General features: G+C 42.0%; 6 protein-coding genes and 1 pseudogene across 17 annotated transcripts; 4 read left to right on the top strand and 3 right to left on the bottom strand.

The window, feature by feature from the left end:
• Positions 1-63,262: 63,262 nt before the first annotated feature.
• WDR37 (WD repeat domain 37) lies at positions 63,263-129,073 on the bottom strand. The gene is given in 15 exon segments (XM_030550139.1): positions 63,263-67,121; positions 70,668-70,782; positions 71,141-71,275; positions 90,206-90,347; positions 90,920-91,022; positions 91,025-91,159; positions 96,074-96,150; positions 98,683-98,727; positions 100,824-100,895; positions 102,528-102,663; positions 107,727-107,791; positions 107,954-108,049; positions 111,687-111,783; positions 117,629-117,806; positions 128,781-129,073. Coding segments are annotated over 14 exon segments (1,488 nt in total). The 5' UTR covers positions 117,767-117,806; positions 128,781-129,073; the 3' UTR covers positions 63,263-66,989.
• A 30,245-nt stretch (positions 129,074-159,318) lies between these two features.
• On the top strand, positions 159,319-170,165 carry IDI1 (isopentenyl-diphosphate delta isomerase 1). 2 transcript variants are annotated; one of them, XM_030550137.1, is made up of 5 exons: positions 159,319-159,511; positions 163,616-163,779; positions 164,817-164,909; positions 166,397-166,527; positions 167,743-170,165. In XM_030550137.1, the coding sequence occupies exons 1-5, from the start codon at positions 159,429-159,431 to the stop codon at positions 168,058-168,060; spliced, it is 789 nt and encodes a 262-aa protein (XP_030405997.1). In that variant the 5' UTR covers positions 159,319-159,428; the 3' UTR covers positions 168,061-170,165. The 2 variants fall into 2 exon arrangements, with proteins under 2 accessions (XP_030405997.1, XP_030405998.1); XM_030550138.1 differs by having other exon boundaries at positions 159,332-159,401.
• A 1,899-nt stretch (positions 170,166-172,064) lies between these two features.
• GTPBP4 (GTP binding protein 4) lies at positions 172,065-193,781 on the bottom strand. The gene is made up of 17 exons (XM_030550135.1): positions 193,665-193,781; positions 190,110-190,280; positions 188,642-188,745; positions 188,426-188,562; positions 186,956-187,056; positions 186,435-186,527; positions 183,884-184,075; positions 183,732-183,797; positions 182,848-182,937; positions 181,120-181,230; positions 178,392-178,469; positions 178,216-178,267; positions 177,492-177,592; positions 176,799-176,996; positions 175,401-175,466; positions 173,580-173,723; positions 172,065-172,801 (listed from the first exon to the last, which is right to left on the bottom strand). The coding sequence occupies exons 1-17, from the start codon at positions 193,710-193,712 to the stop codon at positions 172,649-172,651; spliced, it is 1,905 nt and encodes a 634-aa protein (XP_030405995.1). The 5' UTR covers positions 193,713-193,781; the 3' UTR covers positions 172,065-172,648.
• Positions 193,782-303,328: 109,547 nt separating this feature from the next.
• Positions 303,329-408,265, top strand: LARP4B (La ribonucleoprotein domain family member 4B). The gene is given in 19 exon segments (XM_030550134.1): positions 303,329-303,677; positions 348,843-348,977; positions 369,314-369,461; positions 369,717-369,878; positions 372,443-372,524; positions 373,466-373,485; positions 373,488-373,601; positions 374,022-374,065; positions 374,067-374,126; positions 375,936-376,046; positions 376,607-376,660; positions 376,744-376,953; positions 379,527-379,633; positions 380,270-380,524; positions 382,807-382,852; positions 387,355-387,519; positions 390,590-390,714; positions 397,632-397,740; positions 404,363-408,265. Coding segments are annotated over 18 exon segments (2,175 nt in total). The 5' UTR covers positions 303,329-303,677; positions 348,843-348,896; the 3' UTR covers positions 404,645-408,265.
• Positions 408,266-509,367: 101,102 nt separating this feature from the next.
• On the top strand, positions 509,368-509,525 carry LOC115647347 (annotated as a pseudogene).
• A 2,251-nt stretch (positions 509,526-511,776) lies between these two features.
• DIP2C (disco interacting protein 2 homolog C) lies at positions 511,777-991,561 on the top strand. Of its 6 annotated transcripts, none has more exons than XM_030550129.1 (39): positions 511,777-512,129; positions 794,912-794,983; positions 797,710-797,877; positions 805,984-806,094; positions 835,424-835,549; positions 839,596-839,805; positions 853,078-853,188; positions 854,867-854,986; positions 856,695-856,892; positions 866,385-866,476; positions 871,148-871,258; positions 887,579-887,702; positions 888,048-888,157; positions 890,419-890,521; positions 890,834-890,898; positions 894,650-894,743; positions 894,893-895,012; positions 895,788-895,902; positions 900,633-900,772; positions 902,527-902,663; positions 904,706-904,914; positions 905,636-905,750; positions 908,930-909,131; positions 910,732-910,841; positions 911,642-911,722; positions 916,353-916,476; positions 917,580-917,701; positions 920,925-921,036; positions 921,168-921,277; positions 921,564-921,694; positions 930,284-930,452; positions 931,900-932,070; positions 939,744-939,773; positions 941,487-941,548; positions 972,197-972,254; positions 974,078-974,152; positions 975,772-975,946; positions 979,803-979,926; positions 988,188-991,561. In XM_030550129.1, the coding sequence occupies exons 1-39, from the start codon at positions 512,045-512,047 to the stop codon at positions 988,438-988,440; spliced, it is 4,845 nt and encodes a 1,614-aa protein (XP_030405989.1). In that variant the 5' UTR covers positions 511,777-512,044; the 3' UTR covers positions 988,441-991,561. The 6 variants fall into 6 exon arrangements, with proteins under 6 accessions (XP_030405989.1, XP_030405988.1, XP_030405991.1 ...); XM_030550128.1 differs by having other exon boundaries at positions 853,057-853,188; XM_030550133.1 differs by lacking the exon at positions 511,777-512,129 and adding an exon at positions 725,981-726,046 and having other exon boundaries at positions 853,057-853,188.
• A 22,987-nt stretch (positions 991,562-1,014,548) lies between these two features.
• Positions 1,014,549-1,110,943, bottom strand: ZMYND11 (zinc finger MYND-type containing 11). 6 transcript variants are annotated; one of them, XM_030550121.1, is made up of 17 exons: positions 1,110,844-1,110,943; positions 1,104,175-1,104,273; positions 1,093,703-1,093,843; positions 1,061,664-1,061,823; positions 1,050,543-1,050,587; positions 1,047,559-1,047,720; positions 1,038,776-1,038,853; positions 1,038,241-1,038,333; positions 1,036,523-1,036,610; positions 1,035,197-1,035,252; positions 1,034,277-1,034,354; positions 1,033,606-1,033,724; positions 1,031,274-1,031,481; positions 1,030,098-1,030,166; positions 1,021,538-1,021,810; positions 1,020,477-1,020,662; positions 1,014,549-1,016,902 (listed from the first exon to the last, which is right to left on the bottom strand). In XM_030550121.1, exons 3-17 carry the CDS (start codon positions 1,093,816-1,093,818, stop codon positions 1,016,780-1,016,782), a joined length of 1,854 nt encoding a protein of 617 aa, XP_030405981.1. In that variant the 5' UTR covers positions 1,093,819-1,093,843; positions 1,104,175-1,104,273; positions 1,110,844-1,110,943; the 3' UTR covers positions 1,014,549-1,016,779. The 6 variants fall into 6 exon arrangements, with proteins under 6 accessions (XP_030405981.1, XP_030405983.1, XP_030405986.1 ...); XM_030550123.1 differs by having other exon boundaries at positions 1,104,185-1,104,273; XM_030550126.1 differs by lacking the exon at positions 1,050,543-1,050,587 and having other exon boundaries at positions 1,110,844-1,110,942.
• Between the last annotated feature and the right edge of the window lie 9,785 nt (positions 1,110,944-1,120,728).

The following is a 1,120,728-nucleotide window of genomic DNA, read 5'->3' as shown; positions in this document are numbered from 1 at the left end:
TCATTTTGCCTTGAAGGTAACACTTGGTTCACCCCAGTTCTGGTGAACCCTGGAAGAGCATTTGCCTGGAACAGCCAGAGACTGTCACCAGTCACTCACAGGAATTACCAAGTTTGCTATCTCCAAAGAGAGAGTGCACACACCAGCTTGTTTGATTTAATTAAGAATTCACGTTTTGCTCAATATTACAGTTTTGAGCTCTACTTATGATAAAAGAAAGAGGCCTTTATTAACAAAGATTTAAGTGATATTAAACTAGGACAATGGAAGCAAAACAAAAATATAGCATGCTGCTAAGAGACTAAACATAACTTTAGCAGGCTAAAATCTTTGTCTTTCCTGCAGCAACCTCTCAGTGTCACCAGCTCCCAGGGCCAGGATCCAGCTTTCATTGATGAACAAGACAGAACAAGGAGTAATGGTCTTAAGTTGCAGTGGGGGAGGTTTAGTTGGAAATTAGAAAAAACTTTTTCACTAGGAGGGTGGTGAGGCACTGGAATGGGTTACCTAGGGAGGTGATGGAATCTCCTTCCATAGAGGTTTTTAAGGTCGGGCTTGACAAAGCCCTGGCTGGGATGATTTAGTTGGGGGGTTGGTCCTGTTTTGAGTAGGAGGGTTGGACTAGATGACCTCCTAAAGTCCCTTCCAACCCTGATATTTTATGATTCTATGAAAGTGCTGTCCTTTCTGCTCCCTCATTAACGGACCATCAAAGGGTTCTTTCCCCGCGCCCCCCCTTTACAGTCCAGTAAACCTTTGAAATGTATCCTTTTGAATACTGCATGCAGATCTGGTCACCCCAATCTCAAAAAAATTGGAAAATGTACAGAAAGGGCAATAAAAATTTTTAGGGGTAGGGAACAGGTTCTGTGTGAGGAGAGATTAATAAAACTGAGGCTTTTCATCTTGGAAAAGAGACAGATAAGGGGGGATAGGATAGAGGTCTATTAAAATCATGGCTGGTGTGGAGGAAGTAAATAAGGAAGTATTATTTACTCCTTCTCATAACACAAGAACTAGGGGTCACCAAATTAAATTAATAGGTAGCAGTTTAAAGCAAACAAAAGGAAGTATTTCTTCACACAACACTAAATCAACCTGTGGAACTCTTTGCCAGGGGCTGTTGTGAAGTCAAGACTATGATAGAGTTCTTAAAAGAACTAGATAGATTCATGGAGGATAGGTCCATCAATGGCTATTAGCCAGGATGGGCAGGGATGCAAAACCATGTTCTGAAATGTTCCTCTCCTCTGTTTGCCAGAAGCTGGGCATGGATGACAAGCGATGGATCACTTGATGATTATCTGTTCTGTTCATTCCCTCTGAAGCACCTGGCATTGGCCTCTGTTGGAAGGCAGGATACTGGGCTAGATGGACCATTAATCTGACCCAGTATGGCCGTTCTTTTGTATCCCTAGATAAAGATCTTCTCCCCTGCTGCTTGTTCTCCCATAAGCTGCTTTCTTATCTTCCTGTTAACTTGTTTGTCCTGCTTACCTCAGATGCATCTGTAATTCCCATCACAGGCACCGACTTTCCAAAGCACTGGGGGGTGTTCAACCCCTGGCTTTGTCCCAGGCCCTGCCCCCACTCCACTCCTTCCCTCAAGGCCCACCCTCGCCTCTTCCCACCCAGTTTGGCCCCCTGCCCAAGCACGCCACGTCGTCCCCCCCCTGCATGCTGCAAAACAGCTGTTAGCAGTGGGCAGGAGGTGCTGGGAGGCAGGGGGAGGCACTAATCTGCGGGGCCCACAGGCAGGAGGCACTGGGGAGGAGCGAGGGAGGAGCTGATAGGAGGTCTGCCGAGGGTGTTCAGTACCCACCATTTTTTCCCCATGGGTGCTCCAGACCCCAAGCACCCACGGAGTTGGCAGCTACGATTCCCGATTATTTTAGGGTTACGCTGCTTAACTTACCTCAGACGCCTAGGCAAATAGGTAAATCAACATTCATTTGTCTGAGATAAACTTGGTTATCAATCCTGCCTCGTTACCAAATTTAATCATACTTTCATCCATACACACTACTTCTCGCATGACACCCCTACATACATCTCACATTGCTTACGGTGCACAGTATGATGTAAACTTTTATTTGCTATATTGCACACAGAGGTGAAAGTAAGCCAGTGCTGTCCGGTACGGCGTACCAGCAAGAGCCAGTACACCGTGCTGGACTGCATCGACTTCCACGGCGGGAATTGAAAGGGCTCAGAGCTCCCCACCCCTACGGGCAGCCCAGAGCCCTTTGAATCCTAGCCGTGGCTCCGGCGGCAGGGCTGGGGCCGGGATTTAAAGGGCTCAGAGCTCCCCGACGCTGCGGGCAGCCCAGAGCTCTTTCAATCCTGGCCACGGCTCTGCAGCTGGGAGCCCCTGGTTGATTTAAAGGCTCTGGTTCTCCCAGCCACAGCTGGTTCCCCAGGGCCTTTAAATCTTGAGAGGCCAAGCCTCTTCTGGATATGGCCATGCCCCCCGCCCCCCAGACTCCAGCAGTACCAGTAAGTCCTGTAAGTTACTTTCACTCCTGATTACACAACAGTCTTTATAAATAAATAGTATAACAGCAATGTGTGAGGTGTAGTGAATGTGTCAGGCCTGATGAGAGTTGCTGTTATAGAACGGTGACCCCTTTGCCAGTTGGCACTGAAGGGCTTTTTAGGTCACAATTTAAAAAAAAACACCTTATACAAACCCTAAGCAAAATAGTTAAATTGGTGCCAAAAAAATCTGTGTAGACCAGGCCTTCTAAATAATAGCTCCACTCTAACCAGAACTGCAAGCTGCACACAGCAATTCATTGTAACAATCTACAGGGTCCATTATTCCTCTCTAAGCAGTTTTGCTCCAACCACGTTCATTTTAGGCAGGTTCCAACCTATTTTCCGTGCTAAAGTAGCTGTTCGGGCCATGCTTCATCCATGGCAGCTGCAGTGACATGATTTTGCTGCTGAAAACAACTGCAAAGCAATCACTGAGTCTGGGGTTAATCTCATTAAATTTAAAGGAGAAATACTAGAATGGCATCTAAAACATTACAGGCATGCAGCATAGCGTTATCAAGCACAGCTGATGTTTTTTCCAACTGTATCTTAAGGGAAAATAACAACATAAAACATGAGTAATTTGATATATTGTCTTAATAGAGGGCTTCAGTGAAGTGCCTGTTTCTCAAATAAAATAAATAAGTCCTTCTGCTGTAGTTAAGTCTTGGTAGGCATGATTGGGCATTGAAGAATAAAATGGCAGCATAAGAACTTTTTTAACCTTTTGATTCATTACTTCTGTGTCTACTTTGGAGCCCTTACTCCCGATTACTTTGGTTGGTTTCAACGTGAGCAGGATACACTAGTTCGGCTGGAAAGCCAGCTGAAGCTAAGGAAAAGTCAGCTCTCTTAAAGGGCCAACAGCATTTCTGCTGAAACCCCACAAAACACCTGCAATCCACACATGTGCACATAAAATTCCAAGGGTTATGAGCTAAATAATGTGGCCTTGGAGAAAGGATTAATAATCACTGGCTTTTCGTCAGTGAAATCATTCTGCTCAAATGCTCTGTTCAGTCTGGCTTTCCTGGTAATTTCATCCCTCGCTGGTATAGTTTATGTTCTATTTTATCAACTCAAGACTGAATTACTTCCACTAGGCCATTTAAAACTGGCCTATCCCCTATAAGAAAATGGCCACATTCTTTAGAGTTTTGCCTTTTCACCAGAACAAATGTTCTTTGAATCTGTAATAATCTAGCACCCCTCCCTGGCCCCTCCCGCAACCCAGAGAGGGTGCTCGGACACTGTGGTGAGGAGCCCCATGTAAGTAGACAGATACATTTATTATACCCAGGGTGGCCAAAACAGCCAGAGATACAAGCTTATAAATCATATGAATAGTGGTCAAAACTGAAGGGCTGGAGCCACAGGTGCCTACTTTCATTTTTCTGGGGGGGTGCTCTGCCTCGAGGTCCAGCCCCTCACTCCGCCTCTTCCTGCCCCTGCTCTGCCCCCTTCCCCAGTGCCCAACCCTTGCCCCGCCTCTTCCTGCCCCGGCTCTGTCCCCTTCCTGGGGTGACCAGATGTCCTGATTTTATAGGGACAGTCCCAATTTTGGGGCCTTTTTCTTATATAGGCTCCTGTTATCCCCCCTCCCTGTCCCGATTTTTCACATTTGCTCTCTGGTCACCCTACCTCTTCCCCAGTGCCCAACCCTCGCTCTGCCTCTTCCTGCCCCCACTCCGCCCCTTCCCCCAGTGCCTCCCACTCTCTGCTGACCAGCTCATTAGTAAGTGGCTGGGCTTTTTCCATAGGTGCTCCAGCCCCAGAGTGCCCACCAAGTCAGCACCTATGTCTGGAGCTGAGGCTCAGCCAGTGCTACCTGTTGTAATGGGTGCCAGGTCTATACTACAAACTTACACCAGTATAACTACATCACTCAAGCATGCAAATCCATACCCTTGAGTGACGCAGTTGTACCTACCTAGTCCTGGTGTAGACAAAGCTACATCGACAGGAGGGCTTCAAGGATTTTTTTTCTTACAATAACAGCAGCCTTAGTGACTCTACACTGCACAGCTGATCTGCTTTCAGCTGATGCACTTTCACCTTTATAACTGAGAGACACCATTTCACTTGAACCCATAGTCCATGCACAACAAGCAATGCTTGGCCCTGATGCAGCTGCACTGACTCAGGAAAATAGAGGTGGAGTCTGTGTTGCCAGAGGCAAAACAACTATCTACCACATTAGCCTTGGCATTTGAATGTGATTACTGTGGGTCAGCACTACTTTTTCCTTAGCTGAACCAACAACTCTTTAACTCTCTATTAACAGTGAATATATTTGAAGATCTCTTTACTGTTACTTCGGGTATATGCTGCAAAAATTCAGACACTTTTTAGTAAGGTATTTATTTAATTATTTTTGGGTTTCTAAATAGTCTACTTAGTGCTGACGCTGAAATTTTCATCCCTTACTTTACTCTGGTATAGACAAGGAGCGACTGAAGGGCCCCCCGCTGCCGAAATGCCACCAAAGACCCAGACCACCGCTGGGTGAGTACAAGTGCTGCAGCTCCCCCACTTTGCCCCAGGCCCCTGAATCCTCTGGGCGGCCCTGACAATAGCTCCTGAGCTCCTGCAGCACTGTTTAGCTTGGTATTAGTAGGTTTTTTCTCAATACCCATTGTTGGCTGTCATTTCCCAGAGGGAGACTTATCAGCTCCACACACGGAAGAGGGACACTTGGGCTGCTTATAAAAAACTCCAGGATCCCTTGTCCTGGTGGCTCCCTGGTCTTGCAAAGCTCAACAGCTCTGCAGCTGTCCTGGTTCCCACAGCTTTCCTTGTTTCTTCTATCAATGAAGCATCTAAACCCTGCTAGGGAGCTGTTCCAGTTTAGACACACCTCTAGGCTCATAGGGTTGTACAGCCTTCACTGCACAATCACTTTAGGTTCAAAGGTGTAACCTGAAAATACTGTAGTGAAACATCTTTGCAGTGAAAATCTCCAGTTCTTGTTCGGCTCCAAAACAGACCCATTCCCCAAGACTGGACTCCAGGCACAACATATTTCCTCACTAGCTTGTGAAGCAGACAGCACCCTCATAAAATCCTATCACATTAAGCTGCCTTTCAACCCCTACTGAGTATGAGGCGTTATGGGAACTGGCTGGAACTAGCTAACATAGAGTCTAGTCTATGCAACTGTCAGTCAGGGAGGTGGTGCTGGCTTGTAGCAAGAGCAGGGGAGCAGGCCTGAGAAGTCCTTGAGTTCAATACACCATGGCCCTGTGTTTGTTGCATGGTCATTTGCACCAGTGCAAAGTCATTGGTGTAAAATGCTACCAAATCAGAATGGCAGCTCTTTGCACACACATTGCCAGGAGCCAGTGAGTGCACAAGGTCCAGGACTATGATCAGTCGGACCCTTGGATACTATGACTGATTTGGCTGTTATCTGCTCACTATGTGACTATCGTCCCCAAAGCCTGACTAAGACAATATGGGGCCCTATATGTGCCATGACATGCCCCCTGACCCCTACCCTCAGATTCCTGGCTCCACCAGGACATGTGACAGAGGAGGTCCCATTCTGTCCCAGAAAGGCCAGCTGGGGAAGTGGCACCCTCTCCCTGTCAAGAGGGGCAGCATCAAGGGGTATATACAATGCAACAGGATATTCAACAGATCAAGACTTTTAAAGTGATACCTCACAAGGCATGTACTGTACAAACACATATTACAATCATAGCACAGTGGTGAATATGGGGGTTCCAGGGTGCTACTCTGAGAAAGAAAGTGTCATAATGATTCATTCCAGAAGCTCCTAATCAGAACACAAAAAGTAACACCCCACTGGGATACATGGAACAGTTCTTCTCCCTTGGGTCTATGGCTTCAGGCTCTCTGCACATTCGAGAAGACATCACTGCACAGGCTACATTCTGGGTGCTTTTTCAAACTTTTCTCCTTGCTCATGAGAACTACAAATTTTGTTTGTTTTTTAATGAAAAATATTTTGATGTATTCACATGACTCTAGGAACTAGGGCCCTAAGCATGGGCCTAGTAGCTGCAGCCTTAAGCCAGACCTTCAGAACATAAGAACGGCCGTACCGGGTCAGACCAAAGGTCCAGCTAGCCCAGTATCTGTCTACTGACAGTGGCCAATGCCAGGTGCCCCAGAGGAAGTGAACCTAACAGGCAATGATCAAGTGATCTCCCTCCTGCCACCCATCTCCATCCTCTGACAAACAGAGGCTAGGGACACCATTCTTACCCATCCTGGCTAATAGTCATTTATGGACTTAACCACCATGAATTTATCCAGTTCTCTTTTAAATGCTGTTATAGTCCTGGCCTTCACAACCTCGTCAGGTAAGGAGTGCCACAAGTTGACTGTGCGCTGCATGAAGAAGAACTTCCTTTTATTTGTTTTAAACCTGCTGCCTATTAATTTCATTTGGTGACCCCTAGTTCTTATATTATGGGAACGAATAAATAACTTTTCCTTATTCACTTTCTCCACATCACTCATGATTTTATATACCTCTATCATCTCCTTCCTTAGTCCCCTCTTTTCCAAGCTGAAGAGTTCTAGCCTCTTTAATCTTTCCTCATATGGGACCCTCTCCAAATCCCTACTCATTTTAGTTGCCCTTTTCTGAACCTTTTCTAGTGCCAGTATATCTTTTCTGAGGTGAGCATACCACATCTATACATAGTATTCGAGATGTGCGCATACCATGGATTTATATAAGGGCAATAATATAGTCTCAGTCTTATTCTCTATCCCCTTTTTAATGATTCCTAACATCCTGTTTGCTTTTTTAACTGTCTCTGCACACTGCGTGGTGTAGAGAACTGTCCAGGATGACTCCAAGATCTTTTTCCTGACTTGTCGTAGCTAAATTAGCCCCCCATCATATTGTATGTATAGTTGGGGTTATTTTTTCCAATGTGCATTACTTTACATTTATCCACATTAAATTTCATTTGCCATTTTCAAGTATCAGTATTTGCCATTTTGTTGCCCAGTCACTGTGTTTTGTGAGATCTTTTTGAAGTTCTTCACAGTCTGCTTTGGTCTTAACTATCTTGAGCAGTTTAGTATCGTCTGCAAACTTTGCCACCTCACTGTTTACCCCTTTCTCCAGATCATTTATGAATAAATTGAATAGGATTGGTCCTAGGACTGACCCTTGGGGAACACCACTAGTTACCCCTCTCCATTCTGAGAATTTACCATCAATTCCTACCCTTTGTTCCCTGTCTTTTAACCAGTTCTCAGTCCATGAAAGGACCTTCCCTTTTATCCCATGACAACTTAATTTATGTAAGAACCTTTGGTGAGGGACCTTGTCAAAGGCTTGTATACCTTCATGTATAATTGTACCTATCTGTAAAATTGCCATAATAAATACCCCCACAGAGATGTGATGAATCTTCGATTAACGTATGTAGAGCTCTTCGAGAGCCTCAGATGAAAGGTACTATGTCAGGGCAATGTATGGCTATTGTTCCTACAAGGGATAAAGCAGGTCAGACCTTTTGGTCTTTAAAATCTGCATGCCTTAGCCACCTCAGACCTTTAACATCTTCCCTAAAATTGGCAGCATCAGCCTGAGCCAGCAAAACAGCCACGACTGTAGCTGAAGCTGCCCTAGATAGCAGAAAGAAATTATAGGCTTACGGTTGTGGTCTTTTAAAACCCAATACAGCTGACAAGCAACACTCCTGATCTGTGACTAGAATACAAATGGGTGGTTGCAAATTGCTGCCTCTTTCTCTTTGGGCTGTTCAGTCTGAGCTGCGGCTACTTCAAAAGGCTTTGCATTCAAGAGACAATGAGTGGCAGGTGCTGGGATGAAGCTGCAGGTTTCAGGGCAAATTTCTGTCTGGAGAGCTGCAGGCATATCACATCTCTGATTTTCTGCTTTCCCTACACAACCATTGAGTCATCTGCACCTGAAGGGGACACAGACTAGCAGAGTCAAGCTCTGCATGCAGCTCTGAGAACAGAATTGTACCCTGGAGCAATAAAGACATCAAAGGCCTCGCAGCCATCGCTAGCCACTGTTTTGTTTACTTTAAATTAACTTAAATGAACTAATATTTTAAATGGAAGTTGTTTTACACTATAGATTTGTGGGTTTCTTTAGGCAGTGAGCTTCAGCAAAGAACTTAAGAACATGCTTAACTGAATCTGGGACTTAGCACTTTACCAGGATATTAACTAATTAATACTACCAACAACGATGTGCTTCACTGTCCCATTTTACAGCAACTCAGTGATGTGTCCGAGGCCACCATTGTCAAAGACAGGATAATAACCCAAGACTTCCTGAGAGTGACATCTGTGTTCAGACCATGTTGCTCTCTCAACCCTCCAAATTAATAAGAAAAGAAACTGCCTATAAAACTTGGGAAATGCATGACAGGGCCTGCAATTGTGAGCTTTCCTTATTTCTCACGCCTCACTACTTGGCTGAGGCATACAGATAGCTCCCAGTAACGGCACTATTCCCTGTTGCATGATCTCCCTTACTTGAAAAAGCTTCTTCATAAGTCTAAATACCTCCTGTGATGAGAGCGAGGACCATTTGCAGAATGAGAGATGCTAACACCTCAGGAGGAGCTGGAAATCGACACGTCACAGCCCATCAGCAGCCTGTAAAGTATTCATCTCAAGCACATTAACAGAGCGAGAAATTGTTTCCTTTATTCATGTATCAGAATGGGATTTCAGTCTGGCTATTTTAGCAGAATTATAGCTCAGTAATGTCTTCTGATATGTGCTGAGATATAAGCAGTTGCATCTAATACGTTCCTGTCAATAGGAGAATTGGGTTTATTTGTGAATATGGTTGTTTGAAATATTTCTGCTCGGTATGAGGCTTTGATCTTTTGGCATAGTTTGCTGCCTACTTCCTACATGCCATTTTTCATTATGCTGAACTAAATATAAATTGAGAGGAAGGATGGATAGTCTTGTAACCAAAGAAAGGGAGTCAGGAGTCCTGTGTTCTAATCCACACACTTCTTATATGACCGCAGGCAATTTGTATGAGCCTCTTTTTTACTCCATCTAAAGTTTACCATCTTTAAAATCAATGGATACAAACACTGTGTATTGTAAGTGCCAGATTAATTACAGATAGAAAACTTTTGGGCACTTAAATGTATTAGGTATTATCTGTTAATGGACACCATTAACTGTTAATAGACCCGCTTCTTGGAGCAGCTAGTCCTGGAACCCACCAGAGGAGAGACAATTCTTGATTTAGGCCTAAGTGGCGCACAGGATCTGATCCAAGAGGTGAATATAACATCCTTGTGGGAGGGAAAATTCCAAAGAAGCCCACCACGGCAGCATTTAACTTCAGAAAGAGGAACTACACAAAAATGAGGAAGCTAGTTAAAGGAAATTAAAAGGTACAGTCACAAGAGTGAAATGCCTTCAAGTTACATGGAAACTTTTTAAAAACATCATAAAAGGCTCAAATTAAATGTATACCCCAAATTAAAAAAAATAGTAAGAGGACCAAGAAAGTGCCTCCATGGCTAAACAGAGTAAAAGAAACAGTTGGAGGCAAAAAAGCATTTTTTAAAAACTGGAAGTCAAATCCTACTGAGGAAAATAGGATCATAAACTCTGACAAGTCAAGTGTAAAAGTATAATTAGGTAGGCCAAAAAAGACTTTGAAGAGCAGCTAAGACAGACACAAAAACTAACAGTAGAAAAAAATGTAAGTACATCAGAAGCAGGATGTACATCAGGAAGCCTACCAATCAGTGGGGTCACTGAACGATCAAGGTGTTAAAGAAGCACTCGAGGAAGATAAGGCCATTATGGAGAAGCTAAATGAATTCTTTGATTGGTCTTCACTGCAGAGGTTGTGAGGGAGGGTCCCAAACCTGAGCCATTTTTATAAGGTGACAAAACTGAGGAACTATCCAAGAGTGTGGTTTCAATAGACTAGATATTGGAACAAATTGATAAATTAAACAGTAATAAGTCACCAGGTCCGGCTAGTATTCACCCAAGCGTTCTGAAGGAACTCAAATATGAAATTGCAGGACTAGTTGTGATATATAACCTATCACTTAAAATCAGCTTCTGTGCAAGATGACTGGAGGATAACTAATGTGACACCAATTTTTAAAAAAGGCTCCAGAAGCCATCCTGGCAATTACAAGACAGTGAGCCTAACCTGAGAACCAGGAAAATAGGTTGAAACTATAGTAAAGTACAGAATTATCAGACGCATAGATGAATATGATTTGTTGGGGAAGAGTCAACATGGCTTCTGTAAAGGCTTTTGCCTCAACAATCTATTAGAATTCTTTGAGTGGAGTCAACAAACATGTGGACAAGGGTGATCTACTGGGTACTGTGTACTTGGACTTTCAGAAAGCCTTTGACAAGGGCCGTCACCAAAGACTCTGAAGCAAAGTAAGCAGTCATGGAATAAGAGCGCAGGTCATCTTATGGATCAGTAACAAGTCAAAAGACAGAAAACAAAGGGTAGGAATAAATGGTCAGTTTTCAGAATGAAGAGAGGTAAATAGTGGTGATCCTCCTCCCAGGTCTATGTACTGGGATCAGTGCTGTTCAACATATTCATAAATGATATAGAAAAGGGGTAAATAGTGAGGAGGCAACATTTGCAGAAGATATAAAACTACTCAAGATAGTTAAGTCCAAAGCTGACTGTGAAGAGTTACAAAAGGATCTCACAAAATTGGGTGACTGGGCAACAAAATGGCAGATGAAATTCAGTATTGGTAAGTGCAAAGTAATGCACACTGAAAAACATAATCCCAAGTATGCATACAAAATGATGGAGTTTAAATTAGCTGTTATCACTCATAAAAGAGATCTTGGAGTCCTTGTGGATAGTGCTCCTAAAACATCCAATCAATGTGCAGTAGCAGTCAAAAAAGGCTAACAGACTCATAATGCCACTATATAAATCCACAGTATGGCCACACTTTGAATACTGCATGGAGTTCTGGTCACCCCATTACAAAAAAGATATATCAGAATTGTAAACGGTATAGAGAAGTTCAACAAATACAATTAGCAGGTGGAACTGCTTCCATATGAGGAGAGATTAATAAGACTGGGATTAGGCAGCTTGGAAAAGAGACGACTAAGGAGGGATATAATAGAGATCTATAAAATCATGAATGGTGTGGAAAAAGTGAATAAGGAAGTGTTATTTACCCCTTCACATAACACAAAAACCAGGGGTCATCCAATGATATTAATAATCAGCAGGTTTAAAAAAGCAAAAGGAAGTACTTCATCACACAATCAAGAAGCTGTGGAACTTGTTGTCAGGGGATGTTGTGAAGGCCAAAAGTATAACTAGGTTCAAACAAGAATTAGATGAATTCATGGAGGATAGGTCCATCAATGGCTATTAGCCAAGCTGGTCAGGGATGCAACCCTATGCTCTGGGTGTCCTAAACTTCTAACTGCCAGAAGCTGGGTATGGACGACAGAAGACAGATCACTCAATAATTGCCCTGTTCTGTTCATTCCCTCTGAAGTATCTGTCATTGGTCATTGTCCGAAGAGAGGATACTGGGCCAGATGGACCATTGATCTGACCCAGTAAGACTGATCTTATGTTCTAGAAAAATCTAACAGGTCTTTTCCAGCTCTATTTGCACGATTCTGTGAATTTAGTTTACATCACTGAAGTTCACTCTGAAATTGCTAGCTTATCTGCTTCTATCTTCTAGGGCTACATACTTCTTTTCTAAGATCATCCTTCTGTATTAGTCTCTGAATAGTCATTTTTCACAGGAGAGCATTGAACGCTTTAGCATTTTAAGAAAACCATAATTTGTTACAAATGCTTGAGCTGCATACAGTTACACTGCCCTTTTTTATTATTATTTTTAAAGCACCACATTATCATGTCTCAAAATAAGGCAAAATGTCACATGGAATTTAACATACTTTAAAGCATCAATGCTGGGAATTCCAATCAGTGTGCAGAGACGAGACCAGACTTCAAGACGATGTGATCTGTGTATACATGCCAGTGTGTGAAAATCTCGATTGCTGAAATTAATTGCCAGCTGTTCCTGGAAGCTCATCATCACCTCCTTCACCTTCATGGTCCTCACCTTTTGTTCACTACAGTGTTATGTCTTGTGCTCTGTAAACCATTTCCTGGATAGAATCAAGAAAGTAGCCCTTTGAGCAAGTGGATTTTTATACTAGCAAGAAGCCTACCATACCTTTGACTTCAAGCAGTTGATCCAGATTCTGCTCCGCCTTTCTTTCTGACACTAAGAGTTCTCTAAATATCCGTAGTCCTTTGGGGAAGCATGCATAAGGGCCCTGATCCTTCAGTAAGTTATGCTCATGCAGTCCCCACTGGCTGCATGCACAATGACTGGCAGTTTGGGGACCATGATGTGTGTCAGTTTCTGCAAATCAGGTATTCTGACTATATTTGTACTAGGGAGGGATTAACATGTTAGAGGTGAGGCATACATTTCTCAGTCTTTCTCTCCTTCTATAGAATAAAATAAAAGTATTGGACCTTCAGTCATTAGATGGTGCTATCACAAATAATGTGGAGTACTGTTTATCTCAATGTATAAACCGTTACCTCTTGAAAAATGCCTTTTGTCAGCTGTGATTCAATTTTTTTAGTTGTTGGTCCTAACTTCAGTAATACTGACTCCCCATCTTAATCTCAAAAGTAAATATATCACCCCATTACTATCATATCTGAGCACTTCACAGTTTCTAATGTATTTATCATCAGAACATCCCCCATGAGGGCACTGAACTGAGGCACTGAAAGACTATGCTCAGTTCCTCAAAGGCATTTAGTCACCTAGATTTTATGAAATCCTTGGGAGTTCGTTACTTAAATATCTTTGTACTTTTGTGTTGTAGACCAGGACATAGATGGCTAGACCAAGTGGTCAGAGCAGTGGTGGTCAGGAGACAGGAACCAGAGTTGGGGGTCAGAGTTGGAGTCAAAGCTAGGAATCAAGCCAAGGGGTTGGAGTCAGAGAAGTAGCCGGGGTGGGGCACGGCAGCAGGGATCCAGAATAGGACAGGAGAGTAGGAATCATGGGTGGTGGATGGACCCCCCTTTGGGAAGGCTAGCTCCAGCTCTGCCTCTTCTGCCTGCGCCCCTACCCCACTCCACCCCCCCCACGGCCAGAGCCCCAAGACTGCCTCCACCCCCCACAGCTGGAGTCCCATGACCCCCCATGGCCAGAGCCCAGAGACTCACCCTCCTGCCCAGAGGAGCCCTGAGCACCTTCCAACACACCTGTCCGGAGGAGTCCTGCAGCCACTCCATGCCTCCCCTGCCTAGACCCGAAGCTGCCCATGGAAAAGCATCTCTCTGGTCCAGATAAAGCTTTTGCTATGCCCCATGCAGGTTCCTGGGTGGTTGAGGAGGTGCTACATGCTACTCAGGTTCCTGGGTTCCTCAGTAATCTCCCTGGACTCCAGACAGATAACTGGTGAACCCAGGAAGCTGAATAGCACATACTGCCTCTGCAGCCATGCTGGACCTTGCATGGAGCTAATAAATCGAAAACTTCCCCCCCCAAAACCCCACAAGTGGGAGTCTGGCCTCCCCAGGCCTATTATAGCCACTGCCCATGGTAGGAATCAGGAACAAGGCAGAGCTCAGGAGTCAGGTGAGAAGGCAGGGTCTGATATAGCAACCAGCCATGAATTCACTTAGTTACTCGGACAACATCCCTGCCTTTTTCTGGCTTAAATAGTGAGTTTGAGCCAACTGAAGAGGAAGATGTCTCCTCCAGTTGGGAGCTTTGTGGGCAGTGCCTATAGTTAGTTAGGGTCCACCAGCAACTTGCCCATTGGTCAGAGGACTGTCAGGAGACTTCCTGATCCAAATGGGCGTGCATGAGCCCCTCTACGGGGAGGCTAACCATGCAGCCCTGCCCCTTCTGCCCAAGGCCCCAGCCCTACTGGCCCCCGTCCGCTGGATCCCTGAGCGCCCTCCCCCCCCGAAGGCCAGAGGAGCCCCAGCCAAACCACCCCGGGACACCAGCTGCCCTCAGCACTAGTACCAGGTCGCCAGTCATCCCCAGCACCGGCCTCACTGCTGGGTCACTGCCCCCCGCATCAGCCCCTGTGCTGGGCCACTGGCCTCCAGCTGGAACTGGGCTCCCACTGGCTTGGGAGAGAGGGCAGAGCCATGGGCAGGGCCAGGGCTTGGCTTAATTGGGGTTGGTCCTGCTTTGAGCAGGGGGATTGGACTAGATGTCCTCCTGAGGTTTCTTCCAACCTAATCTTCTATGATTCTATGATTAGGGGAGGCTTAGCCTCCCCTGGCCTATTGTACCCACCACCCAGGCTGACCCAGGTTTGAGACCTGTGCTCCCTCACACTTAGTGACTTACCAAAGGTCAGACAGGAGGTATGTGTCAGAGCAGTTCATTGATCCCAAGTCTCCCAACTCTGTGTGTGCCAACAACTGGACCAACCTTCCTCTCTCACTCATTTACTTAGGTGAAGAGATGACACACAAGCAAGCAAGAACATTACAAGTAACAGCAACCAACAACTGTGATGGGCAAAACAATATTGAAGAACATCCATTTGTTATTCACCTAGACGCTCTTTCTTCCCTACAGAGTGCAATCGTTATGTAGAATTCTTCTTCCCCGGAGGTAGAGGCTGAAACGTATCAATCATATTACAGTTTTTAAAAAGCCATGGTTACCTGGACATCACCTGCACTGCAAGTAATAAATAGCATTAGATGCTTAACTAGGGTTGCTGTGTCTTGCTCACATGCACACAGTTGAACTGATCATTGCATTGGAGTTAGGAAAGTGTTTTCCCCATAGTGGTAGGGGTCTTGTGCATGGAGGAGAGGAATTAATCCTTCTTCTAATCTAGAGCATCAGTTTTCAACCTGGGCTTACGAGCAAGTTTCAGCAGGTTGTGACCACACTCCCTCTCTTTATGGCTAAGTGGGGGGAGGGACTTGAGGAGGAGGGACTCATTGTGCACCATATGCATGGCGTGAACCATGACCCCTCGCCCATAAGCTAAGTGGGGGGAGGGACTTGAAACTTGTTTCTGTTGTAACACAGGATCACAGTATGAAAGCAGGAGGAACTTTTCAACAGTAGCCATTTCTAATGCTGATCATCACAGGCCTGATTTTTAGGCTTTGTTACTTCTTGTCACATTACAACAGAACTCACTGAACAGACTGTTGGTGCCTTTGTGAAATCACGGCCATCAGGACAGGGTTAAACCAAAGGTATCATGTAGTCAGACTCATTGTGCACCATATGCATGGCGTGAACCATGACCCCTTGCCCATGGCTAAGTGGGGGCAGGGACTTGAAACTTGTTTCTGTTGTAACACAGGATCACAGTATGAAAGCAGTTGACAATAAAAGGGATCAGCTACAAATATCCTACATTTCAGCCACCTGTGACGAAAGGTGGCTCACACTAGTGGACCTTGTTCCTACTTATTTTCTTCTGCTGCATTAGATTGCGTCTACTCCTTTTACAGGATGGAATTTGTGAGAACAACTCCACAGGGTATCAAGAACTTGTCTTCCAGCACTGCAGGTCTGCCCAGAACTGCTGTGTTGGGAAGAAAAGAAATGGCAAACACCGATGACATCATCCACCAAGGTAACACCCAAGAGACTAATAAAAATAAGTTGATTAACAGAGATGGATAGCAATGATGGGACATTGTATGGAGGAACATTTCAACAGTAGCCATTTCTAATGCTGATCATCACAGGCCTGATTTTTAGGCTTTGTTACTTCTCGTCACATTACAGCAGAACTCACTGAACAGACTGTTGGTGCCTTTGTGAAATCATGGCCATCGATAGGACAGGGTTAAACCAAAGGTATCATGTAGTCAGACTCATTGTGCACCATATGCATGGCGTGAACCATGACCCCTCGCCCATAAGCTACAGCTCTCCCAGGTGAGCCAAGGAAAGGAACAACCAAGCTGATAGAACTTCTGGACTTAGCTCACCTGGATGCTGCTAATCTTACATGGCCAGTGTGCAGTCAAAATAAAGCCTCTAAATATATGTCCTCTCCCTGAATTCCAAGGGTAATCGTGATTTCACAGGATTGCAGACCAGTATCTCTAGTTGCAACCTGTTTTTTTGTCATCCACTATCCATCACCTATAATGTATAGATGAAGTGTTTGGCTGCAGTACATTTGCACTGTAATCAAATCATTAGCTTGGGGGAGGCATAAAACATTAATGACTTTAGGAATGTTGGTTAAACTCCAGTCCTGATCAAAGAGACCAAAATTTATTGTCATTCCACTAATAGCTGTGCAGTAACCAAAATGAAATCAATCTGATGAAGATAATTAGGTTCCCATCTCCAAATCACCAGGCATTTAGCTCAATTAGGTGGAATTAGCTTCCTCTGCTAGCAATATGATAGAATGAACACAGACGAAATTATCTTCTCAAATGGTTCCTCCTCCAGGTCTGAACTGTGGCTGTCCAGACCTTCTCTTCATCTACTCTTTGAATAAGCAGCAAATATCAGCAATAGAGCTACTCAGATCATGAGAAAACAAATTTGCTAACGTACTCATCAGTAAATGGGCAAACTTTACTCCTGTGGTATTTATGCCATTCTTATAGTCCTCCTATGTTCCATTTGTGAATGCTCAGATGATGATTTTTGGGGGCGGGGGGGGGCGGGGAGGCTTATGTTTGTAAATCCCTATAGTTTCCTGAATTTTAGCACAAGTGACCTGTATATTTTCAAAGCAGGAATTCAGCACTTGGAAGCAAAGACTAACAGTTTCAAAAGTCTCTAACTAAGTTAGGCTCCTAAGTCCCATTAAAAGTCAAAGCTTTTGAAAATTTTATCCTTAAGCTCATTGTGACTCTTAAAAATCAAGGGTGAATGGTCAAATGACAGCGTGTTCATCCTGTCCATCAAACATAGCACTGGTCAAATTTTGAAATTTCAACAAAAGGTCAATGTTTAAAATAAAATATTAAGAAAACTTTTAGCACATTTGTTTACCTTTCCTCCCTGTTTTTGACCATCAAGCTGCTCGCATTTTCAAAATATCTTTTTTAATTTGTGGAAATTTCCTTTTTTATTTTTTTGACACCCCCCCCCCCACATTTCTCCCCCTACCTGGTCTACTCAAACAGTGGTACTCAGAAGATATGCACACATTCCTGCAAAATGGCGGGATACTAATGATGCCTAGTTTGCATAGGTTTCGTCCACAGATTTCAAGGGCAAAGGAAATCACTATCAGTACTCCCATTTTATAAGTGGGGAAAAATGAGGCACAGAGACACGAAGTGAGCTACCCAGAATTTTCCAGATCAGTGCCAGAGGTGAGGATATACCCCAGATCTCATGCGTTATTCACCAGTCCTTCCACCACTTGGTCTCACTGATGAACAGACTTCTTAGACCTCAATCCTGCATAGTCCACAGTGCACAGGCAGACTGCTGCACCTATCTGCAGCCCAGTGGCCTACACTACCCACGCACTACACAATGCAGGATCAGGGTGACTGTAGCATATAGTCCATTGAGCCTACTATGGATTGTCCTGTGGATCCTATAACACAGTGCTACCCACCTAGATCATTAATGCTATTGCACTGATCATTCTGATTGGGGCTTGTTTGTGGAGCCAGCAGGGAATAACCACCAAGAGAAGTCAATGAGCAGGCATTCACATGCAAAGGGCTGTGCATATTTGCCACAAATACAACAGAAAGAGAGTGTCAAAAACAATTAGATTCCCCCTAAAAAAAAAAGGTGATGAAAACATCAATAGAAAAACTACATGAATTACTCCCATATTTAATCACAGCTTCTGGTATTCTCAGAGGAAATATTACGATGAATAAGCAGAGAAAACTATTGAAATTCTTGCATAATGAGCCCTATGTTAATTGCCCCACTGGCCATTTAAATACAAAAGACAGTAATAAAGCACACAATCTCATTGTCCTCAGGCAGACTTTTGTTAAGCCTCTATCTCTAAATGCTATGCATCCAAGGCAACTACATGATACAGTGAACTCCAGCAAAGGGCCTCATCTTGTCTCAGAATGAAGAATCCCTCAGAGTGGCCTGGCGTAGCCTGACCATATCAACAGCACTACTGGCATGTTGTTAGAGCTAATGGTGGGAACTGACGTATCACATAATCTTGGACCTTAATTCTTTACTGTGTAAAAGTGCTCTGTATACTGTCACCAGTCCATGATCACCTAGAACTTAATTCAGAGTGGTAGCCATGTTAGTCTGTATCAGCAAAAACAACAAGGAGTCCTTGTGGCACCTTAGAGACTAACAAATATATTTGGACAAAAGCTTTCTTGGGCTAAAACCCACTTCATTCGATGCATAAAGTGGAAAATACAGTAGGCAGGTTCAAAAACAGACTTCAGAGAGAAACCGCAGAACTGGAATTAATTTGCAAACTTGACACCATCAAATTAGGCCTGAATAAAGACTGGGAGTGGCTGGGTCACTACAAAAAGTAATTTTCCCTTTGTTGATATTGACCCCTTCTTGTCAACTGTTCGGAATAGGCTACATCCACCCTGTTTGAATTGGCCTCATTAGCACTGGCCCCCCCTTGGTAAGGTAACTCCCATCTTTTAATGTGCTGTAATATATATACCTGCCTACTGTATTTTTCACTCCATGCATCTGATGAAGTGGGTTTTAGCCCAAGAAAGCTTATGCCCAAATAAATTTGTTAGTCTCTAAGATGCCACAAGGACTCCTCGCTGTTTTTGCTGATACAGACTAACACGGCTGCCCTTCTGAATTAAGTTCTAGGTAATCATGGATTGGTGACAGTATACAGTGCTTCAGTAGCACAGGCCACGATGACTTTAGCTAATGGAGAATCTCTACTAGTTGTTAATAGTATAGGGCTTATGACACACAGGTGAGCAGTTCTACGAAGCAGAGGGGCTGTGGTATACATACACATAGTATTACGGCACCCACAAAAGGGTTAGTCTGAACTAAGTTACTAGGTGATAATGTCTCATTCTCAGGATCAGTGATTAGACCATGAGAGTTGTTCTGGTGATGTTACATTTGTTAAGCATTTTGTTATTGAATGTGCTGTGGGGGAAGAATTGGCATTTCTCAGAGCCAGTGTGAAATACAGCCTCAGGCTACTCTGAACTGAAACTCAGTTAAAATTAAGCATCTTAATAAAGTAGATATTTTCCTAGCTCACCTCTGGCTCTTTATTGCCTTTACTCCAAACTCAAGAAAAACATGGACACTAAGGTTCTGTTACTGTGGCTTTTACTAGGGCAGGTCTACACTAGAAGTGCTACATCAGGGATCAGCAACCTTTGGCACACGGCCCGTCAGGGTAAGCCCTCTTGCGGGCCGAGCCAGTTTGTTTACCTGTTGTGTCCACAGGTTTGGCCGATCGCAGCTCCCACTGGCCGCGGTTCACTGTTCCAGGCCAATGGGGGCTGCGGGAAGCGGTCGGGCCTAGGGATGTGCTGGTGCCCACAGCCCTTATTGGCTTGGGATGGCGAACTGCAGCCGGTGGGAGCTGCAATCAGCTGAACCTGCAGACACGGCAGGTAAACAAACTGGCCCAACCCACCAGGGGGCTTACCCTGGCGGGCCATGGGCCAAAGATTGCCGATCCCTGCGCTACATCATCTGGTGAAGACGCTCTGTGCTGATGGGAGAGCACTCTCCCATCAGCATAATCACTCCACCTCTGTGAGAGGCGGAAACTATGTCAGCAGGAGATGCTCTCCTGCTGACATAGCGCGGTGTGTACAGAGTTTAAGTCACCATAACTTGCGTCGCTCAAAGGGGTGTCTTTTTCACACCCCAAGCCACGTAAATCAGATCAGCGTAAGCAGTAGTGTAGACCTGCTCTAGGTTAATAGGAATGGGAGTTTTGCTTGATTAACATCATCAGACAGGCTCTCAGCAATATAAATGAGACAGGCAGTGTGGTCTGATGGAATGGTCACCAGGCTGAGAATCAAGTGTCCTGGATTCACTACGCGCCTCTGCCACTAACCTTGGGCAGGTCTTTAACTTTCTTTGTCTCTTAATTTCCTCATCTGTAAGTGAAGAGAATAATTTTGTTATGACAGCCATCACCGGGCAGCGCTGCTCCACATAGTCATTTAGGTTCTTTTTCTTTAGCATACAAGCAAATGTTCAACCTTAGGGACCTTTGCTGTGGGGTGTCATTAGTTTGGTTAAGCAAGGGACTAGTACAGTGAGCGGTGCAGGCAGCAGGAGAATTTGCTCTCTGTATTGGTCTCAGATTAGGCCCAGTCTTTGAGGCAGAGTTGTTCCCTGGGAATTGGGCTGAGATTCCAGAAAAAAAAACAAAAAACAATGAGGAGTCCAGTGGCATCTATAGTGAAGAAGTGGGTTTTTTACCCATGAAAGCTTATGCCCAAATAAATCTGTTAGTCTTTAAGGTGGCACCAGACTCCTCGTTGTTTTTGTGGATGCAGCCTGACACAGCTACCCCCGATATAGAAAAATACAGATTGCTGCATTCAGTCTGACCACTGCTGTGCCAGAACTGTTGTATACAGGTGAATAAAACAAGTTACGTCTGGACTATCTGCAGACTCCACATCACTGATATCTTTTCCACTGGGAAGCTGACCTGCAAGCCTCTGACATCTACTATCATTCAGCAGAAGGGCAACAATATTTACCCTTCCTGTTATCCTCAAAGTGCTTTGAGATCCCAAATTGAAATAGTACTTTAAGTGCAAAGTAGCATAGTTCATAAAGACTCAAGGCACATCAGCATCACAGTACAGAACTCATTCCAATCAAGATGAACTGGCAGCTCTCCAACATTTCAAAACCCTTTTTATAAACTATTTTACCTTCAACTCAGCTTTTTGGTTCTTAAACTTAGTCTTATGTCATGGTCTGATTATTCTCAGAAAGAATAAAACCAGAAGGAATAAAGATATTCCCTAGAAATCCTGTCATGTTATTAAAGCCCCTATTAGTGCTTGTGTTGTGTTTCTCGAAACCACTTGTCAAGATATCATCACCCCAATTTAAAACACCAGCACTATTGCTACATGTGGTTATGGCTGAAAGATCTTCTGCATTTTCCCCAGAGAGAGTAGCTCTTGTTGCTTCTCCAGGCTGAGCCTGCAGAGAGTAGGCTACTGCTAAACATACACAATCATTCTCTGATTCTATGATGAAGCGGTGGTGATGCACAAAAGGGATGAATGACTGCCCCAAATCATTAGCAATTCAAGCCCATGTTACCTATTTAGGCAGGAGTGACCAGCACTCACCAGGTATCAAATGTATTGTTTATGAAGCACAAAAGTATGTTTGATCCTGTACAGGAAAAAGAAGCTATAGCACCTCCCGCAAGGAAATTATAAACTAAATAGACTTGACAGCACAAATTAGATCCAGCATGCACTGGGAGACAAAGATGAAGGCCCTGTCTGAGAGCCTCAGTTTTATTTTATATTTTAAATGCATAGGGGCACCATATTTGTTTCAGTGGGTTACCATCTGAAGGCTTCATAGTGGCAATGATGCTCCATGATACTGCATGGCTTGAGCTCAGGGTGTCCAAAGGTTTCCTACACCACCGAGGAAAGACTGTGGCTGACAGGATCACTGCTATGACACAATGGAACTCTCTACCCTAACAGTAGAACTCATCTGCATAGGCGCCAACTTTCCCCAGTGTCGCTGAGTGCTTGCACCCCTCCGTGCCCCTTGCCCCGCCCCAATTCCACCTCTTCCCCGCCCCTGCCCCGCCCTTATTCAAACCTCTTCCCCAACGTCTCCACCCCAACTCCGCCCCGACCCTGCCTCTATTGGACCCCTTCCCCAAATCCTCACCCCGGCCCCACCTCTTCCCCAAGCGTGCCATGTTCCCCCTCCTCTCCACTCCCTCACAGAACTTGCCGCACAGATCAGCTGTTTCGCGGCACAAGCACTGGGAGCCAGGGGGCAAAAGCAGGCATGCGGTGCACCCAGCGGAGGTGGTGGAGGCAGAGCAGAGGCAGAGGTGAGCTGGGAGAGGGGAGGGGGGCGGGGAGCTTCCAGTGGGTGCTAAGCACCCACCAAATTTTCCCCAGGGGTGCTCCAGTCCCGGAGCACCCACAGAATCGGTGCCTATGCTCATCTGTGCAGAAGATGGAACTTTCTCAGGGGCTGGTACCAAAACGAAGGACCATCACATACTTCCCCACTATGTTACCTATCAGCTCTGTGTTCTTGGGGAACTAGGGAGCAGTACCCAGCCTGTCTGACTCACGAAAGATCTTTCCCCACCCCCCACCCCCAGCATGTGCTTGAACCAGGGATTTGGAGCAATCAAATTTTTGAATTGCTCCGCTCTGGCTCCAGTCATGCTCCGGGCAAAAACCTACTGGTCCACACTCCAGCTCTGGGCTCTGCTCCAAAGGCAGGCCCTGGCTTGAACCAAAGCCAATCAGAAGAAAGACTTACAAAAAGCAATGAAAAGGTAGAGGAAGACACACCTAAACCCCTCTGGACAAGGGTGACGGGATTAAGGAAACTCCCCTAGCCGGGATAGGGAGGCATCTCTATTAGCATACAGAATGGAGAACAGAGATTCCAAGGCAAGAACCGCACTGGTCTCTGGGACCTGGAAAGCACTGCACAATGTGGTGCAAGGCTCGACTGGCTACTATTGCCCCTCACAATGAAGTCAAAGGAAAATCATCACAGACAAGGGCAAACAATCAAAACCACTTGGAGGTATAAAAGACCATTGTAACAGACAGGGGATCACTCCCAGTCTATGAATAAAGACAAAAGACTGATTCAATGTAACACCGAGTGGGGAGAGTCACTGAGAAGACATCTTGTTGCGTGGGGGTGTTTTTCATGTAACAGTAGTTCCTGTGAAGCCAGCCAACTCTGCAACGCTGAACTTTGGGAGGGAAACCTACTTTACTAGCTAGAAAAGATAACATTAATAAAGTGTAGGCCCAAATGGGCATTTTATGATTTTGTCTTGTATTTTGTTTCCATCACGCTCTCTTGTCTCTAGTGGAATCCCCATTCTTTCTTAAATAAAGCTTCTTTTGCTTCATTACAAGTCCTGCATGTTATATAGAAGCAGTGGCTCAAGGTAAAATGGAGGCACACAGCTCCATCGGGGGCAGAGGATGTGGGATTTCTGAGAGTAGAGTGTGCCGGGGCTGGGTGTTACAGGGGAATGCTTCAAGAGGACTTGGGGACTGGAGAGCACCTCTTGTTATTCTGTAAGGCAAAGACAGGGCTGGCATAGCCTGGAGGAGAGTGCCTGAGAGGCTGAAAGGACAAGCAAGACTCGCTCATGCTGGAGGCAGTAACAAGGTGACTCACAGACCCGAGAACCATCACACATGGCCATAGATTATAAAGCCTCCTTGCAGTACTGGGTTTCCAGAGGGATGTAATTATGAAATAGGGGGCTAGGAAGGGGCTTCCTGGGTCTAGGAGACTGTGTAGAAGAAGGTGAAGATGCAAGTGTGGGAAGGTCAACGCCTATAGATCAAGGGTGAAGCCCACACTGTCACTGCCTGTACTGTATGCAAAAAGACTTGCCGGGGCTTTCAGCCAGCTCCTTTCAGCAGCCCTACATGTGCAGAAAAGCTGTATTTAATAAAAGGAAAGAGTCTTCAGAGATGCTTACGCAGCTCACCATTAAATGTCTTGGATTTCCAGCCTGATTAAAACCAGCAACGATAACAGCACAAGATCACTCCAGACAGACAAGCAAGGGGATAAGTGGTGAAATTACAGCTGTACCCCAGGCAGCTGGTTTTGAGACTCTGAAGCTGAGTAATGAGTGCTAAAGGCTATGGCAGTATTACAGTCCATAAGAAAACGACTAAAGAGATTCCTTGGTTTGAGAGAGAAACATGATTTCATCAGAGCACTTCTCGAGAGCTGGGTGTACCTCTAATTTCTCTTCCCCCCCTTGTCAAAAACTCTCAAATGCAGAAAAGCCACCACACTCAAGAAAATGGCAATTGCCTTTTGGAATCCGCCAGCATCATACAAGTGACCTGAAGGATTCACTACAGAAAAGACAATTACAACAAGCGGAAATAGGTTTAGGAGGAAGTATAAGCACAGAATATATCTAGCCCCAATGAGCCACAGTAAAATTCTATTCCCCAAAACTGTTCAAGTCTTATTTTGTTTTTTGCTTGCTTAAGCAATTCAGCACCTGAAAGCAAAGCTAATGAGCCCACAAAAGGATTTTAAAACATCCAAATACTGATGACTGAAACAAACAGAAGGCCTAGAAAGCCAAAAAACACAAAACCCCTGTAAAACCAGAAGAACCACCACAAACTGGAATATCATTTGTCCAGTACTTTGGCACAGAGTGCAGGAGGTGACAGCAGTCCTGTCTGCAGTGGGGAGATCTTACCAGTGTTCTAGCGCTGCGTTCCTGAGGCCTTAATGCAAGCTTTTATTGACACTTCAGTAAAATAACCTATTTGCTTGCACCTCTCTCAAGCCCATGAGGCCTAGAAGGGCTGATGATGCAGGAATGGATGTTCAGATCCTGAAGAGAAAAGAAACAGCAGCCAGTCTCTGGACTATTTAGGAGCAGAATTTGATAGGGCCCAGATGGATCTATGGCCAGCCCTCCTTGGCTGGGAACCAGGGCAGTTTGTCACATGGAGCTGTTGGGTAGTGTTCAATCTCTGAACCATGGCTCTTTAATGGTAGGCTACAGTACCATTTCTTGCCACCAGGAAGTCATCTAGGTACTAGCACAATAAAATGTTTATTAATAAAATAATAATAATAATGATGTGACTTGCTTATTACAAGTGTATATTTTCAACTGTCTGGTCATGCTGGCTGCCAAGTAGAATTGACCAAGCAGTTACAGCAGAACCTTGGCGTTACAAACACCTCAGGAATGGAGGTTGTTCACAACTCTGAAATGTTCACAACTCTGAACAAAACATTATGGTTGTTCTATCAAAAGTTTACAACTGAACGTTGACTTAATACAGCATCTGAAGAAGTGGATTTTTTACCCACGAAAGCTTATGCCCAAATAAATCTGTTAGTCTTTAAGGTGCCACCGGACTCCTTTTTGTTTTTGTGAATACAGACTAACACGGTTACCTGCTGATACTTAATACAGCTTTGAAACTTTACCATGCAGAAGAAAAATGCCGCTATTAACCAGGTTAATTTAAATTAAACAAGCACAGAAAGAGTTTCCTCACCTTGTCAAATCTTTTTTTTAAAAACTTTCCCTTTATTTTTTAGTAGTTTATGTTTAACACAGTATTATGTGTTTTTGTATTTGCCTCTATTTTTTTATTGGGGGCGGGGGGCTCTGCTGTTGCCTGATTGCATACTTCAAGTTCCAAATAACGTGTGCTGTTGACTAGTCAGTTCATAACTCTGGTGTTCGCAACTCTGAGATTCTACTGTAAAAGAAAATATTTGCAAAGAGGCTGGAGGGTGTGTGAGCTGGAGCCAGGAGTGGAACCACAAACAGGCTGCAGTCAGAGCCAGCAGACAGGGCCACAGCCGGATGCAGAGCCGCAGCTGGACTGGGAGCCGGGGCCACAGCTGGAGCAGAGCTGGGGGCAGAGCGTGCTGTGTGGCTTTCCCTTCCCGTCCCACCATGGGGACTGGCCCAGGTCCCGCTGCAGGTGTCCCCCTGCCAACGTTCCTTCACATCCCCCTAGGGGGGCACACCGCACAGTTTCAGGACCCCTGCTCTACAGAATACCATTATACCTATCATGTCTCTCCCTGGGACATCATATCAGAGACAGAGCTATATGGTTGAGACTTAAACAGTGAAAAAATAATGTTTTCAGATAATTGTACTGGCAAGTCCCATTAGTTTAGCTGTTTTGCAGCAATTCAGTTTGAAATAAATAAAATATATTGAAAAAAATACTGGAAATTCAGACTAGACCTTTACAGGTCATCTTTAATATTTTTATAATGTATATCAGGACTTTGCATTGACCTTAGCCTGATCTGTCACCAAAAAAAATAGAAAGGTTAAAACACTACCTGGAACACTGCATATTTCAATATTATTACTCATCTGCAATAACTGCATGTTCTTGCTATCAATCAAAAGTAAAAATCGTCAGTATAAACGTACTATGCCTATACATTTCTTCAAGTTTTACTTCCATTCCCCATAATTACTGAAAGTCTTATCATTGTTACTTTTTAGAAACATCTAATCTGTATTAACCAGTTACTAGAATTATATGTGTAATTATTCCAATTATTTGAAATACACCAAAAATATGCACCAGTACCAGTGTAACTATTGTGAAATACTGAAGAATACACAATTCTGAAGCTGCAGGCAGACATTTCATACACGTCTAGTGATTCATATGAAGTTGTATGCATATTTAGAAAGGGACTGATCTTGCACCATTGAATCAGTGGGAGTTTGGCGTTGACGTGAATGGGAGCAACACCAAACCCATAATTATCTGTGTTTGTCCTAGTCATCTTAATAGTTGAATCAAGTGATCATTTTGTTCCCAGTTCAGGAAGGCATCCATATTCCAGAACCTTGAGCACATGTTTAACGGTAAGCATGTGCTTAAGTCCCATTGAAGTCAATGAGACTTAACTGTGTGCTTAAGCCATTGTCATAATCTAGCCTGACTTCCATTATAACACAGGACATAGGACTTCTGCGAATTAATTCCTGTTTGAATTACAGCATCTCTGTTAGAAATACATCCAATATCGATTTTAAAATTGCCAGTGATGGAGAATCTGCCACAATCTCTGGAGTTATGAGGCATGTATGCAATAATGAAATGTATCACACCCACATGACCACAGCCCCTTGACTCATTTTAACATATTGCAAAGCTTGGACAGATGCAAACAGCCACCCATCTTTAAAATCAGCCTGACTGAGAAATGTTTCCTCCTCCCCTCTCAATATGGAATTTGCCTTTATCATTGCATGGCTGGCCCTTTGTAGGGAGATGGGGCTCAGCCACACCTGCGACAGCTCTACTCCCAAGGTTGGGGAAAACGAGGACAGTCCTATGCCTGATGGGTCATGTGACCTGGTCACGCCTCTGGGTTAGATAAGGAAGAGACCTGGGGAGAAACAGGAGGTGGTGGCAGATGGCTGTGCAGATCAAGAAAGCCCCTGCAGGAGACCCTGAGATAGCTGGGGAGACTCTCACAGGGGAAGGATGCTGCCTCATGATGTGACGTGGCCTCCAAGCTCTGAAGGAAGGATTAGTAAGAAAATATTGCCATGAATTCCATTTGTTTTGAAAGACTGTGTTGCCAGCCCAGGTGGAACTAGATGAGGGCAATTGGAGTGCCACTTGGACCAGTATAAGGACTATATAAATTGGGTCCCAGAAAGGAAATCTTGTTTTTGAATACTTTGGACTGCATGGAGATTTTAAGGAGACCTGAGCCACCCTATCAGAGCACCATCTCATGGCCTGGGATGGCTCTGCAGCCTCAAAGTGGTGGCTCTGTCACAGGTGGGGCTGGAACTCTTCTCCATTTAAAGAGCCACCCACCTTATGACAGCTCCCCCCACCTCATATTATCCTTGCCTGAGATCCAGAAAGAGTAAGATTCAGTCCTGTTCCAGTAACAGCTTTTCTGTACATAAACATGTCATGTCAGAGCTTAAGATCCATCATCTTGGCACCCAGCAGAGCCAGAAACAGAAGCTTCATCCCAGTGGGCAAGGAAGATTCATAGCTTCCCAGTGGGGACCAGCAAGGGCCCAAGCAATCAGACATTAAAGTTCTGACATTTTTAAGTACAGAAAGGCAATTTACAATAATTTGTTTCTCACTTATTAGCTTTAATTTTTCTCGCCCTTGGAGCTTTGCACAGTTGGACCCTGGCTTGCCAGGAGGTTGGATACAAAACATAGTCTCAATTATTTTATTTAAAACTTTCTCAAACATTCCTGAAACTGTGTTCTGTCATGTAAAAGGCACACCTACACTACATGCTGGCAAGGGGTGGGACACGGTTAATGCCTATTTATTGCTGGTAGTGTACAGAGGCTGCCATCCAGACTGGGGCTCAGCTGTGGTAAATGCTGCATAAACACAGAGAGAGATGTAATCCCTGTTTCCAAAGAGCTCACAGTCTAAAAAGAACAACAGGTTCTGAAGGGTGGGAAAAGGGAAATACATATACAGAGCCTGATACCCTACTTCCTTATGTGCTGAGAACACCAGTGTTACTTGATTGGTTTCCATGCCACCATTTTTATATCTGTGTATATTTTAATATATATATGGGGTTCACATGCCCCCACACACACATTCATTCATACACACAGCGAAAGTATCTCTATATTTAGCTTTGTAATTTCATAAATATCAGCTTTCCCTGGTTACCCCTTACCCACTTGAGTTAACTTGCGTAACTCACTCATAACTTTGTACATATATACACTGTGTATTGTAATCCCCTTGGGGTTCAGAGAACATGGCCTTTTAGATCTTGTGGATTGTTCAAGAAGGAAGAAATGCTGTTGGGGGGAGAGGGAGCAAATTGAGAGGGTGTGTGTCTGGAGCTCTAGACAGAAGGGCTGCAGCAAGCAGGCTCTCTCAGAGTGAAGCAGCCACAAACCTGCTTGAAGCCTGGGAAGGACAGAGCGGCCAATCGGGGACTCCTCAGGACAGGAGCCAGGAGGAGCACTGTGCCAGGGAGGAATTGCCTGAGAAGCACAAACCAGAGCTGGACCCAGTATCACTGCTGCCCAGCATTGTATGGGGCCATGAGTACTGGGGCTTGTGACTTTCCATTGGGAATAAGGAGGGAGGCTGTAGCTAGTTAAGTGAGGAGGTGGTCGCTCTATGTGGTTTGCAGAGAGCAGCAAAAGAGGACACAGGAGGAATTTGTTGAGGAAAGTTTACTGGCACCAAGGACGATCAGGAGCACCCAAGACCATAGGCGCCACCTTCTCCTCTACCCGTGGGTGCTCGACTTACCCTTCTGCCTAGACCCTTCCCCCACTCCACCCCTTCCCCAAAAACCCCATTCCTTCTCTGCCCCCAAGCACGCTGCATCCCCATTCCTCATCCACCCTCCCGGAGCTGACCTGCGTGCCGCAAAACAGCTGTTCGCGGTGGGCAGGAAGTGCTGGGAGGGATGGGGAGGAGTGATCAGTGGGGCCACTGGCAGGGGAGAGGCACTGGGCGGCACAGGGGAGAAGGAAGAGCTTGGCTGCTGTGGATGCTAAGCACCTACTAATTTTTCTCCATGGGTGCTCCAGCTCCTATGCCCAAGACTCACCACTGGACTGGAACTTTGCCCAGGACTCTCGAACTCTGGGTGCAGACACACTGGTTGGTGCCTGCCCCTCCAGATTGTGCTTCCACTGGGCCTGTGGGGCCTTGTGTTGAATGTTTTACTGCTCCTCCTATGTTTCCCTCTGCTTCTCCTATATTTCCCCCTGTTGTTTTTCCCCTCTCATCCTTCTGTGAATAAATATTTCCCTTTTCTATGGTCATTGTACTCTTCTGGTGTGTGTGTGTTCACCCCAGGAGGGTTGGAACCAGCGGCGTATTATCGCCTAGGCCTATAAGGCCTAAGCCCAGGGCAGCAAATTCGCAGGGGTGGCAAATTTGCTCACGCCCCCTCCCCAACTCTGCCCCTTCCCCAAATCCCCGGCCCACCTCTTCCCCCAGGTGCACCGCGCTTCCCTCCTTCCTCCCAGGCTTGCAGCGCAAAAGTGCTGGGAGGGAGGGAGGAAGAAGCAAGTATCGAGGTGCTTGGGGGATAGCGGAGGTGACCTCGGGCCGGCGGGCGCAGGGAGTAACTCTTCGGGGGGCAGGGGCAGGGAACCACTCCCTGCCCCAGCTCACCATCACCTCCTCCTCCACCATCCCCCGAGCGTGCCACAACTCCCCTTCTCCCCCCACCCCCAGGCTTACCACAGGGGAGCAGAGGTGAGCTGGCACGGGGGGGCAGCAATTTTTTGTGGGCCTAGGGGTGGCTAATTTGTTAATCCGCCACTGGTTGGAACAGGTGCCCCTGGGGTGGAAGGGACTTTCCCTGCTGCATTCCTGCATGTGCCTTCTCTTAGCCAGAGCTGCCTACAGACCAGACTCCATCTTGGCCATGAGGGTGCTAAAGTTACACTTGGTGACCCATAGGGGGACTTGCAGTACACACACACACCCCTATATCACACACCCTTCGCGCTCCTTCACAGAGCAAAGGAACACCTGAGTGACTTTCTTCTCAATTAAAAAAAAATAAAAGAGAGAGAGAGGGGATAAGTAGAAGGTCTGTGCCAAGGGGAAAGAATCTCAATAGCCAAGGGTGGCAGGGTTCCCAGCCGAGAGGGAACCAAATGAAATTGAGGAGAGCCTATATGCAGTGGAAATACTGAGGAAAGCGAAGGTCCACAACCATATTTACAGCTGTGAAGTGAAGGGCATAGTAGCACTATGTACTCATTCCAAGGAAACAGATCTTGATAAAGTGCCCAAAAAGGTGCAAGTAGGAGGTACCCCTGGACAATTCTGGGGCCAGATAAGTCCCCTACTAGTGTGCCCATGTCACTTGAGGTGGATTCATTAGAGCAGAAACTGCAAGCTCTGACTATGGATGAGAAGTGGACACGAAAGGAATTAATTTTGGCATTAGGAGGGATTCCAACACCTGCAGCACCCAGCCTATTGGAGTGGGCCAAAGAGCTGGGGAACACCCTCAAAGATGCATTGAAGATGGCATATGAAACTGCACTGAACAAGCAGCTGTGTTCTTTCTTGGGGGTGGCACCCGTGCCCTCAGGGGAGGATGATTATGAGACCTGGAGTGATTTTGCAGTGCCCCTTGTTCAAGAGTGGGAATGCTCTGATGCTGAGAAGCAGAAACTTGAGCCCGAGTGTCTGACGGGACCTGCCATGGAAATTGTCTGAGCCCTGAAAGACTCCCAACCAATTGCAATGGTACAAGACTATTTAGCCGCTCTTGAGAGTGTCTACGGTGCTACTGATAGTGGTAAAGACCTGTAATATTGTTTCCGCCATACCTATCAGGAGTGCCATGAATAGTTGTCATATTTCATCAGAGAACTAGAGGATTTGCAACAGCATATAGTGCGGAAGGAAGGAATCCCCACCAAGCATACGGACTCTGCTAGGTTGGACCAGGTCCTTTGGGGCACCCAACAAGATGGGTTGATGTTGTGGCCACTGCAGCTCAGGGAGTGGGCACCAAACCCACCCCAATTCCACAAGCTCATTTGAGAAATACGTGAAGAGGAGGAGCGATTGTTGCAAGTGGACCCAGTGATGCAGCCGAAGAAGGCAGTGAGTCACACCACTACAGCGCTCGGAGAGATGCAAGAGGCCCCATCAGTGGCAGTGGCGCTGAGAGATTTGACTTGAGAAGTGGCCGTGATGAAGGCTCAGGGACATACTGTGCCATCCTTAAGAGGGGAGAGTAACAGGAGAGGTGATAGCCAGTGAGAAGGTTTCTGTTACAAGTGTGGGAGAGATGGGCACTATGCCTTGGACTGCCAAAACAAGACAGACCATGCAAGGGTATCTCAGAGATTGCAACAAACCATTAGGGAGCTTCAGAAAAATGCCAGTGGGGCTTGGGGAAGGAGCAACTCAAGACCCTGAAGTTCCAAGGCTCCCCAGCAAAAACCACAAACGGGTTACCCAGATGGACTGGTAGGACCCCAGGAGGTAGTACCCATTTGTATAGAAGGATGATTGTGTGAGGCATTGCTGGACATCAGATCACCCTACTTTAATAATCTTACTCCCGAGAACACCTGCAGCATTTACCCTTGCGTCCCCTATCCGGCCTGGCAGTCTGGGGAATTGGCTGTGACTCCTGTCCTTATCAGGGATATATCCTGTTGAATGTTCAGTTTCCAAAGGACATTTCAGGGGTAACCCAGGAAATAGAAACACTGGTGCTGGTAGAAAGTATACACCTTTAATCCAAGGGACAAATGCAAACCTGTTCCAGAAATTGGTGCAGAAGTGCTGTGAGATGGCAGGGAACAACTATTTGCAGAAGCTGCCAATGCACACTTTATGTAAAGTTGCATACCAGCGAGTGAGGGGCCTCCCATCCCAAGAGGACACCAAGTCTAGATCTTTCGAGAGAGATAGTTTCCAGTTTGGGGATTCCCCCATTCTTGCAGAGTGGAAGGACCGCCTGTGTGAGAAGTTAGTCAAGAGGAAGGCTGTTTTCTCTATGCACAAGTGGGATGTTGGGTGTGTGCATAATGTGGAGCACCATATCCGAATGCAGGATGGTTGGCCTTTTCGAGAGAGGTCAAGATGATCAGCACCTGTTGATATCAAAGATGTCAGGCAACACCTACAGGAACCAGCTCCAGCAGGTATCATTGAGGAATCCAGGAGCCCCTACACATCACTGATCATTGTAGTATGAAAGAGAAGTGGAAAGGTGAACATGTATGTCAACTATTGCACTCTGAACCGCGGACGATCCCTGTCCAATACACAATGTCCCTGGTGGATGAAGCCTTGGATAGCCTGAATGGCAACCGCTGGTTCTCTGTCCTTGATCTCTGCAGTGGATACTATCAAGTACCTATAGTACCAGAGGACCAGGAGAAAACAGCATTCATCTGCCCCTTGGGGTTTTACCAATTTAATTCCATGTCCCAAGGAGTGTCTTGGGCTCTGGCCATGTTTCAGTGACTCACAGAGCGAATGGTAGGGGACATGCACCTGCTAGTGTGTCTGATGTACCTGGATGACATAGTGGTGTTCAGGCGCACTTTAGAAGAACATGAGACTAGGCTGTGCCAAGTCCTGGATCATTTAGACAAGTGCATCTTCTGTCAGCAGGGGTGGCTCCAAGCCCCAGCACGCCAAGCGCATGCTTCGGGCGGCATGCCGCGGGGGGCACTTTGCCGGTAGCCAGGAGGGCGGCAGATGGGTCCAGTTGACCTCCCGCAGGCGTGCCTGTGGAGGGTCCGCTGGTCCCGCCTGCGAGAGGTCCACCAAAGCCACGGGACCAGCAGAGCATCCGACGAAGTGTCATGCATCCAACGAAGTGGGCACTCACCCATGAAAGCTCATGCTCCAAAACATCTGTTAGTCTATAAGGTGCCACAGGATTCTTTGCTGCTTCTAGTCAAGTAATGAGCCTGTTAAAAAGGACCCACTAACCTGAGGGTATCTGAATGCTTAACCTCTGGAATGCCCTCAGGCATAGAGTAAATGTCCAACGAAAAAGCACTTATAAGGACATACACCATCCGTCATGCTGCTGCATTGATTTTAATGGATCAGTTTTAAAAATCAGGGTTTGGAGTATGCAAGAGTCATGGCAATGAGTTAAGTAGTGGAAACTCTGTTGGTTATGCTCAGTTGCTGCTACTGCTGCTGGCTGAATGCTTAGGAACTTATCCTGTTTGGGGAATTACAGAGTAAAAACTTGGCAGAGTAGACAGCATGAGACAAAATTGGTCCATAGGTTTACAGGGCAAGGTTTAATGAACTCTTAGAGTCAGCTGAGGATACCAGTGCCTTAGGTATCAAACATGTTTGTGTATTGTTACAGCAGCTTTCTTTTAGTTACAGGGTGTAGTCTTTAGCTAACCAAAACAAGTTGTTGAGGCGCCACTCTTTTCTCCTAATTCAGAAGGAGGTGCCTTATTGGGACACTGATAAGCTAAGAAATGTAATATTGTCTGTTAAAAGATATGTTTTCATCATAAAGTATGTGATGTTTCCCCACCTACCCATGGCTTTTACAAGTGCAGTTTTAGAAATCAGACTGACAATCACTTTTGTGAGTATCTCCATGTTCCAAAAGGAGAGAATGCCAGGGAGGTCCACGGTGGTTCAAAGCACTTTCTTCTGCATTTAAGTGAATCTCACCGTAGATGAACAGAACAAGACAGCTGCAAAAACAGGTGTAAGAGAGAAAACTGGAACTCTGACTGTGTATTCATGGGGTGAATTCACCCTCTGCAGAGGGCCCATGCAAGGATGAGGCATTGGTAAAGTGCTCCCTGTCATTAGGGTTGACATGGTATACTAGCAGTGCATAAACATTGGATGGGCCAGCTGCATGGGGTGAATGCTACAGAAGGGGAAGAGGCATAACCTTGGAACTGCTCTGACCCAGGGTACCCTGGCAGTTCTAGCCATAGCCCTGTGAATTTTGTGCATCATCTACACAGAGGGCCCAGACAGCTTCTGTGGCTGATCCACAAAGTTCACATTTGGATCCACACTTCCCCAGAGATCAAGGGTGTTTGATTTGGCATTTTGGTTCAAACCCATGTCTCTGATTAAACAGACTCCATGTATGGGCTTGCTAACAGTATACAATCTAGATCTGAGTTAGCTGAGACACTGTTTTCCTCAAAGCAGTTGACAGGTGAGTCTTTGCTGTCCATCTGTATGGGACCAGGACTAGGGCCTTCTTGGTCCAGGGAACTCAGCTGTGGAACTTCATGCTGAGCCTGTCCAGTCGCTTTACCCAAGGCCCTTCTATGCAGGTCAGGACATTTTTGTGCAGCTGGTTTTCATCAGGTACCCAGAAGTCAGGATGCACTTGGAAATACAGGGGTAGGGAACACGCTATTGTGTTTTTTATTTAGTAAAAGCTCATACCTATTCTGGAGCTACCTGGAAGAAGTGATTTAAAATGAATTTGAATTAGGATAGCCCTGTCTTCTATCTAGACAGAAAAATCAAGGTTAGTAGTGCTAAACATGACCCCGTTGGCAAACCCCACACAGTTTTTTGGAGATCAATTATTCCTACAGCAGAAAAGTGGCAGATCCAGCTTATTAAATACGGTTTGGAATGACAGAGTTCCACTGACCACCGGTTGCATATTTCAGCCCTAAATGTACTTCATTGTAGCTGGTTATCAAAGATTCACCTTACAGATCAGGAGGTAGAATTTAGCCTAAATCCACTGTATTCATGGACTGACACTGCCTACTTTTCAGCACCTCAAACTGCATTGATACACATTTTATTGTTACATTTTCAAACCAAACTAAACTGGAAAATAAAGCATTGGGTCCTTGAAGTACAGTACTTTATATTTAACTGGGTGAAAAACTAATAAACTGGCAAAGCCTTCTATGACGAAGCATGAGATTGAGTCAGGAGTTCTGAGTCAGGCTCTTTCTTTGTTTTGTTGTGTGACCTTGAGCAAGTCATTGACCTCTGTCTGTGCCAAAGTCGTCGTCTTTGTAAAATGGGAAAAAAGTACGATGGAACTAGCCCCCAGAAAACAACTTGCTAACAGTCCTGAGAAAAGAATTATCCCCAGTTCATTTGTGGCGAAATAAAGTAGGAGTGGAATTTTGATTAAATAACAAATCTAGCTGGGTGGAAATATAGCATTGACTTACAGTAATTGAAAATATTGTTTGCAGTGTTAGTATTGCAAAATATTGGTTGCAGAATTGTATCCATGCTGGTCCCAGGATATGACCCACTCATCCTTCTTTGTCCTGCGACTGCAGAGGTGTTAATTGCCCACTTTATTTTGCATGGTCTCTTGCAACATGTGTTAAGTCCTTATGCTTAACAATCTGTTCCATCTTGACTTTAGCAGTGATACTCAGATTACTTTTCCCAGGCCTGAAGATGACCTAGGTGGAGGAACTCAAAAGCTTGCCTTTCTCCCCCACAGAAGCTGATCCATTTAAAGATATTACCCAACCCACTTTGTCTCAATTTAAAATAATTTTAAAATTGTTTGCAGTGTTGTTGTAGCCCCACAACACACCTTTTGAGATCCATGAGTCCTACCCATGCCCATCACAATATCTCATCTGGTGTATCAAATGTCCCCACAACAACAGGGATAAAACCAATCGCTACACTCTTGAATGAGCTCCTACAGAAAAATGATAAAAGACAAACACCTTATCACCTAGGGGCAAACACTTTTCTTAAAGCAATCGCTTCATATCTGACCTCATAATCCTTGTTGTCAAAGGAAACCTGCACAACATCTTCAAAAGACGAGCCTGAGAACTTAAATTCAGAACTCTGTTAAATCCATGTTTTTAGTGTCCAGCAAGAGACTGCTTTTATGGCCCACTGCAACAACTTGTAACACCCTGCTGCTTAGGCGCACACTCCATGGGTGCTCAAACACCCACGGAAAAAAAATGGTGGCTGCTCAGCATCCACCAGCCACAGCTGTTCGGCAGCTGGGGGAGGTGCTTGGGGGAGGATGGAGAGCAGCGAGTGGCAGGCGGGGGCCTCGGTGGAGGGGTTGGAGTGGGGAGCAGGAAGAGGTGGAACGAGGCCAGGGCCTTGGAAGGGGGTGAAGCGGGGACAGGAAGAGGTGGAGTGAGGGCAGGGCCTCAGGGGAAGGGGTTTCAGGGTGGAGCGCACGCACACACATACAGTGAAAAAATAAAGTCAATGCCTATGCCCTGCTGCCTACCATTGTCCTACAACGGCAGAGGTGTTAACTGCCCACTTCATGTTAAGTTGTCTCGTACAACTCCTTATGCATAACAATCTGTCCCACCTTGTTTAGCTAGACCTGAAGGAGAGCCCTGTGAAGCTCAAAAGCTTGTCCCTTCCACCCACAGAAGTTGGTCCAATAAAAGATATTACCTCACCCACCTTGTCTCTCTAATAATTTATATAATTTAAAAAGGAAGCTTAGATCTTGTGTCTAGTCACAAGGACCCACATTAACACTCAAAAGAAGCAACAAGAAACAATGACCCTAAAATGCTATATGGGGGCTGATCCAAAACTCATTGAAGTCACTTGAAGTCTATTGACTTAAATGGACTTTGGATCAGGTTCTGTGTGTGTCTGGGTATCCAATATTCATTGTAGCAACTTAAAACCCACTGCTTGTTACTAAATGCACTAATTTATTGCTGCTGTTCACTTAACTGCGTATATTGACTGCTGAAAGGATATCTAGGAGACATTTTATTCTCCAGAAAGAGTCACATATGGGCATTCATTCAGGAACACATTTGCTGTGTACAATCCTGGCTAAACAAGCATGCTGAAGAAGAAAACAGCTCACAACAGAAACCTACAGGTTTTGACTCTAACAGACATGATATCTAATGTTTCTTCTTCCAATGTTGAGGCACTTTCTTAAAGGGTAGTAATTCTGTGAGACTGTTTTGCAAAGTGAAAAGTGCTTACCATGTCTTTAAAACAAGAAGTGACTGTTATTTTTAGAGTTTGTTTTTTTCCAAATATTGCATGGAAAAGGTTAATGAAAAAAGATCAGGATTATTTAAAAAAAACAAAACAAAACAGTGCATCAAAAAATATGGCACATTCATTCTTATTTTAAGATAGTTTGTTGGTAGGCATATTTCAAAGCAAACACCACCATTGCCTTGGCAGACCAATTATATTACCTTACAATGCCTTCCAGGCACATAAATTATAGATCAACATATTTTAGATTGCGCTTCAAATAAACCAAATGTACATAGTATTATAAAAACACTTTTCCATGTATCTTGGCTTGCCCTCTAGTGGTATTTGTAACTAACAACACATTGCTGTGTACTAAAATTCCCCCCAAAATGCACTATCACTCGCACAAGAGGTTTTGTGGAGACCAGAAAAAACCCATATGGACTCCAAGATCTGAGGAAGCATACCACAGAACAGCAGAGACCAACAAGTCTGTCTATATCAAAACTAAGGAGATTGTCATGTTGATCAATGTGACAGCTATTTTCAAGCACCTTCCAGAAACAGAAGGAGGTTTAAATATAAGCAGAAAAGCCAAGCCGTGGAATGCAGTTATTATGACACAGCTGTGGGATGGAGGCATGTATGACACACAGCTGATAAAAAGAATTTTCTAGACATGAAGTTAGGGTACATCTATGAAATGCCCCAGGACTTACGAGTGTTCTGAATTGGAGTTCCAATTTGGGCCAACTCTAGTATTTTCTAGTGAATCCATAATCTGACTCTTTAGGGGGTTGAGGCAAATTAGATTAATAGAAGCACACCCAGATGTGAGGGCCTGATGGTTCACTGGCTATACAGACAAGCACAGCACAGGGAGCAGATGATGTGTAAACTTCACAGTACAGGCCTGCCAGCAATCTTGCTATTCCAGAGAGGATACTATTAGTTGTGCCAAATCCTCTGTTGCTGTCTTGAGATAAGCACCCAGTAGCAGCAGACTGAGACCACCACATTATGATACAAGTCACCCTTAAACTTGAGTCCCACAAAGTCAAAATGCTTAATTTACTCTTCCTTAAGGCTCCCTGAAGCTTCCCTGAAGCCTGCTGCTGATTAATCTCTCAGACATTGGTTAGCTAAAAATAATGTATAGAAAAATATTCAAAATTAAAGTAATTAGTATCACTTATTGAATGGTGCAACTCCTTAGAGCTGTGTCATCAGGATTTGCACGTTTAATTTTTTTTTTAAAACAAACATATTCTATTCCTTAAGAAAACAAAAAGAGTGAATTCCTCCCCTCATCCCCTTTTTAAGGACTGGAGAGTATATGGACAAGAACTGAGATTGTTTCCCTGAAGGGAAATTCCTGATAAAGAAAACTTTTCCCACCTCCCCAATAAAATAGGAAAAGGATCTAACTTCACTCTCAAAAGTTGATGGAGTTACTCCAGAGTAAAACTGGTGGAATAAGAGGAGACTCAAGGCCTAAGTAGTGGGATCATTTCACTGATGAAAGGAAATGTTGAACCAGTATCTTGATAGCATTGTGCTAGGCATCCAATGCATTATCTGTGTGGCATCCATGTGCCAGGAAGCAGGACCACATTAGGAATTGCATATAAATCTCAACATATTCACATAGGCCCTGATCCCGCAATAAGTACAGTCTGATTACTAAGCCTCCCTGACTAGGGTTGCTAGACGTCCAATTTTTGACCAGAATGGCCAGTCAAAAAGGGACACTGGCGACTGGTCAGCACAGCTGACCAAGTCACTAAAAATCCGATTGGCCACAGCTCCCAGAAGCGGACAGCATGCCCCTCTGGCTCCTAGGCACAGAGGCAGCCAACCAGAGCTGTGGGGGCAGCACCTGCAGACAGGGGCAGTGCACCTAGAAGCCAGAGGGATGTGCCAGCTGCTTCCATTGGCCACCTGAGGTAAGCACTGCCCAGAGCCCACACCCTGAACCCCTTCCTCACCCAAAACCCTTGCCCCAGCCCTGAGCCCACTCCCACACCCAAATTCCCTCCCAGAGCCTGTATCCCTTCCCACAATCCAGCACCCTGCCCCAGCCCCTGCACCCCAAAGCCCTCAGCCAGAGCCTTCAACCTCTTGCTCCCCAACCCCTTGCACCAGCCTGGAGCCCCCTCCTGCACCCCAAACCCCTCATCCCCACCCCAAAGCCCGCACTCTCAGTTGGAGCTCTCACCCCCTCCCACACCTCAACTTTCTGCCCCATCCCGGATCCCCCTCCTGTACCCCAAACCCCTCATCCCTGGCCCCACCCCAGAGTCTGCACCCCCAGCTGGAGTCCTCACCCCAGCCCCCTTCCCCAGCCCAGTGAAAATGAGTGAGTGTGGGGGAGAGTGATTGACAGATGGAGGGGGAATGGAGTGAGCGGGGGTATGGCCTTGGAGAAGGGGTGGGGCATCGGGGAAAGGGAGGGGAAAAGGGTTTTCAGTTTTTTGCAATCAGAAAGTTGGGAATCCTACCCCTGATATCATTGGAGTCTGCCTGTGCAGAATTCATTGTAGGATCAGGGTCCTATTTTGTTAAAAGAGGAGATAAAGCGGATACCTTTTTCTGATAACAGCATGAGAACATAAAAGCCATAATCAACCTGAAATCCAGTCAATTTAAAAAATGACTAACACATTTTCATCTATTACACAAGCCAACAAGAATACAGGCACACACACAGCTGCCAAATGTTGTGGTTTTACAATCACATTTTCCTATTTTATAAAAAAAATTTCTCTTTTCTGTTGCTGAGTGGCAGGCCTCACAAGCACAAAGTATTGTGAAACAATAACCCACACAAACACAAACTACAGTGGAACTACATACATTCCCAATGTAAACCAAAAAAAAAACCCCAACAGAACATTTCCCCCCCTTCTAATCTCTTTCAGAGGAATCTTGGGTGTTATTTGTAACAATCACAGTTTAAAAAAAAATTAAAGAGAAAGGAGATTTTTAAGATGACATCCCTTTAAACTCTCTTCCTATTGCATCACAAATTATTAACACGGTTTCCTTCCATCATCACCTTCTTACTAAGGTTTGCTGTATTGCATTTATTTTAAATACATGATATAATCTCAAACTACAAATCTGTAACTTATCCAAGACAGAGAGAACATATTAGTGAACATTATGCATTAAAAGATCACACTTCTAACTGTTTACATTGAAGTCACACCTGAGGGCCCCAATCGGGTATCAGGGATTTTTTTGTGCTATGTTCTATTCATCTGAACAGTGCAAAGGCAGTCTGTGCTCCAGAGTGAGCATAATCTAGAATGATGACAAGATACAACAGTTAAATCTAGTGTCAAATGGGAGGGGATGGGGACTGAGCAATAGCAGGTGTGTTTGCATGTATTGCTAGCCTCAATGATCATAGTGAGAATGGTGTAAGATGTGAAAGATTTCTAGGACGCTTTTATATATGTATATAAATAACTACTATTGAGTGAGTTAATACCATTTCCTAGCTCCAAATTACTGAATAGCAAGCAAGTGAATCAAAGTGCTCTGAAGGCTGATTCAGTTCCAGGCACCGCTGGTCAAGCCGAGATTAAGTAAGTGATAGTAGCAAGTGCTCTGGGCATTAATAATGCACTGAGAGAACCAGCTATCCTCCACTGCGCCCCTCACTCTGCCCTGCCTCTGGCAGCAAAAATGTCATGTTGTCTGGGTTTAAAGTTCATATAAAACAAGGCCTCTCAGATAGAAGAATATAAGTAGCTAGATCTGAAAAGAGAAAATCCTGTGACTGAAAAATTAAGGCCTGATCTTGCATGGTTTTGGGGCTGCAGCTTTCATTGAATTAGGGAGCTGTTGTATTAATTCAGATGGAATAAATGAGCAGCCGGTGTTAACATAACCCAGACACTGTCCAAAATTAAATGGCATTAAACAAGGACCAGGGCTTGGACTACAGAGACCTTTGCCTGCATAGCACTGTGGCAAACACACCATAAAAGATCCTTTTAACTTTCTGTTAAAGACACAGAAAAGAGGGGGAAAGAGTTAAAGCATTTGAAATGCAAAGTATTACACTGGGTTTTTATTTTAACATCTCTTGTTCCTTCTTCCCCTTTAGCTGGAGCGAGTTTGTAGAAGGAAAATCCCGTTTGACAGTCTCTGGGGTGGTATCAAAAATTATAATAACTAACTATCATCCCAGGTGGTATTTGGGATTCAGCGAAAGCCAGTAGGGTTGACAATGTCATCGAAGCCCCTTTCTTTCTGGACCATTCTACTCGGGATCAGGATCCAGATGGTGAAGGCCCCGGTCCCAGGAAGCAGGGGGAGTGGCAGTCATGATGGTGAAGCTTGCTCCGGGAGCCTCTGACTGTTCTTTCCATCTATCATGCTTTTTTTTCTTTCATTTAAGGACCCACAAAGGGACTGATGAGTAGAACAGCCCAGTCCCTAGTTATTTTGTCCTCCAATTAGGCCTTATATTCACCATACCAATTTTGGCTCATTAACTTCCGGTTCCACATCTCCTGTTTTTAGCAAGCATAATTTCAAAATTTCAACACAATCCTTGACTCATATCAACTTGGCCTTTTTGTTTAGACTAATTCAGTTATTCTGTCTCCCTTTCATACCTTTTCCCATCAGCTTTTGTTGTTATAGGTCATTGTTACGTCTTACAAACTTTTACATATCTTTTACAGTTGAACTCACAATTCAGGTAAATTTGTAGGCCCAATTGTCACAACAGAGCTCAAGCGCTCTCAGACTCAGGCCCACTAATTATTTATTGCAATGATTGGTGCATCATTTGTCTAATAAGAAACTTCAAGTCTTTCTGTTGACAGGCACCAGTTAAGAAGCAGTCAATTAAAATACTGCAACTTGGAGTCACAAAAATCTGATTACTCGGCAATCTCTTTTCCCTGCTGTAAGAAGAAGAATCATATTCTACTGACATTTTAGAAAGACTTGGGCACACAAACAGAAAGTGAAAGAAAAAAATTCCTCTTGATGATCCTCAGAGACCAGGATGTGAACACAAGGAAGGGCGCTAGGGAGAAACACATCAGAATCACAGAGCAGCATCTAAGGTGCTTCTTTGCTGTTGCTCTAGCCTGTTGCTCAGGCTGGCATAGCCTCATAGCCTTTGTGCCTCCCTATTTCCCCTTTTACCCACCCGCACATGTGGGGCTCAATGGCCGATGGACTCACATTGTGGTATTAGAAACTGATTAGAAGTGGGGAGAGAGGCAGATGAGGGACAGGAAGAAAGTTGATGGCAGAAAGAGGAAGAAAAAGACAGGAGATGTTGTATGAGTTCCAGAGCCAGAGCCTACCCAAAGCACCCACTGAAGCCAATTGGAAATTCACAGGCAAATGGCTTGCAGAACATCCTGCCTTCTGAACGGGGTCAATTAATAACTCTTTTGCAACTAGAACAAGACCAGCGGTATGCCTGTTTCATGTGTGAGTTAGACATATTCATAGACCAGTGGTCCTCAAACTTTTTTTTTTGTGGACCACTTGAAAATTGCTGAGGGTCTCGGTGGACCACTTAATGATCTTTCCAGATGTTGTTTGTACCATTAGCTAACTATTGTAAAGCGCTTTGGATAAAAGTGCTATATAAAAAAAACAAACTTTTTTTTGTTCTAAAAATAAAAGCACACAACTCATTTTAATATCAGTAGTCTTACCTTTCTAATGTGATGGATGTGCCCTCTCCTCACCCCCTGCCCCCCCACTGCAGCAGCCCCCAAGCTGGGGCTGGGAAAGAGGGCTGTCTCTCCCCAGCAGCCACAGCCTTGGAGCTGGGGAAGTCACCTCTTTCTCTGGCTGCCGCAGCCCTGCACATCCCAAATTCCCCCCACCCCTCTTCTCACACCACTGTCCCCGCCCACCTACCTTCTATTCCCCCCCAAGGCCACCACCTCACTTTCTTCTCCAGGATCCAGGCACCTAATTAGTGGAGCCACACCTGCACAGCTCTACTAATTAGGTGGGTGGCCCTTCATTCTTGTGTGCGGCTGCCCAGGCACGCACCTTAGAGAGAACTATCCGCCAACCACCTGAATGGAACTCATGGACCACAGTTAGAGAACCTCTGTCATAGACTAAGACCTGAAGAGATCATTAAGATAATCTACTTTGACCTCCTACATAACATAGGCCACAGAATTTCCCCCAGTAATTCTTGCATCAAGCCCAGTAACTTATGGCTGAACTAGAGCACACCTGTTAGAAAGACATCCCATCTTGATTTAAAGGCTCCAGGTATTTACCAGCTCCCTTGTAAGCTGCTACCATGGTTGCATACCACACAGTTAACAATGTGTACCTGCTTTCACATTTGTTTTGCTCATTTCAACTCTCAGCCATTAGATCTTGTTATGTCCTGTCTGTCTGTCACAGGCATAATCGCACAGAAAGGCCCACCAATCAGAATGTGGACAATCAGAACCAATTTCCCAAAGCAGCTTTAGAAACTGTGCTTCCAAATTGACCATGTTTTTTTAGAAGTACTAAAGCTGAGCGATAATGAAAAACAGGTTTTCCATAATAACTATGTGCACAACCTCCGTCACATTCACTCTCCAAGAACATTCCAGCATTACTCATTGTCTAGAGAGAATAATCACAGAAAGTCCATTATTACACACAAACGCTTTAATGTTTGTTGAAAGCCCATTTAAAATGCTATGTTTAATTGTCAAATGGGTTGTTTATGGTGGGTGACTTAGTTAAATAACACATCCCGTCATGTAAGGACAGCAATACGTAACTTTTGTAGCTATCCAAACCATACAATTTTTGACCTGTGAATATTTGCAACGAGCGCTGATTGAACAATATTCAAATTTTGTTTCACAATATCTTTCACATACATTTGGCAATTTAAAAGACAAATATATTATTGATCCATTGTACTAGGCACTGTCTAGACACACAGTAAGAGACTCTCCTTGCCCCAAACAGCTTACACTATAAAGAGACAGAACAAAAGAGGAACCATGCATCAAGAGGGGAAGTGAAATGACCAAGGACACACAGCAAATCAGTGGCAGAGTCAGGACTAGAATTAAAGCATCCTTAGGGGTAGTCACTGCCCTAACCACTAAACCATGCTGCCTTTATCCTCTTAATTCTACAGCTGGTGTAACCTGCCAAATGTGCTCATGGAAAAATTATTCAATGGCTTTTATTAAATAGTTTGAATGCGAACATTACCCAATATATTTTGTCAACTGAAAAAGTGACTGTTTGATTGATCCTGCAAGCTGAACCACAGGACTAGACACTTCTTCCTACAGGATGCTCCATTTAAGTCACTTGGATTTTCACCTTGCAGGATGCAGGGCCTATGTTTGCACTTTGCCCTTGTTTATATCTAAAAGACATTGGTCAACAGGATGGGTTATTTTCGAAGCCCATTTATTCTGCAGTGCCTGCTGAAGAGGAGATAACTTTAAACACTTGATATCAGCTTAATACAAATTTAAAAAATGGATCAAAAGCTAGACACCATTCTCCTAAGATTCGAAAGTTGTAAATTTCAGGAGAACAGGTGGACAAAAAAATCAAAAGCATATTAATTGAGGATCAAGATCAAATTAAGCTGGATTTAAATAGCTCTAAATGTTTTTGAGTATATCAATACAACACAAAGCTTCAATGTGAGGCAGTCTGGAGGCCCTGGAAAAAAACGTCCCTGACCTCCAATATTTCAATAATAAGATTGAGGGAGGTTGCTAACAGAGATAATCCTCGTATTACATCACCACAGTTCTCTAAGGAATAGTAGGAAGGAAAGTTTGATCCTAGCTTGTTTTTGCAAATGGCTTTTCATTTGTCTCCCTCTCATGCTATTTTGAGGCAGGCAGATGTCACTGGGAGGATCTCTTCTGCGGGGATCTCACAGTAGTTATGATTTTTTTTAAAATGACTAAGCAGAAAAAAAGACCCCAATTAAATAAGATACTTAAGCACATGCATAACTTTAAGCGCGAGGCATACCATTCATGTACACTTACTCATTGTTTAATTGTGGTTCCCTGCCTGTCTGTATTCACCTGTCGACTCTTGTCTTATTCTTAGCTTGCAAGCTCTCTGGGGCAGAAACTATCTGTGTGTGTGTGTGTTTGTACAGTACCTAACACAGTGGGGTCCTGGTCCCTGGCGATGGCTCCTAGATGGCTGCTGCAATACAAAGAGAACATTATAACAACAGCACACTTAAGTAACTTGATGCATCAGGGCCTAACTCTCTTAAAAAGAGAATACTCAAAGAGGTGCTCAATAAGTTACATCCTATCCCGCAAAACTTATGAAGATACAATATAATAAAACATTCTCTAAACATCCTTCTCAAATTGCAATTGCACAACAAACTCTTAAAGAGATTAGTAATTTTTGAAGTTGCTCTAATTTATCTTCCTGGTATCTCACCCTAAAAAACCCAGATTCAGAATCTACTAGGCTTTCAAATATTAAGGTTATATTTCTGTTTCTGCTGTAGAATGAGCCACATTTATTTTTTCTTTCAAGCAGAGCAATGCATGGGGTTTTGATTAGCCTCACCTAGTGATATTTATTTATATTTCTTTTTCTCTTGTGCACTTGTCACAGATCTGTATGCAAGTACAGGGGGCCAGGCTTTGCGTGATTCTCAGTGTAGGATCAAGGCTTTGGTGCTTTCAGCATTGTATTCATCTAATGTACTAACTGTCTGGCCACGCTGGAAAGAAGATGGGGCAGTGGATGTGGTTTCATTAGGCCTCAATAGAATGAGGGGCAGTGCAGTGATTCCTGATCTGGCCCCAACTGTTTCCTGCCCTTTATGTCCATTCCTGTAAATTTCCCCCTCTGCTCCCTGTTGCAAGGGAGCCCTTAAAAATGCAACACCCCTTTTCCTCTTGCTAGCCAAAGACTCGCTTACATGAAGACAGGTTTCAGAGTGGTAGCTGTGTTAGTCTGTGTCAACAAAACCAACGAGGAGTCATTGTAGCACCTTAGAGACTAGCACATTTATTTGGACATAAGCTTTCATGGGCTAGAACCCACTTCAGCAGATGCATGAAGTGGAAAATACAGAAGCATGTATAAATACATGAAAGGATGGGGGTTGCCTTACCAAGTGTGAAGTCAGTCTAACGAGACAATTCACTTAACAGCAGGATACCAAGGGAGCAAAGATAACTTTTGTGGTGGTAGTGAGAGTGGTCCATTTCAGACAGTTGACAAGAAGGTATGAGTAACAGTAGGGGGAAATTAGTATTGGGGAAAATAGGTTTAGGTTTTGTAATGACCCAACTGCTCCCTGTCTTTATTCAGGCCTAATCTAATGGTGTCCAGTTTGCAAATTAATTCCAGTTATGCAGTTTCACATTGGAATCTGTTTTTGAAGGTTGTTTTTGTTTTTTGTTTTTTTAAAGATTTTCCACTTTTAGGTCTGTTATTGAGTGACCAGAGAGATTGAAGTGTTCTTCTACTGGTTTTTGAATGTTATAATTCCTGGTGTCAGATTTGTGTCCATTTATTCTTTTGTGTAGAGACTGTCCGGTTTGGCCAATGTGCATGGCAGAGGGGTATTGCTGGCATATGAACACTTCAGTCTCTCTGGTCACTCAGTAAGACCTAAAAGTGGAAATTCTTCAACAAAAAAACTTCAGAAACAGACTCCTCATTGTCCTCGCGCTGGGTACACTATAGATGGGGCTGGTTGGGGAATTTTTCAACAAACTGTTTTTTCAACAAAAAAATGCCAGTTTGTTGAAACAAAAACTGTTCACTACAGAGTCAGGTTTGATGAATCTCCCAACTTGAAATTTTTTTTAAAAAGTTTTGAAAAAGTCAAAAATGTTTCAACATTTGGAGCCAGAAATGTTTAGTTTTTTCATGTTGAAACAACTTTATTTCAAAATATTAGTAAATTTAGATATAAAAAAAATTACATAAAAGATGCACCTCAAAACAAAATATTTAAAAATCAATTAAAATCAATTTCTCACCTTTTCCATTGACTTTTTTTTTTTTTTTTTTTTTTACAGATTTAAATTATTTGTCCTGATTTGGGATAGGGAAAGTTTTCGATATCTCAAAAATGTTCATGGAATGGGAAAAAACATCCCCCCGCAAACTCTATTTATAGCCTAATTTTGTAAAATGGTGTAGTTTACATCTTTCAACATAACAAAGGTTTGTTTGTTTTTTTAATAGTTTGCCCAGATATTTTTCAATACCAAATTTGGTTCGACAGAATAAATCAATGTTAAAAATAAACCCTTACACATACACTACATACTTATATTCAAACATATTGATATGTGCACACATGCGCGTGTGCACGCACACACACACAGACCCTATATTTAGGAGATAAGGGATTTAGAAAATCTATAGTGCTTAGAAAAGAACAAAGGTGATCCTAGATCTAAAAGTGGTAATACGTGAAATAATGCACATGGTTAGAAGAAGATGAGACTGAAATGCTGTGCACAGGGATAAGAAATTTTAAATGGGGATAAATACCGTGTAGGTATCATGTTTGTAAAGCAGACTAGGGCTGATAGATATGAGAGTTAATGTGCATATATTCTTAACTATCCTCAAGTATTCTCTCTCTCTTAAAAGAGAAAAATGCTCAGTCAATAGAAGTTCTGGCATGAACATGCATCATCAACTCCATAGATGACTTCTCAGAGACTGTTTCTTCCCTCAGTCTGCCATAAAGAGAACCTCCTAGGGAGTTCAATCTTTCCTCTTGATTTCTTCCATCTGGCTTCTATTTGACCTAAGCAGCTGTCCAAGGTATATTCTTCTACATTATCACCATCTATGTGGCTCCATCGCTCTCTTTTGTACATATTGTGATTGCGTTTCAATTATAACCATTGGCATTCATGGTAGAGACCCTCTGTCTGCTCCATCGAAAACTAAGACTGCTCAGTTGCTCTCTGTGTTTCCAGGAAGGTATTTTCTGGACAAGACTTGAACAGCTTGGAGAGATGCTTGTAGTGTTTCTCACTATAGATGTCTATTTTTATACATACTTTCAGCAAGGAAGTTGTTCCTCGGCAACTGCATGAAAGTTTCATCTATACCCTGTTCCTGCAGAGCATATAGTACCAAATGCTTTCCACCCCATCAAAGCAGTTACCTCAAAGGCAGTTAATTCCTTAGAACAGGGGTTCTCAAACTTTTTCTGGGCCCCCCTTTGAAAATATTTCAGGCTGTGATGACATACCCTCCCCCCCCGGCCAAAAGTGATAGCAAATTACTGTACATACTCATAGGAGCATGCTCATGGTATTGCCACCCTTACCTCTGTGCTGCTCCAGCTTTCCCTCCCTCAGGCAATATTTTTTGTGATTTCGCAACCCCCTCCACACACACAATAGACTTGCAACCCCCCTTTTAAGTCAGGAGCCCCAGTTTGGAGAAATGCTGCTTTAGAATGTCACACCACAACTTATCTTTCAGCTATCTAGCAGCTGATATACGGAAACAGCCGATTATTATGTCCTACTCAAATGTACATCCACTTGCTCACTTGCTTGGTTAAAATCCATTATTGCAGCAAGGACGTTTTACATTCTTGAAAACATGGAAAATTGTAAAGGTGGCTGAAACCATTTCTGAACTCACCTTTATTTCAGGCATCCTGGACAATCTTTTTTGTCTGTAGTAAAATCTGTGAACAGTTCTGTTGTTGGCATTCCCAATGATAACATGACAGATAAAGAGTCTAATCTTCACTGGGTGCTTTCCTGCTCAGTGGTAGTCTTCAGTGATCATTCTACAGCTTGTCTTGTTCGTTGACTGGCCTTTCAGAATTCTCCTTAGTCATTCACATTTTGTGTCATGTAAGATAAATGATTTTACTTTTTCAAGCTGCAATCTTGTAGACATGCTCACTCAATAATACTCTCCTTCCAGCCACAGAATACAGTCCGTCTGAAACAATACATTTCCCTGATAGGCGTTAGGTAACAGGGAGCTCCTTAAATCAAGCCTGGAGACACATGAGACACATAACTATGAGCTTTTCTGACCATACTTGTACTAGCCCAGAAATCTGTTATTAAAGGGATCATGGCCTTGTATCACAGGAGTCAAAAATATCATTTAGATTTGGGTTATACCATTTCACCTGCAGGAAGAAGGAGGGGATACTCACTCTTTGCAGTAACTGTAGCACTTTGAGATGTGTATCCCTATGCTTCCCTTCACATGCATATGCACCTTCAATTAGTGAAATTCACTAGCAATGCCCATTTGGCCAGCGCAAGAGCCCTATGTATCCTCATGTCCTGAACCAAGGCTATATAGAGCTGTGCAGGTGAACCACCCTCATTTCCTTCTTTACCTCAAAACTCCATAGAAGAATCTCTGAAGTGGAGATGTGGGGCAGGTAGAGGAGCACCCAGAGTGACATACATATCGAAGAACTACAATTACTACATACAGTAAGTAACCATTCCTCCTTCTTCGAGTGGTATCCCTATTGGTACTCCAGATGACTTCCAAGCAGTATCCCTGGAAACAGTAGGGAGCACTGGAATAGAGTCCAGTACTGAAGACAGGGCTGCACTGCAAACTGCCACATCAGATTTGAAGCATGGACCAAGGCATAATGTTTGGAGAAAGTATGTACTGAAGACCACATAGCAGCTCTGAAAATCTCAGTTACTGCAATGTCCTTAAGTAGGGCCATAGACACTGAATATGATCTTGTAGAGCGGGCCAATACTCCAACAGAAGACTGGGCACTCACAATATCATAGCAAGTACCTCAAAATCCACCTCTATAGTCTCTGGATAGAAATAGTGGATCCCTTAGATCTGTCTACAATATAGAGGTAAATAGTCTAGGAGACTTCTATCTAGATAGGACCAAACCATTTCAGAAAGCCAATGCTCTTCTGATGTCTAAGACTTGGAAAGAAGCTTCCTGATGTGAGTTATATGATTTCAAGGAGGGCCAGTGCAACCATTTAGGCAAACTAGGCGGCTGCCTAGGGCTCCTAGTGATTGGGGGTGCCTAAAAGTCCCCTCAGGCTAGGAGATGGAGTGGAGGTGAGCTGGGTGGGGGGACAGGTGGGGAGGGCTGCCCGCGGTAACGGGAGGGGGAGGCACACAGGGGAACAGCTCCCTGCCACAGCTTACCTCCACTCTGCCTCCTCCGCTGAGCACACAGCCCAGCTCTAAGTCTCCTCCAATCGGCGCCGCACGCCTGGGCGGGGAGGACAATTAGAGCGGCGCCAGCATGCTCAGTGGAGGAGGCGGAGCCGAGGTGAGCTGGATGGGGGAAAACCCAGGCAGGGTTAGCTGCCGTGGTGGGGGCGGGAGAGGTCAGGTCTCCCCAGTCAGGGTTAGCTGCCACGGAGGGATGGGGGAGAGTCTCTCCAGGCGGGGTTAGTTGCCATGGGGGGACGAGGTGGAGAGGGGTTAGCTGTCGTGGGGGGAGGGGTAGCTGCTGCTGGGGTGGCTCCCCAGGTGGGGGGCTGAGTTAGCTGCCTTAGGGAGGTGGGGTTAGCTGGGTGGGGGGTGCAAGGTGGAAGTTTCACCTAGGGCGTGAAACTTCCTTGCACCAGCCCTGACTTCGGGGGGAAAACAGTAAGCGGATAGCCTGATTCATATGAAACTCAGATGACTCCTTAGGTAGGAATTTAAGGTGTGGGTTTAGGGAAACCTTGTCCTTGAAGAATACCGTAAAGGGAGTATCCACCATCAAAACTCCAGTTTCACCAATTCTTCAAGCCAATGTAATGGCTACTAAAAAGGCCACCTTCATAAACAAATTTGGTAAGGAACAGGACATCACTGGTTGAAATGGGGGATTTGTGACACCTGTGAGAACTAGATTAAGATCCTAAACTGGAGTGGGGTCTTTTCCTTGAAGAAAAAGTCCCCAGTTGTTTAACGAACCTAACAGTCATAGGGTGAGAAAATATTAAGATTTCTTGCACTGGAGAATGAAAGACAGTTATCGCAGCAAAAGGAACTTTGATTGAGCCATTTTCTGCTGTTAGAGCAAGTAATCCAGGATACATGAAAGTGAGGAAGATTCAGGTCTGAGTCCCTGGTGTTCAGATCAATAGCTAAATATTTTCCATTTCTGAAGATAAGTACTATGGGTGGATTCTTGCCTGTTGTTTAATAACAGCTGCTATACCTCTACAGAAGAGGTAGGCTCTATCCCAGAGAACTATCAAGGAACCACATCTTGAGGCAGAGAACTTCTAGGTTGGGATGAAGCACTCGGCCAACATCTTGGGATGAGGGTTGCATGGAAGATTGATCACTGAACAAGGAAAAAATCAAAAGAAGTAAGGGTACCATGCTTGTCTCAGTCACACTGGAAACTATTAGGATAATCCCGACTTTGTCCTTCCTCATCTCATTCATCACTCTTAGAATTAGAGACTTTGGGGAAAATGCATAATATAGATCCTTCGTCCAAAATAGGAGAAAGCTGTCCCCTAGGGAATGGAGGCCCAGACCTCTTCTTGAATGGATCAGATGACATTTCTTGTTTGAGGCAGTGATGAAGAGGTCCACTTCCAGATGTCCTTATTTTCAAAATATATAATCTAGTGTTTATGAGTCCAATTCTCATTTGTATTTCTGGAAGAAGTGCCTGCTGAGGACATTGGCCATGGTGCTTTGCACACTGGGAAAGTACATTGCTAGAATGTGAATGTGATGGACTATAGACCAATTTCATAATTTTATTATTTCAGCACACAGAGAGGGGGATTTCACTTCAACTTGCGGTTGATATAATCCAATCCAGATAATCAATCATAATCTTGATAGTCTTTCCTCTGAGGAGAAGTAGAAAAATTGAGGCAGACATTCCTGACAGCCCTTTCTGCCCATTCTTGACTGCCATTCGCCAGGGATGGTGGTGTTACCCGGGGTTCTTTCAACCCAAAGCTCTTGGTAACTTTACTCCGTGCAAGGTGGTGTCAGGAAATAAATCAGGAGAGACACAGCCATCCGACCAATAGATGGCTGGCACAAATAGGAAAACACAAGAATGCTCTCACTTAAAGGTATACTTTACTTAGTCTCAAGCACTTGCATGTGTCCACAACAGCTTAGCAAAACATCCCCAATCCTCAATAATTACTGAAGTTTGGTGTGGGTCTTGAGTGGTACAGCAGCAGCCACCTGATTGACCCATCTTTCAGCTGCCATTGGGGGACTCCAAACTGTGTGCATGAAGAGATCCCAAAGAGTCCACACCTCTCCCCCTCTTATTTATCCTTGTTAATAGACATAGCTTGTTCATGAAAAAAACTGCTGAACAGACGCTAAGTTAAAGGTGGAGATTTCCAGCCTGTCAGGTGGGCAATTTTCAATCAGTCAGGTGGGGGAACTTTCCATCAATTAACCAGCTGTGTAGCAATAGTAACTATTGCCAGACTTTCCATTTTGCAAAACAGCATGCTTCATAAAAACAACAAGTCAGGAGGGCAGAGGGCCATGATTACTCTTTGAGATCACTCACTTCACCCTCCCTTCCTGGTCTGCTAGTTGTGCTAGGGTTTCAGAAATGCCTCCTTTTAGCAGCTTTCATCTATAATCATAACAATTGGTATCCCAGATGCTGGCAGTGGTTTAAACGTGTTACAGGGCTCTGCTCCTACAGTCGGGGTGACATGACAGCCTCATCTGGGGTGGAGGAGGAGATTGTTTGGGGATCACCTCCTCCTTGACATTGCCCTCATACTCCTCCAAAATGCCTTCTGGGGGCCCCAAAGCCCGGGATGCTGTGGCCAAGGATGTGTTTCTCAGAGGCTCACAGGTGGGACTAGAAGTCTAAGATGCATGGGGGCGGTATGCAGTCCAGCAGCCTCAGTATGTACACTGGGATGGCAGTGGTATGGAGCCGAATGGTGGTGCCCATGGATGGCTATACCAGGACAGCGGTGGTGAGGCAATCGGAGGATATGCCCAGGGGCCCTGCTGGTATTGGGCAGTGTAAGGGGCTTGAGAGGAGTATTGAGATATACCCTCCTCCGGTTCATTGTCTGAGTCCACACTGGAGAGTGGGGGAGCGTGGCAAGGCAGAGGAGCAGACTCCCGTGTGGAGCGGAGACTCAATGTGGAGGTCCCGGTACTGAGGAGACGCTAGTATGTCAGTTATGCAGAGGTCCCTCGAGTGCCAGAATTCCAGTGGTGCTGACCAACTTGCTGCCACAAGCAGTGCAGGGGAAGGGGAAAACGGAGATCGGCATCAGGTACCAGATGGGACATCGTGCACCAATGATGCCTTAGACTGTTGCTCATTCTTCTCCGTAGGTGCCATGGAGTCAGTGCCCTTGCCCATTGGGTCTGTGGGCACATCAACAGTACCTGCTGCTATAGTCTTGCTTGAGCTATGGGTTGAGCTTGGCCTGTCTCAGTGCTGAAGGTACTGAAGATACCGAGCATGCTAGGGATCATTTGTGACTAGCCTGTGGTTCGCTATGGGGTCTTCCCACTCTTTTTTTCAGCTTGTGAAAGGGGCAGTGACTGAGTTCTTCACCTCATGGCCCTTGGATGTTGAGGGCTGTGGGAAGACTCCTGCCGCGGAGACTCTTGGCGTGAGTCCTGAGAAGGTCTGAGAGCCGCCTCCTTAGCTCTCTGTCCCTGCGAGACCAAGGTCTGAGCTGCTGGCAGAGCCTGCACTTCTGAGGAACGTGTTCTTCCCTGAGGCACTGAATGTGAGTGCACATCTATAATGGGGACAGCCTCACTGCAGGAGAGACACTTCTTGAAGCCCAGAGAACTGGGCATGCCCCATGGGGGGGGGGGAAGGAGCTCCAACGAGAAGGGCAAGAAGAAAGAAAATAAACTGTATCTGTCTATACACAGAAACACACACATATATTGGAGCATAAAGACAAAAAAAGACACTAGACTACTAAAAACTAGGCTCTAGGCTACAAAGAAAGCAGCACCAAAGGACTGCTAATAGCTCCATCTCTAGCCAGTGATAGTTGAGAAGGAACTGAGGGGGATTAGCCCAAGCAGGCTGACTAGCCTCGTGGCAGGGAGGGCACGCGGAGAGACATTTGTAAGTTGCACTTTCACAGTAAAGAAACTGTATTACAGTGCTTGTATGAGGTGAATTGAAAAATACTATTTCTTTTGTTTATCATTTTTACAGTGCAAATATTTGTAATAAAAATATAAAGTGAGCATTGTATACATTGTATTCTGTGTTGTAACTGAAATTGATATACTTGAAAATGTAGTGAAACCAAAAATATTTAATACATTTCAATCGATATTCTATTGTTTAACAGTGCAATTAAAACTGAGTTTAATCATGATTAATTTTCTGAGTTAATTGTGTGAGTTAACTGCCATTAATCAACAGCCCTAGTGCTTTGGTTTACTTTTGCATTTGCACGAGGCCGGTCTTCGTGGAATTGCTAAAGTTTAGATAAGCTTTAACAAAAAAAGTAACAGGAAAATTTAATCAGTTTTCTAGTTTTATCTCATTTTCATTCTTTTTAAAAGGAAAAAATACTAGCTGTTCAGAGGTGTTGGCACGGCATCTTAAAAACCTAACCTTTTAACGTCTATTTAATGAGGTTAATGGATTATTTGTTCCCCCTTCCACATCCAGGCTTGACAAAGCTCTGGCTGGGATGATTTAGTTGGGGATTAGTCCTGCTTTGAATGGAGGGGTTGGACTAGATGACCTCCTGAGGTCCCTTTCAACCCTGATATTCTATGATCTTATATACAGTACAGATGTTTCTTGAGAGAAAACAGACCACCACAAAAAGATGCATTCATATAAATGGAATGCTATCTGTTAGGGCTGTTGATTAATCGCAGTTAACTCACACGATTAACTCAAAAAATTAATCATGATTAAAAAAATTAATTGCAATTAATTGCACGGTTAAACAATACCTATTGAAATTTATTAAATACTTTGGATGTTTTTCTGTATGTTTTAAAATATATTGATTTCTATTACAACACAGAATACAGTGTACAGTGCTCACTTTACATTATTTTTATTACAAATATTTGCCCTGTAAAAATGGCAAACAAAAGAAATAGTATTTTTCTATTCACCTCACACAAGTACTGAGGTGCAATCTCTTTATGGTGAAAGTGCAACTCACAAATGTAGATTATTTTTTATTACATAACTGCGCTCAAAAACAAAACAGTATAACACTTTAGAGCCTACAAGTCCACTCAGTCCTACTTCTTGTTCAGCCAATTGCTCAGACAAATAAGTTTGTTTACATTTACGGGAGATACTGCTGACTGCTTCTTTTTTACAATGTCACCTGAAAGTGAGAACATCCATTCGCATGGCACTTTTGTACTGGCATTTCAAGGTATTTATGTGCCAGATAGGCTAAAAGTTCATATGCCCTTTCATTCTTTGGTCACCATTCCAGAGGACATGCTTCCATGCTGCTGCTGCTGATTGTTAAAAAAAAGTATTAACTAACTTGTGGCTGAATTACTTGGGGGAGAATTGTGTCTCCTATTTTGTTTTACCCATATTCTGCCATACATTTCAGGTTTTACAGTGGTCTCAGATGACGACCTAGCATATTGTTTCTCTTAAGAACACTTTCAGTGCAGATTTGACAAAATGCAAAGAAGGTAGCAATGTGAGATTTCTAAGGATAGTTACAGCACTCAACCCAAGGTTTAAGAATCTGAAGTGCCTTCCAAAATCTGAGATGGACGAGGTGTGTAGCATGCTTTCAGATGTCTTAAATGAGCAACACTCAGATGCAGAAACTAAAGAACCCAGGGCCATTCCTACCCATACGCAAAGTACTCAGCTGCACAGCTGTATGCTGCTCCAGCCCCTGCTCCACCCCACCCTCTCCCCCAAAGTCCCTGCCCCTGCTCTACCCCAGCCCTGTCTCTTCCCGGCCATGCTCCACCGCAGCCCTGCCCCCACTCCACCCCTTCCCCAAAGCCCATGCCCCGCCTCTTCCCACCCCTGCTCCACCCCAACCCTGCCCCCACTCCCATGAGGACTGAAGGAGTGTCAGGCCTGCACCCACTGGCAGCAGGAAGTGCAGTGACCTGGCCCCAGCCGTGCCGCTCGGGGGTGGTGAGTGCTGGGGGATGGTTCCCCCTAACCCCCAAGCCCCCCCCCGAGACCTGTCCCCCCCCACCCCTACAGGGGGCTGTATAGGGCCCCAGAATAGCTAGGGATGGCCCTGACAGAACCCAAACCACCAAAAAAATTAAAAATAAACCTTCTACTGGTGACATCTAACTCAGATGATGAAAATGAACATATGTCGGTCTGCTCTGCTTTGGATTGTTATCAAGCAGAACCCACTATCAGCATGGAGGCATGTCCTCTGGAAAGATGGTTGAAGCATGAAGGGACATATGAATCTTTAGTGCATCTGGCACATAAATATCTTGCGACACCTGCTACAAAAGTGCCATGAGAACGTCTGTTCTCACTTTCAAGTGACATTGCAAACAAGAAGTGGGCAGCATTATCTCCTGGAAATTGTAACTAAACTTGTTTGTCTGAGCGATTGGCTGAAGTAGGACTAAGTGGACTTGTATGCTGTAAAGTTTAACATTGTTTTATTTTGGAAGGCAGGTATTTTTGTACATAATTCCACATTTGTAAGTTCATCTTTCATGATAAAGAGATTGCACTACAGTAATTGTATTAGAGGAATTGAAATATACTATTTTTTGTTTTTTACAGTGCAAATATTTGTAATCAAAAATAAAGTGAGCACTGTACACTTTGTATTTGAAAATGTAGAAAACATCCACAAATATTTAAATACACCTCTACCTCGATATAACACAAATTCAGATATAATGCGGTAAAGCAGAGCTCCGGGGCGTAGAGGTGGGCCGGGCTGCGCACTCCGGTGGATCAAAGCAAATTCAATATAACATGGTTTCACCTATAATGTGGTAAAAATTTTTGGCTCCCGAGGACAGCGTTATAGACTCATAGACTCATAAACTCTAGGACTGGAAAGGACCTCGAGAGGTCATCGAGTCCAGTCCCCTGCCCTCATGGCAGGACCAAATACTGTCTAGACCATCCCTAACAGACATTTATCTAACCTACTCTTAAATATCCCCAGAGATGGAGATTCCACAACCTCCCTAGGCAATTTATTCCAGTGTTTAACTACCCTGACAGTTAGGAACTTTTTCCTAATGTCCAACCTAAATCTCCCTTGCTGCAGTCTAAGCCCATTGCTTCTTGTTCTGTCATTGGAGGCTAAGGTGAACAAGTTTTCTCCCTCCTCCTGATGACACCCTTTTAGATACCTGAAAACTGCTATCAGGTCCCCTCTGAGTCTTCTCTTTTCCAAACTAAACAAACCCAATTCCTTCAGCCTTCCTTCATAGTTCATGTTCTCAAGACCTTTAATCATTCTTGTTGCTCTTCTCTGGACCCTCTCCAATTTCTCCACATCTTTCTTGAAATGCGGTGCCCAGAACTGGACACAATACTCCAGTTGAGGCCTAACCAGCGCAGAGTAAAGCGGAAGAATGACTTCTCGTGTCTTGTTTACAACACACCTGTTAATGCATCCCAGAATCATGTTTGCTTTTTTTGCAACAGTATCACACTGTTGACTCATATTAAGCTTGTGGTCTACTATGACCCCTAGATCTCTTTCTGCCATACTCCTTCCTAGACAATCTCTTCCCATTCTGCATGTGTGAAACTGATTATTCCTTCCTAGGTGGAGCACTTTGCATTTATCTTTATTGAACTTCATCCTGTTTACCTCAGACCATTTCTCCAATTTGTCCAGATCATTTTGAATTTTGACCCTGTCCTCCAAAGCAGTTGCAATCCCTCCCAGTTTGGTATCGTCCGCAAACTTAATAAGCGTACTTTCTATGCCAACATCTAAATTGTTGATGAAGATACTGAACAGAGCAGGTCCCAAAACAGACCCCTGCGGAACCCCACTTGTTATACCTTTCCAGCAGGACTGAGAGCCATTAACAACTACTCTCTGAGTACGGTTATCCAGCCAGTTATGCACCCACCTTATAGTAGCCCCATCTAAACTGTACTTTCCTAGCTTATCTATAAGAATATCATGCGAGACTGTATCAAATGCCTTACTAAAGTCTAGGTATATATCATCCACCGCTTCTCCCTTATCCACAAGGCTTGTTATCCTATCAAAGAACACTATCAGATTAGTTTGACACGATTTGTTCTTTACAAATCCATGCTGGCTATTCCCTATCACCTTACCACCTTCCAAGTGTTTGCAGATGATTTCTTTAATTACCTGCTCCATTATCTTCCCTGGCACAGAAGTTAAACTAACTGGTCTGTAGTTTCCTGGGTTGTTTTTATTTCCCTTTTTATAGATGGGCACTATATTTGCCCCCTTCCAGTCTTCTGGAATCTCCCCCGTCTCCCATGATTTCCCAAAGATAATAGCTAGAGGCTCAGATACCTCTTCTATTAACTCCTTGAGTATTCTAGGATGCATTTCATCAGGCCCTGGTGACTTGCAGGCATCTAACTTTTCTAAGTGATTTTTTACTTGCTCTTTTTTTATTTTCTCTTCTAAACCTACCCTCTTCCCGTAAGCATTCACTATACTAGACATTCCTTCAGACTTCTCAGTGAAGACTGAAACAAAGAAGTTATTACGCATCTCTGCCATTTCCAAGTCTCCCGTTACTGTTTCCCCCTCCTCATTGAGCAGTGGGCCTACCCTGTCCTTAGTCTTCCTCTTGCTTCTAATGTATTGATAAAAAGTCTTCTTGTTTCCCTTTATTCCCATAGCTAGTTTGAGTTCATTTTGTGCCTTTGCCTTTCTAATCTTGCCTCTGAATTCCTGTGTTATTTGCCTATATTCATCCTTCGTGATCTGACCTAGTTTCCATTTTTTATATGACGCCTTTTTATTTTGTAGGTCACGCAAGATCTCAAGGGTAAGCCAAGGTGGTCTTTTGCCACATTTTCTCTCTTTCCTAACCATTGGAATAACTTGCTTTTTGGCCCTTAATAGCGTCCCTTTGAAAAACTGCCAACTTTCCTCAGTTGTTTTTCCCCTCAGTCTTAATTCCCATGGGACCTTACCTATCAGCTCTCTGAGCTTACCAAAATCCGCCTTCCGGAAATCCATTGTCTCTGTTCTGCTGTACTCCCTTCTACCCTTCCTTAGAATTACAAATTCTATGATTTCATGATCACTTTCATCCAAGCTTCCTTCTACTTTCAAATTCTCAACAAGTTCCTCTCTATTTGTTAAAATCAAGTCTAGAACAGCTTCCCCCCTAGGAGCTTTTTCAACTTTCTGAAACAAAAAGTTGTCTGCAATGCAGTCCAGGAACTTATTGGATAGTCTGTGCCCCGCGGTGTTATTTTCCCAACATATATCTGGATAGTTGAAGTCCCCTATCACCACCAAACCTTGGGCTTTGGATGATTTTGTTAATTGTTTGAAAAAAGCCTCATCCACCTCTTCCACCTGATTAGGTGGCCTGTAGTAGACTCCCAGCACGACATCACCTGTGTTTTTTACCCCTTTTAGCCTAACCCAGAGACTCTCCACACTTCCGTCTCCTATGTCCATCTCCACCTCAGTCCAAGTGTGTACATTTTTAATATATAAGGCAACACCTCCTCCCTTTTTCCCGTCTATCCCCTGTCAAGGTAGAGGTGTAAATGATATCCTATTGTTTAACAGCATGATTTTTTTAATCATGCGATTAATCACAATTAATTTTTTTAATCGTTGACACCCCTACTGTCTGTACATATGTATTCTAATCTGTAAAGAGACTTGTTAGGGTGCTATCAAAAGCCCACAGAAGTCAATGGGAGTCTTTTCATTGACTTTGGAGGGCTTTTGAACAGGGTGCTAAATTCTGCCAAGTAAAGAGCTGTAGCGAGGACTTTGTCCTTCCAAGAGCTGCACTGATTTAACTTAAATATGTGGACACTCTCAGAGCTGCTCTACACTAGAGTGTGGTAGTTTAACTACATTGCTTAGGGCTGTGAAAAACATCACACCCTGTTCAATGTATAACCAAACTAGGCCCCCGTGCAGACGCTGCTAGGTGGAAGGAATAATTCTTCCATCCACCTAGCTACCATCTCTCAGAGAGGTGGATTAACTACAGCAGTGGAAGAATCACTTCCAACGCTCTAGTCAGTGTCAACACTAGAGTGGTGCATTTGCAGCTAGGCAACTGTAGTGTTTCTAGTATAGACATATCCTTACTTCAGTTTAGTTTAAAGACTCTCTGATTAGTAAGCTAAACTTCAATAAGCATAATTTAAACCAAAGTAAGAGTGTTTGCATGGCCTTTTGCAGATTTAATTAAACTGGCTTAAAATCTCACTCATTTAAACTGCATAACTTTCATGTGCTAGCAAGCCCCATGCTTTCGGGTTGTGGAAAGGAGTGGGTGAAATGGCATCTCCTTCAACCAATTTAATTTGCTCCTGCCAGGAGAGTAAGAAGCAAAGATACCTAGTCTAAAAACTGCTAGCGTGTGCACCCTAATTGAAGACATTTCAATGGAACCATTGCTTGCGTCCTTAGGAAGGACACTGTTCCAAGAGAATTGCTGATTTTCACAGGATCTTTTATATCCAGAATCCTTACCTACTACTGCCATGCTGTCACTTCTGGTGGTGAATGCACCATCTGTTTGACTAGGCTTAGCAGCAGTACACAACACTTGAAGATAGAAATTGATTATACTCAAATGAAATTTTAGGGTTTTTTTTTTTAAAACAAAAAACAATTAAACCTGGAATTAAGGACACTGAATTTAAAGTCTACTCCGGCTCTAAGTGTAAATGAGATCATTACTGACTGTAGATGATTGCACAGCAATGTCAAGACCTAAGGAATACTACACACGACAACAACAAACTACATTAAAAGAACCTCAAAAGTTGCAAAATCCATCACTCAAACACTAGGAAATGGTAGAATTCTGGATGCCCACAGAATTAAAAAACGTTTTGGTGCAACTGAAATGTGTTGTTTAGATTTAGACCCTTGACAATGTTTATGTATTAATATAGAAAATATAAAGTTTGTAACATTTTGATTTTTCATTTTGAATGTGATCAGGAACATGGTTTTGACTTCATCAAAATGCTTCATTTTGATTTTTTTCTAAACAAAATTATTTGAAACCAGCAAGTTCTCACAGAATGTTTGGAAGGACTGGCATTTTCCAGCAGAAAAATATTCCATCAGAAACTTTTTGACCAACTCTACTCTAAATACATACAGAGGACCAAATTAAGGTTTCACATGCAGTCTTAATTCTAGCATTTCCCAGCTGTTAAGTTCTTGACTCTGCAACCTTAATGTTTTTTCAGCCTAGTTTTGTGTGCATAGCTGCCTGAGTTTTTTAAAAAAGCAACTGAAAACATAGAAATCCCATCATGTGACATCACAGACACCTACATGGTTCATGATTAAAAAGTTTAGATTCCAAGATTGGGTTCCATTCCAGGCTTGAGGAGCATGCTATAGCAGGTACCGACTTCCACTTGTTTTCTTCAAGCAAGACCCATTCTGCCCTCTTGCCTCCAACTTGTCCCAGTCCTGTTTCTTTCCCACCCTGGGCTCCACATCCAAGTCCCATTCTCCTCATCTAGCCACTCCATGTTTCCACTTCTCAGGCTTCTCATCCCAGTCCCCATCTTCTTGCCCAGAAAACCCTAGTCTCATCCCTCCAGACACCTCTTCCCAGTCTCCCTGCCACTCCCACTCTCCTTGCCCAATCATTCAATTTTCCCACAGCCCTAAGCTCTACATCCCTAGGCAGAGATCCCTCCCACAGCCCTAAGCTCTATATCCTCACCCAGAGATCCCTCCCTTCCCAGTTCCTCCAGCAAGCTGCCTCTCCAGTCCCCTCCTACAATGACATTTCTCCATGCCCAATTTGTTCCTAGTCCAAATTTTTCTCCCAGTGCTCCTCATCTGAATTCAGTACCCTCCCCCAAATACTCCATTATCTCACTACATCCTGGCTCTTCCCCGCCCCCATCTCATCACTGGTTTACTCCACTTTTCTTGACCAGCCAGGTCGAGTCTCACCACTTCGCCCACGCCAACTTCCAGTCAGTTTCCTTCCCCACTCCGCCCCACCCCCCAGGCTCCTTGTCCTAGTAACTCCCCTTCCCACAGGGTCTGTCTCCCAATCTACTCCCTCCCCTGGCTTGGGTCTGGCTCTTGCCTGCTCTGCATTCAAATCAGTCAAGATCCTCCTCCCAGTTGCCTGGGGTATCCAGCAACACCGATTAACAACACTAGTTCAGAAAGTCGGAATAGTGCCACCTATTGTATCCTAAGCTCCAAACGCACACGTATTCTAGGTTTTCCTCCTTGAAGGTTTTGCATCCTATTGCTTGCTAGACATGATCCTGCTTCACTTGTGAGAGCAGACAAGAACAACGTGGAATGGTTACATGATACTGACAACTCTACATGAACGTTTTAGGATGGATTTGAATTCTGCAAGAAGTTTCCATAGCAATTGTAATTCTTCATTTTTACATAGATGTTCTAATCTACAAGATCACAATCTTGATTTCAGTTTATTGTAGGTGATATCAGCGGTTTCTTTCCATCTCTAAAGTGATACTCAGAGGGGTGCTACACAGAAATTAAAATTGTACTGTATCCATTTTAACTGTCTTTAAGCACAAAAATCAATTTTATACGTTTTTTTAAAAAAGTCACAGAGGGTGTGTATAACCTGTGCAACAAAATGGAATTAAAGATTTGCTTATACGGAATTGGGGGAAAATGGAAATAAAAGACATTTGAACCCTTTTAAAATCCATATTGAACTGTGAGCATAGCAAATTACAACATAGAAGTCATATTTTCAGGGACAGCTTTAGCCCTTTTCCAGCAACAATCTGACTGCCATTGCCTTGGAAACTGAACCAGAGGCGAAGGAAGGGATCAGGGTTGAAAATTATGGTGGTGGTGGGGGCATCATTTGATTGCTTTCCCTTAGGGCTGAAATACTGAGGTAATAATAATACTAAGGTAATAATGACAGAGTTTATAAACAGCAAGTTACAAAACTCTGTTGAATGATTTAATGCATTTTCAAACTGTAATGAAGAAAACACTAAACGTGTAAAAACAATCAGCCGAATACAAGTAAATAAAAACAAGTAGTTTCACATATTTATAAATTCAGGATTTTTTTCCCAAAAGAAATTGGCTTTCATAGACTTAAACAAATAAGATGTTTCACACCAAATTATTTTGACTCTAAAGCATGTACAGAATTTAAGTCTGTGAAAACCGATGTGCACTCCTCATGGGGACCCCCCCACACACGCAAAAGATCTTTGAATTTGTCCAGTGATGCATCCAAGTGAAGTTCTGCATCAATAATGAAAATATGTAACAGCAACTTCCCTCCATTTTATGAAATGCTGGATATAATTAGTTCAGCATTGATTCTCTCTCTTTAGAACACTCCTGATTCCATGCATGGCCAAAACTGAAATGCTTGCACATGTTCAGTCAGTGTAACATTGTCCACCACCAATCTTTGCCCTACTGGAAGGGGAAATTTATGGCCTCGATATTACATCCAAGTAGTAGAATATATAAAAGTTAAAAGATGTTACAGTCATTCAACTGATTAAGAATTAGTCTGCTCCTGAGAACTTGTCTCAAGCACCTTGGCTGGTTCCTCCACTCCATCCCCCGAGAAAATAAGTTAGTGTGTACTCCTTTCTGATGTCAGAGGTTGATCCCTCTGGTGATATAAAGGCCAGCAGATACTGGAAGCAATGACAATTAAACTGCATACAATCCAATGGCCCTGTGTTACATATGTATATGTTAAATACAGTTTAGGATAGTAGGATCACACCATTAACCTTTCCTCCAACCTAAGTTTGTCAAGTCCATGTAAATTAAATGGTTAATCATTGCTCAGGATACTAGACATGGACCAGCCTGGAGTTGCTCTTATTCTATTAGCAGGAGGTACACATGGCAAAAGTATGGATTTCTTTTTTTTTTTTTTTTTTCTTTTTTTTAAGTATCCAGACTACATCCATGCTTATGTTTCTTTTCCTTCCTCTCTAACAAAAAGATTTTTAGTCTTGTTTGTAAAAAAAAAAAAAGTCTGCAGCCCAACACCAACCAAGTGTGTATGCCCCAGAGAGTAAAAAAAAAATCTGGTGAGTTTAAATTTTATCTTCCAAATTGTTAGAAACAAAAACTTTACAATTACTGTAGATACTGTGACAGTGTCCTTCAAATAAAAAGTCTTCTGATACCAGCAATTAAAGCCTACAGCTGATCACCTGAACCTTTCATCAGCAGGTATGGAAGTGTGGCAATTATGAAAGACTGAGGGTCTAATATATACTGTAATTCAGAAAAACAAGTGTTCTCAAAAAAATCAAGCTACTTTAAGACATTCTGCTCTATGAAGTCACCACATACATTCTGTTATAGTCTCTCCATTAAGTACCTCACCCCGTCTTATCCCTTCATAGTTTTATGCTTCAGCTTTCTGTTAGGACCTCAATTTTTTCATAATTACTTAATAGTGCACTTATTCTCCCCTTCTATTGCACCCCTTTGCCTTCATATACTAATGAATGAAAAATCTGGTTAACAAATCAGCCTCTCACCTTCCATCTAAACAGTGCTGTAGAGGACTCAAGCCCAGCTATTGTTTTATATAATCATAAGAATGTAATTAAAAGATCATAATAATTGCCATAAGATATTAATCAACTTTAAACATCCTACTATATAAGAAGACACCATCTAATTACTCTGATCTTTCATCTTATGCTGCGATATGTCAGACAGTTAGGGGCAGCTAAAAGGTCTCTCTGAAGCAGCCTTCCTCTTCCTTCTGAAAATGTCAGCTGCCACATGCATTTGCTTATTTGAGAAACAGCTGGCAATAACTCAACAGCCAGTACAACAAGGCTAAACACAGTGAGGAGCAAAGCCAGTGTAAGATCACTTGGGACTAAGGAGGGAAAAACTACAGAATTATTCCCTCTCGAATGGAGAAGGACTGCAGCAGTCCTAGTTAGAGCTGCAAGAACAAAGATGACGTGATGTTTATCTGTGGTATTGGCTCATTAGCCTTAAGTATTAATCATCTTAAAAATCACATTTGGCATAATTGTCTTTCTTCATCTTAAAGGCAGTATTTCAGACACAGACCAAATGCACTTTTTCGAGGTTATGGAAAGACTCAACCTATCCTGACCGAAATTCATTTTTTGAGGTAGCACTCATTTACTTCATATTGCTGGCTCAAAATAAAACTAGGGAAATGAACCCATTTAAAAATATGTTCACTGAAGATGTAAAAACAAAAACACAATTTCCTTTCTGGGTAGGTAACCAAAAAGGTGTCAAATCCTTCCTATACAAGTCAACTCACATTCAGTGGAACATCTGAAACTTTCATAAATGGTTTATAACAATAGCTATAAACTAAAGTGCTTTAAAACTTTGCTTGAACAGATTTCAGTGATTAGAATCACAATATTCTGGATTTTTGCTAGTGTGAGATGCTATAAGATTGGAATGAGCTTTATGCATGAAGGGCAGAATGAATATTTTCTTGTTCTTTTTCAAGAGAAATGTGTAAAAACAGCCTGAATGTTTTAACGCAGCATTCTATGCACATTACAAGAGGTTGCTTGCTTTTTCTCTCTCAAATCCGTGTTATTTCTCCAGAAACAAGAATAAAATTGGAGTTGAAGTTACATTACACTGCAGCACTAAAAATCATACTTCAGACAGATGCAAACAAGAAAATGTTTACCATGATACTACTATTACTGAAATTCACACTTCTTGAAGTTCAGCCCTGCAGATTCCTTTTAACATAAGGCAGATATGTAAAATTATGGAAAATGCAATAGACTACTATATATTCTTCACAATAAGTATATAAAATTCACATTAAAGTCACAAATGTAATGCCCTAATGTTCATCTAGCAAATGCTGAATAGCTTACGAACACATATGTGCTCTATATAACAGTGAACTCCTTTCTACTGACCAGTGGATGCTAAGATATAAAAGTTCATACACAAGACAAACTAATTTTTAAAAAAGTCACATTTTCTGTACATTACATGCAAATGGTGCACAATGTGGTAACAACAACATTTGCAAAGCGCTCCTTTTAAGGGAGAACTTTTACAATGAAGGCAGACTAATATTCAAAAGAGTCTGCAACAACAAAATAAGTTTACAAGTCCATGGCAACAAAAGCAAACATTCTTCCAGCATCTCATTTTTCCTGTAACAACGCAGGGATGTTGATGTTCCAGCCAATAGCCTGACGATCAAACCCACAGGTAAATAGGTTACATATTGGATGGTCTTCGCTCCAAGCTGAACAGCAAACCATTCTTCTATGGCCCTATTACAATTTAAATAAATAAATTAGTATTACATTAGACAAGAAAGATGTTTCAAATTAGCAACCTATTCACTATACTAACTCATGATAAACCGATACAAGTATCTGTTTGCATTTACCAAATGAAGCTATTCAAATAGATTTTTTTATATTATCTAATAAGTCACACCAGGATAAACTTTCCAGTATCTTGAGCTCCAGTGTTTAACAGAACACAAAACGTTTTTAATTTTTATTAAAAATTCTTAGTCACTCTCTTGCCATGCATACTTCCATCAGAAAAAAAAAAAGTTCTCAAATACAATGAAGTACATTTGGCATGTTATAGAGCACAAAAAAAAAATGTAAGTCAATGGTTCCTGTTCAAGAACAAGTTAGTTTGTAAAATGAAAATTTATATGTCATGAATGGTGTCAAGTATCAGGGAGTAGCCGTGTTAGTCTATAGCCACAAAACCAACAAGGAGTCCAGTGGCATCTGAAGAAGTGAGTTTTTTTAATCCACAAAAGCTTATGCCCAAATAATTTGTTAGTCTTTAAAGTGTCACCAGACTCCTTGCTGTTTATATGCCATGAATAAGGCTACGTTTTAGACACAAGTATTTTTAGTATAAGTCATGGACCGGTCACAGGCAGTAAACAAAAATTCAAGGCCCATGACCAGTCTATGACTTCTACTATATACCCCTGACTAAAACTTTACGGGACAGGAGGGCAGGTCTGGGAGCACTGCGAGTGCTGGAGGGGATGTTCCAGGGGCCGCCCAAAGAGTGCGGGGGGGGGCGTGGCCCAGTGGGGGCACCGTGGGTGCTGGGACAGGCTCCCTGTCCAGCTCCTGCGATGCAGCGACGTTCAACTCCTAGCTCCATATGCTGCCTCTCCTCCACAATAAACCCCAGTTCTGAAGCTCCCATTAGCTGAGAACCGCGGCCAATGGGAGCTGCGGAGGCAGCGCCTGCATGCAAAGACAGCATGTGGAGCTAGGAGCTGAAGAAGAGGAGTTCTTGTTGTCCTTCTGGGGAGCACTCCCATCAGGTAAGCACCACCCCATGCCCCAATCCCCAGCGTTGAGCCCCCCTATACCCAAACTCCTGCTGCTGGGGGGCCAGGGGCTGAGACTTCCCTAGCAGTGGTCTGTGCACCTGGCCTAGGGGCTGCCTGAGCTGCTCAGGCAGCTCCCAAGCCAGCCACATAGGCTGCTGCAAAATCTGTGACTTTCGTGACAAACACGGAACCTTAGCTATGAAGTCTTATGTGGATCTCTCGGAATATCATGAAAGAAAATAACTTTGTTTAGAAAAGCAGGCCTGGGACATAACAAATAACTTTCTATAGAAAGCTTCACAATAATTTTACTATGACTGTACAGATCTGTGCTGCTGATACTAAAGTATTACTAACCTAAAGGAGCATTTACAGTCTAGAAAAATCTATATCCTACCGAGAAATAATTTCAGAGATTTGTAAATATAGTTTCTCCAGAACAACAAGAGTTCTGAAGGACTTTGTTCCTTTTACTTATTCCCTGTAAAAATGTATCTACAAATTTAATAGCAAAGAGCATGAAACTATGAAAAATTCTCAATCCCTGCCCCATTTCTATCATCTTAAATATCTATCAAGTAGCATGCAAATTCTCAATTTAAGTATTATATTCTCTGTTGAACTGCTTTCTTGATACATTTTAGAATTAAAAACAAGATTAATGCCATATTGCAAAATGTTTTTTAGTTACACCAAATACAAGACAGAAACTGACCAACACCACTTCTCGCTCAAACACTGCTCCCTAAGAGTGTCTACACCCAACAACAAAACCCTGTGGCAGAGCATCTCAGAGCCTAGATTAACTGATTCAGGCTTGCTCTACAGTGCTCAAAATAGCAGTGGAGATGTTTGGGCTCAAGCTGGAGACCGTCCCACTCTTACTGGGTATCAAAGCCTGTGCTCCAGTCAAAGCCTGAATGTCTACACTTCTAAATTTAGTTCTGCAGCATGCGTTCAAGTCAGCTGACCCAGGCTGAGACACACTGCCTTAGTTGTTGGATTTTGGTTTTTTTTTTGGCTGTGTAGATGTACCCTAATATGGATCCTAAATATCATTTGTTGGTCTCACCTGAAAGGTAAGTTCTTCAGCAAGACTGTATCCCTTAAAACCATGCTGGGGCACTGGTAATACTGGCTTATATGAAAGAGTATCACCAACTGAATCACCATCACCCTGGGTCCTACCTAATTACTGATCTTGCTCAACCCAGAAGTCTTAATCTACTTTTTTTTTTTTTTTTTTTTTTAAGTATTAACAAAAGTTACTTTTTGCAAGAAAAATAATAGCAGCCTGTTCAGTGACATTCCAATGGCTCTGCATTCATAAGAGATATGGCTTTGGTTTCTGATCATTCATTCTCTTAACCAAGAAAGGCTAATACTATTGTGCAATCATGCTATTAGTCTCATTGTGGGAGAAAAATAAGGTCTCACAACAGCTACCCCTCAAGTCAATTAACAAGCAGTGCCAAACAGAATCCTTGCCATCCCTCAAATCATAAGGATCATTACTGTAGACTGAAGCATCAAAAAACCAAATCAAAATACTGACACTTCTACACTCCCTTCCCTGTTCCTTATGGTTAAGCTATTCTCAAAATCTCTCTTTTAAACTGTGTAGCACTGTTTTACAGATGCTGCATGCCACACCCAGAGTGGACTGCATTTCAGTAGCAAGCGATATGATTTCTATACATCTACCTTCCAGGAATGTTGTAAGATGCAGAGTTTGTAACACGCTTCAAGGTCCTATGGAATGCTTGAAAGATGCTATAGAGTTGCAGTATTAAGTAAGTTTACTCTCATTTTAAATGATAGTTATTGTTAGAACAAGTGACTATATAAAAGTGGCACCTTATTACTCAGATCTATTTTGTGGCTATTATGAGTCACACTAGCTAAATTTTTCATGACTATTTTTACTACATTATTCAGGTTAACATTACAGCCCCTAAACAAAAGGAGAGAAAAATGTTGGGTTGTTTGTTTTTTTTTTTAACCTACACATCAACTCTATTGCCAAGACACAAGTACAAAATGGATACTAGCACAAGCATGGGAAAAAAGCATCACTATCAAAAACTTCAGTTTGCAGGATGGACAGCAACATTTTTTTACTTGTAAACTAAACAAATTTAATAAGCAATCACTGAGAGACCTGGAACTTCAAGATGTTAGGTAGTCAGTCCTTTCTCAGAGCAAATCCATGTTCTAAGATAGGCTCTACATTTAGACTTCAAGTGGTATTTAAACATTCTTCACCTCATTTATAACATTGAAAAAAACTCAAATACTTCAGCACAGAGAAGTCAAGGTGAAACCAGCTGAACTGAAGATATACATCATACCTATTTTGTGGATTCAGAAAAAGAAATTACATTAATTTATCGGTTCCAAAGTTTGCAAGGAGATTTACCCAAATTTAGAAAACCCAAAATGTTTTGTATTAAATGCGAATTTTCAGTAACTGACAAAATTTTCACTCCAGAAATTCAGCTACCTGTCTGTTACTGCGAGGGAGCCGTGCTAATCGCACTCCTGACATGTCGAATAATCTAACCTGACGGTTGTCATGTGGAAGGGCAATGATTCTTTGGCCAACACATACATTAATCCTGCACAGAAAAGATAAAAGTAGGTTATGTACAAAACTGAGCCTGACAAATAGGACTTGACAGTACAAGTCTGAGTTCATTGACAGTGATGTGGCTGAATATTTACTATTAAATTTAACAGTATCGTGTGTGTATTACAGCTAAGATTTTTTTTATTGGAATAAGCTTGATCATCTGTGGCACACACACACGGATGCACAATTACCACCAGAAACTCCAGGAAAGCAAAATTATCTACTTTTTAAGAAGCTTTTTACAAATCCAACCCAAGCTTTGTTTTCACTCTTGATCATTGAATTTTAGTTCAGGTTCAATACACTTTAACTTTTAAGGTTAACTCAACTGATTATTTGTTTACCTGTTCACTGCAGAGTCTGTACGGATAGTAGCAATAGGAGATCTCATATTTTTCAAGTCCCAGACTTTCACAGTACGGTCATCACTACCCGAAACAACATTGTCGCCCACTGTGAAAACAGCTGATGTCACGGTACTAAACAATTGGGAGTAAAAAAGAATAATAAATCAAACCTTCAGGAAGAGTTAAGGAACCTTGATTTCAAGTTCTTCTGTTAACTATTCTTATGTTCCCTTAAATGTATAATTTGCAATAGATAATTTCAAACCAAAGTGACTAAAACTTAAAGTCTTCAAGTGAGAGACATTAGACTTTGAATAAACTGTCAGTGGAAATCAGGGAAGCCAAGTCACATAGGACATAAAGCTAAACTGGACAAAGCACTAGGAAAAACAACATTGTAGAGAAAAATGTTCCACTGGTACAGACAGACTAGAGAAACTAACTGGTCATAAGAACCGCCATACAGGTGAGACCTATGGTCCATCTAGTCCAGTATCCTGTCTTGAACAGTGGTCAGTACCAGAGCTTAAGTAGGAATTTTGGAGTGATCTACCTCATCCTCCCCTTGCAATCTCTGGCAGTCAGAGATTTGGGATCACTCAACTACAGGGATTGCATCCCTGACCCTGTTGGCTAATACCCATTGATGGACCTACCCTCCATGAACTTATCTAGCTCTTTTTTGAAAACAGTTATGTTTTTGGCCATCACAACAAGTTCCACAGGTTAATTGTACGTTGTATGAAAAAATATTTCCTCTTGTTTGTATTAAACCTGTTGCCTACTAGTTTCATCAGGTGACTCCTGGGTTTTGTATTGTGAGAGAGGGTAAACAACACTTCTCTATTCATTCTTTCCACACCATTCATGTTTCTATAGACCTTTAACATGTCCCTGTCCACCCTTGTCTCTTTTCTAAACTGAACAATCCTAATACTTTTAGTCTCTCCTTGTACTGAAGCCGCTCCATGCCCTTGATCAACTTGGCTGCCCTTCTCTGAACCTTTACCAATTCCACTATATCCTTTTGAGAATGGGTGACTAGAGGTATTCAAGGGTGGGGGGCACTGTGATATATATAGTGGTATTATGATATTTTCTCTCTTATCTATCCTTTTCCTAATGGTCCCTAACACAGTTAGCTTTTTTGACTGGTGCTGCAAACTGAGCTGAAGTTTTCAGAGAACTGTCAATGGCGAATCCAAGGTCTCTTTCTTCAGTGGTAAAAGCTAATTTAGAGCCCATATGTATATATGTGTAATTGAGATTATTTTCTTCAATGGGCATTACTTTGCATTTATCACTGTTGAATTTCATCTGCCATTTTGTTGCCCAGTCACGCACTTTTGTAATTCTTCAGTCAGGTTTGGACTTCACTGTCATAACTGTCCTACTCAGATCTGAACCTTAGAGTTCAGAACATGAGAAGCTAGCATGAAACCTCCAAAGCTTAATTACCAGCTTAGATCTGATAGCGCTGCCACCGATCAGGAATTTTAGGGCCTGATACCCTCTGGTCCCCCCAAACCTTCCCAGGGGACCCCAAGACCCAGATTCCTTGAGTCTCACAACAAAGGGGAAAAAACCATTTCCCTTCCCCCTCTTTACCTCCTCCCAGATTTCCCCGCCCTGGGGACCCTAGGATACTCCTGCTTCAAGTCCTTAAAACACAAGTACCGAGAGATCAAATCTCTCTCTCCCCTCACCCAGAGGGTATGCAAAGTCAGTCTTTGTAACTCTAACACAAAGAGATGTTCCCCCTCCCTTCGTTTCTTAGCCTTAACCAGTGAAAAACACTCAAACAGGTCTTAAAAAGAAAGCTTTATATAAAAAGAAAGAAAAAGGATATAAAATGGTCTCTCTGTATCAAGGTGACAATATACAGGGTCAATTGCTTAGAGGAAAAAAGGAATAAACAGCTTTATCCAAAAAGAATACAATTTAACACATTCCAGCAACTACACACATGTAAATACAAAAAAACAATATAAACCTGTTGTCTTACTATCCTTGTACTTACAACTTGGAAACAGAAGATTAGAAAGCCTGGAGATAGAAAGATCACTCTCAGAGCTGAGAGGGTCACCGAACCAAGACAAAGAACAAAGAACTCACACCCAAAATTTCCCTCCACCCAGATTTGAAAAAGTCTTGTTTCCTGATTGGTCCTCTGGTCAGGTGTTTGGTTCCCTTTGTTAACTCTTTACAGGTAAAAGAACATTAACCCTTAGCTATCTGTTTATTACATTCACGATCTTGAATAATTTTTTATTATTTGCAAACTTTGCCACTTCACTTGTCACTCCCCTTTCCAAATAATTTGTGAACATACTGAACAGCACAGGTCACAGTTATCATATCACAGATTTAAGTATAATGGGTCAGATATGTATACCTCAGCACTCTAAAGGAAGAATAATGTTGCCAGGAAAGGTAAATACAGAATATCTAATATATTGCTGAACGCTAACGAAGGATGAAAATGTTATGAGAAGTGACCATAAAGGAATAGCCATTTAGTTGTTAAACTTGAAATGACACATCTCAGGGGTTTTGGCCTATTTCTTCAATTTTATTTCATTAATATATACACAAATTCTCAACTAAAAATTTGTTGGCTAGTTTCCAACTACCCAAAGTTCTCAAGGCATTTGCTTCCCTCTCCTAAATCATTAAAGTACGCTTCTCAGCTCAGTTTCTGTGGATGTGATTTAATAACCTATCCCATAGCTGAGGTCAGGCACATCAATTCCTTGGAATTTAGTAATTTTAATTTAAGGTGTCAGCTGTTCCTGTCATTCCTGTTGTACTGTGAGAATTTGATTTCATGTCTATTCAGACTACTGATTGAGATTAGCACTATCCAGGTCACAACAGACCAGTTTACGCAAGCCCTCTTAATTTAAATTGACATCAAATTAAACTCTAATTAGGACTCAACTCCACTGTATTAATGACACAAAGTTTCTTAATGCACTATTAGAGTGCAACTAAGCTATCCAGGGAAATTTACACAGCATGAATCAAAGGCGTTCACAACCTAATCTTCAGAACTCCATGCTCCCCAGCACAAAAATAAAGGCACCTATGCACCTACACAATACTTTTGGGGTCACAAAAACCAAAGACACAATCTGGCTCCCACTGACAACAAGAGCAGGATGGAGCCCTTGGACAGCAAAATAACAGGAGCCCTAGATGATTGGGATGAATACCCTTTCATGGTAAAATTACTTCACTCTTGGGCTAGATAGTTTTATATGGTACATGTCTTTTCCATACCATGCAATAGAGTTAAACAAATAGAAAATCTTTCCTCCAAAGTATAACCTACAAATACATGGTTTCTGTATGATACTACACTAGCTCTTCATGCAACCAGGACACTCCTCAGTAGTAAGTTTCTCATAGGGTTTCCCCAAAAGCCACCAAATGAGATTTTCCCCCCTCTACCACATGAACTGTTCCTCTCCTGGATCTCTTCAATGGAGAGGTAAAGAGGGTATGTTTACATTGCAATTGAACACATGTAGTGGGTCCATACCACCTGACTTGGGCTTGTGAGGCTCAGGCTAAGCAGCTGTTTAAGTGAGGGTCCCAGAGTCCAGGCTCAAACCCAAGCCTGAACATCTAGACTGCAGTTAAACAGCATGGACCCCCCACAGGTTTTTAATTGCAACGTAGACATACCCAGAGAAGCTGCAGTTGCCACCACCTCTCTGCAGATGGACAACAAGCAGTAAATTATCAGAGCTTAAACTACTGCTAGATAAACAAGTTTACTACAAACCAAGCTTAAGTTTCTTTAAGGTGGAATGCATTCAGTGAAACATTTAAACTGCTTGTAAATTAAATTCAGAAATGGGTGCAAACAATACCATTGGCTTAAGAGTGTGGGCTAGTGCTACGCTGTTCTCATAGCTCATTTGAAACCCTCTACTATTCCAATCTGGGCTTTTCTTGATATGAGACTGGTAAAAATCACATCAAACTGTAAGGTTCTTTAATTTAAACAAAATAGGAACAACGAAGGCCAAAGTTTTTCAGTTACAAACTAAAACAGAACTTGAATTCAGGGGGTTTGCTGAAGCAGCCAGTTAATGTGTGAGCACCTAACATTTGGAGACCTAGAAGTTTAAAAAAAAAAAAATAAAAGATCAAAATTTAGCTGCACTGAATACAAAATATTAATGTAAGTAAAAAAGGAAGAGATTAAGTAACTTCTCACTTTTTCTGCTATTACTGGCCTTTAAGTGGTTCTAAACAAGTTAAAACTGTAGCTAACATCCCCTTGGCTAAATTAATAAAAAGCATCAACAAAAGATCATTAGACCCCGTGTTAATGGAATGCTAAAAGACATTAGGTTTTTAATAACTCAAAAGGATGACAGGCATTGTAGGACAAAAAAACTGGCAAAGAGGCAGTCGTCTTATGACACCTTAAACTGTGGGTCCCACAGGGAGTTTGGTGTGCTACTACTGTTCTCCAGGAAAGCTTCAGACTCTGCCAAACCCCAGCAAAACTCATTTATCTTGTCGTAGCGAGCAGCCGAGCATATACTTCCAGCTGACAGCATGGCACTTTCTCACCACACACCACTGCCTGATCTGGAACATTCTGCTCCCTCCGTGGGTCTCAATCAATGGAAATACTGTGATGCTAGCACTCCTCATTAGGACTAACAGCTGTCTCCCCAGTCACACAGAGACACAAAACTATTTTGCATAACAATCTGCTGAAATTTCACACACAGGGAAAAAAATGATGTTGAAAATGTTGGACCATGAAATGCTGATACAGTATGTTTTCTGGCACCATATCAAAAAAAATTAACACTAGAGTTTCCTTTATTTGCAGTACACACTATTTTAGAAAGTGTTAAACATATAACAATAATACAGTGCTTTTCGTATCGAGGAAGATGCCTGTATGCTCTTGAAGACTAAATATGCTGTGAGAAGTTATGACTAGGTACTAGGGTTTTGTTCAGGCCAGCCAGCTGAGATTCATTCTGAAATTGGACTTACAAAGACAGACAACCTGGACATCGTGAATAACTGATTTATTGTTATTTAATAAATAACTACTCAAAAGTGTTATTTTTATACAAATGCAGTATAGTTACAGTCGTGTCAGTCCCAGGATATTAGGCAGACAAGGCGGGTAAGGTAATATCTTTTATTGGACCATTTTATGCTGGTGAGAGACACAAGCTTTCGAGCTCACACAGAGCTCTTCTGATTACCTTCCCCAGAAGAAGAGCTCTGTGTGGCTTGAAAGCTTGTCTCTCTCACTAAAAGAAGTTTGTCCAATAAAAGGTATTACCATGTTTATATAAAGTACACGTTATAAAACCTAGAAACATGACAGTTGAAACAAACAAACATTTTCACTTAGATAAAAAGTAGTATTTCTCATTGCACTTATTCTCTAGATAAATTTAGATTAGAACCCTTCCAGCCAAATTGGAAGTAATTTTTTTCTAAGAATAGCTCCAGCAAAGGACAAACAAAAAACTACTTCAAAAGTAAAAAAGTCAGTGCAAATCTATCACTAACCATCAGCTGAGCTCTCCCTATCTGACCATCATAAATTAAAGGGCTAGGTGATGACAGTTTGAATACAACCCAATAGTTATACCCCCAACATATCCTAAACGTCCTCCGTCACTTATTTCCCCACTGTTTTGTCACCCCAGTAGTACATCCCTGATGTGTTACTGCCCCTGTACATGCCCTATTAGTAAACTGTAAGCTATTCAAGGCAAGGAACCCATCTCATTTTATTCTTGTCATGAACACATTTTAAAGTAACCACACAATTGCAATCCTTCAAGAAAAAAAAAAAAAAAAGAGAAGAAGAAGAACTAGGTAAGTTCATGGAGGATAGCCCCATCAGTGACTATTAGCCAGGATGGGCAGGGTTGGTGTCCCTAGCCTCTGTTTCCTAGAAGCTGGGATGGGTGACAGGGAAGGATCACTTGATTACCTGTTCTGTTCATTCCCTCTGGGGCAGCTAGCATTGGCCACTGACAGAAGACAGGATACTGGACTAGATGGACCCATTATGGCTGTTCTTATGTTATTAGAATTTCTTGGCTCATTTTCTAGATTCACAAAAAAGGCTCTCTTTCAATTCTAGCATAACTGATTCTTATTCTAATTCAGATAGTATGCATTACTGATTATTCCATAGTATAGCAATGAGATACAAAATAATTATTTAGAACATAAAGGAGATTTCCTGTAACAACTCCTCCATATACCTGATTTTAATGCAATTATAGCAAATGCTGTACACCACTATTACAGAAAATGACTATTAAAGCACTTTGAGATTATTTATTTGATTATGCTCTCTGGACAGACATAACGATGTAAGAAAATGTCTAGTTAAAAAATCAGTGCAATGCACCCAGTAAAAACCAACATCACATATTTCATTATTTAAAAAGTAGAGAAAGTACAGTTAGACAAATTTAAATTCTAATTATATATTTGTATATCTCAAATTATAAATTTGAAATAATTTGCTAAGTTTATATTTTAATATTTTCCCCATTAGTTTGGTGAAATAGTAATTTCCCACTGTAGGCATTAATTATTAATTTCAAATTAGTTTGGTTTACAAACCAAAATGTGTTGTACTATTACAGCGAAAGTGATGACAATTTTTTATTTTCCTTTACTGGAGTTATTCCAAGTCAGTTGAAACAAAATGAAAGGAAAGGAAAGGACAGAAATGTGTCCATTTACTGACAGGGGAGGAAATGTAGGATCTTTTCCACTCATGTGTACCTCAAATATCCTAAATCAATTTAAAATCATATCAAATGCCAAAAAGTTGGTCCACTTATAAATATTGTCAAAACTGATACAAATAGAGTCTTTAGCCCACCTGCTGGTGAGGCTTAATGGCCAGTAACTGCATCAACTGTCAGTTTTTTTTATACTGCAGTTGCAATGAAAAACTAAAGAAATTGTTATGCCCAACTCTACAGAGAAGGTGGGGAAGGGTGAGCACATAGAGAATATGTCAAATACTTGTAGTAATTCTTGTCAGAAAGCAGTAAGAAAATGATATTCCAGAGCATTTACTATATTAGATCCCAATATAAAGACTCAACATCTCCACAGAGGACTCTAAAAAGGCCATAAAAACTAGATAAACAAGCTTGAAAATTATTTTTACACAAGTGTGTGGGAAGAATGTGCAAGAATAAGTAAGATACCACAACTCACAACACTGGACTTGAGACATCCAAGACATGCTCATCATACTATCCAGAAATGTCAGGAAGCTATTGGGGAGACACCCTAATTTGGCAAGAGTCAAAACCATACTGCTAAATATACAGTGTACGCACAACTTGATACTGCTGTTTTGCAATCTGCATGGAACAGTTGTCTTAAGTCAGCATTGCTGCACGTTGTCATGTGCACATGCATGTGTCTAATCTGTGAATGAAAATCTAGTATTTAGATGTACAAGTTTAGGACCCTGAAAGTGTACACGGAAAAATCTGACTCTAAAAGATTCAAGATTCAGGGCTAAGAACTTATTTTCAGTGCTCAAAAGTGTGCCAAGTGCTTTACAGTACAGACAAAAATACATGGTCCCTGTCCAGGACAGTTAATTCATTTACAGATGAGTTGCGAGGCAGGGTAACAAAACCAAACAAAACGAAGGAGGAAAGACGAAAGGTTACAATAACAGAATCATACAGGTATTAATTAGGGGTTTGAACAGAACATGAAACTAAACTTTTTAAGAAAAGAAAAGTTACATATACGAACACTTGACCAATTTCTTATGGATATTGCATTAACAGAGAAGGTCTTAATGAGGTTATATGAGAAAGCAGTCTGGAAAACCAGTCCAGGAGGGCATTCCATGCACAGGGACAGTAAGTAACTACACAGTCATAGATGAAGGAGAAATGGAGAACAAAGCCTCAGTGCTAGCATCACTAGCAGAGTAGAAGAGTGGGAATAACCTTGAGAAGTAGACACACTTTAATCAGTTGTATTGGTGTTAACGTAAATCCGACTTTGCAATTTTTCGTTTGTGTGTAGTCTTGTCCGGGTCCTCTGCACAGAGGTGAACTTCATTCAGAAGCACATAACCAGCAGATGTTTCCAGCAAGGTTAGGAATTACATCTTAGACACATTCAGTTGGAAATTTTCATTGATCAAATACTGTCTGAAGTCTCCAATATCCAGGATGGGTGATACTGGACTTTTGGTATCAGAAAGTAGCTGGAAAAATACACAATACTTTGTAGGTAGCATGGATTAGACATTTTTTTCAAGAAGGGAATGGATTTTTCCATCATTTGATAGTCCAAATAGAACTGTACTCACAAGAGCTTGGTGGAAGAAAATTGGTGGGCCTTCCCAGATGCTGATTCAGTATCTCTCAAAAATATTTAGCACCCACAAGTCTCCAAAGATTAGGGCCAATGATGGTAGAAGGTAGAAACTGATTGCTTACCTGTACTATAACCTTTCATAAACAAAAGATTGGTACTGCTTGGGAGCATGGGGCTTGAACAAACCAGGGTTATTTGCAAGATATTCTGGGCACCCCTGAATTCCTACTACTGCAATTTTAACTCTAAATACTCAAAAAAAAAAAAAAAAAAGACGGGCTAGATGATTGCACCCAGTTGACAAAGGGTGGCTTTATTAACATGTGTTGCACTCTTTCACACCCAAAAGCAGGTCCTCTACAAGAAAGAGGAGGTTTTCTAGTTTCTGCTGAAATTTTTGAGACAGCCTCAAAACCTGTAGTCAATGTATGCTTAAAAGTATCACTCCAAGACAGCCACTCTCATTTTTGTACTACAGACATCAGAAGCTGCCCTCATTTGATATTTGTCTCCAGTCCCCTCATTAATAAGGGTTTTTTAAGTCCATTTCTCTTTAGGAAATGAAATTTAAAGGCTCTCTTTTACAGAAAGAGAGATTCCAAGTTTCACAATTTCTCTCTCCCAATAAAGCTTAGTATTTTTTGCCTAGAACCACCACAGAGAATTAATATACTGTCAAACAGGAGGAGGGATCACAGTTTTCTGATAGTTCCAAACTTTCACAGTTCTCTTCCTCACAAATGTTCCTCAGTTCCAGTCTGATTTTATTACCTAAATCTCTCCTGAAGAGCTAAATCCTGTAATGATACTTTGGGAATTGGAGATAGGAACTGAGTACAGATAGCTACATAATATTGCAGCTGGAGTGTGAAAATAGGTACGCTGGTAATGGGAATTACATGATTTCAAAGGTCTGACCTCTGACTGTAAAACAACCAAAGAGGAAAGATGGCATTTGTCTGAATGCACTGTCTTTGAGGTAGCTATACTGAATAATGGAAGAATTGGTAGGAGCAGGTTGGAAGAACTGTCACAGATATGAGGAGTTCACATGTACTTTGAGGGATCAAGTAGGCCTCATTACCGTCAGGAGTTCTGCAGTTTGCATCAGCAGCTGCACACGAAGGCAGTTTTGTTACGGGGATTGTCAGCAGTCTGGTCTCTGGTACACAGTGAGGTGTACGCAGAGGCAGTGTTTCTGCAGGAATCCTCAGGTCAAGAGTAAAGGCATGGTTTTTGTGGAGTAGGCAGGCTCACTGTGAGTCTGACAGCTCATGTTCACTATGCCTAACATAACCCCAAGTTTTGTCTTAGAGCTAAGGTGTTATACTTTGGCCAAGTGCTCATGTACTCTGTTCCCAGAGCAGTCCATAGCATCTGTGAGGGTGTGTGTGTGTTATTGGAATGTTGGGGCATCACTCGAAGAGGGCAGAGTGAGGTTATGTTGTAGAGTAGCATGTGCCTTAACTCTATTTCCTGGTTTTCAGAGGAGCGAGCATATCTGAATGTGACCTGTGAGGGCCTGACACACTACTGAGCAACCGTAACTCTATGTTAAAGTTGTTTAGCATTTAATTCCCTTTGTTTAAAAACAATGTTTTTTTCTCTTAACAGCCCCATGGGTCACAGCCCAGCTCTCCCTCTCCACCACTTCTGGCTCCTTAGCGATGATTATCCAGGTAACTGAATGCCACTGGCTGTATATTATTCCCTTCACTGTTCCTGCATTGTTTCCTATTTCTCCACTTGTCCCAAACAACCTAGTCCTCCCTTCTCAACTCTCCTCATCATGCAGAGGCTGGTGCTGGCATGAAAGTTGCAGGCTGAAGTGCTAGAGTGAGGAGGCAGGTACGGTGCACGGACAAGCACAGAGTCAGTGGGACATATTTTGAAAGAGGACAGAGCTTTCATGGCATGGGTTCAGTGGGGAGTTATGAAGGGTAGTGCTGAAGCTCCCAACATCCCCTAGTGAACCGGTCTATTCCCTTCCTTCCACCCCACTCTTCCCTGCACAGTTTCAGCATCTCCAACATTCTCCTTCTCCCCATTTCCCCTTCCAAATGCTCAGGCAGTGCTCCAACTCCAATATTCCCTCTATCATACCTCCACAATGTAAGTCACCATGTGGATTTTAGAGTACTCAGCAGCTCTCATTCAAGGCTTTTGACTTGATACCAAACTGTATTTTAATTAAGAAAAAGGAAATTACCTTTTCTGTAACTGTCTTTTCTTCAAGTGCTTAATCATGTCCATTCCATATTAGGTGACTCCCAAGCAGTACCCCTGGAGGTGGGTAGGAGTTCATGGACACACAGATTGTAACACAGCTCTGCCGAACCCAGTGTCATCCCTGGCTTCCTCAGTGATTGCACAATGAGCCATAAATGTGTGAACAGAGGACCACGTTGTGGCTCTACAGATGTTCTGGATCGGGATGTGCGCCAGGAAGGCCACCGAAAACACCTGCCCTCTCGTCGAGTGGGCTCTGACAGTGGCAGAACCCCCATCAGGTTGTAACAGGTCCTTATGCATGAGGTAATCCAATTGGAAATCCTCTGCGGGGACACTGGGTGACCCTTAATTCTATACACTGTAGCAATGAAGAGTTGAGTTCATTTACAGAAAGGCTTGGTACGGTCTAAGTAGAGAATGCCAGAATCTCCTGAGTTGCTTGAAAGGCCTCAGGCATCGTTATCTGGAGTTGCAGGCAAAGCATGGGATGGGCTGCACTGCTCGACCTGACCTGGGGCCTGACTTCCCGAGGGGGATGTTGAGCTGCCCGACACAGGTCTTGGCTCTCTCCCTGCCCTTTCCATTCCCTTGTGGGAGAGAGGAGATCTTCTCTTCAGTCTTTTTCAGCTTCTTAAGCAGAGCCACTGAGGGAGACCGGTGCCAGCTTGTGGACAGCACCAGGGGAACAATAGCACAGACTTCACGCTCGGTGTGGAGTTGAACCTCTGCTCCAGTGCTGGAATGAATGCAGACTCCATTAGGAGTGCTCTTGGATGGATGTCACACTCCATCTTCGTCCTAAGTTTGAAGGACTTGCAGATACGGCATTTGTCACTTATGTGTCCTTTGCCTAAGCACCTTAGGCATCTGGTATGTGGATCGTTGACGGGCATAGGCCGTTTGCAGAAAGTGCAGGGCTTAAAGCCTGGGGACCGGGGCATGTCCTGACGCCCGGCTCGGTCCTGTCCGGGATTAATGAAGAGTTCAAGAACTACTACTAAGAGTAACTAAGGAACTACTAACTATATATAACTATTTTACAGGGTTTCACAGTTCGCAAGAACAGAGAAAGAAACAACGCTAGCCAAAGTAACAGATGTACCAGCACCTTCACTTGCTGCAAGAGGGAACTGAGGGTAGGGGAAGCCAACAGCACCCCTTATATCACGCTATGCAGATGCCACTCCAAAGGACCAAGGGCCAGTCCCCCAGATACTGCTGAGGGAAAAATTCTAGCACCGGTGCATGTGGTGAGCACACACCCCTAATATGGAATGGACATGAGCCAGCACTTGAAGAAGAACTAGAACATACAAAATCAACATGGCACATATTAAAGGGATTAAAAACTGGTTAACCGCAAATAGAAACAAACCACTTGATGATTTCCTAACAAGGTACTCAAGGATTTGTTCTTTGCCCTAAGCTATTTAATATTTTTACCACTGACCTGGAAGAAAACAATAACACTAATAAAGTACACAGATGATCAAAATACTGGGGGCATAAGAAGTAAAGAAGAGGACAGATCACTGATACAGAGCAATCTGGATCGTCCGGTAAGCTGGCTGCAAGCAAACAATATGCATTTCAAAGCAGTCAGATGTAAAGCAGGTACGCCATACTTAACAGGATGGGATTCCTATCCTGGGAAGGAGGGACTCTGAAAAGGACTTGGGGGACCATAGTGCATTATCAGCTGAATACAAGCTCCCTGTGTGATGCTGTGGCCAAAAGGGCTAATAAGATCCTAGGAGCATAAACAGGGGAAGAAAGAGGAGTAGCAGTAGAGAGGTTATTTTACCTCCGTATTTGGCATTGATGTGACCACTGTTGAAATACTCCAGTACTGTCATCCACAGTTCAAGAAGGATATTGAAGAATTGGAGGTGAGGCTTTAGAGAAGAGCCATGAGACAGATTTAAGGACCGGAAAAAATGCCTTACAGTGAAAGACTCAGGAACCTCAATCTGTTTAGTTTAATAAAGAGAAGGTTAAGAGATGACTTGATCAGTCTGTAACTAACTACATAGAGAACAGAAATTTGATAGTAGAGGGCTATTCAATCTAACAGACAAAATACAACGGCTGGAAGCTGAAGCTAGACAAATTCAGACCAGAAATAAACTGCAAATTTTTAAACTGTGAAGGTAATTAACCACTGGAACTCCACACCAAAACAGATGCATTCTTTGGAAGTAAGACTAGCCTTTTGTCATGTGCCTAGGATATCAAGCCTGGAAGTCTGATTTAGTTACTTTTGTGAACTACACCTACTGATTTATCTTAATTACGTCTGGTATACATGCATCAAACAGATTCATAGACTCTAGGACTGGAAGGGACCTCGAGAGGTCATTGAATCCAGTCCCCTGCACTCATGGCAGGACCAAATACTGTCTAGACCATCCCGGATAGACATTTATCTAACCTACTCTTAAATATCTCCAGAGATGGAGATTCCACAATCTCCCTAGGCAATCTGTTCCAGTGTTTAACCACCCTGACAGTTTGGAACTTTTTCCTAATGTCCAACCTAAATCTCTCTTGCTGCAGTTTAAGCCCATTGCTTCTTGTTCTATCCTTAGAGGCTAATGTGAACAAGTTTTCTCCCTCCTCCTGACGACACCCTTTTAGATACCTGAAAACTGCTATCATGTCCCCTCTCAGCCTTCTCTTTTCCAAACTAAACAAATCCAATTCTTTCAGCCTTCCTTCGTAGGTCATGTTCTCATGACCTTTGATCATTCTTGTTGCTCTTCTCTTGACCCTCTCCAATTTCTCCACATCTTTCTTGAAATGTGGTGCCCAGAACTGGACAAAATACTCCAGCTGAGGCCTAACCAGCGCAGAGTACAGCGGAAGAATGACTTCTCATGTCTTGCTCACAACACACCTGTTAATGCATCGCAGAATCACGTTTGCTTTTTTTGCAACAGCATCACGTTGTTGACTCATATTTAGCTTGTGGTCCACTATAACCCCTAGATCCCTTTCTGCTGTACTCCTGCCTAGACAGTCTCTTCCCATTCTGTATGTGTGAAACTGACTGTTCCTTCCGAAGTGGAGCACTTTGCATTTGTCTTTATTAAACTTCATCCGGTTTACCTCAGACCATTTCTCCAATTTGTCCAGATCATTTTGAATTATGACCCTGTCCTCCAAAACAGGTGCAATCCCTCCCAGTTTGGTATCATCTGCAAACTTAATAAGTGTACTTTCTATGCCAATGTCTAAGTCATTAATGAAGATATTGACCAGAGCTGGTCCCAAAACAGACCCCTGCAGAACCCCACTTGTTGTACCTTTCCAGCATGATTAGGAACCATTAACAACTACTCTCCGAGTATGGTTATCCAGCCAGTTATGCACCCTCCTTATAGTAGCCCCATCTAAATTGTATTTGCCTAGTTTTTCGATAAGAATACCATGCGAGACCGTATTAAATGCCTTACTAAAATCTAGGTATACCACATCCACCGCTTCTTCCTTATCCACAAGACTCGTTATCCTATCAAAGAAGGCTATCAGATTGGTTTGACATGATTTGTTCTTTATAAATCCATGCTGGCTATTCCCTATCACCTTACCACCTTTCAAGTGTTTGCAGATGATTTCCTTAATTATTTGCTCCATTTATCTTCCCTGGCACAGAAGTTAAACTAACTGGTCTGTAGTTTCCTGGGTTGTTTTTATTTCCCTCTTTATAGATTAGCACTATATCTGCCCTTTTCCAGTCTTCTGGAATCTCTCCTGTCTCCCATGATTTTCCAAAGATAACTAGAGGCTCAGATACCTCCTCTATTAGCTCCTTGAGTATTCTAGGATGCATTTCATCAGGCCCTGGTGACTTGTAGGCATCTAACATTTCTAAGTGATTTTTAAATTGTTCTTTTTTTATTTTATCTTCTAAACCTATACCCGTCCCATCAGCATTCACTATGGTAGGCATTCCTTCAGACTTCTCAGTGAAGACCGAAACAAAGAAGCCATTAAGCATTTCTGTCATTTCCAAGTTTCCTGTTACTGTTTCTCCCTCCTCACTGAGTAGTGGGCCTACTCTGTCCTTGGTCCTCCTCTTGCTTCTAATGTATTGATGAAAAGTCTTCTTGTTTCCTTTTATTCCCATAGCTAGTTTGAGCTCATTCTGTGCCTTTGCCTTTCTAATCTTGCCCTTGCATTCCTGTGTTGTATGCCTATATTCAGCCTTTGTAATCTGACCTAGTTTCCATTTTTTATATGATTGCATTTTATTTTTTAAATCATGCAAGATCTCGTGGTTAAGCCAAGGTGGTCTTTTGCCACATTTTCTATCTTTCCTACCCAGCGGAATAGCTTGCTTTTGGGCCCTTGATAGTGTCCCTTTGAAAAACTGCCAACTCTCCTCAGTTGTTCCCAAGTAGGGACCTTACCAAATCCGCCTTCCTGAAATCCATTGTCTCTATTTTGCTGCACTCCCTTCTTCCCTTTCCTTAGAATTGCAAACTGTATGATTTCACGATCACTTTCACCCAAGCTACCTTCTACTTTCAAATTCTCAACGAGTTCCTCCCTATTTGTTAAAATCAAGACTACATGAATGGTAGTCTAATTTTTCATTATGTTACCTTTTTAAGAGAGAGCAAAAATTCAAGAAGTATATTTAATGTAGAGTGCTTTTATAAAAATGTAACATGCTTTATAATTAGCTTAGCACGTGTGCAGCATTATAATAATTCAATGTTCAACTTGAAAGACTTTGGATAGCTCTCAGAAAACATGTTAGCTGCAATTTATGATTTTTAAAGATGTTCGAACAAAAATCATGCGATATTACACTTTGAACACAAATGATTTTGAAGACTGTTTTCCTTCAATGTGGACAGAGAGACTGTACTTTTAAGCCATGTTACATTTTGAGTTTTAATATTGTGCTGAAAAAAAAGCTGTTTATGGTTAACACCTAGTTTAGACTCCCTCCCTCATGCATGTTTCCAATTTTTTTAAACAAGCAGCTGCTTGATGCATAAACCTATCTAAAACAGAGAAACTAGTGTCAGCTCTATGTGGCTAAGTCAATGGATGTTTGAGGAGAATGTCATTCTGGTTTGTCTTCTCTTTTCCTAAATTTGGGACTCTTCTGGAGGCTGAGTGCCCAAGTGTTGTCATGGAACATTTTCAGCATGTAATAAAGGGTTGTGGTGCCATCTGTTGGAAGATGATCTGAAAGCAGTTTGAACAAAATATTGCAAATATTTAACTGTAGGGCTCTGTGATGAACGCTCTACATGGCACAGGTAAGAAAGGTATTCAGAATACCTCTGAATTATAATCTTACAGAAATTCACATTTAGTCTCAGATTACTTACTAACTCCTGCTGATTAAGATGACCAAGCAGATGCTAGGCTCCACCTGAACATGAAGTGTAAAGTTTTACTCCCACTTTAAAAATAAAAATGACTGAAAAAACATTTCTTCTGATGGGGGAAGGAAAACGTATTTCTGATCCATGTACCAACAGGATCCAACAGTGGTTCTGAATCTCAACCAGAACAAGTGGCAATAATAATGTGTGACTTCAGGGAGAAAAAACACAAAAGTGGCAAGTTAAATCATTTACATGAATACTATCTATTCCTCACAATCTACATCACCCACACTACTTTTATATACATACACAGTCAATTTTTAAAAAAATACTTGTATGTTCCCTTGGATCTTTTAGATAAATATAAGTTACATATTCACAAACCGATCAGCCTATAAATAGCACGACAGTTCTTGAAGATGTTGTGTGAATAGTCTTGGGAAAAAAAATCTGGAATACACGCAGGGAAAACGTAGATTGCTCCAGTTACCCACCCATCAACTGACACTTAAAAAAGTGTTAAGGAACAATGCTAGAACTGCAAGCTTTGATGATTCTACTTCTGTCTTCAACCAGTTTACAAAATTGGTACCGACTAGGAACCACCAAGGACCAGGTCAAACAACAAAAAACTACCCACTCCCAGAATTTAAAGTGATAATCTCTCAAGAGAGCCTGTAGTTGTTCAGTGGAACCAGCTACAAAAAGGAAACTGTTGGGGATGAAGAAGAAGTTAGGCCTACCTAGGTTACCATCAAGGAGTACTAAGACTTCAGGTAAGACAGACATACAAGCAGACTGAAAATCCTTTTTCTCTAAAAGATTTGTTCCTACTGCTAAACAAACAGTACTTCTGATGTAAGAAAGCTTATGGTCACTATATACCACTGGTCAAGACTCCCAAGGGGAAGAATCAGAGGTGCCTAACTCCAACCTCTGGGTGATAACACAGAGGATACACAAGTACTCCAAGCCATGACATGGGCTATGAGTTGGAGAACTGCAAAATTGCAAATCTGGATAGGTAAAGACACAGAGGCCCAACACCTGTGGTCTACACTGAGAGATCACAAGTGGGACAGAGCTGCAGCTAGCCCTGTCACCATGACAAATGCACTATTCCTTTTAATGTGTGAGCCTAATAAAATTCTCAGTGCTACAATGGGGTTACCCTCTCTTATACCTCATTCCAGTAGACAAAAGAGCTGCTCTCACACTACGTAATGGGAGCAGAGCATACGCAGCTGTGCTAGCACATTGTGGGACTTATGTGCAACACATAAAAACAGACACATGGACCAGAAGTATGTCATCTATGAACTACAGAACTTTCCTCTTACAAGCAAGCTTAGGATATCTCTCAGGTATAATATCCTGCTTAGAACAAAGCATCATCTTGTCCACAAAGTATGAATTGTAAGCATCTCTAGGTTCTAAGGCTGTAAAAGCATTCTTCTGACATAAAGATACCAAAAATAAAGTAGATAAAAATATAATTGATATACATAAAGTAAGAGTTTTTTTAAATTAATTATTGGCAGGAGAGAAAGTGCTATATAAAATCAGTAAGATAATGCTGACCAAACTCTGATGCAGGACTCTAAAGGTGACAAACATGCAAAAGAATGACACACAAAAAAGAGAACGCAAATGGAGAAAGGAGTGGTGGTTGAAGCTGAAGGAAGAGTGACCAAAGAATGGACAAAATTTGTCTCTAGTGTTAAAAACATAGCCCCCATCACAATCTGCAAAATGGTAATTTTTCATCTGAAGTCTTCTATCCTGTTCAACTTTTTCAGCCTCTAAAGATCCATGCCATATGACATCATTGAGCATATAGTGAGGGATCTAATACACCAGTAAAGCATTAATTTTCAAATTACATTTTTTCCCCTCTGTGCTCTGTATGTATAACTGTGAGTATTAAAGCACAGGGGGAAGGAGTATGAGCAGCACAAAACCTAATTTCTCTTATGTATAGGCCACAATTAACGAGGTCACAGACCAGTTCCAGCCTTCAAGCCATGGTTCAGTCTATTCTACTGTAAGGGAAAAACAGATCAGTAAATGACTAATTGTGATACACTGGCACCCATCATAGTTTGAGATAGTGTATCTGAGTTTGGAACAGCAGGAGGTAGGCACTTACAAAAACTATTGATATAGCAAATTTCAAATTATTATTAAGCAACATGGAAATATCTAATTGAGAATAAAAGGAAACTCCTATTTAAGTCAGTGCTCACCTTTTGGGAAACGCCCCCTCCCACCCCACACACCCCTTCTGGTAGTCAAGCTTTGCTTTCAAACTTCACAAGCAGCAAGGGCTTTAAAATCTATACCACTTTTTAACTTGGGTAAGATATTTAGAATGTTTACCTTCTGCTTTCCTCACCTCCCTCATTACTGTTTTACTCCAAAAAGGGTATGCTTTGCCACCATATTTAGAGACTCATACAGCTACTTCTGCTTATCTTCAGTAGAAGCCAGCTGATCAGCATCAAATCTCAAAAAACTCATCACAAAAGGTGTTAAACAGATCAGTCATTTTGGATAGGTGAAACAGTGTCTGAAATATTTGCATGCTTTTAATTTTTAACTTCACAATTTATACTTACAAATGACTACAAAATGAAAAAGAAGAATAGAAACTTAAAATGTTGCCATTAATTTGTTTTCTTGGTCCTGTACAAGTCACCTTTATTTCACCATTAAGATAACATAAGGGCCAGGAAATTTCTCTTAATCAATATTTTACAGCAGCGCTCCTAAACTACACACACTGCACTGCTTAAACAAGAATTTACAATAAATTTAAATGTAAAAAGAGTATGAACTACTTACTAAAGATGCCTAATTAAAAACAGACCTATTGTGTAAGCAGCAACACAGCAAGTGCAATTATTGCTTTTTTAGTATTTAAATGCCACAGTATTACATTTGCAGGAGAGTATTAAAGGGTTTCTGTGAAAGGCAAAGTTTCCTAAACTAACACAGAGATGGTCTTAATGTCATAAAAAGTACAGGAACCTTTTGGTACAGTTTATCAACTCAAAACATTTAATCCCTTCTAAATATGTAAAAAACCTGTGAAGCAACTGTCACTTACTCTGTGTGGCCCTGAAAGACATTCACAGAATGGATAGAAGGATCTCTGAAATCCCACAGACGGAAGGTTGTATCACGTGATGATGTCACCACAAGACGTTGAGTGGGATGTGTACAACAATGGGTTAGCTCTTGGTCATGCCCTACAACCACAGATGAGAACACATAAGGTAACGAAAACGCAAGACTTTTCATTTCCACAAACATTTGGAATGAAATGCTGATCGGACACAATTTTTGCAAAAATGGTAAAAAATTGTCATTGGTCTGGTAACAGTAATTAGTAATGTTACTGTTGTGGCAGACAGAGTTGTATTTGGAAGTTACAATTTAATGAATAGTCGTTTCATCTGGCCATTAAGTAGCCATATATTACTGACATCTGAAGTAGCACAGGTATGAAAAACGAAACTGTTCAGAAGTATTGAGAAAAACTGCAGCACTAAGTTTCAAAAAAATTGCTCAATTTTACACGTTTTACCACATGCTCAAAGGAGAATAATTACATGTTCATGGCATTCAATTAATTAATATCATACATAAATAGCCATGTAATATTTATGCTCCTCCCTGTAGCTTAAGCTTTATGTTAAGTCCCTTCCTGCTTCCAAAAGACACATTACTCACCCAGAAGATTGTGATGTCTGGAAGGAGTGATCATTACCAAGACACAATCCAGCAATCTTAAAAAGCTTTCGTATAAGCAAAGAGATACCTGTTAGTGAATGGACAAGTTCAGATGTCTCCACATCATACAGATTTGCTGTCCTATCCCAGGAAGCTGTTACAGCTTGCTTCCCTCCAACCAGCCAGTCAGCTTGCTATGGACTACTCCTTGATGGCTTTTCAGGGAGGTTAAGGGAGCTCGGATAGTGGGACAGTCACTGGAACCATCTCCATCTCCATCAGGTTCATCTTTATCTGAAAACTCAACTTCATCTTCCCCAGACATTTGCTGTTAATCACAAGAGTATAAATATGAACATTTTTTCTATTTACTATGGGAAGTTGTACTTGAAAAAACCCACTCCCCTGACATAGCAATACCAGCAATAAAACCAACAATGATACACAGACAGCTACATGAGGGAGATGGTTACCCTCGAGTATTCCTTTTGCTGCCATAAGCTGCATCTCCACTAAGGGGCTCTGCTGGTATAACTATACCAGTACAGCTGTTCCAGCAAAGCCTTTGTAGTGTGCATTACCAAGGGGTAGCCTACTATATTTCACTAGAACATATGTATCTCTTAGATGACACTGAGCTATATATGATGATTAAGCACTAAATAATTAGGGTCAATAGCATTTACATATTACTGAGAGGAATGTAGGGGAAAGCAGAGGGGTTGAAGGCAAGTATGTGTAGAGTCACAGAGAGGTTAAGGGGCAAAAATCAGGAAAGGGGAGGATGTGTAGGCAAAAAAGGGGTCTAGGAGGAGGCATCAGGTCACAGTCACCAAAGACCTTGCTCCTCCCCATTCTTACTCCACATGGCCTGTCTGCAGCTGGTGTTTAGGATACCGGTGCCTCCCTGGACAGAAGCAACTGCTCTGCTTCCCATTCCACAGAAACTCCTGTGCCTTGTCCCAGCTACAAATCAGTTCCCCCCTGTATCCACCGCACCAGGCACTGCTGAGCCTCCTTTCCTGGGGGTCTGTGGTTGCAGAACGAAGACAAGGGTCAGCACTTACACCAGGGCTGGCTGGGTTCCTGAATAGGCCCAGTGGCCACATCCCCCAGGTCCACTCTGACTGGACTGCACATGGTGGTGGTGCCATCTCCTCAACTGCAGTTTCTCCTCAGGGGCTGAGCTTCTGGGGTCCCCTCGCTCCCCATCAAGTCTCTGCATCTCCCAGACTCCAAAGCACGCCAAGTAGCTTCCTGGGGACCAAGTCCAAGCCGCTCTCATTTTACTTTCACTTTTGCTGACAAACCCACCACATAACGGAACAGGACTTGATAGCACCCAGGGCCAAAGCACATTCCCAGGAAGCCCCCAATAGAGACCCCCAGTATCTTCCTGCCGAGTTACCAACACCCCAAAGATCTGGGAGGTCAGAGAGATTCAGAATCTTGAGCCTTATAATGAGCGGAGATTAAAGACCAGATCCAGACACACTTCTCCCCTCACACCCCACTCCTCCTCCACATGCTGGGTGAGTCAAATGTCATTCTATTAATTTTGGAACTTCCCCGTTCTCATCCGCTATTATATCGGGGTTCGGTTCCCCCATGCAGAGAAGGCTGGGGATGCAGGGAAGACAGGTGGGAGTAAGCAAAAGCATCCAATTTTAGTGTCAATCCATGACATACACACCAAGACATGAAATTAATGTGCACACACACACACACACACACACAAGGGAACAAGGTATGAGATCGAGGTTTTACAGAAAGAGAGAGAGAGCCACAAGACATGGGATCAATGCATGGATGGCGCACACACACCAGTTAGATGTAAATAACACCTATAATTTTTAAGTGAGAGTAATGAACCATTGAAATAATTTACGCAAGTGCTGATGGATTCTCCTTCACTGACAATTTTTAAATCAAGACTGGATGTTTTGGAGATCTGCTCTATGAACTGTTTTGGGGGAGTTTTATAACCTGTATTATACAGGACATCAGACCTTCTAGCCTTCGAATCTATGAATCTATTACCCCTTTAACTCTTCGACAGACCTTTACTTACCCTTAGTCATCCACTCCCATCCCCGCAATTCTTCCCTGCTATCTTGGTGATACCAAGAAAAATCCTGCAATATTGTAATCTTTAAATACACTGTTTAGTGGCCAATCTCTTGCGAACAGAGATTTTCTCATTGTAGTGGAAGTACAAATTAGTACTGTACCACAACTATTCTTACTCAGCAAGCATCTTACACAGAGGAAGACCTGTAAGAGGCTATCAAAACATCTAATTTTGCTTGTAGTTTACAGTTTACATTAATTACTATATCAGAAGGTCTTGCCAGGGTGCGTAAGTCTAAAAGTACAGTGTAGTGTAGTCAGTCCAGTGTATGCAGCAAGAGACTGGGAGCTAGAAACTCCAAAATTCTGTTCTTCATTCTGATAATAATTCCCTTTTTGGAAAATCAACCTCTGTGCCAGAGGCTTGGTCTACACTTAAAATTTAGGTCAACATAGCTACGTAGGCCAGGGATGTAAAAAATCCACATCCCTGAACGACATACCTATGCCAACCTAACTCTCAGTATAGACGCAAACAGGTAAATGGAAGAATACTTCCATTTAGTCTAGCTGCCATTGACTAGGGATGTGATGTTCCAAAACCAATGGAAAAAAATACTCTTCGTCAGTGTAGGCTGCGTCTACACTACAGGGTTATACAAGCATAGCTATAGCACTGTAGCTAATCCGGTATAGCCTTCACAGTGTAGACATCCCCTTAGTTTTTGCATCTGCAAAATGAAAACATTACTTTCCTAACAGATTTGGGTGCTAAGAGGAGCATTTGTATAGCTCTTTGAAAATGGAAAGTGCCAAAAAAAAGTAAACCACCATATATAATAAAAATGTTCACCATGAGTTTGGTAAAAATTTCCACCCAACTTTTTCCACTAGCTAAACTCACTGGGGAAAGAGGCTCTCTCTCTGAAAATCTACAATAGATCCTTGCAAACTTGAAAGGGACTTATATTTGCCATGACAAATCAGTGAGAAATACTCTGAAATGGTCGGCATTCAGACAGCTAAAAATTGAAGGTTACAACAGAAATACTGACAGTGTTAACTGCATATCCACTCATTACTTGACTGAGTCACATATTAGCTCACTATTATGTTTTGCCCCCAATTTCTGGAAGGAGGGTATATGAGTCTTTGCACAGAAATCCACTAGCAAAATATCCAGTTTAAACATACTTTTAACAGCTTTATTTTTTAAGTATGAGTATTTAGTTTGATAACAAGTTAGAGGGACTGATAAGGTTATGTGGTTAACAAAAAAAAAAAATCAACAACACATGCAATTTAGGTCCCAAATTTCAGCTATTAGAAAGGTTTTAAATACCTTTAGAAGCATTTACACTGAAATCTTAAACATATCAAAGAAACTGTTGGAATGAAACATTCCTTTACAGTGTTTGTAACCAAAACAGTGCAGCACAAGTGCATGAGAATCAGAGTTAAAACAGACTAGTCTCACACATCAGAAACCCTACTGTGGCATTATCACACTGACAATTCCTACATACCCTAGCCTCCAAGGACAGACTGCATATTAACCTGTACACCATCTAACCTACCCTGCACATAGGTTGCAGATATCAGAGTGGGCCTGAAATCCAGAAACACTAGTACCATAGACCAGGAAGGGTGAAGATACCGCATACAATGGAAGACAATACCTTAAGTTATACATGCAACAAAAAACTAGGGTTTCTTGTGTGGTAGCTGGTACCTTTCATCCTAAAAGAAAATGTCCACACCGCAAAGAAAAACCATGGCTGACCCAGGCTCACGGGCCTCAGGCTGCAGGGTTGTTTCATTGCTGTGTAGACTTCTGGGCTTGGCTGAAGCCTGAGCTCTGGGATCTCCCACCTTGCAGGGTCCCAGAGCCAAGGCTCCAGCCCAAGCCTGCAAGTCTGCACAGCAGTTAAACAGCCCCGCAGTCTGGGTCAGCTGGCATGGGTTTTCCTCGGCTGTGTAGACATACCCAAAATGTATAGCACATTCAAATACATTGATGGAGCTCAGTCTCATTAGATTAGATTAGATTGTCTATCTGGCAGTTCACGTAAAACACTGCACCAGTATCTATACAGTAGAACACAGCAGCTTTGTGGATGAGCAAAATTAAGTTAGCAGATGTCTGTTATATAACTATATAAATAACTGACAGACTCCCCCTAGTTCTTGGCAAAGATTTAATAGCAAAAGACTGAAGTGAGACCATAATTACTAATATTACACTACTTTTAGAAAATGTACTATAGTACATCTGTATAATGTTTTAAAATAAAAAAAACAGACTATTTTAGTAAGTATAGATCAGTTTTAATGAAATACATAGAGGCATTATCCTTATTATACTTGCTCTCTAAGGCCCCAATTCAGAAAAGAACTTAAGCACATGTTTAACTTTAAAAACACATGTTTAAGACTCTTTAAAGCCCATAAGTGCTTTGCTGAATTTGGGACTTATGTAAGCCCAGATACTATAAGAATCACGAAATGAGAGTAATTTTACATTTGTGAATAGTCCCATGGATGGATGTATTTAAGCATTTGCAGGATCAGGGACTAATTCAGAAAGTTTGGTAATCCATAATAGGCCTCGCTGTTATTAGTACAAATTAGTGAACTTCTACTGAGTTAAGTCTAAATATCGATGAAAGGATACAAGATTAAGCTAAATACCAGTTCATTATTCATGCTAGTTAAGCCTGATACATGTGACCCATGAACAACCTACTAATGTGCCTCAACAATTTTTTTTTTCCAAAGTGGTTAGAGATGCACTCAACTTTAATCTTATTTTCTACAACTTTATTAACAACTATATTTTGGATTACAATGCAAAATTTTACTTGTCACTATTCTGTTTAATTATGCACTTTTCTTCATTTGGAAAAAAAAATCAATGAAGTCAGTTGCACTTTCAGATTCAGTGCTGCAATATACTGCTTGGAAACACTAAAGAAAGGCCACAGAAATTAATTTACTGACCACAGAGTTTTATAAATGTCTTTTTATAAAAATGTAACATTTGGGCCAAAGTTAGTTGAAAATATCCCTTTAAATAAGAGAGTCTTTTACACTTTTACATGTAATCACACCACCTAAACTGGATGAAGTTGCCCTAGGATCAATTTTTAGTTTGTGTAAGTTTATTGCTTACATTGCAGTCTGCTGTTGGCTGAGGCATGGGCAACTGTACCATATATCTCCAAATGTGAGCTGTCTGGTCTCCAGATGCTGCACAGAAATAAACTGAATAAGTATATTTCCATAAACACAATAAAGAAAATGTTTTGTTTTCACATTTTGGCTATGCTGCATGAATAACACTTTTTTCTAACAAAGTTTGGTAAAACTCAGCATAAATGGTTGCTTCCCAGGCTTGACAGTTTGCTAAGAACATGATTCATTACACAGAAGGGGAGAAGTAATCCAACTTAATTACTCCTCGAAAACATTCACTTTCTTTTAGGGAAAACATACCATTGAAAATAGTGTATGCTTGAACATTTTATTAGTCTTCTGTTCCAAAACACTAAGATGTTACTAGCAAATTTAAATATGGATTTTATATTAGTAAAACAACTGATGTTGTATCTTTAATGCTTTAGGAAATAAAAAGGAATTATCTCCCCCTCTTCTTTCCCATTGTCATCCAAGGATTTTTATCATCAGACACAAAAATTTAGTCTGATTCTAAGTAGAATCCAAACCAACAAATATATTTCTACCTGAGGTAGCTCAGTGTAGCATCAAATTCTGAAAGGTTACAGACCTACTGGTTGCTGCATAAAGGAAACCTAAATCTGGATAGCATATGTGCATTAGAAACAATAGCCTCTCTTTGAATAAGGATAACTCTCACACACCCATGGCCTATACAATGTACATTGCATGAGGATTTCAAGTTCACGTGAAGGTGCACAGGATATTGTGGGATCTGCTGCCCATCTATGTAATAAGGAAAAAGGTACAGGCTGGTCTCTGTTACTGCCCCTACAAGAAAGTATGAAGTGAGATGGCTTCTGGCTCATAGTGGAATCTCCAGCACATGCGGTTGGTAGATCTAAATGAGTCTTCTCTGGCATGTTTTAGTGAGGATTTGTGGCCCTACACGGAAATGCTAGGAGGAGGACGAGGATTGGTAAAAACAAGGGCACAATCAAGATTGGTGTTAAAACTTGATCTGATAATTTCCTACCTTCAGCATTCTGGGTTTATTTTTTTCAATTATAAATTACTTCACACTAGAGGACAGTGTAGAACAGGGATTTTCAAACTGGGGATCAGGACCCCTCAGGCAGTCACGAGGTTATTAGATGGGAGGTCGCAAACTGTCAGCCTCCACCCTAAAACCCGCTTTGTCTCCAGCATTTTAATATATTTAACACCATTTTAAAAGTGTTTTTAATTTGTAAGGGGGGGGGAGCGTACTCAGAGGCTTGCTACGTGAAAGGGGTCACTAGTAGAAAAGTTTGAGAACCACTGGTGTAGAAACAGTTAGCTGTTAAGAACTTTGCCATTTTTCAGCATTCCATCTCTCAAAAGTGGCTTGCTTGAGCAACTTCAAATTAAACAGAGAAAACTCAGCTTTGGCTTTTGGAGGAAAGAAAGCGAGGTTTATAATTTCAACCTTACTGCTATTACTAGGGCTCTACTAAACTCATGGCCATGAGAAACATGTCACAGACCATGAAATCTTGTCTCTCCCATGAAATCTGGTGTACTTTTACCCTATACTATACAGATTTTCAGGGGGAGACCTGGGAGGGGGTTCCACTCCAAAAGGGGGCTACTGGGGGGGGAGGAGAGGGGAGAGAGGAATTGCAAGGTTATTGTAGGGGGGCCACACCACAGAACCCTGTTTGGGGTCAGAAATGCTACAGCTACAACACTGAAATTTACAATTTTTAAGATTCTATGGCCATGAAATTGACCAAAATGGACATGTGATTATGGTCCTCACTATTATGTAACTCTAAGCTTGAGCAGAGTCAACTATAAATGCTAGAGAAAAACCACCACACGATTGGCTGGAAAGAAATATTCACTTTCATAGATATGTATATGGTCCCCAGAACCCTTGTATGCCTCCCAATCTTGGAAATGTTTTTCCTCATCATCCTTGTTTAGTAGGAAGTTCCATTATGCCCATTTACCTATGGGGAAGTAAGGCACAGAGATATTAAGTAACTTGTCCCCAGAGGTCACACAGGCAGCCTGTAGCAAAACAGGCACTGAATCTCAGTCGCCTGAATCCTAAAGCTAACATCTATCGCTGAATCATATGAACCATAAGATTAAGCACATCCTACAGATTTGAACACAGCGCAATACTGATGATGTTATGGCCAACGAGAAAGTTGTCACACTCATAACATATACAGAGAATATCCTTCCATTATTGCCTTTTGAAGTCTATCATTGGTTCATTAATATTAAAAAGTATCATTAGTTTTTTCTTTATTTGAAGAAAATTAGAATAGAAAATAAAAATGTAAAATGTCAGTGTGATGTTTATTATTCCAATCTGCACACTAAGGACTACTAGATATTTCCCAAATCAGAAAATCCATGCTCTCTGCACCAAAAGCTTATTAAATTAGAATGAGTTAATAAAAAGTAGGGAATTGGAGAGGGAAAGATGGGGATAACATCAAAAATATCTGCTACTCAGCAAAAGCTAACACAGGGTGTTACAGTAAAAAGAGTGGTTTGTTTTTACTTTCTTATGACAAGCATAATGCATGAAACAAAAATTCTACATACCTGTAAGAGCTACTTGCTCCGTTGGATGGAACTTTATAGAATTTACTGCATAAAACAAAACCAAATTTTAGGCCAAAGTTACAGGAAAAAGAAAAGAAGTCAAATAGTAAAAACATTTGTAAAGTAGTGAAGAGTCAAATTTTATACTGAAGGCTTGTGATAAGATAAGGTGATAAGTAAAAGCAGCACAGATTTGTCAAGAACAAATCATGTCAAACCAACCTAGCAGCTTTCTTTGACACAGTTAACAAGCCTTGTGGACAGGGGAGAAACGGTAGATGTGTATAGCTTGACCTTCAAAAGGTTTTTAATATTGTCTCACATGACCTTCTTCTTAGAAATGAGGGAAATACAAGCTAGATGGAACTACTATAAGGTGGGTGCACAACTGGTTGGAAAACTGTTCCCTCAGAGTATTTATCACTGGTTCACAGTCAAGCTGGAAGGCATATCGAGTGGGGTCCGGTTTCGCTGAATAGCTTCATCAATTATTTAGATTATGGCACAGAGAGTACATTTACAAAGTTTGTGGAAGTTACCAAACTGGGAGGGATTGCAAGTGATTTGAAGGATAGGATTAACATTCAAAATGAACTAGACAAACTGGAGAAATGGTCTGAAGTAAATAGGATGAAATTCAATAAGGACAAACGCAAGGTACTCCACTGAGGAGAGAACAATCAATTGCACACAAACAAAATAGGAAATGATTGACTAGGAAGGAATACTGTGGAAAGGGATCTTGGGGGTCATAGATAATCACAAGCTAAATATGAGTCAACAGTGTAACACCTACAAAAAAGTGGGGGGGCCAAAACATTCTTGGATGCATTAGCAGAAGTGTTATAAGCAAGACACGAGGAGCAATTGTTCTGCTCTACTCTGTGCTGATTGGGCCTCAGCTATGAGTATTGTGTTCAGTTCTGGGTGCCACATTTCAGGAAAGATGTGGAAAGATTTGAGAAAGTCCAAAGAGAAACAAAAATGATTAAATGTCTAGAAAACATGACCTATGAGGGAAGAGGTTTGTTTAGTCTGGAGAAGACTGAGGGGAGCACATAACAGTTTGTTAACTGTCCGGGTGGTTAAACACTGGAATAAATTGCTTAGGGATGTTGTGGAATCTTTGTCATTGGAGATTTTTAAGAGCTAGTTAGACAGACACCTGTCAGGAATTATCTAGATAATACTTAGTCCTGCCTTGAGTGCAGGAGATTGGACTAGACCACCTCTTGAGGTCCCTTCCAGTTCTACAATTCTATGATTCTAAAACTATTAGTCACATAAACCTACATAGACTAGTTTATACACAAAGATAAAAGTCAATGAGAATTGTATTAACATGATAATTTTGGACCTTCATCATGTTTAAGTGTTCTGCATATAAACTAAATAAATGTAGTATGTATGTCAAACCCGATAGTCTCTATGCAAAAGAATAAATGGACACATATCTGACATCAGGAATCATAACACTGAAAAAACAGTAGGAGAACACTTCAATCTCTCTGGTCATTCAATAACAGACCTAAAAGTGGCAATTCTTCAACAACAAAAACTTAAAAATCAGACTCCAATGTGAAGCTGCAGAACTGGAATTAATTTGCAAATTGGATACCATGAGATTAGGCCTGAATAAAGATTGGGAGCGGCTGGGTCATTACAGAACCTAAACTTAATTTCCTCAATACTAATTTTTCCTTACTGTTACTCACACCTTCTTGTCAACTGTCTGTAATGAGCCACTCTTACCACTTCAAAAGAGATTTTTCCTCCCTTGGTATCCTGCTGTTAATTGATTTATCTAGTTAGCCTGACCTTACACTTGGTAAAGCAACCCCCATCCTTTCACATATTTATACCTGCTCCTGTATTTTTCACTTCATGCATCTGATGAAGTGGGTTCTAGCCCACGAAAGCTTATGTCCAAATAAATTTGTAAATCTTTAAGGTGCCACAAGGACTCCTCATTGTTTTTGCTGATACAGAACAACACAGCTACCACTCTGAAACCTTTAAAATGGAGTTTTCTAATAGAGTTGGGAACCTTTATAATGGAAGCCATTATAGAAAGATTAATGTGTATACAAATACATATACATACATACACACACCACTCCAAGCACCTCGTATATGCTTACCTGATCCGACATGCCCTACATATTTGACAAGGCACTTTCCTGTTTCTATACTCCACAGCAAAGCAGTATGGTCTACAAAGGTTAAAGCAGAAGCATTTGTAAGCATTTCAAGTATATGCAAAATTTTATTTTTCAACTACTATTATACAAGCCTTACAGTGAAAAGTGTAATTGCTAGAAGGACAAATGAAATAAGCTTCAATTGACTAAGTACTTAAAGGAAAGCCGCATTGTATTTTCAAAGTTTCCATTCACTGCAACTTGAAAAAAATTGTTAGTGTCAATTATAACAATTTATATATACATATAAAGCTGCTACTTTAAATCAAGTTACCTTGAGATGAGTTTTAACAGGCATGACCTACTTCTAGAAGTTGTATTCTATTACTTAGAAAAAGATGAATGAAACTATTTACCCATCAATTTTAGGATGTTTTTATGCCATTAAAAACACTGCACAACTGAAGTGATGGGGAAAAAATAAGTCAACTTAAACAGAACCCACAAGAGTGTTTGCTTCATTCACTCAAGAAGGCCTTTCAACAGATAGGAGTCCTCAGATTGCAAGTAAAGAGCATCCATGCTGATCTGTTGCAGAGATGCAACAAAAGGAGAAAGGAGGTTTCTAAGTTCAATGAGGACCTAAAACATACAGGGCTTAATTAAAATCATTTGTACCGAGAAGCAATAGCCCGTTCAGTCTGTGGCACACACAGGTTAAGTGCTCCATACACTGAAAACCACTAAGCATCTCCACATGCTGATCTACTCTCTAAGGTAGCACCAATTAGAACATATTATCCAGCCAAGAAGAAATTTTCTCAGTGCCCATCCAAGATAGGGGCTCATATGGAGGTGATGCTGGTTTTGCCAAAAAACATTTAAGTGTGAACTGAAGGCTGTAGTATCTGCCTCTCAACTAAAAGAGAATATATATTAATAAGGTCCTCAATCTGTGATCCTTACAGATCTTCATCTGTTTCTAGATGCTTAAGTAGCATCAAAAGCCAGGGTTTACTTTCAGCTGTACGGCTCAGACACCATACAATTAAATGTACGGAAGCAATCATTACTGCACTTCTGGATCCCACAGAAACAAAGAAGAGAACTGTCATCAGTATATTAACGATACTGCTTCCTAAAGGGCTCAGTAACACATACAAAACCAGACACAGGTTATATGTACACAGTTAACAATAAGTCATCTCCCTCAATTGTGGTACCCCATGTGAGTACCCTCAAAGTTAACAACAACCCAAAAACACCTTATAGAACTTCTGAATGGGTAAAAAAGGAGCTCCCTAAATGATACTACATCCATTCCTTTTCACACACTGAATAGCCATTAAATTGTAAGTGGATCACTGCTAACAGAGGGTTGAAGGAGAACACTCAACTAGGATGCTTGAACTTTCTCACATATGCCCAGCTAAACAGAATTTCAGATAAATCCATTTCATTTTGTTTAGAGAGCTTAAGCTGCTGAACCTCCTTAATAGAATTCTATTATCAGGGTAACTATATAAACTACGTGAAAGGACAGTTAGCCAAACAAATGCAACTTAATTCAGATCTAACATAAAAGACCCATGAAGACATTCTCATATATAGAATGCAACTAAACTTTCACTTATGCTTTAAATCTAATCACACTTACTGAATCTAACACAAACATTGTGAGAGATACCAGAGTTAAAACATTACCAGCAGATGCTGTCCCCAACACGACAGGCTGAGTTTTCGTGACACTGACATCCCAAATACCATCCCTGTGGCCAACATACTCCTTCACCAGTTGACAGATTGCCCTTGATGTTGTAGTTTTGAAACTGGATACAATCTATAACAGCAGAGACAACAATTTATTTTTCCTATCAATCTGCAGATAATTATTAATCACCCCCAAAAAGGCAGTATACACAGCCTTTGTTAACATAAATAGATAACATTTTTATAATCAGCTCTCACTTTTCTTATGGTTCATTATTTATCAAGAGAGTTTCTTGACCTTTAACTGAAGAAAAATAAATCTTTGAAGTTTTCTTATAAAGACAGTGGGACACATTTTGTCCGGGGTTAGAATAATGCAATACAATGAGATTGCACAGATACCACAGAGAAGAATTTGGCCCAATGTCTAAGCTTTCCATTCAGTTTGGTAAGAGGTCCTTGGCTATAAGAATTTCCCCTTCCTTTCCCACAAATGGTTATGCGCCTGAGGGTCTGAGGATAGCTTGTATTTTGCTGTCCGATGTGAACTGTATTGTATTATATAAGTCTGGGGAAATTTGTTTGCCTATAATATGTAGAACTGCCAAAAATGTGTAAAAAAAAATCCAAAAATGTTGATCCACTTTTCTTCAAAATTGCAAAAAAAAAAAAAAATCAATTAGCTTTAAGTCTAACATTTTGCAGTATGTACGAATTAGCATATGCAGGCAGTTCTTTTTGCATGACAATGAAGTATTTTTTCACAAAAGTGTCAAAAAAATCAGAGGCTAACAAAGTTATATCTGAGCCACTTGCGGGTCACATTCCCTTAGATTCAGTGCTGTTACGAAGAACTTTTTATTAAATCAAAATTAGTATTTAGGTAAGCATTAACAGAACAAGAAAGCAGATAACAGAACCAAGGGGAAATATACCCATCTTACAGAAAAATAAATGATTATATTAGTGCAGGAACACTGAAAACAAGTGTTGACCCATCCATATTACGGTATCTGAATTGGATAAACTCCATCAAAGGGAAGTGGAATATATAAAGAAGAGAAAGCAAGATAGAAATATGATTTGCCTTGTCAGAACATGACAGACTTCCAGAGATACGCTGAAATTAAGCTTGTATAAATAGAAAATCCCCCAATACAAAGGGGATAAAAAAAACAAGCTTTGCTCATCTATACTGTAGGGACTACTCCTTCATTTTCACAAGCTTTGGGGCTCATTTAACAAGTGTACTATGAGGAAGATGGTACCCCAAAGTTGGATACAAACTCTGTAAATGATTCATCCTGAAAAAATTCTTAACAGAAGTATAATTATGAACAGATATTTTAAGTTATGTAGTCAGACACTTGTTAATTCAAACCCTAAAATGTCTGGACTTAAAAGCAAATAGATCTTAAATAATTAATTCTACATTTCAGCTACAAAGAATTTCCTCTATCAGAGGTTTTACTCAGGAAAAATATTATTAAGAATGAAATTCTATTAAATCTGTGATGACTGAGCAAGGCAGACATGGCATTCAAATATCGCATGATTAAAACAAAGTGAAATTGTTTCAGGAAAGATAGACTTCAAAAAACAGAGAAAGCCTGGAAGAATATTGAGAATTAAAATATTTCAGGTTTTTTGCATGTCTGTCTTCTAATGATGAAATCCTCTATAAAGACAAAGTTAAATTGTTAACAAACAGAACAGCTTCAAATCAACAGAAGCAACAATCACTTAAGGATGCATTTAAAAGGAAACAGGTTAATCCTCACAAAACAAGGTAGAGATTAGTAGTTTAACCATACTGCAGAATTAATCATAAAACCTTCAAGACAAATCTTAAAAATGCAGCTTTCAGATTTAATATACTCCTTAAAACAAAATGGAGCCATGTATGCAAAGCAGAACAGTAGAAGTAAGTTACAGAAAGAGGACTAACATACCTCTCAACTGTTTATCAAATTTCAAAGTTACATATACACACACCTTTCAGCTCTTGAGCCCACACTTCCCCCTTGAAAATGCCATTACAAAGTAACCTAGACAACGTTATTTTATCTTCAGTTTTGGAAAAAGATTCTGTCAGTTTAAGTTCTGACGCATTTTCTTCCAATTGTCATTAAAGTCTCTCTGGAAAAGAGCTTCAACAAGGCAGGCTTGTTAAGCCATGTACTTAGACACACCATACTTTGAGCATCTGGCATTTGCCTTCATTTTGAAAGCCCTTTTTAGTAATCATTACTTCATGTTTCTGTTAGAAAAATCCTTAAATTACTTACTCTTCAAGAGTAAGAATTCTGTTAAAAATGGTGCCCATAGATTCTAGGACAAGAAGAGACCTTGAGAGGTCATCGAGTCCAGTCCCCTGCCCTTACGGCAGGACCAAATACTGTCCAGACCATCCCGGATAGACATTTATCTAAACTACTCTTAAATATCTCCAGAGATGGAGATTTCACAACCTCCCCAGGCAAAGGGAAAAGCTAGTTATTTACCTTATAATTCTGCTTCTCTGAAAACCATTTGGCATTTCGCACAAATTTGATGGGTTTGTTTCAGGTGGTGTTTATGTTAGAATTCTAAGTTTGTGGTTTCTGATTTTGAGCCATGATTTTTTTCTATGCATGAGTTCTTTGGGGATTGTCTTAGTTTTTGTGGAAGCAGCCTTCCCAGCGCCCCACCACCACCAATTAAGAATTAACTGTAATGTTCAAACACAGTAGTTGACTCTCCTCAGATTGGTGTATGGTCACCACTGATGGTTGATTCACAGCCAAGACCACTATTACTGACTTAGTGATAAAAATCTTTTAAAGCCTGGGCAGTTTTTAATGTGCCACACCGAGGAGCTAAAACTCAGGAATAAGAATTCTGTACCAGATATTATCTTTACAGGAGAGATAACAAACCGAATCTGTTTTCCTTTGCTTTCCCACTTCAAATACAGGTGATTTTATTTACTGGAATATTTTACTACTCCTTTACTACACCTCGAAAGGCGAATGTCAAAATTGCATTTAACTACAGTACAGCATCAGGTAGAAAGAAGAATGAAGAACCTGATCAGTGAAGCACAATACAGCAGTCTGACACTCAAAGTGGGAAACTGAGGCTCCATTCCCTCTGACTTAGCCATGCACTTGCTATCCTACAGCTTTTTGGCACATTTTCCTATGGCGTTTGAGTGCAAGAGAAGTTTTCTTTTCTTAACCAGATATTATTCTTTATATCTTTCTTGAACTTCTGTCTCTCAGCACATTATATTTTCTTTGTTTTACAAAGCCAAAGAAAGAGTGACTACCTTCCCACTCAGAAAAGTGACTGTTCAAAATGAGCTCACTCCCACCAACTGCAGAGGTTAAACTCTGCAGAACGCAGTGGGAAGAGATGCTACCTGCTCTGCAGTCTTTTTTACTCTCCTGATCATTGTTTTGTATCTACAAGCAAGAGCAGTAAATAAGTAACAATGAAGAGTGTAAAGTCTTCTGACATGGCACAGTTGACAGCTATGATACCCATGAAAAATTATGAGATTCTGCATGTTCCACCATTCGCCACTACTTAGCTGTACATGCATATTGGCACACTGGGAAGCAAAGCAGTTACCCATGAGTCTCCACCCCATATTTCCCAGCTTCCCACGCAGAAGTTGCGAGATCCATCTGCTTTCCCCGGGAAAGAATTTGAATGCTACATTGCAAGCAATTAAGAGAAGATAAGTATTCAACATCTGCTTTACAAACAGTACTTTCTGCATATTCATCAAAATGAGAAATACTATTCTGTGACTACAAAACAGCTGTACAACTAATCCTATGTTGCCCAGATTTTAACTAGCCTTGTTAAGGAATTTGCAACTTATGCATTACAAAAAATGAGAGTATATTCTCATCACATCAGTACATTCACACTGATCCATGACAATAGGAACTATATAAAATCGTCAGGGAGTAAGGGAACAAACTTGTTAGATTGGACTAAATGATAAAAAAACAACATCCCATTCTTATCTTTTTTCTCCTATATATGAATTTTGTCTAAAGAAATCCATGCACATTAAATACAGACTTTAAAGTCAGCCCAGTGCATCTACTTACTTTTTATTTATCTAGATTACATAAAAAATGTTAACTTTGACTCACCCAAAAAATTAGCAGTGTGTTAATTTTTAGCAGTTACTTTCTTATACTAATGTCTTCCCAGCTTATTGGCAGGCCTTTGAGACTGTCAGACTAATTCAAGGGGGAAAAGGGAGCAGTGAAGAGAGTGGGGCCTGAAAAAGGTGCATAAGCTTCACCATACTGTATCCATGTTCCCACACTTCCAAGTAGAATAGTAAACGGTTCCTGTAAAAACCTCCCACAATGCCTCTATACTCCCACAGTAGCACATAATGAAGCTAACCACGGGAACAGTTCATGTATTTTATCTACAAGGTCAGGCACCATTTTTCATTGCAAAGACCTCTGCTGCCCTTCCCCAGGAAGTTACCAATGAATAATCCTCATGCCAAGCAAAAAAAGAGCAGTGTGTAGACACCTAGTGGTTTGGGAATGAGAGGGACAAAACACGAGTAGATAAAACACACAAGATTGACAGAAAAATAAGATTACAAATGGAGAGAAATGTCAAAGTTGGGACATAAATGGGAAGACTGTGGCAACTGTGCAGAGAGATAGGCACCCCTTCTTGCACTATCTGCCAATTGGAAAGGAGAATGATGGAGACGTTGGGATCCTGTCCATTATCACATACTTGAAGATCAAGAATAGACAACCTGCGATAGGATAAAGCTCAAAACCACACTAAATTAATTCAACTCAAGGCCTTCTAAGGATAGTTTTAGAGGTCATTCCCAAAGAAGTCCTCACAGTCAAAACTTATTTAATTCTGTATTTTCAACATGAAAATACAATAACTCTTTTGTAGTTTACACTGCCATAAAATCCCCCCCACACTCCAATTTCTATTAGCCTTCTTAAAAATCATATCTTACAGAAGTTTAGTATAGCACTTCTGAAGGGATAACTGCTGAATCCAAGATAGATACTATTCTTTACTAGGCATGTTTATTTAGAAAGGGAACTATACTGCTTAACACACAACATGTTATAATGTAAAAACAACCACATTAGTCTCATAAGTACACATGAACATTAAGGAGAGGTTTAGTTTGTCTCATACCTTGCTGGTAGATGCCTTGTAAGTCGTCTTCAATTTCTGTGAAAGCTGACTGGTACTATGACTGGCTGTTGAGACAAATAAGTTCAAAGGAAAATATTTCGGGTAACAGGTTTGTTAACTTCTTTGTGCAATGGTATTAATTCCCTTTAACTAAACTGTAAATTTTGTAAAGCTAAGTATGAAAGGCAAGCTACAGAAAACCTAATATTTATTAATATTTATCTTACCTTTTGTTTTCAGTTGTCCTTTGCTCAGTTCAGCTCCATCAATTGTCTGTCCTTCAACTGCTAAGCGCTCATTAAGTGTATCGATCTCTCGACGTACTAACAGTAGCAAAAAAAGTTAATATAAATAAGCAATTAAAAGCAGATAATTAAAATACTGTACTCTAAGGAATTTTGTGGTATTAAGTCATCTATTTTATGAGTCACAAGCGTAGATTCTTATGAGCTTATAAAAGCAGTCTGCATGTTTTAAACAAAGACAAAATGTCATGCTGAACTTCCCAACCAAAGATAAACCTTAACCCAGGTTCCAAGGAAACACTGCCAAATAATCTTGTCACTTCTCATTATGGTTTGCTAGCAGATGTGACTGAACATTAACAGGACAATACCTGTAATGTGTGTAGAACCCATGGGGAGCAGGGATAGCTTAGTGGTTTGAGCATTGGCCTGCTAAACCCAGGGTTGTGAGCTCAATCCTTGAGGGGGCCACTTGGGGATCTGGGGCAAAAATCTGTCTGGGGATTGGTCCTGCTTTGAGCCAGGGGTTGGACTAGATGACCTCCTGAGGTCCCTTCCAATCCTGATAGTCTGTGATTCTATGATCAAACTAACTCCACTCAAAAAATGGAAATTCAGGAAGTAAATGGAAGTCTGTGGCCTCACAGCAGTTATTTCATCCACAAATAGCAAGTCATTTCTAGGTTCTATTAAGTTATAAAGCAGAGTTTTTCCTTCTGTATGCTATTCATCTGAAATTAGTGCATTGCTGAAAATCAAAAAGATCCAGCAGGGCAACAGCATATTGAAGCTAATAAGATTAAACAAGAACACTCATTTCTCCTGGGGAAATTCTGCACTACTGTGTATACACATCATTAATGAGCCATATTTTAAATTGTTTGCTCAAAAAAAGCTTCTATGAAAATCTTGCTGCAGTTCCACCTTTTGCCACCATAGGGCGCTGTGGTGCTAGAATACAGCAGCTCCCAGCCAGCTAGGGAAGAGAAAGAGCCTCTAGAGCCTTCTACACAGGTCAGGAGACAGGGGCTATGGAGAGACAGACAGCATGGGAGTGCTGGTGGAGGGGTCAGACGGGGATCATAAGGGCTAGTGGGGGAGGACAGACTGGGGCAGGGGCTGAATGGGAGTGGAGGTGCAGGTCAACATGGTGGCGGGGGGGGATGGTTCAGGGACATGTAGGGAAAAGGGAGTGGCTGTGTGGGGGCACAGAGACACATGGGAAGGGGGTACAGAGCCATATGGGGACAGGGGTGCAGGGCCACATGGGGATGGAGGAAGTGGGTGTCTGACTGGGGTGGAGAGACATGTGGACAGGGGGTGCAAGGACATATGGGGATGCAGGAACACATGGGGACAGGGGCAGATCTGCCTGACAGAATGGGAGAGGCTAGGGGTCACCCAGGATCTGCATGAGGGAAGCTCCCTAACAATCCCTCCCTTTCTTCACAAAACACCTATTCCATACTTTTCCCCACCCATACCAAACAACCTTCCAAGTTCACACCCAGGGTCCTTCCCAGCAATTTACTTCCCTCTCCCTCAGCTCCTCTGTAACCCCTGACTCCTCCCAGCCTTTGCACTGCTTTGTGGAGTACAGGAAATACAATACAGAACAGTAGTTTAAATGAATTACTACTCAGTTCTGTATTAATATGCCTAGTAAGGAATTTGTCAAAAACATTTCCTGAACCTTGTCGTCTGTATTTGTTACAGACACACTCACTGATAGGTATTTGAAAATAAATGACCAAAAATAATTGAAACTGGTGTGATTGTACTGTGTTATTTTGACAAATAAAATATGCAGAATTTTAAAATATTGTGCGCAGAATTTTTAATTTTTGGCGCAGAATTCTCCCAGTAGTAATGCATTTTATTCCTAGAAGTATCTTAATTAAGATTAACTTAATTAAAATTAACTTATTTTAAAGAAGGATTGGATGTTTGTACTATATATTTAATATGTTTACATTGAAGTGTTCCGATACTGTGTGCATTACAGTCTTGCGCAATGTACTTTTACCATTACTTCTCTAAACTACCACACTCACCATTTATACTATACAGTTTTTATAAGCAGGGCTGGTAGCAACCACTAACTAAGGTTACCCAATGCTTCCTATGATAAACACGTGTTTCAATTGTTTATAACTTTGTCAAACTTAATTGCCCGACTGAAGTTTCCATGCCTGGTGTCTGCTTCAGGCTAAAGTTTATTAGAAAATTTCAGCCAAAATGATTCAGCCACTTCAGAGAACAAGGCCAGGGAAAAATATGTTTTGCCCAAGTTCAAGTTCTGAGAACCTTTTTCTCTTAAAGCTCTTAACGCTTCCATATTTTAGAGCAGAGGACCTCAATTTGGTGGAGTGGCCTTTGTGCCAGGGATGTACAGTTTTGCTGTTTCTTGTGAAAATCCATCAATATTTGGCCCAAATTACAGGCATTTGGAAAAAAAATAGCAAGTTTGCACATACCCAGTAGAAACCTAGATTTGAGCAGCTAAATTCCCTGAAGATTCCGTCCACAATGGGCAGTCTCCAGCCTAGAACTGAGCAGGACTTTCCCTGAAACTACAGCTCTGAGTTGCTGGAGGGACACTCTCCCCTCCCCCACCCTGCATGCTCTCAATGACACTCTTCTGGCTCAGGAGCATGGAGGAGAAAGCTGGTTGATTTGAATGTAGAGGGAGACACAAGCAGACCTGTTGGTTTCAGTAGAATTGGCACAAGGAGCCCGGGGGGGAAAGGGAGGAGGGACTGGCTGGACATGGAGAGTAGGACGGGAGCCAGTGGGTGGAAGAGGAGACGTATCAAATGAGTAACTGGGGAAGAAAGCCCCAGCAAGGAGACTGTGACAGTGAGTGCAGGAGTGTGTGTATGTGTGTGTGTGTGTGGGGGGGGGACACTGAAATTAGAGACGTTTGGGATGGGGAACATGCATGGGACATAATGGTAGGCCAGGGCAGGGACAGAGATCGGATGAAGAGCTGGGAAGGGAAACTGCAAATGGCTGGGCACAATGGCTGGAAACAAGGAGCTGTGTATATGCATTATGATGCAGTCTTAAATTACATGATCACATACTTTTTTTTCCAACAAGACCCTAGGCATTTCCCAACTTTTGCATGCTTGACTTTGCAACAATGTTCTTTTAATTTTTTGTGTGTATAATACACTAACTAATCAGGAAACCCCAGGTATTACATAATGCTAATATACGTACTGTGAATCCTCTTTACTAAAGTAGCCCACACTAACAACAAATAAGAGCCTGTAGACATTCTAGAACTATAATCCTATCTGATCTCACAACCTAATCAGGGTTAGGTCCAATTAATACCTTGATTGGAGACCTCTAAAAACACCTGTGTCATGCAGGAAGCTGTACTGCTGGTATGGGAGACAGTAGGTTTCCCTTCTGAATCAATACTGAAACAATTCCCTAGTATGGTGCTAAGGAGCACAATGCTGCCAGAGTTCTGTCTTTCAGGTAAGACAACAGGAGTCCTAACTCCTTGGGGAAAAGATCCCAAGGCACTTTTTCAGAAAAGGGGCAGACTCCAATTTAGGGATATGATTTTGGGCTGTTTGAAACATCCAAAATAAGAGTACATTACTTTCTAGCATATAGAATATTTTATGACCACAATGAATCCCCTACTATAATCTAATTCCACATAGTTGTTTTCAGGTTACAAGAAAATCATACTCACATTCCAAATTTTCAATATAAAGATTTTCAAACTCTCGCTCTATTTGCCCAAAAAGCTCCAAGAGCGTATTCCGAACAGATGAAGGAAGTTTAGTATCCTAGAGGGGAAAAAATGTTAACACTGATACCAAGTTTTAAGTTTACTTTTTAAAAAACTATCAGCAGTTAATTCTGTAAATACTGATGTTATGATATAATATGAATGTTGCATTGCTGAGGACCAAAATCATTAATGTTCAGAAATTATTTTATTAAAACTAGTTTGTTAGCAGAGCACAAACTTGCAATGCGAAAAATCACAGTCTAACATGTAAATTATTTTGCTATTGTGTAGCATGCTTATGTTTTCACTTAGTCTGATGCTGAAGAGTAAGACAAAATATGGTGCTTCATTGTGGTGACCTGAGATTTTTAACTGGTATTTTGATTGAATAGCTTTATTTAAACAATACCTATGAAGTTCTGCAACATACACCACCACATATTTTAATTTCTTATTACATTTTTAATAGAGCAAGTCAGCAGATACACATGCAAAAGTAAAAAAACATTAACTTCAAGTAATTCTAACTGTAATAATTAAAAGCCTGAAACCCCAAGACTTCTTGGAATCACAAGTTCAACTATTGTCAACTCACACCCTTCTGGCTGCATGAGATTTTATCATCTAAATTCCAAAAGAAAGTTTGCTTTTAACAAAACATTCTCCAGCAGTGTTGGCACCCCCAAAATAATGCAGCATTATAACAACTGGAAAACTGGAAATTAAATTGAAGAGAAGGGAGTTTATTTTCTTTGTCCAAGATAAACTTTCCAGTTGAATTGAAAGAAAGGGAATAGGAATGGAGCCAATCTAGCATGTAATGTTTCTGCACCAGTCCAAACACACTGTAGCTGAAAACTGGACTCCATTTTCCTCGTCTACAACATTTGATAGCACCATCCTCCTAATTACCCAAGTTTTCAACTTGTGACTTGCTTACAGCCTCTACGTGGAGGGAGAGACCTGAACAGAATCACATCTGATTTCCTGACATCTCAAAAACTCAGTCATCCACACCTCCATGGCTAAAATTCTTGCTTCCTACACTGACTACTATAGCCCCTCTTGCTCTGCTCAAGTTTATGCAAAATGCCGTAGCTAAAAATCTTCTTTTCCATGACTAACACTACTCACTCAAGTCTTCTACTAGTCTCCTTCCAGCTTCTACATCAAAATTTCCTCATTCTCGGCTTCAAGATTTTGCACAGCTATCCCCTGCCTACCATGTCTCTGCTCATTTTTTCCTATTCCTCCGCATTACCGTCACTCTGTTCAAGCCTCCTGTCCCACTGCTCCTTTTGTATCATTCTATGCTATCTTAATACCTTCTAAATTTTCTTCATTCAAATCTCTATTTAAAAAGGGGAGAAAACCCACCAACTTTCCCCAAAACCTACCCATGTTAACCACCATAAGAAAATTATACTCCGAACTTTCAACAAAAACACAAGACTCACAAGTGTGGGTGGCACTGAAATCTAAGTGTAGCTTCCCAGACCTAACTTAAAAGGGAGAAGATGTTTAGTCTTTCAGAAAGAGCTTTCTCATCTAGTAATCCGGAGTCTTCAGTTAAACAGATTTCAACAAACAACTCAAAAAATATAAACAATTTGACTAAACCTCCTTTTGGAAAAGGGAAACTACAGCACCAATTTCAGATCTCTTAAATCAATCTCAGCAGTTCTCCCATTCTCCAGTACAGAGAAAAACTGGAATTCGCAATGTAAAACACATGCAAGAAAACTCTTGGGCTGTATTTTACACATACGTAATAATGGCTTAATTTTCATGCTGTTTTGCCTGTAAAGGACAAATATCTAACCTGCTGGGTTAAATGAATTTCTTATTTTCTGCTAGAGGGCAATTTATACCAAGATGTTGCTTGTTTTTTCCTGTATAAATGCTTTTATAAATTAAAAGTGTGTATGTTATATTATAGCTTAAGGTGTTTCCAGTTTATGAAGTAGTCATATCTTGAAAGTACAAAAAATGAATAAAAAAAAGTTGAAGTTTATCAACCTAAGTACTCTCCAACTGTAATAAACAAAAAGTATCAAATTTAATATATATAAAACAAAATGGGTTGCCAAATTTCAAAAAACATTCACTTTGAACAGTTAGCTATTCTGGCCACCCATCATCCATCTCTATCTCCTCTCTCCTTTCATCTCATTATTTCTAATAATCTCCTTCCCTCTCTACAGATCAAGGCTTTTCTCTCCATAGTAAATGCAACACATTTCTTTACTGTATTCAGAACTGAATTCAAATAGACGAGCTGGGATACTCCCCTGTATACACAAATACAACAGTTATTCAAGAGAGGAAGGGCGTTCTTGTAGTAAAAGCACTGGACGGGGACTTAAATGATCTAGGTTCAATTCTAAGTTCTGCCACAGAATTCCCGTATTGACCTTGGGCAAATCTCATTGTTTCATTGGCCCATCTGCAACATGGGGATACATAGTACTTTTTCTTCCACTCTATGTGTTATGTATTTAGATAGTAATGTCTTTGGGACAAGCAATTTTCTCACACTCTGTTTGAGCAGTAGAATTTCTATGTGCTGTTCTTAATACAAATAATTCTGCTACCAAGTCCTTTGGCTGCCTTGTTGAGAGGACGGTGAGTAAAACAGAAGGAAGTAGGTAATGAATCAAAAGGATTTAGCTTCTTTAAAAGATATCATTTCACTTTCATCAGTTTTACAGGACATTTTTTGTTTTCATCTTCTCTCATACATGGTAGAATCTCTTTAGATGGAGTGAAACTGAAGCAACTTCCTGTTGAAGACAAACTACTTAGAACTGCTAAATACAAAAAAGTGTACTAGAGAAGGAGGATTACAAATAGCCAGAACAGTGTAAAAAACAGCTATACACCATGATTATGCAAATCAGCTACCTAGCCTCAAATATACAGTTTTGCAATTCATTATGTGTCTAACTGTAAAACATCCTTGCACTATGGCAGAGACATTTCTCTTTCCTTTCTTCTGTTATTACACAATAACTGAAGGTGAGCTATTAATTGTGTTACATTTTCAGTTTGACAGCTGTATGTTTTATTTTAGAGAAGTTTTCACTAAAGTGAGAATTATTACACTCAAGATATAAAGGAGCAAATTTAGTAATACCTGTGGGTGTTTTAGGCAGATGGGAAATAATTTGCATAGCTCAAAACTCTGAGCCCTTAAACCACAATCGCCTGCCTGACCAGGTGTCCCGGTTGCCAGTAAAAAGTAAGCAAACTTAAGTTTCTCCAAAGATAGATTTATCAGACACTCCAAATAATGTTGTCTCTGGAAAAAATGCGAACCAGCAAGACATGTTATAAATAGGATAAAGACCACCAAGTGACAGCATCTCTTAAATCCACATAAACCTATGTTAATGCAATGTTAAGGCTGAAAACTGAAAATAATCCAACATTAACTCACCTACAGGTCCATGCTATGCACACCTGGATGAGTTTAGGTTAAGGTATGTAATATGTGCAACATAGCCACAATTACACTGAGAATATGAACTAACTTCCAGACTCAAGTTTCAATTTGCAAACTTCAGAATGGGATTCATCACAAAACATTTTATAAAAAGAAAAGTGAACAGGCAAAATCCAAATTTTTAATCATTTAAATTTCAAACCTCTACTTCTATTTCCTAGTTTAAGCAGCTACAAAGAGCACACTGAGTAGACTGAATCAGGTACAAGGAAAACAGAGCCAGGCAACAAAAGCAAGTGAATGTAGTCCCAACTTCTGCTGTGAAGCTGACAATAAAATAAGGGCACTGTAAAAAAAAATTTAGGTCAGAAGCTACCTAGCAGCAGGGAAAAGGACACTACCAACAGGCTACACCGTCAGCTGCTTCAAAGGCTATTAAGGAGAAAGCTTTTCATCTGAATGCTTAGGCTGAGGATAAAAGGCTTCTCCAGAGGCAACAACAGCTTACTTCACTTGGTGGGGAAGTGAACACAATCAGGAAGTGAAGTCACTACAGTCAGCAATCACTGAGGACGGAGCAAGTAATACTGGGGGGGGGGAGGATAAATTCCAGCAATGGAACAAGTTACAATATTTATTAATAAAATAATAACATTTCATCTAATCAGGATACCAAGGGGATTGACTAGATGACCCAATATGTGCGCCACTTTAATCAACCTCTAGCCTCAAAAACTACTTCGGTTTTGTACAAACAAAAAAATTAATGTCCCAACACAATCTACGACAAGACTGGGGATAGACAAGAACAACTGTTAAAGAAAGGAAACAAATCAAATTGGTCTACAAACAAACTTATACTGAAACAAAAGATGTGAATTTAAATCAGATTTAGTTACCTTTAGTGCAAGTTGGCTAAAAATGACTTGAACCACTTTTACTCTGAAATAAAAAAGCGTCTATACACAGACTTGATCTGAAATAATTTGTTTTATGAAACAGATTTCATTAAAAGTTTGTATGTAAACCAGCTATTAGACAATATCACACATGTGCTTGTCAGCAGAGTTTAGCAAGTTTACCAGGAGCCTACAACTAAAGGAAGAGCCCTAGTACAGGTCAGAAAATCCTTAAGCTAGGGTTAAAATGTAATGTAGATGTTCAAGCCACAGGTCAGCTAACTCAAGTCCCACTAACCCTAGGCTTACATTATTGTGTAGGCATACTCTTAGCTTAACAGCCTACTAACTGTTTGTATTCTTTGATATTAAACAAAACTACCCATCTTTAATTTATATTAATATTTTACCATATAAAAGTTAAATTGTCAGCAGCTCTTAACCCCTCAAGCTTTGCCTTTGTTGTCCTGGTTGCTTTTAGACCATGCCTGGAGCAATCCAAAATAACCCAATGTGCCCTCTCTGCTAGGCCAGTATCTCAACTGTGTCACTTATCACTGCTTGCTTACATCAGGAAGGAAGGAAGGTACAAAAATAGTCTCAGAAAGGACATTACTTACTCAGTACTTCGGAAAATATGACACACAAAAATGGATGTTTATATAATGAGCTGAAAAAATACAGACTAACTATAAAGTTAAACACAGTACAGGTCTCTTTAGAAATAAGTTACAAACTAACCCAAAATTTAGAAAAAGCTTGTTACCAACTCTAAATGAGTAACATTATGGGCTTGATTACAAGGATTTTTGCTTCTGTCTAGCAAAATGAAGCAATATACCTTCGTCTCCTCAGAGAGGATAACTTTTCAGAGAACCTCGCACAGTTAGACCTATTTTTCCTTTGAAGATTTGTGACTACAAATAAGTCCAGATTTTTTTCTGATATTTTGTTTTTAGTATTTCAAAAGTCATCTGTCCTGGACAATCCAGTTAGAAGTTTGATATTCTTTGCCAAGTCCATATTACCCAGTATATGAAGTAATGGCTGTTGGAACTTACTTACATTATGTTCTTCCCACCCCATTTCCTTACAAACTCTACATTTGTATTGAAAAAGTGCGTTACTAAAGCATTCAAAATTACTTCAGGTTAAAATGGAGTCAAGTTTGTATCTGTTATCAGGTAAATGAAGGTTACACAAGAATCCTGGATTGTCATTCCCTGCCCTAAAGGAAGTGCACAATGATCTCATTTATACTTGAGCATGATTTGTACCAACTGTTTTTAACATGGCTTCACTTTTAAAACCAATTTTCCAATAAATGTGGCTAGGCTATGTTCTTCCGGGCATTTATTTTATGGTAGGGTATTACAGCATAATTTGTAACGTTTTTCCATTAACATCTGTCCACTTAAAGTTCCAGTTTAACTAGATATTCTTCATGAGTTAAGTCTGTACTTATTTTTTGTACACAAAGAAATAAGACAGTTCCATTCTTTATTTGTAAAGAGTTTTAAGAAATTAGTTCTTGAATATCAATCTGTTAAGTTTACCTGCCCTTCCAACATCTCTCTTTGCAATCCCGTCCTTTCTTGCTCAGAACTGTTGGTTCTTCGTATAGAAAGACTGTGAGATTTGCGCTTCTGCTTTGCTTGCCGAGCAGTTGCAAAACTTCCACTTTCTGTGGGCATTACTTCAAGGAAATAACTTCACTGAGGTGCCTATGATAAACTAAGGACAAGCATTAAGCATTACAATTTGCTCTACATAACAGGCCACAGTAAAAATTATTTCTTGGAATGGAAACATTTAGGTCTATTGAATTCTAGTTTTATTTTAGATTTCATTAAGCCCTTCCAGGAGGGACTGATTTCTATTGAAGTTACAGCTGTAATTTAAGTAACTAATTTTTAAGAGTTTAAGTATATGCATCTGAATAATTAGAAGCAGAGAATGGAATCACATTACACTGCACTTTTTCATTCGTTACTAACCCTCCACAAAATGAAAAAAATAATTTCACTATCTTGTGATTACTAACCACTTCCCAAATTAAAATCTAGAGATAGCTCCAAAATGCTTCCAGGAAACAACCAATATTCATATTGTATTTCACTGAAATGCATGCAAAGTTAAAACCCAGCTGGAAAATGAAAGTACAGGGACTTGATAATTGAGGGACACTGTCAGGTTACAAATACATAAAACCACTGTTTGTTAGTCTACACAATTCCATAAGCATGCTTGCTTTTTACCTCTAATGCTAGTAATTTAAAATAAGGTTGAAAAATTTGAAAATCTAGTTTTTCCAACATTCACTCAGCTTGTACCGAGAAACTAGCCTTGTCAGTTTCACATTTGTTTATAGTCAATTTCATTTAATTTTTAGTTAGTCAAAACATTTCTATAAATATTAGGTTTCATAAGGCTGTTTAAACAAAAGCCAAGTTATATACCTGACAGTATCTCTTCAGCTAAATTTACTGTGCATGACCCATGGTGTTTCTCAATTTAAGAAAATCAAATTATTTATTGCATAAACTATTGGAGAAAATATACTTTGCTGTCAAAGATTTAGTTTAATTTTGAAAAAAATCCAGGAATTATAATAGTTGTTTTAAAACTGGTTTAAGTATCAGTTTCAAAACATTTAAGTTTGGGAAATCTCAGTTTTACTATAAAGCAATTCAAATATCTAAAGTTCTCACTGATTTAAAACTTTGTTGATAATGTAACATTGAGGTAATTGAAAACATTATTCATTCTCCAGCCTTAATGATTTCTGAAAAAGTAATCACAACCCAAAGAATAGCAAAAGGGGAGCAGAGTTGGCACAGCTATTAAGGCTGAGCTATTAACTGAACTTCCTAAAGAAGTTAATCAGTAGAAAAATTAAATCAAATCCATGGCCATCTCCAGTTTCAGATCTGCCAAAATACTAAAGCCTGAGCAAGCTAGGAATGAGCACCGTCACACTCTTTACAAGATTACATGTTAACTCATTTGGTTTTCAGCATTTTTAAATCCTACATTATCAGATAGTCAGCCAATGACAAAAGTAACTTACTGAAAAGTATTATGGGCTAAGTAAACAATGTCCTTCAATTTGCTTTGATTTTTTTTATATATATATTAAAAAAAAGAATAAAAAACGGGCTGTAGTTAAAAAAAAATCTGATGGACTCCAACTGTTAGTTAAGGCTTGAATGCTCTCTCTCTCATACACGCACTCACTCTTCTTATTTAAAATACAAAGATTATTTTTTAGAGGTTTCGGGCCCCTTGATGCATCATCTCAGTTCTATGAGTCCCATTAAATTGTCTTTCAGTACCAAACCCACGATGAATCTAAAATAAAACCCAGGCTACAACAGTATCTTCGCTTCACTAAAATACTTCCACTAAGTCTCACTGGGTACTTCACATTGCCCCCTCACTCTTTTTTGTCTGTGGTTTATTAGAAGGAACTAGTCACAACCAAGCTCACAAAATCATTGGGATGCATGGAGGAGGGAGAGAACTGTACTTTTGTGTAGGATGTTTCTCATTTCACCCAAGTTTCCTTTTTTATTTATCACATAAAAGGAAACTTAGTTACATATAAAAATAGGATTGATGTAGCAAACAACTCTAAGATACACCCAACAATTTATTTTCTTCAGTTTTAAATGTTTCACTTTGAGTCACTGTCCTTGATCAACAAGGATGCCTAGATTGTAGCACTGAGGTTACGCTATTCCCCTCAATGTGCACTATCTTGGCTTATTAATTTTTATCTGCCATTGTGTTGCCAAGGTATTTCATTTTGGTAGGTCTTTACAGACTGCCTCACAACAGTCCTTTCTAGACTTCTTTCCCCCACTAGTTCTGGCAGCTGCATAACAATACATTTCATATTGAAAAAAAAAACAGACTAATAACTTGATACAGTCAACTTGGAGAAAGAATTCTCTGAAGAATGTGTACCTACTGTTACAAATATTACGATAACTGAAAGATTAGAGGAAAACATGTCTCTACTATTTCAGTTTATTTTGTCCACTTGATAGCATTCTAACACTTTCACTGATGATCAGTTGCACACACTCTTTCTCATGCACCAGCACAACCACAAGACTCATGGACTACTCTGGAGACAGTTCACATGCACTCTTCCCAAGCCCTTGCATGAAGGTGTTTACCAGTACAGCAGGAGCAAAGGTGACATTGAAGAGGCAGCAGGCAAGCATGTGCATACAGAGGGAGGGGAGGGGAAACAGAAGGGATCGGCTTAAGTACATTCAGAGTTGCTGTTGCTCCCGTGTCCACCATAAACACCTTTACTAAAGGAGCAAAGCACAACAACAAAAACACCGATAATTAAGAATTTTTTTTAATTTTAAATAATATGTGTTGGTTTAAGATTTGTTTAAACAATTGACTGTTTGAATTAGTTAAGTTGACAGTATCCCTTTAAATGTTTTAAATATGAAAACATTTTAACTAAAAAATCATTTTTACAACTTTGTAAAAGGTAAACGTGATCACAATATAAGCTATATTTTCTTTGGTGTAGGCTTCACAAAAAAGATCTTTGGCAATATGATCCTACAGCATAAAACAATAAAGGTGCTCATTACTGGCAGTTACCTGGATGCCCCCTATTGGGTAATGCTTTCAAACAATTAAAGTTACCTGTCCAGAGTATCAGTGTCATGTTACATATCCTATGAAAACCATATTAAATATTGATTAGTAAAACAGCACATAAACTGAAGTCTTTCACATCTTTAGCTTGAACTCTTTAGTAACTAAAACATGCCAGACTTAAAAAAAAACAAAACACACACATCAATACTAAGCACCATATTTGACCCAAACAAGAAGAAAGACTTAAAATTGTCATGTTATGTAGTTAGTCTGATTAGTCAAGTATATTGGCTTTTTTTCCTATTGATTCAAGGAGTGTTATCAATGGTTTCTGAAAAAAAGAGCTACACCCATCTCTCCTCTGCTGATAGTGCTACCTGGCTGAAGAGCCAGCATGGGTCAATGATCCACTTGCCTCCTGAACCCTGGTCCCAAACCAAATGGAACTTCTCAAGCTAATTCTTAGTGTAAAAGGGGGGCAAGCTGATCAAGAACAAACAAACTCTGTATTGAAAACAGCAGCGGTATCTAATAATGCAATATTGTTTACAATGCAGCTAGAATGCTGTTTGAGTGCTAATACACATGTACTATAAAAATCAGCACAATGAGTATCTATACTCATTCTGCCAAGCAGCTTGGGACAGTTCACGTATTATAATAAATGCCTGGATAGTATTTTCTCCCACAGTGATTTGTCAAGCCTTGACATTATAAAGATGTGTATCAAACTCATTTGCTACCAATCAGCACAAGCAGGGACATATGATGTACTCTAGAGTACAGCCTATGTTGTGAATAATCACCTATTCTTACAATGCCATATTATTCATATATTTCAATTATCCTTTTTTGATACAACTAATAAACATTTTAAAATGTGAGAAAGTAAAGCTCTATCACCTACCTTGCTGTAATGAAAGTTACTATATATTGACTCAGTTACAGTATTTTGTTAGAGTCTGAATAAATTTGTGTGACAAATTACTGTTGTGCTTTATTGAACTATGGTGATGAAGCGGCAGTCACTAATTCAAATGAAGGTGCAAACTAAAATTAGACTTCCATTCTTTTCAGAAAGTAACTTACTGCAACAATCAGCTTATTCTGCTTGCATGTTTCTTCTCTGTTGTTCTTTGTTCAGGAGTTGAACAAGTTGTGTAATGCAAGGAAAGAATGCAAGGGGAAAGCTTGTTGCTACAAGCCAGAGAGGAAATTCGTTCTATGAAGCGTCAGAGTGCAGATGGAATGACTAAAGCACTGCATCTCCTTTTTTGTTCATTCAAAACAACGTAAGAGTTGGGGGAAAAAAACAGGGAGGAGGTCAGGGAGAATGTGAAGAGTTTACAGCAAGATCTCTTTTACCTAAGAACCAAGTTCATTTTCCTCATTCCCTGCTCAATTTTGTTAAGTTCGATCTATTTTGATATTGAATACTTTAGAGGAAGATTTTCAAAAGCAAATAAAGAACTTAATAGTCCCATTACCTTTTGCTCCTATATCCCTTAAGTACTTTTGAATATCTCCCTATCAAACATTAAGTTTCAGAATAATAACTAGCTATTTTAGTGTGCAGTGCATAATAAACTAGATCTGAAATTTCCTTATTATTGTTGAACAGGAGGATAATCGCTAAAATGAAGTCCCATGAAATATGTCGATGTCAAACACTTCAGTCATTGTTTTCCCACAGGTCACGTTTGAAAATAAGAGTGATTAATTATTTTTTGGCAAGCCTTTCAATATATGTGACTGATTTTGAAATTAAAAGTTTTTAATTTAATTCCTAGCTTATGCAGATATGTTCTCAGTGTGCATATAGCTCTAGGAATCAGAGGGAATACACCACTTTCATTTTGAGGTACTCTGTGAACACTTGATTTTCAGGGAAACTAAGCACTCGCAGCTCCCATGAATTCAGTGGGAGTTCCAAGCGTGCTGCAGATTGAAAGTCAGGCCAACTGGCTTTTTAGGATAAAAGAATAGTTGTTTCTTCTAAATCAATACACATTTAAAACATTATGCCATATCAGATATCATAGTAGCAATGCTAAAGCTAAGGATAAGCATTGTAAGAGTGATTAAATAATTAATCTACTTGACACTTATTACAAGACTAATTTAGTTTCAACATACATTGTAGCATATTATAATTTAGAAAACAAAACTGTAGACTGCAACACAGGCAATGTCAATTTCAACATTACATACACAAAACATACAGTTTATTATGGCATAACTAACATGCAGTTTTCTTTAAAACCCTGACAGTAATAGTGTAAACTCTCAGTAGCTATTGTGACAACATATTTACTTGCTATACCAAACTACTACATTTTTTCCAGTATTGGGTTACTTTTAGAAGGATAAGGAACTTCTCTAGGGATGGTAATTGTGAACTTCCCATTAGGCTCGCTGACAAATGACTTTTATGAATTTTATAAATGCCATGGCTTGAAAAGTTAACTAGGAAGCTACTAGCCATAAGATTCAGCCAACTAGACAAAGGCTAATGTGAAAGACAGGAAGAGAACCCACCCGTGAAGTGCAAGTGCAATGTACTGGGGAAAAGTCCATGTGCCGAAGAGACAGAAAATACTGCCCCAGACCCATCTCAGGGCTCCAACTTTCATTAGCCTAGCTGAAATCTGAAGTATATGTTTGTCACCCAATAACAACAATTATATGGATCCCATCAACATAGTATCCAAGTGCTTCATAATTATATGGGAGGCAGGGAATTATTATTCCTATTTCATAGATGGAGAACTGACACAAATGGTAGATTAAATTATTTGCCCAAGGTCACACACAGCAAGTCTATGACTGTGCTAGGAACTGAAGGCAGGTCTCTTGAGATTCAGTCTAATGCTCTACCTCATTTGATACCAACTCAGTGCCTCCCACGGTAAAGCAAAGTGACACCATCCTTTTAAATGTATGAATTTATTCTCTCTCAAGGGATTATTTTTCACCTGGAATAGTAATACAGAAATGTTGAAGGCTTTTTAAAAAAAAAAAAAGATCTCACAGCGCAGTATCTAGACTCTGACAACAGCTAGACCTAGAAATGTAAAATTTTGATATACTGACAGTGGACAAATCTCTAAATCTACCCTGTAGACAAATTTATAGCACATCTTTATTGCTTCAATTTAACTGACAGAAATAAAGCTCACCTCCCTAGGTACAACACGAGCTATTCAACAGCACACTAGTTCATATTAATGACATTTTCGCAGTGACCTGATAACTTTATACAAGAGTTTTGAAGGCACGTTTTTTCAGTGAATCGTTGCCTGATATTCCAATAAGATATGTTTAAGTGGCCTCCATGCTATTTCAACAGATTTTAATTTCTTAGAAAGATACAAACTACTTCCCCCCAAACAATTCTGGATGTCTCAAATTTATGCATCACAATGCAAATCTAACAGTAGGATGCAGTCTTCTTGTAAATCAAACAGAAAAGGGCTTTTTTTTTTTCTTTTTTTAAATGGCTACAGCTATTTGACCATCAAGAAGCAATGAGGAATCCAAGTGAATACAAAAGCTATGAGTATTTGAGGAGTTGTTATTCTTATTGGGTAGAATTTAGGCATCTCATTCATGGGCCAGGACCTCACTGTGTTAGGTACTGGATAAACAGTATCCAGGTGTTGAAAACCCTCAGTAGCTAAACTGCTATTATGCTCTTAAGATTTCATTTTTTAAAATAGACTAATCTCTAACAGTAATAAACCTCGTGTGTGTACATTACTTGGCTATTGGATTATTGTGTTTTCTTGGTTAAACAGTTGAAACACACACACACACCACGGACTTTCCAAGGGTAATACTTCTCAGTAAGCTCACTCAAGCACTAGCAAGAATAATCCAACATTTATACAACACCTTGTCTCAAAGCATTTGTAAGAGCTCTAACATATCCATTATACACCACAAAAACTCAAATGCTATTCAAGTGGCACACATAAGCACTGCAATGCCAATCCTCCAACTTCAAACGTTAAGTGAAACTCTAAAACTGGTCAAACATAATCCAGAGAACATCCAAACTGAGCACTGCTCTTTAAATTATGAAAAGACTGTAGACTCAACACCACATAATGTAACATCTATCAATGAATCAGGAATAGACAACAATGACCAATAGCACTGGTCTACAATTTTTGAGAAGTCGTCTGCTTCAGAGATAAAATGTGATATTTATTATGTATTTTGATGTGCTGAATTCAATTATGACAATTAAAACAACTGATTGGCTACTGTTTCTAAGATACTTAAGTTTTTACATTTTATGTCTATGTATATTGTGTAGATAGTTGAGTTTTAATCATAAATTGTAAACCTAGGTCTTTTCATGTGTTTATGGTTGCTTTACATGATAATATTTCACCTGTCCTCTTTATGTAACACTTCAAAAATCAGCAAAAGGGTTATATAAATAAAATTTATTATGAAACAAAAGGCAAAAAACTATTATGTACATAGTTTAGTCCTTTTCAGTGTCTACTCAGCGCTTCTTGTATTCATTAAATGGAGCATCTCTTGTCACTGTCCAGCAATAGTCTGCAAGCACTGATGGGCTCCATTTGCCCTGATAGCCTGCCAGGAGATTCCACTGCTGTAGTCTGGAGCCTAACACCTCTGCCTTACTCTTGGGTAGTTCCAAATCCCTGACAAGGTCATTCAGTTCACCTTGTGTTATGAGGTGTGGTTCAGAGGAGGAGGATGGGAGAAAATGTGGGTCCTGTGACATTGATGGTTCAGGACCAGAAGTTTCATCCTCTTCCTCTTCCTCGTCTGACTCAAGTGAGAAGATTCTGGTACATCAGGAACCGGCAGTCCTTCTCCGTGGGATGCTGGGCGTATAGCTGATGGAATGTTTGGATAATGCACAGTCCACTTTTTCTTCTTAGACACCCCTTTCCCAACTGGAGGCACCATGCAGAAGTAACAATTGCTGGTATAACCTGTTGGCTCTCTCCAAATCATTGGCACTGAAAAAGGCATAGATTTCCTTTTCCTGTTCAACCACTGGCCAAGATTTGTTGCACAAGTGTTGCAGCATATGTGTGGGGCCCACCTCTTGTCCTGATCTCCAATTTTGCAGCCAAAATAGTGATAGGCTTTCTTAACCATACTGGTTATACTGCACTTTTGTGATGGAAAAGTCACTTCACCACATACATAGCAGAAGTTATCTGCACTGTTCACACAAGTACGAGGCATCTCTGCTCTCTTTGGCTAAACAGAAATGTGTCCCTTTGCAAAATCAAACACTGACAAAGAAGAGAGCACGACACTGTATGATTTCTAGAGCTGATATAGGGCAATTTGTTCAGCAGAGTGATGTAAGCTTCGTTATGATTGCATCATCCATGACTTCTAGGAATAACATGATGCAATTCATATCATGTGTGACACAATACCAGCTTCAGATTGCATCATTCATTGTTTTGCCTAAAAAGCAACTACTGTCCAAACCCAGTCATAGATTTATTCATCGATCCAGTCAAAAATGTATTTTAGTCATTTCTGATTTAAATTGAGATCCCTTCCCTTTATAACTCATTTATCCTCCGCCATTCCCAAGTCAAGGGTCGTATATACTGACCCAATAGCATATCTTGAAAACTAGAGCCAATCAACAATTTTAAGCATCATTTTCGTTCTCAGTGACCCAGAATTAGTAAAGTTGGACTACATTTATTTCAGAAGCATTTTGGCTGTAGAGCAGTGTAGTTACTGGAAGAACCCCTAGCACACTGTGAGTCTCTCCTGACAAATGCTTGAGAAGGTGGCCTAGTAGATAGAGCATCTTACTGGGACTTAGAACACCAGGGTTCTATACCCAGCTCTGCCACTGACTTGCTGGGAGACCTTGGACAAGTCTATATATCCCTCTGTGCCTCAGTTTTCCCATCTGACACATACCTCCTTTACAAAGCACTTTAAGATCTACCGATGAAAAGAATATTTCTGTATTATTACAAAGATCCTAGGATTTAGTCATTTTTACACTTTGGTAAGCTATGCAAGTATTACGATGTGAATAAAGTATTCTGTTCCAAACTAACCACTTCATCTCATGTTCAACAAAACAGTTTCAGTACACACAATCTATTTAAGCAAACTCCGTTTTAAAATGAAGTGCAGCATTAGGCCACAGCTCCACTGGGAAGTATATTATATTAGACAGTACTAGTATGTTTTACTTAACATGATAAATAATTTATTAACTAGTGTAGACATGGACAAGTGATCTTTAAGAACACGTTAGCTGGTCATGGTTAACACTAATCTCTTGGATTAACTAAAACCAGCTACCATGCTTTCAAACAACTGTCCTCGTGCACATCAAGGACAAAGTTACATTTAACGTTTGTTAAGACACAAAGGGCTGGTCTATACTCAAACTGGAACCAGAGTAACTAAAACAGTTTTAATTCACAGTTTAAGTGCAAATCTACATATGGATACTTATTTCAGATTAAGAGTTTTCTATTTCAGTTTAATTTAAATTGTTCTTTTCCCAATTTAAATTAAATCAGAATAGGACACTATTTGAAACAAGACTTCACACAGACTTGCATTGAAACAACTTTAAAGTTGTTAATTAAAACTGATTTAGTTAATTTGGTTCCAGTTTGTAAATACGCCTTTCCTAGCATGATGCATTGACCTATACAAGCTGTAAAAGAGCACACAAAAAACAGAAAAGTGAGTGCAGTTTGGAAGCTTCCTAAAACTAAGTATGTTACTGATGAAACTAAGTTTTTATCATGCAAACATAGTAAAGGGTACTCTTTTTTAAACCTACTTGTTATATAGAAATGAAATGAGATTTTGCTGTAATGAAGGAATATTTTTAACATCACACATTTATGTTTCCCTGAAAGGTTTACTCAGTGGAGTTGAAATAAATTCAAAGGAGCTATGCCAGTTCATTAGATAAACCTTCCACGGATGTATTAAAATGATGACTACAATTAAGTGTCTACTTTTGAATTTGATAGCATTTCCAATTTGTCAAAGACAAGACATGTAAAAGTTTTTGCCACAAACACAACAATTAGGGATATAATACCTGCATTAATTCCTGAAATACAACACTTATTCTAGTCTTTGTATAAAGCTTTTCTATTTCCTAATTTTAGGAAGAAAATGAAACACCTAAACATGCTGATAACACCTGGAAATTCATTTCGAAAGGGACCACTCCAGAGAAGGAGGGAGAAACATGGCTGGTGAAGCTTTAAAAAGCTTAATTTATAAACACAGTTAAAAGATCTTTATGTCACCTTGGGAAGAGTGATAATTTGCCTGGGTCCATAAACATTTTCCTGATGACCCTGCTGTACTGTATGCTAACTGAGCAGTGGCAGCATGTGACTTGTGCTGTGCATGTGGAATCTGTAACAGTCATTTGACTCACAGATAAAATACAATAATGGAAATTCTTCAAATCAACTTATTCCTCACGCACTGGGCATGTGATCAGCACTCAGCCCTGATCATGGGGAAATGGGGAGGTTATTACTGCTGCAGCTCAGGGCAATAACTGTAAAATCAAATAGCCCCGCACAGTGAAGAGCTCACAGGGCACGGCCAGGGTCCATCCGCAACCTGTCTAAAACCCGTATCGTTACAGCACGTGGGGCGCTGGCAATGTCCCTCACCCGCGGCTCAGCGCACCTGTGCCGCCCTAGCAGTGCCCCCCAGCGACATCCCCTCCACCCCACTATGGAGCGATCTCGCGCCCCTCACCCACAGCCAGGGCCCGCTCAGACACCTCCCCACCATCACCCCGATCCGCGAGAGGAGAAAGGAAGCGGCTGTGCCCACAGCCCCGCCCCGCCCCGCCCCACCCCTGTGTCGCGGAGGAATGGGGAGGGCCTCACGCCGCAGGGAGAGAAGGGAACGTGTCCCGGGGAAAGGAGGCCGGGAGGGGGGGTACGAACTGCTCTGAGATCCTCCCCCACCAGCCGCCTCGCCCATCCCCACTCAGGGGCAGCCTCCGTGGGCGGGAAAATGGCGGAGGATGAGGGGGAACCGAGGCCCCGCACTCACCTGTCACCCGCGGCCGGGCCGACTCGCCAGTGAGCGCCGCGGAGGAAGTGGAGGAGACGGGAGAAGAGGACGGGCGGCGCCGGGGCCTAGCGCGGAAGCGGACAGGTCCCGCGGAAGGGGGTGACAGCTGGGCCGGGGGCCGAAGTGTCTCAGAGCTGAGAAGAACCAAGAAACCGCTCGCAAGAGAAACCCGCCAACATCCGGCTCCGAACGGAAGCGCCGCCTCCTCCCGCACCATAGAGAAGGGGGGGGCTGCGCAGAGCGTAGCTTGCAGACAGAGCGGGGCGGGCCGAAGGACAGACAGCAACGGGATAGATCACGTGAGTAGGAGCTCGGTGTCTGCAGTGCTCGGGCGGAAGGTTGTAGCAGACGCGGAGCGGCTCGCTGGGTGGAGGGGTTGTTGTCTGTGCAGCTCAGTGGGGCAGCGTGTGCGCGTGCGCGTGCGGAGCCAGAGGCTGTGCGTGCATTGAGCACATGAGAGAGTAATTCATGCTGCTTTTTTTTTGCTGCTATGGGGATGAGTTGGGGGGAAATATTTTGAACTCTCGTATAATTAGATATGAAAATGAGACTTCATTACACCATACATAGTGCTTTAACAGTTTCAGTACTTCCTAAATATATTTTTAAAGTTTTTTTTTTAATTTTTAGATTGTGTAACAATATCTTTTTTTATATTAAAAAAGAGAAATTAGAAGAAAAAAATCACAGGTGATACTAGCGGCCTGGGCAAATCCTGCATTAACTGAGAGTGGGGGGTCAGGCATTTTAGGGTAAAATGCATTATAGACTTTGTCAAGGCTGAATCCCCAGTCTGTCACTTCAAGTGCAGAAGGTGGGGGCCCACAAGGATTCTAAAAATTAATACTTGCCCTTCCAGGCTTGTATTAAACTCCCAAGATTACAGCTTTTCTTTGACTTTGGCTTGGTAAATGCTGCCAAACCCCAACTGCCAAAAAAAAAAAAAAAAAAAAAAAAAAAAAAACCCTAACCCTGGGACCCAAGAAGGAGCACTTGGGAATGTCTCCCTTTGGGGTACCCTCAAGCCCTTTTTACCCCCCCCAAACTCTGAGAAAGAACTCAAAAGAAAACAAAGGAAATTAGCTATTGCCACTAGCTAATCAAACAGCATATGCGCAAACCTTGTAGGACACCAACAATCCAGTCATGTTCTTAAAAAGTAAATGTTGTTATAATCAAAAAAGGAAGAAAATACATCTGGAACTTTGGCTTTTGCTAGATTTTTAAAAGTTATTCCAAAAATTGAGCACCCAAAATAGCTTTGTTGAGGGTTCAGCTTAAAGGTTACAAGCAAACAAAAGCATCTGGGATTAGCTAAGAGACGATCCACAAGCTGAAATAAAGCTGATCGCATTTAGCTACACATTTCCTAGCCAAATGATTCCTTCCAGGTATGGAAGATAATTTTTCATATGTGGTTCAACCTTACCCAGCATTGCTGTTCCATGTCCCTGCACCCTAGAGAGAACAACAGACCCAGGGAAAGTTTGGTAAGACCAAATTTGTTAAGTGAAGAAATTGTTGTTAAAATCACACACCAACAGGCTCTGGAAGCAAAGATATAGAAAGTTAGCCCACTCCCCAGATTGCACCTGGGATCTTTCAAAAGTGGGTTGCTTATCCATGCCTGTTGCTCCAAAGCCCTGTGGTAAAGGCATCTCACTAGGATCCTGTATGTGGGATAAAATTAATAATTAGACCAAAGTATTGTATAATGGGTAGCAACCCACCAGTAGGCAAATGTACATGTAATGTAAGTACTGTGTTTACCAATAATCACATTTACCATTTGCCACAACCAAAAAATCTCAGCTTGCTACCAATCATCTGTTAAAAGGTAACATAGTTCCTAGAAAAAAAACAATGTGGGAAACGGGACCATTCATAATATACATGCAAATGGGGACATGTTAAGAATTGCCGCTGCAGAAAGACATAACAGCTTACCATTGGTATAACATATTCTTTGGATGGTCTCCCACAACTACTGGCATACTAATGATACTACCTCTAATTGTTTTTGGTTTTAAATTGTATGTGTTTAATTGAAATGTTTAAAATGTGCTGGTGGATAAAATGAATGTATGCAAAGCTAAAGCCACAGGCCCAAATCACCTCCCAGTATTTTCTATTACATGGACTAAATAAGAAGTGACACTGGCGATTAATAATCTTAGTGTCAAAAGGGGGATATGTAGGAGCAGGATTTTATAATGTCCCATAAGAATTAATGTATAAGTTGATTTCATCCTGCTAGCCACCCTTTTTGAATAGCAGAAAGAAATGACCCTCTGGGTCATTCTGTTTTCCCATATGCATTACAAATTGGGCCCTCTCTAACGCTTTGTTTTAAGATTTAGTTACAATAGAGAATCCTGTTTCTTACTATCTATGTTAAGTAAATTAGAAAAACACTGAAGGCCTGGGTCTCAATGTAAATTGTCTTGATTATTGATTGTAAAACTTAGTAAGGTTTAATTTGCAATGCCATTTTGCTCGATATAAAATACTGCTGTTTGTATTCTCAGTCTGTTTGTGTGAATGAGGAATGTATGCATCAGGAAAAGGTAAGGTGTGAAGGCCATTGTTATAGCCAGAATCAAGGAAGAAGTAGTAAAGAAACTTAAAGAACATCAAGAATCATCGGGCACTGCTTACTAGCCAGACAGCTGTTAAACTGTCTGGCATCGCAGAGTGGATACATGCTTCGCAGTGTAAGAATGCACCAGCCCCGCGAACCAATCATCACCTCAGGACCATGCAGAGTCAATTTTGACTCCAGAAGAAGACGTAGAGGAACAGCCTGCAATACCTTAAAATCTACATTCTCTTAAGGGTTGCCAGAAGCAGACGACGACCTAAAGCAAGGCCCAGAAGAAGCAGTAGCAAACCTAGTGCCTGCTGCCTGGTGGACGTAAAACCGTGACTGCGGTTTCCTCAGTTGAGGTTGTCAGAACCAGAAGGGCCCTGCCTCCAACATGCGTCTCTGGTGGCGCCTGTTCCTCGGCTGCTGGTCTCTTAAGGTCTGGGGAGTCCACAATGACAATTCTTTTATCCAGCAGCAAGTGTGGATAGCCCAGACCCTTAATATTTCTAAATGCTGGGTCTGCAGCCACATCCCAGCCCACTCTCAAACTGGTGTTCTTGTCCTGGCTATCCCACTCAATTCCCCAGACCTCACTGGAGGACCTTGTCCATTGAACACAATATGGAACAGTAATGACATCTGGGAAGAGGCTATTGGTAGTTTCTTTATCCCACTTGGGGGAGAAATATACCATGCAAAAAGGCTCCTGAGGTTACAAGCAGTAGTTAAAATAATGGCAAATAAAACTGGAGAAAGTTTAAGAGCCCTGGCCAAAAAAACAGGGGTGATCCGACAGGTGACCCTCCAAAACCATCAGGCATTGGACATAGTGCTAGCGGCCAAAGGAGGAACTCGTGCTCTCATTGGAAAACAATGTTGTGTGTTTATACCTGACAATACCAATGAGGTAATAGATCGCGCTAGTCGCTTAGAACAAATCGCATATCTTCCCCATGAAGAGCTGAGTTCTTTATGGAAGTGGCTAAGTAACCTGTTCAATTTCTCTGGCACAGGAAACTGGTTGTTTCAGGGAGCCCTGACTATCCTGTTTGGAATCCTAATAATTTTTGTATGTTTTCAGTTAGTCTCCTGTTGTATCCAAAATTGTGTAAGGCATGCCACCCAGGTGACTGCCCCAAAACAGAGTGCTTAAAACAATGATTTTGAATATTGCTGATGAACAAAGAGATAAAGTATGGTTAATATGTGGAACCTAGTAAAATGTTGGTCATGGCGTAGTTTGACCAAAAGGAGGGATTGTGAAAGTAGAATGAATTATATTGTAAAAATAAGAATGGATTAAAGAAATGTTGTATGTACCTTTAAGCAGAAATAAGAAATGTTGAAATGCAGGTGCTAGGAAAAGAAACATTAGGCATAAACAATGGTGCTATTGGCGAAACATTAGCAGAAGATCGGTAATAGTAAGGAAATAAGATATACATGCCTAGCCCAGGTAAACGTATCAGATTCTGCTTCCTTTGTTATCTTGTTAAGTTCTCACCCTTTTATCTGTATAAATAAGATAGTTTGTGTCTTGCATGGTGCTCACATAATCTGGGTGTTACTATCAGAGCACTATGCTAATAAAACAGAGTGGTCTGACAAACTGAGTCCTGAGTCTAACTTTGACACATACTTGAATAGATTTTGATTAGTTTTAAATTTAATCTTAACTCTGATTTTCTTGGGTTTACAATGTTTTGGGAATAATCCTGGTAATATATTTGATCTAAAATACAGATATTACTTCCAACCCTGTTAACTCCATTTTAATTGCGCAGATCATAATGTGATTCCCTAACAATGTGTTATGATAGGCATTTCAAATGAGTGGAGCTTGGGATACTACCTCTACTTTTTTTTTTGCCCAATTCAGCCTCTCCTACCTCCTCTTCCGAATGCATGGTACAAAATATGTATAACTGGGTTTTCTACATGTATTTCAGTAAGGAAGTAATAAATGTAGATCATTTCGTGCATGGTTGGTGAAAAGACATTTATGACCAACTATGTTTGAAGCAACTAGGGAACGACCTTAAGTAAATCACATGACAAAGGGACACCCTCCCACCAAAGTATAAAATTCAAATATTTTATATCTGTATGTGATCTTTTGTATGGTTACCACTGAAATAAAGCATGTCATGCAAATGGAGACACTGATGTGCTCTGGTTGTGTAAAGTAAAGAATTGGTACTGATCTTAAAGTTGGCTTTTTGCTACACACCGTGGAGGTCTTAACTGCACATTTGATATTTAAAAAGTTAAAAGCTGTGCTACTTTTCACACTCATAATAGTCTGAATTGGCCATTGTGAGCCTGGAATCCAGGCCTCATCAGTTTCTGCAGAACTTACAAATTTTAAAGAAAGTTTCTAGTCTTTATGGTTATAAAGATACCAGCACTGTTTTAATGAGTCTGCAGACAGACTGAAATAATACATCAATGGAAATAACAATCACATTCCTCTAATTGGGTGTTAACTTTGAAGGTTAAATATAATATTTTCATTTTCAATGCTATTAACTCATTCACTGCTTATCATTTAGCAGAAGCATTCTGCTAAGGTTGCTTAACCACTGTGATTGGATAGTTTTTAGTAAGAAGAAACCTGTAAGGTCACCTTAGCCATGTCTACACTATCGGCACTATAGTGGCATAGTTATGGTGCCATAGCTAGGATGGCATAACCTTGTCATGTAGATACGGCCTACAGCAATGGAAGGGATTTTTCCATCTCGGTAGGTGCACTGCCTTCCAAGGGATGATAGCTTTCTTCTGTTGATCTAGCCATGTCTACAGTGGAGGTTAGGTTGGCCTAGCTGTGGCACTCAGGGTGTGGCTTTTTCATGCCCTTGAGCATTATAGTTATGTCAACCTAAATTTTAAGTGCTAACATGGCCCTTGGTCTTAAATAATGTAGGATTATTTTAAGAGCAAACCCAACAACTTGGTATCTGCACACCTCACAAAAAGTTCATAACCAAGAAAGGCCAGGGGTCTAATTCTCCTCCCTGCTTACGCTAAAGCAGTGAAGATTGTGCTTTTTTTTATTTTTAAATAAAAAATAAACACAAAAATCCCTCCCCCCATCTCTTCTACTTTTCTTCTAACACTCCTTTGTTTCTCTTCCTTTTTGCCTTCTGATTCTCCTCTTCCACCTTACCTCTTTGTTGCTGTTTCTTAAATTGCTGATGTAGAAGAACTCAGTCAAAGAAATATATTTTACCTACTCACTAGAAGTTTAATCAGTATTTATAAATGTCCCAGGCACTTGTGCTTCCATTGCTTCCCTTGAAAGCTTATTCCACAGGGTAACAATTTTTTCTAGCCCAAATTTCCCTTTTCTAATTTTATGCCATTTCTCCTACTTAGGAAGGGTGAAAAGGGGTGTTACCTACACACTCTAGGGCACCCCACTTTTACCATTCTGTGGGCTCAAGGTGCAACCTGGTTAATTTAGGCACCCCAACCCACAGGTGGATATCATAAGCCAGAGGAGGCTAAGCCCTGAGGCCCCACTACTACATCCTGCTCTTCCCCCATGGACCCATCTATGCTGCTTCTCTTCCTGACCTCTCTCAGCCTCTCCCCTGAAACCATCTCGGGCTAGGGTTGGCCAGGGCAGGGCAGGTGGGGCTCACACACCACCCATGCCCCCATCTTTACCCAGTTTCTAGAGCTCAAGGGCATAATCTTCTGCAGGTTTCACTGGTAAAAGGCCCCGCAAACAGCCTCACACAGTAATATCCTTAACCTCTATTTATTAACAGGTACCAAAACAGGATATACATGCTAAACATACAGTGCTGACCACTCCCAAAAAGGCAGATTAACTTTTCCTGGGGGCAGGACCGGTGCTAGGGTTTCTCGTGCCCTAGGCACATGGCCATTTCACTGCCCCCCGCGCTGATCCTGCAGCTCCGGTGGAGCTGTTGCAGTCATTCCTGCGGAGGGTCCGTTGGTCCGTGGTTCCGGTGGAGCTGCCGCAGGCATGCCTGCGGGCGGTCCACCAGAGCCGCGCGAGCAGCCGACCGTCCACAGGCATGCCTGCGGCAGCTCCACTGGAGCCGCAAACCAGCAGACCCTCCACAGGCATGTCTGCGGCAGGTCAACCGGAGCCTCCTGCCGCCCCCCCGGCAAAATGCCACCGCCCGAATAATCCTGGCACCCTAGGTGATTGCCTAGGCTGCCTAAATGGTAGCACCGGCCCTGCCTGGGGGTCAGTCAGGACCAGGTTGTTCAGGGCTCCTCGAGCTTCTGCATGATGTGATTGACGTGTTGAGATCTGGCAACTTTCTGATCTTATGCGGCATCCTTGAGTTAGGTTGCAAAGAACTTCCTTTTGGACCCCAGTTTATATAGTTAAATTTGAGTCCTGCTTAGCTATACCTTAACCAACCATTTTAAACTAAAGTTCTACAAAACAGCATTTTTAACCAATCCTCGCCATTACAAAATAATCTTTTAACCCATCAGACCTCACCACCTTAATTAATTTTAATCATGCAAAATTAGTTATGCAACAGAGAGAAACAATCAAATAATCAGATAGAAACCACACAGATAAACAATAGAGAAGTAAAAGCAGCAAAAAGTCCTGTGGCACCTTATAGACTAACAGACATTTTGGAGCATGAGCTTTCGTGGGTGAATACCCACTTCGTCGGATGCATGAATAGAGAAGTAGGGACCATAAAGGCAAAACAATAAAGTATATATTTCACAATTACAACTGTTGATAAGTGATTCCTTGCCAGACAGAATGCTATCAGATAAAGTTTTCCTTATATATTTTAAGATCTGTTTCTTTTTCTGATGAAGATGGGCACTATTAGGAGGGGCACTTTCTTAATAAGCCAACATTGCATTGTTCTGATGCACTTTAGATGTGACTTTCTGCTTCTTAACTCATGACTGCTGCTGTCCTAATGTGGCTGCTGCTTACTAAAGAAAACGGCCTCAGACCTTACAGGGAGAAATGGGGATACAGCCTTTCAAGAAGATAGGAAGAAAAATGGAGACTACATAGCCAACAGTGTTCCCCAGGAAAGGGAGCATGCAAAGTGAAGCAAGAATAGAATCCCATCACTTCATTTTTCAGTTTGCCTCCTGACCATAACTACAGCGCAGCCTGAATTATCTCAACTGTGATTTTCCCAATCTTCTGTTATTCAAGCACTGCTTATCCCATCTTCAATTATCTCTCAATTATCCTAATATCCCTGCTGTTTGATCCACAAGTTACCCCTACCCCAATTACCCCAGTCACCACCCTACTATAATTAGCCCTGTGATGCTGGCAGACCAAATGTCAGCTGAGGCCGAAGCCCCAGTTCAATTCACTTGTGTATTAGTTTAGATCAAAGTAACTATTAAACGTATAAGAGTGTATTTGTGTTTAAACTTAATGAAAACTATTGGAAAGCTGCTTGCATTGTTTTCACTTATCTGTATCCTATTATAATGTAATAGCAAACATTTACATTGGGAATATCCCTTCATGCGGCCCGCGACGGGGAATCAAAGGGCTCTGGGCTGCCCGCAGCCGCAGGGAGCCCAGAGCCCTTTAAATCCCAACCGTGGCCGGGATTCAAAAGGCTCTGAGCTGCCCACAGCGGCGGGGAGACCAGAGCTTTTTAAATCTCAGTCACAGCCGGGATTCAAAAGGCTCTGGGCTGCCCGCAGCGGCGGGGAGCCCAGAGCTCCTTAAATCTCAGCTGTGGCTGGGATTCATAGGGCTCTGGGCTGCCCGCAACCACGGGAAGCCCAGAGCCCTTTAAATCTCAGCCACAGCCGGGATTCAAAAGGGTCTGAGCTGCCTGCAGCGGCGGGGAGCCCAGAGCCCTATAAATCTCAGCTGTGGCCCAGATTCATAGAGCTCTGGGCTGCCTGCAGAGATTCCCAGCAGCAGCTGAGATTTAAATGGCTCGGGACTCCCGGCAGCTGCAGGCAGCCCAGAGCCCTTTGAATCCCGGCCGCAGCTCCAGCGGATGAGCTGGGGCTGGGATTTAAAGGGCTCGGACTCCCCTCAGTGGCAGGAGCTCTGGGCCCTTTAAATCCCTGCCCCAGCCCCGCAAAGCTCCGGTTTCCCGCAGCCGCCGGAGCCCCGGGCCCTTTAATTTGCCCCTGACAGCTCCCAGCCACCTCTTCAACTGGGAGCCCTTGATTGATTTAAAATCAAGTATCACCTGCCCACCCCCAACCTTCCTTTTTAGCCCACAGCTGTTTTGGTGGGGCGGCGCTGGGGAAGGAGGCTTTGTTTCTGCTGGGCTGGGTGGTGCAGGGGCTTGTTGTTTCCGTGGGCTGGGAGGTCCTGCGGGGGGGTGTTTCCGCGCGGCTGGGGGGTTTCGGCCCTCAGCTGTTTTCTTTGGAGTAATGTGGCCCTCACCACTTTACAAGTTGTGCAGGCCTGTAATAACCCATCAAATAAGAAAGAAGCCTTGTGAAACGCAACTGAAGAACTGTAACAGAAAATTGCTAATTTCAAAACAAGTGATCATTGTGTGTGATGATCGGAGGTCAAAGACTCAAAATGCATTCCTCACACTCCACCATCAAAGGAAAAGCCCACGTGAGTAGTGAAACAGCTGTTTTCTGTGAGAAGAAGCTATAAGTATGGATTCAAGGAAAGATCCTGCATCTCTGGACTGTTTGGATTCTGACAAGGCAGAACAACTGAACAAGAAGATGGAAATCTCTTGAATTATTCTAGGTGGCCCTGAGAGACTTTTGGAAAACTGGCAGATTACTACATCTCAGCAACCATTGGGAATTATAGACTGTGACTCACCTGTGCATATATTTTACCTGCTTTAACCTCGATAACTCTCACTTCTTAGCTAATAAACCTTTAGTTTGTTTACTATAGAATTGGCTAGCAGCATTGTCTTTGGTGTAAGATCCAGAGGACCAATTGATCTGGGGTTAGTGACTGTTTTCTTGGAACTGGGAGCAACCAGATGTGATGTGATTTTTGGTATAAGTGACCTTTTAATACAAAGTCCAGTTTGACTGGGTGATAAGAGACTGAAGAGTCTAATGGGACTGTCTGTGACTTAGTGGTAAGACTGGTATAGTGATCCAGGAATTTTAGGGGCTTGGGAAATGTAATTATAGACCACATCACCAGTTTGGGGTGTCTGACCTGTCTTCTGACAGTCTGCCCTGAGTTTGGTACTCTCAGTTGTAAGCCGCTCCACACACTGTGATAAACCCTTCACCCCAAGTACTTCCACCTGCATATGGATTCATCCAGGAATTAAAAAACAGACCATAAGATTCCATATTTGGTGGAGGCTTTGGAGACATGTGGTGCATCCCTCCCACACTGAGCCAATACTCTTAGTCCTGTGACAGGGGCCTCGAGAGTGTTCTATCTCTCCTATGGAACAACAGCAACAGGATGATGCAGAATTTGTAAATGGAAGCAGAATCAGGCCCTATAGCAATAAAAGGAGAACAAAGGATGTAACAACCATCCCTGTGGTACTTGGGGACCTGGGAGCCAGACAGGGAACATCCTGTAGAAGCTGCTAGGGAGCAAAACTGCAGCTATTACTGCTTCTCAGCCCTGGCCACCAGGTGGCAAAGCAGACACTCCCTCCTTTTGCTTTTCCTGAATGGCCACATGTAACACTGCAGAGTAGCTTGGGTTTGAACTTAGGAAGCTAAGAAGAAGATCTGTAGGGAGAGCTGCATCTCCTGGGCTCAAGTTCTTCAAACCTACTAAAGGAAGAAGACAAAACCCCCTCTGTTCAATGTCAAGCACTGGAAGAGAGAGGGCCAAGACAATGCAACTTTCGGGCTTTATTCCTTCCTCCACATCTACAGTCCTTTCTCGTCAAGCACTTTCTCAAACTATCAGACTACAGCTTCTCAACAATTGGTACTATCTATTGTAACATCCCTTTTACCACATTTGAGATAGCAAAATTAAACAAATATCATAACCTCCTTAAATAGTTAATAGTCTGTTGCTTTCCCTTAAAATCTATCTCATCATACAATTTAACATTAGTGGTGAGGTTTCTTTTGATTAACTCTTAACTTGCTTGGCAACTAAGATATTTTCCTCTGGGTTTGAGAGGTTTGTTCTTTTACACCTTAGTATCCTACAAGGTCTTATCTACATCTTACAGATGGTTGAATATAAGAAACAGCGCAAGTCTTTCTTGTGATGACAAGAGACTGCCTTGCATTTGGTTCTTTGGGTGGTGTGGTGTTTTGAGAGTCTGTCAGTCGCTTGTTAGCCTGTTTTCCTTCCGTATCCTGCTTATCAAGTGTCAGCAAAGTGCATATTTCACCATCCTCCAAGGACGTGTTTTTGTCTTATGTTTATAGTGAGTAAACGTATTCGTTTGACTTTGATGCCAATGCATAGCTACATTATCTGACTGAGGATTTATCTGATCAACAAGCACAGCTTGCTTCCAAAGGGCATGATTTGTTCTGAGGAAATAATGTGATCCTAAAAGGGTCTCCCAGCTGCAATTTTGGAAGGTCTTAGCTTAGCTTGGTAGGTTTTGGCCTTTGCATGTCTCTCTTCCTTTTTATCTGTTGCTCCTTCCACCACTACTGTTTGTAGTAATGCGGAGGTTATAAGAACCAGGATATATGTGCAGCTTGAAATCGAGCTTTGTACCAGATTGTTATTAAATCCTTCTGTGAGCATGTTACTCCATTCAAGAATGGCCTGCCATAAAATTTCTTTATTTTTTTTCAGCTTTCTTTAGTAGAGTCTTGGCAATTTAACTGCCCATTTAGCTTTGCCACTTGACAGGCTGTGTTATGGTGATGGTGTGATACGACAAATTTCCATTCCTAGGTAAATGGCACAAACATAGTTTGAGATGCCAGGTGTTAACAGTTCAAGCAAGGGGAAGCTAAAAAACAAACAAAACAAATATATTTCCTTTAAGAAGATCTCAGGGAAGGAACAGTCTTAAAGTTCATAAGGCCTCCTTACCTTAAGACTCTGGTTCACAGCTCCCAAACAAAGCCCCCAGGGTCCAGTCAGATGAGTCCCCTGGAACCTAAGACCATAACTTGCAAAGCTTCTAGTCACCTCTCTCTTGCCCAGTTTCCCTTTCCTGTTTAAATAGCTGTGATGCTTCAAAAGGGAACTCAGGGTTGTGAAGCACCTCACCACTACCTGTCCTTAGTGTGAAACAATATTGTCTGTGCCTGCTGTGCTTCAGTTCCCTGAAACCAGCAGCCTTTGGTGCCACAGCTACTGACTTCCTCACCCTCTCTGTGCAAGCTAGTCCTAAGTACACATGAACACCAGAGCACTCCTTGCAGTATCCAGCCCCTGTCACTGGACACTCCCAGTGATTACCAGGTAAACTGTCCCCAAAGAGACAGTGTGTACACAGCTTGATTAGTACAAATCAGAATCGGGTCTTTCACAATAGCACAACTCTGTAAACTAATTACAGTGAAAACAAATGTAAGTTTATTAACAGAGATTAAGATTTAAGAGATAGTGAGCAAGGATAAGAACAACTGGTTATTTGTTAAACAAAAAGGTGTAACATGATTCTTCAAGTCTAAATTTAATTTTTAACAGGCTAAAATCCTTGTTGAAAGCAATTTCTCACCTAAATCCTCCCAGTCCCACTAGCCCCCATGGCCAAGATCTGACTTTGGTAAATGCCGAAAGCACTGTCCTTTTTGCTTCCTGAGTGAAGGATGATAAAATATCTTTTTCCTTCATGTTATTTCCCAAAACTCATTATTTCTCCCCCAAAGACAGCTGACACCTGTGGTTCCCTTCCAGGGGTGCTGGCTTCAAGATGTCTTGTTTTTTCACATCTCCCAGTAGACCTGTTTTTCCTGTTGACTTTCACATGTAAATGGGACTTTCATTGTGTTGGCTTTACAATGCTAATTTACATCAGAGACAGGGATAGACATGCTTTGTCTGGCAGAAAACCCATTTGTCAATGATCTATTTGCAGTGTGTATACATAACTTTTTCAGTATATATATATTTCACAATTATCGTAATGACCAGCGTGATCCTAGCTTTCATTTAAGGTCACTCACAACAGTCTTAATAAATAAATACTGTGACAGCAAAGTGTTGGATGCAGTGAGTTTGTCAAGCTTGATAGAAGCTGCTGTTACAGAACAGTGAACCTTTTGCCAGTTGGCATCATGGGATTCTTGGGGTCACAACAGCCCCAGACTCAGGGAAGGGCAGGCAGCCTCCTTGATTACATCTAGGTTGTTCTGGTTGTAGGCTCCAGTCTGTTCCTTAAAAGGCTGATATATTCCTTCACACCATGCCTGCTGAAATGTTTCATTGCTTTGTCTAAGGGCTTGTCTACATCAGAAAGTTGCAGCGCTGGTGAGGGAGTTACAGCGCTGCAACTTAGGAGGTGTACACATCTGCAGGGCACCACCAGCGCTGCAACTCCCTGTTTGCAGCGCTGGCCGTACTCCCGTTTTGTCTTGGGTGTAGAGGATCCAGCGCTGGTGATCCAGCGCTGGTAATCAAGTATAGACACTTACCAGCGCTTTTCTTGACCTCCGTGGAATAAGCAGGTATCCCAGCATACCTGAGGAAGCCTGTGGTAATCAAGCTGGTCTCCTTCCCCGGTTTGCTCTCTCGTTCCCCGAACCCCCGAGCAAGCAGGTCTCCTTCCCTGCGGTTTGCAGGGTGGTTCGGGGAACGCGAGAGCAAACCGCGGCGAAGCTGGTCTCCTTTCCCGGTTTGCTTTCGCGTTCCCCGAACCCTCCTTGAAGCCGCCCAACAGCGCTGCAGTGTGGCCACATCTAACACCACTTGCAGCGCTGGTTGCTGTAAGTGTGGCCACTCTGCAGCGCTGGCCCTATACAGCTGTACTAATACAGCTGTAACAACCAGCGCTGCAAAATTTTAGATGTAGACATGGCCTAAGACAGTTGCTATGGTAGTGTTTGACTGTCTAGTTCCCAGAAGTCTGAGTAGTAATATACAATAATGAAATAGTTTGTATGGTGTGTGGTGAAAAGGTCCATTCCTACTTTGCTCCAAGTGTTTGGGGGATGCTGTGTATTTTCACACACGCCCCCTTTTTCTTTTTGTTTTGCTGCTTGGCCTGCATTTCCCACATGTATCACATCTTCTCATCTTAAGTCATGTTTGGCCAGTATATGGCATCTCTAGCTTTCCAGATACGGGCTTCTATTCCAGAATGGTTAGAATGGTTCAGATGTATTCTGGAGAGAATGTATGTTCTCAGTGGTCTGGGTATTATGATTTGACTGCCTTTATATATGATGCTATACTGTATATTGAGCTCATCTTGACAGTTCCAGTTCTTGAAAGGCAGGTGACGAGGTTTCCCCTTTGGTATCTGTCCGGCCTGACAGAATGACAGATATGAACACTTGAAAATCATTGTCTTGTATAATTTATTCGCTGATTCTTTTCAGCCTTGAAACTGGCACATAAATGACTTGGCTGATACCTTCATGATAGTGCTTGGTGCAAACACTACCATCTTTCCCTTTTGTGGGAGTGATGTCCCAAGCACTGGTTGCCTCTTCATTCACATCATAATATTTCAGGATGGGCTATTTGGTCACCAGCTCCTTGATACATGAAAGGACTGCATCATGTTGAGGTAACCATGTCCATACTAGCATCATACCTCAGGGATTCACACACATCTGAAAGACCTGATGAAACTGTGTCAGCTAGTTCACAAATCCTAATAGACTCTGAATTGATTTGATATTCCTAGCTGTGGGCATCTGTTGTACTACATGTATCTTTTTGGGGTCAATTTGTAGCTTGTGTGTGGTTGGTGAGTGTCCAATGTATGCTACTGCAGTCAATTTCAATTTCATGTTGTTTTTTAGCTTTACTTCCCTTTCCAGCAAGCAGATGAGGTTGTGGTCAAGATCTGCCTCAGCTTCCACCACATTATCTCCACATCCAGACATCAGAATGTCATCAGGCATGATGCTGCTCCTTGTGAGCCCTCTTAGTATGTCTTTCTGGGGGCACTGATGTTCTTCCACTTCAGGTTTCATTCAAACAGCATTCTCAGTCATATGTGTCTACCAACTAGTGTCCAAAACATGGCGAGTTAGCTGCTTATCTTATCCAGAAGCACTTTCCAACCTCTGGCATCAAGCACTGTACTGAGAATATTTTTGTTTTTGCCAAGTCAGATATTTCTTCAACAATAAACATTTGATAGCAAACTCCTTTTAGTACTTTGTTTAAATTGCTTAGGTCTGTGTAAATGTACAGCTTGCCTGGCCAGGGGCACCGGAACAAGGAGGGCCAGGGCCCCATCACTTTTAAAAGTGGGAAGGCTGTACCCTCTCATATTTTGCTGGCCCTAAGGACAAGGACGAAGGAGAAGCAGTGGAGAGGAGCGAGTGGGGGGCTGGGTTTTAGGGGGAAGAGGTGTCACGGGAGCGGGGCCTTAGGGGAAGGGGCAGTGCAAGGGCGGAGCCTCAGGAAGATGCGGTGGCATGAGAACAGGGCCTCGGGGGAATGGGTGGCATGAGGATGGGGGCTCAGGGAGAAGGGGCGGTGCGGGGGGACGGTGCTACGGTTCGAGCGCCAGTGGCCCCCTTACTTTTAGGGAGCTTCTGCCACTCCTGTGCCTGGCTTCTCATTGCTACCGTGCTGCTTATCCAACTTGTGGGCTGTGACTCCAGCAATGATGCCTTCTTTTTCCATTTGCTTTATTGGTCCCATTATTATTTTTTTTTAATACAATGCGTATTCTGCGAGGTAGGCATTGTACTGGTTGAGTCATTTTATCTGTTTCCAGGTGTTACATGCCTAGAGGACATCCCAGTCCTTCAAAGTTATCTTGGTATTCTTTCAGCAGCTTTGCTGATGCCAAAATGCATTGTCTGCCAGTGCCAGATATGGTTTTTTTCATTTTGCTTGTGTGTCTATTATAGTAATGGCTTGTCTCAGGTTTAGTGTCACAGGGTTCAAGCATTCACTTGCTTTAGCTGAGAGCTCTGTTTGAACTATGAGAAATTTCATCCTGTACTTTTCCTTGGTATTCTGTTTGTAATTTGCTCTGTCCTAGAGGTGTTATGATATATATAAATATGTATAAGATAATTTTAATATAACTTTCCTATTTAGCATTCAGTGTCCTGTTTGTTTGTGTGCTGGTGCCTTGTAGTTGCATCTGGTGTTAGTCTGAGCTTTACACATCTTGATTTTTTTTTTCTGTTTTGTACTTCATTAATGTCATATATGTAAAATTTCATCCTCAGCATCATTGCTCGCTTCCTTGATATGGTGCGTTTTTTTGTCTTGGTTTCTCTTGTCTGTGAACTTTGGCTTAATGATTTTATCTTGCCGCTATACGCAGGGCATTTTCCATTATCATATTTTCTCCAAAATACTCACGTCTTTCTTTCCATATTGTTTATTTCCTGTGCTTTGTATTTATGCAGTTATTTGTGCATAAATTTAGATGTATTCTTTTTAATTTCATGGTTTCCTTCTGCTACTCAGTGAATTATCTCTGCATCTGCACCACTTATTCTGTGCATTTGGATGTGAGCTTGTTCACTAGCTTTGCATATGTCTGTGGCTCTTGGCAGAGCTCATGTGGGTAGTCTAAGCATTCTGCTTCAAGTTCTTGCATCTTTTGTTCCTATTACTAATCTAGAATGAATTAGTTATTCTTTTAAGATCTGATAACCTCATGAGTCATCCATTTTGTGCAGTTTGGCAGTTACTTCTCCAGATTCCTGATTACACTTCTTGTAAAGACACGTTTCATATATTAGAGAGACTAGGTGGGTGAGGTAATAGCTTTTATTGGACCAACTTCTGTTGGTGAGAGATACAAGCTTTTGAGCCACACAGAGCTCACATATGATATTTTTTGTGGGTTGAAAATGCTTTTGCAGTGCTTCTAGGATTTGACATGGGTCCTCTCAGTCTGCTGCCCTTGCCATATCCACATGCTGTTGGACCATGTGGTAACTATTGGCCATTACTTCTAATAATACAGCTGCTCTTCTTTTGTTTTTCCCTTTATACTTAGCCCCATCACAATGTCATGGTTTTCCTGTTATCTAAAGAATGTTAGTTGCTAAGCACATCTGCTTTCACATCCATCTGTTCAGCAACAGGAAACTAGTATGCTGCCATGAATATCGTTTTCTCTTTGACTTTTATTTGTTGGGGTTTTTTTGCAATATTCTTAGTTTCTGATTTCGCATATCTGCAGGAGCCAATTCACTTCTCACACCATGAGCATGTCCAGACTAGGGTATTAAAATCGATTTTAGATACGCAACTTCAGCTACGGGAATAACGTAGCTGAAGTCGAATTTCTAAAATCGAGGTACTCACCTGTCTGGACGGCGAAGCATCGATGTCCGCGGCTCTCCGTGTCGATTCCGGAACTCCGTTCGGGTTGATGGAGTTCCGGAATCAATGTAAGCACGCTCGGGGATCGATACATCGCGTCCAGACTAGACGCGATATATCGATCCCCGAGCAATCGATTTTAACCCGCCGATGCCGCGGGTTAGTCTGGACGTGGGCCATGTTTAGTGTTCAGGCATAAAGAGAGCCAATGCAGTCCAGCATTCAGGCTTTCCCATTCCTCCACATATACTGGCCTCTCTCATCAAGCACTTCCTTAAAGTGGTGGTCTCTCAATTTCTAGAGGTTGCCCTATACATAAGCATCCTGTTATACTACAGAGCACCATATGGTGAAGCTATCTATCATAACACTCTCCCTTCCAAAGTTTAGGAGAAACAGGAGACCATCAGCACAACTATAGTTGTCAGAGGTTGTGGACAATTGGAAGTATGATTTTGTGAAGGTCAGGAAGGGAAGAGGGAGCTCAAAAAAGGCAGAAGTGGAAGCACGAATTTGGGGATAGTGGGAGTGGTTGTAGAAGGAGCATGAGGGGTTGAGAACAGGAATTGAGAGACTTGTGAGCAGAGAGCCCAAAGAAGATGAACTTGGGGTAGGGGTTGTGGAAATAGTTGAGGTGGTTTGGAGAGAGAGGAGTAACCCAGCTGAGGGGAAAGAAACTAGGAGTACGGGGCTGCGACTTTTGAAAAAGAGCATCATAGGGCAGCTGGGAACAGGTGACAAAAGAAGTAAGGGGCAACACTAAGAGCCCCTCACTGCCAACTGGCTGTGGGCTCCTATACCAAGGTGACCAAACTTACTGACTCTCTGAGCCACAAACAATAATCTTTAGAAGTTCGAGAGCCACAAGACATGCACAACCTTTAGATGTGTATTTTTTCTACTTACTGTATCATGACTAATTACTGCTGGAGCTAGAGGCCTCGTGGGTCTCTATCCTGGTTGTAACTCTTTGGAAATCTGGTTAATACATTGTCAAAGCGGTACAGAGGAGCTTGGTCAGATATTGATTTGTAAGGACTGTCTGAAGTTTCGATTGTACGAACTTCATCGTGAAGTACAGGATTCACAGCAGTATGTTGTGCCAAAAATTGAAATGAATTGCTCACTAGTCTTCTTGAGTTGAGGACACTTCATTCCTGGCACTTGCTTCCAGAACTCAATTCTAAACTGTGATTTATGCATCATCTTTAGAGCCTGGTCTTCCTGGAATTCCAATAGTTCAATTTCTACAGTAGATGGTTCTGTTAACCACGGTTTTGGGAATTGGACAGCCATTACTGATCACATCAATCATGAATGGGTTTGCAAGAAAGGCAAAGCAGGATATCAGCTTCTGCAAGTCTTCAAACCTGGCCTGATAGTCAACAAACAATCCTTGTAATTTACCTCTGTATTCCATGAGTTTGTGATCTTCTACTTTGATCTCAGGGAATGTGTTTACCCTACTCTTGAGATGGGAAAGTGGCTGCAGTCTCTTGACACTGTGGGCTTGTCTACATCAGAAAGTTGCAGCGCTGGTGAGGGAGTTACAGCGCTGCAACTTAGGAGGTGTACACATCTGCAGGGCACCACCAGCGCTGCAACTCCCTGTTTGCAGCGCTGGCCGTACTCCCGTTTTGTCTCAGGTGTAGAGGATCCAGCGCTGGTGATTCAGCGCTGGTAATCAAATATAGACACTTACCAGCGCTTTTCTTGACCTCCGTGGAATAAGCAGGTATCCCAGCATACCTGAGGAAGCCTCTGGTAATCAAGCTGGTCTCCTTCCCCGGCTTGCTTTCGCGTTCCCCGAACCCCGAGTAAGCAGGTCTCCTTCCCTGCGGTTTGCAGGGTGGTTCGGGGAACGCGAGAGCAAACCGCGGCAAAGCTGGTCTCCTTTCCCGGTTTGCTCTCTCGTTCCCCGAACTCCCGAGCAAGCAGGTCTCCTTCCCTGCGGTTTGCAGGGTGGTTCGGGGAACGCGAGAGCAAACCGCAGCGAAGCTGGTCTCCTTTCCCGGTTTGCTCTCTCGTTCCCCGAACCCCCGAGCAAGCAGGTCTCCTTCCCTGCAGTTTGCAGGGTGGTTCGGGGAACGCGAGAGCAAACCGCGGCGAAGCTGGTCTCCTTTCCCGGTTTGCTCTCGCGTTCCCCGAACCCCCCTTGAAGCCGCCCAACAGCGCTGCAGTGTGGCCACATCTAACACCACTTGCAGCGCTGGTTGCTGTAAGTGTGGCCACTCTGCAGCGCTGGCCCTATACAGCTGTACTAATACAGCTGTAGCAACCAGCGCTGCAAAATTTTAGATGTAGACATGGCCTATGTGTCTTTGCTTTAACTTGTTCTGAAAGCTGAAGACTGTCTGAGTAAGGTCAGAAATAATCTTATCCTTACCTTTGAGTGCCAAATTGAGAGTTTGCAGAAGCTGCATAATATCAGTGAATAATTATTAGATCCTGCATCCATTGCTCATCTTTCAGTTGTGGATAGGACTTTTCCTTTTCTTCAAGAAAAGCACGAATAGGCTCCAACAGTTCCACAAACCTATTTAAGATATTGCTGGTTAATAACCACCTCACAATACAGTAGAAAGAGATGTCGTTAGGTTTGTCTTTAAGATCCAGCTCTTAAATAAAATTTTTGAACTGTCGATGAGTCTTCCCATTCGAGCAGATTAAATTGACAATTTTAGGACTATTTTCATAACATTTTCATACTTGAAGTATCTGCCTGTGAGATGTTCATGATGGGTGATGCAATGAACAGAGAGAAATTCCAGAAATTTGGGATCGCTTTTCTAGAGTCCGATAAGGCCTACTTTTTTCCCCATAACTGCAGATGCTCCATCTGTTGCAACACTGACCAGTTTATCCAGTGGTACATCAGCATTTGTCAATGTTTTGTCCAGTGTGTTCTTTATGTCAATACCACAAGTTGTTTCTTTTAGCACCACTAAGTCCAACATTTCTTCTTTCACATTTACATCTGCAGAAACATAGCAAACAAATATTGCTGGTTGTGGTTTATCTTGAATGTCTGTGGATTCATCGACAGCTAGGCTGAATGCTAGAGAATTTTTTATATAATTTTGCATGTTCCTTGCAATATTGCCATTAATTTGGGAGATCTGCCTCTTTGTAGTGCGGCACGATATTGGAATTTGCTGTATTAGTCATTGAAGGTTTGTGTTACTTGGATCTAAAATTGCAACCACTACTTCAATATTCTTTTTAACAAATTCTCCATCACAGTATGAACATTTAGCATGAGCGATATTCAATCCCATAACAAAACTAGCTTCAGTTGTTGTGTCAGCTTCCTTACTGAATGCAGAAAGTAGTGTCTGTTGATTGTTGAGGTGTGTTTTAATGTGGCTAGCTTGTTTTTCCTTAATTCTGATCCAGGATGGTACTTAGACTAAAAGTTATTGTGATTCGTTTTGTAGTGAAGTTTCAAGTTGCTTTTTTTATAGTGAGAGAGCGGTGCATTGCAGATTAGGCACAGGGGTTTGCTACCTTTACTAGTGAATGCAAAATCTTTCTCTCATTCTGGCTGAAAACTTTGTTTTTTTTCTTCATACTTGCGTTTCTCACAGTTTGAGGATGTCATTGTCATCCACAAAATTAACTTGAGTCCCTGAGCCTCGGTGCCCCCACTGCAGGGCTGGAGCCGCAAGCATTGGCTCACCCTGCTGCAGCGGGAAGCCTGAGCCTCAGCACCCCCACACCTGCGGGGCTGAAGTCGCAGTGCCTTGGTTTGGAGGAAGCACCGAGCCTCAGCATCCCCCCCACACATATGGGGCTGGAGTCACGAATGCTGGCTCATCCCCCCATCACAGGGGGAAGCCTCAAGCCTTGGCACCCCCCGCCCACCCCAGGGCTGAAGCCATGAGCACCAGCTCATCCCACCCATGGGGTGAAACCCCGAGGTCCGTGAGCCACAGCTGACCTGTCAAAGAGCCACATGCGGCTCGTGAGCCACGGTTTGGTCATGCCTGCACTATACTGTTACTCATATCAAGCCTGTCACACTCACTACCCCAACATTGTTGTCATATATATATATAAAAGGAATTTTATAAGATATTATATGTAAACTGGTGATACACTGAAAATTATTGCGTGAGGTCTGTACAGATTGTGTACAGTTATATGTGTGCTGAAAATATGTTCTTATATGTGTTTGGGAGGCAATGCATACATTTAGCCTGCCCTAGACTGAGGAATGTGCATTTACCTGTCTGACTGGCTTGATTACAGGCAGAGGACAATGAAAGTACATTGAAGGTAAGCAAAGCCATCAAGCTAACATAGTAAGCACACAGGGGGACAGAGCCTGCGCCCCAGGAAGTCTTCTTGGTTATTGAGGCAGAGACAATGGACTTTGGGAAATATCACTTAAAGCACAAAAGAGGCTAGTGTTCTTGGAATCTGAGAGGTGGATACTTCAAACATGTGGTTTGAAGTCTCTGGGAACTGACTATAGGTGTGAAGTTGCCTGAGACAAACATTGCCCTCTGTTACGCTTTAGACACTAGAAAGCATATTGTATTTTGTGTAGTTTGGAACTATACCTGTCTTTTTCTCTTTTGGCAGCACTTAAATCTCTGTTCTTTATCAATCAACTTATTCTTGTTCTATTACAAGACCATTTGTCTTGCTGTGTATTAAAGTGAAATGTGAGTCTTCAGGTAACCTAACAGGCTATCCTAAGCAGAACACCACAGGCAGGACCGGTGCAACCATGTAGGTGGACTAGGCGGTTGCATAGGGCGCCGAGATTTGGGGATGCCAAAAAGCACCCCCCAATTTTTTTTTAAATGGTTGAGCAGCCGCTGCTGCTGGGACAGAGAGGGAGTCTGAGCTGCCGGCTGCAGCCGGCGGCCCAGGGTGTCCCCTGGGTCAGGGCGCCTCCGCGGCAGCCCGCAGTCCAGGGTGTCCCCTGGCCCAGGGAAACCCCGGGCTGCCAGCTGCCGTGGAGGCGCCCTGACCCTGGTGGACCGCCCGCAGACACCACTGCAGCAGCTCCACCAGAGCCGCGGGACCAGCGTGCAGGGCAGCGAAATTGCCGTCCGCCTAGGGCACTCAAAACCCTAGCACCGGTCCTGACCACAGGGTAGTGATAACACCAGGGAGTGTTAGGGCAGAAGAGGAGGGTGAACCACCATGATTTAATGTAATTGGGGTTAATTAGGAGAGAAAAGAGGTGCTGAGGCATGAGGAAAAGATGGTAGGGTTATGATGGCTAATTCAGGTGGGTAGGTGAAGGGAGTGGAGCACAGGCTTTGTTTGGGCAAGAGGAAGCAAACTGAATTTATGACTGGGGATTCAGTCATGTATTTCTGCAACCTTCAAGAGGACTAATTAAGTGGACACTGGTTAAATAAATGCTTATTAACAATTTTTGGTTTATAAGAACATTTTGTTGGGAACCAATCCCTTTCCATTGCCTGTATGTGATGGTTTATGCTCATGGGGAGCATTGCCTAGTGGTCAGGACTTAAGGGGTAGGGGTTTTGGTAGGGGAGCCCAAGCCCTTCCACTCCCCCACCCCCAGAGCCCTGTGAGATCTGTAAGGCTGCCCTCCCTGAGCACTTCCTACCACCCCACTATTGTCCAAAGTTCAGTCTGCACCAAGAAGGTGTGAAGCAGGTCAGCTCACTGCTGGGTGTCTCCTCATGTCCAGGCTTGGCATGGGAGCACTCCCTCTCAGGGTAGCAGCTGCCTTATCCTGTGACTTGGCCCTCTGGCCCAGTCTGTTCCAAGTCTTTCCCCTGTCAGGGTAGTCCATAAACAACACAAGTGGGAAGTAACACAAACAGAGTTCATATTGGGGGGCAGGGGGGAAGTGCCTCCCTCTCAGGGTGTGGCCATGGCTACACTAGAGAGTTGCAGCGCTGGTGAGGGGGTTACAGCGCTGCAACTTAGGATGTGGCCACACTTGCAAAGCACGGCCAGCGCTGCAACTCCCTGGTTGCAGCGCTGGCTGTACACCCAGTCGAGCCTCGGATGTAGGGATTCCAGCGCTGGTGATCCAGCGCTGGTCAGCAAGTGTGGACACCCACCAGCGCTTTTATTGACCTCCAGGGTATAAGGAGGTATCCCAGCATACCTTAGAAGCCTCTCTGGTAATCATGCACACTCCACTGCCCTGGGCTCAGCTGACCCCACCTTTAAATGCCCCGGGAATTTTAAAAATCCCCTTCCTGTTTGCTCAGCCAGGTGTGGAGTGCAATCAATCATTCAATCAATCAGCGACCATGCCTCCACGCCCCAGACGAGCCCCAGCATGGAACAGTTCCGAGCTGCAGGACCTCATCAGTGTTTGGGGTGAGGAAGCTGTGCAAGCACAGCTGCGCTCCAGCCGGAGAAATTATGATACCTATGGGCAGATATCAGAGTCCTTGCTGAGAAGGGGCCATGAACGGGACGCGTTGCAGTGCAGGGTCAAAATAAAAGAGCTGAGGAGTGCTTACTGCAAAGCCCGTGAGGGAAATAGCCGCTCAGGAGCTGCCCCCACAACCTGCCATTTTTACAAGGAGCTGGATGCCATACTTGGGTGTGACCCCACTGCCAATCCTAGGAGCACGATGGAGAGTTCAGAGCAGGGAGAAGTGGGGGAGGGTGTAGAGGAAGCCGAGAGTCAGGTTACTGGGGTGGACGAAGACACCCCGGAGTCCCAGGAGGCATGCAGCCAGGAGCTCTTCTCAAGCCAGGAGGAGACTAGCCAGTCGCAGCAGCTGGAAGTTGCTGGTGAGGAAGAAACTGAGGAGCGTGCTCGGGGTAAGCAGATTTTTTATGTTTTGGGAGAGGACGGTTTGGGTTATGGGTGCCTGCATGCATGCCTAAACGTGGAATAGCCCATTGATTTGCTCTATCACGTCTCTGTAATCTGCCTCGGTAATTTCTTGAAAAGTTGCAGCCAGAGCGTGGGCAATGTGCTTTCACAAGTTTATAGGGAGAGCCACTGTGGTCCTTGTCCCGGTCAGGCTAACTCGTCCGATCCACTGTGCAGCGAGGGGTGGGGGGACCATGGCTGCACACAGGCAAGCTGCATAGGGACCAGGGCGGAATCCACATTGCTGTAGAAGACCCTCCCTCTCTTCCCAGGTAACACGCAGCAGAGATATATCTGGCAGTAGGAAACCCTGTTGAGAATTTAGGGATACTTGAGTGCAGGGCGCCAGGTTCGCGGTCCCCCCCCCCAGCCCCGCGGTGCGTTCCGGTCTCCCCACCCCCTTCCAGCACGTAGCAAGCCCCGCAGTGCACTCCGGTCTCCCCCCGCTCCTTTCCAGCAGGCAGCCAGCCCCGCGGTGCACTCCGGTCTCCCCCCGCTCCTTTCCAGCAGGCAGCCAGCCCCGCGGCGTGCTCTGGTCTCCACCCCCCCTTTCCAGCAGGCAGCCAGCCCCGCGGTGCGGTCCGGTTTCCCCCTCCTCCTTTCCAGCACGCAGCCAGCCCCGCAGCGCGCTCCGGTCTCCACCCCCCCTTTCCAGCAGGCAGCCAGCCCCGCGGTGTGGTCCGGTTTCCCCCTCCTCCTTTCCAGCAGGCCGCCAGCCCCGCGGTCGCGTTTCCCCCACCCTCACCAACAGGCCGGCATTTACGCGGACCGCCCCCCGCCAGCAGCTCGCCACCTTCCTGTTCACTACTGTCCCCTGTGCAGGACACCAGCTACCTCCTGTACCCAGTGCAGATAAACCCCAGTGACCCATCGGTCAGTTCCCCCTCCCAGGTGCAGTCAGGGCAGAAACACTCACCCCATTGCTCGCCATGCCTTTGCTTCCCTGGCCTCTCTGTGTTATGTTAGGTATGTGGGAAGGATGCTACAAAAAGTCTAAAAACTCCTTCACTGTGTGATAATAAACAATGTAGCCTCTGTGTATTACATGTTTCTATCTATGTTTTTTTTAGTGACCTTGACTAATGCAGCCGGATCACCGGCCTCACGTCGCTTGCAGAACTTGAGAAAAAATCCGCGAAAATCAAAAGAAGAATTGATCAAAGCAGTTATGATTCACTACAACAGAGAAAGTAGGAAGACGCAGGAATGGAGAGAGAAAATGTATGAGTGGAGGCAAACAGAAAGCAGGAGAAAGGAATTGGCTACCAAAAAAACCTCAAAGCAGATGATAAGCCTCATGGCTCGCCAAACCGAGTCTTTCGAGTCTCTAGTAGCCATGCAGGCAGATCTGTACCGTGGTAATCCACACCCCTCCCAAAGCTCTTTCTTGTTCCCCAGTATTTGCACAAAACACCTTTCTCCAGCAGCCAGTTTCTTATTACCCCCGGCTGCCCCCAACACCTGTACGATCACCTACCAGCCCTGATAACTACAATTCTTACCCTGTGCACTCCACCCCCATTACCCTGCAGCATAGTAATCCTGAAGTGCAGCAGACATTGAACAGTAATCCAAACAGGTCATATTCAAACCTCTGAATGTACAGTCCACCACCCTAACCCCCCTAGCCTTTTGCGTACTGTACTTTGAATAAAGGATTTTATGGCTTTTACAATACGTTTTATTATTGCAGGAAGTGGTAAATATTGTACCCCAAGGTAGAAAGCAGCAAAGAATCCTGTGGCACCTTATAGACTAACAGACGTTTTGGAGCATGAGCTTTCGTGGGTGAATACCCACTTCCTCAGATGCATGTAATGGAAATATCCAGGGGCAGGTATATATATGTGTGCTAGCAAGCAAGCTAGAGATAACGAGGTCAGTTCAATCAGGGAGGATGAGGCCCTGTTCTAGCAGTTGAGGTGTGAAAACCAAGAGAGGAGAAACTGGTTCTGTAATTGGCAAGCCATTCACAGTCTTTGTTCAATCCTGAGCTGATGGTAGAAGGAGCAAGGTAGAAAGGAGCACAGCAAAGGCACCAAACATTACTGTTGGCTCTCAGCATCAAATTGCTCCCTTAAGGCATCCCTAATCCTTGAAGCCCTTTCCTGGGCCTCTCTAGTAGCCCTGCTCTCTGGCTGTGCAAATTCATCCTCTAGGCGTCGAACCTCGGAATTCCATTCCTCACTGAATCTTTCACCCTTCCCTTCACAAATATTATGGAGGGTACAGCACGCGGATATAATAGCGGAGATGCTGCTTTCCCCCAAATCTAGCTTCCCATAAAGACACCTCCAGCGGGCTTTCAAACGGCCAAAAGCACACTCCACAGTCATTCTGCACCGGCTCAGCCTGTAGTTGAACCACTCCTTGCTCCTGTCAAGCTTCCCTGTATACGGTTTCATGAGCCATGGCATTAAGGGGTAAGCGGGGTCTCCAAGGATCACAGTGGGCATTTCGACGTCCCCTACTGTGATCTTGTGGTCTGGGAAAAAAGTCCCGGCCCTCAGCCTCCTGAACAGGGCACTGTTCCAAAAGATGCATGCATCATGCACCTTTCCAGGCCATCCTGAGTAAATGTCAGTGAAACGCCCACGGTGATCCACAAGCACTTGCAGAACCACGGAGAAATACCCCTTGCGATTAATGTACTCTGATGCCAGGTGGGGTGGGGACAGAATAGGAATATGCGTCCCATCTATTGCCCCTCCACAGTTAGGGAAACCCATTTGTGCAAAGCCATCCACAATGTCCTGCACGTTCCCCAGAGTCACAGTTCTTCTTAGCAGGGTGCGATTAATGGCTGTGCAAACTTGCATCAGCACCATTCCAACGGTGGACTTTTCCACTCCAAACTGGTTTGCCACTGATCGGTAGCTGTCTGGAGTTGCCAGCTTCCAGATTGCAATAGCCACCTGCTTCTCCACTGGCAGGGCAGCTCTTAATCTCGTTTCCCTGCGCCGCAGGGTAGGGGCGAGCTCAGCACACAGTCCCATGAAAGTGGCTTTTCTCATCCGAAAGTTCTGCAGCCACTGCTCGTCATCCCATGCTTGCAGGACGATGTGATCCCACCACTGAGTGCTGGTTTCCCCAGCCCAAAGGCGCCGTTCCACGGTGCTAAGCACGTCTGTTACTGCCACAAGCAATTGAGTGTCTTGAGCGTCAGGCGTTTCGATATCATCGTCTGACTTCTCACTGTCACTTTGCAGCTGAAGGAATAGCTCCACCGCCATGCGTGATGTGCTGGGAACATTCATCAGCAAGGTCCTCAGCAGCTCCGGCTCCATTTGTAACAGAAATCTCAGAAATCGCGCTGCAGACTCACAATGCCGCCAAACTGCTAGGAATGTGCAGCAAAGCACCCCGGGGCGTTGGAACAGGAAACGGAAAGACCTGCACACTTCCTTCCCCTTCCCACAAGCCACAGCGACAAAATGGGACGAGGTGCTCTGTGGGATAGCTGTCCACAATGCACCACTCCCAACAGCGCTGCAAGTGCTGCAAATGTGGCCACACTGCAGCGCTAGTAGCTGTCAGTGTGGCCACACTGCAGCGCTGGCCCTACACAGCTGTATGAACACAGCTGTAACTACCAGCACTGCAAAACTGTAAGTGTAGACATGGCCTGTACCTGAAACAGATCCTCCCTTCTCTCAGGGAGGGACCTTTAAGCAGCTGCTGATGAGAGAGTCTCCCTTCCCTTAGCAATTAAAGGTCTACTCTCTGCCATGGTCTATCATCAAGTGAACTGTTCTGCTCCCTTTTAACTCCTCCCACAATCTGTGCATCTCTTGCAGGTGTGGCTGGGCAGGGCTGGCTACGTCCAGAGCAGTTCCTTAACCCATTGTTGCCACTGTGGGGTTTGTATACCCCATCACACTGTCATGTTAATGGCATTCAGTTACTAGCACTAGGCATGCTGCTTATTGACAACTTTTTGGAAAAAGGGCCCTGGCCACAGACAGGTTTGCGGAGCTGCAGCTAGGGAAGGAAGTGCTGGGATGTGCACTATACCTCTCCCTGTGTTCTTAAGCTGAATCCTGCTCTCAGGCTCAGCACATTCCACAGCTTACTTCCCTGCTGCAGTCCCACTAACCGGTCTGTTTTTGGGGACCCACCACCCTCAGAGGAGACAATGTGCTGAGGCATCTGCATCCCCACCCAGTGGGAGAGCCCTTCTGGAGTCCTGGTGCTAAGGGCTAGAAAGGGAAGCTGGGAGGTGTGAGGGGTTTGGTCACAGAGATCCCCTTGGGTCTGGCACCTGATGTGCTGAGATTACATCTGAGCCTGTTTTCCCTGCCAGCTTGGGACTCCAGAACTGTGCCTTGTTGAGCCAGGCACGCTAGCCTGCTGCAAATACAAATCCAGGTCTGGTCCACACCCCCAAAGCTGCAGACTTAACTGAAAGCAGCTTAGCAGGTTACTGGCCTCCAGAATCCAGACCGTCAGCTCCCAATGAGATCCAAACTCCAAATAAATCCATTTTACTCTGTACAAAGTTTATACAGAGTAAACTCATAAATTGTCCGCCCTCTATAACACTGATACAGAGATATGCACAGCGGTTGGCTCCCCCAGGTATTAATCACTTACTCTGGGTTCATTAATAAAGTGATTTTATTAAGTATAAAAAGTAGGATTTAAGTGGTTTCAAGTAATAACAGACAGAACAAAGTAAGTCACCAGTAAGTGGCCAGATTTTCAAAATGAAAAAACTAGGACACTTCTTGTACCACAGAGATGTGGGTTGGGGTCTCAAGCGCCTTAAGGTATTAGGGCTCATGCAGTGCAGGAGTCCATCTCTGAAGAGTTTATGGGAGGATCAGGGCATTAGCTGTGAGACACTCCAACCTACAGAATTAGGGGAGAGGCCCACAGGTGGTGGTGAACTCTGTCCACACTGTGCTCTTTGGAATGTCAGCAGTTATGTGAATTTGTTGGTGAGTGTGCACTGAATGAGACAATGGTACTCAGGAGCCATTAGAGGTTTGTGCATCACCTTTAGTTTAATTTGGTGAACAGCTCATTTAATTGTTTTACATTTTATTTAATTAATAAACCCCCTGGGAAACCTACCCAAAAAACCCCAGTTTCAAAATTATTTAACATCGCTAAGCAGCAGTAAACTTAGTTAGCATGTCATTTACAAATCCAAGCATTTAAAAGCAAGGGCATGAGCAAGTAAGAACATCATATTTTACATTATTCACATAATTAAACATGTTAAACCCTAATTCTGATAAGCAAAGGCCTATATGTGCTTTAATTTCATAGCTTTATAGTACTCCATATGATGATTGTATTGCTTAGTCTAACCAACAACTCACATATGTTTCCACAAAATCAAACTAAATTCCGCAGGAAGCCCCATTGTTTCAGTATTTCTTTATGCACCCCCTTATGTCTGTATCTCCTTGGTGTCTCTTGTCTGAGACTGTAAATTCTTTGGGGGTAGGAACAATCTTTTTGTTTTGTGTTTGTACAGTACTTAACACAATCAGGTCCTAGTCCACAACAGCGGTGCCTACATGCTAATACAATGCAAATAAGAACCTCCCCAGTTCCCATGGCATTTTTTTAGGGCGACACCTAAAGCATGGCCACAGATCGGGATTATGGGGAATAAATACATTCACTGTATGTTTTTGCTAAAATGGTCATTAGTGGCATGATGGTTCCTAGTGCTGAGGTTTGCTGTACCCTCTGTAGGTTTCAGAGTTAATGCTGCATTGTGAAGAAAGACTCAGGCCACACAGCCCAGGCCATGCCAGGCCAGCACCGCACTGCTCATAGTTCAGTCTCATTCTAGCTCAGTGGTTCCCAAACTGGGGTTCAGAAACCCCTGGGGGTTCACAAAATGTTACAGGGGGTTCTCAGGAAAAAATTCCCTAATGGTGGACAGAGCTGTCCCTAGGGACCCTGGGGCCAGAAGCCCAGAGCCCCTGGACTTCCAAGAGCTAAGTAGATCAAAGCAAGCATATCTGTTACGCTGAGGAGATTTCAACTTCAAGACTCCTGATAAGAAATGGAAAGGGAGGTGGATATTTTTTGCTGTTGTAAAAATTAAATAGGCAGTTAGTATTGTTTTAAAAATGATGAACAAGTTTAAGCTTTGTTCTAACATATGTTGTTTGCCTGAATTGCTCAAGACCTGAATGCTTATGTAGGAGGAATGCTTTGAGTTGGCTTCTTAAGTACCTTTATGCTGTTTCACATCTGACACTCCTCGATGAAAAATAGGAGCCGTCTTGTAACAGGCTTATTCAACGTGATACAAGCAATGAAAGTGAGCTCTAGGAAGTGTTGCCATTTTCATAATGTAATAAAAATGTTGTCATGATAAGTAATAATAAATAGTGTGTAATAAGCATGTCATAAAAACAAACTTTATATTTCCAAGGTCACTGCTTTTATAATTTATGCTCAGGTAAAGGAGAAAATCACCTGGAAATATTCATTTACAGGGGGGGATTCGCAGGACTTTACATTTTACTGAAAGGGGTTCACACGGGTTGTTAAAGTTTGGGAACCACTGCTCCAGCTCATCCTCACCGCAAAGGGTTAATGATTAACTCCGCAGATTCCGCAGCTACTGCCGCGGCAAAGACACAGGATCAAACTTCTCCACGGTCAGCCTAATCCTCGCTTCTCCATTGGTCAGTCGCTGCCTGACCCTCGCTCGCCATTGGCTGTTCCCGTTCCCTCTACTCGCCCTCGAGTTAGTCAGTACCTGGCTGTGATTGGCTAGGAGCACAGCCCAGCCCGGAAGCCGAGGCGCGGTGGTACGATCGGGCGATGCGGTGACGTGCTGGTTTCGGGACTCAGGTATTGGCGGGAGCCGGCTGAGGGGCGATGTGGCGTACGCTGTGCGCGAGTCGGGGCGCTGCGGTTGCCGGATTGGTGCTGCGCGCTCCCAGGCCGCTACTGCCCTTCAGGTAAGTGCAGCGGCGGCGGCTGCCGCACCGTCTCTGGCGGGGGCGCTGGGAGTAATGGGAACGGAGCGGCGGGGCGGGGGGCGCCAAAGGCCGCAGAGCATGGGCGTGGTATGGGCGGGGGTAGTGATGTAGGGTATGCGGGGGAGCGCCACGGGATAGGAGGCTGTGAGGGGATGTTGCGGGGACAGGAGTGGGGGAGTCAGGGAATAGGAGGATGGGGGTGGGGATTTCGGGGGACTGGAGTGGGGGCGTCAGGGAATAGGGGGTGAGGATCTTGAGGGGACAGGAGTTGGGGTGTTAGGATAGGAGGGTGGGGATGTTGTGGGGACAGGAGTGGGGGTGTCAGGGAATAGGAGGATGGGGGTGGGGATGTTGAGGGGACTGGAGTGGGGGTGTCAGGGAATAGGAGGATGGGGGTGAGGATGTTGTGGGGACAGGAGTGGGGGTGTCAGGATAGGAGGATGGGGATGTTGGGGGGACAGGAAGCTGTGGGGTGGGGATGTCAGGGAGACAGGAGTAGGGGTATCGGGGATGGGAGTGGGGGTGTCAGGGGATAGGAGGACAGGGTTGGATTTGGGGAGACTGGAGTGGGGGTGTTAGGATAGGAGGATGAGGGTGGGGATGTTGGGGGGACAGGAATGAAGAGTGTCAGGAGTTAGGAGAATGGGAGTGTTGGGAGAGGATTAGGGGTGTCAAAGGATTGGGAGACCTTGGTGTATCTGACGTCCTATAGGGTCTTCTACTGGGCTCTCTGAGATGGGGTGTCGGGGAAGGGAGGATGGGTAGTAATCGGGACTGGGGTGTGTTGGGCATGTCAGGGGAACAGGGGGTTAGCGGGTGTCATAGGATTGGGGGATATAGGTGGGGTTGAGGGGATTTTGCATGGAAGGACTTTTTACACCCCTGGTTCTTTCTAGTGTGGGGGAATCTCCTCCTTAGCTATAACTCCTCATCCAGTTCATCCAAGGGCCCAGATGTATCTTTCTGTGCTGGATGTTTTCATGCCCTTGCGTAGGTTGGTGTGTGAGGCTGGCACTGCTGCAGTGGAACTAACCTCGTAGAGAATCCGGATCCTCTCTCTGAAGGGTTGTTGCCACCATCATCTTAACTCATACCTCAGTCAGAGACCTGCTTCTCAGTATTGCCGGCAATACTGAAGAGTCCCTGTAACTGAGAGAAATTAAAGGAAAATGTTTCCTTGATGTGTTTGATGGTACTCGTTGTCTAGTCGTCATCACTGTTTCCACTGGGTAGTGTGGGTTTGTCACAAAGCAAAAATGAAACAATTTTTAAAAATAGCAAAAGGTGAGGGCAGAACCCTCTGTCAGTTATAGGAGCCATAGGGGCAGACAAATCACCTATAACTAACTTTAATTCCTTTTAAAAGAAGTATAAATTTATTTGTATCGAGAATAAAGTCTCTGTGTAAACTTGTCACATCTTGGGCAGATCTTGCAGCACTTTGGGCATAGGGAAGAAACAGGATGAAAAAGGTATTTGTTTAATTAGAAAATTGTTTAGAATACACTGCTCCATTTTACAGTTTATGGGCATACTACACCTCAGACTCCTGCTTTCTCTCTCATTATTGCTATACTGCGATAAAAGACATCTCAGAGCCCTGGCTCCAGCCCAAGCCTTATCATCTACACTGGAATTTTTAGCCCCACAGCTCAAGTCCCATTACCCCAACTCAGCTGATCCTGGTTCGGAGACCCAGTGTTGTGAGTTATTTTTATCGCAGTGTAGATGTACACTCTGAGCACGCACCCTCTTGGTTTCAGGCCTGTAGTTGTCATGTGTCTCTCAGGATGGAATCATGCAATTCTCCCACTCTGACAGGACCCTAGGTTGCATTTTTCTATGTATCAACTTTGATTATCTCAGAAAATCTGATTTATGTCCAGACTTTGCAATTCTGTTCCCTCTCTGGGGCAATGACAGTGGTAAATCAGTGACCAAACAACCTCCTTAAAGCAAGCATGTCAGAAAAAACAATCTTAAAAAATAATAAAACAGATCGTACATGTGTAGCTTATCAGATTTTTAACCATCTTTCACATGTAGATATGACTTCCTATAGGGTCTCCCACTGAGCCTCTTTCCCTCTCAACTTGTCTCCCTAGTGGAGCTTACTGACAACACCCTAAGCAGTCTGGCAACTCCACCCTCCTTTGCATGAATCATGTAACTTTTTAGCTGTTTATAGTCCTTTGATCTGGTAACCTCTAGCTTTGGCAAAACAATCAGGGTGGATAAAAATCAATGATTTAAAAAAAAAATTAAAAATCGGATTTTTTTATTTAAATCAGATTTTTTGGCAATGCTTTTAGAGGAAAAAAATCTATCTGAAGATAGTTTTAATTAAAATTCATTATAGTTCAAAAATCTCATCATGGAATAGAGATTATAAATTGTAATTCTATAGTATGAGACAATATATTCATGGCATGTTTAAAAAAAGTTTTGTGAATGAGTTCCAGTAGTTCAGGGATTAGGAACCCAATCTTATGGGACTCCAGGGGCTTCTATATAGATTATTTAGGTTAATCTTTCGATCTACCCAATGGGACTCAGTGCTCAGTCTAGAAGAAATACCTCTACCCCGATATAACGTGGTCCTCAGGAGACAGAAAATCTCACCGTCTTATAGGTGAGAATGCGTTATATCAAACTTGCTTTGCCCCTCCTTGTTCCCTGACCACCTTCTCCAGAGTCCCCCATCCCTAATAACCCCCAGGACCCCAACCAACCCACCATCTCCTGACTGCTCCGACTCCTACCTATCCTCCCCTCCCCCTGACAAGCAGTCACCGGCAGCAGCAGGATGCTGTTCGCGCTCACCTGCAGCGGGAAGCGAAGCGATGCAAGCCCGGCATGCTCCACTCTGCCAGCTCCTAGCTGCGGCGCTCCGCTCCGCTTCCCGCCACAGGTGAGTGCAGGGAGGTTGGGGAAAGGATGCCCTTCCCCCCCCCCCCCCAAACTCACCTGCAGCGGGAAGTGGAGCGCTGCGGCTGGGAGCTGGCAGAGTGGAGCGGACTGGGGCCGGGCTGCTCCGCTTCTGCTGCTGCTGGTGAGTGTGGGGGGGGGGGAGGGGATCCCTTCCCCCAAGCCTCCTTCCCCGGAGCAACACGGCTAGGCCCAGGGCGAGGGAAGCAGAGCAGGCTGTTCCCGCTCCCCCGCTAATCTCCTGGGCCACTCCGGGACTGTGGAGCCCCCAAAAGTGCCCTCCTACAGCTCTTGCCCCCGCCCCCGAGACCCTCTGCCCCTTATCGAACCCCTTGGCCCCAGCGTGGCCCGGCACCCTTAACACTGCTCAGAGCAGCGTGTCAGAGCTTTACCGCCTTATATGCGAACCCACCTTACATTGGGTCGCATTATATCGGGATAGAGGTGTACCATCAGAGATGCTTAGTTTTGCAGTTCTCAAACTGGATTTGTGTCTCCACAGATAACTTGCTTGTTAACAGCAAAAATGTCTTTAAATAAATAATATATAGAGGTGAGAAATTTAAATCAAATCCACTCTGAAAATAATCTTTGCAGCTTGTTGGAGACTGGGTCTTTGAAGCTAACAGATTGCCTCATTGTCTTTCAAGTATGTCCTTGGGTGTTTTTATCTGGGAAGCAACTGTGTCCCCTTCACATACATATATGTACATCTGGTCCAGGCCGTATGATTAGTTCATTGAATCTGGTTTGGGTGAGCTGATCTGTAGCATGTGATGCAGGACTTCCTATATCAGATCAGATATCCAGCCTCCTTCTAGGGCTAATACCTGCTCTTTCAGAGGAGAGTGACAAAAATCCATAAAGCATCTAGCTAATATTGCAATATAGTACATACTGTGGGATAGCCAATACCTTCATCTCTGAGCCAATTCATTTACATTTAGTGGAATAAGGTTTGCTTATCCTTCTCTAAACAAAATAATGATAAATATAACTTCTTGTAAAACTGTCCACAGTATTAGAGTCTACCACCTATGGCAGCAAATTCTGAAAGCTAAACATGTGATGTGTGAAGTATCATTTCTAACTTGTTCTAAATTTGCTGGCTCTCGGTCTCACCAAGTGACTGTCTCTTTTGATCACTGTTTACAGTGGGAAGAGAAGTACCACAGCTATGCCTGAAGTAAACACAGATAATCTTGATAAACAGCAGGTGCAGCTTCTGGCAGAGATGTGTATCCTTATTGATGAAAATGACAAGAAGATTGGTGCAGATACCAAGAAAAACTGCCATCTGAATGAAAACATTGATAAAGGTACAGTTTAAATTGATAGGAAATCATGTTAACAATAATTGTGGGCAATATATATATATAAAAACCACAAACCAAGCCTTGAAGGGCTTACAATCTAATTTTAAAGCAAGATGCTACAGTGGGAATAACAAACAATTGGAGGCAATAAAGAAGGGAGAAAGACAATAGTACTAGGAACATGTGGCCATGAACATAGCCAAGGTGCTGTATTAGATGTTTTTGACTCCCTTCGATTTTAACTTATAAAATGTAAGCAAATAGATATATTATAACAAAATAAAAGTCTTAGAAGACAGTAATTAACTCTTATTTTAGTAGAGTTTTTTTTCAAATGACAAAAATATAACCACTTCCTAGAGAGGTGTTAAAAGGGAATTTGTCTCATCTTATATGCTGGTTTGTGTCTACTGGAAACATACTTCTTGAATGCTTATCTTTATATTTTTTGGTGGCCCAATAAATGGTATTTCATGTGAGGGTTTGCAGATTGCTCTTGTGTACTCACAGTACAAAGTAAGGAGCTTGTCCTGCAGAAGGACGGAGAGCTAACATTTTTGGGGAAGTTCTGTTTTTAAATTCTACTTCTTATTCCATGCCCATTATTGTGAGAGCTGGATGCTTTCCAAAGTTAAGTTTGGGATTTTAACAGCCTGTTGTACATTCTCTCTCTCTCTCATATAAAATCTCAGGTAAGGACTAAGCCCTGGTAGTGACTTGCCCAAACATGCTATAAATAAACTTGCCTCAGAGACACTGAGCTTAATTGCAATAATATATTGGAAGCAGATACTTTGAGACTTGTGCATGTTTGGGAATAGGAAAAGCTAACATTTAACATAAGTCAAAAAACAAAATCAAAAGTGTTTCTTTTTTTCCACTTCTTACTTAAGAAAAGTTTCTAGCACATATGATTGAGGGGAAAAAACCTTTAAAAGATGAACCTATTCCGGTTCCGTGATCTTTACTATTCTACTTGCAGTTCTTTTTTAATCTTTTATTTCAGAGACTTATACTCATGGTTCTTATGTCTGTTTTAGGATTATTGCACCGAGCTTTCAGTGTTTTTTTATTCAATACAGAAGATAAGTTGCTATTGCAGCAGAGATCAGATGCTAAAATTACTTTTCCAGGTTAGTATGTAAACATTTCTTGCTAAGGTAAAAAGCTGTGTGTGTGTTCCTCTCTCATTTCCCACCATTACTTTCTCTACAGACTTTAACATCAGTTTCCTCGGGGAGAGGAGAGAGAGTTAATTAGTTTTGGGCTTTTCCAGGAGATGAAATCAATCTATAGGCACATCAGTTTCTTGCATTAGAGGATAATTATAGCATGGATTAGAGGCTTGTAGGGAGCAATTGTCCTAGGACATGTACAGACATGTTTATGCAGGTGCAGAGAGTGTTTGTAACTAACTATTCTCAGGGTACGTCTACACTACAGGATAAATTCAAATTAGCTTAAACCGATTTTATAAAACAGATATTATAAAGTCGATTGTGCGCGTCCACACTAGGCACATTAATTCGGTGGTGTGCGTCCGTGGTCCGAGGCTAGCGTCGATTTCTGGAGCGGTGCACTGTGGGTAGCTACTGTAAAAGAATGAGGCCAATAACGTCAATTTGCATCCACACTAATCCTAAATCAATATAGTAATATCGATTTTAGCGTTACTCCTCTCGTTTTGTAGGAGTACAGAAATCGATTTAAAGAGCCCTTTAAATCGATATAAAGAGCAGTGTAGTGTGGACGGGTGCAGGGTTAAATCGATTTAACCCTGTTAAAATCAGTTTAACAGCGTAGTGTGGACCAGGCCTCAGTAGAGAAGAGCTGGAAAACTAAGTGGGAAAGCCTTGCAACTACCTGTACAAATGGAATTTGATCCTTTTGATTCCACTTGGAAAGAAGTGCAACTGAAGTCTCTCAGGAAAAAAATATTTAGCTGTTGGAAGGTGATCCTGAGTTAAATCTAAAAACTGACTCCTTTTACCTGACCCTGCTGTTTTAGTGGTTCTTCTTCCACCTCCACCCCACAAAGTACCAAAAATACTGCTTTTGATCAAAAGGTAGAGTGCCCCATCACACTGTCTAGAGTGTCTCACAACTGAGAGTGCGTATCTCAGGGCAGATTGTCAAAAATAGAACGGACATCCCAGACTGTTGATATGTACTATAATTAGATTTCACCAAGCCTGTAACAAAAGTGAACTCCTGGATCACTATATAAGTGTTTCCATGGAGTCACAGTCCCCTTAGACTGTTCAGTCTATCTTGCCATCCAGGCAAGCTGGCAAGCCTGCTGATCTTGCAACACTGGATGAGATCCTTTGGTGGGACAACATTGGTTATCCAAGGTGATACTGCAGCACAAATAAGGCACTAACATGCAAAGTCAAGTTAATTTTAACTTCTGTTAGAAATATTTGATTAGTGGGAATCTGTTTCTCTTTTTTGTCAAATACAAACAAAGGGAGCAGGAATAGATGCTCGAGGTTTAGGGTAGAGGGTGCTGCAGACCTCTTTTTCAAAACATGCTGACTGGTGATACATTAGTTCTGTACAGGATTTCTGCAACATATATTACTGTTCTAAACATTGACTGTACACAAACTTTTTACAGATTGTTTTACCAACACTTGTTGCAGCCATCCACTGAGCACCCCACTAGAACTGGAAGAAAATAATGCCCATGGTGTTCGGCGAGCAGCACAGAGGCGATTAAGAGCAGAGTTAGGCATTCCCCTGGAACAGGTAACAGAAGTGTTGCTACAGATTATAACAGGGTTTGGCAACCTTTCAGCAGTGGTGTGCCAAGTTTTCATTTATTCACTCTAATTTAAGGCTTCGCGTGCCAGTAATACACTTTAACATTTTTAGAAGGTCTCTAAGTCTATAATATATAACGAAACTATTGTTGTATGTACAGTAAATAAGGTATTTAAAATGTTTAAGAAGTGTCATTGAAAATTAAATTAAAATGCAGAACTCCCTGGACCAGTGGCCAGGACCTGGGAAGTGTGAGTGCCATTGAAAATTAGCTCGCGTGCCACCTTCGGCAGGTGTGCCATAGGCTGCCTACCCCTGGATTATAATTTACCTGAAGAAAAATTGTTGAACAGTAAATAGACTTTTGAATTTGGCACAAAATAACTACCAACTAGGACTTGTGTGCAAAAGCTTACACTGAAGAGGAATTAGATTTTTTAACCTTGTAGGTCCAGTTGGTTAGGGATATATGTAAATATTGGTGAGTCAATTGGCACAAGTGTGTTCCAGATTCTAAAAATCTTGTCTAACTGCCTACTAAAGGATCCCTCATGAGTACTTGAGTTGTACATGAGTACAACCTAAATGTAAGGCAAAATGTAAATAACATGGTGCAAAGTAGGACTTCATCATTTCAGTTTAAATCCTCTGTTTACTAACATGAGAGAGGACATTTAATCACCAACCTTAGTCACCCAACAATATTTCATTGATTTTAAAAATACAAATTGGCAATGAGGGGTAGGGCTTCTGTACCTAGTCAATTATGAAAGTTAAAAGGAGTAACAAGTAGGAGGAACCTGCCCCGAGTCCCCTGGCAGTGCTGGATTTTTTTAATTACTTAACTATTTAAAAATATTTATTCTGTTTCCATGTAGAAAAACCTCCACAAAATGAAAAAGCATACTGTTGTATAGAGAAACAGTGAAGCCAACTCAGCACGAGTGCTGTCACGTGCACCAAGTTGCTTAATTTTTTTTCTCCATTTTTCTCTCTATTTGTATATTAGAAATAAGCTTCAAACTTTTTTCCAGACCAAAAATGTATGTAGGAGTGTTTTTTAAACTGACCGTGTCCCTTCAGAAAGGTGATTCATAACTGTTTTGTTTTCTCCACTTCCAAAATATATTCATTACAATATCTCGGCTGTATCTCCCTCTCTCTTACTGCTGATTAGTTAATTAAGGATTTTGGTTATAGGTAACTCCAGAAGAAATCTTCTATATAACGCGAATTCACTACAAGGCCTGCTCTGATGGGATCTGGGGAGAACACGAAATTGATTACATCTTGTTTGTGCGGAAGAATGTAACACTGAATCCTGATCCAAATGAGATCAAAAGTTACTGTTACGTGACACAGGAAGAACTAAAACTCCTCTTGGAAAAAGCATCAAAAAATGAAATCAAGATTACTCCATGGTTCAAATTAATTGCAGAGACATTTCTTTTTAAATGGTGGGATAACCTCCATAATTTAAATAGATTTGTGGATCATGAAAAAATACACAGAATGTAAAAAGCTTCAAGTGAATGTAGTAGTGAGGGATAACAGTAGGATGCTGTCTTAATAGCAGTAAGGTAACTTTTAATCCTTAAGGTTTTGAATACTTACAGAAATGGTACCTCAGCAGTACCTGTTGTAGGAATTTCTGTACCTATGTAGAGTGATGGTGTGGCAGTTGGGTTGGGGGTTTTTTTTAGTTAATTTACAGCTGATGAATGCTGCTGGCCTGACAGCATGGCAAAGTTAAGTCATCTTTTCAGAGCAGGCAAGCTGTGGTGTTACTCAAGTGCTGAAAAAAGTTTCAAATGTAAAGCCAGCCTTGATGACTATAAGTAAATAACAGTAGGTATAGTATGAATTTGTTTGGGGCTTAATGAAAATTAAGATAGAAAGCCATGTAGAAAAGAAGTTGTAAACCTTTATTTTGAGGGGCACTGAAATACATTTAATGAGGCTTTTTAGCAGACATGAGTTTTGTACAAGGAGACAGACACAAATAGGCAACAGCAAAGTAAGCTTCCCTGCATTGCCTTCCAGTACAGTGCCTATAATGTGACTGGGAGTGATTCTCTCCAATGAATGGAGGATAATCCACTCTTTAACTCTATTTAGTTGTCTCCATTGTGACTGTAAATAAGTGCCACTTCTGATGTAAACACCCCCACCCACTGGCAATTAATCTGAGACTTCTCCTTCCAAACTCAGTTAATGGAGGCTTTTGGTAGTTAGGTTAATTAGAGGAATTTTGTCAACTTGTATTTATACTAGTTCCAGAACACACTATAACTAGCATATCTTCATCTTTCATCGAGGGGGAAAAAAACTGATTTACTAAGTAAATGTCATCAAATGCACAAAATAAACAACTCACAAACTTCACAACTGTGCCAGTCTCAGTAATATTTAGAAGTTGTAATGAAAATTTTGAAGTACGTGTTCCTTTGAAGACGTAAGTTACATAAACTCATAATTAAGTTATATGAAAATCACCTGCAGTGACTGGTTCCTGTGCTCTTTTGTATAAGTTTGACGTCAAATACTCATATCACTAAAGACTTCCACTAAGTTTAATAACTTAACATTTTATTGGTATTATAAAGCAGGAAATGGAATTTCAACTTAGATGTTTTCGTACAAGGCAACTACAACTAAAATGGAAATCTGTTTATTCTTGCCTAAAAAAAGTGACCGACAAGGCTGTTAACTGCAGTCCTTAAAAGGACATTTAGGAGCATAGAAAGAAGTGCACATAACCATTGTTAGAATGCAAATATAAGAACCTTAGTAATTCACTAAGTTCTTTGAACTTAAATGCACGTAATTACTGGTGGTCATGTGATAGAAGTCTGATACAGTGGAAGAAAGTAAAAATTGGTTGAGGGTTCTCCTTTAGAATCAGAAAGTAAGGAAAGGTGTATTACCTTTTTCTTAAAAGGTTTAGTTAAAGGTAACACCTTGTGATCACGTGACATCTTTTCCCTTATCATTAATGGAGCACCCTGGAAGTGTTGTAGAGGATTAAGTAGCTTCATTTCTAAAATTCTTTTGATGACAAAAATAAACATTGTCCTTTACGTGAACCTTTGAGGGTGGTTGTGTTTTGGGTCAAGCCACAATTGACACTGTTCTTCACTTCTAATTTTAGACAACTGTTTTCCTGGTTCTTTAGTTTCCTCCTCTTCCCCCCTTCAGTTTACATTGTGGACACCAAAGTGGAACTGCTCCCCCCTAAACTGAGCCTACTGTGGTTACGCAACTCTCACGCTTTGTACAAGTGGATCATGGTGGACTATCAAAACACTTATGATTTGAATTATTGAGAGGTTCTAAGGACAGCTGTTTTGGCTGATACTGTACACTAAAATAGAGCCATGCTGCTATAAAGATGTGTATATTAAAAGCCTTTGAACCAAAATATCTTTATTCAGGTACTAGTTTTTTCAAACTAAAACTAGACAACAAGAAGCTTTTTTGCTCAGTGTGATCTGAATTAAGACAATAAGTGTAAGAGCTCTAAAGGCCTTGAAAACTGAATGCTAAATTCTGTCTTCTGTAAAATCCATTCTGCTTCAATGAAGTCAGTGTAGGAGCATAAGAAAATAAAATTGCACACGTTATCACTCTGTCTTTTCTCTGTCCGACCCTGATGGTCACATTGGGTAAAACTCTTGGCAACCACTCTGGGATAAAGGTGACAGTTTATGCAATTGCCAGTTGCGTTACCCATTCTGAAGTTTTGCCAGAGCATTGGCAAGAAGATAAATTCTCAAGAAGACCATTAATCTTAACATTGGCCAGGGCTTTTGTTACAAAACCAGCTTCAACACTTTTTAAAAACAAAAGTGAACTCAATTTACAATTACCTGCACTTCTAGAAAAAGCACTTAAGTGCTGTACTAGCATAGCTGCCAAAACAAAATCTATTGCTTTTCATAAGTGAAAGGAATACGTTTATGTATAATGCACAACGTGTCTCACTAACATTAAAAAACAGAAGAAATTCAACAGTACAATCACAACTAGTGCTTCACTACTGTATTGTCAGTGAAAGCTAATCATGTTCTTACACATTAAAACAGGAACTGAAGTATCTGTGTGAAGGACATCTGCTGAAATTGTATTTGTGTACATCTAGAGACATTTCAATGTCTCCATTAAACTAAAGAAATATTTCACTAAAAGGGTCCCATTAGCTGCTTTTAAAGATTTTACCCAGTCTGATTATCAGAATGAAATCAGACCATTCTACTCCATAACAGAGGTATGTTACAATAAACTGACTATAAAAACAGTTCAATAATGGAAAGTGCATGCTGCTTATCTGATTCATTAAATAGATTAAAAAAAATACACCCCACTCACACAACAGAGTTCCCATCCCAATTCAAATGAAGGGATGAAAGGCACTGTCAACTGCTTACAGACAAGATTATCTCTTTGGCATAAAAAAATGGCAGATTCAGCAGTTGGGGAAGGACACCTTGCCTGCAACAAATACTGAAAGCCAAAGAGCAAAGTTTCAACATGTTGAAACAAAAGAGCTCAGCTTGCCCTGATTTTGGCCGGAGTACAAAAGGCAAAGTTCTAGTCTCCCCTTTCTAAACATTATACTCCTGCAAGTTTTCAATTATTATATACATTTTAATCAAATTCTTATACCAAAATATGTCCTTACATTAGTGCTGGAGGTTTTAACATCTGCTTTTTTCTTACTTTATACTATACATAATGAGGCTGCGGGGGGGGGGGGGTGGACGTGGCAGGGAAGAGGGGCTTGCTTGTCAGAGATGGCCAGTATCACTCAGCCCTTCTGACCATCACCAGTTTTCCCAGTGCCAGCAGAAAATATACTTGCTATTTTATTTTAGGATTGTAGAGAATTAGCGCTGAGCTCCTCTATAGTTTGGAAAGTCTAAGTAAGCTCTCCAACATGAAGTCTTAAATAGTTTGTTTTACGTCTATTACTGCAAAAAGTATCTCATGTTAAAAAAACACTTCTGTGTTACAGTGTAAATTAAATTAAGTGCCCTAGCACAATGGATGAAACAACCTCCTTCTGAGCTGAGAACAAAGATAACAGATCCTGTTGACAGGAGCGGCACCAGGGTTTTTGGCGCCCTAGGCAGGAGTCCTTCCGCGCTCCCGCTCGTTGGCAGCAATTCTGCGGGGGGGGAGGAGGTGGAAGAGGGTCCTTCCGCAGCTCCCGGTCTTCAGGGCACTTTGGCAGCGGGTCACAGAGCGAGTGAAGGACCCGCCGCAGAATTGCAGCCTAAGACTCGGAAGGACCCGCCGCCGCCGAACTGCCGCCAAGAGTGGCAAAATGCCGCCCCCCCAAATCCTAGCGCCCTTGGCGACTGCCTAGGTCGCCTAAATGGAAGCGCTGGCCCTGCCTGTTGATTTACTAAAGAACATGTATTTCTGCCTATTTTTCATTTATAACAAGTCATATGCAAATTAGGTATAGAAACAAGCAAATGTTTCAATCCCAACCATTAAAAAAAACCTAAGTGCTCGACAGCATTGGATTTTTTTTTAATTTAAGATAGTATTCAAATCTCCAGCTTTGCATGTGCTGAATAAGTATGTCATCTTATATAACAATCTATTTGTAATATTGTGCATATGGCATAATGCTCAGTATTACTGTTATTTTGTTATTTTTAATCATGTATTTTTTAAAACCACTGAGGTAAAATATCCTTAAGACCATTTTAACTGGCCAAGCTAATGTGAAGTTTCTCGTTACAGTTATTTTCTTATGACAACATGCCAAGTCCATTTGGGTTTAATACCCTCAACTTCTGTAGTTATTCAGACGGTTCATCTGGATTGATGCCAATCTGACATCCATTCAAAACTCTGGTTCGAGTGGTGAGATAGTCATATCCATTTCCCATGGCCTTACTAACCCACTTTGGACTATGGAACCAAAACGTCAAACTCTCCCTCTGCACATTTACATCTAAATAGTTACCAAGGAAAGATTTTTGCATTTCTTTAATAATTATTTTTGTTTCTAGATTATACGATCTCGTTTTTATTGGGGGGTGGGGGGAAGAGAGAACAGGACAGAAAAGTAGTTTTAATTCAGAAAAATGTTTTATCTTCTCTGCGTTGTACCAGATTTCCTTTTGCCAGACAGTAAATGTTTGGGTTTAAGGTCAAACACATGCCTATCTGCCTCTCCTTTCTTGCCCAAGCGATTCATTTTCTTTTGAGAATTCTTCATGATAGTCTTAACCTTCTTCACCATCTATTTGAAACAGAAACAAAAAAAGAATTTCTCTTTAATGTTTCTTTCTTTCTTCTCCTCAGCAAGAAACTTGAAACAAAATTCTATTTAAAAGTCTAGCAAACCCAAACTGCAGAATGTCAGGAAGAAGATATCAAAACAACAGGTCAAGCACAAACCCATCACCTCTGCAGTTAGAGCGGGTTTTCAAGGCCACGTGTAAGAAAAAGTGACAAAGGGGAAATGAATCTCCTTTCCAAACAAAGTTAGTTCAGTCAGAAATTCCTTCTGTGATAAAAACTCAAGCTAGCATCCTATTTCTAAATATATTAAGAGCGACCTTATGATATCTTTGGGAATCTAAACATTTAGACACAAGATTTAAGTGTCAGATTATGAGATGTGTCAAGTTAATAATGAATTCTATTTCAATTTAGATTGCCTTTCCTTCTCAGGTGTCTAAAAATAAATTTATTAAAATCTGAGTGTTACCAAGTGTTTTGTGAAAAACATTTTTAAACCATTTTGTATCACCACATTTTATCTTTACATGTTGTCATTTTTCAGTGTGCATAAGGAATCAGAGCAATAACTGACTTTAAATCATGAAGAGAAGACATATCCCCTCCACAAAATATATACTGAAAAGAGACCAGAGCAAAGTTTCACTGAAGATCATTTGAAACTTTGTACAAATAGTAAATCCTAATCTACATTCTATTAAAAGTATTTGTAAATGTGACCACATATTGTAGCAGTTACCATAAAGTTTAGATAACGTTAATGAACTAAAACAAACCTTTGCGTCTCGCAGACCGGAAATGTCACGTGGTGTGCGAGAGGAACTGCGACTGCGTGCTGCAGACTTAGGGGGTTCAGATTCTTCACGTTTACGTTTCCTAGTTACACTCCTGGATCTTCTTGCTTGGACCACATAATGTGCCTGAAATACACAAAGTAAGCATTAGAAATTCTATTGTCTATTTCAAATAGAATAATTTAAAAATCATTAAAAGCAGCAAAGAATCCTGTGGCACCTTATAGACTAACAGACGTTTTGGAGCATGAGCTTTCGTGGGTGAATACCCACTTCCTCAGATGCATCTGAGGAAGTGGGTATTCACCCACGAAAGCTCATGCTCCAAAACGTCTGTTAGTCTATAAGGTGCCACAGGATTCTTTGCTGCTTTTACAGATCCAGACTAACACGGCTACCCTCTGATACTTAAAAATCATTGTAAAAAGACATCCTGTGGCTTCCTTTGATACAGCACTCTTGGCTCTTCCTCGTTAAGCTAAAGACCATTGGATAAAGTCCTTAAGTCAACTGTTGATCAAAGTTCTCTGCTGTATTTCCAACAATTCTTATGCAAAAGATCACTAACATGCACTTAGTATCACTCATTCAACATTCTCATACTGATTCCCCTAAAATACCACAGTGTCTAGCTTTCTGCACCAGAATTTTGAGGTAGATGACTTTAAAATATATCATTCAAAAAAGTGAACAGATGATAAAGATTGCAGCAGCTCAGCACAAACAAAACAAAAATAAACTTTGCACAGTGGGGAAACCCAGACTAAGGTAGCTACCAGTAGCTTTATATGATAAAGCACGAAAAGGCTTCAAAGTCACGACAACTAGCATCACTCCACACAAGTCTCAGGCTCCTTCCCCTATAGGGTCTGGCTGAGATAGCAAGCCTTTGGAAAGTATGGCTCCTAAATAAACTTGGATTCCAAGCTCTGCAGACAATAAGTATTTGCTTCAAATGTATAATGGCACCACTTATTATTCCTAACATCCCAACCCCTCATTATCTGAAGGCTTCGGGTCTCACGTGAGATCTCTGTATATGGTTGTGCTACATTAGGAGTATAAAAAGGGGTGCTGGGATCTTGCACTACAATAAAGTGGATGCCAAAATCCAGGACAGACAATTTACTCCATGACTGCATTACCTGCTAAGTGCTAGTCAGGCACTTAACGTCAAACCTGAAGAAGAGCTCTGTGTATGCTTGAAAGCTTATCTTTCCCCAGCACACACTGATCCAAAAAAAGATATTACCTCACCCACCTTATCTCACTTAAAAACCAGTAATTTAGGGTGCTGATGTGTGATGAGCCTGTTTAATTTGTCAGTGTCTTTAAGCCACATTTTTAATGAGCATTTATCCTAATAAATATTATGTCCTCAAAAAGTAAACATACTAAAAACTGTTGCTCTTTAATTCTGTATCCCCAAAGTTGACTCTTGTACATTAAGCTTATTCTGGAGAGCTGGAATCCCACTCAAACCAACATGAAATATTCTAGTATAAGACAGCGGTGCCAATACAAGTATATCATTCTGAAAAATGATGGCAAAGAAATCTTTTCTAGGTAACTAGCATGGCATACCTGCATAGCTCACTCAAGCCAGATAAAGGAACAACAGGAGATCTGCATGTCCACACATGAATTAATGGTCCCTTCACTCAGTTTATCAACTGTAGATGTAACTGACATTTTAGCGGGATTTTCAAAGGCATCCAAAAGGAGTTCAGCACACAACTCCAATGGGATTTTGAAACCCTCACTCTTCAGACATGTGTAATACTTAATTAGCAAAAGTCTTACTTCATCTTTACCAGCCATGTCAAGACCAAGACTGCTCATCTCCTTCTCTAGTGTCTTCCGTTGGACCTTAAAAAAAAAAAAAGAAAAGAAAAGATAATAAAGAGAATGTCTATATATTATTAATACACACACCAGGATGTGGACATATACGTACAACAAATTGAAGAGCCATGTGATTTATCCTGAGCCATGAATTTATCATGCACTTTTGATCACTTTACTGGCTCTCTGCCCACTAATGCATCTTCATGGGATTATTTTAATACTCCAAACTCTACAGTAACTTCAAATAGCTGCCAGGCTTTGCTGTTTGTTTTTTAAATCAACTTGTTACATAAATATTTCCTTCTCTTCCCAAAGTGTGCAAAATGCCCCTCTTTTACCAAAATTACAAACCCACTTATTGGCAACATTGTAACGTAGGACAGTAAAAGTTTTCTAAAACCGTCACAGCTTTACAACAGGACTTCTTGCTACCCTGTTGGGCTAGACACAGCTGCTTTATATAATTAGAAAGAGAGTTTCCCGAACTTCCTAAAGGGAACTAACAATCACTTCCAGCCCAGGAATGGTCTAAAATAATAGACTTTAAGTTAGTGACATTTTTATGTATACATTGCTATTCTATATAATTGCAAGAGGTGTTCACAGCTCTCTCCAAGCCACATACAGTTAGACTCATGACAACTAAAGAACACTGGGTTTGCAGCTGAAGAGGGAAAACCAAACCCTCTTCTAAAATTTTAAATAAATTCCTATGAGTTTTTCTATAACATATATATCATAATGTGACATAATGTGACGGTACTACTGGCATTTGTTTGGCATGACCTACATAACTCACTAAGTAGGGTTTTCAACACAACAGGCCCAGAGGTAATATAGAGGAGAGAAGGCAGGGAGTGAGTAGCAGGAAAGAAGCGAGAGGGGGCAGAACAACAGGGAAGAAGCCATGGGGGAGATCAGTTCCACTTGTTATAAAACAGCCAAACGTAGGTTTATGCTGCCATAATTCTGTTTCAGCTTTTCAGTGTTTTTATGACATCACCAGATCCCCTTAATGGAATTACAGCTCAATTATATAGTATGCCAATATCTGTTTAATAAGCTAAAAGATTCAAAATGCCAGATCCATGTTTTATGGAGGCTCCCACCCTTTCCCTCATATTTCCACATCTCTTTACCTATCACCACAGTAGCTATTCCTCGAGCTCCAGTGGCATTCTCTGAACCTGTTTTTGGCAAGGAAAAGGGGGGTGGGGTAGAGTAGGGTACAGAAGAAAGTGCTACATTGATTGGTAGAATCTTGTAACTGAAATCACACCTAATAATGAATCATTTGCTATTTGCATATTATCCATGAAGACAACTATATTACTGACGGTATTTTATACTTACCCTTCTAGCTGTCCTAGGCATTTTTGGACCATGAGTATCTTTTTCCTTGGATTCCAGAATTTTTAGTTTCTTTTTTTCTCGAATCTGTTGTGCCAGTTGTCTGATTTCCATCATTTCCTCATCTTCACTTTCTAGTTCACTCTCATATTCCCCAGCAGCTTGCCTCAGCTCTTCCTCTTTCTCTAACTCTTCCAGTTTCTTAAAATGTAAAGAGATCAAATGAAAAACAAGTAGTTAGTGTCACAGTTCAAGGTAACTGCACGTGTATTTGCCTGCAGGGACCCATTGCTGGAGGCCTGTGTCTCATTCCCGTCTGATCAGAATATTTCCAGGCTGCATAATTCGACAATATCGTGTTATCTCAGCCGAGACAGGCTGTCCAAACAGACCTGCTTGTTTTCTCTTCAGAGATGGCTAAAAGTGGGACTGTCACAGTTAGTTAGTTACCACACAGCTCTTTTAATCCAAGTCTATTTTATTCTTAAAGTAACAAGCACTACAAAGAAAACATTAAAAATAAAAGAACTTGCATTTCTGCTAATAAGCTAATCAGAGATCACTGCAACCTAATATTGGCTCCAGCAGAAGCAGCCCTTCCAGACCCCACCCAAGGGGTTTCCTTGTGGTTTCAAGTTCATCACCATTCACCACCAGAATATCTTCAAAAATGTAAAAAAATCGCATAAAGCTCACCCTCATGATATCTGGATCAATATAATCAGCTATATTATGTCCTTCCCAGATCTCAGGTATCTTATCATATTTTTCAGATGAATTCATTAGATCCCAGTATTCTAAAAAAAGAAATTAAGCAAAAATTAACCAATACTTTAACTCGTTGAAACATTTTATAAAAAAATCCGTGATGAGAGAAAACATTTGTACTTTATATTAGGATGCAAATCTCTCTCTAAAATGTAAGCATTTGATAACATACAGGATCTGTGTCACACAGAACTTTACACTGGAAGTCTTCTCAAACAGTGATGATGCATGTAACACACAAATAATGAGCAACAGTAATATCAGTGAAAAAGAACACACCAAATTATTCTCTCCACAAATCAATTATTTCCTTTAAGACAAGGATCATGCAAGAATATGTATCAGATAGGTCCAAGCAGGACAAAAGAAACAGAGCTGAGTCATCAAGCCATTCATTGTTTCAGTAGTTCTACAAACCGGAAGACACTCCAAATTACATCACAACACAGGTGAGAGCAGAAAGCCCATTTTTACAAATTTGGAATTAGAGAAAAAGTCTGGTAGTGTTCACTAAAATATCAGCAAGGACACTTAAGGTGGAAATAGTTAGGATAAGATTTTCCTGCTTGAAACTTTCTGCTACAAACACCGAAAGACGTCAGCCCAATTTCTCTTCTTAAAATAACTATACTGAGACTTGAGTAACACTTACTCTGAAGATCCAAAACATAATCATCTCCCATTTCCACTTCAAGATCTCTCTCCTGAAAAGACATACGTAGCATAAATATTGTACTTTTCAATGATCACTCTTTTGTTTTGATTTTTTTAATTTCACTACTAATTCCTCAATTCAGGGGTGTCAAATCTGTTCTGTAAACCACTTACCCTCTTCTTTTTAGGTACATCTACTTCCATGCGTTTCTTACGTGTTATTGCTCCCTCAGGAATGAAAGGTGGCCTTTCCTGAAATTAATGCAATAAACATGATCACAAAAACATGCAATTCTTTTCTTTTTTTAATATAATGTGGAAATCCCAAATTTTCTGTAATGCAAATAAAATATTGTCACTATACATTTCTCTGTAAGAAAAATTTTCAATAATCTTAACTGATTGTGACAGTCTATATCCCTACGTTCACGCTTTTTACAAAAACTATATTGGATTTTGTCCAAAATATGCCTTGTGAGATATCATTTGAAAACTCAGCGTGCCGATCATTTTGTCCTGGTAAAATGTGTGTGGCAATATTATATGTAAAGTTATAAGATTCTATTGTATAACACTGAGACACATTCCAAGTTTAGAAAAGCAGGCACAAACTGCTTTCTCGAAGTCAAAAGGCAAAGTGATGCCTCAGCCAGGTTTCAACAAAATTAAATGGACTATCCCTGGTGAAGCCGCCACTCTCTGGCAGGAAAAAGGGGGTGAGCAAGAAATTTACATCTTGGCAACAAACAAACAAACAGCTGGAAGTTCCTGTCCCACAGACTTTGTCTCTTGAATCCCAGCTGGAGAGGATTCTCAAAGAGGATGAAAAGATAGAAAAAAAGGTGAACAGATGCCCCAAATTATCTCTTCCTTCATCTCTACTCACAGGATCAACACCACCTGAAGGAAAAGGAAATTAACACTGAACTGGGGGAGAGGTTCTGCCTGAAAGGATTCCAGACAATAAGACTTAGAAAGCATGTGGTAAAGCAAAGGTTTCTCTTGAATTCATTTATCTTAAGTTAGGAGTTAATTATGTTCTACCTTTTATTTCTTTGCAACCAACACTGACTTTTATGCCTCATTACTTGTAATCACTTAAAATCTATCTTTCTGTAGTTAATAAACTTTTTTTTTATTGTTTTATCTGAACCAGTATGTGTCTGGATTGAAGTGTTTGGGAAACTTCATTTGGGATAACAAGATTTGTGCATATTATTTTCTATTAACAAAAATGACGGACTTTACATTAATTTGTATTGTCCAGGAGGGTGCTGGGCAGTACATTATGCACATTTCTGGGGGGGGAAGTCTGGCACTGGGAGTTTGCTGGTATTGCCCTGCAGTGTAAATCATCAGTGGCTTGCTATAGCACTCATACAATATAGCTGGGAATGATCTACATGCTGGAGGCTATGTGGGGGAAGACCAGGGCCATGTCTACATCTAAAATTTTGCAGCGCTGGTTGTTACAGCTGTATTAGTACAGCTGTATAGGGCCAGCGCTGCAGAGTGGCCACACTTACAGCAACCAGCGCTGCAAGTGGAGTTAGATGTGGCCACACTGCAGCGCTGTTGGGCGGCTTCAAGGGGGGTTCCGGGAACGCGAGAGCAAACCGGGGAAGGAGACCAGCTTCGCCGCGGTTTGCTCTCGCGTTCCCGGAGCCACCCTGCAAACCGCAGGGAAGGAGACCTGCTTGCTCGGGGTTCCGGGAACGAGAGAGCAAACCGGGAAAGGAGACCAGCTTCGCCGCGGTTTGCTCTCGCGTTCCCGGAGCCACCCTGCAAACCGCAGGGAAGGAGACCTGCTTGCTCGGGGTTCCGGGAACGAGAGAGCAAACCGCGGCGAAGCTGGTCTCCTTCCCCGGCTTGCTCTCTCGTTCCCGGAACCCCGAGCAAGCAGGTCTCCTTCCCTGCGGTTTGCTGGGTGGCTCCGGGAACGCGAGAGCAAACCGCGGCGAAGCTGGTCTCCTTCCCCGGTTTGCTCTCTCGTTCCCGGAACCCCGAGCAAGCAGGTAAGGAGAACCGCTTGCTCGGCGGTTCGGGGAACGAGAGAGCAAACCGGGAAAGGAGACCAGCTTCGCCGCGGTTTGCTCTCGCGTTCCCGGAGCCACCCTGCAAACCGCAGGGAAGGAGACCTGCTTGCTCGGGGTTCCGGGAACGAGAGAGCAAACCGCGGCGAAGCTGGTCTCCTTCCCCGGTTTGCTCTCTCGTTCCCTGAACCGCCGAGCAAGCGGTTCTCCTTCCCTGCGGTTTGCAGGGTGGCTCTGGGAACGAGAGAGCAAACCGCGGCAAAGCTGGTCTCCTTTCCCGGTTTGCTCTCTCGTTCCCCGAACCGCCGAGCAAGCGGTTCTCCTTACCTGCTTGCTCGGGGTTCCGGGAACGAGAGAGCAAACCGGGAAAGGAGATCAGCTTGATTACCAGAGGCTTCCTCCTTCCACGGAGGTCAAGAAAAGCGCTGGTAAGTGTTTACATTGGATTACCAGCGCTGGATCACCAGCGCTGGATCCTCTACACCCGAGACAAAACGGGAGTACGGCCAGCGCTGCAAACAGGGAGTTGCAGCGCTGGTGATGCCCTGCAGATGTGTACACCTTCAAAGTTGCAGCGCTGTAACTCCCTCACCAGCGCTGCAACTTTCTGATGTAGACAAGCCCCAGGAGTGGTTGCTCTTACAGCAAAGCAGCATAAAAGACACCCCAGGTTGGAGAACTGAGGGGACACAGCTATCTATCAGTCCAGGCTGTACCCTGGGTACTGTCACACTAATTCACTATGCCAATACATTAAGTGAAATCCTGAAATTCACACGATTCCGACAAAATGAATCCCCACATTAAGTCAGCAAAAAAAGGATTTTCAAAGACTACTGAAAAAATATATCAAAATTTTAATAACCTACCTTATTATCTCTTTTGCCTGGTACAGCTAAATGTAGTCGGTTCAGCACTTCATTCACTTTATTTCCTTTCATTTTGGTATCAACACGATGGGACAACAGTCTGTCACAGGCCTAAAAATGTACAAAGTGTCATTAATTATTATCTGGGACAGAGAGAAGGCTGTTTGATTTAATGCACTAGCTTTTCACCTATGGAGACCCGTTCAAATCCTATTTTAAGTCACTGTTTCCCCTCCCCCCAAAATACTTGATTTTTTTTATTTTAAAACTCAATACAAGAACAGTTATGTAACAATATTCATATTTAAACCATGACTAAATGGGAACGGAATCTCCTACAGTGAGAATCTACAAGCAATACAGAAAGAAAAATCAGAGCAACAAAGGCTCACAGAAGAAAAAAATCTCAGTCAAGTTTTTTTTGTTTTCTAATTAAAGAAATCTGGAAAATCATGCCAAGGAAGTGTGATGAATTATAGTTAAGGATTTGGTTGTAATATTTGTTCAATCTTGGATATGAAGTTTGAAAATAGTTTCCAACGTAAGGCCTGAGTAATGTCTGGAAAATGGTTCCCAAAAAACAAACTGTCTTCAGATTTATTTCTAGAGATACACAGGACTTTTTCAAAATGGAGCTTTTACTGTTCTGTAATATCTAGTGGGAGTGTTTTATTTTTAGCTGAGAACAATTCCCTGCTTGCCCAGACCAAAAGCAGGGCCAAATTAATGACTATCTTGTTTTATCCCTGCTAACAAAAAGTCTGATGGGACAAGAGTTCAAAGTAGATGGAATTTCCTCATGTGTTATTTCTGAGTAGCAAGAGAGACACTGGTCTAAGAAATGATCAAACAGCCTCTGAACAAATAGTCAATTTAAGATTAATATCTGAAAGACAGTGGAGAAGTTCGCAGTACATAGAAATTCCACCAGGATTAAAGACACTGCATAGAATTTATATAAATCTAACCGGTGATTCACACGGGTTCTCAAACTTCATTGCACCGCAACCCCCTACTGACAACAAAATTACTACATGACCCCAGAAGTGGAAGGAAGGAGACCGAACCGCACCGCCCTGGGTGGCAGTGGAGCTCAGGCTTCAGCCCTAGGCCCCAGCAAGTCTAATGCTGGCCCTGGTGACCCCATTAAAATGGGGTGACGGCCCACTGTGAGGTCCCAACCCACAGTCTGTGAACTGCTGGATTAGAGTTAACAATTTTCAAACAGTAACTCTTCAGTCCAAATTAAGATCTAGGGTTTTCATTGTAATGTGTATAGTTTTTTCTGCCATTTCAGATTTTGTGACGTACAATCTATTTTACTTCTACTGCTTTGTTATACGCTGGGATAAAAGAGGGTGGCTATCATCCCCCTGGGATCCTCAAAAAATGCACTAATTTTCATAAAGCCATTTCAGTAAGCAAAACTGTACAATAAATATGTCAGAAGTAATAATCATGCTTGCTTGTCTCATCCTAATCTCCACTTATTCACATCATAGAAAGCAAAAACAATTTTGCTCATCTGGCAGTATCTGTCCCAGGTGAGACCCAAATCTTGAACATTTGAGTGTCATAGTTCCTCAGACGCACAGGAAAACTTGCTTTATTTGTCTCAAGCCAGAGCACCAGTCCACTACTTTAATAAAGAGTAGATTCACAAGCAGTAAAACAAAAGTTAGATATCTATTTGGAACAAAATGTATGTAAGTGAAAGAAGAAACTCACCTCTGTTTTAACTTTAATCACACCTTCTTCTGTTAGAGTACTTGTCTCTATGACAGGAAATCCTTCTGCTTGTAAATTTTCAAACATTTTCTAAAAAACAAACAGAACACACAAAAATAAAGTACGTTCTCATTATTTCTTAACGATTACTGTTTCCATCTCATTAAACTAAGTCAAACTTCTAATCTCATTTCAAAATAAAAATTTCTTCTGACATTATTGAACAACTGTATTATTAATGGATGTCTTCCTAAAGAGGAACTACAGAAACTTTGCATAGACTAACTTTTACACATAAATACTTTATGGATATCAGATGTAAACAGTAAGTTAAGTAACAAATAGAAAAAATATATATACATTAGATAGGTGATCAGGACTTGTGAAAATCAGGGTAACCTGTATGCATATGAAAATCAAGCCTGTGTGTGCAGATACTACTTCATCCATAACTTCCATTCAGACAGTTCAAGACAGTGTGCCTCACACTAGTACTCAGTTGTCTCTACCCAGAAACTGTTGGGTGAGGTTCACTGGCCTGTGTTACGCAAGAGTTCAGATCAGACGACCCTTTCTGGCCTTAGTATCTATGAAATCAACAGGAGCTATGGGTGCTTTGCACTTATGCTAATCTCTCTCACACATGTACCCCCCATACATGGAAATACACAAACACACACCTTAGTAGGTATTCATGATTAAAAAAATAAAAATAAAAAAAAATCAAGACTTAAAGACCTACTTACTCTTCATCAGATTATTAAATTGTCCAATTAACAAGTTACACAACGAAGTTCACCTGTGCACATTATAACTTATATTATTCCACAATAGAGGCATACAATGCTTTTGTAAATTATGAAAAGAAGAAAAGGCCTTCTAACCTGATTTTCTTCAGGAAGTTCAGAAATCCTCTTCACATCACACTTGTTCGCTACAATTATAAGAGGCTAATAGAAAGAAAGTAAACATTATTCAGCTTATTGTTTCACATTGTGAATAATTAGATTTGACTCGTGTTGTAAATCAGATCTACCTTATTAGCAAATAGTGGTTTAATATTTCTGAAGAGTTCTAGCTGATCCTCCAGACCATGCCCGCACTGCTCAGACACATCCATTACAAAGAGCACAGCAGCACGAAGGTGTGCAAGCGCTGTTATAGCCTGCATCTCAATGGTATTCCTCTCTTCCAAAGGATGGTCCAAAATACCAGGGGTATCTACCACCTAAAATTTAGATTAACATAATTAACTCACACCTTAACATAAATTACCCATAGAAGTAATAAGATTGTGGGGGTTAGAGATGAGGGGAGAAAAGTGATATGGATCAATCAATCTTTCACAGTATGTTTGTGCTTATTGGTTAGGAAAGAAGCAAAGCAGGAACATATCAAACCTGCCCTCTGCAGCCTACACTGGCTTCCCATAGAATATCATATTAAGTGCAAGGTCTCAGTCCTTATCTTCATAGCCCCCCACGACAGGGCCCCAGGATATCTAAACAATCATCTAAAGCTACAAGACAAAGACCGTGATCAACAACTATTACTCCTGAGAGAATTCTCCACCAAAAAAATAAAAATTCTGCACACAGTATGTTAGAATCCTGCATATTTTATGTGTCAAATAAATGTGGACGCCCCAAGCATGGCAGTGGGGAGCACAGGCCACTGGCTGCACAGAGCTGGAGGATCACCCTTGCAGCCCTTCCTTCCGCCCAGGACATGGACTTGGCGGTGAGGCTGCATCCAACCCTGACACAGCACAAGGGCTGGGCCTGCCCCAAAAACACTCTGGGGCCCTACCCCTCCACAACTGCTGCACCAAGATAGTATGCAAGAGGAACAGAGTCCTTCACGCACACCAGCCCTGGCGCCCAATCCAAATGTGTTGCAAGCAGGCTCAGCCCAGCAAGATCCAAGTGTGGAGGGGCTTCATGTCGGGTGATCGGGTCCTGTGTGGGGCAATCTGTGTGCAGGAAGCTAGGTGGGGAGTCCAGGACTCTACAGGGGGTCCAGGTGCAGATAGCTGGGGCTCAGCAGAAGGGTCTGGGTGTGGGGAGATGGGGCTCAGCAGGAGGGTTCCAGGTGCTGGGGAAGTGAAGCTCAGTGGGATGGGGCTTCAAGTGTGGGCAGGCTGGCTGAGTGCAAGGGTGGAGGTATGGATGCAGGAGGGTGGCGCTTGGCAGGATCTGGATATAGGGGGCCCAGATGTGTGGGGTTAGGTGGATGGGAGAGCAGCTCCCCACACACTGACCCCTTCCCCTAAGCCTGGGGAGTGATGGGGTCATGAAGTGGTGGAACGGGGGGGTATGGAGCTTCCTGCATGGGAAGGGTCTAGGGGTGGGTCTGGCACAGCCCCAGCTGTTCCTTGCAGGGGAAGAGACAGTCCCATCCTCCTCTGTCCCCAGCCAGGACTAGCAATTGAGCCCGGAGCAGGGTAGGAGCCACTGGCTGAGGCGTCTCCAGTCCCACAGTGATTTACCTCTCCACCCGCTGCTCTGGGCACCCAAAATGATGTACCAGCACTGCTGGGGTGGGAGGCGTGACTGCTCTTACAGCTTACCTATGCTTCCCCATCATTTTCTGCAGGGAAGCAAAGAAATCTGCAGGGGACATGAATTCTACATGTGAGTAGTGGCACAGAATTCCCCCAGGAGTAAACTATGCTCTTCTGGCACAATGGAACTCTCAACAATAAGAGTAAAGCTTATATGTGCATGAGAGCGCACCTTCTCTGGGGGCAGTCTGAGACTGTGGAATGAACAGCCCCAGGAACTTAGGAACCTCACCATTTTCTGCTTTAAGTGCAAAGCATATTTCTTTGACCTGCCTTCTCTAACAGAAACACATAGCAACAAATATATTTATATTAAAGAGAGAGAGAGAGAGAGAGAGCGCTCTAAAATAGGACATTCTCTCATTCTTTCCCCAGAGAAAGAAGCATGTGCAGTAGAACAAACAACATAAGACAGATGTGTAGTTATGTGGCTTAATATACTACTGGAAGGTGCTCAGATACTATAGTGATACGCATGGTATAAAAACCTAAAAGAACAGACGCTGACAATCGCAACTATATATATAGTTTCCTTTCAGCCAGGAGTTTGTAATTTCATTCAAAGTAAGACCATGAAAAATGAATAAGAAAATAATAGTATTCGTGTTAAAATAAATGAGACTGAGTACTTCAAATTATAGTCAGAGAAGAGTACCACAGTAATACAAGGAAAGACTACCAGTAGTTTGTGTGCATTTTCACTTTGACTGAATCAGAGGGAGGGAGACCTGCCCTGACCTGATCCAGTCTGGAGATGAATCACTTTCTCTTACTACTCAGGAGTTATTCAAGTGCCCTGTCCCTCCCAGCAACTGAAAAACCCCAGGATCTACATTTTTAGAATAGCTTCTGATAGCTGACCTTACTCAGCACATTATGTAAAGAGAGATCTTACACAGCAGTTCTCTAGGCACAGTACTTTAGAAACAGCCACCAGCAAGCAAAATGGTATTCTCAACAGCAACAAGATCCTAACCAATTCATTCCTGTGGAAACAGAGCGGTAAGTTAGAAATAGCTCTTACCTGCCAACGCAGATACCTATAATCCATGTGTCCCACAAAGAGGGATTTTGTGGTAAAGGCATAAGGCTGCACTTCCACATCTGCTCTTGTCACCTTAAAATACAAAAAATCCCCAACTAAAGATTTTTTCATTTACTGAGATAATTATTTTCCTGACAGCAGCAGGTCAGACTAGATGATCATAATGGTCCCTTCTGACCTTAAAGTCTATGAGTCTATATCAATTATCATGCACTTCCTTTGCTACACCAAAGTGGTTATTCTCAGTGGTTTTCTACAGAAGGTTAATACACTTTTTGATCTATCCGGGAGAAAGATTTTACCACGCTGGGGAAGCTTATGATACAATAAATTGATTTAAAAATAAATCTTGTTTTTCATTTCCTTCTACAGCACTGAGATTCATACTAAATCCCTAACCTTGTACAGAGACCTGCTAACTAAGATCCTTGGGTAGAGTCCCAATAGTTCAAATTATTTACACTTTGAAGTAATATTTTTTTTACAACAAACTCACAAACCTTATTTATAAAGCTCGATTTTCCAACATTTGGGTAGCCACACAACAGAAGAGTTCGCGTATTGGGATCAATAGTTGGCAAACGGGACAAATGTTGTCGCACTGAAAAGTTTTAAAAGCTTTAATTAATTACATAGGTGATAAAATAAAGTTTAAATGTACTAAAATAGAAGGGAGGTGTCTTTCTTTGTAGATGGGAAAGCTTCTGATTTTATTCAGAAACAACATTATTCAGAAACTACATTTAATTTGGACATATTTTTGCATTAAGTTTCCGTAAGTGGTTCATAAAGTGTTAATAAAGTATTAATAAAGCATGTTACAAGAATGAGTTGAATATGTTATAGTTATAGGCACATCAGTAGAAGGTGTTCTAGATGGTTATAAACAACCAATTGGACCTTTAACAATTAACCATTTATGAAAATATTTATTAACCTGGATAATCTATTTACAAATGGACCTTAATATAAAGTTGTATTATATTTTAATTAACACATCACCCCCCTCAATTAGCTATAATGTGAACAAGAGGCAAAAAGGGCCACAGTGAAGAACGTATAAAGAATATTTGGCCTCTATTAAATCAGACACAGGGAACTGATACAGATAAATAATGACAGCCTACATCATTTAGTCAAAGTAAATCAAATACTAGGAAAAATGCACTGTATAAATGTACTTAACTGTGAAGGCAATATTTAAGACACGGTCAACAAGGTGGGTGAGATAATATCTTTTATTGGACCATCATCTGTTGCAGACAAGCTTTTGAGTTTACACAGAGCTCTCTTTCAGGTTTGGGAAATGTATTCAGAGTGTCTCGGCTAAATAAAAGGTAGAACAGACTGTTTAGCAAATGTAGTTAACACATTTCAAGGGATTATTATGCTAAACAATCTGTTCCACCTTGCATTTAGCTATGACACTCTGAGTACCTTTCCTAGACCTGAAGAGCTCTAGGTAAGCTCAAAAGCTTGTCTCTCTCACCAACAAAAGATGGCCAAATAAAAGGCATTACCTCACCTCCCTTGTTTCTCTAATATTCTGGGACCCACAGGGCTACAACACCACTGCAAATAACAAGAAATCTAGTCAGTTTTAGAAACAAGTTAAGAATACTTCAAAGTATTTAATCTTCCGAAGGCTCCTGTGCCAATTATTTGTGCCAATTATATTTTCCTGGGGTTTTTTTAAATGCTTTTCCCTCTCCTCTTGCCATGCAAAAAATCTCAGAAAAAGCAGGTATATTTGACTGACTAGTCAGGAGAAATACTGAAACTAACCACAAAATGTTGATAATTCTCAAAGTAAATAAATTGAAAAAAGAAAAAAAATGTTTTTCCTCAAACCTTTCAGTTAAAGTAAGGTTAGATGCTATTTATAAAAACAATTGGTAAAAGTTTTTATGCGCAAGTCTGTATTTCAAATTCTCTCTTCAAAATTCTTTATTTTACCATATTTGCCATACCTTGTTCCAAATATTCTAAACTTTGCTTCTGCCTTTTGATAATTGTGCACATACGTCCCAGAGCTGCCCGTTTCAACTGTTTGCATCGATAAAGAGAATCACCGTATTTCATCAGGCGCACATAATCTTTAGAAACACTATTGCAGGAGGAAAGAAAAGGTTAATCTGTTGTTATGACAAAAACAAGCCACGGAAAAATAAGTTAAGATATCTTACTTGTCAATCAGATTCTTGGCAATATTAATCTGTCCTAAGGCCAACTTGTAATGATCTTTGTCATAGAGAACATTCATCAAATCTGCATAAAAAGGATGGATATCCTAAAAAAGCATAAAATAAATTAATCAAAACCTTTTCTGGATGTTTTCTTTCACGAACGTAGACTTCTTACTACTAATTTGAACTTTTTCATAGATACAAACCAGTGGTACAGCTGACAAGTACAAACTGAAGACCATTTTCCATATCTAAAAATCTCTAAAGAAAATAATCTGCTTATCCATACATTTGAATGTTTTTTCCATAACTTTGATTTCCTGCTTTATATTTCATTAGACTGAAGCTAAATTTCTGCTTGTGCCTTTTTCTTTGTAAGAATATTTTTTGTTAAAAAGGAAAAAAATGCAAGATTATATTGGATAGAGGGAAACTGCAAGCATACTGTATAGTGGTAGCCTTTCTTCTAACATACTTCTGCTATTGTGGGAACACAGCAAAGTAATTCCTCTCTTTCACTGAGCCCTAAATTCTGTAAGATTCATCTCTTTTTAGGAAGACAATTTTTCATGCCTGAATAAACTCATCAGCATATGAAGAGTGCACCCTCTTCACATCAATTTTTTTTGAAGAGAGTTTACAACACATCCCTTCATCTCTGTGTAAAAGAATCAGAGAGAATATTTTACCCATCTACGTGCTTTATTTTTAGAAACTTAACTACATGACATAGATACCAAACTAGTTTAGCAAATACAGAAGCTGTACTTCAGAACTTTGTAATGGAGATCAGCCATTAGAAAAAAACCCACGCAAACTAAGGTCTCAATTCTGCATCGGATTAAGTACAGGCAGATTCACGTGCACACACAAAGCCCCAGTTACTGAAGACTGCACATCTGCAACTGCAAGATCAGTGCATTAGACTGTAAACTACTGATCAGACCTATATTTGGATGCTCATTCTTTCCTACAAAACATCTGGATGGCAATAACTGTGAAAATGATATCTTATGCTTCTTTAGCACCTTTCACTAGAAATAGGAGGTCAAAGTGCTTTAACAGTCTATATTTCTTTACCCATCATTCAACTGAAGTTTCTATCAAATTTAAATGTATCTAGAAGTTTGTGCTAAAACTCCCACTTCTGGAAAAAGTGCTGTGAGATCTTTAATCACCACTGATGGTTAAGACTTCGATTTTTTACCTCTCTTCTACAAGACGTGAGCTCTTGGAAAAAGTTGCCCTGATTCAGAACTTTACTCAAAAGAAAAAGAGCCACCTGAGTTACCAATACCTCTTCCAGCAGATATAATTTTTCTTCCAAAGTCTCCTATCCAAGTAATAAGTCAGCCTGATTTTGCTTAGCCAACAAAACCTCACAAGACTGCAATTTACAGTCACAGCATTAGATCTGACAAATTTAAGGTACACTTTCTTTTACTTATCAGTTGCCAAAGTCACTTACATCTAATTTTGGGAAATCTGTTAAAATCTGGGTGAGTCTGTCATGGTAATTTTGCTGGGTGTATTTAACTTTTCTCATGTAAAACTGTCGAATGCGGTGGATTTGATAATGCTTATGAATGACTGTCGGAGTCTTTCGCTGGGTCTTCGACAATGTCAGATCTATGAAGTCCTGAAAGAAAAGTACAATTATCAGCAAAGACTGTATTACTTATTCCTAAGAACCCATATTCCCATATGAAAATTATTTAGAAAAGGAAAACAGAGCAGTCGAGTGTTTTAAAAAGACACCTAAGCAGTTATTGAAAGAATCAGTACACACTTCACACCACGCCTTTAGGTTGATAGAATACAATGCATCCACTTTCTATCATTGTTGTGGAAGTTAAGAATTTTGCACATTGTGTGGGATAACCAAGTTTTTCGAAAGAAAAAAGCTGTTGTGCAGCTTCAAAGGCATCAGTAAAAAACATAAATAGCATGTCACTCCCATTTTAAGATATCTAAACAAGTCCTTCCATTAAATTAAGTTCAGACCACTCAATCCCATGCACCACCCACAAGTTTGTAAGCAGAACCTTTCATTCTTTTATCCAGTGTTCATTTCAGCTATGTAAGAGACAGCCTCCTTTTCCTACATTCTTTCAGGGAACTGCCAGGTATCCACTATCAGTGCTAGATCTCAACTGATTAGGGTGGGCAGTAAGGTGTTCAATTGAAGGCCCAAATCTCTACAGCTTCCTCCCTCTCTGCTGGCCTTTCAGAGTCCATGTTTGGTGAGGCACAGATCATAATGAAAGGCTTCATTTCCTTCCCTCCATCCCCACATCCGACTTTTGACAATGTTAAATAGGGGCAGAAGAGTTGTTTGGGTTTTGTCCAGGTATTTTATTGACCCACTCTGAGTTGTGTATTGAGTTATGTGTGTGCAGTCCTTGCACTCGCTCACAATAGATACTATATGAAACAATAAGTTATTGTGCATAAAAACATTTCTCTATATTTTCCTGTTGGAGCAATTCCTTATAATATGCACATTACTGTCCTTTCTCCAATAATCTGACCACCCAGCTCAGGCTTTGAACCCTGATGAAACTCCAAAGCCAATTTAAAACATTTTCGCAGATTTTAAGCAACTGTCTCTGAAGAGGGGTAATGAAGGGTTGGGAGAAGAAGAGTCAGGAGAAGTCTGAAGGACACAGGCACTTATTAGAATTGTCGTTGGTATTTACATATGTCTCTGAAAATGGCACAGAACTTCTGAAGCTCAAAATAATGATTGAAATCAGGTCTGTTCTGCATTTAGAAAAGAAAAACAAAAGGTGACTGTCTCGAGAAAACAAAAAACTTTATAAGCTCTCTTGGATGTAATCACTTTATATAGACAGACTTTAGGGAGAGACTTGCTATGTTTAGTCACAAGAATTTACCTCTTTTAATCTTAAATTTGTTGAAGTCTTTTTTAACAAGGACAATTTTATTCACATTTCAGACAAGAGTAACAGATCCCATTGAAGGAGTTCTGCACATTCAGGATTACACACACAGCAGTGACGATAACTCAGATTATTATAAAACAATGAATTTCTTACAACAACCACTACTTGTGATAGTACCTTATGTCCAGCCATTTACCCTTTGTGTGGTAGATTTTCACTGTTTAATTTCTCTCCCTGTAAAAGTTAATACTGCACACTTACACACTAAACAGTATATAAATATTAAAAAGAGTAATTAATCTGTGTCAGCTAACTAAATATACTACAGAAAGGGAAACTGAGGTTGTCATAAACAGAGTTAAGGGTTAATAGAACAGCAGTACTTCATGTCTCTTTTGACTGTAAGGGGTTAACAAGTTCAGTGAGCCTGGCTGTCACCTGACCAGAGGACCAATAAGGGGACAGGATACTTTCAAATCTTGAGGGAGGGAAGTTTTTGTGTGTGCTGTTAGTGTTTGGTTGTTGTTCACCCTGGGGGCTCAGAGGGACCAGATATGCAACCAGGTTTCTCTCCACTCTCTTTGATACAGTCTCTTATATGTCCAGAATAGTGAGTACTAGGTAGATAAGGCGAGTTAGGCTTATGTTTGTTTTCTTTATTTGCAAATGTGTATTTGGCTGGAAGGAGTTCAAATTTGTATTTTGCTGAAAGGATTTTAATTTGTACTTGTATACTTAGGCTGGGAGGGTATTCCCAGTATCTATAGCTGATAGACCCTGTAACATATTCCATCTTAAATTTACAAAGAGAATTTTTACTGTTTTTCTTTCTTTAATTAAAAGCTTTTCTTGTTTAAGAACCTGATTGTTTTTTTATTCTGGTGAAAGCCCAGGGGATGGGATCTGGATCCACCAGGGAATTGGTGGGGAGAAAGGAGGGAAGGGGGAGAGAGAGGTTAATTTTCTCTCTGTGTCAGGATTACTTTCTCTCTCAGGGAGAGCCTGGGAGAGGGAAGAGAGAAGGGGGGGAAGGTGAATTTTCCTCTCTGTTTTAAGATTCAAGGAATTTGAATCACAGTAATTTTCCAGGGTAACCCAGGGAGGGGAAGCATGAGAGAGGCAACAGTGAGGGAAAGGGTTTACTTTCCTTGTGTTAAGATCCAGAAGGTCTGGGTCTTGGGGGTCCCTGGGCAAGGTTTTGGGGGGACCAGAGTGTACCAGGCACTGGAATTCCTGGTTGGTGGCAGCGCTACAAGTATTAAGCTGGTAATTGAGCTTAGAGAAATTCATGCTGGTACCCCATCTTTTGGGCTAAGGTTCAGAGTGGCGAATTTATACCATGACAGAAGTACAGACAATAATTTGTTTAAGGCCAGACACTAAATCAGTAACAGTCAGGATTGCAATTTAGAAAATTCCTGCCTGTCAAACCATAGTTTGGTTTAAAGACTAACAAGCTCCAAGTTTCTGCGATGTAGGAGGGACTGTTACAGAAAATGTGTGCTTATGTTTAAATTTGACGAAGACTTTGGCAGCTCCCTGGAAAAGCACAAGCCAGTGATATTTGATAACCATCACCTTTCCCCAGTACATTTCACACGTGTTCAGTGGAAACACTGCTTCAGTGAAACCAGCCTGAAGCCATCACGTCAAGGCCTAGATCTGCTGTTGGGCTGAGGTGGTTTTCACCAGAGCGGCACCGCGCTCCTGTGTTAGTTTCACAGGGCAGAGGTGCCTGCGACATGCACGCAGCCCAATACTCCACTTCTCCTCCTCCACCCCACTTCTCTGCTGGGCCGCCGCCCCGCCCCCGCTCCTCTGCTAGCCCGCTGCCCCCACAGCTTCCACTCCTCTGTTGGGCCCGGAGCCGGTCTCCTCAACTCCTCCCCCGCTCCCGTATCCATCCCGCTCCCCCGTCCCGGCTGTCTACACGGCCGGAGGCTGCCCGGGGCAGTGAAGGTCCCGCGGGCGGGGCACGGGGCGGGGCAGCGCCGCCGGCACACATGGCTCCAGCTCAGCACGAGCTGCCGGCCAGCGGCCAGTAGGAGAAAAGGGGCGCGCGCCCCCCGCCACTACCACTGCGATGGCGCTGACGGGGGATGGGAGAAGAGCTTCACCTTGGCGGAAGGAACCACCATAATCTTCTTAAAGTTGTAAAGCGCCATGGCCGCAACCTCCGCGCGTGTCTGCCGGCCTGACTGGCCGGGTCCGGAACCAGCGGGTGCAGTCTCGCGAGACTTCCGCCGAGACACTCAGCCCGGGACAAGAGTTAAAATATCGGCCCTTTGTCAGCGGCACGCCTTGGGCACAGTGCCCCCTGCCTTGGCGGTCTGAACTGCAGCGCCGCCCTGCGGCCAGACTGTGCGGCCGGGAACGGAGCCCGAGCGAAAGGGTCCGGGGCCGGTGAAGCAGAAAGAAGCTGCAGGAGCATCTAGTCTGACCTGCTGCCTAGAGCTGCTGGCCGCAGCTGCCTCCTCTCAGCGCCTGGCTCGACTGAGGCGGTCAGCTGGCTCGAACCCTTGGGAAGGATGGAGCCCCCCATCCCTGTATGAAACACCCCCGGGACCCAGCACCCTGCGGTTAACTGTGCGCCTGGGCGCCACGTAGGGTGACCAGATAGCAAGTGTGAAAACTCGGGATGGGGGTGTGGGGTAATAGGAGGCTATATAACAAAAAGACCCAAAAATCGGGACTGTCCCTATAAAATTGGGACATCTGATCACCCTAGTGCCACGCCGCCTGGGTCCAGCTTCAGCCCCCATGCATGTCCCACCATTCTCTGCCAGGCTGGTGAACTCTTTGGCCAGCGCGGGTCCGGTCACGCATGGACCCTCGCTTGGGTGAACCATCGAGCTCCTGCCCGAAGATGTTTTCTAACCCTTTAGTCACACCCTGCTGGTTCTTCTCTGCTCCCTCTCCCCTGGATCACCTCCATCTGCAGCACCTGACCCCAGCATTCTAGCAGTGGGCACACCAGGTGAAATAACCTCTCTACTCCTACCCCAGATCCAGCTGCTTATACAGTTGAGGATCGCCTTCACTGCATTTTTAGTCATAGACATGGTCAGCTGATTATCTACTATGACAGCTTCCCAAGATCAAGTCCCGTATCCTGTATGTAGGGCTCACATTCTTTGTTCCCTAGATGAATGACTTTACTGTTAACCATATAAAAAGGTATATTTTGGTTGCTTTGTGCCTGGTTTACCAAGCAATGCAGATTGCCCTGTATCAGTGACCTATCTTCACTACTTACCCTTCTCTCATTGTTTGGATCCTCTGCAAACTTGATCAGTGATGATTTTATGTTTACTTCCTGGTCATTGATAAAATTGTTAATTAGTGTAGAGCCAAGAACTAAGACCTATAGGATGTCACTAAACGCACACCTGCTCCTTGATAATTCCCCATTTACAATTATATTTAGAGACCAGTCATTTTTTAAACCATAATATGTGCCATGTAATATTGGCTCATTTTAGGTTTTGGTAAATGTTACATGGCACTAAGTCAAATGCCTTACAGAAATCTGAATATAATTACATCAGCACTAATATCTTTATCAGTCAAACCTGTAATCTCATCAAAAATAAAGTTAGTCTAACATGATCTATTTTCCATAAACTCAGGTTGACTGGCATTATATTACTCTCCTTTCATATCAGCAGTTCCATTATTTTGCCCTGGATCAGTGTCAGGCTTATAATTATGCAGATCATCCTGTTTACCCTTTTTTAATATTGGCTCAACATTAGCTTTCTTCCAGTCTTCTGGAACTTCTGCAGTAGTCCAAGATTTATTGAAAATTAACATTAGTTGTCCAGCAAGCTGCTGCTCATTTAAAACTCTTGGATGTAAGTTAGTGGGATGCAATGTTTTCCCCATGAATTGAAATTAGTGCAGGTGTTCGAATTTACGGGGGAGGGCAGAGCCAATGAGGAGTGAGACCGTAAGGGTGAAGATGGGCTGTATGGCACCATAGTAAAAATTGAAAAATTTCTAATTACTATTTTATTAGATTTAACTCATGTTTTTAAATCATCACATAAATTAAAGTTGGCTACTCAAGCCTTCTATAGAAGCACTACATCTACATCCATTTTGGTTTCTTGTTATAATTTTGCACAACTCTGTTAATGAACTTCTTGAATGCAATGCGCTCATCTTTGGTGGCTTCTCGTGTGTCTGGTACTTCCATTCCTTCAATTGATATGCTCTGTAGTTCACTCACATGATCAGGCAGAAGGCGACTTCTTGCAGAGCACAAAATTCTATTCAGTGATGAAAAAGAACGCTCAACTATAGCTGTTGTTACTGGAGTAGGAAGAGATGAATTCCTACTTCTTTCATCCTAGGAAACATAGCATGAAGATTGGGTCGAACCATTAATGATAAATAAAAAGAAGTTGAAGTCAAATCTTCATTCATTTGTCATATGATATTCCACTCTGTGTTCAAATTCTGTATTCTGTCCTGAGCACATGGCAGTCCCATTGCTGGTAGTGCCTCACTCCACTCAACTGTTGGTGTTTTGTAGAACAGGGATCTATAAAAGCTACGAAGAGGTTGAGTAGAATCTAGATGTCGCTGTTGTAGATTTTTAAAAATCAAGTCTGTGTCCTTTTTCAGTTGTCTTAACAAACACTTCTTGGCCTCTTCACTTAAGGATTCAATATAAATGCCTTCATTAGTCAACTTCTTGACTGAAGTCTTTGCTTCTTCTAGTACTTTTTCAATGGATAGCTCTCTGATTGATCCAAATGTAGCTTCTATTGCTGGACAAAGACCTACTACTGTTGTAGCAGATGCCAGGATGGCATTGTTTAATGACTCAAGTGGTTTCAAGAGAGAGAATGGCAATAGTCTTCTCTGAACGTAGTCGCAAAAGTAATCCACCAGCCTCACTACTTAGATCCATCCCATCTTGGTAGATACTTTCCAAAGCCAGTAATAACGGGTAGAGTAATTTTAAGACAACAGCCAAGGATTGCTCATGACAAAGCCAGAGAGTTTTCCCAGGTTGGACTAATTTGAACTTCAGTCGCAGTGTATGTTCTATATTTTCCAAGGTGTTCAGTCTTTTTGGACTCTTGCTGAAAAAAGAATATAATGAAGACATTAAATTTATAGCTTTTTTACTGTCTTTTGAAGAGTCTGCAGCTCATACTAGTGCTAGTTGAAGTAGATGGCCTCTGCAGTGTGTATTGGAGAGATTAGAGTTACACTTTTCCTCTGAGAAAAGCTTGTACTCCACCATGTCTTCCAGAGAAGTTTGCAGCTCCATCAAATGCATCAAATGCATCTGTTTGGGGTCCAATTGACAAGCATTTAACTCTTCTAAGATGTGGGCTGTCACAGATGTAGCCGATGTGTCTTCTATAACTTGAACAGCTAGAAATGCATCTGCTGGCCTACCACTGACATCAAGATAATGTATACAATGATTTAATACTTGATGCCCATTTGCATTGGTGCATTCATCAACCATTTATGCAAATTTTTTGAATGTGGTGAGAGAGTTCTTCACTTTTTCAACTGTTGAGTCTTCCACTATTGCACAACATACTTCTAGCCAGTCAGTTGATTTCTTGCTGATCTTGTTCAGAACCAGTGTTCAACTTCAGGATGAACAAGTGACAATGCACTTAACATTGACCTCCAGTTTGTAGTGTGTGGTATCTCTTGCTTAAATAAAAAATATAATGCCACAGCCATGTTTGTTCACATGAACTGTGTTGTATCTCTAGCATTCTTAACTGCCTCATTAACACTCACCGGTGTTGTCCTTGGTCAGTGGAGACTCAGAGTTCATAGGTGCTTTCACATGAGTTCACCTCCCAGGTGTGGGGGCAAGAAGGCACCTTGCTCATTCCTCTCCAGCTGCTCACTGTTTGCTCTGGCCACTGTTGTTCATTGTGCCACTGTTCACTCCATCGCTTTGTCGCCAGTGGCCCTGCGCCATCACCTTCTGTTGCCACCTGCCACTGTAACCTCTGTGAGTTGGTCTCTTGAGGTTCCACCCAGCTCTCAGTGATTTCAGCTCTCAGTGGGGGAACCCTGCTGCTAGAGCAGACTGGGCCATCTCTTCCACAGAAACACTGTCCCACTGCAGTTCTAAGTACTTAGACCTGATTATCAGTGATTTCAGCTGTAGTGGTCACTAAACAAAACAAAAGACTATCTATGAAACCTAATCAGCTCTATCTTTAAACAATGGAGAGGGGCAGGTTAAACGGTACTTGTGACTCAGGCAGACCATCAAGGAAAACACCTGCCCCCAGCTTTTCTCTTGATGCCCTCAATCAGCACCAGTCTAAGTACAGTTCTACTGCCCTTTACTCATACAATAAGAATAACAACATTTCATGCATTCAAATGATTTGTAACCCAACCCCAGCCAAAATCTACCACTTGGGCAACACAGCTTTGTTTGCTGGATACCTAGGTAGATTGGGTGTAAATGTAAATACAATCTGGTCCTGAAGTCTTTCCCCTCAGCCCCCAGCTCATCACTAGCTGTTAGGGAGAGCTCATTTAGACTTTGCTTACAAATAATAATTTGAAATTATTAGGTTGGCCAACATCACCAAAATGAATACACTGACATTGTCATAAAAAACAACAGCTGTATAAGGAAGTTAGTCTATGTTCATACTTTTCAAATCTATTATACTTTTTCAGATACACATTTTATCATACACTCTATATGCTTTTAAAGTGTGTATTAATGTTTCAATTTCAATTCAAATTTCCAAACAATCACTAAACTGGCAACACTGCATGTAACTAGTTCACAAAACTGAGGGGGGGGGGAGGAGATGTTGGGGAAATTCAGGGAGTGTGTGGGGAAATCCCTGGTGGGATGTGCTGATTTAACGTGTTCCTTTAGCAGCTGCAGTTTAAAAATCCTCCTGATTTATGATGGGAAATGGGAATGGAAAGTGTATCAACAGCCCATGATATGCCATCAGTTTCTTTCCTGAATGCAGAACAGAAATATCTATGGTACACGTTTGCTTTTTCTGCAGTAATAATACTGTTTCTATATAGTAATAGACAATGCTGTTAGGATTCTTTTTGTTCCTAATATAAATAACTCATTGTCCTTAACAATGCTGGTCATAGGTTTCTTCTTGTCATTGTTTTCATTATCAATTTTCTACAGTTCCCAGCTTCTGTTCCATATTCATTACCTTCAGCTTCCCCTTTCTTCCATTTGCTATATACTGTTTTTATAGCCACCTTCACTTCCCCTCTAAACCAAATTGGGTTTTTTAACCAGTGTGGCCTTCCCTTAGTTGTGGGATTATGGCTTTCTCGGCATTTCGTAAAGTGTTCTTAAACACTGGCCAATTGTCATTCACATTTTTCGGTTTAAGTTTTTCCTTTCAGCTGATTTGGCTTGTAGTTGTTTTCAGCTTTGTGAACCAAGTAAATATAGATTGCTGTGATGCTTTCTCGAGGTGTCCAGGACTGGGAGAGTCATCTAGTAACACCTCTGCCTCCACAAGAGAGATTTGTTGCTGCTAAACTATGTCAGCTCCCTGAGAGACTGCAGTCTGCTAGCCAGCCCACTGTCACACCCCAATGGGAGGGGCTGAATGCTATAGAGAGAAGTCTCTGGGGGAACTCAGGAACTAATTCACTAACTGTTATCTGCAAGGCAAGGGTAAGACTGTGGTGGACAGATTGGTGTGCAAAGAGCTGACACATGGTTTTGTCAAAGTTAGAATCAGGACTCACAATTTGTCAGACCACTCTGTTTATTAGCGCAGCGCTTCGCCAATAACATTCAGAATATGTGAGTGGCCATGCAAGGCCCAAACAGTCTTATTTATACAGATAAAAGAGCGGGAATTAGGGTATGTCTACATCTACAATTTTGCAGCGCTGGTTGTTACAGCTGTATTAGTACAGCTGTATAGGGCCAGCGCTGCAGAGTGGCCACACTTACAGCAACCAGCGCTGCAAGTGGTGTTAGATGTGGCCACACTGCAGCGCTGTTGGGCGGCTTCAAGGGGGGTTCGGGGAACGCGAGAGCAAACCGCGGGGAAGCAGGTCTCCTTCCCCGGTTTGCTCCAGTGTTCCCCGAGCCCCCCTGCAAGCAGGTCTCCTTCCCCGCGGTGTGCTCTCGCGTTCCCCGAACCCTGAGCAAGCAGGTCTCCTTCCCCGCGGTTTGCTCTCGCGTTCCCTGAACCCCCTCCGTGCAAGCAGGTCTCCTTCCCCGCAGTGTGCTCTCGCATTCCCCGAACCCCCGTGCAAGCAGGTCTCCTTCCCCGCGGTTTGCTCTCGCGTTCCCCGAACCCCCCTGCAAACCACGGGGAAGGAGACCTGCTTGCTTGGGGGTTCGGGGAACGCGAGAGCAAACCGCGGGGAAGGAGACCTGCTTGCACGGGGGTTCGGGAAACGCGAGAGCAAATCGCAGGGAAGGAGACCTGCTTCCCCGCGGTTTGCTCTCGCGTTCCCCGAACCCCCTTGCAAACCGCGGGGAAGGAGACCCACTTGGGGGGGGATTCGGAGAACACCGGAACAAACCGCGGGGAAGGAGACCTGCTTGATTACCAGAGAGGTATCCTCAGGTATGCTGGGATACCTGCTTATTCCACGGAGGTCAAGAAAAACGCCGGTAAGTGTCTACACTTGATTACCAGCGCTGGATCACCAGCGCTGGATCCTCTACACCCGAGACAAAACAGGAGTACGGCCAGCGCTGCAAACAGGGAGTTGCAGCGCTGGTGATGCCCTGCAGATGTGTACACCTCCTAAGTTGCAGCGCTGTAACCCCCTCACCAGCGCTGCAACTTTGTGATGTAGACAAGCCCTTAGACAAAGGGACAAAGAAATCAAAACAGTAAAATTCACCTGGGGCACAGCATGCATATCCTATTTCCTTACTAACTGTTATCGATCTAAGGCTAATGCTTCACCAATTGCCCTTAAACGGTGCAATTGTTCTATGTTAATGTCTGTATTCCTGACACCTGGTTGCAACATTCCAACAACTTTGCTTAAAGGTACAGACAACATTTCTTTAATCCTTTCTATTCTTACTATATAACTCATTCTACTTTCACAGTTTAAAGCCCAGCATAGCTCTCTCTCTCTCACACATGGTTCTGTATTCCCAGAGGAGACCATCATACAGGCCACTAAAATACATTTGTTTTAAATAAATTAAAATTTTTCTGGGATATTTGGATAATGAAAACTAGACTAAGGGTATGTCTACATCTACAATTTTGCAGCGCTGGTTGTTACAGCTGTATTAGTACAGCTGTATAGGGCCAGCACTGCAGAGTGGTCACACTTACAGCAACCAGCGCTGCAAGTGGTGTTAGATGTGGCCACACTGCAGCGCTGTTGGGCGGCTTCAAGGGGGGTTCGGGGAACGCGAGAGCAAACCGCGGGGAAGCAGGTCTCCTTCCCCGCGGTTTGTTCTCGCGTTCCCTGAACCCCCGTGCAAGCAGGTCTCCTTCCCAGCGGTTTGCTCCAGTGTTCCCCGAACCCCCGTGCAAGCAGGTCTCCTTCCCAGCGGTTTGCTCCGGTGTTTTTTGAACCCCCGTGCAAGCAGATCTCCTTCCCCGTGGTGTGCTGTCGCGTTCCCCGAACCCCCCTGCAAACCGCGGGGAAGGAGATCTGCTTGCACGGGGGTTCGGGGAACGCGACAGCACACTGCGGGGAAGGAGATCTGCTTGCACGGGGGTTCAAAAAACACCGGAGCAAACCGCTGGGAAGGAGACCTGCTTGCATGGGGGTTCAGGGAACGCGACAGCACACCGCGGGGAAGGAGATCTGCTTGCACGGGGGTTCAAAAAACACCGGAGCAAACCACTAGGAAGGAGACCTGCTTGCACGGGGGTTCGGGGAACACCGGAGCAAACCGCTGGGAAGGAGACCTGCTTGCACGGGGGTTCGGGGAACGCGAGAACAAACTGCGGGGAAGGAGACCTGCTTCCCCGCGGTTTGCTCTCGCGTTCCCCGAACCCCCCTGCAAACCGCGGGGAAGGAGACCTGCTTGATTACCAGAGAGGCTTCCTCTGGTTTGCTGGGATACCTGTTTATTCCACGGAGGTCAAGAAAAACGCTGGTGAGTGTTTACACCTGGTGACCAGCGCTGGATCACCAGCGCTGGATCCTCTACACCCGAGTTTCAACGGGTGTACGGCCAGCGCTGCAAACAGGGAGTTGCAGCGCTGGTGATGCCCTGCAGATGTGTACACCTCCTAAGTTGCAGCGCTATAACTCCCTCACCAGCGCTGCAACTTTGTGGTGTAGACAAGGCCTGAGATGACAAATATTGTTTGGTTTTGTTCCTTGTATCATACAGAAAGTGAAACCTTCTACCTGGGTGTATAGCCATGGTGTGTAATATTCTGTCAGAATGCACTATTTTCTACAATACTAGGGGTTTGTTTTTAAATAAATTATTCCTTCTGCATTTTCCTCACCTTGTTTGTCTTACTGGTTTTGCTAGGATGCTCCAAGTAGATGTCAATGCATTGGGAATTTCAAGGTATTTCAGCAATAATAATCCATCGAATCTGTCGAGTCATCAGTTAATCTTTTCCACAAGTTAACTTCAGTAATGAATATATGAACACCACTTATTGCAAACATGCTAATAAAACCACTCAAGACTATTTTACAGTTGCACTATTTTCTTGAGGCATCATCATCAGCATCATCACTCATTGGTCATTGGGGCACCATCACTGACGAGCAATCAACCAATTGTCTCCACCTCTGACGATTGTGTGTCAGTGCTTGAGTCTCCATGAAGTCCATTCCTGTCCACTCTTATGTTGTCAATCCATCTCTTCTTCTGCCTACCTCTTCTGCTCTTCCTCTGAACTGTCCCTTGGAAGATGATCTTGGATAGGCCAGATGATCTTGTTAAATGGCTGTACCACTTCAGCTTGCACTTTTTCACGGTCATCGGGAGGTCTTCATATGACCCAGCGCATTGGGTGATGATGTTGCAGACCTCTTCATTAGTGACGTGGTTGAAGTAGGAGATGCTCAGGATTTTATGGAAGTATCACATCTCTACTACCTTTATTTTCTGCTCAAGTTCTTCCATAAGGGTCCATGTCTTGCACACATACAGAAAAATGGAGATGACCAATGCATGCAACAGTTTCAGTTTGGATTCTAGGGAAATGTTCTTATTCCTCCAAACTGGCTTTAGCTTTGCCACTGTTGTGGTTGTTTGCGCAGTTCTTGCCCAAATTTCTGCCTTGAATCCTTCATCAGTGATGACTGTCCCTAAATACTTGAAAACTATTTCACTGTCTCCAGCTCTTGACCACTGACAGTGGTATGTGAGCTGATCCCATCATGTTTATTTGTCATCAGCTTTGGTTTTCTCTGCACCAATTTTCATGACATATTTTGCGGAGGTTTCATCCAATCATTTCATAAGGTTGGCAAGTTCATCTTTGCTGCTTGCCAGGCCATCAATGTCATCAGCGAACCAAAGATTTGAGATTGTTCGCCCCCCAGTGCTGACTGTGCATATGTGATCTTCGAGGGCATCAGTCATTATGCGCTCCAAGTAGATGTTGAACAGTGTGGGCAAAAGAAAGCAGCTTTGCCGGACTTCAACAGTGGGGTGAAACCACTCTCCTATTGTGCCATTGACGAGAACTGCACTGCTGGCCTTGGCATAAAGTTGCTTAATGGTTAGAATAAGCTTACGACCAACATTGTACTTCTTCATGGTTGCCCAGAGAGCTTCATGCCATATTCTGTCAAATGCCTTCCTGAAGTCAACAAAGACATAGTAGATGTCCTGCTGGTGTTGTAACTACTTCTCACATAGAACATGAAGGTTGAAAATCTGTTCTGTGGTACTTCTTCCAGCACGAAAGTCAGACTGTTCTTCAGCAATGATATTCTCTGCTTGGGGCTTCAATCTGTTCAATATGACTTTCAGTATCGCTTTGCTCGGATGGCTAATTAAGCTTATGGTCTGGTAATTTTGACACAATTGCAGGTTACCTTTCTTTGGCAGAGTGATGATTAGTGATGGGTCCATGTGGAGAGCCACTCACCAGTCTGCCAGATCTTGTTGCAGATCTTGGTGAGTACATCTATTACTATTTCTCCTCCGAATTTCATCAGTTGGGATGTTGTCAATACCTGTAGCCTTTCCATTCTTGAGTGATTTCCCAGCTGTCTCCACTTCTTCACGTAGTATTGGAAAGTCATCCTTCTCTGTTGAGTCTGGATTGTCTAAGACACTAAGATGTCCATTTGTCTGGTAGTTGTATAGATCAGAGCAGTAGTTTGATCTATTGACATATTGATGATGTCCCTTTCTTCTGTAAGACTGTTCCCTTCTTTGTCTTGAATTGCGTTAACTTTGGTCCATCTTTTCTTCATCAGATCTTTTACTACCTGGAAGGCTCATTTGCTATTTCTATTATGGATACATTCTTTAATTTTAGAGCATTGTTGTTCAGTCCTTATCTCCTTGGCCACCTTCATTCCTTTCTTGATCTCTCTGCCAACCCACTCTGTATTTATCAGCTCCCTCAGTTCTGTTCTTGTCTCTCTCAAGTTCTCTTCTAATGTCACACATTTGTAGTATTTCATTTGTGACCCATGGTTTTGTCTTTTTATGATGTTTCCCAAGGATGTCCATTGCTTCTTCATTCATTACAGCGTTGAAATTGCTGGTCATTGTTTCTATGTCTTCCTCTAGAGCAAGCAGTGGGGCAAATTTTCAGCTGATCATTGCATGGAATGACTCTGCCATGTTTCAGTCTCAGTCCTTCTAAGTCAAACTTGGTTCTGGTGAATTTTGGGCTGACAATTTTCCTTGGCTGCAGCCAAAAATTTAGCATCACAAGGCCATGATCACTTCCAATATCAGCACCAGGAAAGCTCCTTGTTTTAGCTCTTTTAATCCCAGAACGAAATTGGTTTTGCACCATGATGTAGTCAATCTGGCTGTGATGTAGACCATGAGGTGCACACCATGTTGATCAACTGGATGCTTTATGTGCTCCTAATGTGTTTTCAAGAACCAGATTGTTATAGCTGGCAAGCTCCAGAAGTCTCAATCCTCTCTCATTGGTTACTGCGTTACAGAAAGGGCCACGATAATCTCACTAATCTGCCTGTGCGTCAGTACCCACTTTAGCATTCCAATCTCCTTGTACAATCAGGATATCTGCTTCATACACATTTTAATGCAAGTACTTCATGTGTTCTTGAAGTGGTGAGAAGGTTCAAGTGGCCATTTTTATTTATATGTAGTTCTGGTTGCAAGAACATTTTTAATTATCTTGATGGAATGCATATAAATTGTTCTCTATATCATGCATACAAAGTGAACAAGATAGTGGGTAAATAGGTAAATAAAGATAAGTCTCAAGATCTGTCACTTACAGTGATGTAATGCCACTGAACATTAGCAGATTTATGTACAGGTTACATCACTGTGAGGTGAAGCAGCTCCACTGTTACGAACAAATCACATTGCCTTTCAGGAGAAAGATATATTTGCTTGAAAAGAGAGAGGACAATGGTAGCAGGGTCTTCTCACTGGAGAACCTTAGCTCTGGAATTCACTTTCTGACAAAGCCTGTGTTTGTAGAATTTCTATCTTGGTTTATCAAGATCTTTTCTCAGAATCCCAGAGGCTGGCAGCTGGAAAGAGTCTTTTCTGCTTGTAATAATTAAAAGCAGAGTTACATATACATGCACTTTAAGATTAATCAGTTACATTTTATAAATGAAGATACGTTTGCAGATGACCACTAACTAGCAAAGTTTAAACAAAATAGAAGTGTTTGTGTATGAAGAGTGAGGGCTTGTCTACATCAGAAAGTTGCAGCGCTGGTGAGGGAGTTACAGCGCTGCAACTTTGAAGTTGTACACATCTGCAGGGCACCACCAGCGCTGCAACTCCCTGTTTGCAGCGCTGGCCGTACTCCCGTTTTGTCTCGGGTGTAGAGGATCCAGCGCTGGTGATCCAGCGCTGGTAATCCAATGTAGACAGTTACCAGCGCTTTTCTTGACCTCCGTGGAAGGAGGAAGCCTCTGGTAATCAAGCTGGTTTCCTTTCCCGGTTTGCTCTCTCGGTCCCGGAGCCACCCAGCAAACCGCAGGGAAGGAGACCTGCTTGCTCGGGGTTCCGGGACCGAGAGAGCAAACCGGGAACGCCGCGGTTTGCTCTCTCGGTCCCGGAGCCACCCAGCAAACCGCAGGGAAGGAGACCTGCTTGCTCGGGGTTCCGGGACCGAGAGAGCAAACCGGGAAAAGAAACCAGCTTCGCCGCGGTTTGCTCTCTCGGTCCCGGAACCCCGAGCAAGCAGGTCTCCTTCCCTGCGGTTTGCTGGGTGGCTCCGGGAACGCGAGAGCAAACCGCGGCGTTCCCGGTTTGCTCTCTCGGTCCCGGAACCCCGAGCAAGCAGGTCTCCTTCCCTGCGGTTTGCTGGGTGGCTCCGGGACCGAGAGAGCAAACCGCGGCGTTCCCGGTTTGCTCTCTCGGTCCCGGAACCCCGAGCAAGCAGGTCTCCTTCCCTGCGGTTTGCTGGGTGGCTCCGGGACCGAGAGAGCAAACCGCGGCGTTCCCGGTTTGCTCTCTCGGTCCCGGAACCCCGAGCAAGCAGGTCTCCTTCCCTGCGGTTTGCTGGGTGGCTCCGGGACCGAGAGAGCAAACCGCGGCGTTCCCGGTTTGCTCTCTCGGTCCCGGAACCCCGAGCAAGCAGGTCTCCTTCCCTGCGGTTTGCTGGGTGGCTCCGGGACCGAGAGAGCAAACCGCGGCGTTCCCGGTTTGCTCTCTCGGTCCCGGAACCCCGAGCAAGCAGGTCTCCTTCCCTGCGGTTTGCTGGGTGGCTCCGGGACCGAGAGAGCAAACCGCGGCGAAGCTGGTTTCCTTTCCCGGTTTGCTCTCTCGTCCCGGAACCCCCCTTGAAGCCGCCCAACAGCGCTGCAGTGTGGCCACATCTAACACCACTTGCAGCGCTGGTTGCTGTAAGTGTGGCCACTCTGCAGCGCTGGCCCTATACAGCTGTACTAATACAGCTGTAACAACCAGCGCTGCAAAATTTTAGATGTAGACATGGCCTCAGTCATCTTCTCCCATCCACAGCAGCCATCCAAAGAAGAGGTTTTAGTGAGTTTTAGTTTTCTTAGTGGATACAGTCTTTACAATTTTATGTTACAAATTCATCTCTGATGCCATGATATCCCAGCTTTTCAGTGCTTCCCTCATAAGGAGCCATTACATTAAGGGACCTCCAAGGTTGTCTCAGATATAGTTTTACTGTCTTTCTTAGAATGACCAAATGATTGCCCTAAATTCTGGAAACTGTAGTTCAGGCATTTTCCTATCTACCCAACAAATAGACCCAGAATAGCTCCATTATTATGCATGTCATAATAATAATAATAGAAAGAAGTCTTGCATAATATTTTAAAGCAGTGGAATGACCTGTGTGTGCCTGGCAGAATTCAATACCCCCTAACCCCCAAATTAGCATACAGCATTACAATTTTAAAAAGTTTTAAAATAATCAATTTAAAGTTATGGAGGGGATCAGACAATTGTTTAAAAGTAGATACTGAGATTCAAAAAGTTAAAATGATAACCACTAAATCACAAGTTGTCAACATCACATGTCAAAATATACAAAGTAAATATCTTTAAATCAAACTCTCGTAAGTTCTCACACAGCATTTTTCTTACTTTGCTTATCTGTAAATTTCAGTCATCAATGGAATTTTGTTTGTTTGTTTGTGTTTGCACAGTGAAGTCATTTACCGACAAAAAACTAAGCCTTCCTAAATGCAATAGACAGTGAACTATCCATGGTTTTACCAGATAAATCTAGTACAGGAAACCTGAAGTACTGGTATATATATTGTTTTGTAAATGTGGCCCCTTATAAAATTGTTGCAAGCACTGAGGATATGACGGATAACTCTTGAGACTGCAGCATCTGTGAAATGTAGCTTCTCAAAAGAAACTCGTAACAGCCCAACATCTTTGTGCATTCCTGTCAAATGAACACCTGTCAGTGGTGCTGCTTTATTTTGAGACTGATGCTGCCATTTCCTGGGAACTTTTCATGGCTTCAAGTATCAGAGGGGTAGCCATGTTAGTCTGGATCTGTAAAAGCAACAAAGAGTCCTGTGGCACCTTATAGACTAACACACGTTTTGGAGCATGAGCTTTCATGGGTGAATACCCACTTCGTCAGATGCATGTAGTGGAAATTGGCTTATTCATGGCTTATTAATGGTTTTAGCTCCAGAAAGACTTGCAGGCATGTGTGTTATTTCCACAAGAGCAGTTGTTTTGTCTGTGTTTATGAAGAGAATGGATCTACTGAGATTTCATTTTCTGAGCCGTTGGACTAAATTGGAGGTGGCTTCGATTTAATACCCAATACAGTCTCTAAGATGTCAGCTGAAGATTTCAAAAGCAGTCACTGGAAATGCCTTAGGTTACAGGTGCCCAATTTGGAACATCTTTGCTGGATCTACAAAAGGGATTTAAGTGTCAGCGGGGTAGCCGTGTTAATCTGGATCTGTAAAAGCAGCAAAGAATCCTGTGGCACCTTATAGACTAACAGACGTTTTGGAGCATGAGCTTTCGTGGGTGAATACCCACTTCCTCAGATGCATGTAGTGGAAATTTCCAGGGGCAGGTATATATAGGCAGGCAAGCTGGAGATAATGAGGTTAGTTCAATCAGGGAGGATGAGGCCGTGTTCTAGCAGTTGAGGTGTGAAAACCAAGGGAGGAGAAACTGGTTTTGTAGTTGGCAAGCCGTTCACAGTCTTTGTTTAATCCTGAGCTGATGATGTCAAATTTGCAGATGAACTGAAGCTCAGCAGTTTCTCTTCGAAGTCTGGTCCTGAAGTTTTTTTGCTGCAGGATGGCCACCTTAAGGTCTGCTATAGTGTGGCCAGGGAGGTTGAAGTGTTCTCCTACAGCCATACTACCACCGGTTCATTCACCTGCACGTCCACCAATGTAATATATGCCATCATATGCCAGCAATGCCCCTCTGCTATGTACATCGGCCAAACTGGACAGTCACTATGGAAAAGGATAAACGGACACAAATCAGATATTAGGAATGGCAATATACAAAAACCTGTAGGAGAACACGTCAACCTCCCTGGCCACACTATAGCAGACCTTAAGGTGGCCATCCTGCAGCAAAAAAACTTCAGGACCAGACTTCAAAGAGAAACTGCTGAGTTTCAGTTCATCTGCAAATTTGACACTATCAGCTCAGGATTAAACAAAGACTGTGAATGGCTTGCCAACTACAAAACCAGTTTCTCCTCTCTTGGTTTTCACACCTCAACTGCTAGAACAGGGCCTCATCCTCCCTGACTGAACTAACCTCATTATCTCCAGCTTGCCTGCATATATATACCTGCCCCTGGAAATTTCCACTACATGCATCTGAGGAAGTGGGTATTCACCCACGAAAGCTCATGCTCCAAAACGTCTGTTAGTCTATAAGGTGCCACAGGATTCTTTGCTGCTTTTACAAAAGGGACTTAAGAATTGCAATACTGAGCTTTGCAATGCCTAATTTTAGGCACCTAAAAAAAGAATATCACAGGAACAACACTGCAATCTACACAGCCTGAGTTAGGTGCCCAACCCCCCTATACAGAGCATGGAAAGAGACAGCTGCCTCTGACCGTGATCCACAAAAGTCAGCATGCTAGGCATGGAGCCACCTAAGCTGGGTGATGGGATAGACCAATGATATGTATGTGCCCCCTCCCTCTGATGGAGCCAGGCACCTAAGTTTGGGCTGCAGAGAGGTGCCTATTTCTGCTTGTGATCCATAACCTAGGGGGAGATGAGCGCATCACCACCTAACTTGGATGTGGGGCCTGATCCAATAAGCATGCTTAGAGGCTACCTAACTCTACACAAGATAGCAGGGGGGAGGAGAAGAGGCTGAGCTGCCTTATAACATTTAGCCCCGTGGTTCAGGTATTTACCTGAGAAGTGAGAGATGACCAGTTCAAGTTTCCCTTCTGCCTGATGTGAACAGATGAGTACAGGATTCAGCACCTCTCAGCTGAGTGCTCTAACCACTAGGCAAGAGAATAGCCTGACGTGGGGCTCCATCAAATCTCCCCTATTCAAGTTGTTCCACTTTAACTGAATAATTAAAATCTTAATTGAGCCAAAACAATGTAAGATTCCGTCTATAGCCTAATGGTTAGAGCACTCACCTGAGACTTACAGATCCTTGTTGAAATCCCTTCTGTTCATCCGGTAGAAGGGGGACTTGAACCAGTACCTGGGACTTGGCAGACTACCCTCTCCACTAGGTTAAAGGTTATACAGGAGGGCTGCCTCCTCCTCCCTCCCCAATGGCTGTTCTGAATTAAGTAGCCTCCAAACAGGTTTACAAGATAAGAGCCCAACATCTATCTTTCCACCCCAACTTGTGGATTGCTTTGGCATTTAGGCAGGAGATAGGCATCTGGGCACCTAGAGTGAGGCAGCAGTGCACATGACCAGGGGCAGTAATATAGGCACCTAAGGAACTTTTTACTGCAAAAACGTAGGCAGTGAATGACTTTAGGCACCTACAGGGTTAGGCAGCAGCCAACTGGGAGTTTTGTGGATCATGGTAGTGCATAAAAATGGGATTTAGGCCCTTAAGTATCTTTATGGATCCATGCCCTTGAGTCTGATTGTCTGAGGTGCTTAGCACCTGTCTGTCCCATTGATGGGAATAGAAATTGTAGGTGCTCAGCAAGTATGAAGGAAGAAGCCCAAAGTGTCTCAGTAGGAAATCCAAAATCATCACCACTTCAGAAAATGTTGGCCATCCTGCCCCAGCAGATGGAAAAGACTTAATGGCCTTATAGATCTCTTCCATTTGATATTAGGAGGCCTGATCTAAATTCAGATACCTCAGTCTAATGAGGAGTGGCTCCAACTTCACCAGAATAAAAATGGCTTAGCAGGTGTCAGAATCAGTCCCTATGCATGTAAGCAAGACATTCATTTCATTTCATTAATCTATGTCAAAATATGTAAGCTAACCTATAAACACTGACTGCAATGAGCTTTGCCTACATGAAAGTCCTAGTCCTGCATTTCTCTATCAGAAAAGGGCACTTGAACCCCATTTAACTGATGAAATAAGGAGACTCGGAAGACTGGCAATGTCAAGTGTGAAAGGCTCCCTAAGGTGTCACCAGTATGACTCAAACCCAGAATTAATGACCAGAAGAGACAAAAAGAGATTTATGGTGCTGGTCAGATTATTAATGATCAGATCACAGAAGCCATAACACAAGTTGGCAGTGTTGTTTCAGTCTTACTCCCGAGGCCCCTGCAGTGTCAGAGACCAGGACTTGAGTGGTCAGGCCCAGTGGTTAGACAAAGAGTCAGTAGCCAAGAATAGGAACCCAGGGTTAGAGCCTAAGTCAGAGCCAAAGTCAGGAATAGGAAACAGCTGGTTACCTGTCCTAGGGCTAGGTCCTAGGCAGAGGGCAAACAGGAACTATCATAGCCCTGGGCAAATACTTTGAGCAGTTGAAGGGCTTAAGAGCCCATCTGCTGATTCTTCCCACCAGTCAGTCGGGTTGCCAGGTGTCCGGTTTTCGACCAGTAAGTCTGGTCGAAAACAGCACCAGACAGTGTCCGGTCAGAAACACTGACCAGACACCAAAAGTCCGGTTGCTGCCTGCAGGAGCAGGAGTGATGCATAGGGGGAACATGCAGGGGCAAGTGCCCCCCTCCCCAGATTGGCCTACCAGGGCAGGGAGAGGGGCTCTGTCCTTCTCCCACTGCTGCAGCCACCACCTGCAGCTAGGGTCTCTCTCTCGCAGGCAGCCGTCGCACTGGCTAGGCAGCTGAATTCTCACAATGACCCGGAGCAGAGTGTCTGGAGGGAAAAGTAGGTGGTCTCACCCCTTCCACTCCCCACTTGCACCCAGCTGCCAGAGTCAGAGGCTGACTGAGCCAGAAACGTGCTGGAGAGCAAAAGGGCAGGGGGATCACACACTTCTCCCACGAGCCGCTCTGGGTTGACGTGAGAGCCCAGCCACCCAGTGTGGTGGCTGCACTGCCTGAGAGAGGGAGCCTGGCTGTGGGACATGGCAGCAGGCCACCCCTCACCTGGGCCCGGCTGAGGCAGGTGCAGCGGGGATGAGAGAGCCTCCCCTGCCCCGCAAGTAGGTGGGATTGGGAGAGTGCAGCAATCCCCAGGTTGGGCGCAGGGGTAGGGTTGCCAGGCATCCGGTTTAGACCAGAACGCCCAGTCAAAAAGGGACCCTGGCAGCTCCACTCAGCACTGCTGACCAGGCCGTTAAAAGTCCAGTCAGTGGTGCAGTGGGGCTAAGGCAGACTCCCTACCTACCCTGGCTCTGCGTGGCTGCCGGAAGCCGCCGGAATGTCTCTGTAGCCTCTAGGTGCAGGGGCGATCAGGGAAGCTCCACACGCTGCCCCCAGCCTGCCGGCTCCACAGCTCCCATTGGCTAGGAAACGCAGCCAATGGGAGCTGCAGGGGTGGCACCTGCGGCATGCACAGTACAGAGCTGCCTGGCCACCCCTGCACTTAGGAGTTGAGGAACATGTTGCCACTTCCAGGGAGCCCCCCAAAGTTAGCACCGCCCAGAGCCTGCTCCCCACACCTCCTCCCACATCCCAACCCCTGTCCCAGCCCTGAACACCCTCCTTCATCCAAACTCCCTCCTGGAACCCACACCACCTCCTGCACCCCAATCCCAGCCCTAAGCCCCATCTCACACCCAAACTTCTCATCCCCGGCCTGACCCCAGAGCCTGCACCCCCAGCTTGAGCCCCTCACCACCTTCCTCACTCCAACCCACTACCCCAGTCTGCAGCCCCCTCCCACACCCTGAACCCCTCATTTCCGGCCCTCTGCCGTAGGCTTCACCCCCTTCCGCACCTCAACACCTTGGACCCAGCCCAGTGAAAGTGAGTGAGGGTGGGGGAGAGCAAGTGATGGAGGGAGGAGGGATGGAGTGAGGGGGGTAGGACCTTGGGGAAGAGGCAGGGGGCGAGTCAAGGGTGTTCAGTTTTGTGCGATTAGAAAGTTGGCAACCCTACGCAGGGGGTGGCGGGGAAGAGGAGTGAGCAAAGAGCAGTATCTTGGGGGACAGAATGGAGCAGGGGTAGGACCTCGGGGGGAAAGGGTGAAACAAGGCTGTCCAGTTTCCAGAAATTGGAAAGCTGGCAACCTTACCAGTCATGCAGTGTAGCCTGGCAGCCTATTACAGTCCTGCTGTACTCGTTACTTGCCCAGAGGCTGGCTCTGCTGCAGGCCCTGGGTCCTGATGGCACAAGCTTCCCAAACTGCCTATTGCTTTCTCTATTGTAACTGTTCTGTGGTCAGGACCAGCGCCAGGGTTTCTCGCGCCCTAGGCGCACGGCCATTTCACTGCCCCCCACACTGATCCTGTGGCTCCGGTGGAGCTGCCACAGGCATGCCTGCGGGAGGTCCACCAGAGCCGCGGAAGCAGCTGACCATCCGCAGGCATGACTGCGGCAGCTCCACTGGAGACGCGGACCAACGGACCTTCCGCAGGCACGCCTGCGGCAGGTCAACCGGAGCCGCCTGCCGCCCCCCCCAGCAAAATGCTGCCCCCTCAATAATCCTGGCACCCTAGGCGATTGCCTAGGCTGCCTAAATGGTAGTGCCGGCCCTGTCTGTGGTTAACTAGGTAACATCAGTCTAAAGGCTGCCAGTCCAGCACTGTTTCATTAATTCCTTAAGCAAAATAAAGCCATAGCCAGGCATTAGTACATGGGTTGCATTCATGTGGTATCTGAAATGTTTTTATGCTCGTGATATTATTTCAAAGTAGTGTCAAATGCCAGTTCACATAAGTACACACAGAGGGCAGGAAGAAGGTGTCAAGATAGAGTTTGATTCTCAATATCTTAGTGATTAAACCATTACAAAGGGCAGGCAGCATAATGGATCATAAAGTTATGAAGAATGCCAGTAAATAGGTAATGCATTCTAATCTCTTTGATGGTAACATGTCTGAGATACCTTTAGGATCACTCTCACTAATGCAGTATATCACGTTAACATGAGTTTATTGCAGTTACACCCTAGTTCTGGGAAAACTTTTCAGTTTGTTCAAGCAATGTAATAAAGATATATTGTGCCCTGTGCAGTCTCCCTACTAGTTATTTCACTGTAAGAGCACTGGAGAAAACAAATGGGCTGAACAAAAGTGGTGAAAGGCTGGATTCTCCAGTCTGCTACATGATTCTCCTATGCAGCACAAAGTGTCCTTATCCCAGTCAAAAATGCATTAGAGGTCAGGTCAGGACAGAGATGAGAAGTAGCATGGTAGAGCCAAGCTCTCCTATACCCAGTCCTTTGCTGGCAGAAGGCCTTTGAGGGACATTACACAACTGGCAGGGCCATCCTTAGGCATATGCAGCTGTGTAGGGCACGATGAAATTTGGGGCACCAAATTGCCCCAAATTTCATGGTGCCCTAGGCAACTGCGTGCTGCATACGCAGCAGCACCAGCCCTGGTGACCAGTCCTATCCCTCAGCCAGCCCCCACTGCAAGGGACAGGGCTATTCCTAGGCGGTGTGGGGCCCTGGACAACTCCCTCCACCCTGCCTCTTACCCTTCCCCCCTGCTCTGCCCCCAGCCCACCCCCATTCCACCTCTTCCCCCATTGCCCCCTGCACTCACTGGCGGCAGGAAATCCACTCTGCTTCCCTTGCCCCAGCCATGTTGCTCAGGTTGGGGAAAGGACCGTCCCCGGCTCTCACCTGCAGTGGGAAGCGGAGCGCTGTGGCTGGGAGTTGGCAGAGTAGAGTGGGCTGGGGCTGGGCTGCTCCACTTCCTGCCACTGCCCCTCTCTCAAGCCAGGAGCTCCTGCTTCATCTTTGTGTCTCAGCCCTCCAACCAGGTCACTCATGTTTTCTCCTTCCAGGGTATTAACATCTTTCAGGACAAACTGTCCCAAGGTGTCCCCTCTTCACTGTGCCTGTGGCACAGTGCTTGTGGCACTTCCCCAGTAGCTGGTAGAAGAACGCAGTCCACCCTCTGCTCCAGATTCCCACTCATCAGCACCCAAGTTCTGCCTTGCCACATGCCTTGCTACTTTTTCTGCAAGACTTGCCTACTTTTCTAGTTCTCTCCCTCCTACCTGGGTTTGTCAGCCCAAACTCCCTCTTCCCAGGGAGTAACTGTAATCCCAAATACATCTGCTAGGGAGTAATTGCAGACTACTTTCTGCAGCCCCTATTCTGCACCCAGCTCCTGGGCTTTTTACAGGCACCTCCTATTCCTGTCACCCTGAGCTTCATTTAATCAATCCCTGCTCCCTGGCTCCTCCAGGTGTAGCCTGGGGAGTTAACTGGACCACCACCACCTTAAGCCCTTCAAGTCTTGTGTGGGGTGGACACCTGTGATGGGGCACCTGCCCCACACTCGGTTCTAAGGAGCCTTAGGGAGGCGGCACAGGAGGCAGCCAATCAGAGAAGGGCTGAAGGGAGCAGCCAAGCAGGCCCATATGAAAACGGGAGCTGCAGGGCAGAGGAAGGCAGTTCTCTGCTGGGAGGAAGGACTGTGTCTCTATAGGGCTGAGAGAGCTACTAGCACCCTGGACAGAGCAATGCTCCTAGCAGGGAGCAAGAGATAGTGCTGGCTGCTGGGGTTTGTAGGCTGAGGTCCTGAAGCAATGAGGATTCTGGGGCCATGAGGAAGTGGCCACTAAGGGCAGTGGCTGAACAGTGGACTACAAGTCCCCTGGAAAGGGGGAGCACAGTGTGAGACACAGCCCTCTGCACTGAAAGGATGTGGTGGTCCTTGAAGAGATGTGGGTCCTAAGAGCAGGAGTGATGGTGATGAGGCACCACCTGAAGAGGGTGTACTAACATGCAGAGCTAATTCCCATGATAACCCACAGGTGGTGCTAGAGTGATGAGTGAACCCCATTCCAACACCCCATCGCATAGGAAACTCCAACAAGAGCACATCACCTTGGTGCTCTGTGTGCTCCAATAGCTGACTCTTCATTTGTGACCTCTGTAATCCAGCAAGGCAACTTTGCTCCCTCAGAAAACTGTGTGACAGAGGCCCAGGATCAGGGGTACAATGTTCTTGGCAGATTCCCTATTCCCCCCGAGACGTGGAATTCCTTATAATCAGATTAGACTAACCCAAGACTAAGCCATTTTTAGTCCATGAGACAAAGCCTGGTTTGTCTGAATGCCTTTCCTGAATGATGATGGTAGATATCAGCCAGGTAATGTTTTTTTTAGTGGGAGAAGGGGAAACAGAGAAAAGAAGAACAAAAGAACAAACTCTTGGTAACTAACAGTAAAGTTAGCAGGTGATATCTAGGAAAGCTACTTTGGTTTAATTATTTGATCTTATGCAAGACAACTGAATACCACAGAGATGGGTGCATTAAGGTACATAGACTGGATTGTGCCTTTAAGAGATGTGTGTGTAAACAATGGGGAAGAATGGAGAATCCTGCATTGACGGCCCTTGGAATATTAAAAGAGTTATTTGTACATAATAAGGATGAGGTTGTACCTCTTATCTCATACTTAACACACTTAGAACCTGATGCAAAGTTTCCTTAGATTTTCCACTTGGGAAATTGTGCGTGTGTAATTTTGCTGGCAAAAATAATTGCAAGCATATTTTACAGTGTACTTTAGTTTGTTCAGAAGTCAAGTACTTTGACATCAAAAAGCATCTTTAATTAGCTGTGCCACAAATCTGTACCTACAGTTACATTCTATACACATCATTGAAAAATGAGGAGTTGTCCTTTTCAAAAAAGGAATAGGTGTCTTGATCTTCAAGTTTCTAGATGGTAGGTTTGGGATTTTATTAAAGTTGTTTAAATCCCTATTAGGCTATACATAAGAGGTAGTGGTAGTGATATTAATTAAAGGAAGTATGCTATTGATATTATTATTTGCATTGTTCTTGTAGCTGTGTTGGTTTGAGGTTATTTGAAGAACAAGGTGAATGAGGTATTATCTCTACTGGACCACCTTCTGTTGGTGAAAGACAAGCTTTCAAGCTACACAGAGCTCTTCTTCTTCAGGTCTTGAAGTTGGTCCAATAAAAGATATTACATCACCCACTTTGTCTCATTGCTATTATTAGATGTATTGAAATAGCCAGAGAGTTACAGCTATAGCAATCAGCATTCTAAGAAGAAAGCTGGAGTTTGGAAAGTTGTTGTTATGTTAAGAATCAGCAGGTGGTGCTTTTGAGTCACCGGCTTAAGTTTCCCATTGCCAAATACAGCAACATTAAACCTTTAGTAATATATCAGAAGCTTTGATATTCTACAGTATTTTTCAATAAAGGCACAAGGCACAGTAGTAACACTCTTGCTTGCTACTTTGTGAGCTATTACTGTTGTCACAGTCCGGTCCAGTCCCCTTCTCTGGATGGATACCAGTCTGTGGCAAGTAGCACCAACTGCTGGCTTCCAAGCCCCTCTGGATTGGGGTAGAGACTGGTCACTCTTTGTAGCTCTCAGTCTCTTGAGTGCATTCCCCAGTGCTGACCCCATGTCTGACACCCTTCTAGCGCAATGGAACCCTGCAGTCTGGCCACTTAGACCCCAGAACCAGTCCCACAGCCCTCCCAGTTGCTTAGACATGTTCCCACAGAGTTCACCTGTGGAGCTCTGGTTTCTCTAGTAACACTTTCAGGGATGATGTGGCAGGAAAGCAAAGAACAGAGCTTTAGCAAAGGAATTTCTTAACCACAGTGACTTCACTCTTAACAAAGGATACTTGAGAGTTACAAAATCTTTGGAAAAGAAGCACGTGTTCTGTGTCCTTAGCCTACGTGGCCCCTCCTTCTCCTCTAGCCCTTTTCTTCTGGCACGTGGCAGTAGACTCCCCTTCACAGAGAATATTCTCTCTTATAGTCTCTGAGCCCTTTGGTCAGTGACGGGGTAGACTAGACACAGAGATCCCCTGCTGGAGTTCTTAGGGTCCTGCCACACTCATCTCAGGAAAGGAGCAGGGGAGAGGTCCTCCAAGCAGCCTAGAGTGGCTGCAGGGGAAGCAGCCAATTGGGGGCTGCAGAGTGTCCAGTCAGGGCCCAGAAGGGACCTAGAAAAAGGAGCTGCAGAACCAGAGAGAGGCTGTTCCTTGCTGGAACCAGAGCAGTGCAGATGGTGCTCCTGGGTGATCACAGGGAATCGCTGGACAATACACAGCTCAGTGCTAATAGGCCCTAGGGGAGTGATGAAGAGCTCCTGGCTGGCTGCTGGGCCTGAGCTTAGACGAGCCCTGAGCTAAGGGTAAAACCTCAGGGAAGGTTGGGGTTGTGGGGACGTGGCCCAGGGGACTGAAGGCAGTTTTTCTAAGGCGACATGGTGGTGCATAGCTGCTATTCTTAGGGTCGCTGGGCTGGAATGTGAAGTAGTGGGTGGGCCTGGGTCCCCTGCCATAGGCCAGTGGGAAAGGGTCTACAGTTGGACAGCAATAAACTCCAGAAGGAGACTGAACTGTCAGGAGGCCCAGCTAGGTCCAGAATAGACTAATAGGGTGAAATCATTGTCTTCAGGGAGGAAGTCCCGGGGGTATGGCCTGATACCATGGCTGGGTCTGATTTAAAGACTATAGACACATCTGACCAGAAGGGGGTGCTTGCAAAAGGTGGGTACCAGCCTGTTAGAACTAGCAAGAGAAACTCCAGATCTCTCAGCCATGTGCTTCTGTTGAGGGACTTCCAGATCCAGGTCCTCCAACATCCCCACCACCAACCTTGTCAACTTGTGCCTCCTAGATAGTCGTTCTTGCAGATAAGCTGGTTGTTGAAACATAAAACTGATGGCCCTAGGTTGCTCTGTGCTAGTGTCTCAGACCATTGATTAAAGTAGATGTCTTGTCCCTGACACAAAATGGATGCTCTTATCTACAATAGAGGTTGCAATATAGCATGAAGGTAACACTCAAACATAAAAGTTACAATACAAAGTGGAACCCCTGAGACCAAATAAGGTCACAATTTGGCACAGACATATACCTAACCTTCTTTAGAAGGTGCTACTTGTTGTGGCATATAAACTAATCTGTTACAACTGTAGTCCTAGGAGCAGATGAAATTATCTTTTTCCTACTCCAGTGACTATGTGAATGAAGGCTGGATGAGAGAGGGGTATGTGTATGTTGCTTTGTGTTCAGTTTAATCAGAGCCTCTCCCAGCCCCAGATCTCTGCAGCTCTGAAGAGACTGATTGAGGGACAAGCTAAAGTTACAACTATTAATTAACTGGAGCCAGTGCTTTAAAGGCAGGGACATAAACAGCTTACTTTGGGAGGAGCTAACGTTAAAAACAACAGCTGTTGAATATCACTTTATGAGTAGTTTTATAGTATTATGAGCTGGGTTAATCCTCATTATAGGTTGAGTTAAAACTCTTCACTTCAGATAATCTGTAAGAAATATCTCAGGGGCCACACCTTCAACAAGGCCTAATGGAGTCTGCACAGAAACTAGCACCTGGAGGGTGTTGTGTACAGGGAGTGAGTGTGAGACAAACTAAGACAGACAAAAAGCAAGAAAGCCAAGGAACAGCCTATGAGCACAGTACCTAACCCTGGAAAATAAGAGGTTTTATATGTTCCTTGTAAATAAACAAGATAAATCAAGGAAAATACTAGACTATCAATTTCTATCCCCAGCTGGAAGATTCCCCAGCAATGGCAGAGCAGGTAATAATGACAGAGTAAGTCTACCCTGCACTCACCCAGCAGCATCTGTTCTCATCCCAAAGGGCTGGGCCCAACTCACCACTCCAGGCATCGTGACCTGACTCTTCAGATCACAGCACCATTCAGGTTTGGCCCAACTGCCTCTCCATGATGGAGGGGCAGTCTGGCCAAATTTGAGTGAGTGGCATTGTAACATGGTGTACAAGCTCACAGCACCATGTGACCCTGTGCACCATGTCACAATGCCCAGAAGAGAGCCAGGCCCAGCCTCGCAAGACAGGAGCCACTGCTGCCAGCTGAGTGTGCAACAAGCTCACTCTCCAGTCCTGTGTGAAAGTGTGTCATGCACCTCCTTTTGTCAACTGCATAATATGCTTGAAGAGTAACCACACACACTTAAAGAGTGAAATTGGGCTTAAAAAAAGTCAACTAAAAGCTCACAAAATGAAGGGTGGGTGGAGCAAAAAATGCTTTCTTCCCTTTTTGTCTTACACATTTGCAACCATAAAATGGAAAAGGCTTATAACAGTGCGTGACCTAACGTAAAGGGCATAAAGTTGATCCCAAGGTTGAAAAACAATTCAACTGTTAATTTCCTGGTCCCCAAACCACCACAAAAGTACTAAAACTAAAGAAAACCAATCTACCTTTCTAAAATATTTATGGTTTTTAAACACTGGGGTAGTAGTGCTGGTGGTTAAAAAAACTACGAAGTTGAATTTAAATAGTATCTGTGGGTCAAAATGAAAAACTACAAAAGAAACTGCATGGTTTAAAAGTTTATGGGTCTATAATATATTCCCAAAAAACACCTTTAGAAGGTGCTACTTGTTGTGGCATATAAACAAGTCCAAGGTTTTTCTAATGCAAAATATTTGTATTTTAGTAGGCCCAAAATAATTGATAAATGTGTATGTAAATAAACCTCAGCTGTTTTGATGGCAAATAATAACATGCCACTCCCCATGCTAGTCCAAAGTAGGCACCTCTACAATAAAATCTTTTTTTAAAAGGTGCTTGTCGCAGGGCAGAGGTATAAAACCTTTGGGTGCCCTTTTAAAGGGCTGGCTTCCCCGTTTCCCTGTACAGTGGCCGGGTGTATGGGCCAAGACCCTTAGCAGGGAACCAAGCTGCAGGCTGTAATGAGGGCAGGTTCAGGGTGATCTGCTGAGCCTAGTAGAACCAGCTGGGTTGAAGACTAGGAAGGTGTATAAAGCCAAGGAAAAGCTCAGGGGGGAAGCCAGATAAGAGGCTTGGGGCTCAGCTTCTGCTGGCTGACACAAACCTTGAAGGTCAGAAGACACAGTAAGGGGTTGGAGCAGGGAAGGTGTTTGGGGAATTGGGACTGTACAGCCACTGTAAATAAAAGAACACAGGTGAAGTACCTGCAAGAATCATCAGAGACCCTTTCTTTAGCCAGCCCAAGCACAGGGTGCAGGGACAAGGAGAAGGAAGCTGCCCTGTAACATGAGGGGGCTCATCTGGGATTTCCTCCTAACCACCGATACCAGTGGCTGCACTCCTGGCCCCTCTGCCTGGGGGGTCCTTCATTACCACAAAACCAACATTTGTTGGTTTCTTTCCTCTATCTAAGAGTTCTTGCTACTTTGGGGGGTTCTATCCACCTCCATGGTCAGGTTGAAAACAGAAGATAAGTACATAGGTCGGTAGACTAAGATGATGAAATTTCTGAGCCAACTAAGATAAGAGGGAGAACACCCAGAGAACTATTTACTATGATAACAAGGGACAAAATAAGTTAGAAATGAGATAAAGAGGAAGTTGAACCATGTACAGTGCATGTTGCACAGGGATTGGTTCCTGCAAATAACCAAGCCAAGCATGTATGATACACTGCACAGTAAATGTGATAAGATGTGTAATGTATATAAAAGGAGGGGGTGTCTGTAACTTTGGAGTTGTGATGTACCCTGCATCCATCCCCCCTGCATTTGAGTCTAATCAACTCCACAGAGCACTGCTGTATGCCAAATAAAAATACCTAGTAACGAAGACTGAAGTTGAACTGAGTTCTTGGGAAGCTGAGTGAAAACAGGTCTCAGAGGAAATCTCAACAATCATTAGGCTGGGGACAAAATTTAAACTACCAGAATCAGGAACACAAAATGAAGAGGGGCAGGAGCAAAGAGGACTGTTGTTCAAGGGGCCACTAAATGTCCCTGGTAGCTCCCCACTCTTGAAGTCACATGGGGTGGAGGAAGAGCAATACACATCTCCTGACTGACCCACACCCTCAAGAAACACTTTCCCAGGCAGCAGGAGCTGCTGCGCAACTTCCTTTTTCTCAACCACAGTGACATCAACAGAGCCTATATTCCATGCCTGGAACTTTGCATATTCTTTATGTAACCTTTCTGCCAGGTGAAGTTGACAGCGACAAGGGCTGGGTTCAATATCTAGGGGTTCCTTTCTAACAATATACCACAGAACCAGCTCAAGCCTCTACTCAGTAACCTGGGAAAATAACCCCACCTCTTCGCATCTCTAAGAGGCAATTCTTCTCGTGCAAGTACTGAGTCTGTGTGTAGAAAAGAAACCCTTAATAAAAAGGAGAAAGTAACCTGGCATTAAGTTGGGAAAATGCTGCAAGCATGATTCAGAAGTATATGACCATGAACAGAACACCCACCTCAGACTTTGCTGAGCAGTGTCCTTTGCCTCAGGTTTTCACCTTGAAATGAGAAACTCCAACAAACAAGTTCCTTCAACATGCCTCTCTTCTCTCCCTCCACTGCACTCCACTCACCATTGTTGTCCTTGGTCAGTGAAGACCCAGAGTTCAGAGGTGTATTTGCATAAGTCCCACCCTGGCAGAGGTGGGGGGAATGAAGCACCTAGCTCATTCCACTGGTCAGCCACTCACCATGCTAGCTGCTCGACCGTTGACTGCTCACTCTGCTAGCCATTTGCTTCACCATTCACTGCACTGGCCACTCACTCTACCATCCACCACTCCCCTGCCCACTCACTACACCATTGGCTATTCCCCTGCAACTTCTAGGATGTCTTGAGGTCCTACCACTTAACACAACTTTCAGTAATTTCATTTCTTACTGATTTCAGCTGTTAGTGGGGGAAGCTTCACTGCTCATGCAGGCTGGGTAGTCTTTCACCAGAAACACTGTACTATAGCAGATCTAATGCTTAAACCAATCAATCCACAATAAAAGACTCCTGACTGAGTCTTAGCTCCATCACTACGCAGTAGCAAGGCTCAAATGATGTCTAGAGCCCACTCAAGTACATACACTTATCCCTACCCTTTCCCATCTCCACTGGACATCTTCTCCTGCTTAGTGAATGCAGTTCTGTTGAGGGTGAACCCCTTTAATTAGGGCATGCCAAACACAGTTCTGCTTCCCTTGATCAATACAAGGATAACAACACTTTATTACCCTTGCACCCAATAACAAAGTGACTTGCAATTCAATACCCACCTAAAGTGGGTCATTTGAGCAAAGCAGCTCCATCATGCTGCACACCTAGGCAGAGTGGGTATGCCTATGCAAACAAGGTCAGTTCCTGAAGGCTTCTTCCTCAGTTCATCACTAGATGTCAGGGGAGAGCTCATTCAGACTCTGCTTACATGTACATTCTGCTGTTTGGTTGTTTGCTCTGACCTCCTGCCACAGTCTCGCTATCGCCAGCTCACCACAATCCTCTCCATCCTTTCCTTTCACATGGCTTCTTCCCACACATGCATGGCCACATACAACCCAAATTTCATTCTAGAGCAATAATGTTGTCCTTGTCAATAACCTGAATGTGGCTTGGCATTATTTCTGCAGAAGAAAGAACTCTGTCCACTAATTCTATGGCTTCAGAACGAACCTCCTGATTTAAAGTGTCAGCTCACTTTTATGCAGCAGTGAAGTGAAAAACTCCAACACACAAGTTCCTTCAACATGCCCCTATCCTCTCCCTCCACTGCACTCCACTCACCGTTGTTGTCCTTGGTCAGTGAAGACCCAGAGTTCAGAGGTGTATTTGCATAAGTCCCACCCTGGCAGAGGTGGGGGGAATGAAGCACCTAGCCAGAAGATGTGAGAACAACAGTGAATGTGCCTCAGATAGAATGTTTAGTTTAATGCTACAGAATGGAGAGCATTATGGTAGCATATTTTTCCCATCCTTTTGCTGCTTCATGGCCAAATCCTGAGTTCCTTACTCTGTTTGTATTTAATTCAGGCAAAATTCCCAGAGACATCAATGGCAGTTTACTAGAGTAAGAAGTGAAACAAAGTGAGTAAGGAGAAAGACTCTGGATCTGACCCTTAGTAGATCAAACACCACTTTGTATTTACCATTTTTAGCTGCTGTTTGTGGTATCCTTTTACCCCCTCCTTTGTGCCTATGCTGTACAAGTGCACACCAATGTGAAAAGGCGAGATGTATTTCATGGGAGGATGAAGGAAGGGAAGCAAACCCCCTCCATCCCAGTTTCTAGCTAGCTAGTCATTTATAAGGTCACCTGTCACTGTAGTATCTGAGATCCTTTTAGAGGTACCTGAAAACCTTCACACCCCCACTGAGGCATAGATGACTAAATCCAGTAGGATGTTTGGTAGATAAATATGACAGCAAATGATTTCATGGTTTTATGTGTTGTTTTGACTGAATTTTTGCTGCCAAAGGTTCATCAGAAATTCAGGAGCTATGAACTTAAAGTTACCAGTATATTTTTCCTTTTGGAAATGTATTACCAATGAGGAATTCTTGAAGAATGACAAACTTCCCTGCATTACACTGATCCACTATATATTTTTATAACACTGTGATACGCAGCACTTACCAGTGGTGCTGCATAATGATTAGGTACCTGAAATCTTCACTCTCTCATCTCTAGCATCCCCTGCCAGAGGTCACTCCATTACAGTGGTGATCTCCTTTCCAGCAGATAGCAACTCTACCCTCCAGCCAGGTCACCAGATGAATTCATCTCCTTCCAGAGGAAGTTAACAGAGTCCAAGAAGATATAGAAGTCCAATGACACCCATGAAAGGAGTCAAACTTTAAAAAGAATGTTGACAAATTAAGAAGTGTTCAGAAAAGAGCAACAAGAATGATTTGATATCTGGAATACCTGCCTTACAGTGAGAGACTAAAGAAGCTCATTTCTATTCAATTTAACAAAGAGATGGTTAAGGGGTGACCTGATCATTGTCAATAAGAATCTACAATGGAAGAAGATTTATGATAATAGAGGACTCTTTAATCTAGCATAAGAAGGCTTGAGATTCAGTAGTTGAAAGCAGAAACCAGTCAAATTCAGACTAGAAATACAGTGCACATTTTTTAGAGTGCGAGTAACTACTAGAACAATTTACCTAGAGATGGTGGTGGATTCTCCATTACTTCAGGTCTTAGAATCAAGACTGGATATCTTTGTAAAAAGCCATCCTGTATCTCAACCAGATGTTTTAGGTTGATGAAGAAACTACTTAGTGAAATTGTATGGCCCGCGTTACACAAGGTGTTCTGGCCTCAGAATCAATTAACCTATTCTGTTACATTAAATAACATTTAATGTAACAGAAAAAACAGCAGACGTCTAAGAATACAGATCTGCTTGACTGAGAAGGTGCAATTTTTTTTTACACAGTCACTTTTGTTACTAACTGCACTTTAACTTTAAGAATCCAAAGTTAACTAAAACTCTAAATAGAAGTACCAGCAGCTTCAGTAGGTGGGTTATTTAGCGTAATGTAATGAAGTTGCTAGCTCATTACCAGGATCCTAGTTTTCAGAGATAAAGAAGCCAAAATTCTTTGATTAAAAGAAAAAAATCCATGATTTTCAACAACTAAGATGAATCACTGAACTTTAGTTTCCCTAGCCACAATACATATAGGTATCAGTAGAACACAATATTTTATTGATAAATTTACAATTTTTAAGCAAGTTCAAAGCCTTTTGTTTTCATTTCTTTTCATTCAGTTTATGTTTAGCACTTTCCATGTGTTCTACAATTGTCTGCCTTTGAAAGTAATCTGCAGCCTTGCTGCATACAGAACAGCACAACACATTACTGTCAATGTGAAATTTGTCCTTGCCAAAGTCAGTGACACGGTATTTGGGGTCAGGTTTCAGAGTGGTAGCCATGCTATTCTGTATCAGCAAAAAGAATGAGGGGTGATTTTTAAAGTTTTCAGCATCTTTTCACAACTTTAATTACTCACATCTAAAGGCGAAAGTGAAATTTGAGATGCTTTAAAACACGAACCTTTATTCACCACTGAGTAACCTCTATACATTGGAAGCAGTTTATCAGAGTATGTTTAGCCAGTAAATTTAAAGTGCATTCAAAAATCATCCACAAGAGGGGGAGGTTGCACACATTGAATAAGTGCCACTGGTACTTTCAGTTACTTTAGTTAATAGTTAATACACCTCTACCCTGATATAACGCAACCCGATATAACATGAATTCGAATATAACATGGTAAAGCAGTGCTCTGGGTGGGGCTGCGCACTCCGGCGGATCAAAGCACGTTCGATATAATGCGGTTTCACCTACAACACGGTAAGATTTTTTGGCTCCCGAGGACAGCTTTATATTGAGGTTGTGGTGTATATGTTTTTATTTTTTCACAAACTGCAAAAACTATAGATTCTCTGTAAAAACGCAAGTTATGCACTTTTTCATGGCAAATGGAGTTCTAGGATCCCTGCTCATTACAGGGCCTTGTGTTAATCCTTGGTGCAGTATCCACCCAGCAGAGGGCTCCATAATCCCTCCAATACAGGAAAGGGATGTACTGTCATAGGGGAGCCAACTGGCTGACGAGAGTGAGGCAGAGGCTGCATGTTAGCAGGAAGGAACAGCAGACGGGAGGCTGCAGTCTGGGACCAGGCTGCAGAGGAAAGGGCTGAGATGCACCCTGTTGCTGGCAGCAGCCAATGGTAGCCAGAGCAGGAAGATACAAGGCAAGAGGACCTGAGAGGTTACATCTAGACCAGTGGTCCCCAAACTTTTTACCTCGTGCCCCCTTACCCCGCTCCGAGCCTCCTAGAGCTGGTGCGGGGGACATGGACGAGGTAAGAGGGCTGAAGCTGGTGTGGGTGGGGGCGGAGCCTTGGCTGGGGTACAAGATCAGCAGCTGGGGCCCCAGGCCTAGGGCCAGCAGCCGGGGCTTTGGGCACGAAGCCCTGTGCAAGTGCCCGGCAGCTGGGGCACCCGGCTTGGGCCAGGAGCAGAGCCCCAGGTGTGGGACCAGTAGCCGGAGCAAGGACTGAGGCCAGGAGCGGAGCTGGGTGGCGCTCCCTCCACAGCCCCTGTGGGGGCTGGCTCAGGCGCTAGTCACACTCCTCGTAACATTCCTTGGTGCCCCCTTAAGGGGGCATGCCCTACAGTTTGGGGACCTCTGACCTAGACCTTACTGCTGGAGGTAGGCAGAAACCAGATATTTAATTTAGCAGGAAATTCCATTATTTTGATTTTTTTTCTATTCCAAAACAAAACCAAAAAATTGATTTTCTGACTAAGTGAAATGTCCTCTTCCCAAAATTGTTTTATTTCAATTAAAATGTTTTATTCCAATTTGCATTTTAAAAATTTTTTATATTATATAATATTGTAGTAGGGTGCTGATACTGTTTTCACATTTGTAAAGGAATATACCTGTTTTCATATACATTTCCAGTTAGAATACAGAGTATTCAAGAGTTTTAAACCAGCAATTCTCGACCAGCAGTTCTGTACATTGACCCATGATAAAACAGAAAAGCTTTCAGGACCCCCTTCTTTCTAGCGATAAAGAAAGAAATGGGGGTTGTGATGGGGTTTGCTCCCCATAGGCTGAGAACCAATATTTGTTAAAACACTAGTTTAAACAAAAGATGGATGTGGTGTTGTCAGTCCATGCCATTACTGTGAAATCTAGGCCAGGACTCAGGCTTAGGTAGTCTATTTGAGAGGGATAGCTCAGTGGTTTAAACATTAGCCTGTTAAACTCAGAGTTATGAGCTCAAACCTTGAGGGGGCCATTTAGGGATCCGGGACAAAATCAGTACTTGGTCCTGCTAGTGAAGGCAGAGAGCTGGACTTAATGACTTTTCAGGGTCCCTTCCAGTTCTATAAGATAGGTATATATCTCCATTTATTATTTAAAGAGCCCAGGAAAGCTGCAGGGTCAGCAGCCTCTTAAAAAATCCCCTCTATAGTCAGTCCTGCAGAGTTTTGTCTCTTCTATCCAGAGCCAACATAATTAAAAACACAACACAGTGTGACGCCTGAGATAGGAATGTTACTGGAAAGTCCTAAGTAAAAGCAGTTAACTGAACTCATCATGGTACTGTGATAGACTGTATTTCAGCTGTATTCCTTATTCCCTGATATAAACCTGGAGAAGCAGAATGAACTCAACTGCATGGACCTTGACATTTTGGTTAGACTTGTCAGTGAGTATACTAATAACAATCAGGAATCCTTGAATTAACGTATGTTTTTATTAGACTGATTTTGATGTGCCAAAAAAAGATATTGGACAATAAAAAGTTTTTAAAAAAATTGCACTGTTAACTAGACTGACCTAATTGTAAATACTGTGATTCTAGACTTCTTCATGAGAGACAAAGTTGCAGAGATTAACGTTAATTATTGACTCTGTTGTATGCACAGTGTTATAGATTTGGTGAGGATTTTGCCTTCGACTAATAAAAAAGCAGCAGCTGCTGATACAGATCCAAACAAGGTGCACGGCTCTACAAGCTCACCTGTTTGTTGGATTTGACATCATATTTTCCTTCCACTTGTGATAGCTCTTGCTGGACTCATAGTCATAACAGTAATAGAAAATGCTTTTTAATTGGTATTGCGATCAGAGAATTTAGGATGTTGTTGGTGCATATAACTGGCATTAGATGAATAACTGTTGGTGGTGAACAATTAAACAATTTCCTAGAACTCTTTCCACACAGATGGAAAGATCTTTGTCAAGGTTTGATGTTGCCTGAAAGTTTCAATCAGTCTTACATTATCATCCAAATATGGATGTCTGAATGAAACATACAGGAAAATGGAACACCTGAACTAACAACATTTTTCTCAAATCAATAGACTCAGGCCCGGCTCTGGCTTTTTTGCCACCCCAAGCGAAAAAAAAAAAAAAGGGGGCAAGGCCACCAAAGCATCAAAGCAGGGGGGGGGAAAAACGGTGTAGCTGGAGTGGCAAAGCCGGGGGGGGGAAACACGGCGCAGCTGGAATGGCAAAGCGGGAGAGGGAACATGGTGCGACTGGAGCGGCAAAGCGGGGGGGAACAACACAAAAATGGTGCAGCTGGAGCAGCAAAGTGAGGGGGCAAGGGGAGAAACAACGGCACGGCTGGCAAAGCAGGGGAAAAACAAAACAAAAAACCCCACAGGGCAGCCAGAGCCAGGGGATTCCCTGTGCTGCAGAGTGCGTGCCCGGTCTAATGGGGGGAAGGGGAGGGAGCGGGGAGAAGAGAGAGAAGGGGGGCGGCCAGCGCTTCAGCGGGGCACTTGCCACGTGGCCCCGACCGCCGTGCCGCCTGCTGGGAGGGCTCCACTCCGCTCCGATCAGCAGGGATGGAAGGATGCGGGCTGCCCTGCCGAGTTTGCTGCAGGGACTCCCCTCCTCCACACTGCCGCCCCCTACAGGGCGGCTGGAGCAGCGAACAAAAAAAAATAAATAAGGCCGTGCCACCCTAGGTTTGGGTGGAATGCCGCCCCATAGAATCTGCCACCCCAAGCACGAGCTTGCTCAGCTGGTGCTTGGAGCCTGCCCTGTATAGACAACACGCATGTGGAGGAACTCATGCTGTACAAGGGACCCAGGGTGGAAATCCTGGTCCCGTTGAAGTTAATGGCAAAACTGGTATTGACTTCAACTGAGGCAGGATTCCACCCCATATTTTTAGCTCCTATATCTGCCAAGATATAGTGAAATTTGCACCAAAATGTCAAGGCAACTTTTCTAGGAGTTGCCTTGATGAAATACAATTTGGATAATGGAGCTTGACCACATCCAAGGAGTCCACTTTCTAGGCAAGGAAGCGAAGAACAGTTTTAAAATCATATGTTAGAGATGGAAGAGATATTTCTGGTTAACTAGTCCAGCTCCTTCAAACTCAAGATTATTCCCCATTGCACAAGTATTGGTGCTTTGTCCTGGCTAAGAGTCCCGAGCTATAGGTCTTCCACCACTTCACCAGGGATACCATTCCCCAGCCATATTGATCTCACTATTAGGAAACTTTTCCTGATATTCCACTGCGGCAGTCTGTACTTTGGGGGAACACTCTACACCATCATGTTCATCCTTATGATATGATTGTGTGGTATCCAATGCAAAGTTTGTCATGTCAGGTGTCTTTGGGAGGCTTATGAAGCACTGAGCATTGTTGTTATAGTAATGTTATAGGTTGTAATTTCATGTATATAGTTATGAGGCTGAAAATGTGTCCTTGTGGCTTAAAACAAGCCTAGGCAAAAACTCTCCAGGAGCAGAGGGGCAGTTCACACCTCATCAGGGCATATATAGAACAAACCCAGCCCAGCCTCACAGGAACAAAGGACACTGGCCTAGGCAGCAACAAAGGATCTGTTGGACTCTCGAGTGAGTCATCCCCCTTCCTTTGGTCAGTTTGGGACTACGATGAGGTAATGCTCACCTGACTCTGAAGAGGGAGCGGGGGAGCAAAGCCAAGAGGCAAGAAGAACATAATAAAAGGGAGAGACATTTGCCATGCTCTTCCTCTCTCACTTCCACCTCCATCTACAGGCACCACACTAAGCGACTGAAGCACTGATCAAAGAGGACAGCCTGGCTGAAGGGCAGCCAGCCAGTCTGTGGTGAGAAGCATTTAAGTTTATAAGGACACTGAAAGTGTTAAGATCAGCTTAGAATGTGTTTTGCTTTTATTTCATTTGACCAAATCTGACTTCTTGTGCTTTGACTTATAATCACTTAAAATCTATCTTTTGTAGTTAATAAATTTGTTTGTTTATTCTACCTGAAGCAGTGTGTTTGGTTTGAAGCGTGTCAGAGTCTCTCCTTGAGATAACAAGCGTGGTACATATCCATTTTTTTGTTAAATTGACAAACTCATATAAGCTTGCAGCATCCAGCGGGCATAACTAGACACCGCAAGATGGAGGTTCCTAGGGTTGTGTCTGGGACTGGAGATATTGGCTAGTGTCATTCAGTTGAACAATCCAAGCAGCGGCTGGCCAAAAGTGCTCACTCACGTAGCTGGGAGCAGCTTACATGCTAGAAGCTGTGCGTGAACAGCCTGGGATTGGTGGTTCTCACTGCAGAGCAGGGTAAGCTGGCTCCCAGATTCAAGGATTGGAGTGACTTAGCAGATCATCAGTCCAGATAACATCAGAGGAATGTCGCATCCACCTCTTAATTTCCTCTAATTAGTCCTAGTTTCTACAGAACTTGCTGGAGTAGCCTAATAATTTCTCCCTCTGGTAACGTTGATTGTTAGATCATCAGAGATTCATCTGTACCAAACAAGGGGCCAGATGAACTGAGCTTCAGTAGTCCTCAAGGCACAGAACTGAAGAATGGGAGCTTAGGTGACTCTGTGGCATCACCTTCCCAGGCCCCTTTGTGAGGTGCAGGATCTGCTTTAGGGAGGAAATGGAGAGGAGCCAGGTAGGCTGGGGGAGATAAGAGTGAGCCTTATGTGTGCAACTTGTACAAAAGAAGTAAACACACAGAGAGCTGTGTGAGCTTTTCTGCAGAGCCCTATATCTCAGGGGCATGTCCCTGACTGTTTGATTAGCGGTAGAAGTATCAAGGGAAGACCAGAGGTTCTGGCCACGGTCACTTATTTGTTTTCAAGATTGTTACTGTTTTATCACTGTTTTTCCCCAGTGGTACCTCCTCCATTTCAGACATCACAGCTAGTTGGTACAGTTTTAAAAGGTCTGCTAGAGACTCCTTTCAGGTTTTAGCATATATTATTGTACGACAAACATGGTTCTTAAGTGTAGATTCCTATCCATGTGGTAAATGGGGTTGTTGCTAGCACAGTTGAAAATCCTACCATCTGCTGTGGAAATGCTAGATGGGGAAGTGAGGGTAGCAATATTGCCAAACTCAGGTGTTCAGAAATCATGAGTCAGGCTCACCAAAAATCATGAGATTGGCTTTAAAATCACAAGACTATGTAAAAATAATAGATGTGGCATTCTTTTTATTTGCCTTCTGCTTTTTGAGCCTTTAGGGTGCACTGGGGTCATATTCTGAAGCTTTCTTCACAGGCATGAGGGCTAGAAACTTACTTTTTCTTTAAGAATGAAGGCTGAAATCATCACATATCCACTTGACTCCAGGAGCTGGGGCTTTAAGGAAAACACTAGTTATCATGAGTCTCATGACAAAATCATGAGCAACACTGCAGTTGTTGGAACCTCACACATCAACACTGCAGTAAGGAACCTCACACATCAACAGAACAGGAGGCCCATCCTCCAACATAGCACTAACATGCCAATCTGGTATGTGGTCAGGCTGTCACCCACTGTACCTATATTGTCATTCCCTGAGTTCATCCATAGCTACTTTAAGGAGTGTGTGCTGTTCTTTTTGGAGAAAAAGTCAGGAGTGCCTTCCCAGACACAATGAACCATCCTTCTGTGCACTGACAGATGAACTCTTGGAACAGAAGCTGGCACTCTCCACTCCCCAAACCTGTGTGGCTAACCAGAATTAAGGGTAGGACTATGCTGGAGTGTGTTTGGTTTATTTCAAACTGCCAGACAAGGCAGCAAAGAGAGCGACTGTTGGGCCTGGACTGGGTTGGAACTCAGCTGGCAGTACTAAGGGTTGACTTGAATTCATACCAGCCTCACCTCAGGAGAGATGCTGGCAGTGGTGAGCTCCGGCCAGTTCGCACCTGTTCGCAGGAACCGGTTGTTAAATTTAGAAGCCTTTTTATTACCAGTTGTTCCAGGACAACCGGTTCTAAAAAAATTTTTTAATTTAACAAAGGCTCGGGCAGCTGTCCACCCGGCCCCAGCCCTAGCTCACCTCCTGCTCTCCCCTGAACTTTCTGCCCTGCTTCTCCTCCCCCTCCCCTGCTTCCCGCGAATCAAATGTTTGCGGGAAGCCTGAAACAAGCAGCAGGCAGGTAAGCCGGGCGGAGGAGGAACGGCGCGTGCGGCCCAGTCTGGCTCCACCTGAGCGGCTCCCCCTGGCCCCGGCCGAGTGCCCCAGCCTGGTCCTGGCCAAGCACCCGCGGCTCCAGCCCAGCCGGGCCCGGCCCGGGGAGTCGGGCCTCACGGAGCCGGTTGCAGTCCCAGCGGAGCGGACCTGGTCCCAGCCCCGGCCCCGGCCCAAGGCAGTGTGGTAAGGGGGCAGGGAGCAGGGAGGGGTTGTTCGGTGGGTTGTGGGGGGGTGGATGAGGTCGGGGCAGTCAGAGGGCAGGGAATAGGGGGATTGAATGGGGGCAAGGGTCCCGGGGGGAAGTCATGAAGGAGCAGAGGTTGGATGAGGTGGTGGGGGGCAGTCAGGGACAGAGAGAAGGGGGTTGGGTGGGGCAAGGGTCCCAGGGGGCCATCAAGAATGAGAGGAGGGGTTGGATGGGGCGGCAGGGGACAGGGAAGGGAGGGGATGAGTCAGGGGTCCCCGGGGAGGGGGTGTCAAGGAACATGTGGGGTTGGATGAGGCATGACCTCCCAGGGATGGGTGAGGTGAGGAGGAGGGAACCTGTTGTTAATATTTTGGCAGCTCATCACTGGATACTGGCAATACCTACTGAACTGCTGGAGCTCTCTAAGACGCATTCCCTTTCATTGCTCTTTTTCTGCTGTTCCCAGCTGCCACTTCAGTTAATGGGCCAGGTCAGATGCTTAGTTCTGTGGGCTAGAAATCTGTCTCCAGATTTAAGATTTTCAGCTTTAAAAGAGCCCTAAAAAACCACTTAGTTTGATGCTGCAATTAGTAGCACTGCTAATAACTTGTAAAGTGTCACTTCTCCAGTCCTTGTCTTATTAATGGGAAACCTATCTAACATCTAGCGTACACCATCCAGCAGCAGGCCTAATTATTCATTGGAAAGACAAATCTGATTCTCTGTTTAGAAAAGATTTGCAAAGCAATAAAGATAATTAGTGGGTGAGAAAGTGCACAAACCCCGCAATGAGTTCAGGGCTTTCTGTCACACAGCCCCAGCTACACTTCCAAGCCTGGAGAAAGGAATCAGGAGAGGAACAAGAAATAGAAGCAGCTTTCAGACTGCAGGTAGCCCTGGTAAACAATTTCTGTCTCTTGTAAGCCTGGAATGAACTAGTGCTGAGTTGCTACCCACGTGGAGGAGAGAGAAGGGGCAATGGTGCTGCTCTGCCAGGGAAAAATCTCTTTTGAGGATTAGAGGAAGCTGTCTGGGTTCATGAGGTCTGCAGATAGCTGGTGAGACAAGGGGCTACCTTGGGAAAGGGATCCCATTTCTATAGACTGTTTTCCCACTTAGGGAGTGGCAAAGACTGTCCATGTTTCCCTCACTTGAGGGGAAGCCTTGGAACCAGCACAAAATAGGGTTTTCTTCAAAGTAGGGTTCAAAAGCCTCATCTGGTCCCCTGAGAGGTAGATAAGGCTACTGAATGGACTAGAGGAGCAAGGGTTTTGTTTGTTCCTCTGTGGTGCCCAGCTTAGAGCACAGACCTTTTGTTGACTGCTTGCATGGTCATTCTGCTGGAAGAGGTTGTTTCCCCTAACCCTGCTCTGCAGCCTGTCTTCCTTCTTCCAGCCAGGGGCGGCTCTATTTCTTTTGCCGCCCCAAGAATGGCAGTCAGGTGGCTTTCGGCGGCGTGCCTGCGGGCAGTCCTCAGTCATGCGGATTCGGCATCTTGCCTGCAGGAGGTCTGCTGGTGCCACGCCTTTGGCGTACCCGCCACTGAATTGCTGCTGAAGCTGCAGGACCAGCCGACCTCCCGCAGGCACGCTTCCAAAAACCACCTGCCTGTCGCCCTAACAGCAACCGGCAGGCCACCCCCCATGCCTTGCCACCCCAGGCACGCGCTTGCTGCGCTGATGCCTGGAGCCACCCCTGCTTCCAGCTTCCTGCATGTAAGAATACTTAATACAGTTTTGAAACTTTACTATGCAGAAGAAAAGAGCTGCCTTTCCTTTTATCTTTTAATAGTTTACGTTTAGCAAAGTACTGTTCTGTATTTGCTGCTGCTGCTTTTTTTTTTTTTTTGTCTCTGCTGCTGCCTGATTATGTACTTCTGGTTCCAAATGAGGTGTGTGTGGTTGACTGGTCAGTTTGTAACTCTGGTGCTCATAACTCTGAAGTTCTGTTGTATTTTGTGTCATGTGTTCCATGTTATAGACTACATACATGCACTGCTGTAACAGCATCATGGGCTGAGTTCAGCCCTGGTGCAAGTGGGTGCAACTCCATTGATTTAGTGTCATCTGACAATTAGAATGCAAATCATATCGGTGATTGTGCCTCTCCACGCTATTCTAGAATGTCACCTTCAATATTTCTGGGGTGTTTTTCTTCACTCGTCTCTGAAGGATGAGATGACAGACTAGAAGGAGCTATTGATGCTGATCAGTCTGGGCAACAGGGAGGATTGAAGAGTGATGCTGTCAGCATCAGTGACTACTAAGCAACATGGCTTTCAGTGTGCTGAGGAGCTGGATTCCCATCATAGCTTTCAAAACCACTCCTGTATAATGCTGCAGACAACTGACTGTGCATCCTCTCTGCCTTATTTTACATTCCTTTTTCCTCACTCATTGCCTTGCTAATGCTGGGTCACACAGATGTCTGTCAGGTAGTCCTCAGTATAAGAATCAAATGTTAGGAGTGCAGTGCAGTGAATGTCCTCTCAGCAGCCCTGCGAGCCAGACCCACTCTAAAACTAATTTCTCTCCCTTGAAAACTAATTTCTCTCCCTTGACAGTGTAATTCACTGCCTCGGTTCTTCTCAGCTAACTCTACATTTTACTGTACCAAGGGCTACGGCTGAAACTTCACTGTGTGTGAAATGTTCCCACTTTGAAGTTTTATATTTAAGACTTGTTCCTTCTGTCTCAGTTTGACACCTTAGAAATGATAAATTAAGAGACATTTCTGGGAATGCAGCCAATAGTACTAGAGCCCAAGAAAATCAATCTTCAACAAAAAAATAATTTAGATATGGTCACTCCTATCAATATTTGTCTCTGACTTCAGATAGCAAGTCTGAGAAAATGGACTGCTCCCATTAAATAAAGGGGAAAGTGGGAACTGTACTTAGATGTGTGTTGGTAAAGGGCATCTAGTGCGGAAGAGAGCTAATCATAAAGTCCTATAGAATACCATATTGATGGGCACTGTAGAAACATGGAATAAGTCCTACAGAAACACAGTATATTCACCCCCAGATAGAAATAAATTTCTCTGCTTTACAAAGTTACAATTTGTATACACTGTGTACCCCACTTTATAGTACCAATACTTATAAAAGTACAGGGTACTCCACTTAACTGGGGTGGCTGTTTTACTGAGAGATCTCTTAGAGAATTGACGGAGCCAACTTTTAGTGATTAGCAATGACTGCTTCTTGATCAGAACAGTATTAGCAAAGTTTCCATTTAATGACAAGACATTTAAGCCAATGATTTCTTGTTGCAGCTGTCTTCTCCCTCTGACCCCATGAGATGGATTGACAGAGGGGTCCTCCCATGTCCCTGGCACAACAGCTTTGCCCAGATGCAACCATCTCACTCTTTTTTTTCTGTCCACTTTCTCTCATGCTTCTCCTTTTTTTCATTTTTTTTTGATCTCATATATATTTGGCTGATCCTTCTCTCCCATCCTTTCTGATCTTCTTCCCCAGCTCCCTACTCACCAGAAGATGATATGCTGGGAGTTGGGTGGGGATGTCCTGAGGGGTGTACCAAGACTAAGCAGGGAAGAGACTCTTGGGCCAAGGACCTGCTATCTGAGCCTACAGCCCTGTGCATGTGAGCTGCTTCCATAGCAGCTCCATGGAGGCCATAAGGGGAGAACACAGATGTTAAAGGGGAAGAGATATGATTAGAAGACAGCACTAACATGGTCCTATCTCCAAAACAAACCCTCCACCCGCCATTCTCAGTCACACCTCTCTGCCCCGATAGGGTTAATTTGCTAACTGCTAGCCTGATGGGGGAATTGATGGAAGTTTAGTGTCTCACTCCTGACAGACATTCTGGCTTTGGTGGCTGACTCCTTTTCCTGCAGGTCGTCTCTTCTTCCTGCTCCTTGTCATGGAACCCCCTCCGGAGAGACAGTAATAGGGGAGTCCTCTTTCCCTTGCTGTCTGTCTGAGAGTTTTCTATAGTGTCATTCACCACAGTAGGGAAGCATTGCTTCTCCTCCTCATGTTACATACTATGAGACGCAGTGCAGGGCCAATTCTCTTGTTTCTGTTCCTCCTCATCAGACCCAGTCCTCAGTTCACTTTATTGTCATTGTGAATTGGGAAATGTACATAGTTCCCTAGCTGTCCCAAAATAGGACACGAAAACTATGGGAACGGGATTAGAGGGATCCCACGCCACTAAAAAGAGACCCAGCCTTAAAGCATTGACTAAAACTGATGAAGGTTTGAAGTCATGTGGCTGTAATTCTTGATGCAACCAGTAGTGACAGTAATTATATTTACAGTCCTTCAAGAACAGTCAAATCTCCAGGCTAGCCTGCGAGCTTGTTCCATCACTGTGCCTGGTCTAGTGCAGGATATTTATTTAAATGTTGCCAATGAAAATTCATATTATCCTTTGACTTTTTTTTCTTGAATTCAGCCTTCTCCAGAGGAAGCAACACGGGAACTTGGTGCTGCATCAAGATTGCAAAATGGAGTCATTCCATAAAAAGATTGAAATCCAGAAGGATTTACAAGATACCAGTTGGCTCTGATAATAATCCACTGCTTTACTTTACTGTTTTACTCTGTTTTACTCCCCAATAAAGGTTGGGCGGTTGTTCAGCTGTGTTATTACAATTGTACCTGTGATACATCAGCAGTTGAGTTTACATAGCAGACCTCCACACTGGATTTTAATTATACTTATAAAGTAATACTACTGTATTCTACAATCATCACCTCCAGTTCTGTAGTGATGCTACTATTACAATCGTCTTTTGGACCATTGCTGTCAAATGCTGTGGGTTTCTGTTGTTGTTTTTTCAAATAAGGGTTAGCCTGGAAGCAGACCTCTCAGAAATCGTAGAATGCATAGTTTAGATGGTTGGGGCCCATAGATGCTATTGCAATAGAAATAATAAAACTAGAATGAGCATTAACCACTGAAGACACCATAGTCTAGAGTAAATGTGCTGTAATGATCCACTAGGGAAAGCCAGAGTGTAACTTGTTTCCAGGCTGATTACGGTATAAGATTTCAGGGCGCATGTGAAAAGTGAAGGGGGGAGTAGCTCTCTTTTATAGATACCCAACTAGCCAGTTAGCTATAAAATCCCTGTTACTATCTGTTCTCTACTTGCTTTACCTGTAAAGGGTTACAAAAGCCCATAAGTAAAAGGAAGGGAGTGGGCACCAGATCAAAAGAGCCAATGGGAGAGTTAGAACTTTTTAAAATTGAGGGGAAAAATACTTTCCCTTTGTTTGTCTGTCCGTTGTTCTCCAGAAGGAGGAGACACAGAGCAGCAATGAAGCTAAACCAGCTATGAAAAATCATCAAATCATACCTAGGAATTGCTTATCTAAAACCTCATATATGTAAGTAAATCAGGGAATGTCTAGGAAGACGCGATTAGGGTCATTTCTTTTATTTCTTGTTGGCTTGTGGACTCCTATGTACTAACCCCCATATGGTTTTGTTTTGCTGGTAACCATTAAGCTGGACCCCAAGAAAACCATTCTTGATGCTTAATTTTTATATTTGCCCTTTTAAAATCTAGCAATAGCCTAAGTTCCAGATGTATTCTCTTTCTTTTTGTTTTTAATAAAATATACCTTTTTTTTTTTTTAAGAACAGGATTGGGTTTTTTGGGTCCTAAGAGGTATGTGCATATGTTGTTTAATTAGCTGGTTGCAACAGCTGATTTCATTTGTTTTTTTTCTCAGCTCTTCCCTGGAGGGTAGGAGGGGTGAAAGGGCTTGAGGGTGCCCCACAGGGAGGAATTCCAAGTGCACCTGCCTGGGTCCCAACCGGTTTTTGCACTTGAGTGGTGGCAGCATCTACCCATCCAAGGTCAGAGAAAAGCTGTGACCTTGGGAGTTTAATACAAGCCTGGAGGGGCCAGTATTAATTTTTAGAATTCTTGCGGGCCCCCACTTCCTGCACTCGGAGTGCCAGAGTGGGGAATCAGCCTTGACAGTGTGTAATTAGCTATGAGGCGGTAGTGGCTGAGGGCTGCACTAGGAGGCTCCTACCTCATGGAGCTGAGTGTGCTGGAACTTTCTCTCATAAGCTTCTCATTGCAATAAAGCTTATTATTACCATCTTATACAAAGTTTCAGAGTCACTTTATTTGGGGGACCCTGCCTCAGGGCCTCACATAGAAGCTGCCAGAAACCAGCCACAGCAGCACCAGCAGGATGTACGTAGCTAGGTGTTGAACGTTTGTGTATAATCAATCAAAAATTATTTGAGACAGCAGTGGCTATCTGGTTCCTTCATTTTCTTTTTGTCATACAAAGAGCAAAAGACAAAACATCATGAAGACAATTTTACCCCTCAATATTATTTGTTGCCTGTTATAGCGAAAGTTTCTTTATGCATGTCCTTAAAAATACAGCTGAGGGAGGGCAAGACAAAAATATTTAGTAATGTCATATTTATGGACATACTGTGGTGAAAATGATGGAGGTGATGTTAGAACACCATCCTATGGTAGAACGTTTCTGGGGCACACTATGGCTTTTAGATTTTGCAGGAAGAAGTGATACACCAGGGACGACTTTGATCCACTAGCATTATCATTTTTGTTATTTGGGTTCCGTTTTGAATAGGGTCTTGTTCCCAGTGAAGTAGATGGAAATTTTGCCATCAATTTGAGTTGGAGAAGGATCAGGCTTTTCTTATTAATTCTTTATGCTTAAGACTCTTACAATAAAAGCAAACATGAGTAAGAACTTTTTACTTGCAAAATTATTGCATTCTTGTGTATCTCTCCAGAATGTCCCATCCCTCTTCTGTACAGTACATTCTTGAATTAGATGCTTCCTGGCATTAGTAAACAGTTCTGGCTCAATCCACATTTTGCTTTAAGGGATTGGAAGTGACCGGTAATTCCCTGTGCTTCTGCTCAAAACCTTTCTGAAAGGAGAGGACATAGAGGAGTATTTTTAAAATAAAGACTCGCTTTTTTTTGTCCGTTAAGTGCTCACCCCAAACATGTAACTATTTTGGGGTGGGAGGGGGTGAGGGGAGCAAGAAAGAGTTCGTATTCTTACTCCAAAAATGAAAAGTGTTTTATGATGCTTTAACTTAACTAGAATGACCAAAATGCTGAACACTGAGAGAATGCTTGTTCTTATGGAATATTGATTAAATGTTGTTTTATATGAATTGCATTCATAGTGATTTCCCACTTCGGCCACAGTGTTGCAGCAGCTGCCTGCAGCATTCGGGAGCCTCTGTCAGCTCCAGGGTTGCCAGGCCATTAAAGGTCCGGTTGGTGACGCAGTGGGGCTAAGGCAAGCTCCCTGCCTGCCCTAGCTTCACGTGGCTCCTGGAGGCAGCTGGCATGTCCTGTGGCCCCTAAGCGCATGTGCGGCCAGGGAGGCTCCACATGCTGCCCCCGTCCCGAGTGCTGGCTCTTCAGCTCCCATTGGCCGGGAACCATGGCCAATGGGAGCTGCAGGGGCAGAGCCTGTGGGTGAGGGCAGCACATGGAGCCCTTTGGCCACCCCTATGCCTAGGAGCCGCAGGGAGATACCGTCCACTTCCAGGAGCCGCCTGAGGTAAGTACCGTCCGGAGCCCACACCCCAAACTCCTTCCTGCACCCCAACTCCCTGCCCCAGCCCTGATCCCCCTCCCACATCTCAAACCCCTCATCTCTGGCCCCACATCAGAGCCCACACCTCAGCCGGTGCCCTTACCCCCTCTCACACCGCAATCCCCTGCCCCCTGAAAGTGAGTGAGGGTGAGGGAGAGAAAGTGATAGAGGGAAGGAAGATGGATTGAGCAGAGAGTGGGGCCTTGGAGAAGGGGCAGAGCAGGGGCAGGACCTCAGGGCAGGGGCGGGGCCTCAGGGCAGTGGGCAGAGCAAGGGTGTTTGGTTTTCTGCAATTAGAAACTTGGCAACCCTAGCTCGGCTGCTTGTGGAACAAAGCCCAGCACACCAAAGCCATGCAGGGTTATCACCTTCTCATGCTTTTAACAATATTGCTAATATGTCCAGTTTAGTTTCTTTTATATTTTACATAAGTGAATAACGCATAAGTACCATTATGCAGCTAAAGACACAGGGAAGCAGCACCCAAAAGGAGATTTGAACAGTAATGTTATATATGTTATAAGCACAATGGCCCAGATCCATAATGGTATTTAGGATCCTAACTTGCATTGTGGACTATCTTTGTGGATCTGGGCCTATATCACTAAAGTAAATATTATTGCTGTACAGGTAGATAGCATAATTCTGTACAATATACAATGCATTCTTAGGATCCACTGCAGCTGATTTTGCAGGGGTGTGCTAGTGTGCTAAAAAAGCACAAGCAAGTAACTCTTTGAAATCTACCCATGTTACAGACAGCATCTTGATACTTGAGGCCCTCCCTACATGCCCTGGTGGTCCAGAACCAACATGGGGGGAATGTGCACTGCACCTCTTCAAAGAGAATAGCACAGTATTCTTTTAACGGAGTGCTGAGCCTGCTTGTCTGTTCCCCACAGATTGTTTCTGGCCACTGATGCTGTCGTGCCCCACACACTCCCCGTAATGCAGCAGTGGCTTTAAAAGTCCTTGGGCTGATTCAGCTGAAGAGCAAATCTGCTGCTTGTTCTTTGATTCTAGCAGTTATTTATGTGAATCCTGCTTTTACTGGTTAGTGTTATGAGACGTATTGGCCAAAAGCTTCACACAAGAAAGGGGGCCAAACAATTCATTAGAGGAAACACCCTGGTTGCCATGGGGTGGGTGCAGTATGGCATGTTGCATTGGAAACAGAAAAAACAGAGCACTTTCCAAGCCTTGAATGTGTTCCAGGCATTAGGTAATTAGCATGTGATCCCCTGATCACTTACCTACCTGAAAAGCAAATGTATGATGCACTCAGAACTACAAGGGAAAATCTTGACCTCCTGGAGGGAAAGGAAGAGACAATGCCTATATTGTTCCACTTTTGAGAGGACTCTGGCTAGCCAGAGTGGGATTACTCAGAGGATCAGGAAGAAGTGCTATAGGATACTTCACTGTTCTACTGAGTGGGAGCAACATGTGCCCTGTACTAAGACTTGTTGATGGCTGCGTCCTGTGGATTAGGAGGGCTGGAAAAGCCCTCTTATTATGGGCTAGTTCTGTTACTTAGCACAAAGGTAACAGCTGACTCAAAGGGCACACCTATTGCACTCACTGAGACTACCCAACAATTGCTATTTACAAGAGAAAGGGGCAGGTGCTGATTCCCTAACTTGTTCTGATTTATCCATGTACAGTTGTGGCCTCTTAACCAATAGGATGCACCCCTTGGGGTTATGATGTGCTAGCCAGTGCATAGTTGGTTTCCCAGCCTATCATACTCAAATACTGCAGGGGGATCTTGCTGTGCTGTTTGGAGGGGATGGGAAAGGAGGCAAGAAGAATTTCCACACCAGTATGTCAAAGGAAGGATTTAGTCTGTATTCTTCATTTGTCATTTATTTCTGTTGAGAAGTCCTGCAAAAGAGGTGTTTGAGTGATTTGTTCTGCTTGTAATGACACCTGTCAAGACACAGTGGAAGCCTTTTTCAGCATGAAGAAGTTCTAGAAAAATACAGAGAACGTGAGTTGCCTAGAAATGACTTGCAAAAGAGTTTACTTCCTGGTTTTGGTTTACTTATTTTTGACTTTTAAAAAAGCACCAGATTTCTTTATGTGATGAAGGGCTGTGAATTGACAAAAGCAGGAGGCATCATGCCTAAGGCAGGAATGTCACCTCCAGGAGCCCACACAACAGTGGCATCTGCTGCACCTTTTATTAGGATGCCATATCTGAAACCACTCAGCATCACTGTTTGTTTTGGATGGCAGGATGATGGTTCTACTCTAATTCATCTCACCTCTATAGAACTTGTAGCATCACTGCTGGTGCTAGAATCACTTGATTGTTATGAATACAAGGATCAAGACTGTGTCTGACTCTTGGCACAATCGGGGTTGTGGAGTGGGCAGGGAGGCTCCTTGCACTCATGCAAGACTAGGGACGGCATAGCCTTAAATGCACTAGAGATACCTTGCTTGTAATGTTTCTGCCATTTTAAATTGCTAAACTGTTGCAAATTTCTGTTAAAGTTGCCACCCATCTGGACTCTTAAATGATAACTATCAAATGTAGGATAGTGGGAAAGAAAGCGCAATACTGTTTGATGGAAAATAGGTAAGTTAAGAAGGAAGGATTCCCTTTGCTAGCACTGCTGGTATATCCAGCTACTTCTTGCTTCCCATAGTTTGGGCAGAAAGACACACAGCTTTGAGAATTATGGCAGAGAAACTTCAGACATTCTTTAAAATAGAATGACAAGGATATAACTAATATTATCATTTTCAACAAATGAGCATTCTTCTGTGGCTGGAAGACCGTCATTTTAAGTAATTATCCTGTTAACCTAGTGACAGATTGACGATGACCTTTAATCTGCAAGTGAATTATGCAAATCAGTATTTTCATTAAACATTAAATAATTCCCTTGGGAGGAAAAAATAACATTACTAACTCTTAGTTGCTGTTAATGTCTAACAAGATGATTAACCCACAAATTTGTGCTCTGCATTTTAGAGCTTTGAAGGAAAGATAATTAAAGCTTGGTTTGGAAATTGGGGCTTAGGCAGTCAACAACAAGAGAATTTAAAAAATCCACACAACACACATCCACACCAGTCGCTTTATCTTCTCTACAAAAATGTATGTTCTTTCTGGTAGTACATGAGGCATGCCAATAAAATGCCCAGATTGCTCCATGACATGTTGGTTTTGCAGGCAGGGCTAATTGTACAGGGCTGGCCAGCTCCAGGCCTCCAGCCCTTAAAAGAACAATTACAGCAAGCAAAAATCCATTTAATATATTCATACATTTTAAGGCTACATTCCACTATTCTGACCTCCTGTTAACCAAGGCCATAGAAATTAATCTATTTACTCTTCTATTGAGCCCCTAACTCGTGTTTGAATAAAGCATCTTCCAGAAAGGCATCCAGTCCTGATTTCAAATGATGGAGACCTCATCAGTTCCCTGGGGACTTTGTTCCAATGCTTAATCACTCTGTTAAAAAGAACAGAAGTACTTGTGGCACCTTAGAGACTAACAAATTTATTTGAGAATAAGCTTTCGTGGGCTACAGCCCACTTCATCGGACGCATGCAGTGGAAAATACAGTAGGAAGATATATATATATATATATACAGAGAACATGAAACAATGGGTGTTACCGTATACACTATAAGGAGAGTGATCAGTTAAGGTGAGCTATTATCAGCAGGAGATAATAATAAGGTGAGCTGATAATAGCTTATTATAGTTAAGCTTATGCTGAAATAAATTTGTTAGCCTCTCAGGTGCCACAAGTACTCCTGTTCTTTTTGCAGATACGGACTAACACAGCTGCTGCTCTGAAACCTGTTAAAAATGTATGCCTTCTTTCAAATATAAATTTGTCTGGCTTTAACTTCCAGCTTTTGGCTCTGGTTATGCCTGTCTCTGCTAGGTTAAAGAAGCCTTTGGTATCCAATATGTTCTCCCTGTGTGGGTACTTTTACAACACAATCAAGTCACCTCTCAATCATCTTTTTGATAACCTAACCAGATTGAGCTCCTTAAGTCTCAATACATCCTAATATAATTCAATTTGTAAAACAAAATATACAGATAATAATTCAAATGATTTTCTGTATCACAAAACCAAAAAAACCTCTCTCCTATTGTTGTTTGCCAAAAAAAAAAAAATGACAGAATGTGAACCTGATTTGTCCCCACATTTTTCAATAGTGCAGTGTGGATTAAAGAAATGTTAGTTTCTAAGTGAATATTTAGTCTACTGTAGTTATGGATTTATTATGACTATTTCCTTATTGAAACAATCACCAACGACTACAATATATTATTTTTGTCATGAATTCATTCAATAAAATACTATTTCTAAGGTAAAAAAACCATGCACTCGGATTAGAAATTTACATTTTAAAAAAATGGAACTTTATTTTGACTACATGGCATTAGGTTGTACTTAAAAACAATCGAACTCCCCTGACTACTAGTTTTAAGCAAAGCTTTCTTAACCCTTTATTGTTATTAAATGCCAAAAAACTAGATTAACACAGAATTAGAGTTGCACAATGGTGCCTGGTACCCTTTCAGAATATGGGATAATAGCACTTCCCTAGTACACAGGGATGTTGTGAGGATAGACACATTAAAGATTGTGAGGCTACAATAACGGGGGCCACATAAGTACCTATGACTGATAGATTGATGTGGGACTTTTGGGAAGAAAAAGCTGAAGCCTCCCACCAACTCCTTGACTGTACAGTTCTGACTCCTTCCTTTCCAGCCTACTCTTCCCAATACTCCAATACTCCCCCTCACTGCTGCAACAGCCCATGCTCTCCCCAACTATTGAGACTGCCCTACCACTGGTCCAATTTCAAGACAATCCAAGTAAGCATGTGATTGCAGAGCACTTAGAATAGTCCACCTTTAAACAGAATGTAATGATCAACCTTAACTATAGCAGAGGTGGCACTCTACTATAATACAAAATTGTTCAGTCTAAAATGATTTGATTACTGCATTTGGAAAATACTGCGGTATTTTAGTGGCTGATATCATCTGAGGTCACCTAGCAACATAATCTTCATGACAATGGCCTTGTAAATTACAGAATGATATTTTAAACTATTTATTTATTTTACTTTTTAGGTTTCTGCTGTTTTTAATCACACTAAGTATTTAATTGTATGGATGAAGGGAAAAAGGCATAAAAGTGTATGTAAGTCATAGCAGTGAATATTATTATAATGGCAATGTCACTGTGACTCCAAGAAAGTAATGATTCTTCTTGCCTTTCTTCTTTCTCATTCACAGACAGAAATGAGCATAACTACAGTCCTGCACTCAGCTCAATGCTGCATGCAACTTTCATTGCTTTGATGACTTACACTATTTAAAATCTATTGATCACCAGATTTTTCTAGCTAAGAAGTCCATAGTAAATACATTAAACCTGGGATTCCCAAACTTTTTTCCCTGAGGCCCACCTGTGCAGCTGCAATAGGCACTGCAACCCACTATTAACATTTCTTGAGGAAAATTATTAGTTTTAATTATTGCATACATATAAACTATAACACTGTAAATAAACAATGTACATGCTTCCTTTACATTTTTAATGTAATCACTGTAAAGACAGAAACCCTTAGCAATATGCATTCACAAAAATACTTCAAGATCTTTGAAACCAGTTTTAGTCATAGGTGCTGGAACTAGAGATGCTGGGGGTGTTGCTATACCCCCTGGGTTGAAGTGGTTTCCATCGTATACGGGGTTTACAGTTTGGTTCAAAGGCTCTCAGTACCCCCATTACACAAATTGTTCTAGCATTCCTGGTTTTAGCAAACGTTTAAAAAAAAATTCAAGAGTAAAATGTGGTATTCAAACAGGGAAAACACAATTTTCTATCAAACTGAACAAGATTAGAGGAGTCACTCGTAGAGTTAAAGATTTACTAAGGGCTTGTTTAGACTTACCAGGGGATTGTCAAGCAGTAATTGATGCATTGGTGGTCGATTTAGAGGGTCTAGTGAAGATCTGCTAAATCAACCGCAGATCACTCTCCCGTCGATTCTTGTACTTCACCAGATAGAAAAGAGTAGTGGGAGTCGACAGGACAGCATCTCCTGTTGACATCACATAGTGTGGACCCTGCGGTAAGTAGATCTAAGCTACGTCGATTTGAGTTATGCTATTCGTATAACTCAAATTGTGTAGCTTAGATCGAATTTCCCCTACAGTGTAGGAAATGCCTAAGAATTTAACTGGAGAATGCGCCGGCAGACCATCAGGGACTGTGTCACGGCCAACTGTCTGTATTAAAACATGGAGTTTCTAATTTTGCATAAATATTTTTCTGGGTTTATAGAAATATTTTTGCTGCTTTACATTGCAAACACTTTAGCTGAATAATATTTATGCAAATCAAAAATATTGTTAACACAGTTCTATGGATCTTTTTGCAAAGCTTTTCTTGTGTCAGTTTTATCCTGCATATTAAATATTGAATAAATTAACAGAGGTACTCAACTCAGGAACAGACATACTAAATTTCACAAAGGATTATGACATGAAAAGCATAGGTATAAAAAATCTGAGAGGTTTATCTTAAAGCTAGGGAAAATGACCCTTCAGTTATATATATATATATATTTAACATGACTTTCAACTCCTGATTGTCTAGGAGTTTGCATCTAAGTTTTCTGACTATAATAAATTCAGCAAAGCAGGGATAAAGCTCATCTTCTCACTCCAAAAGCACAGAGTTTTCTTTAACTGCTTACAGTATACAGCATATGACAAACAGTTGACAGGAATAACACAAGAGTTGTGCATACCTCCACTGACTGGAGTTACGCAAAGTTTCTTTCCTTATTTTCTTCCATATGACTCACCTTCTATGCATGGGAAGAGCTCCCTGTAAGAATCAACAAATCTCTCCTTTAAATCTCTCCTTAAAACCCACCTGGGCCTTGATATGTACAAAACACTTGACAGTGACTAGATAGTTAGAATCCTGTAACCACAGCTTGGTATACTAATTATAAGTGTCTCATTACTATCCTTGTGCTCCTCCTCATCTGTTTGTTGTATCTACCTGTATCTCTTGTCTTGTATTTAGATTGTAAGCTATTTGGGGCAGGGATAGGCTTTTGGAAAAATACGTGTACAATGCTTAGCACAATGGAGCACTGATTAAGGTCACCCTAATTCAAATCCTTCAGAGAAGCCTTCTAGGCTCTCCACAATACAATTAATAATAATACACAGGGTGAGTGAGACCTGGATTAGGCCCAAAGTTACCCCAGAAAGCATAAAATAGTTCCTCCAATGTTTATGAAGTGACACATTGCAAGAATGAACCAAAAAGAATCCAAACAGATAAGACTTGCACTGTAAACATCCACATAGAAACATTCAGCTGAAATTATCAAAGCAGAGGAAATCATTAGCTGTGAAGGTTTAAAAAAAAATTACCTAGAGGAGAGCTTTATTGCTACTTTCCAAAATAAATAAATTAATGACTGGTGTTAAGGAAATTCTGGTCAGATCCTTTTAAACTGCCACTTCATTTCAATACTTGGTTGAATACTTTGATCTTCTTATTGTGGTATTAGCTTTTGATCTCTTTATGTCTCCTCTGCCTGTAACCTGACTTTTTCAGCTGCCAAACCTCCCACTTGTGCATTCTACTCTTCATCGCCTTCATTCAACATTCCCTATACACACTATATATAACATATAGTGCTCACAGAGTACCCAGCTATTACTTCTAGGGATGCTCTTATTTACAGACAGAGCAATGTTAAGGCACTTAACATTTCCCTTTCCATAGCAGTTTTTGAGCATACCGTTTTTTATTTTATTTAATATCTGTGTACCATTCCTAATCAGATGTATTGTTCTATTGTCATCATCATCAGAAACTAGTTTTATTCTGTTTAGATACTTACACATCAACATAGAAAGGCAGCTAAAAAACCTGGATCTGAACATTCCCAAGCTTTGAGAAGTTCGGATGAACTTTGTGCCCTGCCCAAAAATCCAGGATCCAAATTTTTTTGAAACTTGGATCTGGATCTGAAGTCAGAGTTGAGCTTGGTGGCTCGGCTCCATTGCTGATATATAGAGAAAAAAGGATATATCAGTCAGCCCTTGCAGCAATTCTCGCTGCCTTGCACAATTGCCTTTCTGATTTCAGTGTTTCAATGATGACTAAAGACAGGGTTGTTACTGACTGACCTCTCCTAGCAGAGGAATCTTCTCTCGTAGTTGTTTCTTTAGAAAGCAATTCTCTTCTGCCTGTTTCTGACGTTTGCAATTTTGGAACCTGTGCTTTCTCTAAAGCTCCTACAGCACTCGTAGAAACCTCTCCAGGTAAGAGCACGTTATCTCAAAGGGGTACTGAGGCTTTTCTTACATCTTGACTTCACTTCTGTAATTCATTATTTTCAGTCATATCTGTCTGCTACTTCCCTGAGGCATTTGCACTATTAAAACTTGGATTTCTGAGCATATTGCTTCTGTCCTGAGAGAACTTTTCTGGCTTCATTCTGGTGAAGTGGTGGTTTCATTCTGAAATTAGTTTTCTTACACAGAAGCCTTCACTATCTTATCTCCACTTCTCTTCCTTTTTTCTTTTTATTCCTTTCTTCTTCTTCCTCCCCTTTTTCTGTGCTACCTTTTCTGCTCCCCTTCACAGCCATCTCATTCTGAAGTAGTTTTTCACTTCCTCCCTCTTTTAGGCACCTTTCCACCCACCTTCTCTGCTTTTCTCTTTCTCCTTTTATTTGTTCCTACTGAAGGAATTTCTCACCTGGGCAGATGCCCAGCACAAGGCCTATTTGCCACTTGAGCCTATTTTAAGGATTTAGGTGATTCACAGTGAAATTCACCCCTGTAAAGAGAGTCAAAGCAAAAACTGTGCCAGACATTAACACTACCATCACCACACTGGCTCCTTAATGACTGGGAAATTCCAGAAACATTGCTAGAAGATGAATAATGCTGCAGGTCTCTCTGTAGAACAGTTACACACGACAAGATCCTAGCCCCACTCCATTCTCTCTGAGAGGCTGTTGTGGTGCAAAGGAAATGGAGAACTGACATAAATATCTAGCTGGGGATGTCCCTTGCCTAGGGCAAGCCCCAGGTGGCATAAACAGTTCTAGCCACAGGCCCTGGCCCCAGGGTTGGGGTCAGGAGAGAGGGTGGCTAGAGTTCAAGGCATGCTGGTTATCCTGGGCCAGAAGAACAAGTCAGTAACAGTTAGAGGCTGCTCTAGCTTGCACCGTACCAGCTCCTGGCTACTACCAGGATCTGGAGTTGGAAAGATGGTAGAAAGCCATCTATGCTCACACCTTGGGCATGCCAAGCAAGGGATTGGCCTGTGGATGATTTAATTTTTGTAAGGAGCACAGATACTATAGTGATGAGAGCGGTATAAAAACCAAGAAAAGAAAGAAAGAAAGAAAGCAAAAATCACAGGACACAAAACCTGAAAACACATACCCCAAAAGCCTGGCCTGAAGTACAGCCAGGAGCTGCCCTCATCTTTGTTTCAGAAGTGGGGCCAATGAAGACTCACTATCCAATCAAACCCACTCTAGTTTTAATTTGCTTAAATATGCAGGTATTTGGAAACACAGTTTGTTTAATTTCTAACCTCCACAACAATTCTGCCTCTCCTGGGCACACCAATTATTTCTATTTCCCCCAACAAAAACATACAAACCATTTGATTCTACCCCCCAAAACTGATCAATATCTCCCCACCCACCCACACACACTTGTTCTGCCTTCACACATGTAGACATCCATGCCCACATAAACTGTCATCCACATTTTATTCTTCCTCTAAGCACAGCCAAACCACCTCCTCCCCACAGATACATAAGCCATATATTTTAATGAGGGTTAGCCTACCTGGATCTGAACAGACAGAGCATTTAAGGACAGGTCTAGTTTCATTATCCAAACTGAGTGGAATACAAAAACTAAACAAACTTATGATGAAAGTTACATTCACTTTTAACAATTCTTTCTATGTCTAGCAGGGTTAATTATCGAGGATGAGGAGTGGATATTTTGTGGCCCCCGAATGCTGCTATTTAAGAAACAGACAGAGGCTAGTTAGACCTCTGAAAATCTTGGAATTTGGCTCCTATGTCAGTGTTTTGCTGTTATTTATAATTTATATAAAGGATGGAGACTCTCCAATCTGCTGCTGCTGTTTTAAGTATAATTTTCCCTGCCAGACTAGAAAGAAAAAGATTCCAAAATGAAAATAGAATCAAGTGACATAGTAAGAATGTTGCAACACTGTTTTCTATTAGCTCCATTACACTAAAAGGCAAGGGAGATATAGATTATACACTGCACGTATTTTTTTTTATTTATTTCTGCTGACAACCCCAAGTGCAAACGAGTGGTTTAAAGCACATTAACAAGATATGCTAAATTTTACTGTTCTTACTGTGAAGATTGTCCATATGGAATCTGCTTATGCAGCAAACAAAACACTGGTATTTTAAATTTTCAGCAGGTGCTATAGAAAAACTTGAAACTGTAAAACTCTGGTAAGAATTACTTAGCATTTAGGAACACATACATTCACAAAATAGCGGATCAGTAAAATAACATAGTTCAAAAAAACAACTGTGGATTGACAAGGTACAAAGTTCCATACAGTTTCCACTGTTCAGCTGGCATGTGATGGGCGCACCTGGCCTTTGTAGCTCCCTGCAGGAGATCCCACAGTTCTCAATGTGGGATGAATGGAGCAGTGACACTAGGTCGTCCAGGCCTGCCTAGAGAGGCTTTTCCAGAGCAGCCATCTTGCAAACTCCAGAGAGCTTGTCATCCAAGGGCTAGTGACAGCAAATCATAGCCCAGCAGGCTTAAATAAAAGGAGCTTCAGGGCCCCTCAGGGCAGTCCTTCGCTGGGACCAGAGAAGTGGAGAAAGGTCTCCCTATTTGGCCACATGGGCATGAGGACTAGTCAATGTTTGTCTCTGGCTTTACAGGCATAGCTGGGTCTGCAGGGAGAGAGAGACCTGAGAATTTTGTCCCTGGGCTAAGGGTGAAGTTAAAGGACCCAGGAGGGAAGAGGCCTATGGAAGAAGCAGCAATGAACTCAGCTGAGCAATACACAAGTGCAGTTTACAAAGTCCCTGGGTTGGAACCCAGAATAGTGGTCAAGCCTGGGTTCCCCCACTAATCACCAGCAAAGTGTGTAAACCCTAAAAAACAGAGACAAGCCTAACCTAAGCTCAAGAAAGGGATAGGTTTCATTAGGAAGCATGAGCGAAAGGCTAATTCTAAAGAGCCCAGAGCTGGTGTTGAAGAGGCTGGAGAGAGCAGATAGACTATTTATTTATTGGACTCATTGCTGCCCTGGAAGGTATTAATTTTGACTGTGTGACCCTGCTGGAGGGCTGAGCCAGAGAAGATTGGCAGTGATAGGCAGACAGCCGGTAGGGGGTTCTGGGAGCAGGAAAAGGATTGCAATACTGTACATAGCTGCAAGGAGACACTCAAGAAGTGAATGCCCCCCCACCCCCCACAACACACATCACCACAAATAGTTTTAATAATAAGTATAAGGAAAGGAAACTGTATTTAAATTGATACCCCTCCCAATACAATACTCATAAAAAGAAATGAAACAGTCGGTTAGATTATTACCCTATGTTTTTGAAATCCTGACTGATGAGAGTAGCTGCTGAAATTATATGTCTATAGGAGCAAGACACTTAATTAAATAATGCAGAATCCAGTGCAGCTTACCTGTCGCATAACTGATGAGTTAAATCAGATGTAATGGGTTGGACCCCTTGGGAAGCCACCTGATGTGCTGAGATATCACTGAGTCTACCTGTTCTGCCAGCATGGGCCCCCTTTAACCTGTCTTACTGATCCAGGCTCTTAAAACCTCCTCTAACACACACAAAGGGCCACACCTGGCTGCAGATCATCTCTGGGAAGACTCAGTTTAAGGGACTTGCCCCAGCACTCAGATGTCCACCTCCCTTGAGTGCAGACCCAAAGATATATTATGAAGTTCGCTCCCTCCTTCAGTGTAGAGCGCGGTGTGCACACTTCTTGCCCCCCCATTAGAAATTACAGAAACTGGGTTTAAGAATAAACACAACAAATTTTATTAACTATAAAAGGCAGATTTTAAGTAGTAAAAGAGGGAACAAACAGAACAAAGTAGATTACTAAGAAAATGAAATCAAACACACAAACTAAGCTAGTTTCACTACAAACATTGGTTACAAATATCAGCAAAAATGAGGAGTCCTTTTGGCACCTTAGAGACTAACAAATTTATTTTGGCATAAGCTTTTGTGGGTAGAAAACTTCACTTCTTCAGATGCTTGGAGTGAAAGTTACAGATGCAGGCATTATATAATGACACGTGAAGAGAAGGGAGTGTCTCACAAGTGGAAAACCAGTGTTAACAGGGCCAATTCAATCTGGGTGGATGTAATCCACACCCAATAATATATGAGGAGACGTCAATTCCAGGAGGGGCAAAGTTGCTTTTGTAATGAGCCAGCCACTCCCAGTCCCTATCCCTTTTGCAGTCTTTTCTCTTGAGCAGACAGACCATGGAGAGGAGGAGTCCAGTTTGCCTTCCTCCTCACCCTTAAATAGGATTTACATGAGGCAGGAATCCTTTGTTTCCCAAACTTGACTCCCCCCTTCTCTTACAGTGGAAAGCTACAAGAAGTCCCAGGTAATGTTTTGGTATCAGCTGACAAAACCACCGCTCTCTGTAGGATCACAGGGTCCATAAGTCAGTGGCAGTATGGAGTGTCTACAGGAAGGCCAAGCTTTTCACCGTCCATTGTCCTCGCTGATGGGCCATCCCCTCCTCTTTTCAATTGTTGTACCTGAAGTGTTAGCAGCAGGCGTCACCCAAAGTAGCATAGTTGAAATACAGATGTATAGTCAACATTTCTAACTTTGGATGCAGAAATGATACAGGCATACAAATTGGATAATTGCATTCAGTAAATCATAACCTTTCCAATGATATCTCACTTGAGTCATCTGGCATATAGTATATATCAGTTATGTCATATTCATATCATAAACATATTTCATAAGGAATATGGAATGCAATGTCACACTAGACAATCCCTTGCCTGAAATAGGCAAAGTAATCACTTCATCTTAAATTAATAAAATCATATGAAAAAAAGTTCATCCTGTATTGAGGTAGAATCATTACAACACAATCTTTCTTGCCTTTGTGGATGCAAAAGTATTGATCATTTCCAACTTGACTTCCAATAAACAATAGGGCTAAAACACTCACACTCTCCTGTGATATTTGAGACCATAAATATGTCTTTATAATCTTTAATTTGGAGAAAGAGCATTCAGCTGAAGCCACAATAATAGGAATGGTTAAATGCATGTGCTATGCTATGTAAACACCGGGAAATGTGTTCTTAATTAAAAGTTCAGAATCTCATGCTGAGTTTTTATTTTGTCTATGTTCAGAATACAATTTAATGTCACAAATTCATCCAGTAGGTCAGCTGATAAGTCCACTTTAGATGCAGCCAATTCTTTACATGCTTTTCCACAGAGTCACCATCTAGTTTGGGGAAAACATGTAAGAAGCCATACATAGCTAAAAATTCCTTTAAACATGCTGTAAGTTTCTGCAATAACAGTGTTCAGGAATATCAGAAATCAATCCTGAACTTGTCTTTTATATCCATTTCACTGTCAGCTGCTCCATCCTCAAATAACCTTTTCTGTCATCTTCTCCAGTGACTAACTGGAAATATTGGTTCTACATCCAACTCATGAGCCATTTCTTTGGCTTTCTCAAGAGCTATATCAAAACCTGCCTCACAATAATCCTGGAAGGTTGCTGCTGCTGTTTCTATTAATCGGCATGCCATACTAAAACCCATATCATTTCCCTGAAACTGGGTGCGCTGATTTATTTTAGCACCTTGTACTACATAGTGAGGTGTAAAAGGATTACGTCTATCTTATAGCATCCTCCTCCTAGCAGACCAAGCTTTGTTTTTGCTGGCAGCTCACATCCTGGGATCAGTTCTATCTGGGCTTTCTTAAGGAATCCAGGAAAGTTGTTTTCAGCAGGGGATAGTTGTTTTTATTTAAGCCTTCTTGTAACAGAGTCCTATATGGGTAGATGGCCTAGTGGTTATAACACCTAGTGCCACCTCCCAGTGAGTAGGTCTTGCATCCCAGGCCCTCTTTTAATCAGAGGTGCAGTGAGGTGGGCAGTGGTAGGGGAGCTTGGGCCCACCCACTCCACCAGGGTTCCAGCCCAGGGCCTTAGGAGGGTCAACAGTGTCTGGCCCCCAAAGATGTCTTCCAAGGTACCTCCCTAGGTCACTTCCTACCATCTGCTATTCTCCCCCAGCTTCCAGTCTAAATCAGGTGAAAGGCAAAAGAAAAGACAATCAGACCATCAGTCCCAATTGGGCTCCACTTACAGAGTTAGTTCCTCCAGGGAGGCTTTTCCAACACCCTTATCAGGAGCCTTCAGGGTAGGTCTGTTCTCCTCCCCTTTTCAACCCTGTCTCCAGTTGGAGCAAGCTCTGCTGGCCAAACATGTGGTCAGCCGGCAGGCCCGGCACACACAATGTCATCAGCCAACTCATTGCATATCACAGCAACTTGCAGACTGCAGTGCACACGTGGATGGAGTTACACTTGTGGCATTAAAGCCAGGCTGCAATGTACATTTGTGTGTGTGCACCCTGGACTGGGCAATGCTACCATGTGATGCCACCTGCCATTGCTGCTGTGAGTCTATCCCCATCACCCCGCCCCTGCCCGCCTGCGCATATGCACCTGGCCACATTGCTGTGACTCATTCCCCCATGCAAAATGCATACATGTATGTCAGGAATTTGAAAATGATGCACCAGCGCCAGGGAGAACTAACTTTGTTTGGACTTCTGTTCCAAATGGGTGCTGTAAGAAGCCCCCAAACAAGTTGCCATTTTGAAAAGAAGCCCTAAAACCTTCAACTCACGATTTAGGGGGCGAAACACCTGGTTGGAGAAAACAAAAAAGCACAAATCTTCTTATAATTTGAGGGCCCTTAAAGATCTTGGGGAGGGAAAGGTACATTTCCTCTTTGCACATCCCTGGCCCACTCAGTAGTACCAGCCTTGGTTTCTAGAAACCTATATATGAAATTAAAAAAAAAAAAGGGTATATGGGGCAGTTCTTAGTCCCATTGTATTCAACAAGAGTTTTGCTATTGACTTCACTAAGGGTACGTCTACAGTATGAAATTAATTCAAACTTATTTTATTCAAATTTTTGGAAGCGATTTTACACATTCGGTGTTCTGTGTCCCCGCTAAAGCACGTGAATTCAGCGGAGTGCGTCCACAGTACCGAGGCTAGCATTGTCGGAGTGGTGCACTGTAGTAGCTATCCCGCAGTCTCTGCCGCCCACGGGAATTGTGGGTTAAGCTCCTAGTGCATGATAGGGCAAAAACATTCTCACGGGTGTTTCTGGGTGTGTGTCGTCACTCGCTCCTCCCTCTGTGAAAGCTACAGCAGATGCCATACTACTAGCAGACGGTGCAGCATGGTGCATCACCTGTCTCCTGGTACTATGAATCCACCTCGCATGTCCTCTTGTCTTTCTATCTACTCTTTCATCTAACCATTTCCCACCTTTTTTCTGCCATCGTGAACAGAGCTGCACAGCTTCTGCCTCTTTTTCCATGTTGTCTGTCCTGGGCTCCCATGGAAGCTACAGAAGGCAACAATTCCCTGCTAGTTTTCGGCCATTATGAACAGAGCCGCGCAGCTTCCACTGCAAACTCTGCTCATGTTTCCACCACAAACTCTGCTCTCCTGCTCTTGCAGCTCTAATGAACTTCCCGACTCTGTGAAAGCTACAGAAGACAACCATTTACCACTTTTATCAGCATCTTGAACCAAACAGCTTGTTTCGTGCCCTTTTTCCAGGATTACCCATACAGGCGCCATAGCGTGGCAAGCATGGAGCCCGCTCAGATCTCTGCTGCAGTTTTGACCATTGTAAATACTTCATGCATTATCCAGCAGTATGTGCAGTACCTGCAAAACCGGACGAGGAAGCGGCAACAACACAATTACTATACTGATGAGCACATGGACACAGATATTCCTAGAAGCCCAGCATGTGGCCACTGGGAGATCATGGGCCTGGGAAACAAGCACAGACTGGTGGGACCGCATAGTGCTGCAGGTCTGGGATGATTCCCAGTGGCTGCAAAACTTTCAATTGCTTAGGTCCACTTTCATGGAACTTTGTGACTTGCTGTCCCCTGCCCTGAAGTGCAAAGACTCCAAAATGAAAGCAGCCCTCACAGTTGAGAAGCGAGTGGTCATAGCACTGTGGAAGCTTGCAATGCCTGACAGGTACCAGTCAGTCAGGAATCAGTTTAGAGTGGGCAAATCTATTGTGGAGGCTGCAGTGCTGCAAGTAGCCAATGCAATCATTGACCAGCTGCTGTCAAGGGCAGTAACTCTGGGAAATGTGCAGACCATTGTGGATGGCTTTAATGTGCTGGGGTTCCCTAACTGCGGCGGGGTGATAGACAGAATGCTTATCCCTATCTTGGCCCCGGCACACCGGGGCGGCCAGTACATAAACTGCAAGGAGTACTTTTCCATGGTGCTGCAAGCACTGGCAGATCACAAGGGACGTTTCACCAACATCAACGTGGGATGGCCAGGAAAGGTGCATGACACTCGCATCTTCAGGACCTCTGGTCTGTTTGAATAGCTGCAGGAAGGAACTTACTTACCAGACCAGAAAATTCCTTTTGGGGATGCTGAAATGCCTATAGTTATCCTTGGGGACCCAGCCTATCCCTTAATGCCATGGCTCATGAAGCTGTACACAGGCACCCTGGACAGTAGTAAGGAGCAGTTCAACTATAGACTGAGCAAGTGCAGAATGGTGGTAGAATGTGCTTTTGGATGTTTGAAAGCGCGCTGGCGCAGTTTACTGACTTGGTTAGATTTCAGCACAACCAATATTCCAATTGTAATTGCTGCTTGTTGTGTGCTCCACAATCTCTGTGAGAGTAAGGGGGAGACCTTTATGGCGGGGTGGGAGGTTGAGGCAACTCACCTGGTGGCCAATTTCGCACAGCCAGACAACAAGGCAATTAGAAGAGTGCAGCAGGGCACGCTGCACATCAGAAAAGCTTTGAAAGCCAGTTTAATGACTGGCCAGGGTATGGTGTGACAGTTGTGTTTGTTTCTCTGGAAGTTATCCACCTCCTATATATATGAAAGGAAATCAAGTCTAAATTGTTTAAAAACTGTTCTTTATTATTTGTTGCACAACACATTGAGAAAAATCAGAAGGCAGACTGAGGGAGAAGGGAGGTTGGGTTAGGGGGGTGAAGGAGGAGGGAAGGACAAGTCGAGAAACCAAATCAAAAGTTCGCATATGCCAGCTTTCTGCTGCTTGGGCGAGCCTCTGGAGATGAGTGTGTGGTCCCCATAGCCTCCCCCATCATGTTCTTGGGCATCTGGGTGAGGAGGCTATGGAACTTGGGGAGGAAGGAGGGCGTTTATACAGTGGCTGCAGTGCATTCTGTGGTCTTGCTGCCTTTCCCGCATTAGATCCACTATGTCAGTTTGCTCCCCCATGAGCTTAACCATAGCGTCCTGCCTGCTCTCATCACGCACGTCCCTCCTCTCTTCGTGTTCCTGTAATGCTTTACAGGACTCCGCAATTGTTTGCTTCCATGCATTCAGCTGGGCCCTATCAGTATAGGAGGACTGCATGAGCTCGGCAAACACGTCTTCCCAAATTCGTTTTTTCTGCCTTCTAATCTGGACCAGCCTCTGGGATGGAGTAAATAGGGGCTGCGTTGAAACATTTGCACCTGTGGTAGGAGAAAAAAGGGAGGGTAGTATTTTAAAAGATATATTTCAGAGAACAAAGAGGACACTTTGGTGTGAGTAAGCCATCACACACAGCCGGGCAACAGAATTCAGCTTGCAGGCAGCCTAGGGGCACACGGGGTTCTGCTTCTTGTACATTCATTTCAATGCTTTCAAACTGCTGGGACCCCTTTCCCATAGCAAGCAATGACTGGTGGGTTTGCCATAAAGCAAGGCCTGCGGGCTTTCTGGGATGATTACTTCACACAACACTCAACTCCCACCCCCACCCCCAAAACCTACCACGTGGCTCTGATGATGCTCTGAGCAGGGATGAGCCCTTTAAACTATATGTGAACAGCCCAGCGCGGCTGGGTTTCCCCCGTGCCTCCCACCATGTGGCTCCAATCAGGCTCTCACTCACCAGAAGTACCTTCTCCAGGGTCATGGTCCGGGAGCCCATCTTGGGAATGGGGGAGGCTATTGGCTCCATTGTTAAGCATAGTTCCTGGCTGAGGGGAAAACAGATTCCCCACTTGCTGCCTGTGCACTGTCCTCCTCCTCTTCATTCTCCAATTACTCTTCCTCCTTGCTGCATGCTACTCTCCCCTTGCAGGTGTTCACGGACAGTGGTGGGGTAGTGGTGGCGTCACCCCCTGTAATTGCATGGAGCTCATGGTAGAAGCAGAATGTATGGGGCTGTGACCCAGAGCACCATTTGCCTCCCCGGCTTTTTGGTACGCTTGCCTGAGCTCCTTGATTTTTGTATGACACTGCTCTGTGTCCCTGGAGTAGCCTCTTTCCGTCATCGCCCTGGAGATTTTAGCATACGTATTTGCGTTCCTTTTTTTGGAACGTAGTTCTGCCATAACAGACTTATCTCCCCAACATGCAATGTGATCCATTACCTCCCATTCGAACTATGCTGGAGCTCATCTGCGAATCCAGGACTGTGTGAGCTCTTGTGATGGTGGAATCTGCATGGTTGCCTGTGATGGTGGACTTTGCTGATGGTCACCTGTGCTGATGGTGACCAAACAGGAAACGAAATTCAAAAGTTCCTGGCCTTTTCCTGCCCACCTGATTAGTGCATCGGAGTTGAGAGTGTTGTCCAGAATGGTTATAAGGGAGCATTCTGGGATAGCTCACGGAGGCCAATAACGTTGAATTGCATCCACAATACCTTTAACCTGGGATTGCGATCTCAATTTAAGCGTTACTCCACTTGCCAAGGTGGAATACAGAAATAGATTTAAAGATCCCTTTAAATTGAAAAAGCCGGTTTGGTCATGTGGAAGGAATTTTTTTTTTTAATTCACTCGGCTAATTCCGAAATAACAGACTAGTGTAGACCAGGACTAGGGTGACCAGATGTCCCGATTTTATTGGGACATTCCTGATATTTGGGGCTTTTTTTTATATGGGCCCCTATTACCTCCTACCCCCTGCCCCGATTTTTCACACTTGCTATCTGGTCACCCCAACCAGGCCTAAGACTAGGGTTTGGCTCAGAATTGTTAACTTGATTGTGTTCCTTTGCTGATGTTATGGCTGGATTTCTCTTCTAGGATTTTGTCGGGAAATATATGATCCAAGTTTGGCAAATAAGACAGAACTCAAATGTCAGGCAGACTGCAGAGTGTATCAGGTTTTGCCAAATCTCATGACTTTATCATGAGTTTCATGATATTTAGGGGGTTTCTTAAAGCCCCAGCTTCTGGATTCAGGTTATTACATGAGAACTCAGCTTTTATTTAAAAAATAAGTTTCTAGCCCTCGTGTTTGTTAGAGGAAAGCTTGAAAACAGGAACTCTATTTGCCCCAACAGTAGAAGATAAATAAAAAGAACCTCAGATGTTATTTTTCAAATCTCATGCTTTTTAAGTTAATTTCATGACATTTGGGGGCCTGACTAGTGATTTTTGAAATCTGAAGTTGGCAGTACTGCCAATAGATATCCTTTGGCGTGAAAATTTAAAGGCCCCATGATACACACCATTTCATTACTAATTCTGTCAGTCTCCCGCATCTGGTTCTCCTCTTTATTTCCCTACCTCCTGGTATGCCAAGTATCCAGTGCAGCCAACACCCACAGTATTATTGTGAGTGCTGGGATTTCAGGTCAATTGTGTGGAGCTCATGCGTTCTCACAAGAAAACAGACACTTGAGGAGGTTTGCCTGAGCTGCCTGCAGTTTCCTCCTTCAGGCATTAGAGGCCACTTGTGCTGCGGGTATTCATAGCTACTGCCTATAGTCCTGAGATGACTCTTTGCCCTCTGAGCAGTGCAGAGCCCTGGAGCAGTGCAGACTAGAAGCCAGCAGCAAATTGCTATTCTCTGCCCCGCTAAAGCAAGGGGAAAGGAAGCAAGGCACTGTGCCAGGAGTGGTGCAATTTATGTGCCACCCCTTGCTCAGGGCTGTGCCTAAAGCCACAATCTAGCTCTTAATTTGAATGGTTTTGGACAAGCAGGATGAATAGAAATACACTAACAGAGCAAGGGGCACAGCCTTCTGCAGTACGATGTAATGAAATTTCTGTCTTATTTCATTATTTAATTGTAAATGGCATTTTCAGCCTTTCTTCCCTGCTATATCTACAATACAAACTGCCACGCAGTGCTGAAGCCATCTAACAAAAACGATGTGGATCTCACCATGGATACCCATTTAAACAGAGAGGTCACAGGACAGTTGCTGTTTGTGTTGCTGAATGGTACTCTATTGTATTATTATTTTGCTCCAGTGAAGCAGAACAAACCCTTCTTTTTCTTTGTTTATATGAGGTGAAAAAACATACTGGTACCAAGTTTCAGATAAAAACACATGTTGGTATTCAGTTTCTGCTCACTTTGAGCACAGCTGGGAGTAGATAGAGAAAAAGTCATCCTGCCCTTCTCCTACATATTGGCAACACATCTATGCTGTTTATATTTTTGCTTGTATGTTGTATGGGCAATATACCAGCATAGGCTATATTTTGCTTATATGTGGTATTCCCTTTCCACCCCCATCTTTAGACTGGCTGCTCTTCAGAACAGAGACTGTCTCTTTTCTTTGTTTGCACAGCACCCTCCTAATTGGGACCTTTGGCCATTACCATAATATAAATGTAAAATAAATAATATATATTATCACATACTAGGAGAGTAAGGATGGCCTTGTGGTGAAGGTACTAGACTGGACGATCTGGCTTCAATTCCTGGCTTCACTACAGAATTCTCATGTGACCTTTGGCAAGTCAGTTAATCTCCCTATACTTCAGTTCCCTATCTGTAAAATGGGGATACTACTACTGTCTTGTCTATTTAGTTTTAAGCTCTTTGGTGCAGGAACCGTTTCTATGTGCTTTTATACTGCCTAAGACAATGGATCTGAGTTGAGGCATTTAGATGCTACCAAAACATATGTTCGTGTCACCTGTCCACTAATCTATCACCCCCAGGCCTCATTTTAAACCCCCTAAGGAGCTTCAAATAATCACCATATTTTTAAAGTCTACCTGCCAGAGAAATGCCTACTCCTCCCTCAAATATAGAATTTCTCTCACAAAACTGTCCTTAACTGAAAGCTGGGATGGTGCAAGATTCACTCCTGCGCCAGTAACAGGTTCTCTGTACATAAAAACCTCAGTTTCAAAATCTGATCTCTCAGGACACCACAGGACTAGAAATGGCACCTTTATCTTACTGGGATTGGGAGGTTCTCCACTTTCCAGTGGGGTCCAGCACTCACTAGCAGATATGTCCCAAATAACATACTTGAATGTTATGAGATTTTAAAGTATAAAAATGCAATTTTTAATGAGATGAGCCAGGCACAGTTGGTTTTCTAGGCACTCATTTTTATGTCTGGCCAAGCTGCAATCAACACAGGACCGGAGTGAAGTCTGGGGCAAAGGTGTTTTTATGCCGGTTTCTGGGGCTGGCCAGGAACCAGTTTGGCTCCAGTGTAAATTAAAGCAGCCTCAGAGCTGCTGCCCTAACTTACAGATGGTTGTCTGTGGTTCTAAGGGCTGTGCTGGTGATTGGAAATAGCTGGAAAACTGCTGCACGCCAGCCACATCACCTTATCTTCACCACACACTCTACTTTCAGAGGCTCTGTGCACAGGAGAGAAAGAAAGAAGCAGACTTTGTGAGGAAAGGGAGGGAGATGAAGTCAATGCAGGCTGCTTTTCAAAGCTATTTCAAGTCTCGCTAGTTCTATGTTAGAGGGAGAGAGAAAGCAGTGAGGAGTTGGGCCCATATCCTCAAAAGGTATTTAGGTACCTAACTTCCATTGATTCCACCTACCTAAATACCTTTGAGGATGTGGGCTTTGTTGCCTAGACTAGTGATTGACACCTTGTAAATGCACAGAGACAGAGAGTGACTTGGTGGGATAGAACCAAGTGAAGGGTGACTAGATTAGTGGGGAAGTAGGAGGAAAAGACTGGGTGGATGTTTTAAAAAAGAGCTATTGGGTGGAGTGACAGTTTAATGAGTTTTTGGAAGGAGGGAGAGACTGCACGAGGGAGAGAATGCGGGACTGAAAGGAGCAATTGAAAATGAGGGAGGAGAGAACACAACACAGGGGAAAGAAGAAGGGGGGAGTGAGAAGGAAGGAAAAAGGTAAATATATCCAAGAGAAACAAAAGAGAAAAAGGTTGACTACGGCCTCGTGTCGACCTAGCTGTGGAAGTGTTTTCACTTAAATTTGGCTCCCACTGACGTAAATGCCTCTCTATGCCCATTTAGTACCACCACCTCCAGAGGTGATGAAGTTTTAATGTGCCAGAGGGTGCTCCCGCTAGCTCTGCCCAGCTCTTCCCCAGGCCCCACCCCCACTCCACCCCTGCCAACGCCCCACCTCTGCCCTGTCTCTGCCCACTCCTACTCTGCCTCTTCCCACCCCATTCTGTCCCTTCCCCCAAGTGCACCCCACCCTCGCACCTCCCCCGCAGTGTCTCCTGCACGCTGTGGAACAGCTGATTGGGGGGCTGCCTGTGGGTACTCAGCACCCGCCTTTTTTTTCTGTGGGTGAGCACCCATGTAGTCAGCACCTATGACCATCTCCCCGAGTGGCATAGAGTCACAGTTGATATAATTAGGTTGACACAATGTCAGTGTCACATTGCTTACTTCTACTGTTACTGGCTTTCGGGAGCTGTCCTACAATGCCCCACACTGACAATACAATCTATACAAGCGCTCCTGGTGAGGTCACGTACCACCGACACAAGGAGCCAAGTGTGCACACATACAAGCAATTTTATAACTGCAGTGGCTGTATGCCATTGTAAGTCAGATTGACATAATTTTGTAGTGTAGACATGGCTTTTAGGATAGGGAAAAGAGAGAACAAGGGAGACATAGGGGTAAAATTTTCAAGAGCCACCTACATGATTTACAAGTCTTGATCTCATTTTCAAATTTGATTTAAGCTTTTATAAACCTAAATCCTCTTCATGAGGCTTAGAGTCTTAAGAGCCTGAATCACTTTTAAAAATGGAGCTTAAGTGTTTCTGAAAATTTTATTCACAACAAATTATATTTTTGAAGATTACTGTACTTAGCAGAATGCTGAACGTCACATGCCATAAAAGCTGGTTTGTGTGTTAGCCTTCTGGATTGCTCTTAAGGGCGGGAAATAAACCCACTTCCCACACAATCCTGAATAGTCCCAGCTCTCCTATGGGGTTCCCTCACCCCTGCTCTTACTTGTATCTTGCTCAATATTTTCTGAGCTGCTCCAAGATGTTGTCTGGGCTGCCTGGGCCTTATACTCTGACTCTGATATAGTTGATAGTATTGTAAACCTACAGGGGTTAATACTGTTCAGTAGGAGCTCAGAACCTCTCAAGATTTATTATTATTGTCTATTATTTGCATTGCATCTGTATTGTCCAGAGGACCTAGCCCAGTTCAGGCCTCCACTGTACTAAACTCTGACTATAAGCCAAGATGCTACAAACTTACACAAGAAACAGCAGGGAGGCAGGATTGGGTAAGGACACATATACTAGCTAGGGCACAAGTTGCTGACTCTGACAGAACAAGGTTTTTTCCATCCTCTGCCTTTTGCTTATTTTTCAAACTTCTATTTCCATTTATTAACCTCCGGCTTTTTCAATGTTTTAAAAATTTAATGTCTTCCCATTTTCTTCTCCTCCCCCTGTCATAAACAGATAGCTAAGGGTTAATGTCTCTTTCACCTGAAACACCTGACCAGAGAACCAATCAGGAAACCGGATTTTTTTTCAACTTTGGGTGGAGGGAATTGTGTGTCTGAGTCTTTTGTCTGTCTGCCTGCTGTCTCTGAGCTTTGGAGAAGTAGCTCTGTTTTCTAATCTTCTGTTTCTAAGTGTAAGGACAAAGAGATCAGATAGTAAGTTATATGGTTTCTTTTCTTTGGTATTTGCATGAATATAAGTGCTGGAGTGCTTTGATTTGTATTCTTTTTGAATAAGGCTGTTTATTCAATATTCTTTTAAGCAATTGACCCTGTGTTGTATCATCTTAATACAGAGAGAACATTGGTATTTTTTCTTTCTTTTTTATATAAAGCTTTCTTTTAAGACCTGTTGGAGTTTTTCTTTACTTCAGGGAAATTGAGTCTGTACTCACCAGGGAATTGGTGGGAGGAAGAAATCAGGGGAGGTCTGTGTGTGTTGAATTGGCTAACCTGATTTTGCATTCCCTCTGGGGAATAGGAAAGTCCTTTTTGTTCCCAGGACTGGGGAACGGAGAGGGGGAATCACTCTGTGTAGTTTCACAGAGCTTGTGTCTGTGTATCTCTCCAGGAGCACCTGGAGGGGGGAAGGGAAACAGGATTATTTCCCTTTGTTGTGAGACTCAAGGGATTTGGGTCTTGGGGTCCCCAGGGAAGGTTTTTCAGGGGGACCAGAGTGCCCCAAAACACTCTAATTTTTTGGGTGGTGGCAGCAAGTACCAGGTCCAAGCTGGTAACTAAGCTTGGAGGCTTTCATGCTAACCCCCATATTTTGGACGCTAAGGTCCAAATCTGGGAATAAGGTTATAACATGAGTGGCAGCGGTTGGGAGATAGACAGAATCCAGAAGCCAGTAGGAATATTATATTTTTCTTTTCTCTGCTAAGGGCTTTTTAGCAGAGAGAAACAATTGGTTTTAAAAGGGAACCAGAGAGAATTTTTTTTTCTGCTCTATCTGGCAGTTTGTGGCTTGCATAATAAGCAAGAAGCCATTACCAAACTGTTAAGGGTCTTTTGTCATGCAATAGCCCTCCCATTAGGAGGCAAGTACCAGCACTTATATGCATGCAAATAAAGTGGTTTTTCTGGTTTCCCTTCATTGAACATTAGCTAGAGAGAGAAAAGGAAAAAAGCACTGTTGCTAGGCAAACTTCAGGAGGCAACAGAGAGCCTGCAGTTCAGAAGAGAAACACCGGAGGGCACCCCAACACAAGAAAACAGGAATCATGACTTCTAAGGCAAAAATTGAGGCCGAAGAGCAATTCAAAGACGCTGAACACAGGCGACAAATGGAAATGAAAGAAAGAGAAGAACAGATCAGAGAGGCCGCCTACCAAAGAGAACAGGCAGCCTTCCAAAGAGAACAGGCAGCCCAAGAGGCAGCACACAAAAGAAAACTAGAAGAAGAAGAGGTAGCCTACCGAAGGAAACAAGCAGAAGATGAGTTGGCCCACAGAAGAAAGCAAGAAGAAGAAGAGGCGGCCCACCGCCGAGACATGGAAAAACAACAAAAACAAATGGAAAAAGAAAATGAAGAGAAGGAAAAACAGAGAAAACATGAACTGGATTTGGCAAAAGCTGGGCTGCATGTGCCAGCCAACCCTAACAACCCGGCGCCAATTATTGCTCCACAGCACAGGAAATTTCCCACCTACAAGGCAGGTGATGACACCGAGGCCTTCTTGGAAAATTTTGAAAGAGCTTGTCTTGGGTACAGCATCCCCGAAGACCAGTACATGGTAGAATTAAGGCCACAACTCAGTGGACCTTTAGCAGAGGTGGCAGCTGAAATGCCTAAGCTGCAAATGAACGACTATAAACTTTTTCAAACCAAGGCCAGATACAGGATGGGGATAACCCCAGATCATGCCCGTCGGCGCTTCAGAACCCAAAAATGGAAACCAGAGGTGTCATTTCCCAAACACGCCTACTACATTGCAAAAAACTATGAGGCCTGGCTAACAGGAAACAACATTCAAACCTTGGAAGAACTGAACCTCCTCATACAAATGGAGCAGTTCTTGGATGGTGTTCCTGAAGACATCACACGGTACATACAAGATAGAAATCCCAAAGATATCGCTGAGGCGGGGGAGATTGGAGCCAAATGGATGGAACTGGCAGAAAGCAAGAAAGCTACTGTCAAGGGGAACGATTACCCCAGGGGGCACACAGACCATAAACCCTACAACCGAGGACAGCCAAAGACCCCACATACCACCCAAGTAAAGCCACAGATACCCTACCCTTCAACCTCACCAGTCTCCAGTAACTCACCTCGGCCCAGTGACCCATCAGATGGAAGATGCTTTAAGTGTAATGAACTGGGACATATCAAGGCCAACTGTCCAAAGAACACCATGCGAGTGCAATTCATTACACCACCATCACACCAAAGATCCCCAGGCCCGGATGCCTCTCAAATACCCTTGGAGCGAAGGGAAAATTTGAGAGTGGGCGGAAAGAAGGTTACTGCGTGGAGAGACACGGGGGCACAAGTGTCAGCTATCCACCAATCCTTCGTTGACCCCAAATTCATCAACCCAAAGGCCAAAGTTACAATTTACCCCTTCATGTCACAAGCTGTAGACTTGCCTACAGCTCAACTGCCTGTCCAGTACAAAGGCTGGTCAGGAATGTGGACTTTTGCAGTCTATGACAATTATCCTATCCCCATGCTACTGGGGGAAGACTTGGCCAACCAGGTGAGGCGGGCCAAGAGAGTGGGAATGGTTACCCGTAGCCAAACCAGGCAAGCTTCCAGACCCATTCCTGTTCCTGAGCCGTCCACAGAGGCCCCGTCTGTGTTACCAGAGACCCAGACAGAGGTAGTGGATCCGGATTCCATGCCTACCACTGAAACAGCCACAGCATCTCCAGTCCCAGGCCCGGAACTGGAACAGCAACCAGCACCAGCAAGTGCAACCACATCTTCAAACTCAACGCCAGAGGGCGCCAGCGAGCCAAAACTGGCAGAAGCAACAGACAGCCATACCCAAAAGGCTCAGCCAGAGCCTGAAATACCCTCAGGTGCACCAGCGGAGAGCGGTTCACCAGCAACGGAAACAACCCCATCACCTACATCGCTTCCAGAGGGACCAAGCCCAAGTCCACAGTCTGAGGAAGAACTGGTGACCCCAGCCTCAAGGGAACAGTTCCAGGCTGAGCAGGAAGCAGATGACAGCCTTCAGAAAGCTTGGGCGGCGGCACGGAGCACCCCACTGCCTCTCAGCTCTTCTAATCGATCCCGGTTTGTTATAGACCAAGGACTTTTATACAAGGAAATTCTTTCTGGTGGACACCGGAAAGAATGGCAGCCGCAAAAACAGTTGGTGGTTCCAACTAAGTACCGGGGGAAGCTCTTAAGCTTAGCCCATGATCATCCCAGTGGCCATGCTGGGGTGAACAGAACCAAGGACCGGTTGGGGAAGTCCTTCCACTGGGAGGGGATGGGCAAGGATGTTGCCAAGTATGTCCGGTCTTGTGAGGTATGCCAAAGAGTGGGTAAGCCTCAAGACCAGGTCAAGGCCCCTCTCCAGCCACTCCCCATAATTGAGGTCCCATTTCAGCGAGTAGCTGTGGATATTCTGGGCCCTTTCCCAAAAAAGACGCCCAGAGGAAAGCAGTATGTACTAACTTTAGTAGACTTTGCTACCCGATGGCCAGAAGCAGTAGCTCTAGGCAACACCAGGGCTAACACTGTGTGCCTGGCCCTAACAAACATCTTTGCCAGGGTAGGTTGGCCCTCTGACATCCTTACAGATTCAGGGTCTAATTTCCTGGCAGGGACCATGGAAAAACTGTGGGAAACTCATGGGGTGAATCACTTGGTTGCCACCCCGTACCACCATCAAACCAATGGCCTGGTGGAAAGGTTCAATGGAACTTTGGGAGCCATGATACGAAAATTCATCAACGAATTCTCCAATAATTGGGACCTAGTGTTGCAGCAGTTGCTGTTTGCCTACAGGGCTGTACCACATCCCAGTTTAGGGTTTTCACCATTTGAACTTGTGTATGGTCACGAGGTTAAGGGGCCATTACAGTTGGTGAAGCAGCAATGGGAGGGGTTTACGCCTTCTCCAGGAACTAACATTCTGGACTTTGTAAGCAACCTACAAAGCACCCTCCGACACTCTTTAGCCCTTGCTAGAGAGAACCTAAAGGATGCTCAGAAAGAGCAAAAGGCCTGGTATGACAGACATGCCAGAGAACGTTCCTTCAAGGTAGGAGACCAGGTTATGGTCTTGAAGGCGCAACAGGCCCATAAGATGGAAGCATCATGGGAAGGGCCATTCACGGTCCAAGAGCGCCTGGGAACTGTAAACTATCTCATAGCATTTCCCAATTCCTCACTAAAGCCTAAAGTGTACCATGTTAATTCTCTCAAGCCTTTCTATTCCAGAGACTTACAGGTTTGTCAGTTTACAGTCCAGGGAGATGATGCTGAGTGGCCTGACGGTGTCTACTACGACGGGAAAAAAGACGGTGGCGTGGAAGAGGTGAACCTCTCAACCACCCTGGAACGTCTGCAGCGGCAACAAATCAAGGAGCTGTGCACTAGCTTCGCCCCATTGTTCTCAGCCACCCCAGGACGGACTGAACGGGCATACCACTCCATTGATACAGGTAATGCTCACCCAATCAGAACCCCACCCTACCGAGTGTCTCCTCATGCCCAAGCTGCTATAGAACGGGAGATCCAGAACATGATACAGATGGGTATAATCCGCTCATCTACCAGTGCATGGGCATCTCCAGTGGTTCTAGTACCCAAACCAGATGGGGAAATACGCTTTTGCGTGGACTACCGTAAGCTAAATGCGGTAACTCGTCCGGACAACTATCCAATGCCACGCACTGATGAGCTATTGGAGAAGTTGGGACGTGCCCAGTTCATCTCTACAATAGACTTAACCAAGGGGTACTGGCAAGTACCGCTAGATGAACCTGCCAAGGAGAGGTCAGCATTCGTCACCCATGCGGGGGTGTATGAATTCAATGTCCTTCCTTTCGGCCTTCGAAATGCACCCGCCACCTTCCAGAGGCTGGTAGATGGTCTACTAGCTGGACTGGGAGAATTTGCAGTTGCCTACCTCGATGATGTGGCCATTTTTTCCGACTCCTGGCCCGAACACCTACTCCACCTGGAAAAGGTCTTTGAGCGCATCAGGCAGGCAGGACTAACTGTTAAGGCCAAAAAGTGTCAAATAGGCCAAAACAGAGTGACTTACCTGGGGCACCAGGTGGGTCGAGGAACCATAAACCCTCTACAGGCCAAGGTGGATGCTATCCAAAAGTGGCCTGTCCCACGGTCCAAAAAGCAAGTCCAATCCTTCTTAGGCTTGGCCGGATACTACAGGCGATTTGTACCACACTACAGCCAAATCGCTGCCCCATTGACCGACCTGACCAAAAAGACCCAGCCAAATGCAGTTAAGTGGACTGATGAGTGTCAAAAGGCCTTTACCCAACTTAAGGCGATGCTCATGTCTGACTCTGTGCTCAGGGCCCCGGACTTTGACAAGCCATTCCTAGTAACCACAGATGCATCTGAGCGTGGTATAGGAGCAGTGCTCATGCAGGAAGCAACAGATCACAACTTCCATCCTGTCGTGTTTCTCAGCAAGAAACTGTCTGAGAGGGAAAGTCACTGGTCAGTCAGTGAAAAGGAATGCTATGCCATTGTGTACGCCCTGGAAAAGCTACGCCCATATGTTTGGGGACGGTGGTTCAAACTACAAACTGACCATGCTGCACTAAAGTGGCTTCATACTGCCAAGGGGAACAACAAGAAACTTCTTCGTTGGAGTTTAGCTCTCCAAGATTTTGATTTTGACATTCAACACATCACAGGAGCTTCTAACAAAGTTGCTGATGCACTCTCCCGTGAGAGTTTCCCAGAATCCAGTAGTTAAAAAGTGTTCTTAACATGTAAAAGTCTGTTAGTTATATACTTAGTAGTATATGTAAAGGTGCATGTGTTGTATTGATCTGTTTATTTTCAAGTTCTAGAAGGAAATTGCCGCCAGTGAGCTTCCCCACTGTCTGCAATTTGGGGGGCGTGTCATAAACAGATAGCTAAGGGTTAATGTCTCTTTCACCTGAAACACCTGACCAGAGAACCAATCAGGAAACCGGATTTTTTTTCAACTTTGGGTGGAGGGAATTGTGTGTCTGAGTCTTTTGTCTGTCTGCCTGCTGTCTCTGAGCTTTGGAGAAGTAGCTCTGTTTTCTAATCTTCTGTTTCTAAGTGTAAGGACAAAGAGATCAGATAGTAAGTTATATGGTTTCTTTTCTTTGGTATTTGCATGAATATAAGTGCTGGAGTGCTTTGATTTGTATTCTTTTTGAATAAGGCTGTTTATTCAATATTCTTTTAAGCAATTGACCCTGTGTTGTATCATCTTAATACAGAGAGAACATTGGTATTTTTTCTTTCTATTTTAAATAAAGCTTTCTTTTAAGACCTGTTGGAGTTTTTCTTTACTTCAGGGAAATTGAGTCTGTACTCACCAGGGAATTGGTGGGAGGAAGAAATCAGGGGAGGTCTGTGTGTGTTGAATTGGCTAACCTGATTTTGCATTCCCTCTGGGGAATAGGAAAGTCCTTTTTGTTCCCAGGACTGGGGAACGGAGAGGGGGAATCACTCTGTGTAGTTTCACAGAGCTTGTGTCTGTGTATCTCTCCAGGAGCACCTGGAGGGGGGAAGGGAAACAGGATTATTTCCCTTTGTTGTGAGACTCAAGGGATTTGGGTCTTGGGGTCCCCAGGGAAGGTTTTTCAGGGGGACCAGAGTGCCCCAAAACACTCTAATTTTTTGGGTGGTGGCAGCAAGTACCAGGTCCAAGCTGGTAACTAAGCTTGGAGGCTTTCATGCTAACCCCCATATTTTGGACGCTAAGGTCCAAATCTGGGAATAAGGTTATAACACCCCCTCTCCAGATTTCTGGCTATCAATAGGATTTTTATATTCTCCTACTAAATATGTGGATATTTTTATTCTCATTAAAAAGTTCCAGTTTTATCATATGTAAAAAAACATTTAAATGTTTATAACATAATCTTACATATTACTGGAAATAAATGAGAGAGGTAGCTTTCTGTTTGTGGGTCAAGTCTACCATGTGTGGTCGTGGGCTATCTCTGTGGCCATATAGAGGATTTCTTTACATGGTATTCTGAGCAGATGGGAGTTTCACATTTTCTCTTTCTTCCTTGGTTCCTCTTGGTTTGGCTGCCTGCTGTCATAAGTACCATGTTAAGTGCAGTAGTTATCTCTGCAAGCTCTGCCAAGGAAAGTTCATAGATTCATAGAGTCTAAGACTGGAAGGGACCTCAAAATGTCATTGAGTCCAGTCCCCTGCCCTCATGGCAGGACCAAATACTGTCTAGACCATCCCTGATAGACATTTATCTAACCTACTCTTAAATATCTCCAGAGATGGAGATTCCACAACCTCCCTAGGCAGTTTATTCCAGTGTTTAACCACCCTGACAGTTAGGAAGATTTTCCTAATGTCCAACCTAAACCTCCCTTGCTGCAGTTTAAGCCCATTGCTTGTTGTTCTATCCTTACAGGCTAAGATGAACAAGTTTTCTCCCTCTTCCTTATGACATCCTTTTAGATACCTGAAAACTGCTATCATGTCCCCTCTTAGTCTTCTCTTTTCCAAACTAAACAAACCCAATTATTTCAGCCTTCGTTCATAGGTCATGTTCTCTAGACATTTAATCACTCTTGTTGCTCTTCTCTGGACCCTCTCCAATTTTTCCACATCTTTCTTGAATGCAGTGCCCAGAACTGGACACAATACTCCAGTTGAGGCCTAACCAGCGCAGAGTAGAGCAGAAGAATGACTTCTCATGTCTTGCTCACAACACACCTGTTAATACATCCCAGAATCATGTTTGCTTTTTTTGCAACAACATCACACTGTTGACTCATATTTAGCTTGTGGTCCACTATAACCCCTGGATCCCTTTCTGCCGTACTCCTTCCTAGAGAGTCTCTTCCCATTCTGTATGTATGAAACTGATTGTTCCTTCCTAAGTGGAGCACTTTGCATTTGTCTTTATTAAACTTCATCCTGTTTATCTCAGACCATTTCTCCAATTTGTCCAGATCATTTTGAATTTTGACCCTATCCTCCAAAGCAGTTGCAATCCCTCCCAATTTGGTATCATCTGCAAACTTAATAAGTGTACTTTCTATGCCAATATCTATGTCATTAATGAAGATATTGAACAGAACTGGTCCCAAAACAGACCCCTGCGGAACACCACTCGTTATACCTTTCCAGCAGGCTTGGGAATCATTAATAACTACTCTCTGAGTACGGTTATTCAGCCAGTTATGCACCCACCTTATAGTAGCCCCATCTAAGTTGTATTTGCCTAGTTTATTGATAAGAATATCATGCAAGACCATATCAAATGCCTCACTAAAGTCTAGATATCCCCAAGACTCATTATCCTAGCAAAGAAAGCTATCAGATTAGTTTGACACGATTTATTCATTTATTCTTTACAAATCCATGCTAGCTATTCCCTATCACCTTACCACCTTCCAAGTGTTTGCAGATGATTTCCTTAATTACTTTTTCCATTATCTTCCTTGGCACAGAAGTTAAACTAACTGGTCTGTAGTTTCCTGGGTTGTTTTTATTTCCCTTTTTATAGATTAGCACTATATTTGCCCTTTTCCAGTCTTCTGAAATCTTTCCTGTCTCCCATGATTTTCCAAAGATAATAGCTAGAGGCTCAGATACCTCTTCTATTAGCTTCTTGAGTATTCTAGGATGCATTTCATCAGGCCCTGATGACTTGCAGGAATCTAACTTTCCTAAGTGATTTTTAACTTGTTCTTTTTTAATTTTATCTTCTAAACCTACCCCCTTCCCATTAGCATTCACTATATTAGACATTCCTTCAGACTTCTCGGTGAAGACTGAAACAAAGAAGTCATTAGGCATCTCTGCCATTTCCAAGTTTCCTATTACTATTTCTCCCTCCTCACTGACCAGAGGGCCTACCCTGTCCTTGGTCTTCCTCTTGCATCTAATGTATTGATAAAAAGTCTTCTTGTTGCCCTTTATTCCTGTAGCTACTTTGACCTCATTTTATGCCTTTGCCTTTTTAATCTTGTCCCTGCATTCCTGAGTTGTTTGTCTATATTCGTCCTTTGTAATTTGTCCTAGTTTCCATTTTTTATATGACTCCTTTTTTTTTTTAGATCATGCAAGATCTCGTGGTTAAGCCAAGGTGATTACACAACTTTCAGTCCCATTGTTCCACCCCACCAATGTACTTGGAATGAAACCGCTCTTATTTTTCATGTTCCACCCACACACACCCCCACCGAATCCCATCTTGGATTATACCCCTGAAAATGTCTAACTCACATGTTGTGTAACTTACAAACACCAGTTTTGCATCTCTAGTGCCACATTTGCACAATGCTCTAGGAATCATTTTGGGGAAGTTCTAGGGCCTGTGTTATACAGGCGGTCAGAATACATGATTACAATGGTCCCTTCTGGTCTTGGAATCTATTAATCCATTTACTAGATTAGTTAACACTACAATTATCTTCCTGATTAATATATGACACTTGGAAAGAAAATTTAATGTATTTATGCAAGACACTTCTCAAATATCCCTCTGATTTTTTATCAGTACTTGTTCATCTTCTGTAAATATTATTTATATTACGGTAGAGCCCAAAAGGTTCTAGGCACTGTATAAAAAAATAGTGTTGGAAATACAAAAATAATGTCAGGGTTTAAAGCAACAGTTGAGATTTATTTTAATAATTGTTCTGTATTGAAAATCAATGTAAACATGCACAGTGCATTTTATCTGATAAGTGAATTTTTACTGTTCCTATACGGTCTCAGAGTGTCAGCCCTGATGATAGAATCATAGGACTGGAAGGGACCTCAAAGTGTCTTGTAGTCTAGATAATACTTAGTCCTACTATGAGAGCAGGATGACTAGATGACCTCCCAAGTCCCTTCCAGTCCTATGATTCTACGATTCTAGTCCAGTCCCCTGCACTCATGGCAGGACTGACAGGTGTTTGTCTAACCTGCTCTTAAAAATTTCCAGTGATGGAGAGTCCATAACTTCCCTAGGCAATTTAATCCAGTGCTTAAGCACCCTGACGGTAAGTTTTTCTAATCATAGAATATCAGGTTTGGAAGGGACCTCAGGAGGTCATCTAGTCCAAGCCTCTGCTCAAAGCAGGACCAATCCCCAACTAAATCATCCGAGCCAGGGCTTTGTCAAGCCAGGCCTTAAAAACCTCTAAGGAAGGAGATTCCCTCCCTCCCTAGGTAACACATTCCAGTTAAAAAGTTTTCCTCCCTAGATAACCCATTCCAGTTAAAAAGTTTTTCCTAATATCCAACCTAAACTTCCCCCACTGCAACTTGAGACCATTACTCCTTGTAATGTCCAACCTAAACTGCCCTTGCTGCAATTTAAGCCCTTGGCTTCTTGTCTTATGCTCATAGGTTAACAAGAACAATATTTCTCCCTCCTCCTTGTAAAAACCTTTTTATGTACTTGAAAACTAATGATCATTGTTGTTGCTCTTCTCTGGACTTTCTCCAATTTGCCCACATCTTTCCTGAAATGTGGTACTCAGAACTGGACACAATACTCCAGTTGAGGCCTTTCCAGTGTAACCCTTCTGCCCCTCTGAGTTGGCAGCAACAAGGGCAGGTTCAGTATCCAGGGGTTCCATTTCAATAACACAATGCATAACCGGCTCGAGCCCCCACCCAGCGACCTGGGACACTTACATACCACACCACCCTGGGCGCCTCTAGGAGCCAATACTTCCCCTCTCGCAAGCACGGAGTCTGAGTCTAGCAAAATCCTTTCAATAAAGGAAGGAAACAATGCGGCATCCCATTGGAGAACACCACAAACAGGATTATAACACAAACCATAAGCAAAAACCCACTTCCAAGTACTTTTGGCAATGTCCTTTCCCCCTTAGAGTCTTAAGACCAATCATCCCAAAGTCCAACAACCCGAAAGTCTCTGGTCAATGCCACCCCAGGTTTCAAAAGTTTATCTGCAGAGTTTTACCCCCCCCCAGCCTGGGTGGAAATGGGGGGGGGAGTCCACACAAGGTGTTAAGGGGCACCTTACGTGGGCCAGGGCCAACTTCTCCACCTCTCCGTGGAGTTCTGCTGCAGCCTTCACCACAACCAGCTCCACTACACCAGCTGTGCCGCTCCTCCAGCCGTCCCTGCAAACTGCTTCACTCTGCTCACTGTTCCAAGGGCTGCTCCAACATGCTGCAAATTGCTCCACTCTGCCAGCCACTTAGCGATAGGTCTTCAGGCTCCCCCACTAGTTAACATAACACTCAGTGATCTCAGCTGAGCTCTTTCAGTGATTTTAGCTCTTAGTAAGGGAGCCCTGGTGTTGGTGCACCATTAGCCCAACATGAATTCAGCTCAGCAGTCTCTAGATGGACTCCTAATGGAATCAAAATTAGCTTTACTCTTTTACAGTGGAGAGAGAAGGATGTGTAGTTGGTGTTGCAGACCCTCAAAAGGGGCCCATACCATCAGGTACAGACACCAGTCCCCAACCTCTCTCAATTCACTGGGTTTTGGAACCCATGTGAATTGTCTAGCAAGTGTCACTTAAGTTATATTGAGATATCTCTTTCTCATAGCAGTCTCATAGTTCCTCATTCACATAATCAGGTGCCAACACTTTATTTATCCTGCCCCAATAACAAAGAAATTGGGGATCCCAGAGCTGTCAAAATAACCATCCCAGGCTGCCTTGGGCTATGCTGGGCGTGCCCATGCAAATATCTGAGATTTCACACTTCCTGAAATTCTTTCCACACTTCCCATAATTCACCACCAGATATCAGGGTAGAGCTCATTCTGACTTTGCTTACACCAGCATAGGGTAGAGCGGAAGAATTATTTTTCATGTCTGGCTTACAACACTCCTGCTAATACATCGCAGAATGATGTTTGTTTTTTTACGACAGTGTTATACTGTTGACTCATACTTAGCTTGTGATCCACTAAGAACCCCAGATCCCTTTCTGAAATATTCCTTCCTAAGCAGTCATCTCCCATTTTGTATGTGTGCAACTGACTGTTCCTTGTCAAAGTACTTTGGATTTGTTCTTATTGAATTTCATCCTATTTCAGACCATTTATCCAGTTTGTCTAGATCATTTTGAATTTTAATCCGATCCTCCAAAGCACTTGCAACCCTTCCAGCTTGGTATCATCCGCAAACTTTATAAGTGTACTCTCTACCCCATTATCTAAATCGTTGATGAAGATTTTGAACAGAACCAGACTCAAAACTGATCCCTGGGGGACCCTACTTGATATGCCCTTCCAGCTTGACTGTGAATCATTGATAACTACTCTCTGGGAATGGTTTTCCAACCAGTTACGCACCCACCTAATAGTAGTTCCATAGGGTGTATTTCCCTAGTTTGTTTCTGAGGAAGTCATGCAAGACAGTATCAAAAGCCTTACTAAAGTCAAGGTATACGACATCTGCCACTTCCCCCCATACATAAGACTTGTTATCCTGTCAAAGGAAGCTATTAGGTGATTTGACATAATTTGTTCTTGACAAATCCACACTGACTGTTACTTATCACCTTATTATCTTCTAAGTGTTTGCAAATTGATTGCTTAATTATGTGCTCCATTATCTTTCCATATACTGAAGTTAAGCTGATTGGTCTCTAATTCCCCTGGTTGTCCTTATTGCCCTATTTATAGATGGGCACTGTATTTGTCCTTTTCCAGTCCGCTGGAATCTCTCCTGTCTTCCATGACTTCTCAAAGGTAATCACTAATGACTCTGTCAGCTTCTTGAGTATTCTAGAATATATTTCATCAGGCCCTGGTGACTTGAAGACATCTAACTTGTCTAAGTAACTTTTAACTTATTCTTTCCCTATTTTAACAGCCAGATTGGTTAAGCACTAGAATAAATTGCCCAGTGAAGCAATCTCATTATCTCACATCCAATTTTTCTTCTGCATAGTAACATTTCAGAGCTGTATTAAGTCAATGTTCAGTTGTAAACTTTTAAAACAACCACAATGTTTTGTTCAGAGTTACGAACTTTTCAGAGTTACAAACAACCTCTATTCCCAGGGTGTTTGTAGCTCAGAGGTTCTACTGTAATACTATGTTTAAGCAGCATCTGAAAGAGCCCTCCCTTGGCAACTAGTGATGAACTGGGGGAAAAGACTTCAGGAGCAGAGAGTATTTGCATAGACACACCTAGGGCTTTTCTTCATATACAAATGCTACAGCAGCACAGCTGCACCACCTGTGTGAGTGCTCCTTTTGTTGGCGTAGTTAATTCATCTCCATGAGAGGCGGAAGCTATGTCAATGGGCGAAGCTCTCAACATAGCTAAGGATGCTGCCCAGTGTACTGTGGGTGGGTGTTTGTTTATGGTCACATGCTTTTGAATGTGATTGTGGTGTTTTTCCAAATCATTCCTGGATTCCCTTTTACTAAAAGTTTTCTTTTGCTATACGCAGACTCAGTGCTCGTGAGTGAGGAAGTATTGCCTCTTAGAGGGGCCCAGAGGTGGTGGTTGTTGCTGCCAACTCCACCTGGCAGAAGGGTTACATATGCCTACATCTAAAGACAGTGATCTTGATCCCTGATCATGGCATTGTTGGGATTCCCTCCCTTTTCCAGCTTATCCAGAACAACTTGTCCAGTTCTGGGACAACACTTCCTCTAGTTCTCTGGGATCCAAAAACTCAGTTCAGCTCCAGCTTGTCTCTCATATTACTTTATTAGGCAGCTCTATGACCATGCTGGCCAGGCCCAGACACAAGGAGTTTAGATACAGGGTGATACCTTCATTGCAAACCATGTCACACACTACATTTTTCCTAGTTAAATCTTGAATTTAATTGGTTTGGACATCATACAGATCATGTAAGGATCAATCACTTTGTAGATCCTGGAAGGACCAATCACTTATATCCTTACCTCATCTACGTTTCAAGTTTATCAAGTCAGGGTGTTCCCACTGTATCAACTAGCCTGAACACACTATCTGTAGCACAAAGCCTGTTACACCCTTAGGCCTGGTCTACAATACGCGTTTAAACCGATTTTAGCAGTGTTAAACTGATTTAACGCCGCACTCGTCCACACTACGACACCCTTTATATCGATATAAAGGGCTCTTTACATCGGTTTCTGTACTCCTCCCCGACGAGAGGAGTAGCACTAAAATCGGTATTACCATATCAGATTAGGGTTAGTGTGGCCGCAAATCGACGGTATTGGCCTCCAGGCGGTATCCCACAGTGCACCACTGTGACCGCTGTGGACAGCAATCTGAACTCGGATGCACTGGCCAGGTATACAGGAAAAGCCCCGTGAACTTTTGAATTCCATTTCCTGTTTGGCCAGCGTGGAGCTCTGATCAGCATAGGTGACCACACAGACCTCATCAGCACAGGTAGCAATGCAGTCTCCTGAGAATCGAAAAAGAGCTCCAGCATGGACCGCACGGGAGGTACTGGATCTGATCGCTATATGGGGAGAGGATTCCATGCTAACAGAACTCCGTTCCAAAAGATGAAATGAAAAAATATTTGAAAAAATTTCCAAGGCTATGATGGAAAAAGGCCACACCAGGGACTCAATGCAGCGCAGAGTGAAAGTTAAGGAGCTCAGACAAGCCCAGCAGAAAATCAAAGCAGCAAACGGAAGGTCCGGATCAGGGCCGAAAACATGCCGCTTCTACGCTGAGCTGCATGCAATTTTAGGGGGCTGCGCCACCACTACTCCACCCCTGTCCGTGGATTCCGAGGTGGGGGTTGTAATCTCAACCATGGCTGAGGATTCTGTGGAGGGGGAAGATGAGGAGGAAGAGGAGGAAGAGTACGACGACCTTGAAGCGAGCACACAGCACTCCGTTAGCCCCAACAGCCGGGAGCTTTTTGTGACCCAGACGGAATTACCCTCCCAGCCCTCCCAAGCCACTAGCCCAGACAGTGAAGCCATGGAAGCGACCTCTGGTGAGTGTACCTTTGTAAATATAAAACATGGTTTAAAAGTAAGCATTTTTTAATGATTGATTTGCCATGAGGGCTTGGGATGCATTTGCTGCCAGTAAAGTTACTGGAAAAGTTTGTTAACATGTCTGGGGATGGAGTGGAAATCCTCCAGGGACATCTCCATGAAGCACTCCTGGAAGTGCTCCAAAAGCCTTTGCAGAAGGTTTCTGGTCAAAGCAGCCTTGTTCCGTCCACCCTGGTAGGACACTTTACCACGCCATGCATGTAGCAAGTAACCGGGTATCACTGCATGACAAAGCATAGCTGCGTATGGTCCCGGTGATTGCTGGCATTCAAGAAACATCCGTTCTTTATTTCTCTCTGTTATCCTCAGCAGACTGATACCATTCATGGTAACCTGGTTGAAATTCAGGAATTTAATTAAGGGAACAGAGATGGCCATTTTCCTACTGGGCTGTTGCTTAAAAGAAATCCCTCCTTGCACGTAGCCAGGCAGGGAGGGGGAGGAACAATAGCGCTGAGCTTTTTTGCGTTTGGCTAGCAGGAATCTTCCCAGCTACCAGCCACGCGGTGGGGAGGGAAAGGGGGGTGATCTTCCATGATACCAGCCATGCAGTGGGTGGAGGGGTAAAGCAATCATCCTAGAGAATTGGATGGTGGGGGGTTGGCTTCTGCTGCCGCATGTTAACAGGAAAGAAGCATCAGAGGGCACTGTGTATATGAAGGCTGGAGAAGCCGAAAGACAATGGCTTACCATGGACGCATGCAAGCTGAATTCTGATGCCCGGACCTGTGTCTGTGAGATCTGTAACACCAGAGCCGCAGGCACTCAATATTAAGATGCAAAAATGTGACCTTGTAGTGAAATCACATGTGCTATGTAAGGTGAATAGTGTCGTTCACTGTGAAAGAGTATAACCATTGTTCTGTAAAATGTATCTTTTTAAATACTTCTCTCCCTTTTTTCCCTCCCTCATGCAGCTGCACATTTTTCAAGCTTCCCTACTCGATCCCGAAGGCTATCTCAGATAAGGTGGAGGAAAAAGAAGACATGAGACAAAATGTTCTCGGAAATCATGGAAGTAACCCGCAATGAAAGAGCTCATCTGAATGAGTGGAAGGACGTGGTAGCAAAGTACAGGAAAGATGCCAGTGAACATGAGGATAGGAGGAACCAACGTGAGGATAGGAGAGACGAATGTGAGGATAGGAGAGATGTTCGAGATGAGAGGTGGCGGCAGGAAGATCAGAGATGTAGGCAGGAAGACCAGCGGTAGCGGGATGCAATGCTGGAGCTGCTGCGTGATCAGACTGATATCCTCCGACGTCTGGTGGATCTTCAGGAAGAGCAGCGGGGTCACAGAGTGCCGCTGCAGCCCCTGTGTAACCACCCTCACCACTCACCATGTTCCATATCTTCCTCACCCAGATGTGTAAGAACGCGTGGGGGAAGGCTTTGTGCACCCGCCCACTCCACCCCAGTGGACAGTCCAACCAAAAGGCTGTCATTACATTGAAATGTGTTTAATGGCCTTTTCCTTCCCTCCTATCCTCCTACCAAACCACACCTGGGATACCTTGTCAGTTCTCTGCCTCTTTTTATAATTACTTTTTAATAAAGAATACATGATTTTTAAACGATAGTGACTTTAATTCCTTAAGCAAGCTGTAATCGAAGGGGGAGGGTGGGTTGCTTGCAGGGAATGACTTTTAATAATGAATACATGATTTTTAAACGATAGTGACTTTATTTCCTTAAGCAAGCTGTAATCGAAGGGGGAGGGTGGGTTGCTTACAGGGAAGGAGTCAATAAAGGGGGTGGGTTCATGAAGGGGAAACAAACACTGCAGTCACACCATACCCTGGCCCATGATGAAACTCGTTTTCAAAGCTTCTCTGATGTGCACCGCTTCGTGGTTTGCTCTTCTAATCGCCCTGGTGTCTGGCTGCGCGTAATCAGCGGCCAGGTGATTTGTCTCAGCCTCCCACCCCACCATAAAGGTCTCCCCCTTACTCTCACAGAGATTGTGGAGCACACAGCAAGCAGCAATAACAAAGGGGACATTGGTTTGACTGAGGTCTGAGCGAGTGAGTAATGTGCCCCAGCGCGCCTTTAAACGGCCAAATGCACATTCTACCACCATCCTGCACTTGCTCATCCTGTAGTTGAACAGCTCCTGACCACTGTCCAGGCTGCCTGTGTATGGCTTCATGAGCCATGGCATCAAGGGGTAGGCTGGGTCCCCCAGGACAACTATAGGCATTTCAACATCCCCAACTGTTATTTTCTGGTCTGGGAAGTAATTCCCTTGCTGCAGCAGTTTAAACAGAGCAGTGCTTCTGAAGACGCGAGTGTCATGAACCCTTCCTGGCCATGCCACGTTGATGTTGGTGAAACATCCCTTGTGATCCACCAGTGCTTGCAGCACCATTGAAAAGTACCCCTTGCAGTTTATGTACTGGGTGCCCTGGTGCTCCAGTGCCAAGATAGGGATATGGGTTCCATCTATCGCCCCACCACAGTTAGGGAATCCCATTGCAGCAAAGACATCCACTATGACCTGCACATTTCCCAGAGTCACAACCTTTCATAGCAACAGCTTAATGATTGCTTTGGCTACTTGCATCACAGCAGCCCCCACAGTAGATTTTCCCACTCCAAATTGATTCCTGACTGACCGGTAGCTGTCTGGCATTGCAAGCTTCCAGAGGGCTATTGCCACTCGCTTCTCCACTGTGAGGGCTGCTCTCATCTTGGTATTATGGCGTTTCAGGGCAGGGGAAAGCAAATCACAAAGTTCCATGAAAGTGCCCTTACGCATGCGAAAGTTTCGCAGCCACTGTGAATCATCCCACACCTGCAAAACTATGCGGTCCCACCAGTCTGTGCTTGTTTCCCGGGCCCAAAATCAGCGTTCAATGGCTAGAACCTGTCCCATTACTAGCAGGATCTCCAAAGCGCAGGGGCCCGCGGTTTGAGATAATTCTGTGTCCATGTCCTCATCACTCTCATCACCATGCTGCCTTAACCGCCACCTCCTCCTCGCCTGGCTTTGCAGGTCCTGGTTCAGCATAGACGGCACAAGAATGCGCAAGGTGTTTACAACGCCCACGATTGCAGTATTAATCCAAGCAGGGTCCATGTTTGCTGTGCTATGGAGTTTGCACAGTTCACCCAGGAAAAAAGGAGCGAAATGGTTGTCTGCTGCTTTCACGGAGGGAGGGGTGAGGCTGTACCCAGAACCACCCGTGACAATGATTTTTGCCCCATCAGGCACTGGGCTCTCAACCCAGAATTCCAAGGGGCGGGGGAGACTGCGGGAACTGTGGGATAGCTACCCACAGTGCAACGCTCCAGAAATCAACACTAGCCTCAGACCATGGACGCACACCTGTCGAATGAATGTGCTTAGTGTGGCTGCGTGCACTTGACTCTATACAATCTGTTTTACAAAACCGGTTTATGTAAAATCGCAATAATCCCGTAGTGTAGATGTACCCCGAGTTACAGTTTAACCTAGTACTCAAATCAAACTATATGCAAGCTTACTCATGCCCAGCAAGATCTCTGCTTACAGGCATAACCCCCATTGTCAGTCACTCATTTGTTTTGTTCTCCGCGATGAAGAGCTGTCCTTTTTCACTGACACATTGAAGTTTCCATGTTTGCTCTTAGTTAATGGTCATCTTTGTTTAGGGAATGGGGCAATACAAATGCATTGGGGTTTGATATCTATGTTGCCTATACTTACTCTAGTGAGACATGGAACTGGTGTTTATAAGATTGCAACACTTTTCTACTTCTGTTACTCTAAAGGGGAAGCAGGCACTGAACCTCTGCATAGAAGTACCAGCCTTATGAGCATGTCTTGAGAATCACAGGATTTACCCCCAGATCTTAGGACAAATGCAAGTTAGAAGGTCATGCCCCTGCCCAACCTATGGATGATTTATAGGAAATGCTGAGAATCAACACCACAAACAGAACGGTTACTTACCCTGCACTGTTGTCCGGATATAGTCCACTCTTGATGTGCATACTCCGGAGATCAAAATCATTTGACCAATCGTGCTTGTTGGGGCTGTACTTGTGCCCTTCAAAGGGCATAAAGGGCAAAGTGTTCCCAACCGTCCATTGGTTTCTTCACCAAAAGAGAATCTACAAGACTCCACACTTGTGGGGAAGGAGGACAGGGCACCAAATACACATGGGGAACACAATAACTGTGGTTCCTTGAGATGTAAGGTAAGTAGTCATTCTTTCTTCTTCAAGTGATTGTGAATCACCAAGAGTTGAACACATATGGACAAACAATAATGTAATGTACAAGCAGCGGGTGCCCAGAGTCTACTTAAATAATGATTGTAAGACTGCTCTGCCAAGAGAGATCTGATTTAACTGCCTCTGTGAGGAACCAGTGTCTTGTACATATATGTATTGATCTCAGTTACCTGCCTCATACATTTCAGTGATGGGAATTCATCTCAAAGAAGCCACAGATGCTGAATTTGCTCTGATTGAATGAGCTCTTATTTTTGCTTGACTGAGGTAGGGGTGAGGCTCTAAATTAGCTAACTAGTAACTCAGCTTAATGGAATCAGAGACCCATTTCAAAATTCTTTGGGATGAAATAGCTTGGCTTTCAGCCCTCTCCACAAAAGCAATGAATAGTCTAGGTGAGACCCTAAACATTGTGGGTTTATCAGGGTAAAAGGAAAGAGCCCTAAGTGTCACTAAAGTATGGTGATTAGCTTCCCCTTGTCATCAGACTAGGGCAAGAAACCAGATAGGTAGATCATCTGGTTCAGATGCAAGTCACAGATCACTTCAGATAAAAAATTTGTCCAGGCCCCAGAAAAACCTTTTTCTTTGCTGGAGACAATGTGCAATGGACTGCCATGAGTGCCTGCAACTCCCTGGCCCTTTGAACTAATATGATTGCCACTAAAAAGGCATTTTTCACTGAAATTTAGTGTAGAGAGCATGATATCAAGGGCTCAAAGGGGAGATCCATCAATCTAGTTAAAACCACATTAAGATCCCAGGAAGGAGAGGGAGGGCTCCCAGACAGAAAGAAACGTGAACTATGCCTTTAAGGAGGTGTAAGAATAACATGTAACTCTAAATCAGAGGATGATGGGTTGATATTCCTGCCAGGTGCACTCTAATAGAACTAATAGATAGTCCATAGTTCTTGAGAGATAAACAATCCAAAATAAAGGGAATTAGTGTCTCCAAGAAAGAAAGATGATGCTGTTCTGTCCAAATTGTGAATCTTTTATATTGAGCTGCATATGGAGTCTTTTCTGTTCCAAGTTAGAATGTGGAGAATATCAGAGGAATAGTCTCTCTCCACCTCAGTTAGCCAGCCAGAATCCATGCTGTGAGATGCAGTGGGGTTGGTTCCAAAAGAAGAATCTGTCCATTGTTTTGGGAAAATTATATTTTAGGCAGGTGGATGGATAATTTCTTTAGATTTGGATACCAAAACCATCTAGACCAGGCAGATGCTACCAGGGTCATTACCTCCATGCCCTGCACTGAGTATTCTCAAGACCCTCAGGGCTTGTCTATATTACCTGCTGGATTGACAGGCGGTGATTGATCCAGCAGGGGTCAATTTATCGCATCTAGTCTGGTCCCACAGATTCGGCGGCACTCCTGCGGGAGGTCCACCGAAGCCGCGGGACCAGCGGACCCTCCACAAGCATGACGCTGAAGGCAGAGTGCCCCCCATGGCTTGCCACCCCAGGCATGCGCTTGGCGTGCTGGTGCCTGGAGCTGCCCCTGACTCTGGTACTCCACAAGGGCGAGAGGCACAGGTGGAGTCAATGGGAGAGCGTCAGCCATCTACTTACCGCAGTGAAGACACCACGGTAAGTAGATCTAAGTCGACTTCAGCCATGTTATTCATATAAATGAAGTTGCATAACTTAGATTGATTCCCCCACCCCTCCAGTGTAGACCAGGCTTCAGTATTAGAGGTACACATACATTATCCCCTGAGTTATATATAAGGAAAGCATCTGACTGGAAGCCAGGGCTTGCAGGCCCCCTGGAGCCAAAATTCTGACACTTTGTGTTAATTTCAGTGGCAAACAAGTCCTTGACTAGTTGACCCCATTTGTAACAAATATTTTTGATGACAGAATCTTTGATGGACCATTTGTGACTGCAAAGAAACTGCCTGCTCAATTTGTCTGCTGGTGTGTTTTGTAACTGTGACAGAGTGCTAGACTACAACAGCTAATCCAGCATCACCGCAACCTCTGTCGGTTGCCCCATGTGCACTTGAATATGGGAACAGTGTCAAACTAATAGATTGAGGATAGGCTGGAGAGAGTTAACAGCTAGTTCCCTCCTAAAGGTATAAAGGCACAGGAAGGTAATGTGAGAGGTGAGAGAGAAAGTGAAAGAGCGGTAGGCTGGCAGAAGCCAAGGCCATAGGAGGTCTTTCCCCTGCTGGGCTCAGGAACCTTAGAGCCCCAGGATACTGTTGAAGGTTCTGGGAATGAACTCTGTAAATAAATCACTGTGTGTTTTACCTAAAGAAAGTCACTGAATAGTTTGTTTGTTTGTTTGTTTGTTTGTTTGGAAAGAGGCAAGAGCAGACCACACACCCTACCACAGTAACTCTGGAAGATATAGAGCTATTAGGGTAATCTGATGACTGATGTACCAATTCCACGGGCAAATTGCTCCTTTGCCCAGGGTGAAAGATCAGGCTTCTTGTCTGTTCACACCATGATGTTGTCTGTCATAACCTGACTAGGCATTCCTTGGATCAGAGGTAGAAATGCTAGACAGACTAATTGGGTTGCTTTTAGCTTCAAGACACTTATGGGTAGGTGCTTGTTTTCTTGAGACCAAAATCCTTGGGTTTGATGGTGATCCAAGTGTGCTCCCCAGTCAAGGATGGAAACATCTGTAACAAGTGTTTTTGTGGGCAGAGGAGGCATAGTACTCCCTTGCATACCAAGGAGGGTCCTTCCATCAATTTAATGCTGGAAGGTTTTCTTGGAAAATTTGAATTGTCATATGTCTGCCTGTGATGTCTGCCTGGGAGGTAGACAGAGTTCAGCCATCCTTGCATGCCATGAAGACTAAGTCTGGCCTGCTGAATTACATTTGTGCAAGAGGCCATGTGTCTGAGTGATCTGAGATATGTTGTTGCTGACATTTGCAGATAGTTCTGTAGATAATTTGAGGTCCATCATGATTTCAAATCTGCTTTGAAGGAGGTAAACTCTTGCTGTTGCTCAGTCTAAGATTGATCCTATAAATTCTATCCTCTCGGATGGCATTAGGGAACACTTTTTGTTGTTGTTCTTCAATGATCAAACCTGTGACCATTTGGCTCCAAATATCCAGATCCTTCTGCCTATACCCAGTGTCTCTATTAAAGCCATAAGTCAACAACTTTTTTGTGCATCGAACACAACTGCCTCCTCCTGCAGTGCAGGTCCAGGGTCATGACAGATATGAGATCCACAAAATATTGGATTAAAAAATGAAACATGGCTCCCGCTGATATCTCATTGACTGATACTGGCTCCAACTCTGGCTTCTGTTGTGGAAACCCAACCTTCTGCCACAAGTCCTGCCCACCTTCACCCAGGATCCTGACCCAGTACTGGAGTTGATGGTGTCAAAGATGTTGGTACCTAAAGGATTGGTGCTAGTACTGGGAACCTCAGAGTCAGTGTCAAAGCAAAGAGCATTGTTGATGGCCACCACAGCTCCTGAAATGGATACAGATTGAAGTTGCTCCTTAGCCATTACTGGAGCTTGCTGACTAAAGTCTGTCAAGGTGCCAAAGAGCCCCATCTCAGACCATTTGCTATCCTTTCAGGATGTTGAGCGAGGGGATTTTTAACCCCACTTTTTATCCAGTCCCTTAGAAAGTGATCAATGCCTGTACTGTTGAGCAATGCAATACTCTGTCCTACCCCTCGCAGTAGCCAATGGTGCAGACTTAAGGGCAGGAATAGAAGAGGCCTTTTTCAAAGAATGTGTTTGACAACTAACATCAGACTCAGAGCTCACTGGAGCACTTTAGAAGAAGACTGCTCCGTAGCAAGAGGGACTTGTCTGCTGGAACCAAAGCAGGTTTCATCAATCTGTCTAACAAGAAAAACTTCAGGTGAGTTTCCCTTGCCTTCTGAATTTGTTTTGAAAATAATCAGAAGATCAAACACTTCTCGATGGTATGCCCATCTCCTACACAAAATAAACCTGTGGTATGCCCATCATTGAGGGCCATGGCCACCTCACAGGAGGGGCAATATTTAGAACTAGGAGATTTGTTTCAGACATAATGGCTGAAGCCCCATTACCAAAAGAAGCCTATCAACTAACTAACACTAAACAACTATTATGTACCCTATGATAAAACTGTTTACAAACAAAGCTAACCAAGTGCAAGAGATAAGGTCACCATCTGCCGTTTTTTCTGGCAGTCATGGGCCATCACTGCCCTTTATGTCCTCAGGTGGGGGTGATGCAAGGGCTCTCAGGGTGCAGGTATGGCCAGCAGGCACTGCTGACCAAAGGATTCTACTCATAAGTGCATGAGGTACATTTGCACCAAGAGTGGAATTCATCTGGACAATCACTGAAAGAAGAACCTACAGATTTTTCTATGGGAAGATCTGATCTATTCTTTATGCTGTAGTGTCTCCACTGACTTTGGATCAAGCCCCATCCAAGTGTTTCACTTGTGATTCAGAAGCTAGCCCACGCTAAGGCATTTATACTTGTATAGCGGAGTGGGTGCTCTATGGTAAGATTAGCTTTTATATGTTATTTCTGCACGAAAATGATACCCCTTTTAAACTTATGTAATAATCACCTTGAGCAGCTACAGGAGTATTTAATCTAGAATTCATTAATATATATGAAAACAAATAAATCCCACCATGATTGATGGATGCTATATCACTAAGTTTTTTTCTGGCACACTTGCTGCTCAGCTCCCTAATCACCTCCTTTAGCAAATATACCTTTCTTATCACTAGGAAAATTGTAACGTTTTAATAAAGCCCCAAGGTGTAAAACTCTCTGCAATCATCCCCTTTGTGTCGTTTGTACAGGGGAACCACTTACTGAAGCTCTGAAAACTGGCCAGACCAGGTGTTGTTAACCTGGGAGATTTATATGAAGGACCAGGCACTGTTTGTAATTCTATTGTTTTGAAAGCAGATATGTGGCCAGATCCTAAGACTGACAAGTGTTTGGTGCTGCTGGAGAAGGTGGTACTATGGTTGCTTTGAACCAACTTTTTGATCCTCCTATCCTGGGGCCGCTTTGTGCCAGTCTGGTCCCACTTCCACAGACTGTCAAGGGACCACTGCTGCAACTGGAGATCACCAGTACCATAGAGCCATAGCACTTTTTCTCCCCCAAATCACATTCCCTGCAGTGACCACAGGGAGGATGGTGTGTAGGAGCCATTACAGTGATTTTATGTTACCTGAGGATTCCACTACACAAAGGGAATTCTCCAGCAGCTGCACATGATGCTGGCATCAGGGGCCAGTTTTGAGCTTACAGAACTGACCCATAATATTTCAGGGCACTTCCATTCTCACTAATTAATGCCCAGTATTTTATGGCATTTGGAGAACTAAATCTTCACCAAATTAATAAATTAGGGCTGTCAAGCGATTAAAGAAATGAATTGTGATTAATCACACAATTACAGAAATTAATAGCAATAAATCATGCAATTAATCACGCTGTTAAACAATAATAGAATACTATTTATATAAATATTTTTGGATGTTTTCCACATTTTCAAATATATTGATTTCAATGACAACACAGAATACAAAGTGTACAGTGCTCACTTTATATTTATTTTTATTATAAATATTTGCACTATAAAAATAAAAGAAATAGTATTTTTCAATTCACTTAATACAAGTACTGTAGTGCAATCTCTTTATCATGAAAGTTGAACTTACAAATGTAGAATTACGTACAAAAAATAACTGCATTCAAAATCAAACAATGTAAAACTTTAGAGCCTACCCGTACACTCAGTCCCACTTCTTGTTCAGCCAATTGTTCAGACAAACAAGTTTGTTTACATTTGCAGGAGATAATGCTGCCCGTTTCTTGTTTACAATGTCACCTGAAAGTAAGAACAGATGTTCACATGGGCACCGTTGTAGCCGGCAATGCAAGATATTTATGTGTCAGATGTGCTAAAGATTCATGTGTCTCTTCATGCTTCAACCACCATTCCAGAGGAAATGCTGATGGGTTCTCCTCGACAACAATCCAAAGCAGTGCGGACCGAAGCATGGTCATTTTCATCATCTGAGTCAGATGTCCAGCAAAAGGTTGACTTTCTTTTTTGGTGGTTTGGATTCTGTAGTTTCCGCATCAAAGTATTGCACTAAGACTTCTGAAAGCATGCTTCAGACCTCATCCCTCTCAGATTTTGGAAGGCACTTCAAATTCTTAAATCTTGGGTCGAGTGCTATAGCTATCTTTAGAAATCTCACATTGGTATCCCTTTTGCGTTTTGTCAAATCTGCAGTGAAAGCGTGTGTGATGTTGCACCCCATAATGCTTTATGGGAATATGCTTATGAATGTATATATGACATAACCGGAATATTTTTTATATTACACATGACGTGTAAAATATCTCTGTAAAGATTAAGATCTACTGAATATATTCCTCCTATTTGTATGCATGTATCATTTTTGTAAATGAAGTTATGAATATTGGTTGTATACTTGTTTGATTTTAAGTAGGTTTTAGTGAGGCATTTGGTCAGCTTCTTTAGAGAGGAATGTGCAAGTTAAGTGCCCAATCAAGAAACACTTAACGGACAATGGATCTTGGAAGGCTCCAATCCATATAAGAAGTCTACCTGAGGATGTTCAAGGTAACATGTGAACAATGGTTGCTGCCTGTCATGCATGGACATGTGACTTGCCCATGTGACTCCAAAACTCCATGGACTTGGAGCTGGACTTTGCATAGAAGAGAGGAGGGGGTCTCCACGCACAAGAGGAAGTCTATTTAAGCCCCTGGGAGACCCCTTCATTTTGTCTTCAGCTAGGCTGAAGAAAGAGCCTCTCCACCCCCGAGGATATCTGAAAGAAACTGGAACAAAAGACTAACTACAGGGGGTGTGAGCGATTGCTGGACCCAGACTAGAAGGAGACTCGTCTGTGAAAGTAAGCTTACTGGAACACCTCTGAGGGTGAGGTTTTTATCTGTATTGTTTTCTTACTGTATTAGGCATAGACTTGCATGTTTTATTTTATTTTGCTTGGTAATTCACTTTGTTCTGTCTGTTACTACTTGGAACCACTTAAATCCTACTTTATGTTTTTAATAAAATCACTGTTTACTTATTATTAACCCAGAGTATGTATTACTACTGGTGGGGGGGGAAACAGCTGTGCATATCTCTTGATCAGTGTTATAGAGGACAAAAAAAATTATGAGTTTACACTGAATAAGCTTTATATGGATAAATAAAATGGATTTATTTGTGATTTGGATCTCATTGGGAGTTAGGCATCTGAGTGTTAAAGACAGGAACACTTCTTAAGATGCTTTCAGTTAAGCTTGCAGTGTGTGGGACGTGGTCCAGACCTGAGTCTGTGTTTGTGGCCGGCAAGTGTGTCTGACACAACCAGGCAGGGCTCTGGAGTCCCAAGCTGTCAGGGAAAGCAGAGGCAAAAGTTGTCTTGGCACATCAGTTGGCAACCCCAAGGGGGTTTCTGTGATCCAACCCATCACAGTGTTCTTAAAACGAACAACATGGGTCTCATTGGAGACTGCTATAACATGAAATATATGGCAGAATGCGGGTAAAACATAGCATAGAAGACATACAATTCTCCCCCAAGGACTTTCAGTCACAAATTTAATTAACAAATTATTTTTCTAACGAGCATCATTAGCATGGAAGCATGTCCTCTGGAATGGTGACCGAAGCATGAAGGGGCATACGAATGTTTAGCATATCTGGCATGTAAGTACCTTGCAATGCTGGCTACAGAAGTGCTATGCAAACGTCTGTTCTCACTTTCAGGTGACATTGTAAATAAGAAGCGGACAGCATTATCTCTCATAAATGTAAACAAACTTGTTTCTCTTAGTGATTGGCTGAACAAGAAATAGGACTTAGAGGATTTTTAGGCTCTAAAGTTTTACATTGTTTTGTTTTTGAGTGCGGTTATGTAACAAAAAAAAACTACATTTGTAAGTTGTGCTTTCATGATGAAGAGATTGCACTATGGTACTTGTGTGAGGTGAACTGAAAAATACTTTTTCTTTTATCATTTTTATACTGCAAATATTTGTAATAAAAATAATATAAAGTGACAATTGTACACTTTATATTCTGTGTTGTAGTTGAAAACAATATATTCGGAGATGTAGAAAAACACCCAAAATATTTAATAAATTTCAATTGGTATTCTATTGTTTAACAGCACGATTAAAACTGGGATTAATTTTTTAAGTTAATCACATGAGTTAATGGCAATTAATCAACAACCCTAATATACATAACATATTTATTATGTTACATCAAGTTTTTTTTATAATATGTATAAATATGATTTTTTTTTGTGATCCCAATACAGTGTGATCGGCTTTGGTCCCTGAACAGATGGAGGCCAGAACCATAGGGGTGCTGAAACTATTTTTATAGGGAGGGTGCTGAGATGCCATTGAACTAAACTGCAAATCCTGTATATGATGGAAATCACTTTAAACCAGCGGGTGCTGTTGCAGCCCCAGTTCCAGCACCTATGCAGAACAATGTGAAAAATAGTTGTTACTTTGCTAGTAGAGTTCTAGTACTCTCCTGAGCAGTGTTAGGGAGCATCTACACAGCTGCATTTTCCTAGTCAGGTGACTGTATTGAAATGATACTAATCCAATCATGGTTAGGTCTTGCCTGTGTAGATGGGACCAGACCATGTTATAACACAGATAGAGCATTATCATGTTACAGATTTGATCTTCCCAATATAGCCAATTTGTACCCTTAGGACTGTGTTATACAACCACACCAAAGGCCTTCTAGGGGAGATAATCTCTAGCATGACTCTTGGAAAAATCTCTTTTTCCCTGCTGTGCTAGAACAGAAACCTGATAGCAACAGCCTATGTTCAAATACAGCTGTTTGTATGTACAATGATTCTGCTACCTATATGGACAGGGCATAACTATTCACCAGCCAAAATCCTGGATTTGCAAATCTCCTATTCCTATAAGAAAAAAAATCCAGAGAGGACCCAATTCTCCACTACCTAACACTTGGTGTAGTCATTTATACCTAGGCAGTATGAATGGTAGCATTTTCCATGCAACTTGCATTTCCCGTGCAAGGTGTAAATGACCACACAAGGTGCAAGGCAGTTGAAAATGGGCTAATTCTTCATTCTTCATATGTGCTATTTTGGTGGTGAAGAGCACGTGTAGATGAATAAGAAAAAATAAAGACAATTCATTATTTCTATCATTGAATGGATACTCTTTTTATGCATTGGTTGATGTCTGAAAATTCTTCAGCTTTTCTGTCACAGAAGGGCATTCAATAGAAGGTTAGAACAATGAAGCATACATTTCTATGATTAGATTGCAAAGGTTAAAATGGTTCTGCAATTTCTTTATGAATAACATGTAGGCCATGATATACAGGGATTATGTAATTAGCGCTGGAGGCAGATAAAAGTGTTGGTGTCTTTCTGACATGTTAGAACCATATTTCTCTGATTTAAAATTCGTTACTCAGTCCCACTGAACTTTGAGAGAGAAACATGTTTTGGGTTTACTTCTCATATGGACAATGTTGTTCTTGCACTCTGTCATACTAGGCTAGACACATTAAAATTATATCTGCTATTAACTGAAGATAAGCAAAGAGCAGTGAAAAAAGCAAACTGTTCTTTTAGGTTTATGGTCACATTTTTGCTGCATAATTGTCAATAAACCTATTACAAATGATCTCTCTCTTTTTAAAAAGTGATTTTCTTAAGTTCTCTACATTTGATTTAGCCAGGCTTTTTTGTTCATAAACTCATAGACTTTAAGGTCAGAAGGGACCATTATGATCACCTAGTCTGACTTCCTGCACAATGCAGGCCACAGAATCTCACCCACCCACTCTTGGAACAAACCCCTAACTTATGTCTTGAGTTACTGAAGTCCTCAAATCGTGGTTTAAAGACCTCAAGGTGCAGAGAATCCTCCAGCAAGTGACCTATGTCCCACGCTGCAGAGAAAGGCGAAAAACCTCCAAGGCCTCTGCCCATCTGCCCTGGAAGAAAATTCCTTCCCAACCCCAACTATGGTGATCAGCTAAACCCTGAGCATGTGGGCAAGACTCACCAGCCAGCACCCAGGAAAGAATTCTCTGTAGTAACTCAGATCCCATCCCATCACAGACCATTGAGCATATTTACCTGCTAATAATCAAAGATCAATTAATTGCCAAACTTAGGCTGTCCCATCATACCATCCCCTCCATAAACTTATCAAGCTTAGTCTTGAAGCCAGATATGTCTTTTGCCCCTGCTACTCCCCTTGGAAGGCTGTTCCAGAACTTCACTCCTCTAATGGTTAGAAACCTTCATCTAATTTCAAGTCTAAACTTCCTAGTGCCCACTTTATATCCATTTGTTCTTGTGTCCACACTGGTGCTAAGCTTAAAGGCATTAGAGTAGATTTCTGTTATGGCTAAAACCATTTTACTCTACATCCTGTTTTATAACAGTGTAACTTCATTGTGAGGTGTGAAAGGAGAATTGAACTCACTGCCTGCCCCAAAAGTGATTTTTTTTTCTGTTTTTTTTTTTTATTTTTTAAATGCAAAATGCTTCCAGCTGTTTTTTAGTTATGGGCAAGTAGGTCAAAATAACCAATACTAGAAACTTGTCATGGATATAGTCCTCACTGAGCACTAGTGTCTATGTCTTGGTATGAGGAAATGGAAGTACAAAATTATAATCATGTTTCAGGAAAACATCACTGTTCAGGACACCACAATTGATTTAAACAGGGCTCCATTTGGTGCAGGAGCTTTCTGGCATAGAGTCGTTGCAAGATTGAGCCTTAATGTCTCTGAGTTTCAGTTCTCCATCTGTAACATGGGGATAATAGTACTCAACGGATGATAAATTCATGAATTTTGTGAAAAGCTCAGCTACCACAAAAATGGGAACCATGAAGGCAAGTACAAAGCTAAGGAGGTGTTAAAATGCAAGCCCAGCTCTGAGAAGAATTAGAAAAAGTTTCAGATCATTTAGGAAAATTCTGAGTCACTTACAAAATATGAAAAATTATGAGTCCTTATTAAAGTTTCATTAACATTTTCAGAGACTAATTCAGTGGCTAAAATAATAATTAAAAAAAGCTGTCAGAAACAGATGATTATTGCATTGAGGAATTTGACTGTATTACAACAGACATACATAAGACCGGGAAGCTAGTTGATCTGATGAGCTGCCAGGATGATAATTTTCAGACCTGTGTTTATGTGAGATATATTTAAACACTAATTACAAACTTACATGAGAGGGGTTAATAGTAATGTGACTGAACCACATTGGGATGAGGTAAGAGGGTAGGGTCTGTTTAAAATAGTTTTATTTAATCTAGTTCAACAAAATGCATAGAGCTTCTGGCTTGTCTCCCCTGAGCCTACAGAAGACTAACATTACACTCCATGTCTCTTTCAAGCCCTTTCTTCCGGATACGGTTTATTCATTCAAACAATCAAACAAAAATCTAGCAAAGAAACACAAAATAAAGCTATTCCCTGACCTACTTGGGCCCAGAAACCTTTCACTACTCCCCGACCACTCACAGGAACCAAACTCCCCTGAAAGCAGCACTCCAGCTGAGCTCTCTGACCCTATTATAGAAAACACCTGATCCAGTTCCACCAGGGTCTGATAGTGAACTAGGGCTTCCAGGCCCTTACAGGGCAGCCATCCTCTTAAGCAGTGTTTTGCTACCAAATCGTGTTAGTTAATCCTGCCAGGAAAATCCACACTACACAACATGTTATCAGTTGCTTTTCTGGGTTCTTAGAGCTACAGTGTGTATATGGGGTTTGAACATGCTCCTCTAGAGTCCAACTGAATTTTGCCATTGGGAGCAAAATCAGTCCCCTGATTTCAGATATTTAAATTTGAAATTTCACAGTGTTGTAACTGCAGGTGTCCTGACCCAAAAGGGGATTGTGGGGGGGTCACAATGTTATTGTGAGGTGACCACGGTATTGCCACCCTTACTTCTGTGCTGCTGCTGGTGTGGCTCTGCCTTCTGACTAACAGCCGCCATTCTCTGGGCACCTGACTAACACCGCAGAAGTAAAGGTGGCAATACTGTGACCCCCCAACAATAACATTCTGACCCTCCCCCCCACAACTCCCTTTTGGGTCAGGACCCCCAGTTTGAGAAACACTGACCCTGTGAAATATGTATTGTACAGGGTAAAAGCACACAAAAGACCACATTTCACGAATGAGATCAGATTTCACAGTCCGTGACACATTTTTCACAGCCGTGAATTTGGTAGGGCCCTAATGATAACCTAACAATTGGTCTGCAGCAGAATGGTTACTTCCAAACCAGGACAGATGTTGGTGTGATCACACATTCAGATTAACATCCTTGCTTGTATCCAGCTATGGATATTCCAGATTTATGCACCTGCATTTGTTTGAAAGAATGAAAGACAACTCAATGTTTAAAAAGCTGCTCCATGTCAGAATGGAGGATAATGCTTTGTGGCTTTTGTTATCTGAACTGAAAGTGGAGAATCCTGTCAAATGTAGGTGTGCACATATAGTCGTCTGAGCAATAATACATGTATATCAGCCTTTTTGAAGTTAATGCCTCATCATTCCAATATAGGAGAGTATGGACATCTAAGAGTAAGGATGGTCTGGTGTTTAGGGCTGGAACTCAGGAGCTTTGGGTCTATTCCTGACTCTGTCACAAAATTTCTCTGTGACCTTGGGTAAATCATTTAATCTCTCAAGGCAGGACCCACAAAAGGATTTAAGTTCTGCAGTGCTGAGTGCTGCAGCCCCTTTTAGGTGCCTACAAAAATCATATGGACAACAGTGATGCTCAAAACCTAAGTTAGGTGCCTAGGGTCCAATAGAATGAATGGGGAGAGGCATAGAAACCTTAGAGTCTGACTATGATCCACAAAGCCAGTGCACTGGGCGGCTCCCTGCCTAAACCAGCCAATGGGAGATGCAGGAGACAGGCAGTATCCTAAGCCCCACCCCTCCCTCAGAGATCAGTGTCTATGTCCTGGCTGCAGGGAGGTGTCTATCTCTGCTAGCTATCCAGAAATCAGAAGATAGGCATTTGGCTGTCTAAGTTTCAGGGGCCTGAAATAAAACAAGCAGGGGAATACATATCAGCCACACCATCACCAGTCCACCAATGTAATATACGCCATTATATGCCAGCAATGCTCCTCTGCTATGTATGTCGGCCAAACTGGACAGTCTCTACGGAAAAGGATGAATGGACACAAATCAGATATTAGGAATGGCAATATACAAAAACCTGTAGGAGAACACTTCAGTCTCCCTGGATACACAATAGCATATTTAAAGGTAGCCATCCTGCACCAAAAAAACTTCAGGACCAGACTCCAAAGAGAAACTGCTGAGCTTCAGTTCATCTGCAAATTTGACACTATCAGCTCAGGATTAAACAAAGACTGTGAATGGCTAGCCAACTACAAAAGCAGTTTCTCCTCTCTCGGTTTTCAAACCTGAACTGCTAGAACAGGGCCTCATCCTCCCTGATTGAACTAACCTCGTTATCTCTAGCCTGTTTCTTGCTTGCATATGTATACCTGCCCCTGGAAATTTCCACTACATGCATCCGACAAAGTGAGTATTCATCCACGAAAGTTCATGCTCCAATACATCTGTTAATCTATAAGGTGCCACAGGACTCTGCTGCTTTTACAGATCCAGACTAACACAGCTACCCCTCTGATACTTAATAACTTTGTGAGTAGGTTACTCACCTAGAATGTGAACATACCCCCAATTCAAGTCCTGCCCCTCCACTACCCCAAGGGGAGAAGGAATTCCACAGACTGCAAGATCCTGAGTGGATCTGGGGATATTGATGTGGGTGCATCAACACAATGGTTCTTGAACCATCGTGGTCCATGGAGCCCTGTCCCAGTGACCTGTGGAGTGAAATACTTTGAGAACACAGCAATAGGAAATTGGCCCGGTGCAAGAGAAGTGATCTCTCTTGTGAAGTGAGCAGCAGAATGAAAATGCTGGAAAGCCTCTGCATCTAACATGATCATGTTGTGATAAAGTATATTAATTTAATTTATTGTTATTTCTATGAAGCTCATTACCATGCTATCTAAGAGCCTCACAAACATTGATGAATTAAGCCTCACAACACCCATGTGAGGTAGGGAATTATTATCATCTGCATTATACAGATAGGAAAACAGAATCATATAGAGGTTAAGACCCAAGTTTTCAAAAATGATCATTGATTTTAAGCACCTCAGTTTTTGGGTGCTCAACTGGAGATTCTCTGGGTGTGATTTTCAAGGGGTGCTGTGCTATCATTTAAAAATCTTGTGCATCTCTTCTTCACGAGGAGCTATAATCTCCATATATAAGTAACATCTCATTCTTCCTTGTTGAACAAGAAAGTTTGTCTTTAAAAATTCTTAGGAAATATCATTTTAACAGTCCATTATTAATGTAATGTACTAGTGATAACTCTGGGTAACTTATACTATTCCAGATCTGCCTAGCTGCACATAAATAAAGCTTGCTTAATTTTTATGGACTGATTATCACATTGCTTGCACACACATTGTTTCCTTTGGTATGCAGCCCTTTCCTAGTTCTAAATCTGTGTGGAAGCTGGGATTAGTTTGTGTTAGTCAACAGCACCCATTGCTAATTTATCCATACCTTTATGTACACTCCACAGCTGTCGGCACACGAGATAAAGAAAAATGTCAAATGAACTACACATTACCTACTGAAATTGTAGTATACTGTGTAAAAATGGATGTACTCTACATATAGGCATGGAAACCTGGTTAATACTTCAGCCATGATACTATGGAAGGCATAGGTGTTGACTTTATGGTTGCTGGGGGACTGGAGTACCAATTTTTTTTTATTACATTGATCTTTTAGAGAAACTCACATAAGATTTTTTTTTCCTTGATAGATCACATGGTCAGGCTATTGAAAAAGAGAAGAAAGAAAAACATAATACGACAAGGCTTCATTTATCAGATTTGCTTCCATTTGCCATGTGTCAGACTTTTATAGGGATTGACCTCTCCCTTTTTCTCCCAATACCAACCATTGTTTCAGTTACAGAGAGGAAAAAACCATACTTACATTAATTAAACCTGAGGCAGTAGAGGTTATGGTTGTTTTGCAGAGCCCTTGTTATAAATCAGACACATCCAGCTGTAGCTTGTCTTTTCTTGTGCGCAAGCACTCTATTGCAATAGCATGTGGGACAGAAATGAACCAGTAAGTATCTAGGGGTTTTTTTTTTAACATTTTTAAAATTAGTATATAGAGTCTTTACCTCACTGTGTTTGTCCCATTGCTCAGACTGAAAGGCTTAGAAACTTGCTTCCTCCTCCTAATCTTAAGAAGAGCTAAAGTTTAGTTGAGAGAACAATCTGGTAATAAATATAAAGATAAGCAGATACGGGTAGGCTTAAAGAGACACTAGGAAAGTCGGGTGTTCCTCATTCCTGTATGATCTAATTAGCTGTTGCTTTAGTTGGGAGTCTTATTGCAGCCACACAATCCCTTGACCACAATCCCATTCCCTGTATTTTTAAGGGAGATTTCCTTTCTTCTTCTTCTTCTTCTCAAAACTCTATTGTCAAAAGCAAGAAGGAACCGTTCCTGTTTCTACACACATATATATTTCCTTATTCTTTAAAAACAAAAGGTCTCTTGTCTAACTTAAATACTCATTTCCCCAAGAATGAATACTGAACCACTTTTTCTAAGGGGAAGAATAAAGTCCCCCATATCTGATAAGGCCTGAACCCATTACTGGCACCATGATATTCTTTGTTGCCTTTACAAGCTGGAATAGTCAAGTGCAGCAATCTGAACAGAATTTCTATGGGTACCTGTCAAGCATTAGTAGAGCCCTGCATGGATACAAAATTTATATCTGCATCCGATCTGCAATCTGCAAAAATGATCTGTAGGTATAATGTGAAGTATTGTATGTATTACTCCTGGGGAAATTCTGCACCAAAACATTAAAAATTCTGTGCACAATATTTTAAAATTCTACAAAATTCTGCATATTCTTTGTCAAAATAACACAATATAATCCAGCTAGTTTCAATTATTCTGGTAATTTATTTAAACTACAGTACAATGGATGGAGAATGGGAGTGGGGAGCATTGAAGGAAATCATCAAACCCCCTCTGTCTAATAGTAATGTAGCTAGTACTGACCCTTTATTTCTAATTATTAGTAGGGCTGTCAAGCAATTAAAAAATTAATCATGATTAATCGTGCTGTTAAACAACAGAATACCATTTATTCCTGTCAATGTAAACAAACTTGTTTGTCTTAGCGATTGGCAGAATAAGAAGTAGGACTGAGTGGACTTGTAGGCTTTGAAGTTTTACACCCTTTTGTTTTTGAGTGCAGTTATGTAACCAAAAAAAAATCTGCATTTGTAAGTTACACTTTCACGATAAAGAGATTGCACTTCAGTACTTATATGAGGTGAACTGAAAAATACTATTTCTTTTGTTTATCATTTTTACAGAGCATATATTTGTAATAAAAATAATAATATAAAGTGAGCATTGTGCACTTTGTATTCTGTGTTGTAATTGAAATCAATATTGAAAATGTAGAAAAACATCGAAAAATATTTAATACATTTCAATTGGTATTCTATTGTTGTAAGTGCAATTAATCACAAATAATTTTTTTAATCGTGATTAATGTTTTTGTGTTAATCGTGTGAGTTAACTGTGATTGACAGCCCTAATTATTAGTCAGCAAATATATACAGGCATGTGCTCAGTGTTACATCATAGGCAACTGAAGAGCAAGTGAGGGCTGGGGACTCAAACTCACAATTTATACTGGCTACAGACCATCTCCAAAAAGGTCAGTAGCAAAGAGTTCATGGAGCACATTTTGATAGGAAGTTTTTTCAGTCCAAAAATCTAGACCAGTTCTTATCACTAATCATAAGCATTTATAAGGCCATAGCGTCCTTTGTAATAAGGCTCCTTTACACCACTCTGGCAATGTAAAAGAACCTTAACATTTTTACACCTGTTTTATACTCCTGGGAGAATTCACTAAGAACAATGGAAACAATTCACTAAGCAGGCAGGCTGCTATATTCTCCTCTACCAGAGAGAACAGAGCCTGCCCTACCTCCTCAGAAATACCCCAAAGCCCTGTCCCTCCATGCCAAGAGTGCTGCAATAGAATATCAGCATTGGAAGGGACCTCAGGAGATCATCTAGTCCAGGGATCTCAAACATGCGGCCCTATTTCCTGGGGCCTGCCAAGCAGCCCACACTCACCCCCCTGGCCTACCTCCAGGCTAGGGGTGGGCAAACTACACCCAGGGGATTGCCCCCCTCGAGCGCCGCTCCCTTAAGCAGCTGGCATCATGTTCCTGCAGCCCAGGGGTGGTGGGGGAGGAGGAGGAGAAGCAGAGGGCTCCATCTCTGTGTTGTCCTGGCTTCTAGGCACTGCCCCCTTGCAGCTCCCATTGACCGGGATCGGGGAACTGCGGCCAATGGGAGCTTCGGAGGAGGTACCTGGAGGCATGGCAAGCAGCATGCGGAGTCCTGCAGCCCCTGGGGAAGGGGGGACGCAGGGACATGGTTCCAGCTACTTCGAGGAGCGGGGCCGGAGCCAGCAGCCTGCCCTGGCCCCGGCCCTGGTGTGCGCCGCTGCCACCCAGGAACCCAAAGCCCTCCTGCACCCCACCCCCCAACTCCCTGTCCTGAGCCCCCTGCTGCACCCCATGCCCCTTCCACACCCCAACTCCCTGCCCTGAGCCCCCTGCTGCACCCCATGCCCCTTCCGCACCCCAACCCCCTGCCGCATCCCACATCCCTACTCCCAGCCCCGAGCCCACAGTTGCACCCTGCCCCCAACTCCCTGCCCTCCCTGCACCTCAACCCCCTGCCACACCCCGCACCCCAACCCTGTGCCCCGAGCCCCCTGCTGCAGCCCACACCCCAACCCTGTGCCCCGTCCAAGCTGCTGCCCTGAGCCCCCTGCTGCACCCTGTCCAACCTCCTGTCCTGAGCCCCTTGCTGCACCCCAACCCCCTAACTCCCTGCCCTGAGCCCCCTGCCTGCACCTCAACCCCCTGCCGCACCCTTGGAGAATCTGGTCCTATATATAAAAGTCAGGTAAAAAGATAGGTGGCAATGTAAAATACAGACAATTGCTGCCAGCTGGCTTTGAGGAGGGTTTGGCCTGTCTCACTTTGAAGGCAGATCACAAACTCAGGAATGGGAGTAAGAAAGAGTACAGGCACGGAAAGTTGTCGTTGAAAGGTTTGTCTAGCAGTTTTTCATGACTTAGTGGAAAAGTTGCATGTTAGGTCTCTACAGAATTAATAATAGCTAACAAGAAATGTACATGAATCTATACTAAATCAGTCAAAGTAAAGGTGTTAGACAACTTGTTTTTCTTTATTGGTATTTGGCCCAAACTGTTTATTGTTTTTGCAAGGTTAAGAGTTAAGTTCAATTCATATTCATATTAGAGCAGTGGTTTTTAATCTGCGGCCCAATCAGCACACAACTGCAGCCCATGTGACATCCTCAAGGCTACACAGGTAGTATTTGACGTGGCTCACATAACACAATGTGGGCCATATATGTGGCTTACAGTGGTAAATAGGTTGAGAACCACTGTATTAGAGGTTACTTCCATCATGTGCAATTTAACTAAGTTATGGCTAACAGAAGAGAAATTCTATTTCCTTAATCAGTAAATTTAAGTCCAGAAGAAAGGGTCTTCTTCCGCAAAAGGAATCTTATCAAGAAGCGATGAGTTTCCTGCTTTCCACACTAGGTCTAAACACAAGTAATGTGAAGAGGTGGTGGGGCTTTTGGTTGAGTGGGGGTGCCCCCCCATTAAAGGGAAGGTGCTGTAGGAGCTTTAGGTTGAGGGGGTGCCCCCCCTTAAAGGGGAGGTGGTGGGGGGCTCTAGGTTGAGTGGTGAGTGCCCCCTCATTACAGGGGAGGTGGTGGGGGGCTCTAGGTTGAGTGGGGAGTGCCCCCTCGTTACAGGGGAGGTGGTGGGGGGCTCTAGGTTGAGCGGGGAGTGCCCCCTCGTTACAGGGGAGGTGGTGGGCGCTCTAGGTTGAGTAGGGGTGCCCCCCATTAAAGGGGAGGTGGTGAGAGGGTTCTAGGTTGAGTGGGGGTGCCCCCCCGTTAAAGGGGAGGGGCTCTAGGTTTAGTTAATGGCGGGTGGTTCCAGATTAAGAGAACGTGGAGGCGTGGTTTAGAGCTCCCCTCTCCCACAGCAGGCCATGCCACTGAAGGAGAGGTTACGCGTGCCGCGCTCTGGAAAGGAGATGGGGCTGGCAGCCGTTACCTCCCATGGACGCTCTCCCCAATTAAAGGGAGGTAGCGCGCCCCAGTGGGGAACACTATGACTAGTTCTCTGTCCAGCCCGGTCCCTTTAATTTTTCGGGAGGCACCAGCAGCGAATGAGGGTGAGGGAGCGCTCACATTCCTCCGGTGGGCGTGCTCGGGGGGGGGGGGGGGGGAAGGGAGAAGAATGAGAACTGGCCTCCCCGCTCCGCGCGCTCATTTACGGCCGATGACGGCACCTCGTCACGTGCAGAAATGCGTCATCCCGCGCGCGGGGTCCGTTCCGCCAATCATAGGCGGCTGCTGCGGGCTGGGGAACCTTTAGCGACGGCCAATATCTTCCGCTGGCGAAGGCGGGACTTCCGCCGGGAGCGGGTCTCTCATGCGAGCGGGGTGTTGCTGCTTCTGGAATCAGAGACGTTTTGGGCCCCAAGTCCCGCCGCCGCCTCCTTCTCCACGCCCCCCCTTCCCCGCCGCTGCCGCCGCCTCCTCCCCCGGGCCCCGCTCTCCATTCTCCTCCTCCTGGGATCCGGCAGCAGCGAGGCCCTGGTGGTGGCGGCGGCGGAGACAGGCCCCGGCCCCCGCGGAGACCCCGGCAGGAGTGAGAGGCCCCGCACACCCCAATAGCGGCCCCGACCTCAGCGGAGACGCGAGCGGCGAGAGGCCCGGGCGGCAGTGGCTGTTGGTGACAGGTGAGTTCAAGTGGCCTCCCCGGGCCCCCTCCCTCCTCTTGGCCGGCCTCGCTCCCGCTCCTCCCCGGGATGCGACCCGCCACCTCCTCTCACCGGGGAGGCGGCCAGGGCCGCCATCTTCCTACCCGGAGATTCCGCTCCTGGGGGAGTTGGATCCCGGCACCGGGCACTGCTGGTTGCGGCGAGTACGAGCTCCTCGGTGTGGGGCCGGGCCGGAGCCCCGAGCTGTGTCGGCTGCTCAGACCCCCGCACTGCAGCTGCCCGGCCTCGCAGAAGAGCGCCCTGCGCACTCCCCTACCCGCGGGCTGGATCTCCGCGCCTGGAGCAGCAGCCAGTCACTGCCTAAAGCGGCTCTGCCTCCCCGCCGTAGTCTGGCCTCCCTGACCGGGAGTCTCAGCGGAGATCTGGCCCCGCGGCAGAGTCGCTCCCTTCGAGGCCAGGATGGGGTTGGGGGTGTTGTGTAAAGACACGAATAGCTCCATAGAGCTTTTGCAAAGCGTCACAGCCCTGCACTGCCCTTGGCGGGCGGGCGGAGAGGTGCGGTCCTTGCCCCGCTTAGCCGGCAGCCTGAGTGGGACCAGGTACAGAAACAGCACTCCCCTACTCAGCTAGGCGCTGCTACCTGGATTCCTGTAGGCATATCTCCCCCTGGACACAAGGAGTTAACGTGCCTAGGAGCTTCAAAGACATGTATATGAACAGGTCAAAAGAAGGACCAGCAAAAAGTATTGCTTTCCATCAAGTATGTTTGTTCCTCCATTTGCTGCTCCAGCAAAGTTTTTCCTTCTTTATTTTAATTTGTACAGATACTCGAAATTACTATTCAGTGTTACAATGCACATTAAGTGTTCAGTGCTTTCAATCATCGTGTTGCACATAAGTCCTATGAGGCAGAAGAGTATCATTATTTCTACTTTGCGGGTGTGGAAATTGAGGCAAAGTGAAGTTGAGATTTGCCTGTGGTCACAGGGAGAGATGGTTTCAGAGCCAGTTTGAGTCACAGGTGGGGTTAAAAATCAGGAATTCTGACTTCCAGTTCATTACTTGCTCTTCTAGATCATGTCTATGGTCTAATTTTGCTGGCCTTCATCTGAAAGCTCCGAAACATTTAGCTGAGAATCTAACTTAAGAGAAGGGGATTCCACATTAGATCCCTTCATGCAACTTTTTCCAAACTTCACTTTGTGCTGTGAATCTGATTGGGCCTTTTAGAACTACTGTTATTTCCCAAATAATAATTTTTTTTTCCAAACTTACCTGTGGAGTTCTATCTCCAAGGCTGTAAATCTGACATGTCAGCTACTGTACACCTTATCAAATCAACTTTCTAAGAAAATGTGTTCTGAAATGTAAAGTTAATCAACTTACATTCATCAGTAGTTTCACATCTTCGCTATTAGAATAAGACTTTAGCTTTCTAAATGTTGAAAGAACCTGAGAGGTGTACAATGTAAAAGGTGCTTTATTTTCCTATATAGTGTATATAGAAGTGGATATTTTTCTCCCCCGGAAATGCTGCAACTTGTATTGTGGTCTCGATTTCAATAATACAGTAAAATTTTGAACATTTTAATTGGTTTAATATATCTGGAATAAATGATTACCCATATGGAAACTTAAGTAAAAAAGCTAGGTTAGTGTCTTTAAATCCATATTCGAACAAGAAAATGTTTGTGTTCCCACTTGTGCTAAAGTTTGTGTTTTCTTAACTATTAGTGATATATTTTCAAGGTATATCATAAGTGCATTACCACCTTAAAACTTCTAGTATCTTTGCCTTGGTTATTCTTGTCTTCAAATTCCCACACTTATATATTGAAAAAGAAGGCTTGCATAGGAATGTTCTGTAACTCGTTAAAAGCAAGCGATACTTCATATTGCATGCCTTTATACAAGAATACATGTAGAAAGGTATGGTTGGATCTAAATATCAGGGTCATGCATCAGTTGAAATAAATTTGCTTCCATGGTTTCACAATTGAGAAATTATTTCTAACATGGAGGTGTGTTAGAGCAGGACCCCTATCTTCCTTTGAGACGCTGATTATTTAGGTCATTCTCAGAAGGTATCTTTAAACTTAGGAGAATAGAGTTAAATATTAACTACTTGCCTTATTTTACAGAAATGAAAAGTAAATAATTTTGCCTAAATTAAATGTTTTGTGAACTGCAGTTCTTTGTCATCATTTTAAATCTCACAACTGATTTAAAGCCAAGCCCTATCCCCAGTTATGAGCTTAATGGGCATGGTAATTTAATGATAAAATTTATAACTGTTATATTAAATATTGAATATTTAGCTGGTAGTAACTCTGAAAATGTGATATGCTGAAAACATGGAGGGAAGGCATATTCACATAATCCACATAAAGTATTTATAATCCAAGCCAATGACAATGAAAGGTGGCAGGAAAAGGGGTATAAAGTACAAGTAAGGTGATCGGATTTTGATGATACATGTCTTATCCAGTTAAAAATAACCAAGGGACCTTTAAACTGAATAGATTTCTCTCCTATTATCCCTCCACCATTCATCATCTTTATCTCCCCAATTTGATTCCAGTGTCCTTGTACCACTTTCCCTACCTTAGACCTTTCCATTTTTCATAAATTAGCAGATAGCTTACAAGAAAGAAGTCAGTCACATGATCAACTTGTTTCTTGTATTTGTCCTGGAAGAAACAGGTCTTGAGGAAGGATTTAAATGGAGAGGGTAGTGGCCTTGCTGACCAGCTCAGGTAGGATATTCTATGCTGTGGGAGAGGACTCGCAAATCAAAGCAGCAAGACGGTTTATAAGAAAAGCTAACAAATGAAGTATCAGTGCTTGGCATCACTGGCAGAAAGAAGATGGTGTAAGAGACAAGGTTGAATAAGCAAAGGAAACATATTCAAGCTTGGGAAATATAAAACCATACTTTTCAGGCGTGATGCATCATTAGGGGAGATGTGCTGTCAAAAATGATAGACTCTAAAGGGGATGTTACAGTATTTTGGTTTTTTAAAATATATCTTTAGGTGTTTGGTACTAGTCAAACGTGAACAGATACAAATGGTCCTTGTTTTTTTTGTTGTTGTTTTTGGTTTTTTTAAATTCCTATATATGCAGACAGTAATGTTAAACTAACAAGTCTTGTAGCTGTCTTACTCCCTGTACAGAGTCAGAACATAGGCACAGCTTGGAAACTAAGGATATTACAAAATGGCTAGAATTCTAAGGAAGAAAATTCCCTGTCCTCCCCTACAGTTTTATAAGAGGTGATGATAAAATGGGTTGACTGGGAGAATTGTGTAGAACAGCAATAAAAGAAACACTTGAAGTGAAAGCCTAAGAGGACATCTAAGCAGAAGAGTTTCCCAATGCAGGCCATGCTCATGCTCACATTAATGTCATTGTTTGTTTAGTTAATATGAACTAAACAAGGCATCACATTTCATAAAACAGGCAAAGTCAACAAAGGTGATAGAATAAATGGAGGAAACTGACTTAAAAACTTAAGCTCTCAAGTAACACAAAATTAATTAGCTGTTGAAAATAAATTAGCTGGTGTATTACTAACTTCACTTTGTCAGATTTAGCAGTTACAAAGTTCATGAAGATACCTGTTCCTCTTCAGTTGAAACACTGAGGTCCTGTTGGAAATGCTCCCTTTTCCTCTCTCCCACTCCATATCTCCCTAAAAGATAGTTGAGAGAGTTCTGACATAAAAACTAAGTTCCAGACAAGATGAAGTCCCATAACTTTCAAGCAGCAAAAAAAATTGAAGGATTTTAACATACTTACCATTGGAAAAAGTAATTGACCCCAAATATAAAATTGGATGGCATTTCAACTGGCTGGGTGATAAATTAATTGTTGGATAGTTGATGGAAACCCAAATAATTCAGTACTTGGCATGTCTTGCAATGAAAAGAAGAATCTTTATATGATTCGTGATTAAAATTTTATCTGAGCCCCAACAGTTAACAGGAATTGCTGGAAGGGGCTTATTTCTTCTTTTACTGTAAGTTTCTAAATTTTCTGCTTCCCCAGTAACCCATCACTTCCAATGAGAGGATACTAATACGCTGATAATTTACCTTAAACTTTGACTTGTACAGTTCTTAGTGGAAAGCCGTAGAATACTTCAGGGCAGTGCTATTATCTTCACCTCTTTTGTATCCCTACTTCCTCTTTCACTGTTTTTCTTCCCCTCATCTCCTCTACACTTGTCAATGTTGTCATCTTTCCTGTTTGATTTCTCATTTTTAGGGGGTCTCACACTTGGTGTAGAAGTGCTCTGACTAATGAAACCGTGTGATCCTAAAACAGTTTAAGTCTGAAGTTAAAGTGCTCATGATTACAGTTACTTTGTGATGTGTGCTGCTGCATGTTCTTCCATGTTGATCTGTGTGTGTTCAGGATGGCAATTTACTACTAGTTTGGATGCCAGACAGAACAGTTATTATATGGTAAGCTTCTTGGCCTTACACTATTTAAGTGTACTTGCATTGAGGAGGCAGTGTTTTGGCACTCTGATTGATCAGTTTCTCCCTTATCTTTGAGCCTGTCTTTTCCACTATTCATCTGATTGTGGAAGGCTGGATTGTTCATGTTCTGGAGCCTGTCAATACAACTCCTTAATGAATAGTTGAATAATTTAATATATAAGGAATCATATGTTCATAAGATGAAGGGATTGCCATCTCAGCATTTCCAGACCCTGTTGGTGCGCAAGGACCTCTAGTCTGTGGAAATACATTTTTTTCTAGATTTCAACCCGGATTGCTCTCATGGCAAGCCTGGAAGCCAGAAGTCAGGTACATTCATATCTGTAACTATTACTGTTCTAAATGTCACTTTTGGGTTCTAGCCTGCTGCAGATAACTTTTATGCTCAGAGTTGCTTATCCATTTTGAGCTGTGTTAAGGAGTGCTTCCTCTGTTGATTTTTCTCAGAGGAAAATAGTACATATAAAAATGGTGGTAAATATAGGCTTTCTGTCTGGGGGAAGGGGTTAATGGAGGCGCTTGAGTGCCAGGGGGCTTAAGCTGTTTCATATACAGCTTGTTCAAGAACTGACTAACTTTGATAGTAGTTGTAGACCTCATAACCAAATTGTGTCTAGAGCATGTTTGTTTGTTTGCTTTGGGGATTTTCCCCTTGTCAAATGCTTAGTAGGTGCTAGGCTCCTCAGGGTTTTGTCTACTATATTTAGTTGTTGGCTGTGTTGTGCTTTGTTTGTTCAGTGAATAACACTATACTTGGATATGTTCAAAACTGTTGTCAAAGAAATGACAAGGTATTGCTTTTAAGAACATCAGCCATTAAAAGTGTTAATGGAACAAACTGGCTGAAACTGTATCCCTGACCAAATAGGGGCAAAGCTACTAACTCATTTTTAAAGTAGGATTCAAAATGTAATTATTTATAATTGTAATTATAATTGTTTTATCATGAATGTTATAGGTCTTTAAAAGCCATTAATTTCTTCTCTCCGTGCCCAATCCATAACTAACATTTTAAACTAATTTTTCCCTTTTCTCTAGAGTCAAATTGTGCCCTCAGACACTCACTCATAACTTTCATGGCAGTGGAAGATCTGCACACGTATCACAGGGTGGAATTTGTTCCTTACTGCTTTTCTTTCTCTCTCTCTCTCTCTCTCTCTCTCTCAATAATTCATCATGGTGTTCCCCCTAGCTGCTACTAATACATCTTTATCAATCCATTTTCTATGTCTTCTCAAAGTGAAGTGCTGCCATAAGGAAACAGTGATGAAAAGTAAATATTTTACCGAGTCAGCACATAATTGTATCTATCCAGCTGTGCTGGGTGTGAACTCCTGCTGCTGGAAAAAAAATTACTTGTGGATTTTATCGTTCTAGGAAAGAGAGAGAGAGATAGAGATAGATATAAGACTTTTATGCAACAGTGGTGTTTCACTGGCGGTTCTAGTGATGTAAGATATTTCCAAGCACTTCGTAAGCTTAGGATGTTGCTAGTCTAGCGATAAGTCTTGAGAAACAAGATATTAATTAGTTATTTGTGGTGAGTGACCTTTTTTTAACTAATTGCTTCATCAGACACTTCTGTTACAAAGCTTATTCTAAAAATTGTCTCAGGAGACCTTATACGGAAGTTGCAGTAAAACTAAAATCTTTGTTTAGTATTGGTACTCCATAATGATACTTTTACAGGTTAGGTGCTGTCTCAGGTTGCCCCACAACGGAGCTTTGCTAGTGCTGACCATTGTTCAAACAAGGAACAGATGAATCAACAGACCAATGTCCAAAAGCAGTTTGCTTACTCATACCCAGTGGCTGGAGGGTTTTATGCTTAAATGAGTCAATAGTGCCTTCTTATTTCAAAATGTCTCACTCAAGAAATCAAAAGAACAGAGTAAAATTAAACAGACAGTTAAAATGAATGTATCGAACTTCCTGAAACAAATTAATTATGGCTGTTAAACTGAGTTATGAGAGATACACCTCTACCCCAATATAACGCAACCCCAACGGATCAAAGTAAGTTTGATATAATGCGGTTTCACCTATAACATGGTAAGATTTTTTTATTTTTTTTGGCTCCTGAGAACAGCGTTATCAGAGTAGAGGTATATTGTGTTTTGCCATCCTCAGGTGCTTTTTGAGAATTACAAGCACTGTGCCTACACAGTGGCAATATTTTCTCCATCATCACCAACAAAACTTAGCCATTAATTGATAGTCCTACACACCAGTTCATAGACAGGAAGTGAACGGTAACTTTTCCAGTTAACACAGCAATAAAAGTGGGCAGAACATAATTCCCCGCAATAGAATTTGACCAGGACTCTGGGATTGGTGTCCTTAATCCTGCTTACATTGCCATCCAGTTTCTGATAATTAGTCATGTTATGCCTGAAGGATGGCACAGTGAAGTGTACTGTTCTTCCTACTCTTATTCTAGGTAGCAGAGAATAGCACTTCATATTTTTGTTTCATCTAAGTATTCACCTGATACACTTTGGCTTGTGACATTTAACAAGATTATCCAAAGTGTTATGGTTAGAGCTGGGTAAATAATTGATTTATTTTTCTTCAGTGGCTGAACTGAAAAATCCCTGAAAAGGTTCGTTTTGGTCAGGCAAAAACTGATATTTTGGTTTTTTTTTCCCCTCACTGAAACGAGAAACAAAATTAAATTGTTTTTTCATTTGTTTTAATTTTGTTAGTGTTGTGAACTGTACATTTTTAAACAAGTCCATCTAAATTTCAAAACATTTTGAAACTAAGTTTCGTTAAATTGTAATGAACAGCTGAAACTTTTTCAATTTCTTTTTTCATTTGTTTGTTGGGTTGAAAACTGTTTGTGAATTTGACAAAGTTTTGGGCAAATCAAAAATGCAGTGAGGAATTGGGGGGGTGGGGAGTGGTAGGAAATTGAAAACATTGAAGTGGTTCACTTAGTTGCCCCAGAACCACATTTGTGGATGAAAACTATTTGACCAAAAATTTGAGTTCTCATGCTCATTTTATCTTGCTCCATAGTACCAAGTTATTGACAAGGTTTCAGAGCAGAATGGTAATGTGTGTTGTGCCAAAGTATTTTGACTTGTGGGGAACGTTAAGGGGGTATTAGATTTGAATCCAGGCCGAAATTTTGGAACGAGTCCATCCTTTAACAATGAGCAAAAGAAACTCAATTACCAGTAGCACTGATTCCAACAATGCACCACAAGTATGACTGTAAGACTAACTGTAAATAAAAGTGCACTACAGTAGGTGTGTTTCATGTACCAGTTGGCTTATTTTTAAAAGGTGGTGCATTATTGTTATGTTTTGGGCTGGCGCATGGATTAGTCACCAAAAAATAATGTTGACGTGATCAACCTCTGAGCTATTTAATTTATTTTTTGTCAAATATAAAATCTTATCTAATCATGCTCAATAATTCAAGGTAGAATGTCCTAAAAGTGAGGAAAATGGGAAGTTTAATGAACGGACATTTGTGACCACTTGAAATTAGTATGGTTTATGAAGACTTGGATCTTGCCTTTAGGACATTGACAAGCATAAGCTAAAAGATTCTTGAGTTGCATTGGAAAAGTTTTTAAAGCAACCTCCAGGGAAACTGAGAAGGAAACTAACTTCAGATTCTCCTGTATAAGAAATGTAACCTTTTTTAATTAAAACACTCTTGAGCCACATTTTCATTGAAAGAAACTGGTTCTTAAGAGGTTTGCCTTTCATTACCTTCACTATCAATTATATTTGATCTGGCTCATAGTATAACTCCCACTTGGGTTTTGATTGTGTCAGCGCTTCCATTTTGCTGTCATGCTCCAAAGATCTGCTCTGGTTGAGGAAAACATGTTGTGCCAGTACTGCCGTAGTTGCCCTGCTATATGCTCTGCTCAGTCTTAAGTCTAGCAAATATCCCAGTGACACTATCTTTTTTGATTGCCTGTTTTAAAAACATTAAATATATATTGGGTATTAAACAAAGCAGGCCTTCAAATTGGATGGCTAACATCACTTTTTTAGAAAACATGATGAAAATTGCAAACTACATGTGAAGGTTAGAAACTATTTCTCAAAGCACTAAAAATCAAATGACCTAACGTCTCAAACTTCAGTGAAATGTTTTTACTTAGATAAGGAAACTGCTTGTTGTGGGCTCAAAACATGCAGCTTTCGGATATATATTTCTGGTTTTTTAGACTATAAGCCCATTAGGATCAGTTGAATTAGACCAGACTTTTAACCTAAACCTTGGTAGTGCCCATTAAATTAACTTTATAGCTTCAAGATTAAACTTTCTGTCTTGTCTAAAGCAAGAGGCAGTGTTCCAATCAAAACCTTGGTGTAGTATCTGGTTCATCAAGGGAAGATACTATAGGCAAAATGTCAGCCCAGACTTAGACTTCTTTCTCTTTTGTTGTTGGGTTAAGTCATGCCTTTGTTTTAGTGGTTTATAGTTGTATTGCAATATGAAACTACAGTATCATAAACCAGAGGTTTTCAAACTGGAGGGGCAGATCCCTGTGGGGGGTATGGAATATACTGGGGGGGGGGCATGAGAAGCTTTGGGGGATGGGGGGAACTTACTGCGCACATTTTACCCATAGCAAGGAATAAGCTGATGCCTCAGGACCTCTCAGGTCCTCAGATAGTGCTGTGAATTTGACTTTAGATGGCACTGTGCATTTTGACAGTTCTCTGTTAAGCTTGCATAGCATTTTACAAAGTCATTGCTATCTGTAGTTAATCCATTTGCTACAAGGCAGTGTGCCCATTTAATTGTAAGCATGGACCACAATCACAGTTTTGCTTTTGCTCTTATTACAATGGATTGTTGGCTCATTTGTGCAATAGTGTGGGGGTGGGGAGGAGACAAGTGAATCAGAAACTGAAACTGATTTGAGAGAAGCACTGCCACAGCCATTGGTATATGTATTTGTGTTGCTGAGGGATGGTAGGTTACTGTAAACTACTACAGACATGAAGATGGGGGGCATGCTCATATAAGTTTTGAGAACCACTGTCATAGACTCAACTAGTAGACTTGCATTCTGAGAAGCTAAAGCAGGGGTAGGCAACCTATGGCACGGGCACCGAAGGCGGCATGCAAATTGATTTTCAGTGGCATTCATACTGCCTGGGTCCTGGCAACTGGTCCAAGGGGCTCTGTTTAATTTAATTTTAAATGAAGCTTCTTAAACATTCTGAAACCTTATTTACTTTACATACAAAAATAGTTTAGTTATATATTATAGACTTACAGAAAGAGACCTTCTAAAAAGGTTAAAATGTATTATTGGCACGCAAAACCTTAATTTAAAGTGAATAAATGAAGACTCGGCACACTACTTCTGAAAGGTTGCCGACCCCTGAGCTAAAATACACTTCCAGTGTACTCTCATTTCCATTTAAACTTAAAGCAAGTTAGGGTTTTTTTGTGCTAATCACAGTTCTCAAGTGGATTTACCTTCTTAAAAAACTAAGATTGCAAAAAGTAACATTAATTCCAGTATATGTCTCCTTCACAGTATTTCTAAGCTCTGGAGCTTTAGAAAGTTAATGGTGTATTCTGTGGTTAATTTGGATCTGTTGGGTTCTTGTGGATACTTGTGATTCTGCTGCAGTCTCTGATGTGCCCTGGAAGCTTTGGTGTCAAGTATCAGAGGGGTAGCCGTGTTAGTCTGGATCTGTAAAAGCAGCAAAGAATCCTGTGGCACCTTATAGACTAACAGACGTTTTGGAGCATGAGCTTTCGTGGGTGAATACCCACTTCTTCAGATGCATGTGGTGGAAATATCCAGGGGCAGGTATATATATGCTGGCAAGCAAGCTAGAGATAACGAGGTCAGTTCAATCAGGGAGGATGAGGCCCTGTTCTAGCAGTTGAGGTGTGAAAACCAAGAGAGGAGAAACTGGTTCTGTAGTTGGCAAGCCATTCACAGTTTTTGTTCAATCCTGAGCTGATGGTGTCAAATTTGCAGATGAACTGAAGCTCAGCAGTTTCTCTTTGAAGTCTGGTCCTGAAGGTTTTTTGCTGCCACCTTAAGCTTGCTTGCTAGCATATATATACCTGCCCCTGGAAATTTCCACCACATGCATCTGAGGAAGTGGGTATTCACCCACGAAAGCTCATGCTCCAAAACGTCTGTTAGTCTATAAGGTGCCACAGGATTCTTTGCTGCTGGAAGCTTTGGGTCACTCTCAGAGGTAGTACTGGCATTCTTGTCCTTGGGGCCCATGTCTTGGTGGAGAGAGCACCAGAGGGTCGTCTTGCATCAAACTGGCATGTTTTAATTCTATGGGGCAATGAGTACCTTAAACTTCAAGTTGAAAACTATTCTCTTCTTAGAGTTTCTAGTAGAGTTCTCAGTATTGCAATGAGTACATTACCAGTCATCTTGGTGGCAGGAAACGGGAATAGTGAGGAAAACTTTAATGTCATCTTTGTAAATAAGGAAAAGGAAGTCAGATATAGTAGTTACAGAACAGGGAATCATTGAGTTCACGGTTCTAGTCCCAGCTCTGCTAAATTGGCTGTGGCTCTGGGAAAGTCACTCTATTCTATATAAAATGGATAAACCTTCTTGCCTCCTTCAAGGGTGTTGTAGTGAATCACTGCATCTGTTAAAGGCTTTGAGTCCCTTCCAAGGAGCTCTAGAAGTGTAAATGAAATATTGGGTGATATTGGCACTGTCTGTAAACATTGCAGCTCCGCCATTTATTTTGAGGACTGCAGTGTAATTTTTAAAGTGACCCTATGTCAAAACCCTGTTTGCAATGATATTAGTAAATTAAGATGTACTGTATTGCTTAGCCCACAAACATTCACATTTCATATGTTTTTCAGTTTCAAAAAACTTTGTGTTACTCAGAAATAGGAATAAAGCCTTGTGTTACAAGTCAGCAAAAGTTTCAATATTAACATGAAAGCTGACTCCCATGACTGAGTTGGTAAGAAACATAAGCTGCTTGCGTTGGCTATCTTTACTTCTGTAAAGTGGAGAGGTTTTCTTGTAGGCTTATTGATGCAGCAGCAGTCTAGATGAGCTACTTTAAGAAATAGTTGGGTTCTAGATGGGGTCATAGATAATTGCTTCTTGTGACAGTAGAAATATAGAATAGCATTAATTTTCTGGACTTCATCTGCATATTTGAAAGAGAGAAGTATGCAAACAGTTGCAGAGGTGAGGTGAAAGACAAACTCTGTGTAATCAGACAGGCCAATGAAAAAAGCAGCCCCCTCCCCCTTTTTTTTTGTATCTGGGTCATCGGTAAACACCTTCAGTTGTCAATTATAGTTTTCCACTGCAGGTAGAAAAAGTTACTCAGCTCTAATGCGCAAATTTTCAGACTGTGGACACTTACTGCTGAAGGCAAATTTCAGTCTTAAGATTCAGTAGCTTTCTAGAAACTACAACTCTTATCATACCTTATAAAATCTTTGTCCTATATGCACTTAGATGAATTTCCCTTTCATGAGGCTTTTCTTAGTCATGTGAATCTCTCATCACCTTCACCTGACCACTAGGAATAATAGCCATGTGAAAAAAATGTAGAGAAACTTGTCAATTCCTCCCCCCACCCCCCCAATTCACTCTTAGCACCTGGAATTTTTAAAATACTATTTGGTATTTCATGCTATGATTTTATAGTTTTGCATATACAGTGACTGAGAAATAGAAGAACAAAACTACCAATCCTGCTGCAAGTGTAGAATCTTTGAAATGCCCAAGTGTAGATTTCTGTGTGCGGTGGAGTTTTTGGCCTTAAGTGGTGAGTTTTGTTAAGCCTCTCATTGAACCTTTTTGTTAGGTCATAGGATCATGTGTGAACATGACTGTTACTTAAAACGGCTGACTAGCTTGGAGGGCAATACCGCAAAGCTGTGAGATTACTTAACTGCTGTCTCCTTAAACTGTATTGTTTGGAGCACCATGTGCATGTGTGTATAAATAAATCCAGTTCATATTTCACTTAAATCATTAGTAAACCTATAAACTTTTGATGTGACTAGGAGGCTCTTGTTAGCTGTTTTCTGAACCACTTCTGCCTAGGAATTTAAATCTTGTGAGGAGCCAGTATAGACAGTGTTTACATGGATGTAACGCAACCATAGCCCTCCATCAAGTCCAAGACAAACTTCATTTTTTCTGTTCCTAGAACACATTTATTTCTTCTAGTCAATGTGCATTGATAACTTGTAATGCCTTTCTGTGTGCATACTTAAAGGGGCAGGGATGGAAATGTTATGCAGTTTGTAATCCAAATGGCCTTCATGGAGACTACGAAGGCCAGAATGTTGTAGCAATTGGGTGTTGGGGAATTAATTGATTCTCTTTAATGTGGTCTTGAATTTTTAGTAGAGCTGTAAAACCATTTTCTTTCCTCCTGTATAAATGTGCTCTCCTTAGCTCTGCTTTAAAAGCAGGACTTGTTCATTGGTGTAGGAAGAGCTAGCATAGCCATTTGTGACAGTTGTAGGCTTCAAGTGCTGGAGACTATCATCTCTCTGCCTGTTCTTTCTAGGCATATGGCTGGCTAAAACTTGTTGAGGAGCTTTGTTTTAGATTTGAAATTTACAAAATGGCACTTTGGCAAAGGATATTGAAATGTGTAGACATTACAGTGAAACTAGACAGTCTTTCAGGGCTCTTATCAAAGTGTTTATCGTTTTCTTCTTTGGAGTAGGTGAAACAATTAAAAAAAAAAGTTAATACTTATCTAGAGAATTTTAATAAATGCAGAAAAATCAATTGATTCCGCTCACCTGATTCTGGCTTTGTAGCCCTTGATCACTGAATGTGTAGGCATTAATAAACTATGGCTTCATCTTCAGCAGGAGACACCTGTTTTCCACCCATCTCCAAACTTGTTGTCAACAGGCAGTTATGCAGAGCTCTACTTCAGGATGCTATTCAAACACTAACTACCCCCCTTAGCCTGCGAGGGCACCCGAAGGGGGGAGGAGATTTTCACACTCCCCCGTTGGACTCTATCCCCTGAGCCCTGAACCCACCAAACCAAACTCCACTATGTGAGGGTCGCCCTATCCTCATCACTCAGCTCGCTCCTTTATTCCCAGGACTGTCTGTAACCTGTTTGTATGAGCGATGTACCCTCACTGCCTCCCGACTGTATCTTGATCTCACCCACCGTTCACCCTGCATTGGGGACATGACAGACTGTATATGGTATATGCTGCCCAATACCAGAGTACTGACCCCTCCCCCGTAGTCTGTATGCTATCCCCGATGAAACAATAACTGATGCTTTAAACTCTCTGTATCGTTTATTTTCAAATATTCACTAATAAACATTAAAATCTCTGTTTGTACAGAATGAAAACTAATGCAGAGATTAACTGATTACTTAAGCAGACCTGGGGTTAGAACTCTAAAACACGTAACTCCCAACCAGAGGTTGGCACCACCATGTTGCATGACAGACACTTGACAAAATTACCGTACTTAATGATGGACATTGGGGGAGAGGGGAGGGTTTATGTCATTCAGTCATTCAATGTTCCTTGAAAAATTACCACAGATCTCAAAATTTTTACCACAGACACTTGTGTCCATGAACGGATATGTTGTTGACCCCTGCTCCCAACCTTATGGTTGTTCCTAGACTATGGTGCCTTTTATTCAGACACATTTTGAATCAGAAACAGAAGAACAGTTAAGTGATCGCTGACCAACTAGGTCACTTCCTTAATCTCAAGTGAACTCCTGCATTGAAACCGTTGTGGGAATTCTGCACCCCCCTGAGATGACTTTGATGTTGTCTGACAGGGAGGCTTGGCATCTGCCCTGCTGCACATAGCCCTTCAGAAAACAGCAGAGCAGTAGCAGAGTGAAATGGACTTCACTTGTGTCAGTTTCACTCTAGAAGTACTATCACCCAAAGCAATGTGTACAGTGCTCTGCTGCTGCTGAGGATGCTCCTTTTGGAGAGGAGGAAGGATGAAACAAATCCATATATCTTCTTCCCATCTCTTTTTCTCCACCCTCACAAATGATGTTAATTTTGTTTGATTTCTTCATTGTGCGCCTAATAACAGAAGAAAACACTTGTGCTTGTAACGCCTGCACAGTTGCCCAGCTGACAGGAATTGCGTCAATTAACTCACTGCTGTTCTCATTGGTGAACTGCTATTGGCAGGGGCAGCAGTAAAATTAGGGAAGTAGACAGTATGGGAGGATATATTGTCACAAACTGTGTTCAAAGGAAAGTGACAGCGTAGTGGTGTTGTGACTATTTGGGATGCTCTGCCCTTTTGTCTGGGGCAGCAGAGGCTGTGAACTCTTCTTCAGAGAGAGGGAATTCTTGGCCTAGCTTTAGCTAGTTGTTGACCTAAAATGAAGACACTTGCCTAGGGTGTGAGAAGTCTAGATGTGAAACTTGAGCAACCCTCTGTCCTCAATTAGAGGATTATTTAATAGTAATAAAAAAGTTAGTCTTCAGGTGAAAGGGATATTCCTTCTTTATGGAGGGACTCTGGGTGTGAGGGTTGTATAGGGGACACTGACAGACACTCCCTTAATGTAGTATTTCAGATTCTAATATCTAAACCATATTCTTACATTTATTCACCTAAATTTACGTTATTGCTGATTACGTACGCTGTCATATGACTTTTTTTAAAAACAAACTTGGTATTTGTAGATAATCTAGGTGCTATACCGAGATGTACAGACACTTTTTTCTCAACTTGTGTACTATTTAATTTTAACGTTCACTCTAATGAAAATTTTAAATCTGTTCTCTCAAGCAAAAAGGCAAGAAAGGGACCAGTTCATACAGACCACAATTCACTCTGCCAGTGTGATGTCCGGTAGTACTAAGGAGTGTACCCGTGGCTGGCAAGAGTTACAGCGCGTGTGTTAAATTGGCTTAAACTTACATTGCCTTGCGGTTTTATGTCAAGTATATTATGTATAGTAAACTTAATTGTTTAGCAACTTTTTGTGAATCATTATGTACACGATCTTCTGTGTTTTGTCAGGCTTGAAAACAGACTTAGCTGAAATAGCATTGGAAGCAAACCTAAAACTGCTTATTGCACTTGTGTGTTTTCCTTATGGACTTCCAGGCACAGAGTGTTCTTCTCAGACACCTTACACAACTATGTGTATAGTCTCATCCAGGCAGTTCTTTCTTTGACATAATCTTCTGGGTCTCTGCACCCAAAGGACCTAAGTATGGCAGTGTTTCTTGGATCATAGACTTGGAAATCTTGAGTGCATTGCCTCCAGAGAAGGATGGGGTGCACAGCCTTGCAATATGATTGAAATTAACATATAATTCAATGCACTAACACCTTTCTCCTGCTTCTTTTTGTTTTTAAATGTGGCCTGCAACAGAGAACCTAAAATTGAGCTAACTGCAGACATGCTGAATACGGCTTCAGGTGAGGATGGGTTTCCAAACATAATTAACTTACTAGTATATTTTATACTTCTTGGTCTTGTAAAGACTCCAGCTCCGCCTATGTTTGCTGTTGGTACTTTAGAATGTATCCATTTGAGAAGTCAGGCACACAACTTGCTGCATCTCTGAGCTTAAAGGAGCAGGACAAGGTGCATTTTTTTTTTTACTCATTTTTCCAAGTACTACAAATCTACCAAAATACCAGATTCTTCATAATACACATAATAAATAAAGGAGGTTGGGATAAAGGGAGAAGAGAGGAAGCAACATATCTATCTTCAGCGTCTGCTTTGATCATAAACATCTGAAGAGTCAGCCTGAATTGCTCTGAGTTTTTCTGGCATTTCCTTTCTGTGGAATGCCAGTTTATTAGCTGTGCGGTCAGCCATGTCGCTGAGCCAGTCATCAGTGTTTGGGGACAGACTTCTCCATTTTTTGCAGGATTAATCTTTTTAGTGACCAAAGCTGTGCAATTGAAACCAAGATGTCTTGTTACTGGGTAGCTTCCAGGTATCAGGAATGTATCCAAGAATGAAATTTAGCATCTAATATAAAATTTGGTATGAGGTAAGTCAAAGGACAGACCTTCTTGATACAGGGGCACTCACAAAACATGTGACAATGTAACACTAAGAGTTACATTTCTAACAGCAGTCCTCATTTGAGGCCCATAACCATTAGCCTATGTGTGTGGGGACCAGTATGTTCAAAAAGCCATTTATGCTGAATAAGATTTCCTCTCAGGTCTATAGTATTTCAACATTAGATACAATTGTATTCCATTGAGTTGGAGATAGTTCTGTATCCAAATATCTGTTCCAATCAAATCTCTAACTGTCAATCTTTAGCAGAGTTTTTCAGGCCAGAAAATGATAAAAGGATGCAGCTGGCTGAATAAATCCAAGAAGTTTCCTCCAAAATAATAAGGTTCTGGGACTCCTGGTGCATACAGGCCAAACACATCTGTCATTAAATGCTTTAGCTGGAGAGATTTCCATGCTCCAGGGCATGGCAAGCCTAATTGTTGCTGAAGATCTACAAGTGGCTTAAATTGATCATTGTTAAGGCTACATTTTAGTCACAGGTACTGTTAGTAAAAGTCCAGGACAGCTCAGGGACAGTAAACAAAAATTCATGGCCTGTGACCTGTCCATGACTTGTACTATATATCCCCTACCTAAAACTTGGGCTGGGCAGCCTCGGGGGGCGGGGGGGAAGCGGTCTTGGGGGTGCCACTGGTGCAGGGGTGTGTGTAGTGGGGCTGCCAGTCCCACTATCTGGCTGCGTGTAGCAGCTGGCATGTTCCTGCAACTCCTGGGAGGGGTAGGTTGGGGGGAGGGGGGGCTCTGCACGCTGACCCCACCATTAGTACTGGCTCCACAGCTCCCATTGGCCAGGAACTGCAGGAATGGTGCCTGCAGGCAGGGGCAGCTCGCAGAGCCTCTTGGCCCCTCTGCCTAGGAGCTGCAGGGACATCCAGCTGCTTCCCGGGAGGCCCCCTGAGGTAAGTGCCCCCCACACCCCAGCCATGAACCCTTCTCCCACACCAAACTGCTGCTGGCCCAGGGGCTGACTGAGCTGGTCGGACAGCCATGGAGCCAGCTGCACCAGCTGCTGCAGAAGTCACAAAGTCAAGGAGTCTGTGACAGACATGCAGTCTTAATCGTTGTCAGTTATCTACGACACAGTCATCATTCCCCTCTCTCCAATCACTCTGTATCAAGGTTTTGCAGTTGACTTTAAGGCTAGGATTGCTCCATAAGACTGCCTCTACAAAGAAGAATGGATGGAAAAAGAACTTTGTCTCCAAATTTGACCAATCTTGCCTTGCAGCTATTATTGTGTGAGCTCCGGAGCTGGCAAATCAGTAATAATTCGATCCTACAATGCCTGAGGCAGGGGAGATAGTATACCAATAATTTAGTCAATCTGAACCCAAGATAGGGTCTGTGAGGTGCTATCTAATGGCCATAAAGATGCCTGGCTTAAAAAAAGGAGAGAATTTGCCAGGTTGGAAAACAAAATCCTTTGAGATGGGGGAGCTATAATTTATTCAGTCTAGATTTCTTCCCTGCACCCCAAAGGAACTTTCTTAAAATAAATTTGAGGAATAGAAATAGGGAGACTGCTCAGGACATTCAGAATCTGGGAAGGACATTGAATTCAGCGGATACACGGCTGGGGCGCCAAAAAAAAAAAGGGGGCTCCAGCGGCGCAATCGATTAGCACACAGTACTTATGGGGGGAGGGATAGCTCAGTGGTTTGAGCACTGGCCTGCTAAACCCAGGGTTGTGAGTTCAACCCTTGAGGGGGCCATTTAAGGATTTGGGGATTCTTCTTGCTTTGAGGAGGGGGTTGGACTAGATCTCCTGAGGTCCCTTCCAACCCTAATAATCTATGATTCTATGACATAAACCCTCAGTTTGTAGGGCAAAATTAATATACTGAAAACCAGTCTCCCTAAAGTGGGCAACACTTGGGGTTCTATATTTAACTTAGAGATTTCTTGAATATTACTGGGAATCAATATTCCTAAATATTTAATGCAAGAGGATTACCATTGAAAGTCTAAATTTGATGAAAACCCTTTGGGCATATATGTTAATGCCTAAGATTTCTCATTTACCCCCAATTAATTGTGTGTCCTGATTGATGTCCGAACATATTAATAGTGGTTAGATTAGGAGTAGCAGTATCAGACTTAGACAAATACAGCAGCATCACCCACATAGAGCATGAACGTGGTCTCTCTTTGACCCATTGTATTGGGATGGGCATGTTGATTTGCCTGGATGGAAATGGCTAAACATTGTAAAGCTAAACAAACAGAAGAGGAGAAAGGGGGCAGCTATGCCTTAGACCTCTCTTGAATGGGAATAAGGCAGAAATAATACCATCGGTATTGCCTGTAAGTCAGGCTAGAGCAGTAAAGCTCCAAGCAATAAATTGGTTATCAAATCAAAATTTTGATATTACATGAATAAAATAGTCCCAGGTTATGCAGTGAAAGGCCTTATAATCAACTAAAGAAATGACAGATAAGGATTCTTTAGAATCTCTCAAAGCAGCAATAATATCAATTGACACACATTATCTGAGCCATGTCTATTACAAAGGAGGCCTACCTGATTTGTGTATAACATGAGAACTTTGTCCAACTGCGTAACAAGCTTTTGCTTAAAGTCTTAGTATCAGAGTTGATTAAAGAAATTGACCCATAATTACTGTATATTCCAGGGTCTTTTCCAGGTCTAGAAATAATTGAAATTACAGCTTCTCTAGGGTTTGGTTACACTTGCAGCTGTACGGCGCTGGAAGTTAAAGCTGTCTTCGTACAGCTGCGTAAGGAAAGCTCTGCAGTGTGGCCACACTGACAGCTACCAGTGCTGCAGTGTGGCCGCATTTGCAGCAGTGTTGGGAGTGGTGCATTATGGGCGCTATCCCAGCATTCAAGTGCCTGCAACGTGCTTTTCAAAAGAGTAGGGTGAGGGGGGAAAGATTATGGATTTTTGGACCTGACACTGTCAGCTCCCTGCCTTGCAAGTTCTGACCTCTTCCCCCACCCCTCTCTCATTCACTAAATGCAAATAGCCGCCTTTGTTTTTTTCCTCACAGCCCAGATAAGCAGCTGCTCTGAAAGGGACCTCCTCCCCGCCACCCACCGTGCTGCTTCTCTCCTCAAGCAAACACTAGCTGTGGACATTCCAAAGGGGTCCCCCTGCCTGCTTCTGCTCGAGCAAACAGTAGCTGTGTTTGTTTTTCTGATAAGCAGCTCTGGGAGCCTCGAGTTCACAACAAAACAAAGTGTTATCTTTACTTAAAAGCATTATGGGAAGGTTCCGGAGGTCAGTTACAGCTTAGTAAAATTAATCACTGTTTACACTGGCTCCCCAGCACTGCAACAGCAGCACTGTTCTCTTTATTCCTCTCGTCGAGGTGGAGTACATGCAGCGCTGTAGCCAGGGAGATACACTGCTGTATTAGCCTTGCCAGTGTGGACGAGGAATAAGTTGCAGCGCTGTAAAGCCGCCACCAGCACTGTAACTCTCAAGTGTAGCCAAGCCCCTGGAGTGGTGGGAAAGTTTTTTGCTCATTCGTGGCCTCCTTGACCATATTCATTAATCTAGGAGTCAAAGTTTCAGAGAACTTTCAGTAAAATTCAGTAGGGAACCAGTGTGTGCCAGTCGTCTTTCCAACCCTTTATTTCTTTTTAGCCTTGACCAGTTCTGTGATTTCTAGTGGGATGTCTAGAAGTCCATTCTGAGAGTTATAGATGAGTAGCATGGACAATCCGCTAAAATAGTTACTAAGTCATCTTTACCAATACCCTCTTCAGCTAAACATAGTTGTATTTAAAACTGTTTAATTGTTTAATACCTGACTGTTGTATATAATTTGTTAGCCTTTTGTTCACGTTTATGTGCCAATAGCTTGCCAGCTCTCTCACCAGATTCCCAGTAAACTTGCTTCAAACAAAATAATGTAAACTCAGCCTTTTGGGGCAGAAGTTTGTTGATTTCATACTTTTTTAATGAGGGTTCTGAGTTTCTTTAGGGAGAAGGCAGAAGCATAGTTTTCATCCAAGATCTTAATTCCCTTTTCTAAGGATATCAATTGTGTGTTCTCTCCATTCTTTTTTATAAATGTCACATAATAGTTGATAGGATCTCTGATGAAGGCTTTAATGGTTTCCCAAAATGTGGCAGTGGTGAAGTAATGGCAACATTTGTTTAAAGGAAGAAGAAAAATTTTTGCTCACTGGAGTTACCAAATGATATATCAAATTTCAGAGGTATTCAATCTCCACATCTTAGTTGGAGGGTACATACCTTGTAGGCCTAAAAGACATGCATAGGAGCGTGGTCAACTATAACAACGTAATAGTCCACCACAATAAGTGATGGAATTTATCAAGTCATAATAGTAAGAAATAGTCCAATCTCGAATGTGTTGAATGAGCTGCTGTGGGGAAAAAAAAACCAACAAAAAAACCCAACCAAAACAAAACTGGGCAATCCTAAGGACAAAAACTATAATTATCATATATCTTGTAAGCCTGAATCAGCCATGTTATATATGAAGGACTTGACAGGTATTAGTGGTGTTATATAGAGATGGAGAAATTTATCAGACTGGATCTAGTTTCATTGAAGTCTCTAGCTATAATAATTGGATCTGACTCATGTCATTTATATTCATAAAAAAAGTATCAAATTTTGGGTTCTCTCTGTTTGGCCCATAGATTGGCAAAGATGATTACAGAATTCCCAATTTTAGCCTTGAGGACAGTGCGTCTGCCCTCATTGTCAGACCTTGTGCTCATTGAACTTTTTATGTATTAATGTAGCAATTTTAGAATGAAAGCAACTAAAAAATTAGGCCTACCCAATCTCTGTTCAGTTTGCAATCTTCAAGTTCTGTCAGGTGTCTCCTGAAGCATAGCGATGTCAGCATTCACAATGAGTACATTTTGTGATAGGGTTATTAAAACCCTTTATATTCCAGGAGACACGTTTAATTATGGGTGCCTTCACTGTTAAAATGTACCAGATACAGTATAAAATCAGTTTGTGAATAAATGAGAAAATGCAAATTTTCTTGAGCAGTGTATGGTTCTTGCACAGCTAAACAGCAAAAGTTATATAATCCAGGGATAGGGTGTTGCTTTCTGGTATATATTCAGCAGGAGTGGGAAGGGAATTCCTAGCATGGGAGGATAAAGGGAAGGGGGGAGAAAGAAGAATTACATAAGTTTGAAAAAACAAAATGGAGAAGATAGTGGATAGAGAAATAGACATTAGTACCATACAATCAAAAAAAAAAAATCTGTTTAAACATCCAAAATACACATTTGTCACCTGTGGGGTGAGGAGGATGGCTGCATGAGGTGAAACTTGGAGACCCTCAGAGCCCCTTGGGCCCGAACATTACAACTATAGTAATCATCTTTTACCAACAGAGCCTTGATACATTAATCTAAAAAGAAGCACCATCTAATAAAGCAATGAGATTTGCTTTATTAGATGGTGCGTCCTTATGGACGACTACTTTACACAATGCGCAGTCAACCTGTGGAACTTGAGGGATATTGTGAGGGCCAAAAGCATAACTGAATTCCAAAAAGAACTGGATAAGTTCATGAAGGATGGGTCCATCAGTGGCTATTAGCCAAGATGGTCAGGGATGCTGTCCCTAAATGTCTGACTGTCTGAAGCTGGGCCTGCATGATGAGGGATGGAACACTTGAAATTGGCCTGTTCTGTTCATTCCCCTCCCTTCTGACCATTGTCAGAAGATGAGATCCTGGGCTAGATGGACCATTGATCTAATTCGATATGACTGTTATGTTCCTAACAGCTCCTTTTTTTCCCCTTCTGGATTTCTGCAGTATAAGCTCTTTAGTGATAAATTTCAGGAACTTCAGTCAGTGCCCTAGGCTGACCTTCTGGAACTTGTTTGGGGGCAAGGAACTGGTGTGCCTGAGGTATATCAAAACAAAAATCTTAGGGCATGTTAGCAGTTTAGGAACAGATTCAGAAGGTTTACCTTTCTGTATTCCCACAATCCTGATGTTATATTGCCATGAATGACTTTCTTGATCAGTTAGCTTGGTCTTAATAATCCTGATATCATCCAGTTCTTCATAGTCTGTAGTAGTTTAGTTTGAAAACATCATCCACTTCAGAAATTTTTCTGCTTCACTCCTCCATCTGAATAGAGCTTGTAGTGCACTATGAATCTCAGTCATGGTGTTCTGTAGGGTAGATGCAATTACAACAGTATCTGTGGCTACTGCTTGCAGGATCGCCATCCACTTACATTCCATCAGGCTCAGGCAACAGTTTGTAGAAGGTGAGAAGGCTGATCTCCTTGGGGAATGGAAGAGGGTTGAAGCACGGTAGAGAGGTGGTATGCTTTCAGATTTTGGAGAGGAAAATGCTGAACTAAAGGACATTTTGGGAGTTTCAGTAGTTGGATGATGAGGGAGACAGTGTTCGAGGATTTTCTGTGGACTGCTTCAGAAATCAAGCAACCTGTATCCACTTTGGTCATAGTGCCCTCTGGTGTCTAATTTGTTATAAAAACTAAAACTTCCATATGCAAAATCTAGTCCCCATATGCAAAATCTAGTCCCCTGGGCTGGGCATCTTAATGTATTAATGTTTTTTTTGTTCTTCCTGGAAATGGTGCAGTCCACAGTGATTCTGGAACTGGCCAGCAGTTCTGAAAGATCTAAAACTAAAGAAAATCAGTCTAAAATTATTTGTGTGCTGAATCCTGAGTCTGGTTAGTTCCAGGGTGTAAATCAGCTTAAATGCAGAACCTGTTTTAAAAAGAACATTAAAGGCACACTGTCAACTTAAGTCGTAGATTCCAAGGCCAGTGATCATCTAGTCTGACCTCCTGTATAACACAGGCCATAGAATAATTCCTCAAAATAATTCCTTAGAAAAACATCCAATCTTGATTTAAAAATTGCCAGTGATGGTGAATCCACCATAACCCTTGGTAAGTTGTTCCAATGGTTAAAAAAAATTTAACAGCGAGGGTAATGAACACCTTCCAGTCTGAATTTGTCTTCCTTCAACTTCCAGACATTGGATCATGTTATACCTTTCTCTGCTAGATTGAAGAGCCTATATTAAATATTTGTTCCTCATGTAGATGTTTGACTGTAATCAGCTCATCTCCCTTAACGTTCTCTTTGTTCAGCTAAATACTCAAGGAGCTCAGTCACAATAAAGCATATTTCCTAATTGCTTAATCTTTCTCGTAGTTCTTCTCTGAACTCTCTCCAGTTTATCAACATCCTTCTTGAATTGTACACACCAGAACTGGACACAGTATTCTAGCAGTGGTCACATCAGTGCCAAAAACAGGGGTAAAATAATCTCTCTACTCCTGCTTGAGATTCCCCTGTATTGGCATCCAAGAATTGCATTAGCCCTTTTGGGTACAGTGTTGATTTGGGAGTTCATGTTCAGCTGGTTATCTACCAGAACCCACAGATCTTTCTACAAGTCAGTGCTTCCTAGGGTAGAGTCCCCAATCTTGTAAGTATGGCTGACATTCTTTCTTCCTAGATGTATATATTTACATTAAAACTGTATTGTTTATTTGCACCCAGCTTTACCAAGCAAATCAGTTTACTCTGAAGCAGTGACCTGTTCTCATTATTGACGACTCCTCCAATTTGTGTGTCATCTGCAAACTTGATCAGTGATGATCTTATCTTTTCTTCCAGATTGCTGGTAAAAATATTAAATAGCAAAAGGACCACCAACGGTTGCCTCGGGGTCCTCACTAGAAACACTGCTGCTCATTGATTCCCTGGTCACAATTACATTTTGAGACCTGTCTGTTTAAGGCATGCCATGTTAATCTTATATTCAATTTTTTAAAATAAAAATTGTGAAGTACCAAGTTAAACATTCCCTCCTTTAATTCTTTATTAACAAAGTCCTGTGTCAGCTGCTCCAGGATCAATGTCAGGCTGACGGGCATATGATTACTAAGGTCATCCACTTTACCCTTTTTAAATATTGACACACCATTAGCTTTCTCCTAATCTTTTGGAATTGCCTCACTGTTCCAAGACTTAGTGAAAACCAATATTAATGATCCAACAAGCTCTTCAGGCAATTCTTTTGAAACTCTTGGATGCATATTATCTGGACCTGCTGATTTTAAAATGTTTAACTTTAGTAGTTTAAATCCTACTCAACTTTATCAGCAAGTAACATGCAAAGACTATTATCAATGAAGAAGGGAAGTATGTATCTTCCCTTTATTTTGTGCATTTAAGACTTGCATATAGCATTCCTGTCTTTCCCTATATAGTTTGGTTTTCCTTTGTGTGGATCTTTTTTACAGCTCAGAAGGTGGTATAGTACCTGAACCACTTAAAAACAAAAAAAGAAACGAGTACACTGGAGCTGATGGCACCCCTTCAGATTCATTTCTGGCTAATATGGTAGATGCACAAGTCACTACTATTGATTCCTTCAGTAACTAAGCTTTCGTATATTAAGTGAAGTGTGCAAGTCAGTTTAACCTGAAACCAGAACTTGAACCTGAATTCATTCATTTATTTTTAAAAAACCACAACACTGTACTAAAAACTTCAAAAAAATTAAGATTGCTCCAAAGTTAGAATTGAGGCTACCTTTGCAAACTTCATTTGTCCCTTTTGTGTATGTGCATTATGATGTATTCTTGAATTACATGATCAGACTATTTTTTTCCATGAGCCCTGTCTTCATCAATGCACAGGACGGCCGCTGCTTACTTATTAAATAGCTGTTCAATATTTTTTTTTCTCTCCTTATGCAGGATGCGTCCTTGTACCTTATCTATTGCATGCTCTTCAGACTCTGCTCTTAAGGTAGAAATATTTTTCTCATGGGCTCTTCTATAGTGCGTATCATTATAGCATCTACCTACTTCAGAGGAAGACAATTATTCATTAAGGTGTGTGAACTAGCTCTAAAGAGGATGTGACACAAATTTTGCTGGCGTGTTTCACAGATATTTGCTGACAGCAGAAGAATAGTGAAACTTCCAGGCTCTTGGAGGATGGGTACTCTAGTGGGCACACTGTTCTGCCCATTTTCCTTAAGCATGACTCCTTTTTGCCCTTTTGCCTTACAACCTGTAGCTGTCCCATTTCTTTTCCTCACCCCTAGCTCTTTTTCTCCCAGTCCCATTCTCACTTCACCAGTCCTAGTCTTCACTCTTTTGGATTCTCATCCCAGTCTCCCTCTCCAGCCAACCCCATTTTCCAGCACTCCTAGTTTCCATCTTGCCTCTCACCCAGGTCCTGCTCTTGTCCCTATGCTGTTGTCAGGCAGCATCCTGCTTCATGTTGCCTGGGGGAGAGGAGTGAGTGGTGGAGGTAGTCATCAGAAGCATAGGAGATAATTTCTGCCTGGTTCCCCTCTAGCACAGCATGTGGCACCCCAGAGCTGCAGGGAAAGTTGTGTTGAACCCCAGCCTAAATCGTGCACAGAATGTTTGGGAGAAATTTAGCTGCTGAAACTTGTCTCCACTCAGCACATGCAAACTATTTCTCCCCCTCCCCCCAAAAAAAACCAAAACTTTTTGTATTTTGGCAGATTTTTTCACAGGGATGGCAAGAAACACATCCCTGATAGGGCCTTTGCAAGATTGTCGCCTGCTCCAAAGCATGGTGACTCTAGATGCTTTCAAGGTAAAGATCTCAATCACTAGCATAGGAGAAAAAATGCGTTGTTTTGCTTAACTTTGTTCTTGGAAATGGTTGAACAGCTTTGGCTCAGATTTTCTAAAATTCTTCAGCCTAATGCTGTCTGCACTAGCACTTACATTGGCAAATCTTTTGTCGCTCATTGATGTCCTCCTGTGGTAGAAGAAATAAGGCAGCCCTCCCCAGATACCTGCAACAGATTACAGAGTACCTCCACAAAAGTTTCCTGGAGATTTCTATAGTGGATTCCTGGGCCATCTCTGTGTATAAAAGTTTTTTTCGTTGGGCACCGTCTGCCTAGCTGGTGTGCCCACTGGGAGGATACGCGCTGTACCTCACTTCGTTAAATTTAATCAAAAATAAAATGTAAGAACATGTCATCCCAGAATAGAACTTGAAATTGCATACTCACCAGGTGTTCTTTCCCCAGCATCACACTTAGCCACAATGCTGTTCTGCGACTGGCTGGACAGCTTTGGAGTTACGAACAGCACCTGGCTCTTGGAAAGAGTGGATCCTCTGCTTACCTGTCTCCCATTCTTTTTCTCCTCTTTCCTTTCAAAGACACCGTGTTGCCGTGTTGGTCTGGGACTCTGACTCTCAGAGGTATCCAAGCTGCGCTTGGGGGTCATGGTGGGGTTGCTGCTGAGAATCGTATGCAGCTACTTGTAGAAGTGGCATGTCTGCGGTGCTGCACCAAAGCAACTGTTGACCTCCTTTGCCTTCTGGTACGCCTGCCACAGTTCCTTTATTTTTCACCCCCTTCCTTCACCCAGCATTGCTGTGTGTCCCTGGTGTAGCCCTTTGCCCCCATGCCCTGCACAATCTGCTCTTGGATGTCTGTTTCTGTGGCTGAATCAGCTGTGACTGAACAGCCTCTTCTCATAGACCAATAAGATCCATCACCTCCTATGCACCCGGTTTTGGAGATTGGAGCTCCAGTGATTAGCTGTGCAGTTGAGCGCTCCACACCCAAAAAACAGGAAGTGGAAATTCAAAAGGTCCTGGTCCTTTAACCAGGAGGGGCTTTTTCCTGTGTACCTGGCTACTGTGCAACAGAGTTAAACGTGTTTACCAGAGCAGTCACAGTGGTGCATTGTGGGACACCTTCTGGAGGCCAATTAGGTCAACATAAGCAATGCTGTGTCTACACTGCCTCTGTTGACTTAACAACATCAAATTAAGTTCTAAGACTCTTGTGGAGGTGGAATAATTAAGGCTATGTCTACACTAGCACTTTTGTCAGTCAATGGGGTGTGTGTGTGTGTGTGGCGGGGGGGAAACCCTGACCAACAAAAGCACCAGAGTTGACAGGAGATGCTATCCTGCTGACATAGCTACCGCCAGTCGTTAGCAGTGGAAACTAACATTAAAGCTAGATATAAGAATTCTGGACAAAAGCTTTCTTAGTGGAGAGAATGACATGCATTTGAAAATAATATTTTGAGATGACGCATAATTAATCATTTCTTTTTATTCCCAAAATAGTTTTCCCAAGCATGTATAACTCTCTGCTGTTTTTAAATGCAAGATACTTAAGTCCCACGCAGAGTATTGTGAACCAGACCCCAACAAATCAGTAGATTGACCCCCAAAACATGGTTATTTCCTCTTTTTTTTTTTTTTTTTTTTTTTTTTTTAATTCTAACAATTGGTTAACTGCCCCAGCCTATCCTTGGTATGTTAGTGCTGCCTATGCTATCAAATCTATGAGTGTGAGGATTTTGGCCCCTGCTGCAGGAGTTCTCACCACTACATCTGCATCCCCTCCCCCCCCCCCAGCCTAACAGTGAATTCTGCCCCACAATCTCCAGGTCAGTTCTGCTCTCTGGCCCCCACATCAGTTCTGTCCCCACCCAGACGGGTTATGCCTCCCTAATTTCTCCATCTCGCACCCAGTTCAGCCCCTCCACCTAGCCTCTGCTCCTCCTTGGGTTCTTCCCCTGGCCCCCCCCACCCCGCAGCCCTGGCGGGGGCTACAGCAGGATCTCTGCTCCCCTTCCAGGCTGGGGTCTAGGGCCTCTTCCCCGCTGCTGGTGACTACAGGAAGGAGAGGGGAGGGGCAGAGGACAGGACCTGTTCATCACAGAAGGGGAGGGGAGAAAGAGATTGAGCTCTGATTGGTTGCTCTTCCCCTAGGGGAGGCAGGGCAGTGAGGTAAATAGCCAATCAGAAGGCAGCTTCTCCCTCTCCTGCCTCCACTCCACAGGACTCAGATTTGCTATCTTACTCTGTTCCCCAAAGGGAGGTTGCCTCATGCATAATAATGAAAGCGGTGTTGTCCCAGAGAGCAAAAGTACAGAATGTGATCCAGCTCCAACACTAATTAAAATACAAGGGAAGGCTTTTTGGTTCTTGCATGTAGCTTTTTCAGAAAATTCCATGGCACACCTGTTTGGTTCTGACAGCACATCAGTGTGCCACAGCACACCGGTTGGGAAACACTGCTATAGACACTGCACTATGACTAACTTCCTAGAGTGCAGTAGAGTGTGCTCTCATGGGAGATGGAGAAGCTCCTGCAGCCGTGGTCCCCAAACTTTTCATGGTGTGCTTCTTGCCCCGCCCTGGGAGTTGGCCTGCAGCTCCTGGGTACGGGGACTGAGGTTGGGGATGGAGCCACAGCTAGGGGTAGGTCTGGGATGACAAGTGGATTTGGGGCTGTGAGCACATCTGTAGCCAGGGCTGGGTGGCACTCCCTCCCCAATTTGGGGGGCTGACCCAGGAGCAGAGCTGCAGCTGGAGGCAGAGTGGCACTCCCTGCCTGCTGTGGGGGCTGGCCTGGGCCTTTCCCCTCCCCCCTGAATGATCTTCTGTAACCACCTGGGTTATACACCCCACAGTTTGAGGACCACTGACCTAGCTGCTAATACAATGGTCTAGTGCAGATGCAAAGGCATGTGAGAGTGAACATAGTGTCAGTGATACATACTGTAGTGGAAATGTAGTAAGGGCTTTCTCACTTGCAGGTGGGAAGATAGGTGGAAATCTGGGGACAGAGTTTTCTGGTGTTAAAAATTAACACATGCACCTCTTGAAAGTCTGACTAGAGCATTCTTATGTTAACGTAACTAATGGAAGTGTGCTTCTATGCTGAAGGCTTCTTTTGAAAAACTTCCCTTAACCTTATTTCAGACTAGTTTGTGAAGAAAGGGATTAATGCAAAGAGCTAAATTCAAATATATATTTGTTTACATTTGCTGGAAGAGCAATGAAAAGATCTTTTATTCTAATGAGCTTTTTTGTTGCAGTTTGCGATGCTAAAGTTAGTTGTCCGCATTTGCATTAAATTCTTTTTAAGTGCTGATTACTCTGGTCTGAAAACTGCAAGATTTCAGCCCAGGAGCATTGTTTTCTGGTTTGTATGTTTTTAAATAACAAATCTGAGTGAACTGATTGTGCTTATGTTAAACACTTGCACATCCATGCTCATGTTCACTCCAGATAGTAAAACTGACTGCATACAAGTAAACTTTACAACAAAGATTAGAGAAAAAAGTAGGTTCAAGTGTTCAAGTTAATGGTAGTTCAATGTCAAGGGTCATATTCTGAAATCTGTAAGTAGGTCATTCCTTGTTCAGTATTATTTTCAGTATTATTCAGTCCTTTCCTTCCTGCAAAGACTGCTGATAATGTAGCTGACTTTTTGCATGTGTTATACTGACTCGCCATTCTTGGGTAGTAAAACCTATAGATGGTTGTAACTCAAGTTTTATTATAACCCATGTTTTCAGCTGAAATGCCCTGCTTGGGTTCATCCCAAAGGTGAATTGTTGTTAAACTTAAGCAAAATCCATTTAGCTGTTCTTGGGTTAGGATAGTGGAGATTAATTTTGTATTTTAAAATAAGCTCGCTCTTTATGTAATAATGTCTCAATTTAATTTTAGCATTTAACTGTGTAGTTTCTGCTAAAATAGGCCCTTGATAAATCTGAAGAAAAAGTTATCAATCTTGTAAGTACTTATGTAACGGTCTAACATTTTCTAATTCGACCTTCAATTATTAAAATTAAGGCATTAAACTAGTTAGGGACATCAAGAATAACAAAAAACATTTTACACATACATTAGAAGCAGGAGGAAGACCGAGGACAAGGTAGACCTGTTAATCAAATGAGGAGCGATAGCCAATATCGGAAGATACAGCAATGGCCAAATGATTGGGGGTGTTCTGGTTTTCACTGAAAACAGTGAAAAACATCAGCATAAATAGGGTAGGCTCAGAGACTGAAATAGTGAAGGAACAAGCTAAGAATTACGTAGGGCTTGTCTACACTTGAAATGCTGCAACGGTGCTGCTGTTGCGCCACAGTATAGACACTAACTACAGCAACGAGAGAGGCTTTCTCATTGGTGTAGGTATTCCACCTTCCAGAGAGGTGGAAGCTAGGTCAATAGAATTTTTCCATTGACCTAGCACTGTCTACATGGAGACTTAGGGCAGCTTATCTATATCACTCAAGAGGTGTGGCTTTTTCACACTAGAGACAGTAGCTGGGTTGATGTAACTTTCTAGAGTAGACCAGCCCTTAGTAGACACCTTCCAGTCAGCAGGGCTTGACTACATACATCCTACAATACTTAAGGAGCTGGCTGAGAAGATCTGAGCCATTAGCAATTATCTTTGAGAATCTGAGGATGGGAGAGATTCCAGAGGACTTGCAAAGGGCAAATACAATAGTCATCTACTAAAAGAGGAATAAGCTCAACCCAGGGACTTACAGACAAGTCAACTTAACTTGAGTACCTGGAAAGATAATGGAGCAAATCAAGCAATCAGTTTGTAACCACGTAGAAGATGATGTGATATGGGACCATCAGCATGGATTTATGAAGAACAAATCATATCAAACCAACCTAAAATCATTCTTTGATAGGGTAACAAGCCTTGTCGATAAGGGGAAGCAGTCGATATGATATATCTTTGACTTTAGTAAAGCTTTTAGCACCATCTCCTATGACCTTCTCAAACAAACTAGGGAAATAGAGCTTAGATGTACCCACTGTAAGATGGGTACACATCTTATCAGTGGTTCACAGTCAAAGTGAAAGGGCATATCAAGTTGGGTCCAACAGGTATTCATCCTGCGTCCATTTCTGTTCAATATCATCCTAAGTGATTTGGATAATAACATAGAGAATACACTTAGAAAGTTTGTGAACAATACCAAGCTGGAAGGTGGTTCAAGTGCTTTGGAGGACAGGATTAGAATTTGAAATGGCCTGAAATAAATAGGATGAATTTCAGTAAGGACAAATGGAAAGTACTGCACTTAAGAAGGAATAATCAATTGCACAAACACAAAATGAGAAATTACTACCTAGAGAGTATTGCAGAAAAGGATCTGGGCATTATAGTGGACCACAAACTCAATAAGAGTCAGCAACTTAATACTATTGCAAAAAAGGTGAACGTCACTTTGTGATGCATTAGCAGGAGTGCTGTAAGTAAGACATAAGTAATTCTTCCACTGTACTCAATACTGATAAGGCCTCACCTGAAGTACAGTGCTGTGTCCAGTTCCAGGCAACACACTTCAGGAAAGATGTAGACAAATTGGAGAAAGTCCAAAGGAGAGCAACAAAAGTGATTTAAAGATCTAGAAAACATGAATTATGAAGGAAGATTGGGGAAAAGAACTGGGTTTGTTCAGTCTAGAAGAGGGAACACTGAGGGGGGGATGTAACCCTTCTAGTATGTAAATGGTGGTTAAGAAGAGGTAGGTGATAAATTCTTCTCCCTAACCACTGAGTAATGGCCTTAAATTGCAGCAAGGGAGATTTAGGTTTGACATGAGGAAAAACTTCCTAACTGTAAGTGTACTTATGCACTCGGTATAACTACGTTGTTCAGGGGTGTGTAAAATCTACACCACGAAGTGACACAGGTATACTGACCTAACCCCCTGTTGTAAGCAGCGCTATTTTGACAGAAGGGCTGCCCTCTCAACATAGCTACTGCTTCTCAGGGTACGTCCAGACTATCAGCCGCGTCAGCGGGTAGCAATCGATCTATCGGGAGTCAATTATATTGCTTCTAGATGAGATGCAATATATCGATCCCCGAACGTGCTCCTGTCGACTCTGGAACTCCACCAGGGCGAGCGGCAGAAGCGGAGTCGATGGGGGAGCCGCGGCCATTGATCCCGCGCCGTGAGGATAGGAGGTAAGTCTAAATAAGATGCATTGACTTCAGCTACAGGAATAGCATAGCTGAAGTTGCATATCTTACATTGACACACCCCTTCCTCCCCCACCCTGCCCAGTGTAGACCAGGCCTCAGGGCTGGTCTACACTACGGTGGGAAATAGATCTTCGATACGCAACTTCAGCTACGAGAATAACGTAGCTGAAGTCGAATATCTAAGATCGGATTACTCACCCGTCCTCACCGCACGGGATCGATATCCACGGCTCCCCCTGTCGATTCCACAACTCCTTTGGGGTTGGTGGAGTTCTGGAATCGATATAAGCGCACTCGGGGATTGATATATCATGTCTAGATGAGACGTGATATATTGATCCCCGAGCAATCGATTCTAGCCTGCCGATACGGCGGGTAGTCTAGACGTAGCCTCAGGAGATGAAATGCCTATGCCAATGGGAGAAGCTTTCCTGCTAATCGCTACAAAGGGACATCACCTCCAGTGCAGTTGTGCTGTTGCAGCATTGTAAGTGTAGACAAGCCCTGGTCAGGGATGATCTAGATAATTCTTAGTCCTGCCTGAATGCAGAGGATTGGACTAGATGATCTATCAAGGTCCATTACAGGACTACAGTTCTGTGATTCTATTGTCTAGTAGTACAAGAGTGAAAAACTGCATGGTGCATTAGCTAAGTATGTGCTTCTGAGTAGGGTGTCTGTGGAGTTGTGGAAAAATCATTCAGCTTTATAGTTTGTGGGATGGCATGGTTTTTGTATATCTTATTCCTGCAGTCTATGGAATTGAATTTTGTGACATCCTTGTGCTATGGCTAGGCTATCCTCTGTTTTAAATGCAAAAAAATGACATTAAATTTACAGGTTAATATTGTAAAGAGTAAAGGTCCAAATGCTGATGTGCCTTCAGGGCTTCTGTTGACTTGAGTAGAGCCCATAGGGACACTTGTATGTAGCAACAACTTGGCCACACTGTGTATTTATGCCATTGTTATGATCACTAGTCAGTTTTTAAGATGCACAATTAACCATGGATGTTCCAACATTGCTATGAAAATCTTAAATATTTAATTTAATGTTGTTAATGCTACATGAACATAGAAATTTGTACATTTACTATATTGAGCATTAATTATTTTGCCTGTTAAATTGATACTATAAGGTGATTAACATTGAGTAGTCAAATTGTCATCTAGAGCATTGTATGCAGTGGGGTTGCTGCTGTGTTGGTCCCAGGATATTAGAGAGTCAGCATGGGTGAGGTAATCTCTTTTGTTGGAACAACTTCTGTTGGTGATAGACAAGCTTTCAAGTTTACACAAACCTGAAGAAAGCTCTTTGTAAGGTCAAAACCTTGTCTCTCTCACCAACAGAAGTTGGTCCAATAAAGAGATCTCACCCATCTTGTCTGTCTATAGTATTGTCATTCTTAGCAAAGTTGTTGATACCAGGACACAGCATAATTAATAAGAAATCTTTAAATCTGCAAACATAGCAAATTTCACTTTGTCTTCCACAAAAGTACAAAGGGAGCATTTGATACTTAACTCACTTATAATTTTCATTTAGCTTGTCCTGAAGTACCTGTGTTCCACTAAGGTGTATCTAAATGCATGATTCTGTGACATGGCTAAATGGAATCCTACCAGAATATGGAGTTGGACTACAAGGTACTGGTAATGGTGTGGTTTTGAAAAGTTGATTATAAAGTAATTAACTTTCCAAAACAGTGCTTTATAATAATAAAGCCATTGATCCTGTAAGTTAGCTCTGTAATCAAGTTCAGTACTGTCTGTGATGTCATAACACCATTTGGGATGTTGCAGCAGAGCTCTCAGGAAACATGAAATGGCCTTCTAATTTTAAATCATGTCAAGTGGCTGTGGCATTCAGCACATGCAAATATGGTTTACTTAATTGTAAAATATTTACCCAAATGGGTGGCCAGTATGAGTTACTCGTAGTATGGATTCATGCAACAAATAATGCAAATGTCAAGAATATTTATGTGGCTGAGTAAGGAAGCTCCCTGACTTGCGCAAGCATTCCATTGCGGAATGCCTTATGTAAGTAGAATTTTGCAAAAGTCAGAAATGTCTCTCCGACAATTACGCACACCAAAAAAAAAAAAAGCTTATGGAACTTTTTCCATAAATCTGGATTTCCGTAAGTCAGGTTTACATAACCCGGGGAGTGTCTGTATTCCAAATGAAACTGTCACAGGTTAGTTCTTGACAAAAGTTTTACATGAGATCCAGCATGACACATCAACTAAGGGCATATTTAAACGACAGCCACTACAGTGGCACAGCTGTGGTGCTGCTGTAGCATCGTAGTGTAGACACTTCCTGCCTTGACAGAAGATGTTTTTCCTTTAGTGTATTTAATTTATTTTTTTGAGAGGCAGTAGCAAGGTCAACAATTATTCTGAAAACCTAGTCTTGTTTTCCCTAGGGGTGAGGTCCAGCTAACTATGGTACTCAGCACACACAATATTTTACAGCCCTGAATGACATAGCTAGGTCATGCTAACATCTACATGTAGACCAAGCCTTAGTGTTAGAGGTTGAATGCTATTAGTTATGCTATTTTTAATTGCTTGTATGGCCATCACATTTTATTATATTGTTCATGATGTTGTTAGCCATCTAAGAAGTTTACTACTAACTTGTCTAATGACATCCTAGAATAATCAATTAGCTAACTGCTGTGTGATTGATAGCCGGTAGTCAGGAAGTGCCAAAAGGGGACCTCAGTGCAGTGGAGCTTTACTCATGGTGATTAAAATCATGTAATCCTACTTGGTTTTTCCTCCACAGGCTTTACATGTATGAAGTACTAGTGCTAACCCTTCATATTCTAGAAAGAACAAGGTGGGGGAAGGGGAATAATAGAGAGATTAGAGGGAAGGGTGAAAAAGCGCTGAGGTAGAAGGAAAATAGACAAGAAGATGCATAGGCAGAATGGGGAGGTATTGCATACCTCGTGTGCAATACTTTAAAAAAAAAAAAACAAAAAAAAAACAAAAAAAAAAACCTAGCTGTCTGTGAATGATCATGTGCCCTCTGCCTCCTTGTGCTCCCATTTGAGTGCTTAAAGGGTAGGGCATCTTCAACTGTTCCCAAGTTCCCTCTAGCTGGTCCACCCCACTAGGTTTTACCTCAAGCCAAACTTCTCCAAATTCTTCTCAGAATCTTCAGAACAAAGTTAATTTTATTTTGGCACCTTAGTCTGTACTAGTGCTTGTCAGATTGAAAGCTGTTGATCTAGACCCCTTTATCCTATCCTAGACCACAGGAGACGTAACACATATATGGTGTCTCAGTTTTAGGATGGCAATGCTTGCCTCCATTGCTTCAAGCTCATGACTGGTTCATGGCTCTCAACTTGCAGTACTTCCATGTCACCAGCTGCCTGGCCCACAAGACAGTATCTCAGGTTCACAGTAGGACCCAACACTGTCAACACCGGGTTCTGCCCTTTGTAGTCTCTGTGGCACAGTCTCTTCATGAATCTGGCTTTGGAATCTCGGGGAGTAGGGGAAGTGCCTGGCTATAGCAGTGGCACATCTAAGAGGGAATCCACTTATACCTGTATCTAGATGACTGGCAAATAAGAGGCAGGTACTGGGGGAAGACGTAGTGCCTTAGATGACATCCTTTCTTTGTCTTTCACTGAAGACTCCTGGTGAACTACAAGAAAGTCCTCTTTCACACCATCACAGATGTTGAGCTCTACTTGACTCTAGTTCAGCAAAAGTTTTCTTGACAGAGGACAGGTTCAGGTCCCTTCAGTCTGCACCACCTGTTGACAAGACTGGCAACAATATGTACACTTGGGCTCTTCAGCCATGTCTTCATGCATATACATGCTGCTGCTTGCCAGGTGTCACATGTGGCAGGTCTAATGATCTCTCCTCATCCTAAACATCATATTAATAATAACACGTCATGGTCCTGACCAGAATCCTGCAGGAACCTGACTGGTGGCCACACCCAATGGATGTGAGAAAAGAGGTATTGTTTTTGGTCCTCCCTGACCAAGGCACAGGTCACAGATGATGTCAAGGATAGTCTGGTGCACTCACCTTAATCACTTTCAGATGGTGGACTCATGGTCTCAAGATGATCTCACGCTCTACATGTATATCTTGAAATCGAGAGCCATTACCTGTCCTCTGAAACCCTGCAGTGCAGATTCTGACGGATAATACATTAGCAATGCACAATTTAAAAAAGAAACAGTGAGGCGCTTGATCATCTTTTCTTTGTCTGGAAGCAGTTGAGTTTTCAGAATGGTGCCATCATCATGGAGTGACACGGTGCTAGCTCTGCACCTTCCAGGAATCAGCAGTGGCCTGACAGATTTGGTCCTGGAACAGCTGTGAGTATTCATTACAGAAGTCTATGCTAGACCTGATATTCTACCAGTGGGGGACTCCCACCATAGTTCTGTTTGCCATGACAATGTCAAGTGCAAAGACTTCTGCTTCAGTGAATGTGTGAGCACTGACTTCAGTTCAGATGCCTTTTGTTTGGTGATTTTCAAGGACTGCTACATGCCTTCCCCAGGATAATATCCAAGATCAAAACTGCCTCCGCCAGTGTAGTGTGCTGTCAGATCTCTGCAGATGTCTAGCCAGCCCTTCGTACAACTTTCTGTCTGTCTGAAAATGATGCTGCAAAACTAGCATCAAATATTGCTGTAGACCAACATGGTTGCACCTGATAGCATGGATGTCAGCTAGATAAGTAGAACTGATGGACTGGCACCCAGAGCAGGGGTGGGCAACTTTTTGTCGTGGGCTACTCTAGATATAGAAATTATGTGGCAGGGCCATGAATGCCCACGAACTTGGGATTGGGGTGCAGGATGGGATGAGGGCTCTGGCTGGGGATGCGAGCTCTTCGGTGGGGCCAGAAATGAGTTCAGGATGCAGGGAGGGGGCTCCAGGCTGGGGCAAGAGTTTGGGGTGTGGGATAGGTGAGGGGTCCGGATGGATGTGAGGGCTCTAGGGTGGGTCTGGAGATGAGGGGTTTGGGGTATAGGAGGATACTCCAGGCTGGGACTGAGGGGTTCAGAATGTGGGAGTGAGGCTCTGGGCTGGGGCAGGGGGTTGGGGTGCAGAAGTGGAAGCTCCTGGAAGCAGCAGCATATCCCCTCTCCAGCTCCTATGTGGAAGTGTGCCCAGGCGGTTCTGCACTCTGCCCTGTCCACAGGTGCTGCCCTGAAGCTGCCATTGGCCACAGTTCCTGGCCAATAGGACCTGCGAGGGTGGCGCTTGGGGCGGGGCAGAGCACAGATCCCCTTAGCTGCCCCTGCGTAGGAGCTGGGCTGGGGTCATGCTGCTGCTTCTGGTAGCTGCAGCATGCGGAGCAGCCCTTGATGCTGGAGCATGGGAACGGGGCAAGCCCCAGAGTGATGACTGTTGGAAATAGTTGGCTGGCATATTTTTACCTTCAAGGTCAAGGGACGCTCCACCAGGGTGGAGGCAACCTCTTCGGCCTGCTTCAGAAATGTGCTTGATCTGTATGGCGGCTATGGGGAGCAACCCACTGACCTTTTTGTTAAGGATTATTCATAAGGCTGCAAGTTTGTCACGGAAATCACTCCCTGACTTCTGCAACGGTCAGAGCATCTGGCCTGGGGGCTGCCTGTACAGCCCTTGGCTCTTAGGCAGGGCATGGCCATGGGCTCTGTGTGCTGTCTCCACCTACAGGCCCTGCCCCCTCAGGTCTTGTTGGCCACACTCATGGCCGAGGCAGCAGAACTGCCTGGCCAGGCATCTGTCTAGGATCTAGGGGGCGAGGGGGATGTCATTGTTTGTGGCAGCCCACCGAGGTAAGCACCAGCCAGAGCCCTCACCCCCTCTAGCAGCCAACCCACAGCCCTGAACCCCTCCCACACCCAACTTGTGTGCTGCTGGGAGGGGTGCCATCACAAAAACTGTAACCAGCTTTCCAGCCCTGCCACCCACCCACCCTCATACCCATGCACCCCTGCCAGTGCCTTTCCCCTGGCACCGCAGAACCCCTGGGCCGTGCCTTCCTGCCCTGAGATTTAGTCGGGGACATATAGTATGTCATGGACAGATCAGGCCATGCATTTTGTTTACTTCCCCGTGACACTGTCCATGACTTTTTATAAAAATACCTGTGACTAATACATAGCCTTACTTATTCAACTTGGTTATGCTGGGCATAGATGCCAAGTTCAGAAGATGGTACTCCACTGGTTGATATAGCCAAGACTCCTCACACACACAGTCCAAGGCAGATTCTGCTTTGCAGTCACCTAGAGTGGGATCCACACGGACAAATAATTGGGGAGAAAGAGTTACTGATCTACATTAACTGAGAGTCCTCAGATGATATAGGCAGTGTGGATCTCATGACCTGCCCTACATGCCTGCTTTTCAAAGTCCTCGTCTGACTGGGCTTTGAATTTGCAAAGGACTGAGGGATGGTTTGTAGCCTTCCAGTGTTACTGCCCTCGTACAGGATTACAAGGAACCACAGGATATATGTGTGGTCACAGTGGCTCTAATAAAACAAACAACAAAAAGCACTGTGCCTGAGGCATATGCACATTTAGTGGGATCTACCCCTGACTACAGCATCTCAAAGAACCCCCATTAACTATAGCATAACTTTCCTGTTCATGTTCTGTGAGATATCAAAATATATATAATCTGAATGTACTTTAGTAGCCTACATGCTACCTGTTTGTTTAAAAAAAAAAAAATCACTTAATTAGTGTGGGTGGGAGTTTTTAAATAAGACTTTCAGGAGTATTTCCCAGGTACCTAACTACCTTTGCTCTGTTCGTGTTTCGACAAATTCGTCCTACCCTTGAATTCTGGGAGAGAATGTAGAGATGGAGTAGTTAGAAATACCTAATATTCTCAAACTAGTTTTCATCTTGAAGTTACTGGTGGTGAAACTGTTTAATTAGAGTTCATGAAATACTAAATACAAATAACAATGTTTTCTGACAACCTCATGTGCCAACACTTTATTTGGCTCTTATGGTTCCTTAGTCCTTGATCACAAAGAAATTTATTTTCTCTACCCTTCTGCTTCCTCGTGTATATTTTTTTTAAAAGGGGGCTACTTGTTAAGAACTGGAGGGGTAAAAACAGTACCCTGGTTTTACAAAAGAATGTGCCCAAAATATTTTTCATGCTGGCTGGTCAAACCGCCACTTTTGCATACTTAGTACGATATGATAAACAAGGGTTCTTCTAAATGAAATGCTTAGTCTTGATGGGGACTTAAATTCTGTTTCCTTGAACAATGCCAGTAAAATGACAGATCTATTGAATGAGCTAATGAGTCAGATAATTGAACCTAGATCTTTCAAATCTACAAGTAATCAAAAAACTCAAAATTACAAGGATTAGTCTTTTTTTGTTGGTAAACATCAATTTCACCATATGTACACAAACTGATGATGAAAAATTTTCATTGATAGAAATTTACATGTAGATAAAGTAAGAAAAATGCTACTTGAGAACTTAAGGATATTTACTTTGTATATTTTGACATGTGATGTTGACAACTTGTGTTAATGGTTTACAATGCTTTAATTTTATGAATCTCAGTGTTTGTTGTCTGATTCCCATAAATTTGCAAATTATGATTGTAACAGATGATAAATTAGAGAAAAACTTTAAAAATAAACATTGATATTTATCGAAATTATTTTAAAATTATTCTCCCTAGCCTATTTACTTGGATTTGTCATAGCTATATATGAATATCTGGGATATACAGCGTCATTCCATATATAGAACACCTCACATTGTGGGCTCCAAATTACTTTCCGTATTTGCCATACCTTACTCTAGTAATGTTTTAAGTTTCACTTTCAGTTCTAACTGTAGTTTTTCTAGCTACCTGCAAACCTCTTGCGTGAGATCTTGAAACTTGTGTGGTCCCTTTATACTGAATAAAAGGGCCTGAAGTGGCATAAATGTGTCCTAAAAACCCCAGTCCCCCCCTGGGGAAAATCTTCTTCCCCACAGCAGGTACTGAGGTAATGGCAAGTAAAGGTGCCTCACTGGACCCCTTTGCCAAGCCCTAGTTCAATGGTGTACATGGCTCTGAACAGGTCTGCAGTGCTGTGGGATTTTCTGGCAGTCCTGGGACATGGCTTGTAACATACCAAGGCCACAGGGGCTCTGAGTTAGGCTGGCGACTCTGCTGCTCCATCCGCCAGAGCGGCCCAGGGTTTTGGAGAGTGCAAAGATGACTTGAAGAGGATTGCGGTCTGTGCTACGGTAGATTCATTTCCCTGGGGGGTGTGTCTGTGCTTCCTCTTACAGGCACAACACTACATCTCACCCCTTGGCTTTAGGGCTAAATCTGACATGTTCAAGGTGGTACCTCCCACACATTGCGCAATTCCTTTTGTGTGTGGTACTCTAAGGCTAACAATGGGATTAAAAAAACCTAATAATTAAAAGAACTCCATTTGTGCTCAGGGACTTTAAGACAGAAGGCACCATCATGATCATCTAGTCCAGGGGTTGGCAACCTTTCAGAAGTGGTGTGCCGAGTCTTTATTTATTCACTCTGATTTAAGGTTTCCCGTGCTTGGTAATACATTTTAATGTTTTTTTAGAAGGTCTCTATAACTAAACTAGTGTTGTAGTGTAAAATAAACATAGGTTTAAAAATGTTTAAGAAGCTTCATTTAAAATGAAATTAAAATGTTGATTTTATGCCGCCGGCCCACTCAGCCCACAGCTGGTCTGGGGTTCTGTTCACCGAGGCCGGCAGTGGGCTGAGTGGGGCCTGCGACCGGGACCGCTGGGAAGGGTCTGGCAGCCAGAACCCCAGACCGGCAGCAGGCTGTGTGGGGCCAGCAGCCGGGACCCCAGACCAGTGGGCTGAGTGGCTCAGCCCACTGCCGCTCAGGGGTTCCATCCGCTGGCTCCTGCCAACCGGGATCCCGGCTGCCGGACCCACTCAGCCTGCTGCCAGTCTGGGGTCCCGGCCCTGCCCACATACAGTGGGTACCTACCTTCTCCCTGGTTCTGGCCCATTCTCTTCCTTTCTCTGCACTGAGCTGAGGGTGGGAAGGGACTGAGCACAGGGCTGGGGGTGAAGTTCTGACCAGGAGCTAGAATGAGGGAGGGGGCTCAGGCGTGGGGCAGGACCTTTGGGTGTGGGGGCACTTACCTGGGCAGTTCCCGTTTGTGTGAGGGGTGCAGGTGGAATGAATGAGGGTGCAGGAGCTCCTGTTTGGTGTTCAGGGTGGGGGTGGAGATGTGCCAGGTGCATGGGATGTGGGGGGGCTGGGTATATGGGGGGGGTGCCAGAGTCAGGGCTGGGGTCATGGGGGGGCAGTGAAGGAGTCAGAGGGCTGGGTGGTACAAGGCTCAGGGCAGGGGCCTGGGGTGCGTGTGGGGGTGCAGGGCTCAGGGCAGAGGGCTGGGTGTGTGGGGAGGGGGGTCAGGGCAAAGGGCTGGGTAACTGCGCCCCCGCCCTTCTCCCCCGCCCGCTTCTTGTCCTGACTACCCCCTTCTGGGACCCCACCCCCTATCTAAGCCTCCTTGTCCCCTGACTGCCCCCCTAGGATCCTACCCCCTACCTGTCCTCTGACTGCCCAGCCCCCAGATAGAACCCCTGGGACTCCCATGCCTATGTAACTGCTTCCTGCCCTGACAGGACCCCCAGAACTCTGGACCCATACAACCTCTCCCTGCCTGCCCCAACTCCCCTCCACACCCCTACCTCCTGACAGCCCCCGCCCCGAACTCCCGACTCATCCAAACGCCCCAGCTCCTTGTCCCTTGACCACCCCCTTCAGAGACCCCCCACCCTAACTGCCTCCCCAGAAGGCTCCTTGTCCCCTGACTGCCCTGACCCCTGTCCACCCCCCAGCCCCTAATAGACCCTGAGACTCCCATGCCCGTCTACCTCCCCGCTCCCTGACTGCCCCCGCCAGAGACCCCCTGCACCAACCACCACCCCAGTATCCAACCCCCCCTGCTCCCTGTCCCCTGACTGCCCCCACCCATTATCCAACCCCCCCCCCCGGACCCTGTACCATGAAGCTCCCCGCTCATCCAGAGCCCTGCCGCCATGCGCACAGCCCCGCCCTGCCCCTGAGAGCGCGGCACATGCAGCAGCAGGGCTCCAGATGAGCGGGGAGCGTCTTTCCCTCCCCACGGAGCCCAACGTTGCCCCATGGGAGCGTGCAGCCTTGGCCCCCCAGAGCGCTGTGTACACAGCGGCAGGGCTTCAAAGGAAGAGGGGAAGGTGTGAGAGGGACCGGCAGCTTGCTGCGCTCGGCCAGATGCTCCGGCCTGAGAGCACAGACCCTGTGGCTTGCCGCGTCAGGAGCTGGGAGCCCCAGCTCCCAGCCGCATGCCATTAAAAATCTGTTTATGTGCCATCTTTGGCACGCATAACATAGGTTGCTGACCCCTGATCTAGTCTGACCACCTGCACATTGCAGGCCACAGAACCTTACCCACCCACTCCTGTAGTAGACCCATAACCTCTGTCTGAGTTTCTGAAGTCCTCAAATCATGATTTAAATACTCCAAGTTAGAGAAAATCCAACATTTACACTACTTTAAACCTTCAGGTGACCTGTACCCAATACTGTGGGGAAAAAAAGGCAAAAAACTCCAGTCTGTGCCAGTCTGACCCAGGGCTGCCTGGGGGGGGGAGGGGGAGGGAAGTGGGGCAATTTGCCCCGGGCCTCGCTGGGGCCCCCATGATGATATAGTATTGTCAAGGTTTCTTTCCCCACTTTGAACTTGAGTGCAAATGTGGGGACCTGCATGTACACTTCTAAGCTTAGATCTGGTACGCTGCCACCAGCCAGAAATTCAGTGTCTGGCACACACCCTGTTCCCCCCCCCACGACTTTCCCCTCCCTGGGTTGCTTTGAGAGGCTTCACTAATTTCCTGGTGAGCACAGATTTAAACTCTTTGGATCTTAAAACAAGGAGGAATTAACCATCCCCCCTCCTTTCCTCCCACCAATCCCTGGTGAGTTCAGACCCAATCCCCTTGGATCTTAAAACAAGGAAAATCAATCAGATTCTTAAAAAGAGAGCTTTTAATTAAAGAAAGAGAAAAGTAAAAATTATCTCTGTAAAATCAGAGTACTCAGATTCATATAGACCAGAGAGACCCCCTACCACCCAGCCTTAAATTCAAAGTTACAGGAAACAGGTAAAAATCCTTCCAGCAAAAAGAAACATGCACAAGTTGAGAAAAACAAACACTAATCCGCCTTGCCTGGCTATTACTTACAATTTTGAAACATGAGAGACTGATTCAGAAAGATTTGGAAAGCCTGGATGTACGTCTGGTCCCTCTTAGTCCCGAGAGCAAACAACGAACAAAACAAACAGCACAAACAAAGACTTCCCTCCACCAAGATTTGAAAGTATCTTGTCCCCCTGTTGGTCCTCTGGTCAGGTGTCAGCCATGTTCACTGGGCTTCTTAACCCTTTACAGGTAAGAGACATTAACCCTTAACTATCTGTTTGACAAGTATTCTATAGTATTGCAACTTTTTTTTTTATGGAAGAGGCCCCTGAAATTGCTTTGCTCCAGGCCCCCTGAATCCTCTGGGCAACCCTGGACTGGGGGAAAATTCCTTCCCAACTCCAAATACAGCAGTCATTTAGACCCTGGACATGTGCACAAGACCCACCAGCTAGGACCCATGGAAAGAATTCTCTGTAGTATCTGGGAGCCCTCCCCATATAGTGTTCTGTCTCTGGTCATTGAGAATATTTGCTACTAGCAGTCACAGACTGGCTACATGCCATTGTAGACAGTTTCATCATCCCATTCCATCCATAAATTTACCAAGCTCTGTCTTGAAGCTGATCAGATTTTTTGCCCCCACTGCTCTCCTTGGAAGGCTGATCCAGAGCTTCACGCCTCTAATGGTTAGGAACCTTTGTCTAATTTCAAACCTAAACTTGTTGATGGCCGTTTTATGTCCATTTGTTCTTGTGCCAACATTGGTGCTTCACTTAAATAACTCCTCTCCCTCCCTGGTATCTTTGGTGTTTTTATAGAGAACAATCATATCTCCTCTCAGCCTTCTTGGTTAGGCTAAACTAGTCAAGGTCTTTGAGCCTCCTCTCCAGAAGATAGATTTTTCCATTTTGGTGACCATCCTAAGTAGCCCTTCTCTGCGCTTCTTCCAGTTTCAATTCATCTTTCTTACACATGGGAGACCAAAATTGTACACCATATTCCAAATGAGGTTCTGCCCCTCCCCCAAAAAAATTCTCACCTGCATTCCAATCCTTTTTAAAAATGAAGGATGTGTGATGTATACAATGACTTTCTCTTTTTTTATGAAACACCAGACTGTTTACTAAGACAGAGGTATTTTAATAATAGCTGTAAAATGTGAAACCATCAGTGTCTTGCAGATTTTCACCCCTCACCCGCTTTCTACCCATCTGGTTAAATAAAGTAACTTTCAAGCATGATGGAATAGAGTGATTTATTAAACCCTGCTAACGTAGAAAAGCAATTGCGATGTAACATCTTTTAAAAATTAAGATGAAATGTTACACCAGTTGGGAACCTGAAAATCCATTTGTACTGAAACTTGAAATCTTTTTAATCAAATGAAAAAATAAGTAGCTGCAGCAGCAAAAACAGGTGCTGCATGGTTGGAAATCAACCTGAATGCGTCTCAAGGTGGACCAATGTAAACTGTGCTTATAGCTGTTTTCCACTGGAAAACCTACAGTATAAACAGTTGTAGCTGTTCCTTTTGCCATTGTTCTACAAAACAAAGTTGCTTATGAATTCTTGAACTATTTTAACAGTCACTTTTATAACATCTATATCTTTTTTTGTTTTCTCTGCAGCTTACCAAGGTGGCCAGTAAAGTTCTCTCTGAGGAGCCAAGAAGCAGACAGCTCATGACTTCTGATCAGGACACTAAAGTTGTGGCTGAACCGCAGGTGCAGCAAGTACAAGAAGTTAAAGACAGTTCTCATCTAGTAAGTATTATAGTTTAAAAAATCAAACATTTCACTTAGTTTGAGTTAACTATCTGATGTAGTCTTTGTTTTGTATATTAAACAAATACACACTTTTGTTTGGCAGTCTTTAATACAAATTGTATCCCAGAATATTCTAATACAGGGTGTGGGCAGTACGTGGCACCATCACCAAAAGTCCTGAGAAATAGCTGTCTAGGTGGCTTCATTTCCACAACTCGTGGAAATTCACCTTCATACTACAAAGTTGTTTCTCAGTCTTGAAGTGGTATGCACCTTTAGTTAATATGTTATGCGCTTACTAATATGCTAAGGCCAATTGGAGAGAGTTTTTTTTTTTAAAAAACAAAATGAAGTTACTAACCCTCAGCTTAGTCAATAGAGAGTGCTAGAACCTACACGTGAGGAGAAACTTTACAGGAATAAACCTTGGCATGGATATCTTTAGATTAAAAGTGTTGATAACTTGTGTGAAATGGGAATGTGCATCCCATGTAATGAATTTTGCATAGTCAAAACACTCAGGCAAAATACATGTTGCTGTGCAGGATCTATAAATTGCATCATGGGGTTCTTGTGGCTTTTGGCAAAATGCATGGTAAATGCAACTTGTGTACAGATTTACAGTGATAGTACCAAATGTTCCAAGTAACTTAAAACATTTGGGTTTGAAATTTTTTTATTAACCAAATGGAAAATTTTGACTTCTTGCATAATTGTACTTAAATGATTTGAGAGACTAAAACATAATAATGCTTTAAGGAAAATATTGCCTTTGGGACTGGGTGGGGGGTGAGTGGGGAAGGCAGGGGAGGGGGAACTGCACTTGGGGCAGGAGAAGGGAGCTGTCAATACCTTTCTTGACTGAGCTACCCCAGAGTGCTCCTCCAGGCTCCAGCAGCAGCTGCTCTTCCCCCTCCCCTTCTGTATAACAAATGGATCACTAGCCCACTTTAAACTAGTGCACTCTGCTTTTTTCACTTCACTAATTAAACATATGTATTCTCCAGCTTGCCCTAAACATGGGCATAAGTGGAGGTTAAGGACCCTGGTTTCTTTAGTTGAGTCACTTCCCTGCCTCAGTTCTATTCTGTCTCAAACGTGGATGTTTCTCTTCTCTTTAAAATTGCAGACAGGAATATGTTGAGCCAGATTGAGTGGCATTATTTCAGATGTGCAGAGTTTTTTGTTCCATGGTAAAGTTGCCTCCCTTCAGAATATCTGACTCTAGGGAACAGTCAACATATCAATAACTTTCAGTGCTATATCTGGACCTAACAGGTATATCAGTTTTTCTGTAGAAAAGGGTGTCAGCTTATTTGCATTAGCCTCCCACTCTCACAGAGAAGCCACTCACTATGCTTTTTGTCTAACGCTAGTTCTTCTAACATAAGTAAAATGTCCTTAATTAAAACACATAATGCTAGATGCAAATTTAGAGCCGAATCTCAAATGTCTGCTATTCCGTATCTGATTAGAAATGGGATTAACTATCTTCGGTAACTTTAGAGAAAACAGATTTCATCTAATATCTCAACTCTGGTAAAGGAGCCTCTGAAGGCAGACAGTTAACAGGAGTTTGGAAGATAGGTCCAATGCTATGAATAGCATTTCAAGAAGGATAAAGCATAGTCTCTTGTTTTCAGGAATGGCAAGCTTTTCTCCCTATAAAGTGTCATTATTTTTCAAGCTTTTCATGAACTACACCAGTATCATGGTTCTTAGGATACTGCTCGTGTAGAGCACCTGTCAGTGACTTAGTATATTGAACTATGCTTCCAAAGGGGTTTCTTTAAAAGCCATATGTTCCCTCTCCTACAAAATGTCTGAATATTTTATTAGTAATTATTTGGTGGTCCTGTACAAAATTTGAATGTGGCTGTAGATTCATGAGCAAAACTTGTCACTTTAGTACAGATCAAGAAACATACAAAGAAGAAGGTCATCTAATTTTTTAAATCTTTTTTTATGTAGACGCTTCAAAGAATAATTCCAGCTGCGGTCCTGGCTAAAGCATTCCAATTTATTTGAATTACTTTTTAAAGGTTATAAGACTCCATTTCTGTAATCTGCACATTTCTGCACCAGTTTACTTCTCTGGACCTATGTGCACTGGGGGTATTCAACACAATGTGTTGCTGCTTGTGAAGGCCCTACCAGAAACCCTCAGAGCACAAGAGCTCTTCTCCCAGGAGCTTATTGGAATGCACTGAATCGTATTCCCAAGCCATCCTGGCTTTGTGTCTCAAACGAAGGTTAGGCTGTCTTCTTTCTGCCAGTTCAGCCTCTCCTTCACAGAATGCCTGTTAGGAGACTTCTGGAATAGAAACAGACATTGGCAAACCTAACTGCTTGAGTACTGATCTGGAGCCTTGAATGAACCAATGAACCCACAGAAGTTGTGTAGTGGGTGTGTTGTGTTTTTTTTCCTTTGGGTAAGGATTAATCTTTTTCTCAGTAAAATGTAGTGTCAGTCTTCCTGTGCAAACATAGTAAGATCAAAACTTACAACACACATTTAACATTCCATAGTTTGAGCAGCTAGTGGTTGACCTAGTAGTAAGCATATTAAGACTAAATGTTTTTGTTAGGACTCCTTTGCCCCTACTGCCCCTGTGTCCCTACCTAGAAATCTGGCTGTGTAGACAATGGCTAAGGGTATGTCTACAAGAGGGATTTAATGCAACTTCTTACGTGCACATTTGGTAACTCATAGTATGCAAGTGCCACCAATAGCATACACCCGATATGCTTGTTCCGTGTTCAATTTCAACATGATGTGAACACACAGCGGTAGTTTGCTGCAAACTGATGGAGTATTGTTCTTGAGGGAAGGTGGGGGTGGAATATCCCGTGATCCTTTGCTGTGTGGCTGAGCAGTGTATATTATGGGATAGTTTTCACTATAAATTGTGGGATGTAAAGTGGAAGTTAGGAGGATTCAGATTTTAAAACCCCATGTTCTGAGTGTTTCATGTTATGCTTCCTTTTGGATGAGCGTTTTTGCTTTCTGCCAGCATGGACCCAGAAATGCACTATGGTAGGAGGCGAGAGTATGCAGAGGCTGACTGGGCTGTAGTACAGTGCACAGAGCCACATATTCGGCTTTGGACTTCACTAGGGTGACCAGATCACCCAGGTCAAATATCGGGACACGAGGGGGGAGGGGCGAGGCAGAGGAGGAAAAAAATGGTGGCAGAGCCAAAAAAAAAATCCTCCACCCCGATTCCTCCTCCCTCTGCAAGCGCTGGAGGGAGGCCCGGGAGACTCAGGGGAGCGCAGGGCCGGGGTGAGTGTGAGTCCGACCTGGCCCCGATCAGGCAGGACTAGGGAGCGGTACCTGGAGGGAGAGTAGGGGGTGGCCTGCGGGGCCAGGCGGCGGCTGTTCTCCCCACCTGGGCAGTGGGACTGGGGAGCAGCCTCTGCTGCAGCTCCCACTGCTGCGGGGGGAGGAAGCGGCCGCTGGCTAAGCTCGGCAGCTGCGGCTTTGGCGCCCACGAACCCCCGAGCCCAGCCTGCTGCGGGGACCCAGCGCGCATGCTGCGCGCACCCAGCCCCTGGCCAGTCGCGTCTGGGCTGGCTGCCCAGCTGGTGCAATCCCGCAGGCAGCCCTGGAGTGGGGACAGCAGGCCCCAGCCCTCCCCCCCCATCCTGCTCGGGTCCCGCAGGGGAACGAATGGGGCTGGGCTGCCGATGCCTCCGCCGCAGGATTGCACCAGCTGCGCAGCCAGCCCAGACACGACTGGCCAGGGGCTGGGCGCAGCGTGCACACTGCTGGGTCCCCGCAGCAGGCCTGGGTTTGGGGTGTTCGGGTCAGGGCGCCAAAGCCTCAGCTGCTGAGCGCCACATGCTTGGCCACTTCCTCCCCCCGCGGCAGTGGGAGCTGCAGCAGCGGCTGCTCCTGAGTCCCGCTGCCCAGGTGGGGAGAACAGCTGCCACCTGGCCCCGCGGGCCACCCCCCTACTCTCCCTCCAGGTACCTCACCTGAGTCCTGCCTGCTCGGGGCCAGGCCAGACTCTCTCTCACCCCGGCCCCATGCTCCCCTGCGTCTCCTGGGCATGGCCTGCTAGGCAAGAGGCGGGGATTTGGGGAGGGAGCCAATGAGGGAAGAGGGGAACAGAGTCGGGACGTGGGACAAACAAGCAAATATCGAGACAGTCCCGATAAAGTCGGGATGTCTGGTCACCCTAGACTTCACTCGCCTTACCACCAAGCAGAAGGAAAGAACATGGTAACTGAGTAGTTGCAGGAGGGTGATTGAGTGCATTTGGCTGTTGTGAAAGGAGATCGTGCTGCTTATGGAATCATTTGGATGCAGCTGAAAGAGTCTAACTATTAAGTTGCTCTCACAAATATTGTGCAGAACACAAGAGGGGAAAGCCTTATCAGTGGGTAGAACCGAGGTGCAGAGCCTTGCTTGGCAGTTGGAGCAGCCAGCAAGGCATCCTGTAGAGAATACTAACGCAGAGGAGAATACTTTTAGGGATGCCTGTTGCTCATCCCTGTTGAATCTCCTGGTTGAATATGTGTTTGTGTATCCTGCTGCTAATCCATGGGGGGCAAACTGGGATAGATTTTGAGCACTGCAGTACACTTAAGGCTGGTGGAGGTGGGATATTGCCTATATACATCTGTAAAACTTTGAATTATTTTAGCTTTATTTTAAAGAATTTTTTGTTGCATTAGTGATGAGTGAGAACGGACCAAAATGGATCTTAAACAATTATTATGAAAGAGTAATGAAGCCAAAAACTTTAATAATAAATACATAAATAATAAATACCTTTTTATTTGAAAATACATTTTCCAAAACACTGTTCTAATTAAAGGTTTGCTTTTTGTTGGTCATTGTGAAACAAACTAAAAGCGCAGCAGTGTAAACAGAGCAAAAATAACAAGTTTGCAGGGGGAAGGAGCTTAAAGTTAGTGTGTATAGGTCTTGCCTCTTGTACTCAGTTGTTCTGGTGCCATGGCTCCATAGTTCTGGACTTCTGGAGCTGGTGTTCTTGGCAGGCGGATGTTGGGCCTGGGAGGGGAGTGGCGTCTGCAAGTACTGCATGGATATGGCATGGAGGAATTGCTGCTGGTGCCAGTAGCCAGTATTGCAGCCTAGCAGGAGCATGTTTTGTAGGAGAGCATTCTGTCTTGGGATTGTGTTCGTGCTTTGCCTCTGTTTATTTCTATCTTTTCAGTGCTCTCCTTAGCCTGTGATGCTTTCCTTGCCACAGTCTCCTGGGAGAACTGGATTTCTTTCTTCCTCTGAGTCCTCATGTACAGCCTCCACCTCTTCGTTTGGGACTCTGCCATGAGTTCACCAAACATTTTGTCCTGAATCTTCCTGTTTTGCAGATTTCTTTGCTTCCCTGCAGAAAAATGACTTGGTACCCTCCCCAGCAGTATGTTTTGGCTGCTGAGGGCAACCGGCAAAGAGGCAAATCATTGTGGGGCAGGGGTCTGGACTGGGGAAGACTGGGCTGGTGTCTTCTGCCCTCCGTCGGGCTCAGCTGCTAGTACTGTCTGGGCTGGGGAGGATGGTACTTCCTCTTCCCCTGCACAGCATCCAGGGCAGAGTCAGACCCACCCCCAGATTTCTCCTGCAGCTGCAGGAAGCTCTGCAAACTTCTTCCTGCACCCATTGCTGCTCAGCTGCAGGGGGAGGGATCCCTGTACAGGGAGCCGCTCCCCCATCCTCCCAACCTGCATGTATTCAGACCCCTCATACCCAGACCCTCCTAGCAAGCCTCACCCCCCCTGAGCCCTGTGCACCTGGACCACCCCAATAAGCCATCTGGATCCCCACCCTACCAAGCCCCAGCCAGCTGCACTTGGATCTCCACCCCACTGAGCCCCACTCCCCTAGCATCTGGACCATCCACTGAGCCCCCCTAGACCCAACCGCCCCCCCCCCGCTGAGCTCAGTTCCATCTCTGCTGAGCCCCAACCACCTTCACCTGGACCCCCCTTCAGAGTCTCATAACCATTACACCCGGAATCCTTCAATAAGCCCGTGTGCATCCAGATTCCCCCTAGCACCAGGATCCCTCTCTGAGCTGCCTGCACCCAGATTGCCCCCACATAGAACCCTCTCCATCCATACCTCAATCCCCAAACTAAGCGCATCCACAGTTGGATCCTGCTTTGCTGAACCTGCCTGCCCACACCAGGTACACCTGGTATGGAGGGTCAAGGCCCAGGGATGTTTCTGGGGCAGGTCCGGTCCTCGTGCTTTGTTAGGGTTGGGTGCAGCCTCACCGCTGAGTCTGTGTCCCGGGGGAGCTATGCAGTGATCTCCCACCTCTGTGCAGCCAGTGGCCTGTGCTCCCCAATGTCATGCTGGAGCCTCCATATTTATTTAACAAAATTTGCAGAATTGTAAAACATGGTGTGCAGAACTTTTAACTTTTGGGCACAGAATGCTCTCAGTAGATTAGGAAAATCAGCAGTGAAATACTTGTGCTCAGCTAAGTCACTGGTGAGTAGCTTTTGTGGACAGTCTCTACAGAGCTCTTGGGCACTGTTTTGCCTGTACACCTGACATAGCTATCTACACTTTAACCTAGACATCAAGGAGCTCTTCAATCATGCCAACTTGGTTTGAGCTAAGACGATTGAAAGATGCATGCCTTCTGCCCATAAAAACGTAACTCCTCTTTATAAGCCCTCAAGGTTAGCAGAAGTCTAAACTATGGTGGCTAGTCAGATTTTGATGTTCAGAGTGTAGTGTAACATGACTTGGGTGAAGAAATTTTTGCTTTTGCTAGTTTATTACAGGATAATATTTGTACTGTGTATAGTGGCCAGTTTTAAACTTGTAGTTTTTCATGTGCCTGTAGCAGACAACCTTGAAAATAAAGCAATCAAGAACCTCCATGTGACTTCCAGAGCATTTACAGTGGGAACTTGAAAAGCTTTTGGAGAAAAGAAGCTATGGGAGGATGTTTTTGACTGGTTTCTCTAACCTTTGTTAGACTAACTTGCAAAAGAATTGTAAAATCCAAGAGTAGTCCTGAATGAAAATTGTTTAACTATAATAAAAATCTAAAGAACACTAGGAAAGCTTGGGGTCCACTGTATTTGTACACACTGGGGCTTCAGTCATGCTTAAGTTATTTAGACAATACCATGGTATAAGAGCCATTCTACATTTACCAACTGAGGTTTCAACCTTGGCCATGATGATACAAGAGTTTTGTTTGTTTTTCCAGTGATCCTCAGTAATTAATTGCGTAACTTGAAAACAGTACTCAGTAACCACATCTCTCTCTTCTAGTACCCAGGAGTGAGGTTTGTACAAGAGAAAAATGAGTAAATGGATTAGACTGGGAAATCGAACAACTCTGGTACCACTGCATGTTTCCTTAACAACTTTGTAGCTAAGGAAACAATGTTGATGAAATTTGCAGTTCAAAGTGACTGTGTTAATGCAGCTTTTTCAGTTTAATCTTTAAGAATGATTTTACACATTACACAGTCCAGTTAACTCCACATGTTAGGCCTGAGGAAGAATGTAAACAACATTGTCTCCGTTCACTTCTTTGGAACTTGTGGTAGGGACAAACATGCTATAGTCACTCCAGGCAGCATGATGGTGCCCATCCTTTCTTCCCCCACCACCTGCATGGTTGAGGTCACTAGCAAACTATTGCGATTGAAATAGTGAAGTCATTTTAAAGACTACAGTTTTTTTAAAATCATGGTTTAAATCACTCTTTAAAAATATCAATTACTTAAATCAGGTTGAGGCTTTGTAAACCTAATATTCTTGTGCTAATGCAACTTTAAATTTATAATGCACTAAATTTGTAAATGCTGTTTCTGTTTTGTTTTTGTTATCCTTCAAGTAGTGACATGATCTTATTTGTGTGGTGTAGGCAGAAAATAAACTCTCTATTCCTGCAAACACATAAATAGATATTTGAGTCTTCTCACATTGTTAATCCCATTCACTTCAGTGGGAATGCCCATGCTTAAGTGTTTGCAAGAACTAAAGCTGAATTTATTACATTTTTCTTAATGGTATTAAAAACTTTATCACTTTGAAACAAAATTACTTCACTGGCAATGCAGATGTACTTAGATTTTTCAAAACCATAGCACAGATATTGTGAACTCTCTTGTATACACAGACCAAAACTTTTAAAAATAGGAGGCTAAATTTAGGCTGCTCAGGCTTTAATAAAAGCACCTGAGTGACTTAAGAGCACAAATCCTATTGATTTCAAAGTGCAAGCCATGATGGAAGGGTATGACCTGGTCCAAAGTATGTCAGCTTTATTGGTTTGTGAAAATTCAGTGTATCAGAAGGTGGTGTTGGTTGCAAATATAGCATGCGTTATTTGCTTATTAGTATTGTCCACAGGGTGGATTTGATTTAAATACTAGTCAGGGAGACTTGATTTAATCATAGTTTTCTATATAAAAGTGCATTCTTGTTGGTTGCTATAACCTTAATACATATTCTTCACAACTCAGAGATAGATGTAGGTTTCATTTTTAGAAGGTACACATTATACGTTCTTAAACACTGATTTATTTTGAAAACTTTTCCAATTTAGTTTTGCAGCTATATCAGAAAATGATTGTTTGGTTATTTCATTTACTAAAGGTAATTGAAGCAGATAGTTCACCTCCCAATGACTTCATAACTATCTCCAATTCAACAAGTTAATTATTAATATTTGGAGGATTTTCTTGCCATGCTCTGTTAAGAGGAGAACATCCTCAGATAGATATGTTGTTTTATTTAACTACAACAATGTTATGTATTCTGGATTTTTTTCTTTAACAGCAAACACAAGGTCTTGACAAAACAAGCATATGTCCCTCCCTTCTCACATTTATCTCCAGACTTCTTCTCCTTGTCCAGATCTGTTCTGCCCCCAACCATCTTCTATTCATATGACTTTTTTGAAACTTTGCACTTTTAGGGAGAGTTAAGGAATTAACTCTGTATACACAAATTTGCAGAGACAGCAGACCTCAACTCTATTGTATTTGTCACCTCTATATATAATTTATTTAAAAATATTTTTGCTGTTAACCAACATGTTACCTCTGGAGACACAAATCCACAGTTTGAGAACTGCAAAACTAAGCGTCTCTGATGGTATCTTCTAGACTGAGCACTGAGTTCCTTTAGATAGAAAGATGAACCTAAATAATCTATACAGAAGCCTGTGGAATGCCATAAGATTGGGTCCCTAATCCATGAACTATTGGAACTCATTTACAAAACTTAAACATTACATGAATATATTGTCTCATACTATAGAATTATAATTTATAATCCCTATTCCATGGTGAGATATCTTTGAGCTATAATATATCTTTCTTTAGATAAAATGCTTTTTGAGGAAAAAATCAGAAATCAAAAAATAATTTTTAAATTAAAAATCAGGTTGTTTTATTTAAAAAAAAAAAAGATGGATTTTTGTCCACCTTGGTTCTCCCAGTAAGCATCTCAATGAGGTCTGAGATGTCTTTATTTCCTTCCAGTGTAGATGAGTGTTTTGAGTGAGATTTCTTAACATATATTTTTTCCTGTTAACTCTGAATTTTATTAAGTAGGAAATTAAAGAAACAAAGTACAAAATGTTCTGTTTAGCAACTTAAGACTAAACATGAGCGAGAACTAAACTAGCACCTTGTCAATAAAATTGTTTTCATATTTTCTCCATCCTTCCTTAGAATCACCAGAACATACATAAAGAAAATGGTATGGTAAAGCCACAGTAAGTTACTTCTTGGCCACAGAATTTCCCATTTTGTTTTCGTGTTAATGTAAATAGTAGAATTGCTTGCCTGTGAGAGCACTAAATGAAAACTTTCAGATCAGTAGGCAAGCTCTAGTTTTAATGTCACTTTGTTGCTCTATTGTAGCAAGCTTTCTCTTCATGTTTGGTTAACATGTCTGTGACATCATTCCATATTATTTATGAAAATATGCTTACGACATGAGTGATGTAACTGAGATATACTTTATGCGAGATGGCTCGTGAAATATACTTGGAAAGGTTACGACTTACTGAATGCAATTATCCAGTTTGTACGCCTCTATCATTTCTGTATCTGAAGTTAGGAATATTTGCTATGCGTCTGTACTTCAACTATGCTGCTTTGGGTGATGCCCAGGGCTAACACTTCAAGTACACCAGTGGAAAAGCCAGGCGGAGGGGTGGCCCATCCTGTGACACTCTATACTGCCACTGACTCATGGACACTGTGATGCTACAGAGTCAGGTGGTCTTGTCACCTGATATTAAACATTACCTGGGACTTCTTGTAACTTTCCACTGTAAAGAAAGGGGGGATCAAGTATGGGAAACAAAGGATTCCTGCCTTATGTAAATACTATTTAAGAGTGGGGAGGAAGGCAAACAGGACGACTCGTCTCCATGGCCTGTCTGCCCAAGAGGAAAGACTGCAAAAGGGAAGGCAAGGGAGGACTCTAGTCTGAAAAGGAATATAACTGGAACTCTGAACCACAGAAACTTTGCAAACTGCCTGCCACAATATCTAGAGTGAGAAATACTATTTGGCCTTGCACATTTTTGGATCATTCACACGTCATATTCAATTAAATGTATTCTAAATGAGGAGGAGAGACCACCAGTTCTCCTTTCCAGGAAATGTAGTGGAAAAACAACTCATAATTAAATCTGGTCAAGTCGACAGACACAAGCATGTTGAGAAATCCCATCCCAGGAGAAAATTTACAAGCGTGGTGGGGGGTGGGTGGGCAGCAGATGGTTCCAATGATGCATCAGACTTCGTATGCTTAAGAACAGTTCAGCTATAAGGACTTGAGACATTGTTCACAGATTTGGTAAGTTGGGCCAAGATAGTCTCCATCTTGTCTGTTGCTGTGGATCTCAAGGCAAATTTTTGGAGATTTATGCCGCCTTCTGCCAATTCAGCAATGGTGAGAGGCTTAGGGTTGAGTAGAGTTTCTTCTGAAAATTGGCCAACTTAACTCTTTAGTTAAATCTTTCCTATACAAGTGTTGTCAACTTAAGCAGCATGTTTTCTCTCTTTCTTTGTCATCTCTATGGTTGCACAGAGAATCTTCTAAACCTGAACTAAGTGTGAAATAATGTAGGGTCATCTTCCTGAGTCTGCAGGCATGGGACCATCAGCTGTCCTGCTGTTGAGAACTCGTTAGGCAGCAGCAGAATAAATGTTAATTGCAGGAATTTAATTGACAAGACTTGACTTACTATCTCCTAGGTGGCAGTGAAACTTCTGAATAGGTCAGTTTCATGCTGATGCTTCTTGCGAAAGGTCTGAGCAACAGCAGAATAAGATACTGTATTTTCCAAGTAAAACTGAAGAGATGCTGGGAGATGGGTATCTTGGTTAGACTCTCACTACCACTTATGGAGAACCTTGGAATTCATGAAGTGGATGAGAGGAATAGACACTGTTCCTTCCAGTATCCAGAGGAATTTTTGTGGTAACAGGGGAGGCACATATTTCACATTAGTCTCACATACTAGCCACGGGCTATAAAATATAGGAGTTCCCTATGCTGTGCCAAGAGTATTTTGGTTGTAAGCCAAGCCCAGATGATGGGAGGTTGGTTCTGTTCATTATTCCTGGATAATGGGACCTGGAACACTTAGTCCTGGTAAATGTGTCACGCCTTATGGAAAGGATGGATGAGAGAGTGGGCAGATGGAAGAACGCCTAGTTGTGGATGGGAAGTAAGGGAATTATTGTTGGGGTAAAAAAGAAAAGATAAGTAGAATGAGTGAGCAAGCAAAATTTTTGGCAAAAATGGTATAGACAAATGGAGGAAGAGGTAGAATTACCATATAGGTAAAGAGGAGGGTGGGGGGAAAGAACAGGAAATGAACAATGCAGGAAAGATTCTCTTGGAGGAAAGAAGAGTAAAGTGAAGTCCAAGAAGGGAAAGCAAGAGACTATTTAAACAAACCTACTCCTTTTAAATTACAGTGGTGTGGTGACAGATGCTTTATGATGAGGACAACTACGCTTGGTCAGAATTTGAAAGCCCTGAATAATGGAAGTAAAAATTATGTAGAGAAGACTAGAACAGATATCTAGATATGTTGCAGGGCTTTCTGTTTTAGAAAGTTAATGCATTTAGTAGGGTACTTAGAGTGAACTAAAATAACAATGAAGTACGTAAGCATGCTGTGGTATTGGTTCATTAAAGCTGTTTCCCTTTAAACCTGCAAGCGCGTCAGATATATTGGAGTTAGACAACTACTTATTACATCTACTTTTGGATAAGCGATTGTTTTGTATTGATATGTTAACTTGAAAACAAATTGATTGGAAGAGAGGAATTTGCATAGCTTATGGCTCTTGATTACAAGAGTTGTGACCTTTTTAATTTGCTTTTCTGAAAAGTAGTACCTTAGTATATATTGACTTTTATAGAAACATTTTTGGAATATAGTAATACTTTTTTCTCTCTTTTAAATTTGAATCAAACTTACATGTAGCTCTGCTTTAGTTACTCTTGTACAAATATTGATGGTCGTCATCTGCAACTTCAAGAAAAACAGGTTTAGGGCATGCTTGCACTTTGGTAAAGAAATAGTTAAAGTAGTTTTGTTTAAGGTAGGGTGACCAGATGTCCCAATTTTATAGGGACAGTCCTGATATTTGGAGGTGTTTTGTTTTGTTTTTAAATATGGGCTCCCACCCCCTGTCCCGATTTTTTCACCCTTGTTATCTGGTCACCCTAGTTTAAGGAAACCTGAGGAAATGTAACAATTAAATGCTCACAGGTCTTAAAATATTAGTTAAGTCTGGTATGTTTTGGTTAGGAAAACTGTTTGACTAGATATTACAGTACATATGACACATGAAAACATTGTTCTGTAACTGGGATTTGGCCTTTGAGTGGCAATGGCATATGAGCTCCCTGCACTGTTTTACATCTACTATTTTTGGCATCTGGGTGTTGGCTTGTCTTTTCAGAAGCAGTAGAAAGTTAGTTTAGATGTGCAAGAAGGCGATTTGCAATGTGAGCTTTCCTGTAGTACAACTTCTTTAAACATGGGTTGCTGCTTCAGTAAAGAACTAACTACCAGCAAAAATAATGAAAAAACTGGCCTGTTACAAAAATCTGGGGAAGAGGAGGCACCAGAAAACAGGATAAGTAAAACTTTACCTTCAATTTTAGAAACTGTGGAAAGTAAGGAGCTGCATGCAGCAAAAAAGACAGCTAATGGGACAGCTGCTTTAGTCAGCATTGAGTGCCTTCATACCGATAATTGCATGGAGTCAAATCCTAAATGTGGGTTCTGGGGTAGAAATACAAAGTATCCTTCATACAAAAGTGTGGAGAACGCTGACCCTGGGCCAGTCACTAAAACAAAGTACAACAGACCTTTTAACTTTTTTCTTTCATTTAGTCATATCCTAAAGGTCTTTAATAGATATGAAAATTTGGAAAAGAGTAAAGAAAAGGAAGACTGGGATGGCAGTGAAAGAATATTTGAAAATACCAGTAGGAATACTCAGTCTGTGAATAATACAGAAATCTCTCAATGTAGTAGTCATAATGGAAACAAATATATTCTAGCCAGAGAGCCATGTTGTTCATTGGACTGTGCTTCTCCTTCATGGGAACCGGTGTCTGTAGACCCAAACTCACAAGAAGAAACTTTGTTAAATATGAGTTATCTGGAATATTACCCAGTTAAATGTGAACATTCACAAACACAGAAGAAGAAACAGTGGAGAATGTTCAAGACAACAGTCGTGACAGCCATAGAAAGATTTCGGATGCATCACGCAGACAAACAGCAATTCCAGCTTTTACCTATATTGATATAGACCACAGACAACATGGAAGAGAGGAGTTTTATAGTATTTGTATTGTAGATGCTGAAGATCTGAGAATGGATGAAGAGATGCCAGCTACTGAGCGTGGAGTGATTGCAGCAGACATAGATAATTCAGCTGTTACAGTTGAAGGAATGTGCAATGTGGTATGCCCTCTAGACACTAGGAAAGAATTTCCAATCCTGCAGTCAGCACAAGTAGAAGCAGAGTTTAATACACAGAAAGAACCCTCTGTAGGTGAAGAGAAACATAGCTCAAACCTGCAAAAAAATGAAACAAAGGAGTATTGTCATATGGACGTCCAATCGTCTTATAACAACTTACTGGATAGCAACTGTCAAACATGTAAGCTAAATATGGACACTATAGCAACAGATGGTTTAAGAGCACTAGTATATGATGAGTTTCCTGAAAATAGAATTCAGGGATTGGATACACTAGATAGTAGTGTCAGTTTGAATGAATCAATGAATAGAAATGATGAGTCTGTAAAATTTGTGCATGCTCTCAGAGGAGAACAATATTGTTCTTATTCAAAAGGTGTGAAACACGTTGACAGTTTTACTTCTGACATCTTATTGGGTTTAAATGCTAAAGAACATAATTCAGGAAAGAGAAATTGTAACATTGAGACCACACCATTTCATTTAAGTGAACATTTACTGAAAACTGAAAAGGAAGCAAATACTAAACAAAAGTTAGATGATACTACAGATAATTCATGTTTTCATTTAGACAGTGATTCCTTTTCAGTGAAGCAAGATCTGGAAAACCTTAGCCAGGAAGATTCCCTACTAAAGCCAGAAAGTAAACTAAATTCTAATGAGAAAACAGACAAATTTCAGACAACGTGCAGTGAATTTAAAGAAGAGGCCCCTTTTACTACTTGTGAATGTGACAGTAAATTGGAACAGCTCCTGGAAGATGAAGAGAAATACACAGATGAAAATTTGTGTAGCTTGGAAAATGCTTTGGTTGCAAACATGATTAACATGCCCTCAAAATTGAAGAGTGTTTCAGATTTTCAAACTGATATGAAAGGCAGCGCTGAAACAAAGAGGGTTCCAAATATTTTAAGTCCTAATACTATGGAAGATGACAATCATGTGAGCATCATTGGGCAAACTCCCTCGTATCAAGCAGATAACATTCCTGTGGAAACTGGTTGTCTGAGGAGGACTTCATTAAGGGAAAGAAATCATACATTAGCATCTTGCGAACCACATAACGTAAGTACACATGAAATAATCGAAAAGGAAAACTATCTAGTATGTCAGCTTTCACCAGCACTGCCAGAAAATAAAAGTAAATTATATGACTATTCCAGTTCATTTAACAAAAACAGTATTTCCTCTGTATCTTTGCTGGCATATTCAAATGTGAATAAAATGGACTTGAATTATAAACAAGATGAACTATGGGATAGATGTTCATTCCATGCAGTGGAAAATGAATTGAGTGCTGGGACTGACCCTGCTAGATTAACAGGTGGTGGTGTAGAAATGGTAAAACAGCAAAAACTAGAAATGCATCAACGGGAGACCGTAAATAATGAAACTGAAAATAGTGAGCCAGATTCTGAAGTTACCATTTTTGATCATGACAGTAATACAGTAAGTCTCAGTAGGGACTTAATGCACAATCAGAATGTTTTCTCAGTTACGCATGATAGACCTGTAACTTTGGAAGACTGTACAGATAAATTAAAAATGAGAAACAGTTTCAGAAATCATGAAATGGTGAGTAATCCTCCAAGCCAAAGATCCTATTCAAATGTTCTTCAGAAAAAAGTGGGAAAGTGTGATGTGATAGATAAATGTGACGATAAAGAACTAGAATCCGTTTACATTAAAAGGTCTACTGAACCTTCAGCTGAAGAACTTTCAAAAACTTATGAAAAATGTGTTTCAGATCTACAGGAACTAGAATTTCAAAGGGATGAAGAAAACCTGTGTCATTATCAATCAAAGGAAGAAAATGTTTCTGATACATCAACTGGCTACACAGAAGCACAAACCAGTGAGCATAAAAAGTGGTTGGGAACAAAGAACACTGAATCTGAAAACAGCAGTTACACTCTAAATGCTGAGATGAGAAGTTTGAAAACTCTTTCCACCGCCAATCACAAACAGACTGAAACTTGTGATCTGAACACATCTGATGCACATTTTTGTGGGGTTTATACTGACCCAGAGCAGGTAGATAGATATGCTGCTACTCCTTCATATGAATTACCTAATGTCCAAGTTGGTGCCAGAGAACTGCAGCAAGGCAATGGGAGGTGTGTTCTACATCTGATGGAAGATATTTTGAATGAATCAGAAAATGCCTGTAAAGTAGCTACACCAAATTCCCATGATGAAATGAGTTCACAGTTCTTAACTCTGCAGACCGATGATGCTGATTTAACAAGTCAGATATTTTCTGACACCATTTTTAGTGGTAATAGTGAATATCTGATGGGCTATTTATGGAATACTGCTACTTCTAACACAGTTATGGAGAATAACAGACAAAACATACCTAATGAGAATGTCCAGAACCAGCCTCAAGATTTGACAGTTTCTTCATTTGCTATAGAAAGAGATCCTTATCAGTTACTAGTAGCAAAAAATGATGGTATTTGGGGATGGCAAGATGAAGAGTTTGTAAGTATTTTTATAAGCACGATTTATCATTTACAGTATATTAGACTTTAAAATATGGCTGAAATTGGGAGCTGGAGTAAATCTAAGTTCAATTTCTGATTCGACTAAACAGTGCAAGTTTCATATACTCTTTCAAAAAGCATATTGATCGGTTTTGGCTAGATAAAATTACTTTTTGTCATGCTGTTATAGTCCAGAAATGTTACTGACCGTTGTTAAATCTAGATCAATGCTGTATTTTTGCTGTTTAGAAGTTCAATCCTTACCAAAGTATGTGCATTTCCAGAATTGAGAATTGCTGTATAAATGACATCTTGTTACAGCTGTTCATCACAAGTAAGAAAGCTATCTGACGATTGTCAGTAGTCCCCTTCACTGTGGTATCTAAGAGCTATATTTATAAACACAAAATGAAATGTTGTATTCTAATGTATTCTACATCAAGTATATTAAAAACTGCTGAGAGCCTGCATCACTTACAGGGAGTTTTAAATCTTAAATCAAACTTTTTTTTCAGAGTAGTTCAGATCAGCCCTGCAAGGCGTTCATTTATTTCAGTGGGAATGCCTCATGTTATGTCAGGATTAATTAGATTTTTAGAACCAAGTAAACTTTGTGCCTGCACACTTCACACCAAGTACTCCTCATGAGGAAGGATGATACAGTGGGGTAGGGCACTCAGCTCAGACATGGGAAATTAGAGTTCAGTTTCCTGCTCTGCCAGTTTCCTGCTCTGCTATATGAACTTGGGGAGATCACTTCGACCCATACTTGAAAAGGTAGTTTAGGCATTGCGGTCCTGAGTGGAGCAACACCTAAATACATGTTAAAAGCTCTGTGCCTTAGTCTCTGTTTCCCATCTGCAAAATGTGATAGTAGCACTTCCCTTCCAGAGGTGTTGAGAATAAATACATGGAGAAATTGACACTGAGGGCTTGTCTACATCAGAAAGTTGCAGCGCTGGTGAGGGAGTTACAGCGCTGCAACTCTGAAGGTGTACACATCTGCAGGGCACCACCAGCGCTGCAACTCCCTGTTTGCAGCGCTGGCCGTACTCCGTTTGTCTCGGGGTGTAGAGGCTCCAGCGCTGGGGATCCAGCGCTGGTAATCCAATGTAGACACTTACCAGCGCTTTTCTTGACCTCCGTAGAAGGAGGAAGCCTCTGGTAATCAAGCTGGTCTCCTTTCCCGGTTTGCTCTCTCGTTCCCGGAACCCCGAGCAAGCAGGTCTCCTTCCCTGCGGTTTGCTGGGTGGCTCCGGGAACGCGAGAGCAAACCGCGGCGAAGCTGGTCTCCTTTCCCGGTTTGCTCTCGCGTTCCTGGAACCCCCCTTGAAGCCGCACCAACAGCGCTGCAGTGTGGCCACATCTAACACCACTTGCAGCGCTGGTTGCTGTAAGTGTGGCCACTCTGCAGCGCTGGCCCTATACAGCTGTACTAATACAGCTGTAACAACCAGCGCTGCAAAATTTTAGATGTAGACATGGCCTGAGGTACAACAGTGATGGGGATAGATACATGTGCTATACATCAATCTTGCTAATTTACCCCATCCTCCCCACCTCAGTCTCTTGCAGCATGAATTATTCCCACATTCCATCACTCACTTCAGCTCATCAGTTCCACACCCCTAATTTAATCACTTTTCTCTTCCCCTCCCCCCAACCCTAAAATTCATCACTTTCCTCTTCTACCAAATCTGTTACATTATAATGAGTTCCTTGGTGGCAATGGCAGCAACACCACACCCAAACTGGGTAGGCCACAAGTCCTTCCTGATGGCAAATGCCTCTCCCTTTCCTTCCTGCTCCATTTCTGCTGTTCTTGGGCCATGGGGCTTCTGCTTTGTCCCCTCCTTTATTTAGGGAGGAGGCATGTGGAGCTCCTGAAATCTTTAGTTCCTTCCTGGAAAGGGATTAGGAACTTGTATCTTCTGCTCACCTTTTGAGGAGGGCATCATGGAAGTGCGGGGGGGGAGAGGCTCCAGCGGAGCTAAATAAGAATGCTCAGCGTTAGGTCTTGGTCAACTGGGGGAGAGAAAAGAACAAACTTGACTTGCGGCTCCTTCTCCAACCCTGCCTTGGTTCACTTGCAAAGCAAGTGGAGTTACACTGGACCTGTAGGTGGATCAGTAGCAGCTGCTCTTACCTTGCACAGCAATTTCAGCACCTGCACCTGATTCACATTTTTAAGGTCCTTTGCAATCATTAGGGCTGGGAATTTACTTTGTTTTAAAATGGAAGCTGATGGCATTGGTCATAATCACTTGGGTAAGCTTCCTGTGCAAGCAGGCAAGTGGGATTTTGCAAATCTGTTTTATGTTAACTAAAAATACTTACACTCTACCACTTTCTTTGTCTTTTTAAATGTTGCAAGCCAGAGGAAAACAGTGGTCTAATTTCTTCACATCTGCTTACCGTGTGTGTGTGTGTACTAGCACAATGCTGCACTGCTTGGGTTACAAGCAGTTCATAATATAAACTGTTCACTGAATACAGGTCTGTCGCATCTTACGCGCATTTAACATGCGCGATTTCAGCTTTACGCGGTCAGCAAAAACAAAACAAAATAACAATTTTAATAATGTACCTGTAGTGCGGGCAATTCCACCTGCCATTCAACTCAGTGTAATTTTGACTATACGCAGTTTTCGCTTATGCACTAACCTCGGAACAGAACCCCACGTAAGATGAGACTTGCCTGTACCATCTGTAATACTTTTAACGAACCAATATTTGAAACTTTTGAACTGAATTTTGTGAACTCAAGTCTAGTAGTTGGTGTCAAATAGGAAGTAAATCAGTTGGAAAAATGTGAGTAGTCTTCAGAAAATTGAAAATTCATAACTTTTTTGTGCTTGAAAGATAAAATAAAACATGCCATAACCTATTGTGCTGGAAAATGCTTGAAATGCACTGGCTACATTGAAGTGCAGTGTGCTGGCTCTGTGATCATTCAGCAGTATAGTGCCATAATATTTGTTTTTTGGAAAAGCTGAGCAATAAATAACGCATGCCTGAATTCAGCAGCATTTAAAAGTGTATTACCTGCCACACACTCATTACCCTTTTAAAACTAGTATTGACCTGGTTGTAAAAATGTATGAATTGGTAGTGTAAGTGGAACAGAATTGTTTTCAGCACCATTTCCATTGTAGTGATTTTTATAATGATGCTGGAAACAGTGTTGACCTATCTTATTGATACTAATTGTTTCCAGTGCTGGTTAAGGGTGGGGGCATACAGTGTCAGCAGCATCAATTCAGTTTGCTTGTATAGGTGGTGCTAAATGAACATACCAGATTATCATGTTTTACTACCAACTTTTTGGCCGCCTTCTTGCCAAATGGCATTACCCAAGTTTTGTCATACATACTTCAGATGGTGCTATTTTTCTCCTCTGTTCTTTCACAGGAACAGAAACGAACAAATCTATTGAATCTCTATTAGGGGGCTGGAGCACATGACTTATGACGAGAGGCTGAAGGAACTGGGATTGTTTAATCTGCAGAAGAGAAGAATGAGGGGGGGATTTGATAGCTGCTTTCAACTACCTGAAAGGGGGTTCCAAAAGGATGGATCTAGACTGTTCTCAGTGGTACCCAATGACAGAACAAGGAGTAATGGTCTCAAGTTGCGTGGGGAAGGTTTAGGTTGGATATTAGGAAAAACATTAGTCTTTTAGCCTGCAGAAATGTTAAATTCTGCACAATGGTATTTTCCTTGCACCAGTAGTTATATTACTGTTTCTCTTTTTTCCCTCAATACGATCATGTGGTGAAGAAACTTGGGATGCTCTCTAGCATTGTATGTCACATATATAAATGGGAGTCATTTACAAAGTACATAATCCAAAATTTCTTTGTAGGAGTCAACCAAGGTTTCTGAGTTAAATCCTAATGCAAAAGTATGGGGGAATCATATGTTACATTTGGAAGCTAGTGGTGCCACTGATGGTAGCGTGAACAAAACCTGGGAAGAAATATCTGACCATCCTCCAGATTCCTGCAAAGAAGGTATGAATAATAGTTTTTAAAGCTTCTGTTCTGGCTGCAGTAAACCCAGTCCAGAACTTCCGAGTAATGTCACAAATATTCTAATGTAAGACACAAACATGAAAATGATTAAGAAAACAAGGGTATTCTCAGATTTCTTCCAGAATACAGTTCTTTACTGAGGTTTATTTATATAAATCAGTTATTGCAAACGAAAGTTTAGACCTCCTTAATGAAAAATCCACTTCAGACATTTTCTTGTAATCCTTGCTACAGGACTGGATGCCAATGGTGATGGTGACAAAAAGCAGCAAAATGCAGTGTTAACAGAACTGCAAGAGCCAATGCTAACAGTTCCAGGGTCGGACCAAAGAGATATGAACCCTTTGGCTCTTGATAATTCAGAGTATGAATCGATACATGAAACCACCCAGACAGGCAAGAAAAGCAACTTTCTTTATGCTTGGATAGAAATTAATTGTAAACTCTTTGCCTTGTAACTGAATAATGAAAATACTTATACAGTAGAACCTCAGAGTTAAACACCTCGGGAATGGAGGTTGTTCATAACTCTGAAATGTTTGTAACTCTGAACAAAATGTTATAGTGGTTCTTTCAAAAGTTTGCATATGAACATTGACTTAATACAGCTTTGAAACTTCACTGTACTGAAGAACGCTGCTTCTAACCATCTTAATTTAAACAAAACAAGCACAGAAACAACTGCCTTGTCGTCCTTTTTTTTTAACTTTCCCTTTATTTGTTTAGTAGTTCACATTTAACACGGTACTGTACTGTAGTTTCTTTTTGTCTCCGCTGCTGCCTGATTGCATACTTCTGGTGTGTGGTCAGTTCATAACTCTGGTGTTCATAAATCTGAGATTCTACTGTACTATATACAAACATCACTGAAAATAATCACTCTTGCTCATCAAACTAAACATCTTACAGAATGTGTTCAAAATCTAAATTCTGTCAAAGTACAGTAGTTTTCCCTTAAAAATTAACATGCTAATATAAACATGGGTCTTACACAATATTGCATTTTGTGGGTATTAAATATACAATAAGTGTAGGTAGATCAGCTAATAAGTGTCTAATACTTGTGTGAAACAAAAGACAATATTAATTGGTATAAAGACTTTTTACAAATATGAATTTTTGCTTATCCTCTTTTGTTTGAAACTGTTTCACACACTCTTCTGAGTCCCCCTTGTTACAAGCTTCTTAATGAAGCTCTAAATGACCAAACTTTGTAGTGGTCTATTCTAGTAAAGTTTTCAGATTACTGCAGCAGGGTCTTGCTATACTTTCTGTTAACTAGCTCTTTTTTTAATTTATATATTATAATGATTATGTAGCATAGTGTTAGGAATAGAGTCCAGATCTGACTCTAGTGGCATAACAACTAACAGCTTCAGGGATGGGGGGAGAAGGAAAGTGAAGAGAAATAGGTGAAGTTGAATTAAGAAAGAAGAAAAACAAAAGGCTGTAGTGGTGGTGGGTTCTAGAGATGAGCATATTTTTCCGCTGAATGGAAGAGATTACTAAACAGGCAGTAAATAGTCACTGAACATTTAGTTTATAGTATGTTTGGTCTTTGTACATACCTGCCATTGACCTCATTGGGAGTCTTCACTCTAGAGTGATTGTAGTATGTAGTCCTAAACTTGTACACTAGTCCAAGGGCAATAATTAGAAATGGAATTTGACCTTGACACAGAGTTTGACATCCCTGGTCTAGGAGACACAAACATAACATTTTGCAACAAGGGGGAAAATATATTGGCTGATCAGATGAGGCTGTAACCATTTGTACATCAATTGCGTTTACGAAAATGGTACTGTAAACTGTGGTTTGAGTTACAGCATCTACGTCTTTAACTTCAGAGTTGTAGTGTTTGTCCATTTGGAACATGGTGGTGAGGGCCATTGAGAACTGATCCATTTTCACCAAACTTCATTGGACCTTGGCCCCCTTTTGACAACAAAAATACTACACAATCTCAGGAGAGGGCACTGAAGCCTGAGCCAGCCCGAGCCCTGCCACCCCATGGGGAGGAAGGAGCAAAGCCAAAGCCCAAGAGCTTCACCCCTGGGCAGGGGGCCTATAACTTGAGCCCTGCCACCCAGGACTGAAGCCCTCAGCTTTGGCTTCACTGTGGGGCTTGGTCTTCAGCTCTGGGCGGTTGGGTTCAGGTTACAGGCCTCCTGCCCAGGGCTGAAGTCTTGAGGGTGGTGGGGCTCGGGCTTTGGGCCTAGGCCCCAGCAAGTCTAACGTCCTCCCTGGCAATCCCTTTTGAAACAGTGTCGTGACCACTTTGGGGTCCCAACCCGTAGTTTGAGAATTGCTGGTACTTGACTGCACTGCTTTCTTCCTATTGCAAGGGGTTACTCAGCCTTAAATTTACTTAACTTTCTTTTCAGTTGTGCAAGTGTGATTAAAACCAAGTCCAACTCAAGTATTTACGTACCTTACCATCAAAAAAACCGAGGAGTCCTGTGGCACCTTAGAGACTAAAAAATTTATTTGGGCATTAGCTTTGTGAGCTAGAACCCACTTAATCTAGCCCACGAGAGCTCATGCCTAAATAAATTTTAGTCTCTCTAAGGTGCTGCAAGGACTTGTGTTTTTCTGATACAGACTAACACGGCTACCACTCTGAAACCTGATACCTTACTATATACTTCTAGCTCTTCTCAAAAGCTCTTCCAACTGCTTGTGGGCACAATGAGAGACTTACATGACATGCAGACATACTGCTTTATTAATCTTTTATATTGCTGATGTAGGGATTATTAATTCCTTACTTTTTCTAATTGTTAGTCATTTTTTTTAAGTATCTAGCATTAGAGGCTTATTAATGTTCAAAGTGTAGGCTACAGCTGACCCTGTGTGTGACATTTTGAAGTTACTTTTAGTACTTTCTGGCAGAATTCACTTTTAGATTTCACTGTTTCTATTCGATTTAATCTTACAACCGTACATCTTCCATACTTAGGAGGAAATGACCAATTGCAGCCAGAAGGTCAGGAAGACCTACGAGAAGTGCTTAAAAAAACACTGGAATTCTGCTTATCTAGGTATGTATAATATGTAAATATGGGACGTCGTAGGATAGTTAGGATCCTGTTATATTACTTTCTATCCCTAAGACGTGATGGGATCTCTATCTTCCAAAAGTAAAAACTTAGTGGAAAGGAATAGCAATATTAGAGGAAATGATCCATGGAAGAAGTCCAGCATGTAATGTTACTGATATATTCTGTAGCTCAAACAGAAACAATGAATTCAGTGCAGAAATTCCTACATCAGGTCCTGTGGCCTGTGTTTTATGCAGTAGTTGCTTCTGGCCTTAACACTCATTAATCTACTGTTCTGAAATTCATAACCCAGTTTTATTCATCATAACTCTGTATTACTCCACTACCTTTTTTATGAATTTAGATTAAGAGGATAGTGAAACTACTATGAAATAAATCAAATACAATTCATAAGGTTGTTTTTGTTTCTGTACCAGAGGGCTTTGATATGCTTGTGCATTCTGCCTATGCATCTGTATTTGAGATGAAGTAAATAATTCCTTTCATCCTACATGGTTACAAAACTAATACAAGATGTTAACTATTGAACTCCTGTGTTACCACTTAGTTAACATCCACTTCCAATTGAAATAGTCCATTGAAATAGTTGAATTTTCAGGACTTCCATATTCAGGAAGATGGATCACTTGCCTCTTCCAAGTATGCCAGCACAATCTGTGGCAGTGAAATGGCTAATGGCCGGTGGTAATTCTAACAATTGGTTTGAAGTAGAACAGCAAAATAATGATGCTGAGTGGTTCTGATGGGAAAATGAGTGAAAATATATTCTCAAGATAAAGGATGCTGTAAGAATTCTGGTACTTTCCTACTTTGTGGAGATGACTATAACATTCTACGTGGAGTTTGTCTTTGCAAATAATCCTTTTGCACATGATGAATTTAGTGGGAAACCAGGATTAACCACTTATTTCTTCCAACAGAGAGAATCTTGCCAGTGACATGTCCTTATATCACAGATGGACAGTGATCAGTATGTGCCAATAATAACAGTAGCAAACCTTGATCATGTCAAGAAACTCAGTACTGATATGGATTTGATTGTGGAAGTGCTGAGATGTAAGTAAATGGTGTATTTGACAGCATTTGTAGTTCATACTGAATGCTTTAGGACCTACTAAATATTTGCAACTTAAATAAGGCCACTTAAAACTATTGAACATGAACAATATTCAGCCTTTCATATAATGCTAAGCACATTTCATATTTCAGTGCATTAGACAGAATTTCATGGTTGCTAGTGTAGTTTTAATTAGATTAAGGGTCTGTCTATACTGTGACAATGAGCGTGTTTAAGATGTTTGGAAAGAAACCACATTTTACACAATGATGCTTTACACAAACAGGAACAAAATTATGTTTAAAAACAGGTTTATGTAAACAATGCAGGCAGACCTTAAATGACTAGCTCTTTCAGGGTGTAAAACTGATTCACTTACTGTTTTCTAAAACCAGATTTTTTTCCCCCTTTCCTCTTAGCATTGCCTTTAGTCCAAGTGGATGAGAAGGGAGAGAAAGTCAGGGCCAAATCAGAATCGTTGCATTGTGATTTTACGTGAAGTACCTGAATCTACACCCATTGAAGTAAGGATATTGTAGTTCCATAAAACAAAAAATGCTGCACCCTCTTGACTCAGGAATTCATATTCTCCAGTTCATAAGATATACCGAGGAGGTTAACCTACTTTTTTAAACATTTCTAATGAGATTGCTAGACTTTATAAACCAAAGTCCATTAGAATGATCTGTGGTGTTTCTCTGTAGAAATGCGTGGTTTCAAGAACATTACAGTAAGATGTGTTTCGCATGAACTTTTGTCAAGGGCTTAAAGCACTCAAAACTGCTGTTGAGACTATACAGAAATCTTATAAATGGGTTTAAATGCTGGTCTCCCTCTATAGAACCATGTTGTAGGTCCCCTACACTAGGGACCTATTCAGGGATTTAGGCAGGTGACCATGCCTCCACAATAGATCAGCAGAGTACTTCTCTATGGCCTTCCTCATCTTAGAATCTCCCTCCCTTAAAATATTTTCTGCTTGCCTTCTTTACAATATGTTCCAGCCTCTTTGCTCTGGGGCATAACCTAGTAAATGGATAAAATTGTGTAAAGGAAAAACTTTTAACAGAAAAAGTCACTGGTGAAGCCGGAAGCCTGTCCTTGAGTGTGAGTTCAGGCATCAGAAGCTTTCCTGTAGCACTGAGGCCATCAGCTTAATATACACTAGTTTGTTGGAAGGAGTGTTAGTGGTCCAGTGGATCACTAACTGTGGAATGTGAAGAAAAACATTGGGGGAAGGGGAGGACAAGGAGGGGGAAGTGTTTCCCAATTCCTGAATAATGAAGACATTCAGTGGATATCTTTTAAGCAGATTGGACTTGAGATAGTAGAAAGAAGATGGAGCAGCAGAGGGATCCTTAACTACTTCATTTTGGGGAACAAGAAGGAGGCAAAGAGACTTGACACAGGATGGGAAAGCGTAGAATTGAAAATGTACAAGAACAATTAATGTTGAAAGCAGTGAAATGTATTATATTACTGAAGGAAAAAATAATAGGAAATAACAATGGACTTTAAAGTAAACAAAAGATATGGCAGGTCTTCCTTTCAATAATCCAGCTATTTTAACTTTCAAAGTAGTTGGCGAAGAGACATTTCATGTGCGTACAAAGTTCTTGCATGGATGTTTTCCCCCTGTCACCCATTTGCTGATTATCATAAGATGTATTGATGCTGGAACTATGTAGCTGATCTGCTTTGAACATTTGCAAAATAGCTGTGTGAACCACTGGCTTTAAAAATGGCCAAGACCTGTCAGAAGCCAAGTGCATAGTGTAGCTAAACACTGTAGAAACTACAGCTGATGTTAATTGCATACATCTTCTAGCATAATAGAAAATTGTACAAAGTCTGACCAGAATGTTCAAAGCCGCTGTCAGGTCTTCAGAGTCGCATCATGATTCTGGATATTACTTGGCTTTTGATTCTATGAATAAAGCAGAATGGAATATTTTGTACTTTAGGCAATGTAAATTGACATTGAAAAGTATTTTCGCTTCTGTGTTGCCTAAATCCACTATTTTGAGACAATAGAAATCCTGCATTTATTCTCAAATGAAAGCCCTCTAAATAGATTTTTGCTCCTGTTTTAAACAGTACTGAGAAGAAAAATTCCAGTATGACCTTCGTAATGCAACATTCATATTCCTTTATATTAAAAATAAACTTTAAGATTAAGCATTACTGCGGGTATTTTAATCTCTCTGTTCTTAGTGAAAAGCATTTTTATTCTTGTCTCTTACCAGTAGTTCACATTCAAAGTCCTGCACTTCACAATAACCTTTGTTTTTTTTCAAATCCATCCTCCTTCCTGCCCCCCAACCTTTTCTTAGGAGGTTGAAGCACTCTTCAGGGGAGATAATTTGCCTAAATTTATCAACTGTGAGTTTGCCTATAATGACAATTGGTTCATTACATTTGAGTCAGAAGCTGATGCACAGCAGGTAACAACTTTTTTTTTTCTCAGAAGTAAAATATTAGTCTTTAGAATGCTTCAGGGCAATAGCAGATCAGGGTGGGCAAAAATCCATACATATATAATTTTTTTGTGAACATTTCTAGTCAAAGAAATACTGCTAAACCTCCAGTTAGTAATATCAGAAGTCTGATGTTAAGTAAACGTAACCAGTAACAACTTCATGCCGTGTGCATGTGTTCTTGTTTCTGTGAAATATTTTAACTTTATTTACACTACAAATGGTGATATTCTGTAGCACATCTTGAAGCATCACCCTATCTGAAGAAATAAAATATTGATTTAGACTTTCTAAATGCCTTCTAAAAAAGTTGTGTAATTCTATATCAAATTTACTTCAATGACTCAAGTGTTCTAACTTGCGTTGACTGTTTTATACAATTACTGACCTCCTCCTAGTACTGGTGATATTTCAAATATAGCAATAGTTCTTGGTCTACCAAAACTCTTTAACACTAGTTGTGTTGAATTAATATTCATAATGGATATTTGACAGCTTTTTTTTTTTACAAATGTCAATTTTATAAGGCTTACAGATACCTTAGAGAAGAAGTGAAAACTTTCCAAGGAAAACCAATTAAGGTAAATAAAGCTGTTTGTACTATTTTATTTACTATTAAGGTAATAGGTAGGTGTAATTAAGTAATTTTAAATCTGTCTTGCAGGCAAGAATAAAAGCAAAGGCAATAGCTATAAATACATTTTTGCCAAAGAATGGATATAGACCTCTGGACATGAACCTCTACACACAACAGCGTTATACAGCATCCTTTTATTTACCTCCAGTATACAGTCCCCAACAACAGTTTCCTCTGTACAGCTTAATTGCCCCACAGACCTGGTCTACTACACACAGCTATCTTGATCCAACATTGGTAAGTGTTTAGGAGTATGAGAAGGATTTGTCTACAGCTGCTGCATGTTTAATTGTTTCAGGAAGTGTGTTTAGCATTCAGTTTGAAGGACTGCATGTGAGAGGTCACAATCTAAGTTCCACTCTTCTGAATGTATGTCGTGTGGGTTTTTCTTGAAAATGGACATTGGCAGTACATATTTTGGAGTATGAGAGCCTCTCTTTGAAAGAGGCATCTGGTTTTCTATTTTTAGAAAGGGAAGACTCAGAAGTTACTTTCCACATGCTTCAAATTCAAATAGGGTTTTTGTTCTAGAGGTTAGACACTTACTATTACTCGGAGGAGGATTCTTATTAAATACTTTTTGAAAGGTAATTTTCATAGCATATGTGTATGAGTATATTATAAATCCACTCAATATTATATGTGGAAAGCACCTAACAGGGCTAGTTGAGAGGGGATAATCTAGCACACATTAGTTTAAAATTTAAGATTTTTCTCTTGCAAGGTTAATTTGCAGGATTGCCCTATTCGACACATTCTGACAGTTGCAAAACTAACATCTTTATTATTAGGTTTAAGAATTGTTGATAATCTCTAAGGAAGTACTGATTTAAAGAAATGCTACATTTTCTATATTCAAAGCTAGCAGCAGCCTTAGGTCTGCGTTGCTAGTGCAGTCACATTAGCTACTTGACAGACCCCACATTCCCTGTATTCTACAGCCTTTCCTCTTCCCCACTTACTCTTGCATGAGTGTTCATGTCACACTTCCTGTCAGTACCCAGCCCAGTCAGGGAAGCTAATGATCCAACCAGCAGACAAAGTTCGGTGATGAATCCTGGTGATGGGCCACCTGAGGCATGTTGTATATACGCAAAGAAACCCAATGTGCGACTTAGTGCCATGTCAGAATTACTTCAGCCAGCTCCGCTCTTCACTTGTGCTGCTTGTTTGGCCAGTTGTATTCATGCATGCAGCTTTTTGTGCACTCACTGGCTATGGAGTGTCATTGATTGGTGGGGGCAAGGGTTGTCACAAGTGGAACCATCCTCCCACCACCACATCTATCTTTAATTGAGGGTAAAATAAACTAGGTTAGTAGTGCTCAAAATTAAAGAGATACTGTTTAGAAATCTTGGCAAATGATTAAAGTCTCAGTGAAAGAACTTGCGTATTGAAAGGCAAGATAATTAAAAGTTATGATGAGCACATTTGACGCATAGGGAAAGCAGCCAGAACCCTTTGCAGTTAGTGTTTAAAGGGAGCTATAGAATGGGGAGGAGACTTGGAGTGCATGTTCATCTCTGGACACCCATGTCCTGATTAAGTAACACCTAGAAACTTGTTTGTTTTTTGAGATGTGGACAAATGAAGACTCAGTAACAGCAGTAATTGTACCACTTTCAAACATGGTCACGTTCTTGTTGTCCAACAGTATCACTGGTTATGTCAAAGTCAATAAAAACATGTTGATGGTTCCTTTAGAACTAGAAGGAGAAGACATTCCCTGAATAGAAAATGACAATCATACGAAATGTTTTCAAACTAAGGGCTCTTCTGAGGAAAGTCTTTTAAATGATCAGTACCATCTCTTAAAGATTGATTTGAATAACCTGAATTACATTAATTTACCTCATGCATTTCACTCAGTTTGGACAATAAAAAATACTTGACTTTCTGGTTCTTCACAACTAGTGCCATGTTGCAGCATTTGGATTACAAATGCTGTAACTTTAGCGCAAGCCTTTTTCACTGAATCTTCACTTCTGTTAATAGACTTTGTAAAAAAATTTTATTACCTAAATTTGAAGCCTAAAGTATTGAACAGTGTCACTTTTAATTCCTTGATGATGATGGCCTGTTTGCTGGCATATTATTTTATGCTAACAGTAAGCTGTGATGTGAAAACTCCACTGTTAAATTTCAATTGTCAATGTTTTGTGATGCTCTTTGCATTTCCAGACAATGCTTTTTGTGGGGAGGGGGGAGAGGATGGTTTGGTTGACATCATGTAGCCTCCAGTTCTTTGAGAAGGACTTGGAACTCTTAAGCATTTATGTAGTCCTCTTTTCATAGCTGTTTGAAAGTTAATTCTCAGCTCATCTTGCTGATGCAAGTATTAATTGAGACTGGTCTTACTGTTACCACATTCAGTGGTGGTGGTGGTTGTTTTTTTTCTTTTTTCTTGGAGCAGCAAACTTTACTTTGAACTAATTAGGCAGAAAAGACAATTTTCTTGGTGCTTGTGCCGTTGTAAGAAGTAACCTTAAATTTTCACATGATCTTAAACTAAAAATGAAAAAATCCCTTTTTGGAATACTGTCCTGCATAGAATGACATGGGATATAGGTTTAAAAATAACTTTAGGCATTCAGAGCAAGCAAAGAGGACTAGATCTTGGAAATAAGGAGAATTAACCTCCAAATTTATCTTTCTTTAAGGAATAACATAGTTGCCATCATGACAAACCTGTAGAGATTCAAGACCTTTCGTATAAACAAGTATTTTTCCACTCTGAAGATAAACATTCCATTTGGTTATATAGTATGTAATCTATAAATGTATGTCCACACAATGTTTTTATTCTCCAGGTAACACCATTTCACAGTGCTGGATTTATCAATGGGTTTACATCACCAACCTTCAAGCCCCCTGCTTCTCCATTGACTTCACTCAGACAGTATCCTCCCAGAAGCAGGCAAGTTCAACCAAATAAAAATATATATAATTTTTTAAAATATCTATATTCCAGGTGTTGTGCAAGTTACTTTATTCTTCATAGCTTAAAAAAAAGCTTTAGCTTGCAAAGTGCATAGTAAATTAAACTTGCTTTAAGATTAAATATGGCCAGATGATACTTACTGATATCAACATAAAGACTCAGCAATATTAAAAGTGATTGATTGCACTGCTGCCTCATAGCTCTGAACTGGTCTGCTAGGTGCATGATCAGAGTTTGGCTTAACATTTTCAGTGGGAACTTGGATCTTTCTGTAATGCAGATTACTAAAATTGTTTTTCTGGACTGGTTTGCCACCTCAGCTCTGAGAATACTCTATTTGGAATGCCTTTCATGAATTCCTTGGCTGCAATTACATTATTTGAAATATAGTTATCAGCAGATTAGTTTGTTATATATTTAAGTTGGTCAAGCACTAAGTTAAAATAGAAGTTTGAAGGTTTAATTTTGCTAAAAATACTTCACATGTATCCAAATGAAAATCCATCTCTCTTTAACAGGATGATCAATTTATAGGGATTATATAAATATACAACAAAGTGCTAAAGCAGTTCACATAACCATTTTTTAATACAATGTATTCCCGATTTGTAGGAATCCTAGCAAATCACATCTACGGCACACCATACCCAGTGCAGAAAGGGGACCTGGGCTTCTAGACAGTCCTACAATATTCAACTTTTCTGCTGATCGTTTAATTAATGGTGTCAGGAGTCCACAGACAAGGCAGCCAGGGCAAAACAGGACACGAATGCAAAATACTACTACAAATTATACCAAGAGGGATATAGGAACTGGACGAATGGAACAGACTAATATTGACTCTTCCCCTGGCTTAGGAAGAGGAAGGTGAGTGTTTTTAACAGTGGTTTGTATAAATACCTTATGGTGTGATCTGCTTCTGAGAATTGATTTGTATGCACAGGAGTAAAATTAAAAGATCAATATTTAACTATAGCTATGTCTTTGCAATATAATTAAGGCTCTGAGAATTTTTTCTCTGAACATGTTCAGTTGATTAAACAATACATTAATATTAAATAACAGCAGTAACCTGTTGTGGTGGTAAAATGTTGAAGTTCTTCCTTCTTTCGTGTTTGTTTTTGACGTGCTAAAATCATCCATTTTCTGAACTATATAAAGTGTTATGCTTATAGAATCTCCAGGAAATATTTAAATGGGGGGCCCAGTTTAAGTGCATTGGTTTCTTAAGTGACTATTTTAAAATGGCACTTTCAGCTGGTCCTGCTTACTGTGTGTTCAGTCATAACTTGCTAGATTGACTGAAATAGTTAATACTTTGCACTCAGTCTAATACTGTAGATAATTCACCTAGGAGTATGTGAGCAGGATTGTATCCCAGCTAACACATAATGTAGTTAACTGACTTTCAGTGGCAGAACCAAATCATGGTTTCATTTATGCCTGTGTCATGCAAAGAACATAATGTTGCATAGGAGTAACTGAGGCACATTTTGGACTCTGGGATCGATTGTGCTGTAAGGCAAAAATCCCGTTTACATTTTAGTTCCCAGGTGAAGTTGGCAGGCTGGGAGTTAGAGAAGCAATTTTTAATGTACAGATTTAGCAGATTTGATATGGAAGCCATTGAGATAAAAATGGCAGTATGATTTATTTGTTAATCGTGCTTTTAGTATTGTATTTTCAAGTAATTTGAGGGCAAAAGGAAGCTATCACTCTTCCTTATCAATAACCAGTTGAATTGTGAATAGGGCTCCGTTGTCCCGCACAGAGGTGTGGAAATGGGTTCTGTGACTCTGTGACTTCCATGACTTGTGCAGGGGCCAGTGTGGCTGACCGCAGGGTCACCCAAGCAGTTGGCTCGGGGGACAACCACACCAGCTGCTGCTCCAGCAGCGGACCCCAGGCTGCTCCCCCATCAGTAATCCCCTGGTACCCTCACTCCCCCCGCCAGGTCACAGGCTGTGAATTTTTGTTATTACCCATAACCTGTCCACGGCTTTTACTAAAAATACTCATGACTAAATCATGAGCTTTAATTATGGAATGTTAAGTTTTTTTGGAAAGCTGAAGTCAAGTCAAATTTACCTTGCCTTTTCACTAAATAGAAATGAGTATTTTAAATGTAAAAGAACTTCTGTATGAAATCATTTAGTGTTGTATGCTAAAGAACTATATCTGGATTTCTTTTTCTTTTTCTAAAAGAGCCTTAAGTTGTGAACAATATGTTAACATCTATAATGTAGATGAAAGAATTAACAGGTGTGTATTAGAATTTACATTCTGATGTTTTTCGCATGGGATAAAACTCTAGGATATTTCCTAGTGAGTTTCTAATTTTTTTCTTAATACATAGACATATTAATAAAGCATCATAATTGCTGTTTACCTTAGTCTTTTTGAAAGATATAATGAAAAGCTAAAGATAAAATACATGTTCTTCTTCAAGTGCTTGCTCATGTCAGTTCCAAATAAGTGTGCGCGCGCCTCGTGCACAGTAGCCGGAAACTCTTTCCCCTAGGAGTACCCGTTGGGTCGGCTCAGACATCTCCATGGCACCATATATAGGGCCCTGCCAACCCGCTGCCCTTTCAGTTCCATGTTCCCGGCTTTGCACCAACAGAGGGGTAGGCTGGTGGGTCTTGGAATGGACATGAGCAATACATCTTGAATTACAACAGTTACGAAAGCTAGGTAACTAGATTTTTTTTCCTGCAAATAAGCTATGTTTTAAAGTTTCAGCCAGTACTAAATAATTTCCTAAATATATATATATTTTTCCTAAAAAGTATTCAGCCCCTTTTTTATTGGATGGTTTTGGGTGTCCTGAGACTTCCTCATAGTTTTAGATAGAGTTGTACTTTGAACAGGGGAATTCTTTCACTTAAAAAAAAAAAAAAGGGGGGGTGGGGGGCTGGGAAGTGGGAGATAGTTTTGCCTTGTGTAAACTTCGTGCCTTTCTTCTAGCATGAGCTTTTCTTCAATCATGTTTCCTCTTTAATCCTTACTAGTCACTGTCTCTAAAATAATGGCTTGTATAATAAGCCTCTCGGATGAGGGTTACTGTAATAATGTAATTCAAGAATAAATTTATTTTTATATCCCATATAGGCAAAGTTCTGATGTTAATTGTATGTTCTCCCTTCTAGGAAAAATTCATATGGCTATCGAAAGAAAAGGGAGGACAAGTTTACAGTGAGTGTTGGATCATAATTAATCTATAAGTAAAATATGGATAACAAAAAAACTTGATATCCAGATTACCATGAAGAATAACTGACCAGGCTTAAATAAGATGTTATACAAGAAAACATGCATTCTAATAATAAACTAAAGATAACTGCCTGTTCTTTGTTAAGGAAAATACATCTAAATCCACATTAGAATACACCACGTAATGAACACCAAATATGCCTCTCCCCCACCCCCCAGATATGATGATTAATGCAGAAGGTTTGAGAGAATTTGAAATGCCAGGTTTTTTAAATAATACGTTACCCCCATTCTTACTACTTGGGCTGAATGCTTGTATATTTAAACTTCCAGGAAAAGTTGACAAGGTAAGTACAAGGATTCCTTGAGATTCAGATATACCTCATTTGGAACTTGATAATCACTAGTGCACCATAGTAGAATTAAGAGTTAAAGAATTAGATATCTTACAGTGATTAATTTATATGCAGTATCAATGGTATAACTAGAACACCTATTAAAAGGAGGCAGAACTCTGACTGTTGTATGATGTTTCAGCTCTAAAAACATCTTTATAGAGAAGAAGCCGCTAAGGTGTTTCTAAAGTTGGCAATGGGTTAAATGAGATGGATTTCAGAGGGGACACCACACCTGATTTCAGACACTAGTGAGCTCCTTTTACGATGTGTGGTTTGTGAGCATAGTTGCCATTTACATAAAACTCAAGGATTAGGACTTGAATGTGGCCTGCACTAACAATATTGCAAGTTACCAAAAAATGCTGTTAATTTGTAACTTAATACAACTAATTTTAGGCATAAATAAAATGTCAGACTTGAAGTGTGAAAAGCTTGGGCTTACAGATGCTGATTGTAAAGTTATTTTTTGGTGTAACTCTGTTGTGGGACCCACGATTTGATTTAACTTTATACCCACAGCCTTTCCCTCAATTCACTTATTTAAAACTTCATTGCCATACCCCATTTGACTACTATTGCAACATCCTGACATTATTACTGCAGATCCTCGCTAAAGGAGGTGGCCTCTGCATAGTCCCATTTGTGGGATTGGTGCCTTGTGGCATTGAGCTGTGGAATTTTCTAGACAGCAGGGTCTGTTTCTGTTAAAACGCCTTCCAGAAATTCACATGGTATAAAAGGAAGAATGGGCCCAGCTGCCCTTCAGTTGTTTTTTTTAGCAGCCAAATGTACGACAGTCTTGGATTACACATGGTGTCCTTGTTGCTTCCCTTTCTTTTTCTTACGTTTTAGATTGAAAGGTTGGTACAGGTTTGTTCAGTTAGAAGAACAAAGAAGAAATGGTACCCATTAGGCAGGGCTGGCTTTATTGTTTTCGCTACCCCAAGCAGCACGCCGAATTGCCGCCGCTGACAGTGGGGGCAATCCGTGTGCTGTTAGGGCAGTACGCGCGTTTCTGCAGCAGCGGCAATTCGGTGGCAGCTTCTGTCTTCAGCCAGAAGCTGTGCCACTGCGGACAGCTGAACATAGAAGCTGCTGCCGAATTGCTGCTGCCGCAGGAACGTGCGTGCCGCCCTAACGGCACACAGACTGCCCCCACCCTCCGCAGCAGCAATTCGACTTGCTGCTTGGGGGCAAAAACACACGGACTGCTGCCCCTTTCAGATTGCCGCCCCAAGCACCTGCTTGGAATACTGGTGCCTGGAGCCAGCCCTGCCATTAGGCACAGGTACTGTCTGGACAACGTCATGAGATGGCTCTCCTGCGCCTTCACTCCTGCTCATGGCAGTGGCTCTTCAGGCCCAGTTGACCAATTCTGGCATCAGATGTCCAGCATCAACTTTACTAGCTAACGTGGCATTTCTGACACCAACTCCCCAGTAGGACCTTGGCCTTTTTCTGCTCTAAAACTGTTCAGCTCAGTTCCCTAACCAACATGTCTGGATGACATCACTGAAACCTTGTAAGCTGTGTTTGGGCCCAGATTTGAGGTGGCTCTTGTACCTGATAAGTCTCATTCAGTCCTGCACCACTTAATGGCTCTGAAAATGTCTGATTTTTCTAATCATGTGCTGGTGCTGTGACTTTAAAACTGTCCAGGACCATTATTGCCTGGAGACATCTAGTTTACAAACACTATGGCCTGTCTCAGAAACAAAGCAATACTTCAGACCTTTTCTGAAGTAGTCTTTGCTATCATCAGCCATTGTTGGATCACTGTAGCTGTATATTTGTCCTGCTTATATGCAGTCAGCTGCACACCTACAATCCTGCAGGCTTCTAGAAGAAAGCAATTTAAATATACTTTAAAAAAAAAAAAAGTTGACAGCTGCTCTTCAGACCCTACTGCTTTGGCATCAAAAATCTTGATTCTGACTGGATTGGACTGTTGAGTGCTGCACTGCCAGTGCTTTAGTCCTGGAATCTCTGTTGCTGGAGGTCCAGGAAGACCTTGGGCTGCCTTCATCTGCTAAGTATAGCAGGCAGTCTATTTCAAGTACAGATGCAGTGTCAATGGTATAACTGGAACACCTATTAAAATGAGTCAGAACTCTGATTGTAATTTGTTTCAGCTCTTAAAAACATCTTTGAAGAGAAAAAGCCTCTAAAGTACGTCTGAAGTTGGCCCGGAGTGAAATGAGATGGATTTCAGAGGGAACACCACACCAAAAAACAAACCTAATTTCAGACACTAATGAGATCTTTGTATGATAGAGCACAGTGACAATATCATTGTGTTAAATTTACCAGAACCTGAGTGCTCAGGTAGTGAGTGTCCAGTGGGAAAATACTTAATGTGTAAATCTGGAATTCCCAGTTGAGATTAACAACAGTTCCGTGGAGTTACTGGTGTGTAGTGGTTTACCTCAGCCATTCAATACATGGACATGGCCACCTGTAAGGCAATGTTGGCATATATTTGACATATTTTCACAGGATAGACTTCAGCCCTGCTGTTTTCACCCAATTAACCACAAGCATCCATGGGATATTTCTTTTTAAATCAAGGAAGAGTACTGTGCTGTCCTGACCCTATCAGTCTCAGACATCAATCATTCAATGTCTGTACTTAGACTGGTCCACAGACTGGTTCCTTAGCTAGGTACTTGCTAACTTTATCCAGACTACATCTGGGACCTGCATCAGGGCCAGGATGCTCCCTGATTATAAAGAGGCTACCCCTTCTTGATACTTATTCCAGAGTCACTCAGGTCATTCCAGATGTATAAAGTCAAGGTAACATGCTCGTCAGGAAAATGTTTCAGTCTCCCTGATCTACAATAATATTTCCAAATGGTCAACTTGGTGGTTCGCCTTTTTATCCAGCCTCTTCAAGGTTTGTGAACTTTGTAGAAGATGAAAGTTCCACACTGGCATTCTGGAGTTAAAAGCTGTTTCTTCAGGTTGGGAGTAAGAATATTCACTTGAGTCCAGAAGTTAGGCTGCTGATAATGGAAGGAAATACAGGGTGGATGGGGCCATTTCCTCTTTTATACACCTGGAATCCTCCTGACTGTGCAGAGGTGACTCTTAAATTGTCACTGCTTAAGCAACTCACCTGTCCGAGTAGGTAACCATCATGGGCATGTCTCAGTTCCTGTCCTGAAACAGGCCTGAGCAGTCACAACAATTATTTCCTTGTTTACAAGGTATATACCAGAATTCAAGGAGGAAAAGTACAATATAGTGTAAAACAGTTGTTACTCCTCAATCTAGATGTAATTTATAAACGCATAAAAAATCACCCCCCACAAAAATGTGAAGGAGATTTCTTTTTGTTACTTTTTCTATCTCTGAAATTGTACTCTGCATGAGTACAATCCAAAATTCAGTTACTCCTGTGGTGTGTGTGTGTGTGTGTGTGTGTGTGTGTGTGTGTGTGTGTGTGTGTGTGTGTGTGTTTTTGTTTCAGTTTTTACTGAAACTACCTGGACAAATAAAGTTTTGCTGTGTAACTTTTCCTTTTTTGTATTAAGTCCTATAATTTCTAAAACAGTGACTTGATGGGGAGAAATAAGCTTCTATTTCTACACTGTAGTGTGACAGACAATGCATAAGTAAGCTACTAAACACTGTTCAGCAAATGGCCTGGTCTTCCAGTAGACTTTGTACCTGTATAACTATTTTGGATCGGGATGGCAATTTTTATTTATCAAAATAATTGCACCAGTATAGCTGCTAGTGTAGAGACAGTTCTCAGTATAAAGGTCCTCTACAGTGATACAGCTTATTCCCCTTCCTCTACAGGCATAAGTTATACTGGAATAACTGCATCCACACTTATAACTCAGTAACTATTCAAGTATAGTTAAAGGAGTACAGCTTGTGTGTATAAATAGGGCTTATAGTCCTCACTTCCCATTGTACCTTTTAGTCAGATTTAAATCTTGTTAGGGATCCAGTGGTGAGTAACATTAAGGCCTTGGTCTTTCCTATTTTTGGTGCTTAAGAGTTTTGTATCAGAATCCCATAATCTTCCTTAACTGTAGTCTGATTTCATAATATGCCACACTTCTGTTGTTACAGAGAGGTCAAACGCAGTCTCCGCCACCTCCAAAGCCTCCATCTCCTAGTTTTGAATTGGGATTATCCAGCTTCCCTCCATTACCTGGGGCTGCAGGCAATTTGAAGACTGAAGACTTGTTTGAAAACAGAGTGTCCAGTGTCATAATGGGAACGTCAAAGGAAAGAGTGAGTAGTTGGAGTTTACTGCTTTACATACCTCCTTGTTTCAAATTCTGTGGTTTATGCAGTAAAAACATAATTCAGGTAGAATTTAACCATGCTTTTATGTAGGTCATGGAAAACTATAGTTGTTTTGTGTATAACTCCTTTGCTGTCATCTCCAGTCTCATCCTATTGGTTGGTTGGAAGGATGCACCCTCCTTGTTGAAGGATAAATGAGGTGGTGTGGAGTATTGGTGCCCCAGAGTAACTATTTTTAATTAGTTGCTAGTGATGAAAACAGATACCACTTTTTTCAGTGTTCCCAGCTGCATCAGGTTACTACTTGTTACTTTTTTGATAGCATTAAGTGAAAAATAATCTTACACCACAATTTGCTCATAATTTGCTTTGTCAGTTTTTTTCTCCCCTTAAACACCTAGAAAACAGATGCAGATGGGGAAAACATATTTTCAATCTCTGAAATACAAGGAGAGAGCCTGGAAACTCTCTCTAAACACTGGGCTTGTTAATTGAAATAAGAAGTATTGCTCAACCAATTGAATCCAAGAGCTGATGTGTGAGATCAGTTGGAGAATGTAAAAATACACCAAAATGACCTGGCAGACTGTACTTTCAGGATGCAGCTAGAGATGTAATTCAGAGTTCATGTTCTCTAGCTGTTCATAGATAGTGCAGAGGACAGGGTCCTAAAGAATGCAGTCTGTGGGCCCAGGGTGCTCTCCAAGAGAGATTTAATTCCACAGTGACTATCAAAGAGTCTGGGTTGTGGAAGTCTGTTCCATCAATCTTTCAGTTTAAATTTGGTTGCTTTATTTTTATTGCAACTTTATCAACACTGTTGATTCCCAGTTATAATGTAACCAGATCCTCCGGTGCAGGAGGGTTGTTGTGGACTATTTACAAAACTGGTTTAACTGGCTCAGGGGTGATCACCTTCCTTGGTGTAAGGGTGACCCACTAGTGGTAAAGAGCATCATAAAGGGGCTTACACAATATTCTTTCTCTTCCACTGTATCCTCCTTACTATCACCGTATTAGGGTGGGTGGGAAAGGGTATGTGGTTGGGGAAGTGCCCTATGTCGTAGCAATCCTTGGTTACGTTTTCTGCCCACTGATGCTGCTAATGATGTCAGTTAAAGAAGCTCTAAAGGTTGTTCTAACGAGGGGTATAGCCGTTTACAGAACAGTGCAAAAGTGGCTTCTATACCACCTTCACCCATTTTCCTCATCCTTCTCCTCCCCACTGCCCCACACACACTTTTCCACCAACTTGTCTGTGCATTTTGGCCATATATAAGGATATTTAAGATCAGCCCTCAGTCTCTCTTGAAAATTTTACCAGAGTGGACAGGGATCGTGTCCCTAGCCTCTGTTTGCCAGAAGCTGGGAATGGGCGAGAGGGGATGGATCACTTGGTGATTGCCTGTTCTGTTCATTCCCTTTGGGGCACCTGTCATTGGCCACTATTGGAAGATAGGATACTGGGCTAGATGGACCTTTGGTCTGACCCAGTTTATCTGTTCTTATGTAAAAGACAGGAGCAGAACCTAGATATCCAGTCCTTTCATTATGCACCATACTCCCCCTCTAAGTATAGCTTGGGAAACTATTTCAGAAGAGCTCTGCATAAGCCTGAAAGCTTGTGTCTCGCACCACCAGAAGTTGGGCCAATAAAAGATATTAAATCACCCACATTGTGTCTGTTCTCTAACCATGAAATTTTAGGGCTCAATCATGTAAGGAGTTGAGCACTGAGACCCAAATCCATCATATGCTTCTATTGAGACTACTCATATAATTATAGTTAAGTATGTGCATAAGTGCTGTGCTGGATTTGGGCCAGGATGTTCAGTACTTTGCAGGATCAAGCCATTACCCACGTAATTGTGGGTGTAGAGTGGTACTCTTCTCTAGTTAATTCCTAAACACAGACTATGTATGTGCTCCATGCAGCTGCTAGTGATTTTGTTTTCACTAAAGTGCAAGTCTGATTTTGTTCAGAGAAACTGCATAGTCAGTATGTGATCTGAATCATAACCACCTCATGGATTACTGTTCACCTTCATGGAATTGCCTGTCTACCGACCCCACTGTAGGAATCTCATGCCTAGCCACATGAGCATGGAATCAATTCTGAGTGGTGGTTGGAGGACAAAAAAAATCCCCTGTATACACACACTCTGCTCCCCTTACTTCCCTTCTCTGCTTGCCAAGATGGTCACAGAGCCAACTTCTCCCTTTTGTCTCGATGGACAAATCTAATATTTGTAATTGGTTATTATGTTAGAGCTGGTTTTAGGATGGGTAAAATTTCTCTTTACTTTTGCAGCTATTTGGATTTTAGTATATGTAGATTCTCTTGGCCTTGCCCAGGTGGAAGGATCAGTCTTTTGAGCAGTGGAAAATTTTAAGGTGTTTTTCATATTCAGTGGTATGTCCCACTTCAGATGGGCATTAAAAGGGCCCTTTAGGCCTTGGGTAAGAGCACTTCTCTAAAGGCTGTTAGGCCTACCTGCTCGTCTCAAAAAGGTACCAAAGCCCATAAGACACTTACCAAGAACTTGCCTTTGCAAGATACCAAGTTGAAAGAAGTGATTCTGTTGTCAGGGGGCCCATTAAGAGGCATTGAAACAAGCTTTGCCAGCTAAAAATCAGGCTTTTAGGACAGAGCCCAAGAACAGCACCTTTTCATGGTGTCATTGGTTCCAAATGGCTACACAAGAAGGTACTTCAGGTAAGGATTCTACTGTTGGATCCCAAGTATTGCTGTGCCCATTGGATCTGTCTGACCAAAGCCCAGGAGTAAACACTTTTTTGAAGGTGAAAAGGATGTTGGGAGACTCTCTGAACCATCTTCGTGGTCAAACCGTGGCTGCTCCTTCTCCCCTCGCAATAGAGAGTTGACTTAGCTTCCTTTATTTTCAGCATTAGCCTGTTGATCTGTGGCTGTTCACTATAAATTAATATGTAAATCATGTCGTTTTCTTGTTCCTTTGCAAGTAAATAACCTACAAGAACAAGGGCAGTCCTAACACTCCTCTGCTTAAACATGCTGTTTTGGTTTGTTTTTTAGAACCTAAATGTGGATGCAAGTACAAACACTATTCCATCAGGAATTCCTCGAGAGCCATTGTTGCCAGCATCTCCTGCTCTGTCTGGGACGTTTGAAAGGTCTCCTTCCCCATCCCAGTCTCCTGAGTAAGGATTTAATTACATGCCTATAATTATTCTTTTCTGAATCGAGAGTTTGCATTTTCAAAAGGTTAGGTACACTGTGTAACTAGCTATTGAATCCTTAATCAAAGAATGGAGTAACAATATCTCATGTGAACTATACGTAAAGCAGAAGGCATTAGCTTGTTGTTTATCATGTAATAAATGTGCAAACTTTATAGGTGCTAACGAATTGCTTAGTCTTGATTCTTAATATCTGTAAATGTTTAATAAAATGGCATAAAGAATACTTTAAGCCAGGGATGAGGAACCTACTGGCTGTGGGCCGAATCCTGCCTGCTGCTTCATTTCGTCCGACCTGCAGCAAGTTTTCCACACCGTGGGCCAGAAGCCCTAAGCCTCAGGGGCCCTCTTTCTCCCCTCTTTCCTCCCCCCCCCCCCCCGGCCCCGACCTGCGGGGCTGGAAGCCGCAAATGTTGGGTCGCCCCACAGTGTGGGACACTAGGGTTGTCCCAGGCTGTTAGAAGTCCAATTGACTCCATGCAGTTCCCAGAAGTGACCAGCATGTCCCAGTGGCCCCTTGGTGCAGGGGCAATCAGGGAAGTGCCTCCTGGGGGGGGGGCAAGGGGGGGGAGGCAAAGGGTTCTGCATGCTGCCCTCGCCTGCAGGCACCATCCTCTGCAGCTCCCATTGACCGGGAGCAGGGAACTGCAGCCAATGGGAGCTTCAGGGGGAGGTACCCACAGGCAAAGGCGATGCACTTAGCCCTCTGCCCCCACCCCCAGGGGCCACAGGGACTTGGTGTCAGCCACTTCCAGGAGTGGCGTGGGGCCAGGGCAGGCAGGGAGCCTGTCTTAAGCCCCGCTGCATGCCACTGCCACCCCAGAGCTGCTCAAGGAAAGCAGTGCCTGGCCAGAACCCGCACCCTGAACCCCTCCTGCACCTCGAACCCCCCCTGAATCCCCTGTGGCACCCTGCACCCTGAATCCCTGCTGCATCCCTCCTGCACCCCAACCCCTTGCCCTGAGCCCCTTCCCACACACCTCACCCCCTCCCGCACCCCAACCTCCTGCCCCAGCCCTACATTCATGGCCTTGCATGCAATTTCCCCACCCAGATGTGGCCTTCAGGCCAAAAAGTTTGCTCATCCCTGGTCTAGGGGAAGCCCTGAGCCTGCGCACTGCATGGCTGTGTGGCCCGCAACTGATGATTTTATTTCAGCCCCACCCCTGCTTTAAACCGTCTTGCAGGGAATGTTTACCCTGAAATGTATGCCCTATTTTAGTAGAACTTGAGTTAGCACACCCTGGCTTTGTTAACCTAGGACTTCAGCATCAAAATTATTTGTAACTTCACTTGCCCCAGTACTGCTCCTCCAGCAGGTGGCATTACTCCCCATCATTCACCTACCGGGGTCAGTAAGCAGACTCTGGCCTCGACGGCCCCCCCATGGTCTCTGGAGGGGCAGTGGTCAGGATCGGACTGCGACTTTAGCCCCAAGATGGGGCAATTCCTCTCCCACATGGGAGACTGAGGGGGCACCAGCTGCAGTGCTGACGCAGAAGGGGCCGTGGTCCATCCCCCCCACCCTCCCCCCGCATGGCAGTACTGGAATCCATGAGAGGTGCCAGTGATGCTGGTCCAGTACTCCCAACCATCCCTGATTGCATCACACAAGCCAGCCAAAGTGCCGCTGGTTCCACAATCGGAGCACGGGCCACTGGGAGCTGCAGGCAGCCCTGCCTGCAGACGGTCAATGTAAACAAACTGTCTCGTGGGCTGCAGGTTGCCCACCGCTGCCCTAAACTGTAAACTGGACGTCGAAAAAACTTTTCTCTCGAATAAGTTGAATCTCTTGGCCTCCTTAGTTTTGGCCGTTCCACTGGGGTGGCCCTTGTCTGTCGCTTTCATTTGCTGTGGATGGGGGGATAAGTATACAGATACTCAAAGCCCTTTGCAGGGACATATTTCCTTTCCACTTTGTTGGATGTTGGCAGAATAGATGAGGATGTTTTGCCACACAAGCTTGGCTATTTTGATCACCACTGGGTGGATGGGCAATACAATTTTTGACAGTATAGTGGCTGAGATGACATTGAAGAGGTGGTCTGCCTCTTCAGCGACCTCTTCAATTTGCAAGCCCAGATTCTCTGCAGCCCGTTTAAGAAAGGCCTGGTGCTCCTTAAAAGTTGACTAGGGGACTGCTGGTGTGGAAGGGTCCACAGACAACTGACAGTTGAGTGGCCTGAGGGATGGTGTCACCCCCTTCTTTGCCAGAGAGGGCTCCCTTGGCACCAGAGTACAGAGGCCACTGGTTTAGGGTCTCTGACCTCCAGGCTCTGCTGGGACTTTATAATTTTAACCTGTGGAATCCTCAGTAAGTTCACGGACGCCCTCCCACAGGATGGTGCCCAAGAGTTTGCCGCACTGGTGAGCGAAGGCACGATGGTGGCCTATGGAGTCCTCCAGATAGCCTGGAACCTGATGGACTCGGCTGCCATGGTGGCGGCGGGGGCCATACAACATAGCTCCTGGTTGCAGGCTTCTGGGCTATTCCAGGAGATGCAGACCAGAATACATGGGGATTCAGGGCTCTTTTCTGAGCTGACTCTAGGCTCCATGGTCTCAAGGACTCCTGAGTCACCCTCCAATCCCTGGGTTTGCACACCCCTCAGCAGTCCACAAAGCTGTTCCACCCGCCACTGCCTCCTCCACCACAGTCTAGGTCCTGGAGGGCTCCCAGGTCTGGCTCCTACAGAAGAAAGGACAAGGACATAGGGCTTAAGAGATGCTAGCCATCTTCTTCCTGCCCAGCTGCCCAACCTGACTCTCCCAGAAGTAAGGAGGGCCAGAAGCAGTCATTTTGAGGGTGTGCTCGAGGACAGTGCCAATGTACTGGATCCAACCCTCCCTTTCCTCAACTGCCTTTGCCCTTTCTGGTCGGCCAGATCCCATGTCACCTTGGGCTGCTGGGTGCTAGACACGGTTTCTTCGGGCTACACCTCGCAGTTGACAGCCGACCACCCCTCCTACCCCCTTCTTCATCCCTCTTTAGGGACCCTTCTCATGAGCAACTCCTCATTCAGGAGGTCAAAAACCTACTGCACCTGGGGGCAGTGGAAAAGGTTCCTCAAAACATAAAGGCAGAAGATTCTACTCCCGCTGCTTCCTAATTCCAAAGGCAAAGGGGGGCCTCAGACTCTTCCTTAGACCTGCATCACCTCAACAAGTTACTCCAGAAGTTGAAGTTTTGCATGGTCTCCCTGGCCTCCATAATCCTGTCCCTGGTTTGCCACCCTCGATTTTAAAGGACTCATACTTCCATATTTCAATCTTCCCAGGGCAATGGCGCTTCCTCCACTTCATGTTGGGATGGCACCATTTCAGTTTACGGCGATGCCCTTTGGTCTTTCGTCGGCCCTGAGGGCATTCACAAAATGTATAGTGCCAGTGGCTGCTTACCTGTGATGTTGGGGAGTCCAAATGTACATGTAACTCGATGACTGGTTGATAAAGGGTCAGTATGTGGATCAGGTGCAGAGGCATTTTAGCCTGGTCTGTTCCACGTGTCGACACCTGGGGTTGATGATAAACGAGAAAAAAATCAATCTTAACCCTGGTACAATGCGTAGAGTTCATCGGAGTGGTCTTCGACTCCACTCAGGCCATGGCCTTCCTCCCAAGGTCTTAATTCCAGGCCATAGTGGACCTCATTTGCGGGCCTGTGAGCCCACCTACTCACTACCGCCCACACGGCAGCATGTACTTGTATGGTCTAGCATGCATGACTCCACCTCAGATCTCTACAGGCATGGCTGGCATCAGTCTATGTCTCTAACCAACACAGCAGGGACCAGGCGGTCAGGATTCTGGACAGCGTATTGGCATCCTTCATCTGGTAGCAGGATCCATTGTCACTGTTGGAAGGTGTTTCCTTCACAGCCCCCTTCATTGGTGACCCTTATCTTTGATGCCTCAGACCTGGGTTGGGGAATCCGCTTCGGCCATCTCAACCTCCAGAGTCGATGGGCAGAACCAGGTCATCGACCCTTTGCCAGGAAGCCATCTGTCTACAGTACCATGTCCATCTTGTAGCCACTCATTTTCCAGGGTCCAAGAACATGTTGGCAGATCACCTCAGCAGGATATTCTCATCTTGCCACTAGTGTCCCTTCATCTGGAGATGGCCAGCTCCATCTCCCGCTGGTGGGGAACTCGTTCTGCCTGGATGTGAACAGGAAGTGCCAAGTCTTCTGCTCGATTGGAGGAGGAGCCCTGTCTGCTGCCTTTCTGCTCCCATGGTCGGAGGATCTGATGTACGCCTTCCCTCCGGTACCATTGCTGCCTAGGGTCCTTCATGAAGATCAAACAGGACAGGGCAAGGATCATCCTCATAGCGTCAGCGTGGCCACGCCAACACTAATTGAGCTTCTTGCTGGACCTCTTGGTGGTAACCCCATTCCAGCTACTGCTCAGATCGGACCTGTTGTCCCAGAACCATGGCAGTCTTCTGCACCCCAACCTGGCAGCAATATAACTGATGGCTTGGCAGCTGCATTGTTAAATACACAGGAACAGCAGTGCTCGGCAGAGGATCAGTGCATTCTGTTGGGAAGCAAGAAGCCCTCCACCAGAGCAACCTACCTGGCCAAGTAGAGACTGTTCACCGGTCAGATTGTGGACAAAGATGTTTGTCCCAAGTGGGTTTTGCTGCAGTTTATTCTGGACTACCTCCTGCATCTCAGGCTCCAGTGTTTTGTCCCTCTCATCAATCAAGGTCTGTCTAGCGCAGAGGTTCTCGAACTGGGGGTTGGGACCCCTCAGGAGGTCACGAGGTTTTTACATGGGGGGTTGCGAGCTGTCAGCCTCCACCCCAAACTCTGCTTTGCCTCCAGCATTATAATAGTGTTAAATATATAAAAAAGTGTTTTTAATTTATAAGGGAGGGGGGTCTCACTCAGAGACTTGTGTGAAAGGGGTTGCCAGTGGGAAAAAAAAATGAGCCACTGATCTAGCAGCCATCTCAGCCTTTCACCTGCCATTTTAGGGTAGGTCTGTTTTTTTTGCTCAGGATACCACAGCCAAATTCCTTAAGGGCCTGGAGTGGCCTCTGCCTGCAAGTCAGAGACCCTGTCCCTCCATGGTACTTGAATCTGGTGCTGTGTCAGCTCACTGGTCCTCCCTTTGAGCCCCTGGCTTCCTGGGGTCTCTTCCTCTCTTGGAAGGTCATGTTCCTGGTTGCAGTGTCCACCCGGTATCCAAGATTCAGGTGCTCACCTCGAAGCCGCCGTACACATCTTCTACAAGGACAAGGTCCAGCTAAGGCCACACATGGCTTTTCTTCCTAAAGTAGTTGCTCAGTTTCATTTGAACCAGGACATTTACTTACCGGTCTTCTTTCCAAAGCCGCGTAAGTCAGAAGAGGAGTGCAGGCTACCCACCCTGGACATCAGGAAAGCTCTGGTCTTCTGTGTGGGATAGGACCAAGTCATTCCATAAGTCGATGCAATTGTTCATCGCTGTGGCCAACAGGATGAAAGGTCACCCAGTATCCACTCAAATAATTTCTTTTTGGATCACTGCCTGCATTTGCTTCCGCTACAGCCAAGCAAAGGTGCCGCACCTGGTGATCGTCACCACTGACTCTACCAGGGTGCAGGCCTCTTGGGCGGCATTTCTGGCCTGTGTGCCTATCCAGGACATCTGTAGGGCAGCCACCTGGTCGTCTATCCACACTTTTACATCCCACTATGCTCTTACCCAGCAGGCCTGGGACGATGCTGGCTTCGGTAGGGCAGTACTGCAAGCCGTTAAAATGTGAACTCCAAGCCCATCTCCGTGGATACTGCTTGTCATCTAACATGGAATCGCCATGAGTAAGCTCTCTCGAAGAAAAAATTGTTACCTACCTTTTTAGTAACTGTTCTTCAAGATGTTGCTCATGTCCATTCCATTACTTGCTCTCCTACCCTTCTGTCAGAGTTGCCAGCACGAAGGAACTGAGAGGGTGCAGGGTTGGTGGCACCTGATATACCTCTGCGTGGGAGCACCACTCCAGGGAGCGCCACAGCTGGCCCTACTGATACCACTAAGGAAGAAATCTCCAACTGTGCACATGGGCACATGCACACCTAAAATGGAATGGACATGAGCAACATATCTCGAAGAACAAGTTACAGAAGGTAGGTAACCATTTTTCATCAAGATTGACTGTCCAGAGGACAAAGAAAGTCGGCCCATGGGATTGTGGGTTGCTTTTGCCAGACTCTCAGAGCAGGAGTCTAGTGGGGCCTACCCTGCAAAACAATAGGGTTTGAACCATGTGTCCTGGTTTGACTCAGACTTGAACTTCCACTCCCATGGGGTTCTCGGACCCTGGGTCTGAGCCTACGTTAGTACAATATGTGTGTAGACAGAAAGGGAGTAAGATTGAGTCTGAGTTCTAACCCTGGGTGTACATAACATTGTAGACATACGCACACTTATAGAACAAGGAGTGCATAGACTAACTCCCAAAGCAATATTAAATATCACTTTGTGCATACAATAAAAGAATTGTTTCCAAGTACTGTGTGTCACAACGTGTTTTACTGGAGACTTCAGAATCAGACGTTAGGATTATAGCAAGATAAAATGTGAGCTTTGATGTCCTGGTCTATCTCCATTTTCAAACAAATACAAACTTAATTAGAATTTATAGCATGTTCCTTATTTTTAAGTTGTCTATTAAACTGTAATATGCTTTTTTAAATGTATAGCGAATTAACTTTTAAAAGGCTGTTATAGTTGTCAGTTCCCAGATAGCTGTAACTTTCTTGCAGTCCAAATCAGTCTGATTTAAAAGTACCCTTAGATGCGTAATCTGCGCACATGTTGACTTCTCAAGCTCCAAACATGAAGATAGCTTTTCACGAGATTCACTTTCTGATATGTGCTTGCAGTGACTCCAAGGTTGTCGATAAGCAGCAGAGAGAGACACAAAGTATGGAAAGACTTTCTTCCAGGCTCAGTACTGCATGTAAATCAGTACAAGTCAATGGGGCTGCCATAGTAAGTGATATTACTAGCTGTCTTTTGTAAGTGTTATCGCTTGATGTATTATATTAACAGTACAGCATTTCCATTATGTCTATTGGTACCTACAGCATCTTTACCCTTGCCTCAGGTCTCTTCTGATGACTTGCAATAATAGAGCTGTATAACATCTTGCAGGAAAATGGCAAGAGTATTTTTGCATTTCCATGATTAAAATTCAGCTCACTGAAGAATTAGAAGGAACAGTTAGTCATAGGTGGAGTGGCTTTTTTTATTTCCTGAGCCCCAATAAGTGCAATTTTGGAGTTGGGAAGGAGAGAAAACATCGATTTAGGCAATTGTCATCTTTTTATGTTGATAGTAGAGTGTTTTGATATAGGAGCACCATTTAACTAACACATTTCCTCTTCTCATGATTTGCTAACCCACTTCCCCCTAGTTTGGTTTCACTCCATCCCCTCCCTGCTGCCTCTCCTTCCTCTGTTACTTCCCCAGATCCCCCAACACTACCTCTATCCATTATCCCACCAAACCTTAGTGGAGTTTTTGGAGGTCACTCAAACCTAACATGTTTATCAGGGAGACTGAAACCTGTACTGCCTCTGTACACCAGGCACAGCAAGGTGTGTAATGGTGAACTTGACTGATCCCAAAAGGGGATGTTTTTAGGTGTTGGCAGAGCCTGTGTACTAAAAACCTTAAGCACATGTGTAAATAATGTCTTCATTGCAATGAAAGCCCAGGGTTGGGTTAGAACTGAAGTTAGCAGACCCTGGGTTTGTTAACCTAGAGCTAGAGCATCTCCACTCATTCGTAACCTTGGGTTACTAATCGAAACCGGATCCCAATCTGGGGCTTTGACATCTATATTGCATTATGTGGACCTGAGTCCAACAACCCATATCTCAGACTTCCTAGCACCTTCCCAAAATGTGGCCACTCTGGTCCTTTGTTCATGGTGCAGTGTGTGTGTAAACTTGACTGTCCACCAAACTTGACAGTCCAGAGGACAAAAAGTTAGTCTGTGGGATTGTGGGATACTTTTGGTAGTCTCCCAGAGCATAAATCTGGTGGGGCTGCATCTACATTGCAAAACAGTAGTGCTTGAACGCTGGGTGCTGGCTTGACTCAGGTTGGAACCCTCTGTCCCCAGGGGTTCTGGAAACTGGGGTCCAAGCGCTGGATCAACAGGATTTATGTGTAGATGGAAGTGAAGGGGTTAGATTTGAGCCTGAGTTTAAACCCTGGACTTGCATTGCCATGTGGACATACCCTTAAAAGCAACATTGCTTGAGGCACTTATTTTATCCAGAACTCCAAATATCATCTGATGACTTTTGAGCCTTGTCAACAATTGGATGGCATGTCAGTGACTCAGACAGTAGGGTTAGCTTCAAATATTTCACTGCTTTTTTTGCCTGTCTCTGGTGCTGTATGCAAGTATCCATGTTTTCTTTTGATTCATCAATTTGTCCTTTCTGCTTTGGGCAATATGCTAATTTGACCTCCCTGGTGTGATGACCACCTCCTCCATATTTAGATATTTGATTTGACAACCCCCCCCCCTTTTTTTTTAAATGAATAACATTTTTTTTTTGAACTCCCTTCTTTCTTGGTACTGCTGCCCTTTTCTGTCATCTGAGAAGAGGGAAGAGAACTGATTAAATGGAAATTTTTTCTTAAAGTGCTTGCCCATGTCCATTCCATGTTAAGTGCATGATGGTTGGAAATTTTTCCCTTAGCAGTATGCAAAGGAACGCTTTTGGAACTTCCTGGAGTGTCCTGCTCATGCACCAGTATATTGGATGCCGCCAGCCCCACACACTCTCAGTTTCTACTTACCGCTTGTGACAATTGGAATGCTCCTAGCTTTCACAAGTTCCCTAGTGTTGTTTGTTCTTAGATTCTTCAAGTTTTTTCCTTCTATATAGTTTAAAACTCAAAGTACTATGGCAAATGCCATCCTCTTTGCCCCCAACATCTAAAAGGGCAGAGAAGAAAGTATGTCCCTGCCCAAGGCTTTGAACACATGTACTCCCACCCATACACCCCCATGGTCACTGGTGGTCTCACCTGCCAACGAACAGGACAGATGGGCAATCTAGCGCAACCCCTAAAAATAAAGACCCTAAGAAACTTGACATTTTTGGTATTCTACTGCCAGTCTGCAACTACGTATCAGCAATCAGCAAGCATTGCTGGAGTGGTATGATTACAACACTTGGCATTCAATGGCCAAGGTCAGGGACTTTGCCCAGGAGTCAAGACAAGAGTTCTTGGCCTTTTTGAAGAGGGCAAGGCAGTGGCCACACCCTCTCTTCAAGCAGCATTAGATGCAGCCGATTCGGCAGTGCTGTTGATTGCATCTGCTGTGTCCATGTGACGCAGTTCATGGCTGCACTCCTCAGAGCTCTTGAGCAACATCCAACTGTCATCCAGGACCTCCCATTCGAGAGTAAGGCCCTGTTTTTGCAGCAGATGGACACCAGGGTGCATAGGCTGAAGGACTCAAGGGCCACCCTGTGCTCCTTTGTGCTCTAAGCATCTCCGACCTCAAGGAGGCACTTCTGGCCGCCGCTGCCCAGATACTCAGGTCCACCTCGACAAAGCTCCTATATAATGAAAGACTTTTTTAATGCCACCAATCTTCCCCATTCTTCTTGACCCCACAGTCGGGCCCCACTCACTGCTTGGGTGGCCCATGGCAAACATTTTGAGGGTGTGCCCAGGGGCAACATGCCAGACTAACTCCAGGATCCAGACCCCCTTTTTTTTTTTGCAGTGGTTGTCCCCATTCCTTTCTGCATGAGCCTGAATTATCTCAGACCTTTGGGTGCTCAACACCATAACATCTGGCTACACCCTGAAGTTCTCCTCCACCTCTCCCTCCCTTCCCATCCTTCTTCAGGGACCCTTCTCACAAGAGACTTTTCATCCAGGAGGTGGGTAGGGGCTGTAGAGGAAATTCCTCAAGATTTGAGGGTAAAGGGATTTTATTCCTGCTAGTTTCTAATCCCAAAGGCCAGGGGGGGCCTCAGACCCATCCTAGGCCTGCGTCACCTCAAGAAGTTGAAGTTCCACGTGGTCTCCCTGGCCTTCATCATCTCCTCTCTGGATCGAGGAGACTGGTATCTCTAGATTTAAAGGACACCTATTTCCATATTTTATTTTCCATGGTCGCACAAGATTTCTCCAGTTTGTAGTGGGCCAATTCAAGGCACTGACCCTCGGCCTTTCGTCTGCTCTGAGGGTCTTCACAAAGTGTATGGCCGTAGTGGCTGCTTACCTGGGGCATTGAGGGGTGCAGATCTACCAAAACCTAGACAACTGGCTTGTCAGAGGCAGGTCATGAGCCCAGGTTCAGCACAGCCTTGATCTGTTGTGGGCCACCTGTCAGGAGCTAGGTCTGCTTATGAACGAGCAGAAATCAACTCTGGCCCCAGTTCAGCAAATAGTTTATAGGAGCAGTACTTGATTCAGGCCAGGGCCTTTCTGCTGGAGTCCCAATTTCGAGCCATGTCAGACCTCATCATGCTTTTAAGAGCCACACCCACTCCCAAGTGCCTGGGTATGCCTCAAGCTGCTGGGCCCCATGGTAGCATGTACTTGATCCAACATGCACGTCTAAGCCTTAGACCCCTGCAGATATGACTGGCATCAGTGTACGCTCCCAGCAGACATGATTTGGACCTACTGGTCACAGTCCTGTCACACATCCTGTCATCCCTGGCTTGATGGACAGACCCTTGATTGATGTTGGAAGAGATTCCCTTCACAGCCCCATCTCTATCAGTGATGTTGGTTTCTGAGTCGAATCTGGAGTGGGGAGCCCACTTCGATGTCCTCCGCACACAAGGTCTCTGGTAATAGGATTTGTCGGAGGAAAAACTCAGTTGTCACTTTTTGGTTGGGTGCAGCATAGTCAGATACTTTATTCTCAAGCAATTGCAAAGAGGAAGAGTGTGTGCTAGGACACAGGCAGGTCTCTCAAAAGATAAACAATTACAGCAAGCATTTACACCTTTTGTTACATACAACAATAAGCAACAGCTGCATTTTGTTTATACATAGGTCATCCTGTTATCTTATTTTTCTCACGTCTATTTAGATGCCAATTTACATTCCTCATTATTGACACAAGGTTGCAACAACTTCTCCCACACTTCTTTCCCACTCACTTCACACAATCCTCGCTTCTACAAATCTCGCGTTATTAGGGTTACAGCTAGCCTAACTCTTGCTAACAGAGATTGTCTTGCATTAAGATCTCCTACAAATCCCTGTCAGTTCTTTCTCTACTTGCACAGATTTTCCTCCATATAAATGTCAGGGAACTCAGGGTGATATGCTTGGCCTGCCAGGCATTTCTTCTCTACCTGATGGGCAGAGTTTTTCAAATCCTGACAATACTGCCACGATGTTCTACATGAACAAACAAGGTGGAGCTTGCTTATCAGCCCTGTGCCAAGATGCTCTCCAGTTAGGAGACTTCTTTGTGCAGCACACCATTCATCTTGTGGTTTTGCACCTCCCGGGGGCCAGGAATTCAGTGGCAGTTCTCCTCAGCAGGTCCTTCTGGTCTTGCCTCCAGTGGTCATTGCATCCACAGGGGACTCCCCAGGTGGATCTGTTTGCGTCCAGACTGAACAGGAAATATCAGGAGTTTTGTTAAATTGACAGGCTCAGCAGAGGTTCCCTATCAGACACCTTTTCTGTTCCTGTGGACAGGCATTTCTGTACACTTTCCCACCAATACCCGTGCTGCACGAGATCCTCTTGAAGATCGAGAGGCAAGGCAAAAATCATGATGGCTCCAGCATGGCCTTGACAGCATTGGTTCGGCATGCGTGTGGATCTTGCCATAGCTTGAACCCTGCTTGAACTCCTGAACGGACCTACTTTCATGGAACCAGAGCCATCTGCTCCACCCAAACCCAGTGTCCCTTTGTCTGACAGTGTGACTTCTGCGTGGCTGTATGCTGAGGAATGGGCCTGCTCGACTCATGTGCAGCACATCCTGCTGGATAGCAGGAAGCCCTCCAGCAGGGCGATCTACCTGGCCAAGTGGAAACGCTTTACCAGTTGGGTCTTCCCCCTCCCAGTCCACACTTCAGTCCATCCTGGACTACCTGCTTCACCTCAAACTCCAAGGCCTGGCCCTTTCATCAGTCAGGGTGCATTTGGCAGCTATCTCAGCTTTTCATCCTCTGATCCAGGGCAGATCAGTCTTCTCTCACAAAATTATGCTCAAGTTCTTGAAAGACTTAGAGAGGCTCTGCCCTCAGATCCGTGATCCAATCCTTCTGTGGGACTTGAATCTGGTTCTCTCTCGGCTCACAGGTCCTCCTTTTCAGCCATTGGCATCCTGCTCTCTGCTGCTTCTCTTGTGGAAGGTGGCCTTCCTGGTAGCAATCGCTTTGGACCAACAGTTCTCCAAGATCAGAGCTTTCATGTCAGAACATCCCTTCATGTTTTTTTATGAGGATGAAGTCCAGCTACACCCTTATCCAGCGTTCAGTGTCCTATAATCAGGACATCTTCCTACTAGTCATCCTCCTGAAGCCTCACCAGTCTAACGGTTACACTCTTTGGATGTTGGTTGGGCTTTAGCCTTCTACGTCAAGAGAACTAAACCCTTCCATAAGTTGACACAGCTTTTCATCCCAGAGGTAGACAGAATGAAGGGCCTGCCTGTTTCCTGTCAGAGGATCTCCTTGTGGATAATCGCCTGCATCAGGTTCTGCTATGAACAAGCCGGGGTGTCACCGTGACTGCCCATTCCACTAGAGCACAAGTTTCTTCAGCAGCTTTCTTCGTGCAGGTACCAATTCAAGATATCTGTAGATCCGCTACCTGGTCTTAGGTCCATACCTTCACGTCCAACTACACCATCACCCAGCAGGCCTGGAATGACACCTGCTTTGGCAAAACAGTGTTGCAAACTGCACAACCATAAACTTCGAGCCCACTTCCGTGGCTACTGCTTGTGAGTCATCTAACATGGAATCAACGTGAGCAAGCACTTGAAGAAAAAACGATTATTTTCCTTTTGTAACTGTTCTTTGAGATGTCGTTCATGTCCATTCCATGATCTGCCCTCCTTCCCTGCTGTCTGAGTTGACAGCAAGAAGGAACTGAGAGGGTGCAGGGCTGGTGGCACCCATTATACTGGCACGTGAGCATGGGACTAGAGGGGGAGCCAGAGCCGCCCTGTGGATACTACTAAGGGGGAAATTTCTGACTGTGCATGTGGGTGCGCACACACCTAACAGAGTGGACATGAGCAACACATCTCAAAGAATAACAGTTATGAAAGGTAGGTAATCCTTTTTCCAACGTAGGCAGTCTTAGTAGTAGCAAATAAGATCTTTTAAACTTTAAAAGGAGATAATTCTTTACCCTTGTTCCCACCATCTTGTTCAGGTTCAGATGGGAGGTCATACTCTGCTGTTCAGAGATAAACCTGTTACTCAAAGATTTCTCTTGCTTACAGCCAGCCTTGGCTGTAATGCTACTTGCATGAACTTCACATGCTAGATTGTGCTAAATCTTCCCTGTAGTTGCATATATTACATAGTCACAATGAAGACTAATACTGTTTTAACTTCAGTGTCTGTGTTTACCTTCCATTTCACAGGAACTACGAAAACCTAGTTATGCAGAGATTTGCCAGAGAACAACTAAGGATCCACCTACGTTGCAGCCCCAGAAAGAACAGAAGCCAAACACTGTAGCTTGTGGGAAAGATGAAAGAAAACCCACAGAAACAATAGAGAAAAACAGAGAACCTCCTCCCACAAAGTCAAATCCAGGACAGCCCAAAGACCAGAGGAGACAGTCAGGGCGCAGATCGCCCCCTCCAGCCATTGGGAAACGTTTAAATAAAGAACAGAACACCCCCCCAAAGTCTCCTCAGTGAAACTAATGCTTGGGAGGGGGTTGAAAAGAGTTCTACTTCCCACAAATTAAAACCCGTGTTCCCACTTGGAGTACAGAGAATGAGTTGCTGGTTAGGGAGCTTGCAGTGCTGCTAGGCATATAGAATGCCTGCAAGCTTTTTCTTCTATGAAATAATTTTTTTACCCTCTTGAGCAAACATTCTATTTTTCCAGGATTTAATTGATCTAAACCTTATGTTTAGGTTGGTGCTTAACTGGAGGTGATGCTAAGTCTGATTATTTTCAAGATAGAAAATGTGTTATCTTAAAAAAATCAATTTTTTTATCAAGCCTCCTTGTGGCAATGTGAATACAAGCTCAATATAATGAGTATTCCTGAACTATTAAGCAGAACTGTGTTGCTGCAATTTTTTAATGAACTGGTCTGCAAGTAACTATATCTCTAAAATGTCCAAAAGACTGATAATGGCAGCTAGCGTACAGCATGAAAAAAAGTGTATCGTACAAAATAGTATGAATATGACCTTAAGGATTTTTTTATTGGGCTGCTGTTCCAAGTATCAGTTAATAAACTTGCACTTTTAGGTTAAACTAATAGTTAATTATAGCATTTTTTAAAAACTAATCTTTTTTGATGTCTTCTGCAAAAAAAGTAAGTCCTCCAGAGAGCACCAGTAGAGAATTTTCTAAAATATTTGTGTTTTGATGTATTGCAAGCAAGTAACCAGCTTCTCACTCCAGAATAAAATGAATACTATAATTTGCAAATACAAAGCACATTGTGAATAGAAAAAAAATTGAGGTTGTGAGCTTATATAGTGGGGAAGCCTGCTAATGGCTGTTATCACAAGAAAGCACAGTAGTGTTCTTGTGATGATCTAAACTTCCCCCTCACCAGGATGGAGTTAACTAGTCATTACTGTACTTCCTAGTTTATCCCTGAGCTCAGTGTAGACTTTTTTTTTAACTTGGCCCCAAGTGCTCTTTGAAAGAGTTCATATCTTAGTCAGCCTAGTGTTGACGTCTTCCTGTAACTACAAGCATTGGCATGTGGATTTAATTTTTTCAAACCTTGAGATAATGGTATTTGGTTTTTGTGGTGGAGGAAGAGATCCCTGCTATTTACCTCTGGGATGAGGTTTCTCACACTTATATTTACTTTAGAAGTGATGCGCTTTCTGAAGGACAAGGATGCACTAAATTAGCAAGCTTCTGATAAAGTTGAATATAAATTATTTTTGTTTTAAAATGCCTAAAAATTTTCTTTAAGTGTTTAAATAGCAGGCAGGTCAGATAAACTTCTTTCCTGCTGAATATAACAGTACAGTTTATTCCACAAAAATGTTTGTTTAAACAACTGATTTTTTTAAAGAATTATTTCCATCCAATATTTAAAGACTTGAATTTTATTTAAACTTGAAAATGACTTTGCCTTAACTTTTGTATAAGACAGCTTAGACTTAATGAAGTCTGACCCCCTTAAGGGTTAGCATGAGTTAATTACAGAATTACTCAGTTACAGTATGTATCAATTGTCACTGGTCTTACTGGGTAAACATACTGTAGTACAGGAACTAGCAGCAGTTTTTGTAATATACCTTAAAGATCTTAAACAGTTGATCTTTTTCAGATTGTTGAAAAATCTGTAAATGCAAATAGTCAATACTGTATTAAATATGTGCACTTGGAAGTGTGTGCTTTGCTTGTACAGTTGTAAATAATCAGAACATATAAAAAGGTACCCTAAAGAAAAAAAACTGATAAAAATTATTGATATATTATAAATGTTGCTGTTGAGCTGGATGTAGATAAACTAAATGTTGTGGTTTGAATATTACTTTAATTTGTTGTTTTTTGTTTCTTTTATTTTATTCTGGTGTGCTGAACTGACTCTGCCTCTTCACTGCAAAAGGGAAATGGAAAGAAGGTCTTATTTCAAAGCCCTCTAATGTTTTCATAATAGTCTCTCTCAAAGTGTGCATTTCAACCAACAGGTGTTCCGTAACATCCTGTAAATAGTAAACTCTGGCAGTCTAGCAGTTGAACTGAAATTTTAAAAATCCCAGTAATAAAATCAAATTCATTGGGATAATAGTTCAAGTCTCCAGGAAGAAGCTTATTTGATCGCCTCTTCCAGGGAGAGTATCCTTGCTTACCTAGATGGATAATAAGCTTGAATATGGCTGTGTGTAGTTTAAAAAAAAAAAAACACACAAAACAAAAAAATTAATTTCCTAGCAGTTTTTATACTGCAGATATCTGATGACAATGAATTGACCTTTTTAAATCCAGCCTGCCTTGTACTGCAGAGTTGGTTAAAATGGACAAGATGGGATGCTTGTTCCTTGGTTAAAAAGCACACTTTTTGAATTCTGTTGGAGGAGCTAAGACTCTGACAACAGTGAACATCACGAAAATTTAGAAACTAGTTCTGTCATTGGATTTTAATATTCTTATCCTTTCCCCAGTGGGCAGTGAAAATGGCAGCTAGACTTGTATATGGTTTAGGCCAGCTGTGTGATTTGTTGGTTGCCTGCTGAAAGTATGAACCTCAACAGCTGCAAACAATACAAAACAGTCACTTACAGCAACAGTGTACAGCTAATCATAATAGCCAACTGGGACATAAGGTAATATATTGAGACCAGCGGATTGTGTTGTGCTGTTCAAATGTATTCTGCTGCCATTTGTACTAGGTCAATACACTGTAATTACTGCTTACCCAGCAACAGTTTGTTGCAACAGGAGTTTAAATCTTGCTCTGATGTGGTTTTATAGCTTTTTAAAAATAAGCAAAAATGACCTGCCAAGTAGCTGTATATAATATACAAAAACTTATCTTTGCTGCATTTACTTTGAGATTTTTCCACTCAGTGACAAAATGAACTTTCAGAGTAGAAAGTTGTGATGTTGCATGCAGACTGTTGCTATGGTTCCTATAGCTATTAACAGGTGGCTTTTAAAAAGTGAAAAGGAAAAAATCCTCCCAGAAAGCAATATCTGAGTTACAGGTTCAGAGATAAAGTAATTAAAATTGGCATTTTAACTTGTAGGATTGTGTGGTGATGCTTTTCATTTGGAAGTATAAAACAGGTTAACACAGGATCTATCTGTATTTGAAACAAAGGTTGCTTTTGAGACATAATGTGAATTTCATTTCAGATCAGTCCCCACCATGATGACATAATTTGCCACTTAGAAATCAGTGGAAAGTGGCAAACTTCTATGTTGCTGCATTATCTTCTGAAGATTCAGCAGTTAATATGGAAAGGCCCTTGTTTGTGGGTGCGATGCAGTGTATCACAAGCAACAGCTGACTGTAATGGTGCATACCTATCTCTATATCTCCTTCAGCTAGCGACGGTTAGGGATTTTTATGTGCTATGTAACCTATTACACTAATAGCAGCAGACAATCGAAGACTTTCAAGGAGAGCTAACAGCTGCCAATTCATGACATAGAAGTGTAATATGGAAGCTTTTTTGAGGGTTTTTGTTTTTGTTCTACTTCTTCCATTAAGACTGGAATCAAGCTTACATGTAAACTCTTGGTAATTTAAGTTTCCTTTTGTGTCATAAAATGTAAAACTGTCTAATTTGAAAAATATGTAGGTTATGAAAAATAAAGATTTAGGCACTGTTAAAGTCTTGATTTTTTTTAATTTAATTAAACGGTTCAACGATATCAGTCACTACCTTTTTTGCTCACATTTGTGGAGAGTGTGTCAACATTGCTGTATATTATGGATGTTTCTCTGCTGTGAATAGATTTGAAATGAGAGTTTATAAACCATGGTGCAAAGATTAAGCCTCGTAAAAACATCTTCACAATTTAAAAAGACGAGCAAACAATTGCACGCCTTCATTAGGGAACAGTTAATGTAGGAGTGATGGTTGTCCCAATGGACATTGATCTTTTTATGAATGCTTCCATTGCAACCCCTTTTGGGGATTTATGATTGTCTCAATATTTTGGGCTTCAATTTTGGACTGAAACTTAGTGTCCTGGTGCATGACTCTTTCAGTCTAGAGAACCGTAAGGCACTACCACAGTTAGATTGTTAGGCTATTTTATTAAATGGAAAAAAGTGTTTTGGATACTCTGCCCTCCAGGTTTTAAAAAAAAAACAAAAAAAAAAAAACACAAAACTAAATAATTGAAGTCCTTTTTCTTTCTTTTAATCCAGCATATGAATTGGCTGCATTTAGTATTTACCAGTTGGAAGGACCAAGTTTAATGTTAGAAAAATAGAGGCTGGGTTACCCAGCAAGTCTTAATGTTTTAGCATGTGTTGTGTATTAAAGAGCCTTTAGAGCACTATTGAGATCTGTGTGTGGTAGAATAGCACTGTCATTGGATGCTGTTTGCTAGGCAGACACCTGAATGTCTGTGTGTTCTTTCCGTTTCCCCTATTGCCACCACTAATGAATGGCAGCTCTCACAGAGGGAGAAACATTTGAGGTGCCATTGTAGACCAGCTTCTTGTATTTTAAACACCATAGGCTTCTTTATACTAGGAAAGTTGATTGTGTTAGCTAAATAATTATTGGAGCAGTAAATACTGAAGAGGACAGGTCCCTGCTTCAGAGCAATCTAGAACTCTTGGTAAACTAGGCACAAGCAAACTATGTACACCTCTATCCCGATGTAACACGACGCGATATAACGTTAATTCGGATATAAAACGGGAAAGCAGTGCTCCGGGGGGGGGCGGGACTGTGTACTCCGGTGGATCAAAGCAAGTTCAATATAACGCAGTTTCACCTATAACACGGTAAGATTTTTTTTGGCTCCCGAGGACAGCGTTGTATCAAGCTAGAGGTGTATTTTAATATAGCTAAATGTATCTGGGATTGAAGAATGAAGGCCATACTTACACAGTGGGGGACTCTACCTTGGAACTAGTGATTCAGAAAGTTTTGGAGGCCATGGTAGATAATCCACTAAACATGAACTCCCAGTGTGACGTGGCCAAAAAGCGAGGGATGCATACATGGGAATCTTGAGTAGTAGGTTATTTTACCTCTGGATTGGCACTGGTCTGACCACTGCTGGAATACGGTGTCTAGTTCTGTTGCCCACAATTCAGGAAGGTTGTTGATAAATTAAGAGGGTTCAGAGAAAAGCCACAAGAATGATTAAAGGTTAAGAAAACGCCTTCTAGTGATAAGCTCCAGGAGCTCAATGTATTTAGTTTAACAAAGAGAAGATTATGGAATGACCTGATTAATAGTACTTATAGAGGGAACAAATATTTAATAATGGGCTCTGCAATCTACCAGAAAAAGGTGTAACATGATCCCATGTCAGGAAGATGAAGCTAGACAAATTCAGAGTGGAAATAAGGCACACATTTGAACAGTGAGAGTAATTAACTTTTGGAACAGTTTGCCAACAGCCATAACAATTTTTAAACATCCAGTATTTTTTTCCTACAAGATCTGCTCTAGATATTATTTTGGGGAAAGTTCTATAGCCTATGCTGTGCAGCAGGTCAGAGTAAGATGATCGGTGGTCCGTTCTGGTGTTGGTATCTATGAATTTACACTCTGTGCTGACAAGGACTGTTATGGTTAACTGACTGGCTGACAGTGTTAAACGTGGCACATCCTTGTTTCTAGGTTTGTGTGCTTAGTATCCTGTTAGAAGGATGATCTGCACAGGACGTTACTGAACAGCAAAGCAGGATATGCATCTGCAATGAGTTAGCTTTCTGCCTAGTAACATCCCATGTGCACACTGCTACAGTGCTCTAAAAGTACCAGTGTGCACTTTGACTGACTGTACTTTACAAGTCGTGAGAGCCAGAGTGCACTCTGGTACTTTTAGTGTGCGGTGCTAGTGTTCACATGGGGTGGTATTGCACAGCAAGCTAGTGTGCTATAGATTCACATCATGGCTTGCTGTTCACTGATGACTCATGTAGACAAGTCCTTAGTTAATGTATTCAAACACAATGTGACTTTGCAGTGCAAACAAAACCTTCATCTAACCTAGGGGTTCTCAGACTTTTTTTGCTGCCCCCCCTTGAAAAATTTCAGACTGACAACCTCCCCTTGCCCCCTGAATGAATGAATGAATAAATAAAAAAGTGATAGCAAATTACTGTACATACTCATAGAGCATTAAATTAAGCATGTAATCATTATCCTTGCAGCCAAAGACGCTGAAACCTTTCAAAAAGTTTGAAGTAGACTTACTTACCATATTTCAAGTTCTCAAATAGAGGACATTGTCCAGGGGAAGGGGGATACAGCAATATCATACTATCCCACCCTTACGTCTGCACTGCTGCTGCTGGTGGCAGCACTGCTTTTGGAGCTGGGTGGTCTGTAGCCACCCAGTTCAGAAGGCAGTGCTGCTGCAAGCAGCAGTGCAGAAGTAAGGGTGTGGCAATACCATACCAACTCGTGAGCCCCCCTACAATGGCCGTATGACCCCCTTTTGGGTCAGGAGCCCCAGTTTGAGAAACGCTGATCTAACCTGCTGAGAGCACATTTAGAAAACATGGTGACCAAGAGTACATGTACCCCTACAGCAGCGAGTCTGAGCCTGGCTTAAATGACTCAGGCTTGTCCAACAGAGCTAAAATTAACAATGTAGACATTCTGGCTCTGGCAGGAGACTAGCCTCCAAAACCTGGCCAGGGGGAAAGGTCCCAGAGCCTGGGCTCCTACCTTGGGCCAAGCATCATATCTACTAAGTTTTAAGCTCCATAGCATAAGCCTAAAATGATTGCCCCAAACTGAGAGACTTGCTGCTACAGAGAATTTTTTTTTTTCTGGGTAGATGTACCCTGAAACATCGGAAGGCAGCTTACACTAGAGCTACAATTGGTGAAGTAGCACTGGGGGTGGGATTTGGATTCTAAAGTGACCAAGGCTTAACTAGCATGAGTATAGCCAAAATGAGTAAATGCCTCCTCCACAGAGGTAGCAGTAGTTTGAAAAATATTTCTGCCAGTGATGCACTGACATTGGTATTGAACGAACAAACAAACTATTCAGTTTTATGTCACTAGAAATAGAGGAAAAAGCAATGATGGGAAGGATCATGATCAAGTGAGTATTCTGAAAGTTTTTGGCACAAAATATGCTAGCTGACTCGTTCTCAGACTCTAATTCTGGATTCCATTTCAGGGTACGTCTACACTGCAAATACAAACCTGCGGCTGGCCTATGCCAGCTGACAGGCTCATGGGGCCTGGGCTGTGAGGCTGTCTCATTACAGTGTAGAATTCCAGGCATGGACTGGAGTCTGGGCTCCAAGATCCTGCAAGGTAGGAGGGTCCCAGAGCTTGGGCTGCAGCCCAAACCTGCAAGTCTACACTGCAGTGAAACAGCCCCGTAGCCCAAGCCCCAGGAGCCTGTCAGTTGGCACAGGTCAGCTGTAGATTTTTATTTGCAATGTAAACATACCCTAAAGGTCTTATTTTATGGCGCATCCTGTCTAGGTTTAGTCTTTCTTTTAATATATAATAGCTGTAGAATCTTTAATTTTAAACTTATTACTCTATTGACTAGCATAAGGTTTGGTCTACAGGAAAAGCTTTACCAGTTCAGTGAGGGGTGAGACTTTAATTTTTTTTATTTATTTATTTATTTTTTACTAAAATAGCTATATTGTTACAAGCCGTAGTATGGATACTTGTTTTCCTTCCTGTATGTGAATATGCTGTACCAATATAGCTGCATCCACGTTAGAGCAGGGGTTCTCAGACTGGGGATTGGGACCCCCAAGGAGGCTTGCTATGTGAAAGGGGTCAGCAGTACAAAAGTTTCAGATCTCCTGCACTGGAGGGAGTGTACCGCTACATTAGCATAGTTTGAAGCAGCACAACTTTCAGACACTCCCTGCAGTGCCACATTTTGAAAATATTTTTGATACACCAATGGGGCTCCAAATTACTTAGTTTGGGTGGTAATTTTATCACTACTGTGTTGGGAGAATTTTGTTAACTTTCTTTACTCCTCCCCCCAAAATGTTGTAAGACCGTTTATGGAAAAACTTCAATTTGAGGAGACTTGTGTGCCCCATTAGGTTCATTTGAATACTAACACTTTCCACCATTTCAGTAGCTTTATGTTCATATTTACTGTAGGTTGACGGTTGTCTGAAGAGCAGTAAATCTATTATGGTGAAAAGCACTCTGAGGGAAGAAAGGATAGATGGATAAACTTGGAGTCATAAAACTGAGAGCGAGGATCAGTAGATGTACATAATGATCAAAACAGATGGAATTACAGGTGCCTAATAAAAATGCCTCTTAAATGTTATGCCATTATGGCTCCAGTTCTAGATACGTGCCATGCACAAACTCCCACTCCTTCCTGCAAAGGAAGGGGTCCTCTTGTGACCTACTCTTCAGATCCCAGGAGGATTTCTGCCCTACCTACACCCATATCTGCCTCTCCACTCTAACAGCTCTTAAAAGCTTACCGCTACTTGTAGAAGCCTCTGCCCTTCTCCCCTACTACGAATATCCTTCCTTCAAGCTCCACCACTTTCCCCACTGCTCTGGCAGTTTAATCTTGTAATTCTTTGCTATAAAGTCACCCATGACCTAATATGATGTTGGCTGATCCTCACACGTCAATAGCAAGGTGTTTTCATAGATCAATGTATTCTGTGCATTGTAACACTTTCAATGTATGTTGAACTTAATTTTTTCTTTGCCCCCTGCACACACTCACTCACATTGTTGATGTGGTATGTTTAAAAGTCCCTGAAATAAAATCAGTTTTAGATTAAATGTGTCAGATTTGGTTTTTTAGATTTTGGGATCCCAGGCTAGTTTTTAGTGCAAATTAAACAAGTGTGTGGGCTGCCTCTGAATATTTATAGTTATTGCTGACTTTCCAGTGAGTGTGTGATGTATAGTTGTTCAGTTCTATCATGCTAAAATCTAAGCGTGCTTCCTACATTCCATGTTGTGTGTAACAAGTCCTAGCTGCGCTGAAGGAAACTTCCTTTATGAACACTATGGCAAGTGGAAAGTGCTGGTTAGAGGTGCTGCTCCAAGTGATAGGCACCATATTGACTCCATTTTCTTGCTGTGAAGCCTGTGTTCTTCACTGAACTGGCTGCTTCCCTAGTAGTGAATCGTGAGAAAATGCAAAGGCTTTCTCTAGCTATGTTAGGCAGCTCTCACAGAGATTGATATTCCGGAGATCCTGGTCAGTATTCTGCATAATAGTGGACATGTCCCTTCTTCTGACTGCTAAAATTTAGTGAGGGAAGGTATTGAAACCTTTGAAGGATCATTCATTACATGACAGCATGGTGACATCTTTTATGTGAGTATTTGAAGCCAAGCCAAAAGGGAACAGTCGAGGCTTGCTTAAGTGAACTTGGAAATAGCAATTCCTTTCCAGTTAAAATTCTGGCATTGGGGGAGGGGCTAATTTGTCTATCAACAGTGAGACGTGGAAGATACACAACTTGAATTTAGCAGTGTGCTCACCCAGCATATTACCTAGTTTGACTACACTACTGTGCATACCATTATTTCATTGCTTTCCGACATAACTGGAAAGTTGAGCATAACATCACTTTCTCTGTTGCAATTTTTTTTTCATATTTCAGCATTTGTAGTTTGCTCGATTGTCATGTGGGAGAAGTGGATTTTGTTGCCATCTTACCACCGGTGGAAAAGATGAGTGACTAGTAAAACCACATGGAGCATGCTAATGTTCAAGAGCTGGTCCCTATATGCCTGAGATCAGAGATTTCTAGCAAGTAGTGTCTATTGTCTGTGCAGTTGCCCTCATGTTTCAAACCAAGGTCAGTATGGACAGATGCCCCTCTAGTTCCCTGTTACCACCAAATGGCCTGAGTCAGAATCCTCTGTGTCCATAGATACCTCCATGTTTCCTCTTCAGAAGCTGTAAATATATTGTACATAGTTGAGTATTTTTAGTCTTTATACTGTAAGACTAAAACACTAATTAGTATAGCTTAGCTTTTCCCCTCCTTGCGGAGTCTCTCCCTGTGGACAAAGACAAGGCCCAGAGTTTCAGGCTTAAGAGCTGACTCTCCTGCCCCTGCTCCTCTATGACCAACTAATACAGGCACTGCCTCTAAAGCCTGGGAGAGGTTTCATATCTCAGCTACGTGCAGCATTTGCCACGCCTTGCCTCCACTAACCCATGAAGGGTGAAAGCTCTAGCTAAGGAAACATTTTGTGGAGATGGCCAGGAGCCTTCAGTCAGATCTGGTCCAGGGAGGCCTCAATGAGCAGCACCCCTCGGCACACAAGTTCAGAAGTGAAAGCCAGAGCTAAGCAAGGAATCATCAACTGGGGCTTCTCATGAGAGTAAGAGCCACTCTTGTAAACACAAGGTGAGATCTTTTTCCAGGTCTGCTTCCAAAAGAAGGGATCCTTCTCCGACTGTCAGTCAGGTGAGTCCTTGCATGTGGGTCCTAAGGATTTCAGCCTGTTTAAACACCCTGAGCATGAGGATAAGTCATGAAGCAGAAAGGATCCACCAGTACCAGTGACAGCTCTGACTCAAGCCTAAGAATCGGCACCACAACCACCATCTAAGAGTTCTCAGTTCGACACTTTTTGGCAGTACTCACCCATACCTCGAAGGACCAGCCATCCAGTGTGACCATGGTTGTACTGTATCTGTCAGTTCTAATTACTGGAACACCCTGTGCTCTGGGACTAATTGAAACCTACAGTTCTCACCAGGGTACAAATGCCACCTGTGTTCTCACGATAAGTACCAGCCAGCTTAACGCTGTGATGGAATTGTGGAGCCTGAAGAGAGTTGTGACATTCCTGGCTGAGGAAAAATGGAGGTAAACTGAAATATAACCAAGGGAGCCGACAAGATGTGCACTGGTTTGCTTTTATTTATCTTTTTAGCTGTCTCCGTCCTTCCTCTTGTCTTTAGCTTGTAATCTCTTCAGAGCAGGGACCATACATTGACACAGTGTATAGCCTGTTGTAGATTTTTACCTCAATATTGTGAATTTCCCCAGGCAGTTCAGATGGCAACAGCAATCTGGAATGGCTGATTACTTGAAGCTTTTATTTCAAGTAATTTAACTGCTGCCTTTAGCACTTAGTGGGGCCTGTTGACTTCTTCGTGAGTGTGAGGGAGGTGGAGTCAAATTTGATCTTCCCAGTTGGCAGTGACCTGGCCTAACTGCTGTCTGGAAGGGAGGCTGACCTGGTTTGGCTGCTCTAGTTACTAGGTGGAATTTAGGAGCTGAATAACTGCTGTGTAAACCAAACAGTCAAATCCCCCCTCAGTACAGGGTTGATTCAAGCTGAACTCCTCAGAGATGCTGCTTTTTGTGCGCTGAAAATCAGCCCTTTAAGTACCTTTTTCCTGCATGAGGTGCTGCACTGAAGTACTGCAGAAAACTGCTAATTACATCAGACTCCTGTGAGCCAGTTTAGAAACTGGCAATTCTTGGGCAAAACTGCAGTTGATGGACTCTATAATATCAGCAAAAAGAACAAGAGTACTTGTGGCACCTTAGAGACTAACATCTATAATATCAGAAGCCCAGAGCTGTCTTTGTGCTGCTGATAGAGACAGAATTAGCTTGGGCAGCTTCCAAAAGCAATCGGCACATCTCTCTGGCAGTGGTTCCTAGGTGGGATGGGGTGTCTCTGTACACTGCCCCACCTACAGTTCCCAGCCAATGAGAGCTACGGAGTCTGTGCTCGGGTTGGGGGCAGCGCACAGAGATCCTCTGCCTGCCCCAAGGGCTGCAGGGACATGCCTGTCGCTTCCGGGGGTGGCATGGAGCCAGGGCAGGTAGGGAGCCTGCCTTAGCCCCACTATGCTTCTGGAGGGGGAGGAGTTGATCAGCAGGGCGTGCGAACCCCCAAGGGTCCATGGATCCCAGTTTGAGAAATGCTGTTGTAGATAATAGATGGCTTGGTGTCTGTGGCGATTGCTGGATCTGTGAAGATAAGTGTTACCCAAGGGTTTCTTGTCTATAGATTTGTAGGGCTCCATTGCTGTCACTGATCGTAGTGTCCAGCAAGTTGATGCTGGTGTGGAAGTCTTCTAGAGAGTGTGGATGGGTGGGTGGTGGTTCTTGAAGTTGTGCAAATCTGAGAGAGAGTTTAGATCATCTGTCCAAAGGCTGAAAATATCATGGGTGTATCAAGACACACAACAATGGTTAGCTAGATGGTGAGTTGTGACTCTTCCATATTCTACTGATTAATAGTGTTCCAGTGTTGCCTTGTGCTCCTCAATCTTCTTGTATCCACTTGTCGTCTTACACTTAGATTATAATCCTTTTATGGGCAGGGACTGTCACCTTATGTACGTACGGTGCCAAGGACAATGGGAGTCTTGATCCATGATCCCTGGGCATTATCTCTACACTACTAGGTTTTAAAGTACTTATGTAGGGTGCATGATGCTTCAGACATAAAGTAAGAGGAGAACCCTTCCATGTGGAATTTAAAATTCTATGAAGTGGAAATCCATTAACTTTGTGAAAAAACTCGTACAGATACAGACTCATTACACAAAGTAAAACTATTTCCCCATGCTAATTTTCCCCCTACTGTTACTCACACCTTCTTGTCAACTGTTGGAAATGGGCCATCCTGATTATCACTACAAAGGTTTTTTTTTCCTGCTGATAATAGCCCACCTTCATTGATTAGTCTCGTTATAGCTAGTAACGGCAACACCTATTTTTCATATTCTGTGTCTATAGCTTCCTACTGTATTTTCCACTGCATGCATCCAATGAAGTGGCTTTTAGCCCACGAAAGTTTATGCCCAAATAAATGTTAGTCTCTGAAGTGTGACTTGTTCTTTTTGCTGATACAGACCAACACGGCTACCATTCTGAAACTATTCCCATATCAGTTGGAGGAGGAAAGTATGTGTTGTGTGCACACAGGCTCTCATGAATGTTCACTTTCAATATAAACCTATTATGCCTCATCTGCTCCCCTGATGACCCATGAGCTAGACCCTTGCATGGTGAGCGAACTCTTTCCTTGTTTGTTTGTAATTAAAGTTCACAACCTTCAACTCTCCTGCCTTAGAGTTAAAATATTAATACAGCATGAAAATATATCTACATTAACACAATGCAGAATAAAAAGCAAGATGGTTGGAGCTGCTTTGTTGAGGGGAGGGGTCATGCAAAGAGAGAAGGGCTTGATGCAGAAATCGCTGCATGAAATTCTATGGCCTTTTATTATGCAGGAGGGCCAACCAGGTGATCAGTGGTCCCTTCTGGCTTTAAATCTACCAATATTTGATGAAACACTCCCTGCCCCAACTTGATCAGCAGACCACACAACTGATGAAGTAGCTGAGTAGAAAGATGCCAGAAGAGCAGTTTGGGTGAAGACGGTGGTGGTGGTTGTGCGCAACAGCATGGGAAATAAACTCTGGTAAGGAGATGTATGGAGGAAGGCATGAATGCTCGACAAAGCAAGGGGGAATTGAGATGAGAAGGGACTAGGAGTAAATGATGGTGATATTGGTAAGAGCAGTTCTGTAGCCTTGACTTTGAGAATAACAGGAAGAGAAGTATGGTCTTGTGGTTAAGGTTGCGAACTGGGACTCTGGAGACCTGATTTTAATCTCTCCCTCTCCCATTTTTATTTTGTCTGTGCCTCAATTCTCAATCAGCAAAATGGAGGTAATGGGAGTTATGTTAATTATGAGGCCCTCGTGCTATGGCGATGGGGACTGTTTATGGGCAGGCTAGAGAAGATTCAGTGTTGCTCCATTCAGGTGAGGGAGATGTCAGTGAAGGCCTTTGAAAAGGGAAGTGATAGTGATCAGGAGTCGAAGATGGTGATTGATTTTGGCCTGTTTGGCAGGCAGCAATGACACTGAAAGGCAACATGATGTACAATGACTGAGGCCATGGCCTAGGTTTTATTAGCTGGGGTTCAGAAGAAAGGACTATAGAAATGTGGCAGCAGGATTTGACCTGGACCCAGATGTGAAACTAAGCTAATTCCAAGATTGTGACTGAGTGAGTGGCAGGTCAGATCATACCATTCTTCAAAAACATGTACTCACACAACTTGTATCCTTGAGCACTTTAAAACCAGCCCCAGTAATGAACACTACAGCACTGACTTCATACCAATAAACAGCATAATAAAGAGAGAGATGATGATCTTTTATCTGTTCCCCTTCTCACTCAGTTTAATGCAATAAGCTATTTAGAATGAAGAGTGGGTAGTTCTTGATATCAGAATGATGAAATGAAAAGGTCTTACTCATTCCATATCCCAAAAGATGCACCACCCTAAAAGAACCAATGCAGTCTCATGCCAAGAGGCTTTTACTGGGCCGGGGGTCAGTTCTTCACTGCCTCTTTCTCCAAGTTTGCTTGTCAACACTAAGAACATCTGATCCACTGTGCTCCCTCTGAAACATCTGACTCACTGTAAATTGGGGTGAGGGGCATCTGATATGATGTAGGGGACTGGATGAATCAGGGGATGAGTAATAGAATACTGGAACTGGTTATCCATTCAAGTCCATCTCAAGTCAGCGGTGACTGGGGTACATCTTCACTGCAGAGTGCACCTGGATTAGCCTAGCTCAGGTGCGAGTGGCCACACTGCAAAGCTATGCTCAAGTTACTTCCCAGGGCATATCCCATGGTTCTTAGTGCTGCACTGAACTGTGCTACTCTGAGTTGTTTCACAGTGTATTCTGTGAGAACTTGACTTTTCCCCTGGGCCCCCTTGTGGAAGAGTTCTTAGCCCACTAGCTCAGGCATGCTCTAGACCAGGAGTGGCCAGCCTGTGGCTCCGGAGCCACACATTAATATGCTGCTCCTTGTGTAGGCACAGATTCCGGGGATGGTACTACAGGCACCAACTTTCCAATGTGCCAGGGGGTGCTCACTGCTATGCCACAGGCCCTTCCCACTCCCTCTCCTGAGCCTGTTGTGCCCTCGCTCCTCCCCGCATCACCCCAGAGCCTCCTGCATGCCACAAAACAGCTGATCCAGATATGCCAGAGGGAGGGGGAGCAGTGTCGAGTTTACAATGGCTCCATGGAGCCGGACTCATGCTCAGAAGGAGTCCCAGCCTTCTCTGTTTGCACTGTGCCCTGAGATCTTGCTGGCTCCCCACCGCCCACCACTTGCTCCTCTCGGCCGGCCTGCCGGTTAGCAGAGGGCTCCTTTCCACTCCCTAGCCTGTTTCTAGGGTGCAGGAAAACAATGTGGGGGGCTTGACTGGGCCCACTCAGGCAAGTGCATCTTGAGGGAGCCCTGCTGGGGCAGGCCCTGGCCTGGCTGATCGCGCCATTCCCGAGGGGCCGGAGCCATTCCCAGGGCTGGCACCAGCCTTGGCTGTGCTGGTGGTTCAGCCCGGCAGACACAGTCGCCTCCCAGCTCCCAGCAGGCCAATGAGTGCAGCCGGGAGGCGGGGTGTGTGGGAATGGGTCTCTTGGGCAACTGGGGGTGGGGGTGTGCTGGGCTGTGAGAGGGTGGGGAAGGTGTGTGTGTTGGGGTAGTAGGGAGGGGGGTTCTGTGGGGAGTGATGGGCAGTTTTAGTGGGGCTGTGTGCAGGGATGGTGGTGTGCAGGGCGCTGTGCATTTGTGGGTGGCTCTGGCCATAGGGAGTCAGGGGGGTGTTGAGTGGGGGGGCTGTGTGGTATGGCATGGGCCCACCCCCAAGGGGAAGGGACATGCTGGCAGCACAGGGCTGGGCAGGCCACTGTGCATCTGGCAACTGCCAGTTTGTAAAAAGTGCCGTTGCATTGGGCGGAGCAGGGCCGCCCCTGCCAAGCCATGCCATGCCCCATTGCTTCTGGCTGGCCCCTCATTCTCGAACCGACCTCCTGTGCCATGCTCCGTTGCCTCCATGGGGGCCCACAAGTATGTTTGGTGCCAGGCTCACAAAAGGTTAATCCGACCCTGAAGGAGGCGCTGATTGGCAGGGCTGCTGGTAGATGGGAGGCGCTTGGAATGGAGGAGAGCTGATGGGGGGGTCTGCCAACGTATTACTGTGGCTCGTTGGTAAATTCTGGCTCCTTCTCAGGCTCAGGTTGGCCACTCCTGCTCTAGACTTCCCCTTTGTCATACTCTAGACTTCAGTCTGTGGCTTCTGTTCCCACCAGGGGCCAAAGCATAGATCCAGTACAGGACAATGACTCTTTCAGCTGTTGCCATTAATGCAACTCTGATTTTGGCAACAGGAGGCAGATATACAGATGATGAGATGTGGTAGAAGGTATTTTGACAGTGTCGTCTTATCCTGCGAAGGTGATGGCATGTATTGTTAAGAAGATAACGCAGACTGCATGCAGACGCAGCAGGTTGGAGACTGCTGAAGCAGGTTTGAATAGGTGTGGATTCCCCCTACGCTGGCAGCAGTTCTGGAGCAGGACCAGCATAGTGGTGGGAGTACATTATACAGGCCTGGGATGTCCAGTAGTGGGTCCAAAAGTTCTGCTTGAGGAGGATCACCTATCTGGAACTGTGTGGGATCTTGCTCTGGCCCTTCAGCACCAGGACACACACATAAGACATCAGACAAGTCCACAAGTAGATGGCAGTAGCAATCTGGAAGTTGGCTACCACAGACAGATACTGGTCTGTGGCTAATCAGTTTGGTGTTCATGAGTTAACTGTCAGTGCTGTGGTGATGGAGGTTTGTGAGGCGATTGTTGCTGTAGATTATCCAGAGATAGTGAAGATTGCTAATATCGCAAAATAATAGCAGACTCTGGGGGAATGAGCTTCCCAAACTGTTTGGGAACCCCTGATAGCACACAGGTGCCCATTGTCTGCCTTCCCACCCGCACAAGATGCACTCAAATACATAAATCAGAAAGGATACTACCTCCTCATTACCCAGGCCTGCCTTGACTACAGAAGGAGGTTTAGGAACATCACATCACAGCTTCTGTCTTCCGGCTGAAGACAGAAGCTGCCACTGAATTGCCGCTGCCGCAGAAATGCACATGCCGCCCTAACGGCACACGGACTGCCCCTGCCATCCACGGCAGCAATTCGGCACGTTGCTTGGGGTGGCAAAAACAGTAGAGACAACCCTGTGTGTACAGGGGCCATTCGTGTTGTTACAGCCTCTGAGCCCCACACAACAGGAGAAGGCAGAGTGCTTTGACCAGGAATGGGTTGATGCCTGTGCTGGTACAAGCAGCCAGTAAATGTGCCTCTGACTTTTGGGGCTGGCTCTAGGAGAGCCAGAGAAGTACTGGATACCTTGTGTATCCACCTCCTTGGTTTGGAGGAGGAAATGAAGGAAGGGATAATGTAAGCACAACACTAGGGCACTGTGTCAATCTACCTGTATTATCCTTATCAATATACATATAGTTAATCTGAGATTTCAAGAAAAGCTTTGCTTTGAATTTCCTGTCTTTCTCTAAGCACTCACGTGTTGAGAGATTGAACAGCAAAATAACATATTAAGTCAACACAAGTAGATCAGCTGCCACTAACTAAAGAAAGGGCAAACAAAATGGAGTGCAAAGAAAACAAAACATAAAACCCAGGAATAGAATTTCACGTCATCAGTGCACCTGTTCTCCTTTCCCCATGGATGCAAAGAGTGGGAAGCCTTGGATACATCTGTCCATGTGCACGTCCATTCATGGACAGCATTCACTGGTTCATTTCGTGCCCAGATTTGTCCAGTGGCTGCAGCACGTGGCAGCATGGAGAGAATGAGATTAGAGCAAGCTGGACTCAGGCTGGAGCAAGATGTGCAGTCTGGGCTAGCGCGTTCTACTGCCTGCTGGCCATCGTGTCAAGCAGCCACTCACAGTTCCCTCTGCTGTTGGTAGTCCTGTTCCCTCATTGCCCAGTTGTGCTTGACGTAGTAAGCTGCCATATTTTTCTCTCTCTCCAGCATGGCCAGTGCTGCAGCCCGGTTCTGCCGGTCCTGATTCAGCATCTCCTTCTGCATTTCCAGGAGCTGCTCTGTCCTGTTGGCAAAGTCTTTCTGTATCTTTCCTGCAGCAGGTCATTCCTGGCCTCTGTTCTTTTCCTCTGGAGGGTCTGGACCCTTTCTCTGACAGTCAGTGCCACTTGGGTACCACACCTTCACTGAATGAAACAGCTCAGTTCTTTTCCATTCAGGTGGGGGGAAACCTTCTGCATCACAGCAAGGGAAAAAATTCAATTTGGGGGTTTAGTTTCCTCCATTTCTCAGCTCTGCTGCTGCTGTGTCCTAGGTTTCCTCCCCTCTCATCCCCCTACCTCCCACCCTCAAGAATGGCAAGTAATTAATTTTTATTTAAAAAATAAATATTGGCTTTTGTGGACAGGGACTGACCAGATCTTCTTCTTCCTTTTTTACTGGTAAGGAGTTCAGATTATCACAGGCTGTAGGGGCATTGGAAAATGTCAGCTTGCTGGAAATCCCTGAGTGGAAGAGGTGTTTCAGGCCTCTGGTAGAAAGCCATCCATCTATGCCATGGAGCTTTTTGTCACCAGGTGACTTATAGGCAGATGAATGTCTGGAGGGGACTAATGAGCTACAAGGGCAAGCGTGGAAAGTTGGCTCTTCCTAGAAACCAGACAGACAATCTGGAGTTTCTGTTGTATGATAAGTTCTTCTGCATCATTACACAAAGGGGACTAAAATTCAGGCAGTACTAATGGGATGCTGAAGTAGGATAGAGTAGCACAGAACCACCACAGATGTGCCTTTGCAACCTCCCCCACTTCTACCTGGGGCAGCCAGACACCAGACCTGCAGTACTGATAGTCTTTGCAGTGCTCTTGTTTTAATACCAGCAAATCTCATGCAATGAGACTTAATACCTAGGCTGCCTCTGAAAATGATTCAGTGCTAGTGTCAGTGAAAGAAAACAGCATAAATACGTTGATGCTGCCAGTGTCACTGCATTTGCAGGCATTGGTCAGCTTGTACTAATCATCCCTGCTTTGCATGCACACAGCACTGCGTGCCACAGTAAATCACTGGCTGCATGACTGGATTCTGCCCCCACATACACTTGGAATCCAGCTTGGATCTTAAGTGGCCAGGAAGGAGGTGGAGGGAGGAAAAGGGGAGCAGGATTAAAGACCTGATGCTGAGAGGGCCCCAACTATCCACAATTTACATTGACTTCATTGGGGATTATAGGTCCTCAGCACTTCTCAAGATCATACTCATCTGCTTTCTCCAGGTCAATCCTGAATCCCATTTGCAGGGAGATTTGGAGAAGCTGCCCATGTTGTAACTGTCGCTTTAAGCTTACACCATTGGCAAGCATGAGATCTCAAATATCAAAATCAACCGGAAACCATTAGACTGTTTGATTAACAGCACTTAGCACCTTCCATTCAAAGACCTAAATTATTTTTTGCAAACATTAATATAACCTCTTATTGTGAAGGTACACATTACACCCATGAGGAAAATGAGGTAGAGAGAGAGATCAAGAGCCTGAAATGTGACTTCTGTACTTTACCAAATTGAGGTGTAACTGTCTCATCCCTAAGCAGAATCTGCTTATGACCGCTATTTTATAGGGAGTCAAAGGCATCTTTCTTTTGTTGCACCTGAACTTGCTGGAAGAATATTTACATAATTTAGATCAGAGCTTCAAGGGAGTTTTAAATGAAGAAAAGCTTTGAAAAGCTTAACTGTCTCCCTGTAGACCAGCAGAACTTTCCTGTTGCATTGCTGGCGAGAGAGTTCTCATCTAGCTAACAGAACTGACATGGTGGGATGAGATATCGCTCAGAGACAGCGTTTAAGAACAAGTGCAAATTAAATGAAGTGCAAAGTGTTAAATAGAGAACTCTTCCCTACTGTAAATATTATGTCAAAGAACTTTGTGTTGTAATCTGACTAAGGCTGTGAGAGTGGAATGGTTTCATCCTCATGAGTTTACAAGCTCATTTACTTATCACAGCTTGCAAGAGAGCATTGCTGATGTGAAATGGTAGAAAGCCTGTGTTGCTCGGTGAGTTTACCATGACTGCTATTTTGACAGGTAGGTGAGGACTAAATTTACCCTACAAGCATCAATAAATCACAGCCGCATGCCCCAGCAAGCCGAAGAGCCACCCATAAAAGTGCTCATAGCCTTCTAGCTCTCTGCTCTGCCTATGCTGTCATGTAGACTGATTCATAGACTATACAGCTAGCAGGGACCACCATGATCATCTAGTCTGTCCTCTTGCACATCACAGGCCACTGAACCTTGCCCACCCACTCCTGTAATAGATCCATAGCCTCCGCCTGTGTTGTTGGAGTCCTCAAAGCATGCCTGTGCCCAGACCCCATGGAAGGCACCAGCATTGTCTAGCCATGGCCCCACCTCCTGTAAGTCCTCGAATCCAAATTTTCTGGGTCCATTGGGTCAATCCTAATGCAGAACCTGGATCTGCAGATCCATGAATTATCTGAATCCTTTCCAGCCACATCTGTTACTGACCTTAATGAACTAAGCCTATGGTGCTAAACTGTTTAAACTACATCTGAATGAAAGAATGTAGGTGTCAGTGTTCTCTCCCTACCACCAATAACTTATTAGTGCTTCTAGTGTAATTGATGTTACTGCAAAACAAAAAATGAGATGTTTCTCTTTTTTAATGTAGCCTTCTAGCTAGCATTAGAAGGCAGAAGAAAGGAACTTGGTGCATTGTAATCTAGAACCCGCCACTCTTTAAACAGTAATCTGTAAATTTGTAGAAATCTGGCCCAAAAGGCAACTGCTTGTCCATTGCAGACACACAGCAATGTCTCCAGATGCAGCCATTTCAGCATTATTTCAAGTTATATTTCAGCTGCAGTACAATACAGAGCAGCTTTGAAATTCTTTAGAAACTGTGCACAAGACTGAAAAAACCTGCACCTCTCTTTGCGGTCACTATGCTATGTGTATGTGCAGCCTTGTACTATGGAGGTTTCTGGAGCTAATATAAGCAATAAGAAATTAGTTTTCACTGTGTCAAACTGTTAAGACATCCTTTTTTTTAAACTTCTTTGTTCTCAGATCACAGTGAACTGCATAAGAGATCAAGGAGCAGTACAACACCTTGGAAAGTAGATGTGTTTTTGCAAACTACATTATACAGACAAGGTAAATATAGGCACAAAGATTGTGATTTGTCCAAGTCCATGACTAACCCATGATTAGAACAGAGAAATCCTCACTCCTCTTTCTTTGCTTTAGCCACTTGTGGTGGGACATCTGCCTCACACTGGCCTGTAAGGGGTCAATGGAGCCCTAGGGAGGCTGTGCAGAAATCAGACAGTAGGAGAGGGGCTGAGAGAAGAGCTGCAGGGCAGAGGAAGTTCAGTTGCTCCTTGGAGCTCAAGGCGGGAGCACTGGCTGCCTTGCAGGTTGAAGAAAGCCAGGACCCTGGACAGAGCAGTGCTGCTAGCAGGGACCAGGAGGGCTAGGGAAGAGCTCCTGGATGGTGACCGGGAGTTTCAGACTGAGGTCCTGAGGCAAGGGCAAAGAAGGTACTGGGGCTGTGGGGACATGGCTTATAGAAATAGACTGAGAGGTTAGAGGGGATGCAGCAAGTGGCTGCCATCTGCAGGGTCACTGGGCCAGGACCCGGAGTAGTGGATGGGTCCGAGTCTCCCCCACTACTAGCCACTGAGGAAGGGGCTGGACCGTTGGGCTGTGGTACTGTCTCCCAGAAGCGAGGAGCACAGAGTGAGGCACAGCCAGAAGGGTTGTGTCCTGAAGAGGACACTGTGGTCCTTGGAGCGACACAGGCCCAGGAGCAGAAGTGATGGTGGCCCAGACACTATTGAGTCAGAGTACCGACCTGTTGCGCTGATCTGCAAGATGACCAACAGCAGGCACTAACATGGCAAGTCCTACCCCAACACTCCCCACCTCATATTGCCACCTAGCTCTCATCTTAGCAGGGTATTCTTGCATCCCGTAATAGTGAACCCTGCCAGTAGTGCAGGAATTTGCCTTTTGCAGAGTTTTTTTAGAACAATAGTTTGTACTTGATAGACACAAAGACAGTTTGTCTGAGAATGCAATCTGATGGACTCTGAGACAGTCTTCCCCCAGCCGCAACCCCACTACTGGCCCTAGCCCCACTCCCAGCCACAGACCCACTGCAGCGCCAGCCTCAGCCCCTGGTGCCAGATGCAGCTCTGCTCTGGCTGCAGCTCCACCCCTGGCCTCAGCTCCTGGCCCTCACTGCAGCTTGGGTCTTGGCCACAGCCTCAGCCCCTGGCTCACAACTGCAGCTCCTAGGAGATGTGGACAGATTCTGTTAGGTTTAGGGGGGCATTATAGAAACAGTGTGGGGACCACTGATTTTAAAGACTTCAAGTTAGAGAATCCATCATTTACAGTAGTTTAAACTTGCAAGTGACCCATGCCCCATACTGCAGAGGAAGGCTAAAAAAAACCAGGGTCTCTTCCAATTTGAATTCCTTTGCCATATTTTAGGTCAGAATCAGTTAGACCTTGAACATGTGGGCAAGACCCAGCTGCCAGACACCTGGAAAAGAATTCTCTGTAGTAACTCAGAGCCCTCCCCGTGTAGTGTCCCATCACCAGCCATTGGAGATATTTGCTGCTAGCAATCACAGATCAGCTGCATGCCATTGTAGACAGTCCCCCTCAGACCATCCCCTCCATAAACTTATCAAACTCGGTCTTGAAACCAGTTAGGTTTTTTGCTCCCACTACTCCCCTTGGAAGGCTGTTCCAGAACTTCACTCCACTTTGTATCTAGGGAAGCTTATATGGGGGAAGTGGGAAAAGAACCTGATGTAAATTTTCTATTAGACTTTAACCCAAATAAGAGACTAAGTAGCTGCTTGAACTAATTGGGATAGTTGTCTTTCTAAATCCTAGTTGTGATTTATCAAGTTTGCTTAACTCTTAGGAGTATTTACTCAATTCTCCTATGCCCATGCCCATTTTTAGCTGGTTAAGATTTCCTCTGATTTTGCGATGTTTTATGGGCCTAGCATGTACAGCCAGAAAACTGGTAGTGATTTGTCTGCCAAATAAGACTGAAAATACCATCTTTGTTAATTTTGACATTTAAACTGTGCAGTGTCACCTCCAGCACCTGTTACTTGCTTCTCACTCTGATGGAATTATCTTCCTGTCATTTTAGAGGTTTATTTTAAGAGTCCCTTAGTAGGGATTATGATATGACAACAGGATATAATAGAGATGGGACTGAATGAAAACCGATCCCTAGATCAAAACTCCTCCAGAACACTGGAAAATGTTGAATCCAGAAATGAAATCTGTACCTGATCCTAATCTCTCCAATGGAACAAACCATTTGTTATAATGCCTAGGAACCCCAGTCAGGGACCAAGAACCTCCACTGTGCTGGGCACTGAACAAAAAGATAGTCCCTGTCCCAAGGAACATAAATCAAACGTTCCGGAACATTGAAGTTTGGATCTAGAATCTAACTGGGTAGCTCAGCCTTGTATCTAGTATGTGGTTCACTCACTGTCACCCCTGGGGTATAAAAAGCTCTAGTTATTGATCTTCAGAGCACAATGCACAGTCCACCTCTTGTCACCAGCTCCTGAGTTACAGGGGATTACTCAAAGGTTAGCAGCCAGGGAAGGGGGGTTGTGTTTGCCTGGTTCACTCTTGTTCTGCAATAAGGACTGATTGCTGGATTTGACTTTCCCAGCAAATTGGTTGATCCCATTTGTCTGGGTATTTACCACTTGTGATATGTGATTGGTCACTAAAGTCACATGACATTGCTGTTCCAAAGGGATTATGAAAGCTTTTTTAAAATAGAATAGCAAATAATGAATGACACATTTTCAGATATGCATTTTCTGATAAACAAACCAAAAAGTGATTTGCATGGACTATGCAGCAGATAAATTACTACTGGTAGAAATTGGAATCCATTCTCAAAAAATGCGCTAAAAGAAAAACTTGGAAAAACGTGGTTATACATTGTTCACAATGAGCAATTAAACCAGCTGTGTGCAATATGTATCCACCCTTCAGGACTCAGTGCAACCTTGATCACCGAGCAGAAAGCATTCAAGCAGTGGTGTAAATTACACTGTTGTATTGCTCTGGAAGGTACTTGGATGCCAGAGTGATGGTGAGAGCATAAGGATGCAAATAAAATAGGCGTATAACGATTCTAGACTAGCCTTGCTCATATATCCTGATGTGAGAGGAGGTTAGGGCATCAGATTCATCTTCATATTCCGCCTGCAGTGAGAGTAACCCCCTCCAGGCAGCCACAGTTTGCATTAAACAACAGCTTTTACTTGTTGTACGTTTCTTTTCGCTTTACCAGCATACTAGACATGCTCCCTCATGCACGGAGCATGAAAAACCAGGCATTCCCAACATACATTACATCGCTCTTAGAGTTTTATACTGCTGTAGTACCATAGCATCTGAGCACTGTTCATGTATAGTCAATAGCAATAGCGAGGTCCCCAGTGCACTAATAGATCCTCTGGTTTCCCTTTCTTTTTATAAAGTAAAAAATTTTGCTTGGGATATTCTCTTCATTGTTTGGGTTTTGTCACTGGTTGGTTTGTTTACAAAGGAGATTTATTTTTACATATAAAAACACACATTTTGGAAATGGTTGTTCATACGGAGGCTGAAAGTTGAGGCCTCAAATGGTGCATTTTTCAAACTCACTCCAACATACAGGAGAACAGCAAATAATGAGTGACTTGTTCCTGGTACCATATTTTGGAGCAAACACTCACAGTAAAATGCACTACCTCCTTCCAGGATAGAGGGTGGATCTCTAGTCACAAACTGCTCCTGGATCACAGAGAAGTGGGCTTGACACTTTTTTTTTTATGAAAATCTTTATAGTATTTAACTGGCTCCCTTTCCTTGGATTGGGAGCTCTTTAGGGCAGATACTCTACTATTTTAGTGACTTGTATAGCACCAAGATCACTGGCGCTTCATAAAGTAACACTTGACAAGGAGACCTGGTTTTGGAGTCGATCTTAGGATGCCCAGCTCAGTCAGGGAATAAGAGTTGCTGAGGCACATAAATTCATTCACAAGCTGCATTTATATGATTGTTCCTTTTGTTATCACATAGCGGAAGCTTTCCTGCTGCATCCACAGCTGAGCCAAGCAGGACCTAGTAGCTGCTAAGTGACAGCTGATAAAAAGTAAAAATGGCTCAGACTGAAGAGATGGATCTTTTATCTGGAAATAAGAACCTTTGTTCCTGGTGTAGCTCAAGTATTTCAGTGGAATCACCCTAGGGGTGAATTTAGCCTTGGCTCTTTGAGCTTGAACTAACTTAATCCTGTGTGTGCTTTACCATCTGTGGAATATGAAACTCATCACCATAGGATATTCTGCGGCAGCGTGAATGAGACAGCTATAAAAGTGCAACCTGGGTAGATATTACAAGCTTGTCTGGGAAAGATAAAATGACATGGTAACAGTAGATTCTTCCTATGTTTCTCTGTGAATGGTACAAGCACTGCACATATGTTGTTCCAATGCTTTTCCACAGGGGGGAAGATGTTTTCTCTTACTTGCGATGGCAAATTAGACTCAGTCATGTTATGCCTGCAAAAGCAGTGAGAAAAATCTCCAGTTGTTTATCACCTTCCCTCTTTTCAGAGAGAGTCTCATTGTAGCTTCTTGGCTAGCTGGATTCTGGCAGTCTGGAGGGTTGCTTTGTAAAATGTAATAGGTTGCTGTTATGCTGGGGGGGGCACTGTGTTGTGTAAAACTGCAGGGGATGAAGGGGTAAGAGCCTGTTTCTCAGGGCAACCATCATAGTTTATTTTTATAGAGGCTAAAGATGGAATACTATGTGTAGGGCGCAGTGTGATCTGACCACCCATGACATGGATCTTTTGTGTGTCTACTCCTTTCTTTCAGGAAGATAGAAGAGTCGTGATGGACATTTCAGTAGTATATTCCCACCCCTGAGCCATCTTTACCGTGTGAACATCAAACGGCAATTTAGTGAGATCAAGGCAATAATCATTCCCTTTATTGTACTGGCTCTACCTTGTGAATGTGACCAGCTACAGAAAGTCCCTGTCACTATGCCTGTGCTCACAGCAAAATCTAGGAAGGGAAAGTGGGAATGATCTTGTTTACTTCAGCACCTGTAATATACAGTGCAGCAGCAGGAGTAGGATGTCTGACTTAAGTCCTGTTGCCTGGCAGCAGCCCTGTGCAGTGGGAGACCCTGGATTGCTCAGGAACGGCCTCAAGTCTCTTGCTTACCAAGCCAGTTGCGGTGCAGGCTTTGCACAGGGGAGGGTGAGGGTGACTGCTGCTAGCTGATCTGAGGATGGACGCACCTTAGCTCTGCAGAGCTCTCCTGCTCAGGGGACAAGTGCTGCATTCAGGGCTCTCCAAAGCACAGAGGAAAGTTGGCAATGAAGGGTGAGGGAGGAAATAAATAACAGAGGTGGGGTTCCTTGGTCTTGATTTGCTTCTAGCAGTAGGAAAATTGTCAGTAATAACACCCCCGCACCCAGCCCCCTCTCTTTAACACAATCATCTAAGAGCTTGTTTACAGTAGAAAACTTTGCCACTTTGATAATACCAGTGTAATTAAAGCAGTACAAGGATAGACGTAGTTACACCAGTGTAAGGGTGCTTATACCAGCACAGTTTATTCCTGGTTGGGAAGCTGAATAAATTATACCAGTGTGAAGCACCTTTATAGCAGTATAACTGCATCCATGCCAGAACTCCCCGGTAAAACCCTCACCCCACCTACCATAGCTATACCACTTTAGCTTTTCTAGACCAGCCCTAAGTTTCTCTGTAACAGTGGGACATTCTGAATACAGTTTTTTTTAATCATCTTCAATCTCTAACCTAATCAGCACTTCAGCTCTGCAGGAGACATAGTGGGTAGGATACCAGTCTGGGAGTAAGAAGACTGTGCTGAGAACAGAAGATCTGCCTATGACTTGGTATGACCCTTGGCAAGTCCATTAACCTTCCTGTATCTCAATTTCCCTATCTGTAAAATGGGATGATAATGCTTATCAACAAGTGTAGCATGCACTGAGATCTATGGGTAAAAACCTGGTATAGAAGTGCTTAGTTACATCATAACAGTGGCACAAAACTTTCTAAAGCCTTTTCACAAGCTCTGGATGCAGAAAAGGACTCTCGAGTCGACGTTTGGTTCTGAATTGTTAGACCTGCCACTACTGAACGAAAAACTCCAAAGTTTGGAGCAAGATTAAATTCAATTAAATCGAGATCAAATCTGAGGAGAGCACTTAAATTATACATTATAGAATCTGGTCTTTCTATAGCACCTTTCCTCCACAGGATTCTCCAAGTGCTGTATAAACTGTGTCTCATGTCTTCCAGAATCATCTTTCACACTGCTGAAGTTCAGCCAGCTCAGATGCAATGTGCCATCTGTCTGCTATGCCATGTGACAGATTGGGTCAGGAAGAGAAGAAAAACACTGGATCCAGTTGCAACCGCTGCAGGGATTTAAGAGGCAGCAATTATTTGTGTACATTGGAATTGGGCCAGGATGACATGGTCTCCACCTCTGATCCTGCACAAAGTTACATGGGACTTTTTTTTCACGCTTCCAGCATGCTCTGAGATCTGATGGTACAGGATATACCTTCACTTTGCCCAGTTTGTCCCTGGTAACCATCTCTTCTTTGGATCTGAGTTTCTTTAATTGGAAACTGTTTTAGAATGTGGTTTCTCTTCCAATGGTGAGATGCAGATAGAACATTATACATCACTTTCCTCTACTCATTCCTCTTTCAAATGTGAATGTTCAGGAGCATTTCCTGGGGACGGTCACCTGAATACAATCATTTTCTAGGACTAGCTACCTTTTTTCCCCTGGTTCTCAGCCTATGAATTCTCTTGTGTTGAATTACTCTCTCAGGTGCTTGTTAAAACTAATCAGCTGAGTAAATACTAGAGGAAATAGCAGGCTGGAAATGAAGACAATGTTAGTAATACTTCACCAAAAATCCCTGCAATGTGCCTGTTTGTTAAACTGAGGTTTCATTCTATTCCAAACCAACATACAAACAGATTCCACCAGGAAGAAAAGCAGTTCAATAAGGAAGAAAAAAAAAACTTTAAAGTAGTAAGGATTGAATTCCAAATGATACAAAAGGAACCCATCTCATAAAATACTCTACACAGAGCAAAACTAGCAACAACAGTAATGGACGTAAGTGCAAGTCAATTTCACCCTCTCCTGGAACCGCAGCCCTAATTGACTAAATGAAATCTCTCTCCCTAGCCATGCTCCAAATGGTACATTTGTGATACAGGAAGCTTAGAGGAACACTCTAGCTTTCAGTAAATTGATATACATTGCAGAGAGGAACCAACCTCAGAAAACAGCCTACATTAAGTTAATATACAACTACACCACCAACATAGGGCCAAAACCTGCCTTCAGTTACATCAGTGGAAATGTGGAGCAACTTGATTGGATTCAAGGGACTTTTAGTGCTTTAACTGAGGTGGAATTTGGCCCTTCCAAGGGCTGGAGTTGGTGTTGGGGTGGAGAAGAGTGAATCCCATTAACTTGCATGGCTGGGGAATTGCTAGTGGATCCTGAGTAAGCACACAAATCACGATGGTGCATTGCTGATAGCACTAGGTTGCTGGAAACAGTCTGCAATGCAGAAGGCCTTGGACAAGATTTGAAAACATGGCATCAAAAGGAGAAGATGAAAACTACTTCTTTTTTTTGGCTGACATAATTGTTTTCTAATATTTCCAGTAGAAGACCAAAATAGGGAGGGGGCATTTTTGTAGCATGTTGCAAAATAAAACTTACCTGGTATTTTTCAGCCAGGGAGATAAAGCCATGCTTCAGTTTTCTACACGTGTTTGCAATCAAAGCTCTCTGTTCCTGCAGCAGCCACCAGCAGCTCATTCTTCCCCTGCAACAAACACAATTTCAGGCTTCTAACAGCACTCTAGACTTGTGTCCCATCATTTAACTGTACTAAAGAACAATGTAAAAGTGTTTTAAATTCTTAGTATGGGTGGGTTTTCAAGAAGTTTGTTTATATTTTGGTCAATGCTAGAGCTGGTTAGAAAATAGTATTTTCCGTGGGAAACTTTTGAAAGAAAAAAAATGTTCAACAGAAATTTGAAAATTTGGGATAAAATGTAAGTTTTTGAAACAACTCTCATCATTGCTTTCCTCTTCCCGTGCTTTTTGGCTGCGTGTTGTGCGTTCCTGAAAGCTTAATTTTTTTTCATTCTTACTAACATATAGCATCTTGCCAAAGGATCCCAAATGGTTTATACCTTATGTACCAGAGCATCAGTGAAATGCAGCCACTGCTGTAGTGGGAAGGAGCCAACCCAGTTTGCTACACAACAGCAGAGGGGTGAGGCTGTTTCTAGCGAAGATAAGAGCCTGTCTCATTCTGTAAGTTAGAAGTCAGGCCAAAGTGGATCATCGATTCTGAGTGCCTTCCTGTTTTGAGAGTTCATCCAGATCCCAGGTATGTGACTTGTCTTCTTCATAAATAATGGGCTTGAAGTTCAAGCCTGGGTAGGAATTTGGGGAATGTTGGGTTCTGGAGCCGAACTTCATAATTTAGGGCCCTTCTTTTCTCTGTATCAGTGTCCCTAAAAGCAGACTCTCTTCTTGTTACATTGCTGACTGGAATCACTTTGGATAACCGGAGGACTAGAGAACCTGAGGCAATGGTAAAAAGGGGATCTAGAATGCTAGTTACTGAGTTCTTTTGTCTTTTCCCTCTGCTGCTCATTTTCCTCTCCACATATTCTGCTGTTTATCTCCTTTTGGATTTTTGTCTCCTTCCAGGGCTGTCTTTAAGCACGAGCTAAGCAAGTGGCCTCTTGTGGGCCTGTTCTTTTGGGAGCCCTGCATTCCATGCTGCCAGCTCTGCACTCGTGGCCCTAGTCCTGTCTCTCTCATTCCAGGAGTGGAGAGAAGGGTGAGGAAATAAATTGGTGCTCATCCCTTCATGCCCTTCCAGCAGTGGGAATGGAATGGGAGCCAGTTTGTTGTCTTTTGCTCTTAAGGGCACCTCTGGGTCCCAAATAACCATGTTTACTAACTAATACACAAGCATGCAAGGCTTGGCTACGTAGACACGACCACCTGCTTGGATTTCCAGAATAGTTCCCACTGTGTTACCCCCTCAACCTCAGCACATGAGTTTTGCTATTGCTACACTATGTATCAGCTCCCTGACATGCCAGCTTGGCTGCACTGCCAGAAAATGCTTCAGAACTCTGCCACTGCAAACCTTACCTAGCAAGTAAAAGTTTTTGTGAACCCCCAGCTCCAGAGTTCCTCACAGACGTCTGTGTGCAGTGTTCAGCCCTGTCACTAAATGCTCACAGAGGTTGTGTTAGCGGTGCCTTTACAGAGGCAATACACAGCAGCTTATTAACTGGGGTGACAAATCCTGCACTTCAAACATAGCACTGAGTTGGTTTATGCTAAAAGTGAAATGAGTTTTTTAACAAAAGGGCATAAGTTTACATGATACAAACTAGAAAAATAAAGATAAAAATAGTTACAAACAATCAAAAGTAAAACCCACTGCTAAGACTAAATGTGAGCATTGGCCTGCTAAACCCAGGATTGTGAGTTCAATCCTTGAGGGGGCCACTGAGGGATCTGGGGCAAAAATCAGTACTTGGTCCTGCTAGTGAAGGGAGGGGGCTGGACTCAATGACCTTTCAAGGTCCCTTCCAGTTCTAGGAGGTAAGTATATCTCCTATTATTATTAAGGTTTCCTTACTAACCACAGCTTCTCCAACGTGACAGGCTGTCCATTACAGAATCTAAGTGCTGGTTTCCTTGTTCCCTTAAGAGGTGAATGACTTAGAGGTTCACTCCCCTTCTCATTATAAAACAGCATTTGTCAAATGCCACCATCAGTGGCTTTTCTTGTGGCCACAGCTCTCTTGGGCTCTGACTGGGGCAAAGCAGCGGCCCCTCCCCCTGCCTGTTGCTCTTGGATGCACCATCTTGGTGTTGTCTGCTGGGGTTGCAAGCAGGGGTTGGGCCCTGCCCCCCTCTGGAGACAGCTGGGGCACAACACTGGAGGAGCAGACAGCTGATGAGTTCCCCACCTTCCCAGGGGGTGTGGGGCTCAGACTTTGGGCTTCACCCCTGCGGTGGTGGGGCAGCTGACTCCGGCTGCAGGGCTTTGGGATCCAGGCGCAGCAGGGTTGCCAAATGTCTAATTGCACAAACCCAAACACCCTTGCCCTGCTCCTTCCCCAAGGCAATGCCCCGCCCCCCCACTCACATCCCCCCCACCTCCCTCCGTCACTCGCTGTCCTCTACCTTGACTCACTTTCACTGAGCTGGGGCAGGGGGCTGGGGTGTGAAAGGGGGTGTGGGCTCTGGGCTAGTGGGTTGGGGTTGAGGGGTTCAGAGTGTGGGAGGTGGCTCTGGGCTGAGCCTGGTGCAGGCGGTTCGGGTAAAGTAGGGGGTTTGGGGTGCAGGTTCTGGTGGGAGTTTGGGTGTGGGAGGAGACTCAGGGCTTGGGCAGGGGGTTGATGTCTGGGAGGGGGTTCTGGGTTGGGCTTGGGGCAGGGGCTGGGATGCAGGAGGGGGTGTGGGGTGCAGGCTCCAGTCGGGCGGCGCTTACCTCAGGCGGCTCCTGGAAGAAACCAGCATGTCCCTCTGACTTGTAGGCTCAGGGGCAGCCAGGCAGCTCTGCACACTGTCCCCTGCCTGCAGGCACCGTCCTTGCAGCTCCCATTGGCTGCGGTTCCTGGCCAATGGGAGCTGCGGAGTCAGCACTCAGGGCAGGGGCAGCATGTAGAGCCCCCCACCCCTGACCACCCCTACCCCTAAAAGCCAGCCATGCTGGGTGCTTCCAGGAGCAGGGGTGGCTCTAGCTTTTTTGCCGCCCCAAGCATGGCAGGCAGGTTGCCTTCGGCAGCATGGCTGCAGGAGGTCCCCGGTCCCGTGGATTTGGCGGCATGCCTGCGGGAGGTCCGCCAGTCCCAAGGCTTCGGTGTACCCGCTGCTGAATTGCTGCCGAAGCCACAGGACTGGCAGACCTCCTGCAGGCATGCCACCGACGGCTGCCTGACTGCCACCCTGGCAAGTACCGGCAGGTATATGTGCCCCCCGCCATGGCTTGCCACCCCAGGCACGCGCTTGGAGTGCTGGTGCCTGGAGCCCCTGCTGTCCAGGAGTCATGCGGAGCCAGGACAGGTAGGGAGCCTACATAGCCTCGCTGCACTGCTGACTAGACTTTTGGCCTATTAAAATCTCCCAAATTGCTTTCAATAGCAACTGGGAGATTGAGGTCAATTCTGGGAGACTCCCAGCTAGTCTGGAAGGATTGGCAACCCTAAGCGCTAGGCTGTGGTCGCGTGGCTTTAGGCTCCATTTCTGTCCCCAGCCAAGGGGCTTTGGGCTCTGGCTATGGGGCTTCAGGATCTGACCTCCCACTGTCTCTCCAGGCTCCCCCAACTCCATCACCCCGGCACGTACTGCCTACCCCAATCCCCCATCCAGGGCTTAATTTGTCCCTAGGCTTGCAGGGCTGAGTAAGTCTTCTGTGAAAAGTGATACTTTTATGTTTGTTAATATCACTTTTTACAACAGACTTACTAGCTAGCAATAAATAAACTATAATGATTTGAGCATGTATATGTGCATATTTATTTGGTTTTCCTAAAGCTAATTAAGTATTTTAGGAAAAAGTGTGAGAGCGGCCACCATCAAGAGTTGGTGGCCGCACTCTGAGGCCACCAAAAAATTTGTCCTGAGAACCCCTGGCTTTAGCAAACTGCTAAAACTTATTCTTATGAAGGGTCACTGCAGACGAAGTTCCTTTCCCTTGCTGGGCGTAGATGCCATGCTGTCTGGTGTAGACGCCATGCTGATCACTATGCTGCTAGTGATTTTTATGCCAGATGATATCTTCCTGCAACCTTCAATACAAATGAATAGCCCATTGATTTTTTTTTTTCTTTTGGTCACACCTGGGCTGAACTGTTCTTTTTCTTTTGTCCAGAAAAGAACCTGTTTACCAACTCCCCCTGACATGCCTCATTTAAACACAGTTTAGTCTCATTTTCAGCACATTTGTTAAGTTGTTTGTGGGTTAACTGCACACAGCACACCAGGGGCACCAGAAGGGGTGGGGGGCATGAGGCCACCACACCCAAACTTTTAAAAGTGGGAGGGCTATGACATCCTACTTTTTACTGGCCACAAGGTCAAGTGACTGGGGGGTGGCGGCAGAGAGGAGTGGAAAGGAGTGAGGTGAGGAGCAGGGTTTCGGGGGCAAGAGGCAGAGCAGGGCCTAGGGGAAGGGATGGCCCAGGAGCGGGGCTGTGGGGCAAAGGGGAGCAGGGTGTGATGCCATAGTTTGGGCACCTATGGGCACCCTCTCCACACACCCGCGTGCGCACGCACACACACGCTTCTGCAGCACACCAGAATAGTAATAGTCAGTGAGTTATTAGCTTTCCCATGATGCCACCTTTTGGGGAAATATCATAGCAACAGTGTGCCATCTGGCATTGGGGTGCTCTAAGCTCACAATACATGCTGCTGCTGTCATTGGTGTTTGGGGGGGGGCTTCAAAAACACAGACACGGTAAGCACCAGCAAAGGACTCTCCAACTATTTAAAGGGATACTACCTATTAAAGATAAATGCAAAGTGCTCCACCTAAGAAGGAACAATCAGTTTCACACATACAGAATGGGAAGAGACTGTCTAGGAAGGAGTATGGGAGAAAGAGATCTAGGGGTCATAGTGGACCACAAGCTTAATATGAGTCAACAGTGTGATACTGTTGCAAAAAAAGCAAACGTGATTCTGGGATGCATTAACAGGTGTGTTGTAAACAAGACACGAGAAGTCATTCTTCCGCTTTACTCTGCACTGGTCAGGCCTCAGCTGGAGTATTGTGTCCAGTTCTGGGCACTGCATTTCAAGAAAGATGTGGAGAAATTGGAGAGGGTCCAGAGAAGAGCAACAAGAATGATTAAAGGTCTTGAGAACATGACCTATGAAGGAAGGCTGAAGGAATTGGGTTTGTTTAGTTTGGAAAAGAGAAGACTGAGAAGGGGATATGATAGCAGTTTTCAGGTATCTAAAAGGGTGTCATCAGGAGGAGGGAGAAAACTTGTTCACCTTAGCCTCCAATGATAGAACAAGGAGCAATGGGCTTAAACTGAAGCAATGGGCTTAAACTGCAGCAAGGGAGATTTAGGTTGGACATTAGGAAAAAGTTCCTAACTGTCAGGGTAGTTAAACACTGGAATAGATTGCCTAGGGAAGTTGTGGAATCTCCATCTCTGGAGATATTTAAGAGTAGGTTAGATAAATGTCTATTAGGGATGGGCTAGACAGTATTTGGTCCTGCCATGAGGGCAGGGGATTGGACTCAATGACCTCTCGAGGTCCCTTCCTGTCCTAGAGTCTGAGTCTATTCCTATACACCACACAACTTATGGACTGATTCTTTCCCCCTCCTCAAAATTCATAATACCAGCTTGATTTTTTCCTTCCCTTTTTTCATCTCTCCTTATCCCCTCCCTTTTGAACTTCTTTGTCTACTCACTTTTCCATTGTCTCCATTATTATACCACATTTTTCTCTCTCTCCTCCACCTTTTCCCTTCTATCCTTTTGCTCATCTCTTCCCCACTCCATCTCTCCTACTTCTCTCTCTCACTTTTTTCTGCATCGCTAACTCTTCCCTTTTCTCTATAATGTTCTCAACAACCCCAATCTTGTGGGGGCTGGAGGGGGAAGTAATGTAAAAACAACAAAATTCCAGACTCTTTATTCTCTAGATCAAAGATGACTGAGCAATGATGGGAGAATCCTGGAGAGCCTTTCAAGTACTGTTTTGGTTTTAGCTAACCTATCATAGCATTAAAATTGCCCTGTACCATATCTGGATCAGATACATAGGTCATTATAGTTCACCTGATGTATACTGTCACCATCTGTAGAAAGGATGTTTCAGGCCTGAAAAAGTTAATTCAGATGTTAGATGTTAGCCAGGTAAGAGGTATAAGATTAGCTACTCAGTCCAGTTTTATTTCTTCTAGCTGGAGACACTGGTATTGTATTAAATCTATGCTTTTGTACCATGTTTCTTGCTGTGGTAGCTCATTGACTACATTCTTGTGCTATGAGCTATGTATTATTGTGCTGACCCTCCAGTGGAGATGCTTTTGCATCTCTGAGAAATCTGAAGAGTAAAGCCTCCAAGTCTTCTGTGACCAAGTTTTCCTTGCTGCAGCACTCTTAGCAATGGGAAAAAGTCTTGTTTCACCTTGACTTTCTCTTTTGTTGTTCAGATTAGAATTTCTACTGAAATGTCCAAGCTTCTGTCAAGACAGAAAACCTCAGCTATCATGCAACACATTTGAAACCTTAAACTCTGTAGGTGTAAGTAAGCATAGCAGAGTCAAAGGAGTTATGCTAATTTACTCCAGCTGAAGTTCTGACTTATGGCACTTAAAGTGAAAACCCTCAGTGTTTACTGTAGCTATAAATACAGTTCTTTAGTAAATTACAACAGGCTTTATTTCTAATGTGCTGTATAATAAATTACAATAGAAACTTAGTTACGAATACCTCTGGAATGGAGGTGGTTCATAACTCTGAATAAAACACTATGGTTCTTTCAAGTTTACTGCTGAACATTGACTTAATATAGCTTTGAAACTTTACTATGCAGAGGAAAAACGCTGCTTTTGACCATCTTTATTTAAATGAAACACTCACAGAAACAGTTTCCTTACTTGTCAAATCTTTTTTTAACTTTCCCTATATTTCTTTTTAAAATAATTTAGTAACACAGTTCTCAATGTTTCCAGACTATTGTATCCCTTTCAGGAGTCTGATTAGTCTTGTGTACCCCAAGTTTCATCTCACTTAAAAACAACTTGCTTACAAAATCAGACCTAAAAATACAAAAGTGCCACAGCGCATTATTACTGAAGTATTGTTTACTTTCTCATTTTGTCTGTATGAAATTTTAGTTTGTATTGACTTTCCCAATGCTTTTTATGTAGCCTGTTATAAAACTAGGCAATTATCTAGATGAGTTGATGTACACTCTGGAAGACCTCTGCCTACCCCCAGAGGTGCATGTACCCCTGGTTGAGAACCACTGCAGTACTGTATTGTATAGTATTGTGGGGGGCTTGGTCTCTGTTGCCTGATTGCGTACTCCTGGTTTCAAATGAGGTGTGGTTCACTGGTCAGTTCATAACTCTGGTGTTCAGAACTCTTGAGGTTCTACTGTAGCACTAATCCTTGTATTCACTGCATTATACGTTTAAGTGATAACACCTGCTGATTCAAAATAGAAATAGCATGCTAGCCCTCCAATCTCTCGCTTCAGAGAGGATAGTAAACATTTGTGAGCACTGCCAACAGCAAAAAAGAAGCTATTTAGAAAATACATAAAGGCAGATGATTTACTGTAAATTCTCAAGCAGTAGCCCCTTACCTTTGTCTTTCTTTTGGGAGCATCTGAGATGAGGACTATCCAGGACTATCATCTGATTAGTAAATCTACACTGGCCTCCTTTTCTTTCTTCCATCATTCATTCTAATATTTTTAAGTAAGCATTTTAATAGCTGTGTTGCAGGCCTATTATCTGGTCATGCCCAGCTACCACAAGCCAGCACTACCTCTTAGTAGATGCAGGACAGAAAATATAACCATCTATATGGCACTCAGTTTCTAAATGCTGTGCTGAGCTCAGTTGATCTATTGGCGGTGCACAGGCAACCTTACCCAGGCTGGTTTGCAGGATTGTATTCATTACTCCTGAAACATCTTCTTAGAGATACATGCACACACTTCACGAACCAATAACTGCTGACTGGATCACATCCAGAACACAGTTTGAACTCCAGCCCTGGTCTGCAGTGAGCATGACCCAAACTCATTACTCTCTAATGGCTGTTTGGCACTTTCTGTGAAATGACTTGGTTGTCCAGTTCCAAGTTCTTCTGGGGGGGGGGGGGGGACCTCTCAAAATTGGCAGTGGTTTACACCCTTGTTTGCATGCTCAGCACAGAACCTGAGGAGTAACTAGACTTGTAGACCAAACTACCGTCTAAACAGTTATCATAACCTAGTCCCAGATTTGGACCTTAGCGTCCAAAATATGGGGGTTAGCAGGAAAACCTCCAAGCTTAGTTACCAGCTTGGACCTGGTAAAGCTGCCACCATCCAAAAAATTAGCATGTTTTGGTGCACTCTGGTCCCCCCAAAAACCTTCCCTGGGGACCCCAAGACCCAAATCCCTTGAGTCTCACAACAAAGGGAAATAAACCTTTTCCCTTCCCCCCTCCAGGTGTTCCTGGAGAGATACACTGAAGCAAACTCCGTGAATCTAAACAGAGGGATTCCACCCTCTCTTTTTCCAGCCTTGGAAAACAGAAGTACCGAGAGCTAATCTCTCTTCCCCCCTCACCCAGAGGGAATGCAACGTCAGGCTAGTAAATCTAACACACACAGATTTCCCCCTGACTTCTTCCTCCCACCAATTCCCTGGTGAGTACAGACTCAATTCCCTGGAGTTCCCCACTAAAGAAAAACTCCAACAGGTCTTAAAAAGAAAGAAAAATACATAAAAATGGTCTCTCTGTATTAAGGTGACAAATACAGGGTCATTTGCTTAAAAGAATATTGAATAAACAGCCTTATTCAAAAAGAATACAATTCAAAGCACTTCAGCAACTATAGACATGTAAATACAAAAAAAACATATAAATCACTATCTGATTTTTTGTACTTACAACTGGGAAACAGAAGATTAGAAAGGCAGGAGACAGAAAAAATTACTTCTCATAGCTGAGAGAGTACAGGCAGAAGACAAAGGACTCACACACAAACTTCCCTCCACCCAGATCTGAAAAAGTCTGGTTTCCTGATTGGTCCTCTGGTCAGGTGTTTCAGGTACTTCTTTCCAGGTGTAAGAGACTTTAATCCTTAGCTATCTGTTTATGACAACAGTAAAGTTGGTCCCTCTATGGCAGAATAATTTACAATGAATACATAAATCACATATCCTGTGTTCTAGAACCAAGGGAACTGGGGATGTAATTGGCTGTGCTGTACCTATTTTCTGAACAAAGAGAGGACTTCAGGACTGTCAAGATGATACCCTTTCCAGATCCAGAGAGTCTTCACCCAGTTGCATTGCCAGCTCATCCAAGAGAGAGATTACAGCTCCCACTTTTTCCATGCTCTGGAAAAGAGTAGGAGTGCCAAAAAAAACACTTAATATGCCTTCTGCCAGAGGACGGCACCTCTCTTATGGATCTGGATATGACATGATAGATGGTGAGGGCTTTCTACACTGATCTTTTGGCTCCAACTCTGACCAACACCGATGCTAGTGAGATCATGTGGGATGGACTCCTGACATTTGGCATGGGTGACCAGAAGAGGCTGGATGGTCCTCTCACTCTGGCCAAGTCTTGGAAGCCCTGGGCATTGATGGGTTGACTATAGAATTCTACTATATATTCTGGGACATCCTTGGTTCAGAACTCACCATCACCTGGGCTGAATCCTTCAGAAGGAGCTGCTACCCGTGTTGTGCAAGTAGACCATGCTTGCCTGGCTGCCAGAAAAGTATGATCTCTGCAACCTGATGAACTGATGCCTAGTTTTGCTCCTCAGCATAGACTGCATGGTCGTCTTGTTGTAGCAAGAGTCTATGCTGGTGGACCTGATACATCCTGAACAGACATACGCTGTCCCAAACTGGACCACCTTGGACAACTTCTACCTGTTCGACAACTTTTTCCATGTGGGGCACGGTTGCTTTCTGAGCTGAGTTGGTGGTTGACACTGACTGGCAGGTCAGCTCCTTCCCTATCCTGTGAGGCACAGGTCCACTGATATATTTGGTGTCTACTTCTCCTTTACTGGTCCCTTCCTGCTAGTTTATGGGACTGAATTGGAGGCCAGGGTATCTGGCCAGGTGCAGGCACAGATAGGGTTTGTCTGCTGCCTCTTTCTTTAGGGGACAGGATGTTGGTCATCAACCAGCTGGTTCTCTCCGTGGTGCGGCACCAGTTAATCATCCTGAGCCCAACCAAGAGACACAGGGAAGGTCCTGGAGTTCAGGCTAGGGAAGCATTGGGTCTCTGAGGGGGTCCTGAGAGGCATCTTGGGAGATGGAGGACTGAGCCTGATCTGTGACAGGAGACAGGTCAATATGTTCTGCCTCCAGACTCTGCAAAGACTTTTCAGTGCTTGTAGGCCAGCATGAAGCCAGCTGGTGCCTGCCTTCCTCTGCTGCCTCTCAGAGCTCTGATATGATCAGCTGCAGATACACAAAAGGTTCCCTTGAGACCTCTGAACTGCTGGCTTCTAGCAGGACCTCCTCAGGACCGGGAAGCTTGTCTCTGACCAGGTCCACCACAGTCCCTGGGGAGGCCTCCATTTCATCAATCCCCATCTCTCTGCATAGATGGTAGAGGCCCCTGTATTGTGTTGGAAGTTCGTCCTGGCTGATGTTGCCAGAATTAATGACTTTCCGGGCTGTGGCTAGTGAGAGTGATACACCCTGTGACAGTCTCCCAGAGGATGGGGCTGGACACCCATCATGTCTCCTGCTGTGTGCCCTCAAAGATGAAGGCTAAAATGTCTCTGATGTACTTATAACAGGTCCTGCAGGTGGTCGCTACCCAAATGTCCATATCCCCTGAATTTCAAGAGCTCAACATGGGGCCCCTACCCCATGAGCTTCTCAACTGCCCCCAGCACACCACCCAAGCAGGCTGCATACTACCCAGCTGGTCCATCCTGGAGCCAGACCCAGGAAACATATCTACATCATCTTGTGCACCCCACTGTACACTCCTCACCTATGTGTCCCACCCTGACAGTAAAGTGTAAAACATCTTGCCACCCTGTGAGGGCAAGGACCTCTGGCAGTCCAGCCTTTTTACTCCACACATCATCTTCCATGGCCCTGCTCAGTGCTCCCAGCCAGTGCCCTTGTTTTAAACCTTCAACTTGTGCTCCTGTTCCTGGCTTTTCTTTCCCTTTTTTGTCCCATACAATAAGTTGTCTTCTGGGCTGTGTGACCCCCTCCCTCAGCTGAGGTAGGCCTTTTGACCTAGGTGGGCTTAGGCCCATCCTTCTCGATCTCAAATAGACTAATGCTCTTTGCCCCCACTAAACTCATTGTGTGTGTGTGTGTGTGTGTGTGTGTGTGTGTGTGTGTGTGTGTGTGTGTGTGTGTGTGTGTGTGTGTGTGGAGAGAGAGAGAGGAGGGGAAGGGGAACAGATGGTGAAAGGGAGCCTGCCATTTCAGCATGCTTACTTCATGTTGACTTTTGTTTGTACAGATCAGACTGGACAGAACTGTACTCTGATCTTCCCACTCATCAGGAGCCAGAGTCTAATGCTGCCATTCTGCCCAGCTTGGTGGGTCTGTCACAAGTAGCATTACTTACCACCCTTGTAAACTGTTGGAGCAGAGACCAAGGGCTGAGTCAGCAAGGCAACTAAGCAAACCTGTCATTCTCAAGGGTAATATTTCCAAATCAGGGTTCAGGCCTCAGCAGAGCCATGTAATGATGCCTGTTAACTTTTGCCACTTCTCATTCTGTGGCAGTGCTGCAGATAGAGAGGACGTCAGGTACCTTTTCATCTGGCACCTTTCATGAGCACTAAATAATTAGAAAAGAAACCTTTTATGTGTGTTAGTGCTCTGCATTCCCTCTCCCATCTGAAGTGGCTCATCCCAACCCACCCTAGAAATACCATCTGAGAACTGTGCTTTATCAAAGCTGTCCTAGCTTTGATTCTTTGATGTCCCTTTGATAAGCTTCTCTTGACCCACTGCTGCTGCTGCTTAGTGATGCGACAATCTGTATTTTTTTTAATTACATCAGTTTAAAAAAAAACAAACCTTTTTTAATTGTGTTGAATTTTAAATTGCTTGTGAAGCAACTTGAGTGCCTCAGCAGGTGGGGTAAAGGTGCTTTTGTTTTGTAAATAAAATAATCATTATGAATTATTATTACTTGTCATAAACTGGCAGTTTTCTCAGGCAGTATGTTTAATTGGCATTTTTTATGCAAAACAGCTTTCATTTTTTTCATAATGTTCTTACATCTTTATGCAAAGAAGGAACAAGTTGTTTTGAGACTTTAGGTCACAGAACTCAAAGTGACTGGAGATTCTGGATGCTTAATTTAAGATGCCTTAAAAGGGCTTGATTTTCTGAGGGTGATTACTCACCACTTCTTGAAAAATGAGGTTCCTTTTAAGGTGTGCCAAGTAGGGCATGCAAAATCCTTAGTCCTACTAAAGACTTAGGCCAGTTGTTCTCACCCATGCCACCATATGCAGCTGATGTGTAGTGCATCAAATTATGATTACTTCTAATCTATTTCTAGTACATATGTGACAGTAGTATCTGGACCACAGGATCCAATGACTGAGGCCTTGGCTACACTGGCGCTTTACAGCGCTGTAACTTTCTTGCTCAGGGGTATGAAAAAAGACCCCCTCCCCCCAAGCGCTTCAAGTTACAGCGCTGTAAAGCGCCAGTGTAAACAGTGCCTCTCCCAGTGCTGTAAGATAATCCCCTCGGGGAGGTGGAGTACCTGCAGAGCTGGGAGAGCTCTCTCCCAGCGCTGGCACTGCGACCACATTGGCACTTCAAAGCCCTGCCGTGGGAGCGCTCCCACAGCCGCACTTTGGAATTTCGAGTGTAGCCAAGCCCTGAGTGTCAGACTTTAGAACCCTGTAAGGGAGGTATAAAGCTGTTCTTCTGACACCCTGGAAGCTAGGTCAGGAGTGTCTCTTCAGTTCTGCCCCAAAAATGCAAAAGGCTTGAGAGGGTCTCAGATGAAGAAAGAGCTAGAGGAAGGTACAGGAAGACCTGCTGAGAAAAGCCTTTCTGTGATTATGTACTGTTTTGCCATTGACTTTATTTCAGATTTTTAAAAGTGAAGCAAACCCCAGGAGAGGGATGAATGTTCAGACTGTATTGCGCTTATGTTGTGAGGGGGTAATGGAGTACAGGCTGCAGCTGTTTGAAATTCCAGTTTATAATAGGCTACATTATGTATTTTTCTGGTAGAAATGCTATGTTACTTCCCTGCCCATGTTTAATTTGGGCATACATAGTCATACACCCTATTCAAGACAGTATTCCGTATGTGCTTATCCCACTGAAATCAATGCTCAAATGCTCTGCTGAATCCCGGCCATAAGCTTTGATTTTGATTTGTTTTACTGTATTCTGTGCAAACTGTTCTCTGCAGTTAGAGAAGCAACACCCACAAACCCTACCCCAGTTCAAAGGCTCTCGAGAGAGCCTTGGATTTTAATACCCTGTTTATGTAAGATTTATGTCCTGTGCAAACTCAAATGTCATGGAAGTGGCAGGGAAATATTATGCAATACACTTTGCTTGCATGATGTGCACAGAAAGGGTCTCCTTTGAGGGCTTTGTGGTATGTTAACTAATCAAATACTCATTCAATATGAGTTTAGGGAAGGTCTCAGGCTGAGGGAGAAACAGAAAGAATAGGGATGGAAAGGGCTCCAGCAAGTTGAACAGAAAGCATCTATTGGGATATGCAGAAAATGTTTTGAAAAGCTAAGTGCTTAGTTAGTCTAACCCTGGGCAAGTCTGATGTGAGCAGCCACCTCTTGTTTGACAAATAACCCCATGCAAAGGCTGATCTTGCCAGCATTCCCAGAGGTTATATTCTCACAAGCATTAACAATTCTCGAGCCGTACATAAGGCAAAAACAAGCTTCAATATCAGGTAATCACTGCATCTTTTTTTCCTGTCTATCCTTTTTGTGGTAGAAACATTGTATGTATGGTCTTCCGATTTGGGTACCTTGGAGCATCTCCCAACCTAGCCTGGGGTAAGGGTTTCATTTCTGGTAGCTGCAGCAGACTGGACTGGGAATAGGGGAAGTACTGGTCTCTCTCCCCTCACCATTGCCCAGATACTTTCTTGGAGACTGCACTTACACATGGAAGTTCTGTCTTTCTGCACTGATATTTCACTGAAACTCCTGGGAATATTGTAGACTTAAAGGAAGTGGCTTTGGATTCCCCCCATCTCTGACTTATCAAAAGGAGCGCGAGTAAAAATAACACCCTCCACTTGTGTTTTTACCCAACTGTAATTCCTTTCCTGTTGTCCAAGGCTGTGATTCCAGCTCAGGTACCACCTCTTCCAAACTCATTCTATTGGGATTTAGAGGAAACCAGAGACATGCTTATTCTCTGCCATGGCACTAGTAAAACAGAGCAGCTGCTCGTAGTTTCCTTCTGCATCACCAGATCTTTCAGAGCATTCCCATTCGCTTACCTTCTCTTCACATGCACAAATGTAGCACTGCAATCCTTACAGTGGGCCTGGTTTCCTAAGGAGCTTAAGCCTTGGCTACACTTGCGAGTTACAGTGCAATAAAGCAGCCCCACATGCCCTAGCTCACTCCCCGTCCACACTGGCAAGGCATGTATTGCTCTCTGACTCCACAGCTACAGTGCTGCTGGTACTCCACCTCGGCGAGTGGAATAAGGTTTGCTGTGCCCCCACTGGAGCGCCATGGCCCCAGTGTGAATGAGGTGTTGCTTTACTGCGCTGTGATCAGCCTCCGGAAACGTTCCATAATCCCCTTAAGTCAAGTGGCCTTTCTTGTCATTGTTGTGAAATTGGCTGCAGGAATGCGGAAATGCCCTTTTAAAGCTTGGTTTTCGGAGAAGGGGCTGTTTATCAGCTCCAAGAAAAGCAAACATTTACCATTTGCTTTGAGTGAGGGAGGGAGAGAGGTGATGGGGGAGGGGCGTCTGAACTTACAAGACAGCATGCTGCCACACTCAGCACCCCAAAAACCCATTCTCTCTCTCCCCACATACACACAACACACTCCCTGTCACACTCTACGCCCCCATTTGAAAAGCGCGTTGCAGTCATGCATGCTGAGATAGCTGCCCATAATGCACCACTCCCAATGCTGCTGCAAATGTGGCCACGCCAGTATGCAAGCAGCTCTCAGTGTGGATACGCTACAGTGCTTTCCCTACTGCGATCTACGAAGGTGGGTTTAACTCATAGCACTCTACATCTGCAAGTGTAGCTATGCCCTTAGTTCCCATTTAGGCCCCTAAAGGAAATGGCCTGATTTACAGATGCACTCAGAACCCAACAGCTCCCTTTGTTCTCAAAATGTGGGTGAGAGATTCTCTGTTGTTCTCTGTGGTGGCTGAAATCCTGGTCCCATCAGTTAAGTTCCTAAAGGGGAGCTAATGGGTGCTGAGCCCTTTTGAAAATCTTGTCCATTCTCTTCTGGAATTCACCATATACCATGAATTTAGCTGTTAGCTCAAAACCTCTGAGAAAAGCATTCCTTTCACAGTGGCCCCTGCATTTAATGTTCTTTTATGGCTTTGAGCTTGTTGATATTTTTTAAATAATACATGACTTTAGCACATTGAAAGAAATCGAGCAGGACATGATTTTGAATGAACCTACCCCTCAGCTAGTGACTGCTGTTAATCACTTTTCTAAATGTTCAGCATTTAAAAATGATGGGATTGCAGTTATCTGAAGTGTTCAAGCCCCTTCATTAATTTTGATACCTAATGCCCCCATCCTGCAGTGAGTGCTGTAGTGCTGGACATTGAGCAAGTTATAATTTGGAAATTCATTTAAAATTCAGTGTAAAATTATTATTTAGATTATAATCTGCTAGGGCAAGGACTGTCTTTTTGTTTTGCACAATGGAGTCCTGGTCCATGGTAGAGGCTCACAGGAACTACCACAATGCAACTATTAATATGCATGAATATAAAGATAAACACAAACAACCTACAACATTTTAAAAACAAGGCCTTCTAATTTTCATTTTGTGACAGCTGCAAAGAGGCATGTGTATAAATCCTTTAATTCAATGTAAAATGTCTGTTACTTCAGAGAGAGAACACCAGGAATAGTTTCACTGTATGAATAAACAAGCAGATGAATGAATGGAAATATTGTGCATCAAGAGTTTCCCATTGACAAAATACCTGTCATGTACCTTTTGCCTTAATGCACAAGGAGTCACTTGTGTAACAAATGGCAAGTAGCCCACTCATCATATTCAAAGCCAGTCCTAAAAAGGAAAATCTCTCCAGTGTTCAAACCTACAGAGGAGCAGATGGATGGACGGTAAACTCCAAGTGCTTTACTGGCTGCCTGCCTGCCATCCTCTGAAGAACAGCTAATAATAATATCACTTAAAAAAGCTGCTGAAGAGTGAGATTAGTTTTACTGCAGCTAATTTGCAGTTAATCCAATATATGAGTTTACTATGTCCTTTTCTAAAACCATAGTCAACAAATCCCTGAGCGCAGTGTGTTTATGCACTGACTGACTTTATTTTCCCTTCATGGGGAATAGAATCAGTGGGTGAAAAACTGACCCTACTCAAATCCATGGTAAAACTCCCATTGACATCAATGGGCCCAGGATTTTTTAAAAAAGCAAAGCCCCTTCATTCAGGGACTAGAATCCACCAACACCCCTTCCAATTTACGCCTGCTACTCCAACCTTTTAGAGTTGTCTTGTGTGAGGGTTAGGCGCTGCTGGACTTGCAACAATATGAAAGCACCAGTTTCACCCTAAACCCACTTCGAATCTTTCTCCAGGCAGGCTTATATGGAGCTAGTGCAGAGCCCTTCTCTGCCACACACAGGAGTCATGAGATCTCCCTACCTGCCTGCTTTGCAACCTCCATCCTCCCATGCAGCTAGTACAGGAAGTCATTTCTGCAATTAGTGTAATGTTTAGAAGACTCTTATGGACTCCAGTGGAGCAGCCCCAGGTGCATGTGGCTCACTGCTTCTCATAATTCAATTTTTAACTAGGTTTCCTCTGTCTGCGCCTTCCCTCCAAAACAGCTCAGGCACAAGTGCCCCTAATGCAAGGGCCTTCTCTTACCAAGGGGTAGCTCTTTTGTCATCAGTAGCCCTGATGATCTTGATTCTCCTCTCACTTTACGTAAGTATCAGTTGGGAATGACTCATGATGTAAAGTGAGGGGAAGGCCCAATAAGTGAATTCCAAACCCCAAAAGAATATTGGAACAAATCTTCCTTCTCAGGTCTGGTTCCTCTCTGCTTCTTTTAATACATTGCATATACATGTGGGAAATCTCCCCATCAAAAACCATGAAGCCCCCCTGTGACAGGATAGCAGGTTTGTATAAATTTTGGTGGTACCCAGAAGGGTCCAAGCCCCACCCTCCGCTCCCCCCCACCTCTGCCTAAGGCTCTGGGAGGGAGTTTGGGTGTGGGAGGGCATTTGGGGTGCAGACTCTGGGAGAAAATTTGGGTGCAGGAGGAGTGCTGGCTTTGGAATGGAGTTTGGGTGCCGGGTGCAGGCTCTGGGCTGGGGCAGGGGGTTGGGGTGAAGGAGGGCGTGTGTGGAGTGTGGGATCTGGGAGGGAGTTTGGGGTGAGAGGTCAGGGAGAGAGTTTGGGGGCTGGGTCCAGGCTCTGGGGCAGGGTTGGGAGCTGGGTGTGGGCTCTGGGCTGGGACAGAGGGTTGGGGTGTGGAAGGGGGGTGTGGGGCATGGGGCTGGGCCAGGGCTGAGGAGTTTGGGGTACAGCAGGCAGGCTGACCTCGGTCTGAGGTGGAGGGCCAGAGAGGAGGACTCCCCTTAGCCCTCTCCCCAGCAGCAGAGAACTCTGGGGGAGAGGGGTGCCCCTCCCAGGCCCCCCCGGCACTCACCCAAGCTCCCCCCAAAGCTACTGCTCAGGAGGTCCAGTCAGGATAGGCTGCCCCCATTTGGAGTCTACTCAGAGTTGCCTGCGGGGGCTTGGGGGGCTGCCCTTGGCATTGCTCCCTTGTAGCCGGCAGCAGGTGGCAATGGAGCACAGCATGGAGCTGCAGGGGTCAGCCACCCTCTGTCCAGGATAGGCAAGGACGCTTGGGGGAGGGGGCAAGCGGCGGCAGCAGGCTGGGGTGGGGAAGGTGTGTGGAGGTGGCAGGTGGGGGCCGGGGGAGAAACCTGGCCCCGAACATTGTAGACCCGGACCCCTCAGGTCCTGAATTTGCTGGATCCTGGGCACCACGGGCCCATACCACTTGCTATCCCTGCCCTGTGACAATCCCAAGGTGTACCCGGATTGTGAGGCTCCTCAGCACTTTCTGCCCTTAGCATGAAGGAGTTTAGTCTGTGCTTATTGTGCATCAACTCCCTGAAACCCACAGCCTCTGTCAGAACAATCTCTCTCTACCTTGTAGGCCTCACTCCCTCTGTGCAGGTTAGCAAATGGCATACACCAACCCACGCACCCTCTCCAAGTGTTCCCTACAGTGTCTAGCCCCTTATCTACTGAACACTCACACAACTACCAGGCCCCTCACTTCCAAGAGGCCAGCACTCGCCAGCTTGTAAGAGTCAACTCAGGACCAGCACTTTGCTTAACATTACAGCACTTAAATACATTTATAGTGAAAACAAGCATAAGTTTATCATCAAAGAACAGAGGTTCAGAATATAGTGAGTAAAGATATTGGAAACAAATAGTCACATATTTAAAAAATGTTTTCTAGAGACTAAACCTACCTAATAGGTTAACCTCCTGTCTGAAGAAGTTTATCTCCTCCAAAGTTCTTTTCAGCATTTTCAACCAAGGCTGGCTGAGATCCTATTTTCATGAACATAAATGGACAGTGTATTCCCTAGATGCAGGCTGCTAGCGTTCCTTCTTTGCCTTCTAGAACTATCCTGAGAGTTCATTGTCTTTAATCATAGACAGGATAACCTCCTATGGCTTATTTTTTCCTGTGTGCTCCCTTCATGCTGATTTCACATCTCTTATAGTCATACGTGCACACAAAATAAAAGACAAGTAACCACTCTGAGCACAGGAAAGGGGAAAAGAAAACTTTGAGACACCTTTAAGCTTTTACCAGCATAAACTAGAGCAGCTTTGGAGCTGCTCTAATTAATGCTCTGCTTTGACTTTCCCATAGCCAGAGCACAGTGTGTTCCAGTCATGTCATCATTGGACACCATCCATCATATTTGGGAGTGGGTCCCTCACAGGGTTCTAGAGGAATCTTTTTATACTGAGAATATTCCTCAGGATTCATTTCAGGCCGCTTTATTCCAGTTAGCAGACTGCTGTACGCAGTGGGGAAAGTTCTGCAGGTAAATAGCTATGTGATGAGCCAGGCAATGGAAAATCCATGCCTATGAATGCATTCAGGTACCTTTTGGTTTTGTTACCAAATTTGATCTTTCATTGGAGAGAGCTGCTACATTTCCTGAGAGATTCATACTTTCTAGAAACTGGTAAACCATTAGATCTTCCTACTAATTCTCTCTCTCACCACTTAGGAAATTGACTGACAATCCATTGGAAATAGCTATCAAATGAGTGCTGACAAACTGGGAGAATTTAGATTTTAATTACTGGTGAAACATGAAAGCCTAAATCTCTTCCTGACTTCTCGGCTCTCTGAGCTAAGAGGTGAAAACATTATCTAAAAGTTATATCAGGGAGCGAATTTAGCCTGGGATGGCTTAATTCTAAGTATGAATTAGTAGCATCTGAGCAAACAGGTAACAAGATGTAGTATCTGCGAAAATGGTCATATCTTGGATCATTTTTAATTAGTGTCACAATATTCCATGTTTCTTGATCTTTGAGGTAACTGTTGTGCGAGGTTAGGCTGAAACCAGAAGGATGCTAAATGGTGAATTTTCTCTTTGTGATAATGTGTCATTTCCTTCCACTTCAGAAATGTTACTGAATATTTTAAATTGTGAGCCAACAAAAACCATTTCAGCTTTTATCTCTAAGGTCTGAACCTACCTGTGCTGGAACAATGGGGATTTTGTCATGGACTTCATTGACAATAGGACAGGGCACAATCTTTCCAGATGGTAAGGGCCTCCCTAGGAGATTGTTGTGAAGGTAGCCGCTAGAGTCTGTGGATTCTGCCTTTACTCATGTGATAGGGATTTTGATCTTTGCCTCTGATCTAGACCATGTGACTAGGACAAGGAAATAAAGATCAGTTTATTTTCAGGACCTTTCTCTCAGACCCTTCTTCAGAGCTGAGCATCCTCAATTCCCACATTGCCATCACTTGCCACCACCAGAGTGCCTTCTCAACACTTCGTTCTGTCAGGTCATTAATATTTAGTCCTCGTTGTATTATCTTTTAATGTTAGCGTGCAGTCCTGCAAGCTACTGAGTCAATGATAGTTGAGTGTAGTCAGTACCTGGCAGGACTGGGCGCTAAGAAGACAAACTCATGTCCTGACGTAGTTTTGAACCCTCCCATCTCCACTACCATAAACAAACAAAAACCCTGTATTTGTCTTTCATTTTTGAATTGTCATGCAGCACAGTAAGGCTTGGTCTGCTCTTTCACCTCATGGATTTTAGGGCAGCATTTGATTCTTATCTGTGCAGGTGACACTGACAGTCTGGCTATGGTACGTACTCCCCACCACCAGACATTCTAGCTCTGCTTGCTCTAATAGTGATATGTCTTCTGACTGTTGCCAGGCAATCACAACAACACAAGCCACGTAGCTATCGGCTGCACTTGTGCTTTCTTATTCCATTGCTTACCCAACCCTCCCCCCAAAAAACAAAGACCCCCTTTCCCAAAAAACCCAGATTGCCCTGCCATTTGCTCTGTAGTGTGTTTTTTTTTCTCTTTGCAGCATGAGCAATTGTAACCTGACAATGAATATCTCACTGAGCTTTGGATTTCACTCTTTATAAAATCACTTCACTCTTCCTGATATGCACACAATTTACAGATATAGAACTGAGCATACATCTCCTTGCAATAATATCATACTAATACTAACACCTACTTTTTATCTGGTGCTTTTCATCAGTAGATCTCAAACCACTTTTCAAAGGCTAGTTTTATTATCTTCATTTTATAAAAGGAGAAGCTAAAGTACAGAGGTTAAGACGCTTGCCCAAGAATAGTCATACTTGCACACAGAATAAAAGACAAGCAGCCACTATGGAGTGGAAAGTCTAATTCCAACCAGGCCTTCTGGCAACATCCAAAATAATAGGCATGTGATGCATTATTATTATATCTTGTTAAAGAGGGAATTAGGTCCGACTTCTACCTTCAAGTAGCCTAGTATCTTCTATTGTAAGAGATGATTGTGACTTCTTTTTCTGAGAAATTCTAACACCTCCATCTTTGCAGCAGGCCTCTGATATTCATCCCAAGCAATCCATTGGGCTGGAGAAATGCACTTTCATTGTCCCGTGAAATTCCTTCAGTTTTCACGGAGGTAATTTTGCATTAAATGGCTACTTCCCCATGCTTGCATTTTGTTGGAAAATGTTAGCAACTTGCCAACATAATAACTGAACATGGCTATTCTAAAGGGCCAAGCTTGCACCACTCTCAAAGCAGCACGACTAGTCTAGTACCCCATGCTGTACTGGGGATGCCTAGGTGCAGCTAGAGCAATGAGGATTGTGGGGAGAGACTGGGCTGGGCTGGGTTCCTCTTGATTATTACCCAGACCCAGCACCTGGTCCTGGTGGTCTGTCTTTCCCCTGCCTGCTCTCCCCCCACGGACCCTGGAAAACCAACTTCTGTTGCTAGTTAATGAAGTTAGTCCTGTAGTTCAAGTGATAAAAGTGGCTGTAGCGCTGAAGGTTAACGGTTTAAACCCTGTTAACAATAGATGACTTTTTTTTCTTACAGTTTCACATAATTATTTTAACCTTTTTATTAAAAAGAAACCCTAAGAAACTACATTCAAAATACATTTAAAAGGATGTTATTTAAGTTGCAGCGTCAAGCATTGGAGATTAGGGAAATGCCAGATTCACGATTACTACCTTAATTCTGCCCCCTTGTATGCATCATGCTGCAGTCTTTAATTGCTTGTTCACATTATTTTTCCAACAAGACCCCTGCTTCATTCAGTGCACACAATGAATGCACAAAGCACAGGATTAAGATTGCACAGTTAAGTGTAAATATGGCATTTTTAACTGTTGAATGCTTATTTTTACAACCGAAATAGCATACTTTGAATGTAGATTTATTTTAAATGGAATTTGTAAGTCAAGCTATGCCAAGTGTGGCAGAAAGAACATAAGAACAGCCATACTGGGTCAGATAAAAGGTCCATCAAGCCCAGTATCCTGTCTTCTGACAGTGGCCAATGGCGGGTGCCCCAAAGGGAATGAACAAACAGGTAACCATCAAGTGATCCATGCCCTGTCACCCAATCCCATCTTCTGGCAAACAGAGGCTATGGACACCATTCCTGCCCATCCTGGCTAATAGATCCATCAATGGCTATCTTCCATGAATCTATCTAGCTCCCTTTTGAACCCTGTTATAATATTGGCCTTCACAACACCCTCTGGCAAGGAGTTCCAGAGGTTGATAGTGCATTATATGAAAAAAATACTTTCTTGTGTTTGTTTTAAACCTGCTACCTATTAATTTCATTTGGTGGCCCCTTGTTCTTGTATTATGAGAAGGAGTAAATAATACTTACTTTCTCTATATCACTCATGGTTTTATACACCTTGTAGAACTGATAAATGAAATTATTTTCAATTGTTCACTTTATTAATGTAACTTCTGTTCACCATTCACTACACTTGCCTATACTGTAACTTCTGTTCCATATTGTAATTCAAACCCCATTTTAAAACACTCACTCCATTTTGTAAAAGCTTCCTCCAACCTTCATTTTTGCAAACCCTGCTGTAATCTTAGATGTATGAATGAGGTATGTATGAATGATGGAATCAACCTCCAGCCCCAGCCTGTCCTGATGACATAAAGTTCAAATACCAACGGCTGAAGACCTAGACAACAGCCCTAAACAAAGTAAGAAGCATCCACCCTAAAAAGAAAAGGACAACAGAAGGAAGATCAAAGCCAGGTCCAAGGCTGAAAGTCACGCCTGCAATTGATGGGTGATCAATCTAAACCCAGAGGCAGCATGACACAGCAAGACCTATAGACTTTGAATCCAAACTAAAAGCCTATAAAAAAGAAGGGTGAGATGAGAAACTCTGGGTAACATTCTGCTGCCAACATGGAAGAACATTGGTGCCTGCCCAACAGAGATCCAGCTCAGCCTTGTGCCCAGCTTTCTTGGCCAGTTAGCTGCCACAAGCTACGAACCCAAGCTGCAAAATCAAGCCATGAACTTAAGCTATCTTCAGGACTGGTAACTATGCAGCAGCTGCAGAACACCTGATGAATGTGGGTGTGTGTGTGTATAGGTATTAGGTATAATGTGTGTGTATAAGAATTAAGATATTAGTTATTAGTCATAAATTGTTATAATAAATGTGGCATCTTTGCCTTGTCCCCTTTAATAAGATCCTGCTGTTTTTTACTGGTCTAATATAATTGGTATAGCGACCTCTATTATATCCCCCCTTAGTTGCCTCTTTTTTCCAAACTGAAAAGTCCCAGTCTTATTATTCTCTCCTCATAGGGAAGACATTCTATATCCCTAATCATTTTTGTTGCCATTTTCTGAACCTTTTATCATTTCAATATATCTTTTTTTGAGATGGGGCGACCACATCTGCATGCAGTATTCAAGATGTGGGCATATCTTGGATTTATACAGAGGCAATATGATATTTTCTGTCTTATTATCTATCCCTTTCTTGATGATTCCCGACATTCTGACAGCTTTTTTGACTTCCGCTGCACATTGTGTGGATGTTTTCAGAAAACTATCCACAATGACTCTAAGATCTTTCTTAAGTGGTAACAGCTCATTTAGACCGCATCATTTTAAATGTACAGTTAAGATTATGTTTTCCAATGTGCAGGTTACAGATGACAGTTAGTAGTTCTGCAATTTCAAAACTCTTGAGAGAATACCATCTGGTCCTGGTGACTTATTACTGTTTAGTTTATCAATTTGTTTCAAAACCACCTCTAATACACCTTATTTTGGGACAGTTCCTCAGATCTGTCACCCAAAGAATGGCTCAGGTTTGGGAATCTCCCTCACATCCTCAACAGTGAAGACCGATGCAAAGAATTCATTTAGTTTCTCCACAACGGCCTTATCGTCTTTGACTGCTCCTTTAGCATCTCAGTTGTCCAGTGACCCCACTTTTGGAGTCTTTGGCTAGCTGTCCTTCAAATTCTTTTTTGTTCTTTCTAATTATATTTTTACACTTCATTTGCCAGAGTTTATGCTCTTTTCTATTTTCCTCATTCAGATTTATCTTCCACTTTTTAAAGGATGCCTTTTTTCCTCTCTGTCATGGTATGATCCCCACTCTGAACCTTAGCGTCCAAGAGATGGGGTACCAGCATGAATTCCTCTAAGCTTAATTACCAGCTTAGTACTTGTAGCGCTGCCACCAACCAGGAATTCCAGTGCCTGGTACACTCTGGTCCTCCCAAAACCTGGCCCGGGGACCCCCAAGATCCAGTCCCTTTGGATCTTAACACAAGGAAAGTAAACCCTTTCCCTCACCGTTGCCTCTCCCAGACTTTCCCTCCCTGGGTTACCCTGGAAGATCACTGTGATTCAAACTCTTTGAATCTTAAAACAGAGAGGAAAATGCACCTTCCCCCCTCCTTCTCTCTCCCCCTCCCAGATTCTCCCTGATAGAGACAGTAATCCTAACACAGAGAGAAATTAGCCTCTCTCTCCCCCTTCCCTCCTTTCTCCCCACCAATTCCCTGGTGAATCCAGACCCAGAGTGAACAACAACCAAAAACTAACAGCACACACAGAAACTTCCCTCTCTCAAGATTTGAAAGTATCCTGTCCCCTGATTGGTCCTCTGGTCAGGTGACAGCCAGGCTCACAGATCTTAACCCTTTCCAGGCAAAAGAGATATGAAGTACTGTTCTATTAACTCTTACTTATCTGTTTATGACACTCTTACTGCTTCTTTTACTTTGTTGTTTAACCATGATGGCTCTTTTTTGGTTTTCTTACTATGTATTTTAAATTGGGGCATACATTTAAGTTGAGCCTCTATTATGGTGTCTTTAAAAAGCTTCCACACAGCTTGCAGGGATTTTACTTTTGATGCTGTACCTTTTTTAATTTCTGTTTCACTAACCTCCTCATTTTTGTGTAGTTCCATTTCTGAAATTAAATGCTACAGTGTTGGGCCACTGAGAGTTTTCCCTGCCACAGAGATGTTAAATTTAATTATATTATGGTCACTATTACCAAGCGATTCAGGTATATTCACCTCTTGGACCTGATCCTGTGCTCCACTTAGGACTAAATCAAGACTTTCCTCTCCTCTTGTGGGTTTCAAAACTAACTGCTCCATGAAACAGTCATTTAAGGTGTCAAGAAACTTTATCTCAACATCCCTTCCTGAGATGATATGTACTCAGTCAATATGGGGATAGTTGAAACCCCCCATTATTATTACAGGTCTGTCACATCTTACGCACATTTAACATGCTCGATTTCAACTTTACGCAGTCGGCAAACACACACAAAAAAAGAAAAATAACAATTTTAATACTCTACCTGTAGTGCGGGCGATTCCGCCCACCATTCAACTCAATGTAATTTTGACGATACATGGTTTTCACTTTACGCGCTAACTGCAGAATGGAACCTCTGCATAAGATGAGACTCTCCTGTATTGAGTTTTTTATTTTAATAGCCTCTCTAATCTCCCTGAGCATTTCAGAGTCACTAACACCATCCTAGTCGGGTGGTCTGTAATATAGCCCTACTGCTATATTCTTATTTTTCAAGCATGGAATTACTATCCATAAAGATTCTATAATACAATTTAGTTCATTTAAGATTTTTACTTCATTTGTTTCTATGTTTTCCTTCACATATAGTGCCACTTCCCCAACAGCACGACCTGTTCTGTCCTCCTGATATATTTTGTACCCTGGTATTACTGTGTCCCATTGATTATCCTCATTCTACCAGGTTACTGTGATGCCTATTATATCTATATCCTGATTTAATACAAGGCACTCTAGTTCACCCATCTTATTATTTAGACTTCTAGCATTGGTATATAAGCATTTTAAAAACTTGTCATGTTTTTGGCTGTCCTCTATTGCATGATGGGACTTTTTTTCATTTGCCTGTTTCTCATCAGATCCTCCCTTCCATTTTCCATCCTCTCCTTCTTATTAGGACATGGGGAATCTCCATTTATAGGTCCTCCCCTAAGGGATGTCCGAACCACATGTCAGCTTTCCTCCAGCCCTTAGTTTAAAAACTGTTCTATGACCTTTTTAATTTTAAGTGCCAGCAATGTGGTTCAGTTTTGGTTTAGGTGGAGCCCATCCTTCCTGTATAGGCTCCCCTTCTCCCAAAAGTTTCCCCAGTTCCTAATAAATCTAAACCCCTCCTCCCTATGCCATCGTCTCATCCACTAATTGAGACCCTGCAGTTCTGCCTTTCTAACTGGACCTGCGTGTGGAACTAGAAGCATTTCAGAGAATGCTACCATGGAGATCCTGGACTTCAATCTCTTACCTAACAGCCTGAATTTGTCCTCCAGGACCTCTCTCTCTTATCCTTCCCCATGTTGTTGGTATCTACATGTACCATGACCACCAGCTCCTCCCCAGCACTACACATAAGTCTATCTTGATGTCGTGAGAGAACGGCAACCTTCGCACTAGGCAGGCAGTGCGGGTCTCCCGATCATCGCAAACCCAGCTATCTATGTTTCTAATGATCAAATCGCCCATTACTAATACCCACCTCTTCCTAATGACTGAAGTTCCCTCCAGCAGAGAAGTATCCTCAATGCGAGAGGATACCACAACGTCATCTGGGAGGAGGGTTCCAACTATGGGATTGTTGGTTATCCACAGCCTGGAGCATTGAGGCACAGAGAGGTTAAATGCCTTGGCCAACATCATACACACCATCTGTAACGGAGGTGGGAACTGAACCTAGAGTCCAATTATAACTTTCACTCTATGATGAAATTGAAATTCTAAGATGGAATTCCTTATTTTTTAAAAAAGTAATATACAGAAATGTAACCTATATAATTTCATAAACAGCCTCTATTTATAAAGTCAATATTGATTGAATAGTATGTCAGGTTGCCCAGTGTTGTTTGATAGTGCACTGAAAGATTGAGAGTCCTTGTCCTAATCCATATGTAAAAAGAGCTACAGTTAAATATGATTCTCCTGGTTTTAGGCATTTCAAACATAATGCTGGAATTAATGAAGGATTTTTTTTTTCATTCATTTTCCTTATTGGATGGGGGAGAAGAAAGAAAAAGAAAATACTGGCTTTGGGATTTTTTTTAAAGGTTCCACAGCAAGCTGACTTTTCTTCTGAAAAGCATCTGTGACCTACTGTGACCTGCATGACTCAGAAGGGTACAGTAGAACCTGAGTTACAAACACTAAGAGTTATAAACTGACCAGTTAACCACACAACTCATTTGGAACCAGAAGTATGCAATCAGGCAGTAGAAGACACAAATAAAAGGGAAAAAAAAGCAAGTACAGTACGGTGTTAAATGTAAACTATTAAAAAAATAGGGAAAGCAGCATTTTTCTTCTGCATAGTAAAGTTTCAAAGCTGTATTAAGTCAATGTTCAGTTGTAAACTTTGAAAGAAATACCATAACGTTTTGTACAGAGTTAAAAATACCTCAGGAATGCAGGTTGTTTGTAACTGAGATTCTACTGTATATCCATGTTATTTTATCAGATTTCCATCAAGCAATACTCACCACCCTTTCCCAACAATTCCCTTTGAGCATTTTCACCTGCAGATCTGTTCATACATATGGATAATCCTGGTAAGAATAAACCAGTCACAGCAAGGAGCATATATTTATAAATTCTAAGGCCAGCCAGGAGCGCTGTGATTTCCTATGCCAGGGGATGGGCAAACTATGGCCCCTGGGCAGGATCTGGTCCCTTAGGGCTTTGGATCTGGTCCACAGGATTGCCACCGCCATGGAGCCGTGGGCCCCACACCGCTCCAGGAAGCAGCCAGCCCCACATCCCTGTGGCCTCTGGGGGAGAAGGGGCAGAGGGCTCCGCGCACTGCCCTTACCTGTGTGTACCTCCCCTGAAGCTCCCATTGGCCGGGAACTGGAAACCACGGGGCTGGGGCCAGGGCGGGCAGGGAACTTGCCCTGGCCCCAGTGGGTGCCACTGCCACCCCGGAGCTGCTCTGGGTAAGCAGCACTGGGCCAGAGCCTGCACCCCAACCCCCTGTCCTGACCCTATCCTGCACTGTGCATCCGCTCCTACACCCCAGTCCCCTTTCCTGAGCTCCTTTGTACACTCCGCAACCCTCTTCTGCCCCAACTCCTTGCCCTGAGCCCCTTCCTGCACACACTGCACCCCCTCCCATACCCCAAACACCTGCCTCAGCCCTACATTTGTGGCCTTGCATTCAATTTCCCCACCCAGATGTGGCCCTTCGGACAAAAAGTTTCCCATCCCCTGTCCTAATCATATCTCCTGAACAGCACAGTCCAAAAAACATCTCTTAAATAACTCCTCTTTGAATTCAAGAAGGTCTTTTTTAGAAATACATTCTCTCTTAATTTAATAATTCACAGTAATGGAGAATCTGCCACAAACTTTGGTAAATTATTCCAATGGTTAATTAAACTCACTATTAAAAATATGCAACTTATTTCCAGTCTGAATATGTCTAACTTGAACTTCAGCCATTAGATCTTGTTATACCTTTCTCAGTTAGAAAAGCCCATTAGCAAATATTTGTTCCCCAGGAAGGTACTTACAGATTATGATTGTCACCCATTTCCCTTCTCTGTGTTTAGCTATATACATATAGTGAGACACTTCAATAACTAAAAGGCATGTTTTCTAATCCTTTAATCATTCTAATTGCTCTTCTCTGAACCCTCTCCCATTCATCAACATCCTTTTTGAATGGTGGACATCGGAAATGGACATGATCTTCCAGCAAAAATATAACATCCCTACTCCTTTTTGAAATTCTCCTGTTTATATATCCAAGGATATCATTAGTTCTTTTTAGCCACAGCATCAACAGTGACTTCATGTTGAGCTGATGGTCCACCAGGACCCACAAGTCTTTCTTGAAGTTACAGCTTCCCAGCATAGAGTCCTTGATTCTGTAAGTATGGCCTATATTCTTTGCTTGTGAATGTAAAAATTTACAGTCAGCCCTATTAAACTGTTTATTTTTTTGCTTGCGACCAACCATACCAAGCATTCCAGATAGTTACCACTCCTCTAATCTTTGTGTTAGCTGCAGACTTTATCAGTGATGATTTTGTATTTTTTCCAACACCATGGAAATAAAGTGTTGCATTTCCGAATTAGGAAGGAAACTATTGGCCATGTGCATACACCCATAGGAAGGTAGAAGATGCACCTCAACATTCCTGAATCTGAACTCCCTCAGTGCAACCCAACACATTCTCTCAGGTTTGAGGGGAAGGGAGGCCAGGCCAGTGAAACAAGCATGTTTTGTGAACTATGTGAAGTCTGCACAACAGTCCACAGAAGGCCATTTGTTCTCTACAAGTCTGAGTCTCCATTTAACCTTCCTAGTAATATGTGTATTTGGGAAACCATGCTGGCAAGGGCAAGGACCCTGAGCCTGCTGTGACAGGTTGCCCCTCCCCCCTGAGGTGCCATCTGATGTACTGGGGTACCACTGAACCCGCTTGCTCCACCAGCCTGGGCTCCCTTACACTATCGTGCTGAGCCTGGCCCTCAAGCCTTCTCCAGCACACAGACAGGTAGGGACACACCCAGCTGGAGAAAGACACTAAAATCAGCTCTGCATGACAAGGCTTCAGCTAAGGAATTGCCCAGCATGCAAGTGCACACCCTTTCTGGAATGTAAACCCGAAATTGTATCGGCTTGTGCTGCACACACAACTGTACAGCGAAGCTCATGAAATTCACCCCCTTCCTCAGTGTGGAGGAAGATATGCACATCTTCACCCCCACCCCCAGTTATGAATTCCACAAACTGGTTTTAGAAAAGACAAAAACAAGTTTATTAGCTACAAAAGACAGATTTTAAGTGATAAGGGATAGCAAACAGATCAAAGCAGATTATCTAGCAAACGAAACAACATGCAAGATAAGCTTAATATACTAAAGAAACTGGTTATAACTAGCAATTTCTCACCCTAAATGTTGTTTTAGGCAGATTGCAGAGGTTCTTGAAGGCAAGCTGCTCTTGCTTGCGGCTTAAAACTCCAAGTATTTCTTTCACAGGCCAGACACCTTTCCAGCCTGGGCTCAGTCCTTCTCCCCCACTTTGTCTTTGTTTCTTAGATGTTTCTAGCAGTCATCCTGGGTGGGGATTCAGTGACAAATGAATCCCCTATCTTAAATAGGTTTTACATATAGTGGGAATGCTTTGTTTTCCAGTGTGGTTCCTCCCGTGCTCAGTGGAAAAATACTGCTATTCTATCATGGAGTCTGGTACTAGATGATGTGATCACATGACCCTGCAGTGTCAAAGCAGACATTTTTAGCATCCCAGGAAGGCGGGAGATTAGCATCTTCAAAGACCTATTGTTCTCCCTAATGGTTCGTTGACTTGTCCCCAGCTAACCAGCCAGACTGATTGCACCTGGGAATGCCCACCAGACAGAATGCAAACACTTTTGTAGTACGTATTACTTTTGTAATCTTCCTAACTTTATATACACAAATGATACATGTATATAAATAAGATAATCCTATTCAGTAAATCATAACCTTTCCAAAGGTATCTTATAAGATCCATCTTGCATAAAATACATCTCAGACGTGCTATAATCATATTATAACAATATTTCTATGAAGAATATTTGGCGTAGTGTCACAGCTGCATCCTATACCCTATTTGAAAGGGGTTCCAAGTACAGAATTCCAGCAGTTGCTGCTACTTCTACTCCTGTGAGGATTTCCACTGGGAAAAACATTTCCAGCTGGCACCAGCTTCACCTCATTCCCAAAATGGTCCCCTTTAGCCCAGTAGTGAACCTGTCTTGCACATAGAGATTCCTGCAGTCTGGAGGTAGGCGGTAAGGGCTAGGGAAGGGGAGGACAAGAGTTCCCTAGGTATGTGACTTCTCACATCTGCAGATCTGTGCGCTTTTCTGCACATATGAAAGTTTTAGAGGGGGTGGGAAGATAAGGGAAACAGAACACTTTTTGCTCCATCTCTCTGTCCCTATGAGTCTGGCTTCTCTGCCAGCCGCCAAGTTTAACTCTTCTTTTATAAAAAGTAACTTTGACATATTGAACAGTTTAAAAGAGGTAAATGTGATTGAAAGAGCCACAACCTGCTGCTGAAAAGACAGGTGCACACTCTGGGAGTGTGGGACAGGCAAGAGTTTAAACCTGACACTTCCTCCAGCAGCCCCTCACTTTCTGCCCAGCCTGCCCTTCACTCTTATACCCATCCTGTGTGTCAACTAACAGCTTCACTCTATGTGATTCATGTAATGGGTGTAAGGATTTTGTGTGTGTTTCAGTTATGAGGATCCAGCCGCTGTACACAGTTGGGAGTTGGTGAATGGCTGTGACAGCATGGAAAAAGACTTAGCCAGCCACTGAGAGGTGGCCTTGATAAATAATCAGAGCTCACGCCATACTCCAATCTCTACCAGCTTTACAGCTATCCATAGGAGAGACCTAGGGTGACCAGATAGCAAGTGTGAAAAATTGGAACAGGAAGTGGGGGGTAATAGGCATCTATATTAGACAAAGCCCTGAATATAGAGACTGTCCCTATAAAATTGGGACATCTGGTCACCCTAGAGACACCTCAGTCCTGAACTGCAACAGAGCCATCTCTTGGAAGTGATTGTGACTCCTATAACGTATTCATCCCATGATGCAAGGATGTATCTTGTTTGTTTATATTGATTTGTTTTGCTCTTAGCTGTGTGATTTTTATAAGCAAGACAGATAAATTGATGAAAGCTGTGAAGGTCCACTGTGCTTGGATAAGGGTGTTCATAAAGTGTAACATTAACAAGCTCTTTAGAAGGCAAAAGACGTGCTGAACCAGTAGGGATAAATCAAGAATTTTCTCTTGGTGTTTATTTACTTATAAGATCTTCATCTTTGTACAGTAGAACCTCAGTTACGAACACCTCAGGAATGGAGGTTGTTTGCAACTCTGAAGCCTTAGTAACTCTGTACAAACCATTATGGTGGTTCTTTCAAAAGCTTACAACTGAACAGTGACTCAGTACAGCTTTGAAACTTTACTATGTGGAAGAAAATGCTGCTTTCTCTTCATTTTTTTTAGTAGTTTAGATGTAACACAATACTGTACTGTATTTGCTTCTTTTTTAAAAATCTCTGCTGCTGCCTTATTGCATACTTTGGTTCCAAATGAGATGTGTGATTGACTGGTCAGTTCATAACTCTGGTATTCATAACTGTGAGGTTCTAATCTGCATTCCTCCAACAAAGTAATTTATCCTCTCAGAACCCATAAAAAGAGCCAGGGACTGATTGAATATTAGCCTTGTGTTTTAGCAACTAAACCATCCTTCCCTTAGACAAAATTTTTATGGAGCTGTTTTTCATGGTTGGAAAACTACAGTTAACTTTTTAATTTTGCATGCCTCAGCTCCAGCCAGCACTTAATCAGAACACCTGACATACCACAATAGCTTCTTTTTTTTAACTGTATAGTATTTATAACTCAACCAGAAGTGGCAGCGCTTGGTATGTTAAGATCATTTCACCACTCCCTCCCCACCACCAACACACTGGAACCCACCAGCTGTTCTGTGGCCCCTAACTGCAGGACGAATACTGCCTTCTCCATTCTATTCTCTGATTCACACATAGCCATGTTCACCTTCCTCTGCCTCCTTTGAGGACAGAGCTACATTTCCTTTGATTGCACTAGCGAGTCATTTGCAGAGATAAGTCAGTAACCCTGTTTAGGGTTGCTGGTGCAGATGTGCTGTAAAGACAAACAAGATAATTTTTTTCAGGCAATCAAGGTCCCTTCAATGGTTTCATCTCTTAGTGGGTGTTTTCTTAGCGTGAGATCCAAAGCCCATTGAAATCAATGTGAGTCTTTCTGATAGCTTAAACAGGGGCCTTAATTAACAGAGTGGTTCTGGAGCTGCAAAGTGTTTGATCCTGAGAGGTGTTGCTGAGCACTCTGTATCTCCTTTGAAAGACAGCAAGGGGTTGTGCACCAACTAGCACAAAACACGACCAAAACCGAACTACAAATCATAAGTGTTAACAACTGTCATTCTTAGGTTTTTTAAAAAGTGCAACCTATCACCATAATATCTGAGTGCCTGCCATGGAAAATTAGTAGCAATAACAAAGTCGCTAGTGGGTTTCATGGAGTGTCTGGCATGTCTCCCTTTTCAAAGTGAGAAAAAATTAAAGTCAGGCAGGCTGCTTATAGATGTCACAAGAATTACAGGAAATCTCATGACAAATCTAGATTCTCTCTACTGTATTCTTGGTTCCTACAATTTAAGGGGTCAGGTTAAAACATAATTAATACACAGGTCAGCCTTGCAGAACCAAACTGTGTTTTAACTGTACTCCCAGACTATACTGCAACCCTGGCAGTATACCATTCTTCCAGGTGGGAGACCTACTCTGTGCTGGTGGAGATGTGGTTACCGTATGGTAGCATACCAACACAGGTAAAACATGGTTCTGTGTTATGTGTAAACAGGACTAGAGATGTGTCAAAAACAGGTTTCATATCCCATGAATATTTTTGAGATAAAGATTTTTTTTACTCATCTCATATAGGAATGAAACATTTAAATTATGAAAATATCCATAAACTGAAAAATTTGATTATACACACACACACACACACACACACACACAGTTACTTTTAGGTCAATCAAAATGTTTCATTTTGATTTTGACCTTTTTCTTTTTTAACCTTTTAGGCTAATTAGCTAAAATTTTGAAACTAAAAGTTGTTTCAAACCAGAAAATTAGATTTTTTTCATTCAAAAATGTTAGAATGAAATATTTCAACAAGTTCAAAAAAATCATCAAACCTGACACTGTTTTCTGAACAGTTTTGGCTTCAATGAATCAGCATTTTTGATGGAAAAATGGGTTGACCGATTCCCAATCAGCTCTAGATAGGACTGAACTGTGGTTTTCACCATGGTCTGAGCTGTGCTAGAGTCTTAGACTTTTGCAGAGCTTTAGCCCAGTTCGTGGCACAACAGATTTCATTCCTACCTAACAACAAGACTGAAATGCAGACTGGGAACTCTCATTCTGTAAGTGTCCCTCCACGTTCCCAGAGTAGGAACAGCAATATAAGTGGGACCTGTCTGAGACTTCAAGGCCAGTTTTTGTCACATCCAAGATGTTCAGGTAGTTTTGATAATCCTCAAACTCTGAATGAACCCAAACCTCAGAGTGAGTGGGAGCTGTGTGCTCACTCAAGAGCTGAATCTGGACCTTGGGCTAGGACATACTGACATTTATAACATGTTGCTTTTATTACAGCCTTGATAACAATTCTTGAGCTGTCAAACACCTGTCTGGCACCCAAAGTAGCCTGACTGAGTAGTCAAGACTCCCTCTACTGGCTATTTTTTCCAAGCTAAGCTTCCCCTCAAAAAGTCCTAAAAGCAGCACCATGCTGTAGTTGTGTGTATAAACTATATGGACAAGAAGGTGAGCTCTAAGATCTTTTTGAGGATTTGTTATGAAAAACAGCCAATCGGAGCAGAGTAGACAGTCTTCTCCGTTCTCTGAAGCTGGCTTGGCAAAAGGACCGTACATGGTGCCATTTATTGGTGATTTCATTTAGGTCCAACCCTGTGTTTCCTACGAATTGCTGAGTAACGTTTACTCCTGTTAATGTCAGGAGAATTGAAGGCAGTCATCAGCACCTCTCAGAAGGCACTGCACCTGCACCTTTGGGGCCCAATCTAGCAGTCTTTATTCAGGCAACACTCTGATTGGGAGGTTTGCTTGAGTAAGGACTGCAGACTTGTTCCCTAGTTGTATTTTATCACATTGTATTTAAAATTTAGTGCAGTGACTTTATTTCTAATGGAGGAAGCCAAGGACTAAACAATCTCTTCCCTGGCATTAAATGTTCAATAATTTCACATTGAAGGGAATATAGTCTTTTCTTCTCCTGCAGTGTATATCTGTTAGTGGCTTTTATTAAAATGTGCTAAGTATGTCATAGTAAATTCTGTTCTCAGCACTAAGGCTCTTGTGTGGTTTTTCTTCCAGTCATTTCACAGTTAAATTCCTAATTTAATATACCATAAAATGAGACGTAGGACAAGACTGCGCAGCCCTTGCTCACAGTGGTGAGCACTTACTCCCAAGAGTAATCCATTTGAGGTCATGGGACTGCTTGTGTCAGTAATTGCTCACCATTATGAGAGTAAAAGGGGTCACAAATCAAATTATTCCTAGGGGACAAATAATAAAAATGACTCATAGTAGCGCCTCAGCTTCAGCTTGATCTGTTATTTAGGCTCCAGAGTTTTCCAAACAACTGGGTTTACAGTTGATTCTTCCTTGGAGAGCTTGTGTTCATGTAACAGGGACAAATACAGGGAAGGAAGCTCAGCACTGAGTGTTGGGATTTGGTGGTTCCCAGTGAGTCTGATGCTGGGTAGAAATCATGGGACTTCGATCCAATGCGATTAAATTCAATTCAATAAAGCTTTATTCAACATGTGCACAAAGAAAGCCCCTGGTACAAGGAATCAGGCAGAGTCCCTCCAGCAAGGAGCCCCTCCCCTCCCTACTTTATAGCACATGGTGCTTATATAACAAGTTATCTAACAACTTACATAACATGAACCTCCCTGTGGCCTTCTCCAGAATGTTGCTAGGCCGGTGAGCCACAGCATGCTTCCCTATGCATAAGCATGCTGAAAACCACATTTTATTTAAAATAAACACAACCATACCCTTCAGGTCCCCCATTTCATTTTGGGGCTAAGAACAATTCTTAGACCCCACTAACACCACTTCCTTGTATTTATTAGGAGCAATAATTAGCTTACTTAACTATAATTTTAGGAACAAATAAACAATATTTACAATAAAATAATAAGTCCTTATGCCATTGCGAGAACACAACCCAAATCCATTTCCATTTGTTTTTGTTTTTACAATGGCAAACCCTTTTATTCACTGAATCAGTGTAACTGTCCTACCACTTCTTTCAACATTTCTTTTAAAAGGCTTAACACAATAGGAAGAACTAGATATTTAAGCAAGGCTTGCCTGCCAAAGTTAACCACTCACATTCACACCAGATAGTGGAGTCCTTCCTCACTGCTATATCATCCATTAACTTACATTACATGCATCATTAAGTCAGGTCCCAACATTTGAGATAAGGCTTGTCCTGACTTCAGGTTTCCCATCCTCCCAGGATGGAACATTGGTCCCGTGGGAAAGCCATGTAGTTATCTCTGGCCCTTATGTTACACAGGCATCTGTGACATGCGAATGGAAGTGGGTGCCCTGGCTGAGCCTCCAGTTCAGGAATTAACATCCCTTCAAGGATGCAATGACCATCTCAACATACCCTTGTTATCGATAGGGACCACTCCCCTGCCACCATCCAAGGTGAAGACGTTCAGTTCTCAAGAACCACAGCTGTCACCCAACATGGCACTTGTGGCATGAGTGAGTCTCCTAGCAGGGCTGCAACTTTCATGTTGAACACCAGGATGTTACCATGCCAGGATGATAACACAATTTTTCCACATGTCTAGACCAATGCTTGCTCATACATTTTAGTAGTTCTTAATAGATGGCTGAGTACAGCAGTGAGGACCTGACCAACTGTTGCTGAGTTAAGGTAATATCTAACTTGATTAGACGTGAACCCCACTCTTACCACAGTAAACTGTCATTCCTGCTACTAACAAATTTTAACTCAGTCCCTAGTATTAGATTTGAGTGATGGCATTTACAACTGATCCAGTGGCTCCTCCCCAGGTAATTACATTAATATTTTAGCTACATCAGCTGCAGTGGCCTTGGCCACTGGGAAAGCTTTTACCCATTTAGTAAAGTGATCCATGATCACCAGAACATATTCTTTCCCTCTGCACCTTGGCAGGGGACCAATGAAATCTATTTGTAACTGCTCGAAGGGCTGTGTTGGTCTTGGCTGATGTCGCATTCTCACTTTTACTGTGGGAGCAGAATTACACTGAGCACACGTTACACACCTTCTCACATAATCATGCACGTTTGCATTAAGCTTAGGGTGCCACCAGGTGTTTGACATATGGTGAATCACCCTCCATGCTCCATCATGTCCCAACATGTGATACACTTGTATCATAGTTCCCATTAGCACATTTGGTAACACTAATGTGTTCCCTGGACCTCTCCAAGTGTTATCATCACACAGTTTGCCCCCATTATCCATCCATAACCACTTCTCTGCCCTCGGTGCAGCGTGATGAATGTCCTGTAATTCAAAAAAGTTTGGGGTTTTTATGAGAGGCTGTGTTGCAGCAATTAATTGGGTCTCTTTACTTTCCACTGCTGCTTGTTTAGCTAGTTCATCTGCCCTTCGGTTCCCCTTGCTGTGAGGATCTGTCCCTTTTGTATGGGCCTTTACTTTTATTACTGCTACTTCAGTAGGTTTCTGCATGGCTGCATGAAGTTTCTGCACTATCCTCCCATTTTGTATTGGGGATCCTGTACTTGTCAGGAATCCTCGATTTACCCACAAGTTAAGGTAATCATGTACAACCCCAAACGCGTATCTAGAATCAGTATATATGTTTATAGCATGACCTTCCGCAGCTTCACATGCTGCAATTAATGCCTTTAGTTCTGCTACTTGGGCCGATGCTCCAGGTAAACTGCCATGCGCCACCAGCTGCCCATCTTGAGTACAAACGGCCTATCCTGTGTGTCACTTGCCATTGACATAGAAGGAAGAACCATCCACGTATAGGCAAGGGGCATCAGGTATTTTAGTTTCTTTTACCAATGGAAGGTCCATGGGCTCTACCTTAAGGCAACCATGATGCGGGTGTCCCTCATCCGGCCTAGGAATGAGGGTGGCAGGGTTTAGCGATGATGCTCGTTGCAGATGTACCGAAGGTATCAGCAAACTCGTTTCCCATCTAGTCCATCTTGCCACATGGACTGCCGAAGATTTCTTTCCTGATAAAATAGCAAGGACAGCGTGAGGCACAACAATATTTACATCCTGTGCACCAATAAGTGGTAAGGCCTGATTTAGGGCCATAGAAGCTCCTTCCACTGCCTGTAGGCACGGTGGCATTGCTTGAGCGACAGCATCTAGTTTAGAAGAATAGTATGCTACTGGGCGCTGTTTATCCCCATGTTTTTGCATTAACACTGCTGCCATATGTCCCTCACTGACATGCGTGTACAATGTAAAAGGCATTAATGGATTAGGAAGTCCCAACCTTGGGGCAGTAGTTAGCCTCTGTTTCAACGTGGTAAATGCCTGTTCACATTCAAATGTCCACTTAATTGCATTATGTGGTCCCCCAGCACCCTTTAGGAGATTATTAAGGGGCTGGACAATCCTTGAATAACCTGGGGTTTGAGTTTGGCAGAAATTGAATAGCCCCAACCCTTTCCTAACTCCCCTGACCGTAATTGGTTGTGGGCATGCATTAATAGCCTCAATGAGGTCAACAGTTAAATGCTTGTACCCCTTGGATATTAGATACCCCAGGTATGATACTTCCTCCTTTGCGATCTGAGCCTTTTTAGCATTACATTTTACCCCACTGTCTGCCAAGTGCTGCAGGATCACTTCTAAGTCTTTCATGTGTGTTTGGCCATCTGGTGAGGAGACAAGAAGATCATCAACATACTGTACAACACAAAAAGTCATGTCTGCCAGCTTTGCCAGCACATCAGCTAACACTCTATGAAACAAAGTAGGTGAGTTATGAAAACCCTGGCTTAGGCGAGTAAAGGTATATTGCTTCCTTTTAACAGTGAATGCAAACCAAAATTGACTGTCAGGGTGCACAGGAACAGACCAAAAGCCACTGCTAATGTCCAAGGCTGAAAACACTATGTGATCATCAAAAGCATATAAGCCTCCCACTACCATCCACTCCTGTACCTTCCCCCAGAAGGGTAGGTTTGGGTTATTAAGCTGCAAAGATGGCAATTCTTTTAACATGCTCCGCAAGTCAGATGGGCTTATAGGAGTATGCTCTAGACGACTAACAATAGCAGGGTTCCCTTCCCCTTGATTAGGATTAGGGACAGTGTGCACTCTCACTGGAGTCATGAAACTAGACTGATAGCCCCATGTTCCATATGTAGGGTCCAAAGGTGCTGAGGGACAAGATCTCTTTCCCTGCAAGTCTGCTTCTTTATACTTTTTTGTTTCTGCTTGCAGTTTTTCTACCTCTGCTTCTAACTCTTCTGCCTTTCCTTTTAGCATATTACTCTTTCTAACTAGCTGTTCATAATCAACAATTAAACACATACCAGCCATTTCATCCTTCTCTTTGCTGTTTTTTAACCTTGTACACCAACAAGCAACATAATAGGGATGTTTAGTTGGTTAATCATGTGTTGGATATCCTTGTTTCAATGCCTTGTCATACTGAGACAGGACAGGTTTCACAGCCAGCAACCTTACATCTACACTGAGGACATCATCTTCCTCAGATAAATATTGTGGTCTATGCACAAAATCAATGTTGCCCGCCTGTAATGGGGGGTGGTCATCCTTTATTTTAATCATACAGCCAAAATATCTCCACAAGAAAACTAATAAACTTACAACTACAATAGTTATAAAAGCACTAACCATATACTCTTCATATTGTGGATCATTATATCCCTTCATCTTTCCAAATTTATAACTACAATTCTGTTTACAGACTAACAACAATTTATTCCAATAAAACACACCAGACTAAAATGCTCAGTCAGCAGATTAATCCTTTTTCCAATTACAATGTCCAATTAGGAGATCTGGGCCTGCCAACACATCAGCTAAAGGCACTTATGGCTATACCTGCCCCTACACTAACTGTTGGTCCTTACAGCCTCTTTGATTTCCCACTTCAACAGCACTTAGTCAGAGGAACTTACAGCTTAGCCAGCCCCCACACTAAGTACAATGCCTTAAGACTGCAAAAAACCCCTGAATTCCCCAGCACCTAGACTTGCTTACTCCAAAAGGTATGAGAGTCACCAGTCAGGTCAGAGACACACAACCAAATAAAAAATGAACACTCTCACCCTCTAATTTGATTGTCGGCCGTGATCCTGAAGGATATTTCAAACCCTGCTCGCTGCGCCAAGAAACTGTTGGGATTTGGTGGTTCCCAATGAGTCTGATGCTGGGTAGAAATCATGGGACTTTGATCCAACGCGATTCAATTCAATTCAATAAAGCTTTGTTCAACTTGTGCACAAAGAGACCCCTGGTACAAAGAAACAGGCAGAGTCCCTCCAGCAAGGAGCCCCTCCCCTCGCTACTTTATAGCACATGGTGCTTATATAACAAGTTATATAACAACTTACATAACATGAACCTTAACCAATCAGAGTTAAACAAACCCATATATGGGTTTGTTTATCACATACTCATAGTGCTCCAGTCCACATGCCAAGCTCACACCCCTCCCTGTGGCCTTCTCCAGAATGTTGCTAGGCCGGTGAGCCACAGCATGCTTCCCTATGCCTAAGCACCCTGTAAACCACATTTTATTTAAAATAAACACAACCATACCCTTCACCATTTTAAGGATGGTTAAGTTCTGGCATAGAGGTCATACAATGAATCAGTAGCAAAGCAGGTTTTTGAATCAAGTGTCCTGGCTTAGATTCTAAAAACTACCTAACTATATATGTCCCTGACTGAGTGACTTGAAGGAAAAGAGTGGTAAATTAATTCTAATAGCAGGAAGTAATTAATGTACAGATGCAATCAAGTCCACAGAGTTAAAAATCATGCTTTCTTCACAGAAAACAAGTTCTGAGCACAGACTCCTGGACAACTCATTCATTGTCAATTTGTGACAGTAGCTGAGATCTGTGCTGCCACATTTCCTGTAAGTTTAATGTCATGAAATTGGACATAATGACTTGTTGTAAACTCTATTAAAGAACTGCTTCCCTAACACTAGATGAAAGCCAGACTTAGACCTGTACTCTGCATGTGTATATAATGCCCAGTGGGAGTTCTGTATGCACAGAACTGGTGCAACCCATTTAAATAATGTGTGTCCTTGACCGTCTCTAGTAGGTAGTCCATGTTTAGGATAACAACCTATTACTCCTACTAACGGTGCTAATAGTACTCCTTTAGCTCAGGTAGTAGCTGTAAGGCTTTAGGTTTAGAGATTTATGATCTGCTGATGACCCAAGCAAAAGGTTGTTATACCAGCAGACTCAGAGCTTTGTAGGTGCAAATTAGTAAGGTGGCACTGGCTTTTAAAAAGGGATAAAATATAGACTGTCATCTTACGATAATTTAAATAGCTGTACTGACCCTATCTTTAATGATGTATTGCTGCAGATTATTCAAAATGGCAACACAAGATGACAGAGTGACATCCCCTGTGCTTCAGACACAACCTTAAAAGGTTATTTTAAGAAACAAAATCAGTATCTTATTTAAAGCGCTAGTTTTATTATGAGTTGGCTTTATAGATTTTAATCACTTCATATGCTGTTGTTGTTTACTCATTTAATATGGCGGTAACACCAGGGTGGGGTCCAGGGTTTTTGCCCCAAGCAAGAAAATAAAAAAGCTGCAATTGTGATCTGCGGGAGCTCTACCGCCGCCGCTTCAGTCTTCGGCGGCAATTCAGTGGCTGGTCCTTTCCTCCGAAAAGGAATGAGGGACCCGCAGTCGAATTGCCACCGAAGAGCCTAATGTGCAGCCTCTTCCCCGTCGCCACCTCAAATACCTACTTGCTTGGCTGGTGTCTGGAGCTGGCCCTGGGTAACACTCACATTGTGCTAGGTACTTCCAATGTAGACACGGTCATTATCTTCCAGCCTAACAGATTGGATTGCAAAAAAGTCATTCTGGAGGGGGACGAGCTGGACCAACAGCCTATGTATATGTTCTTATAAAATAATTGTAATGTATCCGGACTAGAGAAGTTAAAACATAAAGGGAAACTGCCATGTGGCTGGAGCAGTGAAAGTGCAGTAAACTTTACTGCTGCTTTTGCTGTCTAATTCTTTCCCAGCTCACAGCAATAACTGGAACTGTGTGTATATTGTAAATAATAGCAAATTAAGAGTATGTTTATGATATCCCTTGTCTGTGTCCACATACTTTTCTGTCAAAGAGAAAATAATGCTTGGACTTCAATTTTTTCTGGACCACTTGGAAAGAGGGCCAATCTATTTCCTTATTACATACAAAACAAATACATGAAAAGAAGCTTAACATTGTGAAGTCATGCACTGAAAAGATAGGAAATGTCAGAATTAAGGTTGCCCCTGTTCTCAGTTCCTATGCCCAAAGCCACAGACACTAGGAGGAGCAATAGCAGGCAAAGTCTCGCTCAGCTCCCGCATCTCCAGGATAGAGCATGCTCAGTGCAAACAAACTCTTCAAAGAATTTAGCTGTGAAACTCTATCTCATCTCTACTGAGGATGTGGAAACTAACATTTTCAGATGGTCGTAACTTGACCAACTTCAGACAAATATTTAAGAAGATAGCAAAAGGCACATCCCTGACACCAAGGTGAGCCCCTGCCAAATTTCCAGTTCCTGCACCAAATCACTGAAAGGCTACAGCTTCTCAACAAAACAGTTGTAAGAATTTTATAACACTGTCAAAACAAGATCTTTTCTCCTAACCTTATTCTGAGGTATGGGCTGATTATTTTTGATGAAATTTTGCAAAAGATTTTCATGTGGGGATAGATGCCTGCTAGGGATAACTTCAGCCCAAACAGCTTGATTGGCTAAGTTATAAGCAATTGAAAACAAGGTCTTGTAATGGAAAATAGCAGGCAACTTTTAACTATAGGAGTGGCTACCTGCACCAACTGTAATACCAAAACCAAAACTCTTCAGAAGAGAGAGCATTTTAATGAATGCACTGGAATTAATGATATATTTTAAATTTAAAAAAGGGGGTGAGGGACGTGCACCAAAACAATCCTTCCACAGTATATCACAATATTACACACACAAAAATAATTAAAAGAACATTAAGGTTATAATGGCAAGTTAGTAAATACCTAAGTTAAGGTTGACCTTAATCTCTCTCTGCTTCAGCTCTGTCTGAAAAATGGGAATAATATCACTTCACCTTCACAGGGGTGTTGTGCAAATAAGTTACTACAGTGATGAATACCATAGCAAAGATACTACAGTGATGAACACCATAGCAAAGCCTATGAGGAAATTAATATTTCTGTTTTCAGAACACGAGTTTGAACAGGATTCAGAAAATAAGGCATGGGGCCACACATTGAAGAATAAAGAAAAAAACAGCACCATCTACTCTGTGTTCTATATAACACAGGCTCCTGTAGAAAAAATACAATCTTTAAAATAGGAAACACTTTCAGGGAAAAGGGGCAAGGGGAAGAGGAGAAATTTGGCTGCCAGAAACAGATTCTTTTCAATTTCCTAACTAGAAATTATATGATGTATGACGTGTGATACACAATAATCTCTGAGACCGGCTCTGTAAAATTTTGAATCTGATTCTCATCAAAGTGGTTCAGATACTTTAGCCTTTACACAAAATTGATACTGCTATTTGACAATCTTAGATCTCAATGGGACACATCTTTGCTTTCTGAGCACTGTGAAATGAAGAAAAAAGCTACTACCGATGCTCCTGCTTCTTCTATTATCTTTAACAATGTAAGAATGATTTATTTCATTCAGTGGTGGATCAGGGGCCTCCCCTCGCCCCATCCAAGATTTTTTAGCAGCTGCGGAACCTAAGTTTTGATTTAAAAAAGAAATGGTTTCTGGCACTTATACTTGTAGAGAAAATTGACCTAGTGTGAATTGAATGCAAACTGATGCTATGCTTTGCTATTCACAGAGATACCAGATCAATATCTGCGAGAGAAATCTGAACCACATAGTCTCCACATCTTCCACCTTTCATCTCAACAGCCTGTGAACTCCGAAGGTTGCCTTTGAAGGGCTATTCAAATGTCAGTGTTGTTACCCATTCATTTTTCAGTCAGGGGTGGAGTGGACATGAACCTCTCATCTCATATCCCAGAAGGCATAAGAACAGGAAGCCCATGGGATTTACAGAGAGTGGAGAAGCTATTAAAGTTTGTTGGCTCTACACTTTCAAGTTTGTTTGCCAAAAGGAAGCTTTTGGTGATGAAACAGCAGAGATGTGCGCTCTGCAAAGCCACTTTTTGGACAAAATTCCTCAGTTGCAGCGCTTTAATAAAACAAATCTTGATGATAGTGATAAAGCTTTTTGCACAAAGGTTTTATGGCCAACAGGCCAGTGTAAACATCTTGCTGTAATTGGCCTCTGGAGGTGTCCCACAATGCCTGAAGTGGCTGCTCTGCTCATTGTTTTGAACTCAGTAGCCCGACAGGCATGCGCCCCTCCCCTTTCAAAGCTCTATTCTGACAGCCCTTGTGCTGTGCTGCTCTGCTCAGAGAAACAATGAGCAAATCATTAACGTGGAATGCTCCCGCTATCTCCCATACTGAACACAGAGGCAGGCAGTGATGTGTGTGTGTGAGGTGCTGTGTTGTGCAGAGCCAGGGAGGGAGGCATGGGGTAGGCACTGACTCTATGAGTGTTCCAGGGCTGGAGCACCCACAGAAAAAAATTAGTGGGTGTTTAGCACCCACCAGTAGCCAGCTCCCTTCCTGCCCCACAACTCCCACCCACCAGCAGCCCCCGGTGATCAACTCCTTCCCCCCAGTGCCTCCTAAACATTGCAGAACGGCTCTTTTGCTGCAGGCTGGAGAAGGAGTGGGGATGGGGCAGAAAGACGTGAGAGGTGTAGTGGGGGCGGGAAGAGGTTGGGTGGGGGCAGGCCTTGGGGGAAGGGGTGGAGTATGGGCAGGGGCAGGGCCTGGGACTGAGTGGAGGTTGAGCACCCCAAGGAAAAATTAGAACACGTCGCCTGTGGCAGGGGCTGATATTGGGGTTTCCCCCTCCTCCTGCCTCAGGACTGGTTGCTTCTGGCGGCTGTCTGAACTTATGAGACAGCATGCTGACATACTCGCTCTCCCCCAATTCACATTGTCTATCTCTCCTGCACACACACACATGCTCCCTGTCACACATTTCCTGTTTGCTCAGCATAGACAGCTCACATCCCATCTTCCCAGCTCTCCTGCTTGGAGCACACCTGAGTTTTTTGATCTGCTGGCACTGTGGGGAGAGGAGGCTGTGCAGTCCCAGCTCCACTCCAGCCATAGGGACTTCGATACCTACAGTCAGCTTTCTCATGGTGTAGTATGGTGCTTACTCTGCTCCTGCCCTGAAGGGCTTAAAACAGCCCTGGGGGAAGGTTGTGGCTGGGAGCTACTAAGCTGGGCTGATTGAGAAGTGGCTGCAGCTGGGCCACGCCCCAGTCAGGCCACAGCTTGTATAAAGAGGCTGGGAGCCAGGAGCTCAGGAGCCTCTCTCTGTTTGTAGAGGAAGAAGGGCCTGGCTGCAAGGAGCGAGACACAAGGTATCTGAGTGAAGCAGGGCTGGGGAAAGGAAGAGGAGCTTGGGAGCTGCAGCCTCGAAAGACCCAGGCTACGGCCTAACATCGGGCTAATAGGTACTGGGGGTTGCAGAGGGCAGCCCAGGGATAGGCCAAGGCAGCAGGTCCAAACCCTCCTTGCCAGTGATGAGTAGGCTGATAGTGCAGTCTGCCCCAGGGTGTGGAGCTAGATAATGACTGGCAGTAGCCATGTGCTGAAGCAACGTGGAGATAGAGGGTGGGGGTTTCCCAGGGAGGGGAGACCCTGAGAGAAAGGGGTTACTGCCAGGGGGCAGCACCCCATGTTAAAGGGCACCGGGGTCTAGGGAGGGACACGGGGGGCCAGAGGACTGGGTGGATCACTGGCCTGCAGAGGGTGCTCTGGAGCTGGAACGAGCTAATTCCCAGAAGTAACCAGCAGGAGGTGCAGCAGGGGTGAGTCTGCTCCTCTACACATGGCTTGTTGGATGAGGGCTATGAATGAGACGTTCATCAGTGCCAAGCAAAGATACAGTAAAGACGCTGAGGCAGGCATACCAGAAGTCAAGGAATGCAGAAGACTTGCCACTTCTGTAAGGCTGGACTCTATCCACCTCTGCTACCAAGAGCTCTGTGGATACTTTGGCAGGGCTGGAGGCAGCAGACTCAACCCTAAGGACAAAGTCATGCACAAGGAGATTGAGTTCAAGGACAACATGGAGCACACAACAGGGTTGTCTGGTGGCACGGCAAGTCAGGTCCTCTTTTCCACTCTGGAGGGGTCTAGGTAGTCCAAGCAGTCCATCTCTGGCATGCGTGATGCAGGAGAGGAGAGCGCTGGTAAGTGATGTCGTTGAGCTGATGCTGCTTGATTATATAAGGTAGAGCTGTCCTTTGCTGTGTATATTCTAGAAGCAGTTGAAGGGATAGAAATGCACAAGACTAGTTGTTTGCTTGAGCTTCACATTCCCCTGTGGAGCTAAGCAATGTGGTGGAACAGTGTATTAATGCACACTGAGATTTCATGGGAATCCTCCAGAGAGATCTCTAGGAAACTTTCCTGGAGGTACTTTCCAATCCTCTGCCAAAGGTTCCTTGGCAGAGCTGCTTTGTTCCTTCCCCCATTGTAGAAACCTTTCCCATCCCAATTGGCAATCACTTGTGCAGGAACCAAAGTGGCACACAGGCAAGCAGCATAAGGACTGGCTTTGAAGTTGCACATGTGCAGGAGATGCACCCTTGCATCCTTTCTTTACCCTCAGGAATGAGATACCAGCTTCAATGAAACCCCCCCTCTGCAAAATGGTGGCAGAATTTACAATATGTCCCTAGTTGCCTGCAGTGATCTCCTTAAAAAAACACCTAGATCCTTTGCCCCATCTTGAACACCCAACTCCTCCCTCCCTTGGCCAAACTCACCATGTTTAGAGTGTTTGCCAAGATGGGTGCTTGCCAAGGGACAGAGAGAAAATGATTCATATGTTAAAAGATGTATATTTTACCATAATGATTCAAGGCTCTGTGTGAACTAATAATTATGCTTCTGTATATTGTTGCTTCTGCTTCTGCAGATGTAGCCTTCAGGGGAACCCCCTACACACTGGCAGAGTGCTTCTACCAGATAAGGAAGCGACCAAGGTAGAGCAAGGAGGACATGTACTGAGAGGCACTTCAATCCTTGGAGGCCAAAAAGAAAGTGCAGGAAGTGGAGAGAGACCCTGAAGGAAAAAATTGAAATAGAAAGGCAGGACAGAAAGGAGAGCGAGGAGTTCATTGTAAAGGGCCAGGAGTGGATGATAAAAGTGATGGAGGAGCAAACAGATATTGAAGTCCCTCCTCATTCTCTAATCAGAACCAGGGCTGGCTTCAGGCCACAGCGCGCCAAGCGCGTGCTTGGGGCAACATGCCGCGGGAGGTGCTCTGCCAGTTGCTGGGAGGGCAGCAGCCGGCTCCGGTGGACCTCCCACAGACATGCCTGCGGGGGGTCCGCTGGTCCTGCGGCTCCAGTGGAGCATCTGCAGGCACGCCTGCGGAAGGTTCACCAGAGCCGTGGGACCACCGGACCCCCCGCAGGGAAGCCTGCGGGAGGTCCACCGAAGCCGCGGAACCAGTGAGCGGCAGAGCGCCCCCTGCGGCGTACCACCGTGCTTGGGGTGGCGAAATTGCTAGAGCCGGCCCTGAAAAGAACACACGCATGCACAACCCCACTTCCCCTCCCCCACAGCCAATACAGAACTACTTTCCATGCCCCCCCAAATTTCTCCCCCACATTCTTTGTAACTTCCCGTAATGTCTTAATACCCCATTCACTCCACCCCCTCTTCAGACAGCTTGCAAAATGATAGCTGGACTTACACACAACTATGAGAACCTACACTGCCCTGCACTCTTATCTCCCTTCCCACCAAGCCGTGTGTGTGTGTGTGTGTAATTGGTATTTAATAAAAACAAACTCTGAAAGATAACCAATCTTTATTTGTCTCCTACACGTGGTGGTTGCTGCTGGTAGTAATACATAGTGTCGGTTTGATCATTTGCTGGCTGCAAATCCAAGTCAGCAATCATCACAGAAAGGAGAGCAGCAGAATATGGACCCTGAACTTCAGAAAAGCAGAGTTTGACTCCCTCAGGAAACTGATGGACAAGATCACCTGGGAGGCTAATATAAGGGGGAAAGGAGTCCAGGAGAGCTGGCTATATATTAAAGAAGTCTTATCAAGGGCACAGAAACAAACCATCCTGATGTGCAGAAAGAATAGCAAATAGGGCAGGTAACCCGCTTGGTTTAACAGGGAAATCTTCAGTGAGCTTAAACACAAAAAGGAAGCTTACAAGAAGTGGAAACTTGGACAGATGACTAAGGAGGAGTATAAAAATATTGCTGGAGCATGAAGGGCTGTAATCAGGAAGGCCAAAGAACAACTGGAGTTGTAGCTAGCAGGAATGTGAAGAGTAAAAAGAAGGGTTTCTATAGATATATTAACAACAAGAAGAAAGTCAGGGAAAGTGTGAGACCCTTATTGAATGGGGGAGGCAACATAGTGACAGATCATGTGGAAAAAGCTGAATAACTCAATGCTTTTTTTGTCTCGGTCTTCACAGACAAGGTCAGCTCCCAGAGTGCTGCACTGGGCAGCACAGTATGGGGAGGGAGGTGAGCAGCCCTCAGTGATGAAAGAACAGGTTAAGGACTATTTAGAAAAGCTGGACATACACAAGTCCATTGGGCTGGATCTAATGCATCCAAGGATGCTGATGTGAGTGCAGAGCCATTGGTCATTATATTTGAAAACTCGTGGTGATCGGGGGAGGACCCAGATGATTGGAAAAGGGCAAATATAGTGCCCATCTTTAAAAAATGGGAGAAGGAGAATCCGGGGAACTACAGATAGGCCAGCCTTACCTCAGTCCCTGGAAAAATCATGGAGCAGGTCCTCAAGGAATCCATTTCGAAGCATTTGGAGGATAAGAAAGTGATTAGGAATAGTCAACATGGATTCACCAAGGGTAAGTCATGCCTGACCAACTTGATTGCCTTCTATGATAAGAACTGGCTCTGTGGATTTGGGGAAAGCAATGGACATGATATATCTTGACTTTAGCAAAGTTTTTTATATGGTCTGCCACAGTATTCTTGCCAGCAAGTTAAAAAAGTATGGATTGGATGAATGGACTATCAGATGGATAGAAAGCTGGCTAGATTGTCAGGCTCAGTGGGTAGTGATCAATGGTTCAATGTCTAGTTGGCAGCCGGTATCAAGCAGAGTTGTTCAGGGGTCTGTCTTGGGCCGATTTTGTTCAACATCTTCATTAATGGTCTGGATAATGGGATGGACTGCACCCTCAGAAAGTTTGCGGATGACACTAAACTGGGGGAGAGGTAGATATGCTGGAGGGTAGGGATAGAGTTCAGAATGACCTACACAAATTGGAGGATTGGGCCAAAAGAAATCTAAGGTTCAACAAGGACAAGTGCAGAGTCCTGCACTGAGGATGGAAGAATCTCATGCACTGCTACAGGCTGGGGACCAACTGGCTAAGTGGCAGTTTTGTGGAGAAACTTTTCACCCTTAACCTCACAAATATTATGGAGTGCGCAGCAGGCTGCTATGACCAGGGGAATATTTTCCTCATTTAGGTCTAACTTGCCATAAAGGCAGCGCCATCATGTTTTAATCTGCCAAAGGAACCTTCTATGATCATTGCATACCTGTTCAGCATATTGTTGAAGCACTCCTTGCTGCTATCCAGGTTTCCTGTGTAATGCTTCATGAACCATGGGAGCAAGAGGTAGGCTGGGTCTCCCAGGATCCCTATGGGCATTTCAACATCCCCCACTGGAATCTTCTGGTCTGGAAAGAAAGTCTCTGCTTGGAGTGTTCTGTACTGGCCAGTGTTCCTGAAGATGTGTGCATCATGAACCTTCCCAGACCACCCTGTGTTGATGTCAGTGAAACAGTCACAGTGATCCACAAGGGCCTGCAACAGCATAGAGAAGTACCCCTTTCTATTGAGGTACCCTGTAGCAAGATGGTCTGGGGCCAAAATTGGGATATGCGTGCCATCTATCACCCCACTGCAGTTAGGGAATCCCATTGCCACCAAGCCATTCAGCATTTCACGCACATTGCCCAGAGTCACAGTCCTTCGTAGCAGGATGTGATTAATGGCCCTGAACGCTTGTGTTACCAGAGCCCTGACAATCGACTTCCTGACCCCAAACTGATTTGTGACCACCTGGTAGCAATTTGGAATCACCAGCTTCCACACAGCGATTGCCACACACTTCGCCAATGAGACGGCAGCTCTCATTTTGGGGTCTTTGCACCAAAGTGCTGGGATGAGCTCCACACACAATTCCAGGAAGGTGGCTTTCTGCATTCAAAAATTCTTCAGCCACTGCTCATCATTCTGGACCTGCATAATAATGTGATTCCACCACACAGTGTTTGTTTCCTGAGCCCAAATGCAATGGTCCACCATGTGCAGCTGCTCCAAGAATGTCAGAATTAATCTGGTGGTGGTTCTTTCCATGGCACATAGCAGGTCAGGCACCTCTAATTCCTGTTCAGATTGGGTTATCATGATATACTGCATGACTATCTGCAATGTGTTCATAACAGTGACAACAGTAGAGAGCAGAGTGGGATCCATCCTTTCAGACAGAGATAGCAGGTGAACAGGGACCATTGAAAAATGCCGTGAAATGCAGTTGGAAGCCCATGGAATACTGGAACAGAAAGAACTGCATCATGGGATATTGAGCCCACATGCATTATGCACTGTGATCCGCACTGCTTTCCACAACTCCTAGCTAGAGAAGGCGATGAGTAGCAAGTACAGTGGGATAGGTACTCACAGTGCACTGAGGTCTCTGATGCTAGAGCACCAACTGTGGACACACTGCCTAAAGATATGATATGATATAATATGTGAACATGCACAAGCAATGTAACTGTACAGTTTTTTTGCCTGGCGGCTTAATTTGCATCAACAAATCCAGTGTGTCTATTCATACAATGATTTTTAATATCTAGCAAAGTTTTAAATTTAAGCTCCCAGCCTCATCTTTTTTGAAGGCGTTGTGCAGGTTTCCTTTTGAGAATGAAGCCTAATAGATCAGTTATAGAGTGATGGCTTTGTGAAAAGTGTTCACCCACAGGTGATGTGGTGTTAATGTTTCAGGGTGGGTTTGTTAGAGTAAAAATGCATCTTAAAATCTCCTGCTGCTGATAGCAAATTGGGTGGACTTCTGGAGGACAGAACTGATATTGAGCAAGAAAGAGAAATGCAGACCAATAGAACCTGAGAGGGAAATACTATGGAAGGCCATCCATGGATGGATAAAGCTAGAGAACAGAGGCAGAGCAAAAGGAGAAAAGGAGAGAAGAAAAATATAAAAGGAAATGGTAATATAACTCACTGGGTAAAAATTTGGTGACCATATCGTCCTCTAGTAACTGGTCCACATACTTTAGCAGTGAAAGAGGGTTGTGCATTTTGGGGAGGCTGTTACAGTAGATGGCAAGAAAGAACCAAAAGAATTGTCACATGGTGGTATGCAAAAATCAGTATATCAAAATTGTTTATATCAAGCCAACGTATGACTCCATGGCAGTAAAGGACCTCACTGTTGTTAGCTATATAACACCCCATAACCATGCAGGCATTGGTAGAGATAACACTTCAAGACTTTCTGCTCTAAAAACTTATGAGCCTGCTTCAGGTGCTAATGGAGAATCTCTGTAAGGTGTGAGCACTTGTAACCTCTGTAAACCTGCTCCACTGAAGAGAAGCCCACCTGAGCAGGTCTAACATTCCACCTGTGGAAGACAGTGATGCATACACAGTGTTTAATTTGTGCCAGGGTAGAGCCCCGGCAGCTCTAGACTTGGCAATTCATAGCCTCGGCACCTCCGGGCTTGCTGCATCAGTTATGAATATAAAGTTTGCTTGAGTCCCAGCACCTCTTTGACTGCAAATTAAGCACTGTGTATACACTACCTAACACACTTCAATATCACTAGACCAGTTTAGAGGTACATCTTTCTGTATAAAAATACATTTGTCCAGTTAAAGAGTTTTGCTATATGAAGAACACAAACTATAATACAGCTTTCACAAAGATTATATTTACCAGACTGGGAGAACCCTCAGGGGGCAGTGAATTTTTGTCCTGATTTTCAAAGGTATTTTCATCTCCCTATGGGATTTGTGAATGCTCGTCACTACTGGAAATCAGGCCACTTGAGTCTACTGGCTTCTATCAGTTTGTTTAGACTTAATTTTATTTCAGGGTGTGTAGTGGGGGGAAGGGGGAGTTGTATTTAATCGCATTAGATAGCATTGGCACTAACAGGCAATCTTTCCAAAGCAGCTGTACTTCTGTTTACACTGAAGAAGTCACATTTTTACATGATGTGATTAGGACCTTTAAATGGCTGTGCTGAGAATTAGATTAATACTCCATAAACCCTATCTATAAGGATAATCATATTCTGTGTATGCTGATACCAGTGTTGCTAATGCAAACATACAGTACAGGAACAGATATCCTTCAAGCTGTCTTTACCTTTCTCTGAACAATATAATGATTTTTCCTCTACCAGAGAGAGATCCTTAAACTACTACTTTAATGCAACTGAAGAATTAGAATTGCCTAGCAGAGCAATTACTGGCAACTCCAATTTATGATGGGTACTCAACTCCAGAAGAATATTTCCTCATCTTTTACAGATACTATGCATGTTAACTTTTGTGTGACATATGCCTTGTGTGGGAAAAAACATACTTTGCATTGTATTCTACCTCTTCGTTATGTAAGACACATGGCTGGTTGACAGCATCACGGGGAGTTATATGTTAAGGCAACTTATTCCTTTGGGATGGGAGAGTTCTTCAGCTTCTTTTATGGATATTTTAAGTTTTTACTTTCTTCCTGCTCCCAACTCTCAATCTCCATTCCAAGGTCCTGCAGCTCAATCATTGTCGCTCCAGAAAAGGAGGACTGGGTGTGACTTTATTTGCACTTGTTAGTGATCGGGACTTATTCTGTTACATACATAAGCACACACAGTGAAGGAGCACCTGCCAATTTTGACAAGTCTTGATTAACATAAATATACATCTGACACAAGAGCGAAATACTTCCCCAAGTATTATCCCAGGAAACAACCCCAAATCACAGCATGATTTGACTACATACATCATCAAATGATGCTCATTCTTCCTGAACATCAGCTCCAACAACGTGCATAATAGGGTCACGAAAACAATATATTCACATAAAATGACGCCAATGTCAGCAATCACATGAATGACAGAGATTATCTGAATATTAAGTGTAAAGTATAATATATAGTGTGACCTCAAAGTAGCACCCTGGATCCTATATTCATCACTGTTATGTGATTATGGTATGTTTTGTACAGAGTATGCCTTGTGAGATATCATTTGAGTCTTGATTTGCTGAACATTAATATTCTGTTGGATTGTATGTACTGTCAGTGTATGTGAAATGATGAAGCATTGCTATATGTGTTACTGAAATATGTTGTGAGGTTGTGAGATGCTCAGACCCAGCCTTTCAGTTGCACCAAAGGAGCAGTCGTCCCTGGCCAGACAGGTGTTGATGGCTCATCAAGAAGAATCTACTATTGCAGAGTCTTCTCAGGCTATGTCTACACTAGCACTTTTATCAGTCAGGGGTGTGAAAAAACACACCCCTGATTGACATAATTCAGGATTCAGAGTGATTGCCATGCTAGTCTGTATCAGCAAAAAGATCTAGGAGTTGATTGTCCTTTGACTGACATAAGTTATACCGACAGAAGCGCCAGTGTGGACAGCTTGTTAGAGGTGATTTAATTATGCTGATGGGAGAGCTCTTTCCTGTCAGCATGGAGTGGCTATATGGGAAACCTTACAGCAGCACATCTGTAGCAGTACAGCTGTGCCACTGTAAGGTCTCTAGTGCAGACATAGCCTCAGAGAAGGTACGTTCGCAATGGGGTAGCCTAACCCACATCCCAGCAAGAATCTTTCTAGCAGCTGAAAAATGTATAAAAGAGGGACAGTGATGACATCATTTGCCTCTCCCCCCACATCTTAACACCTGGAAGATTGTCTGGAAGACAAAGACTTTGGTCCAAGGCTGGAAGGGAATCCACCTGTGGGCTGCCTGTAACATCTGTTTTGGTGCAAGACTGCTTGATTCCAATCTTGCTTAGTCTAATAAAGTTAGAATTTAGATTGCATTTCTATTTTTATGAACCAACTTTGATCTCTGTGCCTACCATTTATAATCACTTAAAATCTATCTTTCTGTAGTTTAATAAATCTGCTTTATATTTTACCTGAAATGGGTGGGGAGGTGTTAAGTGCTTGGGGAATTTCAGCTCAGATTAACAATGGCTATTTTACATGTCCACTATCCTTTTGTCAGAGTGGTAAACTAATTAATGAGCTTGCACTGTCCAACGGAGTCTTGAGCAATGTAAAATGGTACATTTCTGAGTGCAAGGCTGGAGGCTGAGGCGATTGGCTGGTACCTCTCTCTGTATGGGTACGTCTACACTACGGGATTATTCTGATTTTACTGAAATCGGTTTTTTAAAACAGATTGTATAAAGTCAAGTGCACGCGGCCACAGTAAGCACATTAATTCAGCAGTGTGCGTCCATGTACCGATGCTAGTGTCGATTTCCGGAGCGTTGCACTGTGGGTAGCTATCCCATAGTTCCTGCAGTCTCCTCCGCCCCTTGGAATTCCGCTGAGATCCCAGTGCCTGATGGGGCAAAAAACCTTGTCGCGGGTGGTTCTGGGTACAGCCTCACCCCACCCTCCGTGAAAGCAGCAGACAACCTTTCCTGCCTTTTTTCCTGGGTGAACTGTGCAAACGCCATAGCACAGCAAGCATGGACCCTGCTCAGCTCAAGACCACAATCGTGGACATTGTAAACACCTCGTGCATTCTCGTGTAGTCTATGCTGAACCAGGAACTGCAAAACCAGGCGAGGAGGAGGCAGCTACGGCAGCGCAGAGACAAGAGTGATGAGGACATGGACACAGAATTCTCTCAAACAGCAGGCCCCTGTGCTTTGGAGATCCTGCTGGTAATGGGGTAGGTTCTAGCTATTGCATGCTAATTTTGGGCCTGGGAAACAAGTACAGACTGGTGAGACCGCATAGTTTTGCAGTTTGAGATGATTCCCAGTGGCTGCGAAACTTTCACATGCGTAAGGACACTTTCATGGAACTTTGTGACTTGCTTTCCCCTGCCGTGAAACGCCAGAATACCAAGATGAGAGCAGCCCTCACAGTTGAGAAGCAAGTGGCAATAGCCCTCTGGAAGCTTGCAACGCCAGACAGCTACCGGTCAGTTGGGAATCAATTTGGAGTGGGAAAATCTACTGCGGGGGCTGCTGTGATGCAAGTAGCTAAAGCAATCATTAAGCTGCTGTTACGAAAGGTAGTGACTCTGGGAAATGTGCAGGTCATAGTGGATGGTTTTGCTGTAATGGGATTCCCTAACTGTGGGGGGGCGATAGAAGGAACCCATATCCCTACCTTCGCACCGGAGCACCAGGGCACCCAGTACATAAACCGCAAGGGGTACTTTTCAATGGTGCTGCAAGCACTGGTGGACAAAGGACATTTCACCAACATCCACGTGAGATGGCCAGGAAGGGTTCATGACGCTCGCCTTCAGGAACACTACTCTGTTTAAACGGCTCCAGCAAGGGAATTACTTCCCAGACCAGACAATAACAGTTGGGGATGTTGAAATGCCTGTAGTTATCCTGGGTGATCCAGCCTACCCCTTGATGCCATGGCTCATGAAGCCATATACAATCAGCCTGGACAGTAGTCAGGAGTTATTCAACTACAGACTGAGCAAGTGCAGAATGGTGGTAGAATGTGCATTTGGCCATTAAAGGTGCGCTGGTGCATGTTACTGACTCGCTCAGACCTCAGCCAAACCAATGTCCCCATTGTTATTGCTGCTTGCTGTGTGCTCCACAATCTCTGTGAGAGTAAGGGGGAGACCTTTGTGGTGGGGTGGGAGGCTGAGGCAAATCACCTGGCCGCTGATTATGCGCAGCCAGACACAAGGGCGATTAGACGAGCACACCAGGAAGCGGTGTGCATCAGAGAAGCTTTGAAAACGAGTATCATCACGGGCCAGGGTACAGTCTGACTGCTGTGTTTATTTCCCATTGATGAACCCCACCCTTGATTGACTCATTCTCTGTAAGCAACCCACCTTCCCGCTTCGATTCCAGCTTGCTTTCTAAGGAAATAAAGTCACTATCGTTTAAAAATCATGTATTCTTTATTAATTCATTATAAAAAGAGGGAGAGAACTGACAAGGTAGCCCGGGTGTGGTTTGGGAGGAGGATAGGAGGGAAGGAAAAGGCCACTAAAAATATTTCAAAGTAATGACACCCTTTTGGTTGGGCTGTCGACGGGGGTGGAGTCGGCGGGTGCACGAAGTCTTCCCCCACGCGTTCTTACGTGTCTGGGTGAGGAGGATATGGAACATGGTGAGGGGTGAGGGTGGTTACACAGGGGCTGCAGCGGTACTCTGTGATCCTGCTGCTGTTCCTGAAGCTCCACCAGACGTCGGAGGATGTCAGTTTGATCACGCAGCAGCCCCAGCGTTGCATCCCGCCACCGTTGATCTTCCTGCCTACACCTCTGATCTTCCTGCCGCCACCTCTCATCTCGAGTGTTGCATGAGGGAAAGAAAAAAGGGAGAGAAGTATTTAAAAAGATAAATTTTACAGAACAATGCTTATGCTCTTTCACGGTGAACAACACTATTCACCTTACATAGCACATGTGATTTCACTACAAGGTCGCATTTTGCATCTTAATATTGAGTGCCTGCGGCTCTGGTATTAGAGACCTCACAGATGCAGGTCCGGGCAGCAGAATTCAGCTTGCATGCGTCCATGGTAAGCCATTGTCTTTCGGCTTCTGCAGCCTTCATATACACAGTGCCCTCCTTTCCCAAATACCAAGCAAATCCCGTTCAGTGCTGATTCTTTCCTGTTAACATGCAGCAGCAGAAACCATTCCCCATCCAATTCTATGGGATGATCGTTTTACCCCTCCCCCCACAGCGTGGCTGGTATCATGGAAGATCACTGCTAGCCAAACGCGAAAAAGCTCAGCGCCAATCCCCACCTCCCCCCCCACCCCGCTTGGCAACCTGCAAGGAAGGATTTCTTTTAAGCAACAGGCAAACAGCCCAGTAGGAATGGCCATGTCTGTCCCCTTAATTAAATTCCTGAATTTCAACTAGGTTACCATGAACAATATCACTCTCCTGAGGATAACACAGCGAGATAAAGAACAGATGTTGCTTGAATGCCAGCAATCACCAGGATCATATGTAGCTAGGCTTTGTCATGCAATGATACTAGATTACTTGCTACATGCATGGCGTGGTCAGGTGTCCTACCATGGAGGACGGAATAAGGCTGCCCTGCGCAGAAACCTTCTGCAAAGGCTTTTGGAGTACCTCCAGGAGAGCTTCATGGAGATGTGCCTGAAGGATTTCCGCTCCATCCCCAGACATGTTAACAGACTTTTCCAATAACTGTACTGGCCGCGAATGCATTCAAAGTCCTCAGGGCAAATGAATCATTAAAAAACACTTGCTTTTAAACCATGTTTTATATTTACAAAGGTACACTCACCAGAGGTCGCTTCCATGGCTTCATTGTCTGGGCTAGTGGCTTGAGAGGGCTGGGAGGGTAATTCCGTCTGAGTGAGAAAAAGCTTCTGGCTGTTGGGGAGAATGGAGTGCTGTGTGCTCTCTGCAAGCTCGTCTTCCTCTTCCTCCTCCTCATCTTCCCTTTCCGCAGAATCCTGAGGCATGGCTGAGATACCAACCCCACTTCGGAATCCACAGACAGGGGTGGGGAACTGGTGGCGGAATTGTATGCAGCTCAGCATAGAAGCGGCATGTTTTCGGCCCTGCCTCGTACCTGCCATTTGCTTCTTTGGTTTTCTGGTAGGCTTGTCTGAGCTCCTTAACTTTCACACGGCACTGTACTGAGTCTCTGGTGTGGCATCTCTGCATCATGGCCTTGGAAATTTTTTTTAATGTTTTTTCATTTTCATTTTTGGAACGGAGTTCTGTTAGCACAGAATCCTCTCCCCATATGGCAATCAGATCCAATATCTCCCATGCGGTCCATGCTGGAGCTCTTTCAGTTCTCAGGAGACTGCATTGTTACTTGTGCTGATAAGCTCTGCTTGGTCACCTGTGCTAGTGAGCTCTCCACGCTGGCCAAACAGGAAATGAAATTCAAAAGTTCACAAGGCTTTTTCTGTCTACCAGGCCAGTGCATCTGAATTCAGATGACTTTCCAGAGCAGTCACAATGGTGCACAGTGAGATACCGCCCGGAGGCCAATACCATCGATTTGTGGCCACACTAACCCTCATCCGACATGGCAATACCGATTTCAGCGCCACTCCTCTCATTGGGGAGGAGTACAGAAACCGGTTTAAAGAGCCCTTTATATCGATATAAAGGGCCTCGTTGTGTGGACGGGTGCAGGGTTAAATCGGTTTAATGCTGCTAAATTCGGTATAAACGTGTAGTGTAGACCAGGCCTATGAATCATGAGTGGCTCAGGGAGCACTCATGCAATTTAGCTGGGTGTGGGGCTCCACATGCTGATAGCTTTGTGAGAGACAACCCAGGCTGGAGAGTTAAGGGAGCACAGCAGGTCCCACAGTTCCAGGTTGTACCCTGGGGATCCCATCACATATAGTTATTAGAATTTTATAATATAGTGAATGATGTGACAAAACCTTTACTCAATGAGTAGCCTTTACTCACATGTCAAGGATGCCTCACAAGGGTAAAGGCTTACAGCAGGGGGACTTTAAATGACCTGGAAAGGGGAAGGGGGAGGATTGGAAATGGCCCTGTGCCCTTTTTTAATTCTGCACAATGTATAAAGGAAACCTGAAAGATTTTTGTCCTTTAAAATATGTTTTTATATTAGAAATTCAGGTCTTGGCTGCCCTGAAAAACTCTCAACTGGAGAACTAGAAATATTATAAGGTAAGGAACTGACCACTGAGCAACTGAGGTTATGCTGTGCTGTTGTAAGGTAAGTGGTGTAGCTGCTCTTTGTCCCTCCCAGTGACCAAATTAAACCACCCCCTGCAAGGGTTGGTAGCTTCATCGAGGGGAGAGTGGCTCCCGCCAGCTAAGCACTGTCTACACCTGCGCTTTTCTTCATTAAAACTTTTGTCATTCAAGGCGGTGTTTTCTCACACCCCTGAGTGACAAAGGTTTTAAGGAGGAAAGTGCTAGTGTAGACAAAGCCTGGAGCAATGTTTACACTACACAGCTTTTAGTGACATGGCTGTGTTGCTACAGCTGTGCCGCTAAAAGTCGTGTAGTGTAGCTACTGTTTGTCAGATCTCCTGCGGACAAAAAACTTTCACCCCCAACGAAGGGCGTTTGCATTGTCAGCAGGAGAGTGCTCCTGCTGACAAAGTGCTGTTCACACTGATGCTTGTTGCTGGCAAAACTTTTGTTTTTGGGGGGAGACACCTCTGAAAGACAAAGTTTTGTTGTTCAGTTGCCAGCGTAGACCTAGCCTGAGAATCTGCCTATTTAAAGTGTTTCTAACATTTTTTTATTAACATCCAGTTAACTGATGAATGCTTAAGAGAAATGAGAACTTTATTAAAAATTCACCCCCATCCCTTCAATTAAGGTGGGAGAGCATACACATCTCTGATATCACCAAGAAGCTTTCTAGCAAAACCAGTGAAGACCAAATGTGACATTCCTAAAAAATTTACCTCACAAGATTGCAGGCTGGGGAACCTAAGTTTCATGAAAAAACCCTAAACATGATGAAGTAAAAAACCCTATTGGAAAAAAAATGCTTTGCAGGTCACCGAGTTCTTCCCACAGACTATGTACAACAGTCATTGAAATGAATGGGAGATTATTGTATCCTACTGGGGGAAGATCAGGCCTTTTACTGTTAATTATATTTGGGATTATGTATTTCTTCACATCTGAATTTGTGGTTTAATCGTGTGTTTATGGAACTAATGTATGCAATGTTTTTATTGCTATCAGATTGCTAAATCTGTAATGAATGAAAACATTCAAGGAGTTGACTCCTAATATATAAAAAGGAAGGGTGGAATTCAGTTTACATGTCATTCACATAACATTTTCATCTAACATGGCTCAGTCCTATAAAATACGACTTGTGCCAAAAACCTTATAGTAGATTAGAACCCTAAACATTACTGAAGAGTTTTTAATGTCAAGGTACATCATGAGGGGACAAGATGAGTGAGGGTCCAATAAAAGGTATTACAACTTCGGTTGGTGAGAGAGACAAGCTTTTGAGCTTCATAGAGCACTTCTTCTGGTCTGGGAAAGGTACTCCCAGCAAAATGCAAGGTGGAACAGATTGTTTTAGCATAAATAGTTAGCATATATTGTAATGGACCGTTCAAGGTAGAGTGGTCCATTAACACCTCTGCAGTCATAGGACAAAAAGAGGGCAGTTACTGTGTTACAGCCAGGTTGTTGTAACAAGGCATAAATCTAGTATCTCTTTTCACACCATGAATTTTGGTGTCTAGCAGAGTAATGAATTTAAGCTCCCAGTCCATCTTTTGAAAGTGTTGTGTGAGTTTCCTTTGAGTATGGTTTGAGGATGGTTTCTATGGCCAGATATGATGGGTCTATGCAGGTTCATTTGTTTATGAATCTTGGAAGCATGTAAAGATCCCAGGGGTGGGTTGATGGGGGAGGAGTTTGTAGAGTTTCTCTTGAAGTTATTTGGGGAAGGATTTGATGATACCATTTAGTTCCTGGGTGAATTGTGGTGAGGGACCTTCTTTGAGTTTTTATACTAGGTGGTGTCAAAGAGTTGTCAGTTGGCTTCATTATTGTTGTCATCACAGTTGAGGAACTGGACTGCAATGGTACCTCCTTCATCTGCTGGTTTGATCACTATGTGGTGTTAACACTATCTGTGGGTGAACACTTTTCACAAAGTGATCACTCTATAACCAGTGTTGCCCACTCTCATTATTTTGTCATGAGTCTCATGATGATTGTTTTCCTTAAAGTACCAGCTCCTGGAGTCAAGTGGATATGTGATGATTTCAGCCTTCATTCTTAAAGAAAAAGAAAGTTTCTAGCCCTCATGGAGAAAGCTTCCAAATGTGACCCCAGTGCACCCCCAAAGGCTCAAAAAGGCAAATAAAACAACAACAACAAATCTATTAGTTTTATAATCACATGATTTTTGGTGAGCCTGACTTGTGATTTTTGAACATTTGGGGTTGGCAATACTGTGTGTCTGACCAACAGTCCTCATCCTGAAAGGAAACCTGCACAAAACTTTCAGAAGACAAACCTGGGAGCTTAAATTAATTACTCTGCTCAAAATCACTAAAAATCATTACACTAAAAATCATGGCCTGAACAGAAACACAGGATTTATGGCTTATTACAACAGTCTGCAACCCACTAACCCTCTCTTTTCGTACTATAATTGCAGCGGTGTTCATGGGTCATTCTACTTTGAATGGTCCCTTACAATATGTGCTAACCAGTTATGGTAAGTATCAGAGGGGTAGTGGGGTTAGTCTGGATCTGTAAAAGCAGCAAAGAATCCTGTGGCACCTTATAGACTAATAGACGTTTTGGAGCATGAGCTTTCGTGGGTGACGAAGTGGGTATTCACCCACGAAAGCTCATGCTCCCAGACATCTGTTAGTCTATAAGGTGTCACAGGATTCTTTGCTAGTTATGGTAAATAATCTGTTCCACCTTATATATTGCTGTGACACTGGGAGTATCTTTCCCAGACCTGAAGAAGAGAGGTCTGCGTGGCTCAAAAGCTTGTGTCTCTCATGATCAGAAGTTGGTCCAATTAAAGACATTATCTTACCCAGTTTGTCTCTCTAATATCTTGGGACAGACATGGCTACAACTACATTGCATGCAAGATGCACAATGATAATTTGCCTTTTGCATTTTACTGTTTTCTAGCACTCTTTCCACCAACTTATCCATAGTAAATATACACCAGACAGTACAGTATTTTCTCTATATTTCATCAACTTTGTGATATGATCCCTGATTTTAAAAATATGAGAGGAATTACTATAACGTTCAAAAAGGCAATATTAGTGAGGACATATACATTATGCATAATAGCGATTATTTGTTTTGAAAAATCTATTTTGTGCTTTCATGCTACATAAAAAAGTCTCCCTTCCTGCTTTAATTCATAAAAAAACAACCTAGTCAGGTGTCCTTACTCATTTATGGGGGGAAAAAAACAGCCTGAAGCAAAGAAAGTTTTTCCTCCTAGACTGGAAAGTGACAGCTTAAATAATCAGAGGGGTAGTTAGCCAGTCAGTTGTCACAGGCAAAGTGTGAACAGATGCCACAAGACCTCTCCATTAGTGTCTGATACCTGGCTGAGAAAATTGTAGAGCTGAGGAGTAGAAGAGATTGACAGCTCTTGCTATAGCCAGGCATGGCTGCCAACCTTCCCTCACACAATGCACCTCAGTCCTAACCTGCCAATACAGGGTCTGAACCTGGGTGCTGTTCTGATCTCTGTTTCTATGAGAAGAATCTGCCCACAGCTCTGCTCAGGGGAGGCGCTAAGGAAGTGAGGGCTACTGCCATTGCATCCTTCATCTTCTTTCTAGATCCCACAGAAACCCCGCAATGGTGGCTCCAGATTATGGAGGGAGTAGTGGGGAGAGGACTGGCTGCTAACTGGCTCATGTTTTTGCTCCCCAAACCATGTGGGCAAGGTGACATATATTAAGGGTGACTGACCACACCCCTGGTAGCCTGCCTTGCCTCACTTGGCACGTGTGGTCAGAAGAGTCTTTGGAAGTACGGCTCCAGTACTGAGAACTGCTGGATTAATAGCCTGAATTTCAATAATTTCAGTAGGCGTGAGGGGCACATCCTGCCCCAATGCAGCAATATTAACAAAATCTTGGAAATTTCATCTCACCTTCCTACAGGGGAACAACCCATATAGGAGAGAATGGGGCCTACAGGGAGAGAGAAATAGATAGAGATTTTGGTTCACGTAATGGGTTTGGGCCTGCCCTTTGTTACCTGTTCATATATAGCTGTGTATCTTCTTTCCCCCAGAGGTAAATTTAATAAAACTTTTTAAAAAATGGACTTTCAGAAAACATATTAGTTTAAAAGAAATCCTGAGTTACCACATCCCCATTGAGACAGCATTACAGTTTAGAGAACGGTGCCATTTTCATATCCACAAGAGTAACCTTGTAAAGCACTAAGGATTTAAGTCCACCCTGAGATGCACATTTGTGGCTCCCATTGTTTCCAACAGGAGTCTCACATGCACATCTGAAGGCAGAATTTGGCTTTAAATGTGCAAAAGAAAAGGAAGAAATTTGGCTTTAAGATTAAGAAAATAAGCAACAACGCACCAGCCAGTGCAACCAGCTGTACGTGCAAAGAGGGCTGGGTCCCTGGAAGATGAATGAAGATGATCTGGATCCTCCCCTTACATGAAGTTTCATCTGGAGATAAGATTTTAAAAGTGCATCTGCTTTAAGCATGACAGTAAGGCCTGGTCTCCACTAAAAAGATGGGTCTACTCAGCTACATTGTTCAGGGTTATGAAAAATCCACACCCTGAGCAATGTAATTAAGCCGACCTCACCCCCAGTGCAGACAGCGCTAGGTTGACAGAAGAATGATTCCATCGACCTAGCTATGGTACCTTTCAGGGAGGTGGATTAACAGCACTGATAGGAGAACTCCTCTCATTGCACCAGTGAGTGCCTACACTGAAATGCTACAGCGGTGCAGCTGTAGCTGCGCCACTGAAGGATTTCTAGTGAAAACATAGCCTATGGCCTGACCTACCCATAAACCTGCACCAGTTTAATTAAACCATTGCAGCCCACCTATGTGTGGACATTCTTATTTCAGTTTTAAAGTAGTTTATTTCAATTTAGTTTAAACTTATTCCTAAACAACTTAGGCTCAACTGCAATAACGCTGGTTTAATTTGAAATGGGTGTCCACAGTCTTTGGCGTTAGTTTGACTAAAACAGTTTAAAATCACATTTTAAAGAAAGCCAGTGTAGCTACGTATACAGAAGCACTTGTTTTGGATTAACGGTGCCCTATTTTGATTAGAATGTAGGTCACTAAAAATCTCTATTTAAAATACATCACAACATAGGGCTCTCATTGTGAAAGAAGGCCTGGCCTACTCCTAAAATGTAGGTCAACCTAGATACATTGCTCAGGCCTTTGAAAAATTTCATGCCTTGGGTGCTGAATTAGGTCATGTCCTCCTCCTTCTATACCATACCATACTCCATACACCATACTATACCATACTCCATACTATACCATACTCCATGCTATACCATACTGCATACTACACCATACTCCATACTATACCATACTGCATACTACACCATACTCCAGGCTATACCATACTCCATACTACACCATACTCCATGCTATACCATACTGCATACTACACCATACTCCATACTATACCATACTGCATACTCTCACTGAAACTTAAAGAACATAGCTAGAAGGTCACACAGTCTGTAGCTTCTGTAGTCTGAGCTTATTGCACACATGGGGGCTCCTTGAATCCCTTCATTAGATCCTTGTGTGCCACCTTCCTATCCCACTCTATTTCAGGCACTCTCTCCAACACCCTCCCTCACATCTTGGGATCTGTGCGTCCCCCATTCCACTCTCTTCCACACAACGGTGGTACTGTGAGTCCATCATGTGTGTCCCCTATTCCCTCTTCCATCAATACTAGGCTCACTCATCCTCTCCAATGTCCACTAGGGGTTCTCCATACCCTCCCATTCCCCCATTTCCTCCATTCCAGGGGCTCTGCTTTCCCCCATTACCTCCTTCCACCTATGCACCCTGTTCCCGCTTCTCCCCCACCATTCTTATTTCTTTTCTTTCTGCCTGGGAGATGAATCATTCAGGGTGTCAACATGTTACGCGCTGTTGGGAAGATGGACATGGCTGATATGGGGCAGGGGGGGTCTTGTTATGCTTGAAGGTGTTAATGACTGACTGCCATAATTAATAGCCAGGTCAGTAGGCTATGTCTACGCTAGAGAACGTACAGTGGCACAGCTGTACCGATGCACTGCTGTGAGGTCTTTCATATAGCCGCTCTATACTGATGGGAGAGAGCTCTCCTGCCAACATAATTAATCCACCCCCAACAAGCAGCAGGAGCACACTACCACTTATGCCAGCATAATCTATGTCACTCAGGGAGGTGGCATATCGACATAGTGTAGACATAGCTTTAGTCTATAGACAGTTGCAGACCAGGGTCAGCTAAGCAAATGCCAGGGGCTCTGTGTGTGTCACACTTCCTCCCACCAGCTTTCTGATTTTCACCAAAATGAATAGGGTTCTGCCCACTGATATCTAGAGCATTCCCTTGGCCCAAGAAGTGACAAATCAAAGGAATTCAAAGAAAAGCAACAAAATAATTAGGTACCTGGAGGGACTGATTTATAAAGGAAAATTAAAAGAGCAACATTTTCATAGCTTGCTAAGCAGCAACACATTTTGGAATTGATGGGATGTGGTATTCAGAAGTTATTGCATTACATCCAGATACACAACCAGAGAAATACCATTAAGCTGAGAGCAGTACCTCACTTCGCTCAGTCAACACAGATTAATCTGAAGCAGTGAGATGGGGTTGCTGTCCAGTGTTTTTGTGATTGGAGAGCCTCAACCTATTTGGTAAGGCTGGTGCTCCAAGCCATGGAGAGAACACCAGGCAGTAGCCAGAGGTAAACAAAGCAGTTTAACAGAAAATAAACTACAACTCACCACTTGTGTAACCAGTGCCAGACAAGAGTGTTTAACCAACAGTAGTGTAGGATTATTTCCTAAATTTACAACATATTCTTGGGTACTTTTGTCTGGTCTGGTTTTAATTTTTCAAATTTTGGGGACTCCACCCCTTCTCTTAGGAAATTGTCAACAGTCTAATAGTGGTCTCCTTTGTGAGCTTTTTTCTGATATTTATCTTGAAATCTCCCATTCTTCATTTTATCCGTTTATTCCTAGTTATATCCCCTTCTATCAATCGAATTTATTGTTTACTACCTTAAGGCACACATTTTTTAAATAATTGTGGGTAGTTATCTGGGCCATCCTTAGTTGCTGCTTAGCAAGCTAAAAAATGTCTTTTTTTGTTTAAATCTTTCCTTATAAATCAGTCCCTCCAGGCCTCTAATTATTTTTGGTGCTTTTCTACGAATATTCCCTGATTTGTCACTATTTGTGCCAAATCCTGCCCGTCTTACACAAATCTCCTGTCTGCTTCACTGGAGCATTTTATAAATTGATCAATCCATTAATATATTTGGCCCTCTTCCTATTGCTAAGGCACCTAAGAAAGGCATAGTTTTAGCTACTCAGGTACCATAGGTGTACAAAGGTAAATCTAGATCAGTGGTGACCAACCGGTCGATCGCGATCGACTGATCAATCCTAGAGGATCTCCAGTCAATTGCCATCTCCAGTGGCACAGTGGAGCTGCCATAAGACAGTTCCTTGCCTGCCCTAGCCCCCAGCCACTCCCAGAAGAGGCCCTGGAGGTGAGAGGGAAGGGGTCTCACTCTGTGCACTGCTCCTGACTGCAAGCATCACCCCCACAGCTCCCATTGGCCAGGGATGGGGAGCTGTGGCCAATGGGAGCTGCAGGGGCAGTGTTTGCAGAGAGGGGTAGCACATGGAACCACGTGCCGCCCGCCCCTGCACCAGAGGCTGCAGGGGTGTATTGGTCTCTTCTGGGAGCTGTGTGGGGCCGGGATAGGCAAGGAACCTGCCTTAGCAGCAGACATAATGCACTGCCGACTGGGAGCTGCTGCAGCTAAGTGCTGCCCAGGGGGACGCTGCACCTGAGTCCCCTCCCGAGCCAGCACCCTGAATCTCCTCCTTCACCCTAACACACTGCCCTAGCCCAGAGTCCCCTCCTGCACCCAAACTCCCGCCCAGAGCTTGCACCCCTCACCTCCTCCTGTACTCCAACCCCCTGCCCCAGGGTCAGCCCGAAGCCTGTGAACACACTGCAAACCTCTTGACCTCAGTCCAGAATCTGCACCCAAACTCCAACCCCTACCCTAGCCCAGTGAAAGCGAGTGACGGTGGGAGAGAGTGAGTCTTGGAGGGGGGTGAAATGGAGTGAGTGGGGTGGGGCCTCAGGGAAGGGGCGGGGTAGATCCTGGGTTGCCCTTAAATTCAAAAAGTGATTTTGGGCATAACAAGGTTGGAGATCACTGATCCAAATTATATTTAATTCATTTCCTCTTCCTTAATTCTTTATTCATATACATTGGAAGGGCCCCCGGGGATAAATATCAGCTACCATTGTTTTGCATGCGTTTTACAAAAGTTATCTCCAGACAGTCCTCTTTCCCTGCATTCTCCTAGTCCTGAGCCAATTTCTTCCCTTCTCTGATAAAACTTTTAGGTCCCAATCCTTCACACACTTAGGTTTAGCCAACACTAGAAAAGGTGTACTGTTATAACTGTACTGACAACTCCCTCTGGTGTAGACACAACTTCTACAGGCAAAAGTGCGCTTTTGCCAGTATTGTTTATATCAGTTCTCTGAACAAATAAGCTACCAAAAAAGCACCATTTTTTGCCAGTATAACTGCATCTCAACTAGGGCTTTTTCTTTTATAGAAATATCATTTAAAAATCACACCCTAAGTGACAGTATATCGATGAAAGTTTTTAGTGTAAATTTGGCCTTAGACTAAATCTTGACTGTGAAGAGAGATGGTTTTTTTACATTGAAGCTTTGTTTACACTTCACAGCTTCACAGGAGAGCACTCCTGCCAACAGCGAGCCATTTACACTGCCACTTGCTGTGGCAAAACTTTTGTCTTTCGAGGGTTGGGGGAGGGCTTCTTTACACACCTGTGAACAACAAAAGTTTTTGTTGTTCAATCGGCAGTGTAGACAAAGCCTAAGATAGCTAACTCAAGTTACACATAAATACATAACCCAAGTTAGCTATCTTGATATAAAATCCTAGAAGAGACAAGGCAGAGGTAGTTTTTATCTCAGTGTACATCTACACTACAGTGACTATATTGGCATAGCTATGTCGGCATGACTCTCTAGGGTAGACATGGCATACACTGATGGAGGGAATTTTAATGCAAGTGTAGAAAAAACACCTCCCCCAAACAAAGTTAGCTATGTCATTGGAAGCATTCTTCAGTTGACATAGTTGTGCCTACACTAAGGGTTAGATTGGCATAAATATGTTGGTCATGAGTGTGATTTTTTTCACACTCCTGACCCACATAGCTATCTCAACATACCTTTTTAGGGTAAACTAAGGGCATCATGGAGCAAGTCCTCAAGGAATCAATTCTGAAGCACTTAGAGGAGAGGAAAGTGATCAGGAACAGTCAGCATGGAGTCACTAACCTAATTGCCTTCTATGACGAGATAACTCGCTCTGTGGATGAGGGGAAAGCAGTGGACGTGTTATTTCTTGACAGGTGGAGGGATATCTCAGCGGTTTGAGCACTGGCCTGCTAAACCCAGTGTTGTGAGTTCAATCCTTGAGGGGGCCATTTAGGGATCTCGGGGAAAAAATCTGTCTGGGGACTGGCCCTGCTTTGAGCAGGAGGTTGGACTAGATGACCTCTTGAGGTCCCTTCCAACCCTGATAGTCTGTGATTAGCAAAGCTTTTGATACAGTTTCCCACAGTATTCTTGCCAGCAAGTTGAAGTATGGGCTGGATGAATGGACTATAAGGTGGATAGAAAGCTGGCTAGATCATCAGGCTCAATGGATAGTGATCAATGGCTCCATGTCTAGTTGGCAGCCAGTATCAAGCAGAGTGCCCCAAGAGTTGGTCCTGGGGCCAGTTTTGTTCAATATCTTCATTAATGATCTGGAGGATGGGGTGGACTGCACCCTCAGCAAGTTTACAGATGACACTAAACTGGGAGGAGTGGTAGATACACTGGAGGCTAGGGATAGGATACAGAGGGACCTAGACAAATTAGAGGATTGGGCCAAAAGAAATCTGATGAGGTTCAACAAGAACAAGTGCAGAGTCCTGCACTTAGGACGGAAGAATCCCATGCAGTGCTACAGACTAGGGACTGAGTGGCTAGGCATCAGTTCTGCAGAAAAGGACCTAGGGGTTACGGTGGATGAGAAGCTGGATATGAGTCAACAGTGTGCCCTTGATGCCAAGAAGGCTAATGGAATTTTGGGCTGTATAAGTAGGGGCATTGCCAGCAGATCGAGGGACATGATCATTCCCTTCTATCTGACTTTGGTGAGGCCTCATCTGGAGTACTGTGTCCAGTTTTGGGCCCCACACTACAAGAAGGATGTGGAAAAATTGGAAAGAGTCCAGTGGAGGGCAACAAAAATGATTAGGGGGCTGGAGCACAGTGACTTCTGAGGAGAGGCTGAGGGAACTGGGATTATTTAGTCTGCAGAAGAAAAGAATGAGGGGGGGATTTGATAGCTGTTTTCAACTACCTGAAAGGGGGTTCCAAAGAGGATGAATCTAGACTGTTCTCAGTGGTACCAGATGACAGAAGAAGGAGTAACAGTCTCAAGTTGCAGTGGGGGAGGTTTAGGATGGATATTAGGAAAAACTTTTTCACTAGGAAGATTGTGAAGCACTGGAATGGGTTACGTAGGGAGGTGGTGGAATCTCCTTCCTTAGAGGTTTTTAAGGACAGGCTTGACAAAGCCCTGGCTGGAATGATTTACTTGGGGATTGGTCCAGCTTTGACCAGGGCGTTGGACTAGATGACCTCCTGAGGTCCCTTCCAACCCTGATATTCTATGATTCATGTCTACACTACAAACTTTTGCCAATGCAAGTTACATTGGCATAAAGCTGCCACAGTTAGGATAGCACTCGTGTGCATGTATACTTGCCTTCTTGTGTCAGCATTGTGTATACTCACCAGGAGTTCTTGTTTTGATGCACAGTGCAGGTAGATAACCCAGTGTGAAACTCACCACTGTCCAGCACATTATTTTTTGGGAAATTTGGCACTGCATGGTGGGGCAGAAATGAGTTGTGCAGGGGTGACTGGGACTGCATGGTCAAGTTTCCATCATGCAACTTTCTCCACCTCATAATGCCATCTCTATCCCATATTTTTTGTACCTATTTCAAAAAACCCATGACCCTGTGTGGGACTTGTTGCCGTCTGCCATTTCCAACAGAAACATGGAGCCTGCATAGCTCTGCACTATTATCATGAACGTTGTGAGCACAAGAATCAGAATCCTCTGGTATTTGCAGAGCCACAGGGAACATGACCATTTCCTGGAGGGCAGATTGCAGTGGGACATAGTGAGAACCAATTCAAGATTGTTGGTGAAGTTCATGGAGCAGCTGCAAACAGTGGAGTGCCACTTCTGGACCCAAGAAATGAGCATTGCCTGGTTGGATCGCATCATCATGCAGACTTGGGATGATGAGCAGTGGCTGCATAATTTTTGGATACGCCAGGTCACATACATGGATCTGTGTGACAAGCTCTCCCCCAGCCCTCCAGTGCAGCGACACCAGAATGAGAGCTGCACTGAGCTATCAGTGGGAAATAATTTTGGAGTTGGAAAATCTACTGTGGGAGCCATTCTCATGCAAGTGTGCAGGTCCGTTATTCCCTTTTTGCTATTCAGGACAGTGACTCTCAGCAATGTGCAGGACATAATGGACGGCTTTTCAGCTGTGGGGTCCCCGAACTGCAGTGAAGCGATAGATGGCATGCATATCTCTGTTTTGGCACCAGACCACCCTGGCATAGAGTATATCAACAGAAAGGACTATTTTCTCTGGTTTTGCAAGCAGTGATAGATCACCAGAGATGCTTCACTGACATCAATGATGGCTGGTCACAGAAGGTGCATGATGCTCACACCTTTAAGAACACAGGACTTTTCAGAAAGTTACAAGCAGGGACTTTTTCCCAGTTGGAGGTATACCAGTGGCGATGTTGAAATGCCAATAGTGGTGCTGGGAGAGTCACCGTATCTCTTACTCCCCTAGCTCTGAAGCCGTACACTGGCCACCTTGACAACATCAAGAAAAGATTCAACTGTCAGCTCAGCAGGTGCAGAATGACAGTCAAATGTGCTTTTGGTAGGCTGAAAGGGCACTGGTATGTTTACTTACAAGTTTGGATCTCATTGAGAAAAATATCCTAATGGTTGTAGCAGCCTACTATAGGCTGCATAATATCTGTGAAGAAAAGGGAGGAAAGTTCCTGCCAGGATGGAGATTGAACAGCCAGACACAAGGGCTATCAGAAGAGTTCAGTGCAGAGCCCTACAGCTCAGGGAGGCTGTGAAAGAGCACTTTAACAGAGAGCCAGAGTAATACATTGTGGTGTACTGTGCTCTACCTGGCCCTGCTGTTTGGGGACCTCTTACAAATTGTGTGGTGCTTAGTACACATCTATGAATATGACACTGTCAATGCACCTATTAATTTTGTGGCATTACTGTACATTGTATGATGATTACATTGTGTTTGTCATTGGTCCCATGAGTTGTGTCACATAGTACAATACCAACTAGGTGGGTGCTTTCACTACCATTAAGCATTCTGCAGCATAGGTTGGGAATTTATAAAGATTATTTTCCAAACAATAGTCTTTAACTGAGTAACAGAAACATTAAAAAAAAATTCTGAGCAAGTTAAAAGCAAATACGTTAAAACCTTAATAAATGTATGGAACAGAGCTTAAAGAAGGGAAAGGAACAGTCATGTTCATTTTAGCTGCACATGCATCAGCCGTGGCTCTCACAGATTAGTGTATGTGAAGCTGAGGTTGTCCTAAATGTCCCCCAATGTGGAGTGGTAGGGGATGCAACTCTTGATGCCACGTGGAATGCTGAGGAGGGGTGAAAGGGGTGCTATGCTGGAGTTCTCCATGGACTGCAAAAGGAAATGAGCCTGGGATTGTTGAACCTGTAGATCAGGAGTCAGCAACCTTTCAGAAGTGGTGTGCCGAGTTTTCATTTATTCACACTAATTTAAGGTTTCACATACCAGTAATACATTTTAACGTTTTCAGAAGGTCTCTTTCTATAAGTCTATAATATATAACTAAACTATTGTTGTATGTAAAGTAAATAAGGCTTTTAAAATATTTAAGAAGCTTCATTTAAAATTAAATTAAAATGCAGAGCCCCCCGGACTGGTGGCCAGGACCCGGACAGTGTGAGTGCCACTGAAAAGCAGCTCGTGTGTCGACTTCGGCACCCGTGCCATAGGTTGCCTACCCCTGCTGTAGATCCACAAGAGTCTGCAGCATCTGTTTGCTGCCAGAGGAGCCCCATTATGTCCTGGTGCAATCCCCTCTCTGACTCCTGGGCCTTTTTCTTGTCTGTGCTTTCCTTCTCCACACAGCCTGCAACATTCACCCTTCAGACTCTCTGCTCATGGTGCAGTGCAGCACTGGCTTGCAGGATCTCACCTAACACATCCTTCCATATTGTTTGCTTCCTTCTCCTTATTATGGTCAGGTGTGGAGTGGGAAACACCACAGGGCTGCAATGGCACCAGCTACAGATAAAATGCATAGACATACCATTGTCAGTATAGTCACAAGTGAAAGCAAAAGTTAAGATTCGGACTCTTTCCTTGTGCCTCTACAATTTTAAACAAGACATGCTTATTGACGCTTCTGCTTGGAAGTGCTTGTGCACAGTGCCACTCACAGCTCCAGCCGCAGTAAATATGGCCCACCAGGGGTGAGGGAAATGATGAAGGAATTGCATGGTTTCATGAAGCTATGCATGTAGGGCAATGGCACTGGATACTGGTACCATTTCCACAGGCAGTGGTGATTTTATCTGATTTCTCACTCTTGAGAGTAACAAAGGTTGAGAGAGCACAGCTTCTGCTGGTGTCCTGAAGCTACCTGGGCCCATATGCCGCTAGCCCGTTTACTGCATGGTGCCTGCTGAAGTTATTGCTGACTGGCACAGGAAAGCGTCCTACCGTTGTGGAAGAAATAAGGATACCATCCCTAGAAACCTTCAGGACAGGATTGCAGTATACCTCCATGGAAGTTTCCTGAGATCTCTCAGGAGGATTCAAAGGACATCCCTCTGTATATAAACAAACTGCTTTTCATGTCCACCCAGTGACAGGTCTCCCATCCTCTTCCTCTTCTTCCTCCACTTCCATCTCACTGTTCAAACCAGGTGCCTGTGACTTGGGCTCCTTAGGGGTAACTATGGTGTTGTGCAGGGTGGTGGTGGGGTCTCCCCCAAGTATGGCATGCAGCTCTTTGTAAAAACAGCAGGTTTATGGCTTGGTGCTGGATCAACTGTTGGTCTCTCTGGTCTTCTGATATGCCTGCTGCGGTTCCTTCACTTTCGTGCAGCATTGCTGCTGATCCCTGTCATACTCTCTTCTCTTGCATCCCCTGTGCAAGCTGCTCATAGATGGCCACATTTCAATGGCTGGTCCATAGTTGTGCTTGCACAGCCTCTCCTTCCCACGTGACCAGAAGATCCAATATCTCCTGTCTACTCCAGGCTGGAGTCTGTACGCTGCATGGGCGGTGGGTAGGGGAAGCTGGGTCTCACCAAACAGCCAGCAATGGCCCCGCCCACACTCCACCCCCTGGGCCCTGCTTCATCAGTGCCGCTGGGCTCCAGGGACTGGGGCTACACTGCACGTCTTCCCAGAGCTGTGCCTGCACTGCACCCTGTCTCTCCCAGCGCTCCGGGGTTGGGGGGAGGGCTGTGGTGGCACTATGCGCTCTCCCTCCCAGTGCTCTGGGGCTGGGGGGGCTGCAGTGGCACTGTGTGATCTCCCTCCCGGCACTCTGGGGCTGGGGGGGGGGCTGTGGTGGCACTGCGCACTCTCCCTCCTGGTGCTCTGGGGTTGGGGGGGGCTGCAGTGGCACTGCACGCTCTTCCTCCCAGCACTCCAGAGCTGGGGAGGGGCTGCAGGTACTAGCCAGCCTGGGGAAGGGGCTGGCGGCCAAAGTGGGGGGGATCTGGGTTCCAGCATGGGGTGGGGGTGGAATGGGTGGGGCCTCAGGTGGAAGGGAAGGGGATAGGGGCTAGCCTCCCACATCCAGTGGTTCACACGCTCCCCATGGTAGGCGGCACGATGGGGTTGAGCAATGTCATAAAAGGCAAAATTTGGAAAACAGGAGAACACAGCTAGCATATATTCTGCAACAATCAGATAACAAGTAAAATAATCACCACTTATCAACTGACAGATTCAAGAAGTAAAGGTGCAACTCTGAGATACACTTTAGTGAGGGAAACTGAATTACTACAACACTTTGTATTTCCTCCCTTTTGGCTGAAAAAAGCTACTGCGGTGCTCTGATGCTTTCAGCATACTGTGTCTCACACAACAATAAACAAACAGAACTTGGATTTTCATATAGGAACCCTAGAGCATACAGTTTTAACTGGTTTTCATTGGCTAGATCCTAATCTGACTGAAACAACAAAGTTCAGAGGCAGGATTCTATGTGTCTGTGCTGGTATTATTCAGGAATCACTCCACAGAAGATGAAAACATTATCCTATATAGCACAGATCCAGCAGAAATGCTCGTTTCATCCTAAATGGCATGTGTGTTGTCATGCTGTAAAAAGTAATGGGCCTGCTAAAAAGGACCCGAATAGATGGCTCTGGTCTTGCACTGCTCTAAGGAGCGGCATGGGAATGGTTAATAGAAATTAGAGTATATGATGATTAAACAAATAGAAGTAAATGAAATTAAGGGATTAATCTACTAAAATCATGTTTACAGCACATACTTCTGCTCATATAGCTATCTCTGTCAGTGGTATGAAGAGGAGTGATTCCTGATTGACATAGCCTCTAGTGTAGATACAGTTATACTGGCACAACTGTGTGTTTGCCAGTATAGCTTGCTTTGCTCATGATGGCTCCATTTGGCTTGTATAAAATAAGCTGCAAATTGGAGTGTTGTGCTGCTAAAGTACCTAAACTGATAAAGCGCTCCTAGTATAGACATGGCCTAAAGCCTTGTCAACACTACTGAATTTTACAAAAATATTCCCCCTGGTTCTACTATTACCTCAACTGAAATAGAGTTAGCACTGGTTAGGGTTGCCAAATCTGACTGAAGCTATTCTGGGAGATTTTCCCCCCCAATATGATGTAATATCATTTTCTTAAAATATCCTATTAAAATCTCCTGGATTGCTTTCAACAGTCACTGGGAGATCGATGCTGATTCTGGGAGACCCAGGCCAGTCCTGGAGGCTTGGCAACCCTAGCACTAGTGGAGACCTAGGCTCCCAGAGCCCAGGATTACTTTTATCACCATGTCATCTAAACATGACAGTGAGGAAACACCAGAAGCCACCAATGCCATGTGTGCACTACGGCTCCCACCAATGCTGATACCAGTTCATCTGAACTAGTGGTAGTATGGTGGGAATCTTTGTAAAATTCCCTACTACAGCCACATCCTAAAGCTTACTCATTGCTCTTTCAAAGGAGCTCCTACATTCTTTGATTTTGCTGCTACTGACTTAAATGGGAGCAGGATTGGATCCAATGTGCTTCTTGTAAATCAAGGCTTTGAACTGCGAATGATCATTTCTTGGCCTTTTGACTAAGATCAAGTGCAGCATCTGTTATTATCGGTTTAATGTCTGATGCATATCTGTCTGGGGATTACGTATTAAATGGGTTTTTGGAACTAGAAGATGGTCTAACAGCTTGCTCCTTCCTTTCCACAAAGGAACACCTTGGAGGAAGGAGGAGAAAGAACTGAGGATGTTTAGTCTGCTTGTTATAATGCAGCAACTGGTTTAATGCAGGTATTCCCAAACTACAGTCCTGGGTAGTGCGCTGGTGCATGCAACTGCATTCTCCAGGCAAGTTCTTAGTAAATTTTTAACTCCATGTGACTCATGTTGGAATCTCGTTCAGTGTTATACAAAACTGTGTTTTCCTATTTGAACACCCCAGTTTTCTCTCAACATTTTTTAAAAGTGTAATTTTACTAAAACTGGTTGCAAAGAGAACTTGAATCATTTATTTGAGTGCATATTGCTAGGAATTTCTATCATCACAATTTACATTAAAATGAAAAGGAAACATGTACATTGTTTATTTACAGTGTTACAGTTTATATGTATGTAATAATTACAATGAATAATTTTCCTCAAGAAGTGTTAATAGAGGACTACAGCACCTATTGCAGCTGCACATGTGGGCCTCGGGGGAAAAGTTTGGAAACCCCCAGTTTAATGACTATGGAGTGATGAAGAAAGGCACTGCCTTGAACTGTATCTTCATATTTTCATTGTTAACTGTCATCCTTATTATAAGAGAACTGATTTCCCAAACATTTTTAACAGCGTCTACATATAGTATCCCTCCTTTCAGCTTCCCTAGATTCAGTAAATGAAAGTCATGATTTGTGAGGGATAAGCATGGACACACTGTAACCTGAACAAAACAAGAACAGAATTGCGGTTAGGTCCATCCTCAGCCAATGGAATATATGTGTGTATACACACACACACACACACATATGCTTTCATGAAAGTGTATTCACTGTTTGTTTATTTCTTGGTTGTGGAGAAAGTAGTGCAAAATGAACATATTAGAATATGCTGAAAGTTGTTAGAGAAAAAACGGGATTCAGGACATCTGAATATTATTTCTATCTCTGATACTTAATTTGGGTAAATTTCTGGGCACCTGGGTGAAGTGTTGCCATCTGCTAGGTCCTTACACATCAGTCATTCCAAATAATCAAGAGACCCTCCAGATTCAACATTCTGTTTCTGCTACCCAGGTTCTAAAGCACATGATCTTCTCACAGGTAACATGGGGAACATGGAAAAGAGATCTTACTGCAACACATTGATTCTCTCTGTGGACATGAGACTTAGTGTTCCTCAAGCCCTTAAAATGGGAGGACAATACTTAGCTCACAGTGTGAAGACTAACTCACTATTTTGTAAAGCACTTTGAAGTTAAAGAGCATTATAAAAGAGGTAAGTATTAGGACTCATCCACACTTGAAAATTAGTTTGGATGAAGGTACCACTCTTACTCTGGAATAAGAATGTCCAAAAATAGTTATTCAGAGATATTCCAGAATAGCTATTCTGGAACAACTCCATGTAGAAAAGACTTTATTATACTTCATTACCCTTCCAGAAATTATGTAAAATAATTTGTCTAGCTTGTTTAATTCATATTGTAGTTATGTTTAGACATAAAAAGGTCACAGAGGAGAAAAAGAAAGGGAGTTGGGAATGACATACAAGAACATGACCCTATGCCCTAACCTTGAGCAGGAAATTTCTACAGAAGAGCCAGCTGGTTAGGGCACTGTGTTTGTACAGCGCCAAGCACACACCATTAGCACATAAATAACCATCAGATGCAATATACTGAAAATAACTGTCACGCAGACAGAAACGTAGAGCAAAAAATGTCGATGCCACAAAATGCTGCAGAAAACCGAACCAAACTGGCGGGACTTTTAGAGCAAGCCCCCAAAGGCTGCCTAGCGTGGCACGGTACCGAAGGGCACCGGGGCAAGACGGCGTTGCTGGCGACCCCCCACCCATGAGAGTGCAGTCACGAGCCCGGCGGAGCGGCGCCCCCCTCGCTCGCAGCGGCGGGGCAGAACCCAGCAGCAAACTTCGCCGCCGGTCCGCCCGTCGCCGCGCGCCAGCGGCGCTCCCGGGAGCGTTCCATCCCGCCCCGCTCAGGGGCTGCCCGCCGCCCGCGGAGCTGGGGGGCTCGAGCGCACCCCCTAGGGGCGTGCGGGCGGCGCTGCAGCCGGCGGGTCACGTGCGTGTGACAGCCGCTCTCGCTGGCCGCGGCAGCCGCGCCGCAGTTCCACCCGCAGCAGCCGTCTCGAGCGCTCGCCGGAGCCCGAGCCGGATCGCGCGGAGCCCGGGCGCGCTGTGCAGGAGTAACCCCGCGGGTTGCACCCGGCGGGGGCCGGGCTAGACCGAGCCGCGGTGCCAGGAGCTGCAAGCTGCAGGCGGCGGCGGCGGCCATGGCGGAGCTCCCCTGAAGGAAGCGGCGAGGGAGGAGGAGGAGGAGGAAAGGAGAAATCTCTGCATTCCCTCCACCCCATCCCTGCGCGCGGACTCCTCGTCCGCCTCCCTCTTGTATGCACCGCTGAGACCGCGCGAGGACTCTGGCATCCACCGCAAGCCCCCCACGTTCCCCCCTTTTCTGTTGCAAACAAAGAGAAGAGAGAGAGAGGAGGGGAGAGAAAATCTCCTTGGCTCGAGTATGGCGGACCGCAGCCTTGAGAGCATGTCCCTGCCTCTGGAGGTGAGAGCCAGGCTGGCTGAGCTGGAGCTGGAATTATCGGAAGGTAAATGATTTGTGATCGTCCTCCTAATTTCCACCCTAGCCTCGCCCGCCGGGAGACCCGAGGGGACCCAGCCCCGGGGCTGTCTGCAGCTGCAGCCTGCCAGTAGGCTCGGAGGAGAACTGGGGAGGTGGGGGTGACACTTCAATGGGGGGGTTCCCTGGAAGGTTGGTTGTCTCTACTGCAGTGTGTAACCTCTCGTCCCCAGCTTTGTGTCCTCATCTCCTGTGTGTATTTTGCATGGCTCAATTGTTTCCTGTGAGTGTCAGTTTCTCCTGGTATGTGACAGCCTAAGGAATGGGGGGAAAAAATCCCACAGAACATTGAGTTGATTTTTCCTCTTTCTCCTTGTGACTCTTGATGAGGAATTTGCTGCATTTTCAGTTTATCGGGAAACTGGTTTATTTAATTTTTTTCCTGTGGTTGCTTTTGTTTTCTCACTAATTCCTGATGGCGCCTGTTGTGTCTTTTTTTCCTACCCCTTCCCCCCCCACTACCTTTTTCTGAGGCTCTGTAATTTTTTTCTGACTGTAAATTCCTCCTCCTCCTCGCTGCCTCTCCTGCCACAGTGCTGGTGGAGATGGAAGAGGGGGCTTTGGCAGCAGGATTTGCTGCTCCAGTGTTGCATGTTTTATTACGGAAAATGGAAAAATCTTAAGGGCTGGGCTTGCAGGGATTCCTGTCCTGCCAAGAAAATGCAGTATTACAAAAATCTGCTATATACTTTGTTACAAAACCTATTTGAATATATCCAGGGACTTGCGGTGAAGTCCATGCAGCTGAGTCAACATTTAAATCAGTTGCAACAAAATAATATTATTTAGGAAGGCTTATTAAAAAAACAGGTTAATTATTTCTTTAGGGGAGACAAAAATGTTACATTTAAAATGTTTAAACGACTTTTCTGTTTAATTGCGAGCTTGGGATCATTCTCCGGTTTGCTCTGTTTGGATGCTCCACGGGTGGGAAAGATGTCAGTGTAATTCTCATATTATTATTGTTCCTCTGATTTGGAGGATAAGCTGAAGAGACTAAACCCTCCATCCAGCGTTTGTCTCGCTTCACATTTTGATGTGTGTCAGATTGGGTTAAGGAACGAGATGTGCCGAATGATTGTTTTGTATCAGGGTTACTTATTGGTTGGTTACTAACGAGTTCATGTGTTCAAATGTCACACTATAATGTGTATCTAATATATTCCTCTCTGGGGAAGAGACCGAGACTATTTCTGTATCATAACGCTACAGTTTGCTGTGTCCAGGAGGGAAATGCTGCTGGCGCTTGGTTGGTCCCTCTCTCTTATCAAAGACAATTAACGTTCATCCACCTCTGAAAGGCAGTTAGAATGACGCTTAACAGAAGGGGGGAAAAATAACCCAGCATGTCCCAAATTGGTCGTTGGAATAGCTCAATATATCGAACTTCATTTTTTGTAACGGTTTTAGAAGGGCTTGTTGCCAGAAAGTAAAATGCACTCACGCCAATTTCCACAGCAGGGAGGAGCTGATGTTGACATTGTATTTTCCTTTTAACGCTTTCAGGTGAAGAGGAGAATGAGCTACTGGGATTGCTTGTGGCTCTGTGCGTTGCTCTAAGTCCTGTAGCTTTTTTCAGTGCCCTGAAATCTTGAAATAAAGGAGACTAAAAAGCGAGATTGTCTTATTGCAACCTACTGTGCATTGATTGGCCCTTATCTGTGCTAATAGGGACAGGAAAAGCTGACTGTTTATACCAGAGTGTGCCTGATACCCAGCATTCTTGCTGCAAGCAGAGATGCTGTTGAGTTCATATACAGTACGATCTATAGATCAACAGTATAGTAATGAAAACAAATTTAATATATACTGTATTTTCAGCATGCTATAATCAATCTGAATATAGCTTCCCTATGAATGATATATTTCTATGGTAAAGAACACAGCATAATCCAGTAATGTAATGAGGAAGTAGGATATGGTTAGCAATTAGACATTTGTACACACATTAGTTCAGCTTCATCCCTGGTGTAATTATTTACTTCATTGGAGTTCCAGCAGATGTGAACTTAGCCCCCTAACAATATTTCTTTCTTTGTGCCACTGCACCCAGCTCCTAGTGGGCAGTATGGCCAGTGTCTTCAAAACGTGGCACCTATATTTTGAAACTCTAAATACATGAATGGTTTAATTTTTTTTTGGTGGGGGGGAGGGAAGGGGAGACCAAGCACCACTGAAGTGACTTCACTTAAATGAGTGGTCTAAATGAATTGAATTTAATGGAGATTGCAGGTGCCCAGCATCTCTGAAAATTAAGCCACTCATTTGTTAATTTTAGGCATGGACATTTGAAATTTTTGGCCTATGCCCATAATTTCCCAAGGTAGATGTATCTCTGTCTACAGTAGGATCACTAATTTTAGAAGCTGAAGGTATAGATTTCTAAGATTGGTAATGTGCTTAGCATGCTAGCACAGCTCTTTAATTGGTTTTTAGAGCAATTTGGCATTGCTAGGCCCTGATCCCACAAACATTTGTGGATACTTAATTTTGCTACTTTGAACAGTTCCATTGACATCAATGGCACTGCTCACAATAGTAAAGTTAAGCATATTCATCATATGCTTGCAGGATCAGGGTCTTTCTATATGTTGCAGTTATGATATGCTAGTGTGTTCAGTGTATTACAGCCCAGTTTCAGGAAACTCAGGAGAGCAAATAGATTCAGGATAGAACTTAAGCACTTGCAGAAAGTTATGCATGCTCTTAAGCCCTATGAAAGTTAATGGGACTTAGAGATGAGCTTAATTTAAAGCATGTGCTTAAAGGCTTTCCTGAATGAGGGCTTAGGGAAGAAAACTGTTGTAGAGATGTTGATTGTGTGAAATGATTTATTGCATTGCTTATCCTTGTATGTTTTAGTGTGTCTCTTCAGCAACACGGTGTTGGCACATCCATGAGCTGTGTGTCTTAAAAGTGTAAGTTGTACCAGTGCATTCTGGGACTCCTGGTGCATTTGTCCCATAGTGCAAAACACACTTGTGGGCACCAGAAGCTTTTGAACAACTTCCAAATGAAAGTTGCTGCATTTTGGAAAGGAGTGAGCCATTGACTGTCTGATTGTGGTTTCTTATTCTAGAGCTAAATACTTCTCAGGTGTTGTAATCAGTTTGTACAAATGATGGCCTCAATCCTGCTAGTATTTATGTATGTGTGGAACTTCATATGTATTAGTAGTCTCACTGGGACCGGGAGAGCAGTGCTGTGTCACAGGCACACAAGACACTGTATGGCTCTTACAACCTCAGTGTCTTTCAGCCTTTTTTTTTTTTTTTTTGGGGTGGTGGTGGCAGCAATATATTTTCACTTACAAAGTGATTCTGATCTTGCTCAAGCTGGGTAGTGCCTGACTTCATTCAAAATCTAATTGAATTCAGTGGTCAGAGTAACTACACTACCTGCCAGGTAACTACATGACCTGCCCCATAACCAGTTAGGGTATGATGTGAAGTGTGTGGGATGAGGTAAGGTAGTGTCCTATGATTTTTGTCCAGATCTTGAGGCTGACTTGCATTGCTTTGTGAGGAGGAGCTGTACATTCTGAAAGTGTTGGATTTGTAGGGCTCATGTTGTGATTGTCATTGAAGGCTGACCAAACTTCTGCAGCAATCCTTGTCTAGGTTTCCACTGGTGACAGGCTTCCCTCTGGTGAAGTCTGAAAATGATTATTTTTTTTTAAATACAATTGTTAAAGGGTTTTAAAACATAGTATGGGTGTAAATTCAGTTAACCATTTTCAGATCATGTTACTTTTCTTAATATGATTTAAAGATTGGTATGGCCAGAGTCTCAAGAACCTAAGCAAAAACCTTATAGTGTATATCTGCAGTCTAAATCCATGTGAGATGGTGAAATATGTATGTGTGTACTGTAAATTTACCGCCTGAGGAGTAAAGTCTACTTTCATGTTAAGTGTTGAGGTGTAATTTTATGTTCCATTTAAGGTATTAGTATGTACTTTACCATGAAGTGTTCCCCTAATGTTGGAGCAGGGAGAAATGTCACAGTGTATCTCTGAAAATACAGAAATGCCAAGCAATAGTTTGTGAAAGTGTTTTAGGTAAGTAATGGGTCTTCTATCATCCAGTTCAATATTCTCTAAGATGTTTGGCATTTGTATGAGTGTGTACTGGCATATTACCTGCTTGCTCTGAAGCTCTGTAGTGGTTTCCACTGTCTGTACTGGTGCTTGCATAGATGATAAACTGTAGCTCTTCTGGGCTGATGCAATCAGCATCGTACTTCACAGTGTAGTTCTTTAAGGCTGTTTGCAATTTTATGAGCCTTTAGTTTTCTAACCCTGTGTAGTTTTTTACTGGATGGAATTAGATGAATCATCGTATTTTCTACTAACTGAACATCTGATATAATAGTAATAAAAGTATTTTGTAAATGTCTCTGTATTAGAAAATATCAAAATTAAAAGACTCATCCATTTTTAAAAGCTCCTACCAATTAGAAAGATTTGCTGTAGAAATACTTTTTATTTTTTTGTCTTAATTTAAGGGTACACAAGATTACATTGCTCTTTACATTACTTTCTGATCCTAAATTAATTGGGAAAAGATGCTTTACAATTCTTCCATTATTTTATCCAAGTGTCTGATAACCTTGTAGAAACACTTAAGGAACCACAGACGCTGTATGGAAAATGTGAAATACATCCTGTTCAGAAATTATTCTCACTATATGCTATGTATGTTAGTTCCTTTCCTCCTTCATTTTAAGAATATGAGGCATAGAGTTTTTTGTGTGTGAACCTTTCCCAAAAGAATATTTTTCATAAAATGTCAGCAGAGTGTCTGTACACACATTCAGCTAATTAATTTGGCCCTCAGTTTTAGTTATGTCCATTGGTCCCATTATGTGCATTAATGTTAGGATTTATTGCATCGTTGTTTGGCCCAGGTTGCAAATTAATTTGTTGGTTCTAGGGCTCTGTGCTCCCCACTCCCATCTCTTCTTTTTGTGTCTGTTTCTGTGCGGTATTTCCTTCAGGATAGGAAAGCAAGGGCCTCAGACACTACTAGAATAATACAGTCAGCAAAAATACAAGTGCTTTCAGAAGGGAGATATAGCTGGCAGCCTCTATCGTGGAAACTAAAAGCAGCAAACCTGCACGTCTGGATATACTCATCGGGTTGGGGCCAGGGAACTTTAGTTCCTATAGTTAGTACTTATGAGTGATGTTAGCCAGCTGACCCTGTACCAGCATAGCAGGGTTAAGACTGTGGAAACCTGAATAACTACCATATCTGTATGAATTTGGGGACATGGTAATGCTTTTGCTTTAATTCATTCTTCAACAGATGGTACTCAAGCAAATGAGTACAACCAACCTGTCCAGTGGGCTCTAAAGAAACATTTTTTTCTTTAAGGTGAAGCTCTTGTCATCAGTTGCGCCGGACAGTGCCCTGGTTTGAGAGCGAGAGCAAGAGAGCTTGCTGTTTTATAAAGGCAGCTAGATTTTCTCATGAGTTAACGCTCTCATTTAAAGGAAGGGAATCAGAGCTTTAATATTTGTTACATTTGTAGTTATTTGGCTTTGCTCTGCTATCTGAACTCAAGACCTTTACATCACAAGGATTTCCTAATGGCACTAGCGTGCATTGGCTACTCACTCATTTGAAATGCATTTTAATGTCTTGTAAAACATACTGTGCATATTCTGAGGATTTCCCCAAAGAAGCTCTTCTGAAAGTATGCTGTAAATATACCATTATTTGAGATTGCTATTGAGCAACGATTATGGAGAAGTGTTTCACTTGATAGATCATTCAGATTATCAGTACTGTGTTACACACAACAGAGACACCATTGCTTCTCTTCTGAAGGATGTGTGAAAATTGCCTCAGGGCATCAGTTTTGTTGGTAAAGCAGCCAGCAAGCAATTTATTTATAACAAGAATAAACGGAGTGAGGGCCTGGCCTTCCTGACACTACATGTTGCCTATCTCTGGTTCTACTGCACGGTCCAGCAGGTAAAAGCCTCATATTGTTTTTCCTTGCCAAACTATACAACTTCATGTATATTGTTATTCAATGTGATATCTTTATGCTATAAGAAGATAGTCTTGCCCACATCTAAAAATATTCTTCCATATTTTGGAGTCCGCTGTCGCATTTAGATTCAAACAGTCTTTACCCTGGTAACTCCATTTACTCCTTCATATAAAGGGAAGCGCAGATTAAACTTCCCTTTCATTTTCTTCAGAAAAATGATTGATTATTAAAAAAAATCTCTTTCTATGTAAAACACAAGTATAATGGGAATGGAGAGCAGTAGAAAGATAAGTGTCTCTCCAAAGGGGAGAGAGGGAAGCAGGCCTGGTCTACACATACAAATTAGATTGAGTTAGCTACATTGCTCAGGGTTATGAAGTTTCACATCCTGAGTGCTATAGTTTAATTGACCTACTCCCAATGTAGAGCACAGCTGGGTTGGTGGAAGAATTCTTCCACTGACCTGGCTACCATCTCTGGGAGAAGTGGATTATCTACATCAATGGAAAAACCCTTTCTGTGGTTGTAGGAAGTGTCTGTACTACAGCAGCACACTTGTAGTGTAGACATAGCCAGAGAATCCTAAATTTACTGTATCCCTTCTGTACTTAAGTACTGATTTATTAAGTTTTATAAGAGGATATTTGTATAAAGCATCAAACAGGACTTTTTTTTTTTTTTAAATAACTGCATTAATTCTTCAGCAACTGTCAGACAAGATGACTCACTACTGTATAAGAATTCACCACAGTACATAGCAGATTTGACATAAACTCAATCCTTGTGAAATTTTGCATGTATATTTCCCACCTCCTCTTTGGGTGAGCTTGTGTCTATGCTGAAGTCCTGTGATCCCACTCTGCCCTTCTACCTAAGGACCAGTTTTGGTGTCCCCAGTCATCTAGCTGAGGACGGGATGTGGTCCACTGTCCAGAGCTCATTAACAGTGTTTTGTAATTGTCTAGAAAGGTCACTCTTATAATGTTTCCTTTCTTTCCTCAACTCATGAGGCTGAGATTGGTGCATTTCCAGTCCCCAGCTGTCCTGTGCAGTGTTTATTTCTGTCTCCTTCTTATACTTACTTTAATAACATGTGCTAAAAATCTGAGTCTTGTTTTCACATAATACCACTTGACTTGGTGATGCAAATCAGAGAATTGCTTATTTTAGGGTTGTGTAACTCAGTCAAATGAGTTGTACAGTAATGTTAACTAGATCTTCTAATTGCCTGATTAAGTTTTCAGTACCACTATTAAGTACATCCTTAAAAAACTATGAACTAGATTAGGGCACATTATACTCTGCTGCAGTAAAGCACAGAGGGGCAACTCAACTTATCTTGAGGAATTCCCTGCAGATTTTTCCTTGAGGCAAGAGGTGCTTGGAAGGCCACAACATTAAGAGGATCTATGGGCTTGTCTACATCAGAAAGTTGCAGCGCTGGTGAGGGAGTTACAGCGCTGCAACTTTGAAGGTGTACACATCTGCAGGGCACCACCAGCGCTGCAACTCCCTGTTTGCAGCGCTGGCCGTACTCCCGTTTTGTCTCGGGTGTAGAGGATCCAGCGCTGGTGATCCAGCGCTGGTAATCCAATGTAGACAGTTACCAGCGCTTTTCTTGACCTCCGTGGAAGGAGGAAGCCTCTGGTAATCAAGCTGGTTTCCTTTCCCGGTTTGCTCTCTCGGTCCCGGAGCCACCCAGCAAACCGCAGGGAAGGAGACCTGCTTGCTCGGGGTTCCGGGACCGAGAGAGCAAACCGGGAATGCCGCGGTTTGCTCTCTCGGTCCCGGAGCCAGCCAGCAAACCGCAGGGAAGGAGACCTGCTTGCTCGGGGTTCCGGGACCGAGAGAGCAAACCGGGAACGCCGCGGTTTGCTCTCTCGGTCCCGGAGCCAGCCAGCAAACCGCAGGGAAGGAGACCTGCTTGCTCGGGGTTCCGGGACCGAGAGAGCAAACCGGGAACGCTGCGGTTTGCTCTCTCGGTCCCGGAGCCAGCCAGCAAACCGCAGGGAAGGAGACCTGCTTGCTCGGGGTTCCGGGACCGAGAGAGCAAACCGGGAAAGGAAACCAGCTTCGCCGCGGTTTGCTCTCTCGGTCCCGGAACCCCGAGCAAGCAGGTCTCCTTCCCTGCGGTTTGCTGGCTGGCTCCGGGACCGAGACAGCAAACCGCGGCGTTCCCGGTTTGCTCTCTCGGTCCCGGAACCCCGAGCAAGCAGGTCTCCTTCCCTGCGGTTTGCTGGCTGGCTCCGGGACCGAGAGAGCAAACCGCGGCGTTCCCGGTTTGCTCTCTCGGTCCCGGAACCCCGAGCAAGCAGGTCTCCTTCCCTGCGGTTTGCTGGCTGGCTCCGGGACCGAGAGAGCAAACCGCGGCGTTCCCGGTTTGCTCTCTCGGTCCCGGAACCACGAGCAAGCAGGTCTCCTTCCCTGCGGTTTGCTGGGTGGCTCCGGGACCGAGAGAGCAAACCGCGGCGAAGCTGGTTTCCTTTCCCGGTTTGCTCTCTCGTCCCGGAACCCCCCTTGAAGCCGCCCAACAGCGCTGCAGTGTGGCCACATCTAACACCACTTGCAGCGCTGGTTGCTGTAAGTGTGGCCACTCTGCAGCGCTGGCCCTATACAGCTGTACTAATACAGCTGTAACAACCAGCGCTGCAAAATTTTAGATGTAGACATGGCCTATGTTTCTTTGAACTGGAGTCTCCTGAGGCTTCTCAGTAGCTGCTGTAGAGGAGACCCAGAAGGAGTTAATGCATTTCTAAGTACAAATGGGAGAATTTTAGACAGGGAGGTTTGTAGAGAATGGTGCTGAAGGATGGCCAGTTCTTGATTCCTAATCTTCTTTCTTTTCCCCTAAGCCTAGTGGAGTTCTAACAGAGCGGCTTCTGCAGGATGCAAGTGGGGATGGGAGGAGTGTGCCATGGAGATGGCACTCTTGCACCCCCTTTTTGCAAGTACAGTGAGAGAACTGGGCCATCTAAGAAGCCATACTTGAGTTGCTTGACTTGGTCAACACTTAGATCACGTATATACAATAATGTAGTCACCATAACTTTCATACATTGGTGTCTAAATCTGGATAAACTGATCAGCAGTAAATATCCAGGTGCGGAACTGGGCACCCAAATTTACAGTAACATTTTAAAATTAGGCCCTATGTCTTAACTGCTCACAGGGACCTCCTTTCTTTTCTTTTTGTTTTTTCTTTTTAAAATCATTGTAACTTGGGCAGTTTGAGTAAAGCCAACAAGAAAGCTGACTACCTGAGCGATTCTGATATGAAAAGAAAGAGCCATTGTGAAGAGTTGTTGTATGTTACTAGCGCTAATAAATAATCAAGGGTTAGCTGAAAAGTCCAGAAACTATTCCCAGGAATGATAGACTACATGATGTTTTATTTCTTAGAAAGCAGTATCAAGCATGGGTCTACTCTTGGGGCTTGTGGGGCCATGAATGCAGATATTTGTATGACTGAATAGATAGGGCAGTAGCTAAGGAGGGAAAGAAGGGAAAATTAAAATATTGGTTGTTCTGAAACATAAATAGAATTGTGATATGAGGATCTCTGGTCCTGTTGCAATATACACCTCTTCCCCGATATAATGTGACCTAATATAACAGGAATTTGGATATACCGCGGTAAAGCAGAGCTCCGGGGGGGTGGAATTGGGGAGGAGAGGGGGCTGTGTGCTCCGGCGGATCAAAGCAAGTTTGATATAATGCGGTTTCACCTATAACATGATAAGATTTTTTTGGCTCCAGAGGACAGAGTTATATCGGGGTAGAGGTGTATATGCCTTGTGACTTGCTATCTGGAGTCAGATAACATATTATACCTGATCTAAGTTAATGATGACATCAGACATTTCTTTTTTCAAACATATTTTGACTGTGTGTGTAAATCAAAACTAAAACTATTAACAGCTCTATCCAGTTTCTTATGTTAAAAGGAAAATTTTTATGAAAAATGTGTCCCCTTTCTTTGGCTGAAAGAATTCGAATTCAGGAAGTTTTCAGCCAGCCCCACTGGAAATGTCAAAGTATTGGTAATGGAACACTGTGTTTTACTTCTAGATCACTGGCTCAAAGGCTGCCTAGACTGGCAGAGGTTGAAAGTTTTTGGTTGGCTTTATGACCTGTGTGAAGTAAATTGACAGTCTTGTTCCTATTGCACAGATGTCCACATCACAGAAAACAACTTTGTTGCTAGGATCTTTTTATTTAGCAATCCCTGCAGAAAGCCCGAGACTGAATGCACATAGCAGCCAAGCTATCTTTTCATTGCCAGAACTGGCCCTTTTAGGTTAAAGGTCCGGTACATTTTCAGGGTGATGTGAGGAAGTTTTCACTTCTCTTGTCTATTTTGTATCTGTTTAGTGACCAAATGGAGGAAATTGGTCTTGAGGAATATAAATCTGGTATGTGTATTAGCACAAATTCACTTAATGTTTTTGAAAAGATTAAAAAATCACATAATTGTTAAAGCTTTTTCGTAAGTCTGTCTACTTTCTAACTACACTTATATAAGTAATTTTTCAGTTTGTAGCTTTAGACCTTGAAATCACAATTAATAGTTTAACACCTTTTTCGGGCCATGAGTTTATGAAACACTTGGATTCACAATTCAGATATCAGTTAAAAATATTGTGCATGGATGAACAATTTTCATGACTATTGTTCATTATTTTCTTGATACGCTGATGTTTCATTCTCCCACTGCTGTCTTCAAGCTAGACTGCCACACTGTCGTCATTGCAAGCAAATCCGAGGAAAATTGGGATCTTATACGCTCTCTTTTCCCCTTACTGAGTAGAATGTGATTCAGATAAATAGCTAATATTTTGATGAAGCGTCTGCACAAATAAAACCAGCCTGCACTGTGGTGACATGTGAGCAGTTCCATTTTGCTAAAGAATTTTAAAATGAAAATTGCAATTCAAATGCTGTTATAGCTGTCTTTTAACAGATGCCTGAGAATGAACAAACAGCACTTATCTAGTGAAATGGCAAAATGCAGAGACTTAGGGATCTATCTTGCTAACATTGACATCAGTGGCAAAACTTCCATTGATTTCTAAGGGGGCAGGAGTAGCTCCTTATTCTATACAACATGATTAAATAAACTGAAGATGTAAACAAACCATTGCAAAATGCACACACCTTTTTTGAGAGTAAAATTCTAGGGGTTAGCTTTATTTCCTTAGAGACAGAAAAATATATTACATTGCTGCGCTGTTGGTGTGAATCTTAGTGCTAAGTGATAAAAATAACAGATTGGCAACATTTTTAATTGGCTCAGTGTTATAATAGAGTAGGTTGGTTTGTTGTGAGCAACAAAAGTGGTTAGGAGAAATTTAATTCTCTCATTTTATTGTGGTATAAAATTGTATTGGAACTTATGTTTCTACTGATAATGTTTGATACTCTCTAGTCATATGACGTTCTCTGTGTGTGTCAACTACAAGCCTAAAGAGTTGGTGTCTGTATGTAATATCTGCACCATGAAATTCTCTCCAGTTTTGCATAAAAGTGGTGCAGTAGTTTGAGAGTAAGACCCTTACTATGGTTGTCAGAAGTCCTGGGTTCAAGCATTGTATGTCTGCTTTAATTGGAAGGTGCACTGTATTCTGGAAAAAGTTTACTTAGAAAAGAAATTTGGGGTCACGGTGGATAACTAGTTTAACACTTACTGTGTTATGTGACCAAGAGATCAAATGCAATCTTTGGATGTATAATCAAGGGAATACTGAGAAGAAATAGGGAGGTGTTATGATCACTTTATACAACCTTAGTGAGAGCGTTACTGGTACTGTGTCCAGTTCTGATGTCTGCACTTCAACAAGGATTTTGGCAAATTGAAAATGGTTCAGAAAAGAGCGACAAGAATAAAGAAAGGCCTGGAAAACATGACTTACAGGGTACATCTGTGCTGAAATAAAACATGGGGGTGCTAGAGCCCCCAAACTGCTCAGTTTTACAGCCCAACAGTCTGTCCCAGGAGCCCGAGTCAGCTGACTTGGGACAGCTGTGGGGGTTTAATGGCTGTATAGACATACCCACAATGAGAAACCAAAGAAGCTCAATCTATTTAGCTTAACAAAGAAAAGGTTAAGAGGTGACTTTATGTACTAAGAGTAGCTACTTGGGGGAAAGATTTCTGATAGGAGAGGGCTCATTTATCTAGTAGACTAAGGGCTGGTCCACACTACGGGGGGGAAATCGATCTTAGATACGCAACTTCAGTCGAATATCTAAGATCGGATTACTCACCCATCCACACCATGCGGAATTGATGTTCGCGGCTCTCCCTGTCGATTCCGGAATTCCGTTGGGGTTGATGGAGTTCCGGAATCAATATAAGCGCGCTTGGGGATCAACATATCGCGTCTAGATGAGATGCGATATATCGATCCCCGAGCAATTGATTTTAACCCGCCGATACGGCGGGTAGTCTGGACGTAGTCTAAGGCATAACAAGAGCTAGTTGCTGGAAGCTGAAGCTGGACATACTCAGATTAGAAATAAGGCACACATTTTTAATAGGGTAGTTAACTATTGAAGCAACATACCTAGGGACGTGATGGATTCTCTGTCAGTTGAAATCTGCAAATCAAGACTTGATGTCTTCCTAACAGATACACTGGAGCTCAACCAGAAGTAATGGGCTTGATGCGGGAATCACTTGGTGAAATTCTCTGACCTGTTTTATCCAGAAGGTCAGACCATATGGTCATAATGGGTTTTTCTGGCCTTAAAATCTATGAATATACGGATAAAAGTCTTAGCACAAAAGTAACTTGAGATTTTCCCTTCCCCTCCATATTGCACAAGATGAGAGTCTGTTTTAAAATTTGAAAAGACACAAACTTTCATACATTTTTAAATTATCAAAATATCTTTTTAAAAAGAACCTGCTGCCCCTCAAATTTGCAGGTTTGGAGTTAGTTAGGTGACATTTACATTTTTTTTTTTAATCGAGTGTTATGAATTGTATAATTTATATCCATGTCCTCTTAGTAATTTTAAAAGCTGGTATTACAGCTGAGTGCTTAAGGTTTTACTAGTTCTTGATAGTTTACAGATGATGAGTTAATGTCTATATGCAATAACTTTTTTTCTTCCAAGTCTGTATCCACGCCATAAATATCTATACACTTTACAGGTTGACAGGATATTAAATACAATTGGGTCAATAATATGGATTTCAAATACACTCTTAGTACGTACTTACCTTACAGATCAGGGATCGGCAACCTTTGGCATGTGGCCTATCAGGGAAATCTGGTGGCGGGCTGGGCCAGGACGGTTCGTTTGTCTGCAGCGGCCGCAGGTTTGGCCTATCGCAGCTCCGACTGGCCGCAGTTTGCCATTCCAGGCCAATGGGGGCTGCGGGAAGTGGTGTGGACTGAGGGATGCGCTGGCTGCTGCTTCCCGCAGCCCCCATTGGCTTGGAACAGCGAACTGTAACCAGTGGGAGCTGTGATCGGCTGAACCTGTGGACATAGTAGGTAAACAAACTGTCCCGGCCCGCCAGCAGATTTCCCTGATGGACCATGTTCCAAAAGTTGACAGTCCCTGCTATATATTGTAATGGCTTGTTCAAAAAAAGAACTAGATACATTCATGAAGGATAGGTCCATCAATGGCTATTAGCCAGGATGAACAGGGATGGTGTCCCTAGCCTCTGTTTGCCAGAAGCTGGGAATGGGCAAAAAGGGATGGATCACTTGATGATTACCTGTTCCTGCTTATTCCCTCTGGGGCACCTGGCAGTAGCCTCTGTCGGAAGACAGGATACTGGGCTAGATGGACCTTTGGTCTGACCCAGTATGGCCATTCTTGTGTTCTTTTGACTACTATATAGCCTGTAAGTATCAGGTTAATAAGGTGGATTTTAAAATCTCCCTATGTGTGGATCAATGGCCCGCTTTTTAAATGGAAATTATTCTTTTAAATAACCCGTGGGTGAAAGAACCCAATTCTAAGGTTGAAAATCCATCCTTAATATGCCCCATTGTGCCCGGATATAGATGGAAGGTAAGATCAGAATGTGTTATGCAGTGTGCTGAAATATCTTGGCACAAGGATCAAGTACACACTTTGGTGTGTTTGCTTTGGTTCCATTTAAATCACAATGTTTGTTTTTTCTGGTTAACTGAATATATATATATTTATATGGATTTTGCTTTTTTCCCTTCCCCTTGGAGTTTTGAATTTGGTTTTTAACTGTGTCAGCATAAGTGCTATAATGCATCCTGTATTTCTACATTCTCCTTATACTAATTTGGAACTGGTGAGTGGCTCTTTGCTACTTCATGCTGAAAGCAGCAGCACAATCAGTTCTCATCAAAAGACTTTTGGCACTGCCCAGAACTGCTTTTTCTTGCTCCGATGTCTCTTCTTTTGCCTCACTAGACAGTCTCAACAGCTCATGTTTGTTCTTCTGCTTTCTGACAACGAGTGAAGGGTAGGAAATATACTGGTAGCATATTTCGCTCTTCAGCCTACTATCATGGGTTCCATGGGTGCTATGTATTTGCTCTGATGCAGCTGCTTACCCTGAGTAGGAGAAAACTTGCCCCATGGGTCTCCCCCCTGCCCAAACATACTGGCCTCCCGGATGACCTGAGACAACTACTTGGGGATGAGAGAGTACAAGTGCAGAACAGTCCATTCCTTCTAAGCAGCATAGAGGTCCATACACACAGGGAGAAAATGCAATCTTTCATTTACAGTCAGAGAGTTAAGAAATGTCAACTTGCCTAACATGGAGTCTCCCTTTTCTACTCAATCATGTTGTAGCCTTAGCTAGTGGTGCTCGTCAACCATGCTTATTAGGAGAGCCACGGTTATGATTTGGTGGGTCTGCTACACCACTTTCAACTTTGGTCAGGCATATAGTAGTACTGGGCTACAGTCCACAGGGGATGAAGTGAGCTTGAACAAGTTGGTTGGACTCTGGTGATTGAAAGGGAGGGGGAAAGAGATCTCTAAACCCAAAAGAGAGCACACCACTATCAAAGGAAAGTTTTCCCCATATTCCAGATTTGAAGTGCCAGATCCTAAAAAGGTAGCTAGAAATTTTAGATCAAAGAAGCACCCTCTGTTCACTAACTACCTTCCTAACAGCTTTCTCCTGAAAGTATACCACATGGTGCTCAATTTGTTCCTCCTTTATAACAGAAGCTAGCAGAGAAAAGTGGCCTTTTTTCTGTCCAGTGCTAGTCTCCTCATCTGCCTTACTGAGGTAGATTAACCTTAACTGTCCCCTTCCTGTGTGATATGGAATGTAGTTACAGGAAAGGATAAGGAATATTTAATATGGTCTGCTTTTTAGAGTAGGAGTATGGGGAGCAGAACTTGTGGATTCTGTTCCTAGCTCTATAACTGAATAGCCTTGACTTTAAGTCTCAGTTGCTCAAATGGTTATAATGATACCTGCCTCACAGAGCAGTTGTGAACATTTCATGTTTCAGTACTGATGTGGGATCCTCCACTGGTAGATGTTATATAAATAGCTGCTTTAAAACTCCATCACCAGAAATGCTCATAGTTCTTCTTGGGAGAGTTCTGCAGGGCTATAGGAATCAAATGCAAAAGTTCCCAAACATTTGCATAGCCCTTAGTTCACCTGGGCAAGAATTTCAGTACTGCCATCCCCTCCACTTCCCTCCTCCAAAGGAACAATTTGAAGCATGAAGTCAAGTGATTAGAAGACAAAGGATGAAATAAGACACTTCTCGGTGGTTTAAATACATGGAGGGAAGCCATAAAACAGTGAGGTTTACTAGTGTTTTGCCAAGAGATGTTCCCCTGGCCGTTCCTCTACAACCAGAATCTCATCCTGGGAGTACAGAAATAAATGGCAAAACTCCCATTGAGTTCAGTAATGCTCAGGATTTTACTCCCAGTGTTTGATGCACTGCCTCTTAAACCAAGTATGACTAGAAACATTAATATAGGCACTAGTTTCCTCTCTTCTCGATGTGTGTCAGTAATTTTTGATGCTAATGTAATATTTTAGATTTTCAAATTTCTACTGAGGTGGAACAAGAGCTAAAATCTACTCATAGTGGGAAAACAATTAGAAAAAACACAATAGGGTTCAGACTCATGACGGGTTCCAAAGTGCAAACGCAATGCAAGTAGTAATAATAATTAATAATCCTGTTTTGTAGGAATGGAATTGTTTTTGGAACCTTAAATGTACTAGGGAAACTCATAGGGAATGCTTAATAAAAATAATTTGATATCAGTCTGATCAAGATGAATAGAGGTCAGAAAAGCCCTATGGCATTCCTGTCATTCTCTAAAAGGAAATACATGGACTGAGATTTACCTGACTGCTTTTTAGGTCTGCCATTTGGCAGAGAGAAAGTAGCCTCTGGTGGAAAACCTAGGTAGAGATGAACAGGTGGTTCTCTTGCTTTTATTGCTTCACCTAGTTGTTTTCAGTATGGTCACTGATCAGAGGGGATCCATTCTAAAGGATTGCTGGATAATTATAGGATAATAACATATACCCGAAGCAAGAGAGCCATCCTTCACAGACACCTTTTTTGGTCTCATGAATGAGATTCCTGTGTTGTCTGCCTTCCCATCAGTTCTGTTAATCAACAAACTGCCATGTAAGACAAAGGAGGAGATTATTCGGGTTTATTCCCCTTTTGCCAGACCGTAGCTGTCATTGTGGTCTTCTTTTTTCATGCATAGAGTGATTGTGAAAGGTGCCAGATTGATACGTTGGAGACTGAAGTCTTCTATGCTTAAGAAAACTTAACAGAAGTTCATGCTTTTGAGCAACCAACTACATGAAATGAGAGTATTATATAAACCTGCTGAAGTGCAAATGTTCCGATAATCATACTTGCTGCCTGTCTTTTGTTGTTGTTGACACTTATCTTCAGGCTAAAGATGTATCATGCACACTTAGGCCATGTCTACATCTAAAATTTTGCAGCGCTGGTTGTTACAGCTGTATTAGTACAGCTGTATAGGGCCAGCGCTGCAGAGTGGCCACACTTACAGCAACCAGCGCTGCAAGTGGTGTTAGATGTGGCCACACTGCAGCGCTGTTGGGCGGCTTCAAGGGGGGTTCCGGGACGAGAGAGCAAACCGGGAAAGGAAACCAGCTTCGCCGCGGTTTGCTCTCTCGGTCCCGGAGCCAGCCAGCAAACCGCAGGGAAGGAGACCTGCTTGCTCGGGGTTCCGGGACCGAGAGAGCAAACCGGGAACGCCGCGGTTTGCTCTCTCGGTCCCGGAGCCAGCCAGCAAACCGCAGGGAAGGAGACCTGCTTGCTCGGGGTTCCGGGACCGAGAGAGCAAACCGGGAACGCCGCGGTTTGCTCTCTCGGTCCCGGAGCCAGCCAGCAAACCGCAGGGAAGGAGACCTGCTTGCTCGGGGTTCCGGGACCGAGAGAGCAAACCGGGAAAGGAAACCAGCTTCGCCGCGGTTTGCTCTCTCGGTCCCGGAACCCCGAGCAAGCAGGTCTCCTTCCCTGCGGTTTGCTGGGTGGCTCCGGGACCGAGAGAGCAAACCGCGGCGAAGCTGGTCTCCTTTCCCGGTTTGCTCTCTCGGTCCCGGAACCCCGAGCAAGCAGGTCTCCTTCCCTGCGGTTTGCTGGGTGGCTCCGGGACCGAGAGAGCAAACCGGGAAAGGAAACCAGCTTGATTACCAGAGGCTTCCTCCTTCCACGGAGGTCAAGAAAAGCGCTGGTAACTGTCTACATTGGATTACCAGCGCTGGATCACCAGCGCTGGATCCTCTACACCCGAGACAAAACGGGAGTACGGCCAGCGCTGCAAACAGGGAGTTGCAGCGCTGGTGGTGCCCTGCAGATGTGTACACCTTCAAAGTTGCAGCGCTGTAACTCCCTCACCAGCGCTGCAACTTTCTGATGTAGACAAGCCCTTAGGGTCAAAATCTGGTATCTTTACTCATATTGGATAGTACTTACCCCGTATACTTGATGTCAATGCGTTGTGGAGTAAGATGCTACTTAATATGTGTACAGGACGGGAATCTGCCCCTTGGAAATAAAAAGCTTAATATACTTTATTTATAAATATAGCTCTGTGGATCAGGATTCCATCTTGCATTTTTTTGTTGGTCTGAAGACCACTCCAAAAATATGCCGTTTGTAGCCTATAATTAAAAAAGGAACATCTTGCAAAGAGCAGTTAATGCTTTCTACATGATGAAAGCTATTTGAATTGTTCAAGCATAAAGCACGGATTATAAACCATATATTCAGATCATCTTTGCATATTTATGAATGCACCTGTTATATAAGCAGTGAAACATGCTCAAATTCATCCTGTCCTAGACCACAGTTATCAGAGTGAAGAAAAACAAGATCATTTGTCAGTTGAAGTATTCTAAATCCAAAGCTGTGCCTTATCTGCATAATAACCTAATGCTAGAGAAAGATACCATTTGTTTTTAGTAGGACTATATTCATGTGACTGTCTGTGGCTGAATTGCTACACTGAGTTCTGTGTAAAGATTCCGCCCTCATTTTGCATAATATTGCAGTAATACAAACCAGCTCCAGAATATTGAGGTGTTTCTTATATTTGTAAAAAAAAATCTAAGGGCCAGATCTTCAGCTGGCACAAACATCACAGTTCCAATGGCTTCAATGGATCAATGCCAGCTGAGGAACTGACCTTAACTATAGCTCCTTTACTTATATCGTATACATACATCCAGATTCAGAGGTGAGGCTAGATGAAGTGTAATTGGTGTAAACTACTTCTTTTTTCCTCCTCAGTGTGTATATATTGTCAACTTAGACTTATTGATCCTGGAAGTAGATATGCAGTGGGGCTCCATGCAAGTTCAGGAGTCTGCACTAGCCTTTCACTTTGCAGTATGGGGGCTAAGACTCACACCCACTTACTGACATGTAACTCGCACCACTGAACATTCATATGCCCCATGCTTTGGCCACCATTCCATAGGACATGCTTCCATGCTGATGATGATTGTTTAAAAAAAAATGCCTTAATTAAATTTGTGACTGAACTCCTTGGTGGGAGAATTATATGTTCCTTGCTCTGTTTTACCTGCATTCTGCATATATTTTATGTCAGAGCAGTCTCTTGTGATGACCTATCACATGTTCATTTTAAGAACACTTTCACAGCAGATTTATTTGACAAAATGCAAAGAAGGTACCAATGTGAGATTTCTAAAAATAGCTGCAGCACTCGACCCAAGTGTGACAGGTTGGATCATAGAAACCCCTTGGGGCTGCCAACTTATGTGCCAAGACTACTTCTGCTCCTGCTTCCCTGCCAGCTTGGGTCTCCAGCACCCTGTTTTGCTGAGCAAGACATGCCGGTCTGCTTCAGCACAGACCCAGAGTCTGCAGACTTAGCTGAAAGCAACTTAAGAAGTGTTCCTGTCTTTAACACTCAGATGCCTAACTCCCAATGGGTCCAAACACCCAAATAAATTCCTTTTACCCTGTATAAGGCTTATACCGGGTAAACTCATAAATTGTTCACCCTCTATAACACTGATAGAGAGATGTGCACAGCTGTTTGCGCCCCTAGGTATTAATACATACTCTGGGTTAATTAATAAGTAAAAACTGGTTTTATTAAATACAGAAAGTAGGATTTAAGTGCTTCCAAGTAGTAACAGACAGAACAAAGTGAATTATCAAGTAAAATAAAATAAAACACGCAAATCTAAGCCTAATACAGTAATAAAACTGAATACAGATAAAACCTCACCCTCAGAGGTGTTCCAGTAAGCTTCCTTTTACAGGCTAGTCTCCTTGTAGTCAGGGTCCAGCAATCACTCACAGCCCCTGTAGTTACTGTCCTTTGTTCCAGTTTCTTTCAGGTATCCTTGGGAGTGGAGAGGCTATCAGCCAGCTGAAGACAAAATGGAGGGGTCTCCTAGAGGTTTAAATAGACTTTCTCTTGTGGGTGGAGACCCCCTCCTCTCTTCTGTGTGAAGTCCAGCTCCAAGATGGAGTTTTGGAGTCACGTGGGCAAGTCACATATCCATGCATGACTCAGTTCTTACAGGCAGCATCCATTGTTTACATGCTACCCTGAACATCCTCAGATAGACTTCTTATGGGGATTGGAGCCTTCCAAGATTCGTTGTCCTTTAAGTGTTTCTTGATTGGGCACTTAATTTGCACATTCCTTTCTCAAGAAACTTACCAAATGCTTTACTGAGGCTACTTAGAAATCAAGCAAGTACACAGCCAATATTCATAACTTTGAATACAACGACACATGCATACAAATAGGATAACTATATTCAGTAGATCATAACTCTTACATAGATGTGTTACATGGCATATGTAGCATAAAACATATTCCAGTTATATCATATATACATTCATAAACATATTTCCATGAAGCCTCATGGGATGCAATGTCGCACACAACGTCACACCAAGTTTTAAGAATCTGAAGTGCCGTCCAAAATCTGAGAGGGGCAAGGTATGGACCATGCTTTCAGAAGTCTTAAAAGAGCAACGCTTTGATGCAGAAACTACAGAACCCAAACCACCAAAAAAGAGAATGAACCTTCTGCTGGTGGCATCTGACTCAGATGATGAAAATGAACATGCGTCGGTCTGCTGTGCTTTGGATTGTTTTTCAAACAGAACCCATCATCAGCATGGAAGCATGTCCTCTGGAATGGTGGTTGAAACTTGAAGGGACATATGAATCTTTAGCACATGTGGCATGTAAATATCTTGCAATGCCAGCTGCAACAGTGCCATGTGAACGCCTGTTCTCAGTTTCAGGTGACATTGTAAACAAGAAGCAGGCAGCAGTATCTCTTGAAAATTGTAACCAGTCTTATTTGTCTGAGCGATTGGCTAAACAAGAAATAGGACTGCGTGGACTTGTAGGCTCTAAAGTTTTACACTATTTTATTTTTGAATGCAGTTATTTTGGAAAAATTCTACATTTATAAGTTTAACTTTCATGATAAAGAGATTGAACTACAGTAGTGTATGAAGTAAATTGAATTTTTTTTGTTTTTTTACAGTGCAAATTTTTGTAATAAAAATAAATATAAAGTGAGCACTGTACACTTTTTATTCTGTGTTGTAATTGAAATTAATATATTGGAAAATGTAGTAAATGTCCAAACATATTTAAAGTAAATGGTATTCTATTGTTGTTTAACAGTGTGATTAATCATGATTAATGTTCTTAATTGCTTGACAGCCCTACTCTATATACTATACACTGAAATTTGAGAACAATACTTATATCAAATTGATTTATTTTATAATTACATGGTAAAAATGAGAAAGTCAGCAATTTTTCAGTAATAGTGTGTTGTGACACTTTTGTATTTTTATGTCTGATTTTGTAAGCAAGTAGTTTTTAAGTGAAGTGAAAGTTGGGGTATGCAAGACAAATCAGACTCCTGAAAGGGGTACAGTAGTCTGGAAAGGTTGAGAGTCACTGCCATATAGAAATATTAATAGCTTAGTTAAACATGACACATTTGAGGAGATGAGAGTTAACTCGTGCAAACTTCTGTTGAAACAACTATTTATTTTCCTTATTTGTAAAGGAAATACTCTTATTTTTAAATCATGTTGCCCCCCAAGTCCCAAAGTACCCGTGTGTGTGTGTGTAGTATTTGGAGCTTAAAAGGGCTGTGCATCCAGAATATCTCCCAACCCCTCCTCCCAAAACCCAATCCCACCTCCCTCAACTCTTAGAATGAGCAAGTCTTCCCACTTATGGGAATGTTATCTGAAGAAGCAGCTCTTTCAGAGATAGGCATCCCTATGTCCCCACATTCTGTGACTCACAGATTCCTTCTGAGCTTTGTGGATTAGATATATGCCTTCCCTCCCCACCATGCTTCCCATTCCTAAAATAACGGCTCAGGTCAAGTGGGACAAGGGACAGATCATTATCATTGTTTTGGTTTAAATGCCTACCACAGTACTTGAATTTCTTGATACTCATTCTCCGCTTCAGCAGAAATATATGACTCTATCATTGAAACCAATTTTATTTATGTCTGGTTTGTTGTATTCTAGCTCTCTTACTGACTAGCCCTTTGTTGTAATGACTCACTTGTGCCTTTGTCAAGAAAATGATTACTTTTTTTTTTTTTTTTACAGATACCTTTTAGTCTTATGATGTATGTGGTTCAATGCAGTCATAACAATTGAATTACATTTGGTAACAGTAGCTTATATTTTATATGACATTCTTTACAGCAGTGTCTTGCAGCACTGTACAATTAACATGATAAAATTATCTGCATGTCGGAACAGTCTGTCTGTGGTTAAAATATACATCTTTAGCCTTGTTCTGTATGGTGACACAGAACAATCCTTTCCAATTGCAGTAGCATATAGTTACAAAATGCTATGGCTCCTCTTGAACCATTTTAAAAACTGGAGCAAGTTCAGATCCCAATAATTGGTGGGGAACATAATGAGAGAGAAGATCAGTTTGGCAGACAGGGACATAGCTTTGAAGTCAATGCATGATTTGACAGGGAACCAATGCAAAGACTTCAAAATAGGAGTAATGTGCTTGGGCTGGCATGTGGTTGTAAAGCTGTGTCCTATCTATAATGTAACCTGGAGCTCTTGGATAGAAAGAATTGCAATAATTGCTAAAACATATATATTAATCCGTTGTTTCAGATTTGTGTTGGTTAACAATGGTCTCAGACTGATGATGTTTTTGGGATTCATAGATTTTTAAAGCCAGAGGGGATTGTTACGATCGTCTATTCTATTCTGACCTCCTGGCCTGGTCTACTCCGGGGTGGGTGTTGATGTAAGATACGCAACTTCAGCTACGGGAATACCGCAGCTGAAGTCGAAGTATCTTATTCCGACTTACCTCCCGTTCTCACCGCATGGGATTGACATCCACGGCTCCCTGTATCAACTCCACTACCACTGCTCGCTCTGGTGGATTTCTGGAGTCGACGGGAGCGCGTTCGGGGATCGATGTATCGCGTCTAGATGAGACGTGATATATCGATCCCCAAAAAATCAATCGCTACCCGCCAATGCAGCGGGTATTCTGGACGTACCCTCAGACCACAGAACTCCTGCTTATAATTCCTGCATCAAGTGCAATAAGTGGTGGAGGAAATAGAGCGCATCTTTTAGAAAGACATCCAGTGTTAACCTAGAGACTTCAAGTGAGGGAGAATCTAAAATTTGCTATTTATCTAGTTACAATTTTTCTAGCTTCAACTTCTAGCCATTGGGTCTTGTGTCTTTTTCTCTAAATATAAGAGCCCTCTAGTATTATAGGTGCTTAATAAATGAATTTTAAGGATGGACAATCTGAAATTAATATTACACCCAGGCTTTTTGTACTTGAATATGGAGTCAGTGGTACTACACTGAATGTAGTTGTTAAGGTGGGAACATTTCTCCACAACTGCTCAGAGCTAGTAATCAATGCTTATGTCTGTCTTTCTTTGGATTCAGCTTCATAAAATCATGAGACATCTGTTATTGAATGTCCTGTGAAATGCTGGTCAGAGTGAAACTTGCAGTGTGGCATTCAAATGGAAGAGAAAAATATATCTGAGTATTGTATTGTCTGCATAGTTATGGAAGTGTAGATTATACTTGCTAATAAAGGCATATAGGTGCATTCTTAAATCCATCCCTGTTCATCGTATCGTTTGAGCATGCACTGAACTAAAACATGTGCTTAAATCCCATTGCAGTCTATTGGAATGTAAGTATGTGCTTAATTTTAGGTACATTTTAAGTGATTTGAATAGGAATGGGCCAGAAAGAGGAGAACAGAAGGCATAGTCTGAAAGTATGAAAAGGGAAGTGAGAACTGAAAAATGCTGACCCGGTTAGACTGTCTTCATGTGGCATGAGAGAGACAATTTGAAACATGCCAAGGCTATATCAGGTAACTTATCAGTGTGCCGTAAGCATGTTGGAAAAATATACTTCTACCCTGTTATAACGCCACCTGATATAACATGAATTCGGATATAATGCGGTAAAGCAGCGCTTTGGTGGATCAAAGCAAGTTCGATATAACGCAGTTTCAGCTATAATGTGATAAGATTTTTTGCCTCCCAAGGACAGCATTATATCGAGGTAGAGGTGTACATGATTCTCTGTATTAAATGCATTAGAATTCCAGTGATGCTGAAGGTGACAAAAACCTGCATCTGTAGCCATTAGTAAATGTACTGTAATGTCATGGCTGTGCTATAGTAAATTCTCAAACTTGGCAGACATTTTTGTTAATAAAGTGAACTGTACAGGATCAGTATGTTTAAAACAATGTGTTTCCTGAAAAAATCCCAATAATTTTTGATATAAAAAATCACTCTGAAATTAGACAAAATCAGTAAGATCATCTACTATCAAAGAAGGTATACTTTGAGGAGGTACACCTCTACCCCTATATATCGTGACCCGATATAGCATTAATTCGGATATAATGCAGTAAAGCAGTGTTCAGGGGCAGGAGTGGGGGGGTCTGCGCACCCCGGTAGGTCAAAGCAAGTTCAGTATAATGCGGTTTCACCTATAACGTGGTAAGAGTTTTTGGCTCCCAAGGATAGCGTTATATTGGGGTAGAGATGTACTTTAAACCTTTCTTTCTTTCGTTTTGGGGTGTGTAAATGATTGAATGTCCCTACCTTTAAAGCCTGACTCCTTGTGTCCTGAATGACAGGAGCCATAACAGTTAAATTACCAGGTGGAGTATGATCTAGGAATCATTTTGCTCTCCTTAGTCCCTGTTTCAGGACTGTGATATCTGGCACAGACTATGAAAGAAAAACAGTTATGGTCTCCACTGGACAACAGGAAGAATCTAAAGCTAGTACAATAACTCCTTATTTAAAGTCATCCCCCTTAACGTTGTTTCGTTATGTTGCTGATCAACTAGGGAACATACTCATTTTAAATTGTGCAATGCTCCACTCTTACGTTGTTTGGCTGCCTGCTTTCTCCACAGCTTACAGCCTCCCTATGCCCTCCCGTCCTCCAGCAGACCCCGCAGATTAGCACCTTCCCCAGCCTCCCCTTGCCTTCTGCCTGTGGCAATCAGCTAGCTTGCAGCGTTTGGAGGCAGGAGGGAGAGGGGAGGAGCGAGGACTCGGCCTGCAGGCTCCCCCTCCCTCCCATGCCTCCCGAACGAGGCAAGCCAGCTGATTGCCCTGGCCGGGGGTGGGGGGTTGGGGGGAGTGAGGACTCGGCCTGCAGGCTCCCCCTCTCTTCCCTGCTTCCCGAACATGGCAATCAGCTGGCTTGTGGCCTTTAGAAGGGAGGGGTGGGAGGAGCCAAGACGCAATGTGCGAAGTAAAAGGGGAGGGGGGGGAGAAGAGGCGGGTCAAGGGTTGGGGTTTGGGGAAAGGGGTGGAGTTTGCTGGCTGAGGGTTGAGCCCACCCGCCCCTGGTGCTTGCAGAGTAGGGGAAGCTCCCCTGGAACCTAACCCCTCCGCCCCCCATTTACATTAATTCTTATGGGGAAATTGGATTCGCTTAACATCTTTTCACTTAAAGTCGCATTTTTCAGGAACATAACCACAACCTTAAGTGAGAAGTTACTGTATTTTAAAAAGGATTACAGGGATCATTCTTCCTGCTGGCAATAATATTAGAAAAATACATTGCCTGTATCTTTCAGATCACCACAGCCAGTTAACATGAGATTTTCAAGTCTTGCAAATATGCAGTCTGTTCACATAGCTTCTATCTAGATGGTAAGTCTTAGAGTTGGGGTTCACTGAAGAGGTAGGGGTTTACTGGAGAGTAGTGGTTATAGGCACCATCTTATCTAGGCTCTTAAATAGTTGACTATTCTATGCTTTTTATTTAGATGTCAAATCAATCATGTAAGAGAGGTTAAATTCCAGAAATAATATAGGGCAACAATTTACCAAAACAGAACTTGTTTCCTGTCACAGATTTTGCATTCATATGTGACCTGATGTAGATTGGACACGTGAGTATTTTTAGTGAAGTTGAGCATAATACATAAAACAAAAAAAAGAATAAATTAATCTTTAGAATCATCTACGTGACCATAATTTAGATTTGGAGAGGTAAAGAAGTGAGTAACAATATTCAATGAGTGTGGTGCATTTCTTGAGCAGGCTATTTGAGTTTATTATATATTTTTAAAAGCTCCAGCTGCCTTCGCCACAAATTAAAAATGGAATTACGTCACACGAACTCCCCATTCCAGCAGCATTCCTTCATCTCCAACCATAAATGAATAAACTGATGATGAAAACAAATCCAAACAATGTCCCATGTCACTCACAGAGGGCAGCTGTTGTCGCACTCCTCTTTCCACAATGGATAAGTAGCTGGGCTTCCCAAATTTCCCAGAATCTGGGTATTTAAGTCTAATGGAACAACAAAATGACAAGGAGGAAGCCAGAATTGATATGGGGAGTTGGAATTTCAGGTTGTGGGCTGTACATTGATATCCAGATGGGACTATTTGTCTTGAAGAATAGGGGGTCTAGATCTGTAGTCTTCTAACAGTACCTTGTGTTGTTTGTTAGTTCATGTACAAGGATATATGGTGGCTTGGCATAAATATCCTCACTTGGCTTCTTCCAAGGTACAGTAGAGACAGGAAAAGAAACTACAGGCGATATAAAAATAGAGAGAGTTTCCATACTTAGAATTTGTTTTCAACAAAAGTTTCCAATAATGCAGCCTTTCACATTCCTGACAGATTTATCAGGCCTAGCCACTTGAAGCCCTCACTATAGCTTGGTTTGAATCTGATTTTTCCATGAGCTGATGTCATAACTGGACTCATAGTGCAGTTTCAAAACGATTGCTTTAGATTGCATCATTACTTTAAAACCTCTGTTTTTTAACCCAAAGTGTCTTTCTGAGAACAGTGAATAAATTCCAGTATTCAGTCAAAACATGCCGATTTTAAACCATGTAAACTTAAAAAACAGGTTGGATTGTGGTGATTGAAGGTTTTTTTTTTTTTAAATTACTTATTTGTATTTGTATTTTAAAATGACCGTTTCCAAAGTGTTGGGAATATGGATGGGATGGAGAAGAGAGTATAGCAATATGCTATGATTTCTTTGCCCCATTTTTTGTAGAACCTGACATGCTTTTGAAAAAAAGTTGGATAACTTAAATATTCAAACTCTCTTACACATTCCTAATGCATTTTTATCACATTAAGATTTGTAACATATATTAATACACAATATAGCATATAGTAAAAATTAACAGGCAGCCAGCTCCCTGTGGGTAGTTGAAAAGTGTCATTTAAAAAAAAATCCTTTGCAGAAGGTTTTCTAAGGCAATTAAATCACTGTGATGCTATTTGTAAAATACAAAACAAACCCAGGTTGTTATGGTATAAGTTTTAAGTAAGGAATAGATACAGTACATAAAATAAGCTTAGAATTAAAAAATTAATACCAAATCAACTGCAAACCTGTAGGCTTAACACACAATGGTTTTGTTTTGTTTTGTAGAGGCAACCAGCTGAAGAAAAGATCCTACTTTTCATTTCTATTGCACTTGTTCTTCTTACTCTTTAAACACTCATTTTTAATCAAATTGCCATGCTTATTTCAAATAGTGGGAATCAAAGATCCAATCCCATGATCTCGGTGCCTTACAGAATTGTGAACTTTAATTTTACACCTTTGGGTGGGGAATGGGGTGAATCCAGGCTAAATAGTCTTGGTGCATAATACTTTTCACATAGACAGGCCTCAGTTCAGAAAAGTTCTTACACATGCTTAACTTTAAGCACTTGCTTATGTCCAGTTGAAGTAAACAGAACTTAAGCATGAGCTTAAGTTAAGCATATGCTAACGTGCCATTCTAAATAGGATGCATTACTGAATTTGAGACCTAGTGCTTTTACCTGAGGCGGTTCAAGTGTTTTATAGACAGATAAAGAAGCCTTACCAACACTCCTGTAAAATAAGGTTTTACAGATGCTTCCATTACAGTTGTGCTTGGATGAGACACTGCTTCAGGTATTGAAGGATGCACCACCCTGGAGGTGATGAGTGGCCTGAAGATGCGATTATCAATGGAGATGTGCTGCCAGGGAGATATGTAGATTATCTGTTCGTTAATTTTATATATTTTGTTAAATGAAGAGGTGTAACCAGAGCCAGAGTTATTAATAAATAACAGTAACTGCTTCTTATTTAATTACACTAATGGATAGTAATTCTACAGATTTAGACAAATAAATTGATTTTTTTGTGAGTTAAATTGAAGTAGTCTCCTAGAATGTAAAATGAAAAGATTTCTGGGCATCTTATTTGTCTCACAATGCTGAGTTCCCATTACTGATTTATCCTAATTCTGCTGTATTGCCTGTGAGGAGGAGGAGCGGGGTGGTAAATAATTAACTTTTTAATGGAACCATCAATATATGTGCATGCTTTACTAAATGATTTTATTGTCACCTCATGCTTCCTCTTCTCTTTTCCCTTCCCTTCATTGTGGCCTGATTCAGAAAAGCATTTAAGCATGTGCTTAAATCCATCCCTATTTATGACAGCATTTAAGCACATAGGATAAGAGGGAAGGTCCTCTTATTGATCAGTAACAGGTTAAAAGAGAGGATTTAAAGGGTAGGAATAAATGGTCAGTTTTCAGAGGTAAATAGCAGTGTCCGTCAGGGAACTGTACTGGGACCAGTGCTGTTCAACATATTCATAAATGAGCTGGAAAAAGGGTAAACTGTGAGGTGGCAACATTTGCAGATGATAGAAAATTATTCAAGATAGTTAAGTCCAAAGTAGACTGTGAAGAGTTGCAAAAGGATCTCACAAAACTGGGTGACTGGGCAACAAAATAGCAGAGGAAATTCAATGTTGATATATGCAAAGAATGCACATTGGAAAACATAATCCCAACTATACATACAAAACGATAGATCTCAATTAGCTCTTACCACTTGGGAGAGAGATCTTGGAGTCATTGTGGATAGTTCTTGGAAAACATCAGCTCAGCAGTACCAGCCAAAAAAGCTAACAAAATGTTAGAAACCATTAGGACAGAGATAGATAAGACAAAAAATATCCTAATGGCACTTTATAAATCCATGGTATGACCACATCTTGAATACTCCATGCAGGTTTAATGGCCTCATCTCAAAAAAGCTACACCTCTACCCCAATATAACATCCTCCGATATAACACGAATTCGGAAATAACATGGTAAAGCAGTGCTCTGGAGGGGACGGGGCTGCGCATTCTGGCGGATCAAAGCAAGTTCGATGTAATGCGGTTTCACCTATAATGTAGTAAGATTTTTTTGGCTCTTGAGGACAGTGTTATATCGGAGTAGAGGTGTATATTAAAACTGAAACAAGGTCAGAAAAAGGCAACAAAAATGGTTAGCGATATGGAACAGCTTCCATCTGAGGAGAGATTAAAGACTGGGACTTTTCAGCTGGGAAAAGAGGACTAAGGGGGGGATATGATAGAGGTCTATAAAACCATGAATGGTGTGGAGAAATTGAATAAGGAAGTGTTGTTTACTCCTTCACATAACACAAGAACTAGGGTCATCCAATGAAATTAATAAGCAGCAGGTTTAAAACAACCAAAAAAAGCAAGTACTACTTCACACAACATACAGTCCACTTATGGAACTTATTGCCAGGGATGCTGTGAAGGCTAAAGTTATAACAGGGTTCAAAAAGAATTGGAAACGTTCAAGAAAGAAAGATCCATCTGTGGCTACTAGCTAAGATGGTTAGAAATGCAACCCCATGCTCTGGGTGTTCCTAGTCTTTGACTGTCAGAAGCTGGGAGTGGGTGACAGGGGATGGATCACTTGGTAACCTCCTGTTCTGTTCATTCTCTGTGAAGCATCTGGCATTGGCCACTGTCAGAAGACAGGACACTGGGCTAGATGGACCACTAGTCTGACCCAGTGTGGCTGTTCTTATGATCTTATGTTCAAATGTTGTCCTGAATATTGATGCTTTTTGAAGGAGGGCATTACTGAGCCATGTCAAATATAGATTGTAAACTATTCAGGGCAATGTCAGTTTTGTGAGAGGACTCGCACATTTTTGAGAGCTTGAGTAATAACAAGCAGTTGTTCTGTTTTCTCACAGAAATATTTTTGTTTAGATTCATCGGTAAAAAGTGTAAATCACAGAAAAAATTAACTGGTTTATTACTTCACGCTTGTCAGTTTGCTGTATTTTTCTGTCTCTATTTTGGTAATGTTGAGCGTCTATAGGACAGACTGTTTTCTTCTTTTCAATGCACTCATTACAAAACTGCATTGAGTGCATCTTAATTCTGTGGTCTATACACGTTTGCTTTTCTTGTTGTTCTTTGGTTTCAGAAATACTAGAATGAAAACCATAATATCTCACAGAAATAAAATATTTTATGAGATGTTATAGTTTGCTTAGTAAACTGAAAATAAATCAATATATTCTTTAAAGTATATTGTACAAAAGATCCATGTGACTTTGTATTTGTTTGTCACAAACTAAGCAGCACATCAGTTTCTCTTAATTTTTCTTTTTAGCATCCAAACTCTTGATGGTTTTGTTTGCCTCTAACATGTGTATCACATGCCACATCTGTGGGTATTACTGTGCCACATCTATATGCATGAACTGGATAGTTTTTATTCTAAATTCACAGAAATTATGCCACATTGTACAGCAGCAGAAGCCTTAGCACCTCTCAGAACAGTATGTACTTTGATTTTTTTGTTTTGTGTTATGACTAATGCTTAGCAATGTCCTTCGGTAAAGTATACAGATCAACCCCAAGCAAAACTTCAAGTCCCAGCTGTGACTGTGGAAATGAAAGTCAGTTCATCAGCGCATGGAAACAAGATGGTCAGATTATATAATTCCAAATGTTGTTAAATCATTTATGTCTTGCAAAAGAATGTTCCTTCTACATGTTAATTTGCAATGGACAATGAATCTTTTCATACTATGTATGAAGTAGCACATTGTATTTCTGAAACCAGCTGTACACACTGTCGAGCCAGAAACATACAATGACAAATAAATGCATAAATTCCAATTTGCATTCATGTTTTCTAAATTTGTTCAGTGCAACATTATCTTCCAGTATAGCCAGCTATCTAAAAATCTGGGGTAAGTCCATTTTTTCTTTAGTATTGTGATTTAGCTTACAATGTTCAGCAACTCCTTCCTTCCTTTCCATTTCTGTAATTCTTGCATGCCTTACAATATTACAGTAACCTTTAAGCTAATGGAATAACCTCTACTATATGTCCGTAGGGTTATCTGAGTAGTCTATTCCTTTGGTGAAGTCTTTATATTTCATGGTATTCACAGTACGAAATTACACATAACATGGTATATGATTAAACACTATAATATAGAGCTGTATGGTTTCTTTGCAACTTTGTGATTTATTTCATTTTATTTTTTTTTTTTTAAAGAAAAGAAATGCTTTGAGTTTTCTACTCCATACCTGCTGGGGGCTTTCTTTCCAGTATGATAGTTGGCCATCAACAGTGAAAGCTTTCACAAGGTTTTGGTTTCATCTGGCTGAAATCCAATCAGTGCCACTCTCTGTGAGGTTCTGCGGGGACTAGAATCCATGTCTGTGGGGTGGCTGTTGCGTCCATGTTGCTATCTGGCAGCCATGATAAGACTGCATACATTATCACAAAGACCTTGTGGAGGTAAACACAACAGGAAGTACCACCCCTGAAGGCCAGACTGACAGCTTATCTTGTGGCCTCTTATTGGTTCAAAGGCCCTCTTAAGCCAAGGAGTTGTTCCAGGAAAGTGTCCGTGTAACAAGATGAACTCCTTTGTCAGATCTCATGACAGACTTGCACTTCTGCTCACTCTTGGACTCCTGAACCCTGCTCTTACTCTTGGTTTCCAACTCTGGCTTTGACCTTCTCATCGTTTCTGGTCTCTGACCGCTGTTGTTCTGACCACTAGGCCTGGCTGCCCAAGCCCTGGTTATGACAATCTCCCCTTCTTTCCAAACCTCTTTTCTACTTTGTGGTGGAGCTGCTCCATTTAAGTTTTCTCCTTCAGTTACCTAATGGGAAAGCTTGCAGAAAGGGATGATTTTGATGTTAAAGAGTAGGACTTGACATGAGATCTGGGTACTACTTCTAGCTCTGCTACTGACTTGTATGACACTTGTACCTCAGTTTCCCAAGCTGTAAAATGGGGGTGATGGTAATACTTATTTGCCATCCAGGGTTGTTCTGAGATAAATTAATTAATATTTGTAAATTGCTTTGTACTCCCATAGCAAACACCTTATAAAAAAGTAGATATATCTCCAATTATTATTATTATCTCCTAGAACTGGAAGAGACCTCGGAAGGTCATTGAGTCCAGCCTCTTGCCTTCACTAGCAGGACCAAGTACTGATTTTTGCCTCAGATCCCTAAGTGGCCCCCTCAAGGATTGAACTCAAAACCCTGGGTTTAGGAGGCCAATACTCAAACCACTGAGCTATCCCTTCCCCCTTACACTATGTTATTTAAAAAGTGAAGGAGGGAGGGAAAAAGGGCATGCTGTATGTGTGGCTACAGCTCTGAAAATGAAGAGATCACAAGGGTAAGTGTTGTCTCAAACCAGGGCCGTAGCAACAAAGAACGTGGCCCCCTCCGAACATATGTCCGGGGGCCCTTACAATGCAGAAACTGGAATGCGGTATTTATTTTATACAATATACAGTGTTCATATGTATACTACAGTGTACATGTATTCCGTATTTACGTATTTCGAGCCTTGTTCTCCGCAAATTGGTTAATCAATGCGTCATAGTCCAGAGATCTGGCAATCTTGTTTTCGATTGAGATAACTGCAAGCGCAGAAAGCCTGTCATCTGTCATGGTTGAGCGCAGGATATTCTTGATCAGTTTCATTCTGCTGAAGCTCCTTTCAGCATCAGCGACAGTAACTGGTGTGGTCAGAAGAATTCTGATGCAAATGCAAAGATTCGGATATATCTCCTGAAGGCTGTTCTTGTACATGTACGTTAAAAAATTGTTTGCCATGACAAGTCCTCTCTCTTTCTCGATGACATAAATAAAACGATTCAATTCCATTATGTGTTCGTTGGCATCAATGTCTCCCATTTTTCTTTCAAAATTTTTGCTGTGATTCTCCAGTTCATTTTCTCTGTGACGCTGCTTCAGGTTGTTAGCGTTGTACAGAAATCCAAACAACTTATACCACTCCACGAGTTGGTCAAATCGCGACGAAACAGAAGATATGACCTGATCAGTTAGAACAAGAAAGAACTGTGATTTGAATTTTTCTTCGGCAGAAAGACGACTCGAATCATCAGCACATTCGTAATCAAACAGTCTCTTCTTACGTCGCACCCTGGTTTCTGGAAACACCTGCTCAATACCCGTATGCTCTGCTATTTCACATTGGATTGCAGCGCAAAATATGTTGACAACTTTGGAATTTTCTCAAGTTCCTTCTCGGCATCTTTTGCTGCCTTTCGTTTACTAGCTCCGCTCTTATACATTTTCTTAGACATCACAAAGCACGCTTCTGCTTTGGAAATGATAAAAAAACTAAACAACTAAATTAATAACATTTATCCGCCGACCACCATTATGAACGCAAATACACGTTCTTTGAATGGGTCCAACTAAAATTTGAAACTGACCAACAGACAACTGATGTAGCCAATAGCATTATGATGTATCATAATGACTTCACGGTTTTGTCAGTAAAACCGACATGGATTGTGCAATAGCGTCAATAAATGTCACTTACGTAGTTATACCTTACATTTTTTTTTGCCACTTTTAGGGGCCCCCTTCCTTGCGGGGCCCCCTCCAGTCAGAGGGTACGGAGGACGCTCGCTACACCTCTGTCTCAAACATCGCAGTTCACTCCAGACCACCTTCCGTGGACTCCATTTGACTTGCCTGTCTCTCTACCTTATAGCTAAAGCCTTCGACCTCAGAAGCACTCCCTGGCTTTTCAGGGACAGAAGCATGCCAGTGAGAAGCTGCAACAGACGCTTTCAGTATCTGCTAATCTGCACTGGAGTGTTAAACGGTCTTCAGAAGCTGTTTACTGGGGAGCAAGAAATTAAGACTGAACACTTTGCAGCCAGGTCGTGCCGAAAATCTTTGGAGAATACTTACAAGTTATCATGCTGGTTGGAAAGGAATGAACCACTTTTGCTTCTGTTTTAATAGATGCTGAGATGCAGAATACAATTTGCAGATAAACTATTCAACATACAATTGAATGCAAGGGAAATATAAAGGTCAAGTTAAGAAACAGAAATGTGCGCTGTTGTCCTGTCCAGTAGAGAATGTTTTTTCAGCTTGACTTCTGGCATCTATCTTCACCAGCAGTATGATCCATTACTGACAACATGTGCTGTGAGACTGGGTTCCACTAGGCCTCACATGGACTCTTTTTTACAGAGCTGCAAATGGTTTCATCCCATCTCCAAGCACAAAGTTAGGGTGGACCCATTGTTGACAGTTTATTGGCAGCAATGAGTCATTTTCCTTGGTCTGGCACCAGGACCTATAGAAGTTGGAGGGTCATGTGCATTCTAAATAGACATTGTGATAACTTGTTGCCTTGAGAAGCATGAGTCCCTTGATATAGTGCAAGAGGGAACTGACCTATATTGCAAAGAAACTGCCTACAGTGTGTGAAATGCTATATTTATATGCAGCCTCGCTTGTCATCCAGAATAAAGATTTTGAGGCATTTTATAAAGTTACAGCCAGCCTCTGCTTGATTTTGTTCACTGTCAATGTATTTAACTTAAAACATTTTGCAAAAAATCTTTTTGTTGAGCTTCAGCTATTTTATCTAGTTTTGATAAGTAAGATTATGCTGGAAGGGTTAAGTATAGAGAATCTTGGATTGAAAAAATATTTTAATTGTCTGGTGGTTATATTCTTTTTTGATCATTAAGACATTTTTGGAGCATTAACATTACAGAAAATACTGATGTTTTCACATATGATGTAGTGGTAATACACTTTTTTTTTTTTTTTTGCAAAGTAGAGAATTGTTCATCATTATTTATTATTATTATTATTATTATTTTGTTCCTTGCAAACTATACTGGTGGTGGTTTCTTCTTTTTAGGTAAGAAGAGACTTACGATAATCTTGTCCAACAATGAAAGTAGCTTGTAACAAATAAAAACTTGGGATTTAAGTCTTTTGTATAACAGGAAGGAAAGTGAAAATTATCCTTTGATGATCTAATGCACAATACAGCATTAAAAGTTAGTACGGTACCATATTCAGGCTATGATCTATTACTTAATTTTCTTGACAGATTTTTTCTCACATGTGTGTTTTCGTTGAAGATTGATCCAGTACAGAGCATCTTGCATTTTTGAAAATATCCAGGTGGGAATATATAAAGGTTTTAGCATGTGAATGTGAAATTAGATGTTTACCATTAGTTGTACAGGAAAGCACTTATGCTGAGAGAGCACAAAGAGAACACACTTAACTTATGGCTCGAAAATGTGTTGGATACCTACTAGCCAGAAGCTGATATGGAAATAAAGGTGGATGACTCCCCAGTGAAATCCAGGAGCAGCAATCTGAAAGGAGGCCATTCCCAGCTGCTGGGAGGAGGAAGGACACTGGGATTCCTGTTATAATGCTGTCTCTGGACTGTGTCAGGGGTTGTGGGAGTGTCTTCTTTTTATACCGTTACTTGGCGGGTAGGTAAATTTGAAACTGTCACGACTGTTAGAAGGGATAATTTGTTTTTCTTTTTTTGTTCCTATCTGATCATCACTACTTGATTGTTGTTGGGTGTGGGGATGGGGAGCGAAGAGTCAAGGTTCACTCACTTAATAGGGTGAGATGATGGGAATCTACCTAATCCTGCCTCTAATGAAGGCAATGGTAAGATTTACATGAACTTCAGTGGGGCCAAGATTTGACCCCCAGTGCCAGCCTCTGCTGCAGCTGCTCAGAACTTTTCTGAGCAAGGACTCAGGGAAACTAGTGTGAATCTGGTCACTTTCACTGCTGCTAACACACAATCTTCTCAAAAGCAGTGTGGAAATAATGCAACACATGTATGGGGATGTACAAAACTGCAGCATAGCTGAAATTCAAACAGAAATGATTTTTGTTTCATAATCTAGAAAAGCTAATGTAGTTGATTTAATTAAAAAAAACTAAATTTTTTGTATTCGCTGTGGGAAATGCTGTGAGAATTTGAAAAAAACTGATTAGTAGACTTCTCAAAGGACGATTAAACATAAATACAAAAATCTACATATTTATTTTTTTTTAAAATCAACAAAACTCCTAGTTAAAACCACCAAAGCAAATTCATCTGTGAATATTGCTGAATGGAGTATAGTCTCTGACATTCTTTCTTTCAACTTGATACAATGATAATACATTCATTTTATTAGAAGATGAATACATTAACACCACTGCTATGTCTTTTCCCGCTTTCTATTTATGTACATCTACTCCAGAGATGTGACTTTAGAGGACACATGGTGCACCCTGTTTATGAACATTTTCAAAGTTATGATTTCTACAATGATTTTGCTATCTTGTAAAGTAAATAAGTGCACCTTGCTTTAAAGAACTATTTCTAGGTTAACAGTATCAGACATAGTGTTCAGTAAGGAATTACTTGCTTCTTCCTGTACATTAAAGTGGAAGAGAGACTCAGTCCAAATCTGTTGGTGTTGAACCAAAACTGGCTGAAGAGTTAAGAGTTGGAAATCTATGTCTGTCCTTACCTAAAGTTACTAGATCTACAGAAAACTGTCTGGAATGTCAGTCATGTTGACTTTCAAGGAGAATGTTGCTGGTGACATTCAGCTGGTATGGCTGACCTCGATAGGCAGGGCTAAGGAATAATGTCTGCAGATAATTTGGCCCTTTTTCTGTAAATATAAATTCTATTGTTAAATAGATTAATTGTTTTGGATAACTCAGATAAACTTTGTAAACAATCTGAATAAAAATATAGTTGAAATATACAATGGAAGTAATTAAGCAGTATGTACATTACGGGAAGAATTGATTATTCAGATTCAAAGTCCTTGTCAGGGATGTTTGAAAAGTACTGTATGACATGGAATATACAGGTGGAAAAAATAAGAAAAAATATAACTCCATGCTGCTGTATTTGTTTTGACATGCTTTTTGGTCAGATGGAGGTTTGTGGTCTTGTAACTTGTTTAGGCTTTTCTTTCTGTCTGTCTGTTTATCTTCAGTAGTAACATTTTGAAGTGATGTTGATATTAGGGTATACGCTAGCTAAATGCATATGGCCACTTAATTATGAGTCTGGAATCTTTTGTAATCTGCTTAAAGAGAAGAGATAAGTGCTAAGTAAAATTACAACAATGAAAGTGTTGTATCTGTTTAATATGTATCTATGTAATGCATTCTTTCTTGGTGAGAATACATTCTACCATCATAGGAGGTTGAGCTGGATAATATTTTTCCTTGTTTAGCTGTTGTGACCCTATATCTCCCCTGTTTAAATCACACGAAAATGGAGAAATATTTTATATAACTTTCAGGATTTATGATATAAAATGTCTCTTGTTCAGATAATAGGAGCAGAGACCTAATGAAAGTGTAAAACTCATAAAATATACTGCACTTGGCATTAAACCTTTATCCATAGCCAAAGTATTTAAAAAGGGGCAATGGAAGGAGTATATTATATCATTGTGCAGTGCTTCCTTTACTGCTGGAGTTATAATAGGAAGCAAAAGATATGTCTGTAGGGAAGTGTATAGTTTGCACTGCTTTTAAAAATGCCAGGGGAAAGAAGAGTTAATGGCTTGTGCAGTTAGTTATGATTAAGGATAAGATTTTGTCACGGATATTTTTAGTAAAAGTCACGGACAGGTCACAGGCAAAAAGACAAAAAATTTGTGGACGCCGTGACTTGTCCGTGACTTGTACTGAAAATATCCCAGACAAAATGGGGATCTGCGGGTCCCCACACTGCCTGAAGTGGGGCAGCTGCACAGGGGCTAGGAGCCACTGCAAAAACTGGGAGCTGTGGGGTACCCCTGCGGTTTGTAGCTCTGGAGGTCCCCCCAGCTGTCCATGGGGGCTGGGAGATGTGGGGTGCCCCTGCTGCCCACAACTCAGGGGGCCTGTAGCAACTGGGAGCTGTGGGGGTTCCCCATGGCAGCTGGGAGCGGTGAGGGTTCCCCCACTGCCTGCGGTGGCCGGGAGTTCAGGAGTTCCCACCACTCACGGCGGCTGCGAGTTCAGGGGTTCCCATCACCCACGGTGGCTGGGAGCTCAGGGATTCCCCTGCCACTGGCAGCTCCGAGGGTCCCCGCTGCCTGCAGTGGCCAGAAACTCATGGGGTTCCCCCACCACTCGCGGTGGCTGAGAGCTGTGAGGTACTCCACCACTTGCAGCAGCTTGGAGCTCCGGGGGCCGCCAAGGCTGCCGGGGGTGGGGGGGTACCCCACAGCTCCCTGCCCTTGCGAGCGGCGGGATCCTACAGTTCAGCCTACAGTGGTCAAGAAGTCATAGAGGTCTCTGGAAGTTACAGATTCCATGACTTCCGCGACCTCTGTGACTAAATCATAGCCTTAGTTATGATGTGTTATTACTTTCTCACATCCGTGAAAGAATAATTTTAGAAAAGGGGGGCTTCTTAAAGTGCTTTTCATGTGCTCTGGACATCCAGATCATTGCTGCCTGTTGCTGGCAACTTGTCTCTTGCTGTTGCTGCTTTGCTAGTTCTCTCGTTTCTCATATGAGATTTTTGTTTTTTTTAAATGTTTAATTTGAGCCCTCCAGCCTAGCAAACTGTAAACTGGATTTACTATTATTGCAGCCCTTGTGCTTAACATTGCATGGTAGTAGCCTTGCCTTGAAGAGTTTACAGCAGGCCTGCACAACATGCGGCCCGGGAGCAGCGTGCGGCCCACATGGGCTCACTGTACGGCCCGCAGGGGGTGAGTAGGTGGGCTCACTGTGCGGCCTGTGGGGGTGGGGCTGAAGAGGCGGGTGTGCAGTGGTGGGGGTGAGGAGGCGAGTGGGCGGGCAGTGGCGGGGGCTGAGTAGGTGAGCCAGGAGGGTGGGGGGCTGAGGAGGCGAGCAGATGGGCATTGGCAGGGGCTGAGCAGGCGAGCTTGGGGGGTGGGAGGCTGAGGAGGCAAGCGAGGAGTCAGTGGCTGACCTGTTCTACTGATCTGGTCTGGCTCCCAGTCCCATTCCAAGGGTTGCAGCTGTTTGGAGGTGCTGCCTTCCACGCCTTCCTCATTCACACCTCATTCATTCAACAGAACAACTGATTACAAAGTTGGGGGAAGATCTTATTCTACTTCAAGCAAGAAGACACTTTTCTTTTACCTTAATTATACTACCTCTAAGGTCCTGCTATAACATATTACTAAGGTTCGATACCACTGTTTCAGTGGGGCAGTGCTGGGGAAGGAGGGTTTGTTTCCACAGGGTGGGAGGTGCTGGGGGAGAGTATTTCGGGGGGCTGGGCAGCGCTGGGGCGGGTGTTGTGTTTTGGGGGGGCTTGGCGGCACTGGGGGGGGATTTGGCTGGGCCAGGGAGGGTGGGGTTCAGCCCTAAGCTGTTTTCTTTGGAGTAATATGGCCCTCGCCGCTTTATGAGTTGTGCGGGTCTGGTTTACGGTCTAAACAAGCAAGACAGACAATGGGTGGGGGCAGTGGGAATTAGAGGCACAGAGATTGATTTTATTATTCAACTCTGCTATACCAGGAGTCCATAGCTGCTGCCAAAGTTTCACAGCTGCTCTACAGCAAAGGTTCTCAGACTGTGGTCTGTGAGCTCCATTCAGGTGGTCTGTGGATAGTTTCCTCTAAGGTCCATGCTTGGGCGACTGCATATGAGAAGATGAAGGGCCACCTACCTAATTAGTGGAGCCGTGCAGGCGTGGGTCTGTTAATTAGGTGCCTGGAGCAGATACACATGTAAGGTGATTTGGTGGCCTTGTGGCGGATAGGGGGTAGGTGGGAGTAGGGGGTGGGGGGAATTTGGGATGTGCAGGGCTGTGATGGCCACAGAAGGAGGCGACTTTCCCCAGCTCCAGGGCTGCAGCTTCTGGGGAGAGATGGCCCTCCCTACCAGCCTCAGCTCTGTGACTGCTGTGGCAGGGGAGAGACCCCCATCCTTCTCAGCCCAGCTCGGGGGCTGCCGCAGCAGGGGCGAGAGGGCACGTTCATTGCATTAGACAAGTAAGACTACTGATATTAAAATATGAGTTGTCTGCTTTCTTTTGTAGAACACAAAAGGTCAATTTATTATTGTGTTTTTAATATATATAGCACTTTTATCCAAAGCGTTTTACAATAGTTAGCTAACGGTACAAACAACATGTGGAAAGTTGGTCTGCCGAGACCCTCAGCCATTTTCAAGGGGTCCGCGAAAAGAAAAGTTTGAGAACCACTGCTCTACAGCATAGCAGCCCAGAACAACCCATTGGCGTTTAGAATACAGGGCCCCCCTGACTGCAGTGTAATAATTTTTTTTAATATAACCCACTCGGCTCTGAGATTGAGTAAACAATTCCCCCCCATCCCCATCTTATTTTCAGCTGGAATTCTTCACAGAGACACTCTGGGTTAGTTGTTAGGAAGGCTACTATTAGCATTAACTCCAGACTACAGCTGTGAAGAATGAAAGAACTGCTAGGAAATCTCACTGGATAAGGAGGCAAATTCTGTTTCATGTTCACTGTTAAGGTTGATGCTGTAGGATTCTCCTTCCCATCGCAATGCTTTGTAAGGTTACTTTTATGCTGCCGTTTGTCACTGACCCTTCTCTACTGAAGTTATATCCCTCTACTTATTTTCACAGTAGCTTCTTTTCTTTTATTTGATGTTAGGCTTGGACCTTCCCCAGGAGAGCTGCTAGTCTTCTCTATAGGGACAATACATTCAAAGAAAGGACAAATTACTGTAGGTAATCTCACTTTCAGAAGAAAGATATTGAGATCTCTACTAATCTGGATGAAAGAAAAACAGAAAGAGGTTCCCCCCGCCCTTTCAGTTTAAAGAACTCAAATACAGTTTTGCTCAGTTAATTCTTGGTTTCTTTCTCAAATAGTTTTTATGGATGCAAGTATTTCTTTTGAAGAAAATATTTCCCCCCCTCCCTTTTATGCTTATGAAACAGTTCAAAGCTTGCCCTTTTGACTTCACATATGCCTCAGAAGCACTAGATGCTGTTGATAGTAGATAACCTAAACAGCAGCAACCTTTCCATTTAAACAGGTTATGATTTATCTGAAGATTATTCCTGAGAAAAATCTCTTAGGCTGCTTTCACATATTTATTTAGTTTTAGAGCTGTTCTAGTTCTTGTGCCTCTTCTTTAAAATGTACTTTTACGCTTGTTTTTTCACCGTACTCACTTTCTGAAAGTTTCTAGGGTGGCCAGAGGTGGGAATATTTAGGAGGGGTTATGAAAGTGCTGGAGTCTAACTTTTTTCTTTTTAAAAATAGATTAAACACATACTAAAATGTTAAGGAAATTTGGTGATGGTTCAGAGAAATCACTGTCTTAGCAGGCAGTAGAAGAAATATGATTGGGTAGGGTGACCATATTTCATGAAGGGAAACTGAGCCTGAGGCCAGCCCTCTCCCCCGGCTCCCTGCATGGGGCGGGACTGTGCAACGTGCCCGAGGCACCCCCCTCATGGGCTGTCTGTCATCTCCCCTCCCCCCCACCTTCCGCACGAGGCTGGGGCTGGCATTGCCGCTTGCTCCTCTGCACTTTCCTCCGCGCCCCAACTTGATCAGTCGGTAAGAGCAAATGGGACAAATGCCCACTTTTGCCAAAAAAGTCGGGACGGCCAGGACAGGGCTTAAAAAAGGGACTGTCAAAACAGAATGTATGGTCACCCTATGATAGAATAATTTGTAGCTTTAAAAGTTAGGTTGCTATGGCCTCTCTATCTCAATGGCAAAACTTCCTTCGAAGTCATAGCAAAATGCCAGGTGGAACAGATTATCTACCTCGAGTGGTCCCTTACAATATGTGTTAACTACTTGTGTTAAACAATCTGTTCCACCTTGCGTTTAGCTGGGACACTGGGAGCACCTTTCCCATGCCTGATGTAGACCTCTGTGTAGCTCGAAAGCTTTTCTCTCTCTCACCAGCAAAAGCTGGTCCAATAAAAGACATTACCTCACCCACCTTGTCTGTGTCCAAATTAGGATAGATGAAGGAGCAGGGACCTTCAACTTTATAAATGTTCTTCTGTCATTCAACCCCCCCAGATAGATGGATCATCATCACATGAAGTATTTTTTTTTATTTAAGTAGTGGGGAGAACACTGGAATAGTCCTAATATTCAATGTAATGACAGTATTTGAAAATGCAGTGCTAAAGTAGTGTCTGTTTTGTTGCATGTTGTCTGTGGAGAAGTGTATTTATTTTAGTTGTTGAACCATACGTAAGTATAGCCCACCAGCTGGGAAAGGAGACTGTGACATTTGGAACCTGTGCCCAGGTGTGCTGAGATTATGTACTCGTACTTTTTGGGTCATGAACTATTTTGAACTTGGACAAACATGCTGTGGAAATACTGAATAATGGATATCTGACCTAAAAAAGGGATATACTTTTACCAAAGTGGCAATATGTCTTCTCCTTTTCTAGAATAATACTGATGTAGTTAGTGTACAATATTTTACTGGTTACAAACATGTAATATTGGTAATTTCAACTCTGCAAAGAGAATTTAGCCCCTGAAAGACTAAACATGTTCTCCATCCTAAATGGATTTTTATTACTGCAAAGAAAAATCTGTCGGTTGTGTCTCAGATGCATTATTGAAGAATTATTTCCTGAGAACTTTTGGTGTTAATTAAATGTCTAGGATGCCAGATTAGCTCACCACATTCCAGAGCCATCAGTGGAAGACCCCCGAGACTCTGCATCGCAAACATATTTTAATTTCAAATCTTTCTCCTTCAGAATGTCCTTGATCCCTCAGAAATATGCAGAATGAGGAATGATGGGCGAGTCTGGTAGAAGACAATTAGCCATGCGTCATTTAGAAAACAAATTTGGGTTTTGCAAGACCCTAGTAGTCAAATTATGCCTCAATTAGACCCTATCTACTTCATTTGGGTTGTAATCTAAGACAGAATTTGTCCTAAATTTTTTAATTTAAACCAGATGAGCTCTTTTAAAACAACTTTGTGGGTTGCACTTCATTCCACAGAAGGGAAGGAATTCAGATTAGAAGCAGATCGGTAACCCTATGTACTACAGCAAGTATGGAGCATAAGGCCACCTACACAAAGGTCTGAGTCCATTGGATAGACCCTGTTTGGCTTGAGCTATAGTTGGTCCCATGCAGCAAAAGTGTGTTTGTTTTGTTGTTTTCCTTTCCCTCTCCCCCTTTATCTTTTGTCATGGAGAGGAGGGACTCCCCATTTTGGCTGGAGTCTCTGGGTGCTATCGTAGTTTGAATGGCATTTTCAGGTCAAACTTGTTTTGTAAAATGTCAGTGTATATTAATATTACAAAAAAATGGCCCATGTATCAAGGGCATTTGGGGTGGGTTTCCCCTTTCCCCCTTGGAATTCCAAAGAAAGCAGACTACATTCCAATGGAGACTACATTCCAGTACAGTATATGGAAATCTGGAGCAAATCTCCTCCTGGTCCAATGTAGCCTGGGACCATTGGCTTTCAAGGCATGCTGTGAGATACATCTGTTTTCACATGGTGCTGTGAAGATGGGCTCTCAAGGCGAATCAGATTTATTGGAAGAAAAGGGAGTTGCGTGTTCTGCTGTCTGCTTTATTGTATATGAATTTGTACTATATGGCAAACTACAGAGGTTTTGGATGGATATACCTTTTTATTTTCATATAAATCTAGAGAATCCATACAATAAATATGCTTTCCAAACAAAAGGAAGGATGATTTAAATAGTTGATATTGCATCATGGTATTCTAGAGCGCTATCACAGAAATAATTTTGATAGCCACATGGGGTTGAATTCCATGCTGCATTAGTCGACTCGTGCTCTCTCTCCTTTCTCCTGTAGTTACTAATTATTAGTGTACAGTGGGTTGCGTTAAAATGGTCAAATTGATACAAAGACTTTGGCAGCCAATGGAAGGTTTTCCATTGACTTCAGTGACTTAGGTCAGGGCCTATAATATCTTAAAATTTGAAGACACGCCTCTGTCTTGAGGACCAAACTGAATTTAAACTAATTATTTAGTTACCTTGTGGGACAGGAATCCTCTGAGTTCACATGTTGAATCAATGTGTCTCATATTTCATATATGATAAACTGTCAGCACAGTGCTGCAATTTTTGTCAGGAAATTGTCTAACCAAAATTGGAGAAGATACCGAAAACTTGTAGTATTGATGGTAGAATGTCTCCAAATTTCATTGCTTTCAGTTCCTCTTTTGTGACAAAACCTTTGCCAGAATCAAAGCATGTTTCAAATAAAGCTGACAGTTTGGTTAAACAAAAGGGCTAAACTGTAATAACTGTTCAGTCCTCTGGCACATTTTTGAAAGCCACTAGGGCCTGTCAAGTTTTTGAGACCAGGATTGCTTCATCTGGCACTAGGTTTCTGTTCATTGCATAGAACAGGAGGACTAGCTTTCCTCTGCTTTGAATCAGTTTCTCCTAGTTGAGAGAACTGATCCAATTGAAGGGAATATCCACACCTGCGGAAAAGGCTGCTGCTTTATACCTTGAACAAATTCTGACTGCAAGTGGCTGGTCTCCAACTCCCAGCAATTCTTTAGTTTAACTCTTTTTACAATTTAAGCAGGGAAACATACTCTTGGAATTGTTCAGTTCAGCAATGGCATTTATTCTGCTTGATACTAATGATTATGTAGAAGCATTATGTCACAGCAGTATTCGCCTCTAAAGTATCTGGGCAGCCACCCTGGGAAATTTGGGTATTTTAAATGAGATTTAAAACACAAGCCTGGACCATTTGTGCTCAGTAAAGAACCTGTGAGTCTTATTTGCAAGAGCTGAAGTTTTAACTCCAGGACCCAATCCAAATTCGAACATACAGAACAATATCTTCCTAACTTAAAATTCCTCCAGTAATTTCATTTGGAAAGCTCATTTCTTATCTTTTTTCCTTAAAAGCATAGTGGTGTGGTGTTGATCATAGAATAATAGAAGATGAGGGTTGGATGAGATCTCAGGAGGTCATCTAGTTCAACCTCCTGCTCAAAGCAGAACCAATCCCAACTAAATCACCCCAGCCAGGGCTTTGTCAAACTGGTAGCAGATGGGTGGTAGAGGGAAAAACACAGAAAGGAATAGAATAAAAGAGGCAAACTAAGAAAACCACAAAACAAAAGATGGGTGGAATAGGGAAGGTGTAAGTGAGGATAGGAGGGAGAGGGAAATGAAATGAAAGCTGTCCTGATCCCTCAGGGACAGCAGAATCCGGGAGAGCCATGAAGATAGGAAATGGTACAGCAGATCAGCTGACATACTGGTATGGATCAGGAAGTGTGATAGGAGGAGAGATGCGTTAGGACATTGAGTATGTCTACACTGCAGCTGAGAGCATGCTTCCCAGCATGGATACGCAGACATGTCAGCGCTGCTTGAGCTACTGTGCTAGATATAGCAATGTAGCCAAGGGCAGATCAGGGCCGCCTGGTTGGGGGTGGGGGGCATGAGGGAGGGTGGCAAGAGGGGCAATTTGCCCTGGGCCCTGCAGGGGCCCCCACAATAGTTTTTCAGGGCCCCTGGAGTGGGGTCCTTCACTCGCTTCGGGGGCCCCAGAAGAACTCTCGCAGGGCCTGGGCCCCTGGAGCTTCTGCTCCGGGTCTTTGGCGGCAGTTCAGCGGGGAGTCCTTCTGCTCCGGGACCCGCCGCCGAAGTGCCAGGTCTTTGGCGTGTCCCGCCGCTGAAGACCTCAGGCCCCCTGAATCCTCTGGGCGGCCCTGGGCAGATGGGTGGTGGCTGAGGCTAGCCTGCCTGAATCTGTACCCAGCATGTCTGGGCAGGTTGGTACTCGGGCATAAGCTTCCGTCCCTACTACCCCCAGATACACTGCTGTTTTTAACTAAGGGTATGACTACATTTGGAATTGGGCAGCGCTTTGAAGTGTGAGTGTAGTCAGAGCGGCAGCGCTGGGAGAGAGCTCTCCCAGCGCTGCATGTAAACCACATCCCTTACGGGTGTAGCGTGCAGCACTGGGAGCCGCGCTCCCAGCGCTGCTGCCCTGATTACACTGACGCTTTACAGCGCTGTATCTTGCAGCGCTCAGGGGGGTGTTTTTTCACACCCCAGTTGCAGCGCTGTAAAGTGTGAGTGTAGCCAAGGACTTGCTTGAGCAAAGCTATCCTGTGTCTGTGTGCATTAAGAAGCACTCTCGCAGCTGCAGAGTAGGCATACTTGTTTGGATGGAATGGAGGTTTGTGAGGGGAATATACAGACATGTACCACATACCTTATAAGGTTTTGGGGACAATGTTATTTTGAATTTGTATTCAGTTATCAATGCAGGATCTTTAAAGGTTTTCAAAACTCTTGTAAGTTAAAGAGATGGAGGTGGGGAGGGAAAGGAGTAAAAATTTTTCAGTTCACACAATTGAGACCTAAAAAGTCTAAAGAGTACACCTGCAAATAGTACTCTATTCAGTACAATGCCAGGCTACATTAGGTTTGGCTTGAATATAGTACAAATCCATTGTTCGCTAGTATGTCTTGTCTAAGTTCCCTCACACAAGAATCTTCCAAGGCTGATGTTACTTGATCACTCTGTAGAGTATGTGTAATTCTACTTATCCGTCTCTCTTTAAGGCAGGAGTTTTCAAACTGGGGGTTGGGACCCCTCAGGGGGTCACAAGGTTATTATATAGGGGGTCGCAAGCTGTGAGCCTTTGCATCCAGCATTTATAATGGTGTTAAATATATAAAAAAGTGTTTTTAATTCATAAGCGGGGACGGGGGGGGGGGTCGCACTCAGAGGCTTGCTATCTGAAAGTGGTCACTAGTACAGAAGTTTGAGAATCACTCCTTTAAGGGAACACTCTCCTCCTAAACTACATCTTATCTGGCTAGGATGAACTTCTTGTTGTTCAGCATTGATAACCTCACCATATTAAATTATCAAATGACAAACATTACATTAAATCCATTATGAATGTTTTTTTAATATTTTCTTTCTGGCAATATTTTGTTTTATCAGAAAAAGTCTCAGTGCAAAATAACAATTAATTAATAACAAATATATCGTTCCAGTATGCAATCTCCAGCTAAACCTTGTCTTTTGAATGTTTTAATTACGATATTGGTCTCCCACAAAAGAGTGCTGTGCTTTTTAGAGACTATACTATTTACTTAATATTTTAGTTTATTTATCAATCAAAGATGTGTAAGGGTTCTGAGGGCAGGCTAGTTCTCTCATGAAACATATATAACAGTTGGCTTATAAAATTAATATCACATAATGTGAGTGTTGATTTGTCCATACACTTTTGTCTTGTCATCTTGTTTCTCTAGAGATGCATATCAGTGGGTGTGGGGAGAGCTGAATTCACATACATGCATTTTCTATAGCATTCCTTCCTTAAATTAGAAGCTGTTGGAGACCAGCTGCAGTCTTATTTAAAAAAAAAAAAAAAAAAAGTGAGAGGTGTTAGCTATGTGTAGCTATGAAAGTATCCCACAGTTCTTACAACTGCAAGTCACAATCAAGAATAGAGATGCTTATATCTTCTTGTCTTGAAACTGTGGGATACATTTTTTTGAAAGTTCTACCGGTGTTTTATGTCCTTGACTTTTGTTAACTTAAAGCTACCGTTTCCACAAAATTATGCTAAAAATGAGATGAAAATGTAGAGATCTGTATGCCAGTTAGTAGATTCATGAGACTTATAGAATGTTGCTACTGAATTAAATAGTATGTTCAGCTGAAGTAGAAAGACTAAAGTGGCAGATGTTATAATATTTGGACGTTTGTTCCAATAGATGTGCCTTTCCAATATTTACAGGAATATGAGGAAAATATGTCTGCTGTATTTCCTCCATGATAAGGCAAAGGGTTACAGGTACCTCACGGTGGTGGGTTCTTTTGAATAAAATGGGTGGAAGAGCATTAGATGAATTGTTGGTAGGTTATACTGTATAATGGGTCTAATTGCCTGCTACCAGTGGCTAATGAACTCTGTTTTTGTCTGCACATTCCTCTTCAAGTTAAAACGAGATAAATCTCCTGTTTCTTTTAAGTGCTGAACTCCAAAGTTAAACCAGGTTAATATATTTGCAAATGTATGCCTGGGAATAACCAGCTTTTAAACCTTAAGTAAGAAATGATGGATATGGAGTCTGTAGCCTGTCTTCCCCACCTGCTCCCAAGGACAAGGAAGGCCCAAATTGCAGTAGAAACAACTGCGTGCGGCTGGCGGGGGGGAGCAGGGTATAGAGATTCAGCTTGGGTTTCACAATTCCTGTGTACTTGCTGATGGGTCTCCATATAGCATGGGATTGTTTGTGGGCAAGACAAGGGAGTGGCAGCAGCAGCTCCATAAACTACACCTCCATTAGCAATAAACTCCCGTTGGGGGTGGGGGTTGGGGGATGGGTTCTTTGGCCTGTGGCTCCTATTCTGTGTAGGAATTCCATCCCCGATGCATGATTGGTTGGGTTAATTCCTCTCCTATCTATTATATGATACCCACTCAAAGTTAATTTAGTCAGGCTTTGCCTGGATAATATGAATTTTTCTTATAATTGCAACTGGCCTCTAACACCATGAAAATTGGCCCCATTTAGCACTCTGCTTGCTTCAGAGCTGGCTGCTGATTTGCTGAAAGAAACACCTTGAGTATGTGTAAGTATTCCAGAAACAACAATGTAATTTAGAATAGTGCTTTAGAGGTTTTTTGTGGGGGTGGATCTGGGTATTGCTGCAGTGGATTGTGGGGCACTGAAATGGGAACAATATGAGAGGAGAGAGAGAAGCAAAGGATTGAATTCATACTGGACAAGGAATAAACCACTTGGAACGATTGCTGTTTTTATGTTTGTCTCCTCGCCTTAAATTAGCTGCACAAATTCCTTTGGCTTTGCTGAGGCCACTCATATTTAGAGTAAGTGTTAATCAGCCGCAGAACTCCAGTAATCATAACTGGATATGCTATCTGTAAGTAAGTTTTTATATAGTCACTCACCTCCCCATACATTTTAGTTTCTATTCCGGAAATTACTGGGAACACATCTGACGTATTTAAAAGCTTTCTTGCTTATTATTATTTGTATCTGTTTTACTTATTTTTTCCTCATGGGTGTTATTTTCTGATGTGTGACTAACCAGCTCAAGGGAAATATACCCTAAATTCTGCCCTAAGAGCCAAAACCAAATCGTTTCCCCAATGAAAAGTGGAGAATTTGAGGTATGTTTCCATTGAGCTGGATGGGGAAAAGTTTTGATTTTAGGGAGTACATTCTCAGAGGGTGTAAATCATCATAGACCCATGGATGTCGATTTACACTAGCTCAGGATATTCCCCTATAAACCAGATTTGTGTCCCCAGACACAGCTTGCTTGCCCAGGTTATTGTCTGTCTTGGTGGTTAAATGAACCCCTCTCCCTTCCTATCCTACAAGCCTCAAACAATTTTCAGTGAGGCAATGCTGTTGCAAATATTTTACCGTTCATCAGAAGTCTAATCCAATCTGATTGCAGTGGAGGCTGCTACACGGCCATACAAATTTTCAATCTGGTATACTGTAATTGCGATATGGACTTATCTAGTTCTGCAGCTAATTACTGAGTGTAATTAGGAGTGAGTTGGGGTTTTTGTTTTTTAAAGCAGTGATCTTACTTTGCGTCTGTCGTAATCCTCAAAATTGTGGTTTGGCAAAAGATTGCATTTCTTGGTTTTGAGGAATACAAATCTGGGTATTCAGTCCCTTTGGCCTTGGAATCTGTGAATGAATGTATGCAAAACAGTAGGACTGTCTAGCCCCCAATATAAAATACTTAATGAAGAACATTCACAAACAGTGCTGTGATGTTGCTAGCTGTTATAGCTGAGCCCAGCGCTTCAGAACTAATATTCTGTAAGCAAGGAATAGTTTGAGAACTGTTGAATGTATGTGAAGTTAGAAGATGCCAAGGACTATTTTGGAGGTTGCCAGATCCCATTAGAATCAGTTGAAATTTTCCCACTGATTTCAGTGGCAGTAGAGTTAGACCTAGGGCCAGATGGTCGCTGTTGTGAGGGAGGAGATGCAAACACAGTTCTTCTTGCATGCCTCACACAAGAGTCAGTCACAGTCAGAGTCTAGTTGTCCCTCCTCTTCTGTTGAATCTGGGGGAGGTCCTGGCTCCACTGAAGTCAATGATAAAATTCCCATTAATGTCAATGGGCCAGGATTTTACACGCAGTGTCTTCCATGTTCTTCACTCTTCCACAATCTCTCCTTTCCATTTTAAGCCCCATTCCTCACTTCTCTCTTCTCTCATTCATGGCTCTTTGGTAATGTGTTGGTTTTATTTTTAACCTAATCAGTTAACCTACTGAACCTTAAATGGGGATTCTCCAACTACTCTGGTCAGATTTTTCCAGGTGATTTAGAGTGATGGGAGTTACAAGAGCTGCTCAGCATTAACTGCCACAGGAAAGCTTGGTTTTATTTTAAAGGACTAGTGACCAGGTACTGACCCTTTCCTACTCTCTGTTGTGAATCAATGAACAAGGTGCTGGTGTTTGCCATGTTTCTCTCTAGCCAATATTACAGTAATATTTAGAATAATGTACATTTGTGTAACAATTTTCATTCCAACTCCAAGCAGGACTGGCGCCAGTGTTTTTGGTGCCCTAGGTGCATGGCCATTTCGCCGCCCCACGTGCCGGTTGCGTGGCTCCGGTGGACCTGCCGCAGGCGTTCCTGTGAGGGTCCGATGGTCCCGCGGCTCTGGTGGAGCTGCCACAGGCGTGTCTGCCGGAGGCCCACTGGAGCCGCGGGACCAGCAGACCCTCCGCAGGCACGCCTGCAGCAGGTCCACCGGAGCCGCCTGCCACCCCCCCCCGGGCAAAATGCCACCCCCCAATAATCCTGGTGCTCTAGGCGATTGCCTAGGTCGTCTAAATGGAAGCGCCGGCCCTGACTCCAAGACCACATACATGCTCCTTCATTGAAATGCAGCAATCTCTGGGAAGGGGTATGGTTGCCAAGGATGATAGGGCAGGAATCTGTTCTTTGGAAAAGTCTCAAGATAACTTCATTGTCCAAACAGGGCGCACAGAACATGGATATTTAAGGTCTCATCCAAAAGGTTCACATAGGTAAATTGCACGGTACTCAGCGTACAGTATTGTAATACCAAGAAGTTAAGATGTTTCAAACTGGTAACATAGACTGCTAACTTCATCCCATTCTTATTGTATTGCAGATATTATTGAATTCAAGAGACATTTTCAAAGGGACATCAAATTGGCTTCCATTTGTGCATGTGCAGTTTACATGCACTGTCACTTGTGCACACATATGGTACAGTGTGCATGTGCATAATCAACCCGTGTTTCATTTGCATGCCCAAAAGAGATGTTACTTGAATGCACAAATGGTAGTTTGAAATGATTACATGTGCAATCTGTTGCACAATCAAAGATGTGCCTGGACCAAAGGCGACCACATTTTGAGAATTTGGTCTTTTGCTCAAATCATGAAACATAGAGTCTGGAGATTCTTTGACCCCTTGGGATTTTAACCTGGACTCAAAGAGGGGTGAGACTTTCTAAAATCACCATGTCAAATTATCCTCTCTGTTACACCAGTGCAATTGATTATTTCCCTTGAAACAGAGTAAATCACAGCTGATTATTCTGTAATGAGATCACACAATTATGGACACCCTTCAAAGCAATGATTGCCTAAGGAGTTGTTGCCTCTTCTGTTGTTTATCATTTTAAACTGGTATTTTACATATGGCTCAGAAATGTAGTGTATAACAAGCACACATTCCCACTCTGCACCAAAACACAGTAGGCTGGGATTTGGTTTGCTTAACACAAAATAAGCAACATAAGTTCCAGTCCATGCCTTCTCCCCAGGAGTGGGTGTTCTGAGGGTTCCTCCACTAGCGGGGCTCAGGCACAGATGCTAGATTTCTCTGTGTGGATAGCTCCCACCGCCTCCATTACATGCAAGGTGAAATTAAATAGCCACACTTAACATTTCCCAAACTGGTCAGTGCCTGCTAATCTGATGGATCCATAGAGGAGAGCCCTGTTACACATCTGAAGCTCGTGTTGACTAAGTTATGGATAGTCACCTTTACGTTGAAGCTCAAATACCAGTACACCCTCACTATAACAAACCCCTGGGATCTAAGCCATTTGTTCGGTATGGCCCGAGGTTTGTTATAGCAAAAGAGAACCGCTGGAGGGGTGGGAAAACTTGTCTGGCCCTGGGGCTGCAGCGGGGGGCTGACAGCTGGCCAGTGGAGCTCACCACATTGATGGGGCTTGAGGTTGTATCAAGGGACTGGGTTTGCTGTGGCCCAAAGTACCGTATTTTGAAGGGTATTAAAGCGAATGTGTACTGTAGTTCAAATGCTAGCGATAAAAGACTATTTATAATTACCTATCATGTGGTCTTTTGTGCTCTGTGTCTGTAGTGCTTTGTATAATGGAGGACTACAGGTAAGGAAGCTGGACCTTGTAGTTCACTGTCCAAAGGCAAGAGTTGTGGAAATAATTGATTCCACTGTTAATGGCTTGGCTGGTGTCAATATTATTGTAGTAAAATTCCTCCTGTCAAATGAAGGTGAAGTGAATTAGAATACTATGATTTCTAGCTTCTGAATAATGAGAAGATAATACGAGAGCTAACCAGGAAGCTTTTGTTGGGGAAATGTAATGAATAACTTGCAGCAAGTCGGTTTATATCTTCAAATCCAAATGATAAAAGACAGTAGATCTGTTTTCAGTGAACGTCTTATTTTTGCTTGCTTTGGGATTCCAGAGGCCTCTTTCTCAATTGCTCATTATATTTTCAGATCACTTGTCCTAAAAAGTATTTTTGGGCAACAGGTGGCATTGGTCAAATCTTATCGCTTCTCATTAATCTCAGCGGGTGCTATGCCAAAATGGTCTTTACGTAAGTAATTATTGTAATCTGTCCATCTTACTCATTCATGTCTTGCCTGATGTTTTGGCTCCTTTCCTTCCAAGAGGCTGTCATGCTGTGATATATCCTAGGTTTTTGTCTGGCAAGATTTTACCCAAGAAGAAAAGTTTTGGGAAAATTGGATTAATGCTATGTAATTGGCTTAGTTGCTGTAAACATGGAAATAAATCTTTCTTGACAGAGTGGATGAAATGCTAACTGAAGTGAACTAGATTACTGTGATCTCAATTCTTGAAGTATATTCATGTGGAGTGAGAAACTTAAAGTAGAATACATTTTTGTGCAGATGTAAGTCAAGTAGTGGAAACTTGATTGTCTGTGAGTCAGCAGAGAATTCTCATCTTTATTACTTTTATTTGCAACCTAATTTTCATACTAATTATTCAGGATTCATATTTGTTTTGATTTAGGTGTACAGGCATCTCAGAAGCACTTTACAGAGGCTGTGGCTATAGTGATTCAACAGAAATCCCTTTCCTATATTCAGTGACAGAGTTTCAAAATGATTTAAATCCTTTCAACATGATCCTGGTCAGATCCAGTGTACACTGCAAGTTTGTCATCATAAGAAAAATGATTTAAATCTTGATATTTATTTCTCAAATGACACTGTATTTTTCAGCCTAGGGACCATATCCTCAATAGGGGTAAATTGATATAACTCTGTTGAAGTCAGTGATGCTTCACCAGTTTACACCAGCTGGAGATCTGGCCCTAAATCTTTTAAGGAATCACTTTTCGCAAACCCAGAGCTTTACCGTCACTTTATTTTGTAGGCGTAATAATCTAAATCATTACTCTCTCTGGCTTCTCTTCCCTGATCTGTGGACTGAACCAGATTTAGGCCTCCGATTTACTCCCTAGCTGCTCCTGTGGTAGTGGTTGGCTAATTTTTTTTGTTCTTTTACTATCTATGATAGAGTGAGAGTTCTGAGAGCATTATTTTAAAAAATGTTTCACAACCAGAAAAGACTTGAAAGAATTATCCCTGGAGAAAACCTGCTTTTGATTTGTGCTCCATGTTCTCACACTGGAAATTTGTAAGTAGTATTCCCCTATTACTGTAGAGTATATCAAATGGTTTATGTTTCTAGCAGATGAATGGAACCAGCACCATTCTTTTTAGTTGATCTTAAACTTCCCTAAAGAAATTCTCTGCCTTACTTATGAATTGAGGGTATTTCACAATTTCTTATCACCTCATCTTTGTGGCTTTGGGCTAAGCAAGTAAAATGTATATCGTGTGTGGCCTTAGGTTCATTAATATACCACAATAATTCCAGCAAGACATTCAACTGTAGTTGAAGTGAAATTATAGAGACGAGTGTCAGACATACTGTACTGTAGTCCAGTTTGGTGATGACTGATGACTGCACAAGTACGTTCAGCTTGTTAGCTATGATTTATTCAGGTAAGGTGCTTAGTTTCCATGTTGAGCTGAATCTTTGCTTGTAATAATTACAAGGATTTTTTGCAGTATGAATATTGGACCATTTTACCCCCTTATGTTTTTCCATTGTTCTGTACCTTAGTTTAGTTTAACAACGTGAAACACTTCTAGTTCCTATTGTTGTAACTAGACAAACATACATTTTAGTATGTGGATTTATTCTTCTTACTGATGATACAACAGTTATTTCAGTTTGAATAACTAAAATCCAGCAACCCAAAAAGCAAACATGCTTTCCAGTGGGAAAGGTGTGTGTTCAATTAAAAACATAGTATTGTTTAATCTGTGTTAGGTACTTATGTGCACGCATTTCCATAGTGCGTGAATGCTTACAGTTGTTCATATATGTATCCTCACAACACTCCTGTGAGGTAGAGAAGTGATGTTATCTCCATTTCACAGATGGGAACTGAGGCACAGAGAGACTGAGTGACTCCTCAAGGATAGACCAGAAGTCCATGGTGAGAAGGAACTGAAACCTGCTGTCTTGAACCTTAGATTAGTGCTCTGACCTCTGGGCTATTCTTCCTTTTCTTTATACATATGAAATAATGACCATTCAAAATAGAGAAAACTGTTGTCACTGTTTATCTAAATACCATACCATAAGTGTGTTCTGTTTTAATGGTACATGGGAAGACCAGGTCTGTGCCCTGATCAGTTTACTGTCTAAGTTAGTTTATGCATGTGTAAGAGCTCTTGATATGGCATGGAGATGGGATATAGGGAATGAGTAGGGATGCCAAAACAAAGAGAGAGGAATTTAATTTGGCATAGCATTATTTTCCCTCTTCTTTTCTTTTCCTTTTCTGCACGTTACACATTATTGAATTATCTTGCTGTGTCACTTTATTTGTGCTTTTCTCTATATAAATATATCTTATCTTGACCATGATAAGATTAGACTTAGAACTCAGTTGTTTCATGACAGATTATTTTTAACTTTAAAAACTTGTTTTGAAGTTCTATGGATGGTTTCTTTCTTTATGGAAGAGAAGAGAGAAGTTTGATAGAATAGTCTGTTTCTAGATCTATATGATGAATAGAATGTAATACGGCACTGATGTATTCATCATTTTTCCTTCTGCAACTCAATTGTATTGTAATGTTGCTGACATCCTACTGGTAAATATTCCTCTAACTGGAATATTTCTCTCAATAAAATAAAGCTCCATAAATAGAAAAATATGGTATGTAATAGTGCCTACTGGAAAATATTCTTTCCAGAACTGGTATGCTCTCTGTTATACCCGGCCACACGAATACGTTCAAACTTGTGATTATATTGGTCCCGTATCGCCCAGTGTTGGCCTGTCTTACTGTTAGTAGAGGAACATTGAAAAACTCAAAGCAAAATCTGTGAATGTACTGGACAGGACATTGAATGTAAACTTGGTTGAACTATTACATGCCTTAATTTCTTTCAATGTTTTTAGGGCAAGCAATACCTGTCAAAGTACCTTTTGTACTACAGTACATTGTTTACTAGAATTGGGTGTTTACTTCTTCTCTTGAAAATAGGAAATGTAAACAATGAGTGAGGTTTGTTGTCCATTTGTCAATAAATGCAGACTACTAACATTGCCTTCCTCATATCATCCCTCTCACAACTTACCTTATTTTTTGTTGTTTAGATTTATACAGGTGTTCAAGGGGGAGCCTATCCGTAGTTTTGTGTCCCTGCCAAAAATATAAAAATGCAAAATAAAATTAAACACAAAGTATCAGTAATTAAGAATTGGTATAAAGTGTATTTTAAATAAAATGACTTTACAACAGCAGCAAAGATCCATTGTCTACAGCCAAGCACTGAGGTACAACAGCATCTGCTCTAACCTCTCAGACAGAGACCAACACCTACAAAATCTCCACCAAGCATTCTCAAAACTACAATACCCGCACGAGGAAATAAGGAAACAGATCAACAGAGCCAGACGTGTACCCAGAAGCCTCCTACTGCAAGACAAACCCAAGAAAGAAACCAACAGGACTCCACTGGCCATCGCATACAGCCCCCAGCTAAAACCCCTCCAACGCATCATCAAGGATCTACAACCCATCCTGGACAATGATCCCACACTTTCACAGGCCTTGGGTGGCAGGCCAGTCCTTGCCCACAGACAACCTGCCAACCTGAAACATATTCTCACCAGTAACTGCACACCGCACCATAATAACTCTAGCTCAGGAACCAATCCATGCAACAAACCTCGATGCCAACTCTGCCCACATATCTACACCAGCGACACCATCACAGGACCTAACTAGATCAGCCACACCATCACTGGTTCATTCACCTGCACATCCACCAATGTAATATACGCCATCATATGCCAGCAATGCCCCTCTGCTATATACATCGGCCAAACTGGACAGTCTCTACGGAAAAGGATAAATGGACACAAATCAGACATTAGGAATGGCAATATACAAAAACCTGTAGGAGAGCACTTCAACCTCTCTGGCCACACTATAGCAGACCTTAAGGTGGCCATCCTGCAGCAAAAAAACTTCAGGACCAGACTTCAAAGAGAAACTGCTGAGCTTCAGTTCATCTGCTAATTTGACACCATCAGCTCAGGATTGAACAAAGACTGTGAATGGCTTGCCAACTACAGAACCAGTTTCTCCTCTCTTGGTTTTCACACCCCAACTGCTAGAACAGGGCCTCATCCTCCCTGATTGAACTGACCTCGTTATCTCTAGCTTGCTTGCTAGCATTTATATACCTGCCCCTGGATATTTCCACCACATGCATCTGAAGAAGTGGGTATTCACCCACGAAAGCTCATGCTCCAAAATGTCTGTTAGTCTATAAGGTGCCACAGGATTCTTTGCTGCTTTTACAGATCCAGACTAACACGGCTACCCCTCTGATACTTGACTTTACAACAGTTATTACTACATGTACATTCATAATTATAGACCATTTAAGATGGGCATTATTCGTATATAATGGCTCCAAAGGAAACTCTTATTGTTTATTGTGTTAAGGCCTGATTACAGAAATTTTTAGTTCATGGACCATTGATTTACCCAATAGAGTATAAAAATTCCATCAATCTGTTAGATGTACAGGCACGGAAAACACATCATACAATTCTTTATGGATTTTATATTTTTGTACTTTTTTGGCATGAATGGCTCTGTTGAAGTAATTTCAAAGTAACAAAATACCTGCAGTCTAGAATATTCAGGTACCCAATGCGGGCTGATGTGGATTAAGTCTTGGGTTTCCTTTACAATGCCTTTCTGGAACCACCATTTTAATTCTGTTTGTCTCTCTTTTTCACCATTATTTTCACAGTGAGTGTAGGACATTTACAGCAGTCACCTACCACGTAAGAAGGATGATCTATTGGATAGAGCACTAGACTGAGACTTATTAAACCTGGATTTAATTTCTGTCTCAGCCACTTTTCTTCCTATATTATGTTGGGTTTAATCTATCCAGTTAATCTCAGTTCCCCATCTGTAAAATGGAGATAGTGCTTCCCTCCCTCACAGGGGCATTGCACAGATAAAATCCATGGATGCCTGTGAGTTGCTCTGATACTGTGATGATGAGGGCACAAAAGTGGATGGAGTAAGCTATTTATGATGTTTTGTGGATTTGCTGGCAGAGGGCTCTGAGAGTGATTGATCTTGCATCTTTCTTTCATCCAACCCCACAGTGCTTTGTACCCTTTGGAACCTGAAACTTGTGTCTCATCTTGGATACTTTCAAGGGGATTTAAATTTAATTTTAACCACAGTGCAGAGGAGGAAATCCTTGTCCACACCTATGTGTGTGTTGATGGATGCACATGTAGACATTCTGTCCAAGTGGTGGCAAATCACTATACTGGATGTGTGTACGGCCAGTGTGAAGTGAGTTGGTGCTCTCAATCTGGTCCCTAGTATCCATATAGAGAATCCTCTTGCAGTAATTGGTGCCCTTATTGATGTTATCAACAGAAAGTCGAAGGGCTGAATGGGCATGGAGGGTCAATTCCCTAATCGAGCCATCCTTCCAGATCATGACTGAGACACACTGGATGGGATAGGAGAGCGGTTCAGTCATTAAAATAGATTCAAGTGGTCTTTATTTGACACTATTCACAAACACTTAATCCCCCCAAAGAAAACAGGCTTTACCAGGCCAAAAGAACATTATTTATATTATTAGTACAATTGCTATCTACTCCATAGCATCGAAAGCTGTGCCTTTTTCAAACACTTCTAGCTATGCAGGGCTGCATAGCTAGAAATGTTTGGAAAAGGCATAGTGTGGTCTCTGCTATTGTGAAAGGATTGTAGTAGTCCTTGAAGTTGGAAGAGTAGTCTATATCCAAGATCACATATAAAAGCAAGTCTTCTGCATAGTATCTAAGTGGGACATTCAGACTAGATCGATAGAAGACCTTGTTATTTCTTGGGGAGAGAGAGTTTTTGGCCAATTTAGTGCCTAATATTCTGTAAAGGACAGTAAAATGTTAATTATTTTTCCATGAAAAATAGGATTAGGTGGCAAAATTGCGGCCCCTCTTCATTTAATTAATGTTAGGAGTCATATCTTGTAGCAGATCTGGAGATAAATGGGCATAGTAAGTGTTCTTTACAATGCCATCCTGATTTTTATGGGAAATTCCTTTTATTGTATTTCATTAGTCTGCCTTTATGAACCTCATTATTTGTGCTCCTCAATTAAATCATTACACTTTATTCCTTGTTTCATCCTGCCTCACCTCCATGAGAAAAATAGTTATGTCCCTGTCTTTTTTCACCCATACCTCCAAAAAAATACCACTCTAAAGTCAATTCAGACAGGATAGCTGAATTTAAAATGTTCACTGGGGTTTTCTGAATGGAGTGGTTGGTTAATGATAGTGCAGTAGCTGCAGATTTCCTTGAGGAATGTGTTAGATGATTCCTGTTGGAGGTCTATTAAAGCAACAGCATTAGCTGAAACATCACACTCCAGTTCGAATTGTAACAGTTGTGCTGTAGATAAAAACAAGTAGCAGAAATTTTTATAACTGCGGGAAATCGGAGAAAATAATATTTATTCTCTCTCTTCCTCACGTTGTTTACTTTGAGTACTTCACACCATCTTGAGTGAGATTTTATCAAAAGTGCTATATGATAGAGGAGCACAAGCCCCCTTATCTTTCAGTGTTGTTTGTGCTCCTATGTTACGTGAGAATACTACCCTTTGTTTACAGTCACTTTCACTGTATGGTCAGTTAGTGCTGTATCATGGACTCACTCCTAAACTGTGACACAGCACTTGCTGCTGTGGTTGGATGCATAACTGGAATGCATCTGGGTGGCAAAACACCTCTTTGCCTCATTCTGTCCTGGGGCTGGCTGAAGACCAAACAGCTTCTGGGCCAGTTAGAGCAGGCTAAAGGCCATTGTATCTTGTTATGACTTATGGCCCCCTAAAGACTGTTAGGATTTTGTCTCGGGGTATGGTAGGCTACGCTACCCTTTAGGATTCTGCAACTTTTATTCAATGCACGCAGGCTATTCCAGGGGCCAGTGTAAAAAGGGTGGAGTTCTTGCCTGTTTTCCTCCCTACTCCTCTCATTTCGAGGTGCTGTGCATTTCCAGTGGTTTCCTGAATGCAAGGGACTGTAATTGCAGAAGTCTCCTTTACAGAGGCCCTGAAAAGCAAGGGAAGGCTCCTTACTCCGTTAGCCCACACCAGAGCAAGGGCCAGCCAGGATGTGACTCCAAATGAGTTTCCTGTTTTTTGTGTGGGCCTTTCTTACAGCAGTAGGGGACGAAGAAAAACCTCACTGAAAACCAGGAAAATATGACTGTAAAATCCTAAGAATTTTGAGGGGGAGACAGGAGGCGGTGTAACTCCTGAAATTACTTTTTATTTTAAATGAACTAGATACCAAGTTGATCTCTAAGTGTTGACTATTATTTGTTCTGGTACCATTGTGCTAATGTACTAGATGAGTGTTCCTGCTTCCAGAGCCATGCAGAATAGCTACACGGTTAAACTGTACACTTCCATAAAATATGGGAAAATGTAATGTCATCCTGTGATGCACTGGACCTGAGAGTAACGTAACCCCCATATCTGTCTTTTGTATGTGGTTATGATCTTTCATACAACGCATGCCATGTAAGATACCATATGAAAGCTCGTGATCTGTTGAAACTCATTGTTCTGTGAAAACATGTTTATCATTAGTGTTTATGAAGTTATGAGATTTGTTACTGAAATATGTTCTGTGTCTGGGAGAAGCCCACTGCTAGCTCTTCAGTGATGACAAAGGTGGAGTCCCATACCCAAACGGGTGTTGTGATCATCATGAGTCACTGACCAGCAGGGAAATTTGAGTTAAAATTCTGTAAGACACAGTTCTGCAGGCACCACACAATGAGGCTTGCTCAGCTTTATGACTCAGTTGCCTGTGCACCACACAATGGGGATTGCTCAATTCTGTGACTCAGCAAGGCCCACTAGGACATGTCTGGGCCAGTATCATCTCTGGGACATGAACTGAGAGTATAAAATAAGAGACAGTGGTATCATGAGGCCACTTGTCTCCTCCCCCACTGTCGCTGAAGGCAACAACAACGCTGAGAAGACAAAGACTTTGAACGGAGAAGACTGGTCTAAGGCTGAGAAGGAAATTCAGCCTGTGTCTTAAGAACTGTAAACTACTTGCCATGTCCAGGTAGATGGGGTGAGAAAAGCCATTTGAATCAAATCTTGGGTAGTCTGGAAGTTTAGCATTAGAATGCATGTTTACGTTTTATTTTCTTAGGTAACTATCTCTGACTTGTGTGCCTGCTACTTATAATCACTTAAAATCTATCGTTCTGTACTTAATAAACTTACTTTAATGTTTGTTCTTAACCAGTTTGTCTAAAGTGCTTGGGGAATCTGCTCAGATTACAAAGACTGGTGCATGTCCACTATCCTTTGATGAAGTGGCAAACTAATTAATGAGCTTGCATTGTTCAGGAGAAGGTCTTGAGCGGTGTAAGACGGTACATTTCTGGGGTGTAAGGCTGTGGGGTGTGGGTATTTGCTGGTGTCTCCTTCTGTGTAGTTCATGAATGGCTTGAAGAATATTACTGAAACGTAACTAGGTGTGTCTCTACATGCTGGTGGCTGAGTGATAACAGCTCTTGGAGGAGTTTGCTGCTTGTCACTAGCAAAGCATTGTGAAAGACAACCCAGGCTGAAGAGTTAAGGGGGCACAGTGGTCCCACAGTCCCAGGTTGTACCCTGGGATCCCACCACACATCGCAAGTTAGCGGGGACTTCTTTAGGGGATAATAGAATTCTGTAGTCTTTCAATTTAATTTCCCCTCCCACTTTTTTTAAAGCCTAGCCTTTGCTCTCTTTCCTCCAAATGTAATACTGATTACTTGTCTCCTCAAAAGCTTCCTGTTTTTCTTCTCACTCTAAAGAACATTAGAGAGCAAAGGTCTAATCTTGTATCTTAAAACTACTAACCTATGAATATTCTGCCAATTTGTTCCTCAAAGAAATGTGTGCAAAGAATGTTTTATGCATTCCTCTGAGGTCGAGAGGCTTCAGTTGTTTCCAGCAACTTGCTTGGAGATAACCTCTATCTTATTAGTGATAAATTGTGATGAACAATCTGAGATGCAAGCTACAAGAAAAATAAAATTTAGGTATTAAATATGTTTAATTTTTATTATGAGACTGTCCATTGCTGAACTTTAACAGGAGCTCAACCTAAAGTGTTTAGAGGCATTTCTAACAGCAGTGCATGTCAGCTCTAACACATGTACATGTACTAAATATAGAATGCAAACTACCTATTCTATGCTGCAGTCAGTTTTCAAGGTATTGTATTAATAGAACTCCATTTGCCAGAGCTACTAGACAATGAAGTGCAGTGAAATAAGAGACATAAACCACAGAACAAAAGTGGGCTCTGATTTCTCCTTCCAAGGCATTTGGTTGCTTATGCTTGGAATTTTTAATTTTTGTAAGTAAAAAGAAAACACTCTGGATTCACTAATTTATTTTAGTCCTGCATCAAATCTAGCTCCAAGTATATTGCCCTGACCTGGTTGTTTTCAGGTGTGTATATTGTGCTTTTGATTCTGGGACTATATTCGTGGATAGTCTTCATTGAAAGAGGATGGCTCCTTGCTGAAGAACTCACCCTCAGTTGTTATAGCTCTAAAAGTCTCAAATGAAATGTGTGCGCATGGGTAGCCAATTGCATCTAAGATGTTAAACTATCCATATACAATATGAGAGAATAGAAATGTACCATTGCAATACTATATGCAGCATTATTATAGCCCTTTTGGACCCAGGATAATAGAGAGACAAGGTGGGGGAGCTAATATCTTCTTTTGGACCAACTTCTGTTGTTGAGAGAAGCTCAAAAGCTTGTTTCTCTTGCCAACAGATGTTGGTCCCTTAATAGATATTCCCTCATCCACCTTGTCTCTCCATTCAGCAATTGATATTTTCCTATTAAAATTTGATTACAGAGTGGGGGAAGACAGATCCAGGTGTGTTTTTTATATGCACAGCAATTGATAACTCAGAGGGCTTTCTCATTTTAAAGTGCTTGTTTAAATTTCATTGTTAATTTTACAGTGTACAAACGGTCACTAGCAATGGTGTTCACAGCTAAATCATAAAGCAATAGGCCTTTTAATCACTTTAGCATTCCAGTTTGTTTCCTGCATAAACTAATTTATTTTGATATACAGATTGCACAACTTTGCTTTTACTACCATAATCCCAAGGTAAGGTATTTGAATTTGTGGCTGCCAGTAGGCTGCATATGTCCTTGGACAGGTTATCTACCTTTGAAAGTGGATGTCTGTAAATTTCAATGCCATAAGCTGTTCTGTCTTCTTCTGTAAAGCATTAGTGTTGTTTTTCCCCCGCCTTTTCTATCACATTCTTTCCCGTAGTATCTGATCACGGATATTGCATTTTACTTTTCAGTGGAGAGGAGCTATCTGATTATGGCTAAAGCAGAAAACCTCACTGAAGTCATGATGACTGAACTACAAGAATCAAACTGGTCCCTTTTGGGGCAAAATATATGTGCGGTGATGCGAACAATGCTGTTCTCATGAATAAATAAGGAAAAATTGCTTATCTTAGTTACTGACACACTGTTTTTTTAATGTGCAAAAATGGTACACGTATATATAAAAATGGTACACGTATAAATGGTACAAGACAACTAGTTGATTCAGAACTTGTCATTTTGATTCTCCAGTTGATGTACTGAATATATTTCACGCGACCAGTTGACTGATGGTTTAGTGTTCCTGATGATAAACTAGTTTATCCTCTTCTATTTTTGTTTTTGTGTTTTGAGATGGAGTCTAGAGTAATGTTAAGAATTCTGTGTTGTTGCCATCATGCACTTATTTTAGAACATTGGATAGATAAAAAGTTCATGGATACTTAAGAATGGTAGGAGAGCTGAGATCCCCCCCATATTAGAGTTCTGGCCCTGGTCTGCAGAATTGAAGACATCTTCTTAAATATTCAGGACATTGTGCATGTGATTTCACTTTGTCTAATTTTCTTTTCATTTAGGTAGAATGAAGCATTTAACATTAAGTAGGGATGTCATTGCAACTATCAAAAATATATATGTGTGGAAGTTTTAAAATATCTTTAAAGAGAAAGAAGCCACTATTTTAGTGTTTGGCTGAAAATATTAGTACTTTAAATTGACATAGAACTAATGCCTGCAAAAGCTGTCTCCCTTTATTTCTGTTTTTTCTCCATTTCCATCAGCAGTTCATAATAGGTAAGGTACAAATATTTTACTAAATGAGCAAAGCCTTTTGTAAGACAGAATGATTTCCTTCCACACGGATTTGTTCACATGCCATAGCTAATGTTCACACTTCATTCCTCAGAGTGAGCACCTTGGTTTCAGAGTCTCAGTGATGACTGACTGTGTTTTGTGTATTGGGAAGGAGTGAAAATTAGGTTGATTGGTGGCATTTGCCCAAAGAGTTGCTGATGCCTCCAAAAAAAAAAAAGAGTATTCTATTTGGAGAAAACTCTTGTCACACATTTCTGTATTTTTCTGACCTAGTTAGTTTCTGACCTATTACCAGCAGCACCTGCATGGATACAGGATATAAAAAATTTCATCTGTCCCAGTTTTACACCCTGTGAAGAAGATTCTCATAATATCACAATTAGTTGCTTTGCAAATAATTTTAACACATGCAGAGGATCATGATTCCTGGTAAGAGGTAAGCAGGTGAATTAACATCTTTTGCCCATGCAGATATCCATAATAATAGCAGTTGCAGGGAGGGGAGGAAGGCATGAGAAAAGTATCTGAAGTAATGGACAGGTGACCCAAAAAGATACCCCACCCTATGTTTGGCTTTATTAAAGTTAAGGCTGTATCTATGTACACGTTGTACCAACTTTAACTAAATTGGATTAGAAACTATTGTTAAATTAGTGCAAACCCCATGTATAGTTGAGTTAAGAGTGCAATTTAAGGTGTTTCGCTACCGATTTAAGCTAAATTGATAAAAGGCACTCTTAAACTGAGAAGGGGATTGCACCAAGTGAAATCAGATCCCGAAGTGAACTTTTGTCTTTTCCAGCACAGAGCTAGATGCTATCAGTTCCTGAAAATCGTGAACTAGTGGTTTGTAGAAATGAAAGCTCCTTGGCCATTTTTTTGAAAAATGGCCATATCGTTAAACCTTGTGACTTGACCAAACCTCCTCGTTAATTTATTTTTTACATGGAAGTCAGACAAGCCATTTTAGATAGGAATTTTATTGTCAACACATTATGTTAATTTCCTTAGTAAATCTTTATAGCTTTGCCTACTGCATAATGTTAAGAGAATGATTTCAAAAAAGATTTAATAGACTTTATGTTTTCAAAAGCTTTTTTTTTTTTTTCATTATTTTTTGAAAAGTTAAAGGGACTGCAGTTCAATTAATTACCTACAGGAAAAATGAGCAGTACATGGGTTGTAACTGCAGTGCATATGTCTATGCCTTTTCTTTCATCAGTGCCCTTGTCAGTGACCTGGATAGCAAGCCCATTTGGGGTCAGAAATGGTTTACTTTGTGGTGGATCTGGGTTTTTTAAAAAGAATTATTCTTTTTGCCATCATGCAAACCCTTCCACTAAAAATTGGTGACAAATCATGATCTTATGATGTCCCATGGGAACAGCTAAGACCGCAGGCCAAGTTCAGATGAAGCATGGCCCTGTAGATCAAAAGCATTGAAATTAGCCACTGTAATCGTTCTTCAAAGTGTAGTTTCAAGCTTAAGGCTATTATTACATTGCTTACCAGCAACAATGAAGAAGAAGAAGAAGAAAGAAAGTTGCCTAATTTGACAACTAACTCCTATAAATTACCCATAGTCCTTTAAAAAAAAAAAAAGATCATTTCTGTGTTCATGCCAGTTTCCATGTTAAATCTTAGTCTCTGTCATGGGGCTCTTTGTTAATTTGACTGGAACTGGCAGATGTTGGGTATGCTGGTTAATGGGCTAGTCCAAAAAAATTAGCAAGGTTGGTTTGCAAAGAAATAATGAAGTATTTGTTTTCAAAAAAGCAGACTTGAGTTTGAGGTATTTTCCAGTCGTAGGGTTCAAACAGTGGCCAGTTGCAGAATTCTCTGCAGTTTAAAGCTGTACTTTCTTTTTCTGTTCAGATCTCTGAATCTGTACCTGAATACAAAAGATGTCTGATAGGTTCGCTGTCCAAGACAAAACCATGTTTTCAAAACATATCAAATGGCAGAATTGTCCTTGTTTTATACAATGTGTCCTCTCTGTAACTTGTGTTTGGGTTAGGAAGGCTGGGTCAGTGTGCCTGTCTAGTGGACTTGAACTGAACTCAGAGTTAAAGCATGTTACCATTTGAACAGGGTTAGCTTCAGAACAAAGCCTTGTAATACAGATTCACTGTGCAAGAGGGAAGTGAAGGAATGGTCTGGGGTTTTTCCCTTCGTTTTCGTACATAGCTGTATAATGGTTTCATTTGCTGTCTCTGGAGTAAATCCAGGGTTGCTTAACCTCTCATTTGGCTTCTAGCCTTTAATTTTCAGAACAGATGTTTGTGAAGGAAAAGAGGGAGGAGGGTGGGGGGGGGAGAAAAAGCAAAGCTAGCACTCACGCTGAAAGTTGCAATAAAGAGTATATTACATCAGGGAAACATGAGACGGTCCAGTAGTGGAAAAGAAAACTAGGTTTCTGTGACCCTTAGATAGGAAAAAATAAAAACTAAACTTAGCCATAGAAAGTAGCATGTAGGAGTTTCCAGAGGCATGACTGAAGCAGCTAGAGGTAGGAAAACAGCTCAGTGAGGTCAACAGGAAGGCCAGCTGTCAGCAGAGGTCAAAGGGTACACAAATTTGACAGTAGCAATTCCCTGCCAGAAAGAATAGGACTAAGCCCAGCAGACTGGCTCACAGAATACAATTAACAGATAGAATTTGGTATGTCTGATGGGTGCCTGTAAAATGTGTTTTAAGGGTAAGTCTTCCTTTCCTTCCTTAGGGGAGTTCTGAACGTGCAATACATGAGTAAGGGCTACAGGATTCAGCTTTAATCGAGCAAATAATTGCTTAAGGAAACTTGTCCTTTATCATTCAGAGTAAGAACTGGGACAGAAGAACTGAACTTGACAAGTGGACTGCTGCGTGCAGAATTGCTCCCTGTTGGACGATCAAGGACCGGCATTACCATTGAATAATAAAGACTGCTGCCTTTCTGTCTATCTGATGACTTTTTCGGTCTTCCACACTGTGGAAGTAATGGGATAATACCAAATACTACAAAAAGCACAAGTCATCCAAAAATTTCATTGTCAAAATTTATTCCAAATGGACATGTCCCATGACAAAACTTAGGAGGTTTTTTTTTTTTGTTTTGTTTTAATTTTTTTTCGGGTAGACTCATTTCAAGTCTTCTGCGAACTTCAGTCAAAATGAGTGGATTTTCCTCCCGTGTTTCAGAGGTAACACTGAGGAGGGATAATCAGATCAGTAATGGCTGTATGAATTAATTGGGCTTTTATTTCTAAAATCCTTGCAAACCTCTGTTGAGCCAGCTGATAAAGAACTTATGGTTTTGTTTTTACCCTTGTTTTAGCAGTAGAGCAAAAGCAGTGGGGAGTGGAAGGAATACTAGACTATGCATGCTTGGTCAAGGCGTAAACTCTGGGGTCCAGAACAGACTTTGACATGCAGCAGCTGCGTTTGCCTTTCATAGCAGATGTCACAGAGAGACTTTGCAAATAGTAATAAAATAAATTTGATGTAAAATTGAAAAACTTCGTATTAACCTGGGAGCAGTAAGAATCTGAGGCAGGACACACAACAAAGCAGAAATCACAAAGGTGTTGCCTTGGGTTGCTGTACTGAAGAATGATCAACCTTAATGTTTCAGGGTAGCAGCCATGTTAGTCTGTATCTGCACAAAGAACAGGAGTACTTGTGGCACCTTAGAGACTAACAAATGTATTTGAGCATAAGCTTTCGTGGGCTACAGCTCACTTCATCGGATGCGTAGAATGGAACATACAGTAAGAAGATATATATACTGTACATACAGAGAAAATGAAAAGGTGGAAGTTGCCATACCAACTCTAAGGACTAATTTATTAAGGTGGGCTATTATCAGCAGGAGAAAAAACTTTTGTAGTGATAATCAAGATCGCCTATTTCAGACAATTGACAGAAAGGTGTGAGGATACTTAACATTACACCAGTTTTTTTTCTCTTGCTGATAATTTCTCATCTTAATTAATTAGCCTCTTAGAGTTGGTATGGCAACTTCTATCTTTTCATGTTCTCTTTATATACACCTCTATCCTGATATAATGCTGTCCTTGGGAGACAAAAAATCTCACCGCATTATAGGTGAGACTGCGTTATATTGAACTTGCTTTGGCTCCCCCCTTTTTCCTTGTTCCCTGACCGCCCCCTCCAGAGACCCCCATCCCTAATCACCCCCAGCACCCCACCTCCTACCTTGCCCCTGCTCTCTGTCCCCTGACTGCTCCAACCCCTAGCCACACTCCCCACCCCGTGACAGGCACTCACTGGCAGCGGCGGGAAGTGAAGCAACTTGGCCCCAGCCCGCTCTACTCCGACACCTCCCAGCACGGCGCTCCGCTTCCTGACGCTGGTGAGTGCGAGGAGGTTGGGGAAAGGATGTCCACCGTACTCACCTGCGGCGGGAAGCGGAGTACCATGGCCTGGAGCTGGTGGAGTAGAGTGGGCTGGGGCTGGACTGCTCCGCGTCCGCTGCTGGGGGGGGCGGTGGGGAGAAGAGCTCCCTTCCCCCAAACCGCCTTCCCCAAGTGACACGGCTGGGGTTGCGGTGAGGGAAGGTGGGGGAAGCCCCTCACCGTCCCTGAGACCCTCTGCCCCTTATCCAACCGCTTGGCCTCGGGTGCGGCCTGGCATCCTTAACACGCTGCTCAGAGCAGCATGTCAGAGCTGTACTGCGTTGTATGTGAACCTGCGTTCTATTGGGTTGCGTTATATTGGGGTAGAGGTGTATAATATCTTCTTACTGTATGTTCCATTTTATGCATGTGATGAAGTGGGCTGTAGTCCACAAAAGCTTATGCTCAAATAAATTTGTTAGTCTCTAAGGTGCCACAAGTACTCCTGTTCTTATTAATGGTTCAGTGACTCATTTCATGTCCTCTGTCATTTTATACAATGCATCTTGCTTTGTTCTTACAATCTTAGCCTTGTCTATATAACAATGTGGCAGTGATTTAACAGTCATATTTTAAGATTTTCATTAAACTTGTACGAACTCCTGGAGTGAATACTTTTAAAATCAGTTTATATTTGGTTTATATCAGTTTAAACTAGATTAGTAACTTTACACTCCATATGTAGAGTGCCCTTTCCCTCCAAAACCCAATCAAGCAAACACAAATCTCCAGCCACCTGAGAATCTTCTTTACTTTTGTAATAAATGGAGTAACAAATCTCTCTTCCCTCCCCTCACCATGCCCCATGTTAGCAACAGGAGAATTCAAAGAAATAAAATTGGCTTAGTTGAGTTATGGAGTTGCCAGGCTTTTTGCTGTGTTGTTTTTGATTGATAGATATTCCACTGTTTTCCAAACAGGAAAAAGGGCGGAGGACTGGAACATGGCAGTAGGCTGAATCATTGAAGATTAGAATCTGCGATAGCTGTGATTGAATATGGCATTATTGTCTCATTTTTATTTAATGGAAAAATATATTGGAGCCACATAATATAAGATATCAGAGTGCTGAATTCTTTTCATGTATGGAACTCCCATTGATTTCTTACCTGTGTGTTCTGTGGACTCAAAGAAATAAACAAAACCAAACCATGTACATTAAAGCACGTTTTTATGACTGTGACTAGAACTGGTTAATTCAATTAGTGTACATTTTCAATGATGTGAGAACCTGAAAGCTACTTTAGCACCAAATTCTTCCCTCACATGTGCATGCATAACTCATGTTGCTGTTGTTATTTTATTTATTAAGCACCACCAAGAACTTAGCTCGCATGTTTTTAAGGTTTAAGTCTTGTTCTGGGGAGTGGTATTTCCTTAGCTTGCTTGAGTTTTGTAGACTGAGCCCACATGAGAGCAGAGTGCAGTCAGACATTGTAGATGCTGCTGTAACACCTCCTTTATATTATGCAGAGTAGCTTCCCTGTATTTGGTTCTTACACTCATAAGCTTGTGTGTGAGCATCTCATTCAATGCACTGCTTATGTCAGGAGCAAGTTATAAAATGTGTATTACATTTTGGAGGTTTGGATAGTTAGGCTTTTGTGTCTGCTTGGAGGAAGATTTAAAAAAAAAAAATAGCCATTAAAGCATTACATTCAATATTGCTCACTCATATGACTTAGATGTCATCAATTGCTTTGCAGCCTCAAGGCCATATTACACATGGTTGGACAGTTGAACATTTAGAATGATTTTGGGGAGGGCCAAGGGCTAGGAGTCATTGAATTTCTCACTATTGTTTTTGAAATGCTTTGAACAGCTGTTGTGCTCCATGAAACTGAGGGTTTGTTTACATGATGCAGCTTTTAGGAATAGGGCTGTGCCTCTAGAATGTAGCCGCTATTTGTCGTCAGGAGCAAGCTCTTCCGCCAACAAAAAACTTCCACCCCCCAATGAGTGGCAGTAGCTTTGTTGGCAGAAGAGTGCTCCTACCAACAAAGCACTGTTCACGCTGGCACTTTTCCTTGACAAAACTTTTTGTCTTTTGGGGTGTATGTGTGTTTGACACCTCTTAATGACAAAAGTTTTGTCGTTCACTTGCCAGTGTAGACAAAGCCTAAGAAATATGGACAGGCCAGCTAATCCAGCCAGGGGCAATTACATAGCAGATCTGTGACAAGACCTCGTTTGTATCACGTAGTTCAGTCTTTGCCTAAGCCTGGTGGCAAATGTACCATCTACTTGCATAAAGCTGTGGATTCTGCCAGGCCTCCATTCAAAGCTGCTTTTAGATTAATTTGGGCATCTAATTCCTGAGGACAGTCACTTGTGGCATCACAGAAGATGTGCATAACCTAAAATGAAAAAGGAAGTAAGATTACAAAAATGTCTAAAAAAACTAAAAATAACCCCACCAATATTAAATATTCCTGAGGCTATTTGAGGGAAACAGGTATTCTTCAGAAGATGGAAATAAAACCCTAGTGAAGTCAGTAAAAAAGGAGCACAAAGTATTGTAGGTAAAATACAAGATTAAGGGTATAAATGCTAATGTCTGAGCTGCTGCTTCTCTCTCCTTCTGCCCTTCCTACCATCATAACGGCGAGGAGCTCTAGCAATATTGTGCTAGGTGCTGTAGAAACACAGAACCAGGACTTGGGACAGCCAGTAGTGGAAGGTATTAGGAAGAAAATTCCACATAAGCAGGTTATTCAGTATTTGCCCACTGAATATTTGTTATTGGCTACTGTCAGAGGCAAAATATGGATCTAAATGGCCCATTGGTGTGATCCGGTACTACAGATCCTGTGCTAATAAAGAGGCTGAGCAGAAAGCAAACAATGAACGATGCAGTGTAAATTGCGATAGAAATCTTTATGGAAATCTTTTTAGGACTCATGCAACAAAAACACAGCAAGAGAAAGAAGAGGCATTTTTATGCTAGATAAACAATGCATAAAAAAATTGGTTAACTGTGTGGAAGAATTAAGCTGAGCAGTTTGAGAATTTAATGAGTCAGGAATATAGAGTGCAAATACTTTGCTGTTTCAACTCACTAGTATTTACAACACCCCTTGTTTTGGCTGAGACATCATGGTGCATATAAGTCTAAAAATATTGCTCTCTAGTCCTCTTGTCAAAATAGATTTTATGTGCTTTTCTTTTCCTTTCTAAATCTATATACAGCATGATAATATTGTCAATGTCTAAAACACTGTTCGCACGCAGGATTAAGCACACCATTATATTTAGGTAATAAAAATATACAAAAATATATTAATATACACACTAAGATCTATATTTGGTCACCACCTGACCACAGTCACTGGCTTTACCTGCTGGTAAGTGCTTACTCCCTGATATAGGAAATCACACTGTAATAAGTGGTCACTTGCAAGTTACTATGGGCAGAAGTAGGAATGAAACTGACAAAATTCTGCATATAAATTTTTGTGTAAAATGCAAGTTATTTTTTTCATGGAAAATTTAGAATAATTAGTTTCCGAGATTTTTTTTTTTTTAATGAAAATCCCAAACCAAAAATTGGGGATTTTTTTTTTTTTTAAATTGAGCTTTCAGTTTTTTAAAAGTGTTGCTCTGAGGATGGCTTTGCATGTTGCAAGGAACAGGATAAGGATACTTTGTGGATAATAGGGGAAGATGGGAATACTTGAGAGTTAGAAGATGAATCTCATGGCTTGTGGACCCTGATCCAGTCAAAGGCTCCCATTGACTTTAAAGGCCTGATCCAATGGCCATTTACCAGCAATTAGGGCAGCTGGAAGAAGAATGAAGAGTCATCCATGAGAGACTTAGTGTCATCTCTGGTGTGCATGTTATGTCTGAAGCTGTCATGGAACCCTTTATATCAAGCCAATATGACTCAGAAGTGAGGGTCATAACTGAATGTAGTGGTCTTCTCTCCTACAGAATGAGTAATTGCTCAGCACTGCCTCAGTATTCTGGGCCTCTCCCAACTTGACTGAACCTATGTCGTTGGGTATACTCTGCTCAGTTTAATTTGAATTTTAAACTGAATTTGATTTCCCCCTCCCCCAAGGAGTTTATGTACATGGAGAAACATAGGGTTTGTTCCTGGGTATTTGTCACTAAATTTAATTTCTTGCTTTAATAATGTATACAAGAAAATCATCTCTGTGGTCATATTTCACAGTGGCAAACTGTTGTACAAGTCAATGAATCATGGAAGAGTCTGCAGAACTGAACTTTTTAAGCACTCCCTTTTCATTCCAGTTATTCCCTACTCTGCCTCCCTAAATGCAGGAGTGTGCTTTTTGTCATTCTTAATTCTTTACAACAATAGGGTCTTCTTTTTCAGCCACATCAGAAGAATAACGTACCCAGTTTGACCCTGAATGGCTTGACAGCTCTTTTGTATATTTCCACAAGCTCTGAGTGTGGGTAAGATTTGGTGTGTTTTTGAACGTTGCTTTTCTTCTGTGTAAATATAGATAATGACATTTGACTAAAGAGAGGAAGTAGTTGATTGGTATTGTATATAGGAAAGAAAATGAGTGTTTAGGAAAATCATATGTCAATAAAGTAGAATTACAGGTGCCTTTTTATTTATTGAAAATCCAAATTGCCTAATCTCCAAAACAGAACTGAATTACTTAGAAGCATCCTGTCAACAAATCAGAAATGGGCCATACTCAGTGAACACTGAGGAGAAAACGTCTCTGGGAAGCCATATCCTGGGCCAACACTTGAGGTGAAATCCTGGCTCCATTGAAGTGAATGGAAGTTTTACCACTGACTTAATGGAGTCAGGATTTTACCCATGATGTATTGAGCTGTGGCATGACAGATACTCAGTGTTTAATGTCTTCTGTACTTTGGCAACATTTTGTATGTCTTGTCATTCCAGTCGAGATTGTTGATTAAATTTGTATATAGTCCTTCAGTCAGATACATCTCAAGGTTACTAGTTCTGAAGATCTTTAAGAAATAGAAGAAGCTAAAACGAGGGGTAGGATTTTTTTTAACCAAGACAAGTTTTTGTCTTTTTGTTTGGCTCATTAATTGTGTGTGTCGGGGCAGGAGGGGGGAGGTGCGCGGGGTGGGGGGTGGGGGAGAGTCCTTACACTGCATGAATGAGATTACAATTGACAAAAATTATTGTTTTAAAAATCAGTTTGTTTATCAACTGTTAGGTATTGTCTAGCACTGTGCCTCACAGTCGTAATTGGTTTCTCAAACAATATCCACAAATTAATTGAAATTCTTATCTAGCACTCATCTGTGATGTAAATACAGGCTATGACTGTAGTTTAAATTAGCTTGAAATTTAGCATCTGATTATAATCAAGATATCCAAAGACACTGGTTTATTTAATTGATGTAATTGTCATAAAGTCTCTACTTTCATGTTGAAGTCTGAGGTAATAATTAGTGAATCACCTTGACCTTGGGGAACACTTAAAATAAAAAAGGGAAAGGTGTAAATTTGGGTTGAAATCTTGTTGAAGGGCAGGAATTATTTTGCCTCCTTTTCCCTCTTGGTAGCTGGCTTAGGCAGATTAAATTAAGTATAGATGGGCACAGCAATATACCATCTTTATCATTCACAAGCGCAGATCATCGTGAAAAAGCAAAGGCTTTGTATGGTGAACTGAATCATCATTACTTATTTACAGCACCAAAATAGTTTGCTTCATAATAAAATATTTCAATATCTTCTTCTAAGATGGAATGTCTCATTTATGAAGTTTCTCTGGGAAAATATAGGGTGATTCACTGTTTCTGCTGCTTGCTGAATAGTTAACTAAAGTGACTCATGGCAAATAATAGATTTAAAGCTGTTGAAGTAACTCATAATAGTGAGCCAGAGACCTAGCTCTGCATAAAGTTTTAGGCCTGGGCTACACTGGAGGAGGGTGTTTCAAACTAAGATACGCAACTTCAGCTACGCTATTGATGTAGCTGAAGTTGAAGTATCTTAGGCCTGGTCCACACTACACAGTTAAATCGATTTAAACAGCGTTATATCGATTTTTAACTCTGTACCCGTCTACACTACAAGGCACTTTAAATCGATTTTAAGGGCTCTTAAAATCGATTTCTGTACTCCTCCCCAACGAGAGGAGTAACCCTAAAATCGATATTACTATATCGATTTAGGGTTAGTGTGGACGGAAATTGAAGTTATTGGTCTCATTCCTTTAATGTAGCTACCCAGAGTGCACCACTCCGGAAATCGATGGTAGCCTAGGACCATGGACGCACACCACTGAATTAATGTGCCCTAGTGTGGATGCATAAAATCGATTTTATAATATTGGTTTTATAAAACCGGTTTTAGTAATTTCGATTTCATGCTGTAGTGTAGATGTAGCCATAGTTCGTCTTACCTGGCCATCCTCATGGCGGCGAGTTGACTGCTGCGGCTCCCCCATCGACATCGCTTACTCCTCTTGCTGAGGTGGAATACAGGTGTCAATTCGGGGATCGTTTTATCGCGTGTAGACGAGACGTGATAAATCAATCCCTGATATATTAAACACTACCCAGTGATCTGGCAAGTAGTATAGACGTACCCTAAGTCAACTAGTCAAATTCTGCCTGACTTAGCTAAGTTAGGGTTACCAGGACTCCATATAATAGTCTGACTTTTTGTGGCTATGCTACTTAAAATGGGTGGAATATGTGGTGTATGGAAATGTGGACACTGAAATTCCTAGTTCTTCAGCCTCCACTGTAGAAGCTTAACAGTCTTCTGCAGCTCTGTTAGAAAGGAGCTGAGCATTGGTTTATGAGCTAAAATTATCTATTACTTGTCTGTGGAGTTCAGTCTCCTGACTTTGGCTTCACCCTCCAGACTCCAGCTGAAGACAAATGCATGATTGTGTATGAAATATGATGCACAAGACTTCTGAATTCAGCTTGTGCTGAGAGAACAATTATGTTCATAATTTGGAGGAGTATGAAGGATAAATGAAAGCCAGAGAAGTGATGGAAAAATGGGGTTGTATGCTCTCATGGACTTTCAGCAGCCCTGTAGCTGATTTCCTGGCAAGGGAAGCATGAACTGCAGGCTTTCTCATAATGACATTTGAGGTGCATTGACAAATGCAGCATTTAGAAGTTTGGACTCTGACTGATGCAAGCCAGTACTGCTATTCCCCTCAGTTTTTTGACTGTTAAGTAACTTTCCAAATTGACAATGGAAGGATTCAGCACAGACCCAGCAGTTGCCAAGATTCATTTTATCTTTTGAAAGAAAGTCCAATATTAATGTCCTGTTTTGCCTGGTTTGTCTGTCTTCAGAAATTTGCCTGCTTCTCAAGGCAAATACCCAGTCTGTGTTTAGAACTTATTTGGCATTTTCTACCTTAGGTATTGCTTTCAGAGTCTCTGCCAACTTTACAATTACCTAGCAAACTACATACTTTGCTACTCTTGTATTTGTCATTCAGCTTCTGGGTGCCTGGAGAAATGCAATCTCTTCTCTCTCTTTTTTTTAGCAGCTGGAAACTCTTCCGTTTCTTTGTTATTCAAGTATTTACATTTGGCATGTAAGTGTCAACAGATGCTGCCAAATGTGTAAAGAGACATATAGCTCTGTTGTCAGAGGCATGGTTTCTTGCAAATAAGAGGTGGTTTGCAGTATTATTCAGGCTGCCCTCCAAGAGGCACTTCGTATCACCTACGGTGCTAGTGTGATGGGAATACCACATTGGGGGTAGTGAATCATCTGTGGACATCGGTTTTTGTTTACATATAAAAGATGGGCAGGATACTATATACTGTTTTACCACCAAATGAGTTTTCGTGAATTGAATGAATCAGGATTAATACTCTTCCAATGGAAAGGTTTTCTTAATGGTGTCTCCATCTGCTTTTCTCTCCCTGGGACTGACTGAGGACTTAGTACTGAAAGAGGCCTAATTTCTAGTAGCTTGGTAAAAATGCTGAAGCAACTTGATAGCATTTCTAAGCAACATTTACACAGAAGTATCCATCATTGCTATGACATCAGGTGCCTAATAATAACTCAATAGCAATTCATGCACTTGCTGTGCTTACCCACTGTTAGTCATTATACCAATTCCTGCGGGCTACAAATAGTAGGATACTTATTAAAAGCAGTAACTATTGAGTGTTTTCTTATTCATATTCCTCTTGCCAATAATGTAAAATCAGTGATATCAATTTTAGGTGCCCTGAATTCTCTCCAAGGTAGATTACTAGACAACTCATATTTCCTCAGCTGCTTCTGCTCCTGAAATTCTCATTGCAGTCACTAAGTTTTCAGGTTGACCTATCACGCTTACTAATAATAAAAATGATATTGGGAAATTTATTTTAAAATGTTTGGAGTGGGGAAGTCAGAAATGTGGCCATTGTCTACCACCTGAACTAGCTTGTATGATCCAGGATCCTCATTTTCTCTGATGCAGAGTTTGAAATAATTGAAACTTAAGAATAAACCAGCTATTTCTGTGTCTTTTCTCCACATACATATTGTCCATAGAGTCATACCTGTAAATTTTAATATGTGAGACCATGCTGAAATTCTGCTGATGTCTGTAAGTAAACATTTTTGAATTTCCACTTATTTCGCCCGTCCCTATCAGCTGAGAACTCAAGTAGCTTTGCTCACATCTCTTGTTTTGGCTTTGCTTGTCATTTTCAATTTCTTGCCCAATTGTGACATCTTTAAAACATTTCTCTCCAGAACTGATCACTGATCCACCAGCAGTTACAGTGTGGGCACTACTCTGATTAAAATGGAACAGCATAGCCAAGCACTGACTTCCCCCCTTTACGGATGGGCTATATTTAGCAGGCAATGATGTTTAGTGAAAGCGTAGCAGAGGGTATGGCTACACTTGCAGCTGTACAGCGCTGGGAGTTACAGCTGTCTTCGTACAGCTGTGTAGGGAAAGCGCTGCAGTGTGGCCACACTGACAGCTACCAGCGCTGCAGTGTGGCCGCATTTGCAGCGCTGTTGGGAGTGGCTGAACAGGCATTCTGGGATACCTCCGAGTACCTCTGGAGGCCAATTACAGCGCTTTTGGTGGCCACACTGGCGGAGCAGCGCTGCATGACCAGCGCTGCAATTGTTATACCCCAGGCAGAGCAGGAGTAGCGACAGGGAGATGCAGCACTGTATGTGCCTTGCAAGTGTGGACGGTGAGTAAGTTGCAGCACTGTAAACCCACCACCAGCTCTGCAACTCTCCATTGTAGCCAAGCCCAGAGAGAGACTTGACGATGGGAAAGGCTCTGAGAAGTATCTTTGTCAATGAAAAGCAGAAGTTTGATCTTGGGCAAGCATACCTTTCTGAGTTTATTTGTAAAAAGAGGAAGCTTAAGGTGTAATGAATCAATGGACTGCTGACAACAAAAGTAATAACTGTATATTAAATGCTCACCTCTCTGGTCCATCATCACCAGAAATAAGAATCCATGAGAGAATTTTTATCTTCTTTTGCTGGTTTCAATCACCGGTCCCCGACCTTCTTGGTGCATTAGCCATTATAGGGCAATTTAATCAAAGACGCACAAAACTGGCTTGTAAAGGAAGCAGTGTCTCATGAATTATGTCATTATGTATTTCATAGCGGAAGATTCATAGTTCGGAAATAGGTACTTACATTAGCTGAGAGCTCACTGCTCAAGAGTTATGACATTTTCCATAGCAAAAAGTCAGAAGGTGCTAAGTTCTCTAACTCTGCAAAGAAGAAACCTTCATATTGTCTTCATATGGTCATCCTGCAGCAAGTAGGCTAAATGAGCTTTTGGAGAATGCTAACTTATGGAATAGGGCATTCTCATGAATCACATATTCCTCTCTTTTTAAATCTTCATGTTTTTAGGGCATGTATTTCTTCTGGCATGATACAAAATTGAAGTCTAAGGGTACAGCTCCATTCTGTGATGTATTTTACCCTGTATCAGTCTGGGCCAGGGATTGGCAACTTTTGGCTCACGGCTCGCCAGGGTAAGCCCCCCAGCAGGCTGGGCCGTTTTTTTTACCTGCTGTGTCCTCAGGTTTGGCTGAGCACTGCTCCCACTGGCTGCACTTTGCCGCTCCAGGCCAGTGGAGGCTGCGGGAAGTGGCGCGGGCTGAGGGATGGGCCATATTCTTATTCACCTGTGTTAAAAATTAGAGAGTTGCGCTTCTCACATTGAGAATGTTTTTTTGATGGTAGATAATATATTTAGAAAGTTACGCAAGTAAATTTTATGTGTTTCTGGTGGTGGTCTCTTTTGGGTCAAGAGAGTTTTTGTATATCAACGACCATTTGTTTTCCATTCTTTCTTTCCTGTCCCCTCCCCTTCCCACCCTTCGATCACGAAACTGGATAATTGGTCGCAATTGATTAAAGGTAGGAAGGGGTTCAACACAGATCAAACGCCTGAGTTTCCAAGTAATCTTGTTCCCATCTGCTGGAAGTATACAGCATGCAACTCAGGTTGGGTTAGAGGGCGTCTGGTTGGATACAATTCCATGCCTTGGAATGTTTGTAGTGCTCACTGTGGCCCCCCTCTAGCTAAATTTCATGCTTTGAAATCTGACGCTGACTTTTGTTACAAAATCTCTGCCTTTATTGAGGTCTTTTTCTGTTGTTCTTGAAGAGCTAGTTCTTTAAAATTGCATGCACTGAAACTTATTTCCAATTACAGCTTCAAGAGAACGGAGAATCATAATTCCATTTGGCAAAATTGATATTTGACTACTAATTAACTTGTGGTGGTGTTAGAAAGTAAAGGGGAGAGGGGTAGAACAGAACCCAAACTAATTCAGTTAAGTAGCAATGTGGGAAACAGATGGCTCTTTGAACTAGCGCTTCCAGGGATTCTAGGGATGTATATAAATCACATGCTTTGTGATGTCTTTAGTCCAGTGGTGGGGAACCTGTGCATGTGTGTGTGCATATGCATGCACATTTCTGTGACCTAGCAAGTGTGTTTCACATGACATATGATATTGTAGGAGTGTGTTCTCATAAAGTAATTGTGAAGGCAAAGCACCATTTTTCCAGTCATTGTAATGTTATGAACGGAATAGTTTGGCTATTGAGAGACATTAAATACTGTTGGTAATGGCATTGGTGTTTGGGATTTTACCTTAGCAGGTCACCTAAGGTTTCAAATGTCTCATGGGATCCTGCAGAATAATTTCTGCTTTAATTTTAAGATGCCTGCAAAGGAGTTATACCATTATCCCTTCCATTTTTGTGGTCTTACTGCTTTGCAGGTGTTCAGCTTCAACAGCAGTTGATGGTGAGTGAAATGGTCATATGAACTGGATTGATAGGACATCTGAGGCAGACGCTGCAGATCACAATCTTTGGACTTTGATATGGAGCATAAGCTATATTTTTATGTTCTGTTGTCGCCTATGCTTCAAATTCTACTCATAGAATGAGGCGGGGAAAAGGGGGAAAGAAATATCCAACTGATCTGAAAGTTTTTACAGTGGTAACTGCTAGTCGCTCTGAACATTCTAAATACTACCAATATTGAACACCTCAACGTAGAAACATATGCTCCCGTATATTTAAATCAGTATATTTAATTCAGATTACCCTTCCTCTCTGCATTATAGGGGAAAAAAATCATTCTGCAAACATATTTTGAGCAATGCTGTTTGTTGCCATTGCTGAGAAATGTTGCCTTTTTTGTTTACCTATGTACACTTTAATTAAAGTACTCAAATAGAAAGGAATTTTATATAGATTTAAGTTTTTATACCAAAGTGCACACTGTTTTGTTTTATGTGTATCCTATCTAGTTTGTACACTACAGTCAACAGTAGGACTTTTCCTTTGCTATAACATGTGGAGTATAATCTTCAACTCTTAATAATCTAGGAGCTAATTTAATGAAATTTACTTCCTAAAGCTCCCTGATTTGGTCATGAGGTGTTGTGGTACTAAAGATCTGCATGTAGGTAATATGTAGGGAAAAAGCAGTGTTGGATTTTTTTTTGTACATCTGATAGAATTTTATTATTTTTAAAAAGTAAATTTAAGAATTATATTTAGATTATACTTTTACTGAATCAATATTCAATATATTGATAGTGCTATTGTCTTTATAATACAGGAAACCAAAAAAGTAAAAGTCAGCACATTTAAAATTGGTCAAAGCAAATAATGTTTTTTACATAGCCATCTGTGAAATGTAATGTTGTAATATATTATTGTGGCAATGAGCGTAGTCAGCTTCAGAAAAGGATTAGACATTTATATGACTAATACCTGCAGATACCCTATCTTAGGCCTTGTCTACACAACAGTTGAACCAATTTTGACTAAATCATCTTAGAAATTGCTGTAGTTAAATCAGCAAAGTCCCCTTGTGTGAGCACTTGTAAATCAGTTTGAGTGCCATTTCTTTCTTTAGCTTAAATCAGTTCCTTGACAACTTATGTTGATATAAGAGAAATCAACTCTTCTGTTTCAGGATATAAACCAGCCATTAGCTGCCTAACATTAGGAAGAAACTTCCCTCATATGCATACTAGTGAATAAGTTAACCATCATAGGATTTTACACTTCCCTTTAAATCGTCTGGTGTGGGATGTTATTAGAGAAAGTATACTTAACTAGGAGGTTCTTTGGTCTCATTTGATCTGATCATTCCTGTGATTATAAAAAAGTAGTGAAACTCTTGTGAAACCCCCAAAATCCAACATTTCTTCTCCTTCTCCCAAAAAGGCACTAAGGGAGGCATGACTTTAATGGAGCTGACTTCTTATTGTCTTGAGAATGGATTCATATTCATCTGTTTTCCACGATTACTAGTCTTCAACACTCAATTGAGGTAGATTGTTGACTACTGAGAAGCAGTGAACAGTAACTAGCTAAATGGAAAAAATAATTTGCGAGATTTTTTTAACATGAACGAAAGTTATCATTTCTAATGTCCCTCTTACTGCCCCATTGTGTTTAATTTTAACAAATATTACTGTATCAGAACATACTGTCTTGCACACTTTGTGAAATATCCTGGTGAATAAATCCATTTTCATCTTTTTATATGCTTGCTATCCCATCTTTCACATTTTACAATTGCTTTGACATGCAGGAAGGTGGTGGGTGGAGTGGGCAGTGTATCACACTGGAGAATATCAAAAAGGTTAAAGTATAGACTCATAGACTTTAAGGCCAGAAGGGACCATCTAGTCCACTTCCATTTTTAGTCTGACTTCTGCACATAACCCATCCACTCCTGTAGTAGACCCATAACCTCTGGCGAGTTACTGAAGTCCTCAAATCATGATTTAAAGACTCCAAGTTAAAAAGAATCCACCATTTATACTAGTTTAAACCTGCAAGTGACCAGTGCCTCATGCTGTGGAGGAAGGTGGAAAAAAAAACTCCAGGGTCTCTGCCAATTTGACCTGGTGACCTCCAAGAAGTCTTTTTTTTTCTTGCAGATCTATCCCATCTTCCAGGCCTTGTAGTCTTTCTGCTTTCTCTCGATTACCTGTTTGAGATGCTTGCTCATCCAGTTTGGTGTGGAACTCTTGCCTACAAATTTTCCCCCTTGCTTGGGATGCAAGTTTCAGATAGCTTCTGCTACTTGGACTGAAAGTAATTTGAAGCCTCTTCCACATTCAGATCCTTGAGTTCTTCAGTCCTATATATTTTTGTCCCTCACTAAGCATTACAGTGCAGATCCAACAGTGACTGAGATAAAAACAGCAAGTTAGTCCAGCATGTATCCCTTTTGGGGGCACAGAGAGAGGATGAGATTGATACATTATATTTTAGAGAGAGATTTTTTCAAAAATACAGAGGATCGTTGAATGTGAATGGGATTTGGGAGTTGTCATTACAAGTAGTGAACGGAAGCTGAAAATCTCCCTCACAGATACCAATTTTGTTTTTTTCCTTTAATACAGTATGTTGTGTCTTGGAAAAGAGTTGTAACAGTGTGGAGTATGTGATTAAAAAAAATAAATTAATAAAGAAAAAAGGTCATGCAATTCCATCTTCATTAAACTTTGATAGCACTTTGGTAGCGAGTCACACAGATTTGACGAAACCATTGGCGAGTGGAAAGTATCAGTTCTTCAATGCAAGTAACAAATTTAGAAGTTTTTAAAAGCCATTGGCCGGCAGGTGTATGGGAGAGCAGAATTTGGCTCTATGTTTAGATACCGTTTGAGTTGTTTTCAGGGAGGTGACTTTCATTCCTCAGTGAGAACTACCCAGTTTGGTTTTGGAAATGATGCAAAAAGCTTGAATGCTCCCATATGTTTGGAGAACTGGTTTTGATCTTGACAAAATATAAAAGCATTATGTATGATGGAATATGTCTCAGATACCAAAAGGCTGCTCTGTTTCATGTAATCTAACTGTAAGGGAATATAACAGGTCAAATTAGAGTGGTTTTTTTTTCAGTATAATGGAAAAGTTCATGAAAGTTTGGGTAGCACTGATTTATTTTCAGTGATATAATCCGCTACCCCTGATTCCTTTCTTTATATATAGCTTCCATGTAACTTCTGATAGAAAAGAATGAGGATGATAGAAAAAGGTGGTGCATAGTGTTTGAACTATATGCCAGTTCTTTTTGGAAACATGATTATACTTTGCAGTTTAATTCTGCTATTGATAGCCCCATGTCAGAAAAACAACATATGTTTGTTATGAAAACTATATGTGAACCATCCTACAGCTGTGATACAGCTTTGCTATGCTACAGAAGAATGTTTAAAATAGCATTCTGCTGTGTCGAAAGATTTTGCATAGGTGTAAAGGTTATTATGTCCCAGTTGTTTTCATAAGATCATTAAAAAAAGTGTGTGTTAATAGTAACACCATCTCTACAGTAACTTGGGCTTATTAAACTATTTTTACTAAAACTCCGTGCATGTGAGTGCTTCTGTTCTCTACTAAAGCACAATCTATGTTTTATGCAACAACTTGCCACTGCATAATTCATTAAAGATTTTTTTTTCAGATTGACTCCAGAGAGTCTACACAGCACCACAAGAGACTAAAAAGAAAAATGCACTTCATAAGTAGGCTGTAAAAGATGGAAGTATTTTGTGTTTCTTCAGGGAAAAAATATTGTAGAAGAAGTGTGATAATGTCTATGAATGAACAAATGGGAAAGTATTACATTTTTATTAGACATATTTGATTACAGCTGGTCATATGTTGTGGAGAATTTGCTTCACGTTTCCAAAAATGCACTTTTTGTTTTTGACATCATTTTGAAGCATGGGATTAATTTAAATAGATAGTCTCATGTTATACAGGGTCCAGTTCACAATGTTAGAAAGAACCAGGAGGGTCTTCTGTCTAACAATAATCAGTTTAACAATGCATACAATTCTGAACTTATACATGGTCCACTTATCCCTTAAATTTGTGTTTAACTTCTAATTATGTCATCCTCCCCAGTTCAAATAAGAATGAAAAACCTTTTCTAAGAATTTAGAGAAATGCATGTAATATATCTTTTCCATCCCCAAACTGAGTTCTCAGTTATTAAATGTAAATGTTTTTATGAGGGATATTGGAATATCTAGTCTGTCTTGCTTCCATGTACTCTTCTTTGAACACTTGTTACCTCTTCAGACTCTGTACTATGAGTCACAAGTGATGTAATTCCCTGGATTTGCAAAACAAAACTATGTAGAGCTAACAAAATTCTATCCATTAGTGGTCCTGGTTTGCAAATGTAGTGTGAGATTTACAGATTTTTGCTTTGGTAGTGCCATTGGCATCTGATTTAATCTGTAGGATTAAAAGGTGTTAGAAACTGTAGGATTAAAAGGTGTTAGAAACAATTTCTTCCCTTAGCCCATTCTCCCATATATGTTGTATAGGTACAGTAATGTGTAAATGATAGCTGCTGATGTCTCTAATTTTTTTGTTTCTCCTTTCAAATACTTCAGCTTGAGATGTCTGAACTTTAATAGCTAAATACTGCGTTGAGATATTGTCAGGAGCTTGCCAGTTACGCAATATTGACATAAATGGAGCCAACTGCAGCTATTTGAGGACTTTAATACACACAAACATGCACCAGTTTAAATGAACTGAATTAGTCAAACCAGTCCAAGGACACATTTATATTGGATTTAGACTGGTTATTGTTTAGTTTGCCCTTGTAAATTTATGGGGGCAAATAAATATGATAAACCAGGTTTAAATAATGTTCAGCCTCCGCATGCAAAGTTGCCATGTTGAACTAAACTGGGTTAGAATTACACCTTTCCTTAAATTGTGTCAGCTTTGTGTGTGGAGCAGGCATTTAATCCTTAATGAGCACATGTATCTTGCAGAAACAGTGCGTCCCAGCATGCAGTTATCCCTCTTCTGAGTGGGGTCTCTGGAGGCTGAAAAGATCAAGATCGAAAATTGCATTCTGGACTAATAACTAGATCCCTGTGCGGATTCAGAAATGTGGATCTGCATCCACCAGGATCAACCCAGGATCTGCTAGCCATCTTTTACCCATATTCGCATCCGCGCCTGCAGCAAGCCGTCTCAAAAGGGCTAGTGCCTGTCGTGGTATAGAGCAGTGCCCTTAGAGCTTTCTCCTTGGAGACTCTTTGTCTTATCAGTTCTTATTGCCCCAGTTGTCCAGCCATGCCACTCCTTCATTTCAGCCCTCTTCTGGTGCGGGGACCGGGCCTGCCAGCTACTCTGGATCCTAACCCAAGAAACCTACAAGTAGCAGCCACATGCTGCTTTCTTTTAATAGTTGCTGGCGCTATTCCCTGGGCCCTTTCCCACATAGCCCCTTCCACTTTACCCTTCCCTCAGGGCTGAAGTTCTCCACTACTCTTCTCTCTCACCAAATATCAATGCCACCAGATCCCATCTTCTGGTTGTCCCTTGAGCCACCTGCAAGGAGCACCTTTCTTAAGGCTCTGGTCCCAGCCAGGAGCTGACCTGCTCATCACGTGCAGCTCCTTTTAGCTGAACTTGCTGTGATCTGATAGGCTGCAGGGAAGTAGCCATTCTAGGCAAGCGTGGAGGACCCACCTTCACTGCTCCTTTTATGGGGCAGGTTTTCATAGGATTGTGAGGCCTCCAGCAGGGGACCTCAAAGGGCCCAGTACACCCCATCACAAGGATTTAGTGGGTTACAGATTGTTGTAATAAGCCATAAATCCAGCGTGTTTTGTTAAAAACATGAGTTTTTGTTTCTAGCAAAGTTATGGAATTAAGCTCCTGGGTTCATCTTTTGAAGGTGTTGTGCAGGTTTCCTTTGAAGATGAAGATTGATAGGTCAGAGTGATCCCTTTGTGAAAAGTGTTCACTCTCAGGTGAGCAGTGTTTATTTTTTATCGGTTTCTGGTGCAACAGTGCAGTGATTGTCTGTCTGGTTTCACCCACATAGTTGCTTTTGGGGCATTAGTGCACTGGATGAGGTACACCCCACCTTGTGATAAGCAGGTGTAGGGCCCATAGATCTGGAAAGCAAATCATTCTGTATCTAACCTATCTAACCTCATCCTCAAAGAAAACCTGCATAGGACTTTCAAAAGACAAGCCTGGGAGCTTAAATCCATAGCTTTGCTAGACATTGGAAAATGGTCTTAATAAAGGCACTGGATTTATGGCTTAATACAACAGTCTGTTATCCACTAACCCCCCCCTTTGGTCTATGACTACAGGAGTGTTAATGGGCCACTTCACCTTGAATGGTCCCTTAGAATATGTGCTAAATTGGTTTCAGAGTGGTAGCCATGTTAGGGCTTGTCTACATCAGAAAGTTGCAGTGCTGGTGAGGGAGTTACAGCGCTGCAACTTTGAAGGTGTACACATCTGCAGGGCACCACCAGCGCTGCAACTCCCTGTTTGCAGCGCTGGCCGTACTCCCGTTTTGTCTCGGGTGTAGAGGATCCAGCGCTGGTGATCCAGCGCTGGTAATCCAATGTAGACACTTACCAGCGCTTTTCTTGACCTCCGTGGAAGGAAGAAGCCTCTGGTAATCAAGCTGGTCTCCTTTCCCGGTTTGCTCTCTCGTTCACGGAACCCCGAGCAAGCAGGTCTCCTTCCCTGCGGTTTGCAGGGTGGTTCGGGGAACGCGAGAGCAAACCGCGGCGAAGCTGGTCTCCTTTCCCGGTTTGCTCTCGCGTTCCCGGAACCCCCCTTGAAGCCTCCCAACAGCGCTGCAGTGTGGCCACATCTAACACCACTTGCAGCGCTGGTTGCTGTAAGTGTGGCCACTCTGCAGCGCTGGCCCTATACAGCTGTACTAATACAGCTGTAACAACCAGCGCTGCAAAATTTTAGATGTAGACATGGCCCTAGTCTGTATCATCAAAAAGAAGAAGGAGTCCTTGTGGCACCTTTAGAGACTTTGGACATAAGCTTTCGTGGGCTAAAACCCACTTCATTGGATGCATGCAGTGGAAAATACAGTAGTAAGGGGGGTGTGTGTGTGTGTGTGTGTGTGTGTGCGTGTGCGTGTATATATAGACGTGCGTGCGCACATACACACACATACACAGAGAGAACATGAAAATATGGGTGTTTTTTCATGTTCTCTTTGTATATATATCTTCCTACTGTATTTTTCACTTCATGCATCTGATGAAGTGTGTTTAGCCCATGAAAGCTTTTGCTCAAATAAATTTGTTAGTCTCTAAAATGCCACAAGTACTCCTCGTTCTTTATGCTAAACTGTCTGTCTGATCTTGTATTTAGCTGTGACATTCTTATTACCTTTCCCAGACCTGAGGAAGAGTTCGGTGTAGCTCAAGAGCTTGTCTTTCTCACCAGCAGAAGTTGGTCCAATAAAATATATTCTGTCACCCACCTTGTCTCTCTAATGTCCTGGGACTAACATGGCTACAACAATACTGACTTAATAAGGCATACCCAGTTTCAGTTCTGTCCCCACTAAAGAATTATTTCCCCTCTATCTTTAAGGAAGCTCTCCAAGTGCCCCAACTACACACTGCCCTGCTCTCCTCAGTCCCTTCTTACATCTTACAAAATATCTTGCATTTAGCCAAGATAGAAATACACTGTTCTGGCCATTTTTTAACTCTTGGGCATTCTGCTAACTTTCACCAGTTGGAGGCAACACATCATTTTCCTGTTGATTTCTCTCCTTGCAGCTTGCTTGCCCTGCTGGCCTGCTAAAGATCTGCTCAGGTTTTTGCCCAGGTGCTATTGCCTCAGCTGAGAAACAACAACTAAAAGGCACAAGTTAATATACACATCTCCGTCTCCAAGCAAGCAGGCATGCAAGAACAAAGGGGAAACCCACAACCCAGATGTATTCATCAGTATAATTGATCTGGCTGGTCTGTTTTGTTTTTTTTTAACATCCTGCAAGTGGAATTGAAGCTGAATCAAAACTGCTTGACTTCAGTGGGGCCAGGATTTCACCCTAGGCTTTATTCTTAAAGCAGCTTTGTGGCCATGCCATGAAAAAGTAGACTTTTTTCCTGCCCTCAATTTTATACAACAACTGTGCGAAAACCCTCTGTTGGCATTCCAGTGAATATGCCCACTTGGGCAAAGTAACCATTTCAGCAAGTCATTTGTAGCTAGCCCTTCATTTCAGCTTGGAAAGTTGTCAGCTGGGAGTCAGCTGGTGGGAGGAGCAGAAGCAGAAAAGACTGGGTACAAAATTTCCTCATCCAAACTATATCATGGCTGTGTGACAGGTCAAACACCACATACCCAGTATATACTAGCATTGCCAGGCCGCAGAAAATAGGTCAGATGAGAAAAATAACAAACAAAACACAAATATATTTGGAAGTAGTTCACTATATTTAATAAGGGAAGATGGATCAATGGAGTATCTATGATTAAAACTCTTAGGGTACGTCTATACTACCCACCAGATTGGTGGGTAGTGTTCGATGTATTGGGGATCAATTTATCGCGTCTTGTCTGGACATGATAAATCGATCTGCTAATTGATGCCCGTACTCCACCTAGGCAGGAGAAGTAAGCGCAGTTGACCAGGGTGCCGCGGCAGTTGACTTGCCGCAGTGAGGACGGCCAGGTAAGTTGAACTAAGATACTTGCATATCTTAGTTTGAAACACCCCCCCCCCCTCCCCAGTGTAGATCAGCCGTTACATTGGGAGTAAACTTTACTTTTCTCTTCTGCAAGGTGTAAACATGAATAATTTGGAAAAATGCCAGCACTGCTCTCTATAACATGCTTTAAACAAACATACAAATTATATAATGATGTTTAAGAATGGCAATTTGTACTTAACACAATAAAGATTTCTTAGATAAGTTGTGAAGTAAATCTTTCAGTGCAGTTCCCTGATGATGTTACATCTTTCTATCAATCAAGTGCTGTAGGCCTCTTACTTTGGAATCTTATAATAGAACATTGGACAGACACTTTGATGCACTAATTAGAATTTTCTATATTAAGCTAAAATCCAAGATAATTCTACATGAATATTTTCTACCTAAAGGTATTCATTTATCTAGGCATAAACTTTTCCAGTTTCATTAACATTTGATGTGCCACAGTTTAATCAGAACACAGAAAAAATTCACTCTATATAACTTAGCACAAATGTCCAAAATGTGTGGACTACATAATTAAGTACACAGTTAAAAGGAATTGGTTAACTTAGTCTTCTATAAGCTGCAGGAACGGGTTGAGGTATTTGGACTACATGTAACCTACTTAACTAGTAGGGGGTTTTTAAATTTATTTTTTAATTTCCAAATTTCAGGAAAAAAGTATTATGTGGCCTATTAATTTTTTTAAGCAAAGGCAGTATTAAATATGGAAGAGCTTATTGAAGTAAGTTTTTAAGCAATACAGCTATTAGATACTTTAATCTGTTAAAAAAAACTCAGTCAATGAATACGTATTTCCACTGTGTACAGTCTATTGGAAATGCGAGGAAAGGGGGAGTGATGAAAAGGGGTGGTAATAATTTGCCTATTGCAAATGCTCTCTGATTCCCTCTTTCTTTTCATATGAGTTGCATTTTAAAAATTAGTTTCTCTGTTTATTGTTGCCACTCTGACTGATGGCAGCAAGCCAAGGAAGGATTTATAGTGCAATAGCACCAGGTTATAACTATAAAACTTACAATGCTGATCAGGACACAACTGCATTCAACTGATTGATTTACTAAATTAGATTTGAATGCATCAGATTCTGCTCTCCATTACACCAGCAGAAGTCTGGAATAACTCCACTGGACTCAGGACAGTTATTCTAGACTTCTGCTGATGTAACAGAGAGAGCAGAACTGGACCCTTCTATTTAGATGCCTACATATTACCATTACTGTATTTGTACTAAATAATACATGGCCCAGCACTACACAGATAAATAAAAGACAAAATCCCTTCTCTGAGAAGCTTACAGTCTGAGGGCTAAAGCATAGTGTTAAGACACAGCCCTGCCTGGTGGTTAGTGCAGAGGTGCACCACTGCAGCTCGTGCTCCAGGAGGCATCACATTTCTTTAAGGTGCAATGGCTCCTGGAGCTTCCAAGAAGCACAACTGTAGCGTTACTCTCCCTTCCGCATGAAACTGGCTGGTATAGAGAGGTGAGTTCTGAGCTGTTTTTTTCCTGCTGCCTTAACCAGTGCTGCTAGCAGCATTAGCCTAGAGGAGCCCTTGCCATTCACTTCTACTTGGGTCAGTCATAAGGGAGAAGCCCCTTGTAATCTCCTCTTCCTTTCTGTAACCACACAGGACGGGAACAACCTGACCCTAAGTTGAAAAACAAAACATTATATATGTGGACAGGCACTGGGGATGCATTGGTGTGGGGGGCATGACGAGAGGGAGACAGGAAGAGAAGGGCTTCAGAGAGTAAGTAATGTGTTTGCTGAAGTTGTGAATGCAAGTATTATGAGCATCCTATTTTTGGTGGTTATGATACTACTTTCTACCTTCCTTTACACCAGGGGTGGGCAAACTTTTTGTATGACAGGCCATGAACGCTCACAAAATTGGAATTGGGATGCGGCAGGGTGGGGAGGGGCATGAGGACTCTGGCTGTGGGTGCGGACTCTGGGGTGGGGCCAGAAATGAGGAGTTCAGTGTGCAGGAGGAGGCTCGGGGCAGGGGTAGAGGGGCAGGGCTGAATTAACCTTTTGTGGGCCCTACATCAAATGTATTTGTGGGCCCCCATGAGGGCAAGGGGAGGTCAGTCCCCGGCGCAAGGGGCTGGCTGATGGCAATAGGGTGTGGCGTGGCGGGGGTGGCCCCACTCCGCCCAGCCCAGTGCGACGGCAGTTGCCAGATATACAGTGGTCTGCCCAGCCCTGTGCTGCCAGTATGCCTCTTCCCCTTGGGGGCAGATGCATACCGTGCCACACAGCGCTCCTGCCCAACACTGCCCCCCTGACTCCCTATGGCCAGAGTCCCCCCCCCCCCAGACCTGCTATGCCCAGCACCCCGCAGACCCTTCCACAAATGCAGAGCACCCTGCACAACACCCCCTGCCCACAGACCCACCACAGCTGCCCAGTACCCCACACAGAACTCCGACTCCCTAGTGCCTGAACACACACAGATCTTCCCTGTCCCCTCAAAGCCCAGCACTCTCCAGACAGGGACGGCATTAAGCCAGTTCCCTGGAATCGGGGCCCCGTGCCAAAGAGGGCCCCTTGCCCCCGCCTATGGGGGCCCTGCGCGGGAGGTCCTTCGGTGCTGCGGAAAACCCAGAGCAGACGCCCTGCCACCTAGTATTCTAATTGGGCCCCACAGGTCATAAAGCTGGCCCTGCCTCCAGAGACCCACTGCCCACCCCCGCCTCTCGGCCGCACTCACCAGCTCATCTGGGAGGCAACTGTGGCTCTGGGCTGAGCCAGCAATGCAGCCAGGACTGGTCCCAGGACGGGAAATCACACCAGCCCCTCGGGAATGGTGAGATCAGCTGGGCCAGAGCCTGCTCTGGCCAGGCTCCCTCAGGACCCACTTACGTGGAGGGGCCCAGCCAAGACCCTCACACTGTTTCTTCTCCCCCCAACTGGCTGAGACTGGCCAGGCTTCTGCACCAGTCCCAGGCGGCTCTGCTCCGGGGAGACAGGTGGGGCCCCGCAGATGGTGGGAAGGAGAGACTGCCCAGAGCTGGAGGTGCACTGGGGTCCGGCCAGGGGAAGAGAGGAGCTGGCAGGTGGGGTCAGAGGGTGGAGAGGAGCCCTTGGCCGGCTGGCCGAGAGGAGCAAGTAGTGGGCAGGAGGGAGCCAGCTGGCTGGTGGTGTCTTGGGCCGCAGTGCAAGTGGAGCAGACAGGGCCAATTCTGAGCGTTGCCCCGGCTCCATGGAGCCACTGGTGCCATTGTAAACCCGGTACTGGGCAGGGGCAGTTGCGTGCCGGAGGAGGGCTCCAGCTGGGAGTGCGGACCTGGGGTGAGGCTGGGACTGAGAGGTTTGGGGTGCAGGAGGGTGTTCTGGGTTCAGACTGAGGGGTTCGGAGGGCGGGAGGGGGATCAGGGTTGGGGTAGGGGGTTGTGCTCTAGGGGGAATGTTTCGGGGGTGCAGGCACTTACCTCAAGTGGCTCCTGGAAGCAGCGGCACATTCCTTTTATATGGAGGTGCAGCCAGGAGACTCCGTCCTCAGGTGCTGCTCCTGCAGTTCCCATTGGCTGCAGGAAGAGAAGAGAAGAATACGGTCTCTGTTAACTAGGGAGAGTTCAAAGGCAGTTGGATGGTCCACTATACTGGAGGTAGCAGAATGGTGAAGGAGGATGGGAATGCAGAAGAGGCTTTTGACTTGAGCAGCAAGAGGTCAATGATAGCTTTAGTGTTAGAGTATGAAAGCTGAAGTTAGAGGATTTAGGAAAGAATTAACAGAGAACTTCTTCAGTATAGCATCTGCTGCTGCTTAAGTTTGTAGGTAAAGAGAGGAGGGAGGTGGGGTGAGGTAAGGTAACGTTCTGAAGATGGAAGGAAAGAGTACTGAATATTACTTTGCTATGAGCTGCATGAGCAAACAGATAGGTTCAAGGGGCAGGCTGAAGATTAGAATGAGGGAAGTATAGTAAACTACAAAGTTTTGAGTTACATTTAAGGGAAAAACTGCAATGACTTATATCAGTGCAGCCCTCATGTCCGTGCAGATTTTGGCCCTGTTTCCAAAATTGATTATTTAGAAACTGGAAGATTGTGGCCTATATTCTGTCTTTACAGCTATGCAATATAAAAATGAACTTTGTTTTTACTGCACATGTCTGTGGGTAGAACTGGGCCCTCTGTGTTTTGTATAGCAGAATATTGAGTGCAGTGAGAGATAATAGTGTGAAAAATCTTATTATTATCCAAAGTGAATGAAGTGGATTTTCTTGTTAAGAATTTAAATGTCAACGTTAGAACTAAAATATTTACTGTGCAATTAACATGTTCCTTTACAGAACTTTTGTTCTCCCTTTCTTATAGGAACTTAACAGTGGATTTAGAACATGAAAACTAAGACTTTGGAAAACTGTTTCAATACCAAAATAATTGTTTAAATACAGTCTTAATAAAGATTAGCAAGGTGATTATTGGGAGATAATGTACTCTGACTCAAAATCATGTCTTGGTATTAAATATTACTGTTTAAGCATGCAATAAGAAAAGAGCTATTTGTGTTAAAACCGTTTATGGTAAAAAGCAAAAGACTGGGTTCTGGGGTAAATGTGTCTAATGTTCCTTGCTCATGTAAGAGAGTTTGTTGAGGACAGAAGACCTCGGATATAAACTTATGAAGACTTTTTCTCTAATGGTCCAGAAGTGAAGGAAAGTTTGTTTGCCTCTCATTCTAGATTGTCTCATGTCTTTGGTTCTTTCCAGCTAGCTGTAGTTTGAGACCGGTCTTACCATAGTCAGGGCAAAAGGTTTCTGGAAAGCCAGAGCCTGTGTCTCACTAAGTGGTAGTAGCTTTTTCACCTGCTCCACACGCAAAGGATCTTGCTCTTAGCTATTTTTCCTGTGTATATCGCGTGTGTATCAAATCTGCATCTCTCTGTAATAAATACAGCAAAACCTATCCTAGAGAGCAGACATATTAGCACTTTTATGTTAAAAGTGCACCCAAATGTAATAACCACAGTTCTTCTTGACCTTTATTAGAACACCACAGTTAAACAGTCTTTTATAAATCCCTTGAGTGGTCAGTCACTGAAAGTAGTTTTCACTGGCTCTTATTTTCCACTTGGTTTTGTCAAGAGAGTGGGACAGCTTATTGATAGTGCCAAGGATATTCCAGTGTATCATTTATGTTACTTTAGTTACCTATATCGAAGGTCAGATTTTGCCTTAGTTCTTCACATGTGAAATCAACAGGAGCTCCATGTGTATCTGAAGGCAGAATTTGACCCTGGATGCAGTTGTATCTGGTACAGACTTGATTAGATTTACAGGCCAACGGCCAGTTATCTGTAACAAATATGCCACTGTGGGAGAGGTCAAACATTTAATAGGAAGTTCTTAATGTGCTCTGTTTTGTATTCTGAATATTGGATGTGAACATTTAGACCTCAGTGCTGCTTAAATTTATACATGAGTAGTGCATTGACTTTAATAGGACTAGTCCCATGATAAATTAAACACATATGTAAGTGTTTGCAGGATTGGGGGAATAAAAATGCCATGCTGGATTTTAGTATCTATGGTGTTTTTTTGCTAAAAGTAGTGTCTAAGCTAGTGTCCTGCTCCCTGTTCTTCAGGAAGAATAAATAAAAAAATAAAAAATTAACCAGGGCAAAAATGGTCGCAGTATATTTTGTTTTAGAACAAATGTAAACCTTGTCTGTCAAGTAAAGCTATATTTTGACTGAGTTGTTTGCAACAATTTATAAAGGAATTTTGCAGAGACTAGACTTAAATTATATTTTTTACAGTTGGACATTGGATAATCATTTAGATCCTTTTGAACCATAGCAAATGTTCTGGAAGAAGCTTCTGTTTATTTAAATATAATGTTGCCTTGACTTGTTGACTTGTGTCTGAGAAGTGTGTGTGTGTGTGTAGGGCACAGAATGAGTGTGTAATTTACAATCCTCTATGAATCAGGAAGGAGGATTGTCTGCTTTGAGTTTCACACCACCCAGAGATACAGAAGCGATTTTATCATACTGTGTCTAACTTCAAGAAGAATTTATGGTAGAGTAGTAAAAGATTGGATCCATTTTAGGCTTAAGTGGTTTCAATAGAGAGCTTGGAAAGTATTGATTAAAAAAGGGCTAAATCTGAAAGAGAAATGGAAAATGTGGAAAATAAGGATTGATGTGTGTGATGCTTTCCTAGAATACTGAAGATCTGGAAGTGTTGAAAAATCTGATCGTTGACCCAGAAAACAAGCTCTGATTAAGAAATGTCCGATTGGAGGGAGTTTCTGAAAGCATGGAAATAAAAGACACAGATTTTGTTTTTGCAACGGATTTTTACTGTTATGGAGCAGTATATTTTGTAAAATCATACCCAATTCTGATTGATGTCTAAAGGAAATAGTTCAGGCAATGCAGTTCCAAAACAGACATGCAAATTTATCTCTAGTTTCCATAGTTCGTGAAAGACTTTATTTTATCTAAATTTAAGTTGGAGAGTGCTTAAGTTAAAAAGAAGACTGAAACATATGTGACTGGGTGAGGAGTTACTTTTTCCTGCTAGATAAGGTTTGCCAGTGGAATCCAGATATATCTGTCTCTTTTCTCGTGGATGTTACAATGTTTCAGAATAAGGAGGCAAATAGAGCCATAAATGGTGGTAGACTCTCTCCAGAGAATCTTTTTCTCTCTCCAGTATAAAATTGCTAGCAGTTTTGTTTTATTTAAATACCCAAGAGATGTCTTTATGTTCTTTATGTGTTTCTTATTAAAAGCTTTTTGCCAAGAACTATGTTTAAGGAGTCTGGGTAATTTCATTTTATTGTAAGGCATATGGCAGATTAAGTCCTAGTATATTTTTAAAGAGGACCTCTATTCACAATTTTTAAAAAAATTTTTTGCAAGTTATATGCTTAATGTCTCAAACAGCAAAGGGTATAAAATTAGCTTGGAACAAATGTTTTACATAGTTTAGTTCAGTTATTTGCTGAATGCCACTTTCACCTTTGCTCTTTGAGACAGTCAGTTCTTAAGTTTACAGTTCTCAGTTTGGAAAAAGGCTTCATCCATTGAGGCTTAAGGCCTCTTTATTCCCGAAAGTGCTTTAAGAATGTGTTAACTTTTTGCATATGCTTAAATGCTCTGCTGAAGAGAAGTGGACTGAACACATACTTAAGTACCTTACTGAATTATAGTCTCAAAAAGGACACTTGCACCTGTGCAAGCTATGACAATACACCTTATGTAAGTCACATAAGGAAATACACCTCCTATTTCAGGCCATATCACCTGCCCTGTCTTCTCATGAGATAGCGTTAATGAGGAGCCCTGAGGGACAAGGCTAGAATTACTACCGGTGAGTCTCTGACGTGTACTGGCATGGTAAGCCCCCATCTTTGCATCTCCTGTGAAGCTGCTGAATCCATGCAGTTGATAAGAGTAACTGAGGGAGATTTCCACACTACATCTCAAGGTGTTTAATAAGTACGTTTTTTTCCTACTGTGAGGTTTTCTACAGAAGATGATGATTTGGTTCATTGTTTCTAAACATTTGATCAACTCCAGCTGTGTGTGTTTCTTAGCTTGCTAATACTGTAATATTAAAGATTTAAACAGTCCCAAGAAGCCTCTGAATTTACCTCTTTTTTGATGTGGATAGTACACCTCAGGAACTTGCCATATCTCTTCAGATGGAGACAGTTTTCTGGCAGTGTACATCACAGTGCTTTCCTGGGTTTACATTGCAAAAGCTACCTGTATAATGAAAAAAGCCAACTAGCTATATCTTTTTCCAAAGGAAGCTTAGTTTCTGCAAACATCAACAACATTTGTAGAATGTTATCAACATTAGAGAGTTTTTGCAATTTTCTCATGCCTCTGGCTTTCCGGTGTCCCACATCATAACTCCCAGAGTTGAACTGCCAGGAAGAGTACTATGGAGGCATTCCTAAATTGAACTGGGCTTTAGTTTGGAGGAGGAATGGGAAATCCCAGATCCCAGCAATGCTACTATCTATAGAAGCTTGGATTCAGGCCCACATACAAACTTTGCAGCTCAAAACCATCTTCATTTTGGAGAAAGGAATAGTTGCATTGTGTTAGAAAGGACTCATAACTGCTCTGTCCAATCCTGATGTTTTTACTCAGGATAAGATTTTATACTGGTGCAGTGCTCCTAAGCTATAAGGCCTGCTATTTAATTTTTAATTTACATTATGTATCAAACTCATGTGTGTTACTGCTGTGTTTTTTTCTTGGTATAGAAGTCATTTTGTTTATAAAGGTTTACTAAACACTTAAACTTATTTAGTATAGGGTAAACACACATTTTTCCTTTTCCTTCGGTTGCACTAAAAAGATAAGTATTTTGCAGGGGCCTTATGATACTTTATTATTGAAGTGGCAGTGTGGGAGCAGTTGTTTGTGTGTTATACTTGAGCCAATCTAACATTTATTATTGTAATGATATAAAATCATGCTGTGTGTTGGCAGATGTGATCTTGGCCATTAGAAAAATTGCATCCTCCTGGTTTTATGCATAATTTGAGAATTTAAATTTTAAAATAGGTTGGCTTGTACTTGATCTCTCTAGAGGTTTTCAGAGTATACTGACAATGTATTACTCATCATCAGTATCAACAGTATCATTCATCCTATTTCCTATTTGACTAAAGATTGCATCCTTCTCCGCCCCCCCATCTCTCATATCTGTCATTTCTAATGTGTTCCTCCCAGTAATATGGAAATGATTTTCTCCCTCTGCTTGTACTGTATGTAATAGTAAACTTGAGGTGGCCTTATGACATGGATGCTAGCGTTAGAGTGCCAGTTTAGCTGCTTTTCAGGTTTGGAGGTGGTGAAATTGAGAGTGGTGCAGTTTCTAATATTATTTTATGTGTACTGCCATAACACTTCAAGTTCCCAACCGAGATCAGGGCCTCACTGTGCTAGATGCAGTGCAGACACTTAGTAGGAGACAATCCTGCCCTGAAGTGCTTGTGATCTAATTAGACAAGACAAAGATTGAAAAAGGAAGCATTATTCCCCCTCCCTTTTTTTTTAACAGGTGGGAAAGTAAAGCATAGATATGTTGATTTACCAAAGATTACCATGGATAGGATGGGAGATGAAGGCAACAATAACAAAAATAAATATGAAAAAATTGGAATATGGGGAATCTGAATGCAATGAGTACAACAACCAGCAGTTAGAAAATGCAGACAATTGATAAGGGAAGCTTAAAGTATCAATGAAAAATATGTGGCTAGTAAGGTTAAGGACAATAAGAAGGAATTCTTCAACTATAACTGAAATGAGTAAAATCCTAATAATGATATGGGTTAGATCGGGGTGGGTAAACTATAGATCAGGGGCCGAGCTCCTGCTGGGGAGTAGGGTCTGGGGCTTGACCTGCTCTGGTGCTCCAGCTTGCGGCTCTCGGAAGCAGCAGCATATCCCCCCTCCGGCTTCTACATGTAGGGGCAGCCAGAGAGCTCTGCTCTGCATGCTCTCCCCGCCCCAAGCACCACCCCCGCAGCTCCCATTGGCCAGGAACCGCAGCCAAAGGGAGCTGTAGGGGCAGCGCCTGTGGATGGGGCAGCGCACAGCAGAGCCACTGACTGTGCCTCTGCATAGGAGCCAGAGAAGGGACATGCCACTGCTTCTGGGAGCCGCTTGAGGTAAGTGCCGCCTGGAGCTTGCACCCCTGAACCACCCCTTATACTCCAAACCCCTTCCCCAGCCCTGATCCACCTCCCACACTCCAACTCCCTCAGTCCCAGCCTGGAGCATGCTCCTGCACCCCCAGCCAAACCTCAGAGCCCGCACCCCCAGCTGTTGTCCTCACCCCCCTGCCCCACATTCCACTCCTCCTGCCCCAGCCTGGAGCCCCCTCCCACACCCTGAACTCCTCATTTCCGGCCCCACCCCAGAGCCCACACCCCCAGCCAGAGCCCTCACCCCCTGCACCCCAACCCCAATTTGTGAGCATTTGTGACCCGCCATACAATTTCCATACCCAGATGTGGCCCTTGGGCCAAAAAGTTTGCCCACCCTTGGGTTAGATGCTGGACAAGAATGGTAAAACTGTCAATCATGATGTAGAAAAAGCAGAAGTATTCAGTACATATTCTGCAGTGAAAGTGAAATATTTTCTAGGAGAAAAAGGCATTGCAAGGTCCATCAGTTAGAAGATAAAGCCAGAAATAAGGTGCACATTTTTAAGTGAGGGTAATTAACCATTGGAACAATAGTGATAGATTCTCCATCACTTGAAGTCATTAAATGAAAACTGGATATCTTCCTAAAATATATGTGACAACACAATCAGAAGTTATGGGCTTGATACAGGAATTACTAGGTGAGATTCTTTGGCCTGTATGATGCAGGAGGTCAGATATGATGATCATGATTGTCCTTCTAGCCTGAAAAAAATCTATGAATAAAATCCCATAGGAAACTTGTGTAATATCTGGGTATTGAAATTCTATCATGTGGGCCCCAATCAAGTGCCTTTTGTTAACCTTAAAGTCATCCTTCTTCTTAGATTTCAGTGTGTGAGTGTTTTTCACAAGACTGTGAATGATGAGTTTCTGTATGCATATTCAGATCCCGCACTTTATGAAAGAGTAAGGTTTGTCCTGGTGTCCTTGGTCAAAATGTTCTCTCACTGTTGTGCAGCATGCTGCAAACCAGTTGACAGCTGCCCTCCACTTCAGAGATAGCTGCTTGTCAGCAGTGCTGTAAATACATTTCACAAAACATTTATGGCTCCTTTGTGATGAAAAGTGCCATGCCTGTGTAATCATATTTATAGGTTCTGGGGACTCATGGCACAGCCTGCATTGTGCTGACTCTGTTAGTTTGAGACAAGAGGATGCAGAGCTGAGTATTGTGGGTCTTTTTTAAAATTCCGTTTTAATAGTTTTCATTAACAGATTGTCCATCTGCTGAATGGAAGATGGATTACGGAGTTAAGTTAACCTACTGAGTGCACAAGAAAATTATTCGTGATTAACTTTCTTGAGCAGGAGCTGCTCACGGTAGTAAGCGCTGTGCCTTGGATTTGCACTATTGGGCTCTTGTTTGTACTTAATATAATATATTGTCAGATTAAGGCACCTAATGCTTTTCTTTTAATTAATCTCCAAATTGAAAATAACTTAAAAATCAGTTGTGTAGTTTAAAAAATTAATAACAGATAATAACAAAACTCAAATCCCTGCCCCATGCACCTGACTATAGTTGATGATAGCCATGTGAAACATGGATAGTATACCTTCTACTCTCTGTGGGGTTTGACTCCCAGCTTGTTTACACATGATCCTGCTAGCACAATGAGAGCTAGAGAGAGTATAAACAGTAGTATTGGTAGCATAGGCAGTGGCAATAGCGGCCTGGCTACATACTCACAAGGCTCAGGTGGGGTTGAACTCAGCATGGATATGCCGCTGTCCATGCTACCGCAGCTACCCTGCTCTTTATACTCATACTAGCTCTCATCGAGCCAGCGCATGCATTTGCAAGGTGGAAATTGCACCTCTTGCTCATCGTGTAGATGTAGACTAAGCTGTCCAAGAGCATTCTTCCCTTCCCATTGTCATGCCTGCCTGTCTACTTCTGAACCTTCCCACCTTAGCCAGTTATTTGTTTGTTTTCTTGAAATATTTGGATTAGAAGCGCCTTCAGGCATAGACTGTGAGTCAGACTCCCCACTGCCTTGCAAGTTGCACAGTCATTTCTGTCTGTGAACAATGGGTGTTAAGGGCTACCAAAGCAGAATGTAAATGACTACCCAAGGCACAGAGCAGTGGAGAATCTAGCCCTGTGTGATTTTGATTTTCCTGCAGTCATGCACACCTACAGTGCTAACATTTATTTATAGTTCAGTAGCCCTCCAACCCCAGTTAGCATCAGGACCCCACCATGTTAGAGAAGAGAAAGATACAGCCCATGCTCTGAAGAGCTTACATTATAACTTAAGACAAGATACTACCAAATAGGGGCAGCAAAAGAGAAAAGGGAACAGTGAGGGGAAGATGAGGATGGCAGTGCTGAGAGCTCTCTTGGTCACATTTAGTAGCTGTCAAAACATGGGAAGCATATTGCATCTAGCCGGACTTGAGCCTCAGTCTCCAGATCTGCATGTAAAGATATGGTTTTGATTCCTCAGGATCACAAGCATCTCATGAGAGCCTTCATTCTCCATTGTTGTCAGTGAGAGAAGGGAGGCTCAGCAATTTTCAGACCTAATTCAGTAAATATGAATCAGAGAAATATTTGTAGTAATTTTTGTTTTGTTTTATCTAATCACTCTCCATCCATGCATATGTCCTTTAAAGACTATGTTAAATGCTTGACTGTAGATAGATGCTAGCTACTGTGACATTAACACTTTAAATTGTTGTACTTCTTTGGGGAATATTTGTGGTTATTTTTCTTGTGGATATGGCCAGAAACACTAGCTGACTGATAAGGAGAGTTAGCGCTCTGATAAGGAGTTATCAGCATGAAAGCAAGCAGCATCAGTCATGTTATCTGTCTGTCTTTAGAGTTTAATGGAAATTCTCTGAACTATTTTACAAACAACTGATAAGAGTGGCAAAATAGCAATAATATATTCATTACAAAAAAAAGAAGGAAATAAAACCCCTGAACGAAACCTTCTGTTGACTTAGGCTAGTCGCTTAAATCAAAATGTAAGAAAGGGATTCAAATATAAGGTCATCATTGTGTCCTTAATTCACCGCACTGACTTTGCAAGAAGGCTTGTGCAACAACGTGGATTCTTGTGTGCTGGGATCCTGCCACGCAGTAAGAGGGTTAAACCTGCATGATGCTGCTGAATGCCAGTGCCTTCCATTTACTTCAATAGGTGCTCAGAGTGTTCAGCATCCTGTATCACGGTATCCAAGGTCTGTCTTTGGGTTATTTTTTCTTTAAAATTTTCTTTGTAATGAAGTTGTAGTGAGTAGGAAAGTCCTGAACTGACAGCCCATGCGACTTAGCTTCTCCCATATGCAACAGAAAAAGGACAAGATGGGCATAACAGCGAGACTTCTCTGAACTGCCCCAGCAATACCCTCAATCCTGACTTAGAAGTAGTGTTGCAAGTGACCCTTTAGTTCTTGGCCTCTTTTCTGGGATAGCCAGAAAAGGTGTCAATCAATATCAGTTGTGGCAGGATTTGCTGGGAATTGGAATTAAACCGCTAACGTTTTTCAGTTACACGTAGGGCCTGAACCAAAGCCTATTGCAGTTGGTGGGAGTCTTTTCATGGACTTTCTATGAGACCCTATAACAGGTTTGTCTGAATATGTTTTTACTGTGCTTCTCAAGATGGAACTTGAAGATGGGATTTTAAGCACTGCTTGACCTGAAGTTGACTCATCCCCCTGGTCCCTGGGCATAATCAATGCTTATTCTGTCTGGGGGAGAGCCACAGATGGTTGTTCAGTGTGCAAGCCCTTCTCCTTGAGGACTCACAGCTTGAGAGATGCATGGCTGAAGTTGCATCTGCTTGAGCAATCAATGCATGTCACTTCAGATCCAGAGGAGTTGCTGGTTATGTTAGTACTGACTACCTCAACACCAGGGTCTTCAGCACTGGTCACCGCTACACTGACACTGGTGCTGACAACCCCAGCATCGGCACTGGCGCTGATGGACTTGGTGCTAGCCTTGGGCCTGACGCCTCTGGCATGTTGTTATCAGAGCAGCACCAGTGCCCCAACACAAGTGTAAAATCAAAAGGCAGAGCTGAGTGGAATCCCAACATGGCTCCAAGCATCAAGAGACACTGTCCCATAAGGAGGAGACGCATCACTTCTCCAAGGACCATGGGTCTAAGTCTTGCACTAAGGCAGGAATGACACATGCATTGATACCAGCGCCAGTGAAGATACTGGTGCTGACCACTCAGTCGATTGCAGACTGAGATATGCTCTCATGGAATGGTTTATTTTCTCCAGGGATATAATTGATATTGGGGCAATGCCTGATGCTGGAGCCAGGTCTGCAGTATTACCCCATGACACTGCCATCTGAAGAATGCTACTAATCTTCACCACCACCAGATGGTTTTCTCCCTGGCATTGAGTTGGGGAGCCTCTCCTCTACCTTCTGCGAGCAATCATAGAGACAGGACCAGAGATCCCTGTAACAAGACACCACTGAAAAAGGGATGCTAGTAGAATTGAGCTGACCAGCCACAGCCAGTCTAATTATCATATAACATGCTGCTCTGGCAATGCTCGAGGCCATCATCTCAGGTGTCTTGCAGCAGATCTCCCACCTGTATGTCCAGGAAGAGGAGGCAATCAGGCTCCTCAGTGATACTGCTACCCGGGCCATGGACACCAGAACCTGACATCAGCACCCAAGAGTCCAGGGTAACTGAAGAACAGCACCATGCCCATTCTCTACTGAAAGAATCATCATCACCTAATGAGACTGTCATACCAGCACCTGCCCCAGGAGTTGACAGTTTTGTAGTCTTTCTGGGACTCCTAGATTGCATCACTGAGACCCTAGACATGGAAACAATGGTCATGAAAGGGAAATGTCAAACTTATTGCCATCTTGACTGCATCAGCCTCAGATTGCTCTCACCGTCAACGAGGGCACACTTGAGCCAGCCAAGGGACTCAGCAAAATCCAACTTCCATTTAGTTCACATCTAACTGGGTGGATAAATGTTAGCACATGCCCCTGAAAATTTACTAGGACTTTTACACTGACCCTAATTCAGGATTGCTGTTCATTGTTTCAGTGTAGGAAAGGTCAAAATCTCTGAAATGCACATCCAAGGACAAAGACTCAAACAAGCTGGGTGTTCTCAGGTGCAAAGTCTCATCTGCCTCCCTGCAGCTCTGTGTGGCAAACTACCAAGCATTGTTTGCCAATTATAACTTCCTGACATGGGAAAGAATGACACCCTTCCTATTGAAAGTACTACCGGACACTAGGGAGGAATTGAGAGAGATCATGAAAGAAAGCCAATTGATTGCCAGAACAGTCCTACAGGCAGCTCTGGATGTCTCTGACATGGCAATGAGGTTGGTGGTCACAGCTGTGACCCTGAGGCAGGCCTGTTGACTTGCAGGATGTGTACTTCCACATAGTCATCCATCTGGCCCACAAGAAGTTATTGAGCTTTACCGGGATTACCAGTATAAGGTACTACCATTTGGACTCTACTGAGAGTCATCACCAAATACCTAGTGGTGTAGCAGCCCATCTGAAAAAGCAAGGTATTTGTGACCACCGTGACAGACTCACAGCCTTACTTATGGCCAAACCACCCTATATAACATTCCATAGGGACAAGGTGGTGCTGAGACCTCACCTGAAGTTCATTGCTAAGGTGGTCTCAGAACTTCGAAACCAATTAACCTGCCTGTCTTCTTCCTGAAGCCACACTCAGTACCAGGAGAAAAGTGCAAGTAGTAGAGGTAAACTTTTGCTTTATTATTCTTTATTTATTTTATTGGGATGATTTAGTTGGTGTTGGTACTGCTTTGAGCAGGGGGTTGGACAAGATGACCTCCTGAGGTCGCTTCCAACCCTAATCTTCTATGTTTCTATGATTATACTGACTAGGTTAAACTGTCTTTCTGTTTCTAGTCATCACCAGACATTCTGTAGGTCAAGCCATCTTGTCATCCAGGTTATCTAAGTTTATAACACAATGTATCATATTGTATTACTAGCTAGCTGGCACCTCTACTAGCTAGCACCTCTCCCACACCACCAGAGTGCAAACAGTATCCTCTGCCTGCTTCAGGAATATGCCAACATGAGAAATTTGTAATGTTGTGATGTGGACCCATTGACCTTTCTCACACACTATTGCTTGGACTTAGCTGCTGATCAGGTGCCAAGTTTGAGAGAACAGTACTAGGGTCACTTTTTGACTGACACAGCTGGAACTCTTGATTCCCTCCATCCTGAGGCAGTACAGCTTGCCAGTCACCTACAGTGGGGTCCACTCTGGCACATACTTGAAGAAGGAATAATGGTTGCTTATCTTACCTGAATTGTGGCGCTTTGAGATAGTATAGTAAGTATGGATCCCACAACCCATCCTCCATCCCTGCTTTCCAGAGTCCTCAGTTACCATGAACTTTGAATTGTGAGGGAACTGAGAGAGGGTCACAACTGCTTTTCCCTTTATGCCTTTGCATAGGAGCCTGAGGAGGCACAGGGACATGCATGACCCCAGAAGACTTTGTTATCCAAAAGACTCCGGTCTCCTCCCTTTGAGGCACATGCACACCTACAGTAGGATCCACACTGACTATAACACCTTGAAGAATGACAGTTATTGTAGGCTAACTAACCATTCTTTCAATATTGTGTTACTGATCCTCAAAGCTATTCAGTCCATGCAAAAGATCAGCTGAGTCTCAGTTTTTGTCTTGTTTTCTTGATTTAAACTAGACCCTTAATATTAATGAGTGTCTTAATTATTCCTTTAAAAAAATCCCTGCCCTCTGCTAACAGCTCTCCCTCCAGGGAGAAATAATCTGCTTAATACAGAGCCAAATCCTATTTACTTTCTTATACACATAGCCCTATTGACTTCAACAGCACCGGTTGTATGAGAAGGGCGAGCAGGGTTTGTCTTGTAATGAGCTGTTATTACATATTGATGTAACTGGAATCAAAATACCAGTCCTCCAATCTCCCATTGATGCTTGTTAGATACATTGGTCCTTTGATCTCTGTAATATGCCAATTTCACCGATACTGTCCTTTACTGAATAATGTGCATGTATATTTTAATGCATCATGTATCTTTGTAATATCAGCTTTTGAAAGTTAAGAACATTTTTCTTAAATCAAATGGAGTCATTTTATAACAAATTAAAATTTTTGAAAGAGATTTTTTTTTTTAAAGGGATGAAAAACAGAGCCTTTGACTGATGAGCTCTTCACTGATGAGACTTGTTTTTTTGAGATGGGCTGGCATCTGCTGTATTATGTGTGTCTGAAGTGCATTGTGTGTGCCTAAATTAGACTGCAAATTCCTTGAAGCAAGGACTTTTTGTCATGTTGTGTTTACATAGCCCCAACCACTCTGTCAGCACTCAGTAAATACTAATAAAGATAAGCATACAGGAAACATCTTCAATTTGTTCTCAGTTGACATTTGTTTACATTACAGAATCACCATTAAGTGTGTCATAATGTGATCTGCCCTGGTCTTAGGATCAGGACAGTGTTGGAAAAAGTAGGTTTGTTGAGACCGGAGAACTAATGGTAGCCTTGTCTGAGTTAAGAGTTCAGGATTGAACCTACTAGTGTGGACTGCAGAAATTCGCTTGGCCCTATTGATCCTACCTAGAAGCCTGGCAGCTCTTCCAAGTTGGCAGCCACTGATACTTTGTGTTTCCCATGATACATGAGTTTAGACAGATATTGTGCTAAGAGGTCTGAATCCAATCAGTGTAATTGGTCTCCCACCTTAAGAAAAGAGGGGGTTTAGAAAGACATTCAAAGCTATTTTTTTAATTGTTGCTCCAAACCATTTTAAACCTTTAGCAAAAAAGATGTATATGTTTGTTGTAGCTTAAAAAAAAGGTAAAACTTGAGTATTGTGGAAGCTCCTTCACTGAAAGTTTTCAAAAGGAGACTGGACAGCCATCTGTCTTGGATGGTTTAGACACAGCAAATCCTGCATCTTGACAGCGGGGTTAAACTAGATGACCCTTGCAGTCCCATCTAACTGTATGGTTCTGTTATTCCCTTTTTGAAAGAAAAGCCTTTGTATCTAGACCGCTAATTTCTGTGGTAAATTTCATCATAGTATGAATGAAATCAGACTAGTAAGAAATACTGAAAATGGGTTATAAAGGAACTAGCAGTAGATCTTAACAATAAAATCTGAATAGCCATGGGTCCTGCATAGGTGCTTGTGGGTACTACTGCACTTGAATAGTTCAGAAATAAAAGGCCTTATGTCACTTGAGATGAATGCAGCTCTAACGAATGCTGTCTAACCATTACAAACCTCCTAAAATGGCAGCAAACTCAATTTTTCTGCACCTGTGTTTGTGGATAGGTGCCCAGAACGTCTACTGTAATTAATGTGAGCCCTCATATACCTAATCTGCCTTGAAAAATTAGACTTTCATCCCGGACTGCACTTGGTACAACATTAAGAAGAACGCTTGCCAGCTGCAGCGCTTCACGAGATTTGACAGGGCACCCTGAAAACTGTATTCTGGTGTGTCTTGTTCTATTAGGTGCCTTCAGGTGCACTTCAACTATTGTATGTCTAAGTGTGACAGGTATATCCTGTAAATTCTGGTTAGCACATCGACAGTGATGTCACGCAGCCCTACGGTAGCTGTCATTGTAAAGTGTAGAACCTATTCCTGTAGGTGACTTTGGCCCACAGGGAATGTCTATTAAATTTCATTGGCCTGCCGAGATGGAACCTTGCAGATCGGAAAGGACCTGTAGCTGTTGAAGGAGCAGCCTAACATTTTTCAGTGATAGCTACAGTACTCGTTTTCTACATTGTAGAATTAATGTGAATTTATGAATGTTTGTGAATTTATTATTTATAAACAAAAACTGTGGTGACACAGAAAAAATAGGAGGAAATTCTCTGGACTGAGGGTTTTTTATTTTAATACCAAATTCTAACCTGAAATTAATTTGTACTTTTTACTTTCAAACACCTAAAATATAGCAGCTGAAGCAGCCATAGCTATGTAGCGTCTTGGAAAAGCAGCGTTGTATCTGCACAGTAAAGATTCAGTGCCAATTGAACCTCGATGACTGGAATATTGTGCTCTAGGTAAAGTGATAAATTGTGATCCTGCCAATACTTAAACGTTGTGTTGGTATAGTTGCTTTCCACTGTTGATTTCTAGAAACAGTCTGAAAAACAGGGTAAAGTTATACACATGTATTGCAATTGTGTAATACAGTTACTTGTTTAGATATGTTTTGGCTAGACTGTGTGGATGAGGCGAAAGCATAGTTTAAAGACCATACATAAAGACTGTAAGTGAAATCCTGGCCCCACCAAAGGAAGCGGGAGTTGTGTTGTTTAACTTCATTTTGGCCAGCATTTCTCCCTATGATATAAAGACCATGTTTGGCTAGGGCCAAAGTGAGTCCATAATACAAGCAAACCTTAATTCTGTTGAAGTAATTGGAATTATATTTATTTACACCAGAGCTGAATTTAGCCACTCATGCCTGATGTGATTTCTAAGCCAGTTTAAACACCATCCATAATGGCCGACCAAACTGTGTTTATTAAATGAGTTAATTGAAAGAGTACTGCAGTAAAGTTAAAAAAAAAAATCAGCTAATTTTTTTTCTAGCATAGAGTAGATAGAGGTCTTTGTTGTTGACATATAGTTGTACTATGTCTGTGTGTCTCCACAGTATAATATTGGCTTAAAAAAAAAAAGGCACCACTGGTACTAGGCACGTGTGTGTTCTATCTCTTAAATAAGGCCATATTTTTCCTTCTATATAGTGCTGATCACATGCCGCTACCGCATGTTTTTTACTTAACCAATGGCAGCTATCTTCTGCCTCCTCCTGCCTCTCATCAAAACTGAAAAGGTGCTGATGGCTTGAAGGACAGTCAGATGATTATGATTAAATGTGTTAAAAATTTACCACTGTATGAGTTGGTCGGAAAGGAAGCATTGCAGATTTGCAGTCTACATTATTACAGAAGTTCTGTGCTAATTACAGTCTTTAAGTCTGATTGAAATATTTCCTACAATGCTTTTTGAGTAAGTCACTGTGGCAGTCATAGTAGGGATAATGGAAACAAATTTCAGAGAATGCCAAGGAAAAGTAGGAATGTATAACTTCCAAGGGTCAATTCTGTTCCTGTTGAAATTAGTCAGAACTCCCTCTGGCTCAATAGGAGGAGGAGCAGACTTGCAGTTTGTCCGTGGTGAGAGATCATTGGCATACGTATGTACAGTACACTTTATTAGAAGTTTCAGTTGCCAAAAAAAGAGAGAAAATGTTCAAATCAGAACAAACTGAATTCATTCAATATAATTTTTTTTTTTTTTGGTAAAGGCAAGGAGTTCAGATATCAAGTTTGATGGCATTTCTTTATTCAGAAAACAACAGTTCTGCTATTATTCGTTGGAATAGGGTCTGTCTTTTCATTCTGTTTGTCCAGCACCTCACACACTGGTGTCCTGGTGCATGGCTGGGGTCTTAGGTGCCCTGGGAATATGAATTAATAATAATAATAATCTAAAATAACATACGTTCTTCATTTCAAAATGCTTCCTTTTTTATTTTCTGGCAATGAATCTAGCTTTCTCCCCCATTCTTCCCATAGCCACTTCACTGATTTCCATCATACAATACTGTAATAAAACAGACTGTTAGTACAAAGCACTAAAACCCAGATTTTTAAAGCTGCTTAGGTGTTTAACTTCCATTGATTTCAATGAGAGTTAAATGCTTAAGTACCTTTAAAAATCTGGGCCTAAATATTTAAGCCTTCAGACCAGAATATCAGTACTTTGGCAGAAGGCTCAGAGTTACTCAAATATGCTCCAGCTGAGAAGATTTTTACTGCTGCATGTTTTGTGGGATGGCAGGTTTTCTGTGTTGGTTCCACTGCAAAATGCAACAGCAGAATGATGCAACTGTATGTTCTGACTAATTACGAGAACACTAGTGTTTGTAAGTAATTATTATACCCATATCTTAGATTGGTAAAATAAGGCAGAGGAATTAAGTGATTGCAGCTACTGAAATTTATATTCTACTAAACAAGAGGGCCTATCCCAATCTCTGGGCACACTTGACAAAGTTTTAACATACATCTCATAAAATAGAGACTCCAGCCCCTAACTCCAGATCACACTATTCGAGAACAACAAATACCTAAATACAATCACTGTCGGAATCCCGTTCCATCACTCCTCAGCCTCATAGCCATCTCCCTAATACATTTGGGCAATGGAGAAATAACAGGATTTGCCTCATGCTCTAAAGGTTAACAAAGTTGCATAACAAGTCTAAGACTACTTCAGGAATAGAAGCTAGGAGTCACCTGCACTTACCATTAGACTTTTTTTCAGTTCTTTCTGACTTGGGACTGTACTGTTAACTATTGTTATAAAACAAACTTTTTTCAGAACCAAAATATTACATATAAAGAGAAGATGTGTTCAAAAACACATTGTTCTTTATAATACTTTATGTTCTAAGGTTCGTCTTTTTGGCTGTTTAATCATTATATGAAACAAAGGAATATGTTGGCTTTTATTTTAATGCTTTATCATTTATCCACCTTATTGCTACTACTCCATGACAAAGGAAAAAAGCAACATAACAAATTCTCTTGGTCCATTAAGTACTCATGTTTAGAATCCTGAATACCGTTCTTTGTTTTTGTGGTTTTTTTAGAAGCTTGCTCAGATCTAGAGAGATTCATTTCTTTGTATTTTTCATTTGCTCCAATCTCTAAGCCAAAATTCCTTCTACAAACTTTCTGGCAATCTCTTTATACAGATTAAGAAGTACTATGTTAGTTTTGCTGTCAGTGCAGAAATCTGCTTAATAAAACATAATATTTGGAATATTGAGAGTTCTGAAACCAAGGGTTCAAATCCCAGTAGTGCTGGTTCAACCCTCCTTCTTTCCAAAGTGGAAAGAGGTTCCATAAAGTAACTCTGTTGGGGATTTTTTGGGTAAGACCTTAATATATGAAGTACTGTTTGGTCTAATTGGATGATAAAGATCCCATGACACACAACTGAAAAAGAAAACTGTCCTTGGTCAAAATTCCTTACCACACTGTTGAACTGTGTGCTGTTACAGTCATTTTTCCCATAGGTGTCTGTGTTTCATTGGTAAAATAAATCCTGCTTGCATAAAGAGAATTAGGATCCTTTGGGATAAACAAATTTAAATAAATGGAATATATAGTTTTACTGAATAAATAGCTATCATTTTTCTGTACAGAAAAAAATGAAGCATCATAAAAATTGTGGCCTGGTCTACACTATGGGGCGGGGTTGATGTAAGATATGCAACTTCAGCTATGGGAATAGCGTAGCTGAAGTCGAAGTATCTTATTTCAACTTACCTCCCGTCCTTACGGTGCAGGATTGACGGCCGCTGCTCCCCGTCGACTCTGCTACTTCCACTCGCCCTGGTGGAGTTCCGGAGTTGACAGGAGCATGTTAGGGGGTCGATATATCGTGTCTAGATGAGACGTGATATATCAATCCCCGATAAATCGATTGCTACCTGCTGATTTGGCGGGTAGTCTGGACATACCCTGTCAAGTTACAGCAGCAGGAAGGCCTAATCCAGCAGAGCACTTGAAGAGATGTTTAACTTTAAGCGTATGAGTAGTCTCACTAAATGACAGTTTTGCTGGAATGGGGCCCTAAAAGGGTACTGATTTTTTAGGTCAGTGACGGTGCATTTAATTGAGATAATGTATATACTGAATATTAATTGCTTGGGGAAAAAACAGACCCAACTCTTCTCTCGCTTACACCAGTAATTCCATGGAGGTTCACACAGTTACAGTAGTTTAAAACTGGTGTGAGAGAAGAATCAGGCTCAGGATTTATTGCAGGATTGTCATTTTCTTTTTTTGATGTCAGTGCTTACGTTGAAACATAAAAGTTGGACATTGACCCTAATGTTGATTTGCTTCAGGGACATATGTAGTAAAGCCAGAATTCTGTTGCTTATAGAGTTATTGAAACCTCCTAAATAAATAGCTATTAAAAATTCAGCTTTTACTAAATACATGGGAATATATATTTGCTGCTGCTGTTGATGATGTGGGGAATGAGGGAAGGGTAAAGTGAGAGAATTTCTCTTTGGTTTCATCTCATTTTCCCCCCTTCTCCCGATTTAAAGTTGTATTCATTTGAAACAACATGCTGCCATTGCCACTGGACAAGCAATTGAAGATAACCTAGTTAGAGAATTTGGTGGAGGGGGAAGCAGGGGACTGGGAACTTCAGAAACCTAACATGTTTTGCAAATGTGCTTTTCCTCCCTCTGCCTCTCCTCCCCACTCTCCAACACACAGAAAACAGGCACAAGCAACTGTGGTTCTAAACAAAATTAGTTTCTTTCTCAGCAAAGTACTTTAGTAATTTAGTATCGTTCCCTATAATTTTAGTGAAGGTACCATATAAATTATAGTGTGCTCCCCCATCTAACACCCTCCCCCCCCAACTTTCTATAGAAGGCTGGTGAATAGATCAAGGCAGTCAGCTGATGAGTCACATATGGTTGAAACTACAGCATATGAATTGTTAATGATCTTTAGTGAGAAAATAACCTTCTTCCTGTTGGTATGGAGCCCAACTAGAGTGTGGAAAAATCCATTAAATGTACGTAAATTACACTGAGTCAAACTTCATATCCTTTTTGAGTGAAAGTGGTATGTGAAATGGTGGTTTAGAATTACTTTTTGTTTTTATTATGTCCCCTGGTATCATCCCACCCATTATTAGAGCTAGATGATGTACTGTACAAAACATCAGCCCCATATCTGTTTAAAAAACAGAGTTTGGACTGGCTCAGGGTTTGAAATGGGCATTTCCATTTCAGCCATGCAGGCTCAATCCTGTGAGGTGCTGAGCAAAGAATTCCCATTGATTTCAATGGGAACAAAGGGTGCTCAGTTCTTCTTAGGAGGCATCAGTGCCTTAAAGATAGATAAAAATCTGGTGCTTTTTACCAACTCTAAAAATGTGTGTGGTGATGCAGTATAATTCATGGAGATATCCTCTTAAAGCATCTGTTAGAGGGTTTCTGAGAGTCTGCACCTGAGATGTGCTATCAGCTTTGTAGAAACCTTGGCCACATATTTCTTTTCAGAGGTGAATCCTGTCCATGTCTTCAGGTGAGGGGGAGTATTCATCACCACCCCAAGAATTGAGAATTAGAGCCTTTTGTTGCCCATCCGGGGAGAAGTTAATGGCCTCATATAGGGGATGCTGGATGCATGGCCTGCAAACCAGGTGGGTCCACATGGAGATTTGAATCCTGCATCAGGGGAACCTGTGACTCATTGGGCTCCCTTCTGGGCCCCCCCACCCCCGCTGCTTATAACACGTATTGTCTTTGCTCTGTACTTCCATCTGCAATGGGTATAGAAGGAGCAGAGGGGAGAGTTAGTGGTGATTCATCTGCTTCAACTATCATGGAAATCTGGCAGTAGGTGAGAGGGGCAGGGTGGCTGCTCTCCATCCTCTTTATGCCACTACACATCCCTTCCGCACCCAGGGAACATGCAGAGTGGACATGCAGGAGCTTCTGCAGACTCCCAGGGAAATAGGTTATACCATGAAATTACTATTCTTTACCCCTTTCTCTTTACGTTGGAGATTTTCTGCCCCTTCTTCACCATACAGCTCCAGGGTGAAGTTAACATGGAACCCTCCAGTTGCAATTTGGCTGATAAAGGCTGAAAAAGTGAAGATCTCTCTCTTTAGCTCTGTTCAAATAAAAAACAACAACAAAAAAGCAAAAGAACCTAAACCAAAAAAACAAAAACCCCTGAAACCGCCACAGCAACATGGGGTCCATCTATGAATCATAGGAGTCAGAATTCTGTAACGTGATGTTTAGATCTTAAATATCACAGATCTCACAACTGTCAACATCCAGGATAAATTCCGTAGGTTCTTTAAGTTTCAAAATGTTTTAGAGTCACTGATCAGTGTGGCAGGTAGGCAGGGAATGGGGGAGTATGTGGCTGTGATAAAAGCCTAACCTAGATGTTTTCCAGAACAAGCCTTTACCTGTGCTTTTAATAAATATGAGACAACACTCCCCCCTCCCCCCGAAACTGACTCCTTTGATTTCAAACTTAGGTTTAAAGCAAAAATAAAGCTTCTAAATAATTAATGAAACTTTATAAGCTTCTTCCTTTATGTAAGCTTTGACTGCTACTCCCTCAAAACATTATTCAGCATATCACCTGCACAAGTGACCAGAAGCAATTAAGTCGGAGAAGTGGGTAGTGTCTCTAAAGTATTATGTATGGACACTGGTAGAGGCAGAACATTGGGCTAATGAAGCAAAGGTTTGATCTGGCATGAGAAGCATTATCATCTTTACACGTTTACCTCTGATAGATGTGTGCTGGTTTGTTACATGTCCAGAAGCTGTCAGGAGTTAAGAAAGCTAATTTTACTACCACCATTGTTGTTAAAACTTGTGTATACACTGTACAAGTGTTACTTAATTTGAAGCATTATCGTACTTGATTTCATCATTGTTTGAGTGGAGGCTGCGGTGGGGGGTATTCATTTTTGTTACAATATGATTCTCTGACAGTCTGCTCAAGTCTGTAGTTTGAATCATTTTTGTAGCATGATACCTCTTCTGTATTATTTTCCATTGTGATGAAACTATATTATACTTAATAAGGTTTATGGGTATGTCTGTGCCCCAGAAAAGTCATAAAACTTCCCTGAAATAATTCCTTCAACATATCTTTATAAATACATCCAATCTTAATTCAAGATTACTATTATTAAGTGTTTGTTCCCCATATAGGTAATTATGGACTTGATCAGTCACTCCATAACCTTCTCTTTGTTAAGTTACAAAGATTGAGCTCCATCAATCTATCACTATAAGGATTTTTTAATCCTTTAATCATTCTTACTGCTCTTCTCTGAACCCTTTCCAAATTTTCAATATCTTTCTGGACGCACACGCGCACGCACACGCGCACGCATACACACGTCACAGTCCCCCAGCAAAGATTGTTACACACACACAGTCTCACAGTCCAGCACACAATGTCACACAGTTCCCCAACACACAGTGTGTGTCTGTCTGTCTCTCACACCCATCCACCCACCCACACACATATTATTGTTGTTATTACTCCTTGGTACTTCCTGTCAAAGTGCTCGTGGTGAGCCAGGAGTGGCGAAGGGCTGGAGGAGGGGTGTGGGTTCTGGGAAGATGCAGCCCCAATGTGACAGCGTGAAGCCTGCCTTGAGCCGCTTCTGCAGTGTCTGCTGCGTACGAAGCTCGGTGTGTATCAGCAATGGGCCCCATAAATCCTAAGGATGGCCCTGGTGGGAGGTAAGGGTTAGTGTCATAGAGGCAATTGACTTCCTTCCATGAGAGGGGTAAAATGGATCTCGGGGGAACAAAATGGCCCCATAAGTTTATGCATATTGAGTGAAATTTAATCCTGTGCAGAGGATATATACAGAAACTGTACCCTATTTCAGTCCTGTTTAGACCCTTATGTGATGCATAGGCCTTGTATGGAACATCTGCTCGGGGGTAAATTTCACTGATAAAGTTTTGCAGTGTGTTTTGTAGGAATAAATTGGAGGGGATTTTACACTGGTTTGAAGTTCAGTCCATTTTAAATGATAGTCTTACATAAAATAGCAATGAGCACTGTAGAAATGTCTATAAATAAGTATGAAAATGAATACACGTGTGCAATAGCTGTTCAACTTAATAATTGAACTCAACAGGATAAACATAAATCTATTACACTGGCATAAATCTGGGGTAACTGCTGAAATCAGTGGAGGATTTGCACTGTTATAACTAAGAGAACAGAATTCTGCCCTGCAGCTATACCAGGTTTAAAAGATAAGGGATTTTGAGGAAGGACTGCTTTATTTGGCTCGCAGTGAATATTTTAAGGTGTGTTTTTATAGTCAGGAAAGTCACTACGTTAAAATGGTAACTTTTTTCCAACAAAGTTGCCCTCTCTATGCGTTCTGAATATAATCTGCTTAAGTTAGTGACAAAATAAGTTTTTATTGCTATTTTAACTCTTTAAGATTGCAGAGCCAACACCACTCTTGGAGAGGGAGATGGATTCTATTCTGGCTTGTCATCAACAAAATTGTTAGCTTTTCCAGTTGCAGAATATTTATTGCTAATGATGATATGTAAACAAGGAGAATCACAGGCTGTCTTTCAGACCTCTGGTTGACACTTCAGGACTGTCAGTCAAATAAATTTATATTCTTATTTGTAAACCAAACAAATCTGGTCTGGAGTCATTGAGACTGAATGAACATGGAACCCCACATGTCATTTTTTGTTACTTTTCAGAGGAGAGCTGCACTCTTAAGATTTTAGTATTTTTAAGCTAAGATTCCTGTTAAAACATACAGCTCTCTGAATTACAGTAATTTTCCATGCATAGCTTTTTGGGGGGAGATCAAAAGATCACCTATTATAAAATAACTTCCGATTTTGCACACTCATTTATTTAGCTAGCTGAGGGATAGAATGTGCCTTTAGGAATAGCCCTGTATAATGGATGATATGTGGCTGTGCTGGACCAGGAAGAACTCTAGGGAGAAATTATTACTCAATTACATTTCCACCTTCACCTTGCTTCTAGGGTGGAGCGAACAACTGGTTATAGCCTCTTACCTGGCCTGCCAAGTGTCATGCATTTCATGGAACACTCAGTCATCTGGCAACCCTGTCTCATATTCCTACAGCCTAGCTGGAATCTCATGTATCTATCTGGACCAGGGGCAGCAGCGGCAGTTAATCTCTGGGCACAGAGGGATCCTGTCAGGTAGCCAAGTGGTGTCTTTCTGACTCTGCTGTCTCTGCCTCCCCTTTTGGCGTTGGTCCAGCAGGGAAGTTCATGGAGAGAAGACTGTGGTGGCAACAGCTGGTAGGGAAGGCAAGGCTGGCAGATCAAAGGTTGGAGGGCTGATAAGTGGGAAGAGAATAAGGCAGGCTGAGGAAAGAGATGGGGCAGAGTAGGGGAGGTTGATAGGAGAAGGGTAGTGATTTGCAACATACCAATTGTCTTATTTAATAATTTGCATAAAATGTCATACATGGAGATGCATGAAACTTGACAGCCATGCCGTACCAGGTATAGCATATTTCTGGCCCACATGTGAAGTCAAGGCTATATCCATTCCTTCTTTTCCCCCTTGCTTGCAGCAGGGAGTTGTGGTGTGTTGAGTTTGCTCCACCTCTTCCCCCACGCCTGGAGTCCAGATGTGGGGAAGTTACGGGAGGGTGGTACATATATGCACACTGGGAGGATCTTATTCCCTTTTGGGGGCATATTAGGGCTAGTGAAAATCCAGACAGGGATTGTATATTTTAGTATGTGTGCTTGATGCTGTACAACAATGGGATCCTGATCCTTACTTGGGTCTCTGGTCAATATAAATATTTAATAGGAATATGGAACATTTAATTTTTTTATCAGGGTATTTACTGTATTTACTGTATTTTTATCCTAGTTTTTTTGCCTTTCATTTGTTAATATAGAGATGTGTGAATGTACTTTATACATTAAAACTTGGTAATTGGTTGATTGTATCTGAGGATTATTTCATAGCTGAGAAATTACATGCTCTTTTTTTGATATCCGTCATCCAAGTTTCAGCTATCATGATTACTCTGAAATAGTTTGCTTCCAAGTCTGTATTCTAAGACACTTGCCATTTTTTATCTACCTTATCTGTCTACACAAGGCAAACAAATGAACTTTTTATCGAGGACAGATGCAAATACTGCAGAAGTTCAGATTAAATTCAGATCAGAACTTTTGCATTTTTGGCACATCTCTACTTTTTTGGTTTATGCTTTTTAGTAATATAGATATTTACAAGAGTCTCTGCTTTTTCCTACACTTTCAAGTTATATAACTAAAATCCTGATCTTGCAAAGACTTATGACGTCAGTGGGACTTTCACATTGGACTGTAATCCTTTGCAGGTTAGGGCCTAACATTGTAAATGCTTGTAATAGAAGGTCTGAAATGTCTTTTTTAAAAATGTCATTAGCTAATTTCGTTTTCTTATTCTACATTGTTTTACAAGTAACCTGAAGAATATATTCACAGTGCTCATATTATATTTTTCAGCATTTTAATTTTTTTATGCTTATCATGTTCAAAATTTTTTTTATTAAATTTGTGCATAAGAATTAGACTGTAGAGAAACTGCATTGAACAAAATGGGAACTGGAAAACGAAAGAAATTGTATATTAAGCAATGCATATAAAATATGCTGAATACTCTGAATACCATGCCTGAATGTGTTCATATTGGTCAAAGGAGTCTTGGTTCGGAGGAAGAGCAGGCTCTTGGGTTGTTACTTCAGCACAGAAATGCTGAGACTTTGTACTGTGCTAACTGTAAGCTGAGTTGTTACAAAAATCATATTTTATGTAAATAATAGTAATTAACAAGGACACATTTTGTTCCTTCTTTGGGAGGATGATGGTGAATGGTTTTTTTTACTTACCAATGAGCACTTTGAGTTGTGATTCTGTGGGAAGCTTTTGCCTGTTTGATGCTTTGACAAATTCTTCTTTCAGTATTCCAATGAAATTTAGAGCAGTGCTGACGTTTGGGGCTTGAAGTGACATATTCTTTGGAGTAATAAAACTTTTATTAGAATACTTCTACTAGGTGCTTTCCTTGCAGTTGGAAATGCTGTGCTGCAGTACTGGCGTCATTCTCTACTATAAAGTATCATAGCTATAAGGGAGAAGGTTTTTTGGTGGCTTTGGAGTTACTGTCAGAGCTAATTCTTGGCCCAATTATAAGTGACCATGCTCAATATGTGTGGTGATGAAGTCAGACCTGACAGCTAATAAAGCTTTGGAAAGCAGGTACATCAGTCCTTTTCCCTATGAACTGAAAAGAGGGTATCTCAGGTTCATTAGAGACACCTGAGCCCAGTTAAGGGCTGTAGTTGTCCTTTTAAAAACCCCTCTTCTGGTGAGAAAAAGGCAGGAGGGGTGAGAAATCAGCTGAAGCAGAGTTAGGGGCAGCAGGGAGAAACCTTTTCTCCCAGGTGGAAGGCTGTTCTCCTCCCTTTAGGGGAAACAATCAAATTTACTTCTGTTTGGGGGAGGGCTGGAAACCAGAAGCCAGCATAAGCTATGGGTACACCTGAAACTGCGCTTTGAAGTGCGAGTGTGGTCGCAGCGCCAGCGCTGGGAGAGAGCTCTCCCAGCGCTGCACATACTCCACATCCTCTATGGGTGTAGCTTGCAGCTCTGGGAGCCATACTCCCAGCGCTGCGGCACTGTTTACACTGAGGCTTTACAGCACTGTATCTTGCAGCACTCAGAGGGGTGTTTTTTTCACACCCCTGAGCACCAAAGTTGCAGCGCTGTGAAGTGCCAGTGTAGCCATGGCCTATGTCAGTGTCGGGCAGAGGGGTCAAGGAAATGTGTTTCTTTTGTGTTGTGTTTTTGCATAAGAAAAGTACTTGGCCTACCCTGAGGCCCACAGTGTAAATATTGGAAACAAACAAAAACAGTGCAAAGAATTAAAAACCGCTGGAGATTTAGCCCAGGCCCCACTTGACGCGCCACACAGTTGCATTTGGGTGTCAAAATGCCTCCTCAACAAAGTGATTTCTTTCAAGAGTGTGACTGTGTAAATCTTGCTAGTGGAGGAATGTTTTTTTAAAGGGACATGGTCGTCGTGAAATTGTGTGTGTCAAGATGGTTTCAGAGCAGCAGCCATGTTAGTCTGTATCCGCAAAAAGAACAGGAGTACTTGTGGCACCTTAGAGACCAACAGATTTATTTGAGCATAAGCTTTCATGGGCTACAGCCCGCTTCATCGGATGCTTGGAATGCAAGAAGGGGAGGCTGCAGTGGGCCTGCTCCCCTGTGTGCTGGGGAGCTCTGGGAGGAATTCTTTGGCTTTGAGACAAAGTCTCTCCTTGCCACCCAAACACAAGTCAATCCATTGTGAACTTCAAAAAGTTTTCAGTTATCCACAAATATTTGTAAATATCCACCTAACTAAAGTCCAGATTATTCAAGCAACTCTATGCATGCAGCCCCCTGCACTTGCACAGATCCTCATTAAAATCAGCAGGGCCCCATGTAGGTACAGGGTTCTGCTCTCATAGAACAGTTTCCTGGATTGGATTTTAAGGTTTGCACAGACTTTACTTTTATTTAAATGTAAATTTAAAAATGTTTGCAGGTCTTCAAGTCAACTTGAATAACAAATGAAGAGATATGGGGACCGTCGCTCTTAAAAATTTGTTTGATAATGATTTAAAGGTGTTTTAGGACTTCAGAAGTCATTAGGATTTACCTGATGGCCAAATGTGGAAATACTTGCACACTGTAGTCATACTGTACTCTGGTTTTGTTTGGCAAAGCCAAGACTCGCTATTTCATGTTTTTATGATCATTTAGTTAATCAGAGGGTTAAACATGTATTGGAGATTTGATTTGAAATGCAAAATATTGTCATTTGATCTAATTGGAATGTCATTTTAAGCAGGAATAGAAAAGGTTCTGAGTCTCTAAAGGCTGAAATAATGTTTTTATTATTATTATCATTTTTATTATTATTTGGATCAGGATTGGGCCATTTAATTATTACATCAACTAATAATGTTCAAATATATTTATGTAACATCTCTGAATGTTTGCAATGTAGATCTGATTTCTTAAACAAATAAAGAACTTTAAAAAAGTAGGTATATTGTTAATTACTGTAGCTTTGACTTGAAAAATATAGAATTCTGCAGCAATTTTAATAATGCTGCTGTTTCTGCGAGTGCCATTTGAAAGGCTACTGCTGTTCTGAAATGGGAATTTATTTGAATAGTCCTGCTGCTTAGGTGACAAAATGTGATCTGTTGAACTGATCTTCTGCTGGAGTTAATGTGATGCTTGCTAGTGTGCCTGAAAGGAATCAGCCATGTCTGAGCCCTGCTGAGTGATATTAAACAAAACAAAACAAACCTTGAATCCTGGTAGATTATAGATTCAAAAATGTCACCACTAACCAGTGCCAAAGCTCAAGACACTGGGTGGTACTTTTAATGTCTTTTTACTTAATCCCAACGTGCCAATTCCAGACACCTCAAATGTTACCTTTGTGATTGTTAAAATTGACATAGCACCCGAATCTCTGTGAATTCTGCTTGGTGGCTATGGTTTTGGTTTTTTTAGCTGTAATGTGGCCATTTTGCTCTCAGATTATGTCTTTGAATGAAATTAAAACAAAAGATTTAATTAAAATCTATTTTTAAGCCTGTACAACATCTTGAAATAATGGGTGGCATCAGAGTATATATTCTGGTGCCAAGGGCGGCTCTAGGCATTTCGCCGCCCCAGTATGGCGGGTAGGCTGCATTCGGCTGCTTACCTGCGGGAGGTCCGCTGGTCCCGCGGCTTCGGCGGACCTCCCGCAGCCGTGCCTGCAAGAGGTCCAGATTCCGTGGGACCAGCGGACCTCCCACAGGCAACCTGCCGGCAGAGCGCCCCTCGCGGCTTGCTGCCCCAAGCACGCGCTTGGCGTGTTGGGACCTGGAGCTGCCCCTGTCTGGTTCTAGAAATCCATTGCATGTGAACTTTAATGCTAACTGGAGATGTTGTGGGAAATGAGGTGAAGTAATGAAAAGGACTGGGAGAAGTAATTGTAAGTCTATAACCAAAAAAAAAAAAAAGGTGCATTTATAAGACACTCCTTGTTCATGTATGTACATCTGTCTATATAATGTAATGGATCCAAAGTAACAGTCATTATCTTAGTTCATGAAATAGAAAAAGTATTTTTTCCCTTAAGTCCTCTCCTTGTATGAGCATCTAGAAAAGCATCTACCACTGAACAAGCTGGCTGCCCTAATTTTTTGTAGGAATTAAGCAGAGCGAGTAATTGCCGTTTTCATTCATGTCAGTTTAGCTTACTAAGATTAAGTGGGGGTGGATAGCGTGGCTAGAGACTTCAGATTCTGGATTGGGAGTTGTTGGGTGACCCACATATGTTGTGCCCTGACATGACGTGATTTTTTCAGCTCTTCTCTGTGAACTGACAGTGCACAAAGCCCTCTTTGAGATGTGGGCAGATGAAAGGAGAGAAAACAGCTGGTTCGGTTTTATCCCATTCAGGTCAGATGTTTGAGTTAGTATGTAGCATTGATTCAAAACAAAAAAAGGGCAGCATTATATATACCAGAAAATTTGACATTAAAAATGATCTAATTATGAAGGCTGATACTGTAACTTAACCTGTCCTTACTTCAAAGTAGAAATCTTAGTTTTAGTATCAAGAATATTGGATAGCTTTTTTATGGCTGTTATTTATTTTAATGATTTTTTTTCCCCCTTCATTCCCATTGTTCCCTATAAAGGGAGATGGCAGACAAGAGCCTTGATCTGGGCAATGTAAAGGGAAGTCTGAAAGCTAACCATGTAGGGCAGTAAAATATTACCCTTGCTGTTTTATAGTGTGGTTGAGGAAATTAACATTAGAGGCATAATTAAACGGATTGGAGCATAGTAGTTGCATAGGGATTGTCCCAAAGCAAGAACTTACATGTATTTATTATTGAATACTTCTATATTTTATTTTTAAAAAATGCTCCCATTACAGGATCTTTGAGTTAAAAACTAATACGAAAGTATTTTGAGGGATAAGGAAAAAAAAACAAATGTCATAGATTGCTGTTAATTACCCTTTTAATCGCTTAGCTTCACTAGGTAAAAATGGGAATGATGCTGTCAGGTGGGCAAAATGTGAGTGCAAATATAGAGTAAAGCTGCAAACTTAAAAAGCCTGTTAAATATGAGACTTCCAGGATGTTAGCATTTGTCGTAGGGTCTTATGAGTTATTTTTTAATAAAAAAATTGAAATGAAAAATGCTCTTTTCTGTGGACTTTTTTGAGTAGTTGCTTTCTCTCCAGTTATCATCTTTGTTCCATTACTATGTAAACTTACATATCACTCGCACCAGGTCTGAATTTGTCACGTAAATCTGACTACTAGGGGCAATGTACCTGTAGCGCTACATAGGGGAGCATAGGGGAGTATTGACTCATGCGAGCCTTCCAGATTAAATTAATGATACTTCCTGAATGAGTAAGTGTTGCAGAGATGAAATCTGTGAAAAATTCTGGATAGAGTATTTTCTGTTAAACATATTTATGCCAAATTCTTACCCGGTTTACACTTTGTGCAAGCCCATTGAAGTCTGCAGATTTTTTGTGGGGGTAAAAAGGGGCAGAATTTAACCTTTTCCTGGTTCTTTAATAGGCTTTTTTTGGGTAAATTTTTAAACCTAATCTGGAAATCTTGATTAAATAATGAAGCCATTCATTTCCCTTATTTAATGCCTTACTGAATTAATATAAAATCTCATAACCTCTAAATTATTTTCAATATATTTAATTCCCTGATTTCCACTTAGTTTCTCCTCATAAACTGCTTGCTTCCCCATTAGTAACTACAAATTGAGAAAGATGACAAAGGCACAATTTTGAGCCTGCTCATAGAATTTGATACTGATGTCACCTCGGGCTCTTGTTTTGTGGTTTTGGCTAGATGTATACAGTATGATAGAGTATAAGCAAAGTTTAGTGCTTCCTTGTTTCTTTCTGATGCTCTGGTGCAAAAGAGGAAAAGAACAATAATTCTGGGGAAACAAAATAAATGTTATACATTTGGAGTAATAATTAGGTTCGGACTATACTTTTTATCAGCGAGGTAGCTGTGTTAGTCTGTATCTGCAAAAACAACGAGGAGTTGGGTGGCACCTTAAAGACTAAGAGATTTATTTGGGCATAAGCTTTCGTGGGTAAAAACACCCCCTTCTTCAGATGCATGGAGTGAAAATTACAGATACAGCTATATGGCCGTATCTGTAATTTTTCACCTGTATCTGTAACTTTCACTCCATGCATCTGAAGAAGTGGGTTTTTTACCCACAAAAGCTTATTCCCAAATAAATCTATTAGTCTTTAAGGTGCCACTGGACTCCGCTCACAAAAAGTATAGTACAAAAACAATGAGAAGACCTTAATAAGGTTATTAATCTTTCTGTGTTCTCCAGTCACTAATTCTTTCTAGTAATTGTATATTTTATGGTAAATGGTAAAGCATGAAAACTGAGGGCCCAATTCTGCAACCCTACTGAAAATTTACACCTGAAGTGTGTCAGGTACAAGGTATGAAGAATATATACTTCCTTATATAAAGAGTAAATAATTTAAAATCATTGGGTCTTTGCCTCAGAAAACACTGCAGGATTGAGCCTCAAGTTTTCATGTTACCACACTGAATTAGTTTTTTTTAATATGTGATTTAAATGTATAACTATTGCAACCTTAATAATTACATTAATTGTAATAATAGTAATCTGTTCATTTGAACATTTTTTCTTATGTAGAAGACTCCCAAACTACCAATACTAAGTACAACTGGAACCTCTTTTATATTTTTCTTCTTTGTTTGTGGACAATTGTCTTGGCCCTGTTAAAGACAAAACGTTTATAAGCTATATAATAGACAGAAAAAGAAGTCCCCTTGGGGGACCCAAAGGAAGATGTTAAGTTAGAATTTACATTTTCTTTTTTCCTTCTGTTATCCCCATATACAATACTGGAGTGACAACACCACATGTCTGACACAGGATAGTGTTTGTGGGCTTCATGGAAGAAGTAAGTCTTTAGGAGTAGCTTGAATGGAAAGATCTTGGGGGGTTCTGCACTCTGGATTCGAAAGTTATTCTGTGCATAGTGGGCAGCGGGGAAGAAGGTTTATGAAGTAGAGACTGAGAAAAAGAAAAGCAAGAGGTGGGAAGGCTGGTGTCACTGGAATGAAGAGAGGTGGGGGGAGATATGAGAAATGGGGTCTGAGGTGTAAACCAGATGAGAATTGTGTAGGATGTATGGAACTGCCTCTGGGATGAAATTTGGACTCTGCTTAACAGCCACACTGTAAACAGCCCTATAAATTGTAGTGTGTGGAAAGTGTATAAGAATTATTTGTTGTAATCTTTGTCTGTCATTAATTAATACATCTGGTGATTAATATAAGCACTAATTGCATTTTATCATAATAACCTTTGTCAACTGTATCTGTCTATATTTTGTAGCAAATGTAAATCATATTTGTCTCTCCTATGGCAGTGCTAACAAAACCCACAGCTTTCTACCCCATAGTAATTCTAGTGTGTATATTTTATTGGTAAAGAGTCCTCTGAGATAATGCTGTAAATAATTTGCTGAAGTGCATTACAACAGGAATAGCTGCAGAATCTTCTTCGGAACAAGTTTTGAGGCTTGCTTTCTTCTCCAACTTTTTTTTTTTTTAAACTGTAAAACTAAGGGCTTGGCTACACTGGAGAGTTGCAGCGCTGTAAACTCACCACCAGCGCTGCAACTTACTCACTGTCCACAATTGCTAGGCACATACAGCGCTGCATCTCCCTGGCTGCAGCGCTGGTTGTGCTCCTGCTCTGCCTCGGGTATAAGGATTGCAGCGCTGGTGATGCAGCGCTGCTCCGCAAGTGTGGCCACCAAAAGCACTGTAATTGGCCTCCGAGGTATTCAGAGGTATCCCAGAATGCCTGTTCAGCCACTCTGCTCATCAGTTCGCACTCTACTGCCTTGGTCTCAGGTGACCCTCCCTTTAAATGCCCCGGGAATTTTAAAAATCCCCTTCCTGTTTGCTTAGCCAGGTGTGGAGTGCAATCAATCAGTGAATCTTTCCAGGTGACCATGCCTCCATGTGCCAAATGAGCTCCAGCATGGAGCAGTGGCGAGTTGATGGACCTCATCAGTGTCTGGGGGGAGGAAGCTGTACAGTCACAGCTGTGCTCCAGCCGTAGGAATTACGATACCTATGGGCAGATCTTAAGGGCCATACTGGAAAGGGGCCATGACCGGGACGTGGTGCAATGCAGAGTGCCTATTGCAAAGCCCGCGAGGGAAACAGCCGCTCAGGTGCTGCCCCCACGACCTGCCATTTTTACAAGGAGCTGGACATGATACTTGGGTGTGATCCCACTGCCAATCCGACGACCACGATGGAGAGTTCAGAGCGGGGAGAGGAGGGGGAGGTGGAGGAGGAGGAGGAAACCGAGAGTGAGGGTACTGAGGTGCGGGGAGACACCCCGGAGTCCCAGGAGGCATGCAGCCAGGGGCTCTTCTCAAGCCAGGAGGAAGGTAGCCAGTCGCAGCAGCTGAAACTTGGTGAAGGAGAAGCAGAGGAGCATGTTCCCGGTAAGCAGCTTTTATTTTCAGGACGGAAATGTTTCAGGTGAGGAGGTGGGGTTATGGCTGCATGCATGCATGCCTAGATGTGGAATAGCCCATTGATGTGGTCTATCACATCACGGTAATCGGCCTTGGTCATCTCTTCAAAAGTTTCAACCAGAGCGTGGGCAATGCGCTTGCGCAAGTTTATTGGGAAAGCCACTGTGGTCCTTGTCCCAGTCAGGCTAATGCGTCCGCGCCACTGTGCCGTGAGGGGTGGGGGGACCATTGCTGCACACAGGCAAGCTGCATAGGGGCCAGGGCAGAATCCACATTGCTGTAGAAGACCCTCCCGCTCTTCCCAGGTGACCCGCAGCAGTGAGATATCTTCCAGGATTAACTCCTGTGGAAAATGTTGGGATAGTGTTCAGTGTAGGTCCCCTTGCAGCTGTTTGCTTTCCCCAACGCACAGAAACCCAAGTACAGCCCTGAACCAATCAGTCCCCCTTCCCAGGTGACCCACAGCAGCGAGATATCTTCCAGGATTAATTAACTCCTGCACTCATTCCCCCTTACTCACCATTTCTTTGCTGCTGTGGGTTCTGTGTGCTCTGTTTGGTATGTGGAAAGTATGCTAAAGTGAGACTGTAAACTCCTTCACTGTAATTATACACAATGCTGCCTCTCTGTTAAATGTTTCAATTTTTGTCTTTCTAATAACAGTGTCCTTGAATTCTCAACTGGCCATATCAGAGACTGCTGAGAGGCTACAAAACCTGAGGAAGAAGTCACAAAAAAGCAGAGAAGATATGATGAAAGCAGTTATGAATCAGTCTGCCAGAGAGAGTAAAAAACTGCAGGACTGGAGGGAAAAAATGCAGCAATGGAGGGAAAGAGAAAGCAGGAGAAAGGGTAATGGCTAAGAAGAAAAGCATGAAGAAGCTAATAAGCATCCTGGCGCGCCAAACGGACTGTTCTTACCACCACCAGCTGCCCCCAACACCTGTACGTTCACTTACCAGCCCTGAGAACTACGACCCTTACCCTCTGCACTCAACCCCCATCACAATGCAGCATTTTCATCCTGAAGTGCCGCAGTCATTGCACAGCACTCCAGGCAGGACATATTCAAACCTCTGACTGTGCAGTTCACCACCCCACCGCCCTGCCCTTTTAGTTATTTTCTTTTCAATAAATGAATTCTTGGCTTTTAAAACAGTTTTTTTATTGCAGAAAATGAAAGATACCGTAGCCCCGGAAAAAAACAGGCACTGCACTTCACTCCCATGCAAGGCACCAAACATTACTGTTGGTTTTCAGCCTCAAATTCCTCCCTCAAGGCATCCCTAATCCTTATAGCCCTGTGCTGGGCCTCTCTAGTAGCCCTGCTCTCTGGCTGTGCAAATTCAGCCTCCAGGTGTTGAACCTCGGAGGTCCATTCCTGACGGAATGTTTCACCCTTCCCTTCACAAATATTATGGAGGGTACAGCATGCGGATATAACCGCAGGGATGCTGCTTTCCTCCAAGTCTAGCTTCCCATAAAGAGATCTCCAGCATCCTTTTAAACGGCCAAAAGCACACTCCACAGTCATTCTGCACTAGCTCAACCTGTAGTTGAACCGGTTCTTGCTCCTGTCAAGCTTCCCTGTATACGGTTTCATGAGCCAAGGCATTAACGGGTAAGCGGGGTCTCCAAGGATCACAATGGGCATTTCGACGTCCCTTACTGTGATCTTGCGGTCTGGGAAAAAAGTCCCGGCCTGCAGCTTCCTGAACAGGCCACTTTTCTGAAAGATGCGTTCATCGTGCACCTTTCCAGGCCAGCCTGTGTAAATGTCAATGAAACGCCCACAGTGCTCCACAAGCACCTGGAGAACCATAGAGAAATACCCCTTCTGATTAACGTACTCGGATGCTAGGTGGGGTGGTGCCAGAATAGAAATATGCGTCCCATCTATCGCCCCTCCACAGTTAGGGAAACCCATTTGTGCAAAGCCATCCACAATGTCCTGCACGTTCCCCAGAGTCACAGTTCTTCTTAGCAGGATGCGATTAATGGCCCTGCAAACTTGCATCAACACGATTCCAACGGTCGACTTTCCCACTCCAAACTGGTTCGTGACCAATCGGTAGCTGTCTGGAGTTGCCAGCTTCCAGATTGCAATAGCCACCCACTTCTCTACTGGCAGGACAGCTCTCAATCTCGTGTCCTTGTGCTGCAGGATGGGGGCGAGGCCCTCATAGTCCCATGAAAGTGGTTTTTCTCACCCGAAAGTTCTGCAGCCACTGCTCGTCATCCCAGACTTCCATGATGATGTGATCCCACCACTCATTTCTTGTTTCCCGAGCCCCAAAGCGGCGTTCCACGGTGCTGAGCATTTCCGTGATTGCCACAAGCAATTTAGTGTCATACGCGTCAGGCGACTCGATATCATCATCAAACTCCTCACTGTCACTTTGGAGCTGAAGGAATAGCTCAACTGCCAAATGTGATGTGCTGGCAACACTCATCAGCAAAGTTCTCAGCAGCTCGAGCTCCATTTCCCACAGAAATCGCGCTGCACAGAAACCGTTGGGAGACTCACAATGGCGCCAAACGTGGATGGAAAAACGGTGGCTGCTGGGATGTGAAGCGATGCACCACGGGGCATTGGGACAGGAAGTGGAATGACCTGCAACCTTCCGTCTCCTTCCCACAACCCACGGTGCCAAAATGGGACGAGGTGCTCTGTGGGATAGCTGCCCACAATGCACCACTCCCAACAGCGCTGCAAAGGCTGCGAATGTGCCCACACTGCAGCGCTGGTAGCTATAAGTGTGGCCACAGTGCAGCGTTTTTCCTAAACGGCTGTACGAAGACAGCTGTAACTCCCAGCGCTGCACACCTGCAAGTGTAGCCAAGCCCTAAGAGATTAAGAAGCAATTACTATCCAAATGTGGGAAGCAGTATTTACATAGTGAAGAAGGAAACGCAGGATTGTTAATGAACTGTAATGTTTGTGAGTGTGGCTATTACTTGGAGGTGTGACTGTCACTTTCTAAGTCGTCCTTGCCAAGTGCTGACATCAGCTGATTTACATTTCATGTTGTTGTTTTCTTACATCTCCTAATAGATGTTGCAAGTTATAACACAGGTAATGCAACATGCTATTATTACATATATAATACATTAATGTAAATATTAATATTAGGAGCCTTACTTCAGCCTAGTGGTAGAACAGTGAGAGAGAAACGTTCACCAAATGCTCAATATTTTACTACAAAATTAATTCTCCTTTTTAGATATGGTTTTACTGTGGGAGATCTGCTTTAATCCAGATTGACACCAAATTGGCAAAAGCGGCTAACTGTATTCCTTCAAATACAAAACCAAAGTAGAAGCTATATAGGTTAGCAACTGTTTTGCCAGAGCTCCCTCCCTCGGTCTCTGGTTTGTGCACCCTGTCTTCTCAGAGAGTAATGCTTTAAGAGTTTGTAAGATGTTGAGCTAAAATAGGTTCAGCTGCACTTAGGCCGCAGTCTTACAAAGAGCTTAAGCACGTGTGTAGTCTCCATTGACTTCAGTGTTCAGCACATGCTTTAGTGCAATGGTGGGCAACCTGCGGGCCGCAAGTGGCCCATCAGGGTAATCTGATTGTGGGCCGCGAGACATTTTGCTGACATTGACTGTCCACAGGCACGGTCCCCCACAGCTCCCAGTGGCCGTGGTTCTGCCAATGGGAGCTCCCGTGTTCCCTGCCAATGGGAGCTGCCGTGGCCCTGGGAGCTGCAGGGGGCAGTGCCTGCAAACGGTACACATCAACAAAATGTCTCGTGTCCCACAATCAGATTACCGTGCTGGGTCGCACAGGTTGCCCACCTCTGTTTTAGTGCTTTGCAAGAGTGGGATCTTATTTTGCTCCTAGTTAGTAGTGCCTTCCTGAGTTGTGCCTGAACTCTGGCTGGGCCCCCTAAGCTGCAAGCAGTCTTAAATGTTAATTTTATAATATATTTTTAAAAAATGAGCCACTGAAAATGAACACAAGAGTAGAAATGGTTATTATTGCCCAAACTTCTGCTAGAGCGTCCATTAAAATAGGCATTTTCTATCTCATGTTTTTGTTATTACAATATAAGTCAAATGTACAGTTGCTGTTTCTGGTGGAGCAGATTGAGCAGTGAAATTGCTTCACTATATGAGAAAATGTAAAAGTTCCCATTTTGAATTGTTTGAGAGGTCAGAACAGCTATTTCAACATAATTACTTGAATGTTAATATAAAATTAGATGTTTGTTAAAAAACTCACTAGCTTGCATCCATCTTACATCTTGGTTTGAGTATTGCAACCCGTAGAGCTTTGCTCTCATCCTTATTGTGATTCATTAGAACCTTCTACAGTGTGGAGACCTTATGAGAAGAAATCTGTTTTGTGTGGCAAATGTGCTGTGTCTGGGATTTGTTACTTTGTGGGACTTGATTTGTTGTGTTGTGGAACTTGTTACCTAACTAATCTACCATCAAACTTTAAATATTTCCTTCCATCGTTACTGTCTGCCCATGCCACCATCCCATTTAAAGATCTGGGTGTGTCTGCATTGGTAAGAGATTGGGACCTGCTGCATCACACAGCATTCTGTGTTGGGGAGGTAAAGGGTAGGGCCTCCTTAGACCAACAGGTCATAGTGTTAACACATGATAGAGATACATGGTGAGGTTCACCTTCCTCTGAGTTACTGTTTCAAGCTCTCTGCAGACTCTGATACAAATCACTGCATCGGTGACACTTGGGCCACTATTTCAAGATTTACTTCACAACTGTAAGAGCTAGAAACTTGCTTTTTAAGAACATGAAAGCTGAGACTCAGATGTAAATGTATAACTCCAGAAGCTGGGGCCATAAGTAAATGACTATAATGATTGTGCCTTAATCTGGCTTTACCAGTTCAGTGAGTGCCCAGCACCTCTGAAAATCAGGCCATCATTTTCTATGGGTGAATTCAACCTGTGCAGAGGATTCATGCTAGGCATATGCACCAGTTTTTTCACCTTATTTTGAAGGCAGGCCTAAGTGGGATTTTAGTGGTGCATAATCATCATAATGGCCCTTGACACGGGTGCATTTCATTCCCTGTGCATTTACATTTTTTAACAAAAGTCCTAAATGAATCTTACTGAAGTTTTTTGTTTGGAATTCATATATAGATCTGTTGTTGCCTTTAAATATGTATTATTTTTCAGATGTTGCCAATGCAACTAAGTAGCTTTCAGTAGTGTAGGTTGAGAGAAATGTTAGTATAAGATTAGGTGGCTTTCGATTTGCATCTCACTGGCTATCCAGCATGGGGGATAAAAGAAAATATTTTTTTCTGTGAGCTGGTGGTAGTTTGCATTTTCTTTTACCTGATTGGAATATTGTGCTTAAATGAACTCCCCTGGAACATAAGCTCCTCTACACGGTTTGCTGTACCATTCTGAGACTACGTTTTATTTTCTCTGTCTATATATGCGTGAGGGAACATGGATTTCAAACTTGAGTCTGCAGGTCCCTAGGCAGTGTTCAGGCTGCATCCATCACTTGGCAATTTGCTTGTACAAGCAGAGAATGAACCCTAGCTCACCATAGGCACTGCCCATGAAGATTGCAAATGGAGGAGACATCCACCCTCTCTAATTAGCCCAGCCTCACTAAGTGTATCTGTGGTTGGCTACTGAATCAGACCCTGTTCTCGCCAGACTCCTTACCCCTGCCTTGTTCCTGGTTCCTGCCTTCCTGTCCTGTTCCTGGTTCTTGCCTTGTTCCAGATTCCTCCTTTAATGCCCCACCCCTGGCTACTGACTCCGAAACCTGGCTCTGTTTCTGTTGCTGACCTCTGAGTCCTGACTCCTGTTCTGACCACTAGGCCTGACTGCATACATCCCGGTCTATGAAAATGTGGAAGTAGGACAAATTTCATTAGACCAGAACTTGTACTCTGCTTCCTCCTGCCTTTTTTTCAATTGGTTTCAGTCTCCAGCAGGAAAAATGCTTCTGCATAGTTTCAGTGCATTGCAATTCTGTTTGACAAGTTTATGAAAAAGTTTATATAGAGTATAATATTTCAAGGTGTAAACCAATCTTTTTGCTGGGTTACTTTTAAATGATATGTCATGCTGTAATCAAAGCATCAGAGAAGTCAGAGATGTAAAAGGGTCTGTTAGGTCATTTAAGGCATCGCCGTCTTAACTGGCCTCTGTTCCAAACCTTGGTGCAACAGCTCTGGAACCTCAATAGAAGTAGGGGGCCCAATAAGACCTCACCCCTCTCATAGTCCCTGTCTCTGTTCTACTTCCCCCTGGTCCTCCTCTTCCCCCACAAAGTCCCGCCACCTGGCCAGGCTGGAAACTGGAGCCAGGCTATGATTAAGAGCTGCCCAGGGAGCCCAGGCCACTGTGGGGAGCCATGGACCTTCCACCAGTCCCTGGCCCATGTTCCCATCCCATAGGGCGCATCACCTGGGGCAGGTGGAGAGTCCGGGGCTCCCCACAATGGCCTGCTGGGTTCCCTGGGTGGCTCTTACCACTGCCTAGCTCCGGCAGTGGTAAGAGCTAGATCTCCCACACTGCAGTTTGCTCCTTGTTCTGTCATCTGCCACCACTGAGAACAGGTGAGCTCCATTCTCTTTGGAACCCCCCTTCAGGTAGTTGAAGGCTACTGTCAAATCCGCCTCACTCTTCTCTTCTGCAGAGTAAATAAGCCCAGTTCCCATAGCGTCGTCTCATAAGTTATGTGCCCCAACCCCCTAATCATTTCGTTGCCCTCTGCTGTACTCTCTCCAATTCGTCTGCATCCTTTCTGTGGATAAGGGGGCCCCAAACTGGACACAATACTCCAGATGTGGCCTCACCAGTGCTGAACAGAGGGGAAAAATCACTTCCCTTGATCTGTTATGACATGCTACGCCGATGGGAGAGTGCTCTCCTGTCGGCATAATTACTCTGTCTCCACGAGAAGTGGAACCTGTGTTGGCAGGAGGGCGTTTCCCACTGACATAGCACAGTGTGGACAGTGTGTAAGTCGATGTACCTTGCCTCATTGAGGGTGTCTTTTCCCACACCCTTAGCACAACGTAAGTTACATCAATTTAAACAGCAACGTAAACCAGTCCCCAGAGGAATGGCTTACTTGCAGGCTTCTTAGAGCATGGGACCTTTCAAATTGTCTGTCGTTGGAGCTGCCTTTATAGGTAAAATTTTCAAAAGTGAGCTTAAGCCTCACTTTCAAAAGACACTTAGGAGCCTACTTTCAATGGAACACAGGCTCATAAGAATATGTCTGCACTGCAATTAAAATACCTGTGGCTGGCCTTTGCTGACTGACTTAAGCTCACAGGCGTCAGGCTAAGGGGTGGTTTAATTGCAGTGTAGATGTGCAGGCTTGGGCTAGGTCCCAGAGCTTGGGATGCAGCTTGATTTTTAACGTCGGCACTGCAATTAAATAGCCCTTTAGCCTGAGCCCCACAAGCCTGAGTCAGCTGGCCTGGGCCAGCCCTGGGTTTTTAATTGCAGTGTAGATGTATTCTACGTAGACATACCCTAAACCAGTGTTTCTCAACCTTTTTGATACCAGGGACCAGCTTGATGCCTTCCTAAACTGTGTCAGGGAGATCTCAGGTACCAGTGCCAGTCCGCGGACTAGTCGTTGAGAAACACTAAGCCATTTAAAAAAAGAACAAGAGTACTTGTGGCACCTTAGAGACTAACAAATTTATTTCAGCATGGCTTTCGTGAGCTATAGCTCACTTCTTCAGATGCACAGAATGGAACACACAGATAGGAGATATTTATACATACAGAGAACATGAAAAGGTGGAAGTATGCATACCAAGTGGAAGAGTCTAATCAATTGAGATGAACTATTGTCAGCAGGGGAAAAAAAACGTTTTAAGTGATGATTAAGATGACCATAGAAGTTGTGAGGAGAACTTAACATAGGGAAATAGATTCAATTAGTGTAATGACCCAGCCATTCCCAGTCTCTGTTAAGGCCTGAGTTAATTGTGTCTAATTTACAGATTAATTCGAGTTCAGCAGTCTCTCTTTGGAGTCTGTTTTTGAAGTTTTTTTGTTGCAAAACTGCCACCTTCAAGTCTGTCACTGAGTGGTTAGAGAGGTTGAAGTGTTTTCCCACTGGTTTTTGAATGTTATGATTCCTGATGTCAGATTTGTGTCCATTTATTGTTTTGCGAAGAGACTGTCTGGTTTGGCCAATGTACATGGCAGAGGGGCATTGCTGGCATATGATGGCATATATCATGTTGGTAGATGTGCAGGTGAACGAACCCCTGATGGCGTGGCTAATGTGATTAGGTCCTATGATGGTGTCATTTGAATTGGTATGTGGACAGATCTGGCATCGGGCTTTGTTGCAAGGATAGGTTTCTGGGTTAGTGTTTATGTTGTATGGTGTGCGGCTGCTGGTGAGTATTTATTTCAGGTTGGGAGGCTGTCTAGGTGCTTTTGGAAATTTTACCTTTCATCCTTATTTGAAGAGTCCTTTGAAAGGTCTCCTCAAAAGTAGGGGAACTAATTGCATCCTTTCCTCTAATTTAACTTACTTAGATCTGGATCAGACATGGAAACTTTGCAAAAAGGACAGTATTCAGTTAGTTGTGTGATTCTCTTTAGCAATCTTTGAGCCCACTCATAAATGTGCTGATTCCACAGTGGTAAAAAAACCTGGCTAGATAGGCTCTTAGTTGCTGTGATTCTGTTAGGTATATTTCACTGTTATTTATAGCCAACCCGATAGTACCATGTACTTCTCCCTGAAAATATCTGTTCATTCATCACCTGCTAGTACTGAAAGGCATCAAGAAGCACTGTACTTGTTCAAATGAAATGTCTAGGTAGGGAGAGAAATGCACCTTTTCAATAGCAGAATATTTGCTAAAAGAAACTGTTCAGTGAAAACAAAAATTTTGCACTTCTGTACAGATCATATTCAGAAAACGTTATCTGTACTGATTTTATATAGCAGAGCAATTAGAATAGTAAAATCAGCATATCAAAGCGAGTATAACACATATCAAAGGAAGAGGACAAGAGAAGCACAGTAAATTTCAGGAAGAGAACATTGCAAACAGAGCTCCTTACCAAACATGGTCTCAGATCACAATTACCAACAATGGATGGGAATAGGATAGCAAATTGTAAAACAAATCAAATCCAAGGTTTTTTTGCTTTGAAAATTATCACTGACCCTTTCTGCATTTTCTGTAGGCTTTCCTTCATTTGTTACATATTCTTTTCCCTCTCTCCAGCTATTTATTAATCTTTGTTCGTAAATTATCATCTTAGATTGGATATGGAAAAAATAGCTTTTCCGGGGAGGATTTCTTGTTTCCTGTTTATCTGAATTATCAGTACATAGTATTCATATGATACTTCACCATTTTACAGAATACCATCAACTTCATTGTCTTAAAGGTCTGACCTAATTATTAATCCAGCTGGACATTTATAAGGTCTCGATGACTGCGCAACAATTGGTATAATCCACATTGTTGATATAGTCCATTTGAATATACACTTCAGACTTCAATATAAATTTTCTTTAAAAATGCATTTGTTTGCTGCTAGCAAAAATTAAGTATAAGTCATGGCAGGAGGTATATACAGCAGCATTAAGGGAATATCAGAAAATACAAGATACCATTTAAAGTTATTTCAGTCTTTAGAATTTGTTTTACTCTAACTAGCTCTGCATCTTTTCTAAAGAACTTTTCTCCTAAATGTCTGAGTAGAGGTCTTTGCATGGTGTTTTATAAGTGTGTTTTTTGTCATGTATGTTTTCAATTAATCCTGGGAGGAGACTAGTTAATAGGGATATTTCAAAAATTGTGCATTTTGATCCTATTCATGCTCTTGAGTTCTGTGTATTTATTTAATGAGGTCACTGTGAAAGCATATAAACAAAATATGTTCACCTGGTTTTCCTAACAGCCAAGTCTTTGCATTGTTATGTTGTTGGATATCTGAACTCTCATAGGTTTGAATCTGAGCCAAACTCAGAAGGCAATTGTTCTGATGGAAAAGGCGATTGACTTATCCAAGGGTCAAGTTGCAGACATTGTTTCTGTTTGGAATCCATTCATTAACTTCCTAAAATAATACACACTGTATGAAGATGGTCCTGCTAAAGTGAAATACCACATGGACGTTCCAGTGAGGAACAATGCAAATAATAGAAATTGCTAGACATACTCTTCAGTGGGTTATAACGTATTGACATAAATTTGCTAGACCTGGAGCAGATTAACAAAAGGACATGTTTGTAAATTTTCAGTTTGTATTGTTGCTGTTCAGGGATTCTATGCATGGTAAAGTTGCAACACTATACAAGACATAAATGTATACCTTTAATATGTTGTATACTCAATAACAATATTTTATCTTTGTTTTGTTGCAGTCATAAAATACAATAAACTAGGCTGAGCTGCCATAACCACCACTCCTTAGCATACCCTGTAGCTTAGCAACAGTTGCCTATCTCACTTTGTGTGTTAATTATACAAAGGAGAAGTAGTGAGTGGATTGTATATTTAGATACTCAACATGTATTGCACATTCCTGCTGACGTCTTCGTTGTCTGGGGTGATCATGCAACCCTGACAACTAGGATTGTTCCTGTTTTCAGGGTCTTTCCCTGCATCTCTTGGTTTTACAAATATCAGTATCTTTCTTGATTTTACAAAAAATTTGTTCCAGATTTTTTGGTAAACCCTGCAGACTGCCCACCTGAAAGAACTAGCTGGTGAAATTGATGTCAGGCTGCCTGAATGCATGTACATCTGAAGGACCTCACCTACCACTGTCAGACACTGACATTTTTTTTTCCTTTGTCTGATTCTTTTCAGTATTCCTGCTCTCTATGATGGCTCTTTGAAAATGGTATTCTCAGACATTCAGATCCACAGAATCAAAGAGACCCAATCAACCGCATCTCCTGCAGCCTCAATCCTTCCTGGATAGGTGTCCCATTTTTCACTTTGAAAATCCTCACATGCCATGGTGTAGAACAATGGCTCTCAACATTTCCAGACTACTGTACCCCTTTCAGGAGTCTGATTTGTCTTGCATACTCCAAGTTTCATCTCACTTAAAAACTACTTGCTTACAAACTCAGATATAAAAATACAAAAGTGTCACACCACATTGTTACGGAAAAAATTGCTTTTTTTCCTCATTTTTACCATATAATTATAAAATAGATCAATTTGAATATAAATATTGTACTTACATTTCTGTATATAGTATATAGAGCAGTATATATATTAAAAAACAAGTAATTGTATGAAATTCTAGTTTGTAATATCTTTACTATTGCTTTTTATGTAGACTGTTGTAAAACTAGGCAAATATCTAGATGAGTTGGTATACCCTCTGGAAGACCTCTGCCTACCCACAAGTGTATGTATACCCCTGGTTGCGAACCACTAGTGTAGAAAAGGAAGTGAAAGTCATCCATTTTCACTGCTGCAGCACTACACAAATAGTGGGAAAATGGCTCTATGGACACCAAAAACCGTTAGGGAAACAGTTTCATATGTCAAGTGTCTAGGATATTATGATTAGTTGTAAGATTAATAAGTAAGTAGACACTACAGAAAACTTTTTGACAATTGTTTTCTGGGCATCAGCCCCCACTTTTGATTCGTAAAGGAAATAGAGTCCACCTTCACTGAGAATGAATGGCTCAGTTAGCTGACAAAATATCGACTGACTATAACAGGGGTCGGCAACCTCTGGCACACGGCTCGCCAAGGTAAGCACCCTGATGGGACCGGCCAATTTGCTTACCTGCCATGTCGGCAGGTTCGGCGGACCACGGCTCCCACTGGCCGCAGTTCGCTACCACTTCCCGCTGCCCCCGTTGGCCTGGGACACCGAACCTGCCGACACGGCAGGTAAACAAACTGGCCTGGCCTGCCAGGTGCTTACCCTGGTCAGCTGCATGCCAGAGATTGCCGACCCCTGGACTATAATAATGTTAGTTTGTATTCAGAGAACAGCATACTCTAGAACTGTCTGCATAGCTATGCTCTCAATTTCTTATCCTAACAGAATTAAGATATTACTTTAAAAACATTACAAGCTGTATAGCATTTTAGTGTGCCCTCTGGGTAGTTGTTGTCTAGAAACACCACTAGACATAAGAACATTGTAAACAAATGTTTCTGGCGAAACTCGGTGAATCAAGAAAATCCTTTATTTATTTTTAAATTGTGGTTATAATCTGAAAAGCGGTTCTGTGATAATGGCATTGTGGGGCTCAATGTTTAAGGTCACTCAGTGACTTCCAGCTCAGACGTGCTCCATTTATGAATATTTTTCCCCAACTGCCAACCCTGAAAACAGAATGACATCCTGTGTTCTTTATGGCTCATACGTTACCACCATGACAGTTGGAACTTAGAAAACAATCTAACTCACTCTTTTATAGCTGTGTTGGCTTTTGCACTGCTAAAAGACATAAAGTAGAGAAGTAGAATGTATGTACTTTTGTCATTAAAGAAACTAGACCTGATAAGGAATACACACAGGAAGAAAATCTGTTAAGGAGCAATTTTTGCATAGCCATTTTTATGACTCAGACTGTACTTTAAGGCATGTGTAACTCAAGTTTTGCTGCAAAGAGTCCTGTGGCACCTTATAGACTTAACAGACGTATTGGAGCATGAGCTTTCGTGGGTGAATACCCGCTTCGTCGGGTGTATGTTTTGCTGTTTACTAAAGAAATCCCAGGTACTGCACAAACAAAATATGAGACTTTGCTAACGATAAGTTACAGGTTTAGAAGTTGTTCTTCTCTCAGTTGTGTCATAGAAAGGCCATTTCCTGTTCTTTTCTCCTAGGGGGAATGATTTAAAATGTGGTTAGCTGTCAGTGGTGACCTCGCTACTTCTAATAACATTTTATTTCCAAACAAGTAATAAATATTCAGCTTTGTAATTCTATAATTTTCTCTCTTTTAAGTAAGATGTTGATTTCTCCTGTCAGCAGTCAAGGTTTTAGCAGCTCCTTTGTATGCAGCTCTACTACGGAGATCAGTTAAAAGATGTAATACAACAAACACTGAATTCATCATTATCATGATCGAATTTGCTTTTCATGTGTAACAGTTGAGTTGGTGTTTAAACTCCAAACAATGTGTAGATCAAAAACATTTCACTTATGCTTGCAGAAAGAAAACATAATTTTAAATTAACTGTTGACCCACTTAAAAAAAAAAGTCATTCCAAGAATAAATGCAGTTCCAGCAAAGCATAGGAAACAACCAACCCCAAGTGTGCACTTATATTTTTGATCAGTGAAGACATGTTAATGTATTTCTCCTTCTAAATCAGCTTTTGCCAGTCGAAATGCCAGATCCTGCAAAACCTAAGTTACCTAGGTTTAGTAATACCCATTCTTTTTAACTTACTGTAAGCAAAAAAGACTTGACTGTAATTCAGAATTTGTTCTGAGTTTTGTGAATTTTACTAAACTTTTCTGATTTTCTTGTTTCAGTGATTTGTTTTTCTTTATGTGCAAAACCATGGATTTTAGGTATAGAATCCACTTAGGGTAATAAAAGAGAGTTAATTTTTTCTCCCTTGATGCATTCACTTAGGGCCTGATCCAAGGACATCTGTGGGTTTTGGATCAGTCCCTTAATGTCTGCTAACATTCATGGGAAATGTACGTGTGTGTCTTGGGAGATTAAGTTCTCATTATCTTTGGGAACAGCCCTCCATATTTAATTCATCAGAAATAAATGAAAAATTCTACAATTATTATGACTATTATTATTCAGTTGTACTCTGCCATAGCTGAGGCACTTTAAGAACATGGGAGAAATGTTTACTATAGTCTTCGATATTCTTTGTTTATAAAAGAAAGATTGGAAGTATTTTTTTAAATTACATTTGTACCTATTACTCATCCAGAGGTGCTGCTATTTATTCTATTGATTTTCTGTGGTAGAAGTTAAATATGACCAAAACTGACATTTTGAGCATGAACCCATTTGAATTTTGGGACAGTGGAGCAAGGAGTCAGTTTCCCAGCTCCAACCCCGGCTCAGGTAGTTTTATTCCCAGATACAGAAACAAAAGAAGCTGGCCTATATTTTCTAATTTCTGATGTGGATGCATCGAAAATCTCACAAGATTTCAGTCCAAGATGTAGAAATATCCTGACAATAAAATGATATTACCAAATCAGGTCTTCCTATGCTTTTTCTGTTTCGGGCTAAAATGGCAGAGGCCACTTTGCTAGACTTTGGTGCAAACCGGAACCCTAACTTCAAACAAGTTACCGCCATTATAGTCTAACACTAATTCTGATTCACACCCCTCCTCTTCGGCCTGTCTCTCGACGGAATCCATTGATGGAAGGGCTAAACTATGAGAAGATTTATGCTTTGGATCAGTAATCAGTGGATCAGTGGATACTGACTCCTGACATATATCCGGGATTTTTTAAACTTTTGTAGCTCTGATCACAGTCACATGACTAAGGCCAGGATATAAAAATCAGTCTCTTACCAGAATTCCTGTGTGTTGAGAAGAGAAGAAAAAGGAGGGTTATAATGTGCTGTGGTGCAAGAGATTCAGTTGGAATCCCTATTTGTAAATACAAGTCTTTGTCTAAAAAGTCAGGAAATGAACCAGTTCCCCCCCCCCCCCGGTCTTTAAAAAGAACATTTATTTCATTGCTAATTGACTCTATATACAATTCTGTGTAAGGAAACAGTTGAGCCATTATTGACAAAGCAGGCACTGAAATGCAAATACTGTTGTTTGTGTTCCCATGACTGCATTTACCAATTATGTTCTGGCTTCTGTATGGGTTTTTGTGTGGTCTGACTTGTAATCAAAGCTATGGTGACTATTTTTTTGGAACTTTAAAAAAAAAATCATATATATTATGAATTACGTTAAAGTACTCCTGAGAGATTGGCTTAACATAGAAAGCTCAAACTTCAATCTGTAAGATCACGATCTTCCTTTTTCTCCCTTTCTCACAACAGCCCCAACAATCACCATTCCAAATTAGTTCCTAAACAGTCAAAAGAAAGCAGCAACTTCTGTATCATAGATGTAACTTTTCTGGCATTGAGAGAAATGTATCAATACTAGCCTTCGAGCTTTGTTTTACTGATACACCTCTTCCCCTATGTAATGCCATCCGATATAACACGACTTCTGATATAATGTGGTAAAGCTGTGCTCAGGGGCGGCTGCGCACTCCGGCGGATCAAAGCAAGTTCAATATAACGCGGTTTCTCCTATAATGCGGTAAGATTTTTTGGCTCCTGAGGACAGCAGTATATCGAGGTAGAGGTATATGTGCGTTGTAATAAAGGTCCAACAGGAATTCTGGTAAAGAGACTGATTTTTATATCCTGGTCTCAGTCACGTGACTGTGATCAGAGCTACAAAAGGTTAAAAAAATCCCTGAAATATGGCAGGAGTCAGTATCCACTGAACCTAGTTATTACTGATACAATGCGTAAGGAGCATGTTAAAATAGAGACGTAACCAGAGTGCAATATCCGCAGCTGCTGGGTAAACCCTTGAGGTCCATGTCCATCTGGCACAGTCTGGGAAGCTAGTAACCCCACAATTTTTCAAACTATTTTAAAAGGACATTTTACGCATACTGCTTTACCTAAGTCAGATTGAAGGCGAATCTGAGACCTGGACCCTCATCTTCTGCAAGAAAGGACAGGTGAGTATCAGAGCCTGTCATGAAATTGGTGGAGGAATATTTCACATTCCCTTCCAGTTCATGTGCAGACTAGAAGACTATGCAATGTTTTAAAATGCATTAATTAGCCAATATTAATTAACGAGATGATTTTGTACCTAATATAGACAGGGCAAGTTGTATTTAAAAATGTGTTGGCTGATCATGGTTAATCCTAGGTTTTGCCCTATGTTAAATGTCAAACTGTTATCGTATTTATAAATGTGACCTGCTTTGCAAGTCGAGGCATGGCCCTACCAACCATAGATAGGAGCATGCTCGGAGGTTCTAAACTGGATGCAGTATCCTCTGCAGTGAAGCTTGAAAGCGCAGCCTTTGTAATGTGTGTCCTATGAGACTTTCCACCACCCTCCAGTTAGCTTTTGGGAGACTGAAAGAAGTTATATCTCAAGTGTCTCTTCATTTGTATTACAAGGAGTCTCCCTCAGGAATCCTGTTGCATCTAAAGTCTGAAACTCCCCTATATAAGGAGCCAGGCACTCAGGCAGCGGCACAGTCAGCTGCAGCGGCACAGGAGGCGGCGAACAGAGCGGCTAACAGGGGAGTTTCAGTGGGAGTGCTGTTGGAGGAGCAGGTTTTTGTGGTTTTTGTAGTTTGTGGTGTTTGTGTGTGAGTGAGTGTGTGTGCAGGCTGCTAGGGGCTGTGTGCTGGGAGTGAGGCTGAGCCCTGAGTTGGGGGCGGGGCTTACCTGATTAGGGGTCCTATATAAGGAGCCAGGCACTCAGGCAGCGGCACAGTCAGCTGCAGCGGCACAGGAGGCGGTGAACAGAGCGGCTAACAGGGGAGTTTCAGTGGGAGTTTCCAGGGGGAGGTTACAGGGGAGACCAAGGCAGAGGAACCAGGAAGGCAGACTAGGGAAGAGGCAGGGGTCTGCGAGCAGCCCAACCCTCGTTGGTGTCCTGCAGAGTGGTGTGAGGCGTGGATTGCCAGGCACACAGTTGGAGCGCTACGATGGAGGCAGAGGTAGCAGGAGCAGACACACTGAGGATGACTGGATGCGGTAGCTGCGGCATGTACATGGTCCTAGAGGGAGCACCTGAAAGGAGTTTCACCTGCATGAAGTGCCGCCTGATAGAGCTGCTGGAGGAAAAGGTCAGGGGACTGGAGATGCAAGTGGAAACTCTGGCTGAGTTTAGAAGGGGATTTGAGCAGATGATGGAACACAGACATGATGAGGCACAGGGGACAAGCTCAGACGAGCGGATAGAAGCAGGACCAAAGGACTCTGAGGAGGGGCTGCTGGGTGAGGAAAGTGGACGGTGGCAGCATGTGACTAGGAGAACCAGGCAGAGGAAAAGACGGGCCAGTGATGGAGACATAGAACTCAGGAACAGGTTTGCTGAGTTGGGAAATGAAGATGGAGCACAGCAGGCTGCTGAAGGACAAAGGGCGAGGAAGAAGAGGCGAGCAGCTAGTCCTGCAGAAAGAGGGGAGGAGTCGATGGAGGCGACACCAAGTGGGAGCCCTAGGAGGACTGTAAGGGCGAATACAAACCATAAGGAATTGCAACCACCTGCTATGGGGGATAGACCGCAGAATCGCACTGTCACCAGGAAAAGGCAAGTTTACGTGATTGGAGACTCTTTACTGAGAAGAGTGGATAGGCCTGTAACTAGACCTGATCGGGAGAACAGAAGGGTGTGCTGTCTGCCAGGGGCTAAGATACAGGATGTGGACCTGAGGCTGAATACGATCTTAGCGGGAGCGGGAAAGAATCCGTTGATTATCCTTCATGTGGGAACGAATGATACAGCTAGTTACTCGCTGGACTGTATCAAGGAGGACTATGCCAGACTGGGGAAGAGGCTCAAAGACATCGAGGCTCAGGTGATCTTCAGTGGGATTCTGCCGGTTCCTAGAGCGGGGCGACGAAGGAGTGACAAGATTATGGCGATCAACAGATGGCTTAGGGAGTGGTGTTATAAGGAGGGCTTTGGAATGTACGGTCACTGGGAAGCATTTACGGATAGACGACTGTTCGCTCAGGATGGACTTCATCTAAGCAAGGAGGGAAATAGAATTCTAGGATGGAGGCTCGCCGACCTCATCAAGAGAGCTTTAAACTAGGAAGTTGGGGGAGATGGTTGGGAGATGTTCGGGAGATCTCCACGCCGGAATGTAACCTGGAGAGGGAAGTAAACAAAGTGAGAGGGGACACCCTTGTGGTCCCAAGATTTGATCCAAGGAGGAATAGTGGAGAAACCAGAGTAGCGGGTGATGCTGGTGGTAAAAGGTCTCTGCACGACGGGGGAAAGAATGCCACTGATGCCAAATGCCAAAAATTAAAAGGCCTGTACACTAATGCGAGGAGTCTAGGTAACAAGATGGAGGAACTGGAGTTACTGGTGCAGGAAGTGAAACCGGATATTATAGGGATAACTGAAACCTGGTGGAATAGTACTCATGACTGGAGCACGGGTATTGAAGGCTATGTGCTGTTTAGGAAAGACAGAAAGAAAGGCAAAGGTGGTGGAGTAGCCTTGTACATCAATGATGACATTAACTGTAGCGAAATAAGAAGCGATGGAATGGATAAGACGGAGTCTGTCTGGGCGAAAATCACATTGGGTAAAAAAGCAACTAGAGCTTCCCCTGAGATAGTGCTTGGCGTGTGCTACAGACCGCCGGGATCTGATTGGGATATGGATAGAGACCTCTTTAATGTCTTTAATGAAGTAAACACAAAGGGGAAATGTGTGATTATGGGGGACTTCAACTTCCCGGATATAGACTGGAGGACGAGTACTTGCAAGAATAATAGGGGTCAGATTTTTCTGGATGTGATAGCGGATGGATTTCTTCATCAAGTAGTTGAAGTACCTATGAGAGGAGATGCCATTTTAGATTTGGTGTTGGTGAGCAGTGAGGACCTCGTAGAAGAAATGGTGGTAGGGGACAACCTTGGTTCGAGTGATCATGAGCTGATTCAGTTCAAACTAGATGGAAGGATAAACAAATGTAGATCTGGGATTAGGGTTTTTGACTTCTCCAGGGCTAATTTTAAAGAGTTAAGGAAATTAGTTAGGGAAGTGGATTGGACGGAGGAATTAGTGGATTTGAATGCGGAGGAGGCCTGGAATTACTTTAAGTCGCAGCTGCGGCGACTGTCGGAAGCCTGCATCCCGAGAAAGGGGAAAAAAACCATGGGCAGGAGTCGTAGGCCAAACTGGATGAGCAAACAACTCAGAGAGGGGATTAGACAAAAGCAGACAGCTTACAGGGAGTGGAAGAAAGGCAGGATCAGCAAGGAAAGCTACCTTGGCGAGGTCAGAACGTGTAGGGATAAAGTGAGGAAGGCTAAAAGCCGCATTGAACTGGACCTTGCAAAGGGAATCAAAACCAATAGTAAAAGGTTCTACAGCCACATAAATAAGAAGAAAACAAAGAAAGAAGAAGTGGGCCCGCTATACACTGAGGATGGAATGGAGATCAAGGATAACCTAGGCATGGCCCAACATCTAAACAAGTACTTTGCTTCAGTTTTTAATAAGACTAGTGAGGAACCTTGCGATGATGGAGGGATGATAAACGGGAATGTGGATATGGAAGTGGATATTACCACAACTGAGGTAGAGGCCGTACTTGAACAGCTTGATGGGACGAAGTCGGACGGCCCGGACAATCTCCATCCGAGGATATTAAAGGAACTGGCGCGTGAAATTGCGAGCCCGTTAGCGAAAATTTTTAAGCAGTCGGTAAACTCGGGGGTTGTGCCGTATGATTGGAGGATTGCTAATGTAGTTCCTATTTTTAAGAAAGGGAATAAAAGTGATCCGGGTAATTATAGGCCTGTTAGCTTGACGTCTGTAGTATGCAAGGTCTTGGAAAAAATTTTAAGGGAGAAAGTAGTCAAGGACATAGAGGTCAATGGTAATTGGGACGAATTGCAACATGGATTTACTAAAGGTAGATCGTGCCAAACCAATCTGATCTCCTTCTTTGAGAAGATGACGGATTACTTAGATAAAGGAAATGCGGTAGATATAATTTACCTAGATTTCAGTAAGGCGTTCGACACGGTTCCGCACGGGGAACTGTTAGTCAAATTGCAAAAGATGGGAATGAATATGAAAGTTGTTAGTTGGATAAGGAACTGGTTAAAGGGGAGACTCCAGAGGGTCGTATTGAAAGGTGAATTGTCAGGCTGGAAGGAGGTCACTAGTGGAGTCCCTCAAGGATCGGTTTTGGGACCGATCTTATTTAACCTTTTTATTACGGACCTTGGCACAAAGAGCGGGAATGTGCTAATAAAGTTTGCGGATGACACGAAGCTGGGGGGTATTGCTAACACGGAGAAGGACAGGGATACTATTCAGGAAGATCTGAACCACCTTGTTAACTGGAGTAATAGGAACAGGATGAAATACAATAGTGAAAAGTGCAAGGTTATGCATTTAGGAACTAATAATAAGAATTTTGGATACACGTTGGGGGCGCATCAGTTGGAAGCGACGGAGGAGGAGAAGGACCTTGGGGTGCTGGTTGATAGCAGGATGACTATGAGTCGCCAATGTGATACGGCTGTTAAAAAAGCAAATGCGATTTTGGGATGCATCAGGCGGGGTATTTCCTGCAAGGATAAGGAGGTGTTAGTACCGTTATACAAGGCGTTGGTGAGACCCCATCTGGAATACTGTGTGCAGTTCTGGTGTCCCATGTTCAAGAAGGATGAATTCAAACTGGAACAGGTTCAGAGACGGGCTACAAGGATGATCCGAGGAATGGAAAAACTGCCTTATGAAAGGAGACTCAAAGAGCTTGGCTTGTTTAGCCTGGCCAAAAGAAGGCTGCGGGGGGATATGCTTGCTCTATATAAATATATCAGGGGGGTTAACGTTAGGGAGGGAGAGGAATTATTTAAGTTTAGTACTAATGTAGGCACGAGGACGAATGGGTATAAACTGGATATTAGGAATTTAGACTTGAAATTAGACGAAGGTTTCTAACCATTAGGGGAGTGAAGTTCTGGAACAGCCTTCCGAGGGAAATAGTCGGGGCAAAAGACTTTCCTGGCTTTAAGACAAAGCTCGATAAGTATATGGAGGGGATGTTATGATAGGATTGTCAATTTGGGCAATTGATCTTGGATTACCACCAGATAGGTCTGCTCAATGATCTGCGGGGAGATGTTGGATGACATGGGAACGGAGTTACTGCAGAGAATTCCTTCTTGGGTGCTGGCTGGTGAGTCTTGCCCACATGCTCAGGGTTTAGCTGATCGCCATATTTGGGGTCGGGAAGGAATTTTCCTCCAGGGCGGATTGGCAGGGGCCCTGGAGGTTTTTCGCCTTCCCCTGCAGCATGGGGCACGGGTCGCTTGCTGGTGGTTTCTCTGCAGCTTGAGGTCTTCAAACCAGTTTTGAAGATTTCAATAACTCGATCCTGGGATAGGGGTTGTTACAAAATTGGATGGGTGGGGTTCTGTGGCCTGCCTTGTGCAGGAGGTCAGACTAGATGATCAGATTGGTCCCTTCTGACCTATTAGTCTATGAGTCTATGAGTCTATGTGGAACTCCAACCAGCACTGTACAGAGCAGATCAGAAGGGCTAGGATATGCCCCATAGAAAATAAATCAGAGGCTCACTAAGAAGTGGTAAAAGAAGGCTAAACTCTCTCTTTTTAAGAAAGAGTTGCAGATGCCCACTCAGAAGGGAAGATGGGGGTTCCCTAGGTGACTTTGTAGCTATGTGGTGCAAAATTTTATGACATTATCAATGTCAGTGTTACTGAGTAGTCACCATGAGACCAATTGACAAATGAAAAAGATGTTTCTAAGGTGTTAATGTTAGAGTCTGTTCCTTTAGTACTTGGGGAAACCACCTCGTGGTCAAGTGCATTTCAAGCAATATACCAGCATTATAGTTTATCCTTCAAATAAATATAAAGATACGACATCTCATGGAACTGCTGAGCACAGCCATTGTAGATCTGGGTGCAGATTTTACTCTGTTTCACTTCTGTAAAGTGAGTCCTTTTGTTAATCTACTCCAAGTGGAGTTAAACCAGGGAGTGGTGTTGGAACAGAATGAGGTCTTTTTGTTCTACATGGTGGTGAATCCTGGCCCTACAAGGGCACCTTTTTATTTGTTGTTTTATAGTAAGCTAGAGTTTAGCTTTAAGAAGTCTGACTTTTAGCAATGTAAATATGTCCAAAATTGATGTTACCAAAATCAGGAACAAGAGAGCTATATAAGTGTTTGTATATGCGTGCACACTTGTTTTCATCTTCAAAGCTGCTTAATTCTTCTTAGAATCTGTGATAAAAAGAGTTGAAAGTACACAGCAATAATTGTTGACACTTACGTAACATTTTCATATTCAGAGCCCTTCGCAAACATTATCTAATTAAAAAGAAAATTCCTCCTTGCTCCTTTTATATAAAATAAAAGAAGCAGGTTGCTGCAGTTATAGCTAGTCTTGAAGTGCCTTCATCAGAAATCCTGATATTCAGCTTCCTTATAATTAATTTTTTTAAAACAGTTTGAGAAATGATGGGGTTAATGGCAGCGCAGTCTACACCAGCTGGACATTGACCTCAAGGGTCAATCCAGCAGCTGAGATAAGTGCACTCTGGCCACTTCTCTACTTTGCACATGCCCCTTCCCGGTCCTTAGCAAGTCGTGTGCATTGGGGCTTCAGGGAGAGAGATAGAGACAATTCTGTTGTGCCTACTCCAACTAGAGATTTCAGTGAAGTGTCCACTCTCTTCGTGCCACCTGAATGGCACAAAGGAAACGGAAATGGGTGAGAATCTGCCCCAGTATCTTTTGGCATAGTGCAGATTTGTGGCCTTTGTAACACCATTCTTTCGGTATTTTCATTGAACTTTGTACTGAATATGTATTTATCAAATGTATATGCCCTGTTGGCTGGTGTAACTGAGAGCAGAGCATGTGCATGTAGCAGCCAGGCTGTCGTAACATTTTTGGCATTCAATTCTCTGTCTAAAATAGTAAATTATGAATAACTATCTCCGTGGCTTCCACTCCATAGATCTTTAAGACAAGAAGGGACCCTTAAATCATCTAGTTTGACTTCCTTTATAATAGGCCCATAGAATTTCATCTAGTTATTCCTGTATTGATTCCAATAACTTGTGTTTGATTAAAACTTATCTTCCAGAAAGGCATCATGTCTTGATCTGAAGATTTCAGTAGAATGTTCCTGCATTCCCCTTTCTTGCTTTCTTAATGTTCCTTTCCTTCCTCTTTTAGTAGGTTTTCTTTTGGTTTATTTTTTGTTTTGTCACTTTTATATCACTCCCTATTTTTTCTGATTGGGCTTCTCTCTCCTTATCTTTTCTATTACCATTTTGGTTTTGTGTTTTTCTGTTGGTTCCCTTTATGGGTAAAATTAGGTATGGTTGTAGTTGAAGTCAATGTGATTTTTTTCAAGCCCGAACTCACAAAATGAACACTCACTTGAAATGCCAGATTGTGCATATGTTTAAAATCTGGTCGACAGTACTCGGATGCCCAGCTGGGCTCCTTGAGCTTATAATACTTAATGGTGCGGTTTAAAGTGTCATCATTGGGATCTCAACTAACACCCTATTGTGGGGTAGATACACCCCATCAAGGGGTGTCCGGTCATGTACAGTCAGCAGGGAGATAATGCACCAACTGCTAGAATCTCTCCAATGGCCTAACCCACAAAATGAGAGAGTGTGATCTAGTGGTTACAGTCCTTTGAGCTACCTTTGCTCCCCGGGCAGTGTGACCTAATGGTCAAGATAGATTAGGCTGCCACCCAGGGTCTCAGGCCCACAGGCAGGGTAGAACAACAAATCAACAGTCTTGGGCGCTCAAGCCCTCAGGCAGTGCAGAGTGGCAAGCAAACAGAGGGTGCTCAGGTCCTGAGCCAAGGCAAAGTGGCACACAAACACAACGGGCAGTTCTGCTTAAAACATGATGGCGCATTTTGATTTAGTGTACATAGATTCCAACCCTGTCTAGCAGATTTACAAATCAGTAATAACTTCAGCTTTAGAAGAAGATAGCTATTTTTCAAGTCTCGTATGCAAAGGAAGAACTACATACTGGAAAAGGGAAATGAAGGTATTATCATATTAGCTGAGCAGCACATTATATCAGTGGGAGATGGATGTGGTAAAAGCTAGAAAAAACGTTTGTGGAGTCCCCTTGGTTAAGATTAGAACAAACAACCCAATGTCTGCATTCATGAGACTATTCCCATTGGAAAAATTCATGAAACAGATGTCAAGAAAATATAGCAACTGTTAAAAATAACACAGTTAATTTCTTCTATTTCATACCTGTAATGATCTGCTACATTAAAAGGGATACTTTCATGGGTGACTAGATAGCTCCGGGGAGTAGGTAATGGGATATAGAGCTTTTCACCTCTTGGGCACTGGCTCAACTCCAGTCCCAAACTGGTAGCAACCAAAATGTATTACTTTCTGACAGCTGTTCAGTGTTATGTGAAATGAGCCTGTATTCCCAGATGGAACCAACTGTCTATACAATTTCTCAAATAAATGTAATATTAAAATAAAATCTTAGTAGAGACCAAATTTACAAACATGGGCTCAAATCTGTACTACGCAGATGCATAAAGTTACTCATGGAGGTAAGTGTTTGCACAGGCCACAGTCTGTGCTCCCGTCTCTGAATATTGACTTTTTTTTTTTTTTTTGCCACACTTTCACATATCAGAAAGATGCTGAATTTCAGTGACATTCAGATAATAGCTCCAGGTTGCCTCCATATCATGTTTTGCATTATTTTGCAAAGAGTGCACTGCATGTAAATGACCGTATCCTTCTATCAGAGTAAGATGCTGTGGCCTCACACAATATCCTTAACACAGGGTTCTCATAAAAATGACTAATAATAAACTCGTCTTTTGCGTACTCTCCCACTAACAGGCTAAATGTTCATCTTAAGTATACCCCGGGATTGAGTCCTGCAGACTCCGCTCAGTAATAGTAATACTGCTATTGGGTGGACAGGGATAGATTGAGGGAGAAAGAACACAAAGTCAGACAAAAAAACCCAGAAATTGTATTTTCAGTCACTTGGTTTGAATACTAATGATGGATGTGTGTATATAACTACATGTACAATGGTATATACCTTAAAAATTATACCAGTAATGTTCTTTGTAAAAGAAAAGAGTCTTAGACAAGACTTCCCTTGTCAAAAGGAGGTACAGTATATTGACTGTAGCATATATTGAAAGAGTAAACATCAGCCAGTCTACTAAAGAAAATTAGGTAGCAAATCTAAGAAATATCTGGTAAATCATTAGTTCTCATTTTATTAATGCAGTAATTAACAGTATAATGCAAATTCATATACCTTAAAAAACTACGGTATAGTGCATCTGTCCTACAATACACAAAGAGAGAGATAAATAGGGTATGAGAAGAACCAGGGCTGCAACTGGGCTACTATGATCCTCGGCTTCATGTTTGAAAGGAACACCCATTCTAGCATTTTTTTGGTGCTGTTATAAGTAAATGGTCACTCTTATCACTGTTAGTCTGCAGCAGGAATTAGTTCTCTAATAATGTGAGAACCTGTATCCAAAGCCAAAACTCAGGTGAATATAATTCTATTCAGACCACACATGTATCAAAATTCCTTCACAGGAATTGGACTGAATAAATAGTTCTAGGAAAAACAGGGCTATTATTGGTCAATGACATTTCCAAACTGTACACATAGCCCATACCGTGGTGCCAAGTCTTGAGAATTTTATCCCAACTCTCAAAATATTTGGTGATTTTCTTAATGCTTTGGATCCTTGAGTACTGTGATTACATGAGAATCTCAGCTTTCATTTAAATAAAAAAGTGAGATTTTTTTAGCTTATGGTTGTGAAGAAAAGTGTGACTATAACCTGAGCCTAACCCAATGGCTCGAAACCAAAATGTGAATAACATTTATTATTTCTTAAAATAGCTTATGATTCTTGGGGCCTGACTTACAATTTCTGAACACTGGAGATTGATAATATGACTTATATGTCCAGAAGGACGGGACTCTATTATCCATGTTACGTCTATTTTATTATGATGATTATAGTAATAATGCTTCCAGTGAAGTCATTCAAGAATATGCACACTTCTAGGATAGGCTGAAAGTTACCTGGCCTCAGGTCTCATGCCTAACCACGCGTACGCAACAATACGTTCCTTCTTGTGTGTTTTGCACCTGTAGAAGGATGTTTTCTCTATGAAGGATAAAGAAAGAGATGTGTCTGTGAAAAGCAATAGTTAATCTTTAGCAGAATTTTCATAATGCCTACTTTAGATGATTCTGATTCTCTTTATAAAATCATTCCCAGCTCCACCCAAACCAACTGAACATTTCAATTACATTTTTGGATCAAAACCTTGTGTAGACGGTCATACCGTACAGCAGTGTGCCCAGTAAAAGGTATCATCGTAGCTATCAATGTCTCTCTCACCTCAAAAGCATTTGCAAAATATGTTACACCATTCCCTTGCCAGCAGAGGTGCTGGAACAATTTGTATAGTGGGGTTACTGAGCGCTAATGAACCAGACTGTAAACCCTGTATGTAATGGAAATCACTTCAAGCCAAGGGGTGCTGCTGCACCCCCAGCACCTTAGTTTCAGCCCCTGTGTTTGCGAGGTACAACAGCTTTAGTTTAAAAAAACGCGGCCTTGGAAAGAGTTATGAAATATATTTATTACTCTTGAAAAACAATTTTAAACATTTCAAAGAGTTACTGACAGGGATGTGTGTGGTTCTTAGATAGCTATGATGCCATAGACAGAAACACATGGCAGATTCTCAGAATCCTTACACATTTACAGTGTCATGTGCCATAGTCTTGGATTACTTCTAGTAATGGTGGAAATCCTGGTGACCATTTAACCCCTTCATTGTTTGTTCCTGCATGACCTTTGTGTGTTGATTACAACAACATTCTCTGAAGTGCCAGCTTTCTGCTGATGTACCAGCTGCATGGGGCAGCAATAGAAGTGCACTTGTTCTGTCTATCTAGTATTTTCAGCTGCACCAAAGTGGGATATAAATGTGTTTTAACTTAAGTTTTGGTTCAATAATAGTATATAGTTTATACTATGCTTTCCAATGTTTTCCAGTGCTTATGGTACAAAAGGGTAGCTTTTATTATTCCCATTTTCCAAATGGGGATTCCAGAGCAAAGAAGGATTAAGTGACTTCCCTGTGTTCACATGTGAACTGGTAGAAGATCTGAGTTCTGTTCCAGCCTTGTGCTCTGATAGTCTGCCTCTTTCAGTAAGAGGATTTACCAGACAGTATTACGCCTGACGGTTTTTGTTGTTATTTTTTAACTGGCAAATATTTGGTAGTTCGGTAAGACTGTTCCCTCCTCCTCATCTATGAAGTGTTTTACTTTGGGGTATTGTATGGGAATGCTTCCACATACCTGCATCCCTCAGCTCATTACTTTCAGCATGAGATTCATGGACTCAACTACGTTGTATATACATTACATTTATTAGTTGTCATAAAACTCTCCATACTCGCTTAAACTGTGCCCCAGCATTAGTCCTTATGATCTCCAGGAGCTGTGCATTTCACAATTATACTGTATTCTGGCATCACAGAAACTGGTGGGATAATTCTCATGCCTGGAATACTGGTGTAGAGGGGTATAGTTTGTTCAGGAAGGTCAGGCAGGGTAAAAAAGGAGGAGGTATTGCATTATAAATCAAGAATGTATACACTTTATCTGAGGTCCAGAAGGAGGTGGGAGGCAAACCAGTTGAGAGTCTCAGGGTAAAGATAAAAGGGGTAACACACGGGGTAATGTCATGGTAGGGGTCTGCTGTAGACCATCAAACCAGGAAGAGGAGGTGAATGAGACATATGTAGAACAAATAATAGAACTATTCAAAACACAAGACCTGGTAGTAATGGAGGACTTTAACTATCCAGACATCTGTTGGAAAAGTAATATGGTAAAACAAAATTTCTAGTAAGCTCTTGGAATGTATCAGGGACAACTTTTTGTCCCAGAAAGTGGAGGAAATAACCAGGGAAATTGTCATTTTAGCTTTGATTCTGCCCAACAAGGAGGATTTTGTATCTGAAGGCGGAAGGCAATTTGGATGAAGGATTTCATGAAATGATAGATTTTATGATTCCAAGTGAAGGAAGGAATTAGAGTAGCAGACTAAGAACAATGGACTTCAGAAAAACAGACTTTAACAAATTCAGAGAACTGGGTAGGTAAACTCCCATAGCAAGAAAATCTAAGGGAAAGAGAAGTTCAGGAGAGCTGCCAGTGTCTCATGGAGACAATATTAAAGGTACAACTGCAAAATATCCCCATTGCAAAGGAAAGACAAAAAGAATAATAATATGGCTCTATCAGAAGCTCTTTAATGATGGGAAAATATAAAAAAAAATCCTACAGAAAGTGGAAACATGGACAAATTATTAAGGAGGAGGAGTACACAATAGCATGGGCAGGTAGGATCAAAATCAGAAAGGTTAAGGCACAGAACGGGGACATAAAAGGCAATAAAAAGAGGTTCTTTGAATACATTTGGAGAAAGGCTAAGAAAACTGTTTTTAATGCCTATTTTGCCTATTAATGATGACCAGATACTCATCACAATTAATATTAACAATGGGGGTGGAAGGAGGAGAAAGAAATGTAAAGCAAAATAGAGAAAAAAAAAGTGAAAGGATATTTAGATAAGTTAGATGTATTTAAGTCAGCAGGGCCTTATGATACTTAATGAACTTGCGGAAGCAATCTCGGAACCATTAGCAATTACCTTTGAGAAATCCTGGAGGACAGATGAATACTCAGAAGACTGGAGAAGGGCAAACAAAATACCTATCTTTTAAAAGAGGACAAAGGGGATTATAGATCAGTCAGCCTAACTTCAGTTCCTGGAAAGATACTGAAGCAAATTATTGAACAGTCAGCGTATAAGCATCTAAAGGACTATAAGGTTATAAGGAATAGCCAGCATGGATATATTAAGAACAGGATTTCTCAAACTGGGGGTTGTGACCTCTCAGGGGGTCACAAGGTTATTACATAGGGGGTCATGAGCTGTCAGCCTCCACCCCAAACCCCGCTTTGCCTCCAGCATTTATAATAGTGTTAAATACAAAAAAAGTGTTTTCAGTTTGTAAGGAGGGGGTGTCACACTTGTAGGTTTGGTATGTGAAAGGGGTCACCAGTACAGAAGTTTGAGAAACACTTGTCAAGTACAAATAATTACAAACCAACCTAATTTCCTCCTTTGACAGGGTTATTGCCAAGCGGATTGGGGGAAGGAGTAGATGTGAACATTCTTGATTTTGTAAGGCTTCTGACACAGTCCCACAAGACATTGTCATAAACAAACTAGGGAAATGTGGTCTCGATGAAATTACACTAAGGCGAGCGCACAACTAGTTGAAAGACTACTTAAAGAGGAGTTATCAGTGGTTCACTGTAAAACTGGAAGGGTGTATCTAGTGGGATCCTGCAAGAGTCAATTTGGGGTCTGATACTATTCAATACTTTAATTATTGACTTGGATAATGGAGTGAAGAGTATGCTTATAAAATTTGCAGATGACACCAAATGGGGAGGGGTTGCAAACACTTTGGAGGAGGGGATTAGAATTCAAAACAACCCTGACAAATTGGAGAATTGGTTTGAATTCAACAAGATGGAATTCAGTAAAGACGAAGTGCAAAGTACTTCAGTTAGGAAGAAAATATCAAATGCACAGCTACAAGATAGGGGATAACTGGTTAGGTGGTGATACTGATTAAAAGGATCTGGGAGTTATAGTAGATCACAAATTGAATATGAGTCCACAATGGAATGCAGCTGTGAAAAAGGCTAATATTTTGGGGTGTAGTAACAGGAGTGTCGTATATAAGAGTTCGGAGGTATTTGTCCCACTCTACTTAGCACTGGTGAGACCCTAGCTGGAGTACTGTGGCCAGTTCTGAATGCCACACTTTAGGAAAGATGTGGGCAAATTGGAGAAAGTCCAGAGGAATAACACAAGGTTTAGAAAATCTGACCTATGAGGAAAGGTTGAAAAAAATGGCGCTTATTTAATCTTGAGAAAAAGAGTGAGGAGGGACTTGATAACTCTTCAAATATGTTAAGGCCTGTTAGAAAGAGGATTGTATTAAATTGTTCTCTATATCCTGTGCAGGTAGGCTAAGATGTAATGGGCTTAATTTGCAGTAAGGAAGGTTTCAGTTAGATATGGGGGGAAACTTTCTAACTTTAAGGATAGTTAAGCTCTGGAATAGGCTTCTAAGGGAGCTTGTGGAATCCCCATCTTTGGATATTTTTAAAACAGGTCGGACAAATACCCATGTTGGGTGGTCTTGGTTTACTTAGTTCTTCCACAGCACAGGAGGAAATGAATTCTCAAGATCCTTTCCAGCCCTACGTTTTTATGATTCTGTTTTATTTATTTCTCTTGATTTTAAACTAGTGCACCATTAATTTAATCAGGACTTTATTTGGAGTCAGTTCCAATAGTAAAGATTGACCAGTTTTCACTATAATCTCAATTACCTCAACCAAGTTCCTTGTGGTCTTGGTTTACTTAGTTCTTCCACAGCACAGGGGGAGATGAATTCTCAAGATCCTTTCCAGCCCTACGTTTTTATGATTCTGTTTTATTTATTTCTCTGATTTTAAACTAGCGCACCATTAATTTAATCAGGACTTTATTTGGAATCAGTTCCAATAGTAAAGATTGACCAGTTTTCACTATAATCTCAATTACCTCAACCAAGTTCCTTCTGATTCTCTGTTCCATGTTAAATAGGCTTTATTCTGGCAGCATTTATCAAGTCCAGTGTCACTGTATCTCTGACCATCTTTGTCCTTCTGTGGACCTTTGGTGTCAGCTGTATCTTAAACAAAGGCAACCAAAAAGAGAGAGGCATGCGTGTCCTTGTTCAGCATATTGCATGATGCATTGTGTGGTGCAGCCTAATACTATACAATGTTCTATATTTTCTGTTCCCCTCTTACACTCCCCAAACATTTATTTTCTATTCTTAATTGGTAGAGCACATTGTGCAGATATTTTCATTGAGCTATCTATAACTTATTCCATTTTCACTGAGGATCCCACAAGTTCAGAAAGCACTTGAGAATTTTAGGTGTCTAGGCCAATGTGGATTACTGTTCACATATGCAAATAAAATTTAATCTGCTGTCTTGATTGCTGCTCAATAGCCCAATGCACTTAAGCCTTTGTACAGTGTCTCACACAAAGGAAGCTGTACCTGATTGTATTTCCTGTTCTCAAACCCTGTGTCTACGCTGCAATTAAACACCTGCAATTAAAAACTCACAGCTGGCTTGTGTCAGCTGACTTGGGGTCATGGGGCTCAGGCTAAGGGGCTGTATAATTGCGGCGTAGATGTTCGGGCTCAGGCTCTAGGTCTATCTCTGAGCCTGAACATCTGCACTGCAGTTAAACAGCCTGTGAACCAAAGTCAGCTGACACCGGCCAGCTCTGGGTTTTTAACTGCAGTGCAGACATATCCAAAGATTCTGGATGATACAAAAGTGAAGTTTTAAAACTTTTTGAAGTTTATTTATTAGAAAATAAATACTTTCAAATGAGTCAGAGCCATCAAGTTCTGCATGACCTACACAACTGTATGATCATCAGTATTATCTTATTTTCACTGCACCTTCCTTTCAATTGTTACTTACACTTATTTGTTTCAAATTAAATTGTAAAATCTTGAAGTAGTAAATCTTGTCTTCTGATATGTTTCTGCAATGGCTACAACAGTAAGTCCTGATCCTGGTTAAGGCCTTTGAGAGAAACTGCATTATAAATGCCTTCCGTTCAATGTGTTTAGAGTTTCTCTGTGAGAGGGTGCCAGGTTGCATGTGTTTCTCCAGTGGGAGTTACCAAAGGGCCTGCAGGTTCTTCAGTCTTTTAAAGTCATTGCACTTTGGCACATTTATACAAGTGGTGAAGAGCTGCAGGGTGAGGGTTACTGTAAGAGGAGGAAGGGTTTATTTTCCCCCTTAACACAAGGCTGTAACTAGGGCAGAAGGAGAGGGGCCACCCAGAGCACAGAGCCGGTGGGGATGCAAAAGTGGCTCAATGCAGGATTGGACCCAGCAGTGTCAGAGCCTCCCCCTGCAGGATTGGACCTGCAGCATTAGGTGGAGCTCAGGATGCTCAGTATCCCCTCACCCCACAGTATTATGGGTCTAGTGACCCTGGCTGAACCAGGCTTTCCTCAGCGCTAGGGCCTCAGTGGTGGCAGGCAGGGCTCTGAGTGCCAGCTGGTGGGAAGGGCAGGAGGAGGGTGGTCTGCATGTCTGGTTCCAGATGAGCTATGTGCAGCTCTGTAGGTAAGAGACTGGCTGCACCAAGTGCCTGGAAGGCAGGAGTGTAGGGGGCTAGGGCCAGGAGGGCATGCAGGGAGCACGGGAGGTGAACGCTGGGTTAGGGAAGAAGGAGATACAAGAGCGTCAGCATAGGTGCTTGGAGGATAAGGTTGCACTCTTGTTCCCTAAACTGTGTGCAAGGCTGAGCCCTGACAGAGCTGTGTCGCCAGCCTAGGGCCTGGCCGGGGGAGAGAGGACATCTGGAATTAAGGCTTTGTCATAACTTTCCTAATCAGATCTGAACCTTAGAGTTCAGAACATGAGAAGCTAGCATGAAACCTCCAACTTTAATTACCAGCCTGGATCTGATATCGCTGCCACCAGCCAGAAAATTCCTGTGTCTGGCTCACTCTGGTCTCCCCAAAACCTTCCCTGGGGGACCCCAAGACTCAGATGCCCTGAGTCTCACCACAAAGGGAAATAACCCACTTCCCTTCCCCCTCTTTACCTCCTCCCAGATTTCCCCGCCCTGGGTACTCTAGGATATTCCCTGCTTCAAGTCCTTGAAACACAAGTACCAAGAGATCAAATCTCTTTCTCCCCTCACCCAGAGAGTATGCAAAGTCAGGCTTAGTAAATCTAACACAAAGAGATTTTCCCCCTCCCTTCATTCCTTAGCCTTCCCCAGTGAAAAAACTCAAACAGGTCTTAAAAAGAAAGCTTTGTATAAAAAGAAAGAAAAAGACATAAAAATGGTCTCTGTATCAAGGTGACAATATACAGGGTCAATTGCTTAAAAGAAAAAATGAATAAACAGCCTTATCCAAAAAGAATACAATTTAAAACATTCCAGCAACTACACACATGTAAATACAAAAAAACAATATAAACCTATTGTCTTACTATCCTTGTACTTACAACTTGGAAACAGAAGATTAGAAAGCCTGGAGATAGAGAGAGCGCTCTCAGAGCCGAGAGGGCCACCGAACCAAGACGAAGAAAACCCACCCAAAAACTTCCCTCCCTTGACATTTGAAAAATCTTGTTTTCTGATTGGTCCTCTGGTCAGGTGTTTGGTTCCCTTTGTTAACCCTTTACAGGTAAAAGAACATTAACCCTTTGCTATCTGTTTATGACAGGCTTCTATTAAAGTTGCTCCTCACCAGTTGTACACACTAGAGGGTATTTGCAATTTAAACAGACTCATGCGTGGCCAGAGTTTCTGACACACCCACGAGAATTGCTCAGGGAACTCACCGGGTTGGTGCAGTTCTGGCTGAGGTGCCTGGAGACTCAGGTGTTCACAGCCGCTGGTGAAATGATGGCCCCTGTCACTCGCACGTAGATTTCCAATTACAGTGGCCAGCTTTTATCTGACCCTGTTCTGTTCTGTAACAGCCTTCTCACTGCATTGAACAGCTCACTGACACTGGGATGGAGGAGGAGTAACTCAGGGAAGTACAGCTCTGTTGTGACAGTTACACAGCCTCTTGGAACTAGCCTTGGAGAGCTTCACGGTTGTGGCAGAACCCCTGTCGCCTGCACCAAAGCACAGGACACTGATGCCTGAGCTAACGGAGAATCTCTGCTATCTGTGAGCAGTGTAGGGCCAGTGACAGCCAGAGGAACCAAGGGAGGTACATGGTGCACATACGCACCAGCCTGTTCATTACCCACTTACTTAGACAGACAAAGCTTGCCATCAGAGCAGTTCAGATCTTTCTTCTGACAGCAGAATAAATCTCTGTGCACTAATTGCTTCCACAGTCTGTGCTCGGCTTGCCTGAGATGGGCTCTTGGGACGTGGGGAGGGAGAGAGGCCCAAAGAGAGGTGCTGATTGACAGCTGATGCTGCGTCCCGGGCCTGCACCAGCCACCCCTGCCATTGTGACAGGGAGCGACACTTTCCCCCCCATCTCCAGTGGGTACCCCTGCAGCAGGTACCTCCTCCAGCACCCCCCAGATATCCCCTCCAGTGGCTCCAAACTGTACCCCCCTCCAACTTCCCCATCTCCTCTATTTGGGAACTTGAAATATGGCAACTCTCAGGGTTGCTCCGTTCTCACGGCCTTTATTTCTGGAGCTGGTAGAAGCAAGTTAGCCCTGCCAGCTGAGCTCAGAGCTTGGGCCATGCAACCGCAAGGCTGGGAGCCACAAGGCTGGGGCTGGGACAGGGAAGCCAAAGGGAGCAAGGGGCAGTTCCACTCTGCGCACAGGGAGCAGGTAGAGAGTGACCCAACTGCAATGGCAGGTCCCCGGGCTGAGTGTGTCCAGGCTGTTGAGAGGCAGGTGCCCAAGAGGAATGAGTACTCCAAGGAGCACCTCAGGGAGCCAGGCTCCACATGTAGATGCTGGCTCCAGGGGGTGTTGCCAGCCAGCACCAGGCTCCTTCAGGGCTCAGGCAAGAGTGTGTCAGGGGTACAGGTGGGAACTGTGCCAACCACCTTGCCTGCAGAGCTCCTGGCCATACAGAGGTGGCCTGGCTCGTGGAGTGGGGCAGGGATGGCTGCTGGATAGCCAGCCAGTGGCCAGGCTCCCACAGCGAGGAGAGTCGGGCTTGAGCGGGCTGGGTGGCTCCTACCAGCTTCTGATCAGCTGGCTCCTGGTAGAAGGCCTCAGCTTTCAAACTGTCCCCCAGGGGGACATGCTCCACAGTTTGAAAACCACTGTGCTAAATGGAAGGCAGAAATCTGGGGGCCATGATCCTGTGCATGCCCCCCATTTGTTGACTCTAGAGGGCACAAATATGCATGCTCATCCAGGGCGCTAAAATGCTTAGTTATGGCTCTGTCTTAACAAGTAAGTTTTTAAAGAAAAATTATATTTCCTTGTCACATGAAAAAAAGTAATGTGTATATAAATGCTAGCCATTATTTTGGAAATGGCTGAAACTCAAAAATCCTGGCTGGAAACCATTAGGAAAGCAATGTTCTGTAGTATGAATTAATGCATTGTTTTTCTTTTCCTTTCATGTTGCTAACCAGGCCAAGAGATAAGAAGCCAGCTGTATTCCATCTTGTCAGATGAGTTAAGTCACTTTGTGGTACACTGGTCATCTGGAAGACGAAAACTCCATTTCACTCTGAGTTTGAATTTTAGCTCACATTTTCCAGGTCATCTTTGTCTGCACTAAATGTTCCTGCGTGCCACACATTTTGAATGTGTGTTCAGATCTGTTTAAAGAAATAATACAGCATTCCTTATTAGAATAGAAAATGGACTCGAAAAGAATGTTGTACACAGTTTGTAAGATAATTAAGAAAGACAAGGAAGGAACTGGTAATTAACTAAAGGAAGGATGTATCTTAGTCATTGAAGCCATCTCACCTAGTGCTAGTGCTTTCCTGTACACCAGGGGTTCTCAAACTGGGGGTCAGGACCCCTCGGGGGCGCAGGGTTATTACATGGGGGGTCACGAGCTGTCAGCCTCCACCCCAAACCCTGCTTTGCCTCCAGCATTTATAAAGGTGTTAAATATATTTAAAAAGTGTTTTTAATTTATAAAGAGGGTGGGTTGCACTCAGAGGCTTGCTATGTGAAAGGGGTCACCAGTACAAAAGTTTGAGAACCACTGCATACACTGAGAAGGGAGCATGCTGAGAATTTCAGGGTTCTGTGGGCTGAGCTTTGTAATTATGCTTGCTATCTTTTGACTTATTGGTCCAGCCCAGGACTGAGAAGTAAGTTGGTCATACTGTCTCTCACCCTCAGCTGGCAGGATTTGTGTGAGGAGGAAGGGCACTGAGATACACAAGCCCCGGGGGCAAACATTCAGCCCAGTCATCACATCACTTTGTATTTGAAGCAGCTGAGGAAAATTTGTGGGCCGACTTCGCTGTTGGAAGCAGAGGGTTTGGGCTCAGGTGGTGTTATGCACCCACTTCTTTTGGAAGCCCCCTGTGCATGTTTGTTGCTCTTCTGGTGGAAGTGATGATGTGGTGTAGACAGGGAATGACAGTTTGACACAGCATCTCCCCAATCCAAATGTGAGGGAAAATAACTGCAGCAATTAACGCTGAGCCTGCCCGAGTTACCACTTTACACATACAAACATGCTTTGGGAGAAGTTCACCCTCCATCATGGGGACAAGAGGAGTGCAGGGAACCAATGAATAACATAGTCATTGAACTGTTCTATGAATGACAGAACTTGAGAATTCCATAGGTTAGAAGGGTAACACTCTCTGTCCAATTCCATTCTTTTCTGTTCAGGTTCTGATACTGTCCTCCCCACTGTAACATCTGAGCACCTTCTAGTAGTGCATTAAGTGAAATGGCTAAGATCTGTCCTGTGTGGCAGTGTTCTGGGGGAAATGGGGAGAAGACAGAACTCACTTCTAACGAGCTGATTCCAAAGAACCTTCGTGAGTTCTAGTTCTTCTTTTGTAGTGCAGGGTTTATCCCCTGGATGTAATTGTAGCATGAGAGCACACTCAGATCCTCTGCACTGCATGCGAGCTACTAAATCACTGATCTGTAAGGCTAACTGTCTTCACGTGTCCTTTTAAATAACTGGGTACTTTACTATTATTGCTGTTTACATTATGTTCTAATGTGCAGCAGTAGAGATCAAACCACATTTGCCAGAAATGAACTTATTAAGGGCAGATCTACACTACCGCTTACGTCGATCTAACTTATATCCTTCGCGGGGGAGAAAAATACACCCCCCTTAGCACCCTAAGCTCTCTTGCCAGCATAGCTTCCATCTCTGGTGGAGATGATGTAATTATGCTGATGGGAGAGCGCTCTCCCTTTGGCATAGATCGACTTCACCAGATGCGCTACAATGGCACAGCTGTGCTGATGTAGTTCTTCTAGCGTAGACCTGCTCTAAAGCCCTTATGCTACCCAATTTGGTTATAAACATTTTTTCCTCAAGTACAGAAGATTGTATGTCAGTGTTACTATGCATCCTCTTTATGCAAAGTGTTGCTAGATATTAATATTCACAATCAGTGGAATGGTTAACTTATAGGACCCACACAAAATTTAATAACATTGGAAGTGATTCAGCTCTCAAATAGGTGTAAGTCAGGCAAAACTCTGTAAAAGTTGTTTGAGTCACGCCAGTGTGAAATAGTGTAAATGAGATTAGAATCAAGCACTTGGAGTACAGAGTGAATAGACTGCAATTGTGATTTGTTTATGTACTAGGAAACTGGATGAGTAAATTAATTAAAAATGAATCTGCAGTAGGAAGACAATTTTTAACCCTTGTGTATGGGAAGTTGGGAGAAGGAGGTTAGATGTTAACCCTTGACTGCTGGCATGGTTTGATTATTCAGAATATAGGTGTTATAATTTAGTGCATTCTAATTAAAGTCAGTTGAAAGTTTGGCTAGAACATTCATCTATAGTTATTTTTCTTCTATATATGTATCAGACATCTATAACCGAGTTACTTCTCTACCCTTGTTTGTTTTTCTTCGAAGAAAAATACTTTGTCCAAGCCATATTCTTTTTACTGCGAATTCAATTGCTAGTTTAACAATTTCCACATTTTCATACCAGGTTCTGATTATTATTATTATTTTTATTTATCTCATTTCCTCTTTGATAACCCTGTGGGTTAGGAACAGTCCGAGGGACTCCTGACATACATTGGTACTTTAACAAGAATGAGCCTATGTGTCTTAAAAGCAGTGAAACACTGACTAGATATGAACAACACCACAAATCCCAAGCATTAAAAAATCGTGTCTGGCCTCAACAATCATGACATTGGCTTAAAACCCAGGAGATCTGAAAATAATAAATCTGGATTATTTTATTTGCTTTCTGGATTCTGGGCCAATTAGGGTTCATATTTCCAAGCGTTTTTCTGTATCCATGAGCACCATAAACTTCCTTTTCTGTCTTTTTTTTTAAATGAAAGCTTTGATTCTCTCATAATCACATGACACCAGGAGACTGGGCACTAAGAAAAACTTCATATATTGTGAGACTCACAGAATCATGAGTGTTGGCAGTACTCCAGTGGTATATAGCAGCTTATACTTGATTTATTATTATTTTTGCTTTCAAACATTTATTTAGAATATTGTCATTTTCCAGACGGCCAGCTAATGCCTGCTGAAGTGGGCTATATTAGACTCAGAGACTGTGACTGTATTTACAGTCATCAAAAGTTAAGGAGAACAGACTGAAAACTGCTGTAAGTATAGTGAGCTATAGAGTACAGAGCTACATGGTTACACTGCACCGTGCTACTAACCTGTAATAGTCAACAATGCAAATACTATTTCAGAATTGCATTGCTTCATTTTGCAACATTTCATATTTAGTGATACTGTACTGTAAAGCTCCAAGTGTTACCATTTGATGTATTTTAAAAAACAGAATTACCAGAAACCAAAATACTCCCAGGTTATGAAGGTGTAATGCAGAAAATGGATTCTATTATGACATTCCAGGGTGCAATCCAGACCCACCTGCCCTGCAACTTGGGGTGCCTCACAATATTTTGTTGCTGTAGCTCCCTACCTGGGCCCCTCACAAATAGCATCCGTGTCACACCTTGACTGTCTCTATTCAGCTGCAGCCTCCAACAACACGCCAGTCACACTGGCTTCCACCACCCTTGGTTACCACATTCAGGTAACACACTTCCAGTCCTGAATTCCCCACCACTATCCTGCCCTTTCCTGGAAAGTTCAGATATTTTAGGTCTGGTGCCCCTGTAAGGGACAAATATCCAACACTTTGCTATTTTTTAATGGATTTACCAGTTCAGTATGAATGCAACACTGGATTAATTGTGATTAAAGAATAAAACAAGTTTATTTAACTGCAAAGAGAGAAATTTTAAGTAAGTATAAGTATAAGGCATTGAAGTTAGGGCCTGTCTACACTACCAGGTTATGTTAATATAACTTATGTTGCTCAGGGATGTAAATAAGCCACCCTCTGAGCGATGTAAGTTGAACTGACCTAAGCTCTGGTGTGGACAAGCACAAGCCTTGACTTCTCCTATGACACAGAATCATAGGGCTGGAAGGGACCTTGGGAGGTAATCTGATCCAGTCCCCTGAACTTGTAGCAGGACTAATTATCTAGACCATTCCTGACAGGTGTTTGTCTAACCTGCTCTTAAAAATCCTCCGATGATGGAGACTTCACAACCTCCCTAGTCAATTTATTCCAGTGCTTAACCACCCTGACAGTTAGGAAGTTTTTCCTAATGTCCAACCTAAACCTCCCTTGCTGCAATTTAATCCCATTGCTTCTTGTCCTATCGTCAGAGGTTAAGAAAAACAAATTTTCTCCCTCCTCCTCCTTGTAACAATCTTTTACATATTTGAAAACTGTTATCATGTCCTCTCTTTCTTTTTCCCCCAGACTAAACAAACCCAATTTTTTCAATCTTCTCTCCCAGGTCATGTTTTCTAGACCTTTAATCATTTTTTTTGTTCTTCTCTGGACTCTCTCTAATTTGTCCACATCCTTCCTGAAATGTGGTGCCCAGAACTGGACACAATACTCCAGTTGAGGCCTATTTATCACGGAGTAAAGCAGAATTACTTTTCGTGTCTTGCTTACAACACTCCTGCTAATACATCCCAGAATGATGTTCACTTTTTTTGCAACGGTGTTACACTGTTTATTCATATTTAGCTTGTGCTTCACTATGACCCCAGATTCCTTTCTACAGTACTCCTTCCTAGGCAGTCATTTCCCATTTTGTGTATGTTCAATTGATTGTTTCGTCTTAAGTGGAGTACTTTGCATTTGTCCTTATTGAATTTCATCCTATTTACTTCAGACCATTTCTTCAGTTTGTCCAGATCATTTTGAATTTTAATCCTATCCTCCAAAGCACCTGCAATCCCTTCCAGCTTGGTATTGCCCACAAACTTTATAAGTGTACTCTCTATGCTATTATCTAAATCATTGATGAAGATATTGAACAGAACAGGACCCAGAACTGATCCCTGCGAGACTCCACTCGTATGCCCTTCCAGCATGAATGTGAACCACTGATAATTACTCTCTGGGAATGGTTTTCCAATCAGTTTTGCACCCACCTTATAGGAGCTCCATCTAGGTTGCATTTCTCTATTTTATTTATGAGAAGGTCATGAGGGAAAGTATCAAAAGCTTTACTAAAATCAAGTATATAATCAAGTCTGCTCCTTCGCCCCCATCCACAAGGCTTGTTACCCTGTCAAAGAAAGCTACCAGGTTGGTTTGACAGGATTTGTTTTTGACAAATCCACCTGACTGTTACTTATCACCTTATTATCTTCTAGATGCTTGCAAATTGCTTGCTTAATTATTTGCTCCATTATCTTTCCGGGTACAGAAGTTAAATTGATTAATCTAAACAAGGAGGAGTCCTTGTGGCACCTTAAGCCATGGCTACACTGGCACTTTACCGCGCTGCAACTTTCGCACTCAAGGGTGTGAAAAAACACCCCCCTGAGCGCTGCAAGATACAGCGCTGTAAAGCCTCAGTGTAATCAGTGCCGCAGCGCTGGGAGCGCGGCTCCCAGTGCTGCAAGCTACACCTGTAAGGGATGTGATTTACATGCTCCAGCGCTGGCGCTCCGACTACACTCACACTTCAAAGCGCTGCCGCGGCAGTGCTTTGAAATGTCAAGTGTAGCCATACCCTCAGAGACTAACAAATTTATTTGGACATAAGCATATAGTCTACATTGGAGGGGGAGGCGATGTAAGATACGCAACTTCAGCTATGAGATTAGCGTAGCTGAAGTCAACGTATCTTATTTTGACTTACTCCCAGTCCTCACGGTGTGGCATCGGTGGCCGTGGCTCCCCCATCGACTGTGCTTCCGCCTCTTGCCCTGGTGGAGTCCCGGAGTCGATGGGAGCACGTTCGGGGATCAATTTATCGCGTCTAGATGAGACGCGATATATCAATACCCGATAGGTCGATCGCTACCCGCCGATCCAGCGGGTAGTGTGGACGTACCCTTATGTAGTCTCTAAGGTGCCACAAGGACTCCTCGTTGTTTTTGCTGATACAGACTAACACGGCTACCACTCTGAAACCTGTTGACAGGTCTGTAATTCCTAGGGTTGTCCTTATTTCCCTTTTCATAAATGTGCACTATCTTTGCCCTTTTCCAGTCTTCTGAAATCTCCCCCATCTTCCATGACTTCTCAAAGACATAGCTACAGCCTCTCACTGAGGTGGTTTTAATAGGCTAACGGGAGAGCTCTCTCCCATCAGCATAGAGCAGGCCTGCACAACTCGTGAAGCGGCGAGGGCCATATTACTCCAAAGAAAAGAGCTGAGGGCCGAACCCCCCCCCTGCCCTGCCAAGCCCCCCCCCAGCACCGCCAAGCCCCCCAAAACACAACACACACCCCCAGCGCTGCCCAGCCCCTTGAAATACTCCCGCCCCAGTACCTCCCACCCCGCAGAAACAAACCCTCCTTCCCCAGCACTGCCCCCAATGAAACAGCGGTATTGAACCTTGGTAATATGTTATAGTGGGACCCTAGAGGTAGTATAATTAAGGTAAAAGAAAAATGTCTTTTTGCTAGAAGTAAAATAAGATCTTCCCCCAACTTTGTAATCGATTGCCCTGTGGAACGAATGAGGTGTGAATGAGGAAGGCGTGGAAGGCAGCACCTCCAAACAGCTGCAACCCTTGGGGAGGGGATGGGAGCCAGACCATATCAGTAGAACAGGTCAGCCACCAACTCCTCGCTTGCCTCCTCAGCCTCCCACCCCCCAAGCTCGCCTACTCAGCCCCCTCCACTGCCCACTCGCTCACCTCCTGAGCCCCCCACCCTCCTGGCTCGCCTACTCAGCCCCCGCCACTGCCCGCCCGCTCGCCTCCTGAGCCCCCCACCACTGCCTACCTGCTCGCCTCTTCACCCCCCGCCACTGCCCACCCGCCTCTTCAGCCCCCTCCCTCACCTGCCGCTTGCCTACTCACCCCCCACGAGCCGCACAGTGAGCCGACACGAGCCGCATGTGGCCCCTGGGCCGCAGGTTGTGCAGGCCTGGCATAGAGCATCTTCACCAGACATGCCACAGCAGCACAGCCACATTGGTGCAGCTGTGCCATTGTAGGGCTTCTAGTGTAAACTAGCCCTCAGAAGTGGTTACAAGAGAAATAAAGATAAAATGCTTTCTAGTAGCAAAAACCTAACAAACGAGACTTGGTTCAAGGTGAAATTCTTAACATGTGCCCCCCAGCAACAGGGATGACCAAATTTCAGGTCAGGATCTGCCCCAAAGGCCAAATGGCTGGTTTCTTTTGTTTTCTGTGAAAGAGAGATGAAGAGATAGACAGGGAGAGAGAAACCTTGGTGTGTTTTATAGGCCAGTCACTCTTTGAAATGCATTTTCTGGAGGGTCACCCCTAGATAGAGTTCCTTTCTGCTGTGACGTTAAAGTCATAATAGAGTCTCAAGACAAAAGAGGTTCCATGCTGTTGTTTGCTAAAATGTAGAGTGATCTGTTACTGCCCCCCTTATTTGCCAAAGAATGGCCACTTGATGGGTGATTGCCCATCAGCTTTGATGACACTGCCTAGAGACATCTGGTTGTCCTTTTGTCTTTGGGAGACAGGTTTATCTACTCCCTAGACTTATCTGGTAACCCACGTTTCAGTCATAATTTCACATTATGTTCATGACTTCACATGTAATGTTGCTTCACACATTCCATCATGATATTATTGACCAGTCAGGAATTAGTTTTCAAATTATACTTCACAGAGCATATTTTGTACAAAGATTATTACAATAGTGTGTGGGGTGTGAATAGAGGAGTGCATCCGGTCATATCTATCCTTTGTGTTCTATATGCACTTATGTAAATAATATCAGTAAAATAATAGTCCTAACAAGGGAACATGCTCCATTTGCTCACTTATAGATGTGATCAGTTTGGTTTTTAGCAGTATAGCATGTTCACCGCTACAGTAATGCCACCCTGAATGTTCAGAAATCATGAATCTGGCTCACAAAAAATCATGAGATTTGTTTTAAAATCATGAGATTATGTAAAAATAAGAAGATTTGGTGTGCTTTTTATTTGCCTTCTGCTTTTTGAGCCGTTAGGGTGCACTGGAGACACATTTTGAAACTTTCTCCACAGCCCTAAGGGCTAGAAACTTGCTGTTTCTTAAGAATGAAGGCTGAGATCGTCACATATCCACTTGACTCCAGGAGCTGCGGCTTTAAGGAAAATAATAATTATCACGAGATTCATGATAATATCATGAGAATCATGACAAAATCACGAGTTGGCAGCACTGCCACTACCAGTTTCAGCAGTTCCTGTGTTTCAATCCAATTTCAACAACTATACAGTTTTATTAACATTTTTTTATTTAATTTTCAGTCCCAGAGTTATAATATAATGGGAGTACATTGTTTGTTGTTGGCTGTTGAAGTGGTGAAACTTTTGTCATAAGTAACGTATCGAATGCCTTCGTCTTTCTTTTCCTACCCCTTTTCATGGTGCACTTAAATTGTACCTAATGTTATGTACTTCCTTTCTTATGGATGCCCATTTTTTGTACACTTCTTTTAGCCTTTATTTCCTTTGGTTGTCTGACATGAAAGACCAGAACTGATGTCTGATTCTATTACCATGGCTGGATGGACAGGATGCTGGCAATAAAAGACCTTCCTTAACAGAAATTCATTCCTTCTCTGCAGATGCTACTTAATTTCTTAGCAGATGCAGTTAATGATGCTATTTATTTTAATGTTCTTTCAATAGAAATAAAGTATGGTTTTGCTCCTTGTTGGCAGATTTTTTGGACCTTCTGGGGCTACCTTCATGAGGTTTTTGTTTTTTGTTTTTTGTCAGAAGTCTGGAATAAAAAATCTCCATTAAATTGATAATACCTTCCACACCAGTTTCCTCGGGTTAAGTCAGTTAGGCAACAGAAAGATGGAAAGTACTGCAGAGCTAAGAGCTTACGAGAATTCAAACTACACATGCAGACCAGGCCTAATTGTTCAATTTCCTGTTTTAGATGTTTCTTTTTCCCCGCTCTACAATACTTTGTAGGCTTCTGCTATGGTTGCCACAAAAACATCCTGTGTGAAGAGGGGAGGTGGGAGTTTTGGGAAGGGGAATCAGAAACACACTCAAGCTGAAGGTTATAATCAATAATTTAAGGGTAGACTCATTGTCTCTTCATTTACCAGAAAAAGAAAAGGCTCCCGGAGGTCTTTCTGAATGTAGAGAGAGCATTACATGCTCAGGAAAGGTATTGCAGTTCACTCTCTCACTGTGGGAATTGAGAGTAGAGAGTGCCAGATGAATTTAGGTTTCATAGGACATCTTATGTCATTCAAGAGTTCATTTCAAATCCTGCAATAGTATCTTTCTGCACTCTAAAAGTGCCTTAGAAAATTGGGAAAATACTGCAATCTAATTAAGCAACTTCTCCATTTGAGTGTTATCATTCTTGTTCCTGTAGCTAAAAGAGCATAAGAAATCAAGTGTTACCAACTCCTGCAATCATGATACAATGTGAGAATCTTGGGGTATGTGGGGAGAAAAGAAGTTTCTAGCCCTTGTGATTGCAGAAAAAAGTCTTGAAAATGTGAATGCTCCAGGCTCAAAAACTAGAGGACTAATAAAAACAACCCCAATTTAAAAAAAAACATGATTTTTAAGCCAAATTTATGATTTTGAAGGGAGTTAATAATTTCTGAATGCTTGGGATTAGTAATACAACATATTTATTCAACCTGCAATTCTTACAGTATTGCTAACACCAAATGTTCAGTATATCATGAGTCAGTCCTCAAAATCATGAGCATGGCTTAAAAATTATCATATTTTAAAAACATAAATATTGGATTCTTTTTATTTGCTTGCTGGGCTTTTCTTCGTGACCATCAGAGCTAGAAACTTTCTGTTTTAAAAAGGTAAGGTGAGATTTTCACTTGGTCGCTTGTTTCTACAGTTGAAGCTTCAAGAAAAATACCAGATTTCAAGATGCTTGATGTCTTGTTGCGATAAAATCATGAATTGATAGCACTCTTCTTAGTTAACAAGTAGACTTCAGATATCATAAAAGGGCCTTCTGTTTTGAGGTACTGTAGTTGCTGAATATATTAGGTGATTTTCCCCTTCCTTCAGTAAATACCAATTTTTATGTGCCTTTTCAGTACCTTTTTCACAATATGCTCCAGATGGCAAAGTGTGCCTTGCTTCAGATTATGAGACTGATTGAGAGTGCAGTTGGAGTAGTGTTTAGTAACCCAGTGAAAATGGGAATTTAAAAGGTGAAAAATATGAACACCGAACCTGGTTCTTTCCATCCACCTTTTTGGCTTACATTGGCATCTCACAACCTTAATGTTAAGAGTGATATTTTACTAGTAAATATTGGTTATGCCAAATGCTGAAACCTTAATTATATAATGCCAAGTTGGTAGTTTCATAGAGTTCAAAGCCAGAGAAGACTATTAGATCATTAAGTCTGACCTCTTATATATCACAAACCATTATATTTCACCCAGATACCCTATATTAAGCCCAAAATCTGGCTAGACTGAAGCATTTCAATCTTCAGGAGACTAAATTGTGTGCCACAGGCAGAGAGCAGGAGTGACCAGGTTCCACCAATGCTCGAGGCCTCTGCAATGGCGAGGAATGGGTTAGGTGAGATATGCGTAGATGATCCCAGCAAGCTAATCGCACTTAATGAGTCAGAAGAAGGTGGCCTCCTTCAGTCCCCCAAAGATTTCTGCCGGTTTATTCTGGGGGAATTCTCCTTCTCCATCCGTAGTTTGTGATTAGTATGAGTCTAAGCATGTGAGCAAGACACACCAGCTAGACATCTAGAAAGAGGATTTTCTGCATCACCCCAGAGCACTAGTCAATCCTGGCTGGTGTCCCATCTTCACTAGTGGCTAATCTCTGATGCTTCAGAGGAAGGCAGAACCCCCCCCCCATAATATATCTGTCATTTGTGCATCTGGAGAAAAAATTGCTTCCTGACCTATTCAGGTGACCAGCTGAGGCCCTGGCCTATGAGATTTTAGTCATTATCCACCGTGATGGCACCCTAAGAGTTAGGCCTTTTTCTTTCTGAGGCCACCTCCAAAATGCTACGAAAACTCCAGGGCCCACCTGTGCCACGATAATGTTTTTTCTGCATACCCCAGAGATTAAAAGCCATATTAAATGGATTCTTACACACACACACACACACTATAGGCACAAAAATAAAACGAATATTTTGTTATTTACTCAGTATGAAATGTGTTGTTGGTGCTGATCAACAATTCTATCAAGACATGGGCATATCTTTGACAAGCACACACACGACATGGTCAATGTTCATCCTGGTTCGGTATTTTTCCTCATTGATGTCATGGCTGAAAATCCAGCTTTGCATAAGTAGGTGGTACTAGAGGGGATCAAAACTTTCAGCACTGCAGAAGAAGACGTGATGTATTCATTGGAACGCTCACACCAAAATGTCTCCAGCGGCATTTCTTTGAACCTGGTTCTGAGGGAGCTGTCTGACGAAATGTCAATGACCTCTTCTAGTAATTTTGATGGAACACTGGATGGAAGTTTAGCTTCAGTGTTCTCACTGAAAGGGTTTGTAGCAGCTTGTTCTGTTATGAGTTCGGGAAGATAAGCATTAAGTTTGTTAAGCAGACTAGACAGATGTGCTGCTAACTGACGTTTAATTACGTCAAAGTCAATGTTTTGCTCCTGGATGAAAGAACGTAAGAGCCCAAACATATCAGCAGTGCCCCCACAGATAACGAACTTTCCAGAGTTGTAGTTTTCTTTTGAATCCCTCAATTCTTTCACTCTGGGCAATAAAATTAGTGTTCCCACTGTGCATAGTTTTATTCAAATTATTCATTTCAATGAATATGTCTGCGAAGTATCCAGTTTTGCCAGCCGCATGTAATCTTTCAGCACTTCAGCAAATTCGGTTTTCTTGTCACGTAAGAAAGTACATGACTCTTCCTTGAGATTGAATGTACAGACAAGCATTCTGTACAGCTTGAGACAGCCTCTCACCTTTATATGCATGAGCAAGGAATGGTGCTCTGTACCCACCTCCTCACAAAGTGCAGCAAAACACCTGGAGTTTCTTGCTCTGGATTTAGGGTATGGCTACATTTGGAATTTCAAAGCGCTGCCCCGGCAGCGCTGCGGGAGCACTGCCGCGGCAGCGCTTTGAAGTGTGAGTGTAGTCAGAGCGGCAGCGCTGGGAGAGAGCTCTCCCAGCGCTGCATGTAAACCACATCCCTTACGGGTGCCCTGATTACACTAACGCTTTACAGCGCTGTATCTTGCAGCGCTCAGGGGGGTGTTTTTTCACACCCCAGTTGCAGCGCTGTAAAGTGTGAGTGTAGCCAAGGCCTTAGTAAAATTAACAAGTGTTACCACTGTATTCAGAACACTGTGAAGACCTGGTTCAATATCTTTTGCAGCAAGTGCTTCTCAATGTAAAAAGCAGTGTGTCCAAATAGCGCGAGGCGCAACAGCGTTTACCTTTTGCACAACATTAGAATGCTTTCCATCGGTGCAGGCCCTAGTGCAATGAATCCAGGTGATTTCTGCTGAAATCATAAAATCATCTAACGGTTTGAAAGTGTTGTCTGACTTTGTTGTTATCTTGAGCACTTTGCAAAACAAAACGTCTTCCTTTATTTCCTTATTCCACACATGCCAAACATTGGAAATAAATGGGACATTTTTGAAATGTCTGTGGATTCATCTAGTTGTATAGCAAAATCATTGTCAAGCAGCCGATCAATACACTGAGAAACTATGTCTTCTGACATAGAAATGTTCTGTCGTTTGACAGTGTAACTTGACGTTGGTAGTTTTGTCAGTACTTTGGCCTTCTCTCCAAATAGTGCCTTTGTTATTTCAATAACACATGGCATTCTCAAAATCTCAGCAATCATATGTGATTATTTTGTTTTAGCAATTTTCAGCGCCACTATGCAGGATGACCTTAATAACTTTTTATCTGCAGTAGTTACTGCTTTAGTACCAAGCAGTTCCTTGGCCTTTCGCTCAAAAAATGAATGGTGCTTATCCTTATAGATGGCATGTTTTGTAATTAAATGCCTCTGTAATTTGGAGGAGTTCAAACATTCATTGGACAGTATTTATGCAGGAATTACACACTACGGTTCTCCACTTCCAGAACAAATAAAACTGAAATTCAAATAGCTGTCTTTGTATTTCCTAAATTTTGCGAGGCTAATAGCAGCTTTATGTTTCTTATTCACATCACCTCCTTGGTGTTCTTCAGCCATTGCAGGAAGGAAGGAAGTTGAAGGAAGTTTGGTATCATCGCTCTGTGGGCTTTGTTGTTTTGAAGTTGATGGTTGAATTAAAAATTTATCCATATCTGATATTCAGTGCTTACACTTGCAAAAATTTCCCCTGTGCTGTGTAACTTGTCCTGCTTCGGTTGAAATAGCTCCTTTACAACCAGTAAAGGGAACTAGTTTACTTGCAAGGCTGGAGTCAGACTCACTGGGCAGAAACCAAGGAGTGAGCCCTTGCATGCAAGATCTCTGGGGACAGAGCCAGAGCTGGGCCAGAAGGCATTGAGACTGATATACAGACTAGGTGATCCCCACCTAGGGTGACCAGATGTCCTGATTTTATATTTTATTTGAGGCTTTGTCTCACATAGGTGCAAATTACCCCCCACCACCAATTTTCACCCTTGCTGTCTGTTCACCCTACTCCTACCCCAGGGCTGACTCAGAAGTCTGCCCTTCCGGACAGGAAGCCAAGGCTTGCGCTTCAGCCCATGTGGCATAGGGCTTCAGCCCACGGCTAGTTTCAGCACTGTTTCTCCCTGTTTATGCCCACGGTGTCACTGGCTCTTATGGCTCCAGGATTCAGCGCTGGCTCCCAACTTTAGGCCTATGGGGCCCATAGGCTCTGGGTTTCAGCCTCCCAGTTCCCAGCTTCAGCCCCCCGGCCCCAGAGCTGCACCAGAGCTTTGTGCTTTAGTCTGGGCTTCCCGGATGCAGCCCTGCAGCGCACCAGGGTCATGGCTTCCGCCTGCGACTCCCGGCTTCAGCCCAGCGGCAGCACCTGGGTTTGGAGCTTCATCCCCACAGCTCCCAACTGTTGCCCTGCTGCTGCACTGGGGCCTTCCTGGAGGGGGATGTTAGGGCTCCAGGCTTCAGCCGTGGGGCCCTGTGGACCCCCCCTGAAAGGGCTCACGGACCCCCTTTGAGAACCACTGGTTTAGGCCATTATGAGTTGTCTGCGGACACTACTTAGTCAGCCAAACTGCACAAACATGGGAATAGAGCTCAGGGCTTTTCCCTTCAAAAGCATCATCCAAGGAAGAGCTCTTTTAGCATTATTAAAGCTTTTGAATCCAGGCGCAAACGTTAGAACTGGTCAAACATTCCATCCGCCAGAGGGCAATGATACACATATGCATAAGCCATTATATTGCAAGCTCATCTTTGTGGCCTCTCTTTCTTTAATAAAGTTGGAATAAACAGGTAGCAGAGACCAGCTGGCCGAGCAACCAACCAAATAAACAAACTGTTCACCCAAAAGCTTTTCTCCTCAGCATTTATTAATGAGGTCCCAGAAACACAGCTGATGATGAAAGAAATAAAGAGTTTCTCTTTAAACAGTAATAGAAATTGCGCAGCTCTGACTGCAAACACAGACCAATAAAAACGAGATATGGAATTCTGCCTCTACAGGGATCTCCATCTCCTCTCTGACTGCCATGCAACATCTGTGGGGTTTCCTGGCTTCCCTCCAGGTATCTAATTAGGCCGTTGGTTTCCAGCTCTGCATCATTTTATGTTGTATACCTGTGCACGTTCCAAGCAAAGTTCCTGCCTAGTGAATATCAAATAGAGCATCTGGAAATATAATTGTTGTGTTTGAAGTAATATGGTGGGTTGGTAATGCCTCTGTCTCAGTTTGTTTCATTGTTTGCCCTTCCGGATTGGGCCTTTCCTTGTTACCCTCTCTGCATTAATTGGAAAGGGTCACTAATTTGTTCCCTGAAGAGAACACCAAGAAAAATGGCGCAAACCACCATTAGTATCTTAATCCAGTGCAGTGGTTAACTAACCGTGTTCGGGTACATTTCAAGATGTTGGTTATGAGCTAAATCAGTGTTTTCAACCTGGAGTTGCGACCCTTGTCAGGGGATCTCAGAATGTGTTTAGGGGGGTCACAAGCAAGGCTGGCATTAGGGATTAGGAAGCAGGGCAATTGCCAGGGGTCCCATGCCACAGGGGGCCCAGCAAAATTAATGTATCTGTTTCAGCCCCATGCCTTCTGGGGCTTCAGATCTGCAACCCATGGAGTTGGAGCCCCAAACTACGTGCTTAAGGTGTGGGAGGTCTCCGTTTTTTCTTGTGTGTGTGGTGGGGGGGGATTGTCACAATTGAGTCCAGCACAAAAAAGTGGAGAAACACTCATCTAAATGACCCAGAACCCCATTTTTTGAAAAACGTTCTCTCCTCCTGTGTTTCATTGCCCAAATTAAGGCCCTATTGAGTCACTTCACTGTTGATCTTGTCATGAGAGAGTTCTATATCGGTATATGTGTAAATAATAGTTAAGGTTCTAGTAGGTACTAGGTAGCACTCAAGAAGACAAGAAGACAAGAAGACCTAGTTCCTGGGTTTTGAAGGACTGATCAAACCTGTGGTGTTCTGCAAACACGTTCCTTTGTGCATTTTTTTACATCAGGTCTTAAGAGACCTGGAGTTATAGCTCACCACACTGTGTCCTCACAGCGATGCCCATCCCTCTGAAGGCTGCTCCCTTCAGTGTTCCATCAAAGCCTGAATTTGGTGAGCTCCAGACACTCTGAATGGTCTTATTGTTTGGTCAGAGCTTTTACTAACCTCTTCAGTAATAGAGAATGTTTTGTTTTGTTTTTTGTTAACAAGCTTGAGGTTTTTATTATTCTTCACATCTATAATTTTTATTATTTATTGATGTAGAGTGTCTTAGCTTAATGTAAGCATCTAAATTATGTTGTTAAAAAAAATCCAAACAATAATTCTGAGTTCAATTATCATGAAAAATTGCAGTTTTTTGAAAGGGCTGAAGGTTTGTTTGCTTTTCTGGCGTGAGTAGGTTGGTTGGTGGGTCCAGTGCCAGTGGCCAGCTTTTCTAAATGGCTCGGCACCCAGCAGCTACCATTGAAACCATTATCCTTAAAAATACTGCAGTAGTGCCTAAAAGCCCAGGACAAGTGCTGAGTGCTGTACAAACAGAGAACAAAAATATGGTCTTTGGGACTGGAACCTTACAATCTAAACAGAAGGCAAGAGACAACCCATGGATACAGATAGATGTGGGGAGCACAAAGATAATATTGCTGAGCCCTTTTGAAAACCTGGTCAGTTAAGTTCATTTTCATTGGTCAGTAGGTAGGGTTAGGGCAGAGGTAGTCATTAGGTGAACCGCAGACTAAATCCGGACTGCCCGATGCTTTTGAACGGATCTAAAAATCTTTTCATTTACTTTATTGTTGTTGTTTTAATTATTGTCTCTGGAGTCTGGATCTTGACTATATCTTGACCAAGAAATTTTGACATTGACACAAAATAACTGTTTACCCCTGGGTTAGGGACACAAGAATCGACTTTCCAGTGTGCGGGGGGGTGCTCAGTACCTGGTTCTGCCCCAGGCCTGCCCTCACTCCATAGCTTCCCCCAAGGTCCATTCCCCACCTCGCCTCTTCCTGCCCCCTCTCCACCCCCACTCTCCTCTTCCTGCGCAGTTCTGTCCCCTCCCCTGAGTGCATTGTGTCCTCGATCCTCTCCTCTCCCCTAGAGCCTCCTGTCTGCATGCTGCAAAACAGCTGATCGCGGTGGGCAGAAGGTACTCCTGTTCTTTTTGTTTGCATTTAATCATTCATTTCAATTGGAAAAGTTGGTTGTCTTCATTACCGCAGAAAGATGGGATTATTCTTTAGTATGTTCATACTAGTACATGTCAAAACATTACTTATCAAAATGTAGTACAGGGACCAAACTCTAGGGTTTCACAACAAATTTAGCACTTTACTTGTGTACAGAATATTCTTTGTCTTCACTTGAAGATTGACTAGCTCCATTGTGGTGAAGGAGATTCTTTTCAGTGCAGTCTAAATCAGGGTGCCATCTAAGTACAAGAACGTCATTGAGAGCTACTAATGGCTGGAAATTGCTGACAGTAGTTAAGATTGGAGTGAGTTGTCGCCTGTCTTCTTGTGATAACCATTTAGAAACAAACAGTTGTTTTCAGTCTCTCAACAGTTCACTAAGTAGACTAAATTGTGTTTATGAAATGTATTTATAGATCATCCCAAACTGTTGTGCTATAAAATAAGATTTAGAAATGTATTTGTAACAAGTGTTCAGTTTAATGACTTGTAATCTTTACAATTTGACAACAAACATCATTTAATAAGATCCCCGAGGCTTCATTTCAGTTAAAGAAAAAAAATTACAAATACATACTTTTATAAGCTCCATAGACATTGGAGAAAATTTGGAGGCTTTACAATATTTTGAATATGGTTAATAGGGGGGAAGTGTCATTCAAAATTAGGGATAGTAAAGCTAACAGGAATATTAATCAGAATTATAAGCAGTGCTGGTAGCACCATCTGTTGTAAAAGTTGTCCAATATTTCCCATTGTAACACCTGGTTTTCACTTTCTTATAACTGTGCCAAAATTTAACTGGTTGGCCTTAAATTTTCAATGCTGTGTTTCTGCCTTAGGCTGAATTGTTTTGGAATATTTCAGACAAAATAGTTCAGCAGTTTCCGAAAATGAAGTTGTATAATTCTGACATTTCCTAACTTTTGAGTGTTCAACTGTGCAATCTTAATAATCTTTGTTTAACGTAGTTTTCTGTGTGTACTATATTTCTATATTAGGAAAGCACTCCTGAGCCAGATGCAAATTGGTTAGGAGAATCCGAAGAAGCAGCAGCAGCAGCATTTTAAGGTCATACAAATCACCATTCATAAACAAATGTGGAGTTGTATTCGTGCATTATTAATAACTAAATATCCTCTTATTAGCTGTCAGGCGAACGCCTTCTCGCTAATCTTTCTCTGTTGTTGAAAGCACTGTTAAAGCTAAACTAATATAGTGTCTAAAATTATCTGTTATATATTTCTTGTGGACTAGTTTGCCTCAGATGAAATCTTTCCTTGGATAAAGTGACACAGCAGATTACAACAGTGTACACCAGATTTGACCCTGCATATCTGCTGCATATCAGTTCCCTGACATTTCAGAACCTTGGGCATTGGTGGGCCTTGGGCCCCTCTATTCTATCTGTGGCACATAATTACTTAGTCTCCTACTCTGTGACACTTTGGTCTAATTTTGATGGTTGGGTTTATTGTGCGAGTGTTGGGTAGTGTTGGTGTCCTGTGATATATATAGGAGGGCGGACTAGATGATCTGAGGGTCCCTTCTGACTTTACACTCTATGACTATTTTTAGCGTGCTAGCTCAACTCCCCCTAGCATGAGTCTGTCTACATAGGCTGGGAGGCTTGCAGAGTAGGCATACGCTTAAGGGCCTGATCCTGATATTTTTGCATACATGAAGTTTCCCACCAGCTTTAGCAGAACTTCTGCACACAAAGGAACAGCCAGATTAAAAACAGGACATCTAAATACCATTTAAATACAATAATCTTGTATGTAAGTAACATTCTCTGCTCTAGCATGTGAATATTGGTGAACTTTGTGCCACTGTCACTATGGCTCTTCCAAGAGCATTTGTGTGGGATGCTTTTCCCCTGCTCTTTGCTGAAATATGGTTGCCGTCACCTGACTGCTGTATGTGAAGGGTTGAGACTGCCTTTGCTGGAGAGCTAGTGTTCTTTCCTGTGGAAGCAGTCCTTGCCCAAGTAGAGGATGAACGTAAGGGAAGGGGCTTATCACTGGTCTTGGACAACCCTAGTTCCTACCTTAAAGGAGGAGATAAAGGGTAGAGGCAGCAAAATGAGAAATACAGAGCCATATTCTGTTCACTTACACCAATATAAATGTGGAGTTTATACTGAACAGAAGGCTGGGTTGCTCCCTCCTGTGTAAATCTTTGATGGGTGTGTGCAGCAGGGGCGGGAGGACATCTCCATGAGGAACCCCTTATGGAAAATTCCTGCTTATTTTTCCAACAGTGGGGAGAAGAGCGCATCTCCCCTGTGCAATGAGCTACCCTCAAACTCTATGGAACCACCAGGATTCCCAGGAGGCCAAAGGTGGTGTTAGCATGGAGGTCCTGTGTCTCTCTCTGGGCTTGGCAGCCTTCTTGGAAGCGTGGATTTTCACTACCAGGGCTCACTGTAGCCACTGCTGACTGTGGGACTCCCTCTTAATGGTGGAGTCCCATCATGCACAGGTGTTCTGGCAAATGTAATAGGAGCTCAAAGTTATATTACTGCTCCCAGGTATTCTTCACAGACCCATGGGAGACAACGTGCATCCCCTTGACTCTGACCCCATCCAGTGCAGAGCTGCCTAGTCCTCATCCGTTCCCTCCTGCATGGGTGGCAGTCTTATGGAGTTCTCTCCTTGTGATGTCTATAGGGAGTTCGAGGAGGATGGAATAGTAGTACAGAGACATCCGATCGTTTTCCTACACAGCAAAGTGAATATCTATGGGCAGAGGGTCACATTTATGCTCCCATCATGGAGATGCATTCTAAGTATAGTTGTTAAAGGAGGAAATGTCAGTCAAAAATAGGAATAGTAAAGCTAGAACGCTGATCAGTACATACCAGAAAAGCATTCTGGAGACAGATACAAATTTGCTAGGGGAATCCATTGAAGGAACAGCACAATTTCTAATAGAAAATGCTAAATTTTAGGGTTTTTTTTTAAAGGTTGCCTTGATCAGGGCCCTAGCACAGGGAAGTTTTTCATATCTGAAAAGAGTAAGCAGCTGAGTGAGATAATATTCTTCTTGAGTGCTTGTTCATGTCCATTCCATGCTAGGGGTGTGTGTGCCACGTGCACTGTGGCTGGAGATATGTCCCTCAGTGGTATGTGCAGGGCTGCTCTAGCGCTCTCTGGACTTGCATGCATATGTGCCAGTATAAGAGGCGTGGCCAGCGCCACACCCTCTCAGTGTCTTCTCACCGCCCAAGATGGCTGCTGGAATTATTATTCTTGTTGTGGCAGGGGCTGTTTTCCAGTGGTTTGGACTCTTCTCCATTTGTTCAAAGTGTAGTTATTGTAGTTAGTTAGAGTTAGTATGTATAGTGGTGTAAATAGTCCCTTGTGATTGAGAGACTTCTTGCCCTGGTCATGTCTGCAGCAAATGAGTGGGATGGGCAGGGGCAGTTGAGCACTACCCCCAAGAATAAAGAGACTGAAAGACTAGACATTTTGGGCAGGAAGTTTATTCAGTGGGCAGCCTCCAGGTATGTATCTCCAACCAGTGGGTTTTGCTGGGGAGGTACAATTTTAATCTGTGGGATCCATTGTCCAAATTTAAGGACACTCTGGTGCATGAGTCAAGGAAGGAGTTCATTGCCATTTTGGAGACGGGAAAGAGTGTGACCAGGACCTCTCTCCATGCAGCTCTGGATGCAGCAGACTTGGCTACCAAGACTATAGCATCAGAGGTCACTATGAGATGTTGTTAGTGGCTCCAGTCCTTGGGCCTCCCTCACAAAATTAAACAGTGCATCCAGGAACTCCTTCCTGTTTTCAGAGCAGATGGACTCAAAACTGCACAGACTCAAGGGCCACTCTGTGGTCCTTAGGACTTTATATGCCTCAAGCATCAAGAGTGCACTTTAGACCACAGCAGCATTCCAGATTCACAGCACTTCCCAGACAGGAGCCCTACAAAAGAAAGGGGAAATATTACAGGTGTTGACAACTCCTTCTGTCCACATCAGCCTTCCAGTTGAGCTCTCACAAATATCCCAGCAGGACCACGCAAGCCTTTTGAAGGTGAACCAGTCTCAGCTCTGGATCTGGCCCCTCTTTTGTTTTTGGACAATCTGTGGCCCTTCAGCCCAGTGTGGTAATATATAACTTTGGACTGTTGAGTCTTCAGTACAGTAACGGTCAGCTATATCCTTCAGTTTGAATCCACCCCCAAGGCCATCCATCTTCAGGGATCTTTCTCACAAGGAACTTCTGGCTCAGGAGGTTCAAGCCCTCCGATGTGTGGGGATCGTACAGCAGGTTCCCCGGGACTTGAGAGGGAAGGAGTTCCCGATATTTCCTAATCCCGAAGGCCAAAGGGGGCCTACAGACCATCTTGGACCTGCATCACTTCAACAGATATCTCAAGAAGCTGAGGTTCCAAATGTCTCCCTGACCTTCATCATTCCCTCCCTGGATCCAGGAGACTGGTACACTACCCTCAACTTAAAGGACCCTTACTTTAACATCTCTATCATCCATGGCCACAGAAGATTTCTCAGGTTTGTAGTGGATTAATGCCACCAATTCACCGCTGTCCCCTTTGACCTATCAGCAACCTCACAAGTCTTCATGAAGTGTATGACGATAGTAGCAGCCTTCCTCAGGCACCAAGGTGCGCATATCTACCCATACCTTGATGACTGGCTGATTAAAGGTCGGTCACAGGCTCAGGTATGGCACAGCATCAGTACAGTCCGGGCCACTTTCCAGGCACTGGGCTTTCTGATAAACGAGCACAAGTCAATTTTGGTCCTGGTTCAGAGAATAAAGTTAATTGGAGCAGTGCTCGACTTGACAAAAGCCAGAGCCTTCATGCTGGAGGCTCGATTCCGGACCATGTTGTACCTGATATCCAAGGTCATGGTCCACCCAATTACGACTGCTTGGGTCTGACTTAAACTATTTGGATCCATGGTGGCATATACTTACATGGTACAGTACCCAGGGCTGCATCTCAGTCTCTTCCAGATGTGGCTGGCATCAGTCTACTCCCTGAGCAGACACCACTTAAACTCAGTACTCGCAACTGGTCCTCACTTTCCTGACCAGGTGGAAAGTCCCAGGATCAGTAATGAAGTGGATATGCTTTTCTGCCCCTCGACTGTTGGTAACCTTAGTCTCAGATGCGTCAGACCTAGGGTGGGAAGCCCACTGTGGGAACCTCAGAACCCAGGACCTCTGGTTCCAAGAAGAACTCTCCCTATATATAAACATCAGGGAGATACAAGTACATTTAGCTTCCCAAGTATTCCTTCCCCAGATCTCAGGCAGGGTACATCAGGTCCTGACAGACAACACCACATCCATGTTTTGCATCAGCCAAAGCAGGGAGGTGCTTGATCTTTGGCCCTGTGCCAGGAGGCCCTCTGGCTGTGGGAGTTCTGCGCGAAGCATGCCATTCACCTCAAGGCAACACATCTCCCGGGAGCCTGAAACATACTGGTGGATCATCTCAGCAGAACCTTTTCCTCTTGCCACGAGTGGTCTCTTCACCCAGAGGTCATCAATATTGTCTTCCAGAGATAGGGGCCTCACCAGGTGGACCTATTCACAATTAGGCAGAATGGGAAATGCCATCAATTCTGTTCGCAGCACAGGCTCCCTCTCTGATGCTTTTCTTCTCTCATGAGTAGACCATCTACTGTACATCTTTCCTCCAATTCCCTTGATTCACATGGTTCTCCTAAATATCAAATGGGACAAGGCAAGGATTATCCTGATAGCACCAGTGTGGCCACACCAGCAGTGGTTTAGCATGCTTCTGGATTTATTGGTGGTAGCACCACTCATGCTCCCTCTTCCCTTGGACTTGATTTCACAAGACCATGGCAGATTGCTTCACCCAAACCTTGTGTCCCTGAACCTGGCTGCATGGATGCTGCATGGCTGAACCCCAAGGAACAAGCCTGCTCGGATCAGGTTTGACAGGTCTTGCTAAGTAGTAGAAAGCTTTCCACCAGGGCTACCTGCTTGGCCAAGTGGAAACTTTCTCTTGTTGGGACTCTGAATGGAATGTCTCTCCATTCTGAGCTTCTCTGCTTCACCTAAAGCAGCAAGGTCTGGCTCTTTCATCTATTAGGGTTAATTTAGAACCCATCTCAGCCTTCCACCCTCCAGTGAATGGCAGATCATTGTTCTCCTATGGTTTCTGAAGGGGCTGGAAATACTCTATCCTCAGGTTCGCGAGCGAACCCCTATGAGACTTAAACCTGGCCCTGTCAAGGCTCATGGGACCCCCCTTCAAGCTGTTAGCATTGTGCTCCCTACTGCTTCTTTCATGGAAGGTCAACTTCCTGGTGGCAGTCACGTCAGCCAGAAGGGTCTCTGAGATCAATGCCCTTACCATGGTGTTACATGGTGTTCTTTAAGGACAAGATCCGACTATGCCTCCATCAGACCTTTCTACTGAATGTGGTGGCACAATTCCACAACAGCGAGGTTATTTTTCTAACTGTCTTCTTCCCAAAACCTCACAAGTCCACCAAAGAACATTGGCTTCATAAGTTGGATGTTAGGCAGGCACTCACCTTTTATATTGAAAGGACTAAGCCCTTCTGCAAATCCATGCAACTCTTTGTAGAATAGTGGAAAGGATGAGAGGACTACCTGTGTCATCTCAAAGAATCTTGTCCTGGATAACCACCTGTATTCAGGCTTGTTTTGAGCAGGCAAATGTCCTGCCTCCAGTCATCATGACTGCTCATTCCACAAGGGCCCAGATTTCCTCGCGCAGGTACCAATCCAGGACATCTGCAGAGCTGCAACCTGGTTGTCGGTTCATACCTTTGTGTCTCAGTAAGCCATTGCCCAACAGGCCCAAGACGATGCCAGTTTTAGGAGAGCAGTGTTATAGTCAGAACGTCCATAAACTCCGAGCCCACTTCCTGGGGTACAGCTTGTGAGTTACCTAGCATGGAATGGACACGAGCAAGCACTCGAAGAAGGAAAAACAGTTACTAACCTTCATAACTGTTGTTCTTTCAGATGCGTTGCTCATGTTTCCGTGACCCACCCTCTTACCTCTCTGTCAGAGTTACCAGCAAAAAGGAACTGAGAAATGCCCCTTATACCGGTGCATATGCACATGACTCCAGAGGGCGCTAGAGTTGGCGCCACCACTAAGGGCAAAATCTCCGGCAACAGTGGATGCGGCTCACCCACACCTAGTATGGAATGGACATGAACAACACAACTTGAAGAACAACAGTTACGAAAGGTTAGTAACCATTTTTTATATATCCTATGATATTTCATGTGGCCATTTTTTGTATAAATATCTCTTTTAATATGACTGAACTTTTGATTTTTTCAAACTTGACTTTTTTTTTAACATGTGAAATGTTTCATATTCATTAAAAAAAAATCTCCGAGAGAAATCACCAGAAACTTTTGATTACTATATCTAGAGCTTCTGTTTTGTGGGGTTTATTAATTTCATTTTTCACCATTTATTTTTAGTAATTTTTGAGTTTTATTTGGATGTCAAAAAATCAGAGAGGTTTGAACTTTATTTTAGTATACGCTGTAATAAATAATGTATAATAATACAATATAGAAGACATATATTATACAACATGCATATGTATTATGTACATTACTCATCGCAGTAGTATTGCGTAATCTCTTTACAATGTTCCCAAACAGCACTATATTAAAGTGCACTATAGAATCCTTGAGTGCGCACCACCAGGATCTACACTGACCAATTACATGTGCAACCTGCAGTTTAGAAATCACACTACCATAGTCTGCAATACTGCTCCAAGTAGATACAAGTAACCATCCCTGGTGTTTTTCTGGTGTTTACTGGATAACCACTATTGGGGATATTTTATTTGTGTTTTTTGGTTAAAACTGAGAATCAGAAGCCCTAACTATATATTACAGTTACAGCATGTCAGAACTGCAAGTTTGTCGGGTCATCTATTTGGCTAGGATTTAGTGATAACTATTTAACCTTGATCTTCACTTTGCAATGTTCTTATAAACACGTAACTTTGATTCAGAATGCTAAGTTATTTCATCAGTAGTCACAACTGCAACTGGCAGAGAGGCGACATGGTTATTTATAAAGCTTTAGGACATCCTGCAGTTTAATAGACATTTGTTTCCGTTCAGATACTAAAATATTAATCTGAGCTGCACTGTAATCTGATTTTGGGTATTAACAACAGGAAAAGCTACCTTTTAAAAAATACTCCTTAATAATTAAAGAACTCTATTTCCGTTTCTACATAGGTGCAAAATCTAGCCAGCTTCCTGTAGTGAGTTTATTTTTTATGAAATGATATAGGCTCTAGCCATAGCTGTGTAGTCAGACACTGAAAGGGGAAAAAATCATGAGCTGATTTTGAACATATTTTTCTAAGATATGTTTTATGTACATGATGTTGAAACATATCCACATAAGGCATCTGCTGTGTCGTTGATCTTTTAGTATCTGCAACATTAGGCTCAGATTATTATGGTGAGCCACTATTCAGATTAGAGTCATTATGCAAGGATTTGCTCTTTTTGTTGGAATTCTTAATCTGTGACCTGTAATTGTATTTAAACAGGAGTAAGTTTTGTTTACTGTTAACTTTCTGGAGGCTGGAATATAGAGCTCAGTTTAGGTTAGTTTATGCACTACTTCTTTACCCCTTCAGTGGTGTAATGATTGCAAGTAAAATAAATGTGCTTGTGGCATGGCAGTTGTGTATTGCCCTGCACTGTAGCTGAATCTTTTTGAACACAGGGGCAGTTAACAGTATCACAGTCTCTGATGGAAGTGTGGACAACAAATTACATTAGAACAGACACTGCTCAGCAATCCGCTGAGCATCAGAGTTGTCTCAGAAATCAGTAACCATGTGTCTTCTTGGCTTTTCAGCCAACAGCAAAGAACCATATTGATAGTTGTCAGGGGGGAAAAAGGGAGGTGCAGAAAATTTAGCACAACTTGTCCATTTTCCCAACTGACAGAAAGAGACAGCAGTGACTGCGTGCCAGTAGAATACTAGTACAGATCACTGCAGACTGGGTATTTTCTAACTTCAGCTTATTATCTGTTCTCATGTACAGAGGGCTACTTTTCAGAGGTGCTGAGCATTTGCAGCTCTCAGTGACCTCAGCTGGAGTTGTGCGCTGAAAATCAAGCCAATAGTGTATAAATAAGAGGTGAACAGACCATGAGTTTGGGTACTGCTTATCCTTGTAGCTAACAAGTTCAGTTAAAAAAACCCAATTGTTTGAATTTCATTGAAGATTTAGACTTATGGGTCATAAAGAAAACATGTCTCCACTAGATTTACACTCTCATTTTAAACTAGTTTGTTTTTCATGCATTCTTTTGAAGATGCTGAAAGGCCAAAGATCCTTGGGCGTAACAGGTAAAATATAGCTTTTCCTAGAGTCTTCCTCAAGCCAGTTCTGATGACTGAAAATTCAATTGGTTATGAAGGCAGTAAATCACTGTGACCCCCAATGACTTTTTCAAAAATGACAGCCACCATCCTTATGGTGAAAATATATTTTTTTTAAAAAGACTGACCGGGTTGGTAGAGTAAAAAGAAATGCTCCAACTCTGATGCAGAGCAGTGTCTTGGCAGAGCATGACAGAAGTAGGACTTGTTCAGATGCCTTTGGCTTTCCAAGAGACTATTAATGTTAGTCACAATCACAGCAGTGCCTTACCTTGTATTCTCCATCATCCTGCTGGGCTTCCCTCTCCTACTCCTCTCTCTCGAAGAGTCTCTTCTAAAGGAAACCCGTGGAACAGCCTGAAGCTGAACAGTGTATCTCACAGCTCAGTTCCTGGATCCATTGTCATTTTTTTTGTCAGCAGATCTAAAGTAGAATAAACGTGAAATGAATTAATCAATCCAGGGGACCAGCAGCATGGAAAGATAAAAAACATATTTTTAGCAAGAAGCTCTATTGAACCTATTATTAGATTAACAAAAAATATTTTTCTTGTTTTATGTGGCATTTTCCAGTCACATCAAACGAGTGTGTGTCTTTTTGTGCGTGCTTAATATAAAACAATTAGGTCCCAGTGGAATTCCTGAGAGCTGCATGGATGTTATGCTGACTGTCCTTTGTTGAAAAAACTATGTAGTTATCAGATGTGCCCCCATAATTCTGTAGAGGAACACAGTTAGCAGAAAGCTGCTGTAATATACATAATCTGTTCTGCTGCAGCTGGGGCAACTTTTCAGTGCTAAATAGGACACTGGTGCCAGTACTTGGCCTGTATTTATAGTGCAGTTAGTAACAGTAGGTTAACAGATATAAACAGATAGAAATGGTTTACTGGAAGGTCAGCTTCCCCATACAGTCTGTATCTACCTAGTGTCATCTGTTTTCTTTCCTTTTTAAACTTCCTTTTACCTCACTGGTTTATAACGTTTCCATAGAATTTGTCTAATTTTACCTAGCTAGCTATATATTTGTGATGATTTTTATGGTCAGTGCCAGCCCTGTAATTTTCCCGCTATCACTTCAGGGGAGGCAATTAGCTCTCAATAGGGAATGCTGATACAGCAAGGAGAGAAGCTGGCAGAAATTCTAAAGGCCTGATACTGGAAATACTCACTACTGGGTGTAGTACTTACTGCTGTCAGTGGGACACCTCAAGGGAGTAAGCGCTGTGCTAGTAGTAAACATTGGCAGAATCTAACCCTTAAGGCCAGCTCCTGCAAACATTTGTGCACACGCTTGCTTGAGTTGTCCTATAGTATCATGTGCATGTTCACAGGACTGGGGTTATCATAACCTTAGTCCCAGATTTGGACCTTAGCGTCCAAAATATGGGGGTTAGCATGAAAACCTCCAAGCTTAGTTACCAGCTTGGACCTGGTACTTGCTGCCACCACCCAAAAAATTAGAGTGTTTTGGGGCACTCTGGTCCCCCTGAAAACCCTTCCCCAAGACCCAAATCCTTGAGTCTCACAACAAAGGGAAATAATCCTTTTTCCCTTCCCCCCCTCCAGGTGCTCCTGGAGAGATACACAGACACAAGCTCTGTGAATCCAAACAGAGTGACTCCCCCTCTCCGTTCCCAGTCCTGGAAACAAAAAGGACTTTCCTATTCCCCAGAGGGAATGCAAAATCAGGCTAGCAAATCCAACGCACACAGATTTCCCCTGATTTCTTCCTCCCACCAATTCCCTGGTGAGTACAGACTCAATTTCCCTGAAGTAAAGAAAAACTCCAACAGGTCTTAAAAGAAAGCTTTATATAAAAAGAAAGAAAAAATACATACAAATGGTCTCTCTGTATTAAGGTGACACAACACAGGGTCGATTGCTTAAAAGAATATTGAATAAACAGCCTTATTCAAAAAGAATACAAATCAAAGCACTCCAGCACTTATATTCATGCAAATACCAAAGAAAAGAAACCATATAACTTACTATCTGATCTCTTTGTCCTTACACTTAGAAACAGAAGATTAGAAAACAGAACTACTTCTCCAAAGCTCAGAGAAAGCAGGCAGCCAGAAAACAAAGACTCAGACACAAACTTCCCTCCACCCAAAGTTGAAAAAATCCGGTTTCCTGATTGGTCCTCTGGTCAGGTGCTTCAGGTGAAAGAGACATTAACCCTTAGCTATCTGTTTATGACAAAACATTGGCAGAATCTAACCCTTAAGGCCAGCTCCTGCAAACATTTGTGCACACGCTTGCTTGAGTCGTCCTATAGTATCATGTGCATGTTCACAGGACTGGGGTGCTATTACATAGATAAGAATTCTAGATCTGCTTCAGAGGTTGGCAACCTTCGACATGCGGCCCATCAGGGTAATCTGCTAACGGGACGTGAGACATTTTGTTTACATTGACTGTCCATAGGCACAGCCCCCCGCAGCTCCCAGTGGCTGTGGTTCACTGTTCCCGGCCAATTGGAGCTGCAGGAAGTGGCGAACTGCAGCCACTAGGGACTGGGCCTGTGGACGGTCAACGTAGATAGAATGTCTCACGGCCTGCCAGCGGATTACCCTGAGGTGCCGTGTGCTGAAGGTTGCTGACCCCTGATCTGCTTTGACCTGAAAATTATGATGATAATGCTCCTATAAAAACATGACATGTTTTAGAGAAGTATAGCCTGCTGTCCTATATAAAGTAAATATTTATATAGAGTTATATTTATGTAAAATATTATGAGGGGGTTATCACAAGCATACATTAAAGAACAACAAATATAATAAATAATGTGTATAAAGCTACCAATTAAAATTCAAAAAAGGTGAGAAACTCTATATAAAGTTTCTTACATTAACTTCTATTTTGTTTCAAATGCACCGTAGAAAGAAAAATATATACATCATTTAATTCAGGGGTTCTCAAACTTCATTGCACCATGGCCGCCTTCTGACAACAAAAATTACTACATGACCTCAAAGGGGGACAAAGCCTGAGTGTGCTCTGGGCTGAGGGGGGAGAGTAGGGGGTAGGAGAGGGAACCTGAGCCCTGCTGGAGTTGAAGCCTGAGCTCCACTGCCCAGGGCTGAAGCCTTTGGGTTTCAGCCCTGGGTGGTGGTGCTTGGGCTTTGGCCCAGAGCCCCTGCAAGTTAACACCAGCACTGGCAACCCCATTAAAACAGGGTCGTGACCCACTTTGGGATCCCAACCTACAGTTTGAGAACTTTAATGTAATAAAAGTCTATATTTCAGCAAATTTTACATGCATAATTCAAATACTTGCATTTTTACTAGTACCATGGCATGTTACATTATTTACATATTGAGATATTATGGACTGTTTCACAACAAAGCTTGTTTGAACATTTCAATCTTGGTAAATGGAAAGTTGGAGAATTTACATGAACTCAGCCTGTCTTGATTTTGTAGTTAGTGGGGCAGGAAAAATTACAAGCGCTCCCCACTCCCCCTAAAATTTTAGAGTAAGGATGTAACTAAATTATTGTCCGCACCCTGTTAGGGGAAGTTTTATTAGAGCTGCAACTTCTCTAGCAATGGTGGGTGTGACTTCGAATTTTGGTGTTGTAAGATGTCAAGTTGCAATGCAGATAACTAAAATCAAATTGAAGAAACTATGAAGATTTGAAAGTCCATCTAGCATGTAGGTATATTTTGGTTCCATTTAAATAATGATCAGAAGTGCCATTTACCAAAATACAGATTACAACAGCGTTTTCAGGAGGCTTACAATACATTTAACTGAGGAAAAACTTCTATTTACAAACTATTTTGTAATTGTTTTGTTAAATAGACACTATCTAGTTAAGTGTCTGCTAATGTATTTAATCCCCAAAATACTTTCTACTCACCTGAAAACAAGGGAAATTGCATGTGACATACCTGAAATAGACATTTTCTGATTTTTTTGTATAAAATGTACAGTAGTGGCTTAAAAAGAAAAATCAGTCCATGTTTATTTTTTTGAAACCAAACAAAATACTGTATAAGATACTGGATACTGTGTGAAATTTACCTTCTTTTAAAGAGACTATATGTTAGGTTCTAAAATTAGTGTCACTGCATCCCTTTTTTTATGTGATCTTTACTTGCTTCCTGTGACATAAGTTGACAAGAAGATATCATTTCCTTGCTGTACAGAAGGCTTGAAACATTCTGCTCTGCACTTGCTGGGGGCAAATTTCTTTCTTTCTCCTTGGATTATTAATTCTTCAGGGCAAGGATTTTGTCTTCACTGCCTGTGTGAACAATGCCTACCTGCTTGTGGATACTGCTGTAATAATGACAGTTACTTTATTGCAACCTGAATAAATAAATATCTCCCTCCACCCCCCCAGCTTCTTTTTCTCCTCCTCCTCATGTTAATGGTGGGTAAGTGGACACTGTGCCTATGCTGGCCTTGTGCAACTTTAATTCAGCCCCTGTCTGTGTATGTATTATCATACAGTCTTTAAGTATATGATCACATACTATTTTCTCTTGCCTTCTCCCCTGTGCTTCTCTCCCATATGCTTCTGCCCGTGTTCACCCTTCTGTTTCTCCCTCTTCCACTTACAATCCTATGCCCAGTATCAGAGGGGTAGCTGTGTTAGTCTGGATCTGTAAAAGCAGCAAAGAATCCTGTGGCAACTTACAGACTAACAGACGTATTGGAGCATGAGCTTTTGTGGGTGAATACATGCATCCAATGAAGTGGGTATTCACCCATGAAAGCTCATGCTCCAATACGTCTGTTAGTCTATAAGGTGCCACAGGACTCTTTAATCCTATGCCCCTTCTTCTTCTTCTTCCCTCATTTCTATGCCCCTTCTTCATCTTCCTTCCCCTCTACTCCTGCCACTGTTTCTCCCTCTTACTAATCTATTAGAGTTCTTTGAAGGGGTCAACAAACATGTGGACAAGGGGGATCCAGTGGACATAGTGTACTTAGATTTCTAGAAAGCCTTTGACAAGGTCCTTCACCAAAGGCTCTTACGTAAATTAAGCTGTCATGGGATAAAAGGGAAGGTAGTTTCATGGATTTGAGAACTGATTAAAAGACAGGGAACAAAGGGTTGGAATAAATGGTAAATTCTCAGAATGGAGAGGGATAACTAGTGGTGTTCCCCAGGTGTCAGTCCTGGGACCAATCCTCCTCAATTTATTCATAAATGATCTGGAGAAAGGAATAAATAGTGAGGTGGCAAAGTTTGCAGATGATACTAAACTACTCAAGATAGTTAAAACCAAAACAGATTGTGAAGAACTTCAAAAAGATCTCACAAAACTAAGTGATTGGGCAACAAAATGGCAAATGAAATTTAATGCGGATAAATGTAAAGTAATGCACATTGGAAAAAGTAATCCCAACTATACATACAATATGATGGGGACTAATTTAGCTACAATGAGTCAGGAAAAAGATCTTGGCGTCATCATGGATAGTTCTCTGAAGATGTCCACACAGTGCGCAGAGGTGGTCAAAAAAGCGAACAGGATATTAGGAATCATTAAAAAGGGGATAGAGAATAAGACAGAGAATATCTTATTGCCCTTATGTAAATCCATGGTACGCCCACATCTTGAATACTGTGTACAGATGTGGTCTCCTCACCTCAAAAAAGATATTCCAGCACTAGATAAAGTTCAGAAAAGGGCAACTAAAATGATTAGGGGTTTGGAGTGGGTCCCATAAGAGGAAAGATTAAAGAGACTAGGCCTCTTCAGCTTGGAAAAGAGGAGACTAAGGGGGGACATGATAGACGTATATACAATCATGAGTGATGTAGAGAAAGTGGATAAGGAAAAGTTATTTACGTATTCCCATAATACAAGAACTAGGGGTCACCAAATGAAATTAATAGGTAGCAGGTTTAAAACAAATAAAAGGAAGTTCTTCTTCACACAGCACACAGTCAACTTGTGGAACTCCTTACCTGAGGAGGTCGTGAAGGCTGGGACTATAACAATGTTTAAAAGAGAACTAGATAAATTCATGGTGGCCAAGTCCATAAATGGCTATTAGCCAGGAAGGGTAAAGAATGGTGTCCCTAGCCTCTGTTCATCAGAGGATGGAGATGGATGGCAGGAGAGAGATCACTTGATCATTGCCTGTTAGGTTCACTCCCTCTGGGGCACCTGGCATTGGCCACTGTCAGTAGACAGATACTGGGCTAGATGGACCTTTGGTCTGACCCGGTACGGCCGTTCTTATGTTCCCTCCTTCCCAGGCTCCTGACCCTAGTGTTGCCCCCATCCTGTGGCTTTCCCCACCTCCATTCCATTCAGGCTGTTTCCTCCTCCTCCTCCACTGTGCCTGGGCATCAGCTCGGGTGGGGTGGGAGGAAAGCACTGAGAGCATAAAAAGAGACAGTCTGCCTGCGCTCAGTTCCAGTGTCTGTGGCTGCTAGAAGGAGCAATTCCAGGAAAAGTTCTGCTCAATTATGCTGCCTTGGGTTGGAGAATGCTCTATGGGGATGGAGCATGTGCCCGCTGGTTGGCATGTAGGAGCTACAAGGAAATGGAACAGACAGAATTTCCAGAGAGCTTATCTTCCAAGCTCTAACAAATCTATATTGACCATGTGGAAACTCTGATTATTATTATTATTTTTTTAGAAGCTCATAATTTGGCCAAATTTGGGGACATTTTCCTGGGGACATCAAAAGGCACATCCACAATATCAGGGCAGGCTCACCTCCCCTGCCAAATTTGAAGTCCCTGCTCCAAACCGGGGAGCGCTAGAGCTTCTCCACAAAATAGTTGTAAGAATTTTTTTGTTGAGCCAAACGAAGTTTTTTCTTAACCTCATTCTTGAAAATGGCCAAACCATTTTAGCTGAAACTTCCCCCAAAAATTAAGGTTGAGGCAGACACTAGACAAGGAATGTTTCACCCTGAATGATACAGAAATGAAAAGATTCTGATAAAGGAAAGTGTTAGGCAGCCTTATCTATGAACATCCCTGGCTGTGTGACCTATAATAAAATATATGCTTGTGTGGTAGAAAGACTGTATTGGCATGAACTTGGAGTGGTCACATTAATTGCAAATGGCGAAGCCACAAGTGAATTATTCAGGTCATCTCAAATTAGTACCAGTAAAGCTTTTATACCACTCAGCTGCATCAAGTATGTTGTGTGTTTCATGTAGAGAAAAATATTAGGAATCCTTTAGAGACAGTATAAGCATCTTGTTGGGGTTATTATTCTTGTCCATTTACCTGTAAAGCCAGATCCCTTAGTAACTATGAGTCCAACTGCAGAGGAGCTAGAACAACTTGTAAAAATGATCTGAAATAGCTTTTCTGTGTATGTGTATATATATACACACATGCAATCATTAATTAATTAACTAATTTATTCTTTTGAGTTCAATATTTCAGGTCATTCCAGATCTAGAAGCAAGTGCTGAGAGTCTCATCTATCCAATGATGTAAAACTATTTCAGGGTTGCAAAATAATACACCTTAAATCAGTGACGTTTTCTTTGAGGAACAGTCACCGGCACAGGGGCTAAATGTCACTCATCCTGAGCCTGGGGCATGTGTTGTTTTGTTTGGAAGCTCCACTTTTGGAAAAAGAGGAAGAATTTCTCTGGCACATTTTTAAAAAACAGTGGCTTTTTTAAGTATGAGAGGGGTAGCCATGTTAGTCTGGATCTCTAAAAGCAGCAAAGAATCCTGTGGCATCTCCTCCCTTGGTTTTCACACAGCAACTGCTGGAACAGGGCCTCATCTTCCCTGATTGAACTAACCTCATTATCTCTAGCTTGGTTGCATATATATACCTGCCCCTGGAAATTTCCACTACATGCATCTGACGAAGTGGGTATTCACCCACAAAAGCTCATGCTCCAAAACGGCTGTTAGTCTGTAAGGTGCCACAGGAGTCTTTGCTGCTTTTAGTGGTTTTTTAAGCTGCTTAGCAGTTTGGAATGTGAGACTAAGTGATAGGAAACTGGCTTAGTGGGCGGAGGTCAGCTGAGGGAGTCAAAGATGCATGATAGCACATAGATCTTGTATTTCTTAAATGATGCTGCAGTTTCTCCTGCTGATGCTACCAGGTGCTTTATATGTGATGCAAACTGTTCATATACGAAAGCTTTCCTTTTTCCTTGATGGTGAGTCACCTTGAAGATAGCTCACTGTTTAATGTGAATGCTTCTTTTGTTCAGGTTACCTTAATATGAAAATTGCTGAGCCATGTAATATATTTCTCTTTTAACAAACAGACAATGAGTACTTGTGGCACCTTAGAGGCTAACAAATTTATTTGGGCATAAGTGTTCGTGGGCTAAAACCCACTTCATCAGATGCATGCAGTGGAAAATACAGTAGGAAGATATATATACACAGAGAACATGACAAAATGGATATTGCCATACCTCCAGCTATAGTGAGACTAATCATTTAAGGTGGGCTATTATCAGCAGGAGAAAAAAAACTTTTGGATTGATAATCAGGATGGCCCATTTCCATCAGTTGACAAGAAGATGTGAGTAACAGTAGGGGAAAAATTAGCATGGAGAAATAGTTTTACTTTGTGTAATGACCCATCCACTCCCAGTCTTTATTCAAGCCTAATTTAATGGTCTCTAGTTTGCAAATTAAGTCCAATTCAGCAGTTTCTCATTGGAGGCTGTTTTTGAAGTTTTTTTTGTTGGAGTATTGAGACTTTTAGGTCTGTAAATTGAGTAACCAGGGAGGTTGAAATGTTATCCGACAGGTTTTTGAATGTTATAATTCTTGACATCTGATTTGTGTCCATTTATTTTTTTGCATAGAGATGGCTTGGTTTGGCCAATGTACATGGCAGAGGGGCATTCATATATCTCATTGGTAGATGTGCAGGTGAACGAGCCTCTGATAGATTGGCGCAAATGTGGTTGTATCTTAGAGCTTGGCTGTAGACAATGGATTGTGTGATCTGCCCCCTAGTCCATCTCCTGATATCTTTTTCTAATCAGCTTCAACCAGACAGCTGACATTAAAAATAATAGGTAGTTTGCGTAGGACTGGAGTCAGTGGGAGCTGTGCGTCCACAGCACCATGAGCCATTTTTTTAGGGGCTTAAAGATGCCTTACATTAGGCTCCCCACATTTGAAAATGTTGGCAACATTTTTAAATCTCTGTGAGATTCACAATGACTGCTTTCAGCCTGATTAAAATATTTAAAGTACGTTAGTGCCTGAGAAAAGATACTCTCTATGGTTTAGGGTCCTGATCCAAAGTCCATTGTAAATTATTACTTTTATTATTAGCATAATGGCAATGCATGGAGGCCCCAGCCAGGATAGGGCCCCATTGTGCTAGGTGCCATAGAAACACAGAGTATGAGACAGTCTCATCCCTGAAGAGCAGAGATACCTGTTGGTTTGAGTGAACTTTGGATCAGACTTTAGCTAAAACATCTGGGACTTTACCTTTGTTTTATAAGGAGATAATGATATGGATTTCAAACTTATTCCAAAACGCCAAAGTATTCAGCTTGTTAAATCAGCATACAGGTATTGCTGGTAAAGATGTTTTAAACTAGAACAAGTAAATAATTATTTCTGCTTGGAAGCCCTAGCCCAGTCAGAATCTGCTTTTGTCATCAGCCAGCATGCTGTTCTGTTGCTGAAACCACAAAATATAATGATAGCTTGTACATGTCAAAATGGAACAGAGGAATATCGGGAAAGTTTTGCAGTCTGTTTTGCATTACCTTCCAATTCTTGCTAGAAGCGGTTACTGTCTGTTCCCTTTGTCCCTACCATAAATGTTGTGTTCTGATGCAACCACAAGATCTTGGACTCGATGAAGGAATCACTGGGTGAAATCTGTGGCCTGTGTTTTACAGCAGGTCAGACTAGGTAATCATAATGGGCCCATTCACTGCCTCCCATGTCGCAGTTATTCCCAATTCTGTATTTGGGTGAGGTGAGGCCAACCAATGTAACAAAACCTGTAGTGGATTTCTGCCAACCTCAGAGTTGCTCTAAAATCAACCAGTAATTTCTCCAAACATGCAAGCAAACAATGTATTCACGTGTAGACCTAGCCATAAATACAGAAATGCCTTGACACGATACTATATCTACCCATAACACCAACTGGAGGCAACAGAGGAAGAAGAAATCTCACCAAAATAGGACTAATCACATGCAGAGGAAAATTCCTTCCTAGATCCCAAAGGTAAGCAGTTAGAGGATTCCCCTGAGCATACTAGTCAGTAATAATTGTAAAATCCCTGGCACAGTTGTACTTCTACCTGTGTTAACATTTCCCCAGAACACTGATGTTCTTTCCTGAGTTCCTGAGCGTATCCCCCCATTGTCAAGAGAGAAAGAGCAGGGCAAGTTGTTTGAGGTGCTGAGCAGGGAGCGGGTTTGCACTCTGGCTCCTAGTTGTGGTCCTAAATCATTTTGTGTAAAGTAAGAGGAGGAGATCAGCTAGTCAAAGTATGGGAGGGTTACAGATGTGTCAATCACAAAAATTTCCTTTTTATTTGCCTGCTAGAGCCAATCAACAGCTTAGTTTGAGAGATAAACTTGTCCATCTCACCCTACCTCTTGGGACCCACCCATTCAAATGGAGACCTGTATTCTTGGAATTTCCCCTCAAACTGTATAATGATTCTCCTGTGTTCTTCAAGTGCATTCTGTGCTGCACCACAAAGATATGATTTAATAAGTAGCCATCGTTTCAAGCAGGTTATGCAGACAGTTCAAAGTGTGTGTGTGTGTGTGTGTGTGTGTGTGTGTGTGTGTGTGTGTGTGTGTGTGTGTGTGTGTGTGTGTGTGTGTGTGTGTGTGTGTGTAAAATCCAATCCTCCACCAAAATAGCTATTTTCAATTCCAGTGCCCAAATTAACTTTTCAACAGGATTTCACCTTTGTTCTTTGATTGTGGTACAAAAGAATATGTAGATACCATATGAAGAGGCTGAAGTAATGATTATATGCAAAGATGCTGCTAAGCATGTAATTAAAAACTGCCCTGAGAGACACCCCAAATTTTACAATCTAATTTTATTTTATACTGCCATTTAGGGGAGGGATAAATTCACCTCTCCCACACACTCTCTGCACCTGTTTTACAGTTTAATGGGCAGAGGTGGGATCCATCCTTTGTAGTAAGTCTGCTCTTTATTGTTCAGATAATGTTATGCAGCATTTGTTAACCTAAATTCTGACCCCTCAGATACTCAAGTCTAGACTAATTGGCTTCAGCTCTTAGTATTTAAATTAGCTGGCTGTAGTGTCAGTGAAAATTGAGCACCAAACATTTGGTAGGAAATTCTTGTCTTCTGCTTTCTCTATCTCAGAGTGAGAAAATTGCAGCAAAATGTGCTTCAGCTCATCAAGGTTTGAGGAAGGTAAATTATTTTTTTTGGCCATTTTAGCTTCAGAAGTGAGCTTCATTTCCTGGGCAAAATGATATTCTATATCATGTTTTTTATATGACTGTATTTACACTCAGGGCGCCTTTCAATATTGCCAGCGATCCTGGTATTTTCAGCATTGTCCTTGTGTTTTACTGGATAAGCCTTTACTTTCAAGACATTCATGGATCAAACCCTTACCTTAAAAGTCCACAAAATATCTCTTTGCACCATGTGTCACAAAATGCTAATCTTCTGATGAAATGTGGTAGTATTTCATGTAATTTGGTCATTGCAAACTAACATTATGCTCTTAGCAAATCTATATAACCATATTTTCCTGTCACCGCTATCCATGTCCACCTTTGTGCATCTGCTCTGTTTTTGCTTGTTACACCCATTTACGTCATGTCTTTATTAGTATTGACTTCAGTAGGGCTCTTCATCAGTGTAGAGTCTGCTTTTGTGCATCATATTGCAGGATTGGGGCCTTAACTGCAAGCTCTTCAGGGCAGAAGCTGCCTTTTACTATGTGTTTGAGCAATGTACAGCAGAGTGGGGCCTCAACTCTGCCTGGAGCATGTGCGGTCTACTATAATGTATAATAGTAGAATGTTAGGCCATTGTGTCACAAGAAGGACATGTGACAGCAGAATAGGAAGCTGACCTTCTTATGTGCTTCTCTGTCTGCTAATCTGGACATTGTCCTCTTCCCCTGAAAGATCTTTCTACAGGAAAGGGCATCTCCTTTCTACAGACATCAGACAGGTAGATGGTAATTACCTCCTGAGACGGAGTTACATTAACTGTGTCACTGATGATGCAGACCCTACCAGGGAGGAAGGAGCTCACTCTCAGAGTGGATAGTAACGCCTTTTCGTCATGCCAAGGGACACTACGTATGGAGGCAGCACTGATTCCATCATGCCATGTATCTACACACTACGGAGTGAGCTGGCGGTGAGCGTACCAGAAACACTTGTTACTGGGAGGTGTGTAAAGCCTTATCTAGACTGTGGATTTTCCCCGATTACAGCCACTGGTGTTGCTGTCCAGTGCAAACCCTTAATTTAGACTGGCAAAGCTGCTATTTGCACTGGTAATCCCAGACAGCAGCTTTGCCTGTCTCCATTAGGGTACTGGTTCAGCTACACTGATGGCTGTAATTGGGGCAAATACCCAATATAGACAAGGCCTAAACTGTTGTTTTGGTGAGGTTTCCCTTCCCCCAAGTGCTTTGGAAGCTTTGTCTGGGGAGGTGGAAAGGTGGAGAAAACGAGAAAAATCGTAGAATCACATAAACTAGAGAAGGAGAAAACCTATTAGCCTCTCAGACACCACAGTGATGGGGGGCCTTGTATGTTCCTGGGTGTCTGTCTACTAAATACCTAACAATCTATTATTAATTATTCGTATGTGCCTATACCAAGAAGACCCAATCATATGCTAGGTGCTATACAAACAAAATAAAAAGATGGTCCGTGCCCCAAAGAGTGTACAATTTAATGCATCTTTGCCAGTAGAGGATTGTTCCTAGAGTTTTATTCTATAGCTTAGGCGCTCACATTTCATTAAAGCTGCTGGCAGTTAGTATAAGTGGGAACAGCTGTAGTACATCAGTGCTGTATCTGAAATGTCTAGCAAAAGGGTACTTTAACATTCCATATTTACTATAGACAGCATGAGATCACTATGCAAACAGTGTCATGTTGGCACTTTACCTCCCAGTTATAACAAGTAGTTTCTCATTTATAATCTTGGTGTGTCCTATCAGTTGTAATAATGAGCTGTGTTTTCATAAAGTGTTGGATTTTTAGGAAACTGCTCTTCAGCAATAGCTGGCTCTGTAACCCTCACTACTTTTATAGTAAGCACGGAAAGGCTAGAAGAGGTGCAGATACTCACCAGATCAGACTGGTGCATGGGGAAGGGAAGCCAAAGTGGCATCTCTGCACCTTCCCCTAAGGTGATGGATGCCCCTTCTTTGAAGAGCATGTGGTTGGGGCTCTGGAGGAAGTGGCCAGCTGCAGGGCAGGCCTTGGTTGGTTTGTATGGAAGATAGACACTGTTATGAGAAGGCAAGGGAGTGTGGGTGGTTCATGCACTGGGTAGCTTTAATTACTATTTTTGATTTCTGGCAGCATCAAACACAATATCAGAGAAGCCAGATGGGCAGATTTTTCTGATGTCTAACGGAAATTATGTCAGTGCATTTTTCAGACTTCAGTCACCAATTTGTGAGGGTTCCCCCTCCCCCTTCTACTAACAACCTTCCAAATACAAGTAAATAATTATCAAACTCATTTGTCTCACAAAGCATTTTTTCATGACTATTAAAATCTAACCCACTGGCAGAAGTTTGATTCACTGTTCTTAAATTTCTTTGTGGCTGCTGCTTTATTTCATAGGGCCCAATTGTGTATCCCTTATTCATACTTCACACCACGTCTTCTGTCAATGGTACATATGTGGCCCCCTTATCGTAGTAGCTGAGCACCTCACAACATCCCTGTGTGGTGGGGGAAGTACTGTTACCCCAGTTTCACAGATGGGAAACTGAAGCAGAGAGATGTGAAGTGATTTGCCTAAATTTACACAGGAAGTCTGTGTCAGAGCAGGGACTTGAACACAAAGTCCTTGGCTTGGTTCCCAGCCACTTGACCATTCTTCCTTACCACCTTCACTGGATTACCCGTGAGAAGAATTTCTCCTCACCATGTGTAAGAATTACACAGGTGAGCAGTAGGGCTCAATCCTGCTCCTGCTGAAATCAGTGGGTGCTTTGCCATCCACTTCAGTGATCTGAGGATTGGGTCCTCATTAGTTCATTGTTGTCAATTAGATGTATGCAATATGTTCTTCAGCGTGGCTCAGGCATATGAACACAATTCAGTAAAACACATATTTTCAGATAAGTATATTTGGTCACCTAAATCACATGTTATTTCTGTCTCCTGATAGGATGATCTGCTGATTTCGCCTGAAGTGTATTTTGCTTCATCATTAAACAAACCTCAGCCATCAGCCCGAATTCTGTTTATATGAACATGGAGTGAACAATACTTTGCTTGCATGAGTGTTCACGAAAAGTGAATACAAATGGGGTAGAACTTACTCAAAGCAAAATTCTGTTTAGAAGTACCTCTAAATGTTTGCAGACAGTTTTATTCTTCAATACTCATCTGGCCTGAATAGTCAATAGGATAACAGGAAAAATCAAAGTTTTTTTCTGAAACGCACATGGAACATTCCTTCCTGGTGCCTTTCTGTAGATTGGGTTATCAGTGGCAGATACAGTATGGGTATATTATGGTCTCATATGAATTCTGATGTGGATCAGCTGGAATTATTTTAGTGCTGCTGTATGTCTTAAAGGAAAAGTGCATATTCTAATAATTGTATTACATTATAAAGAAAATATTAGGAAACTAAAATCTTAAAAATATAGTTACAGTTAAATAAGCAAAAGTGTAAAAATAAAAGCGTGGTGATGTGCGCTCAAAATAGGCACACATTTCGGCTTGTGGAAATTGGGCACAGTACAATTTTACTGAATATCAGGTTCAGAATTATTAAAGTCCCTAATTTTACAGACCAATTAAGTATGTGATTAAGTTCCACTGAAGTCAATTAAGTGCTTTGCTGAATGTGGATGGACTTAAGCATGCACTTCAAGTTATGAACATGATTAAGTGCCTTGCTGAAGCAATACCTATGTTCTGAACGTGGAATCTTTACTACAGGTATCAATGCTCATGCTAAAACCAAGAAAGCTCTCGACTTACTTATCTCAGGTTGAGTTTCCATGTGTGGAAGTCAGGAAAAACAATTTCTGACCTGAAAACTAAACATATCAAAGACCATGAGCCTAGTACTTCAGGATGTCATTTTTACAGCTCTCCAATAAGCAGGGGGAGTGCACACACCGCATTGTTCACAGGGATCGTATGTATATTTTGCATCAGTACATGGCTCTTCCCCGCTCTTCAATTGTGCAAAAGGAGCCAGCCCTACACTAATCAAGTGCAGGGACTGTAACTGTCCCTAGCCCTCATGCAGTGTGCATGGTGAGAGAGGCAGAAAGGCTCCACGTGCCAGTCCTCATACTTGCCATCCACACTGGGGTCAGTGACAATCTACCCTGCACATGTATATTTAATATGTTTGTGAATGTTATGGTTCACCTCCCTTAATGAACTTACAACCAGTAACATGGGAAGTCTCCCCTCCTTTGCTTTTTACAGTTAGTCAGATGTGTGACTAGCTACTTCTTGTATTGCAGTGCTGTCTTTACAACTTCCAGCAAGCTGTTCTTTCATATTTTCATTTGTGCAGAACGGTGTTCTGAACAGCTACAGTGGGGGCATTAATCAGAGGCTGAAGATAGTAGCTGCAAACCTCTTACATCCTAACAATTCATCCCATTAAAATGGTGGATGGCTCAAAACAATAAGTATTAATTAATACCCGGTGTATTTTGCTCATGCATTATATTGTTCCCTATATAGCATTATTATGAGTAAAACTGAACTGTTCTAGCCTTGAGTAAGGTGCAGTGCTTGCCTCCTTTTCCTGGGATGAATGCCAGTTAAATCAAAAGAGAGAGGGAAAAGTGGTACTGTGAAGAACTGTATTATAAGCTTTGTTTGACTGTTTGATTCTGAGGTACCCACACCCACACTGTAACATATGTACACGGGAATTTGCCAGAGTTTTTCAACTTTAGTTAAACTCTAGCTCTGAAGTTGTCTTCATTATGCAAGCAAAATAGATTCCATATGAAACTTAAATATTCTCAGATCTACACATTTACATCCTTTTCAGCATTTTACAAGTATAAGAGTTAAAATGCGTCTTACAGATTAAACAGTTTTTTTGTTTTGTTTTGTTTTTGGCAAAAGGACGCTGATGAGCATTTGGATAGGACTTGTTCAAATAAGACAAAAGGACAGGAAGTATGGCAAGAGATCACCCTGGCTTAACCAAAGTGGAAAAAAGTGGAAACTAGGTCAAATTACAAAGGATGAATATAAACAATTAACACAAGTATGTAGGGACATATTTAGAAAGTCCAAGGCATAAAATGAGATTAAACTAGCTAGAGACATAGAGGGTAACAGGAAAACATTCTACAAATACATTAGAGGCAAGAGGAAGGCCAGGGATAGGGTAGTCTATTACCCAATGAGGGCAGAAGACAATAACAGAAAAGGTAGAAATGGCAGAAGTGCTTAATGGCTTTTTTGTTTTGGTTTTCACCAAAAAGTTTAGTAGCAATTGGATGTCTAACACAGTGAATAACAGTGAAAATAAAGTAGGATCAGAGGCTATCATAGAGAAAGAACAAGTTAAAAATGACTTAGACAAGTTAGATATCTTCAAGTCACCAGGTCCTATTGAAACACATCCTAGAACAGTGATTCTCACCAGGGGTCTGGGGCCCCTTGCGGCAGGCACGAGCAGGTTTCAGGGGGTCCACCAAGCATGGCTGGCATTAGATTGCTAGGGCCCAGGGCAGAAAGCCGAAGTCCTGCCAGCCAGGACTGCAGCCTGGGGCCCCAAGCCCTGCCACCTGCGACTGAAGCTGAAGCCTCAGCCACTGAGCTTCGTGTTGCCCCCTGTGGTGTGGGGCTCTGGGCAGTTGCCCTCCTTGATACCCTGTCACACCATCCCTGGCTTTTATATGCAGAAAACAGTTGTGATGGCATAGCTGGGCCATGGAATTTTTATAGCATGTTGGGGGAGCCTCAGAAAGAAAAAGGTTGAGAACCCCTGTCCTAGAATACTCAAGGAGCAGACTGAGGAGATACCGGAGCCATTAGTGATTGATGTTTGAAGAGTGGTGGAAACTGGGAGAGATTCCAGTTCAAATAGAGTGCCAATCTATAAAAAAGGAAATAAGGAAACCCGGCGAATTACAGACCAGTCAGCTTAACTTCAGTACCTGGAAAGATAATGGAGCAAATAATTAAGCAATCAGTTTGCAAACATCTAAAAGATAATAAGGTGATAAGTAACAGTCAACATGGATTTGTCAAGAACAAATTGTGTGAAACCAACCTAATAACTTTCTTTGACAGGGTAATGAGCCTTGTGGGTGGGAGCAAATGGTAGATGTGTATATCTTGACTTTAGTAAGGCTTTTGATATTATCTCACGTGACCTTTTCATAAACAAACTAGGGAAAGAAGACAGTCCTCGGACTTATGACACAATTTGTTCCTGAAAATCGCATCCTAAGTCAAAAACATCGTAACTCGAATTTCCCATAGGAACAATGCTGGATTGAGTGTCATAAAGTCGAAACACAGTGACAATTTATAAATGCCGTTCACCGTAACTTGAACATGGTAAAGTTGAGGACTGCCTGTACAGTATAGTAGCTAGATGGAGCTATTATAAGGTGGGTGCATAACTATTTGGAAAACTGCTCCCAGAGAGTACAGTCAAGCTGGAAGGGCATATTGAGTCGGGTCTCGCAGGGATCATTTCTGTGTACAGTTCTGTTCAATATCTTCATCAATGATTTAGATAATGGCATAGAGAGTACATTTATAAAGTTTGCGAACAATACCAAGCTGGAAAGATTACAAGTGCTTTGGAGGATAGGATTAAAATTCAGAGTGGTCTGGACAGCCTGGAGAAATGGTCTGAAGTAAATTGGATGAAATTCAATAAGGACAAATGCAAAGTACTCCACTTAGGAAGGGACAATCAATTGCACACATACAAAATGGGAAATGACTGCCTAGGAAGGAGTACTGCAGAAAGAGTTATGAGGGTCATAGTGGACCACGATATTATGTTCACATATGAGTGAACAGTGTAACACTGTTGCAAAAAAAAAAAAAAAAAGGCAAACGTCATTCTGGGCTGTCTTAGCAGGAGAATTGTACGCAATACACGAGAAATCAGTCTTCCGCTCTATTCCACGCTGAGTAGGTCTCAGCTAGAGTATTATGTCCAGTTCTGAGCACCACATGTCAGCAAAGATGTGGAAAAATTGGCGAAAGTCCAGAGGAGAGGAACAAAAATGTTTTGAGGCGGAGAGAAGTTTGATGAGAGCTGTGTGCGTGCTTGTTGTTTTTGGAACAGAAATAGTTGCAGAAAGTAGTCAGAAGTTAATTCTTTCAGTAATTATGCAAACCTTCCATTCTATAGGGAATTATGAAATATGATTTCCCTCTTGATAGTGGATCCCTTTAATTCTGTAACATTTTCTTTTACTTGTCCCCCTCAACTTACATTCTGGAACATGTGTGTTTATACTCCTCAGGAGATGCAGCTGTATGCTACTGAATTAAAAACTGGGCAATGTAAAGATATGTAAGGGAGTTCAAAGTATCCTGCCGCAATAAGATAAGTGTTTTGAAGCAGTATGGCTTCTAACTGCAACATTGAAGAAATAGCATCCCAGACTCTTGAGGAGAAGGAGTTTCCATATTATTGCTGTTCAAAATCAGAGGTATGAGAGGTGCAGGAAAGCAGACAATGTTGTAAGAACATCAAATGTTTAAAGCATAAATAAGTTAAACTACTTAAACTTAAAGATGATGCGGAGCTGTTGCTGACATTACAAGCCCTGTGGGAAAAGCATTTTGTAAAATTAGTTATACAGAAGATATTGCAGATCCATGTAGGACACTTACGCACTTATTATGATGTATATGACATACATGGGAAGTAGTGTAAAATGGTTATATTTTGCAGACAAGCCATTATAGAACTTATGAGTCAGGGTGAACATAAATAGTTTTGTCAAAGAGAGCCTCCAGACTTGAATTCACACGAGCATCAAACCCATTATAGTATCCAACACATCAGGTTGTGTCAGACAAATGTTAATGCCTGTTTCCTGGAGTTTATAATCAGTTGTAAAAACTGACTTGAGGCTAAAGATTGGCATCCAGTGCCTTTACTTGGGAGCAATCAACCCAGAAAAGAGATCTGAGTGTCATTTTAGACAGTTGAGTGAAGACCTCAGCTCAATATGTGCAACTGTAGTCAAAAAAGCAAACACGAGTATAAGATGCATAAGGAATCGGACGGAGACTGATGAAATAACCATTTTCAAATATGTTAAGGGCTGTTATAAAGAGGGCGGTAATCAATTGTTCGCCTGTCCATTGAAAGAAGGACAAGAAGTAATGGGTTTAAACTGCAGCAAAGGAGATTAAGGTTACATAGTAGGAAAAACTTTCTAATTGTAAGGGTAGTTAAGCTCTGGAATAGGCTTTCAACGAATGTTGTGGAATCCCCATCACTGGAAGTTTTTAAAAACAGGTTGGACAAACCTGTGATGGATAGTCTGGGTTTACTTGACCCTGCCATAGTGCAGAGGGCTACTGGACATGACGACTTTGAGGTCCCTTCTGGCCCTACATTTCTACGATTCTGTGATCACACTCATGTTTTTTAAAGAGAGTGAAATCCCAAACATTCAACTCTTGTTCTGACCACAGAAAATCTTTCCTCCGATCTAATAAAACCAGTGGTTCCTGGCCAATGGGAGCTGTGGAGTCGGCACTCAGGGCAGGGGCAGCACGCAAAGACCCCTGTTGCTAACCGCCCCTATGCCTAGGGACCAGCCACACCAGATGCTTCCAGGAGCCACACAGAGCCAGGGCCGGTAGGGAGCCTACCTTAGCATTGCTGCACTGCCAACCGGACTTTTGGCCCATTAAAATCTCCCAGATTGCTTACAGTAGCAACTAGGAGATTGAGTCCAATTCCATGAGACTCTCAGCCAATCTGGGAGGATTGGCAACCCTAAGTCTTGGGCTCTGGCCACACAATCTTAGACTCCATCGCCATCCCCAAGCCACGGGGTTTTAGACTCTGGCTGCGGGGCTTCAGGCTCTGGCCTCCCACTGTTTCCACAGGCCCTCCCAACTCCATCGCCCCTCACACCTACTGCCTACCCCATCCCCCCGTCCAAGCTTAATTTGTTCCCAGGCTTGCCCGGGCTGAGTAAGTCTTCAGTGAATAGTGATACTTTTATGTTTGTTAATATCACTTTTTACACTTACTAGCTAGCAATAAATAAATTATAATGATTTGGGCGTGTATATGTGCTACTTATTTGGTTTTCCTAAAGCTAATTAAGTATTTTAGGAAAAGATGTGAGAGCGGCCACCATCAAGAGTTGGTGGCCGCACTCTGAGGCCACCAAAAAATTTGTTCTGAGACCCCCTGAACTAGCGATTGATGAGCCTGCTACAGCCTTGGCTAAAAGAGATGTGTCTTTTAGCTCATGCGGTATAGACATTAAACTCCAGAGGTCCCAAGTTTGATCCTATCTGATGACGACCGTAGTCCATTGGTGGTACATGTACAGTACCTTAATACCGTGGAAAAATAAAAAGGATTCCACAGTGTACCAGGGTAGCTTCCCCCTTTAAGCCCAGAGACCCAGGGCTGGCCAGGCCCTGCCACAGCTGGGCAGAATGTCGGACCAGGGTCATTCCTACCCATATGCAAAGTACGCAGCTGTGTAGGGCACCAGGAACTGTGGGGCACCAAATTTCCTGGTGTCCTACGCAGCGGCATGCTGCTCCAGCCCCTGCTCCACCTCTTCCCCATGGCCCCAGTCCCACCTCTTCAGGCCCCTGCTCCACCACAGCCCCCCACTCCACCCCTTTTTGAAAGCTCCCATCCCGCTCTTCCCACCCTTGCTCTGCCCCAGCCTTGCCCCCACTCCCCTGAGCACGGGGTGGGCCAGCACTCACTGGTGGTGGGAAGTGCAGCGACCTGGCTTGCTCTGCGCTGCCGGTGAGTGCTGGGGGGTGGTTCCCCCATGCCTCCCAAGCCTGGGAGCCAAGCTCTAACCCAATTACAAATTTGAAGAATGAGTTGTCCATGACAAAATGTTTGAATATTTTCATAGTCCAGACTGTGTTTTGCATTTTTTCTTTGTTTGTTTTGGGTTTTTGAGAGAGAAATATATCAGAAAGCATTTAATCTACATTTAGGATGATACAAAATGGAAATCCTTCCCGTTTATCTTATACCAAAGATCTTGAACATTTTACATAAAGTGGCATCAAAATATATTTTTCCCTCCTATCTGAGGTAGTTTTAAGCTATAATAGTCCAAATAAAGATGAAGAAAGAAGCACCACTCATAATTCTATGATAAAGGAAAAGAAGGGTTCTTGTCTGGTTTGCCAAAATCTGTAGGCCAGCGACAGTAGTTTGCTTGCATTATGTTTATGCTATTATTTCCTGTCTGTAAATAAGTGAATATACTTTACTGTTCATGGACATGTCCGTTATTCTACCCAGCTTTAAAATACAGTTTTTTCTTTTGACATCTTTGAAGGAGAAACTGTTTTCTTGTGGCCTGATCCAAAGTCCATTCAGTACTCCCACTGATTTCAGCAGACCGTAAATCAAGCCTTAGAGGAGTCATTACAGTCAGCTATAGCAACAGGAAAGTGCTGTTGCTGTTTATGATGTCAAATAGTTAACATTGCTGCATCAAGAACTATGTGGCAAAGCACAAGTTTGTAATAAAGCAAAAGCTGTTTGGAATGTTAACAGTCAGAAATAGAATCTTTTAGACACTTGGAAATGCCTGTAATTACCTAAACAATGCTTCATGTATCAAGAAAGTCCCTTCCTGAGTGTGTCACTTTGAGATTTAACTAAGGGTTTTAGGTACAGACAGTTGATAATTTTATTTTGTAGAAACAGCAGCCTGTAATGTTTTAGTATATTGAAGAAATGTCAACTCTTTTAAAACATTTTGAAGATCAGGTCAACGGTAACAATTTTCAGGAAAGTAAAAGTTAGATGAGCACAGCCAGATTTAAAAAAAAACAGTACACAATTCTGTCTTGAAAGAAGTTACTGAAATTTTTTTTAAAATACAAAGAAGGGGGAAATGTACAGAACAAAACTGGATTTTTAAGGACTGCATATCTGCATCCACTCGACTGCAAGTATAGGGCTAGACTGTGTATTGGCCCTAAATAGTTGTGCCATCCACTGCACAACCAAGTAAGGTTTGTCCAGGCTTAGCAGTCTCTGGGGGCCGCTCTTCCCACAGGAGTGAGTGGGTAGAAGGTGCTCCCAACACACCATCTGGAGGAAAGAAGCTGCATCCGGGAAGGGGTTGTAATAAATTACTTGTCATTAGTTTCGTGCACATCTGTGATCTTCTTAGGTTTGCATGTGGGAGAGCACTGGTCTATTTCTGGGATAAGGCTTCAATAAATAAACGTTCAGGGGGTGGAGAGATTGGTTTGAACATGCTGCATTTTAATGTAGACCAGACAAAGCTGCCTAGGACTCCAGGTTGTTGTTTTTTTTAAATCTTAATACTGTACTCTTGGAATGCAATAATTGCAGTTTCCTAGGTGATGTTCAGATGTGCTGAACACTGGAGATGGAACCTTTTGTTAACCGTTTTTCTATTCTCAAGTCATACCAAAGACACTATTAAATGATGGGAGCTCAATTTCCATGTGTGGGCTTCTAAATTAGGGCATTCTGTGCCACACTTGTATGCTCAAACAGCAACTTAGCATTCAAATACCTCTTTTAGATTTCTGCATACCAATTTGGTTACTTTGGTGCTTTAAATCTATAAATTTGGCTTCAAATTGGTTTATGAGGATGAGACATGTTTTCAAAGTTAGGAACATATGGATGTTTGCACATGCCTAATAAATACCAATGTGCACGCAGCAGGCACAAGCTGTGGGTCTGACTTTGAAACCTAGCCCGTATATTACTATAATGCAGTATTACCCTAAAAATTGACTTGGCGTGGTGTTATTCCAGATCCATTGTATTTGTATTTCACAGCAGGTTAAATTAGGCCCTTAGTATGGAACTCCATTGACTTCACTTTATGTCTCCATTTTGGAGTAGGTCTCTGTGCACTAAGGAACATCTAGTGCATGGTATCAGAGTCCATGTGCACGATTGGTGCATAACACATTAGTGCACTATAGATTTACACCTGGCTTATAACGCTTTTAGTCTTCACATGACTATGCACACACCTTTATGGTGCCGACAGAGAAAGTTTTGGGGAACATTTTTTTTTGTTTATAAATGCATTTTTCTGGAGTCAGCGGAATGTGAGTGGGACTATAGTGGGAGGCAGTTGGGTCTGAGTGGGAGCAAGGAAGGTTGGAGGAACAGAGGGAAGGAGTGCTAGGATGGGAACAGAGAAGTATGACGGGAAAGGAGGTTTGTCAAAGCAAGTCACGTAAATTAGCAGGGGGAAAAAAAAAAGACAGTTAAAGCAAATGCCAACAAAGCCATGTGGCGGCTTGAGTCACGGATTGTCATCTGGAGGAATGATGAGCGAACTGGAGTATCAAAGGCTGTGAAGATTTGCCTCCAGGGAAACAGGAGGATGTAAATCTCCACCTCTAACAGGCCAGATGAAGATGTGTCTGGAGGGACGTGTAGTTGTGGATTCCCTGGGACCTGGCATCCTATGTGGTTGCCCCTTGATCTGATTAAACTTCCTGTTCACTAGAGAAGTGAGGCAGACCCTGCACTCACCCCTGTCTGTCTGTTATATACCTTATTTTCAGTATCCTCTACAGTGTGGGGACTCCATAAAATGTTCCCTAGGATGGAATATTGGGTCCTCTTACCAAAGCATAGTGTCAGAATGCAGAATCAGTACTTTATCTGGGAAGTATGCCAAAATATACAGTAAACACTATAAAATGTTTGCAGTTCCAATATACGCTGCAGTCCTAGAGAAGGATGTATTTTTCCAGGCACTTAAGACATCTGTAACTATTACAAGAGGAAGAGAGGTGATATGATCCCACAAAGTTTCTTCTAGGGGCAAATCCACCCTCACTTCTGAGGCAGTGGAAGTCTCCTGGCATCAGAGTCATTGCAATTCTTCTGAATCAGAAGAAAGCTGACCTTGGGTCGTCCATGCTAGGGGTATACATCTCCTGCATGTCATGAAGCCTGGCTGGGATTCTTGTAAGACTCAGTGCAATGGCCGGTGGAGCCATGGTAGAAGTGGACTGGGAGAATGTACAGGTAGTGTCCAATGATCTGCTACTGCACGGTTGTTATTGGTCTATCCTCCCTTCCTGTCTTGAGGAGGAGGTATTAAGGCTGCAGTAGGCTACATCAACAAGTAGATCTGTGGGGTGATTCCTCAGCTGTGTCATGACCTGGGGTTAGGATTCTTTCTCTCTCAGCCTCCTTACACAGGTACCTAGTGTGGTCAATATGCAGGGTCCCTGGGTCTGAGCCTTAGTGCATTATCTTAGGGCTGGTCTACACTAAGATCGAATTACTCACCGTCCTCACAGCGCGGGATCGATGTCCGCGGCTCCCACTGTCTATTCTGCAACTTCGTTCGGGTTGGTGGCGTTCCGGAATCGATATAAGCGCGTTCCGGGATCGATATATCGCGTCTAGATGAGATGTGATATATCGATCCCCGAGCAATCGATTGCTCGCCGATAGGGTGGATAGTGAAGACGTACCCTTAGTTGTAGAGCACAGCACGAATTGCATCTGATGCTTGTGGAAACACTGTTTCTGGTAAGTAAGGTGCAGTGCAAGGTAATATTTATTGTTTTTTTAAGTCTCCTGCATATATATGTGTGCCTTTAAAATAGCTTGTAAAGATGATTAAAAACTGCCTGATTTCCCCCTTCAAATCACAAAAGTTAAGCATGATAATACTCTTAATTTCTCTATGGGGACGACTTTCAGATCATCTGCCTTACAGAATACGTTTTGCTTTCTTTGTTCTGTCATCCTGTTGGCGGCTACACAGAACCAAGCTTTTAACACTGTCCCTCAGCAGGAATGGCTTCTCTCTCCTGTCTCTGTGCTAAGCAGTCAGATGGCAGCGGCAGCATCGTTAATTGGCAGGGATGGAGCAGACCATTTATTTTAATATTTTCTTTGAAGTTTACTAAGTGGAAATGGGGAAGAGAAAAGCCACAAAGACACCCTGTGTGGTGTTACTGGACAGGCCTCCAGAGCAGACTCAGTATATTATAGTAGATATTAGGTTGTGGTGTAGAACTCTCCTTCTGGGGCAAACTCGCAGCCCTCACTGGGCTAAGCGGCTGCTGTTGGATACTTTCCCAACAACACAAGTAAGGAATCCCTGACAGAAAGACAGCCTATCCCTGGAAGGGATAGATCTGGTGCTTCAGATCCAATCATGATAGAAGGTACAGATCTTCTATAACTATCTCTGATTTATACCTCATCTTGCTGTAAAAATGTTCTTCTTTAGGTGTCTAGTCATAATTCAAACCAATCTCTTCTACACCTCTGTGGACACTGGGATTGGGGATATGTATTGTTTTGCAGGCAGAACAGAGGCACTGGCTGATTTGCTGCAATCTCCTGCTCCCGTTAGGGGTTTCTTAAAGATGTGAACTACCTGACTAAGCATGTGGCTGGTGCCATGAAATCCATTCTAGTATGGACTGGGAAGATTATGCATCCATAGTCTTGTTTTTTGGAGAATTTGGAAAAGAAATGGTGTCTTCCAGTCCTCTCATTTGGGAGGAAAAATGGTAGCAAGATCACTCTGATGATAGTTACTAATAGAATATACAGCGAGAGCTGGAGAGACTTAGGATTTGAAGCTTTGCATTCTGCATCAGGTAATTTCCTGGATGGGTGAATATTTTATCTAAAGAAGATCTTGATCATAAAACAGTAGAAACCTTAAGGAGAAATTTTAGGTTAATTGTAGTACATTTGAGGACCTCCAGATGCTAAGATAATACAGTGATCAGTGCAAGATGTGAATTTGAATGCAGAAGTTCTAGCAAACAAGGTGTTAATTTCTTCCCTGCCAAAGAGAGCAGCATAGATTTTTCTGTAAATGCCAGAGTGTTCTGAGTTTCCTGAATAGTATTTCCCAAGATGCCATCAAGTTGGCTACCAGCACCATGGTTACCTTGGTGCTTGCTAGAGGGTTTTCCAGCTCTGGCCGTGGAGCAGTGACCTCATTGACAAAATGATCCTCATGACTAGTCCTGTTGCAAGGCTTTGGTATTTTTGCATCTCTGGATGCAGCTGTCAGACTCCTCAGCAAATAAAGCTGCAGTCGATCCTGCCAGCAAAAATATCCCAGAGCACTGATCCTGTCCAATTCTCTCCATCTACAAATCTCCTGTAAAGTACAAACAGTTCGTGCCACCATCTGTCTGCTTCCCTGGGTCATGTTTCCAACCAGTCTGAAAAGGGTTAACGTTCTAGAGGTGCCACTGACTTCCTTTACCATCAGAACCTGTGGGAGAGAGGAAAACATTTTACCTTCCATGTTTGGCCACCATAAGAGAGGACATTTGGATACTTTTTTTAATTAGAAGACCAACTTTATTCAGTTTCTCTCCCACTGTGACTCCCAAACTAATAATGTCATCAGTTCAAGGAGAACTCCCAGAAAGGGTAAGCTTTTGTAAAAGTTAAACATTGCAAAGATTTTAAGAGCAGGAAAAGCCTGCAAAAATTTGTGGGAATGCATTCTAGGTTGTCAGGGGATTGGGTCATAGGTGTAGTGGTCAGCAGAAGTCAGGTGTAATGATATGAGTCCAAATGTCAGAGCCAGGGATCGGAACTGAAGATCAGAACTGAAGTCAGAGTCCGAATGCCATCGCCAAGGGTTGAGACAGAGTCGGAGCCAGGAACTAGAGCCGAGGGTCAGAACCAGATTACCCAGGATCAAGGAAGGCAAGAGCAGGGGCTGGTTCTAAGACAGGAGCAAGGCTGGAAAAGACTGAAATAAGGCCAGGAGCAGGGCAGGGTCTAGGCTGGAGCAAGGCTGGGTGCAGGGCAAGGTCTAGGTTTAGAGTTGCCAACCCTCCCAGCTTTGCCAGGAATCTCCTGGAATTGGGCTTTATCTCCTGGAGGCTACTGAAGCCAAACCGGGAGATTTTAGCCTGCTAAAAGTCTGGTGGCACATCAGGGCTAAGCAGGCTCCCTGGCTGCCCTAGCTCTACTCCACTCCCAGAAGCGGCTGGCATGTCCCTGTGGCCCCTGGGGGCGGGAGGGAGGCTGTCCAGGGGTCTCCACATGCTGCCTGCGCCCCAAGTTCCGACTCCGGAGCGCCCATTGGCTAGGAACTGCGGGGCAGTGCCTGTAGGCAGTCCAGAGGGTATATGCTGTCTCTAATGTTCAAGTTAGAACCCTGGAGAGCTACACCAGTAGAACCATCAAAATTAAAGATGGAAATGACTAGTTGTGTTATCTGTTTCATCTTCCTGTCAATACACAGTGACTTCCTACCCCACATTGTTCAAGTAACCATCAGCTAGGGCAGGTTCACGGCTTGAGTACACTTAAAGGATACCTATTTTCATATTCCCCATGGTGCTGAAGTACTTATATGTTTGTGCATCTCAAGTTTGTCCTCAGTCCCAGACACTTAAATAGCCTGTACCCACCCAATATTTACAAAGATCCTTGTAGTTGTAGCAGCTGGTCTATGTCAACCCAAAGACACCATTTATTCAATAAGTCACTGTTGCAATTCTCCTGCTTACTTCTCCACTTGGTGTTTGACAGCCATGGAAACTTGATCAGAAAAGGGAGGGAATCTTATGTACCAATACTTCAGTGCATTACGGTTGCCTTACACATGGGAATAAGCACAACCTATGATTGGGAAAATATGTAGGGAGAAATACTTGCCGCATGGACATCAGTGGGAGTGTTACCATTGGCTTATTGGGACCAGGATTTCACCTGTAAGGTGTAAATTCTACTTTCCCTGTGTAGACAAGGAAAATGACTTTTTAATTAAACCATATTCCTTCTTTTGAATGAAGGCATCTGAATCTGTAGTGTGTGGGTGTAGGCATGATTATGACATGAAATAGGCAATGAAAAGCGAAGTGCTTTTTCAAATCGTTTAGATGAAGAATCTTTCAGTTTATTATATAATTTAACCAGCCTTCTCTGGAAAGAACTGTGAGAGGGTTGCTCTTGCTTACATTTCATAATGGGGTTACTGATCAGCATGTCCATTCATCTTTAGTATCAGATTTGCTATTGGTGTGGAAAATGCTTCTTATTTGCAATCAGGATATTACATTTCTGTGACATATTTTGAAACAGAGTTAAATTTCTAATGGTCAATCAGATACTACAAAGGTTTGAAAGATTTTTAGGTTGAAAAATTCCTCAAAGTAATAAACAATTTGAAGTATCAGAGGGGTAGCTGTGTTAGTCTGTATCCACAAAAACGATGAGGAGTCCAGTGGTGCCTTAAAGACTAACTGATTTATTTGGGCATAAGCTTTCATGGGTTAAAAACCAAACAATTTGAAAGCATTCTTCCTTTTCATAGAGGCTGTAACTCCTGGAGGATCTGACAATTTACTTGAAAGGTGCTTTTCGCATTCAGTGTGATTAGGAAAACATAACTTTGAGGATAAGAGCTGGGTAGAGCATTGCAGGGCTTTGCTTTTCAAGATGGTACAATTCCCAGTGGCGTACAAATGGAGTAAAGTGCTTTTTGGCTGGTACTGTGACTCAGACATATAAACCGATATTTCGTCTAAAACATGTTAGAAAATAACCTTGGGCTTGAAATCATTTAGCTTCTTATAATTGAATCTTGGTCAACTTGTAAACTACAGATGTATTGGTTTATTTTTGTACCCATGAAATACAACTGTGTACAAGATAATATAATCTCAATGGGTTTAATATCTTTCCCCATATATTGTGAGTTAAAAAAAAAGACGATGACCAGTACACAAATGTGAATGAATACTATGCAATGGAAATATTTGTTTTATCCAGATGGTCTTAAGAAATGTGGTCACAGTACATTAGTTTTGTCTCCATAGTAACACTAGTTTGGCAAGTTTAGTTATTTAGATTTGTGCTGTAGTGATCATAACAGTGTAATCCGTATATATGTGCTTTTATTGAAATTGAAAACAGTATTTATGCAATCATTCACTTGAAAGGGCATGCAAATCAAGTGAAGGTAAATTTCCCAAAGCAGGAGATAACAGAGGGGGGCATATTCACTAGACCAGAACAATGACTCCAAAGAGGAGTGTAAATCATACATTCTTATTGAGTTTTGTTTGTATCAACCTGAAACTTAAAAGATTATTTCAGTAACATATTTCATCAGAGGTCAATATGGTTTTTGTATCTGAAAAGAACAGCAGACACACAAATAAATTACGTTTTATAACTCTAGCGCACACCCACAAATAGTGTTTATTGTTTCAACTTTGCATTTCATTTTTATTATTATTATTAAATGAGTATTGACATGGGAAGCACAATGGCAGAGGGCCCATTGATTGGCATATTTAAAACTAAACTGGGTAATGAGCTAATAGGGAGCAATCCTATATCAGCAAAAGGATAGGCTGAACTGACCTAATAGGCCTTTTTCAGCTCTGATTTCTCAGTTTCTAGGAAAATGTGTAGCAGAGGAAAACACATTTGTCAGCTGGCTTCAGTGGTACTGTATGAATTAGTTAGCTATAATGGGCTGATTTGTGCTGTGACTTGCAAGAGGTCCCAGTGAAATAAGTTCATTTATTAAGGAACTATAAGTCATTTGCAGAGCATACCCAAATTAATTTGGATCTAATCAGCAGTTTGTGAAATTTAGATTCAGATAATTTTGGCATGTGGAAGGAAAAGCCAAAACCAATTTGTTTGTTCACTAGAGCTATGTAGATAAATGCTTTAGTAACTCTTTGGCATTGGCTGTGGTGAGAACTCACGTACTACCAATTCCGTTTGGATGTGATATTTCAGTCAGCGTTAGCAAATCATAGCCCTGTAAAGTTAACTTGATACATTTTCTAAAACAAAACTCATTTTGCAGCTATTTAGAGCATTTCTCAAAGCACTGTTTCCTTAATGCTTTGCTACCAGGGAATTCTGGATTATACCAAAGATGCATGGGGGACATCTGCCCATTGTCGTTATTATGTATGTTGTCTGTCAGTATTTAAAACCAATAATTTTGGTTACTCCGAGCATGCTCAGACTGCAGCTTGATTGAAGGTGGTTTTGAAATGTTTGGAGCAGGAGAAGACTCAGAACTGAGTTAGCAAGCTTTGATGAAGGCCAATATTTTAATTAAAATCAGATGTGTTTTCATTACCAGCTACAAAGTGAATGAGTCAGATATGACTGTTTCTTGCCTCTTTATTGATTTGTAAAAGCCTTATAATATTCTTTGTCAAAACTAACTTATATCAACAGCACTATGCATATTTTATCTACTGTATGTTCAACATTTTTTAATAAATATAGAGCATATTTTAGTGTATGAAAGAATATGCATTCATTTCCCCCCCATGATCATCTACTTGCTTTCCATTCAAATTATAAGCTCTTAGATATTTTTAAGGTTGTTTTAACAAAAAGAGTCTTGTAACATGCACAGATGAATACTTAATGTGTCATTTCACTCTGTCACATCAGATACACTGGCCAGAACCCTTATTTAATATCTGAGAACATTAGAAAATGCATCATGTGCCCTACAAAGGGACAGCTATGTGGTCTGTATGACCTTAGTTTTCCATTAATCATTGCAAATATCTTTAAAAATAAAATTCTAAGCATGCAAAGGACTTGCCTGAGGAATGGTGAGGAATGCTTATTACTACTGTACTGAATTTGTTGTAAGGAGAGCACTAGGTTTTTCCCTGGTAATTTGCCTTATTAGAAGTTATTATTTAACGTAAATTAGTACCACTTCTGATTCGTTGGTTCTGATTTTGAGAATCTCACTCTGGAATTTGAGCTGATAAATTTTCTTTTTGATAGTATTGAGGGCTTATGTGTACAATATAATACACCACTAATTATTTACAAATAATGTTAAGGCTAGAATTAAGCCAGGAAAAAGAATGCTAAAAGAGATGTTTTGTTCTCAGTATACCTCATTGTACCTTGATGTTGCAGTACATACACATAGTAAAATATCTTCTACACTTTGGAGAATCATTAAACTAGTCATTTGTGTGTAGGTATTGAAAGAATCAGTATCAACTTAAAAATCAGATTTGGTCTAACATATTTTTACAAACTATTATCCAGGTAAAACCTATGATTACAATAACTGAAAAAGTTTAGGACAGTTTTTTCCCTCTGTTTTTCATTATTTATTTATTTATTTGCTTTGTACATTTGTCACCACTTCGGTAAAATTTTCAAAAGCAGCTAAGGTACGTAGGGCTCTAAGACACTTAGGTGCTTTTGAAAATGTTATCCTTTGTGTATAGTATAGTTAATTTTGCCATTTCCCCTGAAATCAGTTACCTTCGCTTTTGGGGTGGGTCTTTTGACCATCAAAAGAAGAGAGGAAACATATTTTTTTAAATGAGAAAATGAGATTGTAAAACCACAAAAATTGGCAGGTTAACTTAGTGATGTGTGTATAACTCAGGTGAACTCAGCGATGTGTATATTACCTCACACAGCTGCTGGAAAATTGTAAAAAAAAACGGATCCCATTTTAAGTTGATGGTGTCCCTTTAGAGGCATTTGATCTAACTTGAACTGACGTCAGCTGTCAAATTTAATTTCTTAACATTATTTGAAACAAAGCTCTTTAACTTCTAGTGGAGAGGACTTCTGATGAACTGATATATTCCATTTTAATCAGTAACATTTTAGAAATTACTGTGTACTAATAATTGAATTTATCATTCTAGATTGATATAGTTCTAACAAATCTATACAAAAACATACATTTGATTGCTTGTATGTTCATTTATGTGAAACTTATTACAAAATCATAACATCAAGGTAATAGATCAAATCTAAAATGTTTTTCACCCTAATTTAAGGAAAATTAATTTTTTAGTGACCCATGCTGTGACTGTCAAATTGTGATAGTCTGAGAGGAGTTAAGGTAAATTCTTTTTACTTTCATTTAGCATGTTCAGATTATATGTGTGTGTTTTTATGTTATTTCCTTTTATAGCAGTACAATTTTTGGTTGTAAAAGTAGCAACTTAGAATATATAACGTGGCACTATGTGACTATGTTTTTGACTTTTGAATACTGCCAAAAAATCCCATTCACTTTCTTAAGTCTTAAAAATTATTAAAAAAAAAAAAGAACAATAACTATCAATGATTGACTTTTTACAGTCCTTTTGGACACAACATTATATTAGTTGACCTGTTTAAGTAGGTCATTTTAGGATGCATGAAATAGACTAGTTTAGGATAATTTTATATTCACAAGATAAGAAGAGGAAGAGGAATAGTTTGCTGTTCATAAGTTATAGGAAAACAAAATAAAAGTTTCCAAAATTTAGCCTCTTAGAGATCGTTTGTGATTTCCATAGTTTGAAAAGAACAAAGCACATTTTTAGTTAAGTATATTATTATTTTATAGCCAAAAGAAATCTCGCTGCCTAAAATTAGGCACCTAAATCTATATTTATCTAACCACAAGTAAATGGCCTGATTTTCAGATGTGTTGAGCAAGTGCCGTTGAAATCAATGGAAACAGCAAGTGTTCAGCACCTGAGAAAATCAGGCCACACAGGCTTTACAATGTTGGCTCATACTCACTAACAAAAGACATATTTAAAAAAAGCTAACAGTGGACTCCTGCTTTCAGTGGACTCCCCCTCACAGAATAACACTTTCTTAACTTAAAAACCCCACAGGATAAAAAATCTGGAAATGAACACAGGCCTGACCTACACACAGTTGTGTATTGTTTCAGTTATATCAGGTAGGGGTGTGATATTTTACTGAAATAGTGACTGATGGACTACATGGGAAAGAGGAGAAGGATATATCCCTTTTAGGGGTTGCTGACACAGTTTTTGTACTGCTTTAACTTGATTGGTTTTAGTCTGGTCCATTTAAACCTATACAAAGGCATCAATATTAGACGGTTGTACCAATTTAACTATCACCTCACTCAACGTACATCGCCCCTTGAATCTAGCTGCCCCTGCTGTTCTGTTCTATAATGAACCTCAGGTACATTGTTAATTGGATGTGTACTGAATATATCTAAAAGGATATAATTGTAGGGCACAGTAAATTATGTTTAGAGTTCTGTAAATTTTCTCAAAATATGTGTAGAGTAGAAGAATATTTTTAGGACTAGAACTGGAAAGATTGAATTATGTGGTTTTAGGATGCATGTTGATTCCTGTGTGACCTTGGGCAAGTCATTTATAGTGGGATTTACAAAATTGTCTGGACACCTACTTCCCACTGTGATCAATGGAAGTTAGATGCATAGGCACTTCGGATAATCCCACTACGAGCCTACATACCTTATAAAAATCTGGCCCTTAGGCACTCTAGATCTCAGTTCCCTAGCTGTAAAATGGAGATAATAGTACTTCCCTATCTCACAGGGGTGCTATGAGGATAAGCACTTTAAAGATTGTGAGGCAGTCAAACAATATTATGGTAAGTATATGTTGAGCTTGCTTGTATTTTAACTGTATGTAGCACTTTTGGGAGGATGCTGTGACTGTTTTTAGTGTACGTAGAAATGCGAAAATATTTTTCATGTATTTGTTGGAAATTATTAAAATACATGATATGCCTGGGTGGAATTTTAATGACACGCTTCAGATTGGATCAGATTTTATCAGTAGAATTCTATATTTTCTTGTGAAATGAGATTATAATGAACATTCTGTAATAGAGCTTTAATTATTTCAGCACTCATAAGCACTAATCCACTGAAGTGGAAAAAAGAATGACTCCATCTGTTGTCAGACTGCTGAACTTCAACATTGTGCCTACCATCCCTTGCTATCAGAAGTAGAGGTTGGTTTCTCATGGCTCTATTGATTAAAAAACCTAAACCATTTAAGGGCCTAGTCCTGCAAGCATGTCTGCATTTGAGTAATATTATTCATCTGAGCAGTCATAATGAAGTGCCTGAGTATTTGCAGAATTGAACTCTAAAAACTTTCTGGAATTTGCCACATGAAGAATTGTCGCTATAATCTTACTTAAAAATGAAGTCTGAAGAAAACATAAATTAATTCAAGTCATTGCTTGAATGAGGCATGTACATATTCTCAAACAGCAGTATTAGCCTGGTATATCAATAGCCCAGTATATCAAATAGATATTAATTAAATTTAAAGCTCCTTTTGCCTTTAGGTGATTTTTACAGAAATTAAAATGTGCATTTGCAAAAAATAAATATAATACAAACAACTTCTCATTAAAAAAAACCTGTAATACTTGCTGTCCATAATGATGTCAGTAGGATACCCTAACTTGACCACTTTCCTGCCCTTTAGCACTCAGCCTCTCATCCCCCAAACACTCCAATTAAGTTTTGGCCATCGTATTGCAGGTTAGATCAGAATGGTAGAAAAAGGTCCCTGGTCTAGAAGACATTTGAATTGACATAAGATATGCAACTGTGCACAAACTGTCTTCAGTGTAGTAGTTGTGTAGGACTGACATAATCAGTACACTACTATGCTCTGATTTTATATTTCACCCCATCCTAGTAACAAACACTGATAACGGGATCTTAACAAGATATCTAATTATCAGAGTTTCTTTTGATGAGTTTTATTTTTAACAGAAAAACGAATAGTTTAAATGTAGCCTCTGATTTGTTGGCTCTTCTGGGGAAAAAAAAAAAAGTGTGTATGCTGCAGTAGGTTAACTAGGAATGTGAAGGTTTTGTAACTGGACCTGGAATTTAACATTCCATACCAATGTAGCCACATAGCATGTCAGTTTAAATCTAATTTGGACTCTGTTTATCTCTGTCTTAGAAAGGCACATGCTCCTGAACATACAGAAATGGGCATAATTGGACACAGGAGCAGAGATTGGGCCAAATTAAAAAAAAAAAATATGTAGCTCAGTTTTACAGCAGATAAGACAACCCGCTAAACTTCTACTTGATATGGGAGAAATATATTAGTTTATAACACCTTTAAATGTTCTGACATGTCATATCTAATCACATGAGGCAAAGTAATGCTGCACAATAGAATACCATCCCTAACAACAAGCAAGAACATTTTCTGTTCTATGTTGATAATGTACTATCAATTTGGCTGGCAGATATATTCAGCCTCAGTTGACAGCAGTTATCTGAAACAGTGAGAACTGGTAAATGCATTGAATTGTTCATAAATTTTTGGCATTTGGAAGTATGTTGAGATATTCTTAGTAACACAATAGCCTATCATAGACCTGTTTGACAGCAAAGATCTGTTTGATTCTGCAAAACACCTATGAGTTAAAGGAGTGCAGTAGTTTGATTCATTGATGAGAAGGGACATAGGCCCTCATTTAGCAAAACACTTATGCAAATTCCTCATTTTAAGCATGTGAATACTCCTGTTATATTGAGGCCTGGTCTACATTGACCTAATTATGTCAGTGTACACACTACAGCCTTGTCCCACCGATGTAAGTGCCCTACTACACCGACATAACTCCACCTTTCCAGATGACATAGGGCGTATGTCAGTGCAGTTAGGGCAACACAGTGTCTCTGTAGACACTGTGTTATTTACATCGGCTGGAGCCCTGAAATGGACAAGAAAGCTGGGCAGCTAGAGCCTGAATTCCCTTGGCTACCCGCTCCCAGCCAGGCTGTGCCTGTCTGACTCCCCACTAAGGGAGCTGAGAAGCCAGGGCTGCTGTGCCCTGCTCCTGGCAGGGAGGTGAGAAGCTTGAGCAGCTGGCCCCCACTCCCAGCAGGGAATGGGAAGTCCAGAAGTCTGGGGGGTAGCTGGGCTCATGGAGAGATGCACCCTCCTCCCCACTCCTTTCTTCAGTTGGCAGAAGCGCTCATGGTGAGGATGCGCAGCACCAACAGAGAGAGGTGGTAGCTACTGTGGTGGCTGTAAGTTGGCCTCACATAGGCTGACTTAAGTCTGTGTAGTGTAGACATGCCCTTAATTGTTATCAACAGAGATTGAACGTATCTGCCAGCCAAGCTGATAAATTGTATTCAACGGAACTACTATGTGCTTAAAGTTAGTCACGGCCTTAAGTATCTTGCTGCATTGGGGCCAGAGCATGCTGGGGTTGGGCATATTACCTCTTCTCAGAATAACTGTCCTGAAGTACATGCATGTTACTGTTAAAACACTCCAAAGTAACCTTTGCCTTTCCACACATCTTCTCACTCCTCTCTCATGTTGACAAAGATTGTAACTAATTTGGTATTTTAGTATAACTGCATGGACTTTGGTTTCGTGAGCCTCGTAGCCTTGGCTTTAGAGTGCAGATATCAAACATATATTTAAACTATTGTTTCTCTTTTTATTTCCTACATTAAATTTCCAGCTGCTTCAGCTGAAAGCTGTATAGAGAGTACTGTCTCTCTGCCTATACTTCTACTGGGAGTAGTTGATGTTAAGTTGCTTTGAGAGCTGTTCTGTAAGAGTATATCTACACTGGACCTTAAGGCTGGGTCTGTGCGACCTGGGCTTGTGGATGCTTTGGATTAACAATTGCTGGACCCAGGTCTCACAACTGTGCCAAGGTGTCCATATTGTTCTATGCAGACCTCCTGATTCGGGTCTGTGGCTTAACCTGCACCCACACTGCAGAATGACAGGGCTTGCCCAAATCAGAATGGAACTTGGGCTCTGACCAATCATCCTAGCAGAGTCCTAGGATCTGAGACTGGAGTGCTTGCTGACCCAAGTCAGACTGATTTGTGTGTGAACAGAAAGGTGGCTTGGACTGAAACCTGAGTCAGAACATGGGCTTAGCGTGCAGTGTAGACATAACCTAAATGGGTTAAGGGCATTCAGCACCTTGCATCATCATTTCCTAAACTAGACAAAAAAGAGCAAGGAACGACAAATTAAAGTGGCAGGGAGATGGGAAAAATAAGAATTGTAGAGTACAAGAGCAAGAGAGATGCTTTTGGTACTTCAATATTTTGATGAGTTTTTTAAATTAAAAAAAAGTGCTTTTTAAACATTAGCAAATGTTTCTTTGTTTCTCTATGACCAGTCCATGGACTGGCACTCATCCCTGAGATCTCCCTGACACAGTTTAGGAAGGCAACAGGCTGGTCCCAGATATCAAAAAGGTTGAGAAACACTGAGCTAATGTATTCCTGAATCTTTAGGGGAGAAAATATGCAGATGCTTTCACAGAACTCTCAGCTGGACTTGTGGCTGCTTGTTTTGTATGCACATCTCACGGTTCCTCTTCTAATAAACTTGCTTTCACAGTAATTTTCTCAGACAGTGTTCTACATTTGGGACAATATTGTCTGCTTCTTTTCCAGCCTAGAACTGGAAAACTGCTCTAAAGAAACAACGAGCAATTCCCCTGAAGTACAGAGCATATGTGTTCACCCCATCATTGACCAACTGAGAGATTTTTACGGGATCACTGCCATTGACGTTATTTAGAGCATTTCTTAATTGAGTAAATTGACGGCTTGCTTTAGTTGAGCATTTAGTCCTTGGACTCCAGTCGTGGTTCATCTGTTACTGTAGATCACATTTGCAAAACTTAAAAATAACTCAGACCCTGATTATAGTGTTTTTTTATACAGAAGCAAGTTAGCATTCAGCATCAGAAATGGCCAGTTACGCTTGAGTATCTTTTTTCACCAAGAAACTTTATAATTTAGTCATGAAAATAAGGATACGACTTTTGAAATCAACACACTGTAATTTATTAGCATTTTGGATAGATTTTAATCCGTGTTAATTACCGTGTTACTACTTTGGCTTGGGCTGATTTTATGTTCTTTCAGGACTCAATGTGTAGCATGGCATACTCTTAATGTCTTATGTTCATAAAGAAACAAATGGTGTACTTGGAATTGTTTCAGAGAATCATTTTAAAATTTGAATTTTATACATATATTTATTGAAGTCTGTGTAGCATGTGTATATGTGACGCACATGCATGAAGACACGAAAAGATCTTTTGTAACTCCACAATTTAAGTGCATTATGCCATTGTGGGTATTCTTTCTCCTCTGTTTCCCAGGAATGCTATCCCTTTTTCATGGATAGAAATTGTTTACTTTTTTCTTCAAAAGAATAAAGACCAAGAACATAATCCTGATCAGTCATGAGGTGAATAGTTGTATGGCACTCTGATTAAATCCAATTTAATTTAAAATGCATGGAACAACTTTTTTAAATGAAGTGTACCATATTACTAGTCATTTTAAAGGTAATTAGGCTGGCTGTGGTCAGAACCAAAAAGATTATTAATAATGCACTGGGAAAATGAGATGACCAACCAAACTACTAAGGGAAGGCTATGAAGTCACAGAGTGTGTACTTATCTGGTGAACAGTCTTGGGGATATACAAACAACCTCTGTTTAAGCCTTAGGTTAGGAAGTCTGTCTGTATTTCCTGCAACATCCCTAAGAAGCAAACAAAACTTCTTTCATTCTTTTTTTCAATGAGGGTTCATCAATTTTCAGTATATATTGAAATATATATTAAATTTTTTTTAACTATCTCCTATTGTTGTGGTCCACAGTGTGTTTTGTGAATTTTTATGATCCATGATTGTCGTAGGCTGTACCTGTAAGATATAGTGTGAAATACTGTCCCTGCTGAGGTTAATGAGAGTTGTGCCACTGACTTTAGTGTGCCCAGGGATTCACCTGTATAATTGAAAAATATATTCTCTGGATAGCAATAAATACTGCCCAATATTTTCAGCTGTATTTGGCTGAGTTACTGTGTAAAGTTTCAATAAATTTAGAATTGTTGACTCATGATTCGGATACGGACATGTCCTGGCTATGAGTTATATTGGAAGGACATAATGAGTGGGGTCTCGCAGGGATCAGTTCTGGGTCCGGTTTTGTTGAATATCTTCATCAACTTAGAGAGTGCACTTACCAAGTTTGTGGACAATACCAAGCTGGGAGGGGTTGCAAGTGCTTTGGAGGATAGGATTAAAATTCAAAATGATCTGGAGAAATGGTCTGAAATAAATAGGATGAAATTCAATAAGGACAAATGCAAAGTACTCCATTTAGGAAGGAACAATCAGTTGTACACATACAAAATGGGAAATGACTGCCTAGGAAGGAGTACCACGGAAAGGGATCTGGGGGTGATAGTGGACCACAAGCTAAATATGAGTCAACAGCGTAATGCTGTTGCAAAAAAAGCAAACATTGTTCTGGGATGCATTAGCAGAAGTGTTGTAAGCAAGACACGAGGAGTAACTCTTGCATTCTACTCTGTGCTATTACGTTCAACTGGAGTATTGTGTCCAGTTCTGGAAGCCACATCCAGGAAAGATGTGGACAAATTGGAGAAGATCCAGAAAAGAGCAACAAAAATGATTAACCGTCTAGAAAACATGATCTATGAGGGAAGATTGAAAAAATTGGCTTTGTACAGTTTGGAAAAGGAAGACTGAGGAGGGACATGAGAACAGTTTTCAAGTACCTAAAAGGTTGTTACGAGGAGGAGGGAGACAAATTGTTTCTCCTAACCTCTGAGGATAGGACGAGAAGCAATGGGCTTAAATTGCAGCAAGGGAGGTTTAGATTAGACATTAGGCAAAACTTCCTAACTGTCAGGATGGTTAAGCACTGAAATAAATTGCCTAAGAAGGCTGTGGAATCTCCATCATTGGGGATTTTTAAGAGCAGGTTAGACAAACACCTGTCAGGGATGGTCTAGATAATACTTAGTCCTGCCATGAGGCAGGGGACTGGACTAGATGACCTCTCAAGGTCCCTTCCAGTCCTATGATTCTGTATTAAAATATATTTTTTCTTAAAGTTGTGAGTTGGTAGTGGTCTCACAGATTGCATTGAATCACATTCAATAACAGTAACATCAAATCTATCAAATCCATTCACTGGAGAAGAAATGGAAAAGGCCATAAAACTCACCAAACCTGGAAGGCTGCAGTCTCAGATGCATCTTCCTAGAATTTCTGAAAAATCTATATCAGAATGGCCAAGACTGGCTGGCATGCTTCTTTACCAGCATGCATGCTCTGGCCAAACATTGAAGGAATTGCAACAGGCAAAGATCACACCATCCTGAAACCAAGGAAACTGAAGACTTGAAAAACTACCAGCTGATACAGTTACTATGCCTAATGGCTGGATTTTAACCCCTCTTCACCCCCCCTCCCCCAAAGCTAGTGCTTTCTTTGTATCAGAGTTACCATCCACTGTATTTTTTTCACCTGACTTTTTCACTTCCTTCTCTTCTACAGTATCTGCTCCCCAGAGTCAAACACCTACTCTCACTTCATTTGTGTAATTCTGTGGTTCTGTGTTTCTTTTCTGTAACTTCCTTTTTCCCCTGTGGCATCTGCCTTCTCTTCTATCTCATCATTATTCTTTCTTTCCTTTTATCCTTGTTGTTGTTCCCAGCTGAATATCCACAAGTTCATTTTAAGCTGCAGAAATTTTATATTTTTTGAGTGTGGTACCTAGCATCCTCCACCCATGTGCAGACTATTTTGTTGCAGATGTGGCCCCTGTGAATAGCCTCTGAAATACCGCTTGATTTGTATCTGGAACTCCCTGTGCACCAAGCAGAGTAGAAACCTTTTACTTTACACTTTTCTTTTTGACAAACAGCTTGAGCTCAGTTTTTTAATATCAAAAGAAACTACACTGCAAAAAAGAAAAGAAAATATGGCAAGCAACTCAGAGCCCAAGCAGATAACTGAAAAACTCTTAACATTTGTAAAATCAGTGGCAAACTAAGATGTGAACTGATCATCATGATCAGAGTCCAAATGCAAGTTAATGCACAGTATTGAAGTACAATGTATTAAAGTGAACTGGACAGGGAAAGTGATTAATATATGGAATTGTACAAATCTCCTTCCATTATCGACTTTATTGTTGTTCATGCAAAATATACAATTATGATTGTGAGGTAGTGTAACCAAGACTTTAACCACAACATCATTTTTCCTTAGCTATTCCTGTAAGCTCAGAACAGCAGACACAATTACTTACAAAGTCAAGGTGATAGATTGTTCCTTGCAGGCAGAGTCTTCTAGATCATGAAACTGTAACATAAGGTGTTTCAATTTTATTTACAACACTTCTGTGTTAATGTGTTTTAATATGCCAAGATTCTTCAGTCCACGTTCTTATGCTTTTAAAAAAGTGTAATGGAATGTGTATTTTTATAAATTAATTAATTAATTAAATATAAAAACTACATTTGAACTGAGGATTTCCAGGAAAATATATACTTTGTGATCACTTGCTCCAAGTTTCCCTTCTGTTCTGACATTCTCTGCTAGTTCCTCTTTATTGATATAGCTAAGAAGTTTGGACCATCCTCTTGTTGGCGTTTCCACGTCTTATATCAAAAAGCTGTCTTCTCTGTAATGTAGCAATCTCTTTGATGTGATCTGGGCTGTGATGTGAGTAGTTGAAGAGATATGAGTAGCTAAACTCTCCTGGGAGAACAATAGGCTGAGTGTGAATAGTTGCCGGAATATTTGGTTCTTGTTCTCCTCCAGTCAAAGCAGCCTGTACCAAGTGGGATGCTCACCTGCCAAAAATCACCACCTCTGTTTTAAAATACAAATACATAAAATGGTGGAAAAACCTGTATGTTGCATTATTTGAGAAATAATATGAGATCATGTAATTGAAGGCTGTATTGTGAAACATACTTAGGAGCAGAGTTAAGGTTACACTGACAACCTCAGCCCTGCTCTTTAACTGCAGCTGAGTAGCCCTTGGCATAAGTTAAAAGAGGGCTGCAAAAGACCTGGGACAGCTATGCATCCAGCTTGCACAGATAAGAGCAGCCAAAGGAAGCTTTGTTTTACACTGGCAGTGACCTTCTCAGGGAGTACTAGGACAGCCTGGGATTGCTGGGCATAGGGATGCTCAGGTCACACCATTTACTCCAGCCATGCCCCTTATGCCAATGCACAGGATGGCATAAGAGGCACAACCAAAGGATGACTAAACTGAAGCAGTTCAAAAGAGAAGAGAAAATTGGACATTTAGCTTTGTCATTTCCTGTCTTTTGAATGCTTAACAAATTTTTTTTAACTTATGTCTGATTCTCCTCTCATTTACACCAGAGGAAGGGCTTGTCTACACTTGTTATGCTACAATGGCATAGATGTAGCATTGCAGCTGTGCCACTGCAGCACTTCAGTGCAGACACTACCTACACCGGCGCGGTGGGGGTCTCCTGTCAGTGTAGCTTTCCGAGAAGCAGTAGAATTCTTCTGTCAACCTAGTACGGTCTACACCAGGAGTTAGGTTGGCTTAACTAAGTCTCTCAGGGGTGTGGGTTTTTCACACCCCTGAGTAATGTAGCTAGGTCGACCTAACTTTTAAGTGTAGACACAGGCCTAAATCAGAAGTAACCCCTTGGAGGTAAATGGAATGTCACCAACGTACAACTGGTGTACGTGAGACTAAAACCTGACCGATAGTCTTTGTAGATGGAAAGCATTTAGAGAACTCTCTACTTATAAAGCAAGTTTAAAAAAAAAAAAAATTCTGAATACCCTTTACATTTTTAGCAAAAGTTAAATTGCGTCTAACTCTGTTAGTTATTACTGGCTTTTACTTGGTAGAGAATGGATCTGGAGTCTGACTTCATGACCTTTGTAGCACTAGTGCAAATGGCCATTGACTTCAGATAACTTGACATAATTTAACTTGTTAGTGCATGTCAATCAGTTAAAAGAAAGGGACATCGTTCTCTCAGTGATAAATTAGTTTCTGGTATTTATTTATTGTTAATTACATGGAAGATGATGATTGGCATTTAGGGTAGCCATGTAAAAAAACTAGCTTCATAACGTATTCCCACATTCCAGTAGTTACTATTATAAAGTTAACCCTTACCAACAGATGCTATGATATTTCCTATAGATAGATAGTTATTTTCTAATTATAGAAAATGTATTGGTAAATTTCTGTTACCTCTTCCCACTCTACCGTTCCTTCCTCCCTGCCGCCCCAAGTTCCAGCAGGATTGTGGGGGAAGGTTCCTTAGACATCTTGTCATGCCCTCTTGCATTCAAGGAATGATGCTGGGCATGCTTAGCAAGGCCCTCCACCCAGCATGCATGGGATGCTGGGTCACTATATTGCCTGGATTCTGCCTGCATGTCCGGAGAGGCTGTGGAAAAAGAGGCCGTCCCATGCTACAGAATGGAAGTTTTACTTAAAAGTAAGCGTGTAAACGGCTGGGATTGATTTTTATGTGTGTGTTTTATTGTCTTGTGTAATCTCTGATCAGAGGTTGTTCCTGTTCCCTTATATACAATGGTTTACGTTCGTGTTCCTTTTGGGAAAATACAATTTTCTGCAGGTTATCAAATATTTGGTCTCATGGCATTTCAGTAACAAGTACCTACAACATCTTGGTTAAAACATTTCATGCATATAAAAAAAATCCCATGAAGGTCTTGTCTGACAAAGATTGTACTGTGACACGCTTGAGTTTGCATGATCTGTCTTGTTTGTAGAATGAAGACATTTTGCATTGATGTCTTAGCCTTTACAGTTGAGAGGTCTATATATGGCCCATTCATTTTCCATCAGTACAATGTTAGTGGGTCCCTGGAGTTCTGTTTATTGATGGTAGATGTTTACCGTTGTCTGTGCAGGATGAAATAATGCCTGACTTTATTATGTTTCGGTTGATTATTTCCTTCAGCACTGCCTCTCTGTAGATTATGCTTATAGCTTTCTTTTAATACTGTTAATATAGTTAATGTTCAGATCTGCCTATATTTAAGATGTACTTACACACAAAATATACATAGTATAAATTATGATCCATTTTTCTCGAAAGAAAAATATAAAATGAACACAAACATAAGCCCCCTCTGACCTTAACTTACATTAATGAACACATATAGTGGAGTGGGGATAAATAGTTTTGAAGTCTGATTGATAGTTATGTGCAAATACCAACAATGGAACAAACCCCCCCTAAAGTAATAATCTCCATTACATTCTTTTGCACATTCATGTGTCGTTAAATTGCCATGCATTACACTTTGTTTCCTAATTTTCATAGGCTTTGTTTATAATTCTAATTTCCTACAAATGAATATTAAAAAATGTCCTGCATTAAGTCTAAATGATTTGCTGTATAAACTAATTGGATTGCTTAGTTTTTTACCTTTCCTAGGGCATTTTGCATAGTTACATGATTAAGAATTAGCTGCTCACTAGGAGATAAACTGCTAATTGCACTAGTAAACCTATTTAATAAAATGTTCTTTTCCAATTCATGAAATTAAGAGATTGATTTGGTAATTGAGATGAGTAGCTATAGCTGAGTATATGTGCAGTTTGGTATTATGGTTTTTAACCTTTAGGTAATTCTTGTAGGAATAAATTGTATTGCTGGAGTACAGCAAACAACTTAAGTTTGCCTTGCTAACATATCCAGATTTTATTCTCCACCCTGCAGGTTGGGAGACAATAGGAGGAAACAAGGACCAATAATGGTTATGCACACAATTCTGCAAAAGGTCTGCTTAAAGAGGAGATGGCCTGCTCCCAAAAGAATTTGTGCAGAGTTGGGGAGGACAAAATACAAGAGTCATCCCAAACTGGACTTGGGAACGAGATGTCCTGAATAATCACCATGGCTGGGAATGGGTGGGCTTTTGAGGAAGACAAAAAATTATTTTATTGGCAAATTATCAAAATAGAAAAATCACACTGCTTCTCCGTATTGCACCTTTGCTACAGCAACCCCCAAGGAACTCTTGCACCAGCCAGGGATTGAGGATTTTTTGGCCACACCCCCATTCCCTCAGCCATGCTTTTGACTCTGTCGTCTGCAAATGGTGACATACAGCAGCTATTCCAGCTCTGTGCCATTGGGGAATTCCTCTACTCAAGAGGACTCCTTGATTGGTCACTACAGGCTTTAAATCTTCTTTGTGTTTCCAGAACAGTACAAAGAAAACTTAAACGGGCCAAAGGTTTTGGCCCCAATGTATATAATATAAACACTGTATTAAAAAATGCTTTACAAATATACCAGTGTGCTTCTGTGGCCACCTTTACCGTGTAACAAAGGTGCTGTTTAACAGCACAGGTTAACACCATGCAATAGTTCAGGACCAGAATTGAAGAATGATCCACTTGACTGAAAATCAGGCCATAAAAGGGTAAAGTACTGCAAACGATACAAGAAGAAATCTTGGCCAAGGTGAAGTCACTAGGAGTTTTGCTGTTGATTTAGACAGGGCCAGAATTTCACTCATAATATTTTTATTTGATGGTTCATGTTTGGTTCACTGCCACACTTTTATTCCAGTATAGAATGTTTACTAAGTTCATACTTGTTAATCCCTGATGCTCATATTACTTTAAACATTTATGGATGTTTTTTGAGTTTTTATGGATCATCTTCACTAGAGAGTAAGGCTGTTATATGTTTGATGAACCAATTTAAAATATTATGTGCTATCACTCACAAGCAATGATTGTCTTCTGAATAAAACTTCAGAGAGGAATAACTCCGCTTCACTGGTAGCTGATATATCAGTGTCGCTATTTTGACTGTTTTCTAAGGTATTTTCCCTTACGGAACGTTTGAATTGGGGTGGTTCCATTTCAGCTAATTTTCAATAATGTACATTGCAGAAACAATCACTTTAAATGAATTACCAAAGATAAACATTAATGAACATGGATTTATTACTTCTTCTTCTTCTTCTTCCCCTTCACCTTCCCTGTTTACTGCTGCTCATTTCCCACTTGGGTATATTTAATGACTTTCTATTTATGTAAAGACAGAAAAGGCATAAACACACACAGTGTGGATTGCCTGTAGGATTAACACTACAAACTTAAAAGTTCAAACTCTTCCATTGGCTACTGATGTGAAATCACCTTCTTTTCTGTATCTGTTTCCATATTCCATTAACTGTGTCTCTCGAATATGAAGGCAACAAAAACAGGAGTGTTTGCCACTTTGAGTCTTTATATTGGGACTGGCAAAACTCTGAACAGGTAGAATAGCACCTAAATTATCACCCTCATCCCAGCTATAGAGGATGGTGATCCTTTTCAAATGCTTTGCAGCTCAGACATACATTAAGTATTCTTTGCTTTGAGGCCCTAAAACAAAAGTATGCCCTTTTTGTACCCTTGGGTTACATATTCAAAAACTGCTAAACAAAAACTGCATAGAATAGGTAATTCAAAATCTGTTTCACTTGAAGCCAAATTAACTGCTTTATTTTCAGTGATCTTAACTAGAGTATCAGAATGTCTTCACTCTTAATACAGATTAAATAATTAGCTCATCCCGATGCTTAGGTTTGTCTCAAAATCATGGATCTGACTGAATATGCCTTCCACTGGAGAAGTTCAGATATTTGATTGTAGATTGATTTTCTGTGTCTGCTATAATAGATTCATTTGAAAGGTAAATATTAATGTCAAATTGGCAAATTGTGGGAAACAAATTGGCACATTAAGATATATTGTCCATGGAAGCTAGAGGAAAAGGCAACACTTGGGTTGTATTGAAATGGTCACTTTAACTTCTAAATACCTTTGTCTGCCTCCCTCTGTGGGCAGTCTGATGAGAAATAGAGAGTGTTAACGGCTGCTTATGTACTAGACAGTCAGAGGTAAAAAACTGTGTTTGAAAAAGTACCAGTGTACCTTCCATCCATCAACAGCCCAGCACATTTGGAAGAGCAGAACTATTTGCAAAAGCTACAAAACAAAAGTAAAAGTCCCTCTGAGATGTGGACTTCAAAGTCTTTGGCACTTACTGATTTTCCTTTTGTCCTAGATAAAATATCCAGGTTTTGAAATATGATAAAGAATTGAAGACATTATTATACTGTCATATGTCTCCTTTCAAGGCTACAGGGCTTTCAGATGACTCAGTGAAATGGCAGAAAACAAAACCAGTAGTTATGGAAAATTAAACACCTTGTATGGTTTAATGAAACATCATAATTTCATTTGACAATATTTCTGTTCCCACTTCTAGGGGTCATAATGTTTATTATGCCAGCACCTGGTTTTTATCAGTGCGAACACAGGATTTAAGAAAGTTTATCTTTTGCTTTCATTAGAGAATTTTTTCACCCTGCAACTCTAAGCATTTGGTGAGCCTTAAACCATATACATTTTTTTTCCCTGAGCATATTCAGGCCTTTTTTATTGCCAGATTTTCCTAACTCTCTCCTTATTGTTGCTGGACTCCTTTGGTTGAAACAGAAGCAGCTTACATTCTACCGGTTTTTGTCTCCATCTTCACAAATAATTAACTCTTATTGCCCCAGACCAGCAGAGGGAAAACGGGCGTGCGCTGATTAAAAAGGAAGATGGCAGGATTGGCTTAACATCTAACAGCAAATGTCTGGGTGGCAGCACCTAGGTCATTCTTGCCAGTCCCTCTGTCTCCTATACATATACGTGACCTCCCATCTCAACAAATGAAACTGAGACACTCGAGCCATATGGCCAGTCGCAGAGTCACAGAAATTTGTAAGCCACTCACCTCTTGTACTGAGAGTATGGGCGATATCTCACAACAAAACCTCCATTGGCCCTAATGACTGACTTTCCTCAAATCTGTGAGGAAAAATTAATTCCATTACTATTGCAACTGCATCAGGACTGAAGGCTGCAAACCACATCTTCTCTCTTTCTTTCTCTTAATGCCTACTCTGACCGGGATCATGGGGGGAGCCAGCTGAGGTGATTCAATTAGAGTGAACTGCAAAAAATGGGGCAGACAAACTCCAAAGCTGGTGGATATTTCAACACTTAAATTTACCAATCCAGCGCAAAACAGCTTCTTCATTACCTCACTGGCTGCCAAGAAGCCATCAATACAGTTTCCTTAAAGTAACCTACCCTCAGGCCTCCACCTGATTACCCACGTCAAGAATGATGAAGATTACTGATGAAGACCAATATACATACAGACATGAGTTCAATTCTTGAGGTTCAGATTCATAGCAGAGATGGTGAGCTTTGTAGTTGCAAAGAGTTCTAAAAGAGTTCTTTTAGAATCTAGTCCATAGATTATAGTCCAATGTCCAATATCATATGTAGGGTGTACCAGCGTAACTGGGATCTCAGTCAAGTTTAGTGGCTCAGACTTCCCCTGATGAAGCTGAGATTAAAAAGGATTGGGACCCAGACATCTTTTATACAATTTCAAGCTGCATTTGACAGGTTGGAGTCTCTCCAGGAACAATAAAAGCATGGTCATTAATTATTCACGCAGATTAACATAAGGCAATTGTCTGTTCTTCCACCATTCACAGGTGATTTGCTATGCACTTCAAAGAGAGATGAATACAGCGTGTTTACCATTAATTTAAATGCTAGGATGTTCTTTTGATCTCTGAATTAACAGAATACAGTATAGGTAGGAATTTTATTTATGCCTTATGGAACTTTTTGCGTAAGGTTGAATTTGCGCTAAGTCGGGTCTTGCGTAACCTGGGGAGCATCTGTACTTTATTCTACTCCAGTGGTTCTCAACCAGGGGTAGCAGACGTCTTCCAGGGGATACATCAACTCATCTAGATATTTGCCTAGTTTTACTACAGGCCACATAAAAAGCACTTGCAAAGTCAGTAAAAACTAAAATTTCATACAGACAACGATTTGCTTATACTGCTCTATATACTATACATTGAAATGTAAGTACAATATTTATCTTCCAATTTTTTTTATAATTATATGGTAAAAATGAGAAAGTCAGCAATTTGTCAGTAATAGTGTGCTGTCACACTTTTGTATTTTTATGTCTGATTTTGTAAGCAAGTAGTTTTTAAGTGAGGTTAAACTTGGGGGTACGCAAAACAAATCAGGCTCGTGAAACTGGTACAGTAGTCTGGAAAGACTGAGAGACATTGTTCTATTCCATATTGTGTTTTTCACACTCAGCGCTAAAAGGGTTACATTGTCAATTCTCCCTTTTGTGGAATGTCAATGTGCAATTCATTAAGCCCTCAGGCAAGTGAAAGATAAACATGACAAACATGGGAGTGAATGATAAAGGAGAATCAGTATATGAGTCACCCTAGTGCACAAGTTTGAAAACTGCCACTTTTCAGATGTGTTAGCTGAATAGGTGTGATACATGGCCAGAAAGAGTTAAACATTCTGCAGGATAAATTACTCAAATTCAACCCTTAAAGACATATGGAGAGATAAAGTTTGTGTTTTTGTGTATTTACATACATATGGGTAGTGGTCAACAATGTAAGTTTTTGAGTTGTGGAAAATATTGTGTAGCATATGAAAACGCAAAGTACTGTACTGTAATGTGGTGTGCGGAAGAATACAGCAGTAGCATCTCCTACAAGGGAAGACTTTGCACTCTCACAGCCTCTCAGTCTCTTGTTATTTCAGTGATACTATGTTTCTGTTATTTCACCTTATTATTTCATTCAGATCATGCCTGGAAAGTGACCACGTGATAGCAAGAGTGCAGGGCCAGTTTGTAAGCGAAAGAAGATTAATTTAGAGCAGAAAATGTTGTAATTGTTTGTTTTTTTAATGCTTGCACAATATACATTTCCGACTTATGTAAAATTCAAGTTACGCAAGCCGGAATGGAATGATTGTTTAAGTCGGAGACTGTCTATAGATCAATATGGGAATGACATCAGGGACATTAGAGATGAATAGATGGTCGCAACTGATGAGGTCAGCTTGGACAGTGAATAAGATGATCTCTTAGCAGCAGGTAGGAACATGAAAATTCACAGACATTTCTGATGGCAACTCCATAGGCCTTGATCTAAATCTCGTTAAAATCCATGAAAGTTTTTCCATTGACTTCAACAGGATTTCAGTTAGGCCCCTTCTGGCTGAGGGATCCAGTTCATTTCTTTGGAATATTGTTAGCTGATAAATCTTTCATTTTAATTACTTATCACTTTGTGGACTATGCATAGTACTTGACTTAAAGAATGCTTTTGAGTATGCTTTGCTGGTAGTTGAAATTGGCTCCTATCATCCCAGGTGTGTTACAGATAGGTGCATAGACTCTGCTGCATGAATATATTGAGGAATAAGAGAAAGTTTAACACGCAAGTTTTAAAGGAAAAAAGGCTTGGTTTCGAGAAAGGCCAATAAGCAGAAGGTTATTAAGTACATGATGGCTGTAATCAGGAATAACTATGAAACTGTCAATAGAAAATGCACATTGGAAAAAAGTGCTTTCAGGAAGTTGGAGATAAAAATAAATGTAAAGAAAATTAATTACCTTGGGGAAAAAATATTGGGCTGTTCTAGCAGATAAAGCTACTCTATGGGAAATAATAATGGAAAAAAATAAGAAGAGTAGTTGTTGGCATTTCAGATTCCACAATCTAAAAGTTACACTCCAGAGTGGTCTGTCTGATATATGTGTACACTTGGATGTATTACACTAAAATAATGTTCTGCGGTTCATACATGCTTATCTGATAAATCAGTAATGAGAAGGTGTAGAAATCAACACAGTGTTGTAAGAGCAGAAACACTCAGGCATACTTCTTAATTGGAAATAGTTTAAAAGGACTACTAAAATATTTACTTTTTCTGTATTTATTACCTGGAACTGTGTATTTGAAAGGCATTTAGGTATGGACACATGCTTTCTTCTTTTAGTAGGCAGCTTTCTTCTCATTCACTGATGCCATAGTCCACATAATGGCTTCCATTTGCCGTGATCCAGAGAAAAAGAGAGAACTACCACTAATTTCAGTTTGCAGTACAGTTCACTAAATTTGCAATACTGGACCTGTAGAGGTGAATGAGGTTACTTACTGTAATTGGAGGTTCTTTGATATGAGTGTTAGCTATATGTATTCCACACATGTTGTGCATGAACGCCATGAGCCTGAGTTTTCTCCGAGTAGAATCCATTGACCCGCACATGTGCAGCGTCTCCCCGCATGCTCCCCACTAAGGGTATAAGTGGTGGTGTGGGTTGGTGCCACTCCAGTTCCTCCTCTTACCACAAAGCAACCAAGTCCTAAGCAAAGGGTGGGTAGTGGAATACAAATAGAGACTACATATCTCAAAGAACCTCCAATTACAGTAAGTAACCTGCTCTTCTTCTTTGAGTGATGGTCCCTATGTGTATTCCACATGTGGGTGACTTGTGAGCAGTGATCAGTGTGAAGGTTGGTGCAAGGAAGCTTATGGCAGAGCCATTCGTAAGATAGCTCATCCTACTACTGCATCCGCGGCTGTCATGTGAGTCAGAACATAGTGTGCTGTAAACGTGTGGATAGATCATCATGCTTCCACTTTGCAAATATCCTGCCACAAAACATCCACTGACAAAGCTAAAGAAGTGTCCTGTGCCCATATAGAGTGAGCTATAACACATCCGGGAGGGTGGAAGTTTCATACCTTACAGCATTCCAGTGTGCAGCCTGAGACCCACTTAGAGATCCTTTGTGAGGATATGGCTTGGCCCCTTGATCTCTCTGCTATAGCAGTAAAGAGTCTTGGAGACTTTCCTAAAGGTCTAGTTCTTTGTAGGTAGAATGCCAGGGAACAGCTGATGTAGAGGAAGTGTATCTTCTTGTCGGCAGGAGGGGCATGTGGTTTTGGACAGAATACAGGTAAGTGGATTAATTGGTTGAGATGGAATTTGGACACAACTTTGGGGAGGAATTCGGGATGTAGCCTCAATGAAACTTTGTTCTTCTGAAAGACTGTGTAGGGTGGGTCTGCCATCATGGCTGCTAGCTCACTGACCCGTCTGGCCAAAGTGATGGCAACTAGGAATGCTACTTTAATGGAAAGGTGGTTCATAGTACAAGTTGCCATAGGTCTGAAGGATGGTCTGTAAGAATGAAGAGAATGAGGTAAAGATCCAACTGGAGTGTAGGTTTGACAACAGATGGGAAGGTTCTGACCAAGCCTTTCATGAAGCATACCATCATAGGGTACATAGTGTCCATCCATGGGGGGAAGGAAGGCACTAAGTGTCACCAGGTGAACACAAAGAGAGCTGAGAGGTAAGCCTGATGTTTTCTGTATGAAGAGGTAATGTAGGATATCTGAGTGATCACCATATCAAGGGAATGGTGATGGTGGTGGGCCCACTCTAGGGAGCAACGCTACTTCGCCCAGTAATATGTTCTTGTGAACTGTTTCCCGTTGTGGTTAAGGATCTGCTAGACTGGGGCTGAACATGCAATCTGTATGTCAGACACCCATCCAAACACCAGGCCGTGAGGTGAGGGAGGCCTGGGTTGGGATGCCTGATCCTGCCTCGGTCCTGTGTGAGAAGATCCAGGAATAACGAGAGCCTAAATGGTGGTTTGGTGGAAAGCTTCAGGAGGTGAGTGAACTAGAATTGCCGGGGCCAGTAGGGCTAAGATGCGTGTTTCACACAGATGGCAGAGGCACAGTTGATGTTCCTCTCTGCTTGAAAAAGGAATGAGGGCAGGAGACACAGTTCTTGAAGCCTGAGATGCTGGACATAGTCCCTGGATAGCACGGAGTTGGGGTTCTATGCTAGTTATACTAAACTACATTGCACTATATTAAACTATCTTAACTAAGCTATTTAAACTATAAAAGAACTATGTACAGAAGTATACAACAACTCTCTTATTGAGATAAGAATGAAGGAGAAGTAGGGGTTCCGACTCAAGCCATGTGGCAGTAAGAAGGAACTGGAATAGTGTCAACCCTCACTGTCCTTTATACTCTCGGTTGGGAGCACGAGGAGACACACTGCGTGTGAACACCCGCATGTGGAGTACAGATAGGGGGCATGACTGAAGAAAACTATCATATTACATATGCATGGCTGAGAGTTTGATATTTCTGGCTGTGTTGGGGAAAATAACTGAAGTGTGTTTAGAAAGAAGAAAGCTTGCACACACACCTCCCTTTGCTAATCAGCAACAATGGAAAAAGGAAAGTACAAAGAATTCCAGATCAATTTAATACCATTTAAAAAATTGTGTTTTTAAACATTTGCTTAAGAGTGACTGTGAATATTTAATTTTTAAAGCTTTTTTCTTTTTAATCCTTACAGCTACTGAATCATATACCTTATGCTACTAAGCCAGGACATTCAGTAATAAGCAAATCTTACAATAAGACAAATACTAACCTTCTTATGAAGTAATTGAAAGTAACATTCACCCCATGTTATTACTTAATTAAAGCCAGCAAATCCATGTATTAAGCCCTTGTATATTCTAAGTGATTCATTAGAAGAGTGAGAAAAAAAAATGGAAAATCAAGTAAAGCGTTTCATGTAGGCTTCCTTTCCTATGACAATTTGTCAGTGAAAGTTGAAAGCTTTTCTTTTTGTTTTTTTAAAGACTTCAATACAGATGTCAGTACTAGGATACTGTAGTCAATTGAGGGCTTGTCTACATCACAAAGTTGCAGCGCTGGTGAGGGGGTTACAGTGCTGCAACTTAGGAGGTGTACACATCTGCAGGGCATCACCAGTGCTGCAACTCCCTGTTTGCAGCGCTGGCCGTACTCCCGTTTTGTCTCGGGTGTAGAGAATCCAGCGCTGGTGATCCAGCGCTGGTAATCAAGTGTAGACACTTACCAGCGCTTTTCTTGACCTCCGTGGAATAAGCAGGTATCCCAGCATACCTGAGGAAGCCTCTCTGGTAATCAAGCAGGTCTCCTTCCCCGCGGTTTGCTCCGGTGTTCTCCGAATCCCCCCCGCAAGCGGGTCTCCTTCTCCGCGGTTTGCAGGGGGGTTCGGGGAACGCGAGAGCAAACCGCGGCGAAGCAGGTCTCCTTCCCTGGTTTGCTCTCGCGTTCCGCGAACCCCCATGCAAGCAGGTCTCCTTCCCCGGTTTGCTCTCGCGTTCCCCGAACCCCCGTGCAAGCAGGTCTCCTTCCCCGGTTTGCTCTCGCGTTCCCCGAACCCCCCTGCAAACCGCGGGGAAGGAGACCTGCTTGCTCGGGGGTTCGGGGAACGCGAGAGCAAACCGCGGGGAAGCAGGTCTCCTTCCCCGGTTTGCTCTCACGTTCCCCGAACCCCCCTTGAAGCCGCCCAACAGCGCTGCAGTGTGGCCACATCTAACACCACTTGCAGCGCTGGTTGCTGTAAGTGTGGCCACTCTGCAGCGCTGGCCCTATACAACTGTACTAATACAGCTGTAACAACCAGCGCTGCAAAATTGTAGATGTAGACATACCCTAAATCACTTTACAGCCGTGATTATGCAGTGTACCAACGTCATACACTGTGGATCCAAATCTCTCACACTGGGTTTACTTCACTGTAAGTAAGTATACTTGAAGTAAATTGAATTAATCCCAATTTACTAGGGCTAGTTGGGGAAAAAATCAGAAAGTTCACATTTTTGACAAAAGAAAAACTTTTGTTTTGGGGATGTTAGTTGAATATTTTCTGTTTTCAGTGTGACAGTGTGGGCTGTGTGTGGAGGGAGAGGGAACATTTTCTGACCAGCTCTGAGCTTTACACATGGGCAAGTGACATCAATATCTAATCTGATTTAATCTACATAGTTCTAATGCACCAGGCATGGAAGCATGTAAATTATGAGGCTAGGAAGAATTCTTGAATGGGGCCTTTATTAAACCTAAAGATTTTACTTAACCATCTTGGTGCTTTAGAACTACCTGAATTAACTTGAGACATAGGATTTGAAGTATCAATAAACTGGTCAAATGTGAAACTGCTTTCGTGTCTTGCATATTTTTCAAACTCAGTTCAAAGATCAACCTGTCAAATGTGATGGAAAAAACGTGGACAAAAAAATTAATTTAAAAATAAAATTATAAAGTGAGTTTTGTGTTTTAAAGCAGGAATGGTCCTGTCAAAATGTACCAGAACAGTATGTAGATAGCAGTTTTTCACTTATTGTTATGGTGAAAGGGGAAAAAAAAGTATACCAGAAATCCTTAAATTAGAATTGGTTGCTCATGAAGAGTTGTGACAATGTTTTGAGTTAACTAGATATAAACTTTAGGAACAAAAGACTACTTTAAATGGGGAACATACAGTATTTGACCTCCTCCCTGCAAGAATGAATGCACCTGTCCAGTAAAACATATTACTTAGCCATAGTTGAGATTTTTTTTCATACTGTTGAGCCTTGTGAATTATAGATTGTTAATTATAAATTCTCTTCCATCTCTTCCATCTTAATTGTAGTACTAATACTGTCTAATAATAACAAAATAACAGAAGATGTATGTAGGGATCACACATTCAGGGTGGATTAACTTAAATCAAAGCAATTTAAATCACCAATTCTAATCATGATTTAAATCACCAAGCAAGAAACCTTGATTTAAATCAATTTTAATTGTTTTCCATTTGTACTTTCTCTAGAGAAAGGTTGATTATCATTGGTTAGTTGGCAACCATTAAAATATGTTGATTTGTGACTACATATAGCCTTTACACTAAATTTAGTGATTCTTTTTGCTAACCAGAAGGATACGCCATACCTGTGCATATTTATTTAAGCAATTATATATCTTAACATACATTTATTCAGATGCTTAATTTTATCTTTAAGTTGTTAGGCAATGGGGAATAATGCATTTCTTATTTACTAGATGATTATTAACTATTTGTTATTTCTATCAAGTTGTATTTGGGTGGGAATTCACACAGTTAAAAATGCACAAAACAGCATTTTCATTATTTTTTAATAAATAAAACTGCTTTAACTATATTGGATACACAAGAGATTTTTTTATCGAAACATGTTTTTGCATTTAAAAATAACTGATTTATTAAACAAACTCAGTATTATCTGTAGTTAGTGAGTTTAACTGATTACTTCTTGTCGCCATGCCCTTAGAGATTTTAGAACTAGTAGGTGTCATCCTCTCACACCTAGTTTTTATACATAGATTTTATACATACATTAAAAGAGGAAAACAAACTTTCCTGCTTTTTCATTTCTCAATTGGTTTCTTATCTTTGAATGAACTAGTCATTGAACTGAACTATTTGAGGAAATTGAAACGGAGTAGTTGTTAAAAGCTAGTTTAGCTCTTCAGACTCTTGTTCCAGGTGCTTAGCCAGTGACTTCCACCAGTTCAGTCTTTTCCTTTCTTTAAAACTTAACAGCAAATATGTACTACTTAACATTATTTTGTATTTAATTTAAATGATTTTAATAGATTATGAGGAGGATAAACTTTAACATAGGATTTCAACATTTCAAATTTAATTTGCAATAGGTCTGTTTAAAAAAATCAACCCTGTATATCATTAAATAACAATCCATTTTTTAAAATTACTGTTCTTTTTTAAAATCTACCATGCACTCACTGTTACTGAAATCCAGCCACTTTTAAGGTAGAAAGTGGCAACATTTCATTGCCAGTAACAATGTATAATAATTTTTAGATGGGAAAATGAAGAATGGCTGCTCCAATTAAAACTAGAGAAAAGCAGATCCAATTGCACACATTCGAATTTGGCTTCTTCCCTGACACGAAACCTCTTACACTTTGAAAAATGTCATGAGTGATGAGTGTCTTTATTTCACTCTCTGTTTACAATATGTAGGGTAGAAGAAAAAGTTTGAAGTAATCTGAGCTATGTTAGTGTTATGATGAATGAAGAGGAAAAGCTCTGCAATAGTTTAGAATTTTTTTAATATAGTTTACAGTGCAAGTAAAATTATGATTAAAGTGAAAACATCTAAACAGACCGTATATTTCTAGAAAAGTAGAGCATAGTTCTAATAAAAAGAGCTTGATATGATAAATTTAAATTACCACCCTGAATAATCTCCCAAATATAGTTTGTTGTCGTTTGTTCTGGCTGCTTTTTTTAAAGAGGTCATGTTCTGCACTGGCATTGACCATTGTCAGAGGATAGGATACTGTGCTAGATGGACCATTGGTCTGACACAGTATGGTTCTTATATACAAGTTACAGTAAATATAATTTAAAAATTAATGTTTGCTGCATATGCAAAACTGTGCAAATACAGATTGACAGGTCACATGCTAAAAATCAGATCTGCATATAATATTCATGAAAATAAAACAGTAGCATAGGATGAAGGTTAGAAAATTGAGCGGGAATGTACATACATAATGTTTTCAAATACAGTAGCATTTTCCTACTGCAATGAAGAATTGTCATACCACAATAAGGAAACCATTACATTGTTGTCCTTTTTCAACAGGTTAGTTTTTCAACCAGTCTAAAGGGATATGTGCAGCTCCCAGCATGGTGAAATGTAGATTTTTGTTGTTGTTGCTTTTAGATCGTTAGTGTAAGGACAAACTTTCTGTTAGTGTAGGGGGAAGTGAGAGCAGGGAGGCTGAGTGACCATTTTGATGAGACTTTATTTTCAATAGGAAACCTGTAGGTAAATTTTATAAATCTAACATTTAAAGTGCCAGGTTCTGCTTTTGGTTGCCCAATGTGTGAGGATGAGAATAATGAGAGGCTCCTATGATAGTTTGTCGCAAAGATGTTAATAAAGGCAGTCAAGATTTTAATTTTCAGGTAAAATATGGAACAGTCACCTCAATTATGATTAAGGAATGCTCTGATCTTGCAAACAATTACACACAAATTACAAATACTTTTAGCATGCTAGAAATCGCATAGACTTATACTATGCCTGTGCATAAAATCAATTGTGCAAAATGTTTGCAGGTTCAGAATCATACATTAAAAATTATTTGAGGCAGAACGTGTATAGAAACACTAACCTGAAAAAGCAAAGAGATGTTCACAGCGTGATTAAGTCATTAATTGTAGAAGGCATTTCACTTTTGGATATCAAGAAATTAAAGGGAATTTCCTTTCACATGTGTTCAACCAGGGCTGAACTTGCGGAAATATACTCGACAGCTGAAGAAATGAATTAAAAAAAATCAGTTACAAGTTGATGGAAGAATACTAACCTTAGATGAGCATTGCAGTAATTCTTTGAGACAAAAATTGTGGAGGCCAAGTATGTCTATGGCCCAGGACAAAATGTTGTTTGGTTTGGCACATACATTGTTGAGCACTTGCCTTATCCCCGGCTATATGAATGTGTATTACACTGAAGTCACATAGTTCAAGTGCAATGCAAAAAAATAAGCAATACACTAAAATAATCATTGTTATCCAGTTCATTGGAATCTCCAAATGAGAAAATCAAAGATTTGGAATTCAAAGTCAATGCAGAAAGACTGTCTTCCTCTGTGACTTGTAAAACAATGTACAGTTCAAGTAATTAGGCTTATACAAACTAGGTTTATAAATCCCAAAGACAAGACAGACAATGTTATAGTAGAAGAACAACAGTACTAAATAATGAGATGCTCTTTATTTTTTCCTTATTAATACAAAATAGACTGTACAGGAATTGATTTCATGAGAGCATGTGAATATAGCAAATAAACATTTGTATATTTATATTATATAGCAAAACCATAACAGAGAGTCCCAGCCATTGCATAGTCTACCATTGAATAACTGACCCAAGAGGAAGCCATGCATGTTACACTGTAGATACGGATGCATAAAGGGTGTCAAAGTCACTATTCCAGTGGCAGAGACTATAATGAAAGTGGTGCTCTTGGGATTAAGATATGACATTGACAAATAACCTTTCATCCATTCTCTTTGTTAGTATACTGTAAATTAATTTGCTTTCTGTTGGTGTATTTCATGAATGAGAACTGTGCTGAAGAGACTTCTCATCCAACTATGAGCTGAGAGTGGCTGTTGTGGAAACTTTTGTATTGTAATGGTTAATGCAGGCTTCTAATCAGAGTAATATGAAATGCTGGAGTGGAGGGATACTTTGCAGTGGTTTGTGGGAATAGGTACTTCAATCGCAGTTTATATGGACTCACATCTAATAGGTTTCTCTTTGAGTTGTGAGTGAAACTCATTCACACACACTTTCAGGTGGCTTTAATGCAAAATCATAAAATAGCCCAGGTTAAATAAAAATTTAGATCCAGGTCAGTTTGAAAGGTTTTGCAAACTTTTGATTAATTTGTCCTGAGTTTAGTATTTGTAACTAAACCTGAAACCAGATGATGTCAGAGAGGTTTCAGACATTGTCTCTAAGGTTTCCATGACTTTATTTCTATATGACCTAGTAGTCAGCGCATGTTGCACATGTGAGCCAAGATACAGCCACTGCTCTGTTGCTACTCCATTATGATGATGATCTACTATAATGTATTCTAACAGAGGGGCAACTGTAATCTGGTGGACTTGGATAGGGCTTTGAGTTAGGAAATACAGTTTTTATTGCCAATTTTGCTTTAGGCACTTTTGAAAATGACATTTTCCCATGTCATTTTCACAGCTGCCCATGCTGACTGAGTCTTTTCATTTTGACTTTGCTGCCTGGTAAAGGTCAGAGCAGCCGCAGATGCACTGGAGCTGTCTCACACTTGTCTGTGCTTCAGTTACCTGCAAAATGGGGAAAATAATGATTATCCGTCTTGGCAAGGTATTTTGTGGTCAAGCGGCAAAAAGTAATAATTAATTTAGTACATAAATATTTAGCCAATGCTGAAAAAAAAGTACCATACCCTTAGTAGACAGAGGAGTACCCCTGCAAGCCAACAGGAAGAAATGAAAATTGAGAGGAGGGAGAGGACGGTATTAGAGAAATGCAGAGTCAGTTTAAGAGACCAGATCCCATCTCCGCTGCTGGGAAGCAGGACTAGGCTGGGATTCCAACCAAGGAACTGGACACTGCTTGGGGGCTTGTTTCATATTAGCCTCTGATAAAGTTGAAGCTTCGTCTCGAGCCTCTGCTGCCTGCTAGAAGGAAAAGGCCTGTGTCTCTTCCTACCCCATTGACTTTTAAGTTTCTTTGAGGAGTTTTTGAAGGAGGGTTTGGGTTTCCTCCTAATCTTCCCCTTTCCCAGGCTTCTAGTGGCAATAAAGCGCCTGCCTGAGACTCCCTAGGTCATCTGCCACTATGAATAGCTACTGTGTCTGTTTTTGCGGCTCATATTAGAACTTTGCCAAACTGCAGCAAAGAGAAAGTGACATGGGAAAAAATTTTCAAAAGCACCTTAAGTCCCATTTTCAAAAGTGCCATAGGCACTTTGGTTCCAAAGTCTTATTCTGAGTCAATGGGATCTATGCTCTTAAGTGCCCATGGCACTTTCAAAAATGGAATTTTAGGCACTTTTGAAAATGTTAACGATTTTCCCAGGTCATTGTCACAGCTGCCAATGCTGACTATTTTCCTTTTCACTTTGCTGCTTGGTAAAGGTCAGATGCATTGATCAGCAGATGCATTGAAGCTGTGTCTCAGCAGATTCCAAAAGAACAAACTGCATCAGTTCATATGTGAAAAGCCAACTTCAGCATACAAAAGCTACATTATTTTAAAATGCAAATTAAATTCTGCAGAAGTGTTAGCTTTTTCTCCCCTAACTTAGCTGTTGAGGTCATCCCACTTCAAGCTCCAGAGAATTTTTCAAATCTTTTATTTAGCACAGCAAAATTGAAACATAGATGGTATAAAGGGACAGACAGATTCAGCCTCTTTGCTGCAAGTAGATGCACATTGTACTTCCCTGTGCTAAGGAGACCCATTGTGCTGTGAGTATAGAATTATCTAGTGTGTGTGTGTGTGTGTGTGTGTGTTGGGGTGTGTGTGTGTGGCTTAAGTTGGTCAGGGAATCCATAGTTACTGCAGGGTGAAAGGTGCTAAAAGTGATGGCTGTAACCTGGCCATGCAAACTTGTTCAACAGCACCCCCTTTTCTTAACTCCAAGCCCCATTTTCTTCTACCCATAGGTAGGCTGCTACAAGGTTTACTGACTGGGTGCAGTACATTTTAATTTAATTGTATTACATTCACAAAATCATGTTGTGTATGTATGCTGACCGACCAGCAAAGGGTGCATTCAGAGCCTTGCCTGGCTCATTTCATTGTCTCTGTGCCAGGGCTCCTGCAAGGTTTTTGCATACCGTTTCCCTACCATGTCAGTGTGTGTCCAATCCTATATAAAACATACAACCATTTCTGGAATGAACGTTTGAGGGTGCAAACTGAAATTCCTGTTCTGCAAGCATTCCTGAAAGCAGAACTCAATGGCTTAAATGTTTGCTTTGCACAAACAAAAACGGGGCTCAAGCACATCAAAGCAAAGTCATTTTTTATTCTGAGTGAGAATTGTTTGCCAGGATTTGCTGACCTCTATTTTAGTTCTGAAATTATCCCCTACTCCGCGGGGGTTCTGAACCAGTGAGAGGTGGACAGTACTGTCTGATCTAAAACAAGAAAAAAGCTCTGACTTGTCTTACACGCAGTCAGACATGATCAACTTTAAAAGGCTCTTGTTGAAATACTTTTTAAAAATATTTTAATTCTCTTCTGTTTTGACAAGGGTTATTTTTATTGAGTGGTAATAAAGTTACAAACACGTCTGCAAAGCAAAAATGTCATTGGCAGAAAGCAGCTGAAAATACCACTTTCCCTTCTCGCAGTTCACATTGAAAGAGGGCACGGCCTGGGAGTGTCACTTATCAAAGTGCCATCACAAATGAACCTCAGATATCGGAAACTCTCTGCTTTGGACAGTTTATATTAAAAAACTTTATTTTAGTGCCTCCTTTATCAAAATATCTTTGTAGTATCAAAAATCCCCAATCGCCTGATCCCAAGTGGTGCTGAGTAACAATAAAGCCCTCTCAGGCCCAGTCTTGTGTTTCTCAGCATGTTTTTGTAATGAGTGCAATGTAATTACATTTATATAAATGCTTACACTTCTGTTTTGGAATTGCAAATTACAGTTCATACTTCTGTGGCTGATAAATGTGGTTTTCCATTTTGAGCTCACTGGACAAATATTTTGCTTTCTTTTGCCTGCCCATAAACATTAATATACCGAAATACATCAGTGACTGTAGTATAATTATTGCGGTCTACAGTGTTCCTCACACACTCCTGGACTAAGCTGATAAAACAATAACCATTCAAATAAGCAATGTACCGTATTTTTAAATGTTCAGGGTCTAATCCTGCTTCCGTCCAAGCCTGTGGAGTTTTATCATTGTCTTCGTGGGAGCCAGGATTGGGCCTTCATTTTGCTGTTGGACATAATTCTTTTTTTCTTTAGTTCAGATCCTACTGGTTCTTAGACTTTATATCTTGGCACAAATTTAGTTCTCATTACACTTTAGCTGCCCATGCTTTTCCTTTGCTTATATTTCATATTTTCCAATTAAAAAAGAGGTCAGCAAACCAAATAAAACTGGATTTTATATATTCTGCAAAGAATCCAAATTATTTGTGTACTCAAAGTTTATCAGGTCCTCTCCTTTTTTCCAGGTTTTTTTAAATGCTTCTATCTTAAATGGTGTCTATTGTAAATCCAGGAAATTATGTAAAACATTTAAATACTGTAAGAGCAATATATCCATTCCTAGATAGCAGTGAGTGTGTCTGCCCTTCGTAAACATTCACACTACAAGCTATATTAACATACTACGATGAGTTCGTCTTAAAACAGTTTTCCCTTTTAAACAGTTCTGCCCTTAACTTTTAGAAGTTATTAGCAATCATATAATATTAATCCAGGCATTTGCGCATACACACAACCAGGATTTGAGCTACAGTACCTGAGCTCAGACTTACTATGCATGAATATTGTACATTATGTTGCCTGTGGAACATCAAACCAAAACAAATCCATGTCCATGAAGTTTATAACACTATAACGAAAGAACTTCCTTCCATTGCCAGGGGTTTGTTTCAAAGCAGTACAGTCAATGTAACTTAACACCCGCCCCATTTTATTTATGAAAAGAAATTCATTCAGACCCCTCTCTCAGTGATGTCTGCCCCAGAAGCATTCCAAAAACAAAACAAGCAAATGTGGATTCACTTGCCCTTAGATTTCAGGAGAGATCCAGCAGCACAATCTTCCTCTCTCCAGGTCTCTACTTCGATAGGGAAAGGGTAGATTTTTATTTGCCAGGATGCCTTGTTTGTGTCCAGGATTAGAGCCTGTCTGCTACAAAACTGCATTTCCTCGTAATCCTGCTTCCCTAGATTCCAGAGATGGGTCAGCCTGGAGTTATTACCCTCAGCCAATGTGCCTGCTGGAGGTCTCTTGAAAATTTGGTGCTTTAGACTGTTTTCTAAATGCTTAATTTAGAAAACCTTTGAAATGTACCATTTTCTGATTGACACCATTGATTCATTTACTGTGGAGCCTTTTGCTGCCTGTTGTGTAAAATCCCTTGGGGTTCTTTTTATTTTTTGTTATAAATATTTACATGATAAAGCCCCTGTGATTGGCTACTCAGCCTACATGTTCACTAGGCAACAGCACTAAAAATCCTAATAACACTTTTGTTTCAGTGACCTTCATAAATGCACTCATGTCTTCCCCACTTATGAGCAAGTCAGCCATGCCAATTTCATGCTGATAAAATCTGTATGCCACATCACGCCTTCATTTATGTATCTCTTATCAATATAAATATAAATAGCATGTGTATATCTCAGTATGCATGTACATATTCCACAATCTTTCATTCGTCAGTTACTGTAGCCATGAAATTTAATTGGCTGAAGCTGTCATTCACTTTATTATAGCAGATGTAAGCACCTTGGCAGAAGGTTATATAATGAACTTGTTTTTAGTGCAAACTTCACATTTCATAATAGATACTAAATATGAAAAGATTTTTGTTGATTATTAGTGTGTCTTGCTATGATAAGTTTTTATTCTATAGAGTCTGCAAACTTTCTTTTGTTAGAACTTTCATGTAGGATATTATTGTTTCAGTGATATCCACTTTTAAATTAGAAACTCAGGATAAGTAGGTCATCTGTAGTTTTCTGTTTTGGGACATTTATATTTTCTTTTAAGTATATACTAAATTATTTACTTGAATGGTGAGATGAAACAAGATGTCAGGAAAAAAGTCTCATTACCTGCAGTGTCAACCATGCAAGCTTTGAATCCCAGGCCTTTTAAAGTTAGTATCCTATAGCATCAGGTTTGTGTTCTTGTATAAAATAAACATACAATGTATTTGCTGTAGGGATGATTAATGTAGATTTAGATTTATTTATTTTATTCCTCCAGCTTTGCTGAAAAAAACATCCCATGATTTAACTGAGGATACAGTGTCTTTAAAACATACAAACACACCAGGAAACCCCACTGCCCTCCATACAAATGATTTGCATTCTTAATCAATGAAACAATTATAACACAAAAGACGTAAATAAGTATCCTCCTCTGACACCCCCTCCCTATCCCATAAACTATCCATGTCCCAGAAGCCTGGAAAAATAGATGAGCCTTGTATAATGCCCTGAAGGTTTGGGTATTTTCAGAATAAGAGGGGAGGGAGGAAATGAATTCCAAAGCAGAAAACCCTCAGATAGTGTCCTGCTGTCCAGTCCCCTTCTTTTTAAACCAGAAGACTGATAGCTTGAGATAGATGCCATACCAAGTATCCCTGTAGCTCATTTCAGGACACTCCCTGACCTCATATGCCCATTGAACAGGAAGGGTGACAAGAGAACCCACATGGGAGAACTTTCAAAGCAGATAAGTAAGTTCCCAAAACTTACTCCTGAGATCCCTCACAGAGGAAAGGAACCATTCTGTCTATCTCTGCCAGGGTCTGCACAAGTGTTAACCAGTCTTCCTGGTGGATAGCAGTTGACAGAACAAAAGCAATCACCAGATCTTCATCCATTGACAAGGAATGCGACCAATAGCTTCCATAACATGCCCAGGCCTGAAACTGGATTTACTGAGTTGGTGTGGGGGTGGGGTGGGGTGCGTATGTTGGCAGTGTTAGGAAATGTGAGACACCATATACCAGTAGAACTGCTTCTCCACAGCCTTTTTCCCTGAAATTCTGAGTTTTGTTGCAGGTCACTATTTGGCAAGATTGCCTGTATCAGAGATGGCTTCTTGTGGAGAGGCTTCAGCAGTGCCCTTGAGAACAGCAAGTACCCTGCCTTCCTGATGAAAGGCAAGCATCTCTGCCAGGGTGGGACCAGTGTCTCTGGCCACTAGCTTTCGCCAGCCAGGAAGCACATGAATCAAACTGATGGGTTGCAGCCCAAAGTTTCCCCAAAGCCACAGTGAGCAATACTGGTTGAAACTATAGAAAAGAACAGAATCATCAGACATATAGGTGAACACAATTTGTTGGGGAAGAGTCGACTTGGTTTTTGTAAAGGGATATCATGCCTCACCAACCTACTAGAATTCTTTGAAGGGTTCAATAAGCATGTTTACAAAGCTGATCCAGTGAATATAGCGTACTTAGATTTTTCTAAAAGCCTTTGACAACGTCCCTGACTGAAGACTCTTAAGCGAAGTAAACTGTCATGGGATAAGTGGGAAGGTACTCTCATGGATCAGTAACTGGTTAAAAAATAGGAAACAAAGGGTAGGAATAAATGGTCAGTTTTCAGAATGGAGAGAGGTAAATCGTGATGTTCCCTAGGTGCCTGTACTGGGACCAGTACTGCTCAACATATTCCTAAATTATCTGGAAAAAGGGGTAAACAGTGAGGTGGCAAAATTTGCAGGTGATACAAAACTACTCAAGGTAGTTAAGTCCAAAGCAGCCTGCAAAGAGTTACAAAGAGATCTCACAAAACTGGATGACTGGGCAACAAAGTAGCAGATGAATTTCAGTGTTGATAAATGCAAAGTAATGCACATTGGAAAACATAATCTCAACTATACATATAAAATGATGGGGTCTAAATTAGCTGTTATCACTCAAGAAAGAGATCTCGGAGTCATTGTGAATAGTTCCCTGAAAACATCCACTCGATGTGCAGCAGCAGTCAAAAAAGCGAACCGAATGTTGGGAATCATTAGGAAAGGGTTCAAAAGAGAACTAGATAAATTCATGGTGGATAGGTTTATCCATGGCTATTAGCCAGGATGGGCAGGGATGGTGTCCCTCACCTCTGTTGATGAAAGCTGGGAATGGGCGACAGGGGATGGATCACTTGATGATTACCTGTTCTGTTTTTTCCCTCTAAAGTGCCTGGCATTGGCTATTGGAGGACACAATACTGGGCTAAATGGATCTTTGGTCTAACCCAGTATAGTTGTTCTTATGTTCTTATTAATACTTATCAGATACTAAGCAGAGAAGACTCTGCATTTGTCCCTTGATGCAGAAAGCTCAGTGAGGATCCAAGCTGTAATCCACAGCCATGGCACAAGGCTTCAAAAACTCATCACCATAATCAAACAAGGCTCAGCATATTTCACCTTTCCCTATCTGTGGAGAAGGCTATCAGTATAGCGCAATGACCTCTGAAGATGGAACTGGGGAAGAGGGACATTAGTGTCCATTTCCTTAGTGAAGGGGGATAAAAAAATCATAATGTTCTAGAGGTCACTTGGTAGTGTGACTTGTTGATTGGACAGTATTCTCTTTCTGAGGAACGATGGTCCAATAGTTAGAGCACAAGGCCAGGACTTGGAAGACCCAGGTTCAGTTCCCTGCTCTGCTGCAGCCTTCCAGTGTGAACTTAGGCAAGTCACTTAGCTTCTCTGTGCCTGCGTTCCTTATTTGTAAAGTGGAGATGACAATACTTTCCTGTCTCATGGGTATTGTGCTAAATGCATTAAAGGTTGTGAGATGCTCAGATACTATGGTGGTGGGGCCCTCTATATACTTCAGATAGATAGACATCTGGAAACATGCTAGTTTCATTTGCCTCTCATAGTGAGTAGTAAAACAGGTCCTGCATTCTGACCTCAAATTGAAGGAGGTAGTAGTAACCACGCCCAAGCACCAGTACGAGACCAAACACTGGACTGCAGCCAGGCGGATGTGTTGAGCCATAAACCATACCATTGTTGTCATGGTAGTCATGAGCTGAACTGCACGATTTAGTAGGAATCACCAAGTACAATCAACTCTGGCAAAACCAGGAACATTTAGAGAAGAACTCAGTCAAAGCTTGTGCAGTGCATGGGTGATCTATACACAAGGACCGGTCCCTCCTGAACCCCCACCATTGTGCTTACATGGAGGACTTACGTATATTAAATACATGCAAATATTAAAGGTTGAAATACTTTGTGTATTAGTTCCACTAGAAAGACGATATGAGATTAATGTAGTTCAAACAGAGTTTTCTCTTCCATACAGTTGCCTAGGGAGGTTGTGGAATCTCCATCATTGGAGATTTTTAAGAGCACATTAAACAAATGTCTGTCAGGGATGGTCTATCTAGATGATACTTAGTCCTACTATGAATGCAGGGGACTGGACTCGTTGACTACTATGATTATACAATGGTTTTACTCAAATGATTAATGCCTCTAATTTTTTGTTTTTATTTATTTCCCATGCAGGTGTAACTAAGCATCGCCTTAGAATATTCAGTTCTTCATAGTTGCTCTGCATTTTCTACTGAGCACTTGAAAGGACATTTATATAAATCAAGGGTCCTCAAGGTGGGGGTTGGGACCCCTCAGGGGCTCAGAAGGTTATTACATGGGGGGTCATGAGTTGTTAGACTCCACCCCAAACCCCGCTTTGCCTCCAGCATGTATAATGGTGTTAAATATATTTAAATGTGTTTTTAATTTATAAGAGGGGTCACATTCAGAGACTTGCTATGTGAGGGGTCACCAGTACAAAAGTTTGAGAATCACTGGTATAAATAGTGATTTGCCACGAATTAAGATATTATGGTAGAAGTTTGAGTTAATCTTCCTCATTGTTTTCCTTATCATGTGATATAATAGTGATGAATAACATGTCAAAGCAGTCTGCAGCCATGAACATTAATTACTTATGTGGGTTTGTGAAGTGTACAGAAATGTCATTTCATAATCTAGTATTTCAATTAACGTAAGCCTCCTTTAGTAAATTAATTTAAATTTCACATAGAGTCTTAAGGGGTGAATGCATGCTGGAGAAAGATTGTTTTTGTTAACCAACCAGAAGGGAATTACAGTGGTTCCCCTGTTCAACTTCGTGATAACACTTCGAATATAGAAATCTCTACATTTGTCTTGGAATTGGAGAAAGAACATACTATAATAGATTATAGTTGGCTAGGAAATACAGTAGTTCTGTCAAGCAATTAAAAAATTAATCACAATTAATCGCACTGTTAAACGATAATAGAAAACCATTCATTTAAATATTTTTGGATGTTTTCTACATTTTCAAATATATTGATTTCAATTAAAACAAAGAATACAAAGTATACAGTATATTTATTTTTACTACAAGCATATTGCACAGTAAAAAGAAAAATAGTGTTTTACAATTCACCTAATCCAAGTACTGTAGTACAATCTCTTTATCTTGAAAGTTGAACTTATAAATGTAGAATTATGTGCAAAAAGCTACATTCAGAAGTAAAGCAATGTAAAATTGTAGCGCCTGCAATTCCACTCAGTCCTACTTCTTGTTCAGCCAGTCGCTCAGACAAACAAGTTTGTTTACATTTGCAGGAGACAGTGCTGCCTGCTTCTTCTTGACAATGTCACCTGAAAGAGAGAAGAGGCATTTGCATGGCACTGTTGAAGCCAGTGTCACAAGGTATTTATTTGCCAGAGGCACTAAAGATTCATATGTGCCTTCATGTTTGAACCACCATTCTAGGGGACATGAGTCCATGCTGATGATGGGTTTTGCTCAATAACAATCCAAAGCAGAGTTCAGTCACAAATTTAATTAACACATTGTTTTTAATGAGCATCATCAGCATGGAAGTATGTCTTCTGGAATGGTGGCCAAAGTATGAAGGGGCATACGAATGTTTAGCATATCTAGCACATAAATACCTGTACCAATGCCAGCTGAAAAGTGCCAGACAAATGCCTGTTCTCATGTTCTGGCAATACTGTAAATAAGAAAAGGGCACCATTATCTCTTATAAATGTAAACACACTAGTTTATCTTAGCGATTGGCTGAACAAGAAATAGGACTGAGTGGACTTGTAGGCTCTGAAGTATTACATTGTTTTGCTGTTGAGTGCAGTTATGTAACAAAAACAAATCTACATTTGTAAGTTGCACTTTCAGGACAAAGAGATTACACTACAGTACTTGAATGACATGAATTGAAAAATACTATTTATTTTATCATTTTTAGTGCAAATATTTGTAATAAAAAATAATATACACTGATTTCAATTACAACACAGATTACAATATATATGAAAATATAGCAAAACATCCAAAATATTTAATAAATTCTCAATTGATATTCTATTGTTTAACAGTGTGATTAAAACTGCAATGAAATGCAATTAATTTTTTTAATCATAATTATTTTTTTGGATAAATCTCATGAGTTAACTGTGTGTAATTGATAGCCCAAAAATACAGTATATATAAATTGTGTTAGGGGGATTTATATAGACAAACTTTTATTCTGATCACAAAATGTAGTACTTTGGTGAAGAGATTAATGTTAAGATTTTCATGGACTATTGACACCCGTTTGGGTGGGTGCAAATTGTAGATGCAAATAACCGCAGGAACAAAATTGCGCACCGAAGAATGGAGTACCTGTTAAGACTGGGCTGAGATTTTGCTTTCAATTCCTTTTTTTAGTTGCAGAGGGTGAGGATAGTTGCTTGTAAAAACTATAAAAAGCTAGTATGCAATTTCCATTTTCTCCTTGAACACGTGCACTGGGTTTATATAAATTTGAACCCAGGCACCATGTGTTGAATGCATTACACTGAACTTTTGTAAGTAAGGTTTTGCAAGCCACCAGGGTTTTCATGGTTTCATGAACCAAAGCCAACATATTTGGTTTGCCAGGGTTTACAAATCTGAAAACTCTAAATGTGATAGGTTTCAGAGTGGTAGCTGTGTTAGTCTGTATCAGCAAAATCAAGGAGGAGTCCTTGTGGCACCTTGGAGACTAACACATTTATTTGAGCATAAGCTTTTGTGGGCTAGAACCCATTTCATCAGATGCTTGGAGTGGAAAATACAGTAGCAGGTATAAATGCACAGAACATGAAAAGTGGGAGGTCAGTCTAATGAGACAATTCAATTAACAGCAGAATACCAAGGGAGGAAAAATCACTTTTGTAGTGGTAATGAGAGTGGCCCATTTCAAACAGTTGACAAGAAGGAGTGAGTAACAGTAGGGGGAAATCAGTATGGGGGAAATTAGGTTTTGTAATGACCCATCCCCTCCCAGTCTTTATTCGGGCTTAATTTGATGGTTTCCAGTTTGCAAATTAATTACAGGTCTGCAGTTTCATGCTGGAGTCTGTTTTTGAATTTTTTTTTTAATTGTAGAATTGCCACTTTTAGATCTGTTATTGAGTGACTAGGGAGATTGAAGTGTTCTCCAACTGGTTTTTGAATGTTATAATTCCTGATGTCAAATTTGTGTCCATTTATTCTTTTGCGTAGAGACTGTCTGGTTTGGCCAATGTACATGGCAAAGGGACATTGCTGGCACATGATGGCATATATCACATTGATAGATGTGCAGGTGAATGAGCCCCTAATGTGGCTGATGTGGTTAGGTCATATGATGGTGTCCCTTGAATAGATATGTGGAAAGAGTTGGCACTGGGCTTTGTTGCAGGGTTTGGTTCCTGGGTTGGTGTTTTTGTTGTGTGGTGTGTAATTGCTGGTGAGTATTTGCTTCAGACTGGGGGGCCGTCTTCCAAGATCTGTGAGAGTGAGGGATGGTCCTTCAGGATAGGTTGTAGATCCTTGAGATTGCACTGGAGAGGTTTTAGTTGGGGGCTGTAGGTGATGACTAGTGGTGTTCTGTTACTTTTTTTGTTGGGCCTGTCTTGTAGTAGGTGACTTCTGGGTACCCTTCTGGCTCAGTCAATCTGTTTCTTCACTTCACCAGGTTGGTGTAGTTTTAAGAATGCTTAATAAAGATCTTGTAGGTGTTTTTCTCTGTCTGAGGGATTGGCGCAAATGCGGTTGTATCTTAGAGCTTGGCTGTAGACAATGGATCATGTGATGTGGTCTGGATGAAAGCTCGAGGCCTGTAGGTAAGTATAGCGGTCAGTAGGTTTCCAGTATAGGGTGGTATTTATGTGACCATCGCTTATTAGTCCTGTAGTGTCTAGGAAGTGGATCTCTTGTGTGGACTGGTCCAGGTTGAGGTTGATGGTGGGATGGAAATTGTTGAAATCCTGGTGTAATTCCTCAAGGGCCTCCTTCCCATGGGTTCAGGTGATGAAGATGTCATCAATGTAGCGCAAGTAGAGTAGGGGCATTAGGGGACGAGAGGTGAGGAAGCGTTGTTCTAAGTCAGCCATAAAAATGTTGGCGTACTGTGGGGCCATGCGGGCGTCCATAGCAGTGCACTGACTCGAAGGTATAAATTGTCCCCAAATCTGAAATAGTTGTGAGTGAGGACAAAGTCACAAAGTTCAGCCACCAAGTTTGCCGTGACATTATTGGGGATACTATTCCTGATGGGTTGTAGTCCATCTTTATGTGGAATGTTGGTGTAGAGGACTTCTACATCTATAGTGGCTAGGGTGGTGTTTTCTGGAAGATCACCAATGGATTGTAAAAGCAGCAAAGGGTCCTGTGGCACCTTATAGACTAACAGATGTTTTGGAGCATGAGCTTTCGTGGGTGAATACCCACTTCCTCAGATGCATGTAGTGGAAATTTCCAGGGGCAGGTATATATATATGCAGGCAAGCTAGAGATAATGAGGTAGTTCAATCAGGGAGGATGAGGCCCTGTTCTAGCAGTTGAGGTGTGAAAACCAAGGGATGAGAAACTGGTTCTGTAATTGGCGAGCCATTCACAGTCTTTGTTTAATCCTGAGCTGATGGTGTCAAATTTGCAGATGAACTGAAGCTCAGCAGTTTCTCTTTGAAGTCTGGTCCTGGTCATGAACAGGTCTGACTACCAAAAGGAGGCTACCAGACAACTCTCCAACACCAAATTCTACAGGCCACTTCCCTCAGATCCCACTGAGAAATACACTAAGAAACTGCAACATCTACTCAGGACACTCCCTACACTAACACAGGAACAAATCAACATACCCTTAGAGCCCCGACCAGGGTTATTCTGTCTACTACCCAAGATCCACAAACCCGGAAATCCTGGACACCCCTTCATCTCGGGCATTGGCACTGTCACTGAAGGACTGTCTGGATATGTGGACTCTCTACTCAGACCCTATGCCACCAGCACTCCCAGCTATCTCCGTGACACCACTGATTTCCTGAGGAAACTACAATGCATTGGTGACCTTCCAGAAAACACCATCCTAGCCACCATGGATGTAGAGGCTCTCTACACGAACATCCCACACACAGATGGAATACAGGCTGTCAGGAACAGTATCCCTGATGATGCCACAGCACAACTGGCTGCTGAGCTCTGTGCCTTTATCCTCACACACAACTATTTCAAATTTAATGACATTATATATCTCCAGATCAGTGGCACAGCTATGGGCACCTGCATGGCCCTACAATATGCCAATATCTTTATGGCCGACCTGGAACAACGCTTCCTCAGCTCTCGTCCACTCACGCCCCTTCTCTACCTACGCTACATTGATGACATCTTCATTATCTGGACCCATGGGAAGGAGTCTCCGGAAAAATTCCACCACGATTTCAACAGCTTCTACCCCACCATCAGCCTCAGCCTGGACCAATCTACACAGGAGGTCCACTTCCTAGACACCACGGTGCAAATAAGTGATGGTCACATTAACACCACCTTATACCGAAAACCTACCGACTGCTATGCCTACCTTGATGCCTCCAGTTTCCATCCCGGACACATCACACGATCCATTGTCTACAGCCAAGCACTGAGGTACAATCGCATCTGCTCTAACCCCTCAGACAGAGACCAACACCTACAAAATCTCCTCCAAGCATTCTCAAAACTACAATACCCGCATGAGGAAATAAGGGAACCGAGCAACAGAGCCAGACGTGTACCCAGAAGCCTCCTACTGCAAGACAAACCCAAGAAAGAAACCAACAGGACTCCACTGGCCATCACATACAACCTGCCAACCTGAAACATATTCTCACCAGTAACTGAACACCGCACCATAGTAACTCTAGCTCAGGAACCAATCCATGCAACAAACCTCGATGCCAACTCTGCCCACATATCTACACCAGCGACACCATCACAGGACCTAACCAGATCAGCCACACCATCACCGGTTCATTCACCTGCACGTCCACCAATGTAATATACGCCATTATATGCCAGCAATGCCCCTCTGCTATGTACATCGGCCAAACTGGACAGTCGCTACGGAAAAGGATAAATAGACACAAATCAGATATTAGGAATGACAATATACAAAAACCTGTAGGAGAACACTTCAACCTACCTGGCCACACTATAGCAGACCTTAAGGTGGCCGATCTGCAGCAAAAAAACTTCAGGACCAGACTTCAAAGAGAAACTCTGAGTTTCAGTTCATCTGCAAATTTGACACCATCAGCTCAGGATTAAACAAAGACTTTGAATGGCTCGCCAATTACAGAACCAGTTTCTCCTCCCTTGGTTTTCACACCTCAACTGCTAGAACAGAGCCTCATCCTCCCTGATTGAACTACCTCATTATCTCTAGCTTGCCTGCATATATATACCTGCCCCTGGAAATTTCCACTACATGCATCTGAGGAAGTGGGTATTCACCCACAAAAGCTCATGCTCCAAAACGTCTGTTAGTCTATAAAGTGCCACAGGACCCTTTGCTGCTTTTACAGATCCAGACTAACACGGCTACCCCTCTGATACTTGACACCATGCAATGGATTGTAGTTTCCTCAGGAAGTCAGTGTTGTCTCGAAGATAGCTGGTAGTGCTGGTAGCATAGGGCCTGAGGAGAGAGTCTACATAGCCAGACAATCCTGCTGTCAGAGTGCCAATGCCTGAGATGATGGGGTGTCCAGGATTCCCAGGTTCATGGATTTTGGGTAGCAGGTACAATACTCCAGGTCAGGGCTCCTAGGTGTGTGTCAGTGTAGATTTGTTCCTATGCTTCTTCAGGGAGTTTCTTGAGCAGATGGTGTAGATTCTTTTGGTAATCCTCAGTGTGGTCAGAGGATAATGGGGAAAGAGTGCTTCATGAGGATGACATGATGAACTCTGAGATTAAAGCAAACAACATTGGCTTTCTGTAAGGTAAACACTTCAGATACATTTGGAAGGACAACTGGAGGTGCAGTCTGTCATGGTACTGAAGAGACCAGCAGGGTTGTATTGTGCAGAGTCAGTTGGAGAATAAATAGTTGTAAATGGGAAAAGTAGAAGGTGATGATGGTGAGGACAAGATGAATCAGATACTAGTGGCAGCCTTGAGGGCATCAGAGTCTCTCAGTGAGTTGTAGACATGTTGGTGATCCCAGTTTGTTTTGCTTGTATCTTAATTAAGGTCCACGTCCTTTCACTCACCTAACCCACTCTGTCATCTTATAGTATTATATTTTCTTAAAGTTATATTACACCACTCACAATGTGATTTTTCTACAGTAATTTTGTGTACGTGGCATAACACAATCCTCTTTTTTTTAATAGGTGATCAAGAGACCAATGAACTTAGCTGTAATCTCTTCATACATGTCTATTCTATGACATATGAAGTAAGCTATTAATTAGTGCCTTAATTTACGCAAAGTCTTGTGACTTTTAAAAGAGCTGTTTGACATAGAGCATGGAGTGACAGCTGCAGAATACAGACTAAAAAGGGTGGTTTTTCCCTTGTGGTGGCAAGCCTGGGGCTAAGCCAATTTTGATTACAGGATGAGCCCCACCTGAAAGGAATCAAGTGATTCCAGTATAAAAGGAGCAGAAGGTTGCAGTGAAAGGGGTTGGGGCTCTCAGGAAGGTGTGGCAGAGGGCAGAGCATGAGGAAAGTCTCCTGCAAGGAAGACCCTGAGATCAGAGGAGTTGCACCAGGCTGAGGCCCGGGAGAGACCCTGACCAAGCAGAGGAAAGACTACAAAGGCCCCAGGCAGGAAGGCCTTGGAGGAGGAAGAGAAGCCTTGTATTGTGTGTACTTATGCATAGACTTAGCTTGGGATTTTCAGTTTTATTTGTAGTTTATTTTATAGTAATAATCCCAGTCACAAGGAGGGATATTTTTAACCAAGAAAAAGCCTGGGTAAAGTTTTACTTGAACACCCCAAGAGGAGAAATTGAGGCAGGCTGCCTGTAGTATGAGCTGAGGCCATAAGGGGGTGCAAAGGAGGTGGCCGTACACTACCAATGACAATGGACTTAAAAAAAGCAAACATTAAACTTAGAGACTGGTAGGTAAGGTCCCATAAGAAGAAAATCTAAGGAAAAAATAGAGTTCAGGATAGTGATCAGTTTCTGAAAAAGACAATATTAATAGTACTATAGCAAACTATCCTGTTTTGAAGGAAGGATAGGAAGTAAGAGGCAAATATGGTCCACCCGGAGCTCTTTAGTGACCTGAAAATCAAAAAGAATGAGAACAAAAAAATACCACAAGCATGAAGAGACAAAATCAGAAAGCTTAAGGCACAAAATGATTTACATAAAGCAAATGCCATAAATGGCAAGAAGAAGAGGTTCTTATTAGAAGTGAGAGAAAGATGAAGAAAAAATGTAGGTCCACTACATAGCAGGAAAGGAGATCTAATAATGGACAACGCCAAGAAGGCTGAGGTGTTTAAAGCCTATTTTGCTTCAGTCTTTTCTAGAAAAGTTAATTGTGACCAGCTGCTTAACCCAATTTATATTAACAACAAGATGGGAGGAACACAAGCCAGAATAGGGAAAGAACAGTTATAAAGATATTTAAATAAGTTAGATGTATTCAAGTCAGTGGGCCTGATGAAATAATCCTAGGATACTGAAGCAATCTTGGAACCATTATTGATTTACTTTGAGAACTCAGGGACAGGTGAGATCTCAGAGAACTGGAGAAGGGCAAGCCTTGTACCTATCTTTAAAAAGGGGAATAAAGAGGACCCAGGGAATTAGTCAAGCTAAGTTTGACATGAAAAGATACTGGAACAAATTATTAAATAATCTATTGCAAGCACTTAATGGATAATAAGGTAATATGTAATAGCCGCCATGGATTTATCAATAACAAATCATGCCAAACAACCTAATTTTCTTCTTTGAGGAGGTTACTGGTCTAGTGGATAGGGAAACACTATAGATGTGATATTTTTTGGTTTTAGTAAAGTTTTTGACACAGTCCCATATGACATTGGCATGAGCAAACTGAGGAAATGTGATCTAGAGGAAACTACTGTAAGGTATGTGCACAGAACTGGTTGAAAGGCGAGACTAAAAGAATAGTTATCAATGATTTGCTATCATCCTGGGAGGACATATCTAGTGTGGTCCTGCAGGGTTAGACAAACACTCTCAGGGATGGTTTAGGTATACTTATTCCTCCCTCAATGAAGGGGGCTGGCCTATATGTCCTCTACAGTTCTCTACCAGCTCTACAGTTCTATGGTTCTAAATTCTGCTGTGAAGAACTCATAGTCTAAAATCATGAGTTAATTCAATTTTAAACAGAACAGCCTATATGTGTGTGCTGATGGAGTAGATGGGTTTATAGAATTTTTTTTTGAGAGAGAGACACTCAACCCAAATGTAAAAATTGTAGTAAGTGTATTTTGAACATTTTGAATTACATTGTATTTCATCCTTGTTCATGTTGTTCCTCTTACGAACTCCCATGTGATAGTATTTTCAAGGGGCCCTAACAGAACCACTGGTATGCCATATTGCCACACCGGGACCTTATTCTTGGAAGTACTTTCTCTGAGATGTGGTCAACCCTGGATTGTCATCACATCAGCAAAGCGACGTTTTCAGTACTGCCCTGTCCTATTAGAACAGTGATTTTGGATGGTGGTACTCTGAAAAGTTGTGTTATAAGCACTGTTGGACGGTTCGTTTCTGAGATGCCCACGCTCATAGCGCAACATATGTATACTTGAATTTGCCAGAGTTTGTCATTTTGTCAGTCTAGCTGAAGTTGTCTCCTTTATTGCAAGGAAAATAGTTTCCATATGAAACTTAAATATCCTCTGATCAAGATGTTTACATCCTTTTCAGCATCTTGCAAGTATAAAAGAGAAAATATTTCTTATATCTGAAACACTTTTTTGGCAAAGGAGTCTGAGGAATATTTGAATAGGACAAATATTCAAGTAAGATATAACCATGTAAAGACCAAGGCAAATAAAGAATTCTAATAGATGCTATGTGCAAACAGAACTTCTACTACAATCATTTACCCCCACTTATTTTCTTATTTGTGCTGTTTGGTCTAGTTGTTAGATTACAGTAATGCTGTATATTCTCAAAACTGTTGTATAGTAGTAACCATGTCTAAAAAGCTCTCAACAATTATTTTTCCTTGCCTTTAGATAGAGGTTTGGGTACATTTAGTTGTTTGTTTTAAATAAAACTATTCAACCTGAGTTTGCTTTTCTAAAAATCAAAAGCTGATTGATGGCTGTTAGAGAGTAGACATGATTTCTCCCATCTTGGACTTGCAGCTCTCTCTATTATTTATATTTTCTGGGATTTGGACAGTGGATGTGTGCTTAACCTGAAACTGTATCTGCTCGTCTGAGCACCACTCATATCTGTTTAGCAAAGTTTGAAGGGGAGGGATGTGATGAAAGCTGCATTCCTACTTGTTATTTTTGTTGTTTAATGTTTCTGGAACAGAGATATTTAGAAAAAAAGAAGTCAGAAGTTAATTGTCAGTAATTGTGGAAGGGAATTAAGAAGTATGCCTTCACTCTTGATATTTAATCCCTTTAATTCTGTAATATTTTCTTTTACTCGTCACTTCCCCCCCAATTATATTCTGGAAATTGTGTTTGTACTCCTCAAAAGATGCAGCTGTATGCTACTAGGTTAAAAACTTGGCAATGTAAATGTATGTAAAGGTGGTCAATGTATCCTGCTTCAGTAAGATAAGTGTTTTGGAGTAGCATAGCATCTAACTCTGAAGTACTGAAGAAATTGCAGCATCCCTGAATCTCAAACAGAAAGAGTTTCCTTATTACTGCTATTCAATATCAGAGGACTGGGAAGAATAGAAAAGCAGAGGATGTTGCAGGAACATCAAGTGTTTAAAAAAAAATTAAACTAAACTACTTAAAACTTAATGATGACACAGAGGTGCTGCTGACCTTATAAGCCTGGTGGGAAAAGTATTTTGTAAAGTTAGTTTACAGAAGCTATTGTAGATCTGTACAGGGCAGATATGCCCTTGGTGTGATGTATATGACGTACACAGGAAGTGTTCTAACATGGTTATATTTTTTAGATAAGCCATTATAGAATTTATGAGTCAGGGTGTATAAAAATACTTTGTCTCAAGAACAGCCTCCAGACTCAGATTCACACAAGCACTGAACACGCTATATTATATAGCACGCTGGATTGTGTCAGGCAAATGTTATTAATCCCTATTTCCTAGAATTTATAATCAGATGTTGAACTCTAGACTAAAGATGGTTCCCAAAAACACTGAATGCCAATCAACCCTGAAAAGGGATCTGAGAGTCCGTGTAGATAATTTAGTGAAGACCTCAACTTAACTATAGTCAAAAAAATCAAACAAGACTGTAGGATGCTTAAGGAATGGGATGGAGATTAAGACAAGCAAATATAATACCTTTATATAAATCAATGATGAAGCCTCATAGGAACATTGTGTGCATGACTGGCCACCACATATCAAAAAGGAAACTGCAGAACTAGAGGTTCAGAGAAGAGTGATGAGAATGATTAGTGGCTTGGGAACACTCTCAGATGAAGAAAGCTTGAAAAGATTGGGATTGTTTGCCTTAGAAAGGGACCAATGAGAAGGGACATGATAAAAGTACGTAAAATAATGAATGGTATAGAGAAAGTAGATCAGGGACTTCTGTTCTCCTTGTCTCACAGCACAAGAACAAGTGGACTTTAATACCATCCAGTTACTTTCTGAGCACCCTCTCATGGCAAGAAGGCACTCTGCAGCATCCTGCCTCTGTTTTCCCATCTTCAGGGCCCTCTAAGTATTCTCTGTTCAAAGGTGGTTCAAACAGTCCCCACAAGAGGTACCATTTATTTAGTCTCCTGATACATACCAGAACTTTGTGCCCCAAGCAGTTCAGTGTCTTTCTGCTGATTAACACAAAACAGAAACTCGGAGTTGTCATCCCTCCTGTGCTATACAGTCTGTCCCCTGCTTGGATAGGATTTTTCCAGGGCCATCCTACCTGGAGAGCCTTCTCCCACTCTCTTCTGCTTCTTCAGCTTTTTTCCATGCTGACTCAGGGCCTGCACGAGCCTTCTTGCAATGTCTACTGACATAGCTGGAGCATGCAGAGCTTCCCCCTGTTAATGCAACTTCCTGCCTTTTACCCTGGGGTTACCTGATTCAATCCAGATGTCGCTCATCATATAATCAGGACTGGTTTAGGCCCCAGCTCTCCAGCCCATGAGCCAATAAAAGCCATTACTTCACCCACGTTGTCTAATACCCTGTTACAGGAACAGTCAATGAAATTAAAAGTTGGCGAATTCAAAGCTGATAAAAGAAAATACTTTTTCACACAATGTCTAATTAGATGTGGACTCTTTGTCAAAGGAAGTTGTTGAGGCCAAGAATTTAGCAAGATTCAAAAAGAGATAGCATATTTATATGGATAACTCTTATAATTCAAGATATTTTTGTTAATACTAACTAAAATTTTGGAAAGGGCATAAAACTTCATGCTGCAGGGTTGAAACCACTCTCTAACTATTAGAGACCGGGCTGAGACCTAGCAAGGGGCAGAGGGTTAGAGAGCAGATTATCCCACATCTGCCTGTTGCAGGATTTTTACATCTTCCTCTGAAGTATCTGTTACTTGCCAATGTCAGAGACAGGATGCTGGACTAAATCCAGTATGACAGTTCCTATGTTTCTAACTATTGGCTCCAATCCTGGAAACACGTAACAGTAAAAATGAATACCTCCCTCTTGCATAGTTCTTTTTATCCAGAGATCTCAAAGAGCTTTACAGAGGTGATAAGTGTCATTATCCGCATTTTACAGATGGGAAGTTTTAAGCATCTGTGTAGTCCTGCTGGCTGTGCAAAAATGCAACACCTTGTGATCTTTAATTGTGAAGTATCAGGGGGTATCTGTGTTAGTCTGTATCCACAAAAATAACAAGGAGTCCGGTGGCACCTTAAAGACTTAACAGATTTAATTGGGCATAAGCTTTGTGGGAAAAAAACCTCACTTCTTCAGATGCATGGATGCAAATGAGGCTTTTTACCCACAAAAGCTTATGCCCAATTAAATCTGTTAGTCTTTAAAGTGCCACCGGACTCCCTGTTGATTGTGAAGGACTTCCAGCTTCCACGCCATGATTACCCTTTGAACACTGAAAAAATAGAGCCATTCTTGTCAAAAAAATGTTTTCGTTATCTTTTCAATATTTAACATACACAATTTAAGAGTCATTCAGGCCACATCATCAGACAAGCAAATGATAACAGACAGCATAGGTGAAAACTGTTGAGGGTAGGAATCAGAAACAGACATTTATGCATCATCATTATAAAAAATGATACCTTTATCCACATTGTGAATAAAGAGAAAATACAGTAGCAGTGACACCAGATCAGAACCCTGAAGGGACCTGGTTGACTCAGGGGAGTTAACTATTACAAATTACCTACAGTAGAAAAAGCAGTTGGAAAGGTATGATGCAAACCACTTCAGGGCAAGACCTTACATGGAAGACAATGAGAACATTGTGATGAGGGATACTGAAGCTTGCAGTTGATAAATCAAGGTAAATTCAAAGGGATGATGAGCCTTTTGAATGTGAAATAACCAAATAATTAAAGTATCAGAGGGGTAGCAGTGTTAGTCTGGATCTGTAAAAGCAGCAAAGAGTCCTGTGGCACATTATAGACTAACAGACGTATTGGAGCATGCATTCGACGAAGTCAGTATTCACCCACGAAAGCTCATGCTCCAATATGTCTGTTAGTCTATAAGGTGCCACAGAACTCTTTGCTGCTTTTACAAATAATTCAAGACTTTATGCAGTGCTATTGCTGCAGAACATTCAATTCTGAACCCACTCCCACAGTGATCAGACAGGGCATGGCCACAAATATGAAGCAAAACTTGATTTAGAACAATATTTTCTAGCAGATTACTAGCCGAGGAGAGTCAAAGGAGAGTGAAACTACTCAAATATATTTCAGAGGCTGACTTTAACAAGGCATAGTGATAACTAAAGTCCATGTAGAAGGAGGGAAGATTCTGAAAAAGAAAGGAATTAATAAATCAAGGTATTTTAAAAACAAGTTCAGAAGAGTGGAAATAAGGAAATAGGAGTGTAACATATGCCTAGAAAGGGCTCTGCTTGAGCAAAAGCACCTGTCTATGTAGATCATCTTGCAGAATTAGAGCCTAACTCTGCATTTGGGCACTGAGATCAGTGCATAGGTGCCAAACAGCTATTTGAACACACACCTCTGCAGGATTGAACATCCGAGTTTCAGTGTCCAAGTCTGAAAACTGATCCCCGTGTAATACTTATTTATGTTTGGTGTGACATTTAAATTATGCCAAAATCACAGTATTTTGTATATAGTTACAGAAAACTAGGATATGTTGTGAATTCTCAGCCAAGATTTAATAAAGTGATGAAGAGAAATCTCTCATTACTTTACAAAATATAATGTTGTGCAATTTACTTCAGTTGTCAAAAATAAGTGAACACAGTTAATTTGTAATGCAGCACTGCTGATAGTCCGGTCTGCTCCAGCCCACCTTGTTTTTTCAGTTCCTTGCTGATTCACAAAAATGCAGTAATTCAAAATGGATATCCCTCCAATCCGTGTGAATTAGCAATATTTCATTGTATTAACTAGCTAGCTGGCCTGTGACACTTGAAGTTCAGAGTAGAGAAGTGTCCCCTTCCCCCCCTGCTCCCGCACTTCACTTACCCCATCTTCATGGGGGTAGGGGACAACATGACAGGGCTCAGGATGGAGGGAGCTTCCTGGGAGCTGCTGTTGTCTCAACTTGCCTTAAAAGGGCAGTGTACTTAGGGTAAGTCTATACTACCCACCAGATTGGCTTGCAGGAATCGATGCGGTGGGGGTCGATTTATTGTGTTTAATCTAATATAGCTCAAGAAAGAGACCTTGGAGTCATAGGGATAGTTCTCTGAAAACATCCACTCAATGTGCAGCGGCAGTCAAAAAAGCAAACCGAATGTTGGGAATCATTAAGAAAGGGATAGATAATAAGACAGAAAATATCATATTGACGCTATATAAATCCATGGTGCGTCCATATCTTGAATACTGCATGCAGATGTGTTCGCCCCATATCAAGAAAGATATATTGGAACTGGAAAAGGTTCAGAATAGGGCAACAAAAATGATTAGGAGTATGGAACAGCTTCCATATGAGGAGAGATTAATAAGACTGGGACTTTTCAACTTGGAAAAGAGACAACTAACGGGGGTATGAGAGAGTTCTATAAAATCATGACTGGTGTCGAGAAAGTAAATGAGGAAATATAATTTACTCCTTCTCATAACACACAAATTAGGAGTCACCGAATGAAATTAATAGGCATCAGGTTTAAAACAAACAAAAAGACATTTTTTCACACGACACACAGTCAAGCTTTGGAACTCCTTGCCAGAGGATGTTGTGAAGGCCAAGACTATAACAGGGTTCAACAAAGAACTAGATAAGTCATGAAAGTTAGGTCCATCAATGGCTCTTAGCCAGAAGGGGCAGGATGCTCCTCTGTTTGCCAGATGCCAGATGCTGGGAATGGGCGACAGAGGGATGGATCATTTGATGTACCTATTCTGTTCATTCTCTCTGGGGCACCCGGTATTAGCCGCTGTCGGAAGACAGGATACCAGGCTAGATGGACTTTTGGTCTGACTCAGTATGGCCATTCTTATGTTCTTAAACCACCTCTGATAACAAGTCAGTGAGGATTTACTAATATCAGGTTTTGTCCATCTCTAGTTTTGAGATACATTATAATGTCCTCAAATATTTCTGCTTCAGTAACAGAAGATTTACACAGAACAGAATCTTGCTAGTGTGATTTTTGTAATTTTTGTTTGCATGATTTTTCTTTTTAAACTTTTACAGGAGAAATGAAGTCTGAAGGAGCACTTTAGTGTAATGGAGGTTATTGTTTCACTTGAGTGATAGATAGCTAAAAAAATAATGAATAACTCTCCTCCACACTCATGGTATCTTCACTAAGTCCCTCACCTGCATATTACCCCATCTAGTTTCTGATTCAGCCACAGTATTCTATCCCTCATAGCATCAACATACCTTCTTCTTTGTGCAGGGGAATGGACTCAATAATTTAGGGGACCCAATCCAGTGCTGCTTTCTAATACGCCGCTAAAATTAATCTGAGAGCTTTAATATTATATAATTAATAAGTTGCTGTAGAGGAAGCAGGAAAAATTATTTCCCTTAGGCCTGGTCTACACTGGAGGTGGGATCGATTTCAGATACGCAACTTCAGCTACGAGAATAGCATAGCTGAAGTCTACACATCTTAGATTGACTTACTTCCCGTCCTTGCGGCGCAGGATCGACGGCCGCCGCTCCCCCGTTGACTCCGCCTCTTGCCCTGGTGGAGTTCCAAAGTCGACGGGGAGCAGGTTTGGGGATCAATGTATCGTGTCTAGATGAGATGCGATAAATCGATCCCCGCTAGACCGATCACTACCTGCCAATCTGGCAGGTAGTGTAGACATACCCTTAGAGTGACTGGCTTTAATTTACATGGTACACTTCAGCAATTCAAGAATTCCAAGAGATATGCTGATAGTTGTGGATGTTGAATTAATGATACTATAATAGTACCAAATATATTATCTTGATGTCTAATAGAACTTTAGAATTATTTTCCAATTATTTGAGAGGTAGGAGAAGGACAACACAATAATATATTACACCTCCACCTCGATATAACGCTGTCCGTGGGAACCAAAAAATCTTACTGCGTTATAGGTGAAACTGTGTTATATTGAACTTGCTTTGATCCATCGGAGTGCACAGCCACGCCCCTCCGGAGCACTGCTTTACCGTATTATATCCAAATTTGTGTTATATCAGGTGGCATTATATCGCGGTAGCAGTGTATTTTGCAAATATAAAAAGCAAAAGTTTTTCAGAAAAAAACCCTCCAACCTAGAAGGTTTTTTCCTTTTATCTGGTTCATTTTTTAAAAACAAAGGAGGACATGTTTCAGTGAATATATTATACTTGAAAGTTTTTTTTAAACTAAATTAGGCTCTACTTACAACCTTACAATGTTAATAAATCTAAAAGGGAAGATATTTTTGTTTTTGTCTTTGCTTAGTAGGCCTATTAAGAAATTATAAAAACCTTCTATAACTATCTAGAAGTCTGAAGGGGAATGGGTGTAGTCCATGTTGATTGGTCACAGAGGCATGGATTAGAATCAGTTGTCATTAGATGTTGGAAAGGGAAGTGGATACACTTATGAGTTAGGAGGCTTGTTTACTAGAATCCATAAACTTGTGGAGACATGACAGGGCATCAGACTTCAGAGTGTTGAATTTACTACATAGTTGTTTCTCATTCTACCTGCAAGAAATGTGAAAGCTGCTGATCAATATGGCAAATAGGCAATTGCTGTTCAGTGATTATCAAAAAGCAACATAGGAATTTCTGACTCAGACTGACTACAATTGAAGGATGTAGTATAAAGCATGCAACTGAATGGACTTCGGTTATGAAAACAGCTAAATTTTCTAAAAAAAATTGTAAATATTGTCATGAGTTATTAAGTAGAGAGAGGGACTCATGCTCAGCTCACAAATGCAAAACATGCATTTCTTTTTAATTCTCCAAGATGGAATATGTCACATAATTAAACTGTCTACTCAAGTGGAAAAGCAGGATATTTAGTTTGATGATCCTCCAAGTGACACATTTTTATGTAATCATTGTCTTCATAATGATAGCCATAGCCATAATGATAATTTAAGTTCCTGTTCCAGAACGTCCTACAGCTCTTCTACAGTCTTCCACAACCACTATCAGCCTTATAATTGGCTGCTTAACAAAGGTGGAGTGATGCTCCAGTTTCCCAGTGAAATTTTGGAATACTTCATTTCTACATTTGCACCCAGCTATCGTAAGTATGGTGATTACTCTGAGCCCAAGAAGCATGTCATTAAAACATAGGACACATTTTTATGCACAAGGCAGTCTACAGAGAGGCACTAAATATACTAAAGCAATTAAAGGTTTTGGAGGGACTTGACATGACATGCTGATGACACTATTGTTACAGTCTCTGAAATTTTGGCTTGATCAGACTAACAAAGTCTTGAATGAAAAAATAACCAAATGATTCAGAGAAGCTGTGAAATCTTTACTTTACTTTCCTAATATGACTGATCTCAAATAAAAGTCATATGATGAACCCAGAACAAGAAAAGCTGAAGCATGGTTGATTGGACATATTCTTGAGGTTATTCCTTCTCTTCCAGTGCTTAAAAATAGTAGATCCAGACTTCTACCCCAAATCTGTCTGTGAAGGAGCATGCATCACATTTTACTGCATCAGAATGATAGAAAATCGTGGAAGTAAAAACACGGATGACAGGGCAGTTGAATTCAGAAGTTTGTCTATTTTTAAATAACTTGCAGTCATCTCAGCATCAGCCAAGCATGTTTTTAGCATATTTGGATTGATTTGGTCCAAACTTTGTAACAGGCAAAATGCTGAAAAAGCTAATAGTTAAAAGTGTATTTAAGGGTAGACACTGTATGCTTAGGTAGATGGTAAACTGGCAACTTCATTCTTGATTTTACTTACAGTATTACAAGCTTTTCACTTTGGTCAACATGAATGTGGTTTTTTGTTTTTTGGTGGGTTTTTTGGTTTGAGGTATAAACATGCTTACAAAGTGAGTCAAATGTGTTTCTCTTTTGTTTCATAAAAGCAGCATTTTCCCCTTCCCTACTACTCACAGTATTTTTTCAGTAGGTTTTTGGAGGGGTTGGGGAAAATCACAAACCTGTTCAGAGTTCACCTAGCACGTTGCTATCTTAATCCTAATTGAAATGTCTGACTAGCATGTAATATAAATATTAAATAATACTAAGTAGAATTATTGGTATAATGTCTTCCTTTAGGGAGAATTTTCTAATTTGAAATTTAAAGCACATCTATTAGATAACATTATAAAGACTATTTTTACCTTTTTTTATACATATTTTTTCAGAATTACATTTTATTGTTATCTTTATCAGGATGTGACTGTTGCACTGTGTATATGCTAATGACAGAGAAAGCATAACTAGAACTGACAAATGCCCATTGGGCAACAGAAAAACTAGTGGAGAGATGAAAGATGAGCTTCCAGCAGCTGCAGGGAGCCCCATAAGCCTTATAAAGGAAGGAAAACAACATTAAGAAGGGTCCTAACGGCAATAAAATTCCAAAAATGGCAATGATTGCTTGCATGACATAAAGTGTTCGTTAAAGCTTTAAATAATGAAATAAACTTTAACACTGAGAATGGAAACCTTCACCATTAAACTCATCTCTATTTACTTTACAATAATCCCGGCCATAAAAGCAGTGCTTCACAAATATTCCATTCTTACGGAGCTCTGAAAAGCCTGTAGACCACACACTTCTCTTTCCTTAAAGTATTTACATATTCAACAAAATGTCCATAGGTGCTGGTTTCCAGCCCTGACCATGGCAATTTCTACTTGCAGGAAGATTGTCAGAATGTGAGAAAACTTGAGTCAGGGATATGGAATTCCGTGGAATTTTTTGTTTTCACTGGCCTCAATTAGGCTGCTTTTTATGAGATCCAGGCATATTTTGGATTTGAAAAAATGTGCAGAACTCTTTGAGTCCAGAAGGTAAGAAGGAAAACTGATCATAAAGGCTTTTGCGGTTCAGGGTGGAGAGAAAAAGAATATACCAGGAGTTCTTTTCTGCCTAAAAAGATTAATGATTGACTTAGCTGCTTAAAAAATATATAAAACTGGATGTAAAACAAAAATGTAATATATGTAAAACAGACATTAAATTGTTATTTTTAAATGAGTAACAAAAAGTTCATTATGTGAGAGCAGAAATAATTTTAAAATCCCAAGCAACTTCTTTTATTTGTTAGATTAAATATTGTTAGTTTTGTTAATATAATCCATCAGTAGTGTCACCTGTTGAAAGATTTTTTGTTGATTGCTTTATGAAGCACTTTTTGTAAGCTCTTTAATATTTGTAGTTTGTAATATGTTTTAAGAACACTCCACTTCACCTATCACTGAAATACAGCCATTTTATTCTTTGTATGTAACTTAGAAGAACAAAGTGTGTGTGTGTGTGTGTGTGTGTGTGTGTGTGTGTGTGTGTGTGTGTGTGTGTGTGTGTGAGGGACAGCAAAATGTGGATAAAATTATCACTGAAACCTTTGAGCTATAATCTATTTTCCATGAAGGCCCTTGAGCAATATTGTAATTTACTGTATTGTTTGTAATGATCATATTTAAATCCAATTAAGTTTTCTGAACAGTTCAGTTTAGCAGTTTTCTTTCAATAATGTTTTTGATTAGCTTTCTAAACCACAAATGAGCTTAAATAGTTTTCTTTTCTTGTATTATCTATGTTCCTCAGTTATATATTTTTAGTTCATTAATGTACATTAAGCTATGAAATAAACCTGATTTATGTGAATACATTTTTACTTTCTCCATCCAAAACAAAATCCTTTGTCTCTTCTCATATTTTTGGAAGCCCTGACAGAGAGACTGTCTGCATCATGAGTGGGAGAAATAAATGAGTCACAGTTCACTTTATGAGGAGCTTTGTTTCATTCAAATCCCTCTTGCCAAGATGCTGATACTGAACTTGAGTCATCAGCAGTAAACAAGTCATACTGAAAATTGAATCTTTTGAGCACAGAATAAATGACGAGAAAGTTAAGACACTTATGCATGGACTCCGCTGCTCAGTACCTGGATTCGAGAGAAACTGTTAGTTTTATTATTTCCTCTTCTGAGATTGTTCACAAGAGCCTTAAACTCAGTTGAAATGCCAGTCTCCAAAACTTCATTTTGTAGTATGCATGTCCAGTCAGAAACAGCAACTTCAGTCTGGTTTTGAGTTCACTGAATTTTACATTGGGTTTTCAGTGTTCCAAGCAAGGTTTTACTTGTTCCTTACTTTTAGTGCTTTGGTTTTCATCTCTTGTGCTGTGCAGGCTAAGGCGGGGGACAGAATTTAGCAGCGGTGTACACGGGTTTTTTGTTTGTTTCTGAAATATTCAAATATTTTTCTGAAGCCCAGGAGACGTAGATGTTTTTAAAGTATACCTTGATGTACCCTCTTTAAAACATCAGTGCTAGTGACAAGTAGATTAATACTTTTAGGATTGGTTACTTCAACTGTGAATGAAGAGAGATCAACAGTAGAACTGTTAGTCTAAAGAACAAATGCTAAAGGACCAAGTATGTGGATAAGATAGCTTACTTTACTGAAGGCATTAATTTCATATAGACAAGTATACTATCTGTGTTACGTTAAGACTGGCTCAGACACACATGGGCCCAGTCTTGCTGCTACTGAAGTCTTTTGTGGTTGACCTTGTTGCCTGCATGATTTGACTATAGGGCCAAAATGCTGAATCTTTGAACGTCTAGAGTTAGGGCTAGACTAACTGGCAGTGCTAAAGCGCTCTAAAAATACCACCTCCACGAGGGGCATAGCTACCAGCACTGGCTTCCAGCGCTGGTGCAGTGTCTACACTGGCAATTTACAGTGCTGAAACTTGCTGCACTCAAGGGGGTGATTATCAGAGGTGGTCAGCTCCCCACCAGCCTCATGGAAGTCTATGGGATCTGTGGTTATTTAGCACCTCTGAAAGTCAAGCCACTGGTTTAAAGTGCCTAAGTGTGGATTTAGGAGTCTAGTGTTATGTAAATTGTAGTTTCTACATAATAATCTCATCTGTAAATTTCTTCCTCTGTCATATTGAGTCTATGAGAAGTAGTATGGGCACACAGGAGATATGGTTTTATTGTTTACACAGTGAGATGGAGACATTTGGTGAACTTTGCCCTGTTTTCTGTGTAATATTGTTATCCTTCATCTACATAGGTTTGCCTCGCGTATCATGGTAAAAATCCCTAAATCCGTATTCATTACGATCAGCCAACCGATATTGCAATGTGAAACAAGACTTTGTATACAGAGATACCTACTTAACCCTGAAACGTTCCACTTCCTTTGAGCTAAGCACTGGCAGCCATGCTTCCATAGCACTAACACTTCTGATTCACTGGCTAGGTTAAAACTTAAACTTCTAAGTGCATTAGGGGAGAGAGGGAGATGTTGTTTAGATACTTTGAGTGAAAATGAAAGTGGAAAATGCACTTCTGTGGTCAAACACAATGTGACCTGTAAGCTGGTGCATCTTACTTGCCAAGGGGCTAGAAGGAATGAGTTGATGGGAGCTACTTTAACTTATACACGCTTTTCTTCCAACTCCTCAGCATATAATTTACAACATCAATCTTCATGGATTACCCTAGGTACCCTTAAAATTCCCTGATGCCTACTGACACCTGCTTACTGACATTTAACTTATATGCCATCTCTGAATTGGACCCCCCAGTGATCATTGTTAAGGGACAGCAAAGCAAAATTGATGGAGGAAGGAGAAGACATAAATGTAAATCTCTGAAGAGTATGTAGGGTGGAATTCAAATAAGAAAAAATAAAAGGTCACTTTAGGATACCGTCAAATGAACTTAAAATTAACTTAAACTTCACCAAACTTAAACCTTGCCAGATATTAATAGGATAATAATAAATATAGTAGTAATAATATTTAGCACTCAAAGTACATTTTATCCATGGATGTCAAAGTAGGTGAGCATTAGCACCCCTCATTTTGAAAGATAAGGAAATGTACGGCACAGAAAAGTTAAGTAAATTGGCCAAGACCAGACCATGAATAGAGCACAGGTCTCCAGATTCCCCATCCTGTGATGCATCCTACTGAATCACACACTCTCCTTTGAAACAGTGATTACTTCATTTATACTGTCCCTTTGACCTCACAACTAGCCATTTTCTCACTCTGTCTGGAATGGCCCCAATAGATTATTTCAGAATATTAACACCAGGACTATTCCTGGGCAGAATTGGTCAGTATTTTCCAAATTCAATTTTTCATCCTTTTTATCAATTTCAAACTTTGACCCAAAAAAGAACTGTAAGAGTATTTCAATGAAATTTCCACTAAACTTTTTTCTAATCCGTTGACCAGCTCTATTCTTGGGTGAGGCTGCATAAACCAATCCAAGTCTCTGATTCTCTGCCATTTCCAGTGTGATTTTGTTCACTGTCTTGCTTTGGTTTATTCATGCACATATGCAGGAGGTTGAAATCTTTAGGAATGTTGCTTTCTGAAACACTCACATAGCAAATAAGTAATTTCTTTATAGTGCCTGCTCACTGAAAGGAGCAAAGACACATGGTGCACGAAATCCTGGTCCCACTGGGAACTGGGTTTGTGTGAGCATGCTATACGCACAGTTGGTAGGTCAAAGTTCTGACCTGCCTTTTATGTCACTGATCCTTTAAGATGAAAGGAGTTAATTAAAAAAGAGAGGACAACATGGTACTCGTATTCTTTTTTGAATGAAAATGTAGTCCAGCTGATGTTTTCCAGGTGATGCGATTTAGTTCTCTATCTTACTATGACAAAAGATCATGGGCTAGGTGAGGCCAACTACCAGCTAGGGGGTATTATGTACATGACATGCAGTAATTAATTTTGAGTTAAAAAAATAAGTAAGAGTTGTGATAAAAGCACAGTGAGAGTTCAGTTAGCTTTTGACCAGTTTCATTCATAAAATTAATAGTTGGTCAGTTAGTGTTTATGTTCTGAAGTCTGTCTACCTTAAACAACATTAAAATTTAATCCTGATAAATTGTTTCTGCTCACACCCCCACACCATATGGCACATCTGACTTCCATCTACTTCGTAGCTATAATACTGATATCTACAGTGCGTAGTTAATGTTTTTATTTTTTGCTTTCACATATTTTTGAGATTTGGTTGCCAGGGCTATGATGATTTTCTGTGTGCTCATTGTTATCAAAAAATAATGATGCGTGTAAAATAGAAACTTGCTATTAATTGCGGGGGGCCAAATACAAAGACTTTTGTATTTTATTCCCACCACAAAAAATTTCGTTTTGTTTTTTTCACTGGTCTTCTTCAACCCAAAATATTTTCTTCTCTTTAGTGTATTTCAAAAGTGTGAGTCTAAGGGGAGAAGTACACGAAAAAGTGTGAAAGAAAACATGTCATGGCCAGTGGGTAGCAGCTGATGTTTTTCTTTCTGATTTTGGCATCAAAGAGACTATTTGTCTTCTTTATTTCTTTTACCAATCTATTCCGCAAATACAATTTTTTTCAGACTTTTGTTCTGTGACAATAGAAATTATATACATATTTTTTTTAAAGCCTGTCTGAGGTAAGGGCCAGTATAAGAAGGCTATACTGTTGGAAAGACTACAAGAATCATGTCCAGCATGTGAAGCCTGCAATACCAGTATGAATGTATATGTACCATATGTGCAGAAGACGAATCAGTATTTTAACTAACCTGTTGTCTGCAGTTTCTTCTTTAAAATGAAATTACAAACTAACTGTACTGCACCTAAGAAAGCGGAGCTCCGATTCTGATTAGGGTGTGTGTGTGCTACCATAAAAGCAGTAATAACATAATAAACAAAGTGAAAAGAAATATGCAGTCAGATTGAGAGAGAGATGTCTGGAATGCTTAAGGATTCAATCCATTTTCATCAATTTCAAAAGAAAATTGGTTCATATTCTATACTTTAGTAAATCTAAATAAATGTTGAAGCCAAACCATTTTAATGCAGCAATATACACAGTAGGTCTCTTCGACTAGTCTGTGAGAGGCTGATGATTACTGTGCAGGCTGCACATTTCTGATTAGTCTCAATGTAAGCCAGAAATATTAACTTAATGGGGATTTTTTTTTAAAGTTTTGTTTTTATTTTGTCTTGTTTTGTTTTTCAGGGAGAGAGGATGGCTCAGAGTGTTGGTAATAGGAGATGGAGCCTTTTGCCTGTAGGTCACTGATAGGAACCCTTTCTAAGAAAGTACCTTTCATCTGATGACAACTGTTACCATCTGATGGCTGTTTGGTCTATGCAAAATGAGTTTAGTGGTCTCAGAGCAAGTCCCAAAAACTGTGTCCATACAGCTGGTGTCTGTTAACACCCAGTCATAGTGGAATGGCTAGAGTTTAAATGATCTTAAGCAATTATCGTGGTTCCTCCACCTTATGGTTGAGTATATGAGGGGGGCACTGTGGAGAAATGTACACTTGTGTTGCTCCTGGTTTGTCTGTTTTGTGGGCTACATTCTCCAGGGCTATCAACCTGATAAACTCACAATTCCAGTAATACTGTTACTGTGACACTTCCCAGGGATCCCAGGTGGCATCTCAGCACCACCTGCCTGTATGAGGCATCCTTACCTGTGCCTGCAGTGGATCAGCTTCCTGAATCCACCAGCCTCTGGCAACACAGGCACTACTTTCCAGGGCTCCCTCTCTGTGTACAGGTAGCAACAGTCATACTCCAACCCATACCCTCAGTGTTCCCTGCAGCCTCGAGCCCCTTATTCCGTGAACACTCACAGAATTACCAGGCCTGCTGTCCCAAGGGAACAGAACGTGGCAGCTTGTAAGATTCCACTTGGGAGTGACCAATGTTCCCTCTAATTTTTCCCACGCATGTGTGGAATTAATTTTGTTATATTCACCAGTACGGAGGTGATGTATGGTGGGGGTAGAGCCGAGGGGTTCGGAGTATGGGAGGAGGCTCAGGGCTGGGACAGAGGGTTGGGGTGGGGTGGGAGTTGAGGGCTCTAGCTGGGGGTGCAGGCTCTGGAGTGGGACTGAAGGTGCGGGGTTTGGGGTGCAGGCTGCCCTGGGGTTACGGCGGGGAGAGAGGATCCCCCCCAACTCTCTCTCCCTGCAGCAGCACCTGGGCTGGGGAGGGAGGTGCCTCTCTCCTGGCTGCACAGCTTAGAAGGAATTTAGCTTGGGACTAGCACTTTGCTCAACACACAGTTCATAGATTTATAGTGAAAACAAGGATAAGTTTATTATCAAAGATTCCAGATTCTAGTAATAGTGAACAAGAATATTGGAAACAAATGGTTACATATAAAACAAAATAACATACTTTCTACAGACTAAACTTGACCAACAGATTCACCTCCTGTCTGATTTCAGAGTGGTAGCCGTGTTAGTCTGCATCAGCAAAAACAATGAGGAGTCCTTGTGGCACCTTAGAGACTAACCCACAGATGAAGTGGGTTTTAGCTCCTGTCTGAAGAAGTTTTATTTCATCCAAAGTTCTCTTCAGCATTTTCAACCAGGCCATCTGAGATCCCATTTTCATGAAGCAAAATCTCTGTCTTTTTACTTCGTTAGTGAAGGCTGCCTGGGTATCGTCTCTGCTCCCCCCTCCAATTATTATCTAACAAACCTTTAAAGCGCCCCTCCAGATAAGGTTCTTCCTTCCCTGCAGCCTCTCTCTCTCTCTCTTAGTTTCTCTCTGAAGTTTTTACAGTCCTTCATTTGCATTTGGTTCAGGCTGATGATATGAAAACCATTATGCATGAAACAATACTCAAGTTTATAGACAGATGAATAAACATATCTTGTCTAGCAGAAGACCTGTTTTTCACCTTTGCTGGTGATCAATACCTGCAGACTTTAAGAACAAATTATTTTGATGGCTAGAGTGACACAAGCTTTTAGTCAAGACCTCACATGTCACTCTGGTGAACTAGAATATACATACCAGGCCCATAAAAGGCCTGTAACCCCTATGTATCTCCTTGCCAGTTGGCATTAAAGGATTTTTGGGTCACAGTTACTAACTCTCTGCTTTATCATGTGTCTCACAGTATTTGGTATTATATTTAAAGCCTCAGCTCCTGGAATCCTGTGATTATGTGGGACTCTCAGTGTTGTTATTTTTATTTATAAAGTATCAGAGGGGTAGCTGCGTTAGTCTGAATCTGTAAAAAGTAACAGAGAGTCCTGTGGCACCTTATAGATTAACAGAACTATTAGAGCCTAAGCTTTCATGGGTAACAAAATTCACCCACGAAAGCTTATGCTCCAATATGTCTGTTAGTTTATAAGGTGCCACAGGACTGTTCGCTGCTTTTTATTTATAAAGTAAGTTTCTAGCCCTTAACAGAGCAAAGTTTTAAAACAAACCCAGGTGTACCCCAAAGATTCATAAAATAGAAAGCAACAGCGCCACCCCCACCAAATTTGTTATTCTTAAAATCTTTTATTTTTTTTAAGCCGGTCTCAGTTTTGAACACTTGGAGAATTAGCCACAGTGAAATTATTAAATAAATCTATTTTTTGTAAAAAGACAAAATGCAGATTTTAATTATCTTTAATTCAATATTTTAATTATGTTTAACTATATATTTTGAACAGTAAATATAGATGGGAGACCCTTCTCCACTTTTAACTAGACAGAAAACATATGCTCTCCTCCAGCCTCCCCTTATCTGCCATTTCTTTGTGGAACACCTTTGTGGAAAAGCTTTTAAATCCTTATCTTTTAAAAATTATCATCTGTGGAAAATGCAGATACAGTAAATAGACATATCAATTAAGTGGATTTATGGGTTATTCAAGCCCTTGGACAATTGAGTCTGGAAGTTTCAAGATGCTTTTTATGCAGTGTTAGGCAGAGGCTCTAGAAGACACAACACTATTTGACAGTGGATGTTTGGTGGGTTTGCTGCATTGTTTTTCTTAAAGTGGTGCTTAGGAGCTAAGCCAAATGTTTACATTACAGCAGCAGTGTAGCAGCACTTCGAAATCTTTTGTGGCCTACATACTTGTTTAGAAAAATCTCATTAATGACAGAAAATGCTAATCTGTAATGAGTTTTGCTAGCCATCACGGGCCCAAGTATTTTATATAATCCATTGTTGATTAACTTAATGAAGGTCTATGTAGTTTTTGAAAGCCTTGTATGACAACATATCAAAATGAGATTGAAACACTGTGCTTCTATACCCCACTGCTGGAATAAATCAAGGCTAGCTGTTTACTTGCCAAAATGGTATAAATTAGTTCTTTCTGGGTAGAATGATCATACCAGAATGAATGATCATACTATGTTTTCATTTGTTCATTATAATTGTCAAGAGAAACAGAGAGTGCAATGGTGGTGAAGCATATGGTACTTCCGTTAAGCAGCTAGACTGTGTCTTTTTCCAAGTCTTACTGATTTTCCTTTTCTTTTCTTGGCAGGTGACATCACACAGAAGGGATATGAAAAGAAGAGATCAAAATTAATTGGGGCATATCTGCCACAACCTCCGGGTATGTATAGCTGTGCCAGCAATGTATAAAGTTGTCAAGTACATAGATAGCTACCAGAATAAAAATCTGTATATTGGAAGGAGTATCTGTGGCAGAAGCAAACCTGTTTGTTATGCATTGTACATACAGAGCTCCCATCATCCTTTTGTGTATACATATGTATGTCTGCCTGGATGTGTTTACATTTTATACATATATAACTGGGGGATGCCCAGACATACATGGCCAGGAAATAAATTAGCCATGGCTCTTGAGTTAGCCATTATTTATTCCAAGGAATGAAAAAAAAACTACAAAACTGTCATAACCCTCTAACACTTAAGCCAAACAAAGGTCTCCGAACAGTGGGGAAAAGGAGTTAGGCTTATCACAGACTGCTTATCAGTACTAGGGCTTGCTCCATTGCAGGACTTCCAGCCTAAGTCTGTCAGGCCTGAAGACAAGAGAAACAGTCATCCCCCACAGCTCAACTTGGGCCAGATTCCTGCAATATTGGCAAGCACCTGTGATCCTTTCTAGAGACTTGGGTTAACCCTTTTCTTGCTTCCTTAGGGATGCGATACAAATCAAAACTAGACTCACCCACAGGCATACACAGACACCTAGACTGTATATAGTACACATTGGTTTAATTCTTAATTTGAGTATTCCATATATAAATTGCAAATAAAATAAGAAAAGAAATATTTCACATCATCTTCTCCAGTGCTGCACTGATTTTTTTTTATGTGAGATCACTGAATCGTGAAGTCAAATATGGATTTGTGTACATCAGCATAAGCCCCAGTCTTGTAATAGGATCCATGCAAGACTCTTGTATTTATACAGAGTCCAATGACCTCAGTGGGGCTCAACTCAGGAATCAGTGTCTACCTACACTAATTTTATGGGCCATAGTTCAGGTCTTCCTTTACAAAATTCTGGGTAATTACCATAAAGTGTAGTTTAGGGTTTATGTTTAATCTGCTCACATGTGCATACTACAGCAAGATACTGTTTTTGTGTCCTTGGACTTTACTGGCTCTTCCCCCAAAGTTCAGGAGATCTAAAAAATAATAATAATAAAAAAGCTTGGCATTACAGACCTAGCTGTTGCCATCCCAGCTCTCCAGAAAGGTGCAGCATGGTTTGGGGGGTCTTGACAAATCTTGACATTTGCTAGCTGTTGGGAACAGCTATAAAACTAGACCGATCAAACAAAACACCCCATAATCCTACAAGATTCCTAAACTTCTGTGCAGTCAGCATTTTTACTAAACTATCGAAGTGTATACAACACTTTGTAATCTGCTTCACTGAAACCTGTGTACTCTGTGCACCTCTACTCACTCCCCCATTACCTCCCCAAAACCTTCTGCAAACTGGTATAATTCATATTTTTATTAGTAGTATTTACTGAGCACTGTCAGTTGTCCTGCTGTCTCTCAGCTTGTTCTCCAAAGAGCTTTCAATTTCTAGGGCAAACTGTATCCTCCAAAGCGGACACCCATGTAATGTGGAAAGGGATGAGGCAGAGAACCCTTTGAGATGAGCCTACAAAGAGTTTCCTTCAAATTCTCTTCTCAGAGAGCTAGAATTTGGCAATCTGTGGTGAAGGCAGAGGGTCTTTGGATCCTCACCAACTGGTATGGTTTCTGCAGAGGTTGTTTAGCCATTGGTTAAGCAGCCTACACAAAATTGTCATCAGTGAAGGAAGTGGCCTAGTGCTGCTTTATTCAGATGCAGAAATCTCAGTGGATATCCTCTGCCTTTGGAAGGGGAGAGAGGCTCTTCCCCCTCTCCTCCAGAATCCTGCAGTGGACCCAGCCGGACTTCCTGTGACTGGAGGAAAAGGGGAACCATGCTGCAGAGATGGCCTTGCTTTCTTTTGCATTCCTCTATCTAGATCCAGTGGAGCTGAGTCCCCTTTGCTTGCAAAAGTGGGCAGGGAAATTTGCCTCTAAATTGTTTCAGCACTGCAATGAATGATTTTATTGCACTAAGGATATTAAAATTGTAAAATTACAGTATATTCCTGCTGTAACTGAGATTATTTATGCCATAGGTCTCCGCTGTGTTTGTAGTTTTCTGTTTGTTTTGTTTTTTCCCCACTTTGTTGCTTTTAAAACAAAATTGGTAAAGAGGTATTGTGGTATTTCTTCTCTCAACCTTTACTTAGCTGAATGGCTGAGGGTCCCTGCTTCCTACCCTGGGGAGATGAATCTTCTCCAAATAGGGCTGCCTCCTGTAGGTGTTTGTTAAGATCTCTTGAACATTGTTGTCCTATTATCCAATATGTCACTCATTTGTTTATTGTACTCTGTTTTCATGGGGAACTGCAAACATTTATAAGGTTTGGTACTAGAACTCTCCATTATAAGGGGAGGATGTTTTAGAAATATTAACAATAAAGAGATTGAATTTCACAATACATTTTTGGTGGGAGCCAGGGCGTGGGAAAGGGATGGGATCTGCATTTTTTGCAACTGCGCCTACCAAATGGAAAGTAAACCAAAAGGCAGTTCCCCTCTGTTCCAGCATCCAGTCCTCCTGCTGCTGCTTTGCTAACATTACTAACACCAATGTTGGCAGAGCGGAACACTGATCATGTGGCTCCGTGAGTGTACCGTAGTGTCTGTTTGTATGTGTGTGTGCTGTACTGCATGGGGGCAGCTGCTCCATTCGTTGCTGTAACAAATGTAAAAAAACTAAACGTGAATTAATTAGTTTTTTTCAACTTGTTACAGCAGCGAATGGAGCTGCCGCGGTACGGTGTAGACTGCAACACAGTGAAGGAGCCGCAAGAAGAATGCTCCGCACTGCCAACTTTGGGGTCTGTGACATCCGGGAAGCAGCAGCTAGAGAGCGAGCGGCCAGCACAGCAGCAAACCGGCCCCTCTTTTACTTTCGTTTTGGTGAGCACAAGAAATGTATATTTTCACGTGAATATTTGTTTATAAGCATCTCTCTCCTGAAGGCCTCTGGGCATCTACTACAATAAAGTACATAAACATGGTTAATGGAAAAGCACCATGGCCTAAGGCAACACTTGGAAACCTATTACTGACCATGTCCAAATAAGAATGAAGTAAAAAATCACCGTTCTTATGAATAACTGAAAAGAACCAAGTGTGTCTCTAGTGTCTCCCAGATGGATGCTGCAGAGGGGATTTCATAGAATAAAGTGGTTAAAGCATTGTAGACTGACAGGCCTTCTAGTTCTGGCTGTGCCATTGACTTGCTGTATATAACTCAGTTAAATCCCAGTGCTCAGCCCTCTGGATGGTCCTGTAGACGTTTAAGACATAGTGCACATGCCCTCTGTAGGGGTCAGAATTCATCCCTTTCCTGCTGTTTGACATACAGATCATTAGTAAGTCAACAAAGAGCCTGGGATTCCTAGTTCTTGGCTTGTCGATTCACCACTTACCTTCCCTGAGGCCAGGAAGGACATGCATTGAAGCTTCCTTCTTTCCTTTGTATGCCCTCTGTCCAGGCGTGAAATTGCTGAAGATGATGTGGGATGGGGCTGCCTTCTGCTCTTGTCTCTAGGATAATTCATTAACTCCTTCATGCTCTGGTGCACCGTGGAGCTTGTCCATCCCCCCACAGACATATCTAGATGAGGAGAGCATTCAAAACTCCCAGAAACGCAGTGGAGTAGGCCCTGCCTGAGGTCCTCTCAGGATTCTGTTGTGGAAGCTGAGCAGCTGCCGCACCCCCAACTGCACTTGTTGTGACTACAAGCACACCATAATGGAGATGGTCTGTCCCACAGAATGCTCCCATATTATTATCCGATCAATAATTATGAATACAATAAAACTACAGAAAGAATCCATATTAAGGCCTAAGGCTAATCAACTGTGGATCTTCTCTTTGTTATCAGTTTCCTGTTAATGTCAAGTAGCATTGCTCATTGATTTGGAGCACTGGTCTATGAACAAGTTCTAGTCCAGGCTATGACAAGTTTTCTCTCTGATGCCTTGAGCAACTCTCTCAGCATCAGTTTCACCATAATACTTACCTGGGTGTTGCAGGGATTAAAAGAGTTAATGATTTTGTACCCTGAAAAGTGTTACATGTTGTTAACAATACTATTGAAAGCAGATGGATGCAAATTAGTGGAGGTGTTTCAGTTGTGTTCAGTAGTCTCAGAAAAAGGTTGCTGTCACTTTTTCTTGGGAAAACAAAACAATTCTACCACGTAACTTTTGTTTCCTCAAGCTGTATTTGCCAGAACATCAATTAGAGGTACAGATGTTCTGTGCACAGGATTGTTTTCATTTTAAATTTGTTTTATAACTGTTGAATATCTGGTTTGGGAACCTTTGTATTATGCCACTTTCCTTATTTGATAAACTGAGGCTAGCAAATTAAAACCATAGCACACTTCTTGTACTGCTAAATTAGGAAAGGAGCACAGTGAGTTTCCCTAAAACATTTGGGGGCATTTTCTGCCTGGTACAGATGTGGGAATAGGAGGGGAAGAGTTGTAATGTGATCTAGCCAGTGGTTCTCAAAGCTGGTCCACCATTTGTTCAGGGAAAGCCCCTGGTGGGCCAGGCGGTTTGTTTACCTGCCGCGTGCACAGGTTCGGTCTATTGTGGCTTCCACTGGCCATGATTCGCCGCTCCAGGCCAGTGGGGGCTCCGGGAAGAGCGGCCAGCACATCCCTTGGCCTGCAGTGCTTCCTGCAGCCCCCATTGGCCTGGGACAGCGAACCGCGGCCAGTGGGAGCCGTGATCAGCCGAACCTGCAGATACAGCAGGTAAACAAACCAGCCCAGCCTGCCAGGGGCTTTCTCTGAACAAGCAGTGGACCGGCTTTGAGAACCACTGATCTAGTGGATTAGACTCAGCCTGGGAGTCCTTAACTTCAATAGGAGTTGAGGGTGTTATATATCTTCTGCTTCAGGCCTTAAATGACTTCCCAAAGTTTACTTGGCAACAAGGTGACCAGACAGCAAATGTGAAAAATTGAGACGGGGATGGGGGGTTATAGGAACCTATATAAGGAAAAGACTCAAAAATTGGAACTGTCCCTATAAAATCAGAATATCTGATCACCCTACTTGGCAAGTTAGTATGTTGTAAAGTAGGGGGCAGGATATTTACAGGTGCTGAAATCTGAAATGTAAAGGGTATAAGAATTAAACCAGGCCTGTTTCCCTCTTTTACAGATTCAGCAACTGAGCCTTGGCAGAACAAAGTAACTTGCCGGAGAGATGCTGTTAATCAGCTTGGCAGCTAGGGGACCAGGATTCTAATCCTCTCTGCCATGCTGATTTAGACCATGACCGTATGCAAGTCACTTAATTTCTTAGCCTCAGCCTCCCCTACTTGTAAAATGGGGGTGGTGACCTTGATCTTCCCTCCCAGGCCTTCTGCTCAAGGAGCGGTTCTGACTGCTAACAGCTGAATGATTTCTTCTTACATTAGAGTTTTTTTCAGAATAATTTTCTGAAGATTATCTTGATTAACTCAATCAGTCAGTTCTATGTATGATAGTGTGTGGACAGCTGAGTGTGTGCTAGGAGCCCTCCCTGGAAGAAAAGTAACGAAATTGTCTGCATCCTATGTAAGCCGTGCTTTTGCCCAGTTTATTTTCATCATGTTGCCAGGAAATTTGCTTATTCACAACACAGACAGAAGGTGTTGTCAACAATTAAGCTTTCAGGCTAACAGTTTGAACATAGGTGGTTCATTCTCTCTTAATCAAATGCTGTGTCTCTGCTAAACTCTTTTTCATAATTTCCTATCATCGCTGCAACCAATGTAGTTCCATTTGTGACAGCAACAGAGTAGTCCAGCCGCCAGTGCTTTAATTATTCTGTCTAATTAAAATGTGAAATAAAGTGATTATAATGGCAACAACCACTCCTTTCATAGATCTACGAGAACGCTGGAGCACCACCAGTATAGAATGGCAGGAAATGTTAAGAAAAAGTCTATTGTAAAGAAGCCCTAGGAAACAGTTTAGCATATAAGAGCCCCTCCAATTCTGTATGTGGAAGTAGTTTTCTGTTTAAATTAAAGGGAACATCTCCTTGCTTGTGTTATTAATTTCAACTTTTTTACATCAAATTTGCTATTTACTGTTAATGTGGTTTACCCTGTGCACATTACTCATCTTTGACAATGGAAGTAAGCTAGTCTATTTCACTTTTGGTTTGTCATGCACAAGGATAGCACTGCATACAGTTCGGTTGCAAAGACTGCAAGATGTTTAAATAAAGCTTGATTCTGGGATTAAAATAATTCAGAGCTACTTGTACATGCCCTAATAATATTTTAACATTTATGGGGAAATGTTCATCGATTGACCTCAAAGCCCTTTACAAAGATGGGTATGGGTGGGATTTGCAAAAGCACCTAAGTGTGTTAGGAGCACAAATCCCATGTGACTTTCACTTAGGGTAGGACTTTCAAAAGAACCTTAGTGTCATCGTTCCCATTTTAGGAATATGACTAAGGCTATGTCTACACTACGAGCTAGGTGTGTTATTCTCCTGCTCACATACACATACTTGTGCTATCTCTCATCCAGCTAGCACAACCATAAATACAATGTGACTGCAGTAGCACCTATAATGGCACCAGAGGCATGGCTGAGCCATGCTGAGTACAAACCAGTGGGTATGTACTTGGCACACGTCAGACGTTCCTCCACTGCCACTACCCATACTACTGCAGCTACACTGCTATTTAAACTCGCTCTAGCTTGGTGAGAGAGAAAGCGAGTATTGTGTACACGAGCAGGGGAATACATCCCTAGCTCATAGTCTAGATATAGCCAAAGCCACAGAAAGGCGAAGTGACTTGCTGGTAAATCTTAATTTCCTACAGCCTAATTATTGGCTTAGATCAGCCTGATGGTTTATTGAATCAGATTTGATTTATGAAGGCATATGAGAATCAGAGCCATGCCACCATTTCTACAATTTATATCAAATTTATGACTGCTCTTTTGCCATGTTAATTGAGAACCCATTTGCAATCATATCTGTGAGCTGAAATAAATATGGAGGGTAACCTAGTCCTGTTGATGTTTCATCAGGAGTACTGCACCACTGTGCTTACAAAGAGTATAGAGGCCGGAGTATCTCTTGCATATCATTTGTAGGTGAATGTACATGAATATTTAGCATGGGCTGTCATGGTTTCCAGGGAAGTTACTGTTTACTTGTATTATAGCAATATGAGATATAACAAGTACAGTTGTGGTGGCATGACATTTAACACGTACATACACCGTACAATGCATTCGTCACACAGCTTTGATTTAAAGACACAACAATCACTTCAGAGAAGCTCTGTAAAGCAGTTGATCTAATAGTAAATAATATTTTAAACTATGTTCCAAATATCGCTTGCCTTTCCCTCTCCTTCCCCCAGTCCCCTGAAGTTGTTGGTTTTGTCTACAGCTGAATCTCCCAGGGTTTTATATATAATAGGTTAGTTTTAGAAGAAGAAATTCAACCTCTGCTTAAGAATGCCTTCTGTCTTTCTTAAATTAGTTGCTTCAGCTTTTAAATATTTTTAAATTAAAGATTTTGATAGAGTCAGCCCAAAGTAATAAAAGAAACATCAAAGACATATGTCAGCTATAGCTAAAGAAACAATTGCCCTCCAGCTGATAGGGCAAAGCAGCTACCACTACACAGGATGCATTATCAGCACTTAGCACTACAATTAAACTAAAACCAAGAAGCAATAAAGACTGGAAAGGAGGAAGAAGAGGTGAAGGAGAACTAGGAAAGGGCATGGAGACTATCTCCAGTTTCCTGCATTCCATATATATATTTTATAATGATGTTAACAACTTGCAATATATTTCTTAAATAGCTGTTATATAAGGTTATATTCCTCAATATTGCTTTGTAAGCTAAAGTCGGTATATGCAGTAGAAAAAGCAGTTAACAGCTGATGAAATTTGAGTTAAAATCAAGGCCATTCACTAATACGCAGAAGAACATTTAGATGTAACTTGGTGCCTATAGGGCATTGATCTCTGATCTTTGTATTTAAAATAATGCTGTTCAAAATACATTTTTGCATATCTTGAAAAAACATTCAGTGAGCAGAGAATAGTCAGTCATTTCGAAGCAAGTCAGTCACTGGTGCTAATTTCATTCACCTTTTTGTGCACTAAAATTTGTCAGACAGAATTAGTGGAAATAAAGTCCCTTTCCAGTCACAGGACAAGTACAGCATGTCACAGGTCAGAGATAGTTTACTACAGACCTGGGTTGCATGGTATTTAACATTCTGTACAAGTTTAGCTCTTGTTTCTCATACAAAAGTGTCAGTGTATAGATGCTTTATATCTCTGTACTCTGTGTTACACTATATAGAGTGAGGTTATTTTATATACTAATGAATGTGTCCTGTTGAGTGTTTTGATATTAATTTGCCCTCTGGTTACAATGTTTAGGGAAAAATGGGGAATAATCAATCAAGCACATATTATAGATTATTGTAACAGACTGGTGGAGGATCAGCTTTTTTGCAGTTTTTTTCATTTTGATCTAGTCCTCTTTGCAGCTGGATCAAAGGATTTTAACAGAACTGTCATTGCATGTTAGCAGGGTCCAGATGGACAGTTAGTCCACAGCAGGCTGGTGCAAGTTAGATTCACACCTCATATGGTTGTGAACTAAATGTTTGTGTAGACAAACCCAAAGTGACTGGAACATGCTGCGGCCACGCTGCCCGGCCTGGTCCACCGGAGCACCCTGCAGCCATGCCACCCAGCTCAGCCTGCTGGAACATGCTGCGGCCATGCCGCCCAGTCTGGCCTGCCGGAGCAGCTCCAGCCAGGTCAGAGACATCCTCCCCAGATAAGGTAGGAAGGGATGGAATGGGGAGAGTGTGGGGGTCCCGGGCTAGGGCTGGGGTATGGAGGGGTCACTCCCCTGACTCCCAGATTCTCCCCCCCAAAAAAATTCCCCCACCATTTGCTGTCCCGGCCCGTTAGGGTAAGCAGCTGGTGCGCTGGGACACTTTGTTTACGTAGGTTTACCTCTGTGCCTGTGGACACTCTAGGTAAACAGACCATCTGGGCACCCAAGTGGCTTATCCTGATGGCCCGGGAGCCAAAGTTTGCTAATCCCTGAATTATAGGGTCTTATGAACGGGTTTTAAAAAATTTCCATTTTTACGTATCCATCCTGTGGGGGTCAACTTATAAACCAACTGCCTTATGATAGAGTATATATGATATATAGTCTAGTCTAAAATATTGCTTTAGAGGATCGACTGCCTCCTCTAGCAGCTTGTTCCATTCTGTGCCTGTTTATAGTTGAAGGTTTTCTAGTATTGAATTAAATTTTTCCTGCTCCATCTAAAGGCCCTTACTTGTTCTTTTCTTGTTAACTAAACATAATCCCTTTCTTCATTATAATCATCCATTTACATTTTTATAGCTGGGCCCAATTTATTTCTTTCCCCAATACCTCTAATCTGCTAGCGCATATTGGGGAGCAGGTCCACTGATGGAAAATTTTACAATACAGGTACTGCTGTTGCCTGTAAACCAACTCAATAATGTTTAAGTAAAATACAAGTTTTTCCAAAAAATATTTTATTACCACAGCCTTAGAAAGCCAAAATGATAGTTGAAAAAAACACATAGTGCATCGAAGCACAGATTTAAACAGCATTATTGACTTAAACTTTTTAGAAAGTTTGACCAAAGCAAACTCTGCTCTTGATTTGGTGACCTGCTAAGGAAAGAAAAACAGGAACATGGGCCCTTTCTGTCTTCTTCACAATCTATACAAGGTCAGGAATGTTTGCTTCTGTTCGTTTCCTTACGTTAGGAACTCAGGTTGCCTGCCCTGGAAGACACCAGTAACTAGAGAGCTAGTGAAATGACATAAGAGAGTAGCATGAAAGCCGAGCAACTAAAGGAAGGCGTTTGAGCCAGTTCATTTAATGCAAACACTTATTTAATTTCAATTGCTAATAACATTCTGGATAAAAGAAACCTTTGTTAGAGAGTCAGCACCTTCGCCCTTTCAGTTCAGGTGAGCTTTCATACTAAGCATGCTCTGAGACATCTAACTGGGCCACCAGCAAAACCAGGGAAGACAACACTTGACTTTGCAGGTATTTCTGAGTTAAGATATAACAGCAGTATTTTGACATGTCCATTTCTACATCACAAAGAAATAGTAAAAGGTACAATTCCAACTTAAAAAAAAATTGACATGTCACTTTGAGGAAGAGTCCTTTCAAACTCAACTAGTGCTAATTGGAACACATCTAGAATGTGGAGTTGGTATTTAGATTTTTGTCTATCAAGTCCTTGGAAATTCTTGTCACTCAAAAATAAAACAGACTTTTGCTCACTTCCCCTCATCTACCAAGGAAGGAGCATTCAACTGTGAAACTTCTGGGAGCTAAAAAAAATATTACTACAAATAAAAAATATAAACCTGCAACACAGCATGTGTCTAGACCCCTAATTTTTACTTCTGTGACCATGCAAGGTGAGGTCCTGATTTGTGTGTAGTTTCACTCCTTTCCATTTTTTTCTCCAGACAGAAAATACCGAGAAAGGTTAAGCAATTTAGTTTGTTTCTCAAACCTAGAATCATTTGTTACTCTAATTCTATTTGTCTTTTTAGAAAGGTGGTGCCTAGCACTCTAGGCTTAACTAGAGTGAAGCAAAATACAATAGTTACCGTGATCGTTTACACACAGTACTTCTATAATCATGAACTATGGAAGTGGTCTTTTTTCCAACTAAATATTGTTGACTATGCAGCTTATCATAATTTGGAGTCATCCCCCTTGATGTTAGGTGTTTGTAGAATGTATGCTCCTTTGACTGCTTGGTCCGCAGCATTGACATAACTAGACCAGAACAGCTGACCAAGTATTAGCAATGCTTTTACCAATAGAAATCAAATGGTTTAACAGCTGAACATTCAGTTGGCTTTTTCTGTGCTCAAATCTGCATTGACAACAATCTTCTGTAATCCGAACAGAACTATTTGTTTTTCATTAATGCAGGGGTGGATCAGGCATTGCCACAAGAACGTCGAACTCCTGTTACCCCTTCCTCTTCCTCTCGATATCACCGTCGCAGGTCCTCAGGGTCACGGGATGAGCGCTATAGGTCAGGTAAGTAGAAATAAAAGAACACAGAGGTGGAGAGTGTCCTTCCAATTAAATTGTTTGCAGTGGGACTCTAGTTGAACTCTTCTTCCAGCTGCCACAATGGGGAAATATTCATCATGGGCCTGCAGGGAAATTCTACCATACTGATTCTAATCTGCAAACGCTATAAGAGAACACTTAATTAGAAATAAAGGAGCTGGGCATGTTACTACTTGGAAAACATTGATAAGGAACAGATTCTAACATGATAAATAAATTTGTGAAGCTTACCAAAAGTTTCATTCTAGTTGCTAAATTTGAGGGCCAGTTCTCTTCTCTCACATTGATGTAAATCACAAGGCAAAAGGGTTACTGGTCTGTAAGTGAGAGGAGAACGAAGTCCAAGATCTCCTCGAAGATGTAAACTGTGTATAGTACACGGCAACTGGACAAGGATTAGCTTTGCTCTAGTCACTATTGCAGCAGTACAAAGGAAACTCCCCTCCTGATTCTCCCACCAGTGCCTCAGGGAGAACCTGGGAGATTAACCATGTATTCCTACCCATCCCTCCCCTCACCAGCTGCTGTAGCCAGACATCAGGGCCTATTTGTTTCAACACCAAGAGTTCTGCAGCCAACTTCTCCCAACCGGTGCCAGCCTATTCAGCCTGGAGTTTGAGGAGCTGGGAGTGGGAGGGAGAATTGTTCCCTTTTCTCTGCCACCACATAGGAGAAGTCCACACCTCCAAACCACTGATGACTGCCAGAAACCACAGGACAGCTTGCCTGCCACTAACACTCTTGCTGCCAGTCAGGGGAGCCTCCATGAGATGCTCTGAGGAAGTATTGTGGGTCATATGTTCCAATGTCAGAAGTAACAACTGTGATTATCTAGTCTGTCCTTCTGTGTAAGGTCATAGATCTGGGCCAGGACTTAATGGATTTGGAGGTTGGAGAAGAGCAGAGTATGGAATTGTTGGATAATGTTTGAGGAGAGGGGTGCATTTTAACAGTCAGTCCCACACAGCTGACTGAGTTGGAAACTTGTAGGGAGCGCCTTGTTAAAATGTTTGCAGCATATCACCATTTCATTGCAGTAGGAGAAGTGCCTGCCAGGCCCATTTCAAGGAAATTGAAACAATAAATATTACACAAAGAAAGTTAATTTGCATCCAGACTATTTTGATAAATGTAAGTTAAATAAACCTCAGGTTAGATGCAGTGGTTTCTGCCAACTTTCATTTAAATAATGGTTAAGTTTACCACATGCTGCTACTTTGGCATTTGACCTGGAAGGATTTTTGACAACATTCAGCTGAGAATTAGCTGATTTGTCTCCAGATTGTTTGTTTGTTTGTTTGTTTTTTAATTCATAACAATATTGTTAAATCAGGGGTGTCCGGGCATTGGTCCCTTGTGGTGCTCAGCATTCTACATTGTGACTCTCAAGAATAATTGCATTGTCAAGAACAAATTTTCTTAACACATTGAGCTGCCCCGGGTAATGTGTAAACTGAAGTGTTTGAATCCACTTCATAGCTATGGGGAGGCACAATCTCCTCCTGCCTTCCCTGCAGCACCTGGATCAGCTCTGGTGGTAGCCAGGAGTGCTATGAGAAGCTGGTGGCCTTTTCTTTCTTTAGCTGTTTTGCTGCTCTGTCACAGGGATAGAAGGAAGGATGCCCCCAGAGAGTAACTGGCTATTCATCTGCTTCCCTGACAGGCTCTGGGAGCCACAAGAAGAAGGTGATAGAAGCTTAATTGGCTCATCCTGAGCTTGAGGGAGTGCCTTGCAAAGGATGGCTCTGCTCTTCTTCCCACACAGCTACTGAGGGCAGCCCAGGAAAGGGGGAAAGGAGGTGAAGCTGAGAACCAACAGCCAGCTATGGCTCTTCGATGTTCTACTCCAGCTCCAATCCAGGCTAGAGCAGACTGGGAGCTGTTTTAATTTGTGTCAGCTGGTTATCCTCACCCAACGCATCATAAACAAGCTGGGGGCAGCCAGAAGTCAGGGCACTTCAGCCACTTCCTCTACCTGTCCTCAGGTCATCCCCCAGAGCCAGGGGTGGTAGGGACAGATATATAGGAGCCAGCCAACCCCTCTCAGACTGGGGGATTCCCCAGCACTAGGGGTTTTGCAAGTGTTTTCAAGCTCCAGTGCATCACCTCAGTGGGGTGAAAAGAGCAGAACTGGAGAGAAAACTTTCCCCAAAATACTGACTGTGACCTCTTAATCTTTTGAAATAAATATGTTCGGTCCTTAGGTTGAAGAGCACTGGTCTAGTTCAGTGTCCAGTCTCTTCACAGAAAATTGTATAGGAAAAAATATGACTCCGTTCTCTCCTGCATAAGGGCAAAGATAAGACAAATACTTTTGCTATTCACTTTCCTGTGCATTCTATAGGAGGTGTGATAGACCCAGGCCAGCTGGGAACAGCAGAGTAGTAGAAGGGAGATATACTGGCCACTGGATAAGCAGTTTTCTGTTCCCGAAGTGACCAGAGCAGGCTAATGAGAACACCTGACTCCAATTAACCTGCTAAGAGTGACGTGAGGCTGTTAAGCACCTGACTCTGATTAAGGCCCCTCTGATGCTACAAAAGGACTCCAGTCAGGCCAAAGGAGGAGCCAGAGGAGAGGAAGTGCATGCGAGGAACTGGGAGCAAGAGGTGTGCAAGAAGCTGAGAGTGAGCAGGCATGTTGCTGGAGGTCTGAGAAGTACAAGCGTTATCAGACAGCAGGAGAAAGGTCCAGTGGTGAGGACAAAGAAGGTGTTGGGAGGAGGCCATGGGGAAGTAGCCCAGGGAGTTGTAGCTGTTGTGCAACTGTACCAGGAAGCACTCTAGACAGCTGCAGTCCACAGGGCCCTAGGCTGGAACCCGGAGTAGAGGGCAGGCCTGGGTTCCCCCCAAACCTCCCAACTCCTGATCAAACACAGGAGGAATTGACCTGGACTGTGGCTTCTACCAGAGGGGAAGGTCTCTGGGCTGTTTCCTGACCCACAGGGTAAATCTGTGAGGCGAGCAAATCCGCCAATAAGCGCTGGACCCACCAAGGTAGAGGAGGAATTTTGTCACAGAGGCCAGTTTTCTCTTTCTGTATTTCAGCTCATCTTATCTGGAGGTGAGTTCTGATCATTTCCCCTATCATAAGGCTTCTGCATTGTGATGTTGACATTGGTTGGAGGAATGGATGTGGACTGCACAGCCAAAACTTTGCTCTATATTAATGAAATAGTCGGGTTCAGTAAAGTAAACATCATGCTACTGTGGTTTTGATTTCCCCTCACTGATTTGAGAAAGATCTTCGCAATCAGTACCTGAAAGCTTGACAATAATATGTAAGTTTATGGCAGGGCTTAAAATTTTGGTAATGAGTGCTCTAGTGTGTAACTCTTCAGCAAAACAAGCCACAACGCTCTCCAGCAAATCCACTTGAGGAATCCACACAGTACCTCAAAGCAAAAATAAGAAGCTATCTGCAATTTAAGTTCAATTTTCAGTTTAGTTTTTGAAGAATTTTGCATTGGTACTATTTGATGTCCTTACCGTAGAATCAATTGCTCTTCTTTCGCTTTGGAATCAATTAGATTAAAAGCAGATTTCAGTCTCAAATGGTTTAATACATAATAGTCCCCCTTTCATCGGTCTTTTTACTATAGATAACAAAATTATAAGCAAAACTCCCATGTGTGATTCACATTTCCTTGACTTCAGATTTTCTTAAGTTAAAAGCTTTTGTTTGATTTACTGAGGTGCTTAATACATCAGCATCTCAGCTCTGAAAGTATTGTGATTATTAAATCTAGTCAGTACCTGTTGGTTCCATTGCTGGTTATCATATCTGGCACGTCTTCCTGGAACAGGCCCTGAACAAACTAACAGTGCCGTCTTTATCCAATAGGTAATTCACTTCCAGGAAATTATTTCCCTTCCTCAGTTTTTGCATAAGTTATTCCAATTAGCATCTGAATACAAATTCTTTACCCCAGCTTATGATCAAAGTTCTGCTCTGCCTGTGCTCTGCGAGATTTTTCAAATTGGAGGCCTAAAATCCTGAGAATCATTCAACATCCTTCTTTGTCTTTGTCTTCCATGTACATTTAGGTGTCAACCATATTGTTAAATTAGTTCTTTGCAGACTCAACATCCTCTCTCTCTTCTATTGCCAACCTTACTATGTTGTATTACCATAATAAACACTGCACCTTGACTTTTTAAATCCCTACCTATTTTCTCACTTCAAGCATATTTCTTTTATCTCATAAATTCTTATGAAAGTATTTTTGCACTGCCATAATTATGAAAGCCTTTTTGAAAGATTCTCAGGTTCTGGATAAAAATTGGTTCCTCACTGGCACGTGGGCAAGCTCATGATTGCTCATCATTTTTCTAAAGATTGCCAGTAAATTTTGGGTTGCAAAGATAGTTTGGTATTAGACTAGCCATGTTTCAGGCTACTCTTTGAAGTAGAGAGAGGTTCATTCCCATCCTTTAGGCTTTCAGAATCTGAACACAGATTCAAATTGTCCTCATTGGCGTGTTTGCCTCCAATGGGCCATCCTGAAATGCCTAAACTGAACAGCCCAGAAGTTCAGCATTCTGATTTTATAGCTTTTAAGATTCTTCATGTGTCTAAAGAAATATTTAAGCAGGTGACTAAATTAATGCAGTATTGTGCTACATTATTCATTTTTAATACAAATTACCCCAGCTAGCCCTTTAGGAAGTGTAGCTAATGTTCATGGACAATAATTAAATCATAGATAACTTTGATTTATTCCTCCCAAGAGTAAACATTCTCTTATTGTTTACTGAACCAGGAAAAGTGTTCAGAAAGTTCTGCCACATATGGACCTTTGCTACAGTTTTCCCTCACATAATTTTAGCATCTGCTATTTCACTGTCAGCTGATAATTTCTTTATACCATTTGAAAATTGGGTTTCTAAGATGATTTCAGAAGGTACCAACCCATGGTATTGCTGTCTCATTTCAAAATAGTGTCCACTAGAATAGTTAGAAATCAAGAAGAGTAAAAAGCAAAAAGGTAATCAAAACTGAATGATTTTTCTGTTCTGATCATGCAGTCTCAGAGAGATGGAAACAAATGTGCTAAGCCTGTAAAAGACTGGGATTCACACTGGGATGCTGGCTCTTCAAAGAACACAAAGCTATTGGACAGGAAATCCTATCAGCACAATGATCTTTTTGTGAAATAATTTATCAAACATTTGTTTGTTTGTGTGTTCACCCACTAATATTTGTGCTGATTAAGGGAGGATAGTAAATAACATGTTTCCACCACTCACAATGGCCAAATCTACAAAATCAAGACGTGCTAGGAAGTTGTCTGCATTTGTTTTGAGGAGAGAAAGAGGGTTGTCATTTATATAAATGAACTAATGTGTATTAATCAAATGTAGAAATGAAGGCATTGAGAGTCATGTGCCTAACATCTCTGCATTTCCCAGAGAGAGGCCACATTTGGCCTGGACAAATATGCCAGTACCAAAATTTGGATGCCAAAAAGACAGAACTGCTGCTCATGTCTTCCTGCAAGCCATTCCCCCTGGCTGATAAAACCTCTGTTTTCCCCTTGCAATTTAGTCAATGCAGCTACTCAATGTCAGTACAAAAATCTTTAACACAACCAAAATGTAAAGTTTGGGGACAGTATAAAATAAACACCACTGAGAATACTGTGCTGATCTGGTGAGGCCAGGGGACAATGAGTGGGAGAGAGGAGGAGGAGCGGGGCATTGCTATATCATTCTGTGGTTTCTGCCGTGAATGGGACATGAGGTCTTGCATAGATCCTTAATTACCACTTTGTACCCCATTGGACCTCTAAGAGGTACTGAAACTCAGCATTAATTGTGAATGTTCTGCATTTTACTGCCCACACAAGATATTGGCTTGTTAGCCCTGAAGACTTTGGGCAGGTCTACACTACGGGACTAAGTCAACCTATGTTACGCAACTCCAACTATGTGAGTAACGTAGCTGGAGTCGACATACCTTAGGTCAACTTATTGTAGTGTCTACACTATGCTGGGTCGATGGGAGAAACTCTCCTATCAACTTACCTTATGTTTCTTGTTCTGGTTGAGTACTGGAGCGATGAGAGCATGATCAGCGGTTGATTTAACAGGTCTTCACTAGACCCACTAAATCGAGCCCCTGATGGATTAATCACTGTGTGTTGATCTCCCGGTAAGTGGAGACAAGCCCTGTTTTTTCCACAGACCAGAAATAGCATGGGCAATACCAATGTAAGCGTCTCCCTGCTGCCTTTCCATGGTCTAGACATACTACTACTTGAGAGAACAGCTCAGTTTCCAGGCTCTTTTTGAGATTCAAGAAGTAATTAAGTTAGTGACCGCTGTGAACAGGGTGGTTTTTGTGACTGACACATGCCCACTGGAAGCTGGACAGACCAACTCATTTGGCAAAGGTAGGCCAGCTCCTTAATAAGTTATGACTCAGGTGAATGATACAATGGTTTATTAGCTGATCCATTTCAGGAATTCACTTTTTTCCCCCCTTCCTGAATATATCAGGATGCTCAGCATCCTTTGAGCAAATCCAATTCCCCACACATTCCTATAAGGAAAGTGCCACACCTGGAATAAATTTAAACTAGGGGTTGGCTGGCTAGCTGAGACACTTTTGCTTCAGGTCTGTTTTTTTGCTTACAGTACTCATTGATTTGGAGTTGAGGAGAATTAGCAGTAAAACTTAAGAGGAAAATGGAGGATTGTGTGTGTTGTTTGCTTGCACTTTTTAAAGAAGAAAACTTTCAATTGGTAATTTTTGGAGATATTGCCAAGATGAAAGTCTCCTAAGCACAGGTCTAGGCTAGCTCAGATTCATCAGCTACCGTTCCTACTCTAAATGGTGTTCAGTAAGGAAAAGACAGAAAAGTTCTTCGTATCAGGTGTAAGGTCATTCCACTTTAAAACAATCAATCTCTGTGTGAGTTATGAAGCATCTGAAAGAAGGTCAACCACTGAAAGACATCTCTGCAGAGATCATCACAGATGAGGAGAGGATGTCAGAGCTGAATAGGCTTTGCAAGATTTACTTATTTATAAAGGAAATTCAAGATCTCAGTCTAGCACTTTTATAGAGCTTGAAGGGAATGAATTAAAACACGAAAGGGGGTTAGTCTATGGGAAGATCAGAGTATATGTACATTGCATAAAATGGAATATAAACCCTGACTGGAAAGTATGGATTTGGAGAACTGTTTCTGCTGGTGCACCTTTACTAAGGGTATGACTACACTTGCAGATGTAGAGCTCTTTGAGTTAAACCAGCCTTCGTAGAGTGCAGTAGGGAAAGCTCTGTAGTCTGTCTGTCCACACTGACAGCTGACAGCACACTAGTGTGGCTACGTTAGCAGCTCTTGCAACAGCCACAGAGAGCAATACATTGCGGTAGCTATCCCAGCATGCAAGTGGCTGCAACGTGCTTTTCAAATGAGGGAGGGGGTAGAGTGTGACAGTGTATATGTGGGGAGAGAGAGAGGGTTTTGGGGGCGCAGAGAGCATGTCAGCATGCTGTCTTGTAAGTTCAGACAGTAGCAGACCTCCCCCTTCCTTCCTACTTCTCTCTCTCTCTCACACACACAGCATTTCAGAGTAATAGTTGCTTTGTGTCTAAGCAGATAAGCATGCCGGCTGTCAAACAGAGCTTTCAAAGGGCATATCCAAAACAATGACAATAGGCTGATCAGAGCACAGTAATGCAAAACCTCATTCACACTGATGCTGGGACGCTCCAGCGGGAGCGCATCAAAGGTTATTCTACTCGCCGAGGTGGAGTACCAGCAGTGCTCTAGCCATGGAGTCAGAGCGTTCTACATGCCTTGCCAGTGTGGACGGGTAGTGAGCTAGTGCACCCAGGGCTCCTTTAATGTGCTGTAACTCACAATTGTAGCCAAGCCCTAAGTGGTATCCCAGAGAATGAGGGAAATAAAGTTAGATGATAGATTAAGAGTGTCTTAATGTCTATTAAAATGGCTCATTGTAGAACAAATAATGAAAGGATTCATTTGCTAACCCTTCAGGTCAATGGTAATTAATCATCAGCACAGAGCCATCACTAAACCTCGAAACAAAGGTCAGGTGTCCATGCTGTTTCTTTAAATTGCTAGCACTCTGATACCATTTAATGAGATTTCGTTAACCCACTTGTGGTTCAGATGGAGATTGCTCGTGTCTCTTGATGATCTTCTTGGGGATGTTCCTCGCCCTCTTGTTCAACGTGCTTTCTCTTGGGGGAAATAGTAAGGAAAGGGCTGCAGTGTTATCACTATGTAGATGACAACCGTCTCTTCATTCTTTCATTTTATCAGATTTCCCAGAACCTGGCTGATATGGTGACTTGGAGTTGAGCAAGTGGTAGAATCTAGACAAAACAGAGGTTGGGGGTGGAAGCATGGAGAAATATGATGACTGACTCAGTTAATGAGGGGCCTTTGCCCATTCTTTGTCTGAGAGCTTTGCAATTTTGGGTTGCTTTCTGACCCTGGACAACTCTTTGAATCCCAGCTGACACTTTTTATTTTTTCAGTCCATGTCAGAAAAGGCAATTGCAATCACTTTTTTCTTAGCTAGAGCTTGATAGTTACCCAGCCCTTTTATAAATGCATTCAGGTTATTGCAGTACACTCTGTGAGGCTACTTTTGTAGATATCAGAACTCCACATATGTTGCAGAATGTGGTAGATAAGTTCATGGAGGATAGGTCCATCAATGGCTGTTAGCCAAGATGGTGTCCCTAGCCTGTTTGCCAGAAGCTGGGGTAACACCAACAGACCCCAGTAGTCGACAGATAGGATCAGACCTTGGACCTCTGGAACTAAGTGCATGAACCTCTACTGCATGAGCTAAAAGCTAACTGGCTGTTAGTTAAGGCTGTAGAGGAGACTCATAATCTCCCTTTAAGTGATGTCGGTGCCACTAGATGGGACAGAAGAAATTACCTAGCTCACCTTGTCTCTCTCATATCCTGGGACCAATACAGCTACAGCAGCAGTGCAAATGAAATAGTTAATGTTGGAAGCTGAACCTTACAGCTACTAAGAAGATTTGAGTTGTTCACAGCTCTGTGAGCTAGTGTTTCAAGCAGTTAGGACCGCATGGTTTAAGTTTGGTGCACAATTTGAAGGTTACTCTGGGAGCAATGGAGGCTAGAAGTTGAGGCCTTGTCTGCACACAATAAAGCTGCACCACTTTAACCAAAACGGTTATTTCTTTGCCTATTTAGTTAAACTGGTGCAAAGCTTCTTATTTTAATTTAAACCAGACTTATTTCGGGAGCTGGTCAGAAAGTGGTGTATTTTGTGCAGAAAGTTTTAACTGCCCAAAACCAAATTCTGTGTCTGTCAGAGTTTTCAGGATAAAACTGACTTTTTTTCCCTACTGAAAAACCAAACACAACTTTCTTTATTTGCTTTCGGCTGGAAGCCAACAAGTTTTCAGCTGATTTTCCCTCTCATTTTCAGGTATTTGGTTTTCCAATTAAAAAAAATATATCAAAATTTGAAGGAAAGTGGAGACTTTCATGAATGGTTGTAAATCCAAAACCCAATTTTCTGTCAGAATGAAGTTGACAAAGATTTTCAACAAGTTCTCTCTATTTGGATTTAGCTTAAGTCAATAGGAATCTGTTTAAACTAAACCAAAATAAGCCCATCTTAAACCAAAACAAGAGTGTCCACACACTGGTATTCACTGGATAGTTTAATTGGTTTAAAGCCCAATGTAATTTGAACTGTTATGACTTTCTCATATAGAGAAGGACTAAAGATTTTCCCATACTGGAGTTTTTTTGCAACAGTGTAATACTAGATCTCTAGAGTGCTTTTTCATCCAGAGCTCCCAAGTGCTTTACAGAAGAAGTCAGTAAGATTGTCCCCATTTAACAGATAAGTAAACTGAGGCAGGGGGAGGAAAATGACCTGCCAAAGATCACTCAGAAAAACAGTTGCTGAGCTGGTAACTGACCCCAGGTGTCTTCGTCTAGTCGGCTACATTACCTCGCTTACACCGGCATAGCAGGTGTGGAAACCCTTTGTGTAGACAGACTGCCCTTATGTAAAAAGGGACTAGAGCTCATTCAGTTTACTTTGCTTTCAAACATACAGCTCTCACTGACTTCAGTGTTCAGGTTTGAAAAATTTTGTCCTAGTTTTTTTTCAAATGAAACTTAAACTCTGGAATGCCGTTTTAAGTCAATCGCATTACAATTTATTTGTCCATATCCTTCTAGTAAATACATGTACTTGTGTACAGTATAAACTTTAGTAAGGATAATTAATCTTTCCAAAATCCATCAGGAAAGTTAAGCAAATATCTCCATTTTATAGCTAGAAGCCAATACAAAAGCTCATTTATTTACAATCACCTACTAATGGAGCCTGAGATCAAGTCACTGAGGAAGCCGACTTCTACATTACAAATAAGAGATTAAATACATAGAGGAGACTTGCATATTTTGCTGATTTCACTTATAGTGTGTAGAGTTAATGTAGCTTCAAATCTCACAATATAGAGATTCTTAATCAGAGGTAGAAGCTTTGGCAGCGTACTGTTTTACTGACTAAAAGACTCCAACATAAAGCAAAAGTAGCCTTACTTTTCAGAAAGCTCTAACAGTGTTGGAGTTCACTATTCAATTGTTGCACCCCACAGTTACACGTTACCTCTTTGGGCTGGTCTACACTGCAGGGGAAAATCGATCTCAGATACGCAACTTCAGCTACGTGAATAACGTACTTGAAGTCGAAGTATCTAAGATCGAATTACTCACCGTTCTCATGGCGCGGGATTGATGTCCGCGGCTCCCCATGTCGACTCTGCAACTCCAATGGGGTTGGTGGAGTTCCGGAATCGATATAAGCGCGTTCGGAGATCGATATATCGCATCTAGATGAGACGCGATATATCGATTCCCGAGCAATCGATTGCTACCCGCCGATACGGCGGGTAGTGAAGACGTAGCCTTTGTCTTGCAGCGTGTCCTCAAGACACTCCAGTGCAGTCACAAGTACTACTCCAAAAAGTCTAATCCCAATTTTGCCATTTGCTTTTTTAGCTTTTACCTTTGCTCCACTTGCAGGTTCCTAGGAATTCACAAGAGTTCCACTGCTGCCATGGAAAGCATGGCATGATAACAGTATGCTTCTACCTTTCAGATTACAGAGAATGTAAAAGAACAAGGCTCCCAGCGCTTCTCCTTTTGAACAGAGGGATGCAGACAAATATGCACTCTGGACTCTACTACCAGCTGTTATAGATTCATAGACTCATAGACTCTAGGACTGGAAGGGACCTCAAGAGGTCATCGAGTCGAGTCCTCATGGCAGGACCAAATATTGTCTAGACCATCCCTAATAGACATTTATCTAACCTACTCTTAAATATCTCCAGAGATGGAGATTCCACAACTTCCCTAGGCAATCTATTCCAGTGTTTAACTACCCAGACAGTTAGAAACTTTTTCCTAATGTCCAACCTAAATCTCCCTTGCTGCAGTTTAAGCCCATTGCTTCTTGTTCTATCATTGGAGGCTAAGGTGAACAAGTTTTCTCCCTCCTCCTGATGACACCCTTTTAGATACCTGAAAACTGCTATCATGTCCCCTCTCAGTCTTCTCTTTTCCAAGCTAAACAAACCCAATTCCTTCAGCCTTCCTTCATAGGTCATGTTCTCAAGACCTTTAATCATTCTTGTTGCTCTTCTCTGGACCCTCTCCAATTTCTCCACATCTTTCTTGAAATGCGGTGCCCAGAACTGGACACAATACTCCAGCTGAGGCCTGACCAGCGCAGAGTAAAGCGGAAGAATGACTTCTCGTGTCTTGTTTACAACACACTTGTTAATGCATCCCAGAATCACGTTTGCTTTTTTTGCAACAGTATCACACTGTTGACTCATATTAAGCTTGTGGTCTACTATGACTGCTAGATCTCTTTCTGCCATACTCCTTCCTAGACAGTCTCTTCCCATTCTGTATGTGTGAAACTGATTGTTCCTTCCTAAGTGGAGCACTTTGCATTTATCTTTACTGAATTTCATCCTGTTTACCTCAGACCATTTCTCCAATTTGTCCAGAACATTTTGAATTTTGACCCTGTCCTCCAAAGCATTTGCAATCCCTCCCAGTTTGGTATCGTCCGCAAACTTAATAAGCGTACTTTCTATGCCAACATCTAAATCGTTGATGAAGATATTGAACAGAACCGGTCCCAAAACAGACCCCTGCGGAACCCCACTTGTTATACCTTTCCAGCAGGATTGGGAGCCATTAACAACTACTCTCTGAGTACAATTATCCAGCCAGTTATGCACCCACCTTATAGTAGCCCCATCTAAATTGTACTTTCCTAGTTTATCTATAAGAATATCATGCGAGACCGTATCAAATGCCTTACTAAAGTCTAGGTATATCACATGCACTGCTTCTCCCTTACCCACAAGGCTCGTTATCCTATCAAAGAATGCTATCAGATTAGTTTAACACAATTTGTTCTTTACAAATCCATGCTGGCTATTCCCTATCACCTTACCACCTTCCAAGTGTTTGCAGATGATTTCTTTAATTACCTGCTCCATTATCTTCCCTGGCACAGAAGTTAAACTAACTGGTCTGTAGTTTCCTGGGTTGTTTTTATTTCCCTTTTTATAGATGGGCACTATATTTGCCACCTTCCAGTCTTCTGGAATCTCCCCCATCTCCCATGATTTCCCAAAGATAATAGCTAGAGGCTCAGATACCTCTTCTATTAACTCCTTGAGTATTCTAGGATGGATTTCATCAGGCCCTGGTGACTTGCAGGCATCTAACTTTTCTAAGTGATTTTTTACTTGCTCTTTTTTTATTTTCTCTTCTAAACCTACCCTCTTCCCGTAAGCATTCACTATATTAGACATTCCTTCAGACTTCTCAGTGAAGACCGAAACAAAGAAGTCATTAAGCATCTCTGCCATTTCCAAGTCTCCTGTTACTGTTTCCCCCTCCTCACTGAGCAGTGGGCCTACCCTGTCCTTGGTCTTCCTCTTGCTTCTAATGTATTGATAAAAAGTCTTCTTGTTTCCCTTTATTCCCATAGCTAGTTTTAGTTCATTTTCTGCCTTTGCCTTTCTAATCTTGCCTCTGCATTCCTGTGTTATTTGCCTATATTCATCCTTTGTAATCTGACCTAGTTTCCATTTTTTATATGACGCCTTTTTATTTTGTAGGTCATGCAAGATCTCGTGGTTAAGCCAAGAGATCTTGCGTTATGTGACAGTACAACTTACAACCTTTTGTAGAGCACACAAAATTAAGTACATGCACTAGTCAAATTTATTTGCCCATCGCCATGAAGCCATCCTTCCTTATTTGGCAAGCTATAAAATAAAATTCAATAAAATTTTCAAAAGTACTGAAGTCCCCTTTTCAAACGTGATTTAGGAGCCTAAGTCTCATTGTGAGTCAACAGGACTTAAGTGCTTAAATGTCTTGGAAATGTGTGCCCTCATAGCCTAAGAGGGGAGGCAGGCTCCTAAATTGCTTTTTAGGAAGATTTACCCTAGACCAATAAGGAATATCTCAAGAGTATTTCATCTGTAGCCTCGAGGACCCTCACCTAAATGAATGGCTTATTAGATTTGGATGATCTTACATTGGAGAGGGAGCACATTCCAGGATAACTAGCACCCCTATGTGTAGCTGAGAAGAAGTGGGACTCAGAACAGCTCCTACCACAACTCTGCCTACTTTCATGTCTAGAGCTGTTAGCAAAACAGTCAGACACTCATAGTGTGCAGCCTCATCACCCACAGCAACATAGCACCAATACAGATTCCCTTAGCTTCCACTCATCAGAAGTGCAGGTGCTGAGGCCGTTTTCTTTTTACCAATGAGTGCCCTGTATGGGATGAGCATAGCAATGTCTGAGATCACCAGCCACCTAGCTACTTGACAGCAACCCTTGAGGTGCTATCAGCCCGAGACTGATCAGACCACATTATCTGCTTTACCACCCGTCACTGCCAATTATCACATCTTGATCCTGCTTCTAATAAACACTGGTGCCAAATTATCTCTACTCATAGTACTTATGTGCAACACTTTTGGAAATTCCCACTCAGCATATCGTTGGTTTCACTGGAAAACTATGACAAAGGTCCCGTTAAAGTCACAGGAGACTTTCAGCTACCACTCAGATTTAAAACAGCGACTCTCAACATTTTTCCCTTTATAATTACCGCCCATAGTACTATTGTTCTCAAGGATTGACTTGTCTACAGGTCTCAAGTTATAGCCAAAAATTATTCCAACTGACACTTACCTCCCTAGTCCTGTCTCCCAAGAAATGAGGCCTCACCCGTGTTCGATTACTCATGTCAAGCCAGGCCTACACAACTATCCTCTAGGGCCTAGGTTGCTTTGTGATACACAGTTACAAATTGCTTTGTGATACTCAGTTGTTTCTACTAGCATCAGCTGCATCACTGTTCTTAGCTACAACTAGATGTACAACTTACTTATGCAAACATAACTCGCTTTATCTTGTTCTCCAAACCACCTCTATTTGTCTGTTCATCCAACTGTCGCATTCATCGTGTTCATAATCCTAGACTGAGAGATCTGTTGGGAAGGGCAGTCACTGTTTTACTCATCGTAAAGTGCCTTACACACACGGGCTCTGATCTGTGATGAGTCCTCCAGATGCTATGGCAATATAAATCATATATAAATGGCCTCTAATAAGGAATCCTCTGGCTTTCTGAACTCATTTCTGCAGAGCTTCAAGGATCTGACATTATCGATGTAATTCAAACTGTATCTTGTCTTTTCAAATCTGGTAATGAGGAAAAATTAGTAGGATTTGGGATTGAAATGAGGCAAAATGGGGAGTTGGGAAGGCCTGAGTGGATATAGAGATGTCTGTCAGAGATGTAGGTTGATGTGAAGTGAGGTTGAGAGATGAGAATGGGAAAATGAAGGTAAAAACTGGAAGCTGATGGAAAGAGGTAAACAATAAGGCCTAAATTTTCAGTGCCTAGTGATTTGGTGTGCCCAGCCAGCTTGGTTTGCAAAAAATACTGAGCATCTGCCCCCTGAAAGCCAGACCCTTTCAAGATGTCTGAAATTGGGGCACTTGAAAATACTGGTTACTTTTTGAAAATTTAGGGTTAAAATCCAGAAAAAGAAAGGAAGGAGAATAGGAGTTAGAGAAAGCAGTTAACAGAAGAAGTATGTGAGGTATTATATTTTATTGGACCAACTTCTGTTGGTGAGAGAGACAACCTTTCAAACTAAGAAATAAGACATACTAGAAGGAAAGAGACTGGAATGACTAGAAAAGTTAGAGAAGGAAGCTCAAATGAGACATTAATTACCATTTAAAAAATTGTAAATAGAAAATTGAATTCTAAAAAGTTACAATAAAGTGTTCATGTATCTATATCCACACCCACACACACAACGATTGTGTGAAAGGTTGCTGGCAATGAGAAAGGTGCCTAGTGGGCGGTGTTAGTTCCATTCTTATATAAGATCTTTTTAAATGATTTGAACATTTAAAAGAGAGGACAAGGATTGTTAATAAAATTTGCAGTTGACTCTAAATTACAAGCATTTGAAAAGTATGAGCAAGAACAGAGAAATAAAAATTAAGTGAAAAAGATGAACAGAAAAAGTAAGATTCCTTTTGGAAAAATGCAAATATATACATGTGGTGAGAAACCCGACAAAGAGCAGTGCTAAAGAATAGTGAAAAGCAAATCAGCCATGAGCAGAGAAATAAGGTGCAGCATTGGTACTCCCACACCTGGAGTATTTCATTTCATTTTAGTCACCTCCTTACCAGCAACAAAAATGACAGTGTTGAGAGGGGTGACCTAAGAGGAACGACTAAAAGAAATACATTCACACAGGTTGTTTATCAAGAATGAGCCAACTCTACATGTGTCCAAAGGGCTGAAAGCTATTTGAGAGAGGCAGAGGCAGAGCTGCAATTTGGCCCCTCTGAAGCCTGCTCCTATTTGATTTGGGGGAACTCAGAATGTGAGAGAACATCAGTTTTCATTAATAAAAGTTACATTTCCAGCTCTCTTCCTTGCAAGGATAGCCTTGAAACTGTGAACTGATTGTTAGGGACCCAGTTTTTTTCACTGTTCTTTCCCTGAAGATCACAAGTCATTTGGTTCCTTCCTGACACCAGTCCCACAGGGCTGGCTCTTTGGGGTCACAAGTCCCTCAGCTTTTGGGAAGACCAGGGATTAGTTTGCAACTTTGCTAGAGCAACACTAGTTAGGGTGTTGGTGCTGTCACTAAAGGTATGTCTGCATGGGAGCTGGAAGGTGTAATTTGCAGCTCGAGGAGAAATACCTGCACTCGCTCTGATCAAGCTACTGTGCTAAAAATAGAAGTGAAGCCACAGCAGCTAGGTTCCTGAGTACACACCTGGGGTCTTGGGGCAGCTAGCCCTTCCCACTGTGGTTACACTCCTCTTTGAGCTAGCAGGGGTATGTCCTTCAAGTTGGAAATTATACCTGCAGCTTCAAGTGTAGATGGCCCTAAGTCTGCCACAAATTCCTTCCTGGTGGCTGCTGGAAGCTGAGCTGGCTGTTCTAGTGAACAGACAGTATGACCGCTATCAGGGCAGCTCAACTGCATGAGTGCCAACAAGGTCTAGTGCATAGGTGTGAGACTGAGAAAGAAGACTCCTGTACTCCACTCCCTGCTCTGACACAGCTGATTTTGGTCCTGGTCAACTCTCAACCTTTCTACCAAAACTTCCCCTTCTGTACAAGGAGAATAATACTTATCCTTCACAAACCTCCTGTGATGTAGGTGGCGGTAGTTTCTAAAGCAGTGTGTGTGTGCTGAAATGCATAGTAATGCACATACCGCCCTTCAGCGGCTGCGGGCCTCCCTGAGGTTTCCGCTCCCCCTTGGTTATCTGAAGAATTATCCCCAGCACATATTTTTAAAAAATATTTGCAGCTGTGACAGTCTGGGTCCAGATACTGCCAGGCGAGATCAGTGGCTCTGAACCCCCCAAAATAAACAATTGAACCAGTGTTACTGTGTATAAAAACATGCCAAGCAAGGTCTTTATGAAAGCTTGTAATAACCAAGCAGGGCAGTGGTCAGGCAGGCAGGGGTTGCTTCCCTAGCCAGACAAGACTAGCACCAACCACTCAGCTTCGTACAAAGCAAGTGGTTCAAATGATGGACCATTAGGGTTAATGGGAAAGCAATGAGACATCCCAGCTAGGATTTCCCTACCCTCAATAACCATGAGTCCCTATGCTGCGGGGGGCTTTTTAAAAGTATGCTTCAAACTGAAATCTTCATCCAGAACCTGAGGGACAGTCTCAAAGGCAGAAGGCCATCCATGTATGCTGGGAAACTGTTGAAAGGCAATTGGTAATTGGCAATTGGAAATATATCTGATGCAGAAGTGCCAAGCTAGAAGTGGCATCTTTGTTTACTTTCCATGTAACTTGTATGTGTTTGCTTTGCCTTACCAATTCATCTTTGAACGCGTGAGTTTTGTATGTGTGATTTTTCTATTAAATAAACATTTTGTTTATTTTTCACTCCCAAATGGGGTCTCTGTTGCGCCAACTGCATGGAGTGTGTGTGCCAAAGTGAACTGATAACTGGGTGCTGGTTTCACCACTTCGGGGGTGATGAACCAAAAGAGAAAAGTCCAAGTGTCTGGTAGTGTCTTGGGGTAGACGGATTTGGGGAGACTTGGGACCAGAAAGGTTATTGGGGTCACACTGCAAGGAGTAACTAGGCTAGTGGAAGCAAGGGCGAGACTTTTATGTTTGTGGGTTGGCTATGGGTGTGAGGGCTGCGAGCCATAGCAGCAGAGCATTAAGGTGCCCAAAGTTACAAAGCAGGCACCGACAGAACCTCTCACAGGCCTGGGTGATCCCAAAAAAGTCACAGCAGCTATCCAGAACCCCGTTTTCATCTTCAGGAGGAGAACAGGGGCTGAGCTCCAAATCTAAAGATCCCTCAGAACGTATTGTCATGTGAAATGAGTCAGTTAAATCTGGGGTGTATCCTATAAAGCCATTTTCCTAAACCTTCCCCCAGTTCCTCAGGTCAGTCCTATGCCCGTGGTGTGATTATAATAACAGGAATTGGTTCCGAAGGATGAGGAAGAGAGGGTTTTTTTCCTACAGGCCCACCCACAGAAAAGCAAAGATAGCTCTTGGGAGAAGAATTATTTGAGGCACAAAGAACAAATAGGTGAAATTAAGAATGGGAAAATGTAGGCTGCATCAGAATAAGATTCTTGACATCTATTATGCTGTGGCGTAAACTCACTGGAGAGTGAGAGAGAAATACCATTACTTGGGACATTTATAAGTAGAATGCACAGAACACAAGAAATTGTATTAGAAAATCATCCTCTGTAGAGAAAAACTGGATGAAAATTAGTCTTCTCAATCTCTATCCATGATTCTTACATACTGTTTGCTTGGATTCAGGATATGGTAAGCTTCGGTATCTGCTATCGCAATCTCGTAAATGTCATAAGGATAAACAATATCGCACTGAAAATTTTAAGGGATAGGGTTATTGGAAGTTAAAAATTCTTAGAGTTAATAAAAACAATACATTGTGTTTGAAATACAGGAGCAAACAGATTTTACCCTTTTGATCCTAACAGCTCATAACTCTAATTTAAGATTTAAAATGAATACATTGTGAGATTTGTGTTAAGATTGTGAGGGGCTATATGGTAAATTAGACATTCCCATGTACTAGATATGAAGGAGAACTACTTGGTAAAAGACCACAAGACCAGGCACATGAGACCTTGGGTCTTATGAGAGTGAAGATTGTGCACAATGTTAAGCAAGTAGGCGCACTCCAGTCTAGTGATTTGCTAACAGTTATAGAGTGCTGTAACATAGCACAGTATTTCTTTATATCTAGAGTAGGAAATGACTGAACTTACCATCAAACAGCAATTGCTTTCTTGCTTGGAACTGCGAAATTCATTTTCTTGCAGGACTTCCCTAAACTGAACTGAGCCAGGGAGGCTCTCAGTTGTGTACTGTGCCCTAAGAAAAATGGATCTCGTGGGACAAGGCAAGTTTGAAGTGGAGGAAGCTGGAAACTTACTATAATGAAAAGATAAGATGTTTGGAGGAGCTTCAGTGTGAGGATTATAGAGTATGTTTCCTTAATACGTAGTTCAGAAGAGACTTTCCTTATCACAGAGCACGTAGATAAATATCTGAGGGTTGCTTTCCCCTCCTTCCCATTTGATAACCTTCCGATGGCCTGATTTCTGACTACATCAAAGATGGACAGAAAAATACAGACTGGTACTCAGAAATATCTGATCATCAAAAATATGGAGTGTAAATGGTTAAAGAAGTCCATGCAGCTAATGGACATTGTGGAGAAGGACATGTAGAATGCTAGAGACCTGTAAGTTGCAAGTTTTGCCATAACATCTTAGAGTATACCCCTCCTCAGTATCCAACAGTATAGAGGACTAATACAGTTATCCCGAGTATCCAAATCCCCTCTTCCTCTATTCCCTGAACACATGGCCTGTCATCTCTATGGTCCAGATCTCTTCCCTCTTCAAAATGAGATCTCACTCACCCTCTGACACCTATGAACATTTAAGATGGGCATCCCCTGAGCTGGCCAGAAGCCCCATGGTTCCTATCTCACCTGCCTTTCTCTGAAAATACTGACTACCCAGTCTCTTGCAGGTTTGCTATGGAAGAGGTGTCATATCACAGGACCATAGCAGTGCAGATATAACACAACTTTGTACCATAGAATTAATTGGGAAAAGTAACTATGGGATTGTCTCCCTTTCCAAAGACAGACAAACTCCATGGCATGCAGAACGTACAACCGTGAAAACAGATTGAGGAAGAAATGTAGGAAAGGCTGAGAGAAAGCTGGTGTTCATAGCTGACTATTGTTGTACATTAGTTTACTCTAGTGTCTTTGTCCCTAAGGCATTTCAGTTAAATCTGGAGTACAGCATCATGTCAGGTTACAAGATAAACCAAATGAAAAACAGAAGCCATGCTAAACAGGCCACCTCCTGGGGAAGTTTAGAAAATTAGTCCTGCTGACAGAATAAAGAATCTGCTACCTAGGAGTAATGCACTGCAGACAAGCAAAATGGATGCAGAAGGAAAGAGAAGTTACCTGCTGTGGGGCATTCTGGTCCATTGGATCTGGGCTGAGCTCAGCTTCAGGAAACCTGAGTTCTGGTGCTGCCTCTGACCTGCTATGTGGCATTGAGTAAATCCATTTAGTTTCTAGGCTCTTGTTTCTCCTGCACACGCTTTGTCTCTTTAGATTTCTCCTGCACACGCTTTGTCTCTTTGTCTATTTAGATTGTAAGCTCTTTGGAACAGGAACATTTTCTTACTGGCTTTTTGTACAGCACTAGCATAATGGAACCCTAATCTCAGTTAATGTATTATGTCAATAATCATAGAATCATAGAATATCAGGGTTGGAAGGGACCTCAGGAAGTCGTCTAGTCCAACCCCCCGCTCAAAGCAGGACCAATACCCAACTAAATCATCCCAGCCAGGGCTTTGTCAAGCTGGGCCTTAAGAACCTCTAAGGAAGGAAGTTCCACCACCTCCCTAGGTAACCCATTCCAGTTCTTCACTACCCTCCTAGTGAAATAGTGTTTCCTAATATCCAACCTACACCTTCCCCACTGCAACTTGAGACCATTACTCCTTGTTCTGTCATCTGCTACCACTGAGAACAGTCTAGACCCATCCTCTTTGGAACCCCCTTTCAGATATTTGAAAGCAGCTATCAAATCCCCCCCTCATTCTTTTCTGCAGACTAAACAATCCCAGGCCCCTCAGCCTCTCATGAAGAAGTCATGTGCTCCAGCCCCCTAAACATTTTTGTTGCCCTCCGCTGGATGCTTTCCAGTTTTTCCACATCCTTCTTGTAGTGTGGAACTGAAAACTGAACACAGAGGACTCACCAATGTTGAATAGAGGGCAATGATCACGTCCCTCGATCTCCTGGCAATGCCCATACTTATACAGCCCAAAATGCCGTTAGCCTTTTGGCAACAGGGGCACACTGTTGACTTATATCCAGCTTCTCATCCACTGTAACCCCTAGGTCCTTTTCTGCAGAACTGCTGCCTAACCATTCGGTCCCTAGTCTGTAGCAGTGCATGGGATTCTTCCGCCCTAAGTGCTGTACTCTGCACATGTCTTTGTTGAACCTCATCAGATTTCTTTTGGCCCAATCCTTTAAATTGTCTAGGTCCCTCTGTATCCTATCCCTATCCTCCAGTGTAGCTACCATTCCTCCCAGTTTAGTGTCATCTGCAAACTTGCTGAAGGTGCAGTCCATGCCATCCTCCAGATCCTATCATTAATGAAGATATTGAACAAAATCCAGTACCGACCCACTCCGTTTGATACCGGCTGCCAACTAGACATGAAGCCATTGATCACTACTCATTGAGCCTGTTGCTCTAGCCAGCTTTCTATCCACCTTATAGTCCATTCATCCAGCCCATACGTCTTTAACTTGCCGGCAAGAATACTGTGGGAGACCATATCAAAAGCTTTGCTAAAGTCAAGGAACAACACGTCCACTACTTTCCCCTCATTCACAGAGACAGTTATCTTGTCATAGAAGGCATGACTTGCTCTTGGTGAATCCATGCTCACTGTTCCTGATCACTTTCCCTTCCTCTAAGTGCTTCAGAATTGATTCCTTGAGGACCTGGTCCATGATTTTTCTAGGGACTGAGGTGAGGCTGACTGGCCTGTAGTTCCCCAGATCCTCCTCCTTCCCTTTTTTAAAGATGGACACTACATTAGCCTTTTTCCAGTCATCCGGGACCTCCCCCAGTCGCCATGAGTTTTCAAAGATAATGGCCAATGGCTCTGCAATCACATCCGCCAACTCCTTTAGCACCCTTGGATGCAGCGCATCTGGCTCCATGGGCTTGTGCTCGTCCAGCTTTTCTAAATAGTCCTGAACCACTTCTTTCTCCACAGAGGGCTGGTCACCTCCTCCCCATGCTGTGCTGCCCAGTGCAGTAGTCTGTGAGCTGACCTTGTTCGTGAAGACAGAGGCAAAACAAGCATTGAGTACATTAGCTTCTTCCACATTCTCTGGCACTAGGTTGCCTCCCTCATTCAATAAGGGGCCCACACTTTCCTTGACTACTTCTTGTTGCTAACATACCTGAAGAAACCCTTCTTGTTACTCTTAACATCCCTTGCTAGCTGTAACTCCAACTCTGATTTGACCTTCCTTATTTCACTCCTGCATAATAATAATGTGAAGAAATATTGTCAGAACAGATCATCAGCCCATACCTATCCATAACTGTTGAAATAGGAACCAGAAAATGACCATTACCGTGGTTGCTATTTGATTCACGACTTAACATTACTTATAAAATTCTGTCTTGCCTCCCTAATCTTTCACAGAGGGTGTAGAGCGAATGGGAGGGAGAATGAATGAACAAAATATGAACAAATGCAGCAAAGGAAAGACGCTGAGAAAGGAGTTGATTTACCCAAATTTTGCTAAATATTATCAGGCAGCCTAGCAAAACTACCTGTCAGGTTGAATAATGAATCCCACACAGGCTGCCATGACCATAAGTTGAGCAATTAGCCTTCCGCAATCATGCCACTTTGTTCTGTGCCATTTATTGATTCCCCAGGAATAAAAGCATAAATTGAATCCAATAAATGGGTCAGCCAACCTATAACAGTTCAGTAGAATAGAAGAGAAGGAACTGAACATTAATACCTGCCAGTCTAGACAGGAGGGTGATATTTTATTCAGTACTTTAGATTTCACATTGAGCTTTTCTTGCGAAAAGATTCGGGTGGGAAGAGAGAAGATTTTGTTACCTAGATGAGTGCTTTGTGGGGTCAGGACCTGGAATCGTTTCATCAGCTTTAATAGAGTAGTCTGGATAGCACAGACTTTTTATATAAAAGAACATTCTTTTCTTTTCACTAGACCTATTCCTTTTCAATAGGCCTAAGTGAACTACATCACACTATATCTGCACTGGAAAATCTGTTAGATGTTTAAGGAGAGAGCATATTGTATGGAGTGCTAGAATATAAGAAAAAGGGATGCGAGAAAATGTTTCTTTTAGGACTGTCAAATGATTGATCCCAAGATTAAAAAAATAATCCCCATCGATCGCCGTTTTAATTGCACTGTTAAACAATAATAGAATGCCATTTATTTAAATATTTTTGATGCTTTGTACATTTTCAAATATATTGATTTCAGTTACAACACAGAATACAAACCGTACAGTGCTCACTTTATATTATTATTTTTAATACAAATATTTGCACTGTAAAAAGATATAAAATATTTTTCAATTCACTTCATACAGGTACTGTAGTGCAATCTCTTTATCATGAAAGTATAACTTACAAATGTATAACTTACAATTTTTTTACATAACTGCACTCAGAAACAAAACAATGTAAAACTTCAGAGCCTACAAATCCTATTTCTTGTTCAGCCAATTGCTCAGACAAACAAGTTTGTTTACATTTATGGGAGAAAATGTTGCCTGATTTTTATTCACAATGTCACCTGAAAGTGAGAACAGGTATTCACATGGCACTGTTGTAGCCAGTGCTGCAAGGTATTTACATGTAAGATATGCTAAATATCATAGAATCATTGGGTTGGAAGGGACCTCAGGAGGTCATCTAGTCCAGCCCCCTGCTCAAAGCAGGACCAATCCCCAGACAGATTTTTACCCCAGTTCCTTAAATGGCCCCCTCAAGGATTGAACTCAAAACCATGGGTTTAGCAGGCCAATGCTCAAACCACTGAGCTATCCCTCCCCCCTTCCTGCTCTGACCACCATTCCAGAGGACACGTTTCCATGCCAATGATGGGTTCCGCTTGATAACGATCCAAAGAACTGCAGACCGACGCATGTTCATTTTGATCATCTGAGTCAGATGTCAGCAGCAGAAGGTTGATTTTCTCTTTTGATGGTTTGAGTTCTGTAGTTTCTGCATCAAAGTGTTGCTCTTTTAAGACTTCTGAGATCATGTTCCACGCTTCATCCCTCTCAGATTTTTGGAAGGCACTTCAGGTTCTTAAACCTTGGGTGGAGTGCTGTAGCTATCTTTAGAAGTCTCATATTGGTACTTTCTTTGCATTTTGTCAAATCTGTAGTGAAAGTGTTCTTAAATGGAACATATGCTGGGTCATCATCTAAAACGGTTATAACATGAAATATATGGCCGAATGCAGGTAAAACCGCTGAGCAGGAGACATACATTCTCCCCCAAGGAGTTTAGTCACAAATTTAATTACAACATTTTTTTTAACAAGCACCATCAGCATGGAAATATCGCCTCTGGAATGGTTGTCGAAGCATGAAAGGACATACAAATGGTTAGCATATCTGACATGTAAATATCTTGCAACGCTGGCTAGAAAAGTGCCATTCGAACTCCTGTTCTCATTTTCGGGTGACATTGTAAATAAGAAGCAGGCAGCATTTTGTCTCCAATAAATATAAACAAACATGCTTGTCTGAGCAATTGGCTGAACAAGTAGGACTGAGTGGATTGGTAGGCTCTAAAGTTTTACATAGTTTTGTTTTTGAGTGCAGTTATGTAACAAAAACAAATCTACATTTGTAAGTTGCACTTTAACGATAAAGAGATTGCACTACATTACTTATATGAGGTGAACTGAAAAATACTGGTTCTTTTATCTTTTTTTACAGTGCAAATATTTGAATAAAAAATCATATAAAGTGAGCACTGTACGGTTTGTATTCTGTGTTGTAATTGAAATCAGTATATTTGGAAATGTAGAAAAACATCCAAAATATTTATAAGAAATTTCAACTGGTAATCTATTATTGTTTAACAGTATGATTAAAACTGTGATTAATCACAATTTTTAATCAAGTTATTTTGTTTTGAGTTAATCGCTTGAGTTAACCGTGATTAATTAACAGTTCTAGTTTTTTGCTTTGTACTGACAAGTCTGTGAGAGATTAACAATATCCTTTCCCTGGGGAGCTAAAATAACCTCATCCACCTGTATACCAATTCTTTCTAGACAGTACCAAATTCTCTCTCTCTCCTCCTGTTGAGCAAGAAATCATGATTCACAGTTCCCTACATTCCTCTTACAAACCTGCACCAGTTCTGGGGACATTACTCATGCCCCATCTCCTGCACCAGCTGTTAAAAAGAAATTGTGGGCAAGTGGGGGAAGAAGAGGCCATATATACAGCTTATTAGGTGGTGAAGCCATGGCTACTCCAGTATAACAACCTTGAAAAGTACTGCAGACTGGCTCAAATCAGACCCAAGGGCAGGAACAGATACATTTTTGAAGAGAAATCTAATTTTTTTTTAAGTTTTGTTCTACATCCCTCAGGTAAAATTAGGATCTTTTTACACCGAGGCAAGAGTATCAGTTTGCCATTAAGATTGGTGCATTTTGTATGATAGTCCCTCAGAATGGATTAACAAAACCAGGCCCATCTGAAAAACTGTCTGGCTACAGTGAAAAGAAAATATACTAGTATGCTTCCTTCAGTGACTCTCTGCTTTAATTAGCATGTGGATCAGAAGACCAAGAAACAACAGCTACAGAGAAGAGCACAGCTTGTAGGAAGTGGCTATAACGTCATTGAGTAGAATAGCCCCTTTGCATTTATAAGCCAATACCTACAGCTGATTCAGGAGGAAACAAATGTTTAACCCTTTACAAGCTGTCACAGTTGCAGGGCGAGCTATGCTTTGGACCCCTAAAGTCTCTCTCAAGTGCACCCCTTGACAGGCCTAGCATCCTTCACCTCAGTCTGGGTTAAACCATGTAGCTCCCCCCTGCCCCCTGGGACTGGGTGTCAGACCCTCTTTCCCAGCCGGGTTAATGTGAGAGGCTCAACTCACAGTTTGGCATTTGTGGTCAGCAGGATGGTTCAAGCAACTCAAACAGCTTTTTTGAAACAAAGTGTTATTTATTTATTCACAAAAAGGTACAGAGCACATAGAGGTAAAAACAGTAAAGGTTTCTATTCACCTTTCCCTTTACCTAAGCCTTAATCTTGCCTTGGGCTGTTTCATCTAATCTAATTACCTCCATCTGAGCATTGTGGAAAAACAGCCTGCCCCACTTCAGTTGCTGCCTCTCTGTGTCTCCCTGCTAGCTAGCATGTCGTTCCCTAGGGAGCCTCTGGCCACTCACTCAAACCCCACCCTTTTTTGGATCCAGGGTCTTCTAATAGCTTGGTAGCCTCCTTTATATCCTTGGGAAGAGTAAACCATTCTTAGCAGTGAGTGGAGCCAGGTAGGAAGTCTTCCTCAATAAATAGCTGCCCTTTCATTTCATCTTGGTGGTGTCAGTGTTTTACCTTTCCTACTTGGTTCCTTAAGCAAAAAGAGTTGTTTAAACTTCATAACAAGTATCTCATCATAAACACAAATATTTATCAGTTCATCACACAGGTATGTGAAGACAACTAGAAAATGTCTGTAGTAACTTTGAAACTATTACATGGTTTAATTGTAATTTCACATAACCTTTCTTTTTAAACTCATTTACTTCTTCCAGACATGTTGCAATTGCTGAGTCTCAATGGGCTAAAGTATTTTCTTAAATTAAAACTCCCAAAGTATTTATGGACCAGGTAGAAAATATTGTCCCCTCGAAAAAGAAGCTGAATTTGAAAAGCCTGCCATAGCTTTTGAGGATTTAGAAACCAAAACACTGAGAATTTAAAGTCCAAACAATAGGCTAATAATTGAAATAATATATTTCAGTCAGCTGTCGTCCTTTCCTCCTCAGATTTAGTAGTTACAGCTTATCCGCTCCAACAATTGTAGTTTGAAAGAAACCAATATAGCCTGGTAATTTCCAAATAACTGTCCCTATTGTAACCAATATGATGTGACTTCTTCATAGGAATAGTCTAGACTAAAGAAAAGATCTCAGGATGCTCTTTTTTTTTTTTTTTTTTTAAATAAGCTTGTCAGTTTATCCATCATTCCCACTCTTAAAGTGAAAACCTATATTTTCCCCTAGTTTATTTGAACACAAATGCTCTCTCTTACTGAGTGTATTCCAGTCATTCATATCTGAATGCTATGAGAGGGGGGATGTTATTGGAAAGGTATCTTAAGAAGACACACATGAGTAAGAAGTAACTTCGATTTTTATTTGTATTAAACTTTTTAACAAGCTTTTAGTTATAAGGTAGTAGCTTAAAGAGGAAGGCTTACATTCTTTTCTAAGGGTTTGACTAACTTGACTGAAAAGGGAAAATCTAGGTCTTTTAATAACATTAGTATTATAATCTTGTTCCCAATTCCTCTGTTTTGCCCTGCCAACCTTGCAACCCCTTTATGTGTAATGTATGCTCTTTCCTATTTCTCTTGTTTTTCCTGTCCCTCTTCCCCTGTTGTATATATGTAATCCACATAAGGTTTAAAACAAACACAAGTCATAGTTGAAATATTCTTTTTGGTTTGTTTGTTTTAAATGTAGGATAGGAGCTCTTCTTAAATTCTTTCCCACCCTGAGATTAAGTCCTATCTGAATGTGTATAAAATAAAACTAACCTTTTTTTTTTTTGTTTATCATGTGGTGTTGTACTTCTTCTTCCTCTGTCCCCTACCCTCAAATAAAGGGAGTGATAGGCCAGCTGAGGAAAGAAAGTAAAATAATAGCTCACTCTCCAGGGTGTTGCTGCTGTGCTAATTAAGAAATTAGGAGAGCACCATGATAAAATAAAATAACCACTACGTTTCATCTGTTATGTTTGGGGAGAAACAGATGCATAGCGAAGCATCTGAATGCTAGAAAAGCTCCTTATTGTTAAACTTTAAGCATGTCATAGAACATCAGAGTTGGAAGGGACCTCAGGAGATCATCTAGTCCAACCCCCTGCTCAAAGCGGGACCAATCCCCAATTAAATTATTCAACAGATTTTTGTCCCATATCCCTAAGTGGCCCCCTTAAGGATTGAATTTACATCCCCACCTTGAGCAGGCCAATGCGCAAACCGCTGAACTATCCATTCAGCCCTGTATCTTGTAGAAAGGGGTGTAAATAGCAGAGCTCACAAAAATGCTGTGCTCTGACTCCCCTGTGTGGATGTATGGGTGCAAACTTACAGGTCCTGAATTGGGACTAATATAGTCCACACAGGGAAATTACAACACAGCACTTTGGTGAGCACTGCTGTTCACACTCCCTTAGTCTAAATGGCGGACATTTCAGACCTGCTCTTTATGAGGAATGATGTGGACACTGTTGGCAGTGCTCTAGAAGCCATATAGGCTAAAGAATGAGCACAGGCTTTGGCACCTAGAATGCCTGAGTGCCGATTGTTTTTTTTTGCCCACCTCATCACTAACTGATCATAATAATAAAAACAACAAGGAATCCTTGCGGCACTTTAGAGACTAACAACTTAGTATCCAACTTAAATTGAATTGGCTCGTTAGCACTGACCCCCCACTTGGTAAGGCAACTCCCATCTTTTCCTATGCTGTGTATTTATACCTCCCTACTGTATGTTCCACTCCATGCATCTGATGAAGTGGGTTTTAGCCCACGAAAGCTTATGCCCAAATAAATTTGTTAGTCTCTAAAGTGCCGCAATACTCCTCATTGTTTTTGCTGATACAGACTAATATGGCTACCACTCTGAAACCTGATCATGATAATATTTTACACTTCAGAAACTCGTGCAAAGTTTTAAGACCAATCAGTGGCAGAGGTGGAACTAGGACTCTTTACATATCCTCAGTTCAGTTGATCTCACCAGGGTGCTGCCACTGCTTCTTTCATGATTTTTCACACCCCTGTTACATTTCAAGCACATCTCTTATGTACATAGCTGATATGACTCTTATGTGAACAGGAAACCTGGTTCACTTCGTAAATACAGACTAACATCCTTTCATTACAAGTCCTTGGCCCACTACCAGATTAAAAAGCAAGGATGTTTACTGAGGTAGCTGTTGCTTTAAAACAGTACTTAAGAAGGGTATGCTGTAGGAAAGACCATTCCATTCTCAAACTCTAAAAGTAGAAAGAGCCAAGAACAAATTCTGATAAAGGTCTGTCAGGGACCGAGAACTCTCAAAAGGTAATTGTGGCTCTTCACCATTGCTATACTTTCTGTGGAAGCCCCACACTTCCTGAGCATGAATCATCTAACACAACCAGTTAGCCTAACTGAAAAACAATTTAACTCTGTTGCAAATGTGTATACATGCGGTGCCTTTCACTTTGAAAGCTGACCTGGATCTCTTTCTTTCGTTCTAGATGTCCATACAGAAGCAGTTCAGGCAGCTCTTGCTAAACATAAAGAAAGGAAGATGGCAGTCCCCATGCCATCAAAACGACGTTCATTGGTGGTGCAAACATCAATGGATGCCTACACACCTCCAGGTGAGCAACTGCACTGTATATTTTATTGATATGAAAGACACATGCAATATGCTGTCAGAATCAATCCCATCTAAATAAAATATGCAATTAACAGTTGTCACTTGTCAAGGACAGTAACTATAACATTAAAGCCCAAGGAATCTTAGATGATTTACAAGGTAGTTGAAGAGGCAATAAGGAGCTATCACCCACACGTATGGTGCCCTCTTGTGGTGGCTAATTTGCACATATCTTTGTGTTCTTGTGAGTGAAATAACTTCGTGGCTAGTGTGCTGCTTGTAACACTTTGCAGTGATAAAGATTCCTCCCATAACTCTTCCCCCACCTCTTGGCCCTGAAGTTCTCTGGTAGACTCTTCTGCACTTCTGTGGAATGTTCTCTTTATTTCTTCTTTTCTAAAGTATCAGAGGGGTAGCCGTGTAAGTCTGGGTCTGTAAAAGCAGCAAAGAGTCCTGTGACACCTTATAGACTAACAGACATTTTGGAGCATGAGCTTTCATGGGTGATCGGATGCATGTAGTGGAAATTTCCAGAGGCAAGTATATATATGCAAGCAAGAAGCAGGCTAGAGATAACGAAGTTAGTTCAATCAGGGAGGATGAGGCGCTCTTCTAGCAGCTGAGGGGTGAAAACCAAGGGAGGAGAAACTGTTTTTGCAGTTGGCAAGCCATTCACAGTCTTTGTTTAATCCTGAGCTGATGGTGTCAAATCTGCAGATGAACTGAAGCTCAGCAGTTTCTCTTTGAAGTCTGGTCCTGAAGTTTTTTTGTTGCAGGACTAAAGGTAAAAAATCCATTGCTATCTACAAACTACACAGACCACAGTGAGAGATTATGCCATACTCTATCAAAGAAACTGAGGAACCACCTGATCAGCATCTATACAACAAACAGGAAAACATCAAAAAAGAGCTCTCCAATCTGGAGACTCTCATATATAACCAAACTTCCATACAAACAGACTTCACTAAAATAAGACAGGAGATCTACATTACTCACTTCACATCTCTACAAAGGAAAAAGGATTGTAAGCTGTCTAAACTCCTACCTGCCACATGGGGCCACAACCATGGTACCCCTAACCCACTCAGCAATATCGTCAATCTATCCAACCACACACTCAGCCCAGAAGAAAGGTCTGTCCTATCTCGGGGGTTCTGTTTCTGCCTTGCCACCTCCACTAACCTGATACAGTTCTGCGGCGATCTGGAAGCCTACTTTCGCCACCTCCAACTCAAAGAATACTTTCAGGATAACACTGAACAGCCCACTGATACACAGTTACCCTCCCACCAACAGCACAAGAAGAAAAACTCCACATGGACTCCTCCTGAAGGTCGAAATGACAGTCTGGACCTATGCATAGAATGCTTCCGCCGATGTGCACAGGAAGAAACTGTGGAAAAACAACATTGCTTGCCTCATAACCTAAGTTGTGCAGAACGCAATGCCATCTACAGCCTCAGAAACCACCCTGACAGTATCATCAAAGAGACTGATAAAGGAGGTGCTGTTGTCGTCTTCAACAGATCTGACTACCAAAAGGAGGCCTCCAGACAACTCTCCAATACCAAATTCTACAGGCCACTTCCCTCAGATCCCACTGAGGAATACACTAAGAAACTGCACCATCTACTCAGGACACTCCCTACACTAACACCATAACAAATCAACATACCCGTAGAGCCCCGACCAGGGTTATTCCATCTACAACCCAAGATCCACAAACCCGGAAATCCTGGATGCCCCATCATCTCGGGCATTGGCACTCTCACTGAAGGACCGTCTGGATATGTGGACTCTCTGCTCAGACCCTGTGCCACTAGCACTAACATCTATCTCCGTGACATCACTGATTTCCTGAGGAAACTACAGTGCATTGGTGACCTTCCAGAAAACACCATCCTAGCCACCATGGATGTAGAGGCTCTCTACACAAACATCCCACAAACTAATGGAATACAAGCTGTCAGGAACAATATCCCTGATAATGCCACAGCACAACTGGTTGCTGAGCTCTGTGCCTTTATCCTCACACACAACTATTTCAAATTTGATGACAATATATATCTCCAGATCAGTGGCACCGGTATGGGCACCCGCATGGCCCCACAGTATGTCAACATTTTTATGGCTGACCTGGAACAACTCCACTTGTCCACTCACGCCCCTTCTCTACCTACGCTACATTGATGACATCTTCATCATCTGGACCCATGGGAAGGAGACTCTGGAAAAATTCCATCACGATTTCAACAGCTTCCACCTCACCATCAACTTCAACCTGGACCAATCTACAGGGGAGGTCCACTTCCTAGACACCACGGTGCAAATAAGTGATGGTCACATTAACACCACCTTATACCGAAAACCTACTGACCACTATGCCTACCTTCGTGCTTCCAGCTTCCATCCCGGGCACACCACACGATCCATTGTCTACAGCCAAGCACTGAGGGACAACCGCGTCTGCTCTAACCCCTCAGACAGAGACCAACACCTACAAAATCTCCACCAAGCATTCTCAGAACTACAATACCCGCACGAGGAATTAAGGAAGCAGATCAACAGAGCCAGATGTGTACCCAGAAGCCTCCTACTGCAAGACAAACCTAAGAAAGAAACCAACAAGACTCCTCTGGCCATCACATACAGTCCCCAGCTAAAACCCCTCCAACTCATCATCAGGGATCTACAACTCATCCTGGACAATGATCCCACACTTTCACAGGCCTTGGGTGGCAGGCCAGTCCTCACCTACAGACAACCTGCCAACCTGAGGCGTATTCTCACCAGTAATTTCACACTACACCATAGTAACTCTAACTCGGGAACCAATCCATGCAACAAACCTCAATGCCAACTCTGCCCACATATCTACAACAGCAACACCATCACAGGACCTAACCAGATCAGCCACACCATCACCGGTTCATTCACCTGCACGTCCACCAATGTAATATACGCCATCATATGCCGGCAGTGCCCCTCTGCTATGTACATCGGCCAAACTGGACAGTCTCTACGGAAAAGGATGAATGGACACAAATCAGATATTAGGAATGGCTATATACAAAAACCTGTAGGAGAACACTTCAACCTCCCTGGCCACACAATAGCAGATCTTAAGGTGGCCATCCTGCAGCAAAAAAACTTCAGGACCAGACTTCAAAAAGAAACTGCTGAGCTTCAGTTCATCTGAAAATTTGACACCATCAGCTCAGGATTAAACAAAGACTGTGAATGGTTTGCCAACTACAAAACCAGTTTCTCCTCCCTTGGTTTTCACACCTCAGCTGCTAGAAGAGGGCCTCATCCTCCCTGATTGAACTAACCTCGTTATCTCTAGCCTGCTTCTTGCTTGCATATATATACCTGCCCCTGGAAATTTCCACTACGTGCATCCGACGAAGTGGGTATTCACCCATGAAAGCTCATGCTCCAAAATGTCTGTTAGTCTATAAGGTACCACAGGACTCTTTGCTGCTTTCTTTTCTAAAGTTTGTCTAGCCATTTACCTTCTTGTTTCTGTTCCTTCAACCCCTAGCAGGTGGAAAATATCAAAAATCAAGTGCTTTTTGACACATGCTGAATCAATGACATGACAGCTGTGACTAAAACATTCCCTAGAGTATGACTGCCCTGGATAGTTAAACCTCAGAAGTAGGGGCTTGCCGCTGACTTTGCTTTGTGACCTTTGGAGAGTCGTTTAAGCATTCTGTGTCTGAATTTTCCCATTTGCTCTTGTTAAGTGCTTTGATATCTTTGGACTGAGAACCGCAATATAAATAAATGTATTTGTTTTGTTCCATAGATAAATACCAGAAGCACCAACCTTGCTGCAGGAAAACCCTGTTAATGTTCTGTAACAATTGGTACTGTTCCAGTACTTAACAGTTATACAAAACTCTCCTTACTATAACTACCTGCTGCCAATGTGTGTTAAACTGCAGTTCTCTTTTTTTATTTATGTGCCTTATTTCCGTAAAGAAGCAAAACCATCATGCACTTACATCACAAATAATGCAGCCTGTTCTCAATTATTAGATACCTCCTCTGGTTCAGAAGATGAAGGATCTGTACAGGGCGACTCCCAGGGAACTCCCACCTCAAGCCAGGGAAGTATAAACATGGAACACTGGATCAGTCAAGCGATCCATGGTTCTACTACATCTACCACTTCTTCCTCCTCGACACAAAGTGGAGGCAGTGGCGCTGCGCACAGGCTAGCTGATGTTATGGCTCAAACACATATCGGTTAGTAAATCATCTTTTTTTAGCATCTTCTATTTTCCCTATATATCTTTTCATTTTAACTTCAATCTGTTTCATAACACTTAGCTGATGTTACTGATGTGAAGTTGAGACATAACTGCTGTGCTTTTTCTTCTTTTTTTCCTCTCCCTCTCTCTATTTATACAATATGTTTAGGGAGAGACATTTTTATTTATTTAATCTCAATGCAAGTTTCGCAATAACTTCTCAGTTAAATATCCATGCTAGCACATGGGGTCTAGCACTGCGTGGCTCCCATATATGGCAAATGAGCCCCTTTACTGTGCACTAAAAATGTACCTCCAAGAACTCCTGAAGCTAGCTTTTATTCAGCCTTCTCATACTTTTTCAGTAGTTGAATTCTACTGTCAGTTTGCATGGTTTTCTGTAATGCGCCATTAACACTATGATCATGGTCCTTTTAAACTGCTTTTTATTTTTCTATCTCTAAGTAGCTCTAGAATTCCTAGGCTGGGATGTGTGACTGCTAAATACCTTGTGAAGGGAAAATTCTTGAAGAGAAAGGTGTTGGTAGTGTTATGATCTATATTGTTAGTTGGTTGTTTACTTCCTGTGTTTTCCCAAGGGAATTTCAAGACTTGCTTTCCTTTAAGGGGCTGAGGTAATAGGTATTAATTATTTCTGCATGTTTGATGCTGACATTTCTCTTTGCCTAAATGAAATAGCCATGTGGAAAACTAGGGTTGCTACCCACTCTCGTTTTCGAATGGCCGATATTCATCCTGCGTAGCTTGTGGGAATTTCAATTCCTAAATCAGCCTTGGAAGCTATTGGAATAAATGTGGCAGCCTTAGCATGACAATGTCATGATATTTCATGTGATCCAAGTTCCTGTGAAAATAAATCCATCTACTCCTCAACTGAAAGAATTGTATGTTAATGGCTTTCCTAGCTTAAGTAGTAAATGAAAATATCTTAAATGTTCCCTTCTCCTATTGTTACTGTGTCGTCAGGTAACACCTGTATTTTATTGGTTAAGTAATCCTTTCCCCAAGGCTCTTGCAGTACAGCATTGCAGTTGGAAGAAGCAGTTGTACTGTATTCTTAAATTCATGCTTAATAAATAGCTCAGAACCTTGTTTTAGAAATGCGTACATTTCTGAACAGATTAATCACTGTGTTTGGTTCTCTGTGACTTCATCTTGAAATGCTAGAGGAAATTATAGCATGGAGAATTAAATTTATCCAAACTCTGAAAGGTTGCATTACTCACACATACCAAGTCTCAATGTGTCTTAAATGTAGCTTTTTATAAAATAATGTGACATTTCAGTAATTTAAAAACTGGCACAGTAAGTCTTCTCTCTCTTTTTATTTATTTATTTATTTTTTTACTCCGAGTTTGCAGTAAACAGTACAACCTTTATAGAACTAAATCAAGAAGGCAATATTTAGAGAAAGGGTGAAAATACTTTTTTTTTTCTCTCTCTCTGACCTGTAGAGACCTCTCCTGTGAAGAAAGAATGTACCTTTAAATGTGTCTCATGTTGGGCAACCAAAGTCACTATCTAGAAATCTGGGTCTGACATTATTTTCTGTAGATCAATTTGATACCAGGCATAAGTTAGCCTTCATATCTCTTAAACAGTATGAACATGTTTTAAATGTAGAACTTGACTGTGAGCTTAGGGTTGTGATCTGCCATTGTTGCAGAAATGTCTGTTAGAAGTAAGAACCACATAGGTACTAACTAGCAGGTAAGTTATTGCATAGTGAACTGTTCTTACTACTCTTGTACTGAATTGCAAATCAAATGGCTCTTTCCTTCCTTTTCACTTGACATCTGGGAGGATGGGCGTTGCATTTAAATATAGTGGGTAATTGTCAGAAATGATCTTCCCCTTTCAGAAATGGACGGTAAGACAAAGAAGTGCACTAGTGAATAGCAAGTGTAGCTGGACAATAAGATAGTCATCTTCAAAAGAGGAAAAATAGGATAAAAGTCCACTTGGCCAAGTCCCTCAACTACTTTTAAGCAAATTAATCTTATTACAAAGAAATGTATATTCTCATGGCATTGTGCTTGTTCAGTACAGGGGGCTGCTGTTCTTCCTTGTAGACTAATCTGCCTTTGGAGATGTCATCTGAAAATATGTTAGGACAAACTGCGACACATTCTGAAAATGCAAAACTCCATTCTGATCTCAACAGGGACTTTCCTTCCAGAATACATCACAGAATCAGATTTTTCTAGTGTAAGTGTTCTAATGCAGTTTCAAGAGGGGCTTTAATAAAAAATATTTAGCTATAATATCATCGGAGTTTGGAGTTGAGCTCTGTGGATGATTTGGATAATTTGCATAAGCTATTATATACTTTTAATGTTGTACTATTCATTTAATTGGGGCTGCTGCTGCTCCTTTGTGGCATAAGATCTAGAGCAGGATAGATTTCCCTTGAATAGTTATTCTTGGCTTTAAGAGTCTTGGGTCTTTCCTTTAAACTACATAGAGATTTTTAGTTCAACATAGACCATGAATGAAGATTATAGTGGTTGATATTTGAGTTTTAAAGAGGGACAGGTTAAGCTCGTGGAACTCAGCAATTCTCTAATGCACAATCTTTGGAAATCAATCTTGCATTTATTTCTATTGATATCTTGGTCTTCAAGTCTTTTATCTGAGGTCAGAGTAGGAAAAATACTTCCTGGAGCTTAGAAAGGTGGTACAAACTGTTTGGTCAATATTAGGCACTTCATAAAGAATGGGAAGATAGTTAATGCTTCTGTGTAATATCTCCCCACTTGTGCATCTATTTGCCACAGTATTTAGAAGTTACTGTACATTTGTGCCAAATAGAAACCAAAAATGCATAAAAATCCCCTGGCTTTAGTTGTTAATTCTTCTAAAAAATAATGACACCTGAGCTGGAAAAACCAAAGTAGACTCTAGGATGGACTGCTTTAGAGGGTAGAGTACGGAAGCAATCAATGAATGGCACCATAGCTCTTTACAGAGCATGGTGAGTGCACCGATGAGTTCTTTGATGGCTGCTGAGTCTGATGCGCAAGTGACAGTTCTGCCCATAGGTAGGGTACACCCGCATGGTACATTAGCAATACTCTGAATCTGAGCAGCAGATTCTTTCCTCCTCTGATGCTAGTCACCTCAAAGTTTGATCCAGTACGCCTCACAATGCCTCGGTCCATCTACAAGCTGACTCTGTCAACCAAAGCAGCATTCTGCACTACTTTCTCAGTCATCCATAGAGATTCCAAAGGCTATGAAGTCATTCTTGCAAGGATCCCAAAATCTGCGCAGTGGTCTACCTCTTTTTCTAGACACATCGCGAGATTCAGAGTTCAGCGCACTCTTTGGGATCCTGTAATCTGGCATTCACTTGACATGTCCAGGCCATCTGAGTCTTTTCTTACGAATCAACATTCCCATGAATGACATAGCACAATTTAACACTTCCACATTTGTCACCTTGTCTTGCCATCTTATTCGAAGAATTTTACGCAAGAATCTGATATGAAAGCTGTTTAGTCTTTTGGCATGTTTGACATAAGTTGCCTGTGTTTGAGCCATATAGAGGCATGTATAAAACACGTCTCATAAATATGGATTTTCATTTTAGTTGACGATTTGTTATTGTTCCAGGCTCAGTCTTGGAAAAGACAAAAGTTCCTGGCTGCTTTGCCGATTCTACTACTGAGTGCAGCATCAAGATCTACATTGCTGGTAACAGTAAAGCCAAGGTAGCAAAATTGGTCAACAGCATCCAGACAAATATCTAATTGATACCTGAAACTGGTTCTGAAGAGCCTTGGAGCACTATAATAATATTTTTCAAGCTTATTGCTCGCCCAGAGATTTTGCATGAATCAGAGAACTTGGTAATAAGATGTTGTAGGACATCAACACTGTGAACCACAAGAGTTACATCATCTGCAAATAACAAGTCCCTTATGACCTCTCCACAGGTCCCAGGAAAACATCTACCCACATAAACTTGGATTTTTAAAAACAAATTCTGTAGCATTCTTATTCCTGTGAATCACAGCTGAACTTCTACAGATCCAAAACAGCATGTGAAGGAAATGTTGCTCTGAAATTTTAAGATGTGCAAAAAACAAGCAGCTCTTCCAGTTTAGAGCCTGGGGTACATCTTTCTAACCTGAGCAATTGTGCTTTGTACCTAAGTGCTTGTCTAAACTGCAACTTAGTGTGCAGTGATCCAGGGTGAGAATATAAGATCCCATGTAGGCATGCCCTTAGATGGTCAAGTTGAAGTCAGCTACTAAATGCATCATATTAACCCAATTACGTAGCTGGTTTGAAGCATGGCAAATGAGGGAGCAAATCTGCTCCAGATTCTACTCTTATCAGTTTTTTTCTATAGTGCGTGGATTCTCTCAATTCCTTTCCAAACAAGTGAGAACAGGACTCAAAATGTTTTTCCATCCTTGTCTGTCCACAAACAATTGTGATTTAACCAGCAGTTAGTATAGTAAATGGAATGTGTGCAACAATACAGTAAATGGTAGATTAGGAAGTCTCGTAACATTTTATTATACAATAAGTACATGTCTATCATATGTAAGAGATTGGACTTCTCAAGCTTCAGTTGTGCCTAGTGAAATCCTCAATCTTCAGTTGTGCCTAGTGCAGTTGCATGTTCTGTATCTCTTTAAAACAGCTATTGTGTCATACACATGGCTGACTTTAAAATATATCAGTGGTAAATATTTTGGGAAAGGATAACTGGAAATAGACTTGAATGCAGGTGAATGTGTCACATGGCCAAGAAGTCTCTAAATGTACTGTTTCTAAGGAAACAGGGTGCTTAATCAAAAAGAGCCAAATTTATACTGAAGACAATGTGCCGCCATTGACACAAGTAAATCAAAAGGGGGAATTCCCATCTCCCAACACATTTTTATTAAATGGAATGTTAGCTACAGAAGCTGCTGTCTTTCTGAGACAGGATTTTGATTGTAAGCTAAAAATTGCATTGACTAAAAGGTAAATATCTCTATAAATACAGAATCTTTGTCCTGTAGAAGCATAAAAACCTGCCTTTGTATGTCTTAAATATGTTTTCATTTGGAAATCAAAGACCTCTTTCTGAAGTAAAGGTTATACAGGTTTCTAATCAAATTAATATATGAACATCTGCCAAAACATGTCTACCACATGTGACAACCTTAAGTCTTCTGTGTTAGAAGGTGCAAATTCACACATGATAGAGGGCCAGTTCATGGCTCTCCACACTGCTTAGACCCTATGTAGGTTCTTCAGGAAGAACCTAGATAACGGAGAAGGTGTACAACCATGCCTCCAAATTCCCTTCCATGCCATCTAGCAGAGTTGGCTTGTCAGAGGGTAGTGACGCAGATGTGCTCCCCAGAGCTCATGAAGCACTGTGATTACCTGACACACAATGTTTCCATGATTTCCATAGGGATAGTATTTATCCACCTTCCTTCTCTCCCCAAATGTGGGACTGCGTCAATATGCCACAATCCATTCTTAAATGAATTTGCACTGTGTTGCCATTTCTCCTTCTCTTAGCAAAGTGAAGTAGGGTGTACGATTCCAATGCAGAAATGTCTGTGGTCTTAACTAGAAGCAGCTGTTCAGTCTGTGATCTTATAATGTGAGAAGACTGAAAGAAACAAAAAGGAGAATGTGATGCAAATATGCATGTTTAGTGGATGAAACTCTTTGAGGTCATACCGCTCTCACTGTCCCTAGTGCTTTATTCAAGAGCTATGTCAGGATCATTACTCTTAACTCTGAAGCTCAAACAGTGCTTCATGTTAGCTAATGTGAAGACTGAGCAGATATTACACAGCATATATCAGTACTATAACCGAAGATACTCTTATCAAAATAAAAACTGTTTCATTGACTAATGTGGCAGCTAACTGCCTTCCTTCTGTCTACAGAATCTTAGTTTCTCCAGGCCTGACTCTCAGAAATGCTGAGCACTGGCACCCACAAAAATCAGACTTTGTAATTCTAGTCAGTGATGAGTACAATTGGAGAGAGAACCATTGTAAGTCATCTCTTACAGACTAAGGAGCAGTTTGGAAAGCAAGACGTCAGTGTTCCTCTTCTATATGAGAAGGCTAGCAGTTCGTAGCCAGCCTGGATTGCAGAGTGGGAGTCAGGGATGCAGACATGCTCCTCCAGGAAGGCCAGTCTATGAGAGTCCTCTTTTATCAAGGAGGTTATAGAGACAGAGAGTTTAAAGCCAGAAGGGACCACTATAATCATCTAGTCTGATCCCCTGTATATCACAGGCCACCAACATCAGCATACTAAACCCAACAATGGAAATGAAACTAAAATAAATGAGACCTACAGGAGACTAGACTATTATGTGCCACAAGCAGAGAAATGGATGGACCGAGGTGCACCAATGCTCATGGCTTCTGCAATGGCAGGGAAATGATTAAATGTGATATAAGGTGGCCCGTGGCTTGTTCCACCATTACTTTCAAGTGCTAGGATTGGCTGCCCACAAAGGTGGTGGAAGTAGCTGAACTAAATAGAATCATTTTCTTAATCATAATATCATTTCCCATTTATATAGCAACTCTTCCTTATAAATAAAAAAAAAGAAGATAGAACTTCTACCCTTTTAATTTGTTTAGCTGATAGAAAAATCAGTCAGGACTATACAGAGCTATATTTAACAGGCAAAGCTAAACATTGCATCAAAAATATAAGTAATGGATGAGATGACTAAAATAAAGTTATACTGAGATAGTAGCCTAAATACTATTGTGCTGTGCAAGCTGTTAAGCATTCAGGTGGTCACATGCATAACATTCAGCTGTCTATTTCAATCAAGTTATAGGGATGGACTGAACCAGAATCACGTCACTAACTGGACACGTGCGAGATGCAAGATGATTCTCTCAGAGATGGGCTAGATTAGCAAGTCATCCCATCTTATCTTGAAACAAATCAGCTATGCTTATCCTTATGGTGGCTCATAGCAACTATGTCATGTCTACCATTAAGAGTATCCAAGATATCTACGGATATCTTGCTCTCTTATGATAAATACCAGCTTCAAATAAGAAGCATTCATAATAGACATCTCTTACAACAGTGATTAGCTGTTTGCCTTCCCACGTTTTGAAATGCACAAATATTAAACTGTACAGAACGTCTTGACATTCCTGTGTCCAGGAGCACTTTCATTGCATTTTGGGAGGAGGGAACTGCTCCTTCATGGGGAGGAACCTGGATGCTGGTTACCTCTGGCAGCAGGCAGTGCTCCACCCCGCTCCCAACTCACCATCCAGAGGGATGGTGCCCTGGCAACGATGGATGAGGAATCTCCCCCAGAGCCATGTACCCCCCCCACCTCCCAAGGCTTGGAGAATTGTAGCCACCACTCCCAAGAGAAAATAAAGGATGATGGTGGTTGGTGACTCCCTTCTAAAGGGGACAGAGGCCTCCCAGCTGCAGACCTGACCTGGCATCCCAGGAGGTGTGCCATTTCCCAGTGGCTTGTATGTGCTACATTACAGAAGGATTCATAGATTCATAGACTCTAGGACTGGAAGGAACCTCGAGAGGTCATCGAGTCCAGTCCCCTGCCCTCATGGCAGGACCAAATACTGTCTAGACCATCCCTGATAGACATTTATCGAACCTACTCTTAAATATCTCCAGAGATGGAGATTCCACAACCTCCCTAGGCAATTTATTCCAGTGTTTAACTACCCTGACAGTTAGGAACTTTTTCCTAATGTCCAACCTAAATCTCCCTTGCTGCAGTTTAAGCCCATTGCTTCTTGTTCTGTCATTAGAGGCTAAGGTGAACAAGTTTTCTCCCTCCTCCTGATGACACCCTTTTAGATACCTGAAAACTTCTATCATGTCCCCTCTCAGTCTTCTCTTTTCCAAACTAAACAAACCCAATTCTTTCAGTTTCCTTCATAGGTCATGTTCTCAAGAGCTTTAATCATTCTTGTTGCTCTTCTCTGGACCCTCTCCAATTTCTCCACATCTTTCTTGAAATGCAGTGCCCAGAACTGGACACAATACTCCAGTTGAGGCCTAACCAGCGCAGAGTAGAGCGGAAGAATTACTTCTCTTGTCTTGTTTACAACACACCTGTTAATGCATCCCAGAATCACGTTTGCTTTTTTTACAACAGTATCACACTGTTGACTCATATTTAGCTTGTGGTCCACTATGACTGCTAGATCTCTTTCTGCCATACTCCTTCCTAGACAGTCTCTTCCCATTCTGTATGTGTGAAACTGATTGTTCCTTCCTAAGTGGAGCGCTTTGCATTTCTCTTTATAGAATTTCATCTGGTTTACCTCAGACCATTTCTCCAATTTGTCCAGATCATTTTGAATTTTGACCCTATCCTCCAAAGCAGCTGCAATCCCTCCCAGTTTGGTATCGTCTGCAAACTTAATAAGCATACTTTCTATGCCAACATCTAAGTCGTTGATGAAGATATTGAACAGAGCCGTTCCCAAAACAGACCCCTGCAGAACCCCACTCGTTATACCTTTCCAGCAGGATTGGGAGCCATTAATAACTACTCTCTGAGTACGGTTATCCAACCAGTTACTCACCCATCTTATAGTAGCCCCATCTAAATTGTATTTGCCTAGTTTATCGATAAGGATATCATGCGAGACCGTATCAAATGCCTTACTAAAGTCTAGGTATACCACATCCACCGCTTCTCCCTTATCCACAAGGCTCGTTATCCTATCAAAGAAAGCTATCAGATTGGTTTGACATGATTTGTTCTTTACAAATCCATGCTGGCTATTCCCTATCACCTTACCACCTTCCAAGTGTTTGCAGATGATTTCTTTAATTACTTGCTCCATTATCTTCCCTGGCACAGAAGTTAAACTAACTGGTCTGTAGTTTCCTGGGTTGTTTTTATTTCCCTTTTAGTAGATGGGCACTATATTTACGCTTTTCCAGTCTTCTGAGTCTCAGTCTTGCTGAGGATCATCTGACCGTCTGACCGGCACCCCATGCTGCTCACGTATGATACTGCAAGGTGTGACCCTGAGCAGATAAGGAGTGACTACAGGACTCTGAGAATGAGGATTAAGGAGTTAGGGGCGCAGATAGTGTTCTCATCAATCCCTTCAATCAAGGATAAGGGTCCGGGCAGAGACAGACACATCCTGGAGGTAAATACATGGCTGTGCAGATGGTGTCATCAGGAAGGCTTAGGATTCCTCAGGGGATCCTTTTCCAAGAAGAAAGACTGGTGAGCAGAGATGAGGCCTGCCTGTCAAGGAAGAGGAAGTTATCTTCAGATAAAGACTGGCTAACCTAGTGAGGTGGGTTTTAACCTAGGTTTGATAGGGGCAGGAGACAGCACCCCAACACGTAGAGAGCTAGGTGAAAGGTCAAGATCTGAGAAGGAACATGAGAAATCACAGCTTGGCCAAAGGAGAGACAAGAGGGACTATACAGGGGAAATCTAGTAAACAGGTGTCTATACAGCACTTGGAGGAGAGTAAGGTGATCAGGAACAATGAACATGGATTCATCAAGGGAAAGCCTGACTAACCTGATTGCCTTCTATGTTGAGACAACTGGCTCTGTGGATATGGGGAAAGCGGTGGATGTGATATACACAACCACCTCGATATAACGCCACCCAATATAATACAAATTTGGATATAATGCGAAAAGCAGTGCTCTGGGGAGACGGGGCTGCGCACTCCGGTGGATCACAGCAAGTTCAATATAACATGGTTTCACCTATAACGCAGTAAGATTTTTTGGCTCCCAAGGACAGCATTGTATCGAGGTAGAGGTGTATCTTGACTTTAGTGAAGCTTTTGATACGATCTCCCACAGTACGTTAAAAAAGTATAGATTGGATGAATGGACTGTAAGGTGGCTAGAAAGCTGGCTTGATTGTCAGGCTCAACGGGTATTGATCAACAACTCAGTATCTAATTGGCAGCCAGTATCAAGCAGAGTGCCCCAGGGGTTGGTCCTGGGGCCGGTTTTGTTCAACATCTTCATTAATGATCTGGATGATGGAATGGATTGCCCCCTCAGCAAGTTTGCAGATGACACTAAGCTGAGGGGAGAGGTAGATACACTGGAGGGTAGAGATAGGGTCCAGAGTGACCTAGACAAATTGGAGGATTGGGCTAAAAGAAATCTGATGAGGTTCAACCAATGCAGAGTCCTACACTTAAAATGGAAGAATCTCGTGCACTGCTACAGGCTGGGGACCGACTGTCTAAGCAGCAGTTCTTCAGAAAAGGACCTGGCGATTACAGTGGAGGAGAAGCTGGATATGAGTCAACAGTGTGGCCTTGTTGCCGAGAAGGCTAGCGGCATAAAAGGCTGCATCAGTAAGAGCATTGCCAGCAGATCAAGGGAAGTGATTATTCCCCTTTATTTGGCACTGGTGAGGCCACATGTGGAGTATTCTGTCCAATTTCCCCCCCCCCCCACTACAGAAAGAATGTGGACCAATTGGAGCAAGTCCAACAGAGGGCAACGAAAATGATTAGGGAGGTGGGGCACATGACTTATAAGGAGAGTCTGAGGGAACTGGGCTTATTTAGTCTGCAGAAGAGAAGAGTGAGGGAAGATTTGATAGCAGCCTTCAACTACCCGAGGGTGATTCCAAAGAGAATGGAGCTAGGCTGTTCAAAGTAGTGGCAGATGACAGAACAAGGAACAAAAGTCTCAAATTGCAGTGGGGGGTGGGTCTAGGTTGGATATTAGGAAACACTATTTCACTAGGAGACTGGTGAAGCACTGGAATAGGTTACCTAGGGAGGTGGTGGAATCTCCATCATTAGAGGTTTTTTTGGCCCAGCTTGACAAAGCCCTGGCTGGGATGATTTAGTTGGGGATTGGTCCTGCTTTGAGCAGGGGGTTGGACTAGATGACTTCCTGAGATCCCTTCCAACGCTGATATTGATGTGATTGACCGGCCAGTTGGTAACTCTGAGGTTCTGCTGTATACATTTGCACTGAGATAGAGATAGAAGTGGGAGGCAGACATGTTGAAAGTCTCTAGGTAAGATAAAAGTGAAAAACAAGGGTGATGTCATGGTAGGGATCTACAGTAGACCACCTAACCAGGAAGAAGAGGTGGATGAGACTTTTTTTTATTTTTAAACAACTAACAATATAATCCAAAACACAGGACTCCATGGTGATGGGGGGCTTCAACCACCTAGATATCTTCTGGGAAAATAACACAGCAGGGCACAGATTATCCAAGAAATTCTTGCAATGCATTGGAGAGAATTTTTTGTTACCTACAGTGTAGAAAGTGACTAGGGGAGTGTCTATTCTGGATTTGATTCTGACAGACAGGGAGGAACTAACTGAGAATCTGAAGGTGGAAAGTAGCTTAAGTGAAAGTGATCATGAAATGATAGGAGTTCATGATTCAATGGAATGGTAGGAGGGAAAACAGCAGAATAAAGACAATGAACTTCAAGAGCGCAGACTTAAGTAAACTCAGAGTATTGGTAGGTAAGGTCCCATGGGAAGTAAGTTGAAGGGAGAAAAGAGTTCAGGAGAGTTGGCAATCTTTAAAAAAGACATTATTAAGGACACAAGAGCAAACTATACCAATGCATAGGAAAGATAGGAAGTATGGTAAGAGGCTACTCTGGCTTAACCAAGGGTAACTTGTCATAGAAGGAAATGAATAAATGAAATGCATTGCCTCCTGTTAAAGCTACTTCCTTACTGAAAATATTTAAGGGAACTTCATGAATACTAGATTTATAGATCTGTGCAAAGTTTGCATCTATCAAATATCTTTATTTTTACAAACTTAAGAAAATTCTGAAGAAGTATTAAATGTCACCATAGTGTGCTTAAAAAGTATGTATAGACCAGCTAAATATAGGATAATTATCAGACAAGATGAATTTAAGGATCCTTCAGAGAATATCTTATTTTATCCTAATTCATGTTAAAAAAAACCATAATATAGTACACAAATAATGGACACACTTTTAGCATAGATTATCAAAAATGATAGTTACTAAGAGTGTTTAGGAGTCAAACAGCAGAAATAGAGACGACGCAAATCTGTCCATTGCACTAACCTCCAAAGGGAAACCATTTTCATATAATAAGCAAGCTGTAAGGAGTGAGACAAATTTAGTATAAACATAAATCTTCAATAATATTGGAGTATGATGAGATCATGTGATTTACTTGTCTCTTTAATGGGCCTGATCCTATCCTCATTGAATGGAATGTATTCCTCTTGCCTTCAGTGGCAGCAGTACAAGGCCCTGACTTATTTATCTGGAAGGTTCTGGGTGATTGTCATTAAACCGAAAACTTGTTAAACATGAATTGTATTTGTTCCCAGGAAACTTAACACTGCTAAAAACCTGGAAAAATTCACGATATAAAATATGTGAATATGATACAAATCTGTAGGTTATCCAAAGTCAGACTATATTTTCAGATGTTTTAAACTGTGGATACATGCTGAGTAACCAAGCTGAGAAAGAGAAAGATTAGTGGCATGGAATAGTTTAGTGACATCATGAGACAGATCACCAAATCATATTTGCCGTTTTGAAAAGCAAGTCTGTGTTCTATGGAGAATTGAAATAGCTCTGTTTAAAAATAGTCAAGTAGTAAGCAAGAAAAGTGTCCATGCAAACTGTAAAGAAACATGAACATTATGTTTTATTTCCTTCCTCTAGATCCACTTTCCAACAGTATCATGACTTCAAAAATCTTGATACAACAGTAAATTGTTCTCTTTGAACTAAAACTTGAATTTTAAGCAGTGCATTTATAGTTGATTTGCATTGGCAATTGCAAGTGCTGGGACATAACATGTTGTAGCTTTTTTCTATTTTGAAATCTTGGTACCTTAATCTATCAGAAATTTCTGTGTCTGGGTCTATTTCTAACTAGATTTGGCCACAGGAAATTAAACTAATTTAAAATTAAAGGTGGGGGGGAAAGGAGAGGAGTAAAAAAAAACCTTTATGATTATAATCTGTATTATGTGGCTCTGATGCCTTTAGATACCTAACTCCTTTTTTGTCTGTGAAAATTTCAAATATTAAAACCATGTTGGATATAATTGTGCTTTACAACTTGTGAATAGATTAATTTTAACAGCTTTTCAGGTCTTGTGTAAGAAGAACATTAGTGGAATCTCTCTCTTTCTCCCCCACTCCCTTCTTTCCCTCATTTCAAATATAGAGGAACCTGGTTAAACCTTCTAACTTATTTTTCACAGAAAATCATTCTGCCCCTCCAGATGTTACGACTTACACCTCAGAACACTCAATACAAGTAGAAAGACCACAAGGATCAACAGCAAGGGTGGCACCAAAATATGGCAATGCTGAACTTATGGAAACTGGTGATGGTATGTCACAAAGCAATTGTTTTCTTTAACATTGTAACTTACTCCTTTTTTGTGGTTTACTGTACACATCTGCTTCTTGTTTCTTTTGGCCACATTTCACTGAGGAGCATGTACAAGCAAAGTTACAGCATCTTTGAGTCCTAAAATAAACTGGCATATGTGAAGCCAATACTCGGCATGAATAAATGCTTCTTAATTAGTGGAGCAGATTCCCAATAGAAAAAACTGATATTTGCTAAAGTTCAATAAAATAAAACAGCGAATCTCTGTATATCTCACTTAATGATGTGTAACTAAATTAAACTAGGTACTGTATGAAGCTCTTCTGTTTTCAAATGACAGAGTATATGATGTACCAATAGGGCTACATCTTAAGGTGACTTTTGGGCGAAGTTTTTGTTTTCTGAATATTTTTTTTTGAAAAACAGTTATTTGTAAAACCTTCCATATTTATTGCTCCTCTTTTCTAAAACAGATTAAACAAAATTGCAACCAAGATGGGACTTTTAAGACCAAGAGTATCTTACATACAGTTGTCTTCAACTATAGAAACAACCTCTACTCTAATATGGTAAAAATGTTGCTAGCTTGGGAGAAAAGACAGGAATGTGGTACTTCTGCAATGCTGTTAGAGGCTTGAACTCAGGAGCAGATATCATGTACATTACAGAGGTGAAGTGCGCTATCAAGCATAAGTAAGGAGGAAAGTACTTTATAGGAATATATGGTAGGGCCCCAATCAGAATCCTGTTTGGCTTGGTGCTGTATAAACACACATGGTAACTTCTGGAGATTGTTATTAAAACATCCTTATCTAATGGCCAGTGGAATTCACTATAGGGCTATTTCAGGATTACACTGTCAGTTGCAATGAAGTACAACGCTACCCCGATATAATGCGACCCGCTATAACATGAATTCAGATATAATGCAGTAAAGCAGCGCTCTGGAGGGGGATGGGAGGGGCTGCACACTCCGATGGATCAAAGCAAGTTCGATATAACATGGTTTCACCTATAACGCAGTAAGATTTTTTGTCTCCCACGGACAGCATTATATCGGAGTAGAGGTGTAACACGACAGTGTGAACAGCTACAGGGTGGGGAAGGATAGGGCCCAGGACAGAAGTCTGCTACTGTGTAAGATGCAGCCCAAAATGAATGACAAGATAAAAACCTGTGACCAGCTTCCCTTGCTGACTGAATCTGTAGTCTCAGTTGCAGTTTGATGAAAGCTTTCTAGTCATGCAGTGACCCCAGTGGCTATGAGAGAAGCCTGTGCTTAGATTTCTGTCTCCTCACTAGCCATCAACAAAGTCACCTCAAAGACTGCTTTAAGCATTTTGAAAAAGATTATTTCCAGGGAATGTTTCTTCACTGTACTCCTCTCCCCCAAAGCCCGCGTGCTGTTTCCCCTCTAACTCTAATTCACTTTCTGAAACTGCTGTGTTATTTGTTTTGGGTTTCTGTGTTTGTTTTTTAAACCAAACGTCACTGTTCATTTTTAAACCATGATCTAAATGTCTTAATGTTGAATACATTCTGCTGAGTCACAGTACGGCATGAAACTGTCGTTGTGATGGCATTGCAGTTCTAGCCTTTTTCTTACTCCCCAACTGACATCTGGTGGCGTGCAGCTCAGCGGTCTACTGATATCTCCATTGATCCCTATTCTACAGGAGTACCAGTGAGCAGCAGAGTGTCAGCAAAGATTCAACAGCTGGTCAATACCCTAAAACGACCCAAACGACCACCATTACGAGAGTTCTTTGTAGATGACTTTGAGGAATTGTTAGAAGGTAAAATGACTGTTTTTCAAAAGGTTTTGGAATCTAATTAACACTTGATAAAATGTTTCCTTGTTTGTCTTGGACTGCTACTTTATCGTAGGCAGGTCCTAAGCAGGTTGGCTGCCACTGAGAGCAGTAATGCAGTGGGACCTGCTTATAGTGAACTTGAATGCACTGAGTAAAATCTTAGTTCCACCTTGTTTCCCCAACTTATAGTACTGATTATAGTGAACCTCTGCTTAGAATAAAATCACTTTGTGTATGAAAGAGAGTGGAGGAAAAAACTCTGTTCTAAGAGTATTTACTGTGTGCTACGTCTTTTCCTTTCATGCGTCTGGGTCAGTCTGAAAGACCCAGTCTGTGAAGAAGGAGAAGGAGGAGTGAATGTTGGATGCACATCTTGCATATCTGTTAATAAAATCATTGAAAATGATAGCTGGAAATGCAGTAGAGACAATAATAAAGTGAATAATAACCATGCAATTGGACTGCTACTTTCTAGTAGGCACATCCTAAGCTGGTTGACTGCCACTGGCACTAGAAAAGCTTCAGAAAAGGGCAACTAAAATTATTAGGGGTTTGGAGAAGGTCCCATATGAGGAAAGATTAAAGAGGCTAAGACTCTTCAGCTTGGAAAAGAGGAGATTAAGGGGGGATATGATAGAGGTATATAAAATCGTGAGTGATGTGGAGAAGGTGGATAAGAAAAAGTTATTTACTTATCCCATAATACAAGAACTAGGGGTCACCAAATGAAATTAATAGGCAACAGCTTTAAAACAAATAAAAGGAAGTTCTTCCTCACGCAGCGCACAGTCAACTTGTGGAACTCCTTACCTGAGGAGGTTGGGAAGGCTAGGACTATAACAGCGTTTAAAAGAGAACTGGATAAATTCATGGTGGTTAAGTCCATAAATGGCTATTAGCCAGGATGGGTAAGGAATGGTGTCCCTAGCCTCTGTTTGTCAGAGGATGGAGATGGATGGCAGGAGAGAGATCACTTGATCATTGCCTGTTAGGTTCACTCCCTCTGGGGCACCTGGCATTGGCCGCTATCAGTAGACAGATTCTGGGCTAGATGGACCTTTGGTCTGACCCGGTACGGCCGTTCTTATGTTCTTATAATTGTTTTTTTAAAAAACAAGCTTGCTGACCATGATGTCTTGCCATACTGTGGCAAGTCAAATTATTTTAATAAAAGCATATAGCAAAGCAGTATGATCCAATATAACTTAAATCAGTGTACTATTTACCAATAGTTCCACCTTGCTACTACATTTTTTTATCAAGGAAAAATGAAAATTTTCCATCTCTTCTTAAAAGAAAAAGTTACCTTGATGTGACGTTTGAATAGCTCTAGGATTTTTTTTTGAAGAGCAAACTTACTTATGCATGCTGCTTATGCTTACAGTACAAATATGAGAAAAAGAAATTACATAAGGATTTTCGATGATGCTGTCCATAGATCCATTTATTAATTGCTTCATCTCAACTGTAAGAAAGCTCAGAGTTAATTCACTATACTTCTCCACATCTTATTCATATAGGTACAGTACTGGAGGCTTATGAAACTGTGCACAGTATTCTCCACATGTACTAACATTTTATTTTCAGGCTATTTTACAAGGGTAACTTATTCTCTTGGTTACATGGGCATAAACAAGGCATAGAATTTATATAGTAATTGTTGGTTTGGTTTTGTTGTTTTCATAATAAGTTCAACAGCCGGATCCAAACCAACCAAAGCCAGAAGGAGCTCAGATGTTGGCTATGCGTGGGGAACAATTGGGTGTGGTTACAAATTGGCCACCTTCTCTGGAAGCAGCATTGCAGCGATGGGGGACCATTTCGCCAAAAGCTCCTTGCCTCACTACTATGGACACTAATGGAAAACCACTCTACATTCTCACTTATGGTAAGCACTCTTTTTTAAGCTTCTTTGCTACATTTTTAAGAGAAAAAAGATTCTTACAATAGTTATGCTGCATATTTGACTATGGAAAAACATTTCTACTGGTAGTGCTCTTATTTATTTAATAAATTTTGCTTGGTTAAGAAATGGGAGTATGCATTTTTTGCAAAAATACAGTCTAATACACTGATAGGGGGAAGGAGGGAGACAGAGTTTATGCCAGCAATGCCTCTGGTATTATAAAATAAAATAATTTTTTAAATGGTCATGCGTATTAAGCCAGACTTTGTTCAAGGTGTAAATCCAGAGTAATTCCATAGTCCTCTGGTGTTGCACTGGCTTTGACATCAAACATGCACCCAAGTAGGTTCACAGAATCTACTGCACTGTGAACTGTGCTAATTATGCCATCTGTTGCAACAGATAAGTGCCAGAAAAGATAGATTCACATAAGGGTGTCTCTCTTAAATGACTTCCATCTAAATATGGGATGTTCATGGAGTGCTCAAAGGGATTGTTCTCTTCACACGTTACTAAAACAAAGTTGATTGTTGGCATTCTTCATTTGCCTGAATTAAACCTGGGTTTACCTTTAGTTGTCTTTAGCTCCCCTGTCTAGCGGGGGTTTGGAATGCCATTGAGACAATACTTTTCACACATTGTATTTGAAGAGTGCCATGTTGCTCAGAGTTGATCCTTCCATCTGACTAATGAACGACATTGACTTACTGCAAAGCGAATCCGCTCCTAGACCGAAAACATTATGTCTGCAGCAGTGGAGAGGAGGGCTGGTAAAACACAAGTACTTCAAGAATCGAAGTTCAGATTATCATGCCTCAAACCTTTCCCCCGGATTAATTGAATTTAGGAAGCAAACCTGTGATTCACCATTGATCAGTGGTCCTGATCTTCCTTGAGGAGGTTTCTTTGCCAATGAGAAAAAAAAAGTATGAGTTTAAAGTTCTGAAAATAGGTGGTAACAAAATAGCAATAGTAGTATTATGTACCGAATGCCCCAAATAAACTGAGGAAGAAGGGGAATTAGTCCGTATTGAGAATTCAGCTATTGCAGGCTAGGGGAGCCTATCCGTAGGGGTGAAATAAGCATGTTTCTAATACCAAAGAGAGAATTTGATAGTACAGTAGTGTGCCAATTAGGTAGGGAAGCAGTTTAATATATTAAACATCTAATCCTGGGGTTCTATAGTGATACATATTTAAGGGAACTGTAAGAATTTCTAAGAAGAGACTTGACTTAACCCTTACAAAGCTCTACTCTCCTGCACTCTTCAATAGTAGATGTGACACCATCTACAAAATTATTAGGCTTATTTTGCTTTTAACTTCCAGGAAGTAATCATTGATTTCTAAACCTACCATAGTTAGAGTTGAGTACGCACCAGGTTGTAACTATTCAGGTAAGTATGGGGTCTGAGATGTTCAAAAAGGGCATCCTTTTAGCAGAAAGAGTAGTGACTATCTTTGCTTGAAACAGTAAACTTAAATCAGTCCAGAACCACCACCACCCCCCCGGTATTGTTCAACACTTAAGATATCTGAAACTGAAAGACTGAAGGTAAATTCATTTTTCCCTCCAGTCTATGCATTTGATAATGCTTTTGAAGATCATTTTCACTGTTTCCTTTACATAATAGTTTCCCCTGATCAGGAGAGAGAAACTTTTTTAAAAACATGTGAAACCTAATTATTCAACCGCAAAACTTCATAAGGAACTCACTGGCAGGTATAGGACCAGAAAGTACTGTGAACTCTCCTTCATTAACTAGATGTCAAGCTGACATTCTCACTTCAGTGGGAAATGTTAATCTCTATTATGAATCTTATCTGTTTTTTCTTCAGTTAAATTACACTTGTATTTGAAATACAGTTAAAACTACAGCCAGCTGCCATTCTATTGGTGACATTGTGGCTATTATTATTCTTTATTAATTTGTCTTATTGTAACACCTACGAACCCTAGTTATGGACCAGGACCCCGTTGTGCTATGTGCTGTACAAAATGATAGTCCTTGCTCTGAAAGCTTATGATCGAAACAGCAAAGACAGGTACAGCGTAGGGGAAGAGGGACAAGACACAGGTGGAGTAAACAATGTGATGGCAGCAAATGGCATTTGGGCTCCATGATTTTTTCTTTCTTTGCCAGTAGCTATACTAAAGAGGGGAGAAGCTGAAGGAGAAGGAGGGGTCATTGAGGGGGAAGGAATGTGAGGGGGCAGGGAAGGGGAGAAGGGGGTAAGTAGAGTGATGCCGAGGTAATGACACTGATAGGGAAAGGAAAGGGGAGGCATAGTGCCAACAGCCAATGAGTCAAAACTGTAGAAAGTTCTCCAAAGGACCAAATGTTCCTGCTTTGGCGTCCTCTGCCCTTGCCTTCCCACTTTTGTGAAACACTGCATTAATCCCTTGTCAGGATTGAGCCCACAAAATGGGGGGGTGGGGGGGAGAGAGAGAGAGAGAGAGAGAGAGGAATCCTCATTGTATCATCATCATTCTCCCTGTAGGGAAGCAGTACGGTACTAAAGCTTTAAAGCCTCACCTGCTCTGTAGAGTGAATCCCGCTGCGTGCACTTGAGCATCTGATCCTGTGTAGTTGGAGTTTCCACTCTTTCTCTTGGGAAGCTATTCCACAATCTCGTTACCTCCTTAACTCTTAACTGATATTCAGTCTGAATTTTATTTTCACCTGGCTGTTCCCATTATTCAGTTATACTCCCTTGGAACGCTCTAAATAAGTGAGTTAGCTTGTTGGTAGTCATTCTTCAAATGCTGGTAGGCTTTAGTTCTTTCACTGTCACACTTCTCCCTCCTTGTCTTTGTTGTCATTAGGCCAAGCTGTACATTTTGTTTAATCTTTCCTCAATGATGAATCCTTTCAGCCCTTTAAATGTTCAGGTGATGGGCAGGGAGGATTTATCTTTCCCTCCTAATTGTCAACAGCTTTCTGGCAATGAAGGTCCCAGCTTCCTATTCAGTGTCAGTAATCGCCTGCCACCTTAAAAAAATTCACAGTATTTAACATCACCCCAATATTTCCAGTTCTAACTATTACTCCTGGAGGAATTCTGCACCACTGCACAATGTTTCAGGCACCCAGAGCAGCAAGTGGAGAGGTAAATCACTGGGAGGGAGAGGAGAAGGGGGAAGGCGGAACTGGGGATGCTCCAACCAGCGGCTCCTACCCGGCTGGGCTGGGGGTGGGAGTGGGTGGCACTTCCTCTTCCCTTGCAAGGAGCAGCTGAGGCCAGGGCTGAGTCAGACCCACTCCCAGAAACCTCCCCCACTTCCTGGAAGCTCCACACTCCTCCTCCCCACCAGCTTCCTGCTCCCCCATCCACCCAACCCCTGTGCAGCCAGACCTCCTGCCCCCAGAAGAGTCTCATCCCCTGAATCTGCAGCCCCCTGCACCCAGACCCCTTGCCAGGTCCCATCCTCCCCGCAGCACCCCATCCCCACCCCTGCACCCAGACTGTTCCCCACTAAAACCCCCACACTCATACCTCCACACCAATGATCCGCCCTCCCCCTTACACCTGGACCGCCCTGATGAGCCCTCCCTGCCCCCGCACTGGACCCCCACCTCACCAAGCCCCACTCCCCCAGCACTGGGACCCCCCGCTGAGCTCTGCACACCAAGCTCTCCCCTCCCCCACGCTAAACTTTAACCAACTTCACCTGGACCCCCCTCCTTGGAGAATTTCATTTCCCCTATACCCAGAACCCCACAATGAGCCTCTGTGCATCTAGATTCCCCTGCACCCAGACCTCCCACTGAGCTGCCCACGCCCAGATTGCTCCACACAGAATCCTCTCTCTTCACACCTGGATTCCCCAACACTTAGGCCTCTCCCGCACTTGGATTCTGCCAGGCTGAGTCTGCCTGCCCGCACCTGGTGCACCTGGTATGGAGGAACAGGATCCCCTGGGATTTCTGGGGCAGGGCTGGTCCTTGTGCTGTGTCAGGATTGTGTGTGGCCTCACTGCCAAGTCCATGTCTCGGGGGCAAGGGTGAGGGAGAGAATGCAGGGTGATCCTTGACCTCTGTGCAACCACTAGCTAGTGCTCCCCACTGCTATGTTGGAGCCTCCACATTTATATATCGAAAAATAAAATTTGCAGAATTTTGCAAATTTTTAAAACATTGTGTGCAAAAAATTTTGGGGTGCAGCATTCCCTCAGAAGTATAAGTTTGAGGGGAAACTGCTATTAGAGTGGCAAAGATAAGTGATGTTTCTTTCATATGTACTCTGAAATTGCTTTTAGCTTCCCTCTCACACCATTTATTACATGCAAGCTCTCATCCAATCCCCTACATCCCTTAGACCTTCTCTCATTACCTTGCAAGTTTCTCTCTTCCATTTATTGTGCAGCATTATTTTCCCCTACAGTCCTGTATAATACTAGCTTGGTTTTTTCCAGGTTGTTTCTCATGTGTCCAAACCTTATTTCTAATATAATTTGCATCATTGCTCAGTTCTCAATGTTCCTACGCATCCCAACTTAATAGTGTATGTTCAATGTACTGCTTGCCCTTTTTTTCCCATATTGTTAAAGACTGCGTCCCTATTTAGTAAATGGAATTTCTTTACATAAGAAGTACCTTATGCCTTTGGGATCTTAGTAAGGAAAAGAACCTCTTAGTTGGCTTGTTACTACACAGTCCCTGTATAGGCATAAGTAAAACCGCAGGATTGGTATAAATGGAAAATACCTGGAATGTAAGAGAATGATAAGATTTGTAGGGTTCTAGAGGAGTTTCGGATTTTAGTTGAGAATTTTAATATGTGCTTTGGGGACAAAAGACAATTTCTTGCTCATGCCAGGTTTGATCAAGCAGTAAAAACCCATATTTTATGTGTGATGTTGTTGGAATGAATTAATATGCTTAATATTGGTGCTTTCATCTAAAATAGAAAAAAATGGTAACATGATATAAAAACCATACAATACATATACTGCAGTCATTTCTCTTTGCAGTATAAGGATCATTCCAAGAATTATTTATTGGAATAGGTGGAGGCAAAAATGAAAACATTGAAAATAAGTTTGGGATTAACAAGTGTTCTAGGCATTTTGTCTGTATCTTTTAAAAAAAATACATAGTAAGTACAACAAAACCAGTACAAAATAATTTATGGGTGGAGCTGAATGCACCATATATTTAGGTTGCCTAACACTTCCATTATAAAAGATTTTTGCAACCCAGTTTTTTCAGATGCTCTAACTTCATTGTTTGTTTGTGGTAGGCCTCTGAGAAGAGAGAGCCTTCAAAATAGAAAAGTGCTGTTCTTTGTCTTTTTAGGTTTTGCTCTGAGAAACTTTTGAAAATCGCCTTTTGTCACTTGCATTGCTCAGGAAAATTATAGCAACATGCCAAAATAACTGAATACGTGAACATTTTATGTCGGGCCCATATTGCTGCCAACGCAGAAACAGCACGCACTGTGCTGGAAATGCCTGAAGCTGCCAGAACAGGGGCTGATGGGAAGGAGCCAGGCCAAGCTGCCCCAAACACTCTGGACCAGCACCTGGTCCCAGCAACCCATGCCCTCCCTCCCAGAGGTCATGACCAGGAGCTCCCCACTTCCAGGGAGGAGAGAGATAACTGGGGTTAGTCGTCTTCTCCATACCCAAAAACTAGTACCAGCAGTGCATCACCTTCAATGAGATAACCACCTTCTCCTGCTGCCTGCTAATGTATCTTGCTCAAGCAGCAGAAGCCTAAGCTATGGTGGTGAGGTTTCAGAATTTAAATAATTATGATGCATGGATTCGAATTTTGTTACAGTTTTATGTAGCAAAATTTTGGTTTTACCTTTTTTCTCCCATAAAAAACCTAGGAAATTACATGCACAATTTTTTTTAAAAGAACACGATTTAGGCCGCAAAGTCAAGCACTCAGATGTAAAATAATGCCAGATGGAACAATTGAAACCATTCATTCTGCCCTCTTGTGCACCTGCACTATCATATAATCTTTATTACATGATTATATGCTGTGTTTTCCACAAGCCCCTGACTTGCTCAGTGCACAGGATGAATGTAAAATAGGTCTGTTTGTGGAGAAATAACAGAACAGCCATTTCTTGGCAAATTAAGAAAATGTTTGCTCTTACGATTTAACTGCTCAAATTATGAACCCACCGCAGATTAACAAATATTTAATTTCTAGTTAACTTACAAGAAATGTCATATTGTGATACTGAAAAAATGTTTGGCGAAATTATTTGCAGTGAACTTTGGCAGTCTCAGAATTGCTGTACATGGAGATTGGTAAGAAACCACTGGCTTGCTTTTGCTGAGTTAGTGCTGTGTGGTTGAGAAGCTTACTGTTCCTAATAGGGAAACTGATTGTGGTTTGTTTTGTCTATAAGTACTTCTCTCTGCAAGCTTTTCTTTTATAACCTTCTTTACATTCAACACAAATGTACATTTACATTAGAATTGGGAAGGGAGGGAGAAAAGCCCAAAGGATTTACCTCAGAACCACGTTAAGTAAGTGTATGTGTAATTTTGTCAACTCATCTCTTTTATATGATATTTAAGACCTTGTGACTTCCTTTACCTTAGGAATGTTTTGCTCAGTCAGATGTGCCTGAGTATCAACTTACTCTGGGCTTGTTAAATTTCAGTTGGGTGAGTGGTGTTGATAGGGCCCCCTGCATTTGGCATGAATGTATTCTGAGTCGAGAAAAGATCTATTAAAAGTGTAGCTAAATTCTGTTGCCACTGGGGCTAGGGTAGCTGTTACATTACTCAACCAAAAGTCCAATACCACTGAAAAAATTGCAGTTAGTAAATAACCTCACACTAAAATAAATCTTTGTCACACCTTTAGATGCTGCCGCTAAAAAGTGATAGGAAGTGTTTCTCTTTGTCTTAACCAGGCTTTTCATGTATATGTTTGCAAATTGTGAGTTGACTCCAGAGATGTTGCCATCATACCACACACTTGAAAATACTTGGTGTGCGGGGGGCGGAGGGAGGAGAGGGGAGATACGGATGACAATCTGGTAGTTCACATATGTTTGGAGAACATGTTAGGAAGAACTGGTTTCACAACATGAAGACTTCTACAATTTGAAAGTCTGGCAGAAGTGCTCAGGCCCAGGTTCCAAGCTGGTGAAGAAAGTGGCTAAAGAGAAGATTATTCTTCATTTTCAGAAAAATAAAACTTCTTCAGTAGTTGCTTTAAAACGTATTGGAAACAAGTCAGTCACTGATGGATTGAATAAGCTAATTTTCCATCGACCCATAGATTTCAGAGAGTTAAAGACAGTATTTTGCAGTGACAAGAAGTCATCAAAGCAGTTTCCTTAAACATTCCAGTCCTTGTATTACCACCAAAAACACTAGACTTAGAGATGAGTGGTTCTTCAAAACCAATATCTTCAACTAATAGGTTCTTCTGATGCCAAATAACCAGCCACACACACAGGTCAATATAGAACTTAGATCTTACCCAAAAATCACACTGATGCCAATCCTTCAGTATCTAAAATCTAAAGGTTTATTCATAAAGAGAAAGAAAGAAAGGTGAGAGTTAAAATTGGTTAAAGGAATCAAATACATACAGTAAAGTACATGGATGGGCATAAACACAAACTTAAGACTTGTGGTGGAATTAATGCTTCATAGACTGAATAAATGGCTGAGGATGCAGAGTCTCCTTAACTCTCTTTAGCATCAAGCAAGGGATAAAACTTATTCAGTCTTTGTGTTTGTCAGGTTAGGAAGTGTTTTGTGTAAAGATGGTTCTTTCTTGCAATTCTAAACTTTTTGCCTTGTCCTTCTCCGGTGCTCTCTAACTGCACTACTTGTTTCATAAGGTTTATGACCATTTAAGCCCCTAATATTGGGCACCTTTCAGAAATCAAAGCTCTTGATTACCTATTTTTCTCTTCACTTCTTTTAAGGTTTGATCATGTTTGCTTGTCAAATTTAATTCTGAAACAGTTATTGAACATTGTAAATAGATCTGAGTGGAATACCTTGAGGATAAAGGCTCACTTTAACATAGAAGTGGCTAGCTGGAAACTAGTTCTATTGTGGTATGTTGTGTTGTGGTGACAATTTCTAGTATTTAAGGAAAAATCCTGTAGGCACACAATAGCTTGTCTATATGGTGGGGTAATGCGCCTCACTAGGGTGTGATTTCTTGTGCACTAATGTGTTGTGCATTAATTGGTCTGTGTAAACCCTGCTGGTATGCTGTAATATAGCACAAGAGAACCTTTTGTATGTACCAGCAGGGTCTACGTGGACCAAATAATGCAAAAGATGTTAGTGCACTTTAGAAATCACACCCTGTTACAAGCCCTAATATACCTGCTCAGTTCCCAGTGGAGCAGAAATTGAGATTTTTTAAAAGTTGAAGATAATCTCTTCTTTAAATATTAATTTTATTGTGATGGTGCCTAAAGGCCAACTGGAAAGAAGACCCTATTATGCTAGACATTGTATAAACCATAAGTAATATGAAGTCCCCGTTCTGAAGCACATACGTAGTCTAACTAGACAAGACAGACGAAGAGTGGGGGAAAGGAATACAATATACAAACCATCAGTGTTTGTTTATAAATGTCATATTACTGCCATAACTTGTTTTTAAAAAATTCTTTGGGTGGGGTCTTGATTGTGAGGGATTTAGTTAATGGAAAGGCAAAGGGAGGGGGGCAATGAGGGGGAGAGGGAAGGAGGCTGAGCACAAATGGCAGGTGCAGTTGAAGCTGAGGTGAAGACACTGTGGGACAACGTTGGCGCAACAGCTAGTAGCAAAGGGGAAAGACTGTACAGAATAAAAGCTGTAAAAAGCAGCCTGATGACCTCATCCGTGTCCAGGGGTGTCCTGCTGCTTGTGTGCCAGCTCCTGCTGGCGAGGGAGTTTCTTTGGCCTGGGGAGGGATTGGCATCTTCCTGGAATTGTTCTTTTGCACTCTCAGCCCATATGGCTTTGGTTTGGGTTATGTGCCACATGGGTCCTAGTCATGTCTTTGGAGGGAGGTGGAGGGGACCACCCTGGCATAGTTCTGCCAGGGTGGGAGTTCAGCTTTCTGTGTCTGCCCTACATCAATTAATGATGATACAGCCATCTGTCTCTGTCTGGGCTGAATGATATCTCAGCCACTTAAAACAGTTGAGTGCTGCAGGCAGTAGAATAGAACCCAGAGTTCAGATCCTGACAGGTATAGGAAAAGGTACTGAAGGAAAAATTAATTTAAAATATAAAGAGAGATTGAGATTTTTATTATAATGCTTCATATGATAGATAAATGTTCAAATAAATATCTGTGTTTAAATGTATCCGCATTTCAGTTCAGTAGGAGCCTCATGTATGCACCCAATAGCAAAGTCTGACCCTAAATGTTCCTGCTATTTAGTCCTTTCGGTCTAGAGGGACATTTTTTCATTATCATTTTACAAGTAAAGTTTAAAGCATAATTTTAAAGTTAATTTTACAAATTATTTATTACTAGGCAAACTTTGGACCAGAAGTATGAAGGTTGCTTACAATATACTGCATAAATTAGGCACAAAACAAGAACCAATGGTGCGACCTGGAGACAGGGTAAGTATCTCAATGGTTTATTAATAGACATTAAATACACTCTGACAAGTGATAAAATCAAATATGGAGAAAATCTGTTGCTTTTTATCCATAGAAGGGCTGGCCATTTGTGTGGTGGTTTATATTATCATCTGCTTTAATACTTACTGAGTAGTAACTTGAGTTTGTTGCAAAATCAGCAATAAGCTTTCCCATGAAAAAATATTTTTTATTTTTTGATAAAAGAAAGAACAACTAGTCTTCTTAGCAAAGATTTTTGCATACAAAGAGAATGGAGGATAATAGACCATGTTGTCAAGTTGGTAAAACTTATTTAATATAATGACTTTGTGGCTGCTGAGTTGGTGGAAGCAAAAGAGGCATCGCTTAAGATGAGATGAAAATGTTGAGCATCCTTTGGCAGAACTGGGCACACCATAATTCTTAGACAATTGTAAGTGTGAGCTTGCTTCCTGAGGCAACAATCAGAGTTTTGAATGTGGGACTGGGAAGTACTTCCATGATCTAATGCTGCCACTGCCTTATTTGGTATAGCATTGGACAAATCAATTAACCTCTTCTGCCTCTGTACAACTGAGAAGCTGCCAAAATTTGTGTCAGCAAGTCAGTACATATAAACAACCCTGTGCAAACATCCCTATCCCCAACCTCTACCCAAATGTCAAGTAGTCCAACTGGTTGGGACAGAAACTGAACTGAATACCCATTATAGCTGAGCATGCTCAATGCTTGATGGAACGGATGATTAGCTAAGCTGACCTGTCCATGTCAATTAGGCGATCCTTCAGTGTTGTCTTTGAGGTTGGTAAGAGAGCAGAGAGGGCTTCCATATTTTGACACTCAGTGTCAAACATTCTGGTTCCCATCTATCTCTGTCCTCTGTAAAAGGAAGATAGTAATATCAGCCTTACTTCCTCACAGAGTTTTGAAGACTAATTCTTCTATGAAGATGTAAAGTTTGGAAGTCCTTTCCTTTCTGATGTACTAAATAACCACTCATTCAAGTCTATCCTCAAAAAAAACCATTATCCATAAAGCCTTCCAGAACTTACGCTGAGGTAATTTTGCAGAGGTATGTCTACACTGCAACTAGACACCCACGGCTGGTCTATGCTAGCTGACTCGGGCTCACGGGGTTTGAGCTGTGAGGTGTTTCATTGCTGTGTAGACTTCTGGCCTTGGGCTGGAGCCTGTGCTCTGGGACCCTGCAAGGTGGACCCAGCAACGAAATAGGACAGGCCATCGGAAGTGTATAGTGGCTGTGTAGAAATACCCACAGGAGCCTCAAATTCACGCCTTTGCCCCCTTGAACTGTATGCAAGAAATGTATAGTTGTATGCAGTACGTTCCTTAGGGCGACTGTTTAACCTCTGTAAAATGAGCATGGTTAATGTTTCCCAAATAAAAGAATTTTCAAAAATATTTCCTAAAGTTATTTTAAAAATAAAACATAAAGAATCAGACTAAAGAGTCTTTTTAAACAGATGTTTAAACAAAGTCTCTTTCCACAGTGGCACTTAGCCAATACCAATGTACAGAATCTTTTCTTTCTCTTTGATTTACAAAAGAGTCTAAGCAACAGTAGGACAAACAAATTGTTGATTCTCATTAAATTTACTTGCACAAAGAATCCTGTGAAAGGAGGAGTGTTCAGATACACTGTATCCGTATATCTTATATTAACTGTCTCTTTGTAGTAAATTACTGCACAGTGAGCCCTAAGATTACCTAACCCTAAAAAGGATTTGTTGGTGATTCCGACCTAAAGCTCAAACTCTAGCAAGATTGAGACAAGTCTTCCCTTCGTTTGAATCAACTAAAGTTCTTATTCTAAAATAACTCTCTGTAGATTCCAGTGAAACTACATGTTTATAACTGAGTGGTGAAAGAATATACTTTGCATTGTATAATATCTTGCCCAACATCTTTTATAATTTAAATAATTTCAAATTGAAGATGAGATGCTCCTGTACTCCTCATGTTCTGAGCAGATATTCTGTTCACTTTCCCCATTGCAGTGCCATAAAAGCTTTTTTAACTTCTTTCAAAATAGGAGTTCACATCATATGACAATAGCTGAGTGTTTTATAGCAGTAAATTAAATACAGGTGGACATTTGCAGTCTTTTCTAAATGAAAGCGAAAATGTTTCCTTATGGTCACAATATGGAATACTCTGAAATGCCTTTTCTCTTCCTTAAAGTCTGACCTCATGCTATTCGTACCCAGTATCTGTGTTGAACAAAAATAAAGCATAGTTCTATGAAATATCTACTATCTATACATATTTCTCTCTGGTTAGATACACTTCTGTCTGTTTTGTTTTCCTCCTTTTTAATTTTTACAGGTTTGTTAGTGATTAGTGTCTGAGATAGTCAAAAGCACCTAAGGCACTTGAGTGCCCAATACACCCCTAACTCCCTTAAGTGCCTTTAAAAATGCCAGCCAGAATCTACTCTGACATATTTGCTAGCTGTCCCCCTACTTACCTACTCCCAGAGACTGGGCTCCACTATACTGGAATAAAAACATCACTAAGCCCTACATCTAAACTACTTAACAAAAAAGAGTTGCATCTGTCTTCCACTCCTTCATGAGAAGGCTGCCTCTTTAGATCGTGAGTTCTTTAGGACAGGGGCTATTTTATAGGTTTAAAAGGAGCCTATACAAATAATTTGTCCAAAATGTAAGCTTTGTGATCTCGGATGCGAACACGAAAGTTTTGCTGCTGAGTGAGAATCAGCACCTCCAAATCAGAGGTCATGGTCCTCTCCCAGAAGAAAGTGGACTTCTCTCTCAAGGTGAGGGGGAGCACCTGCCATTAGTGGAAGAGTTCAAGTATCTAGGGGTCTTGTTCACAAGTGATGTGAAGCGCGAGCAGGAAATCTACCGGCGGATTGGGGCAGCATTAGCAGTGATGCAGGCACTTTACTGATCCATTGTGGAGAAGTGGGAGCTGTCAGACAAAGCTCTCGGTTTACAGGTCGCTCTGTGTCCCTGTCTTCACCTATGGTCATGAACTTTGGGTAATGGCTGAAAAGATGAGATTGCGGGTACAAGCGGCGGAAATGAGGTTTCTCTGCTGGGCTTACTCTCCGAGACAGGGTGAGGAGTTGGAAAAGCCTCAGAGTAGAACCACTACTCCTCCGGATCGCGAGGAGCCAGTTGAGGTGGTTTGGGCACTTGATAAGGATGCCTCCTGGGAGGCTTCTGTTGGAACTCTACCGGGCACGTCCCACTGGGTGAAGGCCCGGAGCCCAACCCAGGACATGCTGGAAAGATTATATCTCCTGGCTGGCCTGGGAACTCTGGGAATCCCTCAGGAGGTGCTGGAACCTCTTGTGGAGGAAAAGGAGATCTGGTCCTCCCTACTCTCCATGTGCTGCTGCAACCCTCACCAGAAAAAGCAGAATAAAGGAAGAAGAAGAAGAAAGTGTAAGCTATAGGCCAACTATTTTTTCAAAACACAAGAGCAATGGAAATGTATCAAGTCATTTTTTTCTCCAAAGATTAACGCGTTCTAACATTCCCCAGCAGTTATTACTGCAGTGTTCATCTTGCATTGAACAAGAACTTCAAAAAGAAATTGGCTAGTCTGTTTGTTAGTTGTTTAAACTGGGAGAAATAAAACGCGGGGAAGAATATAAATAATAAAGTAAATTAGTGGAAAAATATTTCTGTCCAAAATAAACTAAGAAAAGGTGATGTATGCAATATGTTAGGTTAATTAAACTTACTTCTTAAATTATAACCGTAATTGTTCCTTCTAGTATAAAGTAGTCTTAAAACAAACTTTAATTCTTCTGTTAACAGACATTTTGTGCACATGTAAGTGAACATCAAATTTCAGTGTATCTCTAATCTTGTTTAATTATTTTAGATGCCCTCTACTTGTTTTTTAAAAGTCACCCATCATCCTGGCACAAAAATAAAAAAGTCACATGGTAGATAAGATTCTCTAAAGTTCTCTTGTTTCAGTAAGCCTTGGCCCTAAACTTGCTTAGTTTGAGGCATCTGAGTAGGGTAGGAACTTCAGGATCCTGCCTTCATTGTAGCATTTATTGTTTCTGCATTGGCCTAATAGAGCATAGGCTAAACCTCTTCTTCAAACTTGCAGGAGGCTTTAGTTGTTCCAGGCAGACAAAACATAAGGCTGGGAATAGTTGGCACAATGGTACGATGTGTTCGGTTACTCTGGATGGACATAAACCCATTTCTGTTTTCAGTAGCCTAATTTAATTTTTTAGGATATAAAACATCTATTTAAAATTACATTAATCATATTTGCTCCAAAGCTGAACCTCAATCAAGTCATTGGTAAACTAAAGCTCAGTTTAGTTTACCAATGGCTAACAATTTAAAATGCAGCATGTATGTAAGTACAAGTGTCTAAGTGGAGATGCTCACAAAAAGGAATGTGTATAAGAGAGAACAAACTCCTTCTCACTCGTGATTCAGTTCTTAATTGTTCAATAGTTGTTCAATAGTTGTACCTGTATATAAGGAGGGGGAAGTTTAGGTGGAACACAGTAAAGTGCATTATATCAGAGCCATTTTTAAATATTAATAGCTTTTCAAAAGGAATGTGGAAGCTGTTTTTAATGTACACTACACTGAAATCTGTAATCGATTTTTGACAATATAAATTTTAAATTGTCTCTCTCTGTTTCAGGTAGCACTCGTATTTCCTAACAATGATCCTGCTGCTTTTATGGTAGCATTTTATGGCTGCCTACTGGCGGAAGTTGTCCCTGTCCCTATTGAAGTGCCACTTACCAGAAAGGTAAGGAACTACATTTGTCCTCCACAGTGCATTTTGAAAGTTTTATGTCAGAATGAATCACCACTGAGCACAGATTTGTGTAAATTTTTTTTGTGTTGAGTGGTTCTGCATCTTAAGGACAGAAAGGATAATACTGTACTATAGGTTATGTATAGCTTCTCCATTTGTTAAAATAGTATCTCAAGCTATCATTTTTGGTTTACTTCTAATAGCAAAAAATATGGGCCTTGTCTACACTAGGAAAAATTTGCACAAAGTTAGTGTCACAGGGCAGCTGGTCTCTGTGGAGCGACTGAGCTCATCTCCCCTGGACTGGAGCAGGTGACCCTCATCCAGCTAATTAAAGAGGGCTGGGATACACCTGGGCCTATAAAGGGCTGGTAGTAAACAGCTGGGAAGAGGAAGGACTGAGACAGGCTGATCCCTGGAAGCAAAGCCACGCTGGAGTGGAGCCAACTCCTGTGAAGGGTTCCTGGAGCAAGGGGGCCAAGTGCTCCAGGAAGCAACCCTGCAGTTGCAGCTCCAAGAGGGGAGGAGAGCTGGCACAGGGGAGGAAGTTCCAAGCAATTGGAGCACCAGAGACCCCTGGGAGGGGTGGCCCTGAAGCCTGTGGGCCAGGTATTGAAGACTGCGCTCTATTTGTTTGTTAACTTTTGTTATAAAAATAAACCTTTTGCTGATACTGGGCGTGACGGCACATGATTGGAGCCGGGGAGCTGTGGTAGCCCCCCAGTGACAATTAGTTCCACCAGAGTTAGCAAGCCTGGAAGCCCTATTATATCTGCCATGATTCCTTTAGGCACTGTGTTAGCTAACCAGGTTTTAGAGTAGGTCTAACCAACACAGCACTTAAAGTGTTGGTGTCAGCTGTGGTTGTATCCATGCTAGGGCTTTCCATGTTGATGGAATTGAACCAGTCTCAACAATTGTGCTACATTTCACTTGTGTAGACCAAGTCTTAAAGCACTTATTCTTGACCAACTCTCATTGTTGCTAACACTAAGAATTTATCATACGATGTTGGTTCCATTAAATTGGTTGTCGTGTTCCTAGTGCACAGGTATTACCATCTTAGCAAAAAGGCGTAGAACAGAATGGACACGAAGACTGAACTGTCCTTTCCCTGCTTGAGGTGGTGCCGGCATCTTGGGGACTCAAGGCACCATTGGTGGGTAGAGTAAGGAACCTTACGCTAGGCCCGCTCAGGGTGTATCTTTGTTGAAGCCATCTACCATCAGGGCTGTCCATATGGAGAGGTTTACCAGTTCCTTTAAACAACAAAGCAAACCAAGGTAAATAGATCTTTCAAAAGAGGGAATGTAATTTCCATTAACAGAAGGAAATGTTTTAGCTATCTTGTCCACTTTCTTCTATACCTTTAATGATAGACAGGGCTGGTAGTTCCACCTATTAAGGTTGCCTGACACTTCCCATTATAATACATTGTTTTCAATTGCTTATATCTTTGCTAAACTTCAACTCTTTTGGTTAAAATTTTCCAGGCGGGATGACTGGTTTTTTCAAGCTGAATTGGTTTGGAAAATTTCAGCCAAAACTATTCAGCCACTTCCAGGAATGAGGCTAGGGAAAAATACTTGTAAAATAAACCTTTGAGACTTTTCTTTGAAATGCTCTAGTGCCTCAATGCTTTGGAGCAGAGACGTGACATTTGGTGGGGGGGAGTGGGAGGTGGCCTTTGTTAGGGATGTGCCTTTTGCCATCCCTGTAAAAATCTGCCCAAATTCAGTCAAGTTCTGTATGTTCCCTGAAAAAAAATCACAGTTCACACATGTTCATTAGAGACTTGCTAGAATTAACAGCAAAAACCTCTTGACAATTCTATCAGCGCTGAGCATGTTCAACCCTCTCGCAGCTCCTGACGCTCTCCGGACTGTAGATGCACCATTCCCGCAGAGTGACTGAACATGCTCCAGCCCAGGGCAGTGGGGGTCCCAACAGGACTTGCTCCATAATGGCTGTTTCTAACTTCTCAGGATGGGACCAGGCCTTGGAACTGAGAGCAGGGAGCCAGTATCTTCTGTGCTGTCAGTTACCTCTCACACCATCCCCCTCAGCTGGCACCCATGCAGTGTGGAGAAGAAAGCCAACTAATATGAATGCAGAGGGGACAAAAGCTGAAGCAGGGAGCAGGGAAAGACTATATTATGACAAAGACTCTGGTGAAATTGTTACTGGCAGATGGGGAGGGAAATTATGACTGAGAGCAGGACAGAGAGAAACCGGCATTGAGTGTGGAGTAGGAGAGATTGGGCCTAGGACAGCAAACCTGGAGGAGGGTAGAACTGGCTGGCAAGGAGACTGGGATGAGGAGCCTAAGTAATCAAGAGTGGGACTGGGATGATGAGCCAGTTGTAAGAAAAAGACGGGACGAAAACAAGAGGATGGGGCAAAAGGAATCAGACTTCGGGAAAATGGACAAAAGAGTCTGTGCCCACTAGAGCATAGTCCCTCCAGAGCCTGAAATGGACTCCAAGTTTCCTATGTCTCGATCACCATTACTCTGCTATCATAAAATATCTTTGAAACCCACTGGTAAAGCTTGTGTAATGGTGGTCCACATAGAAGATGACAACCTACTATTGCTATCAGTTACTCCATTAGCCCAATTGGCAGAGGTTTTTATGATTCTCTAAAAGTTCCAACTCCTTCTGATGAACCATGTAGTGCCAATATGGTGGCATGTGAGGGAAATTCTATTTTTTTTCAGTTTGTTTTTGTGTGTAATTTCTTATTTTAAAAGAACATTATTAAGGTTGCAAAGTCAAGCATTCAAGGCTCAGAAAATGCCAGATTGCAGCCTGATACCTTGGGGCCTGATTTGCAGAACAGGTGAGTACTCACAGCTGCCACTGAAATCAATGGGAGCAGAATCTTCAACATATAAAGTGCTGAAGTTCTCTGAAAAATCAGGCCCTAGGCTTCTCATATTGGACTACCAAAATTAGTGAGTACTTTTGACTTTAATCTTTCTGTGCCTCAGTTCCCAAAGTAAAATGGGTGTTGTGTAGTCCTACCCACTCATGGTGCAGAGGTTTTGTAAAGCACTCAGATGCTATGGTGCTGTGTGCTGTAGAAAAGCCCGTGAGGAAATTAATAATTTTGTTTCAGAGCAGGGTTTGAATAATCTGCAGTAAACTGGGCGTAGGGCCACACATTGAGCAATGAGGATAAAACAAAATATTGGATTAATAACTCTAACTGAGCACAGTCCATCCTATGCACTGAATGAGACCAAGGTCTATGAAAAAGAGTACATGAGCATGTAAATAAAGACTATATCATAATGCATATACACAAAGGGGCCAAATTAAGATTTCACAGGCAACCTTAATTCTGACATTTCCTGACTTCTGAGTGCTTGACTTTGCAACCTAAATGTTGTTTTTTTTAAGTGGGTGTGTGTGTGTGAGAGACTGACTATTATGTAGAAAAGGATGGGGGTTTATGGCTGTTCCATTATTTTTACAGTGAGACTTAAGGAAAGATGACACGGTCCTCGTTCTGACTTTCTTATTTTCACAAACAAATTTGTGGTTCACTTTATTTGTAAAACTGTACTTGAGAGGAAAAGATAAGGGCCTTGAGTTTTGAAAATATATTTTTATAATGGCTTCTGTGGAAACACAATATATGAATTTGCACTGGTTTAATACCAAACACGAACCTTTTAGGATTACATTAAGACGTGTGACATAAAATGTATAACTTGCTGCATTGTTTGACGTTATGGTACATAAAATTGAGATTTTACGTGTGTTAATATAAACAGGACAACTAGATTATTTAAATTGTAAGAGCCTTCAGCAAATTCCCATAGTAAAATTTACTTTCATGGTAGAGGGAGGAAGAAACATATTTGATCAACATAACTTCCAGGGGGAAAATGTCCTATTATGTTGCTCCCTGTATTTTACTTGCCAAGAGTCATGGTTAAGTGTTAATAATAAAACATAAATCTACTGAACTGGATTTATTTTAAGATGTCTACTGCCACATTCTTCTCTATAGACTGTAAAATCTATTTGTCCAAGTAAATAGACCATGTCAAAATAATTCCTTACTTTAATTTGGTTGAGCCGCTTTTGTGTGTATGTGTGTGTGTGTTTCTTTAGAAATACTGAATTACTACAACAGTAATTGGGGGCGGGGTATCACTTTCAAAAAAATCGGACTGAATTATCTCTACCTGATACATGATACTGCACATTCTCAGAGCATGTAAGATGCAGATATTTCTACCTTTGTTTATGTAGCGCAGGAACTAGAGTGGAAGCAATGAGATAAAAATCATGCTTTGTGAGCAGTCCCAGAAGGAAAACCTCTACTTGGTCAAACGGTAGCAGCTTTGCTTCTGGCACCAGCTGAAGGATGTATCATATATGTGTCATCATAGAATAGCCTAGGCTGTTCTTTTATGCTTCCTCATTATTTGATCTCTTCTGTGCATGCTTCAGTTAACACTGGCAGTGTGCATATTGTAGTCTACATGTTCAAAGGAAGATGTGAACCAAGTAAAAACAGCAGCTACGCTGTAGGTGAACAATGGGCCCGTAGGGTGGGTCTGGCAGCTGTGTTAATCTACACACAATACTATACAGCATGTATGTATTAAATTAGTATTTATGGTTTTGTCTAGCAACAAATTTGTTCTTGCTGAGAATTTCCTGCTCTTCGCAGCATGATTATTGTTGTATAATAAGTTTTGCTATAAATCTTTTGTGGTTAAATGTTAGGCAAATACCCATCCCTTCCTACTCCTCCCCCACTTATTCTATCCTGCCTTGTATTTCCAGAATACCCAAAATCATTTGTAAGATGCTTAGTGTCTTGGGACAGCTGTCGATCAAATGACCCTCTAGGATGCAATGGACTGAAATTCCCAGCAGCCATTAGCTTTTCTTTAGCCATAGTAATCTCTGAAATATTCTGTATTCTTATTAAACTTTCTTTTTCAAATATTCCTTTTAAACTTGAAGTAGAAGAATCCATGATTAGGAAACTGGAAATGCAGGATCCCTTGAAGTAGGTCAAAAACAACAAAAACTCCACGCAGGAGCAACAGTCTGGGGTTGTGAATTTAGTGTGACAATGAACTAAACAGACAAGTTTTAATTAGAAGCTTTTCATCTTATTTTCCCTTCCACTACTGCCTGTAGGTGCCATGGACAAGAATTATCCCTGTGTAGAGGGCAAACACCTATATATATATATTTATTTTTTGTATGAGTTACTCATATGTAAGGCTGCAAGTCTTTCACGGATTCCGTGACTTTCCAGGACCTCTGTGACTTCCACAGCTGCAGCAGCTGGTGCAGCTGACCCCAGAGTCGCCCAAGCAGCTGGGGCAGCCCTGGGGTCAGCCACACTGGCTGCTGCTCTGGCAGCCCCAGGCAACTGGTCCTGGGCACTGCCCCGGAGCAGCAGTCTGAAAGCAGCAGCGGCACCCCAGTCCACCCCTGCCCAGAGCAGCAGTGGCAGCAGAGCCCTGGGCTGCCCTTCACCCCCAGGAGCAGAAGCGAGCACCAGAGTACTCCCTTCCCACCCACCCTCCCCTGCAGCACCTAAGATTTAGTTAGGGGTATTATTAGTAAAAGTCACGGTCAGGTTACTGGCCATGACTTTTTGGTTATTGCCCATGGCTTTTACTAAAATACTTGTGACTAAATCGTAGCCTTACTCATGTGTTATCCATTCTGTTCTTCAGAAAAGTGTCTCTATCTCCAAATGCCCTTATTTGTAATTTTTCAAGCATTGATAAATAGGTACATACTCCTTCATTATGTGTAGATAGAATATTTTCCTACTGCTGAACTTGTCTGGGGTTAGTTGGTTTTGTTCACAAGAAGTAGAAAACTGCATTGTTACTTGACCAAGGATTTCTGACTTTCAAAGTACTGGTTGCCTTGCACCTCACCTCCAGAAAGCAGCATATGTAATTTAATATCTTTGTATTTTCAACCTTTTATTCTGATCTGTCAATTAACAGGATGGGTGGGTCCTCCCTTAAAGGAAGGCATAAAATTGGTCCTCTCCACTTTCTGATACCCATATGTAAAGAGAGCAGGGAGCGAGGGAACTGCTTTAATTTCATTCTGCGAAATTTGTCCTCTCTACACATGGCATGCTGTGAATATAGGAACAAAAGCTCTGATATAAATCTTCCATGGCCCTCTCACCTTGGGCAATAAACCTTATGTACCCAGGTGCATATAGTTGCAGAAATAGCTGATACATATGTTAATCTGTTTGTTTTTTCTCAGTTAACACTTTCCCATAATCATAACTTGGGAAAGTTTAATGCTAAATGCACTAGCAGAAAATACCTGAACTTTCTTCCAGAATAATATATGTGACGCAGCACACATTCCAAAAGCAAATACTGTTCTTCAGAAGCACTTTTTATGAGCTCCTGAGAAGACTGGCCTATCAAGGGTAATTACAGAAGAGGTTTACTTTTAGAGGAAGAGAAATCGTCTCAATCCACCCCTTCAATTTGAATAGAAATATATACATTTGCATTCTATTACCTGATGACGCAGAAGCTTCCAGCTCCCCTGCAAAGAAACATAAACACTAATTAATTCTGTGTCCCCAGCCCAACACTAACTAATTCTGCAGCTTCCTTCCTCTCTCCAAGCCCCACATCTGCACTTGATGTAGAGCACTCTTCTGCAGTTCTTCATGGAGCCCAGGCCCCTTATGCTCCAACTTTGTCTTGCTTTTTTGCTTTTCAAATTTAAGAAATGGCAGACTACGCTATTTCCCCTCCTACAGCCCAGCGTTCACATTTCTTCCCATGCTCCATAGCAAAGTAAACTTCCAAAAATAATTTTCTGTTAGTCTTATATAGCTGTTCAGGATTTATGAATTTGACATGTTTGCAAATACAGGTAGATTGCTGAGACATAATCTGCCCCATTGGTAATCTGCTTTCAAAACTGGTTTGGGATGTAGCTTCTGCTCCCTTTTTAGTTCTTAAGGTCTTTGAGATTGTTCTCAAAAGTCGAGGATTTTTCCTTGATTCCCTTTTGCTACTGGTTGGAACTAGAAAGAATGAACTCTCCGTGTACCCGCTGGCTGTTTGTTCTCAAGCTGCCATTGTTCATCGGGATGAGTATATGTAGGGTTTGAGTAGGCAATACACTAGAAGCCAAAATCTGTTTAGTTTGGAAATCAAATGCTGTTACTATTACTCAAATACAGCACTCCAGGACCTGTGGGATCTCTCATCCAGAGGACTGGCATGCAATCCAGCAGCTAGAGGCGGACCATTTATCTACAGACACTGGTGAAAACATTCTTATGAAAAGCCTTAGTGAATCTTTAATAGTCTCCTGAAGCAGAGAGAACTTATGGTTTGTTTCATCCAAAAGATTGATACTCTAGGACCACACAAGTACAGTCACACACTCATTTGCAAAAACCTATTTGTATGTACCTCAACAGAGTAAAAGGCTGAGCTGTGCATTCAAAGAATGAAAGCAGTGACTCCAAAGTACTTCAGACCTGATATTTGGATACCTAAGCCATTCTCTTTACTTCACACCCATATTTACTGCCATTCTAAATTGTAACTGGTGGAGGTTTCCCTATTTAGACCAGTGTTATTAGCAAGCCCTCTCTGTCTCTGTGATGCAGACTGCATCTGTTCAGTTTGTAACTGGTCTCCACTGTAGTCCTGAAGCTTCTTCCAGCCGCCCAGATTCAACATAATATACTGTGCACGCTCACTGCTCTGCCGATGAAGCAGGTTAGCATAAACTAATTAAATAACTGGAGAAAGCTCAGGTCACATCTCACAAAAGTAGTGTTTGGTTCTATAACACTTTTGCAGGGCAGTAGAGTGATTTGATTTGTGAAAGAATTTTGATGTTACCATCAGACAGAAAATCTTCATGGTTTCTCTTTTCAATAACCTTTCAATTGTCAACTCACAGAGACTAAACTGTCTTATAAATACTCAGAAGAAATGCTGACTAATAGTAGCCAGAACCCACCCAGAAGGATCAATGTTCTTAAACCCATGGATGTTTGTTACTACATCTGGAGGCCATCCACATCACACCTACATTACACTGTCAACTGCAACTAGATTAAACACTCACAAGTTTTATCTGAGGCACTGAACACTATGGTGTCACGGTGCGGATGTGTGAAGTGTAGCAAAAAAGCTATCTTGTGTTTCCATCCCTAGTGCTGCATGCAAAACTGCGGTGTGTCAGTCGCCTTCCACAACTCATGCTCAGCAGTCCTGTGGGGTCTGCCCATATTCCAACTATCAGTGCAAGCTTTCAGCAGTATTGTGAGCATTATATACAATTGCTCCTTCTGGCCAGCAGGGGCTGCAGTGGCACTGACTTCTGAAGTGGTAAATGGCCACCCTGCTCCCCCTGCTAGTTCCAGGCCAGCATGAAACTCCCATGGGGAGGAGGAGGGCCTCAGTGGTTTGTATGGAAATGGAGGGACAAGGTAAGGGGACAAAACAGAGGCATTTAATAGGGAATGGGGTAGATGGAGCTGGGCTGCTGAAGTTTCTTCCACAGGCTTCAACTCACTTCTCCCACCAATTGATCTAGAAGTGCCCAATTCCCCCCTGTACCCTCAGTACACCCTCACCCTGCCTCTGATAGGCTCCTGTCTCTCCCAAGCCTGCTGTCATTGCTCCAGGGTACCACGAGGGGAAAGCTGATTACTGTCAGTAAAATTGTCACACATGGATCTGCTCAAACTTGACAGTGCTGTGGGACCATGGTTCTGAATGTGTCCAAGTACATTTTGCACCTGTGAAGCTTTAGTGCTTTACAACACCCGTCACTCACAAAGATTTGAAGGAGCAGTATGTTCTGGAGTGACTCCAATTTTGTCAAAGTTTTGAGATAAGATTTTATGAGTAACTAGACTGATCCGTGGTTTTTGGAAACACAGGGGTCATGTTATGGTGGTATTCTGTGATCTGCAGTCCATGGTCTGTACCAGTTTCTAGTTGGTTTCTGGGTGAAATTCAATGTGTTAATTTTGCTCTGTAAAACCCTAAAAGGCTTTGGACCTGGCTACTTGAGAAACCTCTTCTTTCTTAGTGGTTGCAAGTGGTATTGTGTGTATTTTAAGGGTCCTTTCTCTTCCCAACCCAACTTCCATACTTTCACTTGTTTCTTTTTGATGTCTCACCTTAAAGTCCTTCAGCCTAGGAAGATGTGGCTTGTATGTGTGGTAATAGTCATGGGTAGGCAATATATTGGCTTTTCTCAGGAAAAAGGTGTTACCCTGGTGGCGAGGAGTTAAATAATTGTGGAGCAAACCTCTCAGGTTAGTGAACGTAGTCCAGAACTCCTGCATTAGTGTTGCACCAGATTAGTATGGATACAACATTATCAATTAAAGAAATAACAGTACAGAACAGAGTGGGTGGAAATTTCCAATACCTTTTGTTTATCCAATAGACTTGTTAGGAAATAGGTTGCAATCTGTTACTTTAATATCCACTACATAGATTTTATTAAATGAAATCTACAGGGTTCTCTGCTTGCTTGTGAAATCTTATAAATTATTAGCTGTTAACAGTTGACCAGGTAGTAAGTGGGAACATAATCATCCTGCCTCATGTTGTCTAGAAAATCCAAAACCCTGGTAAAATAAATGTTTTCTCTTCCTGTAGCTTTCCAGTGCATTATATTTGGCTCTGTTGTGAGCAGAACTTGGCAGATCACTTCCTTGTAGTGTGTGTTCCCAGGGGTCATGTTATTGTGGTACCGTATGATCTGCACTCCATGATCTGTACTGGATTCTAGTTGGTTTCTGGATAAAATTTGATATTTTAATTTTGGTCTGAAAATCCTAAAAATAGGACCTAGCTATTTGAGAATTTCCTTGTTCAGTACTGTAGTGGTTGAGATAATTTGAAGTGCCTTAGTGTTTAGGCCCCAATTTACCAAACAATCCCTATTGAGCAAATCAGTTAAGCATATGTTTTTCAGAGTTGAGGCCTTAAATGAGAGGTGTTGCTGGTATAGTGTCTTCTGTGAAAGGTCCCCTACTCTGGTGCTCACTCCATTCCTTTGTGTAGCCCATCAAAGCCATTCTGCTGGCTCTCAGGGCATATAGCAAATCTTGTCTCTTTGCTCAAGCTTTTGAGGCTAGGTGAGCGAAAGGAACACTCTTGCTGTTTAATTTCTGAATGGTAGCTGTAATGAGGCACAGTTCAGTAGCTTTCCTTTTTTTTTTTTTTTTTAAACTGGTACGTACACCTAGAGCAATATAGACACATTAAAAAAAAAATCACAATTAAATACTATATCTTCCAGCAGTCTGCCTGAGTTTTGTCCTCATTCACTAGTTCACCTAAAACTATAGTGGTTACTTGTAAACCACAAGCGTAAGGGTTTTATGACAATTAGATTAGAATGGCAGACTCTGTAGCTTTTCAACTAGCAAATGCTGAAGGAAGCCCAGTAGACTACTGGAATGAAATGTAGACTCAGAATAAAAGAAGAGAGCCTTTGCTAATTTTGAAGTGTCCCTAGCTCATAAGGGCAGACTGGATTTGAATGGCGTGGGCCTCCAGGAGAGCAAGATAGAACGAGGGATGAGACAACATTGACTCATGTCAGTGTTTTTATTATAGAGTGAGGGATAGCTCAGTGGTTTGAGCAGTGGCCTGGTAAACCCAGGGTTGTGAGTTCAATCCTTGAGGGGGGTCATTTAGGGGTCTGGGGCAAAAATCTGTCTGGGAATTGGTCCTGCTTTGAGCAAGGGGGTTGGACTGGATGATCTCCTGAGGTCCCTTCCAAACCTGATATTCTGTGACTTGTAATCCATAAATTTGTGTAAATCAGTAACCAATCTTTGTGATGAATTGGAGGATTTGTGCAATGCTAGTGCTGTTTTGTTTTTTTTATGAAGTTGTGGACCACCATTCAAATTCATTGGGAGATACTGAAGGAAAGAAATTAGTGGCCTCTCTTTTATGCTGAGTAGGGCAGTAACCTCTGTCTTAGAATGACTTGCTGGTCTCCGGCACGTTTGGATAAGATTCAGCAAGAATAGCCATGCAATTAATTTGTCAGCTCTACAAAACTCTGTCTGTTTTGGGACCTCCTGAGTAGAACTGAGTGAATTGTTGATTTTTTTTTTCAGTTCAGTTACCAGAAGCAAAGACTCAAATTATTAAAAAGAAAAACAAATCAATGTTTCAGACAGAAACTGAATTTTTTCAGTATTTCTCACAAAAATGAAAAATCAAAAAAATGTTATTTGCATCGAAGAAAACATTTGGAATGTCATTTTGAAATGAAATGAAACTTTTCATTTCAACAAACAAAATGCCAAACTGATTTGTTTTGAAAATGTCAAAACTAACTTTTCCTTCCCTCCCCCACTTTTTTTTTCAGTTTGGCCAAGCTGGTAAATAGTTTCATCCTCCCGCAAAGTGCTTTGTTTTTTCTTATTTTTTTCTTTTTCCCAACAAATTTACCATTTGACCAGACATTTTCACCCAACTCTGCTGCTGCAGTTAGTGACAGAGCTGTGTGAGATGAGCAGCACTTCTCCCAGTAACTTGTACTACGTGATTCTCTTATTGTCATCTCTTTGTATTTTTAAAAGGGGCACTTCCCTTGTCTGGATCTTCATAGAAGCAGAAGTAAATGAGAGAGCTCAATGCTGAAGAATCTTCTTGCAAAAGAACTTTTTTAATTTTGCCAAGCTTAAACTAAATCTCTGACAACTGCAGTGAACAAAAATGAATGTGACAACTTCTGAATGTCTGAACTGAATGAGTTATATAATTCTGTTTATTATGGATCAGTTTATTGTCCCACAATATTTACTCAAATGTCAGCATATGCTAGTTCAGATAATCATGTTGTATAAAAAGATCATTCTCTGGAGGTACAGAATCAAGCTAATGCAGACAAATGAGAAGTAGTGGGATGTATCTGTTCTTTATTTGCTTTTTTTCCTTTATTTGCTTTTTTCCTTTATTCACTGGTTATAAAATGAATGATATCCTTAATATTGGGGGGGGAAGTACACAAAGACCTGATGCTATTAATATAGTAGTGATTTAAAAGCAAAAGTTTAGACAGAAGGGAAGATCAGTTCTGAATTTTGCAGCTTAGGTCCAATTATAATTTTTCATGTAATTTTATTATGTCAAATGAGTATAAATAAAATGTTCACAACTAGTGAATAAAGGGAGCTGCAGGGGACTGTGCCTGTGGACAGTCAACATAGACAAAATGTCTTGCGGCCTGCCAATGGATTACCCTGATGGGCTGTGTGCCAAAGGTTGCCAAACCCTGCAGGGCCGCCGAGAGCGGATTCAGGCCCTGGTGAAAAAAATTTTGGGGGCCCCCCAACAAGGGCAGAGCAGCTAAACAGGGCTGGGGAAGCAGGGCCCCGGGCCCCCTTCAGGGCCCTGGTAATTTGTACCGGCTTCCCCACCCCTCTTTCGGCCCTGGACCTCTGGGCTAAATGAACCGAGAAGTGCTGTTTTGTTCTGATAAAGGGATCTGAGGGGTTCTATTTCCATCCAGCACCAAATTCGCTGGTGAACAGAAGGGCCCAACAGCACAGATTTAAGTCCACCCCAAAAGACAGAGACTCAAGTGGTTGGACCTTCTTGGCAGACAGATCTATACCTCATCATCTTTACAGATGAGGATCTTGAATCAACAACTTTGCTGTCCAAGCATAATTTCCTCAACTAATCAGCCATGTCCAAGTTTGTGGACTAGTTTCCTGAGTCCTCGCATTAGGAGTTTTGGGTGTTTGCTGTGGACACTTCGACCAGGGTAATGGCCTGTGCAGTTACTATGAAGAGGGCTACAAAACTTCAGGATTGCATCAGATTTCCAGCAAGCCATTGAGGACTTTCCCTTTGACGGCTGGACCTTGTTCTTGGAAGACTGATACTTCGCTCTGCTTTAAGGACTCCAGGACTACCTTAAGGTCCTTGAGAGTATACATGCCATCCAGGCAGAGACACCGCTATGGAGCTCAGCAGCAGCAGTATTCGCCATAGCACTCCTGTGTATAACTCTTTGCCCCACATCTGCAAAGCAGCATGACTACCCCAGAAAGAGGGATAGATCTCCCAATAGGAAGTAGTTGAGCTCAGGGCTCAGCCAGTCCACGCATCCTCCCTGGGTGCCTGCTAAGTGCCCATTTTGACTCCTTGGTCCAGAGTACTGTTCCAATCATTGCTCTGCCCTTCCTTCTCACATCCTTTTGAGGACAAGCTGGCCTGTTTTTACAATGCTTGAGGCTCGATTATCTTCAACAGCTGGATCCTACACACTGTCAAATCAGGCTAAGCCATCCAGTTCCTCTCCATGCACCCTCCCCATCTCCTCTCCCAATCTCTCTTCAGGGACGCCTCTCATAATACACAGCTCATCAAGAAGGTCAGCTCTCTGCTAGTGATGGAAACAGTAGAGGAAGTCCCACCGGGACTCTCGGGCTATGATTTCTATTCCCAGTACTTCTTGGTACTAAACCCCGAGGATGAGATGAGACCCATATTTGACCTTCATGGTCTCAACAAATTTATCAAATATGAGGTTCTGCATAGTCACTCTATGGGCTGTCATCCCCAGGATGACTTATTTGCTGCTCTGGACTTCAGGACACCTATTTTCCTGTGATGATTCTACTGAGCCACAGGAAGTTTCTTTATTTTGTTGTGGGAGAATACCATTTTCAGTACGTGGTTTGCCCATTTGGCCCCTATTCCACCTCTCGAGTTTTCTCCAAACGCATGGCCGTGGTGATGGCATATCTCAGGAGGGAGGGAATCCACATATTCTCATACCTCGATGTCTGGATGCTGAAGGGTGGATCCAGAGAGGAGGTTCTTGCACATGTCAACGCCACACTGTCTAGGACTCATTTAAACACTGGACAGTCTATCTTGGCTTCCACTCAAAAAATCAAGTTCATTGGGGCCCTGTTAGATTCCACAGGGTCAAGAGCATTCCTGATGAATGATTGCTTCCAGGCAATTCAACAGCTCTGCCTCAGTCTGCAGTCTCAGTCCTCCAGTCCGGGTGCATCTGAGCTTATTGGGACCCATCTGCTTGATTGCGAGTGGTCCAGTTTGTGAGTCTGTGCCTTTTCTCCCTCCAGATGTGGCTCAGGATGGTCTACCACCCTGCCCTGCCCTACATTCTCTGGACAAATTGGTTTGCCTTCCTTCACTGGTCCTGAACTCCTTGCTCTGGTGAGAGTCCTCATGCAGCGTGTGCCAGGGCGTCCCTTTCACTCAGCCCTCTCCAACCTAGTCAATAGTTACAATGCTTCCCTTCTGGGTTGGGGGAGTGCCTCTGGACCCACTGAAGGTGCAGGGTCTGTGGTCAGAACAGGGAGTCTCTCTCCATATCAACATGCTGGAACTTCAGGCCATCCACAATGCATGCCAGGCTTTCTGGGACTGTAATAGACATTCAGTGGTTCACGTACTTACCAACAATACCACCGCGATGTACTGTGTGAGCTAACAAGGGCGTGCATACTCCAGGTTACCCTGCCTGGAGGTGATCAACTTGTGACAATTCTGCATTGAAGAGGATGTGAGACCGGCAGCAATCCACTTGCTGTGGGTGCAGAATCGTCTCACAGACTATCTCAGTAGGATTTTCTCCCTTAGCTATGAGTGTTCCCTAAAGATGAATGTCCTGCGGGTCGTCTTCGCAACATAGGGATTTCCCACAATTGACCTGATTGTGACATGAGAAAACAGAAAGTGTCGCCTGTACTGCTCTCAGGCTCCCTCTCTGACGCCTTCCACTTCAGCTGGCAGCCAACTCTTGTGTATGCCTTTCCTCCTTTTATGATCATTTTCCCAGTTATCCTCAAACTCAAGGTGGATCAGGCCAAGGTCATCCTCATTGCTCCAGAGTGGCTGAGACTGTGCTGGTTCTTGGATTTTCTTGCACTGTCTGTTTAGTCTCCCATACCACTTCCTCTCCATCCCGTCCTGCTTGTTCAAAACCATGGCCAAACCATTCACCTTGTGCTCAACGTCTTGCACAGCCGTATAGCTGCTGCATGGCTGAATGAAGAGGAAGAGCACTGTTCGGCAGCTGTCCAATAAGCCCTATTCAAGAGTAGAAAGTCCTTTACTAGGCCAGCCTACTTACCAAAGTGAAAGAGGTTTTCATTGTGGTCCTTGTCCCACAGGACCCAGCTGACATGGACTTCTATCCATGACATCTTGGAGTATCTGTTACATCTTTAAACATCTGGCAGCAATATCAGTGTTCCATCCTCCTAGTCAGGAAAAATAAGTTTTTTCCAATGCCATGGTGGCAGGATTTCTGTAAGGACTCGTCTGGTTACATTCTCTTGTCCAAGAGCCAGTCCCCTTGTGGAAAACACAGCTTTAATATCTCTAATGGGGCCTCCATTCAAGCCACTTGCATCCTGTCCACTGCCCCTCTAGTCTCAGAAAACCATGTTCCTGATAGCCATTACCTCTGCAAGGAGGATGTGTGTCATTCGCCAAGAGTGCAAGTGACATTGATAGCATTACTCAGTGACATTTCTGTATTAGACATTTACAGAGAGGCCATGTGGTCAGCCATACACTTATGGACCCTTCTGCTATTACCGCATCTTCCAGAGTGAGTGTGGGCCTCAGTAGGGCAGTCCAGCAATCTACATTTCAGTAAACTCCGAGTCCTCCCAGAAGGGGTACTGCTTGTGAGTCACCTACATGGAATACACACCTGCATTTACTCAAATACGATGAAACAGTTACTTACTGTAACTATGATTCAGATGTATATTCTATGACCCACCCTCTGTCCCCTCTGCATCAGACTCTCCTCTCATGGGCTTTTCGTGTCAAGGAACCGAGGGGGGTCAGGACGGTGTTGTCTTATATAGCCAGAGCAGGGGCCATAGTCACAAGGCGTGAGCACCATCCCTTTATGGGTACTGCTAAGCAAAAGTCTTGGCTCCAGCGCACTGGGTTCTTTCACACCTAAGTGGAATGCACATCTACATCATTCTTCGAAGAGCCACATTTACAGTAAGTTAACCATTTCTTATTTCACAGAAGGTGCATCTTGTGTAGAGATGTAAAAGATGAAGCCATATGATGGCTTTAGTCCTTTGAATGGATATATATATTGTTGTGAGGATGAATGTATCCAAATTATAGAACTCCTTTGTCAGTGTACAAGTTAAGCCATTATATTTTGTTAATTAATTGTAAAACAAACTACAAAAAAGCATGTTGCATGCAGTCAGTTCTAGTAAATTTCACTTATTGCTTTTCTTATTTTTGTGATCAATTAGGATGCAGGAAGCCAACAAATAGGTTTCTTACTTGGAAGCTGTGGTGTTACTGTGGCCTTGACTAGTGATGCATGCCATAAGGGACTGCCTAAAAGCCCTACAGGGGAGATACCACAGTTTAAAGGTAAACTCATCCTCATTAAACCTACATCTTGTACAAAGATTCCACATGTTACTAAATAGCATCTACTAACATGTCACATATACACCATTAATACTTTTGAGGTTTAGAAACTAGCCTCAAAATAGTAGGTCCTAATGTCTATATACAGAAAGTATAATAATTAATAATCCTGATTGGTCTACTCCAGTGGGGATACTCACATGAGTAAAATAAACAATATTCAGCCAACCACACCGTAGAACCATAGAGCACATTTGAAATAGACTTTCGTGCAGAAGAATTTCATTCTCTTGTACTATTTATCCAGCAGTAACTCAGCAAAAGCTGTCTCTGTCTGTTTCTCAGGGTGGCCAAAGCTGCTATGGTTTGTCACAGAATCTAAACATCTTTCTAAACCTCCTCGTGACTGGTTCCCACATATCAAAGATGCAAACAATGACACAGCTTACATAGAGGTGAGTTAATGAAGATAAATAATATTTTCCCTTGGTCCATTGCCGAAGACACTTCTGAATAACATTAAGGTAAACATAACTATGTTGTCACTGCTTCTGTAAACAATGAACATCCTGTTCACTTGCTGATAATTAATTTTAGTATGAATAGGAACTGAATATTATATGAAAGTTAATATAATATTAAATAGTTAACTTTGCATTTCTGGAGTTTTTTTGACTTAAAAGTTTCTACAGCACTTGGGGCTCTGATTCAGCAGTGCTCTAGGTACAGTCTTAACTTAGCGCATTCATGTGCTTAACTGCTTTGCTAAATTGGGATTTCAAATGTTACAGTGATGGACACTTCACAAATAAATAAGCTGCAGCAGTGTGGACGCTCAACTTTTGCACTTCCAGACTTTGATTTTTTTGTTTGTTTGTTTTTGTTACAGCTTTCATTAAAGATAAACCAAACCGACTAAAAAAATTAACTTATCAAGAAAGTCACAAAGCTATAAAAAATAAGGAAATGCAATATAATGCTTAATGTCACTTCTCCTAACACACAATGAACTGATGACACCAAAGACTTCGAAGGGGTGGGAGCTGGAAGTCCACAACTTATTAAATGGCAGGAATTCATAAATCATGTTAACTTACTCTCACTGAGATCATATGTATATTGACTCCCACAATGCGATATGTAGTAGTCTGAAAGCTCATACTCCAAAACGTCTGTTAGTCTATAAGGTGCTACAGGATTCTTTGCTGCTTTTACAGATCCAGACTAACACGGCTACCCCTTTGATATATGTAGTCTGAATGACCCATGTATTCAGGGGAGTTCTGTCCTATCCTGTCCTTAAAACTAGACCCTCTCTGTGCTCAAGAGGAGTCCAGACTTTCTCCAGCTGCATCTTTTGAGATATGCAAATGACTAGCAAAGTGTATGGTGGACCATCTCCTCAGTGCCTTAGAAACAGTCATCTTCTTCCCCCTTAGCTTCATTTGAAGTTCTTTTCCTGTCACCAGCAACCCCACCTCCTTTTTTTTCTTTGCCCACATGGCCCCTACTCAATGTAACTTGCTGCAACAATGTTCTATAGGATTTTTCCTGTCCTGCCATAGCTCTTACTCACCATACAGGCTTCTGACTGATCTGTTCAGATGAAGGATCACCAACAAGCATCACCTAAAGAAATGTTCTCCCTAGTATTTGTGGACTTGAGTATCCTCCTAAGGAAGAGAAGCTGCTTGTCCCTCATCCTTTGTTAAAAATCTTGCCTCCCGACAGTCAGTGTATGGGGTTAAATTCCCTCCCAAAAGACCCGCTTCAGGAAGGGAAAATTAGCATAGCTAGATGCATTTAACTTTTTCAGGTGTAGGTTTTTCTCTTCCTTTTTTCTCTTTTGAAAAGAGCAAATGAATTAAATAATGTTAGCATTTAAATAATCACAAGTGAAGCTAATGCCCTACTCAGTTCAAAGTGGTTGGGATTTCCCATCTATATGCTTAATAATGTTAGTTTTCTAAAGGAGTGGGTTAACATGGCAGCTATGCATATGTATTGAATGTTGATGGTTATCTTCATCGTGGAAGAAGATACAGATTTTGTTTAAATGACGACTTAGAATTTGCAGCCTACTGCAGAAAGTACCAGAAATTGCGAGGGCTTCAAACTCAGCACCGTGATTCTTCCCCATCCTCTCATTATTTTTCCTTCTTACATTTAATACGGTTTATGTATTTCTGTTAGTATCAGTACCCTCATACACATGGATGCAGCAGCCACCCTTTTGCCGGTCATATTCAGGAGGGCTGCCTGAATAATTTAACAGATGACCAGTGAGAAGTAACTTCTTAGATTTTTAAATCTAGCCACACTCAGTGATGTGGCTCAGTGATGTCTTACTTAGGTTACTCAGACTTCTACTGCTGGTGTTGCTAGTGTGATCAAAAGCAAGGTTAGAATTAATATCAAATTTAATTCTCTCACCATCCTTGAACGCAAACAGCTGAAGAGTTCCTGCTACCAAAAATGACAAGTTTATGCCTAAAAAGGCACCTTCTCCAGGAAAAAAAAAAGAGGTTTAATAAAAACTGTTTTGCAGCCTTCATTATAACTTTTCCTACCTGTGAAAGCTAAAATAAAGTAACAAAGTTCATCAACTAGCCTTTGTATCTACATGTTAAATGCTTTGAACCTAACTGCCAAACAATAAGAATAGTGCAACTGTTGCATACAATATATTCAATCTTTAACAACACATCTCTTGTAGTACAAAACGTGTAAAGATGGAAGTGTGCTGGGGGTGACTGTGACAAGAATTGCACTGCTGACCCACTGTCAAGCTCTTACACAAGCATGTGGATATACAGAAGGTATTAAACGCATTCCTCTTGTTTCAACCCTACCTGATTGGGATCTTATTTTATATAGGGCTGTATTAAATATTTCTAGAATAAAAATAGAAATTATGTGTTCATTGCATTTTTGAATGTCTTTGAGATGTAACAAAGAGAAAAGGCCTTTGAAAGACTAATTGTGCTATGGAGAGTTACTGTGAAAGTTATGGTTTGAAGTCATCAGTCATGTTATATCAAAATTTACTGTATTTCCTTCCTGTAAGTGGTTTTGCTTTGGGTTTATGCCGTGCTCAGAAAAATAAGCCATATTTTGTTTTTATTTGATAGCTGAAACAATTGTGAATGTACTAGATTTCAAGAAGGATGTTGGCTTATGGCATGGGATTCTTACGGTAGGTAACTTTTTCCTTTATGTGAATATTTGAAAAAGAACTTGTCTAAGCTTTTATCATCAGATGTTGGGATGTCATAAGATTTCTTCTAACTTGATCTTGTTTGTCGTAAAATCAGAAAATTACAGTGTAGAGCTGATGATTCTTGGCTAGTTAGCTACACCTTTACCTAGCAAGCACAGTAGGAATTCCTCAGTGAATTGGGTCAAGTGCTTAGTTTGGCCCTACTCTTGCCAAGCACAGAGTTGATACAAATTTCTCAGTTGCACGGTTCTGAGGCCTTCAGTGTTTCTAAGCACTGAATCAAGAACAACAGTCCTCTGTTGCTTTAGTAAGATCCTCATCAGCTAGAATTGTTATATTGCCACTGACAAAGTTCCTCATCATTCAAACCAGCTCCTCTTGTGGTGTCCCCCAGGGATCTGTGCTGGGACCAGTACTGTTCAACATATTCGTAAATGATCTGGAAAAGGGAGTAAACAGTGAGATGGCAAAGTTTGCAGATGATACAAAATTACTCAAAATAGTTAAGCCAAAGCAGACTGAGAAGAGTTACAAAGGAATCTCACAAAACGGAGTGACTGGGCAACAAAATGGTAGATGAAATTCACTGTTGATAAATGCAAAGTAATGCACATTGGAAAGCATAATCTCAAGTATATATACAAAATGATGGGGTCTAAATTAACTGTTACCACTCAAGAAAGAGATCTTGGAGTCATTGTGGATAGTTCTCTGAAAACATCTACTCAATGTGCAGCGGAAGTCAATAAAATAACATAATATTAGGAACTATTAGGAAAGAGAGAGATTATAAAACAGAAAATATCATAATGGCACTATATACATCTATGATACACCCACACCATGAATACTGCATGTGTTCTGGTCACCCCATTTCAAAAAGATATATTAGAATTGCAAAAGGTGTGGAGAAGGGCAACAAAAATTATTGGGGTATGGAACAACTTCCATATAAGGAGAGATTAAAAAGACTGGGACTGTTCATTTTGGAAAAGAGACAACTAATGGGAGGATATGATAGAGGTCTATAAAATCATGAATGGTGTGGAGAAGGTGAATAAGGAAGTTTTTTTAACCTCTTCTCATAACACGAGAACCCGGGGTCACACAATGAAATGAATAGGCAGCAGGCTTACAACAAACAAAAAGAAGTACTACTTCACACAGCGCACAGTCAACCTATGGAACCAGTTGCCAGGGGATGTTGTGAAGGCCAAAATTATAACAGAGTTCAAAAAGAACTAGATAAATTCATGGAGGATAGGTCCACTAATGGCTATTAGCCAAGATGGTCAGAATGCAACTAGGGTTATCAACCCTCCTAGACTGGCCAGGAGTCTCCCAGAATCTGCCTCAATCTTCCGGTTGCTATTGAAAACAATCCTGGATATTTTAATAACCAAAAGTCTGGTCGGCAGCACAGTGGGACTAAGGCAGGTTCCCAACCTTCCCTGGCTCCGCGCTGTTCCGGAAGTGGCCGGCATGTCTCTGCGGCCCCTGGGCGGGCAATCTGAGGCACCACGCAGCGTCCCCGCCCTGAGCACCAGCTCTGCAGCTCCCATTGGCCAGGAACTTTGGCCAATGAGAGCTGTGAACAGGCAGGGGCAGCGAGTAGAACCATGTGGCCACCCTGAGCGTAGGAGCCACAGAGACATGCCAGTTCCTTCCGGGAGTCTCCTGGGGTAAGCACTGCTTGGCTGGAGCCAACACCCTGCACCCTCTTCAACACCACAACCGCCAATCCCTCACCACCTCCCATACCACAACTCCAGACCCCAGCCTGTCCCCCCTTCCTCTTCCATCCCCCTGCCCAGGCCTGAACTCCCTCCTGCACCCAAACTCCTTTCCTGAGCCTGAATCCCCTCCTGCACCCCAAACCTCTGCCCAGAGCTTCCTCCCACACTCCAGACCCCTCGACCCCACCCCTCAGCCCAGAGTCCACACACCCTCCCTTACCCCAACCCCTGCCAATGAAAGTGAGTGAGGGTGGGGTGGAGTGAGTGATGGAGGGAGGGAGGGGGATGGAGTGAGAAGGGGTGGGGCAAGGGCATGGCCTCGGGGGAAGGGGAAGGCAGGAGCCGGGCAAAGGTGTTTGGGTTTGTGCGATTAGACAGTTCACAACCTTAGATGCAACCCTATGCTCTGAGTGTCCTGAGCCTCTGAATGCCAGAAACTGGGAATGGATGACAAGGGATGGATCGCTCAATAATTGCCCTGTTTTGTTCTTTCCCTCTGAAGCACTTGGCATTGGCCACTGTGGGAAGCCAGGATACTGGGCTAGATGAACCATTGGTCTCACCCAGTATGAGCAAACTTGTGTTCTTGTGTTACTGATCCTGAGACAATTCTGCTGCACTAGGTTAAACAAGCTCTCTGTTTGCCTCTTGAATATCTTCCAAAGCAAGCACTTGGAAATTCACTGGAGGCCAACATCTTTTTTTTATCATTAAAGACAGCCCCCAACAGTCACGTGAAGACAATGTTGCAGCTGAAGCTTCGGAAATCATGTTCAACTGATCATTGTGGAGAGAGTGGCTAACTTTGAAGAGACCATATCTGAACATTTTAAACTGAAAGAACTTACTTTTTATGATTCCAGGGGAACCCAGCATACCTTTCCTGCCACCTATTGCTCTGTTTCCATGAATGTCAAGGGGCAATTATAATTATGCCGTCAGGCAGAATGGGATACCAGGTTTTATGTCCAAAAGTAGTTAATTTAATATAGTTTAACTTTGTTATCACACAATCTGAAAGTAAGCACCCACCAGAATTTTCTCTCAGCCTTTTTTCACTATTGCTCTTGATATATCCTTAACTAGTTGCCTGACTTATCTATGAAGGCTTTTCCTGTGTTAACAGTTGCACAGTACTGAAAAGGGAAATATCATTTTTGGATCCAGTCATGCAAACATTTACATGAGTAATCCCATTGGGAGATTTACCCTTGCTTAATTCTTGGGATCCTAGACCTGAGTTTCCCAAAACATACCGTATTTAATCCCTACTTTTAATGTAGCAATACTGTGTGCCAAATAACTAAAGAAAACAAACATTTTAAAAAAAACTTGCTGCTATTGGCTTCACTGAATTCCTTATTTTTATACTTTACAACTTTTTAGAACCTCACAAAGGATATGCTGGGATTGGTTTAGCAAATAAGAGGGCCCAAAGGCCCTTAATTTATTTTGTTTTAGAGAAAGCATGATTTTGCTTATGTCATGTATTATCATTGATTCCACTTCCTACTTTTATGCACTACTAAATTAACTTTTCTGGGGCTATGGTATCTTTTCACTCTATGTAAAGACAGGGTTTTCTAGGTGTTTAAATTGTTGCGTATCTCTTTGGGTAAATGCAATTCTTGTGAAATAAGAGTTAGCCAAATTGGGCCTTAAATTCATCTCTGAAAGCAAAAATGCAACCATCAGTCACTCAACCTTTGTCAGTTAAAGCATGCTTTTGTGCCACTTTTCATATTGCTTTTCATAATGTGCTGTTGTATAAACTAAGTGAAAGAAAGTGGAAACAAGTGAACAGCCTTTTCTACAGTTATTACAATTTTCTGCATTTATTTTTTTTAAAGCGTTTCTTATTGGTTTAAATCAGAATTCCTAATTATGTACTTATTGACTTGATTCACAAGCCAACATGATGTAAGCTTTGTCCATTACTAATTTTATGCTGTTTGGGGACAAATCCCTTGTTTACTTTATTTTGATTTCAGAGCGTCATGAACATGATGCACGTTATAAGTATCCCATATTCCTTAATGAAAGTGAATCCACTATCATGGATACAGAAAGTCTGCCAGTACAAAGGTAAACATCAGAAGTGCATAAAGATATTTTTGAAAAGTCAAACTCAGAAAAGCAAGTTGTTGCTATTGAGACTATTTAGCTGTAATTTACTCATTCCCACATCTTAAAATAACTTGTACACAGCACATTAATAATTTTTTCACTTTTAGCAAAAGTCGCTTGCGTAAAATCCAGGGACATGCACTGGGCATTAGTGGCACATCGAGATCAAAGAGATATCAACCTTTCCTCATTGCGTATGCTAATAGTGGCCGATGGTGCAAATCCTTGTAAGTGATGCTTGTATAATAACATAAAGAATATGATTTTTATTTCCTGTCTTACGTTTTAAGTTTCAGTCTTCAGTCACATTAGCAAAAAATGTTTAACAAAAGTATAAGGTTTATCTACTGCAAACTACACAACATTTATGGAAACAGTAATTAATTTTGGATTTTTTTAAAATGTATTTTTCCTTAGCTAATCCTGAAGCAAACTTGATATTCCGCATAACGTAAGTCGCAGTAAATCCAGTTTTGTTTAACCTGACAGCCATATAGACTGAAATAAATTATCTTTAATTTGTAGAAAGAAGCAGAAGGTTTGCTTCTGAGGAACAGAGAATTGGGGGGCGGGGGGGATATTTGCACTATTCTAGACAACTGCATCTGGATCACTTCATGAAAATTAGTATTAATCAGAACTTTCTCCTTGTAATTTTTAAGATACAGTGATATAGATCTTCAGCTCATCTATTGTAACTTGCTTTGAGTTCCAGAGTAAATCCTTCCTTAATGTGCCTTTTGTTAAACATATTGTATATGTACTTCACATCTTAGATCCGTCTGTAGTGGCTCTTCTACCCACAAGCAATGAAACGATTTATGCCTGAAAGCTAATCTTTAATATACCATATATAGTTGAGCTCTACCAGATATGATGTTTTCCATATATCATCTAGATCCTTTTGTCCTGAAAACCCATGTACATGCATCAAAATGTTTTGTATGTGAATAGCATTGTCTCAGAAGTCAGATTATTTTTCTACTCTGATTTTTACTCCAGGGTCTATTTCTTCCTGTGATGCATTTCTTAATGTCTTCCAAAGTAAAGGCCTAAGACAGGAGGTCATTTGTCCTTGTGCCAGTTCACCAGAAGCTCTCACTGTTGCCATTCGAAGGTACTGTGTTACACAAATTTAAAAAAACAGTTTATAGAACAATACATTTAAACTAAAAAAGTGAAAAATTATATTCAAGCAAGATTAAGGCTGTATAGTTAGCATTCACATTATCCATCTTGTATTCATCTTTGTACTAAATAGGACCTGCAGAATGTGTGGCACCCTAACTAGTTTTGGAGAGAGAGAACAATATGATCAAGTTCATAATATAATTTTAGTTTAAAATCAAACAGGCTAACATGCAAAACCTGTGTGGAAACCCCTGTAAAATCCCACAGTAAAGCAGTGAATGAATTAAAAGGAGGGAATTTTAATTACAGCAGGCCTCTGATGATCTTTGGCTGAATGGCTTTTTTCTTAATGATTAGAGAAGCTCGTAATCCCCTGGAAATGTGTTATCCGCTCGGTTGTGCCTGTGCCTGGAAATGGGGTGTATAAATTCCAACAAAAATGCTAGACCTTCATATTTACTCATGATTGTGGATAGGTAGTGGCCATCTATCCCAGGTTTGTGACACATTGTGATATGATGGGTAAAGACATAACTGCAGCACATTCCAGTGTATGTGCCATAGTATCATGACTTTGTTCAAAAGTGGAAACTCTGGAGAGTGGATATGTCATCCTAGATGGTCAGTTCAAATGCCCTTCCAATGTCCAGATTTCTAGAGCTGTTTTTCAATGTATAACCTCATTAAGGCATCTGATTTAATATTGTGAAGCTTTGTAATTACGTTAAATAAAATATATTTTGCAAAGCTTAAAATATAATGCCTGTTACGGAAAATTTAACCTGATTTTTCAAGTGCAGTTTTGTGGATTACTGCAGGAAGAAAGATAAGATACCAGGAATGTGTTTAGCTAGGTCCCAACTCCGTTAACATGCCTGGGAATTATCCAGCAATACCTTATACAATCCAGGTCAACCTTCCTTTTGTAATCCATATCACCTTGGGGAGGGCCACCATCAGCACTTTTTCCCTTTTAACCTGGTCCTAGAACTGTTGCTAGGACCTCACTGCCTTTTTGTTGTACTAAGGTTGAGAACATGGGGCTGATGCTTTGCTGTACCAGATATTAGTACCCTGCAACCTATTGGCCACCTTCAGTGAATACCTTCCCCTAATAATAATTCCAGTTTTGATTTGTCAGGGAACCAGACCCCTTATTGAGAAGTACCTGCACTGGACACCTGCCAGACTGAGACGTGAACACATTACCACTTAACCTACCCACCAGGCCCCTAGGCTGTGGAGAAGACAAAAATCCCCATCCAGGCTAATCAGGCAATAAGGGAAAAATCTCTTTTGCAGCCCAAAAAGGCAACTAGCATGATGCTCTCAGCAAGGTCCAGAAACAGGGTCCTAATCTAATCCCAAGGAGGTGGCACCATGGGTAACAGGATTTATAAACCCTCCTCTTGGGTACGTGGGATTCAGTGGACCCTTCTATCTATCCAGTTAAACAAGTTGCTCCACATGTCTCCTTCTAATCCTCAAGAGGTCTGAGGAACCACAAAGAGGGGAGGAAAAAGAGGGAAGGCATTCCTTATAGGCACTAAAGGGTTTTCTTTTCCCTGCTGGCCCAGACAGTGCCTCCCTCAAATCCGAAGCTGCAGAATGGAGGCATTCTATCAAATGTTTGAACCTTAACGCATAATAGGAGGTCTGTCCTTTTTAGCTTTGGAATTCTATGCTAAAATCCATTTTGAACTTTTAAGGGTCCATTTTTGTATTTTGTACCTTTGATAGGTTACCTAAGAGGTTTTATTAACAAATAAAATAGATGATGAGTGCAAAGTATTTTTTATTTTTAGAACCTTGTTCTGCAATTATGTAGCAATCATCTTGTTACAGGGAATGCTATTGAACTTGTAAATGCTTGTGTAAAGTCTGTAAATAGCAGGATAATCTTCCTGAACTCTGAAACTTTAGTATCTTTCACATTCTATTCAAACAGTCATTCTTGACGGTAAAGTCATTATCACACAAATTCCACAGATTAGCATCTGAAGCATGTATTAAAATGACTGACTACAGATTTGCTGTACACAGGGTTTCCTGTTAACACTGCAGCTTCTTCAATATACTTTTCTAAGCTGTGATCGATAATTATAGATGTTCCTTCCGAGAACACTAAGAAAAAGCCATTCCTCTTGTAAAATGCCTGTATAATTTAGAAAAAGGCAATTAGTGTTAGATTAATTGCTGCTTTAACTGAAATTCAAAGCATAATACCATAGCTGAAGGCTGCAAAAAAGTAATTTCATGTGCAAAACGGTGGTCAAGGTGTTTTTGTAATGCCACTTGATGAGCTGCCTCTAGCACACTGCATCTGGCCCTGATACTGCTAACACTTGAGTGCTTAACTTTAACCACACTAAGGCTTCCATTGAAGTCAATGAATGCAGGTCATAAACCAGGTTTTCTGATCTATTGTACATGTTTCTAAAAGGGAGGGAACTCTGTACTTCTGCACACACAATCTTTTTAATCCAAGAATCTCAAACTACTTCACAAATACTAAATGTTAAGACTTCCTTCATTTACATCTTGAGGTAGATTTCCATTCTCCCCCTTTTACACACAGGGAACCTGAGGTACAGATATGTTAAGTGACATACACACATTCACTTAGGCTATGAACTGGATGGAAATAAAACCCTTCTCTCATTGCCTCTATTTCTTAATCTCAAAATTTATCCTTCCTGTAATTAACCTTAAAGATCTTCATATTCTTTTCTTAGAAATAACCAGTATGCAGATGCAGTTCAAGTTGTTAGCTTTAACCTAAAAAGTTCTAAATGTCTTGGAAACGCGCTACTTGAATCCCCTTTTCTTCTCGGATGATTTTTTTCTCCATAATTGCTTAGCAGAGATACTCATGTTAGGGATGCCCTGGTTTCGACTGCATAGGGCTGATAAGACATATTCCTGAAGGGGACTGTGTGTCTTGGAACTGCTCCCATTCTTGATCCACCAGACCCTGGATTTGTTTAATAAAACAAGGGAGATGTATGCTAAAAAGTCTCATGTTGGCGTCTGCTCTATTAAAAGTACCAGTATGAGGAACTGTGTGAGCGAATTGGAGATGGAAATCAGTGAAAACAAGCATTTTATTTTCATGTTTAAGAGCATTCGAACAATGTAATGTGTGCGTGGGGATTGGGAGTGAGAGAAAGTTGAACAATAATGTGGTTGAGAGCTCCTTTTAAATGATGGAAATGTTACTCATCATGGCTGCCAATTTACTAGCCTCCATTTGTTATGCTCTAATGCATATTTGAGCCTGCCTATAGCCTTCTTTGCTGACATTGTAATTTCAGAAATGTCTCATAATATCTATTAATTGAAATTTATTATATAAATCACTACGAGTCTTATTTGAACATGATTAGCTAAGACCTATCTAAGTATTTCAAGCATAGCAGAGGAGACATGATATATATAAAAAGAACATTATCTGATAACACAAGCATTTTTTATGATGGATTACACAGCACAACTGCAAAAAACCAAGATGCATATGGGCTCTTACATTGATCTTGAAAATAGTTTAGTCTGTCTATATTACATGCGAGCAATATCCCTAACCAAATCAGCATTGTTATACTCCATTTTACATTGTAAAGTACAATGTAGAGTGAGTCTCTTTTCCAGTTTCACTCCGACTTAACTCAGTAACTTACATGAGTCAACATTAGTTTGTTCAAGCTACATACTGTATACGTATAATTGTAGTCACTAATATAATGTGCACATTTATACTGAAACAAACTGACAAAGCAGCTATGCCTGAGTTGTAGAATAATATAGTATCTTACGAGTGAATTTAACCAAACCTAGAGTCACAAAGGAATTGTCTTTCACAATGTCTGAACTTTTTGTAATGTAATGGTGAAAATTACAATTACACCTGATAGTTAAGAGTAACAAGCTAGACAGTAATGCATTAGAATAATTAAGTTATGCATGTTAAAACTGTGTTGATAAAATTATTGCTGCTTGTACTGAAACTTGGCGTTGAATGTATTACAAAATGTAATATCTTATGTTCAAAGGCTGATGCCCAACCATGTGGCAAAAAAGTCACACCCGTGGTCTAAGTACAGAACTGGGAGTCAAGACTACTTCAGTTCTAATCCTGACTTTCTGACACTCACACTATAGCCCTGGTCACATCACTTAAACTAAATTCTAAATTGACTAAGGTGTCTCAGTTTGGGCTTCCAAGAATTGAGGCATCCCAAATTGCTAGAGGTCTGATTTCCAGAAGCATTTGTCTCTAGTTGAGCATCCCAGAATCACTAGTCAGTTGTGAACATTTGCGCATTAACCTCTCTCCATTTCCCTATTTGTAAAATGGGGCTAATGCCTCTCACTAGGCAACTGAGTGAATTAATGTTTCTAAAAGTTTTTGGAGGTTAAAAAAAAATTACAGTGGGTGAGATTAGAGTTATACTTAGCACTCTATAGCAATATACTTCTGGGTGGACACTGACAGTGAAAGCTGGCATCTCTAATTATCAGTGACTTGGAGAAGAATTATGTCAGATGTAGTAGAGCGGATGAGGATGATGGAGAATAAATCAAGATTAAATCTAAGAAATGCTAATATTTAAGACAGTATCGGAGTATTTTTGATGATAATCCATTACAAATGAGGAAAAGATAATGGTTTGCCTGGTGAAACATACTGCCCATTCAAGTTATTGACACTTGTTGCAGGCCAACAGATGACAGCAATCAGCCTCCAGGCAGGGGAGTTTTGTCCATGCATGGTCTCACCTACGGAGTAATTAGAGTGGATTCTGAAGAAAAGCTTTCTGTCCTGACTGTGCAAGATGTGGGCTTGGTGATGCCAGGAGGTACGGATTGGCACAACTTTCTCTGAAATATGTAATATATAGAAACATGAGCCTTTTTCATTAATTACACTATATAATGCTATTAATAGAAATATTTTCCTAATGAAGATTAGGATATATATACTTTAAAGTGTAAAATCTAAAAATATGATCACACAGAACTTTTTTTTTTCCTTGGGATTTCCAATATACATGTTCTCCCCGGTATTTACTGTGGTCACATGCTCAGCCTCCACTCATTAGCCACAGATTGCTTTCATTTTAAGTGGTCTGGCAACACCTGATTCTACTCCATTGTCCTCATGAAGGCATACTCAGCACTAATGCATTACCCCTAAAATGCCCAGATCAAAATTAATTAAAAGTTATCCAGAGGCTAGAACACAAGTATCCATAGAAAAAAGAGTGACCCAGACCAGACCAAGGTATTATAGGTTATTTTCTTAATCTACTGTAAATGTAAATAAAACTGCTTGCTGCAGACTTGCTGAATATTTCCGCAAGCCCCTTTATTCAGACACGATTATATTATAAAAAGAAGGGATGTATCTTAAGCGGATGGTAATTATAAAATTCAGCCAAAAGCAGTAAGCCAGAGTTTTTAAAAATGACATCAGGTTTTTATATCTAAATTCATTTTACATGAGTTATACTGATTGGAAAAGACCAATGTTGTTGTCTTTCTTAACAGACCTTCTTATACATTATGCACCAAATGAATTCTCAGTTTCAGTTGAACAACTTAAAATTGAAGCCGTAGTATAAAAATATTTTATAGATATATTGGTTTATGTCTGATTATATATTCTGATCTAATTCAAAGTAAGGTATAATACAGATACTCTTGTGATTATCCTCACTGTGAGTGGAGAAGCATCCAAGACTTTACATTTGTACTTATTAAGGCATTTTGGTCTGCTTCCCTTCTCTCTTTCACCTTGGCCTCTTTCCAGTCGCAAAGGTTTATACTTACAACAGACTCCTACTACAGAGATTGCTGCTAAGAGGCATACCTGGCCTTACTTTTATACCCAAGATTGGAAGTGGCAGAACTCCAGGAGTACCTTTGGTGCAGTGATAGAATGCACCAGAGTGTCTTCCAGCAAGCACACTCTTTCTCACCGTTGCAACTTTTCCTTCTCCTCTCTCCCCCAATGTGCACTCTTTTTTTTTTGTCTCTCTTCTTCCCTTTGCCCACTGTAAATATTTTTTTTCACTTATTGGTCCCCTCCGCTTAGCTCCGGCAAAACTCCAATACAAAACTGATGGGAGACTAAACTGGTAATTTTTTACAAAGCAACACACTACTAGTGCTAGTCTGATGGGCAGAATAACTGGATCTCTTGCATGGGTTTTACTCACTACTTGGTGAGAGCTGACCTTCCCGCCTTGACGTCTGTTGCTGGCAACTGGATATAGCATAATTATCATTCAGGAGCTAAAGCAAAACATTTTATTTTGTACTGACCATGATAAATTTATTATCCCAGGTGCAAAATCAAGGAGTCAGTCAGGCCAAAAGAAGTTTTTATTTTTCCGATTGCCTTTATATAAAGTTCTTGCCATGGTTTGTCTAAACATTACATTATCTTTACTGTGTTAGAATGTCTTAATGGTCGAGCAGTTTTTTACGTCTGGCATTAGTGTCTGCATATACTTCATTCATTGAAGTTTCTAGTCCACAGCCTTCCCTCATCACTGACTTTCTTCTGTAGTTTCCACAATATTTTGAAAGTCTTTTGCTTTCTCTTCAGCTATAATGTGTGCAGTGAGACCAGATGGAATTCCTCAGCTCTGTAGAACAGACGAAATAGGCGAACTTTGTGTATGTGCTATTGCAACAGGTACATCATATTATGGACTCTCAGGCATGACCAAGAACACTTTCGAGGTGAGTCAGAATGAAGACATACAACAGAATCCTCTTAACTCTTCAAAGTTGAGAAGACTGTTTGGTGTGTGTGATAATACTAATAATGCTATTAATAATTACTACTAGAAAAACAACGAGGAGTCCTTGTTGCACTTTAGAGACTAACACATTTATTTAGGCATAAGCTTTCGTCGTCTAAAACCTACTTCATTAGATGCATGCAGTGGAAAATACAGTAGGATGATATACATACACAGAGAAAGTGGGGAGGAGGATATGCAGTTATTTAGGATAGCTATATACACAACTTGATGGTTCCGAACACTTTGAAAACTGCTAAGAATTTAGATTTAAAAAGCTGTCTTCACCAATCCCACAATTTGGCCAACATTTAGATGACTGATATTGTAGGAATCCTTGCAGAAATATGTTTTGAGAGATTTGAAGAAACAACTGAGGTGTAATTCTTTGAATTTCTTAATTCTGCTTGTGGCACCTTAGAGACTAACAAATTTATTTGGGCATAAGCTTTTGTCGGCTAAAACCAACTTCATCAGATGCATGCAGTGGAAAATACAGTAGGAAGATATACATACACAGAGAACATGAAAAAAATAAGTGTTGCCATACCAACTCTAATTAGACTAATCAATTAAGGTGGGCTATTAGCAGCAGGAGAAAAAAACTTTTGTAGTGATACTCGCGATGGCCCATTTTAAATAGTTGACAAGAAGGTGTGAGTAACGGTAGGGGGAAAATTAGCATGGGGAAATAGTTTTTACTTTGTATAATGACCCATACAGTCTTATCCAATCTTATCATTTCTAATCTTATCATTTGTGTAGTCTAAACAGAGTTAATTTTTTTCCTTCATAATGACAGTTTCAGTGTTCAATGTGTCACAAGTACTGTACCCTGAATAAATAACAGGGGCTGGGGATTGGAATGACATTTCTAAATCAATCCATGGAAGCCAGGAATCTTGTATACTGCAGTGGTTTGGAATTTTTAGAATCACTTTTTGCCATGCTGAAAGAGCAATTAGTGATAGCCAGTGTGACTAGTCATCCAATATTTGACAGGTTTCCAAGGCAGAAATGTACTTAGACTAATTTTGGAGCTAGAATTTAATAGCATTAGTAAAATCAATCATAACTGGTAATATCCAGTTGGTAGTAACTCAGACCCTAGTTAAGCAAGTGTGTAAAGTTAAGCATATAAGTAGCCCATTGACTTAATGGGGCTACTCACATGCTTAAGAATCTTGGCCAAGTCACTTAAGATCCTTTTCTTTTTTAAGAATGTCCTTTCATGTGAAAGTGAGTCAAGAGTCAATTATCTGCTTTCAGGCCTAATTATGATGATGATAAATTATTCTTTCTTCAGTAAGTCATCCATGTGTATCAGAGGACAGAATTTGACCTTTTTTCTTGTTATCTGAGTCTCAAAGGACAAAATACAGAAACGTTGACTTTTATTGAAGACTCACAGTGGTGGACTGCAGCTTGTGATTGCCTGAGATAACTAAGAACTTGCATTTACACATCCTCATTATCTGAAATTTTCATGGCATTTGCTGTAGTCATTTAGCAAAATAAAGGCATTCCTGCAGAAACCAAGGGAACATAATTTATTCAACTTACATAAAATTGACAGGTGTCTACTGTATATTAAAATGGCTTGACTTGTTCTGATTATTTGGTTTTTTTTCTAAAGCATATTCCTTTAATGGGAAAGGACATTTCCGGTGATATTTTTATTATTTTTTCTTAACTGCCCTGCATTTTGGACCTAAATTTATTTCCTTCCCCTCAAATATTTTTTATCCTTTACTGTTAAATAATTTATAACATAGAATCCAAGTTGTGGAACTGAAGCTATGGAACGGGTATATCCTAAATATATTTATCAGAAGTGTTCATCACAACAGGTGGAGAGGTCTGGGTCCAGAGTGGAGTGAGCACTTCTCATTCCCAAGGAAGTCCACAGTGCTAGTAACGCTGGGGATTAGGTTCTCCATATAAGGAATATGAATAACTGTATTTCGTTTTGTCTTACAGGTATTTCCTGTGACTAGTTCAGGAGCTCCTATAAGTGAATACCCTTTTATAAGGACAGGATTACTAGGATTTATCGGACCAGGAGGGCTTGTCTTTGTTGTGGGCAAAATGGATGGTCTAATGGTGGTCAGTGGAAGAAGACATAATGCTGATGACATCGTAGCAACAGCCCTGGCTGTCGAACCAATGAAGTTTGTCTACAGAGGAAGGTTTGCTTCACTTTTTTTTCTGTGTAAACTGAGATCTTTGTTTTGCTTAAAACAGATGTAATTGGTCCAGCATTTAAAAATGTCTGTGGCAGCCCTGACCCATCCACACTAAACTTCCAAATGTTGCTTACACCAGTGGAGTTGCACTAGTGTTGGCAACGGTGGGAAACGTGTGCAGAATTTCCTTGTGTAGAGAAGGCTGTAGACTTCTCCAAGATCACCAGATACAAGCCTAACTTTTACTTTGTAGGTCCCCTTCTAAAAAGGATAGTCATAATCCCTGACAGAACAAGGAGCAATGGGGGGAGGTCTAGGCTGGATATTAGGAAATACTATTTCATTGTTCTAAATCTCAAACACTGCTGCATTTCTAGGTTCCTAAATAATTGCATGCTTCATGTTTGTGTGAAATTACAAATTTTAGTTTTGAAAAGATGAAGGCTACTTAAACAATGGCCCCTTGTAACACCCCTTTAAAAAAACAACAACCTGCTGGTTTTGCAGCTCTTGTAATATCTTTCCTCCAAAGCTACTCAGGTTTAACAATTACATCAGGGTTTCATGTTACAATTTTCAGTAGAAGAATTGGTAGCTGAAGCACCATTCTTCTGAATAATAAAATAATTAACAAATAAGTTACAAAATATTCTCTTCAAGAATGAAATTGCCTTTTCTGCTGTCACTATTCTTACCCAATACCCTTTTCTTTTGTGTTTTGCAGAATAGCAGTGTTTTCAGTGAGTGTCCTTCATGATGAAAGGATAGTTATTGTTGCTGAGCAAAGGCCGGATTCCACAGAGGAAGACAGTTTTCAGTGGATGAGCAGAGTTCTCCAGGTAATGTTCCTATGGTAATTCTGAAGTTTGCTGCTTCAATTTTATATTCCCTTTATTGATCTTTCAACACAATAAAGATTGTAATCTGACATGCTTCTTTGAGTGGGCATGTGGATTTCACTGTAGGCCCATATGATAGAAATCTTTTGAATACGAGTGTTCATCAGGGCCATGCATGTACTCTCTGCCTCCTCATGTTCCCCTGTGAGGGCAGGAAGGGCAGAGTGGCCACAACGCTCCATCTCGTTTCTCCTGCCGCTGGTGGCAGCAAGATGAAATCTAGCAAGTATGCAATCCGCTACTCTCCTTGGAGGCTTAAAAACTGTTCTTTTCATCAAATTTGTGAAGAAATCTTCATCTTTACACCATGACTAGACAGAGAACCTCCCCTGTACCCCCTGAATAGAATGGCGAGGTCCTTTGTGCCAACTACCACGTCTCATGGTGGACTCCAAATCTTCAGGGCTTTAAGGATGGACACAGTTGATTTCATTTCTGCCTAGTGGGGAGCGGAGACAGGTGCTCTGTGTGCAAATCCTCTGGATCCAGGACCCAAAAATCCAGAGAGACTCAGCTCAACTATATCTGCTAGAGCAGTCCACACAGGTCACTTCAGACGCAGAGGTGATAGCTACAGTCAGATACGGTGGCATCAGCGAGTATTCCCTGAAGCACAGACCGTACACTGGGATCAAGCACTGGAAAAAAGGCAGAGCCAGCACTAGTGACTTTGACACCAGCCACCTCCACTGTGAAATCCTTGGCACTGGAAACTGTAACCGTCTGCACTGACAGCCTTGATACCGACTGCTCCAGCATTTGCTGCACTGCCCTCCCAGGCAGTAAAGTCGACACCTGTGCCTGTACATAAAGATGAAGCTCACTCAGAGCAGGGTGGAACCCAAATATAGCTCCAGTCATGAAGGGAAGTCCTGGAAGGAGAACACAGCATCACTCCTTGAAGGATAGAACATCAGACCTGGAACAGCACAGGGAATGATAGACTCAGCACCAGTCTCAGTACTGGTATGCCCAGCAAGGTCACCGAGATACCCCCTGGATGAATCTGGATAACCTCCAGAAATGCTTCCTATGCTGAAGAGACAGCTGGCACTGAAACTGTCCCTGGCACCATATGCCCCTACGGACCACCATTCAAAAAGAGAGACATTCCTTGTCATCACCAGTTTACTCCTCCTTGCTAGCTTAGAGTAGAGATCCCTCTTCTGTGCTTTCCTGTATGTGTTCAGTATTGAGCTACCCTGCATGGCCTTCTGATCTGTTCAGAATTCCACAGTGTAGATCATTACGTACAACAGCTACACGAATGCACTACACCAACAAGCAAGGAGGCACACACTCGTCTCCCATCTCTTAGGAAGCTGTCAAGCTCTGGACATGTGCCACCAACAGAGGATAAGCCCAGTGGTTCTTTGTCTCTTGGGAGTCAGCAATGAGCAGGTGGACTTCCTAAGCAGACAACCCATGACCAATCACAAGTGGCCCCTGCAAAGATCTGTCATAGGGCTTATGTTCCATCATGGGGGAAGGGAGAGAGTTCCCATGATAGAATTGTTTGCCACCCAGGGCAAAGCCAGATGTCAATTTCTGTTACAGAGGGGGCATAAGCCAAGGCACATTGCCCATCTTCCTTCTGCACTGGAGTCCAGGCCTAGCTTTGTCTTTCCACAGATTCCCCATGATGATTTCCAAAATAAAGATCACTCTCATGGTTCTGTAGTGGCCCAGGCAGTTTTGCCTAACAGACCTGCTGTGGATGTTCATTCTGACATCAGTCCAGCTCTGACTGTCCAGACTTGATCTCCCAGCATCATTGCCAGATACGCCATCCAGACCTGAAGTCCCTGCACCTGATGACTTGTACATTGGCTGGTTAAATACCATGAACAGGGACTTACCAACCAGTCAGAGAACCTGCTCCTACCTGAGACCTCAACACCCTCCTCTCAAGGCTCCTGGGGACACTTTTCAAACCTCTTACAGAAGGCTCCTCTCTCTTTATCTTGCTGTTTCTTTAGCCAGGAGAGCTACAAACATTTATGGCTGACCATCCTTATACAATGTTTTAGAGCGAAAAAGTGGTGTTGCGTAATCTTCAAGTTTCATCTGAACTGATAAATTTGCCTGTCTCCTTCCTAAAACCCATCTCTTTGTTGGGAAAGAAGTCATCATATACACTAGACATTTCCAGAGCCGTGCTTTACTACATTGTCAGAATAAATCCATTCAGACTGTCTTTTCCGTTATTCCTGACTGTAGCCACCTGTTCCAAGGACTAGGCCATCTCATCCCACAGAATATCTAAATGGATAACACAGTGAGCCGAAACTTCCTAAATGATTTTAAAGGGATGCAGTCAATTTTAATTACGCTTTTCTCTGAAAAATATGTACTTACTGTTTTTTCAAGCAGTCCCTAAAGTAAAAGGTTACAGAAGAGAATACTTCTGTTTTTCAGTTTTGCCTTGTGCATTTGACAGCACTTTGTAGAAAGCCAGTCTCATAGTTTCCCCTGTATATTCTGTCAGTTTCCCTTCTTGTTTGAGAATCATTTCATGTAGTGATCAGGGAGAGATTAAATCTTTAACAAGCTTTTTTTCCCTTTTGATTTAAACTCCAGAAATTAACAGGGAAGTTCAGATGCAGGAGTGGCACCTGCCACTGCTTTTTGTCCTTCTGAAGTTGATTAGATTTTAAGTTGCTAGTGTCCCTTTTAACAATAGCATTAAAAGCACACACCAATTAAAATCAGATTTGCCTGTGAACTGTCTGCCTGTGCTTTCGTTAGTAGATCACCTGCAGTGAATTACTGCTAGAACATAGTTATGGAGAGAGCCAGGCACATCAGCCCAAATCTGTATGAAATTCACCAGGGTCTTTAATTGATGTTCATCTATTTATGTTGGGTTGCTTTTTTTTTAACGATCTAGATTTTCAAATGGTTATAACAAACAGTGGTGAAGTAAATTTCCTTTCGTATTTACTCAGTGAAGAGCACTCTCCTCCTCTGATATTGCTGAAAAGTGTGTTTACAGTGGCAGGTAACTGCTAGATTGTCTTCTGAACCAGTTTAGAGAACCAAATGAATACTGTAGTGCTCATAAGTGCAGTGATTAGCCTTACTTCGTTAACTTCAGCTTCTTGATTTTTGTTTTCTAGGCTATTGACAGTATCCATCAAGTGGGTGTTTACTGCTTAGCACTGGTACCAGCAAACACTCTCCCTAAGACCCCTTTAGGTGGCATACACTTATCAGAAACCAAACAACTTTTTTTGGAAGGCTCGTTGCATCCCTGTAACGTATTGATGTGCCCACATACCTGTGTAACAAACCTGCCTAAACCACGACAAAAACAGCCAGGTAAGCTGAGAAGTGGCATAAGCTATTAACAGTTTGTTTGTGATGTTCTATGCAATAATATCAGTAGGAGCTCAGGGTGCTCACCCCCTTACAGATTCAGTTACATAATTTGAACTGTGAACAGTTTCACCCTCCTAAAAATACTTGGATTGAAAATGGCTCTATAACAGACTACACTGAGACATATAGAAAGACTTTGGGTTGAATAAATACTCAGTCTGTTGACTCAAGCCCAATAGCTAGTCACTTCACTAACAGGGATGTGCCCACACTGCAAAATTGAATCAGAATCCAGATTTTGAACTCATGTAGTTGTAGAGTGTCTGGATCCGTGGCTCCGGTTTGGCCCCTCTCCACATACTAGTTACTAATCACTAGTGATTTTGCACAAACAAAATGCTATGACATCTGAAATACTCTACTCTTCAGTGCCTGAAACTTAGGGGTCGTCCATTATAGAACCTAGAGCATATTTACAATAACATTTCCCTTGTTTCTCTAATTTGCCACTCTTGAACAAATGCTTGAGAACACAAAGAAAGTAATTGAGCCTTGCAAAGGCATTATAAAAATGAAATATCGGAGACTGATAGTGGCTTGTCAAGAAAATGATAGTAATAGGAGATGCCAGCTAGCTGTAAAATTCCGTCTGGCAGGCTCATGTAGCCACATTCCAGATAAGTTAAATACTGTGTGTTCCTGAACAGAGGGTTTTGTCTGTATGTGCTGTGTTCAGCCTCAGTGGATGGTAAAGGGGAGGCCAGGAAGAGGGAGTATTTTGCTTTTTTTTCCATGCAAAATAACGAAGAACCACAGTGCATATTTCAACATGGGCATCGGTATGTTTTTGTGGCTCTTCCTTTGGGCAAAGTTTTGGGCTTCTTTGCCCTAGTGCAAGCTTGACCCATATGGTACTTCATCAGCAATCAACACTTAAAAGCACAGAACAAAAACACTACAACATTGGTAACTGCACAGCAACATTTATCAGAAGTATATAGTCTCCAGTTTGCAATAGTTGGCATAACGTCAGTGAAAGCCAGCTTGTATATGAACGTTAGTGGTGATATGTTCCTTTCTTGTAAACCTGACTTCACTTTCTCCAATCTATTCAATGTATTGAATCAAGGGTTCTCAAATACTTTCATAGTGTGAACCATCTACCCTCCCAGTCCTGATCACTTACAAACACCTACAACACCTGCTTATATTGAAAAGAAATAGTAGAAAATTATTTACATTTTAGTTTGTTCTAATGCAGCATACTAGCTGAAAATAAGGAGTGGCCAAGTCTCTGCAGGCCCCAATTGGCCCACTGACCACAGTTTGAAAATATATATATAATTTTAAAACTGTATACCTATTGCTTCAGCAATGGATCTCTTTGGAAATGCATGACATTTCATGGTTTTCATTGCTTTTATGGTTACAATTTACATACCTTAAACATGGACTGAACTGTTAGGATATTCTCAAAATGTTGTTCACTGAACTTGGTAATGGGAAAAACTTCACCTGCTGCAAGGGAAGGGATAATGAGAATTCTTAACTATAATCCTAATATTTTTATTGTATTTATCATGTTTCTAATACATTCTAGAAATTGGCCCTGCCTCTGTGATGGTGGGGAACCTGGTCTCTGGAAAAAGAATTGCTCAGGCTAGTGGCAGAGATCTGGGACAGATAGAAGACAACGATCAGGCCAGAAAGGTAAGTGAAATCTTTCCAAATACATCTTGTATGTGACTTGCAACAGTTCAGATACTGAATTTAACTATAATAGCTTAACTTTTTTGTATTGTTATCCCATACTTGTTGGCTTAATTGGAATAAAAATTTGAGTTCTAGAATAGATATGAGGAAGGGATCACCTGCATTATTTTTTTAACATCTCTACCTTCATTTAGAAATTTTAACAGTAGCTTAAAGGACTGGGAAAGGGACTCAGAGTGTCACAGCTAAATAAAAGGTGGAATTGATTGTTTAGCATATGTGATGAACCCTCCTTGTAAGAGACCATTCAAAATGAAGTGGCCAGTTAACACGTCTGCAGTCATAGGACAAAATAGGTAATTATTGTGAGATGGCAAACATACATACATTAGTGTTTTTTAAAAGTAAGTTAGGGAGGGAGGTGTGTTAGAAGTAACTTTGAAACTAGAGCCAGGCTTAAATCAAGAGATTACACTGATCAGAACAGACACTATGCTTCGATCTTAGCTCCAGGGAGCCGAGAAGCAACCAACTTACTGCTTTGAAAGTACAGTGAGTAAGTCATACTTCAAGCAGTAATCTTAGACTTCTAAACAGGTCTGCACAATTCAGCAAGAGCATGTTGCCCTAATGACAACAATTCAACAATTTACTGGTTACTGATGTTGATGTACGAACATATAAAATAGAAGCAAGAATGGGGTGTATAAAGTGGAAATAGAAATTGCTTCCTATTTTTAAGAAAATTAAGAAAAAAATCCATAAAGTATCATGATTATCACTCTGTTTTGTTTTAGTTCCTATTCCTCTCAGAAGTTTTACAGTGGAGAGCTCAAACCACTCCTGACCATGTGCTTTACACGCTACTTAACTGTAGGGTAAGAAATTCAGGCAATTACTTTAAAAAGTTACCTTGTGGAGAAATGCATGCTGAGAGACAAACTGCATCAGCTTATACCAAGACTGTATGTGGCTCAATCTTCAGATATTTCTTTTTGCATTAATGTTTAGCTGCTGTATTTACTACTCACTCCTGGGGGAGGAACAGAGAAGTATCGCAAGTTGTTATCAAATGTGTTACATACCCACCTTTGTATATTCCTACCCCATGGATTCACACTTGCCGGGAGTGTTCAGGAGGCAGAATATTTACATTCCAGCAGAGGGAGGCGTAGTCCTTGATGTTGCTCCACAGTCTTTCTGCTCAGTTAAAGGAATTGTTCTGATTGTCCTAAGAGACCATCAATTCTTCCTTAGCTGAAATAGTGAATATTAGGTATGAGATTAGGCCTTCCAGGGAAAATGGAGGAGGAGTCGATGTAAAGGGAAATGGATCAGGACTCCAAGGACTGACCAGGACCTCTAATAAATTAATCTGCATGCTTATGAGATAAGTATGATTTAATTTTAAAGCATTTAATTAGTCATCAAAACCAGGTTTTATGCTTCTGTGCCACAGAACTATATAGGTCCATAGTATAAAATTAGAGTTTTTCTAGGATTAGAAGACTATGTGATTACTGTATATACTAGACCTCTGCCCTACATGTTTACGAAGTGCCCGCCTGTCTATTATATTGGTATCAAAATGCTGTTCAAGATTACAGTGGTCACCCTTAATCTTGCTTATTTTTCTTTAGATAACTAGCTAGTGTTATGTCACCATTTGCAACTTGATAAGAAATGGTGAGGCAGCTTTAATTAGTTACCTATGGCAAATGGAGAGCTTCTGAGATCAAACTTCCACTGTGCATCCGAGGCAGAATTTGACACTGGAGATTGTTTTCTGTTTTATCTTCAGAGTAAGGGCTTGTCTTCACTGCCAGGGTAAGTCAACCTAAGTTATGCTACTCCAGCTACGTAAATAATGTAGCTGGAGTCGATGTAGCTTAGCTCGACTTAGCCCGGTGTCTTCATTGCACTGAGTCGACAGGAGATGTTCTCCGGTTGACTTCCCGTACTCTTCTCGGAGAGCTGGAGTACTGGGGTTGACCGGGGAGCTCTCTGCCGTCGATTTAGCGCACTGTCACCAGACCCGCTAAATCGATCCCTGCTGCATCCCTGTAGTGGAGACGAGCCCTAAGAAACAAGTACAGCATGGATGAGAGAGACTGATTCTGATGACCACATCCCCTCACACTGACTAAATCAGACTACTGAAGTCAGACCTTAGGTAACATGCTCTGCCTGTCTTGGGAAAACAGTAAGAAGAGCAATCAGCCGGTAGGAAACACAGTGAGGAAAATGAATTTGATGATGATAAAATAATTCATCATTCCTTCTGTGTGAAATCAATTGAATTGTGAATCCTGATTGCTCTGTTAAATTTTTAAATCTGCTCAGTTTACTGTACTTTGTCTCGGTGGCATTTGTTTTAAATTTTTGGAAGTAAATAAATATTGTGTTTATGTGCAAGATGTTTATGGTGAATAATAATTCATTTCTTACCAATCAAGCAAAATGCATGTGTTCCTCAGTTTTTCTTGAAATAGAGTCCCTTGTTGCTTTCCTTCATAATAAAGACACAAAAGGATATTTTTACAGGTCATTTTTTGACTTATTGTTTATCTTATAACCCAGTAGAAGCCTGAAATGAAAATGTTTCCTTACCACTCTTTTTTGTTTCTTCTTCTCAATTTCTTCAGCTTCTCTGTTTTTTAAGTGAAGTTAGTGCTTGTGAAAGGGGCTACATATGACAGTACTGGAAACTGAAATCCTCTTTCTCCAAAGAACAGGTACAGCACAGCGGTAGCAGTGCAGACCTTCCCCACGCTGCCTCGTCAATTTATCTCAGCCCAGGCCTAGACAGACCACCTCTAGGGAAGTTCAGTCTCTTTTCTCGCTCACTGTTAGGCTTCTCTGATGAGGCTGCCAGCAAGGGTGTGCATTGTGACGGTCATTTTTGTGATATAGACCTATTAGGGGCTATGCCAAAAACAGAAAACTCAGCCGGTGTAGGCCACTACAGTCTGATAGCCCCATGTCATTAGTGACCCAAAGTTAACTTCTGTAAGAATAGGTCAGTTGTTCAGGTGAGAGGCTGTAAAGCCTAGGACAGAGGTCGGCAACCTTTCAGAAGTGGTGTGCCGAGTCTTCATTTATTCACTTTCATTTAAGGTTTCGTGTGCCAGTAATACACTCTAATGTTTTTTTAGAAGGTCTCTATAACTAAACTAGTGTTGTATTGTAAAATAAACAAGGTTTTCAAAATGTTTAAGAAGCTTCATTTAAAATGAAATTAAAATGTTGATCTTACGCCGCCGACCCACTCAGCTCGCTGCTGGTTTGGGGTTCTGTTCACCTAGGCTGGCGGTGGGCTGAGCGGAGCCTGCGGCCGGGACCCCGGCTGACAAGGATCCAGCAACCAAAACCCCAGACTGGCAGTGGGCCAAGCAGCTCAGCCCACTGCCGCTCAGGGGTTCCATCCGCTGGCCCTGCATAGTCTGCTGCCAGACCCACTCAGCCTGCTGCCAGTCTGGGGTCCCGGCCCTGCCCACATACAGTGGGTACCTACCTTCTCCCTGGTTCTGGCCCATTCTCTTCCTCTCTGCACTGAGCTGAGGGTGGGAAGGGACTGAGCACAGGGCTGGGGGTGAAGGGTTTGGCCAGGAGCTAGAATGAGGGAGGGGGCTCAGGGTTGGGGCAGGAAGTTTGGGTGTGGGGCACTTACCTGGGCAGCTCCCATTTGGTGCGGGGGGGGGTTCAGGAGCTCCCGTTTGGTGCTCAGGGTGAGGGTGAGGATGTGGGGGTTGCATAGGGTATGGGGAGGCTGGGTATATGAGGGGGGTGCAGGTGTCAGGGCAGAGGGCTGGGGGCATGTGAGAGGGGTGCAGGTGTCCGGGCAGGTTGGGGGCTGGGTATGTGTGGGGGTGCCAGAGTCAGAGCTGGGGTCATGGGGGGGTGAAGGAGTCAAGCAGAGGGCAGGATGTGTATAAGGGAGATAACAAGGCTCAAGGCACAGGGCTGGGTGTGTGTGGGGCTGCAGGGCTCAGGTCAGAGGGCTGGGTGGGTGTGCGGGGGGGTCAGGGCAGGGGGCTGGAAGGGATATGCCCCTATTCCACCACCACCCTCTTCCCCAAGGCCTTGCCCCCGCTTCTTCTTTGCCTCTGCCAGGAGCAGCGAACACACTGACTTTGCTCCTTCCTGACCCCCTCCCTTGCAAGGGCCATCAGCTGATTGGCCGGCAGGGAGGGAGGGACGGAGAAGACGAGGAGGGGCAGGAACCCAGCACACTATGGGAAGAGGCAGGGGAGCCAGCAGGACCAAGCTTCTGCCCCCTGCCCCACGGGGGGAGGGCAGGGGGAGCAGAGGGCGGAGAAGAGTGGGCTGGGCTGCCCTGGGCAGGATTTTTAATGGCACGCTGCTGACTCTCGGGACTCCGGTAGGCAGCAGCGTGCCATTAAAAATCGGCTCGCATGCCGTCTTTGGCACGCATTGCATAGGTTGCCGACCCCTGGCCTAGTACCTCTTCCTAAGCTATCTTTCCCCTCATCCCACATGTCTAGTCTGTCACCTATGTGCAAATAAATATCTTTCTTTCCTGTTTGGTTTATATGCATGTGCATCTTTGTTTGTAACTTGTCTCTTCACCCTCGCATGTGTTTTCTTCCCTCTGACTTGTGTCTCTTGTCTTCTAATAAGTACTTCTAATGTGCCATCTGGCTTCATTCCAGCGTGCAGACAGTGAAGTCAAGTTTACCAGAATACTCTTCTCAGACTCTGGTTATGCGTACACTGCAAAAAAAAATCCAAACAAACAAAAGAACAGCGCTGAGTCTCAGAGCCATGATCGTGCTATAGGGCTAAAAATAGCTGAGTAGCCATTCCTGCTCAGGTTGGAGCCAGGGCTCTGGGTACCTACCTTCTCCCTGGTTCTGGCCCATTCTCTTCCTCTCTGCACTGAGCTGAGGGTGGGAAGGGACTGAGCACGGGGCTCTCCATTCGCCAGGTTTCAGAGCCCAGGCTCCAGCCCGAGCAGAATGATTGAGCTACTATTTTTAGCCCTGTAGTGTGAGCCCTGTGGGCCTAAGTCTGTTGACCGAAGCTCTGAGACTTGCTGCTGTGTGCGTTTTTCCCCCCAGTGTAGACATACCCTTACTCATGAGACTACTGCTGAATTTTTGTAAAAATGTGCTTTGCTGCCTGCATGTGGGAACTGAGCAGGTATAACAGAGGGAAGCAGTGCTGATTATATGGTCATGATATTACACTGTAACTGATATATCCTTAAGGTGAGTGATTTAATCATTGCTTTGGGTGGAGTGTATGGTGATTGGGGGTGGGACGTATTCACATCCTTGACAAAATTCCTTTAATTTTTTCCAGCTGCTGTTTGGTATGAGACTGAAGGTTTTCCTAGTAAACTGTGTGGCTATTGACACTCTTTTTTCTTTTTTTTTTGTAAACATCTGAAGAAAGCCTTCAATCAGTAATTTATCAGTTGGGGAAGGAATACTAGAACTCAACCTACAACCTATTCTTCTGACACTAGCTTGTTTCAATTTACAGGGAACAATAGCCAACTCCCTAACCTGTGCCCAGCTACATAAACGAGCAGAGAAGATAGCAGTCATGCTGATGGAAAGGGGACACTTACAAGATGGAGACCATGTGGCTTTGGTCTACCCACCAGGTAAAGAACTGGTACCGTGGGGACCCTGAAAGTTCTGACTTTGCTGTTTTTGTTAGAGGACTTTCGAAAAATAAGTCACAGCGATATGTCTAAGCAGTGGTGCAAGTAGAATTTATTTCTTCCCGGTACGCTGCACATAGGCGATTCATGGGAAAGACACGAAGCTAACGGGGGGGGGCACCACTTGACCACCCATGAAACTCTTCCCCACCCCCAGCCTAGGGTCCCCGCACTCTCTCTGTCCCGTCCCCATCCCATGTTACCGAGGGCGGGCTCTGTCCTATTGCTGCACTGGATATAGACTCTCTGGAACCACAGTGGCAAAAGGAGCAGAAAGTGGGGCCGCCGCTCCCAGGAGCCAGAACCCCACACCAGCAGTTCCTCCAGCACAGCTGTATCGGTACTGCCTCCAGCTCTGCCCCTCCCACAGCCCTGTTCTCCGGCGGAGCTGTGCAGACCCCAGACAGGAGACGCAGCTGCATGGAAAGGCTAGGGGTTGGGCTGGGAGTGGTACAGCCACACTGGAGGAGCCGCTGGCATAGGGCCACCCAGCAGCCCCATGTTCTGCTCCTGTGTCTTTCCAATACAATGTACTGGCAATAAATATCTTAATAGCATGGCAGACCGGAACAGAATGGAAGGAAGGAAGCGGAAAGAAATTTTAAAACAAAACTTTGAGGGTCTCCTTAAGCACACAGGACCAGTGAAGATCACAACTCCTCCTGTTCTTTGTATTGAAATTTTCCTTTAAAATGCTGTTTTGTGTGTAAATTTAAATTGGATAGCCTATTAATCAACAGTAATTAAGCTTCTTCACTGATAAATTGGTGATAATAAAACTGAGCAGTTCATTTGAGTGATGACATGTAGTTTAAACTTTTGGACCTTCTTTGGTATTTCATGCCAAAAAGAACAGCACAAATGAAAGTAATCAGTGAAGCTTAACAAATACTGACAAGGGACTGAAAGAGAAGTCTGTTAAAGAGCTTAGTTGCTCATTTAACCTTCTAAGTTACTTCAAAGTAGTATTTATTCTGACATGGGTGTCTGTGATTAAATTATTTGATTTTCAAGTGAGGATTTTTGTTTTGTTCTTCATGCAGGAATAGACCTGATTGCGGCATTTTATGGTTGCCTATATGCGGGCTGTGTGCCAATAACCGTTCGACCTCCACATCCACAGAACATCGCAACAACATTACCTACAGTGAAAATGATTGTCGAGGTGAGCAGACATCTGGAAATCCACAAGCAGTCTAAACAGGCAGTGGACTAAATATAGAAAATTAAAGTGTTCTTTACAAGTTTTTCCATCAAAGTTAGGAAAAGACTACAGGTTTTATAACATGGGTTCAAACTTCATGTCACATGATCTGATCCTGTACAGTACCACAAAGTCCAGGGGAGCAGAGAATGTACAACACTGCTTGAAAGCATACAGCACCCACACTGTCACAATCAGATGAGAGCGCATTTACAACCACTTCTTGCTAAGACCCATGTAGACGTGTTTTCCAGTATATGAGTCTAAATCAGGTATCTCAGGATTATTGATATTATTATTTACACTGACCTAGCTCAACTGTTTCAGGTTAAACAGTTAAACTTGTTTAATGTAAACTGTTTTCAGCCAGGCTGTATCTGAAAGTCCTGCACCACGTAGCTCTTTTTACATGTTTGTAAAAGTCTTTTACAGCTTTATAGTTACAAGTTGAGTTAACAACTTAAACTGCCTGGGGAGTAACAGTTTAGAAGTTACATTGTGGCCAGGCTTTTACCCAGAGAGGGGTGACATGGAGTTTGTGCTGTCCTAGGGAAAAATCCTGCTCTCCTGGTACCATCAGTTCAACTCCTTTTGAAGTCAGTAGCAGTTGCCTCTGAGACCGGAATTTGGCCCATAGACTGTGCTTTGCAGATGCCTACAGAGTATTCAAAGTAATCAAACATTACTGTGATCTAACTATATTGTGGCTAAAAGACTGTGGACCGGAGCATGCGCTAATTGGATGGGGGAAACCCAAGCAGGGTGGCAGGAAATGGATATTGTCCCATCCAAATGGAGGTGGGTTTGCTGTCCATCCATCAGGGAGCTAGTCAGAAGGTCAGCTCCCCAAATTCAGTGTCTCTTGGGATACCCGCAGGAGTCAGAGCTTCTGCACTTGTCCTGAGTCTCCTGGCTAACATAACATGGTTCCTGAAATACCCAGCTGCCCTTCTGTTTTCCCTAATTCATTGCTTACACTTTGGCCCAGCCTGTACAAGGTAGTGCTGAGTGAGTGAACATTATCTTGGCTTGGGATACCATGTTACATGTGAGTGACCGATACTGTCAGGAGCCCTGCCACCACCCTTCTCCACTCTGAGCCTGATCTACAATAAGTGGCCACAGAGAGAGTTCATTAGATCTTAGGGAGTGGAGGAGTCTATAATATGGAGTCTCTGTTCCTCCCTGTCCCTCATGCACATTTTGTCAGCCCAGGGACATGGTGTGCTGCAGTGGTTCCCACTCACTCGTACATCTACCCCTGGGGTCTTCCAGGGGGTACATCAACTCATCTAGTTATTACCCTGGTTTTACAACAGGCTACATAAAAAGCACTAGCAAAGTCAGCACAAACTAAAATTTTGTACAGACAATAACTTGTTTATATTGCTCTGTATACTACACACTGAAATGTAAGTACAGTATTTATATTTCAGTTGATTTATTTTATAATTATATGGTTAAACATGAGAAAGGAAGCAATGCTGTGACACTTTTATATTTTTATGTCTGATTTTGTAAGCAAGTAGTTTCTAAGTAAGGTAAAACTTGGGGTACACAAGAGAAATCAGACTCCTGAAAGAGGTACAGTAGTCTGGAAAGGCTGAGAGCCACTGATGTGATCAGTATGATTACTGCTGATAGCGGCAGATTTCCTCAGCTCCCGTGGTAGAGCTTTTTGCATATGAGGCTGAAAATGTGGGGTTCAAGGATTGATTTCCTCATGTTGACAAAAGGTGGGAGTTAAATGTTCCAGTGTGTAGTTCCAGACTGTCTCTTTGGGACCAAAATGGGAAACTATTTGGACTAAGTTCAGTGCTAGAGTAACTCACAGTGAGTCATTCTCAGTTTGGGAGTTTCCAGTCGCCTTTTTCTCCACGCTGGAGGCCTGAAAAAGGATATCTGTTCTGCTAACAGTGTTGATAGTAGTGCACAGAATGGTTATTACTTGGCACAGGTGTTGGGGATAACAGCTTAAGGTGCAGTGGAACCAAAAGGGGCTCAGATTCCACAAAGAATACATTCATTAGGAACTCTTTCACCTACATGACTTCTCTTCACAGATCCTCAAAGAGTGGGAAAGAAAGAAAAGGGCTTTGTTTTACATTGTTTCTGTGCTGGATTTAAAATGTTCAGTAATGTATTTGGGCTTTTGTTTAAATACACTATATTAAATGTTCAAACAGTATCACGTTTTCTTTATATAAAACTGACTGCCCATTCTCAAACACAGAGAAACCTCCAACATATGTAAATTCCCTAGAGCCTAAAATCAAGTGTAGGCAAAGAGGAGTTGGTAAACTGACTTTGGCTACGTCCAGACTACTCGCTGTATCGGCGGGTTAAAATCGATTGCTCGGGGATCGATATATCGCGTCTCATCTAGATGCGATATATCGATCCCCGAGCGCGCTTATATCGATTCTGGAACTCCATCAACCCCAACGGAGTTCCGGAATCGACAGGGAGAGCCGCGAACATCGATCCCGCGCGGTGTGGACGGGTGAGTAATCCGATCTTAGATATTCGACTTCAGCTACGTTATTCACGTAGCTGAAGTTGCGTATCTAAGATCGATTTCCCCCCCGTAGTGTGGACCAGCCCTTTGTCACTTGAGAAATAACTGCTTTAGAGCTACTGTTTGAAATACCAGAACTCTCTGAAATGGAGCCCGTGTTAAGTCTCTAGTGATCCTGCAGCGAATCCTGTTTGTTTGATTTAGTGGAGGAATCATGGACATGTGGCTAGCACACAGTTATTGATTTAATATGGTGAAGCCACTGGAGCATTGCAAGTGTAAAGTTGGGTTTTCATTTTATTAAAATATTTGTATAAACAAGTGTTGCCTTCACTTAGGGAATATTCTTGTCATAACCTTCACTACAGGTTTCCCAGGATGATGATGTGTAGGAAAAAGTGCAATTCTCCCCTATTAATGCACCATTAATTTCAGTGTAACAATTTGCTGCAAAGTGCAATTATTACTTGGTCTTGTAAAAGTCCTGTATACCCTTTGAAATTTCAGAGGTCTGCCTTTTTTGGCATATGTTCCCGTCTCCTAATCACAGGAAATAAGACTGGTAAACTTACATACATACTCTGTTGTAATATAAATCATGGTCTTACTCAGTTTTATATGTGAAGTAATGAGTGTTCTGTTTCCTTTTGTTTGTTAAACTCCCAGGTGAGTCGCTCTGCCTGTTTAATGACTACACAATTAATATGTAAATTATTACGGTCACGAGAGGCGGCAGCAGCAGTGGATGTCAGAACATGGCCTCCTGTACTAGATACAGGTAAGTAAGTATTAAAGCTAGAGCTGCCCTGTCTTGTTTTACAGTTGAACTTGTCATGGTTCAGACATTCATGCAGTGAACTGCCTGTCATTAAAAATGAGATGCACATTTTCATTTTTTATTTATCCTAGACGACTTGCCAAAGAAGCGGCCTGCTCAGATCTACAAACCTTCTAACCCTGACACACTGGCTTATCTTGATTTTAGTGTGTCCACAACTGGAATGCTAGCTGGGGTGAAGGTAGGAATTTCACACTAAAAACAAATGTTCTTGTCATGTATGTAACCAAACAATTTGGGCACATATACAATCATATTTCATTGTCGTCTGGAAGATTCTAAAAAATTTTGTGGTATTTAAGAATTACAGGGTATGTTAGTGATGATAACGCACAGGGAACTAAAACCCATTTACTCGTGTTGTTTTAACATGAGTTCCTCTTCCTGATTTCAGGAATGGCAGTGGTTTGGGAATGAACCTGCAGAATAGCATAGTTTATCATTTTAATTACTGTCTTGTCTTCCAGATGTCTCATGCAGCCACTAGTGCCTTTTGTCGTTCTATTAAGCTGCAGTGTGAGCTTTACCCCTCGAGAGAAGTAGCTATCTGTTTGGACCCTTACTGTGGACTTGGGTTTGTCCTCTGGTGCCTCTGCAGGTGAGATTTCTCTTCAGACTTTTAAAATCTCATTTCCATTGTACCATAAAACAAAAGAACAAGCTGACTTGAGTAATGGGAAGATGGTGGAGAACAATTAATAGCTTTGTAATTAACATAGGCAATTGAAATTGCCAGAAGATATGTAGAGAATACATTTCATTCTACTCAGATATGGTTTCAGATATTTAGAATTTCCCACTTGCCCTCCTTCCCTCTGCTTATGAGTCATCTGTTGACAGGCTCTTGTTATATTTATTTAATATGAAATAGTACTCCAATGGAATTTCATTGAGAAGGTGCTGTCATCTTGTCTTTCTATTTTGGAAGCACAAGTTTTCCTTGGAGCATTTTAGGACTTCTCCATTTGGGACCTATTTAATTTTGAATTTTAAAGGTACATAAAGATGCAATTGATAATAGAGAGATTTTTGATTGGCAATAATAAAGCTGACTGAAAAGCAGCAAAATGTTTTCACAAAAATGTTGCAATTTTATTAGCACTAGTTAGTGGGGCGTTTATAACGTAGTTAACAGTTTTGTGGATTTCTGTACTCTAGGGATGGCAGTAAAAGCATTAACTTTTAGCTTTACTTTAAGACATGTAGGTAGATGTAAATGAAAAACAATGTGCTTTATAGAAGAAAATTGAAAACATGGTACAGGGAAGGTCTATGAAAAAGTAGCTGGAATCATTCTTTAGTAAGAAATGTTAGAGCCTAGAATTATTACGTTTTGACACATTTCACTGAAAGTGCAGTGTTACTGTTTTAAAACCGTGCTGAAATTAAGGTAACTTAAAGCATTACAAATGATATAGTCTTGCATAAATGTTTTTATTTAAATTATAATTAAACGTGAACATCCTCTTGGAATCAACACTTTGTTTAGATGCTTGGAGCAGTAAAAAAATAAATAAATAAAAGTTAACGGTACAGGGACTTGTCTTGCACCAGATAATTATGATTTATAAGATGCATAAACGATGTGCTTGCTAGACTTCAAGCACGTTATCTTAGCATAAGATCCACTTACAGCCTCAGAGATAGTTCTCTTATTAACCTTTTGGGAAAAAACAGCAATTAGAAAATATTTTTTAAAAAATGATTTGTTCTGAATGAAGAGTATTGCAATTACTGTATTATAATCTGGAACTGATACACTGGGAATCATTATAATACTGTAACATTAACTGTTCTGGTATAAAGCAACAGAAGGCATTGATCTGAACTTGGACAATGAAAAATCAGTGAGTCAGTTTTGCTTTCAGGTTTTAGAGTGGCAGAATTTTGGTTTCAACAAACCTTGTTTGTTTAAAAACAAAGTGTAGAAACAATTTTTGCTGGGTCTTTCCTTTAAAAAGCTTGTTTTTACAAAATACAAACCTTGGGCTAAATGTAAGCTGAAATAGTTCCCTTAGTTCAGGCCACTGCCATTCCCAAATAGGACAATGTCTTTGCTTGGAGCTGTGAGTGTGATTCCGAACTCAAGGAGAGACACTCACACTTGCTGTCCTCAAGTTAGCATTCAAAAAAGAATGTAACCGCAGAAGCTACATTCCCAAGTTACATACCGTCCAAGTCCTAGCACGTACTCAAGGCAGCTAGACCATCCCACAGCTTGCGCTGCCATGGCTGCATTCTTAAGGTCCATACCTTAAAATGTTATCCTAGCCTAGTCTTTTTGTGTGTGTGGTTTTTCTTTTCTTTCTTTTATGGGATCCAGTGTATTTGTTGGTTTAAACAATAATTGCTCTGATGTCTTATTTCAAGGTCAACAAAGGGGCTAGAGCTGAAGAAAAATCATTTTGCAGGAAATTTCAATATTTCAACGTCTTGTTTTCATCCCCAATTGGTACAGAACTTCAAATTATTTTAACTTTTTTGCTAAACAAAAAGTTCATTAAAAAATGTAGCCTTGGAATTGTTGAAACATTTCATTTGCCTACTTTCTGTTGAAGCTAAATATTTCGACATACCAGCATCAAAACATTGAATATTGACTCACCTCAACATGAATCTGGGTCCATGTGAACCATCACGGTTCCTCATGGGAGTTGTAGTTCATGTGTGCCTTGTGCCCTTATTCTCCCTGTCCACACTGCATCTCCCAGGATATACCATAGTGGCTCAGGCAGCAGGAAGACTGCAGTACAAAATAGGGAGATACAATTGGACCATAGGGCCAGGATAAGCAGGACAGACACAAATCACAACTTCCATGAGACACCATGTCAGCTCAGACAGACACAGATTAACGTTGACCTGACCAAAAAGGAAATATTTCCCAGTGCTGTTAACTCTCAGGAGTATTGTGATTTTTGGCCTGTGTTGGAGCCATTCTTTCAATAAATGAGTAGCTCCAACCCTCATGTTAGTTTCAATCTCCCCCCCTCGGAAACCCCCTCTAATTGGCTGCCTTTTAGAGAAGAGCAAGCAATGAGATGCTTCTCCCTGCCTGCCCTTCTGGACCTGAGAGAATTTGGATTAGGGACTGTGGGGAAAGGAGCAGCCCATACCATTTTCACAAGGGGGGAGGTTACAGGAAGTGGAAAGAGCCCAGCAGCTCAGAGCAGCTGTGCTTCCTCCTTCCCTTTCATCTTGTGAAAATTGGGTCAATCTGTTCCTCTCTCCATCACTGCAACGCTAGGCTTGGGAAGGAGAAAAGGATCCTGCCTCAGCTGCCACTCCACACCTGGAAGGGAGGTGAAGACATCCTACAGCTCCAGAAGGAGCAGAGGTGCACAGAAGACAGAACAAGGAGTAGTGGTCTCAAGTTGCAGTGGGGAGATCTAGGTTGGATATTAGGAAAAACTATTTCACTAGGAGGGTGGTGAAGCACTGGAATGGGTTACCTAGGGAGGTGGTGGAATCTCCTTCCTTAGAGGTTTTAAGGTCAGGCTTCACAAAGCCCTGGCTGGGATGATTTAGTGATTGGTCCTGCTTTGAGCAGAGGGTTGGACTGGATGACCTCCTGAGGTCCCTTCCAACTCTGATATTCTTTGATTCTAGGAGCTGGGGCACATGTGGGGACAGGAATTATGTATCGGGATGTGCACAGTTGATGTGGGGCTGGAGGGGCTGCTTAATTAACTGAAAGGTTGCAGACGAGGCCGATGTGGGGCTGAATACAGAAATAATTATTAGAGTCTAGTTTGGGGAGAAGCTGGAAGCTCTGTGTAATTAGGGCAGCATTTTATATAAAGCTCTGTAATTTGATCTCAGTTGGATTGTCCACTGAGAGCCAAAATCAGCTTTCCCTACAAATTTGGACTTGACATGCACACAGTGGGCAGGGGGAGTTCAAAAATGAAAAAGATGAATGCAGTATAACCTCTCTCTACTCTTAAAAAACCTCATGATTTTCGGGGTCTAAGCTTTGGGATTGGCTATACTGACTTTGCTTCAGTTTCCCTGATGGGCCATCAAACGGCGTCAGCAAAATTGATGTTTTCCTGCAGAAAACATTGATTTTTTTCTTTTGGAAACCACATTTTCTGTCAAACATTTTGATCCAAAAATTCATAATCAGCTCAAATAGATTATGTCTATGTTATATGTAGAAAGCTGACATGAGAAACCAGTGTGGTTCATTTTGCTGCACAGATTTGACTTCCATCTCATACTAGTTGTTAGGAGTGAATGTCATTTTTAGGATGCTCTGTAGAAGCACTGAACACCTCCTTAAGCATGCAGTAAGCATGCAGTTTACTCTTTGTAACTGACGTGCCAAATGGTGATTGTTACTTTCAACATGCCACGCTTTGCCTCTGGGGGATATCTGGATGTAAAATTAAATATACAGATTGTGCAGTCTGTTGTCGTTGCCATTAACTACACTAACACTTGCTGTTCTACCATAGAGATTTGTGGTCAGTTCCTACTGTCTTTATTTTTTAAGGTTAAGGGGCTGCAAATGGTAGCAATTTATATTGGATACAGAGCAGGCAGAGAAAATGGGCTCCTTTATGCAGTCTCTTAAATAAGAAATGCAACTTAAAATTTTGAATTCAGTCACTTCAGCTATGCATATTTAATTTCTCCATTAACTAGGCCGAAGGAGGTATTCATTCTACAAACCACCAAAAACTAACCTCTTATCCCCATCGTAGGTTCTTAGAAGTTGTGCTGCCCTGCTTCGCTGTGACGTCCCAGAATGCAATATTCTGTGACGTCAAAGCTATTAAGGAAAGCCCACTGGAGCCAGCCCATTGGTAAGTCTGGAGTATATTGCATGGTTTTGCAAAGTTTGTTTTATTTTATGTCCTAAAGAGTATAAAATAATAACAAAAATAAACCTTGCAAAGCAGAGCTATACATTCTTAAAAATGGGATTTACCAGCTTCTCTATGAACTGGCTGCATACTCCAGCAGGGTTTCCTTGGGATCTTTGTCACAGGATGATGCACCCTAGGCATGGCAGCAGAGTCATCAGGCCTATGTGAGTTCACTAATCCAAAAGCCCTTCTTTTTAGCCGTTTGTGCTTACTTTTTCATGGGGGAATTCATGATGTGATTTGTTGATTAATTTATTTCATAGTTTCCTTTGCAACTCTTGTCTTCCAGTCTGAGAAGCTGACCCTGCCATTTCGTTTTGCATTGCATTTTTAAATCTCTAAGTTATAATAGTTTTTTAAAAAGCAAACACTTTTCTCCAAATATAAAATCAAAACTAAATCCAATTAAACTACTTTCTGAACTTAAGATACCCCTGTCCTAATGTGTAGACCACCATTTATTGGAGTAGTGCCTCCGTGTTAAGGGTTTACTTTAAAACAGAAACAGAGGATAAAGCAGATATAAAATTTTTCCTGAATTGTGTATTAGCCAAACTAAGCTAAGCCCTCTAGTTATTCTGCTTTAATTATCAAAATACAGAAAAGAGAGAGAGAGAGAGAGTGTGTGTGTGTGTGTGTTTGTGTGTGTGTGTGTGTGTATAAACCAAAATGATATAATAGTTAATTTTCTAAAACTGAGACTCTGCTAGTGCAGGTCAGTAACAATGTTTTAGTCTAGTTCCACAGTGATAGAGATGCACTTAATTGCCATTTGGGTACAGGAATAGATTTAAATTGCAAATCAGGACCATAAGAGCTGTATTTTTCCAGTCCACTAAGACCACATTCAGCGAATACAGCAGAGATGGGCAGACTACGGCGGGACTCTTCTGCCCCTGAGCTCCTGGCCTGGGAGGCTAGTCCCTGTCCCCACCCCTGTTGTTCCCCCTCCCTCTCAGCCTTGGCTCACTGCACCACCAGGGCAATGCTCTGGGCGGTGGGGCTGCGAGTTCTCACCTGACCCGGTGCTCTGTGCTGCGTGGTAGTGTGGCTGGCTCCCAGTGCTCCAGGAGGCAGGGAGCGGGGGGGAGTTGGATGGAGGGCAGGGGAGTTTGGGGTGGGTGGTCAGGGGGTGGGGGAGTAGATAGGGGGTGGGGCAGTCAGAGGGTGGGGAACGGGGGGTTGAAAGTTTGCCCACCCCTGGATTACAATGTGTGCTGTGGAGTTGTGATATGAATGTTTGTTTTGGAAGTGCGATGAGAGCTACTTTCTTCTTGCGCACTTCCTGTCAGCCCTGAATGGGTAACTGGAGTAATTGATCAAGTAACTTTTACAGCAAAAGTGAGGTCCTGCAAAGTTTTCTCTTAAACAAATGGATGTAGCTGTGGAGGAAGTGAACAAGAAACAATAGTTTCAAGGGGTGGAATTGCAACTTTCCAAACTGCAGGAGGAGAGGGACCATTCTCATCTTCTACATTTTGTGGCCTAACTTGAAGATAAGCATTGAGGTGAAATTCTTACACCAGAATAAATGGGCTGCAGCATCATAAAGGGGCCCTAAAAGTCCCAGATCAGGAGATAAGGTTGCCAACTTTGTAATATTTAAAAAACACTTCTTCCCCCTGAGGATCTGTCCCTGACCTGCCTCCTCCTCCCAGGACCTACTCCCCAGTCGCTCCTCTTCCCCCTCTGCCCTGGTTGCTCACTGCTATTCCCCTCTCTCCCCTGCCCGAGTCTGGAGGGACTTGCCTGCAGAACTGCTGCTGGGAGCTGCAGCTGCCTGATGCAGGTAGGAGGTGGCCCTGGCTGAGTAGTACTGGCGCGAGTGATGACTTGGTGCCTCCCCCACCTGCAGTAACAGGTTTTTGCGTGTCTGGTCAGTAGATCTGACCGGATACTGTCAGGTCCCCTTTTTGACCGGACTTTCCAGTCGAAAACTAAGCACCTGGCCCCCCCCTATCAAGAGAAGAGGAGAATTCTCCTGGCAGTTCTCCTGGCGTAACTGAGGAAGACAGCCACAGGCTCAGAGAAGACCAGTGAAAAATTCCTTTTGTGCAGGACAGCTCTCTCCTCTCTTTGTCTGTCTGTCTGTTGCATACAAGATAAAGACTGGCCAAAACTTTTAAACTAGAGTGCCTGAAAGCAGGCATTGAAGTAAGTGGGGGGTAAGAGGGGCACCGCTTTTGATGGTGCTGAACTTCCTCAACTCTGAGTGCTTGTCCATACATAGTCCACTCTTAGTGCACATGCGCTTGGGGTTGGAGTCTGTTGTCCAGCAGTGTTCTTTGCCCTGAGTGCCTTTGTGCTCCCATACCAAGGGCAAAAGGGGCAGAGCACACCCATCTACCGCTCCAGTCCTTCTCATCTGCAAGACACAGTTCCTTATTGTCCATGTCTTGACATATCCTGTTTTCTTATCTGTGGTTGTGAATTATGTACAAATTAGTGTTAGACAGGAAAGAGTTGCCTGTTGGCAATTTTTTTGATAGTTCTTAATGGTTTCAGGAAGTTTTTACCTTCCATATTATGTCTTTTTTCCTCAGTTGGATCTATTTCCCAACACCACAACTTAGTAGTGTCCCATCACAAGTCACCCAGCTTCAAGTATTGTGCCACCTGCGAGGCAGCAATTCTGATTTAATGATGGGCCCACCAAATGCTTTGTTTTGCCTTGGGAAAGCTCATATACTCAGGAAATGTTCAGTGTGTAAGTCCTTAAAGGCAAGAGAGACATGTTAGATTGGTGGATTGCTCTGTGTGTGTAGCTTCTGATCTGGAAAGGGCAGACTCCACTGGAAAAGTTCCATTGCAGTCCAGAAGTATCTCTGTGAATTCTGGATCCAGTAGCTTCCGGGTTCCATCTTTGACTGTCATTTCAGTTTCAGACTCTGGTAGGACTGTTAAAATTAAATCCACAGAAGATCAACATTCCTCTGGGAAAGCCAGGGACAGATCCCTGATGGGCATTTTCACTAAGAGGTCCAACTCACCTCAACACTACCATTTTAAGAAGACCCCATGTCACAAATCAGGTACCCTGGGAGCTCTGAGGGAGCACAGTACCAAGGCTTTGATACTATCCTGGGATGCCAAGCTACCAGTGGTTATTTCAGCATCAGCTCTTATGCTACCAGTCTTACTGGCACTGGTTTCCTTGATGCTTCTCACTTCAGCACAGAGTTTGTCAGTACTGGGCGTGTTGACACCGTCAACCTCGATGCTCTCTGCTTTCACATGGAATTTATAGCTTACCCCCTCTTGGTACTGGGAAAGTTTGTGGTACTGAAGGATTTTCAAGTTTCAGAGGAGCCAGAATCTCCCCTGGTCTCCAAAGGGCTAAACATGCCTTCCAGCACCAGTGCTCTCCCCATCATCAGCATTGAGTGACTCCTGGAGCTGACTGCCTCTAAACTTACCCTTTGTGAGAACCTTTACGATTTTCATCTTTTATTGTATTCAGTTGTGACGTGTCAAAGCTGAAAGATGCACAAATCACAAATTAAGATGTGTGAGGAAAAACTGTAAAATTGATGGGGAAATCTGCCTGTCTGATAGTCACAGGGCACACAGGAGAGAACTGTCAATTTAGGAAACACTTCTGAGGAAGAATTTGTCAGTGATGATTCTGCAACAATTAGTGTTGCACCTTTGGCATAAGTTTCTGTTTTAGGGACATTACCAAGTGTCTTCATCTCAGTATAACTGTGCACTGGGGAGCCAATATACAATATTGTATATGCAATACAATAGGGCTATGGCATTTCATTTTTAAAAGTTCATGACATTTTATGGAGAAAATTTTAAAGGCATAGTTTACTTTTAATTTGGGACCCGATCCTGGCCCCTTGAAAATGATTGCAAAACTCCTGTTTATTTCCATGGGAGTGGGGTCAGTTCCTCAGCGAGTAGAAGGTATTGTATTTTCTGTTCAAGAAATGTTTAAATGGTAATAACCAACCATAAAGCTTTATCAGCCGATGCATATTTTACATGCTACTAACCCAGGTAGCGGTGTGCTCTTCCATGCATTTCTAGCAGTAAGGGCCACCTGTAATTTGTAGGGTTTAGTAATTTAGAACTAGGTTCTGCCTATATTTCCACTGACTTCACTTGAATTATATGGGTGCAACAAAGGGCAGAATTGAGCCCTTAACATAAAGCTGTGACAGCTGTCCAGTGTTAGTGAGATGTAAACATGTTGTGCCTAATATTTGTTGTTAAAGTTTACACTTAAGTGAGAATACCCATTTTAGTTTGTGATCATCTCATCTACAGAATTCTAGTCTGTGTTAACAAATCTTATATTTTTGCAGCGTTTATTCAGGACACCAGTCTATTCTGATTCCTCCCTCAGAATTGGAGACCAATCCTGCTCTATGGCTTCTAGCTGTGAGTCAGTACAAAGTGAGAGACACTTTTTGTTCCTATTCCGTCATGGAGCTTTGTACCAAGGGACTCGGTTCACAAACAGAATCGCTGAAGGTGAGGAATTCCATTTTTCTTCATAGTGTGACATTTCATTTGTATAGCGGTTAGGAATGTTCTCTGCTCAATAAGCGTGTGTTAAACCCATCCATTGAGGAGAAGATAATCAGAGAGTAAGGAAATCTTCAATACAGCCAGTGTAATTCCTTGCCAAAGGCTGTATATTAGCTTTTGCCACCTGCTGCTTCCTAGCCCTTTTCCAGATTATTAGGTTCCTAGATGAGTTTATTTCTTGAGGCTTTCCAAATCTTTAAGATTTGTGTTTATTGTACCGCCCAAATCTGTAGCCGATTGGTAGGGTTGTAAAAGTCAGAACTGTGTGTATTAGCCAACTTGCATATTGTATGTATAACTTACTCTAGTAAATATGTTAAATATTTGTTTGGTTTTGACACATTAGAGCACTCAGAAATGCTCTAATCTTTTTCAGTTTGGGGTATACTGATGCTTTTGTTATGAACCTGATAAATGTTTTGCTATGCATTCTCTAGACAGTTCTCTAACTAACTGTAACTGCTTTTAAAAGATCTGTTATTTTCTCTTCAGTTGCAAAAGGGTTTAACTGATCAGATGTCAGTCACTGCCTTCATTTACCGACAGCTGTGTATCTTTTTCAGAATTAAAGTAATTTAGGAAGGTAGTGTGGTGTCAATGTGAAGCAGAGGAGCTTGGAGCCAGACAGTGTTTTTGTGCTTCAATATTTTCTTCCTTTCATCTCCTTTTTGTCACTAGACCTTATCCTTTTGTACCTATAGGTGCATCTTATAGTGATTCACGCTTACAGCTTGCCTAGAACAGTTCCCACCTTTTAGTAAAAGCATCAAAGAGTCCTGTGGCACCTTGTAGACTAACAAACGTATTGGAGCATGAGCTTTCGTGGGTGAATACCCACTTCGTTGGATGCATGTCACATGCAGAAATTTGTATATGTAGAACTTGTAACATTTCTAATATCAGTATTTTCGTAGCCTCTCACACGCAACTAGCTGTGAAATGTCAAACCTGCCTTTAATAATTCAGAATTCCCATTATTCTGTTTAAGCCCTGTTAGGTAGTGCTCAGGCTGTGTACACTGTCTCCCCTCCCTGGTGTCTTTAATAATTTTCCAGTCAGTTTTTTCCTAGGACAGTTAACTCTTCCAGTTCACTGGTCATTGCAGTCCTGAGCTGTTACTTGATACTGGCATATTTTCCCTCTAGAACTTTTTTGTGACCGATTTCCTTCTAAATGCTAGGGAAGAAGTTCCAGGCAAGTAGGTCTGTTCCATATCAACCATAAATGTGTCAGTTGGCCATCCAGCTTCCATGAAAGGCTGGAATCGGAGTATTATAATCCTATATTCTTGTGTTCATGTTTTGTTTCACAATGTGTTTAACACATGTTTTGATGCACAGTTTCAAAATTGATTAACTGTAGCTTTCACTATGTTATAACTTCTTCCTAGGGAAGGGGACTGGACCTCTCACGCGTACGGACATGTGTCGTCGTGGCAGAAGAACGGCCCCGAATAGCTCTCACTCAGTCATTTTCAAAATTATTTAAAGACCTGGGTCTCCATCCACGGGCTGTTAGCACATCATTTGGCTGTAGAGTTAACCTGGCTATATGTTTGCAGGTAAGACTTTCCATGTCTTAAATTTGTACAACTGCTAGTACTAAGAAAATGGTTATCAATGAGCAATTTTCTTGTCAAGCATTGGAAGTTTCATCATGTTTCATGTTGGTCGATTGCTTAGTTGTTCTTTAAGCATATTGAGCAAATCCATCTGTTACTTAACGTTCTCCTTTCATATGCAAGTAATACACTTCTGCATTTGTCAATGAACACTGTTCATCCTTCACAATACATTCATAGCATTTATTCTGCCCCAGATGTGCTGTAATTCAGTAAAGTGTATCAGAATGATACAACTTGTACTCTCAATACTCTAAAACAAAACTAGTTGGGATTTATTCATGTAGTGCATATCCCTGCTTCCAAGTGCTTTCTTTATGTGCTTTAAAACAAAGTAGCTTCCTGCTTTGTGTAGAATAGTTACTTACTTTAATCAGATAAATAATTTCTACCTACAATATGTAGGTCACACAGTGAAAAACTCAGCTGTCACCATATGAGGAGTCTGAGGAGAACCTGGGATTTATCTTGCATTCTCTGCTTCTGGCATTCAGCTTTGTTGATTAATAGATTTAAAGGGCAGAAAGGAACACTGTCATCATCTAGTCCGACTTCCTTTATAACACAGATCTTAGATCTTCACCTGTTGATTCCTGCATCCAGCCCAATAGCTTGCGCTTTAGTACAATCACATCTTTTTAGAAAGACATCCCATTTTGATTTAAGGAGTCCAAGTAATGAGAATTTACCATACCCCTTAATAAAACGTTCTAGTATTTAATTATCCTTAGTATAAAAGCACAATTTTTCTATTTTATTTTTTATTTCCAGTTTGAATTTGTCTCTCTTCAAATTCAGTGATTGGATCTTGTTATGATTTTGTATGCTAAACTAAAGAGCCTTCTACTATCAGATCTTTTCCACTTTAGGTATTTAAACTGATCAAGCCACCGCTTAACCCTTCTCTTCGGTGAGCTAAATAGATGGAGCTCCGTAAGTCTCCTGCTGTACGGCATGTTTTCTAGTCCACCTCTCATGCTTATGGCTCTTCCTTGAACCCTTTACATTTTTCAATATCCCTTCCAAGTCTGGATAACAGAACTGGACACCAGCAGCATCTCACCAGTGCCGTATATAGAGGTAATATAACCTCCTGCTCCACTCGTTCAAGAATCACATTAGGCCTATTGTGAGTGGGCTATCGGCCATGTCCACTAAGTCTTTTTCAGGGTGACTGTTTGCAGCCTACAGTCCCCCAGTCTGCAAGTATAATCCACATGCATCCAGCAAAGGCTGTTGTACCTTTTTAGCTCTTGTACCTACCACTGCTCCATGCTGGGGATCTCTTCAAGATAGTAGCAAAAGCCTTGCTCAAATATGGAAGCCAAAGACACATCTGAGCAGAAGTACTGCAAATAATGCACTTGCCTTCCTCTTCTGCTACTCGTCATTTTTATAGCACTTTGTTTTACAGGCAAGGCCATCGAAAAACGCTTCACAAGTATCGGAGAGCAGCCCAGCACAGGCCACTGCTTCTGTGCCTTATCCCCAGCTTTGTCCTTGGGCTGTTGCGGGGAACTGAATAATCAAGGCCTTCATCAGACTTTGGTCTAAAGTGACCTCATTACTGCAACATGTCAACAGAAAATGAATACAGGAGTTGAGCCACTTCTCTACCTCTCATGTAACCTAATATCCCTTCAGTCCAGAGTTAAATTAGTTGGCAATTTTAATGATCACTACTGAATATAAGGCAAAGCTATAGTCAACTGAGTAAGATGAAAAGTCATTCTTTGTTCTGGAGGTAGCCCTCTTCTAATTCAGCATTCTCTAATTACTGTCATAAATAGTCTCCCGGCATGTAAAAGTTCAAGCAAATCTCTTGCACTCCTAAAAGCAATACACTGTACCTGGATCCTTTTAGAATGAATGTCCCTTCTTCTTAATACATGTAAGATCTTGGAGTCAAACAGTAGTTGTGTTTAGAAACGCTCCTGTTAATGTTGTGAACTCAGACATCTGCATGATCTATTTCACTTAATAAATATTGACTTACATTTCTAGACTTTGGGATCTTTCCAGTTGAAGGAGTTCTGTACCCTTGCGAGGAAACTGTTTCTTGCTCTCTCTCGAGTACCTGGAACTATAAGGGAGATGGGAAAACCTAATAAAACAAGTAATCAAAATTTTCATTTAAAAAAAAAAGTCATCCTGGGAAACTTACATCAAAGAGATCCTCATCCTGCTTTCTTTTGGAGAGCTGATAGTTAGCTCCATTTAGCAAATAGGGCTTAGTTTACCCCCTCACCATGAATACATCCAAACTTTAAAAGCTGCATATCAGGGAATATTTAGGTACTATAGATACTTACTGTGCAGGTAGATCCAGAACACTTCCTTTCCCATAAAAAGTAACCTAGGAATTCCCTGGTCAAGAAAACAAAGGAGAATCAGATGAACTAGCCACTTACTAAGAGTCTGCTGGTTATGCTTCCTGCATCACTTTCGACTTTGAAATGGCAGCAGGATTTCCTTTTGTGGGAGGAGGTGGGGGTGGGAGACATAGGTCAGGGAAAAGTATGGCATTGCTGTCATGGCAGACTGCTTTAAATGTCCCCTAAAACTTCTCAAGTACATGAGGTTCGTGGCCCTTCAGTCCCTGAAGCTCCATCCCTGAGACTCTCTCTTTCAAAGCTTTGCTTGAATTCACTCTGTGTTCAGATGCATATGAGAACAGGCCATGAAGGGCATTGTAAAAAACAAGGACAAGCTTCCCTTTGTAAGCTGGGAGGCGTCACTTGCCACTAATGGAGATCTTCCTTTCAGGCTTGCACCAGTCCCCAGGGAGTTTGACATCATGCTGTTGGTGGCTGCCTCACTTGGTATACAAGGCACTTCAGTAAGACCAGACTGGCACTAAAAGCAGCAGATGAGTTGGGAGAACACTGACCAGTTCTATAGTTTAGGCCTTCAGTCAAACTTAAAAATATCATTGAACCTAATGTGTATGGAAGCCCAAATTAACCCAGAGAAATGGCCGGCATATCCCATCACTTGAGAACCTGATCAATACTGAATTTTATTTGGGATACTTTTTTAACTAGAACATGTATGTATGTTGGCTTCCTGACCAAAACTTAGCCCTTGGGAGTTCTGTGAATGCACAACATTATAGAACAGTTCTTGAGATGGGATCACCCCTCAAGTGAATATTTGTTAGCAATTTTGACTGCAGATTTAAGCTGTGTGCAGCACAAAATAAGAGGCAAGCCCAGCCCATTAACATCCGGGAGAGAACTGATGTGGCTACTCAGGTTGGCAGAGATCTTTGGGTGTGCTTGAATAGCTTAACAGCAGGCACCTCAATCCATAGGAGAATTAAAAGTGTGTGGGTGATTTTTTTTTAAATAGCTTTGTGTGGAAACCTGCTTAACCACTGTTTTGAAGTAGTCTATGCTTGTAACATTGCTCTGTAAGTCACTCTTATGGGCAGAATGGCTCTTAAAGCAATTAAGCAAGGAAGATGTCAAGTGTGTTTTGATGTAATAATGGAGCCGTTACTTATAAAAGCAACTGCAATATATGGCCTTTCAATAGAAAATGTAATAATGCCAAAATCCTCTGGAATATTTGGCAGGGCTGCTTCCTTTAAAGCACCTGGTACTGTCGACTGTCAAAGACTGGATTCTGGGATAGGTGGACTACTGTTCTGATTCAGTATAGCAGTTCCTACGGTTTGTAGTATGCAGGTGTCTCTTCTGAAGAGAGTATTGTTTCCAAATGGCAGGTTGAAAAGCAGAATGGGTCTTAATCCTTTCTCAGCATGGTTCTTTAAGTTAGCATCTCTTCAGCATATTCAGGAAGTGGTCCTTGTTTGCTGGGGTCTTAATGCTGTGCTTCAGAAAAATGCTTTTGTATGTTTCTGAGCCAGTGGGATCTGCCTTTGTATTTATTCTTACAATTGGTGTAATCCTCCCTCCTACTTTGTAATCATGATATGAAAGAAAATGGAGGAATTATTGACATCTATCAATATATAGTCATTGAAACTTTACTTTCCGTAAGGCTGGTCGCCAGACCCATTTGAGGTTCCTCCTAAAATTTGCACCTAGGTGTTACCTTTATCAAGAGGTGTTCGTGCTCACCACTTGCCACTTCTCCAGAGAGAGGCCTATCCTGATTGTCTTCAGAGTGAGTTACCTTTTTATTTGACTTGGATTCAATCTCTTATTCCTCTTTTACTGTAATTCCATCCATAGAAGATCCTATACGTTGATTATTCCGAAGGGTCTCATTAGAGGGTCTTCAGCGGCTTAGCATATTCTGTTTATGTTCATGTAGGGAATGCATAGTGTGCGTGCTTTTGCTAGAAGTCACTGACTGAATAACACACGTATTCTGGAAGCACTCTTCAGCAACAGAACAATTCTGTTCTGTAAATAGTTCTAAATTGTTCATCTAGTTATCTTGGAATTGCTAGTTTCTTTAATTTTTCCTCTTTTCAGACTAGTGACAAATGAAGGACACAAGCATTTTACCTAAAAAGTTCTCTGATTTTTTGAACAAGCTTCTTCTATTTTTTCCTTTAAAGTGAGGTGGTATGTAAAGAAGAAATAACGAATTTTGGAGCATGTTTATCAATCTTATTTTATGAATATATATATACTTGGAAAAGGCAGGCATCCTAATAATCTCCTTGATACAAAACAGTTTTATACTAGTAAACTAATGGTAATCTTAGTATTGCACCATATGGAATACTATGGGATTAATACACTGATGCTGAATATATTCCTTCTGTCTAATTTTAGACAGAATTACTGTGTGTCACTAAGAGCAAGATTTGTAAAGGTGTTGAGGCACCTAAAGATACAGATAAGTATTTTTGAAAATCGTAGCCACCTAAATGCCTTTACAAATCTAGCACCTTATTACTAAAAGTCAGATAGGTATTGGTAAAGGTATTTCTGAGATAAGTAGATTGGTATAGCATATTTTACTTGTCATGTACAATTTCCTTAGTATTCTCAAAAGAAATAGAAAAGTAGGGATGAGCTGTTACCAAGGCAGAGATGCCCTCCAGAATTTTTAGCGTTGTAAGCTAGCTTTCATTTAAATACTTGGAATTTATTGAGTTTTTAGTGGGGGGAGGGAAGGAGTGGCACAAAAAGGCATTGAAGTTCTAATTACAACTCCCATGCTTAATTATCCTTGAGATAATTTTTTTTTTCCAAAGAATCACTTTGTTATTAAACTCCACTGGAGAAGAAAATGCCTTCAGCCACATTTGTTCCTTTGGAAGAAAATGATCAAGTACATTTTTGTTGCACTATAATTAGAAAAGTTACTGGACTCTTCATTTAGTATTTTTTAGTTGAGGAAAACTGTATATTGATGCTTCACTCCAGTTAACACCTACATATTAATTGCTTTGACTGAGAATTCTATTAGTAAAATATTTTAGGAGACAATGCTTGTTTGTATCTTTTTCCTTAGTAAAAGATCACACTTCTGCAGATCTCCTACACCAGGAATAATGTGGGATTTCTTTTAGAGAACTAGAACTGCTCTGATAGAGGACTATTCATTTTTTATGTATATTTCTTCAAATGCTGGTAGATTCTTGGCATGTATGATTTTGTACTTGCATTTGTACAAGTCCTTCAGATAGTGTTGCCAACTCTAGAGATTTTCTGTTGAGTTGTGATATTGAGTGACTTTCTTACATCTCCATCTGCTGGAATTATGTTAGGCTACGTCTGTATCAGTGAGCCTATGTCAGTATAGGAAGTTTTCTGTTGGGGTAGAAACACAACCTCCCCCAATGACATTAGCTATGTCAACAGAAGCCCTCTTCTGTTGACATAGCTGCATCTACACTGGAAGGTGTTTGCATAGCTATGTTGGTCAGAAGTGTGTCATACCCCTAACTAACGTAGCTATGGCAGTTGCCTGATTCATGACTTTTAAACACTTGTGGTTGGCAATATTGTACATACACAATTGTCCCTGACTTCAGTAGAAGTTAGGCACATACGTCTTAGAGGGAAAGATTTATCCCTACATGAGTGGTTTTTTTCTTCTTCTAAACATCATACACAAGAAAGGATATGCTTGCTGGCTTTATATTACCACTGTAAAGAAGAATTTTTAAAATATATCTCGTTTCTAATCAATAGATGTGAATTTGTGTACACAGGGTTAATGTTTCAGCCAGATCTCAACCCACCCTCTAATTCAATGAGCATAGTGGGTGGGTAGCACAGTTATCTAACTACCAGATTTACATACATCCACAGAATTAGAGGACAGTGTTGAAAATTAAATTTCAAACATTGTCCATTGAGCTCATATTGAAAAACCTTATGAGGGCAGTTTAGGGTATTTTTAAAAGTCACCTCTGAAATTGGAGTATTACATTTTCACATTGGTATATATGTTTGGTCATGGACTTACTGCGCTTAAGCTGGTCTTATGCTTAATTGCAGTTTTATAGTATATGGTAAAACTTACACATCGTTATCTATATGGCTATTCTCAGGCAGCAATGGCTATTCTCAGGCAGCAATGTAATATTCAAACATGTCCTATTTAAAATTGCTCCCTCTTCCCCTTCATTCAAGATATACCAATTTTTAGCTGTTGCTATGGCAATTTCCTATAGGCTAAGAAGTTGACAGTCTAGTTCTGTGGGCACTAATATTTTTATTAAAGCAGAGCACCGCTCTCCAGTGCTCCTGGAATTGTCTGACTTCACCGATCATAGGTCAAGTCCCATGCTGCCCTTCGGAGTTTAGATTTTCCACATGCCAGCACAGTGAGTGGTTGCTCCATCACCAGAGTGTCTGAAACAACAGGCTTAGTAACAGAGGAATAATCATCACTGTATTTTTTATTGTTACTTCACTGTAATGTTGAATCTTGATGTTGAACTATTTGCTTTTTATTAGCATTTACTTTTACTGCTTCACACCCTGCATTCCGGGGTTTGTGGACAAAGAATGAAGGCATTTTGTAGTACCGAGTTACATAATTAGTTTTGAACATATAGAAATCAGACTATACAAGAAGACTTGATTTTATTCTACCCTATGAGCAGGTTAATTTGTGTGAAAAATGTGTAAGTATCCTTTTTTCCTCCGTTGCCAACTAATTTTGCCAAAAACAAAACAAAACCCAGAAATACTTACTGCTTTTAAGGGAGAAAATTAATCACTAACAGCCTTTATTTGTTAGAGTAATGGCAAACTTGGAGCCCATGTTTGAATTTATGTGCATTTAAAATAGCAAGTCTATAATATTTACTTACACTTTCACATGAAAGTTAGCGTGCTTAACCTGAATTGTCTACTAACATTGTCTGTAGTGCCCTAAAATCACTTAAATCTGTTTGTCTAAGGTTAACAGTCTGTTGCTGTCTCTTCTGTTGCTGTACTAAAATATCGACACCTCATTTTTTTACTTTTTTTTTTTTAAGCCTTTAATGGTAAAATAGTTAATTTGTAAGATTCCTGTATTTGACATTGTTTTTCTTTTTATTTTACTCCCCGCTTTTTGCATTTCCTCTCTTTTTTTTCCTCTCCCACCCTTCATTCCCACATGTCGTTATTATTTTTGTCTTGTGTTACTTTCTTTCCTTCTCTCCCTCATCCCTGCTATTCCTGCTGCTATAGCCTCACAGGCTGGGGAAGCTGGCCGAGCAGGTAGGGGATTTTCACGTTCCCTAAATACCCACCTATCAGCTTCCAACAGTGGGACAGACTAGAAATTGAGTCTGGAGATTTGAGGATTATCAGATTCTTTGTGTGCGATTATGAACAAGTCCAGTACAGTTCTGTCTGGATGCAGACTTCATGAAAAGTTAGCTGGCTATAGTTATTATTTCATTCATACTGAAAATAACTATTGCCATGATGGTTGTCTTTAATTTTCTAACTAACCTGTTTCCATTATTTTACAAATTGGTCACAATCTATTTTTTTTAAAACAAATTATGGGTAACAGTTTTTTTAGGGTTTTTTTCCACATTCATCTATACTCGAACTAAGCTCTCCACTCAGCACTAGTCTGTTACACTGCTGAGTTTATCAGTAGACAGAAAATCACATCTTTAATGGCTAGATTAGATGTATCGTATATTTTGTATTATTACAAGCTAAAGAGGCAAACGTGCATGTGCAGCGCTGTTTCTCTTTGACTATCTTGGTGGTGGGTTACTGATCAGTGTCTGTATTGTAAATATTGTTAGTAATGTCTTTTCTCCTTTTGGTTTGGAAATTGTTTACTTGTAGAACATCATCACAGTTTTCAGTGATGAACAAATTGTGGAACTACCAGTAAGCACTGCAGTAGAAACTTAAAATAGCAAATTTGTTTTAATTCTTTTAGCTCTAAGTATGTCCATTTCTAAGAAATACATTGTACTGTATATCTTAAAGTGGTTAGAGGACATTGTGGTTTGATGGTCTGTAATATTCCTTGAAAACCTAAGTAACCGATATAGGCGGTGCTGTAACTATTATTTGGTGTTCAAAACATTAAGCTGCTTAGAACAGAATTTCCAAAATTCCGTTGTTCCAAAACAAAGTTGTGCAGTTCTTCTAGCTTTCTACCTCGCTGTGAAGTGGATTATGTAGCAAAGAAAAGATCACTAGAAATAGGAAATTCAGATTATACATGGTGATGAGTTTAAGCACTTGGATAAGGGAAAAATCATTGCAGAGTACAAAACCACTGTAAAAACAGTCTGCTGTTACCAGAGTAACAGAATATTATGACACCAAATGGGTAGTAAAAATATAAAGTGAAAAGCTGATAAGGAACAGAATAATTGCTTATAGATCTTCAGTCCATATCAGTTCATGTCATGTGTGCTGCCTTTTAATATCTTTAGCTTTAAATATATGCTCTGTTGCATGTGTGGAAGATTCTTAACAAATCATGTTTCACATTCCTGACCACGTGCTTTTACCATTAAACTGTGTCTCCGTAGCAATTTCAGCATTCCTTTATATGACAAAACATTTAATGTATTTTTGTATGCATCAATGTGCTGAATAGTCAACCTTTTAGAAGCAAAAAAAACTTATGTTGACATTTAATTAGTACAATCATTTGAAGTTCTCACAAGCCACAAGGCAACAGTTATAGGGTAGGTATATTTTGAGGTTATAATATTATGATTGTTATAATAGTATAATTATTAAATAATATAAAATATTTTATAATCCAGTTTTAGTTTGGTTTTATTAGCACCTTAAATTAATGTTATTTGAGTAGCCTAACTAATAGACAATTTTTCCATTCTTAAACCGTAAAATTACTTTTACAGTTATTCCAATTAGAATATATTGTATTTCATATAATTATAAATTCATATAAACTAAATTCTAACTAGAATATGTTACATTTCACAGGGAACATCTGGACCAGATCCCACCACTGTGTATGTTGATATGAGGGCACTGAGACATGACAGGTATGAACCCCATTTTTCTTTGTTTCACAATATGCAGATTGGACAAATTTGCAAGTGCATAGCAGGAACAGTTTTACAATACAGTCATCAAGCTGTAAAAGTGGTACTAACCCTCAGATTTTTACTGATTTCCACCAGCCACCTAAAATAGAAATGACTGAATTAACAAAATGCTGGTATAATTGCAGGCTTCCGAGATACTGTGGACAGCATGTTGACACACTTAATGGTGTATGCTTCTCTACTTCTTTTGTTTTGTTCAAGGTTACACTGGTAATCCAAATCTTTCTAATAGGGGTGCTGCTTTTTTTGTTTTGTTTCACTCCCATCTGTCTTGATTCACTTTACACCAGGCCATTTTAACTGAGCTGAGGGTTGATAGTTAGTTGGATAACAATTTATTGTATGAACTTTAATGCTTTTACTCAGCTCAATACCTTTGTACCAGTATTACTGCATCCATATGAAGGATTGTCCCATTTTAATTATAAACCTCTACCTTGATATAACTGTCCACGGGAGCCAAAAAATCTTACCGCGTTATAGGTGAAACCGTGTTATATTGAACTTGTTTTGATCCACCGGAGTGCACAGCCGCCCTCCCGCCCCCGGAACATTGCTTTACCGCTTTATATCCAAATTTGTGTTATATCGAGGTAGAGATATATCTGTTTCTAAACCAATACAGTTAAAGAAGGACAACAACTGCATGTAAACCAGGCCTAAATCTTTTGCCCAGTTTCTCTTGACTCTAGCAGTGGTGCCCGCCTTTACCAGGCTAACTCTTACTAGTCTATCTGGTTGGATACCTCTCTATGCTGGAGTCTGTAGCCCAGCTCTGCCACTGACTTGCTATCTAACCCTAGGCAAGTCACTTAACCACTTTGTCTTCATTTCCTTAGCTGTAAAATGAAGATAACAGTAAGCTATTTCACATGATTGTTCTGAGAAATAGTTAATGTTTGTAAAGCACTTTGAATGTATAAATCACTTATTGCACTGGTACGAACCTCTTTCCTGGAGGAGGTATAAGAGTGCTATGTCTTCCTATCTTGTTCACTGTACTACCTTAGTCAAAACATTAATTTCAGCTGGCAGTTTCAAATCAGGTTAAATTACTGGTTAGGCAATTTATAATGGCTTCCTTCTACAGTAACTTTTAACTAAGTCTGTTCTGTGTCTGCTAAGCAATTTTTTTACTTTTGTTTCAAAAGATTTTCACTTACTGTTGAGATTTAGCAACTGTACCTCACCACTAGGAAACATAAAAGCTTTGCCAGCAGAGGTGGTTGGAAAATCATTTGAAATATGTTGGGAGGAGAACAGGAGGGTTTTTTATTATGGAAACTTTTTTTTTTCACTTTTCCAACTTGAAATCGATTTTTTTTGGAGGAGAGCAGATACTTTTTGTGAATTTTTCTTTTTGTTGAAAATCTAATTTCCCATCAAACGTTGAAAAAGAAAATTTTGGGCCAGCTTTATTCACTAGTTTTGCTTCTATTCTTGGAAAAAAATGTATTTGAGGACAAACCCAAGTAGTCTTTTCTTTCTTCATGGTAGTCGAGAGCTCTCTATCTATGGCTGGGTAAGAATACCATCTGTCTTTCACGTATACTCTCTGAGAATACTCTGAGGTTGCAGTCTTCAATAACTGATGAGGCACAAAATGATTATGCAGTAGCACATGTAGCCTGGTTGTTGGGACATTAAATAGTTCTTTGGCAGTGCAGGGTACACAACAGTGCCTGACTATCCCTCTACCCAAACAATTCTTATTAATTCAATGCTGCTCTTCTGAGACACAGCACTACTAATGACAATAGTGATGCCTAATCAGATCCAAGTGAAACTACTGTATTCAAAATTCATCCACAGAGTATACAGCAATTGCAATCTTGCAATTTTTTTCTGAAGCAATTAATTCTGTGCAATATGTGCATAACATGCACGAAAGTAGACCTACTGAGAAGCTAATTTCTTTTTCCTAATCTAAATCAATGGGAGGTGGTGCAGTTCTGTACTTGGGAACAGAGACGGCATTGCCTCACTTCTTAATCTCTTTCATCACTACTTAGAATGTCACTCGTGTGAGAGAAAATAATATTAGCCTACACTAAGAGGAAGGTTGTGGCTATGGCGAGGGGTATTGGTTGGGAAGAGAGGCAAGTAAACACAGGGAGAAAGAATTAGTTTTTCTTCTAGAGGAAAAAGGAAATCTGTAAAGTAGTCCTTAGTATGAAAATGTAGTCTCTTTTTACAAGTTGCAGAAAATTGATGCACACACAGTATCTACAGTCAGGGCTGGCTCCAGGCACCAGCTGACCAAGCACATGCTCGGGGTGGCACCTTGGGGTGGGGCGACGCTTGGGTTTTGTTTGTTTTTTTTTGGTTCGTCGGGGCAGCACTGGAGGGGTTGGGTTTTTTTGTTTCAGCAGTGCTCGGAGCGGGCTTCGGGCAGCGCAGTGCTTGGGCAGTGCGGCGCTTGGGGGCAGGGCTTCGGGCAGCGCTCAGGGGAGCGGAGCTTCAGATGGCGTGGCACTCAGGGAGGTGGGGGCTTGGCACGGTGCTCAGGGGACGGGATTGCACGGTGTGACGCTCAGAGGGGGGCAGGAGCTTGATGCGGCGCTCGGGGGTGGGGGCTTCGGGCGGTACTGGCGGGGGCGTTGGTTTGCATGGCACTCGGAGGGCAGGGCTTTGGGCGGCATGGTGCTCGGGGGCCGGGGATTTCGGTGGCAGGTGCTGGGGGGAGGTTCGGCGGCACGGCGCTCGTGCGGTGGGGTACAGCGGGGCGGCACTCTTCTTTTTTGCTTCAGGCGGCAAAAAAGTTAGAGCCAGCCCTGTCTACAGTAAATACTTATATCTTCTTTAGCCTGTCGTGGAAAAATAGATGCCTTTACCAAATTCAGGGTTTGCAGGTGTCCTGGTTATAGAGAACACTAAGGGAAATTGCCAGAGTTGGCCTAGATTTGCTAGCATAATTCTTAATTTGATGGATTAAAACCTCAGTTCAGAAGTATTGGATAGATGAATTTAAAATTCAGGTCATAAATTGGCAGGCATAATCCCTTCATGTTTTACTGTTTTATAACCAGTTGAGTGGAATGGAATATCACTGCTGTTTACCTGTACCTAAAAATAAGACTGATATACATAGCCAGGAGAGTGTAGAGCGACAGTCCAAGACCACCTTTGAAACTTTCTTAGTTCAGATAGTCCAAGAGCATTACAGGGCATTTTTTCCACTTCCTGTTTCAAGTCATCTCCATTAGAGTTCAGTTCTCGGGGGAAGAAATGCAAATTCAGGGTGAAGTTGTCATCCACCTTATCTGTGGTATCTCCTTGAGACTACCTCACTTCAGTAGATTTAGCAGTGGCCAGTTTCCTAGTTCCCATCAGTAGTGCCACAAAAACAGGCATGTAGCTTGCATAATCACCACTTTCAGTACAGTGGGATCCCCTTAAGACTGTCCTTGATAGAAAGGCTATTCACATAAATACAAGCTGAACAAGTTGGACTCTGCTCTCAGGGCTTCCATCTATAGCATTTTTTTTGGACAACCTGACATTACTCCTTCCAGATTCAAATAAATGTTACTGGGGCATGGTATTTCTTACTCAAGACAGTAACTGAAATGCTGGACTACTTCATATGGAAAGGAGTAGGAACCTATAGAAATTGCCCCAAGGATCAGATTCCATTGAAGGAGCTACAGGAAATCACCTGCGAAAATGGAACTGTACATTAGCAGGTATCATTCATGACCATAACATCAAGAGCAGTACAGTGTCTCTTGTGATGGTGAAACATCAACAACAAAGTGTCTTCATCACCAGGCACCTCAGTGACCACTCCAGAGTCCAAGGAAGATGGTGATTAAAGGAATGAAATCTCCTCTTATTTTTCAAAGGGCAACAAAAGTAGTAGCCTTCCATTTCAAAAAGAAAATGCAGAACACCTATGCACTAATCTAGCAGGAAAAGACAGCTGTAACATACCTTAATAGACAAGACAGAACAAAAAGCTCATTCAAAAAAAGAAGCAATGGAAGTAGATACTGTTATGTGCCCAGATGAAGGGAGCATCAATAAAAGCAGTAACAGTAACATAGACCCATCGGAATGGTCCTCAGTACAGGACAATCTTTCTCTCAGTCACACAGTTTAAGGGAATTCCACAAAGACATCTATTCACAGTAAGCCCCAAAGACACAGATCGCTACTGCTCAAGAAAGAACTCCAGTGATAGACACGCTTTCTCCCAATTAGCTTAATTTTTCCTGTATATCTTCCTGCCCCGTGCCTCTTAGGGAACAACTTTAATGAAAAATGGAATAAACAACAATGATATTATTGTTATGCTGTCTGAGGTGACCCTATCCATCATACGCCCAATCACTTTGGTAAGTCATGTTCTCAGTAGCATGGCATGCTTCTCAAGCAGCCAAACACCAGATTCTAAATCTGACAACCTGGAATTTGAGAGGGATGTTTAGAAGAAAACAGACTAATCTGTGGAGACTCTCATTGCATCAATTGCCCATTCATTCAAAGGGATATTCTTCAGCTTAACCAGCATTTCCTGCTTGTGCAATGGTAAAGATCTCAGTCTGACAGTTGCAGGTGTCATTCATGACCCTAACATCAAGGGCAGTACAGCAGCTCCTGTTGTGATGTTGAAATATCAACAACAAAGCGTCTTCACCAGCAGGCACCTCACTGACCACTCCAGACTTTAAAACGATAGATAGATATGTCTTTGCATGGGCTCCCCATCCATGGTCCAAGGAAGAGGATGATTAAAGGAATGAAATGACTGCCATACATGCATATAAAAGACTGAAAATGTCTAGCCTAATAAAGCAGACCTCAGTTATCTGCAGGGTGATGTATGCAGCTGCCTTCATCTTCACTAACAGACAAATCATAGATAGGAAACCAATTAGATTGTCAAAACCAGCATTTTGTTAAATAGAGTGTTAAAATCATTAATGCATCCACCATGTGATCAGTTGTCTGCCAATTCACTATACTTTCCCATTTAAAAACTTTCCCATTAGCAGTGGAGCTGGGCAGCAAAGAGTTTTCCCATTCTGGGGAAAATTTTGAGGTATTAATTTTTTTTTCCAGTTGTCAATCTGGACAGAAAGTCAATCTCAAACTTTTGTGAACCAACAAGCTGAAAGAAATTTCAGTTGGTCCAGTCAAAACACTGACATAATTTTTTTTCTTTACTATATTTAGCTTACATTTTTAAACAAGAGTTGTTTTTAAATGTATTTTTTTCATCTTGAAAATGTCAAAGGAAAGTTTTAAAATTTTCATTTTTTCCAAGTATATTTTCTAGAATGAGAAATTTGTCAAAACCCTTTCCTGCGAAGTTTAAGTGTTGAAATAAAAAAAAGTAATGTTTTGTTGAAAAGTTCCTCATCAGCCATAACTATCAGGCGGAGACTTGGAATAGCTATTAATCTTGGCACACATGAACTTCCCTGTATATTCTAGAAGAATAAAATTCTCCATGCACCCCACGATTTTCTCATGCAGTTAAATTCTGTCTACACATAACAAGGACCTGTTACAGTCCTTGTCCTTTGCAAAGTGCAAGATGAAAAAGCTCCAGTACAACCTTGATCTCAGCACTTATCTGAAAAGGACAGAAAATGTAAGAAAAAAACTGGAGTCCTTATTCAGTTAGTTGTATCCAAAGCATGCAGGTTAAAAAAAAAACTTCAGAACTTTTCACTGTCCAGATAGATCTGTTGCTGACTTCAGTGGTCGTCTGTGGATGCTTAAGAAATGCAAGATTAGACCCCAATTGTGGAAGCTCCTATATTCAGAAGATTTAAGTTCACTTTTTTACAAAGTTCTTTTTATATTTACGTGGATTGAAAAATAAAAATGCCTGTGCTAATAGTTTTAGGTCAACTATGATAATTTTACACAAGTTTGTAATAAACTATTAAGCACATCCATTTCTCATTTATTTGTATTGTACCTAGAAGTTGGCCAGACAAATAATTGAATTGTACATACTTGTGCATATTTTATAATACTGTACATAATATGTACAAGAATGTAAGCTTTCTTATAGCTATTGTTAACTATAAATACTGCTCTCATATTTTTCTTCAATAAAATGATTGCTGGATATAAGGTGGACATCCTTACTTCCCTTTTCTTACATGCTCGCACATGCACACTTCTCACTGATCCTAACTGTAAATTCCAGTATTCCATTTATTAAATCTTATCCTTCTCCCATTCCCATATTAAATCCCTATTTGAGGGCTGAGTTAAAAAAAATTGTGGATTACAATACATTAAATACATGCTTAAGTTGTCCTGTGTGCTAGTTCTTGTGCTGAGCAGCTCAGCTCACTTTCTCGTCACATGAACAATCTTTGGGCCAATCAACAGTGAGCAGGGAGCTGAATCCAAAGCTTGGGAATTGCTGTATACAATGAAAGAAGGGAGAGAGAGTTTAAGTTTATTGATTTCTTTAAATATCTGGTCATCACTTGTACTATGATCAATTATGGTGGTCTCTCATTGAAATATTCAGTTTCCATTATTAGAAACAAATTTCTGTTCTTCTGGCTTCATACTGCTGTGAAGTCTTATCCTTAGGGCTCTTCGTGGCAGAAAGATAACTAGAGAGGCAGTCGGTCTGTGTCTCCTCTTATGCTCTTGGTCCAAAGCACAGGGAGGAGATGGGCACCAGCATGGCCAACAGATATTGCTAGCAAAAATCTTGTGGTCTCAGGCACAAAGTGCATGTGCACCTCAAGTGGAATACAGATAAGAACCCCATGTCTCAAATAAGTCCAGTTACTTGAGGTAAGTAGCCTTTCTTTTTAAGAGATGTTCATTTTGCAGAGTAAAGTTGGTAGATTTCTGATTGACTCTGTGGATCTAAGTATCAGAAGGGTAGCTGTGTTAGTCTGGATCTGTAAAAGCAGCAAAGAGTCCTGTGGCACCTGTGACGGACTCAGGCCAGAGGAATATAAAAGGGTAGTGGAAGGCAGGTATATCAGCCTCGGAATGAGCAGAGCCCTGTTCCCTGGATAGCCAAATAAACTCCAGGCCAATCAAGACACCTGACACCAATTTAACCAGCTATGGTCGTAAGGCTAATGCTAATGCTGGCACCTGACCTCAGTTAACTGAGAAAGGGTCAGTTTAGGCTGACAGGCTAATGGAGACAGCTGGAATCAATTACACTGCTTTAGAAGCTCTCCTTGCCAGTTCTCTCGAAGGAGCCCAGGGGAAAAGAGCTGGAGGAGAGGATGCATTACTGAACCCTGAGGTAAGGGTGAAGCTTGGGAAAAGGGAAACATGGGGAAGTGGCCCAGGGAAGCAAAGCAGCGTCAGTGGAGGAGGGAAGCTGCAAACAGTTTCTGCCATTAGGGTCCCTGGGCTGGTAACCTCTGCCACCATACTGGGAAAGAGAGGTCATCCTGTGCTTCTGAGGCCACTATATCCGTCAGGAAGTGCGGGACCCACGAATACAGCCTCGGAGCTTTGTCACACACCTTATAGACTAATAGATCTGTGGATATACTAGCTCCCTCTTGCAGTCTTGTTTATCCAGTATCTGAACATCTCATGCAGTGTGGCATGGTTGGGGAGTTGGAAGGAACAAGCATGATTCAGGAAAACTCCTCTTTGCTCTTTAGAATTCCTCTTTCAGTGTTTTAGCATTTTATATTCCTCTTTTCCAAGCTAGCTCATCAACGTTTTTGTTATTCACTGTTCGTGTTGGAAGGTAGAGTAGCAATATATTCTACTTTGATTCATAACTCTCTTCTTGGGTAGCACTGAGTTAGTTGGCTTGCAAAGTCAGGAGCCAGGGATATTTTAACTTCTTGGTATTGAGAAGTTGTCATAAACAGATAGCTAAGGGTTAATGTCTCTTTCACCTGAAGCACCTGACCAGAGGACCAATCAGAAAACCGGATTTTTTCAACTTTGGGTGGAGGGAAGTTGGTGTCTAAGTCTTTGTTTTCTGGCTGCCTGCTTTCTCTGAGCTTTGGAGAAGTAGTTCTGTTTTCTAATTTTCTGTTTCTAAGTGTAAGGACAAAGAGATCAGATAGTAAGTTATATGGTTTCTTTTCTTTGGTATTTGCATGAATATAAGTGCTGGAGTGCTTTGATTTGTATTCTTTTTGAATAAGGCTGTTTATTCAATATTCTTTTAAGCAATTGACCCTGTATTCGTCATCTTAATACAGAGAGACCATTTGTAATTTTTCTTTCTTTTTTATATAAAGCTTTCTTTTAAGACCTGTTGGAGTTTTTCTTTACTTCAGGGAAATTGAGTCTGTACTCACCAGGGAATTGGTGGGAGGAAGAAATCAGGGGAGATCGGTGTGTGTTGAATTGGCTAGCCTGATTTTGCATTCCCTCTGGGGGAATAGGAAAGTCCTTTTTGTTTCCAGGACCGGGAACGGAGAGGGGGAGTCACTCTGTTTGGATTCACAGAGCTTGTGTCTGTGTATCTCTCCAGGAGCACCTGGAGGGGGGAAGGGAAAAAGGATTATTTCCCTTTGTTGTGAGACTCAAGGGATTTGAGTCTTGGGGTCCCCAGGGAAGGTTTTTCAGGGGGACCAGAGTGCCCCAAAACACTCTAATTTTTGGTGGTGGCAGCAAGTACCAGGTCCAAGCTGGTAACTAAGCTTGGAGGTTTTCATGCTAACCCCCATATTTTGGACGCTAAGGTCCAAATCTGGGACTAAGGTTATGATATGGTGGCAGTGGGTGGGATATAGACAGAATCCAGAAGCCAGTAGGAATATTATATTTTTCTTTTCTCTGCTAAGGGCTTTTTAGCAGAGAGAAACAGTTTGGTTTTAAAAGGGAACCAGAGAGAATTTTTTTTTCTGCTCTCTCTGGCAGTTTGTGGCTTGCATGTTAAGCAAGAAGTCGTTAAGGTGCTATCACGAGTCTTTTGTCACACAATAGCACTCCCATTGAGAGTCATTACCAGCACTATATAAATGCAAATAAAGTGGTTTTTCAGGTTTACGTAACATTGAAGATTAGCTAAAGGCACTGTTGCTAGGCAGATCTCAGGAGGCAACAGAGAACCTGCAGTTCAGAAGATAAACACCGGAGGGCACCCCAACACAAGAAAACAGGAACCATGTCTACCAAGACAAAAATGGAGGCTGAAGAACAAATCAGAGAAGCTGAACACAGGCGACAGCTGGAAATAAAACAAAAAGACCTGGAGATGAAAGAAAGAGAAGAACAGATCAGACAGGCAGCCTACCAAAGAGAACAGGCAGCCAAAGAGGCAGCACACGAAAGAAAACTAGAAGAAGAAGAGGTGGCCTACCGAAGGAAACAAGCAGAAGAAGAGTTGGCCCACCACCGAGAAATGGAAAAACAACAAAAAGAAGATGAAGAGAAGGAAAAACAGAGAAAGCATGAACTGCACTTGGCAAAAGCTGGGCTGCATGTGCCAGCCAACCCTAACAGCCCGGCGCCAATTATTGCTCCACAGCACAGGAAATTTCCCACCTACAAGGCAGGGGATGACACCGAGGCCTTCTTGGAAAATTTTGAAAGAGCCTGTCTTGGGTACAACATCCCTGAAGACCAATACATGGTAGAATTAAGGCCACAACTCAGTGGACCTTTAGCAGAGGTGGCAGCTGAAATGCCTAAGCAGCAAATGAATGACTATAAACTTTTTCAAACCAAGGCCAGATACAGGATGGGGATAACCCCAGATCATGCCCGTCGGTGCTTCAGAACCCAAAAGTGGAAACCAGAGGTGTCATTTCCCAAACACGCCTACTACATTGCAAAAAACTATGAGGCCTGGATAACAGGAAACAACATTCAAACCTTGGAAGAACTGAACCTCCTCATACAAATGGAGCAGTTCTTGGATGGTGTTCCTGAAGACATCACACGGTACATACAAGATGGAAAACCCAAAGATCTCGCTGAGGTGGGGGAGATTGGAGCCAAATGGATGGAACTGGCAGAAAGCAAGAAAGCTACTGTCAAGGGGAACGATTACCCCAGGGGGCACACAGACCATAAACCCTACAACCGAGGACAGCCAAAGACCCCACATACCACCCAAGTAAAGCCACAGACACCCTACCCTTCCACCTCACCAGTCTCCAGTAACTCACCTCGGCCCAGTGACCCATCAGATGGAAGATGCTTTAAGTGTAATGAAGTGGGACATATCAAGGCCAACTGTCCAAAAAACACCATGCGAGTGCAATTCATTACACCACCATCACACCAAAGATCCCCAGGCCCGGATGCCTCTCAAATACCCTTGGAGCGAAGGGAAAATTTGAGAGTGGGCGGAAAGAAGGTTACTGCGTGGAGAGACACGGGGGCACAAGTGTCAGCTATCCACCAATCCTTCATTAACCCCAAATTCATCAACCAAAAGGCCAAAGTGACAATTTACCCCTTCATGTCACAAGCTGTAGACTTGCCTACAGCTCAACTGCCTGTCCAGTACAAAGGCTGGTCAGGAATGTGGACTTCTGCAGTCTATGACAATTATCCTATCCCCATGCTACTGGGGGAAGACTTGGCCAACCAGGTGAGGCGGGCCAAGAGAGTGGGAATGGTTACCCGGAGCCAAACCAGGCAAGCTTCCAGACCCATTCCTGTTCCTGAGCCGTCCACAGAGGCCCCATCTGTGTTACCAGAGACCCAGACAGAGGTAGTGGACCCGGATTCCATGCCAACCACTGAAACAGCCACAACACCTCCAGTCCCAGGCCCGGAACTGGAACAGCAACCAGCACCAGCAAGTGCAACCACATCTTCAAACTCAACGCCAGAGGGCGCCAGCGAGCCCAAACTGGCAGAAGCAACAGACAACCATACCCAAAAGGCTCAGCCCGAGCCTGAAGTACCCTCAGGTGCACCAGCGGAAAGCGGTTCACCAGCAACGGAAACAACCCCATCACCTACATCGCTTCCAGAGGGACCAAGCCCAAGTCCACAGTCTGAGGAAGAACTGGTGACCCCAGCCTCAAGGGAACAGTTCCATGCTGAGCAGGAAGCAGATGACAGCCTTCAGAAAGTGTGGGCGGCGGCACGGAGCGCCCCACCACCTCTCAGCTCTTCTAATCGATCCCGGTTTGTTATAGACCAAGGACTTTTATACAAGGAAATTCTTTCTGGTGGACACCGGGAAGAATGGCAGCCGCAAAAACAGTTGGTGGTTCCAACTAAGTACCGGGGGAAGCTCTTAAGCTTAGCCCATGATCATCCCAGTGGCCATGCTGGGGTGAACAGAACCAAGGACCGGTTGGGGAAGTCCTTCCACTGGGAGGGGATGGGCAAGGATGTTGCCAAGTATGTCCGGTCTTGTGAGGTATGCCAAAGAGTGGGTAAGCCTCAAGACCAGGTCAAGGCCCCTCTCCAGCCACTCCCCATAATTGAGGTCCCATTTCAGCGAGTAGCTGTGGATATTCTGGGCCCTTTCCCAAAAAAGACGCCCAGAGGAAAGCAGTACGTACTAACTTTAGTGGGCTTTGCTACCCGATGGCCGGAAGCAGTAGCTCTAGGCAACACCAGGGCTAACACTGTGTGCCTGGCCCTAACAGACATCTTTGCCAGGGTAGGTTGGCCCTCCGACATCCTTACAGATTCAGGATCTAATTTCCTGGCAGGGACCATGGAAAAACTGTGGGAAACTCATGGGGTGAATCACTTGGTTGCCACCCCGTACCACCATCAAACCAATGGCCTGGTGGAAAGGTTCAATGGAACTTTGGGGGCCATGATACGAAAATTCATCAACGAATTCTCCAATAATTGGGACCTAGTGTTGCAGCAGTTGCTGTTTGCCTACAGGACTGTACCACATCCCAGTTTAGGGTTTTCACCATTTGAACTTGTGTATGGTCACGAGGTTAAGGGGCCATTACAGTTGGTGAAGCAGCAATGGGAGGGGTTTACGCCTTCTCCAGGAACTAACATTCTGGACTTTGTAAGCAACCTACAAAGCACCCTCCGACACTCTTTAGCCCTTGCTAGAGAGAACCTAAAGGATGCTCAAGAAGAGCAAAAGGCCTGGTATGACAGACATGCCAGAGAACGTTCCTTCAAGGTAGGAGACCAGGTTATGGTCTTGAAGGCGCAACAGGCCCATAAGATGGAAGCATCATGGGAAGGGCCATTCACGGTCCAAGAGCGCCTGGGAACTGTTAATTACCTCATAGCATTTCCCAATTCCTCACTAAAACCTAGAGTGTACCATGTTAATTATCTCAAGCCTTTCTATTCCAAAGACTTACAGGTTTGTCAGTTTACAGTCCAGGGAGATGATGCTGAGTGGCCTGACGGTGTCTACTACGATTGGAAAAAAGACGGTGGCGTGGAAGAGGTGAACCTCTCAACCACCCTGGAACGTCTGCAGCGGCGACAAATCAAGGAGCTGTGCACTAGCTTCGCCCCATTGTTCTCAGCCACCCCAGGACGGACTGAACGGGCATACCACTCCATTGATACAGGTAATGCTCACCCAATCAGAACCCCACCCTACCGGGTGTCTCCTCATGCCCAAGCTGCTATAGAACGGGAGATCCAGAACATGCTACAAATGGGTATAATCCGCTCATCTACCAGTGCATGGGCATCTCCAGTGGTTCTGGTACCCAAACCAGATGGGGAAATACGCTTTTGCGTGGACTACCGTAAGCTAAATGCGGTAACTCGTCCGGACAACTATCCAATGCCACGCACTGATGAGCTATTGGAAAAGTTGGGACGTGCCCAGTTCATCTCTACAATAGACTTAACCAAGGGGTACTGGCAAGTACCGCTAGATGAACCTGCCAAGGAGAGGTCAGCATTCGTCACCCATGCGGGGGTGTATGAATTCAATGTCCTTCCTTTCGGCCTTCGAAATGCACCCGCCACCTTCCAGAGGCTGGTAGATGGTCTACTAGCTGGACTGGGAGAATTTGCAGTTGCCTACCTCGATGATGTGGCCATTTTTTCAGACTCCTGGCCCGAACACCTACTACACCTGGAAAAGGTCTTTGAGCGCATCAGGCAGGCAGGACTAACTGTTAAGGCCAAAAAGTGTCAAATAGGCCAAAACAGAGTGACTTACCTGGGGCACCAGGTGGGTCGAGGAACCATAAACCCCCTACAGGCCAAGGTGGATGCTATCCAAAAGTGGCCTGTCCCAAGGTCAAAGAAACAGGTCCAATCCTTCTTAGGCTTGGCCGGATACTACAGGCGATTTGTACCACACTACAGCCAAATCGCTGCCCCATTGACCGACCTAACCAAAAAGACCCAGCCAAATGCCGTTAAGTGGACTGATGAGTGTCAAAAAGCCTTTACCCAGCTTAAGGCAACGCTCATGTCTGACCCTGTGCTCAGGGCCCCGGACTTTGACAAGCCATTCATAGTAACCACGGATGCATCTCAGCGTGGTATAGGAGCAGTGCTCATGCAGGAAGCAACAGATCACAACTTCCATCCTGTCGTGTTTCTCAGCAAGAAACTGTCTGAGAGGGAAAGTCACTGGTCAGTCAGTGAAAAGGAATGCTATGCCATTGTGTACGCCCTGGAAAAGCTGCGCCCATATGTTTGGGGACGGCGGTTCCAACTACAAACTGACCATGCTGCACTAAAGTGGCTTCATACTGCCAAGGGGAACAACAAGAAACTTCTTCGTTGCAGTTTAGCTCTCCAAGATTTTAATTTTGAAATTCAGCACATCACAGGAGCTTCTAACAAAGTAGCTGATGCACTCTCCCGTGAGAGTTTCCCAGAATTCAGTAGTTAAAAAGTGTTCTTAAAATGTAGAAATCTGTTAGTTAGATACTTAGGAGTATATGTAAAGGTGCATGTGTTGTATTAATCTGTTTATTTTCAAGTTCTAGAAGGAAATCGCCGCCAGTGAGCTTCCCCACTGTCTGCAATTTGGGGGGCGTGTCATAAACAGATAGCTAAGGGTTAATGTCTCTTTCACCTGAAGCACCTGACCAGAGGACCAATCAGAAAACCGGATTTTTTCAACTTTGGGTGGAGGGAAGTTGGTGTCTAAGTCTTTGTTTTCTGGCTGCCTGCTTTCTCTGAGCTTTGGAGAAGTAGTTCTGTTTTCTAATCTTCTGTTTCTAAGTGTAAGGACAAAGAGATCAGATAGTAAGTTATATGGTTTCTTTTCTTTGGTATTTGCATGAATATAAGTGCTGGAGTGCTTTGATTTGTATTCTTTTTGAATAAGGCTGTTTATTCAATATTCTTTTAAGCAATTGACCCTGTATTCGTCATCTTAATACAGAGAGACCATTTGTAATTTTTCTTTCTTTTTTATATAAAGCTTTCTTTTAAGACCTGTTGGAGTTTTTCTTTACTTCAGGGAAATTGAGTCTATACTCACCAGGGAATTGGTGGGAGGAAGAAATCAGGGGAGATCGGTGTGTGTTGAATTGGCTAGCCTGATTTTGCATTCCCTCTGGGGGAATAGGAAAGTCCTTTTTGTTTCCAGGACCGGGAACGGAGAGGGGGAGTCACTCTGTTTGGATTCACAGAGCTTGTGTCTGTGTATCTCTCCAGGAGCACCTGGAGGGGGGAAGGGAAAAAGGATTATTTCCCTTTGTTGTGAGACTCAAGGGATTTGAGTCTTGGGGTCCCCAGGGAAGGTTTTTCAGGGGGACCAGAGTGCCCCAAAACACTCTAATTTTTTGGGTGGTGGCAGCAAGTACCAGGTCCAAGCTGGTAACTAAGCTTGGAGGTTTTCATGCTAACCCCCATATTTTGGACGCTAAGGTCCAAATCTGGGACTAAGGTTGTGACAGAAGTTACAGATGGCTTCCCCTCCTACTTCTAGCACTACAAAAACCAAAACCTGCTACATCAACCCATTCTTCAGCATTATACTGATCTGAGCACTAGTTCAACCGCAGGTATTGACATAAGTCTATATATTGCAGTAATCCCAGGTATTAAAAAGGTTACAATGGAGGTTGGTTGGGAATGTTCCTATAAAATGTCATTTCATGGAAACAGAAACGGTTTGTGGGAAAGAGTCTGTTATGATAAATCTCCATTAGAATTTTTTTTTGAAAGTTTCAGAATTGTCAGTCCTGTTTCAATATTTTCTAAATGAAGGGTTTTTTTATCAGTTTGAAATGACTTTTCCTTTTGAAAATTTAGTTGAGAGAGAGAACCGTTTTCCCACCTAGCTCTAGTTACAGTCTGAGAAGACTAGCAACATCCAGAAATTAGGAGAGGCAGAAAAATGTATAAATAATTATTTTTAATATGCATTAGCTAGTATTATAACTGCATCATATGCTGGCTGACTTCCTGTAAGTCTTGTTGCTGAAGGATTTGAAGCCTCGTGTGCTCAGTTCATGGAGGAAATACCATGCATAAAAACTAGTATTAAAGAAAGCACAAAGATGTTTGTGAGAGGAGCAGCTTCGCAGGCTATCAAAGGTAGCATCACTAGGAGTGGGGAAGCAAAGATGTGATCTGAGACCAGAGCAAGTAAGTAGGAGAAGTCAAAATAGTTAAGGGCCTTGAAGGTTAGGACTAGAAATCTGAACTTGATATGATGGAAGAGGAGGTGCCTCAAAACACTGTTCAGTACCAAAAAATATAGACAAACTGGAGGAGTTTGGAAAGCAATAAAAGTGGCTATTAGCTTGGTTTGGTGGGATTGATTTTGTGAGGGAAAGATGAGTTAAATCTTGGCCAAGTGATGTTAAAGAGTAAACATGAGCTAACCTATATTTGAAACTGGTGGAAAATGCCAACAATGGAGAGCAACTATTTAAGGTTGTATCCAGGGGTCTAACTAGGAATAATAAGCTAAAACTAAGAAAAGGAATATTTATACTAAATATCATGGGCAAAAAGCTTGAGGATTAGTCTCTGAAGGGAAGTGGAAGAAGCCCCATCATTTGGGACATTTTAAACAAGACTGGACATAGCACTAGATAATTTACTTTAGGAAACGATCCTTTGGCAGGCGAGTTGGACTTAGATGACCTGATAGCTTCTTTCCATCTCTATTAAAATCACAAAATTGAAAATATTTCTTAGTGTAACTACAGAACAGTGTGTTAAGGCTTTTCCCAGAGCTAGCATAGCAGCAGTAATTAGTACTACTCCCAGCACTCCAGACCCTGAGGCTGGCTCAGAACAACACTTTACTTAATAGCTCCTCTGACAAACTCTCTACTTCTGTGGTTGAAATTGGTGAGGAAACCAGCAAACTACAAAATACATCGTGGGTGATTCTTCTGCTGAGAGACTTAAAGGGAAAGAGAAGCCTAGAAGAAAATATCCAGCTGCAGATGGGATGGGACGGGCAGGAATAAATTTATATTATTGTAACTACCTTCTCATTATGTGCTGATGAAGCAAGACTACAGCACAGTATTTGATGGTTTAATACTGTAATTGCTGTATTCAGATTGCAGTATCTTGATCCTTTCCCCCCATGATACAAGTGCAATTATAAAGAGAAGATCCAAACCTATCAAATGTATCAAACTATTACCAGCACAAGAAAACAATTTTAGGAAGTATCAACACCACAGTCATCTTTTCTGCGGAGTCTTTTTCACCTGACTTGGGATGCAGGCAGCTTTCTGAAGTTGAACTAGAAGTGTGAATAGATCATCAGGTTTAGAATTTTTTATTCAAGTTGACTGTAAAGAGGCAGTCTGTATCTTTGAGACTATCTGGCACTAGAAGAGATTTTAAAACATTACACTGTACCTGTGTGGCATTATTGCTTTTGGTTTTGAGGAAACATGCTTTTTCTTAACTTTGTCTAGTACCGATTCATAAATCTTTTGAGGTTATAAATCCTTGGGAGAATGGCCACTCTGCTTCTCACTAGGCTTGTGGGGGTACATCTGCACTGCGCTAAAATAAAATAAATAAAACCACCTTTCAGTGAGTCTCAAACCTGGCTTTACTGTTTCAGGCTCATGCTACAGCACTACAAATAACAATGTAGACATTTCCACTCAGGATCTGAGATCCATCCCCCTCGCTGGGTTTCAGAGCCGAAGCAGGAACATTTAGCTATTTATAGTGCTAAAGTCTGAGCCCGTCTGTAGACCCAGGCTCTGCAACTCGCTGTCATAGGTGGGGTTCTTGTTTATTTCTTTCTTTCTTTATTGTTTTTTCAGTGTAGACATGTCAGGTTCATTTACCTAATCTCCGATTCTTGCTTTGACTGGCTGTTGCAGAGGCATTAGTTTCAAGGGTGTGATGAGATCTATGCCCTACCAGGCCTGTTCATGTTACCTGTGATGGTATGTACCAAGCGTTTGATGGACCTTGCTGGAGGTCTTGCTGCCTGTGTGCACCCAGCCTGAAGAAGGTGTCCTTTTGGTGGGGGAGGAGGAGCAGTGAGTTTAGACTCCCAAAAACTACCTAAAGAGACCACCCTGGAGCAGTTGCTGGTGGAACCAAGGAGAAGTCGTCCTCCAGTGGCTAGAGAGTGGGCAGAAGTCAATTAGGGCTCAGCGGACAAGGTTTTTAAAAAGGGCTGGCTGCTTCCTCCAGTGAGCAATTCTGGGTGAAACCTAGCCAGGACCTGATTCTGACTGATCCTTTTGAGTGGGCCAGTGAAAGACTTTTGTTTTATGTTGTAAAGTTTAAAGGCATCTTGAGATGGACATCAATTGATGGCTTTAAAATTAGCATCTGCTCCAAGAGACATTAATCTGTGAGACCTGACCCAGTGACCTTGGAAATTAGCAGTAGAGAGAGAAACAACTTTGTAAACATATCTGCTCAGTGTGCATCAGAGTTGAGCAATTTAAATCACATGATTTATTTTTTAGTCATTAATTTAAATCAGACTGAGGCATTGTAAAACTAATTTGAAAAATTGTGGTGTTGTAACTTTACATTAAAATGTATAATGAACTAAATTATGAATGTTGATTTTTTTTTGGTTTTGGTTTTGATTGCCATTGCCAGTTGGTCTCTTACCTGAATTTTCTAACACTCTAACATTTTCTGTCTGCCGGCTACAAGATGTGATTAAGGCCCTGATGCTGCAAACACTTAAGTATAGCTAGTACTTAAGTAAAATGAAATAGACCCAGTGAAGTCAATGGGACGTCTCATGCTTAAAATTAAATGTGCATTGTGTTTGCATCATCGGGGTGAAAACTGTACCTTGATTAAAAAAAAATTCTCTTAGTGGCATAAAATCTTTGTCACTTAAAAATGAAATTGTTTCATTGTTAACAATAAAAAGGAATTTAGACTTTCAATACATGACCAAAGTTATTCTGTACTTTTTTTATACACACTGGCCAAAATTTTCAAAATGAGAAGCCTAAACATCCTCTTTAGTAATTTAAGGCTATAAAATGGGCAGAAATTAAAAACTGTCAATGTATACATAAAAAATCTGAATGCTTTTAATTTTTATGCACTGATGTGTATTAATGCCATCAGGGATCAGAAAAAGCACATGGTAGTAGAAGGGTTTTCATAGAAATAGAGATTGAGAAAATGCACATTCTGGCTCTTCATCTACTTAGTAAAATCACCTGGGGGAAATACTGGTGTAATAACATTGTGAACACAGGAAGAAAATTGGTGGAACAGCAGAAATTAGGACTAGATGACCTTTTGAGGTCCCTTTCTGCCCTATTATGAATGAAAGGAGAAAGAAAGTAAGAAGAATAAAAGTGAGGTGAAAGGCAAGGAGGACAAAAGAAAAGAGAAGGTGATGGTCAGACATAGGAAAGCTGGAAAAGTAATTTTACAAGAAAAATGTGAAATGTGTGTGTGGAGAGGTGTCACGAACAAAGTTAAATGTAGAAGGAGAATAATTTTGAAGGGCATGATAAGACACAATCACTGTCATTCTTCCTGACTTCTCTTAGGATATTAGCTACTGTTAGTTTCATGAGTTCTGTGTTAATTCCTACATAACTACAGTAGATATAATGGATAAACTGTTGTCTCTGGTGCATTTACTTACATGGATGGTTATTTACTCTGTATCTTCATTTTTTAGGTCCTGGTTACTATGAAATGGTATTTTAGCACTTGTTCATGATCAGTATTGACTATTAAAATATTGGCATTGATTTGTATGTTTCAATATTGACATCCATTTCCAGTATTCTTTTATTCTGATATAAGGCAATGCTGTGTGGGGAGAGGAGGGTACATTCATTGGTTCACTTTCCTAGTCACCTTTCTAGACTAGGAAAGGTATAGCTGTTTTAGGCCTTGTCTACACTGGCAAGTTACTATGCAGTAAAGCAGCTTTCTGCGGTGTAACTCCCAAGGTGTACACGCTGCCAAGCCACTTAGTTCACAAAAACTCCTCCGTTGCAGCGTTGCAAAAAAACCACCTCGATGAGAGTCATAAGCCTTAAAGCACAGAGGTTCCAGAGCTGTATTAGCAGTGTAAACAGATTACAGTGCAGAAAGCAATGAATTGGCCTCCAGAAGTGTCCCATAATCCTTCAAGTGGCCACTCTGCTCATTGTTTTGAAATCGGCTGCCCTGGAGACATGTGCCCCTCCCCTTTCAAAGCTCCGTTTCTGACAGCCTTTGTATGCTGTGCTGATCTCCTCTGGGTCACAAAGCAAACCGCTACTGTGGAATGCTTGTGCTATTGAACACAGAGGCAGAGGGGGTGGGTGGGTGGGTGTGTGTGTGTGTGTGTGAGAGAGAGAGAGAGAGAGAGAGAGAGAGAGAGAGAGTGCTGTGCAGAGAACTGGGGAGGGAGGCGGGGGCTGATTTGGGGGTTTCCCCCTCTCCCTGCCTGAGGAGTGGTTGCTTCCTGCCGCTGTCTGAACTTACAAGACAGCTTGCTGACACACTCTCTGTCCCCTAAAACACAATCTGTCCCCCCTGCCTTCCATACACATGCATACTCCCTGTCACACACTCTGTCCCCCCACCCAACACACACACATACACACACTTCAGTTGACAAGCAGCTTGCAATGTAATAGGATGCCCATGGAACAATGGGATAGGGAAACCTTTATCATATGACACTGTTTCTACCCCATGAGGCATTGCAAACCCTTCCCAAAGCACCCTGTGGCTGCTTGCACAATGGGATAGCTACCACAATGCACAGCTCTCTTTACTGTTGCAAGATCTACCAATATGGATGCTCTCCACCATCACAAGGAGCACAGTGTGGGCACACAACAGTGGTTTAATTCCAGCGCTTTAATAAAAGTGATATCACTTGTTGCACGGAAACTTGCCAGTGTAGACATACCCAGTTTCAACGAGGCTTGGAATTTATCAACACTTCATTAAGGTGTATTGATAACATGGAGGAAGCAGAAGCTGGTAGCATCTCTCAATGATTAGACAAACCTGACAGGTATTCCTCCTGCCTTCAGAAATATTTTGCTATAATTAACAAATATCGAAATATAATTTGTCTCAAACCATATTTTAAGTTCAAGCATAGTACTTCCTGACCACTTTACACAAGATTCTCTTGCTGATAGAGATAGTGTTTTAAAAACTGCCTCTCTAGTCAAATACAGTGTGGTAAATATTTATTTTTGAACAATAAGATTGTGTGAAGCCATTCTCCGTGAGGCTAACTAGAATTCCAGCTTAGACTTGTATCCACCAAAAGATGCTGGCTATACCAGACTTCCTTATGACACATGTATGAGGAAAAATACTTAGTTTTAATTTAGAAAAAAACATGTTAAGTTCATGCTTGCCTTACTGTCAGGCAGAAAATGAAAGAATTTGAGAGCGGAAGCAAAGTAAGATCTAAATTTAATAATTGAGATATATTGAACGGCACTTTAGGGAAGGTCAGCGTAAGTGTTACACAAATCTCAGGGTAGATGGATCAGTGATAAAATATCCAGTCACACTAAATATAACCATTGTAAATTTAATAGTCTAATGAGATAGCTTGGTCTAACACAGAAATTGCAGCCCTCAAGAACTACTGCACTCCTAGTCACTTTCAGGAAATGTTTCCTACCAGCGCCTTTGTATTTAGGTATAGGAACTGTTCTGCCACAGCCTGAAAGTAAGCTGTCAGTATTTGATATTTAGAATAGTGCAGAGATGGGAAGCTGAAATTTGGATGAAAGAACTGAAAGTGATGCAAATAAAAACATATCCAAGCAGTTTGTAGGAGGAGGGTTTTTACTGTCCCTAGTGGTTACATTTTGTAAATTCCAAGGTCTGCCTGTTTAGAGAACTGAAATTCACTCTAAAAATTCCAGAGTAACTATATTACAGCTGTAATTCTTTTGAGGGTTTCGTATGTTGTGCTAAGCCATCAGAACAAAGTTGGACTGTTAGTTTATTTAACCTGAGGTGCAATGGTAGCTTAGACTCAAAATGGGGCTTTTTAAACTGTTTTAATAGAATGTATGATCCCAAGGTCATAGCCTTTCAGACTGATAACACTTACTTTTTCTTCTTCTAATCTTATTTCCCTTGCCAGGCCCAGCCAGCAAACCAAGCAGCGAGATGCCTTTCATTGCTGTCTTTCCTTAGCACTTAAATAAGTGCCACTAGAGCCGCTTTCTCCACTGCTCTTGTGCAGCTTGTTTGGATTATAATTAAGGTTAAGATTTTGTCACGGTTATTTTTAGTAAAAGTCAGGGACAGGTCACGGGCAATAAACCAAAATTCACAGAAGCCTGTGATCTGTCTGACTTCTACTGAAAATAACCGTGACAAAATTGGTCAAAGGAGGGAATGAGAGCCCGAGCCCCACTGCAGAAAGGGGATGTCCAGCACCTGCCACCTGCAGCGGCTGGGAGCTGCAGGGTCCCTCCACCACTTATGGTGGCTCGGCACTCCAGCTGTCAGCACTGGCCTGCCACCCTGGGCTGGGAAATGTCATGGAGGTCTCTGAAAGTCGAGAAATCTGTGACCTCCGTGACATAATCTTAGCCTTAATTATAATTGAAGCAGTTTTCACCACCACTTTAGGATCACTCCTCCTGCCGCTGGAGTAGTATTTTGGGCAATATCCATGATTATCTGTGATTTGATAACCTCAGAAAACCATACCAGGATTTTAATCTGTCAACAGAGACATTTTAAATAGGGGAGGTTATTATTTCCAGTGCTATAAGTATTGCATATAACACAGATGTTTGCAATCTATGGGGCATGCCTCTGGGGAGACATGGGTGCAGGAAAGTCACCAATTGCCTCTCTTTTGCCTAGGAGTGTAGTACTGTCGGAGCAGATTCAGAGCTCTGCTCAGCCTGGGGGTAGGGCAGAAGGAGCTAGAGCTCTGCCCAGGGGCTCCTCTGCTCCATCCAGTGCTCTGCTCCCCAGCTCAGCTCCTGCTTCTCCATATTTCTCCCCTCAGCATCCCAGCACCTCTCATTCCCCTCGTCCTCACCCATGCCCTGTTCTCCAGCTCAGGTGGGGCTCCTCCATCTCCCCCTTTGCTTTTCTCTTTGGCTGAAGCACCATCTGTAGTATCTAGGAGCTCCCTTCCGCCCCATGTGTCTTCCCATCTCAGCTCTGCCCTGCAATGGTATTGGGGCTCACCTCCATTTCCAAGGCCCCTGAGTCCACCTCGGTGCTGCCTTGCGGTATCTCAGAGTCTTTCCTCCATTTGCCACTGAGCTGTCACTCATCCCTGGGCAACGGGGAGGGGCAAACTGGGCTTACCAGAAGGGTTCTCTTTCCAGTCTGCCACAACTGTTCACTTCCTCTTTGGTGCCCTCATCATGGCAGCAGCCACTGTGTGAAATGGGTCATTAGTTCTGTGGAGGCTCTTAGTGTGGTCGTCTTCCCCATTCCCCGACTGCTCGCATGGGAGAGGAGCTTTGCAGGCACATAGTCTCTCTCGCTGGTTGGGTTAGGTCGCAGGAAGAGCCAACACCCTGTTGGTTCCTGCCTGGGGTGATGCACTGCCTCCCATGTGGTGCTGGTACAGCTGGAGAGTAACCAGTTGGTCCCAGCCAGTGATGGTCCCACCTTGGGTCTGACTCCCTAAACCCTGGGGACTGCTACAGCAGTGGTCAGTCCCAGCTCAGCATCCTCATTGACATCCTGCCACATCAGACCTACATGGAGCTCGCAGTGCTGGCAGACCTCTGAATGCAATGCTCTGCCCACAGTTCCTATGCACCAGGCCACCTGCACTAAAGGAGGCCCCACTTCCTGCCTCTTAGCCCAGTGTGCATGAGACTTGCTATCTTCATCCCTGGGCCCTGGGGAATTTGAGAAGGGGCGAGGGGGAAGGGAGGTGTCACGCAATCAGTGAACGTTATGATGTCCTAGAATGTTTGTGCAGTTTTATTTTAGCTGCTGTGAGGTATAATCTTTTTGAATAGAACTGTGAGATAACACCAAAGGTGCTTTAGGAAATAACATTAGTACTTTTGACACCCCTTTTTATTATAATTATATTGATCTAAGCTGCTGTACTTTATTACTCATATTCTTGGAAAGTATAGGATTTTCAGTTCTTTGTGTTGTAGTAAACTGTGGGGAAGTGCAATTGTTTTTAGGGTTTTTTTTTTCCTGAACATAGTAAGATTCAAGACAAATTTTGAGAATCCTAATATAAAATATTAATTTGTTTTATAAGTTTAAATATAGTGTTATATGTTTATGACTTACCCATTTGTTCTCTTTTGGCGAAGCGTTGTAGTTCTCTGCCTGTCTACAAGTAAATTCCTTTGTAACGTTTGAGCTTGGTCTTGTTTTAAAGAGACCATTAAACCCTTTGTTGTTTTCTAATACTAATTTGCTTTTTATAGAAGAGAAAATATAAAAATTAGTAGTCATATAGCCCTTATTCTGCCAGCAGGTAAATGTCCCTTGTCTTCCTGGTATTGTGAAAATGTGCCTATTTAATGCAAGTGAGTCTTTTTTAAAAAATGGCTGCTGCATATTCCTTAGGTACCTAAGGCACTTCAGCAACTTTGCAATTTTTACCCATAGTTACTAAGTCCAATGGACTTCCGGTAGGATTTATATGCTCCTGAAAATTCTGACCTATATTTTAATAGGTATAGCAGATCAAGGGTCACATTTCTTTTAACTCAGTGGTGACACTGTTTCATCAGCATTTCCCAATGACTTGCATTGGGAACATGGCAGTCCTAGTTTCAGTGCAAGAATGTTACCATCTCATAGTTTGTTATAGACCCTCTCCCCTACCATATTGAAATTTGTCAACTTAATTTGATATACCTAAACCACTGTGGGATACCTGCCTGAGTTCCTCATAAACTGTATTGGTCATGGGTTAGATTGCCTCTGGGTGCACTTTGTAAAATGAGTGTAAAATGTTAATATATAAAATGTACAGGGTGTTAGGAACCGGGCTCTTTTCCTGTTTTTATTATTTGTCTTACTGTAGTGATTAAAGGCCCCAACTAAAATTTGGCCTCCAATCTGTTAAACTCCCTACAAATGCATAATGAGAGGCAGTTCCTGGCCCCCAAGGAGTTTACAGTCTAAATAGATGAGTCAAGGAATGTGAGGAGAAACAGAGGCACAAAGAGATCAAGCCATTTGCCCCAGGTCACCGCAGGTGAGTGACTGGGCTGGAAAAAGAACATAGGTCGTCTTACATCAGAGCAATGCCCTATGTGCTTGCCTGCACTGTGTTTTCCTAGTATGCGGAGGTAAGGAGCCAGGTAGCTTCAAAGATTGCAACTGCAGCAATGTTATGAGGGGAGTGTTTCTTGGTTAACAGTGTCTTACAACTTTGATAGGATAACGAGTCTTTGGATAAGGGAGAAGCAGTGGATGTGGTATACCTAGACTTTAGTAAGGCATTTGATATGGTCTTGCATGCTATTCTTATCAATAAACTAGGCAAATACAACTTAGATGGGGCTGCTATAAAGTGGGTGCATAACTGGCTGGATAGCTGTACTCAGAGAGTAGTTATTAATGGTTCCCAATCCTGCTGGAAAGGTATAACAAGTGGGGTTCCGCAGGGGTCTGTTTTGGGACCGGCTCTGTTCAATATCTTCATCAACGACTTAGATGTTCGAATAGAAAGCACGCTTATTAAGTTTGCAGATGATACCAGACTGGGAAGGATTGCAACTGCTTTGGAGGATAGGGTCATAATTCAAAATGATCTGGACAAATTGGAGAAATGGTCTGAGGTAAATAGGATGAAGTTTAATAAAGACAAATTCAAAGTGCTCCACTTAGGAAGGAACAATCAGTTTCACACATACAGAATGGAAAGAGACTGTCTAGGAAGGAGTACGGCAGAAAGAGATCTAAGGGTTATAGCGGACCACAAGCTAAATATAAGTCAACAATGTGATGCTGTTGCAAAAAAAGCAAACGTGATTCTGGGATGCATTAACAAGTGTGTTGTGAGCAAGACACGAGAAGTCATTCTTCGGCTCTACTCTGCACTGGTTAGGCCTCAGCCGGAGTATTGTGTCCAATTCTGGGCACTGCATTTCAAGAAAAGTGTGGAGAAATTGAAGAGGGTCCAGAGAAGAGCAACAAGAATGATTAAAGGCCTAGAGAACATGACCTATGAAGGAAACTGAAAGAATTGAGTTTGTTTAGTTTGGAAAAGAGAAGACAGAGAGGGGACATGATAGCAGTTTTCAGGTATCTAAAGGGTGTCATAAGGAGGAGGGAGAAAACTTGTTCATCTTGGCCTCTAAAGATAGAACAAGAAGCAATGGGCTTAAACTGCAGCAAGAGAGGTTTAGGTTGGACATTAGGAAAAACTTCCTGTCAGAGTGGTTAAACACTGGAATAAATTGCCTAGGGAGGTTGTGAAATCTCCATCTCTGGAGATATTTAAGAGTAGGTTAGATAAATGTCTATCAGGGATGGTCTAGACAGTATTTGGTCCTGCCATAAGGGCAGGGGGCTGGACTTGATGACCTCTCAAGGTCCCTTCCAGTCCTAGGATCTATGAATCTATGACAAGTCAAAACCAACACCTTAGACTCTAACCGGGAGTTCTGTGGTGGTCAGTCAAACAATGGAAAGTGTTTCCAGATTAAACGCACTACGTAGTATGCAGCCAGAATGTAGCTATCTAACTTCAGCTTCCACGTGATGTCAAGGTATCGCCCCACGGAGGGAACACTACAGTAGTTTAGTCTGAAAGTCACAGTGGCTTGGATAAGTGTAAAAGGTCCTCACTCTTCCTGCCAGGTAGAGTATTTTACAGGAAAGTCTTTCTAATTTATTTTAGACATATAGGGCCAGAAGGGACCTCAAGAGGTCACCCCTAGTCCGTGCACCTGATCACCAAACTAAGGCAGGATTAAGTATACCTAGAAAATCACTCTTGGTCACAGTTGCTATCTAAGCAGCTGCTATCCAGGAGCAACCAAGGATCTAACAAGACCCATGCTTTCTGCTGTGTTGCAGAATCTGAAAACATAGCTCTAAGTGGTATGAACTGTGCCATTCATCTCCAAGAGGACTAATTAAGTTACACAACAATAACAAAGTATTAACTAGATCACGGCTCTTAAAAGGAGAGTAGAGGCTATAGTTATGATCTGCACAACCTACTGAGAATGACAGCTTGTTTTGGCACTGCCAGTGAATGAGCTTTGGAGAGCACTGCTACTTTCTCCACCCCAACCAAGAAGCCAAACCTAAGGAACCTAGAGAGCCCAGGCGGGCCTGTGAGGCCCCCACAATGGGTCAGGCTCTAACAACCTGGTGGGGCATATGAGCCTCACAGGGCAGTGAGGTGAGCCCATCACAGAGTCCAGCAGAGACCATGGGTGTATTCAGACCCCACTGAGGAGGAGCTCAAGCCCGAAGAGCCCAAAGGGCATGTGTGATCACAGTGAGAACATCTGCACACCAGTACTTTTGGGGGTGGAGCTTATTGTGGGGGCATAGTTTAAACCAGTGTTACCATGGATTTTTTTCCAACTTAATCCGTGATAGCGGTGAACACTTTGGCACAGTGAAAGGCTTATTTTGTCTTATATCAGGCATAATATACTTTCTGGATTTAAGATTTTAGAAGTCTTTCTAACTTGTAATCATAGATCTATAGGACTGGAAGGGACCTCAAGAGGTCATCTAGTCCATACATCCAACCCTCGTGCTGAGGTAGGATTAAATATACATAGACCATTCATGACTGGTGTTTGTGCAACCTGTTCTTTAAAAATTCCAAAGACAGAGATTTTTGTAGATAGCTTGCTCCAGTGTTTAATTATCCTTGTAATTAGTTTTTTTCCTAATATCCAACCTAAGTTTCTCTTGCTGCCAATTACTTCTTGTTTTACCGTTGGTCTGTCTCTTCTTTATAACAGCCTTTTACAATTTGAAGATTGTCATCTGGTCCCCCCCTTAACATTCTCTAGACTAAACATGCCCAATTCATTCAATCTGTCCTCAAAGGTCATGTTTTCTATCAGTTTTGTTATTCTCCTCTGGACTCTTTTCCAATTTGTTCACATCTTTCTTGAAGTGAGGAACACAGAACTGGATACAGTTCTCCGGGTGATGCCTCAACCGTGCTGAGTATGCAGAACAAGTGCCTCCTGGGTTTTAAATAAGAACATAATAATGTCCATACTGAGTCAGACCAAAGGTCCATCTAGTCCAGTATCCTGTCTTCTGACAGTGGCCAATGCCAGGTGGCCCAGAGGGAAGGAACAGAACAGGTAATCATCAAGTGATCCATTCCCTGTTGACCATTCCCAGCTTCTGACAGAGGCTAGGAACACCATCCCTAACCATCCTGGCAAATTGCCGTTGATGGACCTATCTTCCATGAATTTATCTAGTTCTTTTTAGAACCCTTTTATAGTCTTGGCCTTCACAACATCCTCTGGCAAAGAGTTCCATAGGTGGACTGTGCATTGTGTGAAAAAATACTTCCTTTTGTTTGTTTTAAACCTGCTGCCTGTTAATTTCATTTGGTGGCCCCTAGTTCTTTTGTTATGAGAAGGAGCAAATAACACTTCCTTATTTACTTTCTCCACGCCAATCATGATTTTATAGACTTCTATTATATCCCTCCCTTAGTCATCCATTTTCCAAGCTGAAAAGTCCCGGTCTTATTAATCTCTCCTCATATGGAAGCTGTTTCATATCCCTAATAATTTTTGTTGCCCTCTTCTGTACCTTTTCCAATTCCAGTATATCTTTTGTAAAATGAGGTGACCACATCTGCATGCAGTATTCAAGATATGGGTGTACCATGGATTTATATAAAGGCAATATGATATTTTCTGTCTTATTATCTATCCCAGGGGTAGGCAACTTATGGCACTGGTGCCGAAGGCGGCACGCAAGCTGATTTTCAGTGGCACTCACAGTGCCCAGGTCTTGTCCACTGGTCCCGAGGGCTCTGCATTTTAATTTAATTTTAAATGAAGCTTCTTAAACATTTGAAAATCCTTATTTACTTTACATACAATAGTTTAGTTATATATTATAGACTTCTCGAAAGAGACCTTCTAAAAACGTTAAAAGGTATTACTGGCACGCGAAACCTTAAATTAGAGTGAATAAATGAAGACTCGGCACACCACTTCTGAAAGGTTGTCGAACCCTGTTATAGAGCATCTTGGAAAAAAGCTGTTGCTTATACAATACTCAGTTCACCAGTCAAATTAATCCTTACTACTGAGCAAAAAGATCTGTCTGGAAATTTACCATTTTTATTTCCCTCGCTTTCTGTGTCTCATATACATCAACTTTCATAGAATAGACTCAGTTCTATAGTACCAGGGTTCTCAATCCTTTTCTTTCCGAGGTCCCCCCAACATACTATAAAAACTACCCAGCACACCAGTGCCACAACAACTGTTCTTCTGCATATAAAAGCCAGGGACAGCGTTAGAGAGTAGCAAGCAAGGCAATTGCACAGGTCCCCGCACCACAGGGCGCCCCACAAAGCTAAATTGCTCAAGCTTCAGCTTCAGCCCCAGATGGCAGCACTTCGGCTTTCTGCCCTGGGCCTCAGCAAGTCTAACATTGGCCATGCTTAGCAGACCCCCCTCAAACCTGTTTGCAGCCCCTCAGGGGGCCCTGGACTCCTGGTTGAGAACCACTGCTATACTACACATCACTTAGGAATTACTGTATGTGTCAGTCCAAATTTGTCTTCTTCATTTCCTTAAATATTGTGAACTTGTCTATTTGAAAATTTAAAACTTAGAAGCATTGAAAACGCGAGTGCATGGTTAGTTACCAACATGATTAAGCACTGCTTAAAACAAATGACTGGAATTCAAGTGTTCTGCACAATTTTATTTTAGCTACAGCTGTCTCACGTACTTTCTGCCTGGTTAGAGCTGAGCAAGCTATTTTTGTAGCGAGCCTCTTTTTTGGTGGCATTTTTTCCACAGGCAGACTTGAGTTTCTGAACCTTATCCTCTTCCCCCAGTTCAAGGCAACTGGGCAGCGCCTCAATTCCTGCAATTACTAGAAACAGTTCAGAATTGTCTACAAGGCTCAATGTCTGGCCATGCCCATTTCACCTTCAAACCAGATTCTTTGCCCCCAATACCAGAAACAAAACCTGTGTTTCAGCATTCCTGCCTGTCCATTGCAATCCTAGCTGTTATGGCTGGTTTGGGGGTCAGCAGTGAGAGAAATGCTTCCCACACTTGCCTCTTTCTGTAGGGGCTGAAATTTCCAAGGCTTTGCTCTCTAAATGAGACCATTCACTGAGCTCTGTAATTGTTCCTCCTTCCTCTCATGGCAGAGCAGGCTAAATGGAACAAGCTGAAGTGCAAGTGGTACTCCACCTGTAAGTTGACCAAGTGATGAATCACAAAAGGGGAGATCTGCCATAATTGTTCCTAGCCCATAGTACCTTGCTATATCCTGGATAGGAGTTTAGAGTTTGAATAGTTTGTTTAGGGCCTTCACTTACTCACAGCATTGCACATGCATCACCAAGACTCCTTCAGCAAGTTGTGTATTGCAGGTCAGTCTTCTTAGGACTCCTTAAAACAGACTTTGAGTCCAGTAATTTTCCCAGAGGCTAATACACCTCTAAAGGGAGAATTCCAGGGTGCCATACTAGGTTCTGTAGTGTATAAGTGAATCACTTGGAAAGGAAGGTAACATTTCCAAGGAGAGTGGGAACCCAAATGTCTCAACTAGGAAAGAGGTCAGTCCCAGGCAGCAAATAAACTTTCTATTTCACAAATTCGTTGGTTGTTTAAAATGTTTGCCAAACACACTCTCCACTGAAATAGACAAACAAAGGTTGCAAATATAGACGCATATCAGTCTGTTGTTTAGTTGTGAGCTACTCACTATGACCATGTCTTTCACTATTAGCTGTTCTTGGAGCATGATTGGTCACCTAAGCCACAAGTTGCTGTGCCTTGACTGGATGATTGAAACACCTATAAATAGATTGTGGGAAACTGAAGATTGATTCTCTTTGTTGTGAACAGATTTTTCATTTCCTTTGAATATTCTCTGAACAAAAAGTGTACTGGAAATAAATAAAAGGCTGCAAATACCATTGCGGAGTTCTATATTTGAACAAATGTTCATTAATGCCTTTTTTCATTATTCCCCGAGTTATGTTCTACAGGGTTTCCTGTACTGGATATTATTTACCATCGCACCGATGTCATCCTTCCTGAATTTATGTTCAGTATTGCAACCATGAAGCTGTCCTAGATACCTTGTTAAAAAATACCCGATTGAAATAAAATCCCCCTTGTTATGTTTATTTTACAGAGTTCGTTTAGTAGAGAGAGGATCACCTCATAGTTTGCCCCTAATGGAATCAGGAAAAGTAAGTACTGAACATGGCTTCTGTACTATTAAAGATTTCTTTAATTTCCACTTTAATTTTTCTAAGATGAATTCAGTGCTGAGGAAAGCTCTAACACTGGACAGACTGCAGTCCTGTCGTTATCCACAGAGACTTACAGCACAGTAGCATTGACAGATCTCTTAACATTACTTCAACAACTTATCCCCCTCTGTTCTGAGGGAATTGCTTCCTACTCCTGAGATGATAGTTCACTATCTGCCTATGCAGTCCTCTGACTTGCTTTTGAGACAACTACTGGCACCTTTCTTGGCAGTGGAGGTTTTAATGATGACACATGTCCCCTGGAAATTGGACTGAGACCATCAAGACATTCCCACATTATTCATAGGCCCCCAGACATCTGGCAGTGGAAACATCTTTGGGATGTATGGGAGGCAGTGTGGGCTAGTGGTTAGATCACCGGGCAGGGATTTGAGAAACCTGGGTTCTATACCTGACTCTGCCATTGGCCAAGTGGTTGATCATGGCCAAGTCATTTTACCTCCCCATGCCTCGGTTTCCTCCTCTGTAAAATGGGGTTGATTGTGTAGAGCACTTGGAGATCTATTGATGAAAAGCTCTATCTAAGAGCTACATATTTACTTATTGATACCAAGCTAGACTAAATTTGATCCAGTCTCTGTAAGTGTGAAAGGATCCCTTATTGCTGCCCTGAGCATCCAGACAGTCTAGTTTAAAGAACTGAAACGGAGGCTCTTGGCACCATAATATATTCATTATTTTTCCCCATGTGAACATTATCTTTGGCAGAAAACATTATCTGTCTATCAGGGTTTTATCCTGCCATCTGTTCTTATAGCGTCTGAGCACCTTCCATAGGAAGCCGTAGCAAAGTCCTTTGTGGATTTTCTGCAGTCACTGGTTCTTGCCCCATTTCTGAGTAAAAACTCTATTTGGGGTAGAGTTTTTGGTTTTGAATGTTTTAGAGCCGATTCAGTATTTTTTAAAATTATTTATTTATTTTTAGTAGGATGGGAGTCTGTGTTATTTTATTCTTTATTCATTCTTACAACAGGCTTTTATGAAGAGGAGGGTTTGCAGCATTTCCTAAATTCAGTCAGTCTGGATTGGCTTTCTCTCTTATGCAGGTTTCTTCCACATCTGAATCCCTTGACTAATAAACAGGAAAGACAGGGATTTTCTTATCAGAAAGTTTACTGGCAGCAATCTGCAGGGCCGCCCAGAGGATTCAGGGGGTCTGGGGCAGGGCCGGGTCTTCGGAGGCAATTCAGCGGTGGGTCCCTCTCAGGGGGAAGGACCTGCCGCCAAATTGCAGCCAAAGGATGAAGCAATGGCAGTAGAGCTGCCGCCAATCATGGCTTTTTTTTCCCGCCACTTGCAGCGGCGCTTGTACTCACTGGGCGGCGCTCCAAGGCTTCAGCAGCACTTCAGCAGCGGGTCCTTCGCTCGCTCCGAGTCTTCCGCTGCACTGAAGGACCCGCCACCGAAGACCCAGAGTGAAGGAAGTGCCCACCATCTAAGTGCCTCCAAAACCCAGAGCAGCTCGCAGGGCCGCTGTGGGGTCCGGGGCCTGGGGCAAATTGCCCCACTTGCCCCCCCCCCCCCGGGTGGCCCTGACAATCTGTAACAGCACAGAATTAGGTATATCTATCACAACTAGCTAATACCATTCCTTAAGTAATATGTCAAGTATTTTAAAGATTTTTTTAATGAGTCAGGTAAAGGGCTTCTGGGGACAAGTATCATTTGTATAGTTACATAAACAGACATGTACATCATCTGGTTTCTTACAGAATATGACTCACTTTGTCTTTTAATAGATCCTCCCTGGAGTTCGCATCATTATTGCTAATCCTGAAACAAAGGGACCCTTAGGGGATTCTCATCTTGGTGAGGTGAGTCACAAAAATTGCCCCTTGGTCTGTAATGAATTAAATTACAGGAGCAAAAGCCACTTTACACTGTATTAATGGCTTCCTTAAATAAATACACCTCTACCCCGATATAACGCGACGCGACATAACACAAATTCGGATATAACGCGGTAAAGCAGTGCTCCAGAGAGGCGGGGCTGCATACTCTGGAGGATCAAAGCATTCGATATAATGTGGTTTCACCTATAACGTGGTAAGATTTTTTGGCTCCCAAGGACAGCGTTATATCGGGGTAGAGGTGTATAGAGATATGCCAAGCTCATGAATATCTGTAGACCATGCAGCTTTATAATGTGTGAAGTTAACAGTAAAAGAGTTGCTGTTGCTGTTAAAAACCTTTTTCTTGTTGAACTTCAAAAATATCAGCATCTCTTTAAGAAAAGCACAGAGACCTTTTTTAAAATAACTGTTTTTTTTCCATCTACATTTTCTGCTTGTTCTATTACTTCTGACACGCAGTAAAGGATATTTCTTTGATTAGTCTAACTTCAGCTATATGGAGTTCCTATATTCTTTTTATGATCACTATAACCTAAAATGTTCTGTTTAATGTCATTTAGGAAAGCTGTACACATTTCCTGCTTATTTTGTGTTTCACAGAATAATAAATTGAACTTAACGTTTTATTTTCAATGAGCAAATAAAGATTTCAATAAATGAAATAATTTGCATGGTCATGATTAAAATTACAGTACAACTTTTGAGAATATATAATCCTTCTGAAAAAAATGAGATCATGAAATCCCAGTGTTTTGTGCTAAGGCTGGAGTAAAATATTTTGGCCGAAAGAATACCATCCGTGCCCTTTTCATTATTCCAAAAAAGGTAATTTGTATAGCTTAGTACTGCCTTACCTGTCTCTCTAGAGTTGTTGTGAAGCTGTCTTTAATATTTTGAAGACTAAAAGTGCTTTGTAAGTACTAAGCACTATTATTGTTTGATAGCTAAGGGGCACACTCACCAAAGTAGTCTTATTGGGTGAGTTTCTGGCCCCTAGGCTTTATACCAAATGAAAAGACCAGGGCAGTGTAAACAGTCTTAGATGAAACTGGGGAAGAATTTCCCCAGCACAGACACTGTGACAGACCTGTCTATAAAGCTGTCATCAAAGGACCACCCTCAAAGTGCTAATGTAGCGGGCATGAGTGGAAGGGGCATGTTGGGGCAGCATCACAGAACACAGCACTGTGGAAATCCTGGGTAGCACTGCAGCCCATAGTATAGTCCTATGAGACTGATAGAAATTAGACAGTTCTGGGAGCTTGTCTAAGTTATACCAGGAGCGTCTTGAGCCCTCAGAGCAGCCCAAGACCAGGAGGATGCAAAGGCTAGGCACCACTTCCCTGAGGTGTGAGGCCTGTTCTGTACCTTTAAGAGACACAGAACCTCACTCATTGACTATAGCAAAGCTACTCACGTGTAAGGCAAGCAGGATTTGGCCCTCAAATAAGTATAGAAATAAGGTGAGTGTTGAATCAGAAACACCTAGTTATGATTAAAAATAGATGCAAGCATTTTCAAGAATTCTTCACCCCAGACAGATACTTTAATTAATGCCAGTCTAATTGCTTTTAACTTAGATATGGGTTCACAGTGCTCATAATGCCAGTGGGTATTTTACCATATATGGAGATGAATCTCTGCAATCAGATCACTTTAATTCAAGACTCAGCTTTGGAGACACACAGACTATTTGGGCTCGGACTGGTTATTTGGGGTTCTTGAGAAGAACAGAACTTACTGATGCAAATGGAGGTAAGACCACTAGTTCCATTTATAAATGTGTGTTTATATATAGCTTTGAAAGTGCTATAAAGTTGTTCACTCACTTGTAGCCTGGTCTGTTGTAAGCATCAACATTCACCATTAAATGCTCTAGAACCCTCCAAAGAAGTATTTTCAAAATAGATGTCAATAAGAAGATAAAACAGTGGAACAAGATGCCTGCCAAAAATGGCTGCCCAGTTGTATTCCTTTTGTTACATGTGTGCTTTTGTATGTTTTCGATACACACTGTAAGCTCCCTGAGGAAGAGACCTTCTGATTCTATATACAAAATGTCTCTAATACTTTTCGTCTGGAAAAAAATATTAATATTCTTACATATTTTGCACCACTGCTGCAATTGGCTCTGCATGAGCAGATCCTTGCTTATGGAACACTGCGGCAGAACTGGGCTTGGGCTTTTTGCGAAGCCACCCTCAGTTAGTAATCCTATTTCTGTGAAGTTATTAATAAAAATTGTCCTATTTTTGAACTCACCCTGTCCTTAAGACTGTATAAATGTACTATAAGCTCTAGCTTGTAAATGAAGTTACAGGGATAATTTGTTTTCTGTCAGGGAAGCACAGGGCCATATTATTCACTAGTGACATACCCTATCTTTCCTGTTCCCATCCCCTGTTCTCATTCCCCCCGTTAGTAAACATGATCCCAATTCCCCCACCCCCATCCTCTGTCCCTGTTCCCATTTCCCCTCCCTACTTCCTGATTCACTGCAGACGATGTAGTAAAACTTGAGTTTTGCTTAGCTATACCTTAACCAATCATTTTACTGAAATTTAACTAACCAATCCTAACATATTGTAACATGGTTATTTAACCAATTATATTCCACCACCTTAATTGATTTACACCCAACAAAATTAATTATATAGCAGACAGAAACAATCACAGAACCAGACAGAGATTATACAGACAAACAATAGGGAAGTGGAGACTACCGTGATAGAACAATACAAAAATGAAGATTTCACATCCTAGGTATTGATAAGTGAGTTCTGGCCAGACAGGATGCTATCAAACTAAGTTTCCTTTTACATCTTCTAGGCTCTTCCCTTTCTCTGGAGCTGATAGCAGTATCAGGACACGATTGTATTCCTAACAGCCCAATAGCACCTTATTTCAATGTGACTAGTTTGAAATGTGAGGATGTGACCATATATTTCCCAGTTTATGGCTGGCCTCTGCTACTTAGCTGAAGAACCAGGCCTCAGACTGTCACAGTAAGAGATGGCTGTTACACAGACAGACAGTGATTTTTTGATTCTTTCTTTTATGCCTCTATAACTAGCTCAGTGATAAGAATACACCTAAATTCTTAAATTATAGGCCTTTGCAGACAGGCCTGAATATCTATATCCTAACAGGCACATGGATATTTAGCATATCTGGCACGTAAATACCTTGCAAAACCAGCTACAAAAGTACCATGCGAACGCCTGTTCTCACTTTCAGATGACATTGTAAATAAAAAGCAGGCAGCATTATCTCCCATAAATGTAAACAGACTTGTTTCTCGTCACAATTGGCTTAACAAGAAGTAGGACTGAGTGGACTTGTAGGATCTAAAGTTTTACATTGTTTTGTTTTTGAGTGTAGTGTGACAGACCCAGGCCACTAGGGTACAGGAGTCTGGAAGAGGGCAAATATACTGGTCACTGGATGAGTAGTTTTCTGTTCCCTGAGTGACCAGAGCAGGGGCTGCACTAGAGTAATCAGGAACCTGCTAGAACCAATTAAGGCAGCCAGGCTGATTAGAACACCTGCAGCCAATCAAGGCAGGCCAATCAGGGCACCTGGGTTTAAAAAGGAGCTCACTCCAGTCAAGGAGGGGGGAGCTAGAGGAGAGGAAGTGCATATGAGGAGCTGGGAGCAAGAGGCACAAGGAGCTGAGTGAGAGGGTTTGCTGCTGGAGGACTAAGGAGTACAAGCGTTATCAGACACGAGGAGGAAGGTCCTGTGGTGAGGTTAAAGAAGGTGTTTGGAGGAGGCCATGGGGAAGTAGCCCAGGGAGTTGTAGCTGTCATGCAGCTGTTACAGGAGGCACTATAGACAGCTGCAATCCACAGGGCCGTGGGCTGGAATCTGGAGTAGAAGGCAGGCCCGGGTTCCCCCCAAACCTCCAAACTCCTGATCAGACACAGGAGAAGTTGACCCTGGTCAACTTACTGAGGTGAGCAAATCTGCCAAATAAGCACAGGACCCACCAAGGTAGAGGAGGAACTTTGTCACAGTAGTTATGTAACAAAAAAAAAATCTACATTTGTAAGTTATACTTTCACAGTAGAGATTGCACTACAGTACTTGTATGAGATGAATTGAAAAATATTATTTATTTTGTTTATCATTTTTACGGTGCAAATATTTGTAATAAAAATACACCTCTACCTCGATATAATGCTGGTCTCAGGAGCCAAAAAATCTTACCACGTTATCGGTGAAACCACGTTATAATGAACTTGCTTTGATCCATCGGAGTGCGCAGTCCCACACCCCAGAGCATTGCTTTACTGCATTATATCCGAATTCATGTTATATCAGGTCACATTATATCGGGGTAGAGGTGTATTAATATAAAGTGAGCACTGTACACTTTGTATTCTGTGTTGTAATTGAAATCAATATATTTGAAAATGTAGAAAAAGATCCCAAATCTTTAATAAATTTCAGTTGGTATTCTGTTGTTTAACAGTGCAGTTAATCTCATTCAAATTTTTAATTGCAATTAATTTTTTTGAGTTAATCGCATGAGTTAACTGCGATTAATTGACAGCCCTAATTTGAATAGAACCTAGTTGGATGAATTTGATAACGTCTGAAGCCCTGCTTATAATTGCTGTGCATTAAGATTACTGTCCAGTTCCTCATATTTAAATCTTCCTCAAGGCATTTAATCTTATAAAACATTTTTTAGGATTTTCTCACTTCATTAATTATTTTATCCAGAAAAATATCCTGAAGCTATAAGGGGTCCAAGAAGCAGCAAGAATTCTTACTCTCAGAGAATAGCAACAGAGTGTTTTCTAGTCTTTCATTTCCAGTGGAATAAATCCTCCCATGACGTAGTAGTGGCACACCTCCTCTATCCTTCCTTTCTAAACTCTGTTTTCAGAAGGACAAGTTCCTTTTCTACATAGAGTCTGGGAGATGTCTTCATTGAGACTTAAACTCCATTGCCACAACCAATATATTTTCTCTTATGGATGACATAGGCTTATCATAAACTCACATAAGATCCCAGAAGAACTCTCATCTCAGTCTAGGAGTTGTTGTTTTTTTGGTTTGGTTTGGTTTGGGTTTATTGGTCTCATCTCTGATTGATAAAAATTCATGCTACAAACAAATTGCAAGATAGTTTTGTCTTAATCAGTGATTTGATATCAAGAATATAACGTATTATTTTGACATCATAGGCAGACACCATAGTGGTTTAAGCTACCAGATTTGAAATATCCAAGCTGCAAGATAGACAGATTCAAATTCCATAAGGGTCATTTTCACTCATTATCCTTCAAAGGCAGATAAACGGAATGCCATACAAGTCACTCTGTCTGCTCTACATTCATAAGAATAGAGATTTGATCTGGTGTCAGCTAAAAATTTCTTTTTCTCCCATATTGTGCTCAGCAACCTGATTAGCTGCTGCCCTCCATCCCACATTGCATTTCAGTAATCGTGAATGTATATAACTTGTAAAGTGCTTTGGATCTTCTGAAATTCAAGGATACTTTATAAATAGAATGTTTGTTATTTTACTAATGTGGATATTTTTATAATGTATTTAATATAGTAGAGAGATAAGTCATTGCTTTTCCCTCTCTGTAACTAGAGCGACATGATGCACTTTATGTTGTGGGTGCACTAGATGAAGCCATGGAGTTACGAGGGATGAGATACCATCCAATTGATATTGAGACATCAGTAATTAGAGCACACAAGAGCATCACAGAATGGTGAGTGTTGTGAAACATTGTGAATCTTGTATCAAATATACCAGTGTTCCAAGTGTTCCGTAAATTATACACTCTCTAAGCTAAAACTTGACATAAGCCGCTTTTATCAGGAAGGACAATTTTCTTTACTCTTTTTTATTTTCTAAAAAACATGTTACATGATGTTTGGTGGTAATGGTGAGGTTTAGTTTTATTCTGAGTTATTTTTAGCAGTGGGGTTTGGAAGCTTATTTGTTTGTTTTCTTCATCTTTTTTGGAATTCCTTTAGAAAGCAACATAGCAAGTTAGACTAACAGACGTTTTGGAGCATGAGCTTTCGTGGGTGAATACCCACTTCCTCACCTTCTTCTGCTAGATTGAATTGCCTATTATTAAATTTTTGTGAAAGCAGCAAAGAGTCCTGTGGCACCTTATAGACTAACAGACGATGCATCCGACGAAGTGGGTATTCACCCACGAAAGCTCATGCTCCAAAACGTCTGTTAGTCTATAAGGTGCCACAGGATTCTTTGCTGCTTTTACAGATCCAGACTAACACGGCTACCCCTCTGATACATAGCAAGTTAGTTTCATTATGGAGCTGAGACCAGTTATTGATTAAATATCAAGATGCTGAATGAGTGTTTATCTGCTTTTCCTATGGGTTTGTACAGCACAATTCCAAGCATTTATATATTGTGTGAGTAATTGGTTGCAATAGGCCAATACTATACTTGCAGAAAATATTATGTAAAAGAATTCGGAGAAGTGCCTTTGTCCCATTGACTCTCAGTGAGATTAAGGTGCTTTTCAAAAACTTCACCCCAGTACATATTTCACTTTCTGCCTAGCCTCTTCTAGACTTCGGGCATTAACTTTATATCTGCTGGTCAAAACAGATCTCTTGCTCATTATATTTTTCAATATTTTGAATAATTATGGGGACGAGCGTGCCTATGCAATGGAATTAGACAAGTGACTGTGGACAGTGGGTAGGCAGATGGCTACTGTGGATAGCTGATATTTATTTGTATATTTTATATCTTGTAAAAAACCAAAGTTGCAATCCAGTTGTTCTGATAGTTAGTATGAGTATCCACATCCTATTACTGCAGCCATGGTCTGCCCTCCCTTGCTCCTTTATCCACTTCTTGCACCTTGTCTTAATTCAGGCCCCTGTCCTGTAACCAGCTCCATGTAAGCAGACTTGCATGGATCCTGTTGATGATCACACTCTTATTATGTAAGATTTTCAGAGTTGGGACCATATCTTTCATATATCTGTCTGGGGCCTGTCACCCAATGGGACCATGGCCCTCATTGGGTGGTGCCATAATACAAATAACAATTTAACAGTTATGACAGAGTGCACTGTATTGGCTAATAAGGGTATTTTAATAAGTCATTAGATATGTATCTTACTATAAAATGCAACTTTCACTAATTGAACTGCAGTATGCAAATGAACTAAACATTATTCTAATTATCAGTCACAATCTATATGACCCTCTTAATTGTTTCCTCCTTGTAATACCAAACCACAACAAACACAGATAGGGGAAAGCTCAACAAAGCAGTAGAACACCATGGATTACAGATGTGAAAAAGGACTGGGTGCTTGTTTAATTTAAAACAGGTTTAAAATATTGATGGATTTTACTTTTCATAAAATGTAGCAGGCAGGATTTTAATTTTACTGAGGCTTCATTCGTCAAAAAATCTCAATGGAATTACGTTACCATAATTCCTAGTTACCATCTTCTTATTTCTCCATGGCTCAGGCACCACTATGGATTGGCCTACATATAATATGTGTATGTTATAGAGATGAGGTAGCAGATCTGAGGTTTGCAATGGAAGTCAGATGTCTTCCCCTCACACCTCTTAAAGTCCACAGAAAGATTATATCTGCCTCAAAACAGTTAGATTAGTACCTAGGCTGAGGTAGAACTTACATACAAAAATTGAATTTACGTGGACAAAGCGTTCATGAATTAGAACACCTTTAAAAGAATGGTGTCCACCAGAATTCTAGAAGTCCTCTAACATTGTTTTACCACAATGAAACAGAAGAGAGAGAACGTAAGTCTCCTCTTCCCTAGCTGAGATCTAGTGCTCTGCTCCAAAGTGTAGTTCAGTAAAGTAAACATTCAAGAGTTGCCAATTCTTGAAATAGGAAACTGAGACTTTTAGATCCACCTCAGAGATATGAATGTCCATTAATTGAAGTTATTGGGAACTGGTCATCATCATCCATTAGGTGACTTTGAAACCTCAGGCACATGCTCTTCGTTGATTAATTACAAGTGCTGTAGACTGATGGGAGCAGTAGATGGTGGCTGGGGAGATGAATTCTTCACTCCCCAAATTTGCTGCATGGAATTGGGTGAACAGACTGGGAGGGGCCTCTAAGTATGCTGCTCCCTTCAGCCACCAGTCCTTAACCAGTGTCCTCCCTCTATATAGGCCTTGTGAGATGCACAGGAGAACCCCTGTCCTGCACACCTCGTAAGGACTGTCAATATGCAACATTGCCAGGAACAGGTCTGAGGGCTGGGGAGAAGCAGCAAATTAGGGTTAATCCTTAGCAACCACCTTCTGCTAACCAGAGCCACCTCATGGGGTGGAGACTTTATTCCCTATTCTGTGATTCCTGCATAGGAGGCTCCAGGGAACAGAGATTCTCTCCCCAGCTGCTCCCTGAGCCCAATGAAGGGATGCAGGAGGAGTGAGCAATCCTTTCCAGTCACCGTAGCTCTTAGGCCTGGTCTACACTTTAAAAGTTTTGCCAGAATGACTAGGTCAGTCAGGGATGTGATTTTCCCCCCTCCCACCCAAACCAGCACGACTATGACAGCAAAAGCTCTAGCGTAGGGAACTAGTTTAACTCTTGCCGTTATAAGCTGATATCCACTGGGGGAGGAGAGTGTGTCAATACAGTCTACTGGTATATCTTGCCAGCAAACCCTTTCGAGAGTAGACAAGGCCTCGGCCGATTCTTCAGTCCCCTGAAAGCGGTCCGAGAAGCCATAGTAGTCTCATTGAGGCATCTGAAGGTTTATTGGATGAAAGAAGGAGGGGTGCCAGGGAATGCTTCACCCCTTATCTCCTGAGGCACTGCAAAAACCTTTGCTTGGATCCCAGGAAACAGCAGCAGGTAGCCAGAGGGAGCAGTGTTGGATTTCTTCAATCCCCAGCTCCCCCACCATTGGGGTCAGGAAGCCTCAGAATGCATGTCAGTGTAGTAGGAGGAGGGTATTCCTCATATCTCTACTGCCTCCCCCCCTTTCCCTCAAACCTCCTCTCCTGCATTTCTCTCCCCCTGCCCCCATGAATGTAATGATGGAGAGCCCCAGTCCTGTAATCGTTAGGTTGACAGAATGGGAGCTCCACTCCTATACACCTCCTGTGTTCTGCAGGAGTGCAGCACGAGCTCCTGACATGCAGAACTGTGAAGAATTTTAATTTCCTTGTGAGGGCCTTTAAGACCTTTGTAACCTCAGAACTTGCCTCACCAAGATGGCAGGTGGAGACTGTGGTTGGCAGGAGTCTTTGCAGCCAGCAGACTAAGGGATTGTTCTGTCCCCTTGACTCTCCTAGAATCTGTAGGAAAAGAGTTCCTTTCCAGAGGACAGACCATTTCTAGACAAGGAAATTCCCACACACAAACCTTCAAGACTGCAGACACAAGAGTGTGTGTTTATTAGAGTGTGTTTATTAGAATAAACAATAAAACTACACAACAAAACACTGGAAACAAAGGCATTTCAGAATTAAAGTTGCATTTTCACAGTAAGTGAACCCAAATAATCACCATCATCTACCCACTACCCAGTAGAGTTAAGACTGTTTTAGAAAATATTCCAAATACTATTTTTACAACTCTGCTTAAGGAAATTGGTGCTCACTGGGACACCTTTAAGTCAGTTAAGAAAGTTGGTATCTTGTTGATTTGATTTATGACCCAGCTGTCTGAACTTTATTGATGAGTATCTGGTCTGGACAGTTATTTTAAATTTGCCTTTTCTCCTGATAATTCCAGTTGTATAAAATCCACAATCTGTGACTGTGATGAAATGTAAAGGCCCCACAAGTTGAAGAAGGGACCAGAGAGGCCGGGTTGGCAGGGCTAGGTTCACCCCTCCCATCCTGTCAATCATTCATAGAATCATAGGACTGGAAGGGACCTTGAGAGATCATCTAGTCCAGTCCCCTGCACTCATGGCAGGACTAAGTATTATCTAGACCATCCCTGACAGGTGTTTGTCAAACCTGCTCTTAAAAATTCCCAATGATGGAGATTCCACAACCTCCCAGGGCAATTTTTTCCGGTTAGGAAGTTTTTCCTAATGTCCAACCTACACCTCCCTTGCTGAAATTTAAGCCCATTGCTTCTTGTCCTATCCTCAGAAGCTAAGGATGAGGAAGCCTTTAAAAGGAAGGAAAGTGCAGTCAGTGGGGGAAGGAGCCGGATTGCCCTACGTAGCAGACTGCAGAACAATTCCTGAAGCTGCAGAGGGAACTCCTAAGCAAGAGACCTTCACCCCAACCCTGGCAGAGTACAGTGCACCCCCAGGGCAAGACAAACAGACTAAGCCTGTCTCAGAGAACCAGCCAGAGCAATTTCCCCAAGCTCATTTTGTTGTGGCTGGATCATTAGCAGCACTGTAGACTCACCACCCCACCTCCCTCTTTGTGGGGACTACAGGGAGGGAGTATACCTGAGTGATGGGGGGGTTGTGACTTTAGTTTTTATCCCCCCTCAACTAGAGAGAATTTAGGAGGCTGTCAAAGGGAAGAGCACCCCTAATAAATAGTAGGGAAATGGGACCTGTGTTGTGACCGCCCAGTATGGATAACTGCTCAGATTCCTCCACCCCCTCAGGCATGCTTAGGGTCCCCCACCCCTTAGAGAGGAACCACTAAAGACACTGTTTCAGTGGCCACCTGTATTTAACATGTAATGTTAAAGAATGAAGAAGAATGTCACTCTAATCCGTTTCTGTCTTGATGCATCAATGTAGGCAACATTTTGCAAACGTTTTTAATAATGTAAGAAACCTTAAGAAATTATGTATGGGCTTGTAATTTAATTAAGAATACACAATGCTGCCTCATTTAAACTCCTAACCCTGGAAAGAGGAACAGAGCATATGTCTTCGTTGCATTTGAAAGGAAGTGGCATTCCCTCTGTGCACAATGACAGAATGTATAAACCTAAAGGAAGCGTTTTGGATGCTTTTTGGAATAAGTTGTTATAGCTCAATTCCTTCTGAAGCGTTATAGCCACTTACTGGTACTTCCTGATGAGTGTGATGGAATATTGCTGGCTTTGCAGGAGAGGAGTAGTTTCCAACTCATTGGCTTTTGTTGTGTCTACAGAGCATGACTCTGGCTTGTGGAAATACAAACTTCGTGGGTTCCTCATTTTCTTTTTCCAACTCAAGAATTCTGAAAAGCAAATATATTCAAAACACTGATACATGTCTTCAGCTTTAACGTGACTTTAAAGGGCTTTTGTGTGGAATGTATAACTATAATATGATCCTTGACTGCCAGGGAAACTTTTAATTTACATTCCAAAGGTTCTGACGATTGCAAATGTTTAGGCTTAACTGTTAATTTTTGTTTTGTTTTTGTTTTTTAGAAAGCCCCAGTAAATCAAATGGAAATAGGCCCTTTCCTGCTTTCCGAGAGTCAGTCAGGATTGTGTGCCAGCAAAATTGCCCTTTCATGAAGCTTACATGTAGTGCTGCTAGATAGTCAGACTACCTCTGTTAAATAGTCCAGTTAAAATAAATCCTGCTTGTAAAAGGGACAGTGTTTCTGATCTGTCTGGGGAAATAAGTTTCTTCTGTGTCTTCCTCTGTTTCAGAAACTAGAAATATAAACAAACCGCCCTTTTCCACTGCATACTCAGTCCTTGGTTGTTCTTGAGCATCAAAGCATTATCTAATTAAAGCATTAAAATAATATTTAGAACTCAACCCTTAAACTGAAAATGTCATAATTCATACTGTAGTTGTGGTTAGCCTTAGCCTGCTGTACTGTAATCTACAGATGGCCCTGGAGATGCTGCAACATCTTGATGTAGCAAGTGGCCAAGGAATTTTAACCTTGCTGGTTTCAAGAATAGGAAGGAAAGTATAGGAGGAGTGGGGGGAAGCTGTGAGATCTAGCTACTTCCCCAGGAAGGCCACTGTGGTAGGTGTAAACCAGGATGTCATTATTATTTTAAAGTAACTTTCTTCTGAATTTCTTGTTGCAAATGTATATTTAGGTCATGTGAGCACTAAGGTGTGTCTAAAGCAATCCATCAATGTTCCAGAGCCTTATGAGAGAGAAAGAGACATCTTCACAGACAGATCACTGTACTTTGTTAATATTCAGCATCATTCAGAACTCATTAGACTTTCTGCTAAAATATAATTATAAATCAAAGTAGGTATTTTTTAGCAACATGGAGACAGAAGGCAGCCACTCAGCCTGTCTGTAACCACAACTTTCCAAGCCAATAAGTGCAAAAGAATTTAATCCAACAAAACTTGGTGGGGTTTTAAAAACAAATATTTTTAAATACATCTCTCCTGAAAGATACTCTTATAAACTTTAGTATAAAACACATGTTCTAAATTCTGGGCATGGATGGATAATTATGTGTGTTCTGCAGTTTCCAAAATACCTGTATTTTCAGAGTTTTAAAATTTGATGGAACAACGGCACTCTGAATTGGAGTGTTGACCTCAGGATGCAATACAGTTAAACACTCTTGGGGCTCAATGAGGTTCTAGAGAATCTTCACCTCATTGTATGTGGCTGGCAGTAGGTAATGCAATTTAAGACATTAGTACACATGTCTACTACAGTAAGGGAATAAAAGGTCAGTACTGCAGGTGGCATAAGTGACTGCTGTACTTTATTCTCCCTGGCTAATGGACACTGGAACAGTGGTACTCTAGCACTGCTACAGTCAGAGGGTCCAGCTGATGATAATCTTCTGGGTCCACTATATCCTGTCACCACAGCTGCTGCTATTGACTCTTCTCTGTGCCTGCACAACACCCCTCTCTGTGTAGGTCTAGGTGTGGAAGGTGTGTGTATTTGCAGCCAAAGATAAGAGATGCTATAGCTCAGCCACAAGATACTGGGCTTGGTGTACAAATTACCTAACTGAAATTCTATAACCTGTGTTCTGCAACAGGTCAGACTAAGAGCATGTCTATACAGAGAGTCAGGCTATGTCTACCCTTGGAACTCATAGAATATCAGGGTTGGAAGGGACCTCAGGAGGTCATCTAGTCCAACCCCCTGCTCAAAACAGGACCAATCCCCAACTAAATCATCCCAGCCAGGGCTTTGTAATGTGATTCACACAGGTGCCTGGACCCTGTGGACACATGCTCAAGACAGCTAGCCTATGCCACTACTCGCTATTTTTAGCACTCTAGGTCAATGAGAACTAGCGTGAGTATGTCTGCGTGAGCTGAGAATCACACCCCTAACTCCACATGTAGATGTAAGTCTCAGTGTACAGCAAGCTGGGGTGTAAATCTACAGTGCTGTAGCCTGCCGTGCACTGTCTGTGGGGCCCTGACACTTAGTGCTCTTTGACCTGAACTTTGACAGAACTTTCAGTGCACAGTAGCCAGGTAGCATGGCACACTAGACTGCAGTAAACTTACGCCCCAGCTTCCCGTGCTCCAACTCTCCAAAGAGACAAGCGCTTACAAGAGCCTTAAAATCTGTGAATAAGTGTGAAACTGCATCATTTTGGAGCCTCAAACTCACAGCACTCCAGTAGGAGTTCTGAGGCTCTGCAGGAGTTTGGGAGGGAATGATGGGGGTAAGACTGGACTGGAGGGAAGAACATGCCAATATGCCAGAACTCTCCCCTTCCATGCTCAGATGTGGAAAGAATGGGCCCTTAGTTGTTATGCTCTCTTTGTGTGAAATAAAACGTGACATTTAAACCTTAGCTAGAAAATAAGTGAGACGTCACTAGCATTTAGTGCTATATGTAAAAGTGTAGCTGTCACTTCCTTCGCTTTTCTCAACAACAACAACAAAAAGAAAAGGTGGGGTGGGGAGATACCCCATAGCATAGTATTAAAGCAGATGCTAACAGGACCATTTGTGTCGCTACCTGTGAATGAATTCTCCCCCAGTCTGTGATAGCCATATGTGCAGTATATTTGAAACACCCACTGTGGATAAAACATGGATGTGTCAGACTGGAAGGAAAACTTATAAAGCTTCTAATAATTGTTTTTTGTGTATTCTAGTGCGGTGTTTACCTGGACAAATCTATTGGTCGTTGTAGTTGAGCTGGATGGATCAGAGCAAGAAGCCTTGGACCTGGTTCCTTTAGTCACCAATGTGGTCCTGGAGGAACACTATCTGATTGTAGGAGTGGTGGTGGTGGTGGACATTGGTGTAATTCCTATCAACTCCCGTGGAGAGAAACAACGTATGCACCTACGAGATGGATTTTTGGCAGACCAGCTAGATCCCATCTATGTGGCCTACAACATGTAGTCTTGTATCTTAAGGCTTCCATGGACTTTACTATAGATGTATAAAATTTTTTGGTGTCCACTGAAAATGTGCAGATAAGAGAGTGATACTCATCAGAATGGAACTGTATCTATTATGACTTTTCAAAGCAGTCACGGTTTGCAGGAAATAAAATGTGAAATGTGTTTTCTTTTAGCACTAAATTTTAATACAGAAGGACTAAGGAGTACTGCCCTTCAGTTTGTCGGAAAAGCCCATTTTAGTTTTTTTTTTTTTTTTTTACATATTGGATGAAACCTCTTTCTGAGTAAACGTGGCTTTGTATTTTATGTTGAGTAAAGCTGAAGTAGCTAATCTTTTTATTCTGCCCTCCAAGTGGATTCTTTTTAACAATTTATATACGATGACAAAGAATTATGTTCAATTGTTTTTGACACATCATAAAAAACCTTACAAATACAGATCCATTACTAATTTAAGCCATTTTAGATCCCACCATTTTAGGAAACTATGTAGCGGTACGAGGAAAATGCCCAAAATAGCACCTTCCAATGAGAATTCTAGCAGCTTTCTCTATCAGAGATGTCGAAAGCACAAAGGCCAAAGAGCCTTTGATACTAGTGTTAGAGAGGAGAAATTTATAAATAAGGTGTATTTCGGCAATGAACTTGCAAATATCTTTGTACTAAACTAAAAAGATAAAATAAGTTAACTACTTCTTCTGTAATTATGTACAAAATGTTTAATTTATTTTGATCTCTTTAGAAGTATAAAAGAAAAAACATTCAAGAATATTAATCTCTTGTAATGTTTGCTAATATAAAAACAAAGTGTTGTATTATCTTGAGTGGATAGTATCACATCAAATATATATATAAGAAATATAAATTCACTAATGACAAAAAAGATTTTAAAGTTTAAAATGCAGTACTTGTCACTTGCATGGTATCTCCCACTGTAGATAACCAAATGTTACTCACAATTTTTTTGAGAAAAAGCAATCCTGGATTGCTAAGTATCCCTGTCTAAAAAAAATCCTCTAGATACCAGCAAGTGGAATTATTGCTGCCTTTAAGGCGGTGAATGAATTTAAAACTAAAAATGCACTATAAGATTTTTTTTTTCTTTGCCATGGAGTCAACAATAAATATTTGTGCTGGCATGTGCATACACTTGTTAGACTTTAGAAAAGGCAGGTTGAAGAATAGCACTGTTTTGTAGCTGCATAACTTTGTTGCACAATTTTTTTCATCATTTTAGTTGGTGTTTTTGTTGTGATAAGGAAAGGTTTTTGGTGGTTATTTGCATAGAGTTATCAATTTGCCTCTCAGCTGGTCCATGTAGCTTGGTGGCTAATACATCCAGTTTACACTTATAGAAAACTATTGTTTTAATGGTCTTTAATTTATTCTTCAACAGAGAATAACATATAGTCATTACAATCGATTTAGCACAAATTGTGCATCTGCTAATGAGTCCCTAGACCAAGTGAACTAACAGAGGAACTGAACTGCCTGTTTTAAGGAACTGAGTCCCAAAGTCTCAGAACTGAGGCCATCAGTAGGGAACAGTAGGAAAACATTTATCACAGCTGCCTTTATTTTACTGCCTTTGGGTAAACTAGATCTTCGATTTCCGTTCCAGTGTCTTTATTTCCTTTAACTTTCATAGTCCCTTCATTCCTTTGTAACCGAGTTGACCTGTGTGTGATCAGGAGTGGGGTTTACCAGCAGCAGTCCAAGAATGCTTTTCTTAATGTCCAAAATATGTTCATGTGCTGACTCTCATTAACAGATATGCATGACTAAAGTTGTTGCAGGGCAAACGTAATCATTTTTATAACACGTATAAGGGACGTATTTTGTCTGCCTTTGGAAAATATCTGTGGCAGTGGACCCCTGCTAATGATAGTTTTGTTTGGCTTCTAAGACACAGTGTTGGTTGTTTAAAATCTCTTTAAAAGATAGGGACATTTTAGTCTGCATGTACAGTACAGAGCATCTTACTATGTAAGACTTGTTTTATTTCAGACCACTCTCAGATTTCACTGGCGTGTGAATATTTCTACTCATGTTCTGAAGAGCAATCCTTATACTCTCTCACTCTTTTTCTGCTCCCAGAAAGAATAAAATCCATTCTTAATGGCAAGTTATTGTAAGGCTTCAGAAAAGATATTGATTGATTACAACCATAATTGCAGCGTGTGAACTAACTCGTGAAGTCCTGCTATTGCTGATCTCAGTACTGCAAAACAAATTTAGCTGTCATTTACAACATCACTTTGACCTTCACCAAGTCAGCTTCACATTCATAGGAAAAACAACTGCAACTGCAGTTGTGAAACACAGTTAATAACAGATCTCTTCTGCGCCCTGTCATCCGTGGTTGTTAAATTCTGAGTTAAGAGAAATGAAAAACTGAATTTCTAGTTTGGTTATGCAAGCAAAAGGAAGGAAACACTTAAGTAACATCAGACTGAGCAATAAAGAAGGATCGTTCTGTATTAGAAATTGTACTGTAGATAAACCATTCATGAGAATGTAGAAAATGTTTGTCTTGTGACCTTGTGCTTTTGAAGTCAGACAAAACCATGTAATCAATTTGATGCACATGCACAAAAAAGAGGGTACACAATGAACATTTAAACACAAAACTAATCAAACAGGAGCAGATTCCTCATGGTGCTTGTTTATTATATATATTTAATCCTGCTTGACACTTTACCCAAGGGAAGACTGTCCCTTTTATCAGTTGAATGTTAGCAGCGTTATTTCATAGAGTGTGGTGACTGGTTAGAGAAATTCATGTAACTCAGTCATTCACAGTTTAACAAAAGTTTTTATGTGCAAAGGACAGCAACCTTCTTGTATGTTAAACCACCAGTACGCTTTGTACATCTGTGATAACGCCTGTTTTATATTCAAATGAACAAATAAAAGCTTTTATTTTTGTTGCTCTGAAAATATCAGTTTCTTAATTAGTCATCCAAAAATGAGGTGTCCGAATCCACATGGGTTCTATGGAAGAATACTGACAGCTATATTGTAATTTTATTTTGTTTACCTCTCTTGTTGCATAATTTATTAGTAAGATCATTCTACTTTTAACAATGTTTAAATACTAGTGTGAGCATTTATTGCTAAAAGACTTTCATATGGCAACAAATGTTTTTTGTGAAATGTTTTTTTTAATTCTTTTTAATATATTTAAATATACTGTTCACATTTTTGCTGAAAGTGTAAAGATTATTGTAAGCTTGGTAACATTTTGTGAGAAGCAATAACAAGCATTAGTACTGTAAAACTCCTCAAATTTGTCACATCACTTTTGTTGCAAGGAATTGCTATTAGCATATTTCAAATAAGTCACTGATAAGTTATTCCTCTAGGTGTTTTAAATCTTTTCTTGAACCCTCTGAGACAGTGTGAAAATATAGTACATGGGTAACTGGTATGAATCAACTATATAGGGAGATAACTTCTAAATAACTCACAAATGTTTTGGATTATCTCACTGTAGCATTGAGAACAACAATATCACTATTATTTCAGTTGGTCCTCTCAAAAGAATTCAATGGTTTGGAAGCTTCCCTATTCGTGACCAATAGTTTCTGGCTTTGGAAACCAGTTGCTAGTTCCTGTATTCAGAAAGGAACCTCCTAAGTCCCTCACCTACTCCTTAGCTTCAAGATTTGACTTTGGATGGATGAAACATTCCAGTCAGCATTTGTTTAGGAGCCTAAGTGAAAAGTTGAGTGGGTTAAATCCAGTTCTTAATGGATACGTGTTTATAAATGGGAGCCCTGGAAGTAGTTTCAACAGGCAGACGTGACCATCCATAAGAGTGATTTCCTCCAGTTTAAGGTTGTAGCAGAGTTGGGGAACTTGCACTGGAATGGGAAGTTGTGGTATTGAAATTTGCACTGTCACCAGCCATACTACAGCTATTGTGTAGATAATGTGCTTCATTTTCCGAGGCTTGTCCATCCACTATATTCTCCGGATTAGCACATCAGCACTATTTCAAGATACTTCTCCGAAGGAAGTCCTCATGCAATTCAGGGTCTCATTTATGTCAGGATCCTGTGAATAGCGCCTCTCCAGTCTTGCCCAGAATACTCTTTATCAATTCAGTTCCATGCATTTTTTTGTGGCACTCACCCTCATATTCTAATGTTTCATTACAAATCAACCCTACTCCAATACAATGCGTGACACTAGCTAAAAAAGATCACAAGAACAGCAGTTACGTCTTCACTGTATTCTAGGTTGGCAAGGTTTCTTAAACACTATGGTTCTATTGTGTACTGGGTTTTATGCACTCTGAAACACAAAGTCCTTGCCCCAGGGAGCTTAAACTACAAATAATAAACAAAAAAAAAAGCTGTGAAGCATAATATACACTTTACCAGATAATAGTCTAAATCCAAAGGTATGAAGTTACTTTCTTTAATGTCATGCTTTGGTGAATTTGCAGGGAGAGGCTTTGTGGAAGGAAGTGTCCTGTGGAGGGAGTTGAAGGAAGAAACAGTAGTGGAGGGAAAGGGAAGGAATTCCAAGTGTAAGTGGCAGCATGGGGAAAGGTTCAAAGATGTCTGGGAGAAAGGAAAACAAGGATGGTTGTATAGGCAAAGTGAGTAATGCTCCTATATAGTCCTCATGTCAGAAACTACGACCTCACTGAAGTTGAGAGGAAGTCGGTAGAGGGGATTGAAGAAAGGAATGACAAGGCTGGAGAGATAAGAGGAAGATGGTTTTGGCAGTATTTTGTATAGCTAGGTTTGACAGAATTCAATTATTTTTATAATTTAGATTAAAAATAGAAAAAAAATAAAAATAGCTATTTTTTGTCAATTTAAATTCTCAGTTTGGGAAAATTATGGGGGAGGCCACACAATTATTTATTGACAGTACATGTTAATATTCAGAAAGTTAAAGCTTCGTATAACTATTAAAACACAAATGTTCAACATCCTGTGGCAAAATATACATAGCAAATAGCCTTAAACTCTAATATTGCTCATAGCATTGTTCCTACTTTGCCTATTTATAAACTTTGATTATTATTAATGGAAAAAAAATTGGTAGGTTTGTGTGGATGATGAAATCAACGTTTATTGACATTTACTGATACTCTTGGGGGAATTGTGCACCACTGTGCATGTGCAAAATTCATATCTGCCGCAGATCTTTTTCTCTGCAGAAAATAGATTCTTGCAAAGCAGTGCTGCAATTACACCTTTCGCCCACCTGAGACTGCTGTGACACCAGAAGATAGGGCAGCTGGCTCACAAGCTGGAGCAGCCAGCCATGGAGAGGGCAGAGGGGGATGGGGTCAGAGGCTGCGTTCCTCTCAGCAGCATGCCCACGGGGCCAGGTGAGGAGGTATGGAATATAGGAGGGACCTACCGAGTGCGGCACACAGGGCTGGGGGGTCACATAAACTGGAGTGCAGAAGAGCTAGTGAGGACAGACTGGGGACAGCAAGGGGTACAGGAGTTAGTGGGGTGACAGCATTGATAGAGGAGCTGAATGGGAGTGGGGAGGATACAGGGGATGCATGGGGATGGGGGGAATTGATGTCCAGGGCCGCACAGGGATGGGAGAAAGGATGGCTGAATGGAGACACAGGGACACATGAGGCTAGGGGGTTCAGGGACACTTGAGGGGAGGTGGTTGCAGGGACACATGGGGAGGGGAGGATGGATGGCTGAATGGAGACACAGGGACACATGAGGCTGGGGGTTCAGGGACACTTGGGGGGAGGTGGTTGCAGGGACACATGGGGAGGGGAGAATGGATGGCTGAATGGAGACACAGGGACACATAGGAAGGGGGTAGATATCCCTGACTGAATCAGAGAGGCTAGTGGTCAGCCAGGGTGTGCATGGGGGAGGCTCACAACTCCCTAACAATCCCTTCACCCCCAGAAAACCTATTCCATACTTCTCCCACCCACACCTAAGAACCCTCCACGTTCACTTCCAGGCTTCTGCGCAGCAATTACTTCCCTCTCCCTCAGTTCCTCTGTTATCCCTGACTCCCCCCGCCCCCCCAGCCTTCGCACTGCTTCTGAGGAGGGCAGGAAGTATGTTTCTCTATTGTAGTTTAAATGAATTATTCAAAATTCTGTATTAATATACCCAGTATTTATCAAAAAAAACATTTCATGGATTTTTTTTGTGTCAATAGGTACAGACATACTTGCTGATCGGTATTTTGAAATAAGTTACCAAGATAATTGAAACTGGTGTTATTCTGACAAATAAAATATGCAGAATTTTGCAGAATGTTAAAATATCATGTGCAGCATTTTTAATCTTTTGGCACAGAATTCCCCCAGGAGTATACTGATAAAATAGCTTCACCTTCCAAGCTTGTGTATAGAATGAGGAGGGGTAAGATGAGGCAAAGCCAAAGACAAGGAGGTTGCAACAGTGATGATGAAACCAGTATAAAGCAGTAGAAAAAGCCAGAATTACCTTTGTGCCTACATTTATATTTAGACATCTAAATAATAAGTGTCCTTCAAGTCCAATGAATTTTGAGTGTTCAGTAGCTCAGAAAGGCCAGTCAATTATTTAGGCACCCAAATACAGGTTTGGGTGCTTACGTATAGGCACCTGAGATTGAGTTTGGCTAAGAGGTTTTGAAGCTGAAACAAAACTGAAATGCTATAATGTTGAGGTTTCACAAAGGCAATGATGGGCAGGGGGAGATTAGAAACGGCCTGGCTAACAAACCTTGGAGATTGCAAAAGTGCATCAGAGGCAGACTGAAGGAATGTGACACACCTGGAGAGTGTTTCAGAGGAAGAAAAGGGAGTTTGTTTTTCAGGAGACTGGAATTGGCAGCAAGATGAAATTCATAACAGCAGTGGGTGGGGCCAGGCTGGAGAGAGAGATTTGGCACTCTTGCATTAAAAAAAAGGGGCGGACCTGAACCTATTACCATTAGGAAACACCTAGGGTTGCCACCCCTCCAGGATTCTCCTGAGAATTCTCCAGGAATTAAAGCTTAATCTTTAATTAAACTGATGTCATGTGATGAAACCTCCAGGAATATGTCCAACCAAAATTGGCAAGTCTAGAAACACCTAGGAGTAGTCTGGAACAGGAGACTTAAGAGAGCTGATCTGGGTTGAGGGAGAAGATGTAAAGATAGAGTAGTGATGGGGAGTGGGCGGAGAAGTCGGAGAGCACTTACACAAGCCTAACGAAGGGGGTAATTGACAGTCAAAAGCAGCAGCTGCTGGCAGAGGGAGAAGAAGAATGTTGCTATTAGACTCAGCCAGGAGGCGCTCATGGAGTAGTTTCTGTGTATTGAAGGGAACAGAAATGAAGCTGTGGGGGCCCTAAGAATCGGGAGAGGACATAAGAAATTAAACTTCTTTGGGTAATTGTCCCTGTGTGTAGTGAACTCCATGCTCCCAGGACCAGAGATTTTTCCCTGTGTCCGTATGGGCCGCACATGCCCCCCACATGCTCCTTGTGCTCTGCACTGGGAATGAAGGGCTGCCCCACCATCTTAGTTCCATCGCCCCTCACACAGTCTAGGGTGGAGCTACAGCATTTGTGCTGACCTCTTCAGCTTCTCACTGTGAACATTGCTATACACACACCTCCTAGGGTTGTGGAAACTTAGGCCAAGGGTGTCCACTTTCAAAAATTACTGTGAAAGTCACAATCTTTTCCCAGTTATGGACATCCGTGATACCTGCCTGGGGGGAAGCTCAGGTCCCTGAGAGGTGCAGTATCTGCTAATTGTTCCCACATAGGAGGAAACAGGCCACGGAGTTTCCACTCTGTAAAATCCTCGGGGCAAGTACAACCTCTCACCAGAAGGCCACCGCCCCATATGCTGACCTGAAGAAGGTAGAGGTGGCTCTGCATCTTTGGTCCCAGGCAGTTCTAAAATCTCCACTTGCCCCTTGAGTCCAAAAGACTCTGGTGAACAGAGCCTGGGCAAATGGGGAAGAGAGACATAAGCACTTGTGCTAGAACAAGAGGGACGATTCCCTGTCCAAGGTCTCTAAAAAGAAGCAGAAGTCCTTGTCCCTTTTTGAGTCGTCATGAGCTTTGCACTCCAAGCAGAACCAGACCAGGATTTCTCTGAAGGGCAAAACTGCATCATCCTCCAGTACCGGGACTGCTTCTTTGGCACCAAAACCCTCATTTATATTGCCAGATCTGGCACTCTCATCTTCAGTGGCCAAAGTTGTGGAGACATTCACAGCAACTCCAGCTTGCTTTCCTGCTGCTCCCAGAACTGGAGTTGCTACTCCTCCCCGCCTGACAGTGGGCCTCAGTTGGTGTCACTGCACTCCTCTCTGTCCCTAGGATGTCAACCCTTCAGGTTTCACTGGGAGTCTCCTAGAATCGGGCTCTATCTCCTGGAGGCTACTGAAGCCAAACCAGGAGATTTTAGGCCACTAAAAGTCCGGTGGTGCAGCAGGGCTAAGACAGGTTCCCTGCCTGCCCTGGCCTCGTGCTGCTCCCAGAAGTGGCGGGCACGTCCCTGCAGCCCCTGGCGGGCTGGGGGGAAAGGGGTGTCTCTGCGCACTACCCTTAACTCCACAGCTCTCCTTGTCTGGGAACTGTGACCAATGAGAGCTGTGGAGGTGTGGGGGGTACCATTCAATTCTCCACGTGTAACACAAATGTGTACCCCCCCCAGGTTGGGGGGCACACAAGGAAGAATAAGTTCCCCAGGAAATATCATCCCCCTCCCCAGAGTCTCTGCTTTACACTGGCAGTCTGATTAATCTGTAAATAATTATTTTTTGCTGCTGTGGCCTGTCAAGTGAGATGTTTTCAGACAAATGACGGCAGTCTGTTGTATCAACAAGTAGGGACCAGCACACTCTTCACAGAAGCCATCTCCATTTTAAACTGGTGCATATTACCCTAAACCACTACCACCCATCCACCTGCCAGGGATCCACAACACCCTGGCAGATTTTCTAAGGAGACAGCTCCCACTCCTGTTCTGTGGTGAACTATGTGACCTGAGAATCCAAGAGGTATTTCGGGCTTCCCATCCACAGACCTCTTCGTGTCCCATAAGAACAAATATAAGGAGTTCTGCTTTAGAGGGCTCTCTGACTGATGAGTTTTTCATACACTGGTCAGGAACCTTGCTGTACATGTGCCCTCCCCCAGTTTCCTTCTTACATCAAGTATTCCAAAAAGTCTGACAGGACAAGGTACAAATCATCCTTCTAGCACCAGGTTACACCCGACAATTTTGATCCCCACTGCTTCTACACCTATCCACCCATCCTCCTCTCTGCTTTGTTCTGCTACATCAGTTACAAACCCAGGGTACATCAGCCTGGTGTATCCTCCCCTAGATACCGGCTCTGCTTTTCTCCACACAATCACAGCTTGCTCCCTGAAGAGTGTGATTTATGCCTTCTCTCAAGTGCCAAAATCTGTACCAGCCTGGGACTTGAACCTTATTTGAAGCAACTCTTAGTAAGTCTCCGGTCAAGTCCCTGGCTTCCTACTCTCTATTACATCTTTCTATGAAGGCACTATTTTTCCATCGTTATCAAGTCAGTCAGAAGAGTTGGGGAGCTGGAGGTGCTTTTGGCTGACTGCCCTCCCCCATCCAGTTTTCTGTAAGTACAGGTATCACTGAGGCTGCAACCTAAGTTGTGCTCCTAAAGTGGTGTCAGACTTTCACATCAAACAGTGTATCCATCTACTTGTGTTTTACTCTAAACCTCATTAGAGCAGGGAAGAGGTGGTGTGGCATCACTGAACTCACTGCACTTGCCTTCTATTTTCAAAGAACAAAATATTTCAAAAGTCCCCTAGACTTTTTATCTGATTTGTGGAATGTATGAAAGAAGAGGCCCTGAGGCTATGAAAATCAATCTCAGGGTGTGTTAAGGGGCTTATTCCTTCACCCTCTCACTTCCCTGGTCCTTCTCGCATGAACAAAGAGCAACAATACCCGAAGTCCAAAGGCACAAACAATTCAATGTTTATTGGGGTGAACTTCCAGCAAGCATGATTCCGGTTTCCTTCCTTAGTCCTCTTTCCCAGCTCTGACATCACAGAGCCTCGCCTGTGTCCCTGTTCCTGTTCCCAGCCCCTGTTCCCATTTCCCCCTTTAGCAAAACATAATCCCAATTCCCCCAGTCCCTGTTCCCCTGTTCCCATTTTCCCCACCCCTACTTCCTGATTGACTGCAGACTATATAGTAAAACCTGAGTTTTGCTTAGCTATTCCTTAACCAATCATTTTACTGAAATTTAACTAACCAATCCTAACATATTGTAACATGGTTATTTAACCAATTATACCCCACCACCTTAATTGGTTTACACCTAACAAAATTAATTATACAGTAGACAGAAACAATTACAGAACCAGACAGAGACCATGCAAATAAACATACAAAAGTGGGGATTTCACACCTACATCCATACAGACATAAGGGTTTTCCAGCTGTTTCTATTGATAAGTGAGTTCTTGCCAGACAGGATGCTATTCTAAGCAGAGTCAGGATGAGCTCTACCCTGACATCTGGTGGTGAATTATGGGGAGTGTGGAAAGAATTTCAGGGAGTGTGGAAAGGAATTTCAGGTATTTGCATTGGCACACCCACCTCACCTAGCATAGCCCACGGCAGCCTGGGATGGTTATTTTGACAGCTCTGGGATCCCCAATTTCTTTGTTATTGGGGCAGGAAGAATAAAGTGTTGTCACCCTGATTATGTGAATGAGGAACTATGAGACTGCTTTATGACAGAAATGACTCAATCTCAATTAAGTAGTACTTGCTAGACAAGGGACATGGGTTCCAAAACCCAGTGAATTGAGAGAGGTTGGGGATTGGTGTGTGTGCGTGTGCGCGCCTCTGATGGTATGGGCCCCCTTTTGAGGGCCTGGAACACCAATTGCACATCCTCCTCTCATCACTGTTAAAGAGTAGAGCAATTTTGATTCTATTAGGAGTCTATCTAAAGGCTGCTGAGCTGAATTCATGTTGGGCTAATGGTGCACCAGCACCGGGGCTCCTCTACTACAAGCTGAAATCGCTAAGAGCTGAAATCACTGAGTGCTGTGTTAACTAGTAGGGGAGCCTGAAGACTTATCGCTAAGTGGCTGGCAGAGCGGAGCAGTTTGAATCATTCTGGAGCAGCCCATGGAACAGTGAGCAGAGTGGAGCGGTTTGCAGGGACGGCTGGAGTGGCTCACGGGTTGGCTGGAGGAGTGGCACAGCTGGTGTAGTGGAGCTGGTCGAAGTGAAGGCTGCAGCAGAACTCCACGGAGAGGCGGAGCAGTTGGCCTTGGCCCACATAAGGTGCCCCTTACCGCTCTGTGTGCCCCCCCCCATGTGGACCCCCCCATTTCCACCCAGGCTGAGGGGAGTAAAACTCTGCAGATAAACTTTTGAACTCTGGGGTGGTACTGACCACAGACTTTTGGGTTGTTGGACTTCGGGGTGATTGGACTTAAGACCCTAAGGGGGAAAGGACATTGCCAGATGTACTTGGAGGTGGGTTTTTTTGCTTATGGTTTGTGTTATAATCCTGTTAGTGGTGTTTCTCCAATGTGATGCTGCATTGTTTCCCTCCTTTATTAAAAGGATTTTGCTACACTCAGACTCCGTGCTTGTGAGAGGGGAAGTATTGCCTCCTATAGGCGCCCAGGGTGGTGTGGTATGTAAGTGTCCCAGATCACTGGGTGGGGGCTCGAGCCGGTTATGCATTGTGTTATTGAAATGGAACCCCTGGATACTGAACTCGCCCTTGTTGCTGCCAACTCAGAGGGGCAGAAGGGTTACACTATTAAACTAAGTTTCCTTTTACATCTTCTAGGTTCTTCTCTTTCTCTGGAGGTGATAGAAATATCAGGGCAGGATTGTATTCCTAATAGCCCAATAGCACGTTATTTCAATGTGACTAGTTTGGACTGTGAGAATGTGACCATACACTTCCCAGCTTATGGCTGCCTAACTACATCTCAGCTGAAGGCCTTAGCCTGTCAGGGTTAAAGAAGGCCATTACAGAGACAGACAGTGATTTTTGATTCTTTCTTTTATACCTCTATAACTAGCTAAGTGATAAGAATACACCTAAATTCTTAAAGTATAAGCCTTTGCAGACAGGCCTGAATATCTATATCCTAACAAGGTGCATCAAGAGTGGATGTTTTTCTAAAAGATATCCTTTAGGAATTATTTTGGTGAAGTTCTGTGGCCTGTCTTAGACATGGAGTCTCACTAGATGATCACAATTGTCTCTTCTGCCTTTAGAATCTAAGAATCCTTCTCTGCTATGAGTTGAACGATAGGTCCCTTGAGGGCATTATAAGAACTCACCCAACTGCAGCTGACATCCGCAGAGCAGCAACTTGGAGTTCTGTACACACTTTCACTAGACAATATGTACAGCTGCAAGCAACTGCTTCTGATGCCTCTGTAAGGAGGAGCGTTGTACCAGAGGACTCCAGATAGCCATCTCCATACGGAATCACTACCTGTGAGTTTCCTGATGTGCATCACAGACAGAGGCAATCACTCAGTGGAGGCGTGGTTGCTTGCCTTGTAATAACTTGAATTCTTCAGGATGTGTTGTTCCCGGATATGGTGCGCTGAACCCCCCTTCTTCTCCATTTCACAGCTTCCCATACAGGGAGATCAGTGGTGGAGATGGAACTCAATCTGGCAGCCCTTTTCATTCCCTCAGTGTAGAGCATGAGGAGAGCCAGGGTTCATGGGAAGACCACACAGACACTGCTAGGGAAACATCTCCAGTCCTGGGTGCATGTACAACCTGAAGTGCACTACACATGGGGAGCAAACATCTCAAAGAACCCAAGGTGACCAGAAAAGACTTTCCATAACAACGGTCATGAATGCCTGTTCCAGGCACTCAAGCTCATTCAAGAGCTTGGGTGCTGCTGCCATGCTGACATTTTTCATAGGTTTCGCTTGAGATCCTTTAGGCCAGTGGGTCTCAAACTTTTTTACTGGTGACCTGTTTCACATCGCAAGCCTCCGAGTGCGACCTCCCCTAATAAATTAAACATCACACTTTTTAATATATTTAACACCATTATAAATGCTGGAGGCAAGCAGGGTTTGGGGTGGATGCTGACAGCTCACGCCCCCCCCCCGTGTAATGACCTCATGAACCCCCCCCGAGGGGGTCCCAACCCCCAGTTTGAGTACCTCTGCTTTAGGCTTTTCCCAAATAAGCAGTGGGATTTTTATTATTCCATTGCTGCCACATGACAGGGTGTGTCTGTCAATTTCTGCACAGACACCAAGGTGAGCCATATCTCCACATACATCTGCTTTGTGTGTAACGACGTGTGAAGCACAACCTGAATGTGCTTCAATAACAAAACTAGGGCCAAATATATATGGGGACCTTTATCATCAATGGAGATGGTACTCAGGACCTTTTACAGCCAACATATAAGTCCAACCCTCTCAATGAAAGGCATAAATCTGCCAGTAGAGCTGGTACAAACAAATGGTTTTGATTTTTTTTCTTTTTTGTTGAAAATTGAATTATTTTTTCATATCAGTTTTAGTGGTGGTGGTGGGGAAAAAACAGGAAGAAATTGTCTTCCATTGCTAAAAGATATTATAATTGTTCTAGTTTGGATGCTGAAAGATTCTATTCCTTCTCTTCACTTCATGGAGCCATATAACCAGAGGAGGCTTGAAACAGCTGTTCTACTCTGTAATAAAGTGATTATTTAGAATTGGTCAAAATACTTGAATTTTAAACTGGCCCAAGGGACAAATTTTTTATGAAACTGTTGGTGAAGATTTTCCCCATTTTCTTCAACCAGCTTTAGTGCCCGTATAGCAAGGATGCCGCCTTACTCAAGAGGTTTTTCTCCCAGCGTATCCTTTCTTCTTACTTTACTCACTCAAATCAGCATCTATCTTTACTGTGCTAGCAAAGTAACACATCTAGGGCAGAAGGAGCTGTTGCTACTCAGCTGCTCCAAATGCAGTAACTTTGTTAGTGATGAGTCCTGAGCCATCCAGCGAGTGAGCAGCTTGAGATTCCGGTTCTAGCTTGAGTCTGCCAGGCTGGCCATTAGAACAAACATCATTACTAAAACTTTATTGATTTTTAGCTAGAATCATGGAGACAAGATAAACATGGACCCAACTGTGCCATTTTTCGAATTCTTGTTCCAGGTACAGCTGCACCTCAGAAAGTCAGCCTCCTCTAAAAATTAACTAACCCCATATTTGGCTTTAGTGCTAAATGTGGCTTCACTTTACCTCGAGGACAGCATTTTCCTCAAAGATCAGGGCCCTTAAAGAGCCTGTGTGCTCACCCTTGGGAGGTAGAGCAGTGCTATTGTCCCCATTGTAAAAGCAGGGAACTGAGGCCCATATCCTCAAAGGTATTTAGACACCTGACATCTATTGCAAAACCATTTGAAATTAATGGGAGTTAGGTACCTAAATACCAATTAGAATCTGGGCCTAAGGAATTTGCCCAAAGTCAAACAGGAAATCTGTGCAGAGCAGGAAATTGAACTGAATAGATCTGCATTGTACGCTAGTGCCCTAACTTCTAGACCAGCCTTCCTCTGTTCATTTAAACGCACACAGACAGTGACTTAGTCTCATGCAACCTTGTCTTTTTCTTTGCTCTTTTTTCCTTGGGGGGATGGGGAATAGAGGCAGGAGGAGAGAAACGCAAATCAACTTCAGATACTAAGGATTAAGCCTCTGCTAAACATCACTTCAAGACAAAGGTCTCTTAAACAAAGGCCCTTGGTCAATCTTCTCCTGCTCCTCATTCATGGCCTTGCAGAGAATAAGTGTTCCTGTCACTGAACAATGGTGCCTCTGAAAAAATCAAATGAGCTGAGCTGTGGCTTAGGGGTTTGCTAAATTCAGAGCAAAAAAAAAAAAAAAAAAAAGGTCAGAGCTACAAGAGGGTCACCATGTTACAGTTCCTGGGTCCAAGTCTGCAACTCTTACTCATAGACATAGTCCTTATGTAGCCAAGTAGCCCAATTGAAAGCAATGGTACTGTTCACATGAGTGAGGATTGCTGAACTGGGTCCAGTAACAGGCTTCAAGTAATAATGAGAACCACCCGGGTGTTTCATGATTACTGTCTCTAAACTGATGCTCAAACTGCACAGAGACTATCATGGCAGCTTTTTTTTTTTTTTTTTGCTGTTTGAGGGTCAGGCCTATATTGACCTGGTGGGGCCTTGTCTAAAATGGCTTTGATAAAAGGCTTTGTGGCTCTGCAGGGATAGGCCACACTCACTCTGCAATCGTTCCTAAGTGCAACACAACTAGCTGCTTTCCACCATCTGACTGGAAGCTAGTCAAAACGGCCTCCGTCTCCAAGTACTGAAACACCTGCTTTGAGTTCACCATTCCCTGCTGCTAGTTAGTCTGACTCCTGTCGGATTCAATGATTTCCACAGTTTGGCTTTTCAATCACTCACTGAGCTGGAGAACAAATTATGCTATTTTGAGTTTATCTCTGTGTGAGCCCATGGATATGTGTGTGTCAAATATTGGTCTCAATATCTTTCTTTTTAAAAGGCAACTATTTAAAGGACAAATGTTGGGTGAAAGTATGGACATGGCTTTGCCTCACTCGAATGATACATGTCCTCCTACTCATGACAGCAGGGACCAGACAACAAAATCAGGTGAGGGATCAGTGGCTTTGAACAAGCTGCTACCAAATAGGCTCATAGTAAATGTATTGTCATTCTAAAGCTGGTTCCTTAAACTTGGGCTCAATACCTAAAATTCAGCCTGCAGGAGCCTTCTGCTTAAAAAAAAAAACCAAACCCCACCCCCAAAAGCGTCTTCCGCCTTCAGTTCTGTGGCTCCAAGAAAGCTGTAGAAATATGGCTGTAGCTCTACGACAGCTCCTCACAAGCTCTAACTGCTGCTATATACGCACCCCGTGCTTCCAGAGCAATTATGGTTTCACAGTGTTGCAAAAGGAGACTGGGCACAAAGGGAATGAAGAAGCATTTGATCAGATTTCTCCTGCAATTTGTTTGTTTGGTTTTTTTTTGGTGGTGATGCATCGTTGATGTCACTCTTCTGTTTGTAACAGTGAGAAGAACACTCATGAGTTCACTTCACAGTTGGGTTCAGTCCGCCCCTTCAGAAAGCAGCCGTTGTTCAGCGAGGGACTACATGCAACCTTAGCTAATTTTAATAAGAAAAACCCAAATAGGGTTTGACCATTAATAAATGACAATCATTTGAACAATCCTGTTTCACTGGTGGGGGTGGTAGTTACAGAGTTTAAGGCCAAGTTCCCCAGTAGCTATTTAAAGCACAGAGCATTAAACGTTTGGAAAAGGAGGCTCTTACACAAACACAATCCAAAACTTAAAAGATGCATAGAAAAGGAAAAGGAAATAACTACTCATGTGTGCATACATAGTGGCACAAAAAATACGTTGGTACATTGTTGAGTGTGCCATAGCATCCTAGTTCAGACCCTCTGACCATGCACTCTCCATGCACAGCTTTTAGTTTACTCAGCGCTGAGCTTTCCCTGTCTGGCCTCCCTTCATAGCTCTCTTCTCATGCAGAACTTTCCCTGTTAGCTTGCTCCTACAGCAGAGCTTTCCCCAAACAGGCATGCCTACTAGTTTTGCCTGACTAGGTACATGAATGTCCTGCACAGCTCTTACTGTCTAGCTAAGGGTGTTCCCTATTTGCCTGCTATGCTAATATTCTCTCAGTACAGAACTGTCAATTAGTTTCTCTGCTCAAGTTCCCATGACGTGTCTGTACTGTTTGCAGCCTCCCATGACCTGCCAGGTGCCATCCATAAGTGAGGTGGCAAACAGCCGGCTACATAGTCCCTCTCAGTTACACAGGCCAAGCCTCCCTCGTGGCAAATCCCCCCGAAACTAAAATTCTTTGGAGAAAAAAATACCCCTAAATTTTCAAGACTAGAGCAAAATTATGCTGTCAGACTTGATGCGCTCCTATTGTTTGCCATACAGGTGGGTCAGGCAACTGCATATATTCAGTTTTGTTGTGTTCCAATGAGTGTCAAGGCCCTTCAGCCACTATGTTGCCAAAGGTGTTACCCAGTTAGACTCTGTGGTAGGGCAACATCTGTAAAGCCTAGAATGTGCATGTTTCTTATTTAAAAGTGGGGACTAGGAGTGGACAAATGTATTTCCTATTACTGAATCCTGTGCAGTTGTGTGTGCTTCCGTCTTAAGAACACGGCCCAGCTGTATGAAAAGTCTTCAGAGCAAAAGGTTAACACCCTTTCTGAATGGAACCTGTGGGCATTAGTGAGAAGAGAGCTGTACCGAGTCTGATGTTTGAGTATAAACGTTGTGGTAGTTCTTTGCGAAGTCACAAGGTGAGTGAAACTGTCATGACTTTAGGTCAGATTTCCCCCTTGTTTCTTATGTATTGGCATAGAAGGCTTTGCTTATTTAGTTCCCTGGCTGGTTGTGGCATTAGAGGTTGCTGGGGGTTAGTGCATAAGAAATATTTTTGTCAGTATCTTTCCTTGCTCCATAAAATGGTGGTAGTTTAACCTGTACGTAGCTGCATGCTCTCGTCTGACTTGTGAAGAAATAGAAAGTGGCACTAGCACTTGTTTCCCCGTTGGCAGAGCAATTAATACAACTGAGTGCAAATTGCAGAACTCAGGAAGACTGTTTCCATTTCTATAAAGGTGATAGCTGAGCCGGCTGTGCTTTGCAATGGACAGAACATGAGAAATGTAACTCTTACATACACATTATCATCTCCAGATTGGCTATGAGGCCAACTTACAATTCTCTTCTCACTTGAGTGTTCACTGGGGAATGATACTCCTTCTTCTTCATAACTGTTGTTAACGAGATGGTGTAATGAACTAGCTTTTCTTTTTGTGTGCGTGTCCACACCATTGATCGCTGCTGAACAGACTCAGAACTCCCTGCCTGGTTGTGCTATATGTCTCATGCTGCTGCTTATAGCAAAAAAAGATTGTATCCTCATAGCTGCCGCAAAGTCAGTGACTATGGTGTGCAGCGCAGTAACAGCTGTGAAATCCTAGGCAGACAAAACTTTATTATATTGGTATTACGGTGAGCTGTAAATTCTTGGGAACCCAGATGGCCAAGGATGAACTTGGCCTGTTTCAGCGTATATAATGCTCTGGTTACTGTAGATGCATACTGCTGCCCTCTGTTGGATGGTATCAGAATGGTTCTGTCATACACCCTATACTGATATGCTAACAGGTCTTTAGGTCAAATAGCAGGAGCTTTTGGAGCAGGAGGATCTCAGTTTGATTGCCACTGCTGCTATAGACTTCTGAGGGTCTGGCTAAACTGCAAATGGGAGTCAGTTGTTCAGCATCTGGGCGTTAGCCTCCCTGCTCGGGTAAACAGACACACTGGCGGGGCTTGAGCTAACACACTTGGGGTTTGCCTACACTGCACACAGCTAACGGCAGCATGTAGAGTACATACACTGCATGCCTACCTAGCACAGTATAAATAGCAGTGCAGATGGTGAGGCGTGCCTGATCCCAAGGTCTGTACACTACACAGATCTCTACATGCCCAAACAGCACATCTCCCCATCCTGCTGCCTCTCCACTGCTGGAGTCTTTCTCCACAGCAAGGAATGACTCCCAGGAGCGGAGAGAGGCTCTGGTTGGGGGCAGACCACAGAGAATGGCTAGAGCTGCCTATGCCTTTTCCCAAAGCCTCCCGCAGCCAGAGACTATTGCTGACATGCGTGGCTACTGATTTTCACTGTGACGTGTAGCTACACTTACCCTCCACGCCACTGCCTGGTGTGCAGCGTAGATGTAGCTTACAAATAGCTGTGTGCACATTGTGCCTCCAGCTCTCAACCCAGGTGGTCTGGTGGGAGCCTGAGCTCCAGCCGAGCCGCAAGGGCCACACTAGCTAAAGCCCTCCTTGTTCAAGTCTGTCCACCTGGGCTGAGAGGCTCGCTCCAAGCTGCAGCGTAGACAAGTGTGAGAGGCTGTCATGTGCATCTCAGTGACTGCTGTTAAGCCTGAGGTGGGTGTGGACTTGTTACGGTATTGCTATGCTCAGCTCTTCTTAAATGTTTACTCCTAAGGCCTTACCTACATAAATATGGCAATGTAATGTGCGCCAAGGTAGCTAACCCATTAGACCTTCCTCTGTTTGTGTGTGTTCACACTGTGGAAGCTGCACCACTGTACGGCAGCACATATTTTTGCCTTTTGTCCACACTGTGCTGGGCTGCATCAATTGTGGCACATCGCTATACTGGGCAGGCAACTCAGAGTTTCTGGCACTGCTCCCAGCATTCTGACTGATGATCTTTTTTTTTAAATTTAAAGGTACTGTTTAATGTTCACTGTAAACATTCAGGGAGAAGTCCTGGCTCCACCGAGATCAATGGCAACCCTCCAATTTCACTGGGGCCAGGATTTCCACAACAGGCTTTGCTGCCCCTTCGCCAGTTGCAGCTCAAGACTACGGCACTGAGACAATTCATGGATCCAAAGGTGTGGAGGCTGGTGAATTCCCCATGTTCTAGGCTCGTCCCTCTCCTGTCAGAAGCTTCCCAGCAGAATGAACTCGCATCATCCATGAAGCTTCAGACACAAGGAAACCCAGTGGAGCCCAGGCAGCTCCAGAGCACTGGCCAGTGCAGGCTCTGCTCCCACAAGCTCAGCCAACAACCTGGGCTTCTCAGTCCTAGGAAAAGGGAGCGATGTCTGCTGCTGTCGGAGTAGAGCCAGGTCAATAGCCTTCATCAGCCCAGGTGACCACATAGTCTGGATACTTGTCTTTCAGGATCTTTGTGGACAGAGAGTGTTTTGCTCGACCAAAGCCCACAGAATATCCATAAACGTGGATCTTCTTCTCCTTGCTCTGGTGATCTTGCTGGCTTGTGGGATACCTCCAGCAGGCCTGGGGAATTGTGGACGGAGTGGGTCAAGTTTCCATCACTTCCCAGGGTGTACCGCACCACTCACCTGATGACAGTGCCCTTTCCACACTGATCTCTGAGCAACGTGGAGACTCATTTGGCAACAGCAAGTGCGGCAATGAGGAGAAGTGTCACATGACTACTAGAGGGAGCCAAAATTCTCAGCTGCATTATTTTGCAGACTGTAGCACGTGAATTGCAAACCCAGCTGTCAGACTGAGGCTGCACATGGTATAGAAACCCAGTCTGCATTATCTTTTAATATCCCTTAATTAATAGCTTTACCTTTGTACCTGAAATTTACATGCTCAGCTGTTTGTAAATGTTTACTCCTAACCCCTTTCTACATTAGAAAAGTATGTCAAAAAGCTGAGGCTCTGTGCCATTGGCTTTGTTAATATACATATACATTGCATTCTGCTGTAACAGACCTCCCCCCAGGAACCAATAAAGCAGTTCATAGAAACAGCTTCCCATGTTATCATTTGTACATGGAACTCTAGCTAACTTTTAGGAACATCTGTGAGGCAAATTCTGTTCTCCCAGCAGCTTTACACTAATTTGACTTCAACACGGTTACTCCTGATTTGCATGAGTTGGAAAGCAGAATTGGGCCCACATTTTTGTAAGTAAACATGCATCTGTCTTGCCCTTTTAAAATGGGCTGATGCCTCATCAAGTCCTTGGATGTAACGGGCAGGAAATGTTTTCAGTTGCTGCTATAGCATTAGTCTTTTTTTTTTTTAATATGAAAATTATCAGCAAAGCAGACTGTTTTTAATTCACTTTTGTTTGTAATTCTTTAAACATTCTTCACATATTTTGCCAACAACTTAAAGCAACTTTGGGGTTGCTGTAGTCCTGATTACATGCAAAACCTAGCAACAGCAGAAGAATCCACGTTAATTTTTTTCATCCTGTTTCTGTCTCTAATTTCAAGTACTTCACAGTCTAAGATTGTTAATGGAGAGTTAGAGCCTAAAACCATTCTTGAGCCTATAGTCTTCTGGAAATGGATTTGATTAGTCTAAAATGTAACTATTTTTCAAGCTTTTAGTGGTTCAAGGTAGTTGGGTTTTTTTTTTTAACAGCCACTTTAACCTTAACCTTCCTCCATGAAAAAACAGTGGAAACATTACACTCGTCACAGCACTAGAAGAACTTTTCCGCTTGTTACTGAACTTCCTTAATGGAAAACAATACAGCACAAGTGTTTCTGGGTTTTATACTCACCCCTTTTAATTTGATTTACTAAGGCAGTTGGAAAGCATGTGTATAGCTCACATATGTGCACTTTCTCAATGGAGCTAAAATTGGAGGAGTAGCGCATAACTACCAGTAGCAAATCCCAAACATATTTAATATATTCTGTCATTTAGGAAAAGCAAACAAGCCAAGAGCTGTGCATCTTACTCCACCTAAAGGAAGTAGGAGGCAAAAATCTCAGCTCCTTTTCATTTTAAAGACAGTAATAATAATGAAGGGCTATATCATGCCAAGGGCCCCTCAGCATGTGGGGTTCTTCGTCACCACATGGAAGTTAGGGGAATCAGTGCATGCCAAGAAGTATATTACACCCTTTGTTCATGAAGGCGATTTTTACAAATTTGGGACCTTGCACATGGGGCATTGTCTGGGGTGGGAGGATGGGGGGGGGGTCGTCCTTCTCCCCTACCCCACCCAGAACAAACAGCAGAGGAAAGAGCAGGGGTTGCTTCAGGCCCCAGCACGCCAAGCGTGCTTGGGGCAGCATGCCACGGGGGGGGCACTCTGCCGGCACCGCGAGGGCAGCAGGCAGGCTGCCTCCACAGTTTGCCTGTGGAGGGTCCGCTGGTCCTGCAGCTTCAGCGGACCTCCCACAGGCGTGCCTGCCATGCTTGGGGCAGCAAAATTCCTAGAGCTGCCCCTGGGAAAGAGGATGCAGCCAGAGGTGGTCTTCCCCTTCCTGTTATTATTAGTTGTATTACCGTGCTGCCTAGGAGTCCCATGGTGTTAGGTGCTGTACAAGCACAGAACAAAAAGCTGGTCCTTGCCCCAAAGAGCTTACAATCTAAGTATGAGACCCGAGACAGACACAGAGGGGAAAGTAGAAGGAAAAAAAATAAGAATATTGGCTAAATAGCCAAGCCAGGCACAAGCTGGGGAAAGGGTAGAACACACAAGCAGTATGAACAAGGGATGGGGACAAATGATAATTTTGGGGCAGGATGGGCGGTGGGTTGACTGATTTCGGAAGGGCTCAGCTAAATGGAAAAAGAAGTGGGGGGAGTTTGAGGTGGACACGGGGGAGGCACAAGTGCAGAGTGAAGCAGAGGCGATGGGACTGTGAGGGAAGGAGAAGTTTAGAGCAAACAGCCAATCAGCCCAGGGCAGAGAACAGCAGGCAATAGTGTCACTGGCCCATCCAGCAGCTCCTGGGGTGGCTGCGTCTGCTCTGAAAGCAAAACTCTGGCCGGCTCCTTTCTGCAGTTGGTCCCCCCAAGGCCACATGGCTGGGATGCCAGGGGAAACAGGACACACCACCTAGATCTTAGTGCCCTTCCATGCTGGGGAAGCTCCTGAAAAGAGTACTCCCAGGGGTGAGCAATGGTTCGGGAATCCCTGACAGCACAGCTCCCATGAGGCGACACCAGAAAGGACATAGGCGGCACAAAGCCTCACTGTGGCTATTTTGTGTCTCTGGCAGGCCCCTGAGAATTCAAAGGCGCCAGCAGGGACCCGGTGTGGGGGCTCAAGCCTCACTTTCCTGACAGACCCGTCTCTTCAATGGAGGAACGCAAAGTGTGAATGCCAGCAGGGACCCTCACAGCATTTCCTGGTGCATTGGGGGGGGGGAGGGGAGGTAAGGAGGGTATTTCACCTTATAGCATGCTCAGATCCAGATCGGAGTGTCCATATCAATAAATCAATGTGCTGAGACAGGCTGCTCCCAGGTGTTAACAGCACCAATGACAGACTGGAGAGGAAGGAGGTCCTGGCCTGTCAGGAAAGCAGCTGCAGCAGTCCAGACTTCTCTGTCTCTCCCATAGCAGCTGGGAATCTCCCCATCTATCAGCCCAACTAGGCGCTGTGCCAGTGGCTAAAGGCACCCACCCCCTACCCCTGCCCCTAGTGCTGCTGGAAGTGACAGTTGCTCTCCACACACCCCAGGAGTCTGTGCAGTTAGGCCTCCCCAAGGGGAGTAGCAGAGGCAAAAAATCCCTACCTTGTTTCATGGTATGAGAAGGTTGCTTATGGTGGCATATGGCCCATCTGTGACTGCTATTAACAAATATCTCCCACAGCTGGAGATGGGACACTAGATGGAGAGGGCACTGAATTATTACAGAGAATTTGTTCCCAGGTGGATCTCACTGATCACCATATCAAGGATTGGGAAAGAATTTCCCACCATCTCATGCTTGCAGAGCTTTGAGGGGTTTTTTTTTCCCTTCTTTCCTCTGCAGTGTGAGCATGGGGCACTTGCTGGTTTGAATAAAGGAAATGGTGAATTCTCTGTAACTTGAAGTCTCTAACTCAAATTTGGAGGACTTCTTCAGTAACTCAGCCAGAAGTTTAGGACCTACCTCAGGCAGGGGTGGGTGAGGTTCTGTGGTCCATGATGTGTGGCAGGTCAGCTAAGATGCTTATGATCGCTTCCCAAAAACACACACACCAAAACAATCCAGAGACAGTGTGTAATGTTGTACTGCATTAGGAGGGACCCACCTGTATGCTGGGGTGAGAGCCAACAAGCCAGACTGGGGAGCCCCCCAGGACAGGAGCCGCTGTAGCTTGAGCTCACTTGCCAACACCTTCTCCTCATGGCCCCCCCCTACCCCCAGGGCAGGACCCCTTCCCTGCCTGGGGCCTCCCTTATCTTGGGGTAGGGAAGTTGGGGGTCCCCAATTGCTATTGTGCACTGGGCCCCACTGAGCTGATTGATATAAAGGCTTATGGGACTTTTAGAAACGTGTAAACCATTTTCTTCCTGGGCCAGACTGTTCCAAGTTGTAATTCCTTCATATAGCCTAGGATGCTGTAAAAGTTACATGGGTGGTGCAAATTTTGTCTTACTGCATTCAAATGCGTGTGAATCGCTCTTAGAGAGAAGGACACTGTCAGATCTTTATTTCATTTGGTTGCCTATGAGCCACTGTTCTGCAGAATGGTTTAGGAACCATGTACCTCTATTGTGTTAACAAGTAGTATCTGTGCCTATATGAAATGGAACTACTTTAGCATGCAAACTTGTGTGTTTATTTTCCATGTGCATCAGAAAGTAAAACTTGACCACCTGACAATGGCAATGACCATTTAAGACATGAACACAGCCAAGGTGAACTGATTTTAAATTAAATTATCCCACCAATTTTCCTCTCTCAAGAGGTTAGCATGCTCTGATATTTCTCTGCAGTGTGCTCAATTGCCAAACCTCTTCTCCAACGTGCAGATGTTCACAAGCCCCAGATGCCCCTCACAGGAGGTTCATTAGCTCAATAGTTTGCTGCTAGACTTCTGCTAGTGTTAGTGGGTGGGTAACCACACCAACTTTAAGGAACAAATGAACAGATGGCAGCACAGAGCACACATGTGGATGTGACTCACTGACAGGAAAAACTGAAGAGAAAATTATAAGCCTGTGATTCCTGCCTACCCATAAGAACGGCCGTACCAGGTCAGACCAAAGGTCCATCTAGTCCAGTATCTATCTACCAACAGTGGCCAATGCCAGGTGCCTCAGAGGGAGTGAACCTAACAGGCAATGATCAAGTGATCACTCTCCTGCCATCCATCTCCATCCTCAGACAGAGGCTAGGGACACCATTCCTTACCCATCCTGGCTAATAGCCATTTATGGACTTAACCATCATGAATTTATCCAGTTCTCTTTTAAACGCTGTTATAGTCCTAGCCTTCACAACCTCCTCAGGTAAGGCATTCCACAAGTTGTCTGTGCATTGTGTGAAGAACTTCCTTTTATTTGTTTTAAACCTTCTGCCTATTAATTTCATTTGATGACCCCTAGTTCTTGTATTATGGGAATAAGTAAATAACTTTTCCTTATCCACTTTCTCCAGATCACTCATGATTTTATATACCTCTATCATATCCCCCCTTAGTCTCCTCTTTTCCAAGCTGAAGAGTCCTAGCCTCTGTAATCTTTCCTCATATGGGACCCTCCCCAAACTCTAATCATTTTAGTTGCCCTTTTCTGAACCTTCTCCTTTTCTAAATTTAAAAAAAAAATTTTTAACCCATGGCCAGTGTTAAATTATACTAGCAACATCTTTGCTCTAAATCAGTCATTTTCAACCTGTGATCCGTGGACACCTGGAGGGGCAGCAGACTATGTCTAAGATTTCCAAAGGGGCCCACACCTTCACTCAAAATTTTTTTAGGGGTCTGCAAATGAAAAAAAGTTGAAAATTACTTCTCTAAATAATTCCTGCTCGGTATTCATATGGCTGTTACTATTGGTCTGTAATCTCCCGGCACTGCCTGTCATGGCTTGTCCAAGTCGCATGTGAAGATGTGTTTCAAGTTTGTGACTGAACAGCAGAAAAAGTGGTTAAGATAGATTGTTGAGGGGTAAAAAAGCAATACTTTCCCGGGGAAAAACTGTATCTGAGACAATCTTTTGAAATAAGCATGATGTGTATATATCTAGTAATGCCCAGGAAAGACATATGAGTTGTTTCTCAACCGTATATTCTGCTTTCTGATATTCATTTAGTTACCAAACAATGAGGTCATAAACTCCCGGACCTCGACAGTCTGGTTACTCTGACATAACACATAGGGTGGCAGGTAGACAAACATACACTGATGACAGAAATGACTTTGATTCAGATACAGACTCTATCTTGCAACATTAAACAGTGATTTTTCCACGTCTGGTACAGATACCAGACAGTATTTCTACTGAATCTTAGAGTATTTTTTCATCCAAATGGAGGGATTTTCTTTGCTAATAGCACTTCTGAAAAATCACTATCATTATTAATCAGACCCCTGAAACCATTGGTCATGGGTAGTTTCCCCATTAAATAAGTACAACTACAGCCTATGTTACTATTAAACAAAAATAATACAAAGGAGATTTTTTTTTAGTGGATAGGTGTTCTTAAAACTATTCCTAGAAGTAAAATACTAGGTTAAAGTGTATATTTTCTGTAAGAGGCCAGAATTAACATGGACACTTTCATAGAGCAGTGAGGTTTTTTTTTTAAATACATTTATTAACCAATGTTAACACATTAAATGACTCTATATATTGCTAGTCAGAGCAGCTTACAAAATGCTAGAATGCATCATAGAACTGGACAGCCACAATGAATAATTACAATGTGCATAGTGGCTAAGCTCAACACTTTAATATAGCTTTATGATTTGCAGAAAAATTAATTTTTAAATCATGATTCCTAAAACAATCAATTGTAATTTTACCTAAAACTTATACAAAACCAGGCCACAATTTTTTCATTTTTTTTTTAAACACACAGTTTTCACGCTGTAGTAACTTGGAAATGTGCAACCGTGTCAACAGAGACAAAAAAGCCAAAGTAACACGAATCTTACTTTCATGCAGCTATCAGTTAAATATTACATATTCTGGAATGATTTTACACCAAAAATATTTCCACAATAACTTGCTTTCATAGGGGTGGATCGAAGTTTTGGAACTCGTAAAGTAATCGAACAAGATTAATTTTTAGTTGTGATGTGTTTTACCATCACAACACAGAGGTGACCAACATTAATTACACAGTTCTCAGGCAATAACAGCTTGTGGTAATTCAAGTTACCAACTAGTTACTATTGTTTCCAATCAACTTACCATGTAGTTTTTTTCAACATATTGGGCATTAATTGGCAGTATCAAATCAATTAACTTGTATCACCACTGTAAGTAAAAAAGATCAGGATTTCAATGGCAGTTCACAGAAGACTTAGTTATACTTTAATCTTTACACTGACCCTGACAAATCCTAAAGAAAACTTTTTTGAAAGGCTTTCCTCCTGATTCTTCCGCTTCCATCGTTCCATCATGTAATTGCTTTCAATAAATATCAAAGATCTAAATAAATATTTACAAATTATTCCTCTAACTTCTCAAAAAATAGCTAGGATGATTAATGGGCATTTGACTCAGTCTAAGACCAACCTTTAAAAGAAATTAAAATGGTGAGACACTTTAAAAGAAAAGCTGTTTAAGTAAGCTTTACACCTATTTAAAAAAATTGTCTCTGAATATGGATGCAATTCACATAACTATATATAAAACAAAACAAAAAAAATCATTTTTCAACTATCGATCCATTCCTATTGGTAATGCTTCTTAATCCAGACATTCCGCAAAATACAGACTTTTTACAAATCACGGCATCTTTAGTACAAGAAAATTAACATGCATTATTCTTCATTCTGAGTACAGTGATGGAGCTCATTAATAGGCAATGACCCATTACTACAAACATAACGGCTTCTGTGAAACTTAAGTGCTATTTTTCCTTTTATTATTAAGTTCCAATGGACTAGGTGACACCAGATAATAGGCTGTCGAATGACCTTGGGTTGGGGGGCTTGGAGGGAGGGGGGAAGCATTAAAGATATTTTTATGCCTCATCTATAATTCCATGTATGAATAAAGGTAGTTTTTTTTGGCTTTTCTTTTTCTTGTTACAAGCACTCATGTTAGGACAAGGATGAAATGTGCAAACTTTAAAATTTAAATATTCATTTTTCTCTAAGATCCAGCTCAGCAAAAATTACCCCAATCCCCTGTGATTTGAAACTACAAGATCAAAGCTAATATTTTGTTATAAAAGTTATATATTGAAAAGAAATAATGAAAAAAACACAATAGGGAAACATTTAAGAAAAAATAGGCAGGACTAGCACCTGCTGTGTCAACCCTGTTCCCTAAATTCAATCACATACCCACTGGTATAACCAATAGATAATGCCTTTAAACAGTAAAATTAAGCTGAACAAAACCAGCTCGCCAAGGTTAGGAAATAAATGTTACATTAAGGTAGTATGCTTTTTTTTCTGAAACAGTTCTATTGTTCTTACATTCAGATCTAACTTTTAAGTGTTCTTCTCATTAAACTCATGTTGTTTTTCTTTTTAAATCTGTTGCTTTTAAAGATTAAAATCTCTGTAAAACCTAAAAATGTTTTAAAATGCAACAAATCCTCTATTTAAAATTATTTAAAGTAACCTGCTCCCACTGACGTTAAATTCAGTAGACTGACAAAATTTTGGAGGAGCATTAAACAGAAGGTTGAAACTACTGTGCAAAATTTCTTTACGAAAATTGTTTAAAGGCTGGTGCAAAATGGGAAGCAAATTCTAAACAATTTTGGCTTCTTGGAAACAAAAACCGCTGTGTCTGAGAATAGCAATCATCGGGGTGGTTTTCTAGGGGAGGACTTAATCTTTCATCTTTTTCTGCGACAGGTACGTTTGTGTTCAGCATGCCAGTGTTCCTGCTGACACTTGATGGAACAGTAGGAAGTATTCCAGCAGCAGTGGTACATAGCCTCCTCTTCACAGTTGTAGCACTGCAGAGAGAACAAACGGTATGGGATTATTATCACTCGTAGGATCAACCCTGGCAAATACAAATTGTTTCTCACCTGCTCGTTTGTTTTCTGTCACTTGCTTGCCTCAGTACAGACTGTGGAGTATTCCTCTTTTAGTTAGGCAGGTGGCAGCCAAATGCAGGGGGAATTTTTCACCTCTGCTAGGTAAGGATTGCTCTTTCTTTGAGCAGATCCCCTGAGGAAGACTTCCATAGCTGCAAAGTAACAGGGTTAGCCTACACTCACACCTCATCACCTCATTATAGTATCTGAGCACTTCAAAAGCATTACATTTTATCCTTGCAGTATCCCTGTACAACAGGGAAGTACTATTACTAGGGAAGCTGCAGGTGCTCAGTAACTTTGAAAATCAGGCCCTAGAAGTCCCAAGTTGGGCACTCCCCCAAAACGTGAGTGAACATTTGAAAATCTAGACTGAGATGTCTATTGTATGACAGGGAGCGGGAGGAGGAATACGGTGCATTCTCTGCACATGCAGCCACCAAGTCAAAGAATCAGGATTTCACTTTCCATGAAACTTCCTATCTTCTTTTATGTCCCACGTAGTTACAATATTTTTTAATAAGACGAAAGATTACTCAGGAAACAAACCCAATTGTCTTGAAGAACTACAGCTTACTAAAAGACAGATAGAAGAAAAAAATGTATATAGACTAACCCAAAAGCCAATAACCATCACCAATAAAGGGACTGCCCAAGCTGCAAGTGGAATCCCTTCCCTTTTCTTTTCATAAGTCAGCTACAGAGAGTTTATCTGTAACAGCATTTTCAACTGAATATCCTCTGGAGAGCCATATTCCTGGATTTCATAAAACTGGCTGTCCAGGACTCTCTAGGAGCCATTAGGAACATCAGCTGAAAAGGAACATGGAACAGATGCATGTCTCTACATTATACAGAGCACGGGAGTCAGCCAAAGATCAGGTTCACATTTGCTTGCTAGGAGACGTCAATAAAGCTAAAATGGAAGGAGACAACTCAGATCCATATATGGAGAACCTGCTGCTCCTCTTACATACGTCCTCCATAAGTCTCAGACATAAAGCTACTACATCATTCTACGTGCAGATACCCAGAACAGAGGGAGCAAATTGTCAGCTTTAACTCTGAGTCTGACTCTTCTAGATTATCTCACTGCACAATCTTATGACTGCTAACCTTATCCTCTGCCTCCTTGTCTCCTATTGTTACCCATATTTTGCATCTTGTATTAGAGCCAAATTCTCTAGTAGTATAAATGAGTGAAAGTCCACTGGGTTGTGCTGATTTACACCACCAGAGAATTCAACCCATTAACCACAGTGTAGGCTCCGTGGGGCTGGGACCACGTCTCCTTGTGTGTTTGTAGAGCACTTAGCACAATGTCCTGATCTTAATTGTGGTCTCTGTGCGTAACTGAAATATAAATGTGTAATTAATAATAAAAGCTTTGCCTGGCTTCAGGCTATACATCACAAAACATTAATAAGCAAAGCCACTAAAACTCATTTGGTATATGCTGATTATATGAGATTTCAGTAAGAAGGTATCATTACTATAACAGCAGCACGCAGCAGTAGTATTGCACATAAGCGTCTGTTGTTATTACCACTGGAGAAAAAATCATTTTGAGGGGTTGCATATTTGGACCATTTCCAACGGTTTGAGGCTGAACATTGGCAGCCAGATTTATCAGGCTATATAAACGCTTTTTCTAAATATGTGAGACAGGACTTGCCTGTAGGAATTATTCACTGAAGGTAGCATTTGACAGACTTACTCCCTGGTCCCTAGGTTTGTATGTGACTGTCAAGAGTACTCTGGCACCAGAAAGGATAACATGTAACTGCCTCACTTGGAGGTGGTGTGTGCACATGCAATGGAATCAATTAGCACTTCCTTTTGAATACAGTTATCAAACATGACAAACAAACTAGAATGATTCCAAGTTTTAACAGGGACAGCCAAGTGCAAATGTGCATCTATCATAAATTCTACCTATGGGGGACACTTTATACAGGTAAATAATTATCTGGGCTCTCAACGGTACATCATCATTAGAGACCAAATCACACTCCATCAATAGATAAAAGCACTATACTGCTAGAATGATAGATAATTCTATGGGAGCTGTGTTGTTTGACACATTCGACTCCTCTTTAAAACCACCAACAATCTTTGATACTTAGGAAGGGATCTACTGGCCCTACTTGACATTTTCCTTCTCTCTTCTAAGGGATGTAGTTTTCTTTTTACAGACTATCTTCAAACTACAAGAACAATAGACAGAACTAGTGCTTTTGAATATAAACAAACAAACCACCATTGTCAGTGGAAAGAAAAAAATCATTGATACTGGCTTGACATAGAGCTGGACACTGTCAGAGGAGGAAGGAAGGAAGTGATGGCATCCATTAAGTCTCCAAGATGAGAGTGCCACCTTGTGGTGAGGCAGTGAAAAGTCTCAGCCCTATATATTTGGCAAGATCTATGCAGGAGAGGTGTGTAGTAGATCTAAGGCCGAACATTCTTTATTTTATAGAATTGCTATCAAAATCCTAATGCCACATTTTAAACATTACATCTAGTCCACCTTCTGTCTGATGTTTAGTTGCATGCTCTCTCTAAACAGTCCATGTGTTAGAGTCGACCTTCTGTTCCTAATGACAATAAAAAAATTTCATCTATATCTTATTAGAAATCTGTAGCACTACGTGTTATTAATTATTTGTAATGCATTAGTAGCCAAAATTTGCTGGGTGCTGTACTGACATATAGGAAGATGTACTTCCAGGCCCAAGAAGCTTACAAACTAGAATGAAAAAAGACAAAGTGTGGGGAAATGGGCTACGTGAGTGAACTAGGTGCCTAGTTCCAGTTGATTTATTTCAGTGTAAATATATCCACTTTTTGTACATGCTGCTAGAGGTTCATGTATTTAGGAGTGAAGGCGGGGATGGGTGAAGCTTGAGGAACATATTTTGGACAGTCCATTCCATGTATTCAGGAAACCACAGAAGGAGGCGTTGAGACATTGTGATGAGAACGGAAACAAAATGTGCATCATTGGCAGACGAATACAAATGGAGACAAGTTAGGTATACTACTTATACTTATAGCTATCCTATACAAGTGGCTGCTTCATGCAGGGCTTGGAAAGCAAGAACAAAAGTTCTAAATTTAATGCATACATAGCATAATTGGGATGGTAGTGAAGTGGCTCAAAGGGACATGATTGTAGCCATAGGAAAAAAGGATTATTTTGGCAGCAACATTTTGATGGGCTGGAGAGGGTGTGGTTAGTTTCACATAGGCCTAAGAGGAGGAGACAGCAGAACTCAGATAACCAGAGTATGGTTTAGAGGTTTGGCAGTTAGGGTGGCAAGGAAAAGTAGAGGGATAATGTGAAGGAAGAGGACAGGAGGAGGGGAGACTAGGATGACTCCAATGTTGATAGAGTGGTTAACAATAATGGAGAAAACACATTCATGCTCCCTGCTGCCTGTACAAAACATTTTCATTTATTCACTGGTAATAAAATCCTGACGCTTACCCACTGCTTCTTCTTGGTCTGGGAAATCAGCTGCTTGTGCTGACCTGCTAGTTTCTTAATTTCTTCTACAAACTCTTCTTTGCACTTCTCCTTTACCTGCTTACACTTTCTGTCCATCTCTCCTTGCATGTTGGCTACAGCTTTATTTACAGCCTGCCTTTTGTCCTCCTCCATCTCGGTACGCAGCTGGCATAAGGGAAGCAAGTCAATAAAGAAAGTCAGTGCGTATTTGTATTATTTGGCTACCCCCAAAAACCATTACCAAAGTAGATGGAGGTCAAACAAAGCAGAATTTTCATTCTTGGAAAATGTAGACGCTTCCACTGCTTAAAAACAAATAAAAAACTGACCCCAGCAATTTAGCATACAATACATAGGTCACAACCAAAACTTTACAGTAGTTCTACACTGCAAGGCAATTCTGTAAAAGCAGCATCACAGAATTCCACGTGTATTGTTTCAATGACTCTAGATCCAATGTGCTCAGTTTACAAGGGAATTTTTAATTATTTTATACAAATTTACAGTAAGAGCAGATTGGACAAAACCCATGCAGAGAAATGTCACCGAGTATGAACAAACCACAATAGGTGGAAGAGTTCAAAGGGTAACACTTAAAGATTCAATCTGACCCAAACTGTTTAATGCTCAGGATGGAATAATTGACAAGAGAATTATTTACTCAGTTTCACTTTAGGAGTCCTACCACATGGATTTGCACAGGTGAAGACTGAAGGCATAATTTAGAGTCAAATGAGCTGGAAAAGTGTTACTGGGGTCAATTATTATGAATGAATGAAGACAGCTTGATTTTCAGATAGCAGGTTGCATTTGCGGGGATAGAAGACAGAAAAAAACAACTATACTGAATAAATGAAGGACATTTGACATGGACTCTCTGAAATACAATAACCGATGCTGTTTTTACACAGTGTCTTTTGAAAGTTGCACTTTAAAAAAGGATTTTCCCTGTTTTCTTAAGAACAGATGACAGAAGACAACAATCTCCTCCCTCCCCAAACTACATGTGTACAGTTTGGGTTACTTGTGGTGAGGGCTACCTTTTCCACTGCTTCTCGTACAACTCTCTCGGTCTCTCTCTTGTGATCAGCCTTCATCCTGTCTTTGAAGTCATTAAAGATTTTGGTGTATTTGTCATGGCACATGTTCTGACACACTCCATCATTATTGGTCTGGGTGCTCCGATGCAGCATTTTTGGAGAAGAGGCACTTAACTTCTTGGTCTGTGTTGAGACTGAAACCTTTTCAATAGGCTGAGGCATTGTGGGAATTTCCTGGCTTGAACTTACTGCTTCAGTTTCAGGCTCTGGCTCCTACAGAGAAAGAACAAAATTTCTAACCCTTATGTCCAGGACAGAACATAACTCTTAGCATCCAGAAGGAAGGATTCAAATACACTGAAGCTGGCAAAGTTAGGCATACGTTAACATCCTCCTGTACTAGCCAAGACCCGGTTCCTGGAGGGTGCTAGGTGTGATGGAGGGCTGCCAGTGTTAGTCCAAGGCCAAGGCTCCAAAGGACATGACGAATCTCAGTATGTCATCCTTGCCATGCCCCTTTCTCAGCCAGCACTGCCCATTTGGGGGTTACACTGCATCCACACAAGCCCCTTAGTGAAGGGGTGGCTGCATCCTCTCTTCACTAACACCCTCTTGGAGGGATCCTAGATATGGCCCCTTAAACCTGGGTTTATCCTGGTGGACCTTGGGCTAAATTGGGCCAACTCAATAGGCTACTTTGCTATTTTATAAGATTTTGCTTACCTCACACGGCTGCTGAGAGGATTAACTTAATTGTATCAAAAGCACTTTGAAAATGAAATGCTAATCAGATGCCAAGTATTACTAATAATAAAAGAACTAGACACAGATGACCATGAAAGCATTGTGCAGTTACATAATTATCGAGGGAAGAAATTGCCATTACTGTAGAACTAAATTTAGCTCACAGTTTGTAATAGAATAATATTAGTGGTCCATGCTTTTTAAAATAGATATAATATTGTCATATTACCACCTCATTCCAACCTCCCAACATAGGAACTTGAAGTGTTTAAAATCACAAAAAAATCTGTTTGTTTCCTCTAAGAAAGGATTTTTTTTTTTTTATGTTGATAGCCACTTAATGCAGAATGGATAATTAACAAATTCTCTGCAACGTCAAACCATCACTTATCCTAATGTCTACTGTTTGGTCTATGTTTTGTGGTTGTCTAAATGACAAGTACAGAAATTATACCCATTAAAAGGTAGATCATGTATTCCCTTTTACTACCAAGTGCTATTTAATATGTCAGCCTGATTAATTTCTTAGGGCTGTCCTTATCTGATCACCAATCCAGAGGCCTGCATTAGGTCAAAAGTGAATATTTACAGCAATTTACAGCACTCACTTGATAGAAAATACTGCAAAACAGTCTATATTATAATCTCAGTGAGTAGGCACTGTTCTGATCCCGCTCTCAAAACATGCACTAAAGCCCTAACTCAACCCTTTTCTGGAGTTGCTTTTATTGACCCAAAAGGAACACTAATGCAACATGAAGTTTGGCTCAAGTCTTCTCCCTAGACTAAAGGGAAGGATAAACAAAAATAGACCTGCAACTAAGGTTCTTGATTTCAAGAGGGCAAACTTAAAAAAATTAAGAGAATTAGTTAGGGAAGTAGACCGGACTGAAGAACTCAAGGATTCAAATGTGGAAGCGACTTGGAATTACTTTCAGCCAAAGTTGCAGAAATTATCTGAAGCCTGTATTTCAGCCAGGGGAAAAAATTCATAGAGAAGGTTGCAGACCAGCCTGGATGAGCAAACATCTCAAACAAGTTATTGAGAGAAAACAGAAAGCCTACAAGGAATGGAAGATGGGATAGATCAGCAAGGAGAGCTACCTCTTGGGGTCCAGAAAGTGTAGGGGAAAAGTAAGAACTACCAAAAGCCAAGCAGACTTTGACCTTGAAAGGAAATTAATACCAATAGTAAAAGGTTCCATAGCCACATAAATTAAAAAAAACAAGAAAAGAAGAAGTGGCACCGAGAAGCACTGAGGATGGGGTGGAGATTTAAGGTAATCTTGGCATGGCCCAACACCTAAACGTATACTTTGCCTCAGTTTTTAATAAGGAGCTTAGGGACAGGAGCAGGGGTACTACTAGAAACGAAGATATGGTAGTAGAAATTACCACATCAGAGATGGATGGCAAAGTCAAACAGCTTAATGAGACTAAACTGGGGGGTCCCGGATAATCTCCATCCAAGAACATTAAAGGAACTGGCATGTGAAATTGCAAGCCCAATAGCAAGGACTTTTAATGAATCTGTAGACTCAGGGGTCATATCCTACAGCTGGAGGAGTAAAAGTTGTTTTATCTGGCACTTCGCCAACTGAAAAGCTCTATATACTGGCATTTCTGATCTTCATTAAAATTCCAGTTTATAGTCTGGTTGTGTGGGGTCGTCAGGGAGTTGGGGCATGAGAGGGAGTGTGGAGTGCAGGATCTGGGAGGGAGTTTGGGTGTGGGAGGAGGCTTGGGGTGCAAGAGAGGGCACAGGGTGCTGAATCCAGAGGCCGCTCATGTTGGGAAGCTCCCCGTAAGTGGTGAACTTTCCCGGCTGCTCCTAAGTGGAGACGCAGCAGGTGGCTCTGCGCGCTGCCTCTGCCCACAGGCACCGCCCCCACAACTCTCGTTGGCTTTGGTTCCCAGCCATTGGCAGCTGCAGAGCCAGCACTTAGGGTGGGGCAGGGGCAGCACACAGAGCTGCCTGCCATGCCTCTGCTTAGGAGCAGCCAGGACAGGTCACTGCTTGCAGGGAGTTGCCCGAGGTGAGTGGCCCCTGGATCCGGCACCCCCACACCTCTTTCCGCTCCCTCTCCCACACCCACACTCCCTCCCAGAGCCTGCACTCTGCACCCTAAGCCACAACCCCTCCCACACTCAAACTCCCTCCCTCTTAGTTAACTGGCATTTTTCACTTACTGGCACCCCCCCCATTCCCTCAACATGCTGGATAAAATAGCTTTTACTGTAGTACCTATTTTTAAGATGGGAGAAAAAAGGTGATCTGAGAAACTACGGGCCTGTTAATTTGACCTCAATTGTATGCAAGGTCTTAGAACAAATTTTTGAAAAGAAATAGTTAAGGCATTGCAGGTAAATGGCAACTGGATAAAATACAACATGGTTTTACAAAATACACCTCTACCCCGATATAACATGACCCGCTATAACATGAATTCAGATATAATGCGGTAAAGCAGTGCTCGGGGGGGGGGGGCGGGGCGCCTGTGCAGTCCAGTAGATCAAAGCAAGTTCGATATAATGCAGCTTCACCTATAACGCGGTAAGATTTTTTGGCTCCCAAGGACAGCATTATATCGAGGTAGATGTGTATAGATCATGCCAGACCAACCTGATCTCTTTCTTTGAGAAGATAACTGATTTTTTAGAGAAAAGAAATGCAGTAGATCTAATCTACCTGAATTTCAATAAAGCATTTGACATAGTTCCACATGGCAAATTCAGTTAAACTGGAGAAAATGGCGATTAATATGAGAACTGAAAGGTGGATAAGCAATTGGATAAAGGGGAGTCTACAATGGGTTATTCTTAAAGGTGAACTGTCAGGTCTACTACTTACCAATCCTTCAGTAACTAGTAGAACTCCTGAGGGATTGGTCTTGGGACTGATCTTATTTAATGGTTTTATTAATGACTTTGGCACAAAAAGTGGGACTGTGCTAATAACATTTGTGGATGACACAAAGTTGGGCTATATTGCCAATATGCACGAAGACTGGAATACCATACAAGAAGATCTGGATGACTGTGAAAACTGGAGTAACAGAAATGGGATGAAATTTAATAGTTCAATTGAAAAGTCATGCACCCAGGAACTATAAGCCGGATTTATCAGTTGGAAGTAACAGAGGAGAAGAAAGGCCTGGGTGTATTGGTTGACCACAGGATGACTATGAGCTGCCAATGTGATGCGGCCATGAAAAAGGCTAAAGAAATCTTAGGATGCATCAGGTGAGGTATTTCCAGTAGAGATAAGTAAGTATTAGTACCATTATACAAGGCACTGATGAGACCTGCTCTGGAATACTGTGTAGAGTTCTGGTCTCCCATGTATAATAAATATGTTTTCAAACTGGAAGAGGTGCAAAGAAGGGCTACAAAGATGATCAGAAGAATAGAAAACCTTCCTTATGAGAAGAGACTCAAAGAGTTTGGCTTGTTTAGCCTAACCAAACAAAGGCTGAGGGGAGATATGATTGGTCTCTATAAATACATCATAAGGATAAATATCAGGGAGGTAGAGGGGTTATTTAAGTTAAGTGTCAATGCTGGCACAAGAACAAATGGATATAAACTGGCCATCAAGAAGTTTAGGCTTGAAATTAAATGAAGGCTTCTAACCATAACGGGAGTGAAGTTCTGGACCGGCCTTCCAAGGGGAAGGGGGGGCAAGGAGGGAAGGAAGGGGGAGAACCTAACTAGCTTCAAGATTGAGCTTGATATGTTTATAGAGGGGGTGGTCTGATGTAACTGTCTACAATGGCATGTAGCTGATCTGTGATTTCTAGTAGTAAATATCTCCAATGGCCAGCGATGGGACACTAGATGAGGAGGGCTCTGAGCTACTACAGAGAATTTTGCAGGTGAGTCTTGCCCAAATGCTCAGGGTCCAACAGTTTGCCATATTTGGGGTCAGGAAGAAATTTCCCTCAGGTCAGATTGGCAGAGACCCTGGGTTTTGTTTTGTTTTTTACCTTCCTCTGCAGCCTGGGGCATGGGGCAGTTGCAGGTTTAAACTAGTATAAATGGTGGATTCTCTGTAACTTGAAGTCTTTAAATCACGATTTGAGGACTTCAGTAACTCGGCCAGAGGTTATGGTTTTATTATAGGAGTAAGTGGGTGAGGTTCTGTGGCCTGCAATGTGCAAGAGGTCAGACTTGTTGATCATGATGGTCCCTTCCGGTCTTAAAGCCTATGAGTCTAAACTTGGTTGCTTCCAGCGTCCCTAAATGAGGATTACTCAGTTGCCATGCTGGCCCTTCTCTCTTTATCTGGTGGGGTAACAAGCCATGCGTCTCAGTAAAGTTATTTGATCTTCCTTAAACCTTTACCAGTAGGATCAACACCTGCTAATAGGGTGGGGTGTTTCAGGCAAACTATGCCAGGCTGTTAAAAACCTCTCCAAGTACAGCCATAATACTTCCTAGTTTACCCATCCCTGTGTAGGAGATGACTGGCCCCCTTTTGGGTTTGGATATTATTATGGAGTATTATTGTATTACTGTAGTTCCTAGGAGAGATCTTTTTATGGAGGTTTCTTCTATTTGACATCTAATGTCCTCACATCAAGTATAGGACATATTTTGCCTCATATTTCAGCAATAATCATACAAAGAATCGTACACTGTGATACTCATGCATGTTTTAGGACTTTGCATAATTTTGAATAAAAATTGAGGGCACTGGCCTAAACTTTTCCCTGTATTTTTCATATAGTTTTACAGGAACTCATCACTTAAAGTCATCCTGGTTCACACTGTTTCGTTGTTACGTTGCTGATTAATTAGGGAACATGCTTGTTTAAAGTTGCGCAATGCTCCCTTATAATGTTGTTTGGCAGCCGCCAGCTTTGTCCTCTGCTTGCAGGAAGAACAGCCTGTTGGAGCTAGCTGGTGGGTACTTGGAACAAGGGTGGACCGACATCTCGCCACCCCCCTATCAGCTCCTCGGTCCCCTAAGTTCCCTGTGCAGCAGTCACCCAGCAGGCTATCAATTGCCAGCAGTTCAGCTGTCCCTCTCTGCAGTGCCATGTGCGGCTCCTGCCCTCTGCCTTGGAGCTGCTCCTGGGAGCCTCCTGCTTGGGGGGGGGGGGCGGGAAGAGAAGAGAAGAGAGGTGCTAAAGTCAGAGCAGGTGGGGGACATGATAAGGCTCAGGATGGCGGGAGCTTGCTAGCAGCAGCTGCTGTCTCAACTTGCTGATCGACTTAAAAAGGCAGTGTACTTAGAGTGGTGTCAGCGTACTTAGAGGGGAAATGCGCATCTCTCTCACACAAATGATGTGTGTCTCTGTCTCTCTCTGCCATGCTGTCTCCCCTCCCTCCATTCGTGCTGCCTTGTGGAGTGTGAGGCTACATTAACAACGTGTTAACCCTTGAGGGCTCAGCCGAATGCTAGTTCATCATTCAGCAGTTAGGCATTCCCTGGGAAATATCCTACCCTCTTCCACCCTCTGACTTCGCCACCTCAACCAAGCTTCACAATCATCATTGCTGTGTACAGTATTAAATTGTTTGTTTAAAACTTATACTGTGCATGTGTGTGTGTGTATATATATAAATTATAGTCTTTTGTCTGGTGAAAAACATTTCCTGGAACCTAACTCCCCCTATTTACATTAATTCTTATGGGGAAACTGGATTCGCTTAACATTGTTTCGCTTTAAAGTCACATTTTTCAGGAACATAACTACAACTTTAAGTCAGGAGTTACTGTATATTATTTCCTTAAAATGTAGGTGGTCTTGGTAATATCCTGCCTTGTTCATTCTAACATTACATTTTAAATATTGCATCAATACATATTTATACACAGTTTTTAAATATTATATAAATCACAAAGAAGAACATCTAACATTTCTGCCAGTTATGACCAGGTTTTTTTTTAAACAATTCTGCAACACAAAAAGCACAACAAAAATGAACAAGTTTTCCATTTCTAAGTGCTGGGACTGGGTCTCCTCTCACTGGTATAAATCAAGAGTAGTTTAATTTATGGGGTGTTACATCCATGTAGGGTCAGCATAAGTGAAAGGACAGCCAGGCCCATGAGTTCAAATGTCATAAGCACAAGATCTGGGCACATTCAAAGAAAGAAATAAATCAGCATGCCTAAGCTAAAACCTGTGACTGCCCTCCTTTTTCATTTGGAGTTGAGGCCCACTGACACTACATGTCCCAGAATACAATGTTCCAACTGGTGCCACCTAAACCAGAATGAAGCATTGTATGCTATCACCTGTAGTTTCTGTGATTCTTCTCCCCATATTGAAACAAAGGAGGGTGCTCTCTGTTCAGTTATGCCCTTTAGATTCAACTTTCAAGCGGACAAAATGGGGTGACCCACACAATTATAGGGAGAGATGGTAGTGACCTGTATATTGAGGTTGCCTAACACCTTTCAGTATAAAAATATCCTTGGAATCTTCCTTGAGAAACTCTAACACCTTCATTCACCCACGAAAGCTCATGCTCCAATACATCTGTTAGTTTTTAAGGTGCCACAGGACTCTTTGCTGCTTTTTACAGATCCAGACTAACACGGCTACCCCTCTGATACTTAACATCTTCACTGTTTATAATGGACATTTGAAATCTGACTGGGAGACAGTCTCTAGGCTTGAGAAGTGTCTTTTTCCCAAGAAATTCTGTTCAGTTTAGCTGAATTGTAGACTGTTAGAAATCACCATTTTCTTTCTCCCACTTGCATTTCCACAGGATTATAAGTGAATGCCCCAATATACTAACGAGCTGGATCCAAACTGCTGCCAAAGCCTTAACAGCAGGAGCAACAGCACCATACACTGTCCTGGGAACCCTGGGACCTGTAGAGAAACAGAAGACGCCTCCACATACACACCCAGCACATGGCCCTAGTGATCCGCCCCCCACCCTGGAGGCACCACATGGGGCAGGAGCCCCAAGGATGGAGAGATAGCCAGGCCAGGCTCCACTGGACTATCCTCTGAACCCAGCAGCTCATCCCTATTCTGGGTCAACAGCTTTCTGCTTCTGCCAACTAATGTAGTTAGTTCTGCAACTCAAGTACTCGTAGCAGTCTGTGCTGAAGTGTCAGGGTTTGAACCCTGCTGATGAGGTAAGTTGGGGTGTTTTTACAGTCATACGTAACAGATTTTTTAAATCTATTTCCTTCTTTCAAAAAAAAACAACTATGAAGTCACATAAAAAAACTACATTAAAGTAACATTATTAAGAATGCAAATTAGGAAATGCCAAATTTATGGCTGCCAGTGCCACGGCCTTCTTGTGCGTGTCTATTAGGACAATCTTTAACTACATGATCATATCCTTTATTTTTAATCTGCCTCCTTCAGTGCATGATTTGGATGTACAAGCAGGTAGAATTAAGGTTCTAAGGTTAAGGGCAACCATAAAACTGGGATTTCCTAACTTTTGAGTCCTTGACTTGGCAACCAAAATAATGTTCTTCCAACAGTTTTAAATTTTTTTTAACATATTAGTAAAATGAAACCTAGTTTGCCGTTCCTAAAGAAACTGTTGTCAGTGGGATGTTGATTTACTAGTGATGGAGATCTTAAACTGCAATAATATCATCTGACTATTACTGTTGGCTAAACCTGTGATGAGAAAAGATCTTACACAGATACCATGGTGATGAGTGCCAATACAAAACCTTACGATAAACAGATCTCATTATAGTCTTCAGCAGAGAAAGTCGTGCTGCTGACACTCAAACTTTTATAAGGGATGTCTATCATAATTCTGAAAGGGTTTTTCTTTTGGCTGTTTTGCTTAACTGACAGACATACCACGTGAGGCTACTTACTTCCTTTTTGGGTTCCACACTTTGATTACGTCGTCCTTTCTTTGCTCTGGGTTCCTGAGTAACCTTCAGCTGTCAACATTATTAAAAAGAATGTTGAATAATTCCAAATGCTGGGAAACACTAGTTCTCAGCTGCCAACACAAATAGCATTCTTTGTAAAATGCGTGAGATACCTGGAGTGTGAAAGGCAGCATACAAAGCCAAATACAATTCCAGAATGAGGAGTATGTACAGTCAGATATATTTTCTGAATTAGTGATAAAGACCTCATAACTAATGAGCTGTGGAGTGAGTAGAATCCGTGCGTGTGTGTTACTAATTCTCTAATAAATAACATTTATTTCATTTACACTATTTATGAAATTTGTCATTGGTATGCTCAGGCAAATGGGTTCTACATTCTGGAACAAGACTCTAATCCTGTATCAGGATTCACTGGAGTGATAGAAAGATTTTTGTTTTTCTGTTTTTAGGAAAACAAACATTTTTCTGCTTGTTTTTGTACATTAGAAATTCAGGTCCTTTCTAGGCTGGAAAATACTCTGATTTTGTACCATGTAATTACACTTTGGCATGCAGGCCAAAAATTTCGCAAGATTCAAATAGGAATTGTACATTTATATCTACAACAAGACTAATCAGAGTTATAATTAATCTCTAATAATTACAGGCCAGGATGCAGGTAGTTTTTAGTATCACATTCTTTCACCTTCCTCTGGAGCATCTCATACTATCAATGACAAGGACAGGACAGTGGAGAAAATGGACTTTGGGTCTGCCCCAGTATGGCAATGTCTATGTTCCTATGTCTAGAGAACTACTGAAAGTCAACAGAATGAAAGCTGAGTAGTTGTGGGGAGAAGAGATTTTCAGTAGGACAATTTAATCTCCTTGTTTTTATTAACACTTATTTAACTTTAAGGATCTTTGCTCACTCAATCGAGGTGTTAAGAGTTCCCAATAAATATCCCTGAGACTTCCCAGAAATCATCAAGCAAAACCTGGGAGATGATAACTTTCTATTCCTGGTATTCTAAAGTATTAAAAAAAAAAAAGTAACCTGCCTTCTAGTCTCATTATAAAGAAGTAAACAGGGCACAACTTAAAACTAACTTTTAAAAATTCCATTTCAGGTCCTTGCCGTCATTTAATAAATTATAGTAGTTGAGTACTCACCTGCTCATTGCTGGTGGAAGAGATACTGGATTCTGCCTCCTCCTCACCTTTATCTTCATTCTTAGACTTCCAGAATCTCCCATCACGAAGGAAACGCTGGTGCAGTTCCAGTTCATCACATGCTTTTTTCCAGCCCATGCTGCGCTTCACATGCAACCGATGGATATTAACTGTGATATCTTGAATGTTTTCTGAAGGGATCCAGGCCCTTTTCAAGACAATTTAAAGACACAATCAGAAAGCTGAAGGGGAAGAGTGTGTTAATATACATTTAAAAAGAGATTTAGGGTGAGATATTCCAATGAATTTAGTGTTGGGCTAACTGTCCTTCTTCGCACAGGTAGCCCAATGCTCAGTTCTTCTGAAACTCCCCACCTTCAATTCCCATGGCGATGCTGTATTGGCAGCCTTGGAAACAGAGTCTACACTTTAAATCTGTATTTAGACAACTAACTCAAAGTGGCCAGTTTTTCACAGAGGCTGAGCACCATTAGGACATGGAGAGACCACGACTATCTGTGCAATTTCTATTCCAATTCTGTCCTTAGCCTCTTTGTTGAAACTGTCAAGATGAGTGCCAAATTCATGCCTCTTGTGTTGATGGTTTTTGTGATCTATCAGTCTATCTGGAATTGAATCAAGAGCACCAGATCCTTTTGTATAAATCACTAAACAGCCATCGGATAGTAATTACTTTTTGTCAAACTGTTCCTCCAGTGACTTAGAGACCTGAAAGGTTCCTTAGTCTCTACAGTTGAGATTTTCAATGGGGACTCAGAGAATTAGATGCCCAGGTCCCAATCGAAGTCAATGGGAACTGGCTGCCTAGCTTCTTTAGGCCACTTTGAAAGTCCCACCCTAAATCATGCCATCAAAGGTACACAGAAATGTAACAAATTATAACTCTTGACATTCTGAAGGATATAGAAAGGTGCATTAAAGAATATCAGTCACTGCAGTACCAATCTACATATTGACGTGAATATTGTGGTAAGTTAAATACCCAGGGTTAGATCCTCAACTGGTGTAAATATGTATAACTCCATTGAAGACAATGGAGTTACACTGATTTACACCAGCTGAGAATCTAGCTCTTCCTTTTTAAAGTCCATGACTGTAACAAGAGGATGACATTACAGTAGATGGATTTTCCTCTTTACTACAGTATATGCTTATGTGTAGAGTTTCAGGTGTTTTTCATCAAACTTCTTAGTAAGAGAACACAACACTTGTGCGAAGCTGTGTGAGCCTAGTGCCAAAACTACAAATGAAATGATTCTCTACTTAGTATGAAGCTTCTACTAAGGTACTTATGATTTCAATATAAGTCATTCCATGATTTAAATGCAAGTAAGAGATCTTACTCATTTATCTTCGCTAGAAAATCTCCTTGTTAAGAAGTCATATAATAAACACTTGTGGAGAGGCTGGAGACAGTTGTTTTAACACACAGTCTATTCTATTATTTACTAGATAAATCAAGTGAAAATATACATAGCCCTTGTTAAATTAAAAAGCAACTTAAATAACCCAGCTATAAATGTCTCCAGCCTCCCTCATGATGCACTGAAATGCACTACTTTCTCAGAAACAATGAGCCAAAACGTAAATGTTACCTCACCTCTCCAATCATATACACATTGATGCTGTAAAAGCAGCACTGGCGTGCACATTCTGCACAGCAGCAACAACTACATTAATAGCCCTTGAAAAAAACTGGGGGCTGTACTATTCTCTTTTTTTTATATAATCTTATAAAGTAGCCATAGCCAAATGTTTCCTAAATGAATAACCCAACTCCCTGAAGCCCATAAGTGAAGGTTCTATGTGAAAGGGATTATTTCATTGAAGTTACAAACTTCTGAAAATTGGGGTCCACCTGGGACTGTTGGCACAATGCTAACAATAACACCAAAACACTTCATAATGTGTTACATCCCTAAAATGTAAACTTGTGACGCATCTTGTTGGCTAACATGAGCAAAGTTAGCAGTTCAGGCACCTAAAATACATCTCAGTTAATGTATGTCTAGTTTGTGTGCAATGTCTTTATTACGGGCTGCTACAGAGGTGAAGAGTCATGTGCATAGGAATGAATTTCCTTTTTTATTTTTAAACAGTAGAGAATATCCCTATGGCAATTCTGAAAATGGAATCTTCTATGAATTACTCGGCAGCCTATGATGTCTTACACTGGACTTTGAACTTTTTGAAATAATGATGGCAAAGTTAGGCTGGTGACTAGTTCAGCAATGATTTACAACATGAGTGAATGGGGTAAACTTGTGTGAGACATGTCTATAACAAGTAGCACACGGAGTTAATACATTACCTTTGGTGGTGATGCCCAAAAAAGCGAACATCGACCTGATTGTCCTCTTTCTGCATGACTTTGGCTGGCCAAAACCCAAACCCTTTCATTTTGGCCCAAACCAATTCATGATTAGGTATCTGGGGAAAAAAAGTGTTTTCTTTATTATTGGGTTTGAAGTATTATATTCAGTCATCCCACAAATATTAAGTTTAGTGTAACACTGTGCTAGTATCTTCAGAACATGGTTGCTTTTTATGTCTTTTTCATTCTTACCTTCCTATAATACACAGTATTTCTATGCTAACCACACTGCTTGGATCAAAGACACTAAAAAAGACAAATTCTGAAAAGTGTGTAACTATCTACTGTACACAGATATCCTAAGCACTTCAAAAATTATATTAGTCTTCATAGCTTTATCCAGAAACAGAGCTTTAATTCCTGTAAAGTCCTTATTTCTAATGCAACTGCCCAATAACCAAGTTTATTACCCATATTGTTATTGCTTTGGATTTCAGTTAATGTTTTTGCTTGTGTAAAATATCAGAGGTGCAGAGACTAAACAGTACATCTGAAAAAAGCTTATTCTGCTTATTTGAAGCAGAATAGTTAAGAAATGAATAACTCCAGAACTGAAAGCATTTATTTTTTAAAAAGCAAGTAAATAAAAATCTGTGTCAGAAACATACACAAGGGTAGCAGAACCAATTGTCAGGACGTGCATTTGACAAATAGAAACAGTTCTTGCAAAGCTGCAGTTCATCCAGCTGAAAAACAAAAACAAGTAAATCAGCCCATGGGACACTCTCTTTGTGACAGTGCTATTAACTCTTAAGTAGTAAGACTTCTAAGGCCCAATGTTCAGCCCTGCCTGCTAATTTTGTGGAATCAATTCAATTTTGTGCAATTAGTTGGTTATATTCATAAAAATAGAGGCAAGTTGAGAGTGGCACAAATTTTGGCCTTCACATAGAAACATTTTTTCTTTTTTACAAAAATATTCCTAATGGAACTTTAATTTATTGTTAAAGATCATACACTGCATAAGAACAATTAGCATATTTAAAGCACACTCTGAAAGCACGGAAATGAGTTGACTATGAGGGCTGAGCAAACCGGCAGCTGACCCAAACACCACTTTCCTGTCCCCTTCCATTTTTCAATTGCCCATCTTGGAAATCAGTCAGAATTTGGCTTTGGGTTTGAATTAAATCAGATAAGACTGACCATTTCTGGTCTAAATGTGTGTTTATATATTATCTGGAAACTAAAACTTTACTCCTGATTTTTCCTTTCCAATGACTAACCATGTCCTCCGAATTATGAAGAACTATAGTTCAGTAAGCAAAGGAATATGATAATAAATTGCAATAAGGCTGTTCTGTGTGTGTGAGAGATATAAAACCCCTGCCATGCAGAACAAAAGGAAAAGGAATTAGGAATTAACTGTGAAAAAGTTTAATTTGGGAAAGTTAATAATAAATGTTCCCCATTATTTCCTTGCTTTTAGGGGCAACTTAGAAGAAGAAAGAAATCATCATTTTAGAAACTGATAGGTTTCATCTGTGCCAAATCATCTTTTTCGGCTCATTTAATAGATATTACTTACCTCATGGCATGTGTCTTTGTAAAGCATCCTAGCTATATCAGCTTGTTCACTATCCGCTGTAAATTAAAAATAAATACCATCAATAACCAAAATATGAGAACATTGCTCAAAGATTTGCAATCACCGTCAGGATGCCTTTCATGCTATAAATATATGCCTTAAAAAAAACCTTATTCAGTATCTTAGCTAACATTTCTCCTGTTACATTTCCAACCATCAACTCTATTTCTCAGCCTCGTCATCCCCATCATGTCCACCTGTGTATATAAATATTACTGAGGACTTTTAAACTAGCTAACATGTTAAGTAAGCATCTTTAGAAGTGGACCGAGCGATGTGCCACCACTAACAATCTAGATGTCCTACTTTCTTTTTTAAACATGAATGCCCCAGCTCACATGCTGCAATTGTTCTAAAACACCACTCTTTGCTACGGCATCCTTATAGGAACACAACTGTCTCTTAGAGGATTACAGCATGCAGTTTATATGGGTCAATTCTAGAAGCTGTCTCTTGTGGTGCTAGTCCAATTACGTTATCTCACTGCATCAAATATTCTCTCAACACATTTTGACTTTTCCATGACAACAAGCTAGATGCCTGTATTAAACACAATACTTAATTCCCTGAGAAATCTTAGGCCCAGATCCAAAAAGGTATTTAGGCTCCTAACTTCCTTTGAAATCAGTGGGAGTTAGGTGCCTTTGCAAACCTGGGACTTAACTCTTAGAACCTGATGGATCAGCAAACATATCCTCAGTAAATTGTACCAAGGACAAGTATACTTGTCCTGACACTGCATCTGGCTTGTGACCTGTTCTGGAGCAATTCTTTCTTAACTTCTTCAGAAGAAGTCTGCCCATAGCTATGGCCATTTGAAGACTGTATCATTCTGCGAATGGCCAGAGACTAAACAGGTAGTCAGCACTGCTTTCCCAGGCGATATTCTTAGCAACTGGCCTGCTATTCAGCATGGAGCTGCTCTGGGGTCCCAATCCTCAGACTTTACTGTTTCCCCTTACAGCTTCCTAGGCTGAAGCAGGAATAGATTAGTAAGGAGGTGGAGGTGCTCCCTTTGGGAAGGCCAGCTGCAGAGAAGGTGGTACTAGGTATAGGGGAAGTGAGGAAGGGTGGGCACCACTGTAGAAATGAGTACTAACACAGCCCGCGCTGCTAATATCCACAGACCCTCAAGGTGGCCTCACCCTCTCTTAATTAGCTGGTCCCCAAGTCTCATCCAAAGTGGCCAGTTTCCTAAGAGTAAAGACCCTGAGATCTATTTCCTGAAACAAATTAATGGAAAAAATATTAAATGTAATACTCTACCTCCATAGAAAATCACCGTGTTGTGTAAAAGAAGCTGAGCATCTGCTTTGAACTCCTCATAACTCCTGTATTTTCCTTCATTTACTTTCTACACAAAGCAAAATATAGAACGATGAAAACTACTGGTGGAGTGACTTGTTCGTATTATGCACAGAAGCTCTTACAATAATATGTAATAGGCAGACAAGGTGAGTTATTGACATTGCTATGGCTCACAGACGTACTTATAACACTTCCAGGATTAGTCTGTGGCACCTTACCTGTCCATACCTCAGTAGGTGCAGTACTTGTCCAGTTCTCAGGTACCGAGAGGTGCTTTAAAATTAACTTAATTAAAGAGGGGAATTTTTCTCAGTTATAACAAGTAAATCTCGAATCTGGAATCACACTCCCATGGTGTGTAACAGAATAGACTATAGCTGACAGCATTTGCTCAAAGATTTGCTCCCTGTGGGACAGTGCTTTGCATCTTAGTTTCAATCCAGCATTTCATCTTAGTTTCAATTCTGTGTTGAGCTCCCACAAACATTTCTAAGGGCCTCATGTTGCACCACTTTCACAAAGGATTAGTTTCAAAGCCCATAACATAACAGAGGTTTGCATTGAGTCACACAGTGCATTTTTCTAGTCCTGCCCAAGCTCAGCATGCTATGGCCTTCTCCACACTAGTAAAACATTCTTCTCTGTGCTACTGTCAGTTGCACTGCCCTGGTAATAGCACCTATGAGAATTCTAGCGTAGACAACGTTCTGTCAATTTCTGAAATTTTTGCCAGCATCAACCAAACCTGCTCTGAGCAAATCTAGATCACATGGTGCTAAAATGCCCAAACTGTCTACTATGGCAACTTCCACGTCTGGAGGAATGCAACTGGTGGTAGTTTCACCAAAAAACATTAGTGCAGACCTGGCTTGTGCATGTGTGACTTCATGTTTCAAGCAACACTAAATTCTATTTTATAATACTGAAAATCAAGAACCCCAAATCTACAATTAAAAAAAAATCAATAAATAGCACAAAATATCATATCATTTTAGATGTAACACTCAGTAAGATATTAATCTTTATAAGGGAAGCTCCCAACTCCTTTGATTTAATAAGTCACAGACTGAATCACCTGAAAGATTAAGGATTATATATTAAGCAGTAGTTTAATTTTTGAAGAAATTAACATAAAAGGTGGTTCAAGTCATTCCCGCTTTTTGTGATCACCCAAAATGTTTGGCATTTTATGAATCATCATGATGTTTGGAAAGCAGATGTCTATAACTGCTTTAGCAAGAAAAAAATGGAATATTTGGTGAAACATATTCTTATGGCTTGTTTCATTAGCCATTTTACTTATTGGCCAGATTTTCAAACTTAGATGCCTAACTTTAGGCACCTAAACCCATCTTCAGGCAACTAAATAAATAGCCTGATTTTTTGGAGGTGCCAAACACCCATATCTCCCATTAAAATTAATGGGAACTGAGGGTGCTCTGTGCCTCTGGAAATGAGGCACATTTTTAGGTGCTGATATAAAGATTTGGGTGCCTAGCTTTAGTCACCCAAGTTTGAAATGTTTGGCTATTATGCTTATGACAGAAGTCATAGCAGAAACGACAATGGAAAGAATTAAATAACAAGGATTAGTATTTTGGTCTATAAAATTTTGGCTTCACTTTTAAAGACAAAACAAAACTTCACGTACGAAATCAGAAAGTATGTGACTGTACCTCTTGTATAGTAGGAACATCGACAGCTGAGTGCACCAGCCTCCTATACATTGGGTGCTTGTTGTCCTTCCCCTTCTTGTTTAGATCGATAGCCTAAAAGGACCAAGAGACAGTATGTGAAAAAGAATTATTTCACTTGATATGAATTTAAGTACTTCGAATAAGGAGTCATACAACTGAATGCCAGAGGGGGAGAAATGGAAAGAAGTGTTTCACCTTGATTTTGTGTCTCTGTAAAATCTGAAGAGTCTCCATTCCACTGGAGGTGTGGGTACCCTGCATAGGCTATTCCAGCCAGAAATATGAATAATATGTATACTGGGCCATGGGCTGTACATGTTGAAACACATAAACCATTCCATAGGAGGATGTGTAAAGAAATGGCTCTTTGTGTCCTCTGCTCCCTGCAAACTTATGCAAGGGGTGACTATAATATGCCTCTAATTGAATACAACATATTTAAAAACTGGACATTAGAAACATTTCCCAACTCTCTACTACCCTCTCTGTGCAAACCACTGCCGTTCAGACTCACCCGCTCCTTCATACGAGAGACAATGAATCGCAGGTATGTGCTCATCTCTTGCTTGCTTGTGTTTTTCTTCTTAATACTCTGTTTAAAAAAAAAGAAACAGTCAACTATTTTTTAAAAATCTGACTTAAAAAAACCACACCAGCAACCCTCTGTATTACAAAGATTTTTTAAAGGGTACATTTGCCTCAGATTAAATCATACAATTAATTAAGGAAAATCTCTTCTTCAAAATTGGTCATGCTAATGCACAAGAGTAATAGTCAAAGCATCATGGTGATAAATGAATTATGTACTTTGCTGAGGACCTCAGTTACAGAAGAATTATGTGCTTTATTTCCATTTAGTGTGTTCTTAATGCCTCGTTAAATGCTCTCACACAAAAGAGTGCAGAATTACTTTGTCTTAATAAAATGAAGAAATGAAGAAAGGCTAGGATCATTATTAAATTACAATGTATTATTTAATGGTCAACTTATCAGCAAAGTATTAGTATCTACCGCAGGGGTTCTCAAACTGGGGTAGGGACCCCTCAGGGGATCATGAGGTTATTACATGGGGGGGAGGGGGAGCTGTCAGCCTCCACCCCAAACCCTGCTTTTCCTCCAGCATTTATAATGGTGTTAAATATATAAAAATGTGTTTGTAATTTATAAGGGGATGGGGGGGTCACACTCACAGGCTTGCTATGTGAAAAGGTCACTAGTACAAAAGTTTGAGAACCACTGATCTACCAAAAGACAGGAAAAAAGTTAAAAAAAAAAAAAAAAAGAAGCCCATACCAGCCGCAAATGATATGCTTTCTAGGCAAGCAGAAACTGTTTAGCATGAATTAAAGTAGAGTATTGCCACTACAGCTATGAGTAAAGTGATAGCTTGTCTTTGCGCTTTTCCCTGCCTCCCATAGGTCTTCCACATTTAAAGTAGAGTTCTGTGCTGTGGGGTTCCATGTTTATGATCACAATCACTCAGTGATTTCCATATGATCACTTCACAAGCAAAAAGGATTTTTTTTGGTTTTACTTTTCCCTACCTCCCAGCCTTGAATACTCAGCCTGGTGACTGTGTGTTAGGTTGAGTTCTTACCTTCTCATGCATTTCACTGTCACCACTATGAAGATTTTACAGACTAAATTAAGCTCAGAGTTACATCTCTGTAACCTATAGGTCTGCAAATTATCACTTCAGTGACACCTGTGCAAAGCATGGTCTTTATAAGGTTTGCAAAGGTGCAACTGGCTGGGACTTAGCAAATAATACTCTTTGTGATGCACAAAAAGGAATAGAATCTAATTCATGCCATCTTAACTAGGCTGGCTCTGCAAAAGCTGATGGGTAAAAATTTATAAAATCTTATTTTGCTCACTGGACTATTGAGGGGTGACTCTGAATACACAAAGGGAGCAGAGCTGTCGAGTACAGAGGTACCATTTTTACTATTTACTTTTTAGAATTACACTTTGAAGGCCAAAACCCTTGCACTTTAAGGTTAAAATATGGATAGTATTTGATTGAGTCTCATTTTGCCTTTACGCCTTCTGAAATATATTGTCAGCCAACTATAGGCTCTTCTGTTATGGCAAGTGCATAACCTGCTCTTCTCAGGACTTGTACAATTCCCATTAATTCTTTCTTAAAATAAAGGGACCAAAGTTGGCTACAGTACTCCAACATGCATACCATTGTTTAACCAAATGGATATCCTTGGAGAATTGGGCTCACATCTTTTCATACACCTCTACCCCAACATAAAGCGACCCGATATAACACAAATTTGGATATAATGCGATAAAGCAGTGCTCGGGGGGGAGTGAGGCTGCGCACTTTGGCGGATCAAAGCAATTTCGATATAACACGGTTTCACCTATAATATGGTAAGATTTTCTGGCTCCTAAAGACAGCATTATATAGGGATAGAGGTGTACATCTCAGCAGCCTAAATACTATAGTTTTAATTGCTACTACATACTAAACATACATCTTTACTGTGCTATCCATATCAACACTTAAGCCTTTTTCCTCACATAACGCTGCAAACATGGGATGAAATTCACCACTGTGCAGAGAGCCAGCCCAAGGCTAGTCTAGCACTCATGTCATACCTAAGCCCTATGTTCAGGGCTTAAGTGGTGCGTAGGTCTTTTTCTAGCTTCTGTATGGAGTGAATTTCATCTTTAGAGCTCAACTCAAAATGCATTTATTTTGTCAATGTGCATTACCTTACATATCTCCATGTTTAATTTTACCTGCTATGAGACTACCCAATCTGTTTAAAGCCATCTCAACTGCTGTCTTACATAAAACATAACAGTTCTACTCCATGGAAACCTAAATGAGCATTAAAAGATAACTGTGAACTAGCTGCTGTCATTTCAAGGTTTTAAATAAGCAATAGAGTGCAATGTGTGGTGCTTCTAATGACACAGCATTTGAACAGACTGAAACTCATTAGGATACAATAAAATTCACTTGCCTAGCCTCGTCTCTCTCTCTATATCCCTTCCTAACATAGTCTTGAATTCATCATCAGCAGAAAATATCCCCCAATTATTATCAATATTTTTTCTTGCATTGGTCTGCAGGACAGATTTGTAAAGAGAATATATAAGATAAATGGGTTGTAGTCTGATACCTAAGGCTTTAATAAAAGACAGATATCTGGCTTTGCTGTTAATCACAAGTGGTGATGAAAACTACTGTACCATAATTAATTACCCAGTTTGGTCAGAATCTGTCCAATTCTCCCCAATTCCCTACACTGATTTATTTTAGCAAAAATCTTATTTGCAGTTTTGACATCTAAAATTCATTACTTTTGAGATTTTAAGTAATGAAAGCCAAGGAGCCAGCAAAATGGCTTTTTACTGTTTGTTTAGTCTCCTGGCTGTACAATTTTTAATCACCTCTTTAATAAACTAAATTATTATCAAGACTTTCCTTTTATTTTTCCATAAAGATTTGCCCTTCATCAGATATTTGTTGCTCATGCTCAGCTTGGAAGTCATGTTGGGAAAATGTGTCACTGAAAGTCTTCCTATCATTTAAAAAGCCATTATATATTCTTATGGTAACATGCAAAATTAGTACTTCTAAATACTCAATATATTTTTAGAGTAGTCCAACTCAAACTACTTAAAGCAAGAGGATGGATAATGTTAGATCTGGGGCCTGATTCTCAGTCATACTGAAACTCAATTAGATTGCTCTGGCAGTGCAAAGGAATAGGAGTAAATTATAATCACATCCATTTTAAAGACCCTTTCACATAGACAGCACAGTATAAAGGGGGTCTCAATGTCAATGAGAATCAGACCGGCGCTCTTTTAATCTCTCATTTTTTGAGGTGAGAAAACAATATGAATTTGTGAACTTCTGAAGCTGGAAGGGCCAGGCAGAGCACAGGGAGGCAGTACACTCTATAAGCCTTCCCACATGTCTGCTAGTGCAACCCTTTCCTGCCTGGCAACAGCCCTTCTGTTTAAGTACCAAGCTTCTCAAGAGCAGATTCTCATGGCCTGATCCAACTCCCACCTGAAGTTCAGGGGGAATCCCTACACTGGCTTCATTTGGAGTTGGATCAGGCCCTCAGTCGTGCCAATTTATGAAATTATTTTGCTGCCATACCACCTTGCCTTGTGATCCCATCAGACTGTAAAGAGTTGGCTTTGTAGTGCATATGTATATAGTGAATATATACGTAGGTAGGAAGAATCTAGTACAGGAGTTCTCATGTAGAAGATGCACATGCTCTGGGAGCTAAAGGACCGAGGTTCTAGCCTGGCTCCTTGCTTGTGTGTCCATGATTTATAGGTCACTTTTAAACATGGGACTTGAGTGTTTCGAAAATGCTGCTCTTTAATCTCCGAATTAGTTTATATTTGGAAAATGCTTTGGGACCCTTTGGAGTTAAAATTTAAGATCTGATGTGAGTAGGGCACACATGGCAGTGGGCTGGGAGTCAGGGCTCCTGAGATCTCTTTCCAGCTCTGTCACTGATTTGGCAAGTCCCTTAACTCTGAATTATACTTAAGGCTTAGAGTTTGCCATGGAGGTCATGGATTCCGTGACTTTCCAGGATCTCTGTGACTTCTGCACCAGCTGGTGTGGCTGGCGCAGGCCACTGCCCTCCTCCCTGCCCCCAGCAGCAGCAGGAGTTTGGGTTTGCGTTTGGGGGGGCGGCTCAGGGCTAGGGTGCAGGAGGGAATAAGGGCTCTGAGCGGCGCTTAACTTGGGGAAGTACTCCCCGGAAGCAGTAGCATGTCCCTCCCGCTCAGCTCCTAGCTGTGTACGCTGTCTCTGCCCGCAGGAACTGCCCCTGCAGCTCCCATTAGCAGTGATTCCCAGCCAATGAGAGCTGCGGAGCCAATGCTTGGGGCGGGGCCAGTGCGTGGAGCTAGGATCTGTGGGAGGGACACATCGCTGCTTCCAGGGAGCCAAGAGGAGCTGGATAGGGAGCCTGCCCCTACATAGAGAATGCATTCCCTACCCTGTGAGCCAGGCAGTTACCTTTTAAACTCATGAAAATTCTTCTCTTCCATGATGCCCACAATAAATGAAACAATAATATTCTCCATTTTGGTTCTTCACCTCTCTTATTTTATATTAAACAAAATAATGTTGAGTGACCACCATAATCTGCACAAATTAAACCTGAGTAACTGAATCATTGTATTGCTGTAACCATCATCCTTCTGTGCCTCTAACCTTCTGCACTTTACTCCCTCCACTCATACTATGTCTATGGATAGATTGTTAACAATGAGGACACTATCTTTCTATATATTCCATGAACTGCTTCACACTACAGAGCACTAGAATATATAGACTATAGATCACCCTAGTCTTTAGTATCTTAACCTCTCTGTGCTCATTACCCTGTATAAAGATGCTTACCTACCTCACTGAGCTGCTGCAACTCATAATTGTTTGAAAGCCCTTCGATGAAAGATACAAATTATAATGATGAGCTGAACAAGAATGCACTAGGATCTAGATGAAGCCAAATCTCGCCCCAGGGTAGGTGTGTGGTTGTGAAAATGGGACATGTTACTTACTGCCTTGAACCAGCCTGCCTTTCCCTCTTCTTTTTTTTCTTAAGAAAATCTTGAAAGGACATGGTCACAGTTGGTAACACTCAAAGGCTGACCTGTTTTTATTTCTGTTTATGAAGTCCATGTAAGTCTTTGCATGCATCAATTTTTCCAAAACAAATGATTCAGTACTTTTTCTGGTATTTTTTTTTTTTTAGTTACCCTAATAGGTGCCAAACTAACAGTGGAAAATGAAATTCTTCCGTTTATTCACCCAACAGGAAGCAACACCACTGCAATCTTCCCATATCCTCCACTGACTCACCATTCTTCTTTTACCATGTCCTGGAGGGACCATTTTGATACAGGTGAAAGGCTATCTGATCTTCACATTAATTTGATAGGTAATAACAGCGAAACTAGCTATCTACCAGAAACTGGGCTGAGAGCACCAACATAAAGCAATGATTAGTCAGCAGTCCGTGACTATTGCCAGTCACTACCAATCTGGACTGTATTTGAACCTATGCCTGACTCTGTATCCTCTTACCAATGCTGAAAGCTATGCAATATTACCCCAAATATTCACACTGGTCCTTTAAAAACCAAGGGGCCAGAAGCTCAGCACTCAATGGAAAGAAAACAAATTTGAGAGCCAAGCTTCCAAGGAGCTGTAATAAACATTGTGGAGTGAAAAATATTTTAAAATTATGAAAAATCCTTCACAGTGTCCTTTGTAAAATGTTTCTGGAGCAAACAGGTGGGCAAAATAAATCTACATTGGGTGACTGAAGTATCAGACCCAGAAACTGTGTGATGAACAGTCCAAAGACTCGGTGACCTGGGCAGCATTACATGGGAAACCTTTTAATAAGAATGAAGTGTTCTTAGATTATTTGTCCAATATATTTTGTTTCAAAACACACTTTCCTGTCTCCTTTCTAAAGCGCTGTGAGAGCTTTGGATGTGAAAGATTCTGTGCAATGGCATTAGAATGAAATATTATTAGACATGCATATTTTTTGTCGCAGCTAATATTTTTCTTGAATTTACGGCTGACAATGCAAAGTAAATCCCTCCGCCCTTTCACAAGATAGTTAAGCTCTGTTATGTCCTTTTGACATCAGCTAGGGCACTCTAAACTATTATGATTTTGAGGATGATCTCTCTCTCTCTGTGTCTCTTTTAAAGTAAAATTAGAATAGAGTGTCACCAGATGTGTGATACTGGACAGCAATTCAATCGCCCTCTTGCCTTCAGAGTCTGGGGAGGACCCACTAGTCCACTGTGCAGAATTGAGGTGGGTGGGAAGCAAGTCTGGTTAAGCAGAAAGCAAGCAAGCAAGTAGTGCTGTTGAGGGGGGGAATTGGTATTCGTACTATGAAATGGAAGTCTTTTGGGAAAGAGGTTGATAGTCACCTGTGGCCAGTGAGTGAGCTGCAAGGTCTCAGGGTCAGAAAATGAATGAATCACAAAGGCCAATAAATGTGGTCTAAAGGAGATAAAAAATGGACCAGTAGGCACAAGTGCACATCACTCATGGAAGAGAGGATGAGTTTCAATATATTTTCTTCAAGGTAAATGTTTGTTTAAAATCCTCAGCATAAACTAATGGAATTCAAGATTCCAGGATGAAAGTAAAATGTACCTCAAAACCGGCTGCCCCATCTATTTGCATACATTGGATATCGAACTAGATCCTCTGATGCGACAGTGGTCATATCACAGCAGATGACAGGGGGAAGAAAATGGCGGTAAGTCATCTTTGTACTCTCCTGGTCCCCAGTTGTAACTTAAAACAACCTCAGTCTGGAGCGGAGTTTGGGATTTTGTCTAGTATATCTAAATTTAACTGCATCTGTGAGTTATGTGTGTGTTTGTTATGTGATTTAAAAGATCTATTTGAAAATTCCAAGGATTGTAGAATTGCTCTGGGTTGCATTCCCCTGAGTGGTGAAATTAAATGCTAAGTAATGCAGAATATATTGTCCTCTACAGGCAAATGCCACACAAGTGCCATTTTTGGGATCCACTCTGTATGTTCATATGGAAAGTATTAACATGCTTTTATTTTTTATTACTCTTACTCATCTTTTCCTCCCGCTTCCTTTCTTTCCATTTCACTCTCTTATTTGTGCTGACTTGGTTACCTTACACTTTCAGAAGCCCACAGCTCTCAGTCTGCCCTGACTCAATGAATCAGAAAGTGCTACTTTTTACAATTAGCATCCAGATGATCGTCAAGTCACAAGTAAGAGAAATGTGCTTGACTTTTAAAAGAAGCAACCCTAATAACTATGTGGCCTCCAACAGCTTCTCTGCAGCATAAAGAGAGTGGGCACCCACATCTCTGCAGCAGAGACCATCTCAGGGTTGGCTCACTGTACAAGATCTGGTTCCAAACATACATCTAGGGAATCTAATCTTGCTTTCAGAATCCCAGTGCCACAAAACAAGTAGTAATGTTAAATGCTTTCTGCACCAGTAGTTCCTCTTTTAAGAATTCAGATGTAGTTTTCCCTCTGCTTAATTACGGCTCAGAATGTGCCCTTTGCCCCACTCTTTGAGTGTATGCAGGAATACTAACAGTAAGGGGCTGCAGCTGGCTAATTCAAGGCCAGGTGCCAACGAACAATAGCATGGCTTGGCTGTTTAGGTTTGCCTAATGGCATGTAGACAACATCCCTGCCCATTCCTGTAGTACACATAAAAACTACTCTCCTCCCACCATGCTCAAAAGGACAAAACCTTGAAAAGAAAAGTAATATGTAGAAGCTATGGGTGAAATCCTGGCCCTACTGAAGCCAATGGGAACACTGTCCCTTGTCTTCCGAAGGGTCAGGATTTCATTCCACATTTTTGAAAGCTGCTCTAGTATGCCTCTGGTTTTTATAATGTATAATTTTATTCCAATAAAGTAAAAGCCTTAATAACATGATCATTAAACTGCAAACATTCGCATTATGGTTCAGAAAAAATGCACTATATTTAAAATGACTATCAATAAAATAAATAGCATCTTGAACAGTATTTTATATGCTCATTTCCATAATAAACTGAATCACACATTACACTCATACATACATACTTTTCTACATACACTCCAACACAGTATACTGTAGGCATTCATATAAATAAATAAAGGTTAATGGGGAAAAATAGAATTATGATATCTACCTAAATACCTACCTGACTATTTCATTTGGTCTTTCCCAAAAGATATAGTTTTCATTTCCATTCCCTCTTCCCACAGATCATTTATCAACAATAGCAGAAGCTACCTCAGGATCTGATAGAAGTGGACAGGGTGCAATTCAAAATATTTAATGGGCACAAAAGGGGCAGTATCGAAGATATAAAAGTTTTGTCTAAATACAGGGAAATCTTTCTATAAGGAGTTCCCAGGAAGTATATGGATTATATACTTCACAGTAAGATGTTTACACAGAATGAATTTACTCCTCAGGGCTGAAAACCACATTAGCATTCAGAAATACAAGAAAAGCTTATAGTGAGGAAGCATTATATTTGTCTGTTTAAGCGTTACGCAAACTTCCTTCAAAGGATCTTCAAAAAGGTAGTCATCTATATGCACAGTGTTTTGGAATGTTTGCACAGGCACACTATGTATGTATCATTGTTTTGATAGGCAATACTTAATCCATTAACCTGGCCAGACCATCTGTGCCACCTTAAATCAAACTATTAATGAATATCAATCCTCTAATCAGCACATTAAAGCTCATAGGTACTCACCCTGCAAACTGGGCACTGCCAGTGACTACTGCTGTCTCTAAGCCTGAACTCATCAGACAAACACTTGGAATGATACACACGAAAACACAGGTCACATATCAACACCTCTCCAGGCAAATGGCATTCAAAACAATACCAGTCATGATTTTCTGTTTCCCAGTCCTACAAAAAATACAAAATAATTTGGTATGATATTGTCATTATCTGCAGCAACTAAGAACAAAATTGATACTTCTTAAAGTCCAGCAGCAGTTAGTCATTATAAACATTTAAAGAAGTGTACTGTACCTCATTTGTGTTTAAAAACCAGGAATAAAAACCTATATACTAAAAGAACTTCATTAATGTAACACACTATTCTTAAACATAATATGAATACTAGCCTTTATTTCTTTTAATGTCTGGTTAGTAACACAAACCCAAATATGAGCTATGTCTCAAACTATACATTAAAAATCTCCACAATAAAATTTTTTTTTTTGGTTCTAGTCTTATATGATATAACCTATTAACCTTTTATTTAGGATACTTAATTGTTAGACTACCCAAACAAACATTTGTGCTTAGCACTGGACCTTAACAAATTGCAGATCAGTGTTCTCTTTTCCCTTTCCAAAGACGTGCTGTATTTTCTAACATAAATTACTGAAGTGTGGTGCTTAAAAGTCTTCTACACTATTAGAAATGACAAGTTTTCAGTTCTAAAGTGTGAATTACAAAGCATAAATAAAATGATGAACCTATTAGTTAAATAAAAATGTCTGACGAGCCATCCCCATACAATTCAGAAAGAAAAAAGTTTTATCTGCAGTGCTGGACATTACTAGGATTATTTCTGGAGTACTGCCTGGAAGACAAAAATGTGATTCTACTGATATACAGATTTGTTTTGATACATTCTTCCTTGAAAATGTAGCCTCAAGTGCCAAATTCTGACCTCTGATACATGTGTGTAATCCTCACTGACGTCAATGAGAGGAGCATACATGTGACACAATCCAGAATTTATCCCCAGGAGTCTACAATACTAAAACAGACAGAATTTCTAGTGGTCCCCATTAAATGTTTACATTTGCCAATGTTATCTGAAATGCACAGTTTCCCCTATACTTAGAACAGAAAATAACTTCCAAAGCTCAGATATCACTCTGATTCCCTTCAATGGCAAACACTGCACTTTTCAATTGATTTTCATTTCTTTGAAAGAATTACTCTGATTAACTCCGACCAAATGATTTTTACCCTCATCTTGTGGAGGTGATGCTAGTATTGCCCATCAACTGTTGGAAAAGACGTTCTCACCACATCTAGTCCGACCAAGGCTGGTCCAGAGTCCTGAGAATCCTCACTTCATTTCTCCATGCCTGGGAACTACTGTCACTTTAGTCCTTGCATGTGAGTGACCTCCTCCAACACAGCATCTCCACTGTTGCTGAGTAGGAGATGTTTATACAGCACGTGGCAGTTATCATTTCCTTGTCCCTGAAGAATTACTGTATTGTCTCCATGACCCACCTGAGTAGAAAACACCCTTGGACGCAATGGTGATCCCAAACCCAGGTCTCCTACACCTCAGAACACAGTATTAATGCCAAAATAACAGGACAGTAGCTTTTTTAACCTTCATCAAATTCTCTTTGAACTCAGAACCTTGGGGATGAAAATATTAATATGTTGTCCATATCTGTAGCTCAGGATGTAATAAGACTTCTGTCTTTTTTACTCACTGGATCTAATTTTCAAAATGTGTGGACCTCAGCTCTGATAAATTAGATTTTGTTATGATGTCTACACACAGTATACTCACTATACCAAGCCCCTCCCAGTAAAGCACAATAACAATATACTTCAGAGTATTTGATTTGCTACTATACTAACAAAGAGATATCAAAATGAAATATCAATTTGGGTACATTTTCCATTCCCTATAATACTATTCCTCTTTATGTAACTTTGCAAAACTTCATCCATAACAAGAAGGCCAGCTAAGGAAGAGAGAGAATTAGCTTTTGATCAAAGATTTTCCTAAATAAAAATCAAGATGACTCCAGTCCATTTGCTGTGGCTACTGATAGGAAAGTACTTTACCACAGGATTAGGTAGTTCACAATATTGAAAGAACTAAATACTTTAGTATATTCCAGATGTGCCATTTATGTGGAAATATACTGCCAGTTGAATGCAAGGTTTTATGACCAGGGTCAAATAAACTTGCCGGGAATAAAAAGGATATGGCCAAGCCAAAAATCATGTATGACCTTAAATAAAACAGCGGCAAATGGTAGAATTCCGACTACAGGGTTTTAAAAACAAATCTCTCTGTACTTTTTTAGAAGGTATTTTCAGTTAATTGAAGTACATAAGGTGCATGTATATATAAAATAAAACTCATTTTTATATACAGGATTCATTATTTTAAAAACAAATACATAAAAGGCAAAATGTCCTTTGTGAAAAATATACTATTGGCTTCAACAGTTAAGTTACACATAAATTCTCCTCTAACAGCGGTGAAACCTCATTTTCTTCAGTTGATTTGCATGGCAGTAAATGGAAGCAGATTCTGGCCCCCAACATATTTCCCTTGCAGGAAACTAGAGTTATTTAAATAAAGTCTGACGGCCAATGTTCTTGTCACAACAGGTACAAGTTCTTAACATAGAGCCAAGAACAAACATAGCTTACTCTGCAATTACAAAGTTAACCACCAGGTGTCATCACCCACTACGAAAATGACTGATTAAAGGGCCACCACTGCAAGTATACATCTTCAAGTTTAACACGTGAGTAACCAATAAATGAAACTGTAAGTACACAGTACTAGCTAAAACTCAGATCTGGAAGTGATAAGGATGATGATGGTGTGATAAATAAAATAACTCTAAAAATAAGATGCAGTAATCTAAACTATCCTAATGAAAGAGAATGTACCAGAAAATAACAGAAAATAGAATTTAAGACCACATAGTGCAAAAGTTGTTCACCTTGTTTTTTGCTGTTGTCCGGGAGAAAGGCTGCATACTGTAGGCCTTTCAAAATAAAAAAACAAAACATCTTGGTATCTATACTGTAATCCATCTTATAATCAGGATACATACAGTCTAGAAGTAATTCAAACATGGTGATGGGGAAATCATATAGTCACTTCTACCATCTGTTTGCACACATTTCCTTCTATAAATTTTGCATACTACCTTATCTACTAGCATTTTCATCACATTTTAGTGTGCTACCAAAAACTGTCTCATGCACTTATACTACTTTAGGGAAAAAAAACAAAAACAGAAAAGAAAACAAAACATAAAACCCCCAAACCCAGCAGCATGTAACCTCTGACATCTCCAAAAATGTTAGAGGAACTAAAGTGAACACTCAGATATGAAAACCAAATGGGCATGGGGAAAAACATGGCTGTCACATCATATAATTTACTGTACTGGTGTAAATTCTTTGGCAAATTAGGGAAATGCCGTATTTTCTGTGTATTATCGGCAGTTGTACTGTTGCTTTACAAATAACATTCATAATCCTTTTGATCTGCTTATGAAATATAAGATGATACAAATTCATGGGGACTACTTGGAATGAACCAGGACTCCACTGCAAGTACACAATTTGCCAATATTTTTTTTCTAATAAGTAGCAAGGGAAACCTCCTGGGTCATTGCACTAACAGAAAAAAGGAATCCCCATCCAGCAGCTGTCCCACTGCTCAAGTTCACTGTTTACTGGCACCCAGTGACTGGCCACTGCCCCCAAGAGGGAGCTGATTTGGCAGTAAAGTTACATAGCTTAGATATAACATAACATATGCTCATTTTATTCAGCTGTTCCTTGACTTGTAGATGCATGCATTAGCAGGACAGCAAATGTATATTTGCAGGCGGTATTTAACAGGCAAAGATCATATTGTGCTATGCAGAACTGGATGGGATGGTGTGGTGTTCTGATACTCTCTTGCATTGATATTTTATATTAAAATAAACTGAATTCTACATCATAAAGGTGACTTTGCATTGAAGTCAAAGGACTTGAGTGTGCTCAGCACCTTGAAGGGAGGCAATCCCAGCAACATGCAGAATTTGGCACAAGGGCCAATCAACGAGTGGATTTACTTTCACATGTTCTGTCTTACTTAGGCTTTGGTGTCTTTCTTAATGCAAATACCTAAATTTACACCTGAACCCCAGAAAAATAACATGGGACAAAAATGTCAGGCTATCCAGAACATTTGACATTTTAAATATAGCTAAACTCAAGGGAACAGAGTGAGTCAGCAAGTCTTAGTCTCTTCTATTGAATAAAGTGTATATTTGTTGTCATGGTGAGAATAAATTTCAGTGTATGAAGAAAATGTTCATTATAAGGCAAATGTACACGAGAGAGAAATGCCTGTTCATTACTAAAGGAGATTTACTTAGTTATTACTGAAATAGGTAATCTGTAATTTGGATAATGTGTCAGTCTGCAGTATAATTAACATACCATTAAGTAGGAGATGTGTAGTATATATTGACAATAAAAATAACAGTAACCAGGCATCACCATTGTAACTATTATTCCATATATTGGTAAGCGAAGTGAAACAGCAGTCATAATTAAAGCAATAAGTGTATAAAACAAAACAGTGAATTAACAAAAAAAGGCACAGAACTAGTATTTAGTCATAATCACTCTGGTGCTAAGCTTTTATATGAAGCCATAATAAGAAAATAAATGTGTCGTTACCCCATTCTCTAGAGATTTTTGTCAAAAGAGGTCACCTTTCCTTTACATAACCAGTATATTTTATTAACATTGGTAATTTCTTACCTGTTAATTTGATTTCCCCAAGTCCTTTAATGTTAGCTCAGACAACAGGTACAAGTGATTCAATCAGCAAATGAAAAGGGGGGCAGGGGGGAAGAAAAGCTGTAATGATGAAACTTCCCTAGAAAGGGACTCTGCTGGTTGATCCTGCTCTGTTACAGACTTCCCAAGACTTACAAATTATTGCTACCCCTTTTGACCCAAGCCATTAGTAAAACTGAGGGGTCTTGCTGACTGTTTCCATTATGAAGAGAAATTGATGATGGAGTCATGTATTTCTTTGATACAATCCTGTTTACTTAAAAAGAAGGTCTGTTTCCCCTAAACACAGTAGGAATCAAACAACAGGAGACAGTTTCTTTGCTTGAAGTTCCAAGCATCTTTCCAGCCAGCACTCTACCCAAAAGCTCTCTCCCTTGGCTTTTTTTCAAGCTACAAGTGCTTCTCTAGCTGTCTCTGGAGATTCCTTGCTGCCTTCTTTGTGTGCTCCTATGGTGTTTCTGCTGCTTTCCTCATACACACAGCTCCATCGAACAACACCCATTCAGCCCCTACTCCATCCACATAGTTCAGATTCCTGACTGGCCTTGCATGTGACCTGAGTTTTGGGTGGTAGTTCCTATTGTTCAAGCTATCTATTTCATAAAGGAGTTTAATTGCTTTTTATTAGGGCTGTCAAGCAATTAAAAAAATAATCGCGATTAATCGCACTGTTGAACAATAATAGAATACTCATTTATTTAAATATTTTTGGATGTTTTCTACATTTTCAAATATATCAATTTCAATTTCAACACAGAATACACAGTATACAGTGCTCACTTTGTATTTATTTTTTATTATAAATATTTGCACTGTAAAAATAAAAAAAGTATTTTTCAATTCACTTAATGCAAGTACTGTAGTGCAATCTCTTTACCATGAAAGTTTAATTTACAAATGTAGAATTATGCACAAAAAATAACTGCATTCAAGAATAAAACAATGTAAAACTATAGAGCTTACAAAAGTTTGTTTACATGTGCAGGAGACAATACTGTCCGCTTCTTGTTTACAATGTCACCTGAAAGTGAGAACAGTGTAGCCAGCGTTGCAAGATATTTATGCGCCAGATGCGCTAAAGATTCATATGTCCCCTCATACTTCAACCACTATTTCAGGGGACATGCATCCATACTGATGATGGATTCTGCTCGATAACAATCCAAAGCAATGCAGACCGATGAATGTTCATTTTCATCATGTGAGTCAGATGCCACCAGGAGAAGGTTGATTTTCTTTTTTGGTGGTTTGGGTAGTTTCTGCATCGGAGTGTTGCTCTTTTAAGACTTCTGAAAGTATACTCCACACCACATCTCTCTCGGACTTTGGAAGGCACTTCAGAGTCTTAAATATTGGGTCGAGTGCTATAGCTATCTTTAGAAATCTCACATTAGTACCTTCTTTGCATTTTGTCAAATCTGCAGTGAAAGTGTTGTTAAAATGAACAACATGCTGGGTCATCATCCGAGACTGCTATAACATGACATATATGTCAGATAACAGGTAACACAGAGCAGGAGACATACAATTCTCCCCCAAGGAGTTCAGTCACAAATTTAATTAACACATTATTTTTTTAATGCACGTCATCAGCATGGAAGCATGTTTTAATGCACGTCATCAGCATGGAATACTGGCCAAGGCATGAAGGGGGATACAAATGTTTAGCATATCTGGCATGTAAATACCTTGCAATGCTGGCTACAGAAATGCCATGTGAATATCTGTTCTCACTTTCAGCTGACACTGTAAATAAGAAGCAGGCAGCATTCTCTCCCATAAATGTAAACAAACTTATTTGTCTTAGCGATTAGCTGAACAAGAAGTAGGACTGAGTGGACTTGTAGGCTCTAACGTTTTACATTGTTTTGTTTTTCAGTGCAGTTATGTAACAAAAAATATAAATGCATTTGTAAGTTGCACTTTCACAATAAAGAGATTGTACTACAGTGCTTGTATGAGGTGAACTGAAAAACACTATCTTTAATCATTTTTACAGTGCAAATATTTGTAATAAAAATAATATAAAGTGAGCACTGTACACTTTGTATTCTGTGTTGTAACTGAAATTGATAGATTTGAAAATGTAGAAAAACATCCAAAATATTTAATAAATTTCAATTGGTATTCTATTGTTTAACAGTGCGATTAAAGTTGTGATTAAGTTTTTGAGTTAATTGCAAATGATCAACAGCCCCACTTTTTATATTTATCCTGAATCAAGGGTAGCTGTTACACCTACCAGCTTCAGTAAGATTTCACCCAGCCTCCAGTATAATATTATATTAAGGTACATCACTCCCAGAAATGTATGGAGTCACAGCTCCATAAACATAGTAAAAACAGAGTAAGGTGTCTGGGCTGGCACAGAGGAAAAGGAAGAAACCAAGATGCTCATTTTCAGAACAAGTACATAAATGGCAGAGCCATGTAACAGTCATTAATGTCAACCAAAGTTACCTGATTACACCCTTATGCACCAGTGTGAAAAATCTATTCTCAAATCAGCACCTAACTATCATTCCCCAAAGTCCCTCAAACCAGCACAGACAACCCATGGGATATGAAAACTTCAAAACTAGACTCCAACTCCAAGACAGACAGAATGGGTACCAATTTTCAAGAAGAAATGAGACACTAACAAATTACAACATGCAGGATTGACCTACTAAAAGCAGAGTTTCCAAAGCTAAGAAAAGCAGTATAGATGTTCAAGGAGATGTCTTACACAGTTTTACAGAGAAAACACCTCCTCTCTTAGCTGAAAGGGTAGAGATGGATGTTCTAGAACAATTCGTGATAGAAGGAAGAACTTCCCAGCAGTGTGTGCTTCCGTCACACAGTCTCACGTCCAAAATGGAACTGAAACTTTAGAGGCTATTGTGATTGTGTGCAGGCATTTTCTTTCCTATGTTGTGGGAATGGACACAATAAGGAAATGAAACACTCTTGAACCAAATGGAAAGGGGAAATAATCTGGAAAGGAAATAGAAAATAGGCTTTCTTTTTACTGTACTGTATTGTGATGAGGATCTCTGCACAGGAGGTCTCTATATTCCCCCACTTTACTGGAAGAATGGATGGCCGCTGGAAGGGCAGTTTTAATGTTGAAGGCTTTCCTTGAGACCCCTTTCATGGGTCAGAAGGAGCACTTGTGTATGTGTTTAGCTCCATGCTAAGATCCTGCATGTCTAAAAGGGAGTGGGTCTTGGCTTTAGTGTATCAGCAATTCTAAAATATCTCACCCATCAGGTAGGAATTCACAGAGTTCTACCATGCTTCATTAGGCCAAAATGACTGATGCTTGGATATTCTGGGAGCTAGTGTTCAAGTCTTTAACCAGCCCATCCTCAAAGGCATGTAAATCAGGAATGTCACATCTAAAAGGATTTAACTTCCTGTCCCGACAGAGGTCCATGAAAATGCTTTGGGTTCAACATTTGCAACAGCATGGAAATCATCCACTTGGGAAATCTCTTTCTCTTCAGGTACACTAGACTTATGTGGTTGAGATCCCTCCAGTAAATTGATCCGGAAGGTCTTACATGATGGAAAGACAGAGAGTGATCTAGAGGGAGATTCAACAGCTCCAGAAGCCTAGACCTCTCGGCCTGAACTTGACTTGACACTTTGCCTGAACTTCATAGTTCTCCAAAAGGCTTTGCCAAGCAGGGAAAGAAGGTGAAAGATACATGCTAAGCTGAGGTTCCAAGAGTGAGTGAGAGCATCCACACTTCAAGTTACCAAGTCACCAAATATGAAGAACATCTCTACTTTCCAATTTAACTGGGAGGCCATATGGAAAGTTTCCACCACAAGCTGACTGCTGCAGATACCATTTCTATGACTAGATCTGGCTTCAGATCAGCCATTCCCACCCAGGACTTCAGATTCCAGAGAACAGAGATGGCTTAGAGAAACAGGAAATTCCTTTCAACCCACCAGATAGCAGCCACGTGACACACTGTACCCTAAGTGGGCTCTCCCCAGAAAAGATCCTGTCCCGCGTAGCCACCATCCAGCCAGACCAATGGCTAAGAAGCCAAAATGAGAATAAGAACATGCCCACAGCAATAGTTCTAGACATGTAGGTAAGGTAGTGAGGCACATGCAACTGAAAGCACACCCATGCTGCAACCAAGATTGCCTGAATCAAAGAGTTGGCTTATGCTTTCACTTTCTTTATTTAAGCTCCAAAAGCACCATTGTACTTAACTGAGAACTAAACTTGGCCCCAAAGTGGAGGGAAGTCTAGTTACAATCCAGCATCAGGAAAGAGAGTCTAAATAAGACTGCATCCTGCTGAACAACAGGCTCAATCCCATTCTGCCCCTTTCTGTAGAGAGCAGTAACGAGAATTACTTGCACATTAGTGGAGGTGCAAGCTGCTACAGCCAATCCAACAGGAAGCCAACTGCCAGTGTCGGCTCACTGCGAAAACTTGAAGCAGTTCCTATAGGCTTGGCAAGTAGGATAGTCTCTGCTTCATCCAAGGTCATTTAAAACAGGTCACAACTAGAGTCCTCTTTTCTCAGAAACTGATCCCTGCAAGTGTGACATAGCAAGAAATCATACTACCTTAGCCTCATGCATTTGGCCTAATGATCAATCTTTTTGGGGTTACCTCAGACTCTCAGAATTGTCTTGAAAATCTCAGGGCTTTTGACAATGCTACAGGAATTAGCAGCTGTGAAAGTGATGGTAAAGACAGCAGAGGGAGATTAAAGAAATTGATTTTGTCCAGAATTACTTGAGACTGAAAGTTATCTGAAGTCACTTTGAATAAGTAACATTATTTTCCAGATACAAATATATGATTTCAATAATTATTTCAAATGTCAGAAAAGCCCAGAAGTGAGTTAGCAAGACTGGATGCATGAGGAAAATCTCATGGTTTTCAGTTTCCTACTGTATGCTTGAAACACTGCGGCTAGCGAGCTGCCTCCCCTCCAAAAGCACTCTCCACTAAACTAACACACCACTGACAAGAAGGAAAAGGTGTGAGAGGAAGTGGTCTGGAGGTGTGGCAAGAGGACTGAAAAGGACAAAATTATTTCTTGCCATGTCACTCTTGCAGGTATCTATTTCTGAGAAAAGAGGACCAGAAAAAACAGGCTTAGCCAGCCAAGAGAGCTGTCTCCATCTGCTGGAGGCAGCAATTAACTGAGCACAATCAGCCGGCCAGTCCTCTGTATAAAAAAGAGAGACATTTCAAGAATATTGCCTTCTTCCTGCCTCCACTGTCTGCAGAACAATGAAATGGCACAAAGAACTACAATCCGTTGTGGGGCCTCCCCTAGTTACACCACCAGAGAATCTGGCCACTACACAACAACTTCAAACCCCTGTAGTGGTGTGAACTGAGCTGCAGTTGCCAGGCAAGTGCACAAACCAGACCTTTTCCAATAACACATCTCCATTTTAAGGTAAAAACAGTATTCCTTGGCTTTATCAATAAATGTAAATTTATTTTTTAATAGAGAATTCCTCTCTATGGGCCAATTTGGTCTTATGGCTCGTTAACCCTGCAGAAAAGAGTTAAAATTTAAAGCATTAAAAATAGCCTTTATGAAAACCATTTGTAAAACATTTTACAAAATGTGTATGACTTTTATTAACTGCTTTAAATCTTCAGTAAAAGGAGTGTGGCTTTTTAATAAGCATGGCACATCATCTTTAAGAACCGTATGTAGAATCACAGAGCAAAATGTATTTCTAGTGTAATTCCATTGACTTCAATGAGATACATCAGGGATGATCCAGACCACTATCTTTTCAGGATACAAACGAACAAAGTATACTGCCTAACTAAATTAACATTTAATCGTTAATTCTTTTTGGCCAAGAATAGTGTTTCCATATTGTGTTATCCATTGACAGTAACCAAATCACTGGAACTACTATTGTTAAGGATTTAAACTAATGTCAAAATGTTTCCTAAATCAACAAAACCAAGAAAACTGTCTTGTTAATAACAAATAAGGTGCTTAAGTTTGCATTTATATGGCACTTTTCATTTGGGGACTTCAGTGCATTTTAACTAAATAATCCTCAACACCACTGTGATGTAGGAAAGTATTATTATATCTATATTATGTGTTACTGCTACTCTTAACATAGCCTGTTGTGGCAAGCACTGAGAAGAGTACATATTATTTAATAGGCACTTGTGTTAAGAAGAGAAATAATGTTTTTGTGGTGAACTGTAAACTGCTATTACCTGAGTTCTTCTGCAAAAGGTGATGATAACACAGGAGCCTAAAACAAGGCAAGGTACTACACTCAGTTAGGCATTAGTGCCATCAACTGTAGCAGTGGAAATCCAGAATTCTGAATTAAGATCCTGGCAAATAAGTAAATGAGGAAATGATTATCACCTATTTTGTTTACAACTGTATTTATGTGTAACATGAGGATGCATTTTGAAAAAAGCTGCTATGTTAGATCCACACCATTTGCGTTGATGCCCAGTAAGCAAGCAAAATTGGTAACTGGACATACCAAGGCATTACAAGTGCAATTACCCCTTTCACATGATTAATTTGTTGTAGATACCAACTTTTAGAAATGTTGTCCACTGAGTCATGCTTTGTTATTGATGTGGGATCTTAAATAAATTTATATATGTGAGAGAGAACATTTTTCATTGATGTTTAAATCTGAATGTCCTTGTTCTTTTCAGTTTTTCAGAACACTAGTGTCATTTTAATAAAAGTTATTTTTATTTCTTTTTTTAAACATTACCACAAAAAGGTCACCTGAGAAGCAAGAGCCTCCCCATAACCACAACCCCTCCATGCATCTTGGCAGTTCTACTTCAGGTCTTTGCACAGTGTTTCTAGATGCACTGAAGTTTGCTTAAAGTGTCATATTAACACAGCTTCATAAAACTTCATAGAGTACCCCTGAAGTTGTGAACCACTGATCTATGATGGAACCTTCAAGCACTGTATGAAAGAATTTAACCCTTTCACAGAATAACTCAATCATTGACATAACATTATTAGGAAGAGTTTTACCAGAGTTTATGTCAGTCTACCCAATAAAGCAATTAAGTTGATACAGATCAGCAAACTAATGCTGTAGGTTATCAAACAAAACCTTTTGTCCACGCATAGTAGCTGTTACATAATCTGTATGACTTGTTTTCTTATTATTACTATTATTTTTAACTTGAAAAGTGATCAGTCCACATTATGCACTAAGGCCAACATGCTCTAACCTGGTTGCCTCAGGTTAGGCACATCTTTCCATGGTTAGGCACCTATATAAGAGGGAGGTGTGGGTGCTTAGCATCTCTGAAGCTCAGAACATTTATTTGTGCTTTCATATAGATTTAGGTGTCTAAATTTAGGCCTAAAGTTTGTAAAATGGAATGGCTAAAAGACATATAAAGCAATTTTTTATATCTGGGAGTGAGTTTTCTTTGTTAACCCCTTGAAACAATTTTTCTTTACTGACTGGGTCTGATGCATATTGACTTCAACAAGTTTTCCATCAGTTTCTAAGGATATGTTTAGACTGCAATAAAAAGCCCGTGGCACCAAGTCTCAGAGCCTGGCTTAGCTGACTTACACTCGCAGGGCTTGGGCTGTGAAGCTATAAAATTGCCGTGTAGACGTTTGGGCTCCGTCTGGAGTCTGGGCTCTGCGAGTCCGCGAGGGGGAAGGGTATCAGAGCCTGGGCCCGAATGTCTACCCTGCAATTTTAGCACCGCACAATCCAAGCCCCATAAGCCTGACTCAACTGACTGGGCCAGCTGCAGCTGTGCTGTGAGTCTATCGCAGTGCAGACATACTCTTACAATCTGATACTGCAAGGCCTAATTGCCCTCAGTTTCTAGTGAGGTCAGTGGAGTTTAGCATGTTAAGCCATTTACAGGATCTGCAGCTAAGACATTTCTGTTTGTCTGGAACAGAAATCAATATGGCTCTGTTTGTATCAATATGGCTCTGTTTGTATATAATTCTTCCAAAATATATACAGTAGCTCCATTTCATGCCAACATAGCTTCTACAAGCCCTCTGTGGGGCTTATCTTTACTGCTGAGTTAACTTTATTGTTGCCCTTAATACAAGTCCCATCCACACACAAAACCCTTAACTCACCTTGGCTGACCTGTCAGGAGATTTACACAACCCATCAGCTGTAAACACAAACACTCTGTGCTACTAATCCAATCACTCTGGGCAGTTCCAGTGTTATTTTGCAGGGTGGCCACTCTCATTTGACTAACTCAAATGCAGGTAACTTGCCTTAACTCTGCAGTGAAGATAGAGCATTTGTATGAAACTCCAATGACCTGTTATGAGTTTGCATGAGGGGGCTTGCATGACTGGGTCCAGTTTTTGTTAATTAGTTGTTGCTACTGAAGTAGCAGAAGTACCAGAATTGTTTGAATGAATCATAAAGACAGAGGCCATTGTGAGAATTTGATATTTTTTAAAGCTACTTCATTGCTAAGAAATAAAAAGAAAGGTATTCAGAATAACAGTTAACAGCATGTATCTCACATTTTTCACCTACATATTTACCATCCTCTCTTTAAAAACAAAGCAATTTTTTAGGCAGGAATTTAGAAATATTATGAACAGCCAAGCTAGTCTTTCAACCTGATTAATTAGATTTAGTCACCGTATACATTTCCTGAACCAATTTTTGGAGGCTTCTAGCTAAAAAAGTATACCACGATAGATTTCCAGACTGTTTCCAGACATCTGGTATAACACAGATTTTGTTATTGTTGCATTATCTGGGGGGTATATAAATACAATTTTTCCCTGAAAAGAGCTAATTTTTTCCCTCAGATTCAAACACCCTCAAATCAACACTCTCCTTTTAAAATACAATCTTTTGAAAAGATATATTCCTTTAAGGATCACTCTGGATCTCTGAAGATGTCAGGGGAGTCAAAGTGAGACCAGTAAGGTTTGTGTTGAAAATCTTCACATATGACCATAGGAGGGTCACAGAGGGAGTAAATGAGCAAACCTGTGTAAAGCCACAGACAGTGTTCCATGGCAGCAGATGCAGAGCCCTATAAGGCAGGATTTCTATGGAACAGGGAGGACTTTAAAAAAAAATCTTTTCAGTGCAAGATTTAAACAGTAAAACTGTGCTTGTGAAACATTATTTCATTGTTCACAAGTGACATCAATAGATCATCTATAAATAACTGTTAATGGAAATTCAAATAGGTTCCATGTCAACATACCAGGAAACATGATTTAATTTCTTCTAGATATTATACTCACAATCTCATCTCCTGGCAACCAGTATCCTTCTTGTTCAATACCAGCTTTTGATCCCTTACATCCCACAGTCAGGGTTTCAACAATAAGACCATCCTTCACTGCTAAGCTCAACTGACGTGTGGTCTCTTTTGGATGCATACCATGGACTCGAGACATATACCTGCACACAAAGCACAAAAGAAGTCCTTAAGTAATAGCCTTTAAATCTAAATGTTACCAATCCCTTTTTTACAGATGAGAGTAAAGATATATACATTTTATTAACTGATTTAGTATCATAGCAATTGCCAAGTTTGTTTGCTTGTCTTTTTTAACTTGTACAACGTTACATTCCTTCCAAACTCAGGTTGTTTCCCTAGTAGGTTCTCCACTGTGTAAGTGCTTAGAGGAGTCTGAGTGTAGTGGTACTGTAGAGGGATTTTCCAAGAAGATTCTCAAAGCTGACCACAATCCAGCAACTGGTACTTTTGGATACAGGACAAACTCTCTACCTTCAGTCCCAATCTAAGAGAGCACAGTGCTTTACACACTTTGAAACTCAACAATTTTACTCATACAGACCATAGTACAGAGTGAGGCTAGGAATATAACATAGTTCATTAAGCAATCTGAAGGAGACAGGACAACCACGAACAATGAAATTCATGCACTGAACATGAAACCCCAAGAGCTTCCCCCATTTATGGTAATAACTTGTCTATTTCCTGTGCTTGAGGTTGCCGACTAGGAATGTCCACTCTCAACTACACTGGCAAGAGCAAAGACTGTACAACAGGCTATTAGGCAATTAAGTCATCTGCAGACAAAAGAAACGCTAGTTAGATTTGGTCTGGTATATGAAATGTTTGCCCAAGTGTAATTTGTTATTTTCAGGCAAAAAAATTGTTAACTTGTAATAAAGTAAATGATTCTTCATTCACAACAAATGCAGTGCAAGAACATTATTAGTTTTATGGAAAAAACCCACAAAGGTCCAAAATGATGTTTTGGACAGCCACTGCTGTTTCTGGTCTGTGTGTAGAATAAGAAGTGAGCAGCAGTTAAGTGAATGATTGAATTGTGAAGGGCCTGAGCTGTTATCAGAGGCAAATATCTGTTGTGTGTCCGTATTTTACTAGCTATGTATCTGTCACAGTTACAAGGTTAGCTACACTTCTGTGCCCTTTCTGGTCTCTCTGAATGGACCCCATAAGGTGCCTTCAACTAGCCTGTGGTGCAATTCCACAGTTCTCCCATTCTTAGACCAAACTCTGGGCTATAGTATCCAGTGTGTCAGTTGCGGTTACTGAGCAAGTTAGAGTGAGTTCTGGCACCTGCAGTTCTTCCCTTTAGGAATGTGTGACCAGTGCGAATTTGTGACAAAACAGTCCTCAACACACAATTATTGTTTATTTTAAACTGTGGGAACAAAGCACTTAGAGAAAAAGAATGTTAAAACAGGTGACATGCATGTCTGCCTTACTTAAAGCCTTACCATCCCTGATGATAATCTAGGCAGGCCTAACTTCTTCAGATATCCCAGTGTCCCTGTGACTCAGTCTCTTGGACCAATAAAAGATATTACTTCACTTACTTTGTCTCTGATATTCTTACAGTGACCATCCTAATAACTAGGTCAATATACAGTATTCAAAAATTATTACAGAGCAGCTCCAATTCTGTCACAGCATCTACAGTATTTGGGTTGATGAAGAACTGTGCACATCCAATAATTTTTGTTTCCCCAGCCGGCTTGTTCTTCTCATCCACCTGTTATGTCTATTTTGTTACGCTGAAAGTTCTTAGGGGCAGAGATTGTTTGTACAGTGTCTAGCCCAGGGGTTCTCAAACTTCACTGCACTGCAACCCCCTTCTGAAAACAAAAGTTACTATACAACCCCAGAAGGGGTAACCAAAGCCTGAGCTTTGTGTGTGGGGAGTGCGTGTGTGTGTGTGTGTGTGTGTGTGTGTGTGTGTGTGTGGATGGGTGGGTGGGGAAAGCTGATGTGCGAGCCCTGCTACCCCGGGTGGGGGCTTCGACCTTGGGAAAGGAGGCTCAGGCTTTGGCTTCGACCCCAGGCAGTGGAGCTCAGGCTTTGGCCCCAGACCCCAGCAAGTCTTACACCAGCCCTGGCAACCCCATGAATACAGGGTTATGACCCATTTTATGGGCCTTACCCACAGTTTGAGAACCGTTGGTCTAGCACAATGGGGGTCCAAGCCTGTTTGGCCTTTAGGTGGTACTATTATATTAATATCAATGAATGATAATAAAGTTTTGGTCCATATTGAATCTATGATTAAAGAGCCAGATCCTGTGCAGCTTTATGATCCCAGCCTGTTCTACCCTTCACTACTTGACAACATAGGTCCAAGTTCCAGGGGGCATGGGGCAGGGGGGAGTGAAGGAATGCAGGAGCCAGGCATGGCAGCCTTGCATCTTCAATACACTAGGTGAATTCCCATATGGCCAAATGGGTCTGCTTTCTGGTTCCTCTGTGCTGTCACAGGGACAGGTACCCACAAGAGAATCTGGTTCAAATATCTTATTCATAATAACAAAACCCAGTCTTCTGCAAACTTAAGCTACAAGACCTCAGAACTTGTTCTGTCACTTTATACTGTTTTAATTTTATTTTTATTTGGTTAGAAGACTACAACTGGAAGAGTTATTAGAGCTGCCTGCATAATCCAAAAGCTCAGGTGGGTGACCAAGTTACCAAATGCATTTGGACCACTACTGTTGTGCTTTTTCCTTTTTCTCTGTATGTCCATTTTTAATCTTCCTAAGTCTCATAGAGTCATAAAGTTTAAGGCAAGAAGGTATCACCAGATCAGCTTCTCCGACCTCCTGTATAGTATAGTCTCTTCTCAGTCCGTCTCTTCTTTCTGTGTATTTATCTCTTCACTTCTGCTCTCCTCTTTGCAATTCACTCTGGTTCTTTTCCGTGCACATCTTACCCTTTTGCTTCTTCAGAATTAAGGTATACAGTTCAAGAATAAGAGTAGTACTCTGTTTCTGCACCAAAGTCAATACCCACTTAAACACTGAGGGCAAGATCCTCACCTATCATAAATCAGTGGCGCGCCACAGAGAAAAATGGAGACGTCAATTTTCAGCAGCTGAAGATCTGTCCCAGATAGTTTAGGGATGACACTGGACAGTAATGTTAAATACTGTGATTCAAGTCTCCAGAACACTATCACTAGCCCAGAATTACTTTATACAGAGGCATAAAGAACTAAATACCTTAAAACTGAGTTAAGGATAAATGTAATTCTTTAAATACTCATGTCCACACATGCATGTGCGTGAGTGCACACATAGCTTATTTAAAATGTTATTTCAAATTTGTGAAATTTGTTGACACATATTTATATTTTTACCTGATACTCTCACCTCCCCAATCAGACACCCAGCATGTTCAATTTTGACTTATGTGACTCTCCAGCATTCTTAATAAAATAATAATATCATCATTTAGCTCTTATATATCACTATCTCCATTCTACAGATAAGGAAACTGAGGCCCAGAAAAGGAAGGTGATTTGCCCAACGTCACACAGCAGGCCAACAGCAGAGCTGGGAATAGAACGAAAATCTCCTGAGTTGCCATCCTGTGCACTATCCACTAGGCACTACTGCCTTTTAGATCTACACTTGTTGCTACAGATCAAAGTGCTGAACATTACCTAATGAAATCCTCAAAATGTCTGTTTGAATTAGGTTGGCCACTAATGTAAAGCAAGCCTTATTTTGGCCACTAATGTAAAGCAAGCATGGAGACAAAGTTAAATCCCTTAGACCAGCTATAATCAGTTAAGAGGCTTAATCAATGTATTTCAATTAAAGGCAATGTGTGCGGAAGAGAAATAAGCACAGGACTGGGTATCTTCGGCTATCCCTCGATGTGAGGATGATGTTTGCCAAGGGGGTTCATTGGTGGGTTATTAAGTGTCTCAGGAGCCCAATTTGTGCCCTGCAGATTTTCCCATAGAAGTGACAGGTGTAATCTTGGAGGAGACACAGTTGTTGGCTGGACTGTCGTGCCCTTTTTTAACTCCTTTGTCTCTGTCTCATGAGCATGTCTGTTGTCCTCAAAGTGAGCTGTGGCTTGGTGTATTGTGTGGCGCAACTGTGATCTATTCTGCGTTGAGTCCTCCCAGTTTGTTGGGTTGATACCTCCCTTTTTAAGGTGTACTTTTGAAGTGCTTCTGCTGCCCTCTGCGAGCCCTTCTTCCCTGACTTAACTGACAGAAGAGTACTTGCTTTGGGAGGCGAGTGTCAGGCATACATACACAGTGGACAGCCCAGCAGAGTTGGTGTTTCATGACCTGTGCTTCTATGCTGCTGATGTTGGCTGCAGAGAGAATTTTGATGTTAGTGAGTTGCTCTTCCTAGCTGATCCTCAGAACCTTCCTGAGGCAGCACTGTTGGAACCACTCCAGCCGCTTGAGATGTCATCTGTAGGTTACCCAGGTCTCACACCCACAGAAAAGGATGGGGAACAACTGCCTTGTAAACCAAGATCTGGGTGCCTGTTTGCAGATCCCTATCATTGAAGACTCATTAAGTAGTCTTCCAAAGGACGTGCTGGCACAGCAGATCCTGTATTCAACTTCTGGGTCAGCGTTGGCTGTTCGGGAGAGGTGGCTGCCAAGGTATGGAAAATGGTCCACATTTTCCAGAGGTTCTCCAGTGAGGATGATTTGTGGAGTATAAAGAGTAGTTTGTGCAGGTGAGGGCTGGTAGACCACCTTGGTTTTCCTGATGTTGAGAGAGAGACCCAGGCAGGATAGGCATCTGCAAAAAGGTTTAGGGGGTAGTATGCAGGCTCTGCGTGTGTGAGAATGACAGTCATCTGCATATGGAAGGTCAGTGATGCCAATTCTTGTGATCTTAGATTTTGTTTGGAGATGTCAGAGATTGAGGAGTTGACCATCCATACGATACTCAATCCTGACTCCATTAGGAAGGTGGTCACGGATGAGAATCAGGATCTTGGCAAGGTAAATGGAGAAGAGTGTTGGAGCAATGACACAGCCTTGCTTGACACCAGTGTGAATGATGAATGGTTCAGTCTCAGAATGGTGGCAGTCATCCCATCATAGAGTAGTATGATGATGGAAATTAATTTCTGTGGACAGCCAAACCTACACAGCACCTTCCATAGAGCATCACGATTGACAGAGTCAAAGGGATTGGTTAGATTGATGAATGCCACGAATAGTTCCTGGTGTTGCTTTCCGCACTTCTCCTGAATCTGTTGTGCCATGAAGATCATGTCAGTTGTGGTCCTCTCTGATGACCCTCGGAGCTACATCGTCTGGAGCTTTCATATTCCTGATAGGGTCCCTCTTGGTGAGCAGCTCTGAGGTGAGGCTCCTTACTAACCGTGGTCCAAACTTCACAAGATCCCAATGGTGGATCAGGCACAAATAGAGGACCTTTTAATACTCTGCAGCTGTGAAGGTGAATGAGGGCTGCAGCAGGAGGGAGACCCCTGGTTGTCCTGGATCTCCTTGCCCTGTCGAGTCACATGTAGTCACCACCAATGCACCGGTCTCCCCACGTTAAAAGATTTCACATGCAGGCCTCTGTCAAAGGGCTCACATCCACACAAAGACCGGCAGTGGGGAAGAAAGGAGTGGCAGTGAAGACAGGAGCAGTGATTTCTGGCAGTCTTTAGTCACAAATCTGCATGCAGGTGGCAGCTATGTGATGGTCGTCTTGTGCTTCAATGAGAGAGAAGTGCATTTCAGGCAGCAGTGGCTGTGACTGAGCAGATCTTTTTAGGATCCCCCCTTCTCACCCCAAATGGGGAGGGGGCTAGAAAAAGTGCCCCAAACATAGGCTGTCTCACACTTTTCCGACTGGATGGCTGCACCTAGTGGGATCATTCAACTCTATGGCCAAAACAAGAGATATAAGACAATGAATTTCATCACCTGGAATGTCCACACCCTTATGAACTCTCAGCACAGTGAATGCCCAGAAAGAAGAAGTGCCATAACTGCCAGTGCACAGGCAAGACTCAACATTGACACTGCAACTCTTAGTGAGATGCCCCGGGCTGATGAAGGCCAATTACAAGAGGAAGGAGGTGGCTGTACCTTCTTTTGGAAAGGAAAGCCACCTGAAGAGAGATGCATTCATGGGATTAGCTTTGCCATCAAAAATAAGATCGCCAGTCGACTTTTGGAGCTTCCTGTGGGGATCAATGAGCATCTCATGACTCTTTGGCTCAAGCTCAGCAATAGCCAATATGTCACAGTCACCAATGCATATGCCCGAACACTTGATGATGAGGAAGACAACAAGGAGCAGTTTTATAGTGCTCTCGATGGAGTCCTCATGGCTACACCTAAGGCAGACAAACTGAAATCTCCCAAGAGGATCAATGCCAGAGTCGGAGAGGACTCTCAACTCTGGAGTGGCACAATAGGCAAAGAAGGGGTGGGAAATGTAAACCTGCTCATCACAAATACCATCTTTAGGCAGAGTAACAAATTTAAGACCACCTGGAAACATCTTCGGTTCAAACACCGGCACCTCCTTGACTATGTTATAATCAGAGCCCGAGATTACTCCGATGTCTGTATAACACAAACCATGAGAGGTACAGATCACTGTTGGACAGATCATCCATGAGTAAGATCAATCCTGTAGCCTCAGCTCACTTCACCACACCGCAAACACCCAAAAACTAAGCAAAAGCGGTATAACATCAAAGCACTTCAAGATCAAGTCAGCTACAAGACGTTCCAGCAATATCTGTCTGAGAAACTCTCTGATTTGCCTGATAACATAATTGACATTCAAGAACACTGTGATCATCTTAAAAATACCATTCACAGTGCATGTACTGAAACTATAGGATATTCCACTCATCGGTACTAAGACTGCTTTGATGAAAACAAGGAAATCCTAGCATTAATTCAACAGAAAATAATTGCATTCTGTAACTGGCAAAATGATTCCACTAACCAACGAAAACATGAGACTTATCACGGCTCAAAGCCAAAGTCCAAAGAAGGCTATGTGACATCAAAAATAAATGGTAGCAAGAGAAGGCTTCTGAGGTCCAGGGTTTCGTAGACCAGGGTGACACGAGAAGCTTCTTTCAATCATCTCCAAAGACCCAAACCCCTCATGTTCCTAGGCTGGCTCCATCGTCCTCAAGGACTATGAGGTCATTAAACACCACTGGAAGGAGCACTTTGAGAGCCTACCAAACCGCAAATCCATAGTCTTTGAAGACACCATCGAGTCTATTCTACAATGCTCAGCAATGGAATACCTTGTTCACCTTTCAATTTTCATATTGATCCCCAACTTTTCCAATTTAGCTAATAATTCCCCATGTGGAACCGTATCAAATGCCTTACTGAAATTGAGGTAAATTAGATCCACTGTGTTTCCTTTATCTAAAAAATCTGTTACTTTCTCAAAGAAGGAGATCAAGTTGGTTTGGCATGATCTAACTCCATATCCTCATTCCCATTTGTCATCCTACCATTATCCCTAAGCTCCTCATTAGCCTCATTGAAGACTGAGGCAAATTATTTGTTTAAATATTGGGCCATGCCTAGATTATCCTTAACCTCCACTCCAGCTTCAGTGTTTAGCGGTCCGACTTCTTCTTTCTTTGTTTTCTTCTTATTTATAAGGCTATAGAACCATTTACTATTGGTTTTAATTCCCTTTGCAAGGTCCAACTCTACATGGCTTTTGGCCTTTCTCACTTTATCTCTACATGTTCTGATCTCAATAAGGTAGCTTTCCTTGCTGATCCCTCCCATCTTCCATTCCTTGTAGGCTTTCTGTTTTTTCTTAATCACCTCTAATCATCCAGCTTGGCCTATAACTCCTGTCTATTAATTTTTTCTCTTTTCCTGGGATGCAGGCTTCTGATAGGTAAATACCCTGTTTTTCTCGAATGCTGGTCCCAATGGGGATTCACTGTGAATGACTCTAGTGTGTAGGTGGGATGCGAGGAAGAACTCTGTACCCCAGTTTGGAGGACTGCTGAACCGAAAGAAGCATCCTCCACTGAGAGAATCAGGTAACAGTGCCTGGTAAATGTGTGGATGGAGCAATTTGTTCTTGACAAATCCATGATGACTGTTGCTTATCTCCTTATTATCTTCAAGGTGTTTGCAAATTGATTGCTTAATTATTTGTTCCATTATCTTTCCAGGGTACTGAAGTTAAGATGATTGATCTTTCCAGTCCTCTGGAATCCTCCAGTCTTCCATGACTTCTCAAAGATAATTGCTAATGGTTCAGATATCTCCTCAGTCAGCTCCTTGAGTATTCTAAGATGTATTTCATCAGGCCCTGGTGACTTAAAGACATCTAACTTGTCTAAGTAATTTTTAACTTGTTTCTTTCCTATTTTAGCCTCTGATCATACCTCATTTTCACCGACATTCATTAAGTTAGATGTCCAATTGCTACTAACTAGCTAGTTTAATCACGCTTTGTTCCTTGGCCTTATTAATTTTGTCCCTACATACTTCTGTTACTTGTTTATATTCATCCTTTGTAATTTGACCAAATTTCCACTTTTTGTAGGACTCTCTGTTTAGTTTCACATCACTGAAGATCTTCTGGTTAAGCTAGGGTGGTGTCTTGCCACACTTCCTATCTTTCCTACATAGTGGGATAGTTTGCTCTTGTACCCTTAATAGTGTCTCTCTGAAAAACTGCCAACTCTCTTGAACTGCTTTTTCCCTTAGATTTGCTTCTCATGGGATCTTATCAACCAAGTCCCTGAGATTGCTAAAGTCTGCCTTCCTGAAATCTTTATTATGCTGGAAGTGAGATTCTCTTGTCCAAGGAATCCCTGTTAGGAACACAGAATATCTTCAGCCAGGCCTGAAGGCAGTGCAAGGAAGCCTGGTGAAGGGGGTCACATACTTATGTGATGCCATGTGGCCTAAAAGAAACAAGCAGGACTGGACTGTTGTTTGAGGGCTGAGTTAAAGCTAGATACTGTGATCTGTGATAATAAAGAATAACTGGATCAGATAGTTTACCTCCTGTTTGAGAACCCTCTCATGAGAGGAGACCCTGAAAAGGGACAGGAAAGGAACAGACAGGAACCTACTGTGTAGACACTTGAGATGATATCCAGGACCCAAGTATTCAAAGTTAGGTATCATCACATTGGAAAGAAACAGACAAGCGAACCACCAAAAGGGGCGAGGGTGACATAAATGGCTGGTAGTCTGCAATATCTAAAAGTAGTCTGGCTGACAAAAAAGTTTTCTGCCGAAGACATCTAATCTGTTGGTATCCTTAACCAAAAGGAGTAGGTTTTGGCTCGTGTAGTCTGGTCCACTCCATGATTTCTTATACCACCAGAAAGTTCAGGTTTGATAAGAGAATAAATAGTCTGACCCCTTAGAGAGGAATAAAGTATTTCTTTTTTGGCCGCCTTCGGGGTCAGGATGGTCTGTGTGTGTCAAATGTCTTTAGTAGGCTCCAAAATGGCCTAATTAATAGTGAGTGCGACTTTGGAGGAAGCTGTCGACTGGAGAATGACCAGGAGCTTTTGTGGAGGATCCTGAACTTCCTCCAGCAGGTTCTAGAGGGTGTCTGTGATCCTCCTTGGCAGCTCTTGGAACTGCTTTTGAGGAAGAGGTGTTAAGCTGATTCGGCAGTACCAGCTGCTTTAGTTGCTCTGACTCCTCTTGTTCCTCTCCCTGCTCCAGGGGCAGTTCTTTTACTGGTATTCTTTGATAAGTGCAATACCCACAGTGTTCAAAGTGTAGGACTACAGTAAGGATCCCATGCACTCCAGTAAGGCAGGTGGGTGGGATCACAGTGATAAAGGGCAGATTCCATGGTGGGTACCATTGATCCTTTGTCATTACGTAAGATTCTCATGAATGTAGGGATCCCCAAATAGCCCTGGAGGCCCCATCTGGGTTGACATGCAAAATATGGACCATCGGTGGAACCAGAGGTACTGGTTCCTGCTCTTCTTCAAAATAAGAGTCATCAAACTCGAAGGGTGAAGCCATCTGTACTGGCTACCTTTTGATGGCTTGGCCAGAGGTGTAATCAGGTGAATAGATCCCTGACAGTCAGGGTATCCACACGTCCGCTAGTGCTTGGGATCAGTGAGTGATACATGAACAGTGCAGTGATGTCTCTCACTAGCACCAGGTCTGACAGGATTGGTGACTCCAGATCTGTGTAAATTGCCATATCTTTGAGAAGGGCACACTGGGCTCTGACAAGACTCTTTGGTACTGGATCCATTGGTGCAGGCACAGGCATGGCTGTCTTGGCGCAGTGTGGAACTGCTGGTGAAAAAGGCCATTAGTCCTTAGAGTCCTTACCTGCTTTTGAGGACAGTTTCAGAGCACTAGACACTCCCAGTATCAGCAGTGCTATCACACGAGCTCCAGACAGGCCAATTCTGGGAAGTGGAGTCTCATTTAGCCCTGCAGGGGGTCAGGGAGGAAGCAGCCCTCTTTTCAGCAGATTTATGGGACATTTGGTCTGTCTTCTTGTGAGGGTGCTTCTCCTTACCCTCTCTGTGCCTCTTTTTAGAAGGGGAACTACTCAGAGGATCCAGTCAACAAGGTGGGGAGCAGGAAGGCCTTGGGTCCAACCAAGGCCTCCTGGAGAGCTCCATTAGTCTGAACTCCCAGGTCTGCCTAGTACAGGGGAAAGGAGTAGCAGATGTCACATGCTGATGGGATGTGTGACTCCTCCAGGCAGAAAAGGAAGCTCATGCACAGGCTGCTTACCAGGAGGACCTGAAGGCACCTGAGGCAAGGCTTGAAGCCTGGAACTTTGGGGATAAGTGCCCCATATGTTGGAGGGACCCCACACCCAATGCCTATTAACTAAACTATGACAATTAACACTAATTATAAACACTACAAATAATTAAAACTAATTAACTATTTACAATTTTTTACAGGAAAAATGGATCTAGGAATCTAGAAGACACGGACAAAGGAGGGTTCAACCAACAGACTGCAAGTGGCAGAAAAGATACTGGAGAAAAAGACAGTTCATGCTGTCCCTTATGCCCTCAGTTTGTAGGGCATAAGGGACAGCAAGGGCAAGAAGGCACGGGGTACAGGTGTGGACCAACAGACACTGCTATTGAAGCATTTTCAGATACAGGAATTCAAAGCAGATGCACACCCACAGTGAATAATCATAGGGACCAGCATGTGAAGATGAAAGGGCCAACAGCCACAATACACGCTACTTACTCCATTGTACTGTACAAGACACAAATGCGAAGAAAGGCCCTTCTCCAAAGAGCTTATAATCCATGGCCAAAACGCCGCAACTGGATCTAAATAGACAGATTCTTGTCTCTGTGAGGAGCCCCCTTGAAGACAGTGGGCACAGCATCTGCCTGTGAGGCCGCAATCACAGGAGCATGGCCTCCAAGACACATACACAGAAAACATGATGTACTGCAGTACTCAGAAGCAGAAGTTAACATGGACACTGAAATAAATATTAATCTCATTTTTCCTGCTCATCATGTAAGAACTGAGGTTTCTGGAGTGATCTCAATAATCAGAGGGTGGATCATTATATTCTAGCAAGAGGTGCAATATTATAGATATTCTAGCAAGAGGTGCAACAGAAAGACCAAAACTAGACAATCATAAGGATAAGAAATAACTGCCTTATGTGAGATACCACTGTGTGACAACTGGTGATAAATGATGACTTTTTGGTGGTGAACACTGCATTTTGGTCTGTCTGTACAACACAACTTGTTCTTTAGGGAAGCTGAGGCTCCACTCGCTCTGTGCCACCACGTGTAGGAAGGGAAGTAACAGTCTTCCGGTGATAGTTCTCCACCTACTCAGGGTCTGGCAATGCAGTTAGCAAGGGAGGGGGGGGCTCCTTACACTTCTCTGCTTCAGTGTGCAGTTAGGCTCACATAACTGAGCCCTGAAAAAATAAGGCAGGTCCTATTAAAGTCAGTTGAAAGAGCGCCATTGTCCTCAATGGGAGTCGGACTGGGTCTCTAGATACCACAGTGATATGTACCTAAAGATGTCTTAGATTCTAGGGACAGACCTTCATTTATACATCGAATGAAAGTAATGGGAAGTGAAAGAGAAAATGGAAATTCTCCCAGAAATCCATGGAAAAATGATTTTCATACTAAAAGGAACAGTGTAATACAACTGTTATTCAGTTTCTTATTCGTATTCTTATATTGTGTCCAACACTGTGTTATCAGGGGTCCTAGAATTGGAATGAGGAAAAGTAGTTTGCTTTAAATCCAACACCTTACAGGCATTTTCACAGAAGGCTCACAAGGATAAATTGAGTGGTTTTGCTAACGGAAGTAAAAATGTAAGAGATGGACTGAAATGCTTTTTAAATAAATAAGTTTACATAACACTATTAAGCGCTTCAATCATTAAGGCCCAAACTTGGGAATCAGTGGACAAGCCAGATAGCAAAGCTATTCTCTAGTGATCTCTGCAGAAGACCAGATGAGGAACAATCTCTCTCCTCCATGATGCTCGCGGGTGTGCTTCAAGACACTCCATTCAAGAGATACCTACCTCCTGTGCAGATCCCCTGCACATATCCCACTCCCTCAGAGAGCAGAACCACATCAGGGATCTGACTTTCACAAAACACATGGGTAGACTTAAAAGTTACAAATAAATACTTTCCAAAATAACATATTCGAAAATCATCCCCTCTTTTCCTTATCTACCAGGACCTGAATGCTGGACTGAGACTTGATGACACTGCACAAATACAAAAAAGTACAGAGCTGAATTCTTTATACTGCTCTAGGAGTGTGATGGCATGCACTTGTAGGAGACATGCAGAAAAATAGTGCTGGCAGTAAAAACTTCTTTCTGTTTGTTCTGAAAGTATTTATTTATATGTTTAGGGTCATGCATGTATTCTGTTTGGATTAAATTCACCAAGGTTCAAATGGCCAAAGCAGACCACTGATCCTCACCGCTAAGCCTCACACTGTTCCCTGACAAGGAGAAACACAGAAAAAACAAGCTGCACAGGATGGTCATCATTCTTCATATGCCAGATAGGTGTTCCACATGTCACCTATGCATTGATGAAGCTGTTGTAGGTGGACTGAGGAAAAGGCTACAGTTCTGCACTTTGGTGATCCAAAACCTCACACAAGGGGCACAAAGGGGCTGCATTAGTGATGACCTTTTTTTGAATCTTTCATACAGATTTCTGCCATAACCATTCTGAAAATATATGCACAGAAATGATCCTGTCTAAATGGAATGTTTTCTAGACTTCATAAGGTCTGAAGTTCTTAGCTCCTTAGCTAAGTCCCAAAATACAGCACATGAATTAATAGTGAATCTGACTTCTTATTTTTTTTAAATACACTTTTATATACACCCTTGGGCAGTAAAACACTATAATGTAGCAATTCAATGAGACTTATATCTGTTTGACATTGCTGCGGCAGCTGCTGACAGAGTTAAGAGGTAATCCTGTCTGTTCATGCATTAGATACCTCAGGCACCATACAACCTCTTCTAATACTCATTATCTAGGTCAGTTCTGACATAAGTAATAATTTTAATGCAGAAAAGCATTCCAAGTTCCAGCTATTAAACCTACATGCCCACTCAAACAACTTCATTAACTTACAGTTAAGGTTGCTAGACTGCATACCGTCAATGCAAACCATGAAAAGCAAGGAATTAAACAGTCAAGCCACTTAACTCCTGTCTACACTCAGATAATCAGTTCCCCTTTTCAAACACAACTAGCTCCTTTCACCACCCACAGCCAAAGAAATAACTTACCTTAAATTAAAACATAAGGCTGCAATCTTACAAACATTTGCCCAACTTTATGGGTATATAGTCTCACTGCATGAGTAATTTATGCATGTCACTCGTGTATAAAGTTATTCACTCAGTGTGGCTCCACGTGTGTGTAAAGTTACTTGTGAGTTTGCAGAATAGGAAATTCACCTCAATGACTGTGAATTTATTACTGGGACATTAATGAGTCAAAATTTAACATACTTTTAGATGCTTTGCAAAGGCAGTATTTATTTAGGCGATGATTCAGAAAGCATCCCAAATCAGAAGAGCACTTGCTTAAAAAGAAGGATGTAATTAAGTGCTTTCATGAATCAGGATCTTACATACCTCTATATCTAACATACCGTAAGTTTTCATTACAGAAGATGCAAAATAATAAGATTAAAAAAATCACCTCTCTTATGCAAACACCATGATGTTATTATCTTTAACTATCTATTATCTTCAACCTACTTTTCAAAGGTAAGAAATGACACATTATTAGGATGTTTCATATTCAAATACTACAAATTACTGTATCAAATCAATAAATCAGTATTGCTTTTCAGGTAGAAAGCAAGTCAGTATTATAAACTGGACTGTCTTGCTTTCATTAAAGTCTAAAATTGCAGAACCTGTTAACTGCTTTTTGCAAAAATTAACTTTTTACACTTTAACAAACACAAGCATGGACATTACAGATTACCTTCTTAGAAAAATATCATGGGAACTGTGATTGTCAAACTCTGCACAATATTTACAAACATTACCTTTAAGAGTATTTAAATAGGACCTGGTAATTTATTTTTAGTGCCTTGAGCAATGAACAAAAAACTTATACCTTGCATAGTAACAAGTACTGTAGAAAGAATTTAAGATGAGTTTGCATTCATTAGCAAGTATCTACTAGGGAGAAGCACTGCTGTTTTCAAAAACTGTTTGTATTGCTAGTGATAATAATCTTATCCACCAATCATAGTCATACTCAGTTCATGCTCAGCGATTACATCACATGCCATACCAATGAAAAGCAACCAGCTCTGGGATGAAATGTGGCAATCATTCTTCAACACCAATATTGCACAACAGAGTTCTTAGGAGAGGAATTATCCAATGGAAACTGCAGGGGCAATCTAACTGGCAGAATCTATCAAATGGAATTTGGCAAGACACCTAATTCTTGCAAAAAGAATGGTGAGATCTTTAATTGTGTGTTTTACCACTGATTTCTAATCCAAAGCAAATCACACCAGATTACTGCTCTTCATCTCTAGCGTCTTTGCCCTGCTTCCTAGTTGCAAAAGAACTGGACAACTTCCCTATCAAAGTAATTGAGGATTCCTCCAGAATGGAGGAACCCCCTCTAGCACAGCTAGTTACAACATCCATGCTCCCCCTTCCCTCTCCGATGGTGTATTTTGGGACTTGGCGAGGGCATAGCTGGAGTGCTCCATCGATCCTTGCCTGTGTAATGGCCCTTCACCCTAGGTCCTACATCGATCTTAGTTCAACTAGACCTGAGGATCTCACATGTAATTAATTTAACATCCCCATAATACCTGGCTGGGCATTGGTTTCAATACAGACTTAACAAGGTGGCGCTTTTCTCTGTAAGTTACGAATATCACTGCACATAGAATCTAGGTTTTCCTGTGATTTTTTTTCATTAAGTGGCTAAGTTAATGTGATTCAACAAGATCACTGTCCAATGTCATTTGGCTGCAAATATGGACGGTATAAAGACAACATGAATGGAAATAGAATCTTAATCTACAGATGTTAAATGCCGGGATAATATTTTAACCAGGGCTATTAACAATTCAAGACTTTTAACTCTTCTAGCACTCACATTAACTGCAGCCAGCTTCTTCACATCACCTTCCAGCAGGGGATCACAACCTCTTTCCTCCTACTGGCGCTCAAATTAATTTCTCCCATGACTGCTTCCATTTCCCTTAGATCAAAGGTAGATTTATTTTTCTCAGAGGAGTCTGAAAGTGACTGTTAACAGGGACAGATGACACAGATGTACCTAGGAGGGAGGGACAGCTCAATGGTTTGAGCATTGGCCTGCTAAACCTAGGGTTGTGAGTTCAACCCTTGAGAGGACCGCTTAGGGATCTGGGGTAAAATCAGCACTTAGCCCTGCTAGTAAAGGCAGGGGGCTGGACTCAATGACCTTTCAAGGTCCCTTCCAGTTCTAGGAGATTGGTATATCTCCAATTATTACCGTAACCAATCCTAGGCATCTTACATTTTATGTTGCTTAGGGCAGAACATAAAGATGGAATCACAAACAAAATTAACATTAAGCAGAACATAAACACACCTAGACTAAAGCATTATGAAAAGTGTAGCTGTCTAGACTCTAAACCAAATTGCAGGGAATACTGATTAAATAAGATGAAACACTTCCACAATAGAAAGATCTTTGTGCTGGCCAGCTGATGCCAGCCTGTCAGTGTTCTTCAGAGGTCCAGCAACATGTGAGAGTTCAGCTTAATTACTCCCTTCTCTCAGTCCTATGTGTCTCTGTAAGCCCAGGTGTTAAGAATCTTCATTAGCATGTTGAATATTACCTCCCTCTTTAATCCAGACATTAATACACCACCATAATTGTGCAAAGATACAATGCAAAATTGATTAGACTCAGTATCACTTTTTTCAGATACAGTTTTTAAATTTTCCTTCTACTAATTTGCACTGGTTTATAGCTCTGCATTTCAAAGGCCTTTCAAATTTTCAACCTGAGTGAGTCATTTGACAAAAATAATATAAAAACTATCAACATAAAAACCAATTAATCAGTCCAAGAAGGACTAACACTCTAGTGCCTATAAATAGACTTATTTGCAATGCATTTCTATGCTTTTACGTATAAAATGAAGAAATATTATAAATTACTACTTTGAAATGACCAGTTTCTTATACATTTTATATATTCTTATATAGAGAATATTCTTATATATTTGTTTGCTTTATGAGTGTACTGATCTTTAAACTAATTAACTGAATGTTCACAAAAGCATAAAAGACATTTTTGTTCTTCCTAGGGTGGTCTAACACTGAATATTTACAAGACTTAGGGCTTCTAGTTTCAAGAAGTGTACAAAGTTTAGTCTACTATAAAAAAACAGTGACAGGAGAACAGGAAAAACGTTTTCTGAGCCAAGGCACCAACTACAATATTATCAATTTCATGCAGCTTACCTTAGGAAAAATAAAGTAATGTAGGAAAGGGGATTGATTTAACAAGATCAGAGAAAAACAGCACCTTATTCTTGTCTCTGTAACAGAAAGAGTTCATGGCTGTTAAAGAGAGAGTCAAACAGAGGGTTTTCCTTAGGCTTGGTCTACGCTACCAACTTATGCTGGTATAATTACGTCGCTCAGGGGCATGGAAAATCCACACCTCTGCAACGTAGTTATGTCTTAACCCCCAGAGCAGACAGTGTTGTGTCCACGGGAGAAGCATTCCCATTGACATAACTCCTGCCTCTCAGGGAGGTGGAGTACCTACACCAACAAGCGAATCTATCCCGCTGGCACAGGCAGCATCTTCACTAAGCGCTGCAGTGGCACAGCTGCAGAGCTGTTAAGTGTAGACTAGCCCTTAGTGTCATCTCTCTATTAAGTGTTTCTGTGATTGTTCTCTGGAAAGAAGATTGTTCTCTGTGGATAAGCCAACCTAACCCTGTATTCACTTGCTTTGGAAGTGAATGGTCAATAGGTATAATAGGCATTTTGCTGTTGCTATTGGGGCAATAATGTTCTGGTTCTCTCTGTGCAATGCTCACATCACTCGCCTTTGGTGAACTGTACAGAACACAGAAGTGCTTTTTACACTATGTGTTATAGACTCATAGACTCATAGACTCTAGGACTGGAAGGGACCTCGAGAGGTCATCGAGTCCAGCCCCCTGCCCTCATGGCAGGACCAAATACTGTCTAGACCATCCCTGATAGACATTTATCTAACCTACTCTTAAATATCTCCAGAGATGGAGATTCCACAACCCCCCTAGGCAATCTATTCCAGTGTTTAACTACCCTGACAGTTAGGAACTTTTTCCTAATGTCCAACCTAAATCTCCCTTGCTGCAGTTTAAGCCCATTGCTTCTTGTTCTATCATTGGAGGCTAAGGTGAACAAGTTTTCTCCCTCCTCCTGATGACACCCTTTTAGATACCTGAAAACTGATATCAGGTCCCCTCTCAGTCTTCTCTTTTCCAAACTAAACAAACCCAATTCCTTCAGCCTTCCTTCATAGGTCATGTTCTCAAGACCTTTAATCATTTTTGTTGCTCTTCTCTGGACCCTCTCCAATTTCTCCACATCTTTCTTGAAATGTGGTGCCCAGAACTGGACACAATACTCCAGTTGAGGCCTAACCAGCGCAGAGTAAAGCGGAAGAATGACTTCTCGTGTCTTGTTTACAACACACCTGTTAATGCATCCCAGAATCATGTTTGCTTTTTTTGCAACAGTATCACACTGTTCACTCATATTAAGCTTGTGGTCCACTATGACCCCTAGATCTCTTTCTGCCATACTCCTTCCTAGACAGTCTCTTCCCATTCTGTATGTGTGAAACTGATTGTTCCTTCCTAAGTGGAGCACTTTGCATTTATCTTTATTGAACTTCATCCTGTTTACCTCAGACTATGGAAAATACTTCATGATACTATTTCCCCTTCCCTTTTCACCTGCCAGAATTTCAGGTTTCCTTAACTTCCTTCATCACCTTACCTATTCTGTCAGGTTGGAATTCACCATGGTTTGAAATCAAATGCTAGATCTTGGAAGAGCTTCCTTTAAATAACTGATATATGCCTTTCTTCTGCTATGGTTAAAAATATACCAAGAAGAGTAAACAAAGATAAGAAAAATGATCTAATAACAATAGCCAGAAGTGAACTATGCAATAATTGTACTATATTCCTCTGACTAGCAAAGCACCTTATCTGAAACAGCAGTTTTCAGATAAACCTACTCATAACCAATAGAACAACAGAAGACATTTTGAGAAGAACTATCTGACAAAGGAAAAGAATTTGAAATAGCAACAAACTATTATGATAATTTCAGTCAAAACATTTCAGACTTTGGAACAATTTGGCTTACATAAGGTTAATATTGTTTATGTATAAGTAATGAGTTGTGATATGAAGAATGCCATGGAGATTTAAGTTTTCATCAAAGCCAGAGATGCCATCAGCAAAGACAGTCAGATTTTCTAACTGGTTTCTGATCCTGAAGCAAGCACATAGTAAGCAAACCAGATGTTCTGGTTTAAGTGAGACCATCTTAAGTTTTGAAGCATTATCTTGTCGTTCCATTATATATGCTCATTCATCCCATTTTGAGACCATTCCCTACCAGTTCAGTCTGCTTGTCCCTCAGCTTGCTTAATCAGCATTCCTAGAAACTGCCTTCCAGGGAAACTCACCCCTGGAACTGGACAGCTTAACAAAAGGAGACCTGTAGCTGTTAATTGCCCTTAGTATGTGGAGGAACTTCCCAGAATGATATTCAGAGAAGAACGCCCCGCCCCACACACTTTCAGAGCTAATTATCGAATGGGAAGGGCACACACACGCAGCTGACTCAATCTCATTTTGGTAATCAGAAAATCTCAAGTCAATAGAGCAGAATTTCATATCTGGTAATTCTTCTCTGTGATATCATCCCATCAGGTAAACTCTGCCTAACTAACAAAACAGGCACCCATAGGAAGACAGAGTTTTGACACCCTCTATAGGCTTAATGCCTCCCTTCTTTTCAGGCTACATCTACACTACAGCCGGGATTGACACTCTGAGATCCATCCACCGGCAGTCGATTTAGTGGGTCTAGTGAACACCCACCAAATCAACAGCAGATCGCTCTCCAGTCGACCCCTGTACTCCACCCCCAAAGAGAAGAGTAAGGTAAGTCGACAGGAGAGTTTCTCCCATTGACTCCCCATGGTTTAGACCCCACGGTAACTCAAACTAAGGTACACTGACTGCAGCTACATTATTTATGTAGCTGGAGTTGCGCTGTGTAGGTCGACTTACTGTGGTAGTGTAGACATAGCCTCAGAGATTCAACTGAGCTGTAACTTAAATCAAAATAGAACTTAACAAAAATGGCTCCACAGAACCAAAACAGAGCTGATAAGGGCAAGGGGGGTATCTGCATCAGTAGAAGTGAACCACAGAAAGGAATTACCACACAAGAAATTATCCTTTCTGTGACTTAGTTGTGTGATCAGTACAGACTGATATCATCCTTCAGTCAACAGTCAGAAAGGAGTTACCCCACAAGAAATATAGACTGATATCTGTATTTCTTTGCAGGTTGCAGACTGATATAATCTAAGCAACATATCCCCAACCAAAAGGCAGAGAAACACAGAGAGGGAAATCAACACGCTAGGTGCTACACAGACCCATCAGGGTAGTAGGATTGAGAGAACCCAATTCTGCCTCCTGTCATTAAAAACTCAACAAAAAAAGACAGATTCAACTAACAAAATGGTGGAACTGGAAAGGAACTTTACTGAAACCATAGGCTTCCATCACTCACTGTCTGGGGCAGCATTCTCAGGAGACAAGCAGCACTACAAGGAGCAACAAGTGGTCAACTTGCATGTGTCAATAAATTACTGCCTTTTTTTTTTTTTGACTCAATAGTCCACAACAGGCCTGGCTAAATTAACTTTCTATCAAAATGAGGGGAGGCCTCCTACCTTGTTGTCCTCTGCAACCATTGGGCCACTGAACCCTTTTCAGGATCTTCAACTAGGATGACGGAGTTTTGCGATTTTCCATATTCAGTGGAATAGTGGAGGTAAATATTAATAGCCCTCTACCTACCAAAGAAAAGCACAGATTCTCTATCTGCACTCCAGGATTCTGGGCAATGGAGTGGCTTCACAGATAAAGGAAAGGGTACAGAGAAAGGCAACAAAAATAATTAACGGTATGGAACAGCTTCCATATGAGGAAAGATTAAATAGACTGGGACTATTCAACTTGGAAAAGGGATGACTAAGGGGGGATATGATAGAGGTATATCAACTCATGAATAGTATGGAGAAAATGAACAGAGAAGTGTTACTTACCCCTTCACATAACATAAAAACCAGGGGTCACCCCATGAAATTAATAGGCAGAAGTTTTAAAACAAACATAAAAATGGCCATACTGAGTCAGACCAATAGTCCATCTAGCCCAGTATCCTGTCTTCCAACAGTGGCCAATGCCAGATGCTTCAGAGGAAATGAACAGAATAAGTAATCATCAAGTGATCCACCCGTCACGCATTCCCAGCTTCTGGCAAACAGAAGCTAGGGACACTTCAGAGCATGGTTTTGCATCCTGCTCATCTGGATAATAGCCATTGATGGACCTATCCTCCATGAACTTATTTTGTTATTTTTGGACCCTGTTATAGTCTTGGCCTTCACAATATCCTCTGGCAAAAAGTTCCGTAGGCTGACTGTGCATTGTGTGAAGAAATACTTCCCTTTGTTTGTTTTAAACCTGCTGTCTATTAATTATGTATTATGAGGAGTAAATAACACTTCCTTATTTACTTTCTCCACATCAGTCATGGTTATAGACCTCTATCATATCCCCCCTTATATTTTGAGATAGGGTGACCAGATCTTAACGCAGTATTCAAGATGTGGGCGTACCATGGATTTATATAGAGGCAATATGATATTTTCTGTCTTATTATCTATCCCTTTCTTAATGATTCCCAAGATTCTTTTAGCTTTTTTGACTGCCATTGCACATTGAGTGGGAAGTACATAAGTAAGTACTTCACACGACACACAGTTAACCTGTGGGACTCATTACGACGGGAAGCTGTGAAGGCAAAAACTACAACTGGATTAAAAAAATTAAATAAGCTTGTGGAAGATAAGTCCATCAATGGGTTTAAGCCAGATGGTCAGGAATGCAACCCCATGCTCTGGGTGTCCCTATGCCTCTGACTGCAAGATGCTAGGACTCGATGACAGGGGCTGGATCACTTGACAATTTCTCTATTCTGTTCATTCCCTCTGAAGCATCTGGTGCTGGACACTGTCAGAAGACAGGATAGTGGACTAGCTGGACCATTGGCCTGACCCAGTATGGCTGTTCTTATGGGAAGGAGATTAGGGTAAGGTCCACAGTTTTTGGGTTTGAAGCAGGAATTAATGCAGGGCAGTCCTATGGCCTATGTTATGCATGAGGTCAGACTAGATGATCAGTTATGGCCTTAAAAAATACCAGTCTACTTTATTAGAGAAATATAGGGAAAGATCAGTGCGAGAGCAGCCAGCTACACTATTTCACAGGCCAGGGAGATTCCTTCCAAAGGACCACCACCTTCCAGGATGTTAGAGGAAGGCGACAAAGTTGAAAGCTCAAAGGAAGTAAAATTGTGTGAACCCAAGACTAATTTGGCTCCAGTGTAGGAAAGTAGAACTGGCTTGGGAGAAACAGACAGCAGCTTCAAAGAACCAAGACATCAAGGGAGAAGCACAGAGCACACGATGTGAGTACCTGACCTCTGGCAGACCAGGCCTGTACCACACCATCCCTTGGAAAAATCTCAGAATAAAGGAAAAAAACACTCCTAGCCTCCTCACCCCATCTGAGCTTGATGTAGAGAAGACTGCCCAAAGCCTCTTTATTTCTGGACAACAGCCACAACGTAGACAACTGGTGTAAAAGGACCAATCTCCTAGAACATACTTGTTCAGAAGCCACAATGATAGACTGAGTTGATCTGGGAGAGGTGACGGTCTCTTGTGACATGAGGAAGGAGAAAAGTTACAAGAACTGGTGTATCTAAAGTCACTAGTGGCAAATCCACAAAACTACACCCTTTATGGCCAGTTGAGCAGGTGTACTCTGTCTTGCAAAGGAACCTCAGATTGATAGAGAGAGTGATGTAGGGGAAACAACACACTAGGAGAAACTCCTTAACTGGAGATGTTGCCCTGTGCTACTGTCACTGGGTCTTGACTATGCAACATAAGTTTGTGGTTTTTCTGAGTTCTCCTGAGATCAAAATACTTCTCTGATTGCCAGGACAAATCTCTAGATCAGAGATTGGAAGAGGCAAGCCTTTCCCTTAGAATCCATTTGCTGGGATGCACGGCTTTTGGCTGCTGGATTCAGCTATTTCAGTATTTGTGGGGCGCTGAGGGAAAAAAAGAATTGTTGTGGGCCTCCTGTAACCTATTTTACTCTTTGAGCATTATAACCAGTTGACTTAGGCAACTACTGCTATGTTTTTAATATAAAGGAAATCTGATAATGAAGACAAACTGATGTAAGATTACCAGCAGCCATTTTCACTGTTTGAAACTAGGACACTGATGCCTTTGACCATTCCACCTGTTTTGCTGTCCAGTGTTCCTGCTCAGAAATCAGTGATCAGTTACCTTCCTCCAAGATGTGAAGTCCTACTCCTCCAGATATAAATAGAAGCCTTAGGACTCGCTATGCCTTCTACAATGAAGTAGTTGTCCTGCCTTTGACTTAGTATCTGATACTGGTTGTTGCCTATGCTTGTGTTGACATTTGAGTCAGCCCATCTGACATTATAGGCCTATGATGCTAAGTCCTTGTCTGGTTAAAAATAGTCTTTGGTTATCCCGGAATCTAACTCCACGACCTCAAAATCTTCCCAGCTGGGGGAAAAACAACTGGCACTAGTCCTGACTCTCTGAACCTTTTCTCGGGAAAAGGAATGACATTTTGGAAGCTGACGACTTGCCTAATCCGTAGTTCTTCTGGAGAGACGCTCTGGGGGGTCTTGAGGCCCTGGTTCAAGCACTACAGTCATATCTATGTTTGAACATCCCAGTATTTTGAAACATGGACCCAGGGCCGGCTCCAGGTTTTTTGCCGCTCCAAGCAAAAAAACCCAAAAACTCCAAGAGCGCAACTGTCAAAGCAAAATAAAATAAAATAAAATAAAATAAAATAAAATAAAAAGCCCCCAGACGGCTGCCACTGCAATTGTGCTGCCCTCAAGCACATGCTTCGTTTGCTATTGCCTAGAGCTGGTCCTGCTCCAATCAACAGTCTGGAAGTTCTACTGGCAGGTGCTGCACGATGCAGCCCATGTCGACAAGGAAAAAAATACCCAGATTTTTATTATTATTTTTGATGGTCAGGGGAAGGGCTGAGTATGACTTAGTCTGGCTTCTGCAGAAATGAAATGTAGGCACACATGAACTGGGCTTATGTCTTCTTCCCTGTGCTTCCCTATGATTTTCATGGGTGAGGGGCTTCATCCTATGCATCCCCCAAGAGTCTTCAGATACCATATGCCCCTAAGTTTCCTTCCCCTGAATATGCCCCTGAGTGGGCGAGGAGGTGTGGTTAAACACCATAGAGCTCTATGAGTGAATCAGCTGCAGGTATGGGAGCAATAACGGCCTCTCTGTAGAGGGTCTCAGAATAAATACAAATTGGGAAGAAAGGCTCATTGAAAGAGACCTTGAAAGTGCTGCTGCCAGTACAGAGTGCAGGCTTCTCTTTGCTGGCTCCATAGCTAGCTTTCTAAGCTAAGGGGAATTAAAAAAGAAAACAAACAAAAAAAAAGAGGTATTGTAAAAATAAATAATTAAATATATGCCCAAGTGCACACACAGCCCAAGTAAAAGAGCAGCCTCAAAGAGGGTTCAGCTAAAAAGAATAAGCAGTATGTGATGCTGCCAGTAGAACGAGCAGTCTGCTTTGTTCTGGCTTACTTCTTCAGAAGCAGGAAGTAAAGTGACTCTATGCAGAGACCAGGCAGGAAGGAGTCTACTCAAGAGTGTGCTAGTGTTCTGTGCTCTCACTAGTTTTCACACGTCTGACTGATAAGTGCAGGAGTGACTACCCATCAGTTTGCACCACTGGCAACTAAGTTAGAGAACTATGCATCTGATGAAGTGGGTTTTAGCCCACAAAAGCTTATGCCCAAATAAATTTGTTAGTCTCTAAGGCGCCACAAGGACTCCTTGTTGTTTTTGCTGATACTGTACAGCCTAACACGGCCACCACTCTGAGAACTATAAGTGACACACTAGTGTATATTAAACCTATCACTGTTTACATAATTAGAGGTCAGAGTAATGAACAACATAGATTTATAACACAGTCATCAATTGTACTGGTGAAAACGTTTGGTACCAGAACACTAACATTAGAGCTGTTTAATAGTCCAAATAGGCAAGTAATAGTTCAGAGGTCTACAGAGCTTGTATCTACGTTGCATGCGATTTATGAAATGTATATATTTTAATACTGATGAACTTGAGGATTTAATTATATTTATTTTGCAGGTCACCATAAATAAAATTATTTGTAAGAGTAAACCTTCAAAAAGTGTGTGTTCTTGAAAGTTCAGTATTTGTAATAGGCCAGATTCAGCCAACTTTACACAGAATAGCACATCTCACTACTCAAGATGCATTTAGTGAACTTTATACTAACTGTATAAATACAAGTTGCCTAAATCTCAAATGTGCTCACCACCTGTAGATTTCAGTGAAGTCAACTGGAGCTGTGGGTGCTCAGCATTTCTGATAGTCACTTATATTTAAGTATATAAATATGAAATTAGGTACCTAACTTTAGGCCACCTAAATTTGAAAATTATGTTGCAAAAGATGAAGTATTTATTTTTTAAAGGACTTATTTACAGATATAAGGTATTTTTCTAAATCCCGAATGTTGTCAAAATACTTTCTGACCAATGCTACTAAATAAGAAAAGTATTTCAGACCACAGGTTATTTGAAAAATATTGTTCATAACAAGAATTTCCTAATATAATGTAATACAACTTTATACAATACAGTATCTTTCATACCAATTGCATCCCACAACATTTACTGACAGAGATAACATAATTACCAAGGTAAATCATAAACAACAGTAGAGGGAAAGAGAAACACAGAGTTATAGGCAAGGGAGAAAAAGATATATTTTCAGTTTAGATTTAATATGGAATGAAGTTCTTCACATAAATCTTGACAATATTAATTTTTAAACTAGAACAAGTATTGGTTACAAAATCAAATCTTGAAACCAGTCAGAGAAATATTAGAACCACCTCTTCTGGTATCATACATTTTACTAAAAATAATTGGATGCATAATTGTCTCTCTGAACTCTGTAAATGTAGGAATCATAAGAGATTAGTAAATAACCATAAGTTACTAGTCCGGATTCCCAATACCTTGACAGAAATAGAGAAAAACACTTGATTAAGTCTTAAGAGTCCAATTAGCTGTGAGGAAAATATATAGAAGATGCTGCAAAAGACCTTAGAAAATCTAGAAAGAACATGTATCTTCACAGAAATACTTCTCAACCTGCTGTGTGTCTATGAGAGTCAATATTTTAGTCTACTGATTTAAATATGCATGATTTTTTTTCTTTTCTCTCAAGCAGACATCTAACTATTCCCATGTACATCACTGTGTGTTAAAACCATCTCGAGATTATTTTGTAAGACTTCTGAAACAATAATTCCTCCACCACAAAGTTAAGAAATGTAGAAATATTATTTGTATCATTTTATGTCAATTTAAATCTAAGTATAAATTCATAAACATCCAATTCCATCAAGGAGAGCTGATATTTTCCCTAAAGTATGAGTGAATTTAGGGCTAATGACAATGAGGGAATAAAAGCAAGCTCGAGACAAATATAATACAAGCAGATACTATCAGGGCTGCCCAGAGGATTCAGGGGGCCTGGGGCAAAGCAATTTTGGGGGCCGCTTCCATAAAAAAAAGTTGCAATACTATAGAATACTATATTCTCATGGGGGCCCCTGCAGGGCCCAGGGCAAATTGTCCCACTTGCTCCCCGCTCTGGGCAGCCCTGGATCCTATGCAATATCCCTCATGGCTTTGCCAGTGAATCTCAAACCTGATCTGCAACAGCTTACGAGTCCAGTACTAGCTTTCCCTTCATCAAGGAGTGCCAATGCTGCCAGATTATGTGGTGGTTTTGAGATGCACACATATAGGGCCTAAGATGGGGCCAAACTTGTGATTTTAATTAGTATCTGAACTGCGATCTCCAGAGGTGAAAGCCTAGTGCATTGTAACCTCCTGTAATTCCTTTTTTCAGGTTACCCCAAATCCAAAACTGATGGAAGCTAAAGGGGTGAGAAAAAACTGAAGAAGAAAAAGCACAAATATCTTTCTTGCTGCGCTTGCAAATGTGGACAATAAGTCAAGCTCGGCTATCATGACAGAAGCCATTCTCCGCTACTGTTTAGAGCATCATTAATCCCAGTGATACTCGTCCATATAACTGACAGAAAAATGGACATTTTTTTTAACAAAGTGATATTTTTGAAATAATATGCCAGTGTAGGACTTCTAGACCATTCCTATTAACATTTATAATTTTCAAAAGTTAACACTTTTCCAAATGATAATTTAGTCCATAACAGAGGGGTGTAAATTTTAGTCAGCACTAGAGTGTTGTACGCTAACTGGCCCATGAGGATTTTGCTGGCATGCACTAAAAGTGCATATTTATGTCATTCCATTTCCAAAAATACGATGTTAATGCACACTCGGGAACTTTTAATGCATGCGAGCAGGGTCCACACAGGCAAATTACTATGTGACACACAAACTGCAGACTACAATTTACACCCCTCAGTTATGGACTAAAGCACCATGTGGACAAACCCATAGTTACTAAATATCAAGCATCAAATCCTCAACTTGTGTAAGATGTCGTAGCTCAGCTGAAGTCAATGGGCCTCTGACAATTTAAACCAGCTGAGGATCTGCTCCAAGTGTTATATTTTACATTTAAATAAAAGTTTTACTATCCTTAAGTAAAACAGTCTAACCAAAACCCCAGTGCACTGAACTGTATATACAGATGAGATGTGGCATCCATTCTATTATGTTTTTTAACACTATTTTAAAAAGGTGATTACTGTACAATCCTTGTTACTAATTCCCCAGAACTTGCTACATTGCTATTTATCATTACCCTTCACTCACAGACTTTTAGCTAGTTTTCAATCCATGGTACAGCGTTTATATCCAATAAATTTGAATTAAACATCCAAATAAGCTACAGTTCCTTGTTAAATCACTATATGCTTTATTAAACTGTAGATAGAACAGCTACTGAATTCCCTTCATCTTCTGATTTTTTTAAATTTATATATTTTTAAAAAGCCATCAAGCTTGTCTATCGTGATATTGTCCCTTGCAGATGCATGCTATTTACACTTTGCTTTTCTATTATTTAAGTATTTATATTGCATTCTAATTACTAACATATTTTATCCCTTAATTTTCCTCCCATTTGAAGTTGAATTTAGGTTTTTGTTTCCTGATACCTCCTCCAATTGTCAATGACTTTTCAGAAAGAATTTCCAGAAGTTCAGTACGTTAATTAGCTAATTCCCTAAAGGCCCTGATTTGTATATGCATATTTTCCAAGAGATTCTTTTCCTCCATTTTACAGCAATAAATTACAGTTTTCAATTACTTTCTAATTGTACATTTTCTTTCTCTTTATTTTTCCTCATCAATTTTAAAGAGCAGTTCAACAGAATTGTACTTGATTTAGTCCTTTAATTAATGGGCCTCTTTTCTTTATAGAGTATCATGCTTTACTGATGAAGTGGGTATTCACCCACGAAAGCTCATGCTCCAACACGTCTGTTAGTCTATAAGGTGCCACAGGAATCTTTGTCACTTTATTCTTTATAAAGTTTCCCAATATATATATTAAAAAGTCCTTTCCTTCCCCCCACCATATTTTCTTTGCAAGCTATGGCTAGTTCTGTAGATTCTCCTTTGGTTCTCTCATGTTCCAATTTCCAATTCTTCCATCTTCAGATTTTTGAACAATTCCTTATAAAATTACACTGACTTTTTCTTGCTTTCTATAGTTTATATTTCAGTGGAATTGTAATCTCTTACATCTTAATTATGATGTCGGCTAGTATGCCAGTTTTTTCCACATTCATGGATTTTCATACCTCCATTGTACGTGAGATGGTTTCTTAATTCACCAAGATGTATTTTCTAAGATCCAGTAGCATTTGTATTGTTGTTTTCCATTAATCCACTTTTGAGTTAGTGTAGCTCTTTATCATTAACACTAAGTCCCCTTTTCATATTCTCAATCAGTTCCTCTCTGTCGGTAAAATGTAGATTCTGGCTGGTGTCTCCACTTTCCAGATTATGAGCGTGATGGGTGCACCTGACTCTTCATGGACCCCTGCTAGAGTCTCTGCAGTCCTACTATGCCTCGCTGCAGGAAGGAGCAGCGGAGGTGGGTCCTCCAGGCTTCCCTAGAGGGGCCTCATGCAGCAGCCAGTCAGAGGCTCAGCGGGCTCAGATAAAAGAAGCTGCAGGGCCTGACCAGGTCAGTTCTAGGGGAGGGGAGCCCTTCCCTTCCCTTCCCTTCCCACCCCATCCCATCCCACAGGAGCTTGAGTGGCTGCATTTACTTAAGATGAGAGATAGTTCTGTTGGACATTGCTCCCCTGGAAGGGGTCCAGTTTTGACTGTGTGCCTTGAGCCACTGGAGACCTGCCCAGTGAGGATGGCAACCTACAGGGGGTGCCAGGAGTGGGGAAAAGTTTGCAGTACCATACCCAGCTGCTAGGAGGCACTTGAGGTGAGTGCCACCCATTAGAATGAGTATGTCCTCTTTCTAACTTAGGAATTTTTTTAATGGTCCATATTTCTCAACCAGTGCATGACTGAGTGCACTGTTTTAAAAGTATCAGATATTCACATAAACTTATTCTTTATTTTCTGTGTCCTTATCTAAGAATATTTCACGTCACAGTGACTCTCAGAATTATTGTATTGCCGAGTCTTGTAAATATTTGTAATGTGCAAAGTCACCCCTTTAACAAATCCCATAGTGCTAACACTGTTGACAGTGTTAACATCCTGCTTGTGAGAATCACCGCTCCAAGTTCTAGTTGTGCACACCCAGTCATATTATCCATCACTTAGCATCACTTGTAACTTACTTTGCTTATGAGCCACACGTTTGCATTTGCGCACAGACACCAGTGTACACTTATTAAGCAACAGCTTCACTATTATTTTACTTGCATAAATGAGCCTTGAACCCAGGAAGCTGTTACCACCTAAGCCATTCAGCTTTGGGATTCATGTCTATAGAACATACTTTGTCACTCATCTCATTAGTCTCTAGCATCACTTTTCTTCTTTCTTCACTAGCGCTTTGCACTGGAAGGATCTTTAAGACATTTATCTGTGTGTCCCGTTTTGAGTTCTCTTCTCAAGACTATAAAGTTGATAGAATCGAGGACAAATTTCCCTTCACTCTTGTGTTGCCAATACTAATCTGGACTGATATTTTAACATTCGCAAACATTTTCAGGCAACCCTTTACCTTTGACCCATCTGCTGCCTTGGCACCAAGAGACAACATACCATCCACACTCTTTCCGGATTGCAAAAAAACCCAGGCCATGGTCCATTAAGCTATTAAGATTGCTTGCCTCTTCTTCTTCTTCTCTGATGACTCACCTTCAGTGGTTTTTTTGTGCTGAGTGGGTTACCAACTGTACCCTGCTTCTTTTTAGCCGGACCATCCTCCAGTTTGTTAACAGCAGAATCTCTACTGCTGGTTTCTATGCCAAATGGCCCCTGACTAGTTTCCATTCCTTTTGCCCAAATTTTTCCATCATCTGCAACAATAGTTTGGTATGGTCTGTCTCCAGATAGCACTCTCATGACTTCTCTAATTCAGTGTCCCATATTCCTGACAGTCATCTTGTGCTGAATGGAAACCTGTTTGCACTTCATAAATGTATAGAATATTTGGTTATATTCCCAACCTTGTCACTGAGTTACTATGTGGCCTGGTGTAAGTCACTTGACATCTCTCTAAATGTGTACAGTAATACCTATTTGTGTATTAGTAATGTTCTGAGGCTTAATTAAGTAATGCTTGTAAAACTCTGAGGTTCTCCAATTGAAATGAACTATACAGGTCAAATTTCTCACATATACAGTCTTCTCTATCAGGCTAACCTGGCTCCTTTGGCAGAATTTTCATATCCCAGTAGATACTTCTTATTTTAATGACGCATTTCTCTGTTAAAACTTATAGGAACTAGGGACAGTACTATCACTCCCTCAGGATTTCATCTGTTTGCTTTTATCGTATTTGTTGTTTACTACATTCACTGGCTTTATAAGCCTAGAGATGCTTTCCCACCCCAACAGAGAACTTCCAAACCATGTCAATTAAACAGATCACCAACCTGTAGTTTGTTTTACTTATCTTACCTGTACTGTTTAAAACTCTTCCCTCTGTTAGTCACTAATTTCAGTGAACCCTTAAAACTCCAGATATGCCCTTTTTAGATTTACAGTATATTCAAGTTATGCACCTTTTAAAATTTATTCATATAGATATCTTTTCTGTATATGCTATGTAGGTGTGGGTCTCAAAATTTTGATAATAAAACAAAACCAGGGCACACAAAACTCCAATCTTTAATTGCACTGATTGGCTCATCTTATTCAAAAGACCTATACTAATGTAGTGGGGTTTGTTTGTTTTTTTCCCCCTCAAAATTATAAGCTCTACAGGGCAGAGATCTAATACATTTTGAGTGCTACCACAAAACAAACAATAGTAACATTAGCAGCAAACAACATTCTAGTTCTCAACCCACGGTCCGCTTGCAGCTCAATCAGCACACAGCTGTGGCCTATCCTCAAGGCCAAACAGGTATATATTGTGTGGATGTGGCCCACATAATTTGGTTCCTGTATGGTAATATAATCCCACTGAGGTCAGGGGCTTTTTTAAATAAAAAGATTATCCTCCTGGTTCCAAAATAATTCAGCTTTTATAAGACTATTTACAAATATTTTTATTCTCATTTTCTGCTTCACTTTCTATAGCTAGTATTTCCCCTCTGACCACAGGCTAATGAATAAGCAGAAGTCTACCAATGTTGCTTCTATTTTGTCTATGGATTTATGATGAAGTGAACAAATATTGAATAGACCCTTCATCAGATTTAATACCTGAGTATTGGATTTAAAGACTCTTGGTTTTCAACATTTTTTGTTAATTTAACAATTAATGAAACAGTACTGAATGTAATTCTTTCACAATCTCTAACAAGGTTGACTATTCTGTTTTTTTCAAAGCTTACACAAATAATATTCTCTCTTAGCCTCTCAACGTTTTATTATAAAATGCAACTTACTTTGTAATACGGTCAATATTAGCAATTTGCTTCTGGTTCCGGATTATTTCAATAGCTGCCCAAAGATGCTGGATAGCTTTTGTATCTGCCTGTCGTCTTTTCGTTAAGCGTGCCATGACCTGTTTGCTTGTTTAGCTGCAGCTGATAAAAAAGAAAAAAATTATCATGAATTATGAAATGGATTACATGATGATTATCTTGCATAAAATAATTTTATCAGAGAAATTTTATTAATCTATAGCAATCTAATTTGTATATTGCAGTATGTTTTTTATTCAGACAGCTCCATAGACCATAAACTGTGTGTCTAATACAAGGTTTGTTGGCAGGTTCTTTTACATTAAAGATCCCAAAGAAACATGAAATTGAGAAGTGAAATGACAAAACCAACAGGAAATAGATGGAATTAGCAGTCTCAAACTGCTTATGAAAAATCATTTGGCTCATAATCAACCTCACTAGTCTCCTATCTACATGAAAAGGGAAAAATTCACTCTGGCCCAGGGCTTTGCATGGGCCCCTTGCATTATTTTAAGCCTTTAACACAGGGGCTTAAATGGCACTTGAGTGGAGCACACAGCATTATTGAAAGCCTTCAGGAGTAGGGTGAGTTTTATCCAAAGTTAATATGACAACACAGTTCCTCCTTATCCTTGTACATTTCCAATACTAATATGGATTTTAAAATCCCCACTCCATGTTTAGACAGTAGAAGCATATTTTGAAAAATAGTAGACTAAAAAAATAATTGGAACAAGATATTTTCCACTATACACTAAAACCAACAGAACCAGAGCACATACGATGACATTTACTCATCTAACCAACCATGAGTAGTAACATAACAAGCAGCTGGTTTTGTTTACAGTTTTTCCAAAAGCTGCAGGCAATGAAGTACAGATAATCTGTAAATCGCCTACAGCACAGAATCCCCTTCTTAAAAAGATTAATGATGCATATTGACCATTAAATAACTTTCTTCCAGTGCCACCACTTACTGAATGAGAAATAACTGATTGATGGCTGATACTAATAGATACATAATTTATTTTTGAGCTCAGTGTCCCAAAAATGAACGCAGTGATACATAACTGGAATACTTATAACTGGGAGACAGAGTAATACCTTCAGCATCTCTAAAAGAATATATAAAATGCAAAAATTATCACATCAGTACAATGTTAAAGATGAATATTCAGGCATAAAAATCACAAAATCCAAAATTAAAGGGACCTGATAATTCTGTAACTTGTGATAGGGTTGCCAACTTTCTCATTGCACAAAACCGAACACTCCTGCCACGCCCCTTCTCTAGACCCCACCCCTGCCCTGCCTTCTCTGAGGACCCGCCCCACTCACTCCAGACCATCTCCCACCGTCGCTTGCTCTCCCACACTCTCACTTACTTACACTGGGTTGGGGCAGGGGGTTGGGATGTGGGAGAGGGTGAGGTCTCCAGCTGGGGGTGTGGGCTCCGGGGTGGGGCCAGAAATGAGGGTTCAGGGTGTGGGAGGGGGCTCTGGACTGGGGGTTGTGGTGTCGGGGGGTGTGGGCTCTGGGGTGGGACTACTGATGAGGAATGCAAGAGGGGGCTCTGGGCTGGGGCCAAGAGTTTTGGAGTACAGGAGGGGGCTCAGTGCTGGGGTAGGAGGTTGGGATTCAGGAGGGGTTGGGGGGTGTGGGTTCCAGCCGGGCAGCGCTTACCTCAAGTAGCTTCTGGTTGGTGGCACAGCGCAGCTAAGGCAAGTTCCTGGAAGCAGCCAGCATGTCCACCCTCTAAGCAAAGATGCGGCCAGGTGGCTCTGCATGGTGCACACTGCCCGCAGGCACTGCCCTCGCAGCTCACATTGACTGCGATTCCCAGCCAACGGTAGCTGTGCAATCGGCGCTCAGGGCAGGGCTACAGGGACATGTTGCCACTTACAGGAGCTGCACAGAGCCAGGGAAGGCAGGAAGCCTGCCTTTGCCCTGCTGCGCCACCCACCAGACTTTTAATGGTTTTGCTCTGAAGCATTTTTATGATCATAACATATATGAAAGTCTTTGATACTGAAATATTTAATGAAAACTACAACTATCCTAAGATAATGAGAGCATTATGGTTCTTGTTATACTTATTTGGAAATACAAAGCATGTTACAGAACTCTCCAGGAGCCAAGAGAGGAAGTGGAATGGGTGAACTCATTGTGGGCTGTGTAGGGAGCATTATTAATGGATAGAATCAAGCGTAAGTGGAACTGTTGAAGGAGCTTGGTTGACTAGAATCTAAAACTGCTGGAAGGTGGCCAGGGCATTTAATAGTTCTAAATAAACCTAAGTCATCTTATTTCTCATTTTGTCTTTAGTTTATGACCTTTTAATTTAAAAGAAGACATGGCAAAATGCAAAAGGCTTACAGAAAAGCAGACAAGGGGAGATTTACAAAGTGCAGTTAGACCAATTCCCAATTGAACTGCTGACAGTCTCGCCCTAGGACATTTAGAGGGAAAAAGATTGGAGTGTAGGGGGGTCATCTTCCTTAGAAGGAAAAACTGAATTTATTTCATTCTGAATCCAGAAGAAGAGCAGGAAATATGAAAGGGGGGGGTGTAAACTAAGATTGACAGAAGTCAACAAAGAGCTTGCATTTACTCTGTTTCCCAAAAGAAGAGGACATTTGAAATAAAAAGCAGTAAGGTTATAAAAGAAACATAAGATTAACCTCTGGAATGTAATGCCTGGGGTAATAATTATTGAAAAATAGCTGAGTAAAATCCAAAAATAGATTAGATATATGAGAAAACAGTAACATCTGCAGTTATATTAGCTATGAAAAGTATTACAAGGACTATTTAATTGTTATGCTTCAGCATATAAATTGATTGCAAACTGGGGACAGGAAAAAAACTCCCTTTCTAGTGTAGTACTGAGTAATCGACAAGACTACTGTACATGTTTTACTTCTCTCCAAAGCATCCACTGTAGTTGTTATCAGAGACAGAATATTTGAGTGGCTGGGGAAGTGGTCTGTCTGTGTAAAACATTTTATGTAAAATGTTGGGAAGAAAATCACTTCCTTCCTGACCCAGAGAATAATTCAAAGAAGTAGAATGATTTTCAAAGTTTACTATGATGCTTCAGCTGCTCTTTAATAGTCTAAAAATATAACACATACAGGTTATGGGCTACAGGCTCACATGTGCCAGAGAAGCACTCAACACAATTGAGGAGGGGCACTTGGGTGCTTTTATGATACCTTTCTGTCCTTCTGATCCTGGGGGCTGCTGGATGCCAAACTGACCCTAGTATAAGTTAGAGCAACCTCAGAGGGAATCCACAGCTGCTGCATTTAACACTGAGCTTCAATTCCCCTTTTCACAGCTGAAGCAGCACAAAGGGGAGTCAAGAACAGACAATTCTTGGTCCTGCATTTGTAAATGCATTTCCTCTTGTGTTTGCAAGGAAGAAAAAAGTAAGTGTGTGTGTGTGTGTGTGTGTGTGTGTGTGTGTGTGTGTGTGTGTAGAGAAAATGGCAATTTTAATAAAAACTCCCCTGAGCCATGCAGCTGCACCTGATGCAGCATACACAGCAAGACTCCTGCCCTTTCTGAGGTGCTGCCTATCAGTGCTGCCAATCAGATGGATGGGGAAAGGCTGTACAAGGCTCCCCTGTTCCCTTGCCACTTCTGGCACTGCCAGCCATGGTGTTGGTGTGGATGAGAAGCTTCCTCCTCCCTCCAACCACATCCTCTGCCACTTACTGGGAGGAAGGTTCCTGGCTCCTGCTGGTGCCAACAGTAGTGAAAGGGGCAGAGTCACATCAGTGCTTCCTTTTCCCCAGGCCACTTCCAGCGTCACTGGCAACGGAAAACTAGCAAACAGGAGATTCCAGGATTCCTCCTTTTCCAATCCTCCCTCCCTTTGTCTTTACTCATGGCTCCCAAGTTTCTTCTGCGTTTTGAAAGGTCTCCCTGTGTGGATCCCTCTGCAAGATCGCAACCTCACATGGCCAATTGCACAGGGAAGGGATGTTGTCCCTTGTTTGTCTAGGAAATGGCATGCCAATAAATATAAGAAGCAGAATAAGTAACCTCTACCCTGATATAATGCTGTCCTTGGAAGCCAAAATATCTTACTGCGTTATAGGTGAAACCACGTTACATTGAACTTGCTTTGATCCTCCAAAGTGTGCAGCCTGCCCCCCCCCCAGAGCTCTACTTTACCGCGTTGTATCTGAATTCGTGTTATATTGGGTCACGTTATATCGGGGAAGAGGTGTAGTAACTTACTACAGATAACTATCACACACTCAATAGGATTTCCTGTTCCAAACAGATTTAATAGCTCTGGCTTTTGTCGCAAACTTTTCATCTCGGAACAAGTGAGGTATGTTTAGTTTTCATATTTGGTGCTTTTGGCTTGTTTTTGAGACAATATTGGTCTCCGCAGCCGCAACCCCCACGCAAGAGGATGACATTTCTCAGTTGAAAAGCAGATAGTACATGGCCTCATCACTTATTAAAAGTGCCAGAATAAATTCCTAATTTATTTTAAAAATTGGCTAGGCAAATTTAGCAACATTTTTTAATGTTTAGCTCTATTAAAGGGGGAGGAGTACAGTGCCTTTTGCACTCCAGAAACAAAGATTACTGCACTTCTCTACATAACACATCGTAACAGGCATTCTTCCTCAGCTGCTGATGTCAAACTAACCACAAAAGTCAACTCCCTAAATTACTGCAAAATTCTAAAAAGCTCTACATGCTATTGCACAATCCTGTTTTCAGCGGAAGGTTCTGGTTGCTTATGGGGAAAAAAATCTGCATCCTTGTGCGCTGACCTATATAAAGGCTTCCTGCAATTAAGATTTTTCAAAAACAAGAAGACTATAGAAAGGCTTGTGAGATATTAAAATATGCATTTAACATTCCAGATTTGTGTGTAAGTTTGTCTATTGGTATAATTTAAGTACTACTGAGGCCAATTTATATCTGCTGGATTTTTAAAAAACACTAAGAAGTTAACACTCCAGGGACCCTTTACAGCCACAATACTGATGTATCCATTTTCATGTAGGTGCCAAAAGGTGCTTCTAGTTCAGCTCTTTGATAATTATGTTGATATTAATATTCTGGGAACAAAATAAAAGGCTGAGGTGTGTGAAGAAAGAGTTGGCAAGAATTATTGATGGCTTTCCAACACTATGTTTAGTCACCACACTCTATCAATATGGGTTTATCTACATCATGCCATCTTTGCTATATCACGCTAGTGAGTTTAACGTGTGAAACAGCTTCTCAGAATAAAAGCTGGTAAACATATAGGCAGGAAACACTACCGGCTTTTCTACACTGGCACTTTATAGCACTGCAACTGTCTCGCTCAGGGTGTGAAAAAACACCCCCCTGGGCGCTGCAAGTTTCAGCGCTGTAACATGCCAGTATAGACAGTGCACCCCAGCACTGGTAGCTACGCCCCTAGTGGAGGCGCTTTAATGTTGCCAGTGTAGACAAGCCCTAAGAGATAACAGTCAGTGGGACTTGTTTTCTTCAGCTTTACATCCACTTGGGGGGTCCTGGAGAATCTTGGAAAACTCTAGAGAAAGCATTGCAGCTTGGCCTGGGGCTAAGAACTCCTGAGCTTTAACACTTGACTCCAATACTGACTTGCTATGGGCCTTGGATATGTCATTTCAGCTTCTCTCTTTTTTTTTTCTGTCTATAACATGGGAGGCAATAAAACTTATTTACCTTCCTCGCAGGTGTGTGGTGAGAATTAACTAATGTACGTACAGTGTTTTGAAAATGATACGCGAGTTAAGTGTTATCCTTACTATTTAACTATGACCTACATGGATATACAGTAAAAAGTCTCACTCTGATATAAAGACTCTTCCCTTTGTGAATGTACCCAAGTTTTCCATCTAGACTATACTCAGCTGTGGATGGAAATTTGGTAATGGTATCAAGCTAAATAGATCACAGTGCAGAGTTTGTAGCTCTCTGCTTCTTCATGGTGGCCATAGATTAATTTTGTGTCCCTTATCAATGCTGTGAGTACAGGCAATAGTTGCTCACCTGGCCTAAACAAACTCTGCTCCAGTTTCCAAAGCTTGCTGGCGCAGTAGTACTGGATTTGTAAATTATAGCATCAAGTTAACAACTCAACACAGTTGTGTATAATGATTTTTTAAAGTATGTTGTAATAATATGCGTAAAGCTGGGCAAAGCTTTCCAAGTGGGTAGGGATCTATTCTTATATCCTATATTGACCTGTTCAAAAGGAATGTCTACTAATGTCTACTAAAGTTACTATTTACAAAGTTTGGAAGGTAATTTGGAAGGATTATTTCAGGAGTACATTAAAAAAGCTCTTTAAAGTTTTAAAGCTCTTCAAGTTATAGTTTACAGCTGAAGCAGCTGCTAGAATTTAGCTTCGTCACTAGTTACAGAGGATGGTTAAATTCTTTAGAAACTTAAAAGTGAAGGGCAAGTTTTCCCTTTCTGAGATAATACGGAGGAAAATTAGTAGTTTCTTGTTGTGTTCTTTTCCCCCTATTTTATTATATGAAAATCAGATCATTTAATTTTTAGAACAAGGGAGCCTGTCTGTTGAGATTTTTCTACCTTTGTGTATTCACTTTGGAACTGATCCAGAGTCCATTAAAGTCAACAAAACGAGTGTTTCTATTGACTTTTGATGGCTTTGTAGCAAGTCCTTTGTCCCTTAAGGTGACATCTGTTGACAGCTCTCCCAGATCCTGTTGCAATAGCCCAGTCCAGCAATACAGTCTGCAGCTATTGTAAGTGGAAAGTCTTTAATATATTAATTCAAAAAGACTATACAAAGGCTGCAAATTTAAATGAAAGAAAAAAAAAGGAAATGCTAAAGTTACACTTCTCATATGCAAGAGACTGCTTAGCCCCTTCCCCGAGGCCCAGCCTTTACTCACTCCATCCTCCCCCCCGCCATTGCTTGCTCTCCCCCACCCTTGCTCACTCGCTCATTTTCACTGGGCTGGGGCAGGGCCTGGGTACGGGCTCTGGAAGGGAGTTTAGGTGCGGGAGGGGACTCAGGGCTGGGGCAGGGGGTTGGGATGCAGGAGGAGGTAGGGCTCTGGGCTGGGGGTGCAGGCTCTGGGGTGAGTCCAGAAATTAGGCGTTTGGAGTGCAGGAGGGGGCTCAGGGCCGGGGGTTGGGCTGCAGGAGGGAGTAGGGGTTCTGGATTGGGACTGCGGGGTCTGCAGTGGGGCCAGAAATAAGGGGTTCAGGATGCGGGAGGGGGCTCGGGGCTTTCTACACTGAGCTCTCCACCATTTCTACTGATAGCAGCCTCTTGTCAAACCAGGGTAGCAATCCACCTCCAGCAAACTGTCTCAGTCCTTGCTTGTGCCATAGAATTCCTCACCCCACAACTTGTCAAGAGACGACAGGTAGGAACTGGGAAGCACTGTGTCAATTTGCCTTCCAGACACTCTACGAGTAGCTGGATGCCATGGGGGAGGTTGAGGACTGGGTTTATTTTTCTGGCATGGATTTTTTTCCTGGTTCAGTAAACGTACTGTTCAATTTGTGTGGCTGTCTCTTTCAGAGAGTTTGGTTTTGGTATTGTCCTCTGGGGCTGTGGCACACTTTCTCTGAGGTGAAATTTGCAGACATGTGACTAATGTTAAGATTTTGTCGCAGTTATTTTTAGTAAAAGTCATGGAGGTGTTGCGGGCAATACACAAAAATTCACAGGAACCCATGACTTTTACTAAAAATAACTGGGAGCAGGGTTGAGAGAGGAATGACAGCTGGAACTCCACTGCCATAGCCACATGTGTTTGGGGGTGGAGCCCACAGCCCTGGCCACAAAAGTCAAGGAATCCGTTAACTTTTATGACTACAAAATATCTTTACCCATGACCATAAACTGCAGGGTTAAGCACACTTTTGCTCTCCTCCAACACCACACTCTGCTTTCCCATGGGCAGGTGCTACTCAGAGTTGCTCCTTCTAGCACTGCTGTCATATGTCTGATAACAGTGTAGAGAGGCCCTATAGGAAAGGAGGAAGTTTACTCCCTGCAAACCCCAAGAACACCTCCAGATATCATTATCCAGGGCTGCAAGGTGTTACAGGTGTCTATCTGGCCATTCAGCATACTGCATTCCACTTCTAAACTCACAGACTTTATCCACTTGCAGGCATAGACAGACGATACATATGGTAATTTTGCCTTAGCAATGGGATTCCATTCTCAGATATTTGAGAACTCTCCTCTGCTAGCCTGTATCTTTTTTTTTCTTCCTCCTTCAGATCTGCACATGGCTGAACATGGGCAGAGCTCTGACACAGAGACTCAACTAGTTTCACACTGCATAGCTGATTTCCTGCACTGTCAGTTTCTAAGGCCTAGTCTAAGTTATGCAACTTCAGCTACGGTGAGTTGACTGCTGCCGCTCCCCCGTTAACTCTGCCTGCGCCTCTCATGGCGGTGGAGTATAGGAGTCGACGGGAGAGTGCTCAGGGGTCAATTTATTGCGTCTAAACTAGACGTGATAAAACAAACCCTGCTCTATCGATCGCTGCCCGCCAATACAGTGGGTAGTATAAACACCCTGAGAAAGTACAGGGTCTGACTGAACAGTGTGCCATTTCTGTGATCACACACAAAACTTAAAGCCTGGCTAAACCTACTAATTAGGTTAGTCTGATACAAACTTCTGAAAATGTCCTTCATGAGGAACTCAGACCATGCTGCTTGGACTTCACAGAAATCGTCACTACATAATCCAAGGAAAATCAACTTTAAGAGCATATTACTGGAGTATAATTAATGAAGTAGTAGAGAGACTCGCCCATCTGTTGCTCGGTGGAGTGGGATTGAAAGCTCCCAGATGGAACAAATTTAGTTTGATCTCTTGTAGCACTCTCATTTGGGCTTCTTTGGAGCAGCAAAAATCTCTGCAGAAGTTAGGCTTGTAGCCCAACCTCTATGATATTTTCTAGAAAGATTGCCATGATTCGGCCAAACGCAAGACCATGTTGGCTGATACATTTCTCTTTAGAGACACAAGCTGGGTGAGTAGTAGTGTAGTGGCAGCATCATAGCCAATGAGGTTAATCTGAGATGCGATTATTGCTAGTTGAAATCTCTTATTGAACCCACTTCTGTTGGTGAGAGATCTGGATAGGCGCTCTGAGTAAGTTTAAAGAATGAGGAGTACTTGTGGCACCTTAGAGACTAACAAATTTATTTGGGCATAAGCTTTCGTGGGCTAGAACCCACTTCATCAGATGCATGCAGTGGAAAATATAGTAGGAAGATATATATACACAGAGAACATGAAAAAATGGGTGTTGCCATACCAACTCTAACAAGATTAATCAACTAAGGTGGGCTATTATCAGCAGGAGGAAAAAAAAAACCTTTGTAGTGATAATCAGCATGGCCCATTTCAAACAGTTGACAAGAAAGTGTGAATAACAGTAGGAGAAAAATTAGCATGGGGAAATAGTTTTTACTTTGTTAGCTTGTCTCTCACCAACAGAAGTTGGTCCAATAATTGATATTTCCTCACCCACCTTGTATTCTAATATCCAGGGACCAATATGGCTACAACAACACTGCGAACTTTTCTGTTTATGCATATTTTTGTCTTCAAGATTATTTTCATGAGTGGAAAGAGTGCCCTCAAAGCATTGGTTTGAAAGTTGGCATTTTATGGAGCTTTCTGGGTGTTCTTAGAGAAGATGGTAACTACATTTTGATCACCCATATAATATTTGTCAGGGAACTTATTTTGGGAGAAAAATGCTAGGGTTAAACTTGTCTTTCCACCCTTATCCAACCTGTGTCTTTCCTTTCTGCATCTGGTCTCTTGTCTCCTTCTGGTTCAGGGTGATGATGCATGCAATAATCTGCATCACTGGAGCTCCTACATTGAACTACTTAGTTGCAGTGTGTGATGTTGAGTGTGAATATACTAGTCTATTTCACTCAGCCTCATAGGCTGTACCTGAAACACTTCAGCCCAGGAGTTTAGCAATACAAGTTCCCCTTCACTGTCATAGGATGGTCAGCAGAAAAAGTGGAGAAAGGGAGGAGTGGGTTTAACTTGCTATTCGCTGAAGGTGCATCCTCAACATGTGGCCAGGCAACAGCTGTTCATTCCTGGATCTGTATAAAACTTCTTACTTTACCATTGCACTTGTAGTTCTGCTTTGCTATTCTATAACCTGATAAAAGAGACTGTGATTCTGGAAAGCTGGCCTTTGTTTCTCCAAGTCTCCCTTACAACGTACTTTTTAATTTGACCATTCTTTTTTAATCTCATTATTTTTACACACAGCTAAGTCAATTCTATTACTCAACAAAATTAAGTGCAAATTTAAAAAGATTTCACCTTTAATTATATCTACTATCTGGTGTTCCTTTACCAAGTGTAAGTCCCTTTTTTATTTATTATACATTGGGATTCATTTTTAAATGATTTAATATACCCAACTCATTTTTACTTGTTTTCTATTTGTGCTTCCATAGTTGTCACTTCAGCGCTTCAGTTAATATAAGACTTAACACTTTTTTCTGATTTCTTGAGGATGATCTGAAACAGATAAAATGTGAATGGAAAAGTTTCCTTGTCCTTTAAAAAGAAAGTTATTCCAATGATAGTTAAGCGTCTCACACCTCACAGCATTTGATGCTAACATTCCATCACATCAACACCTCCATGCCCTATAATATGACCAATCTTGCTCTGAAATTGGGGATCTGAAGAGTCTGCGTGAAAATTTGGGAATTTCACCAATTTTGTTTCCTTGGAAGTAGGACTGGGCCCTCAAGTATTAGTGCTGTCATCTGCTGCAGGAAAAAGTGCAGATACTGAACTCAGGATTTGGCAAGGAAAGGAAGGTTGAAGTAATATTTTAAATTTTTACATGCATAATTCTGTTCATGAGTGGAAGATAATTCAACATTGCTGTTTGTTTGTTTGAGTGGGAGATAATTCAACATTGCTGTTTGTTTGTCTGTCTGTTTGTTCAAAACAGTCTGCCATTCTCCTTTAAAAGATGAGATTTCCTATCTAAGTTATTGTGGGTTTAATTCTTCACTAAACTGCAGCAAATCCCCCTTTGGCAAAGCTTTTAGAGCAGTATCTGCACTAGACTGTTGCTTCTACTGGTGCAGCTTATCTAGCGGGTACTATTGTGGACTTCACTAGGGTTTCCAATCACAGGCATTTTAATTCAGAGCAAGTCTAAATGGCATGGTTGTTAAAACCATGGCAGCAATGAGAGTTCTGTCTCAGTGCTCCCACCATTGCAACCTCCCATGGAACTGCTCTCATGAGAAACTCGAATGGCTAGAGTAGACAGGCCTAATTGTTCATTCGCTGCTGTGAGCCCAGCTGCAAAATGCATGTTCAGCAATAGATGTGGAAACAACAGAAGAGCTAAAATCCAGTGAATCTACATTTAGCTTATAGCCAGCAGACCGTCTAGCTGGGGACAGAGATAATGCCACAAGAGGACAAAAAATGCTTTGGCAGTTAAAGATGCATTTTCTTTCCTCTTAGATATTTTTGTCAGTTTTGTGTGTTTCCTGTTTTGTATTCCACTTATACATTTAATATTAGAGGCCTGTACATCACTGCATTCTGAACTTTGTACTTTTCACCAATTTAATACAGTCAAGCCCGATTAACAAATCTCACACACACACACGCCCCACCTCCCTCAGCCCGAATGGTTAACATTTGGCAAATATGTAAGTAACTATAGGCACCCTTTACTAGAGGGGCCTCTGAGCTTAATTGGGAGTGCTCCAGTTGGGAAGATCCTGAATGCTGCAATCCAGCCTTTGAGACTACAATGCCCATGATGCCTTGAGGAACAGAGAGAGAAACTTCCTTTCCTGGGGAGTTCTGGGAGAGGAGCTGAGACTGCTTTTGTGGAGCTCTGCCCATACCAAAAGCTGCTACAAGGAAGCCAGAAGCTGGTACTGAGAGCCTGCTGGGGCTTGGATTAAGCAGGGAGCCTCAGAGGCTGTTCATGGGCTTCACTGGAGCCAGGGAAATTACTCTGTTCAGAACTGACTGAGGAAGACCTGCAGTGCAAGCAGCGAGAGTAACTACTGCTTTTGCTATTTGGGAAAGTGCTTGCAAAAGGAAGGGGGACAGCAAAGAGACTTCAAAGGTTTTTCTGAATCTGCAAAGAGGTAGAGTAGTCTTGTCATCTAACCAGAACCCAGAGTTGCTGACATCTGGTTAAAATAACTCTAATCTTCAGAGCAGGTGTGCAGCTTGGAATGATCCCAAATTAGAAATGTTCTGCCCTTTGCTACCTTGGCTGGACTGATTCACTGGACCAACAGAGTGCTGTCCCTGGCTTCAAGATCTTCAAGCACACCCATGCAAGCGTTTAGAAGTCTGAAATCCAGAGGAGTGTACACTCAGGGGTGGGATAAATGGTGACAGTGTAAATGCAAGTTATATAAGTTTCATTTACTACTGTAAATTGCATTTTTTAATTGATTTTGGCCTCAACTGGAGTATTGTATCCAGTTCTGGGTGCCATATTTCAGGAAAAATGTGGACAAATTGGAGAAAGTCCGGGAAAGAGCAACAAAAATAAAGGTCTAGAAAACATGACCTATGAGGGAAGATTGAAAAAAAATGTTTATTTAGTCTGAAGAAGAGAAGACTGAGAGGGGACATGATAACAGTTTCAAGTACATAAAAGGTTGTTACTAGGAGGAGGGAGAAAAAAATGTTCTCAACTTGTGAGGACAAGAAGCAATGGGCTTAAACTGTAACAAGGGCAGTTTAGGTTGGACATTAGGAAAAATTTCCTGTCAGGGTGGTTAAGCACTGGAATAAATTGCCTAGGGAGGTTGTGGAATCTACATTATTGGAGATTTTTAAGAGCAGCTTTGACAAATATCTGCCAGAGATGGTCTGGATAATACTTAGTCCTGCCATGTGTGCAAGGAACTAGACAGGATGACCTCTCGAGGTCCCATTCAAGTTCTAATAATATGTGGTGCTACCAGTTCCACCTATAATCAAATAATAATAAATAATAACAGAAGGTGGAATTAGACCCTAAAAGTAAAAGATGCCAGGAAAAAAATGTGGCTGACAGAAGTTAGCCAGTTAGTTTGGAGTACAAAGCCGTGATTTGCCCCAGAGTATGCTGAGAAGGCTGAAAATCTGGTTTTCAAAGGCAGGAGCATAGTAGGAGACACACACCGTAAGTGTGATTTTCAAATCTTTCCATTTAATTGTTTGTGTAGCAACATTTCCTTATAGCTAGAGACAGGAAATTGTGCAATATACAAATTTCCTTTAAAAAGACAGCTTTGCTTTCTCTTCCTATTCACCTCTAAAATGTTCTGATTAGTGTCTCTCATAAGGTGCATGTTTGTTGGATTTTTTTTAATTGGGGCAGGATTGCTGGTTTTTAAATAAAGGCATGGTGTAACTACTGGAATAAGCACATTTTCTTCTAAAGTGATGTGTTACAAAAACAGCATGTTAAGTTACTAAAGAACAAGAAATAATACTGAGAGATTAGCTGATATTATTTCCTGAAAACATGACAGTGCAGGGGTTCATAAACATCATCCCCCAAAAACTCAAAATACCTCTTTCTAACTATACAGTGTTGCTAAAATTAATATTATATTTTGTTCTAATGCAGTAGCAATGATGTATTTGAGGCTGAGATGGACATCACATTTGAAATCCTGAAGGCTAAGATTGTAGCAGAAACCCTATTGAGGTTAGGAGCTCAACAGTTTTGTAAAAGAAGCCAGAGCCAAGGTTTTAAGAGCTGTGGGGATCTAAAAAGGAAAGAATGAGTCGAGGCCAGGATCCATGCAGACTTCACCACCATGTAAGTTATAAAACACACACTCAGGGCTTGTCTACATCAGAAAGTTGCAGCGCTGGTGAGGGAGTTACAGCGCTGCAACTTTGAAGGTGTACACATCTGCAGGGCATCACCAGCGCTGCAACTCCCTGTTTGCAGCGCTGGCCGTACTCCCGTTTTGTCTCGGGTGTAGAGGATCCAGCGCTGGTGATCCAGCGCTGGTAATCCAATGTAGACACTTACCAGCGCTTTTCTTGACCTCCGTGGAAGGAGGAAGCCTCTGGTAATCAAGCTGGTCTCCTTTCCCGGTTTGCTCTCTCGTTCCCGGAACCCCGAGCAAGCAGGTCTCCTTCCCTGCGGTTTGCAGGGTGGCTCCGGGAACGCGAGAGCAAACCGCGGCGAAGCTGGTCTCCTTTCCCGGTTTGCTCTCTCGTTCCCCGAACCGCCGAACAAGCAGGTCTCCTTCCCTGCGTTTGCAGGGTGGCTCCGGGAACGAGAGCAAACCACGGCGAAGCTGGTCTCCTTTCCTGGTTTGCTCTCTCGTTCCCCGAACCGCCGAGCAAGCGGTTCTCCTTCCCTGCGTTTGCAGGGTGGCTCCGGGAACGCGAGAGCAAACCGGGGAAGCTGGTCTCCTTTCCCGGTTTGCTCTCTCGTTCCCCGAACCGCCGAGCAAGCGGTTCTCCTTCCCTGCGGTTTGCAGGGTGGCTCCGGGAACGCGAGAGCAAACCGCGGCGAAGCTGGTGTCCTTTCCCGGTTTGCTCTCGCGTTCCCGGAACCCCCCTTGAAGCCGCCCAACAGCGCTGCAGTGTGGCCACATTAACACCACTTGCAGCGCTGGTTGCTGTAAGTGTGGCCACTCTGCAGCGCTGGCCCTAGCAGCTGTACTAATACAGCTGTAACAACCAGCGCTGCAAAATTTTAGATGTAGACATGGCCTCACTCACACTCTCTCTCTCTACTACTACTACTGCCACTGCTGACTGTAAGGGCATGCATCTTCTTTCTTATAAGCTCACTAAATAGCCATCCTGTTGTAGAGAATCCTGGTTTCTGTCGGAATAGATTTCTTACACATTAAAAACTCCATTGGCAGGTGGAGCCTTGCACCTAGAGCAGAGTTAATCCCATTCTTTATCTTTGTGCACTTGAACAGTTTTACATATTCAAGTTTTTCTAATTTTATTTAAATTTATTAGAACTACATATTCAGTTAGACCCTCATTCTGCTGCCATTGAAATAAACAGAACTATATTTTACTTCAGTCGTGCAGGATCAGGCCATAGTTATGGCTCACATCGTCTTACTTTCAGTGACTTGTAACTTTCCAATCCCCTAAATACTTCAATACTTTAGGGCTGGAAGTTCTCATGCATGTCTCAGCCAAAACCTGAACACCTCTGGAAAAACTGAAGAAACCTAACTTGTTCCACTTGTTTAAAGTAGTTGGAAGTCAAGAAAATTGCAGGAGCACTATTGCTGAATGATGCGGAAATAATTTTAAAATTATTTTAAACAGAAGCAATATCGTGTATATTTTTCAATTAAAGCACACAGGGAAATTTAAACACAAAAATCTTGTAATGCATAATTGCAGTCAAGAATTTACCCACATGAGTCAGAAAATTCCAAGTTAGGTTGCACATAGGAAGGTTAATTCACTCTGCAGTAATAAAGGATTATATCAAATAGCTCTAACTATTCAAAGTATATGTAAAATGGCTGAATTAGGATAATCTGTGAATGGTCTGATGTTCAATTCTCACTCAAATGCTGCATATTTTTTCAATATATTTTCTTAATTTGTTTGTATTTGAAATTCATTGTAATTAAATCTAAGGAACACACCAATCCCCTTCTTGGCCAACAGCAAAAATGAAACTGCACAGATTTAAATTGTTTGTTTAAATTTAAATTTATTGGTGGTAGCTTCTATTTGGTCAAGAGGTAAGGGGTGAAATTTTCAAAGCCCCCTAACTGAGTTAGGAGCTAGGTCTCATTGAAAGGCAATGGAACTTAGTCTCCGAGTCATTTCTAGGCATGTCTGAAATTCTACTGAGGCTAATAGTGGCTATGTTTAATAATTAATGGATAATTCTTTTACCCATTAAGTTGTGCACTTGTAGCTTCATACTAGTTATTTGCATCACTACTAGAACTGTAATTTCACCTTCTCAACTTCCTCTGGAGACAGCTCATGAAATAAATTTGGTGACTCCAGTCTGACTTATATAAAGCGCCCCCTGAGACTAACTCCAAGACAGTTTAAGATTGGCAATACAAGAAAACCCTTAAAACTGATGCCATACATTTAACAATTTAAAAGAAAACATCCTCTTTTAGTCATAAGAGTTCCATCATTTGGCCTTGTATTTTATGGAACACATACAAACCGTGCAAAATGGAAGGAAAAATACACAAGAAAAAGTGCTGAGATCACAGCTTGTACAAACTTCCTGCCAAAAGAAACTAGATTTGTAACTATATTACATGACTGAGTGAGCGTCCACAAGGAGCTGTTCTGTTTATATACAATGCTCCAGTCTATGCCATTCAGGACTCCTCACTGGAGAGGGTGAGGGGAATGTACTTTAAAACCTCTAGAATTAATCTGATATCATAATCAAACCCACAGCCCTGGAAGCATTCTTTGTCCTGTTCGTAATTTACTTAGCAAAAATAAGTTACTTTACCTGCCAAAACTGTTATTCTTCCCTAATAAATTCAGACAGTTTTTGATCTTTAGGCTCAAATAGAAATTACTTCACACTGTGCAGTAACTGTAGTTCTTTGAGATGTGTCCCCATGGGTGCTCCACTGCAGGTGTGAGCGTGCCCCCTGCACCTTCGATCAGAGATTTTCATTAGCCATGCTTGTTCAGCCTGTGCCCTGCACCAAGGCTGTATCAGTCTGCACAGGCAAACTGCCCTCAGTTCCTTCTGCACCGCCAAGTCTCAGAAGGAAACTCCAGAAACAGAAGGGACGGAGGGTCGATAGTGGAGCACATCTCTAAGAACTACAGTTAATGCACAAGGTGAGTAAACTCTCTCTTCTTCGAATAGTGTACTTATGAGTGCTCCAGTTGAGGTGACTCCTGAGCAGTATCCCCATAGGGAGGAGGGAGCTTCAGAATCGAGTCCAGAACTGAGAACTGAAGAACTGCATTGCCAACTACCATATAGGAGCTAGAGGCCTCAGCTAGCGTGTAGTGTCAGGAGAAGATATGTATTGAGAACCATGTAGCAGCTCTGTAGATTTCAGATACGGGACATTCTTAATTAGAGCTATAAATGTAGACTGTGACCTTGTAGAGTGAGCTGACCCTCCAGAAGTGGGTGCAATGTGGGCAGCACTGTCAAGCAATAACACATCCAGGAATCCATTTTGATAGTCTTTGGGTAGAAACAGCAGAACCTTTAGATCAATCTGTAAAAGAAATGAATAGTCTAGGACACGGTTTCTCAACCTGTCAGTCAGGACCCAAAATTGTGTCACTAGAATGTTTCAAAGGGTCGAGTAGCAGCTCCTGTGGCTCCTATCCCACAGGCCTGATTGGGCTTGCCTCCCTGCTCTAGGCACTGTAACCTCTGGGATCCCAGCACCACTCAGGTTTGGCCCAGATGTCATGATGACGGGAGTCCAAGTAGGCCAAATCTGAGTGAGTGGCACTGCAGCCAGGTAACAACTCCACTCACACAGATTTGGTCCAGTTGGGAGGCGAGGCCAAACCTGAGTGGTGCTGCAACCCTGGATGTTGCAACAGTGAAAGCTAAGCCTAGCCAAGCACAGGAGTTGCAGCAGCTGCCACTGTGGTGTAAGTTCCAAGAAGGACCTGACCAAAACCACCTTTGGGCTTTCAGGCACAGACTATTTACTGGGTCACAACAGGCCATAAACATTTACAAATGGATCCTGAGCCCCAAAAAGTTGAGAACTACTGGTCTAGGAGATTTCCAAAATTAGTCTATCTAGGTAGAAGGCCAACTCCCTCCTAACATCTAGAGTAGGGAAGCAGTCGCCAGACTACAATTATGTTTGGGAAAGAAAAATGGTAAGTAAATATCTGAGTCAAATGAAACTCAGAAGAAGTTTAGGAAGGAACTTTGGGGCTGGCTGTAAGGAAACCATGTCCTTGTAGAAACAAGAGTCTGCCAGTAAGGCCCCAATTTCTTTGATTCTGTTGGATGATGTAATAGTCACTAAGAAGGCTGTTTTCCAAATTCAGTAAGGAGCAGGTCACCATCGGTTCTAAAGGAGGTTTTATGAGACTTAAGAACTAAATTAAGGTTCCCAACCAATATGGGGACTTTAACTGTGGGAAAAGATTTCTCAGAACTTTCATGAGAACACTCACAACTCATAGCTGTAGGGAGAGAAAACAGCAAGAATCCCTCAATTGGAGTATGGAAAGCTATTATGGCAGCCAAATGCACCTTAAAAGAACTAACTGACAGTCCTGTTTTCTTTAGTTGTAGCATGTAATCCAGAACAAGCTGCAACGAGGCAGATTCAGGAACAACTTTCTGGAGTTTGCACCAGTGACTAAATATTCTCCACTTCTGAGGTAGAAGTTTGCCTACTTTTAGTAACATCTGTTATGCCTCTGCAGAACAAGCAGACTCTAATCCCGTGAACCATAGAGGAGTCCCACTTTGAGGTGGAGAATTCTCAGATTGGGATGCAGCAGTTGCGCTGGACAAAGAGCTAAGTGAAACAAGTAAGGAAACCATGCCTGCTTTGACCATGATGGTGCTATTAGGATAACTCTGGCCTTACCATGTCTGATTTTGTTGACTGCTGTGATGATCAGAGGCATCAGGGGAAATGTGTAAAACAGCTTCTTCAGCCAAGGGAGAAGGGCATCCCATAAGGAATTATGACCTAAACCCCTCCTTGAATAGACCAGATGGCATTTTTTGTTTGTAGCTGTGGCAGAGAGGTCCATTTATGGAAATCCCCTAGTCTGAAATATGCCAACAAGATTTTGGAAGTCCAAATCCCTTTAGTACTCCAGGGAAAGACATCTCCTGAGAGCATCAGCTGTGACATTTTGCCTTCCTGGAAGATACATAAGAACTTCAGCAGTGTAATTTTTTATGCACCAGTTCCAGAACATTATTGCTTCAGCACAGAGGGAAGGAGAGTTCACTCCTCCTTGCCAATAGATATAAAATATCCAGACCACAATATGGCAGGGATTGGCAACCTTCGGCACACAGCCCGCCAGGGCTGGTTTGTTTACCTACTGCATCCGCAGGTTCGGCCGATCGCAGCTCCCACTGGCCGCGGTTCACCACTCCAGGCCAATGGGGGTGGCGGGAAGTGGCGGCCAGCACATCCCTTGGCCCGCGCCGCTTCCCGCTGCCCCGTGACTTCCGCAACCTCCATGACCAAATCATAGCCTTAGTTATGTGTAATGCAATTGTCTGTGTAACTATTTCACCTATCATATCTGAAATGAAAGATCTAACTGAAATAAAAAGCTTTTAAAGCCAAGATATAGAAATAAAATACACTTCCTTACATATTTCAGAAGAAACTGTCTATCAAGGCAAGTCCAGTTAAACTAAGGCACCATATAGAACTCATGTACACAAGGGAAACCATGAGTTCTCCTCTTCCTGACCAATGCCAGTATCACCACCAAAAGACGTGAAAAGCTGAAGGTCAACATAATGCAAAAGCAGTAGATTTGACATAATGGAACACAAAATCCAGCATCCCTAACCCTGGCAGTAGCAGGTATCTGATGCTGCAGAAGAACACATCACACCAACACCTACCCAAAAATGAACGTCACTAATTGCACAAAGCTTGCAGGAGACGTGAGTGTGCTCAGGATTCCTTCCAGATGTGATATAAACTGGCTTATTTTCTAAATAATGGGATTTGATTACCCTTCTCTTAGCATGCCTACGTGCAAATTCTAGGTCATTAAATTACTGAGCCCTTTAAAAATATCCAGCCACTGTATTTGACTGAATAACCTCCACTAGCAGAGAATTCCACCAGCTGAGTGCATGCTGGTTGAAGAAATATTTGTATCTGTTCTAAAGTTACAGGTCATTCATTCTATCAAGTGACTCCTTGTTCTTGTTTAATGAGGTGGGGGTGGAGGCAGACTCAATCATTCTCATCATTCCTTTGAATTTTTGAATTTCTCAATGCAGACATCTCCTGCTCTTTTCCTTTCCAGGCTGAATAATCCTATTTTTTCAGTTATATCATAAACAAGTCAGATCATATCTCTAATCCTCTGTTTCCCTTCTGTGCATCATTTCATAGTCCCTGTGGCCAACACCACTACTAACTCTCATCTCTTCTTTGGTTTCTCATTTTCTCCCACTAAAGTAATATGAGCTACTGAGACACACCTTTGTCCATGCCCTTCAACTAAGATTGAATGGGAAGGTGTGGGGTCCAGAAAACTCTTTACCCTTCAGCTCCTCTCTTTAGAAGTTATGGACAGGGGCTGACTGAATATTGCAGCACCTAACTTTTAGGCCTGGCAGCACTGCACAACCTCTTATTAGGCACCAGGCTCCCCATAAAATGCATAAGGAGAATTAAGTGACTAAAAAGGGATTCACAAAAAACAGCATACTGAGCCAGGAGCCACCTAAACTCTCCTCAGGAAATGCTTAGGATGGAGGTGTGTCTTGTTAGGCAAAAGTTAAAAATTAGCTAACAGCTAAAACAAAAACCGCAGAACAAGCAGGAATGCTTCAGTAGCATTAAGTAGCAAGGACACTAACAACTGTAATCAATTAATAAGCTTATATGGTCAATGCCTGCCCAGTAACTCAGCTCTTAGAACAGAACAAACCCTCCCTTCACAGCCCACTGAATACCTATATGCACTCATCCCTAACCCCCTACCCCACCCCACCCCACCTCCTTCCCCTGCAAGGTTGTCATAAACATTTAATGCAATTAAAATGACCTTTCTAATGTCTGTCTCTGTATGCACAAATAAATGCAATTAAATTAATAAAAAATGTATATAACTGGTCACTATGGCACCATATTTTTAAAGCTGCTTGTCAGTCTTCCCGGTACTGTAAATAAACCCCCTTCAGTATTGTCTGTGCTTGTCTAATTCTTAGGGAAAAAAATATTTTTGCCTAACAGTCTTAAGCTCCACCCCTCAAAGGAAGTCAGGTACCTAAGTACGTGCAAGAGAGCGAGAATGATTGTATATCCCAGTGTTTAGGGCACTCAAGTTGGAAATGGCAGACCTGGATTCAAGTTCCTGTTCTGCTAGCTATGGATCAGGGATTTGAACCCAGGTCTCCCACATCCTGAGGGAGTGTGCTAACCTGTGTATTACTGGTAAAAGAAATGCATGTCCTCTGCCAGCATCTTTTGTGTGGATTTAGGCATCTGTTGAGCAATGTCTAACAAATTGGGCCCTCAAGGCAAGCTAAGTAGGGGAAGGCCTAGTCTGAGAGTCTCACTGGTGCTTAGATGCAAATCAGGCATAGAGCAGCAAGCACAGAGCGTCAGTGCTTAGGCAGCTATGTACATGCCCAGCCAAAATTTAGGAGCCCCAAGGACTTTAACAATAGAAAATTAAGGATTTTAGACACCTTCAAGACTATAGACAGATCAGTGGTGGTTCTGCAAATGCCAAAGCCAACAAAATGTTAGGCTTAGGGCTTGTCTATGCTACGCAGCTTTTAGTGACAAGGCTGTGTCGACGTGGCCTTGTCACTAAAAGTCAGCATGTGTAAATGCTCTCTGTTGGTATTTCGTCAGCACTTTTGCCGACAAAATACTTCCTGCCAACAAAGCCGCATTCACATTGCTTTAAGTACCCGTGGCTTTAAGCACCCGTGAAAGACAAAAGTTTTGTTGACAATGTCGCAGTGTAGACAAGCCCTTAGATACCTAAATATGGGTTTCTCTCTCCTCTTTGAGGACATCTATGTGAAATTACCCACACAACAGTAATCTTAATAAAAACAAGATTTATTAAAACAGAGAGAAAATTGGAAGAAAAAAAACTTTTGCTTATCATACTAGATTTACACTTCTCATACACTAAACTAGATAAGACATTTTCAGCTTAGCTACGATAAAAAAAGGAAAGTGAATACGCTTGTATCCCTTAAAACTAATATCCCCTCTGACAAGTCTGGTCAGCCTGTCAGTATTGCTTGCTGCCCAGAGACCAATAACCCCTCTTTTGTTCCCCACAGACACCCTTAACTCCCATCGCCAGTTTTCCCAAACACTGTTCTAAAGACAAAAAGACAGAGTAGGCTTTGGTAGATAGTTTAGTCTCCACCTCTCAGGAGATTGTCCTCTGAAGAAGAAAAAACACTTAATGAAGATTAATGGCTGCCCTTCTACAGCTTAATGAACTAGCTCAGACACTGCCTTTCATTGACCACCGTGGCTGGCTGCACCCAATTTCGGCCAGGTCTCTTGATAAACCCCTCAAGCATTTTTTCCCCCTCTTGTCATGAGCTAAGAGTTATAGACCCTCTGTCATAAAGCTATCTCTTATGATGATGAGTGAAAAACAGCTAAAAAATGGTTCTCAAATTGACAGGTCACTCTTTCTTTTTGCCTTTTGTGGTTTTAGGTCTAGTCCACACAGTTTTTACCTGTACAACTATGTTGGTCAGAGGCAATGTTGTACTGACATAGTTATACCAGTACAGTAACTCCTCACTTAAAGTCGTCCCGGTTAACGTTGGTTTGTTGTTATGTTGCTGATCAATTAGAGAACATGCTTGTTTAAAGTTGTGCAATGCTTCCTAATAACGTTGTTTGGCAGCTTTGTCCACTGCTTGCAGAAAGAGCAACCCATTCAAGCTAGTTGGTGGGGGTTTGGAACCAGGGTGGACTGGCAGCCCCCCATCAGCTCCCTGCTTCTCTAAGTTCCCTGGGTGGTAGCCGCCCAGCAGGCTGTCAATTGCCGGGCAGTTCAGCTGTCCCTACCCCCAGTACTGCTTCTGCCCTCTGCCTTGGAGCTGCTCCCAGGAGCCTCCTGCTTGCTGTGTGGGGGCAGAGGGGGCAAAGGGGGGTTAATGTCAGAGTGTCCCCCTCACCCCTGCTCCTGCCCCATCTCCATAGAGTGGGGGGGGTGGGGACACGACAGGACTCAGGACAGAGGGAGCTTGCTGGCAGAGGCTGCTGAACTTGCTGATCTACTTTAAAAGGCAATGTACTTAGAGTGGGGTCAGCATACTTAAAGGTGCAATGTGCATCTCTCTTTCACACACACACACACACACACACACACACACACACACACACACACACACACACACACACGGTGTGTAAAAGCAGCAAAGAGTCCTGCGGCACCTTATAGACTAACAGACATATTGGAGCATGAGCTTTCGTGGATGAATACCCACTTCGTCGGATGCAATGGTGTGTGTGTGTCTGCCATGCTGTCTCCCCTCCCTCCATTTGTGCTGCCTTGTAGAGTGTGAGGCTACATTAACAACAATGTGTTAACCCTTGAGGGCTCAGCCGAGTGCTAGTTCATCATTTAGCAGTAAGGCATTCCCTGGGAAATATCCCTCCCTCTTCCACCCTCTGACTTCACCACCTCAACCAAGCTTCACAATCATCATTGCTGTGTACAGTACTAAATTGTTTGTTTAAAACTTATACTCTGTGTAGAGTATACTATATATATATAGTCTTTTCTCTGGTGAAAAAAATTTCCCTGGAATCTAACCCACCCCCCCCATTTACACTAATTCTTATGGGGAAACTGGATTCGCTTAACATCATTTCGCTTAAAGTCGCATTTTTCAGGAAAATAACTACAACATTAAGCGAGGAGTTACTGTACAACCCTAACGTGAACACAGTTATGCTGGTGTAGCTTATTCCCATTCCCATATGGGAATAAGCTATTTTCGTATAAGCGTATTTATACTGATGTAACTGCAACCCCTCTAGGAGGACTGTAACGCTTTAACAGTATTGCCAACCACAAGTGTTCAAAAATCAAAAGCCAGACACCCCAAAATCATGAGATTTTTTAAAATAACTTTTGGATTTTTTTATTTGATTTCTGGTTTCTGAGCCATTAGGGTACACTTATTTGGTATTTTCAAGCTCTTCTCCACAAATATGAGAGCTAGAAACTTACTTTTTAAAAAATGAAAACAGAGATTCTCCTGCAATCTCTTGATTCCAGGAGTGGAGGCTTTAAGAAAAATACCAGATATCATGAAATGAGCAATAAAATCACAAATGTTGGCAACGCTGGCTTAATTATACCAGTAGAGATAAAGTAGTACAACTTTTCTGCGTAGACAAGCTGTTGGGAGGATGATTGTCTTTAGAGGTTTTTACCAGTTGATTAGCAATTAACTCAAGGTAGTAAGCAACTTTGCAAAGGCTAGTCTAAACACTGTCCAAACTTTGTTCCAGGCTGTGGTTTACCTTATGTCAGCAAGGACTATTCAGGTGAGTAAGGTCATGTCTACACTATAAAGTTTTGCTACTTTAATTATACCAGTACAGTTAAATCCCACCTCCTCATGCACGGATATACCAGTATAAAACTGCTGATATCAGTATAGCTTTATTCTGGTTCAGAAAGCAAAAGGCACCTTTTTCATAGATTCTAGGACTGGAAGGGACCTTGAGAGATCATCAAGTCCAGTCTCCTGCCCTCATGGCAGGACCAAATACTATCTAGACCATTCTGGATAGACATTTATCTAACCTATCTAACACTTTACTACAGAACTGCCTTCACACCAGGGGTTATATTGGTATAACTATATCAGTAAAAAAATCACACCTCCAATCAGACTAGATATACTGGTATAACTTTTCTAGCCAGGCTAACAGTTTACAGGATCAGTCCTTTACTCTGCAGTATCCCCACGGAATTATAACTACATACAAGCACACACAAAAAATAAAAAAAGAAGTCTAAAGGAAGAAGAAACAGACTGTTGTGCAGCAGCTCAAAAAAAAAATTTTTTTTTTAGAAGTGTAGGCTGGCCCCCAAATAATGCAAGCCAGTGCTACAGCCAAAAGCATGAAGACTATTGTAGAAGAACAGCTATAGTACTGGTAATTTTAAGAGTCTGACCTTCTGGTTGGCATTGCCATGGAAGACAATGCATTCTTATAACACAACATTAAACTAAGACTCTCAGAATTGTAACCATGTCATCTGTATTTTTTTTTTTGGATGTCTGGAAAGAACAGCATGTAGGAATTCAGGGTGGGGTTGTACACTAGGTTCCATATCACCAACAAGAAATGGACTCTGATCTGGGGCTTCAATAAGTGCATTACACTTCTCATACACTAAACTAGATAAGACAACTAACGGCCGCCAGGGGGATAGTACTATAGATATTCAAATAATTTTTTTCTAACTAAGTTGAATTAAAAAATGATACAAAGGGATCCTTTTAAGTAGTCATAAATAACTGATTATCTAAAGAAAGGTATCTTTGTATACAAATATTTTATAGAATGAGCACTGTGCCAGAAAGAACACAGGGATAATTTCCTTCCCAGATGGCAGATATGAATAATCACCACTGTCAGTATATTAATATGTGATAGACTGTCAATAAGTTAATATTTCATAATCAAGACCTTGAGTTCACTAGAAAGATGTGTTCACTAGAAAGGTTTTTTATAACATGTTAAACGCCTAGTGTTGTTAAGGTTTTAACATGTATCAGCTGGCCAGGGTAAGCCCTAGAGGCCAACCATTTCAGGGCAGATTTTTAAATGTGCCTGCATCTTTAAGGGCCTGAGGAGGGATAGCTCAGTGGTTTAAGCATTAGCCTGCTAAATGCAAGGTTGTGAGCTCAATCCTTGAGGGGGCTATTTAGGGAACTGGGGTAAAAAACTCTGTCTGAGGATTTGTCCTCCTTTGAGCAGAGGGTTGGACTACATGATCTCCTGAGGTCCCTTCCAACCCTAGTCTATGCACTTCATAAACATTTGTGGCTCAGCCTAGGGTAAAAACAGACCTTTGTTTCCCAGTACAAAAGTATGCAGACAATCATATTAATTAAAAGACAATCAAATAAGTTAAAACACAACCACAAACTCAAGTCTAGACATAGCTAATAAGGTTAGGAAAGGGGCATCACACCTTTTAAAGACTGTCAGGAGTAAATGATGAAGGTCAAGGACTCAGATGGGCTTCTGAGATACTGTGATATTAACAAGAAGAAAGAGAGGAAAGACTGTGATGGACTGGCAAAAGTGAGGTCTAGTATCAAAGTAAATAATTATTTAACTTGCTGTAACCACAAGATTCAGAACTAGTGTACCTAGGCAAGACAAGTTATAGATGCAAACCAAGCTACGTTTTATATGTATAAACATCTCCTGTCTGTGTGTTCCATTCTATGCAACCGAAGAAGTGAGCTGTAGCTCATGAAAGCTCATGCTGAAATAAATTTGTTAGTCTCTAAGGTGCCACAAGTACTCCTGTTTTATACGATGTAGCTTTCATTTATTTTGATTTACTCTTCTCTAAAAAGAACACCAAACAATGTTTTATTTATGGCCCTACCAAATTCACAATGCATTTTGGTAAATTTCATGGTCACAGGATTTTAAAAATCTTAAATTTCACAGCTTCAGATATTTAAATTTGAAATTTCACTGTGTTGTAATCATGGGGGTCCTGACTCAACAGGAGGCTGTGGGGAGGGGGTCACAGTTGGCCACTCTTACTTCTGCACTGCTGTTGGCAGGGCGCTGCCTTCAGAGTGGGGCTCCCAGCCAGCAGCTGCAGAGATTCCTGCAGACATGGGTCTGACCTGACCCCAGGAGAGGCTCATGCAGGGGAAGAGAAAGTCCCATCCCTCCCTAGCCCAGCTGGGACTAGCAGCTGGAGCCAAGCACATGGTAGTAGCTTGGCTGACCCTCCCTGGCTCTGGGTTCAGCGCTTAGGGGTTAAAGGAGCCTTGGGCTGACTGTGTGTGACTGAGGGGGGTGACCACAGTGCCCCCTGGCCATGCCACCCTGGACATTCATACACACTGCCCACCTGTAAATACCTTTTAAAATCTGGCTCTTAGTGAAAGTCTGGTGACTAGGTACAGTGGCAGGAATAAGAGAATGAAGTCTCAGATTGTGACAAACACGTCTATTGAATCCAGAGTGCCAACACCTCCAGCAAGATGTGGAGAGCCATCCACAGCTATTAACTTCAGTGAGAGTTAAGACT

The sequence above is a fragment of the Gopherus evgoodei genome, chromosome 2 (genome assembly GCF_007399415.2).
Source record: "Gopherus evgoodei ecotype Sinaloan lineage chromosome 2, rGopEvg1_v1.p, whole genome shotgun sequence".
In the NCBI taxonomy this organism is placed as follows: domain Eukaryota; kingdom Metazoa; phylum Chordata; order Testudines; family Testudinidae; genus Gopherus; species Gopherus evgoodei.
Note: the sequence above shows the minus strand (reverse complement) of the source record. Positions and strands in the feature narration are given on the sequence as shown.

Coding starts and splice junctions, on each gene's coding strand:
- IDI1 (XM_030550137.1), top strand. CDS start 159,429: ATGTGGCGTACGCTGTGCGCGAGTCGGGGCGCTGCGGTTGCCGGATTG. Junction 163,780..164,816: donor GAATGAAAACATTGATAAAG/GTACAGTTTAAA, acceptor TGTCTGTTTTAG/GATTATTGCACCGAGCTTTC. Junction 164,910..166,396: donor TGCTAAAATTACTTTTCCAG/GTTAGTATGTAA, acceptor AACTTTTTACAG/ATTGTTTTACCAACACTTGT.
- GTPBP4 (XM_030550135.1), bottom strand. CDS start 193,712: ATGGCGCTTTACAACTTTAAGAAGATTATGGTGGTTCCTTCCGCCAAG. Junction 181,231..182,847: donor TGATTAAAGTTAAAACAGAG/GTGAGTTTCTTC, acceptor GTACATTTTTAG/GCCTGTGACAGACTGTTGTC. Junction 175,467..176,798: donor TGCCTAGGACAGCTAGAAGG/GTAAGTATAAAA, acceptor TTTTTTTTTAAG/GTCCAACGGAAGACACTAGA.
- ZMYND11 (XM_030550121.1), bottom strand. CDS start 1,093,818: ATGGCACGCTTAACGAAAAGACGACAGGCAGATACAAAAGCTATCCAG. Junction 1,038,334..1,038,775: donor TCTCTCGTATGAAGGAGCGG/GTGAGTCTGAAC, acceptor TGGTCCTTTTAG/GCTATCGATCTAAACAAGAA. Junction 1,030,167..1,031,273: donor CTTCCACCAGCAATGAGCAG/GTGAGTACTCAA, acceptor TAATGTTGACAG/CTGAAGGTTACTCAGGAACC.
- DIP2C (XM_030550128.1), top strand. CDS start 512,045: ATGGCGGACCGCAGCCTTGAGAGCATGTCCCTGCCTCTGGAGGTGAGA. Junction 835,550..839,595: donor GGATGCCTACACACCTCCAG/GTGAGCAACTGC, acceptor CTCAATTATTAG/ATACCTCCTCTGGTTCAGAA. Junction 887,703..888,047: donor GGAGATACCACAGTTTAAAG/GTAAACTCATCC, acceptor TCTGTTTCTCAG/GGTGGCCAAAGCTGCTATGG.